General features: G+C 40.8%; 3 protein-coding genes, 1 non-coding gene and 3 pseudogenes across 6 annotated transcripts; 3 read left to right on the top strand and 4 right to left on the bottom strand.

Annotated features, from left to right (window-relative positions):
* Nucleotides 1-11,413: 11,413 nt before the first annotated feature.
* NUDT16 (nudix hydrolase 16) lies at nt 11,414-12,985 on the top strand. 2 transcript variants are annotated; one of them, XM_006056246.4, is made up of 3 exons: nt 11,415-11,586; nt 11,681-11,950; nt 12,661-12,985. In XM_006056246.4, exons 1-3 carry the CDS (start codon nt 11,449-11,451, stop codon nt 12,838-12,840), a joined length of 588 nt encoding a protein of 195 aa, XP_006056308.3. In that variant the 5' UTR covers nt 11,415-11,448; the 3' UTR covers nt 12,841-12,985. The 2 variants fall into 2 exon arrangements, with proteins under 2 accessions (XP_006056307.3, XP_006056308.3); XM_006056245.4 differs by having other exon boundaries at nt 11,414-11,586; nt 11,681-12,731.
* A 26,113-nt stretch (nt 12,986-39,098) lies between these two features.
* LOC102405159 lies at nt 39,099-41,857 on the bottom strand (annotated as a pseudogene).
* A 79,940-nt stretch (nt 41,858-121,797) lies between these two features.
* Nucleotides 121,798-177,716, bottom strand: MRPL3 (mitochondrial ribosomal protein L3). The gene is made up of 10 exons (XM_006056247.4): nt 177,459-177,716; nt 176,262-176,446; nt 175,162-175,253; nt 173,171-173,269; nt 156,301-156,400; nt 154,658-154,718; nt 138,870-138,978; nt 136,813-136,890; nt 134,564-134,641; nt 121,798-122,130 (listed from the first exon to the last, which is right to left on the bottom strand). Exons 1-10 carry the CDS (start codon nt 177,548-177,550, stop codon nt 121,978-121,980), a joined length of 1,047 nt encoding a protein of 348 aa, XP_006056309.1. The 5' UTR covers nt 177,551-177,716; the 3' UTR covers nt 121,798-121,977.
* LOC112586631 lies at nt 148,688-149,163 on the top strand (annotated as a pseudogene).
* A 45,443-nt stretch (nt 177,717-223,159) lies between the features above and the next one.
* Nucleotides 223,160-907,744, bottom strand: CPNE4 (copine 4). 2 transcript variants are annotated; one of them, XM_025291737.3, is made up of 16 exons: nt 907,602-907,744; nt 753,203-753,383; nt 478,754-478,933; nt 421,009-421,080; nt 418,262-418,336; nt 391,075-391,158; nt 388,099-388,188; nt 276,684-276,782; nt 264,733-264,819; nt 260,750-260,809; nt 249,376-249,509; nt 241,630-241,684; nt 238,596-238,647; nt 236,158-236,291; nt 228,745-228,981; nt 223,160-223,765 (listed from the first exon to the last, which is right to left on the bottom strand). In XM_025291737.3, the coding sequence occupies exons 1-16, from the start codon at nt 907,652-907,654 to the stop codon at nt 223,631-223,633; spliced, it is 1,728 nt and encodes a 575-aa protein (XP_025147522.1). In that variant the 5' UTR covers nt 907,655-907,744; the 3' UTR covers nt 223,160-223,630. The 2 variants fall into 2 exon arrangements, with proteins under 2 accessions (XP_025147522.1, XP_006057534.1); XM_006057472.4 differs by lacking the exon at nt 907,602-907,744 and adding an exon at nt 904,310-904,790.
* Nucleotides 704,474-709,728, bottom strand: LOC102415238 (annotated as a pseudogene).
* Nucleotides 883,531-883,602, top strand: TRNAS-GCU. The gene has a single exon. It is a non-coding gene; the product is annotated as a tRNA-Ser (tRNA).
* Nucleotides 907,745-1,084,335: the final 176,591 nt, after the last annotated feature.

Below are 1,084,335 nucleotides of genomic sequence, written 5' to 3'. Positions count from 1 at the left end.
ATAATGGGTGAGTTAGTCTGCACAGATCCGTCTCGGCATCGGTGCCCCATCTCCAGTGATAAAAATGTTATCCTTTCCCCAGTGCAGGGAGGGTGCTTTTCTCATGGGAAATGATGCTTTTAACAGAGCTCTTCCTGCATCTGCTGTTTCTTAATTACTTTCAGCTCAAAATAATCCTTATGCCAAAGTGGCGTATTTGGAGGCGGCCTATTCTTGTCCCCTACAACATCTAGGAAGACAGGTGCAGAAGGAAAACATGTTATCCCCCAGGATTTATGCTATGCCCTGTATCAACCATCACAGAAAGGAAAGCTAGGAAGAAATACCATCTTGGATCAGAGCTCCATGTCTTATAAAGGAAGCTCACTTTGTTTACTTTCCAATTGGTTTACTGGGAGCGGCAGCACAGACTTAAAATGATTAGAAAATTCCTTTTGGATTTTACCATTGGGAAAATGCTTTGTCCCTCAGCCATACTCAGTGTGGGCATTAATCACTGACCAGATTGCAAGATGGTAAGTGGAAATTGGCTGAGCAATTGGAGAGCTAGGAAGCTGCTTGTTATGAATCAGTCACTGGAATGAAGGAATAAAGCAGCCCTGCTAGTGCGTGGCTTTGTAAAATACATATATATTTCAGAAATGCCAACTGACCTCTCTGCTTTCTCTTTATGCAGGGGAAATGCCACCAGCTATTCTGGGTGATATAGAAATAAGGCACACAAAGGAGAGTGATGGGAATTAATTATTTAATGTATTTGGGGCTGGGGCCAAAGTGAAAGCTCTCAGTCCATTATATGGGCTCAGGATAAAGGAAGCAGGCAAATAGACAGCAGCTCAAGAAGGGAAGATACTCCACTCCTCTTTCAAGATGGTGGGGCAACTCATGTGTCTTAACTACTGTGTCAGAAGGGAAGGGCCACCAACATGATAACAGAGGAAAAATGAAAAATGGAAGAGAAGAAAGGGTGAGAGAGAGGCAGAGACAGAGAGAGGGGAGGGGAGAGGGACAGGAGTGGCCACACAGCAAAGAGTATTTTAAAATTATCTTCCTGGGACTTCCCTGGCAGTCTAGTGGTTAAGAATCTGCCTTCCAATTCAGGGGGTGCAAGTTCAATCCTTGGTTGGGGAACTAAGATCTCACATGCCTTGTGGCAAAAAAAAAACTAAAATATGAAACAGAAACAGTACTGCAACAAATTCAATAGACTTTTAAAATGGTCTGCATAAAAAGATAGTGATCTTTGTTTGCATAAGGAAAACAGTTGAACTTGCTCCCAGATGATTTCCCTCATAGCTCAGTTGGTAAAGAATCTGCCTACAATGCAGGAGACCTGGGTTCGATTCATGGGTTGGAAAGATCCCCTGGAGAAGGAAATAGCAACCCACTCCAGTATTCTTGGCTGAAGAATCCCAGGGGCAGAGGAGCCTGGAAGGCTACAGTCCATGGGGTTGCAAAGAGTCAGACATGACTTAGCAACTAAACCACCAACCACCACCCCGAAGACTAGGACTCTGGACCCACTCTCACCATGTACTGTGAGATCAAGCACAAGTCATTTCCTTGGAAGCTCAGTTTCCTGCCTTTGCCTGAAGATTGCCATAAAAAATAAGCAAGATAATGTCGCATGTTGAATCGTGGGGAATTGCTCATGGGGCTCATGTGCACATGCTTTAAATACTGTTAAGATGCTCTTGACTTTGGAGGAGAAATTATTAATTTTATTATCAGGCTGCCTGATCTCGCATCATTGGAGATTCATCCCTGAAGGCCTCCTTAGGTAGTTAAGATTCTAGTACTGACATCCAAACACACCCCAAAAGTCAACACTTTAAGCCATTTTCAGCCATCTTTGACTAGGAATTTGCTTACAGTCAGTTGAGAGCTGAGAAGCTGTGAAGCAAGCACCTCTGGGAAGGCCTTTGAGTGATGCCAAGGACCAGTTCCACATCCTGCCCAGGTCTCAACACACTTCACATGCAGGAACCTACAACATGAGCTGCATCCCCGGTGCCCTCAGTATACTCAGCTCTCCCCCAACTTCAGAAGGAAATTCAGAAATTCAGTCCAACAAATATATCTTATTAAATAATATATCTGTAAATACTCATTAGGAGTGCTGTGCTGTGCTCAGTTGCTCAGTGGTGTCCAACTCTTTGTGATTTCATGGACTGCAGCCCACCAGGCTCCTCTGTCACTGGGGATTCTCCTGGAGCCATTAAGATTTACGCAGAAAACAAAGCTTAATGCTAATAGAGTATTTGCAAGGCAGATTTGTAAGTTTAGTTGGGAGACAATCATTCAGCAACTAGAGTTTTTTCGTCCCAAAATATTACGCTTTTTCCTGCTCTTAAAGATTGAATTTTTGGCTCCAGTTCACCCCTCCCTGGACCCTTGACTGCTCTTTAACTTCTTAGTTCTTCCCACTGTCATAGGAGTGGGTATTTTCCTACCCCCAGACTCTGAGTTTGGCCACAGAACTGTTTCGGCTGTATTATCACTCAGGAACAGGAAACTTACAGGGATAGTTGGTTAAAGGGCATGATGTTTCAGTTATATGCAGTGAATAAGTTCTAGAGATTTGATATACATAAGGACTGTAGTTAATAATACTGTATTATTGTAGACTTACAATTTGCCAAGAAATAAATCTTAAATGTTCTCACCACATACACACACACATAAAATAGTAACTATGTGAGGTGATAAGATACATTAATTAGCCTGATTGTGGTAATTTCACAATGTATATGTCTAGCAAATATATCAAATCATCATGTTGTACCCCTCAAATATATACAATTTTTCTTGGTCAATTATACCTCAATAAAGCTGGGGACACAACTGAGTGACTGAACTGAACTGAACTGAAAGCTGGGGGAAAATTCAGGCAAGAAGGAGACAAAGATCTTACAGGCATGAAGAACATGCCATCTTTTTGTGCTACTAGTTCATCGAGCGTGAGGGTGACCATGGCAGGTTTGAGAGAAAGATGTGTGGCTGGTTTCCAAGACACCTCCAGTGGTCCCTCACCTCTGGTAGGTATCCTGCTCTGTCTGTGCAGCTCCCTATCATATGGCATCAGGGATGGCCTTGTGGTCAGGAGGATCCTGTAGAAGTCATGTATGACTTCTGACACTAGTCATAAAAGATATGGATCCCATGTTGCTTTCCCTTGGGTGCCTCACTCTGAAAGAAGCCAGCCGATGTGTCATGAGGGCACTTGAGCAACCCCATGGCAAGATCTATGTGGCATGAAACTGAGACTTCTGCCACCAGCTCTAACTTCCAGTCATACAGTGAGCCACCTGGGAAGCAAATTCTTCTGCCCTAGTCAAGCCTTCATCTGATGCAGCCCGTGCTGATTGCTGAACTAGAACAGCATGAGAAACTCTGAGCCAGAACCATCTAGCAAGCCATTCTGTAATTCCTGATCATCAGCCACCGTGAGATGTGTTTATTGTTGTCACTACCTTTTACAGTACATTTCAGCAACAGATCACTAATACAGAAGGCAAAGTTCACATGTGAGCTGTTTTTTTTTTTAGTTCATTTATTTTTATTTTTGACCATACAGCATGGCATGTGGGATCTTAGTTCCCTGACCTGATCAAACCCATGCCCCCTTCATTGGAAGCACAGAATCTTAACCTCTGCTCCACCAGGGAAGTAGGTTCCTAAACACTACTCTATTTTTGGCCATGTCACACAGCTTGCAGGATCTCAGTTCTCCAAGCAGGGACTGAACCCTGGCCATGGCAGTGAACGGCCAGAACCCTAACCACTAGGCACCACAGAACTCCACACGTGAGTTGTTGAGTTTACTTAGCTGAATCCCTAGAAGTGCGCAGCCCCTGAGGAAGACATGGCTTTGAGCTGTAACTTGAGACTGTGTGGAGGGCAGGTTTGAAAACGTCTGAAATAAAGCAATATTAGGCCGATCCAGGTGCAAAGATGAAGACTGATCATCATGTGATGAGTCTGGGCATCGAGGGTAGAGACCAGGAGAGGGAGCTGAGGAGTGAGGGCTGCCTGGGGTGGGCAAAGGAGCAGGGTGTCAGGGAGGCTCCTAGGTTTCCAGAAGGCGGGCTGGACAGGCATTCACAGAGGTGGGGGTATCTGGGTATGCTGGATTTGAGGCATTTGTAGGGTATTCAGCGGGGAGAGGTCCAGGTATGAAGCTGGAAGTATCTGAAAAATTCTGTCCTCTAACTGAAATGGACCCACCTGATGAGCTCTAGACAACACAACTGTGGATATTTTTGATGCTGTGCCTGCAAATAATCAAGAAGAGAGCTGGCTTCTGTAGAATGCCACCTCCTTGAAGGCTGCTGGATGTAACTGCAGGTATGTAAATGCCTAAAAATTAATAATAGCAGCAGCATCTAGCCCTTTCAGTAAGTACTGGTGGATAAACCTCAATGGGCTCCTGCTGGCAGCTCTCTGCAGGTGGCACCTCCTTTCCCTCCCTCCTCCTCCCATCCTATAGTCTTCAAAATCAGCCGTTCTTAATCTTGGTTCTGCATTTGAAACACCTGGCAACTTTTATGAGGCTTAAATGGGATGGTGTAAAATTTTCTGACAAATGGGGCATGCTTGCAGTCTTCTTTTGCCTAAAAAGTACATCTCTCTCTCCCCCTCTCCTGGACCAAAAGAGATCCTCTCTGTGAAAGGGTTTTGTGAAATGCAAAGCTTTATTCAAATGTAAAGTATAACCTTTACCTTTAACTTCACGAGAAGTCAAAGAGCTTTTTAACTTTTTACTATGAAAAACATCAAACTATATATAAAGAGAATAATATAGTATGCCTTTGTTAGGGAACTATCCCTTAGCTTCAGAAATGATCAATTTGTGGCCAATCTTGATTTTATTTATAGTCTCACCATTACTCCCTCACTGGTTAATTTTTTTTTATCATTCATAAATATTTCAGCATGTATCTCTAAAAGAATCTTTTTTTGTAGAAAGCCACACTACTATTACACTTAAAAGTGTTAATCGCTCAGTTGTGTCTGACTCTTTGTGACCCCAGGGACTGTAGCCCACCAGGTTCCTATGTCCATGGAATTCTCCAGGCAAAAATAGTGGAGTGGGTTGCCATTTCCTTATCCAACTACACTTACAACATGATCAATAATTCCTATAGATCAAATATCCACTCAGCATTCACATCTCCCCCACAGTCTTTGTTTCTTCAGATTAGGATCTAAATAATCCCTTCACTAGATATGTCTCCTCAATCTCTTTTAATGTATGGATTCTGCCCCCATCTCCTCTTCCCTTGTAATTAATTTACTGAATAAACCAGCTCACTTCTTTTGTAAAGTTTCCTTCAGTCTAGATTGCATCATCCTGAATTAAACAAAACAAAACAAAACAAAAACCCCAAACTTTATTTTTAGAAGTATTAGATTTACAGAAAAAATGTGAAGGCAGTACAGAGATCCCAGATAGTTCACGAAGTCACCCCTATAATCACCATCATCCCATGAGTGCACAGCACCCACAAGATGTACCACTGATGCTGTGCTGCTCTGGATCACCTGGCCGAGGTGCAGAGGTAACAGTGTCAGGTTTCCCCAGTTACAGAGCCCCTGCCCTACCTGGTTCTGTTAGGCCCCCTGTGCCCATAGCCCACACTGGAGGAGTGGCAGTTTTACTTACCCCTTCAGGGCAGAGCCTCTATATAAATTATTTTAACTACTACTGAGTAGGAGATTTGTTTCTTTTCTATTTATGTACTTTTTAATAATTTATATCAGTGTAGACCTGTGGAGAATTATTTCATCTTTGGGTTATAACCCAATAGAGCTTTATTTTCTTGCCCAGACTGTTTCAACTTTGGCTGTAGGGAGTTCTTTCAGTTGGCTCCTGTGTCCCTGCTGCTTTGACAAACTCCCATCAATGTTTTTTTTTTTTTCCATTATTGATTGATTGATGAATTTTCAGTGTACTTCCTAACTTTCTGGTGTCACAAGATGCTCTGAGCTCATTATCTATCCACTGTGTATGTTTCCTGGCCCAGTGCTTGAATCAGCATTTCTCCAAGGAGTCCTGGTTCCTTTTACTGGGAAATGGTAACAGAAATCAAGATCTGGGCACTGGGTGTGCTTGTTGCTCCCAGTGAATCACTTCATTTAGGCCCTCCCAGCTGACAGAGCAAGGATATTTGTATGTATATTAAATGTCCCTTGAATATACACTTATCCAAAAATGTTTCTGTATATAACCCTCAATAAACTAAACAAATTCTTAACTGATGTCTCCAACTCTAATCCACTACTACCTGGATCACCCTAACTTCTTCCTGATATTTGAAAAAGATTTTTCTTTTGTATTTCTTACAATATGATAGCTAGATTCAAATTCAGTTTTTGGGCAAGAATATTTCATAGGTGGGACATTTTTTCCATCATTTTAATGATGTTGGCAGCCATTGATGATCATTTCTTAGGCTCTCAATTCTTTAAAGTTTAAAAAACAGCAAAGTTTTGATTGACTTCATCTTTCTTCTCTGAATAACTGGAACCTCTATAGAAAGAAAAACCTGGTTTTTCCAGTAGTCATGTACCAATGTGAGACCATAAAGAAGGCTAAGCACTGAAGAATTGATTGCTTTTTAACTGTGGTATTGGAGAAGACTGTTGAGAATCCCTTGGACTGCAAGGAGATCAAGTCAGTCAATCCTAAAGGAAATCAGTCCTGAATATTCATTGGAAGGACTGATGCTGAAGCTGAAGCTCCAATACTGTGACCACCTGATGGGAAGAGCTGACTCATTAGAAAAGACCCTGATGCTGGGAAAGATTGAAGGCAGGAGGAAAAGGGGATGACAAAGGTTGAGGTGGTTGGATGGCCATCACGAACTTAATGCACATAAGTCTGAACAAACTCTGGGAGATAGTGAAGGACAGAGAAGCCTGACATGCTGCAGTCCATGCAAAGAGTCAGACACAACTGGGCAACTGAATAACAACAACATCAACTATTTGGCTGCCTGAGGTAGAGCTCTCTTCTCATTTACTTAAAAATCATGAATAAGTTCCCTAAGCAGTCTCTAAGGCTGAACACTGAGCTATTTTTGCTCTCGAACTGGGAGCATCTCTGGAGGCATGTGGCTCAGCTCTCGACCTTTAGCCCCAACTGCTGGGCAATCCGCCTCAGGAGGTGGAAGAGGAGAGGTGGGGGGCAGAGGTTGGGCTCCCCTAGCAGAGGCAGAGAGCAGTTTGGAAAGGCAGGCCAGGCTGGAGGGTCTTGATGGCTTCCATATTCATCCATCCCGAAAAAGCTCTGGTCTCCAGTCATTTTCTTGTAGAGCTATTGTCTTGGTTTCATAGTTATTCACGTTGCCATAGAAATAGCTGAATTAAAAGTCTCTTTCAAGAAACCATTAGAGGATACAATCTCTCGAAGCCCCAGAAAAAGGCATGATCGACCCTAAATCCTCAAGGAAGCCCTTCTAGAGAGAAACAAAGTAACCTTTAGAGTGTTAAGGGTAAGGGTTAAGTTTAGGGCACAGTTCTCAGCCCTGGTTCCTTATCAGAGTCACCTCAAACGCACATAAAAACCACTTATGGGACTTTCCTGGTGGTCCAGTGGTCAAGAGTCCGCCTGCCAGTGCTGGGGACGTGGTTCAACCCCTGGTCCAGGAAGATCCTATATGCCGTGGGGCAACTGAGCGCATGTGTCCCAACTACTAGCCTGTGCTCTGGAGCCTGTGCACTGCAGCGAGAGAAACCACTGCCAGAGTGGGCCCCACTCACTGCAACCAAAGAAAGCCCAAATGCAGCAGTGAAGACCCAGCACAGCCAAAACTAAACAAATAGTTAAAAAGAAAAGAAACCCACATACGCCTCAGTGCCACTTCCAGAGATTCTGAATCCCTTTGTCTGGGGTGGAACCTTGGAATTGGCAGGGTTTTTTAAATTATATTTTTGTTGTTGAGGTATAGTTGACGTGTAATATTATATAAATTACAGGTATACAATATAGTGATTCTTAAGTTTTAAAGGTTATACTCCATTTAGTTATTATAAAATGTTTGCTATATTCTCCATGTTGTACAATATATACTTGTAGTTTACTTTATACCTAATATTTGTACCTCATAGTCCCCTGCCCCTATATTGCCACTCCTTTTTCCCTCTTCCCACTGGTAATCACTGATTTGTTCTCTTAAATTGGTGAGTCTGCCTCTTTTTTGTTATATTCACTAGTTTATGGTGTTTTTTTTAGATTCTATATATGTGGTATCATACAGCATTTGTCTCTGTTTGACTCATTTCACTTAACACAACACCCTCCAAGTCATTCTTTTTTATGGCTGAGTAGTATCCCATTGTATTTATACCACATCTTCTTTATCCATTTGTCAGTGGACATTCTGGTTGGTCGACAATTGTAAATAATGCTTCCACAAACACTGGAGTGCATGTATCTTTTTCAATTTCAATAAGTGTTTGTCTTTGTCTTGTTTTTGGATATATACCCAGGAGTGGAATTGTTGGGTCACATGGTAGCTCTCTTTTCAGTTTTTTGAGAAAACATCGTACTGTTTTCCTCAGTGGCTACACCAATTTACATTTCTGGAATTGGCAGTTTTTATTAGCTTTTTGCAAAGTTTAATCGTTTAACATTGGCAATTTCCAGACCCCTGGAAATTTCTTAAATTTTCTAGAACTCTAAGAGGGGAATGACTTATATCACACATACAGTTTCATCACTTTGATTCAATTGCCTCTGTCAGTAGATGCCATCTCTGCCATTTATTAAGAAGACTAAGCTAGGAAAGATGATCCCTCACTCCACCCCCACCCCCTACCCCAATCTACCCCATGCTGAGGCCTGGTGAGCTCCAAGTGCCAGCCTTTACACAGCTCTCTGGCCCACCCTGAACTCCAAAGATAGCTACATTTGATGTGCCTACCACTGTTCTGAGTGCTCTAAGTCTCTTAATATCCCCAATAGGTTGGTATGTGCCTACCTGCTCAGTATTAGGCTCTTTGCAACCCCATGGACTTCAGTCTCCCAGGCTCCTCTGTCCATGGGATTGTCCTGGCAAGAATACTGGCGTGGGTTACCATGCCCTCCTCCATGGGATCTTCCCCACCCAGGGATCAAACCTGCATCTCTTGTGTCCCCTGCATTGGCAGGCAGATTCTTTACCGCTGAGCCACCTCAGTTCAGTCAGTTCAGTCGCTCAGTCGTGTCCAACTCTTTGCAACCCCACGAATCGCAGCACGCCAGGCCTCCCTGTCCATCACCAACTCCCGGAGTTCACTCAGACTCAAGTCCATCGAGTCAGTGATGCCATCTAGCCATCTCATCCTCTGTTGTCCCCTTCTCCTCCTACCCCCAATCCCTCCTAGCATCAGAGTCTTTTCCAATGAGTCAACTCTTCGCATGAGGTGGCCAAAGTACTGGAGTTTCAGCTTTAGCATCAGTCCTTCCAAGAAATCCCAGGGCTGATGTCCTTCAGAATGGACTGCTTGGATCTCCTTGCAGTCCAAGGGACTCTCAAGAGTCTTCTCCAACACCACAGTTCAAAAGCATCAATTCTACGGCACTCAGCCTTCTTCACAGTCCAACTCTCACATCCATACATGACCACAGGAAAAACCATAGCCTTGACTAGACGGACCTTGGTTGACAAAGTAATGTCTCTGTTTTTGAATATGCTATCTAGGTTGGTCATAACTTTCCTTCCAAGGAGTAAGCGTCTTTTAATTTCATGGCTGCAGTCACCATCTGCAGTGATTTTGGAGCCCCCCAAAATAAAGTCTGACACTGTTTCCACTGTTTCTCCATCTATTTCCCATGAAGTGATGGGACCGGATGCCATGATCTTCATTTTCTGAATGTTGAGCTTTAAGCCAACTTTTTCACTCTCCACTTTCACTTTCATTAAGAAGCTTTTTAGTTCCTCTTCACTTTCTGCCATAAGGGTGGTGTCATCTGCATATCTGAGGTTATTGATATTTCTCCCGGCAATCTTGATTCCAGCTTGTGTTTCTTCCAGTCCAGCGTTTCTCATGATGTACTCTGCATAGAAGTTAAATAAGCAGGGTGACAATATACAGCCTTGACGTACTCCTTTTCCTATTTGGAACCAGTCTGTTGTTCCATGTCCAGTTCTAACTGTTGCTTCCTGACCTGCATACAGATTTCTCAAGAGGCAGATCAGGTGGTCTGGTATTCCCATCTCTTTCAGAATTTTCCACAGTTTATTAATAGTGATCCACACAGTCAAAGGCTTTGAGGAAGCCTAATAGGTTGATATTCGCTCTACTTAACAGAGAGAGTTGACTGACTTTTGTTAAAGCCAGCCTGTGTCTGGGAGGGTTCTTGGGCTTTTTCTTACCACATGCTGTCATTTACATGCTGTGACTCCAAGCCCAGCCTCTCTAGAAGCTGACTCCTCCTATCCTTTGTGTAATAAATACCGACTGCTGATGAAGAGAGAACCTGCGTAGAATGCAGAGCCTGAAAAAAGTTGCGGAGGCTTAGGATGAGGGATCTTGAGCCCCTGTTTCTCACTCAGCATCAGGCCCTGAGGAGCCTCCAGGTCTGGGGGTGGGCTGTTCCATACCTTCCTTCCTTCAATGGTCTGAGCCTAGAAAGCCTTGGACACTTCTACCTATGACTCTTGCTCTCTCTCCCTCCTGCACCCACTGGGTTTCAAACACAGCCCTTTCCGGGAAAATCTCGGGGTCCTGTCCATTCTATCCACTACTTACCGCCACCCCCAAGTCCTGACCAGAACTACACCCCCACACCCCATCCTATAATACCATCCCAGAAAGTGACAGCGCCATCCATCCAGGCCGGAAACCCTGCCATCACGCTGGCAAAGTATCCCTCCCCACCCACTCAATCAGCTACTGAGTCCCTGCAGTACCACCCTCAGGATGGCTCTTAAACCCATCTCTGTCCCCACTGTACAGGATAGGTCGAGGCTCTGAGCCAATTCTGCTCTATTCCCTTCCACCGCAGGCCCGGGGAACCATCTAGACTAACCAGGTGTGGCTCCCAGGGCGCATCCCTGTCCCTAATTAGATACTTAAACCCTACGCAGGCAGAAAACCTCTGCGCACGACTCAGCAATCCCAACACTGGTGAAGTACCCTTAAGGTAGACTGTGACTGCAGCACTATCACGGGAGTCCTTCCGCGTCCAGAATCCCGCCACTCCTGCAGCACCCGCCCCGGCCCAGGGCCACTTTCCAGGTGTCCCACTGGGCCTTCGCCTTCCCCATAGGTCCCGCTCTGATTGGCTGCGGCCGCTGCCGCGTCCCGCCCGAGCCCCGCAGGGATTGGCCCTGGCCGCCGGGCCCTGCAGGGATTGGTCCGTGCCACCGCGCCCCGCCCCGGGCCCTGCAGGGATTGGTTCTGGTGGCCCAAGGCTGCCCATCTGGCCCTTCTGCGCCGCAGAGCTGGGGAAGGCAGGCCATGGCCGGCATGCGTAGGCTTGAGCTGTCGGAAGCCCTGCATCTGGGGCCGGGCTGGCGGCACGCGTGCCACGCGCTGCTCTACGCACCGAACCCAGGGCTGCTCTTTGGCCGCATTCCGCTACGCTACGCCGTGCTGGTGAGGAGGGGGCGCTCCCGGCCACCGCCCGCCCCCGCCCCGCGGCCAGGCCGCCTTGGGGGTCCCAGGCCATCCCAGCTTCCCTCTCCCACAGATGCAGATGCGCTTTGATGGGCGCCTGGGCTTCCCTGGCGGCTTCGTGGACTTGCGCGACGGCAGCTTGGAGGACGGGCTGAATCGCGAGTTGGGCGAGGAGCTGGGCGAGGCTGCGGGCGCCTTTCGTGTGGAGCGCGCTGACTACCGCAGCTCCCACGCTGGGTCCCGGCCGCGCGTTGTGGCGCACTTCTACACTAAGCTCCTGACCCTGGAGCAGCTGACTGCGGTGGAGATGGGCGCGCCTCGCGCCCGAGACCACGGGCTGGAGGTGGGGCCAGCCCAGGACCCCACCCCGCTTCCTCCAGCCCCGGAAGGCCTGTCTCAGCTGTTTCCTTGTGTAGTTGGTGTCTGGGTGATTAGTTACAGCCAACCTGGCCTCCCTGCAAAGATCTTGCTCTGTCCCCTTTTTACAGGCCTCTGCATTGTCTTTCTAAAACTCTGCCACCCAAATCACTCTTCTGCTACCACTTTATAATGGCAGACTTGGAACTTTAGGCCCTATTTTTTTCTTGCCTGATGTTTTTTGGAAAACTTTGGCACTTGGGCTAGGGGAGAGAGGGATAGATTGTGTATGCTAATCAGGATCATCTAAGAGGCTTATTAAAACTGATTACTGACCCCACTCCCATAATTGCTCAGCTGGGGAGGGGAGAAAGACATGAGAATTTGAATTTTTCAAAAGTTCCTAAATAGTGCTAATGTGGCTGCCTGGGTACCAAATTTTGAGAAACTGGTGTAGCGTGCGTTTTGGAGGTTGGGAGCCACTAAGGTGGTGTGGGAAGTGTTGGCATTTGTGAGATGTATAACATGACCTGGGTTATTTGTCTGCAAAGACCTGTGCCCTCTACATCCTCAGAGGTGTGCATGCTCGGGCCTGGTTATGTTGAACTGATACGGGGTGAGACCTCTGATCTAGAAAGATCTGGCTAGGATAAGCTCCCTGAATTTCCAGAGTCTTCTGTCTCCTTCCTTTCCCAGGTGCTGGGCCTGGTGCGGGTGCCCCTGTATACCCTGCGGGATGGTGTGGGAGGCCTGCCTGCCTTCCTGGAGAATACCTTTATTGGAAATGCACGGGAACAGCTGCTGGAAGCCATCCAGAACCTGGGACTGCTGGAACCTGGCTCTTTTGCACGCCTTAAGATTTCAACTCCTCCCTAGAGGCAGCCCTCCATGGACCCATGAAACCTGCCTGAGATCAGGGCCTTTGTACTGGGGAGGCAGGGAGGAAAAAGGGAATGTTTTCTCTTCTGGGCCTGGGCTTGATAGATGATAACAGATTAAAAGAGTATGTAATGTGTTCTGAGCAGAGGACCCCGTGGTGACTCATGGCATCAGTGGCAAAAATCTGCAGCTCATCCCGGGGGCCTGACAGATTCTCAGAGCCTGCCTCTTTTCTTTATACTTGTGCACACGCTTCCCTGGTGGCTCAGACAGTAAAAAGTCCACCTGCAATGCGGGAGACCTGGGTTCTATCCTTGGGTTGGTAAGACCCACTGGAGGAGGGCATGGCAACCCACTCTAGGATTCTTGGCTGAGAATCCCCATGGACAGAGGAGCCTGGTGGGCTACAGTCCATGGGGTCACAAAGCGTCGGACACAGCTGAGCAACTAAGCACACACATAAGCTTATGCCTCCCCCCATCCCTTGTGATGTCCTGTTTAAGCAGGAAGTGGCATATCAGCATACTCACTTCCTTGCTGGGGAGGAGCTTCTGAACCAGGAGGAGTCTTTCTCTACATTCCTACATGGCTGTTCCCAAAGTCTAGCCCAGCCCATACTTGGTAGAGAAAGCAGAGAAGCAGAGGGACCTGTTTTTCCCCTGAAAGTATGGTCTCATCCTTGCCTAAGGGGTTGGTCAGAGCAATATTCCCTGAAAGCTGGTAGAGGGCCCTAACCTACCCCCTGTCCTCTTCTGAAACTGAGCAGAAGGGATGAGGAAAGGGTTTGGCCTCCTTGGACTGACCTTGGACTTAAGACTCCTGGGTTCTGGTGCATCTCCTCCAGGGTTTGCATTTGGGACCCCTTAGACTCAGGACAGTGAAGGGAGCTGGCCGTGCCCTGCTGCAACACAAACAGCCCCCTAGTAAAGAAGGGCTTATAGCCAGGCTTCAAAGCTCTTCAATCCCTTTAACCAATTAACTGTATTAGGCACTGTTGATCTAAGGATGAAAGAGCTACAGATTTTACTCTCTGTGCAGCCAGGATATTTAAAGAGCCAAATGGTAGGTATCTGAGGCTGGGTAGGACACATGGCATTTGTAGCAACTGTGTAACTGCCATGGCAGAAGTAGCAATGGACAATGGGTGTGACTGTTCCAGTAAAATCATTTAAAAAGGTGTGGGCCACGGTTTGCCAACCCCTGCTCTAGAGAGGAAGATACAGTAAATTATGATGCTTATTTGCTTATTTTATTTATGTCTATATGTCTGTATCAAACCAGTCAATCTTAAGGGAACTCACCCCTGAATACGCAGAAGAACTGATGCTGAAGCTGAAGCTCCAGTCTTTTGGTCATCTGATGCACACAGCTGTCTCATTGGAAATGTCCCTGATGCTGGGAAAGATTGAGGGCAGAAGAAGAGGGCATCAGAGGATGAGATGGCTGGATGGCATCACTGATGCAATAGACATGAAATTGGGCAAACTTTGGGAGATGGTGAGGGACAGGGAGGCCTGGTGTGTTGCAGTCCATGGGGTCACAAAGAGTCTGACACAACTGGGCAACTGAACAACATTAAGGAAATAAAGGACAGCTGCAGGTTCCGCCTTGTTATTTTCACTTTTAGTTGAGGTGGTCTGGAAGGGCCTCTGAAGAGCATTTAGGTTGAAGAATGGAGCCGGAGAGGAGTGTGGGGAGAGGATTCTGGATATTAAGGCCCTGAGGAGGAATCTTGGCAAATTATCCTAAAACAAAGGTAGGAAATGAGACTCCACTTCTCAGTTGAGGGTGGCAGGGGGTGATGCCAAGAATTTGCAGCCTGCTTTACCAGAGCATGGTCTGGGGAATTGAAAGGACCAGTATAATTAAAGTAAGCAAGCGGGGGGGCCTCCCTGGTGGTCCAGTGGTTGGGAATCACCTGTTAATGCAGGAGACTCAAGTTCGATCCCTGGTCCAGGAAGATACCACATGCTGCGTGGAAGCTAAGCCGAAGTGCCACAATGAAAGATCCCACATGCTGCAGCTAAAAACTGACACAGCCAAATAAATACTTAAAAAATAAAGAAATAAAGTAAGCAAGGGAAAGTAAAGCAGGAACCAGATGTGCAGAGGCCCATAGGCCATGGTCAGGGGTGAGGAGTGTGGAACGAGGCCTGGAGAGGGTAGGAGGGATGTGGGAAGTGGTACTGATCTGGGCCTGGATGGCAGAGGAGGTGGAGAAGTGGGGATGCTTGAGAGATGGCAGCAGCATTGACAAGCCCTTGATGGGCTGGCTGGAGGACGGAGAGAGGACTCAGGGGTGACTTTTCAGTTGGTGTCTTAAGAAGATCCCCTAGAGGAGGGCATGGCAACCCACTCGAGTATTTTTACCTGGAGGATCCACATGGACAAAGGAGCCTGGCAGTCTATGGGGTTGAAAGAGTCAGACAAGACTGAATGACTAGGCACATATACTTCTTTATGGCCCAACTCTCACATCTGTACATGACACTGGAAAAGTTATAGCTTTGACTATACGGTTCAAATTATGGATGAAGGAAAAGCCCGGCAGAGCTGAAAGGGAATCACATGAGCTTTTGGAGGGGGTGGAATCAAGGTCATTTTGGATGTGTTGAGACCTAAATTTGAGTCATTTGCAGAAACATGATGTGATCGAGTTTCTGGTAGAGCTGCTGCTTTGATCAGAAATGTTTGAGGAGAGTGCCCGCCACCTTCCTGGTTGCTCAGCCCAAAGGCTTCTGAGTGAACCAGACCAGGGCAGACATGCAGATGTGGGAAGAAGTGCCTGTGACTTTATTGCACAGGGTACTTTTTTCCCCCAAACACTTTCCTCCACATGGAAAAATGAACAGGAGAAAAAAAAAAAAAAAAAAAACTAGAGAAACTGATGAAATTAGTGAATGGCAGCAGAATTTGAGCCCAACTAATGAACGCTGAACTTTGACCTGCCTTAGAGATGGGCAGAGAGCAGGAGGTGGGGGATTATACCTAAAACACGTTCACTTCTGAGGAGGAAGGACATGGCATAGAGAAACATCCACCGTGGCCCAAAGGCCACAGAAAACTCCCGGGAAGAGAACCACATGGCCTCGTCCCCTCCCCACCACCCCCCATCCCCCTCTTTCTGACTCTGAAGGAGGAAGGAAAAGGGAAGTTCAGATTCCCTCCAGGTAAAGGCAGCCTGGCAGAGGCCTAAAAGCAGAGAAAGGAGGCTGTCTTGTGGGCTTCTCACCCCTGCTCCCCACCAGGTCCTGTTACCCTCCACAGGCATTCCTAGCAGATACAGTGGCAAGGATTTCTCTCCTTCCACTCAGATGACTTTGGTGGGGTTTTCAGTAAAAGGAAAAAACAAAACAAAAACAAAAAACAGCCTTTGGAAAAACTCTAGGGAGGGCAACTTACCCATACCCCTGGACCCCCAGGCTCTTCTGGCTGCTGAAGGACAAACTGATCAGTTCACAACCTCCAGTTGTCCAGGACTCGTTCCAGGTAAGGATGTAGGCAGAGTTGGGCTTAACAGAGAGGGGAGAGCAGAATGGTGAACCTGTGCTTGTTTGAGGGCAAAGGACTAGAAAAATCACCTCCAATTCACTGAAGGAAACAGGAAATAACATGCATCTATTCATAAAGGGACACGAACACCAGCAGTAAATGATAAAGAGCCTGCTCTAGAAAACTGATTCCAACCCACAGAAGAAGTTTTGCTCAGGAAATTTGAGGAAAACATGGACTAAGAGGAAAGATGGGGTAAGACACAAATAGCTGGCAGCATGGAGGAAAGGGTTTAAGGGACTAGATTTCTATCAGCTTAAAATAACTCAAGTATTCTTTAATTAAGAGTTTACCCACTATAATCACATGAAGTTCCTATTGTATACAGCAAATCTATGGAAAATACCAGGAGAAATCAACAGAAAAAGGTTGGGAAGCCACAAACCCAGTTCCTTAATCCTTGACAGACAAAATTCCATTTAAGTACAGAATCTAGGATATAAAAATAATGACCATGATGGCAACAACTAAGCATGCTTACTGTGTAAGCACTTACTGTGTTGCGGACAGTATTCTCAGCTCTTTTCATGTATTAACATATGTAACTTAGCCCAGCCACATCAGATAGAGACACTATTATGTTATCTCCATATTCCAGATAAAAAACATTGACACAAAGTCCAACAGAATAATATACTTTGCCTAAAAGAGAAATCCTGAACTCTGTTGACTGAAGGAGAGAATCTACCTTTAAACATTTACCAAATTACTCATTGATTCAGTTCAGTTCAGTTCAGTTGCTCAGTCGTGTCCGACTCTTTGCGACCCCATGAATCGCAGCACGCCAGGCCTCCCTGTCCATCACCAACTCCCGGAGTTCACTCAGACTCACATCCATTGAGTCAGTGATGCCATCCAGCCATCTCATCCTCTGTTGTCCCCTTCTCCTTCTGCCCCCAACCCCTCTCAGCATCGGAGTCTTTTCCAATGAGTCAACTCTTTGCATAAGGTGGCCAAAGTACTGGAGTTTCAGCTTTAGCATCATTCCTTCCAAAGAAGTCCCAGACTTTATTTTTTTGGGCTCCAAAATCACTGCAGAAGGTGACTGCAGCCATGAAATTAAAAGACGCTTACTCCTTGGAAGAAGAGTTATGGCCAACCTAGATAACATATTCAAAAGCACAGACATTACTTTGCCAACAAAGGTCTGTCTAGTCAAGGCTATGGTTTTTCCAGTGGTTATGTATAGATGTGAGAGTTGTACTGTGAAGAAGGCTGAGCACCGAAGAATTGATGCTTTTGAACTGTGGTGTTGGAGAAGACTCTTGAGAGTCCCTTGGACTGCAAGGAGATCCAGCCAGTCCATTCTGAAGGAGATCAGGCCATTCGGCCTTAGAAAACCTCAGTAAATCCTCTCCAGCCTGTACCACCTCTGAAATGACTGAGTACACATCACGTTCTCTGAGCACAACATGATAAAACTGGAATAAATGACAGAGCAACCCTCTGAACCTTCCTTCTTTATGGATTTTCATGTTGCCTGAACCTTCTACATTGTGTATGTATTTTGTTTATAAAGTGACCAGTTAAAGTAGTAAGAGTTAAACTGCTTTTTTTTCTTGTGAGTTTACAGAAACGGGATCCAAGTAAGTCTAAAGAAACAAAGAAAGGATTGAGGGCGGGCACAGGACCCATCCCAGGAAGAATGCTGGGTCCACTTGCTGAGCTGAGGGGGGAGGAAGTTCTTCAGCCCCAAATGAGAAAGTCACATGCTCACCTGGCCCCTCCCTGGCGGCTCCTGGACTGTGCCCCTGACCGGAGACCTGGCTCCTTGGCCTCTGCAGTGGCTGGAGGAGGGGACGCAGCAGACTCCTGAGGGAGGGGGCAGCACAAACAGTCCACGCAGCCCAGAGGTGGGAAAAAGAACTAAGGACTCAAACTTACTCTTTGTTCCACTAGGAACCTTGTTGGTGAGATTCCATAATTCTTCACATGGCTATACTTTCGTGTAGAAATTCATGCCTGTAATTTTCCGCCAAGGCTTTGCTCCATGTTGCTGTGTAGACCCCACAGAATCCCATTTAATGGCTGCATAATGTTCCATGGAGGTATTTCTCCTGCATTTTGATCACCTCCTCTCTCGTTTCTCATCCTCTGACTCACCAGAGCTGAGAAAGCCATTTCCACCTCAGGCTTCTTGCAGTGGGACACTCACCCCCTTCCCCAGGCCATGCCCTTTCCCACCCCTCCATCCCCACCCCAGCCCCGCCTCCCACCTGCACATGTTGCCTCACTAACTCCAATCCTTTCTTATTTTTAATGTCACTTCCTAATGGAAGCAGTCTCTAGTCCTGATCTGGACTAGGTGAATCTACCTTACACTGTGTAGAAAATGATAGTGTAAAATGGAATAAAGGGATATCCACTCTCCTATAAGTAGGAAAGAATACTATAAAAGCATGTCAGGTAATTAACTCATAATTTTTTTTCCTGGATTTTTGTCATGTTTGTGATATTTTTTAGCTTTTAAAGTTATAATTGGTTGTGCTTTTACATCCTATATCAATATCTCCTTTGGTTTCCTTTTTATAATTTTGTTTTCTTTTTTCACCTAAATAACATTCCCCAAGTTGCATAAGATTCAGATCCCAAGAGACCTGGTCCTGCCTTGCGTTGCTGTCTGGACACTTGCTATTTTAGTGGTGGAAGCCAGGCAGGGCCTGTCACCACCTCATACCCCCGAAGCCCCCAATCCCAGGATGGTGGAGCCCAAAGTGAAGGCCAGGGTTTAATTACATAGGGAATTAGCTGTCATCCATTTGACCTTTTTAAGCTTCTAGAGCTAGCTCAAATTATTCTCTTTTTATGCAATAGATGACAAGTGATCTAAATTTTCCATCCTGGGACTTAGGAGTGATGAAGAGAAGAAGGGATGGAGAGGGTCACTGAAGCTCTGTGAGCAAGAAGTGGCTGAAAATAGTGGTCACTGAGCTCCAAGTCTTTCCCTGATGTCACTGTTCTTGATGGGCATCAGTTCAGTTCAGCTCAGTTCGGTCGCTCAGTTGTGTCCAACTCTTTGCGACCCCATGAACTGCAGCACGCCAGGCTTCCCTGTCCATCATCAAATCCTGGAGCTTGTTCAAACTCATGTCCATTGAGTTGGTGATGCCATCCAGCCATCTCATCCTCTGTCGTCCCCTTCTCCCACCTTCAATCTTTCCGAGCATCGGGTCTTTTCCAATGAGTCAGTTCTTTGCATCACGTGGCCAAAGTATAGGAATTTCAGCTTCAGCATCAGTCTTTCCAATGAATATTCAGGACTGATTTCCTTTAGGATGGACTGGTTTGATCTCCTTGCAGTCCAAGGGCCTCTCAAGAGTCTTCTCCAACACCACAGTTCAAAAGCATCAATTCATCGGTGTTCAGCTTTCTTTATATAGTCCAACTCTCACATCCAAACATGACTACTGGGAAAACCATAGCTTTGACTAGACAGACCTTTGGCACCATAGTTGGCAACTATGCTTTAATGGCTCTAGGCCAGTCACTCCCCTGTGGCAATGACACTCCATTCCCAAAGGGTGGTTCCATTTGCTACAGTCATGTAACAAATCATCCCCAAATGCAGTGGCTTAGAGGAACAGCAGTTGCTTTGTCTTTCATGGCTAGAGTCAATTCCAGTCTGAATTTGAGCAGCTGGGGGCTGGCCAGGCCTCTCTCTCCCCACATAGTCTCAGGCTTTTTTTATGGTAACTGTTTTGGGCTCCTCTGTGGTCACCTCAGGGTTAGGGTTAGGGTCGGATTGGTTACCTGGCCATCAGGGCTCTAGCAAGCCAAATGGAAGTCACACAGCCTTGTCTGAATTAGCCTCAAAAGTCAACTTCATTCTTGCCATGTTCTACTTGTCACAAATAAGACAAAACTCACTTAGATTTGAGTGGTGGGGAGGCTGACTCCGTCTCTGGATAAGAGAGAGACCAATCTCTAGAAGATCATGTGGGGCAGATAGTTTTGCAGCCATCTTTGGTGTCTAGAAATGTTGATTATAAAAAGAGAGTATTAGGTGTGAGAACTCTCCTTGTAGGCCTACCCTACTCAGCATGCAGCTCCAGGAATTCTTCAGAGGGATACAGGGGTGAATTTGACAGGATTGAAATCAGAGATCTTGATCCAAGAACTCTGGGAACTCTGACACCAACTGCTGTGATGCCAGTTCTGAAGCTCATTCTTCTCCCTCTGGGGTGGGCATGAGAGCAATGAGACTGCCAGGAAAAGCCAGCCACAGCTTAGGCCAGGCGTCCCCAACCCCCAGGCCAGAGACCACAGTACTGTTTTGTGGCCTGTTAGGCGCTCTGCTGCACAGCAGGAAGTGAGCATGGGGTCAGCGAACCACGATTCCTCTGTTTTTATAGCCCCTCCTCCTCATTCTCCCATCATCCCCAGATATGACAGTCTAGTTGCTGGAAAACAAGCGCATGACTCCCCCTTATTCTGCATTATGGTGAGTTGTATTAATATGTTTATTTCATTATTGTAATATTAGAAATAAAGTACATAATAAGTGTAATGCTCTTGAATCATCCTAAAGCTAACTCCTCACCCTCATCCCGGTCCATGGAAAAATTGTCTTCCATGAAACCAGTCCCTGGTGCCAAAAGGATTGGGGGCCTCTGGCTTCGACATCTCCAGAGAGGCACATGGGGTGGTGCCATGTCAAAAGGCGGAGGAGACAAGTTCAGTTCCTGGACTGTTCCCTGGTGAGTTTTGCAGCAGTGATTATCTGCAGAGGGTAGAAGTCTGACTTCCCCTTGCTTCCATTATTCTAAGACATTAAACTCTCTGAAGTCAGGATGGGTCTTACAACTGATATCAGGCAGTGGCCTTGATATGGTTGTCACCTGCTACATGTGGCCTGAAAAGTTGTGGGATAAATGTCAGCAGCCTGGGAGGAAATCCCAGAAACTCAGGCGGAGAACTCTTCAGAAACATTGCTCTTGATGCACAGAGATTGATGTTTTGTAGAAAAACAGGAACACCCATGACCACAAGATGAAAAATTATTCCAAAGAGTTGGACACTCTGCAGAAGTTTTAGGAATATTTAAGTCACTTTGTGTGTCTGTTACTCGCTTAGTCGTGTCCAACTCTTTGTGACCCCATGGAGTGTAGCCCACCAGGCTCTGTGCATGGAATTCTCCAGGCAAGAATACTGGAGTGGGTTGCTATTCCCTTCTCCAGGGAGTCTTCCTGACCCAGGGATTGAACCTGGGTCTCCTGCATTGCAGGCAGATTCTTTACTGCCTGAACTACCAGGGAAGCCTCATAAAACCATATCTTAGTTCTTAATCTATGTGATACAGTTTAACAAAGTCAGCTTAGATGGCTGCTGGGAAGTATCCTAGCAACTTATTACCATGGCAATATCACACTTGCTAGTCTTCAAATATAGGTACTCTCTGAGATGAGCTAAACTAGTATTACACTGAGGTTTGGAACTCAAGACCAGCCTTACTGATTGTTATGTGATAAGGTTTTAGTGGTCCCTAGGGATATGCCTCAGATTCTCTTCCCCTTATCAAGTGATAGAAAGGGCTTTATGCTCTTCAAAAAGCATAGAATATTTTTTTTTAAAACAGTGTCCAGTATCAGAATAAACATCTTTGTGTACTGGCTGCATGGAAATTTTAAAGACAACACTGGTGAATATTGCTTCAGTTTCATAATATTACTTTCAGGGAATTAAACTCACAAATCATTGTTTCAGGTCTGCAGTATGACAGCTGGGTGGCAATTTTCCAGACTGCAGGATAGGTCTCCAAGTGCATTCATTATAGGTAATCATAATTACACTGAGATCTAAGTTATTTATAGAAAGTATTACTTCCATATATTTTAACAGATAAACAAAGCTGAATAATAGATTATTAGGTATGATTTGATATGGCTGAAAACCTCCTAGCTCAGCTTGTGGTCTGCCATCTTATCCTTTCCAGCTAGAACATTCTGGGCTTTGTAAGAACAGACTTTTAAAAGTTATTAGAATTATCCACTTGTTCCTGCCTTCATATTTATTTTTATTCATATCTGGGCACCTGAGTGATTCTGAGTTTCTTATGAGAAGAAGCAAACCTACTTCGTAGCTTTAATTCAGGGAGATTGTAATTAATGCTGCTTACTAATCACGTGAAACCAAAAAGATGGACAGGTAGAAAGGGGCAGGTAAATCTGCTGCTAAACTTCACCCAAACTTCATCCAACAGCAAAGATGAGAAGCCTTTTGAGGCTGGCTCACAGAGGCTGTGGGCAACTCATGTGTTTCTGCTGGCCCACTCATTGGCTAATGGATGTTAAGGTGCTTTGCCTGACTGATTGCCTCATTGATGCTGAACCAACCAGGCAGTTTCCAGATCTAATTCAGGTTTTGCATGACTTTCTGAGCTTTTACTAATCAGAGGCAGTCAGAATGTGCAGTGCTTACTTACAAACAAGCTGCAAAATTAGAGTACATAGTCTACTTCAGATGTGAAGAAAAATCATGTGGCATAAGTAAAATTGTCTACCTTGATTATGCACTCCAAGGAATTTGGGGCTGGGATGAAATGCAGGAAGTCAAATATAGTTTTGGAAATGCATATACATTTTCATTCCAATCCCAAAGAAAAGCAATGCCAAAGAATGCTCAAACTACTGCACAATTGCACTCATCTCACACTCTAGTAAAGTAATGCTCAAAATTCTCCAAGCCAGGCTTCAGCAATATGTGAACCATGAACTTCCTGATGTTCAAGCTGGGTTTAGAAAAGGCAGAGGAACCAGAGATCCAATTGCCATCATTTGCTGGATCATGGAAAAAGCAAGAGAGTTCCATAAAAACATCTATTTCTGCTTTATTGACTATGCCAAAGCCTTTGACTGTGTGGATCACAATAAACTGTGGAAAATTCTTCAAGAGATGGGAATACCAGACCACCTGATCTGCCTCTTGAGAAATTTGTATGCAGATCAGGAAGCAACAGTTAGAACTGGACATGGAATGACAGACTGGCTCCAAATAGGAAAAGGAGTACGTTAAGGCTGTATATTGTCACCCTGCTTATTTAACTTCTATGCAGAGTACATCATGAGAAATGCTGGACTGGAAGAAACACAAGCTGGAATCAAGATTGCAGGGAGAAATATCAATAACCTCAGATATGCAGATGACACCACCCTTATGGCAGAAAGTGAAGAGGAACTAAAAAGCCTCTTGATGAAAGTGAAAGTGGAGAGTGAAAAAGTTGGCTTAAAGCTCAACATTCAGAAAAGGAAGATCATGGCATCCGGTCTCATCACTTCATGGGAAATAGATGGAGAAACAGTGGAAACAGTGTCAGACTTTATTTTGGGGGGCTCCAAAATCACTGCAGATGGTGACTGCGGCCATGAAATTAAAAGACGCTTACTCCTTGGAAGGAAAATTATGACCAACCTAGATAGTATATTCAAAAGCAAAGACATTACTTTGCCAACAAAGGTTCGTCTAGTCAAGGCTATGGTTTTTCCTGTGGTCATATATGGATGTGAGGGTTGGACTGTGAAGCAGGCTGAGCGCTGGAGAATTGATGCTTTTGAACTGTGGTGTTGGAGAAGACTCTTGAGAGTCCCTTAGACTGCAAGGAGATCCAAGCAGTCCATTCTGAAGGAGATCAGCCCTGGGGTTTCTTTGGAAGGAATGATGCTAAAGCTGAAACTCCAGTACTTTGGCCACCTCATGCGAAGAGTTGACTCATTGGAAAAGACTCTGATGCTGGGAGGGATTGGAGGCAGGAGGAGAAGGGGACGACAGAGGATGAGATGGCTGGATGGCACCACTGACTCAATGGATGTCAGTCTGAGTGAACTCCGGGAGTTGGTGATGGACAGGGAGGCCTGGTGTGCTGCAATTCATGGAATTGCAAAGAGTCGGACACGACTGAGCGACTGATCTGATCTGATCTGATCTGATACATTTTCATCTGCTGATGGGCATCTATTATTTATTAAGTTTTGGGTTGTAACAGAAGCTCCAATTTAAACCATATTAGCTCATATATCTGGAACTCTGAGAAGTATATAGATTTCAGGATTTAAGTCACTGATCCAAAGTCTCAGTGACTTAGTTTTATTCTCTTTCTCGCTCTACTCTGTACTACTGTAGTGAGGGACGCATCTCAAGGTTGGTTCCCCTTATTTCTATCCAAAGCAAGAGTTCTGAGCTTTGTCATGATTGATCAGCCCTGCCCAACCCCTGTGGTCAAAGGATTGAGAGGGTAACAGGCAGAAAGGCCAGGGTCTCCAAAAGGAGGAAATAGGCTGCAAGCGTCAGACATTTTTATCTCTCCCTTAAGTGGCAAGAGGAAACAAACTACAGGTGTCAGATTTTTTTTTTCCTTCTCCATACAAAATCAAAAGGAGGTTTCTCTATGGAAATGTTTTTCTTAAGCTATGTTAATGAAACTATGTATTTGCTTTGGAATTTGCCTTTCTTCAAAATGGTTCCACCTAAGACTAACTTTTTTCTTTTCTCAAACCTTGGGCTAATAATAGCTCAACAAACCCGTATTCATATCAATTGTTTTATGGCTATGTGACGACACATCTCGTGCCATCCTGTCAAATATCAAAAATGCATATTGTGGGAGAGGAGCCTGGTGAATCTCCATCAGCCTTGAGGTGTCTCTCTTATCTGATTAATAACTTTCTAACAGACATAAAGCAGCTTGCTAAAACTAGCATGGGGCACTCTCTATCCTTCTGATGTCTATGTCAGAAGCTTTTTTTGTCCCTTTTTTCATTTTAACAAAACTCTGCTACACAAAAGCTCTTGAGTGATCAAGACTGGCCCCTGGTCCTGAAGCTAAATCTTCTTCTTTGGAGATCACTAATCCAACACCGTTCATGGTAAGCTATCAGGATGACCATGAACTTCGGCTTGGGAGGCCTCAGTGACTGTGCCCAGGTGAATGGGCTTAAGTGAGGGTCAGTTCTATTCACATCTCATGACTGCTATTCAATGAGGGAGGAAGGAAAGTCACAAATGTCCAAACAACCAGTAATGGTACCATGGCAGACAGAACATTATCCCTGAATAAGTATATAATTATTTCTGTCAGTCGAAGTGGAAAGGGGATACAAAGGAAACTTGTATTGTTCTGCCTGATTTCAAACAATTCCTTGTAATTGAAGAATTTATGTAAAACCATTGGCTCTCTGGCAGCTTTCCCAATTCTGTCCCATATTCAATTAGAGACTGGAGTCAGAAATGAATTTTGTAGTTTATTTACTATGAAAACTAGAGGCTGCAGCTAATCTTGTGTCTTAGCTTTCCTTGTTTAGAATGCTTGAGTGGAAAGAGTGAAATGACCTGTCCTTTGTCTGGAACAAGCATTTTGCTCTAAGTCAGAGCAGAGTAGTCAAGCCTCAGTGGCAACATCTCAAATAGCCAATTAAAAAAAAAATTCTCACAAATTAGGCTGTTCTCCAAAGTGTGTCTCGAAACATTTATTTGCTTAAGTGACTATAAAATCAGTAATATGGTTAGGGTTCAAATTAATGAGCTGGCATAGCCTTTCAAGTTTATTTCACAGGCTCTACTTGGCCAGAACATTTTGCACTGATTCTCACCATCCTTAATGCCAATATGTTGCAATGAACAAAGCACCACCCTCCTTCCTCTGGAAATACAGAATTAAAACAGTCACCCTGGAGTCTCTGGAGATGGTGTAAGCGTGTACGTGTGTGTGTGTTTGTGTATCCAGTGTGTCCACTTATGAACAGGGAATTGTGTCTACTATGTACAAGCACTTAATTGAAATCATTTTACTTCATCTGCAGAGTCGCTGTATTAAGTATGAATCCCATTTCATAGGCAAGGAAACAGCTCAGTATTGGACCTGCTGAGCTCCACTGTCTCAATCTTTCTCTAGGACTTGAATTAAGTTACAGATTTTTTATTTTCTTTTTAGCTTTGCCTCCTTCCCTGCCCTGTCAAACTCTATTCATTGACTAGATACTGACTGAGCACCTCCCATAAGCCAGATGCTATAGAGGTGAACAGTGCAGACAGAAGTCCTCCCTATAGGAGCTTGCATTTTATCAAAAATAAGCTCAGTTGTCTGGGTCCTGCTCTCCCAGATTTTCACTCTAGAAATCCTTTTTCCTTTCAATAAGGAAATTTCAATAAGGAATTCAATAAACTCAGGGCCTCTTTCCCAAAAGCTACTTGCCCTGAAATATGATCAGCATTTCAGATTCATAAGGGAAGTGGGAATTTGTTTAGTCTTCTGATCCAGGTTACTCAGCTGCCTCATTGTTTTGGCTTCAGAGGAGACATTGGCCCTGAATTGGCTGCTTGCCCAGTGGCACATGGGTATAGGGGCACTGGAGGAACTGGTGCTTCAAGAGATGGGTGTTTGGACTTAATGCTGTGGATCCGGTTTCCAGGGGAGCAGGTCCTGGCCCAGAGATTTTCAGGTAAGAAGTTGGTTGAGATGGGTTTTCAGGCACAAACTGGTCAGAGGGAAATGTTGGACTGCTATGCTCCTGCTTAACTTTGAACTGGCTACCTCATTTGGTGATACCAGAGACATTTATTTGACTGACTTCTATTGGTGTAGTTCCTTTTTCTCTTAAGGACTAATGAGAGGGTAACAGGCAGGAAGGCCAGGGGTCTCCAAACGGAGGAAATAGGCTGCAAGTGTTAAACATTTTTTATTTCTCTCTTAAGTGGCTGCTGCTGCTAAGTCGCTTCAGTCGTGTCCGACTCTCTGCGACCCCATAGACGGCAGCCTACTAGGCTCCCTCGCCCCTGGGATTCTCCAGGCAAGAACACTGGAGTGGGTTGCCATTTCCTTCTCCAATGCATGAAAGTGAAAAGTGAAAGTGAAGTTGCTCAGTTGTGTCCGACTCTTGCGACCCCGTGGACTGCAGCCTACCAGGCTCCTCCATCCATGGGATTTTCCAGGCAAGAGTACTGGAGTGGGGTGCCATCGCCTTCTTCCTCTTAAGCGGCAGGAGGAAACAAACGAGTGATATATTTTTTCCCCTTCTGTATACAAATTTAAAAAGGAGATTTCTCTTAAAATCCTGTGTTGCCATAATGACAACTGTTTCTACTTGAAGTTAACTATTCTCAAATCTTGAGTCAACCAATGCATCTTTCTTATGGAAATGTTTGTCTTAAGCTATATTAATGTACTATGCATTTACCCCAGATTCTGTCTTCAAGTTGGTTCTGCCTAATGGCTCAGAACTTACTTGACAAACCATTGTGTTATACTTAGACATTGTTCCCCTAATCTATGTAAATGAAATTATTTGTATGGTAATCTTCCCTTCTACAAGATTCAAGTCAATCATTTTATGGCCTGGGATGACTCGTCTGGCGCCAAGATTATCCCAAAATACATTTTATGAATGAGGGGCCTGGTGCCATTCTGAGTTTTAAGACATTCCTTTCTTTCATTAACAAACTGCTAGTGACTATATAACATCCATCTGAAGACTAGCAGGGGGGTACTCTTTCTGCCGCCTTCTGATGCCTATGTCAGAAGCTTTCTCTATCTCCTTTACACTTTAATAAAACTTTATTACACAAAAGCGCTGAGTGATCAAGCCTCGTCTCTGGCCCCAGATTGAATTCTTCTCCTCTGGAGGCCAAGAATCCCTGCGTCTTTTCATGTTTCAGCAACAACCTTTCACTATGATATTATTTTGCTTAATTGTAGTTAACATTTGGACCTCAAGTTATGCAGATGATCTCCTTTACTCCTCTAAACCACCCAATGAGATAGATGTCACCATCTCCATTTAACAGAGGAAGAGACTGAGGCACGGAGATGTTTTGGAATATCCACATGGTTACACTACGGGGTGGCAGAACTGATATCTGAACCCAAGTCTACCTAACACTGGGTCCCGAGCTCTTACCACAGTGCTACCCTGCCTCTTGCCCTTTCTGAAGGTTGGCCTGAGTCTCCTCCAAGTTTATTGTTTATTTATTTTGGCTGTGCAATGTCTTTGCGGAAGCACACAGGCTTCTCTAGTTGTGGCACATAGGCTTAGTTGCCACACAATATGCAGGATCTTAGTTTCCTGACCAGTGACTGAACCTGTGTTCTATATATTGGAAGGTAGATTCTTAACCACTCAACTACCAGGGAAGTCTCTCCTCTAAGTTTAGTAGTTAAGATATACTCTTGGACTGTCTGTGACCTGCTGATTTATTTATCAAATTATTCAACAAGCACATGATATTCTGGACGGTGTTCAGGGCACCAGAGCTATGATATATAAGACAGATCTTTAGAATACCTCACAGGATGGTGAGGGGCTTCAGAGAAGTAAAAAGGCACTTAGATGATGGAGTATAGGCACTGAGCTGTGGGAAGTTCTGTGTACAACGTGGTACATTGGAGGGGCGCCTCACAGTCACTGGGGTAGGGAGATGCTGGGCAGGAATACATAGGAGGTACATAGGAGGGAAAGTCTGGGCAGGAGCCTAAAGCAGGTATTGGGTAAATACATGTACATGTGCAGGATTGGGTGCAAGCGGGATGTTCCAAGAAGCAGAGTATGGCACGTGATTGGAGTGGAGCCAGGAATTGGGAGAAATTGAGGATATCTGGGGCCCCATGAGAAGTTGGACATGGTAAGAGTTGCATTGAGATCAACAGGGCCAGATCAGGATGGCCTTCCAAATCCCATTATAGACTGGGTTTTGCACTGAGGACTGGGAAACTGCTACAGAGTGTTAAATAGGGTGATATTATCCAATTTGCTTTTTGTTTGTCAATATGTTTTTATTTCCTTTTCTTTTTAACAGTTATATTGTGATACAACTGACACGTAATAAACTATACATATTTAAGTATCCATTTGGGTGAGTTTCTACATACATATATTTTGTTGAAACCATAAACACCAACAGGAGAGGGAACATGTCCATCACCCCAAGCATTTTCTCCTGCCTCCTTTTAAATGTTCTGTCCCTTTTTAAATGCTTCTAGTCCCAGACAACTGCTGATCTGCATTCTGTCAGTGGAGATTAGTTTTTATTTTCTAGAGCTTTACATAAATAGAATCAAAATGTATATGACTATATTCCAAAGAGATCGTGGAGACTGCCAAATCAAGAATGGACAAGAAGAAAAGAGGCTTTAGCCAGGGAGTTATTAGCTAAAGTAACGCCTTCAGAAAGGCGCTCTTTGTGAAATTGCTCTGTTCATTGCATCACAAAGTGGCAGAATTAAAAGCAAGGTTACTGATGTCTAATCCTACCCCGTCCCATCCCCTCTTAGGTTCTTGTCTGTAAGCTGTCTATCATGTGTGTGCATGTGTGCATACACACACACACACACACACACACACACACACACACACACATACAGGATTTTATTGGCTTGTGCCATTGGGAAGTTCATCAGTGGTTGGCTTTAGCTGTTGATGCTCAGACGACCTGGTTAGGACTTGGTTTTTCCTGATCACTTAGTTCACTTCTCCTTCATCTCCCACAACCACCATTTCTGTTGCTGTTGTTGTGAGAACATTTAAGATCTCATAACAACTTTCAGGTACACAACCCAGTGTTGTTAAGTGTAGTCATCAGGTGATACACTAGCTCCTTGAACCTTATTCATCTTGTAACTGGAAGTTTGTCCCTTTGGCCAACATTCTCACCTCTTTCCCAACCTCCAGCCCTGTAGAGAATATTTATTGTGCTTATTTAAGTTTTGCCCCATGAGTTCCAATCAACATCTGTTGTTCTCTTTGTCATCTTTAGATGCCCAGTTATTTTGCCCATGGAATTCATGTTACTGTTTTAAGCTACTCTATTTAGTTTTGAAGAAGAGTCAGATTTCTCCAGGGGAGTGTAATGACAGGGGAAGGGATGAGCCCCCTGGCAGACTGCTCTGGACCCCACAGAACTCTGTGAACTATGACTTTGGTGCCCACACTGCCAGGTACTTCCTGTGATCAGGGTTCTCCTAGGCTAGAATCCCTCATCCTGGGAAGCTTGAAGGGGGAGAGGTGAGTGAGTGAATGCTAAATATCAGCTGTCGGTCCTGTTTTTTATCAGCCCCTCACCTCAGCAGGGCTTCTGTGGTACTTTCATACTCCCTGACAACCCTGGCTTCCTGCGCTGATGCTGCGGGTTTCTGTAGCCAGAGGCCATTCTGACCCACTCAAGGTCAGGCCGTGGAGAGGGAAGAGAATTGAATCTTTCCTCCACCCTTGCTATCCATCTGCTCTGCCCTCCTGCTGTCTCCCTGCAACACACCTGCCTTCTCCCCAGGGGCATCTCACACTTTGGAGGTGTTTTTAATAGTTTTTTCAGATCCACGATTCCATCTGCTTCTATGACTTTTCTAGGGTACATCTGGGTGCAGGGAGAAAAAAAGGTGGTCAATATACTACCTTGGCAGAAATAGGAAAAGGCCTGGACACACGCCTCATTTCACAGAGCAGTCGGTTTGCCTCTAAGCGCCTCCTCTCTCAGAATGAGTAAGGGGGAGAGCAGGCCAGGAAACAGGGCCCAGAACCAGTACTTTTTAAGGCAGAAGAAAAATATTACATTTGAACCCTTTATTTTCTCCTCACATTAAACCCAAGGGAAATCTTCTTTTAGGTAATGACTCAGACACTCTGAAAAAGGATTAATAATAGTTCTTGGTGATTCATATGAATATTTTACTCTGAAGTTGCTTGTATTTGAGGAATGTTTGGTGTGAAACTTTTGCTCCCAGGAAGTAGAGGTGAAGATCTAAGTACTCACTGCTTTGTGAAGTGGTTATGATAATAGCAATTAATAATTGCATTTCTCTATGCTCTGCCAAAGCATTTAGGCATTGCAGAAGCACTTTATAATAAAGCAATAAATAGATAAGTAGCTAAAATCGTTAATTAAACTGCTTAAAATAAAGTACTATTTCATTCCCCCTTTTTACCTCTAGAGTCTACAAACTTTAAAAAATAGTGTTTTTTGCTTCAGTAGATAACAAAGATTATCATTTGCAGAAGTACAAAATAAAACTCTGAGATTCTAAAATGCGTTTGATAACAATGCTTCAATTTGAGGCAAAACATTTTCCTAATGATAGAATCAAGAGGGTTTTCAGTTCGACAGCTTGAGGCCTCCCCTGCCACCAGCTAGCTGTGTGACCCAGGGAAAGTCACTTAACTCTGAGCCTCTGTTTCCTCATCTATTAAATGAGGTAACTGGAATAAATCTCTTAGACGCTTTACTGCTTTAGAATTCATTAGCATCTATAAATGCACAAGTGTCCCTACCCACAGTTCAGTTCAGTTCAGTTGCTCAGTCGTGTTCTACTCTTTGCGACCCCAGGGACTGCAGCACGCCAGGCTTCCCTGTCCATCACCAACTCCCGGAGTTTATTCAAACTCATGTCCATTGAGTTGGTGATGTCATCCAACCATCTCATCCTCTGTCATCCCCTTCTCCTCCTGCCTTCAATCTTTCTCAGCATCAGGGTCTTTTCCAATGCATCAGTTCTTCGCATCAGGTGGCCAAAGTATTGGAGTTTCAGCTTCAGCATCAGTCCTTCCGATGAATATTCAGGATTGATTTCCTTTAGGATGTACTGGTTTGATCTCCTTGTAGTCCAAGGGACACTCAAGAGTCTCCTCCAACACCACAGTTCAAAAACATCAATTCTTTGGTGCTCAGCTTTCTTTATAGTACAACTCTCACATCCATATATGACTACTCTACCCTGAGTACAGTCAACTGTTTATATAAATTGCCCACGTTTTCTCTAACATTTTGTTATAAGAAGTTTCAAACATAAATAAAATTTAAAGAATTGTACAGAAGGTAGCAAAATACCTGCTATCTAGATTTTACTACTAAGATTTTCCTGTACTTGTTCTATTACATTTGCAGTCATCTATCCTTCCCTTTATCCAGCCATCATTTCATCATATTTTGTGATATAATTAGAAGTAATGTGCAGATGCCAGCATACTCTACCCTAAAGGGTTCAGAACACATAGTAGTAGTAGTAGGTAGAGGTTCAACTTTTTTTTTTTTAAGTGAAGCTTATGTACTGTGAAATGTGTCAGTCTTTTTTTTTTTTAAACCGGTTTTTTAAAAAAAACTGAAGTAAACTTACAATGTTGTGTTGGTTTCAGGTATACCCTTTAAGAGTGCTGTCTCTATTCAACTGGGGCCTTTGGGGCTGCTGAAGTTAAACCTGGGAGATTTGGGGCTGCTGAAGTCAAACCTGGGAGATGGTGAAGGACAGGGAGGCCTGGTGTGCTGCAGTCCATGGAGTTGCAAAGAGTTGGACACGACTGAGCGAATGAACAACAACTTGGGGCTGGTCTTCCTGCTGCAGAACCCCTGGCCTGGGGAGAGCTCAGAACTCTCCCTCCTGTGGAATAACCTACACACTATATTTATTCTCACTTGTGGATCCCGCACCTGGGGGTACAGGACTTGATGGTGTCTTGAGTGTACCCCGACCCCCCCCTCCATCTTGTTGTGGTTCTTTCCTTGTGCTTTACTGTAGAAAGTCTTCTCTGGTAAGTTCTGATCTTTTTCATTGATGTTCTATAGATAATTGTGATTTTGGTGTACTCGTGAGAGGAGGTAAGCTCAGTTCTTTCTACTCCGCCAACTTGGCTGATCTCTCCTGAATTATGTTTTGAATAATTTGGGAGGTAGCTTAGAATCCATTCTGGTTCCTAGAGTCGAGGTTAGAGGTTGCTCTGGACTGCTTCATTTCTCCCTTATCTTTGGGTCAGAGAAGTAGTAGAAACTTGTGGCATGTCTATTTCCCAGGGACTGGGACCTGTTCCCTCATCTCACACATAAAGGTCCCATAGCCCTTTCATCTTCAAATTTCCTTCAGTGCCTGGATAGGTGTCTGGAACCATGGTGAAGGAAAGGGTCAGGTAGCATGTTAGCCTGCGGTCCCCTGTTCACACGTGACGGTGAGGTTTTCTAAGGCGCTGTTGATGCCTGTGGCAACAAGACCCTGATTGAGGAGTGGATGGAGGGAGAAACTGTATTTGCTCCTAATGAATGGTATGGGAGCTGGGGTAGGTGGTGTGGTGCTGCTCCCTGGAAGGAAGTAATCAACATTTCCAGCTGGATAGTAACTCCTCTTGGAGAAGGCCAGGAAGGAAGACAGGAACTGGGCTTCACTGGGGAAAGGGTAGAGTGCCCTCCAGAGCTCTGCTCCATCAAGAAGCCTCAGACGCCTGCTGCTGCTGTGAGGGGAGCCAGGTCTGTCTCCCAGCTTCGATGTGCCACCAACCTCATCCAGGAGGAGACTGAAATGCCTACAAAGTAGGTTTGATCACCCCCATTTTCGAAGTGAAGTGGCAGAGACAATAATGGTGAAGAGACTGGCACAAGTTTCACTGTTGTAAAAAGTGGGAGAGCTAAGGCTCCAGTCAGATTTCTGGCCCCAACTCTAGGGCGCTCATATCTGTAATTCAGCTTGGAGGCTTGGAAAGCTCTTCCACTTTAGTATTTGTAGGGCCTTGGATAAGGCACTTGAGACTATAGTACAGACAATGTGGAAGCGTCTACCGCAGTGGTAGCAGTGACAGGAGCTCAATGAATGTGCTAGGTGCGGTGGATGGGAGCTAGGGAGGTTAAAACAAGAATAACACTGGGTCTTGGCCCTGAGGAACTTTATAATTATGAGCAGTTAGGCTTATGACCTGGTTTTGAAGCATGACTTATTATGAAGCTACTTCACTTTGGAAAAGTTGCTTATTCTTTCTGTGCCTTGGTTTCCTCATCTGTAAACTGGGCATAATTGCAGTATCTTCTTCCATAGGTTATTGTGGAGATTAAATGAGTGAATGCATGTTTGTTCTGCTTTGGTCAGTATCTGATACACAGAAGGTTTGTGATACAGGGTAGTTGTCAGTCAGATCAGATCAGTCCCTCAGTCGTGTCCGACTCTTTGCGACCCCATGAATCACAGCTCGCCAGGCCTCCCTGTCCATCACCAACTCCCAGAGTTCACTGAGACTCACGTTCATCGAGTCAGTGATGCCATCTAGCCATCTCATCCTCTGTCGTCCCCTTCTCCTCCTCCCCCCAATCCCTCCCAGCATCAGAGTCTTTTCCAATGAGTCAATTCTTCTCATGAGGTGGCCAAAGTACTGGAGTTTCAGCTTTAGCATCATTCCTTCCAAAGAAATCCCAGGGCTGATCTCCTTCAGAATGGACTGGTTGGATCTCCTTGCAGTCCAAGGGACTCTCAAGAGTCTTCTCCAACACCACAGTTCAAAAGCATCAATTCTTCAGCGCTCAGCTTTCTTCACAGTCCAACTCTCACATCCATACATGACCACAGGAAAAACCATAGCCTTGACTAGACGAACCTTTGTTGGCAAAGTAATGTCTCTGCTTTTGAATATGCTATCTAGGTTGGTCATAACCTTCCTTCCAAGGAGTAAGTGTCTTTTAATTTCATGGCTGCAGTCACCATCTGCAGTGATTTTGGAGCCCAGAAAAATAAAGTCTGACACTGTTTCCACTGTTTCCCCATCTATTTCCCATGAAGTGCTAGGACCAAATGCCATGATCTTCGTTTTCTGAATGTTGAGCTTTAAGCCAACATTTTCACTCTCCACTTTCACTTTCATCAAGAGGCTTTTGAGTTCCTCTTTACTTTCTGCCATAAGGGTGGTGTCATCTGCATGTCCGAGGTTATTGATATTTCTCCTGGCAATCTTGATTCCAGCTTGTGTTTCTTCCAGTCCAGCGTTTCTCATGATGTACTCTGCATAGAAGTTAAATAAACAGGGTGACAATATACACCCTTGACGAACTCCTTTTCCTATTTGGAACCAGTCTGTTGTTCCATGTCCAGTTCTAACTGTTGCTTCCTGACCTGCATACAGATTTCTCAAGAGGCAGATCAGGTGGTCTGGTATTCCCATCTCTTTCAGAATTTTCCACAGTTTATTGTGATTTACACAGTCAAAGGCTTTGGCATAGTCAATAAAGCAGAAATAGATGTTTTTCTGGAACTCTCTTGCTTTTTCCATGATCCATCGGATGTTGGCAATTTGATCTCTGGTTTCTCTGCCTTTTCTAAAACCAGCTTGAACATCAGGAAGTTCACGGTTCACATATTGCTGAAGCCTGGCTTGGAGAATTTTGAGCATTACTTTACTAGCGTGTGAGATGAGTGCAATTGTGTGGTAGTTTGAGCATTCTTTGGCATTGCCTTTCTTTGGGATTGGAATGAAAACTGACCGTTTCCAGTCCTGTGGCCACTGCTGAATTTTCCAAATTTGCTGGCATATTGAGTGTAGCACTTTCACAGCATCATCTTTCAGGATTTGGAATAGCTCCACTGGAATTCCATCACCTCCACTAGCTTTGTTCATAGTGATGCTTTCTAAGGCCCACTTGACTTCACATTCCAGGATGTCTGGCTCTAGGTCAGTGATCACATCATTGTGATTATCCAGGTCATGAAGATCTTTTTTGTACAGTTCTTCTGTGTATTCTTGCCATCTCTTCTTAATATCTTCTGCTTCTGTTAGGTCCATATCATTTCTGTCCTTTATCGAGCTCATCTTTGCATGAAATGTTCCTTTGGTATCTCTGATTTTCTTGAAGAGATCCCTAGTCTTTCCCATTCTGTTGTTTTCCTCTATTTCTTTGCACTGATCTCTGTAGAAGGCTTTCTTATCTCTTCTTGCTATTCTTTGGAACTCTGCATTCAGATGTTTATATCTTTCCTTTTCTCCTTTGCTTTTCGCTTCTCTTCTTTTCACAACTATTTGTAAGGCCTCCCCAGACAGCCATTTTGCTTTTTTGCATTTCTTTTCTATGGGAATGGTCTTGATCCCTGTCTCCTGTACAGTATCATGAACCTCATTCCATAGTTCATCAGGCACTCTATCTATCAGATCTAGGCCTTTAAATCTATTTCTCATTTCCACTGTATAATCATAAGGGATTTGATTTAGGTCATACCTGAATGGTCTAGTGGTTTTCCCTGCTTTCTTCAATTTAAGTCTGAATTTGGCAATAAGGAGTTCATGGTCTGAGCCACAGTCAGCTCCTGGTCTTGTTTTTGCTGACTGTATAGAGTTTCTCTATCTTTGGCTGCAAAGAATATAATGAATCTGATACTATTATATAAATATGTAAAAATGTAAACAAAAGATTTAGGTAACAATTCAACAAAAACAATAGAAGGAATGGCACAAGAGGAAAACGGGAACTTTTCAAGTATGTTCTAAGGAGAGCATTTGCTACTATATTTGAAAACATCTGCAGGTGCAATTCATGACCACATGGCAAATGATCTTGTTCTTAGTTGATCACAAAGCAGAGTCCTGAGGATGATGCCAAATCTTTCTTTAAAAAGAACAAAACAAACAAACAAACAAAAAAACCACCCTGTTATTCTTGGTTCATTCTGAGCATCTTCTGCAAGGACAAGTCATCTGAACTTTCATGGATCATCTGGAGAAAGTCTTCGGTATAGAGAGCATTGTATTCTTTTATGGTTCATACTGTAACTAATTAGTGTGAAGTTAGTGACTTTAAGCAACACAAATTTACCATCTTATAGTTCCAGAGGTCAGAAGTCTAAAATCAAGGCTGCATTCCTTCTGGAGGCTTAAAGGAGACTCTGTTTTTTTGCATTTACCAGCTTCTATGGGCTGCCTCCATTCTTTGACTCACAGTCCCTCCTTTAATCTTCAAAGTCAGCACTGTAGCATCTTCCCTCCTCTCTGACCTCTCGCCTGCCTCTTATAAAGATTCTGATGATTATAGTGGCCCACCAGGATAATCCAGGATAATCTTCCCATCTCAAGGTCCTTAACTTAATCACACCTACCTTATTATATATATATATAAAGTAACATATTCACCAGGTTCTGGTGAATCCCCAGGTTCTGGGAATTACCATGGGACATCTTTTGAAGGCCATTATTCAGGCCTATCACAAGTCTAAGCCAAATACATCTTTCTCTTGCTAACATGGGTGACCTTGCTTAGAATAACCAGCAGGATCTATTATGTAAATTCTTCAACCCACCATGTGTAAAGAGAGGAAAAAATGCCAATGGTAAAGGGGAAGTAGGAATCCTGTCCTAGTACTTACTGGTATAAAACTTGCTCTGTGAATTCTGGTGAGAGCAGTAAGTAAGGGCAGTCTTTTTTATTGGGAACAAAATTTTTTAAATATCTTGAGAAAGGAGCCAGTCCAATGAAATTTTTATTTACCTGTCAAAACACTTTTATAGAACTTGATGTATGGCTAGGCACTGCTCTAAGCTTTCAGATATGACCATGCAATCTGCTAACAACTTCATGATAATAGAAGAACATTCTATTAACAAGACCCTCATTCTATAGATGAGGAAACTGAGACACAGCCAAGGTATAGGAGTGAGCCCAAGTTCACACAGCTAGAAGTAGTAGCTCCTCATAAAGTGTTATTGCATGATTGTGAACAGCAGAGCCCCTGTTTCCAATGACCTGGAACACTCACCACTCAGGGCCGTCTGTGTCCTTGAACCCACATTCTGAGTGTCCTATCTGGGCGGCTTTTTGTGTAGACGGTACAGCACAAACATGGTGAGAAGCAGTTTTCACCTACTGGAATATTGTTGTCTCACTTCTGAAAGGGCTTCCCCCAGATAGTGCTAATGGTAAAGAATCCACCTACCAATACAGGAGACACAAGAGATGTGGGTTCATTCCCTGGTCAGAAAGATCCCCTTGAGAAGGGTTGGCTATGCACTCCAGTATTCTTGACTAGAGAATCCCATGGACAGAGGAGGGCTGGGCTACGGTCAGGTGGGCTACAGACAGGTGGGCTACAGTCCACAAAGTCACAAAGAGTCAGACACAACTGAAGCAACTAATATGTACCCTTGCACTCCCATCATAGAGCCACCTCCCTGACAGAAGCTGAATTAACAAGATAGGGGACTTGCTAGTACAGACTCCCTTCAGCCATGGCTCTGGCCCAGACTTATGATCTAGGCTGTGTCAACCTGATGCACTCGACAGGACTTTCACCTGGGAACCAAAGGTGAAACAGAGCAGGACCCTATGCTCCTCCCTCAGCCCTCTATGTCCTCTGCCTGCCTTATATCTGTGGAAAGGCTTCAGCCAAAGAAAAAGTTTAATCAGAGAAGTGAGAACATGCAAAAACAAAGGAAGACAAAAAAATAATTAAGCACAATCAAGGACCTTTAATTCTTTCTCAAGGGCTATAGATTATCAGTTCAGTTCAGTTCAGTTGTTCAGTAGTGTCCAACACTTTGTGACCTCATGGACTGCAGCACACCAGGCTTCCCCATCTGTCACCAACTCCCGGAGCTTGCTCAAACTCATGTCCATCGAGTCAGTGATGCCATTTAACCATCTCATCCTCTGTCATCCCCTTCTCCTGCCTGCAATCTTTCCCAACATTAGAGTCTTTTCCAAGGAGTTAGTTCTTCACATCTCATGGCTGAAGTATTGGAGCTTCAGCATCAGTCCTTCCAATGAATATTCAGGACTGATTTCCTTTAGGATTGACTGGTTTAATCTCCTCACAGTCCAAGGGACTCTCAAGAGTCTTCTCCAGTACCACAGTTCAAAAGCATCAGTTCTTCGGCACTCAGCTTTCTTTATAGTCCAACTCTCACATCCATATGTAACTACTGGAAAACAATAGCTTTGACTATATGGACATTCGTTGGTAAAGTTATGACTCTACTTTTTATTTTTATTTTTTTTTAATAAGAACAAAGACTTTATTTCAAACAGATTCAGTGGTATGTCTACTACAGCAAAGTCTGGTTGTAGCAAACAGTTTCCTTTCAAATCTGCACTGATGTATAAATTAGACATTATTTGGGAATGATTAATTTCTGGTAAAATGTAGATTCAATCCAACATGATGCTAATTTCTACATTTATTGTAGGCTGTATTTCAGTACTAGAGGTTAAATTTTCATCACCAAAAAATGAGAATAAGCTTACAGCTACTACTAAGGTAATGAGCTGTGAAATTACTTTCCTACTATTGTTCTGAAAATATACCCCTAGATTGTTAAGAGAAATTCCAACTTCATTCAAATCTGTTATTTAATTTTTCAGTTATCATCTACTGTTGGCTTGATTGTCACTCCTCTTCTTATTTTACACCAAGCAATTAAACGCCAGTGTTTCTCAACTCTTCGGCTAAGTGCAATCTTTTCTCCTACTTCTGTGCACACAGGATTAGTCAAGATGATTTTACCCAAATCAGCCTTGACTGCACTAACTCTTCCTCCTGTCTACAGGGATCCTATATTCACCATAAGCTCTTCATTCTTAGACAGCTTTTGTACTTTCGCTGCTTTCTTGTCTCCTTCAGTGCGAACACCTAGAAGCCTTCTAAGCAGGAAATAGGAAATTTCCAATTCTGTGAAGATCTCAGGTAAAGCTCCAACTGCACCAAGTACTTGCCCCATCATTCTGTCAGCCCAGCACAAAGTGGGGTCAATTTTTATTCCAACTCCAATAAGACCTCCTGGGGCAGCATACTGAAGATCATTATGCTCTGCGAAAAGTGATACAATTTTGGAAAAGATAGGTTTACACATGAGTTTTCCTTCACTGTCTTTGGAAACAATACCAGGTCTGATTTCTATCTCCTGGCCCACCTTTAATACTTCTTTTAGAATACTACCACCAGCTACACCCCCCTTAAGTTCATCAACTTCACAGCCAGGTTTGTTGACATCAAAGGATCTAATAACAATAAGTCTGGGTTCTGAAGTAAAGTCTCTTGGGGGTACTGGAATTTTCTTTACTATGCACTCACAGACAACTTCAATGTTGTATTTTAGCTGAGCAGAAATTGGGATAATAGGAGTGCCTTCTGCTACTGTACCTTGAGCAAATGCAAGGATCTGTTCATACTGTTCTTTAGCCTGGCTTTCTTTTGCCAAATCAATTTTATTTTGTAGAATCAAAATATGCTTCAGTTTCATGATTTATATAGCAGCCAAGTGTTCAGATGTCTGAGGCTGAGGACAAGACTCATTATCAGTTATCAACAGAAGAGCGGCATCCATCACTGCGGCACCGTTCAGCATAGTAGCCATCAGAATGTCGTGGCCAGGACAGTCAACAAAGGAAACATGCCTGACTAATTTGAAGTTCCCTTTGGTCCCTGGCATGTCTGTAGGAAACTCATCGGGCGTGCTACTTCCACAGGATCTGTAACATTCTGGCTGAGGACAACTTGGGTCATCAAGTTTATAAATCTTAGCATTAGCATAGCCAAGTTTGATTGTAATATTTCTTTCCAGTTCATTTTTGAAATGGACAGTGTGGACTCCAGAAATAGCTTTTACAACTGTAGATTTCCCATGAGCTATGTGACCAATTGTACCTATATTAATTGTGGCTTGTCTGCTGATAACTTCATGTGAAAGTGGCATCAACTTGGAAACATCCCACGTGGCAGGCTTCCACGTTGTACAATGGCACACCGGGCCCCCTGCCGGCGGGCCCCACCTCCCTGGGTGGGCCCCCTGTCTCTGCTTTTTAATATGCTGTCTAGGTTGGTAATAGTTTTTCTATAGATTCTGAGCCATATCCTGTGAGCTGCCTTATAGATACTGAAACTCCCAGGTAGAAGAAATTAACTATATGATGACCAGACTGAAGCCATTACATAAGCTGCCACTATTCTGAGAAAATGGGAACAAACTTACCTTGGAACTTAAGAAAAACTATATCTAAAACAATCAAGGTGTTGCTGGTCAGACCACTGATGACCAATTTCAAGATGACAGTTAGAGCTGACTGTGCTCTTTCTGCCCGTAGCCCCCACCCTAAACCTAGAAAAGCTCTTGTCCACTGACTGTCAGGGGCGGAGGAGGGTGGTCAGCCTTTGGACAGGCATTGCTCTCCCTCCCCCACATTGCCAGCATCCAAAATAAAGCAAACTTTCCTTTCCACCAATATTGCTCTTTCAGGTCTCTTTTAACAGCGAGCAGCAGGTCCCTACTTTTGGTTTTAAAGGGAAGCAATAGCCCCTGACAAATTAGGTTGGTATCAGAACAGCAGTGAGGGATCAGTTCCTGGGCTTGACACATGGTCCACCAGATATCTCAACATTTTTGCAAGCCAACAAGTATGCAATTAGTACATCCTTTAGCCAGAGTCACTTACCACTTGCAACTAAACCCTGGGTAATACTGATGTGAAGAACTGACTCACTAGAAAAGACCCCAATACTGGGAAAGATTGAAGGCAGGAGGAGAAGGGGATGACAGAGGATGAGATGGTTGGATGGCAACACCGACTTGATGGACATGACTTTGAATAAGCTTCAGGAGTTGGTGATGGACAGGAAAGTCTGGTGTGCTGCAGTCCAAGAGGTCTCAAAGAGTTGGACATGACTGAGTACCTGAACTGAACTGAATACTTACATTTGCAAATACTTAACAAACATCATGTACCAGGAGTTGGTCTTAAGACCTCCTCATGTACAGACTCACTTCATCCTCACAATAATCCCATGAGGTAGATACTATGATTATGCCCCTTTTACTGGTGAGGAGACTAAGGCATAGTAGAGAAAGTAGTTTGAGGCTAAAATCACTGCAGATGGTGACTGCAGCCATGAAATTAAAAGATGCTTACTCCTTGGAAGAAAAGTTATGACCAACCTAGATAGCATATTCAAAAGCAGAGACATTACTTTGCCAACAAAGGTCTGTTTAGTCAAGGCTATGGTTTTTCCAGTGGTCATGTATGGATGTGAGAGTTGGACTGTGAAGAAAGCTGAGAGCCAAAGAATTGATGCTTTTGAACTGTGGTGTTGGAGAAGACTCTTGAGAGTCCCTTGGACTGCAAGGAGATCCAACCAGTCCATTGTGAAGGAGATCAGCCCTGGGATTTCTTTGGAGGGAATGATGCTAAAGCTGAAACTCCAGTACTTTGGCCACCTCATGTGAAGAGTTGACTCATTGGAAAAGATTCTGATGCTGGGAGGGATTGGGGGCAGCAGGAAAAGGGGACGACAGAGGACGAGATGGCTGGATGGCATCACCGACTCGATGGACGTGAATTTGAGTGAACTCCGGGAGTTGGTGATGGACAGGGAGGCCTGGTGTGCTGTGATTCATGGGGTCACAAAGAGTCGGACACGACTGAGCAACTGAACTGAAATGAACTGAACTGAATTTGCCCCAAATGATAAGCAATGAAGTCACAAGGCTAGGATTTGAACCAGGCTGTGTGGATCTAAACCTGAACTCTTAATCACCACACATACTGTTTCTCTACAGGCTTTTAATTTAATTTATTTATTTTATTGATTACATAATAGTTTCATCATAGAACCATTCAAACACTATAGAAGAGTAGAAAAAAGAAAATAGGACTTCCCTGGTGGTCCAATGGTTAAGAATCTGCCTGCCAATGCAGGGGGCACAGGTTTGATTGCTGGTCCGGGAAGATTCCACATGCTGTGGGGCAATGAACCTAAATGCTACAACTATTGGGGCCCTTGTGCCCTCGAGCCCGTGTTCCATGAGAGAAGCCACCACAACGAGAATCCTGCACACTGCAACTATTGAAAACCCTCATGCAGCGACAAGGACCCAGCACAACTGAAAATAACTTTCTTTAAAAAGCAACTGTACTGTTGATGGTAAACCATTGTCTACAAATGTATTAGCTTCTTAAATTCAATTAAAATTAAATAAATTAAAGATTTGGTTCCTTGGTCGCACTTACCACATTTCACAGGCTCAGTAGCCACATGCATCTCCCGGCTACTGGTTTGGATGACAAAGCACAGATAGAAAATGTTTTCATCATCACAGAAAGTTCTGATTGGTAGCCCTGAGTAACTTGGCCATTTTTTCCACAGTTCTCTGGGACAGTGAACAAATACATGTAATTTTATATAAAAGGAATGTTTTACATGCTGTTTTGGTTATTCTCTTGTCTATGGCTCATTTTTCCCTAGCTTTGACCTCTCCCCTCTCTCACTGGGATAAGCCAGGTATGTAGGAGCCCTTCTGGGCCTTCCCCTGTGCTCTTACCCTCATGGGAAGTTTCATATCACATGTAGAAAGGTTTGTTGTTGGTAAACACTTGCTTTTCTTCTGTTAATAAAACATTGTGGAAATACTTCTGAGTCAGCCAATCCAGATCTAACTTATTCTTGTTTGTGGCCTTGTGGAATTTCACTCTTCATGTATAAGACAGATTTTGAGGCACCTTCAGCGTCTTTCACAGGGGTTGGGTGATTGGATTTAAAAGCATTTTTATGTTTAATTTTCATAGATATTACCAGATTCCAGCCCAAAAGTGAGACTGATCCCCATTTTCTCCAGTAATGAGTGAGTACATTCTGCCTTCCCCCACTGTCCCCAGACACTCCACATTCTGACCCAGCATTAGGTGCTATTGACAGCTTACAGTGAACAGTGTCAGATTCGTGATCTCCAAAGAAGAAGATTTAGCTTCGGGACCAGGTGCCAGGCTTGCTGACTCAAGAGCTTTTGTATCAGTTCAGTTCACTCGCTCAGTTGTGTCCGACTCTTTGTGACCCCATGAACTGCAGCACGCCAGGACGCCCTGTCCATCACCAACTCCCAAAGCCAACCCAAACCCATGTCCATTGAGTCGGTGATGCCGTTCAACCATCTCATCCTCTGTCGTCCCCTTCTCCTCCTGCCCTCAATCTTTCTCAGCATCAGGGTCTTTTCAAATGAGTCAGCTCTTGGTATCAGGTGGCCAAAATATTGTAGTTTCAGCTTCAACATCAGTCTTTCTGATGAACACCCAGGTATGATCTCCTTTAGGATGGACTGGTTGGATCTCCTTGCAGTCCAAGGGACTCTCAAGAGTCTTAACCAATGCCACAGTTCAAAAGCATCAATTCCTCTGCACTCAGCTTTCTTTATAGTCCAACTCTCACATCCATACATGACCACTGGAAAAACCATAGCCTTGACTAGATGGACCTTTGTTGGCAAAGTAATGTCTCTGCGTTTTAATATGCTGTCTAGGTTGGTCATAACTTTCCTTCCAAGAAGTAAGCATCTTTTAATTTCATTTCATGGCTGCAATCACCATCTGCAGTGACTTTGGAGCCCAGAAAAATAAAGTCAGTCACAGTTTCCACTGTTTCCCCATCTATTTGCCATGAAGTGATGGGACTGGATGCCATGATCTTAGTTTTCTGAATGTTGAGCTTTAAGCCAACATTTTCACTCTCCTCTTTCACTTTCATCAAAAGTCTCTTTAGTTCTTCTTCACGTTCTGCCATAAGGGTGGTGTCATCTGCATATCTGAAGTTATTGATATTTCTCCTGGCAATCCTGATTCCAGCTTGTGTTTCATCCAGCCCAGTGTTTCTCATGATCTACTCTGCATATAAGTTAAATAAGCAGGGTGACAGTATACAGCCTTCACATACTCCTTTTCCTATTTAGAACAAGTCTGTTGTTCCATGTCCAGTTCTAACTGTTGCCTCCTGACTTGCATACAGGTTTCTCAAGAGGCAGGTCAGGTGGTCTGGTATTCCCATCTCTTTCAGAATTTTCCACAGTTTATTGCGACCCACACAGTCAAAGGCTTTGGCATAGTCAATAAATCATAAATAGATATTTTTCTGGAACTCCCTTGCTTTTTCAATGATCCAGCAGATGTTGGCAATTTGATGTCTGGTTCCTCTGCCTTTTCTAAAATCAGCTTGAACATCTGGTAGTTCACCGTTCATGTATTGCTGAAGCCTGGCTTGGAGAATTTTGAGCATTACTTTACGAGTGTGTGAGATGAGTGCAATTGTGTGGTAGTTTGAGCATTCTTTGGCATTGCCTTTCTTTGGAATTGGAATGAAAACTGACCTTTTCTCCTGTGGCCACTGCTGAGTTTTCCAAATTTGCTGGCATACTGAGTGCAGCACTTTCAGAGCATCATCTTTTATGATTTGAAATAGCTCAACTGGGATTCCATCACCTCCACTAGCTTTCTTCGTAGTGATGCTTCCTAAGGCCCACTTGACTTCACATTCCAGGATGTTTGGCTCTAGGTGAGTGATCACACTATCGTGATTAACTGGGTGTGAAGATCTTTTTGATACAGTTCTGTGTATTCTTGCCACCTCTTCTTAATATCTTCTGCTTCTGTTAGGTCCATACCATTTCTGTCCCCTATTGAGCATATATTTGCATAAAATGTCGCCTTGGTATCTCTAATTTTCTTAAAGAGATCTCTAGGCTTTCCCATTCTATTGTTTCCCTCTATTTCTTTGCATTGATCACTGAGAAAGGCTTTCTTATCTCTCCTTGCTATTCTTTGGAACTCTGCATTCAAATGGGTATATATTTCCTTTTCTCCTTTGCTTTTGGCTTCTCGTCTTTTCTTAGCTATTTGTAAGCCCTCCTCAGACAGCCATTTTGGTTTTTTGCATTTCTTTTTCTTGAGGATGCTCTTGATCCCTGTCTCCTGTACAGTGTCACATACTCTGTCCATAGTTCATCAGACACTCTGTCTAACAGATCTAGTCCCTTAAATCTATTTCCTACTTCCACTGTATAATCATAAGGGATTTGATTTAGGTCATACCAAAAGGGTTTAGTGGTTTTCCCCACTTTCTTCAATTTAAGTCTGAATTTGGCAATAAGGAGTTCATGATCTGAGCCACAGTCAGCTCTGGGTCTTGTTTTTGCTGACTGTATAGAGCTTCTCCATCTTTGGCTGCAAAGAATATAGTCAATCTGATTTCAGTGTTGGCCATCTGATGATATCCATGTGTCTTCTCTTGTGTTGTTGGAAGAGGGTATTTGCTATGACCAGTGTGTTCTCTTGGCAAAACTCTATTAGCCTTTGCCCTGCTTCATTCTGTGCTCCTGCAAGGCCAAATTTGCCTATTATTCCAGGTGTTTCTTGACTTCCTACTTTTGCATTCCAGACCCCTATAATGAAAAGAACATCTTTTTTGGGTGCTAGTTCTAAAAGGTCTTGTAGATCTTTGTAGAACCATTCATCTTCAGTTTCTTCAATGTTACTGGTCAGGGCATAGACTTGGATTACTGTGATATTGAATGGTTTGCCTTGGAAATGAGCAGAGATCATTCTGTTGTTTTTGAGATTGCATCCAAGTACTGCATTTTGGACTCTTTTGTTGACTATGATGGCTATTCCATTTCTTCTAAAGGAATCCTGCCCACAGTAGTAGATATAATGGTCATCTGAGTTAAATTCACCCTTTCTGCTTTTGTGTAGCAGAGTTTTATTAAAGTGATAAGAGACAGAGAAAGCTTCTGACATAGACATCAGAATGGAGATGGAGAATCCTTCCGCCCCCCCCACCCCCCCACCTCCCAGCTAGTTTTAGCAAGCTGTTTTATTTCTGTTAGAAAGCTATTAATCAGATAAGAGAGACACCTCAAGGCTGTCGGAGTTTCACCAGGCCCCTCTCCCATAATAAGCATTTTTGAGACAGGATGGCACGAGGTATTTCATCCTCCAGCCATAAAACAATTAATATGAATACTGATTTGTTGAGCTATTATTAACCCGAGATATGCAAAAAAAAAAAAAAAAGTCTTCGGTGGAATCATTTTGAAGAAAGGCAAATTCCAAAGCAAAGACAGAGTTTCATTAACATAGCTTAAGAAAAACATTTCCATAGAGAAACCTCCTTTTAATTTTGTATGGAGAAGGAAAAAAAAAATCTGACACCTGTAGTTTGTTTCCTCCTTCCAATTAAGGGAGAGATAAAAAATGTCTGATGCTTGCAGCCTATTTCCTCTGTTTCGAGACCCCTGACCTTCCTGCCTGTTACCCTTTCACTATCACATTCTGGACTTTTTTTAGAATTATGATTAAAAGTGGTGTCTCTCAACAGTGGCAAACTGACTCCTGTGAGAGCAGTTGCCAAGGTACAGGCAATGAAAGATTGAAAACAAGGTCAGTTTGCTTTTAGCAATCACCACATGTAGGCCATTATAACAATGTTATTGCTAATGTACTCCTCTCTCCAAAATCTTTTGTTGCTGTTGGTGGAACATAAACTGGTGCAGCCACTATGCAAAACAGTATGGAGGTTCTTCAAAAAAGTAATAGTAGAGTTGCAGTATGCTCCAGCAATCCCACTCCTGGGCATATATCCAGAAAAAATTATAATTCAAGGAGATAAATGTGCCCTTATGTTCATAGCAGCACAATTCATAATAACCAAGATATGGAAACAACCTACGTGTCCATGGACAGATGAATGGATAAAAAAGATGTGGTGCTGGGACTTCCCTGGTGGTCCAGTGATTGAGAATCTGCCTTCCAATGCAGGGGACCCAGGTTCGATTCCTGGTCAGGTAACTAAGATCCCACATGCCACAGGGCAACCAAGCCCATGTGACACAACTACTTAGCCCACATATTCTGCAGCCTGTGCTTCACAACTGAAGAAAACCACACACTGCAACAAAGACCCAGCATACCCAAAAAAAAGATGTGGTACCTATATACAATGGAATACTACTCAGCCATAAAAAGATGGAAATAATGGCATTTACAGCAAGATGATGGCCCTAGAGATGATTGTGCTAAGTGAAGTAAGTCAGAAAGAGGAAGACAAATGCCATATCAAATACCACATCACTTATTTGTGAAATGTAAAATATGACACAAATGAATTTATGTACAAAACAGAAACAGACTCTCAGACATAGAGAACAGACTGTGGTTGCCAAGGGGGAGTTGGTTGGGGAAATGAGGGATTGGGAGTTTGGGATTAGCAGATGTAAACTATTATATATAGAGTGAATGAACAACTAGGCTCTACTGTATGGCACAGGGAACTATATTCAATATCCTGTGATAAATCATAATGGAAAAGAAAAGGAAAGAATTCATATGTATAACTGAACCACTTTGCAGTATAGTGGAAATTAACACAGCATTGTAAATCAACACTTCAATAAAATAAATGTTAAAAATCTTTTGTTGGCCTGCATTCTAAACTATTGCTGTGGGTACTGTTGAGTTTTAATAATACATGTAAACATCACATCCCAGCTACAAAATTGGCCTTAAATGCACATGAATTCAGCCACACATATTTGTTTCAAAAGTGAATTATGATGGTTCTCAATAATCTTAGTGCAATTCAGGTGTGGCTTGTGCCTTCAGCTGCTGTGGTACCACACATTGAAGAGTTCAGTTTGGTTCAGTCGCTCAGTTGTGTCTGACTCTTTGTGACCCCATGGACTACAGTGTGCCAGGCTTCCCTGTCCATCACCAACTCCCAGAGTTTACTCAAACTCATGTCCATTGAGTCAATGATGCCATCCAACCATCTCATCCTCTATCATCCCCATCACCTCCCACCTTCAATCTTTCCCAGCATCAGAGTCTTTTCCAATGAGTCAGTTCTTCGCATCAGGTGGTCAAAGTATTGGAGTTTCAGCTTCAACATCAGTCCTTCCAATGAATATTCAGGACTGATTTCCTTTAGGATTCACTCCTTGACTCTTTGAAGTTCAAGGGACTCTCAAGAGTCTTCTCCAACAACACAGTTCAAAAGCATCAATTCTTCAGCACTCAGCTTTCTTTATAGTCCAACTTTCACATCCATACATGACTACTGGAAAAACCATAACTTTGACTAGATGGACCTTTGTTGGCAAAGTAATGTGTCTGCTTTTTAATATGCTGTCTAGGTTGGTCATAGTTTTTCTTCCAAGGAGCAAGTGTCTTTTAATTTCATGGCTGCAGTCACCATCTTCAGTGATTTTGGAGCCTAAGATAATAAAGTCTTTCACTGTTTCCATTGTTTCCTCATCTATTCACCATGAAGTGATGGGACTGGATGCCATGATCTTTGTTTTCTGAATGTTGACTTTTAAACCAACTTTTTCACTCTCCTCTTTCACTTTCATCAAGAGGCTCTTTAGTTCCCCTTCACTTTCTGCCATAAGGGTGGTGTCATCTGCATATCTGAGGTTATTCATATTTCTCCCAGCAATATTGATTCCAAATTGTGCTTCATCCAGCCCGGCATTTCACATGATGTGCAGGGTGACAATATACAGCCTTGACGTACTCCTTTCCCGATTTGGAACCAGTCTGTTGTTCCATGTCCAGTTCTAACTGTTGCTTCTTGATCTGCATACAGATTTCTCAGGAGGCAGGTAAGGTGATCTGGTATTCCCATCTCTTTAAGAATTTTCCACAGTTTGTTGTGATCCACACAGTCAAAAGCTTTGGTGTAGTCAATAAAGCAGATGTAGATGTTTTTCTGGAACTCTCTTGCTTTTTCAATGATCCAATGGAAGTTGAAGAGTACACAACAGTTTTTTCAAATAGAATGAGGCTTGAATCACATATTCTGAAGCACCAAGCTTTAACATTGTTCTTCAAGGGTCAGGGCACAGAAACTGTGCAGAAGGCTAGGAACAATGCAACAACAATGCAAGTAAGGAAATAGACAATCCATGGAAAATAGAGTCAAATTTTGAAGAAGAATGTCAGGAAACATGATGAAAGTGCTGGTCTTCTGTTGCCAAAAGAAATCAGAAGGACGGTTTTTGAACACCTGGATCATTTTTACCAGCAACAAGACACTCATTCTAAAGAAATGGATCCAATAATGTCAGTGTTTGCTCTTTAGTTATTTTCTCTAAATTCAGTATAAGAGGAAAATATTCAGAGATCTTACTAAATGTAATAGAAACGTGGGCTTCCCCGGTGGTGCTAGAGGTAAAGAACCTGCCTGACAATGCAGGAGACCTAAGAGACGCAGTTTCGATCCTTGAGTCGGGAAGATCCCTTGGAGGAGGGCACAGCAACTCACTCCAATATTCTTGCCTGGGAAATCCCATGGACAGAGGAGCCTGGCTGGCTACAGTCCATAGGGTCGCAAAGAGTTGGACCTGACTGAAGTGATTTAGCACACATGCACACACACAATAGAAATTTATTGATAGCTTATGGTGAATGGTATTGGATTCCTGATCTTCAAAGGAGAAAATTTTGCTTTGGGACCAAAGACATAGCTTCAGTCACTCAGAGCTTTTTGTGGCAAAAGTTTTATTCCAGTAAAAAAGGGACAGAGAAAGCTTCTGACACAGACATCAGGACGGGGCAGAGAGTGCTCCCCTCATGAGTTTGGGTGGGGCTTTATATACTTTTCCAATTGTGTGAAAGCTGATGTAGGACTCTTTGTGATCCCATAACCTACACAGTCCATAGGATTCTCCAGGGCAGAACACTGGAGTAGATAGCTGTTCTCTTCTCCAGGGGATCTTCCCAACCCAGGGATTGAACCCAGGTCTCCCACATTGCAGGCTGATTCTTTACCAACTCAGCTGCCAAGGAAGTCCACTTTTTCAATTGGTTACAAAAAATAGATCAAATGAATATCTCAAGTTTGTAAAGGTCTTACCAGACCCACTCCCACAACACACATCTTAATATAACAGGATTAGTCAGAAGGTTTTTGTTAAGAAGGGGAAACATATCCTTGAGCAAGATACACTGTTGTAAAATTATTAGTACAGAGCTTAAGGAAAAACATACTCTTGAGCAAGATGTGTTGTTTTGCTGTGTTATCATTAGCTCTGGGGTTAAAGAAAGTTAATTTTAGGCAAAATAGATTGTTGCCATAACTCAGAGCTTAAGAAAAAAAGTCTTGGGTGATTAAGATGAAGGAATGTAGGAAAAAAAATGTTTGCCCCTTCCTTCTCCTCAAGGGACCCGGTCTTCTTATCAATCTACCTAAGAATAAGCTCTCTCACTTATGATGAATCTTCTGGTGAAACTCAAGGGAAAAGTTTCAGCTACAGAGACATATGAAAACCACTGAGAACAATCCTGAAGACATAAAGATGTGGAGAATGCTGCAGTTTCTGAAATTCATTGTAAATTAAGGTTTTTACGAATCAGTCAAATTTATCTTCAAGACTTTTCTTAATGATTTGAATAATTTACTTCAGGTGAAAGAAAACTTTCAGAATTAAAATGAATAAACCTGGGACTTCCCTGGCAGTCCAGTGGCTAAGACTTCACCTCGTAGTGCAGTAAGTGTGGGTTTGATCCTTGGTTGGGTGCTAAGACCCCACATGTGTAGGCGCCAAAAAACCAAAACATAAATAAACCAGAGCAATGTTGTAACAAATTCAATAAAGGCTTTACCAAAGGTTCACATCAAAAAATCTTTTAAAAAAGTTAATAAAAACTGTCTTCTGTGAACTGTAAGTGAAGAGATTGGTAGACCAATCTGGATATTCTATTTAATGTGATGATGCAAATTTTGACCAACTCATTGACATTTTCAAAAGTTAGGGTTTAAGCACAAGAACTATAATGTTATTTCATCATTGAGATGGAGTAGGTAATTTTTTCTTTTTCAAAAATTGCACCAATGTATTTTAAAATATTAACTTTTATCTTTTGTAATATAATCCTTCTTTAGTTTAAAGTTTATTTACTAACATAATTATGCACATGCAATTTAACAACAGAAACATTTACTGTTAGAATAGAAACATTCTGCATTTCCCTTCTGATCATTATCATCATCAGTTTCATTTCATAGTTATCACTGAAAATCCTTTTGCTATAGAGAGGAGATAGGATGTTACAAAATGAATCAAAAGATAGAAAATATTTTCAAACATCTAGAATTGGCCTTAAATTATATCCTGATACACTGAGCTTTATAATTGTTCCTTGAAGGCTGTGCACAGAAAACATGCAGCCAGTGGGCACTTGTTGGTGGGATTAGTGCTCAGGTGACCACAGATGCCAAGCAGAAGAGGCACAGCCATCAAAGCAGCCATAACTGATTGAATGATCCATTTACACCTTTGCTTCACCACCTCAAGTCCTTGGATCCTCTTGGCTTATCTTTGAAATAAACTGCTTTCACATACATTTCCCTGACTGCAGTTAAATTGAATCATTTTTCATGTTTATTGGACATCTAACAACCTTCTTCTGTAAATTTCTCATCCTTATCCTCCCTGGGATGGTGATGCTCAAGCTGTTTGGGTCAGGGACCCTTTTGAGAATATGACGAAGCTTTTGCATCCTTTTCTGAGAAAAATACTCACACATTAACTTGTTCAGACCTTCACATTCAACTTCAGGGGGCTCAGAAACCTCCTCTTCCTCATTTTACAGATAAAGAAACTCAGGCCCAAGATCTTAGACTCAGTTCAGCTCAGTTCAGTTCAGTCACTCAGTCGTGTCCGACTCTTTGCGACCCCATGAATCGCAGCACGCCAGGCCTCCCTGTCCATCACCAATTCCCGGAGTTCACTCAGATTCACATCCATCGAGTCAGTGATGCCATCCAGCCATCTCATCCTCTGTCGTCCCCTTCTCCTCCTGTCCCCAGTCCCTCCCAGCATCAGAGTCTTTTCCAATGAGTCAACTCTTCGCATGAGGTGACCAAAGTACTGGAGTTTCAGCTTTAGCATCATTCCTTCCAAAGAAATCCTAATTGGGAGCAAATTCCATGCCCTGGGAGGCTCAGTTTTCTCATCTGCAAAATGGGGAAAGTCTCACTTACCCTAATAGGACTAACGTTAAGAATGGATTAATGTCTGAACATACTAGTCTAGAAGTTTCAAGATTACTGCAAGGGTTGACCTCGTTTTTCCTTTTCTTCTCTCCCACCCCCTGCCTTGGAGGGCTTTTTTTTTTTTTTTTTCCCCATTTAGTATGAATTAGTCCCAATGTTTAAAAATGAGTGTTCTCACACTTAAATCCATCTTAGAAAACTGTAAGCTGTAGCAGTACTGTCACGTGTGAGGGAGGGGCTGGGCTGGAGAAGCAGCATGACCTTGTTAACAAAACAATAGCACAGGTTGCAGTTTATCCTCTGCAAGAGGACTGACATCACTCGTTCACTTTACCTGCCAGGCTGGGTGGTCCCTTGGACTGGGAACTCTTGCCCTGGGCATGTTCCCCTGCACATACCTTTGGTCAGGTTTTGGTCAAATTAGTCACACAAAGGTGGTAAGGCTTGATACAGATTGAGGTGATGCTATCTTTCTCTGGGAAATTTGCATTCTAATGGGATTTAACAGAAGGACTGTCCTAATCCTATCACTCCTTGGCCATGAAAAATTCCAGTAATGATGTGAGAACTTTTTTGCACACTTGGCCAGGGACTAAAACCGTTTCACATTCAGTTTGTTCCTCTCCATCACCACTTTCTGAGATGCTGAAAGCTGGATCAAGAGTTCAGTTTTGGAGAAATGTATTGGAATTGAAGGGCTTCCCTCACAGCTTAGTCAGTGAAGAATTTGCCTGCAGTGCAGGAGATCTGGGTTCAATTTCTGAGTCGGAAAGATGCCCTGGAGAAGGAAATGGCAACCCACTCCAGTATTCTTGCCTGGAGAATCCCAGGGACGGCGGAACCTGGTGGGCTGCCGTCTATGGGGTCACACAAAGTCGGACATGACTGAAGCGACTTAGCAGCAGCAGCAGCAGCAGCAAGTTTGAGAACTACTGTTCTTGAGTATCACTGCAAATCTGAAGAAGCCTCTAAGAACACTAGAACACAGGGAGGTAAGAAGGATGCTTGAAAGGGGGTCAGAGGCAGAGGAAAATGGTGAAGGATGAGCAGCTCGGTGTGTAAATCTGTAAGCAGATAGGATAGGGGATCCCGAGGAAGGGGAACCAGACATTACTTTCTTGATGTAACACAAGCCATTTTGGTATCCAAGCCATTTTGGGATCTAAGCCTGACTTCAATGCTTCCCCGAACAGATTTCAGTAATTAGTGATCGGAAGGGAGCAAAAGAACAAAGACTGTTATCAGGCAAGAGGAGTAACAATAGCAAAGAAAATAAATTAGGTGTAAAGTTTCCCAGTTTTGTTTCAAAGATAAAAATTTGTCTGAAGCTCAACCACTCAGATCAACTGGACCTAAGGGATGATGATGTTGACCTTTCCTGACCCTCCTGACTGTAATCAATTATTGCTTAGACTCTGTTGACTTTTGCCCCAATTCTGTGCTGATTCGTTTCTGCCCCAGCCTCTTCATGAATGTGCGTACACCACCCAAACCCCCTTCAGTTCAGTTCAGTTTAGTCCCTCAGTCGTGTCTGACTCTTTGCAAGTCCCAAGAACCGCAGCATGCCAGGCCTCCCTGTCCATCACCAACTCCCAGAGTCCACCCAAACCCATGTCCATCGTGACTGTGATGCCATCCAACCATCTCATCCTCTGTAGTCCCGTTCTCCTCCTGCCCTCAATCTTTCCCAGCATCAGGGACTTTTCAAATGAGTCAGCTCTCTGCATCAGGTGGCCCAAATATTGGAGTTTCAGCTTCAACATCAGTCTTTCCAATGAACACCCAGGACTGATCTCCTTTAGGATGAACTGGTTGGATCTCCTTGCAGTCCAAGGGACTCTCAAGAGTCTTCTCCAACACCACAGTTCAAAAGCATCAATTCTTCGACACTCAGCTTTCTTTATAGTTCAACTCTCATATCCATACATGACCACTGGAAAAACCATAGCCTTGACTAGATGGACATTTGTTGGCAAAGTAATGTCTCTGTGTTTTAGTATGCCATCTAGGTTGGTCATAACTTTCCTTCCAAGGAGCAAGCGTCTTTAAATTTCATTGCTGCAGTCACCATCCACAGTGATTTTGGAGCCCAGAAAAATAAAGTGAGCCACTGTTCCCACTGTTTCCCATCTATTTGCCATGAAGTGATGGGACCGGATGCCATGATCTTCGTTTTCTGGATGCTGAACTTTAAACCAACTTTTTCACTCTTGTCTTTCACTTTCATCAAGAGGCTTTTAGTTCTTCTTCACTTTCTGCCATAAGGGTGGTGTCATCTGCATATCTGGGGTTATTGATATTTCTCTCGGAAATCTTGATTCTAGTGTGTGCTTTCTCCAGCACAGCATTTCTCATGATCTACTCTGCATATAAGTTAAATAAGCAGGGTAACAATATACAGCCTTGACTTACTCCTTTTCCTATTTTGAACCAGTCTGTTGTTCCATGTCCAGTTCTAACTGTTTCTTGCTGACCTGTATACAGGTTTCTCAAGAGGCATGTAAGGGGGTCTGGTATTCCCATCTCTTTCAGAATTTTCCACAGTTTGTTGTGATCCATACAGTCAAAGGCTTTGGCATAGTTAATAAAGCAGAATAGATGTTTTTCTGGAACTCTCTTGCTTTTTCAATGATCCAGCATTTGTTGGCTATTTGATCTCTGGTTCCTCTGCCTTTTCTAAAACCAGCTTGAAAATCTGGAAGTTCATGGTTCATGTATTGCTGAAGCCTGGCTTGGAGAATTTTGAGCATTACTTTACTAGCGTGTGAAATGAGTGCAATTGTGCGGTAGTTTGAGCATTCTTTGGCATTGCCTTTCTTTGGAATTGGAATGAAAACTGACCTTTTCCAGTCCTGTGGCCACTGCCAGGTTTTCCAAATTTGCTGATATAGTGAGTGCAGCACTTTCACAGCATTATCTTTTAGGGTTTGAAATAGCTCAACTGGAATTCCATTACCTCCACTAGCTTTGTTCGTAGTGATGCTTCTTAAGGCCCATCTGACTTCACATTCCAGGATGTCTGGCTCTAGGTGAGTAATCACACCATCGTGATTAACTGGATTGTGAAGCTCTTTTTTGTACAGTTCTTCTGTGTATTCTTGCCACCTCTTAATATCTTCTGCTTCTGTCAGGTCCATACCATTTCTGTCCTTTACTGAGTCCATCTTTGCATGAAATGTTCCCTTGGTATCTCTAATTTTCTTGAGGAGATCTCTAGTCTTTCCTATTCCATTGTTTTCCTCTATTTCTTGGCATTGATTTCTGAGGAAGGCTTTCTTATCTCTCCTTGCTATTCTTTGGAACTCTGCATTCAAGTGGGTATATCTTTCCTTTTCTCCTTTGCTTTTCGCTTCTCTTCTTTTCTCAGCTATTTGTAAGGCCTCCTCAGACAGCCATTTTCCTTTTTTGCATTTCTTTTTCTTGGGGATGGTCTTGATTCCTGTCTCCTGTACAATGTTGTGAACCTCCATCCATAGTTCATCAGGCACTCTGTCTATCAGATCTAGTACCTTAAATCTATTTCTCACTTCCACTGTATAGTCATAAGGGAATTGATTTAGGTCATACCTGAATAGTCTAGTGGTTTTCCCCACTTTCTTCAATTTAGGTCTGAATTTGGCAATAAGGAGTTCATGATCTGAGCCACAGTCCGTTCCTGGTCTTGTTTTTGCTGACTGTATAGAGCTTTCTTTATCTTTGGCTGCAAAGGATATAATCAATCTGATTTCGGTGTTGACCATCTGGTGATGTCCATGTGTAGAGTCTTCTCTTGTGTTGTTGGAAGAGGGTGTTTGCTATGACCAGTGCATTCTCTTGGCAGAATTCTGTTAGCCTTTGCACGGCTTCATTCTGTACTCCAAAGCCAAATTTGCCTTTTACTTCAGGTGTTTCTTACTCCTTATTTTTGCATTCCAGTCCCCTATAATGAAAAGGACATCTTTTTTGGGTATTAGTTCTAAAAGGTCTTGTAGGTCTTCACAGAACTGTTCAACTTCAGTTTCTTCAGTGTTACTGGTCATAGACTTGGATTACCATGATATTGTACGGTTTGCCTTGGAAACAAACAGAGATCATTCTGTCTTTTTTGAGACTGCATCCAAGTACTGCATTTCGGACTCTTTTGTTGACTATGATGGCTAGTCCATTTCTTCTAGGAATTCCTGCCCACAGTAGTAGATATAATGGTCATCTGAGTTAAATTCACCCATTTCAGTCCATCTTAGTTCGCTGGTTCCTTGAATGTCGATGTTCACTGTTGCCATCTCCTGTTTGACCACTTCCAATTTGCCTTGATTGATGGATCTAACATTCCAGGTTCATATGCAATATTGCTCTTTACAGCATCAACTCTTACTTCTATCACCTGTCCCATCCATTACTGGGTGTTGTTTTTGCTTTGGCTCCATCCCTTCATTCTTTCTGGAGTTATATTTTCACTGATCTCCAGTAGCATATTGGGCACCTACTGACCTGGGGAGTTCATCTTTCAATGCCCTATCTTTTTGCCTTGTCATACTGTTCATGGGTTCTCAAGGCAAGAATACTGAAGTGGTTTGCCATTCCCTTCTCCAGTGGAACACATCTGTCAGATCTCTCCACCATGAGCCGTCTGTCTTGGGTGGCTCAACACGGCATGGCTCAGTTTCATTGAGTTAGAGAAGGCTGTGGTCCATGTGATCAGACTGGGTTGTTGTCTGTGATTGTGGTTTCAATCTGTCTACCCTCTGATGCTCTCTCTCAGCGCCTACCATCTTACTTGGGTTTCTCTTACCTTGGACGTGGGGAGTCTCTTCACGGCTGCTCCAGCAAAGTGCAGCAGGCGCTCCTTACCTTGGAAGTGGGGTAGCTCCTCTTGGCCGCCGCCCCACCCTTTAAAGCCCTTCATGAATATGCAAATACCTTTAGCTTAAAACTTCCCCAAGTTTGCTGTTCAGGGTGACACTACTTTGGGAAAGATTTGTGGTGATCTCTTTATTTGCTACAAGTAATAATTCCTTCTTTCTTCTGCTCTTTGGCTTGGCTGTGTCTTTTGGCTCAACACTCACCAAGAGGTGAGCTCAGTTTGGGGGTAATACATCTACAGATTACAGCACTTCTCCAAGTATAACCCCCCAACTGAACGGGGAGTTAGTCTCTTCCAAACACAAGCCCATGTGCCTAATGCTCAGTGAGGCCAAACAAACCAAAACATCAGAGGTTTGTACAGAACAAGGTTTATTGCAGGGCCACACAAGGATGTGTGACTCATGTCCCCCCAAACCCCAAACTCCCTGAAGGGTTTCAGCAAGGCCTTTTCAAGGCCAAGTGAGAGAGGGCGGTTCTAGGGTGTGTGATCAGCTCCTGCATGATTCTTTGATTGGTTGATTTTGAGATAACAGAGCAGTTAACATTATCAATCCGTAGGTACCAGTAGGTCTGGGTCCTCCATTAATATTTATTTTTATTTATTTTATTTATTTGGCTGTACTAGGTCTAAGTTGTGACATGTGGGATCTTTCAGTGGTGGCATGTGAAATCTGGTTCTCTGACCAGGGATCAAAGCCAGATCCCCTGCATTGGGAGCACAGAATCTTGGCCACTGGACCATCAGGGAAGTCCCCACTAATTTTTTCCTTTTGTTGGGGGAAGCACACTGACTGAAGCCTCCCACCCTGACCAGGTACCATAGTAATTATTTGTGTGAATTATTTTATAACAAGAGGTCCTGGTAAGGAACATGGAACTAACAAGCCACCACCAATCAGAAGAGTTTGGGAAAGGTCAACAGGAGATGCCATGTGCCCTTCCACCTCTCAGAACCCCTCTCATTGACATCGATCTTGGCCGAGCAATGTGTGCACCACCAGGAAGGACCTCGTGTCCTAATGATTGGCCAAAGACAACCCAGAAACTAATCCCATCACCATAAAACCCAAGACTTCAAGCCACGCAGCAGAGCAGCTCTCCTGGGTTCTCTTACCCTACTGCTTTCTCCCCAGGAGTCCCTTCCCAATAAAGGGGTACTTTGTCAGAATTTATGTCTCCTTGGACAATTCATTTCTGAGTGTTAGATAAGAGCCTACCTTTGGCCCCGGGAAGGAGATCCCCTTCCTGCAACACTTTTGGTGGTGGTTTCTAGGATCTGAAAAACTCAGGATACATGCATGAGATACTGTTATCTGGGTACTTTGGAAAAGAGCTATGGCACAGGATGTGGCAAAGGGGTGTGTTCAGGGAAGGCCCTGAAGGTTCCTGCTTGGTTACAAGCCTTGTTCCACCTGTATTGGAGACAACTGTAGTTAAATTTTGTCACCACCTGAAATTTCTTGTGACTCAATGTGTTCCCAAAACCACGTTTGATTTGGTCCTCTTCCATCTCAGAGATGAACAGTGACCTGTTTGTGATTGGTTTTCAAGTATCTACTGCAGAGAGACATAAGCCTCCCCACTTTCTTTCCTCATTTACATGCAGAGTATCTTTTAATGAAGATGATTCAGGTTTCCAGCATTTGGCCTCCTCCCTCCCCTCCCCTCTGCTTCCCCACACTATAACCTGCAATGCTAAATAAACACACAAAGGGAGCACATTAAATGCACAGAGAAGTAATGACATGAAGGCAAGCAGGAGTCCCAACCAATCTCATTTTGCTTGTAATTGACACATTATACAATCTTAAAAAAAAAAACTGCAGATATCTAACTGCCTGTATCGCCAAACACTGATGAGTCCAGACTCCTGAGACCCTTCAATATATTCCAAAGCCATATTGCCTAAATCTAGGACTGCAATAGAACTCAATAGTGCTAGAATCTAATCGGAAAAAAAAATCTTTTTTTGCTTCTGAAAGAGCAATGTTAAGAGAGAGGAGCCTGTCTTAATCTGTAGGAAATACATTGAGCCACTTGGTTCAGAATTTCTGCAGGATAGCAGCTTTTGGTGCCCTAAAGGCTGCTTACTGGGAAGGCTTGTGACTTTGCTTGAGCATTTCTGTCTGGAGGAGAGAGCCATGTGCAGAGCGGCTGCAAGTGTCAGGAGACAATGTCCACAGAAGCAACACTCAACTCAAGTAACAGATGGGGAATTAGTCAATAAATACCCACCATGTTCTCACCTCTTGGTTGGCTCTGAAGGCAGTCTTCTATTCCTCAGGACACCCAGTAGAAGCAATCTCCAGTTGTTATGGAATCTGATCCCACAGATTCTCTTGCTCCTTGCTCTTTACAAAATCAATACTCACAGAAGATGGTAGAGAGGAAAGTTACCTTTAATCAGAAACCTGGCTATCAGGGGAGATGGTGGACCCAGAGTCCCCCAAAACTATCTCTGAAGATTCTGCTCAGCCATGAAAGCTTCTAAAGGGAAACTAGGAAGTAATCTCAGTTACTCATTGAGAAGGAGGGAGAGACATCACCATCCCCCACTGTGTGCAGGCTTATTGATTTCTCCTGATCTTTCTTCAGATGTTCTTTCACTCAGTTTCTTCGTGAGAATATTGACAGGGAAGCTGAGGAAGAGATCTGGTCATCTGTTAATTCCTTATTCTTTCTACTTTTTTGATCTACAGAAAAAGCCAATAAGTTAGGCAAAATATTGTGTGAACAAAATATTTGAAAAGTATGCTAGAGCCAGAGATGAGTAGATGGGGGTGTCTGATTTAAGATTAGTGAAGAGAAAAGGGGCGTCCTGCAGAGAACACTTTCCTACAGAGTTTTTTTTTTTTTTTTTCTGCAAAAAGGTGCTTACAAATCCCCACTTTTCAGAACATCATTTTGTTTCTATGGGAAAATGGGTGAAAGTCTGTTTTCTGTAACTTCATGCTGACACAGATTGTCATATTCTTAGACTGGAAGATGTCAATGTGAAAGTGAAAGCCTATGCTTTGCAACCCCATGAACTGTAAAGTCCATGAAATTCTCCAGACAAGAATACTGGAGTGAGTAGCCTTTCCCTTCTTCAGGGCATCTTCTCAACCCGGGGATCGAACCCAGGTCTCCCGCATTGCAGGCAGATTCTTTACCAGCTGAGCCATGAGGGAAGCCCAAGAATACTGGAGTGTGTATCCTATCCCTTCTCCAGTGGATCTTCCTAACCCAGGAATTGAACCGGGGTTTCCTGCATTGCAGTTGGATTCTTTACCAGCTGAGCTACCGCCTGCAGCATCTTTTTGCTGACAGCTGCCCACTTACATATACAGGCAGAAGAGGCTACATTATTTTGGCTACATTACTTTGTGGGCTACTTTGCCCACAAAGATATAGATTATTATGAGTAATAGTGTTAACCCCACTCTCCTAAGGCTAGTTCTTGGAATTGTACTAGCCATGGATTCTGTACTTCTCAAGATGGAGCAGCTTAAGTTATAGCTACAGTCTGGTCATCACGCAGTTAGCTTTCCCCTCTGGTGGCAGTTACAGGATCTGTAAGACAAAACAGGAATATTCATCAGACCCTGAGTCTGTGACTCTATCGTCCTAATTATTAGCTGGTTGAACCTGCTCTTTTGTGACTTAAAGAGGCATGGGAGACTTCAGCTTTTCTATAAACATGGAGAGGCCTTTGTACTTTGGGGGATGGGATGCGGGGTTCTGTTTGGATCCACAGTTATTACCATGGGAACTGGCTTCATCACATACCCTCTGTCACACTGCTCTCTTACTGCTTTGCTGGAGTTTTTCTCAGATAATTTCTCAAAATATGATCCCTGAATCCCTGTCTTGGGCTCTACTCCTGGGGAAAGCCAAATGAGAAATACTTTAAGTGGGATACTCAATAAGGGAAAGGGACAACAGCCTTTACTCTTAACAGCAGAAAATAAGCCATTCTATTCAGGTAAATGATATTAATGAGTTTAATCATCCATTTGTTACCAAACATTAATTAGGTACCTACTGTCTACCTGAAGTCAAGGATAGATCTAGAGAGGTTGGGGTATGATTGTAAGAGGCCTGCGATACCAAGCTAATGCTTTTGAACCTTCTTGCATCAAGAGGAGGCAACTATTGAAGAGTTTTAAATATGGGGGTCATATAGCCTGAGCTGGACAATGGAAAGCTTAATCTGGCTCCATGGTGTGGACTGGAGCTTAAGATTGGGCAAAGGAGACACATTAAGAAACTGCTGGAATATTTTTAGTCCATGTGTGATGCAGAAACCTGCCCTCTGTGCAACCAGCACCAAATTGAATCTCAAAGACACAGTTTTGGATGACATAGAAACGAATAGTTTTATTGCTTTGCCGGGCAAAGGGGGCTGCAGCATGCTAATGCCCTCAAAACTGTATGTCCCAACTGGGGGTGGAATAAGTGGATTGTGAGGAGTCTTGTAGTCAAGAGGCAGAGGTGCTGATAAGGATCAGGGTGCATGCAGGGCCTTCACTCCTTCAATCATCTGGCATCAGGTGGTCTTGTGACGGGTTTAATGGTTCTCAAGGTTACTGAATGGTGACCTTGTCTCTGGAATAAAGAATATGTCACCAAGTGGTTAGCAGCTTCCATTTTGGTGGGGGTTTTAGTTCTGCTCAAAGATATTGTTATGTATACCCCTTGAGGAGGAACCAGGACCTTACCCCAAGGTCACACTATTTTTAAACTTTTCTTACTACTCCTCCTTTACTTCTGCATCTGCTCTCTTCCCTGTTTGAAACTCAGAGAAAGTCAAGGAGGCTGCATTAAACCTATTTCCTACAAACAAGAAACAGGGGACACAGAAAGGATTTATATCCAGGAGAACCACAGGATCCTGCTTCACTTCAACATGAGCTACTATGCTCATTTTAATTGTTTAAAAATTTCTATTCTCTCTGCCTAGGATTGTGAATAGATGTGTTTATATGAAAATTAAATCATGTCATATTTTGAGTACAGAGAATAGAGCTTCCATGTAGAGCTGTGCAGCAGCCCCCAGAACCTGCACGTGTAGGATCTTATATGTCTTTGCTACTCACACAGACCAAGGAAGAAACAAGAACTCCAGCAAGTTTTAGGGCTGGTCCCACATGCTGAATATGCTTCCAGGTGCTAGCTTAAATAGCAGTGAGCAGGGAGTGTTGAAAGAAGAGACTTGGGAACTGGTCCTTTGAAGAGACAGGTCAAAGATCCTCAGCCATTTTCCAGCAATTTCACAACCTCTACTGAAGGAAGTCAGTGTATATTTGCAACCTGGTTTGTGCTCGAGAAAAACAAATGAGTGATACACCATCAAAGGAACTGTGGTTTGAATTCTCTCTGAATGTACATTTATTTCTTTTATCTGGGATGTATCTGTACACACTTTGCTGTGAAACAGCATAATTAACCACTGCGTTTCAGAGAGGTGATCATTTGCAGCTTATTCGCAGCTCATTTTCAGCCCAAATTTTAGCTTGAAAATGCTTTTTATTCTCCCTTTGGCAGCAGCTCTCAGAAGTTGATTTTGCTGGAAGGTTTCTATTTTTATCACTCTGATTGCTTTATTTATGTTGCAAATCATTGATTTCATGTTTGAGAAATTGCCATGTTTGGGGCAGCAAAGCTTTTAGTTAATAGATTGATGAGTTTTACATTTGTTGATAAAATTTTTTTAAAAAAATAAAGACTCTTAAAATTCCACTCATCATGCCTTACATTCAGGATAGTAATAAACAGTAACCTCTTACCATTTACTTCACCTCTTGGTATTGGAACTGTGTAACTCAGGTGGGACTTGAACCTAGCCAAAGCCCAGCTTGAAACTTGAACTCATGCTCTTTTAATTTGAATCACTTGCCTGGTGTCTGGATTTAACTGAGGCTCAGGTGCCTTGTGACAGAGAAGGCAATGGCAACCCATTCCAATACACTTGCCTGGCAAATCCCATGGATGGAGGAGCCTGGTAGGCTGCAGTCCATGGGGTCGCTAGGAGTCGGACACGACTGAGCGACTTGACTTTCACTTTTCACTTTCATGCATTGGAGAAGGAAATGGCAACCCACTTAAGTGTTCTTGCCTGGAGAATCCCAGGGACGGGGGAGCGTGGTGGGCTGCTGTCTCTGGGGCTGCACAGAGTTGGACACGACTGAAGTGACTTAGTAGCAGCAGCAGCAGCAGCAGGTGCTTTGTGAAAAGAAATAGAGGAAACAATAGAATGGGAAAGACTAGAGATCTCTTCAAGAATATTAGAGATAACAAGGGGATATTTTATGCAAAGATGGGCTTAATAAAGGACAGAAAAGTATGGACCCAACAGAAACAGAAGATATTAAGAAGAGGTGGCAAGAATACACAGAAGAGCAATGCAAAAAAGATCTTCATGACCCAGATAATCACAATGGTGTAATCACTTAACTAGAGTCAAACATCCTGGAATGTAAAGTCAAGTGGGCCTTAGAAAGCATCACTACGAACAAAGCTAGTGGAGGTGATGGAATTCCAGTTGAGCTATTTCAAATCCTAAAAGATGATGCTCTGAAAGTGCTGCACTCAGTATGCCAGCAAATGTGGAAAACTCAGCAGTGGCCACAGGACTGGAAAAGGTGAGTTTTCATTCCAATCCCAAAGAAAGGCAATGCCAAAGAATGCTCAAACTACCACACAATTGCACTCATCTCACATGCTAGAAAAGTAATGCTCAAAATTCTCCAAGCCAGGCTTCAACAATACGTGAACCGTGAACTTCCAGATGTTCAAGCTGGTTTTAGAAAAGGCAGAGGAACCAGAGATCAAATAGCCAACATCTGCTGGATCACTGAAAAAGCAAAAGAGTTCCAGAAAAACATCTATTTCTGTTTTATTGACTATGCCAAAGCATTTGACTGTGTGGATCACAATAAACTGTGGGAAATTCTCAAAGAGATGGGAATACCAGACCACTTGACCTGTCTCTTGAGAAATCTGTATGCAGGTCAGGAAGCAACAGTGAGAACTGGACATGGAACAACAGACTGGTTCCAAATAGGAAAAGGACTATGTCAAAGCTGTATTTTGTCACCCTGCTTATTTAACTTCTATGCAGAGTACATCATGAGAAAAGCTGGACTGGAAGAAACACAAGCTGGAATCAAGATTGCCGGGAGAAATATCAATAACCTCAGACATGCAGATGACACCACCCTTATGGCAGAAAGTGAAGAAGAACTAAAGAGCCTCTTCATGAAAGTGAAAGAGGAGAGTGAAAACAAAGATCATGGCATCCAGTCCTATCACTTCATGGCAAATAGAAGGGGATACATTGGAAACAGTGGCACATTTTATTTTTGGGGACTCCAAAATTACTGCAGATGGTGATTGCAGCCATGAAATTAAAAGACGCTTACTCCTTAGAGGGAAAGTTATGACCAACTTAGACAGCATATTAAAAAGCAGAGACATTACTTTGCCAACAAAGGTCCATCTAGTCAGGCTATGGTTTTTCCAGTAGTCATGTATGGATGTGAGAGCTTTACCATAAAGAAAGCTGAGCGTTGAAGAATTGATGCTTTTGAACTGTGGTGTTGGAGAAGACACTTGAGAGTTCCTTGGACTGCAAGGAGATCCAACCAGTCCATCCTAAAGGAAATCAGTCCTGAGTATTCATTGAAAAGACTGATGTTGAAGCTGAAACTCCACCTGATGCAAAGAGCTGACTCATTTGCAAAGCCCCTGATGCTGGGAAAGATTGAAGGTGGGAGGAGAAGGTGACAACAGAGGATGAGATGGTTGGATGGCATCACCATGTCGATGGACATGGGTTTGAGTTATCTCTGGGAATTGGTGATGGACAGGGAGGCCTGGCGTGCTGCAGCCCATGGGGTTGCAAAGAGTCAGACAAAACTGAGCGACTGAACTGAACTGAACTGAGGTGTTTTGTGTCTCTTCACAGAAAGAATTCAGTGAGAGATAAAGTGTCAGGTAAAAAGTGGATTTATGCTTCCCTCATAGCTCAGTTGGTAAAGAATCTGCCTGCAGTGCAGGAGGCCTGGGTTTGATTTCTGGATTGGAAAGATCCCCTGGAGAAGGAAGTGGCAACCCACTCCAGTATGCTTGCCTGGAGAATCCCATGGACAGAGGAGCCTGGCAGGCTACAGTCCATGTGGTCACAAGAATTGGACATGACTTAGTGAATATCTTCCCTGGTGGCTCAGATGGTAAAGCATCTGCCTACAATGCAGGAGATCCGGGTTCAATCCCTGGGTTGGGAAGATCTCCTGGAGAAGGAAATGGCAACCCACTCCAGTATTGTTGCCTGGAAAATCCCATGGATGGAGGAGGCTGGTAGGCTACAGTCCATGGGGTCGCAAAGAGTCGGACACGACTGAGCTTTCACTTTCTTTAGTGACTAAAGAGAGAGACACTCCACAGACAGATTGTAATTGTACTTAATGGCTTGCCTGGAAGACACTGCCCCTCTGCTTGACTGTAAACTAAAGTGCTTTTAGTTTGTCTCTGCCCCCCGTGAATAGAAGAAATTAACACACCCCTTTGGAAAAGGAAATCGCATTCTACTCTGGTATTCTTCCCTTGAAAATCCCATGGACAGAGGAGCCTGGCAGGCTACAGTCCATGGGGTTCAAGAGTTGGACATGGCTGAGTGCTAAGCGCACACACCCAAGACATACCTTCCAAAGGCTTGCCATTCCCTTGCAGATGTTTTTCAAGACTGAAGACCCTTTGACTTTACTTCCCAACTGCTTCTCCCTCTCTATTCTGCCTTTTGACTTTAGTTCCTCATTGCTTTTTTATGATTTATAAAAGAACCTGGCATTCAAACCTCAATAAGATGGTTATTTTGAGGTGCTAGCCTGCCAGCAATGGCACCCCACTCCAGTACTCTTGCCTGGAAAATCCCATGGACGGAGGAGCCTGGTAGGCTGCAGTTCATGGGGTCCCTAGGAGTCGGACACGACTGAACGACTTGACTTTCACTTTTCACTTTCATGCATTGGAGAAGGAAATGGCAACCCACTCCAGTGTTCTTGCCTGGAGAATCCCAGGGATGGGGGAGCGTGGTGGACTGCTGTCTATGGGGTCGCACAGAGTCGGACATGACTGAAGCGACTTAGCAGCAGCCTACCATCTTCTCAGTCACCTGGCTTTCCGAATAAAGGCATTTCCCTTGTCTCAGCACCTCATCTCTGGGATTCATTGGCCTGTCGTGCAGCGAGCAGAGTGAGCTTGGACTCAGTAAAAAGTGGGATGAGATGGTTGGATGCCATCACTGACTCAATGGACATGAGTTGGAGCAAACTCCGGGAGATGGTGAAGGACAGGAAAACCAGGCATGCTGTAGTCCGTGGGGTCCCAAAGAGTGAGACATGACTGTGCAACTGAACAACCAACAACAACACATTTCAATTATTTTGGGGTGGAGATTTCCAGGAATTGGATAACCACCCATTTCTGACCTTTGTACTTGGCCTCAGAACTGTCGTGGCATCTGATGGTGTGTCAGTCTGCTGATGTGTTATGATGAGCGTATATTGAGGTTCAAGGTCTAGTGGAAATTGACTTGTCTGTCTTGGACCCATTTGGTTCTAATTAGTTTATGTGTGTCCTTGAGGTCTGTCATTCTTTTAAAGTTTGTGCCCTGCCCTTTTCCCTCCTGTTTTAAACTGAGGACCAGACTTATCTAATCTTCTCTCATGAAGATACATCTTGATACCTGTCTTCTCAACCAGGTTGGATAAATCAGTATTCTCCCTCAACAAAACTCTGAGTACCTTGTTCCCCAATATCTGATCTTGTTGAATGGGATGGAATAAAGTAGTCATGGAAATCCTTTGCTGGTTTGTCTGTGCCTTGACTTGATTATGTGAAATGAAATATTTCCTGCCATATCAGTGGGCAAGAAATGTCACAGTCATCAGTGATATCTGGCCTCCAAATGTGAATGGGGGCTCCCAAAAGGGAACACAATACTTGTGATCCAGCAGCTGCTGCCACTCCCACGGTGATTGCTGAGGGACACAGAGGGATGCAAGAAGCAGCCATCTGCCACAGCTGCCACCCTTTACAGTGAACAATGACTTTTTAGTTTTTCAGTCGTGTCCCACTCTTTGCAACTCCACGGACTTTAGTATGCCAGGATCTTATGCCTATGGAATTCTCCAGGCAAGAATAGCTATTCCTTTCTCCAGGGCATCTTCCCAACCCAGGGATGAAACCCAGCTCTCCTGCATTGCAGGCAGGTTCTTTACCATCTGAGCCACCAGGGAAGCCCATAAACAATCAAGAAACAGGATTTGGCCCCAGATAACTGAGATGCATATGAAAGGAATGAATTTAGTAAGCCCAGAGGCTTGCATCTTCCCATACATCTTTGTCATTCAGTGACTCAGTCTTGTCCTACTCTTTGTGATCCCATGGACTGTAGCAAGCCAGGCTCCCCTGTCCTTCACCATCTCCCGGAGCTTGCTTAAACTTATGTCTATTGAGTCAGTGATGCCATCCAACCATCTCGTCCTGTCGTCCCTTTCTCCTCCTGCCTTCAATCTTTCCGAGCATCAAGGACTTTTCTAATGAGTCGGCTCTTTGGATCAGGTGGCCAAAGTATTGAAGCTTCCACTTCAGCATTAGTCCTTCCAATGAATATTCAGGATTGATTTCTTTTATGATTGACTGGTTGGATCTCCTTGCAGTTCAAGTGACTCTCAAGAGTCTGCTCCAACACCACAGTTCAAAAGCATCAACCCTCTGGTGCTCAGCCTTTTTTATGGTCCAACTCTCACATCCATACATGACTACTGGAAAAACCATAGCTTTGACTAGTTGGACCTTTGTCAGTAAAGTAATGTCTCTGGTTTTTAATATGCTGTCTAGGTTTGTCATAGCTTTTCTTCCAAGGAGCAAGTGCATTTCAATTTCATGCCTGGAGTCACCATCTGCAGTGATTTTTGAGCCCCCCAAAATAAAGTCCATCACTGTTTCCATTGTTTCCACATCTGTTTGCCATGAAGTGATGGGACCAGATCTTCATTTTTTGAATGTTGAGTTTTAAGCCAGCTTTTTCAGTCTCCTCTTGCACTTTTATCAAGAGGCTCTTTAGTTCTTCTTTGCTTTCTGCCATAGGGGTGGTGTCATCTGCATATCTGAGGTTATTGATATTTCTCCTGACAATCTTGATTCCAGCTTGTGCTTCATCTAGCCTGGAATTTCACATGATATACTCTGCATAGAAGTTAAATAAGCAGGGTAACAATATACAGCCTTGATGTACTCCTTTCCCAATTTTGAACCAATCTGTTGTTCCATGTCAGGTTGTTCCATGTCTGTTTCTAACTGTTGCTCCTTGACCTGCATACAGGTTTTGCAGGAGGCAGGTAAGGTGGTATGGTATTCCTGTCTCTTTAAGAATTTTCCACAGTTTGTTGTGATCTCCACACAGTCAAAGGCTTTAGTGTAGTCCATGAAGCAAAGGTAGATGCTTTTCTGGAATTCTCTTGCTTTTTTGATGATCTAATGGATGTTGGCAATTTGATCTCTGGTTCCTTTGCCTTTTCTAAATCCAGCTTGAACATCTGGAAGTTCTCAGTGTGATCACTCACTTAGAGCCAGACATCCTGGAGCACAAAGTCAAGTGGACCTTAGGAAGCATCTCTATGAACAAAACTAGTGGAGGTGATGGAATCCAGCTGAGCTATTTCAAATCCTAAAAGATGATGCTGTTAAAGTGCTGCACTCAATATGCCAGCAAATTTGGAAAACTCAGTGGTGGTCACAGGACTGGAAAAAGTCAGTTTTCATTCCAGTCCAAAAGAAAGGCAATGCCAAAGAATGTTGAAGCTTTCCATACATAGAAGGATACTAAGTTTCTTAGTTTGATATCTGGTTTTCCTTACTACTTAATAATAATCTTTGATGTTCAGACTGCCTACCCCATTTGTTGTAAACTTCTGAATAGCCTAACTCCCTCTCCTGCCTCCTCAGAGAAGTTTTCTGAGATGCTGCCTCCTGGGCTGAGAGTTCTTAAAATTTGCACCAAATAAAATAACACTCTATTTACAGATTGTGACTAATATTTTTTTAGTCGACAGTTATGTCACCATATTTTGATCTTTCTTGGCTCTATTTCTAATTATTGAATTAAGAAAATTGTGTTACATGTAGATGTCTATCGACAGATGAATGGATAAAGGAGTTGTGGTACATATACACAATGCAATATTACTCAGACATAAAAAGGAAAGCATTTGAGTCAGTTCTAATGAGGTGGATGAACCTAGAGCCTATTATACAGAGTGAAGTAAGCAGATGAGAAAGATAAATATCATATACTAATGCATAAATATGGAATCTACAAAGATGGTACCAAAGAATTTATTTGCAGGCAGCAGTGGAGAAAGAGACATAGAGAACAGACTTATTTACATGGGGAGAAGGGAGGAAAGGGTGAGATGTATGGAAAGAGTAAACATGGAAACTTACAGTACCATATGTAAAATAGATAGCCAACGGGAATATGCTGTATGTCTCAGGAAACTCAAACCAGGGCTCTGTATCAACCTAGAGGGGTGGGATGGGGAGGGAGATGGGAGGGAGGTTCAAGAGGGAGAGGATATATATATATATCTAAGGCTGATTCATGCTGAGGTTTGACAGAAAACAACATAATTCTGTAAAGCAATTATCCTTCAATTAAAAAATAGATAAATTTAAGAAAAGAAAGTTGGGTTACATGAATACTTTGTAAAGTTTCTTTGTTTGGTATTGTTTTCTTTTATGCAACAGAGTTCTTCAAGTGAAATTTTACTTGGACTTTTGATGTATAAAATCATTTATTGGTTTTATATTACTGCTAAACATATCTTCCCAATACTTAGTGGCCTAAAGAAAGAAAGTGAAAGAAAGTGAAGTCGCTTAGTCGTGTATGACTCTTTGTGAACCCATGGGCTATAGCCTACCAGGCTCCTCTGTCCATGGGATTTTCCAGGCAATAGTCCTGCAGTGGATTGCCATTTCCTTCTCCAGGGGATCTTCCTAACCCAGGGATTGAACCCAGGTCTCCTGCATTGTAGACAGACACTTTATTGTCTGAGCCACCAGGGAAGTGACCTAAAGCAAGTAATAATTTATGATGCCTCACAGTGTTACAGAACCAAACCAGAACATGGAAACATTTGAGTTTGGAACAGAGAAAGGGTTATTGCAGAGCTATGCAAGGAGACAGGTGACTCATGCTCAAAAACCACAAACTCCTAGATAGTTTTTGGGAAAAAGATTTCGTAGGCAAATCTGTGGTGAGAGTTGCAGAATGTTTGATTGGTTGGTGGTAAGGTAATAGGTGGTTCTCCAGGAATCTTGTGCTGAGTCTAAAGTTACCATCCTCCACCTGGGTGGGGCTTTAATTCTGTAGAAGAACTCAAAGATACTATTATGTATATCCCTCGAGGAGGAACCCTGGTCGGAGGAGCCTGGTAGGCTATAGTCCACGCGGTCGCGAAGAGTTGGACTTGACTGAGCGACTTCATTTTCACTTTTCACTTTCACTTTTCACTTTCATGGACTGGAGAAGAAAATGGCAACCCACTCCAGTATTGTTGCCTGGAGAATCCCAGGGGTGGGAGCCTGGTGGGCTGCCATCTATAGGGTCGCACAGAGTCGGACACGACTGACGTGACTTAGCAGCAGCAAGGAGGAACCAAGATTTTGCCCCAAAACTGCACTATTATTTCTTGACTGCTCCACCCTAGTTTCTGTATCTCCTCCTTTCCCTGATCAGCAACTGTTTTCAGTTCAGTCAGTTCAGTCACTCAGACTCTTTGTGACCCCATGGACTGCAGCATGCCAGGCCTCCCTGTTCATCACCAACTCCCAGACTCATGCCCATTGAGTTGATGATGCCATCCAACCATCTCATCCTCTGTTGTCCCCTTCTCCCGCCTTCAATCTTTTCCAGCATCAGGGTCTTTTCAAATGAGTCAGTTCTTTGCATCAGGTGGCCAAAGTATTGGAGTTTCAACATCAGTCCTTCAAAAGAATATTCAGGACTGATTTCCTTTAGGATAGACTGGTTGGATCTCCTTGCAGTCCAAGGGACTCTCAAGAGTCTTCTCCAACACCACAGTTCAAGAGCATCATTTCTTTGGTGCTCAGCTTTCTTTATGGTAAAGCTCTCACATCCATACATGACTACTGGAAAAACCATAGCCTTGACTAGATGGACCACTGTAGGCAAAGTAATGTCTCTGCCTTTTAATATGCTCTCTAGGTTGGTCATGGCTTTTATGTTTTAGCCTGTCTTTTGGAATTCAGGGAAGGTCAAGGAAGCTGAATGAACCTATTTTCTACAAACAAGAAATTGATGCTGAGCAGGGCCCTGCAGGACTCCAGGGCTCAGAAGCCTTTTTGTCCCCCATTCCTCATAAGCATGGAGAACTCCAGCCTCCAGGACCTTCTCTGTGTTCCAAAGGGCAGAACACTTATCAATCAAGGAAGAGGCAGCAACAAAACCAACTGAGGCAGAGGCTCATCAAGATCAGGGGATAGACCACCTAGGATCCTTGCTGTTGTTCAGTTGCTCAGTCATGTCTGACTCTTTGCGACTCCATGGACTGAAGCATGCAAGTCATCCCTGTCCTTCAGTATTTCCCAGAGTTTCCTCAAACTCATGCCCATTGAGTCAGTGATGCCATCCAACCATCTCATCCTCTGTTGTCCCTTTCTCCTCCTATCTTCAATCTTTCCCAGCACCGGGGTCTTTCCCAATGAGTTGACTGTTCACATCAGGTGACTAAAGTATTGGAGTTACAGCATCAATCCTTCCAATGAATATTCAGGGTTGAAACCTAGGATCCTGTGCACACCCTAACTTGTCGGCAACCCCGCCCTTTTGCAACTGCAGAAGAAAGAATAGAGGACTATTCCTGCCTTGATTCTTATCACGTACTCCTGCTTAACTATATAACCATCCCCTACTCACCAAGGATGGAGGGGCACATTTCTCAAGGTACTATGTTCCCCCTTTGCCTGGAAAAGTAATAAAAACAGTCTTTCTTTCTCTTCCAGAACTCTGTCTTGATATTTCTGTTTGTCACTGATGCACAGAGAGCCAAGATTTTGGCAGTGAAACTGGGTAAACAGAAAGGATTTGTAGCAGAGAGGGCTCCACAGGGTCCTGGTTGGTTTTAACTCCCATGGGTGGAGAATTTGGGGCCAAATTGGGTGAATGATTTAGCGTGGTATTTCTTATGAGGTCAAAATCAGTTGTTAACCAAAGTCTTGACTGGGGCAGCATTTCTAAGGTGTATTACTCATATAGCTGGCAAGGACATGCTGGCTCTTGAGGCCACAGAGGTTGGGGTGGGGTGGTGGTGAAAGTGAAAGTGAAAATTGCTCAGTCGTGTCTGACTCTTTGTGACTCCATTGACTACTTAGTCCATGGAATTCTCCTGGCCAGAATACTGGAGTGGGTAGCCTTTCCCTTCTCCAGGGGATCTTCCCAACCCAGGGATTCAACCCAGGTCTCCCGCATTGCAGGCAGATTCTTTACCAGCTATCAGGGAAGCCCATTGGTGGTGGTGTCAACTGAAAAAAATGCACAATATGAGAGTTGTGAGTTAAGTTTTATTTGGGGCAAAATGAGGACTGTAGCCCAGGAGATAGCACCTAAGATAGCTCTGAGAAATTGTAACAGGAGGGAAAGGGGCAGGGCACAACTTTTGAAAGAATGACATAGCCGAAGGAGACAACATAAACTGATTCGAATCAAATGGGACCAAGATGGCAGACAAGACTAGACCTTGATCCTCAATCAGCAAGTGAAATGACACACCCAGAGTTGCCATGACAGTTCCAGTCAGTCAGTCAGTCAGTTCAGTCGCTCAGTCGTGTCCAACTCTATGCAACCCTATGAATTGCAGCACACCAGGCCTCCCTGTCCATCACCAACTCCCAGAGTTCACTCAAACTCAGGTCCATAGAGTTGGTGATGCCATCCAGCCACCTTGTCCTCTGTCATCCCCTTCTCCTCCTGCCCCCAATCCCTCCCAGCCTCAGAGTCTTTTCCAATGAGTCAGCTCTTTGCATGAGGTGGCCAAAGTACTGGAGTTTCAGCTTTAGCATCATTCCTTCCAAAGAACACCCAGGACTGATCTCATTTAGAATGGACTGGTTGGATCTCCTTGCAGTCCAAGGGACTCTCAAGACTCTTCTCCAACACCACTGTTCAAAAGCATCAGCTTTTGATGCTTCGGCGCTCAGCTTTCTTCGCAGTCAAAGTCTCACATCCATACATGACCACAGGAAAAACCATAGCCTTGACTAGGTGGACCTTTGTTGGCAAAGTAATGTCTCTGCTTTTGAATATGCTGTCTAGGTTGGTCATAACTTTCCTTTCAAGGAGTAAGCGTCTTTTAATTTCATGGTTGCAATAACCATCTGCAGTAATTTTGGAGCCCCCCAAAATAAAGTCTGACACTGTTTCCACTGTTTCCCCATCTATTTCCCATGAAGTGATGGGACTAGATACCATGATCTTAGTTCTAAGGCACCATCAAAAGACCAAGGATTGGGGAGTGGCCCAAATTCTGGAAATCTCCATCCCCTCCCCAAAATAGTTGGAATAATCCTCCCACTCACTAGCATATGAAATTACCCAGCCTATAAAAACTAACCAGGCCACATTTCATGTCTGCACTCACCCTCTGCAATGGCCCACACTCTGTGGAGTGTGCTTCTCTCTGAATCTGAATAAATCCACTTCTTACCTATCACTTTGTCTCTCACTGAATTCTTTCTGTGATGAGACAGCAAGAACTTGAGCTTCCTTAGATCCTGAAACCAGGTACCATGGGTTTTGGCTGAGTATGAGACCCAGCCAAATGGGTTCAAGTCCCAAGCAGGGTTTCAGCTGGGTTTGAGTCCCAGCCACATGGGTTCAAGTTCCAAGCAGGGTTTTGGCTGGGTCAGAGTCCCAGCCATGTGGGTTCAAGTCTCAAACAGGGTTTTGGCTGGATTTGAGTACCAGCACATGGGTGCAATTCCCAATCTGTGGTAAATGGTTTCAAAATTGCACCAAAATGGTGGAGAGGGAAGGTCAATAGATGTGATTGTGGTGAAGGGGAAGTTCTTGTGATCAAGCACTTATCTAACAAAAGTAAATAAGTTAAAGTTGCTCAGTCATGTCTGACGCTTTGCGACCCCATGGCTATAGAGTCCATGGAATTCTCCAGGCCAGAATACTGGAGTGGGTAGCCTTTCCCTTCTCCAGGGGATCTTCCTAACCCAGGGATCAAACCCAGGTCTCCTGCATTGCAGGCAGATTCTTTACCAGCTGAGCCACATAAGGAGCTGATGTACTCATAAAGAGATTTAGTGCTTTTCTAGATATGAGGAGATATATGGCCTGGACTCATAAAATCAGTTCCTGAAAATATCTAAGTATCTAAGACTTTTTCTGTTAGGGGAAACACACTGACTGAAATTACCCACCCTGGCTAGGCACCATAGTAACCATTTGCATGAGTTTTGGATGCATATGAGTTACTAGGATGACAAGAGGTCTTAGTAAGGAACAAGGTAGCTAATAAGCTACCACTAATCAGAAGAGTTCAGAAAAAGTAAAAAACAGACACCACGTGTACGACTACCTCCCAGAATCCTTTTTGATGGCATCCATCTAGGCTGAGCAATGCATGCAACACAAGAAAGGACTCTGAGTCAGAATGATTGGCCAAAGACAACCTGGAAAACTAATCCCATTAACATAAAACCCGAGACTGCAAGTCACATGGCAGAGCAGTCCTCCTAGGTTCCCTTACCCTACTGCTCTCTGCCTGGGCGCCCATTCCAATAAAATTGCTTGCTTTGTCAGCTTATGTATCTCCTCAGACAATTCATTTTCGAGTCCACTCTTGGGCCCTAGAAGGGGTCCCCTTTCCTGCAACAGTTCCACCAGTTTTCCTGGAGCACAAAGTGCCTCATTCTTGTTCTCCACATGAACTCCCTTCAGGGTGTGTTGTAGGTCAACAGTTGCAGCAGCACAAGATTCGGTCCCTGCAGAGGCAGATGGCAAATGCCCTTGGCAAGTGCCAGTTTGCAGTTGACAGGTGGGTAGAGTGGGGAGAGGGCTCAGCTTTTATTCACAAGAGCATCTCCAGAGGGCTGGTTGAGTGTTTTCACAGTGCAGCAGCTTCCTTCCCCCAAGACAGGTTTCTGCCCTTTAAGCTGCAGTAGAATTTTTCTTCCATCCATCCTCCATATATATGGATATATGGATCTTTGTGCCCTGGAGGCATTAAGCTCTGCTGCCCCTCAGCAAGCAGGGTAAGGCTTTTGTTTTATAGGAAACTCTGGTTCAAGGAAGAGACTGGAGCCTTTTGCCTGCTCCCACTCCGAGTTATTGTAAGACAATGAGACCAGCTCAATGAGACCAGAGGTTTGCACCCCATTTCATTCTCTCTTGATTTCCCTCCAGAAGGTCAAGAGACTGGGAGCAGGGACGGGGTCTTCTCTAGGCTTCATACATCATCCTGAGCAAATCCTTTGTTATTTTCAGCTTTTCTCTCTGGGAAAATCAAGGGCCACAGGTTGGGTTGGGAGTGGGACATGAAGGGGACATGGCACAACCTCTAAAAGAATAACATGGCCCAAGGACAGGACATGAACTCAGTTCAGTTCAGTCACTCAGTCATGTCCAACTCTTTGTGACCCCCATGGACTGCAGCATGCCAGGCTTCCCTGTCCATCACCAACTCCCGGAGTTTACTCAAACTCATGTCCATTGAGTTGATGATGCCATTCAACCTTTTCATCCTCTGTCATCCCCTTCTCCTCTCACCTTCAATCTTTCCCAGAATCAGGCTCTTTCCAATGAGTCAGTTCTTCTCATCAAGTGGCCAAAGTATTGGAATTTCAGCTTCAACATCAGTCTTTCCAATGAATATTCAGGACTGATTTCCCCCAGGACTGACTAGTTAAATCTCCTTGCAGTCCAAGGGACTCGCAAGAGTCTTCTCCAACACCACAGTTCAAAAGCATCCATTCTTCAACACTTAGCTTTCTTAGTAGTCCAACTCTCACATCCATATATGATTACTGGAAAAACCATAGCTTTGACTAGATGGACCTTTGTTGGCAAAGCAATGTCTCTGCTTTTTAATATGATGTCTAAATTGGTCATAACTTTCCTTCCAAGGAGTAAGCATCTTTTAATTTCATGGCTGCAATCACCATCTGTAGTGATTTTGGAACCCCCCAAAATAAAGTCTCTCACTGTTTCCATTGTTTCCTCATCTATTTGCCATGAAGTGATGGGACTGGATGCCATGATCTTCGTTTTCTGAATATTGAGCTTTAAGCTAACCTTTTCACTCTCCTCTTTCACTTTCATCAAGAGGCTCTTTAGTTCTTCACTTTCTGCCATAAGGGTGGTGTCATCTGCATATCTGGGGTTATTGATATTTCTCCCAGCAATCTTGATTCCAGCTTGTGTTTCATCCAGCCCAGCATTTCACATGATGCATATAAGTTAAACAAGCAGGGTGACAACATACAGCCTTGATGAACTCCTTTTCCTATTTGGAACCAGTCTATTGTTCCATGTCCAGTTCTAACTATTGCTTTTTGACCTGCATACAGATTTCTCAGGAGGTAAGTCAGGTGGTCTGGTATTCCCATCTCTTTAAGAATTTTCCACAGTTTGTTGTGATCCATACAGTCAAAGGCTTTGGTGTAGTCAATAAAGCAGAAGTGTATGTTTTTATAAAACTCTCTTGCTTTTTCAATGATCCAACTGATGTTGGCAATTTGATCTCTTGTTCCTCTGCCTTTTCTAAAACCAGCTTAAACATCTGGAAGTTCACAGTTCACGTATTGCTGAAGCCTGGCTTGGAGAATTTTGAGCATTACTTTACTAGCGTGTGAGATGAGTGCAATTGTGCGGCAGTTGGAGCATTCTTTGGCATTGCCTTTCTTTGGGATTGGAATGAAAACTGACCTTTCCCAGTCCTGTGGCCACTGCTGAGTTTTGCAAATTTTCTGGCATATTGAGTGCACCACTTTCACAGCATCATCTTTTAGGACTTGAAATCGCTCAACTGGAATTCCATCACTTCCACTAGATTTGTGGATGCTAAGCTCCACTAGCATGTCATGATGCTTCCTAAGGCCCATTTGACTTTGCATTCCAGGATGTCTGGCTCTAGGTGAGTGATCACACCATTGTGGTTATCTGGGTCGTGAAGATCTTTTTTGTATAGTTCTTCTGTGTATTCTTGCTACCTCTTCTTAATATCTTCTGCTTCTGTTAGGTCCATACTTTTTCTGTCTTTCATTGTGCCCATCTTTGCATGAAATGTTCCCTTGGTATCTCTAATTTTCTTGAGGAGATCTCTAGTCTTTCCTATTCTATTGTTTTCCTCTATTTCTTGGCATTGATTTCTGAGGAAGGCTTTCTTATCTCTCCTTGCTATTCTTTGGAACTCTGCATTCAAATGGGTATATCTTTCCTTTTCTCCTTTGCCTTTAGCTTCTCTTCTTTTCTCAGCTATATGTAAGGCCTCCTCAGACTACCATTTTGCCTTTTTGCATTTCTTTTTCTTGGGGATGGTCTTGATCACTGCCTCTTGTACAATGGCATGAATCTCCATCCATAGTTCATCAGGCACTCTGTCTATCAGATCTAACCCCTTGAATCTATTTGTCACCTCCATGGTATAATCATAAGGGATTTGATTTAGGTCATACCTGAATGGTCTAGTGGTTTTGCCTATTTTCTTCAATTTAAGTCTGAATTTGGCAATAAGGGGTTTATGATCTGAGCCACAGTCAGCTCCCAGTCTTGTTTTTGCTAACTGTATATAGCTTCTCCACCTTTGGCTGCAAAGAATATAATCAATCTGATTTTGGTATTTACTATCTGGTCATGTCCATGTGTAGAGTCTTCTCTTATGTTGTTTCAAGAGGGTTTAAACCTCTGGTTTAAGAGGGACATAAACTGATTATAATCAAATAAGTCCAAGATGGTGGATGAATCAACTTCCCTTTGACCCTGAGCCTCAGCACATACTTGTTATAACACATTAGCACTCTAAATGACACACCTATAGATGCCATGACTATAAAGGTAAAACTGTGTGTGGTGGCCCAATTCCTGGAAATCCCCACCCCCTCCTCAAAATAGCTGGAGTAATCCTCCTACTCTTCAATCTATAACATTATCCACCCCTATAAAAACTGACAACCCCATACCTTAGTGCCTCTTACCTTCTAAAATGGCCTACACTTAATGAAGTGTGCATCTCCATGAATAAATCTTTCACTTTACTGTGGGTTGCTCTCAAATTCTTTCCTGCAAAAAGCCAAAAACATACACTTGGTGGCCTGTCCTAGGGACTTGGATGCACTTTCTTCCCTGCAACAGGAGGATGGGCTTCTTGATCCCATCCCACACACCACAGTTTTGTTAGGAAGCTGTTTTGTTAGGAAGGTCCACAACCTATAGTTAAAACTCAACATTCAGAAACTAAGATCATTGCATCCAGTCCCATTACTTCATGGCAAATAGATGGAAAAAAATGGAAACAGTGACAGATTTTATTTTCTTGGGCTCCAAAATCACTGCAGATGGTGACTGCAGCCATGAAATTAAAAGACACTTGCTCCTTGGAAGAAAAGCTATGACAAACCTAGACAGTGTATTAACAAGCAGAGACATTACTTTACCAATAAAGGTCCATCTAGTCAAAGCTATGGTTTTTCCAGTAGTCATGTTTGGATGTGAGATTTGGACCACAAAGAAGGCTGAGGGCCAAAGCATAGATGCTTTTGAATTGTGGTGTTAGAGAAGACTCTTGGACTGCAAGGAGATCAAACCAGTCAATCCTAAAAGAAATCAATCCTGAATATTCATTGGAAGGGCTAATGCTGAAATGGAAGCTCCAATACTTTGGCCACCTAATGTGAAGAGCCAACTCATTAGAAAAGTCCTTGATGCTGGGAAAGATTGAAGGCAGGAGGAGAAGGCGACGACAAGATGAGATGGTTGGATGGCATCACTGACTCAATAATGGACATGCGTTTGAGCAAAGTCTGGGAGATAGTGAAGGACAGGGAAGCTTGGGATGCTGCAGTCCATGGGGTTGTAAAAAATAGGACATGACTGAGTGACTGAAAAACAACCTGTGTAATTCATAGTGTATGCTTGCAAATACTGACTTTCCTTCAAGTCACGTGATGACCCTCTATTGCCTTTTCAAGCTGACTTGGGGGAAAGAGTAAGTGGTGGGGAGGACTTTGGGTTTTCCAGAGAAAATATAAACTGCTATCTGCTGAGCACCAGCTCTGCTCCAGGCGTATCATGTTCACAATCTTATCCTTAGAGCCCCACTGTAAGCACAGGATTGAGTGGGAGGGAAACGTCCCTTCTTCCTTTCTAGATTATTTGGCAGGTCTAACAATTAAATTGACATAAGACAGACTGAGAGTGGGGGAAAAGAAATTTAATTTACTATGTGTAGGAGTCCCATAAAAATATGAGGCTCAAAGAAGTGACCAAAGCAGGAGGCGTTTGTACATTATAGACAAAGAAATAATATATTTGTGAAGAATTGACAAGACAAGGGGTTTGGGCTTGGGGCAGTGAACTGGTGAAGTAACAGGTTTGTTCATACAGACTACTGGGCCCTGTATTCCCTACTTATGGCGATGAGGGTGCCTTCTCCCTTCCCGGCACTGGGAGGGTACATTTCACGTGGAAGATTCAGAGTGTCTCTTACTGGCTGCCTCTCAAATATCTTTAATTCAGAGTTATCAATATGCCCAAATGGCATGTTTTGAGGTGAGATATTCTGAACTCCCACAACCAGTATTTCTACTGGCAAGGAAACAGGCATCAGGGGTTGCTGCTTTCATAATGCCTCCCATCTCACAGGTGCTGGACCACGTGTGTACCCCAGGCTATCTAGTCTTCCTGCTCCAGGCTGCTGCCTCCTACCCTGGGAAGGCAGGATCCAGGTGGGATTAGCTTTGTGTGTGCTGTGGAAGTGGCACGGGCTCTGTCACAGCTGCTTTTCCTTCTTGCCTCTCCGTGTCACTGTATGTGTTGGGGGAAGAGGCAGGTGGAACAGGGCTGTCTGGTTTGATGAGGGGGATGGCCAGGAGAGGGTCAGAGATTGCAGGCAGAAGCTTTACTGTCTGAGCCACCAGGGAAGCCCTCTGTCCCCTTACCTGCCTACTTTCTGCTGCACAGAAGAACTTAGCAGGTTCTCTTCTGGGTGGTGTGTGAGGGCTTCCCGCAGGGCCTTTGAGGGAAGTGGTCTGGCAGGTGGATAGCTAAGTCCCTGTGTATTTCTCCCTCCAGGTGGCTCCTCTGCAGAGGGGTTCATTGGCAGGCAAGGCCTAGTCCTATTAATGGCAGGAGCATTTATTTTTACTGTGGCTGGAGAAGGGAAAATGTTAGGTCCTGGCAGGGCCCACTCATAGGCGTGATTCCCTTCAGCCCTCAGCAGCCCTCTCTCTGCAGTTCCCCCTCCTCAGCTCTTGAAGGTTTAGCCCAAGGGGAGGGGAAGGCAGGGTCAACTCCAGTCCCAGAGAATCCTCCTTGCCCCTACACATACACACACATAACATGCATGCATACACAGACACACACACGCACACACACACATGTATATACACACATGCACTCTCTCTCTCTCAGGCAACTTGGGATGGGGCACTATCTCTCTTTCCAATTAGGATTCTTGAAGGGACCTGTTCAGAGAACGTCTAGGCTCTGCCATTGCAGAAGCAGCAGACACTGAGCTGGAGGCATCCAGCCAGTTTCCAATCAGTCTGATCTAGCACCACCTGGATGTGTCAAGTCCAAAATCTTGGCTTCCTTAGCACCTGGGGGAGACTCTTAAAGGCACGTGTTTCTCCTACTTATCACTTACTCTGATTTCCTGTTTTTGTTCACTTCTGGATCCCATTCTGTCTCTTGTGGCCATTCCTACTTTTGGATGTGCTCAACTCCCCAAACACCAGCCCCCACCTCCTTTCCCTGCTGCCTCCCAAACCACCCACACTCCCATGAAGTCTCTGCCACCAACATTCACAGGTCACTGTGGGGCTGGGCGCCTGAGTCAGACCAGCAGGTCAGTAAACACCGGGTACCAGGGATCCCTGTTCTTAGAAGTCCCCAGCACAGCGGCTGCCTGGGCTTTGCCCCTCACCGTCCCTTCTGGCCCCCACTGTCCTGTCCAGTTTGACCTGTGCTCTGTTCCTCCTCCCCCTTCTCTGTATTTCCAGCCCCTTCACTCCCTCCCTCTGGGGTACCCAGAGGAGCTTCATTTGAGAACAGTTGCACTCTTCAGTCATGCCCTAGTTTGATCCAGGGCATGTGTTGAGGATTATCTTTTTCAAGCCAAAATCAATAAACAAAGATAATAGAAGCAGATACCCATCTGTATCTGCATCCTCCCTGAGGCTTTCCCTGCCTAGTATTAAACTAGCAATCATCATTTCAGTCCCTGTTACTCTGGGAAGGGTTTGATACGGGCACAGAGCCAGGGGCATGGGGGCTGTGCAGCAAAGTGGTCAGCCTCTGAGGCTTGTCCAGGATGGGCACACGCGGAGCTTCTTGCTCCTCACACAGAACACTTTGGTCTGACACTGCTGGTCCCCAAGTGCCTGAGCATTTTTCCTTCACCAAGTAATTCTCTGCAACCTGCTGAGTGTTCCACAATTTAGTTCAAGTCTGACACTAACTGGAGTTAGCACAGACCCTGAAGGTTAGGAGCTAAGTTCCACATGACTGTCCCCTGAATGTTAGATGCCAGTCACAAGCAGTGGGTCCCCAGGTGACACACAACTTCTATCCAGCTTGCTTACAAATTGGATGTTTGCACAGTCCCTTCCCTGGATTCCATCATTTGCTAGAACAGCTCACGGAACGAATTGAGCACCCAAACCTAAGTCTGTCTTGTCAATTCCTTTCAAATTTACTGTTTCTTTGTCTAAAAAGTATAAAAGCTGTCTGCTTTGGCTACTTTGTAGGTACCATTTCTATGAGACCTTCGTGCTTACCATTTAAACTATTTCTTTTCCTCCTGTTAATCTGCCTGTGTTAATTTCATTATTGGTCCAGCAGCAAGAACCCAAGAGAGGTAGGGAGGAAAGTTCTTCCTCCCTGACAGGTGTACAAATAGCCCAGTACCTGGATGTGTTTGCTAATCCAGAAGCTCCCCATACGTACTATTGAGATTTTTATGAAACCTCATCACATAATAAAGTAATGCTCAAAAAAAAAAAAATAAAGTAATGCTCAAAATTCTCCAAGTCAGGCTTCAATAATACGTGAACTGTGAACTTCCAGATGTCCAAGCTGGTTTTAGAAAAGGCAGAGGAACCAGAGATCAAATCGCCAACATCTGTTGGATCATCGAAAAAGCAAGAGAGTTTCAGAAAAACATCTATTTTTGCTTTATTGACTATGCCAAAGCCTTTGACTATGTGGATCATCATAAACTGTGGAAAATTCTGAAAGAGATGGGAATACCAGACCACCTGATCTGCCTCTTGAGAAATCTGTATGCAGGTCAGGAAGCAACAGTTAGAACTGGACATGGAACAACAGACTGGTTCCAAATAGGAAAAGGAGTTCATCAAGGCTGTATATTGTCACCCTGCTTATTTAACTTATATGCAGAGTACATCATGAGAAATGCCGGGCTGGATGAAGCACAAGCTGGAATCAAGATTTCTGGGAGAAATATCAATAACCTCAGATATGCAGATGACACCACCCTTATGGCAGAAAGTGAAGAAGAACTAAAGAGCCTCTTGATGAAAGTGAAAGAGGAGAGTGAAAAAGTTAGCTTAAAGCTCAACATTCAGAAAACGAAGATCATGGCATCTGGTCCCATCAATTCATGGCAAATACATGGGGAAACAACGGAAACAGTGGCTGACTTTGTTTTCCTGGGCTCCAAAATCACTGCAGATGGTGATTGCAGCCATGAAATTAAAAGACGCTTACTCCTTGGGAAAAAAAAAAATTATGACCAACCTAGACAGTATATTAAAAAGCAGAGACATTATTTTGCCAACAATGGTCCATCTAGTCAAGGCTATGGTTTTTCCAGCAGTCAGGTATGGATGTAAGAGTTGGACCATAAAGAAAGCTGAGCGTTGAAGAATCGATGCTTTTGAACTGTGGTGTTGGAGAAGACTCTTGAGACTCCCTTGGACTGCAAGGAGATCCAACCAGTCCATCCTAAAGGAGATCAGTCCTGAATATTCATTGGAAGGACTGATGTTGAAGCTGAAACTCCAATACTTTGGCCACCTGATGTGAAGAACTGACTCATTTGAAAAGACCCTGATGCTGGGAAAGATTGAAGGTGGGAGGAGAAGGGGATGACAGAGAATGAGATGGTTGGATGGATTCAATGGACATGAGTTTGCATAAGCTCCGGGAGTTGGTGATGGACAGGGATGCGTGGCGTGCTGCAGTCCATGGGGTCACAAAGAGTTGGACACAACTGAGTGACTGAACTGAACATCACATAGCCATGATCAATTAGGAACTCTGATTCCAGTCCCTCTCCCCTCCTTGGAGAATGAAGAGAGGGGCTGACAGTTCCAAGCTTCTAATCATGGCTTGGTCTTTCCTGTGATCAGCCCTGAGCCAAGAGCCCACATAGAGTCACCTTATTTAAACAAAATCTTACCTCCCAGGAAATTCCAGGGGATTTAGAAACTCAATATCAGGAACAAGGGTCAAAAAGACAAAATATTAGAACTAAAGATTCTTCCAGCCACCCTATCTACAAGGATTTTAGGAACTCTGTGTTAGAATCTTGAAGCAGAGACAAGTACATGCATTTCTTATTATTTCATGCTCTGGACACAGAGAGACCCGGCTTTGAATCTTGGCTGCATGACTTATGGGCTTTGTGACCTTGAGCAAGTTACTCAATCTCTCTGAACCTCAAGTTTCGCATCTGTAAAATGGAAATATTAATGGAAACCACCTTGTAAGTTTCCCCGGAAGATTAAATGGGAAAATACACATAAATCCTAGTGTTTGTTGCTTCATGTGCCCTTGTTAAGGAGCTCTTTTATGTGAATCACTGTGTGAAGTTGGATGGACAGGAGACTTTTGCCAAAGGAAGAGTTATAATAATGTTATTAGCCTATCCCCTTCCTTTTGCCAGGCCCTCTACATGCATTTGCTTAGTTAATCCACACAATAACTGTCTAAAACCCACAAAGTGCAAGTGGTCTGTTGCAGGGCCATGCAAGGAGAAGGTAGCTCATGCCCCTCAAACCCAGAACTCCCTGTAGGGTTTCAGCAAAGTATTTCTTAAGGCAAGGAAAGGGAGGGACCTGATTAGTTGTTACTAACTTTTGGGAGTTGGAATCCTTTGTTCTTATATCACGTTCATCAGGTCATGATGTTCCTGTAAACCTCCAACAAATGTTATTCTTTTTTTTTTTTTTTTGCAACTTTTACTTCTGACTCTTAAAGGTCAGAGCCCTGAGAATAGGCTCTCCTCTATATTTCAGGCTAGAGACAACATTCTTTTACAAAAGGGGCAGAGCAGTGTGACTAAGCACAGGCAACACAGCACAAAGTTTAAAGTAACAGGAATGCATCTAAATCTCACTCCTGGGCATATACCCAGACAAAACCATAATTCAAAAGATACATGCATGCTTATGTTCATAGCAGCACTATTCACAATAGCCAAGATGTGGAAACAAGCTAAATGCCCATCAACAGATGAATGGATAAAGAAGATGTGAGATATATATATATATATATATATATATATATATATATATATATAATGGAATACTGCTGCTGCTGCTGCTGCTAAGTCGCTCCAGTCGTGTCCGACCCTGTGCGACCCCATAGACAGCAGCCCACCAGGCTCCCCCATCCCTGGGATTCTCCAGGCAAGAACACTGGAGTGGGTTGCTATTTCCTTCTACTCAGCCATAAAATGAATGAAATAATACCATTTGTAGCAACATGGATGGACCAAGAGATTATCCTGCTAAGTGAAGTAAGTCATAAAGACAAAGACAAATATCATGATATCGTTTATTTGTGGAACATAAAAGAATCACAAATGTTCACTGATTTGTGGATGCCAAGGGGGAGGGGTGGTGGGGGAAGGAAGGATTAGGAGTTCAGGGCTAGCAGATGCAAACCAGTGTTTCTGATCCAACCAATGTTACCCCAGGATGGAGGTCAGTACTAAGGGAGGTGTGTCAGGACCAGTACTGGCTAAGTATCAGAGATCACTCTAACCTCACAAGACAAATGAGGGACTGGATTTTTCTCTCACATGAAGGATACCTGGCCATCATCATCTCTATAGCACACTTCATGATGTGACCAGGGAAACTTTCCTCTTTGTTTTTTAGTGCCTAGTCCCCATTCTGAAAGTACCTTCAATTCTAGGACAGTTGCTGAAGCTCCAGCCATTACATCCACATTCAGAGAGAAAGTAAAGGAAGCAGGGAGAGGTAAAATATTCACCCCCTGATAGAGGTGACTTTGAAGGGCTATCTTAAAAGCATTACTAGCAGCTTTGTCAAAAAAAAGTAAACATAGAATTGCCAAATGATCAAGTAATTCCACTTCTAGGTATAGATCCAGGATAATGGAAAGAGGGATTTGAACACAGGCTTCCCTGGTGGCTCAAAGGTTAAAGCGTCTGCCCACAATGCGGGAGATCTGGGTTCGATCCCTGGGTCAGGAAGACCCCCTGGAGAAGGAAATGGCAACCCACTCCAGTATTCTTGCCTGGAGAATCCCATGAACAGAGGAGCCTGGTGGGCTACAGTCCACAGGGTCACAAAGAGTCAGACACAACTGAGTGACTTCACTTCACTACTTTATTCATAATAGAATTGTTCACAATAACTAGAAGGTAGAAACAATCCAAGTATATATGGACAGATGAATCAATGAAAAAAATGTGGTATATACACATGCTATGTGTAACCTTCCTTCATGGATTTCAGCCTTGTCATGGAGAAGGGGCTTGTGTAACTCAATGAAGTTGTGCAGGGTCACCTAAAATGGCCAGGTCATAGTGAAGAGTTCTGACAAATTGTGGTCCCTTGGAAATGGAAATGGCAACCCCCTCCAGTATTCTTGTTGTAAGAACTCCACGAACAGTATGAAAAGGCAAAAAGATATGACACCAGAAGATGAGCACCCCCAGCTTTGCAGCCAAGATGGAAAAGCTTTATACTATCAACAAAAATAAGACCTGGAGCTGACTGTGGCTCAGATCATGAGCTCCTTATTACAAAATTGGAGCTTAAATTGAAGAAAGTAGGGAAAACCGCTAGGCCATTCAGGTACAACCTAAGTCAAATCCCTTATGATGTTACAGTGGAGCTGAAGAATAGATTCAAGGGATTAGATCTGGTAGACAGAGGGCCTAAAGAACTATGGACAGAAGTTTGTAACATTGTACAAGAGGCAATGACCAAAACCATCCCAAAGGAAAGGAAATGCAAGAAGGCAAAGTGGTTGTCTGAGAAGGCTTTACAAATAACTGAGGAAAGGAGAGAAGCGAAAGGCAAGGGAGAAAGGGAAAGATATATCCAACCAAATGCAGATCTCCAGAGTATAGCAAGGGGAGATAAGGAGACCTTCATAAATTAACAATGCAAAGAAATAGAGGAAATCAACAAAACGGGAAAGACTAGATATCTTTCAAGAAAATTGGAGATATCAAGGGAATATTTCACTCAAGGATGGGCATGATAAAAGAAATAGTAAGGACCTAACAGAAGCAGAAAAGATTAAGAAGAGGTGACAAGAATACACAGAACTGTACAAAAAAGATCTTCACTATCAAGATAATCACGATGGTGTAATCACTCACCTAGAGCCAGACATCCTGGAATGTGAAGTCAAGTGGACCTTAGGAAGAATTACAATGAGCAAAGCTAGTGGAGGTGATGGAATTTCAGATGAACTATTTCAAATCCTAAAAGATGATGCTGTGAAAGTGCTGCACACAATATGTCAGCAAATTTGGAAAACTCAGCAGTGATCACAGGACTGGAAAAGGTCAGTTTTCATTCCAATCCCAAAGAAAGGCAATGACAACGAATGTTCCAACTACCACACAATTGTGCTCATTCCATACGCTAAAAATGTTTTGCTCAGAATCCTTCAAGCTAGGCCTCAGCAGCATGTAAACTGAGAAATTCCAAATGTACAAGCTGGATTTTGAAGAGGCAGAGAAACCAGAAGTCAAAAAGCCAACATTCATTGGATCATAGAGAATGCAAAGGAATTCCAGAAAAACATCTACTTCTGCTTCATTGACTACATTGAAGCCTTTGAGTGTGTGGATCACACACACACACAAAAAACAAAAACCTGTGGAAAATTCTTAAAGAGATGGAAATACCAGATCACCTTACCTGCCTCCTGAGAAACCCGTATGCAAGACAAGAAGCAACAGTTAGAACTGGAAATGAAACAATGGACTGGTTCAAAATCAGGAAAGGAGTACATCAAGGCTATATATTGCCACCTTCCTTATTGAACATATTCAGAGTACATCCTATCACTTCATGGCAAATAGATGGGGAAACAATGGGAACAGTGACAGACCAAATTGTTTGGAGGCTCCAAAATCACTGCAGATGGTGACTCCAGCCATGAAATTAAAAGACGCTTGCTCTTTGGAAGAAAAGCTATGACAAATCTAGATAGCATATTAAAAAGCAGAGACGTTATTTACTAACAAAGGTCCGTCTAGTCAAAGTTACGGTTTTTCCAGTAGTCATGTATGGATGTGAGAGTTGGACCATAAAGAAGGCTGAGGGCCAAAGCATAGATGCTTTTGAATTGTGGTGTTGGAGAAGACTCTTGAGAGTCCTTTGGACTGCAAGGAGATCAAACCAGTCAATCTTACTGGAAATCAGTCCTGAATAATCATTGGAAGGACTGATGCTGAAGCTGAAGCTCCAATACTTTGGCCACCTGATGCAAAGAACTGACTCATTGGGAAAGACCCTGATGATGGGAAAGATTGAAGGCAGGAGAAGGGCATGACAGAGGATGAGCTTGTTGGATGACATCACCAACTCGATGGACATAAGTTTGTGCAAACTTTGGGAATTCATGAAGGACAGGGAAGCCTGGCATGCTGCAGTCCATGAGGCTGTAAAGAGTTGGACATGACTGAGCGACTGAACTGAACTGAGAGTACATCATGTGAAATGCTTGGCTGGGTGAACAAGCTGGATTCAAGATTGCCAGGAGAAATATCAACAACCTCAGATATGCAGATGATACCACCCTAATGGCAGAAAGTGAAGAGGAACTAAAAAGCCTCTTGATGAAGGTGAAAGAGAGTGAAAAAGCTGGCTTAAAATTCAGTGTTCAAGAAACTAAGATCATAGCATTCAGTCCCATCATTTCATGGCAAACAGAAGGGGAAAATGTGGTAATAGTGACAGAATTTATTTCCTTGGGCTCCAAAATCATTGCTGCCATGAAATTAAAAGATGCTTGATCTTTGCAAGGAAAGCTGTTGCAAACCTAGACAGAATATTCAAAAGCAGGGACATCACTTTGCCAACAAAGGTCCATATAGTCAAAGCTATCGTTTTTCCAGTTGTCATGTATGGATGTGAGAGTTGGACCATAAAGAAGGCTGAGCCCACAGAATTGATGTTTTTGAACTGCGGTGCTGGAGAAGACTTGAGAGTCCCTTGGACTGCAAGGAGATCCAACCAGTCCATCCTAAAGGAGATCAGTCCTGGGTGTTCTTTGGAAGGACTGATGCTGAAGCTGAAGCTCCAGCACTTCAGCCACCGGATGTGAAGAGCCATCTCACTGGAAAGACCACGATGCTGAGAAAGATTGAAGGCAGGAGGAGAAGGGAGAATGAGGATGGCATCACCAACTCAATGGGCGTGGGTTTGAGCAAACTTCAGGATATAGTGAAGGACAGGGAAGTCCGGTGTGCTATAGTCCATGAGGTCTCAAAGTGTCAGACATGACTTAGAGACTGAACAACAACATTGCATATAGTTCCCTATATGTACAACTTTCCTAGTGGCTCAGATGGTAAAGAGTTCGTCTGCAATGCAGGAGACCTGAGTTCGATCCCTGGGTCAGGAAGATTACCTGGAGAAGGAAATGGCAATCCACTCCAGTATTCTTGCTTGGGAAATCTCATGGACAAAGGAGTCTGGCAGGCTACAGCCCATGGGGTCGCAAGGAGTCAGACATGATTGAGTGACTAACACATTCATTCACATGTACAACAGGAACTTGCTGTTTATCCATCCTATATATAGTAGTTTGCATCTGCTACCTCCAAACTTTCAAGCTTTCCAGCCCCCACCCTGGTCTATTTTCCCTGTCTGTGACTCCATTTCATAAATAAGTTCATTTGTGTCATATTTTAGATTCTACATATGAGGGATATCATATGGCACTTTGTCTGACCTACTTCACTTAGTATCATAATCCCTAGGTCCATTCATGCTGCTGCAAATAGCATTATTTCATTTTTTATGGCTGAATAATATTCCATTGTACATATATACCATATCTTCTTTGTCCCTTCATCTGTCAATGCACATTTAGGCAGTTTCTGTGTCCTGGCTATTGTAAATAGTGCTGTTATGAACATAGGGATACATGTATCTTTTCAAATTAGAATTTTCACCAGATATATGCCCAGGAGTGGGACTCAGGATCATATGGCAACTCTATTTTTAGGTTTTTTTTTTTTTTTTTTAAGGAATGCATTTTTAAAAAGGTGTCTAATTGAATCTTGCTATTTGTGGTCCTGATATTCTACAAAGCTGCCATGGACACTGGATTCATGAACCTGGAACCACCCCCCAACCCTCCACCCACCGCTGGTGGAAGTACAGGATTAGAGTCCTGGTCTTCTAGTCATAGTGCTTTTGTCAATCAATTGATACATACTTTGTTTACTGTGTGTTTCTGTTTAAAGACACCTTTTAATATATTTGGTTGATTCATAAGGGTTGAACTCATGCCTAACAGCACTAGAAATTATGCTGGGATGAAGCTCACCTAGCACGTGCCTTTTCTCTGTAAGCTTCATTACCACCTTCTGCATTTGGGATCCTAGACAGCAATTCAGCACTAGGCTCAGAAAATAGCAAAACCACCAACATATAGTGCAAACATGTACACGTATAGCACTAAGTAGACGTCAAAAAGACCCTTGTTTACAGGAGGAACTGAAGTAAGGAGGTGTGTCACTTTGTGTGACCTCTGCTGGGAACATGTGGCAGAGTCTCAAGGTTTTCACTCCTTCCTGTGTGTCTGTAAATGACCATAGGGCTATGAGTATGGATTGTCATACTCATAGGTTACAGAAGAAGTTTGGTGTGTAGGCAAATTCACAAATCCATGAACAATGAGAATCAACTGTATAAAGTCAGTGTTTTCACTTTCGCCACCTGGATTTAGCATTACTAATGAACACTATTTATCCAAATTGAGCTTAATTTTGCTTTGGCAGTCTATACCAACTTTCAGTCCCCTTCTCGTTGTCCCTTTTCCCTACAGTGTCTGTGATTGGGCTGCAGATGAGTGTTGCAAAGGATGACGTGGGCTACAAGGAACATAAAAACAGGGAGAGGTGACAGGTGACTGTCTCAGAGTGGGTGGTCAGGTGCAAGCCCTCAGAATTTGAGAATCTAGTCCTCTCTGATTATAGTTTTCTAAAATCAAAGAACAATGTTGTGAAAGAGGGAAATACTCTGGAATTCCATCAGTGGATAAGTGCATTAGAGAGATGGGTGTGTAATTTTTTTTTCCCCTTCTATTTCCTATTTTAAAAATTTTCTGTAAGATGCTTATACATTTTAATTTTGAAAAGAAACTAAGACAAAGAAGCATCGGTTTAAGAGATCCCAGATTCCTTTTGGGCACAGCATAGCTCACAATCCCCCAAAAGGATTATTTTTTGCCATTCACACTAGTCTGGGAAGGGGTAGGTCTGAAACATTTTTATTCATTGAAAGTTTTTGGTTCCTCATCTCCTGCTGGACAACACTGTGTTTAGGTGAACTAAGGAAAGAAGGCAGTTTTCTGCAAACAGTTTCAGCCACTGGTGCTTCCAGCCCCTTTTAAACCAACAGCCCTCATTAGCATCAGCTTATCCTGTGCCTTCCTCTCCTGCCATGGAGCTCTTCATTTTCCAAACTGAACACTGGGAGTTTGCACAGGCCATGACATTTCAAGAAAGGTCACCTCCCTGAAGGCATTCCCTTAAACTTTTTCTATTTCAAAAATGTTTTTTCCCCCCGCCCCCCAAAAGAAGCTGATTTGTAGCTGAGGGCTTGTGGTTCATCTGAAGTAATGGACTTTCTACCTCTTGTTGGGTAGAAACCCTCATTGCCTAGGGACAGGTCAAGAACAGAAACAAACACTTCTGCTGGGATCCCTTTGCTGCTCTGCACACATTTCTTTGTCTTTTTGTGTCTGATGCCCATTCTCTGCTCCAGGCGAGGCAGGAGATGGGGAGGTGGGACCTCCCTGCGCTGGTTTCCTAGGGTGGCTATGACAAACCATCACAATCTCGGTGGCCCAAATAGCAGTATATTCTCTCCAGGTTAGGGGGCAGAAGCTTATATTAAGGTGTCAGCCTGTTGGGCCTCCTCTGGGGTCTCCAGGTGAGAATCCATTCCTGCTTCTTCCAACCTCTGGGGGCTGTGGGTCTTCCTTCTTGTGTGGCTGCACTCCTGTAACCCCTCCCTCCATCCTCACTCTGCTTCTCTTCTGCCTGTCTTCTCTCTGCCTCCCTCCTGGGAGGACACATGTGATTGCATTTAGAGTTCACTCCCATTATCCAGAACAATCTTCCCATCTCGAAATCCTCAACTTCATCACTTCTCAAAGTTCTGCTTTGCCAGATAAGGTAACTTTCACAGCTTCCAAGGATTAGAACAGGTATATTTTTGGGGGCCCATTTTCAGTCTACCACACTCTGTAAGAAAGAACGCCTTCCTACTGCCATATATGGGCATTACCAGTAGATGCTTTATGACTGTGGCTTGAGCAGAAATTTTTTTTTTTATTAACACTGGAGTGCCTTTGGGAAAGAGGCAGGTGATTGGGGAGTTTGAAAGAAGAAGCCTCTAGAGTGGCCCAAATTAAGAGAAGAGATATTCTAAGTCCCAGATGAGCTAGGGGTAGAGGATGGCACATGGGATAAGGCAAAGGGCTTTTGGATTGAAGGGGGTGATTCCCGGGCTGGCTAGTGCTATGGGGGTAGCAACAGTAGTGGGCTCTCCAGAGACCAGGTGTTATGAGACTCTCTACCCCTGTGAACAACGGCAGCACTAAGCTAGTTGGTAGTGCTTTTTTTTTTTTTTTAAATGAAATGAATGTCTTTCTAAAATATAAAGGGTTTATGTAAAAGGGATGGGATGAATCGGATGGTTAGGATTTTGGAGGATGAAGCATAAAAGGTCACACTTCCAAAAGGAATTTTTTTCTTTCTAAGAAAGTGACACTTTCTCCCACTGGAAGCCAGTATTTCTTAAAATGACCCCTCACTCCTGATCCCCTTTCCTCCCTGTATTCTCCCTTGGAAACTTTCTCTTCTATCTCAAACCCCTCTTCCCTTCCCTCAAGGTTGAACAACTCAAATCACTCTGGGGAAATCGCCTGCCTGATATGTCCCACAGCCTGAAAGCACGTGGGAGTATCAGTAGTCATCCTGCCAATGAGCCTCAGGTGAGGCAACTCAGTTGATGCTGAGAGCTTCTCCAGTCTCCCAGTGGCAGAGGCCAGGCCTGGAGAAGGTGAAAAACCTGGCTTTGCATCTGTAAGATCCATGCCTCTGAGGTCAGGCCAGAAGAATGGGAAATGGTGGTCCAAGAAGAGGATATATAGAATCAGATATTAGGAGATCCATTCCACAGTTAGATCCTGAGTGGCTGGGAGATCTATGTGCTAGGAGAATTCTGTGATTGTATACCCAAGTAATCTCACCTAGAGGTGGGGAGGAAAAGACCAAGGCTGATGTTTGGAAAACCAGGATAGGGAACATAGGTCACTTTTTGATTTGGACGATGATCATAATTTGTCTGTGTTCAGACATTATCATAGGGTGGTCTTGTTTTCATCTCTATCCATCAGCCTCACAGAATGGCCTCATCTGATGTTGATGGTCAGAGGACCACAGCCCAGCAGAGAGCACTAAGCCAGCTCCCAGATGTTAAGTGCAACTTTTCTCTTTTTCACCTTACACAATCGACCAGGCATGAAGGGCAAGAAAACCCCATCTTTCATTACATTGGCTCTGTTGGTGTAACATCCAGGAGAAACAAAAAAGGCAGGGTTACCAAATTTCCCATCTCCCAGCAGCAGACATACAATGCTTTTTGAAGACTAATTAAAATTTCATGTCAAAATCATTTAAATGCAAGAGCACTAAACATAGTTGAATTTCAGTTAGGTACACTCTACAGACACATAGCCCAGAGTCTGACCTACTTTAAAAGTGGGGTAATCTTGGGGTGATTCTTTCATGGACGCTAAATAATTTACATTGAAATTCCATCACGTTTGCTGTGATGTTTTAAAAATGACAACGGTTTCTATTTTCATGACCTTGAATATATTGTATTTTCTTTTCCCCATGTTATAGTTGTCTTAGTAAAAGAAAAGAAAGCCTCTGGAATAAATATATGCTTCCCAAATTCATACAATTCAGGAGAAAATAAAATAATGAAATATTGATGCTGCAAGGTAGCTACCAGGGCCTAACCATCACAAGGGTGCAAGCTAGAGCAGAAGAGCAGTGTGCTGAACCTGGGTAAGGCAGATGACAAGACCCTGCCCCTCAGGCCTGAGAAAGTCAGCTCTGAGGGTGGGACAGGGGCACAGAAACATCCTCTATCTGGTTTCTTGCTGGATTCCCCAGAGCCAAGCATGATGTTGATGAACCACAGGTGCTCAATAAGTGAACAAAAGCACTTTTCTGAATAAATAGAGATACAAAATACATTTCTGGAAAGTCAGTGCTTTACAGGTGTTCAGTTCAGTCACTCAGTCATGTCCGACCCTTTGCGACCCCATGGACTGCAGCACCCCAGGCCTCCCTGTCCATCACCAACTTCTGGAGTTTACTCAAACTCATGTCCATTGAGTTGGTGATGCCATCGAACCATCTCATTCTGTAATTCCTTTCTCCCGCCTTCAATCTTTTCCAGAATCAATGTCTTCTCAAATGAGTCAGTTCTTCACATCAGGTGGCCAAAGTATTGGAGTTTCAGCTTTAGCATCAGTCCTTCCAATGAACACCCAGGACTGATCTTCTTTAGGATGGACTGGTTGGATCTCCTTGCAGTTCAAGAGACTCTCAAAAGTCTTCTCCAACACCACAGTTCAAAAGCATCAATTCTTTGGTGCTCAGCTTTCTTTACAGTCCAACTCTCACATCCATACATGACTATTGGAAAAACCATAGCTGTGACTAGATGGACCTTTATTGGCAAAGTAATGTGTCTGCTTTTTAATAAGCTATCTAGGTTGGTCATAGCTTTTCCTCCAAGGAGCAAGCACCTTTTAATTTCATGGCTGAAGCCACCATCTGCAATGATTTTGGAGCCCCAAAAAATAAAGTCTGACACTGTTTCCCCATCCATTTGCCATGAAGTGATGGGACCAGATGCCATGATCTTCGTTTTCTGAATGTTGAGTTTTAAGCCAACTTTTCCACTCTCCACTTTCACTTTCATTAAGAGGCTTTTTAGTTCCTCTTCACTTTCTGCCATAAGAGTAGTGTCATCTGCATATCTGAGGTTATTGATATTTCTCCCGGCAATCTTGATTCCAGCTTGTGCTTCTTCCAGCCCAGCATTTCTCATGATGTACTCTGCATAGAAGTTAAATAAGCAGGGTGACAATATACAGCCTTGACTTACTCCTTTTCCTATTTGGAACCAGTCTATTGTTCCATGTCCAGTTCTAACTGTTGCTTCCTGACCTGCATATAGGTTTCTCAAGAGGCAGGTCAGGTGGTCTGGTATTTCCATCTCTTTCAGAATTTTCCACAGTTTATTGTGATCCACACGGTCAAAGGCTTTGGCATAGTCAATAAAACAGAAATAGATGTTTTTCTGGAACTCTCTTGCCTTTTCAATGATCCAGCGGATGTTGGCAATTTGATCTCTGGTTCCTCTGCCTTTTCTAAAACCAGCTTGGACATCTGGAAGTTCACGGTTCACATATTGCTGAAGCCTGGCTTGGAGAATTTTGAGCATTACTTTACTAGCGTGTGAGATGAGTACAATTGTGCGGTAGTATGAGAATTCTTTGGCATTGCCTTTCTTTGGGATTGGAATTAAAACTGACCTTTTTTTTGTGGCCACTGCTGAGTTTTCCAAATTTGCTGCCATATTGAATGAAACACTTTCACAGCATCATCTTTAGGATTTGAAATAGCTCAACTGGAACTCCATCATCTCCACTAGCTTTGTTCATAGTGATGCTTTCTAAGGCCCACTTGACTTCACATTGCAGGATGTCTGGCTCTAGGTGAGTGATTACACCATCGTGATTATCTGGGTGGTGAAGATCTTTTTTGTACAGTTCTTCTGTGTATTCTTGCCACCTGTTCTTAATATCTTCTGCTTCTGTTAGGTCCATATCATTTCTGTCCTTTATCGTGCCCATCTTTGCATGAAATGTTCCCTTGGTATTTCTAATTTTCTTAAAGAGATTTCTAGTCTTTCCCACTCTGTTGTTTTCCTCTATTTCTTTGCATTGCTCGCTGAGAAAGGCTTTCTTATCTCTCCTTGCTATTCTTTGGAACTCTGCATTCAGATGCTTGTATCTTTCCTTTTCTCCTATGCTTTTTGCTTCTCTTCTTTTCACAGCTATTTGTAAGGCCTCCTTAGACAGCCATTTTGCTTTTTTGCATTTCTTTTCCATGGGGATGGTCTTGATCCCTGTCTCCTGTACAATGTCACGAACCTCCATCCATAGTTCATTAGGCACTCTGTCTATCAGATCTAGTCCCCTAAATCTATTTCTCACTTCCACTGTATAGTCATAAGGGAATTGATTTAGGTCATACCTGAATGGTCTGGTGATTTTCCCCACTTTCTTCAATTTAAGTCTGAATCTGGCAATAAGGAGTTCATGATCTGTGCCACAGTCAGCTCCTAGTCTTGTTTTTGCTGACTGTATAGAGCTTCTCCATCTTTGGCTGCAAAGAATATAATCAATCTGATTTCGGTGTGGACCATCTGGTGATGTCCATGTGTAGAGTCTTCTCTTGTGTTGTTGGAAGAGGGTGTTTGCTATAACCAGTGCGTTCTCTTGGCAAAACTCTATTAACCTTTGCCCTGCTGCATTCTGTACTCCAAGGCCAAATTTGCCTGTTACTCCAGGTGTTTCTTGACTTCCTACTTTTGCATTCCAGTGCCCTATAACAAAAAGGACATCTTTTTTGGGTGTTAGTTCTAAAAGGTCTTGTAGGTCTTCATAGAACCGTTCAACTTCAGCTTCTTCAGCATTACTGGTTGGGGCATAGACTTGGATATTACCGTGATATTGTATGGTTTGCCTTGGAAACGAACAGAGATCATTCTGTTGATTTTGAGATTGCATCCAAGTACTGCATTTTGGACTCTTTTGTTGACCATGATGGCTACCTCATTTCTTCTAGGGATTCCAGCCCACAGTAGTAGATATAATGGTCATTTGAGTTACATTCACCCATTCCAGTCCATTTTAGTTAGCTGATTCCTAGAATGTCGACATTCACTCTTGCCCTCTCCTGTTTGACCACTTCCAATTTGCCTTGATTCATGGACCTAACATTCCAGGTTCCTATGCAATATTGCTCTTTACAGTGTTGAATCTTGCTTCTAAAACCAGTCACATCCACAACTGGGTGTTATTTTTGTTTGGGTCCATCCCTTCATTCTTTCTGGAGTTATTTCTCCACTGATCTCCAGTGGCATAATGGGCACTTACTGATCTGGGGAATTCCTTTTTCACTATCCTATCATTTTGCCTTTTCATACTGTTCATGGGTTCTCAAGGCAAGAATACTGAAGTGGTTTGCCATTCCCTTCTCCAGCTGACCATATTCTGTCCGACCTCTCCACCATGACCTGTCCGTCTTGGGTGGCCCCACACGGCAGGGCTTAGTTTCACTGAGTTAGACAAGGCTGTGGTCTGTATGATTAGATTGGCTAGTTTCCTGTGATTATGGTTTCAGTGTGCCTGCCCTCTGATGCCCTCTCCCAGCACTTACCATCTTACTTGATCGTGGGGTATCTCTTACTTTGGTCGTGGGGTATCTCTTCATGGCTGCTCCTTCAAGCCCAGCCACTGCTCCTTACTTTGGACGAGTCACCCCTCCTGACCTTGAACATGGAGTAAGTCTATTGGCCCTCCTGTGCCCGCGCAGCCACCACTCTTTGGACATGGGGTTGCTCTTCTCGGCCGCCGCCCCTGACCTTGGGCGTTGGGTAGCTCCTCTCGGAGGTGCTTCCTGCGTGGTCCGTCGCAGCCTCCGTGTTTTCTGCGCGGTCCGTCGCAGCCGACTATACTAAAATAAAACAAAAAATAAAGCCCATGTTCCAGTTTTACCAATTGCCCCAGTAATGTTCTCTCTTGAACTCTTCCCACGTCTTCCCCCTCCTATACAGGACCTAGTTTAGGATCAGGTATTACATTTGGTTGTCATATCTCTAATCACTTTTAACCTGGTATCTATACCCAGTCTTTTTTGTTTTAATGCACTTGACATGTTTTGAAAGCATTCAGTCTCTTTTTCCTTTGGGGGAATTGCCTGACATTCCTAAATGATTAAATTCAAATTAAACATTCTAGCTGGGATATGGCAGAAGTGACATTTTGTCTCAATGTATTATATCTGGCTTCACAATATTCATTTGACCCTCAGTGGTACTATTAATTTTGATCATCTGGTAATTACTGTATAGTTAGCATTTTCCCCTTTTAACTAATAAGCAATCCATGGTTGGGGGGACACTTTGTTTTTCTCAATTAAATGTAAAAACAAAACAAAACAACAAAGTTGGATATACAGTTCAGTTCAGTTCGGTCGCTCAGTCGTGTCCGACTCTTTGCGACCCCATGAATTGCAGCACGCCAGGCCTCCCTGTCCATCACCAACTCCCGGAGTTCAACCAAACTCACGTCCGTCGAGTCGGTGATGCCATCCAGCCATTTCATCCTCTTTTGTCCCCTTCTCCTCCTGCCCCCAATCCCTCCCAGCATCAGAGTCTTTTCCAATGAGTCAACTCTTCGCATGAGGTGGCCAAAGTATTGGAGCTTGAGCTTCAGCATCAGTCCTTCCAAAGAACACCCAGGACTGATCTCCTTTAGAATGGACTGGTTGGATCTCCTTTCAGTCCAAGGGACTCTCAAGAATCTTCTCCAACACCACAGTTCAAAAGCATCAATTCTTCGGCACTCAGCTTTCTTCACAGTCCAACTCTCACATCCATACATGACCACTGGAAAAACCATAGCCTTGACTAGAAAGACCTTTGTTGGCAAAGCAACGTCTTACTTCTCAATATGCTATCTAGGTTGGTCATAACTTTCCTTCCAAGGAATAAGCGTCTTTTAATTTCATGGTTGCAATCACCATCTGCAGTGATTTTGGAGCTCTCCCCCCGCCCCCAAAAAAAGTCTGACACCCTTTCCACTGTTTCCCCATCTATTTCCCATGAAGTGATGGGACCAGATGCCATGATCTTCGTTTTCTGAATGTTGAGTTTTAAGCCAACTTTTTCACTCTCCTCTTTCACCTTCATGAATAGGCTTTTTAGTTCCTCTTCACTTTCTGCCATAAGGGTGGTATCATCTGCATATCTGAGGTTATTGATATTTCTCCCGGCAATCTTGATTCCAGCTTGTGCTTCTTCCAGCCCAGCGTTTCTCATGATGTACTCTGCATATAACAGTAGGACCTTGATATTTATCCATTCTATACATAACAGGTTGCACCTGTTAACTCCTAACTCCCAATTCATCTTCCAGCCACCTTAACAACCACAAGTCTGTTCTATATGTCTGTGAGTCTGTTTTTATTTTGATGATAAGCTCATTTGCATCGAATTTTAGATTCCACATACAAGTGATATCCTATGGTATTTGTCTTCCTCTGTTTGACTTGAAAAGCGAAAGTCGCTCAGTCTGTCCGACTGAGCGTCCGACTCTTTGTGACCCCATTGACTGTACATATAATCCATGGAACTCTCCAGGCCAGAACACTGGAGTGGGTAGCCTTTTCCTTCTCCAGGGGATCTTCCCAACCCAGGGATCGAACCCAGGTCTCCCACACTGCATGCGGATTCTTTACCAGCTGAGCCACAAGGGAAGCCCAAGAATACTCAGGTGGGTAGTCTATCCCTTCTTCAGTGCATCTTCCCGACCGAGGAATCAAACTGAGATCTCCTACATTGCAGGCAGATTCTTTGCCAACTGAGCTATCAGGGAAGCTTATTTCACTTAATATGATAATCTCCAGGCCCATCCATGTTGTTGTCTAGGGTACCAGTTACTCTTATCTTCAATAGAGGAGATTTTGAGCACATGTAACTTGGTACAGTCTTCCTGAGGGGGAATTTGATATTCCACATCTTTGATTCAGTCATTTCCCTTTCAGTAATTTACTTAAGAACAATTAATGATGTCCACAAAGGTTTAGCTATAAGGATGCCCATCATAGGCCTGTTTCCAACTGAAAAAACAAATGCCCTCAAACCTTAGGGCACTGAAAGATGAATTATCTACTGATAAAATACTATGAAACAGCATTCACAGTATAATCTTATATATTACACAAATGTACACATATATAGGCACAGAAGTTCTAGAAGATGTTAACAGTCTTAGTAATGCTACAAGGTGGGATCATGAAGTGTTTTTTTCCTTTAAAAATTTTTTGTAATAAAATATTTTATACTATAGTCTATTTTTTAAATATAGTTACCCCTTTTCTTTTGTGTCCTCTTACGTGGTCAAACAGGAGATGGCAAGAGTGAACATCAATATCTTAGGAATCAGTAAACTAAAATGGATGGGAATGGGTGAATTTAATTCAGATGACCATTATATCTACTACTGTGGGCAAGAATCCCTTGAAGAAATGGAGTAGCCCTAATAGTCAACAAAAGAGTCCAAAATGCAGTAGTTGGATGCAACCTCAAAAATGACAGAATGATATCAGTTTCTTTCCAAGGCAAATCATTCAATATCACAGTAATCCAAGTCGATGCCCCAACAACTGATGCTGAAGACATTGAAGTTGACTGAATCTATGAAGACCTACAACACCTTCTAGAACTAACACCAAAAAAAGACGTTCTTTTCATCATAGTGGATTGGAATGCAAAAATATGAAGTCAAGAGATAACAGGCAAGTTTGGCCTTGGAGTACAAAATGAAGCAGGGCAAAGTCTAACAGAGTTTTGTCAAATGAACATGCTGGTCATAACAAACATCCTTTTCCAACAACCCAAGAGACGACTCTACACATGGACATCAACAGATGCTCAATACCAAAATCAGATTAATTATGTTTTTTGCATCCAAAGATGGAGAAGCTCTATATTGCCTGTTAAAACAGTCTGAAACTGATCGTGAGCACCTTGTTACAAAAATCAGGCTTAAATTGAAGATAGTAGGGAAAACCACTAGGCTATTCAATTATGACTAAATCAAATCACTTATGATTATACAGTGGAGGTGATGCACAGATTCAAGGTATTGGATTTGGTAGACAGAGTGCCTGAAAAACTATGGACAGAGGTTCATAACATTGTACACGAGTCAGTGACCTAAATCATCTCAAAGAAAAAGAAATGCAAAATGGCAAAGTAATTGTCTGAGGAGGCTTTCCAGATAGCTGAGGAAAGAAGAGAAGCAAAAGGCAAGGGAGAAAAGGAAAGATATGTCCATCTGAATGCAGAGTTCCAGAGAATAGAAAGGAGAGATAAGCAAGTCTTCTGAAGTGAACAATGCAAAGAAATAGAGGAAAACAACAGAATAGGAAAGACTAGTGATCTCTTAAAGAAAATTGGAGATATTAAGGGAGTATTTCATGCAAGGATGGGCACAATAAAGGACAGAAATGATAAGGACTTAACAGAAGCGGAAGAAATTAAGAAGAGGTGGCAGGAATACACAGAAGAACTATATAAAAAGATCTTCATGACCCAGATAACCACGATGGTGTGATCACTCACCTAGAGCCAGACATCCTGAAATGTGAAGTCAAGTGGACCTTAGTAAGCATTACTATGAACAAAGCTAATGGAGGTGATATAATCCTAGCTGAGCTATTTAAAATCCTAAAATGTGATGCTGTTAAAGTGCTGCACTCAATATGTCAGCAAATTTGGAAAATTCAAAAGTGGCCACAGAACTGGAAAAGGTTAGTTTTCATTTCAATCCCAAAGAAGGGCAATGTCATTGAATGTTCCAACTACTGTACAATTGTGTTATTTTCACATGCCAGCAAGGTTATGTTCAGAATCCCTCAAGCTAGGCTTCAGTAGTATGTGAACCAAGAACTCCTTATGTACAAGCTGGATTTAGAAAAGGCAGAGGAACCAGAGATCAAATTGCCAACATTCGTTGGATCATAGAGAAAGCAAGGGAATTCCAGAAAAGCATCTACTTCTGCTTCATGGACTATCTAAACACTTTGACTGTGTGGATCACAACAAACTGTGAAAAATTTTTTCTTAAAGGGATGGAAATACTAGATCACCTTATCTGTCTCCTAAGAAACCTATATGCAGATCAAGAAGCAACAGTTAGAACTGGACGTGGAACAATTGACTGGTTCAAAGTTGGGAAAGGAGTATGACAAGACTGGATATTGTCACCCTGCTTATTTCACTTCTATGGAGAGTTCATCATGTGAAATGCTGGGCTGAATGAATCACAAGCTGGAATCAAGGTTGCAAGGAAAAATATCAATAACCTCAGATATGTAGATGATACCAATCTAATGGCAGAAAGTGAAGAGGAACTAAAGAGCCTCTTGATGAAGATGAAAGAGGAAAGTGAAAAAGCTGGCTTAAAACTCAAAGTTAAAAAAAAACTAAGATCATGGCATCCAGTCCCATTACTTCATGACAAATAGAAGGATAAAAAGTGGAAGCAGTGTCAAATTTTGTTTTCTTGGGCTCCAAAATCACTGTGGACTGTGACTGCAACCATGAAATTAAAAGACACTTGTTCTTTGGAGGGAAAGCTATGACAGACCTAGACAATGTATTAAAAAGCAGCAGCATTACTTTGCTGACAAAGGTCTGTGTAGTCAAAAAGGTTTTTTCAGTAGTCATGTATGGATATGGGAGTTGGACCATACAGAAGGCTGAGCACTGAAAAATTGATGCTTTTGAATTGTGGTGCTGGAGAAGACTCTTGAGAGTCCCTTGGAATGTAAGGAGATCCAATCAATTAATCTTAAAGGAAATCATCCTTGAATATTCATTGGAAGGACTGATGTTGAAACTAAAGCACCAATACTTTGGCCACCAAAAGGGAAGAGCCGACTCATTAGAAAAGATCCTGATGCTGGGAAAAATTGAGGGCAAGAGGAGAAGGAAGCGACAGCAGATGTAATGGTTGAATGACATCACTGACTCAAAGGACATGCGTCTGAGCCAACTCCTGGAGATAGTTAAGGACAGGAAAACCTGACATGAGGCAGTCCATGAGGTCACAAAGAGTCAGACAGGACTGAGTGACTGAATAACAACAACAAAATCCAACTGGATGATTGACCTACATTGATTTTTTCCCTAATTTTTATTTATTCAGTCAGTGGGTTCTCTGGACTTCTTTCTAATTTCAATGAGAATAAGAAATACCTGTATCTCAAGGTAGAATCAACACACCAAGAGCTTAGGAGGTAACAAAGACCACTCCCCTAACCATTGTCAGACAAATACTTACACACAGAGACAAGCAGATAAGAAATGATGGAGCTTCTCTGGTGGTCCAGTGGTTAAGAATCTGTCTGCCAATGCAGAGGACATGGGTTCTATCCCTGTTCTGGGAGGATCCAATATGCTGAGGGTCAACTAAGCCCATGCACCACAGCTCCTGAAACCCACACTCTCTAGAACCTGTGCTCTGCAATGAGAGAAGCCACCACGATGAGAAATCCTCATACCCCAACTAGAGAGTAACTGCTGTTTGCTGCAACAAGGGAAAACCTGCTTGCAACAAAGAAGCCTCAGAGCAGCCATAAATAAATATTTTGTAAAAAAGGAAATGGTGGGGGGACTTCCCTGGTGGCCCAGTAGTTAACAATAAACCTTCAATATAAGGGACATGGGTTCCATTCCTGGTTGGGGAACTATGATCCCACATGTCTCAGGACAACTAAGCATGAGCACTGCAACTAAGACCTGAAGCAGTCAAAAATAAAATACAGAAAGAAAGGTTAAAAAGAAAATTGTAGGATCCATGCCAGGAGTGTCAAGGTCCTTTTAGGACACTTTTCTGACTGATAGTGAAATAGAAGGGTCACTAGATGATTCCTCAAAGTTGGCCTGATTTTGACCTTCTGTGCCTCATAATTATGTCAACCTAACTTATTCCATAAATAGGATTGACTAATCCATACATTCTTCATAGGCCACCCAGCCATTAAAAGGCACAGAGGCCAAGAGTGCCTATCCGTCCTGTCCAGTGTCCTACCCCCCTCATTAGATGGAGAGAAAATTGGGACGACACTTAAAAACCTGCAAGTGTTCTCTATTCAATGATATTTTGAATCAATGCTCATTTTTAAAGAAGTTGGTTCAGCAGTTTTAGCTGGTATGACCACTGGTATTCTGGAACTCCAGGGTTTTATAAAGTTTTACTACCTGAAGCTATTTTGCAGGTCTGATCAATATCTGTTAGTCAGGCGTAAGACCTTTGCTCAGGTGAAAACAGTAATTTTGGAGTTGATCGAGAGGGTATTGTAACTATTTTAACTTGTGACATGGAGTGTTACATCACCACGTATTCACCACCATCTGCATCTGCCCCCTCAGATGCATATTCAGCCTTCTTGCTCTTTGAAGATGGGAAGCTCAGGTAGCCCTGCCATGAAAGCTCAGTTGTAAATATGAGTGGTGTCAACCAGAGCTCCAGTCTAGCAGTAGGTGATCCCACACTCAAGGCCTTCTTCCAACACTCACTCCCACACAGTTCTCATCAGGCCTGGCTCTTGTGAATCAGTCTTCTTTCCACTCTTCTCCCATTTCAAGTGGTGGGAGAAGAGGTGAGAAGTGGTAAATTTAAGAGACATGACACCCACCTTTTCTTCTGCAGACTTGGGAGAAATTGCCTTCCAGAAAAGTTGTTTAAACTATGTCAACAGGTGTGGCCAGGGGAAAGGGACTCCCTCTCTCCACAGCTGAAGAGAAGGCTTTTCCACCAGAATGATTACAAAGCTGGGGCCCTGCCCAGAATGCAGGGCCAGGAGTCCCCAGGGGAGCGGCCTTCAGCTCTCAGCCCAGCTTGGCCATTCACTGGATATTTGATTTGGAGATGGCACATAGTCTCTGAGTCACAAATCCTCATCTATAAGTAGAGGTGGTAACAACAGACTCGCAGGGTGGTTGAGGATTAAATGAGAAGCTGTGTGAAAAACATCTGACATTGGTGAGTTCAGTAATTGCCATGCAGTTATTACCTTCAAGTCCTGAGGGGGAGAAGCCCTGATGAGGCCTGAGAGAGGGACTCACTGATCAGTCAGTCAGCTTCATCCCCACCCAAAGCCTTCCACTTCCACATCTATTCCAATTTGCATCCAAAGAAACTAAGTTCATAAAGTTCTCTGTGTTTCCATTTTTCCTCTTAGTAGTTTTTCCTAAACCTCTGATACTTGCTGCAAGTGCAGGACAAGTGAAAATACAATTGTAAATATTACAAAAACAGTAACAAAACTTTGAAAACTTCAGATGAGCTAAAATTGAGCTTGTTTCACTCATGACCTTACCATGGAGATACTGAAGCAACATATTTCTAAGGCAACTTGCTGCTGCTGCTAAGTCGCTTCAGTCGTGTCCGACTCTGTGCGACCCCATAGACGGCAGCCCATGAAGCTCCCCCGTCCCTGAGATTCTCCAGGCAAGAACACTGGAGTGGGTTGCCATTTCCTTCTCCAAAGGCAACTTAGAGCAATTTTTAATACATGTTTGCATATGAGGCTAAGTCACAGCTCATAATAGAGGAAACCAAATGTGTCAGTCTTTTAGGGAGATCTGACTAAAAAAGTCAGGAGTCAGGAGATAATCCTGACTCCCAGGTTGTCACAGGAAAGCCAGGGGCCCGATTTTGGTGTAAGGTCTGCCACCACTTGTTTGCTGAGACCTGACCTCATCCCAGGCCCATCATTCCTCAGTGATCAAACAGGCTGATTACATCTTATTTATTTATTTTTTGGTTGTGAGGCATGTGAGAGCTTAGTTTCCTGGCCAGAGACTGACCCCTTGTTCCCTGCAGTGGAAGCACAGAATCTTAACCACTGGACCCCTGGGGAAGTCCCAGGCTGACTACATCTAACATGTGTATAGTTTTAAGCATTTTCCTGGGGGGCACTCTCACAAGGACATAAAAGCACTTTATAATATAAAGTAGTACTGTGTACATATACATGTTACTATTACTACATTTTATTTTTTTATTAAAAACGATTTATTTATTTGCCTGCACTGGATCTTCTTTGTGGCACACTGGATCTTTAGTTGCAGTATGTGGGCTCTAGTTCTCTGACCAGGGATCAAGCCCAGTTCCCCTGCATTGGGAGAATGGAATCTTAGCCACTGGACCACCAGGAAAGTCCCTATTATTACATTTTAATAAAATTTTCTCCAACACGACTTGCTCTAGGGAGGTTCCCCCAAAACTGGCAGAGGTGTCCTACATGACTTGCCTATCTGTGCATCGTGCTAGGGGTTCTGAATCTCCACTGTGCATTGTATTACCTAAGACAAGAAACATTGGCATCTGGCGACCAGCCCCAGAGAATCTGAGGACACTGGGCTAGGGTTTTAGAAGCTCCCTGTGTGGTTCTGAGGTGCAGCCAACATTGACAAGCACTGTGTCAGGTGAAGGCGTTTCTGTTTGACATAGTTTGGATGAACCTCATCATAAAAACACATTTTGATGGCTCCTGGGGGCCAGATCCTTGAACCTCTCTTTTTGTGAGAAATGGTATTTAAAAACTATCTATTTATTTATTTGGCTGCATAGGGTTTCATTGCATCACACAGGCTCTCTAGTTGTGGCACAAGGGCTTAGCTGCCCCGTAACATGTGGGATCTTAGTTCCCTGATCAGGGATCGAACCTGTGTCCTTGGCACTGGAAGGTGGATTCTTAATCACTGAATGACCAGGGAAGTCCTAGGAAGTGGCATTTAACAAAGAACTTTGGTTCATTAAATCACAGTATTATTCCCATGGTAAGGGCATCCTCATGGTTAGTGACTAGAGAAAAGGAACCATGTACACAGGGCAGAGATGCTGCTTGTTCTAGTTTTACAGGTAGACAGTCTACAGTTTTTATAGATCTTTTCCTTATTACTTCATTTTCATCAGTTGTCCTTTGCCAACTTCCTCTGCTTTGACTCATGTTTTCCTACCTATCCACATCCTCTGTGCATACTATAACTCAGTTCTCTTAAGATGACATTTTAGTGTCAGGCTGGTGGTTATTGGCAGCTGGTAAAACTCTCTATTGGAGGAGGGGAGGGGCCTCCTCCTTACAATTCCCAGTACTCCTTTATGAGGTGAAACATCACATTCAATGTTTTTGCAATTAACAGATAAAAATGGGCAGTCAACCAACAGTTCTGATGCCATCTTTGCTTCATCATCTCAACATACTATTTTAAATAAGGACATCTTTGTTGGATACCCAAGAAAATCATTATTACTCATTCTGATGAGTGGATTAATACAGTCAGCCATGCATTTTTGTCCAGACTTTTGTGATGCAGTGTTTAGTTCCTTCTCAAATAAAGCAAACTCAATGCAGTGGCAGAACTTGATGGGCCTCTTATCCTTTTTCTTGAAAAATAACAAACTTTCTAAATGTCTTGACACATACTTGATGTTCATAAAATATCTGTTTTAGGAGAAGCAAGATCACAACTGTCACTTTCACTCTTTCTGTCAAATGTCAAGAAAGAACAATTAGGCAACTCCCATGCCAGGCAAGTGGAGTTAAAGTCATTTATTTACTTTAATGGTGTTATGAGTTGCATTCATTGAGATTAATTTGGCTCATCTAACTTGAGCAGGCTACCTCATTAATCTAAAAAGAATGAAAAACAACGCATGACAGGGACTGCTGTAAGTTCTTTGAAAGCAAAATTTAAAAGCAGGAAAGCAAATGATGGGGTGGAGACTGGCAATCATGCACAAATAGGACTTTGGCTGTTTTCCAAAAGGGATGATGACACTTCTGTTGGGTCCTCTCACTTCAGGGGGGCCTGGGCAGTTGCTAGAGGCGGGATGTGTATAGTGGCTGTCTTGTACCATATGCTTTGAGGGATCATTGTTGTTTTGGGGGACTAGTTCCCATTAGTCCTCAGGAGTTATGATCGGAAACTGGCAGATCTGGCTGTAGCAGATACAGCAGTAACACTGGAAGCTGAAAGGGAACGGTCTCACATTACAGAGGAGTCAACTTCTTTCACAGAAAATCCCTGAAAGCAGGGGAAACTTCATTCATCATTAGTCAAGTAAACTCTTCTGTGAAGAACTAGTTCCTGTCCAGAAGATAGGTAGCCAACAAGTGACATGTGAGTACAAAGCTCCCAACTAAAGATCTCTGTCTAAGGGGGCTTCATAGCACAAGACCTACTTTGGTCTGAACGTGTTTACCTGCTTTCGGGATAGCAGTTCAGCAACACCAGTATCAGTAATGTTCCCCACCTCATCACAAAAGTGCTTCATTATGAAATAAATTATAGAAACCAGATCACCATAAGCCCATTCTCCTGCCATACTTCCTGCAACAGTGTGGGAAGGGGACTTCCAAAGTAGTGACTTTCAGCCAAAACTCACACTTATGGGCATTAAAAAAATTTTTTTTATTGAAATATAGCTGATTTACAATGTTCTGTTAACTTCTTCAGTACAGAAACATAATTCAGGTATACATACTCTTCTCCTGGTGGACTTCCCTGATGGCTCAGACAGTAAAGCATCTCCCTACAATGCAGGAGACCTGGGTTCGATCCCTGGGTAGGGAAGATCCCCTGGAGAAGGAAATGGCAACCCACTCCAGTACTCTTGCCTGGAAAATCCCATGGATGGAGGAGCCTGGTAGGCTACAGTCCATGGGGTTGCAAAGAGTTGGACACGACTGAGTGACTTCACTTCACTTCATACTCTTCTCCATTATGGTTTATCGCAGGATATTATTCCTTGTGCTATATAGGACCTTGTTGTCTATGCATTCTATATACAATAGTTTGCATCTGCTAATCCCAACTCCCAATCCATCCCTCCCCTGCCTCTCCTCCCCCTTGGCAACCACAAGTCTGTTTTCTATGTCTCTTCCTGTTTTGTAAGTTATTTTGTGTCATATTTTAGATTCCACACATAAGTGATATTGTATGGTATGTCTTTCTCTTTCGGACTTATTTTGCTTAGTATTATAATCTCTAGTTGCATCCAGTTCAGTTCAGTTACTCAGTTGTGTCCGACTCTTTGCGACCTTATGGACTGCAGCACACCCGGCTACCCTGTACTTCACTATCTCCCAGAGCTTGCTCAAACTCATGTCCATTGAGTTGGTGATGCCATCCAACCATCTCACTCTCTATCATCCCCTTCTTGTCCTGCCTTCAATCTTTCCCAGCATCAGGGTCTTTTCCATTGAGTCAGTTCTTTGCATCAGGTGGGGAGCTCCAGTGTCAGCATCAGTCCTTTCAATGAATATTCAGGATTGATTTCCTTTAGGATTGGCTGGTTTGATCTCCTTGCAGTCCAGGGGACTCTCAAGAGTCTTCTCCAACACCACAGTTCAAAGGCATCAATTCTTCAGTGCTCAGCTTTCTTTATGGTCCAACTCTCACATCCATACATAACTACTGCAAAAACCAAAGCTTTGACTACACAGACCTTTGTTGGTAATGTCTCTGTTTTTTAATATGCTGTCTAGGTTTGTCATAGCTTTTCTTCCAAGGAGTGAGCGTCTTTTAATATCATGGCTTCAGTTGCATCCATGTTGCTGCAAATGGCATTATTTCGTTCTTTTTTATGGCTCAACAGTATTCTCTATCTTCTTTATCTATTCCTCTGTCAATGGACATTTAGGTTTTCTTATCTTGGCTATTGTGAATAATGCTAAAGCAGTTATGTTTTGACCAATTGGCCTTCCTGAGCCTTTCAGAATTTATAGAAGGTCCAGTATCTACCAATTTTATAACTAATAGCTAGTACCAACTAAGGAAGAAATGTCTAATCTGAAAGAAGTTTGGCTACAGAAAGTTCCCCCATTTCAAGACAAAATCTAAAACAGTAGATCAAGTTCAAGCTCACTTGAACTCCATGTCTTCCCACTTACCCAGAAGCCAACACAGCTCAAGAGTTGGCCACTGTTACTGCATGGGCTCCAAACAGAAAGGCAAGTGAATGGCCCATGTCCAGACCATGTACTGCTTATCTATAGCAGGCAAAGTTCTGTTTTCCTCAAGTTGACTATTGGATGAAAAAAGCTGGAGTTGGAAATTGCGACCCAAGTTTCTTAGCAGATTACATGTGTTTTGCTCAGTGTCTGTTGGACCAGGCAGACTTGGGCTTTTTTATCCCATAAGGGTGGAGAAGGTATACTCCTCTACCATCTGGCTCAGTAGAACTCATGTCACTTCTAGGCAACTGAAATATTCTGCAGGAATGGGGCCTGATCTCTTCAAAGATAGGTACCTGTACAAGGTGCTGGTGGTGGGGAGTGGGATGGAGTGGATGTTCTGCTCCCTGTTTGGCTATAAGTGGCAGGGCTCACATTTGTGATCCTAAGAGGTGATCAGAAAATTTCTCCTTCAAACTCAAATGCAGACACACAGTCCATCTGTAGGTGTAGTGGGGAAGAACCTTTGTATTTGACTATGAGTTAATCACCAAAGGCATGTTGACTACAAGTTCATATTTTACATAACGGCCCATCTTTGGGAACCCTGCCTCCCAGGAAATAAACATTAAGGTAAAATACCTTTGTTTGGAGTCCATTTTGAAGGAAGGAAAGAGTTGTTAGACTTCTACTCGATTTGTGAACTGGTTCATTTGCTTCTTTGAATGCTAGTATTTGTATGTGCCATTTGTGTTTTGTCTTGAATTTCTGTCTTAAAAAAGAGGAATATTTCAACTATTCCTTAGAGAAAGTCCTCTCAGGTGGATTTTGGATAAGTGATCTTAATTTCTGATTACAAAAATTAACCTGTGAGTGAGAAGATGATATTTTATTGTAAAAATATGTGGCCAGAGTACCTGTTAGGATCTCCACGATGGGTTAAGATAGGGTTATCTTGGAATCCTGTGCACCATGCTCTGCTAACCTTGCTGTGTTAATTATATCATTTATGGCCTCCAATGTCATTGTATATGTAAAACCCCAAAACCAAACTTGAGGGTCCTCTGAGTTCTTTGTTTCATTTTGTTTGCTAATGCTTCTCTACTTACAGCTGAATCAATTTTGTGATGTTTAAAAATTTTACTGATGTCAAATAGAAGAAAGAAACAGAAGATTCCACTTCGTTCCTATAATCACCAAAAGCCTCAACCCAAAATCAGTCCTGTTGGTGGAGGCCAAGGCAAAAAGGCATCCTGTTAAAGGTTAGAGGTGATCAATAGATATTTATGGTTTTATGGTGGCTATTCTGTGAAGAAGCAGGTAAGAATGATGATCACATCCTGGGCTATAAATCTAGCATTAGTGACTTTAAAAAAACTGAAATCATTTCAAGAATCTTCTCTGGTCACAATGCAGTAAGATTAGATGTCAACTACAGGAGAAGGCAATAGCAACCCACTCCAGTACTTTTGCCTGGAAAATCCCATGGGTGGAGGAGTCTGGTAGGCTGCAGTCCATGAGGTCGCAAAGAGTTGGACACGACTGAGCGACTTCACTTTGACTTTTTACTTTCATGCATTGGAAAAGGAAATGGCAACCCACTCCAGTGTTCTTGCCTGGAGAATCCCAGGGACGGGGGAGCCTGGTGGGCTGCCGTCTATGGGGTTGCAGAGTCAGACATGACTGAAGCGACTTAGCAGCAGCAGCACAGGAAAACAAAAACAAAAATGATTAAAAACACAAACATATAGAGACTAAACAACATGCTTCTGAATAATCAACAGATCATGGAAGAAATCAAAAGGAAATGGAAATATGCATAGAAACAAATGAAAATGGAAACACAACAATCTGAAACCTATGGAATTCAGTGACAGCAATACTAAGAGCAATACAAAGTTCATAGCAATAGAAGCCTACCTCAAGAAAAAAGAGAAACATCAAATAAACAACCTAACTTTACACCTAATGCAACTAGAAAAAGAAGAAAAGAAAAACCCCAAAGTTAGTAGAAGGAATGAAATCATAAAAATGAGAATAGCAATAAATGAAAAGACATGAAAGAGACTATAGCAAAAACTAAAAGCTGGTTCTCTGAGAAAATAAATAATATAGACAAACCATTAGCCAGACTCATCAAAAAAAATAAAAGGATTTGCATTTCTCTGATAATGAGTGATGTTGAGCATCTTTTCATGTGTTTGTTAGCCATCTGTATGTCTTCTTTGGAGAAATGTCTATTTAGTTCTTTGGCCCATTTTTTGATTGGGTCATTTATTTTTCTGGAGTTGAGCTGGAGGAGTTGCTTGTATATTCTCGAGATTAGTTGTTTGTCAGTTGCTTCATTTGCTATTATCTTCTCCCATTCTGAAGGCTGTCTTTTCACCTTGCTAATAGTTTCCTTTGATGTGCAGAAGCTTTTAAGGTTAATTAGGTCCCATTTGTTTATTTTTGCTTTTATTTCCAATATTCTGGGAGGTGGGTCATAGAGGATCCTGCTGTGATGTATGTCAGAGAGTGTTTTGCCTATGTTCTCCTCTAGGAGTTTTATAGTTTCTGGTCTTACGTTTAGATCTTTAATCCATTTTGAGTTTATTTTTGTGTATGGTGTTAGAAAGTGTTCTAGTTTCATTCTTTTACAAGTGGTTGACCAGATTTCCCAGCACCACTTGTTAAAGAGATTGTCTTTAATCCATTGTATATTCTTGCCTCCTTTGTCGAAGATAAGGTGTCCATATGTGCGTGGATTTATCTCTGGGCTTTCTATTTTGTTCCATTGATCTATATTTCTGTCTTTGTGCCAGTACCATACTGTCTTGATAACTGTGGCTTTGTAGTAGAGCCTGAAGTCAGGTAGGTTGATTCCTCCAGTTCCATTCTTCTTTCTCAAGATCGCTTTGGCTATTCGAGGTTTTTTGTTTTTCCATACAAATTGTGAATGCAAATCAAAACCACTATGAGGTACCATTTCACACCAGTCAGAATGGCTGCGATCCAAAAGTCTACAAGCAATAAATGCTGGAGAGGGTGTGGAGAAAAGGGAACCCTCTTCCACTGTTGGTGGGAATGCAAACTAGTACAGCCACTATGGAGAACAGTGTGGAGATTCCTTAAAAAACTGGAAATAGACATGCCTTATGATCCAGCAATCCCACTGCTGGGCATACACACTGAGAAAACCAGAAGGGAAAGAGACACGAGTACCCCAATGTTCATCGCAGCACTGTTTATAATAGCCAGGACATGGAAGCAACCTAGATGTCCATCAGCAGATGAATGGATAAGAAAGCTGTGGTACATATACACAATGGAGTATTATTCAGCCATTAAAAAGAATACATTTGAATCAGTTCTAATGAGGTGGATGAAACTGGAGCCTATTATACAGAGTGAAGTAAGCCAGACAGAAAAACACCAATACAGTATACTAACGCATATATATGGAATTTAGAAAGATGGTAACAATAACCCTGTGTACGAGAAAGCAAAAGAGACACTGATGTATAGAACAGTCTTATGGACTCTGTGGGAGAGGGAGAGGGTGGGAAGATTTGGGAGAATGGCATTGAAACATGTAAAATATCATGTATGAAATGAGTTGCCAGTCCAGGTTCGATGCACGATACTGGATGCTTGGGGCTGGTGCACTGGGACGACCCAGAGGGATGGAATGGGGAGGGGGGAGGGAGGAGGGTTTGGGATGGGGAACACATGTGTACCTGTGGTGGATTCATTTTGATATTTGGCAAATCTAATACAGTTATGTAAAGTTTAAAAATAAAATAAAATTAAAAAAAAATAATAATATTTAAAAAAAAAAAAAAAAAGGAGGTGGGGGAGAAGAATCAAATCAATAATATTAGAAATGAAAATGGAGAAATCACAACAGACAACACAGAAATCAAAAGATCATAAGAGACCACTATGAGCAATTATATGTCAAAAAAAAAAAAAAAGGACAATTTGGAAGAAATGGACAAAATTCACTTCCAGAACTAAAACAGGAAAAGTAGAAAATCTTAACAGACTCATCTCAAGGATGGAAATCGAAACTGAGTAAAAAATCTTCCAACAAACAAAAGCCCAGGACTAGATGGCTTCACAGGTGAATTCTACGAAAAATTTAGAGAGAAGCTAACACATATCTTACTCAAACTATTCCAGGAAATTGCAGAGGAAGGCAAATTTCCAAACTCATTCTATGAGGCCGCCATCACCCTGATATCAAAGCCAGATAAAGATGCCACAAAACAAGAAAACTACAGGCCAATATCACTGATGAACATACATGCAAAAATCTGTAACAAAATTCTAGCAAACAGAATCCAACAACACATTAAAAAGATCATACATACATCATGACCAAGTGGACGTTATCCCAGGAATGTAAGGATTCTTCAATATTTGCAAATCAATCAATGTGATACCCCATTTAACAAATTGAAAGATAAAAACGTATGATTATCTCAATAGATGCAGAGAAAGCCTTTGACAAAATTCAACATCCATTTATGATAAAAACTCTCCAGAAAGCAGGCAAAGAAGGAACATACCACAACATAATAGAAGCCATATATGACAAACCCACAGCAAACATTATCTTTAATGGTGAAAAACTGAAAGCATTTCCTCTAAAATCAGGAAAAAGACAAGGGTGTCCACTCTCACCATACTATCCAACATAGTTTTGGAAGTCCTAGCCACAGCAATAAGAGAAAAGAAAGAAATAAAAGGAATCCAGATTGGAAAAGAAGTGAAACTCTCACTGTTTGCAGATGACCTGATCCTCTACATAGAAAACCCTAAAGACAGCACCAGAAAATCACTAGAGCTAATCAATGAATATAGTAAAGTTGCAGGATATAAAATTAATACACAGAAATCCTTTGCATTTCTATCCACTGACAATGAAAAAATAGAAAGAAATTAAGGAAACAATGCCATTCACCATTGCAACAAAAAGAATAAAACACTTAGGAATAAATTTACCTAAAGAAATGACCTACATGTAGAAAACCTACATGTAGAAAACTATAAAACACTGATGAAAGAAATCAAAGATGACACAAATAGATGGAGAAATATATCATGTTTGTGGTTTGGCAGAATCAATATAGTGAAAATGAGTTTACTACTCAAAGCAATCTATAGATTCAATGCAATCCCTACCAAGCTACCAACGGCATTTTTCACAGAACTTGAACAAATAATTTCACAATTTGTATGGAAACACAAAAAACTTTGAATAGCAAAATCAATCTTGAGAAAGAAGAATGGAACTGGAGGAATCAACCTTCCTGACTTCAGACTATACCACAAAGCTACAGTCATCAAGACGATATGGTACAGGCACAAAGACAGAAATATAGATCAATGGAACAAAATGGAAAGCACCTATGGATGCCTTATCTTTAACAAAGGAGGCAAAAATATACAATGGAGAAAAGTCAATCTCTTTAACAAGTGGTGCTGGGAAACCTGGTCAACTACCTGTAAAACAATGAAACTAGAACACTTTCTAACATTATACATAAAAATAAACTCAAAATGGATTAAAGATCTAAATGTAAGACCAGAAACTATAAAACTCTTAGAGGAAAACATAGGCAGAACACTCTCTGACATAAATCACAGCAATACCCTCTATGACTCACTTTCCAGAGTAATGGAAATAAAAACAAAAATAAACAAGTGGAATGTAATTAAACTTTTTTGCACACAAAGTAAGCTGTAAGCAAGGTGAAAGGCAGCCTTCAGAATGGGAGAAAATAATAGCAAATGAAACAACTGACAAAGAATTAATCTCCAAAATATACAAACAGCTCATGCAGCTCAATACCAGAAAAATAAACTACTCAATCAAAAAGTGGGCCAAAGAACTAAACAGACATTTCTCCAAAGAGATATACCGATGGCTAACAAACACATGAGAAGATGCTCAACATCACTCATTATCAGAGAAATGCAAATCAAAACCACAATGAGGTAACATCTCATGCCAGTCAGAATGGCTGCCATCAAAAAGTCAACAAACAATAAATGCTGGAGAGGGTGTGGAGAAAAGGAAACCCTCTTACACTGTTGGTGGGAATGAAAACTAGTATAGCCACTATGGAGAACAGTGTGGAGATTCCTTGAAAAACTGGAAATAGAACTGCCATAAGACCCAGCAATCCCACTGCTGGGCATACACACTGAGGAAGCCAGAACTGAAAGAGACACATGTACCCCAGTGTTCATTGCAGCACTGTTTACAAAAGCTAGGACATGGAAGCAACCTAGATGCCCATCAGCACATGAATGGATAAGGAAGTAGTGGTACATATACATAATGGAATATTATTCAGCTATAAAAAAACACATTTGAACTCAGTTCTAATGAGGTGAATGAAACTGGAGCTTATTATACAGAGTGAAGTAAATCAGAAACAGAAACATCAATAAAGTATATTAACACATATATATGGAATTTGGAAAGATGGTGATGACCCTATATGCAAGACAGCAAAAGAGACACGGATGTAAATAACAGACTTTTGGACTCCATGGGAAAAGATGAGGGTGGGATGATTTGAGAATAGCATTGAGACATGTATATTACTGTATATAAAATAGATGACCAGTGCAAATTGTTGCATGAATAGGGCACTCAAAGCTGGTGCTCTGGGACAACCCAGAGGGATGGGGTGGGGAGGGAGGGGAGTGGGGGGCTCAGGAATGGGAGGACACATGTACACCCATGGCTGATTCATGTCGATGAGTGGCAAAAAACAATACTGTAAAGCAATTAGCCTCCAATTAAAATAAACAAACAAAAAAACTAAGATCATAACATCTGTTCCCATTACTTCCTCGCAAATAGAAGGGAAAAAGTGGAAGTAGTGATAGATTTTACTTTTTTGGGCTCCAAAATCATTGTGGACATTGATTGTAGCCATGATATTCAGACATTTGTTCCCTGGAAGGATCGCTATAGAAACCTAGATTAAATATTAAAAAGCAGAGACATCACTTTGCTGACAAAGTTCCATATAGTCAATGCTATGGTTTCCCTAGTAATCATGTACAGATGTGAGAATTGGTCCATAAAGAAGGTTGAATGCTGAAGAATTTATGCTTTCAAATTGGGGTGCTAGAGAAAACTCTTGAGAGTTCCTTGGACTGCAAGGAGATCAAACCAGCCAATCCTAAAGGATATCAACCCTGAATATTCATTGGAAGGACTGTTGCTAAAGGTGAAGTGCCAAAACTCTGGGCACCTGATGTGAACAGCTAACTCATTAGAAAAGACCTTGATGCTGTGAAAGATTAAGGGCAGGAGAAGATGGGTGTGGGGTGGGGCGCGACAAAAGATAAGATGTTTAGATAGCATCACTGATTCAATGGATATGCATTTGAGCAGACTCTGGGAGATAGTGGAGGACAGATAAACCTGGCATGCTGCAGTCCATGGGGTCGCAAAGAGTCAGACATGACTTAGCGACTGAACAGTGACAACAAGGCTTGCTCCGGATCAGTTGCTCTCAGAAATAGGATTAAATTAAGTCCCTTTGAAATACTGTATGGTTGTTTTTTCTAGGCATCTTCCTAGATGGGATAAATCTATAAATGCTCTGAAAAACCTAGAAGTTGACAATTATATTAAAACTTTGCACATTATACTAAACATTCCTCATGAATTTGCCTCCAACAGGTCTGCATACACAACTGAAGTAAATGGTAATTTCATTATGGCTGGAGAGGAGTCAATGTATTTTATTCTATAGCATAGGCATTTAGTATATATGTATTGAGAACTAGAACCCAAGTCCATCCCTATGCCCAATCCTATGTTCAATTACAGATTAGAAACAAAGAGCTACGAGTTTCCATCAGGTCTAAATCAGATCAGATCAGTTGTTCAGTCGTGTCCGACTCTTTGCAACCCCATGAATTGCAGCACGCCAGGCCTCCTTGTGCATCACCAACTCCCGGAGTTCACTGAGACTTACATCCATCGAGTCAGTGATGCCATCCAGCCATCTCATCCTCTGTCGTCCCCTTCTCCTCCTGCCCCCAATCCCTCCCAGCCTCAGAGTCTTTTCCAATGAGTCAATGCTTCGCATGAGGTGGCCAAAGTACTGGAGTTTCAGGTTTAGCATCATTCCTTGCAAAGAAATCCCAGGGCTGATCTCCTTCAGAATGGACTGGTTGGATCTCCTTGCAGTCCAAGGGACTCTCAAGAGTCTTCTCCAACACCACAGTTCAAAAGCATCAATTCTTCGGCGCTCAGCTTTCTTCACAGTCCAACTCTCACATCCATACATGACCACAGGACTAAATAGTTGTAGATAATAAAGGAAAGACAATTTTACTACTAAAGATTCTAAAGAATCTTCATTGCCCCTGTTCAGGAGGAAAGAGCCACAACTGCCTTTGTCCCTTTTCTCATGGGAATGGACACTGACTGTAGGGAATTTTAATGGGTAAGAAACTTTGTTTTGTTATAAGTTAATCACTAAAGGGATGCTGCCTATTAGGTTAAATTATACATAATGGCCCATCTCTGGGAACCCTGCCTCGAAGGTAATGAGCATTAAGCTAAAATACCTCTGTTTAGCTCAGAGGAAACACTCTGACCAGGCCCACCTGTGAATGACTGCAGGAGGAAATTAAAACATCCTCTCAAGAGTCTGATCAGAACCAGGGGGGTATTTGACTTTACTCCCTACCCTTTTAGTATAAAAGAAACTTGAATCCTAATTTAGGCAACATTGCTTTTTTGGGACATGAGCCTACCATCTTCTTGGTCTGCTGGTTTTCCTTGCCCCAACAACTCATCTCCTGGTTTGCTGGGTTGGACTGGGTAACATAAACTCTGGTCAAAGATGATGATGGGTCTGGGGCAGGTTCTCTGGTGTAGAGGATTTCCTGCCTTCTTCAAAAGGCCACACATCCTGCCCTTCTTCTGTCATCTGGTTACTTTCAGATGATATGATTCGTTTCCTGCACTGCATAAAGCATCTTTCCTGAGTAATTATTTCCCCCATCAATGGCTTCTGAAATTAAACAGTTTTTCATTCAGAAGAGGTTGGGGACTCCTGATACAAACCTCAGCAAATACCTTACTCAGAAACAAGATTTTATGTTCTCCAGCAATAACTGTTCATCTGTCTTGTAGGTTAACAACTACTTCTCATCATTTCATCAGCAACCTTGACACATCTATAAGTTTACTAAAATCTTTTGGTCAAATGCACTTAATTAAAGGAGTGAACTGATGTACACAATACTCTGAATTTCAAAATTAAATAGGTATAAATAATCCCTAAATAAACAATGGGGCAAACCTAACGAATGGGTACCATTTTAAGTTTTGGTTATTCTTACATTTATGCATTAATTCCATTTTTACAATCAGTTTGAATAGTTCTATGGTAAGTCATATTGAGATTTTAAAAATAGGATTAGGCTAAATTCTTTACAATATTACATCTCCTCATTCATAACTTAAATAATAGAGAGGACCATCGTGGTTTCTTTCATGTTCTTCAATTACATTTTTAGTTCTCCAGTAAGACCTCAGAATATGTAACTTTTTAAAAAATTGCTGCTGTGGATGGTATTCACTTCCATACCACAGAACTTCCTAATATTGCTGATCTATGTTTGTATAAAGTATGTTAGTCACTCAGTCATGTCTGACTCTTTGCGACCCATGGACTGTACTCCATTAGGCTCCTCTGTCCATGTTTGTATATTGATGCTGTATTTAGTCACCAGAACTGTCTTCATTTGTTCTGACAGCTTATCAGTTGACTGTCTTAAATCTTCTAGGTAGATCATATTTCTTACAAATGAGATTTATTCTCATTTCCCTGTATCTGTATCACTACTCTTTCTTGTTTTACTGCATTGGCTAAGATCTCCAAAACCACTGTTGCCTAGAAGTAGTAAAGGATAGCCTTACTTGATCTCTGACAACAATGTGTCTAATATTTTACCCTTGAATATGTTTACTTGATCTCTGACAACAATGTGTCTAATATTTTACCCTTGAATATGTTTATTTTTAACAAGTTCAGAAATTTCTAGTTTGATAAATTATTTTTAATAAAAAATAACGTTAAACAAGATTTACTGCAGTTTAAAATTACTCCTCGTGAGGACATCGAAATTAAAGAGAAACATGAAACAAATCAACGTTGTTTGTTTTACTTTGCTATCCAGGAAGCTCAGAGCCATATAACACCTCTGCTCAACTGAGACCACAGCCTGCTCAACTGTATTATATTGGCACCATTCCTTCTCAACCCCCACTTATACTAATTTATATAATCCTACATGCTTTCTCCTTACTTTACTATTTTAACACATGGATATGTCAACTACCACAAATCGTTAATAAAACGAGATGAAGTATAAATGAAAACTTTAAGAGAGACGTGGCTTTAGCTGGATTTAAAATTAAGAATGAGAAATGCAATGTGGACCCCAAAATACTGGTAGGTCTTTGTGTGATTTCCTGATAACTAATGAATTTGTTATTAAAATGTGTAATACTGTGGTTAGTGAGTCTTTTGGGTGGCTATGTGAATCAAGTCTTAGAAGACACCTGAAGTTTAAAAAGTTAAAATTCTGTGTATCCTCAGGAATCTAGTCCAGAGGAATCCAGTAGTTAAGTAAGGCTTGCTTATACTTACACTGGCCCAGAGCATGGCTCAGAGGTAAAGAATCTGCTTGCCAATGCAGGAGATGCAAGAGACTCAGGTTTTATCTCTGGGTTGGGAATATCCTCTGGAACAGGAAATGGTAACCCACTTCAGTATCCTTGCCTGGAAAATTCCATAGGCAGAGGAGCCTGGCAGGCTACAGTCCATGAAATTGCAAAGAGACTGCCATGACTGAACAACTGAACATGAGCATGATACCAACACTGTTAGGCTTAATTATCTGTCACAAGTAGCCATTAGTAAATATTTTCATTTCATACAATGAAGAAAAACCCAGGAGCTATTATTAACATTTTGAGTAATAGGTGGTTAATAAGTTTGTTGAATGCACACCCAGGTTGTTTCAAATCCCTTTTGGAAGGCATCAAGGAAAAATGATTACAAGACTTCCCTGGTGATTCAGTGCAGAGTCTTAACCACTGTATGCTGTGAGACACAGCCAAAAAAAAAAAAAAAAAGTTATAGTTCAGTGATCAAGCTAAAAAATAACTATACCTCCCAACACAAGTGTAATATGTAAGACCCATAATTTGTGATTTTATTATGTGTCAGGCCTTTAACTATAACATAAACATTTCTATAATTTAGATAAAGATTTGAATTTTCTCTGTTTTGGAGGCTCAAGAAACGGTTTTCTTTTTTCTTTAATCTAGGTAAGTTATCTAGTCTCCATATGACTTGACACTGTTCCACAACCCCCTTTCACAAAGACAGACAAATCTTTAGTAGAAATTAAATTTATAAACATTTAAGATAATTTGAGAAATACACGGTAAAAGAGAACCATGTGGTTATGTGGTATGTTGTGACTAAGGAAAAAACCCCATAATTCCTGGTTATATTACTGTTCTGGCTCATCAGAATTCACAGCATATGTGGGGTTCTCTCATGTCCAATGAAGTCAAGCAAACGTAATAGAAGGTGCTCCAGGCTGACAGACTTCTTCATCATACAAATCTTCTGGTAGCTCCTTTTCATCCTCATCAGGGAAATATGTTGGAAATGGTAGATTTTTACAGAAATCCTTATATGCAGGCAGTACAGAATCTTTGATCTGGGGGTGGGGTGGGGGAAGCAAAGATCTTATTAATAAGTTATTTAAAGATAGTCTGGTTTACTTATTTATAATCCTAGAATATCTGTTCTTGCATTTTGTTTATTTTTTCTTTGTTTTTGGTTTCTATATTTTCTAATGTGAATAATATAGTTGTTACACACTGAGTTCCTCTTACTTTATATATACGTATATATATATTTATTCCAATAAACTTAACTAATCCAATGACAGAAACATAGACTTCCTCAAGTTAATCAACTACCTCATGAGAATTCCATGGATAGAGGAGCCTGGTGGGCTACAGTCCATAGGATTGCAGAGTCAGACACAACTGAAGTGACTGAGCACAAACGCACACAAATGCTATTAGAACTATCTTATGGAAAAAAACTGAACTGAACCAACTTTTTTGCCAACCCAATGTTATTATTCTATATTCTACCATAGAATTTTTTGAGCTCAAAGAAAATAAAATTTATCTAGTACTTTTGTTAGTCTTAATTCTAACACATAACCCCAAATAACAAGTTTTATTAAGGAAATTAGCATATATTTAACAAGTAGTGTTCTCTCTGAGTAGCTAAGGATAATAGAGGAGTAGTATTTAACAAAAAACAATAATAACCCCAGAGTCTCTAAATTAGCTCTATTAACTAATCTTTATATTCTAAAAATATTTTAATTACATTTGTGAATTCATAAACTGAGGAATAACATAGATATTGATATGATCTAAAATGTTGTTATATTTTTGGAAAATATTATTGGATTCTTTAAAGCTTCTGACTCATTCCACAACCTCCGTTCAGGGATAAATAAAAAAAATTACATGTTAATTATACACACAGATTAAAATAAGACATTTTGGCAATAAGAAATGAGTAATTTGGTTGATGTTAGTACACAGCTGCTAGGAATAGCAAAGTACAAAAAAAATCTATATTTATTTCTCTCATTAAAATTGTTAGAAATTATCAGTCAGTTGCCTAAAAGGAAACACTTGTTTTAATTTTTTTTCTAATTCACTAATCTGGGTTCAACTTTAACTTGGAAAAAAAAGATATTCTTACCAATTAAACTCTCTCAGAATTTATAAAAGAAAACCCAAGCAAATACACAATAAAGAGAACAACAAAACTTTCTGTGGTAATATACTGCAAGATATTGAGTATACTTCCCTTTGCCATACAGTAAATCCTTGTTGGTTATCTATTTTGATATATAGTAGTCTGCATCTGCTAATTCCAAACTACAAATTTATTCCTCTCCTATTCTTTTCCCCTTTGTTAACCACAAGTTTGTGTTCTATGTTTGTGAGTCTATTTCTGTTTTTGTAAATAAGTTCATTTATATTATTTTTTTTAGATGCCACATATCAGTGACATATGATATTTCTCTTTGACTTAGTATGGTAATCTCTAGGTTCATCCATGTTGCTGCAAATGGCATTTTCTTTTTTATAGCTGAGTAATATTCCACCGTGGGCTTCCCAGGTGATGCAGTAGTAAAGAATCCTGTCAATGCAGGAGACACACACTCGATCCCAGGATTGGGAAGATCCCCTGGAGTAGGAAATGGCAACTCACTCCAGTATTTTTGCCAGGAAAACTCCATGGACAGAGGAGCCTGGTGGGTTATAGTCCATGGGGTTGCACAGAATTAGTTAGATATGACTGAGTGAGTGCACGCACACACACGCACACACAATTTTCCACTGTATAAATGTACCATGGATTCTTTATATCTCTTTCGATGTACATTTAGGTTGTTTCCATGTCTTAGCTACTGTAAATAGGGTTGTGATGAACAATGGCAAACGTTTACTCCTTTGAATTATCATTTTCTCTGGTTATACATCCAGGAGTCAGACTGCTGGGCTATATGGTAACTCAGATTTTTAGTTTAAGGAATTTCCATACTATTTCCTACAGTAGCTGCACCAATTTACATTCCCACCAACAGTGTAGGAGGGTTCCCTCATCTCCATACCAACTCCAGCATTTATTACTGATAGACATTTTAATGATGGTCATTCTGACTGGTATGAGGTGACTTCCCCACTATAGTTTTGATTTGCATTTCCCTACTAATTAGCAAGATTGAGCTTTTTTTTTTCTTTCTCATATGCCTTTTAGCTATCTGTATGTCTTCTTTGGAGAAATGCCTGCTTAGATCTTTTGCCTGTTATTTGGGTTGTTTGTTTTTTTGAAGTTGAGCTGTATGAGCTGTTTATATATTTTGGAAATTATTCTCTGTTGGTAGCATCATTTGCAAATATTTTCTCCCATTCTACAGGTTGTTTTCCCACTTTGTTTATGGTTTCCTTTGTTGTGAAAAGCTTTTAAGTTTCATTAGGTTCCATTTGTTAATTTTTGTATATCCATTACTCTATGCGATGGATCAAAAAAGATATTGCTGTGATTTATGTCAGAGTGTTCTGCCTGTTTTCCTGTAGAAGTTTATAGCATCCCATATTATTTTTAGATCTTTAATCCAATTCATTTTTGTAAATGGTGTTAGAGAATGTTCGAATCTTATACATGCAGTTGTCCAATCTTACCAGCACTACTTATTGAGAAGACTATCTTTCTCCATTGTATATTATTGCCTTTTTTATGTAGGTTAGCTGACCATAGGTGTGTGGCTTTATTTTGGGGCTTTCTATTCTATTCCATTGATCTATATGTCTGTCTTTGTGCCAGTACCAAACTGTTTGGATTACTGTAACTTTGTAGTATAAAGTCAGGGAACCTGATTCCTTCAGCTCTGTACTTCTTTCTCAAGATTGAATTTGCCTATCCTGGATTTTGTGTTTCCATACAAAATTTAAAATTTCTTATCTAGTTCTATGCAAAATGTCAATGTAAATTTCATAGTGAATACATTAAGTCTATAGATTGCCTTGGTCAGTATGATCATTTTAATAATGTTGATACCTCCAATCCAAGAACACGGTATATCTTTTCATCTGTTTGTGTCTTCTTCAATTTTCTTCATCAGTATCTCAGTTTTCTGAGTATAGGTATTTTGCCTCCTTTAGTAGATTTGTTCCTAAATATTTTATTCTTTTTGATGTGATGGTAAATGGGATTATTTCCATAATTTTATCATGATTTTTATTGTTAGTGTAAAGAAGTACAACAGACTTCTGTGTATTAATTTTGTATCCTGCAATTTTACTAAATTCATTGATGAGATCTAGTAGTTTTCTGATAGCATCTTCAGGATTTTCTATGTACAGTCTCATTTCATCTGCAAACAGTGATAATTTTACTACTTCTTTTGCAATCTGGATTGTTTTTCTTCTGATTGCTGTGGCCAGAAGTTCCAAAACTATGTTGAATAGAAGTGGCAAGAGTGGGTACTTGTCTTCTGCCTGATCTTAGAGGAAATGCTTTCAGCTTTTTGCTGTTGATTATGATGCTAGATGTGGGTTTGTCATATATGGCCTTTATTATGTTGAGGCAGGTTCCCTCAATGGCTGCTTTCTGGAGAGTTTTACCGTAAATGGATGTTGAATTTTATCAAAAGCTTTTCCTGCACGTATTAAGATGACCATATTGTTTTTATTCTTCAACTTGTTAATGTGCTGTATAATATTAATTGATTTGCAGATACTGAAAAATCATTACATCCTTGGGATAAATCCCAATTGATTGGGATGTATGATTCTTTTAATGTATTTTTGGATTCAGCTGGCTAGATTTTTTAAATTTTATTTTATTGGGGAGTTTTGCATCTATGATCATCAATGATATTGGCCTGTAATTTTCTTTTTTTGTAATTATCTTTGATTTTGATATCTGGGTGATGGTGCATGTGTGCTAAGTTGTTTCACTTGTGTCTGACTCTGTGTGACCCTATGGACTTGTAGCCTGCCAGGCTCCTCTGTCTATGGAATTCTCCAGTCAAGAATACTGGAGTGGGTTGCCATGGCCTTCTCCAGGGGATCTTCCCAACCCAGGGACTGAACCTGAGTCTCACGTCTCCTGCATTGGCAGGTGGGTTCTTTACTGCTAGCACCACCTGGGAAACCCAGGGTGATGGTAGCTTCACAGAATGAGTTCAGAAGTGCTCGTTCCTCTGTAATTTTCTGAAACTGCTTCAGAAGGATAGGTGTTAACTCTTCTTTAAATGTTTGATACAATTTTCTGTGAAGTTATCTGGTCCTGGACTTTTGTCTGTTAAGTTTTAAAATTACTGCTTCAATTTCAGTACTGGTAACTGGTCTGTTCATATTTTCTGTTTCTTCCTTGCTTAGTCTTGGGAGACTGCATCTTCTAAAGAATTTGTCCATTTCTTCCAGGTTGTCCATTTTATGGTTATATACTTGCTTGTGGTGGTGGTTTAGTCACTAAGTCGTGTCCAATTCTTGCGACCCCATGGACGCACACCAGGCTCCTCGTCCACGGGATTCTCCAGGCCAGAATACTCGAGCAGGTTGCCATTTCCTTCTGTAATACTTGCTTGTAGCAGCCTCTTATGATCTTTTGTATTTCTGTGGTATAGGCTTTAACTTCTGCTTTTTCATTTCTGATTTGGGTCCTCTCCTTTTTTTCCCCATAATGAATCTAGCTAAAAGTTTGTCAACTTTGTTTATCTTTTTAAAGTATCAGCTTTTAGTTTCATTGATCTTTTCTACATTTTTTTTTGTTTGTTTTTAGTGTCTATTTATTTCTGCCCTGATCTTCATGATTTCTTATTTTCTACTAACTGTGGATTTCAATTGTTTTTCTTTCTCTAGTTGCTTTAGGTATAAAGCTATGTTGATATTTTTCTTATTTCCTAAGGCAAGTTTGTACTGCTATAAACTTCCTTCTTAGAACTGCTTTTGTTCAATAGGTTTTCAGTCATCATGATTTCATTTTCATTTTTCTCTAGGTATTTTTTTTATTTCTTCAGTGATCCATTGGTTGTTTAGTAGCATATTGTTTAGCTTTCACATGTTTATGTTTTTGATTTTTTTCTTGTGGTTGTTTTCTTTTTCACTGTCTGCACCAAACAGCTTGTGGTATATCAGTTCCATGGCCAAAGAATGAATCCACATCCTCAGAAGAGAAAGTGCTGAGTCCTAACCACTGGATCACTAGGGAATTCCCTGGTTGCTTTTTAATCTCATAGCACTGTGATCAGAAAAGATGCCTGATGCAATTTCAGTTTTCTTAAATTTACCAAGGCTTGCTTTGTGACCCAACACACGACCAAATCTATAGAATGGTACATGTGCCCTTGAAACATATATTTCCATCTGGTCTAATGTGTCATTTAAGGCCTGTGTTTCCTTAGTGATTTTTCTGTCTGGATGATCTGTCCATTGATGTAAGTGGGGCATTAAAGTTCCCCACTAGTATTACTGTCAATTTCCACTTTTATGTCTATTAATATCTGTCTTGTTGCGGTGCTCCCATGTTGGGTGTGTATACACTCACAATTGTTACATTTTCTTTCCTTGATCATTATGTAATTTCCTTGTCTCTTTCAACATTTATTTTTAAAAGTGGTCTGATATGAATATTGCTACTCCAGCTTTCCTTTTAATTCCATTTGCATGGAATGTCTTTTTCCATCCTACTGCTTTCAGTTTGTATGTCTCTAGAACTGAAGTGGGTCTCCTCTAGACAACACATATACAAGTCTAGCTTCTGTATCCATTTAGCCAGTCTATGCCTTCTGATTGGAGCAATTAATCCCCTTCAGTTCAATTCAGTCACTTAGTTGTGTCCAACTCTTTGCAACCCCATGGACTACAGCATGCCAGGCATCCCTGTCCATCACTAACTCCCGGGGCTTACTCAAACTCATGTCCATTGAGTTGGTGATGTCATCCAACCATTTCATCCTCTGTCATCCCCTTCTCCTCCCACCTTCAATCTTTCCCAGCATCAGGGTCTCTTCACATCAGGTGGCCAAATATTGGAGTTTCAGCTTTAGCATCAGTCTTTCCAATGAATATCCAGGACTGATTTCCTTTAGGATGGACTGGTTGGATCTCCTTGAAGTCCAAGGAACTCTCAAGAGTCTTCTCCAACACCACAGTTCAAAAGCATCAATTCCTCGGCACTCAGCTTTCCTTATGGTCCAACTCTCACATCCATACATGACTATTGGAAAAATCATAGCTTTGACTAGACAGACCTTTCTTGGCAAAGTCATGTCTCTGCCTTTTAATATGTTGTCTAGGTTGGTCATAGATTTTCTTCCAAGGAGCAAGTGTCTTTTAATTTCATGGCTGCAGTCACCATCTGCAGTGATTTTGAAGCCCCCCAAAATAAAGTCTGTCACTATTTCCCTTGGTTCCCCATCTATTTGCCATGAAGTGATAGGACTAGATGCCATGATCTTAGTTTTCTGAATGTTGAGTTTTAAGCCAACTTTTTCACTATCCTCTTTCACTTTCATCAAGAAGCTCTTTAGTTCTTCACTTTTTGCTATAAGTGTGGTGTCATCTGCATATCTGAGGTTATTGATATTGCTCCCAGCAATCCTGATTCCAGCTTGTGCTTCATCCAGTCCAGCATTTCTCATGATGTACTCTTGCATTTAAGGTAATTGTCAATATATGTTCTTATTGTCATTTTGTTAACTGTTGTGGACTTCTGTAGGTCTCCCCCACACCACTTTCTTTTGTTCTCTGATCTTATGATTTGATGATTACCTTTAGTGTTATGTTTGGGTTCCTTTTACTTTTGTGTATGTGTTAGTCACTTAGTTATGTCCAACTCTTTTGCAACTCCATGGACTGTAGCCTGCCAGGCTCCTTTGTCCATGGAATTGTCCAGGCAAGAATACTGCAGTGGGTTGCCATTTCCTCCTCCAAGGGATTTTCCTGATGCAGAGACTGAACCCAGGTCTCCTGAATTGCAGGCAGATTCTTACCATCTGAGCTATGGAGAAGTCCTACAGCTCAGATGGTAAAGCTATTTGTGTATATATATATTATATATTTTTGGTTTGTGATTGCCATGAGGTTTTGGTACATCAGCTATATACATATGATTAAGTTGCTGATTTTGTAATTTCAATTGCATTTTATATACCCCACATTAGTACTCTTCTCCCGTCATGATTACTGTTTTTTGGTTTCATATTTTACATCTAATTGTTTTATGTATACCTTAACTGTGTATTGTGGATACAGATGATTTTACTGCTTTTGTCTTTTAACCTCCCAACTAGTATGCGTGGATGATTTCCTACCTTTATTGTATGTCTGCTCACTGTTAATCAGTGAGCTTTTCCATTTCATAATTTTCTTGTTTCTAATTGTGGCCTTTTCTTTTCTGCTTAGAGAACTTCCTTTAGTATCTGCTATAAAGCTGGTTTGGTGATGTTGAAATCTTTATCTTTTGCTTGTCTATAAAGCTTCTGAGTTCTCCATCAAATCTGAATGAGAGTCTTGCTGGGTATCCTTGTTCATAGATTTTTTTCATCACTTTAAATGTATCATGCCATTCTTTTCTGGCCTGCAGAATTTCTGTTCAAAAATCAGCAGACAGTCTTATGGGAGTTCACTTGTATGTTATAGTTTTTCCCTAGTAGCTGTTAATATTTTCTCTATCTTTAATTATTGTCAATTTGATTCTTATGTGTCCTGGTGTGCCCCTCTTTGGGTTAGTCCTATATAAGACTTTCTTCACTTCCTGCTGCTACTGCTGCTGTTAAGTTGCTTCAGTCGTGTCCGAGTCTGTGCGACCCCAGAGACAGCAGCCCACCAGGCTCCCCCATCCCCGGGATTCTCCAGGCAAGAACACTGGAGTGGGTTGCCATTTCCTTCTCCAATGCATGAAAGTGAAAAGTGAAAGTGAAGTTGCTCAGCCGTGTCCGACTCCTAGCGACCCCATGGATTGCCGCCTACCAGGCTCCTCTGTCCATGGGATTTGCCAGGCAAGAGTACTGGAGTGGGTTGCCATTGCCTTCTTCACTTCCTGGACTTGGGTAATTGTTTCCTTTCCCAGGTTACGGAAATTTTTAGCTATTACCTCTTCAAATATTTTCTCATGCCCTTTCTCTCTTCTATGATCCCAATAATAAGAATGTTAGTGTGCCTGATGTTAGCCCAAAGGTCTCTTCAACTGTCCTCATTATTCATCTCTGTTTGCTTGTTTTCTGACTGTTAAAAACTTCTAACTACTTGGTCTGCATATCCATTCTTTTTCTAAGTTCTTGGATAATCTTTTAATCATTACTTTGAACTCCTTGAATACAATGCCTAAACTTCACTTCACTTAGTTGTTCTTCTGGGGTTTTATCTTGTTCCTCCATCTGAAACATACTCCTCTGTTGCCTCATTCTGTCTAAATTTCTACTTGTATTTCTTTGTGTGTGGTACGTTAGTTAGGTTTCTCAATCTTGGAGAAGTGGCCCTCTATATGGGATGTCCTGTGTATCCCAGCAGTACACTCCTAGCTCATCATCAAAGGCTCAGAACCAGTTGTCCCCAGTGGACGATCTGATCTGTTTGCAGACTCAGTTCCACAGGCTGTGTGATTTAGTTTTCTTGTTTCTGGTATCTGTCCCCTGCTGGATGGGGCTGCTCTATAAGCTTGTGCAGGCTTCTTGAAGGGACAGCGGTTGGTGACTGCTCACTGATAGGTAGAACTGGTTCTTGGCCCTCTGGTGGGTAGGCTTGTATCAAGAGGTGTGTCCAAAGGTGGCTATGGGCTCAGGAAGTCTTTAGGCAGCCTGTCTGTTGATGGATGCAGCTGTGTCTTTGCCCACTTGGTTGCTTGACCTCCAGGTGTCCTAGCACTGGAGCCTATAAGCTGTTGGGTGGGGCCAGGTCTTTGTACTAATGACCCAAGCAAGACATCAGCCTCCAATGAGAGTTCATGATGAATACTCCCTAATATATCTGCCACAGGTTTTTACATCCCCATGTTGAACCACAGCTGCTTGACAACTTCTAGGAAATCCTCCAAGACCACAAGGTAGGTCTGACCCAGGCTCCTAGGAAATGACTGCTTTTGCCATGGTTTCAGGTGCACATGAGATTTTGCATGTTCTCTTCAAGAGTACGGTCTCTGCTTCCCCCAGTCCTGTGGAGCTCCTGCTATCAAGCTCTGCTGGCCTTCAAAGCCAAATGCTCTGGGAGCTCCTCTTTCTGATGTCAGGCCTGGGGAGGTTCAGAACTCACTCCTGTGGGAGAACTTCTGTGATATACTCATTCTCCAGGTTGTGGGTAGCCAGGTGGTAGAGGATTTGATTATATCACAAATGTACACTCTACCATCTCATTGTGGTTTCTTCTTTATACCACTGGATGTAGAGTAACTTTTTTGGGAGGTTCCAGTCTCTTTTTTTTTTTTTTTTAAATTGATGGCTGGTCAGCAGTTAGTTGTGATTTTGGTATGCTCCTAAGAGGTGAACTCAAGGTCCCTCTACTCCACTATCTTTTGCCAAAGTTGCTGGTACATGTTTTTGTGTACTGAATCTTACCACTGGCTTTATTATTTCCCTGCCTTCAGGACTCTCCTTTCATTCTTTTATATTTACGTATATTGGCAAACCAGTTCAAATCCTTTTTAGGAAAGCTGGAGGTAGAACACACACATGAAACAGGAAAAACTGAAAATAAACTCACATTATAAATCAGGATATAGGGACAAGTACACATGCATAGTAAGTACATTATGTTGTAGAAAACAGTTCTTTAGGCTCACTTAATACATTTAGTGAATTCCAACAACAAAAAGCTTACATTGATTAAACAGGTTTTATTATCCCTAAGACACTTACTAACTTTAGAATGAAAAAAAAAAGTTATTGGCAGCCTAGTACTCTGTATTCTGATGGAGCCAAAAGCTCCCGTGGAGTGAGTAAATTGATGTGGCTGCCTGTCCAGCAAGAAGAGCCTAGACCCCCAAGGACAAGGGGCTTATTCACCTGCTATGGAATCATTGGGAAGAATGGACAAAGTGGGGTGAATAGTTTCAGAAGATTTACCAAACTTCTGACATTTAAAGCACAAACCCACAAAACACTCCCCTAAACCCACACTTTAATATAAAGACAGTTAAAGGATAGCATATTTCAAAGACTTTTTTCAAGATGAGTTTTTTTATCAAAATCTGTTTGTTGGAAATATATTTACTAGTGTGTTAACACTTCAAAGTGGCCAGACATTTCTCTGATGGTACAGTTTCTCAAAATGTATTTGGATTCCTCTTTTGGAATTGCCTTCAGTGTACTTTCTGAACATCTTCAGTGATAGCAAGCCACCAGTCATTAAGTGGATTGAGTTTTTGGAAGCAATCTTTGTTGAAGTGCATGGAAAATCTAAATAGTAAGTGTTGTTGATTGTAAACTGTTTATAACAACCAGATCTGAACCCTGTACATATGGTATTTCAAGGTAGTTGACCTATTCATCCCTGTTGGTGTCAAGGACAATAGTGAGGTAAACCTGAGCAGTTCTTAGCTGGAAGCTAGCCTAGAACTGTATACAGCAAATGGAGAGAAAAGGAGGATTTGGCAATGTTTAAAATGTCATCTGCTATCTAGTATAATTTATTATGAAAAATAGTCATTTTCCTTTTTTTCTCTTTTATTAGGTTGTGATTTAAAATGATGTAACAAAATCTGGAGAAAGGAATGCATTGAATTCTGAGGCCAAAATGTTAGGAGAAGCACAGTGATAATCTGCTGGCTTCCAGTACCAGTATGACTTGGGTGACCTGGAGCTTGGAAACACCTAAACCTAAAAACCTGAAAACCAAAACCAAAACAAAACAAAAAACAAAAACCTGCCCAAATCTTGCAATAATTAATCAAATGTATTTTTTTCCCTTAAAAAAAAATGAGAATTCAATCAAAGAAGTGAAGAGTTCCAGAAAAGTGAAAGTGTTAGTCACTTAGTCGTGCCCAACTCTTTGTGACCGTATGGACTGCAGCCTACCAGGCTCCTCCGTCCATGGGATTCTCTAGGCAAGAATTCTGGAGTGGGTTGCCATGCCCTCCTCCAGGGATCTTTCCAACCCAGGGATCAAACCCAGGGCGCCTGCATTGCAGGTGGATTCTTTACCATCTGAGCCACCAGGTAAGTCAGAAAGTGAATTTTAATTACTGTAAGACTGATGGTGACTGAAGCCATGAAATTAAAAGACGCTCACTCCTTGCAAGAAAAGTTATGACCAACCTAGATAGCATATTCAAAAGCAGAGACATTACTTTGCCAACAAAGGTCCATCTACTCAAGGCTATGGTTTTTCCAGTAGTCATGTATGGATGTGAGACTTGGACTGTGAAGAAAGCTGAGCGCCAAAGAATTGATGCTTTTGAACTGTGGTGTTGGAGAAGACTCTTGAGAGTCCCTTGAACTGCAAGGAGATCCAACCAGTCCATTCTGAAGGAGATCAGCCCTGGGATTTCTTTGGAAGAAATGATGCTAAAGCTGAAACTCCAGTACTTTGGCCACCTCATGCGAAGAGTTGACTCATTGGAAAAGAGTCTGATGCTGGGAGGGATTGGGGGCAAGAGGAGAAGGGGACGACAGAGGATGAGATGGCTGGATGGCATCACTGACTTGATGGATGTGAGTCTGAGTAAACTCTAGGAGTTGGTGATGGACAGGGAGGCCTGGTGTGCTGCGATTCATGGGGTCGCAAAGAGTCGGACACGACTGAGCCACTGAACTGAACTGAAGACTGAAACAAATTCGGTACTTTATGCTAGTAATGCAACCTACTTGACCTGACTGGAAAAATCTAGGATTTAAGTTTCAGCCTATTCTGTTGTTCTTGTTAGAATAATGAAGAGCCTATTTCTGGGAGCTGCTGATACACTTCTACTACAAGTTCACTTTTCAGAATGGACAATTCAAAATTCAAAAGTTATCTCTCATTTTGTATTATGTTGACTTAAATCCCAGGTTGAATATTTATTTTGTTTTTATTTGATGGGAAAAAATGTCTCTAAGAGCTTAAGAATTTTTTTCAAGTCTATCTCATACAACATGTTTTCTTATCTTCATGTTTGAACACAAAAATGCATTTTCAAGGAAAAGACAGAGCAATGCTAATAATAATAAATCTCTCAAAATGTCCACTTCAAACCACCTTTCCTGTTGACTCTCATTTAACTTTCACCTCACATAATTCCAGTTCCCATGTCAAAGTACTCTTTAAAAATGAAAAAGTTTTTGGAAGGATGGAGATATATTGGTATTTTTAATAAGTAGTTTTGCTAATAACCTTTTTGTATTTCTAAAGAGCCTCTTAGACCTACCCTTTGTGTGGGCTTATGGTTTTAGAGACATAACCTATAGGTTATTTTATGCAATTTTCTCACTCAGGTGCTCCTACATAAGTAGAAAAATTATCAAAGAACATGTGGGGAAATAGCAACTTATTTTCAAGTCACATATGGGTGAGAAGAGAACTCATGGCACACATCCACATCTCTGAACAAGAGAAAATAAAGACCGTTACACATACCTTTACTAAGCAATTTCTGTGTCCAGGGACAGAACCATTGACATAGATTATATTGTGTTTTGTGTTTATTCGCCACACCTAAAGTAGAAATAAAATCAAACTTTAAGAGTTGAAAGTATGAGAATACACTTACATTAATACAAAAGCTGAGGCTATAAGTAGCCTGGAGTCATAATCATGTTAGCAACTCAAAATACTGAATGAGAATAAAAATTTCAAATCCTATGGATGACTTGTGTTGTAATACCACAACACATGTCTGATGTAAGTGGTAGAAAACTCTCATTTTAAGTATAAATGTGACTGAACAATCAAGACTACTAGGATATCTCAATATTCTGCTGGCACCATTAAGAGTAACAAGTGGAAATTCAAGTTTATTTTTAGTTAATATGAGCTTGCAACTAGAAACTAGGAAGCCACCATCTCTCTGGGTCTAATTTTTTAAAAAAGTGTGCTAAGCAGATGGCCTTCAAACAGGCCTTCAAACAAATGTGGGGAAAACATTTATACAAGTGAGAATGATCAAGAAATAGTACTGAGAAAAGGTTTGGGGGAAAATCCAGTTTGACCTACACCTCATGGGTAAATGTTAAATACTAGGGAAACTGAAATCTCTCCTGTCACACATATGCACACATGAAAAGAAAATACACACAGTAGATACAAATAGATGTCTGTGTAAAGAGAAGAGTGAAAAAGTTGACTTAAAACTCAACATTCAGAAAACGAAGATCATGGCATCTGGTCCAATCACTTCATGGTAAATAGATGGGGAAACAATGGAAATAGTGAGACTATTTCCCTGGGCTCCAAAATCACTGCAGATGGTGACTGCAGCCATGAAATTAAAAGATGCTTGCTCCTTGGAAGAAAAGCTATGACCAACCTAGACAGCATATTAAAAAGCAGATTTGTCGACAAAGGTCCATTTAGTCAAAGCTATGGTTTTTCTAGTAGTTATGTATGGATGTGAGACTTGGATTATAAAGAAAGCTGAGTGCCGAAGAATTGATGCTTCTGAACTGTGGTGTTGGAGAAGACTCTTGAGAGTCCCTTGGACTTCAAGGAGATCAAATCAGTCAATCTTACAGGAATCAGTCCTGAATACTCATTGGAAGGACTGATGCTGAAGCTGAAACTCCAATATTTTGGCCACCTGATGTGAAGAACTGACTCATTGGAAAAGACCCTGATGCTGGGAAAGATGAAGGTGGGAAGAGAAGGGGATGACAGAGGATGAGATGGTTGGATGGCATCACCAACTCGATAGACATAAGTTTGAGTAAGCTCTGGGAGTTGGTGATGGACAGGGAAGCCTGGCATGCTGCAGTTCATGGGGTCACAAAGAATTGGACACGACTGAGAGACTGAACTGAACTGGCATATATAAAATTAATAGAAGAGGAAAAATAATTATATAAATTTAAAAATTTATTATTTTTAATTATATAAAATTTTAAAAAGTTCTGCTGATTAAAATTTATAAATAACATATATCTAGAATAAGAATGAAAGAATGTGCACCAAAATGTTACCAAAGATTATCTTCGGAGGTGGTTCTTTTGAATGTCTTATTTTCTTCATGTACTTTCTATGTGTTTCACACATATACACAGATTAGTTGTTTTAATAAAAATATAATTATATGCCACCTATTATCTACAACTCATTTTCACTTAGATATTACATATATTCCTCAAGTTCAAAGAGAGTGAATTTAACTCCCCTCTTTTAAATATATAATTATTTTACAATGGATGTATAACACAATGCTTTTTTAGTACTTTTTTTCCTATTTTGATTGTCTCTATTGTCTCCCTCTCTTCTTTTCCTCACCCACATCCACCCACACATTTGACATTTAATAAAAAATAATCTGGTATATAACCATCTATTCTGTGTTTACATGGTGTGGCAACATGTACGTAGGGAGCTTATGTTTATTATAAGAGTATTACACATAATGTTCTGAATATTTATTTTTTCACATAACACCTTGCGGAAATTTTCAAGTCAAATAATATATAATTAACCTTTTCTTTTTAATGAGGGCATTTTCCAAGGCTTGGATGTTAAATGAATACATATGATAGCAACTCCAATGCATGCACACATACACACAGCTCATGTAGCCCCACCCCTCAATAATTGTAAAACCATACACTGACACATGTTAAATACATATACTGTTGCATTTGCATTTAGGCATTAATTTATTCCTAAAAAGAGTCGCTCCAGAAACTTACTTTTAGTCCAAATGCTGTCCTATCCACATTCCCCAACTGTCCAGGCATTTTAGTTCCAGGCCAGACTCTGGCAACATCCTAAAGAAGAGAACCCAAATTAGCACTTTTCAAGTAATGCCTCTCAATTTCCAACAGTAACAATCTAACCAAAATGCAAGTAAGAAATGTCATAAAAATTTTCCATACCCTCCCCCCATTTTGCTAGGCCCCAGTAAAAAACTAAACATGGACTTAGTCACATTTACCTCTAGAAAATTCCCTTTCTAAATTAGATTAGAACAATAAAAGCACAGACGGAGAACATCTTTAGGAGAAAACTTCAGTAACAAGAGAGCAGCAAACAAGGTGTTTAGAAGGACATACAAACACATCTCAATATCATTCAGAGAAAAAATGTGGACTGCCTGGCCTGTTCTCATCAATCTTCTATAATAACTGACTTGAACTCCATCCATCCACTGCAGCTGGAATGGTCCTACTCTCCCACTCCTGCTTCTGATGTTATTATCTTTCTGCAGAGTGACTGAAGGACAGACTCAGTTATCTCTAACAGTGAGAAACTTGGCTTCCATTATCAATATATTTATTCATCTGGTCAATCCTACAGTTCACAGAAAATTATCTCAGAATGGCTAATTAACACTACTTCAAAAAACAAAATTAGAACTCAATACTTGCACACAGAACATTTTAAGTTTAGATTCTGGGTATACAGCCAACAACTGTGTTCACAAATTACTTGAGTTAGTCCACTCTAGACCTCCATTTTAGTGAGGGTCTGTTACTCATCTGAAATAGGTTTATTTTCTTATATTTCATTATGGATCCCTCCACCCCTGTTTTTATTTTACTTTGAATATGTAAAACATTAACATGGTTCCAAAGTAAAAAGTGTAATAAAAAAGTATATCTTCAGTGTCACTCCTGCCACTACTGGGCTCTTAACTCATCCTTAGTAGGCAATCAATCTTATTAGTTTCTGGTTTATCTTTTTCATCCTTCTTTTTGCAAAAACAAGCAGGTAACGTGTGCATTTGTTACATCCTCGAAATCATGTCATTGTTTCACAATGACCTTGCTGTTTGTTTTTCAGCTGCAAAGTATTCCACTATACCTGGGAGTTGGGATGAGTTCATCCCAACTCCCAGGTATGAACATTTATGCTTATAAATAACAAATAATGTTACAATGACTAATTTTGTACAAATGCATCTTTATATTTTGGGGAGAATATCTTTAGGGTAAACTCTGAGAAGTAGGATTGCTGTGTCAAAAGCAAATACGTGGGTAGTTTGTTAGATATCACCACATTTCCCCCCACAAAGAATACAATCTTTTATATTTCCATTAGCAATGGATGAGAGAACTTCCTTGCCAAGAGAGTGGAAAAAATTAAACAGCTTGACAGCACAATCTGCTAGGTGAGAAATTAACTCAGGAGTGTTTTTAAACTGTATCTCTCTTATAAAACGTAGAATACATTATCGAGCTTCAGAATTGACTTTGCATCCTCTGATGCTCCAAAGAGTAACATTCCCCCAGGTTCTTCAGGCTATACCTTTGGGAGAGGTGTTCACTAGGGCTGAATTAGTAATAGAAAACTCCTTCTCTCCTTCCTATGCCCCTATTGTCTATTTCTCATTTCTTTCTCTACTACTTTCCCCTTTATCATTATATTGTCCTTGACAACTTTTACCAATGGTCTCTTTTAAGGCAGAAACAAATCTGTTAAGGAACCAGTGAAGCCAGATGGAAGGGCACTCTGATCCCTGATCATAGTGGACTTCAGAGTTTAGCATGGGAGGCAGAGATGGGAAAGAAAGTAGGCAGACAGTACTGAGAACATTGGCTGTAAGTACACAGGATATAACCAGATAATTCGTGTATGGCTTTGGAAAGTGAAAAAGGCCGGAACCCATAGAAGTGTGACTTTTACTAGCACCCAACTGAAATAAGATTCAAATTATGTGACTTGATCCTAAAGACAGACCAATAGCACCATATGCACAAAAGCTGAATCTTCACCACTAAAAAGAGGATCACTATCTTATACTTACACCAGTTGAAATAGCTCCAGGCCTCCTGTGGGTTTTTGTTTGACCGTGAGTAGCCGGCTGGCCTTTAAATCCCCATCTTTTCATGACACCTTGAAAACCTTTACCAATACTGAGCAAGATAAATCGGTTACAATTTACGTAATGAAGAGAGGTAAAATATCCCCAACTGCATACTTTGATAGTATTTTAGAGTTTCAGCGAAGTTCCTTATCTAAATAACTAGAAAAGGCCATATAAGCAAAACTGCAAATGAACATGCCTTTATCTTTCTCCTGATTGCACCACTTCCTGGAGTCTCATTCTATATAAAGATCGTAAGACAACAGCAAGTTAAGCAGAAGTTCTATCATCCTAATCCTATGCAACGACACAGTAAAAGTGGGACATTTTAGAAGTTCAAGGTACTTGCAAGAGATGCAGTAGGCAATCATTAAGATCCCCACCTCCTATAAAGCAACTGTACTCCAATAAAAGTTAAAAAAGCAAAACAAACAAACAAAAATCCCCTACCCCCCAGTATGCATGCCCCTGTATGATCAATCACCTCCCCTTGAGTCTGTGTAGACCAGCAACTCATCTCTAAGCAATAAACTATGGCAGAACTGATAAACATCACCTCTGACTCTACATTACAAAGAGACTGGCTTCATCTCTGCGCTCTCAGCTCTGAAAGAAGCCAGGTGCCATAACATAAGCTATCCTATTGAGAGTCATGCAGCAAAGACCTCTGTAGCCAACAACTGTGGGCCTGATGCTCACCAGTGGCCACATTAATGAGCTTGTAGGCAATTATCCCCAAGTTGAACTCAGAGATGACTGCAGTCTTGAGTGATGAGTCGGCTGCAGCTTCGTGAGACACTCTAAGCCAGAGGCACCCAGCTAAGCTGTACTGGGAGTCATGATCACAGAAACTGTGAGGTAATAAATGCTTATTGTTTCAGGCTATTGTGTTGTAAAACTCTAGGCAGGTATATACAATATAACATGAAATAAAATATTAATAATGCCCTAAATGCTCAGCAAGATGAGAAGTTGGATCTTGGTTTCAAGGTCTGAATCAGAAGCCAATGGAGAAATAAAGTCAGACACGAACAATTTCTTAAAAGTCTTAATATTTCAATTTTTAAACAAAACCATTCTATTTTCAAATTCTGCTAACTAGAGAAACATCATGCAATGTAGACAGAAACAATACTAAGGTTCAAACAGTATTAAAGTTTGTCTCTGATTGTTAAATATATGCGGACGATTGGTACAAAGAAATGCCTAGAATGAGTTGTAAGACTCTATCAGGCATATTGTGTGGATCACAATAAACTGTGGGAAATTCTGAAAGAGATGGGAATATCAGACCACCTGACCTGCCCCTTGAGAAATCTGTATGCAGGTCAGGAAGCAACAGTTAGAACTGGACATGGAACAACAGACTGGTTCCAAATAGGAAAAGGAGTACGTCAGGGCTGTATATTGTCACCCTGCTTATTTAAATTATATGCAGAGTACATCATGAGAAACGCTGGACTGGAAAAAACACAAGCTGAAATGAAGACTGCCGGGAGAAATATCAATAACCTCAGATATGCAGATGACACCACCCTTATGGCAGAAAGTGAAGAGGAACTAAAAAGCCTCTTGATGCAAGTGAAAGAGGAGAGTGAAAAGTTGGCTTAAAGCTCAACATTCAGAAAACGAAGATCATAGCATCCAGTCCCATCACTTCATGGCAAATAGATAGGGAAACAGTGGAAACAGTGTCAGACTTTATTTTTTTGGGCTCCAAAATCACTGCAGATAGTGACTGCAGCCATGAAATTAAAAGACGCTTACTCCTTGGAAGAAAAGTTATGTCCAACCTAGATAGCATATTCAAAAGCAGAGACATTACTTTGCACAAAGGTCTGTCTAGTCAAGGCTATGGTTTTTCCTGTGGTCATATATGGATGTGAGAGCTGGACTGTGAAGAAGGCTGAGCGCAGTAGAATTGATGCTTTTGAACTGTGGTGTTGGAGAAGACTCTTGAGTCCCTTGGACTGCAAGGAGATCCAACCAGTCCATTCTGAAGGAGATCAGCCCTGGGATTTCTTTGGAAGGAATGATGCTAAAGCTGAAACTCCAGTACTTTGGCCACCTCATGTGAAGAGTTGACTCATTGGAAAAAGACTCTGATGCTGGGAGGGATTGGGGGCAGGAGGAGAAGGGGACGACAGAGGATGAGATGGCTGGATGGCATCACTGACTCAATGGACATGAGTCTGAGTGAACTCCGGGAGTTGGTGATGGACAGGGAGGCCTGGCGTGCTGCGATTTATGGGGTCACAAAGAGTCGGACACGACTGAGTGACTGAACTGAACTGAAGATAAAAACAATTTCTCTACCTTTCATTAGATATTAATATGTCAACATTTTTTTAATGTTATGTTCCCTTAATTTAACAAAGCCATCACTAAATAAATAATCATCAGAGATTAATGGATTGAAGTAAATAAGCCCACCTGACTAAGACGACTTGTTTTAGACAAATCAAGATGATATCAACATAAAAACAATATGAATATGTATAGGATATAACAGCTAAATATTATCAAATCACAGGTCAAAGCTATTTGTATATGAATAATTTAAATGTAGCTTTTTTTCACATTAATCAACTAACACATCACTTATGGTATACACTGACCAGCATACCTTGTTTTATTGTGCTCCACATATGCTGTGGATTTTACAATTTGAAAGGTTTGTGGCAACCCTGTGTAATCAGATGACAGTTTCTTTTAAGCCAGAAGTATTTTTAAATTAAGGCACATAAATTGTTTTTTTTTTTTTTAGACATAAAGCTATTGCACACTTAACAGACTATGATACAGTGTAAACATAACTTCTACATGCACTGCTGCTGTTGCTAAGTCGCTTCAGTCATGTCTGACTCTGTGCAACCCCACAGACAGCAGCCCACCAAGCTCCCCTGTCCCTGGGATTCTCCAGGCAAGAACACTGGAGTGGGTTGCCATTTCCTTCTCCAATGCATGAAAGTGAAAAGTGAAAGTGAAGTCGCTCAGTCATGTACGACTCTTCGCGACCCCATGGACTGCAGCCCACCAGGCTCCTCTGCCTATGGGATCTTCCAGGCAAGAGTACTGGAGTGGGTTGTCAATGCCTTCTCTGTCTACATGCACTGCTGCTGCTAAGTTGCTTCAGTTGTGTCCGACTCTGTGCGACCCCACAGACGGCAGTGCATCAGGCTCCCTCGTCTCTGGGATTCTCCAGGCAAGAACACTGGAGTGGTTGCCATTTCCTTCTCCAATGCATGAAAGTGAAAAGTGAAAGTGAAGTTGCTCAGCTGTGTCCAACTCGTAGCGACCTCATGGACTGCAGCCTACCAGACTCCTCCGTCCATGGGATTTTCCAGGCAAGAGTACTGGAGTGGGGTGCCATTGCCTTCTCCTACATGCACTAGGAAACGAAAAAATTTGTTTGACTTGCTTTACCACAGTGGTCTGGAACTGAACTGTAAAATATCCAAGGCATGCCTGTATGTAATTCTTTTTGGCCTCAAGAACTCAAAATAATGCTTATCCTTGATCAAAGAGGTAAAGTAGGAATTTAATGAATTTCCATATTCACTGAAAGTCACCATAAACTTTGTAAGATTAGCATCTAGGAAGTAAATAATAAAATATTTCACTGCAGTTTTGTTTCAGAAACTTAACACTGAATTTTAGAATGTGTTTGAAAAATAAATTCTTTGCAATTTAAAAATGGAATAGTACCTAAAAAGTCATTTGACCTTATGATACTGTTCAGCAAATAACACTTTAAAGAAAAAAAGGGAAGGGAGTGGCAATGCCAAATCTAAAGTGAGCATGGTTTCAAAATACTAACAGTGGTCATTCTTGGTAGAAAGTTTGTTGGTACCTTCTGAGTTCTCAAACTGATTCAGCTCCTGCTTACAGAGAGAGCATGCAAGTGTGCACTGGTAAAAAAACCATTCTGGGTAAATTTCAGAAGATAATTTAGCTCATTTTACCAGCAGATGATTACAAAATCAAAGTGGTATCCTGAAAGTGTTAATTACTGTCAGCTAATTACAGACTGTTTTTCAATCTAGTTCTAGAACACATCATGTTGTTATACTGCATACAATGGGAGTCTCTTCAATAAATAATCTTTAAACAAAAGGATAAGACACACATGATGTGACAAATCACTGGCTGAATTGAGACCATAGAGAACAAAAGGCACCTGTTGCTCTGGGGTGGGGGGTGGGGGTGCAGAACAGGTGTCTATTCCTTTGTTTCTCTCAGTTGTCACCCAACTGGAGAACAAAAACAAGACAAAAGCAGGAAATAAAGGAATATACACTTAGTATACCCATGCACAGTTCCAACATAGGATTTTCACAGGTCGCATAAAATAAAACCTTCATCTTACTAGGGATATAAAATACATAATATGCTTTAATCTCACCCACCCCTTTTTTGCTGCCATTTTTAGTTAATGACAGCAGAATAAATGAAATAAAGGAAAATTCAAATCAGCTAAGAACACAATGTTAAGGTCCAAATCTAGTGAAACATATGTGAAAATTAGGTAAACATAAAATGCGTACTTTATTTACAGCATTCATACTTGCTAAAACAAAATTTCAAAAAACCTCAGAGATACGATTTAAATTTAGACTTCACTGTCCTGTTTCTCAGTGTTTCTCCTCACTGAACTTTAAGTTCATGAAGCACAGGGATTGTGCAGCATCTGAAAGTAGCACCCTATCTTGAGAACTCAGAGTAACCCTGTTACTGGCTTTAACTGTGTCTGGAAGAAATAATTATTTCCTTGATTTGGTCCTATAGTTTCCAAATGCTATATATAATGGGCTTTTTAATAGAAGTTTAAGAAGACTGTATTAAGAAAAGGGGAGGAAGGGTGTGAAGGTCTGACTGTTAAGAACCTTGCAGAAGAGAATGCATAATTTAGTGTTTCTAACTGTATTCCATAAATCTCCAGAGATTACTACTATGAATTTAATTTCTCTGTCATACTCTGACAAACACTTAAATGTCTACCAGCAGATATAAAGATTTAATACACACTCATCAAATATTTCCCTACTTAGTGGGTAACTGCCTTTGATTGCATGGTTCGGGATACACTTGTATATGAGGATAAAGTAAGGTCTATAGGTGAGGAGTACTCTCAAGTCCATCCATTCTGAGTTGTCTGAGGAATTTTGAAGGAATTTCACCAAGTTTTGCCCTGGCCACTGAAGACCCCTGTAAATGTCTGAAGTCAGTTTCTACCCAATGCAGTGTTCTTGTCTAACCCTATTCAATCAGAGACGTAAAAAGCTCCTGAGCACACAGTAAGTCATTGTGGAATGTTTCAGGTGCTTTGCATTTCATCACACACAAGGTAAAAGCTAGCATGGAAGATCTGTTTGGCTGTTACTCTCCAGGATGAATTCGTGACAGCCTGACCTGAACAGGAGGTATTCTGTTTCTGTCAAAAAACTATAAAGCTATAAACTATCAATAAAAACTATAAAACTATAAACTATCAATGTCTGTGAATATTTTTATCAACAACTGACTGCTAAGTGTGCACTGCTTACAGCTTTCTGACATTAAATCTAGATCATACAATATTTGTTGTTTAAGTTGCTAAGTTGTGTCTGACTCTTTTGTGACCCTATGGACTGTATCCTGCCAGGCTCCTCTGTCCATGGGATTCTCCAGGCAAGAATACTAGAGTGGGTTGCCATTCCTTCTCCAGGGATCTTCCTGACACAGGTATTGAACCTGCGTCTCCTGCATTGCAGGCAGATCCTTTACCATCTGAGCCACCAGGGAAGCCCCTCATTCAGTAGGACAAAGAGCCAAATGTGCAGGGATTCTTTTGGGCCCTTTTATAGAAGGGAGCATTTTCTGGCTGTCCTAATTAAACCCAGACACCATGTTTGCTGTCCTAAGTTCAGTCTGCTCTTCTCAAAACAGAAAACTCAAATAATTCTGTAACATCATGAAAAGACAAAACAGTTTTCTGAGTATTACTTCATTAATTATTTCATTAATATAGAAAACAGTGAATTATGCCACTTGGAAAATTGAGGGATCATTTTTTGGAAACAGATTTATATAACTGAAAGGAACTTAGAAATATGTAGAATCTAAAAAAAAAGATACAAATGAACTTATTTAAAAAACAGAAATAGACTCATAGATACACAACAGAAACTTACAGTCACCAAAGGGGAAAAGGGTAGGAGAGGGATAAATTAGGAGTTCAGGATTAGCAGATACAAACTACTATATACACAACAGATAATCAACAAAGTCCCACCATATAGTACAGGGAACTATATTCAGTATCCTGTGATAAGTCATAATGAAAAAGAATATGAAAAAGATGTATATATATATATAACTCAATCACTTTGCTGTACACCTGAAACTAACATAATATTGTCAACCAACTGTATTAAAACAAAAAACTAAATAAAAAATTAAAAAAAAAAAACAAAAACAAAACCCACATTAAAAAAAAAAAAAAAGAAACTTAGAAACCATTTAATCCTAAACCTTTATGCTAAAGATAATGAAATGTATCCAGAGAAGTTAAGGCACTTGCCCAAGGTTAAATCCCTGGTAAATGAAAGCATCTGGTTATGCTTTCAACCCAGGTCACACTGCCTCCTGATAAACAGAGTAAAGCAAAAATAAAGTAGCATATCAGAGAAGCATGGAGTTATTTCAAGGGCATCCTCATTACACTGTAAATTCTAGATGTGGCAGGTATTATGTATTCTTAAAACTACCTAGAGTGCTTTGTAAGGTTACTACTTGGGTATACAAAACAGTTTAAGAGGCCATAACTTGATGTATTAGAAAATACCACAATTGAATTCTAAATAACTTAATGTAGTTAATTAATTTTAAAAGATATTTCCTATTGAGGAAAACATAGATTTTTCCTTTAAAATTTTGAAACCAAAAAAAAAAATTTGAAACAAATGAAAAAACAGTAATACTGACAGCAGCCAATACTTTCAAGCATTTACTACATCCCAGATCTTGAGCTAAGAGCCTTATGTGCATTATTTCATTCAATCTTAACACTAGGAGGCTATGAGGCAGGTGGTATGATTAGTCTCATGTTAAAATAAATAAATTTATATTAAAAAAAAAAGAAAAAGAAAAAAGAAAAAAAGATGAGGCTCTTGATGAAAGTCAAAGAGGTGAGTAAAAAAGCTGGCTTAAAACTCAACATTCAAAAAACAAAGATCATGGCATCCAATCCCATCACTTCATGGCAAATACAATGGGGAAAATGGAAACAGTGAGAGACTTTATTTTCTTGGGCTTCAAAATCACTACGAACGGTGACTGCAGTCATGAAATTAAAAGACACTTGCTGCTTGGAAGGAAAGCTATGACCAATCTAGACAACATATGAAAACAGGAGAGTTATCACTTTGCCAATAAAGGTCCATATAGTCAAAGCTATGGTTTTTCCAGTAGTCATGTATGGATGTGAGAGTTGGACCATAAAGAAGTGTGAGTGCTGAAGAATTGATGCTTTCTAACTGTGATGTTAGAGAAGACTCTTGAGAGTCCTGTGGACAGCAAGGAGATCAAACCAGTCAATCCTAAAGGAAATCAACCCTGAATATTCATTGGAAAGACTGATGCTGAAGCTCCAATAATTTGGCCACCTGATGCGAAGAGCCAACTCATTGGAAAGGACCCTGATGCTGGGAAAGATTGAAGGCAGGAGAAGGGGGAGACAGAGGATGAGATGGATGGATGGCATCAATGATTCAATGGACATGAGTTTGAGCAAACTCCAGGAGACCATGAAGGACAGGGAAGCCTGGTGTGCTACAGTCCGTGGGGTGGCAAAGAGTCGGACATAACTAAGCAACTGAACAACAGCAAAGATGAGGTGACAGAGAGGTTAAGAAAGCTGTCTAGGTCACAGAGCTGTGGAGAAGCAGAGTCATGCTTTGACCACACTCCCTAGACTACCTCACTTTGACTGACTGAAAACATGTTGTTTTTTCACAGAGACTATTTCCCTCTATAGCTTACTCATTTAGAAAATTTTTCACTAGTATGCTTAATATTTTACTGCTTTGAATAACCAGTAAATAAAGTAACTTATTAAAATGTGCAGGGCTGGAGAACAGTTGTTCCCTGAAGGCAGCATGTATCTTGTTTTCCCTCAAGCTTCTGACTGTGTGGAAGCACCCTTCTTTGAACAGTATGCAGGAGTGAGCACACAGCTCAAAAGAGTCTCTGCTTTGTTAAGAACCTACCTAGCTTTTTAATCACCTGAAGGCTCTGATGGACAACATTTCTGTACATACTTCCATGTTTTAATGAAAGAACCCAAATTAACTCTTCCCTACTCCTTTCATTTTTACTACCAGTGGCATTATCAAAGTAAGAACCCTGTCTGTCTCTCCTGGCAGCTGCTTCTCTTTGGGCTTCCCAGTGGCTCAGTGGTAAAGAATCTGCCTGCCAATACAGGAGACACAAGAGATGTGGGTTCGATCCTTGGGTCAGGAAGATCCCCTGGAGAAGGAAATGGCAACCCATTCCAGTATTCTTGCCTGGGAAATCCCATGGACAGAGTAGCTTGGTGGGCTACAGTCCACTGGCTCACAAAGAGTCAAACATGACTGAGCATACATACATATTTTTCCTATTTTGAGCCAAAGGGTAATGAGAATTTAAATGACCACTGATAACTTCAAAAATAATAAGATTATGACAGAAATTGCTATTTAAGTAATAAGATTATGCCTGAAAATATATGGGTTGTTTTCATTAGCCCAGACTCATAGACAGATTTTTTAGATGATCTTATGTACAGAAAGAAAAAAATCTTTTAAGTAACTGAATGAAATGTTTTCTGATTTCAATCTGAGATTTGAGAAATTACTTCAGGGATGCCACTGTCATGAATTCAAAGTTCAGTAAGACACCTGGCAGGAAAGTGTCCCATGCCCACCAAGATGGGCTCATCACCATCGCCAGTGTCTTCCAAGTTCTTTAAGAGAGACCTAACATTTATCTCCTAAACAATGCAGAATGTGTATTTACAGTTTTCTTTTTGTTTATCTTACTTTCATTCTTTCCAGAGTTCTCCTTTAAAATAAAAAAAGAAAAACTCAAAAGTTAAAATAAGCACTACTAGAATTCAACAGAAAACAATGGACTAAACACCGCATGTTAAGGGTAGAACCAACAGTCATACTTTATATTAGTGACTCTTTCTACATTATCTAGAGATGTTTCCTCCTCAAAACTGAGAGAGAAAGAAAGGGAAAAACGTTGAACCTCCAAATCCATCATCTGTTAGAAACTACAGTGGAATATAATCGCCGTTACAGAACAAGGATATAGCCTTTAAAAGGGTCCTAGTACACTAGGGAGTACCACTACCTAGCGGTAGTTGTGGTGTGGGGATTGCATCATTATACATGCTAGACTTTAATTAGAATAAATTACATAAAACTGATACATTTCAAAGACTGAGACTTATTGTCTATTCATAGAATAATGAAAACTGAAAAATTATTCTGATAGAAAAGTTTTATATATTAGATGTTAAGGATCTTTCCCACATAATCTAAATAGAATTTGTATTCCCAGACTCTTTAGATAAAAAACTATTTCTGATTTAAAAATACAGCACAGGTAAATATATATTTTTTTCGATGTAAGCAAATTTTCCAAAGTAATCATTAAAAGAGGAACATTTTATAAATGCAGGAAGCCTGTTGTGGACTATGGGCCCCGGGTCAATAAAGGTCCTCAAGATGGTTGGATGGAAACTTGCTCTAAAAGCCATTGACTGGGTAGCTTTCAGGGAGATTATCTCCCAAAGGCCACTGCTAATTCTGTGAAATTCTGGAATGAGACCCTCACCTCCATGTTGGCTAACCTGCCTGAGAAACCACCTGCCATTGACTGGGCTTGCAAGGCCAATATGGCAAAGGCTGGCTTGAAAGATGACTTTGAGAAGGAGTTAATGCCCCGAAGTTTCCTATGCCAGAGGATAAATACACTGCCCAGGTAGACACTGAAGAAAAAGAAGATGTGAAAAGCTGTGCTGAGTTTCTGTCTCTCTCAAAGACCAGAATTCAGGAATATGAGAAAGAGCTGGAGAAGATGAGGAACTTAATAACACTTGATCAGATAACCACTGAGGACTTGTATGAAGTTTTCCCAGAAACAATATCAGACAAGAAAAAAGTACTCCTACTAGCCTCACAAGCCAACAGAGAATTTATAAACTTCAGTCTGGGAGAAGGCTCTGGACCCTGAATTATAAACTCTGGACATTAAAGATAATTATAGTGAAAAGACAATTTAAGGAAGTCTTCAAGAAGAGGCTCCCAGCCATAAAAAGGAACACATCTGAGTCAGTTCTAATGAGGCAGATGAACCTAGAGCCTATTATGCAGAATGAAGTAAGTCAGAAAGAGAAAAATATCGTATATTAATGCATATATATGGAATGTACAAAGATGGTCCTGATGAACCTATCTGCAGAGCAGCAATGGAGATCCAGACATAGGGAACAGACTTGGGGACACCGTGGGCGAAGGAGAGGGTGGGACAAATGGAGAGAGTAGCATGAAAACACATACATTTACCATACATAAAACAGATAGCCAGTGGGAATTTGCTGCATGACGCAGAGCTCGAGCCGGGGCTTTGTGACAACCTAGAGGGGTGGGACAGAGGTTCAAGAGGGAAGGGACATATGTATACCTATGGCTGATTCACGTTGATGAATGGCAGAAACCAACACAATATTGTAAAGCAATTATCCTCCAATTAAAAATAAATAAATGTTTTAAAAATGTAAAAAAAAAGGGGGTTGCTAGTGTTGGTTACTGGTCACTTAAAAGAAAATGTCTGTGGATAATTTCGTTCTTCAAGTAGATAGATTCTATTAACACCATATTTTCTTAAATTACTATTTTTCCATTTAAAATTTTTCTTAAGTTATTTCTAACGTATATTTAATCCAGTAATTAAAACTGAAAGTATATGGTAAAAAATTTGAAATACTCAAAATATAAGTGTAGACTTAACAATTAAATATAATTATTACAACATGAGAAAAATAAATTTCAATTAGAAACAAGTCTCAAATTAATCTCTAATGGAAAGGAGATGATGAGGCCGGTTACTAAGGAGACCAGTTTTCAGTTTCATGCTAACTAAAACGTGAGTAATACACAGGCTTACTTTTACTGCAATGTTATTTGAAATCAGATTGACTAGACTTGAATACTTTAAAACAGACGTCCATATGTTATCATTTGAGTTCAGTTCAGTTCAGTTGCTCAGTCGTGTCCGACCCCATGGACTGTAGCACACCAGGCTTCCCTGTCCATCACCATCCCCTGGAGCTTGCTCAAACACATGTCCATAGAGTCAGTGATGCCATCCAACCATCCCATCCTCTGTCATCCCCTTCTCCTGCCTTCAATCTTTCCCAGCATCAGGGTCTTCCCAATGGGTCAGTTCTTCACATCAGGTGGCCAAAATATTGGAACTTCAGCTTCAGCATCAGTCCTTCCAATGAATACTCAGGACTGATTTCCTTTAGGACAGACTGGTTGGATCTCCTTGCAGTCCAAGTGACTCTCAAGAATCTTTTCCAACACCACAGTTCGAAAGCATCAATTCTTTGGTGCTTAGCTTTCTTTATGGTCCAACTCTCACACTGACACAATGTGGAAAAACCACAGCTTTGACTATATGGACCTTTGTCGGCAAAGTAATGTCTCTGCTTTTTAATATGTTGTCTAGGTTGGTCATAGCTTTTCTTCCAATGAGCAAGCGTCTTTTAATTTCATGGCTGCAGTCACCATCTGCAGTGATTTTGGAGCTCCCAAAAATAAAGTCAGCCACTGTTTCCATTGTTTCCCCATCTAATCACTATGGAGTGATGGGACCAGATGCCATGATCTTCTTTTTTTGAATGCTGAGTTTTAAACAAACTTTTTCACTCTCCTCTTTCACTTTTATCAAGAGGTTCTTTAGTTCTTCTTCACTTTCTGCCATGAGGTGGTGTCATCTGCATATCTGAGGTTATTGATACTTCTCCTGGCAATCTTGATTCCAGCTTGTGCTTCATCCAGCTCAGCATTTCACATGATGTCCTCTGCATATAAGTTAAATAAGCAGGGTGACAATATTCAGCCTTGACATACTCCTTTCCCAACTTGGAACCAGTCTATTGTTCCATGTCTGGTTCTAACTTGCTTCTTGACCTGCATACAGATTCCTCGGGACTAATTTGAGAAGAGCTGAGAAAAGGCAGGCACTGGGCCTCTGTGCTGGGTAAAGGAGCACAAAAAGCAAGTTCACTGATGAGCTCCTGACTGTTCTTCAGTCCAGTGGTTCTCAGTGTTGTCCCTGGACTAGCAGCATCCACACAACCTGGGAACTTGTTGGAAATGCAAATTCTCAGGTACTTCCCAGATTTAATGAATCTGAAGATTGATAGTAGATAGAAGATTGTTTAACAAGCCTTCTTGGAGATGCTGAAGCCCACTCAAGTGTGGGAACTGATGCTCCAGGCTATGAATCCTTGTCCCTCATCTGACTTAACTATGTCAGTGCAACATTTTTTCTCCAGTGTGTACATTTATAACATCATTAATAATCAAGATGATGGAACCCAGAAGTTTCAAAATTTTAAAACAAGGGCTGCAAAAGGAGGACAAAGTATAAAAAAGGAGGACAAAGTTGACTGCCACAACTTGGAGCCTATGTCTAAAAGATAATGGTTCCATTTATAGTCAAGAAAGAAAAAACATTCTCACTGGATGTAAAGGACTAAAACTCCAAGCTGGGGGAACTGTTCAAAAAGTGAGAAGCATCATGGAAAGGAGATATAAGAATTTAAAGAGGAGAAAGAAAAGCAAGCAGATTCATGTTTGCGTGCATGTACACAGGTACACATACATATGGGGAAAGTCAATGGCAGTGACAGCTGCCACCAGGACTGTGTGTAGCTTAGATGCAAGCCTGCCCAGGAGAGATCCAAAATGTCTCCATATGAGGAGGACAAAGTTCTGTAAATTTGAAAGCACTTACAAGCACCCTGAGGCCATAATAACATGCCAGCTATGAAAACTACAGTTATCAGCAGCATTTAGCAAAAGATCAGTCTGTTTCATTTTGATCTCAGGTAATACCCCAAACGGAGAAGGCAATGGCACCCCACTCCAGTACTCTTGCTTGGAAAATCCCACGGATGGAGGAGCCTGTTAGGCTGCAATCCATGGGGTCGCTAAGAGTCGGACACGACTGAGCGACTTCACTTTCACTTTTCACTTTCATGTGTTGGAGAAGGGAATGGCAGCCCACTCCAGTGTTCTTGTCTGGAGAATCCCAGGGACGGGGGAGCCTGGTGGGCTGCCGTCTATGGGGTCACACAGAGTCGGAAATGACTGAAGTGACTTAGCATAGCAATACCCCCATAAGGTACATACACTAGAGTACTGTGCACACATTATACAGTCAAACAGAAGGTGGTACAGCAGCCACACAACAAATGCAGGTCCCCCTTCACAGGTGTGTGTCAACTACTCTAGAGCCTAAGGCTATTTCCTCTCTCAGTTCTCATCAGCTGTTTAGTCCTGAGGCTGAAATGCATATGGCTATACACACTCTTGTCTTCTAGATATATGCTCTTAAAACACAAAACCAACACACTCTCACAAGAAGGCTGAAGTTTTAAAAACAGCTTCTAAGAAGTTAAGGAATGGGGGGCAGGGAGGGAGGTTCAAGAGGGAAGTAATATATGTATAACTTTGGCTGATTTGCATTGCTATATGGCAGAAACCAACACAACATGGTAAAGCAATTTTCCTTCAATTAAAAAATTAAAAAAAAAAAAGAAGTCAAAGAAACCCAACAACAGCATATGAAATAAAAGCATCTGCTGAACACAGACACTAAAAAGGCTAGGCTCCAATCCAAGCTAGTCACAAACATTGCCACAAGGCATCTGTTAACAAAGGAAACTGATCTGGTGGGGCTTCTTGAATATCTCATTTACCCTACAAAATATGTAGTGGAAAGCACACATTATTAACTGTAACTTAACAAATTACCATGAAGTATTTTATTATATGTAATAATTTAGGAATTTAAAAAGTAAAACCATCTGATTCATAACACATGTCTCTCTATCTACCCAAACCAAAGCTTTATAGCTCCAATATTTTGACTTCTTCACAAGGGCACGCAGGACAAATGTTACCATGAGACCAGTAATTTCAGAGGCCCCAGCAAGTAGGAATGAGTTCACAGAAATCAGGAAGAAGGGAGAAGAGGACGGTTCACAGTCTCTTTAAAGCCTTACTCTCCTCTCCAGGCCAAACCCCCTCCATTTCTAAATAGCTAATCAAAACCTAAGGTCCCTAGGACCTGTGTGCCATGGCCCATATTAGAAAGTAGGCAATAATAATGAGGAAGCTAAGAAGTATCTGACTGCATTTAGGAAACTGACACTAGATTTATCTGGTTTCCGTGGATACAAGCAGCAGCTCTGGCTCAGTCACTGTGATCTAAGGTTATCCCAGAGCACCTCTAGGCTATTTTCATTTTCAAACAGTTCTCAGTCAGAATATTCCTGGAACATAGGCTGCATACCTTGTCAAATGGCAAAAGGAAAACTGAGACACATAAAGCAGTGAAACTGTCCTCAATGTTAACAGAACAAGAAATAAGAGTGAACAAGAACTTGGGAATTCCCTGGCAGTCCAGTGGTTAGGACTAGGTGCTTTCACTACCATGGATTGGGGGTTCAATCCCTATAGGGGAACTTAAGATCAAACAAGCCAAGCCAAACAAAAGAATGGACAGGAGCTGATATCTGGAGTTAAGCTTAGCCTAGATCATATGGATTATAAGAAATGATACTGAAAAGGGCTTGGTGACTTTATTCCATAGTGAGATAACATCAACTGATTTTTAAAAATGTTTAACTGGAGGATAACTGCTTTACAATGTTGTGTCGGTTTCTGCCACACAATCTGAATTAGCCGAAGTATACATATACTCACTTCCACTTGAGCCTCCCCTGCCCTTCCCATTCCATTCCTCTAGGTTGTCACAACTGAGTTTTAAAAAACTACTTCTACAAGTTCTAAAGTTTCCTGCAGATTATCTAGTCAGTGCTGAACTTAAAGTATGATTCAAAGTCAGCATTTCTGTTAGTGACAATTAAGTGTTCATTTCTACCAAATCTGAACTCTTCTTTACATATGACAAAATATTTTGTCCCTTCTAGTGCCAAGAGATGATGTCATGCTACTGAAGAGGCCTAAGGTGTGATTGTGTTTTCTTCTTCCAGTTTCTGATAGGATTTTAACACAGTTCCAAAAATGCTCTACAGTACAAGATATCTGTAATTTAACTGCTTCCTGTATCTTTTACCGATAGAATATACACAGCCTTTTGTCTTCAAATAGATGTGGGCCCACCCCACAAGGAACTTGAGTAACGTAACCTTTCTCTTAGTCCCATCTCAAGAAGCACACATCTCAATTTAAAATGTAAACTCTTCATGCACAACTAATTCAGTGCAATTTAAAAACTGGTACCATCAGTTACATTAAAGATTAGAATAATGAATGAGAATAATGATTACTTATCTTTTATTCACTGACTTTGAAAGACTGCACTTCTTTCACTCACTCTGCTGTTTTTTAATATACAAGGAAAACAAAAGGAAAAAACCTGTTATGTGGACCTACGTTTTGGCTGTGACATCCACATATTGTCCTGGGCGAAAGTGAGCAGCATAAAGAGGAGTGCCTTTATGAAAATAAAACAAAAAATCAATATGAAATTTGTTAGGTCAGAAACAATTTCATTAAACAAACTAGATAGGAAGTTTTCTAGCTACCAGATTTCAACATGTCAGGATAGTCTCTTCTGCCATTTTAATGATTAGAAACATCAACAATAAAATAGCTCAATAAATGCATTTTAATGGACAGTACGGGGGCTGAAGTATGGGGCACATGGTGCTAGAGTGGTCAGCAGCCCACAGCCACTGACTTGCTTGTACCTTCACAGATACTAGGTGAAACAGGCAACTCCTGTGACAATACTGTTTCTGCTGGTAAATACATGAGATTCTTTTTTTCTTGTGAATAACAATATATTAAGATATAGTTCCCATTTCTAATAAGAAAAATAAAAGTAAGAGAATGACTCAAAAATCGTAGGATATCATAGCTTTTCTTTTTTTCCTATTGGAGATAAGTTATCCAAAAATAGGAACCAACATTAACATCACTCAATAAGATTTCAAAAAAAAAAAAACAAAACAAAACTGGAACCAATGTAGTAGACAATATAATCAAAAGCTAATTTGTATTTGTTTTCAAACAAGGAGTAAAGTGCTGCAGGGTTTCAGAAGATAGGGTCCTTTAAGTAGAACCCAACGTGGATTTATATGGGCAGAGAAAAACCTTGAATTAAGAAAAAATAGATTGAAAATGATCAAATTTCTACGGCTGAATCACCTGAATTGATATTTGGCCATTTTTCATGCAAAAAAAAACCCCCAGTATCATACAGTTTGAGCTATAGCAGAAGTTAACACAGACTTCATGTTTATACTAGTTAACTCCATTTACTTTACCTCAAAGATGAAAAATTTGCTCTTAAAAAAAATACCTTCAATTCTAGCTTTTATCAAGGTTGACTCTATCACCCCAATTAACAAGGCCTACTGCAATTGTATTCTACATCAAGAAATTCAGTTCAGGTATTAGAATATCAAATCTTAAAACATCCTTCTACAGTCCACTTCTCAAGAACTCAAGTTCAAGACATTAGGAAGTTTTTCTAAAGTTCAAAGACATCAAAATGCCATTAACTATGTGAACCAATATAATCATATTGCCAAATTTGACTTTTTGATATTCCATGGAATAGGTAAAATACTTTGGAATTTTTAAGTAAGAATCTTTACATCGAGGTGCCATGGTCAGTCACTTTTCTGTTTCTGGCTATATTTTCTTATTCTATCGCAGTGAGAGTCTATTCCTCACTTAATAAAATACCAGCCTACAAACAGCGAACTTCACATTTTAAAAGTTCACTTACTTATTTGGAGAGGCTTTTCCAAATGTGAAACACTCTGTACATTAAAAACAAAAGCGTTCCTCCTTCTTTCATGGAAAACAAAGAGTTCTCTACAGTTCCTTCCACTTAAAAAAGAAAAAGACCTGTTTGTCCCTAGTGATTAAATCAGACATGGTTTTATACTTAAAAATAAATGTTTGGGACTTTGTATTGTGAAATCAGCTTTATTGAAAGGGCTGACATTAAACAAATCACATATTTGGGTATTTTTACCTCCCTCCTCTCCCCGATCTCAGATTACCTGGCTTAATAACAGCATTATCTGTTATGTTAAACATTTTAATTTTCTGCTTTGGTGGCAATCCAAGTTCTTGGTAAAATTCCAATATAGATGCAGATTTCTAGAGGAAAAGCAGCACATAAAAACAACACATTAAATAAAGATGTGGAATTTAATGCATAGAAAACTAAATTAAGTTACTAACAGCCCAGAAAACAAATCAGAGTGCACTCTGCTTTCCTAATGAACAAAGAATACCCCATTCCCCTTATTTAAGGGAGGTGAGAGTTTCATCCATTACATTCTTCCCTTCTCTTCCCCGCTTTGAGCTGATAATGTTGCTTCTCACTTTACTGAAAAAATAAAACGGAGAGACCTTCCCCAAGCTTTTTTCACCAAGCTGATCAAACTGCCTGCACCAGCCCTACACACTGTCATTCTCCCATCCCTCTCCAAGTGCCAAGAGGCAAAGAGGGAGCTCTCAGAGAACACCAGTGCCAGGGCCTCAGCTTGGAGCCTGTAACTTCACTGGTCTAGGGGGCAGCCAGGCAGCAGTGTGTTTTCAGCATTCCATATGTTTCTGATGTGAATCTGGGGCTGGGAACCACAATGACAGATGAACTGTCGATGCTCTCATTAAAGCCAAATCCTCCACTGTGTACTAATTCTTAAGCCCTCTCACCAGTTCAGTGGCTTTACTCCTGAAATCGTCCGCACCACCTTCTGAATCAATAATTTCCCCCTTTCCACTGGAACTTTCCTATCAGCACACAAAGAATCACAATAACTCATATTAAAACAAAAACTTTTCTTCAGCCATAAATACTCCTCCCTTTTTCAAATCCACTTTCACCAGGGGATTCTAGCCCCTGTGAAACATACTGGTTAAAATCACCAAACACGCTGGTGCTGCTGCTAAGTTACGTCAATCGTGTCCGACTCTGTGTAACCCTGTAGACGGCAGCCCACCAGGCTCCATCCCTGGGATTCTCCAGGCAAGAACACTGGAGTGGGTTGCCATTTCCTTCTCCAGTGCATGAAAGTGAAAAGTGAAAGTGAAGTCGCTCAGTCGTGCCCAACTCTTAGCGACCCCAAGGACTGCAGCCAACCAGGCTCCTCCATCCATGGGATTTTCCAGGCAAGTGCATGAGCAAAAATGGGCACAGGCAGTCACTCTCTCTTGGAAGGCCTTGACTTGACTTGACTTGACTTCTAGCTACTACCCTCTGGTTTTTGCACAAGTTAATGACCCAATTCTCCAATATCCATCCCAAATTCTACTCTGAACTACAGATTCTTCTGCCCTACTGCCAAGTCAACATTTCACTTTGATATCATAGAACAACTCAAGTTCAACATGTCTTAAATTTGAACTCAGCATGACTCATACTCTATGAGGTCTGCTTGCCTCTTCTTCTGAGTCTCAACAGCAGCTCTGTACTGATGTTTAGACCAAAAATCCTGTGGTCACCTACAACTCCTCTCTTTTGCACATCTCATGTCCATCCAACAGCCATTCCTCTAGCCTCTATTTAAACACACAGGCCACATCAGCCACTTCTCACCCCTATCCCAGCCAGTTGTATACTGTCTGGATTATTTCAGTAGCCTCCTATTAGTTCTCCAGCTTCCATAATCCTGACTGACTCCCTGGTCTATTTTCCATTCACGGGCTGGCATGATCATTCTAAACTCAAGCTACATTAATCTCCACAAAGGTGTGCATCTTATGTAGAATCAAGTCCTAAGTCCTCACCATGGTTTACAAGGTTCTAACACCACCTACTCTCCCAACTTTCCCTGCCTCAGGGACAATGTGCTCCTTACCAGTCTAAGAACTCACCTAATAACAACCTCAGGTCCTCCACACCTACTGGCCCTCTGCCTAGAAGGCCATTCTGCCAGATTTGTTTTCCCCTCTCCTCTTCAAAGTCTTAAACTGCCTATCCTATTTACAGCTGTGGAAAATGTCTGCCTCACTATTTTAAAAAAGGGCAAGAAGGAAACCTTTTCTATGCTTTTCCAGGGTTTCAATCTTTTCCCCCAGTGGCTTATGGATTCTATATGAATTCTATATGTTATGCAAATTTAACATGTCCGTTCTTTTTAAGTTTGTACCACTTCTATCCACTGTAGACGGGAGATTTACTTTATTTAAATTTAGGAGTATGCTTTTGTTAAGGGAAATTTCAAACATATGCATGAATGCTGACATTCTGAGTCAATAATTATCAAAATTTGGCCCATTTGTTTCTATTTCTGACATACCATACTGTGTAAGTTTAAGGTGTACAGAATAATGATTTGACTTACATACATGACATAATGATTATCACAATAAGTTTAGTGAACATTCATCATCTCATGTTGATAAAAAATTAAAGGAAAACAAATTTTTTCCTTTTGACGAAAACTCTTAGAAGATTAGCTTTCACATGTAATGCACAGTAGTGTTAATTATATTTATCATATTGTACATTTTAACCCTGGTATTTATTTACCTTATAACTGAAAGTTTGTACCTTTTGACTGACTTCATCCAATTCCCCTTCCCCCCATCACCTGCCTCTGGTAACCGCAAATCTGAAAACTTTTTCTATGAATTTGTTAAAGTATAATCGACCTATAACACTGTTAGTTCCTGGTATAAAACAAAGTGATGCAATATTCCTATACATTACATAAGATTCAATATGATAAGCCTAGTTACCATCTGTCACATACAAAGATATTACATAATTACTGACTGTCTTCCCCACACTGTACATTTCATACCCATGACTCATTTATTTTGCAACTGGAAGCCTGTACCTCTTAACCTCCCTCACTTATGTCTCTCCTCACGCCTCTGCCAGATTTTGGTATGATATGCTCCCCCATTTTATTCAGGTTCCCACCCAAATATCAACCTACCTTTCCTAATTATTCTACCTAAAATAGATAGCACCATTTTCTGTCTCTTGCAATGCCCTGAGCTCACTTTATTAATCTTCAAAGCACTTCCCTCCATCTGTCATAATATATATTTTTTGAGTTGTTTATTTTCTGTACAAGAGCTTCTGACTCACACCCAACTGCACCAAAATGTACGCTTCCAGAGAGCAGACACTTTAATGGCTGCTCCATCCCCAGCTCCTGGTAGGTCCTGCTGTCTGCTCTTCCCTTCACTCTTACTGTTTTGTGTGTGCTATTGTGAATATTCTTGAACAGAAGATTTTATGGACAACTTATTTCCTTAACATAATGTCCTAGTATCTTTTTAAATTAACACTCTTGACATAGATTGCTGTTAAGACTTATCCAAAAAGTTGTACCACTTTACATTTCCTGATGTGAAGAGCCTCTCTCCTGAGAATATAATCAACAGTGTTTATCTTCCTGCTGTTCCCTCTCCCTCAGCTTCCCCTCTGATCCTACACAAAGCACTTGCAGGGCCCTGATGAGCCACAGTACTCCATATATGCTTACCTGTGCCTGCCTACCCCAGTCTCTTGGTCCATAATCTCCTCCCACTATGTACCACTTTCTGTTAAATACATGCCCAGTCCCAGCTCCAGTGATAAGCCACTCTTATCTGAAGAACATATATTTGAATATCCAGCAAACTTAAGGTACTTGCTAATTTCAGTTGGAAATATGAACTGTTCCCCTTGATAACTTACTGAGTAGGCTGCTCTTAGGTGACATGAAATTGGGTGGCACTGGCCCAAGGGCACAGAACTTTAGTTTTGGATCAGTCCACATGCCACCCACCTCCCCCACCCAAGAATCTCCCTGGAGTCCCACAGTGAGACCATGTAACAAATACTGAGAAGTCATGCTCTGGATGTCCACAGAAGACTGTTCTCTACTTCAAAGGCCCCTCGGAAGCTGTCCTTTCCTCCAAGAGTGATAATATACATTCAATCCTGTCACTCTCTATGGTTTCACTTCCCATATGCTGAAACCTAAGACTGATATTCAACATCACCAAGGACCCTGCTTTTCATCTTTAATCATACTCAATTCTATGAAAGCAAACACAAAGTTTTCATTTAAAAATATAGCTCCTTGAAAGGGAAATAAAAGGAATCCAGACAGGAAAGGAACAAGTAAAACTATCACTGTTTGCAGATGATACTATATATGGAAAAAATTTTAAAAACTTTTAGATAAAATGAATTCAGAAAAGTGGCAGCAAACAAAATTAACAGACAGAAATCTGTTGTTTTTCTACATACTAACAATGAACAGAGAAATTAAGAAAAAAAATTCCATATGCAATTGTACTCAAAAAAACCCTAAAAACCTAGGAATAAATCTATACTGGACAACTAAAAGATGTCCAGTAACTAAAAGATACTGATGAAAGAAACTGAAGATGACATAAAGAAATGGAAAGGTTATTGTGCTAATGGACTGAAAGCATACGTTGAAGATAATCATACTACCCCAGGAGCGGTGGCGCGCTGCGTGGCGCCAGAGCAGCTGAGAGGAGATACCCAACGTCCAAGGTAAGGTGCAACGGTGGCACTCTGCTGGAGCAGCCGTGAAGAGATACCCCTCGTCCAAGGGAAGAGAAACCCCAGTAAGACAGCAGGTGCTGAGAGACGGCATCAGAGGGTAGACAGACTGAAACCACAATCAGAGAAAACTAGCCAACCTGACCACATGGACCACAGCCTTGTCTAACTCAATGAAACTAAGCCATGCCATGTGGGGTCACCCAAGATGATGGGTAATGGTGGAGAGTTCTGACAAAATGTGGTCCACTGGAGAAGGGAATGGGAAACCACTTCAGAATTCTTGCCTTGAGAACCCCATGAGCAGTATGAAAAGGCAAAGATATAGGACACTGAAAGATGAACTCCCCAGGTTGGTAGGTGCCCAATATGCTACTGGAGAACTCCAGAAAGCATGAAGGGACAGAGCCAAAGCAAAAACAACACCCAGTTGTAGATGTGACTGGTGATAGAAGCAATGTCCGATGCTGTAAAGAGCAATATTGCACAGGAACCTGGAATGTCAGGTCCATAAATTAAGGCAAATTGGAAGTGGTCAAACAGGAGATGGCAAGAGTGAACGTCGACATTCTAGGAATTAGCGAATTGAAATGGACGGGAATGGGTGAATTTAACTCAGATGACCATTACATCACTACTATGGGCAGGAATCCCTTAGGAGAAATGGAGTAGCCATCATGGTCAACAAAAGAGTGCGAAATGCAGTACTTGGATGCAATCTCAAAAACGACAGAATGATCTCTGTTCGTTTCCAAGGCAAACCATTCAATATCATGGTAATCCAAGTCTATGCCCCAACCAGTAATGCTGAAGAAGCTGAAGTTGAATGGTTCTATGAAGACCTACAAGACCTTTTAGAACTAACACCCAAAAAAGATGTCCTTTTCATTATATGGGACTGGAATGCAAAAGTAGGAAGTCAAGAAACACCTGGAGTAACAGGCAAATTTGGCCTTAAATACAGAATGAAGCAGGGCAAAGGCTAATAGAATTTTGCCAAGAAAATGCACTGGTCATAACAAACACCCTCTTCCAACAACACAAGAGAAGACTCTATACATGGACATCACCAGATGATCAACACCGAAATCAGATTGATTATATTCTTTGCAGCCAAAGATGGAGAAGCTATATACAGTCAGCAAAAACAAGACTGGGAGCTGATTGTGGCTCAGATCATAAACCCCTTGCCAAATTCCGATTTAAATTGAAGAAAGTGGGGAAAAGCACTAGACCATTCAGGTATGACCTAAATCAAATCCCTTATGATTATACAGTGGAAGTGAGAAATAGATTTAAGGGACTAGATCTGATAGACAGAGTGCCTGATGAATTATGGACAGAGGTTCATGACATTGTACAGGAGACAGGAAGCAAGACCATCCCCAAGAAAAAGAACTGAAAAAAAGTAAAATGGCTGTCTGAGGAGGCCTTACAAATAGCTGTGAAAGAAGGAAAGCCAAAAGCAAAGGAGAAAAGGAAAGATATACGCATCTGAATGCTGAGTTCCAAAGAATAGCAAGGAGAGATAAGAAAGCCTTCCTCAGCGATCAATGCAAAGAAATAGAGGAAAACAACAGAATAGGAAACAGTAGAGATCTCTTCAAGAAAATTAGAGATGCCAAGGGAACATTTCATGCAAAGATGGACTCAATAAAGGACAGAAATGGTAGGGCCCTGACAGAAGCAGAAGATATTAAGAAGAGGTGGCAAGAATACACAGAAACTGTACAAAAAAGATCTTCACGACCCAGATAATCATGATGGTGTGATCACTCACCTAGAGCTAGACATCCTGGAGTGTGAAGTCAAGTGGGCCTTAGGAAGCATCACTACAAAGAAAGCTAGTGGAGGTAATGGAATTCCAGTTGAGCCATTTCAAATCCTAAAAGATGATGTTGTGAAAGTGCTGCACTCAATATGCCAGCAAATTTGGAAAACGCAGCAGTGGCCACAGGACTGGAAAAAGTCAGTTTTCATTCCGATCCCAAAGAAAGGCAATGCCAAAGAATGCTCAAACTACCGCACAATTGCATTCATCTCACATGCTAGCAAAGTAATGCTCAAAATTCTCCAAGCCAGGCTTCAGCAATACGTGAATCATGAACTTCCAGATGTTCAAGCTGGTTTTAGAAAAGGCAGAGGAACCAGAGATCAAATTGCCAACATCTGCTGGATCACTAAAAAAGCAAGAGAGTTCCAGAAAAACATCTATTTCTGCTTTATTGCTTATGCCAAAGCCTTTGACTGTATGGATCACAATAAACTGTGGAAAATTCTGAAAGAGATGGGAACACCAGATCACATGACTTGCCTCTTGACAAATCTGCATGGAGGTCAGGAAGCAACAGTTAGAGCTGGACATGGAACAACAGACTGGTTCCAAATAGGAAAAGGAGTACATCAAGGCTGTATATTGTCACCCTGCTTATCTAACTTATATGCAGAGTACATCATGAGAAACGCTGGGTTGGATGAAGCACAAGCTGGAATCAAGATTGCTGGGAGAAATATCAGTAACCTCAGATATGCAGATGACACTGCCCTTATAGTAGAAAGTAAAGAAGAACGAAAGAGCTTCTTGATGAAAGTGAAAGAAGAGAGTGAAAAAGCTGGCTTAAAGCTCAACCAACATTCAGAAAACTAAGATCATGGAATCTGGTCCCATCATTTCATGGCAAATAGATGGGGAAACAGTGGTTGATTATTTTTCTGTACTCCAAATTCACTGCAGATGGTGACTGCAGCCATGAAATTAAAAGACGCTTACTTCTTGGAAGGAAAGTTATGACCAACCTAGACAGCATATGAAATTGCAGAGACATTACTTTGCCAACAAATGTTCATTTCATCAAGGTTATAGTTTTTTCAGTAGTCGTGTATGGATGTGAGTTGGACTGTGAAGAAAGCTGAGCACCGAAGAATTGATGATTTTGAACTGTGGTGTTGGAGAAGACTCTTGAGAGTCCCTTTGACTGCAAGGAGATCCAACCAGTCCATCCTAAAGGAGATCAGTCCTGGGTGTTCACTGGAAAGACTGATGTTGAAGCTGAAACTCCAATACTTTGGCCACCTGATGCAAAGAACTGACTCGTTTGAAAAGCGCCTGATGCTGAGGAAGATTGAGGGTGGGAGGAAAAGGGGACGACAGAGGATGAGATGGTTGGATGGCATCACTGACTCAATGGACATGAGTTTGGGTAAACTCCAGGAGTTGGTGATGGACAGGGAGGCCTGGTGTGCTGCAGTCCATGGGGTCACAAAGAGTCCGACACAATTGAGCAACTGAACTGAATTGAACTGAACCCGAGGCAATGGAAAGATTCAATGTAATCTCTATCAAAATACCTATGGCTCTGCTCACAGACCCAAAACAGAAATCCTAAAATTTATATGGAAATACAAAAAACCCAGAATAGACAAAACGGTTTTTAGAAAGAACAACAAAGCTGGAGGTATCATGCTCCCTGATTTTAAACTCTATACAAAGCTATGGTAATCAAAGCAGTGAAGTACTGGCACAAAAACAGACACATAGATCAACAGAGCAGGACAGAGAGCCCAGAAATAAGCCCATAGTTAAATGGTCAACTAATCTATGACAAAAGAGGCAAGAAAATACAAAGGGGAAAAGACAGCCTCTTCATCAAATGGTGTTGGGAAAACTGGACAGCTACTTGCAAAAGAATCAAACTGGATCACTTTCTCATATCATATCCAAAAATAAACTCAAAATGAATGAAAGACTTAAACATAAGAGCTGAAACCAAAAAACTCCAAGAAAGCACAGGTAGCATGATCTTTATCCTCAGGCAAGGGAAACAAAAACAAAAATAATAAATGGGACTACATCAAACTAAAGTTTTTGTACAGTGAAGAAAACTATTAACAAGACAAAAAGACCACCCTCTGAATGGGAGAAGATATTTGTAAAAGATAAATCTGATAAGGGGTCAACATTCAAAATTTCAAAGAATTTATACAATAGCAAAAGAAACCCAACAACCTGCTTAACAAATTAACAGTAAACATGAACAGTCATTTTTTCAAAGACATACAGATGACCAAAAGACACATGAGAAGACACATGAAAAAAAATGTACACATTACTTATCAGTTCAGTTCAGTCGTTCAGTCGTACCCGACTCTTTGCAACCCCATGAATCGCAGCATGCCAGGCCTCCCTGTCCATCACCAACTCCCAGAGTTTACCCAAACTCATGTCAATCAAGTCGGTGATGCCATCCAGCCATCTCATCCTCTGTCATCCCCTTCTCCTCCTACCTTCAATCTTTCCCAGCATCAGGGTCTTTTCCAATGAGTCAACTCTTTGCATGAGGTGGCCAAAGTATTGGAGTTTCAGCTTTAGCATCAGTCCTTCCAATGAACACCCAGGACTGGTCTCCTTTAGGATGGACTGGTTGGATCTCCTTGCAGTCCATGGGACTCTCAAGAATTTTCTCCAACACCACAGTTCAAAAGCATCAATTCTTCGGTGCTTACCTTTCTTCACAGTCCAACTCTCACATCCATACATGACCACTGGAAAAACCATAGCCTTGACTAGACGAACCTTTGTTGGCAAAGTAATGTCTCTTCTTTTTAATATGCTGTCTAGGTTGGTCATAACTTTCCTTCCACGGTGTAAGCGTCTTTTAATTTCATGGCTGCATTAACCTCTGCAGTGATTTTGGAGCCCCCAGAAATAAAGTCTGACACTGTTTCCACTGTTTCCCCATCTATTTCCCATGAAGTGATGGGACCAGATGCCATGATCTTAGTTTTCTGAATGTTGAGCTTTAAGCCAACTTTTTCACTCTCCTCTTCAGGGAACTGCAAATAAAACTACAAGAAGATATTGTCTCCCCCTGTCAGAATGGCTAGTATCAAAAAGACAAAAAGTAACATGTTCTGTAGAGGATGTGGAGAAAACGGAACCCTCATGCACTGTTGACAGGAACATACACTTGTGCAGCCACTATGGAAAACAACATGGAGGTTCCCCAAAAATTAAAAATAGAAACACCATATTATTTAAGTTACTCTATTTCTGGGTATTGTTCTAAAGAAAACAAAAACACTCATAGGAAAAGATATATGCACATTTATTTTCACCACAGCATTATTTATAATAGCTAAGATATGAAAGCAACCTAAGTGTCTGTCAACAGATGAATGGATAAGGAAGATGTTTGTGTACACATGCACACGTGTACACACATACACACACACACACACACACACACACACACACACATACAAAATGGAATATTACTCAGCCATGAAAAAATAAAATCTTGCCATTTGCAACAACATGGATGGGTCTAGAGGATATTATGCAAAGTGAAGTAAGTCAGATGAAGAAAGACAAATACCATATGATTTCACTTATATGCAGAATCTAAAAAACAAATGAATGGAAGGTAACAAAACAGAAAACAGACTCATAGATACAGAGAACACACAGGTGGTTGCCAGATGGGAGGGGCTGGGGGGATGAATGAAATAGTGAGGGCAGTTAAGATGTAAACTTCCAGTTACAAAATAAAGGAGTCTTGAGGATGAATATAGTAGCATGGAGAATATAGTCAACAATATTGTAATAAGTTTGAATGGCCATGGATGGTAACTATACTGATCATGGGAATCATTTTGTAATGTACAGAAATACTGAATCACTATGTTGCACATCTGTAAGTAACAGTGTTTTAGATCAATTTAATTTCAATAAAACATCTAAAAATGTGGATACTTAAAATTATTTCCCTGATGTATCAGATTCAAATTTATTGAATTTTAGAACAGAATTTCAATTTTATATTTGACCTTCACATATTCTACTTGGCAATTTAAAAAACATATTTTATTAATATCAGTTTTTAAGTATTCCAGGAGGCTTATGAGAAAAATCTTGTACTTTTTTTAGTAATACAAAATGGACAAGATAAACATCTTGACTAAGTAACTCTAGACTGAGACATAAGGAGGACAAAGGTAATACATACTTCCTGGTTATCTTCCAATTTCACTAAAGTTGAATAATTTTTTTCTTTTAAATAAAAATATCATAAAACTAATCATGCATCTGTCCTGAGAAAAACCAAATGTTCAAGCTGAGCTGAAGTCAACAGTAGTGTTACAGGGTTTTTTTTCTAACTTCCAAATAAATGATTTCAAAAGGCAATTTAAAGGACTGACGGCAGTGTCACACTTGGATAATCCCATCTACGAGGTTGCATTTTTTTCTCCCTCTTCAAAGTTCTCTTCAATTATCCTTCTCACAATGAAAATGCTTCTCTGCTCCAAATATGAATTGATTTAATCAACTTGTAAGGCATTTAAACTTCCTTATTCAAAAACATTATGTACCACATCAGTTTTTATTTATAATATGGTACACAAATAGCAAAAGCCAAGTAGTCTAATTTCTTGGAGGCATAAATTCTTTACAGATTAAGAAAAATAACATTTCAGCCTTAGTATAAATAAAACTGATTCAATCAACTCATTGTAAAATGCTACACTATTTAATATTCATAGATCTCTCTCTCTCTCTCAGACCCTCCAAAATCAATCTACTTGCAGTTTCACTGAGGGTTACAATGTGCAAATGAAAGTTTGAAGTCTGTATACATTGAATTTCAAAAATCTTTCTTTCTGAACCAAAATGCTTTACTTCTAAAGAATTCTATAACTTCATTTTCACATCCTATTCTGACAAAAGGTCATTCAAAGACAAACTTGTTTCTTAATATTGCAATACATGACCTCTGGACCTAGAAAATTAATATCTTGAAGAATAAATGGGCCTCTGAAGCACTTCCTATACCACAGTAGTGAATAGTTTACAAAATTCATGTCAGTTATGTGGTTAAAATTCACGACAGTATTAAGAATCAGCATCCAAATCAGCATCCTGCTGTGCTATACATTCACTGGTGAGATAAAATTTAAGGTATGAAGACCAGTCTCAACTACAAAAGTAGAAATAAAAGTACTAACATTTCTCTAATAGTTTAGTTATTAAGATTTTATCATCAAGACTGTCTTCATCATTAAGGAAAATAAATAAATTGAGCTGGCAAGTAGGAGGGGAACTTTTGTTTTTTGTTAAAAACCAAAGTATTTGAGAATCAGTGTGAAACTTCTAGAACTGGGAGGGAATTCAGAAACCATCAAGTCCAATTGCTTATTTTGGTGGGTAATAAAATGGATGTTCTGAAAGGTGGAGTGAAGGAGCTAATGGCAGCCATGGAAACAGAACTCAGCTCTTCTGATGCCATGCCCACTCATTTCCCACTGTCTCACAGTCCTGAGGAGGTAGTGTTCACAAATCTGCTACAGCAGAATGGATTACCCCAACATGACACCTGATTTACAAATATGAAGGCTATAGAGCCAGAAATTTACAAAATTGGTAATGAAATAAAGATGACAGTGCTAGTCCTAACAAAAACACAGAAATATAATCAATTAGAAAACAGTGGTATCTAGCAAAGTAAAGAATTGCTCATATGATTCACAGGAGGTCTGGCAAATATTTACACTTAAAAATTCAAACATTTGACATTTTTTTTAAGTTTCCAAAAATATCACATTGTACTTTTAACTACCTTATCTGAACCCATAATTATTAGTCAATAAACTGTCAAGAGTAGCAGATATTACTATGAAGTTTTAATGAAAAATAAGCTAAACATACTACCATAATATGCAAAAATAAATCCTGTAATACTTATGAGACAGGCCTATTAAACCATAGGACTTCAACCATTGCCAATTTACTAATCAGTATATCCCATGTGGCGCTAGTGGTAAAGAATCCGCCTGCCAATACAAGAGACATAAGAGATTCTATTCCTGGGTCTGGGAGATTTCCTGGAAGAGTCATGACAACCCACTCCCAGTATTCTTGCCTGAGAATCCCCATGGACAGAGGACCTGATGGGCTGTAGTCCATGGGGTCACAAAGAGTCGAACACGACTGAAGTGACTTAGACACATACCCCACTACCTATAAGACAGTTCCACCTGCCTTTTCTGTAAACTCTTTACATCTTTCCTCCAAAGCAATCCGTTCCTTGTCTCTGTCCCAGGTCACAGCATCAGCACTGACCTGCTGGGTCCTGTCCCACCAGCTCATCCTCACCTGGTCTTTTATAATGCTTGCCTTTCCCAAGCCCAAGGCAACTGCTCCAGCGCAAAAGACTTTTATCAACTCTCCCAGAGGGCTCACCCCTTAAAAGTCCTCCCAGCATGGGGGATTTTCTAATTTAGTTAACCATGATAACAATATGACAGTTCAGTTCAGTTGCTCAGTCATGTCCGACCCTTTGTGACCCCACAGACTGCAGCACACCAGGCCTCCCTGTTCATCACCAACTCCTGGAGTTAACTCAAACTCATGTCCCTTGAGTCGGTGATGCCATCCAACCATCTCATCTTCTGTCATCCCCTTCTCCTCCCGCCTTCAATCTTTCCCAGCATCAGGGTCTTGTCAAATGAGTCAGTTCTTCACATCAGGTGGCCAAAGTACTGGAGTTTCAGCTTCAGCATCAGTCTTTCCAATGAATATTCAGGACTGATTTCCTTTAGGATGGACTGGTTGGATCTCCTTGCAGTCCAAGGGAGTCTCAAGAGTCTTCCCCAACACCACAGTTCAAAAGTATCAATTCTTCAGCACTCAGCTTTCTTTATATAGTCCAACTCTCACATCCATACATGACTACTGGAAAAACCATAGCCTGCCCTGGTTAAAGTAGTGAGTAGTAATGGCTCTGTCTGCAATGCAAGAAACTCAGGTTCTGTCCCTGAGTTGGGAAGATCCCCTGGAAAAGGGAATCACAACCCACGCCTGAATTCTTGCCTGAAGAATTACATGGACAGAGGAGCCTGGCATGCTACAGTCCATAAAGTTACAAAGAGTCAACAAGCTTGAGCAACTAACACTTTCTTTCACTTTCTGGTTAAAGAATTCAGAAACTCTAAACTCCATCCTGACAGCCCCACCTTTCACACCTTTATCATGCTCTCCCACCAGCCCCACCACACATTAAGATCCAGACACACTGCCCTTCTCCTCCCAGGCAGCAATCCTCCTCCACAGGTCTGCTTCTATAAAGCCCACTCCCCCTGGCATACCTTTAACACCCGCCCTTCTTTCTGGTCTCCTCCCTGTGAAACCTCCTAAGATTTCCACAAGCAGAACTGGCCAGTGTGCTTGCTGCATTTATAGTACTGTATTGAGATGGCTCGACAGAGGATGAGATGCCTGGATGGCATCACTGACTCGATGGACGTGAGTCTGAGTGAACTCTGGGAGTTGGTGAGGGACAGGAAGGCCTGGCGTGCTGCGATTCATGGGGTCGCAAGGAGTCAGACACGACTGAGCGACTGATCTGATCTGATTGAGATGGCTGATTTATTAGTCCACCTTCCCTGTATGTTTCCAAAGGGTGGATATCAAGAGACAATTAAGAAAGTAAGGCTTTTGGAGTCTGACTGTCTACCTTTTATCAGTGGGTGTCCCTGAGGGAGTTACTTATCCTTATTAGAGTCTGAAAAAGTTCATTGGTTAATAAATGTAAAAGACTTATGCCTATATACTCAGCATGTAACAAGTGCTGAAAAGTTAACTATGGGGCTTCCCTGGTAGCTCAGTGGTAAAGAATCCTCCTGCCAATGCAGGCGACAAGGGTTTGATCCCTGATCCAGGAAGATCCCATATGCCAATGGGCAACTAAGCCCATGGGCCACAACTATTGAGCCTGCCATCCAGAGCCTGGGAGCCACAACTACTAAAGACCGCGCACCCCCGGGCCCATGCTCTGCAGCAAGAGAAACCACTGCAGTGAGAAGCCTGAGCACTGCAACTAGAGAAAAGCCTGCACAGCCGCAAAGACCCAGCACAGCCAGAAATAAATAAATTAAATAATTCCAAAATAAAAAAGAAAATTAAAATTTTTAAATAAAAAATTAACTATGACAAGGAAATAAAAGGTAAACGATAAACACTTGCTAGTTTTGGCAGCTGCATAGCACAGGTTATCTCCTAATTTCCATTCATGCTCACTTCATAAACAATTTATAATAAAAAAATATTAATCTAGAGACAAGCAATGTTTTAGTAAACGTAAAGACATTTCAGCAGCCATTAGTGAAAATCATCACCATTTCTTAAAAGGTATTCTCTGCTTTTAGTTATCAAAAAAAACTCCAATACTAATTGTGCAGATGTTTTCACATTTAAACAACCAACTCAGCATTCTCCTTGGGAATTGTTGTTGTTCAGTCGCTCAGTTGTGTCTGACTCTTTTGTGATCCCACGGATTGCAGCACACCAAGTTTCCCTGTCATTCACCATCTTGCAAAGCTTGCCCAAACTCATGTCCACTGAATTGGTGATGCCATCCAACCATCTTATCCTCTGTTGTCCCCTTCCCCTCCTGTCTTCAATCTTTCCCAGCATCAGAGTCTTTTCCAATGAGTCAGCTCTTTGCATCAGGTGGTCAAATACTATTGCTTCAGCTTTAGCATCAGTCCTTCCAATGAGTATTCAGGGTTGATTTCCCTTAAGACTGACTGGTTTGATCTCCTTGCTGTCCAAGGGACTCTCAGGAGTCTTCTCCAGACCACAGTTTGAAGGCATAAATTCTCTGGTGCTGTCTTCTTTACGGTCCAGCTCTCACAACCGCATATGACCACTGGAAAGACTATAGCCTTGATATACTAATCTTTGTCAGCACAGTAATGTTTTGGCTTTTCAGCACATTGTCTAGATTTGTCATAGTTTTCCTGCCAAGAAGCAAACGTCTTCTGATTTCATGGCCGCAGTCACCATCCACAGTGATTTTAGAGCCCAAGAAGAGGAAATCTGCCACTACTTCCACTTTTCCCCCTTCTATTTACCATGAAGTAATGGGGCTGATGCCAAGATATTAGTGTGTTTTTTCCCTAATATTTAGTTTAAGCCTGATCTTTCACTCTCCTCCTTCACCCTCATCAAGAGGCTCTTTAGTTCCTTCTCACTTCCTGCCATTAGAGTGGTATCATCTGCATATCTGAGGTTGTTGATGTTTCTCCTGCCTGTCTTGATTCCAGCTTGTAACTCATCCAGCCCTGCATTTCTCATGGTGTGCTCAGTGTATAAGTTAAATAAACAGGGTGACAGCAGACAGCACTGTCATACTCCTTTCTCAATCCTGAGCCAATCAGTTGTTCCACACAGGATTCTAACTGTTGCTCCTGACCTGCATACAGATTTCTCAGGAGACAGGTAAGATGGTCTAGTATTCCCATCTCTTTAAGAGCTTTCCACAGTTTGTTATGATCCACACAGTCAAAGGCTTTAGCGAAGTTAATGAAACAGAGTAGATGTTTTTCTGGAATTCCCTTGCTTTCTCTATGATTAAGCAAATGTTGGCAATTTGATTTCTGGCTCCCCTGCCTTTTTTAAACCCAGCCTGGATGTCTGGAAGTTCTTGGTTCGCATAACGCTAAAGCCTAGCAAGCAAGATTTTAAGCATGACCTTACTAGCATGGGACATGAGTGGAAATGTTGGATGGTTAGAATACTCTTTAGTACTTTAGTACTAAAAATGTTTAGTACCAAACATGCTTTAGTCCCGTCTCTTCTTGGGAACTGGGGTGAGGACTGACCTTTTCCAGTCCTATGGCCACTGCTAGGTCTTCCAGATTTGCTGACATATTCAGTGCAATACTTTGATGGCATCATCTTTTAGAATTTTGAATAGCTCTACTGGAATTCTATTGCATGCACTAGCTTTATTCACAGCAGTGCTTCCTAAGGCCCACTTGACTTCACACTCCAGAATGCCTAGCTCTGGGTAACATGAACTAGTTATTCAGTTCATTAAGATATTTTTTGTACAGTCCTTCCGTGTGTTCTTTCCATCTCTTCTTGATCTCTTCAGCATCTACTAGATCTCTACCACTTCTGTCCTTTATTGTGCCCATCTTAGGGTGAAATATTCCCTTGGTATTTCCAATTTTCCAGAAGAGATCTCTAGTCTTTCTCCTTCTGTTGTTTTCCTCTATTTTTATACACTGTTCATTGAAGAAGGCCTTCTTGTCTCTCCTTGGCTTCTCTTCTATGGAATTCTTCAGGCAAGAATACTGGAGTGGGTTGCCATTCCCTTCTCCAGGGGATCTTCCCAACCCAGGGACTAAATCTAGGTTTCCCGCATCGCAGGCAGATTCTTTACCACCAGGGATGCCCCTCTATCAGACTGTCTTCCCCCAAATCCACAGTTTACCTCCAGGACAAGTTTATGACTATGGGATAGCTCAAAACTTAATTCAGAATTTCAAAGAATTCAGATTTAAAGCTAATGAAATGCAGTATTCTGGGAATGAAAATGCATCCTTACGTGGAAACGTGACACAGTTTTTCCTCCTACAGTCAGGGCTGCCATTTTTCCATTATGATTTTCCTTTGGAGTATATTTTAGAACATGACAGTCTTGTACCTAAAAAACAAAACACACACACACACAAAATCAATGTGCTGGAATACATGTTAATATTACATACCAGCCACACTGAGTCCCTAGGACAGTTAAGAATTCTCTAAAGTTTCTGATCTCATCATCCCTCTAAAACCAATCACAATCTAAAAGAACCATTAACCACAGTACATAATGTGCATAAAACACAAATATACAACAAAATGGAGTATTTACAAAGAAAATATGCATATAACCGCTACCCATATCAAAAATCCCCCAAACCTCTGTGTCTCTTCCCAATCCCCACCTCACATCCATTCCTCCCTGTCCTTTTTACCCCTTGAGCAGTGGTTCTCAAAGTGTGGTCCCTAGACAAGCTGCATCAGCATCCCCTGGGAACTGTGTGAAAATGCAGGGTGTCAGGCCCCTGCCAGAACCTACTAAAACAGAACCTGTGTTTTCTGATCCCCCCAGGTGATTCTGAGGTACAGAAAAGTTTGAGAAGCACTGCCCTTCAAATAAACAACCATCCCTCTTGACACTGTGGTAATTGTTTATCTAACTTTTCATTATAATTACTACCTTTGAAAGCACTGCTTAATCTTGTAGTTTAGTGCTATCTGTTGAAACATCATGTAAGTGGAGTCAGACCACATAGACTCCTCCAGATTTTCCTGCTTTTGCTCAAGATTCTATTGGTAAGGTTCACCCACACTGCTTTTTGCAGCTCCATTCTGTGCATTTTCACTGCCACCCAGCACTTTATCATGTAAATATACCATGATTTCTTTATCCATTTTACCATGATGGAAACATGAGTTATTTCTATTTTTGGAGTATTAAGAGTAATGCTGCTATAACTCATCTGTTTGAGTTTTCTAGCAACACTCAGGAGTGAAACTGGAAGACCACAGGTTCACCTACCTCAACTTGCCCTAATGCTATTTCCTGAAGTAGTTGTTCCAAGTTACAATCCCACCCGTCATTCCTGAAAGTTCCCAAAGTTCTGTAGAGTTCTAGAAACTATTGATATAATTCTTTCCTTGATCATTCAGAGTCAGTAAAAACTTACTAAGGGCTTGCAGGCCACCTGTGCCTGACAGTACCGGAAGCACTTCCATGTATGGGCTCTCACTTTAATCTCCATCGCTTGCTTAATCGCTTGTCCAAGGCTTAACTCCAAAGATGAAGTGAGCTGTTTAAAGTGATCTGGAGAATGATGGTCTCAACTTACCAGTGATTTTTATAATAATGATAAAGGCATCAACAGCTAATGCTGGACATTGAACACTGTTTAAAATTTAAGTGCCTGACATTTATCATCTTGTGCAAGCCTCACAGTAACCCTTTGAGGGAGGTCATAGTGATTTCTCCTGAAGAATAAAATCCTATCTTTTACAGATGAGGCAGTGCTTCAAAGAACACAGCTAGGAAATGGTATAACCGAGATATGAGATATTCAGGTTCCAGGGCCTACATTCTTAACCAGTAACCTTATTTCAGACAACAAAATGCTTCTTCTCCAGTTAAGTGTTATACCCTGAGTTAGTAAAGAGGTCAAAATTACAACTTGGAGTTGAAAGAATTGCATAAATGAAAATAAGATGGGACTGAGACTTTTTTCTGACTGTGAGCTAAACTAGTAGATCTGTAAGAAGTTAGGTTCCAATTTTTTTTTTTTTTTAATTTATTGCTCCAGTTATCCCAACACCAGTATCAAGAAAGCCACCACTCAGGCATGAGTAAGAACATTAACTGACATCCTCAGAAGCCTCTTTCACAGAATTTATGCTCCATTCTACCTCTTCTTCACATGTTTTAGGATACAAATATTGTCTATTGCACAACAGGTTTGTACAAATAGATCTCAACACACACAACAGATTTGCTATTATTTTCTATTTCTTTCTCACCTGAAGTAATGTGACCACATGCTTCTTACCATCTTTGGTCCATAATGGCATCATGCCTAGCTTCAGTGCAACAAGGCCTACTCTAGAGGAACCTGGCAATTAAAGACAAATCAGTATTCACATAGTTCTTTCCAACATTTGTCAACTTGATACTATAGGATTTCCTGAATTTTGGTTTCATATAAGGAGTAGGCAGATAACAAACATGCTGATATATCCATAGAGTAAACTATAACTGTTCCTTTCAGACGAAGTGCCTTCAACCATGCCTGACATAGTATTACTCAATAAATCTTGGTAAAATAAAAAAATATGAGAACTATACAAAATAAAGAAAACACTTAAAGTGATATATTCTAGTATTTAGAACAGTGGTAATTAATAGAGAGCATGATGAATGCACCTTTATGCCTTGCTTTCCTAGTATCAATTCATATCCAACCTCATTAATCAGAAAATATCTACTACTCAAACTCTAAGAAGTTAGCTGGAGTTACAGAGATGAGCTAAGTGGTTATGTGGCTAAAAAATGTTATCATCTACCATGGCATTCAGTTTGTTGTATAAACTGATGAAGTTGCTCCACTGAGATGTCTAGTCATTAAACAATTTGACAGCCACAATAGCCCCCAGTCAAAGACAACACCTTAAACAGGAAAGGTCTTATGCTTTTTGGTCTGGCCAAAGATGGATGTACACTCTATCTGGCACTAAGAGCTGATTGTGGGCTTATGCTTGGCAGGCATTGAGTGCAACACCTCAAATGCAAATCTCTAAGTGATACATTTTAGTTCACTGCACTCTTCCAGCTTTTCTTTTCTATTTTTTATCCGAAGAAAGTAAAAAAAAAAAAAATTGCAGAATGATTCTCTTTTCACCTACTATGCAGTTTCTTGAGGAAGTTTTGATGATCATCAGACAGTCACTAACAGTAGACTAGGATGCTGGAAATATACTTGCAAACCAAACCACAATGAAACAGACACCGTTATGTCATGAAAAACAGAGATGACAAATTTATCCAGAAGTCACTATGACTTTAAATGTGCCAGTCAGACAGTAATCAGGCAACGAGAACACAACATACACAAAATAACCACCTGGTTCCCAAGGATGTATAGGCCACGGCTCATCTTTCAGAGGACAGAGTTTACTTGCTAATTGGGCTTTATTTTCATCAGAGACCAATTGCTTAACAAAGGAAACATTCTCTTCAGAAAGATGTTCATCCCACCAAGTACCACTCTTGCCATGGAGACTTCTGACCAAAACCCAGATGTCTGTTCTGCAGAAATAAAATTAGAGAACAAAGTACAATTCAAAAGGCTCCCCATTTAATACATTTAATACAGGAGGTTACATCAGCTGGAAAGTATAGTCAGGGCCTTAGGGAAAGGTGTGCATCCTGTTTCAGTTTTTTTCACTGACATTCCTCATGAAAATAACGGGGCTCATACTTTAACCGTTAATAAATATCCTGGAGGAAAAGTTCTCCCTTTCTCCTCTGGGATAAACAGATTTCCAACAGGGTAGTCCTATGTAGACAAGAGAAGTCACAGGCCCATTTGAACATGTACGGTAACAGTTTACATCCAGCAGAGGTGACAGAATGTGGGCTTACTGATATTTTTCTGATAAACTCACCTCTTATCTGTAATGACATGGCTTAGGCTCAGAATGGTGAAAAAATGGAGTGTGCAAATTCTAAAAATCCATAAAAGACCTGACCTCTACTAGCTGAACACACAAGAAAGACTTTAGGGCACAGAGGTCAGGAAAGAGGTGTGTAATTCTTGAGAGGAGGGTCAGAAAGAAGTAAAGCTTTCTGAGGTCTATCTCTTTTGTAGACAGGAAGATATAGCCAGGCTAGAGTCTCAATTCTGCACTTCTTAGTTAAATGACCTTGGGCAAATCGCTTGTCTCTAAGACTCTTATCTGTAAAACAGAATAATAATAGGACGGAATAATGGTGGTGTCTGTAAAACGGATGATTACAGCTCTCATGAGGCTACATGAGCCAAGGTGCCTAATGTTTCTAAAAGAACATTTATTATAAACACTCACTAATTGGAAGATATTATTGCTGTTGGTACTTCTTGCTGCTAGTCGCTGGCTCATCAGCATTGAAAATAAAAAACCTACCCCTTCAACTCTTCAAAGGGCACGTCCTTTGAGTAGTGATTCTTAACTCTTTAGGCCTAGACGGAGCTCCCTCCTACCCTGGGCCGGGCCAAGCCACAGCCCGTGGCAGCGAGTGCAAGGATCATCCCCAACGCTCGTCTCTCCCCAGCACCCACCTGTTTCCCGAGCCCAGGGCAGTGCCTAGGCCACCCGTGCCGCGGTCCAGCACCCGGGCGCCGGCCCAAGCCAGCAGCCTCCAACCAGGCATGGTGAGGCCGGGAGAGCGCAGCCCCTTCACCCTCGGGCGCCCTGACGCTCGGCTTGGCTTTCAGGGCGCCGCAGCGACCGTGTCCCAGTCCTGTGAACCGTCCGGAGCTGTCCCGCAGCCTCCCTCACTGCCTTCCCGGACGAAAAAGAACTGCCGGAGCCATTTCCGGTCCGTTCGCAAAGCGCCCCGGTGCTGGGATCGGCTCCAAGAACTAGAGTTCCGCCTTCGGAATAGTCCTAACTCTAAGCTCTGAGTAGGGTGGGGTGGGTAGGATATGGCTCTCCATGGGGTGGGAAAAAGAACTTGACTCTTGGAATTTAAACTTTAAGAGAATGAGGCAAACTAGGGACAGACGTCTTAAGGAAGCGAAGTTACTTCTAAGTAGTGCCCGTTGTGGGGCAGCTCATTGTACTAAGCAGCTCTTGATATTCTTATATTGGGTTATGTTCAAAACATCCCTGAAAGAAGGTCGTTACTTTTATATTACAAATGAAGGAATACAGACAGTGCTGGGTCCAAAACAGATGGAAGAATTGGTACTAAAACGGGACTGACATGCGCTAGTAGACTATGGCCAAGTTGATGTGGTGTGACTTCCAGGGGTGGATCATAAAAGGTATTGCTAGTGTATCTTGGGCTCTTGGACAGCTCTGTATGAGGGAAGCCAGCAGTCTTGTCCTGCAGGCACTCAAACATCCCTATGGAGGGGCCCATGTGGAGAGGAACCATCTTTCCAACTAGGAATTAACCACTTAGGAAGGGATTCCTCTGGTTCCAGGCAACATTTCCAATGACTGCGATCATGAAAGACTGAGCCTGAACCACCAAGTTAAGAAACTCATGAGTTCCTGACCAGGAGAAACTCCTGGAGAGAGTAAAAGATTACTAAATTATTCTGTGGAATCATTTATTCCTAATATACTTTGCTGCTGCTGCTGTTAAGTGGCTTCAGTCGTGTCCGACTCTGTGTGACCCCATAGATGGCAGCCCAACCCTGGGATTCTCCAGGCAAGAACACTGGAGTGGGTTGCCATTTCCTTCTCCAATGCATGAAAGTGAAAAGTGAAAGTAAAGTCGCTCAATCGTGTTGGACTCTTAGTGACCCCATGGACTGCAGCCTACCAGGCTCCTCCGTCCATGGGATTTTCCAGGCAAGAGTACTGGAGTGGGGTGCCATTGCCTTCTCTGTTAGGTACAAATAAACCCTCTCCTTTGTTCCAGAGTCAGCCTAATCACCATGTGTGATCTTGGGTATCCATTCTATTACTTTGTTTCCTTCTTTGTCAGATGAGTGCTTGTAGAAATTCAGAAATAGAAAGACTTAAGCTATTTCAACACCCTCTTTTATCTGAGATATGGCTATGCTGGCTTAAAAAGTCCAGGCCATGGTCAATTCCTGATAACTACTTGGACTGTTCTATAAAGATAAAAATTAGAAAACAAAGGATGGTCTCAAAATCTTTGTTTGCTCATGCTAGCCTGGCTTCCCAGTTATTTGAGAATAGCCCTTTACTGAACAAGCATATCTTGAGGTATGCTGTATGCAAGCAGCTAGGAATAAAAAGACTTGCCTACAACAGCCAATGGCTAGCATTTCTTGAGCATATAATATGGGATGAATATTGTGGAAGCCCCGGAAATCTCAGTCAGAGACCACCAGAAGCACACTTGAATTTATAAATTTAAGTTTCATTAGCTTCCTGCAGCAAGAGAGAACATACACCTACAAATGAGTCATAATATTTGAACTTACACTGAGTGGCATGAAGGAAACAGACTTCTTTTGAAATGGATACTATTCAGCAAAAGTTCAGCATTTGGGCATCACAGTAATTTTGTTGGAGGTAAGAAGGACAGCATGAAACTAGGGATAATGATGGTGAGGGAGCAGATCTGTTTTGAGGATAAGATTTTTTGAAGAAATAACTGTTTTGTAACTGGAGTGTGGCCGTGGGTGTGATCTGTTAGAAGTATTATGTTGACATTCTATTATAAATTAAACACTGAAGTCTGATTCCTAATAGAATTCATGTTCACTCTTTGGTGTATTTCCTCATTTGATCTTTATAATAACCCCATAGGATAATATGATAATTATCTCCATTTTACAGTTTAGAAAATAAACACAGGGAGACTACATGACTTAAGTTCTTTTGACTAGTTAGGGCCAAGATTTAAATCTTAGCAGTGTGATCACAGAGCCTGTGCTCCCAGCCATTCTGTTTCTTTGATTCTCTAAGACAAGTATGTTATTACCCTTGCATTGAAATTCCTATATCGCTGAGAGGAAAATTGGTAAGTGATCATATCACACATGGCAGTCTGTGAGGCCTGAGGAGGCAGCCAGTCAGTCTAACTTTTGCCCTTAGTGCCAAAATTCTCCTAGTCTATGATGGCAACCTTGAACGAAGAAATCCTTAGCAGACACCATTGCTAAACTGAATCAAAGCAAAACATGCTCTGTCTTCTGTCACATATTTCCTGATTGACTGGGTCAATCAGCTGGGTCTGGGAAGTATTGTCTTAATTTCATCACTACAGTGTACTTCTAATTGACAAGAACCAATCCAATTCTTGAGGGACCTAGCCAGGGCTTCTCTAGGGCACTGATCTCCAGCTTCCCAGCATTTCTGACATCATCCTTCAGACAGTACCATGGGCCTGGGACCCTGTTACCATTTTGCCTCTCTGGGACTTCTGTTTCTCACTGGAAAAAAAGATAACCCTGTTATCTTTTAGTGTTTTGTTGTTGTTGTTCAGTCACTAAGCCATGTCTGACTCCTTGTGACCTAATGCCAGCCTCCTCTGTCCTCCACTATCTCCCAGAGTTTGCTTCAATTCTTGTCTATTGAGTCGGTGATACTATCTAACCATCTTATCCTCTGCCACCCCTTCTCCTTTTGCCTTCAATCTTTCCAGGCATCAGGGTCTTTTCCAATGAGTTGGCTCTACCATTAGGTGGCCAAAGTATTGGAGCTTCAGCTTCAGCATCAGTCCTTCCAGTCGATATACAGGATTGCTTTCCTTTAGGATTAACTGGTTTGATACCCTTGCATTCCAAGGGACTCTCAAGAGTCTTCTCCAGCGCCACAATTCAGAAGCATCAGTTCTTCGGTGCTGACTCTTCTTTATGGTCCAGCTCTCACATATGTACACGACTACTGGAAAAACCATAGCTTTGACTATCCCAACCTTTGTCAGTAAAGTGATGTCTCTGCTTTTTAATACACTGTTTAGGTTTGTCAAGCTTTCTTTCCAAGGAACAAGCATCTTTTAATTTCATGGCTACAGTCACTGTCTACAGTTATTTTGGAGCCCAAGAAAAGAAAATCTGTCACTGCTTCCACTTTTTCCCCTTCAATTTGCCGTGAAGAGATGGGACCATGTGCCATAAACTTATTTTTAAAAATTTTGAGTTTTAAACCAGCTTTTTCACTCTGCTCTTTCACCTTCAAGAGGCTCTTTAGTTCCTCTTCCCTTTCTGCACTAGAGTGGTACCATCTGTGTATCTGAGGTTGTTGATGTTTCTCCTGGCAATCTTAATTCCAGCTTGTGATTCATCCAACCCAGCATTTCACATAGAAGTGAAATAATTAGGGTGACAATATTCAGCCTTGTCATATATGTTTCCCAATTTTGAACCAGTCTGTTGTTCTACATCCAGTTCTAACCATTGTTTCTTGAACTGCATACAGTTTTCTCAGGAGACAAGTAAGGGATCTGGTACTCCCATCTCTTTAAGAATTTTCCACAGTTTGTGTGATCCACACAGTCAAAGGCTTTAGCATAGTCAGAGAAGTAGGTGTTTTTCTGAAATTCCCTTGCTTTCTCTGTGATCCAAATGGATGTTGGCAATTTGAATTCATGTGAATTCAGTGCAATTGTGTGACAGTTTGAACATTCTTTGGCATTACCGTTCTTTGGGGTTGGAATGAAAACTGACTTTTTCCAGTCCTGTGGCCACTGCTGAGTTTTCCAAATTTGCTGGCATATTGAGTGAAGCACTTCCACAGCACGATCTTTCAGGATTTTATTTATTTTTTAATTAATTAATTTTATTTAATTTTTAAATATAAATTTATTTATTTTAATTGGAGGCTAATTACTTTACAATATTGTATTGGTTTTGCCATACATCAACATGAATCTGCCATGGGTGTACATGTGTTGCCCATCCTGAACCTCCCTCTCACCTCCTTCCTCATACCATCCCTCTGGGTCATCCCAGTATACCAGCTCTAAGCATCCTGTATCATGCATCGAACCTGGACTGGCTATTCATTTCACATATAATATTATACATGTTTCAGTGCCATTCTCCCAAGTCATCCCACCCTCACCCTATCCCACAGAAGTCCAAAAGGCTGTTCTATATATCTGTGTCTCTTTTGCTGTCTCACATACAGGGTTATCATTACCATCTTTCTAAATTCCATATATATGCGTAAGTGTACTGTATTGGTGTTTTTCTTTCTGGCTTACTTCACTCTGTATAATGGGTTCCAGTTTCACCGACTTCATTAGAACTTATTCAAATGTATTCTTTTTTAATGGCTGAGTAATACTTGATTGTGTATATGTACCACAGCTTTCTTATCCATTCATCTGCTGATGGACATCTAGGTTGCGTCCATGTCCTGGCTATTATAAACAGTGCTGTGATGAGCATTGGGGTACATGTGTCTCTTTCAGTTCTGGTTTCCTCGGTGTGTATGCCCAGCAGTGGGATTGCTGGGTCATAGGGCAGTTCTATTTCCATTTTTTAAAGGAATCTCCACACTGTTCTCCATAGTGGCTGTACTAGTTTACATTCCCACCAACAGTGTAGGAGGGTTCCCTTTCCTCCACACTCTCTTCAGCATTTATTGCTTGTAGACTTTTGGATAGCAGCCATTCTGACTGGCATGAAACGGTACCTCATTGTGGTTTTGATTTGCATTTCTCTGATAATGAGTGATGTTGAGCATCTTTTCATGTGTTTGTTAGCCATCTGTATATCTTCTTTAGAGAAATGTCTGTTTAGTTCTTGGGCCCATTTTTTGATTGGGTTGTTTATTTTTCTGGAATTGAGCTGCAGGAGTTGCTTGTATATTTTTGAGATTAATTCTTTGTCAGTTGCTTCATTTGCTATTTTTTCTCCCATTCTGAAGGCTGTCTTTTCACCTTGCTTATAATTTCCTTTGTTGTGCAGAAGCTTTTAATTAGGTCCTATTTGTTTATTTTTGCTTTTATTTCCAGTATTCTGGGAGGTGGGTCATAGAGGATCCTGCCTTGATTTATGTTGGAGAGTGTTTTGCCTATGTTCTCCTCTAGGAATTTTATAGTTTCTGGCCTTACATTTAGATCTTTAATCCATTTTGAGTTTATTTTTGTATATGGTGTTAGAAAGTGTTCTAGTTTCATTCTTTTACAAGTGGTTGACCAGTTTTCCCAGCACCACTTGTTAAAGAGATTGTCTTTTCTCCATTGCATACTCTTGCCTCCTTTGTCAAAGATAAGGTGTCCATAGGTGCATGGATTTATCTCTGGGGTTTCTATTTTGTTCCATTGATCTATATTTCTGTCTTTGTGCCAGTACCATACTGTCTTGATGACTGTGGCTTTGTAGTAGAGCCTGAAGTCAGTCAGGTTGATTCCTCTAGTTCCATTCTTCTTTCTCAAGATTGCTTTGGCTATTCGAGGTTTTTTATATTTCCATACAAATTGTGAAATTATTTGTTCTAGCTCTGTGAAGAATACCGTTGGTAGCTTGATAGGGATTGCATTGAATCTACAGATTGCTTTGGGTAGTATACTTGTTTTCACTATATTGATTCTTCCGATCCATGAACACAGTATATTTCTCCATCTATTAGTGTCCTCTTTGATTTGTTTCACCAGTGTTTTATAGTCTTTCTTGATTCTAAATAGCTCAGCTGGAATTCTGTTACTTCCACTGGCTTTGAGTATAATAATGATTCCTAAGGTCCACTTGACCTCATACTACAGGATGTCTGGCTCTAGGTGAATGAGCACACCATCATGGTTCAGTTCAGTTCAGTTCAGCTCAGTCTCTCAGTCGTGTCTGATTCCTTGTGACCCCATAAATTGCAGCACGCCAGGCCTCCTTGTCCATCACCAACTCCCCGAGTTATGGTTATCCAGATCATAAAGACTTTTTTTGATATACTTCTGTGTATTCTTGCCACCTCTTCTTAATCTCTTCTTCTCATTTAGGTCTTCATCTTATCTCCAATTTTCTTGAAGTGATCGCTAGTTTTTCCCATTCTATTGTTTTCCTCTATTTCTTAGCATTGTTCATTGAAAAAGGCCTTCTTATCTCTCCTTACTATTCTCTGGAACTTGCATGCAGTTCAGTTATGTCTTTCCCTTTCTCTAAATCATCACAAAGTTTTTGGCCCAGAACAATTACTCTTATTTTTTGCATGCTTTCTGTTGGTCAGGAATTCAGAAAGAGCATAGTGAGGACAACTTGTTTCTGCTTTGTTATGTTTGGGAGCTCTGCTGAAATGATGGAAGACTCGGGGTGATGTCAGCTATGGGGCTGAAGTATTTTGAAGGTTTCTTCACTTCAAGTCTGGTGTTTGATGTTAACTGTCAGTCAGGACCTCTACTAGGCTGTTCTTTGGAACATCTGTAGGTGGTCCGGTCATGTGGCTGCTTGGGGTTCCTCATAACATGAGCATTGGATCCCAAGAGCAAGCATCCCAGGAATACCAGATGTAAGTTGTGTTACCATTTATGACCTAACCTTAGAAATCACATCACTACTTCACTTCAGACACATACTGGCCCAGATTTGAAGAATATAGATCCATGCCTCAATGTGAACATTGAGTCACATTGTTGAAGAGCACAAGAGATGGAAGACGTGGTTACTGCCACCTTTAGAAAGCACTGTTGCTCACAAACACTATGTGCATCCACGTGAAAGGGTATAATGGCATCTAGGCAATTGCAGGGATTGATCAATTGCTGGTCAATTATTGATTGAACAATACCATGACAGGTGTCCTCTGTGAAAAAGCTTCAGATTATGTCTGGCTACACATAATCTGGCTGGAAAGAGAATAAGATTCATTCAAGATTTTCTCCTACTTCCTAGTGCAACTTCTTGGTAAATATCTAGTGTTTCCTCTATTTGGGGAGAAGGCAATGGCACCCCACTCCAGTACTCTTGCCTGGAAAATCCCATGGATGGAGGGGCCTGGTAGGCTGCAGTCCATAGGGTCGCGAAGAGTCGGACATGACTGAGTGACTTCATTTTCACTTTTCACTTTCATGCATTGGAGAAGGAAATGGCAACCCACTCCAGTGTTCTTGCCTGGAGAATCCCAGGGATGGTGGAGCCTGGGGGGCTGCTGTCTATGGGGTCGCACAGAGTCAGACACGACTGAAGCGACTTAGCAGCAGCAGCCTCTATTTGGAGAGACAAAGGCCAGGCTTGAGGGACTATGAGCATTCATGAAGACTTGAATATGACTCAACATGAACAGCACATTCTGGGATGCAAGAGGAGACTGATGATCAAACAGGTTGAGCTGCTGACCCTTGAATGCTCACAGCCACTCCTGTGCCTCCTAGTGGCAAGGACTGTGCAGCAGAGGTGGGTCCAGGAGGAGTGGCTGGCTGAAGGGGTAGGGAGGACACTGCCAAGCTGCTGAGGGGTCAGGCAGTGACAGCATTTCCTACCTCTGTGGTATTTAGACTCCAACCAGGCCTAGCAGGATTGTCATGGCAACTTGCCTGTCTGCACCGCTGAGCTGAGACAGGATTCTCTTAGTAACTGAGGAGCCCAGGAGATGATGCTTAAAATAATCTTTTATGCCCAGGCAGAAATGCCTTTGCAGTTTTGTTAACCATGAAGCATCTTGGGGCATGACTTTCACTCCCACTTTATTTCAAAATGGAACAAAATGGCTTTTTAAAGCAGGAATTTCCACTAAGAGCCAAATGCTGTCTTTGCTCTGCAAAACATACATCCTGCTGAAAGCAATGAGCATCACACCCTAGTTTCTGAGAGGAGCTTGTGGTCACTATTATATAAATTACCTTTGAATAAGCCAGGCCATCTCTGGCTGATATCGCTGGTCTTCATCTCATCTGTTTTCTATTCCCTATTGCAGTCCCAGCTAGTCTCTCAGTAGGGCAAATAGTTAGCTTGGCAAGAGTTTAACACTTTGGCTCTTTAGCCTGACAGTTTCTTGCATCTGATGCCCTCCTGCTCACACCACTTCTCCAATTTTCCCTCATCTCCAAGGCCTGCCTCCTCAATGAAGACTCCCTTATCATCACTAGCCCTGCTTGTTAATTCTTCTGTCTTAGCATTTTATGTATTACATTCTTATACAATATTGTTCTCTTTTATTATAAGTAGTGAGGAGCCTTAAGTTTACAAGCCATTACAAACTTTTTCAAGGCAGGGTAATATATTTCCTCAGTTCTCCCAGAAACTTTACATTTATAATAAGAGCTCCAGGGGAGTTCCCTGGCAGTTCAGTTATTAAGACTCCATACTTTCACTGCCAAGGGTGCAGGTTCCATTCCTGATTGGTGAACTAAGATCCTGCAAGCCATGTGGCACCTCACCATCCCATTAAAAAAGGAAAAAAAATATATATAATAAGAGCTCCAGAAACACTTGAAAATTTTAGTGGTGATGGTGGTACAACTTTGTGAATATACTAAAAACCACTGAGGTGTACACTTTGAAAGGGAGGATTTGAGGTATATGAGTTATGCCTCAGTAACAAATACTTGAATCTGATGTGAAAAATCAAAAGTAGTCAGAATCATCACCCCAACAAAAGTAGACACAATGCCAGAACAGTAGCTTGGGTGAAAGGGCCTGAACTTGGGTGACCAAATGACCAACAAAAGGAAAAGAGTCTGTCTTGCTCACCAACATGCTCTTTTTGTCTCCTCCACCAACATCAGGGGCAAAGGATTTGGTCTGCTCATATAATACCTAGGAGCAGACTTCTTTTTACAAGTGGGAAAGTCTGGTTTCAGATACTGTGTCTGCTACTATTTCCATGCACCTGGAGGAGTCACTTAGTTTCTTTGAGTTTCCTCATCTATAAAATCAGGGGGAAAAACCCTCTCAAGGCAACAATACAGGGGAAATGATGCATGCAAATGCTTAACACAGTAGTTGGCATATAGTAATAACCAAAAGAAAAAAGTCAACTACTATTACTATTAATAATATTTACATTTACTTTCTGTTAGATACTGCAATAATAATGAAAAATCTTGGCTTATTCTTTTCAAACTTTCTCATTAATATTTTCTGCATGAACAAATTCATCTTGATCCAATCATACAAGATTCCTAACAGGTATTAGATCTCTTTGCCCTTGATTTGCCTATAGTGTCCTTTATCACCATGTTTGCTGATCTCCTTTGAATACTACAGAAATACAACATATGAAAGGATAGTGTTTTCATTGTTTAAAAACATCACCATTATCACAGTCATCATCATTTTATTATCAACAGCAGCAGCACCACTACACTACCATTATTATCGGCCTTATCACCATCACCACCACCTTCTTTATCATCTTTATTATAATCACCACCATATTCATCATCATCTTTATCATCATCAACATCACACTGCCATCAAGGAGCCTGGGCTCAAGGTGTAGTATGCTAAGCCTATTCCTTTCTCTTCCTTCCATTTCTTTATTTACTCTTGGAATCCACAGTCTCTAGTCTAGGAGCAGTGCAGAGAATGCTAGGTGTGGGTGGGCAAACTTTGTCTTCAAGTTTCCTTCAAATGAATCAGTCATTATGGGAACAGTAATTTGTATGAGACAGCATGAGTTTTCTGGAAAACAAACCACTTATACGGTAGCAATACTAATAGTAGTAATGGAAAGGCTCATAGTAATTTTTTGAATCACTTATATAGTGTTGGGTGTAATGATAAATGTTTTGCAAATATTATTTCACTTAATCTCTACAATAATATATGGATAAAGTATTGTGGCTGGAGAGGTTAGATAAATTGTCCACGATGAACAACAGGACAAACATGGACAAATGTCCACAAGAAAGCCATGTACCTAGCCCAGTGTGCTTTAAAACCAGGTGTCTTAATTCCTGTTCTGTTTCACCAGTTTATATGTTTCTGAGCCCTTGGGTTTGCTGTTTTCAGTTCAGTTCAGTTCAGTTGCTCAGTCGTGTCCGACTCTTTGCGACCCCATGAATCGCAGCTCTCCAGGCCTCTCTATCCATCACAAACTCCCGGAGTTCACTCAGACTCACGTCCATCGAGTCAGTGATGCCATCCAGCCATCTCATCCTCTGTCATCCCCTTCTCCTCCTGCCCCCAGTCCCTCCCAGAGTCAGAGTCTTTTCCAATGAGTCAAGTCTTTGCATGAGGTGGCCAAAGTACTGGAGTTTCAGCTTTAGCATCATTCCTTCCAAAGAAATCCCAGGGCTGATCTCCTTTAGAATGGACTGGTTGGATCTCTTTGCAGTCCAAGGGACTCTCAAGAGTCTTCTCCAACACCACAGTTCAAAAGCATCAATTCTTTGCCAAAAACAGAAGTTATGCCAATAGAAAAGAGGGGAGGGTTGATCTTTAAAATGAAATATCAGCTAGATTGGAACTAAGGTAAAATGTCATTCTGCGTAGGCAAGGTTTCTGCAGAAGGGAGTTTGGGATTTGGTCACAAACAAAGTAAAATATATCAGAAATTGATTCTTGGGAAAATTGACTTTGTCACCGAAACTTGGCTCTTCTTTCCATGAGCAGAGGGGAGCATCCTTCACTGGAAAGTTGGAGATCTCAGGCAGCAGAAAGATGCCAGGCTTGATGGATGCTTTCTTGGACTTCAAAATAGAGTGGCTTTTCTTGAGAAGGAAAAAGAGGCTATCCTATGGACAAGGAGCCATTATCCCTGAAACTTCTCTCAGTTTTCCTCTTTGAACTTCTAGCAAATTTAGAATGTCCTTCCTGCTTTCAAGGATGTGAGAAAGATTTTAATCTCTTCATTGTTTCTGAATTATCTTATTCCAAATCCTGAAATGAGAAGTGTAATGGGCCATTATATAACAAACACCAAGGGAAATAGTAAGAGGTGGTAGATATAGAATGCTAAGAAGGAACATGGTGGGCTCCTGTAGGCAGAGGATAGGAAGACTTTCCTTTTGTTATTTCTCTGCAGTGACAACTTGCATGATTTGATCCATTCCAGAAACAAGTTGTATCTCCTCTGTTTCTTTTCTATCTCACACAAGGAAGAGGTCCTGATGAATGTACAACATGTCTGTTTCATTCAATGAACATGGAAGGACTTCTTTTGTTTCACATCCCACCTGCTATCTGTATGTGAAATCCTACAGGGACTGTAGCCTGTTCTCCAAAGTCCTAAGGCAGAAGACCTACAATAAACTATTAATAGATGAGTAATTGTTATTAATTTAGATACTTCTCATCCTTGCAAGGGTTCAGCAACCAGAAAGAAGTGAGGGGAATGGGTTCCCTTCATGGCTAGTGAGAGAAGGAATAGCCATGTAGCACCACCTCCATCCACTGCTTCCCTGCTGTCTTTCCTCTCTGCCCAAAGCTGAATTCCATATGTGATTGTGAGCAATAGAAGTCCAACTTCAACTAGACTAGGTGAAAGGATAACTAAGGGCTTTGGTCGTTGAGAGTTCTGGGGGCAAGGTTGAATCCAGAGCCTGGCTGAGGTCATTCCTTTTCCTTTTTCACCTCTTCCTTCTGCACTGGACTCATTCCCATGAGGTAGTGAGGATGCTTCCACACCTGCAGGTTCATGTCCTTACAGAACAGCAACATCAAGGGACAGTTACTCTCTCCTGGGAGCTCCAGCCAAAGTCCTGGGTTTGGAGTTTTTGGCCTGGCTCAGGTCAGATGTTTATCCTTGAGTCAGCCACTGTGAGAAGGACCATCAAATGCTATAGTTTTGTGCTTACTTGAATAAGTTTTTAGCCATCTTTTTGTCTTTAAGGCTACACATCTGGCCCATTATGCTACAAATACTTACTTAGAGACTGCTTATTAGATGCCATGCATTGAGATCAATATTTTAAAAATATTATTTCCTGGAGTCTTCACAACAACTCTAAGAGACAGTATCATTTTCCCATCACTTTGCAGATGGGAAATCTGAGGATCAGAGAAGATAACTAAATTTACATTCTCTACAAAACATATTTGGGCCTGACACCAAAACTCTTGCTCATAACCATCAGAAGTCCGCCTTCTCAAGAGGGTCAGACCAGCTTCATAACTCCTCTTTCTAGAATGGATGCCTACTCTAGAATAAATTGAGACTTGGGGGGAGGAGCCAAGATGGCGGAGGAGTAGGATGGGGAGAACACTTTCTCCCCCACAAATTCATCAAAAGAGCATTTAAACACCGAGTAAATTCCACAAAACAACTTCTGAATGCCGGCAGAGGACATCAGGCACCCAGAAAAGCAACCCAAGTCTTCAAAAGGAGGTAGGAAAAAACATAAAAGACAAAAAAGGAGACAAAAGAGGGAGGGACGGAGTTCCATCCTGGGAAGGGAGTCTTAAAAAGAGAGAAGTTTCCAAACACCAGGAAACCTTCTCACTGCCGAATCTGTGCCGAGCTTTGGAAGCACAGAGGGCAACATAACAGGGAGAAAAAAATAAATAAACAATTAAAACTCACAGATTGTGAGCCCTACGGTAACTCCCCCAGTGGAGAGGCAGCGCAGACGACTGCACACGCCATTAGCAAGCGGGGGCTGGGCAGGAAGGCGCAGCGCAGGCTGCATCGCTTAGAGTAAGAATCTGGCCTGAATACCCTGAGCACTATCTGAGTGAAATAATTTGGGCTAGCAAACCAGACTGTGGGATATCTACCACGCGAAAAGCCAGCCCTAACCTAAGACACCGCCAGGCCCATGCATGGAACAAAGGACTGAACAGAGATAGCCGGCTGCAGACCTTCCCCCTCCGGTGACAGGCAGCCAGAGCCGGAAGGGGGCAATCGCAGCCCCAGAGAGACATTATCTATAAAACTGTAAGCAGGCTTCTTTGCTAACTAAAACTTCTTGGGGGTCTGGATGGTCAACATCTGCCTGAGAAGGTGCGCCGGTTGTACACCCAGATAACCGAGTGGCGGGGAGGCGATAAGTCACAACAATGGCGTTCACCAAACACCTCATCACCTGAGCTGCTCGGACCTGGGAAGAGCACAAAACGCAGGCCTAACCGAGTCTGCACCTCTGAGGACTACCTGAGTGCCTGAACCTGAGCGGCTTGGACCTGGGAGGTGCATGCAGCCCAGGGCCGGCCTCGGATGGTTCCCCGTGGAACAACCTAGAGCCCGAGCAGTGTGGGCAGGGAGGCTACACGCGCCGTGAGCGGGGGCAGACCCAGTGTGGCTGAGGCACTGCGAGTGCACGCCAGTGTTATTTGTTTGCAGCATCCCTCCCTCCCTCCCCACAGCGCGGCTGAACAAGTGAGCCTAAATTAAAAAAAAAAAAAAGTGTCCTTCACTGTCCCCTTTGTGTCAGGGCAGAAACCAGACACTGAAGAGACCAGCAAACAGAAGAAGCTATAACAGAGGGAACTGCCTTGGACGCTACAGGCAATAGATTAAAACCCTGTGGTTACTACCGACTACCTAGGAAGAGGCCTATAGATCTTGAGAAATATAAGTCGGACCAAGGAACTAGCCAAAAATGAACTGAACCCACAACACTCACAACAAAACCAGAGAAAGTCCTAGATATATTTTTACTATTTTTATGATCATTCTTTCTTTTTTTTTTTAATTAAAAAAAAAATTTTAAGTCCTCTATTGTTCCTTTAATTTTCACTTTTATAACCTATTACTTTGCAAAAAAAAAAAGACCCTATTTTTTTTTCTTCAGCAAACTTCATATATATATTTTTTATAATTTTTTGACCTTGTTTTTTTTTTCTTCTTTTCTTTAACATTGTATTTTTGAAATTCCAAACTCTACTCTAGATTTTTTTTTTCTACTCTAGATTTTTAATTTTAGCTTTTTGGTATATGTTATCAATTTTGTACCTATAGTTTTTTTTTTATAATTTCTGTGACTTTTTTTGTTTTTCCTCTGTTTCTTTCTCTTCTTATTTTATATAACATTGTATATCTGAAATTCCAAACTCTACTCTAGATTTTCAATTTATTCTTTTTGGTATTTGGTATCAATTTTGTACCTGTATTTTCTTTATAATTTTTGTGACACTGTTTTTTTTTTTTTCTCTCTCTTTATTTTTCTTCTTCTTTTTAACATTGTATTTTTGAAATTCCAAACTCTACTCTAGATTTTTAACTTTTGCTTTTTGGTATTAGTTATCAATTTTGTACCTATACTTTCTTTATAATTTTCACAACCTTGTTTGTTTTTGTTTGTTTGTTTTTTCTCTCTTTCTTTTCCTTCTTTTCTTTAACATCGTATTTTTGAAATTCCAAACTCTACTCTAGATTTTTAATTTTTGCTTTTATGTATTTGTTACCAATTTTGTACCTTTAAGAACCCAATCTTCAGTACCCATTTTTCACTAGGGAGCGAGATTACTGGCTTGACTGCTCTCTCTCTCTCTCTCTTTGGACTCTCCTTTTTCTCCACCAGGTCGCCTGTGTCTCCTTCCTAACCCCTCTCTACTCAACCCAACTCTGTGAATTTCTGTGTGTTCCAGACGGTGGCGAACACTTAGGGAACTGATTACTGGCTGGATCTGTCTCCCTCCTTTTCATTCCCCCCTTTTATCCTTCTGGTCACCTCTGTCTCCTTCCTCCTTCTCTTCTCTGTATAACTCCGTAAACATCTCTGAGAGGTCCAGTTGTGGAGTGCACATAAGGAAGTGATTACTGGCTAGCTCACTCTCTCCTCTATTGATTCCACCTCATCTCATTCGGGTCACCTCTAACTCCCTCCTCCCTCTTCTCTTCTCCATGTAACGCTGTGAACCTCTCTGGGTGACCCTCACGGTAGAGAAACTTTTCATCTATAACGTAGATGTTTTATCAATGGTGCTGTATAGAAGGAGAAGTTTTGAAACTACTGTAAAAATAAGACCAATAACTGGAAGCAGGAGGCTTAAGTCCAAACCCTGACTCCAGGGAACTCCTGACTCCAAGGAACATTAATTGACAGGAGTTCATCAAACTCCTCCATACTGACACTGAAACCAAGCACCACACAAGGGCCAACAATTTCCAGGGCAAGACAAGCCAAGCAAATTCTCCAGCAACAAAGGAACCCAGCCCTGAGCTTCAAGATACAGGCTGCCCAAGTCACCCCAAAACCATAGACATCTCATAACTCATTACTGGACACTTCATTGCACTCCAGAGAGAAGAAATCCAGCTCCACCCACCAGAACACCGACACAAGCTTCTCTAACCAGGAAACCTTGACAAGCCACCTGTACAAACCCACACACAGCGAGGAAACGCCACAATAAAGACCACTCCACAAACTGCCAGAATACAGAAAGGACACCCCAAACTCAGCAATTTAAACCAGATGAAGAGACAGAGGAATACCCAGCAGCTAAAGGAACAGGATAAATGCCCACCAAACCAAATCAAAGAGGAAGAGATAGGGAATCTACCTGATAAAGAATTCCAAATAATGATAGTGAAATTGATCCAAAATCTTGAAATCAAAATGGAATCACAGATAAATAGCCTGGAGACAAGGATTGAGAAGATGCAAGAAAGGTTTAACAAGGACCTAGAAGAAATAAAAAAGAGTCAATATACAATGAATAATGCAATAAATGAAATTAAAAACACTCTGGAGGCAACAAATAGTAGAATAACAGAGGCAGAAGATAGGATTAGTGAATTAGAAGATAGAATGGTAGAAATAAATGAATCAGAGAGGATAAAAGAAAAACGAATTAAAAGAAATGAGGACAATCTCAGAGACCTCCAGGACAATATTAAACGCTACAACATTCGAATCATAGGGGTCCCAGAAGAAGAAGACAAAAAGAAAGACCATGAGAAAATACTTGAGGAGATAATAGTTGAAAACTTCCCTAAAATGGGGAAGGAAATAATCACCCAGGTCCAAGAAACCCAGAGAGTCCCAAACAGGATAAACCCAAGGCAAAACACCCCAAAACACATATTAATCAAATTAACAAAGAGCAAACACAAAGAACAAATATTAAAAGCAGCAAGGGAAAAACAACAAATAACACACAAGGGAATTCCCATAAGGATAACAGCTGATCTTTCAATAGAAACTCTTTAAGCCAGGAAGGAATGGCAAGACATACTTAAAATGATGAAGGAAAATAACCTACAGCCCAGATTATTGTACCCAGCAAGGATCTCATTCAAGTATGAAGGAGAAATCAAAAGCTTTTCAGACAAGCAAAAGCTGAGAGAATTCTGCACCACCAAACCAGCTCTCCAACAAATACTAAAGGATATTCTCTAGACAGGAAACACAAAAATGGTGTATAAATTCGAACCCAAAACAATAAAGTAAATGGCAACGGGATCATACTTATCAGTAATTACCTTAAACGTAAATGGGTTGAATGCCCCAACCAAAAGACAAAGACTGGCTGAATGGATACAAAACAAGTCCCCTACATATGTTGTCTACAAGAGACCCACCTCAAAACAGGGGACACATACAGACTGAAAGTGAAGGGCTGGAAAAAGATTTTCCATGCAAATAGGGACCAAAAGAAAGCAGGAGTAGCAATACTCATATCAGATAAAATAGACTTTAAAACAAAGGCTGTGAAAAGAGACAAAGATGGTCACTACATAATGATCAAAGGATCAATCCAAGAAGAAGATATAACAGTTATAAATATATATGCACCCAACACGGGAGCACCACAGTATGTAAGACAAATGCTAACAAGTATGAAAGGAGAAATTAACAATAACACAATAATAGTGGGAGACTTTAATACCCCACTCACACCTATGGATAGATCAACTAAACAGAAAATCAACAAGGAAACACAAACTTTAAACGATACAATAGACCAGTTAGACCTAATTGATATCTATAGGACATTTCATCCCAAAACAATGAATTTCACCTTTTTCTCAAGCGCACATGGAACCTTCTCCAGAATAGATCACATCCTGGGCCATAAATCTAGCCTTGGTAAATTCAAAAAAATAGAAATCATTCCAAGCATCTTTTCTGACCACAATGCAGTAAGATTAGATCTCCATTACAGGAGAAAAACTATTAAAAAATCCAACATATGGAGGCTGAACAACACGCTGCTGAATAACCAACAAATCACAGAAGAAATCAAAAAAAGAAATCAAAATTTGCATAGAAACGAATGAAAATGAAAACACAACAACCCAAAACCTGTGGGACACTGTAAAAGCAGTCCTAAGGGGAAAGTTCATAGCAATACAGGCATATCTCAAGAAACAAGAAAAAAGTCAAATAAATAACCTAACTCTACACCTAAAGCAACTAGAAAAGGAAGAAATGAAGAACCCTAGAGTTAGTAGAAGGAAAGAAATCTTAAAAATTAGGGCAGAAATAAATGCAAAAGAAACAAAAGAGACCATAGCAAAAATCAACAAAGCCAAAAGCTGGTTCTTTGAAAGGATAAATAAAATTGACGAACCATTAGCCAGACTCATCAAGAAACAAAGGGAGAAAAATCAAATCAATAAAATTAGAAATGAAAATGGAGAGATCACAACAGACAACACAGAAATACAAAGGATCATAAGAGACTACTCTCAACAATTATATGCCAATAAAATGGACAATGTGGAAGAAATGGAGAAATTCTTAGAAAAGTACAACTTTCCAAAACTGGACCAGGAAGAAATAGAAAATCTTAACAGACCCATCACAAGTACGGAAATTGAAACTGTAATCAAAAATCTTCCAGCAAACAAAAGCCCAGGACCAGACGGCTTCACAGCTGAATTCTACCAAAAATTTAGAGAAGAGCTAACACCTATCCTGCTCAAACTCTTCCAGAAAATTGCAGAGGAAGGTAAACTTCCAAACTCATTCTATGAGGCCACCATCACCCTAATACCAAAACCTGACAAAGATCTCACAAAAAAGAAAACTACAGGCTAATATCACTGATGAACATAGACGCAAAAATCCTTAACAAAATTCTAGCAATCAGAATCCAACAATACATTAAAAAGATCATACACCATGACCAAGTGGGCTTTATCCCAGGGATGCAAGGATTCTTCAATATCCGCAAATCAATCAATGTAATACACCACATTAACAAATTGAAAAATAAAACCATATGATTATCTCAATAGATGCAGAGAAAGCCTTTGACAAAATTCAACATCCATTTATGATAAAGACTCTCCAGAAAGCAGGAATAGAAGGAACATACCTCAACATAATAAAAGCTATATATGACAAACCCACAGCAAACATTATCCTCAATGGTGAAAAATTGAAAGCATTTCCTCTAAAGTCAGGAACAAGACAAGGGTGCCCACTTTCACCATTACTATTCAACATAGTTTTGGAAGTTTTGGCCACAGCAATCAGAGCAGAAAAAGAAATAAAAGGAATCCAAATTGGAAAAGAAGAAGTAAAACTCTCACTGTTTGCAGATGACATGATCCTCTACATAGAAAACCCTAAAGTCTCCACCAGAAAATTACTAGAACTAATCAATGACTATAGTAAAGTTGCAGGATATAAAATCAACACACAGAAATCCCTTGCATTCCTATACACTAATAATGAGAAAACAGAAAGAGAAATTAAGGAAACAATTCCATTCACCATTGCAACGGAAAGAATAAAATACTTAGGAATATATCTACCTAAAGAAACTAAAGACCTATAAATAGAAAACTATAAAACACTGGTGAAACAAATCAAAGAGGACACGAATAGATGGAGAAATATACCGTGTTCATGGATTGGAAGAATCAATATAGTGAAAATGAGTATACTACCCAAAGCAATCTGTAGATTCAATGCAATCCCTATCAAGCTACCAACGGTATTCTTCACAGAGCTAGAACAAATAATTTCACAATTTGTATGGAAATACAAAAAACCTCGAATAGCCAAAGTGATCTTGAGAAAGAAGAATGGAACTGGAGGAATCAACCTACCTGACTTCAGGCTCTACTACAAAGCCACAGTTATCAGGACAGTATGGTACTGGCATAAAGATAGAAATATAGATCAATGGAACAAAATAGAAAGCCCAGAGATACATCCATGCACATATGGACACCTTATCTTTGACAAAGGAGGCAAGAATATGCAATGGATTAAAGACAATCTCTTTAACAAGTGGTGCTGGGAACTCTGGTCAACCACTTGTAAAAGAATGAAACTAGAGCACTTTCTAACACCATACACAAAAATAAACTCAAAATGGATTAAAGATCTAAACGTAAGACCAGAAACTATAAAACTCCTAGAGGAGAACATTGGCAAAACACTCTCTGACATGCATCACAGCAGGATCCTCTATGACCCACCTCCCAGAATATTGGAAATAAAAGCAAAAATAAACAAATGGGACCTAATTACACTTAAAAGCTTCTGCACATCAAAAGAAACTATTAGCAAGGTGAAAAGACAGCCTTCAGAATGGGAGAGAATAATAGCAAATGAAGCAACTGACAAACAACTAATTTCAAAAATATATAAGCAACTCCTACAGCTCAACTCCAGAAAAATAAATGACCCAATCAAAAAATGGGCCAAAGAACTAAATAGACATTTCTCCAAAGAAGACATACAGATGGCTAACAAACACATGAAAAGATGCTCAACATCACTCATTATCAGAGAAATGCAAATCAAAACCACAATGAGGTACCATTTCACACCAGTCAGAATGGCTGTGATCCAAAAGTCTACAAGTAATAAATGCTGGAGAGGGTGTGGAGAAAAGGGAACCCTCTTGCACTGTTGGTGGGAATGCAAACTAGTACAGCCACTGTGGAGAACAGTGTGGAGATTCCTTAAAAAACTGGGAATAGAACTGCCTTATGATCCAGCAATCCCACTGCTGGGCATACACACTGAGGAAACCAGAAGGGAAAGAGACACGTGTACCCCAATGTTCATCACAGCACTGTTTATAATAGCCAGGACATGGACGCAACCTAGATGTCCATCAGCAGATGAATGGATAAGAAAGCTGTGGTGCATATACACAATGGAGTACTACTCAGCCATTAAAAAGAATACATTTGAATCAGTTCTAATGAGGTGGATGAAACTGGAGCCTATTATACAGAGTGAAGTAAGCCAGAAAGAAAAACAGTATACTAACGCATATATATGGAATTTAGAAAGATGGTAACAATAACCCTGTGTATGAGACAGCAAAAGAGACACTGATGTATAGAACAGTCTTATGGACTCTGTGGAAGAGGGAGAGCGTGGGAAGATTTTGGAGAATGGCATTGAAACATGTATAATATCATGTATGAAATGAGTTGCCAGTCCAGGTTCGATGCACGATACTGGATGCTTGGGGCTAGTGCACTGGGACGACCCAGAGGGATGGTATGGGGAGGGAGGAGGGTTCAGGATGGGGAACACATGTATACCTGTGGCGGATTCATTTTGATATTTGGCAAAACTAATACAATTTTGTAAAGTTTAAAAATAAAATTAAAAAAAAAAAGAAATTTCCACAGTGTATTGTGATCCACACAGTCAAAGGCTTTGGCATAGTCAATAAAGCAGAAATAGATGTTAACAAAAAAAAAAAAAAAAAAAAAATTGAGACTTGAAGGATGGCAACTCAGCTAGGTTCATTCTGATCCTGGAGTTATTAAACAAAGTGTTGGGGGAGTGTGTAATTTCTTTGGTTCTGTCTTGCCACAGCAAAAATTTGAAACAGAAGACCAGTGTTACAGCTTTGTTACAGCTCAGTTTTATTTGGCAAGTGAAGGAAAATGCATCTTTGAGGCATGAGGGCAGGCTGACTCAAAAGAACAGAGGGGCTCAATTTTGGCTCCTCTTTTTATATGTTTTTTTTCTCCTCCCCCTGAGCCTGCCCTATGTAGATTGGGCTAGCCAAGAGGGCTGTTTGTTTCACCTGAGGTTCTCATTCCAGTCCTGGGACTTTCCTTTGTTCCATTTTTGTGGGCTTCTCCTTTCTTTGTCTTTTATCCACCACCATTTTGAACTCCTTTTTCCTAGTCTAACTATTTAACATTCCCCCCCTCAAGAGATAGAAGTACACTTCTTTGGGAGTAGGGACATTGAGGTTTCTCTGGCTACTTCCTGCTGAGCTGGGATGGTGAGGGGAATTTGGCCTTCCCCTCTTGCCATTCCCAAGCCTCAGAGTCTTTATAGTGGTGTCCATCTAAGGGTGAGTGATATTTTCTGTGGCTGGGTGTAGTTTCATATATCCTTGTTGAACTGGCATTGCATGTTGTAGCTTGTTGACCTGGGCAGAGACAAAACTGGTTAGACAATTGACAATATATGGAGCAATCATAAGCAGCATCAATATAGTGATAACAAGGTTTAGTAGGGGCATTAGCCAACTCCAGATTCTCCCTTGCTAGGAGAAGGAGCCCACAAAGAAAGATTGTAGCTATCCTGAGAACTCTCCAGCTCATTCTTTGAGATCTTGTAAGATCTGTTCTTTGGAAGGAATGATGCTAAAGCTGAAACTCCAGTACTTTGGCCACCTCATACGAAGAGTTGACTCATTGGAAAAGACTCTGATGCTGGGAGGGATTGGGGGCAGGAGGAAAAGGGGACGACAGAGGATGAGATGGCTGGATGGCATCACCGACTCGATGGACGTGAGTTTGAGTGAACTCCGGGAGATGGTGATGGACAGGGAGGCCTGGCGTGCTGCGATTCATGGGGTCACAAAGAGCCAGACACGACTGAGCAACTGAACTGAACTGAACTGAAGATCTGAGTAATTTTCTTGAGGGCTGTGAATCTTTCTCTAACTTAGCTGGAGGTATTTACCCAGAAACAACATGTCTCATTCGAGATACCTCAAGTCCCTCCTTGTTCAGGGGTCAGGAGATCTATCTCCTGTCTATTTTGGAGTACAACCCCTACCAAGCTATATTGGCTTTTGAGAACTATTCTGAGAAATCGTATCCCCAGAAACTTAATTTTGGGGGTGTTCATTAGAATGGTGCTTATTTGTAGTCCTGAATAGGTATCTGGGATATCCCAGGGGCTCACGGGTGTATTGAATGTCCTCTTCTGTTTTCTTCCACAACTTGACTCATGAGTAGTAAATCCAGGAATCATGTCCTGGTACCTTGGCTGCTGTGGAGGTAGAAAGTATTACAGGGTAGGGGCCCTTCCATGTGGGCTGGAATTGAGCCTTTGGGGACCCATCTTTCCAGACTTTAATTAGGACTTGAGTCCCTGGAGCATATAGTGGTAGTTCTTTAGAATCTTTTGGGTCCTGGTTGACACCCCACAAAAGTATATCCTGTTGGGATTGCCCAATGACCATGGTATAAGACTGGAGGCTCTGATCCTCTGGATCTAGGAAGAGGTCATTGACATAAACAAAAGGACTCCCACATAGCATCTCATAAGGACTAAAACCAACATGTTCCTTAGAGGCAAGACAGGTGCAGAGGAGAGCTATTGGAAAAGCCTCCTTTCATCCCAGGGAGGTCTCCTGGGTTGTCTTTGGCTTTATCTACTTTTCCTGAAAACTAAGGCCTCCTGGCACAATGGAGGTAATAAGTAACACCCAATCATTTAGAGAATCCTGGGTGACCTTAGAAGTAAATGATGTCCCATTGTTACTTTGTAATGACCTGGGTAGACCAAATCTCAGAATGAATTCATGGAGCAGTTTCTTTACCACTTCCTCAGCCTTCTCAGTCTGGGTGGGAAAGTCTTCAACCCATCCTGTGAATGTATCTATCATAACTAGTAGATATTTATACCCTTGGGAAACTGGCATCTGGGTGAAGTCCATCTGCCAGTCCTCTCCTGAGTAGGTCCCACACTGTTGGACATGCTGGACCAGCTGGGGTCTTCGAGCTCCTTAAAGTTGTTTAATTGGCAAATGGGACAGCAGGAGACCACTTGCCTTATATTCTTCTGGAGGCCTGTTCCTCTGAAGGTCCTTTCTAGTAATCTTTGAAGGGCCTTCTCCCCTAAATGAGTGGTGGCATGTAAGGAGTTAATCAACTTCCACTGGAGGTTCCCAGGCAGAAAAAGGAGTCCTTGCTTTTGGAACCACCCCATATGATCCTCCTGAAAGCCCTCATTCTTAGCGTTAAGAGTCTCACCTTCAGTATATGAAGGAGTTTCTGGCAAATTAGTTTGTGGAACTAAGGTGGCAACCCCTATTAGGTCATTGTTCTGTACTGCTGCTCTCTTGGGTGCCTGATCAGCTGCTTGGTTCCCTCATGCCACTTCCATGCTCCCTTTTTGGTGTCCTTTACAATGGGAGACTGAAACCTCAGCAGGCAGATGGACTGCCTTCAAGAGCCTAAGGATTTGATCACCATTTTTGATTGCGGACCCTCAGGTGGTCAAGTGTCCTCTTTCTTTCCAAATAGCAGCTAGTGCAAATAGCACCAGAAAGGCATATTTGGATTCAGTGTAAATGGCTACTCTTTTTCCTTTTCCCAGCTCTAAAGCTCAAGTCAGGCTTATGAGCTCAGGCAGTTGGGCTGAAGTACCTGGTGGCAAAGGTTTAGCCTCTATGGTCTCAAAATTGGAGACTACTGCATATCCAGCTCTTCTTTTTCCATCTAAGACAAAGCTGCTTCCATCAGTGTACCAAATTCCCTCAGAATTGGTCAGAGGATCTTCTGACAACCCCTCTCGGGGTTTTGTCCAATGGCCCAAAGTTTCTTGGCAAGAGTGAAAGGGGAGCGAGCCCTCAGGGGTAGGTAGGAGGGTAGCTGGGTTAAGAACCTCACAGGGGGATATTGTCAGGCCTGGATTTTTCATCAGCACTGCTTAATATCTGAGGATCCTTTGATCAGACATCCATAAATGGCTTCTCCCATTCAAGAGTTGTTTCATTTGGTGGCTGATAAATATAGTTAGTTTGCCCCCCAAAGAGAGTTTTAAAGCATCTTCTATCAGGAATGCAATAGCTGCAAGATTTCAAAGGCAGGGAAAAATCTCTTCCCAATAAGGGAGTAGGACCCTCAGGGACCACCAGAAATTGGTGAGAAAATATTTGTCCATCCCAGCAACAAAGTGCTCAGGTGAATCTTTTTCTAATTATTTTTCCTGTAGCAACCAAACTGGTACAGGTTTGGGAGGAGAAGGCTCTGGAACAGGAGGTAAGGACAGAGTTGGTAGTCCCTGTGTCAAACAAGAAATTCTCAGACCTACCTGCTGCATCCACTTGCACCCTTGGCTCCAGTCCCATGATGGCTATCCAGGCAGGCTGGCTGGAGTGGGCTACTTCAGTTCTGTTGAACCATCGTGAGGGAAGGCTTGGTGCTTGACCTTGAGGCTTTTGGGTCCTGAGGGCAGAGTGCCATCCAATGTCCCAATTGATGGCATTTGTAGCAAGCCATTTTAGGAGACTTACCATGGTTTGGACACTCCTTAGCCCAATGTCCCATCTGTCTAGATTAGGCATTTGCCTTATGCCTTGTCCTTCAAGGAAACCATAGGGCGTCCTTGGAGGGTGGCCAGCATCTGGGCATGCCTTGTCTCTTTGCTTTTCTCCTTTTCCTGGGCATTGGCTTCCCTCTATTATTCTGTTATAAAAGGTATTGGTGGCTGTCTGGACCATCTCATCTTAAGAGGCAGCAGGGTCCTGCTGCTGTGGCTGTTGTAACTTTATCCTGAAGTCTGGTGTACATTGGGACAGGAATTTGTCCTTTATAATCACCTGTCCCTTGTAAGAGTCTAAGTCCAGTTTAGTAAACTTTTGGAGGGCCTCTTTTAGACTTTCCAGAAAGGCAACAGGGTTCTCATTGAACTCCTGAGTTATTGCTGAGAAGTCACAGTTCCATGACTAATAGGCTTCCTTCTATTTCCATGGGTGGACTTTCTTAGGGGTGAGTCTTTCTGAAGCTTATCCTTACCAGTACTGTTGCAACCTGAGAGCCGGGTCTTCCCAAGTCAGGGTACAGATCCCCAGGCAGGCTGAGGCGTGACAGCCTCCTGGAGATTGAATCCTCCAGCAGGTCGAGGCATGTCAACCTCCTGGGACCCCTGTACTGGTGGATCCCCAAGCAGGTTGAGGCATGACAACCTCCCGAGGACCCGATCCTAGGCAGGTAGAAGCAGGTTGAGTTCCTGGGGCCCCGGGCTGGTGGATCCCTGAGAAGGCTGAGGTGTGACAACCTTCCAGGCATCAGATCCCTAGGCAGGTCAAGGCAGGTCGACCTCCTGGGACCCCAGGCTGGAGTTGGGCATCCCCAGGCTCTCTAGCGTGACTAGTGCTGGATAGGATTAAGGCATTGTAATCTTACCTCATTGCTGACTTGTCCACCACAGATGGGAACAGATACCATGATGTAAAGCAGTGCAAGCCTGTGCCCTGAAACTGGGAACCTGGCTAAACAACCATAAGCCTTATCCTCTTATTGCTCTGAGGGAATGTAAGTCACTGATTTCTTCCCCTAGTCCTCCATAAGAGCAGTTTAGGGTGTTTCCAGTGGTAAACATTTCATTGTCATAGACTCCCTCTAGGTAATAACAGAAGTAATGACAAAGGAGTGGGTTATCTGGTCCTGTTGGGGCATTACGAGTATTTTAATAATAAGGGGGTGGAGCGATGTTGCCTACAAGGGGTCAGGGTCCTAGTTGTAGACGTTAGTTAGTGACTTAAGGACAAATTGATAAGAGGCAACAGACCAGATGTTCCATAAAAGTGGAGTGGAGATTTGATCCAGGGGTATGTTTGTAACTTTAGGAGAAGGGTGGTAAGGGTTTGGGCCCAAATGGCCTGCAGGGCTAATTCCCAAGGTGGCAAACACTATCCCCAGAAGCCCAATTGCCCTTGAAGGATGCCACCAACAGATGGACTTCTAGCAGGCATTGTGTGCCTGTCACCTGCTCTAGCAGGTTCTCTGAGAGATGCTGTTGTTGCACATGTTGTAGGAAACATGGAAGATGAAGGCCTGACTATCTAGAGGGATTGGATATTATACAGTATTTCCCTCCCAAGGGCCAGATATTATCTGGTCGTCTCTCCAAAAGATTGTAGAGGCAACACTGTGGGCCCCTACGGGGCTCAGGAAAAGAGCATGAAACAGGAACAAAGGGGGCAGGGCACAACTTTTGAAAGAATGAGATAGCCCAAGGGCATAACATAAACTGATTAAAATCAAATGGGTCCAAAATGACAGACAAGTCAAATTCAACTAAACCTTGCTTCTCAATCTGCAAGCTAAATGACACACCCAGAAGCACCATGATAGTTCCAAGGCACTATCAAAAGACCAAGGAGAGGGTGGTTCCCCGATTGTTGGACCGATCCTCCCACTCATTAGCGTATGAAATCGCCCAGCTCAGGAAAACACCACATTTCATGGCCGCCGGATACAACCTCTGTGCTGGCATATACTCTGTGGACTCTGTTTCTCTCTGAATCCAAACAAATCTACCTCTTACCTATCGCTGTGTCTCTCACTGAATTTTTTGCAATGAGACATCAAAAACCTGAACTCATTACATCCTGAAGCCAGGCACTCTGGGTTTAGGCCGGGCTCAAGTCCCAGTTGAATACGACTAAGTGACTAAGCATAGCAGAGTCCCTGCCATGTGGGTTTGAGTCCCAATCTTAGGTAAACAATTTCAAACACAACTTTCAGAAATGGGAAGATTATGAGTTGCCCAATACTTTGTAAGCAGTGAAATAGATGGAGAGAGGAGCTGAAGGACAAGACGAAAAAGCAGTGGGAAAAGCATGTTGAGGAATCCCGTTCATAACTTGTTGGAAAATCTGCTTAATGCCTGACCTGTGCCCACAATTTTCATTGGCCTGATCCTTGGCACAAAAGAGGTTAAGGACAGAAGAACCCTCACCTACTTGGGCAACAGCTACTAGGTCATAGCAGATAGTGGAGCCTTCAGGACACACTGGGGAGAAGCCCCTGCCAGAGTCCTTCAATTGCACCCACTGCTGCTCACCTGTTCACAGGGGGGTTCAAGGAAACAAGAAACAAGAGATTGTAAAGGAATTAAGATTTAGTTACCCATATGTCCTTCCAGCCATAGGAGCAAGGACTTCCTACCTTAACGGAGGTCTTCTGAAATCTGAGACTGAGCTGCATGAGCCCTCTGCTGAGTTTTGTTTTTACTGTCCCTGTTTGCAGCATGCTGGGCTTCTTGTCACTTCCAATGCACTGCGTTGTCTTTGCATTCAGCTTCCGCTGCATCAGCTTTCACCAAGTTGGGCTTCTTCTGTGCTTGGTTCCGCCTTACAGGGGCCAAGTCAAGGTTGTTTCAGCCAGGTGAAATCTGAGAAATGGCACCAGATATGTTGGGGGAGTGTGTAATTTTCTCGGTTCTGTCTCACCGCAATAAAAATTTGAAATGGTGGACCAGTGTTATAGCTCTGTTACAGCTCAGTTTTATTTGGCAAGCAAAGGAAAATACATCCTTGAGGTGTGAGGGTGGGCCAATCCAAAAAGAGGGAGGTGGGAGGGGGGTTCAGGATGGGGAACATGTGTGTACACCCGTGGCGGATGCATGTTGATGTATGGCAAAACCAATACAATACTGTAAAGTTAAAAAAAAAATTATAATAATAATAAAAAAGAAGAGAGGGGCTCAGTTTTAGCTCCTCTTTTTATATGTTTTTTCTCCTCTCCCTGCCGTATGTAAATTGGGCCAGCAGCATGGCTATTTTTTTCACCTGAGGTTCTCAGTCTGGTCCTTAGACCTTCCTTTGTTCCACTTTTTGTGTGCTTCTCCCTTCTTTGTCTTTTATCCACCGCCATTTTGGACTCCTTTTTTCCTATTCTAACTACCTAATAAAAGAAACTTAAACTGAACATGATGTTAATTTTTGGACTGTGGCTATATTTGATGATATTTTTAATCACTTCCAATTCATTTGATTTGCATTCAACTCTAAATGAATTAGTTAAGATTATGAAACCATTTTCTCAGCCTAATTCAGTCCCTGTGGGTGTACATATTTTTCATATCCTGCACTCCAGTCCACCTGAGTTTGACGTTGGTAGTTTTCTGTAATGCAGGGATTGCAGTCTCAGTGGGTCCCAGTTGCCAAAGATTTACCTGTGGATTGTTAATGTATGCAGAAGGTCCTCTTTAGCATTTTATGTCACTTAGAAAAATCATTCAGTATGCAAGAGGGAAGAAAAGATCTTTCTTTTGAAGTATGCCATGCCTTTTAATCATCTGTGAAAGAAATTCCTTTCTCAGAAATCTCATCTGGCCATCAGGATGGGGTGATAATGGGGGAAGTCCTGTCTGTTCATATTAGAGGGAACTCAGCCAACCTTCAGCTCTGCTTTCAATTTTACAACGTGAAAGCTAATGAATACATGTGCATATGTGTACATAGATGTATAAAAGAAAAAAGCACTCCATATACTATAAGAAAACAATGTATGCTTGAGTCTGTTTTATTTTTCTTTTAGAAATTTTTGGGCAAGATTGGAGAAATTATTCATGCCGTCTGAACTTGAAGCTGTGTTTACAGTCTGGGGGAATGTTTTTCATTCCATCAACACGACTGCAACTTTAGGACTCTTTTGTGTTCTCAGGAGTCACAGAAACAGGCAGGAATGAAATGGCAGACTGGTATTCCTTTGTGAATCCACTCTAGGCTTTTAAAATTAGTAATCACTATGCTGCTGCTGCTGCCGCTAAGTCGCTTCAGTTGTGCCCGATTCTGTGTGACCCCATAGACGGCAGCCCACCAGGCTCCCCCATCCCTGGGATTCTCTAGGCAAGAACACTGGAGTGGGTATCTATAAGTTTCACTAAATTGGAACCATGTTTGAAACCTCAGTGTTCTTGGGTAAGCTTCAGAACTATATACTCTGCCCTCAAGACCCCAAAAGGTCAAGGTCCCAAGCAGTTACAAATCCCAATATTTATTCCTGATGTTCTGCTTACATGTAGGGCTTTCCAGGTGGTACTAGTGGTAAAGAATCTGCCTGCCAATGCAGGAAACTCAAGAAATGTGGGTTCAATCTCTGCATTGGGAGGAGACCCAGGAGTAGGAAATGGCAACCCACTTCAGTATTCTTGCCTGGAAAATTTCAGGCACAAAAGAGACTGGCAAACTACAGTCCATGGGGCCAAAGAGAATTGGACAAGACTAAGCGACTAAGCAGTAGTTTACTTGTAAGTAGCAGAAGCACATCACAATGTGAAGAAGGCTTAGATGCATTTTGACTATGAAGAAGAAAGAAGAATGGGATTGTGGGAATGAATGTGTGCTATTATTGGCAAATGTGAAATTCTTGTAAATATTTTATATTGTTTCTTTTTCTCCTCAGAGTTATTAGATGAATGACATATCATGTAATCCATGAGTTCTTAGAGCAAACAGTGCATTCCCTTTTAAAATGTATCTCCATCATGTTAAAAATGTTCTTTGTTCAGTTCAAACATTTAGGAAAGCTTTGCTGAGTGCTGTTCTCTTCTTGGCTATATTTTGGAAAATTAAGCATGGAGACTGTGTCCATGGTGGTGATGGTGGTGGTTATCGCACCAATCTCTGATTTGTGCTTGGCAGCTGCATTTCTCAAACGACTGTGGGAGGTCTGTCACTGACCAGAAGAGCACCTCCTCTTACTGGTTTAGCCTTGCACACTCTGATACTGTATCTGTGCTGATATTAGGACACAGGGGCTCGTTCTCTGGGAGAAACTCAGGTCCTAGCTGGAGAGAGTTCTGACAGAGGTATGCCCAGATGAAAAGGGAACTGGTAGGAAGAATACTTAGCCACGACTTGGTTTGGGAGGGGTTCTGAGAGGAGTTGTCACCTGAGCTGAGAACTCAGATAAGCAGAAGCCAACTGAGTGAAAAGAAGGGTGGGGGAGCTTCAACAAATGGAGTGTGAAGAGGTGGTTAGGTAGCAGTGAGATAACTCAGGTAGGTAGGGAAAGTGGGCAAAGATCAGATGGAAATGTCAGGTACATGTTATGTTTAAGGTCACTTTATTTATTTATTATTTTTTTTATGGTGTTCTTACTCTGCTTTTTTTGTTGTTTTTTTTTTTTTAAATTTTATTTTATTTTTAAACTTTACAATATTGTATTGGTTTTGCCAAATATCGAAATGAATCCGCCACGGGTATACATATGTTCCCCATCCTGAACCCTCCTCCCTCCTCCCTCCCCATACCATCCCTCTGGGTCATCCCAGTGCACCAGCCCCAAGCATCCAGTATCCCAAGCATCCAGTATCGTGCATCGAACCTGGACTAAGAATAGGAACACTCTTTGGGGAAATACTATAAGGGTGTATTTTGATCATTATCCTCATTATAATATACCTACTAATTTTCTTTTAACATTTTATTTAATTTTAAAGACTACTGAGACAGCAAAAGAGACACTGATGTATAGAACAGTCTTATGGACTCTGTGGGAGAGGGAGAGGGTGGGAAGATTTGGGAGAATGGCATTGAAACTTGTAAAATATCATGTATGAAATGAGTTGCCAGTCCAGGTTCGATGCAAGATACTGGAGGCTTGGGGCTGGTGCACTGGGACGACCCAGAGGGATGGAATGGGGAGGGAGGAGGGAGGAGGGTTCAGGATGGGGAACACATGTATACCTGTGGCGGATTCATTTTGATATTTGGCAAATCTAATACAGTTATGTAAAGTTTAAAATAAAATAAAATTAAAAAAAAAAGAAAAAAAATAAATAAATAAAAACTTAGTGGACTAGTGAATATAATAGAAAGAGAAGCAGACTCACAGATACAGAGAACAAACTAGTGTTTAAGGTCACTTTAAAGTGAGCTATTTTATTTTGAAGTTGGTGGGGAGCCACTGGAGGTTTTAAGTAGGGTGGTGAGAGGCTTAGATTACAATCATCACTCTGGAAGGGTACGAAGGACAGATTTGAGGGAGACAATGTAAATGAGGAAAAGCAGTTAGGAGGCTCTTTTATATTCCAGACAAGAGATGATGAAGACTTAAACTAAGTCAGGGCAGTGACTATGAAAAGAAGGATAAAAATGATGCTGACAAGTATAATAGCAAGTGTTACAATGTGTTATGTACTTGCCATAGGCCAGGTGTCATGGGTGTTGTGCTGTGCAACCCAGATCTCCCCTTCAGGGTTGAAGGACTTGACTCCAAACCACCCCTCATCTTGAGGCAGCTCACATCACTGGCTGGTCTATAAGGGAGTATAAAGACCTGGCTGTCTTGCCCCAACTCAAGGTAACTTGGAAAGACTATCACAGCTTCAAATAAACCTGTTGCAACCCAACATTTCCTCTGCCCAGGATCACTTCCTTCTCTCTCCTTCCACAGGTCTTACTTCCAAGAATTTTCTCTTAAGAGCTCTTAATAACCTACCAGAATGAAGTAGGGCAAAATTTAATAGACTTCTGCCAAGAGAACGCACTGGTCATAGCAAACACCCTCTTCCAACAACACAAGAGAAGACTCTACACATGGACATCACCAGATGGTCGACTCTGAAATCAGATTCATTATATTCAGCTCAGTTCAGTTCAGTTCAGTCACTCAGTCGTGTCCAACTCTTTGCGACCCCATGAATCGCAGCACACCAGACCTCCCTGTCCATCACCAACTCCCAGAGTTTACACAAACTCATGTCCATCAGTCACTGATGCCATCCAACCATCTCATCCTTTGTCGTCCCCTTCTCCTCCTGCCCCCCAATCCCTCCCAGCATCAGAGTCTTTTCTAATGAGTCAACTCTTCACATGAGGTGGCCAAAGTATTGGAGTTTCAGCTTTAGCATCAGTCCTTCCAATGAACACCCAGGACTGATTTCCTTTAGGATGGACTGGTTGGATCTCCTTGCAGTGCAAGGGACTCTCAAGAGTCGTATCCAACACCACAGTTCAAAAGCTTCAATTCTTCAGTGCTTAGCTTTCTTTCTAGTCCAAGGAAAAACCATAGCCTTGACTAGACGGACCTTTGTTGGCAAAGTAATGTCTCTGCTTTTTAATATGCTGTCTAGGTTGGTCATAACTTTCATTCCAAGGAGTACAGATCTTTTAATTTCATGGCTGCAATCACCATCTGCAGTGATTTGGGAGCCCCCCAAAATGAAGTCTTATTCACAACCAAAGATGGAGAAGCAGTATACAGTGAGCAAGAACAAGACTGGGAGCTGACTGTGGCTCAGATCATGAACTCCTTATTACCAAATTCAGACTGAAATTGAAGAAAGTGGAGAAAACCACTAGACCATTCAGGTATAACCTAAATAAAATCCCTTATGATTATACAGTGGAACTGAGAAATAGATTTAAGGGACTAGATCTGATAGATGGAGTGCCTGATGAACTATGGATGGGGGTTCCTGACATGGTACAGGAGACAGAAATCAAGACCATCCCCAAGAAAAAGAAAGGCAAAAAAGCAAAATGGCTGTCTGGGGAGGCCTTACAAATAGCTGTGAAAGAAGGGAAGTGAAAAGCAAAGGAGAAAAGGAAAAATATACCCATTTGAATGCAGAGTACCAAAGAATAGCAAGGAGAGATAAGAAAGCCTTCCTCAGCGATCAATGCAAAGAAATAGAGGAAAACAACAGAATGGGAAAGACTAGAGATCTCTTCAAGAAAATTAGAGATACCAAGGAAATATTTCATGCAAAGATGGGCTCAACAAAGGACAAAAATGGTAGGGACCTAACAGAATTAGAAGATATTAAGAGTTGGCAATAATACACAGAACTGTACAAAAATGATCTTCACTACCCAGATAATCACGATGGTGTAATCACTCACCTAGAGCCAGATATCCCGGAGTGTGAAGTCAAATGAGCCTTAGGAAGCATCACTAAGAACAAAGCTAGTGGAGGTGATGGAATGCCAGTTGAGCTATTTCAAATCCTGAAAGATGATGCTGTGAAAGTGCTACACTCAATATGCCAGAAAATTTGGAAAATTCAGCAGTGGCCACAGGACTGGAAAAGGTCAGTTTTCATTCCAATCCCAAAGAAAGGCAATGCCAAAGAATGCTCAAACTACCGCACAATTGCACTCATCTCACATGCTAGTTAAGTAATGCTCAAAATTCTCCAAGCCAGGCTTCAGCAATATGTGAGCCGTGAACTTCCAGATATTCAAGCTGGTTTTAGAAAAGGCAGAGGAACCAGAGATCAAATTGCCAACACCCACTGGATAATCAAAAAAGCAAGTGAGTTCCAGAAAAACATCTATTTCTGCTTTATTGACTATGACAAAGCCTTTGACTGTGTGGGTCACAATAAACTGTGGAAAATTCTGAAAGAAGTGGGAACACCAGACCACCTGACCTGCCTCTTGAGAAACCTGTATGTAGGTCAGGAAGCTACAGTTAGAACTGGACATGGAACAACAGACTGGTTCCAAAGAGGAAAAGGAGTATGTCAAGGCTGTATATTGTCACCCTGCTTATTTAACGTATATGCAGAGTACATCATGAGAAACGCTGGGCTGGATGAAGCACAAGTTGGAATCAAGATTGCTGGGAGAAATATCAATAACCTCAGATATGCAGATGACACCACCCTAAGGCAGAAAGGGAAGAAGAACTAAGGAACCTCTTGATGAAAGTGAAAGAGGAGAGTGAAAAAGTTGGCTTAAAGCTCAACATTCAGAAAACGAAGATCATGGTATCTGGTCCCATCACTTCATGGCAAATAGATGGGGAAACAGTGGCTGACTTCATTTTTCTGGTCTCCAAAATCACTACAGATGGTGATTGCAGCCATGAAATTAACAGATGCTTGCTCCTTGGAAGGAAAGTTATGGCCAACCTAGATAGCATATTCAAAAGCAGAGACATTACTTTGCCAACAAAGGTCCATCTAGTCAACACTATGGTTTTTCCAGTGGTCATGTATGGATGTGAGAGTTGGACTATAAAGAAAGCTGAGCGCTGAAGAATTGATGCTTTTGAACTATGGTGTTGGAGAAGACTCTTGGGAGTCCCTTGCACTGCAAGGAGATCCAACCAGTCCATCCTAAAGGAGATCAGTCCTGGGTGTTCATTGGTAGGACTGATGTTGAAGATGAAACTCCAATACTTTGGCCTCCTCAAGCGAAGAGCTGACTCATTGGAAAAGACCCTGATGCTGGGAGGGATTGGGGGCAGGAGGAGAAGGGGATGACAGAGGATGAGATGGTTGGATAGCATCACTGACTCGATGGACATGGGTTTGTGTGGACCCTGGGAGTTGGTGATGGACAGGGAGGCCTGGTGTGCTGCAGTTCATGGGGTCGCAAAAAATCAGACACGACTGAGCAACTGAACTGAACGGAACTGATGCAAAGGGCCAACTCATTGGAAATGGCCCTGATGCTGGGAAAGATTGAAGGCAGGAGGAGAAAAAGACAACAGAGGATGAGATGGTTGGATAGCATCACTGACTCAATGGATATGAGTTTAAACAAGTTTAGGGAGATGGTAAAGGAGAGGGAAGCCTGGTGTGCTGCAGTCCATGGGATCGCAAAGAGTTGGACACTACTGAGCATTAACTACAATCCTGTAGCAAACATTGGATTTGGATCCAGGTTGTTCTGAATGGAAAACACTAGGTATTTCCACTGGACCATGCTCAGTAGGAGAGCACAGAGTCTAGAGGCATTTAGAAAGTTGTTTAATTACTAAGTCATGTCATTCTCTTCATAACCCCTTGGATTGCAGGATGCCAGGCTCTCTGTCCTCCACTATCTCACAGAATTTGCTTAAATTCATGTCTATTGAGTTGGTGATGTTGTCTAACCATCTCATCCTTTGCCACTCCCTTTTCCTTTTGGTTTCAATCTTTCTCAGTGTCAGGTCTTTTCCAATGAGTTGGTTTTTTGCATTGCAAAGTGTTAGAGCTTCAGTTTCAGCATCAGTCCTTCCAATGAATATGTGGGGTTTATTTCCTATAGGATTAACTTGTTCGATCTCCTTGCAGTCCAAGAGACCTCAAGAATCTTCTCCAGCACCATAATTCGAAAGCATCAATTCTTTGGCACTCAGCCTTCATATGGTCCAACTCTCACATTCATACCCAACCACTGGAAAAGCCGTAGCTTTGACTATCCTGACCTATGTCAGCAATGTGATGTCACTGCTCTTTAATACGTTGTTTAGGTTTGTTACAAATTTTCTTTCAAGGAGCAAGCATTTTTGTATTTCATGGCTGCTGTTACTGTCCACAGTGATGTTGGAGTCAAGAAAAGAAAATCTGTCACTGCTTCCACTTTCCCCCCCTTCTATTTGCTGTAAAGTGATCGGACCAAATGCTATGATCTTTTCTTGTTTGTTTGTTTAATGTTAAGTTTCGAGAGAGCTCTTTCACTCTCCTCTATAACCCTCATCAAGAGGCTCTTTAGTTTCTCTTCACTTTTTACCTTTAGAGTGGTATTATATGCATATCTGAGGTTGTTGATATTTCTCCTTGCAATCTTAATTCCAGCTTGTGATTCATTCAGCCTGGCATTTTGCATGATGTACTCTGAATATACCAGAACAAGGCTAGTGAAGGTGATGGAATTTCAGCTGAGCTATTTCAAATCCTAAAATATGATGCTGTTTAAGTGCCACACTCAATATGCCAGCAACTTTGGCCACAGGAATGGAAAAGGTCATTCTAATCCCAAAGGAGGGCAAAGCCAAAGAAAGTTCAACTACCGCACAATTGCACTCATTTCACATGTTAGCAAAGCAATGCTCAAAATCCTTCAAGCTAGGCTTCAACAGTATGTGAACCGAGAGTTTTCAGATGTACAAGCTGGATTTAGAAAAGGTAGAGGAACCAGAAATCAAATTACCAACATCTGTTGGATCATAGAAAAAGCAAGAAAAAATTCTATTTCTGCTTCATTGATTCAGTTCAGTTAGGTTACTCAGTTGTGTCCAACTATTTGCAACTCCATGGACAGCTGCACACCAGGCTTCCCTGTCCATCACCAACTAATGGAGCTTTCACAAACTCATGTCCATTGAGTTGGTGATGCCATCCAACCACCTCATCCTCCATTGTCCCCTTCTCCTCTTGCCCTCAATCTTTCCCAGCATCAGTGTCTTTTCCAATGAGTCAGCTCTTCCCATCAGGTGGCCAAAGTATTGGTGTTTCAGCTTTAGCATCAGTCCTACCAATGAACACCCAGGATTTATCTCCTTTAGGATGAACTGGTTGGATCTCCTTGCAGTGCAAGGGACTCTCAAGAGTCTTCTCCAACACCATAGTTCAAAAGCATCAATTCTTCAGCACTCAGCTTTCTTTATAGTCCAACTCTCACATCCATACATGACCACTGGAAAAACCATAGCCTTGACTAGACAGACCTTTGTTGGCAAATTTAATGTCTCTGCTTTTTAATATGCTGTCTAGGTTGGTCATAACTTTCCTTCCAAGGAGCAAGCGTCTTTCAAATTCATGGCTGCAATCACCATCTGCAGTGATTTTGGAGCTCAGAAAAATAAAGTCAGCCACTGTTTCCACTGTTTCCCCATCTATTTGCCATGAAGTGATGGGACCAGATGCCATGATCTTCGTTTTCTGAATGTTGAGCTTTAAGCCAACTTTTTCACTCTCCTCTTTCACTTTAATCAAGAGGCTCCTTAGTTCTTCTTCCCTTTCTGCCATAAGGGTGGTGTCATCTGCATATCTGAGGTTATTGATATTTCTCCCAGCAATCTTGATTCCAACTTGTGCTTCATCCAGCCCAGCATTTCTCATGATGTACTCTGTGTGTAAGTTAAATAAGCAGGGTGAACCTTGACGTACTCCTTTCCCAATTTGGAACCAGTCTGTTGTTCCATGTCCAGTTCTAACTGTTACTTCCTGACCTGCATACAGGTTTCTCAAGAGGCATATCTTTCCTTTTCTCCTTTGCCTTTAGGTCCTCTTCTTTTCTCATCTATTTGTAAGATCTCCTCAGACAACTATTTTTCCTTTTTGCATTTCTTTTTCTTGGGTATAGTTTTGATCACTACCTGTTGTACAACGTCATGGACTTCCGTCCATATTTCTTAAGGCACTCTGTCTCTCCGATCTAATCCCTTGAATCTATTTGTCACTTCCACAGTATAATCATAAGGGATTTGATATAGGTCATACCTGAATGGTCTAGTGGTTTCCCCTACTTTCTTCAATTTAAGTCTGAATTTGGCAAAAGACGTTCATGATCTGAACCACAGTCAGTAAAGCATTTGACTTTGTGGATCACAACAAACTGTGAAAAATCCTTAAAAAAATGGGAATACTAGACCACCTTACCTGCCTCTTGAGAAACCTGTATGCATGTCAAGAGTCAATGGTTAGTATCAGACATGGAACAAAGGACTGATTCAAAATTGGGAAAGGAGTATGTCAGGATTTATATTGTTATGCTGTTTATTCAATTTATATACAGAGTACATCATGCCAGGCTAGATGAAGGTCAAGCTTCATCATAAAGGAAATTAACCCTCAGTGTTCATTGGAAGGACTGATGGTGAAGTTCCAATATTTTGGGCACATCATGTGAAGATCTGAGTCATTGGAAAAGACCCTGATGCTGGGAAAGATTGAAGGCAGGAGGAGAAAGGGGATGACAGCAGGTGGGATGGTTGGATGGCATCACTGATTCAGTGGACATGAGTTTGATCAAACTCTGGGAGAGAGTGAAGGACAGGGAATCCTGGTGTGCTGCAGTCCATGGAGTCACAAAGAGTTGGACATGACTAAGCAACTGAACAAGAATAAGACACTCTGAATATTTGTGAAATAAGCACGGTGGCAATATACAGCCTTGTCGTACTCCTTTCCTAATTTTGAAACAGTTACCTGTTCCATATCGGTTCTAACTGATGCTTCTTGACCTGCATATAGGTTTCTCAGGAGACAAGTATGGTGATCTGGTATTCTCATCTCTTTAGGAATATTCCAGTTTGTTTTGATCCACACAAAGGGTTTATTGTAGTCAATGAGGCAGATGTAGGTGTTTTTCTGGAATTTCTTTGTTTTCTCTATGATCCAATGAACATTGACAATCTGATCTCTGGTTCCTCTCCCTCTTCGACACACAGCTTGTACATCTGGAAGTTCCCTGGTTCACATATTGATGAAGCCTAGCTTGAAGGATTTTGAGCATAACCTTGCTAGCATGTTGTATGGTAGTTGCAACATTCTTTAGTATTACCCTTCTTTGGGACTGGGATGAAAACTGGCCTTTTCCAGTCCTGTGGGCACTGTTGAGTTTTCCAAATTTGCTGGCATATTGAGCGCAGCACTTTAACAGCATGATCTTTTAGGTCTTTAAATAGCTCAGCTGGAATCCCATCATCTCCACTAGCTTTTTTCCTAGTAGTGCTTCCTAAGTCTTACTTGACATCACATTCCAAGATGTCTGGCTTTAGGTAAGTGACCACACCATCGTGGTTATACAAGCCATTAAGACCTGTTTTGTATAATTCTGTGTATTCTTGCCACCTCTTATTAATCTCTTTTGCTTCTGTTAGGTCTTTACTATATCTGTCCTTTATTGTGCCCATCTTTGTATGAAAAGTAGAATTTTTTTTCAGAACTGATTTGAAGGTCTGTCTCATGCTGGGGGCAGGGAGGAGGAGGATCATGGGAATGGTTGGTCAGCCTCATGTTTCCTCTCACACGTGTCCCCAACTGTCTCCTTCCACTACTCTTCTCCTTTTAATATTTAAGAGGATCTTCGTGAGAAAGTCCTTAAATCTTGTGTGTCTTAATGTTAGTCATGTACGGCATGCCTGCTGCTACTGCTGCTAAGTCGCTTCAGTCATGTCCGACTCTGTGCTACCCCATAGACGGCAGCCTGCCAGGCTCCCCCGTCCCTGGGATTCTTCAGGCAAGAACACTGGAGTGGGTTGCCATTTCCTGCTCCAATGCATGAAAGTGAAAAGTGAAAGTGAAGTCGCTCAGTCGTGTCCCACTCTTCGAGACCGCATGGACTGCAGCCTACCAGGCTCCTCCGTTCATGGGATTTTCCAGGCAAGAGTACTGGAGTTGGGTGCCATCGCCTTCTCTGATTGTATGTCTAGCAGGATCCAAAGCCCTAGAATCAGCAGTTCTGGGTTGGGAGCTCCTCTGGACACAGAGATCATGTATTTCCTCTGCTTCCTTTACTCCTAACTATTCCCTCCTGCATGCCCATCCCCACCCGCAAACTTAGAACAGATTGGTATGTAACAAGTAATGGAAAGCCTGAAGCAAGGTGTTTAAACAGACTCAGAGGAAGCTCTCCTGGGCAGCAATGTGGAATCAATGTATATTTTTACCATCACTCCTTGTCTTTGTCTGGATTCTCTTTCCTTTTCCTGGGAGCCTTTTCAGTTCTTGAACACCCTATGTTTCCTTATAGAATCATCTGGCAATATCCTGTGTTCCCTCTGGGATAGGCAGAATAGCCCCCCAGAGATGCCCAGGCCTTATTCTTTAGAAGCTTTAAACATGTTATATCCATGACATCAGGGACTTTGCAGATGTTATTAAGGTTATAGATTTTCAGATAGTGAATCTTGGATTATCTGGTGGTTCAATGTGATCACATGAACCTTGAAGGCAGAGAGCTTTCTTTTGCTGGAGTCAGAGGGATGCTGCAGAAGAAGTGAGGGAGTGTCAATGTTTTAGAGGAGTTTGACACACCAATGCAATGCTGGAGGGGCCACGTGGGAACAGATAAGGATCAGAGGCCTCTAGGAGTAAAGACCACTCACCCTCCACCCCAACCTCCCAGCTGGCAGCTAGTGAGGAAATGGGACTTCAACCTGAATGAGCCAGGAAGTAGATTTTTTTCTCTGGGCATTCAGTGAGGAATGCAGTCCTGCTGACATCTTGATTTCAGCCTTATGAGCTGATTCTGAATCAGCCCAGCTGATTCTGCCTGGACTATTTTTTTCTTTTTTTAGTTTTTATTTTATATGAGAATATAACTAATTAACAATGTCGTTTCATGTGGACAGCAAAGGGACTCAGCCATACATAGATGTGTATTCATTCTCCTTCAAACTCCCTTCCCATCCAAGCTGCCATATAACATTGAACAGTTTCCTGGCTACACTGTATAGCCAAGTCCTGTTGGTTCTGTTGGTTATTCCATTTAAAATATAACAGTGTACGCATGTCCATCCCTGATTCTCTAACTATCCCTTTCCCTATCTTTCCCCCTGGCAACCATATGGTTATTCTCTAAGTCTGTGAATCTGTTTCTATTTTGTAAATAAGTTCATTTGTATCATCACTTTTTAGATTCTACCTGTAAGGGATGTCCTATTTTTCCCTCTCTGAGTTACTTTACTCAGTAAGGCAATCTCTAGGTCCATCTATGTAGCTGCAAATGACATGATTTCTTCCTCTTTAATGGCTGATTAGTATTCTAGCGTGCATATGTACCACATCTTTATTCATTCCTCTAGAGCAAGCACTTCTTAAACTGTGATTCCTGAAGGTCCCTTAGACTCTCTCAGAAAGTCTGTGAAGGGAAGATGATTTGCACTGTAACACTAAGATGATATTTGCCTTTTTCATGTTGTTGATATTTGTACCAATAGTGCAAAAGCATCGGTGGGGAAAACTACTGGTGTCTTGGCTCCTGTCAAGGTAGCATCACTTTACCAGTGGTCATTCCAGTTTCGCCAGCACAACCTTGAAGGAAAGAACATGCAGTTTCACTTAAGGATGCTGTTAAGGAGCAGAAAAATTCTTAGTGTTATTAAATGGACATAAGTTTGAGTAAACTCCGAGAGACAGTGAAGGATAGGGAAGCCTGGCATGCTGCAGTCAATGGGGTTGCAGGGTCAGACATGACTGAGCTACTGAACAAAACAAAACAAATTAAATCTTGACCCTTAAATCCATGTCTTCTCCATATGCTGGGTGATAAAAGCACCAGAAAGCCCCTCTGCCTCAAAGAAAGGCACGTGTGCCTTTTCTCTCATGGAACATCATTTTTATTTAACAAAAGACTGATACAGAAATGAGAGTTACTCAGACATGGGTATTCAGGAGATATTTTCTTGAAAATGAATGAAGTGAGCCTGCCACTTCAATGAAAACAACTGACAGTATTTGTTTCCAATGACAGTATTTGAGCTTTCAAGCAAAGAATAGAATTTTGGAAAACCTGTGTCTGCCGCTGGAATTTGACTGATCCTCAATACTCAGACTGTCTGATGAGATCAACTGTGATATTACACAGCAGAAGAATGTGATTTTTTTTTAGACTGTAAAATAAAGTGTGGAAGTATTTGAAGCATGTGAATAAGAGTAGGTCATTATTTTCCAAATGACCAATGTTACAGAATCATGCATGAGTAAAGGAACCATGGAAAATGCCAGAAGTATTTATTGATATGCTTCCATATTCCAAATTGCAACTAACCTTTAAGAAACTTGTTGAGTTTTGTTGTGGTAAAAAGAATTAGCACAATTATCTTAAAAATATTCATCCCGTTACCAACTACAAAACCACATGAGGCTAGATTTGCTTCATTGTACTTTAGCCAAGACCTCATTTCATAACAAGTTGAATGCAGAGACAGAAATAAGAATCCAGTGGTCTTTTGTTAAGCAAGAGACACAATGCATCTTGTCTCACTGACCATTTTTTGGTTTTGAAAATATAGATTTTTCTAAACATATTTTATGTTAATATATAATGAGTTCATTATTGGTATAAATTAATTAATAAATTAATTATAATTTCTGTTTCAACTTCAAATAGTGCAAATATTAATAGACATAAACCACAGAAATAAAATCTTTTTGGAGTTCTCAGAAATTTGCCGGTGTGGGAGAAGGCAATGGCACCCCACTCCAGTACTCTTGCCTGGAAAATCCCATGGACAGAGGAGCCTGGTAGGCTGCAGTCCATGGGGTCCCTAAGAGTCGGACACGACCGAGTGACTTCACTTTCAGTTTCAGGCATTGGAGAAGGAAATGGCAACTCACTCCAGTGTTCTTGCCTGGAAAATCCCAGGGACGGTGGAGCCTGATGGGCTGCCGTCATGTGGTCGCACAGAGTCCGACACGACTGAAGCGACTGAGCAGCAGCTTAGCAGCAGCAGTTTTAGAGTGGATGGTATCTACTGAGGCTTGTTGGAGGCCTCACATGGACGTAACTCAATAATTCCAAATTTGCACTCCAGAGCCAATGTAAAACCAGAGTACTTTTCATTTGACTTTAGCCCTTTTACTATGTAAGACAATTGTTGAATTTTGAATGAGTTTTCTCTAATTACAAACTGGCAGTTTTTATGTGAACTATCACATTTTTCAGTTGTCTTGAAAAACTGAATGGCCTGGCTTTACTGGGTCCACATCCTGCCTGGCCCCTGCAGTTGGGTGGAGTAGCCTTCCTCTGCATGCATGCCTTCCAGTGTCCCTCCAATTTTGCCACATCCCATTCCTTACATTCCTCCCTTTAAACCTGCTCCTCCTCAGTTGTCCACATGGTTTCTAAGCTCCTGGAAACATCTGTGTTTGAAATATCTCATTTACATGGTCTCCTCAGTAGCAAGAAGCTGGGAAGACCTGGGTGTGTCTCGAGACTCTTCCACTGCTCCTTGGGGGATGTTATATATCATAAGATGCCCAGAGCCCATGAAGAGAAGATAAAATCACCAGATGAGTCTGGGATTTTTGAAATGGAGGCAAATGTTATATTTTAAGACTCATTTTCTCAAATATCTTAATAATCTGCTGCTGAATACAGCAAGTGGATGGGTAAGGTGTCAGGAGAGTAGCTGAAATGGGGGTTAAAAAATGAGTTTGTGCTCAAGAGCCAGAGTGTTTGTGTTCAAATCTTGGTTATAAACCTTTTGATAGTTGTGTGCCCTTGGATGAGTTATCCAAACTTGGTATGTTTTAGTTTCAATAAATAAATAAATGAAATAAATGAAAAATGAGACTCATATTATGTACCTCATTGGGTTGTTGGAAGAACTAAATGAGGCAGTATGTGACAAGCAATTAGAATAGTGGCTGGCACAAAAGAGGCCTTCAATGATTCTTAGCTGTTATTTTTATTATTCTTTTGAGCTGGGCTTGAGCCCGGCTATGAAAAGGAAAGTCAGCTGCCTTAGGTTCTGCCAGAAAACCTGGACTCTGTTCTTACCACCCTATCTCCCAGATCCCAGGCATCCTGACATGAATGCAGTGGATTCCAACAGATATTTGAGAATGACCTGGTGCCTCATTTTGATTGATGGGCACAGTTACTCAATTCATACCTGTTAAATCTACAGTGGATTTGGCAGAAGTACCTAAATAGACATTTCTCCAAAGAAGACATAGAGATGGCCAACAGGTACATGAAAAGACATTTAGCATCACTAATTATTAGAGAAATGCAAATCAAAATTACAATGAGCTATCACTTCAACCAGTCAGAATGGACATCAGCAAAATAATCCACAAACAGTAAGTGCTGGAGAGGGTAAGGAGAAAAGGGGACCCTCCTTCACTGTTGGTGGGAATGTAAATTGGTACAGCCACTACGGAGAACAATATGGAGGTTCCTCAAAAAACTAAAAATAGAGCTACCATTTATCATCTGCCTTGTGCTTAGTTGCTCAGTCATGTCTGACTCTTTGCGACCCATTGGACTGTAGCCCTTCAGGGTCTCTGTTCATGAAATTCTCCAGGCAAGAATACCGGAGTTGTTGTCACTTCCTTCTCCAGGGATCTTCCTGACCCAGAGACTGAACCCGCATCTCCTGTGTCTCCTGCATTGCAGGCAGATTCTTTACCTCCTGAATATGATTCAGCAATCCATTTCCTGGGCATGTATCCAGAGAAACCATAAATCAAAAAGATACATACACCACAATTTCATTGCAGGACTATTTACAATAGCCAAGTCATGGAAACAACCTACCTGTCCATCGACAGTTGAATGGATAAAGAAGAGGTGGCACATATATATGCAATGAAATAATGCCATTTGCAGCAACATGGATGAACCTAGAGACTATCATACTAAGTGAAGTAAGCCAGACAAAGAGACCTATCATAAGACACTTATATGTGGAATCTAAAAAATGATACAAATGAACTTATTTACAAGACAGAAAAACAGACTCACAGACATGGAAAGCAAACTTATGATTACCAAAGGAGAAAGGGAGGAATGGAGAGATAAATTAGGAGTTTGGGACTAGAACACACACACTCCTATATAAAAAATAGATAATGAGCAAGGGCCTACTCTATAGCACAGAGGAACTATACTCAATATCTTGTAATACTCTATAATGGGAAAGAATCTAAAAAGCTAAATCACTTTGCTGTACACCTGAAGCTAACACAATATTGTAAATCAACTATACTTCAATAAAATTAAAAAAAAAATCTATAGTGGATTTGATGTTGCTCATGAGGCATGTTAATAAGTCCATTCATTTGTTCTTTCATGCATTTACCCAGTTGATTAGTATTCTATTTATTCTTTAAGCATCAGTCTACTGAATGGATTTTTATTCATTAAACATATTGCTTACTATGTTCCTGGCACATAGACATAGAAGCTCATGTCCTTGTTTTGGGTTAGAAACAACCATCAACTATTTCTGATGAACAGGGTCTAAGTATTTTAATTCTCTGTCTGTTATAAACAAAGATCCACATGTTTCTATGGGACTGTTGAAAGATTTGTTCCTAACCTAAGACCAAGAAACATACATGAAATAAATCACTGTTCAAAAATGGCCTTAAAAAGAGAAACAAGACTATAACTCTTGGAAAAAATTCTGTAAGTACCCAATTTATTTATAAAATAATACACTTTCAATATTTATGATTTTTTTCAGTCATATATTTACCATCATTCCCAAATATGCTTTTGGCCAACATATGTTTGTAAGGTTAAGATCTATATAATACTGGAAATCATACAAGGCACTTGATTTGCACATTAAATACTTCCCCCCTTACCAAACAACAAACAGATCTATTGTGCCTTGTCATTTACCTTCCTGTGTCTCTGAACAAATGTAGGCTCCACCTAGGGCATTTTATACTTGCAGAAGATTATACAAGTGAAACATTCATTCTTTAGGTTCAAGAGTGGCCAGTTTATATCAAAACAAAACACCTCTACCCAAAACAGTCCCAAGCATTTGTGTTGATGATTGAATTTGCTCTCAGGAGTGATAAGAAGCACAAAGAAGCCCAAGACTAAGCGTAAAGATCAGTCTGGTGGGCCACCTCTCTGGGGAGCCACACCACATGGCCATTTTCTGTGGACAAGTCTCCACTGTCATGGGTCTATTGAAGACTCTTTGAGGTCACACCTAAGGACTGACATAAACATGGGGCCTGGGATTCTGTGATAGCTGCTTGGATCTTGGGCTCACACAGACCTATTGCATGAGTCTAAACTTTAACAAGATCCTCTGGTGAACTGTATACACAAGGAAGTCTAAGAAGTGCTGGACTGGGTGACCCAGCCCCACTTTAAGAAGATCACTTCTAGCTGGATAAACCTCTTCTTCAGGGGAGACACCATTCCCAGCAGGGAGGAATTAGAGATGACAACTGCAAAAACAGTATGGTTTTTTTTTTTTTATTTTAAACATGCAAAATACAGTCCATGCATCTGCCATTTTAAAAAGTCTCTCATCCTGTAGCAGATAAAACCAAATATGTTTTGGCTATCAACATTCAAGAAATGTTTCAAAATGCTTTACAGTGTAAAGATAATAAGAAATTTAGCAAAATTTCAACAAACCTGTATAAAAAACAGATACAGATAACTTTTTATTTCAAGGCAACATGCTGTAATGTAAAGAGTAAGTTATAATTATCTGTGTTTCTTTGTAAAAAGTCTTTAACAATACAAGGGATTAACAGATCCAGGCCTCAGGGCTACACATGCAAAAAAAATTGTCAGTTAGTTAAAAATCACCAAACGTGCTATTTTTAAATGTGTATTTGTGTGTCTTTTTAAGTACAGGAGTAATAGAAGTATTAAATATTAGCAGGAATAGTATCTGAGAACTCAGTAAAAGTGTGTACAGTTCATGGAGCCAGTGTCCGGGAAGATTCATACATTTCTGATGAACATTTCGGCTTAATCCCTTTCCCGTTGTAATAGTCCACGACTTGGTTTGGGACTTCAGCCAACACGCTTTTTGCCAGGGCAGCTGGAGATGCCTGCAGGGAAGAAGAAATCAGCATGACTCTCGCACCTGGTTGAACTAATCTAACCCAAATCAGCCTAAAACACTTGAATCCTGCTCTGAACAGCAGGTTTCATTCACTCATTCATTTATTCATCATTCATTCTGTACTTGTCAGCATCTACTCCAAGCAAGAGTTGTCAGATTGTTGGAAAGTAAGCTTTTAATTTCATAACTATGGTTTTTTCATATCTGTCTCAAAGTATAGAACTATTCACATCTGAGGATGGGTGAACATTGAATGGTAGGAAGAACTGCCTTGCGTTTTGTGTTTGAATTACATTCAAATCCAGACACTTATTTATGTCCCAGGCACTCTGGGAGTGTTCATAGTGTCTGTGGTTCTTGCTATTAGGGAAGTTACAGTCGTGTGAAGGGCTTCCTTGGTGGCTTTCTGCTGTTGCTAAGTCGCGGCAGTTGTGTCCAACTCTGTGCGACCCCATAGATGGCAGCCCACCAGGCTCCCCTCCCTGGGATTCTCCAGGCAAGAACACTGGAGTGGGTTGCCATTTCCTTCTCCAATGCATGAAAGTGAAAAGTTAAAGTGAAGTCGCTCAGTCGTGTCCGACTCTTAGCAACCCCGTGGACTGTAGCCCACCAGGCTCCTCTGTCCATGGGATTCTCCAAGCAAGAGTACTAGAGTGGGTTGCCATTTCCTTCTCCTTCTTTGGTGGCTTAGATGTTAAAGAATCTGATAGCAATGTAGGAGATGCAGGTTTGATCCCTAGGTTCGGGAAGATCCTCTGGAGGAGGAAATAGCAACCCACTCCAGTATTCTTGCTTGGAGAATTCCATGGACAGAGGAGTCTGGTAGGTTACACTCCTTGGGGTAACAGAGAGTCAGACACAATTGAGCGACTAACACACACACACACACATACACACAGAGTCATGGAGGGGAGCCTGGTGGGGCTGAAATGAACCCTCTCATGAGGCAGAACACAATCCACACCACAGAGCAGCAGACTAGAGCTAATGTATCAGAATCTGCATTTTAACCCAATGCCTAGGTGACTCCTATGCATATTGAAATTTGAGAAGCACTGCCCTAAGGAATCACAAACACTGTATAGCTAAAGCACAGAAAATCAAGAGCGTAAATCATCTAAGAGATCACAGCAGGCTTCCAAGAAGAGACAGCGTTTAAGTTGGGTATGTTTTGAAACAGGGAGAAGGAGAGGACTGGCGTTTGATCATTCTAGGGACAGTGAGTCATCTGATGGGGCTCTGAAGGAAGTGTGTATTAGGGATGCAGGATTGGCTGTGCATTTAGCTGGAAAATGAGATGGAATGCATTGAATACTGCGCTAGTTTCTGTAGCCTTTCTTCTATCAGCATTATAGACTCTAAGCCTTGGGGCAGAGGAAGGTGGAGGCTGACATTTTGCATGGACTCTGGACTCAGGCAGAGCTGGGCTTGACCTCTGACCCTGGCACTCACTATTAACTGCCCAGCCCCTGGGCAAGTAAGATTGCCTGAATCTCATTGTTAGCAGTTACTGCAGAGGTGGAGAACTTGAGGCAGAGTGAAATGTTTGAGGTCCCTCAGGAAAAATCATGAAGGCAAGAGGGCTGGCCTAAACACCAGGTGATGAGGTTTCTACCTCTTGCCTTCCTTGTCACTCAGCCATTCAACTTTGCTGCTGCTGCTGCTAAGTCGCATCAGTCGTGTCCAACTCTGTGTGACCCCATAGACGGCAGCCCACCAGGCTCTCCCGTCCCTGGGATTCTCCAGGCAAGGACACTGGAGTGGGTTGCCATTTCCTTCTCCAATGCATGAAAGTGAAAAGTGAAAGTGAAGTCGCTTAGTCGTATCCGACTCAGCGACCCCATGAGCCGCAAGCCTACCAGGCTCCAACTTTGCTAAGCCCTGATGTTTTGAGACAGGAAAGGAAAGAATAGGAATTCATTCTACCTCAAATATTCTAGGTGGTTCAAAATGCAAGAGATCTTAAAAATTTCAAAAACAATCTGAAAATACTGTGCTTCTAAAGTGAGTGCTCACATTTTGAAGATGGCAGTATGCTGGCCATTGGCATCCATTAATAGTCTTTTATTTGATAAATAACTGCTCAGGCGTGTTAGATCATGGCCAACTTGTACACTGGGGAAAACACAAGAGTCATTGTCTCCCTTTTCTCTTTGGTTGTTGCTCACACAAAGGTTAGAAAGATAAAGACTTGATTTCCCAGTCTTCCTGGCATGTAAGGATGCCATGTGACCCAATTTCATTATTTGAGACCCAAGCAAAGTTTCCTGAGGGCTGTTTCTTGGAAAGCTCTTCAACAGACATCATCAGTTCTATATCACTTTTCCCTTCCTTTTTACCTTGAACTAGAATGTGATTTCAAGAGCTTTAGCAACCATTTAATCATTATGAGGAAATAGCAAAAAGAATCTCTAAGTGGTACTGACACTATTGAATCATTGAAAAAACTAGCCAGTAGCCACTAGCCCTTAACATTTAGTTACATGAGAAAAGAAAAGTATATTTGTACTTACATAATCAATTTTGGCACAATTTCTATTTTGCTATACTAGATATGTTTGATTATTCTTCATGTGGGGACTATTCCTCTGGATCATAGGATGATTACAAGCCTTTCTGGCCTCTACCTACTGGATGCAAGTAGCCATCAAAAACGTTTCTAGACATTGCCAAATTTTTCTGGGGAGAAAAAAATCATCCTTGGTTAAGAACAACTCATGTGATCCACTGTGATATGGGTTTGCTGTTATGTTAAGACAAAAATATTCCTGACCAGTGTGTCAAATAGAACTTGCTTGGGTGATAAAAGTATTCTGTATCTATGCTGTCCAATGTGGCAGTCACCAGACACATGGTGTCTCTGAGCCCCTGTGATATGGCTAGTATGACTGAAAAACCAACTTTTTAATTTTAATGAATTTAAATTTAAATAACCACATGTGGCCCTTTGCTACTGTGTTGGATGGAACAGCTCCCAATGATTCTCCTGCCCTTTGCACATCTGTACTGGTGGTTCTGGTGAGCAAAGACTGCTTGGAGGTTCTTAGGTTAGGAAAAGGAAAAAAAAAAAATATGAAAGTAGCTGGCAACAACAGTAATAACAGCTGCATTTATTAACCACCTACATGCACCAGGCACTGTGCTGAGCTTTATATAGGCCCTTCCTCTAATCTTCCCAAGTGTGTGTCCTTTACCTCATTTTACAAATGAAAGTCTGCGACACAGAGAGGTTAAGTAAATTGCCTTGAGTCACACAGCCCACAGCCTCTGCCTGTCTGAAGGTCTGAGTTACTTTGCAGAGCAGAAAACGAGAGGCAATTCACGGGTTCCTGGCTGTATGAAATGATATCAGCACCTCATCTGGTGCTTTATTTATGGTATACTGAATTCAGAGTAGATTAATTTGGATAATGAAATGGTTCTCAGAATCTAATTTGAAATTCAGGAAGATAAGGTGGGTGTTGAGCTCCTGGTGCTATGCTCTGTGGTCCACAGGAAGCTAGGACTCTGGGGCAGAGGGACAGCCAGCCCACCCCCTTCCTGGCCCCATTAGGCACTTCCTTATTGCAGGTCCCCCGTCCCCTCCTGCCACCCCACCAAGGTCTGCCTTCTTCATGTTGCAACTCCGGCCATGTCTCTGAGGTTTTGTAGTGACAGGGTAGCCCTCCTTAACCACCCACAGATCACTTAGGTGGACACCTGTGTTCCAACTGGGCAATTCTCCAGTAAATTCCCAGAAGTTAGACCCATGGCTCCTCATCTCACTGTGGTCCCAGTGCAAGCATGCTGCAGGCAGTCTGTAAGTGTGTGAGGGAGAGCAGGGACTGGAATTAAAGTGGCAGCCCTACATGGCAATGAGGCATATGTGTGTGTGTGTGTGTTTGCAGCGGGTAGGGAGAGGGTGGTTTGAGGAAACTCTTAAACCCCTTATCACTCAGGCAATATTGTGGGTGGTGGTCACTCCTGTGGTACTTGTGTCAGCTGGACATTACAGTCTGGAAGAATGCCCTCTCCCACCTTGGGCATCACCCTAGCAACTAGCTTCATTGATGGACACAACTGTAGGGGCTTCAGCTCCAGCGTACCCCAACTTGACAAAGATACCCCTCCTTGCTGTCCTGTGCAGACACCTTGGGGGCTTGAAACCTCCCCTGGGCAAGTCGAAGATAGGCTACAGTAGCAGAGGTACCCTTCCCCCAGGCTTAACTGCCCACACTTGTGGCAGCTTTCACAAGGGGCATGGGATGAAGGGGACTCTATAACACAGCAGGGCTCTTTAGGGCCACCACCAACCCAGAGGGAAACTTCACGTGAGTCAGAAAAAAAAATTTCTTTTTTAACCCGTTGGTCATGAGCCAGTTTTGAGTCTACCTTGGCAAACTGATTTCAGCATTTTCCCCTACTGATCACAATCAACTGTTTAATATTATCCTTTAAACTAACTTAGTCATCTTGCTGGTTCTTTCATTACTGAATTAAATAAATCTTTGATGATGCTTACTATATATTTATAGAGGATTTAGGATTCTATCATTTTGTAAACATACTTTGCCATGGCAAACTCAGGCCTCTGCCAGGGCACATGGCTTGACAAGGAGAACTGAGGCTGCATTTCAGCTCCTCTTTCTACTTCAGCTGGGCAGGAAACTACAGCTTCTCTTTCTACTTCCCTTGAACAGGAAACAATCTGTCCAACTGTATATGCCAGCCTTGGGTACACTGAAGACCCTAAATTATGTAGATGAGGCCAAATTCCAATGAAAGATTGGCTACATACTTAGCATGACTCCTCATCCATAACTCAGGGCATACTTCTTTCTCCAATGTGTCAAGCGTTACATGTCCTAGCTGGGAGGTCGCCTGGCCTAGGCAGGTATGGCTGGCATTGCTTCACTACCAACACTGGTGGATTTCAACACTGGGGGGTTTCTGCTTTCCCAAGGTAAGCCCCCAAAATATGCGTACGTGTTTGAAGTTCCTGAAGGGCACGAACTGGACGATGTCACGGAGGACAGGCTCTCCCTTGGGTGATCTCAGAATCCCATCATCACCGTCCAGCATCTGCATGTCGCTGAAGTCTGCGTTGCCTACTCCCACGATGATGACTGACATGGGGAGGTGAGAGGCATGGACGATGGCCTCCCGCGTGTCGGCCATGTCTGTGATGACCCCGTCAGTCAGGATCAGCAGGATGAAGTATTGCTGCCATAGGTCGGACATCAGGAGACAATGGGGACAGAGAGGTGGGGGAGACAAGGACAAAGCCGGTTACACACTCAGGTGGCTCCAGGGCACACTGACCACAAAAAAAGATGACTAACTTTTCCTGAATGCCTGAGTTTACAGCCCTAAACACCAAAGACTTAGGATGAATGGAACTTAAAGGCTGGCTCAGTAATTACAAGTAAATCCAAATAATCACCTTAGTGATGTTTATAAAGAACAGGGTATAGACAGAAAAGTAGGGGAGTCAGGGGGCTGGTTTCAAAGCCTCATTCTCTGAGATGGTGGGGATTTTCCCCTGAATCCTCTGGGTCTCACCTTTTTCATCTCTCAAGTGAGTGGTGGAGCTGGCTCATTCATAGGGTCCTCTTCAACTTAGAGATTTGCAAATCTAAAGTGGAGCTGCCTAATTTAGCCACCAGCTTCATGTGACTACTGAGGCCTTGAAATGCCATGAAAGCAATGGAGAAACAGAATTTTAAATTTTATCTCATTCAAATAAATTTAAATTTAACTTAAAAAAAATGGATACCTGATTGATTTACTGGAAATCTTTTAAGTATATTTGCACAACTATAAATATGTAAATCTAGGGGACATATGCAGAGAAGGCAATGGTACCCCACTCCAGTATTCTTGCCTGGAAAATCAATCCCATGGACGGAGGAGCCTGGTAGGCTGCAGTCCATGGGGTCGCTAAGAGTCGGACACGACTGAGTGACTTCACTTTCACTTTTCACTTTCATGCATTGGAGAAGGAAATGGCAACCCACTCCAGTGTTGTTGCCTGGAGAATCCCAGGGATGGGGGAGCCTGCTGGGCTTCTGTCTATGGGGTTGAGCAGAGTCGGACACGACTGAGGTGACTTAGCAGTAGTAGGGGACATATGAATACCTATGGATGATTCTTGTTGATGTTTGACAGAAAACAACAAAATTCTGTAAAGCAATTATCCTTCAATTAAAAAATAAATTTAAAAATATGTGAATCTACTTTCTCAATTATCAATTTATTGAATCTATATAAGGATCAAGTATTTTTGATGATAATTTAGCATCCAAATTGAGATGATATAAGGATAAAATTCGGAGAAGGCAACGACACCCCACTCCAGTACTCTTGCTTGGAAAACCCCATGGATGGAGGAGCCTGGTAGCCTGCAGTCCATGGGGTCGCTAAGAGTCAGACGTGACTCAGCGACTTCACTTTCACTTTTCACTTTCATGCATTGGAGAAGGAAATGGCAACCCACTCCAGTGTTCTTGCCTGGAGAATCCCAGGGACGGGAGAGCCTGGTGGGCTGCTGTCTATGGGGTCGCACAGAGTCGGATACGACTGAAGCGACTTAGCAATAGCAAGGATAAAATACACACTAGATTTTGAAGACTTAGTACAAAAAATAACTTAAAATACTTTATTAATAATTTTTATATGGAGTACCCCTTAAAATGATGGTATTAGTTATGCTGAATTAAATAAAATATGTTATTAAAATGAATTTCCCTATTTTTCTTTAGCTTTAAACTGTGACTACTGAAGAATTAAACATTTCTGCACACCTCCCATTCTATTTCTAGAGGATGGCACTGCACTAAAGCCCTAGGAGAGGTGAGGATTGTGGGCTCTCCTTCTTTAGATTGTGCGCCCTGGACTGGTGAGTGGCCTGCAGGTGGCTGCCCTTCTCCAAAGATGGGGGTGAAGGCTCTTACTACTCTAAATTATGGCTGAACAGGCTTGTGGGAGTCTCATCTGAGGCGGAGACTGGACAGGAGGCTCCATACTCATCAGCACAGGGAGGGCTAGGGAAGGGCTATGGGATCTGAAGAGGGAAAGTTCAGGGAGGGCCTCACTGTCCTTAATTATTAGAGGCATCATGACAGCATCTCGGATGAGAAGGGATTCGGGAATGAGGTTACTGAGATGCTGCTCACACCAAACTCTAAAGAACTTTTAATGTAACCTTTGCAATATGCTCATCTACAGGGAATAAATGTGAGATGGTGAAACCACTCCAAGTTGCCACATTTCAAAGGAGAAAGGCTAGATAGGAAATCACATGTTGAACACATCTGGTTTTGAGAATCACACTTAAAAGGTTGCATATAGGGCTGGTAGTGCTAAAGAGTTCCCATTTTTCTCTGTGAGTCTGAAAAAAATATTTTTAAACAAAACAACCCAGTCAAAATATGACTGGAGAGAAGAGAAATTCATACTATGATGAAGACAGACATGTGTCCTTAATGCTTTTCATACAGTTTAATATAGAGGCAAATTCTGTTCCATGTCTGCTAATTACTCACCCCTAGTTCTAACTGAACAATTTTTACATTCGAGTTATCAATTTTCATCCATATCTATGCTTTTGGAGTCTTATACATTCACAGAGAAAGTGGCCTGGGAGTTTGAAGGAAGGTTTTAATCAGGGAAAGTGATGGAGGAGCTAGGGAGGTGCAGGGAGAAGGGGCCAAAGGAAGCAACTTGGTGGCTTAGGGATGGATGGATGTGATGTAGGAAATACCAGAGTCATAAATGACTCTTTGCAGGGTGTGCCTTGGAGGCTATAACAGGTACCAAATCTGGTTGGAGCCTCCTCCTGATTCCTGTGCAGGTGGCCTTGTGAGTGAATCACACTTCTGCACCCCTACCATTCACTCCTCGCCCTCCCCTAACTCCTGTCTGATCTGATCTTCATGGTTCAGGGCATGGATCTCCCCCACCTGTCCCCTACAACACCTCTGGGAGCAAACAACCTGACAATCACACCACCATATCGAGGAATTTAGAGTTGTCATTGTCTAGATTGCGTGTTGGGAAAATATTTTCTGTAAAGGGGCTATGATAAATACTTTAGACTATGTGGGCCATAATGGTGTCTGTGGCAATGACCTAACTCTGCCTGTTAGAATGAAAATAGCCATAGATATTACTTAATAGGAATGTGCGTGGCTGCGTTCCAATAAAACTTTATTGAGGCATACAAGTTTGAATGTCATATAACTTTTGTGTACCATGAAATATGATTCTCCTTTTGGTTTTTTTTCAACCATTTAAAACTGTAGAAGCCATTCTTAGCTAACTGAAAAACAGGTTGCAGAATGTTGCTGGCTTTTCATTTAGAGCAGGGATTCTTTTTTCTTTCCAGTAATTTTTATTCATTCTTTACTTCTCTCTCATTTGCCTTGATTTCGTTTTTTTTTTTTAAATTTTTTTTTAACTGAAGGATAATTGCTTTACAGAATTTTTTTGGTTTCTGCCAAACATCAGGATGAAGCAGCCATAGGTATACATATGTAACAACTGAGAGAGGTGGGATGGTGAGGGAGATGGGAGGGAGGTTCAAGAGGTAGAGCAGGGATTCTTAACCTGGGCTTTCAGACTGTTGAATTGAAATAATTTCAGGCCACCTGCACAGTTGGGGTAAATTAAAGTTCTGTTTTCACTTACCTTTAACTAAAAATGAATCATTTTTCAATTATGAGTATAATCAACAAATAAAATTGGTTTTAACTGTACTTGTGGTTGAGTCACCAATAGAAATCACAGAATATGTTCCTGTTACAATAGAGTGTATCATTTACATTCAATATTACTTAGAAATAACAGGATTATTAGGCCAGGCACTAATTCTCATAATTTAAATTTATTGCTATATTTAGGATGCTTCTATGTCTCACTTAAAAATATTTAGCTAACTGCATTTCAACATAATTGGTTTACTTTATAACATATATTTTATTCTGTGCATTTAAAGGCCATTCTGAGGAGGGGATCCATGGGCTTTACCAGCTGCTAATAGTGTCCATGGATCAAAAAGGGTTAAGAAGCTGTGGTCTGAAGAGACTGTCAAGATTCTAGACCTGATCCTTCCAGGTTTAATCTCGCTAAAGGTATTAGGCTGCAGACTGCTGGATCGAAACCCTGATGGAAATTTCCAATAAAGCTTGCAGTAACACTTGCTTCCAAAGTCAGGGTAGGAAAATGCTCATGGGTGAAACATTATAGTCTGAATGTACTTGAGGTCCTGTTTAAATAATGAGGGGATTTTTTCTTTCTAGAAGAGTTTCATAAAACTGGGGAAAAAATCCTATAGCCCTGGACTTCCTGACACCACTTGCCTACAAGGTTCAAGGTTAGGACACTTAGCAATCAGTGATAACAAGGGGGCCCTGGACCACACTCTGTTAATAAGATAACAGAAACTCCTAGGGAAAGCATCAGTGTTCCTGGCATACAAGAATGAGTTATTTGAGAAGATATGGATTAGATCCTTTCAGTACTGTTTTCTGATCTGTCCTTTCAGAGCAGACCCACCTGGCCCTGGAGGAGTAAGTAATGCCCAAAACCTCATTCTGGTTTCTATTAATCCAGAATGCACACCTATGTCAGATTCTCTTTACTCCTGTAAGTGTTGGTACCCTAGAGAGGCTGAGATAACTCAGTTCTCAAACTGGGCTCCATGGAGCCCTAGTGATGCCTTGGATCCTCTTAAGGATAAAGCAGCTTAAGTGTGGACCCCACCCCTTAGCCCAGATTCAGTCAGAACAGTCTGTTTTCTTAAAATCTATATGTTTGGTTTCTAAGAAAGATATTATTTGAAGAATTTGAGGTTCTGGTAATTTAAAAGGGGTTAAAATAAATGAAATACTGATCTTGTCCAACCCTATCCCTAAACCTTGCATCTGTGAGGATTCAGAATTTCTCCAAGGCCTCTTGGGTTTGGTAAGATAGAGCTGCTATTGATTTTGACAAGTGTGGTCTTCAGAGTGGTGTCAGGAGCAAAGTTTTGATGGTATGGGTAGAGGCACCAGTGGAAAGAGACATGGAGATGGTGAGTATGGGCAGTTCTTTCAGTGAACTTTGCTCAAAAAGAGTAAAATAAGGGAGAGTAGCTAAAGGGTAGAGTGGTGTCAAGGGAGAGCTTTGAACTTAAACAAGAGAAATTACAACATGTTTTATTTGCTAATAGGAATGAGTCTTCAGTAGAAAGAGAAATAGAGGATAAAGAGAGAAAGGGAATGCAAGTATGAGGTCAGTGTTCCTGGATAGTTGGGAGGTGTGTGCTGCAGTGCACAGAGCAGACACCACTGTGAGATGGGAATATATCCAGCCCATCCTAACATAAGGGATGCTGAGAACACAGGCAGAGAGCATGGGGGAAAGATGGGCTCACATAGGAAGGTGAGGCAGCAGTATATCATGTTCTTTATGCAAATCTAGTGTTGGGGAATCCAGGATAAAATCATAAAGAAAATTTCAGACATCATTAATATTCTGCTAAATCTGAAAAAAATTTCAGTTCAGTTCAGTTCAGTCGCTCAGTTGTGTCCGACTCTTTGCGACCCCATGAACCGCAGCACGCCAGGCCTCCCTGTCCATCACCAATTCCCAGGGTCCACCCAAACCCATGTCCATCGAGTCAGTGATGCCATCCAACCATCTCATCCTCTGTCGTCCCCTTCTCCTCCTGCCCTCAATCTTTCCCAGCATCAGGGTCTTTTCAAATGAGTCAGCTCTTCGCATCAGGTGGCCAAAGTATTGGAGTTTCAGCTTCAACATCAGTCCCATCAATGAACACCCAGGACTGATCTCCTTTAGGATGGACTGGTTGGATCTCCTTGCAGTCCAATGGGCTCTCAAGAGTCTTCTCCAACACCACAGTTCAAAAGCATCAATTCTTCAGTGCTCAGCTTTCTTTCTAGTTCAACTCTCACATCCATACATGACCACTGGAAAAACCATAGCCTTGACTAGATGGACTTTTGTTGCCAAAGTAATGTCTCTGCTTTTTAATATGCTACCTAGGTTGGTCATAACTTTCCTTCCAAGGAGTAAATGTCTTTTAATTTCATGGCTACAGTCACCATCTGCAGTGATTTTGGAGCTCAGAAAAATAAAGTCTGACACTGTTTCCATTGTTTCCCCATCTATTTGCCATGAAGTGATGGCACCGGATGCCATGATCTTCGTTTTCTGAATGTTGAGCTTTAAGCCAACTTTTTCACTCTCCTCTTTCACTTTCATCAAGAGGCTCTTTAGTTCTTCTTCACTTTCTGTCATAAGGGTGGTGTCATCTGCATATCTGAGGTTATTGATATTTCTCCCTGCAATCTTGATTCCAGCTTGTGCTTCATCCAGCCCAGCATTTCTCATGATGTACTCTGCGTATAAGTTAAATAAGCAGGGTGACAATATACAGCCTTGACGTACTCCTTTTCCTGTTTGGAACCAGTCTGTTGTTCCATGTCCAGTTCTAACTGTTGCTTCCTGACCTGCATACAAGTTTCTCAAGAGGCACATAATGATGGTATGGAAAAAAGATACATAGAAAAATTATTATATTATGGTAATATATGTAACTCTAATGTACTTGGGAGGCGCTTCCCAGGTGGTGCTAGTGTTAAAGAACCTGCCTGCCTGTGCAGGAGATGTAAGAGACACAAGTTTGATCCCTGGGTCAGGAAGATCCCTTGGAGAAGGGCGTGGCAACCCATTCCAATATTGTTGCCTGGAGAATCCCATGGACACACAGAGTCTGGAAGGCTACAGTTCATGAGGTCACAAAGAGTCAGACACAACTGAAGTGACTTAGCATGCACACCACATATTAGGAAAAAAACCAAACTCTGGCCTTTCAGCTTTGGTTTGCATTTTTCTTAAGAAAACCACCAAAAGGACCTCAAACACATCTTCCCCATGATGCTGTGTGTTACTTCACTTGACTACTAGTTAGAAGAATAACCCATCATTTTATTTTACTTCCATCTGTAATCTGGATACCCTGGAAGTTAAGCTTAGTTTTGGTCAGTTTTTTTTCTTTTTTTCCTTCCCAGGAACTGAAGGTGAGTTGAGCATTGCGACATGGACTTAAACTCCAGAGAATATAGAGGCTTCCCTTGTTCAGTGCCTCTTGTGTTCTGGTAATGTTAAAGACATTTGAGTCGTGTCATCCCTAAACCTCATGTTATTCCAGCAGAGATGGGCATGATTATCCCCATTTTTCAGATGAGGAGACTGAGGACTGGGGATGGAAGGTTAAATCATTTATTCATACTTATGCAGGTAAAAATGCAAATTCATTGTCAGAGTCGGGTGGGTGCTATGGCCAGGGGAGGAAGGGTAGGCACCCACGAGCAGGCAGACCATCCCTCTCCTTACCGACGCCTCCTTCGTGTTCGTCTCCTCTGATGCAGACTTGGCTACCTTCTGGATGATGGGAGCGATGTTGGTGGGGCCGTAGAGCTGGAGTTTGGGAAGGCAGCTCTGATAGGCTTCCACAACTCCTTGAATCCCTGAGGTAAAATTGGCAAAGATCAATAGCTAATAGTCTTCTAAATGTATTTAAATTCAAACACACACACACGAAGTATTAACTTCCCTCAAAGAGTCCTTATCAACAGCACATTTATGTTCTTAAGATAAAAAAGAAAACATCACATCTGGGCTGGTGTTTCTGCCTCCATTCCACTAAAATCATTCTCTTTATGCATTTTAGTTATTTTTGAAATTGGCTGGGGAAGAATTTGTTAATGAATGATTGTGTTTCCTACAGAATACAAACAAGCTTTTTTATGACAAAGAGAATATTCTAGACCCAGTTAAAAAAAATGGCAGTTACAAACCTATGTATTCCCAAAACTTTTTTACACTTTCAAAAATAAGGGATTCATGTTGGGGATATTTTACAACCCTATAGCTTAAGACTCAGAGAGAAATCTTTTAGTCAGAACTCATCCTCTTAAAAGGTTCACGTCAAAAGCGATCATTTTTACTGGTGAAGAAACTGAGGCTCAGAGAGGTTTGTTGCAGACTCAGGATTCACATAGGTGTGTCTGGCTCTAAGGGCCATGCTCAAGGCTTTAACACTTCTCTAGTTTTCGCACCAGCCTGTTGACTCTAGTACACCCGTCCCAGGCCACCTATGTGAATAACGTGTACACACAGCCATCTCTCCAGAGGCTAAAGTCTTTGTGGGCAGGAATTGCACCTTCCTCTCTCATAAGCTCGAGGCATGTCAGGCACATAGTAGCTGCTCCCCAAACGTGTGATGGATGAGGAAAATGACTGTTACTGTTATCTGTTGGGGACTGTAATACAGACAAGTGATGCTCATCACCATGGGCACCCCCCATTTAAGGGGGCTTCCATCCAAACATCATGACAGGTGGGCTTTGTTTGTGCAGCTTCTCCCAGCCTGAGTCTTGACTGTGCACTGAAGGTTCTAATCACGACCCCACAGTGACACGGTCCCATTACCAGTGATTTTTGTTCAAAGGGTCCTCTCCATGCCTGTGCCTGTGTTCCTAAAGCCCTCTCTACCCTGAAACAGCACACTTGTCCTTCAGGCCAGAGAGACTCACAAAGTCCCGCCTATGATTGTTTTCTGTCCATATCTTTCTAACCAGCTTTTGGGCATCTTGGATGTAGCTGTATTCTGTTTTACCTTTATACACACGTATGTAACAAAATGTGTATGAAAATGACTGAAAGTGTTCCATTATCTTTAGTCTGCCATTCTAAAGACAGATACCAAATCAATATACACAGCCTGGTTTTGAAGTTAAGTGAATTTTTGCTTAAGATAAGCAAGTTTGAATTCGCTTTCAAAGGTACCAGGCAGATAAATTCTAAGATGTGAAACAGGTTAACATGGGATATGTCCTTCACTCTGCTTTGATGGAAAATCACTCTTACAGTTGAAGAGCAGGCATGGTTCCAGATGAGGGAAGCCTAAATTGTAATAAACTTGGCATGAAGGATGGTGAAAGGGAATAAGAGCTGAGTGGAGATCTGGTCTCAGAGGTTGTTCTGTGCAGACCTGGGGATACTGATGTCATGTTCTTGGACAGTTAGTGCCAGATTTGTGAAAGAAACTGCAGAAAGCTTGACACCCCCCACAGGAACTGAATTAACTATGTTCTGGGTTCCTCTTTGACAGGAAGGAGGAGAGACATGAACATTTCCAGTAGCCCACTGTAAAAATGTCTTACCATTTTCATAGCAACAGATGTGATTGGCTCTATTTATCATTTAGAAACCAGGAAAAATGATTCTAGGATACAATTTATCATCATAGTCATCATCATTATTTTGTGGAATGTGTTGGAGAATCTCCAGCTGGAAATAACAGAATAGGGATCAAAGTCTTTAAGGAGCTCTTTCTGGCACAAAACCACTGAAATGACTCCATTACCAATATGGTAAGATTGTCATATGATGTCCATACTTCCCCCTCTTCTTATTACTACATAGGAAGTTGTAAAAAATAAATACTTGATGACAACTTGGAAAGCAGAAAGGGGGTTATCTTATCACTGCCCATCAGGTGACCCTTCCCTCAAGTTTTTTTTTTTTTTTTTGGCCAGAGGATTCCAGAATTGGGATTGATATTCTTGCTGTAAGCTCAAGACCTCTTCTGCATTCTGTCTTTTCCAGCTCTTATACATCTGCTCTCTTGTTATTTGGGTCCAGGGAGCCTAATTCTCTGCTGTGGACAATCATCACTGACGTACTGCATCAGGAGAGAGAAATTAAGATGGGAAAAGGGGGAAGGGAAGGGCTGTGGGACCCCGGCTTCCTTTCACATCGTGATTTACCTGCACATTCTGGGTTGTCTTCATTAAAGTTGATGGCGAAGTCATGAGAGACCTGGACACCAATTAAAATTTACAAAAGGAAGACAGGAGAATGACAACATTAATCCAGTCAGGAGGCACTGGGGTTAGAGTCTGCAAACAGACGCTCATTACATTCATTTTGTGTCAAGCAGCAGGAACCATTTTAAGCCTTTACAGAATCTCTCTGAGATGGAGGGTGGATTCTAAGCTCCCTGTGGAGTTTAGGTGACAGGGAGATTTTCTAGAATCAGATAAATGCTGGCAGGGGAGGAAGAATAAGGTATATGAAAAAAAATACAAGGAAAGATTTCAGAAAAATGTTAACTCCAAATAGCTTCAAGAGAGAAGTGGCCTCAGAACAGAGGCTAGATTTGGCTGAGTTCTATTTGGGCCAAGTGATTAAAAAATGATAACTCAATAACCCAAGCTGTCTGCTCGAGATGGCTATGCTTACAAAGGCTCCAGCTAAGCTGTTGACATTTACGACTCATTCTAACATAATATATAGAACTGCTGGGCAGGAGGATTTTCACGTACATACAGGCAAAAATAGACTCTAGCTTTTGGAAAAGTAATAAAGTAACATAATTTGGAAACTTCCAATACAGATTCCTCTACCTGGTGGGAACTATGTACAATACAAGGTCAAATAGTATGAGGCTTATTTTTTTCTTTCTAAAACTTGATAAAATAAGAGGTGTGTCTTGGCATCTAGACATTTTTATTGGGTCACATGGAATTTTATTGAGGTTTCCATTTCAAAGGCTAGTTCCCAAAGCACTGACTCTCTGGGACCAAGAAAATAGGTCATTGTGGTAAAAATCCCTTTTTTCCCAGTGGGGGTCAGAGCTGATGCTGTTGGTGCCTTACCCACATTCCCTTGCCCTTGGCTCTCCCAGGCAACTCAATCAACTGTCAGTTATCTTACCTGGTTTATTTACCTTAAGTTTTTCTTGGGCTTCCAGAGCTGGCGTGACTTACCCAAGTGACAGGCAAAAAGTGTTGGGGAATTAATGTCCCCTGAGAGTAATGTCCCTGGAGAGTAGCTCTTCAACATGGGCTGACAGGAGGCTGTGAATCAGTATCCCAGCCCTCTAATCCCTTAGGGTCTGTGTGTACCCTGCACTGTCTCCCAGGATTTGGCTTTGGCTGTCCATGCTGGTAATGACTTGTTAGTAAACCCTATGTTGACTTCTTCCCATTTGCCCTCTCTCTACTGAGGCTTTCTCCACCTCTCAAATAAACTGCTTGGATCCTAATCCTTGCTGCAAGGTCCCTGGAGACTGCAAACTAAGACAGAGGTGATTGTGACTCAGTTTCAATGCAAACTGAGATTTTATCCTGAAGAAATAAGTCATGGTAACCTTATAAATTCTCTGGGGGCACCTGAGTTACTAAGACCATCAGGGCCTGTCTGGAGCGGAGGGGGAGATGAGGCATGGAGATGAGGCATGGAAAAGGGGTGTCTGAATGGCTTTGGGGGAATAGAGTGAGGATGCATGAGGGATGCCTGGTAGGGTAGCAGGAAGAAGTTAGCTGTCAGGCAGAGTGGATCAGGAGGGGAATCAGGACTTTAGCTAACAGGTAGAAGAAGTTGACTTAGGAGGGGGACCAGGCAGATGTCAGGGATGAGGACAGGAAGGCCTGGAGCCAGGTATGCCGCACACCTCTATCCTTAGCCCCACTGGGCCAAGGCTACCTAGGGGGATTGGGGAGTATGCTTACACATCTCAGGAGCTGGACTGGTGGTTGTCCAGGTTCAATTCCAGGTTAGAGGCTTAGCAGTTCTGTGAGGAAGGTGGGCACCCACCTGCCCACATCCCGGAACTGATACCCCATCTGAAGGTGACTGCATATCCTGAGATCTGGTTAATTCTTTTATGTATGACCTTTTAATTTTAGTATTGCCATGTCTTTCAGTGTTTCCAGAGAAGCCAGAAATCTGACATTTTCATGTAATTGTCTAATTCTTAAAAAAAAAAAGTCTCAGAATATATTTGTGGCCTGATTAACACCTATAAGCCAACAGTTGACAACACTTGATCTATATTCTTCCCCCATCATGTGCTCCATTTCCAACAAATGTTTCCAGAATTCTGTAGCATGGCCAGCATAGAAAACAGTGTGGGCCATAGGCAAACAAGCAGGAGGACAGGTCATGGAGACAGGCTACTCCATTACTGCTCACTCCAGCAGGAAAAGGAAGGTGGATTCCTTTTTTCACGAAAAGGCCTTCGGTCTGACTGCTGTGGGGTGGGAGCAAAAGTTGGCATCTGCCTCCTGATGTGCAGCTCAGATTAGGTCAGTAAAATAGAAATTGATAAGTGGGCAGTATTGCTTGCATTTATCTGTGATCTCAGAGGCCTCCTAAAAAACAGAGAGCCCTGCTACTCTCCAAGATTCTCCCACCCGGGCCATCTGGTATACCATGGGAGAGTGCCTCAGCCCCACTGCAGCACAAATCTCTCCATATACAGTCTTTGCCTTCTTTGTGTCATGAGAAATTGGCATCAAGGTCAAATAGGATTCCAGTGTTTTTACAGTAGCCTTTCAGCTCCAAATTCTCTGAACCCAAGTAGCTCTTTCCTCAGGATTTCTGTGTATCTCCCACACAAGACTGACACTTAGGAACTTGGGATGAGGGAGTCTGTAGACTTCACTGTCACGGACTTTCACTGTCAGAATGGTCAATAGGGTCTTTCTCCAGGGGAGATCTGAATAGATGGGCTCTGAGCTATTGAAGATCAACTTCCAAGTGTTTCCACAGTGTCTGACTTGTCTATATGAAGCTAAACAATGAAAGTTTTCACTTGGAATTGACTCTGAGACAGCCCATCGAGAACCTCAGGAGAATGGGTGACATCTATACACCAGCTCGAGGAGCTAACTTCACTGGTTGTGAAGATCACTTCTGACTATGGGCCTTTACATGATTATATTAAAGGTTCAAAGTGTGAGACTCCTGTGAGGGAAACCCATGCCATCCTTTGTTTATAGTAAAACACCCACTCACCGTGTACTCTGGGGGTATCCTGGCACCGAACCCAAAGGCTGGGAACATTTTGTCACTGAAATTAAAAAAGAAGTTGCTGCATTTTTTCATCTAATGAGAAAGAAAAACATAAACCTGCATTGCCTCCCTAGAACAGGTCATTATGCCAAATGCTAACTCATGCTTTTTGATTACCTGTGGTAACAGGGGACAGCAATAGAGTGGAAAACTGAAATAAAGAAATAATCCCCAAAGCTCATCACTTTACTGCTTTCCTATGCTATAGGTGAGACGTGAGAAGGAGAAGAATGAACATTGACTGGCACTACAACACCAGATATGATGCTAGGCCATGTCTATACTTAGTTAATTTTCATACAACATTTGAAGGTCCACCTACTTTTTATTTCTATTTTACTGATGAATAAACTGAGCCTCAAAAAGTCTAAGAAAGTGAACTAAGGTGTTTACCAGCAAGCACTGTTTAATTCCAAAGCCTATGAATTTTCTATTATACCATCAAAACTTAATGATTATGTACAGTATTAAATGTGGTTTCCTCTTGTGCTTTCTATAACTGGGCCCCTGATCAGACCATAAACAAGACACTTCTTAAGTGAATTTTGTGCTGTCACGGGATTGTTGCAGTGGAGTTCAGGAATATTACTCTTTGAAGAGGGCACATCCTTCTCAGGACACCTACTTTTTATTTGCTCTCCCATTAAAGACTCAATTGAGATTTGTTCTTGGAACAATTCCTCCGTTTCTCAATTCTTGCAGAGTCAGTCAGGGAGAAGAGGAAATTCAGATAAGGGCTCACTGTCCCTGGAATGTCCCTGGAAGCAAAAGGGGAGCCCCAGGCCGAGAAGTCAAAGGATCAAAGCCAAACTGTCACCTATCACCATCTACTGATTTAGATGAGGTCACTGGTAGCCAAAGATGGCTTTGATAGACCTTCACCAAAATACACCCAATTTGACCAAATTTGGGGCAGGGGTTGGGAGATTCAGGGAAATCAGAATTCTTTGAAATCAGAGGCTAAATTTGTCAGAAAATTACCAGTTCCCCCTTTCCCTCTCTGTTATGTAGATATGGACTTTGCTTATATCCACTCCAGTACTCTTGCCTGGAAAATCCCATGGATGGAGGAGCCTGGTGGGCTGCAGTCCATGGGGTCGCTAAGAGTCGGACACGGCTGAGCGACTTCACTTTGACTTTTCACTTTCATGCCTTGGAGAAGGAAATGGCAACCCACTCCAGTGTTCTTGCCTGGAGAATCCCAGGGATGGGCGAGCCTGGTGGGCTGCTGTCTATGGGGTCGCATGGAGTCGGACACGACTGAAGCGACTTAGCAGCAGCAGCAGCAGGTATTAAGGTATTAATGATGATAAACAGAAAATCATAAAAGCTTATAAAGGATTAGACACAGGTCTGAAATACTTCTGGGCCTTAGAAATATTGAAATGCTTTGTCTCAGAGATTCTTTCTTAGCTAGGATAAGGGTGAGGAATGTCAGGGAGTTTTTAGAGGTACTTTCTAGTTAAGTCTGGAAGAAAGCTGTTCTGGGTGGAGGATGGGTCCAGCTTCTTCCAACTCAGATGGTTCAGAAGTCAAAGCAGAGAAAATTAGGAAGCTCCACACCTTTTATTTTCTTTGATGAGTTTAAGAGAGGTGAGATCTAGTATTCTGTTTCTAATCAGCAAACCAGTGTTTCAGATTTTATACCTTCAAGCCACCCTTGGGGATTTGAAGTTTACTGAGCATGAGGCACTGTTACACAATTGAGTTTCAACAGCAGGAAGGTAGGGAAAATGTCTCACCTACAAGGGGAATAATTAATGAGTCATGAGGGTGTCAATTCTCTGAAGTTACCACCACACAGGCTCTAATAAGCATATAAAGGAAAAAAAAATCAAGTCTAAGAACAATAGATTTAAACATTCACTTTTGCTGATTAAAAATAAAACTAGACAGAGAAGGGGAAGGCAAGTTGAGCACACAAGCAAGTGAAGGCTTGCCAACACATCAGAGAACTTAAAATGAGACCTACCAGCACTTATAAAGGGGCCATTTAGAAACTACTGAGATGACTGGTGGAACCTCCCAACCTGGAAAATTCAAGGCAGATTGAATTTTCTGAAGGCACTATTTCTTACTATTGGAATAAAATAGTATAAAATATGATCAAAGAGCCCAGGGTTTTCAGTGGCAGTGAGCTTGCTGTCGTGAACTTAGGGAAAGACCTTGGTCAGATGATCTGCCAATGGGAGATGCATTTTTATCTTCCCAGGTAAGGTAGAGGGGGCTAAAGCAAGAGATGAATTAAAGGAGAGACTGTGTCCATAAGGAAGTGGAGATGAACTCAGTAAAATCGCATTTTAGAACAGCTAGACATTAAATAAAGGCTGTTCTCTAAAGTGGAAGTCTTAAAGTTGGGGTATGTAGAGGTGCAAAGCCCTTCTATAGATATAAGAGCATAGCCTCTTTGCTTTTAAAGGAAATCAATATTCAGCTCCTTTACGTCTCCATGTATTCTTTGCTGAAATTGATCTGGGAACGTCTGTGATTGAAGAACCTGCTCCTCATTCACACCTCCCCTCTCCCAGTTACCCTCTGCTCACCCACACAGAATCTCAGCCACTGTGTGCACTGCTCCCCTTTGTGGAAGCTCCAAGCAGAATACAAAGGGACATTTCCTGATGAGAATGACTTGCTAGCAAACAAATCCTTTCATGAGTCAGGTAGTTGCCAGTTTTTGCTTAAAAGAACTGTTGGAAGTGCTGATGTCAGATGGTAGACCATTAAAAATATCTTTTGATGATAGATATGTAATTTTTTTACATAAAACTTTGAATTGAGAGAACTGCATAACACTGCTAGGCAAATTCTTTCCATTACCATGGACTTATAAAAACAAGCTTTCTTAGTATTTACATTGATAAAACAAAAAATTGAATTAGAACTGATGCTGGACTTTTCCATTCTGGTCAGAGGGGGCAGTTACCCACAGATATGTAAACTAACTGGGGAGTATCTGTTTCATTAAGATTAAAAAAAGATTTTTATAGGCAATAATCAGTTATTGAAATTTCCCAAATATTTGTGATCAAGTAGGCAACAATAATGATTATAATAAAAACTAAACCAGAAGATATTTTTAAATGCTTCAGATCTTTTCATTAGATTTGAAATTTAGAAATAGGAAATTTTAGAAATTGGAAATTTAACAATTTATATTCATATTTCAATTAAAGATATAGTGATCAATTAAGGAATTTCAAAGCAAATTTTAAAGATACATTGGGATGAAATTCTATGGGAGAAGGGAATGAAAATATGACTTCATGAAAAAGAAGAAACAGAATTCTCAACTCAAGCTGATGAACTTGTTCACGCAGTTTTTAAATGGATGATGGTGGGTATCCAGTGGCGTTTAGTTCTGCTGGATGCATTCAGTAGAGTTATGTAAGAGTTTTATTTTTAAATGTCCATATTTACATTACATTAGAATTTTCATTCTTTGTCACTATTTAAACTCATGATGGAAAATGTTAGATTTCAATATAATAGGGTGTGAAGGTTATATGTTTAAACATTCTTTTTAGGGGTATGTGAGCCAAAAATTGTACAGGTCATTGGTCCAAAATGACTTTAAGGTCTGACACTATAGTTCCTTTCCCTTTTGTGTCAGTTGATGTTTTAAATATAAGTAAAGAGTATAAGCCTCTATCACTTAATAATCCTCTATTATTTATTAAGAATGTACAAAAGGCAGAACTTTTATATCTAATTCTTACAACTACTCTGCAGGGGAAGTTAGCTGAATCTTCATTTGCTGTCAAGGAAACAAGGCCCAAGGAGTTTAACCTCAGGATGTGCACCAGACTAATTAAATCTGGGGATCAGGCCCAGGCACCAGACTGTTTTAGGACTGCAGATGGTGACTGCAGCCATGAAATTAAAAGACGCTTACTCCTTGGAAGAAAAGTTATGACCAATCTAGATAGCATATTGAAAAGCAGAGACATTACTTTGCCAATGAAGGTCCGTCTAGTCAAGGCTATGGTTTTTCCGGTGGCTATGTATGGATGTGAGAGTTGGACTGTGAAGAAAGCTGAGCACTGAAGAATTGATGCTTTTGAACTGTGGTGTTAGAGAAGACTCTTGAGAGTCCCTTGGACTGCAAGGAGATCCAACCAGTCCATTCTGAAGGAGATCAGCCCTGGGATTTCTTTGGAAGGAATGATGCTAAGGCTGAAACTCCAGTACTTTGGCCACCTCATGCGAAGAGTTGACTCATTGGAAAAGACTCTGATGCTGGGAGGGATTGGGGGCAGGAGAAGAAGGGGACGACAGAGGATGAGATGGCTGGATGGCATCACTGACTCGATGGACGTGAGTCTGAGTGAACTCCGGGAGTTGGTGATGGACAGGGAGGCCTGGTGTGCTGCGATTCATAGGGTCGCAAAGAGTCGGACACGACTGAGTGACTGAACTGAACTGAGTGGTTCCAAAGTGGAGCCAAGAGAACAATGGATTGGTGTCTGCAGAGTGAAAAAGACAGCACTGTGATGTGACTTCTGACTTCTAACCCAATCCTCTGCATTCTAGCCTGTTTCATTTCTAACTGTACCTCGAAGCACCCTACCCAGCAGTCTTCGGAAGAGACTCACATCTCTGTCGGGCCCTAGGAATGGATGCCACCCTGGCCTTGAGCAGCCTAAAGAGACCACGTTGTTTGTAGGAGCTGGGGGAGGGCTACAACCGACTGGGAAAAGATGAGCTCATTTGGGAGGCACACACTTGGGGTGTTGGAGGAGAGGGAAGGCAGGGGTCTCTCTCTCAGAAACACAGAGAAAATGGGCTAGCAGAGCTGCCTGACAGGCTTAGGCCCTGAGCTTCCCCTCAAGGCAGCCCTGAGAACTCTGAGCTTCACGCGTCTCTCAAGCTGTTCAGCTTCATGGATCAGCTCGTCATGACCCGTGAGCAGTGAATGTACAAGGCAGGAAGAAAACTCTTGGCTGTCAGAGGCTGAGAAGAATTTCAAGGTTCCTGGGGATTAAATTCTGCATCACTGCAGGTGGGCAAAGGGGGCCTTCTGTCAGTTTTTACTCAACTGTTTCTTTTTGAGCAGCAACCTCACTGACTTTGATGCAAAAATAAATTAAATCCAAAGCCCCTACTTGCAACTTCCTGACTGTCTGTCTATTGTCTTTCCACCCACACAGAGAAGTGAGGGAAACTTGTCAGTTTTCATGAAGTGATTAGTCTGCCGATTTCAATGCTGAGGTGCTTTCTTTACATGAAAAATAAAAATGCTCCAGTGAGTTGAAGAAATCTGGTTTTCTTGGCCAGTTGGGACCAACAACTTTGGTATTTTCCTTTAAAAATTTTTTAAAAATTAATTTATTTGAATTGGAGGATAATTACAATATTTTGATGGCTTTTGCCACATATAACATGAATCAATTTTTTAAAAGAATCATCTGAGATGATTCTTTATGTAACCGGAAGGTGATCTCTCTTACTTTTATCTGTACTTTTCAGGAAATACAAAAATCCTCCCCAGGCTTTATCTGGTTCATATTGTAAAGGGATAATAGCTCCAAAAGGTGTGTGGGTCCCTCTGACTGTCTTATCTGCATTTTGAGTTTGAGGTAATCAGGAAACAGAAGTTCTATAGCCTGTCGAATAAATCTGCTGCAGAAACACAGCAAGGGCTCTGGGTGTTGGTATTTTAATTTCTGGCCAAGCCATTAATATGCTCTTTGGAATTCATTACTAGGCTACCTCGTGCCTGCAGAGTCAGTCAAGGCCAACTTTACTGACTCAACTAAGTGTCTATTGTGTTGTATTAAGTGCTTTTACCTACTTTATTTTATGAGCATTTCAATATTTAAAAGTTATTAAGAATCCTGAAGAAGTTCTTACTCTTCTTCTCTTAAATGGACACATTATGACACAAGGTAATATTGTGTGTGTGTGTTTGGGGTGGGGGGAGGGGAGAGAGAGAGAGAAAGGAAGGAGGGAATTACTGTGGTGGTATCTTGGGGGATATTTGGAGGAGTTTCTAACAGTGGGAATTGCAATCTGTCTGTTTTTTCCCTCTTGGTAGAAATCTCCATTATGACTTGAGCCTCTCTAAGAATCCTTCCTGAATTGGGGCCTGAAGAAATCAAGAGCTGAGATTCAAGTTGCCTTCATGGACAATATTTCAAGGTTAAGTACAAGTATCATTTGAACAAGGTAATTCAAAATGCTATTACTGCTCTCTGTTCCAAACATGGAGGGGAAGTGTTGGCAAGGGCCTCATGTTTAGCACTATCTGATTTTACTGCATCTGTGCATTCATCCCCAACTAGCATCATACACATCTGAGTTATTGGTGATGACCAATCTGAATCCAGAGACTCGCCAGTGGGAAGGACACTCATCCACCTTCTGGTCACCAGGTTGTATCACTCCCTAAGTGCCTGGGTATCAGGTTTTTAATATGGTTATCACCAATTATGAGACTAGAAAGAACAGAAATCAGGCTATTTCATGAAATCTCTCTGAAATTGGAGGACAGAGTCACTTTATTTTCCTGGTCAATTAGTTACTGCTTGGGCTTCCCTGGTGGCTCAGCTGGTAAAGAATCTGCCTGCAATGCGGGAGACCTAGGTTCAATTCCTGGGTTGGGAAGATCCCCTGGAAAAGGGAAAGGCTACCCACTCCAGTATTCTGGCCTGTAGAATTCTATGGACTGTATAGTTCATAGGGTCGCAAATAGTCGGACATGACTGAGCAACTTTCAAGTCACTTAGTTATTGCTTATTACCAACTAGTCCTGATTTACAATCACATCAGGCTGTCAACTGAGATTTACCCACAATATATTTACACTGGTTCTATTTCAAAGAACCTTCTTAATCAAACATGTGAACAACTTCACCTCAATCTAGAAATACTGGAAAGGCAAAATAAATTCAGTTCAATGTAGCTTATGTAAATCACTTCTTACAAGGAATTCTCTTGGTGGGCAAGGTCAATGTTTGCCATCAAGTAAAAATAAGTATAATACTGATCTGATCTCAAAATTGTGTTTTCTATACAAACATACAAACACATATAAACACTGTCGTGGGCACACGCACACCCTCTGCTGAAGTTACCAATAGCTCTTGAGACCAGTGAAATCCCATGATTATGAGCTTATGCTGTGGAAGGAGCTGGCTCTGGGTTTAAATCCTGCCCTTGGCTGTAGGTCAGGGCACACACCACTTCACCTCCCTGCACAGTTTTCCTCTTCTGTTAAACAACACCCATGACAGAAGGGTTAGTATGAGGATCAGAAAGAATAGTGCCCAATAAACCGGTGCTTTTCAAATCTCAAATTGTACACGAATCATCTTGGAATCATGTTACAATGCAGATGCTGATTTAGATGTTCAAGTGGAGCTTGATGTTCTGCGACATTATGCTGCTAGTCAATGCACCCAACTTTGCAAGTTTCTGTATGTAGTACGGCACATAATGAAACTTCACAAAAGAGAAACCAAAATCTCTGTCCAGTGGTCCTGCCAGCCAAGTAAGAGAAGAAAGGATTTTTTGGTGGCCAATGTGAGCTTGGCATGAATTTAGTTCCTCTAGAGGTGAAGAGGATAACACATTTAGAGCTAGGCTTTATTTTGTCCCCTCATGAGCCTCAGCATAACTTCATTTCCATTATTCTGCCCAGGATCAGCTAGGGGCCACAAGAACCACCAGAGATGGGAAGTCTCATACCTGTCATAGTCTTGGCAAATCTCTCCCACTGCCACCAAGGCCTTCAGGTACTCATTGGGCTGGTATGGGTGAATGTAGTGCAGGGAACAGCTGTTCCTGGGGTCCCCATTTGAGGCCGTGAAATCTATAGCTACCTGGAAGAGAAGATAGGAGAGTGGGTGGATTTAAAGTGAACATATTTCATTTAACCTTGACAGCGATGCAGCCTGAGGGAAGGGGAAAGTGATATATTACATATCCTCCTGACAATCAGAGTTAGAGAAAAAATTCATTAGCTTTAAAAACTAGTTGTTCAAATATTGGAGAGGATGTGGCGAGAAGGGCACTCTCCTATACTCTTGGTGGGAATGTAAATTGGTGCAGCCAATATGGAAAACAGTATGGAGGTTCTTATGGAGGGTTCCTCAGAACACTAAAAATAGAGTTAGCATATGATCTAGCAATCCCACTCCTGAGCATATATCCAGACAAAACTCTATTTCAAAAAGATACATGCACCCTCTATGTTCATAACAGTGGTATTCACAATAGCCAGGACAGGGAATCGACCTAAATGTCCATCCACAGATAAAAGGATAAAGAAGATGTGGTACATATATACAGTGGAATAATAATTGGCCATAAAAAGAATGAAATAATGCATTTTCAGCAACATGGATGCAACTAGAGATTATCATACTAAGCAAAAAGTAAGTCAGAAAGAGAAAGACAAATATGATATCACTTATATTTGGAATCTAAAATATGACACAGATGAGCTTATGTACAAACAGAAACATACTCAGAGACATGGAGAACAGACTTGTGGTTACCAAGGGGGAGAGGGTGTTGGGGAAGGATGGAGTGGGAGTTTGGGGTGAGCATCTGTAAACTAAAGGAAGCCAACCCTGAATGTTCACTCGAAGGACTGATGCTGAAGCTCCAATACTGATGTGAAGAGCCAACTCATTGGAAAAGACACTGATGATGGGAAAGATTGAGGACAGGAGAAGGGGGCTACAGAGAATGAGACGGTTGGATGGCATCACTGACTCAATGGACATGAGTTTGAGCAACCTCCGGGAGATAGTGAAGGACAGGGAAGTCTGGTGGGCTAGAGTCTGTGGGATCGTAAAAAGTCGGACACAACTTGATGACTCAATAACAACAAGCTGTAAACTATTATAATAGACTGGATAAGCAGCAAGGTCCCACTGTATATTGCAGATGACTGTATTCAGCATCCTATGATAAACTGTAATGGAAAATAGTATTTTAAAAAGAATGTGTATATATGTATAACTGAATTACTTTACTATAGAGCAGAAATTAAAACAACATTGTAAATCAAATATACTTCAATAAAAACATGAAAATAAAATAATTTTTAAAAAGAAAAAAATAGTGGGATAATGGGTGACTGAGTAATGGGTAATTGGGGGTGACCTAAAAGGATCAGTGAAATCTAATATCTTCTGAGATAGATTTCATCCTGAAGGTGAAAGCCAAGCCAGTGAAAAAAGAGAGGAAGATAACATGAACTGTGGTGAAAAGTTAGTTGAGGGTGGCGAGTCTACATGCATTTTGCAATCAAAAAGCATTCTAGGTCACACCGATGGGGCACCAACCAGACAAAGGTCCAGATACATTCAGATAATCCCTGGAAAACTCCTCTAAGGAAGATACTCGAAAGGTACCCAAGAGACAGGGTTTGGAGAAATCAAGCATCTCAGGCCTCCTGGATTTGCTAAGCTTCTACACACACCCACCATGCTTGACTTCTGTCCTGACAAGACACACTTAAGAGACCATGGCACCTCACAGGTGTACATAGTGTTTAAAAGTAAACATAGTGCTGGGAAGGCTAGAAGAAAAGCATCTTTTTCTCTCCTACTGTGGAAAGAAAGCACTTTAGAACTGTAGAACATTCTAGAGACTGTAAGGATGTTGCAGAAATAAACTTGATTCTCAGGTAGCACTAGTGGTAAAGAAGCCGCCTGCCAAGGCAGGAGACATAAGAGATGTGGGTTTGATCCCTGGGTCAGGAAGATCACCTGGATAAGGAAATTGCAACTCACTCCAGTATTCTTGCCTGGAATATCCCAAGGACAGAGGAGCCTGGTGGGCTATACTCCATAGGGTCACAGAGCCAGACATAACTGAAGCGACTTAACACACACACGCAAACTTGATTCTGCTCTGATTTATCAGTGTCATTGCAAATATTGCAAATCACTGATGTTCCAATCTACCTGTGTTTTTTAAAACTGCAGTTGTCCCATGTGTGTTGATTACCTGACTGTCAAGGGTGTCTTGTGACGACAAAAACGTGGTGGTATCTTGATGTAAAACCAGAGAATGAAATCAGATAATATAAAAAATAGAGGAGAAAACCTCCACAAAGAAAAATGGCAACTCAAGAAACATAATTGAACATCTAATCCTGCTAAGCACAGGTGAGATCCTCCAAGCATGTAGGCACCAAGAGGCAGCATCTGAGCCCAGGTGTATCACCTGGATGAGTCCCTGTGGTGTGGGAAGAAGTGCATGTAACATCTGGATGAACATTAAAAATTTTGGCAACAACTATATTAAATTTTGAAAAAAATCATAGGGCTGGGATTAGAGGAAGACAAGAGAGGTGACTAGGCATAAACTCAGGAAGGCACTCATCTGAGCTGATCCTACACTTGACCCATCCGAGTGATGCATCCTTAAATTTTGCACCCTAGGTGCCTTCCTCTCTTTCTTCACTCTGGTCCCAGTGGTCTACATCTTTTCATTTCTATCAACTCTTCATCCTTAGGCTTGGAATAATTCCCTTATGCTTAACAAACAAGGGAGAGGCAGAGATGGTGGTAAGAAGAGGATTATGATGGAATATATTAAGCATGGAATAGAAATAGGATATTCGTTGACTGATTGTGAAGTCAGATGCCAGTTAGGGAAGGGAGTGGCCAGATCTCCTTGGGGATGGAGGAGATTATGAAGTGGAGTAACTTGAAGTTCAAGGTTAGTAGGCAGTATTGAGTTGCCTGTTCCTGGTGGTGCTGTAGAGAAAAACATGCCCAGTGGAAATTGCTTTTTATTTTTCTGCAGGCCTCTGGGGTTTGCACTCTTTTTGTGGGGATGGCCCCCTTATTTATAACAACCACAGAGGCTCTTCAAGCTCAGGAGATGCTGATGAAACTTTGGGGAAGGGTATTAAACTAAACATTATCTGATGAAAAAAGGAAATAAAATAATGATCCCTATCACGTGCTGCTTTCTATAGTTCCCTCTGCTCATAAAAATATTTTATCATTTGTTGTTGTAGTTGTTCAGTCACTCAGTTGTGTCAAATTCATGGACTCCAGTATGGCAGGCTTCCCTGTCCTTTACCAATTCCTGGAGCTTGCTCAAACTCATGTCTATTGAGTCAGTGATGCCATCCAACCATCTTATCCTCTGTCATCCCCTTCTCTTCCTGCCTTCAATCTTTCTCAGCATCAGGGTCTTTTCTAATGAGTCAGCTCTTCACATCAGGTGGCCAAAGTATTGGAGTTTCAGCTTCAGCATCTGTCTGTCCAATGAATATTTAGGACTGATTTCCTTTAGGATTGACTGGTTTGATTTCCTTGCAGTCCAAGGGACTCTCAAGAGTTTTCTCCAGCACCACAGTTCAAAAGCATCAATCCTTCGGCACCCAGCTTTCTTTGTAGTCCAACTCTCACATCCATACATGACTACTGGAAAAACCATAGGTTTGACTAGGCAGACCTTTATTGGCAAAGTAATGTCTCTGCTTTTTAACATGCTGTCTCAGTTGGTCATAGCTTTTCTTCCAAGGGGCAAACATCTTTTAATTTCATGGCTGTAGTCAACACTTGCAGTGATTTTGAAGTCCAGGAAAATAAAGTCTGTCATTGTTTCCATTTTTCCCCCCATCTGTTTGCCATGAAGTGACTGGGCCAGATGCCATGATCTTAGTTTTTTGAATGTTGAGTTTTAAGCCAGTTTTTCCACTCTCCTCACTTTCATCAAGAGGCTCTTTCATCCCTCTTCACTTTCTGCCATAAGGGTGGTGTCATCTGCATATCTGAGGTTATTCATATTTCTCCTGGGAATCTTGATTCCAGCTTGTGCTTCATCCTGCCCAGCATTTTGCATGATGTACTCTGCATGGAAGTTAAATAAGCTGGTTGACAATATACAGCCCTGATGTACTCCTTTCCCAATTTGGAACCAGTCTGTTGTTCCATGTCCGGTTCTAACAGTTGCTTCTTGTTAGAAACCTAAATACAGGTTTCTCAGGAGGCAGGTAAGGTGGCCTGGTATTCCCATCTCCCAAAGAATTTTCCACAGTTTTTTGTGATCCACACAATCAGAGGTTTTAGTGTAGCCAATGAAGCAGAAGTAAATATTTTTCTGGAATTTTCTTGCTTTTTCAATGATCCAGCGGATGTTGGAAATTTGATCTCTGGTTCCTCTGCCTTTTCTAAAACCAGCTTGAACATCTGGAAATTCTTGGTTCACATACTTTTGAAGCCTAGCTTGTAGAATTTTGAGTATTACTTTACTAGTGTGTGAGATGAGTGCAATTGTGCAGTAGTTTGAGCATTCTTTGGCATTGCCTTTCTTTGGGATTGGAATGAAAACTGATCTTTTCCAGTCCTGTGGCCACTGCTGAGTTTTCCAAATTGGCTGGCATAATGAGTGCAGCACTTTTATAGCATGATCTTTTAGGGTTTGAAATAGCTCAACTGGAATTACATCACCTCCACTAGCTTTGTTTGTAGTGATGCTTCCTTTTTTTTTTTTTTAAATTTTATTTTATTTTTAAACTTTACAATATTGTATTAGTTTTGCCAAATATCAAAATGAATCCGCCACAGGTATACATGTATTCCCCACTTGAGTTCATACTTCCTCCAAGATGTCTAGCTCTTAGATGAGTAATCACACCATCGTGGTTATCTGGGTCATTAAAATCTTTTTTTTTAATTTTATTATTTGTTTTTTTACTTTACAATATAGTTCTCAGCTACCTCGTCTCACTTTATCATTTTACTTGACAGTAAATAGACAGTCTCAGGTACAAAGCAGCTCAAATATCACCCCCACCCCTCCGCCCCCCAGCAAGTGATGGCTCCTTAAAGTCTCCCTGATGAGGCTGGAGATAAGAATTTTGTCTTCAGGAGGTAGTCTTCTACCACCAATTCTCTGTGCTCTTTAAGTTAGCATGAGTGCAAAGAGAACAGAGAGAAAGGTTAGGTTTATTTTAAAAAGCAACAGGGAGACTGTGAAAGATGGGACAAAGTTGAGAAATAAAAGCAAGAAAATGACTGAAAAATGCCAGTTTGTGGAGGAGGCTCTTGATTCCGGGCTTCCTGAATGTGGCTGGCTTGCAGAGCTACTATTTTCCTCTTCTGCTATGAAGCATTTAGGAAAGCCTGCGGTTCTGGTTTGCACTCCAGTCTTCCCAGTGGGCAGCCCCAGAGCAGGCCTCTTTTGTTTCCCCTTCTGCCCAGGAGGCCTCGCTGTTCATTAAGCAGAGCCATGGAGCAGTTTTGCAAAATCTTGTAAAGTATGAGAGCAAAGTGCTTACTTTCTTTATGCTGCCAAGTCCCCAGTGTGAGGAACTGCTTCCGAAAAAGGCTGGACGCTAACGATGTTATCCTTCCTTGGATATTTTTAGCTTCTTATCTGAACCGAGCCCATGCCTCAGATCCCTTCCCTGCCTCTGACAACTGGGCCATTTAAGACCCACCTGGTTGTTTTTTTGGGGAAAGCTGCTATGAATCCATCTCTGGTTAGTTGTCTGATCTCTCTGAAATCTTTTTGATATCATCTGCTATAGGGCAGCTGTTCATTTTTCTTTTTAAGTCTGTATACAGTTTGGGCCTATACAACGAGCCTTATAGGTGGTGATACTGTTCAGTCTGGACCACTTCTTAAATAACACATATAATTCTTGTGCTTTTCTGCCTCCTCAAAACTCCATAGCAGGAAAGAAATAGGAACCAAGACAAGATGAGAAAGAACCTGGATGTTGTCTGGTTCACTTCCTGGAATGTGCAAAACATTCTCCTCTTCAACCCAGGACTCAGTCTCATGTCTCAGAGGTCTACACAAGAGTCCATCACTATTTAGTCTGGCATTTAAAATCAGGATTTAAAACTAAACTGAGACATAGTGTGGGCATAGGATGTCCTAAGTGTATTAAGGTCAGAAAAGATGACATGAGAGGACCTTTAATAGGTGATCTTTTCTTAGGCTTGAAGGCTAATCTTCAAGCTTAGCCACATTTAGCTTGTTATATCATATTATTAAAAAATAGATAATAAAATCAGAGAGAATGAAAAGTGATACTCGCCCTTTTTAAGATTTTTTTTGATGTGGGCCATTTTTAAAGCCTTTATTGAATTTGTAACAATATTGTTTCTGTTTTACGCTTTGGTTCCCTGGCCACAAAGCATGTGGCATCTAAGCTCCCAGACCAGAGATTGAACCCCCACTCCCTGCATTGGAAGGCAAAGTCCCAACCACTGGACCACCAGGGAAGTCCCAGCCAATACCCCTTTTAATTAAAAAAAATTACACATAATAAAAAGGGTCATCTGAATATAATAAGAGAAAAATGACCACTCAGGATTCTACTAGTTCAGTAAGTCATATTTTTCCTTTTTGTTTTACATATATATAAATACAAAATATTTTAAAATTTTATATGTAAAATATATATATAACACATAAAGACATTTAACATAGTTGTAATCATAGGGTAGCTTTGCTTTATATTCTTTTTTTCTTCACTTAATGACATTAACATATCCTCGTGTGATTACAAGTCATTATAATTATCACTTAAAATGGCTTTATCATAGTCCACCTAAATGAGCTACAACGATTTATATAGCCATTACCTTATTGTTGGACATTTGTGTTGCTTTCAACCTGATTCCGTGAAAATCCATTTTACAATGAATGTTTTTTGCATCTGGAAAGGCAATAACTTTCAACAGAAACATTTAATTCTTCTACCATTGTCTTTCCAGATGTCTTATGGAGTCTGGCCTCATCTATGCTGTCTATAGCTGTTGATTTTGTAGGTGAAATTCTAGTATCCGGTTTTCTTTTGGCTGCTGTGCCATGTGCCAAATGCATGGAACCCAATCTCTCTCCCTCAATCCCTGCCCAGCTCTTCCAAGACCATGACATGACTGCTGCTCCAGAGTCCTTATGACTCAAGAATTCACATGAGGAACAAAGGTTGTCCTCACAGGTGCCCAAGGGCATCCTGCAGTTGTGTGTGGGGTGGAGTGTGCGCACTTTCCAGTGAGAGGATATAGATCTTGTGTCAGATTTCAAGTGGTCCATGGGACCGAAAAAAGAGGAAGAATCACTGATGGGGGCTCTTTTTAGCATCCTTTATCTGCTTCCCTGCCTGGGATCTTTTCTGCTTATTTTATTACTTAAAATTTCCCTCTTCTCATCCTCAGGTTGGCACCTACTTTCCGCCTCTTGTCTTTCCTTCACTGTCGGCTGTCTTCAACGAGTAGATATACCCACTGCGTTCATGTCCTCACTGTCTGTTACACCCCAAACACCTGGGCCTACGGTCTCATTCTGCTGAAGTTGCTCTTCTGAAGATGACTTGTGCTTACTCATCACATGGCTCAGTCACTGATTTTCATTCTTCACCTTATCTTTTCTTTAGCATATGAGATTATTGTCCTTGATCCTGTAAGACTTTCTCCTGATTATCTGAGTTACTGCCTCCTCTGGGACCTTTTCCTCTGGCATATCTTATCTTACTGTTGGCTCCTCTTTCCCCTGTTGCTGAATGCATATTTTCCATAACATTTTGTTACCAGGCCCCCTATCTTTCTGTCTTCTTCTCTTTAGCTATCTCCTCCAGACCTATATATGTGCAGCTTCCACCTCTCTCCTGAAACCAAGGGCCATATTTATAAATGCCATCTCACTGGGATACCTGAAAACACCCTCACCACATCTTTGGGGAAGTTCATTCTGTCTGGTGGCTAATCTTGATTTCCATATTTCTGTGAATGGGGCCAACATGCTTTGTCTTCAGGCACAAAACATTTGAGTCATCCTGGACTCACTTCCTCTGTTCTGCCTATCTCCACACCAGGAAGCCCTCTTCTCATTTCTCATCCCTCTGCAAAGTTCCCTTTATTTTTCCAGATGGCTTCAATGAAATGACTGGGCAGATTATAAATACAAGGCCAAATTAAGTAAGGCAGGTCAATTGTTAATAACAGCTTGCATTAAATGCTTGAGTAATAAGAAATTATTGACTTAATTTTAGAGGAAAATGACAATGAGGTGGTTGTTATGTTTTCTTTAACAGAAACCTCAAAATAGAACACCTAGCACCTTCTCCTGCATCCCTGGCCTGGAGCCCTCCAGGAGGAAGGACTTTGTTTCAGGCACTGCTTATGGTCTGGCCTCCTCTCCTTGGCATTTATCTGCACCTGCTCTCCCTCTTCAGAGGTCCTGCTCCTCACTCACTGCAGACTTCCTGCAGGTCCCTCTGTGGATGCTGGAGGGCTGAGAAGTGGGGGCTGGGGAAGTGGTGGTGATAACAACTGAGGTGGTCCCTCCAAGTTGGGGAAGGTCAGCAAAAGTGAGAAGGATGGGACATCTGGTGATCCAGTGGTTAAGTATCTGCCTGACAATGTAGGGGATGCAGGTTTGATCCCTGCTCCAGGAAGATTCCACATGCAACTAAGTCCATGCTCTAAAGCCTGCTAGCCACAACTACCGAAGCCACCACAATGAGAAACCCGTGCACTGCAATGAAGAGTAGCCTCCACTTGCTGCAACTAGAGAAAGTCCACACGTACGTAGCAACAAAAACCCAGTGAAGCCAAAATAAAGTTAAAAAATAAAAAGCTAATTGGCAAGTAACTAGTTTTAAAAAACAGGTTTCTTATTACTCAAGTAATTTCTTTTTACTCAAGCGCTTTTTGAAAAAGTGAGGAGGGGAGAGCAACGCCAGAAGAATAATCTCCTTGGGTCAGGGGGACCACACGACCTCCCCTCTCCTCTGTGAGCCAGGGTGTAGAGCTGGAAACCCTCTGGGCTCAAACTTCCAGTTTTCACTGGGGCTGATTCTTTGCAGCCCAACTCCAAGGGCAAAGCAAGCCCCTGAAGGTTGACTAAAGAGTTGTCCAAAAGCATGGGATCTATAGAACCTAAAACAGACCCAAATCGATAGAGCTTTCACTTGAAAATCTATGAATAGTTTCCTGAAACCAGCCCTTTGCCTAAGATCATGGGACACTGTCTCCTCTGTGACATTGCTGGCTCCTCCACCTCCAAGTGCCCAGGACAGGCAGAGGTCGGGGTGTTTGCCCACATGCACATGGTCACTACCTTCTAAACATGCCAGTGTGTATATGGGGGTGGGGTGCTCTATGGGTGTGCCTTTAGAGAACCTTAGACTTTAAAGAAATGACCATAATCTATAATTAACTCCCATATATATTCAGTGGCAAATGAACAATGGCCTGAGTTTAGGCAGGACATAGATAGGTTATAGCAAAAGCCCAGCCTCTATCTAGGGAGACGCCTTATCTCATCCCCTTGGGGAAGCCCCCTCTAATCCTTTGGGTTCCACTACCTTTTGTCTCAGGAACACATTGGTCCAGTCGACTCTCTTGGGCTCAAACCATTTTCTTTGCTTTCCTCACATGATTGAGCCCATCTAGGGAGCTCAATTGGAGAAGGCAATGGCACCCCACTCTAGTACTTTTGCCTAGAAAATCCCATGGATGGAGGAGCCTGGTAGGCTGCAGTCCATGGAGTCGCTAGAGTCGGACACGACTAAGCGACTTCACTTTCACTTTCCACTTTCATGCATTGGAGAAGGAAATGGCAACCCACTCCAGTGTTGTTGCCTGGAGAATCCCAGGGACGGGGAAGCCTGGTGGGCTGCTGTCTATGGGGTCGCACAGAGCCGGACATGACGAAGTGACTTAGCAGTAGCAGTAGGGAGCTCAATAGGGCTGAGTTTCACAGGTACACTTCTGTAAGATGGGGCACAGATGCTGCACAACTTGTTTACATCCACGTGATTTTCCCACAGGTTTTAATAGATCTATTTGTTGTCATCTGGGTATTCTCTTTTTGCAGGTCATGTCTGCTGGAAACTAGGAGGATTTTGAATATGAAGCCACTGAGAGCAAATTTTTCAAGGGCAGGTGGATTTACAATCTTGGCCTACCCAGACACTTAAAAAAGACCCAGCCCACCACCAAATACATTATTAGGAGTGTACAAATCCCATGGGCTTACAGATTCCATTTAGGAGAAGATCCTTAGTCCACTCATTAATTCTATTTCTCAACATTGACAGACTTGTTCTCCAGTCTTTTGGAATTCACTTTTTCATTGCCCAATGAGTCATCTAGATGGCTTACTCTTGGCACTGACCATTGGGCTCGACATGTAAGCTTGTGTTCTGTCCAAATGAACACAACCAAGATGTCAGTCATGGTTCACTGGGATGTTTTAGCACGGTTCACTCCTTCCCCAACCCTTTTCACCCAGTGGTGGAATCTGGCAACCACCCACTGCCTCCTGCCTCCTGCAGTTACTGAAAGAATGGAAAGCATAATAGACTGGTTCCCCAAAACCTGAGGTTGAATGGCATGCATTTCCTGATAGGATGCTGAAAAAATAGTCATGGGGAAAACAGAAGTGTAACCTCATTGTACAGAGATGTTCAGTTCAGTTCAGTTCGGTCACTCAGTCTTGTCCGACTCTTTGCGACCCCATGAATTGCAGCACTCCAGGCCTCCCTGTCCATCACCAACTTCCGGAGTTCACTCAGACTCATGTTCATCGAGTTGGTGATGCCATCCAGCCATCTCATCCTCTGTCGTCCCCTTCTCCTCCTGCCCCCCAATCCCTCCCAGCATCAGAGTCTTTTCCAATGAGTCAACTCTTCACATGAGGTGGCCAAAGTATTGGAGTTTCAGCTTTAGCATCAGTCCTTCCAATGAATACCCAGGATTAATCTTCTTCAGAATGGACTGGTTGGATCTCCTTGCAGTCCAAGGGACTCTCAAGAGTCTTCTCCAACACCACAGTTCAAAAGCATCAATTCTTCGGCGCTCAGCTTTCTTCACAGTCCAACTCTCACATCCATACATGACCACAGGAAAAACCATAGCCTTGACTAGACGGACCTTTGTTGGCAAAGTAATGTCTCTGCTTTTGAATATGCTATCTAGGTTGGTCAGAGATGTTACTGTATGATATTTCAGCAGTGAGACCTGAGCAAAGCCAACACAGGGTCTTAACAGACTGTGGGTCCTTGTGTCCCATACCCAGCCCTGCCCTCCAACCTTGCTCCCTGAGTAAGAACAAACAAACAACTCACTGTAAACTGGATTTGGCAGCCACCCATGATGTAGTCCAAGAAAGAATGCATCTTGTGGATCTGCACGGGAGGAGAGGAAGCTGTATTAGAACAGTGTGATCAGAGTACTTACACATTAAAGGCCTAAGCATGGGGTTTGCTGACCTAGGGGGAGAGCAGAGAAGGGCCTGTGGGAAAAGAGGAGTCAGCTGATTATCTCTCATGAGAAGAGAGAAAGAAAACAGATGGGCCTGTGAGGGCTGCAACCATACCTCCTTTTTCTCACTCTTTTTGGGTTTACATATGATTTTAATCAGCCTCTGCCTCTGGGGTGAGACTGGTACTGTGTTTTCATGGGTCACCACTGGTTTGAAATACATGAAGTCTCACACTTAGCTTCAGTCTTGCTGCTCGTGTCTAAGTCCCAGTTCTGGTAATGTTCCTAACACCACAGTGAAAAAGACAAGTAGCTTCAAGGTCACAATTATCCAAGAAGCTCTCCACCATAAGCTGCCAGCTAGTGAGATTCCTCCCTTGCCATGAAAAACAAGGATTAATATTTACTGAGCCCTGCTGCAATTCATGGGGTCGCAAAGAATTGGACACGACTGAGTAACTGAACTGAACTGAACTGAACTGAACTGTATGCCAAGCTTTTAACATACATGATATTACTTTATTCTTAGAACGAGCCTGTGAAGGTGATGCTATGATTATTATTGTGTCCATTTAATCCACGAGGAAACTGAGGCTAAGATCATCTACCTAGATGGTGGTGGTGGGACCCAAATGTATCCTTTTGACCTCTAGGCTGGAAGTCAATAGGCTTCCTGCTTCCTGCCCCACCCCTAGCTCCTGTGTTCTCACACTCTTTACTGATTTCTAGTCTTCATTTCTGCTTCATTATGATTCTGCTGCTTGAGCCTTGGTGACATTCATCTATGCAGTTATTTGACAAGGATTTATTGAGCCTCCACCATGCCCTGGATGCTAAGGATACAGGGAGAAGAGAAACAGGCATGGTACCTGCAGTTACAGAGCTCACAACCTGGATCATTTTACTGGTACAACCATCAGCTGATTTTTGACCCTTGCTTCTCATATTCCATCAGAAGCTCAGGGCATCTTCTCAAAGACTGACCCACAAAACCCTGTGGCAGCATTTCCAGGCACCACCTCCAGGTGGCACACATCTATCAGCAGACTTGTCTCAGGGCTGATGTTTACTGGGCCCTCAGAATAGTGCCTGCTCCCAGCTTCCTTATGGGGATGGATGCTTTGCCTGATAGTTGAGATGCTGTGTTGTACTTAGTCACTCAGTCATGTCTGACTCTTTGCGACCGCATGGCTGTAGCCCACCAGGCTCCTCTGTCCATGGGGATTCTCCAGGGAAGAATAATGGAGTGGGTGGCCATGCCCTCCTCCAGGGGAGATCTCCCCTAGTGCAGGCAGGTTCTTTACTGTCTGAGCCACCATGGAAGCCCAAGAATACTGGAGTGGGTGGACCTACTACTATATCTCTATCAATACCATGTCCTCTGAGTACCAGACTCTTAGATAGAAACAGTTATATGCACAGTCACCTTACAGAGATGGATGGTTGAACTGACTCATCTGGATCGTCTTTTCTCCTGCTTCTAGGGGCACAGGACTGTTCTGAATGCACCAGGATTTGGTCTGTATAGGTAGGTAGGTAAGATGACCAGAGACAACTGCCTTTGAAAGAAGAGTTTATTATTCACAGCTCCCCAAAGGACTGAAGGCATGTCCTGCCACACAAGGGGGCCACATGGGGTAGCACTGGGTTAGTCAGGAGGCAGGAAGCATGCAGGGAAAGCACAGACAAAAGTCATTATGGTGGTTTTTGTGGGGAGGAATGAGTGAGGCAAGGTAAGCAGTTAATCAGGTTTAGGACTGAATAATGAGTGATTCTGGATGCTCTGGGCAATAGGGATGATCTCTAATTGTCTGAAGCTGGCTCTGGGGGGATATTGGGCTTGCAGGGGGAATATTGGCTTGGTGTGTGAGAGCTCAGGAAAGGGGGTGGCTAGGGATACAGGCTCTGGATTGCTCCATCTGCATGTCAAAGATGGGCTCATAGGCACGCTAATTGCTATCTTGAGGAATTAGCTAAACCTAAGAGAGGCAGTTCCTTCCAGTATGCAAGGCCCCAAGATATCAAAGCATCATAAAATACAGCAAACATTATCAAAACAATGACCCCAGATGGGGTAAGCATTGTTATCGTCTAGTTCCAGTAATTAGTTCATGAGATAGGCCTGTGACCTAAGCCAGACCCATCAGTCTTCCCCCCAACTCTTCCATTATGTGAGAATGGGCTCCTACAGCCCCTGGAAGCCAGGAATGCCAACTCTGAGAAGAGGAACCCGATATATTTAGAGAGAAACTGGATGGCATGGAAGTCTCACATCATGGAGTCAGACAGACAGAGATTACAATCTCAGCTCTTACCATGTGTGTGACAATGAACTAGTTACAATCACATCTGAAAGTAGAAATCTCAGAGTTGTGGTAAGAATAACAGAACGTATTATAGTTATTTTTACCAAAGTAAGTACTCAACCAGTGGCAAAATTATTCCCAGAGATTTTCTGTGGAGTTAGAGCCCCTCTGGGAGAAATTTTTAGGTGCTTTACTCATCCCCCATGTCTTGTTTTCATGGTATCTCTTCAGCATGGAGGAGGTGCCACATATAAAACACTGAGTGGTAAGTACTAGTGATTATCACTTTGTGTGATAAGCACAGAGTAGGTGCTTTAGAAAGTGTCTAAAAATGACACTTTAGAAAGTGTCAGCAGGAAGGAAAGTGTCTTCCAGAGACAGAGGTGGCACGCAGAATATACGTAAGAAAGATAAATCTTTAAGTCTGAGTATGCCTGTGGTTACGGAAGGGGAAATGGAGAATGAAAGTTTTAGTGAAACAGAGTTCACAGAACAAAAAAGCCTGGTGTAGAGTACTTAATATTGAGATCTCTGACAAGAAAAGATTTATATTGGTGTGTATTGAACAGGTAGACTGCCAGTATTAAAACTAGTTCTTCTGGGAAGCTGTAGATGTTACTTTGAAATGGCAATACTTTAATGTGTGGTATAAAAGTACAAAAAAATAAGAGTTAAAATTTACTCTAAAACTTAATATTAGTGTTTTCTTTTGTGAAATATGCATAAATGAAGATTAAAATTTGAATTTAGAATGTAATAGAAATAATCCTGTTATTGGCAGATTATTGCTATTTTCCATAACTTTTTGTGGTATTACATTGTCTTGGTACAGTTCTGGTATTATTAACTATTCTATTTAAAATCTTTTTTATTAAAAACTTAGTGCTTATTACATTTAAGTTTGGGCTTCCATTTAGCCCAGCTGGTAAAGAATCTGCCTGTAATGCAGGAGACCCTGGTTCAATTCCTGGGTCAGGAAGATTCCCTGAAGAAGGGATAGACTACCCACTCCAGTATCCTTGGGCTTTCCTGGTGGCTCAGCTGGTGAAGAATTCACCTGCAGTGCAGGAGACCTGGGTTCGATTCCTGGGTTGGGAAGATCCTCTGAAGAAGGGAACGGCTACCCACTCCAGTATTCTGGCCTGGAGAATTCCATGGACTGTATAGTCCATGGGGTTGCAAAGAGTTGGACTCAACTCAACGACTTTCACTCACTCACTCAGGAGCTTTAGAAATGTTGGTTGCCCCCAACTGGGGACCTCCCTCTGGTGCTGTCCTGGGAAGAGAAGGACCTGACTTGTGACCAGGACTCTGTTATCTTTGGGCAGGACTGTCTTTGTTGAGGTGATGGAGGCATTGGCCTACCACAGCTCCAAAACCACCCAGACTTATAATGTATGTCCACTAATACCTTGACTTTCTGATTTTTTTATTTTAAAAAGATCATATCTTCTTGACACTCTTTCTGCGCAGACCACCTGGGCCTTCCTCCCAGACGGCCTTAGTTTCATACTCCTGGAAGACAGGGGCTATGCTTATACCTTGCACTGATTCAAAATCACAATGCCCGAGTTCTTATAATTCTTCTTCTTGGCTTTGTACTTGGGGTTGATACACTCCCACTGCACCTGCAATAAGAAAGATTATACTATGATTGCCAGCTCAGGAAGAAGTGAAGTCATTCATGAGGAGGCCCCTGGGCGCCATTGCAGGCGGTCCTGAGGACTGACACCTGGTCTATAGCTGATCCCCTTGCATCTGGAGGGGAAGGAAGGAGAAGTGGTGAGAGGAAGACTCTGACATCATCTGCCTGGTTTGAATCCCAGCTCCTCACTTTCCAGCTGTGTGACCTTTGACAAATGACTCAATTCCCTCATGCCTTGCATATTGCCTCTGTAAAATGAAGCCCATAATTATAGCTATCTCATAGGGTTACCATGAGGATTGAATGAGTAACCCCTATAATGCATTTAGAATAGTACCTGACACTTATAAATGCTTTCTATGAATGGGGTCAAATCAAAAAGCAGAGAGAAGGAGAGATCTTGGGTACATAGCTGAGTAACCCAAATGCTGAGTGTTAGTGTCTGGGAATTGACTTAAGAGGCAGGAAAACTGAGGAACGTTGAATATTGGTTATAGGAAGCTGATGGGGATAATGAGTTTGCTTAACTTCGCAGAGGACTAAAATGACGGATTGATACACGTCACAATGGTGGCACTTTCTCCGTAGGGACTGCTGTGAGGGATAGAATCAGAACTGAGGAGGCAGATGGGAGTTAATGCGTGAACAGAGCTCAACCTTTCTACACAAGACTTCATGGGACAAAGCTAACTGCATTTTGACCACTGACAAAGTCAAACATCCAAGAGTCACCGAATTGCTCCTGCCCACTGTCCTAGAGGAGTCATCCTTGGATTTCCACTCAGAAGACAAATTTTCACCCCCTGACAACTGGAAGTGTCTGAAAACACAGAAATTTCTGAGGCAGATGTTAGTGGATCGGCTGATACAGCACTGTCCACAATGACCCATTCTTCCCAGTGCACGATGACTCTGAACTTCGTCATGTGACTTGCTTTGACCGATGGGACATTAACAAAAGTGATATGAGCAGAGGTTTCACAAGTGCCTGTGCACTGGGGCTTGCCCTGCTCTTGCTGATTGGATGTTTTCACCACCATGTGAAATTAGCCTAGGCTGGTGTCCTAGAGGACAAAAGAGCACATTGAGAAACATCTCAGCTACTCCAGCCGCAGAGGCACAAATGCAGGAGTGAGTCCTCTTGGCATTGTTTGGAGCAGATTGGAGTTTCCCAGAGGAACTCAGCCCAGATTGCTGACTTCTTGTCCTGCCTATAGCTATGGCTTCCTGAAAAATCTCCCTGCCTCACTCTCTTGTCTCTGTACAATTGATTCTCTATACAGTAGCCAGAGTAATCTTGAAAAAAATTAATGTCATTCTCCAATCTTATCATTCTCCAGCCTAGACTCCTCATAGCATTGCCCAATAAAACTTTCTACAATAATGAGAAGATTCCACATCTGTACCAACCAATGTGAAAGACACTGGCCACATGAGCACTTGATATGTATGTGTATGTGTGTGTGTAAGCAAGCAAGAGAGAACTGAAATTTAATTGAATTTAACTTAAAACTTATTAAAACTGAAATAGGTGTATATAGGTAGTGGCTACTAAATTGGAGAGTTTTCAGTGTGCTCTTAACACATTTATGGGAAAATATGAACTCTTTTCTTCAAGCTATCAGAACCTTCTTTTCCTGGCCTCTGCCTCTGTCCTTGATCATGCATGTCCATGCATGGCTCCCTCACCCTCTCTGCTACAGATAAATTGGTCTCTTTACAGATCCTTAAACATACCAAACTCTTTTCTGACTCAGTAATTTGCAAAGTTCCCTCTACCTGAAATGCTGTTTATTTGCTTTTTACATGGTTGACATTTCATTTTTAATGGCCCTCATGTTAAATTTCATTTTTTTCAGGTGATCTCTTTTACATTACACCTTTATAACTAAAATGGCTCAGTTTTTTTAATAGCATTTGTCACAATGTATAATTACAGTTTTGTTTTGTTGCTGTTCAGTCATTAAGTCAAGTTTGACACTTTACAACTCCATGGACTGCAGCACCCTGGGCTCCTCTGTCCTCCACTATGTCCTGGAGTTTGCATAGTAGACTCACATCCATTGAGCTGGTGATGCTTTCTAACCACCTCATCCTCTGCCACCCCTTCTCTTTTGCCTTAAATGTTTCCCAGCATCAGGGTATTTTCCAATGAGTCTGCTCTTTGTATCAGGTGGCCAAAGTATTGGAGCTTCAGCTTCAGCATCAGTCTTTCCAGTGAATATTCAGGGTTGATTTCCTTTTTCATGATTGACTGGTTTGATCTCCTTGTAGTGCAAGAAACTCTCAAGGGTCTTCTCAGCACCAAAATTCCAAACTATCAATTCTTCTGGACTCAGACACTTCTTTACTGTCCAAGTCTCACATCCACACATGACTACTGGAAAAACCAAAGCATTACCTACATTGACCTTTGTCAGCAAAGTGATACCTCTGCCTTTTAATATGCTGTCTAGGTTTGTCACAGCTTTCCTTACAAGGAGCAAGGGTCTTTTAATTCCATGGCGGTAATAACCTCCACAGTGATTTTGGAACCCAAGGAAAGAAAATCTGTCACTGCTTCCACTTCCTCCCCTTGTATTTGCCATGAAGTGATGGGACTATATGCCATGATATTAGTTTTTGAAATGTTGTGTTTCAAGCCAGCTTTTTCATCCTCCTCTTTCACCTTCATCAAGAGGTTCTTTAATTCCTCTTCACTTTCTGCCACTAGAATGGTATCATCTGCATACTGAGGTTGTTGATATTTCGGCAATCTTGATTACAGCTTGTGATTCATCTAGTCCAGCATTTCACATAATGTACTCTGCATATATTAATAAGTGAGAGAAGTAGGGTAAAAATACACAGCCTTGAGTACTCCATTCCCATTTTTGAACCAGTCAATTGTTCCACGGCCAGTTAAAACTGTTGCGTCTTGACCCACATGCAGGTTTCTCAGGAGACAGGTAAGGTGGTCTGGTACTCCCATCTCTTTAAGAATTTACCACATTTTGTTGTGATTCACATAGTCAAAGGATTTAGCGTAGTCAATGAAGCAGAAGTAGGTATTTTTCTGGAACACCCTTGCTTTCCCTATGATCTAATGAATGTTCTCAATTTGATTGATCTCTGGTACCTCTGCCTCTTGGAAACCCAAATTGTACATCTGGAAGATCTTGGTTCATATACTTCGGAAGCCTAGCTTGAAGGATTTTGAGCATAACCTTGTTAGCATGTGAAATGAATGCAGTTGTACAGTAGTTTGAACATTCTTTGGCATTGCCCTTTGGGATTGGAATGAAAACTGACCTTTTCCAGTCCTGTAGCCACTGCTGTGCTGTGTTGCTGTGCTTAGTCTCTCAGCTGTGTCTACTCTTTACCACCCCATGCTCAGTAGCCTGCCAGGCTCCTTTGTCCATGGGGATTCTTCAGGGAAGAATACGGAGTGGGTTGCCATGCCCTCCTCCAGGGGATCTTCCAACCCAGGGATCAAACCCAGGTCTCCCGCATTGCAGGTGGATTCTTTACCAGCTGAGCCACAAGGGAAGCCTGAGAATACTAGAGTGGGTAGCCTATCCCTTCTCCAGGGGAATTTTCTGACCCAGGAATCAAACTGGGGTCTCCTGCACCACAGGCAGATTCTTTACCAGCTGGGTGGCCACTGCTGAGTTTTCCAAATTTGCTGACATATTGAGTGCAGCACTTTAACAGCATCATCTTTTAGGATTTTAAATAGCTCAGATGGAATTTCATCACCTCCACTAGCTTTGTTTGTATTAATGTCTTCTGGACTTCATACTCTAGGATGTCCAGCTCAGAAAGAGGGAGCACACCATCATGGTTTTCTGGGTCATTAAGACCTTAATTGTACAGTTCTTCTGTTTATTCTTGCCACCTCTTCTTAATCTCTCCTGCTTCTTTAGGTCCTTGCTGTTTCTGTCCTTTATTATACCCATCCCTATATGAAAATTTCCCTTGATATGTCCAATTTTCTTGAGAGTTTTAGTCTTTTCCATTCTATTGTCTCCCCCTATTTCTGTTCTTGTTCATTTAAGAAGGCCTTCTTATCTCTCCTTGCTATTCTCTGCAACTCTGAATTCAGTTTGGTATATCTATCCCTCTCTCCCTTGCTTTTTGCTTTTCTTCTTTCCTCAGGTATTTGTAAAGCCTCCTCAGACAACCACTGTACCCTTGTGCATTTGTTTTTCTTGGGGATAGTTTTGGTCACTGACTCCTGTACAGTGTTATGAACTTCTGTCCATAGTTCTTCAGGCACTCTGTCTACCAGATCTAATCTCTTGAATCTATTTGTCACCTCCATTGTAAAATCATAAGGGATTTGATTTGGGTCATATCTGAATGGCCTAGTGGTTTTCCCTACTTTCTTTGATTTAAGCCTGAATTTTGCAATAAGCAGTTTATGGTCTGAGCCACAGTTAGCACCAAGATCTTGTTTTCACTGACTGTATAGAGATTCTCCACCTTTGGCTGCAAAGAACACGGTCAATCTGATTTTGATATTGACCATCTGATGATGTCCATTTGTAGAGTCATCTCTACAAATTGTTGTTGGCAAAGTGTATATGCTATGATTGGCCTGTTCTCTTGACAAAAACTCTGTTAGCCTTTGCACTGCTTTATTTTGTACCCCAAGGGCAAACTTGCATGTTAATCTGGGTATCTCTTGACTTTCTACTTTTGGATTCCAATCCCTTATGATGAAAAGGACACCTTTTTTGAGCGTTAGTTCTAGAAGGTGTTGTAGGTCTTCATAGAACTTGTCAACTTCAGTTCGGCATCAGTTGTTGGGGTATAGATTTGGATTACTGTGATGTTGAATGGTTTGCTTGAAAAAAAAAAAAAAAACTGAGATCATTCTGTTGTTTTTGAGATTGCACCCAAGTACTGCATTTTAGACTCTCTTATTGGACTTCCATGGTAGCTCAGTTGGTAAAGCATCTGCCTGCGGTGCAGGAGACCCTGATTCGATTCCTGGGTTGGGAAGATCACCTGGAGGAGGGATAGGCTACCCACTCCAGTATTCTTGGGCTTCCCTGGTGGCTCAGACTGTAAAGAATCCTCCTGCAATGTCGGAGATCTGGGTTTGATCCCTGGGTTGGGAAGATCCCCTGGAGGAGGTCATGACCACCCACTCCCATTTTTTTGCCTGGAGAATCCCCATGGACAGAGGAGCCTGGCGGGCTGCAGTCCGTGGGGTCACAAAAAGTCAGACATGACTGAGCAACTAAGCACACAGTACTTTGACTGTGAGGGATACTTCCTTTCTTCTAAAGGATTGTTGCCCACAGTAGGCAATATAATGGTCATGTGAATTAAACTCACCCATTGCCATCCATTTTAGTTCATTCAGTTCTAAGATGTCAGTGTTCAATCTTGCCATCTCCTGCTTGACCACATCCAATTCCTAACATTCCAGGTGCCTATGCAGCATTATTCTTTACTGCATTGGATTTTACTTTGACCTAGTGGTGACAGATCCACAGCTGAGTGTTGTTTCTGCTTTGGCCCAGCCTCTTCATTCTTTCTGGAGCTATTTCTCCACTCTTCCCCATAGCATACCTACTGACCTGGGCAGGGGCTCATCTTCAGGTGTCATATATTTTTCCTTTTCATACTATTCATGGGTTTCTCAAGGCAAGAACAGTAATGTGATTTGCCATTCCCTTCTCCAGTGAACCATATTTTGTCTGAATTCTCCACTATGACCTGTCCATCTTGGGTGGCCCTGGATGGCCTGGCTCATAGCTTCATTGAGTTACACAAGGCTGTGATCCATGTGATCATTTTGGTTAGCTTTCTGTGATTTTTGTTTTCATTCCAAAGGCAGTGGTATTGTAGTTCTTGCTTATTCTGTCTGCCTTCTGATGGATGAGGATAAAAGGCAAGCTTCCTGATGGGAGACATTGACTGTGGTGAAAACTGGGCCTTACTCTGGTAGAGGAGACAAATAGATTCAAGGGATTAGATATGGGAGACAGAGTGCCTGAAGAACTATGGACAGAGTTTCATAACATTGTACAGGAGGTGGTGACCAAAACCATCTCAAAGAAAAAGAAATGCCAAGAAGGCAAAATGGTTGTCTGAGGAGGCCTTATAAATAGCTGAGAAAAGAACAGAAACAAAAGGCAAAGGAGAAAGGGAAAGATATACCCAACTGAATATATAGTTCTAGAGAATAGCAAGGAGACATTAGAAAACTTCTGAAGTGAATAATGCAAATAAACAGAGGAAAATTATAGGATGGGAAAGACTAGTGATCTCTTCAAGCAAATTGGAGATACCAAGGGAACATTTCTTGCAAGGATGGGGCACAATAAAGGACAGAAATAGCAAGGAACTAACAGAAGCAGAAGAGATTAAAAGAGGTGGTAAGAATACACAGAAGAACTATACAAAAAAAGGCATTAATGATCTGGATAACCACGGTAGTCTGGAAATTCATCTGGACCAGGCATCCTGGTGAAGTCAAGTAGTGTGAAGTCAAGTAGGCCTTAGGAAGCATTACTACAAACAAAGCTAGTGGAGGTGATGGAATTCCAGTTGAGTTATTTAAAATCCTAAAAAATGATGCTGTTAAAGTACTGCACTCATTATGAAAGCAAATTTAGAAAACTCAGCAATGGCCACAGGGCTGGAAAAATTCAGTTTTCATTCCAATCCTAAAGAAAGCAATGCCAAAGAATATTCCAACTACTGTATAATTGCGCTCATCTCACATCCTCAAGGTAATGCTCAAAATCCTTCAAGCTAGGCTTTAACACTACATGAACTGAGAACTTTCAGATATACAAGCTGGATTTAGAAAAGGCAAAGGAACCAGAGATCAAATTGCCAAAATCCATTGGATCACAGAAAAAGGGAATTACAGAAAAAATCTACTTCTGCTTCATTGACTAGGTGAAAGCTTTTGTGTGAATCACAATAAACTGTGGAAAATTCTTCAAGAAATGGAAATACTACACCTCCTTTACATGCCTCCTGAGAAAGTGGAGGCCAAGAAGTTCAAGAAGTAACAGTTCAAACTGGACATGGAACAATGTACTAGGGTCCAGATTGGGAAAGGAGTATGTCAAGGTTGTATATTGTCACCCTGCTTATTAAACTTATATACAGAGTACATCATGCAAAAATGCTGGGCTAGATGAAGCACAAGCTGGAACCAAGATTCTCAGGAGAAATATCAACAACCTCAGATATGCAGATGATACCACTCTAATGGCAGAAAGCAAAGAGGAATTAAAGGGTCTCTTGATGAGGGTGAAAGAGGAGAGTGAAAAGCTGGCTTAAAACTCAATATTGAAAAGACTAATTCATCACTTCATGGCTAATAGAAGGGGAAAAGTGTAGAACCGTTGGCAGATTTCCTTTTCCTAGGCTCCAAAATCAGTGCATACCATGACTACAGCCATGAAATTAAATGATGCTTGCTCCTTGGAAGAAAAGATATGACAAACCTAGTTCAGTTCAGTTCAGTTCAGTTGCTCAGTCATGTCCGGCTCTTTGCAACCCCATGGACTGCAGCACGCCAGGCTTCCCTGTCCATTACCAACTCCTGGAGCCTACTCAAACTCCTGTCCATTGAGTCGGTGATGCCATCCAACTATCTCATCCTCTGTCGTCCCCTTCTCCTCTCATCTTCAATCTTTTCCAGCATCAGGGTCCTTTCCAATGAGTCAGTTCTTCACATCAGGTGGCCAAAGTATTGGAGATTCAGCTTCAGCACCAGTCCTTCCAATGAATATTCAGAACTGATTTCCTTTAAGATTGACTGGTTGCATCTCAATGCAGTCCAAGGGACTCTCAAGAGTCTTCTCCAACACCACTGTTCAAACCTAGACAGCGTATTAAAAAAGGAGAGACATCACTTTGCCAACAGGGTCCACATAGTCAAAGCTATGGTTTTTCTAGTAGTCACATAGATGTGAGAGTTGGACCATAGAGAAGGGGCTGAGTGCTGAAGAATTGATGCTTTCAAATTGTGGTGTTGGAAAAGACTTCTGAGAGTCCCTTGGGCAGCAAGAGATCAAACCAGTCAATCCTGAGGGAAATCAACCCTGAATATTCATTTGAAGGACTGATACTGAAGCTAAATCTTCAGTACTTTAGCCACCTGATGCGGAGTTAACTCATTGGAAAACACTCTGATACTGGAACAGATTGAGGTCAGGAGGAAAAGGGAATGACAGAAGATGAGATGGTTTGATGGCATCACTGACTAAATGGACATGAATTGAGCAAACTCAGGGAGATAGTGAAAAACTGGGAAGCCTGGCATGCTGCAGTCCATGGGGCTGCAGAGATTTGGACACATCTTAATGAAGGAAATGGCAACCCACTCCAGTACTCTTGCCTGGAAAATCCCATGAATGGAGGAGCCTGGTAGGCTACAGTCCATGGGGTTGCAAAGAGTTGGACACAACTGAGCGACTTGACTAATGCCTGAACAAGAACATAGGATCCATTTCCTCAGAGGCACTTAAAGACTCTTTCTTGTTTGTTTTAAAGCATCAGACTTCAGTATGCTTCAGTTGTGATGTATGCTATAATCTTACTTTTAATATGTTCCCAGCATTCTAAAGATGTAATATTTCCCGTGTTTATTGGTTTGTTTATTTCTCTTTGGAAAGGAGAACAAGGCAAAAGTTGGTAAAACTCTTTAAAATTCCAGAGGGTGATGTGGATAACTGTCATTAATTTATTAACTCAAAGGGGCCTTGTCTTATGCATTCAAAGAACCAACAACATCTCTGGATAAGTTCCTAGTTATTTGGGGAGTCACTTTATTTATAGCTTACTGTTGGTTTTAATTATAGTCTTGAAACTCGGAAAGCCTGCTCATGGGTAAAGGCCTCCATCTGACAAATTTCTTGCAATGCTGGGTGTACAACAGTATATAGAGTGGGTTGTGGAAGCTATGCGGAGAACTGCACTTGACTTCTCAGGCCAAAGAAAGGTATTCAACAAATGGTCTGATTCTGATTAAGTCTCTGATCCTAAAGGATATTAATTTATGTCCATCCAGTCTGGTTTTATCTTGACTTATATCTGAAAGGAGAGACTTGAACAATGAGTTGGGACATTTTCCCTGAGCAGTAATTCTGAGTCAGTAATTCAGACCAGGAACAGAGTCTTATCTCTTATAGAAAAGGTCTTTCTTTGCTATCACTCTTTTCTGGTCTATGGGTCTAGTGGTCCCAGAGTGAGGATGGCAGATATCTTGGTTTGAGTTCTTCCAGAAGCTAATGCTGAAGCAAAGATTTAAATTCAAGTAGCTGAGCTATTTAAAATCCTAAAAGATGATGCTGTTAAAGTGTTGTACTCAATATGCCAGCAAATTTGGAAAAACTCAGCAGTGTCTATAGGACTAGAAAAGGTCAGTTTTCATTCCGATCCCAAAGAAGGGCAATGCCAAAAAATGTTCAAACTACCAAAAATTTTGCTGATTTCACATGCTAACAAAGTTATGCTCAAAATTCTTCAAGATAGGCTTCAGCAGTATGTGAACTGATAATTTCCAGATATACAATCTGGGTTTTGAAGAAGCAGAGGAACCAGAGATCAAATTGCCAACATTCACTGGAGCATGGGGAAAGCAAGGGAGTTCCAGAAAAACAGCTACTTCTGTTTCATTGACTGTGCTAAAGCCTTTGACTGTGTGAATCACAACAAACTATGGAAGTTCTTAAAGAGATAGGAGAACCAGACCACCTTACCTGTCTCCTGAGAAACCTGTGTGTGGGTCAAGAAGCACAGTTCAAACTGGACATGGGAAAATGGACTGGTTCAAAACTGGGAAGGGAGTATGACAGGGCTGTATATTGTCACCCTGCTTATTTCACTTAGATGCAGAGTACATCATGTGAAATGCTGGGCTAGATGAATTACAAGCTGTAATCAAAATTGCCAGGAGAAATATCAACAACCTAAGATATGCATATGATACCACTCTAGTGACCAAAAGTGAAGAAGAACTAAAGAGCCTTTTGATGAAGCTGAAACAGGAGAGTGAAAAAGCTGGTTTAGAACTCAACATTCAAAAAATGAAGATCATGGCATCTGGTCTCATTAGTTCACGGCAAATAGAAAGGGGAAAAGTAGAGACAGTGACAGATTTAATTTTTTTGGTCTCCAAAATCACTGTGGATGGTGACTGTACCCATGAAATTAAAAGACACTTGCTCCTTGTAAGGAAACCTATACTGTATATTAAAAAGGAGAAACATCACTTTGCCAACAAAGGTCAATATAGTCAAAACTATGGTTTATCCAGTAGTCATAAATGGATGTGAGAGCTGGAGCATAAAGAAGGAGTTGAGCCCCGAAGAATAGATGCTTTTGATTTGTGGTACTGGAGAAGACTCTTAGAGTTCCTTGGACCACAAGGAGATCAAACCAGTCAATCCTGAAGGAAATCAACCATGAATATTCATAGGAAAGACTGGTGCTGAAGCTGAAGCTTCAGTACTTTGGCCACCTGATATGAAGAGCTGACTCACTGGAAAAGACTTGATGCTGGGAAACATTCTGGGAAAGAAGACAAAAGGAGAAAGTGGTGGCAGAATATAAGATGGTTAGATAGCATCACCGACTCAATAGACATGAATTTGAGCAAACTCCAGGAGACAGTGGAAGACAGAGGAGCCTGGTGTGCTGCAGTCCATGGGGTCACAAAGAGTCACACATGACTTAGCAACTGCACAACAACAACAACAAGAACAACAATTCATCTAGTAGGTATTTCTAGGAAACAACAGTAGAAGAGTGGGGGACTGGGAGAGAGTGATCAAGTCAGGGACTCCATTGTCAGCCAGGGTCACTCCCTGCTGGTGAGCTGTGTTCAGCTGCTCAGAGCACATCTCAGAGTTCTGCTGCCTGAAGGGCAATAGAGATGGGGTGTTATATCCTGCTTACCACTAGCTATTTTTTGAGGGCAGCTGTCTGAAATATGTACATCTTCCCCGACACATTCAGCCTGCTGTTGGCAGGTGCAGAGCAGGATTCAGCAGCCAGAAAAAGCTCTCAAGCAAAGAGATTCAGATTCTGCAGCTGAAGTTGGGCAGGTGAACCCTGGACAGGTTAGAGCAGAAGTTACATGGTCAGGGTCCAGATGACAGCAACTGAATAATAGATGCATGTATGTATCTATCAAAGTACAGGTGCCTGAAGGATACACAGAGAAGGGGCAGGCTTCTGCATGATGCAGTGAAATCCCTATGTGCCCCTGTGGTATGTGGTAGTGTTCAGATTTATGTCTTGATATCAAGAGTGTAAGAATTAAATGGTGAGACTAAATGAAAATCTGGTGCCCAAAATTCAGACTTGAAGGAATCAATTTGTCCAAAGCATTAAATGTGTAATTAATGCTATCAGGTTATGGAAATGTAGAGCTGGAAAGAGTACTGCTACTAGATAATAATAATAGTACATGTTTTGTAAGTTCCAGATACCCTGCCAAGTGTGAATCATGAATTATCTCATTTAGTCTTCACAGGTAGGTACCATTATCGCCTTAATTTTTTTTTAAGTGAGAAAGCTGAGACACAGAGAGACTAAGTCACTTGTTCAGGGCTACACAGCTAAAGAAAATCTGAACCATCCTTATTTGACTTCTCCACTTTGCCAGTGGACGAATGGTATCACACGGGGCAGGGTCCCGTCCAAAGTCGCACTAATTGCAGTAGGCTGGGTTGGCACTAGAACCTGGGTTATGGATCCCTCCATGCTCCCTCCTGGCCTCATTTAATTATACACTAATATTTCACCTCTAGCTGCTCTGTCTGGGTGCTAACGAGGCATCGTGACAGGCGAGTCTGAGAGAAATACCACAGGGGGCTCACCACGTACCTGTTTGCCTTCCATTGCTCCCCTCATCTCCTTGAAGGTTGAAGTGAATTCTCCAATGAAGTCATGTTTGCCATTGGAGTCCCAGTCCCATACTATGCACTGCAACAGAAAAGAAGTAATTTATTTTTTTTTAAACTTAAGACTGTGTCCACAGCAGCTGAAGGCAACGAAAACTTTCTGGGTCAAAAGTCTAGGATTGCAGCCTGTGGAATGAGGTACGCCTTTGGTTTCCACTGGCTTTACTTAGCATTTTTTGCCATGATCTCCTAGAAGCCCTGTTCTGCAACAGTGACTAATAATTTGCCCATTTTTCAGATAAGACCAGTAAGACCAAAAGGAGATAAGTGACTTGCCAAAGGTACCACATAGTGAATGAAAAGTCTGGGATTTGAAGGTATGTATCCTGACTCCAACTCTAATGCTTTCCCCACAGCAGAGCCTCCGTGGTTTGCAAATGGGACCAGGTGCCTGAGTTCATGCCTGTAGTTTCCACAGTGGCAGCAACGATTTGATTTTATGAATCACATTTTCTTTTTCTTTTTTCCTCTGAAGGCAAGAGAGCCAAAAAGTGAGATCATTAATTGTACCCAAGCAAAAAATGGGTGAAAAACAGAGAGGTGAGTTACATTGGTTAAAAAGCGGGCATCCATCACAGTTAAGACACGACCTTCCAACAAGAGGGCTCCACCTAACAGTGCTAATGCTACTTTCTGGGCTCCCAAGTAACACTTTGCAGAGTAATGCAGATTAAATCAATAGCCACCCCTCTGCTTGGCCACATGCTCTTAGATAAAGAGGGAGTCCCCATATTTTCTAGTGAGGAGGTTGGGCCAGGGTCTCAAGCACTTCAAATGTCACTTCTACATCTTAAACCAGGGATTTACAATCAGGAACCCCAGACCTCAGATAAGATCAAGGGAATAAATGAGACATTTACCTCAGAGGTTTTCCCTGGAATATTGGGGTACATGGGGCATCCTGGGTTTTTTTTTTTTTTTTTTTTGGATGAAGAACCTGCTGGTCAGTACTTCCTGGCAAACTTGGTGTGTAAATCTATTTTCTGACTGTGGGATACTGCACAGACCTAAAATGAAATATTGCCCCAAACAAAACATAATCTCCCCCTAAACTTGTTCCTGGGCTTCCCTTGTGGCTCAGCTTGTAAAGAATCTGCATACAATGCAGGAGACCTGGATTCAACACCTGGGTTGGGAAGATCTCCTGGAGAAGGGAAAGGCTATCCACTCCAGTATTCTGGCCTGGAGAATATATAGTATAGTCCTTGAGGTTGCAAAGAGTTGGACATAACTGAGTGACTTTCACTTTCTTTTCTTTCAAACTTATTCCTACTCATTTATTTTCTGTCACAGTGGATTTATCAACATCCATCCAGTGGGTAACATCATTCAGGAAGCACACTGTGAACAGCACACTGTCAAACACTTGTCCACTGATTTCAGCTACTCACCACAGGGGTTTTTCTCTCTCTTTGTCAGTTCCTGCCCACTGACTCTGGCACTCACACAGTCATTACCTGGAGCCAGAAGCAAAGGAAAGCTTGTCCAGCTTGGACACAGAAAGAAAAGGAAGTGTGTTCCTGGGGCTCTTTTTTTTAGGCTCTTAACTTTGGCCAGTAGTGAACTCAGCCCTGGGATACCTGAATCTGATGGTCAGATACCCAGTCTTCTGTTTTGGGGAGAAGCAGATAAAAATGTAAAGGGGTCAAAATCAATAAGAGGAAGAGAAGAGAAAGCAGACTTTTCTACACTCCCTTGTGTCTTACTGTGTTTCTTTTTAACTCTTCCCTAGAATATAGGAAAAGCAGGAGGGTAGGATTGACATATGTAAATACTACCATGTGTAAAATAGATAGCTAGTGGGAAGCTGCTGTATATATAGCACAGGGCCCTCAGCTTTGTGTTCTATGATGACCTAGATGGGTGGGATAGGGAGGGCAGAGGTGCAAGAGGGTGCAGATATATGTATACTTATGGCTGATTTCATACTGTTCATGGGGTTCTCAAGGCAAGAATACTGAAGTAGTTTGCCATTCCCTTCTCCAGGTAGTGGAGGTGATGGAATTCCAGTTGAGCTATTTCAAATCCTGAAAGATGATGCTGTGAAAGTGCTGCACTCAATATGCCAGCCAATTTGGAAAACTCAGCAGTGGCCACAGGACTGGAAAAGATCAGTTTTCATTCCAATCCCAAAGAAAGGCAATGCCAAAGAATGCCCAAACTACCGCACAATTGCACTCATCTCACACGCTAGTAAAGTAATGCTCAAAATTCTCCAAGCCAGGCTTCAGCAATACGTGAACCATGAACTTCCAGATGTTCAAGCTGGTTTTAGAAAAGGCAGAGGAACCAGAGATCAAATTGCCAACATTCGCTGGATCATGGAAAAAGCAAGAGAGTTCCAGAAAAACATCTATTTCTGCTTTATTGACTATGCCAAAGCCTTTGACTGTGTGGATCACAATAAACTGTGGAAAATTCTGAAAGAGATGGGAATACCAGACCACCTGACCTGCCTCTTGAGAAACCTATATGCAGGTCAGGAAGCAACAGTTAGAACTGGACATGGAACAACAGACTGGTTCCAAATAGGAAAGGGAGTACATCAAGGCTGTATATTGTCACCCTGTTTATTTAACTTCTATGCAGAGTACATCATGAGAAATGCTGGACTGGAAAAAACACAAACTGGAATCAAGATTGCTGGCAGAAATATCAATAACCTCAGATATGCAGATGACACCACCCTTATGGCAGAAACTGAAGAGGAACTAAAAAGCCTCTTGATGAAAGTGAAAGTGAAGAGTGAAAAAGTTGGCTTAAAGCTCAACATTCAGAAAGCTAAGATCATGGCATCCGGTCCCATCACTTCATGGGAAATAGATGGGGAAACAGTGGAAACAGTGTCAGACTTTATTTTTTGGGGCTCCAAAATCACTGCAGATGGTGACTGCAGCCATGAAATTAAAAGATCCTTACTCCTTGGAAGGAAAGTTACGACCAACCTAGATAGCATATTCAAAAGCAGAGACATTACTTTGCCAACAAAGGTCCGTCTAGTCAAGGCTATGGTTTTTCCTGTGGTCATGTATGGATGTGAGAGTTGGACTGTGAAGAAGGCTGAGCACCGAAGAATTGATGCTTTTGAACTGTGGTGTGGGAGAAGACTCTTGAGAGTCCCTTGGACTGCAAGGAGATCCAACCAGTCCATTCTGAAGGAGATCAGCCCTGGGATTTCTTTGGAAGGAATGATGCTAAAGCTGAAACTCCAGTACTTTGGCCACCTCATGTGAAGAGTTGACTCATTGGAAAAGACTCTGATGCTGGGAGGGATTGGGGGCAGGAGGAGAAGGGGACGACAGAGGATGGAGATGGCTGGATGGCATCACTGACTCGATGGACGTGAGTCTGAATGAACTCCAGGAGTTGGTGATGGACAGGGAGGCCTGGTGTGCTGTGATTCATGGAGTTGCAAAGAGTCGGACACGACTGAGCGACTGAACTGAACTGATGGCTGATTTCTCTTTGTTGTACAGCAGAAACTAACACATCATTATAAAGCAATTATACTCCAATTAAAAAAAGAATATAGGCAAATTTTGGTTTGTCACTGAATCTGAAGCAGAACTATCACTTCTTCTCTGCCCTCTTTTAGGTTTCCCATCATGCTTCTGTGAGTTACTACCCTTCTTCCACCTGCTGCCATAGCGTTCAAGATGTTTGCTCTCTTTAGGGGCAGAACCACCCTGGGGTAGAGGATGAGTCAGGCCCAACAGGGCTCCAGGCCCCACTTCCTTGGGCGGGCACGACTGCTTACATAGGCTCTGCTTGTTCAATCAGTGTCATTTCTCATCACGGCAGTTACAGAATTCTGTTTTAACCTTTTCAGAAGGGATCCCAGAGGAAGGAAGACACAGTGAGACATAAATATAAAAACACTATTTTCCTCTCTCTCCCTGCCATGAAGCTGGCTTATATAACAGCTCTGATGCAGCTGACAGAGGAATGCATCTTGGTGAAGAGTAAACAGATCAACTGCTCTGCAGAAAAGTTGAGACAGAGGCAGGTTCTTGGTGTAAATCAATAAGGAAGCCTTGACAGACTGGTGAGAGAGCAGCAGCTCAAAACCATCTACAAGCCAGGAGGCCTTCTCGAGTTCTTAAGCTTGCAGTGGAGTTTATCATCTTAAAATGTTTAAGCTTGATAGATGGTCTTATCAATGCCCTTGTTTACAGAGAAGGAAATTAATTAAAGAGAAGGGAAGTGACTCCTACAAGTTCATCCAGTACAGGATGGAGATGAAGTCCAGGTTTCCTACCTACCTAATTTCCACCTGAACACAAAATATCAAATTACAATAATTGCAACACATATAGTGCTTACTATGTGCCAGAAACTGTTCTGAATACTTTACCCAGATTCATGTATTACCCAGAACAATTCATCATTATGCCCATTTTACAGATGAGGAAACCAAGGCACAGATAGGTGAAGTAAGTTTTCTAAGACTACACAGCTAACAATAGGTAATCTTTGAATGAAAAGACGTTAAACTTCAGAGTTTGCCCTAACTGGTCATTTTATATGAACCCAAGCAATTTGTTTTTATGGTCTCTAATCCTGTACAATAATCTTGAAGTGACAATATTATTGTTATAATTTACAGATATTAGTCACAGGGTTCAATTCAGTTCAGTTCAGTCGCTCAGTCATGTCTGACTCTTTGTGACCCCATGGACTGCAGCACTCCAGGCTTCCCTGTCTGTCACCGACTTCCAGAGCTTGCTCAAATTCACATGCATCAAGTTGGTGATGTCATCCAACCATCTCATTCTCTGTTGTCCCTTTCTCTTCCTGCCTTCAATCTTTCCCAGCATCAGGGTCTTTTCAAGGAGTCAGTTCTTCACATCAGTGGCCAAAGTATTGGAGTTTCAGCTTCAGCATCAGTCCTTCCAAAGAATATTAAGGACTGATTTCCTTTAGGATGGACTGGTTGGATCTCCTTGCAGTCCAAGGGACTCTCAAGAGTTTTCTCCAACACCACAGTTCAAAAGCATCAATTTTTCAGTGCTCAGCCATCTTTATAGTCCAACTCTCACATCTATACATGACTACATGGAAAAACCATAGTTTCAACTAGATGGACCTTTGTCAGCAAAGTAATGTTTCCACTTTTTAATATGTTGACTAGGTCGGTCATAGCTTTTCTTTCAATGAGCAAGCACCTTTTAATTTCATGGCTGCAGTCACCATCTGCAGTGATTTTGGAGCCTCCAAAAATAAAATCTCTGTTTCCATTGTTTCCCCATCTATTTGCCATGAAGTGGTGGGACTGGATGCCATGATCTTAGTTTTTTGAATGCTGAGTTTTAAGCCAGCTTTCCCACTCTCCTCTTTAACTTTCATCAAGAGACTCTTTAGGTCCTCTTCACTTTCTGCCATAGGGGTGGTGTCATCTGCGTCGGTTATTGGTATTTCTCCCCACAATCTTGATTCCAGCTTGTGCTTCACCCAGTCTGACATTTCACATGATGTACTCTGCATATAAGTTAAATAAGCAGGGTGACAATATACAGCCTTGACTCACTCCTTTCCCAATTTGAAACCAGTCTGTTGTTCCATGTCTGGTTCCAACTGTTGCTTCTTGACCTGCATACAGATTTCTCAGGAGGCAGGTAAGGTGGTCTGGTATTCCCATCTCTTGAAGAATTTTCCACAGTTTTTTGTGATCTACACAGTCAAAGGCTTTGGCGTAATCAATAAAACATTTGTTTTTTGGTATTCTCTTACTTTTTTGATGATCCAATTCATGTTGGCAATTTGACCTCTGATGCCTCTGCCTCTTCTAAAACCAGCTTGAACATCTGGAAGTTCACAGTTCACGTACTGTTAAAGCCTAGCTTGGAGAATTTTGAACATTACTTTGCTAGCCTGTGAGATGGTGCAATTGTGCAGTAGTTTGAACATTCTTTGGCATTACCTTTCTTGGGATTGGAATGAAAACTGACCTTTTCCAGTCCTGTGGCCACTGCTGAGTTTTCCAAATTTGCTGGCATATTAAGTGCAGCACTTTATCAGCATTACCTTTTAGGACCTGAAATAGCTCAACTGGAATTCAATCACCTCCACTAGCTTTTTTTTTTGTAGTGATACTTCCTAACGTCCACTTGATTTTGCATTCCAGGATGTCTGGCTCTAGGTGAGTGATCACACCATTGCAGTTATCTGGGTCATGATTTTTTTGTATAGTTCTTCTGTATATTCTTGCCATCTTTTCCTAAATGCTTCTACTTCTGTTAGGTCCATAACATTTTTGTCCTTTATTGTGCCCATCTTTGCATGAAATATTCCCTTTGTATCTCTAATTTTCTTGAAGAGATCTCTAGTCTTTCCAAGTCTATTGTTTTCCTCTATTTCTTTGCATTGATCACTTAGGAAGGCCTTCTTATATATCCTTGCTATTCTTTGGAACTCCACATTCAGATAGATATATCTTTCTTTTTCTCATTTGCCTTTACCTTCTCTTCTTTTCTCAGCTATTTGTAAGGCCTCCTCAGACAACCATTTTGCTTTTTGCATTTCTTTTTCTTGGGGATAGTCTTGATCACTGCCTCCTGTACAATGTCACCACCCTCCAACCATAGTTCTTCAGGCACTCTATTAGATATAATTCCTTGAATCTATTTGTCACTTTCACTGTATAATCATAAGGGATTTGATTTACATCATATCTGAATGATTTAGGTGTTTTCCCTACTTCCTTCAAGTTAAGTCTGAATTTTACAATAAGGAGCTCATGATCTGAGCCACAGTCAGCTCCTGGTCTTGTTTTTGCTGACTGTATAGAGCTTCTCCATGTTTGGCTGCAAAGAATATAATCAAACTGATTTCAGTATTGACCATCTGGTGAGGTCCTTGTGTAGTCTTCTCTTGTGTTGTTGGAAGAGTGTGGTTGCTATGACCAGTGTGTTCTCTTGGCAGAACTGTTAGGCTTTGCCCTGCTTCATTTTTTATTCCAAGGCCAAATTTGCCTTTTACTCCAGGTATCTCTTGACTTACTACTTTTGCATTCCAGTCCTTTATGATCAAACGGACACCTTTTTGGGGTGTTAATTCTAGAATGTTTTGTAGGTCTTCATAGAACCATCATCATTACTGATGGGCATAGACTTGGATTACTGTGATGTTGAATGGCTCGCCTTGGAAATGAAGAGAGATCATTTTGTTCCTGTTGGGAGAGCTTCCTTTTGGGAGAGACTGACTGTAGGGGAAAGAGTTTTGTTCTGATGGGCAGGGCCATGCTCAGTAAATCTTTACTCCAATTTTCTGTTGATGGGTGGGGCTGTGTTCCCTTCCAGTTGTTTGACCTGAGACCAAACTATGGTGGAAGTAATGAAGATAATGGCAACCTCCTTCAAAACGTCCTGGGCATGCACTGCCACACTCAGTGCCCCAACCCTGCAGCAGACCACCACCGTCCCATGCCAGAGACTCCTGGACACTCACAGGCAAGTCTGGCTCAATCTCTTGTAGGGTCACTGCTCCTTCCTCCTGGGTCCTGGTGTGCACAAGGTTTTCTTTGTGCCCTCCAAGAGTCTTTTCCCCCACTCGTGTATAAGTTCTGTAATCAAATCCCACTGACCTCCAAAGTCAAATTCCCTAGGGGTTCTCAGTCCCTTCATCAGATCTCCAAGTTAGGAAATCTGTTGTGGGTCTTATAATTTTCTTAACAGTGAGAGAATTTCTTTGGTATAATTGTTCTGCAGTTTGTGGGCCGTCTGCCTGGTGGCTATATGGTGGAGTTAATGGTGACCTCCTCCAAGAGGGCTTATGCCACAGGGTGTGTGACCAGGTCTCCTGCACCTAGAGCCCTTGCCACTGCATCAAGCCACTGCTGACTTGTACTTCCACAGGAGACACTCAAACACAGTTCTGGCTCAGTCTCTGTGGGGTCTCTGGGTCCTGGTGCACACAAGCTTTTGTTTGAGCCCTCCTCTCTGAGCTTCTCTAGCACATATGAGGTTTGATTTTCAATGTGATTTCACCCCTCCTTCCCTCTTGCTGGGGCTTTTCCTTTGCTCTTGGACATGGGTTATTTTTTATTGGTGGGATCCAACATTCTCCTGTTGATGGATGTTCAGCAGTGAGTTTTAATTTTGGAGTTCTCACAGGAGAAGATGAGCGCATGTCCTTCTGCTGCTGCTGCTGTTAACTCGCTTCAGTCCTATCCGACTCTGTGGGACCCCATAGATGGCAGCCCACCAGGCTCCTCTGTCCCTGGGATTCTCCAGGCAAGAGTACTGGAATGGGTTGCCATTTTCTTCTCCAATGCATGAAAATGAAAAGTGAAAGTGAAGTCACTCAGTCGTGTCCGACTCTTAGCGACCCCATGGACTGTAGCCCACCAGGCTCCTCCATCCATGGGATTTTCCAGGCAAGAGTACTGGGGTGGGGTGCCATTGCCTTCTCTGCATGTCCTTCTACTCCACCTTCTTAGGCTCCACATTGGTTACAGGCTTAGAGAGATTAAAGACTTGACTAGACATATAGAAAGTGACAAAGATGGATTTTATTTCTTTTTCTTGTCCAATTGCTCTGACATGGACTTTCAACATTATGTTGAAAAGAAGGGGCAAGAGCAGGCATTCTTGTCTCATTTCTAATCTTGGAGAAAAAGCTTTAACATTTTCACACTTGAGTAAGATATTAGCTGTGGGCTTGTCATATGCAGCCTTTATTATGTTGAAGTAATCTCTAATTTTTTGAGCATTTTTACCATGAAAAGTTTTTGAATTTTGTCGACACAGGATTGCTAAAGCAATCTTGAGAGAAAGAATGAGGCTGAAGATGTCACTTCCTGATTTCAAAATATATTATAAAGCCATAGGAATTAAAACATAATGGTACTCCCATAAAGACAGATCTGTAGGCCAATGGAACAGAATATATACCCCAGAAATAGCCATGCATGTATGGTCAGCTGATATTTGACAAGGTGTCATGAATACACAGGGGGGAAAATGTAGTTCCTTCAACAGGTGATTTTTTGAAAATTGAATATCCCCATTGCAAAAAAATGAAATTGAATCCCTACCTTACATCATACATAAAAATCAACTCAAAATGGGTTGAAGGCTTAATCATGAGACTTGAAACTGTAAAACTCCTAGAAAAAAGACACAGGGGAAAATATTCTTGACGTTTGCCTAGGCAATGATTTCTTGGCTATGATACCAAAAGCACAAGCAACAAAAGCAAAAATAGACAAGTGGGACTACATCAAACTCCTACAGGAATTATAAAAATCTTCTGCATAGCAAAGGAAACCATAAATAAAGTGAAAAGTATCCTACAGAATGGGAGAAGATATTTTCAAACTGTATATCTAATAAGGGATTAATTTCCAAAATATATAAGGAAATCCTACAACTCATTACCAAAAAATTCCCCAATAACCTGATTTAAAAATTGTCAAAGAACTTGAACAGATGTTTCTTCAAAGAAGATATAAAAATGGCCAACAGGTAGATGAAAATATGCTCATAGTCATTAACTATTAGGAAATTCAAATCAAAATGACAGTGAGATATAATCTCATATCTATTAGGATAACAGTTATCTAAAAAATGCAAAAGATAACAATTGTTGACAAAGATATGGAAAAATTCAAGCCCTTGTAATGGTTGGTAGGGATATAAAACAATGCAGCATCCATGGAAAAGAGTACAGTGGTGGTTCCTTAAAAAATTAAAAATAGAACCACTATATGATCCAACAATCTCATTTTTGTGTATACATTCAAAGAACTGAAGTCAAGATCCCAAATGAAGATACCTTCATTCCCATGTAAACTTCAGCAGCATTATTTATGATAACTAAGATATGAAAACAACCCAAGTGTATGACTAATGAAAATGTGGAATACCTGTACAATAGAATATTATTCAGCCTTAGAGATTGACTCAAGATGGCAGAATAGAAGGATGTGCACTCATCTTCTCCTGTGAGAGCACCAAAATTGCAACTTATGAACAACTATTGACAGAAGGATGCTGGAACCCACCAAAAAGAGATACCCCTTGTCCAAAGACAAAGGAGAAACTGCAATGAGATGGTAGGAGGGGGTGCAATCATAATAAAATCAAATTCCTTCATGCTCAGTAGTTGACCTACAAACTGCAGAACAATAATACCATAAAAGCTCTCCCACTGTTGTGAGGGTTCTGAGCCCCACCTCAGGCTTCCCAGCCTAGAGATCTGGCAAAGGGACTAGGAATCTCCAGCGAATTTGACTTTGAAGGCCAGTGGGATTTGATTACAGACCTTTCAAAGGACCAAGGGAAACAGAGATTCCACTTTTGGGGGGCACAAACAAAATCTTGTGTGCACCAGGTCCCAGGGGAAAGGAATAGTGAACCCACAGGAGACTAAACCAGACCTATCTTCTAGTGTTGTAGAGTCTACTGTGGAGGCATGCATCAGTAGTAGCTGACTGTGGGGATGGGGGCACTGGCAGCAGCAGCTCTGGGAGGTGCCCCTTGGCATGAGCTCTCTCAGAGGTCACCATTAACCCTACCATAAAGCGTGTAGACCTCAGGGTTGGGTCACCTCAGGCAAAACAACTAACAAGGAAGGAGTACAGCGCCACCCATCAGCAGACAATCAGATTGAAGTTTTACTGATCATGGCCCTACCCACCAGAGCAAGACCCAATTTTTCCCACCGCTAGTTCCTCCCATCAGGAAGCGTACACAAGGCCCTTAGCTTCATCCATCAAACGACAGACAGAAGAAGCAAGAACAACAATTTTCCTTTTACCAGAAGAAAAATCACATCACAGAAAGTTAACCAAAATGAAAAGGCAGCAGATTATGTCCGAGGTGCAGGGACAAGATAAAGCATCAAAAAAACAACTAAATGAAGTGAAGATAGGCATCCTTCCAGAAAAGAAAATCAGAATAATGATAGTGAAGAAGATCCAGGATCTTGGAAAAAGAATAGAGAAGATGCAAGGAGTGTTTATAAAGACCTAGAAGAACCAAAGAACAAACAAACAGATGAAAAATACACTGGAAGGAATGAGTAGCAGAATAACTGAGGCAGAAGAATGGATATGTGACCTGGAAGACAGAATGGTAGAAATCACTGCTGCAAAACAGAATATAGAAAAAGGAATGAAAGAAAAAAGACTGTAGACAGTCTAAGAGACCTCTGGGACAACATTAAATACATCAATATATGCATTATAGAGGTCCCAGGATGAAAAAAGAGGGAGAAAAGACCTGAGAAAATATTTGAAGAGATAATTGTTGAAAAGTTCCCTAACACGGGAGAGGAAATAGTCAACCCCAGGAAATGCAGAGTGTCCCAGGCAGGATAAACCCAAGGAGGAATACACGGAGACACATAGCAATCAAATTGCCAAAATTAAAGACAGAGATAAAATATTAAACACAGGGGGAAAATGATAAAATAACATACAAGGGAAGTCTCATAAGGTTATTAGCTGATTTCTCAATAGAAACTCTACAAGCCATAAGGCAATAGCATGATATACTTAAAGTGATGAAAGGGAAGAACCTACAACCAAGAATAGTTTACCCAGCAAGACTCTCATTCTGATTTGGCAGAGAAATCAAAGGCTTTACAGATAAGCAAAAGTTAAGAGAATTTGGCACCACCAAACCAGCTTGATCAGCAATGCTAAAGGAACTTCTCTAGGGAGGAAACAGAGAAGGAAATGACCTACAAAAAGTAAACCCCATAAATTAAGAAAATAGTAATAGGATCATATATATTGATAATTGCCTTAAATGTAAATGGATTAAATGCACCAACCAAAATACTTAGGCTGGCCAAGTGAATGAAAACATGTACATGTATGCATTTTTACTTATCATATCACTCTACTTAACCCCTTAAATTGTATGTAGTTATTTTATATTTTTGGAGAAGGAAATGGCAACCCATTCCAGTATCCATGCCTGGGAAATCCAATGGACAGAGTAGCCTGGCAGGCTGCAGTCCAGGGTGTCACAAGAGTTGGACACGACTTAGCAACTAAACACCGCCACCATTTTATATTGTTAGGTTAATCATGCTTCCATTATGACTTGGAATTATCTTTTATTTTTTGTCATATTACTGATTGTGAAAACTGATAAGCATATTTTAACATTGTGATTTTGTAACTATCATGATTGGTCAACAGAAAATAATAGACTTTTATATCAATAAAACTATCATTTAATAGAAAAACCTGTAATCACTTTTTAAAATCCAGATGCACATTAAAATTATCTTGGAATTTTTTGAAAAATGCAAGTGCCCCGGTATTTTTTTTCCCCCCAAAGCTCCAGATGTGATTCTAATGAGCATGGTGTTTTTTAAAGTATCTTTGATATTAATTTCTAATATTGATATTAGCTCCTCATTTATATGCTTTCTTCTCTGCAATCACCCTCTGTGTCTTTTCAGTCTTTTAAATTTATTGAGGCTTTCAATGGCTAAGTCAAAGATCTTTCTTGGTAAATGTCACATTGCACTTGAAAATATGTGGGTTTTTCTAAAATATCTTCTGATATTGATTTCTAACATAATTCCACAGTAGTAGAACATATTCTGTATAATTTCAATACTTTTAAACCATGAAATTTTTGCACCTTGTTTTACGTCCCTATATGTGTTCCAGTGTCTTCTGGTTTATAGTCTATAAGAACTTGAGTAGAATTTGTATCCTGCTGTTGTGTGAAAATTGTATAAATCTTATGTTGAACTGGTCATAGTGCTTTTCAGATCTACTATATCCTTCTACTTTTCTGTCTATTGATTCTATTAATTTTTGAGAGTGATATTGAAACTTCAGCTAAAAATCTTACTTTATCTACTTAAAAATAATTATATAGTGGAGCTATATGTAACTTTCTTCTGTATTTTCCAAGTCTCTTGTAAATGTGCTACCATAGTTTTGTAATTAAAATTTTTTAAAGGAGTATTATACAGCCTTAAAGAAGAAACTCTTCCCATTTGTAACATGGATGGACGTTATGTTAACTGAAATAAGCCAGTTACTGATGGATGACAGTGCCTGATTCCACTTTTATGAGGCATCTATAACAGTCAAACTCATAGAAGCAGATAATACAATAGAGGCTGCTGAGGTGTGGGGGAAATTGGGTGCTGTTGTAGTGTGTACAAAGTTTTAGTCACTCAAGTTAATTAGTTCTAGAGACCTGCTGTACAACACTGTGCCTATAGCTTATGAAGGGTGGGAGAAATTGGGTGCTTTTGTAGTGTGTACAAAGTTTTAGTCACTCAAGTTAATTAGGTCTAGAGACCTGCTGTATAACACTGTGCCTATAGCTTATAATATACTGCTGTGCACTTCAAAACTTGTTAAGAGTGTAGATCTCACGTCACATGTTTATATCACAAAACAAGCCAGAGACATAAAGAAACATTGGGATGTGTAGGATCTGTCTTTTACCTTGATTCTGGTGATGGTTTCACAGGTTCAAATTAATAAAATTATATGCATTAAATATGTATAATTCTTTATATGTCAACTAAATAAAGCTGTCAAAGAATCTCAAAGTAGAGATTTTCCTCGACAATCTGGGTGGGTCTGATATAATCAGTTGAAAGACTTAAGAGCAGAATGAGGCTTCCCTGAGGGAGGAGAAATTTTGCCTTGGGATCATAACTTAACTTTAGTCCCACTGGAGGGTTCCAGTCTGATCTTCCTGAGGGGCTGCTCTAGGGATTTCAGACTTGTGCAGCTAGCCCTCCACAACAGCATAAGCCAGTTTCTTGCAATAAATCTATTAATGTCTATTTTCCATTGATTCTGTTTCTCTGGTTAACCTGGCCTATGCACCTTCTCTCACCTTCTGCCTTGACATTCATACCTTCACGTGAGTTTTCAGTGACAATTGGTCTTCTTGCACTGATGGAGTTCATCAAGGCTGTATATTGTCACCCTGTTTTTTTAACTTATATGCAGAGTACATCATGAGAAATGCTGGACTGGAAGAAACACAAGCTGGAATCAAGATTGCCGGGAGAAATATGAATAACCTCAGATATGCAGATGACACGACCCTTATGGCAGAAAGTGAAGAGGAACTCAAAAGCCTCTTGATGAAAGTGAAAGTAGAGAGTGAAAAAGTTGGCTTAAAGCTCAACATTCAGAAAACGAAGATCATGGCATCCGGTCCCACCACTTCATGGGAAATAGATGGGGAAACAGTGGAAACAGTGTCAGACTTTATTTTTCTGGGCTCCAAAATCACTGCAGATGGTGACTGCAGCCATGAAATTAAAAGATGCTTACTCCTTGGAAGGAAAGTTATGACCAACCTAGATAGCATATTCAAAAACAGAGACATTACTTTGCCAACAAAGGTTCATCTAGTCAAGGCTATGGTTTTTCCTGTGGTCATGTATGGATGTGAGAGTTGGACTGTGAAGAAGGCTGAGCGCTGAAGAATTGATGCTTTTGAACTGTGGTGTTGGAGAAGACTCTTGAGAGTCCCTTGGACTGCAAGGAGATCCAACCAGTCCATTCTGAAGGAGATCAGCCCTGGGATTTCTTTGGAAGGAATGATGCTAAAGCTGAAACTCCAGTACTTTGGCCACCTCATGCGAAGAGTTGACTCATTGGAAAAGACTCTGATGCTGGGAGGGATGGGGGGCAGGAGGAGAAGGGGACGACAGAGGATGAGATGGCTGGATGGCATCACTGACTCGATGGACGTGAGTCTGAGTGAACTCTGGGAGTTGGTGATGGACAGGGAGGCCTGGTGTGCTGTGATTCATGGGGTCGCAAAGAGTTGGACACGACTGAGTGACTGATCTGATCTGATCTGATCTGATTGAACCCTTAACTTTGTCCTAGGTATTGTTCTAAGCTCTGGTACTTAATCTTCACAGTAACACCATTAGTGGGACACTATTATTGTCATCTCCACTTTACAGATAAGGAAGCTTAGACACAGAGAGAGGAATGATCTACTGTTATGGAATATTTTGGTGTTTAAACTACAACTGGCTTTGAGATCCAAGTTCTTGGGATCTGAATGTGATTCATTTCCTGGAAGACCAAGATGAGCTAGCTACTCAAACTGTGCTTATGAAACTACATAACTGCAGCTCATCACTGCAGAGTCCTTATAGTAAATGGAATCTATTCTTCTTCCCTTGCTCTTAAAATTTTTACATATGTTTATACATCAGTGTCTCTTTTGCTGTCTCGTACACAGGGTTATTGTTACCATCTTTCTAAATTCCATATATATGCGTTAGTATACTGTATTGGTGTTTTTCTTTCTGGCTTACTTGACATTGTAACCTGTCATTTGTCCAGGTAAAGTAGGGTTCACGGCTGACTTTCTCTAGGCTCTTTGATTATACCATCCCCAAAGTTTCCAGTGCAATCTGTTTATATCTGCTTTGACGTGTCTCTGGCTACCTGGTCACCACTGGTCTATATTCATGACTTGAAGGAAACTTCTGAGTATTAAGCTTTCTATCAGAGTTTAGCTCAGTTCTTGGTCACAAGCAAGAACTCAGATAAATCTGTGATGAGTTCATGAAAAAGGTCTTTCTCCTTAAGTTAAGTGGAGGGCAGTTCTCAAATCGGTCCAGTTGCCGTACTGCAAAGGGAAGGTATCATAATCAACTGGTTAATTTTTATTAAAATAGATGATTAAACCAGGTAATATGTTTTGAAATAGTTATTTATTTTGGCTATGCTGAATCTTTGCTGTTATGTGCAGTCTTTCTTTAGTTATGGGGAGTGGGGGCTACTCTCTAGTTGTGGTGGGCAGTCGTATTGTGGTGGCTTTGGTAGTTGTGGCATGTGGGCTGTAGAGCGTGGGCTCAGTAGTCATGGCACAGGTTTAGTTGCTCTGAGGCAAGTGGGATCTTCCCAGACCAGACATCAAACTTGTGTCCCCTGCATTGCCAGGATTCTTAACCACTGGACCAGCAGGGAAGTCCTTCATTCCTTTTGCAACTTTCTGTTTCAAAGTCTGAGATGATCATATTAAAGTTATAAAATTATTAATTATCTGATTAATGTAACACTACTGCCTTTATTGTCTTTTGCAAGGTATCTTTACACCCCTTGAACAATTGAAATTCAATTATTAATTTCTCATGGTGATCCTCACAAGAGCATCATGAGATGGCAGGTCTGTGTTCACAGGTGATGTTGCTAAAATGCAATACAGCAACTGCTGCTGCTGCTAAGTCACTTCAGTCGTGTCCGACCCTGTGCGACCCCATAGATGGTAGCCCACCAGCCTCCCCTATCCCTGGGATTCTCCAGGCAAGAACACTGGAGTGGGTTGCCATTTCCTTCTCCAATGCATGAAAGTGAAAAGTGAAAGTGAAGTCATTCAGTTGTGTCCGACTCTTAGTGACCCCATGGACTGCAGCCCACCAGGTTCCTCCATCCATGGATTTTCCAGGCAAGAGTACTGGAGTGGGGTGCCATTGCCTTCTCCGAATAAAGCAACTAAAAGTGGCTTATTCCCAAGAATTTAATTAGCCTGTGGACCTGGGTTATTTCTCCGTACCCAGGGCCCTTTTCATTACACTACATAGCTTCATAATATACTCATGCCAGGTGCAATTTCAATGGCAGGCTTTTCTTCTTCCTTTTTTCTTTCTTTCTTAATTAAAAAAATTTTTATTTTAATTGGAGGCTAATTACTTTACAATATTGTAGTGTTCTTTGCCATACATTGACATGAATCTGCCATGGGTGTACATGTGTTCCCCACCCTGAATCCCTCTTCTACCTCCCTCCCCATCCCATCCCTCTGGGTCATCCCAGTGCACCAGCCCTGAGCACCCTGTCTCATGCATTGAACTTGGACTGGCGATCTGTTTCACATATGATAATATACACGTTTCAATGCTATTCTCTCAGATCATCCCACCCTTGCCTTCTCCCACACAGTCCAAAAGTCTGTTCTATACATCTGTGTCTCTTTTGCTGTCTCGCATATAGGGTTATTGGTATCATCTTTCTAAATTCCATATATATGTGTTAGTATACTGTACTGGTGTTTTTCTTTCTGACTTACTTCACTCTGTATAATAGGTTCCAGTTTCATTCACATCATTAGAACTGATTCAAATGTGTTCTTTTTAATGGCTGAGTAATATTCCATTGTGTATATGTACCACAGCTTTCTTATCCATTCATCTGCTGATGGACATCTAGAATGCTTCCATGTCCTGGCTATTATAAACACTGCTGCGATGAACATTGGGGAACATGTGTCTCTTTCAGTTCTGGTTTCCTTGGTGTGTATGCCCAGCAGTGGGATTACTGGGTCATATGGTAGTTCTATTTCCAGTTTTTAAAGGAATCTCCACACTGTTTTCCATAGTAGCTGTACTAGTTTTCATTCCCACCAACAGTGTAAGAGGGTTCCCTTTTCTCCACACCCTCTCCAGCATTTATTTTTTGTAGATTTTTGGATAGAAGCCATCTGATTGGCATGAGATGATACCTCATTGTGGTTTTGATTTGCATTTCTCTGATAATGAGAGATATTGAGCATCTTTTCATGTGTTTGTTAGCCATCTGTATATCTTCTTTGGAGAAATGTCTGTTTAGTTCTTGGGCCCATTTTTTTGATTGGGTTGTTTATTTTTCTGGAATTGAGCTGCAGGAGTTGCTTGTATATTTTTGAGATTAATTCTTTGTCAGTTGCTTCATTTGCTATTATTTTCTCCCATTCTGAAGGCTGTCTTTTCATGTCACTTGGTCATGATGTATGATCGTTTTAATATGTTGTTGGATTCTGTTTGCTATAATTTTGTTAAGGATTTTTGCATCTATGTTCATCAGTGATATTGGCCTGTAGTTTTCTTTCTTTCTTTCTTTTTTTTTTTTTTTGTGTGGCATCTTTGTCTGGTTTTGGTATTAGGGTGATGGTGACCTCATAGAATGAGTTTGGAAGTTTACCTTCCTCTGCAATTTTCTGGAAGAGTTTGAGTAAGACAGGTGTTAGCTCTTCTCTAAGTTCGTTCTTTTTTTTTTTTTTTTTTAAATAACCAACTAAATCATGGACATCTGACCTCTCCCAGGGAAGAGTATACTTATGTACATTCTTAATGTTCTCTTTTGTAATAAGCACTCTCAAATTGCCCAGAATAATTAATCCAGGCAGAGCCTTACTGAGCTCATTTAAAGGTAGAATTTTAAATTGAGACCATCAAAATTAAATGCTAACAGAATCAGTAATGTAGGAATCAGACTGTGTTCTCATATTACTTAGTCCAGACCAATTTCCTAACTTCAGCTTTTTGGAAATCAGTCAATGCTCTGTCATTTTAGGAGAGAAGGCAATGGCACGCTACTCCAGTACTCTTGCCTAGAGAATCCCATGGGCGGAGGAGCCTGGTGGGCTACCGTCCACGGGGTCGCGAAGAGTCGGACACGACTGAGCGACTTCACTTTTACTTTTCACTTTCATGCTTTGGAGAAGGAAATGGCAACCCACTCCAGTGTTCTTGCCTGGAGAATCCCAGGGACAGGGGGAGCCTGGTGGGCTGCCATCTATGGGGTCGCACAGGGTCGGACATGACTGAAGTGACTCAGCAGTAGCAGGCAAATATACACAACTGTATTTCAGGATAGTATGATTAAGGATTTGGGAGAATTTCATTCATAGTTTAGTACTTGGAATGGCTTCTTTTTTGTTAAAATTCAATGACAATCCTTAACACAAAATTGGTTTAATGATTTATACAGGACTATAAACATCTACAAAAAAAGAGTATCAAATATCTATTTGTTTATTTGGTGGTTGTGATTTGGGGACAGGCAGACCTTGGTGAGGGTGTCCATGAGAACACTCCTTTGATTATTTTATCATTACTTGATTGTTTTCACTCCCTGCAGACTAGGCAGTAACCTTCTAACATCAACTCAGCTACTAGGATGGGAGTTAAATGTAGTTTCTCCATTTGTAATTGAGAACACTCTGATTTGGATCTCTGAGTTTGGCAGGATGGGCTGCATAGGGAGTTAAGACAGAAATCTTCCCAGTAGAGCAGGGATGAAGCCTAACCCTGGGAGATGGACACATGCAGCATCTGGATGGAGGGAAGAGTCTCTCAAATGAACATAATGTAGCAATAGCCACAGAAATGCAGGCAGGGCTGGGGCCTCAGCCATCTGCATCTCTGGGAGTCACCTTTGCTGGGCTGGTGGGCAGGACTAGTGGACGTCTGTCTGTCTGAGAGCCTGAGTATCTTCGGGGACTCGACCTAAGGGGAAGAGAGAGTAGGACAACAAGATGGGCCCAGGAACAAAGAACTGCATTTTCAAGGAGTGGGCAAGGCTGCACAGAATCTAGTGACCATTGCTCAGAATTTTGCATAAGTTTAACCCCAATAGATTCATGTCTGAGTTCGAGGGAGGGAGTTGTAAGTAGAAAGGTAGCCTGACAGAGCAGTTTTCACAATATAGCAGGGTCGTATGTAGGTCAGGAGAAGAGAGGGAGTTAGATGCACTAAGAAGCCCAGATTTGAGCATGCTGAGGGCTCAGTGTATCTCCATGCAGGGGATGTGCTGCTGGGGGCTGAGGGCAGGGGGATGGCAGGGCAGCCACAGCAGGGTGGTCTGGCAGCTTAGAGAGCACAGTCTGGGCCTCCACACACTCAGGCACCTAGGTACCAAGGCAGAAGCAGCAGCAGTAGAGAGAAAATGTTGCTGAAATCTTAGGTATCCATGGAAGATGACACCCTTTGATCTGGGGGCTAATACTTTCCATGAGCTTCTGATAGACTGAGAGTGGGAAAGGGCCCTCAGTGGGCTTCAGGGGAGGCAGAAGCAGGAGGTGATGCACAGGAAGAGGGTCGGGGTATGGCCCAAGCCAGAGGTAGTGGAAATGACATGTGGGTGAACATATGCAAGAACCAGCTTGAAAAATTCAAGAAATAGTTGAAGGGTGACCTTTAAAGGGAAGGGAGGTCAGAGGTCCTGCTTTAGTTGATGGAGCAAGACAAAGAAAAATGTAGTCTCTACCACCAGTCTTTATTTTCAAATCCATACTACATATTGGATATATCAACTTGTCTTAACTAAGGTGCAGACCCTTACATGAGTCTGTGCACAGTCATCCACCACCTGTTTTCCCTGCCCAGCCTGCTGACACCACCTCAAGAGGAAACACAGAGTGTCTGGGACATGCAGTCCAGTGGCAGTGGGGAGGTGCGCTGTGTCCAGCCTGAGGGTACACCACCTTCTTTGTCAGCGCCCTGTGTCCAGACTGGTGGGGCTCCCTCTAATCATGAAACCAAGCTCAGGTACTCAGTGGGAGAAGCAGTCCAAAGCACAAGTTTCCCTGCAGACTTGGGTCAGGGCCATGTACCTCAATCTGCTCCTTATGTCTTGATCTTCAGGTTCCAGACTCCACTGCTGTCGACTTCATTGCTTTTTCTTCTAAATATTCTCTTGATTTATATTTTGCATTTGCCTCACTACCTTTTCACAAATGGGGCACAGCTTCCTTTTCTAAAATTACAGAGTTGTTGGTTAAAAACGTAGGTGCCTCCAAGGGAGGAAATACCTTGACCTTGGGAGGAATTTGCTAGTGGAGTCATTCAGAATTTGATTCAAATCTCCTCTCTTTCCCTGGACAGCTGTGTAATCATCCCCAGCTCATGCTGTCTCCCTCCGCTCCCCATCAGTTTATTCATCTCTAAGATAGGGATGATAACTCCTCTCCACTCACTAGGTTGTTGTGAGGACTTGTTAGACATTTACATGTTATTTATTTATCACCTACCATGGACTAGGAATCACGCTGGCAATGGGGAAAAGAAATGAGGGACTTAGCTCCTGTTCTCAAGATGCTGATGATGTGGCACAGGAGATGGATATTCAAATAGAGCAGAAATGGCGAAACTGGAGGGTTGCACCAAGGGTTGTCTGGGAGTCTTCACTGAGGACAGTCAAGTCAGACAGCAAATGAGAAAACAGCCCCCAGAGAACAGCATATGGAAGCATGAGGAGTCTTGATCTCATCCACACAGAAAGACAAATAACTAAAATCAGACCTTTCCATGAGGTAGGGACAGATACAGCAGGGGATCATCTACCTGAAGGGACCACTGGAGGATGCAGGGGTACTTTCTTCTTTCTCTTGTTCACACTCAAGCCTTAATGCAACAGGAATGTAATCTAATTGAGTCTCTCCTCTCCCCTCAAATTACATGTCCGAGCAAGAGGACAAGCCTATCAGAGCACGTCTCTGCAGGACCTTGTACTATGCTATGATGAATGCCCCAGGATGTGGGTCCTGTTGTGGCATGTGATGCTAGTATCTGTGAGATATTGGGCAGGTCATTTCATCTCTCTGGGTTTCAGTCCTCATTGTCAGAATGACTATCTTGCACTGGAGGAAGAGTGATATAATTTTTATGTGTATGGTTTTAATATGTCTCAGTCAGTTCAGTTCAGTTGCTCAATCGTGTCCGACTCTTTGTGACCCCATGGACTGCAGTGTGCCAGGCTTCCCTGTCAATCACTAACTCCCAGAGTTTACTCAAACTCATGTCCATTGAGTCGGTGATGCCATCCAACCACCTCATCCTTTGTTGTCCCCTTCTCCTCCTGCCTTCAATCTTTCCCAGCATCAGGGTCTTTTCCAAGGAGTCAGTTCTTCGCATCAGGTAGCCAAAGTACTGGAGTTTCAGCTTCAGCATCAGTCCTTCCAATGAATAGTCAGGACTGATTTCCTTTAGGATGGACTGGTTGGATCTCCTTGCAGTCTAAAGGACTCTCAAGAGTCTTCTCCAACACTACAGTTCAAAAGCATCAATTCTTCGGTGCTCAGCTTTCTTTATAGTCCAACTCTCACATCCATAAATGACTACTGGAAAAACCATAGCTTTGACTAGATGGACCTTTGTTGGCAAAGTAACATCTCTGCTTTTTAATATGCTGTTTAGTTTGGTCATAGCTTTTCTTCCAAGGAGCAAGTGTCTTTTTATTTCATGGCTGAAGTCATCATCTGCAGTGATTTTGGATTCCAAGAAAATAAAGTCTTTCACTGTTTCCATTGTTTCCCCATCTATTTGCCATGAAGTGATGGGACCGGATACCATGATCTTAGTTTTCTGAATGTTGAGCTTTAAGCCAGCTTTTTCACTCTCTTCTTTCATTTTCATCAAGAGGCTCTTTAGTTCTTCTTCTCTTTCTGCCATAAAGGTGATGTCATCTGTGTATCTGAGGTTATTGATACTTCTCCTGGCAATCTTGATTCTAGCCTGTGCTCCATCCAGCCCAGCATTTTGCATGATGTACTCTGCATATAATTTAAATAAGCAGGGTGGCAATATACAGCCTTGATGTACTCCTTTCCTGATTTGAAACCAGTCTGTTGTTCCATGTACAGTTCTAACTTGCTTCCTGACCTGCAACAGTCAAGAGTCAACTCTTTGATATGTCTAAGGAGAGCTTATTAATTTTCAGATTCCTGGGATTTACCTTCAGAGATTCTGATTCGGTTTTCTGGAGGAGGGTCCCAAGAACCTGATTTAGATGCAAGCAAGTTGTCAGTTTGGATGTATGTAGTCTCTGGACACATTGAGAAACACTGGACAGAAAATTCAGGAGTCCATGGCTTGTGACAATGGTGGCAATAATTACAATTATATCCTTACAAAAGACTCTGATGCTGGGAGAGATTGAAGGCAGAAAGACAAGAGGATGACAGAGGATAAGATGGTTGGATGGCATCATGGATTTAATGGACATAAACTTGGGCAAACTCCAGGATATGGTGAGGGACAGGAAGCCTGGCATGCTGCAGTCCATGGGGTTGCAAAAAGTCAGACACAACTTGATGACTGAACACCAACATTCTGGCTTACACTCTGTGTTCTTCAAATCAATAAGAAACTTGATCACAGATGGAAAACAATATCCAAGGGCCATCCTCATTCCTTAATGGTCATTCAATGTAGCACCACTCTAAATAGGCAGCAAAAAATCCTGAAATATTACACTCATGAGAACTGGACTGAGAGATGCCCAGGAGGAAGGGTGATGCACCTGTCTGCTTTATCTCACCAGTGCATACATCTCTTCTCTTCTGGACTGCAGCCAAGCCTGGAGACATTCCATAGTGAGGTGTGTCACCCTTGGATGCTTTCATTGTAAATGTATGACTTTGGGAGATTTGATTAGTTCAGATAAACTTCAGGGGCCGCCAAATGCTTGTCCAAACCATTTTAACTTCACACCTCACTAGTCTTTAGGAAGACTGAAAGCCCTAGAGTTGTGTAAGTGGAGTGAAGAGGCCAGCTTTGATAGTGACTTATGCCCCAAGCTTTTGTCAGGAGCTCCAACTCCATGACTGGTTACTTTGTGTTGCCTTAACCTGTTCTATACTTCTACCAAATTTACAGGTATTATATCTGTCTGAGAAGCTGATATTCAATCAGAGGACTGATGAGTAGTTGAACTCAGGAAAATTCCTTGGGTGAACCGCAAATGTGAATATAATCCCTACTCAAAGCACAGATATTTGATAATACCAGGCAGTCCAGTGGGCTGTTGTAGTATGATGCATACTCTTCTGAACATCTATTGAAGCACTTCTGTCCTCAAGGAATTCTGAAGTTGCAAGTGTCTCTCCTTTCTCTCTTTGGTCCCTCTGCCTCTTTTATCTATATCTCCACCCTCTATGTATTTCCTCAAACCTATGTTGGATGAGTTTGATGTATTCTATAATAGGAGGCAGAAAAAGTGAAAAAATAGGTTTTATTTTTCCTATATAATGGTTTCCTTTCATTCATTATTAAACCTTTATTGACTACTTCCAATGTGTCAGGAAATGAACTAGATGTAGTCCATGGAGCTACACATGGGGCAGATAGATGAACTGATCTCTACCTATATAAAGCTCACAGTTTAGCATGGAAGGAACCATGCTAAATGTCCATCAACAGATGAATGGATAAAAAAACTGTGGTACATTTTTTCAATGGAATATTACTCAGCCATAAAAAGGAACAAAATTGGGTCATTTGTAGTGATGAGGATGAATCTAGAGTCTGTTATACAGAGTGAAGTAAAACAGAGAAAAATAAATATCACATATAGGAAGAAAAATGGTACAGATGAACCTATTTGCAGGACAGGAATAGAGACACAGATATAGAGAATAGATGAGTGAACACAGGGCTGGATGGAGAGGGTGGGACAAATTGAGAGAGTAACATTGACATATATACACTATCATGTGATAGTGTATAGAGAGCTAGTGGGAAGCTGCTGTATAGCACAAGGAGCTCAGCTCAGTGCTCTGTAGTGATCTAGAGGAGTGGGATGAAGGGAATGGGAGGAAGAGTGAAGAGGGAGGGGATATATGTATACATTTAGCTGATTCACTTCATTGTACAGTAGCAGCCAACACTATATTGTAAAAAAAAATTATACTCAAATTAAAAAAAAACTCACAGTCCAGTGGTAAAGCAGACATTACTCACATATAGAAAAAAAATAAAATTAAAGTGGGTACATCATTGGGTCTCAGTAAGAGTTGGTTAGATAAATGAATGAGTAATGACACCAACATGCAAATGAGATCTTTTATTTAAGGACCTTGGAGAACTTCACAAATGCTAATTCATAATTCACTCCAAATATTTTGGAGGATCAGTGGGATCTGGTACAAACCACTTTCATTTAGAATTCAGATTAGGTACATAACCCATAGCCTCAACTTGAACCTCCGAGTTTCAAGACAGAAAAGCCATCCTAGGACTCCAGGGTCAGATATAGTATCCACAATATGTTCTGTGTTAGATTCTTTAGCCCTGTTCAAAAAGCCCAGATTGTAGTTGCATGATGAGCCTTGAGTAAATGCCCTCTGTGCAATGTAGGTCCTGCAGGTCAGAGGTTACAACTCCCCCATTTCCTTGTAAAGTACCCTCTATGCTAAGTCGCTTCAGTCATGTCCAACTCTGTGCAACCCCATAGATGGCAGCTGGATACATGCTTATTGCCCTGTTAGTTTATCTGTTTTTTAATACAATTGGTTTTTGAGTTATTTCTAAGCACCAGGCACTCACTGGCCAAGTCCTCTAAGTACATCTCATTTAATCCTCATAACAAACCTATAAGGCAAGAGTTGATAACAATATTTTGAAGAAAACTAAAGCCCAGTGACATAAGGTAATTTTCCAGAGGTCACTCAGCTAGAAAGTGATAAAGTTGAGATTTGAACCCTGGTCTCTTGGGAAAGAGCCCCTGCTTTTCCATATACCACACTGCATTTTTACTCATCATTAAATGGATATTTATAATCTGTTGTGTTTTCTGTAACTTTCTGGAGACATTACAATTGAGACAGGATGCCATTTCACTATTTTTATGAAGTCTATCCACCTCAGCATTTATCAAATCCCAGAGAATCCTGTAGAATTTTTTAGCTGCAGGCAAGTCTGAGATGTAAACTATTCTAAATAGGGGAATGACATAATCAGACTAGCAGTGTAGAGAGATTACAGTGACTGCCAAGTGGAGTAAGAATAAAAGGGGTGGGGGATAGAAGTCCAGAGATGGCCTGCAGTAAATGTATGGCATGGGAACAGAGGTATTACAGAAGTGGCAGCTATGGGTCTCAATCTCTAAGTAGAGGTTGGGGTTGAGCAAGAAGAAAAAGAAGAAATTGATATTACATGCAAGCTGCTGGTCTGAGTGATTCAATGTACCATCCAGCTGGGTGCCAATCACCGGCAGGCCCGAGGGGTGGTTTAGTATTTGGCTATGTCGAATGTTGACTCCCACGTTCCTGAACTCTAATAAACACCATGAATCTCTGTGCTCAAGACAGGTGATCATTGTTTTTTCTAGAAAAATGCCTGTGTCTCTATTTCTAAATGAGCCATGCTGCTCATGGTTTATTGATTGCTCTAATTTAATGCCTGGCAGCAATCTCCTATTGGTCCCTGAGGAGGAAAAGGCACTTGAAGACCAGAAAAGAACAGATGACTCCATTCATATGGCTTAATCAGTCTGGAAAGCACAAGCTGGCAGCATGGGGCTCACTGACAGCCAGGAGGGAGTCTTGGCTCAGCCAGGCAGCTTCATTACTGTGTGTTATTGTGTGTTTCCCACATAAGCTCATTTACTCACTTCTCTTGTTTAATTATTGCCTTTGGAACCATCACAGTGAAGTGAAAGTCACTCAGTCGTGTTCGACTGTTAGTGACCCCAGGGACTATACAGTCCTGGGGATTCTCCAGGCCAGAATACTGGCGTGGGTAGCCCTTCCTTTCTCCAGGGAATCTTCCCAACACAGGAATCAAACTCAGGGCTCCCACATTGCAGACAAATTCTTTACCAGCTGAGCCATGAGGGAAGCCCTTGGGACCATCATAGGTGTTCAAAATTTGGAGGTTTTAAAACAAGGGGACAAAATTTAGACCCTAAAATCATGGAGAAGAGAGCTGTTCCTAACAAATCCCAAGAAATGATTTATGGAAAACAGTTTTGTGGCTGCCACATCCAAGCCAATTCTGGGAGTTTGAATTCAACTAAAAATGGAAAACAGTGGCAGATTTTATTTTCTTGGGCTCCAAAATCACTGCGGACAGTGACTGCAGTGATGAAATAAAAAGTTGCTTTCTCCTTGGAAGGAAAGTTATGACAAACATAAATAGTGTATTAAAAATCAGAGACATCACTTTGCTGACAAAGGTCCATATAGTCAAAGCTATGGTTTCTCCAGTAGTCACACATGGATGTGAGAATTGGACCACAAAGAAGGCTGAGTGCCAAAGAATTGATGCTTTTGAACTGTGGTGCTGCAGAAGACTCTTGAGAGTCCCTTGGACAGCAAGAAGATCTAACCAGTCAATCCTAAAGGAAATCAACCCTGAATCTTCATCAGAAGGACTGATGCTGAAGCTGAAGCTCCAATACTTCGCCACTTGATGCAAAAAGCCAACTCACTGTAAAAGACCCTGATGCTGGCAAAGACTGAGGGCAGGAGGAGAAGGGGGCAACAGAGGATGAGATGGTTGGATGGCATCACTGACTCAATGGATATGAGTTTAAGCAAACTTTGGGAAATGGTGAAGGACAGGGAAGACTGGTGTGCTGCAGTCCAGGGGGTTTCAAAGAGTTAGACATGATTTAGTGACTGAACACCACCAATCTATCCACAGACAGTATAAAATATCTCAGGCATCCCAGTCAGATTCACAAATATTGCTCTGGATTCTCCTGCCTCATCACCACCACAGATTGGCCCGTGCTATGTCCCTGTATTTATAATGTTTCTTTGGCTTCTCTGGGCATCCTAACTTATCCTTTGGGCCCCCATGCATGCTCATCTCTTCAGGTTCTGGCTCCACCTTGGGACACTCTCACCCAGGTCTCTTGTGGGCCGACATCACATATGACCTCATGTGGCTCCTGAATACTTATCTAGGAATTGACTTCTGACTGAAGTCTTGTATAGATTTACTCCAACACCTTTGAAACCAAGCTTAGGGAAATCCAAAACTTCTGCTTTTAGTTTCATTTAGTTCCTTGTGATGAGGTTCCTCTGTCAATCAGCCTTTCTACATAGCACCAGCTGTTCCTGGTCAATCTGTGCCTTTCTGAGCAATGCTGCCTAGTACGTGAGTGTAAGGAGAAGAGTATGGAGATTCAGGATGAAATAAGAAAGTAAAACAATGGTACTAAGTATCTAACTTACAGTGGCTACTGGTGAAACTCTCCTGGTCAGAGAGAATCATTTTTCCTCTTCTAAGCAGTAATTATTATAGACAGACTTTTGAGTTGAACACTTCCCTGAGAGATAGGAGGGCTTGGTTCTGAGTTGTCCAGGAAGAAGCCCTATTTTTTCATCTGGATGAAGTCAGAAACGCATTTGCATGATGGACAAGCAGAAAGCTGAGATTTTGACAGTGCTAAGCAGGGCCACTGACCTATCTTATCAAGCTTATTTCCCAAGTAATTGAACCTTTTTTTTCTTTTCCTCATTCCATTTCTATCACCAGACAGATCAGTAGGTTTATTTGTCTCTGGGGAGATGACACAGAATTTCTTCACCTGGAAGTGTAAATTTGTCCATTCACTGATGGGAAGGCCCTCCTAGTAACAGGGTCATGAATAACTACTTTAAAAGCCAGAAAAAGTAGTGGAAACTAGATTTTTTTTTTTCTGGCTTTCATAATAGCGCATTTTCATTGGTGGTATTTGATAAATGGACCGAAGTTTCCATCTAAATTCCATTCTCCACATCAAGGTTATTATTTTAAAGAGCAGAAATCAAAATCTATATGGTAGCAAAGCCTTTTAAAAGTGCATTTCATAGAGGACCTATTTTATGGGAGGTTAATAAGGTATCAATGAGAAAGAGCTGAATCCTCAAATAATCTTGGATTATCAAAGTTAAACAGCTTTCTCTGTTTTGCAGACTTTGAAATGTGAGCATGAGGCTAACCAAGCAACAAGGGCACAAAATTTAAGGAAGCACTTGTTCTTAGGGCAGCACAAGCACAGGGTTGTCACTTGCATGAAGCTGAGAGTGAGTTCTTCCTTAAAATTTGCATCAATACTCCTTTTGCCTTTTCTTACTCCACATCCTGCTAATTTGTATTGTGAATAACTTCCAAGATTAGGGCACATATGCAGTATATAATACACAACTTACTTGGTCAAGGAACTTGGACATGTATTTGTAGAATAGGTAGTAAAGAAGGATGTGCTTGGCAGGTGGACAGCACATTCTGGAGAAGCTGTGCTTAGGTGCAAATTCTTTCTTCTGAATCCATCTTATTTTTCTGTTCTGGCAATTTTATGGTGAGCTCACATTTTCTGTAACCTCTGTGTCAGCGACGCAAAAAACCCTGTTTCCTCATGAGCAGAATTTATCAGCGTTCTTTTTTTAAAAATGTATTTCTTCTTTGTTGATGGATTCATTGCCTTTATCAGTGTGAATGATGCCTTGGCAAAAATGGGAGCGGGGATAGCCCATTAGACATAGGGATACAAATTATCCTTGATAGAGAAAATCTCTGTTCATCAATACTGATGCTGTGTCATCAATTTAATAGCTGAATGCAAAGGACCATTAAACCTAGCTGTGTTTGCCATATCATTATTTATAACAGTGCCCAAGGGTAACATGTACTTAACTCCATGACGGATTGACATAAAAAATGCATGGTGATCAATCATATTTTATAAACACTTGTTACCAGGCTACATGTGGAATGTGAAGGTTGACTTGTGGTATTTCAGTGCTTCCCTGTCTAGACTGTTGCTCTGGGCTGGTGTGGGGCCACCTCTGACGGGAACTTTATTCTCAGATCCAGAGTCAAAGCTGGTAGTTCTACTTTGATATTCAGTATCATCTTGCCATCTAGCTTAATCTTTGGGAGGGGGCTGGTATGGAGAATTTGCCAGTTCCTCCTTATCTAGAATGGCTCCTCTTTTTAGGTCCCCACCAAGTCATGAGTTTTTCCTTTGCCCATGAATCTCTGCTTTTACTGTTTTCCTTTTGCCATTTGCCTTTAAAGCAATCAATTTCCACTCTTCTCCAAGTTTCCCCTCACTGAAGCTATTTTGTGTTTCCCTTCACTAGAGCTATTTTTTAACTTGTCCTCCTCTTTGAGCTGATCAGGAACAACTTCACTATGAGCAAGGGTAGAGGAGACTGTGTCAGAGTTTCCCTCCCATGCAGGGACTGTTTTGTAAAGTTTAGTCACCCCATGGGGTTAGCCCTCTGCCTATGACAGTTACTTGTAACTTAGAAACTCCACATCCTGTGGGGCCAAAAGAAAGACTGAGCTAGTTATTGAGAGTCATTCCAGAGATAAAAATGTCTGATGGAAAGATATGCCTCTCCCATCAGAATGAGGTTTTTTTTTTTTTTTTTTTTCTGTGTGAATATTGAGGCTGATATGCAAGAATCTGACAAGGCTGCCTATAGAAACTGGACCCTGTGCTTAGGTGGAGTCTTCCCTGAAATGTGGAGGCATCATTTCAAATACCAATAATAGAAGAAGAGACAGGTCTTTAGAGAGGAGAGAGAGAGGATTCTATACCTCTGTTTTGGCATTTCTTTCTTAGGTCTTGGCCAGGATGGCAAATACCTGGCACAGACATAGCATTCCCCTACTACTCCCTGTCCATCCTCTTATCCTCGCCCATTGCAGACATCACCAATCAGTCATTATACTTTCCTCACTCAGACTCTTCCTCAATCCAGCATCCCAGGCAGTCCTTGTCTATTGTTCATAGTTGGAATACAAGATTAAAACCTGTTTCCTATTGTCAGTTTCAAATCTGATGGGTCAGGATGCATGTTTGTAGGGTGGTTTCTAGGAGGAAAGGAACTACCTGAATGTCATTGTCTTACCCATCGGGGCAAGGATAGAAGCCCTGAAGAGTGAGCCATATCTTGTAAACCACATCATTTTCACTTAATTGTACTCACTGGGTTTATTTTCTTTGTTCCTACCTGCCTTTTAGCAACATGTGGTTTGAATAATTTGACTTTGTCATAGCTGGACCACGTAACACCCAGAGGAGAACGGTATGGCCATAATTGGGTCAGAGTTAAGTGGGAAGCCGGTTACCTTGAGACTACTAATTAATAAACACTCCTAGGAAATGTAGGTCCTATAGTTCAGCTGCTTTTTCTTGCTCTGTGATTCTTCCTCCTACTGACAACTTTAGTGATCCAGAGTGTTCTATTAAAGAAAGTAGCTTTCTTTTTTACCACCTTGACAAGACTCATGAATCATAATGAGCCAGCAAAAAATATTTCATTTACAGAAATTACCATCCCATCCATCTTCTTCCCACCTCTCATTTTCAAAAAGTCATGTGTTTTCCATGACAAGTCCTAATTTTAGGTCAGGTACCAAATCTCAGAGCTCCCTGATGACTCAAGCCCCAACATCCAATCGATATAGTATTGATGATGATGATTTCCCTGGCATGAGTTTCTAAGAGAACCATAGGAAATGTCTTCTCCTGTTCTACTCAAATGGTTAGCTTTTAAGATGCTCTCTGGAGCTTTGATCTACGAAGAGGTGAACAAATTGGCAAATGTGGACTTTTTAATATCTTATTATTCATATTCACAAGCAATTACCTTGGCAAGCAAGTATGTGCTCTATAAAGCTACGTACTGATTTGACATGTGAATCAAAAGAGAATTTGTAAGCTACCTGCAGGCAGGTACTCTTGGAAGATTCAGCTTGGCATGTAATCTAGGGAATTTAAAAGATTTGGACACATAATAACTACTAAATGGACCATCATTCTCCTCTGTGTCTCTCTGGTCTTATACAAATCATTCATTTGGCAGGTTCTTTGTAATTCCACTAATTAAGGGCGAACTATTGGTCTTTTTGGCCCTGAGTCAGGATTCTACAAAATTTTTCTTCAAAGCCCAAACATCATCACAACCAAAAACACAGGGTGGAATTAAGATACAGATTTAAGATACATTTTTTAAACTGTTAATTGGCATTTGACCTGATGTCTGGCTTGGCACTTCTTGGGATTCCCCTCCCCTCTGCAGCCCAGAACTGAGAAACATGAATCCACTTTCATTCAAGTGAGTTATCTTTGGGATTTTATTGGTTTCATACCCTAGGTAAGTGGGTAAGAGTCAATCAAAGGGCCGATGAACAAAAGACAGAGAGATTCACTATGAAGGTACTAAGTCCATTCTGTGCACATATATACTATTGTTTCAACCATTACCTCATTCATTCAACTCAACACCATCCCCTAACACATTCTCCATAGCCTGCCAAGAAACACAAAATGTACAAAATGAGTTTTAAACTGTGTCACTGCCCTCAAGGAGCTTGCTATCAGTAGGGAAGCTAAAACACATATTGGAAGTAACCTAAAACCAGAGTGAAGTTGTCTGGAAATTTATTAGAAACTGCAGAGAAAGGTCTGAGTGAAAACAACAGAAGCATGTTGTGTTGTGGGTTCTCACTGCACATGAGAACAGGGACAGTCTTTTCTTTGAAAAGTGTGCCAGGAAAAAAAGTAAGTGTATTTAATAAATACTTGATGAATGCAACTGAGAGGAAACATGGAAGAATCTTGAAGGAGATCTTTTTTGAAGAAGAACTTGAAGGAAATATGGAGGTTGGGTTAACAAAGAGGAAGGAGGAGGAAATTCTATGTAGGAAACTGAAGGAGCTTAGAAATAGTGAGGGGATAACTTGCTGGAGCAGAAGGGAAGGACAGAGAATACAGAAAAAGAAACAGCGTACATTGGTGACATTGATCTTTGGTTTTGACTTTTTCCCAAATCTGACCCCTATCAGAAGTACTTAGAGAAACAATACATGCTTTTGATCCTAACCACATGATGAGGATATTGCATTGTTCTCATGTCTTCCTGGGGGTCTTCTGGAGCTAAGACAAAAGTCTTAGCCCAGCATTCTCAAACGTTAGTATACACAAGAATCTTTTGGAAGGATTGTTAAAACAGAGATTTCTGGGCCCTATCAACAAACTTTCTGATTCAGCATATTTGGGGTAAGGCATGAGGATTTGTACTTCTAACAAGTCCTCTGGTGATGTTGATCTGCTAGTTCTGGGACCACAGTTTGAAAACCACTGTTTTAGATAAATATACAGTTATCTTTCCCTCATATTTACACCATTACCCAAGACATAGAATCAAATGCCATAAGATGTCTGTGATGATCAGATCTTTCAATAATGTTTGCTGAAGGCAGTTGTTTCAAAGTTGTTCAGATGGTGTAAGATTTCTGGAATAAAACTGCATTGATTTTCAATGTATAAATGGCTATAACTCCAAAGTTCCTGCTGTTAATTGGATGCTGAGAACTCAGAACAACAAAGTTAAATAGTATTTAACTAGGTCTCCAGGTTACCAAAAAAGCCCAGGTCACCTGGAATACAGCTAATGCACTCAGTTCTTCATGCTGCTGCTGCTAAGTTGCTTCAGTTGTGTCCGACTCTGTGAGACCCCATAGATGGCAGCCTACCAGGCTCCCCCATCCCTGGGATTCTCCAGGCAAGAACAATGGAGTGGGTTGCTATTTCCTTCTCCAATGCATGAAAGTGAAAAGTGAAAGTGAAGTCGCTCAGTTGTGTCTGACTCTTAGCAACCCCATGGACTGTAGCCCACCAGGCTCCTCCATCCATGGGATTTTCCAGGCAAGAGTACTGGAGTGGGGTGCCAAAATAACACCATGGCCAAACCACCAGTTAAATCAAACACAACCTTTAACATGTATGCTTCACGCTGACAGATTGATACTAAGATGTTACATACCACTAACTTTGCCAACAAAGGTCCTTCTAGTTAAGACTATGGTTTTTCCAGTGGTCATGTATGTATGTGAGAGTTGGACTGTGGAGAAAGCTGAGTGCTGAAGAATTGATGCTTTTGAACTGTGGTGTTGGAGAAGACTCTTGAGAATCTCTTGGACTGCAAGGAGATCCAACCAGTCCATCCTAAAGGAGATCAGTCCTGGTTGTTCATTGGAAGGACTGATGCTAAAGCTGAAACTCCAGTACTTTGGCCACCTCATGCAAAGAGTTGACTTATTGGAAAAGACTCTGATGCTGGGAGGGATTGTGGCAGGAGGAAAAGGGGATGACAGAGGATGAGATGGCTGGATGGCATCACCGACTCGATGGACATGAGTTTGGGTAAACTCCAGGAGTTGGTGATGGACAGGGAGGCCTGGCGTGCTGCAATTCATGGGGTCACAAAGAGTCAGACACAACTGAGGGACTGAACTGAACTGAAGTTTTGATAAATATATTTCAGTATATTGGGAACTTCACTAATTGAATGATCTTTAACCAAAGAATATAGAGTAGCATGGCATAAAAATAATGAAATTGTGCATAAAGGAGTTCTTAAAATCTTTGTGCCTTTTAAATTGGATTTATACTGGAGGCTCTGGAGAAGGCAATGGCAACCCATTAAAGCACTTTTGCCTGGAAAACCTCATGGACGGAGGAGCCTGGTAGGCTGCAGTCCATGGGGTCGCTAGGAGTTGGACACGACTGAGCAATTTCACTTTCACTTTTCACTTTCATGCATTGGAGAAGAAAATGGCAACCCACTCAGCCATCTATGAGGTTGCATAGAGTCGGACAGGACTCAAGTGACTTAGCAGCAGCAGCATACTGGAGGCTAGGGTTCAGAACATCTGCTTCTTGTATATACCTCTTCTGAGGGTTTCTGTCCACACAAGTTGCCACAATGGTAGAGCATGAGAATAGGTATTTGTGAACCCCTTTTGCTTAGGAGGCTGACCAGATGACCTAGTCACTTTTGCCACTCTGAATGTTGAATGGTTTATTGAGTCTTGAACTCTTTAGTAAGTTCTGTGAGACCTAGTGGTTTAGCAGTTCCCAGAATCCTGAGACTGGAGCAAAACCCCTAATATCTTCTTTCTTTTACTCAGGTGAATTCTTACCTAACTCACCCAAACTAAAGGCCATCAAAATTCCTTTTAATAAAAGTAGCCTAACTGACATATACTCCAATGGAAAAATGCCCTAGTGACAGATTTGGCACATAGTTGCAAAATTGGGATAGTATTTCTTTCTTCTCCCTGCAGATCACTGCTCCTGATGGATGAGGACATTAAAATCCTCAGAGCTTTGAATTCATCGGAACTGAAGGCACATCAAAATGCAAGGAATTAAGGCACAGACAGTACATAAAAGAGAAAGGAAGAATTGGAGTCAGGAGATCAGCCCTCAACACAAAAGAAGGTGCAAAGCGTTGATGAGTTGCATCTAGAAATAATTAGCTCTGCCAGCCTCTATGAGGCTTTGGCCAATTGGTCCAGGCCCACTAGGGATAATGAGGGTTAGGACTGCTGCCAGCAAGCTCAGCTCTAACATGAGTCAGAGGACAGTGTGTTCCAGATACTCTGCACTCATGTAATGTAGATTTACAGGGTCTGAGCACTGTTGTGAGGAGTTCTGGTATTCTTAGTTTCATTGAATGGGAACTTACTCACCATGCCTGTCTCAAGTGTCACCAGAATTTTAGTAGTTCAATAGTTATTTGGGGATCATTGCTTTAGGATTCTCTAATTTAAAGATAAGAAAACTGAGGGCAAACATCACTAAATTTATTCATGATAGCATTGTTTTAAAGTCTTGTTCTACTTATTCTTAGCTCAGAGGGAGTAAAAACTTCATCTTAACAATCTATTCAGTCACTTAATTTGTGGGGTCATTTATAATATCTCCCCACACTCACTCTTCCACACCAGCAGCTACACTTTTAAATTTTTATTTTATTTTTATTTTTTTCAAATTTTATTTTATTTTTAAATTTTACATAATTGTATTAGTTTTGCCAAATATCAAAATGAATCCTGTCACATATCTCATTTGCTCCTTTCAACCACCCTTTGGGATGGGCAGAGGTATACTTTCTATTTTACAGTTGAAGAGGATAAAGCTGAGAAAGGTTAGGCCACTTTCCCAAAACCCAGATTTTCTGATGTGTAGTCCAGATGCCTTTCCAAAGGAGAACATATTTGGAAACAATTTGTAAACTAAAATTTGAAATAGAAATGCTAGTCTTTATTATAACCCTCACCTTAAGCCCCATATCATATTCTGTGGACTACTGCAAAGGTCTGTCCTTAAAGACAGTGTCTTCTTTGTATTTTCAGTTCTTTGCACACTTTGCAATTACAGGAATTTTCCACAAATTAAGTCAGAGTCTTCACTGGATTATAAATAAGATCCTTTGGAATGCTGGTGACTTCAAAAATTTCTCCCCAAACCATTCTGAGCCTTGGCTGAATCACTGTGACCATTTTCTTCAGAGACTTCTTTTTGACACCAGCATTAACCTACCACCACCAAAACCATTTGTTTATTCATTCATTCATTCATTCATCATTTTGTAGGCAACTACTGTGTGCCAGACACTGTGTTAAAGGCTGAAGATACAAAGATGACAATGCAGAATATCTCTTTTCCCAGGAGGTTATAATTTAGTGTAATTTAGGGAGGTGAGGTGCTAAGTGGAGGAGGGGGAAAAAGGTGAGACAGGAAACTATGCCAACAATGAAAATATTTTTGCTATAGTTAAAGTGCAGACAGGATACTGTGAAAACACAGAAGAAGGTTCTGATTCAGAAAGAGGGGTCAGAGAAGGCATTTTGGAGGAGATAATACTCATCCTGGGAACAAGCCCTCTGTAAGGACCACCTGCCTTTCTGAATCTGCAGGAGAGCTCTTGGTGCAAGTCAAGATGGCTACAGATGGCAGGGAATGCTTCTTTATAGTTCTATATTCTGCCAGATGAGGGAAACCTCTATGGCAAAAGGGGAAGGATCAAGGAAGAATAATAATTAAGTCTTGCTGACATCTCAGCCTAAAGTTATATTAAGCTATATAACTTTTCTTAAAAGTGTTTGGTCCAAGGATCCATTTTACAGATAAGCAGACACTCATTGAAATCAAGTGAGTATCCCAAAGACAGGAAATCATTGACTGGGATAACTCAAACCCAAGTCTCAGGCTTCCCTGGTGGCTCAGATGGTAAAGACTCGGCCTGCAATGTGGAGAGACCTGGTTCAATTCCTGGGTTGGGAAGATCCCCTGTAGGAGGGCATGGCAACCCACTCCAATATTCTTGCCTTGAGAATTTCATGGACAGAGGAGCCTGGTGGACTACACTTCAGTCCAGTTCAATCACTCAGTTGTATCTGACCCTTTGTGACCCCATGGACTGCAGCTCATCAGGTCTCCCTGTCCATCACTGGAGCTTGCTCAAACTCATGTCCATCAAGTTGGTGAGGCCATCCAATCATCTTATCTTTTGTCATCCCCTTCTCCTCCTGCCTTCAATATTTTCCAGCATCAGGGTCTTTTCCAATGAGTCACTTCTTTGTTGGACTGTATGAAGCCCAAACTTATTCCTTTGGCCTGTCAGTGTGCACAGAAAACAAAGACAAAAGAGCCTATTTCTAATTTAAAGAGAAACATATCTGGGGAGGGGGCAGCAGTGCCCAGGATACTTAGTGATAGTAACAGTGTTGGTCTCTCAGTCGTGTCTGACTTGTTGTGAGCCCATGAAGTGTCTCTTGAGAAATCTGTATGCAGGTCAAGAAGCAACAGTTGGAACCAGACATGGAACAACAGACAAAGTATTGGAGTTTCAGCTTCAGCATCAATCCTTCCAATAAATATTCAGGACTGATTTCCTTTAGGATTGACTGGCTGGATCTCCTTGCAGTCCAAGGGACTCTCAAGAGTCTTCTCCAACACCACAGTTCAAAAGCATCAATTCTTTGGCTGTCAGCTTTCTTTATAGTATGACTCTCACATCCATACATGACTACTGGAAAAACCATAGCTTTGATTAGATGGACCTATGTCAGCAAAGTAATGTCTGTGCTTTTTAATATGCTGTCTAGGTTGGTCATAGATTTTATTTCAAGGAGCAAGTGTCTTTTAATTTCATGGCTGCAATCACCATCTGCAGTGATTTTGGAGCCCCTCAAAGTTTCTCATAGTGGGTTTCCACTATTTCCCCAACTATTTGCCATGAAGTGATAGGACTGGATGCAATGATCTTTGTTTTTTGAATGTTGAGTTTTAAGCCAGCTTTTTCACTCTCCTCTTTCACTTTCATCAAGAGGCTCTTTAGTTCTTCTTCACTTTTTGTCATAAGGGTGATGTCATCTGCATATCTGAGGTTGTTCATATTTCTCCCGGCAACCTTGATTCCAGCTTGTGCTTCATCCAGCCTGGCACTTCTCATGATGTACTCTGCATATAAGTTGAATAAGCAGGGTGACAGTATACAGACTTGATGTATTCCTTTCCCAATTTGGAACCAGTCTATTGTTCCATGTCCAGTTCTAACTGTTGCTTCTTGACCTGCATACAGATTTCTTAGGAGACACTTCATGGGCTCACAAAGAGTCAAACACAACTGAGAGACCAACACTGTCACTATCACTAAGTATCCTGAGCGCTGCTGCCCCCTCCCCAGATATGTTTCTCTTTAAATTAGAAATAGGCTCTTTTGTCTTTGTTTTCTGTGTGCACTGACAGGCCAAAAGGAATAAGGTTGAGCTTCATACAGTCCTGAGCTATTTAACTGCACAGTAATTTGGGAGAATAAGCTTCCCTTGGCCTTATGGTCTTAACATAAATACAGAAAAGACCTGTCTGATAGGTTCAAAGGAGCACTCCCCAAAGATCCCTCTGCTTCTAAAATATTTATCTCTTAGGAGCCAGAGTGTCCACCATAAGTGGGGCAAAGTTGGATGGCAGAGACTTCTGATAAGAAAACATAATCTATTGTTACAATCTTAGGGTTCATTATTTTATCATTTATGAGCAGTTTTGTCACCACCAAAAACTGTAAAAGAACTGAGACATCAACTTGGAGTTGGGTAAAAAAAAAGATTAAAAATAAATCCTGGATCGATAGGGAATTTCTGAAGGGGTTGATAAGGGGAGACTTTGAGTAACTATAAGGGGCTTGGAGGTGAGTACACAGATGATTTGGGAAGACAGAGCTAATGCTAAAAGAGTAGCAAGGGATGACAGTCAAGATGTCTCTGCTCTTACTGTCCTATGTGCTTCTGAGAACTATATTGGTCCTTTGGTTTTCCACCTGTATGTACTGTAGTATCTGGGACTTCTTGGAGCATTTCAAGGATATTCTTGGAGAAAGTGCAATCATGGAAGAATGCATTTTCTTCCTTTGTTCTAAACTTCCAGGAACCTGTTCTATTTTCTATTGTTGTAGTTCATTCACTCAGTCATGTCTGACTCTTTGTGATCGCATGGACTGCAGCACACCAGACTTCCCTGTCCTTCACTATCTCCTAGAGTTTTCTCAGACTCATGTCCATAGAGTTGATGATGCCATCCAACTATCTCATCCTCTGTCACCACCTTATCCTCCTGCCCTCAATCTCTTGCAGCATCAGGGTCTTTTCAGTGAGCTGGCTCTTTGCATCAAGTAACCAAAGTGTTGGAACTTCAGTTCAGTATCATCCTTTCAAGGGGTATTCAGGTTGATTTCATTTAGGATTTACTGGTTTGATCTTTTGACAGTCCAAGAGACTCTCAAGAGTCTTCTCCAGCACCACAGTTCAAAGGCATCAATTTTCGGAGCTCAGCCTTCTTTATGGTCCAACTCCTAGGTGTCCAAGTATGTCTGCATTAGAAAAGACATTTCCAGAATACTTGGAGTATCTGTCAAAGCCCTATATGTTCATGGGATATCCATTACTGGGACAAGGGAAGCAGAAGAGGCCCCTGTTCCCAAGGAGGGAGACATCATTGGCCTGTGACCACTGGCTGAGCGAGCAATAAACAGTGGTTCACATCCAAGGGCTTGTGTGTAACCCAGGATTAGGGACCATTGACTTTACCTTGGGGAGGCTGAGGAAGGTTTCATGGCAGACAGTAAAGTTTGAACTTGAAGAACAAGCAGTGTGGCCAGTGGAAGGGTAGGAAGCATTGCAGATGAGCTTGTGAAGTGGCTGCCCACATAATGGGGGGAGGAAAATAAACTTTCTGAGCAAAGAGAGCTTGGAAGAAAGGAATTGTTGGGCAAGGGAGTTGTAACTATAGGTAAAATATGGAGACTAATTAAGGAAGGCTGGGCTTAAAAGACCCAGAAAGGACTTCCTAACAGGGCTGGAAAAAGTACCAAGTTCCCACAATGGTGTACAGGACTTTACACACAGCATCCCTCCAGCAGTTCCCTAGTGACATCATCTACCAACTCTCCCCTTGCTCATTCTGCTCCATATATGGTTCCTCCTATCCCCCCAAAGCTGTTTGGAACATGCTTGTCTCATGGACTTGGTGCTTGCGTTCGCTTGTCCTAACACATTTTCCTCACAGGTTGCGTGTGGCTTGCTCCCTTCCCTCCTGGTTTGTGCTAACATGTCACCTCCTCTGAGGCCTTCGCTGACCATCCTAGTGACACTGTTCTCTCTCCTCCTTTTATTTGTCTTGCCTGTTTAATTTGTCTCTATAAGACTTGTGGCCATATGACATGCTACATATTCTGCTTAATTATTTGTTTTCTATCTTCCTTACTAGAATTCAAGGACCACGAGGGCAGAATTTTTTGGGTGTTTTATTAATGCTGTATTCTGAGCTTATAAAAGTGCCTGGACTCAGTATGTACCCAACAAAAATTTATTGATGAAAGAAAGTAAAGAAGGAGAAGAGAAAGAAGGAAGGAAAAGGAAGAAAGGCATGTTTACTTTCATGCGGTAGAGAGACTGATGAGGAAGACCCACAGCACATTTTTAAAAATTTTTATTTATTTGTTTATTTTTGGATTTTTGGCTGCACTGGGTCTCCACTGCTGTGCAGGCTTTCTCTAGTTGCGGCACATAGGCTTAGTTGCCCCACAGCATGTGGAATCTTCCTGGACCAGGAATTGAACCCATGTTCCCTGCATTGGAAGGTGGATTCTTAACCACTGGATCACCAAGTAAGTCCCCCATAGCACATTTTATGCAGCAATTGGTTTCCCCCTGTCCTCTCTTCAAGACTCCTCAGTATAAAGGAGCTCAGTCTACTGATTCTTACCATCCCACCCCCATTTCCTTGATTCATTTGTGGTAATCATGTTAATGATGAGCAGAAAGTCTACAAGTGTGATGGAGAGTCAAGAAAAGGAGAAATAGAGGGAGAGCAAAGGGAAAGAACATGGGTCTTGTGAGAAGAGTATATTCATGGTTTCAAGAAGCATTTCTACCATCACTAGCTGTGAGACTTTACACAACTCACTTCCTTTCCCTGGGCCTCAGTTTCCTCCCCTAAAATCCTGGGCTATGGGTAGCCTACGTTGGTAAAGCTTATGTAGGGCACTTTGCTGCTACTTTCCCTTATAACCTCAATAGTACCCATCAGTACCTGCCAGATTTACTAACTGAACTTGGACATGACCTCAGAATACCATTGGCAATCTAAGTAGCTTACTACCAGTGGCTCAGAACTCACAACTGAGACACCACTGCCACATTTGGCTTAGATGATCTCTCAGGTGATTTCCAGTTTAGCTTTTTGTGCCTTAAAGTCTGGGGAGGTGGGCACGGAGAATGAGATAGTGGCCCATGTACATGGGGTGGGAGAAAAGCAAATTAAAATGAGATCAGTTGGAATGGTGGGGAGGATTCCTAAGCATTCTGTGGAGATGTTGGTGGCATTCCAAGCTACTAAAAACAAGATATATTGTGAAGGTGCTTTCAGGAGATGGCTGATAGACAGGAAATAGCTACAGGGTGATGCACCTCAAACTGAGAGCATGTGAATCACCTAAGGCTTTTCTAAAACTTTATTTTAATTGGAGAATAATTACTTTACAATATTGTGATGGTTTTTGCCACACATCAACATGAATTGGCCACAGGTATACATGTGTCCCCCCCATCCTGACACCTAGGGCTTTTAAAGTGCAGATCTTTGAACCTCATTCTCAGAATTTCTGACTCAGCAGATCTGGGGTATAGCCCAAATTTGCATTTCTAACAAGTGCCCAGGTAATGCTTCTGGCCTAGAGGCCACATTTTGACACTTTGCTATAGTGTCAGGAGTGGGAAATACAGAGAGAAAGAGATAACGGTGATTTGGGCAAGAATTTCTCAGAAAACTAAAAATAGAACTACCATATGGCCAAGAACACTAATTTGAAAATGTTCATAGAAGCATTATTTATAATAGCCAAGATATGGAGGCAACCCAAGTGTCCATCAACAGATGGGATGAATGGGAAAATAAGATTTGGTATATATATACAATGGAATCCTACATACATATGTGCATACGTAGTCGTGTCTGACACTTTGCAACCCTATAGATTGTAGCCCACAAGGCTCCTCTGTCCATGGGACTTCCCAGGCAAGAATACTGGAATGAATTGCCATTTTCTCCTCCAAGTGATCTTCCTGACCCAGGGATTGAACCCACATCTCCTGAGTCTCCTGCATTGCGGGCAAAGTCTTTACCACTGTAGCACCTGGGAAGCCCTGATAGAATCTTACTCAGCTATAAAAAAGAATTAAATTTGCCACTTACAACAACACGCATGGATTTGTAGGGTATTATGCTAAATGAAGTAAATCAGACAGAGAAAGAGAAATACTGTATGATATCACTTATATGTGGAATATAAAAAATACAACAAACTAGTGAATATAACAAAAAAAGGAGCAGATTCATAGGTACAGAGAACAAACCAGTGGTTACTAGTGGGGAGAGGGTGAGGGGCAATATAGGGGTAGGGGATTAAGAGATACAAACTACTATAAGAGTGTGATCATCACTCTGTACCTATTGCTATAACTTTAAGAATAAAAAGAGAATTGAGATAAGTGGTAAAAAAAAAAAAAAGAATTAAATAGAGCACCAGTCATCATATACTCTGAAGATTCTTTGGAGCCACTAAGAAATAAAATTGCTCCCTTATTCATACCAAGCCTAAAATTGCCAAAAATAAAATGGGGAGGGTACTTAAAAACTTAGTTGATTCTACAGCCTGTGCTAAATGTATATATCACAGCAGCATGTGGCCTGTGACATGTGACATACATTCCTGATGCAGGGAGACATGAAACTTTGGGAACAGTAAAGAAACTCTCCAGCCAACAGGTGCCCCTATCTAGGGTCCATTCCTAGTCTCAGCCTGCTGAGGAGTAAAACTGTCATGATTCTTTGTCTTGAAGAATAAAAGTCAAGCACTTCCTGGAGACAATTCCTGGAACTGTGAAGTTGGTTGACATAGCTATAGGGGAAGATTAACTTTCTTAGGGTACTGTGAAGAAAGGGGAATCTTTGTGGACATTTCCTTGGAGACTAGAGGAAGCTTTATGGCAGGGAAACCTCTGAAAGCCCATGTAATTATACCATAATGTTGATAACTGGGTAGGTAGGGAGGTTCCTGGCAAAGAAATTAACCAAGTGTTGCTCATTGTCATTTTATGACATTTGCAGAGTCAGCCAATATCTCCCAGCTATGAAAATCACAATATGGCAGGCATTGAGGGGAGAGGCATGAAGGGCAGGGAAAGAAGATAATTCACAATTATTAAACTCTGGGCTCTGTGTTCAGTGAAATGTGCACATGATCCTATCAAATTCTCCAAATAACCTGTGAACTCTTTACTGTACAGGTTCTGGGAAGCTTAAGTAACTTGCCCAAGTTCACCAGTTTGAGAAACATTAAAAAAAAAAAATGTGCCTGATTTCTTGGCTAAAGGTGGAAATGCATCTTGCCCATTCTTGCCAGATAATAAGAATTGCTTGCAAATTCCAAGGCCCCTGCAAGAGTTAAAATCAGAATTCCCAAGTGGAGTTTCTGGGATGTTTTATATATATCCCAGGCATTTTGTAAGATCAGGTTATTTGGGAGAAGTCTTACAATGTATCACACTGCCTTGATGAGTGGCATGAGGTTGGAGAGGAAGTGGGATGGCATAGAGAGAGATTGTGCTGTGCTGTGCTGAGCTGTTCAGTCACATCCAACTTTTTGCAACCTCATGGACTGTAGCCTGCCAGGCTCCTCTGTCCATGGGGATTCTCCAGGCAAGAATACTGGAGTGGGTTACCATGTCCTCCTCCAAGCAACCTTCCCAACCCAGGGATCGAATCTAGGTCTCCCGCATTGCAGGCAGATTCTTTACCAACTGAGCCACCAGGGAAACCCAAGAATACTGGGGTGGGTAGCTTATCCCTTCTCCAGGGAATCTTTCTGACCCAGGAATAGATCTTGGCTCTCCTGCCTTGCAGGTGGATTCTTTGCTAGGTGAGCTACCAGAGAAGCCCAGAGAGAGATTAAGAAGATAGAACTGTCTGATTGGACTGTGACTGTAAGAAAGCAAAGTCTCCAATACCTCATCAACACTTTCTGCCTAGAGTTCTGTGGGCTCTAAATCTAAATCTAAATCTCTGCTTCTCACCCACATCCTTCTCTGATCAGGACAAAAGCAGAGAATGTCCCTGCCACATTGCCCTGAGTGTGAGCTCTCAAGAGAGCTTCAGCCAGAGCATAGTAGCATGCAGGTGTACACATCCAGAGATGATCTTCATCATACTCATAGGTGGAGAGCAATGTAAAAGGGTTTTGGGAGAGCAGCCAACTATCATGTCCATGTTTTCAGAACACAAAAATTACTGTAATTGTTAGGTTTACTTAGAAACTAATGATGATGATGTATTCTGAAGAGATGATTTGAAGAGAGAGTTTCTTGGAGCAAGAAATTATGTAAGTTTTAAAATGTTTTAAATTGACCAAATTGTACCAGGGTAAATCCTTTCCCTTTTAGCACAACAGGTTGTTTTCCCTGAGCCCTTGGATCCAGATTTACCAGCTATTTGAAGGTCAGATTAATATTTGCTAATTTTTTTGGCCTTTAGTGAAGATATCACTATCTTCAGTGAAGATAGGCAAAGTAATGGTTCCTCAAAATGTCTACATCCTAACCCCTGGAACATGTGAATATGTTACTTTATAAGGCAATAGGGAATTTGCAGATGTGGTGAAGTTAAAAATATTGAGATGGGAAGATCACTCTAGATTATCCTGGTAAGGCCAATGTAACCTAAAGGGTCCTTATAAGAGGGAGGCAAGAAGGTCAGAATCAGAGAAAAAGATGTGATGATGGAAGCAGAGGTCAAAGTGATGTGAGTGCTTGAAAGAGGTCATGAATCAAGGGGTACAGGCATCCTCCAGAAGCTGAAAAAGGCAAAGAAACAGATCCTCTCCTTGAGACTTCATAAGAGATGCAGCTCTGATGGCACCTAGTTTAGCCTAGAGAGAGACTCCTTTTGGATTTCAGATCTCCAGAACTGTAAAATAATAAGTTTGTGTTGTGTTAAGCCACCAAGTTTGTAGTACTTTGTTACAGAAGAAATAGGAAAATAATACACCACCAGGCTTTTGTTCATTATTTCCATGTTGACTAGGAAGGCTCTTGAGGCCAAGTGGGATCCTTAGGAGAAGCCAACATGGGTGTCAGATTAAGCCCCAAGTTCCAAGTTCATGGTGTTGACTCTGACTTAGAACCACCATTGGGAAAAAAGCCCCAATTTCCTCCCTCAACTACAAGATCCATGGGGTTTTTATTCTTTTTTTAAAAAACTTATTATTATTATTTTGGCTGTGCTGGGTCTTTGTTGCTGCATGCAGGCTTTCTTTAGTTGCAGTTCATGGGCTTCTCATTTTGGTGGCTTCTCTTGCTGTGGCGCATGGGCTCTAAGGCATGCAGGGTTCAGTAGCTGTGACACACAGCCTTAGTTTGCTCTGAGGCTTGTGGAATCTTCCTGGACTGGGGATCAATGTTCTGTACACTGGCAAGTGGATTTTTAACCACTAGACAACCAGGAAAGTCCCAGAGCTTTTATTCTGTATGACTACAATTAACAGTGTCCCATCTCAAGACTTTTCCTATGGTTATCTATTCTTACTTCTCCTGATGCTGCCACTTCAGGTGTCCCCTAGGCCATTATCCTTTTGAAACTGTAGTGCTCATGGCCAGCTTCAGAAAATCTTTCCTATTGACCATTTCAGTCTGCAAATCTCACTCTGAGGAAATTAAATGTTTGCTAGAAACAGGGCCATTTGTGTCTCATTCTAATGTGTCCTTTCCTAATTATAATCAATGGCTCCCTTAGCTGAGACCTATGCCTCATGACTGTAACTCAGAGAGTTTCTTATATGTAGTCATCAGCACTAATTTTGGTTTTTGTCTTCTGCCTGGTTTCACCACTCTCAGCAACGTTCTTTAATTTAACTTTCTTACTCCAGTTTTGGTCTTAGGGGCTGCATGCAGTTAACCCCCTGCTCTAAAGGGGATTTCACATGCTATATTATACTAAGAAGAGTGGCAGCTTGATTTTGCTCAGTTTGTAAATGAATTAGAATATCTGTGTACCCACACAAGGCCTTAAGATTGTTGTGCATGAAACATGTCATTGATTGTTGTCACAAAGTGTGCCTCAAGTAAAAGTCTTGAAGATCATCTCCTATTTCAATGTACATGAGCAGATGTCATCTGACAGCTAATAGCTGAGACAGAGACACCAAAGCAGAGTAGACAATCAGTATTAAACAGTCTATGAGCTAGCGATGCATCCTGGAAAACTTGTTTGACATATGGATGCCTAATTCCTGGAATTAAAATGGCAAAGTCTGCCCATGGGAAAAGGAGTATGTTGTTTTGTATGCATAAGCATAGCAGGGGACAGTCATATAAAGAATGGGAACATGATTGGCAGGAAAGGTGGGAACTTGATAGGGCAGGTCAGAAGTGACTGTCCTCTGCACAGTGGCAAGAGGGTCAAGATAGTCTGAAAGCCTCATACTGATATCAGAGTTGTATGTCCATAGGGATTTGCCTCTGTCCCTGGTGCTCAAGTTGCTGATCGTAGAACACAGAATTTCATTGCAGTCAATTTGGGGTTGATTCAGCACCACTGCTTGGGACTGGTGCTTTGTGGCCACATCTAGGGTCATCTATTAGAGATGAAGGCATTCTCCAAGTTCTCTTTAAACCCAGATTTCATGCTATAGTTCAAAGAAGACAATAGGTATGAGGTGAAGGAGGGAGCAGTAAATGGGAGACTAGAGAGTTCATGTGACAATTCTCTGTCTGCAGTGTTTACAGTTTCCCATTTCTACCCTTTTGCTACTCACATAACTCTATTTTTATATCAGCTTTCTTTGTCACTAAACTCCACTGTAGTGATATACTCAAACTAAAGAAAATAAACCTTTTACTTTTATGCAATAAGATAGGTGGGGCATGCTGAAATGAAGTCCATCATTGGGTAATGACTTCTGTTCAGGTTCTGAAACATTATAACGACTACAGTGGATAAAGAAAGGCAATGCCAAAGAATGCTCAAACTACCGCACAATTGCACTCATCTCACACGCTATTAAGTTCAGTCAGGTCAGTTCAGTTGCTCAGTCGTGTCCGACTCTGTGACCCCATGAATTGCAGCATGCCAGGCCTCCCTGTCCATCACCAACTCCTGGAGTTCACTCAGACTCACATCCATCAAGTCAGTGATGCCATCCAGCCATCTCATCCTCTGTCATCCCCTTCTCCTCCTGCCCCTAATCCCTTCCAGCATCAGAGTCTTTTCCAATGAGTCAACTCTTCGCATTAGTGGCTCAAAATTCTCCAAGCCAGGCTTCAGCAATACATGAGCTGTGAACTTCCAGATGTTCAAGCTGGTTTTAGAAAAGGCAGAGGAACCAGACATCAAATTGCCAACATCTGATAGATTATCAAAAAAGCAAGAGAGTTCCAGAAAAACATCTACTTTTGCTTTATTGACTATGCCAAAGCATTTGACTGTGTGGATCACAATAAACTGTGGAAAATTCTGAAAGAGATGGGAATACCAGACCACCTGACCTGCCTCTTGAGAAACCTTATGCAGGTCAAGAAGCAACAGTTAGAACTGGACATGGAACAACAGACTGGTTCCAAATAGAGAAAGGAGTACGTCAAGGCTGTATATTGTCACCCTGCTTATTTAACTTATGTGCGGAGTACATCATGAGAAACACTGGGCTGGAAGAAGCACAAACTGGAATCAAGATTGCCGGGAGAAATATCAATAACCTCAGATATGCAGATGACACCACCCTTATGGCAGAAAGTGAATAAGAACTAAAGAGCTTCTTGATGAAAGTGAAAGAGGAGTGTGAAAAAGTTGGCTTAAAGCTCAACATTCGGAAAACTAAGATCATGGCATCCAGTCCCATCACTTTATGGCAAATAGATGGGGAAACGGTGGAAAAAATGGCTGACTTTATTTTTCTGGGCCCCAAAATCACTGCAGATAGTGACTGCAGCCATGAAATTAAAAGACGCTTACTCTTTGGAAGGAAAGTTATGACCAACCTAGACAGCATATTAAAAAGCAGAGACATTACTTTGCTAACAAAGGTCTGTCTAGTCAAGGCTATGGTTTTTCCAGTGGTCATGTATGGATGTGAGAGTTGGACTATAAAGAAAGCTGAGCACTGAAGAATTGATGCTTTTGAACTGTGGTGTTGGAGAAGACTCTTGAGAATCCCTTGGATTGCAAGGAGATCCAACCAGTCCTTCCTAAAGGAGATCAGTCCTGGGTATTCATTTGAAGGACTGATGTTGAAGCTGAAACTCCAATACTTTGGCCACCTCATGCGAAGAGCTGACTCATTGGAAAAGACCCTGATGCTTGGAAAGATTGAGGGCAGGAGGAGAAGGGAATGACAGATGGTTGGATGGCATCACTGACTCAATGGACATGGGTTTGGGTAGACTCCGGGAGTTGGTGATGGACAGGGAGGCCTGGCGTGCGTGCTGCGGTTCATGGGGTTGCAAAGAGTCGGACACAACTGAGTGACTGAACTGAACTGAACAGTGAATAAACCCTTTTGCAAATTTTGCACTCCTCCAAATCTGCATGTATCAATATAATTCTGAACCACCATGGTCTCCTCTTTCTGGGCACAGGGCTGTTGGCAGCCTCTGCCCCAGGAAAGTTCCCCAAATCATTCTATTCAGGAATTGTTATTCTTGTCTGAACTTGACTTCCTTACTCCTGGAAAATACTTTTCTTATTTCCACTCACAGTCTTTCTTGTAATAGATTTCTGTCTTAACAAAAAGCTAATGCAAGTTGCTGAGTTGAGTCAAGGCCCTTATAATTCAAATTATGGGGTGAATCAGTGTATCCGTCGATCAGGACCATTTTAGTCACAGGCACAGTCATGCTTAGGCCCCACCCCAGACTTACCCCAGGCGCCCTGGAAGATCCCTGAGTGATATGTGTGCACATTAAAGTTCGAGAAACTTTAGGCTTCTCAGTTTAGGCTATTAGTTGGTTGAATTAGAAAAGTCAGTTTTCAGTATCCTAAGTCTGTTTCTGGGTTTATGCATTCATTTAGTAGTGGGCGTCTACTCTATATTAGGCACTTCCCTAGGTTCCGTGGATAAAGGTAGAGAGGGTACAGTTCCTTTTCTTTCTATTTGCTATGACACTTGTTCACTACCTTGCCCTGTCTTTGGCTCTGATTTGCCTTCCCCTATCTTACCATTCTCTTTAATTTTGGGTATCTGACCTGGCTCTATTCTCTGCTACTTGTGTTTTTCCAAAATATTCCTGATCATCTGACTGTTTTTCGCTTTTGTGCTGTCATGAATCCATCTGAATTTTCTGATTATAATTTGTGACATCTTTCTGATCATCAGGTTCTGCCTTATTTACCAAGTTTCTCGAGGCTCCCTTCTCTCTGCCCATGTGCCCTTGTTACATTTGGCCTTGGAACATAACTTTCTCTTTAAAAAAATCCTTTACTTGTTTATTTTGGCTGCACTGGGTCTTCATTGCTGTGCACAGGCGTTCCTCTAGTTGTGGCAAGCAGACTCTACTCTCTAGTTGTGGTGGGTGGGCTTCTCACTGTGAGGCTTCTCTTGTGGAGCACAGGTTCAAGGGTACAGGCTCAGTAGTTGTGGCACATGGGCATAGTTGCCCCATGGCATGTGGGGTCTTCCTGAACCATGGATTGAAGCTGTATCCCCTGCATTGGCAAGCAGATTCTTAACAAGTGGACCACCAGAGAAGTCCAGCTTTCTCATTTTTAACTGTGAGACATATGCTATCCTAGCTGCTACTGAGATCTGTGTCCAGGTTCTAGGAATTGTGGCTGTCCCTAGAGACTTTTAGCAACATACCTTTGGGAGAAGTAACCTTCCCTTCACAGGAAAACAAAAGGCTTTATTTTCCAACCACACAAAGTATATCCTTTTTCTAGAGCTTCTTTTTGTCCTTTCTCAAATTTAAGTGTTTCTTTCCAATAGTAGAGTAATGAGCCACAAGTAGAATAGCAAATAGGTCTAGTTTCTAGACAGCCTGTTAACTTTCCATATCCTTTTCATTCTCTTTTATCACTGACAGAACTTATTGTATATTCAATTCAACCCCAAATACATGTAGATTCAATAAGTTGAGAGAGCTGGACTCACAACTACAGATTTTAATTTGGAGTAATTTTTCAGGTGAGCATCATTTGTGCTTTTTACTCTCTTCAATGAAATAATACTTCACCATAGATGACTGAAGCCATAAAAATTAAAAGACACTTGCTCCTTGGAAGAAAAGCTATGACAAACCTAGACAGTGCATTAAAAAGCAGAGACATCATTTTGCTGACAAAGTCCATATAGTCAAAGCTATGGTTTTTCCAATAGTCATGTATGGATGTAAGAGTTGAACCATAAAGAAGGCTGAGAGCCCAAGAATTGATGCTTTTGAACTATGGTATGGGAGAAGATTCTCGAGAGTTCCTTGGACAGTGAGGAGATCAAACCAGTCAATCCGAAAGGAAATCAACCCTGAATATACATTGAAAGGACTGATGCTGAAGCTGAAGCTCCAGTACTTTGGCTACCTGATGCACAGAGCTGACTCACTGTAAAAGACCCTGATGCTGGGAAAGATTGAAGATGGGAGGAGAAAGGGGTGACAGAGGATGAGATGGTTGGATGGCATCACTGACTCAATGGAAATGAGTTTGAGCAACCTCCAGGAGATGGTAAAGGACAAGGAAGCCTGGTATGTCTCAATCCATGGGGTTGCAAAGAGTTGGACACAACTCTACAATTGAACAACTACACAGAGGGACTCTGTTTAAAACATACTCTTTCCCACCTACATTCATATAGGACATTACTGAATTTCTATTATCTCATTTGATGACAGTACAGAAACTTTGAGGTCTCATAGGGGTGTATCATATCCTATTTTCAGATGAGGATCTCATAGTTGGCAAGTTAAGTGAATTCACTGTACCTTTGACAGAATTGACTCAAACCCAAGTCTTAACCCAAGGCTGGTGCTATCTGTCTATAAAGTCTGATATGCCCCTAGTGGAGACAGAGGATGGTTACTTTCATGCACAACAACCCAGATGACAAAAATGGACTCTGCAAAAATTCTGGTCTTATGTCTTGGGCCCAACAGGCTTACAACTTTCCAGTAATCCTCAAATGGTTTTCCCAGTTTTTACATCTGCTGGATAAAATCTGAATGAATCAGACAAAAAGGGATATACATGTTTTCCCCCACAATTTCAGTTTCAGCCTTGGGAATAGCTAACTATATTTTTTCCTTTATTTTTCTTCTCTCATGATCTGAATATCCCAGTTCTCATCCTCTCCTCAACTGAAGTGAGATCATATAAATATTATGAACTAAAATCTTTCTGGGTCTTCCCAGGTGGCTCAGTGGTAAAGAATCTGCCTGCAATGCAGGAGCTGTGCTTTTGATCCCTAGGTCAAGAAGATACCCTGGAGAAGAAAATGGCAACCCACTCCAGTATTCTTGCCTGGGAAATCTCATGGGCAGAGGAGACTTGCAGACTATAGTCCATGGGGCTGCAAAGAGTCAGACATGATTTAGTGACTAAACAATAACAACAGAAAAATCTTTCTATCAATGAGTACATGTGTTCAAGAATAAATGATGGTCATTTGTAAAGTTATAGTCACCCTCATACCCCAAGTATCTTAGAGAGTCTTCAGTTACATACCAAAACCAACCTGTCCAGCCATATCCCCATGGGGTATGTCATGCTTTTTCCTTTCTTGTTCAGCCTCCTCCTTAGTCACTTCGGGTTGCCATGTGATTACAGCTGTCATTGGCATCCAGAATGATGCCTCCATGAAGGAAAAGTGAAAGTGTTAGTCATTCAGTCGTGTCTGACCCCATGGACTGTAGCCCACCAGGTTCCTCTGTCCATGGAATTCTCTAGGCAAGAATACTGGAGTGGATTGCTATGCCCTTCTCCAGGGGATTTTCCTGGCCATATTTGTATCTTTGGGAAAATGTCTGTTCAGATTCTCTGACCATTTAAAAATGAGATTGTTCTATTTTTTGGTGTTGAGTTGTGTAAGTTCCTTATACATTTTGGATATTAACCCCTGCTCAGGTGTATGATTTGCAAATGTTTTCTCTTACTTAATAGGTTGCTTTTTATTTGCTTTTTATTTTATTTTAATGATTTCCTTTGCTGTACGCCTTTTCTCTTTCAATATCTATTAAGCTTCTACTATCCATCAGAAATTATATTACTATATTTCATTTATTCTTAGTTATTACTGGTTGAAAGAAACATCATTGTTTTTGGTTTCAATATGAAACTAAAAAAATCCATGATATTTTATTTTATTTTTTAAATTAAATTTATTTATCTTAATTGGAGGTTAATTACTTTACAATATTGTATTGGTTTTGCCATACATCAACATGAATCCACCACGGGTGTACATGTGCTGCCCATCCTGAACCCCCCTCCCTCCTCCCTCCCCGTACCATCCCTCTGGGTCATCCCAGTGCACCAGCCCCAAGCATCCTGTATCCTGCATCGAATTTGGACTGGTGATTCATTTCTTATATGATATTATACATGTTTCAATCCCATTCTCCCAAATCATCCCACCCTCTCCCTCTCCCACAGAGTCCAAAAGACTGTTCTATACATCTGTGTCTCTTTTGCTGTCTCGCATATGGGGTTATCGTTACCATCTTTCTAAATTCCATATATATGCATTAGTATACTGTATTGGTGTTTTTCTTTCTCTCTTACTTCACTCTGTATAATAGGCCCCAGTTTCATCCACCTCATTAGAACTGATTCAAATGTGTTCTTTTTAATGGCTGAGTAATACTCCATTGTGTATATGTACCACAGCTTTCTTATCCATTCATCTGCTGATGGACATCTAGGTTGCTTCCATGTCCTGGCTATTATAAACAGCGCTGCAATGAACATTGGGGTACACATGTCTCTTTCAATTCTGGTTTCCTCGGTGTGTATGCCCAGCAGTGAGATTGCTGGGTCAATAGTAAATTATTTCTGCATGTTGGAACTCAAGAGCCACTCTCTGAGGGTAAGAGCAAATGAGTACCAAAATAAGCCCACCATGCAGGAAGGGATGGCAGGAAAATTTACATATGTCAATATTGGCACTAGTTAAATGGAGGAAAAGAAAAATCCCCTCTGAGAATTTAAGCCAAACCTGGTATTTACTCAGGGCCATGATCTGAAATTGTACCACAAGAGTAGTGCAAAAAAGCCTCAAGCAAAGAATTTAATTTAAAAGACTCTCAAGTTCATCATTCCTCCAGTGTGTAGAAAAAACAAATGTAAATACTCCTTAGAAGAATTCAACTTGACTTGTGTTGTCCGATATGGTGGCCACTAGCCCCATGTGGCTATTTAAATTCAAAACAATGAAGATTACATGTTTCAATGCCATTCTCCCAAATCTTCCCACCCTCTCCCTCTCCCAATCATGTATGAAACGAGTCCCCAGTCCAGGTTCAATGCATGATACTGGATGCTTGGGGCTAGTGCACTGGGATGACCCAGAGGGATGGTATGAGGAGGGAGGAGGGAGGAGCGTTCAGGATGGGGAACACATGTATACCTGTGGCGGATTCATTTTGATATTTGGCAAAACTAATACAATTTTGTAAAGTTTAAAAATAAAATAAAATAAAAAAAAGATAAAGCAAGATATTGAACTGCTTGACATTAAAAAAAAAATGAAGATTAAATAAAATGAAAAATTCACTTATTCAATTGCACCAGCTACATTTCAAGTGTTCAAAAGCCATGAGTGACTTCAAAAGCCAATGGTGTCCATTATTAGGTAGAATAGCCAGCAGCATTTGGATAATTCTAACATAGAAAGTGTTCTTTTGGACAGGACAGACCAACAGCGAGAGTAAAAAGCCATTGATTGATTGTATGACATAGTCTGATTTCTGAGACAAGAATTTGAGAAAAGTGTGCTCCTTGAGACTCAGTGGAATACAGTAGATGCAGAAGTAGAGAGATGATTGAAAGCTCTGCTTTGAGAAATAGGCAGATATGAAAATCAGGTTGCCTGAGAATCACTTGGAACTGAGTCCAGGTATCTAGAACTTCCAAATCATGGAGAATTCCTCTTCAGTTTTCTGAGTTTCTATAGCAGTCAGGAGCCACTTGGGCTGAGAGCTATTGTTTGTGTTGGGCTGGGAGTTAGCACAAAGTCTCATTACTTGGATGACCTTCCAAGGATGACCTTAGCTCTGTGAAAATTAGAATTGAATACAGAACGACTTCTTTTCTGATAGTTTTTCCCACAATATAGCTACCTTTGACCTCTTGAAATTCAATTCATTTTTGTAAAGTTATTATTCAGTCATTAGAGTGATAAAATTATTTTCTGAGTCCCAAGAGAGAAAAAAAAAATATCAGTGAGTTTCTAGAGTAAAAGGTTATAAGAGTGAATATCCACCTCTCTAGATATTCCCCAATCTTCATCCTTTGACATCTCTCTGAGGATTTTTTATTTTGACTGTGAGTTTGAAATATAAGAGTTTTATGTGAGGAAAATGTGTGAAGCTATAAGTAGACTTAGAAAATGGGGTTACTGTTTCAGGTTTGCACAGTTCCAAAACCTGAGACTTCATACATAATGCAACTTAACAAGAGAATGCTTAAATTCATGAGAAATTACTGTGTGATTTGCTATATTTTCAAATTGCTACCTGGTTCTCTCAGTACACTTTATCATCTTATACAGAAAACCTCAAGTTATTAACACATTTCTTTTTCTTTGATTCATGATAGATAATTGAAATATAGTTCCTTTCATAAAGTGTGTTTCAATGCAAGAACTGTCTCTTATAATATTATAGTGTGTGATAAAACACTGAAGCACTGGGTTTGTATGTGAGTGTAGGGGTGCAGGAGGATAGAAGTTGGAAATGATGCAAAAATTGTGGAAGGAGATCTTACATTTCTTGAGTAGGTGCCAGTTCTGAGCTGGTGCTTTACATACCTTGTTTACATTATCTCATGCAACTCTGTAATTATATTATTTACCTGTAAATACAGGTAATTGTCTTCATCTTACGAGTGAGAAAACTAAAACGTAGAGAGGCTAAGTAGGTTGCCCAAGGTCACTCAATGAACTTTTGCTAACACCACTCTGGTAAACTACTCTTGTCAACGTGGGGGTCTTTTCAATGATGCTATGATGAAAAATTCAATGGCTGATTTTCAGTCCTCATCTTTCTTGACCTATCATAAGCATTTGACATAGCTGATCACTTTCTACTCTGTAATAGACTTTCTAGATGTGGTTTCTAGTGTATGGACATAAACCCTCCGATTCCCTTAACTGTTTCTCATCTTCTTGAATGCCTAGGAAGGAGTGCCCCAGAGCTGGGTCTCTAAGTAACTCTTCTTCTCCTGCTATGCTCATGTTCTCATTTCCCAGGGTCGTGTTTTATCAACCTTGGGAGTATTGATATCTGGGACAGACAATTCCTTTTTAAAAAAATTAATAGCTCAATTTTATTTGTCTTTTAAAATTAAAAATATTTTTAATTGAAAGATAATTGCTTTACAATATTGTATTAGTTTCTGCCATGCATTAGTATGAATCAGCCATAGGTATACACATGTCCCCTCCTTCTTGAACCTCCCTCCCACCTCTCACCCCATCCCACTCCTCTAGATTGTCACAGAGCCACAGTTTGAGCTCCCTAAGTCATACAGTAAATTCCCACTATCTATTTTACATATGATAGTGTATATGTTCCCATGCTACTTTCTCCATTTGTCCCACCCTCTCATTCCCCACTCTGTGTCCAAAGTCTGTCCTCTATGTCTGTGCCTACATTGCTGCCCTGCAAATAGGTTCATCAGTACCATCTTTCTAGACTTCATATACATGCATTAATATACAATATTTGTTTTTTCTCTTTCCAACTTATTTCACTTTGTATGATAAGCTCTAGGTTCATCTACCTCATTAGAACTGACTCAAATGCATTCCTTTTTATAGCTGAGTAATCCTATGGACAGAGAAGACTAGCAGGCTACAGTCCATGGGGTCGCAAAGAGTTGGACACGACTGAAGTGACTGAGCATGAGCATGAATATTCCATGTGTATACGTACCACAACTTCTTTATCCATTCATGTGTCAGTGGACATCTAGGTTGTTTCCATGTCCTATCTATTGTAAATAGCACTGCAATGAACATTGGGGTACATGTACCTTTTCCAATTTTGGTTTCCTGAGGGTATATGACCAGTAGTAGTATTTCTGGATCATATGGTAGTTTTGGTCCTAGTTTTTTTTTTTTTTTTTTTAAGGAATCTCCATACTCTTCTCTATATTGGCTGTATCAATTTGCATTCCCACCAACAGTGCAAGAGGGTTGCTTTTTATCCACACCCTCTCCAGCATTTATTATTTGTAGACTTTCTGTTGATCGCCATTCTGACTGGTGTGAGATGTATACTTGTAGTTTTGATTTCTCTAATAATAAGCAATGTTGAGCATATTTTCATATGTTTATTAGCTATATGTATGTCTTCTTTCGGAGAAGGCAATGGCACCCCACTCCAGTACTCTTACCTGGAAAATCCCATGGATGGAGGAGCCTGGTGGGCTACACGGTCCATGGGGTCGCTGAGAGTCGGACACGACTGAGCGACTTCACTTTCACTTTTCACTTTTATGCGTTGGAGAAGGAAATGGCAACCCACTCCAGTGTTCTTGCCTGGAGAATCCCAGGGACTGGGGAGCCTGGTGGGCTGCCGTCTATGGGGTCGCACAGAGTCGGACACGACTGAAGTGACTTAGCAGCAGCATGTCTTCTTTGGAGAAATGTCTATTTAGGTCTTCTGGGCCAGATAATCCCTTGTTACGATGGGACAATCCAGTGCTTTTACAGGATGTTTAGCAGCATGCATGCTTGCAAGCTAAGTCGCTTCAGTTGCATCCAACTTTTTGAGACCCTATGGGCTGTAGCCTGCCAGGCTCCTCTGTCCATGGGATTCTTCAGGCAAGAATTCTGAAGTGTGTTGCCATGCCCTCTTCCAGGGAACCTGCCTGACCCAGGGATTGAACCTGCCTCTCTTATGACTCCTGTTTTGGCAAGTGGGTTCTTTACCACTAGCCCCATTTGGGAAGCCCTGTTTAGCAGCATCCCATCCCTTGTAGTGGAATCATTATATTTCAGTAGCAACCACCTCAGTCACTCCCAGTTGAAAACCATTGTTGTAGGTATTCTCAGCTAATTTTATGGCTTTAAAAACCACCAGCAAGTGCAGAATACCCACGTTTATGTTCCAAGTTTGTATCTTCAGTTCAGACCTCTCCTCTGCCTCCTCGATCTCTCCATCTGGGTGTGTAATATGAACTCTCCATGAGTCTTTGACTCTAAATCTGTTCCACCTATGGTCCAACCCATTTCAGTTGCTCAGGCAAGACTTCTCTCTCCCACATTCAGTCCTTTAGGAAATTCTGCTTGGTTTTACTTTGAAAATATATATCCATAATTCAATTGCATCTCATCACTTCCACTACTCACTTCCTGGTCCAAGCCACCATTTTAAAATCATAATAGCCTCCTAACTTGTCTCTTTCCTTCCATGCTTGCCCCTTTCTAATTCTGTCACCTCCCCACAATAATTCCCACTCTACCATAGGAATACTTTCCATGTTGAGGAATCATATTCTTCTCAAGTGCACATGAAATATTTATGAAAATTGACTTCTTGCACAAAAAGTCAAAGCATCAATATAAGACAGATTTTGTTCTGTCTTATTACTTATCTGTATTATACTTATGTCTTTTCATGTGACTTTAAAATATTTACTTTTGCTTTTTGCCTTTTTTAACTTTTTCATAATATACATTTATATTTTATTGAAGTATAGTTGACTTAATGTTTCAGGTACACATTCAGTTATACATATACACATATATTATTTTTCAGATTATTTTCCATTACAGGTTATACAAGATATCTACTATAGCTCCCTGTGTTATACAGTAAATCTTTGCTGCTTGTAGTATATCTATTTTTTAAATTAGAAATCTAGCATTCAATTCATACTAAGTCAAACAAGAGGAGTCAAAATGTCAGAAATTTTTTAGTTAGGTAAAAATTCATAAGTTTTCTAAGATAAGTTATGTGTGTGTGTATATATATATGCATATACACACACACAAGCTTTTCTACTATGCTTGATAAAGGTTTGAGAAAGAACATTAAAAAATAATAAGAAGAGATGGAGATATTGGAAAACATAAACTAAATGAAGTGAAAGCAGTGAATATGTAACAGAAAATGTGAAATGAACTAGATAAAAGTAAAAGATCATCATATAATCCAGTTGTTTTTAAATATGACTGCTCATTAGAAACATATCTGGAACTTTGGAGGGAAAAAAAAACAAACAATATCTGGGCATTTGTATTTTTCAAAAAATTCCAAAATACTTCTGATATGTACCTGGATTTTAAAAAGTGATTACAGGTTTTTCTATTAAATGGTAGTTTTGGTGATATAGGATTCTATTATTTTTCTCTTTAGCAATTATGAGACAATGTTATTAAGTGAGTAATAGTTACATAATCACAACAGTAAAAGATGTTTATCAGTTGTCACAATCAATAGCCAGACCAAAAAAAAAAAAAAAAAGATAATTACAGTTGTAAGCCATAATGGGAACATGATTAATCTAACAATAGAAAATAATCACATACATCTTGTGGGGGGGGTGTCAAGCAGAATGATGTGGTAAGTGGAAGTGCATACATGCACATGTTTTCATCTACCCAGCCAGTCTATGTCTTTTGGTTGGTGCATTTAATCCATTTACATTTAAGGTAATTATCAATATGTATGATCCTACTCCCATTTTCTTAATTGTTTGGGGTTTATTTTCTGTAGGGTTTTTCCTTCTTTTGTGTTTCCTGCCTAGAGAAATTCCTTTAGCATTTGTTGTAAAGATGGTTTGGCAGTGCTGAATTCTCTTAACTTTTGCTTGTCTGGAAAGCTTTTGATCTCTCCATCAGATCTGAAGGAGAGTTTTACTGGGTATAATATTCTTGGTTATAGGTTCTTGCCTTTCATCATTTTAATTAATCATGCCATTCCTTTCTGGTTTGTAGAGTTTCTACTGAGAAATCAGCTGATAGCCTGATAGGAGTTCCCTTGTATGTTGGCATTTTCCCCTTGTTTCTGTTAATATTTTATCTCTGTTTTTAATTTTTGTCAGTTTGATTACTATGTGTCTTAGTATGTTCCTCCTTGGGTTTATCCTGCCTGAGACTCTCTGTGTTTCCTGGACTTAGGTGACTATTTCCTTTCCCATACTCTGGAAGTTTTCAGCTATTATCTCTTCAAATATTTTCTCAGATATTTTCTCTCTTCCTTCTCCTTCTGGGACCCCTATAATGCAAATATTGGCACATTTAATGTTGTCTCAGAGGTCTCGTAGGCTGCCTTCATTTCTTTTCATTCTTTTTTCTATTTTCTGTTCTGTGGCAGTGATTTCCACTATTCTATTCTCCAGGTCATTCATCCATTCTTCTGCCTCAGTTATTCCGCTATTGATTTCTTCTAGTATATTATTCATCTGTATTTGTTCTCTAGTTCTTGTAGGCATTTAGTAAACATTTATTGCATCTTCTCAATAGTTTTCCTGAGATCATGAATCATCTTCACTATCATCATTCTCAATTTTTTTTCTGAAAAGTTGCCTATCTCCAATTCATTTAGTTGTTTTTCTGGGGGGATTTTAAAGAAAAAGAAGAAGCCAAATCAAGATGGTAGGAGGGGCATAATCATGATAAAATTAAATACTATACCCGCTGTGTAGGTGACCCACAAACTGCAGAACAATATTACTAAAAAAGTTCCCCCACTTTTGTAAAGGGGAGAAATGGTCCCTTCATCTGGGATATAATTTTCTGCCTTTTCATTCTGATTAATGTTCTGTAATGTGGCTTTTAGAGAAGACTCTACACATGGACATCACCAGATGTTCAATACTGAAATCAGATTGATTACATTCTTTGCAGCCAAAGATGGAGAAACTATATACAGTCAGCAAAAACAAGACCAGGAGATGACTGTGGCTTAGATCATGAACTCCTTATTGCCAAATTCAGACTTAAATTGAAGAAAGTAGGGAAAACCACTAGACCATTCAGGTATGACCTAAATCAAATCCCTTGTGATTATACAGTGGAAGGGAGAAATAGATTTAAGGGACTAGATCTGATAGACAGAATGCCTGATCAACTATGGACTGAGGTTTGTGACATTGTACAGGAGACAGGGATCAAGACCATCCCCATGGAAAAGAAATGCAAAAAAGCAAAATGGCTGTCTGGGGAGGCCTTACAAATAGCTGTGAAAGGAAGAGAAGTGAAAAGCAAAGGAGAAAAGGAAAGATATAAGCTTCTGAATGCAGAGTTCCAAAGAATAGCAAGAAGAGACAAGAAAGCCTTCCTCAGCAATTAATGCATAGAAATAGAGGAAAACAACAGAATGGGAAAGACTAGAGATCTCTTCAAGAAAATTAGAGATAACAAGGGAACATTTCATGCAAACATGGGCTCGATAAAGGACAGAAATGGTATGGACCTAACAGAAGCAGAAGATATTAAGAAGAGATGGCAAGAATACACAGAAGAACTGTACAAAAAAAAATCTTCACGACCAAGATAATCATGATAGTATGATCACTCACATAGAATCAGACATCCTGGAATGAGAAGTCAAGTGGACCTTAGAAAGCATCACTATGAACAAAGCTAGTGGAGGTGATGGAATTCCAGTTGAGCTATTTCAAATCCTGAAAGATGATGCTGTGAAAGTGCTGCACTCAATATGCCAGCATATTTGGAAATCTCAGCAGTGGCCACAGGACTGGAAAATGTCAGTTTTCATTCCGATCCCAAAGAAAGGCAATGCCAAAGAATGCTCAAACTACCGCACAATTGCACTCATCTCACATTCTAGTAAAGTAATGCTCAAAATTCTCCAAGCCAGGCTTCAGCAATACTTGAACCATGAACTACCAGATATTCAAGCTGGTTTTAGAAAAGGCAGAGGAACCAAAGATCAAATTGCGAACATCTGCTGGATCATAGAAAAAGCAAGAGAGTTTCAGAAAAACATCTATTTCTGCTTTACTGACTATGCCAAAGCCTTTGACTGTGTGGATCACAAGAAACTGGAAAATTCTGAAAGAGACGAGAATACCAGACCACCTGACCTGCCTCTTGAGAAACCTATATGCAGGTCAGGAAGCAACAGTTAGAACTGGACATGGCACAACAGACTGGTTCCAAATAGGAAAAGGAGTACGTCAAAGCTGTATATTGTCACCCTGCTTATTTAACTTATATGCAGAGTACATCATGAGAAACGCTAGTCTGGTTTAAACACAGCTGGAATCAAGATTGGCAGGAGAAATATCAATAACCTCAGATAAGCAGATGACACCACCCTTATGGCAGAAAGGGAAGAGGAACTAAAAAGCCTCTTGATGGAAGTGAAAGTGGAGAGCGAAAAAGTTGGCTTAAAGCTCAACATTCAGAAAACGAAGATCATGGCATCTGGTCCCATCACTTCATGGGAAATAGATGGGGAAACAGTGGAAACAGTGTCAGACTTTATTTTTTTGGGCTCCAAAATCACTGCAGATGGTGACTGCAGCCATGAAATTAAAAGACACTTATTCCTTGGAAGAAAAGTTATGACTAACTAGATAGCATATTGAAAAGCAGACATTACTTTGCCAACAAAGGTCCGTCTAGTCAAGGCTGTGGTTTTTCCTGTGGTCATGTTTGGATGTGAGAGTTAGACTGTGAAGAAGGCTGAGAGCTGAAGAATTGATGGTTTTGAACTGTGGTGTTGGAGAAGACTCTTGAGAGTCCCTTGGACTGCAAGGAGATCCAACCAGTCCATTCTAAAGGAGATTAGTCCTGGGTGTTCTTTGGAAGGAATGATACTAAAGCTGAAACTCCAGTACTTTGGCCACCTCATGCAAAGAGTTGACTCATTGGAAAAGACTCTGAGGCTTGAGGAGAAGGGGACGACAGAGGATGAGATGGCTGGATGGCATCACCGACTCGATGGACGTGAGCTTGAGTGAACTCTGGGAGATACTGATGGACAGGGAGGCCTGGCATGCTGCTATTCATGGAGTCGCAAAGAGTAGGACACGACTCAGTGACTGAAGTCAACTGAACTGAATGTGGCTTTGTTCTAGCTATGGGATTGTGGTTCTTCCTGCTTCTTCTCTCTGACTTCTGATGGAGGAGGCTAAGAAGCTTGTGTAAGCTTCTTGATGGGATAGACTGGCAGTGGGAGAAAAACTGGGTCTTGCTCTGGTGGGCAAGGCCTTGCTCAGTGAAATTTTAATTCAATTATCTGTTGATGGCTGGGGTGTGCTTCCTCTCTGTTAGTTGTTTGGCCTTAGGTGACCCAGCCCTAGGATCTACAGACTCTATGACATGGTTAATGGTGACTTCCAAAAGGGCTTATGCCAAGTGAGACCTTCCAGGACTGCTGCTGCCAGTGCCCCCATCCCTGTGGTGAGACCCTGCTGACCCACACCTCCACAGGAGACCCTCCAACACTAGCAGATAGTTTTGGATCAGTTTCCTGTGGACTCATGGCTCCTTCCCTCTGGGTCTTGTCAAGATTTTGTTTGTGCCCTCCAAGACTGGAGTCTTTGTTTCCCCTGGCCCTATGAAGTCCTATAATCAAATCCTGCTGGTCTTCCAGGTCAGATACCCTGTACTGGGATTACCAGTCCTTTTGTCAAATCCACAGGCTGGGAAGCCTGACATGCAGTTAAGAACCTTTACAACAGTAGGAGAATTTTTTTAGTATTATTGCTTTGCAGTTTGTGGGTCACCCACCCTGTGGGGATGGAATTTGATCTTATCATGATTGTGCCCCTCCTACCATCTTGCTGTGGCTTCTTTATTTTCTTTGAAGGCAGGGTAAATTTTTCTGGTGGGTTATAGCATCCTTCTGCTGATGGCTGTTCAACAGCTAATTGCAACTTTGGTGCTATCACAGGAGGAGATGAGTGCACATCCTTCTACTCTGCCATCCTGAACCAGAAGCATCTTTCTGATACTTATGTCTTACTCATTATTACTATGGAGAAGGCAATGGCATCCCACTCCAGTACTCTTGCCTGGAAAATCCCATGGATGGAGGAGCCTGGTAGGCTGTAGTCCATGGGGTTGCTAAGAGTCGGACACGACTGAGCGACTTCACTTTCACTTTTCACTTTCATGCATTGAAGAAGGAAATGGCAACCCACTCCAGTGTTCTTGCCTGGAGAATCCCAGGGATGGCGGAGCCTAGTGCGCTTCCGTCTATGGGGTCTCACAGAGTCAGACACGACTGAAGCGACTTAGCAGCAGCAGCATTACTACTAAGTTAAAACTTGATTTTAAAACACAACTACATCTTCATATTCTTAATTTATAAATACATTTTATTAATCAAATTAATTAATGAAAAAAGAAGTAATAATGATAACAAAATAACTTGGAACTAGATAATAATGAAGATACTAAATATCAGAATGTGTATCATGTTGTTAAAGTGATCCTTATATGGCAAAACCAATACAATATTGTAAAGTTAAAAAATGAAATAAAAAAAAAGAAAATTTAAAGCCTTAAATATTTATATTACCGATGAAGATGATGTCCCTGGTGGCTTCTGCTTCCATAAGTCTTGGGTGGAGTCTGAGATTCTGAATTTCTAACAAGTTACTCAGTAGTGCTGATGCTACTGGTTAGAGATTTCACAATCTGAGAAATACTAGCTTCTTGCTAATGCTTGTTAATCATTAATTTTAGCTTAGGCCATTTCACACGTCCAGTTTGTAGTTCTGAGTTACATTCATCTTTATGGAAGAAAAGGTCATCCATATAGAAAGTAAAATGATTCTAGAATGATGAGTTAGGAGTTCTTGCTTCTTGACTCAGCCTGTGGATTGAATCTGTGACTTTAAGTAAGTCATACAATCCTCTGGGCCTTAGGAGGTTTAAGGTCTAAGGATGATATGAACTCTAGATAAAATTAGCAGGGATGGAAGAGGGGCAAAATCAAGAAAGGTCAAGAATAGTTGGGAACAATTTAAAGTTTAAAAGGCTTTCTAGTAATGGATAGAAAAAAGAAACTGCAAACAAATTATTCCAGCTTTATATAATCCAACCACAGCTCAATAAAAAACAGTTTTCAGATAATAAGGGAAGAGACAGAGAGTGATATTGAACTAATGATTTGCCTCTGATGAACCAGGCCTGGGAATCTATTGCCAAGAGAGACGCTTGAGGTACCAAACCATCATTGCCTGGAAGAGGAAACAGTAAAAAATTGGAAGGCTGAAATCACCTTGGGAAGTCCTCCAACTAAAAGGACACTGATGACTTAAATCACATTTCTGTGTTGCTATCCATCCAATATTGCACAGGCACCTGGAATGTTAGGTCCATGAATCAAGGTAAATTGGAAGTAGTCAAACAGGAGATGGCAAGAGTGAGTGTCAACATTTTAGGAACCAGCAAACTAAAATGGACTGGAATGGATGAATTTAACTCAGATGATAATTATATCTACTACTGTGGGCAAGAATCCCTTAGAAGAAAAGGAGTAGCTATCATAGTAAACAAAAAAGTCTGAAATGCAGTATTTGGATGCAATCTCAAAACGACAGAATGATCTCTGTTAGTTTCCAAGGCAAACTATTCAATATCACAGAAATCCAAGTCTATGCCCTGACTAGTAACTGAAGAAGCTGAAGTTGAATGTTTCTATGAAGACCTACAAGATCTTTTAGAATTAACACCCAAAAAAGATGTACTTTTCATCTGGACTGGACTACAAAAGTAGGAAGTCAAGAAATACCTGGAGTAACAGGCAAATTTGGCCTTGGAATACAGAATGAAGCAGGGCAAAGGTTAATAGAGTTATGCCAAGAGAACACACTGGTCATAGCAAACACTTTCTTCCAACAACACAAGGAGAAGTCTCTACATATGGACATCACCAGATGGCCAACACTGAAATCAGATTGATTATATTCTTTGCAGCCAAAGATTGGAGCAGGCAATGGCACCCCACTCCAGCACTCTTGCCTGGAAAATCCCATGGATGGAGGAGCCTGGTAGGCTGCAGTCCATGGGATAGCTAAGAGTCGGACACGACTGAGCGACTTCACTTTCACTTTTCACTTTCATGCATTGGAGAAGGAAATGGCAACCCACTCCAGTGTTCTTGCCTGGAGAATCTCAGGGACTGGGAAGCCTGGTGGGCTGCCGTCTATGGGGTCGCACAGAGTCGGACACGACTGATGTGACTTAGCAGTAGCAGCAGCAGCAGCCAAAGATGGAGAAGCTCTATACAGTCAGCAAAAAGAAGACCAGGAGCTTACTGTGGCTCAGATCATGAACTCTTTATTACCAAATTCAGACTTAATTTGAAAAAGTACGGAAAACCATTAGACCACTCATGTATGACCTAAATGAAATCCCTTAAGATTATACAGTGGAAGTGAGAAATAGATTTAAGGGACTAGATCTGATAGACAGAGTGCCTGATGAATTATGGATGGAGGTTCATGACATTGTACAGGAGACAGGGATCAAGACCATCCCCAGGGAAAAGATGTGTGGCAAAACCAATACAATATTGTAAAGTAATTAGCCTCCAAATGGGGCTGGTGCACTGGGACGACCCAGAGGGAGGGTATGGGGAGGGAGGAGGGAGGAGGGTTCAGGATGGGGAACACAGATATACCTGTGGCAGATTCATCTCGATATTTGGCAAAACTAATACAATATTGTAAAGTTTAAAAATAAAATAAAATTAAAAAAAAAAAAAAGAAATGCAAAAAAGCAAAATGGCTGTCCGAGGAGGCCTTACAAATAGCTGTGAAAAGAAGAGAAGTGAAAAGCAAAGGAGAAAAGGAAAGATATAACCATTTGAATGCAGAGTTCCAAAGAATAGCAAGAAGAGATAAGAAAGCCTTCTTCAGTGATCGGTGCAAAGAAATAAAGGAAAACAATAGAATGAGAAAGACTAGAGATCTCTTCAAGAAAATTAGAGATACCAAGAGAACATTTCATGCAAAGATGGGCTCAATAAAGGACAGAAATGGTATGGACCTAACAGAAACAGAAGATATTAAGAAGAGGTGGCAAGAATACACAGAAGAACTGTACAAAAAAGATCATGACCCAGATAACTGTGATGGTGTGATCACTCACCTAGAGCAAGACATCCTGGAGTGTGAAGTAAAGTGAGCCTTAGGAAGCATCACTACAAACAAAGCTAGTGGAGGTGATGGAATTCCAGTTGAGCTATTTCAAATCCTAAAAGATGATGCTCTGAAAGTGCTGCACTCAGTATACCAGCGAGTTTGGAGAACTCAGCAGTGGCCACAGGACTGGAAAAGGTCAGTTTTCATTCCAATCCCAAAGAAAGGCAATGCCAAAGAATGCTCAAACTACCACACAATTGCACTCATCTCACAGCTAGTAAAGTAATGCTCAAAATTCTCCAAGCCAGGCTTCAACAATACATGGCCCAAGAACTTCCAGATGTTTAAGCTGGATTTAGAAAAGGCAGAGGAGCCAGAGATCAAATTTGCCAACATCCGTTGGATCATGGAAAAAGCAAGAGAGTTCCAGAAAAACATCTATTTCTGCTTTATTGACTATGCCAAAGCCTTTGACTGTGTGGATCACAATAAACTGTGGAAAATTCTGAAAGAGATGGGAATACCAGACCACCTGATCTGCCTCTTGAGAAACCTATATGCAGGTCAGGAAGCAACAGTTAGAACTGGACATGGAACAACAGACTGGTTCCAAATAGAGAAATGAGTACGTCAAGGCTGTATATTGTCACCTTGCTTATTTAACTTATATGCAAAGTACATCATGAGAAACGCTAGGCTGGTTTAAGCACAGCTGGAATCAAGATTTCCAGAGAAATATGAATAACCTCAGATTTGCAGATGACATCACCCTTATGGCACAAAGTGAAGAAGAACTAAAGAGCCTCTTGATGAAAGTGAAAGAAGAGAGTGAAAAAGTTGGCTTAAAGCTCAGCATTCAGAAAACGAAGATCATGGCATCTGGTCCCATCACTTCAAGGGAAATAGATGGGGAAACAGTGGAAACAGTGTCAGACTTTATTTTTCTGGGCTCCAAAATCACTGCAGATGGTGATTACAGCCATGAAATTAAAAGATGCTTACTCCTTAGAAGGAAAGTTATGACCAACCTAGACAGCATATTAAAAAGCAGAGACATTACTTTGCCAACAAAGGGTCTGTCTAGTCAAGGCTATGGTTTTTCCAGTAGTCATGTGTGGATGTGAGAGTTGGACTGAGCACCGCAGAATTGATGCTTTTGCACTGTGGTGTTGGAGAAGACTCTTGAGAATCCCTTGGACTGCAAGGAGATCCAACCGGTTCATCCTAAAGGAGATCAGTCTTGGGTGTTCATTGGAAAGACTGATGTTGAAGCTGAAACTCCAATACTTTGGCCACCTTTTGTGAAGAGCTGACCGATTTGAAAAGACCCTGATGCTGGGAAAGATTGAAGTCAGGAAGAGAAGGGGATGACTGAGGATGAGATCGTTGGATGGCATCACTGACTCAATGGACATGAGTTTGGATAAACTCTGGGAGTTGGTGATGGACAGGGAGGCCTGACATGCTGTGGTCCATGGGGTTGCAAAGGGTCAGACACGGCTGAGCAACTGAACTGACTGACTGACTGATCCGTCCACTGTCCATCTGTAATGGTCAAACTAACACTGCGTATACCTTGAGATGTGATGAGGCCTTCACCACTAAGAGCTGAGTTATCTACACAGATGGCTTCTTGGCTACCAGTTACAGATAGTATCACCACATCTTTCAGGTTTAGCCAGATTTTTTCTTGGAAATCCTGACACTGTTTTTGGCAGTGGCTGGTACCTCAGAGAACATATGTACATTTGATTTTATTTGGCCCCTGGCCAATAAAACTATTTTTTTAATTTAATTTTATTTTTAAACTTTACAATATTGTATTGGTTTTGCCATATATCAACATGAATCCGCCACAGGTATACACATGTTCTCCATCCTGAACCCTCCTCCCTCCTCTCTCCCTGTACCATCCCTCTGGGTTAATGAATGGTCTATCATAACATATAATACAGGTGATGTAGCCTATGTTTCCTGAGCATGATATGCCGCGTGAGCTGTCTGCATTTCTTCCTTTAATCTGACAACATCTCTATAAAGCAGGTACTACTTTATGCCAATGATGAAAGTTGAGAGAAGTATCTCACCTGGTTATAAATTAAATAAGTCCAAAGTTTCCATTATAGAGCTTGGATAAAGTAGGCTATGAGCTGGGTTTTCATTATTTGAAGTCTCAGCATTTGAGCCTTTGTGGCACTTGTCTGAGTGGCCCAGCTGCTAATAAAGCGTTTCTAAAATAAGTCCCATAGAGCAATTCAAGTACTTTCAGACTTTCTCATTGACTGAAAAAAAAATGGGACGGGGTGGGGGGCAGACATTATCATCTTTCTTTTGTAGATGATGCAATTTAAGTACAAGAAAGCTATTAATCCAAAGTCAGTAAGGAGAGTTTCAGAATTGTGAGTGGAAATCAGACCTTGACCTTGGAGAGGACTCAGGAAGCTGCCCATAAAAGACCTCTTTTCAACAGCTGCAGAATATCCAATTTCTAACATAGGAGGTTACTGTGCACAGAAAGAAGTCAGAATTTTACTCTTTGTGACTGACTAAGAACACAAACTCTGCTGCAAAAAGGATGACAAACTACACACAAATAGAAGGATAATAAAAGAAAAGCTTTTGGTGCATATCAGGCTAAAACGCTGAAGAGTTCTGGTTACATTTCTCTTAAAACATACAGTGCCCCAAGAATTAAGAGTTAGGCCAAAGTATTTTCTCCCCATCCACAGCAATATATTTCTTATTATAAGATGGAATGAAATTATCTAAATGTTTTAGATAATTGTATTGTTAACTTTCCTTGAAACCACCTATTCTGTGAAACAAGGAAAATTCCTCTCCTACTTACTATGACAGCAGAAGAGTTCACAAGTTAGAATTCTGTCCTCAGGAAATCTCAAAAAACCTCTCACAGGTCTCCAAAGGCTCAACAAATGCCACAGGCTAAATTCAGAGAGTGAGTCCTATTGAGGACAGCTACAGTGTGTCCAGTATTAGAAACCCATCTCAAATCTGGGCTGTTAGCATTATTTGATATTTTCTTTGGCAATTTAGAGCAGTAGTAAATAGACAAGTTGAAGAAGAGAAATGAGACACATCAGGGTGAGGAAAAGGGTTGAGAAGCCAGTGGGCTCTGTTACTGCTAGGTAACATCTTTGCTACCTTGGAAATCATTGATGATGCAGAACTTTAGTCCATGGATCACACCATCCTGTCATCTGAACCACTACACCCCAGTCTTTGGGAACAGAGAATCATGGAAAAGATGGAGAAAGAAAGCCTTTCCACTCTGCCCCCAGAAATTTTAAAACTGCTGTGCAGATCCAGAGGAAACTCTGAAGGCTAAAATAGCTCCCACCCTCTTGTTAAGATACTGCTTTGGCCAGAAAGAAAATTCTGCCTTGCACATGACAACTGGAGTGAGGATGGAGCCTAAGAATGATGGTAAGCAAAGAGCAAACTAGAGTTTCTTGATTCTCATCTCTTAAACCATTCCCTTTGGAGCACATTAGATATCCCCAAACCTGGTGATGCTGTGAGAAACCCGTCAAATCTACTGTCAGGGGACACTGCAGAGACTGACTGTGTTGATTCCTATAGAGAGGACCAGGTTATCAGGAGGGCCCTGAGCCCCAGAATCATGCACTTGCTGGTAGAGAAGAGAGGTGGGGGAAGGGATGCAGATGATGGAAGGGAGATAAGACTGGTTAGCAGCCCCACACTTCTCCTTCCCTCTGTCATCTCCAATCCTGTCATACCCTTTCTTTTCCCTTGTCACATCTAATGATCCAGGGAGCAGACTTTTGAATCTAAAAAGAGGGTTTCATAGAAAGCCTGAGATGAAGATCCTGGAGGGGGGTGGGTTTGTAGTACAAAAGCATGGGCTTTCGAATCAGGCTGTGGATATGAATCTTGGTCCTGACCTTACTAGCTACTTGATCTTGAGGCTCGAGTAAAATGCTAATAAGAATACCTACCCTATAGGGCTGATGAGGGGAATTAATACGATTACTCAAGCAAGAAATCAGAGAGGAATACTAATCCCCCTTCCCTTTCTCTTCTTCCCCATGTGATATCAAGGCCCTCATAGTTTACTGTAAAACGTACTATGTAGTCTCCAAAAGACTACTTTGCTCTTACACTCAACATCACTGCACTGCAGGACCTCTATCTCTTACCTGGAGAACAGAAACACAATTGCTTTTTTTCTTGTTTAAGTTCAGGGAGTCAAATTAACTATCAGAAATGCGAATCTGACTATAGTTTCCATGTCTCATAGCCCAGGATGGGTGTCCTATAGATTTTTCTTTTCCTGGTATTTCTGCATTTTAAAGATATATCTGTCTGCTTATATGCTGAGATCAAGTTTCCTCATCACACTTTGAATTCCCTTATGGTGGAGACATTGAACTCTGTACCTCCAGAAACTGGCATGGTGCTTCACAGAGAGTAGGTTTTTTTTTTTTTTTTTTGATTTGCAATGTTGTGTTAGTTTCAGGTTTACAGCAAAGTGATGTGTGTGTGTGTGTGTGTGTGTGTGTGTGTATTAGCTGTTCAGTCCTGTCCAACTCTTCTTGACCTCATGGACTGTAGCCTACTAGGCTCCTCTGTCCATGTGATTCTCCAGGCAGGAATATGGGAGTGGGTAAGGAAATGGCAACCCAGGGACTAAACCCATGTCTCTTGAATCTTCTGCACTGCAGGCCAATTCTTTATAGCTGAGCCACCAGGGAAGCTATATATATATATATATATATATATATATATATATATATACACTTTTTCAGATTATTTTCCCTTACAAAATATTGAGTATATTCCCTTGTGCTATACAGGTCCTTTCTGGTTATCTATTTTATATATAGTAGTGTGTTTATGTTATGCCAAACTCCTAATTTATCCCTGCACCCCCAATTTCCCCTTTGATAACCTTAAGTTTCTTTTCTATGTCTGTGGGTCTATTTCTGTTTTGTATATAAGTTCATTTGTATTATTTTTTTAGATTCTACTTATAAGTGATATCTGTCTTTCTCTATCTGATTTACTTCACTTATTATGACAATCTCTAGGTCCATCCTTGTTGCTACAAATGGTATTAGTTCATTCTTTCTTATGATTATATTTATGAGTAATATTCCACTGTGTGTGTATATATATACGTATATATCAAATCTTCTTTATAGGTCTTGAATGGAGACATATATAATTAAATAAATGATCACATATTTTATGATCACATATTTAAGAAGCTTGAATTTAAAGCTATTCAGCAAATGATTATCACTTTCAAGGACTAAATGGTTTGAATACTTAAGATTGAGATGGTTTTGCTCCTTTAAAAAAATTATTTATTTATTTATATGCTTATTTTTGGCAACACTGGATCTTTGAGATTGTGCAGGCCTTTCTCTAGTTGCGGCAAGCAGGGGCTATCTCTATTGCAGTGCCTGGGCTTCTCGTTGTGGTGCCTTCTCTTGTTGCAGAGCATGGGCTCTCATAGTTTCTAGTAGTGCAGGCTTCAGTAGTTTCTGCATGTGGGCTCATTGAGTAGTTGCAGCTCCTAGGCTCCAGAGCACAGGCTCAATAGTCATGGTGGATGGGCTTAGTTGCTCCATGGCATATGGGATCTTCCTGGACCAGGGATCAAATATGTACTCCCCGCACTGGCAGGCAGATTCTTTGGCACTGAGCCACCAGGGAAGCCCTGGTTTTTCTCCTTGATGACTTTTTTTTTTTATGTGAATTGTTAAGATTGTCTAGGGGATCCAAGATTTGCTGAATGGATAAATGAATGAATGAATGAATCCTCTGGAATAAGGGAAAGGACTATTATCTCCATTTGACTGAGGAAGATAGTAAGGCTTAGCTTAGATAAGTTGCTGCTAAGCTTTGGGACAAGCTCAAGGAGGCCTATCACCTGGAAGTAGGTGGCAGGGCCCGAACTAAGTGCCGGTGGTTTGCCTGCCCCTATGTTCTGCAAAAGTCCTTCCTCACCAGAACACAATGTAACCAGCTGGGCAAATGTGGAAACGAAGAATTTTCCTCAGTTCTTTTCAGTCGCTCAGTCATGCCTGACTCTTGCAACCCCATGGACTGCAGCATGCCAGGCTTCCCTGTCCATCACCAAACCCCAGAGCTTGCTCAAACACATGTCCTTTGAGTCAGTGATGCCATCCAACCATCTCACCCTCTGTCATCCCCTTCTCCTCCTGCCTTCAATCTTTCCCAGCATCAGAGTCTTTTCCAAGGAGTCAGTTCTTCACATCAGGTGGCCAAAGTATTGGAGTTTCAGCTTCAGCATCAGTCCTTCCAATGAATATTTAGGACTGATTTCCTTTAGGATTGACTGGTTTGAGCTCCTTGAAGTCCAAGGGACTCTCAAGAGTCTTCTGAAACATCACAGTTCAAAAGCATCAATTCTTTGGCACTCAGCTTTCTTTATAGTCCAACTCTCACATCCATACATGACTAGTGGAAAAACCATAGCTTTGACTAGATGGACCTTTGTTAGCAAAGTAATGTCTCTGCTTTTTAATATGCTGTCTAGGTTGGTCACAGCTTTTCTTTCAAGAATCAAATGTCTTAAAGTCATGGCTGAAGTCTCCATCTGCAGTGATTTTGGAGCCCAAGAAAGTAAAGTCTGTCACTGTTTTCATTGTTTCCCCATCTATTTGCCATGAAGGGATGGGACTGGATGCCATGATCTTTATTTTTTGAATGTTGAGTTTCAAGCCAGCTTTAAGGTAGAATACCAGACCACCTTATCTGCCTCCTGAGAAATCTGTATGCAGGTCAAGAAGCAACAGTTTGAACTGGACATGGAACAACAGACTGCTTCCAAATTGAGAAAGGACTGCCATATGACCCAGCAATCCCACTGCTGGGCATGCACACTGAGGAAACCAGAATTGAAAGAGACACATGTACCCCAATGTTCATCGCACTGTTTACAATAGCCAGGACATGGAAGCAACCTAGATGTCCATCAGCAGATGAATGGATAAGAAAGCTGTGGTACATAAACACAATGGAATATTACTCAGGCATTAAAAAGAATGCATTTGAATCAGTTCTAATGAGGTGGATGAAACTGGAGCCTATTATACAGAGTGAGGTAAGTCAGAAAGAAGAAGATCAATACAGTATACTAATGCATATATATGAAATTTAGAAAGATGGTAACAATGGCCTTATATATGAGACAGCAAAAGAGACACAGATGTAAAGAACAGACTTTTGGACTCTGTGGGAGAAGGTGAGGGTGAGATGATTTGAGAGAATAGCATTGAAACATGTATATTATCATATGTGAAGCAGATAGCCAGTCAAGGTTTGATGCATGAGACAGGGTGCTCAGGGCTGGTGCACTGGGATGACCCTGAGGGATGGGATGGGTAGGGAGATGGGAGAGGGGGTTCAGGATGGGGAACACATGTACACCCATGGCTGATTCATGTCAATGTATGGTAAAAACTACTATAATATTGTAAAGTAATTAGCCTCCAATTAAAATAAATAAATTAAAAAAATTGGGAAAGGAGTACGTCAAGGCTGTATATTGTCACCCTGTTTATTTAACTTATATACAGAGTATATCATGCTAAATGCTGGGCTGGATGATGCACAAGCTGGAATCAAGATTGCTGGGGAGAAATATCAATAATCTCAAATACGCAGATGACACCACCTTTATGGCAGAAAGTGAAGAGGACCTAAAAAGCCTCTTCATGAAAGTGAAAGAATGTTCCTACACTGCTCTATTTTCTTGGTGTTGATCAGTGATGGATTTTCAAGGTTTGGAACATGGAAAGGCAGAAACAGCAGCTGCTAGGATAGCTGTTGACAGGTGAAAAGCTGATTTGCAGTAAGCAGCGTTCGGGGCATACTGTTCTACTTTATCAGCACATCACAATAGAATAAAAGGGAGGTCATGTCAAATTGCTCCCAAGAGCTCCAAGCTCCACTGGTACTCAATCATTCAACGGTTTGAACTCCTCACCTTAATATATTTTTTGGCCCTGACAGATGGTTCTCACACAGACCCATTCTCATGAATAACTACTACATACAGAACCCACTGTTGCAAGTTAAGAGTTTTGGACACACAATGCATCAGTGCTACAATAAATGTATTCAGGACAGTGTGAATAGCATGAATGGAAATCCAGTAGAAAGGCTAGTGAAAGGCTGACTCCCTTCCTATAATAGGAAGCACCATCAGGAGAGGGGTATCAGGGCATCTACTTCTGCTCTCTCCCTGCCATGCTGAGGTTGTGGTAGGACCTGTGTTCCTTTGTTGCTACAGCTCCTGGGTGTGGGGAAAGGAGATGGGATCTACAGCTTTACTCTCTTGTAACATAATCCCCTGTCCTTGTTCCATTAGACCTGGGATGGTAAAAGCTTCCTGCTATTGTTATTCCTGGACAGTTAACCATCTCTCATGTTACATCTGTAGAGTAGTCCTTCATTAAATGCCCTGTCAGCATCCTGAAAGGTACAGAGGAGAAAATAATTTTCAGCTTTCTCCTTAAGAGAACAAGCTGTTAGCTCTGCCCTAGAAAAATGTGGAAAGAAAACACACTGCCAGAGACAGTATTAAAACATGTTTGTGAGACTCACAGACTTAGAGAATGAACTTATGGTTGCTAGGGAGAAGGACAGTGGGAAGGGACAGCTGGGAGTTTGGGATCAACACATACACACTGCTCTATTTAAAATGGATAACCAACAAGGACCTACTGTATAGCACAGAGAACTCTGCTCAATGTAATGTGGCAGCCTGGATGGGAGAAGAGTTTGGGAGAGAATGGATACATGTATATGTATAGCTGAGTCCCTTTGCTGTCCACCTGAAACTCACATTGTTAATCAGCTTTATTGCAATATAAAACAGAAACTTTAAAAGCAAAAAAAAAAAAAAAAAGATGGTTGTGGACTAGATCCCTTAAGTGAAAAGCATTTTGTTATTATTCTCTTAGCCAAATTGTGGGCAAGAATAGGGCAGTCTGATGCATGTAAGTTTTCATACTTAAAGTAGTTGTACATAATCAGCATTTCATAAGTTGACAAAGCTGTGGGAAATAAGTTTACCATTATTGTCTTCTGTAATGTCATCTGGATGCAACAGAAGAAGGGAAGAGAGTAACTGGTTTTATTCTCAGCTGTAAGCTGAGGGTCAAGACCCTTGACTTTCATTTCTGACTGTGTAGCCTGGGTAAGATTGCTTAATCCTACTGATCTCGGATTTATCACTCCCAACTGGGTACAAAAATACTAACTCCATAATGTAGGGAGGATTAAATGACATCTTAAAGGTAAAGTGCTGAGCAGAATGCCTAGTGCTTGGTGCTCAGATTTTTTACTAGAAAATAAATTCTACACAAACAAGGGGGTACAGAGACCACCCTCTGGTGTATTCATTTTATGTCACTGTATAACAAATTACTACAACACAGTGATTTAGAACACACACTTGCTATCTCACAATATCCATGGATCAGGAGTCCAGACACATCTTAGCTGCATACTTGCTCAGGCTCTCACAGGTTGAGGTCTAGGTGTGGGCTGGGCTGCATTATCATCTGGGTGCTTGACTAGGGAGAATTTGTGGCTGTAGAATTCATAGCAGTTTGTTTCCTGAAAGCCAGAAACAGAGATATGGGGTGTCTGCTACTTGAAGTCTCTGATTTCAGGGAAGGCACAGGCCCTCTTTTAAAGGGCTTATAATTAGATCAGGTTCACCAGGATAATCTTCCTTCTGAGCAATTAATGTCAACTGATTAGGGATCTTAATGACATTTTCACCTTTGCCATATAAAGTAACACAACCACAAGAATAATGTCCCACCACCTTTGATATATTTACGGGCTAAAAGGTCACAGGTCCTGCCCACTCTTGAGAGGAGGGAAATACGCAAAAACATGGATACTGGAGGGTGGCAATCACCATATCCTGGTTGTGCACAAATGGAGTCAATGGGGAAAATATTAGCACTTGCATTTGTATTCATTTTTATCATAGCCTTGAAAATTCTATCATTGTATACAATTTAAAGTATACATACTGTTATTAGTATAAGTACTGTTATTAGTATACCTACTGTTATTAGTATTAGTAAAGGTATATAATTAATAAAATATGTATATATTAAAAGTGCTTTTGATAGAAATGCATCATAAAAAATTATAAATGATTTCAAGCAACAGATCTTTTCCCTACTTTCTCTTCTCACTTTTGCTAACTATCTGTGATATCCTATGCAAATTATTTAATCTATGACTCAGCTTCTTCATGTGCAGAAATGGGAATAATAATTCTGGCCTTGTCTACCTCCCTGATGAGGTCTTGAAGAGAAAATGTTGGGAAACATTTGGAAATAGACACAATACATACAAAGTAGGCAGAAAACCTAAAAAGTAGGTTATCATCTCTAATTTTACACTAAGAAAAGCAAGAAAGAACTGTTCAAGGTGCATCTCCTTTCTGCCTATACTTGATTTCTCCAACATATATACAGGGTTCCCCCCATGAGACTGAAAATACTATAGGGCTCTCTGGGATTTTACAACAAGCTTACAAAATCCCTTTAGGTTCCTGTTTCCTGGCTGTTCACTGCAAGGGCACTTCACCTGAAATGTGATGGGTGATATTAAGTTGCAGGAAAGTCTTTGGCATTTCTCCTCTTCTCTCGTCCTTTAATCATTGAAAATGATGGGTAAATAAATCTCCTATTTTTTTTTCTCCTTCTTTGAAGACAGCAGTTGAACCCATTCTTCCATTTCTCCCAGGCATCAGAATCAGTTCAGTTCAGTTCAGTCGCTCAGTCGTGTCTGACTCTTTGCGACCCCATGGACTGCAGCATGCCGGGCTTCCCTATCCATCACCAACTCCAGGAGCTCACTCAAACTCATGTCCATTGAGTCGGTGATGCCATCCAACCATGTCATCCTCTATCGTCCCCTTCTCCTCCTGCCTTCAATCCTCAGAATAGGAAATATAAAAGAAGGACCTCTGGAAACCTTCAGGAAGTATCAGATTGACTTTGGAATCTACCAGATCTGGGCTTGGGTCTTAAGAGATCTGTGAATTTTGAGGGGCTTGTTCAACTCTCTGAGCTTTAATTTCCCTGTTAGCCATGAAATTTTGATGTGTGGATTAGAAGGAATGGAAAATGGGAAAGTATCTGCATGATTCCTGGCATACAGTAGGCACACAATAGGGGCTTAATGCTCTTTTCTCTTCTGTAAGTCCAGGTTCAAGTCATGATTTGGCTTTTAATGAGCCATGTGGTCCAGGGCCAGTACTTTCTCCTCCCTGGGGTTCTATTCCATAATTCTAAGGAGTTCTAGGTTCAAACAGCATTGCTGCATGAGATCCGGGACAAGTCATGGGAGTGTCCTCCATGTCATCCTCCTCATTTTAGTCATCATTCCCAGCCCACTGATTTTAAAGAACAATTGATGAAACCATGAACTTACAGATGTTCAAGCTGGTTTTAGAAAAGGCAGAGGAACCAGAGATCAAATTGCCAACATCAGCTGGATCACTGAAAAAGCAAGAGAGTTCCAGAAAAACATCTATTTCTGCTTTATTGACTATGCCAAAGCCTTTGACTGTGTGGATCACAATCAACTGTGGAAAATTCTGAAAGAGATGGGAATACTGGACCACCTGACCTGCCTCTTGAGAAACCTATAAGCAGGTCAGGAAACAACAGTTAGAACTGGACATGGAACAACAGACTGGTTCCAAATAGGAAAAGGAGTACATCAAGGCTGTATATTGTCACCCTGCTTATTTAACTTATATTCAGAGTACATCATGAGAAACCTGGGGCTGGAAGAAGCACAAGCTGGAATCAAGACTGCCAGGAGAAATATCAATAACCTCAGATATGCTGATGACACCACCCTTATGGCAGAAAGTGAAGAGGAGCTAAAGAGCTTCTTGATGAAAGTGAAAGAGGAGAGTGAAAAGGTTGGCTTAAAGCTCAACATTCAAAAAACTAAGATCATGGCATCTGGTCCCATCACTTCATGGGAAGTAGATGGAGAAACAGTGGAAACAGTATCAGACTTTATTTTTCTGGGCTCCAAAATCAATGCAGATGGTTACTGCAGCCATGAAATTAAAAGATGCTTACTCCTTGGAAGAAAAGTTATGACCAACCTAGATAGCATATTCAAAAGCAGAGACATTACTTTGCCAACAAAGGTCCGTCTAGTCAAGGTTATGGTTTTTCCAGTGGTCATGTATGGATGTGAGAGTTGGACTGTGAAGAAAGCTGAGCGCTGAAGAATTGATGTTTTTGAACTGTGGTGTTGGAGAAGACTCTTGTGAGTCCCTTGGACTGCAAGGAGATCCAACCAGTCCATTCTGAAGGAGATCAGCCCTGGGATTTCTTTGGAAGGAATGATGCTAAGGCTGAAACTCCAGTACTTTGGCCACCTCATGCAAAGAGTTGACTCATTGGAAAAGACTCTGATGCTGGGAGGGATTGGAGGCAGGAGGAGAAGGGGACGACAGAGGATGAGATGGCTGGATGGCATCACCGACTCAATGGACATGAGTTTGGGTGAACTCCAGGAGTTGGTGATGCACAGGGAGGCCTGGCGTGCTGCAATTCATGGGGTCACAAAGATTTGGACATGAATGAGCGAGTGAACTGAACTGAACTGAACTGATGAAATCTGTGGCCACACATTTTGCAAAGAAGTTAGATGCTGTAGCTACAGTTTCAAATGCACACTCAGTCCTCAGAATAGGTTGTGGTCAAGACTGAAGAATGCAGAAATGGGGTAAAGACAAACCCACTTCAGAAAAATAACACAAGTATAGAGGGACAGTACTTTTACTTGTGTGAGTTTGTGTCACCAGATAATCACTCTATATTGCCAGATTTCTCTAAGCCTAAGTAGACAGTGGAATTTATGAGAAGATAAGCTACATTGATTTATAGTCTATTTCCTAATTTTGTATAAGGTATGCAAAATTATACAAAGATAAGGCATGAATACAAAAATAAATTTTGTATACAAAAATAAGGCATGTTTGCCTATCACCTGGAAAACTCTCAGGGACTTTTAAAAATAATTACTTCAAATTTTACTTTTTTAATAGGAAGTAAAAAGGACTAAGCAAATAGACAGTGTTGGCATGGATACTAAAAATTGTGTGTGTATTTTAAACTGATCTTCTCTTTTTCCTTGTTGCAATTCTTAAGGTAGAATATTTTTTTAATTCTTAAAAATTGCTTTATTTATTCAGTCACTGAGTAATATGGATTGTTAACATCATTTTGGTGTGTTTCTTTCTAATCATATGCACATGTGTACTTCACACATGCTCACACAGACAGACAGACACCATCTATTCATTAATAACTCTTATATTCAGCCAGCTTTCTCTTCTGAGAGTCAAACTCACCTAGATATCTGCCAGGTCCAAGTGTCCTGGTTTGCCTAAGACCAGGGATGAAACCAGACAGGGATGATGAGACTTGGTACCAGATTGGCTGTTGGATGGAGAAACAGGAAGAAGAAGGCTTCAAGCATCAGTCTCTAACTCTTGGCTTAGTCACACGGATGCTAAATGGTACCAGTGCATAGAAACTCCAGTGCCTCCCATTGCTCTCAGGATAACAATACAAAAGTAGTTTCTTGGGATGCAGGCCTTTCTGTGTTAAAACTGAAACAACCTTGGGCCAACTGCCACTGGATGACCCATACATACCTCAAACTTATCAGGTATAAAACAGAACTCATCATTCCCACCTTAAAACTCCTGTTCCTTTGATGGTCAGATCTCAAGGAATGATACCATTTTTCATCCATTTGACCATGCCAGGAGTTAGAGACTGATGCTTGAGGCCTTCCTCTTCCTGTCTCTCCATCCAACAGTCAATCTGGTACCAAGTCTCATCATCTCTGTCTGGAAAGTAACTCTTACCTCGATGATTGCTGTGACTTCCAACTAGATGTTCGGCTTCAAGCCTTCTTCCTTGAATCCAAATTCCACAAATAGGCAGAGTACTGATCCCAAGAATTCAAATATAATCATGTTACTCTCCTGCATAGACACTCCAGTGCCTCTCAGTGCTCTCAGGATAAAAATCCAAATTCCTTAACATGACCCATAGGGTTCTGTTTGCCCACCTCTAATCCTCCCCTGGGTCCTCTTCCTCAACACATTAAAATTTTGTAGCATTGGGCCTATTAATAATGAACTTCTGTGTTTTTTTATATATCTTCAAGGTCCTGACTTAGATGCTCTACTCTCACAGGAAGCCTGCTTTGAAGCCTGTAAATATTTTATGTTCTTTATAATAAATTTAAGTTACATGGCAGCAGAAGTCTGAAGCCTACTTGACCAAAAAAGACTTAACAAAACTTCCTGGGAGATCTTGTATCAGGCTGTTCTCTCCTCATTACCTTTAAGAAATAACCAACCAGGGACTCTGGTTAAAGCAGTGGTCCTCCACCTTGGGTGGACATTAGAATCACTTTGGCAGCTTTTCAAATTTTTTGATGCTTTGGGCATCCATCATACCCAGAAATTACTTAATTAGTCTGAAGTGGGATCAATACTTTTTAAAGGTCCCCAGGTGATTTTAGTATGTATCCATAAAAAAGAATGAAATAATGCCATTTGCAGCAACATGGATGAAACTAGAGATTATCATACTAAGTGAAGTAAGTCAGAAAGAGAACTACAAATACCATATGAACTTTTCTACTCAACAGAAACAGACTCAGAGACACAGAGAACAAACTTTGTTTGTGGTTGCCAAGGAGAGGGGACTAGTGGAGGGATGGATTGTGAGTTTCGGATTAGTAGATGCAAACTGTTATATGTAGAATGGATAAACAGCAAGGTCCTATAGCACAGAGAACTATATTCAACATCCTGTGATAAACCATAATGGTAAAGAATATGAAAAAGAGAAGATGGCAGAGGAGTAGGACGGGGAGAACACTTTCTCCCCCACAAATTCATCAAAAGAACATTTAAGTGCCGAGTAAATTCCACAAAACAACTTCTGAATGCCGGCAGGGGACATCAGGCACCCAGAAAAGCAACCCAAGTCTTCGAAAGGAGGTAGGAAAAAATATAAAAGACAAAAAAAGAGACAATAGAGGGAGGGACGGAGTTCCGTCCTGGGAAGGGAGTCCCGTCCCAGGAAAGGAGTCTTAAAAAGAGAGAAGTTTCCAAACACCAGGAAATCTTCTCACTGCCAAATCTGTGCCGAGCTCTGGAAGCACAGAGGGCAACATAACAAGAAGGAAAAATAAATAAACAATTAAAACCCGCAGACTGCGAGCCCTATGGTAACTCCCCACAGCGGAAAAGCAGCGCAGACGCCTGCATCCGCCATTAGCAAGTGGGGGCTGGGCAGGGAGGCGCAGCGCAGGCTGCATCGCTTAGAGTAAGGACCTGGCCTGAATACCCTGAGCGCTATCTGAGCGATATAATTTGGGCTAGCAAACCAGACTGTGGGATATCTACCACGCGAAAAGCCAGCCCTAACCTAAGACACCGCCAGGCCCGCGCACAGAACAAAGGACTGAACAGAGATAGCCGGTGCAGACCTTCCCCCTCCGGTGACAGGCAGCCAGAACCGGAAGAGGGTAATTGTAGCCCCAGAGAGACATTATCTGTAAAACTGTAAGCAGGCTTCTTTGCTAACTAAAACTTCTTGGCGGTCTGGACAGTCAACATCTGCCTGAGAAGGTGCGCCAATTGTACACCTAGATAAACGAGCGGCGGGGAGGCGATAAGTCGCAGCAATCGCGCTCGCCAAACACTTCATCACCTGAGCTGCTCGGACCTGGGAAGGGCACAAAACGCAGGCTCAACCGAGTCTGCACCTCTGAGGACTACCCGAGTGCCTGAACCTGAGAGGCTTGGACCTGGGAGGTACAGGCAGCACAGGGCCGGCCACGGATGGTTCCCGGCAGAGCAAACTAGAGCCTGAGAAGTGTGGGCAGGGAGGCTACATGTGCTGTGAGCGGGGGCAGACCCAGTGTGGCTGGGGCACTGCCAGCACACGCCAGTGTTATTTGCAGCATGCCTCCCTCCCTCCCAACAGCGCGACTGAACAAGTGAGCCTAAAAAAAAAAAGTATCCTCCACCATCCCCTTTGTGTCAGGGCAGAAACCAGACACTGAAGAGACCAGCAAACAGAAGAAGCTATAACAGAGGGAACTGCCTTGGAAGCTACAGGCAATAGATTAAAACCCTGTGGTTACTACCAACTACATAGGAAGGGGCCTATAGATCTTGAGAAATATAAGTCGGACCAAGGAACTAGCCAAAAATGAACTGAACCCACAATACTCACAACAAAACCAGAGAAAGTCCTAGATATATTTTTACTATTTTTACGATCATTCTTCTTTCTTTTTTTTTAATTAAAAAAATTTAAGTCCTCTATTATTCCTTTAATTTTCACTTTTATAACCTATTACTTTGCAAAAAAAAAAAGGCCCCCTTTTTTTTTTACAACAAACTTCATATATATATTTCTTATAACTTTTTGACCTTGTTTTTTTTTTTTCCTTCTTCTTCTTCTCTTTAACATTGTATTTTTGAAAATCCAAACTCTACTCTAGATTTTTAATTTTAGCTTTTTGGTATTTGTTATCAATTTTGAACCTATAGTTTTTTTTTTTTTTTATAATTTCTGTGACTTTTTTTTTCTTCTGTTTCTCTTCTTCTTTTATATAACATTGTATATCTGAAATTCCAAACTCTACTCTAGATTTTTAAGTTTTGCTTTTTGGTATTAGTCATCAATTTTGTACCTATATTCTCTTTATAATTTTCACGACCTTGTTTGTTCATTTTTTCTCTCTTTCTTTTCCTTCTTCTTTTCATTAACATCGTATTTTTGAAATTCCACTCTACTCTAGATTTTTAATTTTTGCTTTTATGTATTTGTTACCAATTTTGTACCTTTAAGAACCCAATCTTCAGTATCCATTTTTCACTAGGGAGCGAGATTACTGGCTTGACTGCTCTCTCTCCCTTTGGACTCTCCTTTTTCTCCACCAGGTCACTGGTGTCTCCTCCCTAACCCCCCTCTACTCTACCCAACTCTGTAAATTTCTGTGTGTTCCAGACGGGGAGAACACTTAGGGAACTGATTACTGGCTGGATCTGTCTCCCTCCTTTTCATTCCCCCCTTTTATCCTCCTGGCCACCTCTGTCTCCTTCCTCCTTCTTCTCTCCTCTGTATAACTCCGTGAACATTTCTGAGTGGTCCAGATGTGGAGTACACATAAGGCAGTGATTACTGGCTAGCCCACTCTCTCCTCTATTGATTCCACCTCATCTCATTCAGGTCACCTCTAAATCACTCCTCCCTCTTCTCTTCTCCATGTAACGCTGTGAACCTCTCTGGGTGACCCTCATGGTAGAGAAACTGTTCATCTTTAATGTAGATGTTTTACCAATGGTGCTGTATAGAAGGAGAAGTTTTGAAACTACTGTAAAAATAAGACCAATAACTGGAAGCAGGAGGCTTAAGTCCAAACCCTGACTCCAGGGAACTCCTGACTCCAAGGAACATTAATTGACAGGAGCTCATCAAACGCCTCCATACCTACACTGAAACCAAGCACCACACAAGGGCCAACAAGTTCCAGGGCAAGACATACCAAGCAAATTCTCCAGTAACACAGGAACACAGCCCTGAGCTCCAAGATACAGGCTGCCCAAAGTCACCCCAAAACCATAGACATCTCATAATTCATTACTGGACACTTCATTGCACTCCAGAGAGAAGAAATCCAGCTCCACCCACCAGAACACCGACACAAGCTTCCCTAACCAGGAAACCTTGACAAACCACCTGTACAAACCCACACACAGCGAGGAAACGCCACAATAAAGAGAACTCCACAAACTGCCAGAATACAGAAAGGACACCCCAAACTCAGCAATTTAAACCAGATGAAGAGACAGAGGAATACCCAGCAGATAAAGGAACAGGATAAATGCTCACAAAACCAAACAAAAGAGGAAGAGATAGGGAATCTACCTGATAAAGAATTCTGAATAATGATAGTGAAATTGATCCAAAATCTTGAAATCAAAATGGAATCACAGATAAATAGCCTGGAGACAAGGATTGAGAAGATGCAAGAAAGGTTTAACAAGGACCTAGAAGAAATAAAAAAGAGTCAAAATATAATGAATAATGCAATAAATGAAATTAAAAACACTCTGGAGGCAACAAATAGTAGAATAACAGAGGCAGAAGATAGGATTAGTGAATTAGAAGATAGAATGGTAGAAATAAATGAATCAGAGAGGATAAAAGAAAAACGAATTAAAAGAAATGAGGACAATCTCAGAGACCTCCAGGACAATATTAAGCCCTACAACATCCGAATCATAGGGGTCCCAGAAGAAGAAGACAAAAAGAAAGACCATGAGAAAATACTTGAGGAGATAATAGTTGAAAACTTCCCTAAAATGGGGAAGGAAATAATTACCCAAGTCCAAGAAACTCAGAGAGTCCCAAACAGGATAAACCCAAGGCGAAACACCCCAAGACACATATTAATCAAATTAACAAAGAGCAAACACAAAGAACAAATATTAAAAGCAGCAAGGGAAAAACAACAAATAACACACAAGGGAATTCTCATAAGGATAACAGCTGATCTTTCAATAGAAACTCTTCAAGCCAGGAGGGAATGGCAAGACATACTTAAAATGATGAAAGAAAATAACCTACAGCCCAGATTATTGTACCCAGCAAGCATTTCATTCAAATATGAAGGAGAAATCAAAAGGTTTTCAGACAAGCAAAAGCTGAGAGAATTCTGCACCACCAAACCAGCTCTCCAACAAATACTAAAGGATATTCTCTAGACAGGAAACACAAAAACAGCGTATAAATTCGAACCCAAAACAATAAAGTAAATGGCAACGGGATCATACTTATCAGTAATTACCCTAAACGTAAATGGGTTAAATGCCCCAACCAAAAGACAAAGACTAGCTGAATGGATACAAAAATAAGACCCCTACATATGTTGTCTACAAGAGACCCACCTCAAAACAGGGGACACATACAGACTGAAAGTGAAGGGCTGGAAAAAGATTTTCCATGCAAATAGGGACCAAAAGAAAGCAGGAGTAGCAATACTCATATCAGATAAAATAGACTTTAAATCAAAGGCTGTGAAAAGAGACAAAGATGGTCACTACATAATGATCAAAGTATCAATCCAAGAAGAAGATATAACAATTATAAATATATATGCACCCAACATGGGAGCACCACAATATGTAAGACAAATGCTAACAACTATGAAAGGAGAAATTAACAATAACACAATAATAGTGGGAGACTTTAATACCCCACTCACACCTATGGATAGATCAACTAAACAGAAAAGTAACAAGGAAACACAAACTTTAAATGATACAATAGACCAGTTAGACCTAATTGATATCTATAGGACATTTCATCCCAAAACAATGAATTTCACCTTTTTCTCAAGTGCACATGGAACCTTCTCCAGGATAGATCACATCCTGGGCCATAAATCTAGCCTTGGTAAATTCAAAAACATAGAAATCATTCCAAGCATCTTTTCTGACCACAATGCAGTAAGATTAGATCTCAATTACAGGAGAAAAACTATTAAAAATTCCAACATATGGAGGCTGAACAACACGCTGCTGAATAACCAACAAATCACAGAAGAAATCAAAAAACAAATAAAAATTTGCATAGAAACGAATGAAAATGAAAACACAACAACCCAAAACCTGTGGGACACTGTAAAAGCAGTCCTAAGGGGAAAGTTCATAGCAATACAGGCATACCTCAAGAAACAAGAAAAAAGTCAAATAAATAACCTACTCTACACCTAAAGCAACTAGAAAAGGAAGAAATGAAGAACCCCAGGGTTAGTAGAAGGAAAGAAATCTTAAAACTTAGAGCAGAAATAAATGGAAAAGAAACAAAAGAGACCATAGCAAAAATCAACAAAGCCAAAAGCTGGTTCTTTGAAAGGGTAAATAAAATTGACAAACCATTAGCCAGACTCATCAAGAAACAAAGGGAGAAAAATCAAATCAATAAAATTAGAAATGAAAATGGAGAGATCACAACAGACAACACAGAAATACAAAGGATCATAAGAGACTACTATCAACACTTATATGCCAATAAGATGGACAACGTGGAAGAAATGGAGAAATTCTTATCCATACACCACATTAACAAATTGAAAAATAAAAACCATATGATTATCTCAATAGATGCAGAGAAAGCCTTTGACAAAATTCAACATCCATTTATGATAAAAACTCTCCAGAAAGCAGGACTAGAAGGAACATACCTCAACATAATAAAAGCTATATATGACAAACCTACAGCAAACATTATCCTCAATGGTGAAAAATTGAAAGCATTTCCTCTAAAGTCAGGAACAAGACAAGGGTGCCCACTTTCACCATTACTATTCAACATAGTTTTGGAAGTTTTGGCCACAGCAATCAGAGCAGAAAAAGAAATAAAAGGAATCCAAATTGGAAAAGAAGAAGTAAAACTCTCACTATTTGCAGATGACATGATCCTCTACATAGAAAACCCTAAAGACTCCACCAGAAAATTACTAGAACTAATCAATGACTATAGTAAAGTTTCAGGATATAAAATCAACACACAGAAATCCCTTGCATTCCTATACACTAATAATGAGAAAACAGAAAGAGAAATTAAGAAAACAATTCCATTCACCATTGCAACGGAAAGAATAAAATACTTTGGAATATATCTATCTAAAGAAACTAAAGACCTATAAATAGAAAACTATAAAACACTGGTGAAAGAAATCAAAGAGGACACTAATAGATGGAGAAATATACCATGTTCATGGATTGAAAGAATCAATATAGTGAAAATGAGTATACTACCCAAAGCAATTTATAGATTCAATGCAATCCCTATCAAGCTACCAACGGTATTCTTCACAGAGCTAGAACAAATAATTTCCCAATTTGTATGGAAATACATAAAACCTCGAATAGCCTAAGCTATCTTGAGAAAGAAGAATGGAACTGGAGGAATCAACCTACCTTACTTCAGGCTCTACTACAAAGCCACAGTCATCAAGACAGTATGGTACTGGCACAAAGACAGAAATATAGATCAATGGAACAAAATAGAAAGCCCAGAGATAAATCCATGCACATATGGACACCTTATTTTTGACAAAGGAGGCAAGAATATACAATGGATTAAAGACAATCTCTTTAACAAGTGGTGCTGGGAACTCTGGTCAACCACTTGTAAAAGAATGAAACTAGAACACTTTCTAACACCATACACAAAAATAAACTCAAAATGGATTAAGGATCTAAACGTAAGACCAGAAACTATAAAACTCCTAGAGGAAAACATAGGCAAAACACTCTCTGACTTACATCACAGCAGGATCCTCTATGACCCACCTCCCAGAATATTGGAAATAAAAACAAAAATAAACAAATGGGACCTAATTAAACTTAAAATCTTCTGCACATCAAAGGAAACTATTAGCAAGGTGAAAAGGCAGCCTTCAGAATGGGAGAAAATAATAGCAAATGAAACAACTGATAAACAACTAATCTCAAAAATATACAAGCAACTCTTACAGCTCAACTCCAGAAAAATAAATGACCCAATCAAAAAATGGGCCAAAGAACTACATAGACATTTCTCCAAAGAAGACATACAGATGGCTAACAAACACATGAAAAGATGCTCAACATCACTCATTATCAGAGAAATGCAACTCAAAACCACTATGAGGTACCATTTCACACCAGTCAGAATGGCTGCGATCCAAAAGTCTACAAGCAATAAATGCCAGAGAGGGTGCGGAGAAAAAGGAACCCTCTTACACTGTTGGTGGGAATGCAAACTAGTACAGCCACTATGGATAACAGTGTGGAGATTCCTTAAAAAACTGAAAATAGAACTGCCTTATGATCCAGCAATCCCACTGCTGGGCATACACACTGAGGAAACCAGAAGTGAAAGAGACACGTGTACCCCAATGTTCATCACAGCACTGTTTATAATAGCCAGGACATGGAAGCAACCTAGATGTCCATCAGCAGATGAATGGATAAGAAAGCTGTGGTACATATACACAACGGAGTACTACTCAGCCATTAAAAAGAACGCATTTGAATCAGTTCTAATGAGGTGGATGAAACTGGAGCCTATTATACAGAGTGAAGTAAGCCAGAAAGAAAAACACCAATACAGTATACTAACGCATATATATGCAATTTAGAAAGATGGTAACAATAGCCCTGTGTACGAGACAGCAAAAGAGACACTGATGTATAGAACCGTCTTATGGACTCTGTGGGAGAGGGAGAGGGTGGGAAGATTTGGGAGAATGGCATTGAAACATGTGTAATATCATGTATGAAACGAGTTGCCAGTCCAGGTTCAATGCACGATACTGGATGCTTGGGGCTGGTGCACTGGGACGACCCAGAGGGATGGTGTGGGGAGGGAGGAGGGAGGAGGGAGGAGGGTTCAGGATGGGGAGCACATGTATACCTGTGGTGGATTCGTTTTGATGTTTGGCAAAACTAATACAGTGTTTCAGGTTTAAAAATAAAATTAAAAAAAAAAGAATATGAAAAAGAATATATGTATATGTGTAACTGAATCACTTTGCTCCACAGAAGAAATTAAAACAACATTGTAAATCAGCTTTACTTTAAATAAATTTTAAAAATACTTGTATCGATGACTAGCCATGAAAGAGTCTTTGAGTATTATGAGGAACTACAGTGAATGAATGAATAAGCTAGTTTTGGCAAGAAGGAAACAATGGATGCAGATATTGAGAAATTTTAAGGTGGAGATGATGAATTGAAGGAAACGTTGTTGAGGTTGTCTCTGAACTGCTGCTTCAATGTCAGTGATTCTCTGAATGTGAACTCTGGACCAGCAGCATCAGCATCCCATGGTAAATGTGAGAAAAGGAAATTCTTTGGCTCTACCCTGGATGCACTGAATCAGAAACTCTGGGGTTAGAACCCAGATACGTGTGTTTTAACAAGCCCTCCAGGAGATTCTGATGCATGCCCAAGTTTGACAACACTGTTCTAGATCATATCATATCAGTTCAGTCGCTCAGTTGTGTCTGACTCTTTGCCACCCCATGGACTGCAGATCATATGTTGACCTGTAAAAAGGTCTGTTGTGGTTTGGCCTCCAAGAGTTGGTTTCATTATAGGGAGCAGCAGGGGTTAGTGAATTGTAAGAGAGCGTATGAAGAGGACCAGCTGGTCTGCAGGGGAGATGAGCTGGAGGTAATGCTTCCTGACAAGTCCATTTAGTGATTTTACTCTTTCGTGGGATAGCTGTCATAACATATTTTAAATGACAGTGCAACCAGGCATGCTGGGTGGTCAACAGCAATAAAATATGGATAGATGTTTAATTGCCAAGGGAAATACAAGTAAAAAAAAAAAAGAATATGAAATTATAGAAAAAGTTCTGAGGGTCAGAATATAGAAGATGGTCCTTTCTTTTCTCACCTACTCTGGGGGGCTTAATTGAATCCTTCTTGTTTCATTCACCCTACCTCTGTCTCCTGACCTTTTCCATTGAAAATCTTACAGCTTACAGATGAACTGGAATTTTTCATTCCCAGTCCTAGATTTGGTCCCTGCTATTTGAGAGATTGTCTGAGACTTGACATTTGGAAAATTCACAAGGCTACTTTCCTTCCCTTTCTTTTCTGAGAGGAATTTTGGCCCCACTGGCCTCCAGGGCTATGCCGTGAGAGCCAGCTGAGGTCAAGATCTAGTTTATCCTCTTTGTGGCTTTCATTCTAGCTCTTCGTCCTGAAGGAGTGTTTTTTCCTGTTGGTTTCTCCCTCATTCAGACTGCCCTCTTCCTTTCTTTCTCGCAATCCTACATGCCTGGTAGAAGGAAAGATGTGCTTAAATTTAAGGGAGAAACTATCAGGAGAGGGACATGATGGTAAACGGGCTGTAGTGGGGTGTTCTCCGAGACACTGACAATGAGGAGGGAATGCTTCTGTAATGCATTTAGACTTGCCTTACGTAAAAGGAAGTGTTCCAGGTCAAAGTGATGGATGGCAATAAGAAGTTCATAGTGTCAATATATGTGAGGGTAAGAATAAGTAAGTGGATGAGAGGAGTGTTTTTCTTGGAACCCTTAAAAGGGTAGACCGAAGAGCAAAAACTTGCAGAATGCTTCTAAAAGATCTTGCTAGTGTAACTGTGGGCATGCATATACACCATCTATCCATGCATTAATCCATGCATGCCTGCTTCCATCCATTAGGCAAATATTTATCAAGCATCAACTATAATGCTCAGAACTGCTTTAGGAGCTAAGGATATAAAGGGGACTTAGATAGGCCAATTCCTTTCCCTTGGACTTTGGTACATGCATTTCAGGATAGGAGACAGACAATATGTAAACAAGTAAACACGAGGATGACAGATGATGATAAGTGCCATCAGAGAGATGAATAGGGTGGTGAGACAGACAGTACTTGAACAAATGTATGTATGAACCACTCAGACATTTCTGAGTGGCTGGGTTTTGAGCTGACATCTGAAAGTTAAGAATGTTACAGCCATTCAGAGATGGAGAGGGAGTGAAGGAGGACAGACAGAAATTTCAAGCATATATCAAGTTCCAGAAATGTGAACTAGGGGGCCAATGAATTTAATAAAAATTATCCATAACCTGGAGACACATCAAGAGTGATGCCACAAGTCCTTTCAAAGGTATACTGAAGCTTTGTTTAACAGCCCCAAGGATGATTGATTTTCCTACAAGAATGTACCATTGCAAGATTTTGCTATTTATTACTTATTAATTGAGAGCTCAGACTCTGCAAAGTTATATATGTTAAACTTACATAGGATGCAGTGATTTCTATATAATAGCAAAGATAACCTTGAAATTTATGATTTGTTGCTGTGAGGAACACTGACCAATTTTATGTTTAGAAATCTTTGTCTAGTCATGTTTAAATAAAAAGACTGTGTAAACCCTATTCCTCTTAGAAAATAGTGTATCATCATATTGGTTTCCTCAACAATGAATGAGTTGATTAAAATTTTTGATATGTGATCACTGATAGTCAGGTGAGTCATGCTTTTAACTTTTGGAAAATTATATTTTGACAAGTCTCTCCATAGCTCAGCCCAGGGCTCTGGGCCAGAGATCAGCCTTAATGAGTATGTGTAGCCTTGAAATTGTCTGCATTTTAAAAGGCAAATATTCTATTACTCAGACTCTCCAAGGGGGCTTTTGTGTCCATTGCTAACCACAGTAGTGTCTCTCAAGACACCTCATATGCCCTGGCCTTGATTTTTCAAGCAATGTTCTGATGGCCAACTCTGCTTCTTAAAGGTTTAGATATCAGGAAATGAGTACCTTGTGTGGAGCATGGAGATTATAGTTTTGTTAAATTATTAAACTTTTTATAAATTCATATATTGGTCTCCTGATGTATGCATCTAATTTTAACAGGGGTCACTTCTTCCAGGACCCATCAAGTCTGAGTGGCTGTCTAATAACAGAAGCTAGAGATAGACCACAGCAGGTGGACAGGGGCCCGGCTGGAGCTGTTTAGCTGAGCAGCCACTCTAGGCAACATGAAAAGCATCTCACTTGTTTCTAACTTGTTGGGTAGAGGTGGGTGTTGATCATTCTAGCTTTATTTTCCTCATTGGGATGGACATCTGCAACCTCTGCCATGAATGTAAGGTCACAGGAAGGAAGGAACTCACATGCTCCCAGGGGACAAATACTTTATCTCTTATGATGTCAGTCAGTCTGCCTCCCCTGACAATCGTTTCATGTACTCCCCACAGACAAAATCTTAGCTTTCTCCAACCCTTTTTTAGAAGCCTGAGCACCTTTTAGCAGCTGGGATTTCATGAACACAGTGGCCATGAAGAGCTATTGACACCTCCTCCAGCTCCTGAGAAGGAAGGCCTGTGGGCCCTCAGCACCTGTGAAAAGGTCATTTCTCTAGGCCTCAATAACTCTCTATAAAAATTATCCTTCCTTGTAAAAGAGAGCTCTGTTAATGTTTTATTTGAAATTCTATTGAAAAGACTTGTCACAAGAAATGCCTAGGATGGCTGCAGATTGCAATACTTATTTATTTAAACCTACATTCCTCTTTAATGTTTAAAATGTTGGAGAGTAGCTGAATGCCCTACAGAAATGGATTCAATACAGTGGCCTCTAGGGATGTCAACCCAGTTTATGAAAACTTTCCTATTGACAAGGCTACATTTAAAAACGTTTTTGAAAGTACAAACACTAAAATTGAGATCTTGAGGCAACTTAACTTTTTCAGCTTCAACGCTAACAAAGTGGTACAATAAGCGATGAACAGTGACCTAAATAAACACAAACACACAAGCAAACAAGAGCAACCAGCATAAGGGAAATGCCCATGTTGCCTGCACAAAGCATCATTCATCAGAGCAGGGAGCCCCATTGGGTTGAATTGTGCCTGAAGGCTGTACAGAGCATCCCCATACTTAGTGCAGTCCTTCCTTGCCTTCATTCAGCAACTTGGTCCAGCTGCCTAGTTCTCCCTAAGCATCTTCCCAGGAGTTAGTTAGCTATCTTAATTTTCAGTGAAGACGCAGGAATTGATGGGTTAAATAATGTGAAGAGATTGCTTCTCATCAGAGCAATAAATTACAATTTATTGAAATAGATGTTCTGTCTAGTGGGACATGTCCACCTTGGATGACAAGAGGGCTCCCTCTTTACTTTACATGAAAGATCTCACCAGGGCACTGATTAGTGTTTATTTGGTTTTCTTAGTTCAGAACTTCTATTTTCCAAAGGTGATTTCTTCAAAAATCTTTTTTGAGTTAATTGGAGCATAACCATTGACAATTACCCCCACAAAATAGTTGGGCTAGATTGTGCCAACTCTTCTACATTTTTCACTCATAATGTTGCAAGGAAGGACCACCCCTACACCTCACAAGGGTTTCTGAGAGGGAAAGGGAGGAGTCTGGGGGTCTGAGGAGTTGCCACACCCTCATCCCAGGTTACTGTGCGAGCAAGAGCCATCCTAGGTGTGGTTTGCCAGATGTGGGCAGCACTCAAATGCTCTTTAGTACAGTAATGCCAAGCAGGTGTTTCATAAGCAGAAAGTTCAAAGTCACATCAGCAGGAAGAAGATTCTTTTTTTTTTTTTTTAAAGAAGATTCTTTTTTTTGCACACATTTTTTCCATTGTAGAAAAAGCTAAATAACATAAAATCTATTTTTAACCATTTTAAGTGCACAGCTCTGTGACACTAAGTACCTTCACACTGCTGTGTACCCAGCACCACCATCCATCTCCAGACTTTTTCATCTTCCCCACTGAAAATGTATACCCATTAAGTATTAAGCACTAACTTTCAAGGTTCCTTTTTTATGGAAGACCAGATGATATAGCTTCCTAGGGGAGGAAAACAGCATTTTGACAAGGTGTTCTCTCTTCTTAGGTATTGAGGAAATCAGACTTGATTCCCCATGATGAAAAAATTATCCTTGCATTGAAGTACCTACTTTTGACATGATTTTCAGGACACCCATTCCTCTCCATTTGGAATCATTGAAGATTGGGCAGAGAATGTCTCCCATGAACAGTGAGCACTTGACACATGAAGAGGGGGAAATTTTCTTCTGGGATGATGTTTTTTGAAGAAGAAGGAATGGGTTGCAGGATGGGATGAGTAGATATAGGAAGGCTTCTTGAAGAGAAAGAGAGGAGAGGGTGGGAGGGGATTGCTCTGGCCACATATGGGCAGTGGCTGCTTTCTTGATCATCACAGATACAGAATATTCCATCACAGAGAGTTTTATTGGACAGAGTCAGACAGATATGATTCTGGTTATGTCTCTTGCAAGTTCTGTGAATTGAGTCAAATGATTTCCCTTTTCCAAGCCTCAGTTTTCTCATCTGCAAAACGGGGATATTAAGAGTGTCACCCTGTGGGAAAGCCAGCTCACTAGCCATCAAAAACCCACACAAAATCCAACTAGACCACATTTCTCAGCCTCTACTGCAGTTCAGTGTGGCCATTTGACTGAGCTCTAGTCATTGGAATACAGGCAGCAATGCCAAGTGCTGTTTTCACCTAAAACTTCTAGAGAGTGCACTCTCCCCATTTTTTTACCTGTCTTCCTGTCAGTGCAAGGAGCAGTGAGGCCCTAGAGTATGGAGGAGCCGCAAGATAGAAGCAACTTGGGTTCTGAATCACTGCATGGAGGAGAGGCAGACACTGATTAGCAAGTTTTAGTTCTAATTGTTATGTGAGCAAGACATAAGCTTATTTTGCATGGAGGCTCTTTGTTACTACAGCATTATTTAACCTAAGATAATTACAGGGTTAAATGAGATAATTTAAGCAGTGTCCAACATAGCACCTGGGAGCTGGTGGGTGAATGCTCAGTGAATGTTAACTGTCCTTTAACAGTGAAGCACCAGAATGATACAGCATGCGAGACCTGGTTTTAAACTAAGGCTGTACTTAGTTTGCTAAGTAATCTTAAGCAATTTTCTCAAAGAGTTTTTAATTACTGATCTGTAAAAATGGAAATAATATTAATGAAAGGAAAAATATTATTAAAATTAAGAGAATATGTAGGTTTTTTTCCCCATTCAGAAACCTCTATTCCTGCATGATTAAACATTCTTTAAGCTAGCTGTTGCTTTTTCTTGCTGCAGTACTGTATAGATTACAGATCTCAGTAGGGGCAGCCTGCTGGGCTCAGGTGCCATTCTTGAGCCAGGGCTGATCCAATACAGAGACACATTGGTGAGTCTGCAGTCCTCTGGTAATTGCAGGGCATCTAGGTTGAGCAGGCTATCGACAAGGATAAAACCAGCAGCTCTAGAGTCCAAAGGCCATCAAGAGAGCTCTTACATTTTAACAGATATTGAGAAAGATTCGTGGGACCCGAAGCCACCCCCCAGTTTTTCCCTTTCTATTATTACGTAGGCAGAGAAGGAAGTGAACTTGATTCCCAACTGCCTGGTTCTTTACTAGAGGGGTTTCCAGCAACACTGAACATAGTGATGAACCTCTCAATTCCAACTTGCTCTGTTTTTTACCAAGAATCAGGAAATGCTGGTGTAAGCCATAGGTTTTCTAACGATTAAAGCCCCTTCTATGAGTTTGGGGCAACTATGTGACTGTGGCTCAGACCATGAACTCAGTATTGCCAAATTCAGACTGAAATTGAAGAAAGTAGGGAAAACCACTAGACCATCCAGGTATGACCTAAATCAAATCCCTTGTGATTATACAGTGGAAGTGAGAAATAGATTTAAGGGACTAGATCTGATAGATAGAGTGCCTGATGAACTATGGAATGAGGTTCGTGACACTGTACAGGAGACAGGGATCAAGACCATCCCCATGGAAAAGAAATGCAAAAAAGCAAAATGGCTGTCTGGGGAGGCCTTACAAATAGCTGTGAAAAGAAGAGAAGCAAAAAGCAAAGGAGAAAAGGAAAGATATAAACATCTGAATGCAGAGTTCCAAAGAATAGCAGGAAGAGACAAGAAAGCCTTCTTCAGCGATCAATGCAAAGAAACAGAGGAAAACAACAAAATGGGAAAGACTAGGGATCTCTTCAAGAAAATCAGAGATACCAAAGGAACATTTCATGCAAAGATGGGCTCGATAAAGGACAGAAATGGTATGGACCTAACAGAAGCAGAAGATATTAAGAAGAGATGGCAAGAATACACAGAAGAACTGTACAAAAAAGATCTTCATGACCCAGATAATCACAATGGTGTGACCACTGACCTAGAGCCAGACATCCTGGAATGTGAAGCCAAGTGGGCCTTAGAAAGCATCACTACAAACAAACCTAGTGGAGGTGACAAAATTCCAGTTGAGCTATTCCAAATCCTGAAAGATAATGCTGTGAAAGTGCTGCACTCAGTATGCCAGCAAATTTGGAAAACTCAGCAGTGGCCACAGGACTGGAAAAGATCAGTTTTCATTCCAATCCCAAAGAAAAGCAATGCCAAAGAATGCCCAAACTACCACACAATTGCACTCATCTCACACACTAGTAAAGTAATGCTTAAAATTCTCCAAGCCAGGCTTCAGCAATATGTGAACCGTGAACTTCCTGACGTTCAAGCTGGTTTTAGAAAAGGCAGAGGAAGCAGAGATCAAATTGCCAACATCCACTGGATCATGGAAAAAGCAAGAGAGTTCCAGAAAAACATCTATTTCTGCTTTATTGACTATGCCAAAGCCTTTGACTGTGTGGATCACAAAAACTGTGGAAAATTCTGAAAGAGATGGGAATACCAGACCACCTGATCTGCCTCTTGCGAAATTTGTATGCAGGTCAGGAAGCAACAGTTAGAACTGAACATGGAACAACAGACTGGTTCCAAATAGGAAAAGGAGTAGGTCAAGGCTGTATATTGTCACCCTGTTTACTTAACTTATATGCAGAGTACATAATGAGAAATGCTGGACTGGAAGAAACACAAGCTGGAATCAAGATTGCCAGGAGAAATATCAATAACCTCAGATATGCAGATGACACCACCCGTATGGCAGAAAGTGAAGAGGAACTAAAAAGCCTCTTGATGAAGTTGAAAGTGGAGAGTGAAAAAGTTGGCTTAAAGCTCAACATTCAGAAAAGAAAGATCATGGCATCTGGTCCCATCGCTTCATGGGAAATAGAATGGGAAACAGTGGAAACAGTGTCAGACTTTGTTTTTCTGGGCTCCAAAATCACTGCAGATGGTGACTGCAGCCATGAAATTAAAAGACGCTTACTCCTTGGAAGGAAAGTTATGACCAACCTAGATAGCATATTCAAAAGCAGAGACATTACTTTGCCAACAAAAGTTCGTCTAGTCAAGGCTATGGTTTTTCCAGTGGTCATGTATGGATGTGAGAGTTGGACTGTGAAGAAGGCTGAGTGCGGAAGAATTGATGCTTTTGAACTGTGATGTTGGAGAAGACTCTTGAGAGTCCCTTGGACTGCAAGGAGATCCAACCAGTCCATTCTGAGGGAGATCAGCCCTGGGATTTCTTTGGAAGGAATGATGCTAAAGCTGAAACTCCAGTACTTTGGCCACCTCATGCGAAGAGTTGACTCATTGGAAAAGACTCTGATGCTGGGAGGGATTGGGGGCAAGAGGAGAAGGGGATGACATAGGATGAGATGGCTGGATGGCATCACTGACTTGATGGATGTGAGTCTGAATGAACTCCAGGAGTTGGTGATGGACAGGGAGGCCTGGCATGCTGCAATTCATGGGGTCACAAAGAGTCGGACACGACTGAGCAACTGATCTGATCTGATCTGATGTGGCTGAATTGGGGGCCCCTGCCAAGGATTTAGATCCTGGGGTTGGAGCAGGGCTGGGGTTTCTTCCTTTCCAAGCAGTAAGAACTGGGGTTTGTTAAGGATGAAAAAAATATGGCAACAAAATCCAAAGGTTCAGCAACACTTAGGGTCCAGGAGTAAGGAGTCACATGGGGGTTGGGAATGTTCTGGGCAAACTCCAGGAGTATACTCCAGGAGTCCAATCCATTGAGCAGCTGTGTGACAGTCTGGCTCAGAGAGTCCAAAGCAAAGACATGGATTCTGTGGAAAAGATGGCCTAGTCACACGTGAGAAGGGAGGACAGGAGTAGCTGGATAGAAGTCAAGGACAAATGCTAGGATTGCCTACAGAGGAGAAGCAAATGTCAGCTTTGCAGTGAGGTGGCAGGAAAAACACTGAGCTACCTAAGAGAAGTGCCAGGAAGCCAGCTAGGTTTGGAGATTCTGTAAAAAAACTGTGTTTATCCATGTATGCTTAATGGCCTGCACCAGCACTGCTTAGGAAAACCTTTACACTGAAACTTCTGGGACTACTGGGATTCTGATTCCACAGAGCACTCTGCTGACTGACCAGGAATCCGACTGTGAGGAGTTAGGAGGAAGCTTGTGAACACGCTGTTTTAAATCACCCAGGCATGGCTGCAGAAGAGGGAGGGCATGAAGAAAGACCAAGATGAGCAGCTGGTGAAGACGCCATTGCATGGTTGCTTTAGATGTGTGTCCAGGCCTCCTCTCAACCCTCATGGTTTCCTGAGATTCTCACCTTTGCTTTAACTTGGAGGACCTCCTTCTCTTTCTTTTCTGCTACTTATTTCTCCTGGTTCTGTCTTGCTTGTGCCCACCCCACCATGACCTCAGTTAATAACCCGGGCCTCTCTGCTTAATAAGGCTGGGTGGCAAATTTGTATAGAAACAACTGGTCCTCAACACCCTAGACTCCTCTTCAAAGCAACTAGGTTCTATCAATTATCTTCAGAGGATGCCTGATAAACTCTCTAGGGGAAAATCTACAAGTTACCTGTACAGTTTGAGCACCAGAGAACAGGACAGGAAAGGGCCTCTGGGTGCTTACATGGTATTTGGGTTGTTCTGCATGGTCTTTCCCCCAGTGTTAGGTACGAGTAGGGTGTTAATAATACTTGCTGGTGGTCGCCTTTCCCTCTCTTCCTCTTTAAGATTCTATTCTGGAAGAATCTATTCTAAATACCAGCAGTGTCTCCCAACAAATATATACTAGATATTAATAATGTGTTGATAAAATCAAAGGAAATGATTCATATCATATTTCACAGGATCAAAGAGACACATATTTATTTTCTTAACAACCACAAATTGGTAGGAAAGCACTGTGTTATAGCTTCACTGAGAGTGTTTTTTCTCCCTTTAATGGTATAGTCAATAGTTGATAGCTTCTCAGACTTTATGAACGATGTTACATAGAGACATGTCTTTCTATTAAATATTTGAATGATGATAAACATTTTGGTTGGGTAAGAGTAATGTGATATGGATATAACGATATTATAAAATAAGGGTGACTTATTTTATATGAAATACAACAAAATAGAGGCAGTACAATTCAACGAAAAGCATGAAATTTGGCATTTGAATGCATGGGGTTTTGAGCCTCAGTTTTTCCATCTGTAAAATGAACACATGGAATCTACCTCAAAGTTTGGTTAGAAGTAAATGAAGTGATTTTGATGGTTTTTCCAGTAGTCATGTATGGATGTGAGAGCTGGACTATAAAGAAAGCTGAGTGCTGAAGATTTGATGCTTTCGGACTGTGGTGTTGGAGAAGACTCTTCTTTGTTTTATTTTTTATTTATTTTTTACTTAAAAAAATTTTTTGGAGGCTATTTACTTTACAATATTGTATTGGTTTTGTCATACATTGACATGAATCCGCCACGGGTGTACATGTGTTCCCCATCCTGAACCCTCCTCCCACCTCCCTCCCCATCCCATCCCTCTGGGTCATCCCAGTGCACCAGCCCCAAGCACCCTGTATCATGCGTCAAACCTGGACTGGCAATCCATTTCACATATGATAATATACATGTTTCAATGCCATTCTCCCAAACCATCCCACCCTTACCCTCTCCCACAGAGTCTGAAAGACTGTTCTATACATCTATGTCTCTTTTGCTGTCTCGCATACAGGGTTATCATTACCATCTTTCTAAATTCCCTATATATGTGTTAGTATACTGTATTGGTGTTTTTTCTTTCTGGCTTACTTAACTCTGTATAATAGGCTCCAGTTTCATTCACCTCATTAGAACTGATTAAAATGTATTATTTTTAAGGCTGAGTAATATTCCATTGTGTATATGTACCACAGCTTTCTTTTCCATTCGTCTGCTGATGGACATCTAGGTTGCTTCCATGTCCTGGCTATTATAAACAGTGCTGTGATCAACACTGGGGTACATGTGTCTCTATCAATTCTTGTTTCCATGGTGTATATGCCCAGCAGTGGGATTGCTGGGTATATGACAGTTCTATTTGCAGTTTTTTTAAGGAATTGGAGAAGACTCTTGAGAGTCCCTTGGACTGCCAGGAGATCCAACCAGTCCATCCTAAAAGAAATCAGTTCTGAATATTCATTGGAAGGACTGATGCTGAAGCTGAAACTCCAATACTTTGGCCAACTGATGTGAAGAACTGACTTATTTGAAAAGACCCTGATGCTGGGAAAGATTGAAGGTGGGAGGACAAGGGAATGACAGAGGATGAGATGGTTAGATGGCATCACCAACTTGATGGACATGAGTTTGAGTAATCTCTGGGAGTTGGTGATGGACAGGGAGCCCTGGCATGCTACAGTCCATGGGGTCGCAAAAAGCTGGGGATGACTGAATTACTGAACTGAACAGAACTAATATGCCATAGAAATCATGGATAATTTCATACAATTGCTAACGTTAAATATATTTCATTGGATAGCTAATATAAAATATGAATTTCATTAAATAACCAATATCAATTATTAAACCTATTTCATTAAATAGGTAGTATTAGATATTAAATACATCAGTTCAGTTTTAGGGCTTCACTCCAGGCTTCCCTGTCCATCACTGACTTCCGGACCTTGCTCATATCCATCAAGTTGGTGATCCCATCCAACCATCTCATCCTCTGTTGTCCCCTTCTTCTCCTGCCTTTGATCTTTCCTGGCATCAGGGTCTTTTCCAAGGAGTCAGTTCTTTGTATCAGGTGGCAAAAGTATTGGAGCTTCAGTTTCAACATCAGTCTTCTCAATGAATATTCAGGACTGATTTCCTTTAGGATGGACTGGTTGGATCTCCTTGCAGTCCAAGGGATTCTCAAGAGTCTTCTCCAACACCACAGTTCAAAAGTATCAATTCTTTGGCACTCAGCTTTCTTTGTGGTCCAACCCTCACATCTATACATGACTACTAGAATATTTCGTTAAACAGATAATATTAAGTGTAACCCTAAATCTACTCAGGAAGTGGTGCAAAGTCTTTTACATACTTCAGAAGACATTTCAGCTGGTTGCAGCATCATCTCTTGAGTTACCAAGAAAGAATCCTCTATGAATCCTACCACAGGTATTTAAGGCTCAGTAGACATGGTTGAGAAAGTTCTAAGTCTCTGACACCTTCACAATTACTTTAGAAAATTAACCTGTCAGAATTAATAGGGAAATACCAGAGGCTTTTCCACTATAGTGATAGATAAGGCTAATGGGTATGCCCTCCACTCTACTATTATTTAACACTGTGTTGGGAGCACTGGTCCACACAAATAAATAAGGAGAATCACTAGGTAAGTGAGTAGGGGCAAACCTATCACTATTTCCAGATGAAATATATTTTTAAAACTCCAAAAAATTACAGAAAATTACTATAAACAACAATACAACAGTAAAATAGTAATTTGAGAAACTAATTCAACAGCTTTTATGTTTACAAACAATAGTCTGAAGGAGTAATAGAAGAGAAAGAAAGACACACACAGACTAGGCATAAACTTAAATATTCTAAACGTCTAAGAGGAACACTAAGTGCTCTTGCAAATACAAAAGGAGACTTGAATGAACTGGAAGAAAAGTCATGTTCTGGGCTGGGAACACAGCATTAGAAGAGATTTCCTTTGCAATTTCAATAAAAATACTATCAGTTTTTGCCTTCTGGTACTAGTTGTTTATATCAGTAAATCTGGAAAACCCAGTAGTGGCCACAGAAAAAGGTCTATCCTTATTCCAATTCTCAAGAAGGGCAGTACTGTACTAAAGAATGTTCAAACCACTGGATGACGGCATGCTAGTAAGCTCATACTTAATATCCTGCACGCTAGGCTTCAGCATTACATGAACCAAAACTTCCAGATGTCCAAGATGGGTTTCAAAAAGAGGAACCAGAGATCAAATTGCCAACATTTGCTGGATCATAGAGAAAGCAAGGGAAATCCAGAAAAACATCTGCCTTTGTTTCATTGACTATGCTAAAGCCTTTGACTGTGTGGATAATAACAAACTGTGGAAAACTCTTAAAGAGATGGGAATACCAGACCATCTTACCTGTTTCCTGAGAAACCTGTATGCAGGTCAAGAAGCAACTGTTAGAACCCTGTATGGAACAAATGACTGGTTCAGGATTGAGAAAGGAGTATGACAAAGCTGCTTATTGTCCTCATGTTTATTTAACTTATACACAGAGCACATGATGAAAAATGCTGGGCTGGATGAGTTATAAGCTGAAATCAAGATTGCCAAGAGAAATAACAATAACCTCAGTGATATGCAGATGATACCACTCTAATGATAGAAATGATAGAAAATGATAGAAATGAAGATAGATAGAATGATAGAATGATAGATAATGATAGAAAATGAAGAGGAACTAAATAACTTCTTGATGAGGGTAAGGGACAAGGGTGAAAAAGTTGGCTTAAAACTAAATATTAAAAAAATAAGATCATGGCATCTGGTCCCATCACTTCATGGCAAATAGAAGGGGAAAGGTGGAAGCAGTGACAGATTTCCTCTTCTTGGGCTCTAAAATCACTGTGACTGCAGTTATTAAATTAGAATATGGTTGCTTCTTGGCAGGAATACTATGCAAAGCTAGACAGTGTGCCACTTTTCCAACAAAGGTCCATATAGCCAAGGCTATGGTCTTTCTAGTAGTCTTGTACGGATGTGAGAACTGGACCACAAGAAGGCAAAGCACCAAAGAATTGATGCTTTCTAACTGTTGTGCTGGAGAAGACTCTTGAGAGTCCCTTGGACAGTAAGGAGATCAAACCAGTAATCTTAAAGGAAATCAACACTGAATACTCATTGAGAGGACTGATGCTGAAGCTGAAGTTCCAATACTTTGGCCACCTGATGTGAAGAGATGACTCATTGGAAAAGACCCTGTTGCTGGGAAAGATTGAAGGCAGGAGGAGAAGAGGGTGACAGAGGATGAGATGGTTGGATGGCATCACTGATTCAAATGGGACATGAACTTGGGCAAACTCTGGGAGATGGTGAGGGACAGAGAGGCCTGGCATGCTGCAGTCCCTGGGGTCATGAAGAGTCGGACATGACTAGGTGACTGAACAACTAGTTGCTTATAAATGCAATGAAAGAACTGACTGGAAAGAGTAACAATAAAATATTCAAGAAAATCCTTAAAAGACAAAGAATACAGAAGTGAGAAAACCTAGTTCTATCAGGTATTAAAATATGCTACACAACAATTACTTATAAGGGAAGAGAGTAAAAACTAGAAGAAACAGAATAGGAGCTAAGCTTTTCTGAATATATTTTGTAGTTTTGACTTTAGAATCATGTAAGCATTTTATATAATTATAAAACTAATTTTGTTGAAAATTAAATTCTAAAAGCTGAAAGCAAAATTAAACAAAGGAACCCAACAGTTCCATGGGTTAGAGCTTCAACCATGGAGAGGAATTATCTCTAGACTTTAAAGTATGATTGAGCATTCATAAGGAGATACATATCTTACAGAAAAAAAATTCAAACTCTTGAATTTAAAAAACTGATACCAGAAAGCAAGGAAACTATTATTTAAAATATATTTAATTGGAGGATAATTGCTTTCAATGTTGTGTTGGTTTCTGTCATATATCAACATGAATCAGCCATAGGTATACATATGTCCCCTCCCTCCTGAACCTCCCTCCCACCCCAATCCCATCCAAACTACTAAGCTTACATCAAAAGAACTCAAGAGAGAATTTGAAGGGGTTTTAACTCATGAAACATGGAACGAAATAAGATTTCAAAGGAATAATATTAACTGAAATAGATTGAAACACTAGAATACATTAAAAAATCATGAATTCTTAATAATGTGAGGGATCCCATTAGTCACCAATGAAGGATGCTAGAGGAGAAATGTGTTATTCTGAAAATAGTTTTTAAAAAAGAAAGAATAAAGCATTTTCCTGTCTTTCTTATACAAATCACACCCTGGGAACCAAATAGTTCTTGAACTGTTAACCAGACAGTTTTTCTGTAAAGAACTCTAAATAATAAAGAAGGAATAACAGAATTAGAAAACTACCATTTTGAAAATTCTAATGAAATCATGTATGTAGGCAATATGCCTCAGTGACTGTTAAGATCATAAAAGAGCACCATCCTTTGTAAAACATTCTTGCTACAAAACAACCCCTGAATCTGATCAAACCCAGCTAGCTATTTAGAGGGTACACAGAGAAAAAAACAGGCTGGTTTCTTCAGTAAGTAAGTTTCAAGGATAAAAAAGAGGGAGAGAGACTGAAAGAGACTGGAGATATTTCAGTCAAATGTAATGCTTGGACCTTGTTCACATTTCAATGAACAAACCCCAAATTCAGCATTCTTGCCTTGAGAACCCCATGGATAGTATGAAAACGCAAAAAGATATGACACTGCAAGATGAGACCCTCAGGTTGGTAGGTGACCAATATGCTATTGGGGAAGAGCAGAAAAATAACTCCAGAAAGAATGAAGAAGCTGAGCCAAAGCAGAAATGATACCCCAATTGAGGATGTGTCTAGTGGTGAAAGTAAATTTCAAAGCTGTAAAGAACAATATTGCATAGGAACCTGGAATGTTAGGTTCATGAATCGAGGTAAATTGAACTTGGTCAAACAGGAGATGACAAGAGTGAACATCAACATTTTAGGAATCAGTGAATTAAAATGGACAGGAATGGGTGAATTTAATCCAAATGACCATTATGTCTTCTACCGTGGGTGAGAATCCTTTGGAAGAAATGGAGTAGCCCTCATAGTCAACAAGAGAGTCCAAAAATGCACTAATTTGGTGCAATCTCAAAAGCAACCAATAAGCTTGGTTTATTTCCAAGCAAAACATTCAACATCACAGTAATCCAAGTCTATGCCCCAACCACTAGTGCCAAAGAAGCTAAAGCTGAATGGTTCTATGATGACCTGAAAGACTTTCTAGAACTAACACCAATAGAAGATGTCTTTTTCATCACAGGGAACTGGAATGCAAAAGTAGAAGTCAAGAGAATAATGGAATAATGGGCAAGTTTGGCCTTGGAGTACAAAATGAAGTGGGTCAAAGACTAACAGAGTTTTGCCAATAGAATGCACTGGTCATAGCAAAGACCCTCTTCCAACAACACAAGAGATAACTCTACACAGGAACATCACTAGACGGTTAATACCAAATCAGATTGATTATATTCTTTGCAGCCGAAGATGGAGAAGCTCTATACAGTTTGCAAAAACAAGACCTGGAGTTGACTGTGGCTCAGATCATGAGCTCCTTATTGCAAAATTCAGACATAACTTGAAGAAAGTAGGGAAAACCACTAAGCCATTCTGGTGTGACCTAAACCAAACGCCTTATAGAGTAAAAGTGACAAATAGATTCAAGGGATTAGCTCTGATAGATAGAGTGCCTGAAGAACTATGGACAGAGGTTTGTACAGGAGGCAGTGACCAAAACCATCCCCAAGAAAAAGAAATGCAAAAAGGCAAAATGGTTGTCTGAGGAGGCCTTACAAATAGCTGAGAAAAGAAGACAAGCAAAAGGCCAAGGAAAAAAGGAAAGATATACCCAACTGAATGCAGAGTTCCAGAGAATAGCAAGGAGAGATAAGGCCTTCTTAAGTGAACAATGCAAAGAAATAGAGAAAACAATAGGATGTGAAAGACTATAGATCTCTTCAAGAAAATTGGAGATACCAAGGGAACATTTCATGCAGAGATGGGCACAATAAAGGACAGAAATGGTAAGGACCTAACAGAAACAGAAGAGATTAAGAAGAGGTGGCAAGAATACACAGACAAACTGTACAAGAAAGTTCTTAATGGCCCAGATAACCACGATCATTTGGCCACTCACCTAGAGCCAGACATCCTGTAGTGTGAAGTCAAGTGGTCTTAGGGAGCTTTATTATGAACAAAGATAATGGAGGTGATGGAATTCCAACTGAGCTTTGGTATTTCAAATACCAAAAAATGATGCTGTTAGAGTGCTGCACTCAATGGAAAACTCAGCAGTGGCCACAGGACTGAAAAAGGTCAGTTTTCATTCCAGTCCCAAAGAAGGGCAACGCCAAAGGATGTTCAAACTACTACACAACTGCACTCATTTAACATTCTATCAAGGTAATGCTCAAAATCCTTCAAGCCAGGATTCAACAGTACATGAACTGAGAACTTTCAGTTGTACAAGCTGGGTTTAGAAAAGGCAGAGGAACCAGAGATCAAATTGCCAACATCTGTTCAGTCATATATAAAGGAAGAGAATTCCAGAAAAAAATGTACTTCTGCTTTATTGACTATGCAAATGTCTTTGATTATGTGGATTACAACAAACTGGAAAATTCTTAAAGAGATAGGAACGTCCGACCACCTTACCTGTCTCCTGAGAAACCTGTATGCAGGACAGGAAGCTACAGTTAGAACTGGACATGGAACTACAGATTGGTTTAAAATTGGGAAAGGAGTATATCAAGGCTGTTGTCACCCTGCTTATTTAACTTCTTTGTAGATTACATCATGTGAAATGCTGGGCTGAATGAGTCACAAGCTGGAATCAACATTGCCAGGAGAAATATCAATGACCTCAGATACACAGTTGACACAACCTTTATGACAGAAAACGAAGAGAAAATAAAGAACCTCTTGATGAAAGTGAAAGAAGAGAGTGAAAAAAATTGGCTAAAACTAAACATTCAGAAAACATTCATGGTATTCAGCCCCACCAATCCATGGCAAATAGGGAAACAATGGAAACAGTGACAGACTTTATTATCTTGGACTCCAAAATCACTGCAGATGGTGACTGCAGCAATGAAATTAAAGATACTTGCAACTTGGAAGAAAAGCTATGACATACCTTGACAGTGTATTAAAAAGCAGAGACATCACTTTGCTGCCAAATTTCTGTATAGTCAGAGCTATGGCTTTTCCAGTAGTCATGTATGGATGTGAGAGTTGGACCATAAAGAAGGCTGAGCACTAAAGCATTGATGCCTTCAAACTGTGGTGCTGGGGAAGTCTCTTGAGAGTCCCTTGGACTGCAAGGAGATCAAACCAGTCAATCCTAAAGGAAATCAACACTGAATATTCATTGGAAAGATTGATGCTGAAGCTCCAATATTTTGGCCACCTGATGTGAAGAGCCAACTCATTGGAAAGACCCTGACGCTGGGAAAGATTGAGGGTGAGAGGAATATCGTTGAGTAACAATGTTGTAATAGTTTCAGGTGGACAGCAAAGGGACTTAGCTATACGTATACATGTATCCAATCTCTCTCAAACTTCCCTCCTATCCAGCCTGCCACATAACATTGATCAGAATTCCTGGTGCTGTACAGTAGGTCATTGTTGGTTATCTATTTTAAATATAATAGTGTGTACATGTCCATGTACACGTCCATTCCAAACTCCCTAACTATCCCTACCCTCTATTCTTCCCACCTGGCAACCATAAATTCATTCTCTAAGTCTATGAGCCTTTCTGTTTTGTAAATAAGTTCATTTGTATAATTTCTTATTAGATTCTGCATAAAAGAGGTGTCATACAATATTTCTCCTTCTCTGTCTCACTTACTTCACTCAGCATGATAATCTCCAGGCATTTCCATGTTGCTACAGATGGCATTATTTCATTTTTTTTTTTTTTTAGGTTGAGTAGTTTTCCACTGTATATATGTAACACATCTTTTTTATCCATTCCTCTGTTGATGGACATTAAGTTTGCATCCATGTCTTGGTTATTGTAAACAGATAACTGACTACTTTTATGGATGTTTAAAAATTTTCATAATAAATAAATAAAAACATCAATTTCTGAAAAATACTTATTTGTTTAAAAATTTTTCCCCACAAAGGAGGAATAGGAAAAATAAAACAAAAGAAAGCGCTGGTTTTACTTCAACTTGGTGTTACTGTGACCCTGAATAAATGAGAGCTAAAGATATCAAGTCTCATTTGGGACCAAGATCTCATTGTTAGAATTTTGCTAAGACTGAGAATATAAATGGACAGAGGGCTTAAAATTTTTTTAATTTAAAAGTTCGCTTTCTATTTTTTTTTTTTTTAATTTTGTGGTGGCAAGGAGGTGCTGCCTTCCAATATGGCATATGGCACCATTTTATATTAGGGAAAGCTAAAGTGGAACAGCACTATGAAAATTTCACAATGGCATTTGTGACAAAATAATGAATACAAATAAATAATAATATAGGAAGTCTCTCCTGCCTCTCAAAAAAGCTGCAGGTGAGTGATGATATTGGGTTTGTCACCTAGGGAGCTCAGCACACCTGGGTATCCCCTCTAGCCCAATCAGGTGCTGTTAACCTTGTAGCACTCCCTGTTCTCCATCCATTCCCTCTAGAAACAGCTTCTGTGTGTACCCTGTGCCAAGCACTGGGCTGGATGCATGGATACGCACAGAAAGAAACATGGTTCTCACCCTGCAGGAGCAAACCAGGAAGAATGAGTCACATGCTCAGGAAAGAGAGATGAAAACAGAAATGTTCTAAACAAGTAGAGAGGTGTCTCCCTGAGGTGGGTGCAGAGAACTGGAGGGCACCCATGGAAGCTAAAAACATCAGGGAAGGTTTCTGGAAGTGGAGGGATTTTGAAGAGATCTGAAGGAAAGTAGCAGATGATGATAATCCAAGAAAAGTAGAAGAGTGAGGAGCAGGGAGGGGCATGTGCCAAGTCCTGAAGGCTTGGGGGAGGGCAGGGTGGGCATGAGTGCTGGGCAGAGAAAAGATTGTAGAGGCGAGACTGAATAGTAGAAAGTGGTGGGGGCACTGAGTTGAGGAAGGGCTCTAACGAAGGGGCAAATGTCTGTGCCAGGGTTCTCAGTGTGGTCTGGGACCAGCAACATTAGCATCACCCAGGAAGTTGGAGAGTGCAAATTCTCAGGCTCAACCCAGACCTGCTTAATCAGAAACCCTGTGGGTAATGCCCAATAATCTGTCTTAACCAGCCTTGTAGGTGATTCTCTAAATGATTTTACCCTCCATGGGACATTTAGTAATGTCTGAATATACTTTGGGCTGTATGACTGATGGGGGTAAAGTATTACTACTAGTGTTTCATAGCCTGGATGCTGCCAAACATCCTACAATGTACAGGACAACCCCTTCCCCTGCCCTGCCCTCTGCCAAAAAATCCAAATGTCAATGGTGCAGCTGTTGAGAAATCCCAATCCTCTCTTTCTCTGTCTGTGTCTTCCTTCCTTCCTTCTTGTGTCTCTTTTATTCCCACTTGTCCTCTACAGACAGACAGCAGAGCACTCAAAAAACCACAAAATTCTCCTTTTCCACATATTTGTTATTTACTCAGTTACGGATAACCATCTCCTTTTATTGAATTAGCAATGCCCCAGGACTAAGTTGACCTGTGGTTAGTATGGGCATTATCTTATTTTTGTCCCAAAGGGTCCATTTCTCTTCCTGGGAGTGGGATGGGATGGCTCAGAGTATAGGTGACAGTCCCCACCTCAGATCTGAAGCTGTAGGTCTTGGCCACCCTGCACATGAGCTTATACCTGAGGCCCAAATAACCAGGAGTCTTGATTTTGGCATGAAAGACATTTGCAGTGAAAGTGGAGGCTTCCACAAGAGATAACAGGGATAATTCTGAACTCTTCATCCAGACCACAGAAGTAAGCATGTCCATAGATAGTACAAAGTCCAAACAATGTTTTTAAGCAAAGATGTAAAGTCACATGAAGAGTCTGAGAGTAACCAACAGATAGAATTCTGATCTGAAGGATAACATTGACAAATCCAATAATTATATCCACTAGAAGAAGTTTACAGGGCAAAAAGAGTAAGGAAAGTGTAAAGTTACAAATATAGGCATTGGCAGTGCCCATCCAACACTTTCCAGGGGAGCTGGTGCCCCCAATATGAATGTTTAGTCTGCTTATTATTATTCCACTGCGGTGGTAGGTGTACCAGGCTTTTAAAGTCTGAAGCCATTAACCATTTCCATTATCCAGCTTCTTTGGCTCTGTTTTCAGGCTCTCACACAACCCTCTAATAATGGTCTTCCCCATAGTTAACCCAGGTCATCCAGGTCATGGAGAAAATGACCTGGTAAAGTTGATAACGAATGTTGAGTTTGCTTGAGGGCCATGTTTTTCACTAAACAGGAACCAACTTATCTGTTGATTTATGGCTCTGGCCTCTATTGAATCTACTTAGTCATCCTGATTGATAGAATAACCTCTGGGACACTGACAACATGGAGCTTCTGGACTTCCAAGGTAGCATGAGAGCCAGACCAAGGACCATAAGGAACATCTCTGGGGATCTGGTTCTGGCACTAGCCTGTTGTCCTCTTTGGTCATCCTGATCGTCATAATGCATCTTTTCTTCCAACTTCTACATTCTCATGATACTCAAAAAACATGTGTGGTAGATTGAAAAAAGTGACCATCATACTCTGCAGCTCCTTCCACCAAGAAGTAGAGTCTATGTCTTATTTCTTCATCCCTGAATCTGAGATGGCCATGTGACTGGACAGTAGAACACAGAGGAAGTGACCTCATGTGAGTCTGAGACTGGGGCTCAAGACTTGTGCATCTTCTGTCCTGGATCCTTTGGACCCTAAAGTTGTTGAGTGTATCAGTCCAAGCTAACCTGTTGAATGATGAGAAACAAATGTCCCTACCACCTTGATCATTCCAGAGGATAGCCAGACAAACCCCAGGGAGAGAGGTACTCTGCTTGGTACAGCTGACTGCATGTACATGAGGAAGCCCACCCAAGACCAAGAGAAGACCCTCTTGTGGCATGGTGTATGTGTGCTCAATCATGTCCAACTCTTTGTCACCCTATAGACTGTAGCCCACCAGACTCCTCTGTCCATGGGATTTTCTAGGCAAGAAATATTGGAGTGGGTTGCCATTGCCTTTCTCCAGAAGATCCTCTTAGATGAACTCAGCTTGCCAATGCACATAATCATAAGCTAAATAAATGGTTATAGTTTTAAATATTAAATTTTGGAGTGGTATTTTATGCAGTAGATAACTGACAACAACAGTATTTGTGTTTATAATAACTCCTAATTAGTCCTTGAACTTATTGCCACATTTCTCTCTGAGAAGCCATGGGATTTGCCTCTCAACCTAACACAACTGGGATTTATCTCTTATTATCTCAGGAGCCTCAAAGGCTCTAGCAGAAGGAAACCCCTTGTTTTTTTCATCAAGATGCTAAGAGATCTAGGTAAAAGCTACAGAAAATTTTGAGTCTGCCAACATTTGCTTGAGGAGAAACAGGAGGATTAAATATGTAAAACTGCATTTCTTAGACATAGACAGATTTCTGACCTTCAGCCGGCGGTCGGGATCTCCACTGCATAGAGAGTTTACAGATACTTTGAATGATTTCCAGGCTGGGCTTAAGTTATTCATCACAACCTGAGGAAAAAAGACAGGAGTGGTGGGTGGGAGAGGACATGCTTGACATTTTCATTTTCAACATAAAAACTACTTGAGAAGCATCGAAAGCTAGAGAAGCTTATGAAATGGACAATTGTCTGCAACAGGTTCCTTAATGAAAACTTGCAGTAGTAAACCTTTGAAAGGTGCTCACTAAGTGAACATTATGGGCAGAACTCCTGTGATCACTAGCCTGGGTGTTGTTTTATGAATAATAACAATAATATTTTACAGTATGTGGGTGTTGGAAATGACCCTTTCTATATCAAAAGAGGGTAGCATTAAGGAGATGGGCTGCCTCTGCCTCTGATAAAGGATCCCCTGTTCTGTAGGTCATTGCTATGGCATAAATTCCCTTCTATTGAGGTCAGCACACATAAAGTCTACAGGTGGGAAATTCTATTGCTGCAGTTGAGTGGTCTTTGGTGACCCGTGACCTTGGTTAGATCAAATTGCAAGTCAGAAGAAAAATCCTAGGAGTATGCTTGGAGGGCATGAAGGCAGATCTTCAGAATTTCAGGATCACAAACTAAGACTATAATGGAGTGTAATCCTTTTAAAAGCAGTTTACTAATCATGAACTTGGTTAAATCCTGCCTGAGGGTCCATTTGAGTCAAGTCTTATTCTGCCATCAAATGATTCAAATAATTCAATTTGGTTTAGAATGTGTGAGTATTTGCTCATATCTAGGATTGTACTGTATGCTCGGGGGTGAGTCCCAAAGTGTGATTCTTGGAACTGCAGGAACTTTTTAAGTACAAATTCCTAGATTCCAACCAGATATACTGACAGAAACTCCCTAGGTGGGTCATTAGGTGATCCTGATGCATGATATTTGAGAACCACTGTTCCAGCGGACATACAAATGAAGTTAAATGGAATTCTGTCATATTGATTTCTCTTCATAAGAAGTTTTTAGTTAGCAGAAATCTTAGTATTGTAAAAAAAATTAATTCTCTATCCAACATAATTATTTTATAAGTGAGTCCCTCTTCTTCTGAATTCCTTAATATAATGATGAATTATTGAGTATACTGTAGGCTCATTATTAAATTTCCTGTAGTGCATTAAAAAGTAGAAAAATAATGTTCCTGTGTGACTTTGCTTTTTGTTCTCATTCCTTGAATGATCAAAGTGATAGTGAGGAGAAAAGTTAGATAAAATTATTTTGGTTAAATCTCTCACCTTTATAGAAATATTAAGAGTGAAGATGTTTCACTACAACAGTTATGTAAAACTCAATAGCAAATCAAAATTTCTACTAGAAATTAAAATCTGTATGTGTGTGTGCACACATGTGCTTACCCAGGGAGAATAGTATTGCCTGGTTATTTTATATCTATTGAGTAAGAAAGAGGAAAAAGCAATGTTATATTGATCGATTCATTGGAAAACTTTACAATCACATTTCTTGTGAGACTCCAGGAGCCCCTCACAATGGGGTATGGGGAAGTGTTAGACACTCTGGGAACAGGGGAATTTACCAGCATTAAAACTGAAAGAAGGGATGCCGTCAGGAGAGAAGTCAAATATGATGCCACCCCTCTTCCTTCTCCCTGTACATTCAAGTCCCCGTGCACTGGTTGGGCAAAGGCATGAATGGGTACCACTTCTGATTCTCTCCAACATTCAGTTACTTCTTCTGAAAGAACTTCGTTCCATCAAAGGAATCTTTATATGGGGAAAAAGTTCTACTTGGTGGTGGTGATGAGGTGCCACTCAGGGTAACCATCCAAGTTGCATTTGAAACTATTCCCTAGGGAATAGTTTGTGACTGTCCAAAGAGTCACACTGTGCTATTACAGGGAGTGGACATACTATGTATATCCAGCCCCATTCATGTATTCATTCTTTTATTAAATGCTAACCATGTACCAAATTACATTCACAGACAAGCCTGTCCAAGATTATTCAGTTTTTGCTTAGCTTAAATATGACATGAAATGTTCCCCTAAGGCTACATGCAACTCTACCACTTCAGGAAAAAGGGACTGGATTTCCAGTGTGAGGTGTGGGAACACAGAACCTGCTATACTCCTGTAGGAGACATGACAGTTCCTTCTTCCTTTACGCTACACTGCGAGCACAACAGTTCTCTCAGCTCTGAGCCATTCCTCCTTATCAATGCACTTCTCACCCCAACAAGTCTCTCTCTTGAACGAACTTATACAGAAAATAAAATACAAAGTGGAGTCTAGGGTTGGTTGTTAAGTGGGTGTGTGGTCACGGGCAGTGGTGGGTGGGATACTGAAGGATGAGGTTCACAGACATGTGGAGAGAAGGTGGGAGTATGAGAGGGAGATGCAGCCAGATCAAGTGCCTGCTGACACAGGGCAGCTGTTCATATGCAGACCTGACATCAGTACTGTGTGTGGACTTCCCTGGGGAGGCTGATTGGCTTCTCAAATTACAGCAAAGCTCAGGGTCAAACACACACAATTCAAACCTTAGCTCTACCTCTTGCTCACTGTGAGAACTGGAAGGTGAATGAACCTCCTCAAAGTTCAGCTTCTTCATCTGTAATATGGGGTAATAATAGCCATGTCAAGGCATAGTTGTGAGAAGTAAATAAAATGATGCATGTAAAATCACTCAGTAGATTGCTTGGCACCTCATCACGCTCATCAAATGGTGACTAGGATTCATATTTTTATTATTAATAAGTTGCTGGCTTTCTGTATTAAAGGTCAATAGTGGAGAATATGTGTGAGAAAGGGTCTCCTCTTATAACACCCACATTCAGAATAAAGAGAGGACTGGGAAGACCCCAGGTCTTGGGGGAGACCTACAGACATTAAGAAAGGTAAAGTCAGTGTATCATGTTAAGGAAACGAGATGGCAAAACTGAAGATGGCACTTCTCACCTCAGTTCGGTGCACAAGCTGCTGAGTTGCATCATCATTCATTCGAAAAATTTCCAGAAATGGGTCAGATTTACTGAAGAAATCCTAAAATAGATAAGCAAAAATGAGTTTTTTTCTCTCCCCCTTGCACAAACACATTTGCTACAGCCCTGGATAAAATATCCCTGAATTTGACCCTTCCTCGCTTTAGTCTTCATCACCTTTGGCTAGAAGAAGCTGTATCTCAACCTCCAAGTCCTTTGAGAAGAAAGGACTTGGTTGACTGAAGTCCCAAGCAGTCTTCAAAGATCAGTTCAAATGCCAGGTCTCTAAGAAGCGGTGTATCTGCTGTCTTAAACAGGTTCATCCTAGTTATTGTAAAGCCTGTGTCTGATGTGTGAAACGGAGTATTTCCGCCATAGTAAACACGGATGTCACAGTCATCAGCTATTCTGAGCCTCCAAATTTAATTTCTGGGCTCGGAAGGCAGCGAGGAAGAGCAATGCCTCCAATCTGGCAGCCATTAAGCTGCTGCCACAAGTTGCCCCCACTCCCTTTGGTGAATGAGGAACTAAGGATGTGAAAAATCAAGTTTCAGGGTGCTGGCCCCAAGAGCTGAGATGCATATTAAAGTAATGATTTCAGTTAAGTCCAGACTCTTGCATCTTCCTATACATAGAAAAGCACTAAATTTCTTAACTCAAAATATCTAAAGAAATATTTCCTTAATAAATTATAAGGAAATAATTTTCCTTAATTAACAATAATCTTCTTCGTTCAGACTACCTGCCCCTTGTTGCAAACTTCTTTAAACCTGACTCCCCATCCTGCCTGCATCCGTGAAACAGATGGAAAGACCCTCCATCTCTCAGGGTCATGTGAGATGCTGTCTCCCAGGCTTGAAAACCTAAAAATTCCCACAAAATAAAACATAACTCTCTACTTTTAGGTTTTGACTATTTCTTTAAGTTGACAATGACTACAGACACTGTGGGCCTGTTATTATCTGTTCTGCCTTTTGTTATGCTTGTTAATTTTTATTACATACTAGACAGTTCAGTTCAGCCACTCAGTCGTGTCTGACTGTTTGTGATCCCATGGGCTGCAGCACACCAGGCTTCTCTTTCCATCATCAACTCCCAGAGATTACTCAAACTCATGTCCATCGAGTCAGTGATGCCATCCAAACATCTCACCCTCTTTCGTCCCCTTCTCCTGCCTTCAGTCTTTCCCAGCATCAAGGTCTTTTCCAAGGAGCAAGTTCTTTGCATCAGGTGGCCAAAGGATTGGAGATTCAGCTTCAAGATCAGTCCTTCCAATGAACATTCAGGGCTGATTTCCTTTAGGGTTGAGTAGTTGGATTTCCTTGCACTCCAAGGGACTCTCAAGAGTCTTCTCCAACACCACAGTTCAAAAGTATCAATTCTTCAGTGCTGAACTTTCTTTATAGTCCAACTCTCACATCCATACATCACTACTGGAAAAACCATACCTTTGACTATATGGACATCTGTTGGCAAAGTAATGTCTCTGCTTTTGAATATGCTACCTAGGTTGGTCATAGCTTTTCTTCCAAGGAGCAAGTATCTTTTAATTTCATGGCTGCAATCACCATCTGCAGCAATTTTGGAGCCCCCAAAAATGAAGTCTCTCACTTTTCCATTGTTTCCCAATCTATTTGCATGAAGTGATAGGACCAGATGCCATGATCTTAGTTTTTTGAATGTTGAGCTTTAAGCCAGCTTTTTTACTCTCCTCTTTCGGAAACTTTCATCAAGAGGCTTTTAGTTTTTCTTTGCTTTCTGCCATAAGGGTGGTATCATCTGCATATCTGAGATTATTGATATTTCTCCCAGAAATCTTGATTCCAGCTTGTGCTTCATCCAGCCCAGTGTTTCTCATGATGTACTCTGCATGTAAGTTAAATAAACAGGGTGGCAATATACAGCCTTGATGTAATCCTTTCCCAATTTGGAACCAGTTTGCTGTTCCATATCCAGTTCTAACCATTGCTTTCTGACCTGCATACAGATTTCTCAAGAGGCAGGTCAAGTGGTCTGGTATTCCCATCTCTTTCAGAATTTTCCACAGTTTGTTGTTATCCACACAGTCAAAGGCCTTGGCATAGTCAATAAAGCAGAAGTGGATGTTTTTCTGGAAATCTCTTGCTTTTTCGATGATCCAGCGGATGTTGGCAATTTGATCTCTGGTTCCTCTGCCTTTTCTAAATCCAGCTTAAACATCTGGAAGTTCATGGTTCATGTATTGTTGAAGCCTGGCTTGGAGAATTTTGAGCATTACTTCACTAGCATGTGAGATGAGTGCACTTGTGTGATAGTTTGAGCATTCTTTGGCATTGCCTTTCTTTGGGATTGGAATGAAAACTGACCTTTTCCTGTCCTGTGGCCACTGTTGAGTTTTCCAAATTTTCTGGCATACAGAGTGCAGCACTTTCACAGCATCATCTTTTAGGATTTGAAATAGCTCAACTGGAATTCCATCACCTCCAGTAGCTTTGTTTATAGTGATGTTTCTTAAGACCCACTTGACTTCACATTCCAGGATGTCTGCCTCTAGGTCAGTGATCATACCATCGTGATTATCTGGGTCGTGAAGATCTTTTTTGTAAAATTCTTCTGTGTATTCTTGCCACCTCTTCTTAATATCATCTGTTTCTGTTAGGTTCAGTTCAGTTCAGTCGCTCAGTTGTGTCTGACTCTTTGCGACCCCATGAATCGCAGCACGCCAGGCCTCCCTGTCCATCACCAACTCCCGGAGTTCACTCAGACTCACGTCCATCGAGTCAGTGATGCCATCCAGCCATCTCATCCTCTGTCGTCCCCTTCTCCTGCCCCCAATCCTTCCCAGCATCAGAGTCTTTTCCAATGAGTCAACTCTTCGCATGAAGTGGCCAAAGTATTGGAGTTTCAGCTTTAGCATCATTCCTTCCAAAGAAATCCCAGGGCTGCTCTCCTTCAGAATGGACTGGTTGGATCTCTTTGCAGTCCAAGGGACTCTCAAGAGTCTTCCCCAACACCACAGTTCAAAAGCATCAATTCTTCAGTGCTCAGCCTTCTTCACAGTCCAACTCTCACATCCATACATGACCACTGGAATAACCATAGCCTTGACTAGCTGGACCTTTGTTGGCAAAGTAATGTCTCTGCTTTTCAATATGCTATCTAGGTTGGTCATAACTTTTCTTCCAAGGAGTAAGCGTCTTTTAATTTCATGGTTGCAGTCACCATCTGCAGTGATTTTGGAGCCCCCAAAAATAAAGTCTGACACTGTTTCCACTGTTTCTCCATCTATTTCCCATGGAGTGTTGGGACCAGATGCCATGATATTCATTTTCTGAGACATCATGTAATACTAGACACAATATAAACAGTTATAAAGGCTTTAGATGAGACTTTAGCTTCTAGCAAGCAGTTAGAAAGGGGGCAGTCATCTGAATCCAAATAAGGCTGAGCTCTTTATAGAGGTTGGTTTTTTCAAAAGTCTTTAGAAGTCCAATGTAGTTCTGATTTCTTTATTCCTTAGGTATAGTCCTTTAAGACTCTCACTCAAAAACTCACTGTTTATGAGGGATGTTTCTCCTCGAAAAGCCGTTAATACTCATTTTTGTTTGTGAGAGTCTCTGGAAGACTGTTTATATCTGTTATTTCTTTTTTTTCTCTTTTACATAAAAAAATATTTAAATTGGAGGATAATTGCTTTACAATGTTGTGCTGATTTCTGCCATACAACAATATGAATCAGCCATAGTATATATATATATGTGTGTTTGTATGTGTGTGTGTATAATCCCCTCCCTCTTGAGCCTTGCTCCTACCCCTCCTCCATTCCTCCCCTCTAGGTCATCACGAGCACCAGGCTGGGCTCCCTGTGTTACAAAGCAGTTTCCCACTAGCTGTTTTACCCATGGTAGTGTATGTATGTCAGTGCTGCTCTCTCAGTTCATCCCACCCTCTCCTTCCCCACACTGTGTCCACAAGTCTGTTCTCTATGTCTGTGTTTCTAATCCTTCCCTGAAAATAGGTTCATCTGTACCATTTTTCTAGATTTCATGTATATGTGTTATTTGTTTTCATATTTTTAAAAAAAATGATATTTGTTTTTCTCTTTCTGACATACTTCACTCTGTATAGCATGCTCTAGGCCATAATCTCTTGGCTCTACAGTTCTTGGTTCAGTTTCTTTCTAAGTTGCTATTTGCTAATTAGTGAATGCCCTGAGACAGTAAGTCACTCCAACTGCTGGGCTGCTTCCCTCCTCTGAAGCCTCTACAAATAACCCAAGCTCTCCCTGTAACCCTGAGTTCCAGTTTTGCTTCCCCAACCCCATGAGATGATCAAAACCACTGCTCAGTTTATTTCTTAGTAGCTGTTTTCTGCTAGGGTTCCCAGGTTCTCCATCCTTAGGATTTATGAATCAGTCTTATGGAATTGCCTTGAGTGGAAAATCGGCATAGACCATCTGAATCATCTCAATGGATTTCTCTTCTTCCTGGCTTCTCCACTCCTAAGTTTTGACTGCCTTTAAAGACTCCCAAAGAGATGTCCCTTATATCTTGTTCAGTGTTTACAGTTGTTTTCAGTGGCAGAATAACATAAAACAAAGAGGCACTTTAATACTGGAAGCAGCGTATCTTTCTTTTAAGTTTGCTTTTTACCCGAATAGATTATAAACACTTCAGAGAAGAGGAATTATGTCTTATTTTCTATTTCTACCTTTTCCTTAGCATCTTCTATAGCATCTAGTTTTTACTGGCACATGTACTTACTGGATATATGAATGAATACATAGGTGAATGAATGAGTGACATGAACACTGTGTATATAATAGAAGTTATCTGAGAAGAAGCTTTAGTCATCACATTCTTACTATGTATTTCACCAGGTTATTTATTCCCTGCCCCAGAAATCCAGGTGGCAGCAAAGTAGAATAAAGCCTAAAGCCATCTTAGTCTTTAGGTCAAAAAAATACTCTCAGGGAATATACTGATCATGGAAACTTGTGCTTGATATTAAGATTCAAGGAAGGATAAAAACTTTTCTCAGCCTTCCAAAGTGCTATCTAGTTTGGTGCTAAGTATACACATAAACATAACCAAGGGTTAAGTGTGAATGAATGAACAACAGAGAAGAGGGAAAGTCGATGGATTTTGAATATAAAATATGGTTGTGAGAAAAAGAAAACAAAGGATGTCACAGTCATCAGCAATGGCAGCCACCAGGTATGGTAAGCTGGTGGACCCTGAGGAACTCAGGGAGGTAAGAACACCTGCCATCTAGTAGCCATCAGACCGTAGCCACTCTCTACAGTGAACCCGGAGGAAACTCAGGATGAGAAAACACAGGATACTGGTCCCAGATAGCTGACGTGCATATCAAAGAAATTACTTCAGTGAGCCCAGACTCCTACATCTTCCCATACATAGAAAAGAGTTTAGTTCCCTAACTTGGGATATCTGGTTTTCTTTAATTAACAATAATCTTTTGATGTTAAGACTACCTGGCTTTTGTGGCAAAACTTCTATATACCTGGGTCCTCTCCTTGCCTCTTCTCCTTGCCTCCTCAGAGCAGTTCTCTCAAGGTCACTTGAGATGCTGTCTCCAGGGCTTGAAATCCTAAAAATTTCCACCAAATAAAACATAACTTTCAACTTTTAGGTTATGAATATTAAGTACACAGTTATGAGGAGGATGTTTCTAGGGAGGGAATAGACTGACTGAAGGTGTAAAAGAGAAAAGACACACCAAGTAGCTGAATTATGCTGCAGCCTAAGATTGTGTAGGGGAAGAGTTGGAGGCAATACTGGTGGAGCACTTCCATGAAGTGGTGGGCCTTCCTTACAGGTGCATCCAAAGTGCTTGCATTCACCTGAGAGGCAGTGAGGAGCCACTAGAGGATTTTCAGCAGGAAAATGTGATTGGCTCTATAGTAAAAACTTTGTAGGATACTTTAGAAAGAGGAGGGAGGTGGGGATATTTGCCTTCCATTTGACTGCCCTCCCCGCTCAACCAGGACCAAATGCACAGAGTACGGAAAATACCTTTCCTCTCTATTTTTGAAGGTGCCTGATTGACACTTCAAGAATACACAGAAGAACTGTACAAAAAAAAATCTTCACGACCCAGATAATCGCGATGGTGTGATCACTCACCTAGAGCCAGACATCCTGGAATGTGAAGTCAAGTGGGCCTTAGAAAGCATCTCTATGAATAAAGCTAGTGGAGGTGATGGAATTTCAGTTGAGCTATTTCAAATTCTGAAAGATGATGCTGTGAAAGTGCTGCCCTCAATATGCCAGCAAATTTGGAAAACTCAGCAGTGGCCACAGGACAGGAAAAGGTCAGTTTTCATTCCAATCCCAAAGAAAGGCAATGCCAAAGAATGCTCAAACTACCTCACAATTGCACGCATCTCACACGCTAGTGAAGTAATGCTCAAAATTCTCCAAGCCAGGCTTCAGCAATATGTGAACTGTGAACTTCCAGATATTCAAATTGGTTTTAGAAGGCAAAGGAACCAGAGATCAAATTGCCAACATCCACTGGATCATCTGCTTTATTGACTATGCCAAAGCCTTTGACTGTGTGGATCACAAGAAACTGTGGAAAATTCTGAAAGAGATGGGAATACCAAACCACCTGACCTGCCTCTTGAGAAATGTGTATGCAGGTCAGGAAGCAACAATTAGAACTGGACATGAAACAATAGACTGATTTCAAATAGGAAAAGGAGTACGTCAAGGCTGTATATTGTCACCCTGCTTATTTAACTAATATGCAGAGTATATCATGAGAAATGCTGGGCTGGAAGAAGCACAAGCTGCAATCAAGATTGTCAGGAGAAATATTAATAACCTCAGATATGCAGATGACACCACCCTTATGGCAGAAAGTGAAGAGGAACTAAAAAGGCTCTTGATGAAACTGAAAGTGGAGAGTGAAAAAGTTGGCTTAAAGCTCAACATTCAGAAAACGAAGATCATGGCATCTGGTCCCATCGCTTCATGGGAAATAGATGGGGAAATGGTGGAAACAGTGTCACTATTTTTTGGGGGCTCTAAAATCACTGTAGATGGTGACTGCAGCCATGAAATTAAAAGACGCTTACTCCTTGGAAGGAAAGCTATGACCAACCTAGAAAGCATATTGAAAAGCAGAGACATTACTTTGCCAACAAAGGTCCATTTAGTCAAGGCTATGGTTTTTCCAGTGGTCATGTATGGATGTTAGAGTTGGACTGTGAAGAAAGCTGAGCACCGAAGAATTGATGCTTTTGAACTGTGGTGTTGGAGAAGACTCTTGAGAGTCCCTTGGACTGCAAGGAGATCCAACCAGTCCATTTTGAAGGAGATCAGCCCTGGGATTTCTTTGGAAGGAATGATGTTGAAGCTGAAACTCCAGTACTTTGGCCACCTCATGCGAAGAGTTGACTGATTGGAAAAGACTCTGATGCTGGGAAGGATTGGGGGCAGGAGGAGAAGGGGACGACAGAGCATGAGATGGCTGGATGGCATCACTGACTCGATGGACGTGAGTCTGAGTGAACTCCGGGAGACGGTGATGGACAGGGAGGCCCGGCGTGCTGCGATTCATGGGGTCGCAAATAGTCGGACATGACTGAGCGACTGAACTGAACTGATTGACACTTGCATTCATCAGTAAGTCTGCCCTGCAAACCGTGTCTCTCCACAGAAACAGTTCTTGCTTCCTCCCAGACACACTTCTATCTGATGGCTACCTCTTTGTGTAACTGAGCAGGATCCTATGGGGCCTTTCTGGGACAAACCCTTCCAGCACATCCTCTGCTTTAGCTCCTCTCTGAAGTACCCAGATAACAGTATTTGATGCACATGTCCTGAGTTGTTCCACAGATGTGAAAACCTCCCACCCAACAGAAGATGTGAACTATATAATGACCTTCAGCACGTAGCACCCAGGCCTCCTGGAACCCAAGGATTGATCATGTTAAACCGTGTGATAACTTTCCTGTTATCTCACCACCATCAGCCAATCAGAGAATTGTGCATGAGCTGATCACATACCCTGGGACCCTCTTCCTTCACCTGGCATTTTAAAAATGCTGTGCTGAGGAAATTCCCTGGTGGTGCAGTGTGTGCAGTGGTTAGGGCTCTGGATTTTCACTGTCAATGGTACGGGTTCAATTCCTGGTCAGGGGACTAAGATTCTACAAGCTAAGCGGTGTGGCCAAAAAAAAAAAAAAAAGTTTTGTCAAACTTTAGAGCATAAAGCACCCGTCTCTCCTTGTTTGGCCCTGAAAGAAATCTTTTTCTGCTCCAAACTCTGATGTTTTGGTTTGTTTGGTCTCACTGTGCAGGGACACACAAACACGCATCTGCTCAAGACATTCACCCCTCAAGTCTATTTGTGTTTCATCCCTTATGTGAAAGAACTGGAGCCCCCTCCCCACTTCCTAGTGTGGACACACTAGCATGTTTTGCATGCCCGTGGGGCCCTCCTCTGGGGGGATAGACTCTTGGTCCCTAATACACTGGAGGAACTCTATCAGTTATTTTTCTTTTTCCTTTTATTGATCATTGTAAACTTTTTGCTATCATTATTTTTAAAAATAGAAAATATGTATAAAAATAGAAATATGAAAAAAAATAGAAGAAAAAAAATGGTCCATAATCTCACCCATAATACCACAACTATCAATAACAGTTTGATAATTTTGTCTAGAATCTAGATATAGTTTTCTTTTTTTCTTATAAAAAATACTTGTAATTGTACTCTATATACACTTTGGTATCTTATTTTTCCTAATGGAAGTATATTGTAATTTTTTTAAACTTCATTTCACATTCTTTTAAGATACTATTCAGGATTGGCATGGAATTGTCAGGAGGAGGTACTATAAATCAAGATACAATCTTCACCTTCAAGCAACTAAAAATCTAATGTGTAATGCACTGTCTTTCAAATCCTGATTTCATCATATACAATTGGGATGATCTGGGACACGATATTTAATTTTTTCACATCTCAGTTTTCTTATCCATTAATTGGAGAGGATATCAGCCTTTCCTCATAGCAATGCAGAAGGATTAGAGGAAGTGATGCACATAAAGTTTTGAGTCCAGTGCCTGGCACATGATCAGCACTCAGAAAGCATTACTGCTATTTATTATTACCAATAAAAGAGAGAATACATGCTGCTGCTGCTGCTGCTGTGAAGTCGCTTCAGTCGTGTCTGACTCTGTGCGACCCCAGAGACGGCAACCCACCAGGCTCCCCCGTCCCTGGGATTCTCCAGGCAAGAACACTGGAGTGGGTTGCCATTTCCTTCTCCAATGGATGAAAGTGAAAAGTGAAAGTGAAGTCACTCAGTCGTGCCCAACTCGTAGCGACCCCATGGATTGCAGCCTACCAGGCTCCTCTGTCCATGGGATTTTCCAGGCAAGAGTACTGGAGTGGGTTGCCATTGCCTTCTCTGGAGAATACATGAGGACACTTAGAAAAGCAGTATACAAATACCAGGGATAATTACTATTAAGAATTTAGCAGTACTTCCATCTGATTTCTGGAAATAAAACTACTCATAAGCATCTCAAAAGTATCTCAAATGTATACTCAGAGATTCATAGTTAAAAACAACAAATCTGCATCTAATTGTATAGTTACTTGACCACAATCTGGAATTTTCAGCTTTCTTGTTTGACCATCAGTGTTAAGAAGGCATTTAGGACAGTTCAGTACAATGAAAATTAATGATAGAGGCATTTTACTAAAGTTTTGCTCTAGTGAAATGTTAATAGTGGAATAACTTGGAGGCTATATGCCCTAGCTCTTTTAGTCCAATATGAAAGAAATTTAGTTAAGGGAGATGTCAGTTGAGGTTTGAAAGAGAAAAGGAAGCAGTGCATAGCCATGACAGTGATCATGAAAGTAGAATACTGGAACTGGAAAAGACTGAATGATTTGGAGTCACATTCAGACACTGTGACTTCTTCACCTTGTGACTTTGGGAAAATTTTTTGGCCTCACTGTGCTTCATCTGTAGACTGGAAGTAATGAGACCCATTGTTAAGAATATGGTTATGTTTGGGGAGTAATGCAGGCTGACGCCTGACACCAGGTATATTGTAGATGCTCATGAATGATAATTTGTATCACTAATGTAGGGTGGATTAGTGTTCAGGCAGGCATACTTGAACACAGTAAAATGACAGCACAGCCTGACAGAGTTACCATTGCTATAGAACAGGGGTCAGCAAACTATGGCATGTGGCCCAAATTCAGCCCACTGCTTGTTTTGTAAATAAAGTTTTATTGGAACATTGTCATGCTCACTGACTTAAGTAGTGTCATGACTGAGCAACTAAGCACAGCACAGCACATGGCTGTTTTCATACTGCAAAAGCAAAGATGCATTGTTGGGACAGAGACCATACAATCTGCAAAGTCTAAACTATTCACCATCTGGTCTTTTATAGGAAAAGTTTGCCAACCTCTACTTTAGAGACATTTAGCTGCTTATATAGCACCCCATCAAACTAACATCATGGGAACATTAAGAAAATACAGCATATAATGATCATGATTACAGATGTGAAGAGCACCAGTGCAAGAATCAGTTCTTTTTTTTTTTTTTAAGAATCAGTTCTAACATACCAACAAGAATACTTTCTCAGGAAAGAGAGGAGAAAGAAAAGAGATATAATTCAATTCATATCTCTACTTGTTAGATTAATCACCAACTAGCTGCTAATGTAATGAGGAGCTTTAGGAGTTAAAAAGTCCATCTCTCCACTAAGTGAATTACATTAACGTTACACTAAAACCATTATTTCCTGCGAACCTCACCTATTTTATGTGTGAATCTCATGAAGCCTATTGGATTTCTGTCTTGAGTAGATAGCTGCTGATCTGGACAGCTTTGGAAAGAGCTTATCAGGCACTGGTGAGGGATTTCTGGCAGATAGCCTGCCAGGAGGAGCCTCAGGGGTGACCAGGTACCAGGAAGTGGGGAGTGAGGGAAGGTCCAGGCCAGAGCACCAGAGACAGAGGGGCTGCTGGGTGAGGGGGAGCAGTTGGGGCTTGGGGAATATTTGGGTGCCAAGAGCTTCTTAGGTGCCTTTGGGTGCCTGGAGCAGTGTGCTTGTTTGGCTGGGAGAGGGAGGGACGTGCTTTTCTTTCACTTCCTGGGAGGATAGAGGCACTGCTGGGGGAGGGGAAGCAGTTTGGGTGCAGGGGACATTTGGGCACACTGGGAGCAGTTTGGGAGTCCTTGGGTGGCAGGAGCAGCATGCCTGCTCGGCCAGGAGGGGGAGGGATCCTCAAGGGTTGGAGGAAGCCCGTGGGGTTTCCCTTTTACTCCAACTGGAGGAATGCAGGGCTGCTGGGGGAGGGGAAGAGGTTTGGGCACCAAGCTGGGAATGGTTTGGGTGTCTTTGGGCATCCAGAGCAGTGTGCCTGCTCCACTGGGAGCGGGAGGGACCCCTGAGAGGGCTGGAGAATCCAGTGGGGAACCCTCCGGGGGTAGCCATTGCACTTGGCCCCAGGGAATCTTCTGGGGCCAGGGGCCGGGGTATCTGCCTTCTGGGGGCTCCTATGCCCTCCGTGGCCCTATCTACTCTCCCACTGAGCCATCTTCCCTTTGTTCTCTGGGGTGCCCTTCTCTGCAGGGATTCCCCAGCCCCACTCCTTATCCCCAACACCGTGGGTCATCTGCACGTGAGGAGTGGGGAGGCTCCTGCAGGGTTCCAGGAATAGAGAATTGCCTGGTGTCCCCTGCCCACGGGCCCTGGGAAGCTTCCTAAGGCCCCCAGGCTGACCTCTCTCTGCCCTTTGGGACGACTTCTGCAGTCCAGGGCCCAGGTCACCTTCCAAAGACTTCTCCAGGCCTCCCTCTGCTCTCCACCTTCCAGTTTCCTCCCTCCCTCTGGGAAACCCCTTGGGTTCCCCTCTACCCTTTAAGACCCTCCCCCCCCTTCTCAGGCACAGTCATTCCTCCAGGCTGAGCACTCAGCCATACAGGATACCCGCCTCCACCTTCCAGAGTCCTTCTCTGTTCTCCATGTTCTTCCTCCCTCCAGGGTTCCTGTCCTCTGTGAGTCCCTCACCCCTCAAGGGCCCTGACTGCCTTCTGAAACTGGCTCTCCACCATCTGGGACCCCCTTAAACCCTCTGGTTCCCTCCTCCTTCTGGGGGACACCCCCTCAATCCTCCAGGGCCCCTCTCCCTCTGACCTCCCCTCTGCTTTCCAGGCTGAGCCCTCTGCTTTCCAGGTTGAGCCCTCTGCCCTCTGGGGATTATCTCTACTCTCTGGGGCCCCCTCTGTCCTTCAGGGCCACCATCAAGGGCACACACTGCCCACATAGGGCCTGTGGGTGCAGGAGGGAGGGGAGACAGTAGGGCCAGCAGGGAAGGGGTCCCTACAGGTGTGGAGGAAAGGGGAATCCATCTGGTGTTCCGCCACCCACTCAGCCCTGGGAGCCTCCTGGGACCTGGACCTTATCCTCTACTCCCCAAAGCCAAAGGCAATGCAGAGGCCACCTCAGATGCATGGAGCCTGGGCCTCCCTCCACCCTCAACCAGGGCCTTTTCTGGAGGCTTGGGTCCTGAGTCAGGACCTCACCCTCATGGGACTCCCACTTCCACCTAAAAACTGCCACCCCTTAAGCCATTCCCTACCTAAGCCCTGCCCTTTACAGCCAAGGTTTGTTCTGCCTTTTGGGTTTTATTATTATTTTTACTATTTACCAGTGGAGTTTTGTTTTACTCTCCAGTAGTTGTTTCATACATATACTTATTTTTTTCTACTATTTCTGTTAGTTTTCTAAACTTATTTTAGTACTTTTTAGTCTTTGCCCCCTCTTATTTATATTCTTACTTATATTCTGTCCCCTCTTATTTATATATATATAATTGCCCCCCCCCTTTTTTTTTCCTTCTCTCTCTTTACTATTGGAATACATTTTTACCCTTCAGGGGTTGCTATTTTTTGTTACTATTCTGCCTCCCCCCCTTTTTTAAAATCCTCCCCCCCCCCCCCCACAGCTCATGGCTTGTGGGATCCCAGTTCATTGGCCAGAGATCAGGCTTGAGCCCCTGAGGTGGGAGCACTGAGTATGAACTGCTGAAACAATAGAGAATGTCAGGTCCCAGAGAATATTAATCAGAGTGAGGGATCCCAGAGGTCCACATCTCAACATCAAGACCCAGATTTACCAAACTGCTTGCAAACTCCACTGCTGGAAACCTCAGCTCAAACAACTAGTGAGACAGGAACACAGTTTCACTCATCAAAAAGGAAAATGAAATGAAAAAAAAAAATGTTACAGATGAAGGAGTAAGGAAAAAAAACTACAAGACCAAATAAATGAAGATGAAATAGGCAACCTATCTGAAAAAGAATTTAGAGTAATGATAGTAAAGAATTTTCAAAATATTGAAAATAGAAGGGAGAAAATGCAAGAGGCATTTAAAACATTTAACAAAGACCTAGAAGAAATAAAGAATAAACAGTGATGAAAAACACATTCACTGAAATTAAAAATGCTCTATTGATAACAGAGTAACTGAGGCAGAAAGGATAAGTGAGCTGGAAGATAGAATGATAGAAATAGCTGCCAAGGAACAGGGTAAAGAAAAAAGAATGTAAAGAGTTGAGGACAGTCTTAGAGACCTCTGGGGCAATATTAAATGTACCAACATTCAAATTATAGGGGTCCCAGAAGAAGAGAAAAAGAAAGGGTATGTGAAAATATTTGAGGAGATTATAGTTGAAAACTTCCTTAACATGGAAAAGGAAATAGCCACTAGGTCCAGGAAGCCCAGAGAGTCCCATAAAGGATAAACCCAAAGAGAAGTACACCAAGACAATATTAATAAAACTAACAAAAAATAAACCTAAGAAGCTACAAGTGAAAAGCAAAAATTAACATACAAAGGAATAAGGCTAATAGCGAATTTTTCAACAGAAAATCTGCAGGCCAAAAGTGAGTGGCACAATATATTTAAAGTGAAAGACAAAAATCTACAACCAAGATTACTCTACCCAGCAAGGATTTAATTCCGATTAGATGGTGAAATCAAAAGCTTTATCAACAAACAAAAGCTAAGAGAATTCAGCATCACCAAACCAGACTTAGAACAAATGCTAAAGGAACTTCTCTAGTAGGAAACACAAGAGAAGAAAAAGACAAACCCCAAATGATTAAGAAAATGGCAATAGGAACACACATGTCAATAACTACTTTAATGTAAATGGATTATATGCCCCAACCAAAAGGTACAGACTAGCTAAATGGATACAGAAGCAAAGTCTGTGTTTATGCTGACTACAAGAGACCCACTTCAGATCTAAGGACACATACAGACTGAAAGTCAGGTGCTGGGAGCCAGCACGGGAGTTCCCACCCATGACAAAGGTCATGCGGAGAGGACCTGACATGCAAAGGCGAATCAGAACTCGAAAAGCCCCCTGGACCTGCCCGAGCATCTACCCCAAAACCAAAATCTGTCTGTTTTACTATTTCATGACTTTCACCAACTCTTCTGACATTAATGGGGGGCTATCCCCGACCACCTTTCTCTGTAAGAAAATCAACTTAAAACTCTAGTTAATAAGTCTTCTGGGCATAATAGGAGTGTTTCAATTCAAACCCCTCTGATGACTTTCTAGCTTGCCTGACAGGTTTGTTCGGACTCCTGCAGCTACGCATGTGATTGTTCACAGCCTCCCAACCACAACAGGCACAGGAAGCTTAAGATATTCTAACAATGCAGAGCTTCTCAGAGAGTTAAAATTGTTAGAATAGAACTAGTAGGGGATTTCTTTGTTGAGCCAATGTTTGCTGCCAAGTTTCCATATCCCTTACCTACTGTGTCCCTGGGAATGTATTGATTAATATAGTTGGTATATAGAAATGTAAGTAATAGCTTTAATGTTTGTCACCTTGGACCCTTGAGTTAATTCTTTTCTTGTTATAACCCACCACACTTTTGCCCTATAGGAATGCAACTTTATCTAATGCTTTCGGAGGGTGGAGCCTAACTTTAGAATAATCACCTTTAGAGAAAAATAAGTTTTCTGAAGAAAGGGTCATAAAATGTTAACAGGCCTCCTGGCCAGAAGATGATGTAAATCACCTAAAGCTTTTGCATATGATAAGTTTGCAGAAAGAAAGCCTGGCTTCGATAAGGATCAAGGACTGCTGACCTTGCATGAATCTACCCCCCTCCGCCATTATCCTCTATGCACAACTTAAGGTATAAAAACTACTTTGGAAAATAAAGTGTGGGCCATGCTCATCAAGCTTGGTCTCCCCATGTCGTTCTTTCTCTTTCCTTTTCCTTTTCAGGCTGATTCCCTGGAGCACAGGGGCCCTCTGCATTCACTTTCCTGCCTGGGCTTCTAAGACCCACTCGAGAAGGTGCCTAAGGTGGAGCACCTTCAGCTATTCGAGAGGGCGCCTGCGGCCTATGTGAACAAAGCAAGTCCCATGCTTGGGCTTTACTGGCATTCTGCGTAAACCAAGGAATATCAGCCTCTTTTCCCTCCTCTATTTTCTCAACTGCAAAATTCTTTCCTTATCTCTTTCTCCTTTTATCTATCCTTTTCACCAATGCCGTCCTCCCGAGGGAATCCCTGGATCCAACCGGGGCTGGACTCCGGCAGTCAGGGGATGAAAAAGATATTCCATGCAAATGGGAATCAGAAGAAAGCAGGAGTAGCAATTCTCATATCAGACAAAATTGAGATTTTTATTTTTTTTATTTTTTTATTTTTTTTAATTTATTATTATTATTATTTTTTAATTTTATTTTATTTTTAAACTTTACATAACTGTATTAGTTTTGCCAAATATCAAAATGAATCCACCACAGGTATACATGTGTTCCCCATCCTGAACCCTCCTCCCTCCTCCCTCCCCATTCCATCCCTCTGGGTCGTCCCAGTGCACCAGCCCCAAGCATCCAGTATCGTGCGTCGAACCTGGACTGGCAACTCATTTCATACATGATATTTTACATGTTTCAATGCCATTCTCCCAAATCTTCCCACCCTCTCCCTCTCCCACAGAGTCCATAAGACTGTTCTATAAAAACTGTTACAAGACATAAGGAAGGCCATCATAATGATCAAGGGATCAATCCAAAAGAAGATGTAACAATTATAAATTATGCACCCAACATAGGAACACCTCAATACATTAGGCAAATGCTAACAATCATAAAAGAGGAAATTAATGGTGACACAATTATAGTGAGGGACTTTAACACCTCACTTACACTAATGGACAGATCATCCTGATAGAAAATTAATAAGGAAACACAAGCCTTAAATCACACATTAGACCAGGTGGACCTAATTGATATCTTCAGGACATTCCATCCCAAAGCAACAGAATAAACATTTTTATCAAGTGCACATGGAACATCTCCAGGATGCATTGCATCTTGGGTCACAAATCAAGCTTCAGTAAATTTAAGAAAATTGAAATTGTAGCAAGCATCTTATCTGACCACAATGATATGAGACTAGATATCAACTACAGGTTAAAAAAAAAAAAAACCTGTAAAAAACAAAAACACATGGAGGCTAAACAACATGCTTCTAAATAACCAATAGATAACTGAAGAGATCAAAAATGAAATTTTAAAAAGTACCTAGAAATAAATGAGAATGAAAACATAACCACTCCAAACCTTATGGGATTCAGCAAAAGCAGTTCTAACAGGGAAGTTTATAGCAATTAAAGCCTACCTCAAGAAACAAGAGAGACAAAAAATAAACACCTAACAAAGAAGAACTAGAGAAGAAGAATGGAAATTGTCAAAGAAAGGAAACAAATTGTAAAGTTCAGAGCAGAAATAAATGAAAATGAAATAAAGGAGACAATAGCAAAGATGATTAAAACTAAAAGCTTGTTCTTCAAGAAGATAAACAAAATTGACAAACCACTAGCCAGACTTATCAAGGGAAAAAAGGAGGAGACTCAAATCAATAAAATTAGAAACAAAAAAAGACAATGCAGAAATACGAAGGATCATAAGAGACTATCATGAACAACTATATGCCAATAAAATGGATAACCTGGAAGAAATGGATAAGTTCTTAGAAAACTACAACCTTCCAACACTGAACCAGGAAGAAATAGAAAACATGAACAAATTATAAGCACTGAAATTGAAACTGTAATAAAAAAATTCTTCCAATAAACAAAAGTCAAGGGCCAGATGGCCTCACAGGCAAAGTATACCAAAGGTTTAGGAAAGAGCTAACACATATGCTGCTCAAACTCTTCCAGAAAATTGTAGAGGAAGGAAAACTCTCAAACTCATTCTACGAGGCCAATATCACCATGATACCAAAACCAGAGAAATATGTTATATATATATATATATATATATATATATATATATATATATATACACACACACACACACACACGAAAGTGAAGTCGCTCAGTCGTGTCTGACTCTTTACGACCCCATGGACACCAGGCTCCTCTGTCCATGGGATTTTCTAGGCAAGAGTACTGGAGTGGGTTGCCTTTTCCTTCTCCAGGGAACTTCCCGACCCAGGGATTGAACCCAGGTCTCCCGCATTGTAGACAGACGCTTTACTGTCTGAGCCACCAGGGAACCAATATCACTGATGAACATAGATGCAAAAATCCTCAACATAACTCTAGCAAACAGAATCCAACAATGCATTAAAAGGAAATGGCAACCCACTCCAGTACTCTTGCCTGGAAAATCTCATGGACAGAGGAGTCTACAGCTCTCTTTATGGACAGAGGCTACAGTCCATGGGGTCGCAAAGAGTGGGACATGACTGAGTGACTTCACACCATGGTTAAGCGGGTTTTATCCAGAGATGCAAGAATTCTTCAATATACATAAATCAATCAGTGTGATATGTCATATGAACAAATTGAAAGATAAAGGTCATATGATCTTCTCAATACATACAGAGAAGCTTTTGATAAAATTCAATGCCCATGTATGAAAAAAGCTCTCCAGAAAGTGGGCATAGAAGGAACCTACCTTAATATAATCAAGGCCATATAGAACAAACCCAGAGCAAACACTATTCTCAATACTGAAAAACTGAAAGCATTTCCTTCTAAGACCAGAAATAAAACAAAAGTGCCCAGTCTCACCATTATCATTCAACATAGTTTTGGAAGTCCTAGCCACAGAAATCAGAGTAGAAATAAAAGGAATCAGAATTGGAAAAGAAGAAGTAAAACACACACAGTTTGCTGATGACATGATTCCCTACATAGAAAACCCTAAAGATTCCACCAGAAAATTACTAGAGCCAATCAATGAATATAGTAAAGTTTCAGGATATAAAATTAATACACAGAAATCCCTTGCATTCCTTTACACTAACAATGAAAATTCAGAAATACACGTTAAGGAAACATTATCATTGACCATTGTAACAAAGAGAATAAAATACTTAGGAAGTCAGGAAGCAACAGTTAGAACTGAACATGGAACAACAGACTGATTCCAAATAGGAAAAGGAGTACATCAAGGCTGTATATCGTCACCCTGCTTATTTAACTTATATGCAGAGTACATCATGAGCAACGCTGGGCTGGATGAAGCACAAGCTGGAATCAAGATTGCCGGGAGAAATATCAATAACCTCAGATATGCAGATGACACCACTCTTATGGCAGAAAATGAAGAGGAACTAAAAAGCCTCTTGATGAAAGTGAAAGAGGAGAGTGAAAAAGTTGATTTAAAACTCAACATTCAGAAAATGAAGATCATGGCATCTGGTTCCAGCACTTCATGGGAAATAGGTGGGGAAACAGTGGAAACAGTGGCTGACTTTATTTTTCTGGGCTCCAAAATCACTGCAGATGGTGACTGCAGCCATGAAATTAAAAGACACTTACTCCTTGGAAGGAAAGTTATGACCAACCTAGATAGCATATTGAAAAGCAGAGACATTACTTTGCCAAAAAAGGTCTGTCTAGTCAAGGCTATGGTTTTTCCAGTGGTCATGTATGGATGTGAGAGTTGGACTCTGAAGAAGGCTGAGTGCTGAAGAATTGATGCTTTTGAACTGTGGTGTTGGAGAAGACTCTTGAGAGTCCCTTGGACTGCAAGGAGATCCAACCAGTCCATTCTAAAGGAGATCAGTCCTGGGTGTTCATTGGAAGGACTGATCCTGAGGCTGAAACTCCAATAGTTGGGCCACCTCATGTAAAGAGTTGACTCATTGGAAAAGACCCTGATGCTGGGAGGGATTGGGGGCAGGAGGACGACAGAGGATGAGATGGCTGGATGGCATCACTGACTCGATGGACATGAGTCTGAGTGAACTCCGGGAGTTGGTGATGGACAGGGAGGCCTGGCGCACTGCCATGTGGTCACAAAGAGTCGGACACGACTGAGAAACTGAACTGAACTGAACTGAAAGAGAAAAAAGCCCTGTATGCAAAAAACTATGACACTGATAAAAGACATCAAAGATCATACAAACAGATGGAGAGATATACCATATTCTTGGATTGGAAGAACCAATATTGTGATAATGACTATACTACCCAAAGCAATCTACATATTCAGTGCAATCCCTATCAAACTACCAATGATATTTTTTTACAGAACTAGAATGAAAAATTTCACAATTTGTATGGAAAAAGACCCCAAATAGCCAAAGAAATCTTGAGAAAGAAGAATACAACTGGAGGACTCAACCTTCCTGACTTCAGACAATACTACAAAGCTACAGTCATCAAGATGGTATGATACTGGCATAGAAACAGAAATATAGACCAGTGGATCAAAATGGAAAGCTCAAAGATAAACCCACACACCTATGGGCAGCTTATCTTTGACAAAGGAAGCAAGAATATACAATGGAGAAAAGACAGCCTCTTCAATAAGTGATTCTGAGAAAACTGGACAGCTACATGCAAAAGAATGAAATTAGAACACTTCCTAACACCCTATACAAAATAAACCCAAAATAGGTTAAAGACTTAAATTTAAATGTAAGGCCAGAAATGTAAAGCTCTTAGTGTAAAACATAGGCAGTACACTCTTCAACATACAGCAATCACAGCAATGACCGACCTCATTGGGTCATTGCAATAAAAATAAAAACAAAAATAAAGAAATGTGACCTAATTAAACTCCAAAGCTCTTGCACAATGAAGGAAACTGTAAGCAAGGTGAAAAGACAACCCTCAGAATGGGAGGAAATAATTGCAAGTTGAAACAACTGACAAATGATTAATGTCCAGAATATACAAGCAGATCATGCAGCTGAATATCGGAAAAACAAACAACCCAATCAAAAAAAAAAATAGGTGGAAGATCTAAACAGACATTTCTCTAAAGAAGAGATACAGATGACCAACAAAAACATGAAAAGATGCTCTTCATCACTCATTATTAGAGAAATGCAAATCAAAACTACAATGAAGTATCACCTCACACCTGTCAAACTGGCCATCACTAAAACATCTACAAAGAATAAATGCTGGAGAGGGTGTGGAGAAAAGGGAACCCTCTTGCACTGTTGGTGAGAATGTAAAAAGATACAGCCACTTTGGAGAACAGTATGGCAATTCCTTAAAAAAATGATAACCCTGTATGCGAGACAGCAAAAGAGACACAGATGTATAGAACAGTCTTTTGGACTCTGTGGGAGAGGGTGAGGGTGGGATGATTTGGGAGAATGGCATTGAAACATATATATATTATCATATGTGAAACGAATCGCCAGTCCAGGTTCGATGCATGATACAGGATGCTCGGGGGTGGTGGACTGGGATGACCCAGAAGGATGGTATGGGGAGGGAGGTGGGAGGGGGGTTCAGGATGGGGAACACATGCACACCCATGGCGGATTCATGTCAATGTATGGCAAAACCAATACAATATTGTAAAGTAATTAGCCTCCAATTAAAATAAATAAATTTATACTAGAAAAAAAATTAGGCATAGAACTACCATTGAACCAACAATCCCACTACTGTTCATATACCCTGCTGCTGCTGCTGCTGCTAAATCGCTCCAGTCGTGTCCAACTCTGTGCAACCCCATAAATGGCAGCCCACCAGGCTCCCCCATCCCTGGGATTCTCCAGGCAAGAACACTGGAGTGGGTTGCCATTTCCTTCTCCAATGCATGAAAATGAAAAGTGAAAGTGAAGTCGCTCAGTCGTGTCCGACTCTTAGCGACCCCATGGACTGCAGCCCATCAGGCTCCTCCATCCATGGGATTTTCCAGGCAAGAGTACTGGAGTGGGGAAACCACAATTGAAAAAGATACATGTGCTCTAATGTTCACTGCAGTACTATTTACAATAGATAGGACATGGAAGCAAGTAGGTGCCCATCAAAAGATAAAGGGATAAAAAAAAATTGTGGTACATATATATAATGGAGTATTTCTCAGCCATAACAAGGAAAGCATTTGATTTAGTTCTAATAAGGTGGATAAACTTAGAGCCTGTTATACAGAGTGAAGTAAGTCAGAAAGAGAAAGAGAAATATTGCATATGAACGCATATATAACTACATTCCATGGGGCTGCAAGGAGTTGGGCACAACTAAGCACACAAACACACATAGAATCCAGAAAGATGCTACTGATGAAACTATTTGCAGGGTAACAGTAGAGACACAGGTATGGAGAATAGATATGTGGATGTTGAGGGTAGGATTAATTTAGATAATGGCACCCCACTTCAGTACTCTTGCCTGGAAAATCCCATGGATGGAGGAGCCTGGTAGGCTGCAGTCCATGGGGTCGCTAAGAGTCAGATATGACTGAGCGACTTCACTTTCCCTTTTCACTTTCATGCATTGGAGAAGGAAATGGCAACCCACTCCAGTATTCTTGCCTGGAGAATCCCAGGGACGGGGGAGCCTGGTGGGCTGCCGTCTATGGGGTCGCACAGAGTCAGACACGACTGAAGCGACTTAGCAGCAGCAGCAGCAGCAGCAGCAGCAGTATTGAAACATATACATTACCATATATAAAATTAGATAGTCAGTGGAAATTTGTTGTATGACCCATGGAGCTCAAATCTGGTGCTGTGTGACAACCTAGTGGGATGGGATGGGGTGGGAGGTGGGAGGGAGGTTCAGGAAGGAGGGGACATGTGTGTACCTATGGCTGATATATGTTGAGGTATGGAAGAAACCAACACAATACTGTAAAGCAATTACAAGCTCTGAAAAAAAGAATTATTCTGATCTGCAATTTAAAAAAAAAAAAAAAAAACTACTTCTATCAAAAGAAAAGAGGCATTTACTTGTCTTCATGGTTTGCAAAAGTAATATACTCCACAACAGCAGTTCTCAAACTTTTTGGTCTTAGGACCATTTTATACACTTAAATTATTGAGGACACCAAGGAGCTTTTGCTTATGTGGATTATATCTAACAATACTTTACCATATTATAAGCTAAAGCTGAGAAATTTTTAAAATATTCATTTGTTATATCATTTTTAAAATAATAAATATAAACCCATTATATCATAATAAAATAGTATTTTAATGGAATATAACTATATTTTCCAAATGTATAAAATTATCAGAAGAATGCCATTATGTTACATCTTTGTAAATCAATTTAATGACTGGATCAATAGAAGGCAGTGGGGTTCTCATACCTGCTGCTGCATTCAATCTCTTGTTATACTAGGCATCAAGTAGTTTCTGGAAAATCACTGTACACATGTGACAGAATGAGAAGAAGATAGAAAATAATGTCCTAGCATTGCTATGAAAATGGTTTTGACCTCATACGTTCTTCTGAAAGCGTCTTGGGACCTGGGACCACACCTTGAGGACTGCTGCCTAATAGCATACATACCCTCATCTTCCTCTTCCCTGGATCCCCTCTTCCCTGAAATACATGGGAATATAACCAAGTTCTCCACAGCCTAAGACCAATCTAACCTGTGTTCATTAAGTCTCTGCCCCGAAAAAAGATTTAGATTGTAGTTGGGTAAACTGATTGGGTTCCGCTCTGTCACTGATTGTGAGTGTGGGTGTGAGTGTCTGTGGCCTTGGGTAAGTCATTTCACGTCCCTAAACTTTCACATTTTCATATGTAAAAGAAGGCTATTTGTATTAGGCCAGAGTTTTCTACCAGAGGTATGTGGATAACTGGAGAATTACTTCAAGGAGACTGGGGGCCCAGATGTCCATAACTATTCTGAATTGGATATAGCATATTCATACTGCAATTTTTCAAATGCAGGTAGAAATTAGTTGCTCTCATGATACTAATTAGCAAAATGTTTTAAATTAAGAGAGCTGTTTACCTCAGTGGCTTTTAGTCATGGTCTATTTTGTCAATTAATAGATATAAGTTTAACTGTTAACACAAAGGGAGCGACAACCTCATTTGGTGCTAAGGCTAGAAGGAGGTCTTCCTTGAGAAGCTCTGGGAACAATTTTACTAGCTGTGACATGAAATACTTGTCCTGTCTTATTCTGATTCTGTCACAAAAATACTGTGGCAGGTTGCATTTTCCACTACAATGTCCACACGCTTTTTTATGCATTATGATTTTGCCACTCCCCTACCAAGACATGAGGTCATTTTCCTCCCGACTCTGGGCAGCCTTATGACTCACTTGTAACCAACAGAAGCAGCAGAAGGGATAATGCATGACTTTTAAGGCTAGGTCAGAAAAGGCCATACACATGACAGTGTTTTTATGTCAGTGCTACTTTCTCAATTTGTCCTACCATCTCCTTCCCCTGCTGTGTACAGCTGAAACTAACAGAACATTGTAAAGCAACTATCCTCCAATTAAAAAAAAAATTAAAAAAAGGAAAGACCACACAGCTTTCACTGTCTTCTCTTGGAATGATATCTCAAGCTAGCCACCATACAGAAAATGTAATAAACCTAAGACCACCATGAAGGCACTCTGACTGACCAACCTGGGAAGGCCAGCCATCCAGGAATCCTACGTGCCAAGCATGTGAGCAAAGCTCTTCCACAAGCTGAGTATAACTGCTCTTAAGTCACTTCAGTCGTGTCCAACTCTGTGTGACCCCATAGATGGCAGCCCACCAGGCTCCCCCATCCCTGGGATTCTCCAGGCTAGAACACTGGAGTGGGTTGCCATTTCCTTCTCCAATTCATGAAAGTGAAAATGAAAGTGAAGTCGCTCAGTCATGTCCGACCCTCAGCGACCCCATGGACTGCAGCCTTCCAGGCTCCTCCATCCATGGGATTTTCCAGGCAAGAGTACTGGAGTGGGGTGCCATTGCCTTCTCTGAGTATAACTGAGTGAACTCTTTTTAATTTTATTAGTTATTTATTTTTGACTGTGTTAGGTCTTCGTTGCTGGGCACTCGCTTCTCTAGTTGCAGCAAGCAGGGGCTACTCTCTAGTTGTGGTGGGCAGACTTCTCATGGCAGTAGCTTATCATGTTGTGGAGCATGGGCTCTAGGGTGCATGGGTTTCAGTAGGTATGGTTCACAGGCTGTAGAGTGCAGGCTCCTTAATTGTGGTGCATGGGCTTAGTTGTCCCACAGAATGTGGAGTCTTCTTAGACCAGGGATTGAACCCACATCTTCTGCATTGGCAGGTGAATTCCTAACCACTGGGCCACAAGGGAAGTCCCTAACTGAGTGACTTCTGTCAATGTCATAAGGAACAGAAGAATTGCCCAGTTGAACCCTGTCTGAATTTCTGACCCTCAAAATGATGACATATAAAAAAGTAGTTGTTAATCTAAATCAACAGGTTTTGAGGTAGTTTGTGATGCAATAAATAACCAGGCAGCAGTGTCTTGGTGGAAATCATCAGGGATCGCTGAGCTTGTTTCCTGAAGAGTTTGTGTGAGCTGATCTTCATGGTATCATCTTGCTCCTCATCTCTACAGTCTCTCTCCATCTGAGACCATTCACCTCCTAGTCCACACTGGAGCAATGGCTTCTGCTTTGTTCTGAACAGGGCCCACTCCTCTTTGGGTGCCTGAGTCTGGGAAAGACCCCACCTCATTATAGAGGACCTGTGGTCTGTGGCTCCAGGGCATTTGGGTCTCAGTAATTAGCAATCTACACAGTCCAGGGTGGGCACAGCCATCGAGAACCATGGTAGGTGTGGATGGGGATCTTTCAGTTCTGTGAGTAAGTGCTTATTTGGATGAAGGGAAGCTGCTTATACACCTTAGAACTGATGGGCCCACTGACAAACCCCCATTTCCCCTTGCTCGTAAGATAAATCAGTTGGAGTGCATGACTAAGTGGAAAGAAGTCATGAGAAGCCATGAAGTGAGTAGTTTAAAACTGCTACACTGTGACTCAATGGCTTAAAATGTCCCCAGGTAAGATACTACAAAGGAGTCTGGTGAATTATTCTGAAACTTGAAGATGATAGAGAGAAAGAGCCTGATAATCACAGAAAGTGAGTAGTAAGATCTTACACTCCATTGACACCATTGCACTCTATAATTCCCAGTACCTCGTTCAGCTAATGTCAAAAGGTGACAGTTTGTGAAAGTGTCACACAATCCACTCAGGATAACAAAAAAATCCAACTATAATTTCTTCTTAAAAACAAAGTCTTTCCTACTATTTCAAGGCAGAATGGATTATCCTTTTCAGGACACTCTGATTTTGTATCATCCTCCTATAGCTTTAGTATCATTATGTCATTTGTTGTTTAAATTGATGTGTCCCTTGGATGGTGAATTGCAGGTTTTGGATATAAGAATGGCTCCAAGGATGCCCATTTCCCACCAACAGATGCATGACAAGCACACGACAAATGTTTGGTAAATGAACGATGAAGGAGTGAATAAATGAACTGATAGGAGAGTGAATTAATGAACACATAATTAGGCTGAGTACTCTTTGTGTGTGAAAATGAACTATGCCAGGATATGTGCTGCTGCTTAATACTGTGGGGAGCTGTGAGAAAAGTTTTTCCTTTTTCTAACGCTTAACAAGCAATTGTTCAAAAAAGTAGTGCCACATCCCCAAATCGCCTGTTTAGTTGTATGCTAGGAAAATGGAGTCCTCTGTAAATACACTGGTGGATATGATGTTATGGTTGGAGAGGAAACATTTTTTTAAAGGGGTGGAATCCATAGGATTTTTTCTGTATATACAAGACTAACATGGCCTGTGACTGCATGGAAATTGTGAGATATAACCAAAAGAGTACAGATGGAAGTCAGGCTGACCTGGGACTGAGTCCTCAGAGTTATCACCAACTAGCAGGATATCCTTTGGCGTGTCCTTTGCAGACCTCCCAATTAGGGAATGTAACACTGCTTTTGTATTCCGAAATCCAGTCCTGCCCTCATTCCGAGGCCAGGCTGCACAGGGGGTGCTCCTAGCCATTGCTGTGTGTGTAGGGGCTATAAAGGCACTCATGGGAGATACACAGGACTCCTTGCTGGCTTCCTCAGACTTCCTTCCTTAGAACCTTCTTTAGAATTTTCCTTAGACTACGTGGTGTTGCAGAAACTGCCACTTCTTTCCCTCTCTTCTTTACTTATATTCAGACTTGCATTGTGGCCTGTCAGCTCTCCTAGATATCCTTCTTGTGTTCCCTACACAGGCATGTCTCCTAATAAAATCCTGCTTGCATCATTAATTCTTTCTTGGTGTCTATTTCTTGGATTATTTGGACTAACACATGAAGTGACTTTAGACAATTACTTTATCTTTGAACCTGTTACTTCATCTGTAAAACAGAGTTAATAATACCTGTTACATGGATGCTATAAGAATGATTAACTGTGATCATGCTTGAAAAGCTCTTAACCCCATGCCTACAAATATGATGCTTAAAAAATGCCACTTTTATTCCCTTTCCCATCTTCTTTTTTCCTTTGAAAAGTTCCTAGCAATGGGTTTAAATCCCATTCACCTATGCCATGTGACCTGTAGCATTTGGGGACAAATGAAGTCTTAGTGTAATAAAATTGTCTTAATTATAAATTAAATTAATTATAATTATTAATTATAAACTTAATTTTAATTATAAACTTAATTATAAAATTGTTTTAATTATAGTCCTCCCTTCTTCTCATTAACTGTTTCTTAATTAGGGTGAAGTCTTACTTTCCATCCTCTCTGAAATCATTGATCTATTTAATAATGTGAGTTGAAAGGGAAAAAATAGCTTTGAGGGGAAATCTTATTAAGCTATATGTGCTAACTTTATTATTTTCTTCAATAAGGCTGATGCCAAACACTTTACCTTGTCATCCAGTTTCCGTGCATTGAAGGCAAGTTCAACATAGTCATCATTACCAGATAATTCCTCAGCAATCACCTAAAGGAAAAAAGCATTCATCAGGAGCAGTGGCAGTTGGACCACTCAACCCAGGGATTCATGAACAATTTGGCTGCTGTTTGATCCAAAAATAAACAAAGACTGACACCTGGCATGGAGTTTCCCACAATCCAGTGAATGTGGCACAGCATCTCCAGGTGTACAAGGGAAGTCCCTAGAACAAACCACAGAAGATAAGTAGACTTCACTGGTGCTGAGCATGAGAACATGAAATATGGGGTGTAAGCTGGAGGAAGAAGTTTTAGAGGAGTAATTAGGGAGAGCTTCTCCTTCAAAGGCCACACAGCACTGAACAGCGTGTCCATAAATAATTATATATATTTTCTTCTTTGGGAAGTGACCAAAAAATGAGGAGCAGGCAGCGATATTTCTCCACTGTTTTCTACCAGATCCGCAAAGGATTGTGAAATAAACTGGTCTGTATGGCCCTTCCAAAGGTTATAAGTTCATCAAAGAAAATTCTAATTGCAATACTTTAAAAACAACAGTCCCTGGACTTTTTGAGATGGAGAGAGAAAGAGGAGGGGGGAGAGGGAAGAAAGAGAACAAGGATCTAAACCCTTAACTCCAAAGAACAGAGAATTCTTGACAACAACTTTGACATAAATGAAGAGATAATAGTATCTAAAAGCCTGTTTCATAAAAAGTTCACTTCCTAATATTGAATAATGACTCTTAAACCCTTGAAGCAGAAATTTATGGGAAAAGGAGAAGAACAATGACAACAACAAAATATGGGAGCAGTGTAGTTGCATATAGGTTAAACTACTTCTAAGTCATGTTAAGACTTAACTATGCATTCAGAGGCCATAATGCCTCTGACCTTGTGGACACCCTTGTCAAAGTTATTATGTGAAGACATTGAGTTTTAATTTATCTCCATTCTATCTGAGCTAAACTTTTTCATTATGAGTTGCATTCATCTGTTTTGAGTACACTTTGGTAGCCTCAGGAAATTTTTATTTTATGCATAAAATTAAAGCTAAAAGAGCTATCTATATAGGGAAGGATCCCTCCAAAGGTGTAAGCACCTGAGGAGTAGAGAACATGGGTCCATACTTGAATTTTGTATGGACCCATGTTCTCTACTCTACAAAATTCAAGTCATTCTTGTGTTTTTGCTGTAAAACTCAAGAATGACTTGATAAACCAGGAATCATCATATTTAGGTTGTTCATTTGATTCTCTTTTGTCCTTTAATGCCTCTTATACTCCACTTGAACTATGGCCTTCAACTATCCTGTGTTATAGACATCTTTGTAAAGATGATGAAAGTTATGACTTTCATCTGCAAAGCCTAGAAAAATGTGCACATATTTTCAAGTGTTTTCCAGAAGCTATGGAAGTTGTTCTGACCCAAGGATCCAAGATCAAGAGGAGTTTTTAAATATTTAAAATTAGGAAGGAGATTGAGTTTTTATGGGCTGTGTAGAGAAAGGAAATTCCCAATACTTCTTAGAGAAAAGGTGGGAAGATGAGCTTTTGTTTTCCTGGGAAGGAACCATGGTAGATCTCATAACTGGGTTCACCATCCCAAGTCTTTTCTAGGACCGTGGGCTTTGGGTGTGAGCTTGTTAGAGCACTAGTGGCATCGTCAAAGACCATTTGAACCATTTGTTCATGATTGAAAATGGTAGTCATGAAACAGATCTGACATGACTGCATCATTTAAAATATCCAAACTGACAAACTCAGCTAAGTTCTTATGAGAACAGTCCTAACTTTACCAGTAGAAATAAAATAAATTCTTCCTTAAAAAATGGCTTAATTTTTTTTAATGAATCAGTCACTTTTGAGTTAAAAAGGAATGTTCAAAGAACTTGGGTTTTCCTCCTAAGGCAATCTGCCTTGCAAGCAACTCAAATTCTTCTGGCACTTTTTAAACCTATTGTTATTCTTTGCCCACACAACTAAATGGTTAGACTACTTTATCCTTCTCAAGATCTTCAATACAAGATGCCAAAATTTTAAATCCTGGAGTTCTTCTTGAGCATTGCATGTTTTATTTAGAAATACTTCAAGTTTTGCCCAAGAGAACATTCTGTAATGACAGACATGTTCTGTAATCTGCACTGTCCAGTATATGGATCTACTGAGCACTTGATATGTGGCTAGTGTAAGGAATGACTATTTGCTTTTATTTAATTTTAAATAATTTTAAGTTGAAAAATCACATGGCTATCAAACAGAACAGTGCAGCTCCAAACTATCATATTAAAAAGAAGAGTTAAATGCTAGGCTCTCTGATCATTAGGCAACAGACCAAACCTTGGACTAAATGCTATTAGATGTTTTTTCTCAAGAAACTGAGAAGCTGGGATAGGTAGCTTTGATAATTTGAAAATGCCAGACAATTCCATATTCTTACTATGATCAATAACTTCTTTCTTTGTTCCCTGCTAAAACCTATATTTAATTATAGAAGTGCTTAGTTGAAGTGAATGGCCTCACTTTCAAATCCTTTTTCCTACAATGAAAAGGTTAAAATTGTATTATTAGGAAGGAGAAAGATTGAAAAAAAAAAAAAAAAAAAGAGGTGACCGGTATAGCTGAGCAGTTATGGGATCAACCCCTAACATCCAGAGGGTCAGCTTCCCATGAGGCTGGGTTGGACCAGCAGGCTCCATCTGGGCACCTGAGGGAGGGCTCACCGTGATGGAAGATTTCCCTGCTGTGTTCCCATGCTTCAACAAGGATTTGGACAGCTTTCTCTGGGAAACAATCTGTATGAAGGAAACACAAGGTGGAGATACTAGTCATATATTTGCAAGTATGCACTTCAGTATTTTTCTTATAGAATTCTACATTTACACTTCTCCTTTAAACTATGACATCAATGTCCACTTATTTTCCAAGGTTCTTCTACAAACCTCTGCTAAATACAGGTCATTCTCTCCTTTCCTCTTACAGCCTGAGCTATGTGAGTGAAGAATAACAGATAATTTAGTCACTTAGGAGGTGGTTTAATCATTGCTGAGACATTTATATTGAAATTAGACAAAACATGTTGGATATGTAAATTAAAATAAAGATGATGTTTCAGAATGATCTCAAATTAGCACTAAAACCTCTGTGCAGAGTGGGGGATGGGGTGAATGGAGGAAAGAAACTCAAGGTCTAAATATATACCTCCTGTATCTATAACCTCTTGAGTTCTATTTTTAATATATTCATTATGAAGCTATAAAGTAAGTCATCAGGAGACTGATGTTCAGACAAGCCAAAAGGAGTAATTGGGGTCCTCTCCACAATTTGGTGTCAACTAAAATCATCAGTTCACTGGGAATTATTCTCATTAGAACCCACCCCATCCCCCTCTCATGTTCTTTTCTGGAAGGGAAAGATGGCAAGGCATTGAGACTCAGATGTACCCAATGATTTCTAAAGGAAACAAGGCTTAAAAGACTTGAGCGAAAGCCATGCTCTCAGGAGGGAGAAAAAGTCCCCAGTTGTTGTGGCACTTTCTATCTGCAATGGCCCCAGTGATCCTTGCTTCCTGGTGTTCTTGCCTTTGTTTAATTCCCTCTCCTGAGTGTTGGGTGGATCCAGTGATTTGCTTCTAATGAACAGAATACCACAAAAGTGACGGGATTTCACTTTGAAGATTAGGTTCTGAAATCACCCTGACTTCTTTCTTGCTCACCATCTCTCTTTCTCTGTCTTTGCTCTTCGGAATGCAGGCTGCTAGGTTGTGAACAGCCCTCTAAGAGCAGCCCACATGACCAGGAATTGATATCCCCACTCAACAGCCAGTGAGAACCAGAAGCTGATCTGCAGCCACATAGGTAAGCATGGAATAGGTCCTCCCCGCAGGTGAGCTTTGAGATAACTGTACCTTGACAATACCCTGTGAGAGACACTGGTCCAGAAGACCATTGCTGCAACTCCTGACACACAAATACTGTGAGATAATAAATGTTTTTTTTTTTTTAAAGATTTCAAGTTTTGGGATAATCTTTGATGCAGTAATCAGCAGAAGTACACATAATAGGGAAGGAGATCACTGTGAAAAGTGGGGGCATAACCTTATTCTCTGAAATCCTTATTTTGTCTCTGTGTTAGAGCAATATCAGGAGTGTACTAATATCCAATGCAAAAAAGCTCAGAGAACTTCCCTAAGCCAAGCAGATTGAACTATCCTAATGTTCAGTTTGCTATCCTCTGAAGAGGAAGGCGTGTTTCCATAAAAAAATCACTAGTGATGATGATGATGATGACATCAAGGAAAACAATGGGAGCTCCCATGTAAGAACACATATTATGTGGCAAGTGCCTTGTTCATTCCAAAAATAATTATTTAGCTCCTATTGTATGACAAACTTGGTGCTATGCCCTAAGAATAGAGTGGTAAGCAAAGTCAGATACAATCTCTGACTTCATGGAGCTTACATTTTCAGTAGAGGAGATAGCAATAAATCAGGGCTTCCCAGGTGGTGCTAGTGGTAAATAACCTGGCAATGCAGGAGGCATAAGAGATGAGGATTTGATCCCTGGGTCGGGAAGATCCCCTGGAAGAGGAAACAGTAGCCCTCTCTAGTATTCTTGCCTATAGAATCCCATGGACAGAGGAACCTGGCGGACTACTGTGCAAGGAGTCACAAAGAGTCGAGCATGACTGAAGCGACTTAGCACAAGCACAAGTAACAAGCCAAATGGTCAAACAAATATAACTTGTCACAAAGGAGAGATGTACTGGCCATGGTGGGGATGATGAATGGGATAATTGAGGGTGAACCATTTATAAATCTCTGGCAACAGGCCAGGTGAGAGGTAACAGTGACTGTGGAGATGGAGAGAAAAGACTGGATTTATGAGATAAATGTAAAATAGTCAAAATTTGGAAATGGATTGAATATGGAGAAAGTGGGAGGCATCCTAAAGGCATCATTGAATCAGACAGAAATGCCCTTCATTGAGTTGAGTCAATGAAGAGGATATTAAATTGGAAGGCAAAGAACAAAGTTTGAGGCAGAAAACACACTGGAGTAGGTTGATGAAGAGAAAAAGAGGAAGGAAATGGATAAGAAGGTAATTCTTTCAATAAGTTTTGCTATAAAGTGGGGAAGAGAGAATAGATCCTGTGGGGAAGGAGAAATTCAGTAAGATTTTTGTCTTAGTGGTCACTATGTTGCTAACTTTACAGCCCTATGAATTTGGTAGTATTAGTTTCTTTTGATAGAGGACCAAAGTTGGACACAGAGAGTTTAAGTAACTCTCCTATGGCTATAGAGATAAGAGGGGGTGTAGCTGGGATTTGAACCTGGGTCTGACTCCAGAAACTGACCCCCCAGTTACATTATATCTGGTAAGGAAACTCCTAAAAGAGATTCATAAAATGTCCACAGTGGGGTTTGTACTACATGTGTTTGCTTTTAAGCCCTAGATCTCATGTTAGTGCTTAAGTCTCAGTGTGTAAGCATGGAGAAGATGGTAAAGAAATAATTAAGTTAAACCTTAAGAATGAAGTAATCTAAAGACACTGGCTTTGGTTAAGCTCACTGTGGTTAAATGACTAAGAACACAGGTCTTCCATTGTAAATATGTAAGATATTTTCTTAATCCACTCATCTATTGGTGGATATATATGTGTATATATAATATATATATGATATAAGATATATATTTTAAATATATAATATATATATATTTAAATATAAGATATATATATTAAATATAAGATATATATTTAATATGTATATAATGGAATATTACTCAGCCATAAAAAGGAATGAAATTGGGTCATTTGTAGTGATATAGATGGACCTAGAATCTGTCATATGAAGTGAAGTAGGTAAAAAAGAGTAAAAACAAATATTAATACGTATATATAGAACCTAGAATAATGATTCAGATGAAATTATTTGCAGCTTAGGAGTAGAGACACAGATGTAGAGATTGGACATGTGGACACAGGGTGGGAAGGAGAGAGTGGGATGAACTGAGAGAGTAGCACTGACATATATACACTATCGTGTGCAAAATAGATAGCTAGTGGGAAGCTGCTGTATAATATAGAGAGCTCAGCTCGGTGCTCTGTGATGACCTAGAGGGGTGGGATGTGGGGATAGGGTGGGAAGGAGGCTCAAGAGGGAGGGAATATATGTGTACATATAGCTGATTCACTTTGTTATACAGCACCAACTAATACAACACTGTAAAACAATTATATTCCAATAAAATAAAATAGGTTTTTAATGTATAGCTATCAGTAAAATGACATGAAAAATTCAGATAATAAAGGAATTGGCTTTCCTTCCCATAGTTAATTTTGAACCCAAACTCCTCACCTTTCCCACCCTATCATTAAGAATGTTTCAGTGTTTTTAGTCTTATTGGCAAAATCATTATCCCCCTTACTCCATTCCCAGATTATCACTCATTGTAGAAAAGCTACCATTTCCTAGAATAATGTAGACATTATTTTTTTTTTTAACTTGAAATAAACCAAAGCACAGAACACAAACAGTAAAATGACATTAGGAAGACTTTCTCTCCAGGGGTGTTTAAGTAGTGGGGTAGAGGGGAAGACACATGAATAGATGACAAAACAAGAGTTATTGATAAGAAGTAGCCAGGTCAATATCTGTCTAAAGAAAGGCAATATTATGCCCCATTCCCAAATAAATCTGGTCTCAGGAATACTTTGGTCAGGAATTCCCTGTAGTCCAGTGGTTAATAATCCATCTTGCAAAGCAGGGGATGCAGGTTCAATTCCTGGTTGGGGAACTAAGATCTCACATGTCACGGAGCAACTAAGTTCAGATGCTGCAACTACTAAGCCCGTGCACTCCAGAGTCCATGCACCACAACTGGAGAATCCGTGTGCCTCAATGAAAGAACCCACATGAAGCAACAAAGAACCCACGTGATGCAACTAAGATACAACATGATAAAATAAATTTCAAAAAATATTTTGGTTCAGTGTCATTGTGTTCCATCCGCATTTGTTACCTATTCCAATAGCTCCCAATGACCCCAACAATCCTCTCAGCACTGAGATGATCCATGCATTGCGTTACCAGGTGTTGGTAGATTGCCTTTACAGATTGTGCCTTCCAAGATCCACAATCTCGTTGTTCAAGGAAGACCAATTATGATCTTAGGTCTCTCTTCTCACTCCTACTTAGCCAGTAAGTTAGTTCAGTCACTCAGGCATGTCCGACTCTTTGCGACCCCATGGACTGCAGCACACCAGGCTTCCCTGTCCATCACCAACTCCCACAGTTTACTCAAACTCATGTCCATCAAGTCAGTGATGCTATCCAACTATCTCATTCTCTGTCATCTCCTTCTTCTTCTGCCTTCAGTCTTTCCCAGCATCAGGGTCAATTCCAATGACTCACTTCTTCACATCAGGTGGACAACGTATTGAAGTTTCAGCTTCAGCATCAGTCCTTCCAGTGAATATTCAGGAGTGATTTCCTTTAGGTTCGACTGGTTGGATCTGCTTGCAGAAGACTCTCAAGAGTCTTCTCCAAAACCACAGTTCAAAAGCATCAATTCTTTGGCACTCAGCTTTCTTTATAGTACAACTCTCACATCCATAAATGACTACTGGAAAAACCATAGCTTTGACTAAATGGACCTTTGTTGGCAAAGTAATGTCTCTGCTTTTTAGCATGCTGTCTAGGTTGGTCATAGTTTGTCTTTGAAGGAGTAAGCATCTTTTAATTTCATGGCTGCAGACACCATCTGCAGTGATTTTGGAGCCCAAGAAAAGAAAGACTGTCACTGTTTCCATTGTTTCCCCATCTATTTGCCATGAAGTGATGGGACCGGATGCCAATGCTCTTAACTTTCTGAATGTTGAGTTTTAAACCAACATTTTCATTCTCCTCTTTCACTTTCATCAAGAGGCTCTTTAGTTCTTCTTCACTTTCTGTCTTAAGGGTGGTGTCATCTGCGTATCTGAGGTTATTGATATTTCTCCCGGCAATCTTGATTCCATCTTGTGCTTCATTCAGCCCAGTATTTCCCATGATGTACTCTGCTGCTGCTAAGTCACTTCAGTCGTGTCCGACTCTGTGCAACCCCATAGATGGCAGCCCACCAGGCTCCGCCATCCCTGGGATTCTCTAGGCAAGAAGACTGGAGTGGGTTGCCATTTCCTTCTCCAACGCATGAAAGGGAAAAGTGAAAGTGAAGTCGCTCAGTCGTGTCCGACTCTTTGCGACCCCATGGAGTGCAGCCCACCACGCTCCTCTGTCCATGGGATTTTCCAGGCAAGAGTACTGGAGTGGGTGGCCATTGCCTTCTCCAATGATGTACTCTACCTATAGGTTAAATAAGCAGGGTGACATTTTACAGCCTTGACATTCTCATTTTCCAATTTGGAACCAGTCTGTTGTTTCATGTCCAGTTCTAACTGTTACGTCTTGACCTGCATACAGATTTCTCAGGAGCAGGTCAGGTGGTCTGGTATTCCCATCTCTTGCAGAACTTCCCACAGTTTGTTGTGATCCACACAGTCAAAGGCTTTGGTGTATTCAATAAAGCAGAAGTAGATGTTTTTCTGGAACTCTCTTCCTTTTTCAATGATCCAAGAGATGTTGGCAATTTGATCTCTGGTTCCTCAACATTTTCTAAATCTAGCTTGAACATTTGGAAGTTCACAGTTCACATACTGTTGAACCTGACTTGGAGAATTTTGAGCATTACTTTGCTAGCTTGTGAGATAAGTGCAATTGTGTAGTAGTTTGAACATTCTTTGGCATTGCCTTTGCGACTGGAATGAAAACTGATCTTTTCCAGTCCTGTGGCCACTGCTGAGTTTTCCAAATTTGCTGGCATATTGAGTGCAGAACTTTTACAGCATCATATTTTAGGATTTGAAAGAGCTCAACTGGAATTCCATCATATCCACTAGCTTCATTCATAGTGATGCTTCCTAAAGTACACTAGACTTTGCATTCCAGGATGTCTGGCTCTAGGTGAGTGATCACACCATCAAGGTTATCTGGGTCATGAAGATCTTTTTTGGGTCTGGGTCAGAAGTTCTCCTGTGTATTCTTGCCACCTCTTCTTAATATCTTCTGCTTCTGTTAGGTCCATATCATTTCTGTCCTTTATTGTGCCCATCTGCATGAAATGTTCCCTTGGTGTCTCTAATTTTCTTGAAGAGATCTCTAGTCTTTCCCATTCTATTGTTTTCCTCTATTTCGTTGCACTGATCATTCAGGAAGGCTTTCTTATCTCTCCTTGCTATTAGTTGAAACTCACCATTTAAATGGATATATCTTTCCTTTTCTCCTTTGCCTTTAGCTTCTCTTCTTTTCTCTTCTGTTTGTAAGGCCTCCTCAGATAACCATTTTGCCTTTCTTTTTCTTAGAGATGGTCTTGATCACTGCCTCCCATACACTGCCATGACCCTCCATCCATAGTCCTTCAGGTACTCTGTCTATCAGATCTAATCCCTTGAATCTATTTGTCCGTTTCACTGTATAGTCGTAAGGCATTCGATTTAGGTCATACCTGAATAGTCTAGTGGTTTCCCCTACTTCCTTCAATTTAATATTTGATATTTGAATTTGATATCTGAATTTGATAATAAGGAGTTCATGATCTGAGTCACAGTCAGCTCTCAGTCTTGTTTTTGCTGACTTTATAGAGCTTCTCCAAATTTGGCTGCAAAGAATATAATCAATCTGATTTCTGTGTTGACCATCTGATGATGTCCATGTGTGGAGTCTTCTCTTGTGTTGTTGGAAGAGGGTGTTTGCTAGGACCAGTGTGTTCTCTTGGCAAAATGCTGTTAGCCTTTCCCCTGCTTCATTTTGTACTCCAGGGCCAAGTTTACTTTTTATTCCAGGTATCTCTTGACGTCCTACTTTTGCATTCCAGTTCCCTATAATGGCTCAGAGGGTAAAGCGTCTACCTGCAATGCAGGAGAGTATTCTTGCCTGGAAAATCCCATGGACAGAGAAACGTGGTAGACTGCAGTCCATCGGATCACAAAGAGTCAGACATGGCTGAGCAAATTCACTTCCACCTTCACTTTCCCTATAAAATATTTCCCTATGAAATAGATATCGGTTTTTTGGTGTTAGTTCTAGAAGGTCTTGTAGGCTTTCACAGACTCATTCAACTTCAGCTTCTTCAGCATTACTGGTTGGGCAATAGACTTGGATTATTGTGCTATTGAATGATTTGCCTTGGAAATGAACAGAGATCATTCTGTCATTTTTGAGATCGCATCCAAGTACTGCATTTTGGACTCTTTTGTTGACTCTGACTAGGAAGGCTACTCCATTTCTTCGAAGGGATTTTTCCCCATAGTAGTAGATATAATGGTCATCTGAGTTAAATTCGCCGATTCCAGTCCATTTTAGTTCACTGATTCTAAAATGTCGATGTTCACTCTTGCCATGTCCTGTTTGACCACTTCCAATTTGCCTTGATTCATGGACCTAACAATCCAGGTACCTATGGGTATTGCTCTTTACAGCATCGGACTTTACTTCCATCACCAGTCACGTCCACAGCTAGGTGTTGTTTTTGCTTTGGCTGTGTCTCTTCATTCTTTCTGGAGTGATTTCTCCACTGATCTCCCATAGCATAGGGCACCTGCTTACTTGGGGAGTTCATCTTTTAGTGTCCTAACTTTTTGCCTTTTCATGCTGTTCATGGGGTTCTCAAGGCAAGAATATTGAAGTAGTTTGCCATTCCTTTCTCCAGTGGACTGTGTTTTGTCAAAACTATCCACCATGACCCGTCCATTTTGGATGGCCCTACACAGCATGGCTCATAGTTTCATTGAGTTAGACAAGGCTATGCACAACATTCAGAAAATGAAGATCATGGCATCTGGTCCCACCACTTCATAGGAAATAGATGGGGAAACAGTGGAAACAGTGTCAGACTTTATTTTTCTGGGCTCCAAAATCACTACAGATGGTGACTGCAGCCATGAAATTAAAAGAGGCTCACTCCTTGGAAGGAAAGTTATGACCAACCTAGATAGCATATTCAAAAGCAGAGACATTACTTTGCCAACAAAGGTTCGTCTAGTCAAGGCTATGGTTTTTCCTGTGGTCATGTATGGATGTGAGAGTTGGACTGTGAAGAAGGCTGAGCGCCGAAGAACTGATGCTTTTGAACTGTGGTGTTGGAGAAGACTCTTGAGAGTCCCTTGGAATGCAAGGAGATCCAACCAGTCCATTCTGAAGGAGATCAGCCCTGGGATTTCTTTGGAAGGAATGATGCTAAAGCCGAAACTCCAGTACTTTGGCCACCTCATGCGAAGAGTTGACTCATTGGAAAAGACTCTGATGCTGGGAGGGATTGGGGGCAGGAAGAGAAGGGGACGACAGAGGATGAGATGGCTGGATGGCATCACTGACTCGATGGACGTGAGTCTGAGTGAACTCTGGGAGTTGGTGATGGACAGGGGGGCGTGGCGTGCTGCGATTCTTGGGGTTGCAAAGAGTCAGACATGACTGAGCGACTGATCTGATCTGATGGCCCATGTGATCAGTTTGGTTAGTTTTCTGTGATTGTGGTTTTCGTTCTGTCTGCCCTCTGGTGTATAAGGATATGAGGCTTTTGGAAGCTTCCTGATGGGAGAGACTGACTGAAGAGGAAACAGGTTCTTGCTCTGATGGGCCGGGCTATGCTCAGTAAGTCTTAAATCCATTTTCTGTTGATGGCCTGGGCTGTGTTCCCTCCCTGTTGTTTGACCCGAGGCCAAACTGTGATGGAGGGACCTCCTTCAAAAGATCCCATGCATTCCCCGCCAAACTCATTGCCCCCGGCCCTGCAACAGGACACCGTCGACCCGTGCCTCTGCTGGAGACTCCTGGACACTCATGGGCAAGTCTGGGTCTGTGTCTTGTGGGGTCACTGCTCCTTTCTCCTGGGTCCTGATGCACATAAAGTTCTGTTTGTGCCCTTTAAGAGTCTGTTTCCCCAGTCTTGTGTAAGTTCTGTGGCTCAGTGGTGGGATTAATGGCTACGTCTTCCAAGAGTACTTATGCCATATCCAGGTCTGCTGCAACTAGAGCCCCTGCCCCTGCAGCAGGCCACTGCTGACCCATACCATCACAGGAGACACTCAAACACAGTTCTGGCTCAGTCTCTTTGGGGTCTCTGGTTCCTGGTGCACACAAGCTGGGTGCACACCAGAGACCTCTGAGCATCTCTGGTGGGTAAGGGGTTTGATTCCAAACATGATTTTGCCCTTCCTACCATCATGCCGGGGCTTCTCCTTTGCCCTTGGACATGGGGTATCTTTTTTTGGTGGAATCCAACATTCTCTAGTAGACGGTTGTTGAGCAGTGAGTTGTTGTTTTGGAGTTCTCACAAGAGAAGAAGATAACTTTTTTAGAAATGCTAACATTTCCATTGGTAGGGCCTGAAAAGAATACTACCATGTACCACCTCCTGCCTTTTATGAATGCTAGGAAGACAAGCAATATCCCAGAAAATATTCCTTCTTAGGAAATGGGCCTTTGAGTACATAAGTGGCTAATCAAGCAGGTATTCAAACAAACTTGTCTTACAGTTCCAGGCCTCCATCTTAGCTCCAAAAAATGAGTAACAATTAAAGTCTCAAATCTCTCATTGTAATAATGATTGACAATGAGTTGATATTGGCATTGCCATTTTTAGGCATTTGGGCTAGAACAGTAGGATACCCAGCTGGAGCAGTGATCTTTGAAGAAAAGCCTATTCATGCCAATCCCCATCTCACACAGGCTTTGTTGCAACTGAAGCAACTGCATCAGACTCAAGAAAAACCTTTGGTCTTGTCAGAGGATGAGGGGGTTTGAATGACAAGGACTCACCCTTGTCCCAGCTGACACTGATGCCAATAAATAGGCAGTATTTAGCATTGGGCTGAAGGGGATGCACTTGTCAGAAGTCCTCTCATTTGATTCTTCTCACCCTAGAGTGGGGTCACAGCTGCAATCCTGAGAAAGGTGAAGTATAGGGGGAGCAAACACTCTTATTAGCAAAGTCAGATCAGATGGACATTACGACCGTTAAGTCTCTGATCTGCATTCACACGTGAATCTATGGAGGAGATGCTTCTCTCCTTCTGAAGTGAACAGTATTCTAAAAGCAGGTATCCTCATTTTCTAGGCAAGTCCACTGTTTCACTTAGATAAATGGAAAAAAAAATTCAGGTGAATAAAAAACATTTTGGTCAATATTTTAACATGTATATTCAGCTGGATTTGCATACAAAGACTTTCAAAACAGTCATTTTGGGGACTAGACAGTTGTTTTTCATGAACTCCTTTTACTGAAAATATCTCCAGATCATTTCTGGAAATGTCTTTAGGAATTTATTGCAAAACAAACATTTATTGAACACCTTTTCTGTGCTAGGTGCTGTTCTGAGACAACAGAGGTGGCCAGATGAGAACATATTTACAATACAGGACAATCACACCTCTGTTAGCCAGAACTGAGAATGCCCAAAGCATGTGTTGGCTTCCCTAGTGGCTTTACTACTCCCATGTAATAAAGAATCTTTCTGCCAATGCTGGATACATGGGTTCAATCCTTGGATCAGGAAGATCCCCTGGAGAAGGAAATGGCAACCCACTCCAGTATTCTTAACTGGAAAATCCCATGGACAGAGGAGCCTGGAAGGCTACAGTTCATGGGGTTACAAAAGAATCAGGCACAACTTAGTGTCTAAACAATAACAACAGCAAAGCATGTGTCAGAGAACATTCATTCCTTAAAAGGTAAGTAAATATTGTATGAGAAAGTCTTTCTATAGATAAGCCTGGAAATCATAGGATTAGAAAAAAGCTTGACATCTTAACCGCAGGACATCAACAGAGCTCTAGTTTTGAATCACCCTGAGTACAGCCATGGTAGGAGTATTCTTTATACTTTTTTTGGCCCCAGAACCTTTTGTCAAGGAGCATCCCTGGTGCTCTGTAAAGTAGTAGTTACTACTCCCATCACTACAGTGTATAACCAAGCATTCATGATGGCTCCTATAGCAACAGAAGGGGACAGGTCCAGGTCCCCTCAGGCTGGACTCTTGCAGGGCTGGCTGGGCTCCCAACAGCTTACATTGGCATCTCTTTGCCTGCAGGTTACCCTGGAGTCTGTGTCCACTGTCCACCAGCTCAGAAAGCTGCAAGTGGAGAGGATTAACACCCTTGGGAGCAGGGAGAAATGCCCCAGCTCCTTTTGCCCAGGCATGGGGGTAACTCTGTGGTGTTTGCTCTTCACAGAAGCTGAGTTTCCCCAGTGGATGGAGCTCCAGTTACTCCCAGTGGTGATTCCTTAGACATCACAGCCTTTGCTTTATTGACTCCTCCTCCTTTCCTGCCACTTCTCCACTCCCTTTCTAGTGTTTCTTTTGCTTTCCAAATAGTCTTTTTTTCAATGCTTGTCTGCTTCTGGGAGACACTATTGACATTTCTGCTCTGTGTCAGATAATGTGTTGAGTGTTTCACATACATGATCTCATTTACTGTCATTTAATGAGCAAAATATTAAATCCTGCAATGCAGGAAACCCCAGTTCGATTCCTGGGTTGGGAAGATCCCCTGGAGGAGGACATGGCAACCCACTCCAGTCTTCTTGCCTGGAGAATCCCCATGGACAAAGGAGCCTGGCAGGTTACAGTCTATGGGGTCACAAAGAGTTGGACATGACTGAGCAACTCAGCACAATGAGCAAAACTCTCTCTTGCCCAGAGAAACAGGATTGAGAGAAGCAAGGCTTTGAGAAATTAGGGTGTTTATCTAAGTTCACAGAGCATTATGGACTGAATTGGGCCCCTTCCCCCAGCTTCAAATCTTAAAGCCTTGACCCACAATGTATTTGGAGACAGGACCTATAATGGAAATAACTGAGGTTAAATGAGGTCATAAGTGTGGGGCCCTAATCCAATAGGACTAGTGTCCTTATAAAAGAGAACGATACAGTAGAAGTCTCTCTTTCTCTGTCTCTCTCTATGTATATGCACAGAGAAAAAGGTTTATGAGAAGACCACGAGAAGGCAGGAGAGGCCTCACCACAAATTAACCCTGCTGTCACTTTGATCTTGGAATTCCAGCCTCCAGAAATATGATAAATAAATTGCAGTTGTTGAAGTCACTAATGTGTGATATTTTGTTATGGTAGTTCTAACAGACTAATACACAAAGCTATAAGATTTGAGGCCAAGATTTACTCCTTCACTGAGTATCCTATTTATTGAGTATCTATCATGTGCTGGATATTGAGAATAACATGATGGCATAAGGCAAGCACACACCGCTCTCTAGAGGTAGCAACACAAATCACGTGTCAAATTCCGACTCTGCAAGGAGAAGCAATGCCGTGCCATGAGAGGAGGCTCACATGACCCAGAAGGTCAGGTGAGGCACGTCTGAAGAAATTGCTCCTGACCTGAAGGCTCATGGATGACAACTGAGGAGTCAAAGAGGAGAGGGAATGGTAGCTACCAAGGCCATGTATGAATATGAGGAGCAGGGTGAATATATGAGGCAGAAAAGAAGACTTTTCCTTTATTTCTACAGACCAGGTTCCTGGCAGTGTTGTCCTCTGACTGACACTAGGTACTTTAGCAATGTTGGCTGGGGTAGGTTAAAAATGACCCCCTAAAGATATCCATTGGCTTCCCAAGTGGCTCAGTGGTAAAGAATCTGCCTGCCAATGCAGGAGATGTGGATTTGATCCCTGGGTCTGGAATATCCCCTGGAAGAGGAAATGGCAACCTACTCTATTATTCTTGCCTGGAAAATCCCAAGGACAGAGGAGCCTGGTGGGCTACAGTCCAGGGTGTCACAAAGAGTCAGACATGACTAAACAAAAAGATATCCATACACTAAATCACTGAAACATGTGTGTATTACCTTATATGGCAAAAAAGTCATTATAGATGTAATTAAGAATCTTAAAATGTGGAGATAATCCTGGATTATCTGGGTGCACTCTAAATGTAATCTAAGGAATCAGAAGGAGATATGATAACATACACTTAGAAATGACGGAAATATGAAGACAGAGCAGAGAAATATTTGAAGATGATGGACAAGGCAAGGAATGGATTCTCCCCTAAAGCCTTCAGAAGGAGCATGGCCCTGCTCACACCCTGAGTTTGGACTTCTTTCCCCAGAATTGTGAGAGAATAAATTTGTTGTTTCAAGCCACCAAGCTTGTGGTCATTTGTAACAGGGAATTAATACTGACCTAGCCCATGACCAGGTTCAAAGTCCCAGGAAAAGACGTGATGATGGCTTTGATGATGACTGATTTTAGGGAATTCCCTACCGTCTCCTTTCCCTTCCAAGACTGCTGGTAGACAGGTATAACTTCACCTGGTAGACATCAGACTTGCTAAGATAAATATGCCCGAAGACCCTAGCCTTGACACTCTCCCTCCCTTTTCTGGTCACCTGGCTTCCACCACTGACCCAGATGAGTCACAGTCCTATCTGAGCACAGAATAATGCCTGAGAAGCTTGGCATCTTGTATGCACTACCAGTAAAGGGAAACTTTACCATTGTTTTAAAGATCATTTTAAAATAGCCTTTAAAGAGCTATGTTTTTTCTTATGCTGTTCCCTCTCCCCTCAATTGGAAAATTTTATTCATTTTTATGAACTTCATTAGAAGCTTGGAGTGGTTGCTGTGATAGGAGGGATGCGGAGTCACCCTTAGGAGAGAGAATTATTCCTTCTCCCCTCACTTGTGTCCGACTCCCCTCCTCATCTTGCTGCTGCTGCTAAGTCGCTTCAGTTGTGTCTGTTCTGTGCGATCCCATAGATGGTGGCCCACCAGGCTCCCCCATCCCCGGGATTCTCCAGGCAAGAACACTGGAGTGGGTTGCCTTTTCCTACTCCAATGCATGCAAGTGAAAAGTGAAAGTGAAGTCGCTCAGTCGTGTCCGACTCTTAGCGACCCCATGGACTGCAGCCCACCAGGCTCCTCCGTCCATGGGATTTTCCAGGCAAGAGTACTGGAGTGGGTCGCCATTGCCTCCTCATCCTAGCTGGCTACTATCCAGCTGCAGCAGCACAGCCTACATGGCTAGAAAGGCAGACTCTCAGGGCCCACTGCAGACCTGCTGAGCCAGAATCTGCATTTTGATGAGGTCCCCAGGTGACCTGCATGTACATTAAAAGTGATAAGCACTGAGCTAGAAGTGAGAATTACACGTCAACATTTCATGTTGAATTTCAGCACAGTATGATCAGATTTAAAGGATTTTTAGAAAAGGGTTTTAAAATGAATCCATTCTGCTGATTTAGACTTGGATTAAGAGTAAAGTTGTAGCAGCTTAGAAGCTTTCTCAGATATTCAGGAGAGAGAACAGCAACACATGTGTGCATGCACATTTTACATAAACTCAGTCGGGTCCCCAGCTCCCCAGTGGAGACCTACTGAAGGACCAGCCCAGCAAGAATGATTTCAAGTGACAGGCATGATGGGTAATCTGTTTGCTTGGGCTTCCTGTCTCCGGCTTTCTATTAAGCAGTGTTCTAATTACTTCCAGTGTAATTACAGGCTTTTACCCTTTCTCTGACTTCATTAGTAAGGGATGAAGAGACGTTCAGAGAAGGATTTAAGGACTGCCTGTGTATTCTGCACCTTTGCCCCCTGGCCCAGAGGCCATCTCCTCACCCCAACCTGAGGGATACCACATAGCGATCCGGAGAAAGAGGAAGAGCTGCATCTCCAAGCAGCTGCTGCCCAGGGGAGGGCCCTGGGTCAGGTCAAGGGCACAAGGCAGCTTTTCAACCATCCTCGCCTTTGACAAGGGGTGACTTATTGTCAGTGAGGCTGGCAACTTGATACTAGTAGTCTACAGGAAGAGGAGGATGGGAGAAATCCCTGGACTACTTTTAAGTGAAGGATGCAGATTCCAACTTTCAGGTTATTAGACCAAGTATTTTTATTACCAGTTAACCGGTGAAGAGACAGAAGCTCAGAGATAATTAAGTCACACAACTGTCAAAGAATACTACTACTACTGCAGGAAGAGCACTTACTTTAAGTGTGCCAGCTACTGCTCTGAAATGACTTAAGTGTACTGATTAATTTAATTCTCATAACAGCCCTATAAAGTAAGTATTACGTCCATTTTGCAGATAAGAAAATGAAGTATAAAGAGTGTATTGGTTTGCTAGGGCTGCTATAACAAATTACCACAAATTGACATAAAAAAACAGAACCATCTTCTCTCATGGTTTCAAGGGCAGAGTTTGAAATCAAGCTGTCTGTGGGGGCCATGCTCCCTCCAGGGGCTCTGAAGGCGATTTCTATTTCTTGTCTCTGTTCCAGACTCTCGTGCCTGCCACTGTCCCCTGGCCTGTGGCTGCATCACTCCACCCCCTTCTTGTAGCCTTCTCCTGTCTGTGTCCCTCCTCTGTGGTTCCTTTGTATGGACACTTGTCATTGGACTTATCCCACATGGATAACCCAGGATGACCTCTGCATCTTGCTAACCCTTACTTAACTAGATCTGCAGAGACTCTTTGTTCAAATAAGGTCACATTCACAGACTGCGGGGTTGAGGATGCACACATATTTTGGGGGTGGCCACCATTCAGCCCACTATAGAGAGACTAGGTGACTTGCTCAAGGTTCCACAGCCAGGAAGTAAAGGAGCTGAGATTTGAATCCAGTCAGTACAGCCAGAGTCCATCTCTTCTCTGCTGCCTCCTATAAATGACAGAGGCTGGACTTGATCCTGCACTAAACACTGCCAGATGTATGCAGTAATTCATACTCACCCCTCACCCTGGAGAAGCTAACCTCAGAGGGGTGTTCCCTCTCCCTCAGACCACTGCAGAAGCCTCTTGACTTGTGCCCTAGCTTCATGCTTCACTCTTGCTATATAATGTTGAGTAAGAAACATGGAGGGACCTAGAGATTATCTTACTAAGTGAAGTCAGACAGAGAAAGACAAATAATATATGATGCCACTCATATGTGGAATCTAAAAAAATGATACAAATAAACTTATTTATAAAACAGGAATAGACTTACAGACATAAAAACTTATGGTTACCAAAGAGGAAAGGGGAGAGGGATAAATTAGGAGTTTGAGATTAACATATACACACTACTACATATAAAATAGATAACCAACAAGGTCCTACTGTATAGCACAGGGAACTATATTCAGTATGTTATAATAATCTGTAAGGGAAAAAAATCTGAAAAAAAGCATATATAATGAATCACTTTGCTATACACTTGAAGTTAGCAAAATATTCTAAATCAACTATATTTCAATTAAAAATGAAGATAAATTAATTTTAAAAAGAATCACACATGAGGCTCCAAATGCTGAGCCTGGTATAGGACAAGCAGGGTGACCTCCTCAAGCCTCAGTTTCCTCTTCTGTGAAATGGTGATAATACTATCCACTCCACTGGTTTATTATCATGTGCATAATGAGTACCAATAAAATTACAGCATCAGTCACATGGAGATGCTTAGGAAATGCTCCTTTCTCTTCTTTTCTCTCCCATCTAATCAATGTCCACAAAAAGATGATTATAGTCATTGACTGGCTTGGACTGGGGTCCTGGAAGTAGACTGGAAAAAGAGGTATAGAGTAAAGATATTTAAGACACTGAGTTGATCTCAGTGTGAATAACAATGGGCATTGGGAAAGCATAATTGGTGGGCTGTGGGGCAGAGGGAATGAGTGGCACAAGGGAAGACTCCCAGTATGTTGTTCTTCCTACTCCATCTATTCCAGGCCTGGCCTCAGATCAAAGATTCCTGTTTGTCTGTGGCTTGCTTGGTGAGCCTGGGACATGGAGAGTTAAACTTCCCATCCTTATGGGCCCATGAGTGTCCTTAACTTATCCATTGTTAGTGCTCCAAGCCCTCGAGGGCCACTTCTATAATCAAAAATATGTAACAAAAGGTCAGAACCAGATGCAGAATAAGATGGATGATGCAGGCTGTACAGAGGTTGCTTCCTGGTCATCCTGTAAATCTTGTGTTGAAAGCCTGGTAGGTGTCACCCACAGGCAAAGGCACAGAAGTGCCCAGGAGCTACAGTGAAGACATCATCTGGGTGTCAGGAGGCCTGGGTTTAACTTTGCACACTTGAAAATGGCTTGCATTTAAGCAAGTCACTTCAAGGTTCGGGTCTTTAGCAGAAAATATGGAAATACGACGCTTTTCCCTCAGGGGTTCTGTTAGAATGAAATCAGATGGTTCGTTGGCACAGTTTTCAGCATAGGACAGTATGTATGGGTGGTCACTTTGCTCTCTGCCTGGACTGCTTTCCTACAATTCTCTGCATGGATTATGCCCATACTTTATTCTGGCCTCAGCTCAGAAAGGGCCTCCCAGAACCCTTATTTAAATTAGCACCCATCCCTTTCCATCACTCTTTATTCCTCACCCTGTCAAGATTTTTTCCTTCATAGGACTGTTGCTGTTATTATTTTATGTAGGAACAGGTAAATTCCATGATAACAGGGCTTTGTCCCTTTATTCACAGCTGATGCTCCAGGGTCTAGAGGAGTGTCTGGCATATAGTAAGGGCTCAGTAAATGAATGAATACATACATATTTATTTGAATGAGTGAATAGATACATATTAGCTTTTTATTATTATTGTTTGCATTGAATGTGTTATTCACTGAATGGATGAATAAATGAATATATATCAGCTATTTTTATCTGATTGTTATCTATATCTGGTACATGAACTATAAAGGTCTGTGCCCAGGGAAGTGTGAGGCATGAATACTGTAAGTTGCTCAGATTCTGTGGTCGAGGAGTATGAAGATAAACACTCACAGATGGATGTCATAGGTTTTCCTGAGCTGGGAAAAAGATACAGAAGTCAATTTATCAACATATGGAAAGGGTCGCTTTCTTCCTGACCTTACTGAGCAGTTACTGCAGTTTACATTTAGGAAGAATTATTCTCCAGTTTTTCTAATCTGCAAAGGTTTGTAGAAACTGAATGCAATGGGGATGGGAAAATGGTATACTGTAGGAAGGCAAGTACCAATATCAGGTCTACTTGGGTTTGAATTTTAGTCCCACAACTTGCTGTCAACATGAGTGCAGATGAATTAGTTGAGCTCTCAGAGCCCAGCTCTTGATTTATTAGGTAACATAGCACCTGAGATATACAAGGCCCTCAGATATCAGTCTCCTCCCTCAACTGAGCACTTAAGAGAAAGTCAGTGGTGGGGACATCTGGAGAGGGATATGGATGTTTTTCTTATTAGGTACACAAAACAGAAGTCCAGAGGTAGTGAAGTTTAGAGATAAGAGAGGAAAAGCTTAGGGCTCTGAATCTGAATCCAGAAGCCTGTTATTACATCTTGACTCTGACTCAGGAGGTGTGGATCTTGGTCTGGTGATGATGATGATAATCTGTGATGAACTGTGATGATGGTGTTGACAGCACCAAGCTCATGAATGCCTGGCTTATGATCAGCACTTGATAAATGTCAGCTATGAAAGTGATTTATTATCATGAAGGGACTGTAAAATATATTGTCCTAATTTGGACACTTGAAAATGAAAGAGAACAGTGTTAATAATTAAACCATGACAATAGGTGTGAGCCAAGATGGCCTAGGGCAAATGGAGTCTAGGTTAGCATATCCTTATGAGGATACCTTACAGTAAGGATGAATTCCCCTCCTTGGAAGTACTTAAGCTGAAGCCAGGAGCATGAGGGCTGACACCTGCATAATGCTGGCTGAACCCAGCTGGCCTTTGGTCTTCCTCCCCATTTCAAGGTTTTCTGATTCCACTGGAACTATGTCTGCAAGTTCACCATAGTATTAGTTTTCCTGGTTCAAGTCTCATTGTGGGGACAGAGGTCTGAATGATTTTCATTCATTTGTTGCTGAAAACTGGCTTGGGAGTATGTGATGTCCTCAGTCTCCTGGTGGGCAGATGCCAAGAAAGAGTGGTGAGCACTATAATCAGCTCACTTGAGGCCTCACCTGACCTGTCCAGGAGGACAGAGGAACCTCAAAGGCTCACATTCCATCCAAAACAAAGTTAATGAATACATACTTGGCCTCCTTTTGCCCTTGAATCTGAGCCCAAGACTCTTGGGAACGATTTTGTAACCCAAGCAGTTGTTGTTTTTTCTCCCTTTAAACTTTATTAGTTTAATTCAAAATAAAATATTCTCTTTTTCAAATTAAGCTTGAACTGGAGATTCTGGAGTTTGGGGGAATGTCAGAACCTCTTTGCGATTCTAATGAAGCTTGCTTAACTTATTCATTATTAGAGCTCCAAGTCCTCTTGGGTCTCTTCTGTAATCAAAAGCAGTACTATGACAGATCGGAATCAGATTACCCAAGGAAAACCTCCTCCCTGTGGGCAGTGGCATGGGAATCAAGTCTTTACCTGCAGCACCTGCAAAATTTTCTCAAAAACCTAACAAAAAGGACAGCCTCATCATCAAAAAGTACACAAATAATAAATGCTGAAGTGGGTGTGCCAAAAAAGGAATCTTCCTACACTGTTGGACTGCAGCCTACCAGGCTCCTCTGTCCATGGGATTTTCCAAACAAGAGTTCCGGAGTGGGTTGCCATTGCCTTCTCTGGGAGAACAGTATAGAGGTTCCTTAAAAAACTAAAAATAGAGTTACCATACATTCCTGCAATCACACTCCTGGGTGTATATCCGGACAAAACTCTAATTTAAAAAGATTCAGGAACGCCAATGTTCAATCACAGAAAACTAACCAATCGAATCACATGGACCACAGCCTTGTCTAACTCAATGAAATATGAGCCATGCTGTGTAGGGCCACCCAAGACGGATGGGTCATGGTGGAGAGTTCTGACAAAATGTGGTCCACTGGAGAAGGGAATGGCAAACCACTTCAGTATTCTTGCCTTGAGAACCCCATGAACAGCATGAAAAGGCAAAAAGTTAGGACACTGAAAGATGAACTCCCTAGGTCAGGAGGTGCCAAATATGCTACTGGAGATCAGTGGAGAAATAACTCCAGAAAGAATGAAGAGACAGACCCAAAGCAAAAACAACACCAAGCTGTGGATGTGACTGGTGATGGAAGCAAGGTCCGATGCTGTAAAGAGCAATATTGCATAGGAACCTGGAATGTTAGGTCCATGAATCAAGGCAAATTGGAAGTGGTCAAACAGGAGATGGCAAGAGTGAACGTCAACATTCTAGGAATCAGCAAACTAAAATGGACTGGAATGGGTGAATTTAACTCAGATGACCATTATATCTATTACTGTGGGCAAGAATCCTTTAAAAAAATGGAGTTTCCCTCATAAGTCAACAAAAAATTCTGAAATGCAGTACTTGGATGCAATCTCAAAAGCGACAGAATGATCTCTGTTCATTTCTGAGGCAAACCATTCAATATCACAGTAATCCAAGTCTATATCCTGACCAGTAATGCTGAAGCTGAAGTCAAATGGTTCTATGAAGACTTACAAGATCTTCTAGAACTAACACCCAAAAAAGATGTCCTTTTCATTATAGTGGACTGGAATGCAAAAGTAGGAAGTCAAGAGATACCTGGAGTAACAGGCAAATCTGGCCTTGGAGTACAGAATGAAGCAGGGCAAAGGCTAACAGAGTTTTGCCAAGAAAATACACTGGTCATAGCAAACACCCTCCTCCAAGAAGACAAGAGAAGACTCTACACATGGACATCACCAGATGGTCAGCACCGAAATCAGACTGATTATATTCTTTGTAGCCAAAGTTGTAGAAGCTCTATACAGTCAGAAAAAAACAAGACTAGGAGCTGACTGTGGCTCAGATCATGAACTCCTTACTGCCAAATTCAGACTGAAATTGAAGAAAGTAGGGAAAACCACTAGACCATTTATGTGTTGCCTAAATCAAATCCCTTACGATTAAACAGTGGAAGTGAGAAATAAATTTAAGGGAGTACATCTGATACAGAGTGCCTGATGAACTATGGAGGGAGGTTCATGACATTGTACAGGAGACAGTGATCAAGACCATCAAAAGCACACTGGCTGTCTGAGGAGGCCTTACAAATAACTGTGAAAAGACGAGAAGTGAAAAGCAAAGAAGAAAAGGAAAGATATACCCATTTGAATGCAGAGTTCCAAAGAATAGCAAGGAGAGATAAGAAAGCCTTCCTCAGGGATCAGTGGAAATAAATAGAGGAAAACAATAGAATGGGAAAGACTAGAGATCACTTCAAGAAAATTAGAGATACCAAGGGAACATTTCATGCAAAGATGGGCTCAATAAAGGACAGAAATGGTATGGACCTAAAAGAAGCAGAAGATATTAAGGAGAGTTGGCAAGAATACACAGAAGAACTGTACAAAAACAATCTTCATGACTCAGATAATCACGATGGTGTGATCACTCACCTAGAGCCAGACATCCTGGAATGTGAAGTCAAGTGGGCCCTAGGAAGCATCACTATGAACAAAGCTAGTGGAGGTGATGGAATTCCAGTTGAGCTATTTCAAATTGTAAAAGATGATGCTGTGAAAGTGCTTCACTCAATATGCCAGCAAATTTGGAAAACTCAGCAGTGGCCACAGGACTAGAAAAGGTCAGTTTCATTCCAATCCCAAAGAAAGGCAATGCCAAAGTATGTTCAAACTACCACACAATTGTACTCATCTCACATGCTAGTAAAGTAATGCTCAGAATTCTCCAGGCCAGGCTTTAGCAATACATGAATCATGAACTTCCAGATGTTCAATCTTGTTTTAGAAAAGGCAGAGGAATCAGAGATCAAATTGCCAACATCTGCTGGATCATCAAAAAAACAAGAGAGTTCTATTTCTGCTTTATTGACTATGCCAAAGCCTTTGACTGTGTGGATCACTGTAAACTGTGGAAAATTCTGAAAGAGATGGGTATGCCAGACTACCTGACCTGCCTCTTGAGAAATCTGTATGTGCTCAGGAAGCAACAGTTAGAACATGACACAGAACAACAGACTGGTTCCAAATAGGAAAAGGAGAATATCAAGGCTGTATATTGTCACCCTGCTTATTTAACTTACATGCAGAGTACATCATGAGAAACACTGGGCTGGATTAAGCACAAGCTGGAATCAAGATTGCCAGGAAAAATATTAACCTCAGATATGCAGATGACACCACCCTTATGGCAGAAAGTGAAGAAGAGCTAAAGAGCCTCTTGATGAAAGTGAAAGAGGAGAGCGAAAAACCTGATTTAAAACTCAACATTCAAAAAACAAAGATCATGGCATACAGTCCCATAATTTCATGGCAAATAGATGGAGAAACAGTGGAAACAGTGACAGACTTTATTTTTTTGGGCTGTAAAATCACTGCAGATGATGATTGCAGCCATGAAATTAAAAGATGCTTACTCCTTGGAAGGAAAGTTATGAACAACCTAGATAGCATATTAAAAAGCAGAGACATTACTTTGCCAACAAAGGACCATATAATCAAGGCTATGGTTTTTCCAGTAGTCATGTATGGATGTGAGAGTTGGACTATAAAGAAAGTCGAGCATGGAAGAATTGATGCTTTTAAACTGCGATGTTGGAGAAGAGTCTTGAGAATCCCTTGGACTGCAAGGAGATCTAAGCAGTCCATCCTATATGAAATCAGTTCTGAATATTCATTGGAAGGACTGATGTTGAAGCTGAAACTCCAATACTTTGGCCACCTGATGTGAAGAGGTGACTCATCTGAAAAGACCCTGATGCTGGGAAAGATTGAAGGTGGGTGGAGAATGGGACATCAGAGGATGAGATGGTTGGATGGTATCACCGACTCAATGGACATGAATTTGAGTAAACTCTGGGAGTTGGTGATGGACAAGGGGGCCTGGTGTGCTGCAGTTCATGCGATTGCAAAGAGTTGGACACAACTGAACAACTGAACTGAACTGAATGTTCACAGCAAGCACTGTTTACAATATCTACAACACGGAAGCAACCTAAATGTCCATCAGCAGAGGAATGGATAAAGAAGATGTGAGATTATATATATATATATATATATATATATATATATATATATATATAATACATACAAATGGAACATGGATGGACTTAGAGATTACCATACTAAGTAAAGTAAGCCAGAAAGAGAAAGACAAGTACCATATTATATCACTTACATGTGGAATAAAAAAAAAATGATACAAATAAACTTATTTACAAAACAGACTCACAGACTTAGAAAACAAATTTATGGTGGGGGAAATAAATTAAGAGGTTGAGATCAACATATACATACTACTATATATAAAATACGGTTTTCTTGGTTGCTCAGTGGTAAAGAATCCCCTTCCAATGCAGGAGATGAAGGTTTGATCTGTGGGTTGGGAAGATCCCCTGGAACCCCCAGAGAAAGAAATGGTAACCCACTCTAGTATCCTTGCCTGGGAAACACTATGGACAGAAAAGCCTGGCAGGCTACAGTCTATGGTGTTGCAAGAGTCTGACATGACTTTGCAACCAAACACATATACAAAATAGATAACCAATAAGGATCTACAAATAGCATGGGGAACTATGAGTGATATTTTGTAATAACTTATAAGGGAAAAGAATCTGAAAAAGAATATCTATCTATCTGTATATATCTATAGATAGATAACTCAGTCCCTGTGGTATATACCTAAAGTTAACACAACATTGTAAATCAACCATACTTCAACAAAATTATACATAAACATAAAGCACAGACTCAGCAGATATCTTACTCAAAAGTGTTTCTGATCAGTTCCCTAAATTAAGCATCTTTACACATTTTAAATTCTTCAAAATTTGAAATTTATACAATACTAGGTGTCATAGTTTTCTGTGTGAATATGAATTCTTCCAAGGCATCATGCAGGCTTGGCTTTTTAAAAAATTACTATGTTTTTACTAATATTTATTGTAATTTTTTCCTGATTATAGAGGTGATACATATTCTTTTTAGAAAATATAAAAAATTATGGAGGTGACACTAAAAATCACTCATAACCCTACACTCCACATATTCATTCTTGTCATTTAAAAATGGCAAGTCCTAGTCCTTTGGCCTATGAAGAAATTAGGACTTTAAGAGCTAGTAACATCACTGCCCCCCGTCCCATATACACATTTGAGAGACAAGACCAAGAAGAGTTAGTCTTCTGATGGCTACATTTGATGTTCAGAGGAGTGTATGGTAACTGGTAACTAAATTTCATAAGCAGCCAAGCTTAAAAAAAATGCAGTAATCTTCTCAAGTTTTAAAATAATATCAATAAAACACAAATACATTTCAAAAAATTATTTTTGCTAAATAAAAATATTTGGTAGAGAATTAATTTGGGGGCTACTATATTATTTGGTGGATTGACTTTCTGGTTATTTGACTTCAGCAAACTGGCCATTTGGCATATTGAGGATTTGGTTCATAGTGTTGTAGTGCCTCATGCTTAAGAGTTGAGACAAGTCTAGGACACTTTTGTTTAAGGTGCTCAGAATGTTGATAATTGAGAAGGTGCGACCAGACATTGCTGAGAATATAGGCCAGGACCACATAGTGAAGACAGCCTGTGTGAATACCAAAAAGATGGGGTCAGGGCGGGATTTTACAGTCAGTAGTTCTGTGTTGGGTGGAAGAGTGATTGGAATGAAGGCTAGCTGGAAATAAGCAGAAGTGGTAGGTCTGGTCCCAGTAGCTGCCTTCAAACCCAGCTGGTACTTGTGGCTTCCCATATGGGTAAACAGGCCCAGGGCACCCTGACCAGGAAGGCTGAAGGTTGAGTGCCTGCACTGGCCTATTTTAATGTGTTGAGATCAGGTCAAACACCTAGAGCTTCTTTTCAGCAGTAATATGTCAGTTCTTGGAATTCTCACTCAGTTCCAGGTCACTTGCCCTCCTCTCTTGTACTTACATGGAGATAGGAGAGGTACCATATTCTTGTGAATGTATGTGGGAGAGGGCCTGTATACACAGACTCAGTTTAATTGTCACTAAATATATCTTTTGAAAGTTATCTTTGAAATTAAGTAGACATGAGGAGCTGCTTTCCTGGGGGGCACTCAGGTGGGAGAGACAATATGTGGCTGAATGATGTCTATGATTGTCAGGGTCAATCTTGGATGAGAAGAGAAGCATTTGGGTGGGGATCTGGCACCCCACTCCAGTACTCTTGCCTGGAAAATCCCATGGATGGAGGAGCCTGGAAGGCTGCAGTCCATGGGGTCGCTGAGGGTTGGACATGACTGAGCGACTTCACTTTCACTTTTCACTTCATGCATTGGAGAAGGAAATGGCAACCCACTCCAGTGTTCTTGCCTGGAGAGTCCCAGGGATGGGGGAGCCTGGTGGGCTGCCGTCTATGGGGTCGCACAGAGTCGGACATGACTGAAGCGACTTAGCAGCAGCAGCAGCTGAGGGAAGGTGAGCAGAGAGCACCCTGCAAAGGGATGAGGATGCAGGGAGGGGTGCTTTACTTTCAGAAACAAAGGAAAGATAAGAGATGAGTGAGAATCATTGACTAGTAGAACTGGAAGGAACTTGGAGATTAATCAATACAAAACCTTCCCTCTACAGATGAGGTCTAGTCAAAGCTATGGCTTTTCCAGTAGCCATGTATGGATGTGAGAATTGGACCATAAAGAACACTGACCACTTAGGAACTGATGCTTTGGAAGTGTGGTGCTGGAGAAGACTCTTGAAAGTCCCTTGGACAGCAAGGAGATCCAACCAGTCCATCCTAAAGGAAATCAGTCCTGAATATTCATTGGAAGGACTGATGCTGAAGCTGAAACTCCAATACTTTGGCCACCTGATGTGAAGAACTGACTCATTGGAAAAAACCCTGATGCTGGGAAAGATTGAAGGCAGGAAGAGAATGGAACGACAGAGAATGAGATGGTTGGATGGCACCGTCAGTTCAATGGATATGAGTTTGAGTGAACTCTGGGAGATAGTGAAGGACAGGGAAGCCTGGCATGCTGCAGTCCATGGGATGGCAAAGAGTTGGATATGACTGAGCAACTGAACAACAACCACAGATGAGGTTACTACATCACCAAGATCCCACAGGCTTGTGGGATCACCAAGATCCAGGCCCGGGCTTATGATGCCAGTCTAGGAGACCATAGAGGAGATTTAAAGGTACAAAAGGAGACTCTAGAGGAAGCAGAGGGGTTTCCCTAGTAGCCAAATGTAAGAAGACTACTTGCTGGACAAAGATAGCAAAGAAAAAGGCAAGAATTAGTTTTCTTCTTCTTGGAGAGCTGAGGTGTGCTCACTCACAATTACCCTATGTGAATCCCACAGCCAGCATGGAAGCAGCACTGCTTCCCAGGATTCCTCAACTGGTCTATGGGATCCAAGATAATGACAATTATTGATGACATCATCACTCATATGGTTTCTGCTTGCAGTAATTCTGCAAAGTTAGAGAAAGCTTTCCATGTGAGCTGCAGAAGGAAAATGAGTTGCCAATCTTAAAGTGTAAATTTGACTTCCCTGGGCCATCAGTTTTATGTCATGAGGATACTGCATGTTATGTAGCAAAAAATCAACCGTGGGAATCTCACTTTGGACTTTACATTGAGTTTGCATAGCACCCTCTGCACCATCAAACCTTCACAGTGCCCACTGATTGACCCCATCCCAGCCTGAAACCAAATGCATGTAGATTATTGACAGCTTGTGGTCTGCAATCCTTTCAGGAGTCACTGTGGCTTATCTAATCCTAACATTCACTGTGTCAGGAGAGGCACCAATAGTCTACATAACAGGTCCATTCAACTACATTGAGTGGTTAGGAGAAACAAACTTTGGAAATCAAGATCCTCACTGAGAATATAAACCCAAAGCCAAATGCATGCTTCTTTGGGTGACTACACTTTATGAAGTAATTTTTTCCCTGCTCTCCAGATGTTTTTATTCTCCTTAATTTCTCTAGATAATTGCTCCCCAAACATTAGTTCTTTTGTTATTAAAAAAAGTACTGTCCAAGATTAGCATTCCTTCAGGTTAGCATTCCTCCCCCAAGACTCTGGGGCAGTGATTCTCAGTGTGAACAGCAGTATCTCCATCACCTGGGAACTCAGAAAGGCAAATCACTTGTATTCTTGCTAAAGCTTCTGAATCAGAAACTCTGAGAGTGGGTCCCATACTCCATGTTTTATTAAGTCTCCAGGTGACTCTGATAAGTTCAAGTTTGAGAAGCCCTGCTTTGTGGGAAGATGGGACATGATTCTTCTCTCATGAATAAAAGTCAGAGTCCCCAGAGAGTCTCAGACTTCTTTGAGGGCTTAAAGATTTCCTGCTCACTTATGATGACAGGAAGTTCTTGGTGTTAACATATATTCTCTGACATTTAGAGGAGAAATACACAAAAGAACAGTCACAGGACAATGAGGAAAGGACTCCACACAGTGTAACTGTCCTCCCAGCCATGGAAGAGAGAAATTCTGCCTGCAAAAAAAGTGAAGATGAAATTCAGAGCAAGCACTGAAATTGGATAATGGGCTTATACAACATTGTTGAGGATGAAAAGACCAGGAAGGACAACCTCTGGGTGCTGAATATGTAAGGCTATTATTTTGTGAGATTAATACACTATTTAAGAAGTCAGTCAGTTCAGTCGTGTCCGACTCTTTGCAACCCCATGGACTGCAGCATACCAGGCTTCCCTGTCCATCACCAAATTCCTGGAGCTTGCTCAAACTCATGTCCATCGAGTTGGTGATGCCATCCAACTATCTCATTCTCTGTAATCCCTTCTCCTCCTGCCTTCAATGTTTCCCAGCATCAGGGTGCTTTCCAAGGGGTCAGTTCTTCACGTCAGGCGGCTAAAGTATTGGAGTTTCAGTATCAGTCCTTCCAATGAATATTCAGGACTGATCTCCTTTAGGATGGACTGGTTGGATCTATTTGCAGTTCAAGGGACTCTCAAGAGTCTTCTCCAACACCACAGTTCAAAAGCATCAATTCTTCAGTGCTCAGCTTTCTTTATAGTTGAACTCTCACATCCATACATGACAACTGGAAAAACCATAGCTTTGACTAGATGGACCTATGTCGGCAAAGTAATGTCTCTGCTTTTTAATATGCTATCTAGGTTGGTCATAGCTTTTCTTCTAAGAAGCGAGTGTCTTTTAATTTCATGGCTGCAGTCACCATCTGCAGTGATTTTGGAGCCCAAGAAAATAAAGTCTGTCACTGTTTCCATTGTTTCCCCATCTATTTGTCATGAAGTGATGGGACTAGATGCCATGATCTTAGTTTTCTGAGTGTTGAGTTTTAAGCCAGCTTCTTCACTCTCCTCTTTCACTTTCATCAAGAGGCTATTCAGTTCCTCTTCACTTTTTGCCATAAGGGTGGTGTCATCTGCATTTCTGAGATTATTGATATTTTTCATGGCAGTCTTGATTCCAGCTTGTGCTTCAACTGTTAATGCACTGCACTGAATATGCCAGCAAATTTGGAAAATTCAGCAGTGGCCACAGGACTGGAAAATGTCAGTTTTCATTCCAATCCCAAAGAAAGGCAATGTCAAATAATGTTCAAACTACTACACAATTGCATTCATCTCACACGCTAAGAAAGTAATGCTCAAGATTCTCCAAGCCAGGCTTCAACAGTATGTGACCCAAGAACTTCTAGATGCTCATGCTGGATTTAGAAAAGGCAGAGGAACCAGAGATCAAATTGCCAACATCCGTTGGATCATCGAAAAAGCAAGAGAGTTCCAGAAAAACATCCACTTCTGCTTTATTGACTATGCCAAAGCATTTGACTGTGTGGATCACAGCAAACTGTGGAAAATTCTGAAAGAGATGGGAATACCAGACCACCTTACCTGCCTCCTGAGAAATTTGTATGCAGGTCAAAAAACAACTGTTAGAATTGAATATGGAATGACGGACTGGTACCATATTGGGAAAGGAGTACGTCATGGCTATATACTGTCACCCTGCTTATTTAACTTATATGCATAGCACATTATGCAAAATTTAAGAAATCATATTATATTTAAAATGAATTCAGTGTGCAAATCTTGAGGAGAGATAATAAAAGCTATTTTTCACCCCAAAAGTTTTCCTATATTGCCTCTATCAATTTCGTACAAGACAAACTTAAAAAAAAAATAAAACCCAATGGTGAATGGAATTGTTTCCTTAATTTCTCTATTTTCTCATTTTCTACATTAGTGTATAGGAATGCAAGGGATTTCTGTATGTTGATTTTATACCCTGAAACTTTACTATATTCATTGATTAGCTCTAGTAATTTTCTGGTGGCGTCTTTAGGGTTTTCTATGTAGAGGATCATGTCATCTGCAAACAGTGAGAGTTTACTTCTTCTTTTCCAATTTGGATTCCTTTTATTTCTTTTTCTGCTCTGATTGCTGTGGCCAAAACTTCCAAAACTATGTTGAATAGTAGTGGTGAAAGTGGGCACCCTTGTCTTGTTCCTGACTTTTGGGGAAATGCTTTCAATTTTTCACCATTGAGGATAATGTTTGCTTTGGGTTTGTCACATAGCTTTTATTATGTTGAGGTATGTTCCTTCTATTCCTGCTTTCTGGAGAGTTTTTATCATAAATGGGTGTTGAATTTTGTCAAAGTCTTTCTCTGCATCTATTGAGATAATCATATGGCTTTTATTTTTCAATTTGTTAATGTGGTGTATTACATTGATTGATTTGCGGATATTGAAGAATCCTTGCATCCCTGGGATAAAGCCCACTTGGTCATGGTGTATGATCTTTTTAATGTGTTGTTGGATTTTGACTGCTAGAATTTTATACAGCCACTATGGAGACCAGTGTGGAGATTCCTTAAAAAACTGGAAATAGAACTGCCATATGACCCAGCAATCCCACTGCTGGGCATACACACCGAGGAAACCAGAATTGAAAGAGACATGTGAACCCCAATGTTCATCGCAGCACTGTTTATAATAGCCAGGACATGGAAACAACCTAGATGTCCATCAGCAGATGAATGGATAAGAAAGCTGTGGTACATATACACAATGGAATATTACTCAGCCATTAAAAAGAATACATTTGAATCAGTTCTAATGAAGCGGATGAAACTGGAGCTGATTATACAGAGTGAAGTAAGTCAGAAAGAAAAACACCAATACATTATACTAATGCATATATATGGAATTTAGAAAGATGGTAATGATAACCCTGTATGGGAGACAGCAAAAGAGACACAGATGTATAGAATAGTCTTTTGGACTCTGTGGGAGAGGGAGGGGGGATGATTTGGGAGAATGGCATTGAAACATGTATAATATCATATAAGAAATGAATCGCCAGTCCAGGTTCGATGCAGGATACAGGAAGCTTGGGGCTGGTGTACTGGGATGACCCAGAGGGATGGTATGGAGAGAAAGGTGGGAGGGGGGTTCAGGATTGGGACCACGTGTATACCCGTGGCAGATTCATGTTGATGTATGGCAAAACCAATACAATATTTTAAAGTAATTAGCCTCTAATTAAAATAAATAGATTTAATGAAAAAAAAAAAAAAAAACCCATCAAGGTAAATTCCAATATGAATTTGCATTAATAGCCACTACGTCATAATTTATAGTAGTTAGTGATAAGCTGTTAGGGTAAATGCAAAAGATCCTGAGGGCCTTAGGAGCCCAAAGAGATCTGTATTCAGATTCTAGCTAGACCCCTCAGCAGCTACATGACTTTGAAGAACCTACCAAGCTTTACTGTATCAGCTTCCTCAAATGGAAGTAGAGATAATGGTAATGTCTACCTTGCAGGGATGCTGATCAATGAGTTGAAGTCTAGTGAGTACCCAGGCCAGTGGCTGGTAAATAAAAATGCTTCCAAGGTGGTGCTTGTGGTAAAGAACCTACCCACCAATGCAGGAAACATGAGACACCTGCCTGATCCCTGGGTCCTGGGTCAGGAAGATCCCCTGGAGAAGGGCATGGCAATCCACTCCAGTATTCTTGCCTGGAGAATCCCTTGGACAGAGGAGCCTTACAGGCTACAATTCATGGGGTCACAAGAGTCAGACACGACTTAGCGACTAAACCACCACAGAGAAAGTTGGCTGCTATGTTTATTATTTTTATTATTTCTGACTCACTGTCCACTGTATAGGTGCATGACAGAGTGGAGAAATATGGGGATGAATGAATGAGTTTATAAGCAGTGACAGAAAATGAAAGCTTCACATTAAAAGTCAGCTTGGATAATTGAGAACAAGATGACAGAGGGGTAGGTAGACATGGAGTACATCTCTCTGCAAGGTTATATCAGGAATATACTTTCAGACACAGAAGATCTTGAAGAACACCAGTTGAGAGTGGGCAGGAATACCTGACCACTGGAAAATAATATATAGACTGATGCAAAAACTTGGTAGAATAAAGGAAAGAAGGGAAAAAAGAAGAGGAGGGTGAGCAGGACAGGACCTGCACCTGGGGCAGGAGTGGGATGGGGGAACTGAAGGATCAGTCCCCAAACCAGGGCAATTGTTTGGGACAGAGGAGAAGCACTTGAGGCTGTTGGAGAGTGAAGCAGCTGATCTGTGACAGTTGAATGGAATGCGAATCACACAGACAATCCTTGCCACAGCCCTACATACCCTGGACAGGGACGCAAGTCCCCTAAAAAGTGCAGTTCCTGGGACCTGGAGTGTAGGGATTGAAGAGCAATTCCAGGGCAAGGTCTGCTTTTGACTACCAGGAGATGGCACGAGGGGATGTGAGGGAGGAGGCTGTGGTGGGAAATGCCTGTGGAGGAAAATCAGGCAGCCACGGAGGCAAAGCCATACTACTGAGTCATGTGCAGGGGGTGGAGTCATCACTATAGCCACATCAGCACTGGCAGTTGAACAATAAAGAAGACCCCACAGAGGGTGGTCCTTTAAGTGCCTAACTCATGGAGCAATAGTGGAGGACCACAGGAGACCTGGGTTCAATTCCTGGGTTGGAAAGATCCCCTGGAGAAGGGAATGGCTACCCACTCCAGTATTCTTGCCTGAAGAATTCCATGGACCAAGGAGCCTGGGGTCCACAGGGTCACAAAGAGTCAAACACAACTGAATGACTAACAGTTTCACTTTTGGGCTTCCCTCACAGCTCAGTTGCTAAAGAATCTGCTTGCAATATAGGAGAACCGGGTTGGATTCCTGGGTCAAGAAGATCCCCTGGAGAAGGAAATGGCAACCCAGTCTAGTATTCTTGCCTGGAGAATGGCATGGACAGAGCAGCCTGACAGGCTACAGCCCATGGATTGCAAGAGTTGAACACAACTTAGCGACTAAACTACCACAAGTCAGGTGGCCATTTAAGTGCCTGAAGCACCAAGCAATAGAGAAGGACCCCAGCCAGGGTAGCCATTTAAATGTCTGATGTGCCAAGCAACAGAGAAGGACTAGTCAAAGAGGCCCTTTGATTGCCAGCTAGCAGAGGCTATAAAGAGACTCTATAAGGCCATAGCTCCTATGGCTGAGGCAGTCAGTGTCTCTGGACACTTGGCCCCACCAGGGTCCCCATGAACCAAGCAGTTGTGCCACCTCCACACTCAATCCTCACTAGGGCAGAGCTGTCAGAGGCCAGAAAAAAACCCCTAATAACACCATATCTTCTGTGATAATAGAGGCCCTCACCCCTGTGTACCAGGCATTGCCAGGGTCCCTGTGATCCAAGCAACCACACCACCTTCACAGTGGATTCCCACTGAGACACAGCTGCCAAAGACTAGGAAAAAACCATAAGAGCACCATATTTCCTGCTGCCCTAGCTGCCAGCTCCCCTGCATACCTAGTGCTGTCAGGGTTCCTGTGATCCAAGCAGCTGTGCCACTTCCACACCTGGTCCTCACTGGGGCAGGCCCAAGTCCTCCTGGGCAACCTCAGGAGCAAACCCCTGTGGATGACTCATATACAAAGGTGGAGATAAAAACACAATTGAAACCCAGGGGCAGTGTGGCTAAAGAAGAGTACCCCAAACCTTCCTACCAGCTATATAAGCTGCAGGTTAAATCCACATGATCAACTAGGCAGAGTGTCTATGGAATATGTAAAAGGACAATGAGAGTTCCCACAAAAGAAAACTCACTAGCTCTGGCAGCTGTGGACATTGGAGGCAAGAACATGCAGAAATAAGATCAGATTAGAGTCTGAGCTGCCCCCACAGCAGGTCTGAGACCAGTGCAGTATTGGATGGCATCCTAGGGAGGTGAGGTAGAATGTGACTCACAGCAAGGGAAAGGACTCTGACAGCTGAGATCCAAGAAAAAACATTTTATTATTATTCTTATGTTTTTTTTTTCTTCTGTGTTTTTTTTTAATTTTATTTTATTTTTAAACTTTACATAATTGTATTAGTTTTGCCAAATATCAAAATGAATCCGCCACAGGTATACATGTGTTCCCCATCCTGAACCCTCCTCCCTCCTCCCTCCCCATTCCATCCCTCTGGGTCGTCCCAGTGCACCATTCTTATGTTTTGACTTGTTCTGTAGCTGCTTCTGGATTTTTTTTCTTTTTCTTTCTTTTTTTCCCCTCTGTTGCTGTAGTTGTTGATTTTATTAGCAGTATTAAATCTATTTAAGCTTTTGAGAATTTTTTTTCCTTTGTAAACCACTTTTATTTATTTATTACTTTACAAAATTGTATGTGTTCTGCCACACATCAACATGAATCCGCCATGGGTGTACATGTGTTCCCCATCCTGAACACCCCTCCCACCTCCCTCCCTGTACCATCCCTCCAGGTCATCCCAGTGCACCAGCCCCAAGCATCCTGAGAATTTTTTCTAAATTACAATTTCTATCTCCTTTATTTGCTTCTGCTTCTACATTGGCTTTTTGTGATTCTGTGGGTTTTTTTCTAAAAAAATTTTTTTTTTAATTTTATTATTTTTTTATTTTTATTTTTTGCCATATTTATTCTTTCGATTGCTTTTCTTATTGCTCTTTACTGCTGCAGTTATTCTTTAATATATATAAACCTTTTTTTTAATCTACCTCTGTTTAATCTTGATTTTCTATTCTTTCTTTTCTTCCTTTTTCTGACCATGGTTGTTAGCTTGTTTTGTTTTTGCTGCTTTATCCTCCAGTTGGTACCTTGCTTTGGTTTTGCTTTCCTGTGTGTTTTAGTTAGTTTTGTTTTTAACTGGTTGATATCATTTTTAGTTTCCTTTGCTTGCTGGGTTAGTCTCTTGTACTTTCTTCTTTTGGGCTGTTTTGGTTTTGTTTATGTGTGTATATGTGTGTGTGTATATTCCATTATTTTTGTTATTATTTGCTTGATTTTGTACTTACCATTTGTCTAGGGTTCATTTTTTGTTTCTTGTTTTGTCTTTTGTCTTTCTCTGTGTGTTTTAATCCCCTTTAATGCCATAACAAATCACTTGTCGAATCTCAGTTCCCCAGCCAGAGATCAGGCCCCGAGCCTTTGAAGTAGGAGTTCTGATGCAAAACCCTAGGCTGACAAAGAACTTCTAAACATAGGGAGTTTTAATAAGAGAGAACTCTCCCAAAGGCCTCCACCTGTATGCAAGACTGGGACCACCCAACTGCCCAATGCAGGATGCCTTACCTAAACAACAAACAAGAAAAAACCACAAATCAATTATCAGTAGGCAGGGTTACCACCTCACACAGCCCTGCTCATCAGAGGGGGAGAAAATACCCACCACCTCCTCCCACTAGAACACAAGCACAAGTCACACCCAGCACATTGCCTACACAAACCACTGAGCCAAACTTACCCACCGAGAGCAGAAACCAAAAGGAAAAAGGAATTCGACCTTGGAGCTTGGGAAAAGGAGACCTCAAATACAATAAGATAAAAAGAGAAAAGAAAAGGCAGATAAATATTGTGCAAATGAAGGGACACGCTAGAAACACACAAGACCGAATAAACAAAGAGGAAATAGGCAAACTACCTGAAAAAGAACTCAGAATAATGATAGTAAAGATGATTCAAAACCTCAAAAATAGAATGCAGAAAATGCAAGAATCAATTAACACATTTAACAAGGACTCAGACCTTAAACGTAAATGGGTTGAATGCCCCAGCCAAAAGACAAAGACTGTCTGAATGGATACAAAAACAAGACCCCTGCATATGTTGTCTACAAGAGACCCACCTCAAAACAGGGGACACATACAGACTGAAAGTGAAGGGCTGGAAAAAGATTTTCCATGCGAATAGGGACCAAAAGAAAGCAGGAGTAGCAATACTCATATCAGATAAAATAGACTTTAAAACAAAGACTGTGAAAAGAGACAAAGATGGTCACTACATAATGATCAAAGGATCAATCCAAGAAGAAGATATAACAATTATAAATATATATGCACCCAACACGGGAGCACCGCAGTATGTAAGACAAATGCTAACAAGTATGAAAGAAGAAATTAACAATAACACAATAATAGTGGGAGACTTTAATACCCCACTCACATCTATGGATAGATCAACTAAACAGAAAATTAACAAGGAAACACAAACTTTAAACGATACAATAGACCAGTTAGACCTAATTGATATCTATAGGACATTTCATCCCAAAACAATGAATTTCACCTTCTTCTCAAGCGCACATGGAACCTTCTCCAGGATAGATCACATCCTGGGCCATAAAGCTAGCCTTGGTAAATTCAAAAAAATAGAAATCATTCCAAGCATCTTTTCTGACCACAATGCAGTAAGATTAGATCTCAATTACAGGAGAAAAACTATTAAAAAATCCAACATATGGAGGCTGAACAACACACTGCTGAATAACCAACAAATCACAGAAGAAATCAAAAAAGAAATCAAAATTTGCATAGAAACGAATGAAAATGAAAACACAACAACCCAAAACCTGTGGGACACGGTAAAAGCAGTCCTAAGGGGAAAGTTCATAGCAATACAGGCACACCTCAAGAAACAAGAAAAAAGTCAAATAAATAACCTAACTCTACACCTAAAGCGACTAGAAAAGGAAGAAATGAAGAACCCCAGGGTTAGTAGAAGGAAAGAAATCTTAAAAATTAGAGCAGAAATAAATGCAAAAGAAACAAAAGAGACCATAGCAAAAATCAACAAAACCAAAAGCTGGTTCTTTGAAAGGATAAATAAAATTGACAAACCATTAGCCAGACTCATCAAGAAACAAAGGGAGAAAAATCAAATCAATAAAATTAGAAATGAAAATGGAGAGATCACAACAGACAACACAGAAATACAAAGGATCATAAGAGACTACTATCAACAATTATATGCCAATAAAATGGACAATGAGGAAGAAATGGACAAATTCTTAGAAAAGTACAACTTTCCAAAACTTGATCAGGAAGAAATAGAAAATCTTAACAGACCCATCACAAGCACGGAAATTGAAACTGTAATCAAAAATCTTCCAGCAAACAAAAGCCCAGGTCCAGACGGCTTCACAGCTGAATTCTACCAAAAATTTAGAGAAGAGCTAACACCTATCCTGCTCAAACTCTTCCAGAAAATTGCAGAGGATGGTAAACTTCCAAACTCATTCTATGAGGCCACCATCACCCTAACACCAAAACCTGACAAAGATCCCACAAAAAAAGAAAACTACAGGCCAATATCACTGATGAACATAGATGCAAAAATCCTTAACAAAATTCTAGCAATCAGAATCCAACAACACATTAAAAAGATCATACACCATGACCAAGTGGGCTTTATCCCAGGGATGCAAGGATTCTTCAATATCCGCAAATCAATCAATGTAATACACCACATTAACAAACTGAAAAATAAAAACCATATGATTATCTCAATAGATGCAGAGAAAGCCTTTGACAAAATTCAACATCCATTTATGATAAAAACTCTCCAGAAAGCAGGAATAGAAGGAACATACCTCAACATAATCAAAGCTATATATGACAAACCCACAGCAAACATTATCCTCAATGGTGAAAAACTGAAAGCATTTCCTCTAAAGTCAGGAACAAGACAAGGGTGCCCACTTTCACCATTACTATTCAACATAGTTTTGGAAGTTTTGGCCACAGCAATCAGAACAGAAAAAGAAATAAAAGGAATCCAAATTGGAAAAGAAGAAGTAAAGCTCTCACTGTTTGCAGATGACATGATCCTCTACATAGAAAACCCTAAAGACTCCACCAGAAAATTACTAGAACTAATCAATGACTATAGTAAAGTTGCAGGATATAAAATCAACACCCAGAAATGCCTTGCATTCCTATACACTAATAATGAGAAAACAGAAAGAGAAATTAAGGAAACAATTCCATTCACCATTGCAACGGAAAGAATAAAATATTTAGGGATATATCTACCTAAAGAATCTAAAGACCTATATATAGAAAACTATAAAACACTGGTGAAAGAAATCAAAGAGGACACTAACAGATGGAGAAATATACCATGTTCATGGATTGGAAGAATCAATATAGTGAAAATGAGTATACTACCCAAAGCAATCTATAGATTCAATGCAATCCCTATCAAGCTACCAACAGCATTCTTCACAGAGCTAGAACAAATAATTTCACAATTTGTATGGAAAAACAAAAAACCTCGAATAGCCAAAGCGATCTTGAGAAAGAAGAATGGAACTGGAGGAATCAACCTACCTGACTTCAGGCTCTACTACAAAGCCACAGTTATCAGGACAGTATGGTACTGGCACAAAGACAGAAATATAGATCAGTGGAACAAAATAGAAAGCCCAGAGATAAATCCACGCACATATGGACACCTTATCTTCGACAAAGGAGGCAAGAATATACAATGGATTAAAGACAATCTCTTTAACAAGTGGTGCTGGGAACTCTGGTCAACCACTTGTAAAAGAATGAAACTAGAACACTTTCTAACACCATACACAAAAATAAACTCAAAATGGATTAAAGATCTAAACGTTAAGACCAGAAACTATAAAACTCCTAGAGGAGAACATAGGCAAAACACTCTCTGACATACATCACAGCAGGATCCTCTATGACCCACCTCCCAGAATATTGGAAATAAAAGCAAAAATAAACAAATGGGACCTAATTAACCTTAAAAGCTTCTGCACATCAAAGGAAACTATTAGCAAGGTGAAAAGACAGCCTTCAGAATGGGAGAAGATAATAGCAAATGAAGCAACTGACAAACAACTAATCTCGAGAATATACAAGCAACTCCTACAGCTCAACTCCAGAAAAATAAATGACCCAATCAAAAAATGGGCCAAAGAACTAAATAGACATTTCTCCAAAGAAGACATACAGATGGCTAACAAACACATGAAAAGATGCTCAACATCACTCATTATCAGAGAAATGCAAATCAAAACCACTATGAGGTACCATTTCACACCAGTCAGAATGGCTGCGATCCAAAAGTCTACAAGTAATAAATGCTGGAGAGGGTGTGGAGAAAAGGGAACCCTCTTACACTGTTGGTGGGAATGCAAACTAGTACAGCCACTATGGAGAACAGTGTGGAGATTCCTTAAAAAACTGGAAATAGACATGCCTTATGATCCAGCAATCCCACTGCTGGGCATACACACTGAGAAAACCAGAAGGGAAAGAGACACATGTACCCCAATGTTCATCACAGCACTGTTTATAATAGCCAGGACATGGAAGCAACCTAGATGTCCATCAGCAGATGAATGGATAAGAAAGCTATGGTACATATACACAATGGAGTATTATTCAGCCATCAAAAAGAATACATTTGAATCAGTTCTAATGAGGTGGATGAAACTGGAGCCTATTATACAGAGTGAAGTAAGCCAGAAAGAAAAACACCAATACAGTATACTAACGCATATATATGGAATTTAGAAAGATGGTAACAATAACCCTGTGTACGAGACAGCAAAAGAGACACTGATGTATAGAACAGTCTTATGGACTCTGTGGGAGAGGGAGAGGGTGGGAAGATTGGGGAGAATGGCATTGAAACATGTAAAATATCATGTATGAAATGAGTCGCCAGTCCAGGTTCGATGCACGATACTGGATGCTTGGGGCTGGTGCACTGGGACGACCCAGAGGGATGGAATGGGGAGGGAGGAGGGAGGAGGGTTCAGGATGGGGAACACATGTATACCTGTGGCGGATTCATTTTGATATTTGGCAAATCTAATACAGTTATGTAAAGTTTAAAAATAAAATAAAATTAAAAAAAATAAATAAATAAATTACATTTTCTCTTAAAAAAAAAAAAAAAACAAGGACTCAGAAGAAATAAAGAATAAACAGAGATGAACAACACAATTACTGAAATTAAAAATATTCTAGAAGGAATCAATAGCAGAATATATGAGGCAGAAGAATCCATAAATGGGCCAGATGACAGAATGGTGGAAATAACTGCTGAAGAGCAGAATAAAGGAAAAAGAATGAAAAGAACTGAGGATAGCCTCAGAGACCTCTGGGACAGTATTAAATGCACCAACATTCAAATTACATGGGTCCCAGAAGAAGAAGAGAAAAAGAAAGAGTCTGAGAAAAGTTTTGAAGCGATCATAGTTGAAAATTTTCCCAAAATGGGAAGGAAATACTTAATCAAGTCCAAGAAGTGCAGAGAGTCCCATACAGGATAAATCCAAGTAGAAACATGCCAAGATACATACTAATCAAACTAACAAAGATTAAACACAAAGGAAGAATATTAAAAGCAGCAAGGGAAAAGCAACAAGTAACATACAAAGGAAATCCCATATGATTAACAGGATCTTTCAGCAGAAATTCTGAAAGCCAGAAGGGAATGATGGAATATACTTAAAATACTGAAAGGGAAAAATCTACAACCAAGATTACCCAGCAAGGACGTCATTCAAAATTGATGGAGAAATCAAAAACTTTATAGGCAAACAAAGGCGAATTTAGTATCACCAAACTGTTTTACAACAGATGTTAAAGAGACTTAAATGGTCAGGAAACACAAGAGAAGGAAAATACCTACAAAAAAAAAAAAAAAAAACAACAAACAAACCTTAAACAACTAAGAAAATGGCAATAGGAATATAAATATCAATAATTACTTTAAATGTAAATGGTTTAAATGCTCCAACCAAAAGACACAGACTGCCTGAATGGATGCAAACAGAAGACCATATATATGCTATCTATATGAGACCCACTTCAGACCTAGAGACACATACAGACTGAAAGTGAGAGGATGGAAGAAGACATTTCATGCAAATGGAAATCAAAAGAAAGTCAGAATAACCATCCTCAAATCAGACAAAATAGACCTTAAAATAAAGAATATTACAAGAGATAAGGAAGGACACTATATAATGATCAAGGGATCAATCCAAGAGGAAGACATAACAATTGTAATTATCTATGCACCCAACATAGGAGCACCTCAATGCATAAGATAAACACTAACAGACATAAAAGGAGAAATTGACAGTAACACAATAATGGTAATGCACTTAAAGATCCCATTTACATCAATGGACAAATCACCAAAACAGAAAATTAACAAGGAAAAACTAGTCTTAAATGACACATTAGATCAAAAGGATCTAATTGATATCTTCAGGACATTCCATCCAAATGCAGAAGAATATGCTTTCTCCTCAAGTGCACATGGAACATTCTCCAGGATAGACCATATCACAAATCAAACCTCAGTAAATCTAAGAAAATTAAAATCATATGAAGCATATTTTCTAACCACAATGCTATGACACTAGATATAAACTACAGGAGAAAGCCTGGTGTGCTGGAGTCCATGGGGTTGCAGAGTCAAACATGACAGAGTGACTGAACTGCACTGGAAGACTCAACAACAAAAAAATTGTTAGAGCTAATATCAATTCAATAAATTCACAGGATTAAAAAAAGGCAATATGCAGAAATTTGTGGAATTTTTATACATTAATAATGAAAGAGAAATTAAGAAAATAACCCATTTACAATTGCAGCATAAAGAGCAGAATATCTAGGAATAAATTTAACCAAGGAAGTGAAAGACCTGTGCACTGAAAACTCTAAGATACAAGTGAAAGAAAATAAATAAGATACAAATATATGGACAGATATTCTGTGTTCTTGAATTGGGAGAGTCAGTATTGTGTCAAAATGTCCACACTGCCCAAAGCAATCTATAGATTGAATGCAATCTGTACGAAATTTCCAATGGCATATTTCACAGAATGATGATAGAGATGTCATATTCCCTGGTTTTAAACTATACTACAAACTATAGTAATGAAAGCTGTATGGTACCAGCACATAAAGAAGCACATAGGTCAATGGAACAGAATTGACAGCCCAGAAAAAGCCCACACACATATAGATGATTAATTTATGACAAAGGAGCAAAGAGCATACAATGGAGAACATCTCCTCAGTAAATGGTGCCAGGAGAATCAGGCAGCCACATGCAAGAGCGTGAAATTAGACTGTTGTCTTATACCACACACAAAATTAACTCAGAATAGATTGAAGATTTGAAACCATAAAAATCTAGAAGAACACGTAGGTGTTAATCTCACTGATCAGCATTTTTTTTTTTTTTTTTTGGTGGATCTGACTCCAAAGGCAAAGGAAAAATAAAAAATAAACAAATGAGACTACATCAAACTAAAAATCTTCTGCATAGCCAAGGAAACCATCATCAAAGTGAAAAGGCAGCCTCCTGAATGGAAAAAGATATTTGCAAATCATATGTCTGATAAGGTGCTGCTGCTGCTGCTGCTGCTGCTGCTGCGGCTAAGTCACTGCAGTCGTGTCTAACTCTGTGCGACCCCGTGGATGGCGGCCCACCAGGCTCCCCCGTCCCTGGGATTCTCCAGGCAAGAACACTGGAGTGGGTTGCCATTTCCTTCTCCAATGCATGAAAGTGAAAAGTGAAAGTGAAGTCGCTCAGTCATGTCTGGCCCTCAGCGAACCCATGGACTGCAGCCTTCCAGGCTCCTCCATCCACGGGACTTTCCAGGCAAGAGTACTGGAGTGGGGTGCCATTGCCTTCTCCGATAAGTTGCTAGTATCCAAAATACAGAAAGTACTCAAATAACTCAACAATAAAAAATCTATGCAGCCTGATTAAAAAATAGGCAGAGAATCTGAAGAGACATTTTTTCCAAAGGAGACATGCATGTGGGTAACAAACACATGAAAAGATATTCAATATCACTAATTATTAAAGAAATGTAGATCAAAACCACAATGAGATATCACCTCACAGCTGTTAGAATGGCTGTTAAGGAAAAGACAAGAAACAACAAATGTTGGAGAGGATACAGAGGGAAGAGAACCTTCATACACTGTCGATGTGTCTGCATTTTGGCGCAGCCACTATGCGAAAGAGTATGGAGATTCCTCAAAAAACTAAGAATAGCACTACCATATGACCTAGCTGTTCAACTTCTGCCTACTTATCCAGAGAATTCCTGCGCCGTCCCACCTGCCTGCACCGCCCACTTCACAGCAGCACCATCAAAGGCTGCAGAGACACATCCAGGTGGGCACAGCGCCCACCTGCACCCGTGGTGTGGCAGGCACACTGAGGGCTGAGCACCAAGGGCACTAGAGGCCCTAGGATCTTGGAGAGAGGGGGGCCAGGAAGGGTTCCAGAGCCTGGGCCCAACCTGGAAAGGGACTCCTGAGAGGCAAAACTATGGCAGGAAGCACCCTGTGTCGTATGTAATCATTGATGCACAGCACCATAGGGAAGACAAAGAAGATCAAGACCCCTGCCTCCCCGCAGCTTATACCTAAGCAGGTGGTGCAGCGGTAAAGAATCCGCCTGCCAGTGCAGGAGATGTAAGAGATGCGGTTTCGATCCCTGGGTCCAGAAGATCCCCTGGAGGAGGGCAAGGCAACCCACTCCAGTGTCCTTGCCTGAAAAATTCCACGAACGGAGAAGCCTGGTGGGCTACAGTCCATGGGATCACAAAGAATCGGATGCTACTGAGCACACATCTAAAGAATACAGGAACACATTCAAAAAAGATACATGCACCCCTATATTCAATGCAGCATTAATTACAATAGTCAAGATATGGAAACAACCTCAGTTCAGTTCAGTCACTCAGTTGTGTCGTCTCTTTGTGACCCCAAGGTGAGGGGTTCCCCCAACTTGACTTGTGGTGGTGATCATTTTGTAGTATATACAGATGTCAAATTAAAATGTTACATACTTGAAACTTACATAATTAAAAAATGGTAAAAAAAACTGTAAAAAACACAAACACACGGAGATTAAACAATACATTTTCTAAATAACAAACAGGTTATTAAAGAAGTCAAAAGGGAAATAAAAAAATTCCTAGAAACAAATGACAATAAAAACATGACAACTCAATTCCTATGGGATGTAGCAAAAGCAGTTCTAAGAGGGAAGTTTATAGTGATTCAACCCTATTGCAAGAAACAAGAAAAACATCAAACATACAAACTAACTTTACACCTAAAACAAGTGAAAGAAGAAGAAGAACCCCTAAAGTTAGTAGAAGAAAAAAAAAATCATAAAGATCAGAGCAGAAAGAAATGAAGAAAACAATAGTAAAGATCAATAAAACTAAAAGCTGGTTCTTTGAGAAGATAAACAAAATTGACAAACCATTAGCAAGACTCATCAAGAAAAAAGGGAGAAGAATCAAATCAACAAAATTATAAACAAAAAGGGAGAGATTACAACAGACAATGCAGAAATACAAAGGATCATAAGAGACTATTACAAACAACTACATGCCAATAAAATGGACAACCTGGAAGAAACAGATAAATTCTTAGAAAAGTTCAAGCTTCCAAGACTGACCCTGGAAGAAAGAGAAATTATGAACAAGCCAACTACAAGCACTGAAATTAAACTGTGATTAAAAAAAAAAAAAATTCCCAAAAAACAAAAGCCCAGGGCCAGATGGCTTCAAAGGTGAGTTCTTCCATACATTTAGAGAAAAGCTAATTTCTATTTTTCTAAAACTCTTGCAAAAATTTTCAGAGGAAGAAACACTTCTAAACTTGTTCTGTGAGGCCACCATCAGCCTCACAAAACCAGAGAGAGACAACACACAAAAAAGAAAATTACAGGCCAATATCACTGATGAATATAGATGTAAAAATCCTCAACAAAATTCTAGCAAACAGAATTCAACAACAAATTAAAAAGATCATACACCATGATCAAGTTGAGTTTATCCCAGGGATTCAAAGGTTCTTCAATATACACAAATCAATCAATATGATACACCATATTAATGAGTTGGAAGATAAAAACCATATGATCATTTCAATAGATGCAGAAAAAGCGTTTGACAAATTTCAGTACCCATTTATGATAAAAACTCTTTAAAAAATTGGCTTAGAAGGAACCTACCTTAACTAATACAGGTCATATGTGATAAAACCACATCAAACATTATTCTCAATGTTGAAAAACTGAAGGCATTCCCTGTAACATCAGGAACAAGAAAAGTGCTTCCACTCTCACCACTATTACTCAACATAGTTTTGGAAGTCCTAGCCACTGCAGTTAGAGAAGAAATGGAAACGAAGAGGTAAAACTCTCACTGTTTGCAGATACATGACAATATACATAGAAAACTCTAAAGATATTATCAGAACATTACTAGAGGTAATCAGTAAATTCAGCACAGTTGAGGGTACAAAATCAATACACAGAAGTCACTTGAATTCCTATGCACTAACAATGAAAAATCAGAAAGAGAAACTAAGGAATAAGTCCCATTTACCATTGCAACAAAAAGAATAAAATACCTAGGAATAAACCTACCTAAGGAGACAAAAGAGATGTATACAGAAAATTATAAAACACTGATGAAAAAAATCGAAGACAACATAACCAAATGGAGAGATACTCCATGTTTCTGGGTTGGAAGAATCAATGTTGTGAAAATGACTATACTACCTAATACAATCTACAGAATCAGAGTGGCCCCTATCAAATTACCAATGACATTTCCCACAGAACTAGAACAAAAAATCTCACATTTCATAAGGAAGCATATAAGACTCCAAAGAGCCAAAGCAATCTTGAGAAAGAAGAATGGAGCTGGAGGAATCAACCTTCCTGACTTCAGACTATACTACAAATATACAGTCATCAAGACAGTAAGTTAATGGCACAAAAACAGAAACATAGACCAGTGGAATAAGATAGAAATAGCCCAGAGATAAACCCACACATCTATGGGTACCTTAATTTTGACAAAGGAGGAAAGAATATACAGTGGGGCAAAGATATCTAGTCTCCTCAATAAGTGCTGGTGGGAAAACTGGACAGCTACATGTAAAAGAATGAATGAAATTAGAACACTTCCTTACGCCATATACAAAGATAAACTCAAAATGGATTAAAGACCTAAATGTAAGACCAGGAACTATAAAACTCTTAGAGGAAAACATAGGCAGAAAACTATAACATAAATCACAGCAAGACCCTCTGACCCATCTCCTAGAGCAATGGAAATAAAAACAAAAATAAACAAGCGGGACCTAATTAAACTTAAAAGCTTTTGCACAGCAAAGGAAACTGTTAACAAGGTAAAAAGACAGCCCTTAGAATGTGAGAAAATGATAGCAAATGAAACAGCTGACAAAAGATTAATTTACAAAATATACAAGCAGCTCATACAACTCAATACCAGAGAAACAAACAAGCAAACAGTCAATCAAAAACAAAACAAAACAAAACAAAAAACAGGCAAAAGACCTAAGCAGACATTTCTTCAAGGAAGACATACAGATGGCTAACAAACACATGAAAAGATGCTCAACTTTGCTCACTATTACAGAAATGCAAATCAAAACTATACTTAGATATCACCTCACACCAGTTAGAATGGCCATTATCAAGTCTACAAACATTAAATGCTGGAGAGGGTGTGGAGAAAAGGGAACCCTCTTGTACTGTTGGTGGGAATGCAAACTGATACAGTCACTATGACAGACAGATGGAGATTACTTAAAAAACTAGGAATAAAACCAGCATATGACCCAGTGATCTCACTACTAGGCTTATACCCTCAGAAAACCAAAATTGTAAAAGGCACATGTACCCCAGTGTTCACTGCAGCACAATTTACAATGGTAGAATATGGAGGCAAAATAGATGTCCATCAGCAGATGAATGGATAAAGAAGCTGTGGTATATAACACACACACACACACACACACACATGTACATATGTGTATGTATATGTATATACGTGTGTGTATATATATATATATATATATAAAGTGGAATATTTCTCAGCCATAAAACGGAACACATTTGAGTCAGTTCTAATGAGGTGGGTGAACCTAAAGCCTCTTATACAGAATGAAGTAAGTCAGAAAGAGAAAAACAAATATTGTATGTTAACGCATATGTATGGAATCTAGAAAGATGGTACTGATGAACCTATTTGTATGGTAGAAATGGAGGCACAGACAATGAGAACAGACATATGGACAAGAGTTGGGAGGAGGAAAGAGTGGGTGGGATAATGAGGTGAGTAACATGGAAACATATACATCACCATATGTAAAATAGATAGCCAATGGGAATTTGCTGTATGATTCAGGGAATTCACCCAGGGCTCTGTAACAACCTAGAGGGGTGGGATTGGGAGTGAAGTGGAAGGCAGGTTCAGAAGGAGGGGGCATAGGTATACATATGGCTGGTTTATCTTCACATTTGGCAGAAAGCAACACAATGTTTCATCAGTTAGTTCAGTCGCTCAGTCGCGTCCGACTCTTTGCGACCCCATGAATCGCAGCAGGCCAGGCCTCCCTGTCTATCACCAACTCCTGGAGTTCACTCAGACTCACGTCCATTGAGTCAGTGATGCCATTCAGCCATCTCATCCTCTGTCGTCCTCTTCTCTTCCTGCCCCCAATCCCTCCCAGCATCAGAGTCTTTTCCAATGAGTCAACCCTTCGCATGAGGTGGCCAAAGTACTGGAGTTTCAGCTTCAGCATCATTCCTTCCAAAGAAATCCCAGGGTTGATCTCCTTCAGAACAGACTGGTTGGATCTCCTTGCAGTCCAAGGTACTCTCAAGAGTCTTCTCCAATATAACAGTTCAAAGGCATCAGTTCTTAGGCACTCAGCCTTCTTCACAGTCCAACTCTCACATCCATACATGATCACAGGAAAAACCATAGCCTTGACTAGACGGACCTTTGTTGGCAAAGTAATGTCTCTGCTTTTGAATATGCTATCTAGGTTGGTCATAACTTTCCTTCCAAGGAGTAAGCGTCTTTTAATTTCATGGCTGCAGTCACCATCTGCAGTGATTTTGGAGACCAAAAAAATAAAGTCTGACACTATTTCCATTGTTTCCCCATCTATTTCCCATGAAGTGATGGGACCAGATGCCATGATCTTTATTTTCTTAATGTTGAGCTTCAAGCCAACTTTTTCACTCTCCACTTTCAATTTCATCAAGGGGCTTTTGAGTTCCTCTTCACTTTCTGCCAAAAGGGTGGTGTCATCTGCATATCTGAGGTTATTGATATTTCTCCCGGCAATCTTGATTCCAGCTTGTGTTTCTTCCAGCCCAGCGTTTCTCATGATGTACTCTGCATATAAGTTAAATAAACAGGGTGACAATATACAGCCTTGACATACTCCTTTTCCTATTTGGAACCAGTCTGTTGTTCCATGACCAGTTCTAACTGTTGCTTCCTGACCTGCATACAGATTTCTCAAGAGACAGGTCAGGTGGTCTGATATTCCCATCTCTTTCAGAATTTTCCACAGTTTATTGTGATCCACACAGTCAAAGGCTTTGGCATAGTCAATAAAACAGAAATAGATGTTTTTCTGGAAATCTCTTGCTTTTTCCATGATCCAGCGGATGTTGGCAATATGATCTCTGGTTCCTCTGCCTTTTCTAAAACCAGCTTGAACATCAGGAAGTTCACGGTTCATGTATTGCTGAAGCCTGGCTTGCAGAATTTTGAGCATTACTTTACTAGTGTGTGAAATGAGTGCAATTGTGCAGTAGTTTGAGCATTCTTTGGCATTGCCTTTCTTTGAGGTTGGAATGAAAACTGACCTTTCCCAGTCATGTGGCCACTGCTGAGTTTTCCAAATTTGCTAGCATATGGAGTGCAGCACTTTCACAGCATCATCTTTCAGGATTTGAAATAGCTCAACTGGAATTCCATCGCCTCCACTAGCTTTGTTCATAGTGATGCTTTCCAAGGCCCACTTGACTTCACATTCCAGGATATCTGGCTCTAGGTCAGTGATCACATCATCGTGATTATCTAGGTCATGAAGATCTTTTTTGTACAGTTCTTCTCTGTATTCTTGCCACCTCTTCTTAATATCTTCTGCTTCTGTTAGGTCCATACCATTTCTGTCCTTTATCGAGCCCATCTTTGCATGAAATGTTCCCTTGGTATCTCTAATTTTCTTGAAGAGATCTTTAGTCTTTTCCATTCTGTTTTCCTCTATTTCTTTGCATTGATTGCTGAGGAAGGCTTTCTTATCTCTTCTTGCTATTATTTGGAACTCTGCATTCAGATGCTTATATCTTTCCTTTTCTCCTTTGCTTTTTGCTTCTCTTCTTTTCACAGCTATTTGTAAGGCTTCCCTGACAGCCATTTTGCTTTTTTGCATTTCTTTTCCATGGGCATGGTCTTGATCCCTGTCTCCTGTACAATGTCATGAACCTCATTCCATAGTTCATCAGGCACTCTATCTATCAGATCTAGGCCTTTAAATCTAGTTCTCACTTCCAGTGTATAATCATAAGGGATTTGATTTAGGTCATACCTGAATGGTCTAGTGGTTTTCCCTACTTTCTTCAATTTAAGTCTGAATTTGGTAATAAGGAGTTCATGATCTGAGCCACAGTCACCTCCCCGTCTTGTTTTTGTTGACTATAGAGCTTCTCCATCTTTGGCTGCAAAGAATATAATCAATCTGATTTCAGTGTTGACCATCTGCTGATGTCCATGTGTAGAGTCTTCTCTTGTGTTGTTGGAAGAGGGTGTTTGTTATGACCAGTGCATTTTCTTGGCAAAACTCTATTAGTCTTTGCCCTGTTTCATTCTGTATTTCAAGGCCAAATTTGCCTGTTACTCCAGGTGTTTCTTGACTTCCTACTTTTGCATTCTAGTCACCTATAATGAAAAGGACATCTTTTTGGGGTATTAGTTCTAAAAGGTCTTGTAGGTCTTCACAGAACCATTCAACTTCAGCTTCTTCAGTGTTACTGGTTGGGGCATAGACTTGGATTACTGTGACATTGAATGGTTTGCCTTGGAAATGAACAGAGATCATTCTGTCATTTTTGAGATTGCATCCAAGTACTGCATTACGGACTCTTTTGTTGACCATGATGGCCACTCCATTTCTTCTGAGGGATTCCTGTCTGCAGTAGTAGATATAATGGTTATCTGAATTAAATTCACCCATTCCAGTCCATTTCAGTTTGCTGATTCCTAGAATGTCAACATTCCCTCTTGCCATCTCTTGTTTGACCACTTCCAATTTGCCTTGATTCATGGACCTGACGTTCCAGGTTCCTATGCAATATCTCTCTTTACAGCATTGGACGTTGCTTCTATCACCAGTCACATCCACAGCTGGGTATTGTTTTTGCTTTGGCTCCATCCCTTCATTCTTTCTGGAGTTATTTCTCCACTGATCTCCAGTAGCATATTGGGCACCTACTGACCTGGGGAGTTCCTCTTTCAGTATCCTATCATTTTGCCTTTTCATACTGTTCATGGGGTTCTCAAGGCAAGAATACTGAAGTGGTTTGCCATTCCCTTCTCCAGTGGACCACATTCTATCACAATGGTTTAAAGAACACAATGTTTAAAGCAATTATATTTCAATTAAGAATAAATAAATTTATATAAAATAATAAAGAAATAAAGTTAAATAAAAAATAAAGTTGGCTTGCTGTTCAAGATGGTGAGGGGTAGAGTTTCTTCCTAGCATGCTCTCTGATGGGTGTAGCGGGAGCAGGGTTTAGTTTCTGGTCTTCTTTCAGCCAACAGCAATCCATGGATGGTCTGCACACTGACACAGAAGGCATACACAGCTTTCTGAGCATCCTGCATCTATGATTCGCCCTCTTCATCCATCTGCTGAGAACACACAGTTCTGCCTTGAGTGCTTTTAGAGGACATGAACCTTCATCTGGCACCACCACTCAGTGCTAAGTCACTTGCGCTGCTGGTACCCAATGTTATGGCCAGTGCCAGTTTCTAGCATGCTGAGGGCTGCTATTTTCCCTCCCCAAATACCATGAGTCCTGCTGAATCACATGACAGAATGGAAATGTGACAAATTCAGACAGAGTAGGTACTTTAGAGGCTCTGAATGTGTGACTTTCTGGATGGGTTTTAAGAAGTCATTTTACCTTTTGTTTTGGGCTTCAGTTCAGAAAGATACAATCAGGAACAAATTACTTCAGAGAAACCATATTTTACTAAAAGTAGCCTGATAAGAGTAAATATTATACACACTGAATCTTTAACTATATAAATTATGCAACAAACTTAAGGCAAAATTATAAGTTCAGTTTTACTAATTGCCCAGGACATGGGTTCTATCATAACGTTTTCACCTTTTTTTTCCCTTCCACATTTACTCCTGAAACAATGTTGGTCCTTACAAGTGTCCATAGTGGTAGCTCCTTAATAACAGGTTTCAGACCCTGAATGCCAGGAACACTGCTTAGCACCTTATATGTATTTTTTCACTTGATCCTACACTATTTCTTGAGGTCAGAACTATTATAATCTCCACTGTGCAAATGAAGAGACTGAGGTTTAAATGGCTGCAGGAGTTGGTCTCTGGACATACAACTGAGCATGGCTGAGCTGGGATCCGACACTAGTCCACTCAGCTCCGTGGTGCACCATCATGAAACAGTGCTTTGGGCCCCCACCACACTGTTCCTACATCTCCTATGTCTACCATTCCCTGCCCAACTAAGCAGTGCAAGGAAAAGGAATCTTTTCTCACTGCTGAAGTTACAAAGAAGGAAAACGTTGATTATTATTTTTTTTTTTTGCTTGATCACATTAAAGAGAAGAACAATTTGGAAAAAGCGAGAAAATTCCCATTCTCACCAAAAGGTAATAAACTGTCAAACTGTGAAGAGTGAAGGAGGTCTGCCTCCTCTTCACAGAGCTCTCATGACAAATGCATTTGTCTGTTGTGTTACTCTATACATGGTACTAGTTTAGTCGCTAAGTCATGTCTGACTTGTGAATCCATGGACTGTAGCCTTCCAGGCTCCTCTGTCCATGGGATTCACCAGGAAAGAATATTGGAGTGGGTTGCCATTTCCTTCTCCAGGGGATCTTCCTGACCCAGGAATCTAACCCAGGTCTCCTGCATTGCAGGCAAATTCTTTACCTACTGAGCTATGAGGGAAGCCCCCTTTATGTAGTACATCAATATCAAATCTTGTTTTAATCACATGTCTGTTTTACTTATCCCATTCTAAATAACCATCCAAATAACTCTTCACATAGAAAAGGATTTTGATTTTCTGCTACCAACTACCATCTGTAGGGAGTCAGCTCCCAAATCTGTGTCATCATCAGGTCCATGTGGTAAAACAATTGGCAACCTCCTCTGGACTTTTTTCACAGACATCCTGAACTTAAGGTGTTGGCACCACATCCTACTCCCCATCTCATTCGTCAATCTGATTCCCCTCAATGACAGCAAGTCGCTCCTCCAGTAACCTTTGTCAGATGCCAGAAGACTCTGCATCTCTCACCCAGGTTTGAAAACTTGTTGATTGTGCTCTCAGATACATTACCCTCTGCATCTCCTCTTCTCAACTTTCATCACCACTTTCCTCCCCAACTCTTCTTTATTGTTTTAACAGCCTTCTAACTTGTTTCTCTACCTCCACATCAGTCCTCTCCCATCCACCATTTACAGGAATACCAAAGTAATCTTTCCAGTACACACAATCAGTCTTGGCCCTCCCCTTTTTAAAGCTCCTCAGGGCCTTTTGTGCATCCAGTCTGAGCTTCCCAAACTTTAATGGAAGGCTCATGAAAGCATGGGGTCAGCTCAGCTCACCCTCTCCTGTCTGGCCTCCTTTATCCCTTTCCCAACTCACTTGCCCATCCCACCAAGCTGAGTCACTCAGAGTTCTCTGACATTCTCATGCTGCTGTGCATTGATGTGTACCAGTCATTTTGCATGAGAGTCCTTATTTCTTTTCTCTGCTGGTGAATCCCTACTCACTCTTTGAGACTCAGAGTGAGACAATTTTCTTATGAGACCTCCTCAATTGCTTTAGGCAGAGGTAAGTCTTTCCCTCAGAGCCCTTGAAACACAACTCATTATATAGCAGTTAGTAATATGCATTTTGATGATTTCTTTACTAGTCTGTATCTCCTAGCTAATTATAAGCTCTTCTGGAGCAGGGTCCCTGTCTTTTTCATCTTTGTGCCTGTAGCACCTAGCACGGTACTTTTTATGCCTGGGGTCCTTCCTAAATATTTGCTGAAAAAAATGAATACATAAAAGAAATTTATCATGTCAAAATATAAGTTCATACTGATCTGGATTTTCAAAATTAACTGATCAATAAATTTGACTTAAGCACATGATACATAAAGCATATATAATTGCTTTAGAACCAAAGAAGTGCTGAATGTGGCCTGTGGCTCCCAGCTTTAAAAACTTGTAATCTGGGGACGGACCAGGTAACTATAACAATAAGTGCTAAATAAGAGAGAAATTATTTTAATGAACTGATAAAAAGGAACTTCTCAGTGCAATGTAGGATGATTTACATGAATGAAATGAAGCTGGGTTATAGGAGTTTGGAGTTTAAAGAGATCACTATGGTCTGGGAAAGGGGTTCTGTGGAATATAATTCAATGTTAGGCTTCACTTTGTAAGTGGCAAAATGAATTAGCCTATAGTGGTTCAAACAGCAAACAGAAGATAATGATTGAAATGTTGAGGACAGGCTGGCTTCAGACAAGACTCTATCTAGGGTGCAGAGAACACCACTCAGTTTCTCTCTTTTTCTCCAATAGCACCCACGTTTTTCTCTTGCAGGGTCCATTTCCACCTCACAAACCTACATTTTCTTTCCTATAAGGCTCTGGCCAACATATATTTGCATCTCATTGTGTCTGATGAGTTACATGATTTCCCTGAAGCAATCACTGTCGCCACAAAATTGAGACATTCTGATTGATTTCAATCAGTGGCATCCCAACGTGTGGGCCAGGTCGACAGCACCAATCACGTGGCTGATATTATGAGAGGGTGGTTATTTAAAAATATACAGAATACCTAGTCAGGCCAGCAAATCACCGGGGTGGGGTGGGGGATGCCATAATATGGCTCAGGAAGCATGGCTGATTTGCTACTCATGTCTTTTTCCTCCTAAGCCACAATGTCAAAAAAATTTCTCACAACATGCAGCATTCCTGCATTCAGTTCAGTTCAGTCCCTTAGTCATGTCTGACTCTTTGCAACCCCATGAAATGCAGCATGCCAGGCCTCCCTGTCCATTGCCATCTCCTGGGGTTCACTCAAACTCATGTCCATCAAGTCGGTGATGCCATCCAGCCATCTCATCCTCTGTCGTCCCATTCTCCTCCTGCCCCCAATCCCTCCCAGCATCAGAGTCTTTTCCAATGAATCAACTCTTCACATGAGGTGGCCAAAGTACTGGAGTTTCAGCTTTAGCATCATTCCTTCCAAAGAACTCCCTGCATTATCCCTTCCTAAATTATGGCAGAAGAAAGAGCTCTGAATTAAAGATCAACAGCTCCTGACTTCTGGTCTTGGCTCTGTCAAGGCGTGGAATCTTTCTGATTCTGTTTTCTCAACTCAGATGCAAACTAGCATATATAAGATGGATAAAGAACAAGGTCCTACTGTATATCACAGGGAACTATATTCAACATCCTTTGATAAACCATAATGGAAAAGAATATAATGTATATACATGTACAGCTGAGTCACTTTGCTGTACAGCAGAAATTAACACAACACTGTAACTCAACTATACTTCAAAATACATAAATTTTTAAAAAGCCATGAGAAATGATCAGCTTGAAAGCCCTTTCAAAAGCATCAAAGTATACTTAGGAAGGACTATTGGTAATTCACCTTAAGTGTTCAGGTCTACATATTTTTTGTCTTGAGAGATTAAGAAGATTATGTGAATGAACCCCTCAGATTCTCTATTCCTTCCACTCTAGGCCATCTGGCCATTTCTCCATACCAACCCTGATGCTTTTCACTTAAGTAATGGGAAACCTCACCCCAAAGGGCTTAGACAGCAGGACACCTTATTCCCTCCTGAGGAGAAGTCCACAAGAAGGTGGGTTCCGGGGATATTCTCCATCATATATTATATAATGATCATTGTATATCTCTCTCATGACTTATGGAAAGAGTCGAGAGCACGTAGTTCTTGATAGGTACAGTGCACAATAAGTGGGCAATGAATGAATGAATGAATAGTGGATTTGAGGTGAAATTCTGTAATGTATAAATAGACTTAAGTAAACTTAAATAAATAACAAATAAACTTAAAAGGTGATTAAAATGGCATTTTGCAGATAGAAAAGAACCATTTTAAGATTCTCACTTAGCAATGAGCATCCCACCTATGCATAAAAGTTACATGCTGTCCCAAGAAGTAAATGTAGATCCATTAAGTCATGTGAATAAAATATCTTGTTTATCCAAAGCTTTCACAATTTTGTTTGTGTGAATGTTCCTCAAAATTACCTCTTTTGTAAGGCTTATCTTCCTATGTCAAACCAGTCCTTGACCCTCTACCTCATGCCAGGCAGTGTGTCAGGGGCCAGTGACACTGTCTTTGCCTTCAAACAGCTCACACTAGTTGGGGATAAAGATGTAAAACAAATAATTACACAAATAAATCACAGCCATTCTTAGGGAGAAGCACAGAAGAGGAAGCAAACATTGAAAGGATGGTATCAAGCAGATAAGAGCTCAGAGAAGGCGCCCAGAAAGAAGTGACATTTCCACTGAAATTGGGAAGGGAACGTGAGTATGAGCAGGGAAAGGAAGCACATTCTGAGCAGATGGGAACACTGCATACAGTCTCTGGAATCAGGAAGGAGTTTGGCATATGCTGCAGAGTATCTTTGTTTGGATTGCCTAAAAAACTGACTCTGAGACTGAAAGTCAAAGGAGGTGAAGGAAGCACCACAGAGGAGTAGAGCAGTGAGGCAGGAAGAGGAGTGTAGCTTTATAGTCCAACTCTCACATCCATACATGACTACTGGAATTAAACCATAGCTTTGACTAGATGGACATTTGTTGGCAAAGTAATGTCCCTGATTTTTAATATGCTGTCTAGGTTGGTCATAACTTTTCTCCCAAGGAGCAAGTGTCTTTTAATCTCATGGCTGCAGTCACCATCTGCAGTGATATTGGAGCCCTCCGAAATAAAGTCTGTCACTGTTTCCATTGTTTCCCCATCTATTTCCCATGAAGTGATGGGAGTGGATGCCATGATCTTAGTTTTCTGAATGTTGTTTTAAGCCAACTTAAACTCTTTCTTACTAATCCCTAAACAATATCCTTACCTCTACATGGGATTATTGCAGGTTTTGCGAGGCTTGAGGCTTATGTAATCTGGAATCTTGCTTTGTGGAAAAAGTACAACACTATGAATAAAAACATGATACACCCTCTTACACTGTTGGTGGGAATGCAAACTAGTACAGCCACTATGGAGAACAGTGTGGAGATTCCTTAAAAAACTGGAAATAAACCTGCCTTATGATCCAGCAATCCCACTGCTGGGCATACACACTGAGGAAACCAGAAGGGAAAGAGACACGTGTACCCCAATGTTCATCGCAGCACTGTTTATAATAGCCAGGACATGGAAGCAACCTAGATGTCCATCAGCAGATGAATGGATAAGAAAGCTATGGTACATATACACAATGGAGCATTATTCAGCCATTAAAAAGAATACATTTGAATCAGTTCTAATGAGGTGGATGAAACTGGAGCCTATTATACAGAGTGAAGTAAGCCAGAAAGAAAAACACCAATACAGTATACTAACGCATATATATGGAATTTAGAAAGATGGTAACAATAACCCTGTGTACGAGACAGCAAAAGAGACACTGATGTATAGAACAGTCTTATGGACTCTGTGAGAGAGGGAGAGGGTGGGAAGATTTGGGAGAATGGCATTGAAACATGTAAAATATCATGTATGAAAAGAGTCGCCAGTCCAGGTTCGATGCACGATACTGGATGCTTGGGGCTGGTGCACTGGGACGACCCAGAGGGATGGAATGGGGAGGGAGGAGGGAGGAGGGTTCAGGATGGGGAACACATGTATACCTGTGGCGGATTCATTTTGATATTTGGCAAAACTAATACAGTTATGTAAAGTTTAAAAATAAAATAAAATTTAAAATTAAAAAAAAAAAAAAACATGATACAGAACTTTGGAAGGATCCACATAAGTGAAGATCTATGAATTTTAAGCTGCACTAGTTTCCCAGTAAATCAGTCTGTGGCCTTGATTAAGGGTGGTTGGTCCTCTCACCCCTTAGCTCTGCATGGTTGCTCTGACCTCTATGCCTTGTTTACATTGCCTTTTTACCTGAAGATATCCCTCCTCCTCCTTCAACTCCTGGACCATATTTTTTCAAAGTTTGGTTTCACAATGCCTTTTGTCATTCTCCTCAGCAGAAAGCTCTCCCTTCACTGCAGGCCCACAACCATATGTAGAACCCAGGATGAGTTGCCTCATGAGAGCTTAGAGAACATCATGAGTGGCTCTGTTTGAGGGGCACACACTGAGCCTTCTCCAATTAGTCTTGAGCACAGGGACTATTTCTACCTAGATTCCACCTCAGCACTTATTCAAGTTCTAGGTATAGCAGGAAGGAAGGGAAAAAGGAAAGGTGTTACAAAGTCAAAATCATGGGGCTTGGAGTAAGACCCACTTGGGTGTAACTCTGCCCTTGTTAGTGTGGGGTCTCTGGCAAGTCGATTACTTCTGAGTCTTAGTTTCTCTCTGACAAATGAATGTTTATTTCCCAACACTGTTGTGAGGATTAAGTAAAGCATTTATCATTTGCCATGTATCTATTTAGCCTTCTCTTGGGCTGCTTTTGGCACCAGAGGCTTGGGATAGCTGTGACTGAGCGATACTTCTCATGTAATGGTTCCCATAGTTGAGTTGGGAGATAGGAGATTATGACATATCAGGATAAGGCAATAGCAGACATACAACTGGAGCAGAGTAGGTGCTCCATAAATAGTTATTAAATAAATGACTGACAGAATGAAGGAATTCAGAAACAAAAATGATTAACTTTGCAAAATAGGTAACACCTGATATATCTGCACCATCATCCACATGAAAGTGTAACACTGAATATAATGGACATGGCAGTGCATGTCACACAATGCTACATGTTAAAGGAAATAAAATCAACAGGAGAAAGAAAGCAAGGACTGAATGAGGGGAGAGGGGAAAAAAGGAAGGAGAAAGGCCCTCAGAAGGCTAAAGGGGAGGAAGGGCGTCATGGACCCACCTGGCCAAGCGTGCACTCCATACCGCCCAGAAAGTCGGCCTCCTTCAGCCCATTGTGGGTGCTGCTGATGTCATGGACCTCAAACCGCAGGCGCTGCACCTCCTCAAAGTAAAAGTCCACTGTGAACAGTTTTGAATAGACTGGGTTGATGCAGGTGCGAATCACCTCTGTTCTGTCAACCTGCAGGACAGAGGAAGAGAAAACCCATCAGGAATCAGGGTCTTGTATTGTTATCCTTCAGGAAGCTTCATTTTATGGTGCTCTGTCTCCTTCCAAACTGTCAGTGCCCTCCACCAAGTCATCATGGCGAGCAGTCTGGACATCTTCAAGGATACACCTTCTGAGAATGAGTCATGGTTCAAGGAGGAAAATCACAGAATAATCTAAGCTTTATGTGTAAGGGTTTTAGAGTACCTTGTATTGTTAAGTAATAAGGCAAGAAGATGGATTGATTATTAGGGGCCACTTGGAGCCTCAGGAAAAAGTCTGAGGGCATGTTTTGGCTCGGGAGGAAAAAAATCTGTACCCAATTCCTGATGTCTTAGGGGCACCGTTGGGCAAATAACCTTGTAGATGTCCCTTTTAGCCAACCCTATTCTAGTGTTGGTGCCATATGAATCCCTGTGGTCTCCAGTGTGTCTCTTATTGGGCTTACACATGTTGACTCAGTAGTTTCAGTCCTTCTGTCTCAGTCCCCTCATCAACCAGTGAGGGCTAGAGGATTAGGGCAGTGGTTCCCAATCTGTCTCTAGGGACCGGTTTCCTGCAAGACAATTTTTCCACAGACCGGGGTAAGGGGGAGGGGGTTTGGGGATGATTCAGATACATTTATTGTGCATTCTACTTCTATTATTATTAGATTGTGATATATGATGAAATAAACATACAGCTCACTATAATGCAAAATCAGTGGGAGCCCTGAGCTTCTTTTCCTGAAATTAGACAGTCTCATCTAGGGGGATGTGAGCAATGGAGAGTGGTGGTAAGTATAGATGAAGCTTTGCTCACTTAACTGCCGTTCACCGCCTGCTGTGTGGCCCAGTTCTTTACATGCCACTGCAGCAGCCCCACGGGGTACCCTGAAGGGACTCAGGATAGAGAGGAGCAGGATTCTGGACCGAGGTAGGTGAGGTGCATATCAAAGGAGTGGTTTCAGTGAGCCTCGACTTTTGCATCTTCCCATACATAGGAAAGTGCTAAATTTCATTGGCTTGAGACAGCTGTTTTTCTTTAATTAATGTTATCTTTTGATGTTCTCACCACCTGGTCTTTGTTGCAAAAACTCTTGTATATACGGGCTCCTCACCTTGCTTCTTGGGGGCAATTTCTCAGAGTTATTTGAGATGCTATTTCGCAGGCTTGAAGTGCTCAGAATGTCCTCTGAATAAAACATAATTCTCAACTTTTATGTTGTGCAATTTTTTTCCGTCGACAGTTTATTGGATACTCTTCAAGAGTCATTCCTTAGCACCAACTGTGAAAAACACCTCCCCACTTTCATTACAGTACAAGGAGAGTTTCTCAATAAAATGAGGGGAGCCATTTTTGACCATATCATGCATGTACATGTTATCCACCAAAGAAAAAATCTGATACACTCTTGATCTCAGGGTTTGATCCCTGGCCCCATCTCTTCCTATGCAGTGCCCTGTGTGAGAGAGGGCTACCCTGTAAGGAGTACCTTCTGCTATTTCTGGTGGGATGGATGATCCTGGTTGTGAGGAGAAGGAGAATATGGTTCTTTTACATCCTGCTGCAAGAGACAGAAAACCAAATCTCAATCCACTGCTGATTGGGATTCGACAACAAGCTACTGCTCAGACCAATGGTTATTTGACTCTTTCCATGAAGAGTCAGCTATTTGAGCTTAATTTATATGCTTTAAAATGTTCATTCTGCGAGGCAGGATTGTATATGTTATTGACTGACTGTGTGGGTACAAGATTTATTATATTGGTATACTTTTTTTGTTGTTATTAAGAGATTATACTTTTGAGTAATAGTAAAAATCAGAGGTCTATAAGTTCATAGTGACCTGGAGGTGTTTCATTCATTCCACTTAAAAGTAGTTTTCAGCCTCTCCTTTGGCATTGGCCTGCCCTTGTGCCTTGAGTTTTTCCTAATAAAGCTAAGTTGTAAGCTAGCTGTAAAACTGGTCTGCCATTTCAAATCTTTGCTACGGCGAGACAGAATCAAGGAAATTACACACTCCTCCAACATATATGGTGCCATTTCTCGGATTTAACCTGGCTGAAACAAGGTTGGCTCAGCCCCTGTGAAGCAGAGGCCAAGCACAGCAGAAGCCCAACTTGGTGAAACCTCATGCAGTGGAAGCTGAACACGAAGAAAACCCAGTGCAGTGGAAGTAACAAGAAGCCCAGCAGGCTGGAAACTGGGACAGCAAAAACAAACTGGGCAGAAAGCTCACGTGGCTCAGTCCCAGGTTCCAGAAGACCTCCAGTTAAGAAACCTTGGACCACCGGACAAAATCCAGAGAGGGATTGTCAGAAGATCCTCTGACTAATCCTGAGGAAATCTGGTACACTGATGGAAGCAGCTTTGCCTTAGATGGGAAAAGAAGAGTTAGATATGCTGCTGCTGCCGCTGCTGCTAAGTCGTTTCAGTCGTGTCTGACTCTGTGTGAGCCTATAGACGGCAGCCCACCAGGCTCCCCCGTCCCTGGGATTCTTCAGGCAAGAATACTAGAGTGGGTTGCCATTTCCTTATCCAGTGCATTAAAGTGAAAAGTGAAAGTGAAGTCGCTCAGTCATGTCTGACTCTTAGCGACCCCATGGACTGCAGCCTACCAGGCTCCTCCATCCATGGGATTTTCCAGGCAAGAGTACTGGAGTGGGGTGCCATTGCCTTCTCCGGCTGGATATGCAGTAGTCTCCAATTTCGAGATCATAGAGGCCAAACCTTTGCCACCAGGTACTGCAGCCCAATTGGCTGAGCTCATAGCCCTGACTTGAGCTTTAGATATGGGAAAAGGAAAAAGAATAGCCATTTACACTGACTCCAAGTATGCCTTTCTGGTGCTACATGCACATGCTGCTATTTGGAAAGAAATAGGCCACTTAACCACCCAAGGGTCCCCAATCAAAATTGGTGATAAAATCCTTAGGCTCTTGGAAGCAGTCTATCTGCCCACTGAGGTTTCAGTCTCTCATTGTAAAGTACACCAAAACAGGAGCATGGAAGTGGCACAAGGGAACCAAGCAGCCAACCAGGCAGCTAAGAGAGCAGCAGTACAGAACAATGACCTAATAGGGGTTGCCACCTTAGTTCCACAGACTAATTTGCCACAAACTCCTTCATATACTGAAGGTGATACTCTTAAAGCTAAGAGTGACTTACTTCACTCTGTATAATAGGCTCCAGTTTCATCCACCTCTTTAGAATAGATTCAAATGTATCAATTATACAAAAAAAAAAAAAAAAAAAAAAAAAAGCTAAGAGTGAGGGCTTTCAAGAAGATCATATGGGGTGGTTCCAAAAGGAGGGACTCCTTTTTCTGCATGGGAGCCTCCAGTGGAAGCTGGTTAACTCCTTACAAGCCAGCACTCATTTAGGGGAGAAGGCCCTCCAAAGATTATTGGAAAGGTCCTTTAGAGGAACAGGCCTCCAAGCGAATATAAGGCAAGTGGTCTCCTCTTGTCCCACTTGCCTGTTAAACAACCCCCAAGGAGCTTGAAGACCCCAGCTGGCCCAGGCCATCCAATGGGGTGGGACCTGCTCAGGAGAGGACTGGTAGATGTCAGTTTCTCAAGGGTATAAATACCTATTAGTTATGACAGATACATTCACAGGATGGGTTGAAGGCTTTCCCACCAAGACTGAGGAGGTGTTAAAAAACAAAGAAACAAACAAACAAAAAAAACTGCTCCATGAAATCATTCTGAGATTTGGTCTGTACAGGTCATTACAAAGTGACAATGGGACACCATTTTTTCTAAGGTCACCCAAAGGGTCTCTAAAGCATTGGGCATTACTTATTACTTCCATTGTGCCAGGAGGCCTCAGTCTTTAGGAAAAGTAGAAAGAAGCAACTAATTCTTAAAATCAGCGATAAAAAAGATAACCCAGGAGACCTCCCTGGGATAGAAGGAGGCTTTACCAATTGCTCTCCTCTGCATGCATATTGCCCCTAAGGAACAGGTTGGTCTTAGTCCTTATGAGATGGTATATAGGAGACCTTTTGTTTATGTCAATGACCTTTTCCTAGATCCACAGGCACAGACCCTCCAGTCTTATAGTATGGCCATTGGGCAACTCCAACAAGATATACACTTGCGGGATCAACCAGGACCCAAAAAATTCTAAAGAGCTACCACTATAGGCTCCAGGAACTCAAGTCCTAATTAAAGTCTGGAAAGATGGGTCCCCAAAGGCTCAACTCCAGCCTGCATGGAAGGGCCCCTACCTGTAATACTTTCTACCCCCACAGTAGTCAAGGTACTAGGACACAACTCCTGGATTCACTATTCATGAGCCAAGTGTGGAAGAAAACAGAAGAGGACACTCAATACACCTGTGAGCCCCTGGGAGATCTCAGATACCTATTCAGAACTACAAATGAGCACCATTCTAATGGAAACTCCCAAAATTAAGTTTCTGGAGATAAGATCTCTCAGGATAGCTCTAAAGAGCCAACACAGCTTAGCAGGGGTGGTACTCCAAAATAGACAGGAGATAGATCTCCTGATCCCTGAAAATTGAGGGACTTGAACCACCTTGAATGAGGTGTGTTGTTTTTGGGTAAATGCTTCCAGCCAAGTTGAAGAAAGTCTCACAGACCTCAAGAAAAACATTTAGATCCTACAGGATCTCAAAGAATGAGCTGGAGAGTTCTTGGGGTGGCTACAACCTCTCTTTGGGGGATCTTTCTCCGGGAAAAGGGGAATTTGGAGTTGGCTAATGCCCCTACCAACCTAGATAGCATATTGAAAAGCAGAGACATTACTTTGCCAACAAAGGTCCGTCTAGTCAAGGCTATGGTTTTTCCTGTGGTCATGTATGGATGTGAGAGTTGGACTGTGAAGAAGGCTGAGCACCGAAGAATTGATGCTTTTGAACTGTGGTGTGGGAGAAGACTCTTGAGAGTCCCTTGGACTGCAAGGAGATCCAACCAGTCCATTCTGAAGGAGATCAGCCCTGGGATTTCTTTGGAAGGAATGATGCTAAAGCTGGAACTGCAGTACTTTGGCCACCTCATGTTAAGAGTTGACTCATTGGAAAAGACTCTGATGCTGGGAGGGATTGGGGGCAGGAGGAGAAGGGGACGACAGAGGACGAGATGGCTGGATGGCATCACCAACTCGATGGACGTGAGTCTGAGTGAACTCTGGGAGTTGGTGATGGACAGGGAGGCCTGGCGTGCTGCAATTCATGGGGTCACAAAGAGTCGGACACGACTGAGCGACTGAACTGAAATGAACTGAATGCCCCTACTAATATCTGTTATCACCACATTGATGCTGCTTATGATTGCTCCTGCTGCTGCTGCTCCTGCTAAGTCGCTTCAGTTGTGTCGGACTCTGTGCATAGACGGCAGCCCACCAGACTCTCCCGTCCCTGAGATTCTCCAGGCAAGAACACTGGAGTGGGTTGCCATTTCCTTCTCCAATGCATGAAAGTGAAAAGTGAAAGTGAAGTTGCTCAGTTGTGTCCGACTCTCAGTGACCCTATGTACCGCAGCCTTCCAGGCTCCTCCGTCCATGGGATTTTCCAGGCAAGAGTACTGGAGTGGGGTGCCATTGCCTTCTCCATGATTGCTCCATGTATTATCAATTGTCTAACCCGTTTTGTCTCTGCCCAGGCCAACAAGTACAACATAGAGTGCCAGTTCAACAAGGATATGTAAAACTACACCTGACCACAGAAAATACCACTCATCCTTGGATGGACATCACTATAAGGACTCTGAGGCTTGGGAGAAGCCAGAAGGGGAGGTCCAATGCCCCCTCGCTGTCCCAGCTCAGTAGGAAGTAGCCAGAGAGACTGTGACTCTCCATTGCCAAAGAATTGGGCCTCCCATCTCTTGAGGGGGGAATGTTAGGTAGTTAGAACAGGAAAAAGGAGTCCAAAATGGCAGTGGCTAAAAGACAAAGAAAGGAAAAAGTCTGCAAAAGTGGAACAGAAGGAAATCCGAGGAGGGGAGTGAGAACTTCAGGTGAAACAAACACTCCCCCTTATTGGCTAGCCCAATTTGCATAGGGCAGGCTCAGAGGGGAGGAGACAAATGTATAAAAGGAAGAAGCCTAGGCGGATTGAGCCCTCTCCTTTGGGGTCGGCCTGCCCTCACTCCTTGAGGGTGTACTATCCTTTGTTTTTCCTAATAAATCTGAGCTGCGACAGAAAAAAAAAGTAGTTTTCCCTTAATTTGCCAATAGAACAGAAGTACTATTTCTATTCCCCTACCTTGGGGGGGGGGGGGGACAGAGATTATCTGGCAACCTGGGGCTGGATTTGTACATGGAAACCAATTGGGGGCTGCCCCATTCAGATGGGTGTTCTTTCTCCATTTTCCAAGCTCTTAATCTTCAATGAATTCTCCCATCTGACTCCTAGAGGCATTGTTGCAACATTCAGTCAAAATTCATAGAACCATGAACCATATGATAAGAGATTTAACTGCATTCATGTAGTGCCTTTTGATAGAGGGTTTTGAAACAACAATCCCCAAGAAGTAACTTATAAGTAGATTCTCAAGATATAGAAAAGATGCTTTTCCTGTGGCTGAAGGAATAGAGTCCTGGACAGGTTTAGATTATAAGAGCTAGGAGATGGAAACTCAGGTCTTTATTTCTCTGCTTTAACCATCCCAAAGGGCACAAATGGCTGATGTGTATCAGTCCTGCTGGTTTTCTTCTTATTTCTTGATTTTCAAATGCTGATCCCACACAAACATCATGCCACACCTCAGATGGACCCTTCAAAGCAATACTGAATGACTTCATTTTGTGAGGGAAAGGAATGATTTGGAAAGAAGTTAAGTAACACACATTTGCATTACCAACATAGATAATTACAAGGATAATCTCAGGACCAGTGAGACTCTTGAATATGGATGCTCAGGACTAGAAGGACAATGGTGATGGGGAAATGCTTGTAACACTTGGTGATGTTTCAAAACATTTGGTGTTCCTAGTCTTTATGGGAGATACATTATCTTTTTTGGAGACTGAAGTCAGGTTTAACCTGAGCAAGAGAGCCTAGGATAGCTGTTGTTTCTCATTGAGAGGCCTCAAGGTCAAGGCAGTTGTTTCCAAAGGACCACCCTTTGCCTGGTGCTGCCAGCTGCATCAGAATCATTGGGGGCAGGTTTCCTTACACTCAATTCATGATCCCTACACTTGGGGTTCTGATTCAGTAAGAGTAGGAGATCCTAGAAATGTGTATTTTAAAGGTATCCTAGGAAATCTGAATGTGAGAATATCAGAGTAAAAGAATTGAAGAGATGGAGGGTCTAGCTCTTGCTCTTATGTGTTTTTTTTTTTTTTGGTCAAGGTTTTAAAAATTTTGCTTTCTTTCTGTTACCGAGTCTGCAAAACTGTCAACACTTCTCTCTGCTTCTCTCCTCTGCAGTTGTAATGACTGATATCCTAGTGTTGCTTATGGTTTGCAGAACATATTCACACCCATTTTTGTTTGATTCTTAGAACAATCATATGCTGTAGATTTATATTATTTTATATAAGAGTAAAATCAAGGTCAGGCATCAGGACAAAGTACTGGATGACAGAATGGGCAGTGAGCTCAGGCCTTTTGACCATAAAGTCTGGACTATTTTCTTAATTCATCTTTATTCATAAACATCCCTAGAAGGAAAGAAAAAATGTAGCTGTGTTATGATATCACGATGATAGAATCAATCATTGAATATTGATTTTGATGAGATGCTATTTTAAAGACTTTCATCTAAAACGTTTTTCAGTATCCAGTAAAGTTTATGATAGTTAATGTTTATGGAAGGCCTGGTGTGTCATAGGCACTCACTTTTTAAAAATGCATTATTGAGGTATAATTTACATAAAATAAACCACATCCACTTAAAGTACACAATTCAGTAAGGTTTGATATGTGAAACCATCCCCACAAGCAAGTGAAGGCACCCATGACCCCCTACAGTGTCATGTCCCCTTAAAACCTTCCTCTCACCCCTCCCTGCCTTTGTTCCCAAGCAACTACCAATCCATTCTCTGTTACTATAATCAGTTTGTATCCTCTATAATGGCATATAAGTTAATTGCACACAGTGTAGTCTTTTTATCTTTATTCTCTCATTCAGTGTAATTATTTTGAAATTTATTCATTGTGCATCAGTGGTTCATCTTTTTTATTTCTGAGTAATATTTCACCGATGATCTGTTTCCAATTTGGCTGTTACACATAAAACTTCCATGAATATTCATGTATAAACATTTGTATGGACTTTATATTTCTTCTCTCTAGGAGTGAAATAGGTGTATGTTTAACTTCTAAAATTCTAACTGGTGTGTAGTGGTATCACATTGTGGTTTTAATTTGTGTTTTCCTAATAACTCATGAGGGCTTTAATAGCATCTTTTAATGTGCTTATGTTCCATCTGTCTCTTTTGGTGAGGTGTATGTTCAAATCTTCTGACTCTGTTTTCATCCTTATGAAAACATTGTGATGTAGGTATTATTATCATCCCCTTTCCTGAGACGTCGAGACACCCATACCTTTCCCAATTTCATACAGCTTGTGAGAGGTAGGATTTTTCATCTTTATGATAAATAGTCACGCAAATTTGAAGCTTTTTCACCTAAATCTTCTTGTACAAAATAAACAACAGACATGGATATGGAACTAATGGGGAAAGTCAGTGAATGAGGCTGTAGTTGTGTCTCTAGTTTGTCCGCTGGCACATTGGAGATACAGTGGAAGACCCATACACTGCCCAGGGAATTGTGTATGGGACAAGCTCAGTCTGTCATCAAAAATAATTCCACACAGATAATGGCCATCTGCTCCCTGAGGCCCCTAAGGACTGGGACTGACAGAGGCAAAGGAGGTGAGGGGACTGAGAGGTGAGCACTAAACAATATGATGCTATTAATGGGGGAAAAACTAAAGCCAGGAGCCAAAACTGATGTCTCACTGAATGGTCTAAGGTTTCCTGGAGAAGTACAAGTCTTTATCCCAAGGATAACAAGGCTGGAGAAGAGTGATATCATGTGCCAGAGAGAGACATAACCTAACCCCTAGGGCAGGCTTATAATTAGATATTATTTAAAATTTATATTCCTTAAATATTTTCTCAGTATTTATTTAGTGAGGGTAAGGAGAAACTAACTTTCTCTGAATTAAGAAAGGATAATGTTCAGATCAAAATAAAGGATTGATTACAAACAATTTTTCAAACCATGGAATTTCCAAAGGGACATATTAAACCACATAGAATTTAGATATTAAGATAAGTCACTGAGTCACAGGAATTAGCATTATTCAGCTTCAGATGCTTTCAAGTGCTGGCTGTGGGGTTGGTGGGCTTCCCTACAGCTGCAGAAAACAAGTCACTGGTCTTGAAAATCACTCAACAGGGGGAGATAGGTTGGTGCTGGTGAGATATGGCTTTTATATTTATTGTAGTGGGTTTTCTACTTGAACAGGACTAAACTCTTTAACATTTTGCTTGTTATGTAAGAAGTCACACGTGGGAACCTGAGTTTCCTGACGCCATTTTTGCTCTATGTCTTTGTGCTTACATCATTCTGGTGGCATGCCACATGGATGGCTCCTGCTCACTAGGAATGAAAATATGCCTGAGTATTTGTCAACCTTTGCTTCTCCCTCACTTACAATATCCTGGGCTAAAGCTGACTTTGCACCTGGACATATGTGGTCCTCAGTGGGGGCAATACTCACTTTTCTAGGGAGCATGTGGAAATGCATAGAGGTGTCTGGGGTTGTCACAATGATGGGGTGACATCACTGGATGCCAAATATCCTACAATGTGGAGGTTAGTTCTAGTCAACCCTGAACTAAACACTCTCCAAAGCTAGTGGTGTCTTCTATTTGACCAACCCACTTTCAACTCCAACTAAACAAATAAAGAAACTTATCCAAGGGTGTTTGGGCCTCAGAGCCAAGCATATGAGTGCATTTACTAGCCAAGAGAAGAATAAATATATACAATTATAAAATAATTATAACTTTATAATAGAAATTCTATTTTATTTATATATAATATAATTATATAATAATATAAAACAAATAATATATAATTAATAAAATAATTATAATTTTATAATATAAATTATAATTTTATTTATATTTTATTTCTTATAAAATTATAATTTATATATAAATAATAATAATTATGTATTTATTGTATAATTATATAATTATTAAATAATAATAATTATATCTTTATTATTTAACCAATAAGTCTATTAAAGCATCATCCTTATTTTGCAGGTGACAAAATAAAACTGAATCAGAAAAGCATTGGTAAAGGAAAGGACCAAACTCAGTCTGTCCAACTAAAAAAATATATGCTCTTTCTGCCTTAAGATTTATTATGGGTTGAATTATGTCCCTCAAAGTTCATATGTTGAGTACATCAGAATGTGATCTTATTTGAAGATACAGTTGTTACTGAAGTTAGAAGTTAGGATGAAGTCATACTAGAATAGGGAGGAGCCCTGATCTTATATGACTGGTGTCCTATAAATAGGGATATTCTGATATACAGATATGAATACAGGAAGATGCCATTTGGACATGAAGGAAGAGATTGGAGTGATGCACTTACAACACATGAAACACCAATGATGGCCAGCAAACCACCAGAAGCCAGTAGGGACATGTAGAGCAGACTCTCCCTAATGCCCTCAGAAGGATCAAAACCTGGTTATACCTGATCTTAGACTACTAGTTTCCAGAACTGTGAGACAACAAGTTTCTGTCTTCTAAGCCACCAGTCTAAGGTAGTTTCTTACAGCAGTCCTATTAAAATAGACGTCATTCTACCTATCTCAAGAAATGTAAATTGATATAGCAACTGTAGAGAACAGTATGGAGAGCCTTTAAAAAGTTAACATAGAACAACCATATGATCCAGAAAACCATAATTCAAAAGGATACATGTACTCCAATGTTTACTGCAGTACCATTTACAATAGCCAGGGCATGTATATTTACAATATTATAATACCAGAACATGGCCATGCATCTCTGGCCATGCATCTTTTGCTTTGAGAACTCCATGAACAGTACAAAAAGGCAAAAAGATATGATACCAGAAGATGTCATATTGCTGTGACCCCTAGGTCAGTAGGTGTCCAGTATGCTATGGGGAAGAGGGGAGAGATAGCTCCAGGAAGAATGAAGAGGCTGGTCCAAAGAAGAAATAATGCTCAGTGGTGGATGTGTCTGGTGGTGAAAGTATAACCTGATGTTGTAAAGAATAATACTGCATAGGCACCTCGAGTGCTTGGTCCATGAATCAAGGTAAATTGGATGTGATCAAGGAGGAGATGGTAAGATTGAACATCAACATTTTGGGAATCAATGAACTAAAATGGATGGGAATGTTGAGTTTAACTCACAGGACCATTGTATCTAATACTGTGGGCAAAAAGCCCTAGAAGAAATGAAGCAGCCTTCATAGTCAATAAGGGAGTTTACAATGCAGTACTTGGGTGCAGTCTCAAAAATGACAGTAATCTCAGTTCATTTCCAAGGCAAACCATTCAACATCACATAATCCAAGTCTATGCCTCAACCATTAATGCCAAAGAAGCTGAGGTTCTATGGTTCTACGAAGACCTACACACCTTCTAGAATTAACACCAAAAAAAGATGTTTTTCATCATATAGGATTGGAATGCAAAAGTAGGAAGTCAATAGATACCTGGAGTAACAGGCATGTATGGCCTTGGAGTACAAAATGAAGCAGGGCAAAGGCTAACAGAGTTTTGTCAAGAGAATGCACTGGTCATAGCAAACACCCTCTTCCATGTGATGTCTACACATGGAGATCACCAGATGGTCAATACTGAAATAAGATTGATTATATTCTTTGCAGACAAAGATGGAGAAGCTCTATACTGTCGGCAAAAACAAGACTTGTAATAGCTGTGGCTCAGATCATGAGCTCCTTATTGCAAAATCCAGGATTAAATTGAAGAAAGTAGGGTAAATCACTAGGCCATTCTGGTATGACTTAAATCAAACCCTCATGATTATACAGTGGAGGTGAGGAATAGATTCAAGGGATTAGATATGGTAGATAGAGTCACTAAAGAACTACAGATGGAATATTGTACAGGAGGCAGGGACCAAAACTAACCCAAAGAAAAAGAAATGCAAGAAAGCAAAGTGTCTTAGGAGGCCTTACAAATGGATGAGAAAAGGAAAGAAGTGAAAGGCACAGGAGAAAAGGGAAGATATACCCATCTGAATGCAGAGTTCCAAAGAAGAGTGAGATAAGAAAAGCCTTCTTAGGTGAACAATGCAAAGAAATAGAGGAAAACAATAGAGTGGTAAAGACTAGAGATCTCATCAAGGAAATTGGAGATACCATGGGAACATTTCATGCAAGATGAACATGATAAACAACAGAAATGGCAAGGACCTAACAGAAGCAGAAGATATTATGAAGAGGTGGCAAGAATACACAGAACTGTTCAAAAAAGATCTTAATAACCCAGATAACCATGATAGTGTGGTCTCTTACCTAAAGCCAGATATCCTGGAGTGTGAAGTCAAGTAGGCCTCAGGAAGCATTACTGTGAACAAAGCTAGTGGAGGTGATGAAATTCCATCTGGGCTATTTAAAATCCTAAAAAATGATACTTTTAAAGTGTTGCGCTCAATATGCCAGCAAATCTGGAAAACTTGGCAGTGGCCACAAGACTGGAAAAGGTCAGTTTTCATTTCAATCCCAAAGAAGGGAAATGCCAAAGAATGTTCAAACTACCATACAATTGTACTCATTTCACATGCTAGCAATGTAACGCTCAAAAAAATACTTCAAGCTAGATTTCACCAGTATGTGAAATGAGAAATTCCAGATGTACAAGTTGCATTTAGAAAGGCCGATGAACCAGAGATCAAATTGCCAATATCCTTTGGATCATAGAGAAAGTATGGGAATTCCAGAAATATATCTACTTCTGCTTCACTGACTATGCTAAAGCCTTTGACTGTGTGGATCACAACCAACTGTGGAAAATTCTTAAAGAGATGGGAATCCCACACCACCTTACCTGTCTTCTGAGAAACCTGTATGCAGGTCAAGAAATAACAACTAGAAACGGACATGGAACAATGGGCTGGTTCAAAATTGGGAAAGGAGTACTTAAAGGCTGTATATTGTCACCGTGCTTATTTAACTTATGCAGAGTACATTGTGTGAAGGCCAAGCTGGATGAATCACAAGCTGGAATCAAGATTTCCAGGAGAAATATCAACCTCAGATATGCAGATGATACCGCTAATGGCAGAAAGCTAAGAGGAACTAAGGAGCCTTTTGATGAGGGTGAAAGAGGAGAGTGAAAAAGTTGGCTTAAAATTAAACATTCAAAAAAATGAAAATCATAGCAACTGGTCCCATCACTTCATCACAAATAGAAGGAGAAAAAGTGGGAACAGTGGCAGACTTTATTGTCTTGGGCTCCAAACTCATTGTGGATAGTGACTGTAGCCATGAAATTAAAAGACGTTTGCTCCTTGGAAGGAGAGCAATGCCAAATCTAGAAAACATATTACATCACTTGGCTGAAAAAGTTCTTTATAGTCAAAGCTATTGTTTTTCCAGTAGTCATGAACAGATATGAGAGCTGGATGATAAAGAAGCTGAGTGCCAAATAACTGATGCTTTTGAGCTGTGGTGTTGAAGAAGATTCTTGTCTCCTTGGACAGTAAGGAGATCAAACCAGTAAACCCTAAAGGAAATCAACCCTGAATTATCATTATAAGGACTGATGCTGAAGCTGAGCACCAATACTTTGGCCACCTGATGTGAAGAGCCAACTCATTGGAAAAGGTCCTGGTGCTAGGAAATATTGAGGGTAGGAAAAGAAAGGGGTGACAGAGGATAAGATGCTTGGATGGCATTAATGACTCGATGGACATGAGTTAGAGAAAACTACAGGAAATAGGGAAGAACAGAAGAGCCTGGCATGGTGCAGTCCCTAGGGTCACAAAGAGTTGGACACAACTTAGGGACTAAACAACATCAAGAGAACAGAAACAATCTAAATGTCCAATAAAAGATGAATGGATAAAGATGATGTGGTACTTATATACAGGTTTCCAAGATGGTGCTAATGGTAAAGAACCCACATGCCAATGCAGGAGATAGAAGAGATGCGGGTTCAGTCTCTGGTTTGGGAAGATCCCCTGGAGGAGAGCATGGTAACCCACTCCAGTATTGTTGCCTGGAGAATCCCATGGATAGAGGAGCCTCACCAGCTACAGTCCATAGGGTCACAAAGAGTCAGACACGACTGAAGTGACTTAGCATGCGTGCATGTGGTACATATATACAATGGAATATTAGTCACTAAAAGGAATGACATTGAATCATTTGGAGTGATGTGAAAGAACATAGTGTCTGTTGTACAGGCTGAAGTAAGTCCGAAAGAGAAAAACAAATATATATTAACACATATATATAGAATCTCTGGTACAGATAAGCCTATTTGCAGAGCAGGAATAGAAATACAGACATAGAGAACTGACTTGTAGACACTGGAGGCAGGGGAAAGCAGGTGGGACAAATTGGGAGTGTGGCACTGACATGTATACACTACCATGTGTAAAATAGCGGGAAGCTGCTGTACAGCACAGGGAGTTAGCTCGGTGCTCTGTGGAGACCTAGAGGGCTGGGATGGGGGTGAGGTGGGAAGGAGACTCAGGAGGAAGGGGATCTCTGTATACACATACCTGATTCATGATGCTATACAGTAGAAACTAGCACAACATTGTAAAGCAATTATAGTCCAATTAAAAAAGAGATTCATCTCTGAAAAGGCATTCCTCATTCACCCCACAGAAAAATCTTCAAATGTTCTAGATTAAATTGAATGAATTTAATCTAGAATTACAAAACTCAATCCATTGCCAACCCCCACCCCACCCCACCCCCAACACACACATATCACTTAACTTTCTGCTCTGCACTTCATCTTCCTCTCAAGGAACAGAGTCCCTTGTGTGAGCTGGGTTCTCTTTATGCAGCCCATGGGATGAGTCTGCTGGAGGACCTGGTGTGAGGCAGTCCTTTCAGCACGAGTCTCAGCTGGGTTTGTACTGCTCAGAGTAAACAGCAGAGTCACATCACCTCATTGAAGAGTGTAGCTCAGAAATGAATGAAACGAGCATCACCTAGAGGCACCTTCAGAGAGGTCTCAAGGGCCACAGGCAGGGTTCCTGGGTCTTCCTTTTCCTTTGCTGGCCTCCTCAGCCCCCATTGGCAGGGGTTGCAAGTATCCATCTCTGCACCCTCCTCATGTGTTCCTCTCCCCAATATGAGTGCCCAGTGTGTGTGGCTTAGTTCTCATGGTCAAAAATTCCTATTTGAAACATAAGCCCCAGTGTGATGTTATTAGGAAACGGGGCTTTGTGGAGGTAATTAAGTCATGAGGGTGGAATGCTCACAAATGGGATTAATGCCCTTAAAAAAAGAGCCTGCAAAGAGCTCCCTTGCCCCTTCGGCAACATGAAGACATGGCAAGAAGACACCTCAGTGTTTAGTAACCAGGAAGTAGGCTCTCACCAGACATCAAATCTGCTGACCCCTTGATTTGGACTTCCAGCCTCCAGAACTGTAAGAAGTAAATTTCTTTTGTTTACAAATCGTCCAGTCTATGGTATTTTGTTATAGCAGCCCTAACAGACTAAGACACAAGGTGATCTTTAAACTTTTTATGTAATTTAAATTATGAAATTATGTAATTTAGAAATCTTAACCAATGCACAGTTAAGTTTGAGAACTAGTAATATTATATTGCCATCATCCACTGGATCATGGAAAAAGCAAGAGAGTTCCAGAAAAACATCTATTTCTGCTTTATTGACTATGCCAAAGCCTTTGACTGTGTGGATCACAATAAACTGTGGAAAATTCTGACAGAGATGGGAAAAGCAGACCACTTGATCTGCTCTCTTGAGAAATTTGTATGCAGGTCAGGAAGCAACAGTTAGAACTGGACATGGGACAACAGACTGGTTCCAAATAGGAAAAGGAGTATGTCAAGGCTGTATATTGTCACCCTGGTAGTTTATCTTATATGCAGAGTACATCATGAGAAACGCTGGACTGGAAGAAACACAAGCTGGAATCAAGATTGCCGGGAGAAATATCAATAACCTCAGATATGTAGATGACACCACCCTTATGGCAGAAAGCGAAGAGGAACTCAAAAGCCTGTTGATGAAAGTGAAAGTGGAGAGTGAAAAAGTTGGCTTAAAGCTCAACATTCAGAAAATGAAGATCATGGCATCCGGTCCCATCACTTCATGGGAAATAGATGGGGAAGCAGTGGAAACAGTGTCAGACTTTATTTTTCTGGGCTCCAAAATCACTGCAGATGGTGACTGCAGCCATGAAATTAAAAGACGCTTACTCTTGGAAGGAAAGTTATGACCAACCTAGATAGCATATTCAAAAGCAGAGACATTACTTTGCCAATAAAGGTTCGTTTAGTCAGGGCTATTGTTTTTCCTTTGGTCATGTATGGATGTGAGAGTTGGACTGTGAAGAAGGCTGAGCACTGAAGAATTGATGCTTTTGAACTGTGGTGTTGGAGAAGACTCTTGAGAGTCCCTCGGACTGCAAGGAGATCCAACCAGTCTGTTCTGAAGGAGATCAGCCCCGGATTTCTTTGGAAGGAATGATGCTAAAGCTGAAACTCCAGTACTTTGGCCACCTCATGAGAAGAGTTGACTCACTGGAAAAGACTCTGATGCTGGGAGGGATTGGGGGCAGGTGGAGAAGGGGACGACAGAGGATGAGATGGCTGGATGGCATCACTGACTCAGTGAACGTGAGTCTGAGTTAACTCTGGGAGTTGGTGATGGACAGGGAGGCCTGGCGTGCTGCGATTCATGGGGTCGCAGAGTCGGACATGACTGAACAACTGATCTGATCTGATCTGAATATTATATTATCAGGTGCTATGGCTCAGCTCCAAGATCATGGTGACCAGAAGGTATCATGTGATCTACTCTGAGCATCCCCACCTCCTGGTCAGATTGTGTGTTGGCACATTTTTGCTTTCTTGGGAGCTGCCATCTTGACTTCTGCTCATCGTGCTACAGGATATGCAGACTGAAGGAAATAACTAAACTGTGAGCTGATTTAGTTGGAGGTTTATCCATCCAAGTACTCCATTAACTGGAACACTCTCAATTTATGAGAGGAGTTAGTGAATGTGGTTATTAGCCTCCTTTGCATCCACAGATTTTCTGCTCTACTCTGTGCCCCCAGGAGACTGGCTGCATGAATTGCTTTGTTAGGATTTCTTTGCCAGCTTGCCTCCTTCAGCCAATGGGAGGCATCATTAGGAGATTAGAAAGGGGGAGGAAAGAAAGGTTAGTGTGTTTTTCTTGTCCCTCTCCCTGCCCCACACTGCAACTGTACAGTGACTATGTCTTCCCATCCTGCAGTCCTCTGCTAGTAGCCTGCCTGCAAGGTCCTAGCTCTCACTGGGTTCTAGTAACACTGCCATCTCCACCTGCCTATCAAGCCTAGTGGTGCCTTCCCACTATTGCTACTCCCAGAGCATCTCAGCATCTCTTGCTGATCCCTTTAACTCTGCACACACATCCCTATGTGTGTCATTAACATGTCTTATGGAAGAACCTTCAGAATCCCAAGAGCAGGCAAAATTGTGTCCAGTCTAGTGGCTCACGATGAATGCATTATATGCTCTTTTAAGAGTCTGAAAACTGTTGATCAATATATGATTCATGTAGTAACTTCCTCTTAGCCTCAATGTCTATTCCTCAACTGGGTTCTGTAATAGATCACAAGGAACATTGCTGAACACTTCATATGCCATAGGCATTTTTCTAACCAATTCACAATATTATCCCATTAGTGCTCCCAACAACCCTATAGTACCACTATCACTATTTTACACATGAGAAAATATAGGTTAAGCCCACACAAGTGGAAAGAAATTTGCACTTCACTCAGATGCTGGTTATTAACAGAATGGTCCCGTCATCTCATCTCTCTACCACAGTTCTAGAGACCTTGGGAAAGGTCATCCAAGACTGGAGAGCACTAGCTTTCTTATTGGCTGATGTGAAATAGTGAAAAGAAACTCATCTGCAGGATGCTGCATATGCATGCCAAGTCCCACATGTGCACCAACTAGCCAACTATGCAGATGGGCTCTAGAGGCTGCCTCCCCGTCCTTACAACAGGTGCCCACATGCAGGAATGAAGCAGTGGGGGTGGTCCCGTTGCTTGGGGTCAACCTTCTAGGTTCCAGCTCCTCCTCCCCTGACTCCTTTAGAATAATCAACATCCACTCTGCTTATAAGTCAACTCTTGACTGCCCAGATTGTGAAATGATCCAAATGGACCTTTTCTGAATGCCATTGATAAGGGAGAAGCCGATGAGTCTATGCCTGAGGTTCTTGCCCACAGTGCTCCCCCATTCACTGGGGGCACTCACCTCTCCTTGGCTTTTCTCAGAAAGTAGATGTTGTTGATAGTGATAATCTCAGATCTTAGCATTCTTCCAGTCCTAGAATGGCAGCAGCTAACGAGAGATAGGTGGCTCAGACGGGAAAGCGTCTGCCTACAGCTCGGGAGACCTGGGTTCGATCCCTGGGTTGGGAAGATCCTCTGGAGAAGGAAATGGCAACTCACTCCAGTACTTTTGCCTGGAAAATCCCATGGACAGAGGAACATGGTAGGCTACAGTCCATGGGGTCGCAAAGAGTCGGTCATGATTGAGGGATTTCACTTTCACTTTTCATCCTTCTTGGTTCTGAATGGTTGGTGGGAATAGTGCAGAGTAAAAGTGCCTGAGGACATCTCTGTGTTTACAAGGAAGATGGTTGCTTAGCAATGTCTGTCCTAGGTGTGGGAGGGGCAGGATGGCTCAGGTGTCAAATGTGTGTCATTCTTCTACTCTGGTGATTCAACTTGTAACAGAGGAAACTGAGGCCCACAGATATTAAAACAACATTCTCAAACTCCTGAAGCTATAGACTGATAGGTGGGCATGTGAATAAACTAGGTTCCCTGCCTGCTGGTTCAGCACTTGGTCTCCCCACACCAAACTGCTTATTTCACAACTGCTTACACAGCTACACAGATGCTTATGGGACCCAGGGCACAGCATTTCAACTTCAAAGTTCAAAAAAAACAATGACATATTCAACCATTTTTTGTAGTTTTGGTTAATGAGGGCTAATCCCACAACATCTGAAACAACATTCTAAAAGCCAGGATCCCTAAAAGGGACAACACTATGGAACCAGGCCATGCCAGGGAATGCAATCTTAGGAAATGGGCTAAACCACTCCAGATGCCTCTCAACGCAAGTATCATTCAGAAGTGACTATGCAGCCAGATAGATTAGGATGCTTGGTTAACAGAGCAGTGCCCAGTCAGGCATCCTGCCTACCCCAAATGGGATGATCAGTGTTTTATTATTATTTAACTTATTTTTTTGCTGCACTGCACAGCATCAGTTCAGTTCAGTCGCTCATTGTATCCGATTCTTTCCAATCCCATGGACTGTAGCATGTCAGGCTACCCTACAATCAACAACTCTTAAGCTTGCTCAAATTCATGTACACTGAGTTGGTGATGCCATCCAAAAATCTCATCCTCTTTTGTCCCCTTCTCCTCCTGCCTTCAATCTTTCCAGCATCAGGGTCTTATCCAAGGAGTCAGTTCTTTGCATCAGGTAGCCAAAGTATTTGGAGAAGGCAATGGCACCCCACTCCAGTACTCTTGCCCGGAAAATCCCATGGATGGAGGAGCCTGGTAGGCTGCAGTCCATGGGGTCGTGAAGAGTCAGACATGACTGAGCGACTTCACTTTCACTTTTCACTTTCATGCATTGGAGAAGGAAATGGCAGCCCACTCCAGTGTTCTTGCCTGGAGAATCCCAGGGATGAGAGAGCCTGGTGGGCTGCCGTGTCTGGGGTCACACAGAGTCGGACACGACTGAAGCGACTTAGCAGCAGCAGCAGCAGCAGCCAAAGTATTGGAGTTTCAGCTTTAGGATCAGTCCTTCCAATGAATATTCAGGACTGATTTCCTTTAGGATTGACTGGTTTGATTTCCTTGCAGTCCGATGGGCTCTCAAGAGTCTTTTCCAAACCACAGTTCGAAAGCATCAATAAATACTTTGGCACTCAGCTTTCTTTATAGTCCAACTCTCACATCCATTCATGACTACTTGAAAAACCATAGCTTTGACTAGATGGATCTTTGTTGGCAAAGTAATGTCTCTGCTTTTTAATATACTGTCTAGGTGGATCATAGGTTTTCTTCCAGAGATAAAGCATCTTTTAATTTCATGGCTGCAGTCAACATCTGCAGTGATTGTGGAGCACAAGAAAATAAAGTCTGTCACTGTTTCCATTGTTTCCCCATCTATTTGCCATGAAATGATGGGACTGTATGCCATGATCTTTGTTTTTTGAATGTTGAGTTTTAAAGTAGGTTTTTCACTATCCTCTTTCACTTTCATCAAGAGGCTCTTTAGTTCTTCTTTGCTTTTTGCCATAAAGGTGGTGTCATCTGCATATCTGAGGTTATTGGTATTTCTCCCATCAATTTTGATTTCAGCTTGTGCTTCATGCAGCCCAGAATTTTGCATGATGTAATCTGCATATAAGTTAAATAAGCAGGGTGACAATATACAGCCTTGACATACTCCTTTCCCTATTTGGAACCACTCTGCTGTTCCATGTCCAGTTCTAACTGTTGCTTCTTGACCTGCATACAGATTTCTCAGGGGGCAGGTAAGGTAGTTGGGTATTCCCATCTCTTGAAAAATTTACCACAGTTTGTTGTGATCCACACAGTCAAAGGCATTGGCATATCAATAAAGCAGAAGTAGATATTTTTCTGGAACTCTTTTGCTTTTTAATGATCCAATGGATGTTGGCAATTGGATGTCTGGTTCCTCTGCCTTTTATAAATCTGGATTGGACATCTGGAAGTTCATAGTTCATGTACTGTCGAAGCCTGGCTTGGAGAATTTTGAGCATTACTTTGCTAGCGTGTGAGATGAGTGCAATCGTGAACATTCTTTGGCATAGACTTTCTTTGGGATTAGAATGAAAATCGATCTTTTCCAGTCCTGGAAAAGAAGAGTAGAGAAGCAGAATGGCCACTGCTGAGTTTTCCAAATTGGCTGGCATATTGAAGGCAACACTCTCACAGCATCATCTTTTAGGTTTTGAAATAGCTCAGCTGGAATTCCATCACCTCTATTAGCTTTGCTCATAGTGATGCTTCCTAAGGCCCACTTGACTTCATATTCTAGGACGTCTGGCTCTAGGTGAGTGAGCACACCATCATGGTTACCTGGGTCATGAAGTTTTTTTTGTATAGTTCTTCTGTGGTTTTTTTTTTTTTTTTTTTGCCACCTCTTCTTAATATCCTCTGCTTCTGTTAGGTTCACACTGTTTCTGTCCTTTATTGTGTCCATTTTGCATGAAATGTTCCCTTGGTATCTCTAGTTTTCTTGAAGAGATCTCTAGTCTTTTCCATTCTATTGTTTTCCTCTATTTCTTTGCATTGATCACTGAGGAAGGCTTTCTTATCTCTCCTTGCTATTGTTTGGAACTCTGCATTCAAATGAGTATCTTTCCTATTATTTGCCTTTAGCTTCTCTTCTATTCTCAGCTATTTGTAAGCCTTCCTCAGTCAACCATTTTGCCTTTTTGCGTTTCTTTTTATTGGGGATGATCTTGATCACTGCATCCTGTACAATGTCACAAACCTCTGTCCATAGTTCTTCATGCGCTCTGTTTATCAGATCTAATTCCTTGAATCTGTTTGTCACTTTCACTTTACAGTCGTAAGGGATTTGATTTAGGTCCTAACTGCATGGTCTTGTGGTTTTCCATACTTTCTTCAATCCAAGCCTGAATTTTGCAATAAGGAGTTCATGATCTGAGCCACAGTCATCTCCTGGTCTTGTTTTTCCTGACTATATCTTTGGCTGCAAAGAATATAATCAATCTGATTTCTGTATTGGCCATCTGGTGATGTCCATGTGTAGAGTCTTCTCTTGTGTTGTTGGAAGAGGGTGTTTGCTATGACCAGTGCATTATCTTGGGAAAACTCTGTTAGCCTTTGTCCTACTTCATTTTGTATTCCTAGGCCCAATTTTCCTGTTACTCCAAGTATCTCATGACTTCTTACTTTTGCACCCCAGTCTCCTATAATGAAAATGACACATTTTTTTGTTGTTTGTTCTAGAAGGTCTTGTAGATCTTCATAGAACTATTCAACCTCAGCTTCTTCAGCTTACTGGTTGGGGCATAGACTTGGATTACTGTGATATTGAATGGTTTGCCTTGGAAACAAACTGAGATCATTCTGTCATTTTTGAGATTGCACCCAAGTACTGCATTTTGGACTCTTGTTGACTATGAGGGCTGTTCCATTTCTTCGAAGGGATTCTTGCCCACAGTAGTAGATATAATGGTCTTCTGAATTAAATTCACTGATTCCAGTCCATTTTAGTTCACTGATTCCTAAAATGTGGATGTCCTCTCTTGCCATCTCCCATTTGAATATTCCCAATTTACCTTGATTAATGGACCTAATATTCCAGGTTCTTATGCAATATTGTTCTTTACAGCATCGGACTTTACTTCCATCACCAGTCACATCCACAACTTGGTGTTGTTTTCCCTCTTGCTCCATCTCTTCATTCTTTCTGGTGTTATTTCTCCACTATTCTCCCATAGCATATTGGGCACCTACCTACCTGTGGATTTCATCTTTCAGTGTCATCTCTTTCTGCCTTTTCATACTGTTCTTGTGGTTCTCAAGGCAAGAATACTGAAGTGGTTTGCCATTCCCTTCTCCAGTGGGCCACATTTTGTCAGAACTCTCCACCACGACCTGTTCGTCTTGTGTGGCCCTACACATCATGGCTTATAGTTTCATGAGTTAGACAAAGCTGTGATCCATGTGACCAGTTTGATTAGTTTTCTGTGATTATAGTTTTCATTCTGTTTGCTCTCTGAGGTATAAGGATAATAGCATCCTATCCCTGCACAGCATATGAGATTGTAACTACCCAACCAGGGAAATAACCCATGCCCCCTCAGTGGAAGCACAGAGTCTGAACCATTAGACAATCAGGGAAGTCCCTGATCAGTGTTTTATAGCAGCATCCACACAGAAGCGTGCTATGCAACATTGAGTTCAACAAGCAACTCCTAGACATGAGGCATCTGCAGTCAAAAGAATTTTGGAAGTCTTGTCCACTGTTTTAGTTGCTCAGTCATGTCTAACTCTTTGTGACTGCATGGACTGTAGTCCACCAGATTCCTCTGCCCATGAAATTCTCCAGGCAAGAATACTGGTGGCTCAGATAATAAAGAATCTACCTGCAATGTGGGAGACACAGGTTCGATCCCTGCATTAGGAAGATTCCCTGGAGAAGGGAATGGCAACCCACTCCAGTATTCCTGCCTGAAGAGGAGGAGGAATACTGGACAGAGGAGCCTGTCAATCTACAGTCCATGGCATCGAAAAGAGTCAGACATGACTGAGTGACTAACACTTTCACTTTACACTTCACTGTCCACCGTACCCTTTTCTTAGAAAGTTGTCATGCATAGTGTAGTATGTTACAGGCTCCTGAGGGATTCTGCAGCAATTAATGTGTTAATTTGTCTAAAATTTTCCAAGTGTACTTAACCCTCCTTTCCCCTTCTCCCAAAATATACATATTAATATCCAACAAAACACACTTGAAGGATTTTGCACTAAAGTGTCAAGAAAATAGATATCTTTTACTTTCTCTAAGGGCAGAGAAGTTACAACACAAGTAGGATGTGTTGACTTACATGCTCTACACAGGCACAGTGCCAAACACAAACTGTTTGCTCAGTATTTATTAGATTAATGATACATAATAAACCACTGAGTGTGTTCAATGTTTTGCAGTTTCTGTGGTCCTTGCCTCTCATCTTGCCTGATGTTTCTCTTGATCAGCTTCTCTCTCCAAGCTCCTCTTTAAAGTGTTGAGCTTCTACCTGAAGCCAAACCCCAGTTACCATAAGTTGTTATCATCATGAAACTCTAGCTCAGAAACTAGAAGACAGTAGGAGGGCTGAGTTTCTTCTCAGCCTAGGGTGGATCCTGACACGTGTCACAGTCCCCTGCCTTCTTGCCACACTCAATTTAGATCAAACAGTTTGTTTAGCCACAGGCCATACCTGGTGACAAATCTGGGGAGTGTCTGTCAGTTTAGCCATTAATCCGGATTCTCCTTCCACTGAGACTCAACTATCAGTGCCACCCCCTCACCCCCCGCCCCTTGCCGCTTCTTTTTGTCCCATTTCCACATATTTCACTTTACTTTTCAGTCCCTGAAAGACTTCTTTTAGAATCCAAGAAATTGGATTCATTATATTATGGGAAAGCTGAAGCTCCAACACTTTGGCCACCTCATTGGAAAAGACGGTGATGCCGGGAAAGATTGAAGGCAAAAGGAGAAGGGAGTGGCAGAGGATGAGATGGTTAGATAGCATCACCAACTCAATGGATGTGAATTTGAGCAAACTCTGGGGTGTAGTGGAGGACAGAGGAGGTTGGCCTGCTAAAGTCCATGGGAACACAAAGAGTCAGACACAACTTAGTGACTGAATATATTTAATGTTTTAGTTAATTTAAAAGTTGAAGCTGCCTACACAGGGCTGAGAGAGAACATGGTGGGACGGATACCCAGAGTGTAGGAGGTACATTCTCCTAGTCAAGTCCCGGTTGTCTGTCCTGAGCCTACCCTGCGGTAAGCTGAATACTGGGATGTTCAAGGCCATGGTGGATGATGACAGCTCTGGCATCACCCTAGAAGATTCAAGCTACTCCACATACCACAAAGGCTCTTTAATTGTATATATATTTCCCCCACATTCCTATTAATTTCCTTGTAAACAACAGAAAGAGCTTCTGATAAATGAAAAGGACTGGTAATCCTAACATGAATCTCAATGGATTTTTAAATTTACTGCCAACCACTTGGGCAGACTGATTCTTTCTTTCTTTATTTATTTTTAATAAAGATGTTTTTCAATGAGGACCATTTAAAAATTTTATTTATTTATCTATTTTTGGTTGTGCTGGGTCTTTGCTGCTGCACAGGCTTTTCTCTAGTTGTGACAAGTGGGGGCTGCTCTTAGTCACAGTGCTCAGGCTTCTTACTGCGGTGGCTTCTCTTGTGGCAGAGCATGGGCTCTAGGGCATGTGGGGTTTAGTAGTCGCAGTGCATGGACTCAATAATTGTGGTTCCCAGGCTCTAGAGAATAGGCTCAACAGTTGAGGCGCATATACTTAGTTGCTCATGTAGGATCTTCCTGGACCAGGGATTGAACCCATGTTTCTTGCATTGGCAGGCAGATTTCTTTACCAAAGAGACACCAGGGAAGCCCCCAGTCTGATTCTTTATGATCACTTTATGACCACAGTTATTCTAAGACTGTCACAAGATAAACTTAGAAGAGGTAAAAATAATCAATCTCTTTTCTTTTTATCTTTCACATTCTCAAACATCTACTTCTACTAACTTTAAATAAACATATATACATACAACATACAAGGCTTCTTTACAAAGCACAAGTCTCTTTTAGAGGCATCTCCTAGAGATGCTGTGACACCCCTCTTATTTGTATTAATTCTGTTGACACTGAAAAGCTTACATTGCTGGGCCCTTCACTAGGTACAAGCACTATCAGGAGTGAAGCCACACTCTCATCACCATCAGCATGATTCAAATGATCATCAGTGACTAATATTTATTGCATGCCTACATTTTATAAGCATGGGGTTAGATACTCCTATGATTACAGCTGGCCCTTGAACAATACGGGTTTGAACTGCCTGGGTCCACTTATATGTGGATTTTTTTTTCAATAAATATATTGGAAAATATTTTGAAGAACTGTGACAATTTGAAAAACTCACATACTGCACTATCTAGAAATATTGGCAAAAATAAGGAAAAGTTAGATATGTCATTAATGCATAAGATATATGTAGATACTAGTCTATTTCATCATTTACTACCACAAAACATATACAAATCTAGTCTAAAAAGTTAAAATTTATCAAAACTTACATACACAAACACTTACAGACCATCATGGTGCCATTCTCAGTTGAGAGAAATGTAAACAAATGTAAAGGTACAGTATTCAATCATATCTGCAGAAAGTGAACGATAGTACATACTGTGCTACTGTAATAATTTGTAGTCATCTGTTGCTATTGTGATGAGCTCAAGTGTTTTTGAGTATCTGCTTAAGATGCCATGTTAAGCTAGTCATCTCCCTGTGAACAGTTTGTCTCTAGTAAATTGCACATGGCAGTAGAAAGTAACCCCTTGCAGTTGTTGAGTATTTTTCATCATGTTTATTAGTTCAATGCCATGAACCTTAGCACCTATGGGACCCACACAAAGTGCTACTGGTGATGCTGGCAATGCTCCCAAGTAGCAGAGAAAGTCATGGCATTACAAGGAAAAGTTCAGTTGTTTGATGCATACCCTAGGTTGAGGCCTGCAACTGCGATTACCACCTGTCAAGATGAATGAATCCAGGGTAAAGTGCAAGTTGCTCACTCCTCCTGTCTGACTCTTTGCAATCCCATGGATAAGTCCATGGACTTTTTCAAGCCAGAATCCTGGAGTGGGTAGCCTTTTCCTTCTCCAGGGGATCTTCCCAACCCAGGGATCAAACCCAGGTCTCCCACATTACAGGCGGATTCTTTACCAGCTGAGCCACAAGGGAAGCCCAAATCATTGTAAGGACCATTGTAAAAAAAAAAAAAGGAAATGTGTGAAGCGATCACTTCTGCTACACCAGCAGCTGTGAAAATCTTGCACTTTTTGTGAAATAGCATTTAATTTTTTGAGAAAGGCAGCATTCATGTGGATGCATATATAGAGAATCTGGAAAAACAGTACTATTTGCGGGGCAGGAATAGAGACGCAGATGTAGAGAATGGACTTGTGGACACAGAGGGGGAAGGAGAGAGTGGGTTGAATTGGGAGAGTAGCATTGACATATATACACTATCGTGTATAAAATAGATAGCTAGTGGGAAGCTGGTGTACAGCACAGGGAGCTCGATGCTCTGTGATGATCTAGATGCATGTGATGCGGGAGGTGGGAGGGAGGTCCAAAAGGGAGGGATATATGCATACATGTAGTTTATTAACTTCATTGTACAGCAGACACTAACAACGTTGTAAAGCAACTGTTCTCCAGTCAAAATATAAAAATAAAAGAGAAGCACTGTAATGAGAAGGCTGTACATCACAACTGGAGAGTAGCCCCCATGTGCCACAGAGAAAGCCCATGTGCAGCAATGAAGACCCAGCACAGCCAAAAATAAATAAATACACAGGTAAAAATTTAAAAAGAAAGGTACACCTAAGACTGTAATATGATTTGAGAAAAAAGCAAAATCATTATATGGCAACTTAAAATAAATGGAAGATGAAGAATTTAAAACTGGAGAATTTAATTCCAGGAAAGGATGGATTGATAATTTTAGAAAGAGGCTTGGTTTTAAAAATGTCAACAGGAGAAGCAAATTCTGCCAACCAAGAGACCACAGATAAGTGTCCACTCACCATTAAAAAAAATCACTGAGGGACTTCCCTGGTGGTCATGATTAAGACTTCACCTGCTGGGAAGATTTCACATGTCGTGGGAAAACTAAGTCCCTGCACCACAGCTACCGAGCCTGTGCTCTAAAGGAGGTGGTGATCAAAACCATCCCCAAGACAATGAAATGCAAGAAGGGAAAAATGGTTGTGTGAGGAGGGCTCACAAATAGCTGAGGAGAGAAGTAAAAGGCAAAGGAGAAAAGGAAAAAAAAAAAATCTGAATGCAGAGTTCCAAAGAATAGTAAGGAGATATAAGAAAGCCTTCTTTGGTGATTAATGCAAAGAAATAGAGGAAAACAATAGAATGGGAAAGACTAGAGATTTCTTCAAGAAAATTAGAGATTCCAAGGGAACATTTCATGCAAAGGTGGGCACGATAAACGACAGAAACAGTATGGACCTAACAGAAGCAGAAGATACTAAGAAGAGGTGACAAGAATACACAGAAGAACTATACAAAAAAGATCTTCATGACCCAGATAACCACAATGGTGCGATCACTCACATAGAGTCAGACATCCTGGAGTGTGAAGTCAAGTGGGCCTTAGGAAGCATCACTACAAGCAAAGCTAGTGGAGGTGATGGAACTCCAGTTGAGCTATTACAAATCCTGAAAGATGATGCTGTGAAAGTGCTACACTCAATATGCCAGCAAAGTTGGAAAACTCAGCAGTTGCCACATGAATGGAAAGGTCAGTTTTCATTCCAATCCCAAAGAAAGTCCATGCCAAAAAATGTTCAAACTTCTGCACAACTGCACTCATCTCACATGCTAGCAAAGTAATGCTCAAAATTCTCCAAGCTACGTTTCAACAGCATGTGAATTGAGAACTTCCAGATGTTCAATCTGGATTTAGAAAAGGCAGAGGAACCAGAGATCCAATTGCCAACATCCATTGGATCATCAAAAAAGTTAGAGAGTTCCAGAAAAACATTTACTTCTGCTTCATTGACTACAATAAAGCCTTTGATTGTGTGATCACAACAAACCATGAAAAATTCTGAAAGACATGGGAACACCAGACCACCTTACCTGCCTCCTGAGAAATCTGTATGTAGGTCAAAAAGCAACAGCTAGAAACTAGGAAAGGAGTTCATCAAGGCTGTATATTGTCACCTTGCTTATTTAATTAATATACAGCACACATCATGCGAAATGCCAGCCTGGATAAAGTGCAAACTGGAATCAAGGTCACCGGGAGAAATATCAATGACCTGAAATATGCAGAGGACACCGCCCTTATGGCAGAATATGAAGAGGAACTAGAAAGCCTCTTGATGAAAGAGAAAAAGGAGAGTGAAAAAGTTGACTTAAAACTCAACTTTCAAAAAAAAAAGACCATGGCATCTGGTCCCATCACTTCATGGCAAATAGATGGGGAACAATGGAAACAGTGACAGAGTCTACTCTTGGGCTCCAAAATCACTACAGATGGTGACTGCAGCCATGAGATTAAAAGACGCTTGCTCCTTGGAAGAAAATCTATGACCAACCTAGACAGCATATTAAAAAGCAGAGACATTACTTTGCCAACAAATGTCCATTTAGTCAAAGCTACAGATTTTCCAGGAGTCATGTACGAATGTGAGAGTTGGACTATAAAGAAAGCTGAGCACAGAAGAATTGATGCTTTTGAACTGTTGGAGAAGACCCTTGAGAGTCCCCTGGAGTGCAAGGAGATCCAACCAGTCCATCCTAAATGAAATCAGTCCTGAATATTCATTGGAAGGACTCATGCTGAGGCTGAAACTCCAATACTTTGGCCACCTGATGCGAAGAACTGACTCCTTGGGAAAGATCCTGATGCTGGGAAAGACTGAAGGAGGGAGGAGAAGGGGATGATAGAGAATGAGATGGTTGGATGGCATCACCAAGTCGATGGACATGAGTTTGAGCAAGCTCTGGGAGTTGGTGATGGACAGGGAAGCCTGGCATGTTGCAGTCCATGGGGTCGCAACAAGTTGGATATGACTGAGTGACTGAACTGAACTGAACTGAAAAAAGTCAGAAACTATGATGTATCTCTATATGATATGTAATATATATATATAAACTATGATGTATAAGTTTACACTCAGTGTGGCTGTCTCCTGTCTGCACGTCCACCACCTCCACCTCTGCCACCCAAGCAAGACAGCAAGACCAATGCCTTCTCCTCTCACTCAGCTCACTCAGTGTGCAGACATACGATAAAGATGATCCACTTTCATGAAATGAATAGTAAATAATTGCCATGTCATGCAGTCAATAAACTTACCTGCTGGGGATATATGTATGTGTTTTGTTGTGAACTCTAATAACTGTACAGCAAGAATGGTGTAGGCATTTTTGTATTATCATCATCACCATCTCCTAAGTGTTCATCATGTAGAACATTGTGTGTAAGACTTGTATTGAAGTGGATAACCTATCATTACATAAGCACTGGGTGAGCAGTATAGAATATAAAGTTAATAATGTGCTAGTCTTTTTTACTGTTTTATAACATTGCTTTCAAAGAATTATGTTACTGTACTGTATGCCTCTTTGTCTCTCTCATAGTTGGAGAAACTGAATATCAGCCTATCATCATAGGTAGTAAGTTTCTTTAAAATGCACTAATATGTTTCCAATACTGTATTATGAATACGATTGTAATACTGTATGCAACAAATATTTTATAACAATTCATTCCTAGGTGACCATGAAGAAATATTTCTATTGCTTCTCCATTATCAATGAATGATTTGTTATACCTGTATCTAAATGTAAATTTCTTTTTAACATCATCTTTTCATTTTTGATGCCTAGTGGTAGTAATACATATAACAGCTACAGTCTTTTATGTTGTATAAGACAATATTGATATAGGTACTAATTCATTTAGTATAGATGATTCATTTTGCAAACATGATGTAGTTTACAGTTTAATACAGTACAGTAAATGTATTTTCCAGAGAAGGCAATGGCACCCCACTCCAGTACTCTTGCCTGGAAAATCCCATGGACGGAGGAGCCTGGTGGGCTGCAGTCCATGGGGTCGCTAAAAGTCAGACACGACTGAGCGACTTCACCTTCACTTTTCACTTTCATGCATTGGAGAAGGAAATGGCAGCCCACTCTGGTGTTCTTGTCTGGAGAATCCCAGGGACGGGGGAGCCTGGTGGGCTGCCGTCTATGGGGTCACACAGAGTTGGACATGACTGAAGCGACTTAGCAGCAGCGGCAGCAAATGTATTTTCTCTTCTTTATAATTTTTGACATTTTATTTTCTGTAGCTTACTTTATTTTAATAATACAGTAGACAATACATATAACATACAAAATATGTGTTAATTGACTGTTTATGCTATTGATAAGGCTTCCAGTCAACAGTAGGCTATTAGTAGTTCAGTTTTAGTCAAAAGTTATATGTTAATTTTTGGCTGCATGAGGGGGTTGGCACCCCAAACCCCTAAGTTGTTCAAGAGTCAACCATATACAGAAGTACCAAATCAACAATAGATGGAGTGCTTTGAATGTTCATCATGGGCTCTGTGCTAAGTTCCTAATGCTCATTCTTTCTTTAAAGCTAGACAACAATCTTCTATGTCAGCCTTTGCTCAACAGGTGAGAAAACCTAATAATATTAGACAGCCAGTGGAAATTTATTGTATTATGCAGGGAGCTCAAATCTGGTATTCTGTGACAGCCTAGAGGGGTGAGACGGGGTGGGAGGGAGGTTCAAGAGGGAGAAAACCATAGCCATACATCTATGTCTGATTCATGGTGATATATTTGGCAGAAACCAACACAATATTGCAAAGGAATTATCCTCTGACTAAAAATAAATAAATTTAAATTTAAAAGAATATATTGCCTTGCTGGAGCAACACCAGTGATTTCAGTGCCTAATTTTGGCTCCCTGGAGGACTGCTTTTTCCTTCTATTAGCAACCCAAAGCTTCTTTTCTTGTTTTACTTATTTGCAACGCTTTTGATTAGCACTTCATATTCATTTCCATGTATCCTCTCATTCACTCGATGAAGATGTTTTTAAGCTGCATTGAACATGCGGGATCTTAGCTCCCCCACCAGGGCTCAAACCCATGCCCCCTGCAATGGAAGCACAACTCAATGAAGATTTAATGAGTGCATGTGATTTTTCCAGCACTCAGCTAGACCTTAGGGCTTCAGCATTAAACTATATACCATACCTCTCAAAGTCAAGACTTCAATTTATAATACATGTGTCCTACTCAATGTCCTATCTGTTCTGTGGGAAGGAAACTTTATGTAGCAGTGGCTATTGGCAACACCCTGGGGTTCCCTACAGTGGACGTTTCCCTGCCCTGCTTAGAGAAAGAAAATACAAGTGTCCTTTGTCAGTTCTGCAAGCTCACTACACAGTTTATTTGATCTAAAAGTTATTTAGGGGGCTGGGCCGACTGTTTTTTGTATTTGTACAGCAAGTCATCAGGCTTTTAGGAATTAACAGGCCAAGGACAAAGCAAAGCAAATCTTGGCTCCATAAAGAGAGGAACTTTACTTATAATCAGAAAAAACTGAAGGATGTTTTTCAGGTTTTTTTCATTCCACCTTAGCAGAAATGGGGGCTTCCCTGGTGGCTCAGATGGTAAAGTTTCTGCCTGCAATGTGGGAGACCCGGGTTTTATCCCTGGGTCAGGAAGATCCTCTAGAGAAGGAAATGGCACCCCATTCCAGTACTCTTGCCTGGAAAATCCCATGGATGGAGGAGCCTGGTAGTCTTCAGTCCACGGGGTCACTAAGAGTCGGGCACAACTGAGTGACTTCACTTTCACTTTTCACTTTCATGCATTGGAGAAGGAAAAGGCAAACCACTCCAGTATTCTTGCCTAGAGAATCCCAGGGACAGAGGAGCCTAGTGGGCTGCTGTCTATGGGGTCGCACAGAGTCAGACATGACTGAGCAACTGAACTGAACTGAACAGATGCCTTATCCTCATTGAATAGAAGGTTTTTTTCTTTACTTCTATGGAACATTTATGCAAATTGGCTTTATAATTATCCATCAAGTGAAATTTAGTAAGAAGAAATGGTACATTTATACAATGGAACATTACTCAGCCATAAAAATGAACAAAATTGGGGCATCTGCAAAACCACAATGAGGTACCATCTTAGACCAGTCAGAATGGCTGCCATCAAAGTCTACAAAAAGTAAATGCTGGAGAGGGTGTGGAGAAAAGGGAACCCTCATACACTGTTGATGGGAATGCAAACTATGTACAGCCACTATTGAGAACAGTGTGGAGATTCCTTAAAAACCTGGAAATAGAACTGCCATATGACCCAGTAATCACACTGCAGAGCATACACACCAAGGAAGCCAGAACTGAAAGAGACACATGTATCCCAATGTTCATTGTAGCACTGTTCACAATAGCTAGGACATGGAAGCAACCTAGATGTCCATTTGCAGACAAATGGATAAGGAAGTTGTGGTACATATACACAATGGAATATTACCCAGCTATAACAAAGAACATATTTGAGTCAGTTCTAATGAGGCGGATGAAACTGGAGCAGAGTGAAGTAAACCAGAAAGAAAAACACCAATACAGTACACTAATGCAAATATATGGAATTTAGAAAGACAGTAACAATGACCCTATATGCTAGTCAGAAAATGAGATACAGATGTAAAGAACAGACTTTTGGACTATGTGGGAGAAGAAGAGGGTGGGACAATATGAGAGAATAGCGTTGAAACATGTATATTACCATATGTAAAATAGATCAACAGTATAAATTCAAAGCATGAAGCAGGGCACCCAAAGTCGGTACACTGGAACAACGTAGAGGGATGGGGTGGGGAGGGAGGTGGGAGGGGGTTTCAGGATGGTGGGACACATGTACATCCATGGCTGATTCATGTGGATACATGGCAAAGACCACCACAATATTGTAAAGCAATTAGCCTCCAATTAAAATAAATAAATAAAATTTAAAAATTGGGTCATTGGTAGAGACATGGATAAAACCTAGAGACTGTCATACAGAGTGAAGCCAAAAAGATAAAAACAAATTAATTAATATTAATACATATATGTGGAATACAGAAAAATGATATAGATGATCTTATTTGCAAAGCAGAAATAGAGACTCAGATGTAGAGAACAAGAGTATGGACACCAAGGTGGGAAGGGGAGGTGGAATGGATTGGAAAATTGGGATTGACATATACACTATTGATACTAAGTATGAAACAGATAGCTAATGAGAACCTACTGTATGGCTCAGGAACCCTATTCAGTGCTCTATGGTGACTTAGATGGGAAGGAAATTAAAAAAAGAGGGGATATATGTATACTTATAGCTGATCCACTTTGTTCTACAACAGAAACTAACACAATATTATAAGTAAATATACTCCAGTAAAAGTTAATTCAGAAAATGTAAACAGTAAAGATTCTATAGGCATATTGTCTGAGATGAATCCAACAAAAATAAAAGTAAAGAACTAAAATGTGACCAAAAATCTTATTTACTTTGAAAGTTAGAAACAAAATTTATAGATATGTTTATGTTAAGAGGAAATAAATAGGGAGGAGGGTTCAGGATGGGGAACACATGTATACCTGTGGCGGATTCATTTTGATATTTGGCAAAACTAATACAATTATGTAAAGTTTAAAAAATAAAATTAAATTAAAAAAAAAAGAAATTTCAAACATTCTAGAAAGGAACTAAATGAATAATCAAAACTTATGGGACTCGGAAAATTTTATTCTTTGGAAAAAATTTAGCCTTAAATGCTTTTACCACCAAGAATAAAGAATAAAAAAATTTCTTAGAAACTTGGTACTACTCATCTTAAGAAACTAGAAGAATAAAATAAATCAGAAGAAACTAGGAGAATGAACTAATGAAAATGGGAGCTTATGTCAACAAAATAGAAAATAAAGCAATAAAAATATTAGAAAGGATAAACAAATTTGGGAGACAGCTCTTTGGAAAACAATGTAAAGTAAAACAGACCAACACCTAGCAGTGTAATTAGAGATAAAAGAGGAATAACAATCACAGACACAAAAGGACTAAAAGAATATTAAAAAGACTAAAGCAATACTTAATATTAAATATTTCCAAGAGGAAATTATTTTATAGCAAAATACCATGGCAGGTTCATGTTGATGTATGGCAAAACCAATACAATATTGTAAAGTAATTAACCTCCAATTAAAATAAATAAATTTATATTAAAATAAAAACAAAATATAAATTATTCAAACTTATCTAAGAACAAATGGAAAACCTGAATAGACTGGCAAATATAGACAAGCTTGTGAAGGTGATTAGAGATCTAACATTGAAGAGGGCACTGGGACCAGATGGGATCACAGCTGAGATTGAGTTAAACTTTATAGAATAATTATAATGCTACTTTTACTTTTCTAGGCTATAGAAAAAACTAGACAGCTCCCCAATTAATTTTATGGGACAAGCACAAATTTCATACTAAAATTTGATAAGGAATAGAAGAAAAACAGAAAAGTATATGCTAAACTCATTCGGAATATTGTGAAAATTATAAATCAAATATTGGCAAAAGAATCGAGTGTGTACACGAAAATACATTATGACCACATAGTTTATTCCTGTGATACAAATGAAGCATTAGGAAATTTATTAGTGTAATTAATTATATCAATACATTAAATGGAGGAAACCATGTGCTCAGATCTATAGAAGCTGAAAACGATGCTACTAAGTGAAAGAGGAATGGCTGAGGAGGGAGGAGGGTTCAGGATGGGGAACACATGTATACCTGTGGCGGATTCATTTTGATATTTGGCAAAACTAATACAGTTATGTAAAGTTTAAAAATAAAATAAAATTTAAAAAAAAAGCAGGAAAAAATCAAATCTAAACAGAATAAATAAAAATAAAAGCCATTTAACAACATCTATTTAAAAAAAAAATTAATGTGAATATGCCTTTCAGCACAGCAATTCTATACCTAAGAATGTAACCCTTAGAAATAAAACCACTGAGTATGTGAGAAAATATGAACATAATTGTGGACTGTAGAGCTGTTTGGGTGCTGGATAAACTGGAAATATGGTGACTGCTCATAACAAGAGCATGGCTGGATACACTGTCATCCACACCATGGGATATCATGCAGCCATTTGAAAAAATAAATTAACATAGCAACAAACTTAGTACTTTCTATTTAAAAATGCAAGACACAAGAAACAATGTATATGTAAATGCACATAACATAAAACTTACCCTGTTAATAATTTTCAGATGTATAATTTAGAAATATTAAGTACAGTCACATTGTTGGGCAACCATCACCAATCCAACTCTATAACTCTTCTAATCTTGTGACACTGAAATTCTTTGCCCATTAATCAATAATCTACAAAGTATTGTCTCACATATTATTTTATATTCCAGGCTCTTCCTTATAGCCTTGCAAGTCTCAGGGAAGGTATTATTTTTTCTTTGGACTCTTTGTTGTGTATTGGAGTGTAGCTGATTGACACTGTTGTGATGGTTTTGCGTGAGCAGTGAGGGGGACTCAATCATGCATATACATGTATCCATTCTCCCCCAAGAATATAAAAAAGAACAGACAGAAACCTATATATTTATATATCTCCATCATGTAAATCAATGATTAGTGTCCATATCAGTGTGTTTATCAAGACAGTGTTTAAGATTACATGAAAAAAGAGAAAAATCTAAATGCTTATAATCTAAGTTGTTTATATTAGAGTAAGAATACAAATTGAAAGATTGAAGAAGATGATGGTGAAATCAAGCAAAAAAAGTACAAGAAAAAGATTGTTCTTATAAAGTAAAGATATATTTGTATATTTATATAAATATACACTTGTATATTTATATAAAACTATATATACATTTGTGTGTATAAGTATCCTGTAATTTTTTAAAGTTTAAAAATTAAAAAAGTACCCTAATTACCCATAAAATATAGACATAACCTTTCAGTATATCCAGAACAATTAACTTTTCTGCCCATGTTGGAATAGACTCTGACTCTTTGTGTGAGGTAAGTTGAATTAGTTGATTTACATTTGTAGACCATGCTGTATTAAAAATATGTAACTGTGAAAAAAAATATGTAACTTTGAACACAGGAATAGCTTTTAGCAGCAAGGGAGGGCACAGTAGTCCCCTCTTATGGTGGTTTACTTTCTACAGTTTCTTACCTACTATCAACTGTGGTCCCAAAAAATTAAATGGAAAATTTCAGAAATAAACAATCAGTTTTAATTTGCTTTATGTGGTTCTGAGCAGAGTGATGAAAGCTCATGCCATACTGTTCTGTCCCACCTGGGATCCCCACATTGACATCATCTACTCCTGACATTCAGCCATTAACTCATGGCTCTATAAAACAGGAACACCCAAGCAGGTGATGCTCCTTGGAACACACTGGCAGAATTTCAGTAGCAGCCTAAAGCTATTTTATAATGCCTACGTCATTCACCTTACTTCAGCTCACGAAGTAGGCATTTATCATCTCACATCATCACAAGAGGAAGGGTGAATATAGTACAATAAGATATTTTGAGAAAGAGACCACATTCACATAACTGATTACAGTATTATAACTTCTATTTTATTATCAGTTACTGCTGTTACCCATAGATATATATGCTTCCTGGTGGAAGTGTCTGCCTGCAATGAGGGAGACCCAGGTTTGATCCCTGGGTCGGGAAGATCCCCTGGAGAAGGAAATGGCAATCCACTCCAGTATTCTTGCCTGGAAAATTCCATGGACAGAGAAGCCTGGTGGGCTACAGTCCATTGGGTTCCAAAGAGTTGGACACTACTGAGTGACTTCACTTCACTTTAGATATTTAGATACTAGGAAAAAACAGTATATATTGGGTTCATTGCTCTTTGTGGTTTCAGACTTCCCTTGTAGCTCAGTCAGAAAAGAATCTGCCTGCAATGCAGAAGACCTAGGTTCGATTTCTAGGTTGGGAAGATCCTCTGTAGAAGAAAATGGCAACCGACTCCAATATTCTTGCCTGGAAAATCCCATGGACAGAGGAGTCTGGAGGGCTACAGTCCACGGGGTCACAAGAGTCGGACATGACTTAGCGACTAAACCACCACCTGAGGGTCTTAGAACATATGACCCATAGATAAGAAGGGGCTACTGTAGTTGAATTTATATAATAAGTAAGGTGCTCCTGTGACATGAATCTATGTGTTCTGGCTCTAAACTGGGTACATCATGGCACCCAGGGTATTACAGTGAGCTCACAGCAACATACATTTTCAAGAGAAGTACAGGGACATTTGATATCTGATATCTGATGGATATCTTGCAAACTTTAAATAGTTTACATTTTCAACATTAGATCACTTTACTACATTTCTTTCAAAGTCATGATATCCTTGTAAAACTAGGTGTTTTGGCAGTTGCCAAAATGTGAAACAAGAAATAAGAGTGGTGTGGTCCGATAGCATTTCAAGGTCTGAAAATGTGTGCCCAAAAGTCACATACATTCTGCTATCGAGTAACTATGATTACTAAAGAATACAGTTTTGAATATTTTTTCTTTCAATTTATGTTTACTATTTTTTCAAATGCCTTGTTTAGTTGTTTGAACCTAATTACTTAATAGATGGAACTGGTATTTCTTTCAGCCTAGATACATTGTAAGAAAATTTTTTTTAGTCCCTGAGTTGTTTTGGACTCTTTGCAACCTGCAGACTGTAGCCTGCTAGGCTCCTCTGTCCATGGGATTTGCCAGGCAAGAATACTGGAGTGGGTTGCCATTTCCTTCTCCAGGGCATCTTCCCAACCCACTCATCGAACCTGTATCTCCTGCATTGGCAGGTGGATTCTTTACCACTGAACCACCAGAGAAACTCATAAGAAAATTACTGAGCCACTAAAAAGGCTGTGAGAGAATCCCCTGCTACAAGATGATAGAGATGAAGCTGAGCAACTCAAACCTCCACAAGGAAGGAGGCAAGTGGTTGCAACTGCTATGAAAGTCATTAATGGGCCTGGGATGGATGATCACTACTAAAATACAATAAAGTCTTTCCTCTATAAATCTGTTAAAAGAACTTTTTTAATGCTAAATGTGCTGCTGACTTTACTCTTATTAATCCCCAAAAGTTAACTGCTATTCCATTTACTGTCTCCATTACAACCTGTAGGGAGAAAAGAATACAAAACAATTACAAATTGATTACTGTTACATTGGGTTTTCAGGCACCATAAATCTGAGCACTGCCTTGCTAGGAGACACAGTAAGTTTGACAAGTTTCTCAATATTCAGAAACCAGGTGTCAGATCTCTTTAGAGTTTGCACATTCTAGTGTTTGATTATCTCCTCTGTGTGTTTTGTAATGGGATTTGTTAAATATAAAGGCTGCATGTTCACCTTATTATATCATTATTAAATAAATCATATTAGGATCATCTGTCCCCTTATGTTAGGCACTCTTATCCTGAAGACTGTCAGGGTTGCTAGTATTGTGAAGCATTTTCTGAGAGATTTTGCAAACCAATTTCCAAAAGCAAAACCAATTTCTAAAAGCCCTGGCACGGCCCAAAGAAATCTTGACAGCGTGCTTCCATAAATTCTCTATTTCATCCTGAAAGAAGGTGAGTAAACTCATCTAAGTCCTCCTGATCCAATAATCATCTTACTGCCAAGAACAAGTGTGTGCCAAGGGTCATGCTAGGGCTTTGAGGGTGGCCATAAAGAGACAGTGGGTAAAAAATGCCAAGAAGACTTGGTGTCCAAAACACTTTGATATCTCTTTGGCCAAACACAAGAAGTGTTGATACATATTGGTAATTAGACCCACAAATACTCGTTAGTGCTAAAGTAAAAATGATCTCATAAAATTAACAACTGTATATTTACCCTGTTCAGTACTCCTTTGTAAGATGCTAACAAAAACAAGGTTTTTCTCAAGGGTATTTATTCTTAGCTCAAGTTTCCATTTTCACCTCATAAATTCTAAACTTTCAGCGTCCACCAGACCCACACAGGAGCCCACCAGACTCTGGCACTATCTCTAACCAGGGCCAAACTTGACGTACCATTATAGGGCAGAGCTTATGCTACTGTGCTGATACCCTCTTATCCCAAAATACCTTCTCCTAGAAAGTTAAATTCCATTATCATCCATCCATGATGTCCTTGGGATGAAAAGAATGAGCAGAGGGTGGCAGCTGGTAGCTCACCTTTGACCATGAGATGGCAGGAGAGAGTATCTCATGGAGAAGGTAGATCCTTTTGGGGTCCCTTTTGGGACTGGGCCATTAGTTACAGTTCTGGGGGATTTAGCAAGTCAATAGCAAAGACGTGAGTTGAAGGCCTAGAACTGAGGGCTGAAAAGTGTCTAACTCAAAGAGAAAACCAAGCAGGTTAGGACACCAGTGGGATTCTAGGCAGATAATAGGGACAGCATAAAGAGGATGGAATCAAGCAAGAAGGAAAGAACAAGTTAGGGAAACAGAGTCAGTGTAAGTCACTGGGCAGCAAGGAACAGCTCAAATCAGCACTATCCCTCCTATTAATGGGAATAAATCTATAAGGCACATTGCTAGTTGTTCTAAAGACTGCACTCTAATATAGATTAGGTGCTGTGGCTTGCAGATAGTTGTCAATATTATGGCTTTGTCAAGTGTACATTTTATAGGAATGACCTTAAGCAGCTTTGCCACTTCTGAAATAGTACATCCTTCATTATACAGAAAATGCCTTGGTCACTATGATACCCAAGAATGAAATGACTGACAATGAAGCCCATATAAATTATAACTGTAGGATTTTTTTTTCTGACTTAAGGGAGGAAATCATGAGCCTGGCATTTTTTCTGACCTTTTTGTGTGTTTATAGAACTTAATCCTCTTAGCATCCCTGTAAAGTGGACATCCTCCCTGCTGCTGCTGCTGCTAAGTCGCTTCATTCGTGTCCGACTCTGTGCGACCCCATAGACGGCAGCCCACCAGGCTCCCCCGTCCCTGGGATTCTCCAGGAAAGAACACTGGAGTGGGTTGCCATTTCCTTCTCCAATGCATGAAAGTGAAAAGTGAAAGTGAAGTCACTCAGTTGTGTCCGACCCTCAGTGACCCCATGGACTGCAGACTTCCAGGCTCCTCCACCCATGGGATTTTCCAGACAAGAGTACTGGAGTGGGGTGCCATTGCCTCCTCCGGGACATCCTCCCTACTATTGTACAAATGAGAGAAAAGAGGCTCAGGGAGGGTTTATAACTGGTTCAAGGATGTCTACCTGTTAAGTTGCAGATTTGAATCTGACCCTTTTCTTAAAGTTAATTGTTAAAACACACACACACACACAATGTTGTCTGTTCCTTTTCACTAATCAAACCCAGGTTCCCATGTGACATGTTTCTAAATTTCACTTTGAAAGTAAAAGAGAAAGTTGCTTGGTTGTATCTGACTCTTTGGGACCCCATGGACTGTAGCCTTCCAGGTTCATCTGTCCATGGCATTCTCCAGGCCAGAATACTGGAGTGGGTAGCCTATCCCTTCTCCAGAGGATCATCCCAACCCAGGAATCAAACCAGGGTCTCCTGCATTGCAGGCAAATTCTTTAGCAGCTGAGCTACCCACTTTAGAGAGCTTAACTCTTAGCCCCAAATGTAGCAGAGAGCCTGCACTTTTTTTCCATTTCCATCTCCTGAAACACTGTGTCACCCTCGAGGTGCAGAGTACATGCTTATTTGCATATTTCATGGGATAGGATAAATCCTTTTGCTCTTGAGGATGATTTGCTAAGCAAAGCTTTGGAAGTTCACATATATATTCCCAATGTCAAGATCAGGGTCAGGGTCCTGTCCATTCTCATGTTTTTGAGTGGTGACTGGGCCAACCAGACAACAAATCATATGGGGTTATGAACTTGGTTCAGGCAAGAAAAGGAGATTCAGGCGATGATTTCATTTTCTTGGCAGTTAGTCCAAGAAGATATTTGCCGTCCATGGGAAGATATATGCCTTCCTTGTTGAGTAGGTGCCCAAATAAGTCCATTTTGGGATAGAATCTGAACCTTCAGGGCCAGAATGAGGATAAAATAGTTTAGCCTGAGACTTGGGGTAGCATTTGTTTTTTTTTCCTCCAAAGAGGGAGAAGCCAGTAAGGGAGAGGGAGACAGGGAAAAGAGAGTAGAACAGAAAAAATGAGGAAAGGGCTCTTTGATTATGAAGTAATTCCACATCATTTCCCAGCCTCATTCCTAATCAGATTACCAAAGAAAGTCACAAAACACTTGATAAAAAGGAATACTAAATCACGAAAAGCCTGGGCACATTGTCTGGAGTGACAGATTGGTACTACAGGAGAAAACTGGTGGTCATGGAGGCAGAGTTCACAAGGAAATAAGCTTCTGAGAACATTTATCCACTGGTAGGGGACAGGGTGTGGGTCCCACAGCCATGATAAGCTTGGGCCAAGTTCACCCAGATTCTCATGGAAGCCTTCAGCTGCACTGGTAGCTTTACAACTCTGTATTCTTGATTTCTAATTCTATTTGCCTCTCTGAGGACACTGGGACTCTCACCACCACCCCATAATGAAATCTTGAGTGAATTTTGGTCAAATGTCTGAAGAAGAAGAAGCAAAAACTGATGTAGAAATTGAAGTAGGTAGGATTCTGGACATTTCTAAAAACAAACAAAAATCAGACCTACCAAACCATGGTTCTCTAGCAGAGAGGAGATGAAACTCCATTAGCACTGCTTTAAGGCTCACATGAACAAATTAGTAGGCTTTTTTCTGAGTGGAAATAAATGATTGAAATACTATTTATAGTCAATCAATTAGGGAGCAAATGATAGCACTCAAATGAGGTTTCCATTCTCAGTGAAATACATACAGTGACTCATCCTCATGTCCATTTTATTAAGGACCTTTCTAGCAACTTTGTTGTTCACTTCAAAAGGGACCCTGTTTTTAAAATAATTCGCTCCTATCCCTTTCATTAAATCCTTGCTCTCGCTTTGTTGTTGTTGTTCAGTCGCTCAGTTGTGTCCAACTCTTTGTGACTTCATGGACTGCAGCATGCCAGTCTTCCCTGTCCTTCACTATCTCCCAGAGTTTCCTCAAATTCATGCCCATTGAATCAGTGATGCTATCCAACCTTCTCATTCTCTGTTGTCTCCTTCTCCACCTGCCCTCAATCTTTCCCAACCTCAGGATCTTTTCCAATGAGTCAGCTTTTTGCATTAGTTGGCCAAAGTATTGGAGCTTCAGCTTCAGCATCAGTCCTTCAATGAAAATTCAGGGTTGATTTCCTTTAGGATTGACTGATTTGATCTCCTTGCAGTCCAAGGGACTCTCAAGAGTCTTCTCCAGCACCACAATTCAAAAGCATCAATTCTTTGGTGCTCAGCTTTCTTTATAGTCCAACTCTCACATCCATACATGACTACTGGAAAAACCATAAATTTGACCATACATAACTTTATAGGCAAAGTGATGCCTCTCCTTTTTAATATGCAGTGTACATGTGTCATAGCTTTTCTTCCAAGGAACAAGTGTCTTTTAATTTCATGATTTACCCCAGGTTTATTCTCCTCCCTCCCCCAACCTCGTCCTTTCCTTCTTCCTTCCTTCCTTCCTTTTTCCTTCCTTCCTTTCTATAACTATTTATAGAGTTCTTACTATGTATCACACACTATACTAGTTGATGAAGATTGTAACAGTGAACATAATAGAAAAAAATCCCTGGACATATGGAATTTATAAACAAGTGGCAGTTACAGACAATAAACTAAATATGTGAGATATAAAATATATGAAATGATTATGTCATCATAGAGAAAAATACAGCAAGAATAGGTGAATAAATGCATTAGGGGGATTGCAGTTTTAAGTAAGATAGACTGAGAAGGCCTTACTGAAGTAAATAGTAGGTTACATAGGGCAGGATTCTTTGCAGTTCCTCTTATTAAAAGAAGGGTGCTACTGACAACCTTCTTCTAGAATCTGGGATGTTCGATGTCTTTGTAATTGTTACCAAATGTAACAGTATTTGGTAGAAGTTATGCTGTGCCTAGTTGCTGGAGCAGCTTCAAGATGACCAGCAGCCTCCGCTTTGGCCTCGTTTTTCTCTGAGGTGCTATGCAAGAACTTTTACTACTTTAGGGGTGCCATGCTAAAAGGAAGCCCAGGCTATGCACAGCAAGAAATGTGGAGGGAGAGAGAGACCCATCCCCAAGCTGTTCCTATCTTCATCTATACAAGTCATCCCAGCTGAGGCCCCAGAATTTGGAGTTCAGAAACAAATTTCCTCTGTTTTGCCTTATTTTCTGCAGAATCAATCATTTGTAACAGTAATTAATCATTGTTATTTACACCACTAATTTGGGGGGCTCTTTCCTAGATAATGATTGATAACCAGAAGAAAGGTGACTTTTGGGTAATGGCACAAACAGGGTTATGGAGCAAGTTCTTTTAGAAAGAACATTCTAGGCAGAGGGAACAGACTTTCAGAGGCCCTGAGTAGACCTGGAGGGCTCAAGAAATGATGAGGCCACTGTGGCTGCAGCAGACTGAATGAAGGGGAAAGCAAAAGTGCATCAAGTTAGAGAGATGCGTGACTCTGCAGGCCAGTCACTGTAAATACTTTTTAAAATAAATTCAATACATTTTAAAGTCTTTATTGAGTTTTATTACAACATTGATTCTGTATTATGTTCTGGTTTTTGGCCATGGGCCATATGGGATCTTAGCTCTCTGACCAGGGATCAAACCCACAACCCCTGCATTGGAAGGACTAAGTATTTTTGTTTGTTTTTGTTTTCTCTTTGATATTTTTATTTATTCAATTTATTTTTAACCAATATTTAACATTGTAGATGAAAGATAATATCATAAGAGGACCTGTAAGTTTAGTTCAACATTCAAAATCCTTAATTTCCATTAACTGTGTGTATATATGGGTGTGTGCTCAGTCTCACTCATGTCCAACTCTTTGCGACCCCATGGACTATAGCCTGCCAGGCTCCTCTCTCCATGGGATTTTCCTGGCAAGAATACTGGAGTGGATTGCCATTTACTTCTCCACTGTAAGCACTTTGGCTTAATGAGATGTGCAAGGCCATTGGAGGGTTGGAATGGGGGGGAAATATATGGAAGCTTCCATAAGTATTATGGAAAAACCCAAATGAACTTTTTGGTTAATCCAATATATAATGTATGTCATATTTTATTGTTCCTAGGTGCTGCTGCTGCTGGTGCTAAGTTGCTTCAGTTGTGTCCGACTCTGTGCGACCCCATAGACGGCAGCCCACCATTGCCTTCTGCAGTTCCTAGGTGGCGCAGTGGTAAAAAATCTGCCTGCAAATGCAGGACACGCAGGTTCGATTCCTGGATCAGGAAGACCCCCTGGAGAGGGAAATGGCAATTTGCTCTAGTGTTCTTGCCTGGAAAATTCCATGGACAGAGGAGACTGGCAGGCTACAGTCCATGGGGTTACAAAGAATTGGACACGACTGAGCACACACGAAATATATTATATATGTATGCTTAACTATCAGAGAAGGCAATGACACCCCACTCCAGTCCTCTTCCCTGGAAAATCCCATGGACGGAGGAGCCTGGTAGGCTGCAGTCCATGGGGTCACTGAGGGTCGGACACGACTGAGTGACTTCACTTTCACTTTTCACTTTCATGCATTGGAGAAGGAAATGGCAACCCACTCCAGTGTTCTTGCCTGGAGAATCCCAGGGACGGGGGAGCCTGGTGAGCTGCTGTCTATGGGGTCGCACAGAATTGGACATGACTGAAGTGACTTAACAGCAGCAGCAGCATGCTTAACTATTATTCCTTAATGGTCTGTAAGCCAAAAGTGGGTATATGCTATTGAGCAAAACCATCTTAGACACGGCCCTCATTAACTTAAAAAGCTCAGCAGTCAAGTGACAGAGCCAGATATGATCAGGGCTGCATGTCTCCACCAAAGGCTGTGTCTTTCATCACTACGGAATGTCTGGTCACATCAGAGACTGATAAGCTTCTCTACCACATCTCATCCTCATCTAAGGTTCAATATCTTACAATCTTTTACTTAGGACAAACAAGGAATGACTTGCTTTTTTAACTGAAGTTGAGAATTAATACTGAGTAATAATAAAATGTAGGAAAAAAAAAAAAAAAAGAAACCAGAGGAGAAACTATCAGCTAGAGTTCAAGTTCTGGCCACTGTGTGAGGATTATTGTTAAAGCACTGCTATAACAGCTTAAGTTTAAGATTTGTATTGGTGGGACTAAGTGCCAATTCTACCTCAAAATCTCTGTGTGAGCTTGAGAAAGTTGCTTAGCCACTCTGGGTCTCTCATATCTCACCAGTACAGTGAAGAGTATTTTCCAAATGTGCTTTATGTAACATAAACTGACTCTGTGGGAGAGGGAGAGGGTGGGAAGATTTGGGAGAATGGCATTGAAACATGTAAAATATCATGTATGAAACGAGTTGCCAGTCCAGGTTCGATGCACGATACTGGATGCTTGGGACTGGTGCACTGGGACGACCCAGAGGGATGGAATGGGGAGGGAGGAGGGAGGAGGGTTCAGGATGTAGAATACATGTATACCTGTGGTGGATTAATTTTGATATTTGACAAAATGAATACAATTATGTAAAGTTTAAAAATAAAATTAAATTAAAAAAAATAAAAATTATGCCTGTTTGTAGGTTATATATATATGTCTGTGTGTGTGTGTGTGTGTGTGTGTGTGTGTGTGTGTGTGTATGTGTAGGGGGGAAGGTATGCCAAGAGAGCTAGAAAATTCTGAATATTATGTCCCCTTCTTAAAGATACACAATACTAATGAGCAAATTGAAGACCCTGATAAGTTCTGCAATATACCTACAATTAACTAAAACACCTATGGTCTTTATGGACCTGGATGATGCATTTCACATCTGCCAGGCCAGGATATGTTCCTACCTTATCTCACTGCTGTGGGCTGAGGTTAAGTCATTTGCCACATATTAGCATGTCTAGTCTGTAATTCAGAGAAGGTGATGGCATCCCACTCCAGTACTCTTGCCTGGAAAATCCCATGGTTGGAGGAGCCTGGTAGGCTGCAGTCCATGGGGTCTCGAAGAGTCGGACACGACTGAGTGACTTCCTTTTCACTTTTCACTTTCATGCATTGGAGAAGGAAATGGCAGCCCACTCCAGTGTTCTTGCCTGGAGAATCCCAGAGATGGGGGAGCCTGGTGGGCTGCCATCTATGGGGTCACACAGAGTCGGACACGACTGAAGTGACTTAGCAGCAGCAGCAGTCTGTAATTGATGTTCAACGTATGTTGGTTAGAGTCTTTTCTCATCTTTTTCTGATCTTAGTCAAAACACACAACTTTCTAGACCTTTGTTTCTTGAATAATAGAGTGAGTCATACATGCTCTGAATACTGTAAATGACAGGCACTCATAAGCAGTCACTATCTGCATGATTTGGGGAAGAAATGTATCAGGGATGGAGATTATTCAGTCACCTCATGCTGCCCAAGAGCTTCAACCTCCTCTTCAAACTTCTTTCCAGAGCAGCTTAAGAAGGACAATATTGGAACTTCCCTGGTGGTCCAGTAGTTGAGAATCTGCCTTCCAATGTAGGGATCATGGGTTTGATCCCTGGTCAGGGAATTAAGATCCCACATGCCACAGGCAACTAAGTTTGCACAATGCAATGAAGATTCAGCACAGGCAAAAAAAGACAGTGTGATGACATACATATTCTAGCTTTTTTCTCATGGATTAACAAGTTAATAATCAGGCATGTGACCCAAAGAGGATAACCAGAAACGAAGGGAGCTGATTTCCAAACAAGTGTAAACAAGAACTAGATAACCACTCCTTGAAATACAAAGATATGATAAACACAGTTTAATTCTTTTTGGTGGGAAAACTCAGGTAATAACATAAAAAAAATCAACTGTTTCCCCCTTACTTTAGGTATACATTATTTTTTTTTTTTCCTTGACCAAGTTACAGTGGGCAAAAGCTCATGATCTTTTCAATATTACAAATAAACTTGTACATGTCAAGGCAGGAAAAAAGTCACACACACAGAAGTGACTAGACAATTCCCACTGAAATTCTGATGGTGAAGGAGATAAGGCAAGAAAGAATGCATATATCACAATTTTTTTTTTCCAGAAAATAAAACTACCTTTTCAACCCAGGACATGACCATCTAGAATCTCCTTGAAATTCAATAATGTATATTCCCCAGAGAAATTTGGTGTACATGTGTACTTAATTATATAAAGAAGCTGGTGTTTGATTCTCTTTGCAATTCATTTTTCCTCTTTAATCTGGACAAGTAATAGGATTCATGATAAATGTGATTTACCAATTGACTTAATACCTGAGATAACACGAACCACATCTGCCACATCAAGCAGGCTTTGTTAGATGAGGCTGGTCTGAAGCCCACTCTCTGAAGTCCCCATTGTGATGAGCCTGCCCAGCCCAGTGCTCTCTGTGGGCATATGGAGCTGTAATAAATTACATTGTTATTTCTTCAAGTCTTCCACTTGCTTCTGGAGTTGTCTCCTTCTAATTTAGTTCAAGTTAATGATAACCCTAAAGGAGACCAGTCCTGGGTGTTCTTTGGAAGGAATGATGCTAAAGCTGAAACTCCAATACTTTGGCCACCTCATGTGAAGAGTTGACTCATTGGAAAAGACTCTGATGCTGGGAGGGATTGGAGGCAGGAGGAGAAGGGGACGACAGAGGATGAGATGGCTGGATGACATCACCGACTCGATGGACGAGAGTTTGGGTGAACTCTGGGAGTTGGTGATGGACAGGGAGGCCTAGCGTGCTGCAATTCATGGGGTCGCAAAGAGTTGGACACAACTGAGCAACTGAACTGAACTGACTGAATAATAACCCTAACTACAATATTACCTATTATTATTTCTCACTTTAAAAGGTGCCCAAAGGGTGAATGTTCCCTGCTTTAGGTAGAGTCTAGGTCAGCTAATGAGGAGATCATGATGGGCAGAACAGAGAGGCCACAGGAAATTGCACTCCTGGCTCTTGAGTCAGCTCATGTTTACCTTCCAGACTTCGCCTTTCTCAGGTAGGCAAAGGATATAAAGGACACTTGTTGCTAACATCAGGGAAGAAATTGCACTCTCCTATATATACTACTCATATAGGAGAGAGATATCAACAACCTCAGATATGCAGATGATACCACTTTAATGGCAGAAAGTGAAGAGGAACTAAAGAGCCTTTTGAAGATGAAAGAGGAGCGTGAAGAATCTGGCTTAAAACTCAGCATTCAAAAAACAAAGATCATGGCATCTGGTCCCATCACTTTATGGCAAATAGATGGGGGAAAAATGGAAACAGTGACAGATTTTATTTTCTTGGACTTTAAAATCAATGCAGACAGTAACTGCAGCCATGAAATTAAAAGATGCTCGTTCCTTGGAAGGAAAGGTATGGCCAACATAGAAAACATATTAAAAAGCAAGACCATACAAAGGTCCATAAAGTCAAAGGTATGGTTTTTCTAGTAGTCAGGTACAGATGTGAGAATTGGACCATAAAGAAGGCTGAGCACTGAAGAATTGATGCTTTCAAACTGTGGTGCTGGAGAAGACTCTTGAGAGTCCCTTGGACTGCAAGGAGATCAAACCCCATCAATACTAAAGGAAATCAACTCTGAATATTTATTAGAAGGACTGATGCTGAAGCTGAAGCTCCAATTCTTTGGCCACCTGATGCGAAGAGGCAATTCTTAGGAAAAGACCCTGATGCTGAGAAAGACTGATGGTAAGAGGAGAAGCGGGTGACAGAGGATGAGATGGTTGAACAGTATCACTGACTCAATGGACATGAGTTTGAGAAAACTTAGGGAGATACTGAAGGACAGGGAAGCCTGGCATGCTGCAATTCATGGAGTCACAAAGAATCAGACATGACTTAGTGACGGAACAATAAAAATACTATTTATGAGATATACTTTTTCGAGAAAAGTTAGCAATATGAAATAAAAGCCTTAAGTAGGCATGTATTCTTTGACCAAGCAATTAAATATTCAGGAATTTATCTTAAATATTCATTAGAGCATTTTCTGTATCAGAAGAAAAAAGAAACTGAAATGTCCAATAATATAGTTTGGTGAATTATTTATTGCATACCCAATGTTGTTTCCAGGAAATAAGCACATAATGTGTCAGACTGAGTATTGTATGTTTTAACTTATTTAATTTCCCCAAAACAATCCTATGAAGCAGTAATATCATGATCCCTATTTCACAAGTGCGTAAACTGAGTCGCAAGGATATAAATAACCTAGTCATGGTTACACAGCTTCCACATGGCTAACCTGGCACTTGAATCCAGCAGCTGGGCACTATCTTTTACTACTAATATCCCCAAAAGATGTCCTTTTCATCATAGGGGACTGGAATGAAAAGTAGGAAGTCAAGAGATACCTGGAGCAACAGGGAAATTTGGCCTTGGAGTTCAAAATGGAGAGGACAAAAGCCTAACAGAGTTTTGCCAAGAGAACGCACTGGTCATAGCAAAGAGCTGCTTCCAACAACACAAGAGAAGACTCTACAAAAGGACATCACCAGATAGTCAATACTGATTTCAGATTGATTGTATTATTTGCAGCCAAAGATGGAGAAGCTCTAGCAAGAACAAGACTGGGAGCTGACTGTGGCTCAGTTCATGAACTCTTTATTGCAAAATTCAGACTTAACTTGAAGAAAGTACAGAAAACAACTAGACCATTCTGGAACGACCCAAATCAAATGCCTGACAATTATATAGTGGAAGTGACAAATAGATTCAAGGGATTAGATTTGCTAGAGTGCTTGAAGAACTATGGACCAAGGTCTGTGACATCATACAGGAGGCAATGACCAAGACCATCCCCAAGAAAAAGAAATATAAAAAAGCCAAATGGTTGTCTGCAGAGTACTTACAAATAGCTGTGAAAAGAAGAGAAGCAAAAGGCAAAGGAGAAAAGGAAAAATATACAGGTTTGAATGCACGGTTCCAAAGAGTAGCAAGGAGAGATAAGAAAGCCTTCCTCAGGGATCGATGCAAAGAAATAGAGGAAAGCAATAGAATTGGAAAGATTAGACATCTCTTCAAGAATATTAGAGATACCAAGGGAACATTTCATGCAATGATGGACACAATAAAGAACAGAAATGGTATGAACCTAACAGAAGCAGAAGATATTAAGAAGAGGTGAAAAGAATACACAGAACTATACAAAAAAGGTCTTTATGATCCAGATAAACACGATGGTGTGATCACTCACCTAGAGCCAGACATTCTGGAATGAGAATGCAAGTGGGCCTTAGGAAGCATCACTATGAACAAAGCTAGTGGAGGTGATGGAATTCCAGTTGAGCTATTTCTAATTCTAAAAGATGATGCTATGAAAGTGCTGCACTCATTATGCCATCAAATTTGGAAAACTCAGCAGTGGCCACAGGACTGGAAAAGATCAGTTTTCATTCAAATTCCAAAAAAAAAGGAAATGCCAAAAAATGTTCAAACTACCACACAATTGCACTCATCTCACACGCTAGCAAAATAATGCTCAAAATTCTCCAAGCCAGGCTTCAATAGTACATGAACCATGAACTCCCAGATTTTCAAGCTGGATTTAGAAAATGCAGAGGAATCAGAGATAAAATTTCCAACATCTGTTGGAACATCGAAAAAGAAAGAGAGTTCAAGTAAAACAGCTACTTCTGCTTTATTGATACACCAAAACCTTTGTGTGGATCACAACAAACTGTGGGAAATTCTTCAAGAGATGAGAATACCAGACCATCTTCCTACTTCATGGGAAATCTATATTCAGGTCAAGAAGCAACAGGTAGAACTGGACCTGGAACAATGGACTGGTTCCAAATTGGGAAAGGAGTATGTCAAGGCTGTATATTGTCACCCTGCCTATTTAACTTACATGCAGAGTACATCATGTGAAATGCCAGACTGGATGAAGCACAAGCTGGAATCAAGATTTCTGAAAGAAGTATCAATAACCTCAGATATGCAGATGACACCATCATTATGGCAGAAAGTGAAGCAGAACTAAAGAGTCTTTTTGATGAAACTGAAAGAGGAGAGTGAAAAAGCTAGCTTAAAACTCAACATTCAAAAAACTAAGATTATGGCATCTGGTTCCATCACCTCATGGCAAATAGATGGGGAAACAATGGAAACAGTGACAGACTTTCTGGGGACTCCAAAATGACTGCAGATCGTGACTGCAGCCGTGAAATTAAAATACTACTTGGAAAGAATTTCCTTGAAATTAAAAGGCTCCTTGGAAGAAAAGCTATGACCAACCTAGACAGCATATTAAAAATCAGAGACATTATTTTACTGACAAAGGTCCATCTAGTCAAAGCTATGGTTTTTCCAGTAGTCATGTATGGATGGACATGGATGAGAGTTGGACTATAAAGAAAGCTGAGTGCCAAAGAATTGATGCTTTTGAACTGTGGTGTTGGAGAAGACTCTTGAGAGTCTCTTGGACTGCAAGAAGATCAAACCAGTCAATCCTAAATGAAATCAATCCTGAATATTCATTGGAAGGACTGATGTTGAAGCTGAAACTCCAATACTTTGGCCACCTGATGTGAAGAACTGACTCCTTGGAAAAGACTCTGATGCTGGGAAAGATTGAAGGCAGGAGGAGAAGGGGACAACAGAGGATGAGATGGTTGGATGGCATCACTGACTGATGGACATGAATTTGAGCAACCTCTGGGAGTTGGTGATGGACAGGGAAGTCTGGCATGCTGCAGTCCATGGGGTCACAAAGAGTCGGAAATGACTGAAACTGAGTGCCTGAACTGAACTGGGCACTACGGTCAGTATTCTTAATCATCACTTACACTGCCTCACAACAATGAGATAATGTTCCATTGGCAGTGTTGGTGTTAGGGCAACATGCCATTTCATGAAAAAGTGTTAGAATACAGAGGTTAGTGAAAACAAAACAAAACAAAACAGGTTCTAAAATAGGTTGAACAGTGTGACCTTGTTTTCACAGAAAAAAGAAGACAGCATTTGTAGAAAGAAATAAACCTGTGGAAACAGTGTCAGACTTTATTTTGGGGGGCTCCAAAATCACTGCAGATGGTGACTGCAGCCATGAAATTAAAAGATGCTTACTCCTTGGAAGGAAAGTTATGATGAACCTAGATAACATATTCAAAAGCAGAAACATTACTTTGCCAACAAAGGTCCTTCTAGTCAAGGCTATGGTTTTTCCAGTGGTCATGTATGGATATGAGAGTTGGACTGTGAAGAAAGCTGAGCACCGAAGAATTGATGCTTTTGATCTGTGGTGCTGGAGAAGACTCTTGAGAGTCCCTTGGACTGCAAGGAGATCCAAGCAGTCCATTCTGAAGGAGATCAGCCCTGGGATTTCTTTGGAAGGAATGATGCTAAAGCTGAAACTCCTATACTTTGGCCACCTCATGCGAAGAGTTGACTCATTGGAAAAGAGTCTGATGCTGGGAGGGATTGGGGGCAGGTGGAGAAGGGGATGACACAGGATGAGATGGCTGGATGGCATCACTGACTCGATGGACGTGAGTCTGAGTGAACTCCAGGAGTTGGTGATGGACAGGGAGGCCTGGTGTGCTGCGATTTATGGGGTCGCAAAGAGTCGGACACGACTGAGCGACTGAACTGAACTGGACTGAAAGATCTTTTATAACCAACTCTATTGACAGTGATTTCTTTGGGGCAGCATGTTTAGATGCTTCTGAAATTTTCCTTTTGCTTCTCTCTTAGTTCTAATCATTGTTACAAAGACCATGTGTTTAAATGTTAAGCACCTTAGAAGTAAAACACATTGAAATTTAAGTACAAGAAATAATAGTATAATTATAAGATATACGTTTTGAACCATAAAACCTAATGTCAACCATATTGTGGTGAAAACAATTCAATCATGCACTGCTGCTCACAGTATAAATTGTTATGAACCTCTATAGAAAGTAAGCTGACAATGAAAATCATTCATGAAAATGTTAATTTCCTGTTAACCCTATGGTCCCACTTGTGGAAATTATCTTATGATCACAATTTAAAAGAAGAAATCTGCTTTATGCACGTAGTAAGAAATACAAAACTGAGATATTTAATTTGTGTCTGATAGGAGAACCCTGAGAGGCTTCTAGGTCCCCTCTTTGCACAGCTTGCCAATGGGTGTATGAGGGAAGACATTGACCAGATATATTGAAGGAAACTGTGTGGTTGACCAAAACCTCCTGTCAAAGTCCTGGTGTCCTAAAGGCCAGGAGGCCCACCCGGAAAAAGCGCAGACTAGACTTAACTCCAGGAATGCCCGTGGGTTGTAGGAGACATGGCCTTTAGAGATCCTCTCACCTGTCTGGGCTTCAGGGACATGATCAGGCTTCTACCAGTCCATGGGGATCACAAAGCATAGATGCAGAAAGGGCCTCTTCCTCCTAAGAACTAAACTACCACTTTTATCTCTCTGATAAACAATACTTGGAGCAAATGTATTTCCTTTTTCTGTGCTAAACACAGTACTGGGAACTCACAAGCAACTTACTTAAGTGCTCTGGGAAGTGCTTGCATTGAGAAGATGACAACATGAACCACAGGAGAGCCTATTGATGAAGATTAGTGGCTGGCTGCAGATCAGGAGTGCTTTTAGGTGATTCCTGACTGTGCCCACAAACCAAAAGCCTGTAAAGTCTCCCTAATCCTGACTAGTTCCTTGCCTCCTAGGACCTACCTTGAATCATGGAGCCCAGACCCTGAAGCCTTTGAACATCCTCTCATTTCCCTGAGAAACTCCTAAGACTGTCCAGGTGGCCTTGTCCTTCACTGCAGCAAATTTAACAAAGTCTGCTATCCTAACCAGCAGGATTTCAGGGTCTTTTGCATACTCCTCTAAGGTTCTCTCAGGTCAAGGGACAGGAGGAGAAACTGGAAGTGAGAGGAATGGGTGAGGTGGTGGCAGTGATGTTGCTGAGGTGGAAGAAAACCCTAGAGCCCTGAGAAGGATGAGCCACAGTATCTGGAAGGCACGAAAAGAAGAAGACCTGTGAGAAAAAGCATCAGAAACCCTGAGAACGGGGAAACTGAATCAATTCACAGAGTGCTGGAACCAGATGGTGCAAGGAAGACAGAAGAGAACAAGTAGATCTGGCACCAGCATCTTCAGGGCAGCCAAGGACAGTTGAGAACCTTTGTGTGAGCTTGTGATGGGGTAGGGAGGGAGCTGGCAGGCTTGGGCTTCAGAGAGTCTGTTTGTTGGGGACCAGAGTCAGACTCTCATGAATCCTTTTGACCGCACTGTGAATTAGGAGGGTGACCTCTGGCTTCAGAGTGCATGCACTCTGTCCCAGCCACTCACTAGTTGTGTAATGCTGAGTAAGCTGCTTGACTGTTATCCAAACGGTTCTAAAAGCCTCAGTCTTCTCATCTGTAAAGTAAGTTTACAAATAATTCCTAATTTGATGTAGGATATTATAAGGTGGATAAATAAGGTAGCTGACATAGTATCTTGTTTGGTAAGCACTCAGGAAAAGTTAGTGTTTATTTATTACTACTAAATTATCATTATCCCCTTAGCAGAATTATTCCAGATGTAGAATAAGAAAAAATTGGGATGCTTAGTCAATCATTATGGTATTACATATAATAGGGAAAGCTTTAGAAATGAGTAGTGCAGTGCTAGTAAACTGGTCATATCTGCCAACTTCCATGGTGTAGAAGTTCCTATCATGGCCAATTTGAAGCCACCAACCTGAAGTCTCTGAAGGCAGGGTACAGATGAGATATGAATGATGGACCCCTTGAGCTGGCACAAGCACTGCTCCCCACTGTGGGGAGGCTTAAATATCTGTGGAAGAAGAATAGTCCCTTGATAACATACGTTATGGAAATTAGAATTATAAAGACTAGATACAGCCCTACAAAAAGCTTACCATAATACAAAGTCTAGATTCAAAACCATATCTATGATGAAATGGTAACCCACAGGATTCCTTGATTCTTACTGATTTATTTTGGCTGCCTTGGGTCTTTGTTGTTGCAGGCAGGCTACCTCTAGCTGTGGTGAGCAGGGGCTACCATCTTGCTGCAGTGCACAGGCTCTAGAGCACACGGACTTCAGTAGTCATGACGCACGGGCTTAGTTGCCCTGTGGCATATGGGATCCTAGTTCCTGGATGAGGGATCAAACTCCTGTCCCCTGCATTAGCAGGTAAATTCTTAACTGCTGGGCCACCAGAAAAGTCCCTTCCTTGATTCTAAGATGCACGGTTTTCAGAGTTTTGCTGATTTTCTGTGGTCACTGTTCATCTTACAATCTCCACTTAACGTTGTTCCATGTATTTGTTGTTTTTCTGAAAAGCAGTTATTTCATCAGTGGTGCCCCACATAAGCTATGCTTCTCTAGAATCAACAGTAAAGGGCAGATAAATTGATGTCAACATTGGGATGGGGACAGGAAAAGAGTAAAGTGAACACCATTTGATCTGTTGTTGAAGTAATCCCATAAGGGAATTCTTCCATTCATTTGTATGCCTGTTCATGTTGTACAAACAACAAATCAATGAAACTTTAAAATAGAGTATGCTCCTGGACATAAAAGCATGTGTGCAAGAAAGGGGAAAAGCCTATCCTCCCTCCCACCTTCCTTCCTTCCTTTTTCTTTGGTCTGTAACTTTATCTAAGACATCTGATTATGGGATAATAAAAACACAGAGTGTGGAAAGTGTTAAATGTGTGCATGTGTCTGTGGTGTGCATGTGTATTGTATTCATATTTTTAGTAAACACACACACAAAACCTACATCATTTCTCAGCATAGTCTAACCTCTAACCCAAAGTGAGAAACCCAATCCTGGGCATATGTCTGGAGAAAAACATGATCCAGAAGGATATACATACCCCAGTGTTGATTGCAGCACTGTTTACAATAGCCAAGACATGTAATCAACCTAAATGTCCATCAACAGAGGAATGGATAAAGAAGATGTGGTACATATATACAATGGAATATTACTCAGCCATTAAAAATAATGCCATTTGAAGCAACACGGATGGACATAGAGAGGTTCATATTGAGTGAAGTAAGTAAGACAGAAAAGGAGAAATATTATATGACATCCCTTATACATGGGACCTAAAAAGAAATGATACAAATGAACTTACAAAACAGAAAGAGACTCACAGACTTAGAAAAGGTATGATTGCTAGGGGGAAGGGATAGTTAAGGACTTTGAGAAGGTCATGTACACACTGCTGAACTTAAAATGGAAAGCCAACAAGGACCTGTTGTATAGCACATGGAACTCTGCTCCATATTATGTGCCAGCCTGGATAGGAGGAGGGGTCGGGAGAAAATGGATACATGTATATACATGGCTGAGTCCCTTTACTGTTCACCTGAAACTACCACATTGTTAATCGGCTATACCCCAATACAAAATAAAAAAGTTTAAAGTTTGGGGGAAAAAAAACCAACAAAGTGATAAACCACACTGAGACATATATTTAGAGCTGGCCCTTAAAAGAAAGTTGAAGAAAACCAGTTTGGATTGTTTAAAAAAAAAAAAAAAAATCAGGACTCAATAATGAAGGGCTGGACCCATTGGAATCCAGTGAGTAACTTATTTTTTTTTTTTAACAAAGAGCCCAGTCGGCTCTCTTCAGCTTGGCTGGGGCACTGATGGGGACTGGGGATAGTCATGACCCCTTTCTCCTTTAGGCAAGGAAAGAATGCTGTTCATACTTTGTCAGGCTTGAGAGGGGAAAAAAAAATCACAGTTATAATTTCCCCTCTGCCACCTCAGTGAGTATTTCTTCAAAAGAAGAGCCTCAGATCCAATCTGCCTACCAAGGAGTGAACTTTCTAGAAGATTTTTTTTTTTTCAATTCCCCAAATCCCCACCCGCAAACACCCACATTCAGATTTCACAGGTATTAGGAGAAATATGTTTTGAGTTCTTGTATCCAGAAAGTCAAAAACCAAGCCTATATCCTTATCAAACTGAACCCATACCCTATTATTTTATTTGGAAACCAGTTTGTGGACTTTTGAGGTCTTAGGCTTTTCTGTTATCTTGCTTTATTTGTCTGCCCAGGTCTGGTTTAGGAGAAGACAGGGAAAGAAAGGCCATTCACTGTAGCTATTGGCCAGGGTATCTGGAATTCCAAAGCTTGGTGGAAGAGGAGGCTACAACTTGTGATTGTTATGAAGCTGAAGCCAGTTTGTGTGTATTGGAAGTTTCAGTGTTTCTGCAGGAAACCATAGGCTGGTCTTGAGGATGCTTCTACTCACTTATTCTATTAGAACCCAGGGCTTCCCTGGTGGCTCAGAGGTAAAGAATTCACTTGGCAATACAGGAGACACAGGAGATGAGGGTTCGGTCCCTCGGTCAGGAAGATCTCCTGGAGATGGAAATGGCAACCCACTCCAGTATTCTTGCCTGGAAAACTCCATGGACAGAGAAGCCTGTCAGGCTATGGTCTATGGGATCGCATAAGAGTTGGACATGATTTCACGATTAAACAACAACAATAACAAGTTCTAGAACCCAACTCTGACTTCCAGTGGCTTGTACAGTCACTAAGGATGACCAGTAAGAGAGATTCCATCAGAACCCAGGAGTTTCAATTCCTAGTTTTGCAAGGAAAGGTGGAAATGAAGACAGACCATTAGGAAGGCTAAACTGGGTTCAGGAGAGACTTGAAAAAAATCCTACCATACATGTAATATCCTGAGCCCAGAATGAGTCCATCCATTGGGATAGAAATTGAATCAGAAATTGTGTAAATGCCCTTCATGGTGATCGATTCTTTCCCCTCAGTGCTGTGGTGGTATCAAATAGAATCTCTCAATTTTGAGAAATTACAGCATTTTTAGGAGCTTGAACTGGCTGAGCTTTAGCTAACACTATCTGCAAAACCCACTTTAATCAGAGGGACGTCTACTGAACAACTTCATCTTAAGCAGGATGGGGAATGGCTCCCACTGATCAGCTGTTGAAAGGCCTGGGAAAAACAGAATTGCTTCTGCTGTTGAAGATGATTTTACCTTGTTTTTTATCATCCATGAATTTAATGCCACACTTCCTTGCAGTACAACCAGACTGGACATGAATACTGAATGAATCTCCTGGAAAGGAACTCAAGCCCCAAAACTAGACCAGCTAGAAACAAAGGCTACTTGTACCCCACTAAAAGCAATTTGCTTATTCAGGGAAAATTCTAGTTTTTTATAGCTTGACTATGCTACAAAAAGACATTCCAAATATTTCTTAGCCCCAAGGACTGCCAGGGCAAATAGTTATTATATTTAGGTATATGCTGGTGTAAGTATGTGGATTTCCATCAACTATCTACAAAGCTTGACCTCATCCAACCAGTGTTCACCCATTGGTGCTGGTAAACATTTCCATGTTCTGTTGCCCATGGAATTTTCCAGTACTGTGCTGTGCTTAGTCTCTCGGTAGTGTCCAACTCTTTGTGACCCTATGGACTGTAGCCTTCCAGGCTCCTCTGTCCATGGGACTTTTCAGGCAAGAATACTGGAGTGGGTTGCCATGCCCTCCTATAGGGGATCTTCCCAACCTAGGGATTGAACCCAGGTCTCCCGCATTGCAGGCGGATTCTTTAACATCTGAGCCACCAGAAACGTCCAGTGCTAATGGAATCCATACAGTTAGATGAGGTGATGTTGGCTCAGTGACCCTCTTCTGGAATTAGTATCATCATGCAAGCTCAGGGACAGGTTTTGGGTACTCCAAAATCAAGTTACTACGCAGTGAAAACAGAGAAACACAGCTGGTTGGGGGTATCTCTCAGGGTTGTGGGAAGATGTAAAGAAAACTTAAGTGCCAGGTTCCCTTTTACTTCTTCTTTTCTTAAAAAAGGGCAGCACATTTTTAAGTCTTTATTTAATTTATTATAATGTTGCTTCTGTTTTATGTTTTGGATTTTTGGACCCAAAGCACATGGATGGGATCTTAGCTCTCCAACTAGGGAATGAACCCACACTCCCTGCATTGGAAGGAGAAGTGTTAACTACTGGACCACCAAGGAAGTTCCATAGGACTTGGCTGTCTGTAAATGAGGATGCACACTTGTGTGAAGAATATGTACATATTAAATCTAACATTTACTTTTGTAGGTGATATAGCTGACAGTAGTTGATTGGTCTGTGCTGAAAAAGAAACAATCAAGCTTTTTCTTATGATAAATTAGTAACAAGTTGAGATGTGAATTACATCCAGAAAGGAATGGTAACCTGAGATTCCCCAGGCCACAGTGGCTATGACTCCTTTTTGGGGAATCAAGACTGTTTAAGAGGCTTCTTTCTTCCTTGGTATCTGCTCTCTTCCTCCTGCTGCTCCTTCCTGAATGACCAGTTTGGCTGGTCCTAGGATTTAGAGGGCAATGGGGGCCATCCCTTGGCCACTACTGATGGGAGGGAGTTCTCCCCTTTCTCTAGTAACTGGACTATGAATAATGTGTGCCTTATCTTTTAAACAGACTTCTGTAAAAGTCAAATAATTAAAACTGCATTATGAAATGAACATTGTTTATTTTCATACTGTTCATGGGGTTTTCTTTCTTTCTTTTTTTTTTTAAACAGTGCTGCAATGAACATTGGGGTACACCAGTCTCTTTCCCTCCTGGTTTCCTCAGTGTGTATGCCCAGCAGTGGGATTGCTGGATCATAATGGTGTTTTCAAGACAAGAATACTGAAGTGGTTTGCCATTCCCTTCTCCAATGGACCATGTGTTGTGTGTTGCAAAGGGTCAGACACAACTAAGTGACTGAACAGGACTAACTGATAGTTTATTTCCCCTTACCTATATATATTTTTTGCCAAATAGGGCCAAAGATAATATTTGATTTATTCCCTTGGTTTGGGCCCCCAAACACTCAATCAGTTCATGATGCATTTATTCCAACAACAAAGCATGAATCTCAAACTTTTTAATGCTTTCAGATACTCCATTTCTAAATGTATGTGAGGTTTTTTTGTTTGTTTATTTTCATAGCACAAAATGTGTTCTGAGCACTGACCCAGCTATCATGTGGATTCACAAGATGTTGTTTGGCTTTAGGTTTGTGTTAGTGTGTTACACATATAAAGGAACTTTAAATGGAGCTTCTCCTATTACCCTGGAATTACCTCCAGCTAAGAACACACTACTTTGCCAACAAAGGTCCTTCTAGTCAAGGCTATGGTTTCTCCAGTGGTCATGTATGAATGTGAGAGTTGGACCTGTGAAGAAAACTGAGCGCCGAAGCACTGATGCTTTTGAACTGTGGTGGACTGCAAGGAGATCCAACCAGTCCATTCTGAAGGATATCAGCCCTGGGTGTTCTTTGGAAGGACTGATGCTAAAGCTGAAACTCCAGTACTTTGGCCAGCTCATGCGAAGAGTGGACTCATTGGAAAAGACTCTGATGCTGGGAGGGATTGGGGGCAGGAGGAGAAGGGGACGACAGAGGATGAGATGGCTGGATGGCATCACCAACTCCATGGACGTGAGTCTGAGTGAACTCCGGGAGTTGGTGATAGACAGGGAGGCCTGGCGTGCTGCAATTCATGGGGTTGCAAAGAGTCGGATATGACTGAGTGACTTAACTAAACTGAATAACACAAACATCAGTTACTTCATATTTTAAAGAGTGGGATAAATTGGGAGCCAAACACCTCTCTGAGATGACCAAACGCATAAACATCAGTGCCTCCAATTTAAGCTTATGATTAGAAAGGAAGGAAAGTAGGGCCAAGAAGGGCTGGGTTTGTTCTTATTGGCTGATAGCCAGTGTGGTGACTGCTGTCTCCTCCCTCAAGGGAGGTAAAGCTTCACTCTGCAAAGTTAGGGGAGCAGAGTTCCTGCAGGAGAACTCTCCTCAGAAACTGAGAGGGTTAGCAGGAAGGGGATCCTTGGTTGGCCACCTGCTTATGCAGTGGTTTGCTAATATTTCCTTGGCACCGATCTAAGCAGTGAAAGAAGAGAGTTGGCAAGTTGGCTAATGAATCTACCATTTGGTGTGACAAAGATGGGTGTTATTTCTGTTGGTCAAATGATATCCAGGAAGCCAGGCATCATTGAACTGTCTTGCATGCACCCTACTATTGAGGGTCAACTGAGGCTCCAGGAGTTCCAGGAAATCATGGGATAATCCTCTAAAGGCAAGAGTGAAGAGGGCTGCGGGTCTCTGCCCAGTGCTGTGACCACATGCTGGCATTTGATTCTAGGGCAATTTATAAAGCTGATATCCTGAGATTTCTGCCACCCTGGAACCAGTTTAAGCTGTAACCCTGCCACCAAAAGTTCTTATCTTGGAAAACCTCACTGACTTACTTATCTGAGTTACAGGTCATGAAGGGACCCCTGAATCTAAATTGCTGAAGCCTTCCCACCCATCACAAGACATTTACTAGACTTGTCTGGCTGCAAATATGGAGAGATCACAGGTTTTTTCATAAATTGGATATTTCATTTTATTGGCCAAATCAGAACACATGAAAATTTACTTATAAAAGTAATGTTGATATATGTCAAAACCAATACAATATTGTAAAGTTAAAAAAAAATAAAATAAAATAAAAAAGTAGTGACTAGCTCACATACCTATGGTCAATTACTCCTCAACAAAGGGAGCAAGAATATAAAATGAGGAAAAGACAATCTCTTCAGCAAGTGTTTCTGGGAAAGTTGGACACCTGCATGTAAATCAATGAAGTCAGAATGCACCCTCACACCATACAAAAAAATAAACTGAAAGTGTCTTAAAGACTTAAACATAAGACATGTAAGCCAGAAAGAAAAACACAAATACAGTATACTAATGCATATATATGGAATTTAGAAAGATGGTAAGGATAGCCCTGTATGCGAGACAGCAAAAGAGACACAGATGTATAGAAAAGTCTTTTGGACTCTGTGGGAGAGGACGAGGGTGGGATGATTTGGGAGAATGGCATTGAAACATAAAACTGAAACACTGAAACATATGAAATATCATATGTGAAACAAATCGCCAGTAGAAGTTCGATGCATGATACAGGATGCTCGGGCCTGGTGCACTGGGATGACCCAGAGGGATGGTATGGGGAGGGAAGTGGGAGGGGCTTCAGGATGGGGAACATGTGTACACCTGTGGCAGATTCATGTTGATGTATGGCAAAACCAATACAATATTGTAAAGTAATTAGCCTCCAATTAAAATAAATAAATTTATATTTTTAAAAAAGATATGGCACTTAAAACTTTTAGAAGAGAGTACAGGCAAAACATTCTCTGATATAAATCATACCAATATTTTCTTAGATCAGTCTACTGAGGCAATGGAAATAAAAAATAAACAAATGAGACATAATCAAGCTTAAAAGCTTTTGCACAGTGAAGGAAACAAAAAAGAATATATAGAATGGGAGTAGATACTTGCAAATGATGTGAGAGACAGGGGCTTAATCTCCAAAATATACAAACAGCTCATATAACTCAACAACAACAAAAACCAAACAACTTAATTGAAAGAGCAGCAGAATATCTTAATAGACATTTCTCCAAAGAAAATATACAGATGGCCACTACATGAAAAGATGCTCAACATTACTAATTATTCAGTTCAGTCGCTCAGTTGTGTCTGACTCTTTGCAAGACCAGGACTGCAGCATGCCAGGCCTCCCTGTTCATCATCAACTCCCCGTGTTTACCCAAACTCACGTCCATTGAGTCAGTGATGCCATCCAACCATCTCATCCTCTATCGTCCCCTTATCCTCTTGCCTTCAATCATTCCCAGCCTCGGGGTCTCTTCAAATGACTCAGCTCTTAACATCACATGGCCAAATATTGGAGTTTCAGCTTCAACATCAGTCCTTCCAATGAACACCCTGGACTGATCTTCTTTAGGATGGACTGGTTGGATCTCCTTACAGTCCAAGACTCTTAAGAGTCTTCTCCAGCACCACAGTTCAAAAGCATCAATTCTTCGGTGCTCAGCTTTCTTCACAGTCCAACTCTCACATCCATACATGACCACTGGGAAAACCATAGCCTTGACTAAACGAACCTTTGTTGGCAAAGTAATGTCTCTGCTTTTCAATATGCTATCTAGGTTGGTCATAACTTTTCTTCCAAGGAGTACACATCTTTTAATTTCATGGCTGTGTCACCATATGCAGTGATTTTGGAGCCGAAAAAAAATAAAGTCTCCCACTGTTTCCACTGTTTCCCTATCTATTTGCCATGAAGTGATGGGACTAGATGCCATGATCTTCATTTTCTGAATGTTGAGCTTTAAGTCAACTTCTTCACTCTCCTCTTTCACCTTCATCAAGAGGCTTTTTAGTTCCTCTTCACTTTCTGCCATAAGGGTGGTGTCATCTGCATATCTGAGGTTATTGATATTTCTCCCGGCAATCTTGATTCCAGCTTGTGTTTCTTCCAGCCCAGCGTTTCTCATGATGTATTCTGCATAGATGTTAAATAAACAGGGTGACAATATACAGCTTTGACATACTCCTTTTCCTATTTGGAACCAGTCTGTTGTTCCATGTCCAGTTCTAACTGTTGCTTCCTGACCTGCATACAAATTTCTCAAGAGGCAGGTCAGGTGGTCTGGTATTACCATCTCTTTCAGAATTTTCCACAGTTTATTGTGATCCACACAGTCAAAGGCTTTGGCATAGTCAATAAAGTAGAAATAGATGTTTTTCTGGAACTCTCTTGCTTTTTCTATGATCCAGCAGATGTTGGCAATTTGATCTCTGGTTCCTCTGCCTTTTCTAAAACCAGCTTGAACATCTGAAAGTTCACGGTTCACGTACTGCTGAAGCCTGGCTTGGAGAATTTTGAGCATTACTTTACTAGCGTGTGAGATGAGTGCAATTGTGTGGTAGTTTGAACATTCTTTGGCATTGCCTTTCTTTGGGATCAGAATGAAAACTGACTTTTCCAGTCCTGTGGCCACTGCTGAGTTTTCCAAATTTGCTGGCATATTGAGTGCAGCACTTTCACAGCATCATCTTTCAGGATTTGAAATAGCTCAACTGGAATTCCATCACCTCCACTAGCTTTGTTCGTAGTGATGCTTTCTAAGACCCACTTGACTTCACATTCCAGGATATCTGGCTCTAGGTCAGTGAATCACACCATCGTGATTATCTGGGGCATGAAGATCTTTTTTGTACAGTTCTTCTGTGTATTCTTGCCATCTCTTCTTAATATCTTCTGCTTCTGTTAGGTCCATACCATTTCTGTCCTTTATCGAGCCCATCTTTGCATGAAATGTTCCTTTGGTATCTCTGATTTTCTTGAAGAGCTCTAGTATTTCCTATTCTGTTGTTTTCCTCTATTTTTTTGCATTGATCGCTGAGGAAGGCTTTCTTATCTCTTCTTGCTATTCTTTGGAACTCTGCATTCAGATGCTTATATATTTCCTTTTCTCCTTTGCTTTTCGCTTCTCTTCTTTTCACAGCTATTTGTAAGGTGTCCCCAGACAGCCATTTTGCTTTTTTGCATTTCTTTTCCATGGGGATGGTCTTGATCCCTGTCTCCTGTACTCCAGGAGATGGTGATGGACAGGGAGGCCTGGTGTGCTGCGATTCATGGGGTCGCAAAGAGTTGGATACGACTGAGTGACTAAACTGAACTGAATGTGTAGCACACGGAACTAAACTCAATATCCTGTGATAAACCGTAATGAAAAAGAATATATATATGCGTTTGTGTATGTGTATGTGTGTGTGTGTTTGTGTGTGACTGAGTTTCTTTGCTGTGCAGTAGAGATTGGCACAACACTGTAGATCTACTATACTTAATAAAAAGGTGAAAGTGATGGCTAAGTGTAATGTATGATAACCATTATACTCATCTTGATTGTAATTCCTTATTTCTATATGTCTGTTAAAGTTTTGCCCCTACCAAGTTGTAAGCCCCATGAAAATGAGAAGCACTTCTAATCCTTTAATGCTGTTGCCCTCAGTGTCTATGGCAAAATATGCCACATAATAGATGTTTAACAAATACTTTTGAAGAAACAATAAATAAACTTTATAATGCCTCAAACAGACATAGCCTAGCTATCAGGCATTTATTTATTTATACCAGACATAAAGAAATTGGGTCTGGAATCCATATTGAATTTTCAAAATCCCCATTCTGAAGAAGTCAATACTATCTTAAAATGGTTCCATGTGCTCCTGACTCCTTCTCAGATGCCTGAGGCATAGTTTGGGGTTAGCATCAGGTTTTATTTTTATTTTTTCCAACACACACATTTTCAGATACAATCATTCTTGCCTCTGAGTCTACATGAAGTTCAACTAGTTAACGTGAACAGTCACTAGCATCCCTCACAATCAGTAAGCAAATGACCAAAAAACAGAAGAGAGAGGCCACAAGGAATCTCCTGAAAGCAATCTCCACATGGTGTCCCAGGAATTGACCATGTTTATTGTCCCAAAGCAGGCTCCTCACCACAGGTTGGGCCACAAGGGGCGGCAGCATCACAGGTTTGGTGGAACTCTCTTCATTGAGACAGACAGGAAGGGATTGACAGAGCAAACAAAGCTAAGTGGCCTGTACCTACCTCACACTAAGAACAGTGCCCAGTGAGGAGCAGGTGGCCAACAAAGGTATGTTACATGAAGAAACAGATGTGATACATGTTAATATAAGTGCTTATTGGCATTAGGAGGGAACTACAGAGTGAGACTTCAAGAGCTTTGCCACCCTCCCGCTCCTGGGAATATATCTGGACAACTCTAATTAGAAAATATAGATGCACCCCTATGTTCATAGCAGCACTTGGTACAAGAGCCAAGACATGTAAACAACCTAAGTATCCACTGAGAGATGAATGGATAAAGAAAATCTGGTACCTATATACAAGGGACCACCACTCAGCCATAAACGAGAATGAAATAATGCAGCAATATGGATCAACTAGAGATGATCATACTAAGTAAGTCAGAAAGAGAAACACAAATGTCAAATTATATCACTTATATGTAGAATCTAAAATATGACACAAATGAACTTATTTACAAAACAGAAACAGATTCACAGACCTAGAGAATAAACTAATGATTATCAAAGCGGGTAAGGGAGGAGAAATAAATAAGGAGCTTGGGGTTAGCAGATATGAATTATTATATCCAGAATGGTTAAATGACAAGTCCTATTGTATAGTGCAGGGAACTATATTCAGTATAGCTCCCTGCACTATATAATAAATAATGTATAACGGAAATAATAGGTTACTGTAATAATCTGTAATGTAAAAGAATCTAATAACTATATATTTGCATGACTTCCCAGGTGGCACCAGTGGTAAAGAACCTGCCTGTCAATGCAGGAGACAAAAGGGATGTGGGTTCAATCCCTGGGTTGGAAAGATCCCCAGAGGAGGGCATGGCAACCCATTCCAGTATTCTTGCCTGGAGAATACCATGGACAGAGGTGCCTGGTGGACTATAGTCCATAGGGTTGCAAAGAGTTAGACATGACTGAAGTGTCTTAGCACACACATATATGACTGAATCACTTTGCTGTATAGCAGAAACTGAACACCAGTACACTATACTAACACATATGTATATGGAATTTAGAAAGATGGTAATGATAACCCTGTATGAGAGACAGCAAAAGAGACACAGATGTATAGAACAATCTTTTGGACTCTGTGGGAGAGGGCGAGGGTGGGATGATTTGGGAGAATGGCATTGAAACATGTATAATATCATATGTGAAACAAATCGCCAGTAGAGGTTCCATGCATGATACAGGATGCTCGGGGCTGGTGCACTGGGATGACCCAGAGGGATGGTATGGGGAGGGAGGTGGAAAGGAGGTTCAGGATGGGGAACATGTGTACACCCGTGGCAGATTCATGTTGATGTATGGCAAAACCAATACAATATTGTAAAGTAATTAGCCTCCAATTAAAATAAATTTATATTAAAGAAAACTGTACACAATGCTGTAACACAACGTTGTAAGCCAACTATACTTCAATTAAAACAAAATCTCTTTAAAAAAGAGTCTTGCTGCCAAAGTATGGTTATGGAAGCTCTGCTGAGAGTTTCCACGAGGGCATGTGAGCTATGAGGCAGCATCACCATGTTAGACACGAGCAAGGGAATTCCCTCACAGCATCAGAATCACTACACGCATCTCCTTCCCTAACAGACTTATCAGACTGTCGCAGGCACAAGAAGTCATAATTTTTTCTTTGAAACTTAATTAATGTGAAGTCCCTGGTCTTTCTACTAAGATTTGTGAAACACAAATTGCTTTGTAACATCCTGTCAAAAGAAAGGAGTAAGAGCAGTGGAGAGGGATGCTGAGCCACCCTAGATCTTACTACATGTGAGTCAATGTCAGCACAGTCCTTCCATTCTGTTCCTGGTGGAATTTTGCTCTTTTTCAGAACATGTGATTTATAGGTTCATTGTGAACATGTTTGGGGGCACCCATGAGCTCCGTCGACTGAAGGCTGGCTACCCCTTGCCTGTGCTGCCTTATCTACCACTAACAGACCCACAGAGGAGATGGGCCCTTACCCTGAGCTAGAGCATGACTGGTCAAAACTCAAAATGGTAACCTTATTCTCTCTGATCAGTGATTCATCTAGAGGCGAGTCTCTATCTAGTCCAGCTAAAAATACAGCAGGAACGTCTGTTGAAGACCTCTGCTACATGTTTTCTACCCTTAAAAAAAAGGAGAGAGGCAGAGCAAAAGAACCTCTTTTCTTCCTATGGACATAGCAGAGTGAGGGCATAATTTCTGAGCTATGGCCACCAACTTACAGTCCTGCAGAAACAGCCTGAATGTGAAGCCAACATACTCTGGTTGGAGGAGAGAATAGGAGGAAAGATCCTGGGTTTGTAGGACATTAATTATTAATAATAGTTAATAAATAACTGAGTATTCTACTTGTAATCAAGAGCATTCTAGCCGGAAGAGTGACAGAAATGAGATTTTTAAACACAGGCCTGAGTACAAAGCTCAAACCTTGTGCCTTAGAGGTGCTGGCAAGAACAAGGGAGGAGCTACACTGGAGAGATCTCCATTGCTCCCTCCTCCACTTCTCTGTTTAACATGTAGAAGTTCAGAGTTAGATACTGTTCTTAAAAAGTTTTTCCTGATAAAAAATAATGGAAAACCATTTCACCACTCTATGCAGCCTCTTTGAAGACAGATTATTTTTTTTTCTTCAAGGTAATTCTAAACAGATGGTTTTCTTCTGCTTAAGAAGACTACCCTTAAAATCATGGTCTAAATTTTGCTTCAGTGATTTTTGCTGATAAGGTATGGGGCAGAAAGGAAGGAAAGATGAAATCCAAAGGCAATTCAGAAATCACTCCTTAACTGAATTGGTCTAACGTCTTCTTTCTTATCTATATCTCTCTTCCTCTGAGCTATTAAATAGCTAAAATCACTTTGTCTTCTGTTCTAACCACCCTCTTCTTCTTTTCCCTTGTACTTTTCACCTGTTAGGGAAGGTACTGATGAGGAGTGAAATGACCACAGGTCCTGTAGAAAAGAGAGTTTTTGAGGCAGTAACATCTGACTGTACTGTGGAAACAACCAGAGCATAAGTTCTTTAAAACCTTAGATTCCTCCTGAGACAGATTTCGGTGACTATTTTCTTTTATTCCAGAAGATTAATCACCTTTAGGGGTGTGGAATTTTGGTTCATACACAATATACGTCTAAAGGACGCTAGAGAAAGAGACAGGTTGGGCGGAGGGGCAAAGTGAGGCAGTGTTCCAACAACATCTCCCATCTGTTTAAATGCCATTTTGGAGGGACTTCCCTGATAGTCCAGTGGTTAAGAATCTGACTGCCAATGCATGGGTTCAATCCCTGGTCTGGGAAGATTCCACATGCTGTGGAGCAACTAAGTCCGTGTTCCACAACAAGAAAGAAGCCAGTACACTGCAACTAGAAAAGCCCACACACAGCAACAAAGACCCAGCACAGCCAAAAATAAATGAAGAAATTTAAAGATGCCATTGGAGCCTTCCCACTTCTTTGGGAGGCTGGAACCTGAATTGTCTAGGTTTTCAATTGCGAGATGGACATGATGTCTGAAAGCCCTATTCTTCAGATTTTGTTTTCTCTGGACTAGGGTTCCTGATGGCAACTTGCACAGGATCAGAGAGCAAATTGTGGGGAAAAAATCAAAAAATGTTCCCGCTGGAAAACAAGGAGATTTCAGGGCTCATCTTTTTCTTTTTCTTCTGTATTTACCTCAATCCAAAATCTCAGACTTCAGAATTAAAAGGTGAGGGAAACAGTGCAGATGTCATGACTTCATTGTGTTTGGGAGAATGTCAGAATATGCAGATAAGAGAGGCCTTTGTGGACCAGCATGAAAGTAAGTGCAAAATAAATGCACTGGCCAAGACAGGCTGGACTGTCCTCCCTCAGAAGGGAGGGACATGCATCGGGGCAGGAGGACATGCATCATTGTCCTCTATGCACAATGTGATCCAGGAGAAGGTAAGTGTGTGTGCATGCTCAGTTGCTCAGTTGGGTTTCAGTCTGACTCTTTGTGACCCAGTGGACTGTAGCCTGCCAGGCTCCTCTGTCCATGGGATTATGCTGGCAAGAATATTGCAGTGGGTTGTCTTTTCTATGCCAGGGCATGTTTCTGACTCAGGGATCGAACCCACATCTCCTATGGCTCCTGCAGGAGAAAAGCCAGGCAGATTCTTTACCACTGCACCACTTTGGAAGCCCAGGTAAGTCCAAACCCAACTTCTCACTAGCTTTCCAATAAGCTTCCCAAACCAATCAAGCATCTTAGAGGATCAGATGTCGGTCTCTTCATGGGCATGATATCAATGTAGGTGATTCCAATCTCCTTCAATAAAACTGTTTCCCTTATCTTAAGTCAGGTGGCCAAGGCTCAGAAATTTTGACATTTACTGATTTTCGCTTATAGCAAGTGGGAGGCCAGGATTCCAACTGGGGGACTCTTTTCACTGACTCAGGACATTTCAAAGTCCTAGTCAGAGGATTCCAGAAATTGAAGCCTGAACAGGAGAGGGAGGAGGCTGATAGCATCATGGCTGGAGACTTTTCACCTCAGCACACTACTGCCACCCACCAGGGATGAGGAGAGAGTGCAATGACAGGAACTTTATTTCAGACAAACCCATTCCAGTCAGCTTCAGAGTGAGGCACTGAGGCCAAGCAAGAGAGATAACCCCTGAGATAAAGGAAATGCCAATTTAGGGAAAGTGCTGGACAAAAGCACTCAGACGAGAGGCAATCAGTATCTTTAAAAGCCAACCCAGTTTACACAAAACACTGAGGACGAGGCCACCTCGCCTAACACACTGCTTTGTCCCATCTTGCTGCACAATGGCCTTTTATTCATCAGGAGCTGACAGCTGATTAAGGACCTATCTTTAGGGAGAAGGCAACTCCCTTCCTCATCCTCTACCTGGTACACAAATATTTAGGGAGAACTGTTAAACATTAAGAAGTACATTGAAGCAAGTGTACAGATTGAATTAAAGACTGACAGGGTAATTCATCAAGCTTTATATCAGTTACAGATACACCTCTCCCCTGGTACACAGGAAGGCTGGTCAGAGGCTGCTGAGTTTTTACACTTTCCAGCTGGAGAGGCCATGCTCCTCCATCCTCAGAGCCACAGCCATTGGACCACAGCTCACCTGCAGACTTGCCTGGTCCAAGATGTATTCTTTCCCCAAAGAGGGGCTCTTCTTACAGTAAATATATATCTTTCATGTGGAAGTGCTTCTTTTTTTCCCTTGGGAGGTTGTGTGGTGAGGTGCCATTATTAGAGTAACCCATGTTAATCTTTCCTTTGTAAGATAAGAACTTGAACCCGACCTTGCCCAGCACTCAAAAAGCAGGAGGAGCGTTGAACATACCCTGCTCTCAGGTACATCTGAAATGGTAGAAATGAAGACAGAAAAAAATGTGAGGTGTGCTCACCTTTGAGTTTTTAAGTAACACTTTGGGCCTGAGATGACAGCATTTCTAGATTTTTATTTTAGTTTCAAGAGCCCAGAAATTTCAAATAACAAAAGGAAACCTTATTATAAATAATTGGGAGAAACAACTGGAGAGCAGGAAGACCTCCCCAGAAGGTAGATGAGGGCTGTTTCACTGGAGTATGGATCACACTGGAGACCCAGGTTGAAGAGGACCCAGGAGGAGACTCCTGGCTCATTGCTCATCAGAAGGCACAGAGGCTGTCCTCCCTGGGTAGGGCGTCTTATTTATAGCAGCCATTGGGACTCAGTATGCACCCCAGGACTTCATGCAATCCCAGGTGGTCCCACCTTTTATGGGCAGCAGTTATCCACATTCCAGGGGAACCTTAAAACCCCCTGCCCCAAGACCGAGGGTGGTGGTTTGGCACATGGAAAGGAACTAGGGTGTGGAATGGAAAGCATTTGACACCTATCCTTGGGCAAAGTTGAAGGAAACACTCAGAGACCTTCTCCTGAGCAGGTCTGGAGGCAAAACACACCCCTGAGCCTGGTACTTAGTGATGATGTGTTGGGGGAGTTTCATAGCTGTCTTCAGAAAAGGGCTTCATACTGGTTCTGTAAGACTCTGGCCCAACTGTCAAATCCAGTTCTCCCAGCAGGACTGGCTTTTGCTCTCCAGTGACTGCATTCCTCATGCAAAGGGTCCTGTCTTGTCCTCTGGATTAGAGTGTGGCTGACCTCAAGAATCAGGCTTATCTCTGGGGACCAAAGACAGATCTCACAAGGCTCCCTATACTCCTACATTCTTCCCTTAGGGATGATGCACTGCCTTGGGGCCAGCTGCTTGCCCGATGTACTTCCTGAAAACCCACTGCCCCCACTCCCCATCAGGCACTCCTTCCAGAAGCACATGTCTAGTTCAGATCTGGTGAGATGTAGCCTGTTCTGTACAGAGTATGGGTTTGGAGTAAGGCTCAAATCTTGTCACTTACAAATGATATGACATTGGGCAAGTCATATAACATTCTTGAAACTCAGTTCCATTTCCTGAAAAGTGGGGATTATAATCACTGCCACACAGGAAGTACATGTAAAGTGCAGTTTGCATGCAGAATAGAGAATATAGAATAGAGGATGGCAGATCCTCAATAAATGGCAGATATATCTGCTCCCTCCACAGTTGGCCTCCCTGTTCAAATCCCAAGGGTGATTGATCAGAAAGAGCACCCATGACACAGCATGCTGAGAAAATCCCCAGCATGATCAGACACTGTGGAGAGCAAGTAATGCTCTTCCACACTCATGTTATCTCCCCTCTTTGGAGCTAGGGAGGTTGGGCTGGAGGGCTTACTGAGCTAGAGGGTAATACAAAATCCAGGGAGGAATACCCAAGAGCAAATGAGAAAAGATACATCTGCCATCAGGTCCAGGAGGGGGCATGTGAACCTGGACTGACGTCAAACAGATGAATGGAGGTTGGGAGGCTGCAAAAGGACAGGCCATGATCTTGGCTGTGGTGAGAACCAGTTTGCTCAGGGACTCCCTGACAATTGCATGAGTGAAACCAACTCAATGTTTCTCTGAAGTAGGGGACAGAAGGAGACAAAATTCCCTCTGAATAAATATGTCCCGTTCCATTGGTAAACTAAGGTGAAGATAAAATGAAATTTGGTCTAACTTTGACTCCACTTTTACCAAGAAGTCAAGCAAAATTTCTAAGAAAGCAGCAAAGATAAGAAATATTTCACTGAGTTCTTATACCAGTTGCCTGAATAAGGCTAGAGGCAGACAATTTTCATGAACAAATATGCTAAAAGAGCAGAAAACTTGTTAGATGTCTGGCCTGCCTTTTATAAAGATGCCTGCCTTTCAGTCATGTCTGACTGTTTGTGACCCTATGGCCTGTACCCTGCCAGGCTCCTCTGTCCATGGGATTCTCCAGGCAAAAATACTGGAGTGGGTTGCCATGCCCTCCTCCAGTAGATCTTTCTGACCCAGGGATCAAACCTGCATCTCTTGCGACTCTTGCTTTGAGGCAGATTCTTTACTGCTGAGCCATCAGGGAAGTCCCCTCCATAAGGATGAGGACATCATCAAACTGGACCCCATCTTGTGTTAATCAGAGTTAAAGCTTCAGGGTGTATCTTAATCATTTGAATATCTAAGATGAAGAACGCAACACACAATAAATATGCAGAGGCCATTCAGAATCTTCATGGCACAGCAGAGTACAGGGTCCTCCTAAATAAGAGACTGAAAAATTAAATTTAAAATGTAAGTAGCTAAGATATGCAGAGGAGTGCAAAGTCAAGTGAAGTCAAAGAAAAACACTCCCTGAAGTAAGGATAAGTAAGTGGAAATTCTTGCATGTTCTGTTCTCCTACCATTTTCCCACTGGGTCAGGCCTGGCTCAGAAATCAACATCCTAGGTCTAAATGCCAAGTGAAACTGTTATTAAATGTACCATCTTAAAAAAAAAAAAGTCTGGGCTTCCTGCTTAAGCTGGAGACATGATTAAAAATTTAGCCCTTCAAATACTAGCAACCTGTTCTCTTGTTTCATCTCTTTAGTCTCATTCCCTCATCCCACAGAAGGACCTCACCATGCATGCCAGAACCCTGCTACCAGAGTTTCTCAAAGTACAGATAGGTTTTTTGAATCTTTACCTTCAAGTGCCTGCCACTGATTCCGGCACATAGAGGGTTCAGTAGTTACTGTCTATTAAAATGACTGAGGAGGATAAGAGGATAAGATGAGGATAAGAGCTAAATAATATGGAAATACTTTGAAATGGTTAAATGACTTAAAAATAAACTATTTCTGCCATTCTTCATTTCTCCCTTTCAATAATCAGACCTCTCTTGAATATTCATTATGCTCTTAAGCATCCTCAAAATTAAAAGCAGATGAGTACATCAAACCAAGGAGATCAAACTTAGTAGTATCAATTTGGTCAACTCTGAAGAAAACTGTTCCTAAAATTCATAATAAAATAGAATATCTTAGTGAAAAGAGATCTCCAACACAAAAAGATCTTCATATACTATTACAATCTCATCTCTTTTCAAACATATTTAATGGTCCCTAACACGTCTTTTCATAGGCCTCAGTAGTACGTGAACTGAGAACTTCCAGATATACAAGCTGGATTTAGAAAAGACAGAGGAATCAGAGATCAACAATATCCTTTGGATCATAGAAAAACCAAGGGAATTCCAGAAAAACATCTACTTCTGTTTCATTAACTACGCTAATGCCTTTGACTGTATGGATCACAATAAACTGGAAAATTCTTAAAGAGATGGGAATAGCAGACTGTCTTACCTGCCTCCTGAGAAACTTGTATGCGGGTCAAGAAGCCACAGTTAGAACCAGACGTGGAACAAGAGACTGGTTCAAAATTAGGAAAGGAATATGACAAAGCTGTATGTTGTCACCGAGCTTATTTCACTTATATGCAGAGGACATCATACGCAATGCCTGGCTGGATGAAGCACAAACTGGAATCAAGACACCAGGAGAAACATCAACACCCTCAGATATACATATGGTACAACCCTACTGGTAGAAAGCAAAGAGGAACTAAAGAGTCTCTTGATGAGGGTAAAAGAGGAGAGTGGAAAAGCTGACTTAAAACTCAACATTCAAAAAACTAAGATCAAGGCATCTGGTCCCATAACTTCATGGCAAATAGAACGGGAAAAAAATGGAAGCAGTGACAGATTTTATTTTCTTGGGTTCCAAAATCACTGCAGATGGTGACTGCAGCCAGGAAATTAAAAGGCACTTGCTCTTTGGAAGAAAAGCTATGACAAACCTAGATAGCATATTAAAAAACAGAGACATTACTTTGCTGACAAAGGTCTATATAGTCAAAGCTATGGTTTTTCCAGTAGTCAGGTACAGATGTGAGAGTTGGACTACAAAAAAAGGCTGGCTGCCAAAGAATTGATGCTTTCTAATTGTGGTGCTGGAGAGGACTGTTGAGACTCCCTTGGACAGCAAAGAGAGCAAATCAGTCAATTCTAAGGAAATCAACACTGAATATTCATTGGAAGGACTGATGCTAAAGCTCTAATACTTTGGCCACCTGATACAAAAAGCCAACTCATTGGAATGGACCCTGATGCTGAGAAAGATTGAAGGCAAAAGGAGATATGAGCAATAGAGGATGAGATGTTTGGATAGCATCACCAACTCAATGAATATGAATCTGAGCAAACTCCAGAAGATAGTGAAGGACAGGGGAGCCTGGCATATTGTGATCCATGGCGTGGCAAAGTCAGATGTGACTTAGCAACTGAACAACAATAACAACAAACATGTCATATCTTATAAATAACTTTAACTATATTGAAACTATTAATAATTTAATCTACACCCTCCCAATATTTGATGCACTTTGAACATATCTGAATAATTTCAGTTTGGTTTATCTCATTTAAGTACAATATACACATACATGCATACACATAGTTCATTTGTTCCTATTTATTTGGAAAAGATTAATTTTATTCAAAAAAGGCCATACATGTTTTTTGAAATTAGGCAACTAGATTTAAAATATTTTTAAAAAGAATGTGATATATTGTGAAAGAGCTGGCAGCTGGGGGATGGGATGAGAGATTCTAGGTCCCTTTGTTAGGGAACAATGAGTAAAAACATAGGTCTCTAAGTATTTCATGCATTGCTGACATTTTCTCTAGAAAGAGAGAGCAAAGGATCTGGACTTTATCTGAAGCTGTGGGAGCCCATCTGGAGGCAGCCTGGATGTGTGGTGAGTTATCACTCCCCTGAGTGACCTTAACCAGCCTCCCACACTTTGAAGGGACAGTTCTGAAATGCATGCTAAGGGGGGCCCAGCTGCCCATCCTAGAAGAGCCTTTATTGTCTTTTTCTCTTCCCTGACTCCTTCTCCAAATTCCTTCATGCCTGCTTCTTGGCATCTCCTCCAAAATAAAGATGTGGTACACATATAGAATGAGGTGGATGAAACTGGAGCCTATTATACAGAGTGAAGTAAGCCAGAAAGGAAAACACCAATACAGCATACTAATGCATATACATGGAATTTATAAAGATGGTAATGATAACCCTATAAGCAAGACAGCAAAAGAGACACAGATGTATAGAACAGTCTTTTGGACTCTGTGGGAGAGGGAGAGGGTGGGATGATTAGGGAGAATGGCATTGAAACATACATAATATCGTATATGAAATGAATCGCCAGTCCAGGTTCGATGCATGATACTGGATGCTTGGGGCTGGTGCACTGGGATGACCCAGAGGGATGGTACAGGGAGGGAGGAGGGAGCGGGGTTCAGGATGGGGAACACATGTATACCTGTGGTGGATTCATGTTGATGTGTGGCAAAATCAATACAATATTATAGAGTAATTAACCTCCAATTAAAATAAATTTATATTTAAAAAAGAGAAAAGCAAATGTTGTATATATGTGAAATCTAGAAAAATGGTACTGATGAATCTATTTACAAGGCAGGAATAGAGTTGCATATGTAGAGAAGACTTGTGGACACAGTGGGGGAAGGAGAGGGTGGGACTAATTGAGAGAGCAGCATTGACATATATACACTATCACATGTAAAATAGATGGCTGTTAGGAAGCTGCCATATAGCACAGGAAGCTCATTGATGACCTAGAGTGGTGGGACTGGAGTGTCATGAGAGGGAGACTTAAGATGGAGGGGATACATGTACATATATAGCTGTATGTTTACATATATGTATGTATGTATACATATAGCTGATTCACTTTGTGGTACAGCAGAAATCAACACAACATTGTAAAGCAATTATACTACAATTAAATTTTTTTAATTAAATTAAAAAAAAACTATATTCAAATCTCAGGGTCCTGTGGTAAGTCCACCTCTTACAATATGCATGACTTTGGTCAGGTACTTATACTTTCTAAGGAAACTGAGGGTGGTGATAATGCTCAGTGTGAGGATTAGAAAGTGCCCAGTTCAGAGGCCTGAAGTGGGCTCTGTCTTCTCAGGCTGAAAGTTTTCTGCTCTGGGGGCTCTTCTAGCAGAATTTATCCATGAAAACTCTCTGTAGCTGCTGAAAAGGAGACTGAGGCACAGTAAAAGGAAGTGATTGTCCAAGGACATGCTGGTTATGAGAGAGACCAAGCCCTGAGCCTTTGGAGTAGAAGTACTGTCGCTAGGACCCTAGACTACCAGAGAACTACACTACGGAGTATCAAATACTGAGAACTCACACAGAGGAAACCACTGTGATGCAAAATCCAGCATCAACCAACCACCAATAGCACACTGTGCAGGACACCTCATCTAAACAGCAAACAAAACAAAAACGCAAACCCAATCATCAGGAGACAGGATTACCACCTAACTCAGTCTTGCCCATCAGAGGAAAAACAAACAAACAAAAACTCAGCACCGACCTCACCGTATAAATTCAGTTCAGTTCAGTTGCCCAGTCGTGTCCGATTATTTGAGACCCCATGAATCGCAGCACGCCAGGCCTCCCTGTCCATCACCAACTCCCGGAGTTCACCCAAACCCATGTACATTGAGTCGATGATGCCATCCCGCCATCTCATCCTCTGTTGTCCCCTTCTTCTCCTGCTCACAATCCCTCGCAGCATCAGGGTCTTTTCCAATGAGTCAATGCTTCACATCAGGTGGCCAAAGCATTGCAGTTTCAGCCTCAGCATCAGTTCTTCCAATGAATACCCAGGACTGGTCTCCTTTAGGATGGACTGATTGGATATCCTTGCAGTCCAAGGGACTTTCAAGAGACTTCTCTAGCACCACAGTTCAAAAGCACCAATTCTTCAGCACTCAGCTTTCTTCACAGTCCAACTCTCACATCCATACATGACCACTGGAAAAACCATAGCCTTGACTAGATGGACCTTTGTTGGCAAAGTAATATCTCTGCTTTTGAGTATGCTATCTAGGTTGGTCATAACTTTCCTTCCAAGAAGTAAGCGTCTTTTTAATTTCATGGGTGCAGTCACCATCTGCAGTGATTTTGGAGCCTAAAAAAATAAAGTCTGACACTGTTTCCACTGTTTCCCCATCTATTTCCCAGGAAGTGATGGGACTAGATGCCATGATCTTCGTTTTCTGAATGTTGAGCTTTAAGCCACTTTTTCACTCTCCTCTTTCACTTTCATCAAGAGGGTTTTTAGTTCCTCTTCACTTTCTGTCATAAGGGTTGTGTCATCTGCATATCTGAGGTTATTGATATTTCTCCCGGCAATCTTGGTTCCAGCTTGTGCTTCTTCCAGCCCAGCATTTCTCATGATGTACTCTATATAGAAGTTAAATAAGCAGGGCAAGAATATACAGCCTCGACGTACTCCTTTTCCTATTTAGAACCAGTCTGTTGTTCCATGTCTAGTTCTAACTGTTGCTTCCTGACAGTTAGGTTTCTCAAGAGGCAGGTCAGGTGGTCTGGTATTCCCATCTCTTTCAGAATTTTCCACAGTTTATTGTGATCCACACAGTCAAAGGCTTTGGCATAGTCAATAAAGCATAAGTAGATGTGTTTCTGGAACTCTCTTGCTTTTTTGATGATCCAGCGGATGTTGGCAATTTGATCTCTGGTTACTCTACCTTTCCTAAAACCAGCTTGAACATCTGGAAGTTCACGGTTCAAGTATTGAACTCCAAGCTGAGGCCTGGCTTGGAGAATTTTGAGCATTACTTTACTAGCATGTGAGATGAGTGCAATTGTGTGGTAGTTTGAGCATTCTTTGGCATTACTTTTCTTTGGGATTGGAATGAAAACTGACCTTTTCCAGTCCTGTGGCCCCTGATGAGTTTTCCAAATTTGCTGGCATATTGAGTGCAGCACTTTCACAACATTATCTTTCAAGATTTGAAATAGCTCAACTGGAATTCCATCATGTCCACTAGCTTTGTTTGTAGTAATGCTTCCTAAGGCCCACTTGACTTCACATTCCAGGATGTCTGGCTCCAGGTGAGTGGTCACGCCACAAACCACTGGACCAAACTTAGAGGGCAGAAACCAAAAGGAAGAAAGAATTCAACCTTGAGGCTTGGGAAAAGGAGACCTCAAACACAATAAGTCCAATAAATAAATAAATAATGAAAAGGCAGCGAAATACTAGGCAAATGAAGGGACAAAGTAGAAACACAGAACTCCAAATAAATGAAGAGGAAATAGGTAAACTACCTGAAAAAGAATTCAGAATAATGATAGTAAAGATGATCAAAAACCTTGAAAGCAAAATGGAGAAAATATAAGGATCAAGTAACAAAGACCTAGAAAAATTAATGAATAAACGTGCCCGAGACAAAGAACACAATTACTGAAATGAAAGATACTCTATAAGGAATCAATAGCAGAATATCTGAAGCAGGAGAACGAATCAGTGAGCTGGAAGATAAAATGGTGGAAATAACTCCTGAAGAGCATAATACAGTAGAAAGAATGAAAAGAACTGAGGATAGTCTCAGAGACCTCTTAGACAATATCAAACACACCAACATTCGAATTATAGGGGTCCCAGAAGAAGAAGAGAAAAAGAAAGGGTATTAGAAAATTTTTGAAAAGATTATAGTTGAAAATTTCCCCAACATGGAAAAGGAAATAGTCAATCAAGGCCAAGAAACACAGAGTCTCATAGAGGATAAACACAAGGAGAAACACGCCAAGACAGTAATCAAACTAACAAAGACCAAACACAAAGAAAGAATATTAAAAGCAGCAAGGGAGAAGTGACAAGTAACATACAAGGGAAACCCCATATGCTTAACAGCTGATCTTTCAGCAGAAACTCTTCAGGCCAGAAGGGAATGGCAGGATATATTTAAAGTATTGAAAGGGAAAAATCTACAACCAAGATTACTCTATCTGGCAAGGATCTCATTTATAATTGATGGAGAAATAATAACCTTTTCAGACAAGCAAAAGTTAAGAGAATTCAGTACCACCAAACCAGCTTCACAACAAATGTTAAATGGACTTATATAGTCAAGAAATACAGGAGAAGAAAAAAGAACTACAAAATCAACCCTAAACCATTAAGAAAATGGCAGTAGGAACATATATATCAATAATTACTTTAAATGTAAATGGATTAAATGTTCCAACCAAAAGACACAGACTGGCTGAATGTATACAAAAACAAGACTCATATATATGCTGTCTACAAGAAACCAACTTCAGATCTCAAGACACATATAGACTGAAAGTGAAAGGATGGAAAAATATATTCCATGAAAATGGGAAGCAAAAGAAAGCTGGAGTAGCAATTCTCATATCAGACAAAACAGACCTTAAAATAAGGAAGATTCCAAGAGATAAGATAGGACACTTCATAATGATCAAGGATCAATCCAAGACAAAGACATAACAGTTGTAAATATCTACGCACCCAACATAGAAGCACCTCAATACATAAAACAAACACTAACAGACATAAAAGGAGAAATGGACAGGAACACAATAATAATAGGAGACTTTAACACCCCACTCACACCAATGGACAGATCATCAAAACAGAAAATTAATAAGGAAACACAAGTCTTAAATGATACATTAGATGAGATGGATCTCCTTGATATCTTCAGGACATTCCATCCAAATGCAGAATATGCCTTTTTCTCAAATGCATATTCTCCAGGAAAGACAACATCTTGGGTCACAAATCAAAGTTCAGTAAATTTCTGAAAATTGAAATCATATCAAGCATCTTCTCCGACCACAACACTATGAGACTAGATGTCAATTAAAAAAAAAAAAAAAAACTGTGAGAAACACAAACACATGGAGATTAAACAACACATTTCTAAATAACCAATGGGTTACTGAAGAAATCAAAAGCAAAATCAAAAAATGTCTAGAAGTAAATGACAATGAAAACACAACAACTCAAAACCTATGGGATGCAGCAAAAGCAGTTTTAAGTGGGAGGCTTATAGCAGTACAATTCTACCTCAAGAAACAAGGAAACCATTGAATAGACAGCCTAAGTTTACATCTAAAACAACTGGAAAAAGAAGAACAAAAAACCCCTAAAATTACTAGAAGGAAAGAAATCATAAAGATCCGAGAAGAAATAAACGAAAAAGAAATGAAAGAAACAATAGTAAAGATTAATAAAACTAAAAGCTGTTTCTTTGAGAAGATAAACAAAATTGACAAAACTTTAGCCAGACTCATCAAGAAGAAAAGAGAGAAGAATCAAATCACCAAAATTAGAAATAAAAAAGGAGAGGTTACAAGAGACAATGCAGAAATACAAACAATTATGTAACTATTATGAACAACTATATGGCAATAAAATGGATAACTTGGAAAAAATGGACAGATTCTTAGAAAAGTTCAATCTTCCAAGACTGAACCAGGAAGAACTAGAAATTATGAACAACCCAGTTACAAACACTGAAATTGAAGCTATAACAAAAAATTTTCCCAAAAAACAAAAGCCCAGGACCAGATGGCTTCATAGGAGAATTCTATCAAATATTTAGACAAGAGTTAATACCTATCCTTCTAAAACTTTCAAAAAATTGCAGAGGAAGGAACACTTCCAAACTCATTCTACCATCACCTTGATACCAAAAACAGACAAAGACAACACAAAAAAAGAAAACTACGGACTAATATCACTGATGAACATAGATGTAAAAATCCTCAACAAAATTTTAGCAACCAGAATTCAGCAACACATCAAAAAGCTCATATACCATTATCAAGTTGAGTTTATTCAGGAATGCAAGGATTCTTCAATATCCTCAAATCAATCAATGTGAAACACCATATTAACAAATTGAAAGATAAAAACCATATGATCATCTCAATAAATGCAAAAAAGTCTTTGACAAAATTCATCACCCATTTATGATTAAAACTCTTCAAAAACTGGGCATAGAAGGAACCTACCTCAACATATTAAAGGCCATATATGATAAGCGTACAGCAAGCATTATTCACAATGTTGAGAAACTGAAAGCATCCTCCCTAAGATAAGGAACAAAGCAAGGGTGTCCACTTTCACCACGATTATTCAACATAGTTCTGGAAGTCCTAGCTATAGCAATCAGAGAAGAAAAAGAAATAAAAGGAACCCAGATCAGAAAAGAATAAGTAAAGCACTCACTGTTTGCAGATGACATGATACTGTACATAGAAAACCCTAAACATAATATCAGAAAATTACTAGAGCTAATCAGTGAATTTAACAAAGTTACAAAATCAATACACAGAAATCACTTGCATTTCTATATACTAACAATGAAAAATCAGAAAGAGAAATTAAGGAATCAACCCCATTCACTGCTGCAACAAAAACAATTAAATATCTAGGAATAAACTTACCTAAGGATACAAAAGAACTGTACACAGAAAATTATAAGACACTGATGAAAGAATTCAAAGATGACATACACAGATGGAGAGATATTCCATGTTCCTGGGTAGGAAGAATCAATATTGTGAAAAATTACTATACTGCCAAGTGCAATCTACAGATTCAATGTGATCCCTATCAAATTACCAATGGCATTTTTCATAGAACTAGAACAAAAAATTTCACAATTCATATGGAAGCACAAAAGACCCCAAATAGCCAAAGCAGTCTTGAGAAAGAAGAATGGATCTGGAGGAATCAACCTTCCTGACTTCAGATTATACTACAAAGTTACAGTCGTCAAGACAGTATGGTACTGGCACAAAAGCAGAAATATAGACCAATGGAACAAGATAGAAAAGCCCAGAAATAAACCCATGCACCTATGGGCACCTTATTTTTGACAAAGGAGGTAAGAATATACAAAGGTACAAAGACGGCCTCTTCAATAAATGGTGCTGGGAAAACTGGACAGCTACATGTAAAAGAAGGAAATTAGAGCACTTCCTAATACCATACACAAAGATAAACTGAAAATGGATTAAAAATCTAAATGTAAGACCAGAAACTATAAAACTTTTAGAGGAAAACATAGGCAGAACACTCGATGAGATAAATTAAAGCAAAAGACTGTTCTATACATCTGTGTCTCTTTTGCTCTCTCGCATACAGGGTTATTGTTACCATCTTTCTAAATTCCATATATATGTGTTAGTATACTGTATTGGTGTTTTTCTTTCTGGGAGAGGGAGAGGGTGGGATGATTTGGGAGAATGGCATTGAAACATGTATAATATCATATATGAAACGAATCGCCAGTCCAGGTTTGATGCATGATACTGGATGCTTGGGGCTGGTGCACTGAGCTGACCCAGAGGGATGGTACAGGGAGGGAGGTGGGAGGGGGGTTCAGGATGGGGAACACGTGTATACCCGTGGCAGATTCATGTTGCTGTATGGCAAAACCAATACAATATTGTAAAGTAATTAGCCTCCAATTAAAATAAATAAATTTATATTTAAACTAATACAGTTATGTAAAGTTTAAAAATAAAATAAAATTAAAAAAAATAAATAAATCAAAGCAAGATCCTCTATGACCCACCTCCTAGATTAATGGAAACAAAAAGAAAAGTAAACAAATGAGACCTGAATAAACTTAAAAGCTTTTGCACAGCAAAAGAAACTACAAGCAAGGTGAAAAGACAGCCTTTGGAATGGGAGAAAATAATAGCAAATGAAACAACTGACAAAGAATTAATTTCCAAAATATACAAGCAGCTCATACAACTCCATACCAGGAAAACAAACAACCCAATCAAAAAGTGTGAAAAAGAGCTAAACAGACATTTCTCCAACGAAGACATACAGATGGCTAACAAACACATGAAAAGATGCTCAACATTGCTCATTATTAGAGAAATGCAAATCAAAAGCACAACGAGATATCACCTCACACTGGTCAGATGGCCATCATCAAAAAGTCTATGAACAATAAATGCTGGAAAGGGTGTGGCAAAAAGGGAACACTCTTCCACTGTTGGTGGGAATGTCAATTGATACAGCCACTATGGAAGACGATATGGGGATTCCTTAACAAACTAGGACTAAAACCACCATATGACCCAGGAATCCCACTCTTAGGCATATACCCTGAGGAAACATGGGTTGAAAAAGACACATGTATCCCATTGTTCATTGCAGAACTATTTACAATAGCTAGAACATGGAAGCAACCTAGATGCCCATCAACAGATGAATGGATAAAGAAGTTGTGGTACATATACACAATGGAATATTATTCATCCATAAAAACGAATGCATTTGAGTCAATTCTGATGAGATGGATGAACCTAGAACCTATTATACAGGGTGAAGTAGGTCAGAAAGAGAAAGATAAATATTGTAGTCTAATGCATATACATGGAATCTAGAAAAATAGTTCTGAAGAATAAGTAGGGAAAACCACTAGACCATTCAGGTATGCCCTAAATCAAATCCCTTATGATTATACAGTAGAAATGAGAAATAGATTTAAGGGACTAGATCTGATAGAGTGCCTGATGAACTATGGATGGAGGTTCATGACATTGTACATGAGACAGGGATCAAGACCATCCCCATGGAAAAGAAATGCAAAAAAGTAAAACGGCTGTCTGGGGAGGCCTTACAAATAGCTGTGAAAAGAAGAGAAGCAAAAAGCTAAGGAGAAAAGAAAGATACAAGCATCTCAATACAGAGTTCCAAAGAATAGCAAGAAGAGATACAAAAGGCTTTCTCAGCAATCAATGCAAAGAAATAGAGTAAAACAACAGAATGGGAAAGACTAGATATCTCTTCAAAAAAATTAGAGATACCAAGGGAACATTCTGTGCAAAGATGGGCTCAATAAATGACAGAAAAGGTATGGACCTAACAGAAGCAGAAGATATTAAGAAGAGGTGGCAAGAATACACAGAAGAACTGTACAAAAAAGATCTTCATGACCAAGATAATCACGATGGTGTGATCATTCACCTACAGCCAGACATCCTGGAATGTGAAGTCAAGTGGATATTAGAAAGCATCACTATGAACAAACCTAGTGGAGGTGATAGGATTTCAGTTGAACTATTTCAAATCCTGAAAGATGATGCTGTGAAAGTGCTGCACTCAATATGCCAGCAAATTTGGAAAACTCAGCAGTGGCCACAGGACTGGAAAAACTCAGTTTTCATTCCAGTCACAAAGAAAGGCAATGCCAAAGAATGCTCAAACTACCACACAATTGCATTCATCTCATGTGCTAGTAAAGTAATGCTCAAAATTCTCCAAGCCAGGCTTCAGCAATACATGAACTGTGAACTTCCAGATGTTTAAGCTGGTTTTAGAAAAGGCAGAGGAACCAGAGATCAAATTGCCAACATCCACTGAATCATCGAAAAAGCAAGAACTTTCCAGAAACATATCTACTTCTGCTTTACGGACTATGCCAAAGCCTTTGACTGTGTGGATCACAATAAACTGTGGAAAATTCTGAAAGAGATGGGAATACCAGACTACCTGACCTGCCTCTTGAGAAACCTATATGCAGGTCAGGAAGCAACAGTTAGAACTGGACATGGAACAACAGACTGGTTCCAAATAGGAAAAAGAGTATGTCAAGGCTGTATATTGTTACCCTGCTTATTTAACTTATATGCAGAGTACATCATGAGAAACGCTGGGCTGGAAGAAGCACAAGCTGGAATCAAGATTGCCGGGAGAAATATCAATAACCTCAGATATGCAGATGACACCACCCTTATGGCAGAAAGTGAAGAGGAACTAAAAAGCCTCTTGATGAAAGTGAAAGAGGAGAGTGAAAAAGTTGGTTTAAAGCTCAACATTCAGAAAATGAAGATCATAGCATCTGGTCCCATCACTTCATGGGAAATAGATGGGGAAACAATGGAAACAGTGTCAGACTTTATTTTGGGGGGGCTCCAAAATCACTGCAGATGGTGACTGCAGCCATGAAATTAAAAGACACTTACTCCTTGGAAGTAAAGTTATGACCAACCTAGATAGCATATTGAAAAGCAGAGACATTACTTTGCCAATAAAGGTCCATCTAGTCAAGGCTATGGTTTTTCCAGTGGTCATATATGGATGTGAACGTTGGACTGTGAATAAAGCTGAGCGCTGAAGAATTAATGTTTTTGAACTGTGGTGTTAGAGAAGACTCTTGAGAGTCCCTTGGACTGCAAGGAGATCCAACCAGTCCATTCTAAAGGAGACTAGTCCTGGGTGTTCATTGAAGGACTGATGCTAAAGCTGAAACTCCAATACTTTGGCCACCTCATGAGAAGCATTGACTCATTGGAATATACTCTGATGCTGGTATTGGGGGCAGGAGGAGAAAGGGACGACAGAGAATGAGATGGCTGTATAGCATCACCGATTCGATGGACATGAGTTTGAGTGAACTCCGGGAGTTGGTGATGGACAGGAGGCCTGGCGTGCTGCGATTCATGGGGTCTCAAAGAGTCGAACACGACTGAGCGACTGAACTGAACTGAATGGAGAAATAGACATAGAGAATAGACTTATGGACATGGGGAGAGGGAAGGAGAGGGTGAGATGTATGGAAAGAGTAACATGGAAACTTACATTACCATATGTGAAATAGATAGCCAACAGGAATTTGCTTTATGGCTCAGGAAACTCAAACAGGGGCTCTGTATCAACCTAGAAGGGTGGGATGGGGAAGGAGATGGGCGGGAGGTTGAAAAGGGAGGGGATATATGTATACCTATGGATGATTCATGTTGATGTTTGAGAGAAAACAGCAAAATTCTGTAAAGCAATTATCCTTTCAATAGAAAAATAATTAAAAAAAAAAAAAAGGAAAGTGCCTATTTCAGTGCCTGTACATGGCATACCCTGTAAGTGTTACTTCTATCACACAGTGCCCATTTAGAAATCATATTTGTATTGTGCAGGGAAAGAGGATATCCTCTCTGTGAATATGAGTCAATGAGGCTATGCTTCTTTTATCAGATCCTAAAAAGTTAGCACTAGCACAAGTTTCTGACTGCCAGGTGGTTCCTTGTACACCTTCTGTGAACACATCAGTTATTACCAGCTTGAACTTCTGCTTCTCTTTTGTATCTTCACACATTTTAAGTTCATAGTACTTGCTAATTGATGCTGATGCACTTATTTCCTGGCACACTGAAGTTGTTTGTAAGGTTTCCTCTTGATCTCCAGAATTAAGTTTCTATGGGTGCCTTGGAAGGCTTGATTAGCCCCCTTAGGTCCAGGGAGATGCTCAGGGGAAGGAGGGAGAATCTCTAGTTAGGGAGTCTAGAAGCAAATGTTGAGGTTGGTTTATAAAGGATTAACTCCTGTGAGAAGAAGGGGGGGAAAGGCAGATTTGGCAGAGGAAGAAGATGAATGGCAATACAGGGATGATAAAGTCTTGGCCAATTCGTGGGGAGCCCTGGAGCAAATACTGCCTGTCAGGATCATCCTACATTAAGTCCACACAGCTTGGTGTTTACAACTGGCCTCACCTAGGCACCAGATACTTTGGGAAGGGCATGTTCTTGGGTGAGCATTCTTCTGCACCCAGGCAACCCTGAAGGCTATGACAGTTTAAGGTTCTCTGATGACCATCCTTCTCCACTGCTGAGTGTCAAGCTTCCTTGAAGGAGGTCGGGGTGGTGAATCTCTACAACTTCTGCATGGATGTTGAAACTAGACCTGAGATTTCATCAATATTCTAAAGAAAACCTTGAGGCCTTGACCAAAATGATCACTCTTCTTCTTCCTTCTGTCTTGTGCAGGAGTTAATTCAATAGCTTGACTTTCCCCACAGTGTTACACATTCCTAAAGGGCAGAAACTAGGGATTATGCATCTGAAGATCCCATGACACATAGGATGACCCCTTATATAATGAGGAGGATGCGGATGTTGTTAAGTACAAAACTAGGGGAGAATTCTACCAAGGGCCAAGGGGAAAAGGATTGCTTAGTAGATCATTATTGATATTGTTGTTATTCAGTCACCCACTCATGTCCAGCTCTTTGTGATTCCATGGATTGCAGCACACCAGGCCTCCTTGTCCCTCACCATTTCCTGGAGTTTACCCAAGTTCATGTTCATTGCATCAGTGATGCCATCCAGCCATCTCATCCTCTGATGCCCTCTTCTCCTTCTGCCCTCAAGTTTTCCGAGCATCAGGGACTTTTCCAATGAGTCATCTATGTGCATCAAATGACCAAAATACTGGAGCTTCAGCTTCAGCATCATTCCTTCCATGAATATTCAGGGTTGATCCCCCTTAAGATTGATAGGTTTGATCTCCTTGCTGTCCAAGGGACCCTCAGGAGTCTTTTCCAGCACCACAGTTTGAAGACATCAATTCTTTGGCATTCTGCCTTTTCTTTAAAGTCCAGCTCTCACAACCATATGTGACAACTGGGAAGACTGTAGCCTTGACTACATGGATATTTGTCAGCAAATAATTATTGAACAATTGTTTCAACAATTAATAAGATTAATTGGCACGTATATCATATCATGTACCAAAATGAATGGCAAATGTATCAAAGTATTAACTATAAAAATAAATCCTAAAAGATAATCCTGTGAAAGTGCTGCACTCGATATGCCAGCAAATCTGGAAAACTCAGCAGTGGCCACAGGACTGGAAAAGGTCAGTTTTCATTCTAATGTCAAAGAAAGGAATGCCAAAGAAACATTCAAACTACCACACAATTGTACTCATCTCACACACTAGCAAAGCAATGCTCAAAATTCTCCAAGCCAGGCTTCAACAGTATGTGAACCAAGAACTTCCAGATGTTCAAACTGGATTTAAAAAGGCAGAGGAACCAAAGATCAAGTTGCCAACATCCAATAGATCATCAAAAAAGCAATAAGAGTTCCAAAAAAAATCTACTACTGCTTTATTGACTATGCCAAAGCCTTTTTGTGGATCACAACAAACTGTGGAAAATTCTTCAAGAGATGGGAATACCAGAGATGGGAATAGGTGTTACCTGCCTCCTGAGAAATTTGTATGCAGGTCAAGAAGCAACAGTTAGAACTGGACATGGAACAACAGACTCATTCCAAATGGCAAAAAGGTTGTGTCAAAGCTGTATATTGTCACCCTGCTTATTTAATTTATATGCAGAGTACATTATGCAAAATGCTGGACTGGATAAAGCACAAGCTGGAATCAAAGTTGCTGGGAGAAATATCAATAACCTCAGATATGCAGATGACACTACCCTTATGGCAGAAAGTGAAGAACTAAAGAGCCTCTTGATGAAAGTGAAAGGGGAGAGTGAAAAAGTTGGTTTAAAACTCAACATTTAGAAAATTAAGATCATAGCATCTGGTCCCATCACTTCATGACAAATAGATGGGAAAACAATGGAAACAGTAAGAGGCTTTATTTTGGGGCGTTCCAAAATCACTGCAGATAGTGACTGCAGCCATGAAATTAAAAGATGCTTGCTACTTGGAAGAAGAGTTGTGACCAACCTAAAGAGCATATTAACAAGCAGAGACATTACTTTACTGCAAAGGTCCATCTAGTCAAAGCTATGGTTTTTCCACTAGTCATGTACGGATGTGAGAGTTGGACTATAAAGAAAGCTGAGTGCTGAAGAATTGATGCGTTTGAACTGTTGGAGAAGACTCTTGAGAGTCCCTTAGACAGAAAGGAGATCAAACCAGTCAATCCTAAAGGAAAACAGTCCTGAATATTCATTGGAAGGACTGATGCTGAAGCTGAAACTCCAATACTTTGGCTACCTGATGGGAAGAACTGACTCATTGGAAACGACCTTGATGCTAGGAAAGATTGAAGATGGTATAAGAAGGGGATGACAGAGGATGAGATGGTTGGACGGCATCACCGACTCAATGGACATGAGTTTGAGCATGACATGACTCATGGACATGAGTTTTAATATGTTGTTTGGTCATTGACAGGGAAGCCTGGCATGCTGCAGTCCATGGGGTCTCAAAGAGTTGGACATGACTGAGTGACTGAACTGAATGGATAAAAACTGAAACCACAGTGTAAGAAAACAGGTATGTATGAAAAGTCACCATATGACCCAGCAATACCACATCTAGGCATATACTCTGAGGAAATCAAAACTGAAAAAGACACATATACCCCAGTATTCACTGCAGCACCATTTACAGTAGCTAGGACTTGAAAGCAACCTAGGTGTCCATCAACAGATGAATGGATACAGAAACTGTGGTATATATATATAATGGAATATTACTAGAGCTAGAAAAAGGAATGCATTTGAGTCATTTATAATGAGGTGAATAAACCTAGAGCCTTTTATACAGAGTGAAGTAAGTCAGAAAGAGGAAAACAAATACCACATGTTAACATATATATATGGAATCTAGAAATATGCTGCTGATGAAATTATTTGCATGTCAGCAATGAAGATACAGATATAGAGAGCAGACTTAAGGAAAAGAGTGAGGGAGAGGAAGGAGAGGGTGAGATGAATGGAGAGAGTATCATGGAAGCATATACACTAACATATTTAAAACAGATAGCCAATGGAGATTTTTTTGTATGACCCAGAGAACTCAAACTGGGGCTTTGTAACAACCTAATGTGCTGGGAAAGGGTGAGAGGTGGGAGGAAGGTTCAAGAGAGAGGGGACATATGTACACCTATGGCTAATTCATGTTGATGTATGACAGAAATGAAACCAATATTGTAACACAATCATAAATCAATTAAAATAAATAAATATAATTATAAAAAAGAAAGCTGGTACATATGATTTTGATATCTTCAAATTTTAGAAGCAAAGAAAGAAATCACAAAGCAAATTCAGAGTTTGCTTTTATAATTTTAAACCTCCAGATGCAAAAAGAAAGAAAAAAAATTAAAGCAAATAATTTGGAAAATATTTGTAACAGATAAAGTCTTCTTTTTAATAAGAGTTCAGAAAAGGTGATTAGGATAATAAAAATATACTAATGGAAAAAAATGGTATTAAAGTACTTTTCCAAAAAGAAGAAATACAATGACCAAGAAATATACAGAAAACATCTAGCCACTTTATAATAATCAAACGGTTGCAATTTTAAAACTGAAGAAAAAGTTTTTTAATCTATCCAACTACAAATTTTGAAAAGATAATACTGTAGACAAAGATTGGGGAGATGAGATTTACATATAGATTGGGAGGAAAAATAAATTTATATCACCTTTGTTAAGGATATTTTCTGTGTGCATAAAAAGTCTGTGATCCAACTATTCTAACTTTAAAATTTTTCTGTAAAATGATCTGAGATGTAAACACTGATAAACATCCACCAATAGAGGAATTAGGATTAAATAATGATTTATCCACTTATTGTGAAGCTATTAAAAAGCCCCTAATTGAAGAATATTTAATGAAATTAGAAAGTGCTTAGGTTATAATGTTAAGTTGAAAAAAGTCACAGACAACATTGTAAGTCTAAATTCACTTATAAATATATTTATTTACATACATACATATACATACTAGATGCATAGAAGTTAGTAGTGATTATGTCAGGAGGGTGGAATGGTAATGACGGATTTCCTTATTCATTTCTTTCTCTGTTTTCAAAACTTTTACACTTTGTGCATTTCAGATAACTCAACACACATAACACTTTAAAATAGGAAGCTAATAACAGAGGAAGTTAAATATGCTCCTGCTCTTTCACCAGCCACCCATCTTCAGCTACTCACTCTAGATTCTTGAAGAAATGACACCTTCACCTTCTCAGCATCTTTAGTCAAAACACTTGAGATGACTGTCCAGAGCTGAGAGTGTGCAGATTGTTATGGAGTGTAACAGAAATAGCTTTGGAGTTGTACAAGTTTGAATGTGAATCTCAGGCCAGGCAATTACAAGCTGTGTCTCTTGGTCAACTCCCTTATATGTATTTTATGAGACTATACTTTCCTCCTTCACAAAGCAAGGTTACTTGGTTATAAATATATACCCAATATTAATGTGACAAGAACAGGATGGGAATAACTGTTCAACTGGTTCAAAGCACTAACTCAGGAATCAGGCTGCTTCAGTTCAAATCCCAGTTTGGTTACCTGCTAACTGTGATATCAGGCCAAGTTATTTAACCTGTATGAGATGTGGTGGCTGCCTATTTAATGGGAGATAATAAGAGTGTCCACTTTACAGGGTTTTAGGAGAAGCATATGGGTTAAAAACTGGAAATAGAACTGCCTTATGATCCAGCAATCCCACTGCTGGGCATACACACTGAGGAAACCAGAAGGGAAAGAGACACGTGTACCCCAATGTTCATCGCAGCACTGTTTATAATAGCCAGGACATGGAAGCAACCTAGATGTCCATCAGCAGATGAATGGATAAGCAAGCTGTGGTACATATACACAATGGAGTATTACTCAGCCATTAAAAAGAACACATTTGAATCAGTTCTAATGAGGTGGATGAAACTGGAGCCTATTATACAGAGTGAAGTAAGCCAGAAAGAAAAACACCAATACAGTATACTAATGCATATATATGGAATTTAGAAAGATGGTAACAATAACCCTGTGTACGAGACAGCAAAAGAGACACTGATGTATAGAACAGTCTTATGGACTCTGTGGGAGAGGGAGAGGGTGGGAAGATTTGGGAGAATGGCATTGAAACATGTAAAATATCATGTATGAAAAGAGTTGCCAGTCTAGGCTCAATGCACGATACTGGATGCTTGGGGCTAGTGCACTGAGATGACCCAGAGGGATGGTATGGGGAGGGAGGAGGGAGGAGGGTTCAGGATGGGGAACACATGTATACCTGTGGCAGATTCATTTTGATATTTGGCAAAACTAATACAATTTTGTAAAGTTTAAAAATAAAATAAAATTTAAAATAAATAAATAAATAAATTTTAGATCTAAAAAAAAAAAAAAAAAAAAGAAAGAAAGAAACACTTAGATCCATCCTGGTACATGGTACACACTAAGCCCATGCTTTCCACAATAATTCAATGAAGCATTGGATATAAAACATGATTAAAGAGATGCAATTCAGTTAACCCAGAATCTGAATATCTACTATGTGCCAAGTCCTTCTAAGGAATCCACGATAGCAGAATATATAACCTCTGCTTTTGGGAAAGTAATGATTTTGAGAAGGCAATGGCACCCCACTCCAGTACTCTTGCCTGGAAAATCCCATGGATGGAGGAGCCTGGTAGGCGGCAGTCCATGGGGTCGCTGAGGGTCGGACACGACTGAGCGGCTTCATTTTCACTTTTCACTTTCACGCATTGGGGAAGGAAATGGCAACCCACTCCAGTGTTCTTGCCTGGAGAATCCCAGGGACGGGGGAGCCTGGTGGGCTGCCATCTATGGGGTCGCACAGAGTCGGACACGACTGAAGCAACTTAGCACCAGCAGCTTTTGGGAAAGTAATGATTTTGAGAAGGAGGGACGTATAGAAAGAAAAAAATTTCCTGAATAGAATAAAGTAAATCAGGTGGGAGTCTTTACAGGGCACTCTAGGAGCACAGAAAGGGGCTTTTCATCTGTCTAGTCTGGGAGTTCAGAGAAGGAAGTGATGCTGATCATGATGCACACAATAGGTATCTCACCCACGTCCATTTCTTCCTCTATTCCACTCTGCTAATCATCTCCCCTTGTCAATCCTATGAGGAGACTAGGTAATAAGAAACAGGAGAGGGAATGAGGAGCAGACATGCTTGCTTTTCTTCCAGTTCACTTTCCCATGCCCACTGTAGGTAACTGGTAGTTCACTACAAATTTGCCCTCGCTTTTGACATGCATTTGCCATTTCCAGGCTGTTTCTCCTGCTCTTGCAGTTCTGTACTTCCCCTCCGTGGGTTGGGTTGACCTTTAGTGAAAGGCTATGCTAACCCTTCTGCTCACAAAGCAGTAAATACCCATGTCTTGCTGTCACAGAGTTTTAGGAACACAGAACGTCTGAAAATTAACTAAACTGCTTAGTCAATATCCAACATCCCCAGGGGTACTTCTTTATTCTTCAGGCCAAACAGGACCTGTCTGGATACTCCCTACACCAAAACAGCTGATTTTGTTTTCCAGTCACTCCATGCCTGCCCCTAATTTGCACCTTTCTTAGGAGTCTAATTTAGAAATTCAAATCTCTCCAGTTCAGGTCAAGAATGGACCAAGCCTGGGACGAGCTCTTTGGAAAGGCCAGCAGCTCCCTCTGGCTAGAAATCCTGTCCTTCTTCTCTCCACCATGCTGATTCCTTATGTCTGCTGAATCAACTATGGCATCACCCCTTCTGAAACACATTCTCTGACTCTGCTTCCTGGCTCAGTTAGGTACCATCAGCAACAGCACCAGTCCCACCAGTAACATTTATAATTCTCTTTCCCACTTTAAAGTGGGAAATTTTGTAAGTGTGGCACTGTAATCCAGTGCCAGTATGGTGGTGACATGGCATGTAACAGGTGTCCAATCAGTATTTGATGAGTGAATAATAAATGAGTGAATGAAAAAGCGAAATTTTCATACAAATCAGGTATACAACTTAATGTAAGATAAAAGAGCAAATCCAAAAAGGCAGAAATGCATCCTTACAGACTCCTGCTAGGACTCTCAGGGCTTCACAGAGGGCCACCTTAGTCATGTAAAGCTGAACATATAGCTTATTTCCCTCAATAAAAGGCCTTCAAACTCTTTCTTGTTTTATATTTTACCACATAAGGAATACATGATTGTTACAGGCTTTGCTAATGCAGAAAAATAAAATAAAGAGCCCAGCCACTGATAATACTTTTAAAATGAAATTCTTTCCAAGACCTGAATGCTAGGAGGTATCTCACATGGGACTAAATGGCAGTACAGAGCAAACAAAATTCTCGGTCAGAATTATACAGAAACTAAGGTGAAATTTCTCATATGCTGAATTCTCTCTCAGAAAACACCAATAAAATACAACTCACTGATGGTAAAGATTTGAGGTGCTAAATATTTTTTAAAATACATGTTTTCATAGTGGTGAAGGACACACAACAGTGTGAATGTACTTAATATCACAGAATTGTGCATTTGAAGATACTTAAAATGATAAACTTTATGTTATGTATATTGTCTGTCTGTCTATATCTCCCCAGTGGTCACTTTGAAATTGTCCTGAACTAAGACTGCAGCACCAAGGCTCAATGACCCAAGAATGGCCATTTAAAATGAGAATTTGTAGGGAGAAAGGGGTAGTTAGGGAGTATAGAATGGACATGTACACACTGCTATATCTAAAACAGATAAGCAACAAGGACATACTGTGTAGAACAGAGAACTCAGCTCAATGTCATGTGGCAGCCTGGATGGGAGGGGAGTTGGGGGAGAATGGATACATGTATATGTATGGCTAAGTCCCTTTGCTGTCCAACTGAAATTACCGCAGCGTTGTTAACTGGCTATACTCCCATAAAATAAAAACTTAAAAAAAATTGAATGAAGAGTTGTGTCCTTGGCATCAGAAGAACCTAAACAGCCTGTATGAAGATCTATCACATGCTCTGAGAGTCATCTTCTATCTTTGTGCTTAAATTTCCCCTTAAAAGAAGTTTGAAAAACCATGAATCCACTAAAACACTTCTAAGCTGGCACCTGAAATACTTCATCACCAGCTTTCATAACAAATAGCATTCAGAGTATTTTGATACACTGCCATCTTAAAACTGCTTGAACTCTCAAGAGTAGAAATTTGATGCCATGGTGACTTAATGTTACTATCTATTGAAAAATACATGGACAAGTTCTTCATTAAATTTTACAAAGTTCCTTGGGTCCCTTCAAATTTATTTTCCATTTCATTTTCCTCATAGAATTTTATTTCATGAAATATAATTTTATGTGTTAAATTGTTTTATTCATTGGTCTCTAATACCTTTTTGTGGCAAAAATATGTCTATAAATGTACCTTTTTAAAAAGGTTTCTGTAACCCTAAGTGTTAAAGATTTTAATTTGGATTGAGTTATCATTATGATTATCAGTTCAGTCACTCAGTTATGTCTGGATCTTTGCGACCCCACGGACTGCAGCATGCCAGGCTTCCCTATCCATCACCAACTCCCAAAGCTTGCTCAAACTCATGTTCATCCAGTCGGTGATGTCATCCAACCATCTCATCCTCTGTCATCCCCTTCTCCTCCTGCCCTCAATCTTTCCCAGCATCAGGGTCTTTTCAAATGAGTCAGCTCTTCACATCAGGTGGCCAACATATTGGAGTTTCAGCTTCAGCATCAGTCCTTCCAGTGAATATTCAGGGTTGATTTTCCTTAAGGTTGACTGATTTGATCTCCTTGTACTCCAAGGGACTCTCAAGAGTCTTCACCAACACCACACTTCAAAAGCATCAATTCTTCAGCGCTCAACTTTCTTTATAGTCCAACTCTCACATCCATACATGACTACTGGAAAAACCATAGCTTTGACTAGGTGGATCTTTGTTGACAAAGTAATGTCTCTACTTTTTAATATGCTGTCTAGGTTGATCATAGCTTTCCTCCAAGGAGGAAGTGTCTTTTAATTTCATGGTTGCCGTCACCATCTATAGTGTTTTTGGAACCCTCAAAAGTAAAGTTTCTCACTGCTTCCATTGTTTCCCCATCTATCTGCCATGAAATGATGGGCAGATTTCATGACCATAGTTATCTGAATGTTGAGATTGAAGCCAACATTTTTACTCTCCTCTTTCACTTTAATCAAGAGGCTCTTTAGTTCTTCTTCACTTTCTGTCATCTGCCATGACGTAGTGTCATCTGTGTATCTGAGATTACTGATATTTCTACCAGCAATCTTGATTCCAGCTTGTGCTTCATCCAGTTCAGCAATTCGCATGATGCACTATGCATATAAATTAAATAAGCAGGATGAAAATATACAGCCTTGATGTACTCCCTTAGCTATTTGGAATGAGTCTGTTGTTCCATATCCAGTTCTAACTGCACCCTCTTGACCTGCATGTGCTTGCCTGGTGACTCAGATGTTAAAGCGTCTGTCTGCAATGTGGGAGACCTGGGTTTGATCCCTGGGTTGGGAAGAGTCTCTAGAGAAGGAAATGGCAACCCACTCCAGTACTCTTGCTTGGAAAATCCCAGGGACAGAGGAGCCTGGTACGCTAAAGCCCATGGGGTCTCAAAGAGTCGGACATGCCTGAGCGATTTCTCTTTCTTTATTGACCTGCACACAGATTTGTCAGGAGGCAGGTAAGGTGGTCTGGAATTCCCACCTCTTTCAGAATTTTCCACAGTTTATTGTGATCCAAATAGTCAAAGGCTTTGGCATAGTCAATGAGGCAGAAGTAGAAGTTTTTCTGGAACTCTCTTGCTTTTTTGATGATCCAACAGATGTTTGCAGTTTGATCTCTGGTTCCTCTGCCTTTTCTAAATCCAGTTTGAACATCTGGAAGTTCAGGGTTCACGTACTGTTGAAGCCTGGCTTGGAGAATTTTCAGCATTACTTTGCTAGTGTGTGAGATGAGTGCAATTGTGCAGTAGTTTGAGTATTCTTTGGCATTACCTTTCTTTGGGATGTGAATGAAAACTGACCTTTTCTAGACCTTTTCCAGTCATTTTTGTATAGTTCTTCTGTGTATTCCTGCCACCTCTTCTTATATCTTCTGCTTCTGTTAAGTCCATAATGTTTCTGTCCTTTATTGCATCCATCTTTCCATGAAATGTTTCCTTGGTATCTCTAATTATCTTGAGAAGTCCTCTAATCTTCCCATTCTATTGTTTTCCTCTATTTCTTTGGATTGATCACTTAGGAAGGCTTTCTTATCACTCCTTGCTATTCTTTGGAACTCTGTATTCAAATGGGTATATCCTTCCTTTTCCCCTTTGCCTTTAGCTTCTCTTCTTTTCTCAGATATTTGTAAGGCTTCCTGAGGCAACCATTTTGCCTTTTGCATTTCTTTTTCTTGGGGATGGTCTTGATCACTGCCTCCTGTAGAATGTCAAGAACTTCTGTTCATAATTCTTCAGGCACTCTGTCCATCAGATCTAACCCCCTGAATCTACTTGTCACTTCATCTGTATAATCATAAGGGACTCGATTTAGGTCACAACTGAATGGTCTAGTGGCTTTCCATACTTTCTTCAATTTAAGTCTGAATTTTTCAAAAAGGTGCTCATGATCTGAGCCATAGTCAGCTCCCAATATTGTTTTTACTGACTGTATAGAGCTTCTCCATCTTTGGCTGCAAAGAATATAACCAATATGATTTTGGCCAAAGATGGGCTCAATAAAGGTCAATAATGGTATTGGCCTAATAGAAACAGAAGATATTAAGAAGAGATGGCAAGAATACATAGAAGAGCCATACAAAAAAATCTTCACAACCCAGATAATCACGATGGTGTGATCACTCACCTAGAGCCAGACATCCTGGAATGTGAAGTCAAGTGGGCCTTAGGAAGCCTCACTATGAACAAAGCTAGTGGAGGTGATGGAATTCCAGTTGAGCTGTTTCAAGTCCTAAAAGATGATGCTGTGAAAGTGCTGCACTCAAAATGCCAGCAAATTTGGAAAACTCAGCAGTGGCCACAGGACTGGAAAACATTAGTTTTCATTCCAATCTCATAGAAAGGCAATGCCAAAGAATGCTCAAACTACTGCACAATTGCACTCATCTCACATGCTAGTAATGTAAAGCTCAAAATTCTCCAAGCCAGGCTTCAGTAATACATGAACTGTGAACTTCCAGATATTCAAACTGGATTTAGAAAAGGCAGAGGAACCAGAGATCAAATTGCCAACATCTGCTGGATCATGGAAAAAGCAAGAGAGTTCCAGAAAAACATCTATTTCTGCTTTATTGACTATGCCAAAGCCCTTAACTGTGTGGATCACAATAAACTGTGGAAAATTCTGAAAGAGATGGGAATACCATACCACTTGACCTGCCTCTTGAGGAATCTTTATGCAGGTCAAGAGGCAACAGTTAGAACTGGACATGGAACAACATGGACGTGAACTGTCCCTATTTGGAATAGATTGGTTCCAATAGGAAAAGTAGTATGTCATGGTTGTATATTGTCACCCTGCTTATTTAACTTGTATGCAGAGTACATCATGAGAAACGCTAGGCTGGATGAAGCACAAACTGGAATCAAGATTGCCTGGAGAAATATCAATAACCTCAGATATGCAGATGACACAACCCTTATGGCAGAAAGTGAAGAGGAACTAAAGAGCCTCTTGATGAAAGTAAAAGAGGAGAGTAAAAAAGTTGGCTTGAAGCTCAACATTCAGAAAACTAAGATCATGGCATCTGGCCCCATAACTTCATGGCAAGTAGATGGGGAAACAGTGGCAGACTTTACTTTTTGGGGCTTCCAAATCACTGCAGATGTTAACTGCAGCCATGAAATTAAAAGACGCTTGCTCCTTGGAAGGAATGTTATGACCAACCTAGACAGCATATTAAAAAGCATTACTTTGCCAACAAAGGTCAGTCTAGTCAAGGCTATGGTTTTCCAGTAGTCACATATGGATGTGAGAGTTGGAGTATAAAGAAAGTTGCGTGTTGAAGAATTCATGCTTTTGAACTGTGGTGTTGGAGAAGACTCTGAGCGCTCCTTGGACCATAAGGAGATCCAACCAGTCCATCATAAAGGAGATCAGTCCTGAGTGTTCATTGGAAGGACTGATGTTGAAGGTGAAACTCCAATATTTTGGCCACCTGATGAGAAGAGCTGACTCATTTGAAAAGACCCTGATGCTGGGAAAGATTGAACGCAGGAGGAGAAGAGGACGACAGAGGATGAGATGGTTGGATGGCATCACCGACTCAATGGACATGGGTTTGAGTAAACTCTGGGAGTTGGTGATGGACAGGGAGGCCTGGCATGCTGCAGTCCATGGGGTTTCAAAGAGTCGGATATGACTGTGTGACTGAACTGAAATGAACTGATTTTTGTCTTGACCATCTGGTGATGTCCATGTGTAGAGTCTTCTCTTGTTTTGTTGGAAGAGACTGTTGCCTATGACCAGTGCATTCTCTTGGCAAAACTCTGTTAGCCTTTGAGCTGCTTCATTTTGTACTCCTAGGCCAAACTTGCCTGTTAGTAGAAGTATCTCTTGACTTCCTGCTATTGCATCCCAGTTTCCAATGATAAAAAGGACAACGTTTTTTTTGGTGTTAGTTCCAGAAGGTCTTGTAGGTCTTCATAGACCTGTTCAACTTCAGCTTATTCAGCATTACTGGTTGGGGTATAGACTTGGATTACTGTGATATTGAATGGTTTGCCTTGGAAACAAACAGAGATCATTCTGTCATTTTTGAGATTGCACCCAAGTACTGCATTTCAGACTCTTTTGTTGACTATAAGGACTGCTCCGTCTTCGAAGGGATTCTTGTCTATAGTAGTAGATATAATGATCATCTGAGTCAAATTCACTGTTTCCAGTCCATTTTAGTTCACTGATTCCTAAAATATTGATGTTCACTCTTGCCATCTCCTGTTTGACCACTTCTAATTTACCTTGATTCATGGATCTAACGTTTCAGGTTCCTATGCAATATTGTTCTTAATAGCATTGGACTTACTTCTATCACTAGTCACATCCACAACTTGGTGTTCTTTTTGCTTTGGCTCGGTCTCTTCATTCTTTCTGGCGTTATTTCTCCACTCTTCTCCCATAGCATTTTGGGCACCTACTGACTAGGGGAGTTCATCTTTCAGTTCATCATATCTTTTTGCTTTTCATACTGTTCATGAGGTTCTCAAGGCAAGAACACTGTAGTTGTTTGCCATTCCTTTCTCCAGTGGACCACATTTTATCAGAACTCTTCACCATGACCCATTCATCATGTAGCGCCACGTGTGGCCCTACATGGCATGGCTCACAGTTTCATTGAGTTAGACAAAGCTGTGGTCCATGTGATCAGTTTGATTAATTTTCTGTGATTGTGGTTTTCATTCTGTCTGCCCTCTGACAGATAAGGATAAGAGAATAACGAATATAGCATTGATCATTACAATGAAATATATCACAAATTTTGATTAATAATTATTAGTTAAAATTATAATTCAAAATGCATTTCTTAGTAAGATGAATGATAATTACTTCATTATAAAAGAATAAATATAACCAATCTCTAGCATAAATCAGATTCCACCTCCATTGCATTCCTTTTTATTTTTATAAATGTTTAGAACTGAGCATATGCCAACATACGCTGTATCATAGAAAAAGCAAGACAATTGCAATAAAACTACTTCTGCTTCATTGACTATGCTAAAGCCTTTGACTGTGTGGATCACAACAAACTGTGGAATATTCTTTGTGAGATGAGAACACCAGACCACAATACCTGCCTCCTGAGAAACCTGTATGCAGGACAAGAAGTAACAAGGGCATTGAACAATGGACTGTTTCAAAATTGGGAAAGGAGTACTTCAAAGCTGTATACTGTCACTCTGCTGATTTAACTTATATGCACTGCACAATGCATCATGCAAAATTCTGGGCTTGATGAATCACAAGCAGGAATCAAGACTGCCAGGAGAAATAGCAACAATCTCAGATATGCATATGATACCACTTGAATGGCAGAAAGTAAAGAGGAACTAAAAAGTATCTTATTGAAGGTGAAGGAGGAGAGTGAAAAAGCTGGCTTAAAATTCAACATTCAAAAAATGAAGATCATGCTATCTGGTCCTATCACTTCATGGCAAAGAAATGGGGAAAATGTAAAACAGTGTCAGATTTTATTTCCCTAGGCTCCAAAATCAATGTGGATGGTGGCTGTAGCTATGACCTTAAAAGACATTTGCTTCTTGGAAGAATAGCTATGACAAACCTAGACAGCATATTATAAAGCAGAGACATTACCTTGCCAACAAAGGCCCATGTAGTCAAAGCTATGGCTTTTCCAGTAGTCAGGTATGGATTTTGAGAATTAGATTATAAAGAAGGCTAAGCACTGAGGAATTGATACTTTCAAACTGTGGTGTTGGAGAAGACTCTTGAGAGTCCCTTGGACTGCAAGGAGATCAAACCAGTCAATCAGAAAGGAAATCAACCCTGGATATTCATTGGAAGGACTGATGCTGAAGCTGAAGCTCCAATACTTTGATCACCTGCTGCAAAGAGCTGGTTACTGGAAAAGACTCTGATGGTGGGAAAGATTGAGGGCAAGAGGAGAAGTGGGCAGCAGAGGATGAGATGGCTGGATGGCTTCACTGACTCAATGGAAGTGAATTTGAGCAAACTCCAGGATATAGTGAAGAGCAGGGAAGCTTGGCATGCTGAAGTTCATGGGATCGCAAAGAATCAGATATGACTTAGTGACCGAACAACAACTAGAACTGAAAGTTTTTTTTCTTGTAAATAAACAGACATGAATGAGTTTTGTAATAGAAATGGCCATTTAATTTTTGTACACCTTTCAAGTTGTATCTCAAAATCACAAAGTGATTTATCATCAAAATTATTTTTAATGATCTAGCAGCTGACACGGAGAAGGCAATGGCACCCCACTCCAATACTCTTGCCTGGAAAATCCCATGGACGGAGGAGCCTGGTGGGCTGCAGTCCATGGGGTCGCTAAGAGTTGGGCACGACTGAGTGACTTCACTTTCACTTTTCACTTTCATGCATTGAAGAAGGAAATGGCAACCCACTCCAGTGTTCTTGCTTGGAGAATCTCAGGGATGGGGGAGCCTGATGGGCTGCCGTCTATGGGGTTGCACAGAGTCGGACATGACTGAAGCGACTTAGCAGCAGCAGCAGCAGCAGCTGACAAGTCAATTAGCCCACCTTCAATTTTGTAAAATCAAAGAATTGGAAAACCTGACTTGGAAAAAGATTTGTCAGGACTGTCCTCCTTTTTCTCAGCATCTACACTAACATTCAAATAGCCCGCTGTTTAGCATTTAGGAAGATTTTGTAAACCACTGGACAATGTGCCACTAGACAGAGTCCAGGAGCAAGTTTCTTTATTTGATAAGGTAGGAGAATGGAGAATTCCTACACAGTTCAATTCTTAGGAAGCAGTACAGATGGAACTAGAAGATCTGTAATTATGCCCTTGTACTCTTTGGAAAATCTTCATGTTTCCTTAAAGCATGTGCCTCTAGGGTCTGAAGAATATTGCTCTAAGTCAACTAATCAACAGACCATACAAGATTGGGAAAGGAGGAAAAGTACTGATGTGCTTGTGGAATGGAGAAATTCACTGTGCATGGGAAGGTACCAAACCCCTCACCCCCCACAGCCACTGGGTGCTCTGGAGCCATGCTAGAGGCAGGTTTCACCTCTCCAGGGCTGTCTGCCATCACCAAGCCATGATTCCTCAGTGATTTCGGTTGTTTTCTTTAAGAAAAGGACTTATTTTTACCATTAGGTGAACCACTTCACTGGTATTAAGGTTGTCTGAAGATACTGTTAAGATACTGGACTATAGTCACAAAACTGACAGTTGAAGCAGAATTAAAGGGAACTAGAATCTGAAAGTACCCCCTCACTTGGTAGGAGAACCACCCTGGGGTGAGGGGCAGATAAGGAACAGGACACAATGATTCATCTTCAGATAATTGTCCCTAGAATCAAGGCTGTTGTCACTGAAAAGTTTATTCCTGCCCCCACCCTCATGTCATCTCATAAGTTTCATTTCTTTCTATAGAGAAAAGCTGACCAACACAGGGCTTATTTAAAATACAACAAACTCTTCCACTTCAGATTCTTTTATTTCTTCAAGAAATATTTTAATACGAATACAAGAATTCGCTGCACAGATCCATTATTCCCAATTTTAATTCACACAAAAAAAGCACCCAGTTGCCTTAGATCCCCTAAACATTACCACACCCCCACACTCTCCACATTCGATTGCAAGGAAATCTCAACATACAGCTTGATGTACCATACAAACTCACAATTTTCTACACATAGTCTGTATCTCTCCCGTAAATTCCTATTGTGAATCAACATGTAGTCTCAACATAACACTCCAGGATGGAAGTTTTTATTCCACTTCTCATCCTCCAAAAGACGTGCTTCTCCTCAGGGTGTCCTATTTCTGTAAATGGCACCACAATGCATTGAATTCCTAAAAAATCTGTTGGCCATTCATCTTTTTCATACTCCCAAATCCAATTCATCAGTACACATATATCTTACAAAATGTGTAGGACAAACCTCCATGCTTCCTCTCTCCATTCAACTCTCCCTCTGATAGACTAAGGTTCCACAGATATTGGCAATGGACTTCTAAGAGTTTCTCTCATTCTTGCCTCTTTTAATTAATTCTCTACACAGGAGCAAGAATGACATTTTGAATATGGAAATCATATCATGTCATTTCCCTGCTTAAAATCCTTCATGACTTTTAAAAATTGTTCCTCAAATAAAATCCAAACTTTTAGAAGAACCTATAAGGCTCCTCATCAGTGATTTTTCACCTGTGATTTTAATCACCTGGAGACATAAAATAACCACAAGAGCAGGAACAGCCACAACAATGAAAACAAGAATCAAACAGCAATGCCCCATCCTAAACTACCTAAATGGGAATCAATGCAGGTAGAGTGACTACATTTTTGATACACAGTGATTGATAATAACCACTGTCCAACATGATAAGATTTCTGTCTCCTGCTCTGACCATTTCTACCATCACGGCCTCTCTCACTAACCAAAATCCAAGCATACTGATTTAAATATCTTTTTGAATGGACCAAATCTGTGCTTGCCCCAGGATCTTTGCACTAGCTGTTTCCTCTCTCTGGAATGCTTTATTCCCAGATTTTCATATTGGCTGGTTCCAGGTCACCATTTAGTTCTTTGCTCAAATATCAACTCTTCAAAGAAGAGAGTCACAGAGAAGTGGGCAATAGACTTGTAAACTTCCATGTCTGTGTACATGAGATCAAAGTCCTTTATCAGGATTTGCCTGTGTGCATGCCCCATTGACTGCTGTCTCATGTGTCCTGTTTCCATGAGCTCATTGCCATGGGCTGCCTTTCTGTTTCCTTGCCTATGGTACACAGACTTCCTGAGATGCCATCAGGATTATCACTAGGAAGCTACTTTTTCAAAGATGCAGTTGACTGGGGTGTAAATCTCTCAGGAGTGGAATGAGCTTCAACTTAGATGCCCAAGCACAATTTGGCTATAAAGGGATATACCTGTCATACACCACTTTCAGTATCTTAAAAGGACTTACACTGATTAAGAGCATGACATCTTTCAAAGAAATCATATAGATGTTCTTCCTAACGGAATCATGAAAACCTCAGAGGAAGGCTGGTACCAAATTTTCTGCACCCAAATTTGTACTGTCCAAGGTTACTTGAATCAAAGCCATTTTGTGAGACAACTTCTGCCACATTTTGGATGAAGTCAGGTGTCCCAACCCTGACTATTTAGACACATTCATCTATTCTGGACCTGCTCCCTCAGGTCAAGAACATGAACTACCCCATAGCTTTCTGCTGAAAGACATGTTTCCCAAGCTTCATTTCTGAAGTCTTTGGAGGAAGGCTAGAAAGCAACTATTTTTTAAGTCAGTTCATTGCCACACATCCAACTGCCCCTTCCTCTCCTGCTCCCCACCTTTATCCCCAGACCCTCCATCAGTACATGTGTTTAACCTCATCTGCTGCTCTCTAGGGAGAATGCATTCACCCACAAGTCTCCCAAGGTACTTCTGTTTCTGGCACAAAAAGCTGAAAATATCAAATGAACAGAAACCTCCCAGTCACAGAACATCAGTGTCATTGCAATTCAGAGGTAGACCTTAGGAGTCTTCCTCTTCAAGCCACTGCTTTGTTGTTAGAATAATACACATATATTCTTTTCCTCTGATGATGCTGGGCAAGTTTAACTTTCTTTGAAAAAGTAACAGCTCTGTGCCTCCAACCAGAATACTGATCTTTCTTTGGAGAGGGGTCTGAATGGTTTCACTGACCAGATGACACTGGTCAGTGCCAGCCTCTGACAGGTGTTTACTTAGGTTTCATTCACTCCACACTATGATTACACTCTGCAGATCACAGTGGCTCTGGTTTTATTAAGCAACAGAAATTTGAATTCTGGATTGAAATGCTGGCCACATCAACAGCATCTTCTTGTCATTCTCATTTGTCAAGGATAGTTGGGCTGAAAGTAGGATACTTCAGACCCCTCATCATTTGCAATGGCCTGCTTTCTTGGATTTAGTATTTCCAAAGCAAGTATCCCCAAACTGGCAAAGGGAGGGATCTGAGGAGGGTAACACAGGACACATTCAACTCACTGTGCATCTGCCCATGATATCTCAAGCATGAATGAACCATGATGTAGCTAACTTCATGCAAGTGGCTAATCAAGACTGTTTCGTTTACCCTATCACAGGGATTCCTCCCAAAGTGTAGGAAAGGTTAGATTGCACTACAAACTTTCCAAATGAACACACTAGAGGGGTCCAACTATCAGAACATCTATTATTTGTTTTTGTTTTATTCTGTAGAAAACAGGACCATGGAAACAAAGAGGCTCTATTACATACCTTCCAAACTTTAGAGTCTATAGATAGTGGGGTAAGTATTTTACTTATATTAGGAATAGCAGTATTTGTGTCAGTGATGTTCTGAGATAGACTAACTGCCCTGTTCAGACACAGCACATCAATGCTTCTTACAAACAAAACTTCCTGAATGAGTCATGTCAAGTAGCAAGACTTCCCACTGTGTGGACATGAGAACTCTGATGCTCTGCCATTGAACCAATGATAAAATTATGACAAGAGTGCTCCTCAAAGCCTCAGTCACAGGCTTCTGCCAATTAAGATTAGTCTATGGACATGTACAATAATTCACTGAATCACCATCAAGTACCTAAACTGTACCATGACTTGTGCAAGACAATAGGAATATAAGCATGACCCAGCTTTTCCACCCTCAGTAATACCATAAGAGAGACACATAAACAGTTACTAATAAATATAACAAACAGATACAGATTAAATAGCCTAAGTGTGATGTTTAAAGTGGCTTCCTTGGTGGCTCAGTTATAAAGAATCTGCCAGCCAATGCAGGAGACAAGAGATGCAGGTTCTCTTCCTGGATCAGTAGGATCCCCTGGAATAGGAAATGGCAAACCACTCTAGTAATATTGCCTGGAAAATTCCATGGACAGGGCAGCCTGGAAGGCTAGAGTTCCTGGGGTCACAAAGAACCAGACAATGACTGAGCATGTACCCAGCATAGTGCCTTTTAAAATGTCTTAATTCAGCTGTAAAAATTATTTGATCAGGCTGAGAAAGAGACTAAGAGGTGACTGTTTTCTTTCTTCCAAACACATACCTTGATGTTGTTCAGTCACTCAGTCATGTCTGACTCTTTGTGACCCCATGAACTACACTACGCCAGACTTCCCTGGCCTTCACCATCTCCCAGAGTTTGCTCAGACTGTCCATTGTGTCACAGATGCCATCCTCTGTTGTCCCCTTCTCCTCCTGCCTTCAATCTTTCCCAGTATCATGGACTGTTCTACTGAGTCGACTCTTTGCATTAGGTCGTCAAAATATTGGAGCTTCAGCTTCAGCATCAGTCCTCCTAATACATTTTCAGGACTGCTTTCCTGTAGGATTGACTGGTTTGATCTGCTTGCAGTCCAAGGGACTCTCAAGAGTCTTCTCCAACACCACAGTTCAAAAGCATCAATTCTTTGGCATTCAGCCTTCTTTATAGTCCAACTCTCACATCCATACATGACTACTGGAAAAACCATAGCTTTGATATATGGACCTTCATCAGCAAACTGATGTCTCTGCTTTTTAATATGCTGTCTAGTTTAGTCATAGCTTTTCTTGCAAGGAGCAAGTGCCTTTTAATTTCATAGCTGCAGACACCATCCGCAGTGATTTTGGAGCCCAATAAACTAGACTCTGTCACTGTTTTCAATGTTTCCCCATCGATTTACCATGAAGTGATGGGACCAGATGTCATGATCTTAGCTTTTTGAATGTTGCGCTTTAAGCCAACTTTTTCACTCTCTGCTTTCACTTCATCAAGAGGCTTTTTAGTTCCTCTTCACTTTCTGCCATAAGGGTGGTGTTATCTGCATATCTGAGGTTATTGATATTTCTTCCAGCAATCTTGATTCCAGCTTGTGCTTCTTCCAGCCCACCGTTTCTCATGATGTACTCTGCATATAAGTTAAATAAGCAGGGTGACAATATACAGCCTTGACGTACTCCTTTCCTGATTTGGAACCAGTCTGTTGTTCCATGTCCAGTTCTAATTGTTGCTTCTTGACCTGCATATAGATTTCTCAAGAGGCAGGTAAGGTGGTCTGGTATTCCCATCTCTTGAAGAATTTTCCAGTTTGTTGTGATCTACACAGTCTCAGTTGGTAAAGAATCCCCATGCAATGCAGGAGACCCAGGTTTGATTCCTGGGCTGGGAAGATATGCTGGATAAGGGATAGGCTACCTGTTCCAGTATTCTTGGGCTTTCCTTGTGGCTCAGCTGGTGAAGAATCTGCCTGCAGTGTGGGAGACCTGGGTTTGATTCCTGGGTTGGGAAGATCTGCTGGAGAAGGGAAAGGCTACCCACTCCAGTATTCTGGCCAGGAAAATTCCATGGACTATAGAGTCCATGGGGTCACAAAGAATCAGACATGACTGAGAAACTTTTACTATTACCACTACACAGTCAAAGGCTTTAGAGTAGTCAATGAAGCAGAAGTATATGTTTTTCTGGAACTCTCTTGCTTTTTCCATGATCCAATGGATATTGACAATTTGATCTCTGGTTCCTCTGCCTTTTCTAAATCCAGTTTGAACATCTGGAAGTTCTCATACTGTTAAGCCTGGCTTGGAGAATTTTGAGCATTACTTTGCTAGCATGTGAGATGAGTGCAGTTGTGCAGTAGTTTGAACATTCTTTGGCATTGCCCTTCTCTGGGATTGGAAAGGACTTCCCGTGTAGCTCAGTTGGCAAAGAATCTGCCTGCAATGCTGGAAACCTGGGTTCGATTCCTGGGTTGGGAAGATCCCCTGGAGAAGGAAATGGCAACCCACTTCAGTAATTTTGCCTGGAGACTCCCTTGGACAGAGGAGACTGGCAGGCTACCATCCATAGGGTCACAAGAGTTGGACACAGACTGGAATGAAAACTCACCTTTTCCAGTCCTGTGGCCACTGCTGAGTTATCCATACTTGCTGGAATATTAAGTGCAGCACTTTCACAGCATCATCTTTTAGGATTTGGAATAGATCAGTTGGAATTCCATCCCCTCCACTAGCTTTGTTCCTAGTGATACTTTCTGAGGCCCACTTGATTTCAGACTTGAGAATGTCTGGCTTTAGGTGAGTGATCACACCATTGTGATTATCTGGGTCATGAAGATCTTTTTTGTATAGTTCTTCTGTGTATTCTTGCCACGTCTTCTTAATATCTTCTGCTTCTGTTAGGTCCATACTGTTTCTATCTTTTATTGGGCCCATTTTTGCATGAAATATTCCCTTGGTATCTCTAATTTTTTTGGCGAGATCTCTAGTCTTTCCCATTCTATTGTTTTCCTCTATTTCTTTGCATTGTTCACTTCAGTTCAGTTCAGTTGCTCAGTCGTGTCCGACTCTTTGTGACCCCATGACTGTAGCATGCCAAGCCTCCCTGTCCATCACCAACTCCCGGAGCTCACCCAAACCCATGTCCATTGAGTCGGTGATGCCATCCAACCATCTCATCCTCTGTCGTCCTCTAATCTTTCCCAGCATCAGGGTCTTTTCAAATGAGTCAGCTCTTTGCATCAGGTGGCCAAAGTATTGGAGTTTCAGCTTCAACATCAGTCCTTCCAATGAACACCCAGGACTGATCTCCTTTAGGATGGACTGGTTGGATCATCTTGTAGTCCAAGGGACTTTCAAGAGTCTTCTCCAACACCATAGTTCAAAAGCATCAATTCTTTGGCTATTGTTCACTTAGGAAGGTTTTCTTACCCCTCCTTGCTAATCTTTGGAACTCTGCATTCAGATGGTTATATCTTTCCTTTTCTCCTTTGCCTTTAGCTTCTCTTCTTTTCTCAGCTATTTGTAAGGCCTCCTGAGACAACCATTTTGCCTTTTTGCATTTCTTTTTCTTGGGTATGGTTTTGACCACCACCTCTTATACAATGTCACAGACCTCTGTTCATAGTTTTTGAGGCACTCTGTCTATCAGATCTAATCCCTTGAATCTATTTGTCATTTCTACTGTATAATCATAAGGGATTTGATTTACATCAAACCTTAATGGCTTGGGCTTCCCTGGTGGCTCAAATGGAAAGAATCTGACTGCTATGCAGGAAACCCAGGTTCAATCCCTGGGTCAGGAAGATCCCCTGGAGCAGAGGAATGCAACCCACTCCAGTATTCTTGCCTGGAGAATTCCATGAACAGAGGAGCCTGGTGGTCTACAGTCCATAGGGTTCCAAAGAGTTGGACACAACCAGATAACTGACTTTCTTTCTTTAATGGCCTAGTGTTTCTCCCTACTTTCTTCAATTGAAGTGAATATTGCATAGGAACCTGGATGGTAGGTTCATGAATCAAGGTAAATTAGAAGTGGCCAAACAGGAGATGGTAAGAGTGAGCATCAACATTTTAATAATCAGTGTACTACAATGGATTGGAATTGATGAATTTAATTCAGATGATCATTATATCTACTACTGTGGGCAAGAATCCCTTAGAAGAAATGGAGTAGCCCTCATAGTAAACAAAAAAGTCTGAAATGCAGTACTTGGGTGCAATCTCAAAAATGACAGAATGATCTCTGTTTGTTTCCAAGGCAAACGATTCAATATCGTGGTAATGCAAGCCTATGTCCACAATGCTGAAGAAGCTGAAGTTGAACATGTCTATGAAGACCTACAAGATCTTCTGGAACTAACACCAAAAAATGTTGTCCTTTTTATCATTGGGGACTGGGATGCAATAGCAGGAAATCGAGAGATACCTCTACTAAAAGGCAAGTTTGGCCTAGAAGTACAAAATGAAGCAGCTCAAAGGCTAACAGAGTTTTGCCAAGAGAATGCACTGGTCATAGCAAACACCCTTTGCCAACAACATAAGAGAAGACTCTACACATGGACATCACCAGATGGTCAATACTGAAGTCAGATTCATTATATTTTTTGCAGCCAAAGATGGAGAAGCTCTATACTGTCAGTAAAAACAATATTGAGAGCTGACTGTGGTTCAGATTGTGAACTCCTTATTGCAAAATTCAGACTTAAACCAATACCCAGTTGAAAGAAGATTGGAAGGTTGAAAAACTTCTTCCTCAGACTCCCAACCATCTCAGAAAACTGTCATCTCTCACTCAGCTTAAGGGCCATCTCTTCTAGGAGGGATCTCCTACCACCCTTCATAGTTCGGGTTAGATGATGCTACTACACATGATTTTTTATATCACTCTATGCATCAACAGAAGCTACAGTCTGCGGAATCACAGAGTCAGACTGGACTGAGCAACTAACACTTTCACTTACATTAACACTTACACTAACACTTCACATGCATTTCTTTAACATCGTTGTTTTTGCTTAGTCACTAAGTCTTGTCTGACCCTTTTGCAATCCCAAAGCCTGCCAGGCCACTCTGTCCATGGAATTTCCAGACAAGAATACTGGAGTGGATTGCCATTTCCTTCTCCCGTGGATCTTACTAATCCAGGCATAGAATCCACATGTCCTGCATTGGCAGGTGGATTCTTGACCACTGAGCCACCAGGGAAATCACTTTAAACATCACTCTAAAGACTATTTAATCTGTATATGTTTAAAGTATTTACTAAGTATCTGTTTATGTGTCTCTCTTATATAGTGATATTCCTGCTTATCTTCCTATTATCTTGCATAAGCCATGGTACAAAATAGGTCCTTGATGGTAATTCAATGAATTATTGTGTACATTTCCATAGACCGATCTTACTTGGCAGAAGCCTATGACTGAAGCTTTTGAGGAGCACTCTTCTCATAATTATATTATTGGTTCAGTGGCAGAACATCTGAATTCTCATATCCACTCAGTGGGCAGTTTTGCTCAACAGGTGCACTTCAGGCAAGCCTTGACATGACTCATTCAGGGAATTTTGTTGTAAGAGGCATTGATGTGCTGTGTCTGAACACTGCAGTCTGTCTATCTTAGAACATCGCTGACACAAATACTGTCATTCTTACTGTAAGTAAAGTACTTAACCCACTTTCTATAGCTATCGACTGTTAAGTATTGACAAGGTGGTAGGAAACTGGCAATGTTTTGTTAATATGGCATTGATACTACTAACATCATAGCTTGAATTTCACACACGAAAAATAATTGCTTGGATGTTTTTATTTCTTCTACTTTTTAATCTAAAAACCTAGAAGAAAATAAGATAAAATTGTGCAAGATTTAATTCCATTGCACCTTGGAATTTAAATTGAACTTGTTATGCCCCACAGTCAATTAAAGGCACTTTTCTCTAAACTCTTCTGACATTTCCAAAGAGCTTAAGATGTATTTGCTCACTTTGTGGGGTTTTGAAAACTGACTTTGAAATAAAAAAAAAATGTTATGATCACTACTGTGGATACATTTTTAACTTTTAGAGTTATCTCATGAGAGACTGGGCATAATTGATTTAGAAAAGACACAGACAGCTGGGCCAGGACTTGCTCCTGTGGTAAAAATAAACTTATTAAAGGTTTAAATTTTATGCAGTGTCTTTAAGACCAATGCATGAAGCGGAGCTACAATACTGAATGGGGCCATCATCATAATCTTATCCAAGGTCCTGAACTGAGTTCCAAATTCTCCCATGAGAGCCTTCAGGGGTGTATTCAGGCCCATCTCACTGCATCCTTACTACAAGCAAGAATGAGTCATAGAATTGTTACATATGATGAAAAGAGATCATTATTTTCTACCTGCTCTTGGGTTTTGTTTCATTTCTTTTTCTTTTCTAATAGTTTGCTGTTACTCCTCAGTCTCCAAATTGAGTTATGAAAAGAACTGGAATAATCTTCTTCCATGATCTCCTCTTTCTCCCATCTTTCAGCTCCGACAAATGATGCTCGAGCATTGACACAAGAGTCAAATATAATCACCATTTTCAGTGGTAGCCTAGATCCCCTCCCCCTAGTATGACCACTGGTGAAACATACCTGGAATGATAATTCAGTGGCCTGCAGGTCATCCTAGGGCCAGTTCCAGCAGCTAGATTTACTGCCTTCTCTATATTGTTGTAGAAAAAATGTAAAGTTTAGGACTGGAGTGGGCTTTGGTATCCTAGAGCCCTAGACATTAGGTCTTAGGCTCCAAATGGACTGTTCATTATATATGTGTGTATTTCATATGTCTCCTTCCAGAAGCCTTCCCTAACCTCCCCAGGGGTTTGTGCTCCGTCTGTAACCTTAAAGAGTGTTTTAGCTCACAACACCTAATAGTATAGCTCTGCTTACAGGTCTCTATCACTATCACATGGTTAGATGCTTGAAGACAGGGTCCATTTATCTTAAGGATCTATATCTTCTACTGATCCATATCAACTACTGAGTATATAGTAGTTGTTCTATGGTAGATAAGTGGTGGAAAGGCTTTGGTGTTGTAGCCTCACAATAAAATGACAGAAGAAATAGTTTTTCACAAATCCTGATACTTTTGTCACATTCAATAAATCCATTACTGGCATAAAGAAAAGGAAACAATATTTAGGATTTTGATCCTAAATGTACCAATATTTTAATTTTATGGACACTTATAATGTCAGGGTTAGAATGGAGCCAAGACATTACTTGTGTTAATATTTGAAGGGTAATAAAAAGAGGGCCTCTTTCAATTCTGCTGCAGCCCTTCCACCATGTGCTTCTCACTAGTGTTGCCCAAGAGTGGCATGGGAAGGTCTGGGTGAAGATAACACATAAAAGAAATACTGAGGTTACAATTGGAGAGGCTTTCAATGTTAGCTTAAGTGTGCGACCTTAATTCCAGGATAAAGCCCTGAACAAATGAGAGATATTATTGGATGAATGCTTGGGATAAGTGACAGAATTGATCTATATTGTGTAACTACCTCTGGAAGTAACCAGAGAAGGCTGAAGACAAAGGTGGACAAGCCTAACTGGCAGCTACTTCATCTTTTATGAGAGAAGTGAAGAAGTCTCCATGAGAATGTGAGATTGAGAGCTACTATAGGAGTGAACTCACCATATTACTCCTGAAAGAAATCATCTAGAATGACTTCCAAGGGACTCATTCAAAATGCCAGCAGGGGCTTATATATCAAGTGGAGTCAGTATCCAGACCCTGCAGCACAGTCATGGACATATATTTCCTCAGTGGCACCTGTAGGCAGCCTCTATCATTTGTCCTGGGGACTGGGAGGAGTGACCTGCTTCTATCAGCAATGCCCACAGCAGGCCAATCAGTCATTATGCAGGTGGTGCCTGGAATTTTCTAAAAAGCTCATGCTACTTTTCTGACTGAAATGGGGTCAGGTTTATTTTTGTACTTAACTGTATTTTACAATAACTTCCTGTCCAATCACTCCAAACCATTTAGATCACTGTAGAAGAGATAAATCTATACACTACAGGCAAAACAGTTGCCTTGTGTCTTTAAAAAGGCATCAAACAATATCTGGAATCCACTCCAGATGTTCCATTAGATCAGTTCTCTGCCAGAGTTTTATGTCAACAGAAGAGAAACAAGGGGGACTCTGGGCCATGGCTTCTTACCAAACACAGGACTCGACCACTGGCTCACTCTTCAAAGAGAGAGCATCACTGTGTAAAAAGTTCTGGGATATAAAATGTAGTGTACTTCATGAGTTTCTCAGGCGTGGGAGGGCTGATAGGTACTTAGTAAATGCTCAGTGTCAGGACCTAGTCTGGGTACACTGACTAGTGACCCTGAGCTCATGCCATGCTAGGAGTCCAAAGAAACTAAGCCAGAAGCCAATAGGACTGGAGAAAAAGTGAAAGAGTCTCATTGCTAGAATCCTTAGAGGAGATGGCAAGAGTCAGATAGGCAGTCAAGACAGAATATTCAGTGTTATAGCCACTGAAAAAGATGCTGCTTTGCTCCTGATGATTTGCAGAGACTAGGTTATAATAACACAGAGCTACAGTAGAATAGGTCAGCACTCACAGTGAAAACCATCCCTGAATGAGTACTTCAAGTCTTGGCATCCTGTCCTTAGTCTGAAAACTTTGATGAACACAGGATTGGAATTAGAAGTTTCCAAGGTTGACTTCAAACATTTTCTACCTTATAATTCCAAATTGGTTTCCAGAGGAGTAGTGAAAGGTAAAATTAAAAAGTACTTTGAAATCAGACAAATGTGAATTCAAATGTGGCTCTGCTGTTAGCTTGCTGGGTGGCCTTGGAATTGGACAAGTTGCATAATCTCCTGGAGGTTTGGAAATGGGCATGACTTCACCCACATCTTGGCTGTCATGAAGATGATGATGATGTGGCACAATGCTTAGCACAGAGCCTGGCATGTGACAGGTGAAAGGAAACCAGAAGTCTCTCCCCATTCTTTACCCACTCAGCTCTATATAAATTTAGTCCCCCTTCCCCCTCAAAAAGCAAAACTATTGAGGAGGTTTTGCTGATAATTGCTTCTATAAAGTTTTTCAGTGACAGAAAAACTGAGTATGTGATTTGTTCTGGTCCTTAAAGGAAATATTTGGATAAGAACACTTTGAAGATATAGACATCTGGTAGTCTTTTCAAAATAAAGAATTTAAAATGTGAGGAAAGATATTTTAAAAATATTGTTAGGTACCTACTCTGTGCCAGGCACTGTTCTAGGCACTAGAGATATAAAGATGAACAATTCTCAGATCTCCTGATGCTTATAAACAAGTTTGGGAGAACATAACTCTGCTCAGAAATGTTTATTGCAACATTATTTATAATAATAAGAAACTAGACACAATATAAATACTTAACAACAGGGAAATGGCTAAGTAACTTCAGTTCAGTTCAGTCGCTCAGTCATGTCCAACTCTTTGCGACCCCATGAATCGCAGCACGCCAGGCCTCCCTGTCCATCACCAACTCCTGGAGTTCACTCAAACTCATGTTCATCGAGTTGGTGATGCCATCCAGCCATCTCATCCTCTGTCGTCCCCTTCTCCTCCTGCCCCCAATCCCTCCCAGCATCAGAGTCTTTTCCAATGAGTCCACTCTTCGCATGAGCTGGCCAAAGTACTGGAGTTTCAGCTTTAGCATCATTCCTTCCAAAGAAATCCCAGGGCTGATTTCCTTCAGAATGGACTGGTTGGATCTCCTTTCAGTCCAAGGGACTCTCAAGAGTCTTCTCCAACACCACAGTTCAAAAGCATCAGTTCTTCGGTGCTCAGCTTTCTTCACAGTCCAACTCTCACATCCATACATGACCACTGGAAAAACCATAGCCTTGACTAGACAGACCTTTGTAGGCAATGTAATATCTCTGCTTTTCAGTATGCTATCTAGGGTGGTCATAACTTTTCTTCCAAGGAGTAAGCATCTTTTAATTTCATGGCTGCAATCACCATCTGCAGTGATTTTGGAGCCCCCAAAAATAAAGTCTGACACTGTTTCCACTGTTTCCCCATCTATTTCGCATGAAGTGATGGGACCAGATGCCATGATCTTCGTTTTCTGAATGTTGAGCTTTAAGCCAACTTTTTCACTCTACTCTTTCACTTTCATCAAGAGGCTAAGTAAATTATGTGCTTCTAATTGCTGGAGCATTATGCAGTGATCACATGATGGTTGTAAAAAGAATGGACAACTATAAATAAGAACTATCTTCTTACTGAATAAGAAATTCAGGTCCTTATTAAGGTTTGACTCCATCCCTGAGCATCTGTAAGATAGACTTCTTGACACAACACACTTCAGCTCTTTTTCCTCACCTTGTTTTATCTTTTACAGTACCTAGAGTCAATCTCTGTCTTTCTGTATCTCTGTTTCTATTTCTCTGTTTCTGTCTCTCTCTCTCTCTCACACGCACCCATGCATGCGTGTGCATGCTCAGTCACTTCAGTCATGTCTGACTCTTTGCAACCCCACCAACTGTAGTCCATCAGGCTCTTCTATCTGTGGAATTCTCCAGGCAAGAATACTGGAGTGGGTTGCCATGCTCTCCTTCAGGGGATCTTGGAGCCATAGAAATTGAAGGGATTGAAGCCACATCTCTTGTGTCTCCTGCATTGCCAAGTGGATTCTTTACCACTAGCACCACCTGGGGAGCCCCTCACACACACATACACACACAATATTAATTAATCTATCCCAACAAAGTTGAAGAGGAAATTTCCTCTGAGCACTGACAGTTTGAGATTCTTTGATTCAACCATCATGTACAAGTTCTGAGAGCTGTTACTATTTCTGCCTTCCCTACCCATTCACATTTTATCATCATCAGTATTTACACCTCTGTGGAAACCAGTTGCTGGCCCTAAGAAGAATCCACGTGATTTATCCAAATGCAGTTGGGGAAATGTTAATGTCAAGGAGTGGAAAAGTATTATCAAAACACAAATTGTAAATATCTACTGAATATGTGATTTGAAAATGCCTTTCAAACAGGGAGGTATATCTCTCCTGAGTATGACCACAGCCTTAAGAACCAATGGTCAGCACCTGGCTCTTTTTCATTCTTAGACTGCCCTCCTTAGCCTTATCCATAGAACTAGCACAAAGGTTTTTACTACTGGTCAATCAAGGCCAGGACTAAGTGATTGCAAAATGAATATATATATATATATATATATATATATATAGAAGACAATGGCAACCCACTCCAGTACTCTTGTATATATATATATATATAGAAGACAATGGCAACCCACTCCAGTACTCTTGCCTGGAAAATCCCATGGGAGGAGGAGCCTGGTAGGCTGCAGTCCATGGGGTCGCTAAGAGTTGGGCACGACTGAGCGACTTCACTTTCACTTTTCACTTTCATGCATTGGAGAAGGAAATGGCAACCCACTCCAGTGTTCTTGCCTGGAGAATCCCAGAGACGGGGGAGCCTGGTGGGCTGCCATCTATGCGGTCGCACAGAGTCAGACATGACTGAAGCAACTTAGCATATATATATGTATGTATAACCATTCCCCATGTCCCACATCTTTACAATGTGACTTTTCAACTCATCTCTACATGTACAGTGTATTTCCCCACCTTCTTCTTCTGAGCTAGCCTTGTAACTTGCTTTAGCCAGTGGGATGTGACAGAACTATTGTTGACAATTCTAAGCCTAGCTGTAAGACACTTGCTGGCTTCTGCTCTTTCTCTTGGAGCTAAACCACTGCCATGTGACCGATCCTAGGCTATAGTGCATAAAAGTAGGAGATGTGGCCCAATCACTCCCATTATCTTTTCTATTAGCCAAGCCTTACTGTGGTTTAAGACAAACAGATGAGAAAGTTCATCTGAGACCAGAATGCTCAGCTAAGCACGGCACACACTGCTGCCCACATACTGAGTTAAATAAATGGTGGTTGTTTTAAGCCATTATATTTTGGATGGTTTATTACTTAAGGGAAACAGAAGCAAACTAGATTCCAAAATGAGCAGAATTCTGGGCACTTCCCAGATTCATCTACCATGAGTCCAGCCAGAATTCTAGTTTCCTATTTGTGAGTTTTCTTTCCTCATTCCTCATTCTCAATCGATAAATGAATCACACAGCAAAACCTAGAGAGATGCATTGTCTTATTTGCCTTGTGCCTTGGGGAGATATATTATTCTGGATACCTGATCTGAAGAATAATTTTACAGAGATGTATATGACAGGGAGAGCCCATGCTTTACAAGTATTTATGGCAAGATAAACAGGTGAACGGAAGATTAGCATCTAGAGCTACAGTGAGACCACAAGCAGATGATTCCATCAACTTTGACACCTTTAGTTCAGGGTGTTTTTGTCCCTGGGCCAACGTGCTGTTCTAGTTTCTTGTAACTGTCTGGGGAGGAAAAAAAAAAAAAAAAACCCAACCCTGTTTGTAATAATATAGGGGAAAAACTCATCATTTATTATTATTCTCTCTTACAGTTCTGGGCTCAATTATGCGATTCTCAACTAGGATCTCTCATGAAGCTGCAGCCGAATTATGAGTGGCAATGAAGTCACCTTGAACATTCTTCACTCACCTGGCTGGTGGCTCATGCCAGCTGGACAATCTACAAGTGGGCTTTTTACATGGTTTGGGGTTCTTCACAGCAGGGTGACTGGGTACCAAGAATAAGTGTTCTGAGAGACAGCTAGGCAGAAGTTGCAACTTCTTTAATGCCTCAGGAGTCACAGAGTATCACTTCTACTGTGAAGTTGACACTATGATCTGTTGAACGGTACTCAGTCAAAAAGGCATGCCTAGGTGCAAGAAAAAGGGACAAAGATTCTACCTCTAATATTCATGGATCTGGAAAGGTCACATTTAAAGAAAAACATGTAGTGTGGGAGATGTTATTACAGCCTTCAATGGAAAATAAAACTTTCCAGATGTGAAGATAAATAACAGGAAATCAGGAAATTTCTGAGTCATTTTTCCTTGCCCTAAGCCAGACATTATATTAACAGGCAGTTAGAATCCTACTAATGATTTAGACATTAAATACTGTATGGCCAGATTCAGCCAGGTCTCGACTAGAACTTGAAACTTGCCTGATCTGAGTCTGCCTAAAAGCATCTTGAAAGTTAATGAGATCCTTTCTGTTGGCTGGGTACCATCTTTCCACACACAACTAAATGATATTTAATTTAAAAATATGAACTTTGCTGTAAAGTACTAACTTCAGAGCACAGTAATTTTACTGTTGTCAGCCTCTGCCTGGATTAAAAAAAAAAAAAAAAAAAGCCAAACCATAGCCAACTTGGTCAACTAAATTAAATCCCAGGTGCAGGGAAAAGGTTCAACAACAACATCAAAAGACTCTTAGACACTTTATGAAGCCACAAACTACAGCAAAATTAGTGTTGCATTTTCTTGCTTTGATTTGTCATAGGTGGTCTACTCCAGTTTCCCTGCCTCTGAAAGATGTGGTGGGGGTAAGGGTGAGTGAATTGCTTGTAAGTCTTCCTGGATGTGTTTTCAAAAACTTAACATCTATCCAGGGGAATGGATGAAGAAGGAGTAAGTTTATAGTTTTCACAAAAATTCTTAAATAGAACAGGAGCTGAAAAGGTTCTGCTTACAACCAGAGATTTCCCAAGGTTAGGAGGAAGAGAGAAGAGCAGGAAAAAGGCATGCATAATAGGAGAGCAAGGGAACATGCATTCCTGGCAAGGCCATTAAAATTCAGAGAGATGTGGGAGAGCTTAGAGATCAGTAACTGGTGATATAAGCTGCCAGTGATTTAAGGTGTTAGAGAGAAGGGAGGCACACAAATCCATGAGGAGCAATGGTTATGGTGGGTATAGGTGAGGGGAGGTGCCATTTTGAACAAAAGTACCCTTGCCCGAACCAGACACAGAAACCTCATACAATCACAAGACCTCAAGGCCATGTCGCAAAGGACATCTCAGGGACCTTTCTGGGTCATATGGTCCATGTTTCTTGCCCAACTCTGACACCATATAGATGGAACGAGATGGGTTCAGGGAGTCACAGAAAAAATAGATGCTGACGCTTCCTATTAGCTTAGTGAGACTATGATCATAAATATTAAATTTTATTACAGAAAGTGAAGCAAGTTATATTTCTCACTCACCAGTTTGTAGACTAAACTTCATAACCACTGCATTGTTATTTGAGAAATAAATATTTTTGTAGTTACCATTTTCTTATTTTCAAGAAAATTAATTTTACATTAGTGGACAGAAAATTAGAGAAGGAGGAAATATCTTTCATCCCAGTTTAGTAGAAAGAATACCTGGAGACAGGTAGTTTTGGGTTCAAATCCTGATGATACTACTGACTGGGTATGTATTATGAACATTTCATTTATTCTCAATTTTGTAATCCACGATATGAAACAAAGCATACTTCTGTACAGGACTCTTCAACAGTTTAATTATGACAAATGTGCAAAGGTTGCTGTGAAGTAGCATCCAGATGTGTTAGTCTTCACCTCCTATAGGCAATCATGAAAGACTGGGCAATTTGAATATAATTAAGTTGAAGGCCAACAAAGGTCCATATAGTCAAAGCTATGGTTTTTCCAGTAGTCATGTACAGATGTGAGAGTTGGACTATAAGAAGGTTGGGGACCAAAGAAATTTATGCTTTTGAACTGTGGTGTTGGAGAAGACTCTTGAGAGTCCCTTGGACAGCAAGAAGATCAAACCAATCAATCCTAAAGGAAATCAACCTTGAATATTCATTGAAATGACTGATGCTGAAGCTGAAGCTGAAGCTCCAATACTTTGGCTACCTGATGCAAAGAGCTAATTCATTGGAAAAGACCGTGATGCTGGGAAAGATTGAGGGCAAGAGGAGAAGGGGGTGACAGAGGATAAGATTGTTGGATGGTATCACCAACTCAATGGAAGAGTTTGAGCAAACTCCAAGAGATAGTGAAGGACAGGGAAGCCTGGTGTGATGCAGTCCATGGGGTCCCAAGGAGCTGGATGTGGCTGAGCAACTGAACAACAACAACTTGAAGGAAAAATCATGGGAAAAAAATTCCATTCTTATTTACTGATGTATCATAAAATGTGATGGAATTAGAAATCACTTTCCTTGTCTGCTCTAGTCCGTCCACCCCTTCCTTCAGATATGTGGCCAAAAAAGTTGGAAAATAATTCTGTGATAACCAATATCCAAGAGAGTTTCCAGTGATTTCCATTTCCTATGTAGCTCCCTCCCACACTAAATGGGGCCAGCCTGCACAATCAATAGATGTGTGGTTTCTGAGGCCAGGTCAGTGTTCATCTTGCTCCCTCTTGAGTCACTTGCTGTAGTGGAAACAACCTAATAAACATAAGGGCAACCAGATATTCCCATGGGAAAGTCCCTGTGGTGAGAAATAAAAGGATCAACACAAGAAGAGGATATTACACTTGTCAAAATATACACACCTAATATGGGATTGTGAAGAGTCGGATATGACTGAGCACTTGAACTGAACTGATCCTGAGCTTAAAATAAAGATACTGTACTACTACACTTTGTACAAGTGCTGTACAGTAAAGTACACAAAAGCATAACCACTTGTAAAGTATGCTGGTATGTGACAAGGTGCACCAGACACATGAACTAACTTTATTGCACATGCAAACACATGTTCACATCTTTGAAAGTTCTCCATTTGAAGGTTTGTATATAGAACTTACTGTAAAATCTTGAAAATATCAATTAAGTCTAGCTGTTCTATTGTTTCATTTAGGATTTCTGTTGCCTTACTGATTTTCTGTCTCAAAGATTTGTTCATTAATGTGAGTGAGGAGTTAAAATCTCCTACTATTATTGTATTCTTGTCAATTTCTCCCTTTAATTACTAACAAATACTAATCTGTTTTGTTTGTATTTGTTTTATGTATCTGATTAAATATGCACTCTCCATTCATCCACACAGCTTCAGTAAATACCTAGGAACTGTGTGGTGATAAAACTTGGATGAGATTGACAATATGTGCACCAGGGTTAATGAGAAACTAGTGGAACCTGTGCAAACAAGTAACCAAATACGGACAAACACACATAAGCCACAATGTTCACATATAAGAGTGTGGACAAATCATAATTATATGATATATTATTGCAGGAATTGCAAATTTAATATAAAGAAGGAGCAAATAACTTCAAAGTCAAATTGGCCTTAGGAACAAACTATGAACAAACCTAGTGGAGGTGATGGAATTCCAGTTGAGCTATTTCAAATGCTAAAAGATGATGCAGTTAAAGTGCTTCCCTCAATATGCTAGCAAATTTGGCAAACTGAGCAGAGGCCACAGGACTGGAACAGGTCAGTTTTCATTCCACTTCTAAAGTAAGGCAATCCCAAAGAATGTTCAAACAACCGCATAATTGTACTAATCTCACACACTAGCAAAATAATGCTCAAAATTCTCCAAGCCAGGCTTCAACAGTACATGAACCATGAACTTCCAGATGTTCAAGCTGGATTTAGAAAAGGCAGAGGAACCAGAGATCAAATTGCCAACATCCATTTGATCATCAAAAAAGCAAGAGAGTTCCAGAAAAACATCTACTTCTGCTTTGTTGGCTATGCCAAATTCTTTGACTGTATAGATCACAAAAAATTGTGGAAAATACTTCAAGAGGTGGGAATACCAGGCCATCTTACCTGCCTCCTGAGAAATCTGTAACAGGTCAAGAAGTAACAGTTAGAAGTGGAATCTAATATGCTGTCTAGATTGGTCATAACTTTTCTTCCAAGGAGCAAGCGTCTTTTAACTTCATGGCTGCAGTCACCATCTGAACTGAACTAAGTTCAAATTTTGGAGCCCCCCCAAAATAAAGTCTGTCACTGATTCCACTGTTTCCCCATAGATTTTCCATGAAGTGATGGGACCGGATGCCATGATCTTTGTTTTAGAAAATATTGAGTTTTAAGCCGACAAAGGTCCATCTAGTCAAAGCTACGATTTTTCCAGTAGTCATGTATGGATGTGAGAGTTGGATTATAAAGAAAGCTGAGTGCCGAAGAATTGATGCTTTTGAACTGTGGTGTTGGAGAAGACTCTTGACAGTCCCTTGGACTGCAAGGAGATCCAACCAGTCCATCTTAAAGGAAATCAGTCCTGAATATTCATTGGAAGGACTCATACTGAGGCTGAAACTCCAATACTTTTGCCACCTGGTGTGAAGAACTGACTCATTTGAAAAGACCCTGATGCTAGGAAAGATTAAAGGTGGTAGGATATGGGGATGACAGAGGATGAGATGGCTGGATGGCATCATCGACTCAGTGGACATGAGTTTGAGTGAACTCTGGGAGTTGGTGTTGGACAGGGAGGCCTGGCAAGCTATAGTCCATGGGGTCGCAAAGAGTCAGACACAACTGAGCGACTGAACTGAACTGAACTAAGTTCAAATAGATTAAAAGACAAACAGTGCTTCCTCATTCATTGAATATCTTTGATTTATTTAAATAAGCAGATTACATCCCTTCATGGGGATACATGAGGGAAAAAAATTGAAAATGAGTCAAAAGAAGAGGAGAATAAGGGGAAGGAGGAAAAGAAAGAAGTAGAAGAGACATAAAAGTATAAAGATGTTGATCTTGGAAATAACCTAAATATGACAGGTTGGAACTGGGGCCTCGAGAGAGAACTGATGGGAAGACAGTTAGGTCACTGGCTTCACATTCAGGAGGACAGCTGTCTGGTACCAACTGGAGTTTCTGCTGTGCATTCAAAGCTCTCTCATGAGATTCTACCCCTCCGTGGTTCTCTTCTGCCTCAACCTTGTCTCTAATTCTTTCTCTGAGAATGTTATTCAAATTAGCATTTATATAAAAGTGCTTAATTTTATAAGTGTCCCAGAGGAAAGGCATCATGTAGACTTTCTCAAATTAACAGTTAGTATAGTGAACCAAAAGGAACATGGCCCCAAATGAAGAAGACATCAATACTGATAAACAACAGATGTCATGCTAGACACCATGTTAGGAGTTTAGCTATTTGGTTAGGTACCATGTTAGGAGTTTAGCTATTAAATGCATCATCTCATTTAACCCCCTCATCTTTATGTGGTAGTTTATAACTATCTTGATCAGGAAACTGAATCTTGCCAAAGGTCACATGGGTAACAGTCAGCAAAGGGAGAAACATGGCTTTTCAGAAAGGCAGAAGGATACTGCTTGATATTCCAGTATAAGAGAGTGAACTGTCCATGTTCAAGGGCATGGAAATCAACAGTCCTTGCTAGAAATCCCAGTTTGCCCCCTGCTTGAGTGTCTTTGGGTATAAAAAATAAATTAGGGAATTTTATTCCTATACCCTAACTGATGCTCAAATCATTGTGGACTATAATTAGAATTCAGTGTTTGTACTTCCCAAGAGGAAATAGTCAGTCTGAAAGGGAATCAGTCCTGAATATCCATTGGAAGGACTGATGCTTAAGCTGAAGCTCCAATACTTTGGCCAGCTGATGTGAAGAACTGACTCATTAGATAACACCTGGATGCTGGGAAAGATTGAAGGCAGGAGGAGAAGGGGATGACAGAGGATGAGATGTCTGGATAGCATCACTGACTCGATGGACATGAGTTTGAGAAAGCTCTGGGAGTTGGTGATGGACAAGGAAGCCTGGCATGCTGCAGTCCATGGTGTCTCAAAGAGTTGGACATGACTGAGAGAGTGGACTGAACTAAAGAGGAAATAAAGACGATGGAAATTAAGTTGGCCATATTGGGAGGGAAAAGCCAACAAAGTCTGAACCACAATTCTGTTAAAAAAAATCAATAAAGTTAGGGACAGAAAGATGAAAGTAAAGCACACATATTTAGTACAGTATGATGGAAAGCAAGTTGCAGGTCAAGTCAAGGTAGCAATCAGGGTTTAGGCACAAAAACAAAGGTATTGGAGGCTGCTATTTTATCAGTTAGCCCAAAACCCACTTCACCCTTACTCAAGTAAAACTGAATCTGAGTTTCTCTGAGTTCTGCCTTAGATCAACAGCCTTGGCAATAAATATTGAACTCACATGGAAATGTTAGGTACCCAGGAGAGTGCTCAACCTTTGGTTTGTTCCATTCCACAAATGTACACTGAGCACTAACTGTATCCCAAGCACTGCTGACAGCACTATTGCCTACAGGACAGTGAGTTGCAGCCCAGAAGCTAGAGGCCAAGAAAGCAGACTGGTAGACTAAACATTTCAAGATCTACAGAATAGATAGTGCTTCAGAACAGGCACAGTACTGCTGGGGGAGTCAAGACTACTGGACCCCTTCACAAACGGAGCAATTTGAGTTGATCTCAAAATATACATAGGAACTTGTCAGAGGAAAAACAAAGAAAAAATAAATATCTTATTCAGTAAGACTATCTGGGAATATACGCCAAGAAAAAAGATTTTAAATAAATGTATGAAGATATTGGGGCTTCCCTGGTGACTCAGAGGGTAAAGAATTCACCTGCCATGCGGGAGACCTGGGTTTGATCCCTGGGTTGAGAAGACTTCCTGGAGAAGGGAATGGCTACCCACTCCAGTATTCTTGCCTGGAGAATCCCAAAGGACAGAGGAACCTGGAGGGCTACAGTCCATGGGTTTGCAAAGAGTCAGACATGACTAAGCAACTAATAATAGCACATGAAGATATTGAAAGCAGATTTACTCTGAAATTCAAACATGGAAACAATCAACATGTTCAACCATTGAAGAATAATTTCACATTATTTAACCCAATGGAATTTCAGTCTAACAGTAGTTATTCCAATGAAAATGGGAGAAAATCTGTAGAAACAGAGAAAAGAATTCATAAAAAGACAGGTAAAATAAAAATAACAAATAATCCACGTGTAACATAATTCAAGCATGTAAAATGTTTCTGTGTTGACAATGATGAAAAAGAAAACTGAAATGAGAATAACTGTTGTAACAGCACAGCAGATACAATGAGAATATTAAAAGTCAATTCATATTAATTTATACATATGTGTGCATAATATAGGCATCTATGCATACACACAAGTATGTACAGATTTAAATTATGGTTGACCAAAATGATAGCAAATTAATCAGAATCCTTTAAAAGTGTTTAGTCAGTTATCTAAAATATTCCATTTAATCTAAGTCTGAAAGAAACACATTAACCTATTTTTCTCCCAGGGAAACAAGAAGTTCACAGTTTCCATTCTTAAATCAAGAAGTTCCGTTGTTAAACAGAAATATCAAACAGCTGCCAACTGAAGTGGGAGTGATTCCCATGCTATGAAGCTGCAGGTTTGGGGAAGAAAAGTTCCAGAAAACTTACTTATTCCTGCTGCTGTCACAGTATCTGGATCTGAGACGTGATGTGTTTAATTACACCCAAGATGGCTTTGCAATAAGATATGGAGGATTACTAAGTTTTTTGTATCTTGAGTCTTTGACAAGATGTTCCATTTGTGTCATCTCTTCGGACCTGATTTCTCTATGACTGATAAATGGCAAGGGTCTAAGAGAAGTCTTCAACTAGATATTAACTGTATCCAATAGAGATTTGATATATCCACAAACAAAGCTGCACTATAACAGGTTTCTGGGCATGACACAGACCTCTCTATATATGGAGCAACTCAGGGCATCTATTAGAGTTGTATTAGTCAGCAGAGGTTAGGTTATTCTACAGTGACAAATAGCCCTCCCACCTCAGAGGCTTAAAGCAATAAAAGTATACTCTTTGTTCTTGTTGAATGGATAGCATAGCTTGGCAGGGTGGGGTTGGGTGTCTCAACTCACTTCAGTAACTCAAGAAATCAGGCTATCAAAGCAGCCACTGTCTTCTTTATTAAAGTATAGTTGATTTACTGGAGAAGGCAATGGCACCCCACTCCAGTACTCTTGCCTGCAAAGTCCCATGGACGGAGGAGCCTGGTAGGCTACAGTCCATGGGGTCGCTAAGAATCGGTCACAACTGAGTGAATTCACTTTCACTTTTCACTTTCATGCATCGGAGAAGGAAATGGCAATCCACTCCAGTGTTCTTGCCTGGAGAATCCCAGGGACGGGGGAGCCTAGTGGGCTGCCGTCTATGCGGTTGCACAGAGTCGGACACGACTGTAGCGACTTAGCAGCAGCAGCAGCAGCAGTTGATTTACAATGTTGTATTAATTTCTGCTTTACAGCAAAATTATTCATCTATGCACATAAATATATTCTCTTTCATATCCTTTACCATCATGGTTTATCACAGGTTATTGAATACACTTCCCTGTGATATACAGTAGGACCTGTTATTTATCCATTCTACATGCAATGGTTTGCATTGAGCAATCACTATCTTGAACATTGGCACTTTTCCTGAGAGAAGACAGTACTCAAGGGTCTTGCTGGTCTAGAAGTGTTTCATTACTCATAATTCAGTTCCCAAAATTGGTCACAAGTTTCTACCAATAACAAGGGCCCAGGAAGTAAAATCCTACTGTGTGTTCAGAAGGCAAAGAACTGGATAAATATTGTTAATGACTGCCATAAAAGTCTTCTTTTCTCCACTGTTTACTATTATTATTTAGAGAAGGATTTATCACTTGCAGCAAGTAAGGAGAGCACTTGCTTCCCCAAAGCAGTGTCTCCACTATTTATTTTTAACAGAGTCAGGATTCACTGAGATGTGCCTTCAAACACCATCTCTGAGACAGTCTGCAGGGTCACAGGGCAGCAACAATCAGGAGGAGGTCTCAAAAAGTGCAAAACAATTTTAAGAGACTGGTGGGTCTGGTGGATAAAGGAAGATTAGAAGAATTAAATATGTATAGTTTGGCTGAGCTTACTCAGTGGGGAGCAACAGTGGGTGGTGGAGGTGGATGGGTAGCAATCTAAAAATATCCACCAGATGTAAAGGACCAGAGGGAGAATTATTGAGCATGAATATCAGAAAGTATCACTAGGCATCCTAGAGAGATATATAAGGAAATAGGCTCTGGGATCATGAAATTGGACAATGCTAATGATATAAATAAAGTGAAAGAGAGAGAAGCACTTTGAATACTTTTTCCTTGTGAAGACAGGAAAAAAATAAAAAATCCAGTGGATAAGAACTGAAGAGGGTTGGAACCATCCAGGATGAAAATGGAGGGCCCTAAATTCATGTAAGAAGTTCCTGACTGCTAGTCAGATTTCAACTTGAGGGGGTGGGAAGGAAGCTTCTACCATCCTCTTGATAACACTTCTGAGAGTTAAGAGCAACTGAGGCTTCTAAAGAAAACTTATACAGAGATTTACTAAAATTGATTATTTTTCTTTTTAAAAAATCAATTAATTTATTCTAATTGAAGGATAATTACTTTACAATATTGTGGTGGGTTTTGCCATACATCCACTGCTGGGCATACACACTGAGGAAGCCAGAATTGAAAGAGACACATGTACCCCAATGTTCACTGCAGCACTGTTTACAAATAGCTAGTGCATGGAAGTAACCTAGTTGTCCATCGACAGATGAATGGATAAGATTGATTTTTAATGAGATTAAGGGTAAGTGATTACACTACATATGGGCTCCCCAGATGCTGATCATTTGCTTACTCTTTATTATTATCTGCATAGCTCTTAACTTTTTTTCAAAGTGCTATTATAGCTGTTATTTATTTAGAACTTCATAAGAACACTGCACATTAAGATACTGTTACTTCAATTTTGGTGCACTTTATAAAGAACCCTCCCTCTACTCCACTATGGGAAGATTCCAGAACCTGCCTATATACCATGGGTCCCAGGCAGTGCTAGGGGTAAAGAACCTGCCTGCCGATGCAAGAGACATAAGAGACACAGGTTCAATCCCTGGGTTGGGAAGGTCCCTGGAGGAGGGCATGGCAACCTACTACAGTATTCTTGCCTGGAGAATCCCCATGGACAGAGGAACCTGGAGCACTACAGTCCATAGGGTCGCAAAGAGTCGGACACAACTGAAGTGACTTAGCATGCACATTCACCTCAAACTCTGGGATCTAATACCAGATGATCTGAGGTCGAGCTGATAATAGACATAAAGTACACAATGTACTGTGCTTGAATCAGTCTGAAACCATTCCCCAACCCCTGTCAAGGAAAAATTGTCTTCCACAAAAATGGTCCCTGGTGCCAAAAAGGCTGGGGCCACTGCTATATTTAATACTTGCAGAATGTTTGGGAAAAAGTCCTAGTATCTACATTAATTAGAGTTACCTAAGATGTCTATTTCAAATCCTGAGAGATGATTCTGTGAAAGTGTTGCACTCAATATGCCAGCAAATTTGGAAAACTCAGCAGTGGCCACAGGACTGGAAAAGGTCAGTTTTCATTCCATTCCCAAAGAAAGGCAATGCCAAAGAATGCTCAAACTACCGCACAATTGCACTCATCTCACATGCTAGTAAAGTAATGCTCAAAATTCTCCAAGCCAGGCTTCAGCAATATGTGAACCATGAACTTCCAGATGTTCAAGCTGGTTTTAGAAAAGGCAGAGGAACCAGAGATCAAACTGCCAACATCCACTGGATCATTGAAAAAGCAAGAGAGTTACAGAAAAACATCTATTTCTGCTTTATTGACTATGCCAAAGCCTTTGACTGTGTGGATCACAATAAACTGTGGAAAATTCTGAAAGAGATGGGAATACCAGAACACCTGACCTGTCTCTTGAGAAACCTATATGCAGGTCAGAAAACAACAGTTAGAACTGGACATGGAAAAACAGACTGGTTCCAAATCAGGAAAGGAGTACATCAAGGCTGTATATTGTCACCCTGCTTACCTAACTTATATGCAGAGTACATCATGAGAAACACTGGGCTGGAAGAAGCACAAGCTGGAATCAAGATTGCCGGGAGAAATATCAATAACCTCAGACTTGCAGATGACACCACCCTTATTGCAGAAACTGAAGAAGGACTAAAGAGCCTCTTGATTATAGTGAAAGTGGAGAGTGAAAAAGTTGGCTTAAAGCTCAACATTCAGAAAACGAAGATCATGGCATCCGGTTCCATCAATTCATGGCAAATAGATGGGAAAACAGTGGAAACAGTAGCTGACTTTATTTTTCTGAGCTCCAAATTCACTGCAGATGGTGACTGCAGCCATGAAATTAGAAGATGCTTGCTCCTTGGAAGGAAAGTTATGACTAGGCTAGACAGCATATTAAAAAGCAGAGACATTACTTTGTAAACAAAGGTCTGTCTAGTCAAGGCTATGGTTTTTCCAGTGGTCATGTATGGATGTGAGAGTTGGACTATAAAGAAAGCTGAGCACTGAAGAATTGATGCTTTTGAACTATGGTGTTGGAGAAGAATCTTGAGAGTCCCTTGGACTGCAAGGAGATCCAACCAGTCCATCCTAAAGGAGATCAGTCCTGAGTGTTCATTGGAAGGACTGATGTTGAAGCTGAAACTCCAATACTTTGGGCACCTGATGCGAAAAACTGACTTATTTGAAAAGACCCTGATGCTGGGAAAGATTGAGAGCCGGAGGAGAAGGGGATGACAGAGGATGAGATGGTTGGATGGCATCATCGACTCAATGGACATGGGTTTGGATGGACTCCGGGAGTTGGTGATGGACAGGGAGGCCTGGCATGCTGCAGTTCATGGGGTCGGAAAGAATCAAACACAACTGAGTGACTGAATTGAACTGAACTGAAGACGTTTCTATGAGCTTACCTCTGTGGCTCAGAGGGTAAAGAACCTGCCTGCAATGCAGGATGCCTGAGTTTGATACCTGGGTTGGGAAGACCCTCTGGAGAAGGAAATGGCAACCCATTCCAGTATTCTTGCCTGGAGAATTGCATGGACAGAGGAGCCTGGTGGACTATAGTCCATGTAGTCGCAAAGAGTCTAACACAACTGAGCGACTAACAGTGACTGACTAAGATACTTTTGTAAGCATTTAAATTCTTTTTCTAGTCTAGAACCAAAGGTTTTAATATGTCCAGGACTAATATTAATACTCAGGTACTGACAGTTTTTTTCAAACCTTCCATGTTGTCATGGCAGCTGTTTCAGAGATGGTAGATTTTAGACTTATATCTTTCTTTTACTTCCTTGCATCCTCACATCAAAGATTTGTATGACTCATTTTGAAAAGTTGAAAACTGAAATTGGGCTGAGGGGGGAGAGTGGTCATCTTTAGATACCTGAGTGTGTACATCTAGGAGTTTGCTAGCTGTTCTCCTGTTGGTTGTTTCCTGTATTAAAACAAGAAAAGTTCAATCATTTACCTTTTCCCAGCTTGTTTTTCAACCAAAAAAGATAAGAGGTTTTGTTTGTTTCTGTTTTTGTTTATCCAAGAGAAAACTATATGTTTTCAGAGTGAAGAGTTCTAATCCATACCATCTTTATAGGAACGCAACAGGGATCAATTCACTTTAGAAAATAAACTAAACTGACCTGAAAATTTCTAATCTTTGGGTTTCTGAGAGTCACTCTGCAAATAAAAGAAGAGTCAGCAGGGACAATCCAGATCTATAAACACCAAATATTTGCTCTTATCATTTCAAGCCAGAGGGAGTGATTCACATGATATTCATTTGTACTGACTTCTTTGTCCACACTATTTCTGAGGAAGAAACTTACCTTCCTAAATGCCAACTACTACCTCTACCGTATAATATCAGCCCACCTCACACCCAACCCATGTGCTGAAAGGAACAGTTACATCTTCTTTTTAAAAACTTCACTAAAGTAGCTGGATGAGTTTTGACAAATGTGTACACCTGTGTGTTGCTGCTGCTGCTGCTGCTAAGTCGCTTCAGTCGTGTCCGACTCTGTGCGACCCTATAGACGGCAGCCCACCAGGCTCCCCTGTCCCTGGGATTCTCCAGGCAAGAACACTGGAGTGGGTTGCCATTTCCTTCTCCAATGCATGAAAGTGAAAAGTGAAAGCGAAGTGGTTCAGTCGTGTCCGACTCTTAGTGACCCCCTGGACTGCAGCCTACCAGGCTCCTCTGTCCATGGGATTTTCCAGGCAAGAGTACTGGAGTGGGTTGCCATTGCCTTCTCCTGTACACCTGTGTAGCTACCACCAAAATCAAGACACACAAAAGCCTGAACTTTTCTTGAGGAGAAATTATTTCTGCTGTTTCTGAAGACTTAGATTTGCCATCTATGGTGGGGGGGTGGGGATGAATTTTCAAACCAAATCAATAACGTTGAGAGAGGGAGAGAGAATGAGGAGTGTTTTCTACTAGAATTGCAGTTTACTGCATAGGAACAGAAGGTTATAAGCCTTATGGAAAAAAGAAAAAGGAAAGAGGGTAACAGGATCAGGAATGGTGGAGTGGGGATGGCCTTAATTTGCAGTTTGTAATTTAAAGGAGTAAATCAGGCAAGCCTTCACTGAGAAGGTATGCCTTGAAGGAGGGGGGAGAGTTAACCCAGGCAAAAGAGTTCCAGGCAAAGGGGGCAGCTATAGCAACAATCCAGCACTGATGCTGGAACATACCTCACACAGTCAGGGAACACCAAGGAGACCATGGCTGGAACATGAGAAGTGAGGAGTGAATAGGAGGATTGCAGACCAGAGAGCTCATGGTGGAATCAAACCACGCTGGCTGCAGATGGCCACTGGAGGACTCTGGTTATTACTGTTATTTTACCCTGTGGTATGGTCGTGTGGTTAGGCCAGCAGGGGTCAGCAGAGTCATCAGCTAAGGGGAAGGTGGCAGGTATGTGTTGGTCCTGGTCCAAGGATGGATCAGATATATTCCTTTCTGACCTTTGCTGCTCCATCCTGAATCAAAAGGATAGAGCAGCAAGGGATACAAGCTTCAAAGGGGCAGGCCAGAAAGACACAGAAGTTCTAGGAAAGAAGCCAGGAAGCCCAGGAGGTGGGAAACTATGACGATGCCCATGGCAGGCATTAAATAGAGAAGTATTTCCTTGAACCATTAACAAAGGAAGGTGGAAAAGTCCTTTCCTTACCCTTTCAAAGAAGAAGCAATTTACCATCTCCCCTAAATGAAGTGTATAAATAAAAGGAATACCACCTGCCCACATCTGAAAGGTTGCCAACTCCTGTTTTGTAAGAATCCCTAGATCTTTTCAGCAAGAGGTTGCCTTCTAATCTTAAAAAACTCAGTGCTGTGTTGCACAATCTCAACCACTTAGGTCCCCCAAGCCTTTGAGTCACAATCATGTTTCAAGTGAACACCATGAGTTCAATTAAAAAAAAAACTAGTCACCTGATGGGCCATTTGAAAGAGAAAATTTCTCAACAGCTTACTGTCAAGAAAGTGGTCTCTTCAGCAAAATACAAAATTGCTTTATTAGCTGAGCAGATAGAAACACCACAGAATTTATGTTCTTTCCTCCACATGTCTGGGTAACTCCCATTAGTAGGTAGGAGTTGCAACAGCCCACATAAGGGAAAAACAGGATCTTTACAAGGGAAGGCAACACATGGCAGAGATACCCAGGGGCATCCTCTTGGTCACAGTCTGCTTGCCCATGCCTCTGTTTCTCCATTTGGCTGGTGGGTGTGAATTTTGTGCTCTTCTGTCCAAAAGGTACAGGGTAACAAATTAAGAGTTTGTACTAATAGCTACAAGTGCACTTACCTCACACTATGTGGCCAGCATCATGTACATTCTTACTACTCACAGTGTGAGCCATAGACCAGCAGCATCAGCATCAAATGGGAGCCAATTAGAAATGGACTTTGGACCCCAAACCTAACCAGCTGAATCAGAATCTGCCATTTAAATAGAGCTCCATCTTTCACATTAAAGTTTAAGAAGCATGGCACTAAGTTTGCTTAAAATGTAATTTAATCTTTGCAACAGCTCCAAGTGGTAGATAAAATCATTCCCATTTCATCAATTAAGGAGTTGAAATTCAGTCCTGACCTGATCTGGCTCCAAGTCAATTAAGTTACAAAACCAGAAGTCAAACTCAGGTATATCTGATTCTAACAGATAATATAGCTGTCTCCATCTCATGAAACAAGTGTCCAAGAGGAGAAGGCTAGGGGATGAAATGAGAGGAAATCTTCATGCTTTCCTCACCAAGATGTTTAAAATAAAAGAAAAAGGCTGCCATTTGCTAAAACAAAAATTCACTCAGGTGTGTAAGAGAGAAGTATGATCTCAATATAGGTCAGATCTAGTCAGGAAAAACTGTAATTAAGAAGGAAAGAGAAGTCTTTTTCTAGAAGATCACAAAGCAAGACCCTTCCCCCATGTATCTTATAGAGTAAAAGGACACACACACACACACATCACACCACAATTTCCGTAAGAAAATCAAATCCTGCTTGGCATGAATACATATAATTAGATGTTCCCTGCGAGTGAGGAGTAGTAATTAATTCAGTGTTAAACATCACAATCTATTACTTGAACTCCATAGCAACTGTGGTTGCCAACAGAGAGAAAACAAAATTTCAGTGCCTATTTTTAAATGATTATGTTGACATTTTTGAAAATGTGTAGAAACTGACACTTGCTATTTTTAAGCTAAACAATAGACATTAACTCAGGGAACAAAAGAAGGATACAAAGGAATAAAGGCAAAAGAAAAGGGAATTTCATCTGAAACAACCTAGACAGTTATGTGGACAGAATGATTCTGACAAAGCACTGAGCCCAGCTGCTCACTCTGGGAGACAAAACTGTTTTTTTAGGCCAAGAAAAGATATATTAATAATTTCTTGAAACACAGTCCTTATAACCAAACTGAACTAGATTTGGATGCCAGCTTTGTCACGTAATGTGTTTCCTGAGACAAGCTGCTGACTTCACTGAGCTTCAATTCCTTCATCTGTTACAGTGGGGAAATAAGAGATGTTTCAGAAGGTTTCTTGCAAGAATTCAGTGTAAAACGCCCAACAAAGGGTGTTGTAGATTAAGTTCCTTCTGAAGCAGGTTCTGAGTTTACCTTTCAGTAGATGTGTTAGGGAATGCCCCTGGGGCCAAAACATCTGTGGAAGGAAAGAAAAAGGAGCAGAAAGGACAGAAGGAAATGCTGCAATGAGCCCCAACAGTGGACTTGGCTGACCTCATGAGAACTCCGGAGCTTACATGGCCTGACACAGCTGTCTGACAGTGGGCTGAAACAGCCAGATATTTATCCCACACCCATCAGTCAGTCAATAGAGATGGGAAGCTCAGGGAAGAACATGACCTTGGGTGAGGGGGTTCTCTGCAGCCAACTAAGTCCCTGAAGGGGCAGACGGCATTCTTGGCAGCTAGGTGACAAACCCCTTAACAGGGGATCTGGATGCTGTCTCTTCATCCAACACATACTCTGCAAGTCATGTTTATTTCCTTTCCTTTGCTTACACAGTCCTTAAAATTCTTTTACAAATAGAGATTCTGGTGTCCAGAAGGATGCCATTATGATTAACATCTTATCAATTTTGGTTATCTGTTCTTAAAAATAGATTTTAGTACTTTGTTAGATCCTGGACTCCAAGCCTTTGAAACTCATACTCAGTTAAAACTTCTCAATAACTCCATGAGATAAAATTCATCTCCATCTTACAGGTGAAGAAACAAATGCAGACAGTAAGTAGAACTAGTTCTGATGAGTGGTTCAGAGTGAAAGGACATGATATTGGATAGGTTTTTAATGGCACTTCTTGCTACACCACTGATGTGCCTGTCCAACCTCAGTTCAACCCACCAACAGCTGAACAACAAAGGTTCCCTTTCTTCCTGTTTGTTGAGAAAGGTGGCACATGTATTTTGCCAACTCACTTAATGTTTATGTCACAATGTTCCCTTTATGTTACAGTGATTACATTGTAAAGTATAATCAGCCCATGCCTCATCCCCCCACTTCCCCCAAGAACTGCAGAAGAAGGTGATTGGATTACAGCACCACTGGAGCCCCTTTTGACTTGAGAATTCTCCACTGATAATCCAGCTTAATAGGTGGAGTGCAAAGAGTCGGACATGACTGAGCGACTGAACTGAACTGAACTGAACTGAATATACTTTGAAACAAGCTTAGAACACAGGTCTAGATCAGTTATGGTTGCATGCTATAAAAACTAGCTTTGGCCAAGTTATGCAAAAGAATACTTTGGAGAAAGCTAAGAGTTTAGGGCGCGATTCATGGGGTCGCAAGGAGTTGGACACGACTGAGTGACTGAACTGAACTGAACTGAACTGATGAGTTTAGGGAGTCAGTGGAACTGGCAGAACTATGCAGTCCCTGGGGACTGGCAACCAGGAAGCCAGCTGTCTGCTTATTGCAAGAAGCCTGGACAGGTACTATCCATGGTGTAAGTGTAGCCACAGAAGAATGACTCCCAAGTACTCCTTCCACCCTTTATCACTCACCCAAAATGGGAAGTCTGAAGAGAAATCATCTGCTAAGCTGCCCCATAGCTATACCAGGTGAGGACAGAGAGGCCACAAGCCCTTTCGTTTCCACTGTAGATGCAGACACATGGAATTTTTCTCCCATCAAAGCATCACAAATTTGGGGAGATTTTACCTCACAAAAGGAAACCAAGGTATATTTGGAAAAGGGAATGTGACTGGGCCTTGGAATACAAATCCTTATACTTAGTGCAAGATTGCTTACTCAGACTTATGTCCAGGAAGCAAATCAACTTTTTCTTTGTATTCTGAAGCTGTCCAAATCATCTCAGGATTCTGCTTCCCAGGCCCTAGGTCTCTCCAGGGATTCTTATGCTTTCCATTTATAGCTGATAAACTCCTTAGGAAAATAGGAAAACTGGACAAATCAACCCTGAGTAGTTCTTCAAGGCATTGCTTATTCCCTCATTACCAAGAGAAATGTAATGTTAAATAATATTTCCAGGAGTAAGAAGGACTTGGTAAATATTCCAACTATCTGGGAAAATTGTTATTTTATATATACTCCTGATAACTGAGGAAGAAGAAGCCATTTAATACCCAAATTCTATAAATTCAGTGAAATTGTATTTTCAAAACAAAGTAAAAGCCAATGGAGCTGATGAACCAGCTGATTATGTGAAATAGAACTTTTTTCGGGTTGCAAGTAAACTACTTAAAATTTTAACCTCTAATCAGGCTACAACAAAATGTATTTGGTTATGCCTTTGTAGTAAGATGTGGAATTTGGTTCTTTGTCCTGAAATCCCAAAGAGGGGATTTTTATATGCTAAATATACCAACTGCCCTGATACTTAGACCAGCATAGACCAGTGATTGTAATTCCAGCCTTAGCACAAGTGGGTGATATTCCAAAGGAATGAACTAACAAAGGTTAGAAAATAACTGATATATTCTTTTCTCCTTAAATATCCACCCTACTCCCAAATCCCCATGTAATTCAAGATGCACTAATTTAATATGTGGAAAGAATTTGGCTGAGTTTGCTATTCAGCCATCCAAGTTAATGTTCTTGTCTTCCTTGGGGAGTGAACTGGCTTTTTTACCTGCACAGGGAACCAAATACCTGTCTAGGCATAGTTTTATGGAGTCAGGAAGTACGTTGTTCACATATAGGTAACACCTATCAAGCTCATTGCCTCACTCCTGCAGCCCCAGAAAAACCCATCCACTTATGATCATTTGGGAAGTATTCCTGTTTCATATGCTTCAACTTGTTATTTGTGTCCAGCATGAGATCTCTAAAATAATTTCCGCACTTCTCAGGAAGGAGGCAGAAATAAATGGCAACTCACACATCACCTCAAGCTTTTTTTTTTTTTTTAACACAAGAGAAGCAGGGAGAAATCTATCATTTATTGAAAGCTTTCTATGTGCCAGGCATTGCTAGATGCTTTGTGTATCATTCTGTCCTTATCACAACCCTGCAGGATGCTGGGTTATATTCACTGAATGGACATTTGGAAATGTTAGCAACTTGCTTGAGATCCCACAGTTCATAACTGGCAAGTCTGCATTTGACTGTAACAACAGCACTTGTGAGCTTTCTGCTATGACACTGACAGCAAGACATAAGTGTGATGCTGCCGTAGTTCAGAAATCGCCTCATCACATCACTACAGACACCACCACGGTGAGCTGAAGTGTATCACCTGTTGATATGTTGGAACTGAAGTGTATCACCTGCTCTGAAGTGAGGGTCAAGACTTTCATTTCCACTGAGTGCATGACAATTAAATATCTTTCTGAAAGCAAATGATGGAGGGTGAACATTGAAGCACCACTGAAGCAGTTTCACTAGAAATGCACTTTCATTAGAATGCAAAAATTACCAGAGTTGCAAAATCATGTTGCAATTACACCCTCCTTAAAGGTTAGGCATGAAGACCAAGTTACTTTCATCAGCCATACTGCATATTATGTAAAGACAAGAACATGTTGTGGAATTTAAATAAGACCATATATCAAATTTATATTTTGTTTTCAGTCTGATATCAAGGGTAGCAAGCCAGATATTTCTTCTCTTCAATAATTAAAAAAAAAAAAAGAAACAGAGGCACTGGTGTGCATACTGGAACTTACAACAAGACTGTAAGACTGTTTCATGAGACTGTGAAGAACTGTTTCATGATTCTTTGGAGCCATTTTATTACCTAGCACAGAAAGGATCTATACCAAAGCCGTGTTGAATGAATAAATGAATGAGAGTCTTATTTCTTATTCTCAAGACTAAGAATCTTTAATATGCTGAACTTTCAGAGAATTAAAAACACTAATATAGATGACAGAAAACCTGACTCCTACAGCTGATTAGTTGGGTAAGTCATTTAAATTCTCTTTAGTATTTTGCTGGAGCCTATTTACAGAATGAAGTAAGCCAGAAAGAGAGAGACAACTGCTGCATATTAAAGCATGTATATGGAATTTAGAAAGACAAAACCAATGATCCTACATGCAGGGCAGCAAAGGAGACACGGATGTAAATAACAGACTTTTAGACTCAATGTGAGAAGGAGAGGGTGAGGTGATTTGAGAGAATAGCATTGAAGCACGTACATTACCATATGTAAAATAGATGACCAGTGCAAGTTCAATGCACGAAGCAGGGCACCCAAAGCCATTGCTTTGGGACAACCCAGAGGGATAGGGAGGGGAGGGAGGTGGGAGACACATGTATACCTTTGGCCAATTCATGTTGATGTATGGCAAAAACCATCACAATATTTTAACTATCCTTCAATTAAAATTAATTAATTAAAAAAGATGTGGTAGATATACACAATGGAATATTACTCAGCCATTAAAATGAATGAAATAACAACATTTGTGGCAACATGGATGGACCTAGAGAGTGTCATACTAAGTGAAGTAAGTTAGGAAGAAATATCGTATGACATCCCTTATAAGTGGAATCTAAAAAGAAACAATACAAATGAGCTTACTTACAAAACAGAAAGAGACTCACAGAAAACAAAATTATGGTTATTGGGTGGGGGGAAGGGATAGTTAGGGACTTTGGGAAGGTCATGTACACAATGTTATTAATATTTTTAAATGGATAATCAGCAAGGATCTACTGTATAACACATGGAACTTGCTCAATGTTATGTGCCAGCCTGGATGGGAAGGGGGTTTGGGGGAGAATGAATACATGTATATGTATGACTGAGTCCCGTCGCTGTTTGCCTGGAATGATTACAAAGTTGTTAATAGGCTATACACCAATACAAAATAAAAAAGTTTAAAGTCTAAAACAAAAGAAAGGCTCCAGCTAACAATATGACTCTGATTCTATAAATCAAAACCCAGTTATTCAGATCATACATATTCTGTTAACTTTCTGGTTATCCAATAACATAGGAATTTAACATAAATGTGGCTTAGAAAGAAATGTAGAAATCAGAGTTTTTAAAAAAAAAGAACTGCCTCTTAGGAGGCAGCTTACTTTAAGGGTTCCTGAGTATGTTGTCAAAAGATACTGGATGATGATGACTTTTGCAAATGTGACACGACCTAGCCTAATGTGTGATGAGACCAGTCTAATCCTTTAGTTGGGATGATGGGGAAAAAGGCAGAACTGCTGAAGCTAATAATACCAGTCAGGGGTCTGCTCAGGTTTTTTAATGTCTCTGGGTTTCAGTTTGATCAGTATTTAAATAGGTAAGCCTATGTAAACTTCTCCCACTGGGAAGAACAACAGGTTATTTGAGTGAAAGCAGATTAAGCATAGGAATCTTCTCAGAAGGAGAATGTTCCCCATTTTTTTGGTGTGTCTGTTCCCTTCTCCTCCTGAGTAGAACAAGAGAAGGGATAACTAGAGAATGGAGGCAACATTTCCTTGCTCTCATTTCTAGGGCACCTTGGATTTGCAGAGCAACTCTGGTAAAGGTCCTGGAGAGGACAGCATATTAAGGAGTAGGAAGTAAGACAGGCTGATATTCTTGAAAATTCTCCATAGCAGCACAAAATTTTGAAGTCTTGAAGGGGCAATACAAGTGACCATATAACTGGAAGTTTAGTCTTCTTCTCATGGAATGTGACCTGAACTTCCACCATCAATGGAATAGTTGAAGCAAGACCCAGTGAGGAACCCAGGAGTTTCAGGAACCATAGGGTTCCATCCAAATTACTGCAAATGTAATTAATACTGTGAAATAGGAACCATGTGAGTGGTTCTTTTTTTTTTTTTTTTTTACTTTTAATTTAATTTAATTTATTTATTTTAATTTTATTTTATTTTTAAACTTTACATAACTGTATTAGTTTTGCCAAATATCAAAATGAATCCGCCACAGGTATACATGTGTTCCCCATCCTGAACCCTCCTCCCTCCTCCCTCCCCATTCCATCCCTCTGGGTCGTCCCAGTGCACCAGCCCCAAGCATCCAGTATCGTGCATCGAACCTGGACTGGCAACTCGTTTCATACATGATATTTTACATGTTTCAATGCCATTCTCCCAAATCTTCCCACCCTCTCCCTCTCTCACAGAGTCCATAAGACTAGCATACGCTTAACAGTAATCTTCAGAAATGGCAGCTAAAACTTGGCAAAACAATTTTCACTGTTGGAGGCCCAATCAACAAATAAAACCATGGTAACTTTTGTGAGTAGTCATTTCTAAGGTAGAACTTCATCCTAAGAAGAATATCAGAATGAAGAAACATACTCATTCCCAACCAGTGTCAGCTGGTTCTTGGTCATGTCCTAATGGGTCCTGAATATAATAAATTGAGTGCACAAAGTTCAAGGCAAGTAAGAATATATATGGCTTCCCAGGTGGCGCCAGTGGTAAAGAACTTGCCTGCCAATGAAGGATACGCAAGAGACACAGGTTCAATCCTTGGGTCCTGGATATCCCCTGGAGGAGGGCACGGCAACCCACTCCAGTATTCTTGCCTGAATAATCCGTGGACAGAGAAGCCTGGTAGGCTACAATCTATGGGATCACAAGAGTCGGACATGACTGAAGAGACTTAGCACAGCACAGGAATACATCTACTCTGTGCAGGTTTAGATTGAAAGTGGTCATAAAATCCTTCCCCAGGCTGATGACTATGATTCAGGTCACCAAACAGAGGCCCAGCCAATGTCCCTGGGCTTCATAAAGGCTATAACACATGGTTAACTCTCGGTCATCTCATTCAATATTGCTGTCTCCAACAGGAGACTGACAGCACAGGCCAGCTGTTTCTAGCATGGTGGATGATAAGCAAGGTCCAGGCCCTTTGCCCCAGGTCTTGGATCAGCATTGTGTGAAGGCAGAAATGGACAAAACAAAAGAGAAAGGGCCTCATAAATGCTTGTGATAAAAACAACTCTACAAAATTTTGGTAGAATATATGTTGGACTATTTTCACTCCTGAATGAAAGAAAATGCCTGAATTAATATTTTGTAGACACTAGGGACATCCCAAATCCCAGTACAGAGACAAGACTATAGTAAGTGTTCGATTCAAATTCTGGTTGCATGAATAAATAAGTGAAATTAGCATTTCAGGAGCTGAAGCAAAATAGAGGGGAGATAAGGAGCCCTGGAGTCTAGTTCTGACTTACATAAACTAAATTTTGGGTAAATTGTTTAATTGCTATACATCTCTATCCCCCCAACACAAATACAGGGTTCAGTTCAGTTCAGTTGCTCAGTCGTGTCTGACTCTTGCAACCCCATGAACCGCAGCATGCCAGGCCTCCCTGTCCATCACCAACTTCTGGAGTTCACCCAAACCCATGTCCACTGAGTCGGTGATGCTATCCAACCATCTCATCCTCTGTCATCTCCTTCTCCTCCTGCCCTCAATGCTTCCCAGGATCAGGGTCTTTTCAAATAAGTCAGCTCTTCACATCAGATGGCCAAAGGATCGGAGTTTCAGCTTAAATATCAGTCCTCCAATGAACACCCAGGACTGATCTCCTTTAGGATGGACTAATTGGATCTCCTTGCAGTCCAAGGGGCTCTCAAGAGTCTTCTCCAACACCACAGTTCAAAAGCATCTATTCTTCGGCGCTCAGCTTTCTTTATATTCCAACTCTCATATCCATACATGACCACTGGAAAAACCATAGCCTTGACTAGATGGACCTTTGTTGACAAAGTAATGTCTCTGCTTTTTAATATGCTGTCTAGGTTGGTCATAACTTTCCTTCCAAGGAGTAAGTGTATTTTAATTTCAGGACTGCACTCACCATCTGCAGTGATTTTGGAACCCAGAAAAAAAAAAGCCAGCCACTCTTTCCCCATCAATTTGCCATGAAGTGATGGGACCAGATGCCATGATCTTAGTTTTCTGAATGTTGAGCTTTAAGCCAAGTTTTTCACTCTCCTCTTTCACTTTTATCAAGAGGTTCTTTAGTTCCTCTTCACTTTCTGCCATAAGGGTGGTGTCATCTGCATATCTGAGGTTATTGATATTTCTCCCAGCAATCTTGACTCCAGCTTGTGTTTCTTCCAGCCCAGTGTTTCTCATGATGTACTCTGCATATAAGTTAAATAAACAGGGTGACAATATACAGCCTTGATGAACTCCTTTTCCTATTTGAAAGCAGTCTGTTGTTCCATGTCCAGTTCTAACTGTTGCTTCCTGACCTGCATACAAATTTCTCAAGAGGCAGATCAGGTGGTTTGGTATTCCCATCTCTTTCAGAATTTTCCAGTTTCTTGTGATCCACATAGTCAAAGGCTTTGGCATAGTCAATAAAGCAGAAATACATGCTTTTATGGAACTCTCTTGCTTTTTCCATGATCCAGCGGATGTTGGCAATTTGATCTCTGGTTCCTCTGCCTTTTCTAAAACCAGCTTGAACATCAGGAAGTTCATGGTTCACATATTGCTGAAGCCTGGCTTGGAGAATTTTGAGCATTACTTTACTAGCGTGTGAGATGAGTGCAATTGTGCGGCAGTTTGAGCATTCTTTGGCATTGCCTTTCTTTGGGAATGGAATGAAAACTGACCTTTTCCAGTCCTGTGGCCCCTGCTGAGTTTTCCAAATTTGCTGGCATATTACATGCAACACTTTCACAGCATCATCTTTCAGGATTTGAAATAGCTCAACTTGAATGCCATCACCTCCACTAGCTTTGCTCATAGTGATGCTTCCTAATGCCCACTTGACTTCACATTCCAGGATGTCTGGCTCTAGGTGAGTAATCACACTATCGTGATTATCTGGGTTGTGAAGATCTTTTTTGTACAGTTCTTCTGTGTATTCTTGCCACATGTTCTTAATATCTTCTGTTTCTGTTAGGTCCCTACCATTTCTGTCCCTTATTATTCTCCACTGGAGAAGGGAATGGCAAACCACTTCAGTATTCTCACCTTGAGAACCCCATGAACAGTATGAAAGGCAAAAATATAGGACACTGAAAGATGAACTCTCCTGGTCGGTAGGTGCCCGATATACTACTGGTGATCAGTGGAGATATAACTCCAGGAAGAATAAAGGGATGCAGCCAAAGCAAAAACAACACCCCGTAGTGGATGGGACTGATGATAGAAGCAAGGTTCAATGCTGTAAAGAGCAATATTGCGTAGGAACCTGGAATGTTATGTCCACGAAACAAGGCAAATTGGAAGTAGTCAAACGAGATGGCAAGAGTGAACATTGACATTCTAGGAATCAGCGAACTAAGATGGACTGGAATGGGTGAATTTAACTCAGATGACTATTATATCTACTATTGTGGGCAGGAATCCCTTAGAAGAAATGGAGTAGCCATTATAGTCAACAAAAGAGTCCGAAATGCAGTACTTGGATGCAATCTCAAAAACGACAGAATGAGCTCTGTTCGTTTCCAAGGCAAACCATTCAATATCATGGTAATCAAGTCTATGCCCTGACCAGTAATGCTGAAGAAGCTGAAGTTGAACAGTTCCATGAAAATCTACAAGACCTTCTAGAACTAACACTCCCAAAAGATGTCCTTTTCATTATAGGGGACTGGAATGCAAAAGTAGGAAGTCAAGAAACACCTGGAGTAACAGGCAAATTTGGCCTTGGAGTACAGAATGAAGCAGGGCAAAGGCTAATAGAGTTTTGCTAAGAGAACTCACTGGTCATAGCAAACACTCTCTTCCAACAAGACAACAGAAGACTCTACACATGGACATCACCAGATGGTCAACACCGAAATCAGGTTGTTTATATTCTTTGCAGCCAAAGATGGAGAAGCTCTATACAGTCAGCAAAAACAAGACCGGGAGCTGACTGTGGCTCAGATCATGAACCCCTTATTGCCAAATTCAGCCTGAAATTGAAGAAAGTGGAGAAAACCTCTAGACCATTCATTCAGGTATGACCTAAATCAAATCCCTTATGACTATACAGTGGAAGTGAGAAATAGATTTAAGGGACTAGATCTGATAGAGTGCCTGATAAACTATGGATGGAGGTTCGTGACATTGTACAGGAGACAGAGACCAAGACCATCCCCAAGAAAAAGAAATGCAAAAAAGCAAAATGGCTGTCTGAGGAGGCCTTACAAATAGCTGTTAAAAGAAGGGAAGAGAAAAGCAAAGGAGAAAAGGAAAGATATACGCATTTGAATGCAGAGTTCCAAAGAATAGCAAGGAGAGATAAGAAAACCTTCCTCAGGGATCAATGCAAATATAGAGTAAATAATGCCTATTTAAAGTGATTGTGGGTGAGGATAAGGTAAAATTGCTTCTGTGTGTGTGTGTTTATGTGTGTACACGTGTATGCACACACGTGGGCCTACAGTAAGTAGGTAATCAAAAAGTTTGTTTAGGCTCTTCATGATCTAAAGGTATTCTAGTGTATCTTGGAATCTTCTGGGTTAGGGTAATGCAAATGGTTAAAGAATGTAAACTAAACCACCTGATGACAGTTGGGTGGTTTGGAAAAGGTTTAAGGTAATTTCATACCTGAGAAAGGTTCTAGCAACAATCACAGAAAGTCAGAGTGGACTGGAAGGAAACTCAGAGAACCCTTATTTTTCCTATTATAAAAAGGGCTTGAGGACAAAGATATATTTGCCTAAGACAATGTGGGACTGTGCACAGTTCTGACTTGGTTCTGTGACTTTTAACACTAAGCAGGCTTCCCACTGCAGGGCTTTATGAAGGCCACTCTTCATTCATTCTCTTACAATATAAAGGTCAGAACAAAAGGAAAACAGTACGATGGACCTGGAAAGAGAAAAATAATTTCTCAGGGAAGATTCCCATCTATCTTTTGGGTTCAGTGTATCTTGGTTCTTCCAGCTCCCACGTGGGATGGGCTCCCTTGTACCAGGACACTCAGACTGAGGGAGATGAAGTAAATGAAAAAATTTATGATCACTTATTCTTTAAGCTAACATTCTTCCCTAAATGTCATCCTTAAACATTGCTTTTCTTCCACAGGGCCATCCACTGAGGTCTTCACAGCCACTCCTACCTTGTGATGTAAACACACAGATGTACTATACACTCTATCACAAAAACTGTCTTTTTATTAGTTACTAAAATCCAATGAGCTCTTTGTCTATGTAGGCATCCTGAGTTTTTCTTTCTTATTGTTCTTTTTTTTTTTTTTTAAGTTTTATTTAGTAAAGTCATATATAGTTATTATAGGTTATTTTGATGATGTACTTGTTAAATCTTTACTTTTTATATTTTTAATTGGAGGATAGTTTACAATATAACTTATTGTAGCTTTACAATAAGTTATAGCTTTACAATATTGTGTTGGTTTCTGCCATATATTAACATGAATTATCCACAGGTATATATATGCCCCCTCCCTCTTGAACCTGCCTCCCAGCTCATCCCACCCCTCTTAATCTTCCTTTTTTTTATGAAGATTGTTCCATGTGATTTGAAGCTACAAAATACATCATACCTCACTTTCAAAGTGGGAGAATTTGAATTATCTTGAGGAATTTTTATGGGATTAAAAAAAATGCATCTAAAATTTTAGTGTCAAAGATACATATTTGGGAGGAAAAAGGAAAATGTCTCAGCATTACATGTGAAAAAAATACCATAAAACCTAGTCAGTCCAGTTCCCAATTGTTTCTATGTCCAACCATAGATACTGAATTACCTAACATGTGTTCTAGGAAGAAATCAGACTTTTCATTGTGAAAATGATCTATTTATTTTAAGGTTTCTTGGCTTTGCCAGTAACAGAAACTTGCTTCACTACACACATGACTTGAATGTGCATATACTCAAGGGTGAGGCAAGATACAGTAATCTGCGGGCTCATTACAACAATAGCCTCTGGCTTTATTTTATTTGTAGAAAAGAGCAGCAATGGACAAATAGGATACAACTGATAGCATAGCAAAATATAAAGCATTTTATGGTTTAAACATTGCCATAAATAAAAAACTGCAACATAAAGAAAAGTAAGTCAAATCCACTCGTGAATTTTCACATTTTTGCCACAATAACTGTCATGTCTTAGAGTATTTAATTTCAGTCTTTACCCTTACTTCATTATATCAAAAGGAAGAGTGTTGAGTTGGAGCTGAAGTATAGGAAAGGGATAGCTCTTCAGGTTGAATGTGTAGCAGAAACAAACAGGAAGTTAATAAGATAAAACAATAGGAATAAACATGGGGCTGATCTGGATCAGGCAAGGCACAAGCACAAACCCTGGTATCTTGTATGGTTTTCTTCGGCTGAAGCCATGAAATTCCAAGAAAATACTTTGTGACATGCATTATGCTCTCCATTACAATAAATCAGAGACTAATGAGTTCATATTTCAATGAAGGAGAAAAAATTAGGTGCCATAGTTAAAATAGTAGTTCATTAATATGGTAATGGTAACCCTGTCAGTCTAGGACAAGCCAGTATAACACTATTACTTGAATCCTAAATTTGCTTGATATAATCTTCTAATTGTTTCATCCTCAAATTTTATCCATCATCTCTAGTCTTTCCTTATTGAGGTATAATTTACCAGCATTAAAATGCCCAAATTTCAAGAGCACAGTTCAGTGGGTTTTGGCAACTTTATATACTAGTGCAACCAGTACCATAATCAACATGGTACATTTCCATAATGCAAGGAAGTTCTTTCCTATACTGATGTCTATCATCCTAGCTTTTATTTGCTTATTTTTGATTCATATATATAGAATCATACAGTGTGTACTCTTCTAAATTTAAAAGTGTCAGTCTCTCAGTCATGTTTAACTCTTTGTGACCCCATGGACTGTGTAGCCTGACATGCTCCTCTGTCCATGGGATTCTCCAGGCAAGAATAGTGGAGTGGGTTGCCATTTCCTTCTCCAGGGGATCTTCCCAACCCAGGGCTGGAACTGGGATCTCCTGCATTGGCAGGCAGATTCTTTGCCATCTGAGCCACCAGGGAAGATCTTTTACATTTGCTTTCCTTCAATTAAAAAAAATGAGATTTATCCATTCTTATATGCATTGCATTTTTTTTTATTGCTGTGTAGTGTTCCATTGTATGAATATATTCAATTTATTTATTCATTCTTAAATTGAAGAAATTTAGATTGCCTCCAGTTTGGGCTATTATAAATAAAGCTGTTATGAACATTCTTACATAAGTCTTTATATGTATATATCTTTCTTCTTGGATGAATACAAATAGGGGGATAATTGACTTCACACATTTTATTCTCAGACTCTTGATTAATCTTTTGGTAAACTGGGTCACATATTAGAATGCTGAAAGGTTTGATAAGCATTATGTATCTTAAAAAATGGTGTCTCTCACTGTTTGCAGATGACATGATCCTCTACATAGAAAACCCTAAAGATGCCACCAGAAAATTACTAGAGCTAATCAATGAATATAGTAAAGTTGCAGGATATAAATCAACACACAGAAATCCCTTGCATTCCTATACACTAATAATGAGAAAATAGAAAGAGAAATTAAAGAAACAATTCCATTCACCACTGCAACGAAAAGAATAAAATACTTAGGAATATATCTACCTAAAGAAACTAAAGACCTATATATAGAAAATTATAAAACACTGGTGAAAGGAATCAAAGAAGACACTAATAGATGGAGGAATATACCATGTTCATGGATCGGAAGAATCAATATAGTGAAAATGAGTATACTACCCAAAGCAATCTATAGATTCAATGCAATCCCTATCAAGCTACCAATGGTATTTTTCACAGAGCTAGAACAAATAATTTCACAATTTGTATAGAAATACAAAAAAAAAAAAAAAAAAAAAAAAAAAAAAACCCTCAAATAGCCAAAGCAATCTTCAGAAAGAAGAATGGAACTGGAGGAATCAACCTGCCTGACTTCAGGCTCTACTACAAAGCCACAGTCATCAAGACAGTATGGTACTGGCACAAAGACAGAAATATAGATCAATGGAACAAAATAAGAGAGCCCAGAGATAAATCCATGCACCTATGGACACCTTATCTTTGACAAAGGAGGCAAGAATATACAATGGAGAAAAGACAATCTCTTTAACAAGTGGTGCTGGGAAAACTGGTCAACCACTTGTAAAAGAATGAAACTACAACACTTTCTAACACTATGCACAAACATAAACTCAAAATGAATTAAAGATCTAAACATAAGACCAGAAACTATAAAACTCCTAGAGGGGAACATAGGCAAAACACTCTCCGACATAAATCATAGCAGGATCCTCTATGACCCACCTTCAAGAATACTGGAAATGGAATGGGGATGGAATGGGGAGGGAGGAGGGAGGAGGGTTCAGGATGGGGAGCACATGTATACCTGTGGCGGATTCATTTTGATATTTGGCAAATCTAATACAGTTATGTTAAGTTTAAAAATAAAATAAAATTTAAAAAAAAAGAAAAACCAAAAAAAAAAAAAAAGAATACTGGAAATAAAAGCAAAAATAAACAAATGGGACATAATTAAACTTAAAAGCTTCTGCACAACAAAGGAAACTATAAGCAAGGTGAAAAGACAGCCTTCAGAATGGGAGAGAATAATAGCAAATGAAGCAACTTACAAACAACTAATCTCAAAAATATACAAGCAACTCCTACAGCTCAATTCCAGAAAAAATAAACCACCCAATCAAAAAATGGGCCAAAGAACTAAATAGACATTTCTCCAAAGACATACAGATGGCTAACAAACACATGAAAGGATGCTCAACATGACTCCTTATCAGAGAAATGCAAATCAAAACAACAATGAGGTACCATTTCACGCCAGTTAGAATGGCTGTGATCCAAAAGCCTACAAGCAATAAATGCAAGAGAGGGTGTGGAGAAAAGGGAACCCTCTTACACTGTTGGTGGGAATGCAAACTAGTACAGCCACTATGGAGAACAGTGTGGAGATTCCTTAAAAAAACTGGAAATAGAACTGCCTTATGACTCAGCAATCCCACTGCTGGGCACACACACCAAGGAAACCAGAATTGAAAGAGACACATGTACCCCAATGTTCATTGCAGCACTGTTTATAATAGCCAGGTCATGGAAGCAACCTAGATGTCCATCAGCAGATGAATGGGTAAGAAAGCTGTGGTACATATACACAATGGAGTATTACTCAGCCATTAAGAACAATACATTTGAATCAGTTCTAATGAGGTGGATGAAACGGAGCCTATTATACAGAATGAACTAAGCCAGAAAGAAAAACACCAATACAGTATACTAATGCATATATGTGAAATTAAAAAGATGGTAACGATAACCCTGTATGTGAGAGAGCAAAAGAGACACAGATGTATAGAACAGTCTTTTGGACTCTGTGGGAGAGGGAGAGGGAGAGGGAAGGATGATTTGGGAGAATGGCATTGAACCATGTATAATATCATATAAGAAACGAATCACCAGTCCAGGTTCGATGCAGGATACAGGATGCTTGAGGCTGGTACACTGGGATGACCCAGAGGGATGGTACGGGGAGGGAGGTGGGAGGGGGGCTCAGGATGGGGAACACGTGTACACCCGTGGCGGATTCATGTTGATGTATGGCAAAACCAATACAATATTGTAAAGTAAAAAAAAAAAAGTAATAATAAAATAAATAATAAAAATGGTGTGTTTCTTGAAAACTTATGTAAAATATCTTTTTTTAAATATATACATGGATGACACACTTTTCAAATCCATCTCCTCTCTCGTCAACTATCAATGTCATTGCTTTAAGCTAGGTATTATCATCATTCACCTGGAATATGCCACCTTGAGGTAGGGATGGTATGTATCTTTTCATCATTATGATCCCAGTGCCTGGCACATGGCCAGAAGTTAGTATTTTTCAAATAAAATGTGTGCTTCTTCTGAGTCACTCAAATTTAACTTCACTGGTGCAGTTTAGTTATTCCCTCTTATCCACAAACCAGCCTCATCAGTGCAAGGTGAAAAGTTACAAGAGCAAGAAATTAACATTCAAATCCTAGATGGAGCTGATGAGGCAGTAAAGACAAAAATGATACCCAGAACATTAACCAGATGATTCTATAAAATGATACTATAACTACACTATAAAAAACAATAAACCAAGGAGTAACAAGTCCAAATGGGACATTACTTGACAAGTGTTGAAGATGTTAAACTTGAATAAATCAGAAGCAACACCCCTTCATAAAGGACACTGAGAAATTCGTTGGATTTATATATGCCATTGATTGCTGAAATAACTTTATACATATCACTGTCACCAGGACTATTCACCAGGAAAATGTGGTACTGCATTTCAATCAAGCCACTAGGTGATAGTTTTTAGGTGGAAACTGGAAAGACCCTACATGCATGCAAACACACCTCCAAATGTTAACACTGGAAGATTCTTGCAAGAAGCGGTGATCATCATTTAGATGTACACAGCTCTACAGGCAAAAATTAAGCATTTTATGGGTCTCTTCTCTTAGAGAAGAGGTCTCTTGGAGCTTATAAAATTTCATTACAATGTGGCTGCTCAGGGACCATATTCTCCTCTGAATTAATGCCTTTGCTACAGAGATTCTCTCCCAGATATACCATTCTGTGCTGCCCTCTTGTTGACAAGTTCTTTCACACTCTACATCGAACTCATTGAGAAATCCATTGACCTTCAGCATACATCCAGAAAATGACTAGATTTCTGCACCTCTTCCCTATTTCAAGTCATCACAAGGTCTCACCTGTATGACTACAATACCATTCTACCTGGGTTCCTGATTTCATTCTTGTTCTTCAACAGCTCAACAGCTTATTCCCAAGCTGACAGCATGATTCTTCTAAGAGATAAGCTGGATCATTGTTACTCTGTTTTCTTCCAAATTCTTCACCTCCTTTCATTCCACTTCTTTACATCCCACACTATTGTGACTCAGGCCTCCTTAATATTACTAAAACCTGGATATACTTATTCTCTACAACTGCAATGGTATTTCCTCCTTCAAGTCTCTGTTCAAATCTTCCCTTTCAATAAAGCCTGCTCAGACCCCCCAATGAAATTCCAACCCCTGCTCCCTTTCCAATCCTCACACCATAGTCTTTGCCACATTTTTTAGACTCACCTATTATATATGTTATCTATTGTCTCATTTCCCTAACTATCTTCACAAAGGCGGGATCTACAAATTCTTATATATTTTGTTCACTGATATATCCCAAGTGTATGTTTAGCATACAATATGTACTCAATAAACATTTGTTGAACGAATGAAAACTCTGCATTAGATGCTTCTGGTGATGAAGGCTTTCCTTGAGGTTGACTTCACTATGGAAAATTTAGAAAATATATTGAGAGACACTGTTAGATTTATTGTTGAAGGTCAATTTTTATATTACATGTAGAATCTCAGGTAAAAGTTATTGTACCCAGAAGTGGAGGAGGGCTTTTAAAGGAAGAAAAAAAAATGCAATTCGTCTAGTATTATAATATTGTTAGGAATTTATCAAAATGGAGAACAATAAGTTTTTCTTTACTCTGCAAGAAAAATGCTATCATGTTCTGGTACTGATATTTCTCATATCCAGTGGTCCATGGCATATTGGGATGAATGTGGACCTTAGAGTAAGGGAGCATACATCATATTGTTCAAGCACTGAAATTATCCTAAGAATTTATAGCATCATATCTAAAACAAAATATGTGTTTTCCACAAATTAGCCTTTCATATACTACTCATACTTGCATTTAAATACTATTTTCCTTTAAATTGACATGTTAAAAAAATTAAGTATATCTATCCAAACAAGTGAAGCTTTACATCACTACCATAAATGGAAAATTTAAAATAAAGTTTTAAATAAATACTTAAAATAAAATTTAAATAAAATAATACACAAACAAATACAGACAAAAATAAAAGAGAAAAATAAAAAATATATATAATGAAAGCAAATAAATTCTAGCAGATACTTTTGTTGGCCAAATACTTTGGATATGAGATCTTCACTTTCTTTATTGAAAATGGAGGACATAAAATGTTAAAAAGATATGAAAATGTACAACGCAAAACCAAAACTTTTTTGACAGCACCAAAATAAAAGAAAGAGAATTTAGAAGAGCTAACTGTTTCACTATGTGATTCAGGATTACTTAATTCTGCATCCAGATTTCCCCTAAAATCATCTCTGTGTCCCTAGAACCTTAGAGTACTTTAGCATTGGCTCTGGAGTCCAAAACACAGATTTAAATGCCAAGTCGATCACTTACCAACTCTGAAAACTTGACCTGGAGCCATAATCTCTCCAAGTTTCATTTTCCCTCACTTGTGAAATGGGGGCAATAGTAACTATTTTGAAGACTGATGTGACAGTAGAATATGAGAAACAGCTGAGCAAGCACTCTTAAATATTGGTACTCTTCTGGTCCCACTATAGGAGTAGCCGTGCAGACAACCCACAAACTGGAGAACAATTATACCAAAGAATTTCTTGCACTGTGCAAAGTCAAGTGGGACTTAGGAAGCATTAGTATAAAGCTAGTGGAGGTGATGGAATTCCAGCTGAGCTATTTCAAATCCTAAAAGATGATGATGCTAAAGTCCTGCACTCAATATGCCAGCAATTTGGAAGACTCGGCAGTGGTTACAGGACTGGAAAATGTCAGCTTTCATTCCAATCCTGAAGAAGCATAACGCCAAAGAATGTTCAAAGTACCACACAATTGCACTCTTTATCACATGTTAGCAAAGTAATCAGAGAAGGCAATGGCACCCCACTCCAGTACTCTTGCTTGGAAAATCCCATGGACAGAGGAGCCTGTTAGGCTGCAATCCATGGGGTCGCTAAGAGTCGGACACGACTGAGCGACTTCACTTTCACTTTTCACTTTCATGCATTGGAGAAGGAAATGGCAACCCACTCCAGTGTTCTTTCCTGGAGAATCCCAGGGACGGGGGAGCCTGGTGGGCTGCCGTCTATGGGGTCGCACAGAGTCGGACACGACTGAAGTGACTTAGCATAGCAAAGTAATGTTCAAAATTCTCCAAGCTAGGCTTCAACAGTATGAGAAGTCCCAGATGTTCAAGCTGGATTTATAAAAGGCAGAAGAAACAGAGATCAAATTGCCAATATCCACTTGATCATAGAAAAAGCAAAAAAATTCCAGAAAAACACTTCTGCTCGATTACTGTGTGGATCACAATACACTGTGGAAAATTCTTCAAGAGATGGGAATACAAGACCACCTGACCTGCCTCCTGAGAAATCTGTATGCAGGTCAGGAAGCAACAGTTAGAACTGGACATGGAACAACGGACTGGTTCCAAATTGGGTAAGGAGTACGTCTAGGCTGTATATTGTCACCTTGCTTATTTAACTTATATGCAGAGTACGTCATGTGAAATGCTGGGCTGGATGAAGCACAGGCTGAAATCAAGACTGCCAGGAGAAATATCAATTAATCTCAGATATGCAGATGACACCATCCTTATGGCAGAAAGAGAAGAGGAACTAAAGAGCTTCTTGATGAAAGTGAAAGAGGAGTGAAAAAGCTGGCTTAAAACTCCACATTCATAAAATGAAGATCATGGCATCCAGTCCCATCACTTCATGGCAAATAAATGGGGAAACAATGGAAACAGCAACAGACTTTATTGTCTTGGGTTCCAAAATCACTCTGGGTGGTGATTGCAGGCATGAAATTAAAAGACACTTGCTCCTTGGAGGAAAATCTATGCCCAATCTAGATAGTATATTAAGAAGCAGAGACATTACTTTATCAACAAAGGTTTGTCTAGTCAAAGCTATGATTTTTCCAGTAGTCTTGTATGGATGTGAGAGTTGGACTATAAAGAAAGCTGAGGGCCGAAGAATTGATGCTTTTGAACTGTGGTGTTGGAGAAGACTCTTGAGAGTCCCTTGGACAGCAAGGAGATCCATCCAGTCCATCCTAAAGGAAATCAGTCTGGAATATTCATTGGAAGGACTCGTGCTGAGGCTGAAACTCCAATAGTTTGGCTACCTGATGCAAATAACTGACTCATTTGAAAAGACCCTGATGCTGAGAAAGATTGAAAGCAGGAGGAGAAGGGGACAACAGAGGATGAGATGGTTGGATCCATCACCGACTCGATGGATATGAGTTTGAGGGAGCTCCAGGAGTTGGTGATTGACAGAGAAGCCCGGCATGTTGCAATCCATTGGGTTGCAAAGAGACGGAAACAACTGAGCAACTGAAATGAACCGAACTGAAATGCTGGAGAGAGTGTGGAGAAAAGGGAACCTTCCTATACTGTTGGTGGGAATATAAATTGGTACAGCCACTATGGAGAACAGATGGTTGAATGGCATCAACTCGATGGACATAAGTTTGAGCAAGCTCTGGGAGATGGTGAAGGACAAGGAAGCCTGGCGTTCTGCAGTCCATGGGGTTGTAAAAACTAGACACGACTGACTGAATAACAAAGAACTCTTCTGGTCAAAAAAGAGTCTTGGGGTTTAGTATCAATGACTAAAACCCTGTTCAGGCCATGCTTGCATCCTCACTGTCAAGGGCTCAAAGTTCTATTTGATGGGCTTATGGTTTATATTGTATAATTGACATTTATGTCAATATGTTATCATAGTTTGGTGGTTTGAGTGGAGTGCGACAGTAAATGCTAGGTCAAGTGAGTCTGTTTGGGGAACAAAGATGATCTCTCAGCCTTTACAGTTAAAAATGTTACCTCTGCCAGAAGAGGGGTGGCTCAGAGTATTCAAGATATAAAACTTGGCTTGGCTGACTTGCTCAAGAATAATTCACTGAACTGAGGTAATCTGCAAAGGTCACCACTGACTCATCAAGAACATTCACCATTTCCTCTTCTTTACCATACATTTCACCATGATTCCTGCCTTTACCAATATATACATCCCAGCAAGACCAAACTCGCATTTTGGGTATATTTTCCCCATCTGTATAAAAGCAGGGGCCATTGAGGGAGGTGATATATCTTTAAATTCATATAACTATTAAAATAGCCAATTAAAATTATTTGAATAACTCAAAAAATTAAAGAGGAAAAGCAGAAATGTCTACAAACTAAAATACAATTGTTTTACTTCTCTATGAAACACCAATTTTAATTTCACATTTTGAAAAGGTGGCAATAAATGTTCATGTTTTTCATTTTTAAAAAGGCAGTAGCTAGGAGGAAAATGCAGACTACAGTGAAAGCCTGTGGTTTAAATTCTCTTTTAAGATTTTATAATAATCTTTATCTTTCTGCATTTTCTTCCTTTATTAATATCATAGGACAGCCAGATTTAATTATCTCCTTTTAAATTCCTCTTATTTCTTTGTTTGGCTCATTTACTTGTTTATCTCTTTAATGTGGACTGTTATGTGGGGAGTAGAAAAGAGAAAATAAGGAGATGCTTTCTATGTCACCTTTTATGAGAGAAGTTAGATTATATTTTATTATTTTGATTCAAAAAGAGAGTTTATTGGGCTTGAAGGTGTGGGTGGCAAAGAAATTCTTCTTTGAGGGAAAAAGGGTTTATTCATTCAATAATTACATCTCTTAGTAGAGAAAAAGGATCACTAAATAAAGAAAGATGCTGAGACAATTATTTGGAAGAAAGATCAAGTTACATCACTTTTCATAAAAGACTAAAAATAAATTTGTTGGTGATCAAGATGGAGAATTAGAACGTAAAGCTCACTTCCTCCCACAAATACGTCAAAAATACATTTACACATGGAATGATTCACAAAGTATGTCTACTGAAGACTGGAAGAAGACCTCAGACTTTTAAAAAGGCAAGAAAGCCTCCATGTGACTTGGTAGGAGAAAAGCAAAAGAAGAAAATAAGAAAATAATCTGGACGGAAGCTGTGCCCCTGGGAAGGAGCTGTAAAAGAGGAAAGGTTCCTACACTCTGGGACATCCCCTCACCAGCAGGAGATCAGCAACGACAGAGTGGGAGCTCCAGAGCCTCAGAGGAGAACACAGCAACTGCTTTGTGGCAGCCAGAATGAAGAGAGACCTGCACAGATGGTCAGTGCCACGATCCCACACTCTCCAGCCTGAGAAACACATCTGCTGGTTCAGGTGGGAGCTGGGTGCTGAAGCACAGACTTCAGAGATCAAACCTAGGGGAGAAAATTGGGGTTGGCTGCATGAAACAGCCTGAAGAAGCTGAAGTTTAGTATGACTGCAACTTAGGGCATACATGGAGGAAGCCTGGACTACCTTAGAGGCCAGGTGCCGCTGTTAGCGGTGCATATGGGGAGGGCTGGGGCCCACCACTGCAGCCTTTTTCCCTGTGCATGCTGTCAGGTGGCAGGACATGACCTATACAACTTCTAGGAGTGGTTATAAGCTGCTGCTGCCACGTCCTGAGCTTCAGGAGTGATCACAAGCTACTTCCTCCTTAATTGTATGCTCTGGGATGCATGTGAGCACTGCTCACTGCTGCTCACTGCTGCTCACTGCTGCTGAGAACTCCAGGACCAGACACCAACGACCACATCTGCACACTCCCTACCAAGGAGACAATGACCAGCACACACTGAGGAAGAGGCAACAGGCATCCATACTAAAAATAAAACCCTTCCACAAAAAATATTAAAACCACATGAGCTACATAGAAATATTCCCACATAAACAGCCCTCCAAGAACAGAGTAGATAACTGCTTCTCCTAAACTCTCAAAGTAAGGAAAAGAAAATTAAAATGAAGAAGTAGAGGAACTACTCCCAGTTAAAGGACCAAGAGAGGGACTTCCTTGGTGGTCCAGTGGCTAAGACTCCACACTCCAAATGCAGGGAGCCCAGGTTCGATCCCTGATCAGGGAACTAGATCCCACATGCCACAACTATGAGTCTGCATGCTTCAACTAAAAGGTCCCCCATGCAGCAACAAAGATTGGCAATCCCTCATACTGCAGCTAAGACCTGGCATAACCAAATAAATTAATAAAAAAAAAAAAAAAAAGACCAAGAAAATTCCCCTGGAAAAACACAATGAAACAGATCTCTTGAGTCAAATGACATGGATATATAAAAGTAGATAATGAAAATACTGAAAGGCTACATCAACAGAAATGCAGATTACTGTAAAAAGGAACTAGAAATTATAAAGAGGAACTAGGAATATTATAAAACTCACTTGCTGGACTTCCCTCGTGGCTCAGATGGTAAAGCGTCTACCTACAATGCAGGAGACCTGGGTTCAGTCCCTGGGTCAGGAAGATCTCCTGTAGAAGGAAATGGCAACCCACTCCAGTATTCTTGCCTTGAAAATCCCATGGATGGAGAAGACTGGTAGGCTACAGTCTATTGGGTTGCAAAGAGTCAGACATAACTGAGTGACTTCACTTTCACTTTTTACTTGCTGAGACAAAAGCTGAGCTAAAGGCAATAAATAGAAGAATGAATAATGCAGAAGAATGAATAAGTGATCTGGTAAATAGAATAATAGAAATCACCCAATCAGTACAGGAAACAGAAAGTAAAAAAAAAAAAAAAAGGCAATATAAGTCCTATGGAATAACATAAAGTGTGCCAATCTATGCATAATAGGGATTCTAGAAGGGGAAAAAAAAGAGAAAAGGGAATGGAAAATATATTTGAAGAAATTATGGCTGAAAACTTCCCAAACCTAAAGAAGGAAACAGATGTCCAAATACAGGAAGCACAGAGGGTCCCAAACAAAATAAACCCAAAGAGACATACACCAAGACACACTATGATTAAAGTTAAAGATAAAGAGAGGATTCTAAAGGCAACAAGAAAAGAACAAAAGAGTTAATTACAAGGGAACCCCCATAAGGTTATGAGCTAATTTCTCTACAGAAACACTGCAGGCCAGAAGAGAGCAGCAAGATATTTTCAAAGTCTTGAAAGTGAAAATTTTGCAACCTGGGATATTCTAACCAGCAGAACGGACAGAGAACATCATTTAGAACAGAAAGAGAGAGAAAGAATTTCTCAGACAAGCAAAAAAAAAAAAAAAAAAAAAAAAGAGCAATACTAAACCTATCCTAAAGAAAACATTGAAAATTCTTCTCTAAATAGAAAAGAGGAATCTATAGAAAAGGGAAAAATCACAGTTGGAAAGTATTAGGGCTTTCCTGACAAGTCAGTTGGTAAAGAATCTGCCTGCAATGCAGGAGACTCCATTTTGATAACTGGATCAGGAAGATCCCCTGGAGAAGGGACAGGCTACCCACTCTAGTATTCTTGGGCTTCCCTTGTGGCTTAGCTGGTAAAGAATCCACCTGCAACTCAGGAGACCTGGGTCCGATCCCTGGGTTGGGAAGATCCCCTAGAAAAGGGAAAAGCTACCTATTCCAGTATTCTGGCCTGGAGAATTCCATGGACTGTATATAGTCCATGGGGTCTCAAATAGTTGGACATGACCAAACAACTTTCACTTCACACAGATTAAAAAGGTTAAAGTTTTTTTTTAATGAACAGCAGAAGAATGAACATGAAAATGTAAAAGAGGATGCTGCTGCTGCTGCTGCTGCTAAGTCGCTTCAGTCGTGTCCGACTCTGTGCGACCCTATAGATGGCAGCCCACCAGGCTCCGCCGTCCCTGGGATGCTCCAGGCAAGAATATTGGAGTGGGTTGCCATTTCCTCCTCCAATGCATGAAAGTGAAAAGTGAAAGTGAAGTCGCTCAGTCATGTCTGACTCTTAGCGACCCCATGGACTGCAGCCCACCAGGCTCCTCCATCCATGGGATTTTCCAGGCAAGAGTACTGGAGTGGTGTGCCGTTGCCTTCTCTGTAAAAGAGGATATCAAAATTATAAAATGTAGGTGAGGAGAGTAAGAAATGTAGATTTTTCCCCCTAGAATGTGTTTGGGCCTATATGTCTATCAGTCTAAGGCAATTTAGATATAGGAAGGGGTTAATGTACTTGAAAAATTGGGTAACCACAAGTCAGAAACATGCAATAGATCCACAGCAGCAAAAAAGAGAGAACAAAAGCATAATGTCAAATAAAATCATCAAACCACAAAAAGGGGAAAAAAAAGAGATAAAGAAGAAATATAAAATCAGTGGGAAAACTAGGCCTAAAATGACAATAAGTACATATCTATCAATAATTACCCTTACATGGCATGGACTAAATGCTCTAATCAAAAAACACAGAGTGGGAGATCAGATTTTTAGAAAAGCCTACAATATGTTATCTATAAGAGACCCACAGTAGGGCAAAGGACACACATAGACTGAAAATGAGGGAATGGAGACATATACTTCATGCGAATGGAAATGACACAAAAGTGGGGATCACAATACTCACATCAGACAAAATAGATTTCAAAACAAAGACCATAAAGGAAGATAAAGAGGGACACTATATAATGATAAAAGGATCAACACAAGAAGAGGATATTGCACTCATCAAAATACATGTATACCTGTGGTGGATTCATTTTGATATTTGGCAAATCTAATACAGTTATGTTAAGTTTAAAAATAAAATAAATTAAAAAAATATATATATACACCTAATATAGGATCACTCAGATACATAAAACAAATGCAAACAAAACAGATTAGTATTTCTTAGTATTTAAAGGGAGAAATTGACAAGAATACAATAATAATAGGAGATTTTAACACCTCACTCACATTAATGAACAAATCTTTGAGACAGAAAATCAGTAAGGCAACAGAAATCCTACATGATACAATAGAACAGTTAGACTTAATTGATATTTTCAAGACTTTACAGTAAGTTCTATATACAATCCTTCAAGTGGAGAACTTTCAAAGATGTGAACATGTGTTTGCATGTGCAATAAAGTTAGTTCACATGTCTGGTGTACCTTGTCACATGCCAGCATCCTTTACAAGTGGTTATGCTTTTGTGTACTTTACTGTACAGTACTTGTACAGAGTGTAGTAGTACAGTATCTTTATTTTAAGCTCAGGATCAGTCCAGTTCAAGTGCTCAGTCATAGCCAACTCTTTGCGATCCCATGGACCGCAGCATGCCAGGCATCCCTGTCCATCACCAACTCCTGGAGTTTAGTCAAACTCATGTCCATTGAGTCGGTAATGCCATCCAACCATCTCATCCTCTGTCATCCCCTTCTCCCACCTTCAATCTTTCCCAGCATCAGGGTCTTTTCAAATGAGTCAGTTCTTGGCATTAGGTGGACAAAGTATTGGAGTTTCAGCTTCAACATCAGTCGTTCCAATGAATATTCAGGACTGATTTCCTTTAGGATTGACTGGTTGGATCTCCTTGCAGTCCAAGGGACTCTCAAGAGTTTTCTCCAACACTGCAGTTCAAAAGCATCAATTCTTTGGCGCTCAGCTTTCTTTATAGTCCAACTCTCACATCCATACGTGACCACTGGAAAAACCATAGCCTTGACTAGACAGACGTTTATTGGCAAAGTAATGTCTCTGCTTTGTAATATGCTGTCTAGGTTGGTCATAACTTTCCTTTCAAGGAGTAAGCGTGTTTTAATTCATGGCTGCAGTCACCATCTGCAGTGATTTTGGAGCCCAGAAAAGTAAAGTCTGCCACTCTTTCCATTGTTTCCCCATCTATTTGCCATGAAGTGATGGAACTGGATGTCATGATCTTAGTTTTTTGAATGTTGAGCTTTAAGCCAACCTTTTCACTCTCCTCTTTCACTATCAAGAGGCTCTTTAGTTCTTCTTCGTCTTCTGCCATTAGGGTGGTGTCATCTGCATATCTGAGGTTATTGATATTTCTCCCAGCAATCTTGATTCTAACTTGTGCTTCTTCCAGCCCAGCATTTCTCATGATGTACTCTGCATATAAGTTAGATAAGAAGGGTGACAATATACAGCCTTGACGTACTGTTTTCCCGATTTGGAACCAGTCTGTTGTTCCATGTCGAGTTCTAGCTGTTTCTTCCTGACCTGCATATAGGTTGCTCAAGAGGCACGGTCAGGTGGTCTGGTATTCCCATCTCTTTAAGAATTTTCCACAGTTTATTGTGATCCACACAGTCAAAGGCTTTGGCATAGTCAATAGAGCAGAAATAGATATTTTTTTTGGAACTCTCTTGCTTTTTCTATGATCAGTGGATGTTGGCAATTTGATCTCTGGTTCCTCTGCCTTTTCTAAAACCAGCTTGAACATCTGGAAGTTCATGGTTCATGTATTGCTGAAGCCTGGCTTGGAGAATTTTGAGTATTATGTTACTAGCATGTGAGATGAGTGCAATTGTGTGGTAGTTTGAGCATTCTTTGGTATTGCCTTTGTTTGGGATTGGAAATAAAACTGACCTTTTCAGTCCTGTGGCCACTAATAACCTTAGTGCAGTTATCAATACCAGCAGTTTGACACTGGTACAATATTACCTGAGTGACAAGTATAAAGTGTATTTTATCAGGTTTTTTTTTTTTCATACTCTTTCCCTTTGTTATTTTGCAGTGGAAGCATATAGTTCTATTACTTTTGTTACATGTGTAAATTTGTGTCACCACTGCCACAATTACAGAGCTGTTCCGTCACCTCTCACAAACATTGAGCTTTCCATTCAAATCAATCCCTCCCTATCATAACCCCAATGGCAATCACTAATTAATTCACCATCACTAAGATCTTGTCATAGTGTATCTATTTTTATGTAAAGTGAAATCACACCATATAGTCATTTGAGATTGGCCTTTTCCCCTCAGGATAATGCTCTTGAAGTCATACAAGTTGTTGTGTGTACCTGGAGTGTGTCCTTCTTTAGTGCTGCAGTTAGTATTCCATGGTACAACATCCAACAGTTTATCTATTCACTTTGTGCAGGACATTGAGGTGCTTCCAGTTTTAGGCTATGAACATTTATGTACAAGTGTTTGTGTAAATATAAATCTTTGTTCTATATGGTGAACTCTCAGAAAACTACTGGACGTTTCCTAGAATGGTGGCACTATTTTACATTCTGACCAGCAATGTATGAGAGATCCAGATGCTCTGTTCTCTTGTGAACACCTACTATTTCAAGCCTTTTGTTACTTTAGCCATTCTAATAGACGTGTAATGGTATCTCATTGTGGCTTTAATTTACATATTCCTAAGGTCTAGTGCGGAGAAGGCAATGGCAACCCACTCCAGTACTCTTGCCTGGAGAATCCCAGGAATGGGGGAGCCTGGTGGGCTGCTGTCTCTGGGGTTGCACAGAGTCGGACACGACTGAGCGACTTCGCTTTCACTTTTCACTTTCATGCATTGGAGAAGGAAATGGCAACCCACTCCAGTGTTCTTGCCTGGAGAATCCCAGGGACAGGGGAGCCTGGTGGGCTGCTGTCTCCAAGGTCGCACAGAGTCGGACACAACTGAAGCAACTTAGCAGCAGTAGCAGCAGCAAGGTCTAGTGCTGTTGAAATCTTTTCATTTGCTTGTTTTCCATCAGCATATCTGTGGTAAAGCTTTTATTCAAATATATTATCCATTTTTAAACTGGGTTACTTAATTTTTACTGTTGAATTCAAAGAATTATTTATATATTCTGGATACAAGTCCTTTGTTAGACATATGATTTATAATTCTTTTTCCCAGTCTGTGCAATGTCTTTTCATTCTCTTCACATTGCCTTTAGCCTAGCAAGAGTGGTTTTGTTTTGTTTTGATAAAGTCTACTTGATCAGCTCTATTATGAATTGTTTTTGATGGTATATCTAAGCATTCTTCACCTAACCCTGGTCATGAATGGAAATCTTATTTTTTTTTTCCAAACTCCTTTTCTTTTTTTGCTTGCTTTATTGTTCAGAGTGGAACACCCTTATGCTGAATAAGACTGGTGAAAGTAGACACACTTATCTGAGACTTATGGATAAATATTCAGTCTGCTACATTGAATACAATGTGAGCTACTGTTGTTTTGTGGATATTTTTTTTATCATGTTGAAGTTTCTATTTCTACTTTGCTGGGAGGTTTTAGCATGAGTGGGTGTGAAATTTTCTCAAAAGACATTTATGCCTCAGTCAATATGATCATGTGGGTTTTTTCCTTTAGAGTTTGCATGGCAGTTTGCATTAATTCATTTTTGAGTTTTGAAACAACTTTGACCCATTTGGTTATGATGTGTTATTCCTTCACATATATACAAATATTTGTTAAAACTTTTTGAATCTATGACCAGGAGATCTGTGGTTCAAATACCAATTATGTTTTAAAGTCTTTGCAATGTCAATTCTGGTCCTATGTAGAGGCTAACCTAAAACCTGGGTAATGTTTTATATCATAATTCAGTTCTCAAAGCATTCACTGTGTTCATTTTTAGTCACTTTTATGCATAGGCCACTTCAGGCTGAGCCTGGGGCTATAGACATAGATGCAAAGGGTCTCTTTCTCTCGCTTGTCTTCTCAGTGATCTCCCCAGTCTCTAGCTAGGGGGAAGCAGCAAATAGACACTATGCTGCCTCTCCTGCATTTGCTTGATGAAGGGGATGGAACTCTACCACTGTATATGCAGCAGTAATGCCAGATTAGGGTGTGAGGATGGGGAGAGGGTACCACTTCCTTGCTGTCATTTGTTCAGTAAAAAGGAGTGCTTTGATGGGGGCTATACTCCAAGACTCTTAAACTATAAGCAAAGAAAGGGACTCTGCCCAGAGCTGCCTCTTCTGAGGTGCTAGAGGGCAAAGCGGGGTAAAAAGGATGTCATCAAAGAGCTTCTTCCTCTCAGTCTTCTGGATGGAGGTAGCAGACTTCTCCTGGGAATAATTGATTGATTTTTTTTTTTTTTATTGTGTCCTGTGGTGATTCTGAGTTCCAGGACATTCTAGCACCCAGAAAAGGATATAAATGAGAAATAAATAAATTAAGCTCGGGGAATTCACCATAAATCTTTCTTCTTCCTTAGCTTTCCTAATTTCACCTTTTCAAAATCTTCTGATAATTGCTTTCTGTGGGCCCAGGGTTTTAGTTATAATTACCAGAAGTAGGATAAAATGTACTTATTCCACCTTGATGAGATAGAGAACCTCCTATTATTTTATTTTCATTACTAGTGAGATTGACTTTGTTTTCTATATTTGTTAATTTTTATTTCCTCTTCGTTGAATAACTTATTCATATCCTTTGGTCAATCTCAAATGATATTTAAATGTTTTTCTAATTATTTAATATGAATGCTTTAGGAATTGCTTATAATAATTTAATTTACTATAAAATTTCTCCATCGCTTTTGTCTTTTTATATGTTTTTGACATATAGTTTTGACAAAACTATAGTTTTTTCTCTTGTTGAAAAATTCAGGCTTAAGTTGAAGAAAGTAGGGAAAACCACTAGCTCATTCAGGTATGACCTAAATAAAATGCCTTATGATTGTACAGTGAAAGTAACAAATAGATTCAAGGAATTAGATCTGATAGACAGAGTGCTGAAGAACTATGGGCAGAGGTTCCTAATATTGTACAGGAGACGGTGATCAAAACCATCCCCAAGAAAATAGAAATGAAAAAGGCAAAAATGGTTATCTGAGGAGGCCTTATTAATAGCTGAGGAAAAGAAGATAAGCGAAACGCAAAGGACAAAAAGAAAGATATACCCATTTGAATGCAGAGTTCCAAAGAATAGCAAGGAGAGATAAGGAAGCCTTCTTACGTGAACAATGCAAAGAAATAGAGGGAAACAATAGAATGAGAAAGACTAAAGATCTCATCAAGAAAATTGAAGATACCAAGGGAACATTTTATGCAATGATGAGCACAATAAAGGATAGAAACAGCAAGGACCTAACAGAAGCAGAAGAGATTAAGAAGAAGTGGCAAGAATACACAGAAGAACTGCATAAAAAGTTTTTAATGACTTGGATAACCCTGATGGTGTGATCACTCACCTAGAGCCAGACATCCAATTGGGCCTTAGGAAACATTATTATGAACAAAACTAGTGGAGGTGATGGAATTCCAGTTGAGCTATTTCAAATCCTAAAAGATAATGCTGTGAAAGTGCAGCACTCATTACATCAGCAAATTTGGAAAACTCAGCAGTGGCCACAGGACTGGAAAAGGTCAGTTTTCATTCCAATCCCAAATAAAGACAATACAAAAGAATGTTCAAACTACTGCATAATTTCATTCACTTCACATTCTAGCAAGGGTATGCTCAAAATCCTGAGCTAGGCTTCAACAGTACATGAACTGAGAATTTCCAGTTGCTCAAGCTGGATTTAGAAAAGGCAGAAGAACCAGAGATCAACTTGCCAACATCTTCTGGATCATAAAAAAAGAAAGGGAATTCCAGAAAAACATCTACTTCATTGACTATGCTAAAATCTTTCACTTTGTAGATCCCAACAAACTGAGGAACATTCTTAAAGAGATGGGAATACCAGATCACCTTCCCTATCTACTGAGAAACCTGTATGCAGGTCAAGAAGCAACAATTAGAACCAGATGTAGAATTATGGACTGGTTCAAAATTCGGAAAGTAGTATTTTAAGGCTGCTTATTGTCATCCTGCTTATTGAACTTATATGCAGACTATATCATGCGACATGCTGGGCTGGAAGACTCACAAGCTGGAATCAAGATTGCCAGGAGAAATATCCACAACTTGAGATGTGCAGATGATAGCACTCTAATGACAGAAAGTGAAGGGGAACTAAAGAGCTTCTTGATGAGGATGAAAGAGGAGAGAAAAAAAGCTGGCTTAAAACTCAACATTTAAAAAAACTAAGATCATGGCATCTAGTCCCATCACTTCATGGTAAATAGATGGGGAAACAATGGATACAGTTACAGATTTTCTTTTTTGGGGGGGCTCCAAAATCACTGTGGGCAGTGACTGCAGCATGAACTTAAAAGAGGCTTGTTCCTTGGAAGAAAAGCTATGACAAATCTGCTGCTGCTGCTGCTTAGACAGCATATTAAAAAGCATACACATCATTTTGCCAACAAAGGTCCATTTAGCCAAAGGTATGGTTTTTTCAGTAGTCATGTATGGATGTGAGAGTTGGCTGAACACCAACCAATTGATGCTTTTGAACTGTAGTGCTGGAAAAGGCTCTTGAGAGTCCCTTGGACAGCAAGGAGATCAAACCAGTCAATCCTAAAGGAAATCAGTCCTGAATATTCATTGGAAGGACTGATGCTGAAGCTCCAATACTTTGGCCACCTGATGGGAAGAAATAATCCTCTCAATTGGTCACTGTCAACTTAAAAAAAAAAAAAAAAAATATATATATATATATATATATATATATATATATATATATATGTATTTGAAGGATGATTGCTTTATAGCATTGTGCTGGTTTCTACCAAACGTCAACATGAATCAGCCATAGGTTTACCTATATCCCCTCCCACTTGAACATCCCTCCCACCTCCCTCCACATCCCGTTCCTCTAGGTTGTTACTGAGCCCCAGTTTGAGTTTCCTGAGTCATACAGCAAATTCCCATTGACTATCTATTTTACACATGGTAATATATGTTTCCATATTACTCTCTCCATACATTCCACCCTCTCCTTCCCTCCCCCTCCAGCCATTTCCATAAGTCTGTTCTCTATGTCTGTGTCTCCACTGCTGCTTTGCAAATAGGTTCCTCAGTACCATCTTTATAGATTCCATATATATATATATACGTTCTGATTACTTTACTCTGTACAATAGGCTCAAGGCTCATCGACCTCATTAGGACTGACTCAAATGTATTCCTTTTTATGGCTGAGTGATATTTCATTGTATATATGTACCACAGCTTCTTTATCCATTCATCTGTCAATGATTGGATTCATCTGTCAGTGATGAATATCTAGGTTGCTTCCATGTCCTAACTATTGTGAATAGAGCCACAATGAACATTGGGATACATGTGTCTTTTTCAATTTTGCTTTCCACAGGGTGTATGCATAGGAGTGGGTCATATGGTAGTTTTATTCCCCGTTTTTAAAGGAATCTCCATACTGTTCTCCATAGTGGCTGTATCAATTCACATTCCCACCAACAGTGCCAGAAGGCTCCCTTTTCTCTACACCCTTTCCAGCATTTAGATTTTTTGTAGATTTTTTCAAGAGGGCCATTCTTACTGGTGTGAGGTGATCTCTCATTGTAGTTTTGATTTGCATTTCTCTAATAATGAGTGATGTTAAGCATCTTTTCAAGTGTTTATTAGCATTTGTATGTCTTCTTTGGAGAAATGTCTGTTTAGCTCTTTTTCCCTGTTTTTAAATGGGTTGTTTGTTTTTCTGGTATTGACTTGTATGAGCTGCTTGTATGTTTTTTATATTAACCCTTTGTCAGTTGTTTCATTTGTTATTATTTTCTCCCATTCTGAGGGTTGTCTTCTCACCTTGTTTATAGTTTCCTTTTCTGTGCAAAAGATTTTATGTTTAATTAGGTCTCACTTGTTTATTTTTGTTTTTACTTCTATTACTCTAGGAGGTGGGTCATAGAGGATCTTACTTTATGTCATCGAACATTCTGGCTATGTTTTCCTCTAAGAGATTTATAGGTTCTGGTCTTACATTTAGGTCTTTAATCCATTTTCAGTTTATCTTTGTGTATGGTGTTAGGAAGTGTTCTAATTTCATTCTTTTACATGTAGATGTCCAGTTTTCCCAGAGAAGGCAATGGCACCCCACTCCAGTACTCTTGCCTGGAAAATCCCATGGATGGAGGAGGAGCCTGGTAGGCTGCAGTCCATGGGGTCGCTAGAGTCGGACACGACTGAGCGACTTCACTTTCACTTTTCACTTTCATGCATTGGAGAAGGAAATGGCAACCCACTCCAATGTTCTTGCCTGGAGGATCCCAGGGATGGAGCCTGGTGGGCTGCCGTCTTTGGGGTCGCACAGAGTCGGACACGACTGAAGCGACTTAGCAGCAGCAGTCCAGTTTTCCCAGAACCATTTATTGAAGAGGCTGTCTTTGCCCCAATGCATATTCTTGCCTCCTTTCTCAAAAATAAGGTATGTGGGTTTATCTTTATCTCTGGGCTTTCAACCTTGTTTCTTTGATCTATATTTCTGTTTTTTGTGTCAGTATCATACTGTCTTGATGACTATAGCTTTGTAGTGTAGTATGAAGTCTGATGGCCAGCTACTGTGCTCCTCATCTTGAAGGATCTCATCTCCTTTGCAAAACTTTTTAAGCACCACTGCACTGTATGCGTGCTAGCAGTTCCTGGGCCAGATGCTTTCCTGATGTTGCAAGTCATCTCTGCTGCTTTAGAACCCATTTGAACTCAAATAATAATAATAAAAAAAAATCACTCAAATTTGATTTTTGTCTAATATCATTTCTATAGTCTAAAATAAATATAAAATAAATAGCAATTACTCCTTACTGCAAAATTCAGACATAATTTGAAGAAAGTAGGGAGAAGGCAATGGCGGCCCACTCCAGTACCCTTGCCTGGAGAATCCCATGGATGGAGGAGTCTTGTGGGCTGCAGTCCAGGGGGTCGCTGGGAGTCAGACATCACTTCACTTTCACGTTTCACTTTCATGCATTGGAGAAGGAAATGGCAACCCACTCAAGTGTTCTTGCCTGGAGAACACCAGGGACGAGGGAGCCTAGAGGGCTGCCGTCTATGGGGTCTCACAGAGTTGGACATGACTGAAGCGACTTAGCAGCAGCAGCAGGGGAAACCACTAGACCACTGAGGTATGACATAAATCAAATCCCTTATGATTATACAGTGGAAGTGACAAATAGATTCAAGGGATTAGATCTGATAGAGTGCCTGAAGAACTATGGACAGAGGTTCACGACATCGTACAGGAGGCAGTAATCAAGACTATCCCCAAGAAAAACAAATACAAAAATACAAAATGATTGTCTGAGGAGGCCTTACAAATAGCTGAGAAAAGAAGAGAAGCTAAAGGCGAAGGAGAAAAGGAAAGATATACCCAACTGAACGCAGAGTTCCAAAGAATAGCAATGAAAGATAAGAAAGCTTTCCTCAGTGATCACTGCAAAGAAATAGAGGAAAACAATAGAATGGGGGAACACTAGAGATTTCTTCAATAAAATTAGAGATACCAAGGGAACATTTCATCCAAAGATGGGCACAATAAAGGACAGAAACAGTTTGGACCTAACAGAAGCAGATGATATTAAGAAGAGGTGGTAAAAATACACAGAAGAACTATACAAAAAAGATCTTCATGACCCAGATAACCACGATGGTGTGATCACTCACCCTAGAGCCAGACATCCTGGAATGCAAAGTAAAGTGGGCCTTAGGAAGCATCAGTATGAACAATGCTAGTCGGGGGTGATGGAATTTCAGCTGAGCTATTTCAAATACTAAAAGATGATGTTGTGAAAGTGCTGCACTCAACATGCCAGCAAATTTGGAAGACTCAGCAGTAGCCACAGGACTGGAAAAGGTCAGTTTTCATTTCAATCTCAAAGAAAGGCAATGCCAAAAAATGTTCAAACTACTACACAACTGCACTCATCTCACATGCAGCAAAGTAATGCTCAAAATTCTCCAAGCCAGGCTTTAATGGTATGTGAACTGTGAACTTCCAGATGTTCAAGCTGGATTTAGAAAAGGCAGAGGAACCAGAGATCAAATTGCCAACATCTGCTGGATCATTTAAAAAGTACCCAATGCAAAGAACTAACTCCTTGGAAAAAAACCCTGATGCTGGGAAAAATTGAAGGCAGGAGGAGAAGGGGGAGACGAGAATGACATGGTTGGATGGCATCACCGACTTGATGGACATGAGTTTGAGCAAGACAAAGAGCAAGAGTTCCAGAAAAACATCTACTTCTGCTTTATGGATATGCCAAAGCCTTTGACTATGAAGATCACAACAAACCATGGAAAATTCCTCAAGAGATGGGAATACCAGACCACCTAACCTGCCTCGTGAGAAATCTGTATGCGGGTCAAAAAGCAACAGGGAACAATGGACTGGTTTCAAATTGGGAAAGGAGTACGTCAAGGCTGTATATTGTCACTCTGCTTATTTAACTTATATGCAGAGTACATCATGCAAAATGCAGGGCTAGATGATGCACAGGCTGGAATCAAGATTGCTGGGAGAAATATCAATAACCTCAGATACCCAGATGACACCATCCTTATGGCAGAAAGCAAAGACGAACTAAAGAGCCTCTTGATGAATGTGAAACAGGAGAGTGAAAAAGCTAGCTTAAACTCAACATTCAAAAAATGAAGATCATGACATCCAGTCCCATCACTTCAGCAAACAAATGGGGAAACAATGGAAACCAATGGAAACAGTGACAGATTTTATTTTCTTGAGCTCCAAAATCACTGCAGATGGTGACTGCAGCCATGAAATTAAAAGATACTTGTTCCTTGGGAGAAAAGTTATGACCAACTAGACAGTATATTAAAAAGCAGAGTTATTACTTTGCCAACAAAGGTCTTTCTAGTCAAAGCTATGGTTTTTCCAATAGTCATGTATGGATATTAGAGTTGGACCATAAAAAAAGCTGAGTACTGAAGAACTGATGTTTTTGAACTGTGGCATTGGAGAAGACTCTTGAGAGTCCAACTAGTCCATCCTAAAGGAAATCAATCCTGAATATTCATTGGAAGGACTGATGCTGAAGCTGAAGCTCCAATACTTTGGCCACCTGATGCCAAGAAATGACTCATTGGAAAAGACCCTGACACTAGGAAATATTGAAGGTGGGAGGAGAAGGGGATGACAGAGGATGAGATGGTTGGATGGCATTACCGACTCGATGGACATAAGCTTGAGCAAGCTTTGGGAGTTGGTGATGCACAGTGAAGCCTGGCATACTATCCATGGGGTTGAAAAGAGTTGGACAGGAGTGAACTGAATAAGTCCTTAGAAAAAAAAAAATAAAGCTAGAAATTTGCATTAAAATGATGTATAACATGATCACATTTAAGAATGTATTTCAATATCATACAGCAAAGTTCAACAATGCAAAACTGCAATTACTTTTGGACCAAGTTTACAAAATGTCCCTGTCCTCTTAAAGGAGGAGTGAGTTATGTCATCTCGGAGTTTCTGTTAACCCTATTATTTTACAGTTCAATTACCTAGAATATGTGAGGCACTATACAAGGCAAATGAGATGGTTGGATGGTATCACCGACTTGATAGACACGAGTTTGAGCAAGCTCCAGGAATTGGTGATGGACAAAGAAGTCTGGCATACTGCAGTCCATGGGGTCACAGAGTCGGATGTGACTGAGCAACTGAAGTGAACTGACGCAAGGCCATGCAAGATGTGAACTGAACCTCAAATACATTATTATCTACTTAGGGGAAACAATCATGTACATATCTAAATCCATTGTTCATGAGGGAGCGTTTGCTGGGAGTCATGATGTTCACAGAGGAGAAGCCACATCTTGCAGGTTGAGCAGAAACATTTTCATAAAGGATTTTGCAAAATCAACTGATGTTCTCATCTATAATTTTCTCAATTGGCTTCCAATTTTATTCCATTAGTTTTTCGAATCATTATTAGTTTTTATTTCAATTTCCTCTGCAGTGAATCCTGTCAGAAGTGTAAGAGTGACACAGAACTACAAAGATGTTGGCTAAATGCCAGGCTCACTATGAAACAGTCAGCCAAAATATTTATCAACAGGATTTTAATTCTACAGTTTGATTTAAATTTCTGCTCAGCTAAGTATGTGGTATATCTAGCTGGTAAGATTCCTAATCAAAGGACTTGCAAAGCAGCAAGACAAATATTTGTGTGAGAGTTTTGTTGCCAACCTCAGATGGCAAGGCTCTTGAATACAGACACCAATCAGAGTCCTTGGCAACCATTCATGGAGTCCTTTTGGGAGTTTATTATCTGACATTTTACATCATACCAGTTGAATGTACCCACATTCCGAAAGTGGGCTTGTAGAACACAGATTCTGGCCTGTTAATGACCTAACCTTCATAGGAAATGAACCTGGAGTACTTCGTCCAGTAGTAATTTACAAACAGGCATTCACACTATGGGGTGGGGGTGGGGGGTAGGGAGCTTGGATGTGACCATTCATCTGAATGGGGCTACCTGCTGTTTCATTCCTTTGGGGGAACTTCACAAGGAGTGAGGTAGCTTCCTTTCAACCTTGCTGCTGTCTCCCTCCTGCCTTGCACTCATATTCTCTTCTGAACAGAGTTCTTCTCCAACCCATCACCACCTCCAAAGGAGCAGAAATGCTGTCTTTCAAGTTCCTGAAACAACTCATCACAGTAAGCCTTGTTCAGATGCTCAGTCATGTCCAACTCTTCGCAACCCCATGGACTGCAGCACACCAGGCTTCCCCGTCCTTTGTCATTTCCCAGAATTTGCTCAAATTCATGTCCATTGAGTCACCGCCTGAGCCACCCAACCATCTCATTCTCTGTCATCCCCTTCTCCTCCTGCCTTCAGTCTTTCCCAGCATCAGGGTCTTTTCCAATGAGTCAGCTCTTCGCATCAGGTGGCCAAAATATTGCAGCTTCAGCTTCAGCATCAGTCCTTCTAATGAATATCCAGGAGTGATTTCCTTTACAATTGACTGGTTTGATCTCCATGGTCTCCAAGGGATTCTTAAGAGTCTTATCCAGCACCACAGCTCAAAAGCATCAATTCTTTAGCACTTGCCTTTCTTTATGGTCCAATTCTCACATCCATATATGACTACTAGAAAAATTATGGTTGGAAAAACCATAGTAAGCCTGGAATGTCTAAAAAGGAACCATTGAGCTCCTTTAGCAACAGGGGGGAATTAAATAGTGTTACTCATGCGAAGAGTTGACCCATTGGAAAAGACTGATGCTGGGAGGGATTGGGGGCAGGAGGAGAAGGGGATGACAGAGGATGAGATGGCTGGATGGCATCGCTGACTCGATGGACGTGAGTCTCAGTGAACTCCAGGAGTTGGTGATGGACAGGGAGGCCTGGCATGCTGCGATTCATGGGGTCGCAAAGAGTCAGACATGACTGAGCGACTGAACTGAACTGAACTGACACAGGGAAGTACAAGGGGAGAAGAGAGTACAGAAAATCAATTTTTGGTTCATATTCCCATTAGAAAGTGACTAGGCCTATGGTTTTTCCTGTGGTCATGTATGGATGTGAGAGTTTGACTGCGAAGAAGGCTGAGCGCTGAAGAATTGATGCTTTTGAACTGTGGTGCTGGAGAAGACTCTTGAGAGTCCCTTGGACTGCAAGGAGATCCAACCAGTCCATTCTGAAGGAGATCAGCCCTGGGATTTCTTTGGAAGGAATGATGCTAAAGCTGAAACTCCAGTACTTTGGCCACCTCATGCGAAGAGTTGACTCATTGGAAAAGACTCTGATGCTGGGAGGGATTGGGGGCAGGAGGAAGAAAGTACGACAGAGGATGAGATGGCTGGATGGCATTACCGACTTGAGGGATATGAGTTTGAGTGAACTCCGGGAGTTGGTGGTGGACAGGGAGGCCTGGCATGCTGCGGTTCATGGAGTCGTAGAGTCAGACATGACTGAGCGACTGAACTTCACTGATGAATTCATATAAATCACTTTGCTGTATACCTAAAACTAACACAACATTGTAAATAAACTACACTTCAATAAAAAAAAAAAAAAAAAAAAAAACTCAAAAAAAAAAAAAAAAACACTTGTTGAAAAGCTTTAGTAGATTGATTTAAATACTGACTCTTCACCATATACAAATAGACCATCATCATAACCGTCAACATAATCAACTTATGTTGGATATTAATTCTATACCAGGTACCAGGTTCAACCATTCTAATATATTACCCCACTTAATTTTCACAACTCTATGATATATTAACTCCATTTGACAATGAGGAAAATAAGGTTTAAAAGAGATAATTATTTTCTTTGAGGTCACATCTGAGTAGCAGACATAGTGCTCAAACTCAGCATTCTCTGGCATAAAAGATTTTCCTCTTTACCACGCAATCTGCCTTCCAAGGTTATACTGCTCAGCCACTTAACTGTAGTTAAATCTTCTGAAAGCTAAAGTTAACTGTAACACAATTCCATTAAGCTACTTAACTTTGTCATGAGAAACATGCTGTACCTTTAAGAATCCAGGAAGACAAGGGGCCCAAAGATGGAACATAGGTCCAATGAAGTTAAAATATGTCTAAGAATATTTTTTACTACTTTCATGTACTCCGTTTACAATAATAGATGCTGAATAAGTATGTTGATTGAATGAATGATCAATGACATAATAATTAGGCATCCATCAAATTGTTGGTCCATACCTTTCCTGTTCAAAGATCATGTAGATGCTGTTTGGTTTCTCTTCTGGTATTTAATGAAGCAGAAATTGGAAAATAGCTTGATTTAGATTCCCCTTAGGATATGTTTAAAATTCCTGGATGGTTACATGCTTTGCATTTTTGCTTAGTGAGAAAAATTTAGTTACACTGAGTTGAAGACTGTTTTGTTTAAATTTTTATTTTATATTGTACTATATTTAATTTACAATGTTGTGTTAGTTTCAGGTGTACAGCAAAGTGACTCAGTTATACATATACTTTTTTTTTTTTTCAAATTATTTTCCCATTTAATTTACTATAGACTATTCCCTATAGGAGCTTCCCTGGTGGATCAGATGGTAAAGAATCTGCCTGCAATGTGGGGAACCTGGGTTTGGTGCCACCTGGAGGATGGCATGGCAACCCACTCCAGTATTCCTTCCTGGAGAATCCCCATGGACAGAGGAGCCTGGCGGGCTACATTCCATAGGGTCACAAAGAGTCGGACATGACTGACCGACTAAGTACAACACAACACACAGAATGTTGATCATCATTGATTCTATTCTCAGTTATGGAAAGTTAAATTTAATTAAATCAAGCATTTGAAGTCTGATAGAACAGAGGTCAACAACACTGGGATTAGACCTAGACTGCCTAGATTTTCATTTTCACAAGCCATACAATTTTGGACAAGGCATTTAACCTTTTTGTGCCTATTTCCTATATGTAACGTGGGGGAAATAATGCATTTAATTAATGGAGTTATTATGAGTTAATACATGTACATTACTTAGAAGTGTTTGGCATTAAATATATATTTTTCAAGAACATCTAGTATAATTTCTAGGGTCCAAGAGGCATTTGTTTAGCACAGATCCTCCAGAATAAGCTGATATCTTCCCTTCTTACTGACTATAGCAAGGGTCCCCAACCTCCAAGATCAAATGCCCGATGATCTGAGGTGGAGTTATGTAATAATAATAGAAATAAAGTGCATGATAAATGTAATGCATTTGAGTCATTCCAAAACTATCCCCCAACCTGGTCTTTGGTCTGTGGAAAAATTGTCTTCCATGCAACCAGTCTTTGGTTCTAAAGAGGGTGGGGCTGCTAGAAACTACCAACTCTCTTGATGGAATAAACTAACAAAAATCTAACCCTCATGTCCAGCTACCTGAGTTCTTTTTTGTCTTTTAGTTCCTATGTTTTATTGTCAGAAGTCTACCTCTAAAAGTCCTCTGCCTCACCCTAAAGCTTCCCTAGTACAGCCCACTCCCTGTTACCTCCATTTTTTGTTGACAGGGAAAACTTGTCTCAGAATGGATGCATCAATAGTAAGAGAGGTCTAAGGGCTTGGCCTTATTCAGGAAGTGGGTAAAGGTAATGAATCAGATTAGAATTTACTAGGAATACATATAGCAGGTTTGGCAAGGATAGAATAAGTGGCTGTTTCCTGAGGTCACCCACACAGTGAAAAGCTGTTCAGTTTTCTGCCTGGTTCAGACCCTAGTAAGGAAGTAAAGTATTTCCTGCTTCTTTCACAGTAAGGAATGGCTTCAGATGGCATGCTGCCTATTGAGATTCCCAATTCAGCTCTGTGAAATTTGAAGCATGTGAAACCCCAACAGTGATAGTCTTTCTCCATATTTGGAGGTGATGTAGATTTTCTTCTGTGTTTTGTGATACTGCAGCATAGAGTTACTACAAGCTAAATGTCATTTTTATTTTAGATAACTTTGTTTTTACCCTTCTTTAGTCACATGATTCTAGCCTGGGGGGTCCAGCCTTAACTCTGCACCAAATCTCCAGATTGTGACTCATTTCATTTATGTTTACATCTTCCTATTCCAGTTAGTATCCTCTGTAACAAATATCCCAAACTCAGTGGTGTAGAGCAACCATTTCAACATGCTCATGGATTGTGTGAGTTCCTCACACCATGACTACTAGGTTTCAAGAGCAAGTGTTGCCCCAAACCAGGCAGAAGCTGTATTTCCTCCCATAATCCAGCCTCAGAGGTGCACAAAATTCACTACAGTCATGAGCCTACCCAGATCTCACACCTTGAAAGGAAGGATGTCAAAGTCCTATTACAGGAAGAGCATGAGGAAGGGTCCAATTTTTGTAGCCATCTTTGGAAGACACAATGTGTTAAACACCCACTTCCCTGATTCTAGCTCTCAGGCATGATGTCATCTCATTACTGGCTCTTAACTCAAGTGTCTGCCTGCCATTCTTCTTGTGGACACTGGTACCCTAAACCTTCCATCTCATCTTCCCTTCATGGCTGTGCCCTGGGTCCTGGTGCCCACCTGAACTTGGTTTTGTTCATCACCACTATTTCCACTCAGGGTCAGTTTTGTCTAATGTGAGTTTTACATATATATCCCTCGCCTCTCTGTTTCTCTTCCAACAGAGAAGCAAATTCCATTTAGTTCATTGTTAGTCAAACCTAGTATTGAAAATGAAAAAGTGTTAGTCACTAAGTCACGTCTGACTCTTTGCGACCCCATGGACAGTAGCCTGCCAGGCTCCTCTGTCCTTGGAATTCTCCAGGCAAGATACTAGAGTGGGTTGCCATTTCCTTTTCCAAGGGATATTTCCAACTCAGGGGTCAAACCCAGGTCTCCACATTGCAGGCAGATTCTTTACCATCTGAGTCATCAGGAAAGCCCTATATCTAGTATTACTAGTTCTAGGAACCAATGCTCCTAATGATTAATTTTCTCACAATCCTGAGCATATAGGAATAAGTACACTTGAATGCATAGGAATGAAGTACACAGTATATTCAGAGAATAAATCTAGATATTTTCTGACTTGGGACAGAGCTGGAATAGAATCATAGATCAGTAGAGATTGAATTCAAGGCCACTTTAATTGTGTTAAAAGGCCAGACCAATGGGATTTCATTCAAATCCCACATACCGGGGTTTGTCTAAGAGGTTGCAATGAGTGTTAGGAGCCAGCACAAAAATATAAAAATTACACATCCACTTTAGTGACCCAAATGTTTAGAACATCCACTATTTTAAATAGTGTCTCAAAAATTCAAATGGAGAAACAGAAGCTAATTGTAGCAGATGGGCTACTAGATAAGTGATAAAGGAGAAAATGATAACCATGGATTTAAAATTTTTACTTGATTATTGAAGACTATTTGGAATATACCAACATGAATAAAGAAAAAATAGTCTCTTATGTGCTCACAGCTCAGAGAAAAGTATGTACTTTTGGTGAATTTTTTCCTGATATTTTGTGTATATTATAATGTATTCTTTCATAATTTTGACAGCTATGGGATCATATTACCCTTACATCCTTCTTTTTAAAATGCTATTTAATTATCTATATTATTAAATTTTGCTTCAAAATTTCACTATTAACAGCTGAACACTATTGAATTGTATGAAGATAATTTATGTAATTATTTTCCTATTGTACATATAAGCTGTTTTCATATCCACTATTATAACCACCACTGAGAAGGTTGCTTCTCACAGTGCAACCTTTATACATAAGGTTCACATATTAATTAGATCCTATTTTCATCAGCAAAAATAAAAAGTTTAGAATATCTCCCCCTTCCCCCCTCAAAAACACTTTTTATCATTTTTAAAAGTTAAGGAATTACAATAATTTAAAAATTGTATTATATTCATATTTATTTGATTATTAATAGAATAGAATATTTTTATGTGTTTATTAGCCATTTAAGAGTCTGCTTTAGGAATTCTGCCCATAGTTTGTGCACATGTATCTGTTGGCATGTGATGATAATATCTGAAGCAGGAATTTATGTATAAGTCAGGGCTTTTAACTGCTAGGAAAAAAGAGAGAAAGGAAGGAAATACAGAAAGAAAGAAGGAAGAAACAAGGTTATGTTAAAAAGATCTGAGGTAGTTCCTAGTGTTTTTGGGAAGGCTTGAAAACTAACCTTGAGGCTAAACAGACAGGAAATATGATTAACACCTCCCTTTTCAACTGATTCTGGTCAAGAAACTACTGCACCTATACAACAACCACCAGAGAGAGAGAGAGAAACTCCTTGTTCTTTGTGTCTCATTTCACTCGCTTTTGAGTCAAAGTCTGGCACCAGCATGGCCAATTAACTAAGCCTTAGACTCCACAGGAAGGAGGAGGCTTGCATGCACAACCCAAAGTCCTGAGATGGAGATTTCCCATAACAGAAAGAGGTGGCAGGTGGGCAGCTGAAACAAAAGTGAAGCACCTCTTATACTCTATAGTGGGAGGCCTCTTCTCTCTTTGTCATTGACCTGACCTACAGTGTTAGGATAAAGCAGAAATCAGTGATGACCTAGGCACACCCGGGAATCATGTCTCAATGACACCTGTAATTAAGATGTCAATTATGCCACCTTATAGCTCATTAACTGATGAGACACTCCTTGTGGGTAGCCTTCCCTGTCTGAATTCCCCACAGTACCTAGGATGGCACCTTCCAGAAGACTCCCAGATACAAATACATGATGTCTTGAATACCTCCTTTAGAAAGGGCATTAACTTGCTTGGCTGTGAAGCCAGCAGGCCAGCTAAGTGAGTCAGGAAGGGGCCAAATGTGCAAGGCTGAGACCATCCAGTGAGGCAGAAGACCCACTAGATACGCACACACACAAAAACTCCCAGTGTGATCAATCAACCTCATGGTTATCTTGCACTCTCCTTCCCTCACAGAAGACTTTCTGCTACTATGCTGATGGGTTTTCCAGGATTTATCACCATAAATTAAGCTTTTCACAACTCTGATATTAATTTAACTAACATTTCCTGGACAACTACTATGCATATATCTACTTGAGCTACATACACCAAGGTTTTCAAAATCCAGGTTATTGCTGAACATGCTATGTTCTACCTAGAATTTATGTAACTTAGATAGTCCCCTCCTGACTCTCTTCCCTTCTCCACCCTGCTATCTGCTCCAAAGGCTAACCTTGCCTTCTGGCTTCTGGCTGGGTTTGGGCAATGGGAGCACCAGCAGGAGACTGAAGGGAGAGAGGCAGGTGAAGCTGTTGTCTAGTCTTCCAGGCTCCTACCTGCACTTTCTCTGTGGGGCAACTGCCTCCATACAGTTGCGTACCTAGTTCTAGTGAATGCCCTCTTAGCTGTCCCTCTAGGTCCCTGATTGCTAGGAGAAATATCAATAACCTCAGATATGCAGATGACACCACCCTTATGGCAGAAAGTGAAGAACTAAAGAGCCTCTTGATGAAAGTGAAAGAGGAGAGTAAAAAAGTTGGCTTAAAGCTCAACATTCAGAAAACTAAGATCATGGCATCTGGTCCCATCACTTCATGGCAAATAGATGGGGAAACAATGGAAACAGTGGCTGACTTTATTTTTCTGGGCTCCAAAATCACTGGAGATGGTGATTGTAGCCATGAAATTAAAAGACACTTGTTCCTTGGGAGGAAAGTTATGACCAACCTAGATAGCATACTAAAAAGCAGAGACATTACTTTGTCAACAATTTCCATCTAATCACGGCTATGATTTTTCCAGTAGTCATGTATGGATGTGAGAGTTGGACTAGAAAGAAGGCTGAGCACCAAAGAACTGATGCTGTTGAACTGTGGTGCTGGAGAAGACTCTTGAAAGTCCCTTGGACTGCAAGGAGATCCAACCAGTCAATCCTAAAGGAGATCAGTCCTGGGTGTTCATTGGAGGGACTGATGTTGAAGGTGAAACTCCAATACTTTGGCCACCTGATGCGGAGAGCTGACTCATTTGAAAAGACCCTGATGCTGGGAAAGATTGAGGGCAGGAGGAGAAGGGGACGACAGAGGATGCGATAGTTGGATGGCATCACCAACACAATGGCCACGGGTTTGGGTGGACTTTGGGAGTTGGTGATGGACAGGGAGGCCTGGCGTGCTGCGGTTCATGGGGTCGCAAAGAGTCAGACATGACTGAGCAACTGAACTGAACTGAACTGAACTAGGTCCCAGGGTGGCATTGGTGCCCCAATGTCTTGGGGTGGCACCATTCCCAACTTTGTGAACAGTCTTCAATATTACATACCATCTCTTTCCTTCCATGAATCTCAGATATGTCAACTAATAATACTAAGGCTATTACACTACTCAGAGATTAAAACAATTTTTTTTCATGTTAGAATCCTAATACTATGTCTGCAATTTACTTTGGAATTCATTTTACAAAGATGGAGTGATGGATAGAAGTGTGATAAAGCAAACAGGGTAAAATGTTAGTGGCAGAATCTTGGTGGTGAGTGTATGGGTGCTCATTATAAAATCTTTCCAACATTCTGAATGCTTGAAGTTTCACAGTACAATGTTAGTGAAATCTTATTACCACAGACATGGAGAAGACTTAAAAAACTATAAAGGAATGTGACAAGTTTGATGGAATGGACTATTGGTGAGAAATATTAAGTACCGAGATTGACACAAGAAAAAATAATTGAATTGTCTAATAACCATTAAAGAAATTGGAAAGCTCATGAAGTATTTCACCTTAAAACATGCTAGGTCATTATGGTTTTACAGGCAAATTCTATAAAGTATTCAAGGACTTAGTAAATCCTATATTATCTAATCAGTGCAGTTTTCGTCTGTATCTTTCATTACTCCTTTAGGAAAGATTCCCAAAAATGGAATAATGAATTCAAAAAGTATGAAAATGTTTGTGCATCTTGGCTCCCTTTACTGATTTATAATGAGGATAACCAGCACTGTATTTTCATTTGCACAGCTCACCCGTGTCTTTCAGCCAATCTGTTTTTATGTCCTGTATAGCCTCTGTGTTCTCAGGCAGTGTCATGTCATCCCCTTTTGCAAAGTAAAATATTGACATGTATTTTGACATCTCTTGTGATATCAATTGTTAATCTGAGAGAAACATGGATAGTAAATAAGGGTAACTAATCAAGAATCAGAATACAGGTAGTACTGTGACCCTATAAAACAGTGGTACAAGATTGCTTTGTAGTGCTCACTTAGTCATGTCTCACTCTTTGAGGCCCCATGGACTGCAGCACGCCAGGTTCCTCTGTCCATGGAATTTTCCAGCAAGAATACAGGAGCAGGTTGCCATTTCCTACTTCAGGGGACCTTCCTGACCCAGAGATTGAACCCACATCTCTTACATCAGCAGGCGAGTTCTTTACCACTAGTGCCACCTGGAAAGCCACTACTTTGTAGACCAGCTTCCTAAAATAAAGACATTATGAGAGAAACAAAAATGAATGTATCTCTTGATTTGTCTGTTCTTCTTTTAAAACTTCTGATTTTACAGCCTGAGTAAGCAGCGTTTTCAAATTATCCCAGGTCTCATCACTCAAGGGAGGCTTGATAATAACTACATAACAATATTTTACTCAATCACTGAATCCTTAGATATTAATTCTATGTGAGACTCTGGGGAACAGAAGTGGGACAAAGGAAGGTATGTTCAGGGAGTAAGTGAGCCAGTGAGAGAAGAAGGAGGAAGTTTTACAGCTCTCATATAATAGCAGAACCTGCCAGTCCACTGCTGTCATAAAGCACAGCAACAGTACAGGAGGCATTCAGAGTTCCCAGCGCTTAGACAGAACACAACCAACCAAAGTCAATGTCAGCCAACAGAAGGGTGGCTCCCTGGCTGAGGCACCCTGGCTATTTTCTAGAATGAAAATGGGAGGCCACAGTACCAGGAACCATGACAGATGCTCGCCCACACTTGTGTCTCCAGGGAGACCTGCATGGACACTGGGTTACACGTGTCTCTTCTTCATATATAAGGACCACTGAGAAAGGTCCAGTTAGGACACAGAACTCAGCTCAGGGGAATACATGTGACAGCAGATACTAATGCGCATGCTAACGCCCAGAGACAAACAGTCATCATGCAACTACAAATGAAGCAAGCAAAGGGAGAGAAAATAGAAATGCAGAACCTAGACGGAAGAAGGAATAGGGAAGGCTGTTATGCTGCAAGCATACATTTGGGAGAGTAACAAATACAGACTGCGAGATATAAACATAAACTCTGGAGTTAAATCTGGGTTAGAGTCCCAGTGTGGTCACTTATTGGCCACATTACACTGGGCGAGTTACCTGTAAACAAGCCATTCTGAGCCTCTGGTTTCCCATGTGTAAACTGGAATATCACCACCTATTAATAAATCAGACTTTTATGTATAAGTTATTTTAAATAATGTATTAAGTATCAGCACAAAAGATACTCAAGTACTTGACATCTACTGTCACTTGGATATCATTTGGGGTCTCAGTGCCCATGAAGACTGAAAGCTTCAACTTCCTATACTGTGGAACAATTAAAGATGCCCTTTGTATCTTTTTAAAAAAATCTCAGAAATGTGCACGCTGCATGTGTGTGTGTTTGTATGTGTGTTTGTATGTCTATGTTTCAGGGAAGCTGCACAGGTAGATTTAACTCAATATTTCAGATTGCAAAAAATGTAGTTTCCTCTATCTTCTATTAATTCATCTCATCATTTTTTTTTTTCAATTTTGAAAGAAAATATGCACATACCAATTAAAAGTCACACTCTTCACATTAAAATATGTTTTTGTTCAGTCACTCAGTCATCTCTGACTCTTTGCTACCCTATGGACTGCAGCATGCCAGGCTTCCCTGTCCTTCACCATCTCCCAGAGCTTGCTCAAACTCATGGCCATTGAGTCGGTGATGACATCCAACCATCTTGTCCTCTGTTGTCCCCTTCTCCTCCTGTCTTCAATCTTTCCCAGAATCAGGGCCTTTTCTGATGAATCAGCTCTTCACATCAGGTGGCAAAAGTATTGAGCTTCAGCATCAGTCCTTCCAGTGAATATTCAGGGTGGATTTCCTTTAGGATTAATTGGTTTGATCTCCTTGCAGTCCAAGAGTCTTCTCCCACACCACAGTTCAAAAGCATCAGTTCTTCGACACTCAGCCTTCTTTATTGTTCAACTCTCCCATCAGATGGACCTTTGTTGGCAAAGTAATGTCTCTACTTATTAATATGCTGTCTAGGTTTGTCAGAGCTTTTCTTCCAAGGAGCAAGTATCTTAATTTCATGGCTGCAGTCACCGTCTATGGTGATTTTGGAGCCCCAGAAGATAACGTCTGTCTCTATTTCCTTTGTTTCCCCATCCATTTGCCATAAAGTCGTGGGACTGGATGCCATGATATTTGTTTTCTGAATGTTGAGTCTTAAGCCAGCTTCTTCACTCTCCTTTTTCACCTTCATCAAGAGTCCCTTTAGTTCCTCTTTGCTTTCTGCCATAATGGTGGTGTCATCTGCATATCTGAGTTTAATTGATATTTCTTCTGGCAATCTTGATTCCAGCTTGTGCTTCATCCAGCCTGGAATTTCACATGATGTACTCTGCATATAAGTTAAATAAACAAGGTAACAATATACAGCCTTTATTGACTCCTTTCCCAATTTTGAACCAGCCCATTGTTCCATGTCTGGCTCAAGTTGTCGCTTCTTGACCTGAATACAGATTTCTCAGGAGGCAGGTAAGGTGGACTGGTATTTCCATCTCTTCAAGAATTTTTCACAGTCTGTTGTGATCCACACAGTCAAAAGGCTTTAGTATAGTCAATGAAGCAGAAATAGATGTTTTTCTGGAATGCTCTTGCTTTTTCCATGATCCAACAGATGTTGGCAATTCAATCTTTGGTTACTCTGTCTTTTCTTAATAGAGCTTGAACATCTGGAAGCTATTACCTCACATACTTTTGAAGCCTAACATGGAGAGTTTTGAGCATTACTTTGCTAGCATGTTAAATGAGTGCAATTGTGCAGTAGTTTAAACTGCATTTCTTTGGGATTGGAAAGAAACCTAATCTTTTACAGTCCTGTGGCCATTACCAAGTTTTCCGAATTTGCTGGCATACTGAGTGCAGCATTTTAACAGCATCATCTTTCAGGATTTTAAATAGCTCAGCTGTAATTACATCACCCTCCGCTAGCTTTGTTCGTAGTGATGCTTCCTAAGGCCCACTTGACTTCACACTCCAAGATGTCTGGCTCTAGGAGAGTGATCACAGTATTGCAGTCACGAAGATATTTTTTGTACAGTTCTTCTGTGTATTCTTGCCACCTCTTCTTAATATCTTCTGCTTCTGTTAGGTCCATACTGTTTCTGTCCTTTATTATGCCCATCTTTGCATTAAATGTTTCCTTGGCATCTCTAATTTTAAAAGTATATATTAAAATAAACTTTCTAGTTATTTCAACTTCTTTGGGTAAGTACTTTGTCAAATTAAGTGTAAAATACACATCAACAAGTGTATTTCTCTCTTTTCTTAAAGGATCTCCCCACCACCACCACCACCACCACCACCCCACCTTTGTACAAGCCATTCTTGAAGTAAGGTGAAGCTCATATCTTCCTGGCAGCAGGGGAAGGGGTGTCAGGTCCTATGTTGTCCTTCCTCATTGTCCTTAATAAACTCAAGGCTGAGGACAGCTCACCTCACTGAGGATTTAGGCAGTGGCCTCTGTCCTCAGTGGAAACACTGTTCTCTACAGTTCAGGTCGCCTGTGGTTGAGGCCTGGGTTCTCCTCCCAATCTCAGCAGCTCATACAGACTTAGCAAATCTTCTGAGCTCTGACCATGATTCCAATTTAATTGCCAGCTTAGCCTGCCCTACTTCAAGCCCTTGGCCACAGAGTCACTTCAGCCAGAACTTGCCAGAGTGTTCTTCAGTTACATACCATATTTTCACTGAGCATAGTCCTGAGCAAAGTACCACCTGGTCTTTTCCTTTTTACCACAAGTCTTAAGAATAGTGTGGTGGGTGTGAGGGAGAAACAGTGTCAAGTTTTCACTGCACACTGAACAATGCCACGTCAATCCTGCTCTGGTCACCATATATCACCCTGAGGCATCGTAGCCGCATCTCTTCCCAGAGGTCATAAGGAGAAAGCAGATAGAAGCCCTTTCACTGTTGACTTCTTCTTCAACCTAACTGGGATTTCTTACTTCTCAGGTCCCGAGTAAAGCCAATGCAGTGGAGAAACTGGATTCCTGGATTAGTGTCCACTTCTTGTCACATGGTCCCTTCTTCAAGATTATAGTCTGGATCTTCTCTACACCAGAGTTTACAATAAAATGCTATGATTACAGCCAGACAAGTCAGAGTCTTGATATGTAATGGGAACCATCTATAATTTAGGAAATTCTTGGAATTGTCAAGACACCTGGAATTTGCATACTGACCATCTCTGATTGCCCTGTGGCTTTAATAATACCAATACTCCTTGAGGCAAAGGTTTCTTTTAGTTGATGTGGAGGTCACAAGCACATGCTAAAGGGGAAAAAGATTAAGTTCTAAAACATCCTCATTGTATTAACATCACCTTGGTGGTCTCTTATCCCAGACTCCCAATTCCAATAGATTCCCTCAGGTACATAGTCACCCTGCCTTGTTGCATCTGCTGGTTCTAGTCTTTCCCACCTAGACTCAGGTGTAAAATCAAATAGTCCTGTTCTAAGGCAGTTCACCTTCAAAATGAAACATCTGGGGATCTTGGTGCAATGTAGCTTGGGTCCAAGATTCTCCATTTCTGACAAGTTCGTGGTTGTAGCCCATGCTGGTCCCAAGACAATACTCTGTAGAAGGCTTTGGGAAATTTTGTATTTTTGTTTCACACAGATCAGTTCTGCTCTTCCAGGCTCCTATTGACAAGTTACATTTCCACACCCACTTTTTGCCTTTCCAAACTCAATGTATTACACAAAAAATTGAACTAGTATTTGGTACAATCCACCCTCTTTGACTTCCCTGGTGGCTCAGATGGTAAAGCGTCTGCCTACAATGCAGGAGACCTGGATTCAATCTCTGGGTCAGGAAGATCTCCTGGAGAAGGAAATGGTAACCCACTCCAGTACTCTTGCCTGGAAAATCCCAGGGATGGAGGAGCCTGGTAGGCTACAGTCCATGGCGTTGCAAAGAGTTGAACACGACTGAGTGACTTCACTTTCTTTTCTTTCACCCTCTTTGGAAGATAGATTCATTTTAAAAACTTCAGATGTTGTTGTTTCCTTTGCATCATGTCCATTTATCTCTAGGTTATTTGTCTATTGCTAAGCAAGTATTACCAGTGGCTAATCTTGTTTGTGACTTCCACCCCATTCATGTCCCTATTCTTCTTCTTTTCCTACTTCATCTCTCTCCACCAGTCCCCATCCCAAAATAATCTCATTTAAGAGACCAATACTTTAAGCTTATTTCCTTTAAGCCTACATCATGTGGGCAAAAATGACAAACACAGAGACAGGCAAGGACTTCTTGTTGGTAAAAATAAAAAGGGAAAAGGGAAAAAATATCAAGCCAATGAAGTAGAATTTGCCATGAGGGCTTCTAAATTTGTTCTGCTGTGAATTCAAACTGGAACACTGGGAACTTCATATCTTAGCCACTTTATTAGGTGATTAGTAATTTAAAATGTCTCAAAAAAAAAAAAAAAAAAACAGCACTGAAGAAAATTTGCATCCAACCTGTATTTGGCTCATCTGAACACAGAAGCACTTGAGAAATATAAAATTCTTTAATCACTCCAAATTGCTCAAGTACAAACCAGGCCAAGAGCGTCAATTGCTTCTAAAACAAGATACAGGTGTTCTGAAAAATCTAAAGCAGTCTGTTCATTTTAAATTACTCTTCATTCCATGTGACCATAGGGGAGGGAGAATTGAAGAAGGCATTTTCCATCACTAGTAGAATGACAGTGGTGATTCATACAAAAAAAAAGAAAGAAAGAAAGAAAGAAAAGACAAGACACAGATGAGATACAGCCACTTCTTTCTGTCTTAGCTGCTCAACCAAGGCTGGAGGAGCAACTACACAGCAACAAGGGGAATCTGACTAATCTTCAAGGTAAACTGCATCACTGGTCTCAATTTTTCACCCTGCCCAAATCCATGCACTTTGCCAAGTGATTTTGAAGTTCCTCCCTGTAAAGGTAATGAGTATGTTTCTCCACACATTGACTTTGGTTTGTCCATGTTACTTTCTTTGGCCATAGAATGAAGCAGCAGGAACAGTATGCTAGCTCTGAGTCCAGCTTTAAGAGGCCTTGTGTGATGCATGGGCCTCTTTGGGACTTGTTGCTCTTTGGGACTTTTGTCATCACCACAATAGAACATTCCCCTTTTATCCCGCTGCTCCCAGGAGGAGGATGAAAAATTCATGGAACAGAGCTGCTTCAACCAAAAAGAATGTGAAGGAGCCCAGCTCAAACCATCTGGCTCTCAGGCAACCCACAGACACATCTAACTCATCTCTGTGCCACTGAGTTTCTGTGGTTATTTGTTCCACAGAATGATCATAGCTACAGCAGACTCTTATAGTACTATCTAGTAGCACTGAAAGCTAGGAGTCCCCTGTCTTTGGTTTGGTGCTATAAATCTGTCTGTCATTGTGAGTACAATATTCATGACCAGCATCTCCTTAATATTGAGAGTATCTTTTTGGGTTGTAGCAGTCTGAACAATTCATCACTTCCATTTTCCTAAATTTTAAAACAATTTTTAGCTTTTTGGCGAAGATTTAGATCTCCTCTCATCCACTTAATGTTCAGTTCAGTTCAGTTCAGTCGCTCAGTTGTGTCCGACTCTTTGCGACCCCATGAATCGCAGCATGCCAGGCTTCCCTGTCCATCACCAACTCCCGGAGTTCACTCAAACTCATGTCCATTGAGTCAGTGATGCCATCCAGCCATTTCATCCTCTGTCATCCCCTTCTCTTCCTGCCCCCAATCCCTCCCAGCATCAGGGTCTTTTCCAATGAGTCACCTCTTCGCATGAGGTGGCCAAAGTACTGGAGTTTCAGCTTTAGCATCATTCCTTCCAAAGAACACTCAGGACTGATCTCCTTTAGAATCGACTGGTTGGATCTCCTTGCAGTCCAAGGGACTCTCAAGAGTCTTCTCCAACACCATAGTTCAAAAGCATCAATTCTTTGGCAAGAATACACAGAAGAACTGTACAAAAAAGATCTTCACGACCAAGATAATCATGATGGTGTGATCACTCACCTAGAGCCAGACATCCTGGAATGTGAAGTCAAGTGGGCCTTAGAAAGCATCACTACGAACAAAGCTAGTGGAGGCGATGGAATTCGGGTTGAGCTATTCCAAATCCTGAAAGATGATGCTGTGAAAGTGCTGCACTCAATATGCCAGCAAATTTGGAAAACTCAGCAGTGGCCACAGGACTGGAAAAGCTCAGTTTTCATTCCAACCCCAAAGAAAGGCAATGCCAAAGAATGCTCAAACTACCACAGAATTGCACTCATCTCATACACTAGTAAAGTAATGCTCAAAATTCTCCAAGCCAGGCTTCAGCAATACATGAACCACTTAATGCTAACTATATCTTAAATGGGGCTTGGCCTTGAAAAAAATATTTTCTAAGAGTTCTTGGTGTAGGGTTATGACACCTCTAGAAAAAGCATACCTTCCCCCAGTGGGACTGTCCCTATAGGAACTGAAGGCATCTTGCTGTTTGTTCTGGAAGGATATTCATTAGATCAGAAAGTAGACAATGCTGAATTTGAATTCAAAATCATTAGCTGCATGGCTTCGAACAAGTTACTTAACCTCTCTGAGGCTCAATTATTTAATTGATAAAATGAGATCTCATGGGGCATTAAAAGAGGTAAGAAATGTAGAATACCTGGCCTGATACCTGACATATGCAAGTAACAGAACGAGTATTTTTTTCTTTTTTATTCTGACTCCCCTTCTTATTCAAGGAGCTACTATGGCTACATGAAAAAAAAAAACATTGGTGTTAAACACAATTAATAGGATCTCTGAATTTCTAATATGTACTAAACATTATGCTTTACCGAGGATACAACATGAGTAAGACATGATCCGCAGCTTTAGTGAACTAAAGTGTAGCAGACAACACTCTGGAGTGGGTACTATTTTATCTATCATCTCATTTAATCCCCTTAACAATCTTGTGAGATCTTATCCCGATTTTGCAGGGCAGCCTCCAAGTTGCATAGTTAGGAAGAAGCAGAGCAGAGATTCAAACCTAGGTAGTCTGGATCCAGGGCCCATGCTCTTACTCCTTTGCTATAATGGTATTTATTTATTTATTTATTTATTTATTTATTTATTTTATTTTATTTATTTTTTTTTTAAATTTTATTTTATTTTTAAACTTAACATAACTGTATTAGATTTGCCAAATATCAAAATGAATCCGCCACAGGTATACATGTGTTCCCCATCCTGAACCCTCCTCCCTCCTCCCTCCCCATTCCATCCCTCTGGGTCGTCCCAGTGGTATTTATTAAAGTAAATATGCACAAGCTCTGTGACACAGAATCCCTCCTTCCTGCCAGCTCTGCTTGCTCCGTGTGCAATACAATGTGTCTAAGAACTTGATTCATTGCAGAACCATTTACAATACTGATAAACTGAAACAATACAATGAGGAAAGGTAATGAAAAATGAGCATTGCAAGATGCCATTTGTGTTATGATTTCAGACTTTTTTAGATACATGAAGAATTGATGCTTTTGAACTGTGGTGCTGAAGAAGACTCTTGCTAGTCCCTTGGACTGAAAGGAGATCCAACCAGTCCATCCTAAAGGAGATCAGTCCTGGGTGTTCATTGGAAGGACTGATGCTGAGGCTGAAACTCCAATACTTTGGCCACCTCATGAGAAGAGTTGACTCATTGGAAAAGACCCTGATGCTGGGAGGGATTGGGGGCAGAAGGAGAAGGGGACGACAGAGGATGAGATGGCTGGATGGCATCACCGACTCGATGGACATAAATTTGGGTGAACTCCGGGAGTTGGTGATGGACAGGGAGGCCTGGCGTGGTGCAATTCATGGGGTTGCAGAGAGTTGGACATGACTGAGTAACTGAACTGAACGTATGTATGTAAATATATGAGAAAAGTTACCACACAGATAACTTCTTGAGAAGTGACCAGGAAACAAGGGGGTGGCTTTTAATATTACACTGCATTTGTATATTTCTAATTCAATTAAAAATTAATAGTTTTAATCCCTTCCTAACAAAAAATTCGGTGAGAAACTCCAAAGGCTGACTCGAAGAATATTCTATGAGCATAGCATGAGCTGCATAACAGTTGGACAGAGGAAATTTATCAAGCTGGAAAAATTGGAGCCAGAAAATCATAAAACATAGATAGGACCATTACTCCCCAGACGAATCAGACATACAGAAATGCTGAAAGACACGGAAGGATTAACACGGCAGTAAGAAAGGGAGTGAGTAAATATCTTATAATTTTATTTGTCAAGTATACCTCAATTAAGCTAAAAATAACAGTTTGACGACTACTTTCATATTAATAGTGAATGGGCATAAAAAACTTTAACACAGTCACTTCCTGGGAATTGGTGATGGAAGAGAGAAGAGTAAACATCCCCTGCACCGAACAATTTTAGTATAAGCCTTCAAACAGACAGCATGAAACAGTGAGCATTAGAAGAGGAAGACAGAGCATTGCAGTGGAGGAGATAGCGGCTCAGCCTAAGGAGACCTGAATTCTGTTTTTGGTCTTCCTGTAATTCACTGCCACCTTCAGACACAGAATATTTGACACTCAAAGAAGGTCTTAGAGACCCAAGACCTTTCTCACTTCACAGATGAGGAAATGAGGACAAGGGCAGGAGGTAGATTGCTCAAATTCTCCTGGTAGCAGTTCTCCTGGAGCCCAGGCTGAGACCCTAGAAGAACCCTCCTCGATCACCATACACTCAGGTCTGAGTCTTCATTCATGGATGAGAATGGAGCCACTGGGATGACTGTGCACACCACAGACAGCTATAATGTTCACATCTGTATAAGGCACTCAGACCTGTCCAAAGGTGAAGGTGCTGAGCATGAGCTTTCTTATTTCTTTCCCATTTTATTGATCCCATTTTATTGAGATATAATTGAGGTAAAGCATTGTGTAAGTGTAAGGTGTACAGCATAACGACTGGACTGACATACATGATGAAAATATGTCCACAATACATACAGTGAACATCCACATCTCACCTATATAGAACATGAAAGAAGTAGAAAAAAAAATTTCTTCCTTGTGATGAGAACTCTTAGGACTTACTCTCATATACAATGGTATTAATTTATCATGTGCTACAGTACAAGGATGTTATACATCCCAAGTTTTTTATTAAGTAAAGCCTACTCTTGAAAGAGACATGGGAGAACAAAGGCATATATATTTATTTATTTATGAATTCATTTATTCCTAAAATAAAACATTTTATATGCACTTGTTGGTCATTAAGAGTACGATACAGTAATGGAAACTTTCAGAGATTAGAAATAAATTCCCTTCTCAAGAATTATATCTAATAGGCGAGTATGATGATTTTGTGCCACTGGCAATATTAGCAATATATAAGCAATATATAAAATCCAGCAATATACAAGAAGGGCAATGGATCATGTGGGATTCATGATCACATTAACATTTGAAAATGAATCATTACAATTTACCACATTAACAGAACAAAAGAGAAAAAACATCATAACAAGAAATTCAGAAAATGTACTTAAAAATTCAAAAGTCTATTGATATTAAAACCTTTCAGGAAACTGGAAATATATGGGAGTTTCCTGAGTGTGATAAAGGCTACCTATGAAAAACCTAGAGCTAACATATTTAATGTTGAATCACCAGCCATTTTTACCCAGGATTAGGAAAAAAGTAGAGATTTCCACTTTCCTTACATGTATTCAAAAGTGTACTAGAAATTCTACACAGTTCTAGACAAAAAAAAAAAAAAAGATTAAAAGGAGAATGATCATTACTTTAGACAATATTATTGTGTACTCAGAAATTCCTATGGAATCTAAAAAATAAACTAATAAAACAAATTATGAAATTCACAGGATACAAAGTCATGTACAAAAATCAATTGTATTTTCATTTACTAATAATAATTAGAAAATAAGATATAATTTAGAATAGCATAAAAATACATAGAAATAAAATGAACAAAACATGCATAGACCTGGACAGTAAAAATTATTTAAAATTTCTAGGAGAAATTTAAAAAAAGTTTAAAAATGACATCTCATGTTAAGATATACATGTTAAATGTCAATTATTCCCTGATTGATATAAAATTCAAAGCAATCTCAACAAAATACAGGCCATAATTTTTGAAGACATTGTTAAGCTGATCTTAAATTTTTCTTAAAATGCACATGATCTAGAATAGCCAAAACAATCTTGAAAAATAAAAATGTTTGAGGACCCTCAGTATCCAAATTCAAGACATACTATAAAAATACACTAACCAAGAAAGTCTGATACTGTTGCAAGGACAGAAAAGTAAAAAACAGAGCAGAGGAAAGTCTGGAAATGAACCCACACAAACACTTTAAACTGATTTTCAACAAAGGCAATTCAAAAAGTTTATTACTCTATATTTCCTAGAGCTTGCTCAGATTCATATCCATTGAGTCAGTGATGCTATCTAGTCATCTCATCCTCTAGCCTCCTTCTCCTTTTAACTTCAATCTTTCCCATCATCAGAGTCCTTTCCAATGAGTTGGAATAAGACCTGAATAAATACTGCTGAATCCTGAGCAGACTGATGATGACTAAACATTTGACTCAAATGAAACTGAGTGAAATATATATATATATATATATATATTCACAGCTGAATAAAAATAAATTCCATATATATGTGTTAATACACTATACTGGTATTTTCCTTTCTGACTTACTTTACTCTGTATAACAGGCTCCAGTTTCATCCACCTCATTAGAACTGACTCAAATACACTCTTTTTTATAGCTGAGTAGTATTCCATTGTGTATATATACCACAACTTTTTTATGCATTCACATGCTGATGGACATCTAGGTTGCTTCCATGTCCTGGCTACTGTCAACAGTGCTGCAATGAACATTGGGGTACACGTGTTTCTTTCAGTTCTGGTTTCCTCAGTGTGTACGCCCAGCAGTAGGATTGTTGGGTCATATGGGAGTTCTATTTCCAGTTTTTTAAGGAATCTCCACACTGTTCTCCATAGTGGCTATATTAGTTTGCATTCCCACCAACAGTATAAAAGGGTTCTGTTTTCTCCACACTCTCTCCAGCATTTATTCTTTGTAGACATTTGAGGGCAGCAATTCTGACTGGCATGAGGTGGTACCTCATTATTGTTTTGACTTGCATTTCTCTGACAATGAATGATGTTGACCATCTTTTCATGTGTTTATTAGCCATGTATGTCTTCCTTGAAGAAATGCCTGTTTAGTTCTTTGGCCCATTTTTTGATTGGGTTATTTATTTCTCTGGTATTGAGCTGCATGTATATTTTGGAGATTCTTTGTCAGTTGTTTCATTTGCTATTATTTTCTCCCATTCTGACTATGCCAAAGCCTTTGACTGTGTGGATCACAACAAACTGTGGAAAATTCTGAAAGAGATGGGAATACAAGACCACCTGATCTGCCTCTTGAGAAATTTGCATGCAGGTCAGGAAGCAACAGTTAGAGCTGGACAGGGAAAAACAGACTGGTTCCAAATAGGAAAAGGAATTCGTCAAGGCTGCATATTGTCACCCTGTTTATTTAACTTATATGCAGAGTACATCATGAGAAACACTGGACTGGAAGAAACACAAGCTGGAATCAAGAATGCCAGGAGAAATATCAATAATTTCAGATATACAGATGACACCACCCTTATGGCAGGAAGTGAAGAGGAATTCAAAAACCTCTTGATGAAAGTGAAAGTGGAGACTGAAAAGTTGGCTTAAAGCTCAACATTCAGAAAACGAAGATCATGGCATCCGGTCCCATCACTTCATGGGAAATAGATGGGGAAACAGTGTCAGACTTTATTTTTCTGGGCTCCAAAATCACTACAGATGGTGACTGAAGCCATGAAATTAAAAGACGCTTACTCCTTGGAAGGAAAGTTATGACCAACCTAGATAGCATATTGAAAAGCAGAGACATTCCTTTGCCAACAAAGCTTCGTCTAGTCAAGGCTATGGTTTTTCCAGTGGTCATGTATGGATGTGAGAGTTGGACTGTGAAGAAGGCTGAGCACCGAAGAATTGATGCTTTTGAAGTGTGGTGTTGGAGAAGATGCTTGAGAGTCCCTTGGACTGCAAGGAGATCCAACCAGTCCATTCTGAAGGAGATCAGCCCTGGGATTTCTTTGGAAGGAATGATGCTAAAGCTGAAACTCCAGTACTTTGGCCACCTCATGCGAAGAGTTGACTCATTGGAAAAGACTCTGATGCTTGGAGGGATTGGGGGCAGGAGGAGAAGGGGACGACAGAGGATGAGATGGCTGGATGGCATCACTGACTCGATGGACGTGAGTCTGAGTGAACTCCGGGAGTTGGTGATGGACAGGGGGGGCTGGTGTGCTGCAATTCATGGAGTCGCAGAGAGTCGGACATGACTGAGCGACTGATCTGATCTGATCTCATCTGATCTCTCATTCTGAAGCCTGCCTTTGCACCTTGCTTATAGTTTCCTTAATTGTGCAAAAATTTAAAAGTTTGTTCCCATATTTATTTTTGCTTTTATTTCCATTACTCTGGCAGGTGGGTCAGAGAGGATCTTGCTGTGATGTATATCAGAAAGTGTTCTACCTATGTTTTCCTCTAGGAGTTTTATAGTTTCTGGTCTTACATTTAGATCTTTAATCCATTTTGAGTTTGTTTCTGTTAGAAAGTGTTCTAATCTCATTCTGTTACAGGTGGTTAACCAGTTTTATCAGTACTACTTGCTAAAGAGATTGTCTTTTCTCCATTGTATATTCTTGCCTCCTTTGTCAAAGAAAGGTGTCCATCAGATCAGATCAGTCACTCAGTCATGTCCAACTCTTTGCAACCCCATGAATCGCAGATGCCAGGCCTCCCTGTCCATCACCAACTCTCGGAATTCACTCAGACTCATGTCCATCGAGTCAGTGATGCCATCCAGCCATCTCATCCTCTGTCGTCCCCTTCTCCTCCTGCCCCCAATCTCTCCCAGCATCAGAGTCTTTGCCAATGAGTCAACTCTTCACATGAGGTGGCCAAAGTACTGGAGTTTCAGCTTTAGCATCATTCCTTCCAAAGAAATCCCAGGGCTGATCTCCTTCAGAATGGACTGGTTGGATCTCCTTGCAGTCCAAGGGACTCTCAAGCATCTTCTCCAACACCACACTTCAAAAGCATCAATTCTTCGGTGCTCAGCCTTCTTCACAGTCCAACTCTCACATCCATACATGACCACTGGAAAAACCATAGGCTTGACTAGACAAAGCTTTGTTGGCAAAGGAATGTCTCTGCTTTTCAATATGCTATCTAGGTTGGTCATAACTTTCCTTCCAAGGAGTAAGCATCTTTCAATTTCATGGCTGCAGTCACCATCTGTAGTGATTTTGGAGCCCAGAAAAATAAAGTCTGACACTGTTTCCACTGTTTCCCCATCTATTTCCCATGAAGTGATGGGACCGGATGCCATGATCTTCGTTTTCTGAATGTTGAGCTTTAAGCCAACTTTTTCACTCTCCTCTTTCACTTTCATCAAGAGGTTTTTGAGTTCCTCTTCACTTTCTGCCATAAGGGTGGTGTCATCTGTATATCTGAAATTATTGATATTTCTCCCGGCAATCTTGATTCCAGCTTGTGTTTCTTCCAGTCCAGTGTTTCGCATGATGTACTCTGCATATAAGTTAAATAAACAGGGTGACAATATGCAGCCTTGACGAATTCCTTTTCCTATTTGGAACCAGTCTGTTGTTCCCTGTCCAGTTCTAACTGTTGCTTCCTGACCTGCATACAAATTTCTCAAGAGGCAGCTCAGGCGATCTGGTATTCCCATTTCTTTCAGAGTTTTCCACAGTTTGTTGTGATCCACACAGTCAAAGGCTTTGACATAGTCAATAAAACAGAAATAGATGTTTTTCTGGAACTCTCTTGCTTTTTCCATGATCCAGCGGATGTTGGCAATTTGATCTCTGGTTCCTCTGCCATTTCTAAAACCAGCTTGAACATCAGGAAGTTCACGGTTCACATATTGCTGAGACCTGGCTTGGAGAATTTTGAGCATTACTTTACTAGCACGTGAGATGAGTGCAATTGTGAGGTAGTTTGAGCATTCTTTGGCATTGCCTTTCTTTGGGATTGGAATGAAAACTGACCTTTTCCAGTCCTGTGGCCACTGCTGAGTTTTCCAAATTTGCTGGCATATTGACTGCAGCACTTTCACACATCATCTTTCAGGATTTGGAATAGTTCAACTGGAATTCCATCACCTCCACTAGCTTTGTTTGTAGTGATGCTTTCTAAGGCCCACTATACTTCACATTCCAGGATGTCTGCCTCTAGATCAGTGATCACACCATCGTGATTATCTGGGTCGTGAAGATCTTTTTTGTACAGTTCTTCTGTGTATTCTTGCCATCTCTTCTTAATATCTTCTGCCTCTGTTAAGTCCATACAATTTCTGTCCTTTATCGAGCTCAGCTTTGCATGAGATGTTCCTTTGGTATCTCTGATTTTCTTGAAGAGATCCCTACTCTTTCCCATTCTGTTGTTTTCCTCTAATTCTTTGCATTGATCGCTGAAGAAGGCTTTCTTATCTCTTCTTGCTATTCTTTGGAACTCTGCATTCAGATGTTTATATCTTTCCTATTCTCCTTTGCTTTTCACTTCTCTTTTTTTCACAGCTATTTGTAAGGCCTCCCCAGACAGCCATTTTGCTTTTTTGCATTTCTTTTCTATGGGGATGGTCTTGATCCCTGTCTCCTGTACAATGTCACGAACCTCATTCCATAGTTCATCAGGCACTCTATCTATCAGATCTAGGCCCTTAAATCTATTTCTCGCTTCCACTGTATAATCATAAGGGATTTGATTTAGGTCATACCTGAATGGTCTAATGGTTTTCCCTACTTTCTTCAATTTCAGTCGGAATTTGGCAATAAGGAATTCATGGTCTGAGCAACAGTCTGCTTCTGGTCTTGTTTTGCTGACTGTATAGAGCTTCTCCATCTTTGGCTGCAAAGAATATAATCAATCTGATTTCGGTGTTGACCATCTGGTGATGTTCATGTGTAGAGTCTTCTCTTGTGTTGTTGGAAGTGGGTGTTTGTTATTACCAGTGCATTTTCTTGGCAAAACTCTATTAATCTTTGCCCTGCTTCATTCCGTATTCCAAGGCCAAATTTGCCTGTTACTCCAGGTGTTTCTTGACTTCCTACTTTTACATTCCAGTCCCCTATAATGAAAAGGACATCTTTTTTGGGTGTTATTTCTAAAACATCTTGTAGGTCTTCATAGAACCGTTCAACTTCAGCTTCTTCAGCATTACTGGTTGGGGCATAGACTTGGATTACTGTGATATTGAATGGTTTGCCTTGGAAACGAACAGAGGTCATTCTGTCGTTTTTGAGATTGCATCCAAGTACTGCATTTCGGACTCTTTTGTTGACCATGATGGCCACTCCGTTTCTTCTGAGGGATTCCTGTCCACAGTAGTAGATATAATGGTCATCTGAGTTAAATCCACCCATTCCAGTCCATTTCAGTTCGCTGATTCCTAGAATGTCGACATTCACTCTTGCCATCTCTTGTTTGACCACTTCCAATTTGCCTTGATTCATGGACCTGACATTCCAGGTTCCTATGCAATATTGCTCTTTACAGCATCGGACCTTGCTTCTATCACCAGTCACATCCACTGCTGGGTATTGTTTTCGCTTTGGTTCCATCCCTTCATTCTTTCTGGAGTTATTTCTCCACTGATCTCCAGTAGCATATTGGGCACCTACTGACCTGGGGAGTTTCTCTTTCAGTATCCTATCATTTTGCCTTTTCATACTGTTCATGGGGTTCTCAAGGAAAGAATACTGAAGTGGTTTGCCATTCCCTTCTCCAGTGGACCACATTCTGTCAGATCTCTCCACCATGACCCGTCCGTCTTGGGTTGCCCCACAGGCATGGCTTAGTTTCATTGAGTTAGACAAGGCTGTGGTCCTAGTGTGATTAGATTGAGTAATTTTCTGTGAGTATGGTTTCAAGGTGTCCATAGGTGCGTGGATTTATCTCTGGCTTTCTATTTGTTCCACTGATCTATTTATATTGTTGTCTTTGTGCCAGTACCATACTGTCTTGATGACTAGCTTTGTAGTATTATTTGAAGTCAGGCAGGTTGATTCCTCCAGTTCCATTCTTCTTTCTCTCCCATAGTATCTTCCACCAAATTAAGGATTGATCTCAGTGATTCTCAATCTCTATCTGAGTGGTTCTCACAACACATTAGAAACACTGGACAGATTAAATTTACAAGCACTCTATACAGTAGGCAAAAATAAGACCAGAAGCTGACTGCAGCTCAGATCATGAACTCATTATTGCAAAATGCAGACTTAAAGAAAGTAGGGAAAACCACTAGGTTATTCAGGTATGACCTACATCAAATACATTATGGTTATACAGTGGAAGTGACAAATAGATTCAAGGGATTAGGTATGATAGACACAGTGTCTGAAGAACTATGGGTGGAGGTTCATAACATTGTACAGGAGGTAGTGATCAAAACCATACCCAATAATGAGATACAAAAAAGCAAAATGGTTGTCAGAGGAGGCCTTAAAAATAGCTCAGAAAAGAAGAGAAGTGAAATGCAAAGGACAAAAGGAAAGATGCACATCTGAATGCAGAGTTCCAAAGAACAGCAAGAAGGGAAAAGAAAGCCTTTATGAGTGAACAATGCAAAGAAATAGAGGAAAACAACAGAAGAAGAATGACTAGAGATCTCATCAAGAAAACTGAAGATAACAAGGGAACATTTCATTCAAAGACAGGCACAGTAAAGGACAAAAACAGGAAGGGCCTAACAGAAGCAGAAGATATTAAGAAGAGATGGCAAGAATACACAGAAAAACCATAGAAAAAAGATCTTCACGACCCACAAAGTCACGATGGTGTGATCAGTCACCTAGAGCTAGACATCTTAGAGTACAAAGTCAAGTGGGCATTAGGAAGCATTACTATGAACAAAGCTAGTGAACACAATAGAATTCCAGCTGAGCTATTTCAAATCCTAAAAGATGATGCTGTGAAAGTACTGCCCTCAATATGCCAACAAATTTGGAAAACTCAGCAATGGCCACAGGACTGGAAAAGTTCAGTTCTCATTCCAATCTCAAAGATGTGCAATGCCAAAGAATGCTCAAACTACCACACAACTGCACACATTTCACATGCTAGCAAAGTAATGCTCAAAATCCTTCAAGCTAGCCTTCAACAGTATATGCACCAAGAACTTTCAGATGCACAAGCTGTATTTAGAAAAGGGTGAGGAACCAGAGATCAAACTGCCAACATCCACTGGATCATAGAAAAAGCAAGAAAGTTCCAGAAAAACACTTACTTCTTTGTATGAAATGAAACACTACTTTCATTGACTACATCAAGCCTTTGAATGTGTAGATCACAACAAAATGTGGGAAATTCTTAAAGAGCTGGGAATACCAGACTACCTTACCTGCCTCCTGAGAAACCATATGCAAGTTAAGAAGCAACACTTAGAACTGGACATGGAACAATGGACTGGTTCCAAACTGGGAACAGGGTACTTCAAGGTTATATATTGTTACCCTGTTTATTTAACTTATATGCAGAGTGCTGTGCTGTGCTTAGTTGCACAGTTGTGTTCAACTCTTTGTTAACCCATTGACTGTAGCCCACCAGGCTTCTCTGACTATGGGGATTCTCCAGGCAAGAATACTGGAGTGGGTTGCCATGACCTCCTCCAGTTGATCTTCCCAACCCAGGGCTTGAACCTGGGTCTCCCATATTTCAGGCAGATTTTTTACCATCTGAGCCACCAAGAATACTGGTGGCTCAAGAAGTAGCCACCAATTTTCGGAAGCACAAGAATACTGGAGTGGGTAGCCTGTCCATTCTCCAGGGAATCTTCCTGAACCAGGAATCAAATGGGGATCTCCTGCATTGCAGGCAGATTCTTTTACCAGCGGAGCTACCAACTGCTGCTGCTGCTAAGTAGCTTCAGTCGTGTCCAACTCTGTGCGACGCCAAAGACGGCAGCCCACCAGGCTTCCCCGTCCCTGGGATTCTCCAGGCAAGAACACTGGAGTGGGTTGCCATTTCCTTCTCCAATGCATGAAAGTGAAAAGTGAAAATGAAGTCGCTCAGTCATGTCCAACTCTCAGCGACCCCATGGACTGCAGCCTACCAGGCTCCTCTGTCCATGGGATTTTCCAGGCAAGAGTACTCGAGTGGGTTGACATTTCCTTCTCCGCTGAGCTACCAGAGAAGCCCTATATGCAGAGTACATCATGCAAAATGCCAGGTTGGATGAAGCACAAGCTGGAATCAAGATTGCTGGGAGAAGTATCAATAACCTCAAACATGCAGATGACACTACCCTTATGGCAGAAAGTGAAGAAGAACAAAAAAGCCTCTTAATGAAAGTGAAAGAGGACAGTGAAAAAGCTGGCTTAAATCAACATTCAAAAAACAAAGATCATGGCATCTGGTCCCGTCACTTCATGGCAAATAGATGAGGAAAAAATGGAAACAGTAACCGACTTTATTTTCTTGTGCACTGCAGATGGTGACTGCAGCCATGAAATTAAAAGATGCTTGCTCCTTGGGAAAAAAGCTATGACAAACCTAGATAGCATATTAATATGCAGAGATGTTACTTGGCCGACAAAGGTCGTATAGTCAAAGCTATGGTTTTTCCAGTAGTCATGTATGGACGTGAGAGTTGGACAATAAAGAAAGCTGAGTGCCAAAGAATTGATGGTTTTGAACTCAAGAGGGTGTTGGAGAAGACTCTTGAGAGTCTCTTCAGCTGCACGGAGATCAAACCAGTCAGTCCTAAAGGAAATCCTGAAGGAAATTCCTGAATATTCATTAGAAGGACTACTGCTGTAGCTGAAGCTCCAATACTTTGGCCACCTGATGCAAAAAACTGACTCACTGGAAAAGACCCTGATGCTGGGAAAGGCTGAAGCCAGGAGAAAGGGATGATAGAGGATGAGGTGTTTGGATGGCATCACTGACTCAATGGACATGAGTTTTAGCAAACTTTGGGAGATGCTGAAGGACAGGGAAGCCTGATGTGCTACAGTCCATGGGGTTGCAAAGAGCTGGACACGACCAAGCGACTGAAAAACAACAACAAAGCCATATCCCAGGTATATAAAACTAGAATCTCCAATGGTTAAACATAAGGCATCAGTATTTTTTAAAGATGATTTGAGTGTATAGCCACAATTGAGACTCAGTACTCTCTGGGCAATTACAAAAAGGAAATAGTGTTGCTATCCACCGAACTCTGTCCAATTCATAATACTCTCAGTGAGTCTGCTGATGTCCAAACTCCTCTATTTCTCAAGAACCTTACATCAAAATGCAAAACTTGTGTCCGATGGGGAAAGATGCACAGAAAAACACTGGTACTGCTAAAAGAAATAATGATTTTGATCCACCAGAACCTAGGGCATAAACTAAAATAGAAAAGATCAATGCAAATCCATCCACAGAATGACCTAGTTATCCCATACTTTCTCACTCAGCAATTATTTCCTCATCCCTTTCCTTTATTTCAAACAAATCACCTTCTCCTGGGTTACATTTCTCATGGTCACATAATTATATCAAACTCAAGTCATTATTTAGACAAGCTAGGGCACTTGGGCCTTTAATTGTTTGTTATCAGTCAGTCCTTTTGTGTCTATAAAGTTATTTTGGCACATCACCCAACAAAGCATGACAATGAATGCCTCAGAAGTTATTCTGAAGAGATAAAGATGGCCATAATAAAGGTTCAATCCACTAGAGTTAGATGTTTCTAAGGCTATAGCCTTACAAAATAAAAGAGTTACTAAGTTACAATAATAACATTTGGAAGCAGTTAGATATTAACTGAGGATTACTTGTGCAAAACATAAGGAGAGGAGGGCTAAGATACAAAAAAGTCAAAGACAGACTCATTTAAATGAGTGTTATAAACCTCTAAAAGAAATGGCAGGATCTGCCATGGGAAACAGTTGAGACGAAGTCTGCATATCCCCCAGCAGTTCCTGATCCTGGCATGGATGATACACTAAGATAATAAAGAAATCTTAAAATTGTATTTACTTCCCTTTACTTAAGTTATGCATATATTTTTAATGAAGGATTTAATGGAAACAGTGTGGGCATGTTTTAAAGCATATAGGACTTTTAATCAATTTGTCCTCAGTGTGAATCAAAGATCTAGATTGTGGTGACTAAGTCAGTCAAGTACAAAGAGTCTTTGTTTCTTCATTTGTTAATGGAGGTTATATTGCTTATATCACAGAGGATGCTGAAAGAATAAAATAATTTGTATCTTCCCTGTGTTAAGCAATGCAAAACAAGAAAATAAACCACAGTACTTAGCACACAGAATACTCAAAAGTGAAAGGTGACTCTGTCTTTGAAAGAGTAACACCTGTTTTATGAGTATGTCTTCAATAACTGATGAAAAAGAACATTGTATGATTTTGCACTAGTGTATGCACTAGTGTGCATGCTCAATCGCTCAGTCATGTTCAACTCTTTGACTGTAGTCTGCCAGGCTCCTCTGTCCATGGGATTTTCCAGGCAAGAATGCTGGAGCAGGTTACCATTTCCTACTACTAAGGGTCTTCCTGACCCAGGGATCAAACCTGAATTTCCTATGTCTACAGCACTGGCAGGCAGATTCTTTACCACTGAGCCACCTGGTAAGACCCAGAGATTTCTGGACATCAGTGCAAATGCCAGTTTCCTAAGCAGTTAGTTTCAGTATATGAATTACATCTCCAGTATGTCCTGCTGCCTCTGTTATCACTGACTTTGTGAATTTCTATTTGCCTGCTATGAACTCAATAACTGTCCTCCACCCCAAATTGTTACATTGAAACCTAATCCCCAATATGCAAAATTTGCATTCCAATATGGAATGCAAAAGTAGGAAGTCAAGAGATACCTGGATTAACAGGCAAATTTGGCCTTCCAGTGCAAAATGAAGCAGGGCAAAGGCTAACAGAGTTTCGTCAAAAGAACACACTGGTCATAGCAAACACCCTCTTCCAACAAGAGAAGAGAAGACTCTACACATGGACATCACCAGATGGTGAATACCGAAATCAGATTGATTATATTAATTGCAGCTGAACATGGAGAAGCTCTATACAGTCAGCAAAAACAAGACCAGAAGCTGACTGTGGCTCAGATCATGAATTCCTTATTGCCAAATTCAGATTTCATTGAAGAAAGTACGGAAAACCACTAGACTACTCGTGTTTGACCTAAATCAAACCCCTTAGGATTATACAGTGGAAGAGACAAATACAAGGGATTAGGTCTGATAGACAGAGTGCCTGAAGAATTATGGAAGGAGGTTTGTGACATTGTACAGGAGGCAGGGATCAAGGCCATCCCCAAGAAAAAGAAATGCAAAAATGCAAAATGGTTGTCTGAGGAGGCCTTACAAATTGCTAAGAAAAGAAGAGAAGCTAAAGCAAAAGGAGAAAAGGAAAGATAAACCCAAAGAATAGCAAGGAGAGATAAGAAAACCTTCCTTGTGATCACTGCAAAGAAATAGAGGAAAACAATAGAATGGGAAACACTAGAGATCTCTTCAAGAAAATTAGAGATATCAAGGGAACATTTCATGCAAATATGGGAAAAATAAAGGTCAGAAATCATATGAAACTAACAGAAGCAGAAGATATGAAGAATAAGTGGCAAAACTACACAGAAGAACTATACAAAGAAGATCTTCATGGCTCAGATAACCACAATGGTGTGATCACTCACCTAGAGCCAGACATCCTTGTTTGTGAAGTCAAGTGGGCCTTAGGAAGCATCACTACAAACAAAGCTAGTGGAGGGGATGGAGTGCCAGTTGAGCTCTTTCAAATCCTCCAAGATGATGCTGTGAAAGTGCTGCCCTCAATATGCCAGCTAATTTGGAAAACTCAGCAATGGCCACAGGACTGGAAAAGGTCAGTTTTCATTTCAATCCCAAAGAATGCTCAAACTACTACACAATTGTACTCATATCACACACTAGAAAAGTAATGCTCAAAATTCTCCAAGCCAGGCCTCAAAAGCCTGTGAATCATGAAATCCCAGATGTTCAACCTGGATTTAGAAAAGGCAGAGGAACCAGAGATAAAATTGTCAACATCTGTTGGATCATCAAAAAAAAAAAAAAAAGAGTTCCAGATAAACATCTACTTCTGCTTTATTGACTACATCAAAGCCTTTGACAGTGTGGATCACAACAAACTGTGGAAAATTCTTTAAGAGATGGGAATACCAGACCACCTGACCTGCCTCTTCAGAAATCTGTATGCAGGTAAAGAAGCAACAATTAGAACTGGATATGGAACAACAGACTGGTTCCAAATTGGGACGAGAGTACATTAGGCTGTAATTTGCACCCTGCTTATTTAACTTATATGCAGAGTTCATCCGGCGGAATGCTGGGCTGGATAAAGTACAAGTAGGAATCAAGATTGCTGGGAGAAATATCAATAACCTCAGATACTCAGATGGCACCATCCTTATGGCAGAAAGCAAAGAAGAACCTCTTGATGAAAGTGAAAGAGGAGAGTGAAAAAGTTGGCTTAAAACTCAACATTCAGAAAGCTAAGATCATGGCATACAGTTCCATCACTTTACAGTAAGTGGATGGGGAAACAAAGGAAATAGAGACAGAGTTTATATTTTTGGGCTCCAAAATCACTGCTGATGGTGACTGCAGCCATAAAATTAAAAGATGCTTTATCCTTGGAAAAAAACCTATGACAAATCTAGACAACACAATAAAAGCAGAGATATTACTTTGCCAAAAAAAAGTCCATCTAGTCAAAGCTATGGTTTTTCCAGTAGTCATGTATGGAAGTGAGAGTTGGAGTATAAAGAAAGCTGAGAGCCAAAGAATTGATGCTTTTGAACTGTGATGTTGTAGAAGACTCTCGAGAGTCCCTTGAACTGCAAGGGGATCCGATCAGTCAATTCTAAAGGAAATCAGTCCTGAATATTCATTGGAAGGACTAATACTGAAGCTGAAACTCCAGTAGTTTGGCCACTTAATGTGAAGAACTGACTCACTGGAAAAGACCTTGATTCTGGGAAAGATTGAAGGTGAAAGGGGGACAACAGAGGATGAGATGGTTGGATTGTATCACCAACTCAATGGACATGAGTTTGAGGAAGTTCTGGGAGCTGGTGATGGACAGGGAAGCCTGGAGTGCTACAGTCCATGAGGTTGTAAAGAGTTGGACACGACTGAGTGACTGAATTGAACTGAACTGAAGAGGTGAGGCCTTTCAGAAGTGATTATTGCCTTTCAGAAGGTCATGAGGGTGGAGGTTTCATGAATGGGATTAGTGCCTTTATCAAAGAACCCCCAAAGAACTACCCTGTCTCTTCTGCAAAGTAGGGATACAAGAGAGAAGACAGCTGATTATGAACCAGCAAGTTAATCCTCACCAGACACCAAATCTGTTGGTGCTTTAATCTTGGACTTCCTAGCTTCCAGGTCTGTGAGAAACATTTTTGTCATTTTCAAGCCACCCAGTCTATGATATTCTGTTATAGCAGCCTGAAAAGACTCAGGTATCATTTCATATAAAAGTTTCCAGGTGTCATTGCTGAGTACAAACATAAACATACTGACATTGATGTGGCTTAGATGGCAGAGCAGAAAAACCCTGAGCTTACCTCCTCCCACAGATACACCAAAATTATAACAATTTGCAGAGCAAATATCTATGGGAATGACCTGGAGACCAGCAGAGGATATTTTCTACAACTGAAGATATAAAGAAGGAACCACAACAAGATGATTAGGAGGGGTGGAGATGCAGTACAGTCAGAACTCACAGTTCTGGATGGGTGACTCACAAACAAAAGGATGATCACAGAGCTTCTTCTGAAGCAGTGAGGGTCCAAGCTCCATATCAGGTTATGCAAGCCAAGGGTCATTTACCATGTATAAGAGTGCCCAGAACATTTAGCTTTAAAAGGAAGCAGGGCACTCCTATGGGAGAGACAGAGGGCTGAAGAAAATAGCGACTCTGCTCTCAAAGGGTACATGCAAAATCTGGCATAATCCAGTCCCTAGCACAAAGGCAGTAGTTGGAAAGGACCCTGAGTCAGACATACCTGCTGATCTTGGAGAGCCTCCCAGAAAGGCAAAAGTGAACTGGGACTGCTCCTGGGGACATAGAGTAGCAGACATTTGGGCGAGTTCATTCTACCATGACACTATGCTGACACACATCATTTTGGAGTGCTTCTTCCCAGCCTATTAAAGCCAGAGGCTTACCTGCCACCAGTTGGCAAGCATCAGTGCCAGCCCATAGGGCTGCTTAGACAGCAGTGCAGTGATGCAGCCCCACTCAGTAGTGGACTGGCACCAACCTGGGAATCCAGAGACAAGCAGCCAGCCTTGCAGAGACGCAGCAATGAATGACCCAAAGCAGGCTGAAAACTAACACATGAGACAGCCCCTGGAAGTCAACCAGGCCAATGCCAACTCTGCTTACCAACACACCCACAGTAATCAGTTATGTCACAACAGAAGAGCCTGTGCAGTGCCCTTAGAGGGCACTCTGAGTGCATGCAGATCATGTGATCAGAGGGCAGTGTTGCTGGGCCCCAGAGGATTTCTCCTACATAAGGCCACTTCTCTGAGCTTGGGAAACATAACAGACCTATTTATACATAGGGGGAAAAAACACAGATAAATTAGGTAAAACGAGGAGACAGAGGAATATGTTCCAAATGAGGAAACAGGCAAAACTCCAGGAGAAGAACTTAGTGAAGAGAAGATAAGCAATCTTCCCGTAAAGATTTCAGGGAAATGGTCATAGAAGTTCAATAAACTCAGGAGAAGAACTAATAAACATAGTAAGAAGTTTAAGAAGGAGTTAAGAAAATATAAAGAAGAAACAAACAGTATTGAAGAATACAATAATGGAAATAAAAACTAGAGTGAGATGTATGGAAAGAGTAACATAAAAACTTACATTACCATATGTAAAATAAATAGCCAATGGGAATTTGCTGTATGTCTCAGTAAACTTAAACAGGGGATCTGTATCAACCTAGAGAGGTGGGATGGGCAGGGAGATGGGAGGGAGGTTTAAGAGGGAGGGGACATATGTATACCTATGGCTGATTCATGTTGAGGTTTGACAGAAAACAACAAAATTCTGTAAAGAAATTATCCTTCCATCAAAAATAAATTAATTTTTAAAATTACACTGCTGCTGCTGCTAAGTCGCTTTAGTCGTGTCTGACTCTGTGTGACCAGAAGGAGTCAATACTAGGTTAGATGTTATGGGCAAATGAATAGTGAAGTGGAAGACAAAGAAGTGGAAATCATCCCAGCTGAACAGAAAAAAGAATTTTTAAAAATGAGGATAGGTTAAGAGACCTCTAGAACAATATCAAGCATATTACCATCTGCATTAGAGAGATCCAAGAAGGAGAATAAAGGAAGGCACAGATAATTTATTTAAAGAAACAAAAGCTCAAAAGTTCCCTAAACAGGGAAAGAAAATAGACATATAGATCCAGGAATCACAGAGAGTCCCAAACAAGATAAACCCAAAGAGGTCCACATCAAAAGACACTGAAATTAAAATAACAAATATTATAGATAATTTTTAAAGTGGCAAGAGAAAAGCAACCAATTACATACAAGAAAACTCCCATAAAGCTATCACGAGTTTTCAGTAGAAACTTTGCAGGTTAGAAGGGCATGGCATGATAACTTCAAAATAATGAAAGGAAAAAAGCATACAACTGAGAATAGTCTACCCAGCAAGGTTATTTTCAGATTTGAAGGAGCTATCAAGAGCTTTACAGAAAAGTAAAAAGAAAAAGGGTTAAGCAATATTAAATAGGCTTTACAATAATTGTTAAAGGAATTTCTCTTAGCAGAGAAAGTCAGGATTAGAAATATGAAAATTATGAAATTAAAAAAAAAAAAAACCTCACTGGTAAAGGCAAATAAGCGGTAAAGATGGTGGATCAATCACTTATAAAGCTGCTGCTGCTGCTGCTGCTAAGTCGCTTCAGTCATGTTTGACTCTGTGAAACCCCAGAAACGGCAGCCCACCAGGCTCCCCCGTCCCTGGGATTCTCTAGGCAAGAACACTGGAGTGTGTTGCCATTTCTTTCTCCAATGCATGAAAGTGAAAAGTGAAAGTGAAGTTGCTCAGTTGTGCCCGACTCGTAGCGACCCCATGGACTGAAGCCTACCAGGCTCCTCCATCCATGGGATTTTCCAAGCAAGAGTACTGGAGTGGGTTGCCATTGCCTTCTCCAGTAGGAAGATTAAAAGATAATAGTAGTAAAACACCTATATCCACAGTAAGTAGTTAAGGGACATACAAAACAAAAAGATATATAATATGACCAAAAACATTAAATATAGGTGAGGGGAGTAAATATATATGATTGTTAAAATGTTTTTGAACTAAAGAGACTATCAATTTAAAGTAATCATGTATATACACACACAATGTTATATATAAACCTCATGGTAACTGCAAACCAAATACAATTAATAGATACACACACAAAAAAGAGAATGAAATCTAAAGATAGCACTAAAGATATGCAGAAAATCAAGGAAATAGAGGAAAACAAGGAGAGAGGAGAAAAAAAAAAAAGAAAGAAAAGAACACAAAACAACCTGAAAACAACAAAACTTAAAATAAGTATATACTTATCAATAATTAGTTTAAATATAAATGGGCTGAATGATCCAATTAAAAATTCAAATTGGAAAAGAAGAAATAAAACTATCACTGTTGGCAAAAAAAAGAAAAAGAAAAAACAGAGATTAGTGAATGGGCTAAAAAAAACAAAAACAAAAACAAACAAACAAAAAAAAAAAACAAAACAAACCCATATATATGCCATCAACAACAGACCCACTTCAGATCTAGAGATATAAACACACTGAAAGTGAGGGAATGGAAAAAGATATTATTATGATATTAAGAAGAGGTGGTAAGAATACACAGAAGAATGGTACCAAAAAGATCTTCATGACGCAGATAATCACGATGGTGTGATCACTCACCTAGAGCCAGATATCCTGGAATGTGAAGTCAAGTGGGCCTTAGGAAGCATCCCTATGAACAAAGCTAGTGGAGGTGATGGAATTCCAGTTGAGTTATTTCAAATCCTGAAAGATGATGCTGTGAAAGTGGTGCCCTCAATATGCCAGAAAATTTGGAAAACTCAGCAGTGGCCACAGGACTGGAAAAGGTCAGTTTTCATTCCAATCCCAAAGAAAGGCAATGCCAAAGAATGCTCAAACTACCGCACAGTTGCACTCATCTCACACGCTAGTAATGTTTAAAATTCTCCAAGCCAGGCTTCAGCAATACGTGAACCGTGAACTTCCTGATGTTCAAGCTGGTTTTACAAAAGGCAGAGGGACTAGAGATAAAATTGCCAACATCTGATGGATCACCAAAAAAGCAAAAGAGTTCCAGGAAAATATATATTTCTGCTCTATTGACTATACCAAAGCCTTTGACTGTGTGGATCACAACAAACTGTGGAAAATTCTGAATGAGATGGGAATACCAGACCACCTGACCTGCCTCTTGAGAAATCTATATGCAGGTCAGGAAGCAACAGTTAGAACTGGACATGGAAAACCTGACTGGTTCCAAATAGGAAAAGGAATATGTCAAGCCTGTATACTGTCACCCTGCTTTTCTAACTTATATGCAGAGTACATCATGAGAAACGTTGGGCTGGAGGAAGCACAAGCTGGAATCAAGATTGCTGGGAGAAATATCAATAACCTCAGATACACAGGTGACACCACCCTTATGGCAGAAAATGAAGAAGAACTAAAGAGCCTCTTGATGAAAGTGAAATAGGAGAGTGAAAAAATTGGCTTAAAGCTCAACATTCAGAAAACTAAGATCATGGCATCTGGTCCCATCCCTTCATGGCAGATAGATGGGGAAACAGTGGAAATACAGGCTGACTTTATTTTTCATTCCATTTCATTTCATTCCATTCATTTAAAATCACTGCAGATGGCAACTGCAGCAATGAAATTAAAAGACACTTACTCCTTGGAAGGAAAATTATAACCAACCTGTACAGCATATTAAAAAGCAGAGACATTACTTTGCCAACAAAGTTTCATCTAGTCAAGGCTATGACAAGGTTTTTCCAGTGGTCATGTATGGATGTGAGAGTTGGACTATAAATAAAGCTGAGCACCAAAGAATTGATGCTTTTGAACTGTGGTGTTTGAGAAGACTCTTGAGAGTCCCTTGGACTGCAATGAAATCCTACCAGTCCATCCTAAAGGAGATCAGTCCTGGGTGTTCATTGGAAGGACTGATGTTGAGGCTGAAACTCCAATACTTTCACCACCTGATGCAAAGAGCTGACTCATTGTAAAAGACTCTGATGCTAGGAAAGATTGAGGGCCAGAGGAGAAGGGTACAACGGAGGGTGAGATGGTTGGATGGCATCATCGACTCGATGGACATGGGTTTGGGTGGACTCTGGGAGTTGGTGATGGACAGGGAGGCCTGGTGTGCTGCGGTTCATCGGGTTGCAAAGAGTCAGACACGACTGAGAGACTGAACTGAACTGAACTGAACTGACAAAACTAGATGACTTTAACACTCCACTTACATCAATGGACAAATATGCAGACATAAATTAAAAAAGAAAACAGTGGCCAAACAAGATACTTCTTTTATTAAGTAGTTATTAATATTTAATATTTAGAGAACATTCATCTACAAATTGCAGAATATATGTTCTTTTCAAGTGCATATGGAATATTCACCAGGATAGATCACATGTAGGGCACAAGACAAGTCTCAATAAAATTAAGAAGACTGAAATCATCTCAAACATCTTTTCTGACCTCAACACTATGATGCTGGAAGTAAACTATTAGAAAAATAAACAGCCAAACCCACAAATACATGGAGGCTAAAAAATATACTACTAAATAACCAATGATCGCTGATGATATCAAAGAGCAAAGCAAAAAATACATTGAAACAAATGAAAATGGAAATATAATGATCTAAAAATCTATGGAGTTTGTAAAACAAGTTCTAACAGGGAATTTTATAGTGACACACACCTAAGGCAGATAATAAGAAAAATCTCAACAATCTAATCTTATACCTAAAGGAACTTGGAAGAAGAAAAACAGACAAAACTCAAAGTAGAAAGTAAAGTGAAAGTGAAAGTTGCCCAGTCATATCCAACTCTTTGCAATCCCATGGACTATTTAGTCCATGGAATTCTCCAGGCCAGAACACTGTAGTGGGTAGACATTCTGTTCTCCAGGGGATCTTCCAAATCAGAGATGGAACCCAGGTCTCCCACACTGTATGAGGATTCTTTACCAGCTGAGCCACATAAGAAATCAGTAAATATTAGAGTAGAAATAAATGAAACAGACAAAACAAACAAACAAACAAAAAATAAAAAATCAATGAAACTAAACTTCTTTTTTGAAAAGATTAAAAAAAAAAAAGAAAAAAAGATAAACCTTTAACCAGACTCATCAGGAAAAAGGGCCCAAATAAATACAATCAGAAATGAAAGAGGAGTTACATCTGGCACCACAGAAACACAAATGATCATAAAGGTCGTTGTTGTTGTTGCTGTTCAGTCACCCTGTTGTGTCTAACTCTTTGCAACCCCATGGACTGCAGCGCACCAGGCCTTCCTGTCCCTCACCATTTCCCAGAGTTTGCCCAAGTTCATGTTCATTGCATCGGTGATGCCATCCAGCCATCTCATTCTCTGACACCCTCTTCTCCTTCTGCCATCAATCTTTCCCAGCATCAGGGACTTATTCAATGAGTCATCTGTGCACATGAGATGACCAAAATACTGGAGCTTCAGCTTCAGCATCAGTTCAACCAGTGAATATTCAGGGTTGATCTCCCCCAAGACTGACTGGTTTGAGTTCCTTGCTGTCCAAGGGACTTTCAAGAGTCTTCTCCAGCACCACAGTTCATAAGCATCAATTCTTTGGCACTCTGCCTTCTTTATGGTCCAGCTGTCACATACAAATATGACCACTAGGAACACCATAGCCTAGAGTATACAGACCTCTGTCAGTAGAGTAACGTTTCTGCTTTCCAACACACTGTCTAGGTTTGTCATTGTTTTCCTGCCAATAAACAACCGTCTTCTGATTTCAAGGCTGCAGTTGCCATCTGCGGTGATTTTGGAGCCTGGAAAGAGGAAATCTTTCACTACTTCCACCTTTCCCCCATCTTGAACCAACCAATTATATTGGGTTCTAACTGTTGCTTCTTGACCCACATACAGGTTTCTCAGGAGACAGATAAGATTGGTCAGACATTCCCATCTCTTTAATAGCTTTCCACAGCTTGTTAGGATCCACACAGTCAAAGTCATCAGCATAATCCATGAAACAGAGATAGATGTTTTTCTGAAATCCCCTTGCTTTCTCTACAATCCAGTGAATGTTGGCAATTTGCTCTCTAATTTCTCTTCCTTTTCTCAACCCAGCTCAGGCATCTGAAAGTTCTTGGTTTACATAATGCTGAAGTCTCTCATGCAAGATTTTAAGCATGGCCTTACTAACATGGGAGATGAGGGCAACTGCCTGATTGTTAGCACATTCTTTGGTACTACCCCTCTTGGGTACTGGGATGAGGATTGAACTTTTCCAGCCCTGTGTCCACTGCAAGGTCTTCCAGATTTGCTTACATAATGAATGCAAAACCTTGATGGCATCCTCCTTTAGGGATTTGAATAGTTCTGCAGAAATTTCATCGCATCCACTAGCTTTATTAACAGCAATGCTGCTTAAGTTTCACTTGACTTCATACTCCAGAATGTCTGGCTCTGGGTAACTAACCACACCATCATAGCAATCCAGTTCATTAAGATTTTTTTTTTAAATAGTTCTTCTGTGTATTCCTTCCATTCTTCTTTATTTCTTCAGCATCTACTAGGTCTCTACCATTTTTTATCCTATATCGTGTCCATCTTTGGGCAGAATGCTCCCTTGATGTTTCCAATTTTCCTGAAGAGATCTCTTGTCTTTCCCCTTTTATTGTTTTATTCTATTATTAAGCACTGTTCATTGAAGGTCTTCTTGTCTTATCTAGCTACTTTTTGGAATTCTGCATTTAATTGGATGCACTTATCCCTCTCTCCCTTGCTTTTTGCTTCTCTTCATTCTTCTGCTATTTGTAAAGCCTTGTCAGAAAACCACTTTGCCTTCCTGCTATTCTTTTTCTTTGGGATGATTTTGTTCACCGCATCCTGTACAATATTACAGACCTCTGTCCATAGTTCTTCAGGCAAATGGTTAAGATCTATCTAGTCCCTTGAATCTATTCATTATCTCTACTGTGAATTCATAAGGATTTAAGTCATACCTGGCTGGCCTATTCTTTTCCCTGTTTTCATTAGTTTAGGTCTGAATTTTGCTATGAGAAGCTGATGATCTAAGCCATATTCAGCTCGAGGTCTGGTCTTGTTTTTTCTGACTGTATACAGCTTTTCCATATTTGGCTACAAAGAATGTCATCAATTTGATTTTGGTGTTGACCATTTGGTGATGTCCATGTATAAAGTTGTCTCTTGTGTTGTTGAAAAAGGGTATTTGCTATGAGTAATGCATTCTCTTGGCAGAATTCAGTCAACATTTACCCTTCTTCATTTTGCTCATTTGTTAAGAGATTACTATAAACAATTATACACTGATGAAGCAGATAACCAGAGAAAATGGATATATCCCTCAGTTCAGTTGCTCAGTCATGTCCAACTCTTTGTGACCCCATAAACTGCAGCATGCCAGGCTTCCCTGTTGATCAACAACTTCTGAAGCTTGCTCAAATTCATGTCCATTGGGTTGACAATGCCATCCAACCATCTCATCCTTTATTGTCTCCTTCTCCTCCTGCCTTCAATCTTTCCCAGCATCAGGATCTTTTTCAATGAGTCAATTCTTCGCATCAGGTGGCCAAAATATTGGAGCTTCAGCTTAAACATCAGTCCTTCCAATGAATCTTCAGGACTGATTTATTTTAGGATAGACTCGTTTGATCTCCTTGCAGTCCAAGGGACTCACAAGAGTCTTCTCCAACACCACAGTTCAAAAGCACCAATTCTTCAGCACTCAGCTTTCTTTATAGTCTAACTCTCACAGCCATACATGACCACTGGAAAAAACATTGCTTTGTCTAGATGGGCCTTTGTCAGCAAAGTAATGTCTCTGCTTCTTAATATAGTTTCTAGGTTTTTTCATAACTTTTCTCCCAAGGAACAAGTGTCTTTTAATTTTATGGCTGCAGTCAACATCTGCCGTGATTCTGGAGTTGAAGAAAAGAGTCTGTCACTGTTCCCATTTTTCCACCATCTATTTCCCATGAAGTGATAGGACCTGATGCCATGATCTTAGTTTTCTGAATGTTGAGCTTTAAGCCAACTTTTTCACTCTCCTCTTTCACTTTCATCAACAGGCTTTTTAGTTCCTCTTCACTTTCTGCCATAAGGGTGGTGTCATCTGCATATCTGAGGTTATTAATATTTCTCCCGGCAATCTTGATTCCAGCTTGTGCTTCCTCCAGCCCAGTGTTTCTCATGATGTACTCTGCATATAAGTTAAATAAGTAGGGTGACAATATACAGCCTTGATGTACTCCTTTTCCTATTTGGAACCAGTCTGTTGTTCCATGTCCAGTTCTAACTGTTGCTTCCTGACCTGCATACAGATTTCTCAAGAGGCAGATCAGGTGGTCTGGTATTCCCATCTCTTTCAGAATCTTCCACAGTTTATTGTGGTCCACACAGTCAAAGGCTTTGTCATAGTCAATAAAGCAGAAGTAGATGTTTTTCTGGAACTCTCTTGCTTTTTCCATGATCCATCAGATGTTGGCAATTTGATCTCTGGTTCCTCTGCCTTTTCTAAAACCAGCTTGAATATCTGGAAGTTCACGGTTCACGTACTGCTGAAGCCTGGCTTGGAGAATTTTGAGCATTACTTTACTAGCATTAGAAACCTATATTTGCTGTCCAGGGATGGTTTTGTGTGCTAGAAATCTATTTCAAGTTGTTTTTCTAGATATCTTCAAGACTTCAAATCTCTTTTAATCCCTCTTTAGGCTTTTGAGACTACCATAACTGCATCTCATTAGCCAAAATTCTCAGTCATCTTTGACTTTCTTACTATCTACATCAATATAGATTAAAGCCCTCTTGATTCCTCTACTCAAACTTCTGAAATCCATCACACCCTCTCTGTACCTACAGTCCCTGTCTTAATTTAGACTCCCATCACTTATTGCCTGGATAAGCTAACAAAGAGCCCTTGCTGGTTTGCCTACCTCTGATTCTTCCTACTTAATCTACCTTTCACATGACCAATAGTTGGTCTTTCATCAGTCCTCAGTTCAGTTCAGTTCAGTTCAGTCGCTCAGTCGTGTCCGACTCTGAGAACCCATGAATCACAGCACGCCAGGCCTCCCTGTCCATCACCAACCCCAAACTCATGTCCATCGAGTCAGCAATGCCATCCAGCCATCTCATCCTCTGTCGTCCCCTTCTCCTCCTGCCCCCAATCCCTCCCAGCATCAGGGTCTTTTGCAATGAGTCAGCTCTTCGCATGAGGTGGCCAAAGTACTGGAGTTTCAGCTTTAGCATCAGTCCTTCCAATGAACATCCAGGACTGGTCTCCTTTAGGATGGATTGGTTGGATCTCCTTGTAGTCCAAGAGACTTGCAAGAGTCTTCTTCAGCACCACAGTTCAAAAGTATCAATTCTTCGTCACTCAGCTTTCTTCTCAGTCCTCAAATTATCATAAAACCTTAACTCTTACAAATACCAATGAATTCTCAAAGACTTATATAATGTCTTCTACTATCAGGTTTCAAATCACCTGACTCCCCACCTGCCAGAAAATCATTTGTCTATTTTAATCATGCCATGCCCTTTCAAGCCATGTGTCTTTTAAGGATACTCTTCCCTTTTTGATGCCCTTTACCTCCTAATTTATATGGTAAAACTTTCACATCCTTCAAGGCCCCCTCGAAGTGCATGAATGGAGGAGCTACAGAGAAAGACTGGCCAAAGAGGCCCTCTGATTACCAGCTACAAGAGGCTCAAAAAAAAAGACTTTGATAGGGCCATAACTCCAGCGGCTGAGGCAGTCTGTGTCTCTGCACACTTGGCATCATCAGGGTCCCCACAAGCCGAGCAGCTGTGCCACCTTCACGCTCAACTCTCACTGGAGCAGAGCTACCACAGACCAAAAAAGTCTTCCATCTATGTGTGCAGGGTCACTTTGGTCATGTCGGGACTCTCCATGACCCTGTAAACTATGGCTTGCCAGGCTTCTCTGTCAGGGATGCGAGTTTTCCAGGCAAGAATACTGGAGTGTATTGGCCAATATTGGCTGCCATACCCTTATAGAGCATTATATTTCCTCCTGTCCTAGCCACCAACTCTGCTGAGTACCTGGTGCTGCCAGAACACCTGAGACCCAAGCACCTGCACCACTTCCACACTTGGCCCACACAGGGGCAGACTCAAGTCCTTCAGGGCAGCCTCAGGAGCAATCCCCAGTGGACGACCCACATGCAGAGGTGGAAATAAAACCAAAATTGAAATCCAGGGGCAGTGTGGCTAAGGAAAAAGACCAAAAACCTTCCCACCAGCTGTACAAGCTGCAGATTCAATTCACATGATCAACTAGGCAGCCTCTGTGTCTATGGAATATATAAAGGGACACTGAGAGCTCCCACAAAAGAAAACGCACTAGTTCTGATAGCTGTGGATATTGGAGGCAAGAACATACAGGAGTAGAAACAGATTAGCATCTTAGTTGCCCCCACAGCAGGTCCAGAGACCAGTGCAGTGTTGGAAGGCACCCTAGAGGGGTGAGGTGGACTCTGACTCCTACCGAGGGTAAGGACTCTGAGAGCAGTGACTCAAGAAAAACATTTATTATTCGTATGTTTTGACTTGTTCTGTAGATTCTTTTGGGTTTTTAAATTTCTTTTATTTTTTCCCCCTCTGTTGTAGTTGTTGATTTTATTGGCACTGCTGCTGTTGCGCTTTTCTTTTTTCCTCAGTCAGATTTCTTATTGCGGTTATAAACTCCCACCTCTACATTGGGCGTTTGCAGTTCTGTGGAGTTTTCCTTTTTCTCTCTCTCTGTTTTTAAAATTTTAACCTTTAATATTTTAAACCTATTATTAATTTTCCTGTATTTATTCCTTTGTTTGCTTTTCCTACTGGTCTTTTCCCCTTGCAGTTAATCTTTAATGTATATAAATCTTCTTTATCTACCTCTATTTAACTTTGCATATCTATTCTTTCTTTACTTTCTCTACATTCCTGTCAACATATTTGTTAGTTTATTTTCATTGCTTTAATCCTCAGTTGCCATCTTGCTTTAGTTTTGTTTTCCACTTTGTGCTTTAGTTAGGTTTGTTCTGATATAATTTTTGGTTTCCTTTGTTCACCAGGTTAATCTACAGTACTTTATTTTTGTTGGACTGTTTTGATTTTGCTTATGGGTGTATATGTATATGTATATATTCAGTCACACTTTTTATTGTTCTTATAAACTTCTGCCTCTACATTGGGCTTTTGCAGTTCTGTGGAGTTTTCCTTTTAATAAAATGAAAAGCTAAAAGCTTTTAATAAAAATGAAACTAAAACCTGGTTCTTTGAGAAGATACATTCGACAAACTTCTAGCGAGACTCATCAAGAAAAAAGAATCAAATAACAAAATTAGAAATGGAGGGAAGTGAGAGGGGGGTTCAGGATGGGGAACATGTGTACACCCATGGCAGATTCATGTTGATGTATGGCAAAACCAATACAATACTGTTAAGTAATTAGCCTCCAATTAAAATAAATAAATTTAAATTTTTTTTAATGTACATAAACTTTAAAAAAAAAGAAATGAAAAACGAGAGGTTACAAGAGACAATGAAGAAATATGAAGGATTATAAGAGACTATTATGAACAACTATATGACAATAAAATGGATAACCTGGAAGAAATGGACAGATTCTTAGAAAAGTTCAATTTTCCAAGATTGAGCCAGGAAGAAATAGAAGCTATAAACAACCCAATTACAAGCACTGAAATTGAAGCTGTGATCAAAAATCTCCCAAAAAGAAAAGTCCAGGACCAGATGGCTTCACAGGAGAATTCTATCAAACATTTAGACAACAGCTAATGCCTATCCTTCTAAAACTTTTAAAAAATTGCAGAAGAAGGAACACTTCCAAACTGATTCTATGAGGCCACTATCACCCTGAAACCAAAACCAGACAAAGACAACACAAAAAAAGACAACTACAGGCCAATATCACTGACGAACATAGATGCAAAAATCCTCAACAAAATTTTAGGAACCAGAATTCAGCAACACATCAAAAAGCTCATACACCATGATCAAGTTGCGTTTATTTCAGGATGCAAGGATTCTTCAATATATGCAAGTCAACCAATGTGATATACCATATTCACAAATTGAAAGATAAAAACCATATAATCATCTCAATAGATGCAGAAAAGGCCTTTGAAAAAATTCAGCACCCATTTATGATGAAAGCTCTTCAAATAATGAGCATACAAGGAAACTACCTCAACATAGTAAAGGTCATATATGATAAGATTACAGCAAACATTATTCTCAGTGGTGAATAAATGAAAGCATTCCCCCTAAGATAGGGAACAAGACAAGGGTGTCCACTTTCACCACTATTATTCAACATAGTTTTGGAAGTCCTAGCTATAGTAATCAGAGAATAAAATAAATAAAAGAAATCCAGATCAGAAAAGAAGTAAAGCTCTCACTGTTTGCAGATGACATGATACTTTACATAGGAAACCCTAAAGATAGTAGCAGAAAATTACTAGAGCTAATCAGTGAATTTAGCAAAGTTGCAGGACACAAAGTCAACACACAGAAATCACTTGCATTTCTATATACTGACAATGAAAAATCAGAATGAGAAATTAAGGAATCAATTCCATCACCATTCAAAAAAAAGAAATAAATATCTAGGACTCTCCTTTGTCTCCTTACCTAAGGAGACAAAAGAACTGTACACAGAAAATTATGACACTAATGAAAGAAATCAAAGACGACATAAACTGATGGAGAGATATTCCATGTTCCTGGGTAGGAAGAACCAATATCATGAAAATGACTACACTATCAAATGCAATCTACAGATTCAATGCAATCCCTATCAAATTACCAATGGCATTTTTCACAGAACTAGAACAAAAAATTTCACAATTCATATGGAAACACAAAAGACCCCGAATAGCCAAAGCAGTCTTGAGAAAGAAGAAAGGAGCTGGAAGAATCAACCTTCCTGACTTCAGATTATTCTACAAAGCTACAGTCATGAAGATAGTATGGTGCTGGCACAAAAACAGAAATATATACCAAAGGAACAAGATAGAAAGCCCAGAAATAAACCTATGCACCTATGGGTATCTTATTTTTAACAAAGGAGGCAAAAATATACAATGGGGCAAAGACAGCCTCTTCAATAAATGGTGCTGGGAAAAATGGACAGCTACATTAAAAGAATGAAGTTAGAACACTTCCTAACACCATACATAAAGATAAACTCAAAATGGATTAAAGACCTAAATGTAAGACCAGAAACTATAAAACCTTTAGAGGAAAACATAGGCAGAACACTTGATGAGATAAATCAAAACAAGATCCTGTATAACCCACCTCCTAGATTAATGGAAATAAAAACAAAAGTAAACAAGTGGGACTTGATTAAACTTAAAAGCTTTTGCACAGCAAAGGAAACTACAAACAAGGTGAAAAGACAACCCTCAAAATGGGAGAAAATAATAGCAAATGAAACAATGGACAGAGGATTAATTTCCAAAATATACAAGCAGCTCATACAACTCGATACCAGAAAAACAAAGAACCCAATCAAAAACTGGGGAAAAGACCTAAACAGACATTTCTTCAAAGAAGACATACAGATGACTAACAAACATAGGAAAAGATGCTCAACATTGCTCATTATTTGAGAAATGCAAATGAAAACTACAGTGAGCTATCACCTCAGACTGGTCAGAATGGCCATCATCAAAATGTCTACAAACAATAAATGCTGGAGAGGGTATGGAGAAAAGGGAACATTCGTGCACTGTTGGTGAAAATGTAAATTGATAAAGCCAGTATGGCAGACTGTATGGAGATTCCTTAAAAAGCGAGGAATAAAACCATCATATGACCCAGCAATCCCACTCTTAGGCATATACCCCAAGGAAACCAAAATAGAAAAAGACACATGTATTCCATTGTTAATTGCAGCACTATTTACAATAGTGGTGAACATACAATAGCTAGAACATGGAAGCAATCTAGATGCCCATCGACAGATGAATGGATAAAGAAATTGTGGTACATATACACAATGGAATATTACTCAGCCATAAAAAGGAACAACTTTGAGTCAATTCTAATGAGGTGGATGAACCTAGAACCTATTATACAGAGTGAAGCAAGTCAGAAAGAGAAAGATAAATATCATATTCTAATGCATATATATGAAATCTAGGAAAATGGTACTGAAGAATTTATTCATAGGGCAGCAGTGGAGAAACAGACATAGAGAATAGATCTATGGACATGGGGAGAGGGAAGCAGGGGGTTAGATGTATGGAAAGAGTAACATGGAAACTTACATTGCCATATGTAAAATAGATAGCCAATGGGAATTTGCTGTATGGCTCAAAAAACTCAATCAGGGGCTCTGTATCAACCTAGAGGGGTGAGACAGGGAAGGAGATGGGAGGGAGGCTCAAAATGGAGGGGATATATGTATACCTATGGCTGGTTCATGTTGTGTTTTGACAGAAAACAACAAAATTCTGTAAAGCAATTATCCTTTGATAAAAATATTAATTAATTAAAAAAAATCCACGTTCAAAGGAGAAACAAGTGACATGTAATAAGACTGGATAACATGGTATGATAAAGTAATTGTTGTTTTGTAAAGTGACCGCTTCCCATTTAGCAAAACAAAATTATATGAATTAATTAAGTTTGCCAAAGTAGATTAAGGGAAGAGTGGCACCCAGGTCCTGACACAGCAGAAAACAAATTTCTGGGATAAAGAATCAAAGTCATCTTCAATGAGAGAGATCAAAGAAAAGAATACAAAGAAAAGGGCAAAATGAGAACAAGATACCACTAAACATTAAAACAAAACATCAAGCATAAAACATGAAGCACAGATACCTCAGCAACTAGTCAGCAACATTCAGGAATTCAGGTGAGAATTGAGAGAGGCGGCTGGTGCTACTGGGAGAGAGGGAAGAGTCTGCTGCCTATGTTCATACAAGAAGCTAAAAGTCACACTCTGAGACAGAAATAGGTTTTCCTGATGCTAGGAAAGAGATGGGAAAAGTGCTGTGACGCTCAGGAAGAACTCACACCCCCACAGCCCTTGGGGAATGGCTGCTGGTGGAGTGGGTAAGAAAAGCTGTAAGGACAAAAAGCACTGGAAGCTGATAAATTGAGAATCCTTGAATTCAGAATGTAGAAATCAAAGGATAAGCAAAACATCAAACAAGTTTCTAGAAGCGAAAAAGAATGGACCCCCACAGTGTAGTCATGGGGGGCCAAAATAAACTCTGCCACTAAGAAACAAAAGGACAAGGAGACAATGTTAAATGAGCCACTCTGAATTTTAACTCCAGTCCCAAGGAAAGCCTGGAGCTGAGATGGCCTGAAGAGGTCCTCTTAGCCAGTCTCAGAAAATTCTAGCAACTTCCCTTGACAGTTTAATAAACCCTCATTTTACAGCTAATTGTCATTTTGGGAAGGTAGGGGTGTTCATTGGATAAAATATTTAATATTCTTCAAAAGATCTTGAATTTTAATTTTGGCTCTACCCCTAACTGGCTCTGTAACCTTGGAAAAATAACATCCCCTCTCCGGACTTCATTTCTTCATTTGTAAAATGAAAGCGATACATCATCCATCTCCCAGTTCCTCCATCCTTTATGTAGATGGGTAATGAACAACAGGTCTTCCTTGGGGGCTCAGTGGTAAAACCTGCAATGCAGGAGATGCAGAAGACATGGGTTTGATCCCTGAGTCAGGAACATCCTCTTGAGGAGGGCATGGTAACCCACTCCGGTATTCTTGCCTGGAGAACCCCACAGATAGAGGAGCCTGTTGGACTATAGTCCGTAGGGTTGCAAACACTTGGACACAACTGAAGCGACAGAGCAGCACGCAATGAACACTATTTTCCTTATAATAATGTTAGAAAGGAAAGTTATGACCAACCCAGACAGCATACTAAAAAGCAGAGACATTACTTTGTCTACAAAGGTCCGTCTAGTCAAGGCTATGGTTTTTCCAGTAGTCATGTATAGATGTGAGAGTTGGAATATAAAGAAAGCTGAGTGCCAAAGAATTGATGCTTTTGAACTGTGGTGTTGGAGAAGACTCTTGAGAGTCCCTTGGACTGCAAGGAGATCCAACCAGTCCATTCTAAAGGAAATCAGTCCTGGGTGTTCATTGGAAGGACTGATGTTGAAGCTGAAACTCCAATACTTTGGCCACCTGATGTAAAGAACTGAGTCATTTGAAAAGACCCTGATGTTGGGAAAGATTGAAGGCAGGAGGAGAAGGGGACAACAGAGGAGATGGTTAGATGGCATCACTGACTCAATGGACATGAGTTTGGGTGGACTCTGGGAGTGGGTGGGACAGGGAGGCCTGGCATGCTGCAGTTCATGGGGTTACAAATAGTCGGACATGATTGAGTGACTGAACTGAACTGAACTGAATGCTTCAAAAACAAATCTCAACAATCACTCTTTAGAATAAAACTTTATCTAGCAATTGTACTTTTAAGAAGGAAATTCTTCTAACTTCTATTTAGTTTTCTGAATTCCACCCCTAAGAATACTGCTACTAGTACCTTAAAAACAAAATCTGTCAAGGATACAGGATTTAAGTTTATGAAACGCATTTGTATCACTTAATGTCTACAATATTAAGGTGAGGAGTGGTGGAAAAGGCTTTTAATTGTCCCCCATATCCATTCTTTTTGTCTTCAGAGGACTCAGCTCCTGGTTTTTGTTGTAACCTATGACCACATCTGAAATGATAATGCCTTTCCCAACCTCCTCACACAGCTAGGTGTGATACTTCTCTAACTTCTGGCAAAAGCAGTGTTATGATTTCCAAAACACATCCTTTAAAACTGGTGGCCATGCATTTCTTTCCCCCATCTCCTTTCTGTTGGCTGAGATGCAGACCAGTTGGTAGAAGTCAAGCAACAACTTGGACCAAAGTAGACACTCCAGGTGAAATATGGCAAAGCAACAGGATAAAATGCCTTGATTCCAAATGACCCCATGAATTTACTTTAGCAGATTCTGGATAATATGTGAGCAAAATAAACTTGTGTTTTGCATAAATAACTAATACTTTTGTTTCCCTTGCAGCCCAAATAATTCCTAACTTATACAAATATAGGAATTAACAGCTTTATTTTACAAATTTAATAAGTTGCTGAAAGTTTCAAGAGAGCTAACATATGAATACAGGACAATTTTTTTTTAAGCACAATACAGCAATTTATTTAGATGTTTAAAATGAATACAAAGGGAAATAAAGATCACAAACTTATACAAAATTGTACAAAGGGAAATAAAGATAACACTACTACAACAGTGTGTCATATATTAGATGGTATAAATGAATACTCCAGGATGGTGTTTAACAAAAATAAAACTAAATATCCAAAAATCAGCACTCATTGGTCTGCTGCTTCAACACAACACATTTCCACACAGATCTAAAAGGTGTCAAAATTAGTAGCTGCAAAGTCAATACTTGCATGTGACATTTAGCTTAAAAGATTTCAGAAAACATCTTAAATACCAGTTTTTGTTTTTATCAGCTGTAATGTCAAGTGTATTCAGAACAAGAAAAATTATATAATACAAGAGAGTCCAGATATATGTCTTATGTGGCTGGTCTCTGTCACGAGATTGTACAAGGTTATGTGCAAAAACTAAGTCTGTCCCTAAGTCCACACTAGTGTAGTTTCAGGCTTTTACTAGGTCAACCAGATACAACGCTTATTACACGGCAAGGACAACATTAAAAAAAGACATGAATCTATGATGGGTATACCATAACAATATCATAAGCCTCACTTGAATAGATCTAAAAGACTGTAATATACATTTCAATTATTCAGAATGAATGCATGAAAAAAAATTGATTTCCCCAAAGTCTACTATACACATTGGACTGGTAGCTTGTGTGTTGGCCCTACACTACCATTTTAATCAGGAGAACATTTCTCAAGGACATCCAACCAGACATTGTTTAACAGAGGGAAAGAAATGTGGAGAAGGCAGATAAAACAAACCTATGCTTTTTCTCGTGTGCATTTATGAGCTACCAGCTTATTGGTTTTTCACATTTAGTTACTGTGTCTGTCACAGAACGTTCTAAAGCAATATCAGCCAATTATGTGTCAGAGACTTAGAAATAACCACTGGGACTGGAGTGGCCACATGTTCCCACAGCCTGACGACCCAGCACTCAAAAGGCAGTACCAGTTAGAACATAGCTTTGCAGTCAAAACTGAAAGGAGAAGAGAGTTTAGGATGCAGCATTTGTCACCAATGCCAGAAAACCTGGCCCTTAAGCCTGTTGGCTGCTCAGTTTAACTCCCATCAAGCTGCCATGCATCAGCTCAGCTACTCCATCAGTCATGTTGTCAAACTGCTCCCCATCCTGTCAGTTGTGCTATTCTGCCACTCAATCTGTGGGGTCGATAAGTGCTCATCATTTTCAGTTGCATTCTTCCACTGTGACTGGTCCTTGGACCAAAACCCTTCAACTTTTCCATAGGAACTATTATTCCATTTCATCTGCTCTCTGTCACCCTGCATAGGAGCCTTTTTTTGGCAGCTGGCTTACTGTTCCTTGCATCTTCACTTTGGGAAGACTCATTGGACCAGGTTCCTGTTTTAATCTCATATGTGTTGTCTTCAAAGTCTAACACTTGTTGGGAACCAGGGCCACCCTCAGATGGAGAAGCACCATCTTTCCACTTAACAACATCATCTTGGCCAACCTCACTATCAGAGGCATAATGCATTAGTTTGGTTGGTTCTTCAGTAAAATGAATACTTTCATATTTTGAACCATCCTCCTCCTTTTGGTCTAGCTTCTCAGATCCTAAAGTATCTTCAGAAATTACCTTCAGTATGTGTTCATCTGGGTTATCACTAGGGATTTTAGACTCAACTTTAAAAACAGGTTTAAAAGATCACTTCCATTGGATTTTTTTTCCAAATTTTCAAAACTGTCTGAGGAACTGTCATCTTCCTTCCCAAGACTGAGCTTTTTGTCTGCTGTTTTACTAGCACTGACTGTGGAATCCTTCTCATCATGATTTTCAAATAGCCACTCAATATCAAAATTCATCTCATACTTAACTTTTTTTTCAATTCTTTCATGTTGAAGCCCAGTAACATACCAGGCTTGTACTTTTCACAGTCTCAGACACACTTCTTCCTCTTTTTACTAAAATGGAAAGCAATGTCACTCTTCCACAACCATAAGCTGGCTGCCAGCTTCTCAATTTCTCTCCTGGTGGGATAGGGTTGTTTGTTGAAATATTTTCTTAGGAAGATTTTCCTGGCTTCATAGGAATCATATTCAAGACCCTTAGGGTCTAGAGCTAAAACAGGTTCCTCAGGCTCTCTTTAAAGAAGCTGGATGAATAGCTATCTTCATCTAACTTTCACTTCTTCAGCAAATGAAATTCCATTTGCTCATAAGTGCACATAACAGGCGCCAGGCATGGTGACTGGTTAAGCACTTGTCTTGTCTTGGGAATTCTGGGTCTTTCCAACACACTTGCAGTAAACCAGCTGCAGAGTGACAGTCAAGGCGTCATGTTGCTGGTATACACACCAAGCCAGTGGATGCACTTGTATGTGATTTTTTTTCTCCACTGGATGAACCATCTGAATAACTTGGTGCCTCTCTCATAAGTGATGTGCAAGTGCATCAGATATGGGTCCTTTTAGGACTGAAAAGTGAAGAGGGCAAAGGGTTTTCCCAACATGTTTTTTATAGGGCACTAAAGCTTGAGGTGAACTTTTAACAGGGATATCTGCCTTTTCCTGCACTTTTGGCTGTGGCTTTGGAGGGATGGGTGGGTTATTTGGGGGCATGGTAAGCAACAGATCATGTCATCCAGTCCCATCACTTCATGGCAAATAGATGGGGAAACAATGGAAACAGTGTCAGACTTTATTTTTCTGGGCTCCAAAATCACTGCAGATGGTGATTGCAGCCATGAAATTAAAAGATGCTTACTCCTTGGAAGGAAAGTTATGACCAATCTAGATAGCATATTCAAAAGCAGAGACATTACTTTGCTAACAAAGGTTCGTCTAGTCAAGGCTATGGCTTTTCCTGTGGTCATGTATGCATGTGAGAGATGGACTGTGAAGAAGGCTGAGCGTCAAAGAATTGATGCTTTTGAACTGTGGTGTTGGAGAAGACTCTTGAGAGTCCCTTGGATTGCAAGGAGATCCAACCAGTCCATTCTGAAGGAGATCAGTCCTGGGTGTTGATTGGAAGGACTGATGCTGAAGCTGAAACTCCAATACTTCAGCCACCTCATGCAAAGAGTTGACTCATTGGAAAAGACTCTGATGCTGGGAGGGATTGGGGGGCAGGAGGAGAAGGGGACAACAGAAGATGAGATGGCTGGATGGCATCACTGACTCAATGGATGTGAGTCTGAGTGAACTCCAGGAACTGGTGATGGACAGGGAGGCCTGGCGTGCTGTGATTCATGGGGTCACAAAGAGTCAGAGACAACTGAGCAACTGAACTGAACTGAAGCAACAGATTCAGTGGGAGCATCCCTCAGGTTATATGTGGTTACAAGGAGATAGATGTTAGTATGACTACCCTGCTGCAATGCCAAATCAAAATTCAGAGTAGAATCTGTTTTAGGTCCCATCTCTTCATTAACGTGAACCATCCACATGTGTGTCACCATCTTTTCCATACCATTGAAGGTTGACCAGCAATATGGACATGACAGACCATGAGTTAACATATGGTTGAGCAGTGTCTGTGGGCAAATAGTGATTACAGTAGAGGCATTTGATAGTCAAATTGTGTATTTTCATAATGTAGTTGGCTACTGCTGGGACTTTCAGCTTTATGTTCTTTTCCAAAGTGCACACTATATACATTGTCAGGAAAAAGCTCATTACAGAACGTACATATTTTCCACTTGAGTTGAGGAAGTATTGGGTGGTGAAGGGCCAGTGACAGCTGCAGTCAGCTTGGAGCTGGACTGACCTAATACTCTGGATGCCTGTGACTAGGAGAGGAAAGGAGACTTTAACTGGCCTGAAGAGAGAGACGGGCATTTGGAGACTGTTGTGAGTATGTTGCTGGTGCCTGGATCCTCTGTTTTGACCCAAGACAGTAAGATCTTCCATTTCCACTTGGAAGTAACTGCTTAACAAACCGAGACTACTGAGGGATGGAAACAGATGTCTTGCCACCTAGCCCCAGTCTCAATGACTGACCAACACATGGCCCTGGCCTACAGATTTAACTCCATAGTTTTCCTGCTCCAGGTGAACATTGGACATCATGTTGACACCTACTGAATTTAAGTTAGGCTCTGGTATTAAGTTGATTTACCATCTGCTATGATGGAAAAGACCTGACTTTTCCAGAAGCGAGGGAACCAATTCTTGATTGGAGTCCCATGCCCTTCTTCTCTTGAGGTTTGGGAGCAATTAGCATCAAGGGTTTGGATCTGGGAACCACCAAACTTGTATGACCAATCATGACAGTGATCTGATAAGCCTGTGTGTTCGTGGTCTTCAATGACATGTTGTACCAAAGCTCCGCAGGACTTTGGCATAAAAAGGCATCGCTTGCAGTGAATACTACTTTCTTCTCTGGCATTTGTGTCTAAAGGGCTTGAACCACTGAATGATTTTTCTCCTGCCCTTGCTATGTAAAGTGCTACCACATGCTGAAAATGTTTCCTGTAGATGTGCTTCCTAACTACTTCTTAAAGAGGATCTCGGTACAGCTTGCTCTACACTGAAAACCTGCTTAGGTTTAAGGCCATCACTTTTGCTTTTATTTTTGAATGTGCTGAGGCTACCTGCTGTGCTGGTATTTGGAGCATGGAATATTTTAATGTGTTTCCAAAGTCTTTTTGTCTGCACTGAACATACAGTAGGGGCAACTAAGGAGAATCCTATTTTCAAAGTCTTCACTATGGACATTCCAGAAATGACTTTTGTAGGCAGAGAAAAACTTTAAAGAAAATGGGCAAGCACTTCAGCAAAAAGGTTTTGTCCAACAATCCTGGTTTTTTGTACGCAAAGGGTCTCATAGCCTTACATCCTCCCATGTAGTGTTTTTCAAATAAGTATTTAGGTTCAAACTGTTTAAAGTCTTCTAAGTTTTCTTCACAGTATTCCAACCCAATGTCACTAAGTATTTTTTTCAGTTTTCTGGGCATTTCTTAAAATGCCAGGATTGCTGACAGGAAGTTGGAACATAGTTTCGGTGTGAATTGACAATGTGGTCCAAAGAGCAAGGTAGGAACGGAGTCCAGATGCTCAAAATGGTAGTACAGGGCATAACCAATAAGCCACCTATCAGTTCTGCTGCTGCTGCTAAGTCACGTCAGTCATGTCCGACTCTGTGCGACCCCATAGACGGCAGCCCACCAGGCTCCCCCATCCCTGGGATTCTCCAGGCAAGAACACTGGAGTGGTTTGCCATTTCCTTCTCCAATGCATGAAAGTGAAAAGTGAAAGTGAAGTCACTCAGTCCTGTCTGACTCTTAGTGACCCCATGGACTGCAGCCCACCAGGCTCCTCCGTCCATGGGATTTTCCAGGCAAGAGTGCTGGAGTGGGGTGCCATCGCCTTCTCTGACCTATCAGTTCAATTCAGTTCAGTTCAATTGCTCAGTCGTATCCGGCTTTTTGTGACCCCATAGACTACAGCACGTCAGGCCTCCGTGTCTGTCACCAACTCCTGGAGTTTACTCAAACTCATGTCCATTGAGTCCATGATGTCATCCTCTGTCGTCCCCTTTTCCTCTTGCCTTCAATCTTTCCCAGCATTAGGGTCTTTAAAAATGAGTCAGCTTTTCGCATCAGATGGCCAAAGTATTGGAGTTTCAGCTTCAACATCAGTCCTTCTGATGAACATTCAGGACTGATTTCCTTTAGAATGAACTGGTTGGATCTCCTTGCAGTCCAAGGACTCTCAAGAGTCTTCTCAAACACCACAGTTCAAAAGCATCAATTCTTTGGTGCTCAGCTTTCTTTATAGCCCAGCTCTCACATCTATACATGACCACTGGAAAAAACATAGCCTTGGCTAGACGGACCTTTGTTGGTGAAGCAATGTCTCTGCTTTTGAATATGCTATCTAGGTTGGTCATAACTTTTCTTCCAAGGAGTAAGCATCTTTTTATTTCATGGCTGCAGTCACCATCTGCAGTGATTTTGGAGCCCCCCAAAATAAAGTCTCTCACTATTTCCACTGTTTCTCCATCTGTTTGCCATGATGTGATGGGACTAGATGCCATGATCTTAATTTTTTGAATGTTGAGCTTTAAAGCCAACTTTTTCACTCTCCTCTTTCAAGTTCATCAAGAGGCTCTTTAGTTCTTCTTCACTTTCTGCCATAAGGGTGGTGTCATCTGCATATCTGAGGTTATTGATATTTCTCCCAGCAATCTTGATTCCAGCTTGTGTTTCATCCAGCCCAGTGTTTTTCATGATGTACTCTGCATATAAGCTAAATATAACTTAACAAGAAGGCGATGGCACCCCACTCCAGTACTCTTGCCTGGAAAATCCCATGGTGGGAGAAGCCTGGTGGGCTGCAGTCCATGGGGTCGCTAGGAGTCGGACACGACTGAGTGACTTCACTTTCACTTTCACGCATTGGAGTAGGAAATGGCAACCCACTCCAGTGTTCTTGCCTGGAGAATCGGTGGGCTGCCGTCTCTGGGGTCTCACAGAATCAGACACGACGGAAGCGACTTAGCAGCAGCAACCTATAGGCCACCTATCAGTTCAGTACAAAAAGTACAACCCTGTGCATCATGGTGCAAAAGATGGGGCCTAGGCTTCGCATTGTGCATCTCAGACCTTGACTAGGCTTAAAGGCGCACGCTGGGCCGGAGTGCTCTGGGGCCCTGTGGCTGCTGCAGGAGCAGAGGGCGGATGGAGGTGGCATGGTACTGATGGCAGGGAGGGCACGCCCAGGGCCTCTTTGCGTTCTAGGTCGGCAGACTCACCAGCTTCCGGCTCGTGTTCCAGCGCGAGTAGATCCCTCCAGTCTCCGCACTGGTGGCTGCGGTGGCAGCATCGTTGATCGGTGCAGAGGAGAGGAGGGAGGAGATGGAGGGTGTGGGAGAGGCGGTTTCACCGGCACAGGCAGGTGGGCGGTGGCGGCTGCCGCAGCACTTCTATACCTCCTCAGTAGCGGGGACGGAGAGAGCGAGCTGTGTCTGAGGAGATGCCAAAATCCCCTTTAACTCTGTCTGCGGGAGGGGGAGGGGTCACAAGATGGCGGCAGCCGGATGTGGTCATGGATCCTGGCGGGCACTGGTAGCCGTGGTGGCGGCAGCGGCAACATAAGTGGGGTGGGGGGCTGCTCCCGCGTCTCCCCCTCGGCAGCTAATACTAGCGCCTCTGAAAACTCCTGAACTTGCCCTAGCGAGAATGGCGGCTAAGAAAGCGAATACAGGAAAATTTTGATACCCAAGCCCAATGAACTTCTTACTTCTCTCTAAACAGATACAAGCAACCATTAGTAGATTTAAGCTGAAATATACTCTTTAAAATGGAATTCATCATAGACCAGAACAGCTCAGAGGCAGCTCATGTTGCCCTGAACTTGAAAAACACTGGGCTCCCATGAAAAGTTAATGGGGACAATTACCTCTCTAAAATTGAGGGGACGTTGGATTCCACCTCTATGAAGGGCTCTTATTCTTCTCAAACCGTCTAAGTAAGGAATAGAACTCATCCTTGCTATTCTTTAAAAATGAGTTCCAGAATGGATCATGTCTATCATTTTTTTGTTTTTTAGGTAAAATGCCAGTGTTTCTCATAGTAATCATATTTTCTTTAAGAAGTAAGTAGATGGCACCTCAGATGCCAAGAGCAGCTGGAGCAGCTTATTCACAAGAAACAGTAGAGATGCCAAAGCCCACTGGGAGCTCAGGTTTTCAACTTAAGGAAGACTTGCAGGCCATGTATCCTCTACTGCTGCATATTTTATATTTTACAGTAATGGAATATTTTTAGACAAAAGTATGAATAAAAGACATTGCTGGGTTTCTTTGTACAAGACATTGTATATATTTATTTAATTATGGTTTTATTGTTTCTGTAGCCCAATTCTAACTATATAGATGCTATAGTTCTATGTTGGGAGAAGGAAAGGGGAGAGAATATTATTCCAAGACCCCCAAGAAAGGTCTTGATTTTATTAATCATTCCTATATATTTACATTCATATTTATCAGGAGTGTGCAGTATGCCAGGCACTCCGATATTGGTAATATGATACTAAAAGATACATATGGACCTTTGTCTTATGGGTTATGAAGTTAGAAGGTGAATATAACAAATAGGCAAGCAGTAAAATATGGCATTTCCTGTAACCTGAAAAGTATAAGAAAGTACATGTAGGAGTCCCGAGGAAGCACAGTCTGGAATCAAGATTGCTACATAACTTATAATGCAGAGTACATAATGAGAAAGGCTGAGCTGGAAGAAGCACAAGCTGGAATCAAGATTGCCGGGAGAAATATCAATAACCTCAGATATGCAGATAACATCACCCTTATGGCAAAAAGTGAAGAATAACTAAAGAGCCTCTTGATGAAAGTGAACGAGGAGAGTGAAAAAGTTGGCTTAAAGCTCAACATTCAGAACACTAAGATCATGGCATCTGGTCCCATCACTTCATGGCAAATAGATGGGGAAACAGTGGAAACAGTGGCTGACTTTATTTTTCTGGGCTCCAAAATCACTGCAGATGGCGACTGCAGCCATGAAATTAAAAGATACTTAATCCTTGGAAGGAAAGTTATGACCAACCTAGATAGCATATTCAAAAGCAGAAACATTACTTTGCCAACAAAGGTCCGTCTAGTCAAGGCTATGTTTTTTCCACTGGTCATGTATGGATGTGAGAGTTGGACTGTGAAGAAGGCTGAGTGCCGAACTTTTGAACTATGGTGTTGGAGAAGACTCTTGAGAGTCCCTTGGACTGCAAGGTGATCCAGCCAGTTCTTCCTAAAGATCAGTCCTGGGTATTCGTTGGAAGGACTGATGTTGAAGCTGAAACTCCAGTACTTTGGCCACCTGATGCAAAGAGCTGACTCATTTGAAAAGACCCTGATGCTGGGAGGGATTGGAGGCAGGAGGAGAAGGGAATGACACAGGATGAGATGGCTGGATGGCATCCCTGACTTGATGGACATGGGTTTGGTTGAACTCCGGGAGTTGGTGATGGTCAGGGAGTCCTGGTATGCTGCAATTCATGGGATTGCAAAGAGTCGGACATGACTGAGCGAGTGAACTGAATTTGGCAAAGAAGGAAGGAAAACTGAAATTTGGCGGGAACGTGTTGGGGAAAGTTTCTCAAAGAAGTGACAGTTAAGCTAAAATCTACGCATGATGAGTAGGAGATGACCTGGATGATGAGAAGATTGTCCTCAGCAGAATAAACTGCATGGGTGACTGTTTAGGAGCATCTCAATGGTATCAGGACAAGATACTAGCCTAGATCCCATTTGGCTACCTTACCCAAAATGGGCAAAATAACACTTCTTACTAGGATTTGCACAATTCAGACTTGAAGAATATAGAGAAAACCACTAGGCAATCCAGGTATGACCTAAATCAAATCCCATATGGTTATACAGTGGAAGTGACAAATCAGTTCAGTCCAGTTCAGTTGCTCAGTTGTGTCCAAGTCTTTATGACCCCATGGACCACAGCATGCCAGGCCTCCCTGTCCATCCCCAACTCCTGGAGTTTACCCAAATTCATGTCCATTGAGTCAGTGATGCCATCCAACCATCTCATCCTCTGTCATCCCCTTCTTCTCCTGCCTTCAATCTTTCCCAGCATCTGGGTCTTTTCAAATGAGTCAGCTCTTTGCATCAGGTGGCCAAAGTATTGCAGTTTCAGCATCAACATCAGTCCTTCCAATGAGCACTCAGGACTGATTTCATTCAGGATGAACTGGTAGGATCTCCTTGCAGCCCAAAGACTCTCAAGACCTAAATCAAATCCCATATGATTATACAGTGGAAGTGACAAATAGATTCAAGGAATTAGATCTTGTAGAGTGCCTGAAGAACTACTGACGGAAGTTCCTAACATTTTACATGAAGCAGGGATCAAGAACATCCCCAAGAAAGAGAAATGCAAAAAGGCAAAATGGTTGTCTGAGGAGAACTTACAAATAGATGAAAAAAGAGAAGCAAAAGGCAAAGGAGAAAAGGAAAGATATACCCGTCTGAATGTAGAGTTCCAAAGAATAGCAAGGAGAGATAAGAAAGCCTTTTTGAACAATGCAAAGAAATAGAAGAAAACAGTAGAATGAGAATGACTGGCAATCTCTTCAAGAAAATTAGAGATACCAAGGGAACATTTCATGCAGAGATAGGCACAGTAAAGGACAGAAACGGTATGGACCTAACAGAAGCAGAAGTTATTAAAAAGAGGTGGCAAAAACACACAGAAGAACTACACACACAAAAAAAGATCTTAATGACCCAGATAACCATGATGGTTTCATCACTCACCTCGAGCCAGACATCCTGGAATGTGAAGTCAAGTGGGCCTTAGGAAGAATCACTATGAACAAAGCTAGTTGAGGTGATAGAATTCCAGCTGAGGTATTTCAAATCCTAAAAGATGATGCTGTGAAAGTGCTGCACTCAATATGCCAGCAATTTTGGAAAACTCAGCAGTAGCCACAGGACTGGAAAATGTCAGTTTTCATTTCAGTCCCAAAGAAGGCCAATGCCAAAGAATGTTCAAACTGCCATGCAATTGGACTCATTTCACATGCTAGCAGGGTGATGCTCAGAGTCCTTCAGGCTGGGCTTCAGCAGTATATGAACTGAAAACTTCCAGATATACAAGCTGGATTTAGAAAAGGTAGAGGAATCAGGGATCAAATTGCCAACATCCATTGCATTATAGAAAAAGCTGCAGGATTCCAGAAAAACATCTACTTCTTCGTTGACTATACTAAAGATTTTGATTGTGTGGATCACAACAAAATGTGGAAATTTCTTAGAGAAAGGGAATACCAGACCATCTTACCTGCCTCCTGTGAAGCCTGTGCAGGTAAGGAAGAAGCAGTTGGAGCCAAACATGGAACAACGGACTGGTTCAGAATTGGGAGTGGCATGTGTGAGGGCTGTGTATTGTCACTCTGTGTATTTGACTCATATGCAGAATACATCATGCAAAATGCCAGGCTGGATGAATCACAAGCTGAAATCAAGATTGCCAGAAGAAATGTCAGTAACCTCGGATGTGCACATGACACCACCCTTATGGCAGAAAGCGAAGAGGAAATAGTCTCTTGATGAGGGTGAAGGAGCTGGCTTAAAACTCAACATCTAAAAATGTGAGATCACAGCATCAGGCCCCATCACTTCATGGCAAATAGATGAGAAAACAATGAAAACAGTGACAGACTTTTTATTTTCTTGGGCTCCAAAATCACTGTGGATGGTGACTACAGCCATGAAATTAAAATATGCTTGCTCCTTGGAAGAAACGCAATGACAAACCTAGACAGCATATTAAAAAGCACAGACATTACTTTGCTGACAAAGGTCCAAATAGTCAAAGCTATCATTTTTCCAGTAGTCCTGTATGAATGTGAGAGCTGGACAGTAAAAAAAAAAGCTGAGTGACAAAGATTGATGCCTTTGAACTGTGGTGCTGGAGAAGACTCCTGAGGGTTCCTTGGACAGCAGGGAGATCAAACCAGTAAATCCTGAAGAAAATCAATCCTCACTTTTCACTGGAAAGACTGATGCTAAAGCCGAAGCTCCATTACTTTGGCCTCCAGTGCAATGAGCCGACTTACATAGCCTAGAGGGACACATAAGAAATGGTCCTTATCCTTGAGGAGAAACAAACTTTGTCAACAGAGGCAGTCTGGGCTTAAGTTGATGGTATGAGAGTTGCAGCTGTTAATAATCAAGCATGAACAGGACACAGTGTGATCTTTAAAGACAAGTAGTCTTAATTCTGGGGCTTCCCAGGTGACTCAGTGGTAAAGAATCTGCCTGTCAATGCAAGAGATGCAGGAGAAGCTGGTTTGATCCCTGGGTTGGAAGATTCCCTGGAGGAGGAAATGGCAACCCATTCCAGTATTCTTTCCTGGAAAATCCCATGGACAGAGGAGGCTGGAGTTGCTAAGAGTCGGACATGACTGAGCATGGTTACAGTTGTAATTCTAAGGAGAAAGGACAAGAAGGCAGTAGGTAAGAGGGTCAAGGGACAGCAAGGAGAAGTCAAAAAGAGGTATGTTTGGTAAACTCTGCATGAGCAGTTAACCAACAAAGGCTGCACGTACTTATTTATTTTATTTAATGTTGCTAACTTTCATGTTTCATTAGTTTTGTGTGGTAGCACATTATTCATCCAACTAATTTCTCTTAAATGTTCTGATGAATGAATGCTAGTTAATGATGGTGCCAGAAACGGGAAGGTTTCTATCTAGAAGTCATTTAGCTCAGCAGCAGACATCACACTGAGCCATGTTTAGAGACACACAGGATGCAGTGGGGTACCTTTGGGAACATCCAACTTGGGAACAATTCAATAAATGCCTCCTAGGAAAAATCAACCAAATTGAATGGCCTTTGCAAAGAGGTCTTAGTGATTCTGAGTATGATTGAGAGTGGGAAAAGATAAGGGGTTGGGAGACCAATTATTAAACCACCTTAAAAGTCTAAGAAGAAACTTCTACAAGTCTAGAGTGAGGGCAAAGGAGATATAAAAGAATGAATGAAGAAAAAAAAAATACTGCAGAGTTTGACTGGATAAAGTAGGGAGAATAAGAGAGAAAGAACTAGCAAGAAGAAGATATTTGTAAGGGGTACTTAGAAGCTGATGGTGGCTAAGGGCTATATAACTTTGCTGAGTTAAGACAGAACAGGATGACATGCTCCCAGGAGGTGATCTCAGATAGAAAATAAGGATCAATTGGTATTTTTCCTAAAAAGAAGAGTTGAGGGGATTTCAATATGATATAGCAAGGAAAGACTGAAGAGATCTTTAGAAGAAGACTGTATTTTTGGTGTCAGCATCAAGAATTCTTCTTGATTCTTCAGAATGATGCAGAGAGCCAGGTGAGCAGCTTTGGAGTAGGGTTGCTGATATAAGGCATTTCCTTCCCCACCATTTCACACTCGGGCCCTGTGATACAGTCCTGTGGCAACAGGAAACTGACTACCCAGAGCATCTCAACACTTTCTGTGTGTCCAGACAGAGGAGAAGGGAGGATGAGCGTGGGCAGACTAGCCTCAGAATGCCGGACTCTATTCCTCCCATTGTCAGCCTGACTTTCTTCTGAAAGAGAAAGACTTGGTAAACAGAGACTCTACCATTCAAAGAAAATTAAACACAATGAACTATAGGCACTTTTCTAGACATAAATCTACCTTAAGACTCTGGGACTATTTTTTAATCTGAAATAACCTTCCTCTCTTCTTCATTGATGAAATTCTTCTGGGTCTTCAGAATCCATCAGGAATACCATCCCCTCTAAGAATATTTTCTGACTACCTTGTACCCTAAGCATGGATTGAGTTAGATAATGTGGCAGATGACATTTTCCAAAGATGCCTGCACTGATATATATCCCACTGCACACGACCTTCCTTATATCATGACACTGACATTTCTCCAAAGAGAGGTGGGAAATTGGTTCCCCTACACTGACCTAAGTAGATCTTTGTCATGTCTCAGAAAAACATTGTGATGGAAGTACATGGCAGGTGAAACTAGGTCATAAGAGGCATGTGGCTTCTGCCTGGCTCTCTCTTGGCATAAATGCCTTAGGAACCCAGATGCCATGTTTTGAAGAAGCTCAGACTGTATGAAGAGATCATATGTTCTGAGCCAGAGCCCCAGCTCGGCCCCCAGCCAACATATCCCACATATGAGTGAATGAACCTTCAAGTGATTTCAGCCCTTAGCCTTCAAATTTTCTACTAAAGACTTCAGACATTGTAGAGTAGGGACAAACTCTCTCTGAGGTGCCCTGCCTTAATCCTTTACCAACAGAAAAGATGAGAGATAATAAATAATTTTTATTACCTTATGCCATCTTTCACGACTCTACAGTACTCATTTTAATGAAATCATTGGTCTTATCACACTATATTATAATCTGATTACTTTATCAATCACAAGATTGGGAAATCTCAAAGGGCCGGAACCATGTCTTTTTACTTGTATGTCTCCAAGACCTAGAACAGGGCAATAAATATTTGTTGGGCAGATGAATTTTCACAGGACCCATCTTATTTTGCTCTATCCACCCCTGAAACCTACCTAGGACCACTGATAGTATGAGGAAGAAACTTGATTAAGTATTAGCTGTGGCCAGGATAGGAGCTTAGCTGTCTTGTGGAATAATTAAAGACACTCATATTCTGTGACTGACAGCTTGGGGAAGGTAGATGGGTTTGCCAATTATTAAACTTGTCTCTCAGTTTCACTCACCCTTCTGTATTTCTTTGTGATGTCAAAGCTTAGAACTCTGAAAACCACTCTCTGCTTTGGCAACCAGATCCCTGTTAGTGCCAAGCAGGGTCCCTTAGAGGTGATGATAAGAATGGAGAAGTGGATGGGGCTGGCTCCCACACCCCAGGAGCATCAGCAATCATCCCCCACCAACAAAGGCATTTCTCACTCCAACAAAGGCACTTCCCTTGGCAGCTGTTGAATCTACTTTAAGTTTCTCTAACACTCACAGAACCAGCCTATCACACCCTTCAGGGACACGGCACCATCTTTTCCTCAGGTGCCTGGGTTTTAGCCCATTTTTCCTCCTTGTTCTTCTAGCTCTAAGGGCTAAGGCTGCTTCCTTCAGTTTCTATTATTTGGATACCATATTGTCTCCTATTTGCTCTTTCACAAATTCAATTCCTACTAACCCTACTTAGGAAAAATTTAACCAGGGAGGTGAAAGATCTATAAATTAAATACTATAAAACAGAACAGATGGCAGAGGGGTAAGTGAATTTGGGTTACATCTCTCTCTACGGATACATGAGGAATACACCTTTAGACACAGAATTGCTTGCAGAACACCAGCTGAGAGTGGACAGGAGTACCTGACCAGCAGAAAAGAATATACATATAGAACCACACAAAAGTTGGTAGGATGAAAGAACTAGGGGGAAATACAAGAGTATCAGTAGGACTGGACTTGCCCCTGGCGTGTGGGGAAACTGAAGCAGGGGTCAATCCCCACATCGGGGCAATTGTCTGGGTCAAAGGAGAAACAGTTAAGGCTGAGAATGAAACAGCTGATCTGTGGCAGCCTAAATGGTATGAGAATCAGACAGTCCTTGCCACAGCCATATATACCCCAGACAGGGGCGCAGGTTCCCTAGAAGGTGTAGTGGCTGGGAGCTGGAGCTAGGGATTGTGGAGCAATCCCTGGGGAAGGGCTGCTGTTGACTTTGGAGAGACAGACCAAGGAGATGTGAAGGAGGAGACCATGGTGGGAAATGCCTGTGGAGAAAAGTCAGGAAGCCATAGAAGCAAGGCAATAATGCCAAGTCATGCATAGGGGGTGGAGGCATCACCATAGCCTCTCTCTGCCCACACACCAGCATTGGCAGCTGAACAACAGAGAGGCTGGCCCATCAAGCACCAAACTCCAGTAGGACCCCATTCAGTGTGCTCCTTTAAGTGGGTGATGCACCAACTACAGAATAGGACCCTACCCAGAGTGCTCCTTTAAGTGCCTGACACACTGATCTACAGAGTGGTACTCTAGCCAGGGGTCCCTTATGTGCCTGATGCACCGAACAACAGAGAAGAACCCCAGGCAAGGGAGCCCTCTAAGTGCCTGAATGGGTGGAGGTACAGGGAAAGACTAGCCAAAGAGGCCTCCTGACCAGCTATCAGAGGCTCAAAAAAAGAATTTGGTAAGGCCACAGCTCCTGCAGCTGAGGCAGTCCGTGTCCCTGCACACTTGACACCACCAGGGTCCCTCTGACCCAAGCAGCTGCACCACTTTCTTGCTCAACCCTCATTGGGGCAGAGCTGCCACAGGCAAAAAACGTCTTGCATCTATGCACGTGGAGTTGCTTCTGTCATGTCCAACTCTTTGCAACCCTGTGGACCATGGCCTGTCAGGCTTCTCTGTTAGTGGGGTTCTCTAGGCAAGAATACTAGAGTGTATTGGCCAATACTGATTGCCATACCCTTCTGGAGCACTGTATCTCCTGCTGCTTTGGCCGCCAACTCTTCTGAGTACCTGGTGCTTCCAGAACCCCTGAGACCCAAGAAGCTGCACTACCTCCACACGTGGTCCTTACTGGGACAGACCCAAATCCTCCAGAGCAGCTAAAACCACAATTGAAATGCAGGGTCAGTGTGGCTAAGGAAGAAGACCAAAAACCCTCCCACCAGCTCTACAAGCTGCAGATTAAATCCACACGGTCAACTAGGCAGACTCTGTGTCTATGGACTATATAAAATGACATTGAGAGCTCCCACAAAAGAAACTGCACTAGTTCTGATAGCTGTGGACATTGGAGGCAAGAACACACAGGACTGGAGACAGATTAGAGCCTGAGTTGCCCCCACAGCAGGTCCAGAGATCAGCACAGTGTTGGAAGGCACACTGGAGGGGTGAGGTGGACTATGACTCCCAGTGAGGGTAAGGATTCTGACAGCAGTAACTCAAAACCATTTATTATTCTTATGTTTTGACTTGTTCTGTAGATTCTTTTTTTTATTTCTTTTCTTTTTTTTTCCCCTTTATCTCCCCCTTCCACTGCTGTTGTAATTGTTGATTTTATTGGCACTATGAAATCTAAATAAGATTTTGACGGCTTTTTTTTTTTTTCCAATCACACTTTTTGCTATTATAAACCTCTGCCTCTACATTGGTCTTCTGCAGTTCTGTTACATTTTCCTCTTTCTTCCCCTTCTTCTTCTTCTCTTTTTAAATTTCAGTTTAGATTTTTTTTTAACTATTATTATTTTTCTACATTTATTCCTTTGCTTTTCCTACAGTTCTTTTCCCACTGCAGTTAATCTTTAATGTATACAAATCTTCTTTATCTACCATTATTTAACCTGCATATCTATTCTTTCTTTCCTTTCCTCTCACCGTATTTGTTAGTTTTATTTTCATTGCTTTATTCCCCACTTGACACCTTGCTTTAGTTTTGTTTTCCAGTTTAGTTCTGTTCTTCAGTTCAGGTCAGTCACTCAGTCGTGTCTGACTCTTTGCGACCCCATGAATCACAGCATGCCAGGCCTCCCTGTCCATCACCAACTCCCGGAGTTCACTGAAATTCATGTGCATTGAGTCAGTGATGCCATCCAGCCATCTCATCCTCTGTCGTCCCCTTCTCCTCCTGCCCCCAATCCCTCCCAGTATCAGGGTCTTTTCCAGTGAGTCAACTCTTTGCATGAGGTGGCCAAAATATTGGAGTTTCAGCTTCGGTGTCAGTCCCTCCAATGAATACACAGGACTGATCTCCTTTAGGATGGACTGGTTGGATCGGCTTGCAGTCCAAGGGACTCTCAAGAGTCTTCTCCAACACCACAGTTCAAAAGCATCAATTCTTTGGTACTCAGCTTTCTTCACAGTCCAACTCTCACATCCATACATGGCCACTGGAAAAACCATAGCCTTGACTAGACGGACCTTTGTTGGAAAACTAATATCTCAGCTTTTCAATATACTATCTAGGTTGGTCATAACTTTCCTTCCAAGGAGCAAGCGTCTTTTAATTTCATGGCTGCAGTCACCATCTGCAGTCATTTTGGAGCCCCAAAAAATAAAGTCTGACACTGTTTCCACTGTTTCCCCATCTATTTCCCATGAAGTGATGGGACCAGATGCCATGATCTTTGTTTTCTGAATGTTGAGCTTTAAGCCAACTTTTTCACTCACCAGGGATCAAATTGATGCAGCTGCTATCAAAGACAGTATGGAGGTTCTTTAAAAGAAAAAAAAAAAAACACTAGGAATAAATCCACCATATGACCCAGCAATCTCACTCCTCAGCACATACCCTGAGGAAACCAAAATTGAAAAAGACACATGTATCCCACTGTTCATTGAAGCACTATTTACAATAGCTGGAACATGGAAGCAACCTAGATTCTCATTAACAGATGAATGGTAAAGAAGCTGTGGTACATATACACAATGGAATATTACTAAGCCATAAAAAGGAATACAATTGAGTCAGTTCTAATGAAGTGGATGAACCTAGAGCCTATTATACAGAGTGAAATAAGTCACAAAAAGAAAGATAAATATTGTATACTAATGCATATATCCAGAATCTAGAAAGATGGTACTGAAGAATTTATTTGCAGGGCAGCAATGGAGTATCAGACACATACAACAGACTTATGGACATGAAGAGAGGGAAGAGGGTGAGATATATGGAGAGAGTAACACAGAAACTTATATTACCATACATTAAATAGATAGCCAATGGGAATTTGCTTTATGTCTCAGGAAATTCAAACAGGGGCTCTGTATCAACCTAGAGGGGTGGGATGGGGAGGGAAATGGGAGGGAGGTTCAAGAGGGAGGGGATATATGTATACCTATGGCTGATTCATGTTGAGTTTTGACAGAAACAACAAAATTCTGTAAATCAATTATCCTTCAATTAAAAAGTAAATAAATTAAAAAAAACACTATAAGACACTTAAGAAAGAAATTGAGGAAGATATAAATAAATAGAAAAAAAATCTCATGCTCATGTATTGGAAGAATTAATATCATTAAAATGCCCAAAGTATCCAAAACAATGTACATATTCAATGTAATGCCTATGAAAATCCCAATGGCATTTTTCACATACACACACACACACACACACACACAAATCCTAAATCTTGTGTGGAACCACAGAAGAGACTAAATAGCTAAAGTAATCTTGAGGAAGAACAACAAAGCTGGAGACATTACACTTCCTGACTTCAAACTCTGATACAAAACTATAATAGTGAAAACATCCTGGTACTGTCATAAAAAGAGATTCATAGCCCAAAGAACAGAATAGAAAGCACAAATGTAAAAACAAAACAAAAACACATGTATAAGGTTAACTTTTTTTAACAAGGATGTCAAGAATATGCAGTGGAAAAAAGGATAGTCTCTTCAATAAGTGAAGATGGCAAAACTGTATTTCCAGATGGAGGAAAATGATACTGTACTCTTGTCTCCCACCATACAAAAAAATTAACTTGGATTGGATTGGTTAAAGACTTAAATATAACACTTGAAGTCATAAAGCTTCTGGAAGAAACATCGGGGGCAAGCATCTTTACTTTGGTCTTGATAATGATTTTTTTAGATTTGACATGAAAAGTGCAGGCAAAAAAAAATAATAATAAAATAAAATAAACAAGTGAGACTACATAAAACTAAAAAGCTATGCAAAACAAAGGAATTATTCCACAAAATGAAAAGTCAACCTATGGAATCGGATAAAATATTTGCAAACCATATATTGGATGAAAGTGAAAGTGAAGTCACTCAGTTGTGTCCAACTCTTTGCAACCCCCTGGACTGTAGCCTACCAGGCTCCTCCATCCATGGGATTTTCCAGACAAGAGTACTGGAGTGGGTTGCCCTTTCCTTCTTCAGGAGATCTCCCCAACCCAGGGTTTGAACCCAGGTATCCCACATTGTAGGTAGATGCCTTACCATCTGAGCCACCAGGGAAGCCCATATATGGGATAAGAGGTTAATATCCAAAATGTTTATATTAAGGAATTCATACAACTCAATAGGAAACAAAACAAATAACCTGATTTTTAAAAATGAGCAAAGGACCTGAACAGATATTTTTCCAAAGACATATTTGCCAACAGGTTTATAAAAAAATTCTCAATACAATCATCAGGAAAATGCAGATCCAAATCCACAATGAGACATCACCTCACACCTGTTAGAATGACTACTATCAAAAACACAGAAAATAGTAAGTGTTGGCAAGGATGTGGAGAAAAAAGAACCCTCATGCACTATTGGTGGGAATGTAAATTGGTACAGCCACTATGGAAAACAGTGTGGCGGTTTCTCAAAAAATTAAAAATAGAACTACTATATACAGTCATGCAAGCCCACTTCTGGTATACATCCAGAAGAAATGAAGTCAGTATCTTGAAGAAATATCTGCACTCCTATTTTCACTGTAGCATTATTTACACTATACAAGACATGGAAGCAACTTCAGTTCAGTTCAGTTCAGTCGTTCAATTGTGTCCAACTCTTTGCGACCCCATGAATTGCAGCATGCCAGGCCTCCCTGTCCATCACCAACTCCCGGAGTTCACTCAAACTCATGTCCAGCATTATTTACACTATACAAGACATGGAAGTAACTTAAGTATCTATAAATGAATGAATGGATAAAGAAGATTGGTGGTGAAGATGGTGAAGTCACTCACTTGTGTCTGACTCGATCCCACAGACTGTAGCCTATCAGGCTCATCCATCCATGGGATTTTCCAGGCAAGAATACTGGAGTGGGTTGCCATTTCCTTCTCCAGAGGATCTTCCCGACCCAGGGATCGAACCCAGGTCTCCTGCATTGTAGACAGACGCTTTACCATCTGAGCCACCAGGGAAGTCGTGTGTAAGTGATAATACACATATATGAATACACACACACACACACATACACACAAACACACACATAATGGGCTTCTGTGGTGGCTCAGATCATAAAGAATCTGCCTTCAAGAGACTTTGGTTCAATCCCTGGGTCGGGAAAATCCCCTGGAGAAGGGAATGGCCATGCACTCCAGTACTCTTGCCTTGAGAATTCCACAGACAGAGGAGGTGGTGGGCTACAGTCCATGGGGTCACAAAGAGTCAGACATGAGTGAGCGACTAACAATACACATATATATGTGGATTCACACACACAATGGATTTATCAAGTCATAGAAAAGAAATAAATCCTGTTATTATGACAATATGGATAAGCCTGGGAGATATTATGCTAAGTGAAATAAGTCAGACACAGAAAAATAAATGCTGTATGATCTCACTTATATGTAGAATCTAAAAAAGTCAAACTCATAGAACCAGTAGAATAGTAGAGGATAAGGAAATATGGACATGTTGGTCAATGGGTGCAAACTTTCAGTTATAAGATGAATAATTTCTGGGGATCTAATGTATAGCATGGTGATCATAGTTAATACTACTTCACTGTATACTTGAAATTTGCTAAAAGAGCATATTTTAAAACATATTTTAAGTGTTAAGGTCATGTAGACATTAAGGTCTACATGAGGTAATGGATGTGTTAGTTAACTTGATTGTGGTGATCATTTCACAATATATATGTATTAAATCATCATATTGCACAGCTTAAAATTACCTTGTACAACATAAATATAGATAACTTTTATTTGTCAACCATACCTCAATAAGGCTAGAAAAGAATTTTATAAATTGAAACCACTTTGCCTCTTACCATAAAAAATTTCACTGAGTTTTTAAAAACTTTAAAACAGGCTGTTAGATTTTTCTAGTTGGTATTTTCATTTTATTTTCTCACTAGTGCAGTTTAAAAAATAAATAATCCACTTTCCACAGACAAACAAGGTCCCATATTTACCTATAAAAGACAAAAGCAAATAATATTTATCTAGTGTACACAAAACCCCAACTACAACCAAATGGAAGGCAAGCCTTTCATTTTTTGTGTGAGAGCTATTTATTGCTTTGAGATGTCTTTCCCCCTTTTCACAGAGATTGTGTCTGTGTGTGTTTTATCATCAATTTTACTAAAGGTTAATCTGTGTGGTAGGTGACAGAAGGTGACAGAGTTTAATGAACCACGTGTGGCACATCACTAATCAGAAGGAACAGCTTGGGACAACCTGGCAAGTACTCGCTAAATCAAACTCTGAGCACCAGGTATAAAGTACACAAGCATCAGCAAAGGACATTATCTATCTTTTTAAAAGCCATTCTAGAGCTATATTTTTCAAGGCTAAAGAGGAGTTGATTTTATCATGCTGTTTGTGCCTTCTTTTTTCTTATAATCGACAGTAGATCGTGTATTTTGTTTCCTTGACACCAAACCCACACCTCTCTCTCTTGCCTTCTGCTTTTAGGGCTACAAAGGAAACCACTAATCTCCCAGCTTGCCTTGCTTCTAGTAATAACCAGTGACATCGTTACCATCAAGTGATCCCTAATATGCAAGCAGATCAGAGTTCTAGGGACAAAACCATGCCTACCAGAAAAGGGTTTTAAACTGGATGGCATAGCCTTCTGCCTACCACCATTTTTCCTGAATGGTAAGGAATGTTGGCATCATATTTGGCAATTCAACAACTAAGAGGCAACAGCTATAGGGAAGAAAATGCAATAATTTAACTAAGAGTAGCACAAAGAAAATGCAGAAAAATCTCAACTTCTTGACAGTGATGTGGAGTAACTGACCCAACACAAATAACTTCTTCTTTTATGAGAAAAATGAACCCCTATTTCTTCAAAACCCTCTAGCCTCCTTTTATCAAAACAGAAAGTATTTTTAGCTGGTACATGTAATGTGATTTACTATAAAGCCTAATGATGTAATATGGATGATGATAACAATTATGAGTCACGACTAGCATCTTATTTTTTTTTTTTTTAGGAATAGCATTGTAAATAGAAGGATATATCAATATTATAAATAGTAATCAATAATATAAACAATTTTAAGTGTGAAGTTCCACAATAAGAGTGATGGCAAAAATGACTGTGATAGCTAAGAAATACCCTGTTTTATAACAATAACTACAATAATAAATACTGTGGGAGTGAATTAAAATAGGTTGAAAAGAGAGTGACTGTTGGAGTTGGAAACATATATGCCCAATAGAGATACAATTAAAAAAAAACAACTTTAAATAAAATATTTATGCCTAACAAATAAATGAAAGAGATTATCTTCTTATTCACCGGGAGCATGCAGATTAAAATCCTAATGGGCTAGGACTACACATTACCTAAATAGCTAAGCTTAAAAAGACAGGCAATAATATCAAAGGTTGAAGATGTGAAGCAATTAGAACTCCCAACACTACTCATGGGGATGACTTTTATATAACCATTCTGAAAGACTGTTTGGAAATATCTACTAAAGCTCATCTTTTGCTCACATTAAGATCCAGCAATCATACTCCTAGGTATTTATCCAAAACCAACACATCAATATACTCATTAAAAATCATCCCAAAGAATGTTCATAACAGAATTACTCATAAGAGCCCTAAACTGGAAACAACTCAAATGTCTATTAACAGCTGAATGGATACATCAAGTAGGACATATCCATACAACAGAATGGTATACAACAATAAGAATGAACCAGTCTACATGCAGTATCAAGAATCTCATAAATAATCTCAATGAAAGAAGGTCAACATTAAAGAGTACAAACTGCATGCTCAATTTGTATAAAAGTCAAAGATCGGCAAAAGCTATCAATGCTGTTAGATGTCAGCACAATGTTTATTCCTGACACAGGTGGAGAAGTAGTAAATAGAAGAAGACATAAGAGTGGCTCTGTGGTTGTGCTGATGTTCTGTTTATTAATCTAGGTTCTACAATTGGATTAATTTCCTGAAAATACCTTGAGTTGAACACTTGTTAACAACTTGTAAAATTAAAAGTTTACCTAAAATAATTATTGGAGTATGTTTCCACAAAGGCAAACTGACACAATTTCACATCAGTTATGTGATTAAAATAACAAAAAGGCATAAACTCAACTCATATGCTATCAAGAAATAAGATATTTCTATTAAGAACAAGCTTGCTGGGCTTCCAGTTCAAGATGATGGAGTAGAAGGACATGTGCTCATATCCTCCCGTGAGAGCACCAAAATTGCAACTAGCTGTTGAACAACCATTGACAGGAGGACACTGGAATCCACCAAAAAAAGATACCCCACGTCCAAAAACAAAGAAGCCACAGTGAGATGGTAGGTGGGGCATAATCACGAGCAAATTAAATCCCATAACCACCAGGTGGGTGACCCACAGACTCAAGAACAATAATACCAAACAAGTTCTCGCTTATGAAGGTTCTGAATCCCAAGTCAGGCTTCCCAGCCTGGGGATCTGACAAAGGGACTGGAAATCCCCAGGGAATCTGGCCTTGAGATTCAGCAGGTTTGTTTAATGGCCTTCCAGAGGACTGAGGGAAACAGAGACTTCAGTCTTAGAGGGCACAAACAAAATTTTGTGCACACAGAGACCCAGAGGAGAGGACAGTGACATCACAGGAGACTGAACCAAAACTACCTGCTAGTGTTGGAGGACCTCCTGTGAAGGTGTGGGTTGGCACGGCTCACCCCAGGGATGGGGGGCCCATGGAGTTATCTTGGAGTTCACCATTATCCACACCATAGACTTCAGGGTTGAGTTGCCTCAGGGGAGTGCAACACCACCCATCAGCTGATAATTGGATTAAGTTTTACTAGCAAGGATCTGCCAACCAGAGCAAGACCTAGTTTTTCCCATCGCCAGTCCCTCCCATCAAGAAGCTTACACAAGCCTCTTAGCCTCATCCATCAGAAGCAACACAGAAGAACCAAGAAGAAGCACAGTCTCACAGCAGGTAAAACAAAAACCATATTACAGAAACCTAATCATGATGAAAAAGCAGAAAGTTATGTCCCAGACGAAGGGACAAGATAAAACCCCAGAAAAACAACCAAATGAAGTAGAGATAGGCAATCTTCCAGAAAAAGAACTCAGAATAATGATAGTGAAGATGATCCAGGATCTCAGGGAAAGAATGGAGGCAAAGATTGAGAACATGCAAGAAAAGTTTACCATTTACCAAAGACCTAGAATAACTAAAGAACAAGCAAACAGAGATGAGTAACACACTGCTGCTGCTAAGTCGCTTCAGTCGTGTCTGACTCTGTGCAACCCCATAGATGGCAGCCCACCCGGCCCCGCCATCCCTGGGATTCTCCAGGCAAGAATACTGGAGTGGGTTGCCATTTCCTCCTCCAATGCATGAAAGTGAAAAGTGAAAGTGAAGTCGCTCAGTCGTGTCTGACTCTTAGCGACCCTATGGACTGCAGCCTACCAGGCTCCTCCGTCCATGGGATTTTCCAGGCAAGAGTACTGGAGTGGGTTGCCATTGCCTTCTCCAGAGTAATACACTAGAAGGAATCAATAGCAGAATAACTGAGGCAGAAGAATGAATAAACAACCTGGAGGACAGAATGGTGGAAATCACTGCCACAGTACAGAATATAGAAAAAAGAAAAGAAAAGAAATGAAGACAGCCTAAGAGACCTCTGGACCAACATTAAACATACAAACATTCACATTATAGGGGTCCCAGAAGGAGAAGAGAGAGAAAAAGGACCTGAGAAAATATCTAAAGAGATGATAGCTGAAAACTTCCCTAACATGGGAAAGGAAATAATCAACCAGGTCCAAGAAAGAGAGAGCCCCAGGAAAGATAAACCCAAGGAAGAACACACAAAGACACATAGTAATCACACTGACAAAAATTAAAGACAGAGATAAAATATTAAAAGCAACCAGGGAAAAGTGACAAATAACATACAAGGGAACTCCCATCAGTCTATCAGCTGATTTCTCTATAGAAACTCTACAAGCCAGAAGGGAATGACATAATGTATTTAAAGTGATGAAAGAGAAGAACCCTCAACCAAGAATACTCTACCCAGAAAGACTCTCCTTCAGCTTTGATAGAGAAATCAAAAGCTTTCCAACAAAAGTTAAGAGAATTCAGCAACACCAAACCAGCTTTAAAACAAATGCTCAAGGAACTCCTCTAGGCAGGAAACACAAGAGAAGGGAAGCCCTACAGAAAATAAACCCCAAACAATTAAGAAGATGGTAATAGGATCATACATATTGATAATTGCCTTAAATGTAAATAGAATAAATGCAACAACCAAAAGACATAGACTGAGTGGATGAAAACATATGCATGTATGCACTTCCACTTACCACATGACTCTGCTTGACCTCCCTAAATTGTAAGTATTTTATATTGTTAAGTTAATCATGTTCCCATTATGGTTTGCAATTATAATTATCTTTTATTTTTTGTCTGGCTATTGATTGTGACAACTGATAAACATCTTTTACTATTGTGATCATGTAACTGTTACTCACTTAATACCATTGTATCATGATCAGTCAACAGAAAAATAATAGAACTCTATATCACCAAAACTGGAATCTAATAGAAAGACCTGTAAACAGTTTTTAAAATCCAGATGCATATCAGAATTATCTCAATTTTTTTTTGAAAAATACAAACGCTCAGGTATTGCTTTTTTTCTTCAGAGCTCCATATATGTTTCTAATGAGCACTCATGTTTAAAAACTACTGGGCCATATGTTGATCTTTTTCTTTCATCTAGTTTGTTTTCACTTTTTCTACTTCATATTCAGTGCTCCCATTTCATTAGTTTATGTTCTCCAATTTATCCATCTCTGTCTCTCTCTCTCTCTTTTTTTTTTTTCTCAAGCCTTTATCAAGTGTAGTAAAAAAGCTTTTGTATACATATATATATATGTATAATATATATATTTCAGAAAACATTGATTTTTGCCTAACTAAAAATGTTATTACATTTTGATTCAACTTGTTTGACTTAGTATGAATAGAATGCTAGATTACTAATTAAAAAATAGATATACAAAAACAACAACAAAGGTTTACTGTATAGTGTAGGGAACTATAGTCAATATCTTGTAATAACCTATGATGGAAAAATAATTTCAAAAATAATATATGTGTATTTGTACAACTGAATCACTTTGCTGTGCACCTGAAACATAGTCAACTATACTTCAATAAAATATACATATATATGTATTTTTTTAAAAAAAGAACAAACATGCTAAAACTAAAACAGGTTCACTGATCTCTATAGAAGAATTTCTAAATGATCAAATTCAGCAGTGATGAAACACCAACAATTTCTACAAGGAAGAAAAAACCTCACTCAATTATACATTCAAACATCTGTTTAGTGCCTGCTAGGTATCAGACATTATTTTAAGAGCTGGAGATTCAGTGATGAGTAAGATAGATGAAAATCTCACCCTTATGGATCTTATGTTGCATTCCTCTAAGTTCCAGAAGAAAAAACATCTAAAAAAATTGTTTGTTTATCCTAGATAATTCCATTAAAAGTATAGCTGAGACTGCCTCCTACTGTTGACTTCTTGACTCAGTTTCATTTGCTAATAAGGTCACTTAACTAGGGTTAACTATGAATTGGATCTAAATGTGTATAAGGGTGTGTGTATCTTTGTAAAAAGCACAGACAGACTCAGAGGGTTTGAGTTTGTCAGTGAGCATAAACTACACAGAGCATGTGAGATTGTCCAAGAGACAACTTATAATATGATTAAGTAAAGTGAAGGAAGGGAATGTGGAACACCCTAGGGAATCCATGAGTAAGGGAGGGTACGTGTAACCAAGGCTGAAATCTTGTGACTAACAGAAATCTACTTCCATTAATGAGTCTTTCCTGAAACTTACCCATTGTTCCCCAAGATTTAAAAAAAGTTAGCTGTTTCATCTGACTTGACCATATCCTGTCTCCTGTGGTATATTCATGGGAAAATCCTAGCTCATGGCTGCATCGAGGTTATTCTCTATTCAAAGTATTAAACCCTCAAAACTGGCCCTGGATCCCTCTTGGAAAATCCCTTCCTTCCTACACTGAGAGCTGTTAAACACCATCTGTGTTAATAAGGTTCCGTGACTCAAAGCTGTGGACCTGCCAGGATGACTGTGGACTCCTTAAAAAGTCTTTAAAAATAGGAGAGATATTCTCTTCTTGGAGTATAGCTTATGAAGAGCTCTAGCCAAGAAGATGGTCCTTTCACAAAGTCCTATCAAGAGACATTTATCAGAATTATCCAGGCTTGGTGATTGTAGAGGTTATTTGATGCTCCTGTTGAAGTCAATCTTTTGCACATAGCATAATTTTTCCCTTTTTAAGCAATGTTATTCCTTATTTTATTTACCTGGTAGACTCATCACCTAAGATTTAATTAAGTCACATCTTCTTAATAAAACCCTCCCTCGTTCCTCTTCTCAATCTAGATTTGAATATACTTGCCTCTGACTCCTCCAAGCTTTGAAAGAATATTTTGGGTCACACAATTTCTTGTCCTTTGAGAACTATGAATTTTATGAAGACAGACCCATAATTGCCAATTTTCATATCCAGTGGCAAGGAGGGTGCATGGCGCATGGCAGGTATTCATTAGCCATTTGTTGAATGAATGTCAGTGACCATATGGTGCTTATAAAATGGACCTTCTGGAAAATAATTTCCCCTCAAACATAACTAACTAGAGCTGGCTTAATAAATGTGATAGAAATTAAGCCCTCTATCTCATCTTCAAAAAAAATTATCCTGCCCAGATATCTAATGAAAATGCATGTCCTATCTGATGGACTGAGGATACTACTTAAAGAGATTTCTAGAGAAAAGATGAGCAGAAACTTGAATGTTTTCACAAGAGCTCCTGGGGATTTTCCCTCTAAACAGGGAGATAGAGAAAAAAAGGGAGTGAGTGATAACTGCTCAGTCATGTCTAACTCTTTGCGACCCTATGATCTGTAGCCTGTCAGGCTCCTCTGTCCATGGAATTCTCCAAGCAAGAATACTTGAGTGGGTTGCCATTTCCTTCTCCAGGAGATCTTCCTGACCCAGGTTTGAACACAGGTCTCCTACACTGCAGGCGGATTCTTTACCATCTGAGCCACCAGGGAAGCCTATTATTAAGAGACATTTCTAAGTATATAAGGGAGATTTAAATATATATATATTTATGGGATTTTAAAATCTCATATATATATGAGATTTAAAAATATATATTTATATGTATATATTTTATATATTAAATATATATATGTTTATATATTATTTTAATATATATATGGGAGATTTGGAGTTAAATTGAAGTAATACTAACTTACAGAATCTATATACATTGAATATCATAACTATCATTTTTTGGATAATAAGGACAGCTGAGAAGTAAAGGTCATTTTATTTGGATTTAAGATTTGTTATGGTTTACATTTTGCTTAGTCAACAAGTTGGTCTATTGTTAAGAATATGATTTTTAAGTAGAACAGCTTAACATTTGAATTTCACTCTGAGCCAGAGGAAAGCATCCCCTGACATCTCAGTGCTATCAACTTGACTTTGGTATTGCTAGCAGCTGGCCTGGCACTTACAGCCAGGTTTCAGTGTCCTGTGAAACAAAACCCTTTCACAGAACACCAATATATCACAAGGCCATGATGGAGCAAGGCAAAAACTAGACTACTTCATTATCATGCTGGAGCCATACAAAAACACAAACCCTGTCCAAAGCATAAAAATGACCAAACATCTCCCATCCTGGTTAAAAATGACTAACTGCTGCTTCTTTATCAGTTATAGCTTCAGCCTTGGTCTATTCTCCACAAATCACTGAATAATAACCCAAGTTCTGTAAGTCCTGCCTCAGAGTTCCCCAAGGACAGTGTTCTTGTGAGGCAAAAAGCAACAAGTCCAGCTTGTTCAACTATAGATGTCTTTCTGGTGGCTGGAGAGTATTATTCCCATACATTTATCAGTTCACTAAAGTACAAACTAAGTTCTCCCAACTGCCAGCATTTACACCAAGACCAAGGTCCCCCAACCATCAGGCCATGGACTAGTGGCCTGTTAGAAACCAGGCCGTATAGCAGGAGGCATTTGTGAGCAGTGGGCATTTGTGAGTGAAGTTTTACCTGTATTTACAGTCATTCCCCATCACTCACAATACCACCTGAACTTTGCCTTCTGCCAGGTCACCTGTGGCAGTAGATCCTCACAGAAGCACGAACCCTAAAACCATCCCCTGCTCCCCAGTCCATGGTAAAAAAAAAAAAAATGTATTCTGTGAAACCAATCCCTGGTGCCAAAAAGGCTGCGGAACATTGCACTAAGATATTAAAGTCTCTTGATTAAATTTTACAATTCTATCCTATTATTATCATAATTTGTTGATATTCTGTCCCACCTCAGGTAAATAAAATATTTTAGGAAGACATAGAGGAAATGATGGTGGGATAAATTATTTTAAGGAATTAGAATAAGAGAAGGAACAATCAGAGTTTCTATTTTCTTACTCCCTTAGATGAGAGAGGGAAATAGTTTTCTATAAAAGAAAGCTCGCTGGTGTAGTCGTCGCACTTTTTCTACAGAAGCAGTACATTTTACTAAGATCCTCAGCTCACCACCATAATTTCTACCAGCTTTCTTTGTACAAAGATTTCTCCATGGGGCTGTCATAATATTTTTCTTCCCACTGAGAATACCAGAGCACTTTTTCTTCCCAACTTCTTGTGTTGTATAATGTGACAGGTTATTAAATCAATTTCTCTCCCTCTCTTTAAATAAAGCACAGCATCAAGTACAGTGATCTTTCAGAATTAGAGATGACAACCTAGAGATATTGGATTCAGTCTCCAGCCCTAACATGCACACAAAACCCACATCTCTCTTATTCAGGCTTTCAGTCTCGCAAACCCACACTGTATGGTAGTAAAAAGTAGTATCAATTAGTTATGTTTAATTATATTAATGTTTTATTACATTAGGCATAGTATATTATTTTAATAGTTAATATATATTAATATAATGATACTTTTGGAAGGAGAAGGGCAGAAGTGTGATTAGAATCCCTTATGTGAGCTCAAGTCATGTCCAACCAAAGAAAGCCTCCTCTGTGACTGAGGCAGGAGGGGGCAACAGGTCTGGGGAGCCTATATATTAAATGCTAAATATTTAAAACATTTTTTAAACAAAGAATTGCCTCCTTTTCATTTCAGAGTTTGCTGTAAGGAAGATATGGATATGATCACTCTAGATAGGGAATTGGATAATTTTAAAGGCTTAATATGTGTGTATATCCTTTGATCCAGCACTTCCCCTAAGAAAACAATCTAAGTATTAACAGATTTATGTTTATAATGACACTGATGGCTGGCAGTTAAGTGCTAGGTACTGCTATGTATTAGACCCCCAAACAACCTGACAATGTAGGTACTTTGATCGTCTCCACTATCAGTCCAGTTCAGCCGCTCAGTCGTGTCCGACTCTTTGCAATCCCACGGGCTGCAGCACACCAGGCTTCCCTGTCCATCACCAACTCCTGGAGCTTGCTCAAACTCATGCCAATTGAGTTGGTGATGCCATTCTTCCATCTCAATCCTCTGTCGTCCCCTTCTCCTCCTGCCTTCAATATTTCCCAGCATCAGGGTCTCCACTATATAGGTAAGAAAATGGATCTAACTTATTTGGGTAAGGGCTCAGAGGGTAAAGAAACTGCCTGAAATGCCAGAGACCTGGGTTCAATCCCTGGGTCAGAAAGATCCCTGGGTAAGATCTTACAGTAGATAAATAACAGAGCTGGGATTCGAATGTAGATGTTAATGACTCACACTGTAAATGCACCACCCTGCCTCTCACTACTAGAAACATGTTCATCATAGGATTATCTTCGTACTCCTCCTTCCCCCAGTATTGTCATCAGTGACCTAGGTGCTTCGGCCTCTGGAATCATGCTTGATTCCTCTCTTCTTCTCACACTCTACATCCAATCTATCAACAAACTGTATATTCTATTTTTTAAATAGATATCATTTCCAACCACTTCTCATCTCCACGGTTACCAAACTATAATCTCTCTCCCTTAGACAAATGTAGTCTCCGTACACTGGCACAACAGTGTTATCTCTTAAAATCCCAATCACTTCCCTGCCCAAGTTTGGCCTTGGAGTGTAAAATGAAGCAGGGCAAAGGCTGACACGGTTTTGCCCAGAGAACACACTGGTGATAGCAAACACCCTCTTCCAACAACACAAGAGATGACTCTACACAGGGACATCACCAAATGGTGAATAACAAAATCAGATTAATTATATTATTTGCAGCCAAAGATGGAGAATGTCTATACAGTCAGCAAAAACAAGACTGGGATCTGACTGTGTCTCAGATCATGAACTCCTTATTGCAAAATTCAGAACTTAAATTGAAAGAAGTAGGGAAAACCACTAGACCATTCAGGTATGACCTAAATCAAATCCCTTATGATTATACAGTAGAAGTGACAAATAGATTCAAGGGATTAGATCTGATAGACAGAGTGCCTGAAGAACTATGGACAGAGGTGAGTGACATTGAACAGGAATAGATGATCAAAGCCATCCCCAAGAAAAAGAAATGCCAAAAGGAAAAATGGTTGTCTGAGGATGCCTTACAAATAGCTGAGAAAAGAAGAGAAGTGAAAGGCAAAGTAGAAAAAGAAAGATATATATCCATGTGAATGCAGGGTTAAAAAGAATAGCAAGTAGAGATAAGAAAGTCTTCCCAAGTGATCAATGCAAAGAAATAGAGGAACACAATATAATGGAAAGACCTAGAGATCTCTTCACGAATATTAGAGATACCAAGGGAACATTTCATGCAAAGATGTACTCAATAAAGGACAGAAATGTTATGTACCTAACAGAAGCAGAAGATATTAAGAAGAAGTGGCAAGAATACACAGAAGAACTGTACAAAAAAGACCTTAATGACCTGGATAACCATGATAGTGTGATCACTCATCTACAGACATTCTGGAATACAAAGTCAAGTAACATCGCTGCAAACAAAGCTAGTGGATGTGATGAAATTCCAGCTGATCTATTTCAAATCCTAAAAGATGATGCTGTGAAACTGCTGTACTCAAATGCCAGCAAATTTGAAAAACTCAGCAGTGGCCATAGGACTGGAAAAGGTCAATTTTCACTCCAATCCCAAAGAAAGGCAATGGCAAGGCATGTTTAAACTACTGCACAACTGCACTCATCTCACATGCTAGCAAAGTAATTCTCAAAATTCTCCAAGCTGTTTCAACAGTATGTGTACCAAGAACTTCCAGATGTTCAAGTTGAACTTAGAAAAGGCAGAGGAACCAGAGATCAAACTACCAAACATCCTTGGATCATGGAAAATACAAGAGAGTTCCAGAAAAACATCTACTTCTTTCATTGACTATGCCAAAGCCTTTGACTGTGTGGACCACTACACACTGTGGAAAATTCAAAAAGAAACGGGAATAACAAACCACCTTATCTGCCTCCTGAGAAATCTGTATGCAGGTCAAAAAGCAACAGTTAGAACCAGGCATGGAACAATGGACTGGCTCCAAATTGGGAAAAAAGAGTATGGCAAAGCTGAATATGGTCATCCTGCTTATTTAACTTATATGTAGAGGACATCATGGCAAATGCCAGGCTGGATGAAGCACAAGCTGGAATCAAGATAGCCAGGAGAAATATCAATAACCTCAAATATGAAGATGACACCACCCTTATGGCAGAAAGCAAAGAGGTACTAAACAGCCTGTTGATGAAAGAGAAAGAAAAGAGTTAAAAAGCTGGCTTAAAACTCAACATTCTAAAAATGAAGATCATGGCATCCAGTCCCATCATTTCATGGCAGATATATGGGGAAACAATGGAAACAGTGACAGACTTTATTTTCTTGGGCTCCAAAATCACTGTGGATAGTGACTACAGCCATGAAATGTAAAAGACGTTTGCTCCCTGCAACAAAAGCTATGACAAACCTAGACAGCATATTAAAAAGCAGAGACATTACTTTGCTAACAAAGGTCCGTCTAGTTAAAGCTATGGTTTTTCCACTAGTCATGTATGGATGTGACAGTTGCACCGTAAAGAAAGCTAAGCACTGAAGAATTGATGTTTTTGAACTGTGGTGTTGGAGAAGACTCTTGAGCGTCCCTTGGACAGCAAACAGATCAAGCCAGTCAATCCTAAAGGTCATTAGTCCTGAATACCCATTGGAAGGACTGATGCTTAAGCTGAAGCTCCAATACTTTGACCACCTGATGCAAAGAGTCAACTCACTGGAAAAGCCCCTAATGCTGGGAAATATTGCAGGCAGGAGGAGAAGGGGACAACAGAGGATGAGATGGTTGGATGGCATCACCAACTCAACGGACATGAGTTTGAGCAAGCTCCAGGAGTTGGTGATGAACAGAGAAGCCTGGCATACTACAGTCCATGGGGTTGCAAAGAGTCGGAGATAATTGATCGACTGAACTGAACTGAACCCCCAGGCCCCAAGCCTTCCATGCCCTCCATGTTGGAATAAAAGTCAGGAACCCCCAGGATCCTTACTGTGGCCTGTAAGTCTCTATATGACCCAGCCCCTCACTGCCTCCCTACAACATTCCACTCACCCCTGCCTTCCAACATCACTATTCTCTATCTATCCTGCCTCCCTGCTATTTCTTAGAAAGTGTAGCAAACATGTATCACTGTATCATGGCCTCTGCTCATCCTTCTGTTAGAATACTCTTTACCCATGCACAATTTAATAGTCAGAGGAAGTCTTCCCTAACCATAATTTTTAAACTGATGCTCTCAGCATTCTTCACCCTCTTCCTTGCTTCATTTTGCTTCCCAGTACAGCCACTACCTGACAACAGGTTATACATTCATTGTTTACTTTCTATTCTCTTCACTTGCACAAAACACTGGGGCTGTGTGTTACTCCCTGCTGTTCTTCTAGCCCATGGATGGCACAGTGTCTGGCACATAGTAGGAATTCAATAAGTGTTTGCTAAATGAATAAAAAATGAACCACTTACATGTGCACCATGGTAGGTGAATCATGGCTGACCCATGGGATAAACTGTTCTCTTGCCAGTAAATCAGTGTGGAAAGTATTTACTGAGATTGGAAAATATAGTTGGGCAAATTTCAAGGCAGCAGGCAGGGAGTGGGCAAGAAAACAATGAAGTAGCAAATAGATGTAGAGAGTTGTGTTTGGGCTCAAGTGGCTCCCACAGCCATGGATGTACTGGGTTCTCAGAAAGGGCCAGGATTTGAATGATGAATACCAGTGAGAGAGGATTTATTATGCAACTAAAGGATCTCAAACTTTGAGTCAGAAGATTTTGGAGAGCAGGTACCATATAAATAGACTATATGATCTTGGAAATTTAATTATGGGATCTCTGAATCTCGGGTTCTCATCTGTAAACTGGCTGTAAAAATAACAGTACTGACTTTCATAGATTGATATGGGGAATCTATAAAAAAATTGTGGAAGGGCTATGCCTTTATTTCTTCTTCTTTATATTTAGTGCAGTAATATTTATGCATTATTCTTTTTTCAAGTTTATTGTCACAGTGCTCTGATAGTTTCTGCTGTACAGCCATATGTTTACACATATTCCCTCCTTTCTGGGATTCTCACCCATCTAGGTCACCATAGAGTTCCCTGTGGTATACAACAGGCTTTCACTAGTTACCTATCCCATGCATAGCAATGTATACATGTCAATCCAAATCTCCCAACTCATCCCACCCTTTTTCCTCCTTTGGTAACCATATGTTTGTTCTCTATGTCAGCATCTCTATTTCTTATACATTATTCTTAAAACTGGTGTCAAGAACCAGAAGAGGGACTTCAGCCTTCATTGTCCATGGTTTAACTGGATAGCAAACATGAAACACTTTACTTATTGTCCTGAGATCACCCAAACATAGAGGACCACATGCAGATGCTACAGTTGGAAGTCCTAGACTGATATGAGAGTGAAGGGCCTTCAGGTGATTTGAACCCTAGCCCCAAGTCCTGCCATCCTCTCTAGTTTTCCCAGCTGAGGCCCTGGACCCTTGGGATCAGAGATAAGCCTGCACCACTGGGCCCTGTCTGAGGTCACAGAATCCATCAGATTAAAAAAAATTGTAGTTTCAAGCTGTTAAACTTTAGGGTGATTGTTATACAACAGAAATAATTGGAACAAACTGGAAAACAAAAGCTTCAAGAGAGGCAGACTTATATTGGTTCTCCTACCACAAATCCCAGTTCCTCAGAAGTTGTTCTGAAGAGGCTAGAATTCAAAGTGAGTGTTTAAAAGGTACCAAATTTTCTTGCTTCCAACCTAAATGCCCATTGACAAATGAATGGGTAAAGAAGACATGGTATGTATATACAATGGAATATGACATTACAGAATATTATGTATGGAGTATTAGGGGGACACATGTACACCCACAGCTGATTCATGTCGATGTACGACAAAAACCACCACAATATTGTAAAATAATTAGCCTCCAATTAAAATAAATAAATTCTTAAAAAAGAAGATATTGTGTGTGTGTGTGTATATATACATATATATGTATATATATATATATACATATATATAATGGAATATTACTCAGCCATAAAAAATGATGCCATTTTCAGCAACATGGATGGATGCAGAGATTATCATACTAAGTAAGTCAGATAAAGACAGATACCATATGATTTCATTTATACTTGGAATCTAGAAAAAAATGATACAAATGAACTTTGTACAAAACAGAAACAGACTCACAGACTTAGAGAATGAACTTACAGTTGCCAGGCGGAAGGATGGGGGGGAAGGGAGTTTGGGATTGACATATACACTGCTGTATTTAAAATGGATAACCAACAAGGGCCTTCTGTATAGCACAGGGAACTCTGCAGCCTGGATGGGAGGGGACTTTGAGGGTGAATGGATACATGTATATGTATGGAAGTGTTAGTGGCTCAGTTGTGTCTGACTCTTTGTGACCCCATGGTCTGCAGCCACCAGGCTCCTCTGTCCATGGAATTCTCCAGGCAAGAATACTGGAGTAGGTTGCCATTTCCTTCTCCAGGGGATCTTCCTAACCTAGGGATTGAACCCAGGTCTCCTGCATTGTAGGCAGATTCTTCACAGTCTGAGCCACCAAGGAAGCTTGAGTCCCTTTGTTGTCCACCTGAAACTACCACAACATTGTTAATCAGTTATACAGGGCAGCAAAGGAGACACAGACATAAAGAATGGACTTTGGACTCAGTGGGAGAAGAGGGTGGGATGATTTGAGAGAATAGCATTGAAACATATACATTACCATATGTAAAACAGATAACCAGTGCAAGTTTGATGCATGAAGCAGGGCACCCAAAGCCAGTGCACTGTGACAACCTAGAGGGATAGGGTGGAGAGGGAGGTGGGAGCGGGGTTCAGGATGTAGGGGACACATGTATATCTATGGCTGATTCATACTAATGTATGGCAAAACCCATCACAGTATTGTAAAGTAATTATCTTCCAATTTAAATACATAGATAAATTTCTAAAAATAAAATTAAAAGTTAAAAAATTTCTTATTTACATACACAGTTCTCAAATTGTAATCTTTTAATAAGAAGTAGTCTTCACACTCAAGAAGAAACTATCTAAGACTGAATTCTCAAATTGGAAGAAGGTTTTGAAATATCAAGTATTTGAAAACAGACTAGCCAAGACAGGCAGTCGAACATTTCTGAGCTTGAATAGAGATAAAATATTTAATTAGCCTATAAACTGACCCTGAGAACATCTGGAGCTTCCTGAAGGAAGGATTTTCTTGTCACTTCTCTTCTAAGACTGCTGAACACTGCTAGCTGACATTGGTACAGAAGCAAAGATGGAAAGGCAAGGTTATCAGAATGGCCTCTCTGATTCCCATCCACAGATTAGAGAACACAGACAAGTAAAACGAAGTTGCTTCAAGACTATTCATCTTCTTTCAAGATGCAGGGATTGCAGGGGAGGAAGAGGCTTAGATAATTCCTTACCAGGAGAGCCAAAACAGATCAATCAAAGTGGTTAGTCAGAGGCTTGGGAGAAACTTAGAGACCTGTCCAAATTTTTGATTGAAAGTTCTCTTATTTTAACACAAAGAATGGAACCAAGAACAGTTGGACGAGGCAGCCAACAAAAACTTACCGGTGGTGTTAAACACACCTCATGTAAGGTATTACCTGATAACATCTTCTACTTATGGAATCCTATGTAATATACTAATCATGTTAGTTTTGCACACATTATATTCTTTAAGCAAAGTAACATTTAAGGTTTATGCCACAGGGACTCTGTTAAGTATCATTTCATTCTGTCCTTACATTAACAGTAAATTCATGGAGCAGGTTTTATTGTTACCTCCATGTTGTAGATGGAGAGAACGCAGGGCCAGGGAAGGTAAGGCTTCTGTGTAAGTTTACATATGACCAAAATGGTCTAATTGCAGAGACTACAGCATCAGCACTATCAGTATCCTGTCAGCCAATATTTCAATCCTAATGACAACCATTTAGACATGAGGCAGTATGAGAGGTTCAGAAGAGTTAGGAGGCATTCCAAGGTCACTCAAGCTTCGTAGGCACTGGAGATATGAAGGTTTGAGTTCAAGTCCTAATACCACTTCTAACTAGCCTTGATGTGAGTGGCATTTTTTTACCTGTAAAATGGGTAATCAGTTCCTGTCTGCTAACACTGTTGTGAGAACTCTGTGAATATGCATGTAAAAATCCAGCACATGGCACGCAGCAGACACCCAATAACTGAGATGCATTAGTCTCAGAGATGGGCAGTGAAGGGTCCTTGCAGCAGGGTCTGCAGTCAGACAGTCTGGATTCAATTTGTCACAGCTCCTCCACTTATAACTTGTGTGACCATTGAGCAAGTTGCTTAATTCTTCTATGCCTCTCTATAAAATAACTACACTTCATAGGACAATTTGTAGGGCTGTTTTGATATTTATATAGGATGACACATGTAAAGTGCTTAAAAAGAGTGCCTTATACATCGCACGATAACTTTCAATATATTTAAGGTATCATCAGTAAAGCACCATTACAGTTAATAAAAAGATAAGATTGACTGAAATTACAAAGGCAAGGTAATTTTAAGATGATTATCATAGTGACTAGATAAATATTAAAATGAATACCCAGAAAAGGTGTTGAAAATATCTCCTTTGAAATGTTGCAGGTGGTTTGAGCTAGAGTCAGAGAGCTCTAAATCACAGACATTCTTCTTCTTTCCCTGCCCTGAATCATATTTTCAAACACTCAACATAGGAAATCAAGACACATTACAAAACCCATGGCAAGCAATGCTGAGTTTACCTTGCCAGTTGTCTGAGCTAAGGAGGCAGTGAAACCCATATCATGGAGCTTTCCTCTTTGCAGGAGGCCTGATATTATCCTTCCAGCTGATAAACTGCCTTCCAGGTCCCCGAGAGAATTAGTAGTAAAAAAAGTTTCAATTCAAATTGTTTTTTTTTCTCATTTGCAACCTCAAATTTCCCATATTGTGTCATTCTGCTCTCAGATATCATAACATTGACAACTTGATTTCCATGATTAAAAAAACTACTTAGTCACATATTACACAATCCAGTAATCTTCCCTTTCATCCAAGAAGCATCACAATTGCAGTGAGCATCATGGCAATGCAGTCCCTGGTCACAGGGATGTAACCACCAGCGGCAGGAAGGAAATATTTTCTGCTTCTAATATTTCATTTTGTTTCCTTTCCTATTCAGTGCTCAAGGTAAGGTTTCTAATATTACCAAAATTAATTTCTTTTTTTTTTTTTAAGAAAAGAATTTATTCTCATTTAAGGACATGTTAAGGGGGAGGTGAAAAGCAACATCAAAGTATTCCCAAATAGCAGTTTGATGTGAAACCACAGTGGAAACTCTGTGAACAACTGCAGGAAACTGTTGTTTTTTATCATCATCATCATCATGCTAGGTGTTACCTACTCAAATGCTGAGAGTCAGCAAAGTGTGAACAGAAAATCTTTCAAGAAAGGAGCTTGTTTGTGATATCCAGAGGGAATGCTTTAATTGACTTAATTTTCATTTTTCAGCTCTTATCTGAGTCCACAACTGAGAGGTTAGCCATGTTTCAGAGGCCCAGCCCAGCAGTTGCAGGAGTAAGGTCTGAACTCAAACACCTCCAGGGGGCCATTCAAGCCATCCCAGTGAGAGAAGAAGGCATCCTCCAAGTGAGCACAAGGACACACTTGGACTCTGGATAGGGGGCAGCTGCGGACCATCACTTCATAAGAATTAATGTTGCCAGTCTTCCTGACAAAAGAAACAAAAGATCTGGAATTTTATGAAAAATCTCCCGATCTTTAAATTTTGTCAACCAGTGCAAAACTTGTCAAAACACCATGAAGGTCAAACATGTCTGGAGATTAAATAGAGGTATTTAGCTTTAAATTCTTGACCTCTGGGAAAACAGAGAGAATGTGGGTTTTAGAGTCAACCAGATTCCAGCTTTACCACTGACTAGCTTTGGAACCTGGTGATTTATTAATTCGGCCCAAGCCTCAGTTTTCTCACCTGGTTAATAAAGTCTGCATTGCAGAGCACTTGTGAGGATTACAAGGAAAACACGTAAAATGATGAATACATGGCTGGTATTAACAATTAGAGACGATTACTTTATTTTGTTACACCTAAATGTTCACATTGCCTGACACATTTTCATAAAATTCTAGCACTATGGAGCAATAGAAAATTGAAAATCTCCAATATAGGAGAAACTACTCTCTTGGACTATCTCCTGGTTCCACACACAAAAGGATGCTGCCTCACCCTTTACCCAAGCATGAAAGAAATGTGTTCCACAAGTTCCACTCCTCCATGAGCCCTCCAGTCAAGAAAGAACCTCTGAAAACAGTTCATAGCCTACGTATCTGGGAGTGGGCAAGGCCACCACCATGAACCCATATTTCTCCTGGTGCTGCCAGTAGGGATGCTGGGTCATGTGGCATATAGACCCTACATCTGGGTAGGTGGGGAGTGGTGAGAGAAGATGGGAAATAGTGGAGGGATGGAGGAATGATTGATTTTTAGTCCTACCTCAAACAAAGGTAGGCTAGGGACCCTTGAAATAGACTATCCTCCACACATTCAAGGAAAGGAAGGGGTTTAAGTTAGGACCTTGTTTTGAGCCCCCTTTGTTAAGTTCACATGACCATCTAAGTCTCCAAGGCCGCTGTCTCTGAGATGGGCTTTGTTCTACTGGAGCCTGAAGTCACTGAGGACACAAACCATGTCTTTATCATAGTACTCAGTTCATGCTAGGGTTAATTTCAATGTCTGTGCCACCTTTTTACAGGGCTATTATGAGAAATAAATGAAGTAATATAAGTAGATGGGTTTTCTGCACGTAAAGTATTATATGGATACTTTATTATTACAAACAATAGTAATCTTGCATTAACATCCACTGATAATGTATTGAATATAACCCCATTGATTTTTAACAATTATTACCAACAGTCTACCAAAGCATGTGATTCATCATAACATGTTTTCATATGGAATTTATCCAAGGGTACTTCATCTTCAGAATTATTTAGAGCATCCTATGAAGGAATTAAATGGAAAATGGAGTTAGAGGTGATGGAACAACATTCTAGTAGTGTGGGAAATCATTTGGCTTTTTCCAATGAGGACAAGTACTATGCTATTTACAAGATCTCTGCCAAGGGCCAGGGTAGCAGGAGTGTAGCTCTGCTTCATGGAGAACATCCAGCACATCCAGGGAACAGAGGATGTGCTCCTGGAAACTGAATAAAAGTCTCCAGTTCACAAGGGCTCTTGCCTTTCAAATCCCTGAGAAGTGTCAATTTATTCTATTTACATAAGAAGCTTCATTTCCTGGAGTTAGTGAGTATCAGCACTCACTAGAAGACACAGGGAAATATTTCCATTCTTCATTGGAAGATGAAATGTGTTCTAAATTATCATCACACTGAACTGTACCATTTACTGTCACAATTACATGTCGAGAATCAGGGTTGATTTTTAAAATGGATATAAATTAAATTAGGGAAATTAAATGACAGATCTGAAATTCTCCATTGGGAATATATTTCCAAGCTACAAGCTTTCCTTTCCTTCCTTTTTGAGAGTTACAGTCATATTCATTAAAGATTTACCAGAAGTTTTACCATCTCGTGTTTATACTCTGAGAAGAAACAAAAAGCATCCTTTCCAGCTCCTCAGCCCTCAGACATACACTCCAAACCCTGCTGGTCTGCAAAGAGCGACAATCTGTTCTACATTTCAGAATAACTGATTCCCAATATTTCAAAGACACAATTTATCCTCAACTATTTTTTGAAGTATAAATGATATGCAATATTATAGTAGTTTCAGGTTTACAGAAAAGTGATTCAGTAGTTTCATAGATTATATTCTATTTAAAGTTACTACAAAATAATGGCTATAACTCCTTGTACTGTACAATATATCCTTCATGGATAAAATGATGTGGTGTGTATATATATATATATATATATATATATATATATATATAATGAAATATTACTCCTCTCCCCCCAAAATTGAAATCTTGCCATTTACAATAACATGGATGGACCTAGAGAGTATTATGCTTAGCAAAGTAAGTCAGAGGAAGACAAATACTGTATGTTATCACTTACAGGTGGAATCTAAAAAATAAAACAAAGGAATGTATATAGCAAAACAGAAACAGATTCACAGATACAGAGAATAAACTAGTGGTTACATGCAGGGAGATGGAAGTGGGGAAGGGTAATATAGGGGAGGGGGTTTAAGAGATGCAAACTACTATGTAATCTTATTGACTCAATACCATTAACAGAGGATGAGATGATTAGATAGCATCACTGACTCAATGGACAAAAATTTGAGCAAACTCCGGAAGACAGTGGAGGACAGAGAAGTCTGGCATGCTGCAGTCCTTGGGGTCACAAAGTGTCAACACACTTAGCAACTGAACAGCAACAACAATGGTTAATAACACAGAAGATCGGATTGTAGGTCCTTTTGAGTCTGACAATCAGGCTTACATTTTTATGATACACTTCAGAGATCAAATGTTCTCTTCCATTGCAAACAGGCTGCTGCTGCTGCTGCTGCTAAGTCGCCTGTGCGACCCCAGAGACGGCAGCCCACCAGGCTCCCCCGTCCCAGGGATTCTCCAGGCAAGAACGCTGGAGTAAGTTGCCATTTCCTTCTCCAATGCGTGAAAGTGAAGTCGCTCAGTCGTGTCCGACTCCCAGCGACCCCATGGACTGCAGCCTACCAGGCTCCTCCATCCATGGGATTCTCCAGGCAAGGGTACTGGAGTGGGGTGCCATTGCCTTCTCCGTGCAAACAGGCTGCTGCTGCTGCTGCTGCTAAGTCGCTTCAGTCGTGTCGGACTCTGTGCAAACAGGCTACATACTATTAAAGAGCAAGAGCACTCCCCCTCACCATATATGAGCAGGGCATCTGAAGGTAGTTATAATTACCGCAGTAATACCTGAGCTGTTAATGAGGGAATAACAGGGCCTTTTCCAGATGGAATACTATTACAAAAAGCACAGGCCAGCAATCACAAGTAATAACAAAGAGATGTCAACCTCTAGTTTTATCTTCCCCAAAAGAATTTTAGCTATAAAAACAACATCCTATGAATATAACATGTTAACTAACTCCCTTTCCTCATCTCCCCACATACCCTAATTCTTTATCACCCAAAGAGACTCTGAAATCACACCAGCTACTTATTTACCCTCAAATTAATTAAATTTAAGTAATTAAACTTTTCCATTCCTCAGTTATACAGTCCATCTTTCAACTGCTCAGGAGCCACCTGTGACGAGCAACTGGCCAGTACTGGCCAGTACACATGCAGAACATTCCCATCACTGTAGGAAGTTCTGGTGGACAGTGCTTATCTCCATGGAGTCTCTTTTGCCAAACTTCAAAATTTTCTAAAACAGAAGTTCACCTTGTTTTTCTCTCTCTCACCCTGACACCCACAACAATCTCTTTATTATGCAAAGAAGTTCAGCCTCCCAGGTTTTTTCTTTTTTTCTTCACTTAGTTACCAGATTCCACATAACAAAGACACCCAGGAACTGGCACAGCCAGCATGAATTATATTCTGCAAGGCTTTCTCTGAATTCTGTAGTTCTGCACTAAGAACAGAGATGTAAATCCAGTCTTGTTCCAAGGGACAGATACAGAAGAATCTGCATCAGTTATGTCCCAGGGCAATGTCCACATTTGTCAGCTTTCACTAAACATAGAAGGTAGTAGGTGTGTGGTTTAAATAGATTGCCAGGTGCTTCTCACTTTGAGCACAGGACCACGCACTGAACTGGCACTAAAAGGCATGTGTTAGCACTAAATAAATATGTACTACTTCATGACTGAGTGTGTGATTCTCTCACTTACTGAGAGTTGTCAGAAGGTCTATGTGCTAGTCAGTTCAGTTCAGCTCAGTTGCTCAGTCTTGTCTGACTCTTTGCGACCCCATGAACTGCAGCACCAAGCCTCCCTGTCCATCACCAACTCCCGGAGTTCACTCAAACCGATGTCCATTGAGTTGGTGATGCCATCCAACCATCTCATCCTCTGTTGTCCCCTTCTCCTCCTGCCCTCAATCTTTCCCAGCATCAGAGTCTTTTCGAATGAGTCAGCTCTCCGTATCAGGTGGCCAAAGTATTGGAGTTTCAGATTCAACATCAGTCTTTCCAAAGAATATCCAGGACTTATCTCCTTTAGGATGGACTGGTTGGATCTACTTGCATCCAAGGGACTCTCAAGAGTCTTCTGCAACACCACAGTTCAAAAGCATCAGTTCTTCAGTGCTCAGCCTTCTTTATAGTCCAACTCTCACATCCATACATGACTACTGGAAAAATCATAGCCTTGATTAGATGGACCTTTGTTGGCAAAGTAATGTCTCTGCTTTTTAATATGCTATCTAGGTTGGTCATAACTTTCCTTCCAAGGAGTAAGCATCTTTTAATTTCATGGCTGCAACTACCATCCGCAGTGATTTCGGAGCTCCAAAAAATAGTCTGCCACTGTTTCCACTGTTTTCCCATCTATTTGCCATGAAGTGATAGGACTGGATGCCATGATCTTAGCTTTCTGAATGTTGCGCTTTAAGCCAACTTTTTCACTCTCCTCTTTCACTTTCATCAAGAGGCTCTTTAGATTCTTCTTCACTTTCTGCCATAAGGGTGGTGTCATCTGCGTATCTGAGGTTATTGATATTTCTCCTGGCTAATCAGTTACCTCGGTATTTTCAACTGTGTTCCAGACTCTTCCTGCAACCTTGGCAACCAGCTTCCACCAGGGGTGTGGTCACTGGAAGATACAGATGGGAGACCTGGGATGCCACTCCTTCCTCATATCCTTTTCTGGCAATGTTTCCAGCACTACCTGCATCTCCTTTACCTTTCTGGCTCCCATTAGATAGGCCCTCCTTCCACAAATCCAGCTTCTGCTGGGTGGTCCAGCTGGTACTAACATCTGTCCCTCTATCCCAGTGGTATGCCCCAGTAAATGCTCAACAACTGGTTCTCTTGATGGGAAGTAAAGTTCTGATTTGAAATGTTTGCCAATATCTATGGTGTAAATCAGAGAAGGCAATGGCACCCCACTCCAATACTCTTGCCTGGAAAATCCCATGGACGGAGGAGCCTGGTAGGCTGCAGTCCATGGGGTCGCTAAGAGTCGGACACGACTGAGCGACTTCACTTTCACTTTTCACTTGCATGCACTGGAGTAGGAAATGGCAACCCACTCCAGTATTCTTGCCTGGAGAATCCCAGGGACAGAGGAGCCTAGTGGGCTGCCGTCTGTGGGGTCATGCAGAGTCGGACATGACTAAAGTGACTTAGCAGCAGCAGTAGCAGCATGGTGTAAATACTTACACCCAGGCTTGCAAAATTCCTGGATTTAACAATTGACTCACAAACCTCTATGAGCTAGCTTCAGCACATCACTGCTCTACCCTAAATCAACCAGCACCTCCCTATTGTTAATCTCTGGGTTTTCACACAGTGCCTACTTAGTTTCTCAACATTTCCAATGTTTTTCTTACTAGTTATTTGTATTAAATCTCTTCTATTAGTTACTTGGTGTGGGCTCTGTTTTCCCAACTATACCCTAAATGTACACTCTTAAGACTAAAATTTATTAGAGAAGAGCTTCTCAAAAGTTCCAAAATATAACTCAGTCATGTCACTAAGGATGCTGGAAGTTCAGCTGACACTATTTTAAAAAGACTTTAGAGATGAAGGAAGCAGTGAATTACCGTACAGTGTGGCACAACTTTCTGATTTCACTGTGCCCTGGTAACAAAATGTTTGCAAGCTGGTAGCTGTGTGCAAACACACTTCAAGTAACTCTGTAGAAGAATGCTTTGCAAAAGCAATTTGGCAAATGCATCAAAAGCCCCAAAAGTGTCCTATCCTGTTCCACTAGTTCCACTTTGACAGAATCTCTCATAGGAACTAATCCAAAAGGAAGGGGAACGCCTTATATCAAAGATGGATTCTGCAGCATTATTTAAAATAGGGTAATTTTGAAAACAACTAAAAGTGAAAAAAATAGGAAAATGATTAAATAAATCTACTTGATGGGATATAATGCAGGCTTAAAATTAAAATTATGAATATTATAGCAATATGCAAAAAACATATTCTGCTATGTAATAAAATCACAAAAGAAAATTTTATGTGCATCATAAATATCGTGTAAGAATATGAATGCCAGAAGGAAAAGACTGAAAAGAAATATACACAAATAAACAAATGATGTAAAGGGAGTTTTAGGAGATGAAGTCTTTTCCTCTATTTTTCCACAAGTCTCTTTTTCCTAATGTAGGTATTCCACTTAGTTTTGTTAAACAAAAAATAAAAGACAGGGAAGTCCACCAACAAAGTCAGGGAGAATATTTAGAAGGGGAAAAAGAAACATTACACATTAAGATTCCTGTGAATGCTATTTTATATTTAAAATATAAGCCCTGGATAAGATGGAGGTTAAAGGAAGGTCCCCAATCTGCCATCTGTCATTGATTTCCTTGTGTGTTGTTGCCTTCTCACCTACATTTCATCAGCTCATCAACTTTTATCACCAACTTCTATCAAACTATCCTTTCATAGAAGTACCTTTTTTCACATATGTACAAGTAAGGAAACATACTACCTATGAGATCTTCTGAACCTTTTTCTTACTGTTCAGTGAAGACAATGGCCCCAAAAGAAGCACCGGTTAGCTCCATGCAAACACATAGAAAGAGGACTGAAGTCTGTCCTGAGGGATCCAAGCAAGGTATTTGTGTACACTTGCTCTACTCAGCAGCGATCCAAAACCCTCCTCCAAATTCTGCTGGGCATCTCATTCCCTTAGAGACAATAATAATTTCTTCCACAGCTGCATCCCCTATTCCTCCTTATCCCACATTTCACCTGAGATCAGATCTTTTTAAAACATTGTTAACAGTAGCCAGGTATGGAAGTGACAGTTAGACCATAAAGAAAGCTGAGCACCAAAGAATTGATGCTTTTGAACTGTCGTGTTGGAGAAGACTCTTGACAGTCCTTGGACTGCAAGGTAATCCAACCAGTCCATCCTAAAGGAGATCAGTCCTGGGTGTTCACTGGAAGGACTGATGTTGAAGCTGAAACTCCACTATTTTGGCCACCTGATGCAGAGAGCTGACTCATTTGAAAAGACTCAGATGCTGGGAAAGATTGAGGGCAGGAGGAGAAGGGGACAACAGAGGATGAGATGGCTGGATGGCATCACCGACCTGACAGACATGAATTTGAACAAGTTCTGGGAGTTGGTGATGGACAGGGAAGCCTGGCGTGCTGCAGTCCATGGGGTCACAAAGAGTTGGACATGACTGAGGGACTAAACTGAACTGAACCAGGTACCTAGAACAAAGAAAAAAATATCAACCACACCCGCCCCCCACAAACTTAAAAACCAGTCCTTGTCCAATTTGTTTCAATTTTAAATAAACCAACAAAACCCAACTGCAGAATTCAACATGCTGTATTGCCACACAAAATACCAAAGGCCACACCAATGGGCACTGTAAGTATAAAATAGCAATAAAGAGCTCAGGCCCTAGAGTTTGACTGGGAAATATTAGCTATTCCACTTATAAACTGGATGATCCTGGGCAAACCCTTAATCTTTCTGTTTCCTCATAGGATTATTGTACAGATGAAATAAGTTGTTTTACATAAAGCACTTAGAATAGTGCCTGATACTTAATAAGCACCCAATAAAGTTTAGCTAATATTAAGTTTATTCCCCCCAAATAAGTGTGTGATGTGGCCTCAGTAAAGCAGTCCCTGCTGCCCATCCCCAGGAGATACTATATCCACAATCAGCACACAAATTAATGGTAAATGTCAAAATATCCACAGTATTAAAACATCATGATATGGAAGCAACCTAAATGTCCATTGACAGATGAATGGCTAAAGAAGATATGGTACATATACACAGCAGAACACTACTCAGCCATAAGAAGAAAGGAATATCGCCATTTTTAGCAACATGGATGGACCTAGAGGTTATATACTAAGTGAAAAAATTCAGATACCAAATGACAAATATCATATGATAGTGCTTATATGTGGAATCCAAAAAAATTATATAAATGAACTTATTTATAGAACAGGAAACAGACTCACAGACTTAGAGAATGAATTTATGGTTAGCAGAGGGGGAAGGATGGAGGGGAGGGATAGATTGGGATTTGGGGATTAACATATACACACCGTTATATATAAAACAGATAATCAACAAGGACCTACTGCACAACACAAGGACCTCTGCTCAATATTTTGTAATAACATAAATGGGAAACTAATTTGAAAAAGAATAGATACATATATACGTATAACTGAATCACTTTGCTCTACACTTGAAACTAACACAACATTGTTAATCAACTATAATATAAAATTTTTAATTTAAATATATAAATAAATTTTAAAAATCATGATATAAGCAGAAATGTGATCATATCCACTTCTAGAATTTTCTGCCTCACCGATATAAACCACCTGAAAACAGGAAATGCCAAAACATTTTCGAAACTCTCTTCCTACCATGCTTCTCTCCATTTCACTGGACATGCCTACCTCGAACCACTGCCCATGGGACTGCATCTTGAGGATGACACAGGGGTCTGGTTTGGAAAGGGCATCTCTGTCGGAAATGCCTTTGCATGCCACACGTAGTTCAACTTTGGTCAAGCAGGGGCTGTTAAAGATTCCCAGTGTATTGGCAGCTGACTCATAAATGTTGCTCATCTTCTTCATTCTGTTTTAGGCAAGAAAAAGAGGAAAAAAGACATGCCAATCACTACAGTATTTGTCAAAAGAGAAAATCTCTCAATCACCCTTTAGGAAAATGTTAAACACACACTTTTGAGTACTGAATATATTACTTATCTAGCAGGGCCAGAGTTCCAGTGAAACAAACAAACAAAACCAAAGAAATAGATGCTAATGCACTTGGCTAAGAACACAATTTTCTTATATGATTTGCATATATTTGCATAGTAAAATTTTTAGTCTATGAAATTATATTAATGAATTAGTGCAGCAGACTGAAAACCTTAATCAGCTCTCTAGTAACAGCATGGCTTGTGTGAAATTTTATAGTTGCTAGTTCATCAATTTAACCACATTCCAAGATGTTAAGATTTCCCCCAAATCCAGCTTCTGTATGATGACACAGAGAAGGACAATTTTCCCTTCTCCAAACTCTGGCCTCCTTTCCAAGATGTTTTCAGCAAACCAAGTCCAAGAGAGACTCAGCATCTGATCTCCTGACTCAAATGCATAAGTCCATTTTCATAAGTCCATTTCCCTTCCTTGCTCCTGCTGCCATGTCAGAAATGCGACTATGACCATTTAGGGAGAGCATGAAGCCTAACCCATGGAAACAGCTGCCACAAGTAATAACTGCAGTCCCCTTCCTGTCTCATATGGTCACCTTTCACTGACACTTTGCATGACTGCAGCTCTCAGGATTACAGGCAACTCTGAGCCCAGCAATACTCTCCTCTTCTGAGAAGGGCTGGGCCTGTAGAGACGTTGACATATTCTCTCCAGGGTGAAATCAATATCCTTCCTATGAAATTCTGCTTCCCTGTAGATTCCTTATGAGAAACAACACTGGAGTCCCACAGTGGAATTTCTTCATCTATAAATAAGGATAATCCATCCCTCTTCCTTCCCTGTTTCCACAAATATTCAGTGAATCCCTTTAGTATCTGGTACTACAGTAGGCTTAAGTACACTGTAACCTCTTACACATACATGTACCCACACACCTGCACACACACACCTGTACACACACACACCTGTACACACACACACATACACCAGCTGGTCTCTCCAAACTTGGCAGCTAGCTCCATGCCAAAGCCAACTTTTCCAATGTGACAATTCCTCTCGTTCATAGCAGATATCACTGGAATTTTCTCTCCCAATCCTGCCTCATAAGGCTCTCTACTCTCCCTCCCTTGTACATTCCAAGTCTCTGTGCTGTGCTGTGCTTAGTTGCTCAGTCGTGTCCAAGTCCTTGTGACCCCATGAACTGTACCTGCCAGGCTCCTCTGCCCATGGGGATTCTCCAGGCAAGAATACTGGAGTGGATAGCCATGCCCTCCTCCAGGGGATCTTTCCAATCCAGGGATCAAACACAGGTCTCCTGCATTGCAGGCAGATTCTTTACCATCTAAGCCATCAGGGAAGCTAAAGAATGCTAGAGTAGGTAGCCTATCCCTTCTCCAGGAGATGTTCCTGACCCAGGAATCAAACTGGGGTATCCTGCATTGTAGGCAGATTCTTTACCAGCTGAGCTACCAGGGAAGCCCTCCAAGTCTCGAGTCCCCTATTTTATTTAATTATTGTGAACAGATGGTTTTTCCCAAATATGCTGAAGGGAAGTTGAACTGAATCCCAAAAAGTTACGTCCTAGAACAGAAATGGGCAAACTATGGCCTCTGTGCCCACCCAATCTGTCTTGCCACCTGCTTTGATACATAAAGTTTTGTTGGAACACAGGCCTTGTCATGCATTTACATAGTATATGCGGAGACCTTAATAGATGGCAGCTCAGAGTACTTTCAACAGAGGCTGCATGGCCTGCAAAGCCTGAAATGCCTACTCCCTGGCCCTCCCGATCGGATATGTTTCCCAATCTCTGCTCTAAAATATCAGGTAAGGGGAGTTTGCAGTTGGGAAGAGTTGGGATTCTGTTTCAATATGTGCTATGGGATTAGTTTGAGGGTGAGAGTTGCTGTATCCTCTATCATAATGAAAATCAATAGGGAATTTGGGACATTTGCTTTTTACATATGAGGATATCCAAGCTCAGAAGGGACTGGGTACCTTGACTATGTCACACAGTTATTCTAACAGCAGAGCTAAGACTGGAATGCCAGTTTTCTATCTCTTAGCCCACACTATTATTTACCATATGTAAAATGGTTGACTGAAGAATTGTTTGAATCTACCAAGCAACAGTGAATATGACAATATCCTTGACTTATTTCAACTTCCATACAGAATCATTCTATTTTTAAATACATTTTATTCATATGTAGAAAATGCATAAATCATAAATGCACAGCTTAGTAAATGATGGTTCCTCTATTTTTACAGACAGTGAGCAGATCAATTATTAGAGCAACATAGAAGGCAGAGCATATATGAACTTTGACTTATAAAAAGGCACACAGAGGAAAAATAGACAAATATGAGGATGGCTTTGTATCAGACAATATTGGAAAAAAATTTTTAACTATCAACCTTTTTATAAGAACAGCTTATCCTTCATAAACTCTGCTTTCACAAAGCATTAATTGGCTCCTTGGATCCACACTGCTCTACTGAGTTCTGAGTGGCCTCTTCTATCTCTGGGAGGCATTGCTACCTCTTTCTATCTGGCCCTATCCTTATAGACTTATAGCCATTTCCATCCCCTCTATCCCTCCCCCCACCACTGCTTTTTCTTAAACACTACTTTTTTTAGAGCTGTTTTAGGTTCATAGCAAAATTGAGAGGAAGGTTCAGGGATATCCTATATGCCACCTTTTCATCTCCATTATGTTGGTGTTGGTGATGGACAGGGAAGCCTGGCATGCTGTGGTTCATGGGGTCACAGAGTTGGACACAACTGAGCGACTGAACTGAACTGATGTTTGTTACAATCACTGAGCCTCCATTGACACACCATAGTCACCCAAAGTCCACAGTTCACATCAGGGTTAATTCTTGGGGTTGCATGTTCCATGAGTTTGGACAAATGTATAATAATGTGTACACCCATTATAGTACCACACCGAAGAGTTTCGCCACTCTAACAATCCTCTGTGCTCTACTTATTCATACCTCCTAACTCCTGGAAACCACGGATTCTTTTTACTGTCTCCACAGTTTTGCCTTTTCCAAAATGTCACAAAGATGGGAACCTTTTCAGTCTGGCTCCTTTCATCCAGGACTCCTTTCTATATAAAACAAGTGTGGTTATAGAATGGGACACCTACTCTAAGGCTGTGTCTTAATCGTGGGATGTGATAGAAAAAAGGCTGTCAAGACACATAGTTCCTTCCAGGGTCAAATCCTGGCTCCTTCACTCACTATGTAAACTTGAACAGGATTCTTAACCTCTCTTGTGGTGATACCTACCTTGAAGCTGATATGAAGGGCAGATTAAATAATACATGTAAAGTGATTAGCACAATGCCAAGTATACAGTGAAAGTGAAAGTCGCTCAGTCGTGTCCAACTCTTTGCGACCCCATGGAATGTAGTCCATGGAATTCTTTAGGCCAGAATACTGGAGTGGGTAGTCTTTCCCTTCTCCAGGGGATCTTCTCAACCCCATGGGTCAAACCCAAGTCTCCCCCATTGCAGACAGATTCTTTGCCAGCTGAGCCACGAGGGAAGCCCAAGAATACTGGGGTGGATAGCCTATCCCTTCTCCAGCAGATCTTCCCAACCCAGGAATCAAACGGGTCTCCTGCATCACAGGCAGATTCTTTACCAAGTCAGCTATCAGGGAAGCCCAAGTATACAGTAGATGCTCCAAAAGTAGAGCTATTATTATTGTAATTTGACTGCTCTCAAGATTAAATCACTCATTCTCCCACTGCCAACTGGAACTTTCTCAGATTTTCTGCTATTATTCTAGGCTCAAGCTTCTACTTGACCCCTTAAATTCATTCTGCCTTTTCAGCCCACAGTCTGGGTATTACACTTTCCACCTAAGAGCACAGAGCTGCCTCTCAAATCAGTAGTTTGGAGATTCATATACATTGATTAGCTGGTAACTCTCACATGTTTTGAAGGCAGATAGTAAAACATGTGATAATTTGATCACATAGGCCAAAAGTTGTCTAAAATAATTTAATACTATTAGGAAAGCTTCTTGCATGCCATAACCATGAATGACACCCTAAGCTATAAGTGTATGTAGTATTCTGTAGTATTCTGAGCCATTCAGTTGAGTTTAGCTCAGGTGTGTCCGACTCTTTGCGACCCCATGAATCGCAGCACGTCAGGCCTCCCTGTCCATCACCAACTCCTGGAGTTCACTCAAACTCACGTCCATCAAGTCAATGATGCCATCCAGCCATCTCATCCTCTGTCATCCCCTTTTATTCCTGCCCCCAATCCCTCCCACCATCAGAGTCTTTTCCAATGAGTCAACTCTTCGCATGAGGTGGCCAAAGTACTGGAGTTTCAGCTTTAACATCATTTCTTCCAAAGAACACCCAGGACTGATCTCCTTTAGGATGGACTGGTTGGATCTCCTTGCAGTCCAAGGGACTCTCAAGAGTCTTCTCCAACACCACAGTTCAAAAGCATCAATTCTTCAGTGCTAAGCTTTCTTCCAACTCTCACATCCATACATGACCACTGGGAAAACCATAGCCTTTAGTTGGTAGTAAATTTAAATTGTTGATAAGTGAATAAAAAATGAACAGGAGGCACATGTTTAGAGACTTTCTTTTAACCAGTTGGGTATATGATCCAAAACCTTTTTAATGAATCATTCTTTTAGACAATGGCAAAGATTTGGAGGATTTAGAGCTTGGAAAACAGACGATGAAATAATCATTAAAGAAAAATCAATCTAGTGCCAATACAATGGTTGAACTAGAGGAGAAAAGAAAACTTATGACTGTCTAAGGCTGTATAAGGTCATTATTTATTTCTCCTTTTCTCATTCATTTCCCCCTTCTTCTTTTGTTCAGGGACCTAAGAGACTGATCTCCACTGAATAACAGACCACTGTTGGCTAGCTTCCTGTTGCTATGGTCTGAATGTGTCCCACCCCCAAATTCCAAGGTTGAAATCCTAATCCCTGAAGGTGGTGAGATTAGAAGGAGGAGCCTCAAGAGGGTGGAACCCTCATGAATTACATTAGTGCTCTTATAAAAGAGACCCACAGAACTCCCCGGGCCCTTCTGCCACATGAAAACACAGTGGGAAAAGAGCCCTCATCTAACCATGATGGCACTCTGATCGTGGGATGTCAAGCCACCAGAAATGTGAGCCAAATCCCGACATGACTCAGTCTTGTAGGGCAACTCCATTTCCAAGGCTCTCACAATGCTTTGGGAATACAACTTCTTTCTTTGGCTCCTTCAGGCTTACAGTTATGCTAGAGTTGGGGAACCATAACCCCTCAGATTTGGTTCCAGCCACCCATGAGCTGAGAGCAATGGGTCAAGTCTCTAGAAGAAGGGCAGCTGTGAGCCATTAGCAGCCAACACTCACATCTACTGGGCGCTGGAGGATAGATGCACTACCTTGATAAAAGGAAATTGGGAAGAGCATCAGCAGGGTCTATTTGACCACAGTGGTTAGTCTACTTTAGGTCAGGGACTACTTCTTATATTTTATTGTATCCCTAATAGTGTTCACCTTGATAATATTTCTACACTGATGATGAAACCACTATAGACCCTTACTTTCGGGGGATGGGATATAGGACATACCCATGCACAAATGAAAGCCATAGCTAGATGGACATATTGGAGATCATGAGTTCCTCTGGCTGCACAGAAGTAGCAGGAGTCCTGACCTTGACTTTGGAGGTGGTATACAGGCCAGTGAAGTCAGATTGTTTGGCCTTGGCCCAGCTGAAGCTCATGGTTGAAAGGTGATCACAAAATACAGCTCTGTCAACCAGTGATCAGCTACCTCCAGCCCCAGATAAGTGGAGTAAACAAGTAATTTCACACTCTGTTAGAGGACAGGATTAATACGGCCAGATTATCAATACATTTTCCATGGCCTATGTAAATCCGTTTGTTGCCTTCCTTACAATACTCTGGTTTTACAGAGACTAATGTGTGCTGAGAATTATTTTGATGAAAGCTGAATTTTGGCTAATTTTAGAAGCAAATCATAATTGTCCTTTCACTTAGAAAACTTGTTATTAAAAAAAAAAAAAAAAAAAAAAAAAAAAAAACCACCTCTTCAGCATATATACACTCTTTTAACAGGACAAACTGATACTGAAACTTAATTAGTTTCTGAATGAGTTGCAAACAGCACCAAGACAATAGAGAGCCCAAGAGAGAAGAGAATCAGCTCCAGTTCACAGGGGAACAAGCTGAGCAGAGCTTGTCTTAAAGCTGTGTTAAGATTAAGTGCATAATCTTTGTTCTGCCTGCCCTGGCATTATCTAGCCTTTTTAAACGTTGCAGCAGAATGCTACTATGCTGGATGTCTCTATCACACAACATTTTCATCGCAATGCAAGAAATATGATGGGGAATCTACTATGTGCCTGTGCTGCAGTGGATCCAAGGCCCCAGGCATCATTCACTCAGCTGAGGAGAAAGCAGGTATTAGTCCCTCAACTTCTGAATTTCGTATTTAACCTACTTGTAGATTAACAGTAACTCTACTTATAGGCAGCAAGCATGATGATGGATACTAATAAGACAGCCCATCTACTACATATTCATATCCTAAAGCAGCTTCTCAGGCTATGTATGATCATGGGTCACGTGGAAAGCTTGTTAAGACATAGTTCCTGTTTCAAGAGTCTGGAGTAGGGGGCCTGAGACTGTTCCCAGATGTCACTGATCCCACTGCCTATGGACCACACTTGAGTGGCAAGATTGCTGAGTACAAACCAACCATTTATAAAACGAGGCAAACTGCCATTGAGGTTGTTCATCTGAAGACCAGACACTTATGTATGAGATGCCAATAGTCCCCAACCTTTTGGTACCAGGGACTGGTTTCATGAAAGACAATTTTTCCTGGTGGGGATGGTTTCAGGATAATTCAAGTACACTAGAATTTATGTTCCTATGAGAATCTAATGGCACCACTAATCTGACAGGAGGCAGAACTCAGGAAGTAATGTGAGTGATGGGGAGCAGCTGTAAATATAGATGAAGCTTCACTCTCTAAAGTGCTACTCACCTCTTGCTTTATGGCGTGATTTCTAACAGACCACAGACTGTTACTGGGTACTGGTCCATGGCCTGGGAATTGGGTAACTCTGGTATAGAGGACGAGAGTATGGATCCAGCATTAGAATATTTGATGCTAACACAAGCTCTGCTACTCCTTGTATATGACTTTGGCTAAGTTAATTGACCCCTCTGTACCTCAGTTTTAACATCTGTGGAATGAAAATAATGATAGCTCCTGACTTGTAGAGCTGTACTAAATTAAATGAATTAATTCTCATAATGTCTTCAGAACCAGATATAGAACAACGGACTGGTTCCAAATTGGGAAAGCAGTATGTTAAGGCTGCATACTGTCACCCTGCTTATTTAACTTATATGCAGAGTACATCATGTGAAATGCCGGGCTGCATGCAGACAAGCTGGAGTCAAGACTAGAGAGAAATATCAATAACCTCAAATATGCAGATGACAGCACCTTTATGGCAGAAAGTAAAGAGGAACTAAGGAGCCTCTTGATGAAAGTGAAAGAGGAGAGTGAAAAGGTTGGCTTAAAACTCAATATTAAAAAAACTAAGATCATGGCATCCAGCCCCATCACTTCATGGCAAATAGATGGGTAAGCAGTGGAAACAGTGACAGACTTTATTTTCTTGGGCTCCAAAATCACTGTAGATGGTAACTGCAGCCATGAAATTAAAAGACATTTGCTGCTTGGAAGAAAAGCTAAGACAAACCTAGACAGCATATTAAAAAGCAGAGACACCATTTGGTCAACAAAGGTCCGTGTGTCAAAGCTATGATTTTTTCAGTAGTCAGGTATGAATGTAAGAGTTGGACCATAAAGAAAGCTGCATTTCAAAGAATTGATGCTTTTGAACTGTGGTGTTGGAGAAGACTCTTGAGAGTCCCTTGGATGGCAAGGAGATCAAACCAGTCAATCCTAAAGGAAATAAATCCTGAATATTAATTGGAGGGACTGAGGCTGAGGCTTCAATACTTTGGCCACCTGATGTGAACCGCTTACTCATTGGAAAAGATCCTGATCCTGGGTAAGACTGAAGGCAGGAAGAGGAAGAGATGACAGAGGATGAGATGGTTAGATGGCCATCACCAACTCAATGGACATGAGTTTGAGCAAGCTCCAGGAGATGGTGAAGGACAGGGAAGCCTGGTGTGCTGCAATCCATGGGGTTGCAAAGAGTTGGACACAACTCAGTGACTGAACAACAACTACTACATTGTTGGTAGGAATGTAAGTTGGTGTAGCCACTATGCAGAACAGTATGAAGGTTCTCCACAAAACTAAAAATTAGATCTGCCATATGATCCAGCAATCCCACTCCTGGCATGTTTCTGGACAAAACAATAATTCAAAGAATACATACATCCTTATGTTCATAGCAGCACCATTAACAATAGCCAAGATGTGGAAATCCAGCAGCAGACGAATGGATGAAGAAGATGTGACACACACATACACACACACACACACACACACACACAATAATGGAATAATACTCAACCATAAAAAAGAATGAGTAAATGCCATTTTCAGCAACATGGTGGACCTAGAGATTATCATACTAAATTAAGTCTGACAGAGAAAGAAAAATACCACATGTATCAATTGTATGTGAACTCTAAACTATGACACAAATTAACTTATATGCAAAAGAGAAACAGACTCAGAGATAGAGAACAGACTTGTAGTTGCCAAGGGGGCACTGGGGGAGGGATGGATTGCGAGTTTGGAATTAGCAGATGCAAAGCATTACATATAGAATGGATAAACATATGTTTATGCATATGTTTATAATGCATAGCACAAGGAACTCTATTCAATATTCTGTGATAAACCATAATGGAAAAAATATGAAAAAGAATGTATATATGTATAATGGAATCACTCTACTATGTAGTACAAATTAAGACAACATTATAAATCAACTGTTCTATACATCAGTGTGTCTTTTGCTGTCTCGTACACAGGGTTATTGTTACCATCTTTCTAAATCAACTATACTTCAATTAAAAAAAATTTTTTTTAAAGAAGACTCTCAATAAAAGTGGTAACTGGGGAATTACACTGCACAACACTTCCTCAAATGTTCCTGACTTATCTGGTTTTCCTAAGTGTCACACCGCTATGCTCCTCCCTCTTTCTGGCTATCCCCTCAACTTCCAGGACCATACTCTCTCAGTCCTCAAAACTTTTAGATTCCTTATTATTTTTCCTTCATAGAGAGCTCTTTACTTTACAAATTAATCTTCCCTCTAGGTTCCTTTCCTCTCACAACTTTAATCGTGCTCAGGCCCCCTTGGCTCCTGCTTTCACTGCATAAACACTGAATCTTCCCATGAGAGCTGAAAAGAGAGAAAAGCTGGAAACATTTATACTTTTTGTTTTCATGAAGTCTATAATGTTCTATAAATCTCTTTTAAAAATAGCTTGTTTTCCTAACCACTAATACTAACACTAATAACAAACCGCACAGTGTTTCACATGGTTCTTGAAAAAATCTCTTAAGTATTGTCAGCCTCACTTTGTAGATGTAAAAATAAGGCTCATGGTGGTGAAGTCACAGCTGCTAAGTGACAGAGTTAGGAATTAAGCCTGGGTCTAATGGACTCCACAATCTGAGTTTCTGATCATTGCTTATAAAATGATTTATACTCTTAATTAGCTTAACAATTATTTTCCTTCTAGATTATGCAAAGGCAAACTTCAAACTTGTTCCAATTTTAATAAATGTCTAAGTTGTACTGTGTACATTAATGACCTTTTGCTCCAACAGCCTTGAAAAATTCACTTTATTTTCTCCCTTTACTCTCAAGGCAGCCCAAGTCATTTTGGAACTCTTTAACAATAGCATTATCAAGAGGTTGAGGGGTCTGGGAACTCAGTGACCTCATGATTTCATCAATGGGTTAGAGATAGTGAGGCTACAACACCAGCAAACCTGGAAATAAAACCACATGAACCTCAAAAGGCCATGGTGCTAACGAATAAGATTCAAAATTGACAACATGTGGATTTGAATGTTTTTCTTGATATGTACCATGCCAAATCACACTAGTGCAGTAAATTATTATTTCAGAAATTTCCTGACTTTCTAATTTGAGACAACCAAGAAACCAAAAGAAAAAAATCCAGCAGAGAGCCTATTTCCTGAAAAAGAGCTTGCAAAACTAATACAATTATGTAAAGTTTAAAAATAAAATAAAATTTAAAAAAATGTACATGAGGAATCAGATATATCAATGTTCTAGGGACTTCTGGGCTCACAGTTGTGTCTCTGACAATGAGTCATAAAGATGAGATTTTTCTAGAAAGCAATTATGTCCATTGCATCACATTCATATTAATTTTATAGCACTCAAATGTCACCCAGTTTTAGGAGAACTAGATAGACAAATTTAACTGGATGATTATAAAGGCTGACAGAAAGTTTTAAAAGGGAAACATGAACAAAATGTTAAAGGAAATTGTATGAATGGTTGTCTCTTCCTTTTGACAGCCCTTCCTTTTCCCACCACACCAAAGGCAATTATAGCTTCCTGAAAAAAAAGAGAAAAAGCAAATTTAGATGATGTTTTATTATTTTGGTACTGAAATAATTTCCTCCTGTTTCTCAGGCAACTAAATTTAGCCAATAGAAAAATCAAATCCCACTCTTCTTTTGTTCAGTTATTTTCCTTTCTAATATAATCACAGGGTGGATTCTTCTACTAATGTCATATTAACAGGAAGCTGGAGACTCACAAAATGGATTGTGTGTTTCTAGTCTCATATATGTCACTAAGTTTAAAAGCAAAAAGGAGCAACATTATTTTTATGTTCACCAGAAGACACTATAGATAGTATAAGAAGCCAGAATCAAATTTCCTTGAAAAAGCATCATAATAGATCTACTGATGGGTCTTGTTCTGCTCCTACACCTCGTTTAAGACTTGCTTCTGCTTTGAATGACATCCTAGCATTAATAGGCTTTTGCTTAGTTAGCACAGGGCAGTATCGTGTGTTTTGGGAAAGAAGAAGGGGGTTAGTAGATTACAAAGTATAAAAAGTACTACCTCGTAGGGTACAAAACACAACCTCTAGTTCTGCACTGCCCCATAGAAATATGTGATGATGGATATTTTCTTTATCTACACTGTCCAATACAGCAGCCATGAGTACCTGAACTGGGGTAAGTGCATCTGAGGAAATGAATATTTAATTTTATTTCATTTTAAAATTAAATAGCTACCTGTGGCTGGTGGCTACCATAACTGACATGTCCTTGACATACTGTATTAAACTACTGTTCACAGCTTTCTTTTTTCCCCTTTGTTTCTACTGAAGACTAAATCTAAATGCTGCTGCTCAAAAGAACCTTCCAACATGAATGTGATGTCAAGGACCTCACCTCAAAGTAAGTCATGGAAACAGGATTCTTTTATAAAGAAATTGACTTCCCACTCTTTAGTGAGACTGGACACAGAGGTACTATAAGGATTTGATGGGTCCTGGTTTGGTCCATTAGTTTTTTCTCATTTTCCAGGGCCAGTCAATCAGTGGTGAAGGCTTACAGTGCTGCACAGAGACAGATTGCAGGAGAAAGAGTGTGGTTAATTAACAATGGCCACCGTCCACACAGTTTGGGGATGTAGCAGCTTATGGGAGATACTGGAGTGTGCTTCTCCTTAGAACTTCTTTTTTAAACTTTTTATATTATATTGGAGTTGATGAACAATATTGTGTTACTTTCAAGTATACAGCAGAGTGATTCACTTATACATATACAGGTATCTATTTTTTTTTTTTAATTCTTTTCCCATTTAGGTTGTTTCAGAATACTGAGCAGAGTTACCTGCACTATACAGTAGGTCCTTGTTGGTTATCTATTTTGAACACAGAAGTATGTACCTGTTGATCCAAAACTCCCTAGTTATCCCTTTCTCCCAACCTTCCCCCATTAACCACAAGTTCATTCTCTAAGTCTGTCAGTCTGTTTCTGTTTTGTAATACATTCATTTGTTTCATTATTTTTAAGATTCCGGCTAAAAGTGATATCATATGATATTTCTCTTTCTGTCTGACTTACTTTATTCAGTATGACAATCTCTAGGTCCCTCTGTACTTCTGTAAATGGCATTATTTAATTCTTTTTAATGGCTGTGTAATATTCCATTGTATTTATGTATCATATCTTCTTTATCCATTCTTCTGTTGATAGACATTTAGGTTGCTTCCATGTCTTGGCTATTGTAAATAGTTCTGCTATGAACATAGGGGCACATGTATCCTTTAGGACAATATTTTTTCTCTAGGTATATGCTCTGGAGTGGGACTTCAGGATCATATGGATTAGTTTCCAAATTTTATAAACAGCACACATAGCTTAATATCATCAAAACAAACAACCCAATTTAAAAAAATGAACAGAAGACCTAAATAGACATTTCACCAAAGATGACATATATGTGATCAAGAGACATATGAAAAGATGCTCAACATAACTAGTTACTGCTGCTGCTGCTAAGTCACTTGAATCGTGTCCGACTCTGTGTGACCCCATAGACGGCAGCCCAACAGGCCCCCCCATCCCTGGGATTCTCCAGGCAAGAACACTGGAGTGGGTTGCCATTTCCTTCTCCAATGTGTGAAAGTGAAAAGTGAAAATGAAGTTGCTCTGTTGTGTCCGACCCTCAGTGACCCCATGGACTGCAGCCTTCCAGGCTCCTCCATCCATAGGATACTCCAGGCAAGAGTACTGGAGTGGGGTGCCATTACAATGAGGTATCACCTCACATTGGTCAGAATGGCCATCATCAAAAAATCCACAAACAATAAATGGTTGAGAGAGTGTGGAGAGAAGGGAATCCTCCTGTACTATTGGTAGGAATGTAAACTGATGCAGCCACTATGGAGTTTTCTTAAGAAATTAGAACTTTTTTTTATGAACTTTTTTTAATGTGGCATTACCTTTATGCTTGATGTGTAATGATGTTTCTATAGAAAGTTTCAAAATGGCAAAACATAAGCTTATGGCCTTGCTAGAGTAGCAATGGATGAAAACAAATGAGAGATGAGACCTGAGGTAGAAGTACTATGTAAAGTGGGTGTGAGCTGGGAGTGGAGAGAAGACTGCTGGAAAGGCAAGCTGTTCTGCAGGATAGCATCATTATCTGTCTCAGATATCTTTTGTAAGTACAAATCATGACGCTTCGAAAGCCAAGAGCAGATATGGAAGGTATGGTATCTGCATGTCAGTATTCACATGTGGACACACGCACACATTAACTCTCTCCCTCTCTCTCCCAATGAATTTCCAGAGTACTAAGTGGGGCTGCTTTTCTGTAACAATGTGAAAAATATACATTTAGTGGAGGAGTCTGAAAAGGAAAAATAGTTTCCTCATGAGCACTGAGAAACTTCAGGCATCTGCTGGCAGCAGGAAGAGATACTGACTGAATAGATCAAGTTTAAGCACCTGGACAAGGCATGTGCAAGACGTGATTAGATTACAAAGCAACCTGACAGATGCTATGTGTGTAGGGGCTGGAAGTTCCAAAGACTTCCATCCTCACTGACTTTAAGGAGAATTATGAACACAGGAAAACCTACAGGTTCCAGTGTAGGCAGAGACACAGCATAGAAACAAACAAGTGCCATAAGAACAACCATAATAGTACCAATGAAACCAACCACAACTGTTCTTGGATATTTGCATGACCAGCACTGTTCTCAGTGCTGCCAGTTTCACCAGCACATTCAATCCTTTCAATAGTTATGAAGGGTAACACGGTATTATTTCAGTTCTACAGATGAGAAAACTGAGATTCAGAAAATCTAAGTAAATTCCTAGATCACAGGATTCAATCAGATTCTTTTAACTTCAAAGTTACAGGATTCAGCCTGTAATGTTATTTGGTCTCCCCTGTAAACCTTAACATCCCAGTTCAGTTTCTAATTATATATGAGTCTCTTAAGGCTGACAGTCCCAGAGAGTTATATCTCATTCATTCATCCATAAAATATTTATTTAACATTTCAAATGTGTTCTGGGAACCATGCTGTGTACTGACAGATACAAATAGGAAAGGACAGGGTCACTAATCCAAGGAACTTGCAGGCAAATGGGAAATATCAGAAAAGTGTTTTTTTTATTTTATTTTATTGCAGTATAGTTGATTTACAATGCTATTTGGTTTTTGCTTTATAGAAATGTGAATCAGTGATACATATATATATATATATATATATCCATTCCTTTTTAGATTATTTTCTCATATATATTATTACAGAGTATTGAGCAGAGTTCCCCATGCTACACGGGAGTCCTTATTAGTCATCTATTTTATATACAGTAGTATGTATTTGTCAATATCAAACTCCCAATTTATCCCTTCCCCCTGTTCCCTGTTGGTAACCATTATTTCTTTTCTAAATCTGTGACTCTATTTCTGTTTTGTAAATAAGTTCATTTCTAAAAATTTTCTAGATTTCACATATGAGCGATATCATATAATATTTATCTTTCTCTTGAGAGTCCCTTGGACTGCAAGGAGATCCAACCAGTCCATCCTAAAGGAGATCAGTCCTGAATATTCATTGGAAGGACTCATGCTGAAGCTGAAACTCCAATACTTTGGCCACCTCTTGAAAAGACCCTGATGCTGGGGAAGATTGAAGGCAGGAGGAGAAGGGGACGACAAAGGATAAAATGGTTGGATGGCATCACTGACTCAATGGGCATGAGTTTGAGTAAACTCCAGGAGCTAGTAATGGACACGGAAGCCTGACATACTGCAGTCCATGGGGTCACAAAGAGTCGGACACAACTGAGTGACTGAACTGAACTGAACTGACTTATTTAACTCCATATAACAATCTCTAGGTCCATCCATGTTGCTGCAAATGGCATTATTTTACTTTTTATGGCTGAGTAATATTCCATTATAGATATATACCATATCAACTTTATCTATTCCTCTGTCATGGACATTTAGACTGATTCCATGTCCTGGCTATTGCAAACAGTGCTGCCATGAACATTAAGAGTGCATATATCTTTTCAAATTAAAGATTTATCTGGATATATGCCCAGGAGTGAGACTGCTAGATCATATGGTAGCTCTACTTTTAGTTTTTTATGGAACCTCCACACTCTCTTCCACAGTGCCTATACCAAGTTATTTTCCCATAAGCACTGTAGGAGGGTTCCTTTTTCTCCATCCCGCTCCAGCATTTATTGGTCTGTTGATTTTTTTGATGACACCATTATGATTTGTGTTGAAGTGATTTACCTTACTGTAGTTTTGATTTGCATTTCTCTAATAATCAGTGCCAGCCAGGCTTCAGCAATACGTGAACCATGAACTTCCAGATGTTCAGGATCATCAAAAAAGCAAGAAAGTTCCAAAGAAAACATCTATTTCTGCTTTATTGACTATGCCAAAGCCTTTGACTGTGTGGATCACAATAAACTGGAAAATTCTGAAAGAGATGGGAATACCAGACCACCTGACCTGCTTCTTGAGAAATTTGTATGCAGGTCAGGAAGGAACAGTTAGAACTGGACATGGAACAACAGACTGGTTCCAAATAGGAAAAGGAGTACATCAAGGCTGTAAATTGTCACCCTGCTTATTTAACTTATATGCAGAGTACATCATGAGAAACGCTGGGTTGGAAGAAGCAAAAGCTGGAATCAAGGTTGCCGGGAGAAATATAAATAACCTCAGATATGCAGATGACACCACCCTTATGGCAGACAGTGAAGAGGAACTCAAAAGCCTCTTGATGAAAGTGAAAGAGGAGAGTGAAAAAGTTGGCTTAAAGCTCAACATTCAGAAAACGAAGATCATGGCGTCTGGTCCCATCACTTCATGGGAAATAGATGGGGAAACAGTGGAAACAGTGTCAGACTTTATTTTTCTGGGCTCCAAAATCACTACAGATGGTGACTGCAGCCATGAAATTAAAAGACGCTTACTCTTTGGAAGGTAAGTTATGACCAACCTAGATGGCATATTGAAAAGCAGAGACATTACTTTGCCAACAAAGGTCCATCTAGTCAAGGCTATGGTTTTTCCAGTGGTCATGTATGGATGTGAGAGTTGGACTGTGAAGAAAACTGAGCACCAAAGAACAGATGCTTTTGAACTGTGGTGTTGGATAAGACTCTTGAGCGTCCCTTGGACTGCAAGGAGACCCAAACAGTCCATTCTAAAGGAGATCAGTCCTGGGTGTTCTTTGGAATGACTGATGCTAAAGCTGAAATTCCAGTACTTTGGCCACCTCATGTGAAGAGTTGACTCATTGGAGAAGACTCTAATGCTGGGAGGGATTGGGGGCAGGAGGAGAAGGGGACGACAGAGGATGAGGTGGATGGATGGCATCACTGACTCAATGGACATGAGTTTGAGTGAACTCCGGGAGTTGGTGATGGACAGGGAGGCCTGGCGTGCTGTGATTCATGGGGTCGCAAAGAATCAGACATGACTGAGTGACTGAGCTGAACTGAATAATCAGTAAGATTTGCATTTCTCTAATAATTAATAAGTACCAGGGCTTCCCTAGTAGTTCAGCTAGTAAAGAATCTGCCTGCAATGCAGAAAACTCCAGTTTGATTCCTGGGTCAGGAAGATCCCCTGAAGAAGGGAAAAGCTACCCACTCCAGTATTCTTGGGCTTCCCTCGTGGCTCAGCTGGTAAAGAATCTGCCTGCAATGCAGGAGACCTGGATTCGACCCCTGGGTTGGGAAGATGCCCTGGAGAAGGGAACAGCTGTCCACTCCAGTATTCTGGTCTGGATAATGCCATGGTCATTCCATGACCATGTATCGTTCATGGGGTCGCAAAAAACTGGACATGACTGAGAAACTTTCAAAAAATAATTAGTAAAGCGGAGCATTTTTTTCCATGTACTTTTTGGTCATCTCTGTCTTCTTTGAGAAATGCCTATTTAGATCATCCACCCATTTTTCAATTGAGTTGTTTGGTTTTTCGATATTTAGCTATTAAAGAGGCTATCTTTTCTCCATTTATAGTCTTGCCTCTTTTGTCAAAGACAAAGTGCCCATTTGTTGTTCTGTCACTAATCTGTGTACAACTACTTGTGGACCCATGGACTGCAGCATGCCAGGCCTCCCTGCCTCTCACCATCAACCAGAGTTCGCCAAGTTCATGTCCATTGAATCAGTGATGCCATGGTACACTGAGCACTAACTTTGTAACAGTTGATGGGGAAAACTGAAAGTGGCCATCCACTTGTTAAAGTGCCCATAGATGCATGGTTTTATCTCTGGGTTTGCTATCTTGTTCCATTGATCTATATTTTTGTTTTTGTGCCAGTACCATATTGTCTTGATTACTGTAGCTTTGTAGTGTAGTCTTATTTCAGCGAGCCTGATTCCTCCAGCTCCATTTTTCTTTCTCAAAATTATTTTGGCTATTTAGATTCTTTTGTATTTCTATACAAATTGTAGAAATTTTTTGTTCTAATTCTGTGAAAAATACTATTGGTAATTTTACAGAAATTGCATTGACTCTGTAGATTGCTTCGGGTAGTATAGTCATTTTTACAATATTGATTCTTCCAGTCCAAGAAACATAGTATGTCTCTCCATCTGTTTGTGTCATCTTTAATTTCTTTCATCAGTATCTTATAGTTTTCTGAGTAGATCTCTCTTGTCTCTTTAGGTAGGTTTATTTCTAGGTATTTTATTCTTTTTGATGTGATGGTAAACAAGACCGTTTCTTGAATTTCTCTTTCTGATCACTCATTAGAATGTAAGAGATTTTTGTGTAATAATTTTGGCATGCTGCAGTCCATGGGGTCACAAAGAGTCGGATATGACTGAGCAACTGAACTGAACTGAACATTACCAAATTCACTGATGAGATCTAGGAGCTTTCTAGTGGCATCTTTAGGATTTCTATGTACAGTATCATGTCATCTGGAAACAGTGACAGTTTTCTTCTTTTCCAATTTGGATTCCTTTTCTTTTTCTTTTCTAATTGCCATGGCTAGGACTTCCAAAACTATGTTAAGTAAAGGTGGTGATAGTGGACATCCATGTCTTGTTCCTGATCTCAAAGGAAAAGCTTTCCATTTTTCACCACTAAGAATAATGTTTAGTGCAGGTTTGTCATCTATGACCTTTATTATGTTGAGGTATGTTCCCTCTAGGCCCACTTTCTGGAAAGTCTTTTTTTTTTTTTTTTCCATAAACGTGTGCTGAATTTTGTCAAAACCTTTTTCTGCATCTATTGAGATGATACTATGGTTTTTATTCTTCATTTGCTAATGTAGTGTATCCCAGTGATTGATTTATGTATACTGAAGAATCCTTGCATCCCTGGGATAAATTCCACTTGATCACTGTGTGCATGCATGCATGCTTAGTCACTCAGTCATGTCTGACTCTTTACAGCACTATGGACTGTAGCCTACCAGACTCCTCTGTCTATGGGATTCTCCAGACAAGAATACTGGAGTGAGTTCCCGTGCCTTCCTCCAGAGGGTTATCCTCCCCAGGGATGGAACCCACATCTCTTACATTTTCTGCACTGGCATGTGGGTTTTTTTGTTTTTGTTTTGTTTTGTTTTTCCTCCACCAGTAGCACTACCTGGGAAGCCCCTGATCATGGTGCATAATCCTTTTAATGTGTTGTCAAATTGGTTTGCTAGAATCTTGAGGATTTTTGCTTCTATGGTCATCAAGATATTGGACTTCAATTTTCTTTTTTTGTGATATCTCTGTCTTGTTTGGTATCAGGGTGATAGTGTCCTCATAAAATGAGCTTGGGAGAGTTCCTCCCTCTGCAACTTTTTGGAAGACTTTGAGAAGGTTAGGTGTTAGCTCTTTTCTAAATGTTTGACAGAATTCACCTGTGACATCATCTGATCCTGGACTTCTTTTACTAGAAGATTTTTTTAAATCAATTTCAATTTCACTACTTGTGATTGGTCTGTTCATGCTTCTTAACTCTTCCTGATTCAGTCTTGAAAAGCTGTACTTTTCTAATTTGTCCATTTCTTCTAGTTTGCCCATTTTATTGAAAAAAAACTTGCTTTAAGTAGTCTCTTATGATTCTTTGTATTTTTGCAGTGTCAGTTGTAACTTCTTTTTTATTTCTAATTTTGATTGAGTCCTCTCCCTCTTTTTTCTTGATGAATCTCACTAAAGGCTTGGCAATTTTGTTTATCTTTTCAAAAAACCAGCTTTTAATTTCATTGGTCTTAGCTCTTGTTTTCTACATCTCCATTTCATTTATTTCTGCTCTGATCTTTATTACTTCTTTTCTTCTACTAACTTTGGGTTTTGTTTGTTGTTCTCTCTCTAGTTGCTTTAGATGTAAGATTCATTTCAGCTCAGTTCAGTTGCTCAGTTGTGTCCGACTCTTTGCGACCCCATGAATCACAGCACGCCAGGCCTCCCTGTCCATCACCAACTCCTGGAGTTCACTCAGACTCACGTCCGTCAAGTCAGTGATGCCATCCAGCCATCTCATCCTCTGTCGTCCCCTTCTCCTCCTGCCCCCAATCCCTCCCAGCATCAGAGCCTTTTCCAATGAGGCAACTCTTCGCATGAGGTGGCCAAAGTACTGGAGTTTCAGCTTTAGCATCATTCCTTCCAAAGAAATCCCAGGGCTGATCTCCTTCAGAATGGACCGGTTGGATCTCCTTGCAGTCCAAGGGACTCTCAAGAGTTTTCTCCAACACCACAATTCAAAAGCATCAATTCTTTGGTGCTCAGCCTTCTTCACAGTCCAACTCTGTAAGATTAGGTTGTTTATTTGAGATTTTTCTTGTTTCCTGAGGTAAGACTCTACTGCTATAAACTTGCCTCTTAGAACTGCTTTCTTTGAATCTCATAAGTTTTGGATCATTGTGCCTTTGTTTTCATTGTCACTAGGTATTTTTTTTATTTCTTCTTTGACTTCTATAGTAATCCATCTGCTGTTTAGTAGCATATTGTTTGGAGAAGACGAAGGCACCCCGCTCCAGTACTCTTGCCTGGAAAATCCCATGGACGGTGGAGCCTGAAGGGCTGCAGTCCATGGGGTCGCTGAGGGTCGGACACGACTGAGCGACTTCACTTTCACTTTTCACTTCCATGCATTGGAGAAGGAAATGGCAACCCACTCCAGTGCTCTTGCCTGGAGAATCCCAGGGACGGGGGAGCCTGGTGGGCTGCCGTCTATGGGGTCGCACAGAGTCGGACACAACTGAAGCGACTGAGCAGCAGCAGCAGCAGCAGCATATTGTTTAGCCTCCAGGTGTTTGTGTTTGTTAATAGCTTTCCCTTGTACCTGATTCCTAATCTAATGCTTGTAGTTGATTTCTAATCTAATCTTGTAGTTGATTTCTAACCTAATGCTATTTCTAATAGTATTGTGGTGCTGGATATGATTGATATGATCCTTGATATGATTTCAATTTTCTTAAGTTTACTGAGGGTTGCTTAGTGGCCCAGAATGTGGTCAATTCTGGAGAATGTTCCATGTGCACTTGAGAAGAATGTTCATCCTGTGGCTTTTGAATGTTATGTTTCATAAATACCAATTAATTCCATCCGGTCTAATGTGTCATTTAAGGCCTGTGTTTCCTTATTTTCTGCCTGAATTATATCTCCACTGATGAAAATAGAGTGTTAAAAGTCCCCCATTATTATGTTTTACTATTGATTTCTTCTTTTATAACTGTTAGTATTTGCTTATACATTAAAGTGCTCCGATGTTGAGTGTATATATACTTGTTATTGTTGTTCAGTAGCTAAGTTGTGTCCAACTCTTTGAAACCCTATGGACTACATACAGTATGGCAGGCTTCCCTGTCCTTCACTTCTTCCTGGAGTCTGCTCAAACTCATGTTCATCGAGTCGGTGATGCAATTCCAACCACCTCATCCTCTATCATCCCCTTCTCTTCCTGCCTTCAATCTTTCCCAGCATCAGAGTCTTTTCCACTGAGTTGGCTCTTCATCAGGTGGCCAAAGTATTGGAGCTTCAAAGTATTGGAAGTATTGGAGGATATATATTTACAATTGTTATATCTTCTTGGATTGATCCCTTGATCATTATGTAGTGTTCTCTGTCTCCTGCAACAGTCTATTTTATTTAATTTTTTCCCTTTATTACTGCTTTTTTTTAAATTTTTTAAATTTTATTTTATTTTTAAACTTTACATAATTGTATTAGTTTTGCCAAATATCAAAATGAATCAAAACAGTCTATTTTAAAGTCTGTTTTGTCTGATATGAGTAATGCTACTCCAGCTTCTTTTTGATTATTTGTATGGAATAACTTTTTCCATCCCCTCATGTTCAGTCTATATGTATCCCTAGATCTGAAATGGGTCTCCTGTAGCCAGCATATATGATGGTCTTGTTTTTGTATCTATTCAGCCAGTCTGTGTCCTTTGATTGCAGCATTTAAACTGTTTACATTTAAAGTAATTATCAATCATATGTGCTCAGTCACACACACACACACACACACACACAATATTAAAGTTATTCATCAATTGACATGAAAAGAGAACAAAAGAGGAAGGGAAGGAAAAAGACCTACAAAAACAAAATGAGCACATTTAACAAAATGGCAATTAAAACATACATATAATTATGGGCCCAAGTGGCTCAGTGGTGAAGAATCTGCCTGCCAATGCAAGAGATACTGGTTCAATCTCTGGACCAAGAAGATCCCCTGGAGGAGGGCATGGCAACCCATTCCAGTATTCTTGCCTGGAGAATCCCATGGACAGAGGAATCTGGTGGGCTATAATCCATAAGGTTGCAAAGAGTCAGACATGACTGAGTGACTGAGCCTTTTCTTTTCCACCTAGAGAAGTTCCTTTAGCATTTGCTGTGAGGCTGGTCTGGTGGCACTGAATTCTCTTAGATTTTGCTTGTCTGTAAAGCTTTTTATTTCTCCATTGAATTTGAATGAGAGACTCGCTGGATACAGTATTCTTGGTTGTAGGTTCTTCCTTTCCATCACTTTAAATGTATCATGCCACTTTTTTCTGGTCTGCATAGTTTCTGCTGAGAAAACAGCTAATATCCTTAAGGGAGTTCTCTTGCACATTAGATGGGATATTGCTTTTCCTTTGTAGTTTTAATATTTTTTCCTCACCTTTAATTTTTGTCAATTTGATTACTAATTATCTCAGTGTGTTCCCCCTTGAGTTATCCTACCTAGGACTCTATACTTCCTGGAGTTTGGTGACTATTTCCTTTCCCATGTTAGTATAATTTTCAGTTATTATCTCTTCAATTATTTTCCCAGATCCTTTCTCTGTTCTCTTTCTAGGACCCCTACAACATGAATGTTGGTGTGTTTAAGGCTGTCCCACAGGTCTCTCAGACTGTTTTCATTTATTTTCAATTTTTTCTTTGTTTCAATTATTTATTCAATTCTTTTTTCTTTGTTTCAATTGTTTTCTTTATTCTGCTCTGTGGCAGCAATTTCCACCATTCTCTTCCAGGTGACTTCTCCATTCTTCAGCCTCAGTTTTCCTGCTGTTGATCCCTTCTAGTGTATTTTTCATTTCAGTTATTGCATAGTTCAATGCTATTTCTTTGTTCTTTAGTTCTTCTAGGTTTTTGTTAATCATTTCTTGTACTTCTTGATCTGTGCCTCTTTTCTTTTTCCAAGATCTTGGGTCATCGTTACTATCATTACTCTGAATTCTTTTCAGGTAGAATGTATATCTCCTGAGTATCCATTTCTTTTAGTTGTTTTTCTTTGCCTTTATCTTGTTCCTTCATCTGGGACACATTCCTCTGCTCTCTCATTTTTTCTAACTTTCTGTGTTAGAAAAACACTGTTTCTGTTCCATAGGTAGCTGTTTCTGTTCCATAGATAGCTGAGTTACAGTTCTTGCTTCTGGTCTCTGCCCTCTGGTGAAAGAGGCTGTCTAAAAGGCTTTACAGGCTTCCCAGTAGGAGGGATTGGTACCTGCCTATGGGGAGTGGAGGTGTGTCTTGCCCACCTAATGGGCAGAACCATGTCAGAGTGTGTTTGTCAACCAATTGTGTGCTGAGGAAGACTTTAAGGAGCCTGTCTTCTGACGGGTGAGGCTGTGTTCCTACTCTGTTGTTTTTTTGTCTGAAGTGTTCAAGCACTGGAGCCTTTAGGTTGTTGGGTGGGAGGGCAGGTCTTGATGAGAAAATAGTGGTCTCCAGGAGGGCTCATGCTGAGGCCACCACTACTGTCCTTGTCCCCACAGTGAGCCACAGCTGTCCCCTGCCTCCACAGAGGCCCTCCACTACCAGCAAGTAAGTCTTACAATGCTCAAAATTCTCCAGGCCAGGATTCAACAGTATGTGAACTGTGAAATTCCAAATGTTCAAGCAATATTTTAAAAAGGCAGAGGAAACAGAGATCAAATTGCCAACATACACTGGACCACTGAAAAAGCAAGAGAGTTCCAGAAAAACATGTACTTCTGCTTTATTGCCTATGCCAAAGACTTTGACTGTGTGGATCACAACAAACTGGAAAATTCTTAAAGAGACAGGAATACTAGACCACTTACCTGCCTCCTGAGAAATCTGTATGCAGGTCAAAAGGCAACAGTTAGGACTGGACTTGGAACAACAGACTGGTTCCAAATCGGGAAAGGAGTATGTCAAGGCTGTAGATTGTCACCCTGCTTATTTAACTTACATGCAGAGTACATAATGAGAAATGCCAGCCCAGATGAAGCACAAGCTGGAACCAAGATTGTCGGGAGAAATATCAGCAACCTCAGATATGCAGATGACACCACCCTTATGGCAGAAAGTGAAGAAGAACTAAAGAGCCTCTTGTTGAAAGTGAAAGAGGAGTGTGAAAAGTTGGCTTAAAACTCAACATTCAGAAAAGTAAGATCATGGCATCAGGCCCCATACTTCATGGCAAATAGATGGGGAAATAGTGGCTGACTTTATTTTGGGGGGCTCCAAAATCACTGCAGATGGTGATTGCAGCCATGAAATTAAAAGACGCTTGCTCCTTGGAAGAAAAGCTATGACAAACCTAGACAGCATATTAAAAAGCAGAGGCATTACTTTGCCGACAAAGGCCTGTCTAGTCAAAGCTATGTTTTTTCCAGTAGTCATGTATGGATGTGAGAGTTGGCCTATAAAGAAAGCTGAGTACCGAAGAATTGATGCTTTTGAACTTTGGTGTTGAAGAAGACTCTTGAGAGTCCCTTGGACAGTAAGGAGATCAAACAAGTCAATTCTAAAGGAAATCAGTCCTGAATATTCATTGGAAGGACTGACGCTGAAGCTGAAACTCCAATACTTTGGCCACCTGATGTGAAGAACTGATTCCTTGAATAAGACCCTGATGCTGGGAAAGATTGAAGGCAGGAGGAGAAGGCAACAACAGAGGATGAGATGGTTGGATGGCATCACCAACTTGATGGACATGAGTTTAAGCAAGCTCCCAGAACTGTTGATGGACAGAGAAGCCTGGCATGCCAAAATCCATGGGGTTGCAAAGAGTCAGACGTGACTGAGTGGCTGAACTGATCTGAAGTCTTACAAGGTCACCACTTTTTACCCTGTGTCCTGGTGTACATGAGTTCCTGTGTGTACCCTACAAGATTAGAGTTTCTGCTTCTCCCAGCCCCGTGGAATTCTTGCAATTAAACCTCACTGGCCTTCCAAGCCTGATTCTCTGGGTTCTCCTTCTTCCAACCCTAGGTTCCCAGGCTGGGGAGCCTATGGTGGGCCTCAAGACTTTCACACCAGTGAGATGACATCTGTGGCATAATTATTTTCCAGGTTGTGGGTCTCACACTTGGAGTGTATGGAATTCATTTTAATCATGATTGCATCTCTTTACTGTCTGGTTGCAGCTTCTTTGTCTTTGAATGTAGGCTATCTCTTTTGGGAGGTTCCAGGGTAGTTTTGTTTTGTTTTTTTGCCATTGGTTGTTTAACAGTTAGCTGTGATTTTAGTACTTCCATAAGAAGAGGTGAGCTTATATCCTTCTGCTCCACCATATTGTCTCCTCTCTCACAACCACCTTACAGGCAGTTACTATTCCCATTTTACAGAAGACCAGACTGAGGTTTGAAGAATCATGTTTATTCATTTGCTTGGGTTTCAGTAGTTTTGTTTGCTTTTCAGAGGATCATAGATCTTTGTAATATCAAAATCTTGTTTGTTTCCAATAGGCATCATGTGCACATGCTCAGTTGTGTCTGACTCTTTGTAACCCCATGGACTTTAGCCCACCAGGTTCCTCTGACCATGGGATTTTCCTGACAATAATACTGGAGTGGGTTGTCATTTCTTCTTCTAGGGGATCTTCCTGACCCAGGGATTGAACCCATGTCTCCTGCACTGGCAGGCAGATTATTTACCACTGAGCTACCCAGAGAGCCCAACAGTCTAGCCAAAATACAAAAGTGATCATTTAACTCTCCTCTTTACAATCATTCTGTGGGCTCCAGGTGCTTTAAAGATTAAGAACAAACTACCTAGTATCATGTTAACACAGAGCCCTTCTCCTGCCCCAACTCCTCAAGTACCTTTCCCCATCCACTGCAAATGGCTTTTATTTTCTACACATTCGCAACTCAAAGACATCTTATTGTCACTAATGAATTATTCATCTTGTCCTACCTCATGCTGGGTGCTCTTAGAGGTCAAGGCTGGGTCCTATTTGTATTTTTATCCTATTGCCAAGTACAATACATGGTTCAAAATGAGGGCTCAATCAATGTTTGCTGAATGGATGAATGAGTCAATCGATCACATCATCTTTGGTTACTATATAAAACAGTCCTCCAAATACATTCTGCATGATAGTTGACCCTCTGTTATGGATAGTAACCAGAGTTTCAATTTTCTCTGCCTGTCCCCACATTCCACCTCCCCACCATAGTTTTCTGCTTTTGTCTTTGTAGCAGGAAGTACAGGTGGCTGGGTTATGTCTGAAAGACCATTCATTCAAAGATAATCTTGCCAAGAGGTAAGAAAAGCAATTCCATTTTCTTTTGCCTACATTCCTGATACAAGTTTTATATATAAAAATCATTCAAAAGCATGCTAGGTGTATGCACTGGGTAAAATCACAGAAGAAAATACACTATAATACTAATCTTAATTTATTTCAGAGTAATAGGATTACAGATGATTTAAATTTTCAGTGTTTCACATTTTGATATTTCTAAATTGTAGATAATATACATGCATATATTACTTTTATAACAAAAATGCAATAAGTATTACATTTTAAGCATTAAACAAACTCTATAGATGAGTTCTTATATCAATGTTCAAAATCTAGAATAAGCATGTAGTAATTATACATACCATATCAGTGAATTAAAGTAGAAATAATTCAAAATTTTAACAGTCTGCTTTTCAAAAAAAAAAATAGTTTGCACATAAAACTGGGATTGTATTTAACACAAAAGCTTTGTAACTCATGCTTTAAATCTACTCGACTATGAAATCCTAAGGGAATTTTATAATTAAAGCAGCTGAAAGGAAAAAGCCTTTCAAGATGGTGGCCCCCACTATTCTCCTCTGCCATTCAGCAACAAGAGGTACCTATCTGTTATAGATAGAGGTACAAGAGGACAACAGAACCCTGGCAGTGACTGCTTACAGCATGTGTCCCAAAGCCAACCTCGAGACTTGGAGCTGTGTCCAACTGGGAGTGCCTGAAGTGTGACCACCACAAGGAAACAGGGCCTATGTCCTTCCACAACTGTACCTGACCATGCTTGTTAAGGCAACATCCTTGAGGGACTACCTGCTGTCCACATTTTGTCTAGGCCTGATTAGCATAGGTGGAAGAATATCAAGCCTCTCAGGCCTAAACCAGGGAAAGCTGTCATGTGAGAAGTCATGTTTCTTGACACAGTCATCAAGATACAGAAAAACTGAATTAAAAAGCAGCAGTTGGCTGATCCAGCATCAAAGCCCAGCTTCTGGTATTAACAGTGTGTAAGGAGGCTCTGGACTGTGTCCAAAGGAGAAGGCTAGTCCCAGGACCAGCTGAGGGGAAGCAGAGCTGAGCATTTTCCACACAATGACTGCAATGAAACTCACTCAGATTTCTAACGCTCATCAAGCCAGAGGAGAAAGGAAAATCCCTTTGCCTATGAATCATTAAGATTTTTCAGTTCAGACTGATTCATATGTCACACATTCTGACACTCATCTTTCTTCAACAATCACCAGTCCCCAACTTGTGTCCACAAAGAAAGACATGCTGTGTTTGGATGATACCATTGAGTTGAAGAGCTGCATTTACTCCCTGCACATTCATTTGTGCCAGAAAAGAAACCCACATATCACCTTATTACAAACACCAAGCTCATAGGGACCAGAGACTCCTAGGAAGGACTGAGATTCAAATGACCTTTGGTGTTATCTGGATCTCTGAGTTTCTCAGACTACTGACTGAGAAGACAGTAACAGAAATAAATTCTCTGACCTCATGGAGTTTTAAAGCATCTCATTTGATGGCTTCCAGGGAAGTGTGTTCAAGAAACACTTATTGAATTAATCAGTAAAGTAACTTTGACCATGGGAATATTGCTTAATGCACAGATACAGGAAGACCTCAGAGATACTGCAGGTTTGGTTCCAGACACTGCAAAAAAGTGAATATCATAATACAGTGAGTCACAGGAAGTTTTTGGTTTCCTGCACACATAAAAGTTATGTTTATACTATACTGTAGTTTATTAAGTGTGCAATAGCATTATGCATAAAAACCAATGTGCCTATTTTAACTTAAGAATACTTTATTGTTAAAGAAGGCTAACCATCATCTGAGTCTTCAGCAAATGATAATATCTTTGCTGGTGGAGAGTCTGAACTTGATTTGATGGCTGCTGACAGATCAGGGTGGTGGTTGAGGTGGTTGTGGCAATTTTTAAAGCTAAGACAATGAAGGTTGCCACATCAATTTTAGGACTGATTTCTCTGTAGCATGAAATGCTGTTTGGTAGCATTTTACCCACAGCATAACTTCCTTCAAAAGTATAATCAGTCCTCTCAAATCTTGTCACTGCTTTATCAATTAAGTTTAATATTCTAAACCCTTTGTCATTCCAATAATCTTCACAGCATCTTCACCAGAACAGAGAAACCACCTTCTCTGTTTTACTGATAAGTAGCAACTCTTCATCCATTGAAGTTTTATCCTGAAAGTACAGTAACTAAGTCCCGTCTTCAGGCTCCACTTTTAATTCTAGTTCTCTTGCTATTTCTACCACATCTGCAGTTACTTCCTCCATTGAAGTCTTGAACCCCTCAAAGTCAGCCAGGAGGATGGAATAAATTTCTTCCAAATTTCTGATAATGTTGATAGTTTGACCTCTTCTCATGAATCACATTTGTGAACACTTCCCAGAAGGTTTTCAATTTATTTTTCCAATATTCATCAGAGAAATGGAATCTTTTCACTGTTTTCAACGCTATCAAGCCTCGTCAGGTAGGAGTGCAACCAAAGGCAAAATCAAGGACGCCCACTCCTTCATTCATACTCACTGTACAAAGAAGCATGAGCCTCTGCTTTCTTGAAGAACACAAGTTTGCACTTTAACAGCTTTATTGAGATTCATTCCCAGGTGGCTCAATGGGTAAACAATCAGCCTGCAATGTAGGAGACATATGTGATCATATTTCCCCAACCGGGGATTGAACTCTTCTGCAGTGAAGCACGGAGTCTTAACCACTGGACTGCCGGGGAAGTCCCTTGACTGGTTTTCTTAATCAGAGATACAAGCAGAGACATTACTTTGCCAACAAAGGTCCGTCTAGTCAAGGCTATGGTTTTTCCTGTGGTCATGTATGGATATGAGAGTTGGACTGTGAAGAAGGCTGAGTGCTGAAGAATTGATGCTTTTGAAGTGTGGTGTTAGAGAAGACTCTTGAGAGTTCCTTGGACTGCAAGGAGATCCAACCAGTCCATTCTGAAGGAGATCAGCCCTGGGATTTCTTTGGAAGGAAGAATCATTATCTATGTAAGTTATGGCTTTATGAAATGTATTTCTTAAATAAGAAGACTTGAAAGTGAAAACAATTCCTGGATCCATTGCCTGAGAATAGATGTGTTAATAGGCAAGAAAACAACAATAATATTACTGTACATCTCCACCAGAGCTCTTGATTAACCAGGTGCCTAGTCAATGAGCAGTTCTGTGGTGGATTCGTTTTGATGTTTGGCAAAACTAATACAGTGTTTCAGGTTTAAAAATAAAATAAAATTAAAAAAAAAAAGGAATTTTGTTTTCTAGCAATAGGTCTCAGCAATGGGCTTAAAATATTCAGAAAACCATATTGTAAGCAGATACGCTGTCACCCAGGCTTTGTTGTTCTATTTAGAGAACACAGGCAGAAGAAATTTAGCATAATTCTTAGGGGCCCTAGGATTTTAGGAATGGTAAATGAGCACTGACTTTATCTTACTTACCAGCTGCATCAGCCTCTAACAACAGTGAGCCTGTCCTTTGAAGCTTGGAAGTCAGGCATTGATTTCTCCTCTGTAGTTATGGAAGTCCTAGATGGCATCTACTTTCAGTAGAAGCCTGTTTCATCTACATTGAAAAGCTGTTGTTTAATGTAGCCACCTTTAATAATGATCTTAGCTCAATCTTCTGGATAACTGCTACAGCTTCTTCATCAGCACTCACTGCTCTGCTTGCCCTTTGATGTCATAGAGATGGCTTCTTTCCTTAAACCTCATGAAGTAACCTCTGCTAGCTTCAAACTTCTTTTCTGCAGCTTTCTCACTTTTCTCAGGCTTCACAGACTTAAAGACAGTTAGGGCCTTTCTCCAGATCAGGCTTTGGTTTAAGGGAATGTGATGGCTGGTTTTATCCCCTATCCAGACCACTCAGACTTTCTCCATGTCCACAGTAAGGTTCTTTCGCTTTATCATTGGTGTGTTCACAGCGGCAGTACTTTTAATTTCCTTCAAGAACTTTTCCTTTGCATTCATTTACAGCTTGGCTAACTGTTTAGAGCAAGAGTCCTAGCTTTCAGCCTGTCTGGGCTTTCAACATTGCTCACTAAGCTTAATCATTTCTAGGTTTTGATTTAAAGACATGAACTCTTCCTTTCACCTAAACACTTAGACATCATTTTAGAATTGTTAATTGGTCTAATTTCAGTATTGTTGCATCTCAGGGAAGGAGACCCGAGGATAGGAAGAAAGAACATTCAGAACACACAGAACATTTACTAATTTCATCATTCTATATGGGCACAGTTTGTGATGCCCCCAAATAATTACAATAGTAACATGAAAAATATCCCTGATGGCAGATCACCATAACAAGTACAATAATAATAATAAAGTTATAAATATTGCAAGAATTATCAAAATATGGCACAGAATCTGTTATCAGAGCTTGAGCTTAGCCACTGCTTTTCTTCCATGGTCCTTCCACCTGCTGTATATCACCTCTATCTTTCCATTCCATTCATTTTCTTCCTATGGCTACATTTGCTTTCAAGTAAGCAAATGCTGTTGGAAAAATGGTGCCAACATACTTGCTTGCCATGGGGTTGCCATAAACTTTCAATTTGTTAAAAAAAAAAAAAAAAAAAAAAAAAAAAAAAAAAAACACCATCTGCAAGGTGTAATAAAGTAAAGGCTAATAAAACAAGGTCTACCTGTATCAGTCTTCTTCAGCTAAGGGGTTAGTCCGCATCAGTGGGAAGCCAACCTGGACATTATTCCAAGCCAGTTTAAATTCCCACCCACTTCTCCTGTCTTCCTTTTCCATATACACTTAACATCCTCCACCCCTAATATAGCACATGCCCTCCTGTATGTAATAATCTGTTCTGCAAGTTCTCCTTCACTCGAGTTACATGAGAGACTATAAACATTTCACATCACAAAGCCAACCCCTCATATGTTTAGCATGTTGCAGACATTCAAGAAATATTTGTTGAATGGGTGAATAAATAATAAAAGGGATTCAAAAGGTGGTTCTGAGTTACACAACTAGGACTAGTTCCAGCCAAACTCAAGTTGGGAAAGTTTTTCTGGCAACCTCTCATCAACTGTTAATAGTCCTCCTTCTTTCCCTTTCTGCATAACAGCAACAATAATTACAATGGCTAACATAGCTAACAAAGCAAAGGAGAAAAGGAAAGATATAAGCATCTGAAGGCAGAGTTCCAAAGAATAGCAAGAAGAGATAAGAAAGCCTTCCTCAGCGATCAATGCAAAGAAATAGAGGAAAAAAACAGAGTGGGAAAGACTAGAGATCACTTTAAGAAAATTAGAGATACCAAGGGGACATTTCATGCAAAGATGGGCTCGATAAAGGACAGAAATGGTATGGACCTAACAGAAGCAAAAGATATTAAGAAGAGGTGGCAAGAATACACAGAAGAACTGTACAAAAAAGATCTTCACAACCAAGATAATCACGATGGTGTGATCACTCATCTAGAGCCAGACATTCTGGAATGTGAGGTCAAGTGGGCCTTAGAAAGTATAACTACGAACAAAGCTAGTGGAAGTTATGGAATTCCAGTTGAGCTATTTCAAATCCTGGAAGATGATGCTGTGAAAGTGCTGTACTCAATATGCTAACCAATTTGGAAAACTCAGCAGTGGCCACAGGACTGGAAAAGGTCAGTTTTCATTCAGTTCCCAAAGAAAGGCAATGCCAAAGAATGCTCAAACTACCGCACAATTGCATTCATCTCACATGTTAGTAAAGTAATGCTCAAAATTCTCCAAGCCAGGCTTCAGCAATACGTGAACCATGAACTTCCAGATGTCCAAGCTGGTTTTAGAAAAGGCAGAAGTACCAGAGATCAAATTGCCAACATCTTCTGGATCATGGAAAAAGCAAGAGAGTTCCAGAAAAACATCTATTTCTGCTTTCTTGACTATCCCAAAGCCTTTGACTGTGTGGATCACAATAAACTGTAGAAAATTCTGAAAGAGATGGGAATACCAGACCACCTGACCTGCCTCTTGAGAAACCTGTATGCAGGTCAGAAAGCAACATTTAGAACTGGACATGGAACAACAGACTGGTTCCAAATAGGAAAAGGAGTACGTCAAGGCTGTATATTATCATCCTGCTGATTTAACTTATATTCAGAGTACATCATGAGAAACACTGGACTGGAAGAAACACAAGATGGAATCAAGATTGCCGGGAGAAATATCAATAACCTTAGATATGCAGATGACACCACCCTTATAGCAGAAAGTGAAGAGGAACGAAAAAGCCTCTTGATGAAAGTGAACATGGAGAGTGAAAAAGCTGGCTTAAAGCTCAACATTCAGAAAACGAAGATCATGGTATCTGGTCCCATCACTTCATGGGAAATAGATGGGGAAACAGTGGAAACAGTGTCAGACTTTATTTTTTGGGGCTCCAAAATCACTGCAGATGGTGACTGCAGACATGAAATTAAAAGACGCTTACTCCTTGGAAGGAAAGTTATGACCAACCTAAATAGCATATTGAAAAGCAGAGATATTACTTTGCCAACAAAGGTCCATCTAGTCAAGGCTATGGTTTTTCCTGTGGTCATGTATGGATGTGAGAGTTGGACTGTGAAGAAGGCTGAGCGTCAAAGAATTGATGCTTTTGAACTGTGGTGTTGGAGAAGACTCTTGAGAGTCCCTTGGACTGCAAGGAGATCCAACCAGTCCATTCTGAAGGAGATCAGCCCTGGGATATCTTTGGAAGGAATGATGCTAAAGCTGGAACTCCAGTACTGTGGCCACCTCATGCGAAGAGTTGACTCATTGGAAAAGACTCTGATGCTGGGAGGGATTGGAGGCAGGAGGAGAAGGGGACAACAGAGGATGAGATGGCTGAATGGCATCACTGACTCGATGGACGTGAGTCTGAGTGAACTCTGGGAGTTGGTGATGGACAGGGAGGCCTGGCCTGCTGCGATTCATGGGGTCACAAAGAGTTGGACATGACTGAGTGACAACTGAACTGAACTGAACATAGTGTGGGCCAGGAATTATGCTAAGTACTTAATTTCTTTAACTCTCATAGCAAACCTGGGAGGTATACAGTAGTAAGAGCAGCAGCAGTAGCAGTAGGAGTAGCGGTAGGAGTACTAATAGCAGTACTAGTAGCAGCAGTTGCAGTATTAGTAGTAGTGATGTCAGAATCTGCTATCAGAGCTTGAGCTTAGCCACTGCTTTCCTTCCATGGTGCTTCCACCGGCTGTATATCACCTCTATCTTTCCATTCCATCCATTTTCTCCCTATGGCTACAGAGGATGAGACAGAGATGGCACTTACATAGGCTCCATGGTTTCTTGGTAGTCCCTACCCATAACCCTGGACCTAATTCAAAGGATAAACAACTAAAGAAAGGATGCATCTCCTCAGAAAGTGTGCCAACCTCTCCTGCTCTTGGGATCTCTTTTATGGAGATGCCCTCTAGCCTATTGACTCATTATGATAATCTATCTGCCTGGAACTCCACTTCTGCTGGAAATTAAGTAGGAAATCAGAGTGACTCTCATGACGAAGTGAAAGGATTAAACTCTAAGCCAGGAAGATGACTGGCCAGAGATCTAGAATGACATTATTCAGGGCTGGCAAAAAAAAGAACCTCTAAAGGAGGTGGAGATTCCACTTTGTTCCACATCTAAAAAGAACCTCTAAAGGAGGTGGAGATTCCACTTTGTTCCACATCTGTTTTCTAGTCCTCCTATGTCTTCCTGCCCACTCCATCAGGAGTGCCCTTGGCCACCCAGCCCCCCTCACCATCCCGTACACCTGCACAGACCAGCTGTCTACACAGAGTTGTTCTGCATATTCTCTCCCCCCTTATCACAGTCAACCCTTTCTTCATTCCATTCTCTCCACCTAGCTATTTTATTGGAAAGCACATCAAGAAATTAGCCATTCTGTCACAAGTGTGTACTCTCTCCCCTGACAGAGCTTTTTAAATCTTTAACTGAACACTTCTAGATGCAAATCTTAGTGCTGTGGAGTGGATCTGCATTAACAGCACTGGCTGCCTGACAAGATGCTGGGAGCAGGGGAGCCTTTCCACAGGAAGGACTATTGCAATGTGTCTTATTAGGAAATCACTTGAGAACCATATAGGACATGCACATAGACAGCATGTCTTTTTGGCTACAAGTGCTACTATAAATGAGCTGTGAAGATTTGCAAGTAAGCAACTAACATGTACCACTATGGAGGTCCTTGCCAGAGACTCCACTTAACAGTCACGTGAAAGTACTGGCCCTTTTTAATAGGTATTATTAAGAGATAGAAGTAAGGTAGAAATTGCTAGGCAGTCAGTGTAAGACTGAGACCTCGGTCTTTTCTTCAATAAACCTGTCACTTCATTAACCTAAAGCCATACCCTTTGTTTTAGTTTCCTGACTTTCAGAGGAATGCTTCTTTGGCCTGTTAGATCACAAAACCACCAGATCCAGGACAGGACAACCATTAACTCTTGGTCCTCTTATTAAAAGAAAAACAATAGGCATACCATCAACTTTCGATGGATATCTGGTCCTTTGTGAAATGGCCAAGGGTCATAAGATAGGGTCACAGAATGGTGACTCAGTGTTTGAGGAGACTTAGAAACTGAGGGTCAAAAAAGCCATAAAGATGTCAAGTTAAGCACTGTCAAATTAAGCATTGGTTAGAAATGACATATGTTAAGGCTAAGCATCAACCAAAAATGTACAGATCAATACGAGTAAGGATATAAACTGCTGTAAGTTCTGCCTTTTCAGGGCACTTCACCCCCTCTCAGTGTCTATGCTGAGAGCTTTGTGCTTTTCTTTAGAATAAATTCTGCCTGCTTGCTACTGTGAGTGTTTGCATGTTCATGAAGTTCATTCTTCAGTTCCATGAACAAGAACACAGTTCCTGTTTCATCTACAGTAAGGACATTAACTTTCTAGTGAGACAGACTCCATCTTAATATTTAGCTTGTATAAGTTAGGGTCCTTACAAGGAGAAAAATGGCACACTCAAATTAGGGTAAGTGTGATACAGGGAGAATTCAAGAGATAATACAATAAACAGATAACCGGAGGAGCTAGAATGCAGGGAAAGAGAGTTATATAAGAAAAATGCAATAACCTCAGATATGCAGATGACACCACCCTTATGCAGAAAGCAAAGAGGAACAAAAAGCCTCTTGATGAAAGTGAAAGAGAAAGAAAGAGAAAGAAAAGAGAAAGAAAAAGCAGGCTTAAAACTCAACATTAAAAAAATGAAGATTATGGAATCCAGTCCTATTACTTCATGGCAAATAGATGGGGAAATAATGGAAACAGTGACAGACTTTATTTTCCTGGACTCCAAAATCACTGTGGATGGTGACTGCAGCCATGAAATTAAAAGATGCTTGCTCTTTGTAAGAAAAGCTATGATAAACCAAGACAACATATTAAAAAGCAGAGACATTACTTTTCTGACAAAGGTCCAAATAGTCAAAGTTATGGTTTTTCCAGTAGTCATGTATGGATGTGCGAGTTGCACCATAAAGAGAGCTGAGCACTGAAGAATTGATGCTTTTGAACTGTGGTGTTGGAGAAGACTGTTGAGAGTCCCTTGGACTGCAAGATCAAACCAGTCCATCCTAAAGGAAATCAGTCCTGAATACTCATTGGAAGGACTGATGCTAAAACTGGAGCTCCAATACTTCTGTCACCTGATGGGAAGAACTGCCTCATTAGAAAAGACCCTGATGCTGGGAATGATTAAGGGCAGGAGGAGAAGGGGATGACAGAGGATAAGATGGTTGGATGGCATCACTGATTCAATGGACATGAGTTTGAGCAAAATCCAGGAGCTGGTGATGGACAGCAAAGCTGGGCATGCTGCAGTCCATGGGGTTGCAAGAGTCGGACATGACCAAGTGACTGAACTGACTGACTGAGCTTCATACCGCTGGGTTTATAGGATCTGCCACACTACTTTGGCTTAATGACTTGTGAGGTCTCCTTCAACACTGAGAGATGCAAAGCTCAAACCTTTCCCTCTAACCACAAAGATGTTTAAGTTCCCATACCCATCTCATCCCCATCTTCCTTCTGCTCTACTTTTTTACAACTCAAAAAAACATTCCAAAGAAAACTGATCTAAAGCAGGCACGCACATGAAGTGAATGGTGTGGACAAAGGGGTCTCATAACCATGTGACCTTGGTGAAATCACTTCTCTGGCCTTCAAATGACTGATTCAGATTGTTGTAAATAACACAGCATTGCAAAGCAATTTCCTCTAACTTTAAAAAATGCCTGCCCCCCCCCAAAAAGAATTTACTGTATGACATGGGGATGCTACTCAATACTCTGTAATGACATATGGGAATAGAATCTAAAAATGAGTAGATTTATGTATATGTTTGTGTTTATGTATGACTGACTCACTTTGATGTACAGCAGAAATTAACATAACACTTGTAAATCAACTATACTCCAATAAAAATAATTTAAAAAAGAAACATGCCATTTAATGCACATTGTGGGAAAGGCGTTTAGATAGATAAGGAGCATGGAGGAGATGCAATATTAGTTTAATGATGAAGAAAAACCTCAATAAGAAAATGTAAACAAGTGATTTTGGCATTATTGAGGGCCCAGTTGAGGGATGGTGGTCATGGATTTACAAATCACCACCTTTTCCCAATGTGTGATATTCTCAAGAAAACCTGACCTAGCTCTTGGGTGTGGACACATAAGTGGTTTAGTTGAGCTGAGATCAAGCAGCCATAATGATAGAGAAAAGGTCAAAGAACATGAGAGTATTTGCAAAAGAGATTTAAAATGAAGGCCAGGTGGCAAGGAACAAGATGGCGGAGGAGTAGGTGAACGTGGAGTACATCTCTCTTCACGGATACAATCAGGATTACACCCTCAGACACTGAAATGCATGCAGAACACCAGCTGAGAGTGGACAGGAGTACCTGACCAGCAGAAAAGAATATACAGAACCGTGCAAAACTCAGTAGGATGAAGGAACTAGGGGGGAAAAACAGGAGGGTTGGACCTGCCCTTGGTGGGTGGGGGAACTGAAGCAAGGGTCCAAGCCCCACATGAGGGCAACTGTCTTGAGTCAGAGGAGAAACATCTAAGGCTGAGAGTGAAACAGCTGATCTCTGGCAACCTGTGGAATGAGAATCAGACAGTCCATGCTGCAGCCATATGTACCCCAGTCAGGGACACAGGTCCCCTAGAAGGCATAGTGGCTAGGAGCTGGAGTTTAAGGAAGTGTGGAGCTATCCTAAAGTGAGACTGTTGTTGACTGTGGAGAGATGGATCAAGGGGATGTGAAGGAGGAGATTGTCCTGGGAAATGCCTGTGAAGGAAACCCAGGCAGCCACAGAAGCAAGGAGATACTGCTGAGTATTGCATAGTGGGTGGAGTCATCACCCCATAGCCTCACTCCCCACATACCAGGATCCACAGCTGAACAATAGAGAGGCTGGCTCATCAAATGCCTGATGCACTGAACTACAGAGTAGGATCCCATCCAGGGTGCTTGTTTAAGTGACTGATGTGCTGAACTACAGAGTAGGACCCCACCCAAGGTGCCCCTTTAAAAAGTGTCTGACACACTGAGCAGCAGAGAAGGAACCCAGGCAAGGGAGCCCTCTAAGTGCCTGAATAGGCGGAGCTATGGAGAAAGACTGGCAAAAGAGGCCTTCTGATTACCAGCTACCAGAGGCTTGAAAAAACACTCTGGTAGACCCATAACTCCTGCAGCTGAGGCAGTCCGTGTCCCTGCACACTTGGCACAGCCAGGGTCCCCATAACCCAAGCAATTGCACTACCTTCACACTCACCCTCACTGGGGCAGAGCTGCAACAGGCAAAAAGTCTTGCGATGCACATAGAATCTCTTTGGTCATGTCCAACTCTTTGCGAATCTGAGGACTGTGGCCTGCCAGGCTTCTCTGTCAGTGGGGTTCTCCAGGTAAGAATACTGGAGTGTACTGGTCAATATTGGTTGCCATACCCTTCTAGAGCACTGTATTTCCTGCTGCCCTAGTCACCAACTCCCCTGAATATCTGCTGCCAGAAACCCTGTGACCCGAGCAGCTGTACCATCTCCACACCTGGCCCTCACTGGGGCATACCCAAGCCCTCCAGGGCAGCCTCAGGAGCAAATCCCAGTGGATGATCCTCATGCAGCGGTGGAAATAAAACCACAGTTGAAACCTAGGGGCAATGTGGCTAAGGAAGAAGACCCAAAACCTTCCCACCAGCTGTACAATCTGTAGATTAAATCCACACGATCAACTAGGCAGACTCTGTGACTATAGAATATATAACAGGACATTGAGAGCTCCCACAAAAGAAAATACACTAGTTCTGATAGCTGTAGACACTGGAGGCAAGAACACACAGGAGTAGGACCAGATTAAAATCTGAGCTGCCCCCCACAGCAGGTCCAGAGACCAGCACAGTTTGGGAGGGTAACTTGGAGAGGTGAGGTAACTGTGACTCCCAGCGAGGGAAAGGACCCTGACAGCAATGACTCAGGAAAAATATTTAATATTATTATGTTTGGATTGTGATGTGGTATGTTTTAGAGTTTTTATCTTTTTCTTTTCTTTTCTTTTCCCTTTTATTTCCCCCTCTGACATAGTTGTTGATTTTGTTGGTACTATGAAATCTAATTAAACTTTGAGCTGCTTTCTTCTTTTCAAATATTTTATTGTTGTTATAAACCTCTGCCTCTATGTTGGGCTTTGGCAGTTCTGTGGAGTTTTCCTTTCTTCTTTTTCCTTTTTTTTTTTCCCCTTTGGTCTCCTATTTTTAATATGAATTTTTAATTTTTTAAACATGTCATTCTTTCTTCTACATTTATTACTTTGTTGGCTTTTCCAACTGTTATTTTCCCCTTGAAGTTAATATTTAATGGATATAAATATTTACCTCTTTTTCACTCTGCATATCTATACTTTCTTTGTTTCCTTTCCCCTCACCATATTTGCTAGTTTTGTTTTCATTGCTTTATTCCCGACTTCAGATCAGATCAGATCAGTGGCTCAGTCATGTCTGACTCTTTGCGACCCCATGAATCGCAGCACGCCAGGCCTCCCTGTCCCTCACCAACTCCCAGAGTTCACTGAGACTCATGTCCATCGAATCAGCAATGCCATCCAGCCATCTCATCCTGTGTCATCCCCTTCTCCTCCTGCCCCCAATCCCTCCCAGCATCAGAGTCTTTTCCAATGAGTCAACTCTTCACATCAGGTGGCCAAAGTACTGGAGTTTCAGCTTTAGCATCATTCCTTCCAAAGAAATCCCAGGGCTGATCTCCTTCAGAATGGACTGGTTGGATCTCCTTGCAGTCCAAGGGACTCTCAAGAGTCTTCTCCAACACTGCATTTCAAAAGCATCAATTCTTCAGTGCTCAGCCTTCTTCACAGTCCAACTCTCACATCCATACATGACCACAGGAAAAACCATAGCCTTGACTAGATGAAGCTTTGTTGGCAAAGTAATGTCTCTGCTTTTGAATATGCTATCTAGGTTGGTCGTAACTTTCCTTCCAAGGAGTAAGCGTCTTTTAATTTCATGGCTGCAGTCACCATCTGCAGTGATTTTGGAGCCCAGAAAAATAAAGTCTGACACTGTTTCCACTCTTTCCCCATCTATTTGCCATGAAGTGGTGGGACTGGATGCCATGATCTTTGTTTTCTGAATGTTGAGCTTTAAGCCAACTTTTTCACTCTCCACTTTCACTTTCATCAAGCACCTTGCTTTAGTTGTGCTTTCCAGTTTGGACTTTAGCTAATTTTGTTCTTAACTGGTAGATATCATTTTTGGATTCCTTTGTTCACCAGGTCAATCTATTCCACTTTATTTGTGTTGGACTGTTTTGATTTTGCTTATGGGTGTGTGTGTGTGTGTGTGTGTGTGTATTTGTATTCTATTCTTTTTTTTTTAATTTTATTTTATTTTTAAACTTTACATAACTGTATTAGTTTTGCCAAATATCAAAATGAATCCACCACAGGTATACATGTGTTCCCCATCCTGAATTCTATTCTTTAAATTATTATGTGCCTGATTTTGTAACTGGCATTTGTCTGGGGTTCATCTTTGGTTTCTCATTTTTGGGTATTGGTTTAATCACACTTAATGCCATAACAAACCACTTGTGGAATCTTCGTTCCTGACCAGAGATCAGCTCTGAGCTGTTGGAGCTGAAGCACTGACTCCAAGAATCTAGACTACCAGAGAACTAACCCTAGGGAGTATCAAATAGTGAGAACTCCCACAAAGAAAACCACTTGAATACAAGACCTCGTATCACCCAACCACCAGTAGAACCCTGAGAAGGACACATCATCCAAACAATAAACAAAATAAAAATACAAACCCAATCATCAGCAGACAGGATTATCACCTCACTCAGCCTTGCCCATCAGAGGGGAAAAAAAACTCAGCACAAATCTCACTCTATAGGAAGCTTACACAGATCACTGGACCAACCTTAGGAGGGCAGAAACCAAAAGGAAGAAATAATTAAACCTTGAAGCCCAGAAAAGGAGACCTCAAACACAATAAGTTTAAAAAGAGAAACTAATGAAAAGACAGAGAAATAATGCACAAAAGAAGAAACAAACTAGAAACACAGATGTCCAAATAAATGAAGAGTTAAGAGGCAAACTACATGAAAAAGAATTCAGAATAATGATAGTTAAGATGATCAAAAAGCTTGAAAAGAGAATGGAGAAAATGCAAGAATCAATTAACAAAACCTACAAGAATTCAAGACGAAACATACACAATTGTTGAAATGAAAAATACACTAGAAGGAATCAATACCAGAATATCTGAAGCAGAAGAACAAATCAGTGAGCTGGAAGATAAAACAGTGGAAATAACTCCTGAAGAGCAGAATAAAGTAAAAAGAATGAAAAGAACTGGGGACAGTTTCAGAGACATCTGGGACAATATCAAATGCACCAACATTCAATTTATACAGTCCCAGAAGTAGAAGAGGAAAAAAAAAAAAAAAAAAAAACGGTATGAGAAAATTTTTGAAGAGATCATAGTTGAAAATTTCCCCAACATGGAAAAGGAAATAGTCAATCAAGTCCAACAGATACAAAGAGTTCCACACATGATAAACCCAAGGAGAAACACACCAAGACACATAGTAATCAAACTAACAAAGACTAAACACAAAGAAACAATATTAAAAGCAGCAAGGGAGAAGCAATAAGTAATATACAAGGAAAACCCAGTATGATTAACAGCTGATCTTTCAGCAGAAACTCTGCAGGCCAGAAGGGAATGGCAGGATATACATAAAGCACTGAAAGGGAACAATGTGCAACCAAGACTACTGTACCCGGCAAGGATCTCATTCAAAACTGATGGAGAAATAAAAAGTTTTTCAGACAAGCAAAAGTTAAGAGAATTCAGTACCACCAAATCAGCTTTACAACAAATGTTAAAGGGACTTAATATAGTCAGGAAATATAAGAGAAGAAAATACTGCTAAATCAAACCCCAAGCAATTAAGAAAATGGCAATAGGAACATATATATCAATAATTAATTTAAATGTAAATGGATTAAATGCTCTAATCAAAATACACAGACTGGCTGAATTGCTAAAAAAGACCCATATATATGCTATCTACAAGAAACACAGTTCAGACCTAAAGACACATATAGACTGAAAGTCAGAGGATGGAAAAATATATTCTATGGGGGAAAGCAAAAGAAAGCTGGAATAGCAATCCTCATGTCAGACAAAACAGACCTTAAAATAAAGAAGATTACAAGAGATAAGGAAGGACACTACATAATGATCAAAGGATCAATTCAAGAGGAAGACATAACAACTGTAAATATCTATGCACCCAACACAGGATCACCTCAATACATAAGACAAACACTAACAGACATAAAAGGAGAAACTGACAATAACACAATAATAGTAGGAGACTTTAACACTCACACACACCAACTGACAGATCATCAAAACAGAAAATCAATAAAGAAACACAAGTCTTAAATGATACATTAGATGAGATGGCTCTCCTTTATATCTTCAGGACACTCCATCCAAATACAGAAGAATACACCTTCTTCTCAAGTTCACATGGAACATTCTCCAGGATAGACCACATCTTGAGTCACAAATCAAACCTCAGTAAATTTAAAAAAATTGAAATCATATCAAGTATCTTTTCTGACCACAACGTTATGACACTAGATATCAATTATGAGGAAAAAAAAAAAAAACTGTAAAAAACACACAAACACATGAAGATCAAACAACAGGTTTCTAAATAATGAACAGGTTACTGAAGAAATCAAAAGTGAAAGTGAAAGTCGCTCAGTTGTGTCCAACTCTTTGTGACCCCATGGACTATACAGTCCATGGAATTCTTCAGGCCAGAATACAGGAGTGGGTAGCCTTTTTCTTCTCCAGGTGATCCTCCCAACCCAGGGATCAAACCCACGTCTCCCACATTACAGGCAATCCTTTACAGGCTGAGACACAAGGGAAGACCAAAGAAAGAAACCAAAAGGGAAATAAACAAATTCCTAGAAACAAATGACAGTGAAAACACAACAACTCAAAACCTATGGGATGCAGCAAAAGCAGTTCTAAGAGGGAAGTTTATAGCAATACAATCTTACCTCAAAAGAGAGACATCGAATAGATAACCTAAGTTTACACCTAAAACAACTGGAAAAAGAAAAACAAAAAAATGCCAAAATTAGCAGAAGGATAGAAATCATAAAGTTCAGAGCAGAAATAAATGAAAAAGAAATGAAAGAAACAGCAGTAAAAATTAATAAAACTAGGTGGTTCATTGAGAAAATAAAATTGACAACCCTTTAGCTAGTCTCATCAAGAAAAAAAGAGAGAAGAATCAAACCAACAAAACTAGAAATGAGAAAGGAAAGGTTACAACAGACAGTGAAGAAATACAAAGGATTATAAGAGACTATTATGAACAACTATATAGCAATACAATGGATAACCTGGAAGAAATAGACAGATTTTAGAAAGGTTCAGTCTCCAAGACTCAACCCGTAAGAAATAGAAATTATAAATAACCCAATTACAAGCACTGAAATTGAAGCTATGATCAAAGTTCTCCCAAAAAACAAAATTCCAGGACCAGATGGCTTCAGAGAAGAATTCTATCAAACATTTAGACAGGAGCTAATGCCTATCCTTTGAAAACTCTTTCAAAAAACTGCAGAGGAAGGAACAGTTCCAAACTCATTCTACATGGCCACCACCACCCTGATACCAAAACCAGACAAAGATAACACAAAAAAAGAAAACTACAGGCCAATATCACTGATGAATATAGATGCAGATATCCTCAACAAATTTTACCAAACAGAATTCAATAAGACATTTAAAAACTCATACATCATGCTCAAGTTGGGTTTATTCCAGGGATGCAAGAATTCTTCAATATACACAAATGAAACAATGTCATATAGCATATTAATAAACTGAAGGATAAAAAACATATGATAATCTCAATAGATGCAGAAAAAGCCTTTGAAGAAATTCAGCACCCATTTATGATGAAAACTCTTCAAAAAATGGGCAGAGAAGGAACTTACCTCGACATAGTACAGGTCATATATGATAAGCCCACAGCAAACATTACTCTCAATGATGAAAACTTAAACGCATTCCCACTAAGATCAAGAACAAGACAAGGGTATCCACGTTCACCATTATTATTCAACATAGTTTTGGAAGTCCTAGCTATAACAATCAGAGAATTAAAAAAGAAAAGAAAAGAAAAGGAATTCAGATCAGAAAAGAAATAAAGCTCTCACTGTTTGCAGATGACATGATATTGTACATAGAAAACCCTAAAGATACTATCAGAAAATTACTACAGCTAATCTGTGAATTTAGCAAAGTTGCAGGAAACAAAATCAATACTCAGAAATCACTTGCAATTCTATATACTAACAATGGAAAATCAGAAAAAGAAATTAAGGAATCAATGCCATTCACCACTGCAACAAAAAGAATCAAGTGTCTAGGAATAAACTTACCTATGGAGACAAAAGAACTGTACACAAAAAATTATGACACTAATCAAGCTGTGACAAACCTAGACAACATATTAAAAAGTGGAGATATTACTTTGCCTACAAAAATCTGTATAGTCAAAGCCATGAAAAATTTCATTATTTTTATGGTTGAGTAATATTCCATTGTATATTAATACAATCTTTATCCATTTGTCTATTGTCATAGACAATATAAAAGGCTGAGAGCCAAAGAATTGATGTTTTTGAACTGTGGTGCTGGAGAAGACTTTTGTGAGTCCCTTGGACATAGGAGATCAAACAAGTCAATCCTAAAGGAAATCAACCCTGAATATTCACTGGAAGGACAGATGCGGAAGCTGAAGCTGCAATGCATTGGCCACCTGATATGAAGAGCCAACTCATTGGAAAAAACCTTGGTGCTGGGAAAGATTGAAGACAGGAGGAGAAGGGGACAATACAGGATGAGATGGTTGGATGGCATCACTGACTCAACGGACATGACTTTGAGTAAGCTCCGAGACATGGTGAAGGACAGGGAAGCCTGGTGTGCTGCAGATCACAGGGTTGCAAAGAGTCAGACACAACTGAGTGAATGAACAACAAACAACAAAGACATATCCCAGTGAAGTTATCACAGTTTAAGTAACTATTTGGACAACTACATAAAACCATGGAGGAAGATCAGACTGGCATTAGATTTCTCTACAGAGAAATTCTACACTGAATACAATGTAGTAGCACCTACACAGTTTTGAAAGAATGAAATGATAATCCAAGGATTTCAAATATAGCCAAACTATATGTTAGGTTTCACGAAGGTGTGATCACTCCCGCTCACCTAGAGCTGGGCATTCTGGAATGTGAAGTCAGGTGGGCCTTAGGAAGCATCACTACGAACAAAGCTAGTGGAGGTGATGGAATTGCAGTTAAGCTATTTTAAATTCCAAAAGATGATGCTGTGAAAGTGCTGCACTCAATATGTCAGCAAATTTGGAAAACTCAGCAGTGGCCACAGGACCGGAAAAGGTGAGTTTTCATTCCAATCCCAAAGAAAGGTAATGCCAAAGAATGCTCAAACTACCACACAATTGCACTCATCTCACAGGCTAGTAAAGTAATGCTCAAAATTCTCCAAGCCAGGCTTCAGCAATACATGAACCGTGAACTTCTAGATGGTTCAAGCTGGTTTTAGAAAAGGCAGAGGAACCAGACATCAAATTGCCAACCTCTGCTGGCTCATCAAAAAAGCAAGAGAGTTCAGAAAAATATCTATTTCTGCTTTATTGACTATGCCAAAGCCTTTGTGTGGATCACAATAAATTGTGGAAAATTCTGAAAGAGAGGGGAATATCAGAGCACCTGACCTGCCTCTTGAGAAACCTGTATGCAGGTCAGGAAGCAACAGTTAGAACTGGACATGGAACAACAGACTGGTTCCAAACAGGGAAAGGAGTACGTCAAGGCTGTGTATTGTCACCCTGCTTATCTAACTTAGATGCAGAGTACATCATGAGAAATGCTGGGCTGGAGGAAGCACAAGCTGGAATCAAGATTGCCGGGAGAAATATCAATAATCTCAGATATGCAGATGATACCACCCTTATGGCAGAAAGTGAAGAACTAAGGAGCCTCTTGATGAAAGTGAAAGAAGAAAGTGAAAAAGTTGGCTTAAAGCTCTACATTCAGAAAACTAAGATTATGGCATCCAGTCCTATCACTTCATGGCAAATAGATGGGGAAACAGTGGAAACAGTGGCTGACTTTATTTTTCTGGGCTCCAAAATCACTGTGGATGGTGATTGCAGCCATGAAATTAAAAGACACTTGCTCCTTGGAAGGAAACTTATGACCAACCTAGATAGCATATTAAAAAGCAGAGACATTACTTTGCCAACAATGGTCCATCTAGTCAAGGCTATGGTTTTTCCAGTAGTCATGTATGGATGTGAGAGTTGGACTACAAAGAAACCTGAGTGATACTTTTGAACTGTGGTGTTGGAGAAGACTCTTGAGGGTCCTTGGACTGCAAGGAGATCCAACCAGTCCATCCTAAAGGAGATCAGTCCTGGGTGTTCATTGGAAGGACTGATAATGAAGCTGAAACTCCAATACTTTGGCCACCAGATGTGGAGAGCTGACTCATTGGAAAAGACCCTGATGCTGGGAAAGATTGAGGGCAGGAGAAGGGGACAACAGAGGATGAGATGGTTGGATGGCATCACCGACTCAATGCACATGAGTTTGGGTGAACTCCGGGAGTTGGTGATGGACGGGGAGGCCTGGCGTGCTGCGATTTATGGGGTCGCAAAGAGTCGGACACGACTGAGTGACTGAACTGAACTGAACTTATACTTTAGGTATAAAGATCACTGACTAACATTTTACAACTTATAGGTATGTTCTACTTCTGAGATTTTCTTGAGGAAATACTAGAAGACAAACCAATTACAAAATGACTGAAGAAACTACAGCAAAGGAACATTGAAGGTATTTAAGTCTCCAACTAAGACAAAAACAAATGTGAGCATTAAGATGCCAAAACAAAATGTGTCTATTAACATCTTGATCACATAAATTAGGTGAATAACAGAAATATGAGGGAGCAAAGAGGAAAGAAATTAGGAGATAAAGAAAATGTGGTATCTAGGACTATCCTGGTGGTCCTGTGGTTAAGAATCCACCAGGGGACACAGGTTTGATCCTTGGTCTGGGAAGATTTCACATGCTGTGGCACAACAGAGTCTACATGCTGCAAGTAGAGAGAAGCCCCCACCCCCATTCGCAACTAAAGAAAGTCTGCAAGCTGCAATGAAGGCCCAGACCTAGTTCAGCCAAAATTAACTAAATAAATAAGTAAAAGTTCAGTTCAGTTCAGTTCAGTCACTCAGTTGTGTCCGACTCTTTGCGACCCCATGAATCGCAGCAGGCCAGGCCTCCCTGTCCATCACCAACTCCCGAGTTCACTGAGACTCACATCCATCGAGTCAGTGATGCCATCCAGCCTTCTCATCTTCTGTCATCCCCTTCTTCTCCTGCCCCCAAACCCTCCCAGCATCAGAGTCTTTTCCAATGAGCCAACTCTTCGCATGAGGTGGCCAAAGTACTGGAGTTTCAGCTTTAGCATCATTCCTTCCAAAGAAATCCCAGGGCTGATCTCCTTCAGAATGGACTGGTTGGATCTCCTTGCAGTCCAAGGGACTCTCAAGAGTCTTCTCCAACACCACAGTTCAAAAGCATCCATTCTTTGGTGCTCAGCTTTCTTCACAGTCCAACTCTCACATCCATACATGACCACTGGAAAAACCATAGCCTTAACTAGATGGACCTTTGTTGGCAAAGTAATGTCTCTGCTTTTGAATATGCTATCTAGGTTGGTCATAACTTTTATTCCAAGGAGTAAGCATCTTTTAATTTCATGGCTTCAGTCACCATCTGCAGTGATTTTGGAGCCCAAAAAATTAGTCTGGCACTGTTTCCACTGTTTCCCCATCTGTTTCCCATGAAGTGATGGGACTGGATGCCATGATCTTTGTCTTCTGAATGTTGAGCTTTAAGCCAACTTTTTCACTCTCCACTTTCACTTTCATCAAGAGGCTTTTTAGTTCCTCTTCACTTTCTGCCATAAGGGTGGTGTCATCTGCATATCTGAGGTTATTGATATTTCTCCCGGCAATCTTGATTCCAGCTTGTGCTTCTTCCAGCCAGTAAAAGTTAGCTGCCTTAAAAAAAAAAAAAAATGTTGCTGCTCTATCGAGCATCTGACAGAAAAAAAAAAAAACATGCCACGTATCATTTAAAACTGATATATCAATTAAGAAAAATAAAGGTATATTTAATAGTACAAAGTAAATAAGAAAGATAATATTATCAATTAAAATAAAGTGATAAAAGAGAAAAGCCAGAAAGAAGGGAAAGAGTCAGTATATTTACTGGTCACTATTAATTGCTTCTGGTGATGGAAATGAAGGACTGACCAAGATGATGATCTAGGAGGCTCCTGACTTAGCCTCCTCCTACATATGCACTAAATATACAGCTATACCTGGATCACTTCCCTCTGACGAAAATCCAAAAAGAAGTTGAGTGATTCCTCTGCATCAGGCAACCGAGAAAATCCCCACATTGAAATGAGTAGGAAAGACTGAAACACGTTGTCACCATGATCTCTGCCCTAAGCACAATACCATACAGTTGAGAAGGAAGCTGACAGCTTCTCCATGAGAAGCAAAGGGTTTGGGCCACACATGGAGTGTACCAACTTTTAAAGCTGTCACTTGAGGGATGGACAAAATCATCCAGCTCTGACAGCAAGTGAGGTTTGAATTTCAAAGTCCCACAGGACTGTAGCAAACAAAGAACACAAGAACTCCTTTTGGACATCCCCTCCAGGTTCAGTGCACATGGAACAAACAAAAATGCCCATGTCTCAGTTTTTTCTTGAAAGAGATTTGATTACAATACTTTCCTAGCTGCTGTCTGAAGGTTCAGCTTCTAGTCAGCCTGAATTTTAGGGCCGACTTGGATTCTCCTGGGAGCCTGAAAGCACACTTTCTCCACCTAGTTTGAACAGTAAAACCAAGGGTCCAAGGAGATTGTCCATACTTTTGAAGCTGCCAAACAAGACATGGACCCTCAAATCATCTGGTTCTGATAGCCAATGAGCTCAGTGTTCATGAGTCCCACAGAAACATTATAAACAAAGGGGAAAAAACCCACCCAGTTTTCCAACAGCTGCATAAGCACTTCCTGAAGCTACCCTCCAGATTTACTGCAGAGGGAGAAGGCAAAAATACTCATCTCCCAGTTTCTCCATGGATTGGATTTACTGCAAGCTTTCCCAGCTGCTGCCAGAGGCTCTGGCTTCTAATCAGCCTGGATGTGGGAAGAGACTGGGATCCTCCCATGAGCCTGAAACAGCTCATGGGCACATCTTCCACTACCTCTCCTGGTTCACTGCAACTCAAATCAGGTTTTGAGCTCCTCCCTGGAAGGAGCCTGTCCATACCTAGCGCCCCAACTGTTATGGCTGTCTCTGAGGGACTGGATCACAAACTACCCAGCTCTGGGAGCTATAGGCCTCAGAATTCATCAATCACCCACCACATAAAACAAAGAATCATATGATCATGTCACATTTGATGAAATCAGACATCCTTTTATAAAAAAATCCTCAACAATATAAACAGAAGAAACATACTTCAACATAATAAAGGCCACATATAAGAAGCCCACAGCTATCACCATACACGACAATGAAAAGCTAGAAGCTTTTCCTCTAGGACCAGGAATAAGACAAAGATGTCCATTCTCAGAACTTCTATTCCATGTGTAGTAGAATTCCTAGCCAGCACAATTAGTCCATAAAAACAAATGAAGAGCATTTAAACAAGAAAGGAACAGAAAAACTCTCTTTAAAGATGACATAAGATGCTTGGCTCTTTTCTGTGATGCGCCAATGGAAAGGAAGACATGAGGAAATAAAGTAAAAGTATGTATTGTACACCCAGAGCTGGCAGATGTGTCTCCACAGACAGCTTTACAGAAAGTTCATGTAGATCCCAGTTCCAGGTACTGGGATAAAAATCTCGGTTGACTATATTATTAAATAGAACATGTGTAGGACATGAAGTCAAGCTGGGTTTTAATCTTGCATCTGCTACTCACTAGCTTTGTAACCTTCAGGAAGGTAATTTTTCTCTCAGCCACAGTTTGCTCACATGTATTATGACAAAAGGAAGAATTGTCAATCACTTATATTCACTCCAAATACCTCACCAGTACTTTTACTTATCTAATTTTGTCTTCACATAAACCTGTGATGGAGATGACATGAACTCCATTTTGCAAATAAGGTTCAGAGAGATTATGAGACTTGCCCAGTATCATGCTATTGGTGGTGGTGGACATGTTGTACTCAGATCTTTCAAGAAAACCTGCTGCAAGAAGGCTGGTTGGTGGACATTCTCCAGGTGCCTTATACTCAAATCTTCAGCAGCATCCATCCCTGAGACCATTATCTCCCAGGGCTGCTCCTGGCCAATGAAAGGCAATAATTCAGGTACAAGAGATGGGCCATTCCATCCTGAGAAGAACTCCTCTGATGGCACAGGCAATCTACTCTGGGGATCTTATTGCCTAGATGAGCATTTCTCAGGGCTGCATTGAAGTCTGAGGCTTTTCCTCCTCAAGACTCCTTCCTTCTGGTTCCCCTTGAACAGGCATCAGACTTGCATCACACTCTGAAAGCCTTTTCCACCAAACCTGTTTTCTTCCTCCTTTATTCTTTGCAGTTATTTCCCACAAATAAATCTCTCCAATGTCTAATTCCATCTTGGTAACTTCTTATTGGAGGACCAAAACTTGCACATATATAGCAAATATAACCCACAGAGTCATGTCCTAGGAGAGTTAAATGAGAACAGGAATGAAATAAGGAGATAATGTTGTGAAAGATCCCAGGACACTGGTGGCATGGAGGCCAAAAGTTCACAACCTTTGGTATACATCTGAACCACTAGTGCTATGTTTACAAAACAGAGTTGATACCCATCTCAGACCTACTGGAATCTCTGAGATTGGTCATGACTTAAAAAAAAGTAATTTACTGGGGTGAAAATCACATTCAATGAAATCAACCATTTTAAAGAGAATAATTCAGTGTCATTTAGTATCCTTAAAGTTTTCTTGAAATCATCTTCTCTATATAGTTCCAAGACATTTCCATCACTCACAAAACCTCTTATTCATTAAACAGTTTCTCCCTACTCCCAACTTTCCCCAACCCCTGGCAACCACCAATCTGTAATCTCTCTATGAAATTCTCAATTCTAAATATTTCATATTAGTGGAATCATACAATATTTGTCATTTTGTGTCTGGCTTCTTATACTTAGCTTGAGGTTTTGGAGGTTCATCTGTTTTGCAGCATATATCAGTACTTACTCCCTTTTTATGACTAAATAATATTTCATTGCATGAATATACCATAATTTTGTATGAAATCATATCTGAACTCTCATTTCTATTCCACTGGCCCATAAGTTTATCTTTGTGCCAGTACCACACTTTTAATTACTGAAGCTTTGTAGTAAATTTTGAAATCAAGAAGCTGTTTGTCTTTTTCAAGATTTTTTGGGCTATTTGAGGGATATTATAATTCCAAATGAATTTGAAGATCAGCTTTTACATTTCTGCCAAAAATGAAATTTTGATAGGGATTACACACTGAATCTATAGATTACTGTGAATTGTACTGATATCTGAATAAGTCTTCTAATCCATAAACACAGATATCTTTCCATTTATATACGTTTTCTTTAATTTCTTTCAGCAATGTTTTATACTGCACAGGTCTTTAGCATCTTTGGCTAAGTTCATTCCTGGGTATTTCATTCTTTTGGGGGATATTACATGAAATTGATTCCTTAATTTCCTTTTCAGATTGTTAATTGCTGGAGTTTAAAAACACAACTTTGTGTGTGTGTGTGTGTGTGTGTGTTGATCTTGTATGCTGCAACTTTGCTAAATTTGTTTATTAGCTCTAATAGTTTTTTTGTAGATTCTTTGAGATATATAGGATCATGGCATATGCAAATTGAGATAATTTTACTTTTTCCATTTCAATTTCATTGCCTTTTATTTTCTTAAAAAATTTCTCTGGCTACAACTTCCAGTACAATGTTGGATATCAGCAGTAAAAGCGGGCATCCTAGTCTGTTCCCCACCTTAAAGGGAAAACTTTCAATCTCTCACCATTGAGCATGATGTTAGCTGTGGGTTTTTTATAAATGCCTTTTATCATGTTGAGAAGGTCATATTTTTTATAAAGTATTGAAAATAATCAATGTAGGAACTCTAAGTATTTATTAAATTGAAAACAGGAAGTGATATTTCCCTATATGCTGATATGCTTTGGCGCGGCAATGCTGAGTATAAAATGCCAATGGAGGAAAAAGCAAACAAAAATATATAGACAGTTCTGAACACTCTGATATGTTTCTAGGAGCCAGCACCATTATGTGAAGGAAACAGCAGGTTTTGGTGTTAGACCAACTAGGCTGGAATATCCAGCTCTGCTATGATTCGGGTTGTGTCACATTGAGAAATTTGTATAACCTCTTTGAAACAATTTCCTTTTCTGTAGAAATAATATCAGCCTTGCAGGGTTTTGTTATGATTACATGTGAAGGACTTCACTCTGTACTTAGAACACACTTGCAGCTAAACAAATACTAGTTCTCTTGGCTAAGCCCACCCCTACCATCTGCACGGCTCGTGGCAAAAGGAGAAAAAGAGGCTTAGTTAATAAATATATGATTGTTCAAAAATTACAAATCAACATAAACACTGTATTCCCTTCCCCCTCTCAGTTTCGTCTTTAATTCAATTAAAAAACATTTATTGAGTGTTAATTTATGTCAGGCCCAATGCTTCACTTACATTAAAATGTCAGTCAAGGAACTCCAGCTCAGAATGGAGGAAAGCCAGGAAAACCTACAACATTTCTTCCAACTGAAATAATAAAACACGCAAAAGCATGCAAAATTCCTAGAGCGCTGAAATGTGGATGTACTGGACATTAACCAAAATCATATTTAGGTGAAACATCAGAGACATTCATTATGTAAACATTTATTCATCCCCTATTATTTGCTAGATTCTGAGCCAGGAGTAAAATATGTGCTATTACTAATCATTATTTAATAAATTCTAGAAGTTCTATCTTATGAAATAAGAAGAGAATATCAAATATTAATTATTTTACATTTTTGCAGGGAGGCATTCCTTGGCCACATTATTTAAAATTTTAAAGCAGGACTTGAAATTTTTCTCTACTTAATTTTCCTCCACAGCATGCACTACCTTTTAACAAATTATATACTTTACATAGTAATTTTGTTTTTTGTATGTCTCTCCGCCAAAATGCTAGCACCATGAGAGTGTTTCATTGCAAGGATATACCATAATGCATTCATCCATTCCCTGCATGAAACACATCAGCGTCATATCTACATTTTCACCATTACAAATAATGAACATTCTTTATGTCTTTTTATTCACATATGAGAGTGTCTCTGTGATTTATAGTTGATTCTTGTTATCTGCAGTAGTTGTGTTTTATAAAGTACTACAAACACTGAATTAGCAGATATTGTGTGCTCCTAGAGGAGACATAGGGTTAGATCCCTGCAAACCTCTGGTCACAATATTTTTGTCAACCAATTCTTGTTTTATGTGTATTTCTGTTTCAAGACACCTTATATATGTGCTACTGATTCACTAACATTGAACTCACAGTCCAAAGCACTGTGACTCACGGCTAAACAAAGTATATTTAACACAAGCAGCCTTCCTGAATTTAGGAACACAAGACAGCACTTCAGCATATATTTGGGGGGGGGGGGGGCATTTTAAAAATGAAATCACCAACAAAATGCAAAAAAAATGTGGCGGGGGAGGGGGGCACTAAAATGACCATGACTAGAAGGACACTCATTTGCAAACAAAACAAGAAGGCTGTGGACTTCAAAAATATTCACAACCTAAAAGCTGAGTTATGTTTTACTCAGTGGAGACTTTTAGGACTTCAAGCCCAGGAGACAGCAACTCAAGTGACCCCTAGAGAACTGCTCTGAGGAGGCAAGGAGAAGGAGCCAGGTTAAACAGGAGTTTTACAACAAAGGGCAGGTAGTCTGAACATCAAAATATTATTGTTAATTAGAGAAAATCAGATATCTCAAGTTAAGGAATTTAGTGCTTTTCTCTGTATGGAAAGATGCAAGAGTCTGTGCTCACTGAAATCATTCCTTTGATATGTACTTCAGCTAACTGGGGCCATTATCCTGTGTTTTCACAGCATCTTGAGTTCCCTCAGGGCTCACCAGCTTACTATCCAAAGTAACTGTAATTGCTGATGACTATGACATCCATTGTTTACTGATATAGAAGAAAATATTCCATTTCTCAAGGCAGAGTGTCACCTTGTTTGGCCTCAGTTGGGACTGTGCACATGAAGGGATGCAAACTTCTGCCACTCTTCATCTACAAGTGACTGTGAAAGCACTGTGGGTACTGATTTGAGGATTACAAATGCATTTTAGCAAGTGGGCAAATTTGCAAATCTGGCTAGATATTAACCAATAGCCATCTTCAGATTTATTAGGTGTTAGCACATTGTTGCTCAAAATGGTTGTACCTCTTTCACTTCCATCGTAAGTTTCACCCCATCTAATGTCCCCACATCATTTCCAGCCCTTAGTTTTGTTACTATTTTTAACTTCTGTCAATCCAGGGCGCATAACATGGCAATGTGTGGTTGGTTGCTTAAAGGTGGATTTATCAAATTACTAACAAGATTGAGGACCCCTTTGAATTGCCCAGATGCTCATTTCCCATTTTCCTATTGTTTGCTGATTGGTTAGTTTTGGTTATCCTTGGATATGTATCTCAACATAGAAATTTTAGAACAAGTTTGCCCACTTTAAAAAAAAAATTCTGTTGGAAAATTTATTAGAACTGCATTGATTTTATAGGTCAGTTTGAGGAGAAATAACATTGTTAAAATATCTATTACTATCTTCTTTTATGTATATAAGAGATGTTTTGTGATTTTTCTCTAGAAAAATATTGTACATTTGGGAATTAAATTTATTTCTAGTCACTGTGTAGTTTTTGTTATAATTTATATACCCCCATAACATTTTCTAATTGATTACTGTTGCCATAGGGTTCATTACTGAAAATCCTCCTAGTCTTACTGAGATATAATTGACATAAACATTGCATTCATTTAAAGCATATAACACACTGATTTGATATACATATATATTGCCAAATGATCATGTCAATGTTTAGTTAATATTCATCACCTCACATAGTTATTTTTTTCTTGTGATGAGAACTTTTAAGATCTGCTCTCTTAGCAGCTTATTAGCACCCGATTCTGGCCCCCAACCTCTGGTAATGACCAGTCTGCTCTCTGTTTCTAGGAGTTTGTTTTTTTTAAGATTTCACATATAACTGAGATTAACTTAGATTTACAGTATTTGTCTTTATTTGTTCACTTGGCATAATGAATTCAAAGTACATCTGTATTATTTTATATGGCAGGATTTCCTTCTTTTTTATGGCTGAATAATAGTCCACTATTCATATATACATATATATGTGTATATGTGTGTGTGTGTGTGTGTGTGTGTGTGTGTATACTGTTGCTGTTGTTCAGTCAATGAGTTGTGTTTGACTCTTTGTGACCCCATGGACCATTCATGGAATTCTCCAGGCTAGAATACTGCAGTGGGTAGCCTTTCCCTTCTCCAAGGGATCTTTCCGACCCAGGGATCGAACCCAGGTCTCCCGCATTGCAAGTGGTTTCTTTACCAGCTGAGACACAAGTGAAGCCCAAAAATACTGGCATGTGTAGCCTACCCCTTTTCCAGCAGATCTTCCCAACCCAGGGATTGAACCAGGATCTCCTGCACTGCAGGTGGATTCTTTACCACCTGAGCTATTCAGGAAGTCCGTGTGTGTGTGTGTGTGTGTGTGTGTGTGTGTGTGTAGTTGCTATTGTTCAGTCAGTAAGTAGTGTCCAACTCTTTGTGACCCCATGGACTGCAACATGCTAGGCTTCCCAGTCCTTCACTGTCTCTGGGAATTTGCTCAAACTCATGTTCATTGAGTCTGTGATGCCATCTAACTACCTCATCCTCTGGCTGCCCCCTTCCCCTCCTGCCCTCAATCTTTTCCAGAGTCAGCTCTTTGTATCAGGTGGCTAAAGTATTGGCGCTTCAGCATCAGTCTTTCCAATGAATATTCAGGGTTGATTTTCTTTAGGATTAACTGGTTTTATCTCCTTGCTGTTCAAGGGACTCTCAAGAATCTTCTCCAGCACCACAATTCGAAAACATCAGTTCTTTGGCACTCAGTTCTTCATGGTCCAACTCTCATATCCATACATGACTACTGGAAAAACCATAGCTTTGACTATCCAAACTTTTGTTGGCAAAGTGATGTCTCTGCTTTTTAATACACTATCTAGGTTTGTCATTGCTTTTTTCCCAAGGAACCAGTGTTTTAATTTCATGACTGTGGTCACCATCTGCAGTGATTTCAGAACCCAAGACAATAAAATCTGTCACTTTACCCTTCTATTTGCTATGCAGTAATGGGATCGAATGCCATGATTTTAGTTTTTTGAACGTTGTTTTAAGCCAGCTTTTTTACTCTCATCTTCCACCTTCATTAAGAGCCTCTTTATTTCCTTTTTGCTTTCTGCCATTAGTGTTATCATCTGCATATGTGAGGTTGTTGATATTTCTCCCAGCAATCTTGATTTCAACTTGTGAGTTAACCAGCCTGGCATTTTGCCCAATGTACTCTGCATAGAAGTTAAATAAGCAGGGTGACAATATACAGCCTTGTGACAATATACTCCTTTCCCAATTTTGAACCAGTCCATTGTTTTCTGTCCGGTTCTAATTGTTGCCTCTTGACCTGCATACGGGTTTCTTAGGAGGCAGGTAAAGTGGTCTGGTATTCCCACCTCTTAAAGAATTTTCTACAGTTTGTTGTGATCCACACAGTCAAAGACTTCAGCATAGTCAATGAAGCAGAAATAGAAGTTTATCTGGAATTCCCTTGCTTTTTCTATGATCCAACAGATGTCATCAATTACATTTTCTTTATCCATTCATCTGCTGATGGACACAGACCATGGTATGTTTCCATGTCTTGGTTACTGTAAATAATTATACAATAAACATGGGGGTAAAAGATATATCTCAAGACAGTATTTTTGTTTTCTTTGGATATGTAATGTACACAGAATTAGAATTGCTGGATTCTTCTGAATGCTAAAATCACTGTGGATGGTGATTGAAGCCATGAAATTAAAACAGACAACATATTAAAAACCAAAGACACTACTTTGCTGACAAAGGTCCATATAGTCAAAGCTATGGTTTTTCCAATAGTCATGCGCCAATATGAGAGCTAGACAATTGAAAATGCTGAGTGCCAAAAAACTGATGCCTTCAAACTGTGGTGCTAGAGAATATTCTTGAAAGTCCCTTGGCCTGCAAGGAGATCAAACCAGTCAATCATAAAGGAAACAGATCCTGAATATTCACTAGAAGGACTAATGCTGAAGCTGAAGCTCTAATACTTTGGCCACCTGATGTGGATAGCCGACTCACTGGAAAAGACCCTGATGCTGGGAAAGGTTGAAGGCAGGAGGAGAAGCAGGGGACAGAGGATGGGATGGTTGGATGGCATCACTGACTCAATGGACATGAGTTTGAGCAAGCTCCAGTAGATAGCGAAGGACAGGTGAGCCTGTTGTGCTGCAGTCCATGGGGTCACAAAGAGACATGACTGAGTGACTGGACAACAACAACAAATGGTAGCTTTAACTGTAGTTTATTGAGGAACCTTCACACTGTTTTTCATAATGACTGCACTAATTTACATTCTCATACTACCAAAGTTTTTGTTAATGCTTTATCTGGAACCACTAAACTCTATTATTTTTGATTATTGTTTGTAGATACTATTGGTATTTTTCCCACATAGATGGGGCAGAAAGTGCTAATTATGGTCCCAGCACCCATTCACCATATTTTTATTTTGCTAAAAGGCCTTCTCCCCAATACACACACCTGTTTTAGCTAAGTACATGGCCACTAGCTAAACATAACATATTTTAGGCTCCCTTGTAATCATGTGATTAAGTTATTGGTTTTCTGCTTTTGTTTTTAAAAATATTTATTTATTTGGCTGTGCTGGGTCTTAGTTTCAGTATGCAAGATATCTAGCTGTGGCATACAAACTCTTAGCTACCTGTGGGATCTATTACCCTGACCAGGAATCAAACCCGGGCCCCCTGAATTGGGAGGGTAGAGTCCTAGCCACTGGACCACCAGGGAAGCCCTCTGTTTTTGTTTTCACTTCAGTTTTTTTTAGGTGGTAAGGCTAGAAAGGGAAAGGGAAAGTTGCTCAGTGGTGTCTGACTCTACAACCCCGTGGACTATACAGCCCACAGAATTCTCCACGCCAGGATACTGGAGTGGGTAGCCTTTCCCTTCTCCAGGGGATCTTCCCAACCCAGGGGTTGAACCCAGGTCTCCCGCATTGCAGGCAGATTCTTTACCAGCTGAGCCACAAGGGTAAGGCTAGAGTCTTCAGTTAAAGATAGAATAGTAGCAGAAAAGTGGGCATCCTTGTCTTATATCTGACTTAATGGAACTATCTCTAAGCTTTTAAAACCTGAAATTTACAAGAGCTTTTGGCTAGATATATTGATGATGTTGATGATGAAATTTTCCTTTGGTTTTACTTATTTTTATTGTAAGTGTTACATTACATCCAGTGTTTCAAGCTGCACTGCATCTAAAGTTTAATGTATCACCTGTTTCCCTCAGCTACCTCCTTCTTTACTCTCTTTCTTGGTCCTCCAACCAGCTGAATCTGCCCTCTGCTTCTGGACTTGGATGAAATGTCACACAATGGGGCTTATTTAGTTGTAACCATCTTGACAGGTACAAAAAAGCATCAGTTCTCTGTGGAATAGACCATGCCTAATGGGAAACAAAGTCAAGAGGAAGTCAGGCAGATAAATTTACCCTCCCTTTGCTCATCTATGGATCTGCTCAATGGGGGCACTTCCTTCTTGCAAACCTTTTGTGTAAATTCCCATAAGCTGAAGTCACAAGCCTGAATGTCTGTAATCTATTTGGAAGTTGTGGCTAATATGGCAACAGTACAACTTTGGAAGTTGTGGCTAATATGGCAACAGTACAACTTTCCTTGACAGACATCACCTATTGTCTCATTCTCCCTGCTGAGATCTATACCCCTCAAAGTGTCAACTTTGTAATCTGCACCCCAGGCTCTGCTTTCTAGCAGATCCAGCCTACAGTACTCAGACTAAAACCCAGCACATCTACTAAGATAGTGGTAACATTTTTCTCTTTTAATCTCTGACATTGATATGCTGATATATACTGGTACAAAGACTGATGTCAACCGATTCTTCACCCTCAGGATAAATTCTTCTTGGACAGGATATATTTAAAAGATACTGGATTTCATGCACTAGCATTTCATTTAGGAATTATTCATTTATAATCCTAAGTGAGATTAGTCTATAGTAGTCTTTTTTTTAAATTCTGAGTATTGGTTGTGGTATCAATATAATATAGCTTAAAAAAAGTCTATAATTTTATTTCCTTTTGTGTTCTTTAAAATGTGTATAAGATAGGGACTACCCGTTGATGTTGGATGAAACTTGTGTTCAAATTTTAGTGGCCTAATGTAGTTCTTATTCTTGAGAGGTATAGAATTGATAGAGGCATATTTTTAACTACAAAGGCTATTTCTTTAATGGATATTGGCTCACTGTGGTTTTCTATGTCACCTTCAGTCAATAAAATCTTAAGTTTTAAAATAGCTTGCATAAAAAATGTAGTTTGAAATCTATGGAACAGCACAGCACATTCATGCCCTGTGATCCAGTACAATTCCACTTTAGTTTACTGGCTGAAATTATCAAAAAGATACACAAAATTTATACATAGGGATGGAAGTTCAATGCAGTACTTATTATAACACCATTAATTTTAGAAACAATATAAATATTAAAAATTGAGATTGTTTTCAGCAAAGAATCATATCCAGTCAATTGAATACCATACAGCCAACAAAAGCTATATTCTTGAAGAATATTTAGAGAGTGTGAGAGCATATTATGGGTTGAAAGGTGAAAAAAAATAATATATTCTATTACTTTTGTTTGCAAATAGGAGAGAGGGAGGAAGGAGGGAAGGGGAGAGACAGTAAGAGAAAGGGAGAGAGAGACAGAGGGAAAGGAAAAGAGGAGAGAGAATAGAAGACTCATAGTACATATCCCAAAGTTTTAACCTTGCTATATTTTTCATTAAATTGTTACATATATATTTTATCATGAACATGAATGATACGTCTGCCATCAGGAAGAAAACATGTTATAACAGTTTTTTAAAGCCACAATGATCCAGGATGGGGTGTTAGCTCCTCCTGCAGAAAGGCATTCTCTACTAATTCAATGCTATGTCCTACTTACTGAGTAGGGATACAAAATAACCCAACACTGCAACTTGAGGAGAAACTGCTGACACCTAAAACTGGCATCAGAACACGTCCCAACTAGAACTTTAGGCCTGTCAGAATACATCTAGGGCAACTTCTAAACTGAAACGAAGCAAACCTTACTGAAGGAGAATGTTGTCCCCGTGCCTGTCTGCCTGATCCTGGGACAAATATAATAGCTTCTTGAATTGAATCACGGGGATTTTGAAAAAGTCACCAAAATGGTCACTAGCAAGTCCTGCCTTTTGTTCAGCACCAGGTATACAAGAAGGAGACTTGCAGTAAAATAAGATAAGAGGAGCATGCATACAGCCTTTGGTTACCAGCATTATTATTAAACTACTGAATAGGAAAGAATTTGACCTGAGATGTGTACAGATGTAATAGAAAAGGCACGTATTTATATTTTTAAAAAATTCTAATTCAAAATTTTCAGTGAGGAAACCAAAACCCACAATGGGAAAATAATCCACCCTAGGCAGCAAGGCTGTTTCTGACCTCATGCCTTCCAATTCCCTCACTTAGTTTTTCACTCACCAGATATGTGTTAGGGTCCTGCTAACAGTTGCACACCACACCTGTCTGCTGCTACTGCTAAGTCGCTTCAGTCGTGTCTGACTCTATGCAATCCTATAGACGGCAGCCCACCAGGCTCCCCTGTCCCTGGGATTCTCCACACCTGTCTTCCAGAAGCTTATTCTAGAAGAAAAGTTCAGAAATCTAATGATTCTACTGGATCTTCTGTGTCAGAAGGTAGCAGAAAACAGTTGGAGATAAAGTTGAGATTGGGAGTTTTATGCTACCCATGTGGATGCAGAAGCTTCTCAACATTGTACTTTGAATTGGAAGTGAGCCAGGAGAAGTAGTTGTTAAGAAGGGGAGAAAGAACTCAGAGTCTGTCAGAAAACAACATGGGTGCATTAAGCAAATCACAGGACTTCAAGAATAGAAAATGTGGTATCTCAGAGCATGAGAAAGACTTGCAGAGTTCTGGCAGAGAAATTCAGCAAGAGTGGTAACAATATGAAACTTCACATAGCTCAGGCACTCTGTGCACCATTTGGAATGCATTATTTAATGTCATTCTTACTATAACTCTCTGAAGCAGGTCTAGATGAGCAATGAGTATTTCAGAGACCAAGTGATGTTCCACTGTGCTTTCCCTTAATTAGTAATGGAGTCTGTATTTAAATCCAGATAGACTGACTCTAGAAATCCTTTCTTTGTACATTTTTGTTTCCAGTGTCAAACTGGCTGCATGGTCATCACATAGGGTCATACTAGAAATGCAAATTTCCAGGTCCTGTCCCTAACAAGCTGATTAAGAAACTGAGGCTAGGGTCCAGGACACTACTTTTAACAAGCCCTTCAGGGTTCTGACACATATGATGCCTGAGAACCACTGCTCTATCCCAGACTCTGAAGTCAGTTATCTGGAATGAAATTCTAGCTCTCCTATATACCAGCTGTGTGACCTTTGACAATCTATCTACCTTCCTAAGCTTCAATTCTTCTGTATTAAAAAATGGAGTTACTAAGTAACCCTGTATTCCCCAATCCTAGTGGGTTTTATAATGAATATAATGAGATAAAATGCAAGAACCTAGAGCAGTAAAGGCTCCATAAATGATATCTGGATGTAAACTGGTCATAGGCTGTGAATCAAGTAACAATTCTCTGACCAAAACAAACAAGATAGCAAAAAAAAAAAAAAAAAAAAAGGTTGGAGGGATTTGGATTAACATGTGTTAATCCACAGGAGCCAGTCATCCCTGGGCACCAAAGATCAAAAGCATCAAACAGGAGGGAAATGAGTGTAATATTTCAATATCTAGGCAGCAGGGGTACAAGAAGGGTAAGAGAGAAAAGGCAGGCTGCTTCTAATCAAAACCCGTAGAAGAGAAAAATCACAAACTCAAACACTGCCCTAAAATGCAAATTTTGCAAAAGGGGGTAAAGTATTAGAACTTGACTTGTCAAGGAGTAGTAGAAATCCTAAATGTCTTTTCTGTAAATATTATTAAAAAAGGGTTTAGCCATCTAGACAAACGACCTTGATTTGTTCCATCTGCCAGAAGCCCAATGTGAATCCAAACCATTGTAACTGATGGATTTTATGTTGTTGTACCTGATTCAGGGCTGAAATTTTGAAATAAGGACTATGAGGTTTCTCTATGTACGTGTATATATGTATCTGTGTATGTCATAGATGTATGGTATAACCAAAAACATAACCAAATTAGGCTCTACTTAATTGGCTTAAAACAAAGCACTTGTATAATCAGAAATATAAAACTGGCCAGAATAAATTTCAAGTTAAATGAGATCTAGGAAATATTCAACAGAAGTTAAAGATATCAATTACTAAACACAGAAACCAAAAGTATTCGGGACTATTAGTGAATATGATCGGTGCCACCCTGAGAAGTTCTCTATTTTAAAAAATGCTTTTAGAAATTATCATTGTTATTTATGTTTACCAATCTATAGAGCACTCATTAAAAGACAGTTCATAACTGCTTCTTTCTTAATTTTCACAAGAAATTAAGTTTTTAAGAGCTGAGGCATCTAACTTAAATATGTAATTAAAGCTACTAGAAACAATAAAGGACACATTTCAGTATACAGTAGGAAAGTAGGATATGTGTTTTAAATAAAGAAGGTATGAGGAATGGAATAGTACTTTATTAAGGGAAAGGAAAGTAAGTAACTACTTTTTTTTCTAGATGGAGAAGAGAATGGGGGACAGACTAATTGGATAGAGAAAGTGATGGAATGTTTGTGGATGATCAGTGCTGGCCACGTTTAGATTGAAGTTAACTGAGTAAACGAATTATAAAAGTAAGCTGGTGACAGCTTTAGAACAAATTCTGAAGGAACTTCTCTAGGCAGGAAACACAAGAGAAGGAAAAGACTTACAAAAAATAAACCCAAAACAAATAAGAAAACGGTAACAGGATCACACATATTGACAATTACCTTAAATGGAAATGGATTAAATGCACCAAGCATGGCATAGACTGGCTGGGTAGATGAAAATATGTGCATATATGCACTTTCACTTACCATATCACTCTGCTTGACACCCCCCCCCCGAATTGTATGTAATTATTTTATACTGTTAGGTTAATCATGTTTCCATTATGGCTTGCAATTATAATTATCTTTTATCTTTTGTCTAGCTATTGATTGCAAAAACTGATAAATATCTTTTACTATTGTGATTATGTAACTATTATTTGTTTTACTATCACTGTATCATGATTGGGCAATAGAAAATAATAAATTCTATACAGTTTTAAGAATTGAGGATTCTAAAACTACCACTTAATAGAAAAATCTGTAATCTCTTTAAAATCCAGATGCACCTTAGAATTATCTTGGAATTTTTTCAAAAATACAAATGCCCAAGAATTGTTTTTTCTCCAAAGCTCCTGATGTGATTCTATGAGCAGTCATGTTTAAAAATAACTGGACTATAAAATGATCTTTTATCTAGTTTGCTTCACTTTTTCTACTTCATATTCAGTGCTCCCATTTCATTTAGTTTATGTTTCCCAATTTCTCTGTCTCTTTTTGTTGTTCTTTCTCAGTTCAGCAGTCACTCAGTCATGTCCAACTCTGCGACCCCATGGACTAAAGCACACCAGGCTCCCCTATCTATCACCAACTCCCGGAGCATGCTCAAACTCATGTCCATAGTTTTGAGAGAATGAAGCCATCCCGCCATCTCATCCTCTGTTATCTCCTTATCCTCCTGCCTGCTATCCTTCCCAGCATCAGGGTCTTTTCCAATGAGTCAGTTCTTCACATCAGGTGGCGAAAATATTGGAGCTTCAGCTTCAGTATCAGTCCTTCCAGTGAATATTCAATTCAGGACTGATTTCCTTTAGGATTGACTGCTTGTATCTCCCTGCAGTCCAAGGGACTCTCAAGAGTCTTTCCAAGCGCTTATCAAATGTAGTAGAAAACCTTTTGATACATATATATGTGTGTGTATCTGTATACATATAGATAATACGTAATACAGAACAACAGACTGGCTCCAAATAGGAAAAGGAGTACGTCAAGGCTGTATATTGTCACCCTGCTTATTTAACTTATGTGCAGAGTACATCATGAGAAACGCTGGAATGGAAGAAATACAAGCTGGAATCAAGATTGCCGGGAGAAATATCAATAACCTCAGGTATGCAGATGACACCACCCTTATGGCAGACAGTGAAGAGGAACTCAAAAGCCTCTTGATGAAAGTGAAAGACGAGAGTGAAAAAGTTGGCTTAAAGCTCAACATTCAGAAAATGAAGATCATGGCATCCGGTCCCATCACTTCATGGGAAATAGATGGGGAAACAGTGGAAACAGTGTCAGACTTTATTTTGGGGGGCTCCAAAATCACTGCAGATGGTGACGGCAGCCATGAAATTAAAAGACGCTTACCCCTTGGAAGGAAAGTTATATCCAACCTAGATAGCATATTAAAAAGCAGAGATATTACTTTGCCAACAAAGATCCATCTAGTCAAGGCTATGGTTTTTCCTGTGGTCATGTATGGATGTGAGAGTTGGACTGTGAAGAAGGCTGAGCGCTGAAGAACTGATGCTTTTGAACTGTGGTGTTGGAGAAGACTCTTGAGAGTCCCTTGGACTGCAAGGAGATCCAACCAGTCCATTCTGAAGGAGATCAGCCCTGGGATTTCTTTGGAAGGAATGATGCTAAAGCTGGAACTCCAGTACTTTGGCCACCTCATGCAAAGAGTTGACTCATTGGAAAAGACTCTGACACTGGGAGGGATTGGGGGCAGGAGGAAAAGGGGACAACAGAGGATGAGATGGCTGGATGGCATCACTGAAACTCTAGTACTTTGGCCACCTCATGAGAAGAGTTGACTCATTGGGAAAGACTCTGATACTGGGAGGGATTGGGGGCAGGAGGAAAAGGGACGACAGAGGATGAGATGGCTGGATGGCATCACTGACTTGATGGACGTGAGTCTGAGTGAACTACGGGAGTTGGTGATGGACAGAGAGGCCTGGCATCCTGCAATTCATGGGGTCGCAAAGAGTCGGACACGACTGAGTGACTGAACTGAACTGAACTGAACTGAATGCATATGCTTTAGGAAACATATAAAATTTTGCTTAGCTAAAAAATTTATGACATTTTTGTTCCACCTGTTTGACTAAGTATAAATAGAATGCTAGACTTTTAATTTACATTCACTCAAAACTTTGATATAGTTCCATTTATTCTGGCATCTAGTATTACTGCTAAAAGTCTAGAAAGTTTATTATCCTAGTGATTTTTTTTTTTTTTCAAAAAATTGAATGATGTATACCTGTGGCAGATTCATTTTGATATTTGGCAAAACTAATACAATTATGTAAAGTTTAAAAATAAAATTAAATTAAAAAAATTGAATGAGGCTTGAAACGTCTAATCCAATTCTGAGACTATAAAGAAATACTATGTTGTAAAACAAAACAAAACAAAATTGGAAATTAACATGTGATACAGTACTATTAAGTACAAATTTTATTCAAATCTCACAAAATTTTGTTAGTGCCCATTATTTGTTTCCATACCTTATTTAAGATTTCACATTGTATTTGTTTGCATTGAGCAGCTTCAGCAGCATGCAACAAATTCGGATAAATACTTTTTTCATTTTTATTCCATTACAAATATTTTCTAATTTTCCTTGTTATGACCTCTTAGATACACTCATCATTTAAAAGTGCACATTAAATATCTAAATGCAAGGTATTTTTTAAATACTTTTGATACTAATTTCTCATTTAGATGCTTTCTTCTTTGCAATCACGCTCTGTGTTTCTTCAGTCTTTTAATTTTATTGAGGCTTTCAATGGCTAAGTAAAAGATCTCTCATGGTAAATGTCACATTGCACTTAAAAATATGTGGGTTATTTTCAAATATCTTTTCATATTGATTTCTAATACACAATTCCACAGTGATAAGAGAACAAATTCTGAATGATTTCAATACCTTTAGACCATGAAATTCCTACACCATGTTTTATGTCCCTGGGAACTTGAATAGAATTTGAAACCTGCTGTTGTGTGAAAACTGCATTAAATCTTAATTATGTTGAACTGGTTCATACTGCTTTTCAGGTCTACTATATTCTTCTACTTTTCTATTCATTCTACTAATTTTTGAGAGTTGGATATTGAAATTCCAACTACTGCTGCTGCTAAGTTGCTTCAGTCATGTCTGACTCTGTGAGACTCCACAGACGGCAGCCCACCAGGCTCCCCCATCCCTGGGATTCTCCAGGCAAGAACACTGGAGTGGGTTGCCATTCCCTTCTCCAATGCATGAAAGTGAAAGTGAAGTCACTCAGTCGTGTCCAACTCTTAGCGACCCCATGGACTGCAGCCTACCAGGCTCCTCCGTCCATGGGATTTTCCAGGCAAGAGTACTGGAGTGGGGTGCCATTGCCTTCTCTGGAAATTCCAACTAGAAATCTTAATGTATCTACTTAAAAAATAATTGTAATATATACTGGAACTAATTGCAACTCTTTTCCAAATCTTCTATAAATATGTTATTATATGTTCATAATTTAAAACAATTTTTAAATATTAATGTAAAAATTATTTTTTCTGAAAAAAAAAAAAAAAAAGAAAGTAAGCTGGTACAAAACCTGAATGTGGCCTTTCTCTCTGTTAAAAATTTTCTTAAAATGTTAAACTGCCTTTGACAACAGATTTTAAGCTTCTTGACTTTTTAAGTGATTGTTCTATATTTGCCTTTGAAATATTTTATTGTCACTTTGGCTATGGGAATAACTGTTGTCTCACAGTGACCTATCTATCTGACTAAGTGTTCTAAATCCTTTCGATATTTTTTGACAAAAAAATTTCCTACATCAAATTCTAATGAAATCTTTTTGACCTTTAGCTAGCTTCAAAGGGCCCCTAAAACATCCCAAAGAGAGATATTAAGCTAATTAGGTTTATTAGGAAACAATCAGTTATTCCATACACGGTTCTAACTGTTGCTTCTTGACCTGCATACATGTTTCTCAGGAGACAGGTAAGATGGTCCAGTATTCCCATCTCTTTAAGAGCTTTCCACAGTTTTTCATGATCCACACATTCAAAGACTTTAGTTTAGTCAATGAAACAGAGACATTTTTCTGAAATTCCCTTGACTTTTGCATAAATATGAAATTCTGACTTTCAGACCATAATGCTGAACTGGATAAGAAATTAATGAATCTTAAAGAAAATTCCAAAAAAGATGGAAATACCAGCCTACCTGACCTGCCTCTTGAGAAACCTATATGCAGGTCAGGAAGCAACAGTTAGAACTGGACATGGAACAACAGACTGGTTCCAAATAGGAAAAGGAGTACATCAAGGCTGTATATTGTCACCCTGCTTATTTAACTTATATGCAGAGTACATCATGAGAAATGCTGGGCTGGAAGAAGCACAAGCTGGAATCAAGATTGCCAGAAAAAATATCAATAACCTCAGATATGCAGATGATACCACCATTAAGACAGAAAGTGAAGAGGAACTAAAAAGCCTCTTGATGAAAGTGAAAGTGGAGAGTGAAAAAGTTGGCTTAAAGCTCAACATTCAGAAAACGAAGATCATGGCATCTGGTCCCATCACTTCATGGCAAATAGATGGGGAAAGAGTGGAAACAGTGTCAGACTCTATTTTTCTGGGCTCCAAAATCACTGCAGATGGTGACTGCAGCCATGAAATTAAAAGATGCTTACTCCTTGAAAGGAAAGTTATGACCAATCTAGATAGCATATTCAAAATCAGAGACATTACTTTGCCAACAAAGGTCCATCCAAGGCTATGGTTTTTCCAGTGGTCATGTATAGATGTGAGAGTTGGACTGTGAAGAAAGCTGAGCGCTGAAGAATTGATGCTTTTGAACCGTGGTGTTGGAGAAGACTCTTGAGAGTCCCTTGGACTGCAAGGAGGTGCAACCAGTCCATCCTAAAAGAAATCAGTCCTGGGTGTTCAATGGAAGGACTGATGCTAAAGCTGAAACTCCAGTACTTTGGCTACCTCATGCGAAGAGTTGACTCATTGGAAAAGACCCTGATGCTGGGAGGGATTGGGGGCAGAAGGAGAAGGGGACGACAGAGAATGAGATGGCTGGATGGCATCACCGACTCAATGGACATGAGTTTCAGTGAACTCCGGGAGTTGGTGATGGACAGGGAGGCCTGGTGTGCTGCGACTCATGGGGTCGCAAAGAGTCAGACACAACTGAGCGACTGACCTGAAAGAAAAACCTGATGGCTTCATAAAAAGTGATTAAAGTATTAGTTATGGAGTGAACTAGTGAATATGTTTATAATTTTTATGAGTTTTACCTACTCTTGGGTAGTATATCGGCCCCAGGGCAGCTAGCTGCAGCAGTGAGGCCAGGGCCCATCCTGGGTGTCCTCCAACCTTGTGTCCAGCCTTTCCCCCATCCTCTTCCCACTGACTCCAGCAGGGGCTTTGCCCCGGCCCCTGGGCAGCATGTTGACTGACACCCAGTGGTCAGTGAAGGTTTACACAGTCCATGAGGACCAGCAGTGGGACAACCAGGGTGCCAGGCATGTTATCCGGCTACATGGAGCAGCTGAAGGACATGTCTCTGGTAGTCAGAGCCTGACAAAACGTGGTCCACTTGAGAAGGGAATGCAAACCACATCAGTATTCTAGCCTTGAGAACCCCACGAATACAATGAAAAGGCAAAAGGATATGATACCAGAAGATGAGCCCCCCAGGTGAGTAGGTGTCCAAAATGGTACTGGGGAAGAGCCAAGAAACAGCTCCACTAAGAATGAAGAGGCTGGAATAAAGCAGAAATGTCACTCAGTTGTGGATGTGTCTGGTGGTGAAAAAAGTCCAAGAGTGTAAAGAACAATTCTGTATGGGAACCTAGAATGTTAGATGCACGAATCAACGTGAATTGAATTGGACGTGGTCAAGCAGGAGATGGAAAGACTAAACATCGACATTTTAGGAATCAGTGAACTAAAATGGATGGAAATGGGCAAATTTAATTCAGATAAGCATTATATCTATTACTGTGGGCAAGAATCCTCTAAAAGAAATGCAGTAGCCCTCATAGTTAACAAAAGACTCCAAAATGCAGTACTTGGATGAGATCTCAAAAACAACAGGATGATTTCAGTTCATTTCCAAGGCAAACCATTCAATATCACACTTACCCAAGTCTATACTCCAATCACTAATGCCAAGGAAGCTGACATTGAACGGTTCTAATGAAGACCTATAAAACCTTCTAGAACTAACAACAAAAAAGATGTTCTTTTCATAATAGGAGATTGGAAGAAAAAAGTAGGAAGTCAAGAGATACCTGGAGGAATAGGCAAGTTTGGCCTAGGAGTACAAAATAGGCAGGGAAATGGTTAACAGAGTTTTGCCAAGAGAATGCACTGGTCATAGCAAACACCCTCTTCCAATAACACAAGAGAAGACTCTACACAGATAAATCAACAGAAAGTCAATATCAAAATATATATTTTGATTCATTATATTCTTCGTAGCTGAAGATGGAAAGGCTCTATACAGTCAGCAAAAGCAAGGCCAGGAGCTGACTATGGCTCAGATGATGAGCCTCTTATTTCAAAATTCAAGCTTAAATTGAACAAAGTAGGGAAAACCACTAAGCCATTCAGGTATGACCGAAATCAAATCCCTTACGATTATATAGTGGAGGTGACAAATAGATTCAAGGGATTAGATCTGGTAGGCAGAGTGCCTGAAGAACTAGGACAGAGGCTCTTGCATAGTATAGGAGGTGGTGAGCAAAGCCATCCCCAAGAAAAGGAAATCCAAGAAGGCAAAGTAATTGTCTCAAAAGGCCTTACAAATGGCTGAGAATAGAAAAGAAGCAAAAGGCAAAGGAAAAAGGGAAAGATATATCCAACTCAATGCAGAGTCCCAGAGAACAGCAAGGAGAGATAAGAAAGCCTTCTTAAGTGAACAATGTAAAGAAACAGGAAAACAACTGAATGGAAAGACTAGAGCTCTCTTCAAGAAAGTTGGAGATACAAAGGGAACATTTCATGCAAAGTTGGGCACAATAAAAGACAGAAATAAAGGCAAGGCCAAGAATAAGCAGAAGAACTATACAAAAAAGGTCTTAATGACCCAGTTAACCACGATGGTTTGGTCACTCAGCTAGAGCCAGACATTGTGTAGTGTAAAGTCAAGTGGGCTTTAGGAAGCATTACTACAAACAAAGCTGGCAGAGGTGATGGAATTCCAGCAGAGCTAGCTCAAATCCTAAAAGATGATGTGTTAAAGTGCTGCACTCAATACACCAGCAAATCTGGAAAACTGTAGCAGTGGCCACAGGACCAGAAAACATCAGTGTTCACTCCAATCTCAAAGACAAGCAATGCCAAAGAATGTTCAAATTGCAACTGCACTCATTTCACCTGCTAGCAAGATTATGCTCAAAATCCTTCCAGGCAGACTTCAACAGTACATGAACCAAGAACTTCCAGATGTACAAGCTGGATTTTGAAAAGGCACAAGAACCAAAGATCAAATTATCAACATACAACTGGATCATAGAAAAAGCTAGGGAATTCATGAAAAACATCTACCTCTACTCATTGACTACTCTAAAGCCTTTTACTGTGTGGATCACAACAAACTGTAGAAAGGTCATAAAGAGATGGGAATACCAGACCACCTTACCTGTCTCCTGAGAAACTTGTATGCAGATCAAGAAGAAACAGCTAGATCTGGACATGGAATAATGGACTGGTTCAAAATTTGGAAAAGAGTATGTCATGGCTGTATATTGTCCCATTCTTATTTAACTTCTATACTGAGCACATCTGCGATATGCAGATGATACCACTGTAATGACAGAAAGCAAAGAGGAACTAAAGATCTTCTTGACGAAAATGAAAGAGGGAAGTGAAAAAGCTGGCTTAAAACTCAACATTCAAAAACCTAAGATCATGGCATCCAGTCCCATAACTTTATGACAAGTAGATCAGGAAACAATGGAAACAGTGACAGACTTTATTTTCCTGGGCTCCAAAATCACTCTGGATGGTGACTGCAACCATGAAATTAAAAGATGTTTGCTCCTTGTAAGACAAACTATGACAAATCTAGACAGCGTTTTAAAAACTGGAGACATCATTTGGCCAACAAAAGTCCATGTGTCAAAGCTATAGTTTTTCCAGTAGTCATGGATGGATGTGAGAGTTCAACCATAAAGAAGGCTGAGTGTCAAAGAATTGATGCTTTTGAAGTGTGCTGTGGAAAAGACTCTTGTGATTCTTTGGACAGCAAGGAGATCAAACCAGTCAATCCTAAAGGAAATGAACCTTAAATATTCATGGGAAGGACTGATGCTGCAGCTCCAAGAGTTTGGCCAACTGATGCAAAGAGCTGACTCACTGGAAAAGACCTTGATGCTGGGAAAGATTGAGAGTGGGAGAAGGGGACGAGAGAGGATGAGATGGTTAGATGGCATCACCAACTCGATGGACATGAGTTTGAGTAAACTCCAGGAGTTAGTGATGGACAGGGAGCCCTGGTGTGCTGCAATCCATGGGGTCGCAGAGTCAGACATGACTAAGCAACTGAACTGAACTGCAGGTTTAATTGAATCATTAAAAGGACACTTTAAGCTTGTTTCTGAAGTTTAACTCAGTAATCTATCTTTGGATGAAGATCAGATGTTCCATGATCTACAACCAGGAAGTTAACACCAGACTATGGTTATTTAAATTTGAAGGCTGCCTTATGTCAGAGACAATTAAACCATACTAGGGATAACCAGCCTAGTAACACTAGGAAATTGCACTGGGAAACTTTTCGACAATGTAAATATATAATTTCCCTTAAACACAGGATTGATAGTGAGCAGACAAAGCCAGATGATCTAGGATATACTGGGCTGCACCTAATGGAAGTTCTTAAATTCTTACTTATGACCTTACAAATACTGCTAGCTATGTTATTTTTTATTTTGCCTATTTTATAAAATTATTTCTTCCATTACCAATGTGAACCTCTGATAAAAGGGTGATATATAGCTTCATATGAGATCAATGGTTGTATTAGTATAACCCTAAATATGGGAAGAGGCAACAAGAGGGAATATTTTCCTGGACTGTAAGAGACTAGTAAAACAGATGGTCCAGAATCTTGTGGCACTGATAATATGGCCTAGTCCAATAAGAGCACATTGGGTGGGCTATCAGTGAAATCTTTGCCATACCTAGGAATAAGCATTCTGAGCACCATGGGACAAAATGGTAATGAAATACCACCCACAGCTTCATGGTCGAGTCTATGACCCTGAAGGGGCCCTGCCAACTGAAAATTGGCACCTGCAATCTGCCTCTGCAGGAACTAAATCAATGGCCACTGCAGCCACTGAACTTCAATACCTTGTGAGGGAATTTAGGGTGGAGATCAGGAATGAGATACTCTGTGCTCTGAGAAAACCTTGCAGAATAAGGCATTAAAATAGTTATTTTCCAAAGATTTTATAAGCCCAAATTCTTTTTTTTATTTTATTTTTAAACTTTACATAACTGTATTAGTTTTGCCAAATATCAAAATGAATCCGCCACAGGTATACATGTGTTCCCCATCCTGAACCCTCCTCCCTCCTCCCTCCCCATTCCATCCCTCTGGGTGGTCCCAGTGCACCAGCCCCAAGCATCCAGTATCGTGCATCGAACCTGGACTGGCAACTCGTTTCATACATGATATTTTACATGTTTCAATGCCATTCTCCAAAATCTTCCCACCCTCTCCCTCTCCCACAGAGTCCATAAGACTGATCTATACATCAGTGTCTCTTTTGCTGTCTCGTACACAGGGTTATTGCTACCATCTTTCTAAATTCCATATATATGTGTTAGTATACTGTATTGGTGTTTTTCTTTCTGGCTTACTTCACTCTGTATAATAGGCTCCAGTTTCATCCACCTCATTAGAACTGATTCAAATGTATTCTTTTTAATGGCTGAATAATACTCCATTGTGTATATGTACCATAGCTTTCTTATCCATTCATCTGCTGATGGACATCTACGTTGCTTCCATGTCCTGGCTATTATAAACAGTGCTGCGATGAACATTGGGGTACATGTGTCTCTTTCCCTTCTGGTTTCCTCAGTGTGTATGCCCAGCAGTGGGATTGCTGGATCATAAGGCGGTACTATTTCCAGTCTTTTAAGGAATCTCCACACTGTTCTCCATAGTGGCTGTACTAGTTTGCATTCCCACCAACAGTGTAAGAGGGTTCCCTTTTCTCCACACCCTCTCCAGCATTTATTACTTGTAGACTTTTGGATCACAGCCATTCTGACTGGTGTGAAATGGTACCTCATAGTGGTTTTGATTTGCATTTCTCTGATAATGAGTGATGTTGAGCATCTTTTCATGTGTTTGTTAGCCATCTGGATGTCTTCTTTGGAGAAATGTCTATTTAGTTCTTTGGCCCATTTTTTGATTGGGTCATTTATTTTTCTGGAGTTGAGCTGTAGGAGTTGCTTGCATATTCTCGAGATTAGTTGTTTGTCAGTTGCTTCATTTGCTATTATCTTCTCCCATTCTGAAGGCTGTCTTTTCACCTTGCTAATAGTTTCCTTTGATGTGCAGAAGCTTTTAAGGTTAATTAGGTCCCATTTGTTTATTTTTGCTTTTATTTCCAATATTCTGAGAGGTGGGTCATACAGGATCCTGCTGTGATGTATGTCAGAGAGTGTTTTGCCTATGTTCTCCTCTAGGAGTTTTATAGTTTCTGGTCTTACGTTTAGATCTTTAATCCATTTTGAGTTTATTTTTGTGTATGGTGTTAGAAAGTGTTCTAGTTTCATTCTTTTACAAGTGGTTGACCAGATTTCCCAGCACCACTTGTTAAAGAGATTGTCTTTATCCCATTGTATATTTTTGCCTCCTTTGTCAAAGATAAGGTGTCCATAGGTCCGTGGATTTATCTCTGGGCTTTCTATTTTGTTCCATTGATCTATATTTCTGTCTTTGTGCCAGTACCATACTGTCTTGATAACTGTGGCTTTGTAGTAGAACCTGAAGTCAGGCAAGCTGATTCCTCCAGTTCCATTCTTCTTTCTCAAGATCGCTTTGGCTATTCGAGGTTTTTTGTATTTCCATACAAATTGTGAAGTTATTTGTTCTAGCTCTGTGAAGAATGCTGTTGGTAGCTTGATAGGGATTGCATTGAATCTATAGATTGCTTTGGGTAGTATACTCATTTTCACTATATTGATTCTTCCAATCCATGAACATGGTATATTTCTCCATCTGTTAGTGTCCTCTTTGATTTCTTTCACCAGTGTTTTATAGTTTTCTATATATAGGTCTTTAGATTCTTTAGGTAGATATATTCCTAAGTATTTTATTCTTTCCGTTGCAATGGTGAATGGAATTGTTTCCTTAATTTCTCTTTCTGTTTTCTCATTATTAGTGTATAGGAATGCAAGGCATTTCTGGGTGTTGATTTTATATCCTGCAACTTTACTATAGTCATTGATTAGTTCTAGTAATTTTCTGGTGGAGACTTTAGGGTTTTCTATGTAGAGGATCATGTCATCTGCAAACAGTGAGAGCTTTACTTCTTCTTTTCCAATTTGGATTCCTTTTATTTCTTTTTCTGCTCTGATTGCTGTGGCCAAAACTTCCAAACCTATGTTGAATAGTAATGGTGAAAGTGGGCACCCTTGCCTTGTTCCTGACTTTGGAGGAAATGCTTTCAATTTTTCACCATTGAGGATAATGTTTGCTGTGGGTTTGTCATATATAGCTTTTATTATGTTGAGGTATGTTCCTTCTATTCCTGCTTCCTGGAGGAAAACATCATAAATGGATGTTGAATTTTGTCAAAGGCTTTCTCTGCATCTATTGAGATAATCATATGGTTTTTATTTTTCAATTTGTTAATGTGGTGTATTACATTGACTGATTTGTGGATATTGAAGAATCCTTGCATCCCTGGGATAAAGCCCACTTGGTCATGGTGTATGATCTTTTTAATGTGTTGTTGGATTCTGATTGCTAGAATTTTGTTAAGGATTTTTGCATCTATGTTCATCAGTGATATTGGCCTGTAGTTTTCTTTTTTTGTGGGATCTTTGTCAGGTTTTGGTATTAGGGTGATGGTGGCCTCATAGAATGAGTTTGGAAGTTTACCTTCCTCTGCAATTTTCTGGAAGAGTTTGAGCAGGATAGGTGTTAGCTCTTCTCTAAATTGTTGGTAGAATTCAGCTGTGAAGCCGTCTGGACATGGGCTTTTGTTTGCTGGAAGATTTTTGATTACATTTTCAATTTCCGTGCTTGTGATGGGTCTGTTAAGATTTTCTATTTCTTCCTGGTCCAGTTTTGGAAAGTTGTACTTTTCTAAGAATTTGTCCATTTCTTCCACGTTGTCCATTTTATTGGCATATAATTGATAGTACTCTCTTATGATCCTTTGTATTTCTGTGTTGTCTGTTGTGAACTCTCCATTTTCATTTCTAATTTTATTGATTTGATTTTTCTCCCTTTGTTTCTTGATGAGTCTGGCTAATGGTTTGTCAATTTTATTTATCCTTTCAAAGAACCAGCTTTTGGTTTTGTTGATTTTTGCTATGATCTCTTTTGTTTCTTTTGCATTTATTTCTGCTCTAAGTTTTAAGATTTCTTTCCTTCTACTAACCCTGGGGTTCTTCATTTCTTCCTTTTCTAGTTGCTTTAGGTGTAGAGTTAGGTTATTTATTTGACTTTTTTCTTGTTTCTTGAGGTGTGCCTGTATTGCTATGAACTTTCCCCTTAGGACTGCTTTTACCGTGTCCCACAAGTTTTGGGTTGTTGTGTTTTCATTTTCATTCGTTTCTATGCAAATTTTGATTTCTTTTTTTATTTCTTCTGTGATTTTTTGGTTATTCAGCAGCGTGTTGTTCAGCCTCCATATGTTGGAATTTTTAATAGTTTTTCTCCTGTAATTGAGATCTAATCTTACTGCATTGTGGTCAGAAAAGATGCTTGGAATGATTTCTATTTTTTTGAATTTACCAAGGCTAGCTTTATGGCCCAGGATGTGATCTATTCTGGAGAAGGTTCCATGTGCGCTTGAGAAAAAGGTGAAATTCATTGTTTTGGGATGAATTCTTGTATCTTCTCACATCTATCTCCAGGAAGAGAGTGTCAGAACTGAATTGAATTATCAGACACCAGCAAGATGTCCTTGTTGGTATGACGAAGGACCCTGCCAAACACACACACACACACGGGAACTGGATCCAGGAACACCATTTACTCCAAGTCACTCAAGTACCTGCCGCTGTTCTCACAATGCATTGTAGGTAGTTGTTCCCTTCTGTTTCATTCATTAGACTAAGGGCTTCTCAAGATCATAATTTTCCCTTTAATTTCTATTTCCTAAGTTCCCACCCAACAAGTGCTTGGTGCTTAGTGGATGCTCAGTCAAGGGTAGATGATGAAATATCTTCTTCCCACAGAATTTGTTACATGTTTCAGCAACAACCCTAACAGCAACTACTCTGACAGTTAAAATCAATGCATTGCTTTATTCTCCATTCAGTCATTGATCTTCTCTCAGTCCCATGGGGCCCAATTCGCATGCTATAAACATGAACAACAACAAAAATGTGCTAAGATGCCCCAGAGAAAATACAGACCATACTTCTGAGTGACAGCCATATAAGGATGAGTATATATTAGAACTACATCTAAATATTCCTTCTTTCTCTTCCCATTCATTCACTTTGCCGTATACCCAAATCATTGTACATCAACTGTACAGTTGATGTAAAATATATATATTTATAGAGATATATAAATATATATTTATATATATTCATAAATATATATTTATATATATACATGTGTGTGTATATATATGTGTGTGTGTGTATATATATATATATATATATATATATAGAGAGAGAGAGAGAGAGAGAGAGAAAGCACCTGATATGGGGTAGGTACAGCTCTAGGAACTTAAAACTCTATCAGTTCAGTTCAGTCACTCAGTCATCTCCAACTCTTTGCAACCCCATGGACTGCAGCATGCCAGGCTTCCCTGTCCATCACCAACTCCCAGACTTTACTCAAACTCATGCCCATTGAGTCAGTGATGTCATCCAACCATGTCATCCTCTATCATCCCCTTCTCCTCCCACCTTCAATCTTTCCCAGCATCAGGGTCTTTTCAAATGAGTCAGCTCTTCACATCAGGTGGCCAAAGTGTTGGAGTTTCAGCTTCAACATCAGTCTTTCCAATGAATAATTGACTAAATCATGGAGTCTTGAGCAAATGGATGAGCTTCTAGAGGAAAATGCATTTGTGGAGACCTAGAAACTGAAAAATGTTCAAGTATGCAAATTTACTTTTATAGGAAAGAGAATAGCTTTCAGCACATTAAAAAAATTAAGAACCACTGTTCTAAAATCTGCTTGGAACAATATATATTTATACCTGAGCAAGTTCCACACATATTTGTATATAAAAGGAATCCTTATTCTTTTAAAGTATGTCTCCTTTTACTTGAGTCTAATAAACTCTACAAGGATACTGTGTTCTGATTTCTTTCTTTTGCCCACAGACCAAGAACAGTGCCCTGAACACAGTGAGGCCTCTGTAACTTACCAAGCATCTCAATGTATCTCACAGCATAGGTCAAAGGAGAAGCAAAGTGCCTTATTAAGATGAAAGTTGCTGCAAGATACAAATAATTATCAAATTCTCTTCACTTCCTTTTGTCTGTTCTTGTTTCTCAGTAATATGAATATGCTTGGTTAAGTATCATGTCAAAAAGAGTCTGGCCTTTGGAATCTGATTCAAGGACCCGGGTCTCAGGCCCTCCTTATAAGTATCAGCTGTGACCATGGACAGCTTGCTTCACTCCATAGGCCTGTTTTCTACCTATAAAATGGAGTTTTGTTGGAATTCAGTGAGACAGGCCTGGTAGAGTGCCGGTCCCATAATACACACTTGTTGTCATAACCAGTGCTCCTTACCAAGGGTTACCCATTCTACTTTCTCCCAGGAGAACTCTCTGCCCTTTTTAAGCTGGGTGGCGCTAGTGGTAAAGAACCCTCCTGCCAATGAAAGAGATACAAGAGATGTGGGCTAGATCCCTGGGCCAGGAAGATCCCCTGGAAGAGGAAATGGCAACCCACTCCAGTATTCTTGCCTGGAGAATCCCATGAACAACAGGAACCTGGGGTGCTACAGTCCATAGGGTCACAAAGAGTTAGACATGACTAAAGTGATTTAGCATGCACCCCCCCCACCCCATAATTTGCTTTGGCCAGTGAAGTGTGAATGGAAGGTCTCTCCTTAGTCCAAATTAAGCTTAAAGAACCATATGTGAGCTGCCACTTCCCTTTCCTGAAGCTCAGGACACGGTGGAAGCATAAACTGTGTGAAGCCCAGTTATTCTGTGTCTCTGAGTAACTTCAATAAATGGGGACACCCCCACACACCAACCTGAGTTGGACCTATGGAAAAGCAGGAGAAAAGCTTTTCTGTATACACTGAGATCTGGAGTTTGCTACAGTGGCATAGTCCAGTATATTCTGACCAGTACTTTGTTTACTAATATTCATTCCTTTTCTGATTAGGTCTCATTACCTGCCACTTCCTTGCTGCATTTTTCCTTCCTTAGAAATTGGTGTAATCACTCTGATATGAGTAAAAGATTTGTTTGATTTTCTATGAAACATCAGGGGAAGGAGCATATATTATAGTTTCTTAGACTTTTATTTAAAAACAATTTGGGGTGATACAGATGATCTTTTTTTCCCCATGTTGCACCTTCCCCAGGCTGCACTGTCCCCAGGGTTCGTGGTGGCTCAGCTGGTAAAGAATCTGCCTGCAATGTGGGAGACCTGGGTTCGATCCCTGGGCTGAAGAAGGGAACAGCTATGCACTCCAGTATTCTGGCCTGGAGAATTCCATGGACTGATAGTCCATGGAGTTTCAAAGAGTCAGACACAACTCAACACTGTCCCCAGGCTGCACAGGTTAACTGGTGGTGCTGCTCTTTACTGATTTCTCCATTCTCCAAATTCAAAATTCATCCAGAACCAACAGTTTCACATTAGGCTGAATTACCTGCCTAGATTGCTTAGAAGAGAATTGTAAAATTAAAGAGGTTATGTGTTAGTATTTCTGTGTATAGCGGTTGGTGGAGGGTCATTGCCAGCCCCTTTTAACAACGTGGACATAAATGGTAAGGGCATTTCCTAAATATCTATTACTGCTTAATAAGTTGCCTCAAAACTTAGTGTTAAAACAACCACCATTTCATTGTATACCACTGGTTCTATGAGTGGGAAATTTGGGAAGGGCTCTGCTCAGTGGCAGAGAAGGCAATGGCACCCCACTCCAGCACTCTTGCCTGGAAAATCCCATGGATAGAGGAGCCTGGTGGGCTGCAGTCCCTGGAGTCGCGAAGAGTCGGACACAACTGAGCGACTTCACTTTCACTTTTCACTTTCCTGCATTGGAGAAGGAAATGGCAACCCACTCCAGTGTTCTTGCCTGGAGAATCCCAGGGACAGTGGAGTCTGGTGGGCTGCCATCTATCGGGTCGCACAGAGCCGGACACGACTGAAGCGACTGAGCAGCAGCTTCTCAGTGGCATAGATGAGGCCATCTACTGGTGCTTATGTGGTGAAGAGGCTGGTCTAGTGAGTCTAAGATGTCTTCCCTTACATGTCTGGAACTGTAGTAGGGATGGCTGGAAGACAGGGATCCATCTGATTATGTTAAATCCAGGACCTAGTCCAACATGGTCATCTCAGGAAACTGGATTTCTTAGAGTGTTCCAAGGTAGAATCTGCAAGGCTTCTTAGGATCTAGCTTTAAAAGTCCCAGAACTTTACTTCTGCTGAGATTTACTGGTAAAAAAAAAATGCTATGTCTAGTTGACAGGAAGGGAAATTAAATTCTGCAACTCAGTGCCAGGGCAAACAAAGCATCTGTAATTATACGTATTATATCATGAAAAAGCACCCTCTTGACTGCTTCTCTGATTCCCTATGATATCATTAGATTCAAAAAACCCCAGTAGTTTCCTTTAATGTGCAGAAGCTTTTAAGGTTAATTAGGTCCCATTTGTTTATTTTTGCTTTTATTTCCAATATTCTGGGAGGTGGGTCATACAGGATCCTGCTGTGATGCATGTCAGAGAGTGTTTTGCCTATGTTCTCCTCTAGGAGTTTTATAGTTTCTGGTCTTACGTTTAGATCTTTAATCCATTTTGAGTTTATTTTTGTGTATGGTGTTAGAAAGTGTTCTAGTTTCATTCTTTTACAAGTGGTTGACCAGAGTTCCCAGCACCACTTGTTAAAGAGATTGTCTTTAATCCATTGTATATTCTTGCCTCCTTTGTCAAAGATAAGGTGTCCATATGTGCGTGGATTTATCTCTGGGCTTTCTATTTTGTTCCATTGGTCTATATTTCTGTCTTTGTGCCAGTACCATACTGTCGTGATAACTCTGGCTTTGTAGTAGAGCCTGAAGTCAGGTAGGTTGATTCCTCCAGTTCTATTCTTCTTTCTTAAGATCGCTTTGGCTATTCGAGGTTTTTTGTATTTCCATACAAATTGTGAAATTATTTGTTCTAGCTCTGTGAAGAATGCTGTTGGTAGCTTGATAGGGATTGCATTGAATCTATAGATTGCTTTGGGTAGTATACTCATTTTCACTATATTGATTCTTCCAATCCATGAACATGGTATATTTCTCCATCTGTTAGTGTCCTCTTTGATTTCTTTCACCAGTGTTTTATAGTTTTCTATATATAGGTCTTTAGTTTCTTTAGGTAGATATATTCCTAAGTATTTTATTCTTTCCGTTGCAATGGTGAATGGAATTGTTACCTTCAGAATGGGAGAAGATAATAGCAAATGAAGCAACTGACAAACAACTAATCTCAAGAATATACAAGCAACTCCTACAGCTCAACTCCAGAAAAATAAATGACCCAATCAAAAAATGGGCCAAAGAACTAAATAGACATTTCTCCAAAGAAGACATCCAGATGGCTAACAAACACATGAAAAGATGCTCAACATCACTCATTATCAGAGAAATGCAAATCAAAACCACTATGAGGTATCATTTCACACCAGTCAGAATGGCTGTGATCCAAAAGTCTACAAGCAATAAATGCTGGAGAGGGTGTGGAGAAAAGGGAACCCTCTTACACTGTTGGTGGGAATGCAAACTAGTACAGCCACTATGGAGAACAGTGTGGAGATTCCTTTAAAAACTGGAAATAGACCTGCCTTATGATCCAGCAATCCCACTGCTGGGCATACACACTGAGGAAACCAGAAGGGAAAGAGACACGTGTACCCCAATGTTCATCGCAGCACTGTTTATAATAGCCAGGACATGGAAGCAACCTAGATGTCCATCAGCAGATGAATGGATAAGAAAGCTATGGTACATATACACAATGGAGTATTATTCAGCCATTAAAAAGAATACATTTGAATCAGTTCTAATGAGGTGGATGAAACTGGAGCCTATTATACAGAGTGAAGAAAGCCAGAAAGAAAAACACCAATACAGTATACTAACGCATATATATGGAATTTAGAAAGATGGTAACAATAACCCTGTGTACGAGACAGCAAAAGAGACACTGATGTATAGAACAGTCTTATGGACTCTGTGGGAGAGGGAGAGAGTGGGAAGATTTGGGAGAATGGCATTGAAACATGTAAAATATCATGTATGAAACGAGTTGCCAGTCCAGGTTCGATGCACGATACTGGATGCTTGGGGCTGGTGCACTGGGACCACCCAGAGGGATGGAATGGGGAGGGAGGAGGGAGGAGGGTTCAGGATGGGGAACACATGTATACCTGTGGCGGATTCATTTTGATATTTGGCAAAACTAATACAGTTATGTAAAGTTTAAAAATAAAATAAAATTAAAAAAAAATAGCAAAAAATAAAAAACAAAACCCAGTAATAACATTAAGCTTTAATGAGCAAATAGTAATTCCCTATGAGTTTCAATGCTTTCCTTTTGGCCCCAGAGGATCATCTGGATTCATTTACCAAAGTCCTACTATGCTAGAGTTGTGCTTGTCCCTGCAGGTCCATCTCCATTTTTTACCTGCAGAGTGTAAAAGCAAATATTCCCAATGGACTCATCCCAGCTCTGCCATTATGAGATCACAATTCCTAAGAAATGATTGCACAGTGAGTTTTACTCTTCTTTCCCTGAACTCAGCTTTCTCATATACAGTTGAAAAAAAAAGGGGGGGGGGGATTAGAAAGTAACAAAGGTCCATAACTCAACTTGGTCCCATCTTCTCCCCCTCACATGTACAAACACTCCCTAACTCATCTCCTGGCTCAAAAAACTCCAACTGGTTGTAGTAGCAGAGTGTGACCGAGTACAGAATCTCAGTGCATTCAGTGGCTTGGAGAAAAAACACTTTAATAACTGATTAGTGGAATGATGGCTACTTTAAAACTTCAAAAGCTACCAAAACCTGAGTTTAAGAGAAGAAAGAAAGGCTGAGGGTTCTCAGATGTGTTCAAGAATATTTTCAGTTATCTCAAAGAATTTCTGAGATTTCAAGCTTCCACTCAGACTCCACTCTAGGAACCTTATTGTCTTTCTTCTTCTCCCTGAGTTCATCAAAGTGTAGGATGGGAAAAAAAAAAAAGTCAAGTCTTCCCAATAAAAATTAAATATGATAATAATAACAGAAATATGATAGTGATGGTGATACTTGACATTTATGTAGCAAGTAGTATGGATCAGACACAATTCTAACTGCTTTCTGTATATCAATTAATTTTCCTTCAATACAACCCCAAATTATAGAGACTATTATCATTCCCAATAGTAGGTAAGAAAGCTGAGGACCCAAAAGTTTAAATACTTTTCTCAAGGTCTCCCAGCCAGTAAGCGGCAGAGCTGGGATTCAAACCCAGGTAACTGGACATGAGTCAGTGCTTCCACAACATCCTCCCACATGGGAATCTTGTTCAAAGAAACTCAGAAGGAAGGTTTTGAATAGTTATCATCATCAAGGAAGAATGAGTGTGACTGTTTATTTCTAAGGTCAATTTAATCTGCAGATCTATTTAACAATTACCTGGGAAAAGCAGACATGTCTTAAGCACCTATCTTGCCAAAAGAAATTGGTTCACACAGCATACCATTGATTTTTTTTTTTTTTTTAACCCTAAGAATTCAGCACAGATTAGCAAGATGCTAGGCCACAAATGTGCATTCTCTGGGCTCCTTATTTACCCTGCCTATTCAAAATATATTATCCTAAACTACAGGCCCAGATCAGTTGCTTCAAATTACCATGGCAACCAGTGTCAGTGGAGATGTCCCCATGTAAACAAATAGAAGAAGGGCTGTCATTAAAATCCTGCCTGTGATAGACAGTGGGTATTTGGAGATAATCTGTCCTGTGGGAGCTCTTTCACTTTAGGAAGACAAATATCCTTGCTTTTGTCAGAACTCTCTGTTCTCAAATCTTATTTATACAGTTGTTTTTGTTTTTGTTTTTTTTTCCTACATAGAAGAGGGTTGAGTGAGTCCTTATTTTCTTCTTCCCTTCACAGCCATACACTGTAAAATCAATGTGTGTGCATATACAGGCCATGTGTATATGCCCCATTTGTATACACATATACATATATGTGCATGGCATGCATATATATAAATATAGCAAATGCATATATTTATAACATGCACATTCAAATGATGATGGATATTTCCTGACTTCCCATCTTCCTTTCACCACAGTGCTCTCAGCTCATGATTCCAAAAGATGCCTGTCCACCTGGAGGCTGAGTTCAGCTGAGAAAGGATACCAAGCAGCATCTTCTCTTCTTTGATCTCCATAAGGGCCCACGCAGATGTGATCTGGTTCATTAAGGTCACCACTGCTTCTTCCCCTCCCCCATACTATATCAATAGGATGAGGCCTGGCTGCCCACTATTCCCCCATCACCTAAGCATCTTTAAATGGGATGCAAGACAGAGAAAGACAGAGAACCATCATTTTTCCCCCAAAGTTATTTTTAAAGATTATACATAGAGGTACATATTTTATTGGAATGTAACTGCTTTACAATGCTGTATTCATTTATGCTGTACAATGAAGTAAATTAGCTATATGTGTACATATATCCCCTCCTTCTCGGACCTCCCTCCCACCCCACTCTCCATCCTACCCCTCTAAGCACAAAGTTGAGCTCCCTGTGCTTTATAGCAGGTTCCCACTAGCAATCTGTTTTACACACAGTAGTGTATATGTCAATCTTAATCTCCCAATTTGTCTTACTCTCCCTTTCCCCTCCTCTTTCCCAAAGTTATATCACTTTTTTTTAGCAATGATTTTGAAATTATTATTATTAAACTGAGATGGGGGCCTTAGAGAAGTTGGCAAAACTCTCCTGCAAGACAAAACTGAGTGTCAAATTTTAACTATGTTCTAGAAGTTGAGTGGGATGGTGTTTAAATATCCCTTCAAGTGGGTCAAAAGAACCCAGTCAAGGTCACGAGGAGAAATAATAAACAACAGGAGAGTCAGCAAACAAGAAATAGACAAACATGGAGTTTTCCATGGGTAGTAGAAAAATCCCTCAGTGGAGAACTGGCAGGCTCTGCCCCTCACTGGATAAGTGACTTTGGCATGAGAATGACCCTGCCTGGATGTCCAGTTCCTCCACTCAGAGAATGAGGGCTTGGGCTCCACTACCCCTTTGTCTCTCCCATGGCCAAGAGCCCAGTCTTCTGAACTACAACAAGCATGCCTGCCACTGGCTCCAACCTCTTAAGCCCATTTGTTTCATATCCAGGGGGCATCTACTCATGCTACTTCTGCAGGACTGAACGTCTTCACTGTAGAAACAACACCTTGACATCTACATCTATGGAGGGAAAGGCAAGAAAACCTCAAGAATAAGATGGCTCTGTACCTGCTGCCATCCTAAGATATTTTGTAAAGTGAAGAAATTAGGGTGATGCAGAACTGCATTCTTAATGCTTCTGCTTGAGTATACAAGCAGTTATACCATATTTGCATATGACGACATTTATGTGTAGCATGCGCAGAATTTTATTTGACAAGAATATACAAGGTATGAGGTATACAAATAAGGGCAATCACTACAGCATGACTTTAACAGTCAAAAATGAATGAATGAATGAAATAACTGAAATGCCCACTGATAAAGAATAGCCAAAAGAGATTATAACTTATCCATACTATGTAGTTGTGATGAAGGATAAAGTAGACTTATTGATGTTGACATAGAAAGACCTCTAAAATATATAGTTGAGTTTAAAACAAAACAAAATTTAGGCTGTCACTATTAATCTTTTTAAAAAAGGGAATGTTCTCTCATCCTTTCATTCTCTCCTATCCCCTTTCCCATGTACCATTCAATCCTTGGGGTATTTCTAGGATCACGAGTAATCCTAACTTGGAGCGGGGTGAAGACTCTTTAAAGTTCAAAATATGTAGTAAAGTCTTGCAATTCCAAAGTCTTCTACCTAAGTATTTACCTAGTGACAAGCTGTTCAGTAACTGAAAGCCAATATCTTGTATGCATATATAACTTAATTCATGAAGTGCTGGATATGTTGAAGGCAAAGAAGCTTCTGTCCAAATCCAACATGATCATTCCTGGGATTTGAGAACAAGGAAGAATAAAGTTACATAAGCATTTGTCCTTGATTTTTCTCCTTTATGTCTGAGAAGCCAAGGAAATATTCCAGGACGTCAGACAGACTGATATCAATACTGTCTTCCAGGAGGAAACTGAACAAAGCCATTGCAGTCACACTTTCAGCTGGAGCCAAAAGACTCATAGAATCCTTAGAACCAGTGGATTTATATAAGCATGTCTTCCTGTCTCTGGAGAGTCACCACCGTGTCTTTAGGCACAAACCACTGAATTTGGAAATTCACTGATTTGGGAGAAGATAAAACCAATCAGGTAGTCACTGAATTTGGAAATTCACTGATTTGGGGGAAGATAAAACCAATGAGGTAGTTAAAGATGCTACAAAATAACTGCCTCTTCTTTCTCTTCTGCAAGAAGGCCTTATTTGTTGAAATCAGCATATCTATCACTTCAACAGAAGCATCTGGGGTCAGGTGTCTGAGTAAGGACAGAACTACAGTGCTATGGGGTTTATTTTTTTAATACTATGACTATGGTGTACTTTTCCAATTAAAAAATCATTCATATAAAAACAAGCAAACAATAAAAACCCAACACTGACAACAAAAACTTTCTGAGTTCACCTAAGCTATTTTTTCTTTAAGAAATCAGCCTATTCATGGCAGTTGCAGCCTGAGACACAAAGAAAACGTTTTTTGGTTCTTTGTTTTCTGGCTTTGGTTTTATTTATTTGAGAGTGCAGGCGGAGGGCACAAAAAGAAATAAGAAATCTGTGCCCCTAAGTAGTCTTCTGAAATGATTGTCAGAATTTTATCTAGCATCCCAGGCTGCGTAAAATCTAAAAGGAAGAGTAAATAAGGGAAGTTTAGGAGGGAAAATTGCATAAATGATCAAGGAAATTATTTCCAAGTTGGCACCAAAGGAAATGACCTGGTTGTGTAATGACTGGTGAAAGATTTGGCAACTGGCTTCTAAATATCTGAAAGGAATAAACATCCAATACTGAAAAATTAATAGGTAATAAAGAAAAAAAAACTATCATTTCTGATAAGGCTATTTTAGGTGAAACTTATTTTGTTCTTTTCCTCAACAGTCTGTAAAGATGAAAATCAAATATGAACTAATTCTATCCAGTATTCAAGGATGCTGGACTTGAAGTAAAGGAACCACTGTGAGAGAGGAATATAGAGACCACAGTCTCCTGTTACTTACAGAAGCATGATGGCAGCAGACATTGGATGATAACCACCCTCTCTGCAAAACTGCAGTTCAACTGTTTTAATAAGTTGCTAAGTCCCAGGAAGGAATCTTCACCACATGGACTGATGATTAATTCAAGCAAGATACCATTTTGTTGTGACAGTAATAACAAGATACAGTAATAATTAGCCACCAGGACACCTTCTCCTTTCAGGGCTATGAAAAGTAGCATAAGAATAGAAGCTCACACCTCAGTAAGGACCTGTGACTAAGGTGACATCCTGTACTGAATATCCAGTTAATCCATATTTGACAATAAATCACCCAAGGAGGAAAATACTTCCTCACTGATCCACCACGTAGAAACCACTGCAATGCTACTTAGCTTCAGGCATCTCCTGTAAATGGGTCTTTAAAATGTCCACTGTTTGATCACTGAAAGCTCTAAAAATTTCTAACTATATATCCCTAAGCTTCATGTACCAGTGGAACCTATGGGGTAAATTCTCTTATCACTAAGACTTATCTGTTCAGATCTCTTTTAACAGATTAGTTATTTTAAACAACTAGAAAGTCTTACATAAATAACATGATTTACTAAAAGCACTCCCAAAATCTGATGCATTAGGAAGGGCACCCAAAGCCAAAGGGGTTGAGGATGGAGGGGACACATGTATACACCTATGGCTGGTTTATGTGGTTGTATGGCAAAAATCATCATATTATAAGGTAATTATCATCAAAATAAAATAAATTAATTTAAAAAAACACAAAGATACAAATAAAGTGTCATAGAGATAAGTTAGTGAGCATAAAAGAATTCAAAAGGGTCCAATTAGAAAAGGGAACCTCCTACACTGTTGGTGGAAAGGTAAATTGGTGCACCCACTGGAAAACAGTATGGAGGTTCCTTAAAAAACTAAAAAATTAGAGTTGCCGTATGATCCAACAATCGTGCTTCTGGGCATAGAACTGGAGAAAACCTGAATTTGAAAAGATACATGCACTCCAATGTATACACCCAATAGTGTAGCAGCACTATATGGATGCAACCTAAATGTCCATCAACAGATGAATGGATAAAGAAGATATACATATGTACAATGGAACACAGCGTGTGTGCTCTGTCGTGGTCGACTCATTACGACCTGTAGCCTGCCAAGCTCCTCTGTCCATGGAATTTTCCAGGCAAGAATACTTACTGTGTTGCCATTCCCTTTTCCAGAGGATCTTCCCAGCCCAGGGAATGAATCCATGTCTCCTGCATATCTTGCACAGACAGGCAGATTCTTTACCACTGAGCCACCTGGGAAGCCCACAATGGAATATTACTCAGCCATAAAAAAGAATGAAATAATGCCATTTGCAGCCACAGGGATGGACCCAAAGATTATCGTACTAAGCGAAGTCAGGGAAAGACAAATGTATTACTGGAATGTAAAACTGGAATCATTAGATTCTGGTTACAAATGGACTTACAAATGATACAAATGGACTTATTTACAAAACAGAAATGGATTGAAAGACACAGAAAACAAATTTAAAATTACCAAAGATGGAAGCAGAGAAAGGGATAAATGAGGAGTTGGGGATTAGCAAATATAAGCTACTATATATAAAACAGATAAACAACAGAGTCCTGCTATATAGCAAAGTGAACTATATTTAATATCATATAATAACTTATAGTGGAAAAGAATCTGAAAAAGAACATATATATATAAATCCAAGTCACTTTGCTATACACCAGACACTAATATAACATTGTAAATCAACTACATTTCAATTTTTAAAATTACTAAAAAAGTCAAAAGAGTCCAATCAATTTGCAGTTATTCAGTGTACAATTTCTATATACTGGATGCAATATGCAGGTCCTTCCACTCACAGAATTGAAGTGTTAGATTTAGAAAGTGAGGTTACATAAAAGGAATAATCAGTTTATCAAATATAATTATTAAATACTGAATTATTATAAACAATGTTGTTTTATCCCCTTTGCCATGATTAGAGTTTATAACCATAAGGAAAATCATAACTTCCACTTTATTTGTATACTTCATTGTTGGGATCATTGGTGGCCTATTATTAGCATTTGCTCATAAAAGCTGTTCTTTTGCTCATGTATAAAAAATTCTATTGATAGAAAAAAGACCCATATTTATTTTAATTTAGATGTGCAATACTGAACAAACTTCTAATTGGCTCATAATAAAGCTATTGTACATGTACTATATAAGAAACTATCTAGATATATTCTGCACACATTATCTTTTGATACTCTGAAATGTATGCTTATGCTGAAGTTACAGATAATGCTGATTTAAACAAGTAAAACCACCTTTGAAAAGGATGATATAATTATTTCCTATGATCTTTAATCTGTGTCATCATTTTCACTTTCTAAAGAACCTAATTTATTTTTTAGAAATTGAAACTAAAAATACTGTAACCACATTAATACTGAATAATGGTAAGCATTATAATTTCCAATTAAAAACTACTAATTTATAAATATCTAAATTTTCAAGTACTTAAGTTTAGGGACTTGAGAATCAACTCTAGTTAATTCTAGCTTATTCTATATTTGTCTACATTTATTTTTTTTTAATAAAGTGTTTTTTTTTCCTAATAGTAGGTCCATCATTAAAATGTTGCCGGCATATTGAGTGCAGCACTTTAACAACATCATCTTTTAGGATTTGAAATACCTCAGGCTGGAGTTCCTTCATCTCCACTAGCTTTGTTCACAGTAATGTTTCCTAAGCTCCACCTGACTTCACACTCCAGGATGTCTGGATATAGGTGAATGATCACACCATCATGGTTATCTGAGTCATTAAGACCTTTTTTGTACAGTTCTATATAGTCTTACGATGTTTTCTTAATGTCTTCCAGTTCTTTTAGGTTCATATCGTTTCTCTCCTTTATTGTGCCCATGCTTGCATGAAATGTTCCCTTGGTAACTTGGTATCTCTAAGTTTCTTGAAGAGACCACTAGTCTTTCGCATTCTAGTGTTTTCTGCATCAGTTGGCATATTCTTTACCACTGAGCAACCTGGGAACCCTCTAAATATTTACACAGTGACAATCGGTTCAGTAATCAAAGACCTTGTATGCATACAGAACTTAATTCATAAACTGATGGACATGTTAAGGGCAAAGAAGCTTCTGTCCAAGTCCAACATGATCATTCCTGGGATTTTAGAACAAGGAAGAATAAAGTTATGTAAGTATTTGTCCTTCTCCTTCATGTCCAAGGAGCCAAAGAAATATTCCAGGATGTCAGACTGATATCAACATTGTTTTCTAGGAGAAACTAAAGAAAGTTGTTGCAGCCACACTCTCCACTGAAGCCAAGAGACTCACAGAATCCTCAGAACCAGCAGATTTACATCAGGATGTCTTAGGGTCTCCCAAGAGTCACCATGTCTTTAGGCTACAAATTACTACAATGCTGTGGATACAGGAGAACAACAAGGTAACTCCCAAGCCCTACAGGGAATTCAAGAATCCTGCCAAAAGCAACCAGAAGCACCTTGTTCTGATGACTGATGGAGACTTGGCTCCTCCAATATAGACCACAGCATATGAGACAACCCCTTTTTAAAGCACTATCCTTGTTCTTCTCACCACAAAGAATTAACTTGGCAGGTAAATTCTTCCCCTTCAGCAGAGTTTCATGGAAATTTTGCTCCTTTTAAAGACTATAAAAATAGAAAGAGACTGAGTCAAGATTCCACAAAAGCCTCCTAACTCCTCATCCTGTGATATTACAATGGAGCCACACTGCCTCTAGACAAATCTATGCTTCAGTATATTACAGCTGAATAGTTACTGTTTCCTATCACTACAGTAAGAAAAGTAAAACTGTACAAGGGTTTTCTGCATGTGTAAGTGTCTGTGTGAATGTGATTTTAATTCAATACCAGCAGTAATGTTTGTGCATACAAAATGAAATTAAGCCATGAGACTATTTGTGAATAACAGAGCTAGAACAAACCTTAGAAGATGAACTAATGTTCCTCTGGCTAGACTATCCTGCCTTTCTCAGAGTAATGGATCAGAAAACAAACTTCTGGTATGGGAAACTTTCCCATACACAGCTATTACTATTGGGTTGATGGATTAATACGACAGCGTCCTCTACCAGAAATTCTAATGGGACAAACCTGAGTTCTGTCTTCTATATCAGGGGTTCCCATCCTCCAGAATCTAATGCCTAATGATCTGAGGTGGAGCTGATATAATAATAATAGAGATAAAGTACAAAATAAATTCAATGTACTTGAATAATCCTGAAACCATCTCCCCAACTCTAGTCCATGGAAAAATTATCTTCCACAAAACAGATCTCTGGTGACAAAAAGGTTGGGGACCACTGTTTTACATTGTTTCTCAGAGTTCCCCAGTAGGATTAAGTTCCAGTTGCTAACAGTGTAAAGTGTTTTGACAATGGTACCCTTTATTGGTTTCCAGCTCTTGCTTGTCTTGCTTTCCCATCCTTTACCCACCTGTATTTCCTAAGATCACATCTCAAACTACTTCCACCCAAATCCTTGTCTTGGGGTCTATTCCTTGGGACCCAACCTAAGACAATGAATAAAGTTTGACTCTGTGTCAGGTATGAAGCCTAGTGCATTGCCTATTTTACCTTAATTAAGCTTCATAACAATTCCACAATGGATTTTTACATTCATTTTACAGATGAGGAATGAGAAACTTAGAAATGTTGTAACAGGCCAACCATCGTCCAGTTAGGAGTGCATGAGTCACAATTAATACACAAATCTGACTTAAAAGTCTTGTTTTAAACAACTAAGAACCATAAATATTTTATCAGTGTTGACCAACAGATATACTTACAAAATGTCTGCAATATGTCCTGAATCACTTTGTAATCAGTGGTATCCAATGATCAATAGAAATCAGATAAGTCAAATGCTGAACAACTCCAAGAGAATACTAGATGCAGTGAAAAATCTTAAGTGAGGTACAGTAATGAATGTTCTCACTGACTTATGCTTCATTATTCACATACTGATGGCCTAAATAAGGCCAGACAGTAGTGACCCTGGAAGCATACATCTAGGGATTTCCAAATGAGCTGGATGGAAGAAACATGATAATCATGCCCATCTTCTTATACTCCCAAAGCAGTGGATGCACTGCCAATATTACTGAAACATACAATTAAATGCCAAGTGGTTTGTTAGAGGTTGGCAGAAGTGAAAGAATGAGTGGACACTGGGAACCACTTGAAAAGTACTTTGCCTATATTAAGGGAATATGTGATGCAAACCAACCCTCCAGCAAGAGACAGGGGAAGAAACAGAACCCGAATGGTCATGTTTGCCCATTTCTGTGGTGTAAATAAACTCCAACCATGGCCAGTTCTGAGCTGCCAACATGATGTCCTTCAATGCACACTTGGAAAGAGAAGCACAAAGTCTGCCTTCACAAGCCTGTATGAGCCAGCTCTGGCACACCACTGCTCCCATGGAGTGATGAAAACACAAGTCAAAGGCTTAAGTGTATCTTCTCTAGGTTCTAGGGAAGATGGGAGATGAGAAAAGCAGTAAACTGAGAAACCTGACAAAATCTGTCGTAATATCTGTTTCATTCAGAGAGGTAATGACTGTTCTTTCCCAGCATGGACTAGAGAGGCAGGGAGCACTGGCTGACATAGGACACACATGAGCAATCTTCAATTTTGCTGCAAATTAGAATCCCTTCAGGATTTAAAAAAAATAAAAAATTGCTGCCTAGGGCTCACCCAAGGCCAATTAAATCAGCATCAGTGAAGGCAGTACCTGGGCACCTATCGACACCAATATGCCGCCAGGGGTAAGAACTAAAGCTCTCTAGAAATACTTCTCAAACTTGAACCTGAATACAACTCATCTAGATTTTTTGTGAAAATGCAGATTCTGAAAATGTTAAGTGAAAAAGTGCACCCTGTAAATTCAAGAACATGAAAAGCTAATAAGCTAATTAATAGAGAGAGAAGTAAGACTAGTGGTTACTTCTGAGAGAGCACTGACTGAGAATAAGTGTTAGGAAAATTAAATAGAAGTAGCCTTGCTCAGGCTTCAGAGACAAAAGAGCAGAGCAGCCCTCTGACCTTGTTTCTGACCTACCTGGACAGTGCCCTGACTACTGCTGTGGGTGTCAGCCACACCTGCAGTGAGTGTCAGAAGAGAAACACAACAGAAATATAGGGAGTGGATCTTGGAATTTGCTAAGCCCCTGGAGAGGGCCTGGCCAACCAAGCCCTAGGCTTAACAACATTCCAAGTTTTACATAAGAAAACAAACAACAGTAACATGAAACCAGAACTGCAATTTACTCACAGATTGATATCTGTTTGCATCCTGGGATTATAAATTCAGTTCAGTCCCTCAGTCATGTCCAACTCTTTGCTACCCCACTGACTGCAGCATGCCAGGCTTCCTTGTCCAAAACCAACCCCAAGTTTACTCAAACTCATGTCCATTGAGTCGGTGATGCCATCCAACCATCTCATCCTCTGTCATCCCCTTCTCCTCCCACCTTCAATCTTTCCCAGCATCAGGGGCTTTTCAAATTAGTGAGTTCTTCTCATCAGGTGGCCAAAATATTGGAGTTTCTGCTTCAACATCAGGCCTTCCAATGAACACTCAGGACTAATCTCCTTTAGGATGGACTAGTTGGATCTCCTTGCAGTCCAAGGGACTATCAAGAATCTTCTCCAACACCACAGTTCAAAAGCATCAATTCTTTCAGTTCAGTTCAGTTCAGTTCAGTCGCAGTCATGTCTGACTCTTTGTGACCCCAGGAATCGCGGCACACCAGGCTTCCCTGTCCATCACCAACTCCCGGAGTTCACCCAAACTCATGTGCATCGAGCCGGTGATACCATTCAGCCATCTCATCTTCTGTTCTCCCCTTCTCCTCCTGCCCCTAATCCCTCCCAGCATCAGGGTCTTTTCCAATGAGTCAACTCTGCACATGAGGTGGCCAAAGTATTGGAGTTTCAGCCTCAGCATCAGTTCTTTAGCACTCAGCTTTCTTTATAGTCAAACTCTCACATCCATACACGACTACTGGAAAAAGCATAGCCTTGACTACATGGACCTTTGTTGGCAAAGTAATGTCTCTGCTTTTTAATATGCTGTCTAGGTTGGTCATAACTTTCCTTCCAAAGAGTAAGTGTCTTTTAATTTCATGGCTGCAATCACCATCTGCAGTGATTTTGGAGCCCCCCAAAATAAAGTCTGTCACTGTTTCCACTGTTTTCCCATCTATTTGCCATGAAGTGATGGGACTGGATGCCATGATCTTAGTTTTCTGAATGTTAAGCTTTAACCCAACTTTTTCACTCTCCTCTTTCACATTCATCAAGAGGCTCTTTAGTTCTTCACTTTCTGCCATAAGGATGGTGTCATCTGCATATCTGAGGTTATTGATATTTCTCCTGGCAATCTCAATTCCAGCTTGTGCTTCCTCCAGCCCAGCATTTCTCATGATGTACTCTGCATATAAGTTAAATAAGCAGAGTGACAATGTAGCCTTGACAGACTCCTTTTCCTATTTGGAACCAGTCTGTTGTTCCATGTCCAGTTCTGTTGTTTCCTGACCTGCATAGCAATTTCTCAGGAGGCAGGTCAGGTGGTCTGGTATTCCCATTTCTTTCAGAATTTTCCACAGTTTATTGTGATCCACACAATCAAAGGGTTTGGCATAGTCAATAGAGCAGAAATAGATGTTTTTCTGGAACTCTCTTGCTTTTTCGATCCAGACGATGTTAGCAATTTGATCTCTGGTTCCTCTGCCTTTTCTAAAACCAGCTTGAACATCTGGAAGTTCACAGTTCACATATGGTTGAAACCCGGCTTGGAGAATTTTGAGCATTACTTTGCTGGCATGTGAGATGAGTGCAATTGTGCAGTAGTTTGAACATTCTTTGGCATTGCCTTTCTTAGGGATTGGAATTAAAACTGACCTTTTTCAGTCCTGTGGCCATTGCTGAGTTTTCCAAATTTGCTGGTATATTGAGTGCAGAACTTTCACAGCATCATCTTTTAGGACTTGAAATAGCTCAACTGGAATTCCATCACTTCCACTAGCTTTGTTCATAGTGATGTTACCTAAGGCCCAGTTGACTTCACATTCCAGGTTTCTGGCTCTAGATGAGTGATCACCCCATCATGATTATCTGGGTCGTGAAGATATTTTTTGTACAGTTCTTCTGTGTATTCTTGCCACCTCGTCTTAATATCTTCTGCTTTTGTTAGGTCCCTACCATTTCTGTCCTTTATTGAGCCCATCTTTGGGATTATAAGTGGAACCCCAGATTGCAATCTTTGAAGTCTCACCCACAGAGCAGAGATGCTGCCTGGGACCCATTCCCACTTGGGACTTGACTGCAGACGTGCTGTGACATGGTATTTCCCTTGGCTGATTAAGGTCGGATGTTGGTCAAAACCCAATTTGGTGATGTATCTTCTGCTCTATTTTTATTTTCTTTTAATGTTAGTATATTTAAAGTAAGCTAGATAATTCTCTGATAAATACTGGCATTATTTAATTGTATACAACGAATGGCTTATTTTGTTAACAAATCCTTTGAGCCTGAGATGAAAGTGAAAACTTTTGGCAAAACAACAGGAAGAAAGAAATCCTCTTGGGTGCTGGGAACGTTCTACCTCTGATCTGAGAAGTGGTAACACAAGTAACATGTTAAGTCATGCACTGAAGTTTAGTACAATTTACCTACTTTACTGTATATATACTAAACTTGAACAATTAAACAGTGAGTCTAGGCGGGGAATCAGAGCCTGCTTTAGTAAGGCTGGGTGAGTCTAGAGAGTCTGGATCTAATAAGCTGCCAAGCAATGCTGATGCTGCTTGTCTGAGCTAGAGTCATTGTGACTTAAAGTAAATGTGCTACAAATGCTTACCCAGTGCCCATGTGTGCCAGGTGCAGGGCTGGGCCCAGCTGGTATGAACAACAGGCCCTGGACATGTCTCCAGCATATACTATCCTTGAAGAAGTCACAGTCCAACACTTTTTGTACAAGAAATTCACTCACTGAAGAAAGTCAGACAGAGAAGGAGAAATATCATAGACATCCCTTATGTGAGTAATCTAAAAAGACATAATACAAATGAACTTATTTACAAAACAGAAACAGACACACAGACTTAGAGAACAAATGTACGTTGCCGGGGAAAAGGATGGGGGGAAGTGACAGGGAGTTTGGGATTGACATGTACACACTGCTATATTTAAAATGGGTAACTAGGGGCTGGTGCACTGGGACGACCCAGAGGGATGGAATGGGGAGGGAGGAGGGAGGAGGGTTCAGGATGGGGAACACATGTATACCTGTGGCGGATTCATTTTGATATTTGGCAAATCTAATACAGTTATGTAAAGTTTAAAAATAAAATAAAATTAAAAAAAAATGCAAAAAAAAAAAATAATAATAAAATAAAATGGGTAACAAACAAGGTCCTACTATATAGCCAGGCAATTTTGTTCACTGTTATGTGGCAGCCTGGATAGGAGGACAGTTTGGGGGAGAATGGATACATGTATATGGATGTATGGCTAAGTCCCTTTGCTGTCCACCCGAAACTATCACAACATTATTAATCAGCTATACTCCATTATAAAATAAAAAGTTGAAAAAAAAAAAAAAACTCACTAACTGAAAAAAAAAAAATCTCAGTGAGTCTCTGCCATTTGCTATGAGCGGGTGCCTGTTTCCCCTCCCCAGAGTTATTAGACCAGAAAATGCTCATCCTAAATATTCACTCATCCAAACTGGCAGAAGTGCTGTAAGACCAGCGTAAAACTGAGTTTGCAGAAATAAATCCAGTGTGGGTGAAAGTCAGGAGTGATGGTCAGCAGTTAAGCAACGGGTTCACTCATGCAAGCAGTGGCCAGAGCTTGAGAGCCACAGTAAGGATTCTAGTCTTTATCTGAGGAGCAATGGGAAGCCTTTGAAAGGTTTTAAGCTGAGGGGTGGCATAATCAGATTTGCATTTTTAAAAAGATCACTCTAACTCCAGTGTGGAGAACCCTTAGAGGGGGCAGGAGAGAAGCCTAATCTAGTAGACCAGAGGAGAGGTAACTTTACCTTGGACAGGGTGACAGCTGTAGAGACAGAGATGGTTTAAGGATACTTATCTAGGAACACGAGCAGGTCTTCATGAAAGATGACTATGAGGCTGTCAAAGATGAGTCTGAGTCTTTTCATTTGCACAACTCTAATAAAACTGGGGGTGCCATTTGCAAAGGTGGAGAAAACTATGCTTATTATTTCCATATTTTTAAGGCTTTCCAGGGTACCCCCAATTTCATACAAATTTATTATTTTCCAGTAAACGTAGTTTATCAATATAAGACTTTTCCTAGAAATAAACCCACAAAATTAAAAAAACAGCTTGACAACAATGGCATCTCTTTTCCAGCGGTCACAATAGCTCTTTCCCTGTGTAAGTATAGCTCTTTCCACATAACCATGGATCACTGTAATGCCAAGTCCACTTACACTTCACTGTGAATATAAAGCCCCCAAAATTCAAAAACTGGATCCAAATAATCCTTCTCTTTGTGCATCCCTTCCTTCTTCCCTTTAGCTCTCATGAATCAATAGTTGACTACTGTATATGAAGACACACATTTAGGAAATCGCTCATACTTGTGTGCTCTTCTGACTTGCAATGTGCTGAATTTACTTCCCAGAGTAATGTATTTTTTAACATGTAAAACTGTGCAGTTTTTTCTCCAGCTTCATTAAGGTAAACTTGACAAATAAAAGCTGTACAGTTTTAAAGTATACAGCATGCATTTTTAATGTGCATTCAGAGCCCACTTCCTGGATGACAGCAGGTACCTTGCAAAGACGATGATGAACATGACCTCAAGGAGACAAGCCACAGTCCTGGGTTCATTATAGTGCATCCACTTTTGGTGGCTATTGAGATCAGATGCAACATAAAAATATGGGAGTTTAGAGCTGCCTGGGGTGTCTAAAGGTAAGTCAACTAAATGTCCCTAAAAGCACACAGGCTTGTTCCAGGCACAAAATGCTCCTCTGGAACATAAACGCTGAATTTCCATCAACGATTTTGAGTGTATCACAAGAGGCTTTGGCTACAAATACACATATTTTTTTAAAACTACATTTCACCAGTGATTCTTAGGCACATTCATTTCTAGCAGTGGTTCTCAACCCTACATGTACATCTGAATCACACAGAGCTATAAAAATACCCATGCCAATTAGACCAGTGGTTCTCAACCATGGCTGTACTTCAGCATCACCTTGAGGGTTTTCATCAGAATCTCTGGAGTGAGACCCAGGAATCCATGGTTTTTAAAGTTCCCCAGGTGGATCCAGACTGCAGTGAAGACTGAGAACTACTGTTCCATATATTCTGGTTTACTTCACTTGGAGAGAGTCTCAGGCTTTAATAATTCTTTGTGGCAATAGTTTTGTTATACACATACATCAATGTATGTACCCCAAATAATGTGTGCCCCAGATAATTTTTTAAATAAAATATACTTGTTTTAAGAATACTTCTTGAACATCAACAATGGCCAAAACCCAGTGCAAATTTGGGGACACATAAACCAAGAGTCCTAATCTCATGGAAATGTAATTTTCCAGGAGACAGACATGGTAAGAAGAAAAGATAACCTCAGTTCAGTTCAGTCGCTCAGTCGTGTCCGACTCTGCCACCCTATGAATCGCAGCACACCAGGCCTCCCTGTCCACCACCAACTCCCGGAGTTCACTCAGACTCATGTCCATCGAGTCCGTGATGCCATCCAGCCATCTCATCCTCTGTCGTCCCCTTCCCCTCCTGCCCCAAATCCCTCCCAGCATCAGAGTCTTTTCTAATGAGTCAACTCTTCGAATGAGGTGGCCAAAGTACTGGAGTTTCAGCTTTAGCATCATTCCTTCCAAAGAAATCCCAGGGCTGATCTCCTTCAGAATGGACTGGTTTGATCTCCTTGAAGTCCAAGGGATTCTCAAGAGTCTTCTCCAACACCACAGTTCAAAAGCATCAATTCTTTGGCACTCAGCCTTCTTCACAGTCCAACTCTCACATCCATACATGACCACAGGAAAAACCATAGCCTTGACTAGATGGACCTTTGTTGGCAAAGTAATGTCTCTGCTTTTGAATATGCTATCTAGGTTGATAACCTAAACAGAATGAAATTAGTGATACAAAGAGAGAGAAGGAATTTTGGTGAAAGGGAGAGGAATTATACATTTTCTTTTACTGGGGAAACAGGAAAGACATAATAAAGACAATGAAATCTGAGTGGTGGCTGAGAAATAAAATTTCAACAGGCAGAGAAAGCCTGTCCAGATTAAGACAATATGATGTCAAAAGCATTGAGAACCAAAACTGCAATCAGAGTTTGGGAAACAGGGAGCAGTCTGTTGTGAAATTTTGTTGCCCTGCAGTAGGTAGGATCTGTCTAAGCAAGGAAGGTGCAGAATCCTGGGCAAGGCAGGCTGACATGTGATGCATAGGGCTGTAGGAAGACACTGAAGGTTCTGGAGAAGGACTGTTGGATAAAGGGAACAATACAAACATTGGATTCTTGAGAATTTTTAGTCAAAGTCAGAGCCAAAGTCTCTCCAGTTGAACTGTGATGTTCATGGTCTCAATAACAACTACACATACCAAAGATCCTATACTCTGGCCATCTGATGCGAAGAACCGACACACTGGAAAAGACCCTGATGCTGGGAAAGATTGAGGGCGAGAGGAGAAGGGGCGACAGAAGATGAAATGGTTGGATGGCATTACTGACTCATGACTCAATGCATAGGAGTTTGAGTAAACTCAGGGAGACAGTAAAGAACAGGGAAGCCTGGAGAGCTGCAGTTCATGGGGTCATAAGGAGTCAGACATGACTTAGTGACTGAACTACAATACCAAAGATTTAAAACTGCACATCTTCATTTATCATTTTCTGCTTATCATACAAGCCTCCAGAAACTTACATGACTATATCTCCAAGAGGGGAAAAAAAAAATCTAATTTCAGGTTTCTTAAAGAAAAGAGAGAGTCCATAGGCGTTATTTTGTAAAAAGAATTTCAGTATCTAAATTGTGATTGTACATGCCATAGAAAGGTTCTTTTTTCCCTAAACACTTCTTGGTTTGAGGGCTGAAGTGAGTTTGGGGTTTTACCCAATTTTGTAGCAACTAAGTCCAAATGGCCATTATTGAATAGAGAGAGAATAAATGTTATACTGTTCATGGGGTTCTCAAGGCAAGAATTCTGAAGCAGTTTGCCATTCCCTTCTCCAGGGGACCACATTTTGTCAGAACTCTCTAGCAAGACCCGCCTGTCATAGGTGGACCTACATGACATGGCTCATAGTTCCACTGAGTTAGACAAGGCTGTGGTCCATGTTATCAGTTTGATTAGTTTACTATGATTGTGGTTTTCATTCTGTCTACCCTCTGACAATAAGGATAAGAAGCTGATGGAAGCTTCCTGATGGGAAAGACTGACTGTGGGGGAAACTGGGTCTTGTTCCAATGTGCGGGGGCCATGCTCAGTAAATCTTTAATCCAATTTTCTGTTGATGGGCAGGGCTGTGTTCCCTCCCTCTTGTTTGACCTGAGACCAAACTATGGTGGAAATAATGAAGATAATGGCGACCTCCTTCAAAAGGTCCCATGCACACACTGCCGCACTTAGTGCCCCCAACCCTGCAGCAGGCCACCGCTGACCCACCATCAGAGACTCCTGGACACGCACAGGCAAGTCTGAGTCAGTGTTTTCTGAGGTCACTGCTCCTTTCTCCTGGGTCCTAGTGCACAAAATGTTTTACTTGTGCCCTCCAAGAGTCTGTCTCCCCAGAGACAGTAAATTCTGTAATCAAATCCCACTGGCCTCCAAGGTCAAATTCCCTGGGGGTCCTCAGACCCTTTGCCAGATCCCCAGGTTGGAAAATCTGTTGTGGGTCCTAGAACTTATCTTAACAGTGTGAAAATTTATTTGGTACAATTGTTCTGCAGTTTGTGGGTCATCTGCTCAGTGGCTCCACAGTGGAGTCAATGGCAACCTCTTCCAAGAGGGCTTAGGCCACACGCTGTGTGACCCAGGTCTGCTGCGCCCAGAGTCCCTGCCCCTGCAGCAGGCTACTGCTGACCTGTACCTCCACAGGAGACACTCAAACACTCAAAGGCAGGTCTGTCTCAGTGTCTGTGGGGTCTCTGGGTCCTGGTGCGCACCAGGTTTTGTTTGAGCCCTCCGAGCATCTCTGGCGGGTATGGGGTTTGATTCTAAATGTGATTTTGCCCCTCCTACCGTCTTGCTGGGGCTTCTCCTTTGCCTTTGGATGTGGGGTATCTTATTTTGGTGGGATCCAACATTCTCCTGTGTATGGCTGTTCAGCAGTGAGTTTTAATTTTGGGGTTCTCACAGGAGATGATGAGCCCATGTCCTTCTACTCCACCATCTTGCATCACCAACTCCATGGACATGAGTTTGAGCAAGCTCTGGGAGTTGGTGATGGACAGGGAAGCCTGGTGTGCTGCAGTCCATGGGACTGCAAAGAGTCAGACATGACTGAGTGATTGAACTGACTAAAATGTTATACATGTGGAATAAGTGTTGTCTTAAGTTCTTTTCCCCTTTAAAATCCTCCAACAAATATAATAACAATTGTAGGAAGCTTTTCAAGGACATATTCAATGAAAAAACGTAACAGAAATGTTACCTGACTTTACAACATGATGCCAGTACAAAGTGAAAATATGAAAAAAGTTGACCTTATTTTCTTTGATCTCTTATAATAAATATCTGATTTGGAAATTTATAGTTCAAAAATAGATTTATGTGAACACATGTATACCTGTGGCAGATTCATTTTGATATTTGGCAAAACTAATACAATTATGTAAAATTTAAAAATAAAAAAAAAATAGATTCAAAAAATCACTAGTGTCCCTTTTGCTCCCAGTATAATTTATTTGTCCAGGATATTCATTGATAAAGACATTAATAGAAAAGGAGTACAGAGAGCCTGAAAAGCTGATGAAGGGTAAAGCACAGGGCAGGGCCAGAAGTTCCCAGGGATGGCTCTGCAGAACTATAAGGGACTGCATAGCTGTGATTTAGGAGGTGGTGGGTCCACACAAAACTGTCTGCTCTCTTCTACGTCCCTGATGTGAAGGCATCACAGATGATTTTCCAGTTCTGAAGTGAGTACATATTTGCTGTCTCCTTTGCTATGGAAGCTAAGGAGACTGACACAGGCTAGCTGGGTTCAGGCTCTTTTTAAAAGCAGAGCACAGGAAGCTTGTGATTTTTATTTCACATTCAGCAATCTTTTGAGAAGGCAAAAGACAGTCAGAAGTGCTGTTAGTTAGAGCTATTCAAGTGTGGATTGCCTTGGCAGAAGACACCCCTCTTTTGTGGCAGGAATGATAAGAGACAGCACAGCTCAGAGACTGTGAGCCAGAGGTCCAGCCATCACTAGCACAACTTTGTCTGTGAAGTGAGGGTGTCTGAGCAAACACTGACATCTCAAGTTTAGCAGAAGCAAAAACAAAACTCGGGAAGAGGATGAGCCCTAGAAGGTTTCTAACCCACAGAGAAGAGTCTCTTTCTCCAGTAACTGAAAAAAATTGCCTGAAGATATGTTAATAGGCAACAACCCTCAATTTAAGATACCACTCTTAGATCCGCTTTCAGTTCAGTTAAATGTCTGCCTCTTTGCGACCCCATGGACTGCAGTATGCCAGGCTTCCCTTGTCCATCACCAACTCTCAGAGCTTACTCAGATTCATGTCCATTGAGTCAGTGATGCCATCCAACCATCTCATCCTCTGTTGTCCCCTTCTCCTCTGCTTTAATTATTGCTTAAAATAAAAATAATAGATCTGCTTTAATTATTGCTTAAAATAATATTCCTAGCTTTAAAAGAACCAGCAAGAAACTCCTATTCAACATCATATTAGCGATCTTTGCTGGTGCAAAAATGACAGAAATGAGAAATAATAAGGCATACAGATTGCATGCTATGTGCTAAGTGCTAAGTCGCTTCAGCAAGAAAGAAATAGTGTTGTCTCTGTCCTTGGACAAAATGACTATCTATGTAAGAAATCCCAAAAGTCTACAAAAAATCTATTAGTACTAACAGTGAGCTTATTAGCAAATTGCCGATACGAAGACAACATATAAGAAACAACAGCATGTCCATATAATAGCCATGAAATGGAAAAGTAACATTTTTAAAAAAGTACTATTAACAGTGGCACCAAAACCATGAAATTTAAATCTAGATGAATTTTAAATTTAGATAAAGATCTAAATCTAGCAAGATTCTCCCCAGATTAAATGCTGAATAGCACAAAACATTAACAAGAAAAAATCAAAGAAGACCTAAATAAATGGAAATATATCAGAAGACTTAATATTGTTGCTGCTGCTGCTAAGTCACATCAGTCATGTCCTGACTCTGTGCGACCCCATAGACAGCAGCCCACCAGGCTCCCCTGTCCCTGGGATTCTCCAGGCAAGAACACTGGAGTGGGTTGCCATTTCCTTCTCCAGTTCATGAAAGTGAAAAGTGAAAGTGAAGTTGCTCAGTCGTGTCCAACTCTTCGCAACCCCATGGACTGCAGCCTACTAGGCTCCTCCATCCATGGGATTTTCCAGGCAAGAGTACTGGAGTGGGTTGCCATTGCCTTCTCTGCTTAATATTGCTGTACACACTCAATTCATAGCTCAGTTGGTAAAGAATCTGCCTGCACTACAGGGGACCCGGTTTCTATTCCTGGATCAGGAAGATCCCCTAGAGAAGGAAATGGCAACCCACTCCAGTATTCTTGCCTGGAGAATCCTATGGACAGAGGAGCCTGGCAGGCTACAGTCCATGGGGTCGCAAGAGTCAGACACGACTTGGAGACTAAAGAGAGAGAGAGAGACACTCAATTCAACACTCATCAAAGTATCAGGAAGGTGAGTTTTGTGGTTATGTATTATAAAAAATAAACTTACCTAAGAAAAAGTAAAGATAATTGTGAGCTGCAATCGTAATGGAATCACAGTTTGAAATGCCAGCCCCTTGTTCTCAAAGTGTAGTTCAGGACCAGCAGCAGTGGCACCATCTAGTAGCCCTGCCCAACCAGAACCCGCATTGTTAACAAGATGCCCTGGCAGTTCAATCCATGTACACACTAAAGCTTAAGAAGCACTGTGTTCGTGACTTTCACCTTCAGGCCTTCCCCAAACAACTTATCCTCATCCAAAGTCTTTCTCCTTATTTGGCAGCAAAGTGTATATAAAAGAAACAAATTATTTCAAAGATGTGTTTGTTTCTTTGGGAGAGCCCTGTGCACTGGGCCCTAAAGCCATCTCTAAGGTTTGAATAAACTAAAGGAAGTAATTAGCTTGATTAACACCTACTCCTCCAAAGGACCTAAACTCTGAAAGAGTAGCATATGAGCAAGGGGAGATAAACAAATGAAAACATGTTTTTCTATAATGAAACTCATTTGTAGAGAAAAGCAGCTAATCACTGTTCAAAGAGAAGAAGGGATTTAACAAAAGCACATGCTGCCAAACGATTTTTTTTAATAAAAATATAAGTCTACGGCCCTCCTTGCTGTTCAGTTTTTAAGATGTCACTCTTCCCTCCCTCCTACCTCACCGAGTAATTTCCTCTAAGGCAGTTTTTATTTTATCTGTTCTCAAAGCAGAATTCACACACACACACACCCTGTTCTTTTGAGAGTTCCAACACATGGCTATTTCCTGGGTTGAGCCAGGTCTGAGATATTTCTGTAAAATTACCAATATTTTCTTTAAAGTTGTGTGTGTATTTTACTTCTGAATCCAGTACCCAGGCCTTTTCTCTTCAAGGGTCTCTGAATGATAGATACCTCCCTTTCAAGGTTCTGTAGAGCCCCTGGCCGCCCATAAAAGGCTCTGTAGACTTCATCCAGGTTGAAAATGCTTGTTGACTTTCCTTCAGAAAGTCTCTTTACAAAGCAGCAGAACAGGAGCCTGGCATAATGGATCCTGATGCCTGCGCTTTTTTGACAACATCAGCAAGATGTCTCGGGGTAAGAGAAGACACCATAAAATGAGACCATTCTGGAAGGAATACAGGCAGTCTCTGAAAAGCTAAAGAAGAACTTATACCATGAGGGGAGCCAGTGAGAACCATTCAGCCTGGCAACTGCCAGCCTCCTTTGTGGACCCATTCCTGAGACATCCCTGAGCTTTCTGAGCACTGACTATTAAATAGGTCCATAAGCCATCCTCTCAACAATGTCTCTAAGAGAATCTCAATTCTCCACTTCACCAAACATAGCATTGCTAATGAATGAATTGTTGCTGAAGTACATTTAATAAGAACTCAAATCTGTGATATTTGATAATGTAAATGAAATATTGCAGAGAAACATTCTATGAATCACAGGTCAGTAAAGTCTATCACTTTCACATGTGTTACAGTTGGGACTCCAGGGCTCATGCTGCTGAATGTGGGAGGAGCATTGTTCCCATCCAGCATCTGACATTCATGAGCATGCTCCATTTTTTTTAATTATGCTGTTGACCAAATCAAACCTCAGCTTTCTCTCACTCTGGAAGTAATTGACTATGACTCATCTATTTGCACAGGACACCACAAAATGCTTTCTGTGTTTTGCAGGAATTAAGTGCCTGATTTAATCCACGTGTCTTCCTTTGGAGTTTTAATTATTCATTTCTCCATGAGAGCAAAAGGTTGGATGCCTTGGGTTATTTATAGCTTAGGGACTGTGGAAGAACACAGAGAGTAGGAGGAGAGAGAAGAGAACCAGAGGAGAAATTCCATTAAAAATAAAATGAACTCAGGCTGGAAGGCAGGAGGACTTGAGATGAGAAAGTCAACAAGTAGGAGGGAAAGGAATCAGCGCACCTGGCGAAGGCAGAAAGAGATGACCTAGAAGGAGAAGCCCAATCACATCAGAGTGAAATGGGGAGGGTAATAAGGAGAGGAGGGGAGTAAGCCCCAAGACAACAAGTATACAAGCAACCCTCATACGGTCAGGGAGAGTGTTTAACACCCCTTGCACTTCAATCATTACATTTCAGCTCAGTTTGCACCTGTCTGCAGAGCCCAGGCTTGAACTGATCAGATCTGTCAGGTGGGTTATGTATGAGAGCAGACCTCATCAGCTGATACTGACTGTGGCATCCCCAATCGCCTCGGAGTGCAATGTCACAGCCATACAAGGCACAATCTGGTTTCTGAGTCAGGAGGTGGGATAATGAAGCAATGGCCACACCTCTTTGAAAAGTGCTTCTGTCCAGAAATGGAATAGCCTGAATTTCAGGAAACCTGGAAGGTTTGCACTAGCATTCTTGAAATTGGAGAATTTCAAGAAATTCTAAATGTACAAAACACCTGCCTCAAGAAGGATGGAGACCTACATGTTGGTGATGAGAATGACTGAGTAATACCAAAAACTCGTACACAGAAATAATAATACAGGGAGACCTATGGGATGAGGGGGGCACATAATCGGTGTAGACACTGGCATTGTGACCAGAAATGCTTTCAACTCAGTATGGTTAAGGGTCCCTGCCTCCACTGTGGTTTCAATGGAACCCATTTTCACATCAAGGTCTCTGGATTCTAGCACGCTTTCCAATTTTCCAATTTGCCTCCCTGAAAAAATATTTCCCAACATATTAAAAGTCTGTTTTTAACCATCAGTGGAAAGGGCAGGTCACTCAGAAATAAAAGTTTCAGACATTTCCAACAGCTGCTGTTATACTAAAGACTGAAACAAACTTTACAGATCAGACTCTGCCCAAATTGTTCCCCTCGCCCACTCTTTCCCCAGTGCACAGCTGAATATGCTTAAGGCTACAAGCAGCAGCAGGCAGGGGACTCCTGAGAAACAGTCCTCCTGAGAATGTAGCATCTCACATTCATTTAGCTTTCCTCTATTTGGAAGCAACATGACCTTGATCGAGTCCTTAAAATTCTCTGTCTTATAAAAATGAAAGATTTGGCCTAGAACAGAAAATGTGCATATTTTATAGATAAAAATAACTGAAGCTTCAAGGACCCATAGCCAGGATTAGTGGAACTAAATCTTTGATTTTAAGCACAGAGCCAGAGCTTTTTTTTTTTTTTTTTTTAATTTACAGCAACTATACATCAATTAAAGAAAAAGCAGAGACATTACTTTGCTGACAAAGATCCATCTTGTCAATGCTATGGTTTTTCCAGTAGTCATGTAAGGATGTGAGAGTTAGACCATAAGGAAATTGATGCTTTTGAACTGTGGTGCTGGAGAAGACTCTTGAGAGTCCCTTGGACTGCAAGGAGATCCAACCAGTCAATCCTAAAGGAAATCAGTCCTGAATATTCATTGGAAGGACTGATGCTGAAGCTGAAGCTCCAATACTTTGGCCACCTGATGTGAAGAACTGATTCATGAGAAAAGACCCTGAGGCTGGGAAAGATTGAAGGCAGGAGGAGAAGGGGATGACAGAGGATGAGATGGATGGCATCACCAACTCAATGGACATGAGTTTGAGCAAGCTCCAGGAGTTGGTGAGGGAAGCCTGGCATGCTTCAGTCCATAGGGTTGCAAAGAGTCAGACATAACTGAGCTGAACTGATAGTTGCTGTACAATACTAGCTAGATCTTCTTTTATTACATGCAATATGCAAAAATATTTCTCAGGTAGGGAAATTCACTTTAGGTTGGAATGTCCAGTATGGTCACAGATATGGTCATAGATTAGTGACAATAAAATGATGAGATTTGACAGGAACTTGACTGCTAAGCCAAGGTGTTAACATACATGATCTTGCAAGTAGCAAAGAAAGGCAGAGATTTCTGAGGAAGAGAATGACAATGAAAATGTTTCATGAAAAGTGATCTGAATTCCTAGAGTAAGTGATATAAGTGACATAAGCACGAACAGGAAGAAAACACTGATTTTGGAAATGACATTGTGAGTCTGACTTGATGCTTGCTGAATCTGAAAAAATGAGTAAGTCCCGCAGAGAGAGACTTCTTTTAGGAAATTTGAGATATTGAAAGCAGAGGAAAAGGTCACACCTAGAAATATCAAGTTAGTAATCATATTATTATATGCTATTATTGAAACTGAGAGAACAGCTAGACTTTTATTGAGAAAGAAATACATCAAAGGATGTGAAATAGATCACAGAAGTAAAGGACTTCCTCTCCTCAACTAAATTGGAAGTCTGATTAGACTGGAAACCAGATCCATGTTCTTATCCTGTTTGTATACTCATTCCTTATGAAACCCTGGTTAACTTATTTGATATTTTTAGTTTCCTAGTCTCTGTAAGGTAGTAGTAGTACCAGATAATACAGAAGAGCCATTTTCAGTCTGGAATTCTCAAATAATTCTATTTTTAAGAACTATCTTCAGTGATACTGGAAAGAAATTTCCCAGGAAGGAATGGTAAGTCTTGCCAGAAAATGCAATCAAAAGACTTTTTCTGTAGTGACAGTATCAGTAGGAGTGCCCACTAGTCTTCCAGGTTCTGACTCAATAAAACAGTTAACATTTCTATATCATGTAGTCTCAAGCCAGTAATCATCTCTTCTCAGAGAGTTCAACATCAGATATAAAAACACAGATTTTCCATAGATGTTATTTCTACCATGCTCTAGATTCTAGAGTCGGAGAAGACAAGTCTGATGCTGGTCTGAGCTTGTCAGTAATTTCTTGATGTTTGGAAGCTTTTGATAGTTACATCCATATTTTTAAAATCCAGATGTATATCTTTATAATTAATCCTGTCCAGAACTCAGTGAGGACCTTCAGTTTATAGACTCAAGTTTTTCTTCAAAGTAAGGAATTTTTCTTTTTCATCATTTTAAAAAATAACTGTCTCTCTACCACTTATTCTTTTGCAGACCTTCTGAAATGCCTAGTGAGGATCTCAGACTATCCTCTGGGTCTTTTGGCATCCCTCCTTACTTTCATATTTTTATCTCCTTAGTCTCTGCTTTGAAATATTTTTTCTAATTCACCTTCCAAGCCACTTTTTTTTTTAACAGCACTTATTCTCTTTCAGTTGGACTATTGCATTTTTAATTTAAAAATAATTTTTAAATCCCAATGACTTTTTTACCTGGTAAAAATTTTCCTAAATATTCTTACTAGTCTCATTGTCATTGGTCAGCTTGTATCTCCAGTGGTTCAATTTCATTAGGCAGCATTTGTTGCCCTCCTCCCTCCAGCTGCACTACTGTTTCCTCTGACTAATCATGACTTAGAATCTTCCCACATTTCTCCCACCTTCCAGCAATCAAGTCAGTGTTACGCAAGATAGCGGGCAGCTTGCAGCAGTCCCCGGGGGCTGGTGAAGCACTGGTCAGTAGCCCTCCATTTTCTATTCCTTCTTCCTGAGGAAGCCTCCACATCCAGACCACCTGAACTACAAGAGTTGGTTGTCTCCTAGACTTGAGGATTTGAGGATTTCATCCCATCCAATTAACTCCCAGGCAGCTACTCAGGGTCCAAGAAGATCCATCAGGCCTGCCATCAAAGACTACACTTGGACTCCCTCCTTATGGAGGTCCTTTCATCTCTCCTGTGCCCATTTCTAACCACTCTTTGCCCCTGGCCTCTCAGTCTCTGTATTTCCTAGAACCTATTTTCTTGGGCTCCAAAATCACTGCAGATGGTGACTGCAGTCATGTATTAAAAGACTCTTGCTTCTTTTTAGGAAAGCTATGACAAACCTAGACAGCGTATTAAGAAGCAGACACATCACTTTGCTAACAAAGGTCTGGACAGTCAAAGTCACAGTTTTCCCAGTAGTCATCTACAGATGTGAGAGCTGAACCATAAACAAGGCTGAGTGCCAAAGAATTGATGCTTGTGAATTGTGATGCTGGAGAAGACTATCAAACCAGTCAATCTTAAAGGAAATCAACCCTGAATACTCATTGGAAGGACAGATACTGAAACTGAAGCTCCAATACTTTGGCCACCTGATGTGAAAAGCAGACTCACTGGAAAAGACTATGATACTGGGAAGATTGAAGACAAAAGGAGAAGGGGATGGCAGAAGATGAGATGGTTAGATGGCATCACTGACTCAATGGACATGAATCTAAGCAAACTCCAGGACATGGTGGAGGATAGAGGAGCCTGGTGTGCTACAGTCCATGGCATTGCAAAAAGTCAGACATAACTTAGCAACTAAACAACAACATCTGGCCCAAAGGTAATAAAGTCCTAAGCTTGCTCCCTTATCCAGAAATTCCAGGAAAAGTGGCCTCAATAATACCCCCAGTGTCAATCCCATCTGCTACTTGGCCCATGAGAAGCAGATAATTTGGGACTGACATGTCAAGAGGGACTGACATGAAGGATACACCTTCAGGCTGCATCTTCCCAGAATCCCTTACCACAAATTGGACCCTTAACTCAAACATTATTCAAGTACAGCTAAAAAGATCAAAGTCCAAGGTTCTAAAGGATATAATGTAGGATGGTTACTCATATTACAGAAAAACTCTGCTTTGCAAAATGTTACATTAAGAGTAGCTGGCACCTCCTTAGAATTACCATAGCCTGACATTTAAAAAACAAACAAACAAACAAAAAGAACCTTATGAGTGCTTGGCTATTTCATGGTTATGCCTAGTGCAGGAAGAGAAGTCCACAGAAGATTCCCCTCGTCCCACATCAAGCTGCCCTAGACTGTCTTGATGCTATCATTTTCCTTTCCCTCAAATGGAGGAATTTAACAGATATGGTTTGGTTCAACTTGGACACTAAGCAAGGCCTTAATATCTGGATCCAGTTCTTCCTGCTGCTGCTAAGTCGCTTCAGTCATGTCCAACTCTGTGCGACCCCATAGACGGCAGCCCACCAGGCTCCCCCACCCCTGGGATTCTCCAGGCAAGAGCACTGGAGTGGGTTGCCATTTCCTTCTCCAATGCATGAAAATGAAAAGTGAAAGTGAAGTCGAGTCCGACTCGCAGCGACCCCATGGACTGCAGCCTACCAGGCTCCTCCATCCATGGGATTTTCCAGGCAAGAGTACTGGAGTTGGGTGCCATTGCCTTCTCCAAGTTCTTCCTGAGAGAAGGGTAAATAATGAAAGACACAGTGGAAGGTGGTTGCTTGAGTCTGATCTCCAAATAAGCAGATTCTTTGCTGGGCACTGTGGTAGGTCCAGGGATAAGGGGGTAGCACTGTTTTGGGGGCTATTCACAACTTCAGTCATAACTTCTGCCTTGCCTTGTTTCATACCTCTGCCTATAGTAATGCTCAGGACACATACACAACAGTGGCCAAGGTAGAAGGAAGCTGATTTTGGAAAGATTTTCCTCCAGTGTCCCCACTGGTTTTCAACTTCTTTGGTGTAGTATTGGAAGATATAAGGACTCTTTCTCAATTCACAGGACAGACATGTCCAGCTCTTTGCTCCCAGATAGTACAAGGTCAGCCAAATTGAAAAAGGAAGAACCTAGAGGTAGGTGTCACCAGGAAGTCTTTCTTTCTTGTCCCTCTCCACCACCCCAGGACTCTATGAGCATAAAATGCTGACTTTTCCTTCCCTCGAACTTCAAAGATCTCCTATTGCTATGGCCGTGGGCAACCTGGATGACAATGCCTGAGCAAGACAAGAAACCCAAGTCCAGTTGCCAACCCCACCATTTCTACTAACTGCCCTTTAGGCACCTAAGTCCTTCCTCCTTCACCCCTACTCCCTGAATCAGGGTAACTATTAGTAACTACATTTGGAGAAACCTATTTTAGCACCATTAAAAACCAGGTTAATGAGCCAATATGTTAAAGGCAGCTTATAAATGTGTTTTCCGCTTTGCCACCAGCAACATCCTGCCGGATATCAAGGCAGACAACAGATACCTCGAATCTGCAGCTGTGACATATTTTTACCCAGGTTTTGAACATGTTTAAGGAATTGAGTTAACTCCCTTCATATGACAAGGCATGAAAGAAGATATTTTTCCAGAGTGGCATTTTAGGAGTTTATGATCCTCCAAGGAATAGAACTACCCTCAAATAGATGGGGTACACTTGCTACATGCTGGGTACTGAGGATTAAACAATGAACAAGGTGGATGGGATCCAGAAACTCAAAATTGTGTATTCATCCCTGTATTCACTTCTTAATGAGATGTTTTTTGAGTGCCTATTACAGCTTCTTAGATGGTGCAGTGGTAAAGAATATACCTGCAAATGTAGGAGATGCAAGAGATGGGGTTTCAATCCCTGGGTTGGGAAGATCCCCTGGAGAAGGAAATGGCAACCCACTCCAGTATTCTGGCCTGGAGAATTCCAGGGACAGAGGAACCTGGGGGGTACATGGTTCCATGGGATCCCTGGGGTCACAAAGTCCATTGGGTCCCAGTCAGACACAAGTGAGTGACTGAACCAAGAACACTGTAAGCTAGGGAAAGGGCCTGTCAGCTTTACTTTTCTCATTCTATAACCTAAAGTGCTCAACGACAGTTTAGGCTTTAATAGTTTTAGACTACTCTGTGGTCAAACTGGCATAGTACGTAGCTCAGTCATGCATGCTCATTCGTGCTGTTTGCGACCCAGTGGACTACAGCACTCCAGGCTCCTCTATCCTTCACCATCTCCATCGGAGTTTGCTCAGATTTATGTCCATTGAATTGGTGATGCTATCTAACCATCCCATCTTTAACATCTCATACCTTACATTAGGGGAAAACAAAATTATCAGAGGATGAGAAACACTATGCAGATAATTATAAAAGCATCATGTGCTAAAGAGAGACTACATGATTACTTTAGAATGTCTGTCAGGGAAGCCTATGATCTAAGTGATAAAACAGAGGCAGTTACATGAGAATAAGGAGTAAAAGTATTTCATACACAGAACAGCATTTCAAACACAGGAAAGAGTGAATGCCCAAGGTGTAAGGTAGGGAAAAGCTTGGTATGTCTGAGGACAAACAAGGAAGAATGTGCTCTATAACCCAGAAATATCATCTGGGGTGTTTGAAATCCAAGGTGTAGAAGATGGCTTTGCACACAAACATACATGGATAGCATCCAAATAGGTCACAACATCCAGCAGCTAGGGCAAGACAAAGTATGGATCTCAGCAGTGAAAAGGAATGAGCTTATAAGAACATGGATAAATCTCAGGAACACTGTGTTTAGTGAGCAAGCCTCATGCAACCAGATAGTACATGATGAATTTCCATTTATATGGTCAACTCCATTTCAATATATGCTGAGCAATTAGGCAGAAATGTCCTGATGCCATCAGTTTACTTCCCCACCGCCTCCCCCCTCTCCCCCCTAGCTGCTTGTGGGATCTTAGTTCCCTGAGCCCTCAGCAGTGAAACCATGAGTTCTAACAACTGGACTGCCAGGGAATTTCCTACCAATATTTTATTTATTTATTTACTCATTTATTTACTTATCTACTTATCTATTTAGCCATGCTATTTAGGCATGTATGCCAGATCTTAGTTCCCCTACCAGGGATCAAACCTGTGCCCACTGAAGTGGACACACAGTGGAGTCCTGACCACTGGACTGCCAGGGAAGTACCTTCGTTTTACTTTGAAATGCACCAAAATATGTTTGATTAATAGGCAGAAGAATGTGATAATGCAATTAGACTATATTTTTTTATTTTTTATTATTTTTAATTGGTGGAAAATTGCTTTGCAATTTTGTATTGGTTTCTACTGTACAACGTGCTCATCAGTCATAATTATATATATGTCCCTTCCCTCCTGAACCTCCCTCCCTTCCCCCAATCCCATCCCTCTAGGTCATCACAGAATGCCAGGCTGGGCTCCCTGTGTGTGTTTTTTTTTTTTTCTTTTTTAGTGACAAAGCGGTTTATTTATGATAGGCTTCTTTTCCCTGCATAGTAACATTTGCTATTAGAATGTTCCCTAAAGACTTCCCTGTGTTTTTTTTCTAAATATAAATTTATTTATTTTAATTGGAGGTTAATTACTTTACAATATTGCATTGGTTTTGCCATATCTCAACATGAATCCACCACAGGTATACACGTGTTTTATAGCAACTTCCCACTATCTATTTTACACATGACATAAACTAAAATTTTTAACAGTAGAATCTAATTGGTGGGTACTTAGGTATTTATTGTAAAATTCTTTCAACTTTTCTGATATTTAAATTTTTTTACAATAAAAGCTTGGGAAAGACAAAAAGATGGCCAGTGCAGCTCGAGTACCCTAATGTGATGGAGACAAGTATTGATCAAATCATTCACACAAGTAAACATTTCACCAATGTAATTTTTGGTTGAATAATACTTCTTTCCCTTCATTCAACTGGTGTCATGGTTTTAAGTTCAGTTCAGTTCAGTCGCTCAGTCATGTCCGACTCTTTGCGACCCCATGAATCACAGCACGCCAGGCCTCCCTGTCCATCACCAACTCCCGAGTTCACTCAGACTCACGTCCATCCAGTCAGTGATGCCATCAAGCCATCTCATCCTCTGTCGTCCCCTTCTCCTCCTGCCCCCAATCCCTCCCAGCATCACAGTCTTTTCCAATGAGTCAACTCTTTGCATGAAGTGGTCAAAGTATTGGAGTTTCAGCTTTAGCATCATTCCTTCTAAAGAAATCCCAGGACTGATCTCCTTCAGAATAGACTGGTTGGATGTCCTTGAAGTCCAAGGGACTCTCAAGAGTCTTCTCCAACACCACAGTTCAAAAGCATCAATTCTTCGGCTCTCAGCTTTCTTCCCAGTCCAACTCTCACATCCATACATAACCACAGGAAAAACTATAGCCTTGACTAGATGGACCTTTGCTGGCAAAGTAATGTCTCTGCTTTTGAATATGCTATCTAGGTTGGTCATAACTTTCCTTCCAAGGAGTAAGCGTCTTTTAATTTCATGGCTGCAGTCACCATCTGCAGTGATTTTGGAGGCCCCCCAAAATAAAGTCTGACACTGTTTCCACTGTTTCCCCATCTATTTCGCATGAAGTGATGGGACCAGATGCCATGATCTTCGTTTTCTGAATGCTGAGCTTTAAGCCAACTTTTTCACTCTCTTCTTTCACTTTCATCAAGAGGCTTTTTAGTTCCTCTTCACTTTCTGCCATAAGGGTGGTGTCATCTGCATATCTAAGGTTATTGATATTTCCCCCAGCAATCTTGATTCCAGCTTGTGCTTCTTCCAGTCCAGCGTTTCTCATGATGTACTCTGCATAGAAGTTAAATAAGCAGGGTGACAATATACAGCCTTGACGTACTCCTTTTCCTATTTGGAACCAATCTGTTGTTCCATGTCCAGTTCTAACTATTGCTTCCTGACCTGCATATAGATTTCTCAAGAGGCAGGTCAGGTGGTCTGGTATTCCCATGTCTTGAAGAATTGTCCATAGTTTATTGTGATCCACACAGTCAAAGGCTTTGGCATAGTCAATAAAGCAGAAATAGATGTTTTTCTGGAACTCTTGCTTTTTCCATGATCCAGCGGATGTTGGCAATTTGATCTCTGGTTCCTCTGCCTTTCCTAAAACCAGCTTGAACATCTGGAAGTTCACCGTTCACATATTGTTGAAGCCTGGCTTGGAGAATTTTGAGCATTACTTTACTAGCGTGTGAGATGAGTGCAATTGTGCTGTAGTTTGGACATTCTTTGGCATTGCCTTTCTTTGGGATTGGAATGAAAACTCACCTTTTCCAGTCCTGTGGCCACTGCTGAGTTTTCCAAATTTGCTGGCATATTGAGTGCAGCACTTTCACAGCATCATCTTTCAGGATTTGAAATAGCTCAACTGGAATTCCATCACCTCCACTAGCTTTGTTTGTAGTGATGCTTTCTAAGGCCCACTTGACTTCACATTCCAGGATGTCTGCCTCTAGGTCAGTGATCACAACATCATGATTATCTGGGTCATGAAGATCTTTTTTGTACAGTTCTTCTGTGTATTCTTGCCACCTCTTCTTAATATCTTCTGCTTCTATTAGGTCCATACCATTTCTGTCCTTTATCGAGCCCACCTTTGCATGAAATGTTCCCTAATTTTCTTGAAGGGATCTCTAGTCTTTCCCATTCTGTTGTTTTCCTCTATTTCTTTGCATTGATCACTGAGGAAGGCTTTCTTATCGCTTCTTGCTATTCTTTGGAACTCTGCATTCAGATGCTTATATCTTTCCTTTTCTCCTTAGCTTTTTGCTTCTCTTCTTTTCACAGCTATTTGTAAGGCCTCCTCAGACAGCCATTTTGCTTTTTTGCATTTCTTTTCCAGGGGGATGGTCTTGATCCCTGTCTCCTGTACAATGTCACAAACCTCATTCCATAGTTCATCAGGGACTCTATCTATCAGATTAGGCCCTTAAATCTATTTCTCACTTCCACTGGTTTTGAGTTAGTAAGCAGTAAATTCTGTAGTCACACATCTTTTTCTCAATGCAGACTGATACAGCAACAATATTCAGTGAATACTCACTACGCCTCGGGAACTATGCTGAAGCAAATAGGGCAGAAGTATGAGCTATTTATTCCCCACAAGAAACCTGTAGATATAGTTGACACAATTAGGGAAGACAAAAAGATAATGCTATCATAAAAAATGGGATTTAGGGACTTCCTGCTTTCCAGTGTGGGTGTGGGTTTGATCCCTTGAGAGGGAACTAAGATCCCACGTGCCTGGTGGCCAAAAAAATAGAACCAAAACATAAAATAGAAATAATATTGTAACAAATTCAATAGAGACTTTTAAAATGGTCCACATCAAAAAAAAATCTTTAAAAACTCTTTTTTAAAAATATAAAATGGGATTTAAAGAAAGCAGCTGGCAAGAAGTGGGCATCTGAGTGGACCCAGAAAGAAAGATGATGAAATTAGATTCAGCTGTAGAGCACAGACAGTCAGCAGAAAGAAGGCAGTCACAATGTGATGTTTATTAAGTAGCCACTGTGCTTGAAGCACAGTGTGCATGCTGTGCTAAGTTGCTTCAATTGTGTCTGACTCTTTGCGACCCCATGGACTGCAGTCCACCAGGCTCCTCTGTCCATGGGGATTCTCCAGGCAAGAATACTGGAGTGGGTGCCATGCCCTCCTCCAGGGAATCTTCCAAATCTAGGAATTAAACATGCATATCTTATGTCTCCTGCATTGGCAGGCAAGTTCTTTGCCGCTAGTATCACCTGGAAAGTCCAAGGCATTGGATCCCTGGGTTCACTGGGTCGCAGAGTCAGACACAACTGTATCAACTTGCATGCACACTATACAGATTTACTTTATCCTCAAGTGCTACAAGTAAAACAGGGTGGTTTAGAGAGAGGGAGTGACAGTCAATAAATAAATAAATAAAATGCCCAGTTTAATAGTAGTGATAGGATCTAAGACAATGCTATCTTAGAGAAAGAGGATGTGAATTATTGGGCAGGTGACATTTTAGACAAGGCAAACTCATTGAGAAGGGAATTCTTTCTTTAAGATTTTATTATTTATTTGCCTTCTTTGGTCTTAGTTGCAGCATGCAGAATCTTTTGTTTTCACACTTGGGCTTCTCTCTAGTTGCGGCCCGTGGGTTCAGTAGTTACCACACATGGGCTTAGTTGCCACATGGCATGTGGGGTCCTAATTTCCCAACCAGGGATCGAACCCACATCTCCTGCAATGAAAGGCAGATTCTTAACTATTGGACTATCAAGGAAGTCCGAGAAGGGAATTCTTGAGTAAAAACATAAAAGAGTTAGCTGATGATTAGAGTTTGGGAAGGAAGAACATTCTAGGTAGACAGAATAAATGTTGGAAAAGTGGGGAAGACATTATAATCTCACTTAATCCCACAGTCGTAAACTATATGAGCTATATTCTATAATAATCCACATTTGACAGGTGAGAAAACGAAAGCACAGAAATGTTAAGATACACTCAATCCACTCAAAATAAACCCTCAGTAGAATTAACTGTGACCATGTACCATGCTCTAATGTACAATTAAAGTCTCTGTTCTTCGCTTTGTAGATGCAAGTGTTGCATGGAGAAAAAGTCTAAGGTTCCAAATATTATAACCTAATCAAGAAAGCAAAGCAAATTCAATGAAATTCTGATACCAAATTATTTATTTTGCTGGCTTGAGAGCAAGACAGTTAACTAAGTCAACCGAAAGATTACTCAACTTGAATAGATGAAGATGTTGATTACTCTTGATTCACAAGAACCAGAATAAGACACTTTCATGAAGGGAGAGAGAGGGGAGTCTTATCAAAGTATGGTGAGTAGATACTGTCGGCAATGTGGTTGTTTTAATCAACAGACCACAGACAACAAACATGACGAAATCAAACTCCAAGCCCGCTGGCCTAGACCATAGCAAATACCTAGTGCCCTGTTGGTTAGTTCAGTCACTCAGTCGTGTCCAACTCTTTGCAGCCCCGGAAACTGCAGCCAGGCCTCCCTGTCCATCACCAATTCCCAGAGTTTACCCAAACACATGTCCATCAAGTCAGTGATGCCATCCAGCCATCTCATCCTCTGTCATCCCCTTCTCCTCCTGCCCCCAATCCCTCCCAGCATCAGTCTTTTCCAATGAGTCAACTCTTCGCATGAAGTGGCCAAAGTATTGGACTTGTAGCATCAGTCCTTCCAATGAACACCCTGTAGTTCTCAGCATTTAGAAAGAATTCCATCCATGCTTTGAATACGGATACAAAGCAACAATTCTGAAAAACTTGAATGCAAAGTAACAATTCCAAAAAGACTTTATGCCTGGATAAAGTAGATGGAAGTCAGGCTCAACCCTTCTTCCTTCTGCAAACTCCACAAATGAGGATATCCAGAGATGTGGGGGCTACAGCAAGGCTAAAACCCACATCCTTGTGTCACATCACTGAGTCCCCCAAGTCACGGAGGTTATTTAACTCTTGCTCAGTGCAAGAAATCATTGGATCTTAACTATGGTGACCCATGTGCAACTGAGTTCCTTTTTCTAACTTCCCTAAGTCAGCTGCTGCTGAATAGAATGTTTTCTCATGTGTGATTCTTTCCAAACATTTTTATTTTTCTTAACCAGGTTATGTTGTTCCCAGTGAGTCTTGAGCTCCTTTCTGAAGGGATGAGATCACTGCAGACACAACTAATACTAGCTAATAAAACCCATTAGGCTGCCAATCTCATCATCAGTTCTGGCGCCCATACCCCATGGCTACAGCCTCCCAGAGCTACTTGCTTGACTTCCTTTATCTGCCCCATTTGTCATCTTACCAGTATACCATGGCATTCAGAACAGAGTCTGAGATGGCCAAAAACCAATTGCTGTAGAGATGGGGGGATATTAAATTAAACCTATGCCTCATCAGAAAGCCTCAGAGGGAGCCAGAAAGAAAAGGTGAGTGACAGGGACCAAAGTTCTCATTAATGTGTAACCAATTTGTCACTTTCATGAGAGTCTTATAAGGAGCTGAACTCTGATTTAAGCAGGGAGATAAGGCATGACATTCCAGAGATACTGCTTCAATTTTTATTGTCATATTTAACTCAAATGCCTACATTATTTTTATTCTTTTTATTTTTTGCCCAGATAGATCACATCAAAAACTATACACAGAATATGATAAGAAAGTTTTTATTAAGCACCAGTTTGCACAAGTATTGGCCCTTGTTCTCCAGAAGCTTGCAACTTAGGGAATTAGGGTTGCAGCATTTAGATGAGGTGGTATGTTCCTCCTCTTGCAGAAAATGAGACCACAGTGCCCATCTAGGCACTTCCATTTCCGACTAAACAAACAACCAAAAAGAAACTCAATCATGAATCAATCCCTTTAAGATCTATTTTTATATCAGAGTGTACTGGTCGCTCAGTCATGTCTGACTCTTTGCAACCCCAAGGACTGTATCCCACCAGATTCCTCTGTCCATGGGATTTCCTGGGCAAGAATACCGGACTGAGTTGCCATTCCCTATCAAAGGCTACATTAAAACAATCATCCTTTGCAATCGATAAAAATTTATTTATATAAGTATTTATTTATGTGATTTATTTATCTGACTACATTGGATCTTGGTTGTGGCATGCAGGGTCTTTGCTGTGTAACATAGGCTCTCTGAGTAACATGGGCGTGCAGGCTTAGCTGCTCTTTGGCATGTGGGATCTTATTTCCCTGATCAGGGATCAAACCCACGTGCCCTGCATTTCAAAGCAGATTCTTAACTACTGGACCACCAGGAAAGTCCCAGATAAAATTCAAATAGAAGAATGTATCAAGAAGCCACACTTTGCCAGTATCCTAATAGGCTGATGGTCCCAGTGAAGACAACTCAAAAGTGAGGTCCTGCAATCTGCAGTCTCAGTATCACCTGAAAACCTGCTGTGATGCAGACTTTCAGGCCCCACTTCAGGCCTACTGAGACAGAATCTGCATTTTTTCAAGATCCCCAGATGATCTGTCTGCTCTTTGGGGCTCAAGAGCCTTGAGTTCCATGAGTGAGCTCTTAGGTTTTGAATGGAACTCATCACCGCCAGCACACACTGCTGGTCAGCCCAGTGCTGGCATCTGCACACACGCTACACTGTAAGGCCACACGGCCACACAGGTCCTGCAGATGACAACACATGTGCTGCCCGAGGGACTCCATGCAGCTAAAGTGATGAGTATGGGAAGATGGAGGAGAGGACACATCTGTCACAGAGAAAAGCTTCTCAGTCTATTTGTGATGACTCTGAGCTGTCAGTCTGATCAGCCTCTTCAGAAAGCCCTCATCAATCAGCTCATCCTCTGCTGATCCCAGAAAACACCTTGGCTCAGTCATTTGTTCCCAGGGAGCAAGCATGTGGAGACCATATCCCCTTCCACTCACAACTCAGACAGCAAGGATTAGGATGATCTTGACAGCCATGGGCTGACTTTCTCTCCTTCTTTCGAGGGAAGCCATCCTCACTTTCTGCTCCTGGGTGGCAGGCCTGCTGCTCACCCTCAGTGCTCTGTAGCAAGGTGACAAGGCAGTAGGAATCAGGCCCCAGCAGATGCATTATCCTGGCCTCATACAAACCATCCTAATGCCATCTTTTTTCCATGTTTCCCAATAGGCAAGTGATTAAACTAAAATTTGACTAATATCCCTCTTCTCCATCCAAATTCACTAGAATCTGGGAAAGTACAAAGTTACTTGAATAAACAGAGCCATATATGTCCTAATTGAAAAGACAAGGCTGCTGACACCTAGGAGCCATAGCAGGTGAGATGCTGAAAGTTGCTGGCACCAGCATGTTAACTGCAAGATGACATTCATCAGAAGATACCAGTAACTATCCAGGAAGAAGAAAAGAGGAGAGGGATGTGGGGACTAGCTGACCCTAATCAAACTGGATTTCATGATGCAAATGATACTCCCTTCATCTCTGAATGGCATCTCTCTCCTTTCCTGTTCTCAACACTGCCTCCAAGTTCTAAATGACTTGAAAAAGGAAACAAGGAATAATCTATGATAAGCAACCATTAAATTCTGTTCTGTGAGACAAAATAACAAGAAATACATAATCATTCTATATTTATATCTACATATAAAATGCATTTTTCTGATTATAACATATCTGAGAAAAACTATGTTAATTTTTAAAGAGATATTTTGGTATAAAGTTTTTTTTTAATTCCAAAAAAATTGGAAAAGATTATAAAAATAATCATTAGGCTCAGTACTATAGCTGTCAATATTTTGATGTACTGATTTACAATATGGGTGTGTGTGTGTGTGTGTGTGTGTGTGTGTGTGTAAGACAGTGACACAGACAACAATTATCAGAGAGACAGAGAAATTTGGAATCATAATATATATAATTTTATATTTTTTTAGGTTCACTTAGCATTATTTTGTGAAGGATTTGAACAATCTGTTGGAAAATATTTTTACACTGATGTTTAAAAAAGTTGAGAACTCCAGTTAAGGGATAATTTGAGATATTATCAAGAAAATAGAACAATTTCCTGAGCTAAAACATTTTTGACAGTTTAGAAGAAGTATCTTATCCTTTAAAAAAATTGTAGTTACTGGTATAGCCAACATACAAAAACTTAAAATAGCCAGAGTTGGACATGAGTCACTGTGGTTAAACATATGGAATGGAAATTAGTACCCTTTGCCAAATGGAACTGCAAATCCATGAAAGTATTCCGAAGAGATATCATAGTATTATAACTGCTACCTTTAACTTTTTCTATACTCAGTAGAAGAAATAAAACAAAGGATCAGTACCAGGGGACTAGAGTCTTCAAGATCAATTACATCTAACTTTCCTTTTCTGTGCAGAGGGCAGAATTCCTCCTCTCCACTCTCTTTCCTGTCTAGGGGCATACAACTAATTTCAGCTGATAGGATGTGATCAGTATGATGTATTTCTCTTCAATGACCAGGGCAGGACAGTCCTAGCACCCAGCTGTCCCACTGGGGTGACTATGAAAGGGCTTTGTGTGGAAATGCAGAGCCAAAGGTCAAGGCACATCTTACACCACTGATGATGGGGGACAGGGGCCCTAGAAAGCTGCTACAAGATACCAATTCACTGTGGGTATTTGTCAAGTTAGCACAACCTGTATTATCCTGACTAATACAGTCACGCACACACAAAAAAAGAATATTCCATTCCTGTTATACATACATATGAGCTGTAAGCCACTATGCTTCAGAGAAAGAAGCAAAGTACAAAGAGTACATGAGTACAAAAACAGAGCGCTTCTAAGACCTGTCCCAATCTAGGGAATCATTTGCCTCTGAGCGTCAGCTCCATCACTTGTCAGATACAGAAGAACAGTGCCTTCCTCACCAGAAAAATACAACACCTAGCATAGCGTCTAACATAGCAATTACTCATTAAATACCCATTATTGTTGTTTTTATTTACCTAGAGTAGATATTAGTTAAAACAGAAATGCTCCTCCTTCTATTTAAGAAAACTCCCTCCCTGAGTGTAAAAATAAACATTACTACACAAAGGGCAGGAGCAGTCCAGAGACGAAAAGCTTGAACACACACCCTGGGCCCTGGGACTTCTGAGGACCTCAGTTTCATCAACAGTAAAATTGAGACAATAATATCTCATTGTCAGGATCCTTGGAAGAAATTAAGGAAATCAAGTGCATAACTCAGAAATATAATTCTCTTCCTCACCCCTCCCCTTCTTTCTCTAAGATAACTAGACAAAAGAGGTACAGCCTGTCTACAACTGTAAGTACATTATCTCTAAGAGTCCTACAGGTTCTGGAATTCGAAGAGAAGAACAGTATAAGAAGCAGGATGTTTCCAAAGCAGGCAGACTACATACCCGTTCAAAATCCATGCAACTTCTAACCCTCCATTTCCTGAAATTTTAAAATTGTATTCACCATTATCTACAATTCTACTTAACCTGCCATAAAGTTTTCTTTCACCTAAGAACTACAACAGATACATTATGAATCTGATGAGAAATAAACTGCCTTTTAAGAGCAACTAGAAATCAGGTACAGTCAGTTGACCCCCTGCCCCTGCCAATTTCCCGGATCACACAGGAGCATGAAGTGCTAAGACTTCAGGGGGCAGTGTGGGGAAGGTCCTGTTAGCTTCACAGTCCTGACGGGACACCAACATGGCAGTGCATTATCCAGCTAATTGCTGACTCAGGAATGGAGAGAGGCTAAACTTACTCATAAAAGAAACAGCACATCTGAGCTGGATGTCATCTCTTGGCCAAGAGGCTGAGTGTCCACTACAGTAACAGTGGACATGATAATACTCATCTGGTCCAGTGCTGTTATCTTTTTATATTATTAATTTTGTGGATAATACATATGGTGTATTTACCACCTCTACTAGATGGGTTTTTCTGGGGTCTGGGATCCATGTTTCCCTTAAGGAGAGAAGGATGGAGCACTTAGAGTGTGACGTGATCACGGTGGAGAAAACAGGGCAAGGGTCTCACTAAACTTGTGACCTGAAGCCTGAAACCTGGAAAAGCAATCATTTCAGTGTCTCTACTTCTCCTTTTGACCCCAGAGACCCAAACATTTTGTTCTAAAAGACAAGACCCAAACCATTAAGTTTCTTTTTAAGCTACTCTTTTCTCCTATTCTCCAAGCAGGAACTCTGGAGTTAAAGGGGTCTGATTCCAATTGTGGGTCCCCTCTTCCACTGACTTCCTTTGTGAACCTGGGCAGGTAACAACTTCACTGAGTGCCCAAGTCCATGCCTGCAGAATGGAGAAAACACCACTTAAACGGTGGAGTGTTAGGAAGACTGAATGAGATCACATGTGAAAGTCTTGGCACATGAGCACAGAGGCTGAACACCATCATCACAGTTTGAATGGCCTACAGTGGAGAGCAATATGAAACCTACACAACTGTACATGGCAGACCTCCCCTCCATTCAACAATTCATCCATTCAAACATTCACATACTATGTTTCAGGAACTATGCCCTCAACTTCCCTTAATCAGCTTTAATGAATTATTCATCCATAAATTTATTCTAAATCAATTCTTAGATTTCCATGACACCTGTCATGGTTTTGCATTTTCTGTCTCAGTCACTTACTCATGTGTCAGTTACCCAACAAACCCACCACATTGCCATATTTCAGTGTTTCTTTTCTTCACTACATGTTTATCCCCTAAGCAGCCAACACAGAGCATGACACGAAGTCTGTTCACAGTGGTTATCTCTGCCATGGGATGGCACATCTTTCCTGGAGGCATGGCTGAAGCAGACTCAGCACATAAACCATCAGCAAGCAGGAGCTTTGTCTGTTTTAACTGCTGGATACCAAGCCTTTGGATCTATGTCTGGCACACAGTACACGCTTCATAAATGTTCACAGCAATGAACATAAAACAGGAGCCTTTGGAGGTGTTAAGTGATAATAATTCAAGTTCCTGAAAGATCATGTTATTATTATTGAATGAGAGAGCATTTTGAAATTGAATATATTCACATTCAGTCCCAAGAGTGAAATGAAGGAAGTATGAGATATAGTAACCTAAGTATTGAAGAGTAATCTAAGAAATTCAGTTCTACCTTAGACTTGGTATCTTTTCCCTAACAATTCACAACAGGATATTTTGATAGAAACAACATCATCATTTATTGAGTGTCTTCTACATTTTGTTAACTTCAAACACATTATCTGTAACCTTCACAACAGTGCCAATGATGTCAGTACAATTATTCCTATTTTAAGGATAAGGAAACAGGCTCAGAGATCATAAGTAACTCATCCATGGGTATATGAAGAAACTGACTTGACTTGGAATGTGAAACAGGCTCATCTGGATTAAGCCCCTCATCCTTCACATGGAGACAAGTGCATGTGTTCACATGGGCATAAAGGTTTGGGCACATGTACACCCTAGGTTCAGGATATGTATATAATCCCTGTGGACTAAGCTTTCAAAGATTTTTCCTGATAATTCTATTTAGCTCCAAACAGTTATGTTCTGAAAAAAATACTATTTTAAAACTCATTGCCAGATCCCATGATGACATCCCCCAGGAAGCACATTGATGAAAATTCACAGGCATCACTTTCTGGCACATTAAACCCCTGACCTAACTAACCTTTTACAGCTGGGTCTATTAAACTGGGTGGCTGAGCAGCTCAGACACCCTGCTCTGAGACCAATACCCCAGACTGTTTATTGGCCTAGAAGTCTCCAAGTGACACCCCACCCTCAGAAGGCTGTGTGGGCAGAAGGCAGTGGGTCCCTACTGGTGTGCCCTGACCCCTCACTTATAAGACGCCTGCCTGGAGCCAAGGCGAGGGCTGGCACTGTGCCACGAGGCTGCTCTGCTCTAGGCCTTTCTCTGTGGCAGATGTCAAGGGCTGCAGGGAGTTTAATTAAAGGAGCAAAATGCAATGGCTTCAAGGCCTGCAAAGCCTTGGCCTGTGTGGAATCAAGATCTCTGAGGAACCCCAACCCAGCTGCTCCTGGGGAGAGGGGAGTCCCTTCCAAAAGCTTCCAGAGCTCACACAGCCTGTCCCCTTTCCTCCATGCATGTTAGATGCCCAGCATGGTTTTCAGAGGCTGAGTTGATGCCATATGTTCGCACCACTGAAGCGTTTTACTGCCAGAGCAGAGGCGCTTAGCACAAGGAAGAACACACTGTTTTCATAGCTCGTTGTCTCTTAATACTTCCCCCAGGAGGCTCCAGGCTCAAAGAGAGAGTGTCTGGACAAGATGCCAGCAAGGTAAGGTGTTCCCAATGACACAGTTCAGGATGTCAGCCAAGTACGAAGAAGGGCTCAAGCCCTGAAGAGAAGAATTTTGGTGTAAAAGGGGGAAAAACAGTAGACAATAAAAGAATTACATATGAGAGGTTTTTTCTTTTTTTTTTTTAATTAACATGTCAGTGATCTCACTGGAGCAAGATCAATTTTGTCTCCCAGGGACTATGTAACGAAATCTAGAGACATTCTGGGTTGCCACAAGTGGGTGGAGATGAAGATGCTACTGGCACCTAGTGGGTAGAGAGTAGGGATGCTGTTAAACTTCCTACAATGCACAGGAGAGTCCCCCCACCCAAAGAACTCTCTGCCCCAGTGCCAGTAGTGCCGTTAAGGAACCCTGAGTTCTGTCAACTCTGCACAGGTAAGGAAGCTCCCCCTGCTCCTGCAACCTCATTGCACTAGCAATTCCATTAGCCACATTCAAGCCAATGTGGACAGGCATAAGGACATAGCATTGAAAAGCAATATCATCTGGGTGGAAGGTCTGGGTTAGAATTTCAGCTGCAGAACTTTCTAGCTCTATGGCCTTGGTGTAGATTATCTAACTGCAGTGAGCCATGGTTGCCTCTTCTGCCAAATGTAGAGAGAACTGGCCACAGCTAGCCATGTGAGGTTTAAATTACATGAGATAAAAGGAAATCATTTCGCACCAGGTCCACACCCATCATTATCAACACCCAACAAAGTAGGGACAACACAGAAGAAAACAAGGTTTTTAAGAAAAATATACCAAACCTTTAGTAACCTAAGGAAACTGGAGTGTGTGTTTGACAAGATCTCAAGGAAGCTCAGAGGTGCCTCTTCCCTAGAGGGTCTGTGGCCTCAGTGAGCCTCACCTCTGTGTATTCACACCCACAGGGTGCCTTGTTCTCCTCCCTATGACTGTCCCTTTGCTCAGCCCAGGCATCTGGTCACTCTGGTGTCCAGATCTCTACTGTCAGACTCTAGCCATGGTCTGGTCAGGGAGAGAAGATACTTGCGTACATGTTGCTGTTCTCCCTGCACATGGAGCCAGAGGGGCTCCGGCTTTTCTCCTGCTCTGATGTTGAGAAGATCAGTCTAGGCTCAGCCATATCTGCCTTTGGTCTGACACTCACAGCCAGTATTTGCCTTGACACTGTCACGTCCAGTCTCCAGAGCAACCCAAGAGCCCTCTCTTCTCAAGCCCTTGGATTTCCTGGCACACAGCTTTCCCTGCTGGTTTCAAAGGCACTCCAGGCAGGGAAGCAGCACAGAGCATGAAGGGAACTTCACCAGCCACACAGACTCCTCAAAAAGACTATGAATCAAAGAGTTAAGAGATGCCTTGGAAGTCATATAGCTCAGTTTCCCCAAGCAGGCAACACCAAAGCTCAGAGAGGGGAAGGAACAGGACCCAGGACTGCTGCCAGTCCACAGGATGCCTTGTGTAAGTTGGAAATGGTGCCCATCTGGATGGAGGCAGTCCTGGGCCACAGTGAACAGCCAGCAAGTAGCAGAGATCCCAGGCTGGCAGTCCTGTGAAGAAGCTCTGGGAAGGGGTTGTCACAGAGCTGAGATCAGACTGACAAGCTCTTAGTAGAGATGGAGCCAGTAATATACAGAAAATGAGTGGCTCCTAAGCCACTGCTCTCCTTACAAAGCAAGATTCGTGGGTCAACAAGACTGGATTTCATACTCTGTCTTCTTTGTGGCCCTTTCAATGGCAGAAATGGGAAAGGCAGACACTTGGAGTGGTGTGGCTTCCTTGGGGATACTTCACACAGCACCTTCAAAGGAGTGAGGGGTTCTGGTAGCTGAAAATACAGGAATCTCATTACCCAGTTCTGAGTCAACACAGAAATGTAAGGTCAAATCTCCAAGGGCAGTTTTGTTTGGAGACTGTAACGAGCCATCACAGCAAAGCTGTAGGGAGAGAGGGAATTGTGTCACAGACCCAATACATTTCCCTTCACTGGAGGATTTCATGTGACCCCTGTGATGAGAAAAACATATGATCAGGGGCAACTTCCAGTGGAATCTGGTAAGTTGTTACATACCACAGCAGAAGCCTGTATCCAAACAGTTCAGCTTCTACTTCATCTACTTGACTCTACAGGCAACTTTCTTACTCTCATCTTATACTTTCTTGTCCTGAATTTCCCTACAGTTGAGCAGTTGTGATCTCTGCCTCCCTATGTGGCCTTGGAGGACTCCCCTTCTCTCTACATCTAATCTTTAGGTCGAGGATCAGCAGGCTGGACAGGACCTTTACTAGGTTTTGTGGACCATATGGCATCTCACAAGTACTACTTAATGCTGCATTTGTAGCACAAAAGCAGTCATAGGTAATATGTCAATTCATGGCTGTGGCTGCATCTCAATAAAGCTTTATTTATAAAGACTGGTGGCAGACTAGATTGGGCTCCTTGGTTAGTTTGCTGACCTCTGCTTGAGGCGGTGCTGGACATAAAGTGGGCAGAACCTAAGCCCCAGTTCACTGACAGGAGCTATGAAAGCCACCAAGAATTGACACTACCAGCCAAACAGAAGTTAGTATCCAAAGTGGCAATGGTGTGAAATCCTTCCCTGAAAAGACTGACATCATACAATAAGAGGAAGGACTTACTAGAGCATGGAGGCTTCACTCTAAGAGATGCATCTTCTAGGCATTATGAGGTTGATAAATTCATACAAGATTCCACAAAACAGACTGGTCTTCCCTCTGCATTTTCCCTGGATCCCAAAGGGGCACAATAAAAAAGATGGCCTTGAAAACAGTAGCATATTTAAGAATTCATGTGTATTCTATTTCTTTGGCCAGTTACACATAGTTATTCCTATGTAACCACGTGCTTTTTATTTTTTTTCCTAAAGAGTGAATGAAACCCAGACAGGATTTCTCAGAAGCCTAAGATCTGGAAAAAGTAACATGACTAGAGGGCTTAGCTCTTTTTGGAAAATAAGGACCCTCTGCTCCATCCATGCTAAATCACACAGGCATGGCCAGCAATCCATCCTCAGACATAAAAGTGATCCTTTGCTAGACACACAAGATCATAAGACCAACTTCCAACACATCAACATTTGGATTTTAGAGGTCTCAGAAGAAGAAGAAAAAGAGAAAGGGTCTGAGAAAATATATGAAGAGATCATAGTCAAAAACTTCCCAACCATGGAAAAGGAAACTGTCACTCAAGTCACGGAAGCACAGGGAGCCCCAGGCAGGATAGATGCAAGGAGGAACACAGCAAGACACACAGTAATCAAACTAACAAAAATTAAATACAAAGAAAAAATATTAAAAGCAACAAGGGAAAAGCAACAAATAACATACAAGGGAAACCCCATAAGATTATCTGCTGATTTTTTAGCAGAAACTGTAGGTCAGAAGGGAGTGGCAAGATATATTTAAAGTGATGAAAGGGAAAAACCTATAACCAAGATCACTCTACCCATCAAGGCTCTCGTTCAAATTTGACAGAGAAATCAAAAGCTTTACAGACAAGTGAAAACTAAGAGAATTCAGCACCACTAGACCAGTTTTACAAGACCAACTTCCTTCTTCATGACTGTTTTCCCAGATTACAGCATAATCTGTTCAGGGCAGGGATGGTATTCATACCCTTTCCCAGCATCCATACAGGTTAGAGTAATAATCATCACTAACATCTACAGAGCCACTATTCCATGTCAGGCACTATCACAGTGCTTTTCCCTTCTCATTTAAGAACCTCACAACCCATGTCTTGGGATTTATTATCATTATTATTCCAGGGCTTCCCTGGTGACTCAGTGGTAAAGAACCTGCCTGCTGATGCAGGAGACCCAGGTTCGATCCCTGGGTAGGGAAGATCTTCTGGGGTAGGAAATGGCAACCTATTCCAGTATTCTTGCCTGGCAAATCCCATGGACAGAGGAGCCTGGCGGGCTAAGTCCATAGGGTTGCAAAGAGTCAGATACAACTGAGCAACTAAGCACTCACACATCATTATTATTCCATGTTCATACATAATGGAACTGAGGCCCAAAGAAATTGCATAACTTGCCTGAAATCATGCGCTACTAAGTGTGGAGTCCAGACACGGACCCAGGTATTCCAGCTCCAGAGCTCTTCTGCTCTATTTATACCATAGCTTTCTAACAATGCAAGAACACAGGTGATCAGCACATGTTTGGGGTAGATGACAGTAGTGACTCTGAGAGAAGGAGAGCAAAGGAAGAGATCTGGATTGAAGCTAAACCAAACTGTTCATGACTGCCATGAGCTCACTCTGCACACTCTCCTGGGTGGGGAACCCGGGACTATCTTAAAGGCTCTGCACCCAAACTCAGCTCTAAGAGGGTAGCTGCTACTGGAGGAGCTGAAAGAAGGCCTATCTGCAGCTCATAAAGAAGACCTTTCTTCAACCACCTCCCAGGCCCTGGATATGTGCCTACAGCTGGGAACAGCACTCTCTCTGACCCTCCGAGAGCCTTCCCTAAGGCAACGGAGTAGAGAAAATGGCCGGGGCAGTCCCTGCCTCCTCTCCACACCTTCCCAAGATCCTAGGAGAGTACAGGGGCCAGGCATTTCTCAGAGACTGGGGTGAGAATGAGGGGCAGCTGAGAAGGAGAGGTGGGAGGAGGCACCATCAAGCTGGGCTACAAATGGTAGCTTTGTTCATTAGACCATTTGGCTTTCCCTTCCTCAATACCCAAATGATTTTTCTTTCCTTTTTTTTCTTTTTTACTTAAAATATTTTTGATTCATAAACTATTTTAATCTCTTCTTTTGTCTAACACTGGCTTCGGGAGCAGGAAATATAGTCTAATTACAGTTTTGACTGCATCCCATGGTATATGAGAAGACTGCACTTCCAGTATCTTTTAATCTACTATGTACTTGGCTTCTTTCACAAAAACAGTTATTTAATAGTTTTCAAGCAACTGAATAGCTTTTGATTAGCTTAGCACCCTACACCTCTCCAAAGTCATTATATGGTGTTTTGTGAATGTCATGGGCAATAAGTCTGATTGCTTTTTTTAACCGATAATATTTTTCAAACAGACCCTAAATATCCTAGCAAAAGATCTCTGTATTCTTGAGAAATATTTATCCTCCAATTTAAAATTTTTTCTGAAACATTTTGTTAAATCACTCCTAATTAAATGTGGCAAAAAAAACTGTTTCCTTTATTCTGCTGAAAACTATTTATCATTGCTTTCTTTTTCCTACATATTTTGATAACAGGCTGCACAGATTCTGTACATGTAATTTCTAAGAGTCAGAGAACCAGAGTCAGAGTCCTGTACTCAGATCCCGGTTTGTCTTTAAAATCTGTTGCATCACATTGGTAGAAATCACTTCATGTTTCTGGACCTAGGTTTTCCTTTTTGCATAACATGGGGAGCTGAATTAAAACTTTCAAAATTGTCCTCTGACAATAGCATTCTAGGACAGCTTTCAGTTAGGCTTACATTTACCACCAGGGTCGTCATCTCCCTTCCCTTCTGCTCCAAAGTAACCTTTTAAACCAGATTATGAAAGAGAAGATCAACTAGATCCCGAGAATCACCACACTGTTCTTGAAAAAGAATTCTTTCTTCACGCACACACACACACACAAAACACGTGACATATACGATGCCTGAATGTGAACTTTTCAATAATCAAATGTAATGGACCAATGAGAAAATTTTAATTCTGGACAACTAGCAAATATTTGGTGAAGGAATTATTTCTTTTACTTAGGGGCAAATATCAAAAGCCCACATGCCTAGGAGGATCCCAGCAACCCTGTATCTCCCTGGCAATGTTGCCAAAGAGGCTAAGCTTTGGAAAGGATCCAATGGAACAATCAAAGAGAAATTCGAGACTCAGAGGAATTAAACTTAGAATCTTCAACTTCCACAGCCCAGGTGTCACCACAGTATATTAGTCAGATTTGACTCAAGTCACTGCCAGGAAAGACCCAGACACCAGGGTAGGTACAAAGCTCATCAGGCATCTTAAAAATCAACTATTTCTTCAAGGACTCAAGATGCTGGAACAAAATAATACGGATTGGCTTCAACTTATAATACCTATCTACTATGAAAACTTACAAGAACAATGGCTAAATGTACATAAAATGTGCAAGAAAAATGGGAGTGTTTCCTGGACAGGACTCAGTCACACTGGACAAGTCACATAAAGAATGACAATCCAAAGCCTTGACTTCAGGTGCTCCGAGACCTCCAGCATGTTAAGTCATGAGTCCTGAAAGCAGTGTTCTGGTTCCAGAGGACTGATAAAAAATTACTGTTGGAATTTCAACCACTAGGCTGGGAAAGACGGTTCAATGCCCTCTCTTCAGTTTAAATATCCCCTCCAAGTAGCTCCTTACATGTAGCAGAAAGTGACCAGTCTGCTGATCAGAGCAGGGGCTGAGACACACCAGGTTGCTTCCCCTGAGCACATCAACAGCTGAATTTAAAATGTGGGAAAAGATACAGAACTGGAGACAAGATAGCCATGACCAGGAGAGAAAGAGAGGTTCCCTGGACTGGAACTTTCCCTTGAAAATGTAGAAGACCAAAGAAAAAGACCAAACACCACTGAGATTTTACCCACATCATTCCCCTTTCCTGGACTAAAATTCTCTTTCTTTCCAAATATGAAAACCCTATTTGGAACCCCAGTTTACACTCCTTCTCTCTAAACCTTTCCCAAACCCACCTATTCCACAAAAACTGCTCAATTCTCCTAACTCAAACATGTCTCGTTTCACTCATCTAACAATAATGCTTATTCTGTCTTCTGGCATCTCACCTTCTTGTTTGAAGACATCATGCCATCATTCCACTATTATTTAGCTTTTCACATACTTGTACCTCAATTCCTAAATTTGATTTTAATCTTCCTTCCTGAAAGTGAAGTCCATAATCATTTTAGCTTTTTTTCTCTAAAGGCAGCTGTTCAATATATTGATGAAGGAAGGAGCAGGGGAAGGCAACACAGTACAAAAATGCTCCCTGGTAAGAAGAGCTGGACCCAGAAAGGGCACCAAAATTCCACTCCAGCTGAGAACCAACAGCACCAGGCAGACGCCTGAACACATCTTTTGAAAGCAGGCACGGAAAGGAAGAAAGGGTTGAAAGAAAGAGTACTGGGAAGAAAGTGAGGAGGAGAAAGAAAAATAGAGAAAGAAGGAGAAAGAGAGGGAAGGAGGAGAGAAGAATGAAAGAACGGAAGGAAAGAAAGATGGACAGAACGATAGAGGAAGGAGCAGGAGGGATGAAGGACACATCTTACCCTTGAGCTTCCAGGTCCTCCATGTTCATTCTTCTTCCCTCTCTATTTCCAAAATATCTCTTGGGACCTTATAAGGCACCCAGCACCTAGTTCCAGGCTGCCTGATGCACATGCATAAAGATGTGTGGGAACCACTTCCAAGGCCAATTTGCTTCACTGGTAAGCAACCACTATCTCCTGTGAGCACAGCACCCCTAGTCTAGGGAAGCAGGTCCCAGAAATGCTGTGTCTCATGACCCAGGGCTTGGAGCTCTGGAGGATATCTGGGCAAAAGCCTGGGCACTGCTGGCCCTCCACCAGAAATGCGGCAGGAGGCCTTCTCCTCTTATTTGTGGCAGGGCATCACATGATGCATTCAACTCTCTAGCTTCCTGGGCAGCCCGTCAGGGAATCAGGGCCCCTGGACTTCACAGAGAGGGGGCAGGGAGTGCCCTGAGGACAACGACTGGCACGCAGCCATGCCTCCCTGGCTGCCAACCCCCAAGGCACTGCCCTCACCCCTCCTGCACCTGCTTCCTCCAAGCATCCCCAGGAGCTGAGGAGCCAGATGCTCAATGCAGACTGTGCCCCAGACAACACAATGCATAGCTATTTATGGTAATTAAATGTCCCCAGTTCCACTGCTCCCTTTTCCTCTAAAAGAAACGCTACCATGTCACAAGTTTAATGTAGGTATTTTTTCAAAGACATTTACCATGAAGAACACATCCACTGAAAAAATAACGAAGGGGTTCTTGATGGGAAAAGAAAAAGGTCTCAGCCTCAGGGAGGTCTATAAACTCCTGAAACTGGATGCAGACTTTTGTGTACAAGTAAGTGTATTCAGTTTTTAGGTGAGAATCTATAGCTTTCAGTAGATTCTCCAAGGGACCTGTGACCCAAACAAGAGGAAAACTACCGACATATACAAGGAGCTTATCAGTGAAGGGGAAAGGGTTCGGTTATTTGCTAAAAACAACAGAATTTCAGAGACACATTTCCTAGAACTAACCAATTTTGCTAATATGACAATTGAATTTAATCCTAGTTTTTTAAGGAGTCTCCATACTGTCTTCTATAGTGGCTGAAGACATACTGATGGCTAATAAACACATGAAAAGATGCTCAACCTCACTCATTATTAGAGAAATGCAAGACAACTGGATTTTAAAATAAGAGCTTTCCTCCCCTTCCATCCCTCACTCAGCGCAGCGGTCTTTGGGCCTGTTTGTCCATCCCCATGAAGCCTGCAGCAGATCTGCTGAGGATGGCAAGGGAAGGCCATCGAAATGTGTGCTTGTGCTTCATAAAGTGCATGACTACTGGTTCATCACTGCTCTGGATGAAATTCCAAATGAGCAAACCTTGAAAATGCTTTGCCTTCCATCCATTCAACTGCACTCTCCAGAAATAAAAAGTGGCGGTTACGGTTTTAACATACCACATCATTGTCTTGAAACATAAAATATACTAGAAGAATAACCATGGAGCTATGTGAAATAGTTAAGTAAGCTCCAACACCGCACTGCTGGGGTATGAAGAAGAATCAGGGCAATGTACTTGAGCAAGCACTGAAACACAAAATAATAGGAAAATCTGCTTTATCATTTTATTTTTAAAAAGCCATTAGCAGACACTACAGCTATTAGTCACTCCTCACATATGGCATGGCTGTCACCTTTATGAATCATGTTTTTATCTTGAAACAATTGTCCTTTATTACCTTTCCTTTTGCACATTCCTTAGGAGTTGTAAAATAAGAAAATAGGAGAAGCTCTGGGATTCTGAGTGCCAGGATCAACATTTAAAAATAAAGCGAGCAAGAAAGTGTGTTACAGTTTTAAATTATGTACAATTTTGTGAAGCTGAGTATTAGCACCTTCATTTCCAAGCTTTAGAAAGCATGCCATCTCTTCTACTGTAGGACTTTGCCTAAAATGCACATGAAATCTTCTAAGCCCTAAGTATTAAGTAGCAGAAATACTCAGATAGCTGTTATTTCAGATGAAGGACTTAAATAACTGATTCAAAGTAATGGGCATGGTATTGCATCAGTATGTAATACAATATATCTGAAAAATAAATTTGATAAATAAAGGTAAATATACATTCACGGGAAACATGAAGATACACATATAAGGAAGAAGGAAAGTTTGCAATTAGATACTTACTTTTAAAAACAGAACAACAGAAGCAACCAATATAAAACTAATGACCCCAGAGAATGTGCTTTAATTTTCTCACTTGACCTAATCATGCAATTTCCTGAACTGCAACTTTAGCCACACTTCAGCAGATCAATCCCTCTACCTCCAGTCCTAAGATTAAAAAAATTTCAGAAGTTCTAAGAACTACAAGCTCTTAAAAATTAAAAATCTAGAATGAACAAATTCTGCTTTTCCAGCAGGACTAGGCAATCTGTCGCTGCAATATGCCTCCTAGCCATGGAGCTTAAAGGTATCAGAGTCAGAACACAGCACAAACTGCATAGTGCTCCATGCTGGTCCTGTCCTTTCTACCCTTCTCTTCCCAAAGGTTCCTACACATGAAAGCCAAGAGCAAGTGAGCAGGCCTCCCCTTTCTCAGCCCTGGGCTGCTCACATCCTGCTTGACCTTAGCCTTCAGACCTGCCACAGTGATTAAGTGTGGGATGGGAGGAGGAAGGGCCACTCAGCTGAACCCCAGTGCTCTGAGGGCTGCAATTCCTGAAAGGAAAACCGAGGTGCAGCCTGGATGCAGATACAAAGGCTGAGGCTCTGCTTACATATCAGCAGAGGCAGCCTGTCACCCTCCCAAACGAATGAATGAATAAATGATGACCCCACAGTCAACTCTGTGGAGCTAAGCAGATGGAAACTCTGACTGTCTCCTCGGGAAAGGGGACCATAAGAACTCCAGGTCCTAAAGGAAGGAACAGTATAAGCTTTGAATCAGTAGTCTGCTGCCAGATCACACAATGGAACATGAGCCTTTCTCCCCCATAGCACAGCTCACATTTCTCCCTGAGTGGAAGACTAATGCCATCACCTCTCCCTCCCTCCATCCCCCACCACATCATCCATCTACCACTCACCACCCTTTGGACTGTGATTTGGGACATCTGGCACATACCCAAGGTCACACCACGAGCTGCAGAACACAAACAATGCTCCACAAAGCAACTCGAAACAGCCATTAAGCATAATTTCGATGCTCTCAACTCTTAACCCTCCTTGTTTCTCTCTATATAAGACACTCGATACACAGTAGCATCAGATGGTCATGCTTTTTGACATTGCCTAATAACTCTGGCTCATGCTGAATGAACATGACTGATGAGGATTCAAGAGGCTGTAGCTGTCACTTTGCAGACTAGGGTGCAAAGCATCAATGTTCACCTCCTCTAATATTTTAAGTTTCCACCTAAGTAACCACATTGCACGCTATGTGCTCAGTCACTTCAGTCATGTCTGACTCTTTACAACCCTATAGACTGTAGCCCACCAGGGCTCCTCTGTCCATGGTATTCTGCCAACAAAAATACTGGAGTGGGGTGCCATTTCCTACTCCAGGGGATCTTCTTGACCCAGCGATCAAACCCAAGTCTCTTAAGTCTCCTGCATTGGTAGGCAGGTTCTTTACCACTAGTGTCACCTAGGACACCCAAGTAACCACACTGCATCTCCCTAAATAAATGCTGTGTCTTCTCCCCAACTTAGGGAAGACAGTGTTCCCATGATGTCAGGTGGATTTCCATGATTCCATGTGTTCGCCAGGCAGAAACTGAGGCTGACTGTTGGCAAGGTAGACACACAGCAGACATGGAGGGTCAGTGGGCAGGTCTGGTTTTCCCTGAGCCCCATCCCTGGACACGGAGGGCTGGTGAGGAGCAGAGGCCCAGCTACCTTTCATGGTTGTGCCTGCTTTATTTTTATCTTTTTATTTTTTGGCCATATGGCTTTCAGGATCTTAGTTCCCCAACCAGGGATTAAACTCATGCCCTTGGAAGTCCTAATCATCGGACATACAGGCAATTCCTTGTGCTTACTTTAGAAAACAGGGGTTCTAGAAAATGGACCTAACAACCTGCAAAACCAACAGGGTTCATCACTGAGAGCTGCTCACATGAGCCCATGGACTCAGAAACAGAATTGCGGGCAAGAAGCTCACGATTTACAAACAGCAAAAGAAACTTAGCTAAAAGGATTCACAGGAGATGGCCCCTCAGGGGATGTAACATAGTCTCCCGTTTGATGTGACGGTGAAAAGGAGATTCAACTTGCCTCATGCCTTGGATCTTCCTACAATTGCCTCTTTCCAGGAAAATACTTCCTCTAAAACGTTATAGTCACCAGGCAAAACATGCCCTCTGCAGAAATGCCATGTGAAGGACTCCATGTTACCTCAGGTCGACCAACAGAGATGCTTGGTGTCAAAATTCAGCCTTTAAGGAAGATGATGAATGATCATCCAGCATCACTCATTTTTTTAATTTACTTCGATTTATCTGTGGAATGTGCATGTGTGACACAAAATACCTGGATAAACATTTTAAAAGTTTCCTCATGAACCACTGATCTATATGTTTGGTGTCAAGAAGACCACACAGTAAGATGACTGGAGGTTTCTCTTTCCTGCTTCTCATCCTAGGGTCTGCTACATTTAAATAACTGCACAGGTCTTGCTGGAGAAGCTCCCCTCCCCTGACACTGGTTCATTGGTTTCTATAAAAATAAAAGGAGATCTGATCTCATTGATCATCCACCAAGAACTGCATTGAGTTATGGCAGCTCTGATTTGGTGATTTTACTCAGTAAAATTTAAGAAGCCCATAAAACATTCAGAGTCAGGCAGAGCATTCGTATCTGAACAACCACAGACCGTTACGCACAGGGGGAATGTATCTACTAGGCCATCTCACGCTCATTAGACAATGAATACAAATGATGGGAAAGGCAGTATTTTAGTCATTAAACCACAATTAAACATGATTCAGCTGCCAACATTACATACAAACTGCCAGACTTGAGTCCAGTCCTCCATCTATTTCTCTCACTGTAACGAGACAGCAAGAGTGATCCCACAGTGCTTCTCTGGCCATGGCAATTGCCCCAAGGAACACTGAAGGCAATGCATGTCAGTAACTTGTGTGAACTGTAACTTTTTAAATACCACCGGCTGGGATAGGGACACTTTGGTGAACAATAAAGCCACCACATCTTGTTTTGTTCTGCAATTGGTCATTTAACTGTTGCTTTTCCTTATTATAAACACACACACATTTATTTACTTAATTTAATATTTATTTGGCTGTGCCAGGTCATAGTTTTGGCACTCAGAATCTTTAGTTGGGGGCATGTGAGATCTAGTTCCCTGACCAGGGATAGAACCTCGACCTCCCGCATGGGGAGTGCAGTCTTAGTCCCTAGAGCACCAGGGAAGTCTCACAAACACACATTTGTGATTCCAAATCAGGTCAGCCCTGTCTTTAGGAAGCCATCAGCACTAGAAGAAAAGACTGAGGCCCTTGCGCTTTAAAAAAATAGTTTAGGAGAAGTTTCTTATCTTTGATGGCTTACAGAAGTCATTAAAACAAGTCAGGGTTTAGAGCATAAGAAAATGGTACTATTTGCAGCCTGGTTTCATGTAGCAGCACTCAAAGTATGAACCACATTGTTTTATATTCTAATACTGTAAATGTTGATAGATATAACCTAAGTAAGCAAAAAAGTCTTTGAGGTCTTTAATAATTTATGAGAGTATAAAGGTGACCTGAAACCAAAAATCTAAGAACCTCTGCTTTAGTGGAGGGATTGCACATTTTTGAGTAAAATGTTTTTCAAGTTTGTCTCCTTTGTTTCCCACTAGCTGTGTAACCTTAGTCCAGTTACTTAACTGTCTGATCTTCCATTTTCTATGGATCAGACTAATCACCCTCATAATTATCTGCTCAAGCATGTTTCCCTGATTATGTCTGTGGTGTTGATTCCATATCCCTAGCACCTAGCACTGCACATACATGACAGGGTCTCAATAAATAATTATGAATTGATTGGTGGGGCAGTTGTGAGGCTTAAATAGGATAATATGTGTAAAGTGCTGCTGAGGTACCTGGAATATGGCAAATGTCACAGGTGCTCAGTAAATGTCAGATCCCTTTTCTCATCATCAATGCTATTCTCAGTCACACCCCAAAGGAGAGAAAATTCATAGATTGTCCAAATAAAGTGCATATCTAAGGCACTGGTTCTCAAAGTGTGGTTCCCAAACCAGCAGCATCAGCATCACCTGGGATATTGTCAGAGATACAAATTATTTGACTCTAACACGATACCCTGGAGCAGGCAATGGCACCCCATTCCACGACTCTTGCCTGGAAAATCCCATGGATGGAGGAGCCTGGTAGACTGCAGTCCATGGGGTCGCTAGGAGTCGGGTACAACTGAGCAACTTCACTTTCACTTTTCACTTTCATGCATTGGAGAAGGAAATGGCAACCCACTCCAGTGTTCTTGCCTGGAGAATCCCAGGGATGGGGGAGCCTGGTGGGCTGCCGTCTATGGGGTCGCACACAGTCGGACACGACTGAAGCGACTTAGCAGCAGCAGCAACACTATACCCACCAAATCAGAAACCCTGATGGTGGGGCCCATAGACCTGTGCTGTAACAAGAGGCCTGCAGGAGATTTCCTGATTCCTTCTCCAGCATGAGAACCATGGCTTTACAATATGAATGGGGTCTCCCTAAAAAAAGAATATCTGTGCTAGTAGCATTGTGGATTTGACAGTACAGTGTACCCAATATGCTATCTGTTGCTGGCTGCCCAGAATCTTTTGAGTGAAAATAGGAGATATATCCCTGGAGAAGAAAATGGCAACCCATGTCCAGTATTCTTGCCTGGAAAATATGGACAGATGAGCCTAGCGGGCTAAAGTCCATGGGGTCATAAAGAATCAGACATGACTGAGCATGCCCCCCGACACACACACAGGAGATATATAAATACAATAAATGTCTGATGTGAGGTCTTGTTGGGCAGAGTGATTCATTGTGTATTCTGGCTGTGTATCTGGGGGCCAGTGCTAAACATACTTTGCATTTGAAGTAAATCTGGAATCAGCAGGCGGTTTCACCTTGGAGAAACCCTAGCGCAGTCCTTGAGTCCTCTCTGTGGCTAGGCACAAAACTTGTGTGTGGAAACAGAGGTGAGGGGACGGAAGGACGGAAGGACGGTGAATGATTGTGTTAGAAGCTGTGAGAGCACACATTTTACTGCTAGTTTCTACTGTCCCGTCACACACTTCTAGTTTTCACAACTCCCTCACAACACAGCAAACTACTGCCTTTAGGGTAATTGCTCCTAAACACTAACCTTTGAGGGATGCCATCAACCAACAACTGACAATCTGAGGAATCTCCATGAGCCCACAATATGAGCAGATCTTGGGATGCACATATCTTCTAAGGCTCACAGCAACCCCAGGGCATAGGCTCTCACATTATTCTCATTTTACATCTGTAGAAATTAACCTTCAAGAGATTAAGCAGAGTTGGAATTCAAACTCAGAAACACTAATGATTCTACCTACCCACTCAGAACACAATATAATAGACCACATTTTAGGTAAGGGCTATGATTCAAAGTCAAAATGATTTTTGAAAAAAATTCCCATAAATTGTTCACCAAGTATAATACATGACATTATAACATCATACAGTAATATATCTGTACAATGTCACACATTAGATTATATAATAGAAAGCGAACAATCAAAATGCAATATGAGTATTTTTAACAAGAAATCGAGGGTGCGGAGTTTACTTTGAGGAAATTAAATGTACCCTGCAGTCACTAATGAACCTGACTCAGATGCAAGGATGTAAGATAAGGAAACAGGCACACACAGAAGGAACACCCTACGTACCAGAAGGTTCTAAGCACTCTGGCCACAGCAAGCAGCACACAACACAGCCACTACCTGGCGATGCCCATGGTACCCTGGGGTGGCAGGCACACTCGTGCATACCAGTGCCACACAACGGGCTAGAGAGCAGCCATTCCGGAGGATGTGAAAAGGAAGGATTTGAGCCTTCTTGACTCAGACACAGAAGGACAGATGAGATACAAAGACCACACAAAACATGGATTTTAAAAAAACACCCTGGTTGAACCCTCCTACACTGTTTGCAGAAATGTAAATTGGTGCAGCCACTATGGAGAGCAGTACAGAGATTCCTTGAAAAATGAAAAATAGAGTTGCCATATGATCCAGCAGTTCCACTCCTGGGTATACATCTGGAAAAAAAAAAAACACCATAATTTGAAAAAAAATACATGCGTGCTAATGTTTACTGCAGCACTGTTTACAATAGCCAGGATGCAGAAGTAACCTAAATGTCCAACAACAGATGAACGGATAAAGAAGATGTGCTACATACATACACAATGAAATATTACTCAGCCATAAAAAAGACTGAAAGAATGCCATTTGCAGCAACATGGACGGATCTGGAGATTATCATGCCAAGTGAAATAAGTCAGACAAAGAAAGGTAAATATTATATGATGTCACTTATATGTGGAGTCTAAAATATGATACAAATGAACTTATCTATCAAATAGAAACAGACTCACAGACATATACAACAGACTTGTGGTTGCCAAGGGAGAGGGGGTCAGGGAGATGGATTGGGGGTTTGGGATTAGCAGAAGCAAACTATTATATAGAATGGATAAAAAACAAGGCCCTGCTGTATAGCACAGGGAACTATAGTCAATATCCTATGGAAATGAAGATACAAAAAACAAAAACAATTCTCTGGTCCTGAAAATCGGATGGGGGCACCCTAGGTTTGAGTCTTCTTCCTCCCCCATTTCCAGTGCTTTGGCATTAGTCCAATTATTTATAAAATGGAGCTAATATCTAACCCATGGAATATGTATTTGTAGTGATTTCAGGTATTTATGGAGAAGGCAATGGCACCCCACTCCAGTACTCTTACCTGCAGAATCCCATGGACGGAGGAGCCTGGTAGGCTGCAGTCCATGGGGTCGCTAAGAGTTGGACACGACTGAGCGACTTCACTTTCACTTTTCACTTTCATGCATTGGAGAAGGAAATGGCAACCCACTCCAGTGTTCTTGCCTGGAGAATCCCAGGGATGGGGGAGCCTGGTGGGCTGCCATCTACGGGGTCGCACAGAGTTGGACACGACTGAACCGACTTAGCAGCAGCAGCAGGTATTTATATTTCTATAGTGGAATAATCTTTTCTGCAAATGTGTTTTATCTGAAAGAAATTAAAACTCCTTTTCAAAAAGCATTATATCCCCCATTAATCTTCTCTGGGAAGAACAGAGCAGGAATGGAAGACTGAGAAAGACCAGTCCAGGTCCTCTGCTGCCTTACACAGTTTTATACTCATTTTTACAAATGAGGAAATACAACTTGAGAGATTTAGTAATCTTCCCAAAACCAAACAGCTGTTGAGTGGCAGAACCAGGATCTGAACCAAGTCTGTTTACCTTCTAAGCCTAAGCCCTTATCTTAAAAAAAACTCAATAAATATTTATCTTTATCAATTATGTTACAGCCTAGTGATCCAGAATAAGACTGAGAGAAAAAGAAATAGCATTATTAATGCAACTGATCAAACTTTCTGGAGCAGCGGCCAGATTCCTGGCCATGCTTGGGGTTCAGCAGTGAACAAGACAAGAGGAGTTCTGCCTCCTGGGAAGCACATAGTTGGGAGGAGAAATGGGTGCAGGTTGAGTAATGAATTTCATCTTGCTGGGCCTCTGTTTCCTCAACTGGAAAATGGGAAGAGGTGCTCCTAATTTTATGAGATTATAATCAGCCCTCACATTCTCTGATGCCATATGAAGTGTTTGTTTTCCTGTCTCTATAAAACTCAGCCACGCTATGAAATGTGATGAATGTTGTTAGCTGCTCCCCAAATCAACTGTTTCCACCCTTTTTCTCTGGTCAGGCCTTCCCGCCAACATAATTCATAATCAATCAAGTCACAGAACCTACAGGACACCAGCAGAAGAATGACAACCCTGGTTTTCCCGGAGCGCTGCTATCTACCTGGCCAAGTAAACTTAACTCACCTGGCCCAGCTGGCCATCCCTGGTTTCATATGGACACCATCTCAGACTTCCCTGGCGGGTCAATAGTTAAGAACACACCTGCCCGTACATTGGATTCGATTCCACGTGCTGCAGAACAGTTAGGCCCATGCGCCACAGCTACTGAGCCTGCACTCTGTAAAGCCTGAAACCTGCAACCATGGAAGCCTGTGCACCTAAAGCCAGTGCTCCACAGCAAGAGGAGCCACCAAAGGAGAAGACTGCACACCCCAGCTAGAGAGTGGCCCTCACCTGCCACAGCTAGAGAAAGCCCTCGTGCACCAACAGAAGGCCAAGCACAGCCAAAAATAAATAAAATAAAAGTTAAATTAAAAAAACCTCACCATCTCCGGCACAAACCTTGTTTCCCCATATTGTCTTCAAGTGACTCATTGAAATAACTACAAAAATATAACAAAGACATCAAATCAGGCATCCTCTGTCCCCAGTGCCTACTAATAAACAGTTTTCCCAGTGCTTACTAATAAACAGTGTTCTCTCACTTTAATGATAAAGTATTTCTTTCAACCATTCTGCTGCCCTCGTTATTTTTCATTTTTGTTATTTGTATTGCCCACATCTGTAATACTTGAAAAACAGAACCCTGATTTAGGTTGTTCCAGACCCAACCTTTAGAAGTAAGGATTTTGCTGTTATATTTCTCTTTCCTTTAAAAATCATTTTCCTGCTTAAGTGAAATTAAGTCAATTATATAGGCATTTATCTTAATGATATTCATGAAAACAACACATAGAGGGCAGTAGTACAAGTTGGTTGGACTTAAGAACCTCTATTAGCACAGTTAAATATACATATAAACCAAAGCACATTCTGAGAGAGATTTCATCCCCTTTTCCCTCCCTCAGAACTACCCTCTATACACCAGATTCCTTAAAATGTAGGGAGGTGAAAAACCATGAGTGTAAAGAACTTGAGAGACCATTTCCCAGGGTCTCTGAGACAAAGCAAATGACTCAGTCTCTTTCAACCCACATGGTTGTTCATCTCTCTCTCATAATCACCATCTGCCCCTCAAGCCACAACTCCAAACCAGGGGAACTCCATATTGACTGATTCCAGTATCTAACTCAGCCTAGAGCATAGAGGCTGTGTTCAGCGATTGTTCAACAGATGGATGCGTGAGACCCTTCTGCTGAAAGGAGGGGTATGGGGACAGGAAGAAAAGGCTCAGATGGAAAGGGAAGAAGGAAGTTTAGGGAGAACTCTCAAGAGAAAGTTCAGGGATGAGCACAGCCTGCCCACTGAAAGACCACTTCTACACACTCCACATTCACCACCACAAGCTTCATGTTCCAGAGGCCAACATCCACTCAGGCCTGCAGCTTGCAAACCTGCAAGCCCAAGATTCGAGTCAGGCATTTCTGGGTCTGGAGTCCTGCTTCCAGAGAAACAAAGGGCTGTGAGGCTGTAGACAGCGAGTCAGGTATCCAGGCACTAGGACCCGACCAGGCTATACTGAAGGCAGATCTCTGTCTCCTCTGTGAAGCAAGGCGGTTTGAGCCAGAGAGTCAGAGATGCCCCGTAACCAACCCCTCCCCTCTGGGCATCTCCTTGGGGTTCTGTCACCCCCATCTCCAACCCCACCTCCCAGCCAGGAGGTCCGGTCTGGGAGCTGCAGGAGGGCTCCGCTGGTGCTCCGGCGCCCTCTAGCGGCGGTCCGCTCTAATGCCATCTCTCAGCCCTTCCTCCTTTCTCCCTCTCCAGTTCTGGGGATGCACTCGCCTTGGGCACTAGCCAGCCTGATTTTGTTCCTCTTCTCCAAGGAAGTGCCCTACAGAGGTTAGCATCTCTTGAAGAAGGAAGCTTTTTAGTCAATACACCTTAAACCTGAGAAGGTTGCTTCTAGAATTAACCTTAAGTACTACATTTCCCTCCTGATGTTTGAAGCAGCAGCTCTAGTTTTCTAAGTCAGAAGAAAGTCAGCAATATGATGTTCTGAGCCAGAGATGGAAAAGCAACATTTTAGAAAGTATGTTCTTTTTGAATGGATCTTTCATTTAAGACAGAATAAAGGATTCCCCTGTGGATTTTCTTAAACTGGATACACATAAAATCTCTATTTACTTTATTGACTCAATTGTGACATTTAAAATAGACAGTTAGGACTGAGCATGAGCAATTCTTCACAAAACATGCACATTAACAGGGATGGCTGCAGACAATGACTTTGTTCAAATTGAATCACATCTATTGGGTAAATATTGCACTGGCTCCAAGAGAGAGCAAAATATTAAGACTCAAGACAGCCAGTGAAGGTAGGAGAGCCCTTCCGCCACCATCATCCCCGACTCGGACTTGGTCAAGATCATCAGTACCCATGGCCACAACCACAGCAATTATCTCCAGGGAATGTGAGTCTCTTCTCAGAATCAAGAGACTTGCTTAGTAATCAAGAGGGTTGCTTAGTGAGTTCCCTGATCTTGAGCATGTCATCTCTCTAAGGCTCAGTTCCCACCTCTGTCAAATTAAACAGCTGGAGTCAATAGATGATCCCCAAGCTCTCTTCTGGTTCTGACAGTCAAAGAGTCAAAGTGATATAATTGTTGTTCACAGTTCAGAGATAAGCCCACCACAGCCCAGCTTAGAGGAGCTCCTCCACCCATACAAGGGCACCAAAATCATAGGACAAGGATAAACCTTCCCAAATAAGTCATCCTTATCACCTTCCAGTCTTCAAGACTTGCCTTCAGTCCTTCTCTGTTTACTCAGTTAAAAACCTAGTGGTTCTCAAGATGCTTTCACTTTCCCAAGACTACAACTCCAAAGAAAAGACTTCCCAGCATTTGCTAACTTAGGGAAAACATATACTATATGTCATATATATTTAGTAGTTCGTAGCAGAAAGCTCCCACATAAATGTGATTTCTAGTACAGAAAAGACTAAAAGTATATGTAGGCATTACTATGTTTTTACTCTGCAGTCACAAGTTTTAGCAGATTGGTTGAAATTAATGCTAACTGAGGTTCTACTATATATTATCTATTTCAAATAACACAGAAAATATAACATTTTGCCTGACCCATTGATTGGGCTTTATTTTACCAACCTCCACAAGAACTTCTCACTCAAAGAAAGATATGTTACTCCAGCCCCCTTAATTTTGATAACATGCTTCCTCAAAAGAAAGACCATTCTAGAATTTTTAGGACATGCTAAAAAGAATTAAAAGTTCTATAATCTGTCTTTACTATCTACATTCAATCAGAAAGGCAAAGTTAAAGGCAATTCTATTATCATATACTGGCAGGTCAGTTTTAATGCACTATAGGATGGCCTTGCATTGGAGAAGGAAATGGCAACCCACTCCACTGTTCTTGCCTGGAGAATCCCAGGGACGGGAGAGCCTGGTGGCTGCCGTCTATGGGGTCGCACAGAGTCGGACTGAAGTGACTTAGCAGCAGCAGCAGGATGGTCTTGAACTATGTGACATTTTAAGTGCACTGAAACTTTTCTTTCTTGATAGATATTTTGTGACTCCAATATACTGGCTACTGTTACCAAGGAAATATGACTTTGGGTTACTGCAGGGATCCAAAGAAGCTTTTGTTTTTGTTGTTGTTGTTGCTTTTTATTAAATATTAACATGACAAAAATGGAAAAAGTAAATATAGAGAATAAATTCAGCCCCTTTTCAAAATGCACGAAATACAGATCCTCTGGTCACATCTCTGATTTAAAAATACAAAGATTTGTGAAGTGACTTTCCAAACTGGTTTAGAGACTTTCTCTCAACCAGTGAGGCTGGTACCACCAGAGTTCTCTTATTTTTTTGTTCTGGATTGAGGCCCCTGTGAAAGTATGGGACACTGATTATACACAATATTAACTACTAACCACCAATGTGTTTACCTCCAAATGGAAAAATCCTTTCTTTATGTGAATAAAGGTGGTTAAAGGTCCAGCGTATTATATCTCAGAAAACTGGCAAAGATAAGATGCATGGTGCAAACTCTATAAATACCTTCAGCTGAGTTTCAAAAGATTCCAATATAGATGAGAATAAAGATTTCACCATTGACCTATTTTTTCCCCCCTCTGTGATTCCTTCTAGCTAGTAGAATCTAAAGGTTTTCAGTCATGATAGTGGACTCAATCATTGGATAATGAGAAGGATACAGCCTCTATTTCCTGCAATACTACATAAAACTACTCTGGAAACAGATAACAACTTTGCCTCCCACTAACTAAAGTACAATATTTTAAAATCAGATGCCCACATGCAGATCAAGAAACCTGTCGGACAAGGCATTTTTGAATCAGAACCTCCAGAAGCAGGGTCTCCTTAAGACAAATCAATGATTCAAGCAAAATGCCATGCTACTACCAGAGACCTGAAGATAAACAGGAAGTCTGTAACAACCTAGAGGGGTGGGATGGGGAGGGTGATGGGAGGGAGGTTCAAGACAGTGGGGGACATATGGCTGATTCATGTTGATGTTTGGCAGAAACCAACAAAATTCTGTAAAGTAATTATCCTTCAATTTAAAAATAAATAAATCAATAAAAAGAAACACACAAATCTCAGAGCAACTATTTTTAAAGAGATATTCAGAAACTGTAGGAAACTACTTGTCTTATGCTGGGAAGCTCACTGCTCCCAATAAATTATGCCAGGATGAGCACTCACAGGAATGGCATAGGTTTGACGTCCGTGAACCTTTTCACAGGGTAACGCATTAGCAGACCTTTGGTTCCATTATAGGAAAGCTCTTCTGATTGATGGTTTTCCTGGTGGCTTGGTAATAAAGAAGCCACCTACCAATGCAAGCAACTTAAGGGACGAGGGTTTGATCCCTGGGTTGGGAAGATCCCCTGAAGAAGGAAATGGTAACCCACTCCAGTATTCTTTCCTAGGAAATCCCATGGACAGAGGAGCCTGGTAGGCTAAGTCCATGGGGTTGCAAAAGAGTCAGACACAACTTAGTGACTAAACAACTTCTCATTGAACCATTTAAAACCAGCCCAGGATTCAACAGCCACTCCCACTATGGAGGGATACTTCTTTTTATGTAATGCTTAGGGGAAATCACCTAGTTTTCATGCGGTTTGAGTTTGGTCCTATAAAACCCTCAGAAGTTCCCTCCAGAGATAAATGAGGAGATCCTGGCCTTTATTAATATGCACAATGAACACAAGTGTCCTGGCTGGACTTGCCAAACCTATTTTTATCCACCTCCCTACATGTAGGTACCTTTCATCTGCTCTGAACTCAGACCTATCTATTAGAGTGACTTTGTCAGTCTTTCTTTAAAAATGGACTGATAATAAAATGAATTTAACCTAGAAGCAGCAGTTTAGTAAGGGAAATGAAAACATCAGAAGTTATCCAATCACAACCACAGCCATCCAGAGCTCTGTCTTATCTGCTGGGTAATAAAAACAGAACCTTCCTAAGCTTAAAGAACATCAAATGAAGTAAGCAAAGTTGTTTGCCTCTGGCTTTTGAGGGGATCGTTATGAAGCATAACCAGTCAGTCAGTTCAGTCGCTCAGTCATGTCCGACTCTTTGTGACCCCACGGACTGCAGCACACCAGGCTTCCCTGTCCATACCAACTCCCAGAGCCTACTCAAACTCATGTCCATTGAGTTGGTGATGCCATCCAACCATCTCATCCTCTGTCATCTCCTTCTCCTCCCGCCTTCAATCTTTCCCAGCATCAGGGTCTTTTCAACCAGTGTTCATGAAGTACAAAACAATGGCATGGATTTGAAACACCTGTATTCTAGGAAAGTTTTTTATTTTTTTTTTTTTCCAGGGGTGGGGGGAGTGGGAAAGTGCAGGGGGGAGGTTGTTTTAACATAAAGCAAAAAAGTAAAACACAAAACCGGTCCTTGAGAACAGAGATTGTTAAGAGGGCAATAAAGAGAAAGAATGGGGAGAAAAGCACATCTCCTCTGAAGTGAAGGTAGCTTTTCCAAAAGAATAGGGTTTAGTATCAGTTTCAGGAGAACACTTTAAAATACCTTGGACAGCTCAAAACTCCTGGTTAGGAAACCAAAAACCAAGTGAGCCACAGCAGTGCTTTAAAAATCCTGGCAAAGCAGCAAGAGGATGAGGAGCTGATTCTGCATAGTTTTGAATACAGGAGGAAAGAAGCAGAAGCATCAGCTCCAAAAGGCATTAAAATCCTCTGGCATCAATGGGTCAGTTGCAGGGGGGGCGTGGGTGGAGGGTATGTCTCTGTTAAAGTCTCCCAGGACACTTATCCCTCCGTACACCACCGCACTACCATTCGCCCTTCCTCCCTCCACCTCCGGAACCCCGGGAGCAACACTTTTTAAGCTCGAGCCCCTAGGGACCATCTCTTCAACCTGGATTCTTCCGGGAGCCTGGCAAGTTCGGAGGCTGGAAGTCAGGCTTCCAAGGCCGCTAGAGGAGCGGTGGGACCTGGAGGAAGGGTGGGGGAACTGAAACCTTTTTTAAAGCCCACCCTCGTCCTTCAAGGCGAGGGAGGAACGGATCTTCCTAACAGCACTTTTCAGACGTCAGCCTCCTCCCCAAACGACGGTGATCATTACACACTTGACCCCGCAGGTACCAACTCCTAACTGTCCCCTTCAATTTCACCCTAAAGGTCCTTGGGCTTCTGTGACCGCTTTGGTCCCGACCTCTTCAGTGGGCTCGGCCAGCGCTTCTGAGGTCCCTCAGTCCCAACCCCGTTCCCTCCCCGTGGTACTTTAACTATTTAATAGAGGAGGGAGTGCAGAGGGACGTGGCTGAATCAAGGAAGCTGAGGACCAAGGACGAGTTTTAAGCCAGAGAGCCCGAAATACAATCAAGTATTATCGCACCCTATCGTAAGGCGGGTAGGGAGGAGGAGGGGAGGTTAGGAGGCTGAGAAGCTGAGTCTCACCGCGGCGCTCCAGCCCCGGGACCCCGCACAACCCCCATCCGCATCCTCCTCGCTTTCCCGCCGTCAGGAGGATAGATTCTGCTCCGCCGGGTCCCGATTCCCTCTGGACTGGCAGATCCACCCCCTCCCCAACCTCCACCAGCCGAGCCTGCCGGGCGGAGGAGAGGGGCGAGGGAAGGGACCGAAGTTCCCCTGGACCAAGACGCTGCGCGCAGCTCTTCCTAGACAGCAGCGCCAGCTCGGAGTGTAGCCCCGCACCTCAAAAGTTGGTCTCCGGCCGCAGCCCGGTACGCGGTGCAGGGTCCCGACCAACTTACCTGGCGCGGGCCCCGAAGGCGGACTGGGCTTCGGCGGGCGACCTGAACGCAGCTGTGGTGCGGCCGGGGGCGGGGACGCGGTCGGACTCGGGGGGTCGTGCCGCCCTCCCCTCGGGCTCTTAGGCAGCTCAGCAACCGCGGAACGAAGAGGCGCCGAGCTGGGAGTTCGGGCTGCGCGGGGACCCGGGCTCCATGCCGGGGGCGGGGGCGGAGCCGCTCGGCCCTCGCTCACCCCGGCAGAGAGGTGGGGGCGCTGGGGAGGGGGGCGGAGCGGAAGGGAGGAAGCAGGGCGCGACCCCGCGGCGGGGAACTAAGGCTCGACAGAGAGCTTCCACCTTCTGACGAAACCCGCGGGCCCCACCGCCCGCGCGCTGCCGGCTCTGAGGCCTGGGAGCGAGCGCCCCCTGGGGGCCTCGGAGGAGGGCGCGGCCGGGAGCCGAGGGCGCTGCCCCGCCCTCCGGGAGCGGATCCTGAGCAGCTGTTGAGTCCTGGATAGCGGTCACGCTGGTGGCAGCTGCAGCCCTAGCTCCCCGCGAGGCCCAGTCGCTCACCTCGGAATCCTGGGGTCAAGTTACCCTAGAGACCTCCTCTTCATTTCAGAGGAAATCGGAAATATCTGGAAAGAGGTAGCAGTGATGCTACTCTTTGCACACATTCCTGGAAACTTCTTGGATGGATGCTCAACTGCCACCAAAAGCGGTGACGAGATCGCTCATCTCTGAATCCTCTATGTCTACAAGACTGCTTGGCATATGGTAGGAGCCTGGTAGTTATATTTTAGTAAATAAATGCATGAATAAATGAATGGACATTGAGGCTCTTTTTCATCTCATAATATCTTCCGGAATACATCCACTTTACAAATAATATAAGATAAAGAAATGCTTGGGGAATACCACTGCTTAAAAATAAGCATAAACATGCCATCTTATGTTAAGAGGTTAACCATGACCACATGTTATGAAGCACTTTAGAAAGAAAGTGTGACTTTTGACTTTTCTGCTCCAAACTAAGGTCAAATTCAGGCAAGTGAGTGAGTGCTTCAGGTGTATACTGTGAGCTGCTCTTGATTGTTTCCACAATTGTAGATAAACTAGACAGTTAGATTCTCCCAGCATAGAAGGTATTGTCAGAACTACACATTGGACTTCAGAATCCATTTGGGATGACATGGAGGATATTACACACAATGTGGACAGGGAGACAGGGACATAGCTGGGTCTTCCTCCCCATCTTCTGAAGGCATGTCTAACAAGACCTCTCTTCATTTAAAGAGGTTATCAGCCAAAGCCTTTACCAACCACAGTGTTCTAAATTTCATAGGCCAGAAAAGAAATAATTGGATGAGGAACAGGTACCTCACTCATGGTTCTGTAGAGCCAATTAGAAAGATCTTTGAGAGGCAGAGGAAGAGACTTCAGAAAGAAAAATATAATATTTCTCTTCCCCCAGGTTACCTCTCAAGTATGCCATTTTGAAGGTCTGGAGACCTTCAGCTGCCGGTGCCAGCCGGCAAAGTCGATCAGGTCCCAAGAATGTGCACGGCGGGGCTGAGAAAGGAAACTAAAGCAAGAGAAGTCTACAACAAAGATGGGGTCGAGAGGTTCAGACACGTCTCCACAAAGGGACGCAGTCTGACACCAACCTTATTTAGCATCTCATATTTATACAGAAGAGCGTGAGAAAGACAAGACAGTTAACATTTTCTTTGTTTGACCTACACATCTTACAAACAGTCACAAGAAATCTTGAGAGCATAGGAATGGCACCCTGTTATTATTTCTTACACCAGATAACATTTCTCTGTGCATGAGAAGTTTGCACAGAACTCCAGGTGCCTGCAGTAAATAAGCGCCTAATCTCTGGGGTGGCGGGACAGAGAGCTATGTTTGCAAGCAAACGCTCAAGGACTGAGGCAGCTCCCAGAGCTGTGTCCTTCAGACAAAGGACCCCGTTCTCACGGGCAGCTCCCCGCATTCAGCCACAAAATATCAACCCTGAAAAGAAACTTAGGGAGCTTGTCTGTATAGTAATTGCCTTTGATTCACTTTGATTGGAGAAACTTGGATCAGGTGGTTAAGCACAAGTCAATCATTGTGGCTTCACAGGATTCCCTTGATGCTACGGCCTTCCACAGAGCTGGGGAGCATTCACTGCGCTCTGCTGCACTTCTAGAGCCGAAGTGGAGCTCCGCCTGATCCACAGCAACTGAGCATGAGACACAGGATGGTCCCCTAAAGGAAATTCATTGTCATACTACAAGAAAATGAGGAATAGATGCTGTGCAGGCAAAGTCAGCATATGTTTACTGAATGTGGAAATACCAAGTAAGAAAATATTCCTTTCCAGTTTAATAAAGAAGTAGCCTTGGAGATGAAGTTGAGCTGGATTGAATTTGCAAAAATGAGGGAATGAAAAAGGAAAGTGATTATGTATTTCCTTGCATGTTGGTTGTGTCCTCTGAAATCTAAGTCCCATGAAAGCAAGTGATAGTCTGTTTTGTTGTCTTGTGATCACAACCCTAATGCCATTACAATATCTGTCACTTAGCAGATAGTCAATAAACATTTGTTAAATTTACAAAAATGCCTTGGAGTTTATTAAGCACAAGCATCTTATAGGAAAAGGAATTAAGATGAGAGAAAAGGCATTAAGGTATGTTGATCATGTACTGTTTCCAGGCAATCTGTAAGCTACTCTGTTGACCACCACCAATTGCCCACATAGATTTTATTATCTTTACAAAAAACCCAGGGTTTGGGTGGTCAGAATGCACAGACCAGAGAACATAGTGTTGATGGAAGCAGGCTCTGAAAGCACAACTAAAAATGACATACCCAGGAACCACAGGGCAAATTACAGACAGAACCACAGAGAGAGTCCAGTATAACCATTGTTAGTCCCTGTGCTAAAGGCACAAACACACAAACTGAACACAGCACCACTACTTGTGACAAATATGGTTTCCTCTGCCAGCAGGCTTCAGCTTCCTAATTAGAAACAGTTGCCTGCAAACCAGTGTGCAGAACACACGTGCAACGCTATGCCAGAAATTTGGATTTCATTTTTCTCAAGGAAAAAATTACACTGAAGGTAAATTCAAAGAGGCTCTCTGCCAGGCACAGAAAGCAAAATTCTCTCCCACCTCACCCATGAAACTAAGAGTCCAGCCCATCTCTATAAATGATCTATAACCAGCTCATGAACTCAGGTCACAGTCACTACAAGTTGCTCATTCGCTGGAGTCCCTTCAACAACTGTTACATCAAAACCCCCGATCTGTATCACTCACCGCCTTCCAACTCTCCTCTTCGTGGATTCTGAGCTGCTGGGCTCTACAGACATAGTTAAAATGATCTAAAGAAAGCCACAGGGTCACGGCGCCATTGGCATTCCCAAGCCGCAAAAGGAGCCTCCAGTTCTGTGCAGATCCTCTCACTGGGTCTCTGTTTGGTAACTGAAGGGGAGGCATTTGCTTACTGTCCTATGCCCGTATGAAAGGCACCCCTCCCATCAGTGTGACAAGTGCAATACTGGAATGAAGCCAGGAAATGAAAAGGAAAAAATGTGGATTCTTACCAATGCAATTGATCCCATTTTTTTAAGGGTAACAGATGATGAAGGGGAAAAACAGACAGATAATCAGTACCCTGTATTGAAAACCTTGGATTCTTCCCTGAATGAGTCAGGGTGAGCATTTTGTTTTGAAATTGAATTCCTATTTTCGTTTTTTCTTTCTTTCTTATCTTTTCTTTTTTACATCCTCAACCAGTCAAAGAGACTGCTATAAATAACAGGACTTATTTTGGAGACTTTGGATCAGAAAAGAATCTTGCATTCCTCCCCCTAGGGTTATTTATATATATAAAATGTGTTCTTTTTTCTATTTAGGTGATTTTGAGAATTGACTGATATGTCTTCCTCTGGTGTTTCTATATATGCCTGAAATGGGTTGTGTTACTGGAAAGCAGAGAGGAATGCTCTAAGAAAGTCCTTCTAAGATGCTGAGAGTCAAGGGAGAACTGATACGCACATTCCAACCTTGTGTCAAGATGATATCTTCTACTGTCGTTCTTGTATGTGAAGACCTCAGGCACCTATCCACCAGTCACAATCTCCTAGGCATGAAGGAGTGCCCTTTTCTTTTGTCTACCAATAGGTGGCATCAGAATCCCTTTAGCTCTTCATTGCTTTTTAAAAATCATTGGCAGAGAGCATTTTCTTTCTGAGATTTTATATTTTACCATGGGTGATGCTTTAAAAGCACTAAATTATCTTTCTATTGTTTCAGAGCAGATTATCCCATTTCTCTCTTTTTTAAAATGTATTTTATTGAAATTTAGTTGATTTACAGTGTTGTGTTAATTTCTGCTGTACAGCAAAGTGATTCATCTATATTTTTTCCATTGTGGTTTATCATAGGATATTGACTGCAGTTTCCTGTGTGCTATAGTAGGACCTTGTTATTTATCCATCCTATATATAAAATAGTTTGAGTTTGTATTTAATTAGGCCTCTTGGTCAGGCTCTCAGTTTCCTCGTTGTAAAAGGAAGATATATGAATTGATCTTCAGTTCTGGGATTCTGCTTTTCAGCAACATCGTGTCTGCTCTGCTACACCACTCCAGAGTGATAAGTACATGAAGACTCCATTCCTTTGGGATTAAGGAGTGTCAGTATGCAACTATCACTATGTTGTAGAGACAGCTACTTGCCTAGAATGTAACAAGAAAACTGGTGAAATACAGTCTAGCGTCTACCTAATAGTAATGCACCAGTGTTGATTTCTTAGTTATGACAAATGTCCTATGGTAATATACATGATCTGTTAGCACTAGGGGAAAATGGGTGATAACTGTTCGGAAATTCTCTGTACTGTTCTTTATAACTTTTCTATAAATCTAAAATTATCCCCAATTAAAAGTCTATTTTGAAAAAAAAAAAAACACAAAACTTTTCCACTTGTCTCCTTAAGATAAAGTTAGACTAGTTGAAGTTAAGCCTTTGCAAAATTTTTATGCTCTGGATAAATTTTGTGAAAATAATGGTTATTTAACTTAAGGCATCATTTTTGCCTACTTTGTCAGCAAAAACCTTACTTTATCTACTTGGCATCTTCAAGTCAAATGTCTCCTTGGCAAATTCCACAGGAAGACATTTCCCAGGTTTCTCCACAGAACTCAGAGAGAATATTGATGAGAATGGCCAAAGAATCAGGAACCAGCCCAACTCTCCTAGCCTGGTTGGTTCTCACAGGGCAAAGGAATTAAGAAGAAGTGACCAGAAAACAAACAAAAACAAAAAACAAAAAAATGCCTGTGAAACAAGGACAGAAAGTCAGAGGATGTCATTTGTACATAGTCATTTTTCTGATTGCAACTCTGCTTTATGCATTTCCCCAGCAGCACTGCCTTTAAAGTGAATCTCTGGTGATCAAAGGCAGACCAAAATAACACATTGTTCCTCCAGAGAAGAGAAGGTGAAATCCTATCATTCTGAGGGTGTTCTTGGAGGAAAAGGAAAGATGAGCCAGAGAAAGACCACACTGCCTCTTTCTTCTAAAAGTGAGGCCTGTAATTTTGCTCTTTTGAAAATCTTTTTTAAAAACACTTGCCTATTGGGAGAGGCATAAGTAATGCTGAGGCCTATATTAAAAAGTTCATCTGTTTTGTTTCTATCACCTCCTCTGGCAACAGCATGCAGCAGGGTGATCTCCATTGTGTCTGATCTTGCTGTTGGTATTTATGGGAAGAGAAACATTAGCAGGTCCTGAGCATCTGAAAACCAGGCACTGTACTAGGCCTCTTCAGATGTGTTCTCATTGATTTTTCCCAACAGCGCAGGGTAACAGAGTGGGAGATTCCAAAAAATGATCACTATTCTTCCCCTTCATATATATATATATATACATATATATATACATATATATATATATATATACACACACACACACAAATAAATATATGGCTATATATGGATATATCCCTTGCCAGGTGGCTTTACAACTCCTCCAATTGATTAGGGAGGTTTAAATGTTTTAAATCTAAGCTGACCTTGTGTTCAAGAGAAAGCTGCAGAAGTTTGGCGCCAGATCTGAGCTTAGACTTCTAAAAAGACTGGCATATTTCCTCTAAGTCCCCAGGAAAAGTCTGGTCCATCCTGTTGGAGGGTGATTAACAGATAAGTGGAGATGAGCTACTGCAATTGAAGCCCAGACATGTGAGACGACCTGGGCAAGATCAGCAAACTGGCTCTCAGACAGTCCTTGATTGGCTGTAGACACAGGAATCAGTCATGCCATCAACAACTGAGCCTGGGCAAAAGATTGAGCTGATAAATGCTTCATAGTTTAAGCCACTGAGTGTTGAAAGTAGTTCATTATATATCAAAAGTACAAGAGGATTTTTTTAAGTTAAATTAAGTTAAATTAATTTAAGTCAAATTTCTTTTTAAGTTAAAAGAAAACTGAGGCATAGAAAGATTGAATAAGGTCTCCAAGGCCACACAGTTAATAAGTGGGGAAAGTCAGGAGTCAACCCAAGGACTAAATAAATCCAAGGCCTCTACTGAACCCCTGCCCATGGAATGAAATCAAGGATAAAAACCAACACAACCAAGTGTCACAGTTACTTGAATGTGATAAAACTAGAGTTCCTTCCCTAGCTTTCTCCCATTAGTGAACAGCATGGGTGCATATATGTACCTTTGTAAAGAATGATGTATTCATTGGAGAGAAGGGAGAGAGACAGCTATTTTTTAACTTCAATAACATAGTCTGAAACAAATGCATTAACCTTGGTGTAAAAATGTAATCACCTCACAATGAGAAATAATTTGCTTCTGACAAACTGGCTTATTTCTCCCTTAAAAGCAAGGCCAGTAACTACTCAGCACTCCTTTTCTCTCTCCCTGTGGGGCTCTGCCATTCATCCCTCCTTTGTGCCTTGTCTTTTTCCAAACCTTTCTCCTTCTGTCTCCTATGCATGTCCTTTAACTTTCTGTCTGTCACAACATAAATAAAAGTAGTTTAATTAATGCCTAATAGCCCCATTCCCCTAACTCTTTTGGGCCAAGAGTGTATTCTGAGAAACATGGAGCATAACCTAGGAAGCATTCTTCAGGAACCAGATTCTTGGTTGGAGAAGTTTCCTCCAAGCCCTAGCCCCAAGACTCCATCTTTACCCCGCCTATGGCCCCACCCATGCCCTCAGACTTGGAGCAGCCCAAGAAATTGCCCCTGACAGGCAATGATACTAAATATCCCCTGATGAAGCAGTGTGGGTTCTACTCTAACACCTTCAGCCCTGGAAGTTTGAATAAACTTGGATAAACTTGGGGAAGTGCAGCTCCTGCCACACTGTTCAGGAGTCGGAACCTCCTGTGGCAGGCCAACCGTTACAAGTTCAACACAAAAGTAAGAACTTTTGACGTTTCTGTAGACCGCAAAGAGAGCCTGGAGCATAAGCTCATTGGGTCCACTGCCAGGCTGCTCACCAGCCTACTTACTGCTGCAGGCCTACGTGCCCGAGGTGCAAGTGCCTTACCTGGTGGTGCAGGTCCAGGGGCCCTGCAAGACTGAGATTGAGAGGAGGAAGCAGCTATACCTGAGCCGGATATCAAGCAGCTGCTGGTCAGTGACAAAATTTGATAACTTCATTGTCTGGCCTTGATTTTGTCATTCCTCTAGTTCATTACTTCTTTCTTTGGCTCCACAAGAGAATGAATCAGATCATGATGTTCCTCTGTTTAAAACCCTTCAGCCCTTTTCTATTGTTCTCAGGAGAGTCTGAACTCCTTAACACGGCAAAGTAGTTCCTACATGACCCAGTTTTTCCTGCTTTTCTGACTTGTCTCATACTGTGACCTCATCCAGCTCCTGATATACACACTTTAGCTAGACTGGATTTATTTCAGGTCCTTTAGCTCCTATTTCTGTGCCTTCCCTCTTCCCATATGCTATTGTCTCGAGTGGGAATTCCTTTGAAGAATGTGAGCACACATGCACACAGAGACTCACACGCACACTTTTTTTTTTGAAGTCTTAGAAGACATTTCCCTTCTTCTGAGAATCTTGCCTTGAATGTCTTAAATGAGATAACACAGTCTCATTATGTTCCCACAAGTAGCCTGTATTACCCTATGATAGCATTTACCACCAGAGAAGGCAATGGCAACCCACTCCAGTATTCTTGCCTGGAAAATCCCATGGACGGAGGAGCCTGGTGGGCTGCCATCTATGGGGTCACACAGAGTCGGACATGACTGAAGCGACTTAGCAGCAGCAGCAGCAGCATTTACCACTCAGTACTGTATTTGCTGGTTTAACTACTCATATCCCTTAACATGCTGTCTGTTTTATTTGCCATTGTATGCCTAGGGCTGTCACAGAGTTTTGCATGTAGTAAACTCTCAGTAAATATTCATTGAATATATGAATTATGTCGTTATTCTTCCTTATGTATGATTTAGCTTCAAAAGAGTTTTCATGGTTTTTCAGACTCAATATACAAGAAAGCAAAGTTGAAATATTTTTTGGCAAAAAGTATTAGAAAAAGGAACACAAGCTAGCATAAAAAGCCAGGAATTGATTGGCTCGTGTAGTTGGAAGACAGAATAGGCAGGGTAATAATCAGATGATTCTTAGCCAGAAACTCTGGCTGTCTTACTGCTCTGACAGAAAATGAAGTGAAAGTGAAAGTCACTCATCATATCCGACCCTTTGCTACCCCATGGACTACACAGTCCATGGAATTCTCCAGGCTAGAATACTGGAGTGGGTAGCCATTCCCTTCTCCAGGAGATCTTCCCAACCCAGAGATCAAACCCAGGTCTCCCTCATTGCAGGCAGATTCTTTACCAGCTGAACCACAAGGGAAGCCCAAGAATACTGGAGTGGGTAGCCATTCCCTTCTCCAGGGGATCTTCCCAACCCAGAGATCAAACCCAGGTCTCCCACATTGCAGGCACACTCTTTACTAGCTGAACCACAAGAGAAGCCCAAGAATACTGGAGCGGATAGCCATTCCCTTCTCCAGGGGATCTTTCTGACCCAGGAATTGAACCAGGGACTCCTGCATTGCAGGTATATTCTTTTCCAACCAATCTATTATGTAACTGCTCAGGTTACACATTTACAGATTCAAAGGATGTAAAGGACCACTTTTGTCCAGAAACACTAAGCAAAAGTTTCAAGGTCTATTCTGCTGGGTCACTTAGGCCATATAACCATCAAAGGGTCAATGCTGGGAGCAGGATAATGCAAAATGCTGATGGCTTAAGCTTTCCACTCCAAAAATAAGTGGGTTGTGTGGTGGCCAACACTGAGAAAAGAGTTCATGCGCTCACAGACATAGAGAACAGACTTCTGGTTACCAAGGGCAGGGGGTGGTTACAATAAGGGATAGATGGATTGAGAATTTGGGATTTGCAGATGCAAATTATTATATAGAGAATGGATAAGCAACAGGTCCTACTTTAGAGCACAGAGAACTATATTCAATACCCTGTGATAAACCATAATGGAAAAGAATATGCAAAAGAATGTGTATACACATACAAAAGAATGTATATACAATGTACAAAATAGATCTTCATGACCCAGATAATCATTATGGTGTGATCACTCACCTAGAGCCAGACATCCTGGAATGTGAAGTCAAGTGGGCCTTAGGAAGCATCACTATGAACAAAGCTAGTGGAGGGGATGGAATTCCACTTGCACTATTTCAAATCCTAAAAGATGATGCTGTGAAAGTGTGGCACTCAATATGTCAGCAAATTTGGAAAACACAGCAGTGGCCACAGGACTGGAAAAGGTCAGTTTTCATTCCAATCCCAAAGAAAGGACATGCCAAAGAATGCTCAAACTACCACACAATTGCACTCATCTCACACTCTAGTATGGATAAGGAAATGGCAACCCACTCCAGTATTCTTGCCTGGAGAATCCCATGGACAGAGGAGCCTGGCGGGGTACAGTCCATAGGGTCTCAAAGAGTTGGACATGACTGAGTGACTTCACTCACTTCACACTCTAGTAAAATAATGCTCAAAATTCTCCAAGCCAGGCTTCAACAGTACATGAACTGAGAACTTCCAGTTCTACACACTGGGTTTAGAAAAGGCAGAGGAACCAGAGATCAAATTGCCAACATCCTCTGGATCATTGAAAAAGCAAGAGAGTTCCAGAAAAACATCTATTTCTGCTTTATTGACTATGCCAAAGCCTTTGACTGTGTGGATCACAAGAAACTGTGGACAATTCTTCAAGACAGGGGAATAGCAGACCGCCTGACCTGCCTCTTGAGAAACCTGCATGCAGGTCAAGAAGCAACAGTTAGAACTGGACATGGAACCACAGACTGGTTCCAAATAGGAAAAGGAGTACGTCAAGGCTGTATATTGTCACACTGCTTATTTAACTTATATGCAGAGTACATCATGAGAAACGCTGGGCTGGATGAAACACAAGCTGGAATCGAGATTGCCAGGAGAAATATCAATAACCTCAGATATGCAAATGACACCACCCTTATAGCAGAAAGTGAAGAACTAAAGAGCCTCTTGATGAAAGTGAAAGAGGAGAGTGAAAAAGTTGGCATAAAGTTCAACATTCAGAAAACTCAGATCATGGCATCTGATCCCATCACTTCATGGCAAATAGATGGGTAAATAGTGGAAATAGTGGCTGACTTTATTTTTGGGGGGTCCAAAATCACTGCAGATGGTGATTGCAGCCATGAAATTAAAAGACACTTACTCCTTGGAAGAAAAGTTATGACCAACCTAGACCGCATATTAAAAAGCAGAGACATTACTTTGTCAACAAAGGTCCGTCTAGTCAAGGCTATGGTTTTTCCTGTGGTCATGTATGGATGTGAGAAATGGACTATAAAGAAGGCTGAACACCAAAGAATTGATGCTTTTGAACTGCGGCATTGGAGAAGACTCTTGAGAGTACCTTGGACTGCAAGGAGATACAACCAGTCCATCCTAAGGGAGATCAGTCCTGGGTGTTCATTGGAAAGACTGATGCTGAAGCTGAAACTCCAATCCTTTGGCCACCTGATGAGAAGAGCTGTCTAATTTGGAAAGACCCTGATGCTGTGAAATATTGAGGGCAGGAGAAGGGGATAACAGAGGATGAGATGGTTGGATGGCATCACCGACTCAATGGACACGAGTTTGGGTAAACTCCAGGAGTCGGTGATGGACAGGGAGGCCTGGTGTGCTGCGGTTCATGGAGTCGCAAAGAGTCGGACATGACTGAGCAACTGAACTAAACTGAACTGAACTCCTACAACTGAATAATTTTCTATATAGCAGAAATAAAATACATTGTAAATCAACTATACTTCAATAAAACATATTTGAAAAAGAAAATATATCCACATAACAAGTCTAAAAAGGAAAAAAAAAAAGAAGAAGAAGAGTCATATGTAAAGGCTGTAACTAACAATGACTCTGCATTGGTCACCACATTGTTTTCCATGAATGAATTAATGATGATTAACAGGATATACGTTCTTTGTGTAATCTGCTCTCAATATGTCTCACATTATACCAATTCTGGTGAGCTCCATCGCAACATCATTCTGTGATGGAACGGTGCTCAAAGTAGGGCTCCTTTATCATGATTGGCAGAAAACTCTACAGCCTTTTGATGAATAATCACTCAAAGTTAACATTTTATATGCAGAGGCTCATGTTGATGTGTGGCAAAACCAATACAATATTGTAAAGTAATTAGCCTCTAATTAAAATAAATAAATTTAAATTAAAAAATTAAAAAAAAATAAATGCAGAGGCTTCATCAACTATTTCTAAAAATCAGTTCTTCAAATGTGCTCTACCAGCTCCAGCTCCTGGTTGTTCCTGGCTTTGGGAATGACTTCTCTCTTTTGGGTCTTATTTTTCATTTCTGTATTATTTTTTTAATTAATTAATTTTTTAATTCAAGGATAATTGCTTGACAGAATTTTGCTATTTTCTGTCAAGCATCAACAATAATCATCCATAGGTACACTCATGTCCTCTCCCTCCCAAATCTCCCTCCCATACCTCCCCATCCCACCCTTCTAGGTTGTTACAGAGCCCCTGTTTGAGTTCCCTGAGTCATATGGCAAATTCCCATCAGCTGTCTATTTTACATATGGTATTGTAAGTTTCCATGGTACTCTTTCCATACATCTCACCCTCTTCCTCCTGCCCTCCCCACCATGTCCATAAATCTGTTCTCTATGTCTGTTTCTCCATTGCTACCCTGCAAATAAATTTATCAGTACCAATTTTCTAGATTCCATATATATGCACTGGTGTATGATATTTATCTTTCTCTTTCTGACTTACTTCACTCTGTATTGGAGTAGGAAATGGCAACCCACTATAGTAGGCTTGCCTGGGAAATCCCATGGACAGAGGAGCCTGGCGGACTCCAGTCCAAGGAGTCAGAAGAGTCAGACATGACTTTGCGACTAAACAACATGAAAAACCCAGAGTTCCCAAATATTAACTTTTATATTCAGCATCTGCATAGACTTACTTAACATACTTGATTGGCTTATGACCATCAGAATTCTTTCATGCCCACCTGTCTTTAGTTTGCTTCCTGATGTTTGTGGCTTGCCTCAACAATTCCCAACTTACTATGACATTAGAACATTATTTAAAGGGGTTAATTCTACTTTATTAAAATTTAATAGGGGTTAGTACATTATTGGGCTTCCCTTGTGGCTCAGCTGATAAAGAATCTGCCTGCAGTGCATGAGACCTGAGTTTGATCCCTGGGTTGGGAAGATCCCTGGAGAAGGGAAAGGCTCAATATTCTGGCCTGGAGAATTCCATGGACTGTATAGTCCATGGGGTCGGAGAGTCGGACATGACTAAGTGACTTCACTCCCTCTTTATAACAGGCTCTATTTTCTTCCACTTCATTAGAATTGACTCAAATGTGTTCTTTTATGTACATATGTGCCACAGCTTCTTTATCCATTCATCTGTTGATGTACATCTAGGTTGCTTCCATGTTGTAGCTATTTTAAATAGTGCTACAATGAATATTGGGGCACATGTGTCTTTTTCAATTTTGGTTTCCTAGGTGCATATACCTAGGAGTGGGTTTGCTGGGTCATATGGTGGTTTTATTCCTAGTTTTGTGTTTTTTTTTTTTTAAGGAAACTCCATACCATCTTCCATAGTGGCCATATCAAGTTACATTACATACACCAGTAATACAAGAGGGTTCCCTTTTCTCCATACCCTTTGCAGCATTTATTGTTTGTAGACTTTTTGATGGTGGCCATTCTGACTGGTGTGAGGTGATATCTCATTGTAGTTTTGATTTGCATTTCAAATTCAGACTTAAATTGAAGAAAGTAGGGAAAACCACTAGACCATTCAGGTATGACCTAAATCAAATCCCTTATGATTATACAGTGGAAGTGAGAAATAGATTTAAGGGACTAGATCCGATAGATAGAGTACCTGATGAACTATGGAATGAGGTTCATGACATTGTACAGGAGACAGGGATCAAGACCATCCCCACAGAAAAGAAATGCAAAAAAGCAAAATGGTTGTCTGGGGAGGCCTTACAAATAGCTGTGAAAAGAAGAGAAGTGAAAAGCAAAGGACAAAAGGAAAGATATAAACATCTGAATGCAGAGTTCCAAAGAATAGCAAGAAGAGATAAGAAAGCCTTCTTCAGCGATCAATGCAAAGAAATAGAGGAAAACAACAGAATGGGAAAGACAACGGATCTCTTCAAGAAAATCAGAGATACCAAAGGAACATTTCATGCAAAGATGAGCTCGATAAAGGACAGAAATGGTATGGACCTAACAGAAGCAGAAGATATTAAGAAGAGATGGCAAAAATACACAGAAGAACTGTACAAAAAAAATCTTCATGACCCAGATAATCACGATGGTGTGATCACTGGCCTAGAGCCAGACATCCTGGAATGTGAAGTCAAGTGGGCCTTAGAAAGCATCACTACGAACAAAGCAAGTGGAGGTGATGGAATTCCAGTTGAGCTATTCCAAATCCTGAAAGATGATGCTGTGAAAGTGCTGCACTCAATATGCCAGCAAATTGGGAAAACTCAGCAGTGGCCACAGGACTGGAAAAGGTCAGTTTTCATTCCGACCCCTAAGAAAGGCAATGCCAAAGAATGCTCAAACTACCACACAATTGCACTCATCTCACATGCTAGTAAAGTAATGCTCAAAATTCTCCAAGCCAGGCTTCAGCAATACGTGAACCGTGAACTTCCTGATGTTCAAGCTGGTTTTAGAAAAGGCAGAGGAACCAGAGATCAAATTGCCAACATCCGCTGGCTCATAGAAAAAGCAAGAGAGTTCCAGAAAAACATCTATTTCTGCTTTATTGACTATGCCAAAGCCTTTGACTGTGTGGCTCACAATAAACTGTGGAAAATTCTGAAAGAGATGGGAATACCAGACCACCTGATCTGCCTCTTGAGAAATTTGTATGCAGGTCAGGAAGCAACAGTTAGAACAGGACATGGAACAACAGACTTGTTACAAATAGGAAAAGGAGTTCGTCAAGGCTGTATATTGTCCCCTGTTTATTTAACTTCTATGCAGAGTACATCATGAGAAACGCTGGACTGGAAGAAACACAAGCTGGAATCAAGATAGCCAGGAGAAATATCAATAACCTCAGATATGCAGATGACACCACCCTTATGGCAGAAAGTGAAGAGAAACTCAAAAGCCTCTTGAAGAAAGTGAAAGTGGAGAGTGAAAAAGTTGGCTTAAAGCTCAACATTCAGAAAATGAAGATCATGGCATCCGGTCCCATCACTTCATGGCAAATAGATGGGGAAACAGGGGAAACAGTGTCAGACTTTATTTTTCTGGGCTCCAATATCACTACAGATGGTGACTGCAGCCATGAAATTAAAAAATGCTTACTCCTTGGAAGGAAAGTTATGACCAACCTAGATAGCATATTCAAAAGCAGAGACATTACTTTGCCAACAAAGGTTCGTCTAGTCAAGGCTATGGTTTTACCTGTGGTCATGTATGGATGTGAGAGTTGGACTGTGAAGAAGGCTGAGCGCCGAAGAATTGATGCTTTTGAACAGTGGTGTTGGAGAAGACTCTTGAGAGTCCCTTCGACTGCAAGGAGATCCAACCAGTCCATTCTGAAGGAGATCAACCCTGGGATTTCTTTGGAAAGAATGAGGCTAAAGCTGAAACTCCAGTACTGTGGCCACCTCATGCAAAGAGTTGACTCATTGTAAAAGACTCTGATGCTGGGAGGGATTGGGGGCAGGAGGAGAAGGGGACGACAGAGGATGAGATGGCTGGATGGCATCACTGACTCGATGGATGTGAGTCTGAGTGAACTCCGGGAGTTGGTGATGGACAGGGAGGCCTGGCGTGCTGCGATTCTTGGGGTCGCAAAGAGTTGGACACGACTGAGCGAATGATCTGATCTGATCTGATCTGATCTCTAATAATTAGTGATGTTGAGCATCTTCTCATTTATTTGTTAGCCATCTTTATGTCTTCTTTGGACAAATGTCTGTTTAGGTCTTTTTTCCACATATTTATTGGGTTGTTTGTTTTTCTGGTATTGAGTTGTATGGCTGCTTGTATATTTTGGAAATCAATCCTTTGTCAGTTGTTTCCTTTGCTATTATTTTCTCCCATTCTGAGGGTTGTCTTTTCACTTTGTTTGTAGTTTCCTTGGCTGTGCCAAAGCTTTCAAGTTTAATTAGGTCACACTTTTTTATTTCTGTTTTTATTTCCATTACTCTAGGAGGTGGGTCATAAAGGATCTTACTTTGATTTATGTCATCGAATGTTCTGCCTATGTTTTTCTCTAAGAGCTTTATAGTTTCTGGTCTTACATTTAGGTCTTTAATCCATTTCAAGTTTATCTTTATGTATGGCATTAGGAAGTGTTCTAATTTCATTCTTTTACACATAGCTGTTCAGTTTACCCAACAACACTGATTGAAGAGGCTATCTTTGCCCAATTGTATATTCTTGCCTCCTTTGTCAAAAATAAGGTACCCACAGGTGTGTGGGTTTATCTCTGGGCTTTCTATCCTATTCCATTGGTCTATATTTCTGGTTTTGTCCCAGTACCATACTGTCTTGATGACTATAGCTTTGTAACATAGTCTGAAGTCAGGAAAGTTGATTCCTCCAGTTCCACTCTTCTTTCTCAAGACTGCTATGGCTATTCAGGGTCTTTTGTGTTTCCATATGAATTGTGAATTTTTTGGTTCTAGTTCTGTGAAAAATGCCATTGGTAATTTGATAGGAATCACATTGAATCTAGGGACTTCCATGGTAGCTCAGCTGGTAAAGAATATGCCTGCAATGCAGTAGACCCTGGTTTGATTCCTGGGTTGGAAGATCTGCTGGAGAAGGGATAGGCTACCCACTCCAGTACTCTTGGACTTCTCTTATGGCTTAGCTGGAAAATAATCTGCCTGCAATACAGGAGACCTGGGTCAATCCCTGGGTTGGGAAGATCCTCTGGAGAAGGAAATGGCTACCCACTCCAGTATTCTTGCCTGGAGTATTCCATAGTCCATGGAGTCACAAAGAGTTGGACATGACTGAGTGACTTTTACTTTCATTGAATCTATAGATTGCATTTGATAGTATAGTCATTTTCACAATATTGATTCTTCCTACCAGGAACATGGAATGTCTCTCCATTTGTTTTGTCATCTTTGATTTCCTTCATCAGTGTCATAATTTTCTATATACAGTTTTTTTTTTTGTCTCATATTCCTAGATGTTTTATTCTTTTTGTTGCAATGGTGAGTGGGATTGATTCCTTAATTGCTCTTTCTGATTTTTCATTTACTATATTTTAGGAATGTAAGTGTTTTCTGTGTATTGACCTTGTACTCTGCAACTTTTCTAAATTCACTGATTAGCTCTAGTAATTTTCTGATGGTTTCTTTTGGGGTTTCTATGTATAGTACCATGTCATCTGCAAATAGTGAGAGTTTTACTTCTTCTTTTATGATCTGGATTCCTCTTCTTTCTTTTTCTTCTCTGATTGCCATAGCTAAGACTTCCAAAACTATGTTGAATAATAGTGGTGAGAGAGGACACCCTTTTATTGTTCCTGATCTTAGAAGGAATGCTTTCAGTTTTTCACCACTGAGAATAATGTTTGCTGTGGGCTTATCATAAATTGCCTTTACTATGTTGAGGTAGGTTCCTTCTATGCCCATTCTTTTTGAAGCATTTTTATCATAAATGGATGCTGAATTTCATCAAAGGCTTTTTCTGCATCTATTGAAAGGATCATATGGTTTTTACCTTTAAAATTTTTAATATGGTGTATCATATTGATAGATTTATGTATACTGAAGAACACTTGCATCCCTGAAATAAACGACTTGATCATGCTGTATGGGAGAAGGCAATGGCACCCCACTCCAGTACTCTTGCCTGGAAAATCCCATGGATGGAGGAGCCTGGTAGGCTGAAGTCCATGGGGTCGCTAAGAGTCGGACACGACTGAGCGACTTCACTATCACTTTTCACTTTCATGCATTGGAGAAGGAAATGGCAACCCACTCCAATATTCTTGCCTGGAGAATCCCAGGGACGAGGGGGCCTGGTGGGCTGCCGTCTGTGGGGTCGCACAGAGTCGGACATGACTGAAGCAACTTAGCAGCAGCAGCAGATCATGCTGTATAAACTTTTTAATGTGGTGGTGAATTCTGATTGCTAGAATTTTGTTGAGTATTTTTGAATCTATGTTCACCAGTGATATTGGCCTGTAATTTTCTTTCTTTCTTTTTTTCCTGCTGTCTTTGCCTGGCTTTGGTATCAGGGTGATTGTGGCCTCGTAGAATGAGTTTGGAAATGTTCCTTCCTCTACAATTTTTTTGGAAGAGTTTCAGAAAAATAGCCATTAGCTCTTCTCTAAATGTTTGCTAGAATTCCCCTGTGAAGCTGTCTTGGCCCTGGCCTGGACTTTTGCTTTTTGAGAGCTTTTTTTTTTTTTTCATAGTTTCAATTTCAGTGTTTGTAATTGGCTTATTTGTGATTTCTGTTTCTTCCTGATTTAGTGTTGTGAGGTTGAACTTTTCTAAGAATCTGTCCATTTCCTCTAGGTTGTCCATTTAATTGGCATATAGTTGCTCATAATATTCTCTTACAATCCTTTGTATTTCTGTGCTGTCTGTTGTAACCTCTCCTTATTCATTTCTAATTTTGATTTTATTTTTCTCCTTTTTTTTTTTTGTTGAGTTTAGCTAGTGATTTGTCAATTTTGTTTGTCTTCTCAAAGAACCAGCTTTTAGTTTTATTAATCTTTCTATTTTTTCCTTCTTTTCTTTTTCATTTATTTCTGCTCTGGTCTTTATGATTTTTTTTCCTTCTGCCGATTTTGGGTTGTTTTGTTGTCGCTGCTGTTCTTTCTCCAGCTTGCTTTGGATGTAGATATAGGTTGTCAGTTGATGCTTTTCTTGTTTCTTGAGGTAGGATTATATTGCTATAAACTTCCCTCCTACAACTACTTTTGCTAAATCCCATAGGTTTGGGGTCATTTTGTTTTTGTTGTCATTTGTTTCCAAGAATCTTTTGATTTCCTTTCTACTTTCTTCAGTAACTTCTTCGTTATTTAGTAATGTTTTGTTTAATCTCCATGTGTTGTGTTTTTTGTATTTTTTTTTTCCCTGTAGTTGATATCTAGTCTTATAGTGCTGTGGTCAGAAAAGATACTTGATACGATTTCAATTTTCTTAAATTTACTGAGGCTTGATTTGTGACCCAAGATGTAGTCTATCCTGGAGAATGTTCCATGTGCACTTGAGAAGAAAGTGTATTCTTCTGCATTTGGATGGAAAGTCCTCAAGATAGCAACTAGGTCCATTTGGTCTAATGTTTCATTTAAGGTTTCTGTTTCCTTATTAATTCTCTGTTTTGATGATCTGCCCATTGGTGTAAGTGGAGTGTTAAAGTCCTCGACTATTATTGTGTTACTGTTGATTTCCCCCCTTATCCCTGTTAGTGTTTGCCTTATGTATTGAGGTGCTCCTATGTTGGGTGCATAAATATTGACAATTGTTTTGTCTTCTTCTTTGATTTATCCCTTGATCCTTATGTAGTGTCCTTCTTTGTCTTTTATAATAGTCTTTATTTTAAAGTCTATTTTGTCTGAAATAAGGATTGCCATTCCAGCTTTCTTTTGGTTTCCATTCACATGGGATATCTTTTTAGATCCTTTTACTTTCAGTCTGTATGTGTCTCTAGGTCTGAAGTGGGCCTCTTGTAGGCAGCATATATATGGATCTTGTTTTTATATCCATCAGTCTGTATCTTTTGGTTGGTGCATTTAATCTGTTTACATTTAAAGTAATTATTGACATATATGTTCCTATTGGCATTTTCTTAATTCTTTTGGGTTTGTTTTTGTAGGTCTTTCCTTTCTCTTGTGTTTGTTGTAAGGCTGGTTCAGGGGTGCTAAATTCTCTTAATTTTTGCTTGTCTGTGAAACTTTTGATTTCTCCAACAATTTTGAATGAGATCTTTCCTAGGTAAAGTAATCTTGGCTGTAGATTTTCTTTTCTTCTGCACTTTAAACTGGAGAAGGCGATGGCACTCCGCTCCAGTACTCTTGCCTGGAAAATCCCATGAACGGCGGAGCCAGGTAGGCTGCAGTCCATGGGGTCACTAAGAGTCAGACACGACCGAGCGACTTCGCTTTCACTTTTCACTTTCACGCATTGGAGAAGGAAATGGCAACCCACTCCAGTGTTCTTGCCTGGAGAATCCCGGGGACTGGGGAGACTGGTGGGCTTCCGTCTATGGGGTCGCACAGAGTCGGACATGACTGAAGCGACTTAGCAGCAGCACTTTAACCATATCCTGCCATTCCCTTCTGACCTGCAGAATTCTGGTCTGCGGTGTTTCTGCTGAAAGATCTTCTGTTAATCGTATGGGTTTTCCCTTAAATGTGATTTGTTGCCTTTCCTTTGCTGCTTGTAATATTTTTTCTTTCTGTTTAATCTCTGTCAGCTTGATTACCATGTGTCTCGATGTGTTTCTCCTTGGGTTTATCCTGTAAGGGACTCTGTGCTTATTGGACTTGACTATTTCCTTTCCCAAGTTGGGGAAATTTTCAACAACAATTTCTTCAAAAATTTTCTCAGCGCCTTTCTTTTTTTCTTCTTCTGGAACCACTATAACTTGAATCTTCATGCATTTAATATTGTCCAAATTGACCCAAAGGTCTCTGAGGCTATCCTCAATTCTTTTCATTCTTTTTCCCTTATTCTACTCTTCAGGAGTTATTTACACCATTCTCCCTTCCAGCTCATTTATCCATTCTTCTGCCTCAGTGATTTCTGTTATTGGTTCCCTATCAATTCAGTTCAGTTCAGCTGCTCATTTGTGTCCTTCTCTTTGTGACCCCATGGACTGCAGCATTCCAGGCCTCCCTGTCCATCGCCAACTCCTGGAGTTTATTCAAATTCGTGTCCATTGAGTCAGTAATACCATCCAGCCATCTCATCCTCTGTCGTCCCCTTCTCCACCTGCCTTCAATCTTTCCAGGCATCAGGGTTTTTTCAAATGAGTCAGTTCTTCACATCTGGTGGCCAAAGTATTGGAGCTTCAGCTTCAACATCAGTCCTTCCAATGAATATTCAGGACTGATTTCCTTTAGGATGGACTTGTTGGATCTCCTGGCAGTCCAAGGGACTCTCAAGAGTCTTCCCCAACACCACAGTTCAAAAGCATCAGTTCTTCAACGCTCAGCTTTCTTTATAGTCCAACTCTCACATCCATACATGACTACTGGAAAAACCATAGCCTTGGCTAGATAGACCTTTGTTGGGAAAGAAATGTCTCTGCTTTTTATATGCTGTCTAGGTTGGTCATAATGTTTCTTCCAAGGAGTAAGCGTCTTTTTAAATTTCATGGCTGCAGTCACCATCTGCAGTGATTTTGGAGCCCCTAAAAATAAAGTCTCTCACTGTTTCCTCATCTATTTGCCATGAAGTGATGGGATCAGATGCCATGATTTTAGCTTTCTGAATGTTAAGTTTTAAGCCAACTTTTTCACTCTCCTCTTTCACTTTCATCAAGAGGCTCTTTAGTTCTTCACTTCCTGCCATAAGGGTGGTGTCATCTGCATATCTGAGGTTACTGATATTTTCCCTGGCAATCTTGATTCCAGTTTGTGCTTCATCTAGTCCAGCATTTCTCATGATGTATTCTGCATAGAAATTAAATAAGCAGGGTGACAATATACAGCCTTGACATACTCCTTTCCCTATTTGGAATCAGTCTGTTGTTCCATGTCCAGTTCTGTTGCTTCCTGACTTGCATACACATTTCTCAGGAGGCAGGTCAGGTGGTCTGGTCTCCCATCTCTTTCAGAATTTTCCAGTTTGTTGTGGTCCACATAGTTAAAGGCTTTGGTATAGTCAATAAGACAGAAGTGGATGTTTTTCTGGAACTCTCTTGCTTTTTTGATGATCCAACAGATGTTGGCAATTTGATCTCTGGTTCCTCTTCCTTTTCTAAATCTAGCTTGAACATCTGGAAAATCACTGTTCACATACTGTTGAAGCCTGGCTTGGTTTCTTCTAGAGTATTTTTAATTTAAGTAATTGTGTTATTCATCTCTGTTTGCTTATTCTTTGTTTCTTCTATGTCCTTGGTGATTATAGTAACTGTGTTAATCTTTTCTTGCATCTTCTCCATTCTATTTTCAAGTCTTCAGGGCAGCTTTACTATCATTATTCTGAATTCTCTTTCAGGTGGATTGTTTATTTCCTCTTCGTTTATTTGGTGTTGTGATTTTGTCACTTGTTTTTTCATTTGTGCTGTATTTCTGTTTTTTTTTTTTTTTTTTTCATCTTCTTTTCTCTAACTTGTTCTACTTGAGGTCTCCTTTTCGCAAGCTTTAGGGTTGTATTCCTTCTTTCTTTCTTTTTTTTTTCCCCCCTGGATGGAAAGGTTGGTTGAGTGGTTTGTATTAACTACTTGTTAAGGGTGACTTGTGCCTGTATTCTAGTGGAAGGAGATCAAGCAAATCAAGCAGGCAGTTGCAGAAATAATGGGACATATACACACACTTCCACACATACAGTTATAACCAAAGTATTCTAAAGAAAAGAGTACAGGAGATTGACTTGGTGAACAAGGGAAACCAAAAGTGATATTGACCAATTAAAAGCAGAGCCAACTTGTTGAGGTCCTTGTTGAGGACCGGAACCTGGTGGTCTGGAGTTGACTGATAAGAAAGTAAAGGAGAGAGAAAGAGGTTGATATTCCTTGGTTTATGCAGAAAGCCAATTAAGCCCCTACATGGGGCTTGCTCTGTTCACAAAGGCCTCAGGCACCCTCTTGATGGGGTGAAGGCACAGAGCGCCTTCTCTAGAAAGCCCAGGCAGGAAAGTGAACACAGAGGACCTCTGTGCTCCAAAGAAATAGCCTGAGAGAGTGAGAGAGAAAGAGAGAAAAAGAAAGCAAGACACGGGGACCAAAGCTCTGATGGAGCAAAGGTGTTTTATTCAACATTGTGTAGGTATTTATACTGTCTTACAAGACAGCTATTTTCAGCAGAGATAAAATCAAAACTTACAAGGAAACATGGGGTCATCCATATGAAAGAGAGAGGGTTGTAAATAATCACTTTTACCATATGGTTCATAAAAAGGAAGAGGGTACTTATCACTGTATAGAAAAACTAGCAAATGAAATGCCTGGATTCCTCAGCCCCCCAGGAGAGGCTTGCCTCTCCTCTTAATTCCTGAATAGTCAGGAATTAATAAGGAACAGAGAATTCCTGACAGATCCAAAACAGCACACAGGAAGCCTCCTGTTAAATGCTTCCTGACACCAACTAACACTCAATCTGGAAATCTGAGCCTGAGCAGATTGCCAACTGGGGAATAGAGCAAAGAGAGCACAATAACATAACTTACATGGTGAAAAAAGAAAGAGTGAAGAAAAAAAGAGGAGAAGGGAGAGAAAAGAGAAAAGGAAGGGGTGGAAGAGGGTAAAAAAAAAAATAAAGAGAGAGAGAGAAAAGGAAAATTAGAAAAGCAAAGATAGACGTATGTGAAAGAGATTTATGTATATTCAGGGATAGTCATAGCCTGTAAAGAGCTATAAGAAAGGCAGTCAAATGTATCAAAAACAAAATCAGAAACACACACAACAAACAGGGTGGCATGAAAAAAAATCTTGAAAAGAATTTTTTAACAAGAAAAGCAAAGAGGAAAACTCCACAGCACTGCAAAAGGCTAAATTGAACCTAGAAATATGTAAGGGGAATAAACAGTGTGATTTACAAGAAAGAAAAAAAATTCTTAAGGTCATAGTTCTTTTTGATTGTGGAGTCTGCCCTTGTGGATGGGGTTGGATTAGTGTCCTGTGGTGTTTTCCTTGTTGGGGGAGCTTGTGCCTGTAAGTTGATGGAGCTGGATCTCATCTCTCTGAAAAACAGTGCAGTGGCCAGTAGGAGGTTTGGGGCTGTCTATGGGTTCAGTACGTCTCTGGGGAGTCCTTTTGGCTTTGGCCATGTTAGACACATCTATATCTGCAGCCTCATCAAAGTGGCCCTTTCAGCATAACTTCACTGCCACCAGCCTCATACAGTCTCTGGAATCTTTGCTGGTGCTTCTGTTAACTGTTCTTGCCATGCACTGCAAGCCAAACTTGCTAGGCAGGGGCTTGTGTGGCAGCACCCCCCCAGCCCCGCCCTCTGTGTTGTGGAGACTTGTGTGGGCTTCCCTCAGGCCCCTGAGCTCACCCACTATATTGCAGGGCTTGTGTGCTCTTGTTTCAGCTCACTGGGCCCACCTTCTACGTCACAGGGCTTGTGTGTACTTGTCTCAGTTCCCTGGGCCTGCCCTCCATTGTCATGGGGCTTGTGTTAATCTTTCCTTGCATCTTCAGTGGCCTGCCCACTGTGTCTTGGATCTTGAGTGTTCTTCTTTAAGCTATCTGGGCCTGCCCTCTGCTCCTCGAGGGTCATGTGCACTTAAGAGCTTTGAATACCACGGCTCTGTCATCCCCCCTCCTCCCCAGGCCCGACCTCTGCATGGGGCTTCTGTGGTCTTCTCTTGGTTCCCGGAGCCTGCCGTCTGGTCGGATCCACAGTCCGAGAGCTGTTGACGGGCTGAGAAGTGCAATTTTCTCTGTTTTCTGCCCTATTAGTCCCCGCTTTGCCCAGCTTTCTGAGATCCCACAGCTTCCCTTTGGGCCCCCCTGTGAAGGAGCTTCCCAGTGCACCAGAACTCTTCCTGCTTCGTGACTCCCTGCCTCCCTCAGGGCACAAGCTTCCATCCAGAATTTCTTCCTCTTTTCCATTTTTATGTCTCCATCTTCTCTCCTACCTCATTCCAGGGAGCTTAGCCTGTCCCCCTGGAGACCTGGGGTCTTCTGCTGTCTCCTAAAGATTTTTCTGTAGTAGTTACTCTGTATCTTGATGAATTTTTGATGTATTTGTGGGGAGGTTGATGATCTCCCCATCTTACTCCTCTGCCATTTTCTTCTGCCTCCTCATTTCTGTATTATTCTTATAGGAAGTCTCTGTATTTCACTTTATCTACAACAGTGGAAAAGTATTTGACATTCTGCTCTTTGGTAACAGAAAGAGTAGCTTTCAGATGAGGCTCGAACTAAAATCAAGTCCCTGCCTCAAGCAGAAACATCATTCTTTCTATAGTGAAATAAAACATCCTTTCTGGATTTTGCATGTCAGAGATTTTTACTGTTCAGCTCCTTCCTGCCAATATTAAGTTTTACAATGAAAATTAGCACAAGTAAGATAAAGAAAGGAGCTTCTCAGGTGGCTCAGTGGTAAAGAATCCACCTGCCAATGCAGGAGACACAGGAGATGTAGGTATGATTCCTAGGTCAGGAAGATCCCCTGGAGGCAGAAATGGTAATCTACTCCAGTATTCTTGCCTGGACCATCCCTTGGACAGAGTAGCCTCGCTACAGTCCGTAGAAACACAAGGAGTTGGACATGACTGAGCAACTAGGACACACTCAGGATAAAGAAAGATGTTGGTCAGGTCATTTAATGGTGTGATTCAGGCCATCAGATTTGTAGAAAGTGATTCAACACCTCAAAATATCTCTACTTTTTATAGTCTTCAAAATGACCTTTATTTTGTAAGTATTTTTCCATCTATCAGAAATGAGAACAAGGATGGCACAGACACTACTTTTTCACAGCCTCTACTTAGAGTTGCCACAAGACCACAGCAATTTATTCATGATTCATTTCTTCTTGAATTCAGAGAATAAAGAAGCACAGAATCAAAGGCAAGTGTTAATCATCATTCATTTAGTATTGATCAGATCAGATCAGATCAGTAGCTCAGTCGTGTCCGACTCTTTGCAACCCCATGAATCGCAGCACGCCAGGCCTCCCTGTCCATCACCAACTCCCGGAATTCACTGAGACTCACGTCCATCGAGTCAGTGATGCCATCCAGCCATCTCATCCTCTGTCGTCCCCTTCCCCTCTTGCCCCCAATCCCTCCCAGCATCAGAGTCTTTTCCAGTGAGTCAAGTCTTCGCATGAGGTGGCCAAAGTACTGGAGTTTCAGCTTTAGCATCATTCCTTCCAAAGAAATCCCAGGGCTGATCTCCTTCAGAATGGACTGGTTGGATCTCCTTGCAGTCCAAGGGACTCTCAAGAGTCTTCTCCAACACCATAGTTCAAATGCATCAATTCTTCAGTGCTCAGCCTTCTTCACAGTCCAACTCTTACATCCATATATGACCACAGGAAAAACCATAGCCTTGACTAGATGAACCTTTGTTGGCAAAGTAATGTCTCTGCTTTTGAATATGCTATCTAGGTTGGTCATAACTTTTCTTCCAAGGAGTAAGTGTCTTTTAATTTCATGGCTGCAGTCACCATCTGTAGTGATTTTCGAGCCCCCAAAAATAAAGTCTGACACTTTTTCCACTGTTTCCCCATCTATTTCCCATGAAGTGATGGGACCGGATGCCATGCTCTTCGTTTTCTGAATGTTGAGCTTTAAGCCAACTTTTTCACTCTCCTCTTTCACTTTCATCAAGAGGCTTTTGAGTTCCTCTTCACTTTCTGCCATAAGGGTGGTGTCATCTGCATATCTGAGGTTATTGATATTTCTCCTGGCAATCTTGATTCCAGCTTGTGTTTCTTCCAGTCCAGAGTTTCTCATGATGTACTCTGCATAGAAGTTAAATAAACAGGGTGACAATATACAGCCTTGACGAACTCCTTTTCCTATTTGGAACCAGTCTGTTGTTCCATGTCCAATTCTAACTGTTGCTTCCTGACCTGCATACAAATTTCTCAAGAGGCAGATCAGGTGGTCTGGTATTCCCATCTCTTTCAGAATTTTCCACAGTTTATTGTGAGCCACACAGTCAAAGGCTTTGGCATAGTCAATAAAGCAGAAATAGATGTTTTTCTGGAACTCTCTTGCTTTTTCTATGATCCAGCGGATGTTGGCAATTTGATCTCTGGTTCCTCTGCCTTTTCTAAAACCAGCTTGAACATCAGGAAGTTCACGGTTCACGTATTGCTGAAGCCTGGCTTGGAGAATTTTGAGCATTACTTTACTAGCGTGTGAGATGAGTGCAATTGTGCGGTAGTTTGATAAACACTTTCTATACACCAGGTCCTTTTCCTGTCACTGGAGAGATGGGGAATTTAAAATAGACTTGTACGGGGTGATGGTCATGGTCAGATTGATCTAATAAAGCATGTTGAGATTATGATAGAGAATCTTCAGGGCTACAAGGAAGCATCAGGTTTAGGAGGAGTTAACATGATCTAAAGAAACAGAAATGGAAAGATTTTCTTAAGAGGTAAGATTGAGACTTAGACTTGAAGGGTTAGCACAAGTTGGTCAGGAAAATGGTAGTGAGGGAGGAGGAAAAGGCATAGAAAGGGTTGTACCTGGAGATAAAAGTGCCTGGGGAGAGAGTTGGAAGAAAGAGGCTTGTTGGCAACTTAAGCGAGGGGTTGCAGATTGGAAAAAGAGATGGCGAAGTGTTCAATGAGAATCAAGAGGGGGAAGGGTTGGATAATGGAAGATCTTACAAGGCCACTCAAGAGCAGACTTTAAGGGATCATTGAAAAATTTTAAAGGGGGACTAGCATGACTCTCCCATCAGGAAGCTTCCATAAGCCACTTATCCTTTTCCATCAGAGGGCAGACAGATGAAAACCAGAATCACAGAAAACTAATCAATCTAATCACATGGACCACAGCCTTGTCTAAGTCAATGAAACTATGAGCCATTGCATGTTAGGGCCACCCAAGATGGATGGGCCATGATGTAGAGCTCTGGCAAAACGTGGTCCACTGGAGAAGAGAATGACAAATCACTTCAGTATTCTTGCCTCAAGAACCCCATGAACAGTATGAAAAGGCAAAATAATAAGGCATTGAAAGATGAACTCCCCAGATGGGTAGGTGCCCAATATGCTACTGGAGATCAGTGAAGAAATAACTCCAGAAAGAATGAAGAGATGGAGCTAATGCAGAAACAACACCCAGCTGTGGATGTGACTGGTGATGGAAGTAAAGTCCGATGCTGTAAAGAGCAATATTGCACAGAAACCTGGAATGATAGGTCCATGAATCAAGGAAAATTGGAAGTGGTCAAACAGGAGATGACAAGAGTGAACATCGACATTTTAGGAATCACCAAACTAAAATGCACTGGAATGGGTGAATTTAACTCAGATGACCATTATATCTACCACTGTGGGCAAGAATCCCTTAAAAGAAATGGAGTAGCCATCATAATCAACAAAAGAGTCCCAAATGTAGTACTTGGATGCAATCTCAAAAGCGGCAGAATGATCTCTGTTTGTTTCCAATGCAAACCATTCAATATTACAGTAATCCAAGTCTATGCCCCAACCAATAATGCTGAAGAAACAGAAATTGAATTGTTCTATGCAGACCTACTGGAGAAGGCAATGGCACCCCACTCCAGTACTCTTGCCTGGAGAATCCCATGGACGGAGGAGCCTGGTGGGCTGTAGTCCATGGGGTCGCTAAACAGTCAGACACGACTGAGCAACTTCAATTTCACTTTTCACTTTCATGCATTGGAGAAGGAAATGGCAACCCACCCCAGTGTTCTTGCCTGGAGAATCCCAGGGACGGGGAAGCCTGGTGGGCTTCCGTCTATGGGGTCGCTCAGAGTCGGACACGACTGAAGCGACTTAGCAGCAGCAGCATGCAGACCTACAAGGCCTTTTAGAACTAACACCCCCAAAAGATGTCCTTTTCATTATAGGGGGCTGGAATGCAAAAGTAAGAAATCAAGAAACACCTGGAGTAACAGACAAATTTGGCCTTGGAATACAGAATGAATCAGGGCAAAGGCTTACAGAGTTTTGCCAATAGAATGCACTGGTCATGGCAAACACCCTCTTCCAACAAAACAAAAGAAGACTCTACACATGGACATCACCAGATGGTCAATAATGAAATCAGATTGATTATATTCTTTGCAGCCAAAGATGGAGAAGCTCTATATGAGCAAAAACAAGACCAGGAACTGACTGTGGCTCAGATCATGAACACCTTGTTGCCAAATTCAGACTTAAATTGAAGAAAGTAGGGAAAACCACTAGACCATTCAGGTATGACCCAAATCAAATCCCTTACACTATACAGTGGAAGTGACAAACAGATTCAAGGGATTAGATCTGATAGACAGAGTGCCTGAAGAACTGTGGATGGAAGTTTGTGACATTGTACAGGAAGCAGTGATCAAGACCATCCCCAAGAAAAGGAAGTACAAAAAGGCAAAATGGTTGTCTGAGGAGGCCTTACAAACAGCTATGAAAAGAAGAGAAGTGAAAGGCAAAGGAGGAAAGAAAAGATATAAGCTTCTGAATGCAGAGTTCTAAAGAATAGCAAGAAGAGATAAGAAAGCCTTCCTCAGCAATTAATGCATAGAAATAGAGGAAAACAACAGAATGGGAAAGACTAGAGATCTCTTCAAGAAAATTAGAGATACCAAGGGAACTTTTCATGCAAAGATGGGCACAATAAAGGACAGAAATGGTATGGACCTGACAGAAGCAGAAGATATTAAGAAGAGGTGGCAAGAATACACAGAAGAACTATACAGAAAAGATCTTCATGACCTAGATAATCACAATGGTGTGATCACTCACCTAGAGCCAGATATCCTTGAATGTGAAGTCAAGTGGGCCTTAGGAAGCATCACTACGAACAAAGCTAGTGGAGGTGATGGAATCCCAGTTGAGCTATTTCAAGTCCTAAAAGATAATGCTGTGAAAGTGCTGCACTCAATATGCAAGCAAATTTGGAAAATTCAGCAGTGGCCACAGGACTGGAAAAAGTGTTTTCATTCCAATCCCAAAGAAAGGCAATGTCAAAGAATGCTCAAACTACTGAACTATTGCACTTATCTCACATGCTAGCAAAGTAATGCTCAAAATTCTCCAACCAGATTTCAATAGTACATGAACTGTGAACTTCCAGATGTTCAAGCTGGATTTAGAAAAGGCAGAGGAACCAGAGATCGAATTGCCAACATCTGTTGGATCATCAAAAAAGCAAGAGAGTTCCAGAAAAACATCTGCTTCTGCCTTATTGACTATGCCAAAGCCTTTGACTCTGTGGATCACAACAAACTGTGGAAAATTCTTCAAGAGATGGGAATACCAGACCATCTGACCTGCCTCTTGAGAAATCTGTATGCAAGTTAAAAAGCAACAGTTAGAAATGAACATGGAACAACAGACTGATTCCAAATAGGGAAATGAGTACATCAAGGTTGTATATTGTCGCCCGCTTATTTAACTTAGATGCAGAGTACATTATGAGAAATGCTGGACTGGATGAAGCACAATCTAGAATCAAGATTGCTAGGAAAAGTAGCAATAACCTCAGATATGCAGATGACACCACCCTTATGGGAGAAAGTAAAGAAGAACTAAGGAGCCTCTTGATGAAAGTGAAAGAGGAGAGTGAAAAAGTTGGCTTGAAACTTAACGTTCAGATAACTAGGATCATGGCATCTGATCCCATCACTTCATGGCAAATAGATGAGGAAACAGTGGAAACAGTGAGAGACTTTATTTCTGGGGGCTCCAAAATCACTGCAGATGGTGACTGCAGCCATGACATTAAAAAATGCTTGCTCCTTGGAAGAAAAGTTATGACCAATTAGACAGCTTATTAAAAAACAGATATTTCTTTGCCAACAAAGGTCCATCTAGTCAAAGCTATAGTTTTTCCATTAGTCATGTATGGATGTGAGAGTTGGACTATAAAGAAAGCTGAGCGCCAAAGAATTGATGCTTTTGAACTGTGGTGTTGGAGAAGACTCTTTTTTTTTTTTTAATTTTATTTTTAAATTTTACATAATTGTATTAGTTTTGCCAAATATCAAAATGACTCCGCCACAGGTATACATGTGTTCCCCATCCTGAACCCTCCTCCCTCCTCCCTCCCCATACCATCCCTCTGGGTCGTCCCAGTGCACCAGCCCCAAGCATCCAGTATTGTGCATCGAACCTGGACTGGCAACTCGTTTCATACATGATATTTTACATGTTTCAATGCCATTCTCCCAAATCTTCCCACCCTCTCCCTCTCCCACAGAGTCCATAAGACTGTTCTATACACCAGTGTCTCTTTTGCTGTCTCGTACACAGGGTTATTGTTACCATCTTTCTAAATTCCATATATATGCGTTAGTATATTGTATTGGTGTTTTTCTTTCTGGCTTACTTCACTCCGTATAATAGGCTCTAGTTTCATCCACCTCATTAGAACTGATTCAAATGTATTCTTTTTAATGGCTGAGTAATACTCCATTGTGTATATGTACCACAGCTTTCTTATCCATGCATCTGCTGATGGACATCTAGGTTGCTTCCATGTCCTGGCTATTATAAACAGTGCTGTGATGAACATTGGGGGTACACGTGTCTCTTTCCCTTCTGGTTTCCTCAGTGTGTATGCCCAGCAGTGGGATTGCTGGATCATAAGGCAGTTCTATTTCCAGTATTTTAAGGAATCTCCACACTGTTATCCATAGTGGCTGTACTAGTTTGCATTCCCACCAACAGTGTAAGAGGGTTCCCTTTTCTCCACACCCTCTCCAGCATTTATTGCTTGTAGACTTTTGGATCGCAGCCATTCTGACTGGTGTGAAATGGTACCTCATAGTGGTTTTGATTTGCATTTCCCTGATAATGAGTGATGTTGAGCATCTTTTCATGTGTTTGTTAGCCATCTGTATGTCTTCTTTGGAGAACTGGAGAAGACTCTTGAGAGTCCCTTGGGCAGCAAGGAGATCCACCCAGTCCATCCTAAAGGAAATCAGTCCTGAGTGTTCATTAGAAGAACTGATGCTGAAGCTCCAATACTTTGGCCACCTGATGTGAAGAACTGACTTATTTGAAAAGACCCTGGTGCTGGGAAAGATTGAATGCAGGAGGAAAAAGGGATGACAGAGGATGAGATGGCTGGATGGCATCACCGACTCAATGGATGTGAGTTTGAGTAAACTCTGGGAGTTGGTGATGGACAGGGAAGCCTGGTGTGCTGCAGTCCATGGGGTCACAAAGAGCTGGACACGACTGAGCAACATAACTGAACTGAGCATGATTTTATTTCTATCTTAGAAAGCTCATTCTACCAGGTGGGTGGAGAACTGATTGAAGATCAAGAGACTGCTTATTTAGGATGGTGGCAGTGATTGGGGGAAAAGATAATGTTGATGAGAGTGAAGATGGGATGGCTGAGTAATTCCAGAGATGTTCATAAGACAAAAACTGGCTTGGGGCATTTAATGTGGATCCACAATATCTCTGCCCACATCTGAGATTACCTCCAGATAGTTCATATACACAGAGCTCTCGGCATTTGTGTCTAGGGGTATTCTGACCATTGGCTGTAAATCAGTACTTCAAGAGTGACCCTCTACCAAAGAGGAATGGAAGTTTGTAAATAAACACCATAGTTTCTTTGTATTTGTGTGTGATGACTCTTGGTGTCTTCTGCATAGTCTTTTAGGGTCCCTTATTGAAACCGAGCCCCAGTGAGCCGCATTGGTGACCCCTTCATAAATGCATCTTCATCAGCTTTCTGACCCTCTAAGTCACTGCTTATCCCCCACTTCTGCTTCCTGGGGTCACCTCCCAAATAAACCACTTGTGCCAAAAAGCAAAACACTTTCCCACCTGCCCACGACTTGATTTCACCTCATACTCCTTATGTTAGGTGAGATAATACAAGGCAAGAAAAGCATCAGTGACACATAAGATGTGTGTCAGGATACTAGTCATCCCTCCTCATCTCCTGATGGCTGGGTCTGCAGCTCAGAAAGGATAGAGGAGGGCATTGGTCGGGGAGGGGGAAAATGAACCACATTTCTCAGCAACAGAGTCATGTCAGATGTAGACCCAGTGCTTTGACTGCGCCATCCCTTTGAATCCTCCGCATTAGTCTACATGACAAGGGACACTATTCCCATTCACAGGTGAAGAATCTGAAGTTACGGTGATTAAATGTCACATAAGTGTGTATGATAAAGCTTGGACTTAACTTAGGCCTGTTTGGCTTCAAAGTTCATATTTCTTCACTACACCATTTGATTTCAAGCCATTTTTACTGTTTCATGTGAATATTCCCCAAAGGCGGAGAAAGCTTTTCCTGGTGGAACTTTCAGTAAGAGCATTTCCTAGCATCTGGACAATGTCACATGGGGCTATTTCAAGGATACTAGTGTTAACCACCTCACTACCCTCCCCCCACCCCAATGTTCTCCAATCTCAAATTTATACAACATATCAATAAATAATCACTGTTGATCCAATCAGCCAGTTTGGGGCACCTCTAAGTTTAATAAAGAACCTAATAATAAAATATATATTAATATAAAATAAATTTAAATTTAAAAAGGTCTTTTTGAGATTTGATCCTTCTTCACAGTTTTGAGCAGAAAAGAGAGTCTTCATCCAGGTCTCTCAGAGCACCCTCTCTGTACCCTAGGAGCACACTTTTTGTCTTGTTCTGCTGTCTCTGTTATTGTTGGAAGTGGTTAGATCTGGGTAGTTTTAATCATTGTCCTTTTTCTTGTTTTAACTGCGGAAAAGAAAAAGCTATTGAGAAAAGATGGTGAATGGGAATGGAAATATGACAATCACTCTGATTAAGTAAGGTCAACACTGACTTGGAGAAAAGACCAAAGAAAGACACTATCCTTGTCCTTGCTCACCTACACCTGAATAGAAATCAGCCAACCAAGTGCAATGAGGCTTGATACAGGACAATTACAAAGCTTTGGATGGAAGAGAAGTCTCAGATCCTCTGAAAGTTGCACGTGACCCAAGCTTTTCTCTCCAAGATCCCACCCACCACTCCAGGCTATTTTTGAAAATGGGGAGATTTCACAAGCTGCTACACTTCAAAGTAGCTCAGGAAAGAAAGACAAACAAGTCACAGATAGAGCAAGAAAAGGGTCAAGGAAAATATGTCCACACTGTTAGAACCAATAGAAACTCTAGGTAGGGTTGTCCACATCAGGCTTGAAGATACAAAGAAAAGTGTGACCTTAAGAGAAGGCACAGCAGGAGTGAAAGTGAGGGGAGCAAGGAGGGGAGAAGAAGGACAGAATATGCCAAAACTCTTCCTAAAGCTAATGTGGAAGAAATTCTCTGGCAATGTTTCATGCTATAATTTTTCTATGGGCTTCTATGGAAAATGAAATCTATAAAATAAGACCACAAACAAAAGATAATAAAACAAAAGGATGAGATGAAAATTGAGATTGCAAAGACAGGCAAAAAAGACAAGGACCAAAACAACCCATTATGGAACAAGGAATATAATAGACACAGCTAAAAACATTTACTAACATGTAAAGAAGAAATCACAAGGAATGCAGAGAGGGGTGAAAAAAACAAAACTCCAAAAATAAAACAGCACCAAAAATAAAACAAAACAAAACCCAATAACCTAAATTAATAAAAAAAAAAAAGGTAATAAATGCAGAAAGCAGAAAGAGGGGAGAAAAAAATCAATTGCCCCCAAAAGGCATATTATTGTTCCAGAAATAGAAAATTCAAGTAAGTGGGACAAAAACGCATTTAAAAGTTATTGAAGAGATTTTCCTTGAAATTAGGAAAATAATCTACAGACTGAAAGGACATAAAATGTTCCAGGAAAAATTAATGATTGTGAGAGAATTAATGAAATCATCATTAAGTTATTGAACTCTAAGGCCAAAAGAAAATTCTTCAGGTATTTAGTAGACAAAAAAGCAAGTCATTAGGAGAAAAAATAGAGTATGGCATTAAAATCTCCGCAGCAAAATTTGATGACAGAAGCCAATTATCAATGGCTACAAATTTCTGAGTTCAAGAAATGTTAACCTGACTATCTTGCAAAGTCAAGATGTCTTTCAAATATAGAAGAAACAAAAAATTGCTTTCACCATGAAGGAGTTAAGGGATTATTATGCCTGAGAAACCTTGGGGGGGGGGGGGAACACAGATGGTCAGAACAAACCAACAGAGAGTTAAAGTGAAATACAAAATACAATAATATAGAAACTGAAGTAAAAGGGATTAATTTCTTTCCATAATTTAGGATTAAACAATTATGGGAACTGTACAAAATAGAAGTAAATATTATAGATCTTGACAACTTAAACACAACATATAGCTAAAGGAAATTAAGACATAAGGGAAAGGAAAATAGGAGAAAATGTAAATGTGCAAGTTTTTTTCATTTTTCGTAATAGAGAAGCAATCAGCATTGCACAAACATGGAACACAGTTAAAACCCATGTAGGACTTGTATCTGTCAACATTTCTACCAACTATTTTCTTATTAGTAGAACAGTGGGTCTCAAATCTTGTGTATGTGTTTAGTCGCTCAGTTGTATCTGACTCTTTGCAATCCCATGGATTGTAATCCACCAGGTTCCTTGGCCCACGGAATTTTCCAGGCAAGAACACTAGAGTGCGTTGCCATTTCCTACTCCACGGGATCTTCCCAACCCAGGGATCCAACCCATGTCTCTTGCATCTCCTACACTGACAGGCAGGTTCTTTACCACTGCACCACCTGGGAAGCCCAGGTCTGAAACCTTACTATGCACAAAGTTATCTGGAAGATTTGTTACAATACAACTTGCTGGGCCCACATGATTTTCCACTTCAGCAGGTTTGAGTTGATGCCTAAGAACCTACCTTTCTAGCAAGTTCTCAGCAATTGTTGATGCTGCTGGTCCAGAGACCACTGTCTTAGTAGGAGCCTTTGGGTACTAGATTCTCTTGGGAAATCATTATTTTAGTTTACATTTAAGGGGATTTAATAATTTTATGTAAAATGACATATATATATATAGTATGATCTCTTAATGTAATCGTCATTTCCACCTAAACCACCCACTTTTCTTTTTTGTACATATATGGAGAGAGAAAGAGGGAAGAGGAGAGAGAGAAATGTTTTAGAATAATGTTCACTTGATGTTGATGATAGTTACTTGTACGTTTTATATTCTTTGAATCTCTTAGGTTGAATCTATGAAACAATTTTACAAAATAGTGAGGTCATTAACAACAATAAACTTCAAGTTCAGAAACACAATTTATTTGATTTAGAATTCCATTTCTCAGAGGAAACCCAAGAAATGTGTTTTGAAGGTCATTATTGTCTCCAATGACATCAGCCATATGAGGTCAACAATTTAGTTCAAACAACCCTCATTTCTATTAATAACTTGGAATGAAGTTTTCACCCATAGATATATCTATACCCTTGCAGAGAAACAGCATTTTCAACTCTGCTACCTTTTGTTACAAATCTTAAAAGTTTGCTGTCTGCTGCATGAAATCATGTCTCTCTTTAGGGATTCCAGAACTGGTTCTCCCAATTTCTTAGGGTTTTGTTGAACAAACTCATATTAAGACTTTTCATAACCTTTGAGATTTTACAACCTCCAATTTCATCCTGATCCAATGTCACAAAAGACACTTCATTGTTTTTCTCACTTCTTGTTCTGAGACCTCAAATTCCCCCTGACCCACTTTAATTCCCACTCTCTAGGTATGTTTTGCAAATGCCTAACATAATGTTGGATACATTTAGCTGTTAAATAAAGAAAATCCTTCTCCCACTTGGCTGATGAGTACATTTTTATGCATAGTTCCAGAGCTGAAAATGAGAAAGAAACAAAAATATAATATTTCCAATTCAGTTCAGATCAGTCGCTCAGTCGTGTCCGACTCTTTCCGACCCCATGAACTTCAGCACATCAGGCTTCCCTGTCCATCACCAACTCCTGGAGCTTGCTCAAACTCTATGAGTTGCCAAATTATATCTCAACTTCAGGATAACTTCCCATCAGTGAATGAAACACAGATGATATAACCACCATTGAAGTGAGAGTATAAAGCAAAGCACCCAGTGCAGTGTGTCCAGCCTCACCTGTTGACCCTTCCTCCTATTCTTGTTTGATTGTAGAAGTTTCACCATGACTTTTCCTACTAATCTGCTTTTCTAACACCTGGGTCAAGTTCTGGTCTGCTACCCTCAGACAAATTACAAATAGAAGCCTGGGTAAATGCAACCTGTAATCCCCAATCCTCGTCTTTGAAATCTTGAGAATGTCACCATTTCGTAGCTTTTCCCTTCTAAGTTCATTTTCTATCAAGTCTGCCAACCTTGATGAATCAAAGGATGTATAGTGTTTCTATATGGTATACCCAGATGTTCCCAGTCAACGCATCAAGGTACACACTGGGTTTGGAATTGGAAGACCTGGATACCAGAACTGTTTTCCATCTCTAACTAGTTATATAACCTTAGGTATATAGGTACAGCCTGGCTATATCCTGAGCTGAGCACTAGGCTTTCTATCTTAAATCTAGGTTGGCAAGACATCATCCAAATGGGTACGCTAACAACAATGCTCAGTGGCCATCCAAATGAGCATCTGATGAGTCATCTAAAATGTAGGCAGCCCAGGAACTCCTACATAAACTCCAATTGCATAAGATGGAAAGCCTACAAAGTTCTAAAGGGTGTTAGCTTACCTAAGGAATGACATAGAGGGGGAGAAGCAAGAATGAGACTTCACTCTTAGGCTGACTCCATATAGCTCAGGGCTATGCTTGGGGTGTCAAGAATCACATCCTGGGGAATTAAAAGTGAAGAGTTATCGCATGGATGATAACGTGAACGCTCAGAAGAAGATGAGCAAAACCCACAGGACTCTAAGTTAAAAACACAGTGCTATGAGTGCAAATACAGTTGAATTCTCAAATGTTAAGGATAGAAGAGATGTAAAAAATGCATCTATATTGTCCGACTCTGCATTTTATAGATGAAAAAGCAAAATCTACATTTGAAGTGGTTTTCCCTACTTTCTTGAATTTAAGTCTGAATTTAGCAATAAGAAGTTCATGATCTGAGCCACAGTCAGCTCCTGGTCTTGTGTTTGCTGACTGTATAGAGCTTCTCCATCTTTGGCTGCAAAGAATATAATCAATCTGATTTTGGTGTTGGCCATCTGGTGATGTTCATGTGTTGAGTCTTCTTTTGTGTTGTTGAAAGAGAGTGTTTGCTATGACCAGTGCATTCTCTTGGCAAAATTTTTAGCCTTTGCCCTGCTTCATTCTGTACTCCAAGGCCAAATTTGCCTTTTACTTCATGTGTTTCTTGACTTCCTACTTTTGCATTCTGGTCTCCTGTAATGAAAAGGACATCTTTTGGGGGAGTTAGTTCTAAAACGTCTTGTAGGTCTTCACAGAACCGTTCAACTTCAGCTTCTTCAGTGTTACTGGTCAAGACAGACTTGGATTACCAAGATATTGAATGGTTTGCCTTGGAAATGAAGAGAGATCATTCTGCCACTTTTGAGATCGCATTCAAGAACTGCATTTGGGACTCTTTTTTGTTGATATGAGGGAAACTCCATTTCTTCTAAGGGATTCTTACCCACAGTAGTAGATATAATGGTCATCTGAATTAAGTTCACCCATTCCAGTCCATTTCAGTTCGCTGATTCCTAAAATGTCAATGTTCACTCTTGCCATCTCCTGTTTGACCAATTCCAATTTTCCTTGATTCATGGACCTAACAGGTCCATGAATTCCAGGTTCATATACAATATTGCTCTTTACAACATCGGACCTTGCTTCTATCACCAGTCATATCCACAACTGGGTGTTGTTTTTGCTTTGGCTCTGTCTTTTCATTCTTTCTGGAGTTATTTCTCCACTGATCTCCAGTAGCATATTGGGCACCTACTGACCTGAGGAGTCTTTCAATGTCTTATTTTTTGTCTTTTCATACTGTTCATGGGGTTCTCAAGGCAAGAATACTGAAGTGGTTTGCCATTCCCTTCTCCAGTGGACCACATTTTGTCAGAACTCTCCACTATAACTGGTCCATCTCCGGTGGCCCTACATGGCATGGCTTAGTTTCATTGACGTAGACAAGGCTGTGGTCCATGTGATTAGATTGGTTAGTTTTCTGTGATTGTGGTTTCAGTCTGTCTGGCCTCTGATGCCCTCTCTCAGTGCCTACCATCTTACTGGGGTTTCTCTTACCTTGAATGTGGGGTAAATTCAGGCTTAAATTGAAGAAAGTAGGGAAAACCACTAGACCATTCAGGTATGACCTAAATCAAATCCCTTATGATTATACAGTGGAAGTGAGAAATAGATTTAAGGGACTAGATCTGATAGACAGAGTGCCTGATGAATTATGGATGGAGGTTCATGACATTGTACAGGAAACAGGAATCAAGACCATACCCAAGAAAAAGAAATACAAAAAAGCAAAACAGCTGTCTGAGGAGGCCTTAGAAATAGCTGTGAAAAGAAGAGAAGCGAAAAGCAAAGGAGAAAGGAAAGATATACCCATTTGACTGCAGAGTTCCAAAGAATAGCAAATACAGATAAGAAAGCCATCCTCAGTGATCAGTGCAAAGAAATAGAGGGAAACAATAGAATGGGAAAGACTAGAGATCTCTTCAAGAAAATTAGAGATACCAAGGGAACATTCCATGCAAAGATGGCTTCAATAAAGGACAGAAATGGTATGGACCTAACAGAAGCAGAAGATATTAAGAAGAGGTGGCAAGAATACACAGAAGAACCATACAAAAAAGATCTTCATGGCCCAGATAATCATGATGGTGTGCTCAATCACCTAGAGCCAGACATCCTCGAATGTGAAGTCAAGTGGGCCTTAGGAAGCATCACTACAAACAAAGCTAGTGGAGTGGATGGAATCCCAGTTGAGCTAGTTCAAGTTCTAAAAGATGATGCTGTGAAAGTGGTGCACTCTATATACCAGAAAATTTGGAAAACTCAACAGTGAACACAGGATTGGAAAAGTCAGTTTTAATTCCAATCCCAAAGAAAGGCAATGCCAAAGAATGCTTAAACTACTGCACAACTACACTCATCTCACCTGCTAGCAAAGTAATGCTCAAAATTCGCCAAGCCAGGCTTTAGCAATACGTGAACCGTGAACTTCCAGATGTTCAAGCTGGATTTAGAAAAGGCAGAGGAACCAGAGATCAAATTACCAACATCTGCTGGATCATCAAAAAAGCAAAAGAGTTCCAGAAAAGCATCTATTTCTGCTTTATTGACTATGCCAAAGCCTTTGACTGTGTGGATCACAACCAACTGTGGAAAATTCTGAAAGAGATGGGAGACCAGACGACCTGACCTGCCTCTTGAGAAATCTGTGTGCAAGTCAGGAAGCAACAGTTAGAACTGGACATGGAACAACAGACTGGTTCCAAATAGGAAAAGGAGTACATCAAGGCTGTATATTGTCATCCTGCTTATTTAACTTCTATGCAGAATACATCATGAGAAATGCTGGACTGGATGAAGCAAAAACTGGAATCAAGGTTGCTGGGGAAAATATCAATAATCTCAGATGACACCACCCTTATGGAAGAAAGTGAAGAACTAAAAAACCTCTTGATGAAAGTGAAAGAGGAGAGTGAAAAAGTTGGCTTAAAGCTCAACATTCAGAAAACTAAGATCATGGAATCTGATCCCATCACTTCATGGCAAAGAGATGGGGAAGCAGTGGAAACAGTGAGAGACTTTAGTTTTGGGGGCTCCAAAATCACTGCCGATGGTGACAGCAACCAAGAAATTAAAAGACGCTTACCCCTTGGAAGGAAAGTTATGACCAACCTAGATAGAATATTAAAAATCGGAGACATTACTTTGCCAACAAAGGTCCATCTAGTCAAGGCTATGGTTTTCCCAGTAGTCATGTATGGATGTGAGAGTTGGACTATAAAGAAAGCTGAGTTCCGAAGAATTGATGCTTTTCAACTGCGGTGTTGGAGAAGACTCTTGAAAGTCCCATGGACTGCAAGGAGATCTAACCAGTCCATTGTAAAGGAGATTAGTCCTGAGTGTTCATTGGAAGGACTGATGTTGAAGCTGAAACTCCAATACTTTGGCCACCTGATGCAAAGAATTGACTCTTTTGAAAGACCCTGATGCTGGGAAAGATTGATGGCAGGAGGAAAAGTGGATGATGGGGGATGAGATGGTTAGATGGCATCATCGTCTCAATGGACATCAGTTTGGGTAAACTCCAGGAGTTGGTGATGGACAGGAATGCCTGGCATGCTGCAATCCATGGAGTTTCAAAGAGTTGGACACAACTGAGCAATTGAACTGAACTGAACTGAACATTTGAAGTAACCTACCCAATAGAGAAAAGACTGTGGATGCCAAAAGGAGTTGGGGGCATGGCAAGTTGGGATGGAATGGAAAGTTGGGGTTAGTAAATGTAAGCTATTATATACAGAATGGATAAAAAACAAGGTCCTACTGTATAACACAAGGAACTATATTCAATATCCTATGATAAACCATAATGGGATGGAATGTAAAAAATGTAGATTTATATATAACTGAATCCCTTTGGTGTACAGCAGAAACTAATACAGCATTGTCAATCAACTATACTTCAATAAAATACATTTTAAAAAATAAATACATGGCCTTTCCAGACTCTCACACTTAGTTACTAGTAGAGTTGGAACCAGACTTCCCTGGTAGCTCAGATGGTAAAGAATCTGCCTGCAATGCAGGAGACTCCATTTCAATTCCTGGATAGGAAGATCCCCTGGAGAGGGCTTGGCATCCCACTGCAGTATACTTGCCTGGAGAATCCCCATGGACAGAGGAGCCTGGCGGGCTACAGTCCATGGAGTCACAAAGAGTCAGACATGACTGAGCAACTAAGCACGCACACAGAGTTGGAACTACCAATAAATAAAACTAACATTTTTATTGAGTGCCTGGTCTGTGCCAGACCACTCAGCTCTGATCCCCACAAGGCATCTCATTTTAACTGAGAATCTGAAGCTCAGAGAAATTAATTTGCTCACAGAACCAGTAGTCAAGTATTTCAATGGTGGTCTGGCTTCCCCAAACTATCTGCATTTATTTTGCTCCTTTTTGCCATTTTTATGTCTCTCCGAAGGTTAGAAGATGCAAAAGTTCACAGGACCCCAAAGTGTCCAACTGAGGATTTGAATCACAGCCAGCACTTTTCCAGAGTCTGAATTTACTTGTGCATGCATGCTCAGTAGCTCATTATTTATCCTAGTCTCAGTCACACTTTGGGTTTGCCTAGTGTTGGTAGCTCAGTCGGTAAGGAATCTGCCTGCAGTGCAGGAGACACGGGTTCAATCCCTGGGTGGAGAAGATCCCCTGGAGAAGGAAATGGCAAACCACTCCAGTATCCTTGCCTGGAAAATCTCATGGACAGAAGAGCCTGGTAGGCTGCAGTCCATGGGGTCTCAAAGAGTCGGGCATGACTGAGTGACTAACACTTACTAACACTTAGGGTTCTTTGGAAGGAATGATGGTAAAGCTGAAACTCCAGTACTTTGGCCACCTCATGCAAAGAGTTGACTCACTGAAAAAGACTCTGATACTGGGAGGGATTGGGGGCAGGAGGAGAAGGGGACGACAGAGGATGAGATGGCTGGATGGCATCACTGACTCGATGGATGTGAGTCTGAGTGAACTCCGGGAGTTGGTGATGGACAGGGAGGCCTGGCGTGCTGCGATTCATGGGGTCGCAAAGAGTAGGACATGACTGAGCAACTGAACTGAACTGAACTGAAGTGGCTCAGATGGTAAAGAATCCACCTGCAACATAGGAGACCTTGGTTCGATTCCTAGGTCAGGAAGATCCCCTGAAGGAGGGTATGGCAACCCACTCCAGTATTCTTGCCTGGAGAATCCCCATGGACAGAGGAGCCTGGCACGCTACAGTCCATGGGGTCACAAAGAGTCAGACATGACTGAGCAACTAAGCACACAGTCACACTTCATTCTCTAGAACATGTGTGTCATAAAACCAGGTAAAAAATTTGTCACCATTTTGCACAGTAACAGTAGTCAAGATCCAGCTTCATCTGACCCAAATTCCTGTCAAAGGACAGGAAGACATAACTTCTGATGGACAAATATCCCTCCACTGGCATACTACAATTACATGTTGCCATGAAAATGATCTTTCATTAGATCTTTTCTTTTGTGTACATATGGAACTTTGATTAATTAAAATAATAGAAACACTTCACCATTTGCATAATGCCACTAGTGCAGATCAGTTTTCTCAAGGCAATGGGAAAATAGCTCTTAGAAGCAGCAATGAAGAAGAAATATTGACAACCCCTAATATATTCTTACTGCTTTGAGTTTGGATAATAACTTAAGGGCTCCCAGTTTGATGGGCACCAGTGAGTCAGCAAACATAGGGTTGAAGGCACTCTGAGCACTGGAGGGGGAGGCAGAAGAATTAGACAGGGACTGTGTACTCCTGAAGACAAGCACCTGGGAGGGGAGGCAGGACAACAGTCAATTACAGAACAAAGCAAGACTAGTGGGTGGAAAAAAAAAAAAAAAAAGAAGAAGAAAACAGTGTGGTACAATGTGGAGAAATTAGGTAGGCTTCTAAGCTGAATATTCATTCTTTCTTTCTTTCATCAGACACTTTGAGTTCATTGCTGTGAGCTGGGAAAAGTCATGGGGAAAAGACAATCAAAACCAAAAATTCTTAAAGCTGTCTCATTAGAAGTCACATTAAAGTGACTGGAAATGGAGGGGATGTATATACACATACACACATATTAGATGGTGGTGAATGACATGCAAGAGAGGTGGAGGGGAAGGAGTTGGAGATTAAACAGAGTGTCAGAGAAGGTGCTATTTGAACAAGGACCTGAAGTTTGTACGTGATCCAGACATATCATAGTTTAGGGGTAGAGCATTCACAACAGATTTATAAAATGTGTTTGAAGGCCCTGAGGCACGGATGTTTAAGAAACAGCCAGAATAGCATGTTACTGAGATGGAGCAGGAAGAGCAATGAAAGACAAGAAGGGAACTGGACCCAGTGCCATTCTGAAGAACTTTCTGTGAGGATAAAGTGTTCCATGCCTGTGTTGTCCAATACAGCCATCAGCCATGTGTGGCTGCTGAGCATTTGAGATGGGGCTAGTATGACTGAAAAACTAAATTATTAATTTTATTTAATTTTCATATGTTTAAAGAACTCCATGGAGCCACCATATTGGGCAGTGAAGGTGAGCCCTTATCAAGATTTTGGTTCTTACTCTGAATAAGAGGGGAGTAAACTGGATCAGTGGCCACAAGACTGGAAAAGGTCAGTTTTCATTCCAATCCCAAAGAAAGGCAATGCCAAAGAATGCTCAAGCTACTGCACAATTGCACTCATCTCACACGCTAGTAAAGTAATGCTCAAAATTCTCCAAGCCAGGCTTCAGCAATACGTGAACCGTGAACTTCCTGATGTTCAAGCTGGTTTTAGAAAAGGCAGAGGAACCAGAGATCAAATTGCCAACATCCGCTGGCTCATAGAAAAAGCAAGAGAGTTCCAGAAAAACATCTATTTCTGCTTTATTCACTATGCCAAAGCCTTTGACTGTGTGGATCACAATAAACTGTGGAAAATTCTGAAAGAGATGGGAATACCAGACCACCTGACCTGCCTCTTGAGAAATTTGTATGCAGGTCAGGAAGCAACAGTTAGAACTGGACATGGAACAACAGACTGGTTCCAAATAGGAAAAGGAGTTCATCAAGGCTGTATATTGTCACCCTGTTTATTTAACTTCTATGCAGAGTACATCATGAGAAACGCTGGACTGGAAGAAACACAAGCTGGAATCAGGATTGCCAGGAGAAATATCAATAACCTCAGATATGCAGATGACACCACCCTTATGGCAGACAGTGAAGAGGAACTCAAAAGCCTCTTGAAGAAAATGAAAGAAAAGAGTGAAAAAGTTGGCTTAAAGCTCAACATTCAGAAAATGAAGATCATGGCATCCACTTCATGGGAAATAGATGGGGAAACAGTGGAAACAGTGTCAGACTTTATTTTTCTGGGCTCCAAAATCACTACAGATGGTGACTGCAGCCATGAAAATAAAAGATGCTTACTCCTTGGAAGGAAAGTTATGACCAACCTAGATAGCATATTCAAAAGCAGAGACATTACTTTGCCAACAAAGGTTCATCTAGTCAAGGCTATGGTTTTTCCTGTGGTCATGTATGGATGTGAGAGTTGGACTGTGAAGAAAGCTGAGTGCTGAAGAATTGATGCTTTTGAACTGTGGTGTTGGAGAAGACTCTTGAGAGTCCCTTGGACTGCAAGGAGATCCAACCAGTCCATTCTGAAGGAGATCAGCCCTGGGATTTCTTTGGAAGGAATGATGCTAAAGCTGAACTCCAGTACTTTGGCCACCTCATGCGAAGAGTTGACTCATTGGAAAAGACTCTGATGCTGGGAGGGATTGGGGGCAGGAGGAGAAGGGGACGACAGAGGATGAGATGGCTGGATGGCATCACTGACTCGATGGACGTGAGTCTGAGTGAACTCCGGGAGTTGGTGATGGACAGAGAGGCCTGGTGTGCTGTGATTCATGGGGTCGCAAAGAGTCGGACAGGACTGAGCGACTGATCTGATCTGAAACTGGATCAAAGCATATGAGTGACTTGGGTTAAATTATCACTGTAGATAATACAGTGACAACAGGTGTAGGCTCAAGCATAGGATTGGAGAAAGCTGACTTAATCCAGGTGAGAGGTGACAGTGGATTCTGCATGAAACTTCAGATAGGGGTTGTGGCATCAGGGGTGTGAAGATGAGAAGTGATCAAATTCTAGATATAAAATTTGAAAGTGGAGTCCGTAGAATTTGCTGCTGGGTTGGCTATCAATTCAGTTCAGTCGCTCAATCGTGTCCGAGTCTTTGCGACCCCATGAATCACAGCACGCCAGGCCTCCCTGTCCATTACCAACTCCTGGAGTTCACTCAGACTCACTTCCATTGAGTCAGTGATGCCATCCAGCTATCTCATCCTCTGTCATCCCTTTCTCCTCCTTCCCCCAATCCTTCCCAGCATCAGAGTCTTTTTCAATGAGTCAATTCTTTGCATGAGGTGGCCAAAGTACTGGAGTTTCAACTTTAGCATCATTCCTTCCAAAGAAATCCCAAGGCTGATCTCCTTCAGAATGGACTGGTTGGATCTCCTTGCAATCCAAGGGACTCTCAAGAGTCTTCTCCAACACCACAGTTCAAAAGCATCAATTCTTTGGTGCTCAGCTTTCTTCACAGTCCAATTCTCACATCCATACATGACCACAGGAAAAACCATAGCCTTGACTAAATGGACCTTTGTTGGCAAAGTAATCTCTCTGCTTTTGAATATGCTATCTAGGTTGGTCATAACTTTCCTTCCATGGAGTAAACATCTTTTAATTTCATGGCTGCAGTCACCATCTGCAGTGATTTTGGAGCCCCCAAAAATAAAGTCTGACACTGTTTCCCCATCTATTTCCCATGAAGTGATGGGACGGGATGCCATGATCTTTGTTTTCTGAATGTTGAGCTTTAAGCCAACTTTTTCACTCTCCACTTTCACTTTCATCAAGAGGCTCTTTAATTCCTCTTCACTTTCTGCCATAAGGGTGGTGTTATCTGCCTATCTGAGGTTATTGATATTTCTCCCGGCAATCTTGATTCCAGCTTGTGTTTCTTCCAGTCCAGCGTTTCTCATGAGGTACTCTGCATATAAGTTAAATAAACAGAGTGACAATATACAGCCTTGACATACTCCTTTTCCTATTTGGAAGCAGTCTGTTGTTCCATGTCCAGTTCTAACTGTTGCTTCCTGACATGCATACAGATTTCTCAAGAGGCAGGTCAGGTGGTCTGGTATTCCCATCTCTTTCAGAATTTTCCACAGTTTATTGTGATCCACACAGTCAAAGGCTTTGGCATAGTGAATAAAGCAGAAATGGATGTTTTTCTGGACCTCTCTTGTTTTTTCCATGATCCAGCGGATGTTGGCAATTTGATCTCTGGTTCCTCTGCCTTTTCTAAAACCAGCTTGAACATTAGGAAGTTCATGGTTCACATATTGCTGAATGGAATGTTATGAATGCCTCATAGGTGGTCAGAGGGTTTACAGGAAAAGATTCTGAGCACTGCTGGCTAGGAAGTCTCATTTCTTCTGTCCTTGGCAGCCAGGAAAATTCCAAGTTCATTGGTGATTATGCATATGTCTCGATGTCATCTGAGACTAAATGAGAAGTGAAGTGAGTAACATGAGGTTCAGCACATAGTAAGTCCTAGTACATTCATTTTCTTTTCCAAGAAGCCAGCTCATAGACCCTTCTGACAACAAGCACACCATTGACTAGGAGGGGTCAGCACTTTTCCTATAAAGAGCCAGATACATAGTAAATAGTTTTGGTTTTGCAGGCCATACAGTCTACGTCATTACTATTCAACACTGTTGTAGCAAAAGAAGCTAGAGACACAAAACGTAAATACATAGGCATTGCGAAGTTCCAATAAAACTTTATTCACAAAACCAGATGGTTGGTTGTTTTTGGCCTATGGGTCATAGTTTGCTAACCCTTGGATTAGAAGAAATATATTAATTTACCCTACAGAGTCACTTCAAGGAGATAGGTAGGGTGATCCAATGTCTTGTTTATCAGCAGCAGTCCCAATAAATGTGCTTAGTCACTCAGTCATGTCTGACTCTTTGTGACCCCATGGAGTGTAGCCTGGCAAGCACCTCTGTCCATGGGGATTCTCCAGGCAAGAATATTGGAGTAGGTTGCCATGCCCTCCTTCAGGGGATCTTCCCAACCCGGGGATCGAACCCCAGTCTCCCACATTGCAGGCAGATTCTTTACCATTTGAGCCACCCAGAGGAAGCCCAAATATCCTCTGTCCCAACAAATAGTTAATACTCACTATTTCACTATCAAGAGTGTACCAGTTTGACAGATTCACAGACATAGAGAACAGACTTGTGGTTGCCAAGGGGCAAGGGTGTGGGAAGGGGTGGAGTGGGAGTTTGGGATTAGTAGATACAAACTATTATGTATCGGATGGATAAACAGCAAGGTCCTACTGTATAGCACAGGGAACTATATGCAATATCTGTGATAAGCCATGATGGAAAAGAATTTTTAAAAAATTGTTTTAAAAACGTACCCATTTGAACAATAAACCATGTGGTTATAGGTGTACACTTTATTGTTCTATACAGACAGAAGCTGAGTAATGTGAGAATTCCAGCATTCCTTTGGTAGTAACATATTTTGTCTTAATTTACAGAACAAAGCAAAGTTTTATCGAATACCTACTGTGTTCAATACTATAAAAAGAACCTAGAGCAGGACCACATAATACCACACAGCATATACCCCACCCTTTCATATCTACAGCAGGCACCACTATGTGCCATTGTGGCCATCCAGTCCTGAGTCAGCTTGAATATGGCCCTATCATCTTTACAACACACTGCTCAGGGCACTTACTAACAATTATACCAAAATGTAATCTTGTTCTCCTAGCCTTAGAGTACAAGCATGGCCCCTTTCCATTTAGATGTGTACTCCAGATGGTATGGTCAAGTTGCAATATATGAAATTCTAAAGTCTGAATATGATAGGCCATGCAAACCATAGATATGATGAGGTCTTATTGAAAACTTTCATTTTCCAAGTCTCCTATGAAATGACTGCTTTATTTTCCTTAAGAAAAGCACAAGAACTTGCCAAGTAGATACTTTGTATAGTATTCCATGGTCTCTCTTTTTTTTTTTTTTAAAGTTGAGGAAACTGAAGCATGTCACCTCAGAGAGCACAAAATGGTTGAGTTTAAAAGTTTGGCCCATCAATAAGAATATTCTGAAGGTACACTGCACAAAGAACCATTGTTGTAAGAATTACAAAAAGACACAAAAGAAGTAAAATAAAAAGAGTGATGACAAGAGATCATGCCTTTTACCTTCGAGGCTCTGGGGCCCACTAGCTAACAGACGCACAGCTTCTCAAGATGAGGGAAGGCTGGTGTTAACTCTCCACTTCGACCTAGGCCAGGCACAGAAAAAGCACCTGTCAATAACCTCAGATATGCAGATGACACCACTCTTATGGCAGAAAGTGAAGAGGAACTCAAAAGCCTCTTGATGAAAGTGAAAGAGGAGAGTGAAAAAGTTGGCTTAAAGCTCAACATTCAGAAAACAAAGATCATGGCATCCGGTCCCACCACTTCATGGGAAATAGATGGGGAAACAGTGGAAACAGTGTCAGAATTTATTTTTTTGGGCTCCAAAATCACTGAAGATGGTGACTACAGCCATGAAATTAAAAGACGCTTACTCCTTGGAAGGAAAGTTATGACCAACCTAGATAGCATATTCAAAAGCAGAGACATTACTTTGCCAACAAAGGTCCATGTAGTCAAGGCTATGGTTTTTCCATTGGTCATGTATGGATATGAGAATTGGACTGTGAAGAAAGCTGAGCACCGAAGAATTGATGCTTTTGAACTGTGGTGTTGGAGAAGACTCTTGAGAGTCCCTTGGACTGCAAGGAGATCCAACCAGTCCATTCTGAAGGAGATCAGCCTTGGGATTTCTTTGGAAGGAATGATGCTAAAGCTGAAACTCCAGTACTTTGGCCACCTCATGCAAAGAGTTGACTCATCGGAAAAGTCTCTGATGCTGGGAGGGATTGGGGGCAGGAGGAAAAGGGGACGACAGAAGATGAGATGGCTGGATGGCATCACCAACTCAATGGAAGTGAGTTTGAGTGAACTCTGGGAGTTGGTGATGGACAGGGAGGCCTGGCATGCTGCGATTCATGGGGTTGCAAAGAGTTAGACACGACTGAGTGACTGAACTGAACTGAGCTGAACTGAACCCTGTAGCACCGCCTGCCAAAGAAGCTATAGCACAGTTGTAGGATAAAACAACACAATCTTAATTGACTATCATAATTTAATTGAAGCATAATCTAATTGATCCTTTTTTATAAAAGGATCTTAAGTTTGTCTACAAAATGAGTTTACCTCTGATCTGACCTATTTGTGTCTGTCAGCTGGATTACCTCCAATATGCCAGTGTGGAATAGTTTACTGTCAAGAACCAGAACCACATAACAAGGCTTTTAGGCTCTGTTTTTAGCCTTATGATTTATACAAAATATCTCTGTCAAGTACAAATGATGTCTATAAAAGGTATCAGCATTTGTTGACTGCCTTACCTAAGGATTTCCCCACCACCACTACATACACACAAATCAGCTGCCTCTGGGGGACCTGCATCTTCAAGCTTTCAGGGACTCCTTTGTCCTTTAATTTTCCAGCAGAAACTAAAGTGCTTCTCCTACTTTCTTTAGAAAATCCAACACTTACACTCTTCCCTTCTCACTGCCCCCACCTCTGCGATATTTCTGAGGATTCACAAAGGGCTTAATCTGTCCTTTGGTCATCTTATCCTACAGCCAGTGTCCTGCTTCTGCATCCCTCCTCCTGCAACTGCTCTGTCTTCTTGTACATCAGCAAAATCATGCATTTTGCTCCAAAATACACCCTTCCCTCTCACAATCTCTTGCTGGCTGTGTTTCTTCCTTTAGGCTTCCTGCCAACTTAGGGATGACTGACTGCCTGAACCCTCATTTGGCTATCTCCCCTCTCCTGTCTGGAAATTTTCATGGACAGAGGAGCCTGGGATTTCTCATGGGATAATTCATGGGATTGCAAGGAGTCAGATACAACTGAGCATGCACACATACACACACCTCTCCTAGTTTCCTTGCATCTTTGCATATCGTATCCCTTCCTGGGTGACCCTTAGAAATCCAAAATCCCCCGCTCCAGATTTATTAGGTTTATTGTGCAGAGCAATCCTGCTATCCATCCATCTTACTGCCTCTCCCTTAAGTTGATGTCCTATGATGAAGAGCCTTCAGATTCCACCTACAAAGAAACAATCAAGATTGATTCTTAATTCTCCATCTTAATTCTCCACCTCTTTTGATGTAAAATAAAACTCTCCCCAGCCTGAAAAGCTGGTTACTTTCATTTTTCTGCTGTTTAAAATGGTAATTTTTCTTTTTGTTTCCTGATTAATATAACATCTTCCATTCTCTGCACACGAGATTTAGGGAAGCATTTTTTTATTCTGTTGTCCAATGGACCAGTTCTATGCATACCTAAAAATAGCTGCTTGTTTCTGATGCCACAAATATTCATTTCCAGGTAGAAATCTTTTACCTTTCTTGATCAGTGTTATTACATATTCTATTCTCTTGAAATTAGAAAAAATGAGTCCCAATAATATCAGTATCAAAAGAAAGCAGAGCTTCTGAGGAATTGGAATCCAGAAGTTATCATTTGGAATCAGATGCCATCCCTAGATTGCTGAAGGTGTGTTGAGGGTGGTGGATTTGACTTTGCTTTGTGATCTGAAGCTAGAACCAGAAAATGATAAAATTAAAGTGTTTCTGCCTTTGTAAAATGGAGGATTTCCAGACCCTGCCATCTCACCCTCACAATATGAGCCCAGTAAAACACAAAAAGCCCAGCACAGAATTTTCTGGAACATTTCATTGTCTACTCTTTGGGACTGGTAGAAGTGTCTTGTCTTCTCAACAATTCAAATTGCAATAAGCCAAACATTGAAGGTATGCAGGATACACAGAACAGAAACAAGGCTCTAGTTGACTTGAAATTTTTCTGTAGTATTAGGTCACTCAGAACAGGTACAATATTTTGAGGACTTCCTGATTTAAATAGGATTACTGGCTTATGGAGATGGCACCAAGGGAACAATTAAAGATGGGGTTGACAGGGGACTCAAGGACTGTCTTTTCTTCCCTTATCAGAAAGATAATACATTTTGCTAGCCTGTATCCACCTACTACTTGCCAAGCTCAGTACTGCTCTATATGTAACATAAATATACATTATTTATCCTTTACAATGGACCCATGTGATAGGTCCTCTTAGGTTCTTTTTTATCTCCATTAGCTTGAAAACAATTGGACAAATAACCAAATGAGTGTGAAATAATCTGAATCTAAAGAGCGGTTATGGATGGAGGGAGTTTTCCTGGAGAGACCCAACAAAGAGGTCTGAAGAAGGAAGGAGGGGGGGGCTGGAAAATAACCAATATTTAGTGAGTATCTACTCCAAAACTGGCAACAGTTATGTGATTTTATCAATATTATTATCCACATTTTACAAGTAAAGAAACTGCCTGCAGAGAGCATAGCCATCTTGCCCATAGCCTTAGAACTAGTTAGTGGGATTTGAACTCAAATCTGTTTAGGTCCATTGTACCAAATATCTAGTAACAGCATTGAAGGGAAACCATAATTCAACAGCTAGTTTTTCTAAGTCCTATTTTTGACAAAGAATGAAGATTTGCCCAATGAAAAGTAAAAGGATTATATAGCTACTCTGAGATGCACAAACCTGGTTTGAACCACAAAGATCTAGGATAATGAAAAATATCCTGGACATGACTTTGTACTCATGAGTAACCTGATTCCAATGTCCTCTATCCCTAGAGGACATGCCAAGCCTATCCTGCTCTCTGGCTCCACCCCAGAAGCTCAATGGAGCTCCTCACTCTCTTCCAGATCATCCACATGAGATAACAGCAGGAGGCCCCAGAGATGGGGATAGAGGTAAGGAATAAGTCCCCAGAAAGTCAATGCTAGGATGAAAATCGAGCTTTGCAATCTGAGTTCTAACCCTGGTTTCTGATCCCAAGGTGACCCTTTCTGTGGGAGGGTCCTGTTTCTCCCCCACTTCAGACCTCACAGTCATGGTGGATTACCAATCTGGCATGGAGGCACCACCTTAAACGGCATGAATGCTGCTTTCCAGCTGACATTATAAATAGCTGTGGGAGAAACAATCTGATTTTATTTTCATTACATAACTTGAAGAAATGGTAGCTCTGATTTTTTGTATGTGTGGGGAGAGGGGGTAGAGGGGTGCTTTCTAGGTGGCACTAGTGGTAAAGAGCCCACCTACCAATGTAGGAGACTCGAGAGAGGTAGTTCCATCCATGGGTTGGGAAAATGCCCTAGAGGAGGGCATGGCAACCCTCTCCAGTATTTTTGCCTGAGAATCCCATGGACAGAGGATCCTGGCAGGCTATAGTCCATGGGTTTGCAAAGAATCCAACATAACTGAGCAATTAGTACACACCCATGAGATTTGAGGGGAAGGATGTGTATGTGTGTGTGTGTCTGTGCATGTATACACTCAGTCATCTATGTGTACTTTGGTTCACTGAATTTCTGCCCTCTTTTGGACAGATCTCAGGATTCATTTAGCAGATGGTCTGCCAAGGGCCTGATAGGGCATACTACACTCCCATGTTAGATGTTTATGGAACTTCTGATCAGGGTGGAAGCAGGGGTAATAAAGATAACTTAGAAAGCCCCAGAAACAATCAAGAACTTTTATTCAAAATACCAAATCAGGATAGTTCTTTGTAGCACTTTGTAATTTACAAAATGCTTTCATATTCACTATCACATTTGACCTTCCCAACATCCATCAGTATACATGTTTATTTCAATTTTATACATAAGGCAAGTGTGACTCAGAGAGGAAAAAGGATGGATCCAAGGCCACAGAGTGACTAAATGGAAGAGAGGTTCTTTTCACTTCACAACCTGATGGCTTAAAGTTTCCTGTCCTTCTATCCTCTTACTATCTCACAACACTACCTAGCTCCTCCCTCCAAGAGGCACAAGAAGAATGATGAAAAGGACACAGAGTCATCCCAGATAGGACTCCAAAGCTTTCAATACACACTTTAAAAAATTAGAATCAGATGTTGTTCTTCCCATGTAGCAACATCTTTCAAACACCTCTCAAACTGGTTTTTAAGTACCAAGGGCACCTCTAATAGAACAAACCCATAGGGGCAGAACAGTACAGAAGAACAGGTTCATTTGTCAAAGATTTTAGGAAGGCCATGTCTCCCTGTACAGCGGGAAATTAACTATTTGTCTGTGAGAAGCTGTAAAGCAATTCTTTACCAATATGTGAAACTTTATTCTGATGCTTGCATGTGAGCTGTGAAGATTAGGAAACAGTGTGGATGTGCAGAGTGTATTACTGGGTGTATAACTGTCTCTGTGTGAGCTTCATTCAGCTGTATAGTTCTCAACCCATGTAATGAAAGTTGGGGGAGATAGGAACCTCTGAGTTCCTGTGACCACTGAGTGGCCATTCCAAGAAGAGAATGAAGAATCTACACAAGGGTCGTGCATTCCGGCCATCCCCAACCTTTTTAGCATTAGGGAATGGTTTCATGGAAGAATTTTCCCATGGGCCAGGGATGGGGGATGGTTTCAAGATGATTCAAGCACATTACGTTTATTGATATACTTTATTTCTATTATAATTACATTGTGAGAGATAATGAAATAAGTATACAGCTCACCATAACACAGAATAAGTGGGAGCCCTGAGATTGTTTTCCTGCAATTAGATGTTACCATCTGAGGGTAATGGGAGACAGTAACACTCAATCTCATTTTTCTTGTTGTCACTGCAGAAAACCCTGCTTCACAAAGATAGGATGTTGGAAGTGGAAGCAGACTTTTCAGTGCATTTGTGACAATCCCAGGATATTCTGCCTTGACTTTAACCCAGAATTTAGGGAGATTTGAAGTTGTCTCAAACATACTTTTAGGACCACTGTCATTTGCAGTTTTAGACAATAGGTGGCCATAGAGGTAAAGAACCTGCTTGCCAGTGCAGGAGACATAGGACCCGTGGATTTGATCCCTGGGTTGGGAAGGTCCCCTAGAGGAGGGCATGGCTACCCATTCAGTATGCTTGCCTGGAGAATCTCATGGACAAAGGAACCTTGCGGGCTACAGTCCATAGTGTCTCAAAGAGTTGGACACAACCGAAGCAACACCGCACACAGCACAATGCAAGTAATGGGGAGGAGTTGTAGATACAGATGAAGCTTCTCTCACTTGTCCATTGCTTAGTTCCTGCTGTGTGGCTTGGTTCCTAACAGGCAATGATGGTTATGGCCTGGGGACTGGGGACCCCTGGCATATTCAATGCACAGATGGAAGACATTTTTTCAAAGACATCTTTCCAAAGACACAGATGGAAATTTGAAGATGACTGATTAAAAAACATCTCAAGTCTCTCTCAAGACAGCTGCAGAACTCTACTAATTTTAATACTAACGAGGCCCAATGAGTGCTAAATAGCTTCAGTCATGTCCGACTCCGAGACACTATGGCCTGTGAGGTTCCTCTCTCCATGGGATTCTCCAGGCAAGAATACTAGAGTGGGTTGTCATAGGAGGACTGCCATGTCCTCCTCCAGAGGATCTTCCCAACCCAGGGATTGAACTGCATCTCTTATGTCTCCTACACTGGTAGGTGGGTTCTTTACAACTAGCACCACCTGGGAAGGGGAGGCCCAATGAAAAAACAGTAAACTGAGGCAGATCAGGACCTGATGAATATGGTTCTGGGAGGGAGATGTCAGGGAGGAGGCAAAGGTAGAGAAAGACTGAGGGGGAAAAAAATCAGTATGACCAAATTTTATTCCAACCCCAAAGAAAGGCAATGCCAAAGAATGCTCAAACTACCAGGCAGTTGCACTCATCTCACACGCTAGCAAAGTAATGCACAAAATTCTCCAAGCAAGGCTTCAACAGTACATGAACCATGAACTTCCAGGTGTTCAAGATGGATTTAGAAAAGGCAAAGGAACCAGAGATCAAATTGCCAACATTCGTTGGATCATCAAAAAAACAAGAGTTCCAAGAAAAACATTGAATTCTGCTTTATTGACTATGTGGATCACTTTGACTGTGTGGATCAAAACAAACTGTGGGAAATTCTTAGAGATGGGAATACCAGACCATCTGACTTGCCTCCTGAGAAATCTGTATGAAGGTTAAGAAGCAACATGTTAGAACTGGACATAGAACAACAGACTGGTTCCAAATCAGGAAAGGAATATATCAAGGCTGTATATTGTCACCCTGCTTATTTAACTTCTATGAAGAGTACATCATGAGAAATGCTGGGCTAGATGAAGCACAAGCTGGTATTGAGATTGCCAGGAGAAATATCAATAACCTCAGATATGCAGATGACACCACCCTTATGGCAAAAAGTGAAGAAGAACTAAAGAGTCTCTTGATGAAAGTGAAAGTGGAGAGTGAAAAAGTTGGCTTAAAACTCAACATTCAGAAAACTAAGATGATGGCATCCATCCCCATCACTTCATGGGAAATAGATGGGGAAACAATGGAAACAGTGACAGACTTTATTTTGGGGGGTCTCCAAAATCACTGCAGATGTTGACTGTGGCCATGAAATAAAAAGATGCTTGCTCCTTGGAAGAAAAACTATAACCAACCTAGACAGCTTATTAAAAAGCTGAGACATTACTTGGCAACAAAGGTCCGTCTAGTCAAAGCTCTGGTTTACCAGTAGTCATGTATGATGGAGGTGATGGAATTATAGTTGAGCTATTTCAAATCCTGAAAGATGATGTTGTGAAAGTGCTGCACTCAATATGCCAGCACATTTGGAAAACTCAGCAGTGGCTACAGGCCTGGAAAAGGTCAGTTTTCATTCCAATCCCAAAGAAAGGCAATGCCAAAGAATGCTCAAACTACTGCACAATTGCACTCATTTCACACGCTAGGAAAGTAATGCTCAAAATTCTACAAGGCAGCCTTCAACAATACGTGAACCATGAACTTCCAGATGTTCAAGCTTGTTTTAGAAAAGGCAGAGGAACCAGAGATCAAATTGCCAACACCCACTGGATCATCAAAAAAGCAAGAGAGTTCCATAAAAACATCTATTTCTGCTTTATTGACTGTGCCAAAGCTTTTGACTGTGTGAATCATGATAAACTGTGGAAAATTCTGAAAAAGATGGGAATACCAGACAACCTGACCTACCTCTTGAGAAACCTATATGCAGGTCAGGAAGCAACAGTTAGAACTGGACATGGAACAACAGACTGATTCCAAATAGGAAAAGGAGTACGTCAAGGCAGTATACTGTCACCCTGCTTATTTAGCTTATATGCAGAAACGCTGGGCTGGAAAAAGCACAAGCTAGAATCAAGATTGCCAGAAGAAATATCAATAACCTCAGATATGCAGATGACACCACTCTTATGGCAGAAAGTGAAGAGGAACTCAAAAGCCTCTTGATGAAAGTGAAAGAGGAGAGTGAAAAAGTTGGCTTAAAGCTCAACATTCAGAAAACGAAGATCATGGCACCTGGTCCCATCACTTCATGGGAAATAGACGGGGAAACAGTGGACACAGTGTCAGACTTTATTTTTGGGGGCTCCAAAATCACTGCAGATGGTGATTGTAGCCATGAAAGTAAAAGACACTTATTCCTTGGAAGGAAAGTTATGACCAACCTAGATAGTATAGTGAAAAGCAGAGACATTACTTTGCCAACAAAGGTTCGTCTAATCAAGGCTATGGTTTTTCCTGTGGTCATGTATGGATGTGAGAGTTGGACTGTGAAGAAAGCTGAGTGCCAAAGAATTGATGTTTTTGAACTGTGTTGTTGGAGAAGATTCTTGAGAGTCCCTTGGACTGCAAGGAGATCCAACCAGTCCATTCTGAAGGAGATCAACCCTGGGTGTCTTTGGAAGAAATGGTGCTAAAGCTGAAACTCCAGTACTTTGGCCACCTCATGCAAAGAGTTGACTCATTGGAAAAGGCTCTGATGCTGGGAGGGATTGGGGGCAGGAGGAAAAGGGGATGACAGAGGATGAGGTGGCTGGATGGCATCACTGACTCGATGGATGTGAGTTTGAATGAAGTCCGGGAGATGGTGATGGACAGGGAGGCCTGGCATGCTGCGATTCATGGGGTCGCAAAGAGTCGGACGTGACTGAGCGACTGAACTGAACTGACATGAATCATGTATGAATGTTAGAGCTGGACTATAAAGAAAGCTGGGTGCTGAAGAATTGATCCTTTTGAATTGTGGTGTTGGAGAAGACTCTTGAGAGTCCCTTGGACAGCAAAGAGATCCATCCAGTGCATCCTGAAGAAAACCAGTCCTGAATATTCATTGGAAGGACTGATGCTGAAGCTGAATCTCCAATACTTTGGCCACCTCATGCGAAGAACTGACTCATTTGAAAAGATCCTGATGGTGGGAAAGATTGAAGGTGGGAGGAGAAGGGGACAATAGAGGATGAGATGATTGGAACTGAACTGAATGAGCTGATGACCAAACTGATCAATATTGATTTTGTTCAACACAAAGTTTTCTACTGGGTCACTGAGTCATGAACACGCTGCACCTCTCTTTGTTGTTCAGTTGTTCAATCATGTCTGACTCTTTGTGACCCTGTGGACTGCAGCATGCCAGGCTTCCCTGTCCTTCACCATCTCCCAGAGATTGCTCAAACTCATGTCCATTGAGTTGGTGATGACATCCAACCATCTCGTCCCCTGTCATCCCCTTTTCCTCCTGCCTTCAATCTTTCCCAACATCAGGGTCTTTTCCAGTGAGTCTGCTGTTTGTATTAGGTGGCCAAAATATTGGAGCTTTAGCTTCATCATTCCTTCCAATGAATATTCAGGGTTTATTTCCTTTAGGATTGACTGGTAAAGAGTTAATCCCCAAATGATTGACCACTTGCCAATCCACGGGATTCTCAAGAGTCTTCTCCAACACCATAGTTCAAAAGCATCAATTCTTCCATGTTCAGACTTCTTTATGGTCCAATTCTCATAGCCATACTTGACTACTGGAAAAACCATAGCTTTGACTATATGAACCTTTGTTGGCAAGATAATATCTCTACTTTTTTTTTTAATTTAATTTTATTTTATTTTTTAACTTTACAATATTGTATTGGTTTTGCCATATATCAACATACATCCGCCAAAGGTATACACGTGTTCCCCATTCTGAACCCTCCTCCCTCCCTGTACCATCCATCTGGGTCATCCCAGTGCATCTCTGCTTTTTAATATGCTGTCTAGGTTGGTCATAGCTTTTCTTCCAAGGAGCAAGCGTTTTTTAATTTTGTGGCTGCAGTCACCATCTGTGGTGATTTTGGGGCCCCAAAAAATAAAGCCTGTCATTGTTTCCATTGTTTCCCCATGTATTTGCCATGAAGTGATGGGACCAGATGCCATCATCTCAGTTTTTTTATTGTTTAGTTTTAAGCCAGCTTTTTCCCTCTCCTTTTTCATTTTTGTCAAGAGGTTCTTTAGTTCCTCTTTGCTTTCTGCCATAAGGGTGGTGTCATGTGCATATCTGAGGTTATTGATATTTCTCCTGGCAATTTTGATTCCAGCTTGTGCTTCATCCAGCCTGGCATTTCACATGATGTATTCTGCATATAAGTTAAATAAGCAGAGTGACAATATACAGCCTTGACATACTCCTTTCCCAGTTTGGAACCAGTCCATTGTTCCATGTCTGGTTCTAACGGTTGCTTCTTGATCTGCTTACAGGTTTCTCAGGAGGCAGGTCAGGTGGTCTGGTATTCCCATCTCTTTTAGAATTTTCCACAGTTTGTTATGTTCTGCATAGCCAAAGGCTTTAGCATAGTCACTGAAGCTGAGGCAGAGGTTTTTCTGGAATTCGCTTGTGTTTTTGATGATCCAACAGATGATTGCAATTTGATCTCTGGTTCCTCTGCCTTTTCTAAATGCAGCTTATACATCTGGAATTTCTTGGTTCATGTACTGCTGAAGTGTATCTTGGAGAATTTTGAGCATTACCTTGATGAAAACTGACCTATTCCAGCCCTCTGGCCACTGCTGAGTTTTCCAAATTTGCTGTCATGTTGAGTGCAGCACATTCACAGCATTATCTTTTAGAATTTGCAATAGCTCAACTGGAATTCCATCCCCTCCACTAGCTTTGTTCGTAGTGATGCTTCCTAAGGTCCACTTGAGTTTGCACTCCACAGAGTCTGGCTCTAGGTAAGTGATAAAACCATCATGGTTATCTGGGTCATGAAGATCTTTTTTGTATAATTCCTCTGTGTATTCTTGCCACCTCTTCTTAATATCTTCTGCTTCTATTAGGTCCATACTGTTTCAGCCCTTTATTGTGCCCACCTTTGCATGAAATGTTCCCTTGGTATTCTAATTTTCTTGAAGAGATATCTAGTCTCTCCCATTCTGTTGTGTTCTTCTGTTTCTTTGCATTGTTCACTTCGGAAGGCTTTATTTTCTCTACTTTCTATTCTTTGGAACTCTCCATTTAGTTGGGTTTATTTTTCTTTTCTCCTTTGCCTTTCACTTCTCTTCGTTTCTCAGCTATTTGTAAGGCCTCTTCAGACAGCCATTTAATCTTTTTAAATTTCTTTATCTCAGCGATTGTTTTGATCACTGCCTCATGTCTAGTGCTAGGAACCTCCATCCATAGTTCTTCAGGGACTCTGTCTATCAGATCTAATCCCTTGAATCTATTTGTCACTTCTACTATAAAATTGTATGTGTTTTGATTTAGGTCATACCTGAATGGTGTATCTTAATGCCCATGAATACAAACACTCTGAAGAGAATAACAGGTAATTCCTGTTACAGGGCTTCAGCTCATTTTTAAGGAAGGTATTTGAGATTACATGAAAGTCAGATTGTCAAAACATACCAACATGTAATCAAAATCTTACCCAGTTATCAAACTTTTCTAATAATTTCAAAGATATAGGTAACTACAAGACTCAGACAAAGCAGAGAGAGGCCTGGGGACTTCAAACACTAACTTCTGATCCATCTCACTTTAGGCCCAGACTAACCTATGAGTCTCTGAGTAATGTGCACTGTTCATATCACTTACACAGAACAGTGAAGAACTCAGCTTACCTCCCATTTCCTAAGGATCTGTGACCTATTAATTTATTAATCCCTAGGTATAGGTTTAGAATAAGATCCTATATCTTTTCTTAAGATTTAGATTTAGGATAAAATCCTTGAAACCCTCCAAAAGCATCATATAGACAAGGACTGAACATATTTTCTAGGAAAACTGTCATTAGCTTCTTTACTAGGAAATTTGATTGTATCTCTTGCTTTCTTTCTTTTCCAGGAGTATCACCCCCAATAAAAAGAGAGTAGATAGAAGGTCTCCTGCTGGTTCTTCCCTTCCTGGCACAGGACTGTGTGTGAGATGGCCCTGTGTGGTCCTCCAGGCTGACATGAGCTCTGCTGATTTGGGATCTGAGAGCACTGCCCTACTTATCTCCAAGTTTTGACCAGGGTTAAAGTGGAAGGTGGAAAGTCAACTTGAAGGACAGATGACTCATTATTTTATTTGTTCTTTTCACTTAGTAGCTGTCATTTTTATGTAGCACTTTTGACTATGCAGAGCATTTCTACCTGCATTATTCCAACTGACATGCAAAACAATCCTAGAAGACAGCAAAAAAGAGAAAGGTTTATAATTGATGAAACTGAGGATCAGTTTCAAGTAAAAAGAGGTTATTTAAGGTCTATTTGACCCCAAGTTCATGCTCTATCCCCTGCATGACACTGCAGGTGCTTTAAAGCATAGACAGAAGATTTGACCAAGGTGAGGAGAAAAATAACAGTATCTATGTTCCTCTTAAATTCAGAGCATTTTCCCCCAAATTCTGCTTGCACAAAACTTTTCTAACTTTGCACAGTTGTGGTAAGGGCTAAGTGTCCTATGCTGGATGACTGCTCTGGCCCCATGAATCACTTTTTTAAGAACACTCGAGTGGGAGAAGATGGATGTGCTATCCCTGCAGCCCTCATCTACCTTCTGACAAGTGTGACATTGGTGAGGTGTATTTAAGGCACTTTCTTCTCAGGCCTCTCTTTTTTCCTCTTCAACAGGGTGCTGATGATTGACTTCTAGCAGATAAATGAGAAAAGGGAAGATAAGTGGGACAGATGTAAAACTGCCTTCATAATCCATCTATACATTCAAAAGAGAAGATATTGTGCTGAGGCCAAACAGGGACATTTAGCATGAAATGCATTGTCCATGCCATCTTCCTAGTCTAGAGTCAAGCCTGCTTGGCTCTTAATCCCAGCACAATTGCTTCACCCTGGAAACAGGGTCCCCAGAGCCATCCATTGCCAGCCTATACTAGGACCAAGTCAATTCTAGGCAGGCATATTATCATAAGCTCTTGCCCAACACCACCATCCAGCTTTGCATCTGGGTTGTGAAGCAGTTCTGTACTTAAACTTGAAGTCCTCTTTCCTAAATAAGTTGACAATCTTATGCAGTAGTCTGGTTACCTGGCCTTCTGCCTAGGATCCCAATCTTTGCAGGTTTTTCAGCCATGTTACTCTCCCAGGAAGATAGGAACTAGGGTTCAGTCCTATATTCATAATGTCTGGACACATACAAACTTCTGAAAGCCTTGCTGGAAATGCTGACCACATTGGCTGGATCACAATAGCCATCTACTTTCACACTGTATTGCACCCACCACTTGGGATGTTCCCATTATTTCCTGTTGAAACCCACTTTGTGTATCACTAATTGCCATATTATCTAATATTTGTTACCATATTATTTAGGTACTATTTTATACACATAGGCTACATTTTTTTCCAACTTCCACAGTTAGCTCTGTCCCCTAAACTGCCATCTAACCCCAATAAGCAGATAATCCTAGCTCTGGTCTCATCCTAGTCAACTTTACCTCACTGTTCTCAGAAAAAGCAAACATGCAAACAAACAAGACGCCACATCCTTAGCTGTGTAAAAATATCCCACACAGAGGAAAATTCCTGACTAACAGTCAGGGAACATGGAACAAACAGGGAACTGTTTGCCAATCTTCAGGGAGCTGAGAAACCCCACTTTATTTGTTTGGTTTTATCATACTTTCTTTTCTTCCTAAAAAGGTTTTTTTAAGTTAATTTTCAAGTTAAATATATTAAATTACTTTTGGGAAAGAAAGATTTTGTGGCAATTGTGGATAAAAATTAAAATATCCCTAGGTATTACAAAACCAAAATAGTACTGTGTTATTGAAGTAAAATTTTAAGGCAGGGTCAAAATGCTAAGGTCTTAATAACCTTTTCTTTCCCAGGTCCCAATCAGCAGCTTCAAATTATATCATACTCCAAGAACATTCTGACTTCTTTATCAGCCAGAATGAGAAGAGAGAAATCATCATATCACTGAGACAAGTGTTCTGAGTGGGGAGAGGTGAAGAGGGACAGGAATCATTTACAACATTTCTTGGCAGCAAGATGAAGACACATCACAGAACACAAAAAGTTATGATGACACTGTGGATACCTGCTCAATCGCTTCATCTTTCCCAGGGAAAGAGTCAGAAAAGGGTAATAAACCCTCAAATGCAACAAGTTACTCTTTTTAGCTTCCAATTAATAATTCAACAACTAATTCAATCATAGAAGAATTTTTAAAATGATACACAATATTGGAGACAGTGTGGTTTTTCAATCACTTTTTTATACTTTGCTGTTGGGATGCATATGGGGACTTTCAGTCTGAAAAAACTTACTTTTTGTAGTATGCCTCAAAAACATTAGAAGTTAAATTCCTAAACTCAGCACTTCTAAGAATCTACCTAAAAAAGTAGTTAGAGATGCAGGCAAAGAACATTCATAAAAACACCATTTATGATAAAAAAAAATAAATAATATTGTTAAATAAGTTAAGACACATTCAAATAATGAAATGTATGTAGCCATTAAAATTATGTGTGTATGTGTGTGTTAGTCATTTAGTTGTGTCTGACTGTAGCCCACCAGGCTCCTCTGCCATGAAATTCTCCAGGCAAGAGTGGATTGCCATTTCCTTCTCCAGGGGATCTTCCTGAAGACCCTTCAATGCAGGGATTGAACCTGGGTCTCCTGCATTGCAGGCAAATTCTTTACCATCACAGCTACACAGTGGCAGCGTTTATAGAAAATGGTATGGAAGTTCCTTAAAAAACTAAAACTAAAATTATCATATGGTCCTGTAAACCAACTCCTGGTTATAAATCTGGAGAAAACCATAATTTGAAAAGATATGTGCATCCCAATGTCATAGCAGAACTGTTTAATAGCCAAGACATGAAAGCAACCTAAGTGCCCATTGACAGAGGAATGGATAAAGATGTGGTTCATATATACAATGGACTATGACTCAGACACAAAAAGAATGAAATAATGCCATTTGCAGCAACATGAAAGGACTTAGAAATGATCATATCAAGTGAAGTAAGTCAGGCAGAGAAAGACCAATACCATATGATATCACTTGTAGGTAGGATCTAAAATAGGACACAGGACTTCCCAGTGGGCCAGTGATGAAGAATCTGCCTGCCGGTGCAGGAAACATAGGTGAAATCCTTGGTATGAGAGGATTCCATATGCCATAGGACAACTAAAGCCCAGGGGCTACAACTACCAAGCCTGGCATGCTGTAACTGCTGATGCCAGTGTGCCATAGAGCCTGTGCTCTGCAAGGAGAGAAGCCTGTGCAGCACAACTGGAGAGTAACTTTTGCTCACTGCAACTAGAGAGACTCCTTGCACAGCAATGAAGACCTTTAGCCAAAATAAAGTGGAGCCAAAAACTATTTTATTTTTTGGTCTGTTTTCTTTTACTTATGTGAATTAATAAATAATTTTTAAAAACCAAAATGTATAAGACAGAAATTCACATAAGCAAAAGAAAACAGACCAAAAAATAAAATAGGACACAAATCAACCTACCTACAAAACAGAAACAGACTTGTGGTTTCTAAGGGGGAGGGTCCTGAGGAGGGATGGACTGAGAATCTGAGATTAGCAGATACAAACTATCATATAGAGAATGGATAAACAATGAGGCGCTACTTTACAGGACAGGGAACTATATTCAATACCAATGAACCATAATGAAAAATAATATGAAAAAGAATGTATATATAAATATATATAGCCAAATCACTTTTCTGTAGAGTAGACGTTAACACAATGCTGTAAATCAACAATAAGTACGTGCTCAGTTGCTCAGCCATGTTGGACTCTCTGCAGTCCCATGACTGTAGCCTGTCAGGTTCCTCTGTCCATGGAATTTTCCAGGCAAGAATACTGGAAGAGGTTGCTATATCCTACTCCAGGGTTTCTCCCAATCCAGGAATTGAATCCACTTCGCTTGTCTCCTGCATTAACAGACAAATTTTTTAACACCTGGGAAGCCCCAGGTAGCACTAGTGGTAAAGAATCTGCCTCCCAATGCAATACTTCAATGAAATAAATTGTTAAAAATATATATCCTAAAAATATCGAATGAAGTGGGAAAGTTTTCAAGACATAATGTTAATGAGAAACACTTGATACAAATTGCATATATCTTGCTATTATACATGTAATCTTATTTGTACACAAAATTGTGTCAGAAGGTTAAGGTCATAGAAAATATAAAATTCTTCTCTAGACTTTTGTGTGTTTTCTACATGCAGAAAATGGCTCACTCACTAAGCCCAGATTAGAGTCCCTGCTCTAACTGTCCCATTCAAGCAACGCAATCCTTCCAAACAGACTCTATAGCAAAGCCCTTTTTGCTTCCTTCACTAGAGCTCAGATTGCACCATGCAGCTGGCTGTTGGGAAAAGAGAGCAAACATAACTGTCCCAGTAAATTCTTAGTCACAGCACAGTTTGAAAATGGAGATCTCCTGTTCTCACCTTAGTCTAACACGTGGCCAAGATTACAATGCTTATTTTTGGAAATCCAGTAGTTGAAGCATTGCATGGAAGCAGAAAAGATGTATTGTTAGACTGGGTTCCAGGAACATGGCAGATACTTAATAAATGTGTGATGAACAAGAGAATGAATAGCCAAAAGAAGCCATCAATCAGCTTATCAACAACGCTGGATTCTTGTCATACACTTGAATTATTCAGGGCACCAGGATAAACCTCTAACTTGCCAGATTTATCTCTTTAACAGATTTAACAGATTCCTGTTAAAGTCTCCAGTGACCAATAAAAATTCACTAGCTATTCACCTCAAGTTTCTGATTTCATTTCAATTCTGTTCCCTGCCTTCCATCCCAGCCCTTTCAGACATGAACTCACATACGGGCTACTCTACTAGGTTACTAAATCCCACCAGTGCAGATGTTGAAAAATTTACTTTGTGAGAATGCCTGCATGCCCCTATTCATCTTACAAGGGATGGTACAACTGCTAGTCAGGGTATTTTAGCCAGGATGATGAACAGTAGTTATATTACAACAAATTCTGAATGGGAAAGCCTACCGAGGTTTAAACACTAGATAACCCTGCTACAGAACCTTAGATATGAGAACTGGACCATAAAGAAGGCCGAGGACCTAAAAACTGATGCTTTCAATGTGGTGCTGAAGAAGACTCTTGAGAGTCCCTTGGACAGCAAGGAGATCAAACCTGTCAATCCTAAAGGAAATCAACCCTGAATATTCATTGAAAAGACAGATGCTGAAGATCCAATACTTTGGCCACATGATGTGAAGGGCCAACTCATTGGAAAAGACCCTGATGCTGGGAAAGATTGAGGTCAAGAGGAGAAGGGGATGACAGAGGATGAGATGGTTGGAAGGCATCACTGACTCAATGGACATGAGTTTGAGCAAATTCTGGGAGATAGTTAAGGACAGGGGAGTCTGCCATGCTGCTGTTCATGGGGTCCCAGAGTTGGACACAACTTAGCAACTGAACAACACAACAGAGCTATTGATCTGAAGACCAGAAGTGAGGACAAGTTCGTGGTTGGAGATGAACTGGAGATGAGTATGGGAACTGCCATACTCAGAGGATGAGTATCAGAGGCTAGAGAAAACCAGAAACAATCAAATGGTCAGGAGCAGAGGTGGTAATAAGCTCCAGGTGGTGGCTACAAGCACACACAGTTGTTTTATTTGGCTTTTTTAAGTATTTGGGAAAACTGGCCTGATAGAAAGGGCAAGAGGCAGAGAAGACCATACACAATATGAGAAGAGGAGTTGATCAGGTCCTAATAACTCCCTACTGTGGTGCTGGATACAGTGTGTAGCTCCATGAGATTAAGACCCCCATTCAAAAGAAAAACCCATTCATTCATTCATTCTCATTGGTCAGTCAAAGCCAGAAATTAGGAGCCAGCTGTGAAGAAGTGAGAAAATATGCAGAGAGAAACCCTGAGGAGAGACCCAAGGATATCTCTGTGGCCATGATAGCTACCTTTGTCAGTTGTGCACACTGCCTTGCTCACAAGCAACACTCAGGAGAGGCTTGCTGGGGATTGTGTATGTGTTTATGACATTACAATGTTAACTAGGATCTTAGAGAATAGCCCAAATGATTTTATCTTTGCATACATACAGGAGGTTCGGGATTAGGTGAGGATACATTTGACTTGGAACTGCAGGATTTGATAGCACCTTGGCAGCTATGTAGACTGGGTACATGTCCTCCAGTTCTTGAGCTGTATTCTTCCTCTCCTTCTTCTCCACCTCTCTCCCTTCTCTTCTCTCCCTCCTGCTTCCCCTCTCATTTTCTCCCCTTCTCTCCCTTTCTCTCTCTTTGCTTCCTTATTTCCAAGAAACAGGACCTGATGGGTCCAGTTCATCACTGAAGTCAAGGCCATATTATATACAGGTCTCTGGCAAGCCTATGGTTCAACTGGAAAAGGAACAAGCTAATATTCACTTTGTCGGACTATTGTAAGGATTTAAACAAGGTGAAAATGAGTAAATGTACCTAGCATATATGATGGGCATATAGACATTCACGAAGATGCTTTATATTCTCTTTTCCTCTCTCTGTAGTCACCCAAATTAAATCTTAAGTCTTTAGCTTTTCTTCAGAACATAATTCCTAGTCCCTAGTTACTAAGAGATGTTTTTAATTCCCTGGCTCTCCCACACCACTTCTTAAAATTGTCCATCTAAAAGCCCATGACACCTCCTTCCCTATTCTCATAGCTGTTCAAAATATCTGTTCCTTTTACTGATAAGGAAATTTAGACAGAGAGTTTAAGTGAATGTTCCCATGCAGTCAGTAAATGGCAGAACTGGGATCCAACAAAGCCAAGATCTTTGTTATTTTAATTGTACCATGAAAAATTGCCTCAAACTATGGTGAAATGCTAATATTAGAGAAAGAGAACATTTCTCCATCCTGGCACAAAAGAGTCAAATCAAAATATTCAGAATCCCTTGTTGGTAGATGTTTATCTAAACTTTGTATCCAGGGATAACTTCTAACAGGAAGGCTGCAGATCTAGGGGCAGCCTCCATGAGGAAGTTGTTGTCTTAAGCACACAAGGAAAAACACAAAACCACAGATGTGATATCAGAATCTGGTCCAAACTGAGGGTGTGGCTTGTTGAATCATACCTAGTTCAGCTTGTGGAATCCCTAAGCTTATAAAGCATTATGTTTTTCAGGCAGAGTGGTTTAGAGAAGGGATGAAGTAACTTGTAAGAAAAGGATTTAACTTAACAAGATTCAAATGTACTATTTTACTTATTATGAAGGCATATAAAAAAACTATACGGAACACCCAAGTTAATCACTGCCTCACAATTGTTCCACCAAATAAATATAGATAAATATTGATTCAGCTTCTTTCTTCCTTTTTTTATCTTAATATATATTTTATTGAAGTATAGTTGACTTGCAGTGTTTCGGGTGCACAGCAAAGTGATTCAGTTATACATATACACATACATTGTTTTTGAGATTATTTTCCATTATAGGTCATTACAAGATATTGACTATAGTTTCCTGTGCTATACAGTAAACCTTTGTAGCTTGTTGCTTATCTAGTTTTAAAAATTAAAAATCTAGCCTTCTATTTATGGTAAGTCAAACAAGTGGAATCAAAATGTCATAATTTTTTTAGTTAGGCAAAAATTCATGCTTTCTAAAATATGTATATATTATACATACTATATATATGCATACAAAAACTTCTCTACTACACTTGATAAAGGCTTGAAAAAACAGCAAAAAATAAAAATAAAAAATAAAAAAGAATAGATGGAAAAATTGGAAAACATAAACTAATTGAAATAGAAGCACTGAATGTGAAACAGAAAAAGTGAGACAAACTAGATAAAAGATCATCATATAGTCCAGTTTTATTAAACATGGCTGTTCATTAGGAACACATCTGGAGCTTTGGAGAAAAAGAGAAATACCTGGGCATTTGTATTTTTCAAAAAACTCCAAGATAATTCTGATATGCATCTGGATTTTAAAAAGTGATTTACAGGTGTTTCTATGAAGTGGTAGTTTGATGATATAGAATTCCATTATTTTTCTGTTGACCAATCATGATACAATGGTATTAAGTGAGTAATAGTTGCTGCTGCTGCAGCTGCAAAGTCACTTCAGTCGTGTCCAACTCTGTGTGACCCCATAGACAGCAGCCCACCAGGCTCCCCCGTCCCTGGGATTCTCCAGGCAAGAACACTGGAGTGGGTTGCCATTTCCTTCTCCAATGCATGAAAGTGAAAAGTGAAAATGAAGTCTCTCAGTCGTGTCTGACTCTTAGCAACCCCATGGACTGCAGCCTACCAGGCTCCTCCACCCATGGGATTTTCCAGACAAGAGTACTAGAGTAGGTTGCCATTGTCTTCTCACGTAATCACAATAGTAAAAGATGTTTATCAGTTTTCACAATCAATAGCCAGACAAAAAAGAAAAGATAATTAAAATTGAAAAGCATAATGGGAACATGATTAACCTAACAGTATAAAATAATTACATACAATTGAGGGGTTCAAGCAGAGTGATGTGATAAGTGGAAATGCATACATGCACATGTTTTAATCTGCCCAGCCAGTTTATGTCTTTTGGTTGATGCATTTAATCCATTTACATTTAAGGTAATGATTGATTTATATGAAGTGAAATGAAGTGAAGTGAAGCCGCTCAGTCGTGTCCGACTCTTTGCGACCCCATGGACTGTAGCCTACCCAGGCTTCTCAGTCTATGGGATTTTCCAGGCAAGAGTACTGGAGTGGGGTGCCATTTCCTTCTCCAGGGGATCTTCCCAACCCAGGGATCGAACCCGGGTCTCCTGCATTGTAGGCAGACGCTTTACCCTCTGAGCCACCAAGGAAGCCAGAGTGTTACAAGTTCTTCTTTATACGATCCTATTACCAAATTCTTAATTATTTTGGGTTTATTTTCTGTAAGTCTTTTCCTTCTCTTGTGTTTCCTGCCTAGAGAAATTCCTTTAGCATTTGCTGTAAAGCTGGTTTGGTGGTGCTGAATTCTCTTAACTTTTGCTTGTTTGGAAAGCTTTTGATTTCTCCATCAAATCCAAAGGAGAGACTTATTGGGTAGAGTATTCTTGATTGTAGGGTCTTCACTTTCATCATTTTAAATATATTGTGGCTTGCCCTTCTGGTTTGTAGAATTTCTGTTGAGAAATCAGCTGATAACCCAATGGGAGTTCCCTTCTGTGTTATTTGTTGTTTTTCCCTTGCTGCTTTTAATATTCTATCTTTGTCTTTAATTTTTGTCAGTTTGATTACTATGTGTCTCAGTGTGTTCCTCCTTGGGTTTATCCTGCCTGAGACTCTCTGTGCTTCCTGGACTTGGTTGACTATTTTCTCTCCCATGTTAGGGAAGTTTTCAGCTATCATCTCTTCAAATACTTTCTCAGGAACTTTCTCTTTCTTCTCCTTCTGGGACCCCTATAATGTGAATGTTTGTTTTAATGTCGTCCCGGGGTCTCTTAGGTTGTCTTCATTTCTTTTATTCTTTTTTCTATATTCTGTTCTGTGGCAGTGATTTTCACCATTGTGTCCTCCAGGTCATTTATTCGTTCTTCTGCCTCAATTATTCTGCTATTGATTCCTTCTAGTGTTTTATTTATCTCTATTTGTTTGTTCTTTAGTTCTAGGTTTTTGGTAAACATTTTTTGCATCTTCTCAATATTTGCCTCCATTCTTTTCCCAAGATCCTGGATCATCTTCACTATCATTATTTTTAATTCTTTTTCTGGAAGATTGCCTATATCCATTTCATTTAGTTGTTTTTCTGGGGTTTTATCTTGTCTCTTTATCTGGGACATAACTTTCTGCTTTTTCATCCTGATTAACTTTCTGTAATGTGATTTTTTGTTATAGTTGTGAGACTGTGGTTCTTGCTTCTTCTATCTGCCCTCTGATGGAGGAAGCTAAAAGGCTTGTGTAAGCGTCCTGATGGGAGGGACTAGCATGGGAAAAGCTGGGTCTTACTCTGATGGGCAGAGCCTTGCTCAGTAAAGCTTTAATCCAATTATCTGGGTGGATGGGGTTGCACTCCCTCCCTGTTAGTTGTTTGGCCTAGGGCAACACAGCCCTGGGGTCTATGGACCCTATGGTAGGATTTATGGTGAATTCCAAGAGGGCTTTTGCCAAGGAGGACTTTCTAGGAGTGCTACTGCCAGTGCCCCCATCCATATGGTAAACTCCTGCCAACCCATGCCTCCACAGGAAACCCCCTCCCATCACTAGCAGCTAGTTTTGGTTCAGTCTCCTGGGGGGGGGGGGGGGTCACTGCTCCTTTCCTCTGGCTCTTGGTGCATGCAGCGTTTTGTTTGTGCCCTCCAAGACTGGAGTCTCTATTTTCCCCAGTACTGTGGAAATCCTATAATTAAATCCCACTGGCCTTCAAGGTCAGATTCCCTGGGTATTCCCAGTCTCTTTTTCAGATCCCCAGGCTGGGGAGCCTGACATGGGGTTCAGAACCTTCACAACAGTGGGGGAACTTCTTTGGTATTATTATTCTCCAGCTTGTAGGTCATCCACCTGGGGAGTATGGGATTTGATTATATCATGATTGCACCCCTCCTACCATATCATTGCAGTGTTTTCTTTGTCTTTGGACTGGAGTATATTTTTGGTGGGTTCTGCTGTTCTCCTGTCTATGATTGTTCAACAGCTAGTTGCAATTTTGGTGTTCTCTCAGGAGGAGATTTGTGCACATCCTTCTACTCTGCCATCTTGAACCAGAAGCCTCTCTTGCTTCCATTTTTGAGGTTTTTCCTATACCACTACCACACTAATTTTGGATTATCTGTAATATTTTTTAAGTGAGTTTTTAAAAATTATTATAATTTGTGATTATCTTGATCTAATAATCTGACCATTATGGCTTGGAAAAGTCAGCTACTGTAACCCCGCAGATCGTTAGTTATGTCCAGAGAAGAAACATTAGATGTGCTAATGTCCCTTGACTTGTACCCATTGGTCTAAATCTCTGGTGCTTAAGTAAAGATTATGCAAGTGACATCCATGAACCCTCCACCACTACTGGCTGAGGAGCCAGGCCTGCAATGATGCATACTGAATTTACAGGAAAAAGCCTTCAACAAAACAAAGGATGACCCTTGTTTATTCAGAAGAAAAGACAGATGCAGCATGTGCCTAGTAAATCTGATAACTCTCTAGAGAGCAGAGTTATTCTTAGCAAATAAAACATTATCCTACCTAAGTGATTTAAGAGGAAATCATGTCCATTTCATTATTCTCATCTATTTAGAGTTTATCCAGTATTTGATCTTGAAGGAATCAGAAGCCCTGAATTGCTATCATATTGAAGCAGTGATATAATTCATAAGAAGGCTATAGACAGATATAAGAAAAGAATATAATTTGTGGTGGGGGGTGATCACCATTAATTAAGGTCTTCTGGGCGTTACATATGATATGAGAGGCTTTACAACAGAGTTTCTCAACCTCAACATAATTTATGGACATTTTGGTTCAAATAATTCTTTGCTGTTGGGAACTGTCCTGTACACTGTACCGTGTTAACAGGATCTCTGGCCTCAACCCAATAGATTCAGTAACACCATTCTTCTTCTCAGCTGAAACAACCAAAAATATCTCTGCTGCTGCTGCTGCTAAGTCGCATCAGTCGTGTCCGACTCTGTGCGACCCCATAGACAGCACCCAACAGGCTCCTCCGTCCCTGGGATTCTCCAGGCAAGAACACTGGAGTGGGTTGCCATTTCCTTCTCCAAAATATCTCTAGACGTTGCTAAATGTCTCCAGAGTGGTGAAATTTCCACTAGTTGAAAACTGCTGCTTTAACAGTACACTAATAGCAAACATTTCCTGAAGGTGTACTACAGATTAACCAATGGTTTAAACTCTTTTTAAAAATGCCCTTTATAGTCAAATATGTGGCTTCCCAGGTGTCACAGTGGTAAAGAATCTGCTGACTAATTCAGGAGATGCAATAGACCCAGGTTTGAACCCTGGGTTTCGAAGATACCCTGGAGGAGGAAATGGCAACCCACTCCAATATTCTTGCCTGAAAAATTCCATGGACAGAGGATCCTAGTGGGCTATAGTCCATAGGGTCGCAAACAGTCAGACACGACCTAGTGACTGAGCACAAACAGTACACACACACACATGGTCAAATATATTATCCATACAGAGTGGCACACAAAATAAAAATGCATAGTTCAAGAACTTAGTGGGAAACATCCACCATCTGGGTTTGGAAAAAAGAAGAACATTACCATATTTAGAAACTTTCATTGGACCTCCCCAATCTCTACCACTGCTTTCCCCTCTAGGTAACCATTATCCTAAATTTTTTTGTTTTACCTTATAGATTTACTACTCAAATATGTATCTCTAAAATTATAGTTGACTTTTTAATGCAACATTTCTTGGTATTTTCTGATGGATATGTGCTATTTGAAAGAAAAATAAACCAGAAAGAAAAAGATTTGGGTTCAGGAAACAGGGAAAAACAACACCAGAATCCCCAAGCAGTTGCTACCCAGGATAGAAAGCAATCCATCCATACTGGAGCAAATAAGACAGCTTGAGGATAATTTTCTTCAAGAAAATGAAATTGTATTAATGCTGATATATATGAATATATATTGAGAGGTGAATCAGATAGCCTATGAAAATTTGGACTGAATTTAGGGAACGGTACATAGAAAGCAAGCAAATAAGAGACAATTTCACCACTGAAAACAAAAAGCAGTGCAAAATAGTTATTCTAGAGCACTAGAATAACTCAGTTGCAAACTGAGTCATAAACTCAATGGCTCAGTTGTAAACTCTTTACATTCGCATAGTGTAAACTCTGAGTATTGCTCTAACTTATAAATATAGTATGACAGGAGAATGGGAAGTGTGAGTGTTAGGGTTACAGGGACTGAGAGAGAGTAAATCCTCTTGTTCAGAAGTCAATAGATAATGCCTAATGGGAAAATGTTATTTTAAAATATGGCATTAAATATCAAAAGAATTCACTAATGAGATGAAACTCCCTCTTAAAAGAGAAATCTGGATAGAGGAGCATTGCTACTGTTTTTTGTATCAAACTTTATATCACAGTTTGACTTGTTAAATCATCTGCATGTAAATCTTTGATGAAAATGAATACTTTAAAAACTGACTTAAAATGAGTTACTTATGATGGAAGTAAATCAGTAAGTAGTGCTTGAAGAAAAATGAATAGGAAATAGGTTTCCATGTTCATAAACCCAGAGTGAATACAACCTTTCCTGAATGACCATTTGCAAATAAGTAATGAAATGGTTTGAGATGCTCCAGGGATGAAATGAAATGGCAATCAATGCATGCTATCCCATTCAAGTAAAGATTTTAAGGGGATGTGTCTTCAAGATGCAGAGCACTGAAGTACAGGAAATTGAAGTACTCAGAAAGAAAGTTTTCCTTCTTAGTAAGATATTCACTCATATTCTGTATTTTAATATAACCTTTGTTTTCTAGGTCAGATCGGTCAAGAACTTGGTAACTATTTCACTTATCTCAACCCTGAGAATCCCTGACACTCCAAACCTGGAAATCCTTAGTTTATTCAAGGAGGCATCTGACAGTCCCCAGTAGCCATTGAAAGTTTCCTAGGAAGGATACAAGATACAGAGGAATGAGCACAGACTTTTGGATCAGATCTACTTTGGTTCAAATACCAGTTCTGCTCTTAATCAGTTCAGTTCAGTTCAGTCACTCAGTCGTGTCCGACTCTTTGCGACCCCATGAATCGCAGCACTCCAGGCCTCCCTGTCCATCACCAACTCCCAGAGTTCACTCAGACTCACATCCATCGAGTCAGTGATGCCATCCAGCCGTCTCATCCTCTGTTGACCCCTTTTCCTCCTGCCCCCAATCCCTCCCAGCATCAGAGTCTTTTCCAATGAGTCAACTCTTCGCATGAGGTAGAGATGTGTTATTGGTGAAATTACTTAATCTTTCTTGATCACAGCTTTGACATCTAAAATATAATGATAATAGTGCCTATCTTGCTTGATGGTTTTCGAGATTATAGAGATTTATTTTTCTAAACTCCTTAGCACATACACCAGCACATGGTTCTCTAGTAAATTTAGCTGATGTATAATTTTTGTGACTGTTATATTAATAATTATAACAATAATAACTATTATTGTTGTTGTTGCTGTTACCAATGGAGTTATATCCAATCCAATGCACAGTGGCTTTACACAACAGCTGTTGCTTCCTTTGGCTCCTTCTCCATGGACTCTGACTTGGCTGAGGCCGCTAGTGTCATGTATGCCATTTCTGCCAGCTGGGATGTGGGGCTGTAGCCACAGTCACCAGCAGCTTTATAAAGTTTATTGTAAAGTCACAGGCTTCTTAGTTTTCTTAGTCCCTTCTTTTCATGAACTTGGAACTGTCCTTGAGGGTTGGGTCAGATGGAAACTAAATGACTCCATTCTTTTATACAATAAACATTTATTGAGCAGCTACTATGAATCCAACACAGTTCTCCATGCAAAACATTCAAAAACAGATAAGCTATGGTCTCTAATGTTGAGGCTCAACTCTGGTGGAGGTTCTTCATGACCTACACCAGCATTTTCATTCTGTTCCCCCTCTGAAGGATAAGGATAAGAGGCTTCTGGAAGCTACCTGATGGGAGAGACTGTGGGGAAAATCGGGTCTTGTTCTGATGGGCGGGGCCATGCTCAGTAAATCTTTAATCCAATTTTTGATGATGGGTGGGACTCTGTCCCCTCCCTGATTAGAAAACTAATCAAACTCATAAAATGGACCACAGTTCAGTTCAGTTCAGTTCAGTCGCTCAGTCGTGTCCGACTCTTTGCAACCCCATGAATCGCAGCACTCCAGGCCTCCCTGTCCATCACCAACTCCCAGAGTTCACTCAGACTCACCTCCATCAAGTCAGTGATGCCATCCAGCCATCTCATCCTCTGTCATCCCCTTCTCCTCCTGCCCCCAATCCCTCCCAGCATCAGAGTCTTTTCCAATGAGTCAACTCTTCGCATGAGGTGGCCAAAGTACTGCAGTTTCAGCTTTAGCATCATTCCTTCCAAAGAAATCCCAGGGCTGATCTCCTTCGGAATGGACTGGTTGGATCTCCTTGCAGCCCAAGGGACTCTTAAGAGTCTTCTCCAACAACACAGTTCAAAAGCATCAATTCTTCGGTGCTCAGCCTTCTTCACAGTCCAACTCTCACATCCATACATGACCACAGGAAAAACCATAGCCTTGACTAGACGGACCTTTGTTGGCAAAGTAATGTCTCTGATTTGAATATGCTATCTAGGTTGGTCATAACTTTTCTTCCAAGGAGTAAGCATCTTTTAATTTCATGGCTGCAGTCACCATCTGCAGTGATTTTGGAGCCCCCCAAAAATAAAATCTGCCACTGTTTCCACTGATTCCCCATCTATTTCTCATGAAGTGATGGGACCAAATACCATGGTCTTAGTTTTCTGGATGTTGAGCTTTAAGCCAACTTTTTCACTCTCCTCTTTCACTTTCATCAAGAGGCTTTTTAGTTCCTCTTCACCTTCTGCCATAAGGGTGGTGTCATCTGCATATCTGAGGTTATTGGTATTTCTCCCAGCAATCTTGATTCCAGCTTGTGCTTCTTCCAGCCCAACGTTTCTCATGATGTACTCTTCATATAAGTTAAATAAGCAGTGTGACAATATATAGCCTTGACATACTCCTTTTCCTCTTTGGAACCAGTCTGTTGTTCCATGTCCAGTTCTAACTGTTGCTTCCTGACCTACATATAGGTTTCTCAAGAGGCAGGTCAGGTGGTCTGGTATTCCCATCTCTTTCAGAATTTTCCACAGTTTATTGTGGTCCACACAGTCAAAATGGACCACAGCCTAGTCTAACTCAATGTAACTATGAGCCATGCCATGTAGAGCCACCCAATATGGATGGGTCATGGTGGAGAGTTCTGACAAAACATGGACCACTGGAGACGGGAATGGCAAACCACTTCAGCATTCTTGCCTTGAGAACCCATGAACAGTATGACAAGGCAAAAAGAAAGGACACTGAAAGATGAACTCCCCAGTCAGTAGGTGCCCAACATGCTACTGGAGAAGAGTGGAGAAATAACTTCAAAAGAATGAAGAGAAGGAGTCAAAGTGAAAGCAACACCCAATTGCGAATGTGACTGGTGATGGAAGTAAAGTCCGATGCTGTAAAGAACAATATTGCATAGGAATCTGGAATGTTAGGTCCATGAATCAAGGTAAATAAGAAACGGTCAAGCAGGAGATGGCAAAAATGAACATCAGTATTTTAGGAATCAGTGAATTAAAATGGTCTGGATCAGGCAAATTTAATTCTGATGACCATTATATCTATACTGTGAGCAAGAATCCCTTAGAAGATATGGAGTAGCCTTCATATTCAACAAAAGAATCTGAAATGCAGTACTTGGGTGCAATCTCAAAAATGACAGAATGGTCTCTGTTAATTTCCAAGGCAAACCATTCAATATCACAGTAATCCAAAGCTATGCACCAACCAGTAATGCTGAAGAAGCTGAAGTTGAATGGTTCTGTGAAAATCTACAAGATATTTTAGAACTAACACCTAAACGATGTCCATTTCATCATAGGTGATTGGAATGCAAAAGTAGGAAGTCAAGAGATACCTGGAGTAACAGGCAAATTTGGCCGTGGAGTGCACAATGAAGCAGATCAAAGGCTAACAGAATTTGCCAAGAGAATGCACTGATCATAGCAAACACCCTCTTCCCAAAACACAAGAGAAGACTCTACATATGGACATCACAACATGGTCAATAACGAAATCAGGTTGATTATATTCTTTGCAGCTGAAGATGGAGAAGCTCTATACAGTCAGCAAAAACAATACCAGGAGCTGTCTGTCGCTCAGATCCTGAACTTCTTATTGCCAAATTCAGATTTAAATTGAAGAAAGTAAGGAAAAGCATTAGACCATTCAGGTATGACCTAATAAAATCCCTTACAATTAACCAGTTGAAGTAACAAATAGATTCAAGGGATTAGATCTGATAAACAGAGCACCTGAAGAACTATGGGTGGGGGTTCATGAAATTGTACAGGAAGCAGTGATCAAGACCATCCCCAAGAAAAGAAGTGCAAAAAAGGCAAAATGGTTATATCAGGAGGCCTTACAAACAGCTGTGAAAAGAAGAGAATTGAAAGTCAAAGGATAAAAGGAAAGATATACCCACTTGAATGCAGAGTTCCAAAGAATAGCAAGAAAAGATAAGAAAACCTTCCTCAGTGATCAATGCAAAGAAATAGAGGAAAACAATAGAATGGGAAAGACTAGAGATCTCTTCAAGAAAGTTAGAAATACCAAAGGAACTTTTCATGCAAAGATGAGCACAATAAAGGCCAGAGATGGTATGGACCTAACAGAAGCAGAAGATATTAAGAAGAGGTGGCAAGAATACACAGAAGAACTATACAAAAAAATCTTCATGGCCCAGATAATCACCACGGTGTGATCACTCACCTAGAACCAGACACCCTGGAATGTGAAGTCAAGTGGGCCTTATGAACAAATATGATCACTATGAATAAAGCTAGTGGAGGTGATGGAATTCCAGTTGAGTTATTTCAAATCCTAAAAGATGATGTTGTGAAAGTGGTTCACTCAGTATGTCAGCACATTTGGAAAACTCAGCAGTGGCCACAGGACTGGAAAAGGTGAGTTTTCACTTCAATCCCAAAGAAAGGCAATCGCAAAGAATGTTCAAACTACCACACAGTTGCATTCATCTCACATGCTAGCAAAGTAATGCTCAAAGTTCTCCAACCAGGCTTCAACAGTACGTGAACTGAGAACTTCCAGATGTTCAAGCTGGATTTAGGAAAGGCAGAGAAACCACTGAACTGAACTGATCTAAAGACCTGTCTCACCAGATTCCCTGGAGCACAAAGTGCCTCACTCCACCCTGAACTCCCTCAGGGGTTGTTGAAGTTCAACAGCTATAGTAGCATGGGGTTCAACCTCCCTAGAGGCAGATGGCAAATGTCTTTGTTGTTCAGTCCTTGGCAATGCTCTTGCTAAGTGCCAATTTGTAGTTGACAAGGCCCCCTTGTGGTCATAAATCCGACCATGCTTTGGGGGGCATTTCATGACCATTTTGTCCCACATTGCTGCAGTTCTGAAGAAGGAATTTGTTGATAGGCCACTCAATGTGTTATTACTGAACTAGGTCTTAATAATCAAAGATCTCTGGACACCTGTCTTCTAGTTATGGTCCAGGAAAGTATTCCCCTTTCGTTGCATCTTCCCATATCCAGAGTTACACTATTACCATCATTGATAATATATTGAGCTATACATCTATACATTTGATCAACTGCTTCAAGTCTAGTCATCATTATTTTCATTGGAGGCTCAGTCATACACTTGGTAATACAAGAAATAATAATCTTATTTAATAATAAAAACGAAGAACCTTTCTATCAGGTACTCTTAACTAGCTCATGCCCAGGGAAACTGAAGGGAAATTGACTTTTGAGTTAACTCCCACTTCCAAAGCCCCCTAAGCTGGACTGCTCTATAGAGAGGCCTACTAACCTCAAACTCACCTTAAAACAATGCTCAAACAGAGGAAATTACACTACACTAGGATGGGAAGAAGATGACATCAAAAGTAGACAGAGTGCCCAAGATGCTGGTCTGACTCATATGATCATTTATAGTGTTGTTGACTCCTTGGACCTATGCCTATCAATCAAATGTTTTCTATCATGGACATGACTCTATGCTAGTTTAAAACTCAATCCAATTGTTTGGTTGTGGCCAATTACCTGTGTCTAGTATTTCTGTGTTACCTTGGTGGATTTCTGTTCTCTAGGGCTCTGATTGGATACCCTCTAGGGAATTTATTTTAGATGAGTGTTCAGTCCTGTTCTATCTTCATGATATTACTAGATAATATCCTCTCACCTGGCCAATTTATAATACCTGCTCTGATGCTGGCCATAGAGTTAAGTTTTCTCTTGGGGTCATTCAAACAATCAGAGTGAGGAGCTAAGTCTCAATAAAAAAATTAGCCTCTCATCTATTAAAAGAAAAACTCCCACAATTATGGTGTGGATCTACATGATTATCACCAGGCTATGATCATTTAAGTTTAAAAACTCCTCTATGTTGGAAAGGGTTAGATCATCATAAAAATGATCAAGCTGGTAATTATGAGACAAGGCTGGGTGCTTTATGAAATATGCCTAATATTACCCTTAGAAAGTGATTGGTGTGGGCCTCAGTGGATTTGTGGTACTAATTTATGGCTTTCACATCTACAGGGATGGATAGGAAGGTATAGCCTGGGATTCCTATGAATTTAAGGTCATACATGTTAACAAATTAGAGGTACCCCCAACCAGTCTTCCACTGGTATGATCCCAATGGGTCAAAGATATGTATTCTACTGACATGACTATTTAACAGTTTTTTGTTTTTTGTTTTTTGTTTTTGGTGTGTGTATGCCTTTGTTGGGGTTAGAGGATGTAATTGGCCATATTGAAGCCTTAACAACTTTAATAAGCTTTAAATGATGGTAACTGGGCTATTAGTTTATTGAATTCTGAGATCTCTATGATGAGAAAGGCAGTGGTACACAACTCCAAGGCCCTTGACACCTTACAGCATCTCAGGGAGATATCTGTACTATAATTCAAAGTGAATGCTATATTTTCATACCTGATAAATCCTTTAATGTAACACATTTGATAAGCCACATGAAAAATCATATTTCTGCTTTAACTGACCCATTCCTAGTCTTGATGATCTTAAAAAAAAAAAAAAAAAAACTGGTTTGGTGTGGAGGCTCGTGGCTAAAGTATTTACTTTTAATTCAACCAATGCTATTAACTATACCATTTGTATTTTGTTTGTTTCACAGAATATTATTTTATTTTTGTATCTGAATTTTTAGCTCCTCTCCCATTTCCATTTCAAGAAAGTAGACAAGCTCTTTTTGATTCCCTGTAATTCGCAGAGAGTGATTACTGAGCAGAAAGCTGAAGTTTCTAGTGATGCATATGATGAAACATAGTTCTGTCACGGTGAAAGCCCAAACTCCTTTAAGTTATGTTCTATGTCTCAGTGGGGAATGAAGAAAGAAAAGAGAGAATTCCCCTGAAGGCCCTGAAAGAAAGGGGTTGCTCTACAGAGAAGGGGATGGAGGTTGTCAAGACCTCAAAATGTGGGACTCTAGGACTATTTGAGGAAGGTCCTGAAGAAAGATGGTTCCATGGTAGACCTAGTGGTTCACTGAATAGGTCAAGAATCTGAAATTTAACCATATAAGAAATGAGGTTTCCAACAAGTTGGACAGAAAGTCACAGACCTGAGGTTGAAAAAAAAGGGGGGGATCAATTGTGCCAGGGAGAGGTAAGCACCTGACAGTGTAGGACTAGTAACCAGAGGGGTCTTTGCGAGACAACCTTTAGAAAGATCTGATTCTCCTGTTTCTCCCTTAAAAATTGCCAAAAGTTAAATTTAATCTACAGTTTAACATTTCCTCTCTGAAAAGAGAAGCTTCCTACACTGTTGGTAGGAATGTAAACTGGTGCAGCCACTATGGAAAATAGTATGAAAATTCCTTAATAAAAGTAGAGCTACCATATGATCTTGCAATCCCACTCCCAGGCATGTATCTAAGAAAACTCTAATTTAAAAATATCTATGTACCCCCAGTGTTTAGTGTTTGTAGCAGGACTATTAATAATAACCAAGACAGAAACAAGGTAAATACCCATCGACAGATGAATGAAGAAAATGTGGTACATATATACAATGGAATATGACTCAGTCATAAAAAAGAATGCAATGATGCCATTTGCAGCAACATGGGTGGACCTAGAGATGATCATACTAAATGAAACAAACCAGACAAATAACATATGATATCACTTATATGTGGAATTTAAAATATGACACAAATGAACATATCTACAAAACATAAACAGACTCACAGACATAGAGATTTGTGTTTGCCAATGGGGTGGGGAGTAGGGGAAGGAATGATTGGGAGTTTGGGATTAGTATATGCAAACTATTGTATATAGAATGGGCCCTATTGTATAGCACAGGGAACTACATTCAATATCCTATAATAAGACATAATGGAAAAAATATGAAAAATACACATATAAAACTGAATCACTTTGCTGTACAGCAGAAATTAACACAACATTGTAAGTCAACTCAACTTCAATAAAATACAGTTTTAAAAACTATCTCTCTGAACTCTTCAATAAAGAGCAGCATCCCCATACCACTTGGAGAGGTATATGTTGAAGCCAGTGTAATTGGGGGTGGGCAGGAAGGAATGTTATCTGTTCCACATCCAGCCTTTGGATGAAACCACAATGAGGGAGCCATGTCCTTCCAAGGGGACTGTCCCAGGGAGTTCCACAAGTGACCAATAGCAAAGCTAGAGAGGACCCACATCAATTAATCAAGATATCATGTCAGAGGGTGGTAAATATGTGGAGGAACCTAGACTTGAACTCAGTACATATTCAACAGTGAACACAATCACAAGTCACTCCATGATTTACTGGCAAATGGGACAATGAAGCCATGGTACCATCTGTATTGTAGATATGATCTTAGCTCATTACAATAAAAAATTAAATTCCCTGGAAACACAAGCGCTTCCTAGACAACATGGAAAAAAGTATGGAGGTTCCTTAAAAAAACAAAAATAGAGCTACCAGATGATGCTGCAATACCACTCCTGGGCATACATGCAGAGAAAACTCTAATTAAAGAAGATACATGAACCCTAATGTTCATAGGAACACTATTCACAATAGCCAAGACATGAAAGCAACCTAAATATCCCCTAACAGATGAATGGATAAAGAAGATATGGTAAATATATACAACTGAATATTACTCAGTCTTAAAAAGAATGAAATAATGCCACTTGCAGCAAAATGGATGGATCTAAAGAGATGATACCCTGATGCTTGGAAAGATTGAAGGTGGGAGGAGAATGAGATGACAGAGGATGAGATGGTTGGCTGGCATCACCGACTCAATGAACATGAGTTTGACTAAACTCCAGGAGTTGCTGATGGACAGGGAGGCCTGGCATGCTGCAGTCCATGGGGTCACAAAGAGTTGGACACAACTGAGCAACTGAACTGAACTGAACTGAAAAGAGATGATAATACTAAGTTAAGTGAGCCATACAAAGATAGATTATATATATATATATATATATATATATATATATATATATATAAAACTTACATGTAGAAGAACTGAACTGATACAAATGAACTTATATACAAAACAGGAATAGATCTGCAGACATAGAAAACAAACTTGTGGTTTCCACGGGGGAAAGGGAGGGAGAGATAAATTAGGAGTTTGGGATTAACATATGCACACCACTATATATAAATAGATAACCAAAAATGACCTGTTGTATAACACAGGGAACTAAACTCAATGTCTTGTAATAATACATAAGGGAAAAGAATCTGAATATATATATATATATATATATATATATCACTTTTCTGTACACCTAAAACTAACACAGCATTGTAAATCAACTATACTTCAACTGAAAAATACATTGTAATTGAAATGTGGAAAAAATTAATACAATCACTTTCTAATCAAACCTCTAAAATGCATTTCTAATTAGAACTGTGGATCTAGATCCACTAAACTATCTTGACCACCTTCAGGCCACTCAATTACTGGAAGTACATTAACACCTTAATATAAGAGGCAACAGAGAGGCCAACATAACGAAAATGTGAGCCAAAATGGTGTGCCTGGAAAGATTAAAAGCAACCAATCTCATATTTTTGTTTAATCCTTTACAATTTTAAGAAAGGACAAAAGCTATTTAGAATAAAATGCCTAGCCATTTTGTTTTTCCATGAAGGTTTTAACTTCCCACTTGAGATTCAATCTACAAATGCTATATTGTTCTGTCTTGGGTCCCTGTGAATAAAGACAATGTCCAATCACTATTGGACCCTGATGCTGGGAAAGATTAAAGGCAGGAGAAGAAAGGGATGACAGAGGACAAGATGGTTGGATGGCATCACCAATTCAATGGACATGAGTTTGAGAAAGCTCTGGGATATGGTAAAGGACAGGGAAGCTTGGCGTGCTGGAGTCCATGGGGTTGCAAAGAGTCAGACATGACTGAGCAACTGAAAAACAAGAACCAATCCCTATTACAGGCTCCAAGCACTCAACAGGTATTGAGAATCCTGATGGTATTTGAGGAAGATATATTGACCAACAATCTTTAGCTGATTCATATGATGGATTTCCTTAGCTTGGATAAATTCTGAAAATGCTACACTATAAAAAATATTTTTCATCTATCTCTGAGAAATAATCCAAATTAAATTTCTAGTCAACTAGACTAATGAGAACAGCCTCCCTTGAAAATGAAATTTGAAACCTATGTGTGGGAGGGAGGCAAACTCAGTTTCACTGCTGGAGTTTGGATTTATACTCTCTTGTAAAACTCAGCTGTTATTTTTACTGCTCATTTCTAACTATCCTTTGTTGCTTGCTAGGAACAGCTTTGAAGACTTTGGGATGGGTCTGACATGTGATTATTTAATTTATGATACCAACTTGGAACAGGGCTGCGTCTTTCTCTAGAATTCACTGAGAAAAATGTTTGTGCCTCCATTTACATATATCCAGTGCTTGGTGTGTTATAGACACAAAAGAGGAAGTTGGATTAAAGGAAGGAAAGAAGGGAGGGATTGAGGGAGGAAAGTAGGAAGAGAAGTGGGGAGGAGGAGAGAGAAATCATACTTTACTTTTTCAGTCCATTCACTTCCTACCCTTTGAAAGTGCTTTCTCACACCTTCTCTCCTCAAACTCCCAAGAAACCTCCCACATTCTTATTTTTAGCCAATTCTTACTTGCTTCTTCCTGGAGAAGTTTGGAAGAATAGAAATTAGGCAAACCCCACCACCGGTTCAACCTATCTACCATCTCCAAGGCCACATTTCCTATCTGTTCATCTGCTAACATGTGAATTAACCACAGTCCTGTCTAAAAACCCTCCTGTCTGTACTTGGTGACATCTCTCTGGTATTGAAGGATATTTTCCTAGCAATTAGTTGCTTTCTCCTGCATGCTTGTGTGCTAAGTCGCTTCAGTCGTGCCTGACTCTGCGACCCTATGGACTGTAGCCTGCCAGGTTTCTCTGTCCATGGAATTCTCCAGGCAAGAATACTGGAATGGGTTTCCATGCCCTTCTTCAGGGGATCTTCCTGACCCAGAGATCAAACCCACATCTTATATGTCTCCTGCATTGGCAGGCATGTTCTTTATCATTAGTGCCACCTGGGAAGCCCCAGTCTCTCTCTATATCAGCAAATTTTCACCCTCTTTGAAATTACCTACATCAGTTTACAAACACTTTATATCTTCCATCTTAAAAAATGCTCTCTGGATGGGCCTAGAGATTATCATAAGTGAAGTAAGTCCAAAAGAGAAAGACAAATACCATATGATGACATTTATATGTGGAATCTAAAATAAGACACAAATGAACTTATCTATAAAACAGAAACAGACTCACACATAGAGAACAAACTTGTGGTTGCCAAGGTTGGGGGATGGGGGAGGGATGGATTGGAAGTTTGGGATTACCAGATGCAAACTATTATATATAGAATGAATAAAAAACAAGGTCCTACTGTACAGCACAGGGAACTATATTCAATATCTTGTGATAAACCATGATGGAAAATAATATATATATTTGATATAAATATAACTGAATCACTTTGCTATACAGCAGAAATTAACAAAACATTATAAATTAGCTATATACTTCAATGAAAAACCATCTTGTCCACTAGTTCCCACTTTCCCTCTAGCTAACTTTCCTTACAGCAAAACCCTTTGAAAGCGTTGGTCATAGAAACTATCTAAAATTCTTTTTTCACCTAAATGCACTCCTCCAACTTCACTTTTTCTATGGCTGCTCCACCAGGACTGCTCATATGAAGGTGTCCTCTGTGGTCGAGTCCTACAGTCAGTGTCCAGTCCTCATCTTTCTTAAGCCATCAACAGCATTTAATGGTTCCTTGCTCCCTCCTTCTTAATTACGTTTTGTTTACTTGGGTCTAAGGACACCACATGCTCCTACTTCTGTCTCCCTAGCAGCACCATCTTAGTCTCCTGATTTCTCTTATATATGACCTCTTAATGTTGAGGTTCCTCGGGGCTGAGTCCTTGGTCATCTCTTCTCTATCTATGCACTCTATCAGACAGTTTAATTTAGTTTCATGGGTTTAATAACACATATACAGTAGCTACTTCTAAAAGTGCATCTTGAGTTCAGAGCTTTGTCCTAGATTCTAATGTCTAGCCACTTGGATTCCAATAGGCATCTGAAATTCAATGTGTCCAATACTCTTGATTTTCCCTCTCAAACTTGCTCCATTTCAATTGATGGCAAGTGCATTTTTCTCATCATTCAGTTATAAACTCCAGAGTTAATCATGACTCTTTCTTTCCCTCACTACATTTCAATCCAACAACATGGCTTTACCTGAAAACTATACCCAGAATACCCAGAATATCTCATCATCTTTTTGTCTGAACAAAGAACATTAACTGGGCTCCCTGGCTAACCTGGCTTCCAAATCTCAACAAGATGGTTACTCTGAGACATTAGTCTGCCATCTCCTTGGTCAGCTGGCTTTCCAAATAAAGTCATATTCTTTGCCTCAACACCTCGTCTCTCAGATTCATTAGGCTGTCGTGTGGTGAGCAGAGTGAGATTAGACTCAGTAACAATTTCATGGATATTATTGCTTAGGATAAGTCTAAATTTATTTTTAAGTTTAAAAAATCAGTTGATTAGCAATGATTCCGGGGACTGCTTTTCACGACAGCACTGCAAGCTGAGCATAAAGTGCAGAGCAAAAGCATGTGGGCACTGCTGGCTCATGTGTGTGAGGTGAAGGTGGCACCAGGTGAGCTGGCGGGAGCTACTGGTAAAGGCTCTTAGCACACTAGTGGGTGAGCATTGAATCTGAGAAAAGAGCAGTGTCCCCACAAGAGACTGAGCCAGACTTGCCTGGGTGTGTCCAGGAGTCTCCAGTGGAGGCATGGGTCAAAAGTTGCCTGCTGGGGGGGTCGGGGCACTGAATGCAAGAATGTGGGCATAAGTCATTTTGAAGGAGGTTGTTATTACCACCATTATACCTACTGTAGTTTGGCCTCAGGCCAAACAACAGGAAGGAAACACAGCCTTGCCCATCAACAGAAAACTGGATTAAAGATTTACTGAGCATGGCCCTGCCCATCAGAACAAGACCCAGATTCCCCCACAGTTAGTCTCTCCCATCAGGAAGCTTCCACAAGCCTCTTATCCTTATTCATCAGAGGGAAGACAGAATGAAAAACACAATCACAGAAAACTAACCAAACTGATCATGTGGATCACAGCCTGGTCTAACTCAATGAAACTATGAGCCATGCTGCATAGGGCAACCCAAGACAGACAGGTCATGGTGGAGAGTTCTGACAAAACATGGTCCACTGGAGAAGGGAATGTCAAACGACTTCAGTGTTCTTTCCTTGAGAACCCCATGAACAGTATGATAAGGCAAAAAGATATGACACTGGAAGATGAACTCCCCACGGTGGCAGGTGCCCAATATGCTACTGGAGATGAGTGGAGAAATAACTCCAGAAAGAATGAGGAGACGGAGCCAATGTGAAAACAATGCCCAGTGTGGATGTGACTGGTTGTGGAAGTAAAGTCCGATGCTGTAAGAACAATATTTCATAGGAACTTGGAAGGTTAGGTCCATGAATCAAGGTAAGTTGGAAGTGGCAAATAGGGAGATGGCAAAAGTGAACATTGACATTTTAGGAATCAGTGAAGTACAATGGACAGGAACAGGTGAACTTAACTCAGATGACCATTATATCTACTACTGTGGGCAAGAATACCTTAGAAGAAATGGAATAGCCCTCATAATCAACAAAGGAGTCCAAAATGCAGTCAGTCAGTCAGTTCATCACTCAATTGTGACCGAATCTTTGTGAACCTATGGATTCCAGCACGCCAGGCATCCCTGTCCATCACCAACTCCCAGAGATTCTCAAATTCATGTCTGTCAAGTTGGTGATGTCATCCAACCATATCACCACTATCATCCTCTTCTCCTCCTGCCTTCAATATCTCCCAGCATTGTGTCTTTTCAAATGAGTTAGTTCTTCACATCGGGTGGCCAAAGTATTGGAGTTTCAAATTCAACATCAGTCCTTCCAATGAATATTCAGGACTGATTTCCTTTAGGATGGACTGGTTGGATCTCCTTGCAGTAGTCCAAGGGACTCTCAAGAGTCTTCTCCAACACCACAGTTCAAAAGCATCAATTCTCCAGTGCTCAATTTTCTTTATGGTCAAACTCTCACATCCATACATGACTATTGGAAAAATCATAGCTTTGACTAGACAGACCTTTATTAGCAAAGTAATGTCTCCTCTTTTTAATATGGTGTCTATGTTTGTCATAACTTTTCTTCTGAAATGCGTACTTGGGTACAATCTCAAAAATGACAAAATGATCTCTGTTCAATTCCAAGGCAAACCATTCAATATCACAGTATTCCAAGTCTATGCCCCAATGACTAATGCTGAAGAAGCTGAGGTTGAACAGTTCTATGATGACTTAAAAGACCTTCTAGAACTAACACTAAAAAAAGATATCATTTTCATCATGGAGGACTGGAATGCAAAAGTAGGAAGTCAAGAGATACTGGAGTAACAGGCAAGTTTGGCCTTGGAGTAAAAAATGAAGCAGGGCAAAGGCTAACAGAGTTTTGCCAAGAAAATGCACTGATCATAGCAAACACCCTCTTCCAACAACACAAGAGAAGACTCTACACATGGACATCACCAGATGGTCAAGACCAAAATCAGATTGATTATATTCTTTGTATCCAAAGATAGAGAAACTCTACACAGTCAGCAAAACGAATACTGGGAACTGGCTGTGGCTCAGATCATGAGCTCCTTATTGTAAAGTTCAGACTTAAACTAAAGAAAACAAGGAAAACCACTAGATCATGCAGGTATGACCTAAATCAAATTCCTTACAATTAACCAGTAGTAGTGACAAATAGATTCAAGGAATCAGATATGATAGACAGAGTGCATGAAGAACTATGGAGGTTCGTGACATTGTACCAGAGGTGATAAGCAAGACCATCCCCAAGCAAAAGTAATGCAAAAAGGCAAAATGGTTGTTTCAGGAGACCTTACAAATAGCTGAGAAAAGAAGAGAAGCGAAAAGCAAAGGAGAAAAGGAAAGATATACCCATTTGAATGCAGAGTTCCAAAGAACAGCAAGAAGAGTTAAGAAAGCCTTCCTCGCAGATCAATGCAAAGAAATAGAGGAAAATAATAGAATGGAAAAGAAAGAGATCTCTTCAAGAAAATTAGAGATACCAAGGGACCATTTCTTGCAAAGATGGGCACAATAAAGGACAGAAATAGTATGGACCTAACAGAAGCATAAGATACTAAGAAGAGGTGACAAGAATACACAGAAGAACTATACAAAAAAGATCTTCATGACTCATATAACCACGATGGTATGATCACTGAATGCAAAGTAAGTGGGCCTTGACTTGATGTAGGAAGCATCACTACAAACAAAGCTAGTGGAGGGGATGGAATTCCAGTTGAGCTATTTCAAATCCTAAAAGATGATGCTGTGAAAGTGCTGCACTCAATATGCCAGCAAATTCGGAAAGCTCAGCAGTGGCCACAGAACCAGAACAGGTCTGTTTTCATTCCAATCCCAAAGAAAGGCAATGCCAAAAAATGTTCAAGCTACCACACAATTCCATTCATCTACATGCTAGCCAATTAATGTTCAAAATTCTCCAAGCAATGTTTCAATATTACATAAACCAAGAACTTCCAGATGTTCGAGCTGGATTTATAAATGGCAGAGGAACCAGAAATCAAATTGCCAACATCTGTTGGATCATAAAAAAATGCAAGAGAGTTCCCAGAAAAACATCTACTTCTGATTTATTGACTATGCCAAAGCCTTTGACTATACGGATCACAATAAATTGTGGAAAATTCTTCAAGAGATGGGAATATCAGATCACCTTACCTGCCTCCTGAGAAATCTGTATTCATATCAAGAAGCAACAGTTAGAACCGGACACAGAACAATGGCCTATTTCCAAACTGGGATAGGAGTGCATCAAGGCTGTATATTGTCACCCTACTTACTTAAATTATATGCAGAGTACATCATGCAAAATGCCAGGCTGGATGAAGCACAAGCTGGAATCAAGATTGCTGGGAGAAATATCAATACCCTCAGATATGCAGATGACACCACCCTTATGGCAGAAAGCAAAGATTTCACTTTCTTGATGAAAGTGAAGGAGGAGAGTGAAAAAGCTGGCTTAAAACTCAACGTTCAGAAAATGAAGATCATGGCATCCGGTACCATCACTTCATGGCAAATAGGTGGGGAAACAATGGAAGCAGTGACAGACTTTATTTTCTTGGGCTCAAAAATCACTGCAGATAGTGACTGCAGCCATGAAATTAAAAGTCACTTGCTCCTTGGAAGAAAAGCTATGACAAACCTAGACAGCATACTAAAAAACAGAGACATTACTTTGCCAAAAAAAGTCCATCTACTCATAGCTATGGTTTTTCCAGTAGTCATGTATGAATGTGAGAGTTGGACTGAGAAGAAAGCTGAGTGCTGAAGAACTGATGCTTTTGAACTGTGGTGTTGGAGAAGACTCTTGAGAGTCCCTTGGACTGAAAGGAGATCAAACTAGTTAATCCTAATGGAAACCAGTGCTGAATATTCATTGGAAGGACCAATCCTGAAACTGAAACTCCAATACTTTGGCCACCTGATGCGAAGAACTGATGCATTGGAAAAGACCCTGATGCTGGGAAAGATTGAAGGCAGGAGGAGAAGGGGATGACAGAGGATAAGATGGTTGGATAGCATCACTAAGTTGATGGACATGCATTTGGGCAAGCTCTGGGTGTTGGGTGTGTGTGTAGGGGTGGGGGGGGGGGGGAGTTGGGCAGGGAAGCCTAGTGTTTTGTAGTCCATGGGGTTGCAGATTCAGACACAATTGAGCAAGTGAACTGAACTGGGTCTGAAGGTTGCACTCTGCTATCTCAGGTGTTAAGGGAGAGGTCTTCACATAGGTCGTTACCACTAGTGAATTCTAATTCTGTGAAGTAGCATCCTCCACCCTTCCCCCCACTTTGGTGCACCATCCCCTTCTTTCACTCCTAGGCTAAATGACGATACTTATTCTCTGCCCCTCCTCATTTATACCAAAGAAATCAAAGGTGAAGCTTCTCCCCCACCCACCGTCCCATATAAAATGCTCAAGAGGAATCTTCCATGAGGTAGGGCCATGTATACCATTTATACATACATGCACTTCTAGGGTCCCAGTGCCCAGCATACCAAACACAGTAGGGATAAGGAGATGGAAGGTATGTCATTTGCTGATTGTGGTGTTACTCCTGACCCCAACCCAGCTCCCCTTATTGAATTCCTCAACTAAATCTTATTATTAATTGGGTAGTAAGGAGGTCATGGGTTCATTTCTTTTCACATGGCAGAGATCTGCTCTGGGCGTGTAGCAGCTATGTCTAAAGGCAGGGCCTGAGGTTTCAGTTACTCACCATCTGTCCCCTGCCTTTTCATCTTCTTTATCCTAAGACCGAGCAACAGTTTCCATTTATCACCACACTTGTATTGCCATTTTTAGCTCAGCTGGTAAAGAATCTGCCTGTAATGCAGGAGACTCTGGTTCAATTCATGGGTCTAGAAGATCCCCTGGAGAAGGGATAGACTACTGAGAGGGTAACAGGTAGGAAGGCCAGAGGCCCCCAAGAGGCAGGAGGAACTAAACTGAAAGGGCAGTGTTTTTTTTTCCTTCTCTACACAAAATTTTAAAAAGGCTTCTTTTAATTTTGTGTTAACAACACCTAGTTCTGCCTTGAGCTAACCAATACGTTTTTCTTGTGGAAATGTTTTTCTTAAACTATGTTAATGAAACTATGTATTTGCTTTGGAATTTACCTTTCTTCAAAATGGTTCCACCTAAGACTAACTTTTTTTCTTTTCTCAAACCTAGGGCTGATAATGGCTCAACAAACCAGTATTCCTGTCAGTTGTTTTATGCCATCCTATCTCAAAAATGCATATTATGGTAGAGGGGCCTGGTGAAACTCCCTAAGCCTTGAGGTCTTTTTTGTTTGATTAATAGCTTTCTAACAGACATAAAGTGAAGTCACTCAGTCGTGTCTGACTCTTTGTGACCCCATGAACTGTAGCCCACCAGGACTCCTCTGTCCAGGGAATTTTCCAGCAAGAGTACTGGAGTGGGTTGCCATTTCCTTCTCCAGGGGATCTTCCTGACCCAGAGATCGAACCCAGGTCTCCCACATTGCAGGCAGACGCTTTACCATCTGAGCCACCAGGGAAGCCTAAATAGACATAAAACACCTTGCTTAAAACTATCAAGGGAGCACTCTTTCTGTCCCCTTCTGATGTCTATGTTAGAAGCTTTCACTATCTCTATTCTACTTTTAATAAAGCTTTGCTACACAAAATGCTCCAAGTAGTCAAATCTCATTTCTGACCCCAGATGGAAATCCTCTCCTTTGGATGTCACAAATCCCAGCATAACACGTGGCTTCCAGCAGCAACCTGTCACTACCCACTCCAGTATTCTTGGGCTTCCCTTGTGGCTCAGCTGGTAAAGAATCTACCTGCAATATGGGAGACCTGGGTTTGATCCCTAGAGTGGAATGATCCCCTGGAGAAGGGAATGGCTACCTGCTCCAGTATTCTGGCCTAAAGAATTCCATGGACTGTATAGTCCATGGGGTAGCAAAGAGTCAGACACTACTGAGTGACTTTCACTTTCACTTTTATTAAATGTAATATTTAAGTTCTTTTTCATATCTCTAAAATGAGTTGAAAGAGGGACTTACCTGCCAGTCCAGTGGTTAAGACTTTGCCTTCCAGTGCAGGGGGTGTGGGTTCAATCCCTGGTCAAGGAGCTAAGCTCACACATGCCTTGAGGCAAAAAAAAAAAGAAAAAAAGAAAAAAAAACCCACAGAAGTGATACTGTAACAAATTCTATAAAGACTTTAAAAATGGTCCACATAAAAAAAATCTTAAAAGGTAAAATAAAATAAGCTGGAAGAAAAGAAAACAGAAAAAAAAAAAAAAAAAAGAAAGAAAGAAAGACATGCATTTTAAGCAAATGAGAGAAACCATATCTCCATGTTAGAGTCAATTCTCTCTTTCTAGGTTCAAGATTTTAAAATAATAAAAGTGAATATGAGTTAAATAAATGTAAGTTAAAGTTGTCTAATGAATCAAATGATAACAAGGATGCATATCTGAACAAGTCAGATAATTGATTTGGTGACTCTGAATTAAAGATATATTTGAAAACTTCCTCCTAGTAATAATATCTGTGTGTGCATGCTAAGTCACTTCAGTAGTGTCCAACTCTGTGGGATCCTATGGACTGTAGCCTGCCAGGCTCATCTGTCCATGGGATTCTCCAGGCAAGAATACTGGAGTAGGTTGCCATGCCCTCCTCCAGGGGATCTTTCTGACCTAGGGATGGAACCCATGTCTCTTACATCTCCTGCATTGGCAAGTGGGTTCTTTTAACACTAGTGCCACCTGGGAAGACTCCAGTAATATCTGAACACTTTTCAATTCTCTTTATTAAGGATTTCTGTATTTCCCTAATTCAGAAAACCCTGCTGATTCCTACTATGATTCATTGTAAGAGTGAAATAAAAGAACAGAAATTTCTTGCTGTTCAGTCTCAGCCATGTCCGACTCTTTGTGACCCTATGGACTACAGCAGGCCAAGCTTCCCTGTCCTCCACAATCTCCTGGAGTGTGCTCAAGCTCAAGTCCATTGAGTTGGGGATGTTATGTAACTATCCCATCCTCTGGCACCCTCTTCACTTTTTGTCTTCAATCTTTCCCAGTATCAGGGTCTTTTCCAATGAGCCAGTTCTTTGCATCAGGTGGCCAAAGTATTGAAGCTTCAAATAGTCAGGGTTGATTTCCTTTAGGATTGACTAGTTTGATCTCTTTGCAGTCCAAGGGACTCTCAGGAGTCTTCTCCAGACCACAGTTCGAAAGCAACAATTCCTTGGTATTCAGCCTTCTTTATGGTCCAACTCTCACATCCTTACATGACTACTGGAAAAACCATAGCTTTGACTACATGAGCCTTTGTCATCTAAACGAAGTCTTTGCTTTTTAATATGCTGTCTAGGTTTGTCATAGCTTTTCTTCCAAGAAGCAAGTGTCTTCTATTTCATGGCTGTTGTAGTCACTATCTGCAGTGATCTTGGATTCCAAGAAAATAAAGTCTGTCACTACTTCCACTTTTTCCACTTATATGAAGTGATGGGACCAGATGCCATGATCTTAGATTTCTGAATGTTGAGTTTTAAGCCAACTTTTTCACTCTCTTTTTTTCCCTCATCAAAAGGTTCTTTAGTTCCTCTTGCTTTCTGCCATTAGAATGGTATCATCTGCATATCTGAGGTTATTGATATACCTCCCAGAAATCTTGATTTCAGCTTGTGCTTCATCCAGCCTGGCATTTCACATGATGTATTCTGCATTTAAGTTAAATAAGCAGAGTGACAATATACAGCCTTATCATTCTCCTTTCCCAATTTTGAACCAGTCAATTATTCCATGTAAGGTTCTAACTGTTGCTTCTTGATCTGCATAGGTTTCTCAGGGGGCAGGAAAAAGGGTCTGATATTCCCATCTCTTTAAGAATTTCCCACAGTTTGTCATGAACCACACAAAGACTTTCTCATAGTCAATGAAGCAGAGGTAGAATTCTTGAATTCCTTTCTTTTATCTATGATCCAACAAATGTTGGCAATTCTATCTCTGGTTCCTCTGCCTTTTCTAAATTCAGCTTGAACATTTGGAAGTTCTCAGTACATGAACAGCAGAAGCCTAGCTTGAAGGATTTTGAGCATAACCTTACTAGCATGGGAAATGAGCACAATTTTCCAGTAGTCTGTATGTTCTTTGGCACTGCCCTTCTTTGGGATTGGAATGAAAACTGACCTGTTCCAGTTCTATGGCCACTGCTGAGTTTTCCAAATTTGCTGGCATATTGAGTGCAGTACTTTTATAGCATCATCTTTTAGGATTTGAAATAGCTCAACTGGAATTCCATCACCTCCTCTAGCTTTGTTCATAGTAATGCTTCCTAAGGCCCACTTGACTTTGCACTCCAGGATGTCTGGCTCTAGGTGAGTGACCACTCCATTAAGATTATCTGGGTCATTAAGACTTTTTTTGGATATTCTTGCCACCTCTTTTTAATCTCTTCTGCCTCCGTTAGGTCCATACCATTTCTGTTCTTTATTGTGCCCATCCTTGCCTGAAATGTTCCCTGGATAGCTCCAATTTTCTTGAAGCAATCTCTAGTCTCTCCCATCATATAGTTTTCCTCTATTACTTTACATTGATAGTTGAAGAAGACCTTCTTATCTCTCCTTGTTGTTCTCTGGAACTCTGAATTCAGTTGGGTATATCTTTCCCTTTTTCCTTTGCCTTTCACTTCCCTTTTGTCCTCAGCTATTTGTAAAACCTTCTCATACAACCAATTTGTTTTCTTGTGTTTCTTTTTCTTTGGGATAGTTTTGGTCACTGCCTCCTGTACAATGTTATGAGCCCCTGTCTATAGTTCTTCAGGCCCTCTCTCTCTACCAGATCTAATCCCTTGAATCTATTCATCACTTCCATTGTATAATCTTAAGGCATTTGATTTAGGTCATACCTAAATGGCCTACTGACCTGGGGAGTTCATCTTTTAGTGTCATATCTCTTTGCTTTTTCATACTGTTCATGGGGTTCTCAAGGCAATATTACTGAACAGGTTTACCATTCCCTTCTCCAGTGGACTACGTTTTGTCAGAACTCTCCACCAGTTGTGAATGTGACTAGTGATGGAAATGAAGTCTAATGCTGTAAAGAATAATATATTGCATAGGAACCTGGAATGTTAGGTCCATGAATCAAGGAAAATTGGAAGTGGTCAAACAGGACATGGCAAGAGAAAACATTAGCATTTTAGGAATCAGTGAACTAAAATGAACCAGAATGGGTGAATTTAATTCAGATGACCATTATATCTAATACTGTGGGCAAGAATCTGTTAGAAGAAATGGAGTAGACTTCATAGTCAATGAAAGAGTCCAAAATGCGGTACATGGGTACAATCTCAAAAATGTCAGAATGATCTCTGTTCGTTTCCAAAGCAAACCATTCATTATCAAAGTAATCCAATTATATGTCCAACCATTAATGCCGAAGAAGGTGAAGTTGAACGGTTCTATGATAACTTAAAAGACCTTCTAGAATTAATATATATATATATATATAATATATATATATATCCTCTTCATCATAGGGGACTGGAATGAAAAAGTAGGGAGTCAAGAAATACCTGCAGTAACAGGCAAGTTTGGTCTTGGAGTACAAAATGGAGCATGGCAAAGACTAACTGAGTTTGCCAAGAGAACATACTGATCATAGAAAGCACCCTCTTCCAGAACACATGAGATGACTCTACACATGAACATCACCAGATGATCAATACCACAATCAGATTGATTATATTCTTTGTAGCTGAAGATGGAGAGCTCTATACAGTCAGCAAAAAACAAGACCAGCAGCTAACTGTGGCTCAGATCATGAACTCCTTATTACAAAAATCAGACTTAAAATTAAAAAAAAAAAAAAGGCAGGGAAAACCACTGGACCATTCAGGTATGACCTAAATTAAATCCCCTTACAATTAATCAGTGGAACTGACAAATAGATTCAAAGGATCAGATCTGATAGACAGAGTGCCTTAAGAACTATGGAGGGAGGTTAATGACATTGTACTGGAGGTGATGAGCAAGACCATCACCAAGAAAAAGTAATGCAAAAAGGCAAAACGGTAGTCTGAGGAGGCCTTACAAATAGCTGAGAAAAGAAGAGAAGCTGAAAGCAAAGGAGAAAAGGAAAAATGAAGGCAGAGTTACAGAGAATAACAAGGAGAGATAACAAAGCCTTCCTCAGGGATAAATGCAAAGAAATAGAGGGAAACAATAGAATGGGAAAGACTAGAGATCTCTTCAAGAAAATTAGAGATACCAAGGGAATATTTCATGCAAAGATGGGCACAATAAAGGACATAAAAGGCATGGACCTAACAGAAGCAAAAGATATTAAGAAGAGGTGGCAAGAATACACAGAAGAACTAAACAAAAAAGATATTCATGATCCAGATAACCACGATGGTGTGATCACTCACCTATAATCAGACATCCTGGAATGCAAGGTCAAGTGGGCCTCAAGAAGCATCACTACAAACAAAGCTAGTGGAGATGATGGAATTCCAGTTGAGCTATTTCAAATCCTAACAATGAAGCTGTGAAAGTGCTGCACTCAACATGTCAGCAAATTTGGAAAACTCAGCAGTGGCCACAGGACTGAAACAGGTCAGTATTCATTCCAATCCCAAAGAAAGGCAATGCCAAAGAATGCTCAAACTACTGCACAATTGCACTCATCTCACACACTAGCAAAGTAATCCTCAAAATTCTCCAACCAGGCTTCAACAATATGTGAACTGAGAACTTCCAAATGTTCAAGCTGGATTTAGAAAAGGCAGAAGAATCAGAGATAAAATTGCCAACATCTGTTGGCTCATAGAAAAAGCGAGAGTTCCCGAAAAAACATCTATTTCTGATATATTTACTATACCAAAGTCTTTGACTATGTATACTGTGGAAATTCTTAAAGTTATGGGAACCAGACCACTTTATCTGCCTCCTGAGAAATCTGTATGCACATGAAGAAGTAACAGTTAGAACTGGACATGAAACAACAGACTGGTTCCAAATTTGGATAGAAGCATGTCAAGAATGTACATAGTCACCCTGCTTACTTAACTTATATTAAGAGTACATCATGCAAAATGCCAGGCTGGATGAAGCACAAGCTGGAACCAAGATGCTGGAAGAAATATCAACAACCTTAGATATGCAGATGACACCACGCTTATGGCAGAAAGTGAAGAACTAAAGAGCCACTTGATGAAAGTGAAAGAGGAGAGTGAACAAGTTGGCTTAAAACTCAACATTCAGAAAACTAAGATCATGACATCTGGTCCCATCACTTCATGACAAATAGGTGGAGAAACCATGGAAACAGTGACAGACTTTATTTTCTTGGGCTCCAACATCACTGCAGATGGTGACTGGAGCCATGAAATTAAAAGACATCTGCTTCTTGGAAGAAAAGCTATGACAAACCTAGACAGCATATTAAAAAGCAGAGACATTACTTTGCCTACAAAAGTCCATCTAGTTAAAGCTATGGTTTTTCCAGTAGTCATGTATGGATGTGAGAGTTAGACCATAGGCAGGCTGAGCTCTGAAGAATTGATGCTTTTGAACTGTGGTGTTGGAGAAGACTCTTGAGAATCCTTTGGACAGCAAGGAAATCCAATCACTCAATCCTAATGGAAACCAGTCCTGAATATTCATTGGAAGGTCTGGTGCTGAAGCTGAAACTCAAATACTTCAGCGTGAATATTCATTGGAAGGTCTGGTGCTGAAGCTGAAACTCCAATACTTTAGCCTGATGCGATGAACTAACTTGTTGGAAAAGACCCTGCTCCTGGGAAAGATTGAAGGTGGGAGAAGAAGGGGATAACAGAGGACAGACAGCTGGATGGCATTACTGATTCAATGAACATAAGTTTGAGCAAACTCTGGGAATTGATGATGGATAGGGAAGCCTGGCGTGCTACAGTCCATGGGGTCGCAAAGAGTCAGAAATGACTGAGTGACTGAAAGGAACTGAATTCAATGGGCTCATGGTTTTCCCTAAATTCTTCCATTTAAGCCTGAATTTTGCAGGAAGCAACTCATCATCTGAGCCAAAGTGAGATCCAGGTTTTTTGTTGTTGCTGTTAACTGTATAGAGCCTCTCCATCTTCGACTGCAAAGAATATAATCAATCTGATTTCAGTATTGACCATTGGATAATGTCCACGTGTAGGTCTTATCTTGTGTGGTTGCAAAAGGGTGTTTAATATGACTAGTGTATTATCTTAGCAAAATTCTGTTATCTTTTGTCCTGCTTCATTTTAAACTCCAAGGCCAAACTAGCTGGTTATTCCAGATATCTCTTGACTTCTTACTTCTGCTTTCCAATTCCCTATAATGAAAAGGATATCTTTTATTGATGTTAGTTCTAGAAGTTCTTCATAGAATTGGTCAACTTCAGCTTCTTCAGCATTAGTGTTTGGGCATAGACTTGGATTGCTGTGTTGTTGAATGATTTGCCTTTGAAACCAATCAAGATCATTTTGTTCTGTCATTTTTGAGCTTGCATACAAGTACTGCTGGACATGGAACAACACACTGGTTCCAAATAGAGAAAGGAGTACATCAAGGCTGTATATTGTCATCCTGCTTATTTAACTTATATGCAGAGTACATCATGAGTCATGTATGGATGTATGGATGTGAGAGTTGGACTATAAAGAAAGCTGAGCACCAAAGAATTGATGCTTTTGAACTGTGGTGTTGAGGAAGACTCTTGAGAGTCCCTTGGATGCAAGTAGATCCAACCAGTCCATCCTAAAGGAGATAAGTCCTGGATATTCTTTGGAAAGACTGATGTTGAATCTGAAACTCCAATACTTTGGCCACCTGATGGGAATAGCTGACTCATTTGAAAAGACCCTGATGCTTGGAAAGATTGAGGGCAGGAGGAGAAGGGGATGACAGAGGATGAAATGGTTGGATGGCATCACTGACTCAATGGACATGAGTTTGGGTAAACTCCGGGAGTTGGTGATGGACAGGAAGGCCTGACGTGCTGCGGTTCATGGGGTTGCAAAGAGTCAGACATGACCGAGCGACTGAACTGAACTGAACGCTATAACTGAAGAATATTTAAGAGTTTCAGATGCGAAGATTCCTATTAAAGATATTCTTGAGTGTACAAGAAGGTTTTTATCAAGCACACTAAAATTATGTCCTTTAGGAAGACTCTTAGAATAGAGGCTTGTTTCCTTTCATTCTGCTTGTGAAATTATGGTCGCTGTCTACAAAAATGATCCGTGATTTGATTATTTTCCTGGAAGATTTAAAATGGAGGAGAAAAAGAACAAGGGAATAGGAAATGAATTTTGTGACAATACCAGGCCCTAGTATATGGCAACTGTATAATATTACAGCAACCTAGAAAATATTTTTTCTCCTGTTGTGAGGAAACCAAGGCTTAGATGAATGAAATAACTTGCCCAAATTCACACAAACAGAAAATGACAGAGTCAAGGTTTGAACTCCTATCTGTTTGGAAAACCTCTGCTCACTCCAGTGTCAAGTTCTGAAAGTGTGACCCCCACTCCATCAGTATCAGCATTACCTGGGAATTTGTCACAAATGAAAATTTGGAGGTCTTGCTCCCAGACCTTCTAAAAAATACCTCTGGGAGGGGGACACATAATTTATATTTTATGAGGTTTCTGAGCAACTCTGATGCACACTCAAATTTGAGAACTCCTGCCTTGTCCCAGACTGATTCACAATAAGAGAGGACATAGGCCTATTGTGTAAAATGAAAAAGGTGCTGATGGTAGCAGACTCTTCATTAAAAAAGCACAGACCCTGGACATCCAGGGTCTAGCTCAGACCCTGGCTCCTACTTCTAAATACATTTTGAGCATGAAGCATAGAGGATAACAAGCAGGAATAGCTGATGCCCTAAAGGGAGATTTCCCTGGTGGCTTAGATGGTAAAGAATCTGCCTGCAATGCAGGAGACTTGGGTTCAATCCCTGGGTTGCGAAGATCCCATGGAGTAGGAAATGGCAACCTACTCCAGTGTTCTTGCCTGAAGAATTCCATGGACAGAGGAATCTGGTGGGCCAAAGTCCATGGGGTTGCAAACAGTTGGACATGACTGAGCGACTAACACTGAAGGGAAATGAAAACATCGAGTCCTTCCTTTTTCAGCATTTTAAAGCTGGAAACAGACTAGTCCAGTTATAAGACTCAGAAAGGTTTACTGATTTGCTCCAAGTCACAAAACTAGTTGGTTAGCACAAAGGCTGCAATAGAAAAGGTTCCCCAATATCTAGTCGTGCTTATTCTTTTGACCCCCTATTCCTTTGCTGCACTTCACATGACCCATCAGATATAGAACTGCTGCCTTTTCCTCTTTTGAGACACTATAAGTTTGAGATTTTTTTTTATATATTTTATTTTATTTTTTAACTTTACAATATTGCACTGGTTTTGCATATATCAACATGAATCCACCAAAGGTATACACGTGTTCCCCATCCTGAACCTTCCTCCCTCCTCCCTCCCCATACCATCCCTCTGGGTCTTCCCAGTGCACCAGCCCCAAGCATCCAGTATTGTGCATCGAACCTGGACTGGTGACTCATTTCATATATGATATTATACATGTTTCAATGCCATTCTCCCAAATCATCCCACCCTCTCCCTCTCCCACAGAGTCCAAAAGGCTGTTCTATACATCAGCGTCTCTTTTGCTGTCTCATATACAGGGTTATTGATACCATCTTTCTAAATTCCATATATATGCATTAGTATACTGTATTGGTGTTTTTCTTTCTGGCTTACTTCACCCTGTATAATAGGCTCCAGTTTCATCCACCTCATTAGAACTGATTCAAATGTACTCTTTTTAATGGCTGAGTAATACTCCATTGTGTATATGTACCACAGCTTTCTTATCCATTCATCTGCTGATGGACATCTAGGTTGCTTCCATGTCCTGGCTATTATAAACAGTGCTATGATGAACATTGGGGTACATGTGTCTCTTTCCCTTCTGGTTTCCTCAGTGTGTATGCCCAGCAGTGGGATTGCTGGGTAGTATGGCAGTTCTATTTCCAGTTTTTTAAGGAATCTCCACACTGTTCTCCATAGTGGCTGTACTAGTTTGCATTCCCACCAACAGTGTAAGAGGGTTCCCTTTTCTCCACCCCTCTCCAGCATTTATTGCTTGTAGACTTTTGGATCACAGCCATTCTGACTGGCGTGAAATGGTACCTCATAGTGGTTTTGACTTGCATTTCTCTGATAATGAGTGATGTTGAGCATCTTTTCATGTGTTTGTTAGCCATCTGTATGTCTTCTTTGGAGAAATGTCTGTTTAGTTCTTTGGCCCATTTTTTGATTGGGTCATTCATTTTCCTGGAATTGAGCTGTAGGAGTTGCTTGTATATTTTTGAGATTAGTTGTTTGTCAGTTGCTTCATTTGCTATTATTTTCTCCCATTCTGAAAGCGGTCTTTTCACCTTGCTTATAGTTTCCTTTGTTGTGCAGAAGCTTTTAAGTTTAATTAGGTCCCATTTGTTTATTTTTGCTTTTATTTCCAATATTCTGGGAGATGGGTCATAGAGGATCCTGCTGTGATGTATGTCAGAGAGTGTTTTGCCTATGTTCTCCTCTAGGAGTTTTATAGTTTTGGTCTTACGTTTAGATCTTTAATCCATTTTGAGTTTATTTTTGTGTATGGTGTTAGAAAGTGTTCTAGTTTCATTCTTTTACTAGTGGTTGACCAGTTTTCCCTGCACCACTTGTTAAAGAGATTGTCTTTATTCCATTGTATATTCTTGCCTCCTTTGTCAAAGATAAGGTGTCCATATGTGCGTGGATTTATCTCTGGGCTTTCTATTTTGTTCCATTGATCTATATTTCTGTCTTTGTGCCAGTACCATACTGTCTTTATGACTGTGGCTTTGTAGTGTAGCCTGAAGTCAGGCAGCTTGATTCCTCCAGTTCCATTCTTCTTCCTCGATTGCTTTGGCTATTCGAAGTTTTTTGTATTTCCATACAAATTGTGAAATTATTTGTTCTAGCTCTGTGAAGAATACCGTTGGTAGCTTGATAGGGATTGCATTGAATCTATAGATTGCTTTGGGTAGTATACTCATTTTCACTATATTGATTCTTCCAATCCATGAACATGATATATTTCTCCATCTATTAGTGTCCTCTTTGATTTCTTTCACCAGTGTTTTATAGTTTTCTATATATAGGTCTTTAGTTTATTTAGGTAGATGTATTCCTAAGTATTTTATTCTTTTTGTTGCAATGGTGAATGGAATTGTTTCCTTAATTTCTCTTTCTATTTTCTCATTATGAGTGTATAGGAATGCAAGGGATTTCTGTGTGTTGATTTTATATCCTGAAACTTTATTATATTCATTATTGATTGCTGCTACTGCTAAGTCACTTCAGTTGTGTCCGACTCTGTGTGACCCCATAGATGGCAGCCCACCAGGCTCCCCCATCCCTGGGATTCTCCGGGCAAGAACACTGGAGTGGGTTGCCATTTCCTTCTCCAATGCATGAAAGTGAAAAGTGAAAGTGAAGTCCCTCAGTCGTGTCTGACTCTTAGTGACCCCATGGACTGCAGCCTACTAGGCTCCTCCATCCATGGGATTTTCCAGGCAAGAGTACTGGAGTGGGGTGCCATTGCTTTCTCCATTCATTAATTAGTTCTAGTAATTTTCTGGTGGAGTCTTTAGGGTTTTCTATGTAGAGGATCATGTCATCTGCAAATAGTGAGAGTTTTACTTCTTCTTTTCCAATTTGGATTCCTTTTATTTCTTTTTCTGCTCTGATTGCTGTGGCCAAAACTTCCAAAACTATGTTGAATAGTTATGGTGAAAGTGGGCAACATTGTCTTGTTTCTGACTTTAGGGGAAATGCTTTCAATTTTTCACCATTGAGGATAATGTTTGCTGTGGGTTTGTCATATATAGCTTTTATTATGTTGAGGTATGTTCCTTCTATTCCTGCTTCCTGGAGAGTTTTTATCATAAATGGATGTTGAATTTTGTCAAAGGCTTTCTCTGCATCTATTGAGATAATCATATGGTTTTTATTTTTCAATTTGTTAATGTGATGTATTACATTGATTGATTTGTGGATATTGAAGAATCCTTGCATCCCTGGGATAAAGCCCACTTGGTCATGGTGTATGATCTTTTTAATGTATTGTTAGATTCTGATTCATAGAATTTTGTTAAGGATTTTTGTATCTATGTTCATCAGTTATATTGGCCTGTAGTTTTCTTTTTTTGTGTGGCATCTTTGTCAGGTTTTGGTATTAGGGTGATGGTGACCTCATAGAATGAGTTTGGAAGCTTACCTTCCTCTGCAATTTTCTGGAAGAGTTTGAGCAGGATAGGTGTTAGCTCTTCTTTAAATTTTTGGTAGAATTCAGCTGTGAAGCCGTCTGGACCTGGGCTTTTGTTTGCTGGAAGATTTATGATTACCGTTTCAATTTCTGTGCTTGTGATGGGTCTGTTAAGATTTTCTATTTCTTCCTGGTCCAGTTTTGGAAAGTTGTACTTTTCTAAGAATTTGTCCATTTCTTCCACGTTGTCCATTTTATTGGCATATACTTGCTGATAGTAGTCTCTTACAATCCTTTGTATTTCTGTGTTGTCTGTTGTGATCTCTCCATTTTCATTTCTAATTTTATTGATTTGATTTTTCTCCCTTTGTTTCTTGATTAGTCTGGCTAATGGTTTCACCTTTTTCTCAAGTACACACAGAACCTTCTCCAGGATAGATCACATCCTGAGCCATAAATCTAGCCTTGGTAAATTCAAAAAAATAGAAATCATTCCAAGCATCTTTTCTGACCACAATGCAGTAAGATTAGATCTCAATTACAGGAGAAAAACTATTAAGAATTCCAACATATGGAGGCTGAACAACATGCTGCTGAATAACCAACAAATCACAGAAGAAATAAAAAAAAGAAATCAAAATTTGCATAGAAACAAATGAAAATGAAAACACAACAACCCAAAACCTGTGGGACACTGTAAAAGCAGTCCTAAGGGGAAAGTTCATAGCAATACAGGCATACCTCAAGAAACAAGAAAAAAGTCAAATAAATAACCTAACTCTACACCTAAAGCAACTAGAAAAGGAAGAAATGAAGAACCCCAGGGTTAGTAGAAGGAAAGAAATCTTAAAAATTAGGGCAGAAATAAATGCAAAAGAAACAAAAGGGACCATAGCAAAAATCAACAAAGCCAAAAGCTGTTTCTTTGAAAGGATAAATAAAATTGACAAGCCATTAGCCAGACTCATCAAGAAACAAATGAGATGATTTTAATTTTCAAGTTCTGAAGATAATTTTAATTTTTAATTCAGCCTTTCTACTTCCTGGGCTTCCCTGGTAGCTCAGCTGGTAAAGAATCTGCCTGCAATTCAGGAGACTCCAGTTCAATTCCCAGGTCAGGAAGATCCCATGGAGAAGGGATAAGCTACCCACTCCAGTATTCTTGGGCTTCCCTGGTGACTCAGATGGTAAAGAATCTGCCTGCAAGGCAAGAAACCTGGGTTTGATCCCTGAGTTGGGAAGATCCCCTAGAGGAAGGCATGGCAACCCACTCCAACATTCTTGCTTGGAGAATCCCCATGGAAAGAAGAGCCTGGCAGGCTACAGTCCATGGGGTTGCAAAGAGTCAGACACAACTGAGTGAATTTTAATTTTTTTATTAATTTAAATTTATTTATTTTAATTGGAGGCTAATTACTTTACAATATTGTGTTGGTTCTGCCACACTTCAACATGAATCCGCCACGGGCATACACGTGTTCCCTATCTTTTAATTTCTAACTCAGCCTTTCTACTCCCTGGCTCTGGGCCAAGGAAGCCAGCCACCAGTTCTTTTTTTATTTTTTTGTCTGTATTAAGTCTTCATTGTTGCATGTGGTCTTTCTCTAGTTGTGGTGTTGGCTTCTCATTGTTGTGGCTTCTCTTAATCCAGAGCATGGATTCTAGGGCACATGGACTTCAGTAGTTGCAGTCTATGGGCTCAGTGTGGCTCATAGACTCTAGAGCACAGGCTTGGCAGTTGTGGTACACAGTTCAGTTGCTCTTTGGCATGTGGAATCTTCCTGGACCAGGGACTGAACCTGCATTCCCTACATTAGCAGGCAGCTCCTTAACCACTGGACCACCAGAGAAGTCCCTGGCAACCAGTTCATCCATTTTTATCAGGTGGAAAAAACCGAGAGAGAGATGCTAACAGTAACCTCCTCCAAAAATACGGCATAGGGCCACTGGCTAAGGAAGCTGCAGTCAGCAGGGAAATTGTGTACAGCTGGCAGGCAGAAATATAATCAAGAATGAAGACAACAAATGCCTGTTGTCATTTGGGAATATTTTCCTTCCTAGGTCTCCCACCACACTGTAAGACCTCTCTGTTGAAAGATGCACGATGGAGAAATTGAAAATTAGATACCAAGCACCAGGAACATTGTTGCCAGTGACAAGAAAATAGAGGACAGGAAGTAGGTACAAGGTGGCAATAAAGAATTTGCTAAAACCATGGTTGGGTAGGCTTCTAGCAGAGGAGGATGGGTGAGCAGAATTCAAATCGCTACACAGGTTTTCCAAATAAGAAAGAGATGGAGAACAGGGAACAGAATCCATGCAAATCCTGAGAATTTTGGGGTGAATATGAAAAGGGAGAAAACTGTTTGGGCCACTGCCAAGCAAAAGCAAGAGAATGAATCAGACTTCCAAATAATGTAAAATGCAATGCCAGTCTGAAAAGCTTGTGTTTGTTATTGATCATTAAAGATTGAAGGGTGGTATTATTCTGGTTATGGTTTTATTCCAAACAACTGCCCTGTGACTTGTAAGATGTTATAAAGGTGAGGAGGCAAGTTGGTACAAAGGTCCCTGCATTGTTTGCCCCCTAGTAAGAGCCCAAGGAGGCCTGGGCTCATGAGGAGTAAGGGCATATCAAACTGTGTAGGAACCCAGGTTCAAGATCAAGAAGCGAATTGAAAATAATCCCAAATATATTCAAGTTAGAAAGACGTACAGAGTCAAAAATAGAGATTTAGGAAGAAAAGAAAAATAACACAGGAGCTGAGCATCAAATCATCCAAAATGTCAGCTAGCATTTGTGGCTTTTTAAATTAAGTTCCATAAATAAGTGCCACAAATGGTTCCAAAAATAAGTTCCTGGTTCAGTGGGGTGAGGGTCAGAAGTTGGGCAAGTGCCAGTTCAGTGAATTTAACAAAGTTCCTCTCTTACAGCCTCAGTCTGCCTATCTACAAAGAGAATGAATTGAGATTTTTTTTCCTTGGGCTGTACCCAAACTCCCACCATGTAATTGTTAAAAAAAAAAAAAAAAAAGTGATACACATAGAAAAGGCTATGAAATGCAAGGGACTTGAAATGCAAGGTGATGATATTATGGTGTTGAGAGAGTCAGTTCCCAGGCAAGTTGATAGGGAGTCTAAGGGTCCCCAAGGAGAGAGGGGTCTGGAATTCTCAAGGAGGAAGAAAGGACAAACTTTTTTGTCTTTCTCTACATTCCTTAGGATTATATAACAATAATGTATCCTGCCTAAGGACAGTCTTTGGATTCAACCTTTTGTTATCTTAAAATGTTAATTATGGGAGTAGACCTGGTCTTTACAAGGATGTATCTTGCCTGAGGACAGTGTTACCTTAAGATGTAAATTATGGGAGTGGGTCTGATGAGGTCTTTGCAACCTCCAGACATTCTTTGGCTTATATAACTTCATTGTTAACACTAGCAAGCGGGTACTCTTTCTGCCCCCTTCTGATGCCTATGTCAGAAGCTTTCTCTATCTCCTTTATACTTTAATAAAACTTTATTACACAAAAGCTCTGAGCAATCAAGCCTTGTCTCTGGCCCCGGATTGAATTCTTCTCCTCCGGGAGCCAAGAATCCTGGTGTATTCGCGTGATTTAACAACAACCTTTCAGTGTCATCTCTCTAATGTGACACTGGCTTCTTGGTTCAGTGAGAGGATTGGTCTGTTTGTGAGCTGGTTGGTTGCAAGGGAGAAAAACTCAAGAATGATATGCTTGAGACAGAAGCTAAGTCCAAGCAAATAATACAGTAGAAGTCCCTTTATCTGGTGGGGCTTTCTACTAAAAATATCAAAGCCCTCCAACTGTTAGACTAGTGATTCTTTTTATTGATTTCCACTGCAACAACAGAGGGGTTGATTTTTTCACTTGCCACATGTAGCATGCACCCCAATTACTATCTCTGAAATTTACTGCAAAATGAGTGACTATCTCACACTCAAGTTATTCTTTAAGATGGATAAAAGTGAAACAGAAAGTCTAGCTTACCTCCAGGACCTTCTGCTGAAGCTGTGTACTGGGTTACAAATTCAGCCTTACTCATGTCTGTATGAGCATAAAATAGGACAGTCTTCTGGGTTTGTGTGAGCAGAACAGAGAACCCATTGCTAAAACCATGTGATTGGTGAATTCTTAGCATCAGTCAGTTCAGTTGCTCAGTTGTGTCCAACTCTTTGCGACCCCATGAATCGAAGCACGCCAGGCCTCCCTGTCCATCACTAACTCCCGGAGTTTACTCAGACTCATGTCCATCGAGTCAGTGATGCCATCCAGCCATCTCATCCTCTGTCACCCCCTTCTCCCCCTGCCCCCAATCCCTCCCAGCATCAGAGTCTTTCCCAATGAGTCAACTCTTCGCACGAGGTGGCCAAAGTACTGGAATTTCAGCTTTAGCATCATTCCTTCCAAAGAAATCCCAGGGCTGATCTCCTTCAGAATGCAGTGGTTGGATATCCTTGCTGTCCAAGGGACTCTCAAGAGTCTTCTCCAACACCACAGTTCAAAAGCATCAATTATTTGGCACTCAGCTTTCTTCACAGACATCACTAATTATCTATTCAATGGCTATACCCACCTCACATCACCCACTCCTACCATCTTCCCCCTTAGCTCACACTTGCTTCTTCCTTGCTAACCTGATTTGTTCAGGGCAGTAATGTAGCCATCTACAATTTGCTCCCTTGTAGATAGTGGTAGTCCTATTGCACATGCCTAATTGGTCTGTCTAGTCAAGGCTATGGTTTTTCCAGTGGTCATGTATGGATGTGAGAGTTGGACTGTGAAGAAAGCTGAGCACTGAAGAATTGATGCTTTTGAACTGTGGTGTTGGAGAAGACTCTTGAGAGTCCCTTGGACTGCAAAGAGATCCAACCAGTCCATTCTGAAGGAGATCAGCCCTGGGATTTCTTTGGAAGGAATGATGCTAAAGCTGAAATTCCAGTACTTTGGCCACCTCATGCGAAGAGTTGACTCATTGGAAAAGACTCTGATGCTGGGAGGGATTGGGGGCAGGGGGGGAAGGGGACAACAGAGGATGAGATGGCTGGATGGCATCACTGACTCAATGGACGTGAGTCTGAGTGAACTCTGGGAGTTGGTGATGGACAGGGAGGCCTGGCGTGCTGTGATTCATGGGGTCGCAAAGAGTCAGACACAACTGAGTGACTGAAATGAACTGAACTGAACTGATTGAATATAGGCTAACATCCATGGATAAAAGGGCTAAGCCTTGCTAAAAAGTTACCCCACCACCATTCACTTTACTTCTTGTAATTGTGAGGCCTAGATACATAGCCACTTCACCATATTCAACCTGTAGGTGACCAGCAGGGGGAGGGAAGCCTGACCCAGCCAAGATGGGGACAGAGCCTGAGTCCCCAGGGCCACCTCTGGGACTGGTAGCTGCAACACTTCCTTGTTGCTTTTTATTGAGAAAAATCCCTTGCTTCAACTTCTCTCAGCTGATATTTTTTTTTCAGCTGATATTTTATTTTCAGATGAACATATTCCTAATTAACAAGAGGAACTTTCTAAGGAATATTGAAGCTATGTAGCCCATCTTCATTTGAGCCATTTACTGGGAAGATAGTGAAGACAAGTAAGAATGATAAGGAAATTCTGGAGAGGTGACACACAGTGACTGGTGTTGACTGATATATCATAATTTTGACATAAGTAGAAAAGGCAAACTGTGGACATGACTTGCAAGGTTACTCAATTTATTAATCTATGAATATTTACTGAGCCCTGTTCTGCACCCAGCATCTTCTTCACTTAATCTTATCAACCCATGCTCCCCTCTATCCTTGCCTCAAAGTTACTGACACACCAAAATACTATGACGCAGAGGCAAGGACAAGGCAAGGACTCTAAACAAGCAAATTTCCCAGCCATTGGACTGTAAATATGGAAGCATCATCTCTGTAGTGTTATGTGTCCAGAACTCTTCTAAGTGTTTTACATACATTTGCTCATTTAATTTCCACAAAACAACCCTGTGAGGCAGTTTTTTTTACATATTGTATGTTTTTACAATAAATGTAAAAACACCATGCTATTATTACAATTACCTTTAAGGGGAGAGGTGGAAGTGAGGGGAAGAGAAGTTAAGGACATTAGGATATAGTACAGGATAGTATATGATAAGAACATTACAACATAGGGTAAGGATGTTATAGTATAGGATAAGGACATTATAGTATAGAATATAGTACATTATAATATAGGACAAGGATGTCATAGTATACATTACAGTATAGAGTAAGGACATTATAGTATAGGATGCAGTATGTGATAGTATAGGATAAAGACATCACAGTATAGGATATAGTACATTATAGGACAGGACAAGGACATATAGTATAGGACAAGTATGTTATAGCATAGGATGTATATCCTATACATTATATTACAGAATTAGGATGTGATAGAACAAGTATGTTTTAGTACAAGATGAGTGATAGAGGCATGGTTTGAATGTTGGCAGTCTGGCTCTAGAATCTGGGATCCTAAGTGCATTGCTCTCCATTCTCTCTCCCAGGATACTATAGAAACCCTGATGGACCTCAGGTTGAGGCATTCACTGGTTATCCTCTATCTCCCCTCAACTTACCAGTTTGCACCCTTCTCTGCCTTCCTCTGTGTCCCACAGACTAAACGCTGCCTGAATCACACAGGCTCCCTTGACCTCAGGCTGCTGGTTGGACATTGCAAAGGGCTGACATGAGATGAGAAGGAGAGAACAGGATATTTATTCCCAATTCCCTTCCCTCACCCCTTTGTCCTCCTCATAGTGCCAGCCATGTTTACTTCCTCATCTGCTCCTGCTGGGCAGCAACTCTCCAGACTGTGGTCACCATGTCTCCTCCGTCCCCTCTCTAGGTCTGGGCAGTTCACAGCCCTTCTATGTTGCCAATCTCTGGGTGTTTCCCCATCCTTCAGGGTCTGCTTTATCTCAAGCCACAGTCAATAATCTCTCTTCACCTAAAACTCTCAATCGTGTCATCCATTTTCTTCCATGACCATGACCTGACCTATATACAAAGGTTCCCCTCTCTGGTAAGGGTGGCCTCAGGAAGGGACACACTAGTGTGACACTTGGCTCTGAATCCTTAGGATCATCTCAGATCTTCAAAATAGGTTAATAGACTAAAAGGGATTTTTTAAGATAATAAAGGTGTCAAAGTCAGGAAGATACAATTATAAATGTTACACACCTAATAAAAATTCAAAATGTATGAAACAAAAATTAATGAAACTAAAGAAAGAGACAAAAAACCACTCTAGCCAAAAACTTTAACACAACTCTCTCAAAAATATTAGAATAACTAGATAACATCAATAAATATTCTGAACAATTGACCCTGTCTTCATACCATTACCAACCATGTCTGTATCAGGGGGACACATCTTCTATAGGTATTTAGAAATAAAATAATTTTAAATACTACCACACTGCTGATACTGTATACCAAGCTAAGTGCCAATGAACTATAGAATCCTTTAACAAGAAGGATGTGAAAGCTAAGGACTCTTGAAACTTGAAAAGGGAGAATTTATGAAAAGCCACGTAAAGGAGAAGCTGGAGGCTCAAAAGATGGAATCTGGCTATGATATGATCCATTCATCAGTTCAGTCGCTCAGTCGTGTCTGACTCCTTGCGACCCCATGAATCGCAGCACGCCAGACCTCTCTGTCCATCACCAGCTCCCAGAGTTCACTCAGACTCATGTCCATTGAGTTGGTGATGCCATCCAGCCATCTGATCCTCTGTCGTCCTCTTCTCCTCCTGCCCCCAATCCCTCCCAGCATCAGAGTCTTTTCCAATGAGTCAACTCTTCGCATGAGGTGGCCAAAGTACTGGAGTTTCAGCTTTAGCATCATTCCTTCCAAAGAAATCCCAGGGCTGATCTCCTTCAGAATATAAAGTCCTAAATTTCACCAATAATGCTAGAAGTCTAGATAGTGACTACTCTTTGGATATATCAACTGGAAGATGGTATACAGCAGACTTCCAGGATACTGATTAGATTTTGTTAATTTGTCTACATTCTGGTTACACTGCTGTGCTCAATCTGTATTAATAAGAACTCTTTAAGCTATTAAGTCATATACAAATGTGAGAGTTGGACCATAAATAAGTCTGACTGCCAAGGAATTGATACCTCTGAACTGTGGTCTTGGAGAAGACTTTTGAGAGTCCCTTGGACTGCAAGATCAAACCAGTCAATCATAAAGGAAATCGACCTGGAATATTCATTGGAAGCACTGATGCTGAAGCTGAAGCTCCAATACTTTGGCCACCTGATGTGAAGAACTGACTCATTTGAAAAGACCCTGATGCTAGGAAAGATTTAGGGCAGAAGGAGAAGGGGACAACAGAAGATGAGATGGTTGGATGGCATTATAGACTCAACGAACACGAATCTGAGTAAACTCCAGGAGACAGTGAAGGACAGGGAAAACTTGCATTCTGCAGTCCATGGGGTTGCAAAGAACTGGACATGACTTAGCAACTGAACAACAACTTCAAGCTATGCCCTCATGATGTATACACTTTTTGGAATTTTGGAACGTATATTAATCATGAGCAACAAAATATTTTTAAAAGAAAACTCTAGGAACTTCCCTTATTTTCAGTTACTGGTTTATCTTCACGAATGTTAGTTGGAATGGAGAAATACCACATATATCTCATATCCTACTCTGGCTGGCATGTGTGTGCTTGAAGGAAACATTAGCCCTCAATGCACAATGTACCACAAATCACAAAGTAATCTGCTAAGTAAATAAATAGGAATTACACTTAATAAAATAGAAAGTCTTCCTGTTAATTCCTGGTAGGGATTGCTGGCCCCAATTTTTCATCCTTCCATATATACAAGCACTATGCTATGAACTTTCAAAAAAAGAAATTTCCTCCTGCCTCCATTGATGGCATACAGTTCCCTAACCTTTGCCTTTGGATTTGATTTTGTTATTTTCTTTAGCCAATTATACACAGGCAGGAGCACCAGTTCCAAGGCTCAACCTTCAGAGGCCACATGTATTCTTATTTTCTGTTTTGTGTCTCTACCACTGCCTTAAGAAGTAGCTGTTCCTGATCCTGAACCTTAGAACAAAGCACATGCAGCAGCTGGAACCTCAACTTAAAGCAAGGACACCTTGATAAACCAGAAGACATGTAAGCTAAGTTAACACTTATCATTAACAACTGAGATTTTTTTGTAGCTGTTTGTTATATAGCAATAGCTAACCACTACACTAGCCAAAAGCCAGAAATATGTCATTGAAGCCAGTTATAAAATTCTGCCTGATCCCTTCAAGCTGTAAGACCTACTCATACACAATGTAACCTGTACCAGGTCTTAAAATATCATCACTATTGCTACTGTTGTTGCAATGATAATAATGATGATGATGATCTCTAGCTTCTGACACTTGTGCATGAGAGGAGCCAAGGGCAAGCCCAGGTCAAAGCTAGAGAAAAGCATTGGATGTCAGGTAAGAGATGCAAGAACAACTTATAAATAGTATAGAGTTCCTGACTTTCTTTGCTTCTAGTTTTGTGGTCTGTTTACAAATGTCTGCCTTCTGCAGTCCTGAGTAAAGACCTCTACTACTTAGTGAAGCCTTATGGACCATATTCCTTGAAATGGGCCTCACTTTCCTCCTCTTCACCATGGAGTCACACCCTTGTTGTAGATCCTAGGGCTTGGCAAATGGATCCCTTACACATTGAGCAGAAAGAGCCCCTCTCTATCAGTAAAGGAGGCCACTGTTCCCCATCACACCTAATGAGAGTTAGCACCTTCCTCTCCTCCCTCAAAACTATGTGCTCTGATCCCATGGTATTAGAACCCAAACTCAGGTCATGAGTACTTCCCTGAGCCTCTCACCAGTGTATCCTTATGTCTAACCATGCCTCTCAAGCTACAGTGAGAAAGCTTGAGTCCTGCCTTGGCAAGCCCTTGAAGTTCATTGGTTTTAAAATTTTACAAGGTGCTCCGAGAGCTCAGAGCAGTGATGGCAAAAGAGAGCACACTGATAGTCTTTGGCAGAAGTGTTACTTCCTGACATTCAGCAGCTCTTGGAGAGGCTTCATTTCTATACTCAGCAGGTCTCAGAATGGTCTTTGTAAATTCAAAATCCAGCCTTTGTCAAAACAAGAATGGAGTTTAGAGCACCTGGCAGGCATCTGAGAAAAAGGCCCAATTTGGAATAAGACACGAGGTGCCAGGGTACACTGGTTTTCCACTTACAGAGCAGCCTACTTTTTCTGTGGCTAAATGAATCAGAAAGCAAGTAAAATTTCCAAAGACCTACAGTAGGCCTGCCAAAGTGCTTAGGATTTTCGTGCATTATCTTATTTAATCCTTATACTGGCCCTGTGAGATCTCTTTTTTACTTTTGTAAATGAAAAAAAAATGGGGCTCAAATAGATTAGACTCATTCAAGGTCATGTGGCTGGATAAAATGAGAATACAAGTTGGAAGATTGATCTATTCCACTGTGTTCTTAGAATCCAAATGATAAATGTGACAACAGGAGAACTTCAATAAGACAACTACCAATGGCAAATATTTTCCAAAAGTCTACAGCTGCCTCATCATAAATCTGCCCCTAAAATCCAAGCTGGGCTTTTAGTCTCCATCAGCCATTGTTAGAGAATGTATTAGGTGACCCCACTTCAGGGAGAAGCAGAGAGCCCTCTCCCTGATAGGTTTCTGGATACTTTCAGATCACTCCGTTTAACAACCCAAACTTAGAATTCTTGCCACTCCATAGCAGGTGGCACTGTCAGGAAGTAAACAGGACAGACCTGCTTCAAAAAAAATGATGGCAAATGTGGCGTTTCACCAACATACAAGTGAACACCAAAACAAAACTTTGAGATATTCACCTACATTCTGCCTCAGTACATTTCATAACTTAGACAAAGGCTACTCTAGGAAGCTCACTATGATTTTGACACAAATTTGGATTCCAATATAAGAAATATTTGTAAACATTAATTTTGTACCCATCACTGTGCTAGGACTTTCCCCATGAGTTATCTTGTTTATCTTCCTCACCAGCCCTGTGAGTGAGGGATCTCTGTTGCCTGAGAAAAGTGAAATCCATACAAGTTACATACATACCATGCACAGCATCTCACAACTAAGAATGATAAAGCTGCATGTTAACTCAGCTATCTTGAAGAGTAGTTCAGAATTCCCAGCTACAAACAGTGGTGGCTGCATGTAATCACTTGGATTTTTCAATAATAATAAAACAGTAAGAATACCACTGATGTTAAAGCTGAAACTCCAATACTTTGGCCACCTCATGTGAAGAGTTGACTCATTGGAAAAGACCCTGTTACTGGGAGGGATTGGGGGCAGGAGGAGAAGAGGATGACAGAGGATGAGATGGCTGGATGGCATCATCGACTCAATGGACGTGAGTTTGAGTAGACTCCGGGAGTTGGTGATGGACACGGAGGCCTGGTGTGCTGAGATTCATGGGGTCGCAAAGATTCAGATATGACTGAGGGACTGAACTGAACTGAACTGAAGAATACCACTACTGGGAAATAGTGAGAGTTGGACCCTAAAGAAAGCTGAGCAGCAAAGAATTGATACTTTTGAACTGTGGAGTTGGAGAAGACTCTTGAGAATCTCTTGGACTTCAAGGAGTTCAAACCAGTTAATCCTAAAGGAAATCAGTCCATTAGAAGGACTAATGCTGAAGCTGAATCTCCAATATTTTGGCTACCTGATGTGAAGAACTGACTCATTGGAAAGGACCCTGATGCTGGGAAAGATTGAAGGCAGGAGGAGAACAGAATGACAGAGGATGAGATGGTTGGATGGCATCACCGACTCAATGGACATGAGTTTAAGCAAGCTCCCAGAGTTGGTGACGGACAGAGAAGCTTGGTGTGCTGCAGTCCATGGGGGTTGCAAAGAGTTGGATATAGCTGAGCGACTGAACTGAACTGAAGAATACAATATTTTGAACAATATAGCATCATTGGATAAAAGATGTTATCTCCAAAGGTGGAAATTTGAATGATAACTAGATTGTACACGAGGGAAGACTTCACATCTGATTCTTCTTAATAAATATTCTTAAACAAATGCTTCCTGAAGGAAACCCAAACCAGGACTTACATATCTAATTTTAACAGCATCACTTACTTTATAGGCACCCAGTGTGGCTTTATAATGATCTTCCTTTATGGAGCAATAACATTTCATTGATTAGCCAAGTGGTCAGCCCTAAAGATGCTAAATTCAGAAAAAAGTACTCTAGGTTTTAGGATGATTTTAATTTCTTTTAGGGAGTTAGGTCCATGATTACCAGATAGGTTTCTAGGAGTTCTTAGAGGTGTGTCATCAATGCTCTATCCACAAGCATTTGAAAAGGCTAGTGGAAATTCTCTGTTTGTATTAACATATAACCTTATGAATCAATGGATAAATAAGTCTTATTTTAACTGGAATTATATCAATTCATTGATTATAAAGACTGATAGGAAGCCATGGTCAGTAGATGAAAAGATGGGCAGAGCTCTAGGTACAGTAAAATAGGAAAATGATTCATTATTACTCATTTATATCCAACAAAATGCAGTTTGCAATAAAAGATGAAAATACTAATAAAAACAAATGAGCAGAAAAATATGAATAGGCAGTTCACAGAAAGAGAAACCCCCAAGCTAATATTACTAATAATCAGAGAAATGCAAATCAAAATAAGATGCTACTTTTTGTTCATCATATTAGTAAAAGTAAAAAAAAAAAATTATGTGATACCAAGTATTGGCAAGAACATGCAAAAGTGGGAAACTTGATACACTGCTACTGGAATTATGACTCGGTATAGCCACTTTGGAAATAAATCTGGTGTAGACAGTAAAGATTAGTGTGTGCATCCTTGAAATCACAGCATCACCAATCCAAGGTATATTCCCTAAAGAAATCCTTGTCTCTGTCCAAAAGGAGTCAAGGATGTTCATTTGAATCCTTTTTGTGGAAGTAGGTAATTGGAGGCAGCCTGGTTTATTCATTAGGGGAATGAAGAAATCAAATGTAGACTGGAGAGTACTCCACTGGAATTAGAAGCAATGAACTAGATGTTCAACATGATAAAACAATATAACTACCACTACAATATTATAAAGTAATTAACCTCCAATTAAAATAAATAAATTAATTAAAAAAAAAAACTAAATCTCAGAAAGTTAGTGTCAAGTGATCAAAGTAAAAATCAAAATGAAGGCTACAGGTGGTCCAGTGGCTAAGAATCTGCTCTCCCAATGCAGGGGGTTTGGGTTTGATCCCTGGTCAGGGAACTGGATCCCACATGCTGAAACTAAGAGTTTGCATGCCACATCTAAAAAGATCTCACATGCTGCAACTAAATATCCAGCATGCCACAACAAAGATTGATGCTCCTGTGTGCCATGACTAAGACCCTGTGCAGTCAAAATAAATAAATACAAATTTTTTTAAAAAAATAATAAACGTTACAATCTAAAACCACCCCAAAGAACACATACATCATGTTTTCTAATATGATATGAAATATTTACTGCTATACCTGTAAATAAGAATGTCACAGCCTCAGGGATTCCAGCCTTTCTAATGTAAGTTTCTGAGCCCAGGAAAACAATATTGCGCTATCAGGCAGCCATCAGCCTCTTCCCAGTTTAGTGCTGAGAAGTTAGGGGTGGGGGGAGTGATGTGAGAAAGTGCAAGAAGCAGCCATCCGCCATACGATAAAAGGTGAATGAAGAATTAAGGGTGTGAACAAGCAAGAAGCAGAATTTGGCCCCAAATAGCTAAAATGCATTTGGTGGTGGTGGTTTAGTCACTAAGTCCTGTCCAATGTTTGCGATCCCATGAAAGGAATGAATTCAATGAGCCCAGATGTTTGCATTTTCCATAAATAGAAGAGTGCTAAATCCCTTAACAAAAGATATCTGGTTTCTTTAATTAATAATAATAGTTAAAAATTCAGATTACCAGGCCCCTTCCATATAGCCTGGTTCCTCCCCACCCACCTCCTTGAAAACAAGGTCACCTGAGATGTTGTCTCCTGGGCTTTAAGTCCTCAGAATTCCTGACTTTCAGGTTGTGATTACCATTTTAGACACTAAGAATCCATACAAACTTAAGGATATGCATCTGACACATTAAACAGGCTGCCTAGTGAGAAACACACTATAGATAAAGAGTGGGAGAGAGGCTAAGGCATAAAAGAGAAAATAAAAATATAACAAGAGCAGGAAAGATAGCTAGTAGGAAGCTACTGCATAACATAGGGAGCTCAGCATGTTACTCTGTGATGACCTAGATGGGTGGGACAGGGGGATAGGAGGGAGGTTCAAGAGGGAGGGGGTATATATATATATATATATACATACATATGTATAGCTGACTCACATTGTTGTACAGCAGAAACTAACACAATATTGTAAAGCAATTATCCTCCAATTAAAAAATATACTATGATAAACCATATGGAAATGAATATTTAAAACAGATTGTATGTATGTTTTAAAATCAAATCACTTTGCTGTATAACAGGAATTAACAGCATTGTAAATCAACTATTGTTGCTGTTGTTGTTTATTCACTAAGTCATGTCCAACTCTTTTGTGACCCCATGGACTGTAGCCCACTAGGCTTCTCTGTCAATGGGATTTTACAGGCAAGAATACTGCGATGGGTTGCATTTCCTCCTCTATGGTATCTTCCCAACCTAGGGATTGAAACTGAGTCTCCTTCATTAGCAGGTGAATTCTTTACCACTCAGCCATATACTCAAAAGAAAAAAAAAATTAAGTTAAAAAAAAAAAGTGGGAACTCTAGTGATAGTGCACCATGAATTGAAAAGAATGCTGATCTTAACTCCAGGCATCTGAGGTCCAAACAAATAAAGTATGTACTGCATAGCAAACAGGGTAATGGGAAAACACTGAGCTTGATAATGATCTTCAGGCTCTTTCAGTCAAGATTCTGCCATTATCATTGGATGAACCCTCCCGGATTCCAGGGAAGGTTGACAGTTTCTATCATTCAGTTCCAATTCTTCCTCTGTGATTCTGAAAAGCTCCAAGCCACACGAGGTGTTCAGTGAGAGCCCAGTTCCATCTTTAGCTTCCAGGAGGAAAGATCAATACAAATAATGGTTGTGATTACATCTGAACCAGCTTAGTATAAAAATAAATGACTGCCACAGATAGAGAGGAGAAAGGTAGATAGTAACTTGGGAGAAAAACACAATGCTAATCCACCCTTCTACATTTCCTACCAAAGTTGAAACCTTTTTAGCAATGACCCTACTGTGGCTTCCCAGTTATCCTTCACTTAGGTGAAGAAATTCCAGGAAATAGCCAAATCAGGAAAAGATAATTGGTTGTTCTAAGAAAGATAATTGGAGACAGTTAACCTCCTAAATTTCCATCCAGACTGAAGACTCCCTAGTTCTTAATAAACAAGCAAATAAGAAAGCAAATAAAGAAATCAGAAGCAGTTACATTTGCTGCCAATGAGCAATAAGAAAAAATAGCTTCAACAAGTAAGAAATCTTTTCTAGAGCAAAACAAAAGGCACAAGAAAACTGGGAGTGATTTTGTTGAGGTATGCAAGTGTGTGTGTGTGAAAGGGTGGTCACTCAGTCGTGTCCGACTCTTTGCGACCCCATGGACTGTAGCTCACCAGGCTCTTCCATCCATGGGATTCTCCAGGCAAGAATAGTGGAGTGGGTTGCCATTTCCTTTTCCAGGGGATCTTCCTGACCCAGGGATCGAACACAGGTCTCCTGCATTGCAGGCAGATGCTTTAACCTCTGAGCCACCAGGGAAGCCCCTGAGGTGTGCAAACAGTTGTTTAAATATGAATCTACAGAAGAGTCAGTCATATAGAGTATAGAGCGTACAAGGTAGTAAAAAATACAACCAACCTAGACAGCATATTAAAAAGCAGAGACATTACTTTGCCAACAAAGGTCTGTCTAGTGAAGGCTATGGTTTTTCCAGTAGTCATGATGTACGGATGTAAGAATTGGACTATAAATAAATCTGAGTGAGGAAGAATTGATGCTTTTGAACTGTGGTGTTGGAGAAGACTCTTGAGAGTCCCTTGGACTGCAAGGAGATCCAACCCGTCCATCCTAAAGGAGATCAGTCCTGGGTGTTCATTGGAAGGACTGATGTTGAAGCTGAAACTCCAATACTTTGGCCACCTGATGCAAAGAACTGACTCATTTGAAAAGACCCTGATGCTGGGAAAAGGCAAGAGGAGAAAGTGACAACAGAGGATGAGATGGTTGGATGGCATCACTGACTCAATGGAGATGAGTTTGAGCAGACTCCGGGAGTTGGTGATGGACAGGGAGGCCTGGTGTGCTGTAGTCCAAGTGGTCATGAAGAGTCGGACATGACTGAGTGACTGAACTGAACTGAACTGAACACTGCAACAAGAACTTCACAAATTGATTAATTACTGGTATCCAATCTCATGTTTAAGATAAAGTCCCAGACATTCATTTAGCATACAGTCATAAGATAGCCAAAAGAAAATCATGTTTCTGTGGTAGAACATTTGCAAATATCACTTGAAAAGTCATTTTTCAGGCAATATATTATACACTATTAAATATTTTTTAAAAGTGAGGACTGTAGTTATACAAAATTGAATCAAATGAAAATTCAAGAGCTGTGCTTAAAGTTGCTGTCAAATGTTAATTCTAGGAAAATTTCAAGATTTCTAGTATTAAGGAGATGGTGAGATAAATAATTTCTAAATCATTTGGAAATTTGGGGGATTCTACATTCCATATGTGAATTTATGAAATACATTTTTTTTTATAACTGGAAATTTTCTTGTGCCTCATTTGCTCAGTCATGTCCAACTCTTTATGATCCCATGGTCCACCGGGCTTCCCTGTCCATGGAATTTTCCAGGCAAGAACACTGGAATGGGTTGCCATTTCCTCCTCCAGGGGATCTTCCTGACCCAGGGATCAAACTCCAATCTCTTTCTTCTCCTGCACTGGCAGGTGGATTCTTTCCACTGAACTGCATGGGAAGACCTGGGAATCTTCTTAAACAACTCCTATTCCCAAACTGTTATATAGTCCCACTTAATGACATTGAGAATTTAGGAATATTTCATATTCTTTTCCAATAGGCTTTCATCCTTTAGATGACAATGGCCCTGATGCTGTTTTGTTTATTTGTTTGTTTCACTGCAGGGCTTGCCAGATCTTATTTCCCAACCAGGGACTGAACCCACACCCTTGGCAGTGAAAGCACTATGGATTTTAAAAATATTCAAAACCTAAAAATTGAAAGTTATGTTTTATTCAGTGGGAATTTTTAGGACTTCACACCCAGAAGACAGCATTTCAAGTAACCCTGAGAAAACTGTTCTGAGAAAGTGAGAGGAGGAGCCAGTTTATATAGAAGTTTTGCAACAAATGGTAAGTAGTCTGAACATCAAAAGGTTATTGTTTATTAAAGAAAATCAGATATCTCAAGTTAAGGAATTTAGCACTTTTCTATGTATGAAAAGATTGGCAAGAGCTACTCCCTACAGTGAGTTTCCTCAGGGCTCTATGTAGGGAGTGACTGCAGTCTGATGGCTGCTAACTGGCAGGTATTCTTTCCTTCCTGAGTTCCCACAGGGCACGGCTGCAATTGCTGATGACTGTGACATCCTTTGTTTACTGATATGGCAGGAAGTACTCCATTTCTGTGTCAAGTCCTAACCACTGGACCACTAGAGAATTCCGCCCTGATACTTTTCAGTCTTTTCTAGCCCTTGAGAAATGGAGTATTTCCTGCCATATCAGTAAATAAGGATGTCACAGTTATCAGAAATTCCAGCCCTTCAAACATGAATTCCTGAGTCCTAAGTGCACTTAGAAAGGAGAAGAATATCTGTGATCTGGCAGCCATCAGGCTGTAACCACTCCCTGTGGTGAGCCCTGAGGAACTCAGGATGTGAAAAACAGAGAATACTGACTCCAAGGTAGCTGCAATGAATATAAAAGGAATAATTTCAGTGAGCCCAGATGCTTGCATATTCCTGTGTATAGAAAAGTGCTAAATTCTTTAACTTGGGATATCTGATTTTCTTTAATTCCCCAAAATACTTTTGATGTTCAGACTACCTACCCTTTGTCACCAATCTCTGTATAACCTGACTCCACCCCCAACATCCTCAAAGCAGTTACTTGAGATGCTGTCTCCTGGGGTTGAAGTTCTAAAAATTCCCTTTGGGTAAAGCATAACTCTCAACTTTTAGGTTGTGACTATTTTTAACATTGACACCCCTTCTAGAAAAAATTTAAAGAAATATGTGATCCTTATAGCTTTTCAATTCTCTAGGTGAGCTAGAATCAAATGAAATCTAAGTGTATTTTTTACTCCTGGAAAAAAAAATCATTCCTATGCCTTAAAGTATCTTAGTGTCTAATGGGGAAGGAATAAATGTAGAGGGATAAAAGCATACAATATGATAATATGGTAGCAATAATCACAGGATTTTATAGGGAAATACAAACCATACTTAGGAAGAAGAGAAAGAAGGTCAGAACTAAATGCCCAGAGGAAGTAATGACCAAGCAAGAACCAACAAAGCAGATCATAGGGGAAAGGAAAAAACAGTACAGACTGAGTCATGATCATTTCAGCTTTTTACATCCACATACTTTAATATCCTAGAATGTTTAAGATTAATGTGAAATATAGATAAAACTTTATAACAACAGGCCAGTAATTTAAAGTGCTAATGTTTCATGTCTATGCAACTAATACTAGGAGAGTATTGGTTTGCACTACAGAGTTTATTTTGTAATGATGTCATATGGGGCATCATTGATTTTTAGAGTTATCTTTCTGGAAATCTCACCCAGCTTTGGTATGCTCTAAGAAGCTGTCATGGTTCTCTATACCCTGGGTCAACATCCTATTTTCTAGACTCTAGAAAAGATAATATAGGCAATCAATAGAAATTATAGTATTTTTCTCTACCCATATCTTCAGTCATAACCTTATTGCATAAAAGTACACCTGGATAGAAATCTTAAAAACAGGCTTGTGATGGTAGTTACAGAATTTCATAAATTTACTAAAACCATTCTAAATGGTTATTTTAAACCATAAATGGTGATTTATAAATGGTGATCCCCCCCACCATGGATGATTTTCAAGGTGTGTAAATTATAACTAAAGCACACCTGAATGTTTTCATTTTAAGACTTACATATTATTTCTTTCAATACATTTTTATGCATTTCTATATACACTATATATGTTATAATGGCATCAGCCTTACTTCTGCATCCTTGTTCCCACCCACATCAGCTCTGTGAACTCAGCATGCAGCAAACCTCTCTGAAACTATTTTTTTACATTAAAGATGAATTTTAATATTATTTACACAACTGTTTCATAGAACAAGTTGGGACATGAATGAGAAAGTACAAGATCAGTGCCAATCAGGGTCCTATTAATTAATAGAAGCTTGATAAATATTCATTTTCTTCCTTCCTTCTCTTTCTTGAAGTATAACATTTGGTAACTAATTTGCATATTGCAACTCTAACACTTCTACCAGGTGACAGTATTTCACAGCAGTGATTTTTTCCCCTGCTTTCTTGGGAATGCATGCCTCCACCTCCCTGGTCTATAATTGAAATGGAGCAAGACTCTATGGTCCTTGACCCTCATGTCCTCTGCCTGCCTTTTGTCTGTGGAGAAGTTTTAGACAAAGAGTAAGTTTAATCAGAGAAGTGAGAAAATGCAGAAGCAAAGAAAAACAGTCAAAGGACACCAAAGAATAATAGTTTAGTCTTTAAGCATAATCAAGGACTTCCAGTTCCTTCTCAAGGGCTATAGATAACATTCTGAGCCATATTCTGTGAGCTGTCTTATAGACATCAAAACCCCCACCAGGTGGAAGAAGTAAACTGCATGATGACCAGACTGTAGGCATGACATTCATGTATGTGTGGTCAGTCCCTCAGTCATGTCTGACTCTTTGCAACCCCATGGACTGTAACCCTCCAGTTTCCTCTGCCCATGGAATTTTCCAGGCAAGAATACTGCAGTGGATGGCCATTTCCTCCTCCAAGGTATCTTCCCAACACAGGGATCAGACCTGCATCATTTGCATCTCCTGCACTGGCAGGCAAATTCTTTACCAGTGTGCCACCGCGGAAGTCCAGCCATGACATGCTGTGCTTAGTCGCTCAGTTGTGTCCTACTTTTTGAGCCCCATGGACTGCAACCTGCCAGGCTTCTCTGTCCATGCAGATTCTCCAGGCAAGAATACTGGAGTGGGTTGCCATGACCTCCTGGGGATCTTCCAAACCCAGGAATTGAACACAGGTCTCTCACATTGCAGACAGATTCTTTACTGTCTGAGCCACGAGGGAAGTCATGACATAAGCTGCCACAATTCTGAGAATTGGCCTTAAAGAAATGGAAACAACTGACCGTGGAACTGAAGATTAACTATACTTAAAACAATCAAGATGACACTTGTCAGACTACAAATGACCAATTTCAAGATGACTGTCAGAGCTGACTATTCTGCTTTTACATGTAGCCCCCTCCCTCAGCCTATAAAAGCTCTTTTCCACTGATTGTCCGGACAGAAGGGAGTCAGCCTTTGGACAAATGTCTGTCCCCTGCCCCCCACCCTGTGGTTGCTGGAATCCAAAATAAAGCAAACTTTCAGACAACCTGTCCTTTTGAATGGCTTTGAGTGATGAGTAACCAAACCTGGGTTTGATAACATAACCTGCCTGCACTTTGGCTTACAGCTCCAGGGAAGTGCCAAGTCCTGCTAGCTTCCCCGCTTGCCGGTGCCCTTCTGAAAGCAATATCATCTTGGTTTCTACCGTTCATTTAAGATACTATAGATTATACAAAACAACATCAGACTTTCAAAGAGCTTCCAGGATTCTTAATAGTGAGGTCATGAGAGAAAGAGAAAGAGAGAGAATGAGAATTGCCAACCAGAAAAGAATTAGCTAATGTTCTCTTCTGCTGGCACCCAGAGTTCACAGACTTCCCTTGGCTGTGTAGTTAATGCCTCACCAGAGGATAAGGGGGAATTAAGATGTCTTGAATGAGAAGCAGCTGAGAATGGGAAGCTTTGGCCTTAACACCAATTGCAGCTTAAGACCTGACTGCCAATGTGTATTTCCCTTCTCCCATGATTCGTTTTGGGCAAATGCTAATGAATACCAATCACTCTCCCCATCTCAACAGCCTTGGGTGAGGGCCTGGGATCCTTGCTGCAGTCCTCAGCTCTGTGAGCAGCTCAAAGCAATGCTTCTTCAGGGTGGGGGTGAATGTGTGAAAGTCACTCAGTTGTGTCTGACTCATTGCAACCCCATAGACTATACAGTCCATGGAATTCTCCAGGCCAGAACACTGGAGTGGGTAGTCATTCCCTTCTCCAGAGGATCTTCCCAACCCACGGGTCAAACCCAGGTCTCCTTCATTGCAGGAGGATTCTTTACCATCTTAGCCACTAGGGAAGCCCAAGAATACTGGAGTGGGTGGCCTATCCCTTCTCCAGGAGATCTTCCCAACTCAGGAATCAAACCAGGGTCTCCTGGATTGCAGGCCAATTCTTTACCAGCTGAGCTACCAGGGTGGGGGTGGGGGGATTAAATTAAAGCAAGGTCACTACTTTCAGGATAAATCTTGAATTTCTTCTCTTTGACCTTCTAATTCTGCAGCCCCTTTGCCCTCTTGGTCTGCTAGACTTCCTCCAGAAATCTTCTGAACACCTGAACCAACCTCATGTGGAAGAGAAAGAATGATGTGCTTTTCAGGAAAACTCATGTATCACATTACTTTTTCCCCCACCCAGCAGCTGCCCAACACCTGGAATTCTACTAAAAATTGTCATTCCTGTAGTCAAGGCTTTCATTCTCAAAATACAAGTGTCGAAATTCAATAATACATGTTAATAGTATTCCAAATGTTTATATCCTCCAATTTATCAACCCCTGTAAAAATATTTATTCTAACAAAACAGAGACATGCAGTAAGATTTTTGCAGGAGGTGTTTATCACAGGATTGCTTATCACAGTCAACCCTCTGTATCTGAATTCAGGATTCAACCAACAGCTGATCAAAAATTAGTGAAAAAAAATCCAGAAAGTTCCAAAAAGTTAAATTTGAATTCTGGCAGGCCTGCAACAATTTACACAGCATTCACATTGTATTAGGTAGTATAAGTTATCTAGAGATGATTTAAAGGTAATGTTAGGATGTATGTGCAAATGCTATATTGTTTTATATAAGGGATTTGAACATCTGCAGATTTGGGGGCAGGGGGGGAGGGCAGTAGCTGGTCCTAGAGTCAATCCTCCATGGATACTGAAGGACAACCATGTATTTTTAAAAATGAAACTGATGCAAATGTCCCCAGATTAAAATGTGAGACAAATTTGGCATGGCCATATGATGGAGTATCAAGTCAACATTGAAAATCTTGATTACAACTTATTTTCTAAGTTAATAAAAAGAACAGGACAAAAAATATAGAGTGATTCTGGTCAAAACAATACACATCACAAATATCTCACACAATATTATGCATAGAGAAAATTCTGATACAAAATGCTCAAAAATATTGACAGTGTTTTTCTTCAGGTGGTGAGATTCTCAGTGACTCTTTGAATTTCCACAGTTCTCTTTATTCCTCATTTAGTGAGCATATGGTACTTTTCTGATGAAAATAAGACTTCTTAAAATAAACTGGTGAAAATTTCACAACCCTCTAGAGAAGATAGGATTTTGGTATCTTGTTTTCACCTAGGGTCTCTAGGAATGTCATCAATTACTTACAATCCAAGGAGTTTTCAGTTTCATATCTTCTAGAGAAGCAAGTTGTTTTGGTTTTTTTTTTTACGATTTCTTGATGTGGACCATGTTTAACGTCTTTATTTAATTTGTGACAATATTGCTTCTGTTTTACATTTTGGTTTTTTGGCCCCAAGTCATGTGGAATCTTAGCTCCCTGATCAGAGATCCAACCTGCACCCCTAGCACTGGAAGGCGAAATCTTAACCACTGGACCACCAGGGAAGTCCTGGGGATCAAGTCTGGACTGGGAGGAGGCAAGACTTACATTGCTGAGTGTTGAGCAAAGGGAGAAAAGGAAAAGGCATACTGTTGGCCTGCGGTGAGGTGGTGGGATCATAACACACCACTTCCAGTCCCATTCACATTGCCCTTTCTCAGACACCTGTAAACCTGGACACAATATTGAGAAAATTGCTTATAAGCAGGTAGTGTGGCACAGTGAAATCACTGAATTAGAAGTACCAAGACTTTCAGAAAGAAAAAGAGCAGCTACTGACAGCTGCCACAAGCTAGCTGGTCAGCACTCACAGGAAAAGCCTGGTATTTTCTAGTTAACTATTTCACAGGACATTAACATCTAACAAAATGATTTTTGTCAAAGACAAAACAAAACCTCTCTAGAACTGTGCAAACCACAAAGATATCCTACTATAGTGGCTAAAATGAATGACTGCTGTCTTTCTATCCCTACACCGCTTCTCCCACCTCCTGAATTTAAGTTTTTAGGATACTCAACTGCAGCTATCTAAAATTTCCTGTTAATAGCTCTCGATCCAGAACAAAGCCATGCTTTCTTGAAGCCTACTCCAATAGCTGTGCATTTACTCATTCCCAAGCTCAATCCCATAGCAAGCTTCTCATACAGAAAGGTCCCTTTTTCCCCATTGTGTATGCCCTCCCTTGTTGAAACAAGTATCAGTAAAGCCAACTTGTTCCATCACAGGTTTGTTCCTTCTGGTTTTTGGCGGGTAAACATCAACATTGCGCTTCCTTTTTGGTTCTGCGACTTATTGGACATATGTCCTGCAGCAGATCAATTGGCTTTACTGCACACCTTTTCCCTCATATTTAAAACAGTTACAGGACGTCCTTGGCAGTCCAATGGTTAAGACTTCGTCTTCCAGTACAGGGGTTGTGGGTTTGATCCCTGGTCATGGAGTTAAGATCCAATATGCCTTGTGGCCAAAAATACCAAAACCTAAGCAATATTGTAACAAATTCAATAAGGGCTTTAAAAAAATGGTCCACATTAAAAAAAAATAGTTTCAATAAACCCTATACCTCTGATCTCTCGGGCTTTTGCATTACAGTGCTAATAAAGCAACTTATAAAACAAAAATGTGAAGTCTTGGTTGAAAGTAAATTCAAAAGCAATGAATACTGTGATGTAGTTTGGAAAGAGCTACTGATAATTCAATGCAAGTTAAGCAGCATTCTGATTTTTCTATGTGCTTCCTGTGTGATATTTGGCAAATTGACTAAACTCTCTGAGTGTTAACTATGGGAAAATGATGATCATAATAGTATACCATTTCAGAGGGTCCTTGTGAAGCATAAATGAGAGAATTATGGAAGAGATAGTTCACAGTTTACTAGCTGTGCATAGTAAATACAATGGATACAGCAAGAAAGATGTATAGAGGGTAGGTCTAAAGTTTATTCATCTTGGTTTTCCAGTGCTTGACACTTAGTAGATATCTAAAAAACTATTTTAAATGAGTAAATGTGAGTGAATTATATTTGGAATTGTTTTATTCACTGAACAAAATTTTGTGAGCACTTTCTACATAGCATGCCATATTTTATAATCTGAGAGTTCATTGATAAATCAGCTAGCATCCTTTTCAGTATAGTGAAGGAGATAGATATCAAATAAAAATGCAAATAAACTATATTTATAAGTAGTGATAATTGGTAGATCAGGGTTTCCCAGTATTGACACCATTGACATTTATAATGGTGACATTCTTTGGGGAATAATCCTGTGCCTTGGAGGATGTTTAGCAGCATCTCTCCATCAATATTCAAAAAACAATCAATGTGATTGAAAGATAAAAACCATATGATTATTTCAACAGAGTCAGAGAAAGCCATTGACAAAATTCAACACCCATTTATGATTAAAAAAAAAAAACTCTCGAGAATATAGACATAGAAGGAACCTACTTCAACATAATACAAGCCAAATATGACAAACCCACAGCAAACATTATCCTCATTAGCAAAAAATTGAAAGCATTTCCTCTAATATCAGGAACCAGACAAGGGTGCCCATTCTTACCACTACTATTCAAAATAGTTCTGGAAGTCCTAGCCATAGCAATCAGAAAAGAAAAGGAAATAAAAAGGATCCAGATTGGAAAAAAGAAGCAAAACTCACCGCTTGCAGATAATATGATGGTCTACATAGAAAACCCTAAAGATGCCATAAGAAAATTACTAGAGGTAACCAATAAATATAGTAAAGTCACAGGATATAAAGTTAATAAACAGAAATTCCTTGAAATCCTATATGTTAGCAATGAAATATCAGAAAGAGAAATTAAGGAAACAATCCCATTCACCATCACAATGAAAAGGGTAATATACTTAGGAATAAGTTTACCTAAAGAGACAAAAGACTTGTATTCAGAAAAGTATAAAACACTGATGAAAGAAACAAAAGATGACACAATAGATGGAGAAATATACCACGATCTTGGATTTGAAGAATCAATATAGTGAAAATGAGTATACTACCCAAAACAATCTATGGATTCAATGCAATCTCTATCAAACTACCAACGGTATTTTTCACAGAACTAGAACAAATTATTTCACAATTTGTATGGAAACACAAAAGACCCCAAAGAGCCAAAGCAATCCTGAGAAAGAAGAATGGAACTGGAATAATCAACCTCCCTGACTTCAGACTATACTACAAAGCTACAGTCATCAAGACATTATGGTACTGGCACAAAGACAGAAATATAGATCAATGGAACAAAACAAAGGCCAGAGATAAATCCATACACCTATGGACACTTTATCCTTGACAAAGGAGGCAAAAATATACAATGGAGAAAATATAGTTTTTTCAATAAGTGAGATTGGTAAAACTGGTCAACTACATGTAAAAGAATGAAATTAGAACATTTTCTAACACAATACACAAAAATAAACTCAAAATGGATTAAGGATCTAAATGTAGGGCCAGAAACTATCAAACTCTTGGAGGAAAACATAGGCAGAACACTCTATAAGATTAATCACAACAAGATCCTCTATGACCCACCTCCCAGAGTAATGGAATAAAAACAAAAATCAACAAATGGGGCCTCACTAAACTTAAAAGCTTTGGCACTATGAAGGAAACTATAAGCAAGATGAAAATACAGCCCTCAGAAAGGGAGAAAATAATAGGAAATGAAACAACTAAGAAAGAATTAATTTCTAAAATATACAAGCAGGTCTTGTAGCTCAATACCAGAAAAATGAACAACCCAGTCAAAAACTGGGCAGAAGAACTAAATAGACATTTCTCCAAAGAAGACATAAAAACGGCTAATACATGAAAAGATGCTTAATATCACTCATTATTAAAGAAAAGCAAATCAAAATCACAATGAGGTATCATCTCACACTGGTCAGAATGCCCATCATCGAAAAGTCTACAAACAATAAATGCCAGAGAGGGTGTGAAGAAAAGGGAACCTTCTTACACTGTTGGTGGGAATGCAAACTGGTGCAACCACTATGGAGAACAGTGTGGAGATTCCTTAAATAACTGAGACTAGAACTCCCATATAACCCAGCAATCCCACTGCTGGACATATACCCTGAGGAAACCAGAACCAAAAGAGACACATGTACCCCAATGTTCATTGCAGCACAATTTACAATAGCTAGGACATGGAAGTAACCTAAATGTCCATTGATAGATGAATGGATAAGGAAATTGTGGTACATACACACAGTGGAATATTACTTAGCTATAAAAAGGAATGCATTTGAGTCAGTTCTAATGAGGTGGAGAAACCTAAAGCCTACTACACAGAGTGAAGTCAGAAAGAGAAAGATAAATGCTGTATATTAACACATATATATGGAATCTAGAATGATGGTTCCGACAGTTCTATATACGGGCAGCAAAGGAGACAAAGATATAAGGAACAGACTTTGGGACTCAGTGGAAGAAGGAGAGGGTGGGATGATTTGAGAGAACAGCATTGAAACATGTACATTACCATAATATAAAACAGATGACCAGTGTGAGTTTGAAGCATGAACCAGAGCACCCAAAGCCAGAGCTCCAAGACAACCTAGAGGAATAGGTGGGGAGGGAGGTGGGAGGGTTGTTCAGGATGAGGGGGGACACATGTATACCTATGACCAATTCATGTTGATGTATGGCAAAAACCTTCACAATATTGTAAAGTAACTATCCTTCTACTAAAATAAATATTTTTAAAAAGGTAACAACCATCACCAACAAATGAATGAGTAAACAAATTGTGATATATCCTGACAAAAGATTATTACTCTGCAACAAAGAGAAACTATTGATACACAAAATATGGATGAAACTCACAGACTGTATAATAAATGAAAGACATAGTACATATTATGTGATTCTGTTTATATAAAATTCTATATAAATCTGCTCTTACTGAAAAAAAATACCAGTGGTTCCTGGGATCTAAGAGAAGACTGACCATCAAGGGGCACAAGGGAATTTCAGGAGATGATGGAAGTATTCTATATCTTCATTATGGTGATGGTTAAATGGATGTCTACATTTGTAAAAAATCATGGAATTGTACATTTTAAATGAGTGAGTTAATTTTGGCTCCATTATTGGGTAGTGATCCTTTGAAAACCACACTTTATTACTCAGACTCTTTAGATTCAGATAATATCAAAAGACTTTCTGGAATCCAAGTGATTGACATATTATTCCAAGAGGCTTGTCATGTAATTCATGATTAGATTAAACATGGTGTACAATTAACCATGAGACCTAATACCCAGTAATTCTAATTGGTATAGCCTTTAGAAGTCTGTTTTCATCATTACTTATACTATAAATAATAGAGTACGTTGGTGGGACTTTTCTGGTGGTTAAGACTCCAAGTTTCCACTGTTGAGGTCATGGGTTCAATCCCTGATCAGAGAACTAAAATCAAACATGCCACAACCAAAAATTAAATAAATGTTAAAAAATAAAGTACTTTATAGTAAAAATCACTTTACTCTTTGAAGAGAATTTCCACTTATATTTTATCTGAGAAATAGTTCAACAAGGCATATGTTTTTATTCTTTTACAGCTGAGGAACTAAGGGTTAGAACCACAGAGCTAGTAAATGGACTAACATCTACTTGTATCTGAATCTATTGTTTTCCCATTACATCACAGATGGCTTTAAGAGTACTGATTAACGGGCTCTTTACTTTAGGTTTTAATTTCTTTAGCAAGCACCAGAAGACATATTTGGTACATCTTATTTGCTCTCAAAAAATAGAGTTTAGTTCTGTTGCTATGATTCTAACCCACAGATCTATACTTTATGTGTTCTATATGATCAAATGGAAGTCACCTTTTAGGAACATTAAAAAAAAAAGATGTCCTTTACCTAAATATCTCCATTTTTCTTCCTCCAAAGAAGTGAATGCTTTTTCCTCAACAGATTTGGCTAGTTAACCAATAAGAAGCTATCAAAGAGAGGAGACTATGACCTCTTCGTCAAGGGAAATCAGATTATTCAATGCCAAAAGAGGCTATTTTTATGTCCATCTGATGGTCTGCAGGATTTTTAAAGGTCAGCACCATGGAAGTAAAAAGAGAAACTCAGAAGAGCTCTCACAAATCTCTCTCTTCATAATAGCCTCAAGCTTGATCTTGTCTTATCACTAGCCTTGGTAGTTAGAGTGTGGTGACATAAAGAGGACGAGGGACTAGTTCTATCCCCAAGGAGGCCTCCTAAGCCACTGTTGACATCAGTAGTTGCAATAGAGTCCAGAAAGGTGGATCTCCCTTAACTCCTGCTGCTACTGGAAACACATATCTGTAGCACCTTTTGAGTAACTAAAGGAAGGAAAGGCATTGATTGTTCACTTAGTTCTTGGAGCATGACTATGAGAGCTAGGTCTCAGGAGATAAGAAGATTGGGACACATTTAGTTCACATAATACAATCCCTTCAAGCTGAAGCAAAAAATATCTTGCAAAAGCCACTAATTAGCTACATGATCCTGGGCAAATCATTCTGTTTCTCTGAGCTTCGTCTTCATCTAGAAAATGAGAACAATCATTCCCTACCTCACCAAGTTGTGGTGAAGTTTAGGTGCGATAAATGTGAAAGACCTGTGGAAACTGGAAAAAGCAGTATGAACATTCAGTCATTCTCTGCTATCTATGTACTTTTTGTTACAGAAAATTATTTTTGGCTCAAGATTTTTGTTGATTCATTTAATAAGGGTTTGCTGAGAGCCTGCTATGTGCCAGACAATGGGTTCTTTGTGGAAAATACAGAAGAAATAAAGGAGATCTTGACTCTCAAAGACTATCTGGTCTGTGAGGTGGGGTGGGGAGCATGGGAGGGGGGGGGTTGGTGGTGGTGAAGGCAATAGGAAAAGGAGATTAAGCATAATAGATGCTGTGATGTGGCAACCAAATCCCTCTTTGGTGTCAAAAGACTAATTTTCCTGGCAGTCCAGTGCTTAAGAATCCACTTGACAATACAGGCAACGTGGGTTCAATTACCTGCCAGGAATTAAGATCTCACATGCCCAAATTAAGAGAAACTAAGCCCATGCACCACAACTGCTAAAGCTGGAGTAGCCATCATAGGCAACAAAAGAGTATGAAATGCAGTACTTTGATGCAATCTCAAAAAAGACAGAATGATCTCTGTTCGTTTCCAAGGCAAACCATTCAATATCACGGTAATACAAGTCTATGCCCTGACCAGTAATGCTGAGGAAGCTGAAATTTAACAGTTCTATGAAGACCTACAAGACCTTCTAGAACAAACACCCAAAAAAGATGTCCTTTTCATTATAGGGGACTGGAATGCAAAAGTAAGAAGTCAAGAAACACCTGGAACAACAGGCAAATTTGGCCTTGGAGTACAGCAAGAAGCAGGGCAAAGGCTAACAGAGTTCTGCCAAGAGAATGCACTGATCATAGCAAACACCCTCTTCCAACAACACAAGAGAAGACTCTACACATGGACATCACCAGATGGTCAGCACCAATACCAGATTGATTATATTCTTTTCAGCCAAAGATGGAGAAGCTCTATACAGTCAGCAAAAAAAAAAAAAAAAAGACCGGGAGCTGACTGTGGTTCAGATCATGAACTTCTTACTGCCAAATTCAGACTGATATTGAACAAAGTGGAGAAAAACAGTAGACCATTCAGGTATGATCTAAATCAAATCCCTTGTCACTATACAGTGGAAGTGAGAAATAGATTTAAGGGACTGGATCTGATAGAGTGCCTGATGAACTATGGACGGAGGTTCGTGACATTGTACAGGAGACAGGAATCAAGACCATCCCCAAGAAAAAGAAATGCAAAAAAAGCAAAATGGCTGTCTGAAGAGGCCTTACAAACAGCTGTGAAAAGAACAGAAGTGAAAAGCAAAAGAGAAAACAAAAGACATACGCATTTGAATGCAGAGTTCCAAAGAATAGCAAGAAGAGATAAGAAAGCTTTCCTAAGCGATCAATGCAAAGAAATGGAGGAAAACAACAGAATGGGAAAGACTAGAGATCTCTTCAAGAAAATTAGAGATACCAAGGGAACATTTCATGCAAAGATGGGCTAGATAAAGGACAGAAATGGTATGGACCTAACAGAAGCAGATGATATTAAGAAAGGTGGCAAGAATACACAGAAGAACTGTACAAAAAAGATCTTCACAACCCAGATAATCATGATGGTGTGATTACTGACCTAGAGACAGATATCCTGGAATGTGAAGTCAAGTGGGCCTTAAAGCATCACTATGAACAAAGCTAGTGGAGGTGATGGAATTCCAGTGAGCTCTTTCAAATCCTGAAAGATGATGCTGTGAAAGTGCTGCACTCAATATGCCAGCAAATTTGGAAAACTCAGCAGTGGCCACAGGACTGGAAAAGGTCAGTTTTCATTCCAATCCCAAAGAAAGTGAAAGTGAAGTCGCTCAGTCGTGTCCGACTCTCCGCGACCCCATGGACTGCAGCCCACCAGGCTCCTCCATCCATGGGATTCTCCAGTCAAGAGTACTGGAGTGTTTTGCCATTGCCTTCTCCAATCCCAAAGAAAGGCAATGCCAAAGAATGCTCAAACTACCACACAATTGCACTCATCTCACACGCTAGTAAAATGATGCTCAAAATTCTCTAAGCCAGGCTTCAGCAAAACGTGAACCATGAACTTCCAGATGCTCAAGTTGGTTTTAGAAAAGGCAGAGGAACCAGAGGTCAAATTGCCAACGTCTGTAGATCATCAAAAAAGCAAGAGAGTTCCAGAAAAAAAAAAAAAAACTAGTTATGCTTTATTGATTATGCCAAACCCTTTGACTGTGTGAATCACAATAAAGCATGAAAAATTCTTCAAGAGATGGGAATACCAAACCACCTAACCTGCCTCTTGAGAAACCTATATGCAGGTTAGGAAGCAACAGTTAGAACTGGACATGGTACAACAGACTGGTTCCAAATAGGAAAAGGAGTACGTCAAGGCTGTATGTATATTGTCACTTTGCTTACTCAACTTATATGAAGAGTACGTCATGAGAAGCACTGGGCTGGAAGAAGCACAACCTGGAATCAAGATTGCTGGGAGAAATATCAATAACCTCAGATAGCAGATGACACCACCCTTATGGCAGAAAGTGAAGAAGAACTAAAGAGCCTCTTGAAAGTGAAAGAGGAGAGTGAAAAAGTTGGCTTAAAGCTCAACATTCAGAAAACTAAGATCATGGCATCTGCTCCCATCACTTCATGGCAAATAGATGGGGAAACAGTGGAAACAATGGCTGACCTTATTTTTCTGGGCTCCAAAATAACTGCAGATGGTGACTGCAGCCATGAAATTAAAAGACTCTTACTCCTTGGAAGGAAGGTTATGACTAACCTCAGTTCATTTCAGTCACTCAGTTGTGTCCGACTCTTTGCAACCCCATCAACCGCAGCATGCTAGGCCTTCCTGTCCATCACCAACTCCCAGAGTCTACTGAAACCCATGTGCATCGAGTTGGTGATGCTATCCACCCATCTCATCCTCTGTCATCCCCTTCTCCTCCTGCCCCCAATCCCTCCAAGCATCAGAGTCTTTTCAAATGAGACAGCACTTCACATCAGGTGGCCAAAGAATTGGAGTTTCAGCTTCAACATCAGTCCTTCCAATGAACACCCAGCACTGATCTCCTTTAGGATGGATTGATTGAATCTCCTTGGAGTCCAAGGTACTCTCAAGAGTCTTCTCCAACACCACAGTTCAAAAGCATCAATTCTTCACCGCCCAGCTTTCTTTATAGTCCAACTCTCACATCCATACATGACCACTGGGAAAACCATAGCTTTGACTAGATGGACCTTTGTTGGCAAAGTAATGTCTCTGCTTTTGAATATGCTATCTAGGTTGATCATAACTTTCCTTCCAAGAAGTAAGCGTCTTTTAATATCATGGCTGAGTCACCATCTGCAGTGATTTTGGAGCCCCCCAAAATAAACTCTGACACTGTTTCCACTGTTTCCCCATCTATTTCCCACATGTTTGCTATAACCAATGCGTTCTCTTGGCAAAACTCTATTAGCCTTTGCCCTGCTTCATTCCGTATTCCAAGGCGAAATTTGCCTGTTACTCCAGGTGTTTCTTGACTTCCTACTTTTGCATTCCAGTCCCCTATAATGAAAAGGACATCTTTTTTGGGTGTTAGTTCTAAAAGGTCTTATAGATCTTCACAGAACCGTTCAATTTCAGCTTCTTCAGTGTTACTGATGGGGGCATAGATTTGGATTACTGTGATATTGAATGGTTTGCCTTGGAAACGAACAGAGATCATTCTGTCTTTTTTGAGATTGCATCCAAGTACTGCATTTAGGACTCTTTTGTTGACCATGATGGCTACTCCATTTCTTCTGAGGGATTCCTGCCCACAGTAGTAGATATAATGGTCATCTGAGTTAAAGTCACCCATTCCAGTCCATTTTAGTTTGCTGATTCCTAGAATGTCAACGTTCACTCTTGCCATCTCCTGTTTGACCACTTCCAATTTGTCTTGATTCATGGACCTAACATTTAAGGTTCCTATGCAATATTTCTTTTTACATCATTGGACCTTGTTTCTATCAGCAGTCACATCCACAACTGAGTATTGTTTTTGCTTTGGCTGCATCCCTTCATTCTTTCTGGAGTTATTTCTCCACTGATCTCCAGCAGCAAATTCGGCACCTACCGACCTGGGGAGTTCCTCTTTCAGTATCCTATCATTTTGCCTTTTCATACTGTTCATGGGGTTCTCAAGGCAAGATTACTGAAGTGATTTTCCATTCCCTTCTCCAGTGGACCACATTCTGTCAGACCTGTCCACCATGACCTGCCCGTCTTGGCCGGCCCCACAGGGCATGGCTTAGTTTCATTGAGTTAGACCAGGCTGTGGTCCATGTGATTAGATTGGCTAGTTTTCTGTAATTATGGTTTCAGTGTGTCTGCCCTCTGATGCCCTCTTACAACACTTACCGTCTTACTTGGGTTTCTCTTACCTTGGGCGTGGAGTATCTCTTCACAGCTGCTCCAGCAAAGCTCAGCCACTGCTCCTTACCTTGGATGAGGGGTATCTCCTCACCACCGCCCCTCCTGACCTTGAATGTGGAGTGGCTCCTCTCGGCCCTCCTGCACCTTCACAGCCGCTGCTCATAAATACAAAACTTATAACTAAAAATTCTAAAAGAAGAAGTAGGAAAGAAACTTTGTTATCTTGAATTAGGCAAAGATGTCTTAAATAATATATCAAAAATGTGATCCATAAAAGAAACAATTGATAAATTAGCCTTTACTAAAATTAAAAATTATTGCTCTTCTAAAACTGTTAGGGGAAGCACACTGATTGAAATCGCCCACCCTGGCAAACCACCATAGTAACCATCTGTGTGAGTTATTTTATGACAAGAGGTCCTGGCAAGGAACACAGAATTAATAAGCCACCACCAACTGGAAGCTTCCTGATGGGAGAGACCGACTGAGGGGGGAAATGGGTCTTGTTCTGTGGGCAGGGCCATGCACAGTAAATCTTTAATCCAATTTTCTGTTGATGGGTGGAGCTATGTTCCCTCCCTGCTATTTACCTGGGGCCAAACTATGAGAAACGCTAGGCTGGAAGAAGCACAAGCTGGAATCAAGATTTCTGGGAAAAATATCAATAATCTCAGATATGCAGATGAAACCACCCTTATGGCAGAAAGTGAAGAGGAACTCAAAAGCCTCTTGATGAAAGTGAAAGAGGAGAGTGAAAAAGTTGGCTTAAAGCTCAACATTCAGAAAACCAAGATCATGGCATCCGGTCCCATCACTTCATGGGAAATAGATGGGGAAACAGTGGAAACAGTGTCAGACTTTATTTTGGGGGGCTCCAAAATCACTGCAGATGGTGACTGCAGCCATGAAATGAAAAGACGCTTACCCCTTGGAAGGAAAGTTATGACCAACCTAGATAACATATTGAAAAGCAGAGACATTACTTTGCCAACAAAGGTCCGTCTAGTCAAAGCTATGGTTTTCCCGGTGGTCATGTATGGATGTGAGAGTTGGACTGTGAAGAAAGCTGAGCGCCGAAGAATTGATGCTTTTGAACTGTGGTGTTGGAGAAGACTCTTGAGAATCCCTTGGACTGCAAGGAGATCCAACCAGTCCATTCTGAAGGAGATCAGCCCTGGGTTTTCTTAGGAAAGAATGATTCTAAAGCTGAAACTGCAGTACTTTGGCCACCTGATGCGAAGAGTTGACTCATTGGAAAAGACTCTGATGCTGGGAGGGATTGGGGGCAAGAGGAGAAGGGGATGACAGAGGATGAGATGGCTGGATGGCATCACTGACTCGATGGACATGAGTCTGAGGGAACTCCAGGAGTTGGTGATGGACAGGGAGGCCTGGCGTGCTGTGATTCATGGGGTCGCAAAGAGTTGGAAACGACTGATTGAACTGAACTGAAACTATCTTGGAGGTAATGAAGACAACTGTGACCTCTTTCAAAAGATCCCGTGCAAGTACTGCTACACTCACTGCCCTGCAACCCTGCAGCAGGCCACCACCAACCTACGCCTCTGCTGGAGACTCCTGAACACTCTCGAGCAGGTCTGGGTCAATCTCTTGTGGGGTCACTGCTCCTTTCTCCTGGGTCCTGGTGCATACAAGGTTATGTTTGTGTCCTCCAGGTGTCTATATCCAGTCCTGTGGAAGTTCTGGCAGCTCTATGATGGGTTTATGGTGACCTCCTCCAAGAGGGCTTATGCCATACCCAAGTCTGCTACACCCAGAGCCCATGCCCCTTTGGAAGTCCACTGCTGACCCCTACCTCCATAGGAGACATTCAAACACAGTTCTGTCTCAGTCTCTGTCGGGTCTCTGGATCCTGGTGCAAACAAGGTTTGTTTGCGCCCTCTTGAGTGTCTATGGTGGAAATGGGGTTTGATTCTAAATGCAAATTTGCCCCTCCTACCATCTTGCTGGGTTTCTCAGACCTTGGATGTGGGGTATCTCCTCAGGGTCACTCCAGCGTGCAGATGCCACTCCCTAAATCAAATCCCTAATGATTATACAGGGGAAGTGAGAAATAGATTCAAAGGATTAGATCTGGTAGACAAAGTGCCTGATGAACTATGGATGGAGGTTTGTGACACTGTACAGGAGCCAGGGATCAGCCCATCTCCAAGAAAAAGAAATGCAAAAAAGAAAAAGTTGTCTGAGGAGGTCTTACAAATAGCTATGAAAAGAGAAGCAAAAAGAAAAGGAAAGATATACCCATTTGAATGCAGAGTTCCAGAGAATAGCAAGCAGAAATAAGAAAGCCTTCCTCAGCGATCAATGCAAAAGAAATAGCGAAAAACAACAGAATGGGAAAGACTGGAGATCTCTTCAAGAAAATTAGAGATACCAAGGGAACATTTCATGCAAAGATGGGCCCAATAAAGGACAGAAATGGTATGGACTTCACAGAAACAGAAAATATTAAGAAGAGATGGCAAGAATACACAGAAGAACTGTACAAAAAAGATCTTCACGACCCAGATAATCACAATGGTATGATCACTCACCTAGAACCAGACATCCTGGAGTGCAAAGTCAAGTGGGCCTTAGGAAGCATCACTACAAACAAAGCTCGTGGAGGGAATGGAATTCCAGCTGAGCTATTTCAAATCCGGAAAGATGATGCTGTGAAAGTGCTGCACTCAGTATGCCAGCAAATTTGGAAAACTCAGCAGTGGCCACAGGACTGGAAGAAATCAGTTTTCATTCCAATCCCTAAGAAAGGCAATGCCAAAGAATGCTCAAACTACCACACAACTGTACTTATCTCACACACTAGTAAAGTAGTGCCCGAAATTCTCCAAGCCAGACTTCAACAGTACATGAACCGTGAACTTCCAGATGCTCAAGCTGGTTTTAGAAAAGGCAGAGGAACCAGAGATCAAATTGCCAACATCCGGTGGATTATCGAAAAAGCAAGAGAGTTCCAGAAAACATCTACTTTTGCTTTATTGACTATGCCAAAGCCTTTGACTGTGTGGATCACCAAAAACTGTGGGAAATTCTTCAAGCGATTGGAATACCAGACCACCAGACCTGCCTCCTGAGAAATCTGTATGCAGGTCAGGAAGCAACAGTTGGAACTGGACATGGAACAAACAACAGACTAGTTCCAAATAGGGAAAGGAGTACCTCAAGGCTATATATTGCCACCACGCTTATTTAACTTCTATGAAGAGTACATCATGAGAAATGCTGGACTGGATGAAGCATAAGCTAGAATCAAGATTGCTGGGAGAAATATCTATAACCTCAGATATGCAGATGACACTACCCTTATGGCAGAAAGGGAAGAGGAATTAAAAAGCCTCTTGATGAAATTGAAAAAGGAGAGTGAAAAAGTTGGCTTAAAGTTCAATGTTCAGAAAACTGAGATCATGGCATCTGGTCCCATCACTTCATGGGAAGTAGATAGGAATCAGTGGAAACAGTGCCTGACTTCATTTTTCTGGGCTCCAAAATACTGCAAATGGTGATTGCAGCCATGAAATTAAAAGATGCTTACTCCTTGGAAGGAAAGTTATGACCAACCTAGATAGCATATTCAAAAGCAGAGACATTACTTTGCCAACAAAGGTCCATCTAGTCAAGGCTATGGTTTTTCCAGTAATCATATATGGATGTGAGAGTTGGACTATAAAGAAAGCTGAATGCTGAAGAATTGATGCTTTTGAACTGTGGTGTTGGAGAAGACTCTTGAGAGTTCCTTGGACTGTAAGGAGATCCAACCAGTCCATCCTAAAGGAGAGCAGTCCTGAATATTCATTAGAAGGACTAATACTAAAGCTGAAACTCCAATAGTTTGGCCACCTGATGTGAAGAACTGACTCATTTGAAAAGACTCTGATGGTGGGAAAGATTGAAGGCAGGAGGAGAAGGGGACAATAGAGGATAAGATGGTTAGATGGCATCACTAACTCAATGGACATGCGTTTGAGTAAACTCTGGGAGTTGGTGATGGACAGGGAGGCCTGGCATGCTGCAGCCCATGGCGTCACAAAGAGTTGGACATGACTGAGTGACTGAACTGGACTGAACCAACCGAAAGAGTTCAGGATAGGTCAAAAGGAGACACCATGAGATTGAGCACATCCCAGAATCCTTCTCACTGACATCCACCTTGGCCAAGCAATGCATGTACCACCAGGAAGAACCCTGAATCAGAATGATCAGCCAAAGACAACACATAAACTAATCCCATTACCATAAAACCCAAGACTGTGAGCCATATGGTAGAGCAGTTCTTTGGGGTTCCCTTACCCTACTATTCTCCACCTGGATGCCCTTCCCAATAAAATCTCTTGCTTTGTCAGCATGTGTGTCTCCTAGGACAATTGATTTCTGAGTGTTAGACAAGAGCCTACTCTCTGGCCCTAGATGCGGACCTCCTTCCTACAACAAGACCACCATTAATAGAATGAAAAAACAAGCCACAGATTGGGAGAAATATTTGTCAAACATATATGTAATAAAGAACATAAACCCAAGTATTAAAAGAACTTTTTATAGTATTTTTATAGTTATTTAATTTTTATTTAAATTCCAAGAAAACAAACCACCTAACTTTTTTTAAAAAATCAGGAAAAGTCCTGAATAAGCAGTTCATCAATGAAGAGATGTGGATGTCAAATAAGCACATTAAAAAGATACTCAACATAATTATAATTTTGATTATAAAGTTGAAAGCAAAATCTCAGATGCCACTGATATCTATTAGAGTGGCTAAAACTTGATTCATTTTGATATATGGCAAAACCAATACAATATTGTAAAGTTAAAAAATTAAATTAAATTATTAAAAAAAAAACAAAAACAAAAACAAAAAACTGACCATAGCAAATGTTGGAGAGGATATGGAGGAACAGGAACACTCCTGTATTGCTGGTGAAAATGCAAAATGCTACAAGTATTTTGAAAGATGGTTTAGCAATTTCTTAAAAGGTTAAACATGCACCTAAGATATGATATCATATCAGTTGTGTTAACCACAAAAGAATCTTTGTTGTCTGGAGATCCAGTTCACTATTTTGTCCCCTTTTGTATATGTCTAAAATAACCCACAAGCTGGAATCAAGATTGTTGGGAAAAATATCAGTAACCTCAGATATGCAGATGACACTACCCTTATGGCAGAAAGTGAAGAGGAACTAAAAAGCCTCTTAATGAAGGTGAAAGAGGAGAGTGAAAAAAGTTGGCTTAAAACTCAACACTCAGAAAACGAAGATCATGGCATCTGGTCCCATCACTTCATGCAAAATAGATGGGGAAACAGTGGAAACAGTGTCAGACTTTATTTTGGGGGGCTCCAAAATCAATGCAGGTGGTGACTTCAGCCATGAAATGACAAGACGCTTACTCCTTGGAAGAAAAGTTATGACCAACCTAGATAGCATATTCAAAAGCAGAGACATTACTTTGCCAACAATGGTCCGTCTAGTCAAGGCTATTATTTTTCCTGTGGTCATGTATGGATGTGAGAGTTGGACTGTGAAGAAAGCTGAGTGCCGAAGAATTGATGCTTTTGAACTGTGGTGTTGAAGAAGACTCTTGAGAGTCCCTTGGACTGCAAGGAGATTCAACCAGTCCATTCTGAAGGAGATCAGCCCTGGATTTCTTTGGAAGGAATGATGCTAAAGCTGAAACTCCAGTACTTTGGGCACCTTATGCGAAGAGTTGACTCATTGGAAAAGACTCTGATGCTGGGAGGGATTGGGGGCAGGAGGAGAAGGGGACGACAGAGGATGAGATGGCTGGAGGGCATCACTGACTCGATGGATGTGAGTCTGAGTGAACTCCGGGAGTTGGTGATGGACAGGGAGGCCTGGCGTGCTGTGATTCATGGGGTCGCAAAGAGTCGGACACGACTGAGTGACTGAAATGAACTGAACTGAACTGAAAATAATCCAGAAAAAAATTTTTAAAGAAGTACCTTTGTCTTTTTGGTACAACATAATGAGAGTCATGGAATAAGAAGTGGCTTGAGATGATGACATATCAATTTCCCTCCCCCGCTGGGAGGTAAACAAGTGTTTTTAATGTTTAGACTTATTATAGCCTCAATTGTGTCACTAGAGTTTTCAAAAGACATTCTGGACTTGCACAAATTTAATTTGACCCCTTTATAAGCCTCATTTATTCCCCTCTACCCTCACTGCCCTGCATCACAGAAGTAACCAAAATCTGTAATTGTGAGCAGTAAAGATTTTCCTATATAGCCTGACTCCCGGGAGAATAGAGGAGCAGAGAAAAATGATGCAGAATTGTTTGATTGCTCAATCATTTGCTATCTCTCTTCTAGGTAGTTCTGGATGATTTAAAGTCAGACATGTGCTGAAATAACAATCAGATATGCTTTTCATGAGAGCTCCACTGATAATAATCCACAACCTTGGGCAAGTCCCTTAACTTCTGTGCACTTGGTTCCCTCCAGTGTGAGAGACTTGGTCTCAACTGCCTCCAAGGTCTGTTCCAGGACTGATGCCTACAAATGTTCTTCTCTGTTCTATATCCTCACTAAATAATAAACTGCAGGGTGATACTCACCCAAGATTTTACAATATGGGCACCAGGCTATGAATGGTGAGAGCTGGGAAGGAGGACTGTCTGAAATGGACAGGTCTCATCTGGGTTATACTGTCAAATTCATTACACTGAAGTTTTAATATGCATCTTGTTCAGGCAGGGTTTGTTCAAAAGAATAGAATGATTTAATGTACTTCTCAAGCAAATAGGTAATTTCCTAGAAACTACAGGGATTTCTTTCAACTAAAGTAGATAAAGCAATTAAATCTAATGAGAGACTTAAACCAGGGACCTTAAAACCACGGTGTTACCCAGCTTGCCCTCTCCAACTCCCTCATCTTACTCTGCCTCCACAAAGGCCTTACTCCTGTCTTTCTGCAAAGCAATATTCTGTTTTTCAATTGCCTATGGTGGGAAATGTCTAATGGTTCCACATGACTTCTTATCTCAATGTCCAGCACCACCTATCTTGTCTTAGGAATTCCAACCTAGAATTCCAGATTCTGAAGAGGGTAACCACAGTGGAACCCGCTTACAGTCGTGGTTCCAAGGTACAGACAGCCAAACTGGTGAGGGGCAGGGAGGTGGGCCATATCTCTGGGGCTAGAGTAAGGGGAGGTCTGAGAATCCAACGTAATGTCCAGGGAACAAGTTTCTTTTCCTAATAAGAACAGAGTTCTTAATTCCTTAGATCTCTTGAACTTTACAGATGAGGGGCTGAGGTCCAACTAGTTGTGGCAGAGTTGGATCTGGAATTCTGGCCACTTGATTTCCAACCCAGGATGTTCTTTTAGGATGAGTTCTGCCAGAAGCTCTCCTCATGTCCAGGGTGGTACTGATGTATTAAGAGTCTAGTACCAGGAATGGTACCAGTTATGACAAGAACTGCCATTAAATCATCAAAAGGGAATGTGCATTTATGAAAGACCGTGTTTTCCAACCACAACACTCTCCCTTATGCTTCATGCCCTTCCTACACTGTGCCTCAATATTTCTCCAGGGAGTGATGAAGTCTGTGTCCCCTCTCTTAAACTTTGGAAGATCTTAGTGGTTTCTTTAAAAATAGGGCAGGATGAATGATGCATCTTCTGAGGCTACATCATGAAAATGCCATTCGCATCTACCATATTCTCTTGGGACACTTCTTTTGGAATCTAGGTACCATATTTAAAGAAGCTCAAGATAAACCACATACAGATAGGCCACCTGTAACTGTTAAGCTGAGAGCCCAGTTGAGGTCCCAGCCAACAGCCAGAACTGACTGTCAATCATGTGCATGAAGACACCTCCACTACCAGGTAATTCCAGCCCCCCAAGCTATTGAGAGACCCCAGCGTTGAAATCTGAGGACCCAGACCTGAAGGAGCATCAGAGAATGCTGTGCCCTGCCTGGATTCCTGACCCACAAAATCTGTGAATATGAGAAGACAGTTACTTTATGCCATTGAGTCTTGGGCTTGTTTGCTATCACAGTAACTGGAATCACACTGGTAAATCATCTACTAGCAAAACTTTGGATCTTACAGTTTTTCCAGGGTATTTTTATGCTTTCCATTATTTTTAGAAGAAAGTCTTCAATTGTATACCTACTGGTTGCTCAATTAAAAAATAAGACATATAGATTAAACCCATGTCTGGAGTCTGTGGACACTTGTTCCATCCCTGCTGCAGTAACTGGTTAGTGCACAGTGCCTGTCAGTATATGATAAGGCAGGATTCCCTTATGACCCACGGAAGCAGTCTGAAGTTTTTCTCAATTTCCTATACTTCATTCCATTCTTAGAATCTTCTCTTTTCCATTATTACTATTTCCCCCCCAACTGTGGCAAAGCTAAAGATCCAAGTGTTTCCTTTACTAGTGCCATGAGAGAATCTTTGGTACTGGCTCTAGCAAATCCAGGTGGTTCTGACATCTGATTCTGTTGGGTGGAGAAAGCTGGACTCTAGTAGCTTCCCTCCTCACCCATGCTTGGTCTCCATCTTGCAGCTGTGGACTCCTGGCTCTGGCTTTCACTTCTATTTTCCTGTGACCTTCACTATACCTCAAATTCATGTCTATTCCTCAGCACTTCAACTGTGCTCTCACCATTACACATCAATTGCTACTGCTGCTGCTAAGTCGTTTCAGTCATGTCTGACTCTGTGCGACCCCATAGACAGCGGCCCACCAGGCTCCCCCGTCCCTGGGATTCTCCAGGCAAGAACACTGGAGTGGGTTGCCATTTCCTTCTCCAATGCATGAAAGGGAAAAGTGAAAGTGAAGTTGCTCAGTCGTGTCCAACTCTTCGTGACCCCATGGTCTGCAGCCTACCAGGCTCCTCCATCCATTGGATTTTCCAGGCAAGAGTACTGGAGTAGGGTGCCATTGCCTTCTCCATACACATCAATGAAGCCCTCATTATTATGTGCAGAATAATACACAGTTATGCCTCCAGGAGGGCTTCCCTTGTGGCTCAGCTGGTAAAGAATCTGCCTGCAATGTGGGCGACCTGAGTTTAGTCTCTGGGTTGGGAAGATCCCCTTAGAAGGGAAAGGCTACCCACTCCAGTATTCTGTCCTGGAGAATTCCATGGCCTGTATAGTTCATGGGGTCGCAAAGAGACAGACATGACTGAATGACTTTCACTTCACTTGAATACCTCCAGGAACTGTGCTGAGCAGTGGGATATGAAGGTGAAGGTGATACAGGTCAGGTCTTCAAGAAGCTCACAATCATTACCATAGAACTTGGCAACTTCTCCCCCATCAGCACCTGCAAAACTCTGTTGTAGAGTTCCATGCAATTCCTCACCCTCCAATAAATAAATAGCAGCAGAACCACTAACTAACTGAGATTTCAGACATATTTCTTAATATTCCTGAGTCTCCATTTCTTCACCTGTACAATAGGGTTGCAACTACCTGGTTACATAGATTGTGGGAAAGGTAAAATACACCAGCAGATGCAGAGTTTTAAGTCTAGCAGATCTGAGGAACTCAATAAACGCTGTTTTTCTCTTTTGCTGTCTCTAACTCTAGGTTACTATTTCCCACATCTATTTTGCTTTATAACATGAGTGACTTTTAGACCCCATTCCTCTGACTACCCCTTTCTCTTATTTGGGGGAAATTTCTGTGAAAAAAAGGAAATAGTAGAGTGTATCAACATGGACCATTCTGACAGCATGTAAAGAATGATCCAGGCATACCTTCTCATTTTGCAGAGGTAACTTAATGTCCTTTTCCCTTTCATCGATTTATCTAACAGCTCCTCCCACACACAGTAAACCCAGCTTCTGTGTCTTTTTTTGTGTGTTAAGTAAAGAATTTATCTCCTCTGAATTCTCTTCAACTTCTGAGACTTTCTCACCTGTGATGTAGAGGTAAATGATGTATCAAGGGAAAGAAGGTAGTAGAAGGTGAAACAGTTATAAATAAAGGGAGGATGCAGGTAAAGTGTAATTATTATTTTATAATAAAAGACCATATTTGGGGGAAAATGTAAGGTGTATTTTAATTCCTGTCATACTCTTTCTTTTTTCAGAATTGTCCATAATTCTTCACATTTCTCTGTATCTGCCTGCATCTTTTGCATCATGGCTTTGCAGCTCTTTTCATCAAGAAATGGAGTTTAGGCAATCCAAGGAGGCCTGTCCATGTGTCAGGGAATACTGAGTTTCCACTGAGTCAAAGATCTCCACTGTGTTCTTGTGCACTGGCTTTTGGAACTCAAGTAAAGGCCCTTTCATTTCAGGTGAAATTCCTCTTTGTAGTCTTTGGAGAAAGATGAAGCTGTGAACCTCTGGAGTGGGAGCACTGACTCCAAAACCTAGACAACTAGAGAACTAACCCTAGGGAGTATCGAATAGTGAGAACTCACACAAAGGAAACCATTTGAACACAAGACCCAGCATCACCCAGCCACCAGTAGCACCCTGTGCAGGATGCCTTCTAAACAAACAACAACAACAACAACAAAAATACAAACCCAATCATCAGCAGACAGGATTATCACTTCACTCAGTCTTGCCCATCAGAGGAAAAACAGACAAACAAAAACTCAGCACAAATCTCACCATATACTAAGTTTACACAAACCACTGGACCAACCTTAGGAGTGAAAAAACCAAAAGAAAGAAATAATTCAACCCTGAATCCTGGGAAAAGGAGACCTCAAACACAATAAGTTTAAAAAAATAATGAAATGGCAGAGAAATACTACACAAATGAAGGAACAAAGTAGAAACACAGAAGTCCAAATAAATGAAGATGAAATAGGCAAACTACCTGAAAAAGAATTCAGAATAATGATAGTAAAGATGATCAAAAACCTTGAAAACAAAATGGAGAATGTAAGAATCAATTAACAAATACCTAGAAGAATTAAAGAATAAACATAAAAAGACAAACAACACAATTACTGAAATCAAAAACACTCTACAAGGAATCAATAGCAGAATATCTGAAGCAGAAGAATGGATCAGTGAGCTGGAAGATTAAATGGTGGAAATAACTTCTGAAAAGCAGAATAAAATAAAAATAATGAAAAGTACTGATGATAGTCTCAGAGACTTCTGGGACAATATCAAATGCAACAACATTTGAATTATTGGGGTGCCAGAAGAAGAAGAGGAAAATAAAGGGTATGAGTAAAATTTTTTAAGAGATTATAGTTGAAAATTTCCCCAACATGGAAAACGAAATAGTCAATCAAGTCCAAGAGGCACAAAGAACCCAATACAGGATAAACCCAAGGAGAAACACACCAAGACATATACTAATCAAACTAACAAAGACTAAACACAAAGAAAGAATGTTAAAAGCAGCAAGGGAGAAGCAATTAGTAGCATACAAGGGAAATTCCATTGCTTAACAGCTACTCTTTCGGCAGAAACTCCGCAGTCCAGAAGGGGATGCAGGATATATTTAAAGTATTAAAAGGGAAAAATCTACAACCAAGATTACAGTACCCACCAATTCAAAATTGATGGAGAAATAAAAAGCTTTTCAGACAAACAAAAGTTAAGAGAATTCATTACCACCAAACCAGCTTTACAACAAATGTTAAATGGATTTATAAAGTCAAGAAATACGAGAGGGAAAAAGATCTACAAAATCAACCCGAAACAATTAAGAAAATGGAAATAGGAACATATATATCAATAATTACTTTAAATGTAAATGGATTAAATGCTCCAACCAAAAGACACAGACTGGCTGAATGGATACAAAAGCAAGACCCACATATATGCTGTCTACAAGAAACCCACTTCAAACGTAAACACACATATAGACTGAAAGTGAGAGGATGGAAATGGAAAGCAAAATAAAGCTGGAGTAGCAATCTTCATATCAGACAAAATAGACCTTAAAATAAAGATTACAAGAGATAAGGAAGGACACTACATAATGATCAAGGGATCAATCCAAGAGGAAGACATAACAATTGTAAATATCTATGCACCCAATATAGGAGCACCTCAATACATAAGACAAACACTAAAGACATAAAAGGAGAAATTGACAATAACACAATAATAGTAAGAGAATTTAACACCCCACTCACACCAATGGACAGATCATCAAAACAAAAAATTAATAAGGAAACACAAGTCTTAAATGATACATTAGATGAGATGGATCTCATTGATATCTTCAGGACACTTCATCCAAATGCAGCATACACCTTCTCAAGTGCACATGGAACATTCTCCAGGATAAACCACATCTTGGGCAACAAATCAAGCCTCAGTAAATTTAAGAAAATTGAAATTGTATCAAGCATCTTCTCTGACTACAACACTATGAGACTAGATATCAATTACAAGAAAAAAACTGCTAACAAAAAAACACATGGTGACTAAACAACACATTTATTAATAACCAACAGGTTACTGAAGAAATCAAAAGGGAAATCAAAAAATTTCTAGAAACAAATGACAATGAAAACATGACAACTCAAAACCTATGGGATGCAGCAAAAGCAGTTCTAAGAGGGAAATTTATCGCAATACAATCCTACCTCAAGAAACAAGAAAAACATCGAATAGACAACCTAACTTTACACCTAAAACAAATGGAAAAAGAAGAACAAAAACACCCCAAAATTAGTAGAAGGAAAGAAATCATAAATATCCAAGCAGAAATAAATGAAAAAGAAATGAAAGAAACAATAGTAAAGATTAATAAAACTAAAAGCGCGTTCTATGAGAAAATAAACAAAATTGACAAGCCTTTAGCCATACTCATCAAGAAAAAAAGAGAGAAGAATCAAATCAATAAAATCAGAAAAAGGAGAGGTTACAACAGATGATGAAGAATATAAAGTATTATAGAGACTATTATGAACAACTATATGGCAATAAAATGGATAAACTGGAAGAAATGGACAGATTCTTAGAAAAGTTCAATCTTCCAAGACTGAACCAGAAAGAAATAGAAATCATAAACAACCCAATTATAAGCACTGAAAATGAAACTGTGATTAAAAAAAAACAAATAAACAAACAAAAAACTCCTGAAAAACAAAAGCCCAGGACCAGATGGCTTCACAGAATTCTGTCAAACATTTAGAGAAGAGCTAATGCCTATCCTAAAACTCTTTCAAAAAAGTTCAGAACACTTCTAAACTCATTCTACAAGGCCACCATCACCCTGATACCAAAATCAGACAAAGACAACACAAGGAAAGAAAGCTACAGGGCAACATCACTGATACAAAAATCCTCAGCAAAATTTTAGCAACAGAACTCAGCAACATATCAAAAAGCTCATACACCATGATCAAGTTGAGTTTATTCCAGGAATGAAAGGATTCTTCAATATATGCAAATCAATCAATGTGATACACTATATTAACAAATTGAAAGATAAAAACCATATGATAATCTCAATAGATGCAGAAAAAGCCTTTGGCAAAATTAAGTGCCCATTTATGATTAAAACTCTTCAGGAAATGGGCACAGAAGGAACCTACCTCAACATAGTAAAGGCCATATATGATAAGCCTGCAGCAAACATTATTCTCAATGGTGAAAAAGTGAAAGCATTCCCCCCTAAGATCAGGAATAAGACAAGGGTGTCCAATTTCACCACTATTATTCAACATCATTCTGGAAGTCTTATCTACAGCAATCAAAGAAGAAAAAAGAAATAAAAGGAATATATATGGGAAAAGAAGAAGTAAAGCTATCACTGTTTGCAGATGACATGATACTGTACATAGAAAACCCTAAAGGTCAGTTCAGTTCAGTCATTCAGTGGTGTCCGACTCTTTGTGACCCCATGGACTACAGTACATCAGGCTTCCCTGTCCATCATCAACTCCTAGAAATTACTCAAACTCATGTCCATAGAGTCACTGATGCCATCCAACAATCTCATCCTCTGTTGTCCACTTTATCAGAAAATTACTAGAGCTAATCAGTGAATTTAGCAAAGTTGCAGGATACAAAATCAATACACAGAAATCACCTGCATTTCTATATACTAACAATGAAAAATCAGAAAGAGAAATTAAGGAATCAATCCCATTCACCATTGCAACAAAAAGAAGTAAATACCTAGGAATAAATTTACCTAAGGAGGAAAAAGAACTGTACACAGAAAATTATAAGACACTAATGAAAGAAATCAAAGGTGACATAAACAGATGGAGAGATATTCCATGTTCCTGGGTAGGAAGAATCAATATTGTGAAAAGGATTATACAACCAAATGCAATCTACAGATTCAATGTAACCCCTATCAAATTACCAATGGCATTTTTTACAGAACTAGAGCAAAAAATTTCACAATTCATATGGAAATACAGAAGACCCTGAATAGCCAAAGCAATCTTGAGAAAGAAGAATGGAGCTGGGGGAATCAACCTTCCTGACTTCAGATTGTACTACAAAGCTACAATCATCAAGGCAGTATGGTAGTGGGAAAAAAAAAAAAAAAAGCAGAAATATAGACCAATGGAACAAGATAGAAAGCCCAGAAATAAGCCCATGAACCTATGGGTACCTTATTTTTGACAAAGGAGGCAAGAATACACAATGCGGAAAAGACAGTCTCTTCAATAAATGGTGCTGAGAAAACTGGACTACTACATGTAAAAGAATGAAATTAGAACACTTCCTAACACCATACACAAAGACAAACTCAAAATGGATAAAAGACCTAAATATAAGACCAGAAACTATAAAACTATTAGAAGAAAACATAGAACACTCGATGACATAAATCAAAGCAAGATCCTCTATGATCCACCTCCTAGAGTAACAAAAACAAAAGTCAACAAGTGGGACCTGATTAAACTTTAAAGCTTTTGCACAGCAAAGGAAACTATAAGCAAGGTAGAGAGGGCGTGGAGAAAAGGGAATACTCTTGCACTGTTGGTAGGAGTGTAAATTGATACAGCCACTACGGAAGATGGTATGGAGATTCCTTAAAAAACTAGGAATAAAACCACCATATGACCCAGCAATACCACTCCTAGGGATATACCTTGAGGAAACCAAAATTGAAAGAGACACATGTATTCCAATGTTCATTGCAGCACTATTTACAATAGATAGACCATGGAATCAACCTAGATGTCCATTGACAGATGAATGGATAAAGAAGTTGTGGTACATATACACAATGGATTATTACTCAGCCATAAAAAGGAATGAATTTGAGTCAGTTCTGATGAGGTGGATGAACCTAGAACCTATTATACAGAGTGAAATGAGTCAGAAATAAAGATAAATATTTTATTCTAATGCCTATATATAGGATCTAGAAAAATGGTACTGAAGAATTTATTTTTCAGGGCAGCAATGGAGAAACAGACATATAGAACAGACTTATGGATATGGGGAGAGAGGAGGAGAGGATGAGATGTATGAAAAGAGTAACATGGAAACTTCCATTACCATATGTAAAATAGATAGCCAATGGGAATTTTCTGTATGGCTCAGCAAACTCAGGGGCTCTGTATCAATCTAGAGGGGTGGGGTGGGGTGGGGTGGGGGTGGGAGGGAGGTTCAAAAGGGAGGGAATATATGTATACTTATGGCTAATTCATGTTGAGGTTTGACAGAAAACAACAAAATTCTGTAAAGCAATTATCCTTCAACTGAAAAAAAAAAAATGGAGTTTATTTTCTCACCCCTTGGATCTGGCCTGTTTTGATGTTTTTCAAGTTCCAAGTCCAGGTCAAGAGGCTTTCCACACTTCTTTTCATTTTCTTAGAATGCTTTCACCATCATATGAATGAGCTGGGCTAGCCTGCTAGAGTGGAGAAGGCAATGGCTCCCCACTCCAGTACTCTTGCTTGGAAAATCCCATGGACGGAGGAGCCTGGTAGGCTGCAGTCCATGGGGGTCTCTAAGAGTCAGACACGACTGAGCTACTTCACTTTCACTTTTCACTTTCATGCATTGGAGAAGGAAATGGCAGCCCACTCCAGTGTTCTTGCCTGGAGAATCCCAGGGACGGGGGAGCCTGGTGGGCTGCCATCTATGGGGTCACACAGAGTCGGACACGACTGAAGTGACTTAGCAGCAGTAGCAGCAGCAGCCTGCTAGAGGACAAGAGCCCATCCAGAGGAGCAGAGCTCAGCTCTCCCAGATAAGGACATCCTAGATCAGCCCCAAATCAGCTAATAGCCAGACATGTGAGCACCCACCCGATAGCTGAGGACAGATGCATCCCTGAGCCCTGCTGAAACACCAGCCAGCCCATAGATTTGTGAGCAAAAAAACAAGTGGTTGCTTGAAGTGACTGAATTTTAGTGTTTGTTTTGCTACAAACTGATACCCCTATTTTGCTATCCCTGATACAAAAAATGATAGATAAATAAAACTGAACAAATCTTAGCTGTGGAGTTTCTTGAAGCAGTGGATGAGGTAAGAGTGTCTGCATCTTTGCTCGTTGGAAGAATGAGATTTTGATGTTCTCAATGTTCTTTCCAGGGGCTTCCCTAGTGGTCCAGACAGTAAAGAATCTCTCTACAATGCAGAAGACCTGGGTTCAATACCTGGGTTGTGAAGATACCCTAGAGAAGGAATTGGCACCCCATTCCAGTATTCTTGTCTGGAGAATTCCATGGACAGAGGATTCTGGCAGGTAATGCAAGGGACATGGGTTCAATCTCTGGTTAAGGAACTAAGATCCCACATGCTGCAGAGAGATCCTACATGCCACAACTAAGACCCAACACAACCAAACTAATTAATTAAAAAATAAAATTCACCATATTAAATAAGTAAATAAATTGGAGTTGCCAGCTTTCTATCTTGTCTCTTTGGCATCACTAGTTGATCCATAATTGGACACACAATCCCAGCAGGCCCTGAGAGAGCTAACACTGTGATCCTGAATTGGCAAAATGTCTGCTAGCCCAATGAGGAGTTTGGGGTGTGGTGGAAATTGTCCACTGGAGGAGTCCTACACTGGTTGACAATGGCTAGTTCTTGTACCACATGTCTTGCTTAGTTATTAGCTAGGGACTGCTCTCAGGATAGCAAGACTCCCACTACCAAGTCTTCAGCCGGTCATTGACTGGGGACTGTTCCCAAAATGGTATGCCCTTGGCTTGAAAGTGTAAGCAGTCTGTGAAAGTGCTTACAGCTGGAAGCTGTTAGTCAAACATTATCCTTCCTGCTGGGCAGTGAGTTCTCTGTTAAAGGAGGCTTGAGTGGTGCTTCTCACCCCTCCCAACACAACCCCTTCAACTATCTCACCTCCTACCCCATCTCTGGAGCAGGAGATTAATGAGCTGTCACTCTGAATGATGCAGATCTTGCACATGTTTGAATCACTTATTTTGAATGCTTCCCATCATATCTAACCTTAAAGCTCCCAAGAACATTATACATACCTGGAAATGAACCTGAACCTGTACCTTCATTTTATTTTCTACTGGTACACTTAGTGTGAAAGGGCAAAAAAAATTACAGCTTGTTCACACCTTGAATTACAGAGTCACTGGTCAAATGACTGACCTTCAAGCTGAGAGAATTCCTAGAAAAATTCATAATTCTCTAACTTGATTAGCACAAACCATATTTACTTCTTAATCAAGAAACCCACCCTTTAAACTCCACTAGCTTATTGAAAGTTTTGAAGATAGGCTTTCTTCAACTTGGTTCAAACTCAAAGATACAAATATAGTTTTGATAGTACAATTCCTGTGTAAATAGTCACTAAAGAGAACTACCAACGATTTCTGAGTTCTTTTGCTCTTGAACCTAGGCTGGCCCACGGGTGCTTTGACCAATGTGAGGGAAATGATGCTTGGAACTTCAGAACCCAGGCCTTAAGAGAACTGGCAGCTTCTGCTTCCTTTCCAGAAATCCAGCTGCTTTTCTATTAATATCAGATGTCTAAGCCACATGGAGAATACACAATGGTGACCACAAGAATGAATCTTCTCAGACATTCCAGGGCAGCTGAGTCTTCAGAAAACTGCAGCCTCTGCCTATGACATAATCAGCAGGATAACTGCCCAATGGAACCCAGTAAAGCTAGAGTCATGAGAAATAATAAAAATGACTATTGTTTCTACTAAGTTTGAAGGTGGTTTGTTATGCAGTAATAGATAAACAATGATTTTTAGATATTCTTACTTAAGAAGTAAGAGGAAGGTGTGGGGAATTTGAACACTCTCACATACTGATGGGTCTAAAATTCAGTATATATGAAATGCAAAAGCAAAAAATAAAGCATACAAATACTTTATACAAAACAGTTAATTTGAAGAGCAATTTGGCAGTATTTAAAGCATCTTGCTTACAATGCGGGAGACCTGGGTTTGATCCCCGGGTTGGGAAGATACTCTGGAGAAGGAAATGGCAACCCACTCCAGTACTCTTGCCTGGAAAATCCCATGGACGGAGGAGCCTGGTAGGCTACAGTCCATGGGGTAGTAAAGAATTGGACACAACTGAGCGACTTCACTTTGTTTCTTTCTATTAATATTTATTAACACAGGCACTGTAACTCAGGATCTATTCTAAAGAATCATCCACATGTACACCAAGGAACAAATATGGTTATTTCAGTATCGAAATAAAAGAGTGAAAAGTGGAATATCCATCAGTGTAGGAAAGGCTAACATCTAATATGAATATTTTATATCTGCTGAAAGAATAAGGTAGAGCTATATTAAACAACTTAAAACATGTCTCCTGTATATTATTGAGTAACAATAATAAGTTGTACTACAGTATATACAGTAAGAGAACATTTATGGCAAAAATTCACAATGTAAATAGTATATATTTGTAATTGACTATATATCTAAATGCATTAAAAGTCTGAAGGAGTTAACTGTGCTCTTAAGATAAAATAGGCTATTCTGTAATAATAAATAACTCTCAAGATCAAGGTGGTCCTTCTATGAGGTTTTCCTCCAAATGGTGACTTGAAAATCAGGGCTGCTTCTATCGTGTAGTTAGATAATCTTGTATGTGTGGCCTTTGGGGTGTCTGCACTGGGGAAGGGAGGGACCAGGAAAGTACATAGGCTCTTAACTGCCATGGCCTACAACGGACAACTAGTTTCATTAGCCTAGGTCTAAAGCCTTAACCTTCGGAGAAGGCAATGGCACCCCACTCCAGTACTCTTGCTTGGAAAATCCCATGGACGGAGGAGACTGTTAGGCTGCAATCCATGGGGTCGCTAAGAGTCGGACACGACTGAGTGACTTCACTTTCACTTTTCACTTTCATGCATTGGAGAAGGAAATGGCAACCCACTCCAGTGTTCTTGCCTGGAGAATCCCAGGGACGGGGGAGCCTGCTGGGCTGCCATCTATGGGGTCGCACAGAGTCAGAAACGACTGAAGTGACTTAGCAAAAGGCCTTAACCTTACTGCAGTTCCACTTTTGAAATATTTGTATCTATATTTTTGTCATTATGGCTAGATAACATTATTTTTCATGTGCATGTGATAAGCTGAAAATTTCTTTCCATTTAGACTTCATTTTACAGTTTCAAATACAATTCACATCCATTATCTCATTCTAAGCTACATGAAAATTCCACATGATAGAGAAGTGAGGTATAACACTTCTCATTTTGCAATAGGAGAATTGAGGCCTTGAGAATTTTGCCCAAGATCTTGTAGCTGTAAAAGAGCTGAGACTCACAGAGCTCTGTGAGTTCATCCTTTCATTAGAAACATGACTATCAGAATTTGCCCTACATTATATCTTTCAAGATGGCCTCAGAATGGATGAATAAAAGAGACTTAGCCAGAGACTGGATAGGGATTTTAAAGAAATGAAAGAAATAGCTGTTCAGGAATCTGGGTCAGACTGATTCTGAAAAATGTTTGTTTGCACATCTGTCTCCTTGACTAGAATGTGATTTGATAAATGGGATTGGGCCACATTCACCTCTGCAATGCCAAGGTCTGGCACAAGTCTTGATGCACGATGAGCAGCAAATAAATGTGTATTGAATGAATGAATGGTGCCAAAGACACACCTTCTCTATCCCCTACCATAAAATCATAGCATTTTCAACCTTGAAGAAACCTAGATCCTGGCTCTTCAAATGCAGTCCCTGAATCAGCAACATCAGGATCCTGGGAACTGTTAAAAATGAGAAAACTGAGACCCCACTCCATATAAACTGAACCAGAACTTCATTATAACAAGATCTCAAGATGAATCATAAACATTTTAAAGTTTGAGTTAAACCTTTGGTTGCCACTGGGGACAGCTGGTGAGGGAGGGAAGGATTGGGAGATTGGGACTAGCAAATGTAAACTGTTATACAGGATGGATAGATAACAAGATAATACTATATAGTACAGGGACCTATATTCAGTATCCTTTGATAAACCATTATGGAAAAAATATGAAAAAGAATATATATATATATATATGTGTGTTATATATATATATAACATATATATAACAACTGAGCCACATTGCTATACAGCAGAAATTTACACAACATTGTAAATCAACTCCACTTCAATCAATTGAAAAAAATTAAGTTTGAGTTAACTCAGATGCACTGGCTTTGAGTAAGTGCTGATGTTGCAGGGAGGAAGCCAATTCTGACTCCATGTTGGAAACGGTTTCTTTGTCTTGCTTTTCATTGTTTTTGTTATTATAAGCAAACTTAATGGCTGCTGTGGTAGCTCAGATGGTAAAGAATCTGCCTGCAATGCAGGGAACATAGGTTTGATCTCTGGGTCAGGAAGATCACCTGGAGAAGTGAATGGCAATCCACTTCAGTATTCTTTTCTGGGAAATCCTATGGACAGAGGAGTCTGATGGGCTACAGTCCGTGTGTTTGCAAAGAGTCAGACACAACTGAGCAACTGACACTTTCTTTCTCCAATGACTTGCCTGAAGTACCCTGCCCCTCTGCTTGACTGAAGTGCCTTTGTTCAGCTCATGGAAAGGTAGTTTGTCCCTGCCCACCTGTGAAGAGATTAACACACGCCGTCAGAAGATTGGCCATTCCCTTGGAGATGTTTTACAAAACTGAAGACCCTTTCACTTTACTTCCCCACTGCCTCTCACACTCTATTCTGTCTTTGATTTTAGTTCCTCATTGCTTCTTTCTCTTTGGTATATAAAAGAACCTGGCATCCAGACCCAAATAAGGTGGTTATTTTGAGGCGCTAGCCTGCCATCTTCTCAGTCTGCCAGCTCCCGGATTAAAGTCTCTTCCTTGCCTCAACACCTCACTCTCTCAGATTCACTGGCCTGTCGGTGGCCAGCTCACACTGGCAAGCAGAGTGAGCTTGGACTTGGTGACACTTCTATTGTTTAGATAGAGAAGTTCTGTAGGTGCCCAAGTCTTGGGCATAAGCCAAGCTGGAAACACAGTTTCACCCTTTTGACCTCACTGATTTGAAATAAATGTATGATAAACAGTTTGCTTAAATTCAATACATTTAGTGCCTACGCGGGGTTGGGGGAGGTAAGGTAATTTTTAATAATATGATTCTAACACCAGTCCTGACATGTGGATTTTTATTTTTCCTCACACAAGCCAATTCTAACACCAGTGTGGTGTCCTACAATTCAACTCAATTCTGGCACCAAATACCCAGAGATAGCATCAGGTGTCACAGATAAGGGCTCAGTCCCACAAGATTGCCCCCACTTCAGATGCCAATCTCAAATCCAGGTGATTATCTGTGCTTCTGACCAACTGGTTACAAATCAGAGGTCCCCATGACCCACTCTTTGTGTTTGACTAATTGCTAGAGTGGTTCACAGGACTCAAGAAATTAGTTTACTCATTAGATTACCAGTTTATTACACAGGATATTAAAGGACACGAAACAGCCAGATACACATTGTAAGATCCTGAACAAAGGGGCCTCTGTGTCCAAGGAAATTAAGGCCCAGCACAGCAGCACATGGATGAGTTTAGGTTAACTGAACTGGAAGCTGTCCAAACCCCTTCCTTTTGGGTTTTTACAGGTGCTTCATTCCATAGGCATGAATGTTCAAATCATTGGTTGTTGGTGATTGAACTCAATCTCCAGCCTTTCTCTCTTTCCAAAGGTTGGGGAGGGACAGGGACTAAAAGTTCCAACCCTCTAATAAAGAGTTAGTTCCCAAGGCAACAGTCCCCTTCCTTAGAGGTTTTCCAAATATAACTTCATTAACATAACAAAAGGTACCTTTATTGCCCTCCTCACAGGAAATTACAAGGGTTTTAGGAGCTCTGTGCTTGGGACAGAACCCAAATGCATATTTATTATAAATCACAATATCACAAATGATACAACCACAGTTGAACCTTGATCAACATAGGTTTGAACTGCACGGATTCACTTATACAAGGATTCCTTTCAATAAATTCAGTACTACAATCCTCTGATGGTTGAATTTGTGGGTGTGAAACCTCAATTACTGAGGGCTGACTATAAAGTTATATGCAGACTTTCAACTGTTTGGGGATTTGCACCCCAAACCCTGTGTTGTTCAAGGTTAACTGTGGTGCATCATACTTGTAGAAAAGTTAGAAAACAGAGGAGATTAAGTGGAATTCACGAAGCAGTGTCCCAGTGTTTCGGGTGAAACTTCCTTTCTCCCAGCTCTAGTGTTTCCTTTCATTTTCCAAGACGTCTAACCCAAGCTTGGTCCTAGATCTCATGTCTCACCATCACTGCATGAAGTCATCAGGGTAGAGCATGCTAAGGACAGCCTGAGACAGGAGGCAGATTCCTCCTGCTCTCCCCGGCTGGTAAAGCAATTGGAGATTCATTCCCTATTGACCAAAACTTCATGAAGAGAATAGAAAGACAATTAAAAAAGGAGGCTGGGCCCTGCCCATACCATGTATTTCTCCTTCTCAAAGTCAGGAGACCTCCCTGACCACACATGCACAGAAAGACTCCTTGAAGGCTGAAGGGGAGTTATGTTAAGGGATGTTCTACACAGACACCTTTTCGGTGAAATCCACCTTGGCTGATATGTGTGAGCACACATGGAAGATCTTGAGATATGCCAAATATGGATGTAAGGCGAGTGCAGAGAAAAAGAGAGTGAGTTGGGCAGTCAGGCAAAAAAGGAAATTTATTAGAGGGAAATGAGAGGGTGACTGGCCCTTAAGGAGAACTAGTGTCCTCCCTTTCTGACAGGGTCTCTCTTATACTCCACCAATGAAAAATTATCTGAAGGGATGGTTAATTTTTAGACTGTAGTTGAGTCCTGTGTTCACGTAGCTGGAGGTCTGGTATCTGGTGGTCTCATAGCCTTGAGAAGGCAGGTGCCAGTGAGAAAACAAATGTCATTTGGGAAATTTGGTCAGTCTCAAGGATCACTGTGATTTTATTCTTTGCTTGCATGGTCAACATATTGAGCCATTTCTACCATGAGCCCCCATAGAGGCCCTATCAATGGACTCTGAACTTGGTAAATGAAGATGATTGGCCAAAGGAAACTCTGAATAAATATCCCATAAAAGTAATTCCAACTGCCACAGGGGTGCAACTCAGTGCCTCTCTCTCTCCCTGAGTTCCCTTGTGTATCTATCCACATGTACTGTACTTTTTTCCCTCTTAATAAATACTTCACTTCACTACTTTCTGTCTTTGTGGAAATTCTTTTCTGCAAAGCCAATGGCCAGGGTCACTGACCACAAGTTTAGTGGCTAGAATCTGGTGCTTTCACCACCACTACCCAGCCCAATCTCTGACTAGGAATGCAAGCCCTGCTCCAAGCCATTGTAGGCCGAGGTCACCAGTTGATCATATCTGGTACTGAAACTGGGAATTCTGAAAGTCAAGGTAAACTGTGGGCCTCATCCAGCTGTGGCTTGAGGCCCTAACTTTGGCTCCAGCCTTCTCTCACTCTCCCTTTCACTTTCTTTTCAAGGCCCGCAAGGCATAATCTCTGTCTGCTCACAGCATTATGGCTTCCCCCAACATTGGGGGTGGCAGGGGAATTCCCCAGGCCTTGCAGATTCAAATAATGCTTGAGTGGCAGCTGATGCTATCCTCCTGACCGTGCAGGAGCCCAAGGGGTCTTTTTCTTGCTCTCACTCGCTCATGCAACTCAAAGGTTACTTTCTCACTTCTTATCTCTGTGCCCTTCTAGGGAATTGTTACCAAGTCCAAGCTCGCTCTGCTTGCCACATGATAGGCCAATGAATCTGAGAGATGAGGGTTGAGGCTTTATTTGGCAGTCTGCTGACCAAGAAGATGGCAGTCTAGCACCTCAAAATAACCATCTTGTCGGGGCCTGGCTGTCAGGTTCTTTTATGGATCAGAGATGGGGGGAGGTGAGAAAATAAAGTAAAAAGACTTCTCAATCCTTGAAAATGTCCCCTAGAACGGCAAGCCTCAGGCAGAGGAATGTGTTAGTCTCACTTCCTTACAGGGGAATGTGTTAGTCCTTCACAGGTGGGTGGCTCAGGTTATGTCCCTGAGGCAAGCCATTATGTTTGCTTACAATAACAAAAAGAGTTAAAATATCTGAAGCAGGTTTAGTGTAAATTTAAAATTAACCCCTCTTGGTTACAGAATGATTTCCTAGTCATCATTCCTAAACTGCATCCCTGACACTGGCAAACTCAGCGCCCAATTCTATCTTAGCTGACAGGAAGATAGGGCAAAGGATTTGGGGTTCTTCTGACATCTACTCTCTCACCTCACTTTAGGCCCAGAAATCTCTATGATAATTTCTCCACCTCCCAGCCCTCAGACTTTGAGCACCATACCATCTTTCTTGGTGCCCAACCCCAATTTCTTCAAGGGTTCCTCTTTATATCTACTGGAACCCCCTCACTCTAGGCCTTGGTAGCCTCCACAATGCTATGGACAGCCTCTCAAGCTGGCTGCTACCCAGAAGCCTGAATTTAAAACTTTGTGGATGCTCAGTCTCAAGAGCACACCCCAGCATAGGAAAACTTACAATAGGGCATAAACGCTATGGACAAGGAATCCTTCCTCAGGAAAATCCTGGCAACCAGTCTATTCTGGAAAGTCCTCCTCCAGCCTTGCTGGGTTGGGTGCCCTGCACAGGCTATCACGAGGGCCAGAGATGTCTGGTCAGAAATCAATGGGAGAGTAGAGGATGCTTAAAACCCCATCAGGTTCAAAGGGAATTTGGGGGACACTCTGAACACCTTCAGGTTAAAGTCTCCCGGTAAGTGTTTCCAGGACACTGCATTCCACTCTAGGAGGGCTGTCTTATTCTCAGTTGCAGGTTACTCAACATGGGAGGATCCCTCTCCTAGTCAGAAGAAACACTTCTGGAGTATATCCTTAAGAACTGGAATTTTTTTTAAACTGAGTTAAAAAAGGAGAATCTTGATAGGGCCCACATGGGGTCTCATTGATAAGATGGCTCATTATGTAGACTTCAAAACAAAGAATAAAATCACAGTGATCTGTGAGACTGACCAAATTGCCCAAATGGCATGCTGTTTTCTCACTGGCACCAAAGCTGAAAGACCACCAGATTCCAGACCTCCAGCTACGTGACCATCCCTTCAGAGAATTTTTCATTGATGGGGTATAAGAAGGACCCCGTCAGAATGGGAGGACTCTGGTTCTCTTTAAGGGCCTGTCACCCTCTCATTTCCCTCTAATAAATTTTACTTTTCTTGCCTGACTGCTCAGCTTGCTCTATTTTTCTCTGCACGCCCCTTACATTCTGGTGCCTAAACCCGGGAGGGAAGATTCATCACAACTGGGTGGGCTCCTCTCACGAACCCACCTCCAGTGGTCACCTCCCTTGCACCTTGCTGAGAAACTGAGATGAGCTCCAGGACAGGACTCTCCACTTGCCTTGCTGGACTGACATCCACACACTGGCCCACATTTCATCTATGGGTTACAAGGGTGAGTGAAATCCCATTCCCTCAGATCCTTTCTCTCTCTTGTCACGTTTCCAAGTCCTACCGCTAGGCAGGAGGATCCCCACGGCCCTCGGGTCTTTGGCCTTGTGCACAACCTCCACCTTATGCCCCCTCCTCCCTCCCTCCTTCTCAAGTGCATGCCACCACTCCCTCTCAGCTCCCAACACCCCTGCCCTGCCTGAGCCTGAGGCAAGCTCTGAGACCTCAGCCCTAACCCTCTACCCGGCCCTGAGGGTCCCAAGACTTTATCCCGACCTCCCTAGATTCCCTCCCCCTACCGGTCAAAACAACTTTAAAACTGGTCACTTCACTGCAGGACCTCACTCCTTTCCCTGCTCTACTCCTCCCTTTAGGGGAAGTAGCTGGAGCAGAAGGCATTGTTCGGGTTCATGTCCTATTCTCCCCCACCGATCTATCTCAGATTGAAAATCATCTTGGCTCCTTCTCCTCAGATTCTGATAATTATCTAAAAGAATTCAAATATCTTACCCAGTCTTATGACTTAAACTGGCATGATCTTTACATTATACTTTCCTCCATTCTTCTTCCAGAAGAGAAGGAATGAGTATGGCAAGCCTCTCAGGCGCATGCTGATGAGATACACAGGACAGACGGCACTAAGCCCATAGGGGCAATGGCTGTCCCCGGAGATGATCCCAACTGGGATTATCAGGCAGGGAGACCTGGGTGAGCAGCCGGTAATCACATGGTTGCTTGCCTCATTGTGGGCCTTCAAAAGGCAGGACATAAATCCATCTTTGATAAGCTCCAGGAAGTAACTCAAAGACTAGTCGAAAACCTGGAACAATTCCTAGCCAGGTTAATGGAAGCCCTACAAAAACACATAAAATGAGACCCCATGTGGGCCCTATCAAATCTTCAGTTCTACTGTAGCAGTTCCTAACCTTTTTATAAGTTGGGGAATGGAGAAATGCATTTCTGAATTATAACACCATTCTGCAACTGGATCCTTATTGCAGGATTGGAAAGTGGAGTGAGATTCCCTATGTTCAGGCTTTCATAGACCTTTACCAAAACCCTTCCCTATATGGCTCTCATAATTTAAAACCTGGAGAACCAGGCAACTCTCTTGACATTTTGGATGATTTATTCCCAAACTCTCCTGTCTCTCAAGGGGGAAACCTAGTCCACCCTGCTCGAAACTGAGCTCTTCTTGCTCCTGACAGTATTCCCACTTAGCCAGTCCGCCCCTGATATTAGGCAGAAGCACCCAAAGTTACAATTTGGCTCAGGAACACCTATGCCCAGGCTCTTAGATGTGGCCTTTGGGATATTTAATAATCAAGACCAAGCTCAGAAGGAAGAGAGAACCTAACTCATGCACAACTGATAGCCGTTGCTGTCAGTCATGCCTTAAGACCTCAGGACAACCCAAGGTGGGCATGAAAGTCCAAATATCCATCCAGAGGTAAGATGAACAAAGGAAAATGCTGCAAATGCAAGTCAACTGGCCACTGGGCCTGAGATTGTCAGAAAGTGCCCCCTGAGCCATGACCAGCCTGCAAACAAACAGATCATAGGCACTACTGAAATGGACATGCTGGATGACTGAGGTGGCCCAGGAATTCTAGCAGCTCCCCCACCAAGATATATATCTCTATCAAGGAACCCTGGGTAGTCTTTGGCATGGCAGGCAAGAAAATCAGTTTCATAACTGATATGGAAGCCACTTAAACTCTGTCTTAATTTCTCATGCTGGACCTCTCCTCCAAAAGCAGTACTGTGACCGGTGTCGGTGGAAAGCCTCCCACCCATTATTTCACTGGGCCTCTCACTTGCCAATGTCGGTATGCCTTTCTAATTGTGCCTCAGTGTCTACTCCTCTCCTTGAGAGGGTCCTTCTGGGTTTCCTCAGGGTTATACTCTGGTTAGGGAGGCCCTGAGGAACCCCTTATTTTAACTCTGATGAAGACTATACAGAAGATTCATGGCTATATTCTACAAGCAGATGACCCTTCAATAGGGAACAAGGAATCCCTCAGTTCAGTCCAGTTCAGTCGTTCATTCGTGTCTGACTCTGCGACCCCATGAATCGCAGCATGCAAGGCCTCCCTGTCCATCACCATCTCCCGGAGTTCACTCAAACTCATGTCCATAGAGTCAGTGATGCCATCTAGCCATCTCATCTTCTGTCATCCCCTTTTCCTCCTGCCTGAAATCCCTCCCAGAATCAGGGCCTTTTCCAATGAGTCAGCTCTTCACATCAGGTGGCCAAAGTATTGGAGTTTCAGCTTCAGCATCAGTCCTTCCAATGAACACACAGGACTGATCTCCTTTAGGATGGACTGGTTGGATCTTTTTGCAGTCCAAGGGTCTCTCAAGAGTCTTTATCAACACCACAGTTCAAAAGCATCAAGTCTTCGGTGCTCAGCCTTCTTCACAGTCCAACTCTCACACCCATACATGACTACTGGGAAAACCATAGCCTTGACTAGACGGACCTTTGTTGGCAAAGTAATGTCTCTGCTATTTAATATGCTATCTAGGTTGATCATAACTTTCCTCCTAAGGAGTAAGTGTCTTTTAATTTCATGGCTGCAGTCACCATCTGCAGTGATTTTGGAGCCCCCCAAAATAAAATCTGACACTGTTTCCCCATCTATTTCCCATGAAGTGATGGGACCAGATGCCATGATCTTCATTTTCTGGATGTTGAGCTTTAAGCCAACTTTTTCACTCTCCTCTTTCACTTTCATCAAGAGGCTTTTGAGTTCCTCTTCACTTTCTGCCATAAGGGTGGTGTCATCTGCATATCTGAGGTTATTGATATTTCTCCGGCAATCTTGATTCCAGCTTGTGCTTCCTCCAGCCCAGCGTTTCTCATGATGTACTCTGCATAGAAGTTAAATAAGTAGGGTGGCAATATACAGCCTTGACGTATGCCGTTTCCTATTTGGAACCAGTCTGTTGTTCCGTGTCCAGTTCTAACTGTTGCTTCCTGCCCTGCATATAGGTTTCTCAAGAGGCAGATCAGGTGGTCTGGTATTCCCATCTCCCTCAGAATTTTCCACAGTTTATTGTGATCCACACAGTCAAAGGCTTTGGCATAGTCAATAAAGCATAAGTAGATGTGTTTCTGGAACTCTCTTGCTTTTTCCATGATCCAGCGGATATTGATAATTTGATCTCTGGTTCCTCTGCCTTTTCCAAAACCAGCTTGAACATCTGGAAGTTTGCTGTTCATATATTGCTGAAGCCTGGCTTGGACAATTTTGAGCATTACTTTACTAGTGTGTGAAACGAGTGCAATTGTTCAGCAGTTTGAGCATTCTTTGGCATTGCCTTTCTTTGTGATTGGAATGAAAACTGACATTTTCCAGTCCTGTGGCCACTGCTGAGTTTTCCAAATTGGCTGGCATATTGAGTGCAGCACTTTCACAGCATCATCTTTTAGGACTTGAAATAGCTCAACTGGAATTCCATCACAAGCTTTGTTCATAGTGATGCTTTCTACGGCCCACTTGACTTCACTTTCCAGGAAGTCTGGCTCTATGTGAGTGATCACACCATCGTGATTATCTGGGTCGTGAAGATTTTTTTGTACAGTTCTGCTGTGTATTCCTGCCACCTCTTCTTAATATCTTCTGCTTCTGTTAGGTCCATATCATTTCTGTCCTTAATCGAGCCCATCTTTGCATGAAATGTTCCCTTGGTGTCTCTAATTTTCTTGAAGAGATCTCTAATCTTTCCCATTCTGTTGTTTTCCTCTATTTTTTTGCATTGATTGCTGAGGAAGGCTTTCTTATCTCTTCTTGCTATTCTTTGGAACTCTGCATTCAGATGTTTATATCTTTCTTTTTCTCCTTTGCTTTTCGCTTCTCTTCTTTTCACAGCTATTTGTAAGGCCTCCTCAGACAGTCATTTTGCTTTTTTGCTCTTCTTTTCAATGGGGATGGTCTTGATCCCTGTCTCCTGTACAATGTCAAGAACCTCCATCCATAGTTCATCAGGCACTCTATCAGATCTAGTCCCTTAAATCTATTTCTCACTTCCACTGTATAATCATAAGGGATTTGATTTAGGTCATACCTGGATGGTCTAGTGGTTTTCCCTACTTTCTTCCATTTCAGTCTGAATTTGGCAATTAGGAGTTCATGATCTGAGCCACAGTCAGCTCCCGGTCTTGTTTTTGCTGACTGTATAGAGCTTCTCCATTTTTGGCTGCAAAGAATATAATCAATCTGATTTTGGTGTTGACCATCTTGTCATGTCCATGTGTAGAGTCTTCTCTTGTGTTGTTAGAAGAGGGTGTTTGCAATGACCATTGCGTTCTCTTGGCAAAACTCTATTAGCCTTTGCCCTGCTTCATTCCATACTCCACGGCCAAATTTGCCTGTTACTCCAGGTGTTTCTTGACTTCCTACTTTTGTGTTCCAGTCCCCTATAATGAAAAGGACATCTTTTTTGGGTGTTAGTTCTAAAAGATCTTGTAGGCCTTCATAGAACCATTCAACTTAAGCTTCTTCAGCGTTACCAGTGTTACTGGTTGGGGCATAGACTTGGATTACCGTGATATTGTATGGTTTGCCTTGGAAACGAACAGAGATCATTCTGTCGTTTTTGAAATTTCATCCAAGTACTGCATTTTGCACTCTTTAGTTGACCATAATGGCTACTCCATTTCTTCTAAGGGATTCCTGCCCACAGTAGTAGATTATAATGGTCATCTGAGTTAAATTCACCCAAATTCACCCATTCCAGTCCATTTTAGTTCACTGATTCCTAGAATGTCGATGTTCACTCTTGCCATCTCTTGTTTGACTACTTCCAATTTGCCTTGATTCATGGACCTAACATTCCAGGTTCCTATGCAATATTGCTCTTTACAGCATCGGACCTTGCTTCTGTCAGCAAGTCACATCCACAAATGGGTATTGTTTTTGCTTTGGCTCCATCCCTCATTCTTTCTGGGGTTATTACTCCACTCCACATACACTATCTCCAGTAGCATATTGGGCACCTACCAACCTGGGGAGTTCCTCTTTTAGTATCCTATCATTTTGCCTTTTCATACTGTTCATGGGGGTTCTCAAGGTAAGAATATTGAAGTGGTTTGCCATTCCCTTTTCCAGTGGACCACATTCTGTCAGACCTCTCCACCATGACCCATCCGTCTTGGGTAGCCCCACGCGGCATGGCTTAGTTTCACTGAGTCAGACAAGGCTGTGGTCCATGTGATCAGATTGGCTAGTTTTCTGTGATTATGGTTTCAGTGTGTCTGCCCTCTGATGCCCTCTCGCAACAGCTACCTTCTTCTTTGGGTTTCTCTTAATTTGGACGTAGGGTATCTCTTCACAGCTGCTCCAGCAAAGCGCAGCCGCTGCTCCTTATCTTGAACTAGTCGCCCCTCCTGACCTCAAACATGGAGTAGCTCCTCTCAGCCCTCCTGCACCCGTGCACCCGCCGCTCCTTGGATGTGGGGTTGCTCCTCTTGGCCACCTCCCCTGTCCTCGGACGTGGGGTAGCTCCTCTTGGCTGCTCCTGGCTGCACCGTCGCAGCCTGGCCCTCTCCGTCGCCGCCCCTGACCTTGGGCGTTGGGTAGCTCCTCTCGGCTGCACTTCTTGTGCGGTCCGTCGCAGCCACCGACCTGGGTTCAATAATCCCTAGAAGGGTCATAAATGTACTGTCTGTAAGAATTAGCCTTAAGCCAGAAACCGCTTAACCTAACAAGAGAAAATACACTATAAAATTGGAAGAAAAAAGGGTTTTCAACCTCTTGTGGATAAATTCATAAGGCATGGGCTCTCGCTACCCTGCCAATCTCTGTGCAACATTCCTATTCTGCCAGTTATTGAGGCTAATGAAGACTATAGGATGGTACAAGACCTTAGGGTAGTAAATGACACAGTGGTCTCTATACCTCCCCTCGTGGCCAATCCTTATAACATATTAACCCAAATCCCTGAGGATGCTAAATGGTTTACTGTACTCAGTCTCAAGGATGGCTTCTTCTGTAACCCAGTTCATTCCTCTTGAAAGTTTGCCGCTATGAGCTGTGAACAACGCTGGGATTCTTGGCCTCCAGAGGAGAGGAATTTGATCTGGGGCCAGTGACGAGGCTTGATCACTCAGTGCTTTTGTGTAATAGTTTTACTAAAATATAAAAGAGATAGAGAAAGCTTCTGACATGGACATCAGAAGGGGGCAGAAAGTGTGCCCCCTTGCTAGGTTTTAGCAAGAAGTTATATACTTATTAGCAAGCTGCTAATTAGAGAAAGAAAGTGTCTCAAAACACAGAGAGTGGCACCAGGTCCTTCACCCACAACATGCATTTTGAGATAGCATTGGCACAAGGTGAGTCATCCTGGGCCATAAAACAATTGACATGAATCTTGAAGAAAGGCAGGTTTCCAAGCAAGTACATAGTTTTATTAACATAGCTTAAGAGAACATTTCCATGAGTAAAACATACTGGTTGGTTGAGCCATTATTGATTCTGAGTCTGAGGTGGGACCAACTTGAAGAAAGACAGTCTAAAGTAAATACACAGTTCATTAACATGGCATAAGATATTTCCATTAAAAATGCATTGGTTAGCTCAAGTTTTGAGAAAAGTTAAGTTCAGGTGGAACCAGGTGTCATTATGGCAACACAGAATTTGAAAAGAAACCTCTTTTTAATTTTGTATAGAGAAGGGAAAAAAAGTCTGACATTTGTGGTTTGTTTCCTCCTGCCGATTAAGAGAGAGAAAAAAAATGTCTGACACTTGCAGCCCATTTTCTCTGCTTAGGGACCCCTAGCCTTCCTGCCTGTTGCCCTCTCACTTGTTACAATATCTGTTTGTCTTTGAGTGGACTAATCCTGACTCAGGGACTTTCCAGGTGGTGCTAGTGGTAAAAAAAAAAAAAAAAAAAAAAAAAAAACCCGCTTGCCAATGCAGGAGATATACAAGATGTGGGTTCGATCCCTGAGTTGGGAAGATCCCCTGGAGGAGGTCATGGCAACCCACTCCAGTATTCCTGCTTGAAGAATCCCAGGGACAGAAGAGCCTAGCACGCTACAGTCCAGCACTGTTGCAAAGAGCTGGACATGACTGAAGCAACTTAGCATGCACACATGCAATCCTGCCTCAAGAAAAATGCAGTAATATACCTGGACAGTATTGCCTCAGGGATTTTAGGACAGCCCACACCTGTTTGCCCAGGCTCTAGGAAAGGCGCTAATGGAAATAACACCTAAGAGAAGATGCTATTCTACAGTACATAGATGATGTTTTAATATGTAGTCCCTCCATGGAGGCATCGGATCAAAATGCCATTGAAGTTCGTAATTTCCTTGGGGCCCAGGGTTACAGAGTCTCTCAGAAAAAGGCACAAATCTCTAAGAAACAAGTTAGTATCTGAGATATATTATAAACCTCAAAAGTGGACAGTTATCTCTAGATGGAATGCAAGCTATATTGGGTCTAAATACTTCAAAGTCAAAGAAAATCTCCATTACTTTCTGGGCATGGCAGGATTATCTAGAATTTGGATTCCAAGATTCAGGCTAATGGCTAAGTCCCTATGTGAAGCCACGAAAGGCCCAGATAACAAACAGTTGCTCTGGAGTGGGGAACAGTAAAAGCTTTTAACAATATCAAGCAGGCCCTTACCAGAGCCCCTGCCCCAGGTCTCCCAATTTATAAAAGCCATTCTTCTTGTTCCTGAGCCTATAGGATACTTTTTGTGGAGGAGGACATGGCAACCCACTCCAGTGTTCTTGCCTGGAGAATCCCCAAAGACAGAGGAGCCTGGTGGGCTACAATCCATGGGGTCACAAAGAGTCAGACATGACTGAGTGACTAAGAACAGCATATTCTCCTTGTACATGGCTGAAAAGCAGGGGACAGCCTTGAGGGTTCTTATACAGAAGTTAGGGGAAGTTCCTGAGCCTATAGGAGACTTTCTCAAGCAACTAGACCCCGTGGCACGAGGCTGGCCTGGCTGCTTCCAGGCAGTAGCTGCTGGCCTTTATTGGTGGAAAAAGATAACAAGCTTACTTGAAGTCCAGACCCCTTATCAGGTAGAGATCAGGTAGAGATTTATTCTAGAGATAAAAGGTTAACTGGAGGCCACTTTATCAAGTACTAGGCTTTCCTCCTTTACTCCCCAGAGTTAACCCTCAGAACCCGCCACAGTCTTAACCCCACTACCTTAATGCCTACCGAAAGCCCAGAGCTAACACATTCTTGCCTACAGGTCTGACCTAACAGACCAGGTCATAGAAAACTCTGAGGAAGAATGGTTTACTTATGGCAGTAGTTTCATTAGAGATGGAGCCAGGAGGGCAGGATATGCTATTTTGAATGGTCACAGCATTACAGAAGCAAAATCTTTGCCACCTAACACCTCCGCCCCAAAGGCTGAACTGATAGCTCTAACCCGAGCCATAATCTGGGGAAGGAAAGATTGCAAATATATACACAGACTCACAATATGCCTCCCTTGTCTTACATGCCCATGCAGATATCTTGAAAGAGAAAGGACTGCTAAATGCAAGAAACTTCCCTATAAAGTAGGCAGCTGAGATTTTACATCTCACAGAAGTGGTCCAGAAACCAGAACAGGTAGCAGTCATCCACTGCTACAGGCACCAAAAGGGAAATCCTCAAATTTCCCGAGGAAAAGACAGGGAAGATTAGGAAGCAAGAAAGCAGCCCTCATGCCTATAACAAAATGGGCTAATCCTTTAATCCTCCTAATATTATATCCAGGTACTCAATTTATGAAGAAAACTGGGCACGAGACAGAAGGGGAACTAAGGGAACAGATGGTTGGTGGCACATGTTGTTCAGTCACTCATTTATGTCTAACTCTTTGCAACCCCATGGACTGCAGCATGGCAGGCTTCCCTGTCCTTCACCATCTCCTGGAGCTTGTTCAAAGTCACTTCCATTGTGTCAGTGATGCCATCAAACCGTTTCATCCTCTGTCATCCCCTTCTCCTACCACCTTCAATCTTTCCCAGCATCAGGGTCTTTTCTAATGAGTCAGCTCTTCCCATCAGGTGGCCAAAGTTATGGAGCTTCAGTATCAGTCCTTCCAATGAATATTCAGGACTGATTTCTTTTAGAATTGACTGGTTTGATCTCCCTGAAGTCTAAGAGACTCTCAACAGTCTTCTCCAACACCACAGTTCAAAAGCTTCAATTCTTTGAAATGCAGTCTTCTTTCTGGTCCAGTTCTCACATCCATACATGACTACTGGAAAAACTGTAGCTTTGACTAGACGGACATTGTCGGCAAAGTAATGTCTCTGCTTTTGAATATGCTGTCTAGGTTGGCCATAACTTTCCTTCCAAGGAGTAAGCATCTTCTAATTTCATGGCTGCAATCACCACCTGCAGTGATTTTTGAGCCCAAGAAAATAAAGTCTGTCACTGTTCCCCCATCTATTTGCCATGAAGTGATGGGACCGAATGCCATGACCTTAGTTTTCTGAATGTTGAGCTTTAAGCCAACTTTTTCACTCTCTTCTTTCTCTTTCATCAAGAGGCTTTTTAGTTCCTCTTCACTTTCTGCCATAAGTGTGGTGTCATCTGCGTATCTCAGGTTATTGACATTTCTCCCAGAAATCTTGATTATAGCTTGTGCTTCATCCAGCCTGGCATTTCACATGATGTACTCTGCATGTATGTTAAATAAGTAGGGTGACAATATATAGCCTTGATGTACTCCTTTCTCAATTTTGAACCAGTCCATTGTTCCATGTCCAGTTCTAACTGTTGCTTATTGACCTGCATACAGGTTTCATGGGAGACAGATAAGTTAGTCTGGTGTTCCCATCTCTTAAAGAATTTTCCACAGTTTGCTGTGATCCACACAGACAAAGGGTTTAGCATTGTCAATGAAGCAGAAATTTCAGAATTTCTTCTGATTTTCTCTTGCTTTTTCTATGATTCAATGGATGTTGGCAATTTGATCTCTGGTTTCTCTACCTTTTCTAATTCCAGCTTGAACATCTGAAAGTTCTCAGTTCACATACTATTGAAGCCTGGCTTGGAGAATTTTGAGCATTACTTTGCTAGCGTGTAGATGAGTGCAGTTGTTCAGTACCTTGGACATTCTTTGGCATTGCCTTTCTTTGGGATTGGAATGAAAACTGACTTTTTCCAGTCTTGTAGCCACTGCTGAGTTTTCCAAATTTGCTGGAAAATTGAATGCAGCACTTTCACAGCATCATCTTTTAAGATGTGAAATAGCTCAAATGGAATTCCATCACCTCCATTAGCTTTGTTTATAGTGATGCTTCCTAAGGCCCACTTGACTTCACACTCCGCAATATCTGTCTCTGGGTGAGTGATCACACCACTGTGGTTATCTGGGTCATGAAGGTCTTTTTTGTATAGTTCTTCTGTGTATTTTTGCCCCCTCTGTTCTTTATTGTGACACATAGATCAGAAATTGCTCATACCTCTTTCTAACTAATTGAAAATTATTAAAGGGCTACATGATTCTCTTAACCTGGGGAGAGATGTAGTATCTATAATAGTTTTATGAACTTTTATAAGGAAAAGTCTCCTGGAGACAATTAAAAGAGTAACTCGAGCCTGTGCCCTTTGTACTACCTGTAATCCAGGAGGTAATGTCAAGCCTCCCTTTCTTGTTAGCCCAGTCCAGCTATGAGGGAGTTACCCTGGAGAGGACTGGCATATAGATTTCACTCAGATGCCTTCCTTCCAGGGCTTCAAATACTTATTAATCTTTGCAGATACTTTTACTGGATGGATAGAAGCCTTCCCTTCTAGAATACAGAAGGCAACTGAAGTGACTAAGACACTCCTAAAGAAAATTCTTCCTCAATTCAGATTGCCCTGTCACCTTCAGAGTGACAATGGACTTTTGTTGTTGCAAAGGTCAAGCAACAGCTTTCACAGGTTTTAGGAATTAAATACCTCCTCCATTCATCTTGGAGACTTCAGTCCTCAGGAAATGTGGAACAGGCTAATCATACACTAAAGGAAACTTTGGGCAAACTCTGTCAGGAATCATCAGAGTTGTAATATCACCTGCAGTCGATAGCCCTCTTAAGGGTCCACGTGTTAGTCTTTCAGTCATGTTCAACTCTTTGCAGCCCTTTGGACTCTAGCCTTCCAGGCTCCTCTGTCCATGGAATTCTCCAGGTAAGAATACTGGAGTGGGTTGCCAGTTCCTTTTCCAGGGGATCTTCCAGATCCTGGGATCTGGCAGATCTTCCTGCAATGTGAGATACCCAGGTGAGAATATCTGTAATGTTCATACCTAATCAGTGGCTTTCTCTTTTCTATCAAGATTATTTCCTTAAGAAATCTCTTTCATTACCGTGGTTATGCTACTACCCTAACATTCTCATTTCCAATCCTGATACCATTCCAATTTTGATAGTACATCAAAAATATACATCCAATAGTTTATCTGACATCTGCACTTGGATATCAAACAGGCATCTTAATCTTCCCAAAACTGTTCATCATATCTGTATCCAAATTTATTCTACCTTCTTCAGTTAGATAGTATGTCACCCTTTCCTCGGTTACTTCATCCAAACACTTAAGTTGCCTTGAATCCTCATTTTCTCTTATATCCATGTTTTGTATACCTTTTCTTTTTGTGTTCTTTGGAGAAGTTCCTTTAGCATTTGTTGTAGAGCTGGTTTTGTGGTGCTGAATTCTCTTAATTTTTGCTTATCTATAAACCTTTTGATTTCTCCTTGGAATCTGAATGATATCCTTACCGTGCAGAGTATTTTTGGTTGTAGGCTTTCCCCCCTCATCATTTTAAGTATATCCCTCCATTCCCTTCTGGCCTGAAGAGTTTCTGCTGGAAGATCAGCTGTTAGCCTTGTAGTAATCCCCTTGTATGTTATTTGTTGCTTTTCCCTTGCTGTTTTTAATATTCACTCTTTCTGTTTAATTTTTGTTAGTTTGATTAATATGTGTCTTGGCATGTTTCTCCTTGGGTTTATCCTGTATAGGATGCACTGGGCTTCCTGGATTGGGTGACTATTTCCTTTTCATTTTAGGGAAGTTTTCAACTATAATCCTCTCAAATATTTTCTCATGCCCTTTCCTTTTGTGTTCTTTTACTGGGATCCCTATAATTTGAAAGTTGTTATTCTCAATGTTGTCCCAGATACCTCTGAGAGTCTCTTCATTACTTTTTATTCTTTTTTCTTTATTGTATTCTGCTTTAATTCTCTATCATTTCATCTTCCAGCTCATTTCTCTCTTATTCTGCCTCAGTTATTCTAATGTTTGTTCCCTCTTGTGTATTTCTAATCTCAGTTATTGTATTGATTGTTTTTTCTTAAATCTTCTAGGTCCTTGTTAAACATTTCTTGCATTTTCTCAATCCATGCCTCCAGTCTATTTATCCATGCCTCCATTTTAATTTCAAGATTTTGGATCATCTTTACTATCATAACTTTGGATTATTTTTCAGGTAGACTGTCCATTTCCTCTTCATTTGTTTGGTCTTGTGGGTTTTTATCATGTTCCTTCATCTGCTGTATGTTTCTGTCTTTTCATTTTGCTTAATTTACTATGTTTGTGGAGGTTGTAGTTTCTCTTAATCTTGGAGTTTGTCCACCATGGGTGGGGTTGGATCTTGTGAAGGTTTAATAGTTTGGGGAATTTGTGCCTGTGTTCTGGTGGGTGGAGCTGTATCTTGTCTTAAGGGCAGTGCAATGTCCAGTGTGTGCTTGGGGTTGTCTATGGGTTTGGTATGGCTTTGGGCAATCTGCTAATGTGCAGGGTTGTGCTCCTGTTTTGTTGAAGAGTTGGCATAGGGCTTCCAGCACAAAGGGCTGGAGGCAAAGGAGGGCTCCAGGCAAAGGAGCTTGCTGGCTTTTGGGGTGGGGTTTGGTCTTAATATTGAGATGGAGGCCTTTGGGAGGGCTGTTTTCAATTAATGTTTCTTGGGATTGGGAGTTCTATGATAGTTCAAAGTCCTGGACTCCTGTCTCCCACCTCAGGGGTTCAACACCAAACCCTAACTGTAGCACTAAGATCTCACAAGCCACAGAGCACAGAAGACAAAATTCCAAGACTGTTGGTGAAGGCAACACTCAACAGCCCAGAACACCCAGAGAGACACACACCAAAGTCCTCCAATATTTCTAGGAAGGTCTCTGGACCTGTTGCTTGGTCAATGTCTGGGGTCAGCTCAGTCTCAGATCTGGGCTTTACTCCAGGTTGTATTTGTTCCTAAAGTTCACCGTTGCCCCTAGAGTCCACAGTCTGTCCCCTGCCCAGGAATGAGGGAGCGAAGATTGAGGCCTATTAGGGCTCACTTGCTCACCTGGGCTGGGATGAGGGGAGGATAAGGCACCCTCAAATGGGATGTATCAGGGGGTGCCTGTAGTGATAAAGACCTGCCAGGTGTTGTTACAGTCTGAGGTGAGTCATGGGCTGTCCCAGAGGAATTGGTCCCAGATCGTGGGTCCCTAGGAAGAGCCAAGATGCTTAAGCTACCAGGAAGGTGTGGATAGTAGCCTCCGCCTGCTCACAGTCTGGTGGTAGCTGCCAACTGTGGGGTCAGGATTGCATCAGTGGCATTTTGCCTGCTGCCTCAAGCAATTTCCCCAGCTTTGGCAGTGGCAGTCATGTCTAATTCCATGGCTGGTGCTCTGAATGGTTTTGCCAGTTTGGGCAGCTTCAGGTGGGCACTCAGCCACTGTCTATTAGTATAAAGTTAGTGTGTTGGTGACAGTGACTTCTTGCCTCTCTGGGACACCCAGTCTTTTCTCTGAGCAAAGTCTAGTCTGGTCCAGTCTTGTATCCACTTTGTTGAAGTAGCCCTCTCAGCGTATCCTCATGGCTGCCAACCCTGGTCATCTCCCTGGGATCTGACACCCATGCCTGAGCCCCAGCACCCTGCCCCCATCCTCTGCTGTTGGCAGAGGTGTGCAAGTTGCTTCTTGGCTGGGAAGTGCTGTTCGGCAGTGATTTCTGTGTTGAATTTTCTCTGCTTTGCCTTCTGAGCCCCTGCTGTTTCACCTCCCTCTGAGATTCTAAAACTTTCCCCTTGCCCTTCTTGTGGGGTTTTTCCTAGCATGTAGAAAATTTTCTTCCTTCATGACTCCCTCCCCAGGGCACAAGTCCTCATCCTGAAATCCTCTGTCTCTTTTATTTTTGTCTTTATCTTTTGCTTGACCTCATTCTAAGAAGATTGGCTTGCCTTTTTGAAAGTTTGGGGTCTTTTGCTAAAATTTAGAAGGTGTTCCGTAGAAGTTGTTCCATATTCAGATGAACTTTTGGGGAGAAAGGTAATCTCCCTGTCTTACTCCCCTGCCATCTTTCCTTTATCCAGTAGTGTGTATATGTTAATCCCAAATTTCAAATTCTTTCCTTACCCTTTGGTAAGCATAAGTTTGTTTTCTATGTCTGTGGGTCTATTTCTGTTTTGTATATACTCATTTATATCTCTTTCTTTTTTTCTCCTTTAGACTCCACATGTAAGCCATACCATGTGATATTTGTCTTTCTCTGCCTGATTTACTTCACTTATTATGATAATCTCTAGGTCCATCCATGTTGCTGCAGATGGAATTATTTCATTATTTTCTTATGACTGAGTAATATTCCATTGTACATAGGTACCACACCATTCTCATCCATTCATCTGTCAAAAGGACAGTTGGGTTACTTCCATGTCCTGGCTATTGTAATCAGTGCTGCAATCAACACTGCGGTGCATGTATCCTTTTGAATACCAGTTTTGTTTAGTTATGCCCAGGAGTGGGATTGTTGGATCGTATAGCAACTCCATTTCATTTTTTGAGGAGCCCGCACACTGTCTGGAATTTCCTGGTAGCTCAGTTGGTAAAGAATCCACCTGTAATGCAGGAGACCCTGGTTCAATTTCTGGGTCAGGAAGATCTGCTGGAGAAGAGATAGGTTACCTACTCCAGTATTCCTGGGCTTCTCTGGTGGCTCAGGTGGTAAAGAATCTGCCTACAATGAGGGAGACCTGGGTTTGATCCCTGAGTTGGAAAGATACCCTAGAGAAGGGAAAGGCTACCCACTCCAGTATTCTGGTCTGGGGAATTCCATGGACTGTATAGTCCATGGGGTCACAAAGAGTCAGACACAAATCAGTGACTTTCACTTTTCACACTGTTTTCCAGAGTGGCTGCCAATTTACATTCCGACCAATAGTGAGGGTTCCTTTCTCTCCACACACTCTCTCTAGTATTTATTATCTTTAGACTTTTTGATGATGGCCATTCTGACCAGAGTGAGGCTGAATTTCTCTAAAAATTAGTGATGTTGAGCATACAATAGCATATTATTAACAGAGCCTTATTGTCTCTTATGTACTTAACACTAAAATTTAATATTTCTGCCCTTCTGAGACTTAGCAAAGAGCTGAGAACATACTTTGTGTTAAGATCAGATTGATCAACTGGAACCTAAAATCTTGGGAAACATTTGAGACCTAACCTATGGACCCCATCTCTTCTTAGACCAGATAGGGCCTGACTGTAGAAAGAAATGGTGTCCCATTTGCAGTGATAAAGGTGACCCACAGTTTCTAAAAGATTTTTTAGTGAATTACTCAGCATCAAAGTTTTACTTTGATTCTGCTACACCCTGAACTACATTTTTAGCATTTTCTACTTCAAATGTTCCCCTCAGCTATCCTTTGTAAAGGATTACTTGATTGTGGGGAAGCACCTGCCAAAGATAAAACTGCGACTACTGAAAACTATTGAAGACTTGATTTTGAGGGAAAAGCATCATTTGGTTAGAAAAATAATGGATTCCCACAGCCCTGGATGGGGACAAAGTTCAGGTTTACCTCTAGAAGTGGAACTATCAATCTTTGCCCGTTAAAAAATAACAAAACACCATAAGTGCTCCTGAGATCCCCCTGTATAATCCAAGATAAAGTGAAGTGAAAGTGAAGTTGCTCAGTCGTGTCCGACTCTTTGTGACCCCATGGACTGTAGCCTACCAGGCCCCTCCCTCCATGGGATTCTCCAGGCAAGAGTACTGGAGTGGGTTGCCATTTCCTTCTCCAAGATAAAAAATCACTAAATTACTGGTGCCAGAAGAACTGTTTCAGCCGTTGTGTCACAAGAAGGGTTGAGCAGACATTTTTAAATATCTTACTACCGTTATTAAAAACACCTGTTTCAAGAAGGGAACTTTGCGTTATAAACAAATGATCTCCAAATAAAAACTTCCAGAGGGAGTTCCCTTGTGGCCAAGTGATTAGCACTCAGTGCTTTCACTTCTGTGGCTGTAGGTTTAATCCCTGGTTGGGGGTTAAGCCAAAATAAAACAAACCTCTGGGATGGACTTTGACATTATCATACTAAATGGAATCAGGAATAGAAAGACAAATAACATATAATATGTGAAATCTAAAATAGGACACAAATAAACTTATCTACAAAATAGAAACAGATTCACAGACACAGAGAACAGACTTTTGGTTGCCAAAGAGTAGGGATGGGAGAGGGATTAGGAGTTTAGGATTAACAAATGCAAACTAAGATGGATAATAAACAAAATTCTACTGTATAGCACAGGGAACTATATTCAATATCTGTGATAAGCCATAATGAAAAAGAATATATATATTTAATTAGAG

This window comes from Bubalus bubalis, chromosome 1, assembly GCF_019923935.1.
Source record: "Bubalus bubalis isolate 160015118507 breed Murrah chromosome 1, NDDB_SH_1, whole genome shotgun sequence".
NCBI lineage: Eukaryota > Metazoa > Chordata > Mammalia > Artiodactyla > Bovidae > Bubalus > Bubalus bubalis.
This window is presented reverse-complemented; position numbering and strand designations above follow the sequence as displayed.

Bases quoted from the DNA above. Each gene is read 5' to 3' on its own strand.
- NUDT16 (XM_006056245.4), top strand. From the start codon at position 11,449: ATGGCCGGCATGCGTAGGCTTGAGCTGTCGGAAGCCCTGCATCTGGGG. The intron at 11,587-11,680 runs GTGAGGAGGGGG...CCTCTCCCACAG, and splicing joins CGCTACGCTACGCCGTGCTG to ATGCAGATGCGCTTTGATGG.
- MRPL3 (XM_006056247.4), bottom strand. From the start codon at position 177,550: ATGCCTGGTTGGAGGCTGCTGGCTTGGGCCGGCGCCCGGGTGCTGGAC. The intron at 175,254-176,261 runs GTGGTTATTTTG...TTTAATTGCCAG, and splicing joins TATACATCCTTGGGAACCAG to GTTCCTCTAGAGTAGGCCTT. The intron at 122,131-134,563 runs GTATGTGTAACG...CCCCACCCCCAG, and splicing joins ACAGAAATTGCTTAGTAAAG to ATCAAAGATTCTGTACTGCC.
- CPNE4 (XM_025291737.3), bottom strand. From the start codon at position 907,654: ATGTCTGTAGAGCCCAGCAGCTCAGAATCCACGAAGAGGAGAGTTGGA. The intron at 264,820-276,683 runs GTACGTGGTGAG...TTCTTATTGCAG, and splicing joins GAGCAATGGAAGGCAAACAG to GTGCAGTGGGAGTGTATCAA. The intron at 241,685-249,375 runs GTATGAGACTTC...TTTTAATTTCAG, and splicing joins ATTTGCCAAGACTATGACAG to TGACAAAATGTTCCCAGCCT.